Raw genomic sequence first — 956,022 nt, 5'->3', positions numbered from 1 at the left:
TTATATAAGTTATTATCATGGGTTTCTTTCCCTGCTTTGCATGATGTTTCTTTCTTTTTTAATCTTTTTATTAATTTTCCACAAAAAAATTTAAAAATAGAATATACAGAACACATGAAAAATTTGCATTTTCCTTGAATATAACAAAATACTTTCAAATTAATTCAACATTTCCATACATTGACAGTTCCATTGAGTAAAGAAATAAAAAGTTAATACAGAGAACAAAAAACATTCAACTCTGATGAAAAAAAGATTAAAAAAAAACCCCAAAAGACAAAACCAACTGGCCAATCCATTCTGAGGTTAATTTCAAAGTAGAAAAGAGATACTTCCTGAGTAAACACAACGCACTTGGGAAAAAAAAACACAATCTGAAAGTGGTTCAATTTTGTTTATTAGTTTGAGTCATATGAAAATATGGTCACTATTTTTTTAAATTAAAGGTAGTTTTAAATGTCCAACCTAATTTTTTTGTAAATCTAAGCATGACATAATGGAAGAAAACTATTGAAGTAAAGTAGGTGGATTGCATTTGAATAATAGAGATCTCCTTGCCATCAGTGTTGAAAAGGCTACTATCCTTTGGGCTGAAAGAGGTGCAAAACCTGATCCCAAAACTGTGATCTCAAAGATAGATTTACAGCCAAATCTATTCATAGCGATGTCCAATATTTTAGCCAAAGTTTTAAAAACACCTTGCCAAAATTTATCTAGCTTTGTACAGGACTAAATCAGCCTCTTTGGATTTACAACTATCACAAATAGGACTTATATAAGGAAAAATGTGGGCCAATCTGTCCTTAGACATTTGTGCCCTATGCACTAACTTGAACTGAATCAAAGAGTGATGGGCACAAATTGAAGAAATATTGACAAGTTGAAAAATTCTTCCCATAAATCATCCAAGAGTAGCTGCTCAAATTCCAGTTGCCTTTAATTTTATCACTGGATATAGGATGTAAATTAGTAAGCTGTTATAAATACTATATATCAATCCTTTTAGGGAAGGTTTTAATTGAAAAAGAGTATCAATCAAATTTGTTGAAATGGCAAATTGAAAATTTAGTGTTGGAAACTCCTAATTTGAAAATATCTAAACAGATATGTCTTAGCAAATGGAACTTTTCAGTTAATTGATCAAATGACATTAAACAATTTCCTTCAAACATATCAAATGCATTGCATTAATTCGACCTACTAATGACAACATCAATAGTGACCATTTCAATAACAGTTGTTCAGCATAATGTTAGGTCTGCTTTGTTCATGAATGAGTGAGTCAAACACCAGACTGAGTCGAAATCAAGGTTCTTTGTTCTTTATTGCCGGATTGTAACACTTGCAACTAACAGTGTTAGTTGGAGAAGGCGCATTCTGCCGTTATCAGAAAATGGTGTTTTTTATATACCTTAGGATACGTACTTAGTAAATTATCATACCATGACATTGTCCAATGAATAAACTGTTGCTGTCCCTCTCTGCTAGCCTCCTGCACATCAATTTGTCATCCCCACTCTTATCTTGAGAGTACAAGGTCACAACTGCATCTTGTTACGGCCCAGCACTGGGAGACTCCCTCTACATTCCCAGCTCATGATGTTTTTACCTAACAATAATCAAAGGGAGATAAATAAATTTGTATTGTTACAGAGTTCTGTGTTGGGTATTGGCCTATGTGTTGTGTGGTTTTATGTTAAAAAGTGACAGTTTGCCTTAGAGAGCCAAGGTGAAGGTGGACTGCTGAGAGAGTGGGAGATGGACTGAGCATGTGCAGAAAATTATCTAAAAATTTCTGGACTTGGACGATAAACTACCACTGGGTGGTGCTGTGGAGTGGAAGAAGGCCCAGAGTATGAGTCATGGTCTTGAGGATAGTTTAGAATGTTGGGATTTCAAAAAGGGATGAACATTTTGAAGGCAGCCAGAAGGATCTGGACCAAGCCATTGTTCCTCTCTCTGCAAGCAACACAAAACAACTTTGAATTTTGTTCTCTTTCTCTCTCAAAGATCTTTTGGCTTCAGTTTACCAAACAAACTGAATTTTGTTTATAATCTTTGCTTCAGTTGAGATCGAAGTTTTGTGAGTCTTGTGTATTTTGTGTCTAAGTTTTTCTGTGGGCTGGTTGGAAATATAACTTAGACTTTAATTACATATGTTATATTTAGGCTGGGGAATTTATTAGTTTTACATGGTTATAGAGATTTGCATAGTAACCAGTGGTAAAAGGGGGGACTTTGAATTAAAGTTTGAAAGTGAATTTTTGTTAATAAAGTAATTGATCACCTTTACCAATTTATTCAAATTGATTTTTTAACAACTTTAAAAGATAATTGATCATATAAATGTAAATAATGAATAATAGGAAAAAGTTCACTTTTATTGAAATTCAATTTATATCCTTAAAAAATACCAAATTCAGTAAGCAAAGACAACATAGAAGGAATCAATTTTTTAGGATCAGAGATATATACCAACAAATTATCTGCACATAAAGAAACCTCATGTACTCTCTCCCTTCTCTGGATACCATGGATACTTGTAGAATCTCTTAGCACAATTGCTAAGGGTTCCAAAGCTAAGTTGAATAATAAGGGACTAAGCAGACACCCAATCCATTCCCCCAAGGCAAGCATTTCTTCTGACAGAGCCGATGTAGGTCGTGCTGAACTGTACGAGCGTTGCTATAGATTAATGAAGCCCGACGCTCAAGAGAGTGAAACCTCTGATGAGGAAGAAGAAATAAGTATGGAGAAAATGTCAAGAAGAAGTGTCTACAAAGAGCAGAGGTAAGAAGACAGGAAAAAAATACCAAGCATAAAGAAATTGCCAAATGTACTTTGAAGGATGTGATGAAGATTTTATTAACCAATAATAAGCAGGTTAGCAAAAAGTCAAATGATTTACATGCTGGAATGAACAGCTTCCAGACTGCACTGGCAGAACTGACTCGGAGTAAATAATTCAGAAGACAAACTGAAGGCTGGAGAAAACAGATATTCAAGTAAATACTTGGGAAAAAGAAAAAGAAAAAGATAAGATCTGAGAAAAATTAGATATTTTGAAAATCTTCAGCTGGCGCAATAACATAAAAATTGTTGGCCTGCAGGAAGGCATGAACGTTCAGGACCCAATTCATGTTTTTTTCAACAGTGCGTTCCTGATGTACTAGGAAAAGATAACATTGGTGAAAAAGTTATAAAAGAAGGTGCACACCATGCCCTCATGCCATACCCAAGGCCAGACCAGAGACCTCGTTCTGTCCTGATAAAACTATTAAGATATCAGGACAGAGAAAAGAGAGGCAGCACTGGGCGCCAAAGAAAGGCGAGGTCCATTTGAGGTGGATGGCAAGAAAATTTTCTTTTATCTAGATATGTCCAGAGAACAAAACAAAGGACTCTACATCACCTTTGTTGACCTCACCAAAGCCTTCGACACCGTGAGCAGGAAAGGGCTTTGGCAAATACTAGAGCGCATCGGATGCCCCCCAAAGTTCCTCAACATGATTATCCAACTGCACAAAAACCAACAAGGTCGGGTCAGATACAACAAATGAGCTCTCTGAACCCTTCTCCATTAACAATGGCGTGAAGCAAGGCTGTGTTCTCGCACCAACCCTCTTTTCAATCTTCTTCAGCATGATGCTGAACCAAGCCATAAAAGACCTCAACAATGAAGACGCTGTTAACATCCGGTACCGCACGGATGGCAGTCTCTTCAATCTGAGGCGCCTGCAAGCTCACACCAAGACACAAGAGAAACTTGTCCGTGAACTACTCTTTGCAGACGATGCCGCTTTAGTTGCCCATTCAGAGCCAGCTCTTCAGCGCTTGACGTCCTGTTTTGCGGAAACAGCCAAAATGTTTGGCCTGGAAGTCAGCCTGAAGAAAACTGAGGTCCTCCATCAGCCAGCTCCCCACCATGACTACCAGCCCCCCCCCCCCACAATTCCATCGGGCACACAAAACTCAAAACGGTCAACCAGTTTACCTATCTCGGCTGCACCATTTCATCAGATGCAAGGATCGACAACGAGATAGACAACAGACTCGCCAAGGCAAATAGCGCCTTTGGAAGACTACACAAAAGAGTCTGGAAAAACAACCAACTGAAAAATCTCACAAAGATAAGCGTATACAGAGCCGTTGTCATACTCACACTCCTGTTCGGCTCCGAATCATGGGTCCTCTACCGGCATCACCTACGGCTCCTAGAACGCTTCCACCAGCGTTGTCTCCACTCCATCCTCAACATTCATTGGAGCGCTTTCATCCCTAACGTCGAAGTACTCGAGATGGCAGAGGTCGACAGCATCGAGTCCACGCTGCTGAAGATCCAGCTGTGCTGGGTGGGTCACGTCTCCAGAATGGAGGACCATCGCCTTCCCAAGATCGTGTTATATGGCGAGCTCTCCACTGGCCACCGTGACAGAGGTGCACCAAAGAAAAGGTACAAGGACTGCCTAAAGAAATCTCTTGGTGCCTGCCACATTGACCACTGCCAGTGGGCTGATATCGCCTCAAACCGTGCATCTTGGCGCCTCACAGTTTGGCGGGCAACAACCTCCTTTGAAGAAGACCGCAGAGCCCACCTCACTGACAAAAGGCAAAGGAGGAAACACCCAACACCCAACCCCAACCAACCAATTTTCCCCTGCAACCGCTGCAACCGTGTCTGCCTGTCCCGCATCAGACTTGTCAGCCACAAACGAGCCTGCAGCTGACGTGGACATTTACCCCCTCCATAAATCTTCATCCGCAAAGCCAAGCTAAAGAGTGCTGCACTACTGCAATGAGGGTGGGAATTTGATCCCCTCAGAAGGTACTTTGGCACTCACAATATTGAAGATATCGATGCAGGGCAGGGAGAATAATTTTTTTTTTAAAAACAGGTGTTGGGAAAGCAGGGTACTTTATTAAAATACTTCCAAATTTGGCAGCTGAAGAACCCCCAGTCTGAAGATAAAAAGAACTGTAAAAAATATTTTGTTTCATAGTATTTCTCATTAATATAATTTGCTAGAAAAAATCTCTTTTTAAATGAAGATAATGTATTATGGGAAATCTTCCAGAACAAATCACTAAGATTCAATTTATACAGATACCAGATTTGTTTATATTGGGAAATATAGCAGATGTAAGATATAAAATGAGGCTGTCGAAACACCAGTTAGAATTTGTAAAGATCGCATTGGTGGTGGCCGGAAGTGGAAATCTGATTCCCATCTAGATGGGACTCATTGGAAAGCAAAAATATGTGCTTGTATTCCCCTGGAGAAAATTACTTATAACTTCAGGAAAAAAAATGTTTTTCTAAAAATGTGGAGTCCACATCTTCAACACATAGGTGTACATTCTTAACGGTGCCACCCCTACCCCAGCTGCCCTCAGCCCCCTGCATCCGGGAACCTCCTGGGAATCCGGATAAGTTAGGGTTATTTGTCCTTTGGCAGGAGATTGATAAATCCAATTAAACTTTTTTCTTCTTTTCTTTTTTAATTTCTTTTTCTTTTCACTCTTCAATTCTATTACCTATTTCTCTCCTTTTTTTCCCTGGGTGGAGGGGAGGGGGGAGGGTTAGGGTTTGTTCTTTTTCTTGTTTTTTCTTTTCTTACTCAAACTCAACATCAAATGATGATTATGTTTATTTTATGTAATTGATGAGTCATGTTTTCGTGTTGATTTTAAAATATAAAATAATTTAAAAACAGAATTCTCATAAATCATGTTTGTTAAACTACATAGGCCTCCTCTAGTTCAGCGGAATCCTGAGCCATATGCAACATCATGGCTGCAGTACCGCAGATCAGCAGATGACACCAGGACAAGAGTTGCTTCAGACCCCCAAAAACATATTACATCTGACGCTTTATGGAAATTATTGTGAAACTTCTCATTGGTGGCATTTGGTAAGTAGGTAATTAGTTTTAAAATGGCAAAATACATAGTTTCCGTCTTTTTCTTTACTTGTTGATAATATTTTATGATCATTAGTGAGTGCAACCATACAATACTTCGTCATATTATTAAATTAGGTATTATATGTTTTATTATATCAGTTATACTCAGAATGTAGAGATAGGCTATAAAATTGTTAATGTCTTAACCATAACTGTATTTCTGTGGAGCTCTGGAATTCATACGTTTCTTTCATCTAGGTTTATTATAAGAAGCCCTATTCATATTGTGACAGATTATGTTGTGTTTGTGTTGCGTATAGACATATTTTTGAGAGATAAATTGGAGCATGTTTTTTTTTAAAAGAGCAGTTCGCAAACACTTCAAAACAGATCTCATTTAAAATACTGGAGCTCAGCTCAAGCCAGAGAGGGCAGCTCCTGGGGGCCTTTGCAAAACCTTTGGGGAGTTCCTAAGATACTTCACTAATGGATTGTTGTTTTGGAAAACAACAGATAAAAGAGATTGGAGGTTCAGAGCTTCAGGCAGTCTGGGAGTGCAGCTTGCTGTTCTAAGATGGTCATGTGGTTTTTGCAAGGAGAGAGTTAACAGCTTTTTCTCAGAGAGACAGAGAGAGAGAGAGATCAGTTTTGCAGTGCTACAGTCAGCAGCAGCAACAGCTGGGACTAGAAAAGGACAAGCTGGCAAGCTTGTGAAAAACCCCATTTGGAAGACAGGTTGTGAGTGCTTAGTTCAGCCTGGTCAAAGCCCCCGTGGTTCATGCAAGAGGAGAGGACTGGCTGCCTAATGTTTCACTTGAAATAAGAGAAACAAAAAGGAACTCTGTGGTAACCTGAAAGAAAGAGGTTATCAAGTGGAAAACCTTGATGGGGCAAGTTTATTCGGCAATGCACTGAAGTGGCTGATTAAAAGGGATCAGTTTGTGTCCAGGATCAACAAATCTCTCTCTGAAAACTGACAAGAACCTTCCTGAGTGGTAACCATTCACCTTTCAATCACCAAAGCCTGGTGAACTTCATAAATGTTAAATTTTGTGTACAGTATAAGGATTACCTGCAACTAGTGAACTTGGAGGAAAGAGAAGTGAGATTGGACTGTGAATCAAAGAACCTTTCTGAACTTGCGTACACATTACATAAATGTGCACTTAGAATTACAAGGGGGTTAAGTTAGGTTAGTTAAGTTACTAGTGATAAGTTAAAGTGTGATCCTGTTTTGTTTAAGTAACTATTTGTCTTGATGAATATCTATTGCTGCTAGGTTTTGGGGTCCTCTGGGCTCGTAATAATATATATTATTACAGAATGCTAATAAAATTATGATAAAATATATCAAAAGGGTAAAATTGTGAGGTTTACTTGTTTGGTCACATTTCACAAACAAATAGCTTATTTGCCATGCAAGAAGTAAACTTTGTGTCTACAGTGGCTTGGAAAGACAACAGGAAGTGCTTGTAAGAGTTTCACAAGTAGGTGTTAATGGACCAGCATGTTTGAACAATGTCCAGGCTCAAAAACTGAGAACTCTTTTCCTTTTAAATTGGTGCCAGGGTTTTAAATGTCTGGTTGAAGTTTATTGTCCTAAGAGGGGCCATGTGGTTTTGCAAACTGAGAGAAAACATCCATTGTTGGTCAGAGTATTCTGCAACAGTTTGTGGTGAAGGCTGCAAGTTGGCAGACCTGCTGCAAGACCCCATTTCAAAATGGGTTTTGAGTTCTGAGTTCAGCCTGTTCTAAATCTCCATAGACATTTGCAGAGGCTGTGCCTGGTTATTGTGTTTCTCCTGAAATAGGGGAAAAAGAAAAACTCTTTGTGATAACCTAGAAGAAGAGGGGATCTTTTGGAAAAACCCAAGATAGGGCAAGTTTCTTCGGCAAGACACTTAAGTTGCTGATTTTTTTTTGTAATTCTTTATTTCTTTGGCTTGGCTTCGTGGACGAAGATTTATGGAGGGGGTAAATGTCCATGTCAGCTGCAGGCTCGTTTGTGGCTGACAAGTCCGATGCGGGACAGGCAGACACGGTTGCAGCGGCTGGAGGGGAAAATTGGTTGGTTGGGGTTGGGTGTTGGGTTTTTCCTCCTTTGCCTTTTGTCAGTGAGGTGGGGATTGTTGGGGTATTTCATATCTTAAATGCATTGTCATATATTGAGATTAAAAAGGAAAACTTAAAAAAACAGTAATGGAAAAAAGGGGGGATGGAGGTGGTGAAGAGGTGGAAAAGTGAAAATAAAGATATAAGATGGCTACGTTGGACCATATGACTATAAACATTAATGGAATATATAACTAAGTTTATAATTTAAAAGACAAAGTTACAATGATTGAAAAAACATGGGAACCATATATGGAACATAACAGAAAGAGCAGGCCTCGGATTGAAATAACTGGCCCGTGAAATACAGTCTCACATTTTCCTACCTGTACTTCATTTGCCAGATCACTGCCGACTCATTTAATCGACTGTTGTATCAGCAGCAAATTTAACAACACCGTAATGTATCGAAACCACCGCCTCTGAACTACATTACACAAACAGCTCCCAGCAGTTATTTCAAGAGACGATATTCGAGCTGGCCTCAAAAATACCCATTTCGCACAAAACCTGCTACATAAGCCCCACAATAATGCTACAATGTAACAAATTAAAACCTACAGATACTGTTTCCAATCCCTGCCCGCTTCTCCGGAGCTCGTGTTGCTGCAGCTTCGCCAACAGGAACTGAAAGTAAACCTTTGACTATATAGTTATATAAACCCCCGAACCAAAAGTAATTGTTACAAAAGAAAGGCGAGGGAGTGAGAGTTGGATGCAGGAACTCGCACCGCAGTGTAAAATGAATTTGAAACGGGTCCGCGGACCACTCTCTCTGCGGTGTGCATTCCCGGGAACTTCACCGGGTCCAAGTAGGGTCACCACTCGGCCGGCGGTGCAGTTGGAAAAGCAAGTTCGGTTTGAAATTCGTCAGTGAGCCAAAACATCCATTTGGATTAATTAGGCTCGGATAGAGAGAAAAAAACGGGAAAAGAAAGATATAAAAATGTTAGATTAACTCATAATCTACTTCATCCCTTTTTGGGATGTGTGTGGATAAGGGCAAAGCTCTGGGATTTACAGCTCTCCAGCCCAAATTTAAACCATGGGCTCTGCCAAATTATTCTCTGTCCTGAGGATGAAGAAAACAAAAACAATTCAAAAAATGACAATACAGCCTTGAGTCCAATTACAGTTGATGAATACAATGATGAAATTGATAACAAGTTAGAAAAGGATGATGCAGCTGTGAATCAAATTGAAGGTGATCTCAATACACCAGAAGATAGTGCCAAAGCGGAAAGTCCACTTATAGCCGAAAAAGACCAAGCCCAAACATCACGCAATGATGGATCGTCCATGAGTACAGTTGTAATTAACATTTATGATGACCCAGCCAACTGGCCAGCATATATAAATCAAAATGTAAGAGATTATTTAACAATGAAAGGTCCTCCTATTCCAGTGAACAACTTCCAACGAAATGAAAAGGGATTGTGTTTCTCAAAGTTTCACTGTAAGAGGGAACTTTCAAATGGGGAGTGTGTTGAAAGACCTTGGATTATGTACTCTCAGTCTGCTGATAGAATTTATTGCTTTTATTGTAAACTTTTTAGTAAGAACACAACCAGTGCATTATCAACAAGTGTATTCAACAACGGTCTAATGTTGTGTGAGCATGAAAATTCTAAAAACCATTTGGAAGCCACATGGAGTTTCTGGGAGTTACACCAAAGACTTTGTAGAGGACAGACAATTGACAAAGAATTTGAAATAATCGTCAATGAACATGCAAAGCACTGGCAGCAAGTATTCAAAAGGCTAGTAGCAATAGTGCATTTTCTTGCTGAGAGAAATCGAGCATTTAGAGGAACAGAGGAAAAAGTTGGTAATGAGAGTGTACACAATGGGAACTTTTTAGGTCTTGTTGAACTGTTTGGAAAGTTTGACCCTGCTCTTGAAGAACATTTGAGAAAAGTCAAAACCCACGAAATTCATAATCACTATTTAGGAAAAGATACTCAGAATGAACTACTAGACATTATGACTACAGCTGTTTTGAATTAAATACTGAAACGCGTAAAAGCAAGTAAGTACTATGCCATAATTTTAGACTGCACGCCTGATATGATTCACCAAGAGCAAATGTCTCTAACAATCAGGTATGTATCTGATGGTAACTTAGCTCCTTCAGGTGTTTATGAACATTTCATAAAGTTTATGCAGGTTGAAAGTAGCACAGGAGAAGATTTATATAAAACATTATTAAACACACTGAAGGAATTAAATTTAGAGGGGAAAGACATTCGAGGCCAAAGCTATGACAACGGTAGAAACATGAAAGGTCACACATCTGGAGTACAAGCACGACTGTTGAAGGATAATTCAAGAGCTTTCTTTTTATCCTGTGCATGTCACAATTATAACCTTTTACTCAGAGATGTAGCCAAGTGTTGTCTAGATGCTATAACATTTTTTGGGATCTTGCAAACGATTTATATATTGTTCTCAGCATCAACTAAGAGGTGACAGAAGGAGAAGAAGACGAAATGAACTGACCCAGTATGTAAAAGTAGAAGACACAAATTTCTTGTTTATTTTCATTGTGTGATGACATTGTTTAATGGGTTTAATGTATCATATAGGTTGAACATTGAGTGGGTGGGGAGGGGGGGTGAAGGAGGGAGGGAAGGGAGGGGAGAAAAAGACACTGTATATTCAAGAGGGAAATGTTTGTGTGTATTTTGGTTCGTATGGTTCATAGTGTAAAAAAAATGTTTTTAAAAACTAAGAGGTGGGCAGTTTTTAACAAACATGTACCTGGGTTATCAGTGAAACCCTTGAGCAACACAAGGTGGGAGTGTTGAATTGATAGTGTTAAAGCTATTCGTTATCAGGTTGAAGAAGACCGCAGAGCCCACCTCACTGACAAAAGGCAAAGGAGGAAAAACCCAACACCCAACCCCAACCAACCAATTTTCCCCTGCAACCGCTGCAACCGTGTCTGCCTGTCCCGCATCGGACTTGTCAGCCACAAACGAGCCTGCAGCTGACGTGGACTTTTACCCCCTCCATAAATCTTCGTCCGCGAAGCCAAGCCAAAGAAGAATCAGGTTGGAGAAGTATATGATGCACTTGTGGAAATATCAGAGATGAACCCACGGTAAAAGTAGAAGCTGAATCTTTAGCAAACCAGCTAAAAGACTACGAATTTTTAGTTTCTTTGATATTTTGGCATGAAATACTTTTTAAAGTTAACTATGTAAGCAAGGAACTACAAGGTGAAACAAAGGACATTGATGAAGCTCTTGGAGTCATTTGAAAAACTATTATCATGGCTAAGAATTTATAAAGAGGGCAGTTTTAATGATGTCCTAATAGGTGCAAATGAATTGGCTGAAGCTGTTGAATTACCATTGGAGTTTAGACAATTTCAAGGAAAAAAACTACGTAGAAGGAAGAAAATGTTTTCATTTGAGGCAAAAGATCAAGCTTTAGATGATCCAAAAGAAGCACACAGAGCTTCAGCTTAGTGCTAGACAAAGCTAGATTCAAGCAGCTTAAAAGCCATGTAAAATTATTTGGATTTTTAAATAACTTTCAGAGCTTAAAAAGACGGAAATAAGGAAACACACAACAGACCTTGAAGCAGCTTTAACTGACACCATTCTAAAACAGAGCACTGATGGAGGGGTAGTTACTGTAGCAACTAAAGACATGGATGGTTATCTGTTGACTGAAGATGTAGGGAAAAGATTAGGAAATGTGGAAGAATGCATAATGGCAGTAGAAATGGAAGTGAACAACTTAAAAAGAAAATTGGAAGAAAGTGACAAAAAAGTTAAAGAAACACAGGAGTTGTTAGCTCAGAAGATGGATATAATGGAAAACTATAGTAGGTGAAACAATATAAAGATAGTGGGCCTTAAGGAAGATGAAGAAGGCAAATATATGAAAGAATTTATAAAATTTGTTATGTTTTATCTTGACTCCATTTGTTAAATATATGCATTTAAGTTTGATTTAAATATGTTTTTAAGTGTGATATCTTAGTATTAATTACTTTTCTTTTTGTTAGTATTTTAATCTGTTATGTTTTTGTTTTTATTGTAAGTGGGTTTTTTTCTTACATATATTACTAACTTTATTAATTCTTCACTCTTTATTTTGGGGGGAAGGGGGGGTTGGACTAATTTGAGTTGGGTTATTAATGTTGTGTAATAATTATTGGGGGGGTATAGTTTATTTAGATTACTGATGCTGTATTGTAATTTCATTATCTTAATCTTAATTTTTTAAAAATGTAATCTTATATTTTATTCATGTTATAAAATCTTAAATAAAGTTTAAAAAAAAAAGAATTTATAAAAGAACGGATCCCAAAAGTCCTGGGAATACCAGAAATGCAGGAAAGAATGGAAATGGAAAGGGTACACAGAATATTAGCCCTGAAACCATAGCAACAACAAAAACCAAGATCCATTTTAGTTAAATTCTTGAGATACACGACAAGAGAAAATATATTGGAGAAGGGAATGAGTAAAATGAGAGAAGACAAAAAAACCACTGGAATACAAAGGTCAAAATAATTTTTTCTACCCAGACATAAGTTTTGAGCTACTGAAGAAGAGGAAGGAGGTTTAACGCAGCAAAATCGATCCTATGGAAGAAAAGCTATAAATTTATGTTAAGATATCCAGCGTTGCTTAAAATAGTTATCCCAGGCAGCAAAACAGACTGTTCTTGGATCTGGAGAAAGCATGAGAATTTGCAGAATGCCTGCAAGACAGAAAGAGAGATGAAGAGATGTAACAAGAACAAAGAACGACAACAAACTACATATAAAGAAGTAAAAATAATGTATAAGTAAGAACTAAAGGAGGGAAGAAAAAGGAAGAAGGGAGGGAAGAGGAGGGGTTAAAAAAGTTAATAATAAATAAATAAAACAAAAATAAAAAGAGAAGAAACAAGGGGAAGCTTTGTTGTAATGTGAAGATTAAAATCTTTTCTGGAGGGGGTTGGGTGGGAGAGAATAAGAGTCACTGCAAAATCAGTTGACACTTGCGAACGGGTTGGAAGTCCGAATGGAGAGGAGAGTTGTGGTTGTCCGGCAAGGGACAAGGGGCGACTCAGAGAAGGGGGGGGGGCACTTGGGGTTAAGGGAATTTTAGATGTGGGAATGGTTGAAATATTTTATGTTTTTGAAGTGTAGTCATACAGTCCATTCAAAAAAAGAAAACTGAGAAATGGAAATGGGGAAATGGGGAAAGATGGTGGTGAGGAAGTGGAAATGAGATGTAAACAAAGTATAAAATGGCCATGTTGAACTATATGACTGTAAATATTAAGAGAATACATAACCAAATCAAAAGGAAGAGGCTATTAAATTTACTGAAAAGAGAAAAAAATAGATATAGCATTCGTGCAGGAAGCGCATCTAACTGAAGTGGAACACAAGAAATTAAGGAACTCAAAAGCCAGAGGTATAGCTATATTAATCAATAAAAATGTACCAATCAAAATAGAGGAGGAAATAATAGATCCAGCAGGGAGGTATGTAATGATAAAGTGTCAGATATATTCAGAATTTTGGAATTTGATCAATATATATGCACCTAATGAAGAGGATCAAAAGTTTATGCAAGATATTTTTTTGAAGATTGTAGATACGCAGGGCAATATATTGATAGGAGGGGTCATTAACCTTAATTTGGATTCAAAGATGGATAAAACTGGACAAAAGGCTAGCGAAACAACAAAGTAGCTAAATTTATGGTTAAATCAATGCAAGAAATGCAACTTTTGGATATATGGAGGAGACAACACCCAAAGGAGAAGGAATACTCATATTATTCAAGAAGACATAAAACATAGTCAAGGAATGACCTGTTCCTGTTGTCAGCCTATATCCAAGGGAGAGTTAGGAAAATGGAATATAAAGCTAGATTGTTATCGGATCACTCACCCCTGTTATTAGCAATAGAGCTGGAAGACATCCCACCAAGAATGGATAGATAGAGATTAAACTCCATGCTACTTAAAAGACAGGAATTTAGAGAATTTATTGAGTGCCAAATTAAAGTGTACTTTGAAATAAATATGGAATCAGTGAAAGACAAATTTATATTATGGGATGCAATGAAAGCCTTCATCAGAGAGCAGATAATAAGCTATGTAACTAAGATGAAAAAGGACTACAATCAGGAAATAGAACAACTGGAAAGGGAAATAGTAAGTATAGAAAAGGAACTAGCAACAAGGGAAGATACAACAAAAAGAAGAGAATTGGCGGAAAAAAAAATACGAAACACTACAAATGTATAAGGTGGAGAAGAACATAATGAAGATAAAGCAAAGTATTAAGAGCTCGGAGAAAAATGCACAAAATACTAGCTTGGCAGCTTAAAACAGAACAAGCTAAAAGAACGGTATTGGCATCAAGGAAAAAGGACAAACAATTTACATATAATCCAACAGAGATCAATGAAAACTTCATGGAATTCAACGAGCAATTATACCGAACTAAGAACGAAGGGAAAGAAGACAAAATAGATGAGTTTCTAGCTAAAATTGAACTACCAAAATTTCAAGAAGAGGAGCAAATCAAATTGATAAAACCATTTGAAATAGAGGAAATACAGGATATATTAAAAAAACTACGGAACAATAAAATGTCTGAAGAGGACAGACTCCCAATAGAATTCTGTAAAACATTTAAAGACTTATTAATTCCTCTTCTCCTGGAAGTAATGAACCAGATTGAAGAAACACAAAACATGCCAGATTCATGTAAAACAGCAATAATTACAGTAATACTAAAGATGGGGAAAGATCCACTAACACCAGCATCGTATAGACCAATATCTCTACTTAACTCAGATTATAAGATAATAGCAAAACTATTAGCAAACAGATTGGCCCACTGTGTACCAAAAATAGTAAAACTAGATCAAATTGGATTTATTAAGAAAAGACGAACAAAGGACACTATCTGTAAGTTCATTAACTTAATCCATGCAGTACAAGGAAATAAGACGCCAACAGTGGCGGTTGCTTTAAACGCAGAGAAAGCCTTTAACAGGGTAGAATGGAATTATTTATTCAAAGTACTACAGAGGTTCAACCTACCAGAGAAATATATTAATTGGATTAAAGCATTATATAAGGGACCATTGGCGAAGGTGACAATAAATAGATATTTATCGAACCAATTTAAATTAAGCAGGTCAACTAGGCAGGGATGTCCACTATCTACCTCACTGTTCACTTTAGCTATAGAACCCTTGGCAGAACTGATAAGAACAGAAAATAAAATAAAAGGGATAAAAATAGAAGAGAAGGAATATAAAATCAGTCTATTTGCAGATGACATCATAGTATAATTAACAGAACCAGAATTATCAATAAAAGAATTACTTAAGAAATTGAAGGAATATGGAGAAATATCAGGGTACAAGATCAATGGAAATAAAAGTGAAGCGATGCCAATGAATAAAGCGGATTTCACAAAGTTTAAGAAAGAATCACCATTTAAATGGCAAACACAAGCAATCCGATACCTAGGTATTAGACTAGATAATAATCCAGGCCATCTATACAAATTAAATTATCAGCCATTAATGAAGAAATTACAAGAGGACTTAGAACACTGGAGAGATTTACCACTAACACTGATAGGAAAGGTAAATTGCATTATAATGAATATCTTCCCAAGGATACAATACCTTATTCCAATCGTTACCAATTCCCTTAACAGAGAAATTCTTCATTGAGCTAAAGAAAATAATAAGGAAATTCTTATGGAAAGGGGGGAAACCGAGGATAGTGCTAGATAAATTAACAGAATGGTACAAACAAGGGGACTTACAGCTACCAAACTTTAAGAATTATTATAGAGCAGCACAATTAAGATATCTATCAGATTTTTATCAAAAAGGGAAAAACCAGATTGGACCAGGTTAGAGATAGATAAAATAGGGGAGAAGGTACCAGAACAAATACTTTATAAGTGGGATGAAAAACTGGTGCAACATAGAAGTTCACTAGTACTGCACCATCTGCTCAACATTTGGAAGAAGATTCACGTAGAAAGGAAAAAAACAAATTACCAACTACCAAAATTATTATTGACGCAAAATCAACTAATCCCTTTCACAAAAGATAACCTTTCTTTTAGAGAATGGGAGAGAAAAGGGATCAAAAGAATAGAAAATTGTTTTTTGGGAAATAATTTATTATCTTTTGAACAAATGAAATACAAATATGGTATAACTCCGGTACAATGTTTGCATACCACCAACTGAAAATCTACTTAAATGACAAATTGGGAACCAGGCTGAGGTTACCAGAAGGAAGCAGCTTTGAATATTTGATTACAGACACAATGATAATTAAAAGATTTATAACAAACATGTACATCAAGCTGCAAGAGAAAGAGAACAATTAAATAAGCTGTAAACCCAAACAAAAGTGGGAACAAGATCTAAACATAAAGATAAAAAATGATAAATGGGAAAAGCTATGCTCCGGAACTATGAGAAATACAATAAACACGAGGTTATGCATGATTCAATATAATTGGTTACACAGGCTATACACCACGCCCCAAAAGTTAAATAAATGGGACCCAACAGTATCAGACAGATGTTTTCGCTGTAAGAAGGAAACAGCAACAACAGTACATGCAATTTGGGCATGTGAGAAAGTGGAAAAGTTTTGGGAAGATCTAAATCAGGTATTAAATAAAAATCACAAAAAGCAACATACCAAAAAATCCAGAGATCTTTCTTCTAAGTAAAATAAGAAGTAAAGAATTAGGCTTCAAATTGGATGAAGCACAAAAAAAAGATTTATTATGATAGCCTTAGCTGAAGCAAAAAAATGTATAATGTCAATCTGGAAATCAGAAGAGAGCCTGAGAGTACAGCAATAGAAATGAATAAATATATTCCATTGGAAAAAAATAATATATAATTTAAAAAATAAAGTCACAGTATTCAAACAAATTTGGGAACCGTACATGGAACACAACAGAGGGCCTACCGCGGACCTCCACCCCCTAAAATGATAGAATGAGAAGAAGACAAAATGACCTGACCCAATGTGTAAAAGTAGATGACACAATTTTCTTGTTTATTTTCATTGTGTGATGACAATGTTTAATGTATTGTATATGTTGAATGTTTAGTGGGTAGGGAGGGGGCTGGGAAGGAGGGAAGGAAGGGAGGGGGTAAAAAGGGGAGAAAATGACACCGTGTATATTCAAGAGGGAAATGTTTGTGTGTATTTTGGTTAATATGGTTCATAGTGTGAAAAATTATTAAAAAAAATGTTTAAACTTGTATTAAAAAATTTAAAACTTTCATATTGTCTTTCACTATTTAGTACTTCAAGCATTTAATATTTTTTGGCTAAGACTGGCATACTACACGAAACATAAAACATCAATTTTGACTTTTGTAGAGTAGAGGCCCCGCTACCAATTTTCTAATTGGGCCCCACAATTCCTAGCACCAGCCCTGCTCACTGGCTTTCGTCCTCTCTCATAAATGCCACAATATTGCCTAGCAATAAAATAGCCTTGTATAAACCTTGCACATCCTCACATAAAGGTTGGCATCTGAGGCACCTTGTATCATTAGGAGATATGAGGTTTGCTTAGGAACATATATTCAAGCACGGAGCAGGCGCTTTGGCCCAAAACAACCGCAATGACAATCTGGGCTAGTCCCATTTGCCTGGATTTTATCTGAAGCCTTCTAAGCCCTTCCTATCCATTTATCTGTTCAATTTATCTGATTATCAGAACAGGACATACGTGGTAAATGGGAGAGCATTGATGAATACAGAAGAGCAGAAAGATTTAGGAGTAATGGTACATCATTCCCTGAAGGTAGAAACTCACGTGAATAGGGTGGTGAAGAAGGCTTTTAGTATGCTGGCCTTTATCAATCATTGCATGGAATATAGGAGTTGGGAGGTGACGTTGAGATTGTATAAGACGTTGGTGCGGCCTAATTTGGAGTTCTGTGTGCAGTTCTGGTCGCCTAATTCTTTGGCTTGGCTTCGCGGACGAAGATTTATGGAGGGGGTAAAGAGTCCAAGTCAGCTGCAGGCTCGTTTGTGGCTGATAAGTCCGATGCGGGACAGGCAGACACGGTTGCAGCGGTTGCAGGGGAAAATTGGTTGGTTGGGGTTGGGTGTTGGGTTTTTCCTCCTTTGCCTTTTGTCAGTGAGGTGGGCTCTGCGGTCTTCTTCAAAGGAGGTTGCTGCCCGCCAAACTGTGAGGCGCCAAGATGCACGGTTTGAGGCATTATCAGCCCATTGGCAGTGGTCAATGTGGCAGGCACCAAGAGATTTCTTTAGGCAGTCCTTGTACCTTTTCTTTGGTGCACCTCTGTCACGGTGGCCAGTGGAGAGCTCGCCGTATAACACGATCTTGGGAAGGCGATGGTCCTCCATTCTGGAGACGTGACCCACCCAGCACAGCTGGATCTTCAGCAGCGTGGACTCGATGCTGTCGACCTCTGCCATCTCGAGTACTTCGACGTTAGGGATGAAAGCGCTCCAATGAATGTTGAGGATGGAACGGAGACAACGCTGGTGGAAGCGTTCTAGGAGCCGTAGGTGGTGCCGGTAGAGGACCAATGATTCGGAGCCGAACAGGAGTGTGGGTATGACAACGGCTCTGTATACGCTTATCTTTGTGAGGTTTTTCAGTTGGTTGTTTTTCCAGACTCTTTTGTGTAGTCTTCCAAAGGCGCTATTTGCCTTGGCGAGTCTGTTGTCTATCTCATTGTCGATCCTTGCATCTGATGAAATGGTGCAGCCGAGATAGGTAAACTGGTTGACCGTTTTGAGTTTTGTGTGCCCAATGGAGATGTGGGGGGGCTGGTAGTCATGGTGGGGAGCTGGCTGATGGAGGACCTCAGTTTTCTTCAGGCTGACTTCCAGGCCAAACATTTTGGCAGTTTCCGCAAAGCAGGACGTCAAGCGCTGAAGAGCTGGCTCTGAATGGGCAACTAAAGCGGCATCGTCTGCAAAGAGTAGTTCACGGACAAGTTTCTCTTGTGTCTTGGTGTGAGCTTGCAGGCGCCTCAGATTGAAGAGACTGCCATCCGTGCGGTACCGGATGTAAACAGCGTCTTCATTGTTGGGGTCTTTCATGGCTTGGTTCAGCATCATGCTGAAGAAGATTGAAAAGAGGGTTGGTGCGAGAACACAGCCTTGCTTCACACCATTGTTAATGGAGAAGGGTTCAGAGAGCTCATTGCTGTATCTGACCCGACCTTGTTGGTTTTCGTGCAGTTGGATAATCATGTTGAGGAACTTTGGGGGACATCCGATGCGCTCTAGTATTTGCCAAAGCCCTTTCCTGCTCACGGTGTCGAAGGCTTTGGTGAGGTCAACAAAGGTGATGTAGAGTCCTTTGTTTTGTTCTCTGCACTTTTCTTGGAGCTGTCTGAGGGCAAAGACCATGTCAGTAGTTCCTCTGTTTGCGCGAAAGCCGCACTGTGATTCTGGGAGAATATTCTCGGCGACACTAGGTATTATTCTATTTAGTAGAATCCTAGCGAAGATTTTGCCTGCAATGGAGAGCAACGTGATTCCCCTGTAGTTTGAGCAGTCTGATTTCTCGCCTTTGTTTTTGTACAGGGTGATGATGGTGGCATCACGAAGATCCTGAGGCAGTTTTCCTTGGTCCCAACAAAGCTTGAAAAACTCATGCAGTTTGGCATGCAGAGTTTTGCCGCCTGCCTTCCAGACCTCTGGGGGGGATTCCATCCATACCTGCTGCTTTGCCACTTTTCAGTTGTTCGATTGCCTTATATGTCTCATCCAGGGTGAGGACCTCATCCAGCTCTAGCCTTAGGGGCTGTTGAGGGAGCTGGAGCAGGGCGGAATCTTGGACTGGGCGGTTGGCACTGAAAAGAGATTGGAAGTGTTCTGACCATCGGTTGAGGATGGAGATCTTGTCGCTGAGGAGGACTTTGCCGTCTGAGCTGCGCAGCGGACTTTGGACTTGGGGTGAGGGGCCGTACACAGCCTTTAGAGCCTCGTAGAAACCCCTGAAGTTGCCAATGTCCGCGCTGAGCTGGGTTCGTTTGGCGAGGCTAGTCCACTACTCATTTTGGATCTCCCGGAGTTTGCGCTGAAGATGGCTGCATGCGCGACGGAAGGCTTGTTTCTTCTCTGGACAGGACGGCTTTGTAAGGTGAGCCTGGTGGGCAGCTCGCTTCTTTGCCAGCAGCTCCTGGATTTCCTGGCTGTTTTCGTCAAACCAGTCCTTGTTTTTCCTGGAGGAGAAGCCCAGTACCTCTTCAGTGGATTGCAGTATGGTAGTCTTCAACTGATCCCAGAGGGTTTCAGGGGACGGGTTCGTGAGGCGGGTTGCATCGTCGAGCTTTGCTTTGAGGTTTGCCTGGAAGTTTCCTCTCGCTTCGTCTGACTGCAGGTTTCCAACATTGAACCTCTTTCTGGGGGCTTTATTGTTCCTGGGCTTTGGCTTGAAGTGAAGGTTGAGCTTGCAGCGAACCAGCCGGTGGTCAGTGTGGCATTCCGCGCTAGGCATGACCCTGGTGTGGAGCACATCTCGTTTGTCACTTTCTTGTACCAGGATGTAGTCCAGGAGGTGCCAGTGTTTGGATCGGGGATGCATCCAGGTGGTCTTAAGGCTGTCCCTCTTCTGAAAAAGGGTGTTTGTAATGACAAGCCGCTGTTCTGCGCAGAGCTCCAACAGGAGGCGCCCATTGTCGTTGCACTTGCCGACGCCATGCTTGCCCAGGATTCCTGGCCAGGTTTCTGAGTCTTTGCCGACACGAGCGTTGAAGTCGCCCAGGATGACAACCTTGTCGGCTGTAGGGGTGCGTTGGATGAGGTTGCGCAGGTCGGTGTAGAACTTGTCCTTTTCTGCTGGTTCCGCCTGGAGGGTTGGAGCATAGACACTGATGAGGATGATGTGACGCTTGTTTTGAAGGGGGAGTCGCATGGACATGATTCGGTCCGAGAGGCCTGTCGGAAGGTTTTCGAGTTTGGAGGCAATGAAGCTCTTGACCATGAAGCCTACACCAGATAGGCGTCGTTCATCCGAAGGCTTGCCAGACCAGTAGAGTGTGTAGCCCGTGCCGCGTTCTTGGAGGCTGCCTACATCTGCCAGGCGGACTTCACTGAGAGCGGCTATGTCGATGTCAAGTCTGAGGAGTTCATGTGCAATGAGGGCAGACCGACGTTCAGGTCGGTGGCTGTCAGCCTTGTCTAGCATGGTTCTGATGTTCCAGCATGCTAGCTTGAGTTTGTGAGCATCTTTTGAGGGGGAGGACGTGGAGGGGGAGGACATGGAGGGGGAGGACGTGGACCTGTCCTCGGGCCTGCGCAAAGGAGCCTTTAGGTGGAGTGCAGTGTCGCCTAATTATAGGAAGGATATAAACAGAGTGGAGAGAGTGCAGAGAAGGTTTACCAGAATGTTACCTGGGTTTAAGCATCTAGAGTATAGGGAGAGATTGGACAGATTAGGTCTTTATTCTTTGGAGCGTAGAAGGTTGAGAGGGGATTTGATAGAAGTATTTAAGATTATGAAAGGGATAGACAGAGTGGATGTGGATAGACTATTTCTGTTAAGAGGAGGAAAGATTAAAACAAGAGGACATGAGTTAAGAATTAAGGGGCAGAGGTTTAGAGGTAACATGAGGGGAACTTCTTTACTCAGAGAGTGGTAGCCGTGTGGAATGAGCTTCCGGGAGAAATAGTGGTGGCGGAGTCAATTGTATTATTTAAGAAAAGGTTGGACAGGTATATGGATGAGAAGAAGATGGAGGGTTATGGGCATTGTGCAGGGAGGTGGGACTAGAGAGGGGTGTTTGGTTCGGTACGGACTAGAAGGGCCTAATGGCCTGTTTCCATGCTGTAATTGTTATATGTTATGTTACTATCTGAAACAACTTCTGAACGTGAAATTATGCCCACTTCTTTGATTTCTACTGGCAGCGCATTCCATATACCTTCTGAAGATGCTGCCGCTTAGGTCCCTTTCAAATCTTTGCCCTCTCACCTGAAACTTATGTCCTCAAGTTCTAGAAGTGGGAAAATACTGAGTATTCACTTTATCCATGTCCTCATGATTTTATAAACCTCGATAGGATCATCCTTCAGCTTCCTATATTCCAAAGAATTAAGACCCAGCCTATCCAACCTTTCCCTACCCCTCAAGCCCTCCATTCCCCGAAGTATCCTCTTGAGCACTCCTTCCAATTTATTTATGCCTATCCTATAGCTGGGTGACCAGAACTCCACACGGCGCTCCAAGAGTGGTCTCACCGTCACCTTGTCCTTCTCCATTATTATCTTAGGGTCCCAAATCTTGTTCTCAGTACCTTACCCAATGAGTTGTCATTTTCAAAGAACAATTTAGTTGTACCCCTTGGACTCTCTATCCTACAACACTCTGCAGGGCCCTGCCATTCACCATACAAGTCCTGCCCTGGTTAGACTTAGTAAAGAACAACACCTCCCACTTGTCATTTAAGTTCCAAGTTGACATTATACACTTTTTTGCTACTGCTAAGACTATCATAATGAATCTTTTTTGCGCTTTATCCAATTTGAGGCCTAATTCATTATTTCTTATGTTACTTAAAATAAAGATCTCTGTCCAAATATGGATAAAACGGGGAAAAAAATTAACAGGAAGAACAAAGTAACCAAATTTATAATTAAATCAATGCAAGAAATGAAACTTGTGGACATATGGAGGAAACAAAACCCAAACTAAAAGGAATACTCATACTACTCGACTAGACATAAAACATACTCAAGGATAGACCTATTCCTGTTATCAGCCCACATTCAAGGGAGAGTTAGAAAAACGGAATATAAAGCCAGACTATTATCGGACCACTCACCCCTGTTATTGGCAATAGAGCTAGAGGACATCCCTCCAAGAATGTATAGATGGAGATTAAACCCCATGCTACTTAAAAGACAGGATTTTAGAGAATTTATTGAAAAACAATTAAAAATGTACTTTGAAGTAAATACGGAATCAGTGGAAGATAAGTTTATACTATGGGACGCAATGAAAGCATTCATTAGAGGGCAAATAATAAGTTATGCAACCAAGATGAAGAAGGACTATAATCAGGAAACAGAGCAGTTGGAAAGGGAAATCTTCTTTGGCTTGGCTTCGCGGACGAAGATTTATGGAGGGGGTAAAAAGTCCACGTCAGCTGCAGGCTCGTTTGTGGCTGACCAGTCCGATGCGGGACAGGCAGACACGATTGCAGCGGTTGCAAGGGAAAATTGGTTGGTTGGGGTTGGGTGTTGGGTTTTTCCTCCTTTGCCTTTTGTCAGTGAGGTGGGCTCTGCGGTCTTCTTCAAAGGAGGCTGCTGCCCGCCAAACTGTGAGGCGCCAAGATGCACGGTTTGAGGCGTTATCAGCCCACTGGCGGTGGTCAATGTGGCAGGCACCAAGAGATTTCTTTAGGCAGTCCTTGTACCTTTTCTTTGGTGCACCTCTGTCACGGTGGCCAGTGGAGAGCTCGCCATATAATACGATCTTGGGAAGGCGATGGTCCTCCATTCTGGAGACGTGACCCATCCAGCGCAGCTGGATCTTCAGCAGCGTGGACTCGATGCTGTCGACCTCTGCCATCTCGAGTACCTCGACGTTAGGGGTGTGAGCGCTCCAATGGATGTTGAGGATGGAGCGGAGACAACGCTGGTGGAAGCGTTCTAGGAGCCGTAGGTGGTGCCGGTAGAGGACCCATGATTCGGAGCCGAACAGGAGTGTGGGTATGACAACGGCTCTGTATACGCTTATCTTTGTGAGGTTTTTCAGTTGGTTGTTTTTCCAGACTCTTTTGTGTAGTCTTCCAAAGGCGCTATTTGCCTTGGCGAGTCTGTTGTCTATCTCATTGTCGATCCTTGCATCTGATGAAATGGTGCAGCCGAGATAGGTAAACTGGTTGACCATTTTGAGTTTTGTGTGCCCGATGGAGATGTGGGGGGGCTGGTAGTCATGGTGGGGAGCTGGCTGATGGAGGACCTCAGTTTTCTTCAGGCTGACTTCCAGGCCAAACATTTTGGCAGTTTCCGCAAAGCAGGACGTCAAGCGCTGAAGAGCTGGCTCTGAATGGGCAACTAAAGCGGCATCATCTGCAAAGAGTAGTTCACGGACAAGTTTCTCTTGTGTCTTGGTGTGAGCTTGCAGGCGCCTCAGATTGAAGAGACTGCCATCCGTGCGGTACCGGATGTAAACAGCGTCTTCATTGTTGGGGTCTTTCATGGCTTGGTTCAGCATCATGCTGAAGAAGATTGAAAAGAGGGTTGGTGCGAGAACACAGCCTTGCTTCACGCCATTGTTAATGGAGAAGGGTTCAGAGAGCTCATTGCTGTATCTGACCCGACCTTGTTGGTTTTCGTGCAGTTGGATAATCATGTTGAGGAACTTTGGGGGACATCCGATGCGCTCTAGTATTTGCCAAAGCCCTTTCCTGCTCACGGTGTCGAAGGCTTTGGTGAGGTCAACAAAGGTGATGTAGAGTCCTTTGTTTTGTTCTCTACACTTTTCTTGGAGCTGTCTGAGGGCAAAGACCATGTCAGTGGTTCCTCTGGTTTGACGAAAACAGCCAGGAAATCCAGGAGCTGCTGGCAAAGAAGCGATCTGCCCACCAGGCTCACCTTACAAAGCCGTCCTGTCCAGAGAAGAAACAAGCCTTCCGTCGTGCATGCAGCCATCTTCAGCGCAAACTCCGGGAGATCCAAAATGAGTGGTGGACTAGCCTCGCCAAACGAACACAGCTCAGCGCGGACATTGGCGACTTCAGGGGTTTCTACGAGGCTCTAAAGGCTGTGTACGGCCCCTCACCCCAAGTCCAAAGCCCGCTGCGCAGCTCAGACGGCAAAGTCCTCCTCAGCGACAAGATCTCCATCCTCAACCGATGGTCAGAACACTTCCAATCTCTTTTCAGTACCAACCGCTCAGTCCAAGATTCCGCCCTGCTCCAGCTCCCTCAACAGCCCCTAAGGCTAGAGCTGGATGAGGTTCCCACCCTGGATGAGACATATAAGGCAATCGAACAACTGAAAAGTGGCAAAGCAGCAGGTATGGATGGAATCCCCCCAGAAGTCTGGAAGGCTGGCGGCAAAACTCTGCATGCCAAACTGCATGAGTTTTTCAAGCTTTGTTGGGACCAAGGTAAACTGCCTCAGGATCTTCGTGATGCCACCATCATCACCCTGTACAAAAACAAAGGCGAGAAATCAGACTGCTCAAACTACAGGGGAATCACATTGCTCTCCATTGCAGGCAAAATCTTCGCTAGGATTCTACTAAATAGAATAATACCTAGTGTCGCTGAGAATATTCTCCCAGAATCACAGTGCGGCTTTCGCGCTAACAGAGGAAAGGGAAATAATAAACATAGAAATAAAGATCTCTGGAATTTTTCTTCAAAAACAGCTTTGACTTTTTTTTAAGGCTCCTACAACCCAGACCATTTGGGGCATCGGGCCTGCGCTCACAAAAATTAGTCCAGCTCTCTCAGATTCCCCCATTGGCAGGAGAAAGGAAATGAAACCTGGTCTTATTGGCTTGTGAAAATTTCCAAACCTAAGCAGTACCTGTGTTTCTCCTCTAGTCACCCATGGATTCCAAGTGCAGGCCTCCAGACACTGGATGTAGTCTACTCTGATGGCTCAAAGATAGCCCTCATGAAGAGACGTGAGGAGGTCTAACATGGATATGACATACACAGCGAATGGTAGGGATCTCGGGAGTGTTGTAGGGCAGAGGGATCAAGAAGGAATATAGCACTTTTAAAGTGGTGTCACAGGTAGATAGGGTAATCAAAAAAAGGCTCTCAGCACATTGTCCTTCGTCAGTCAGTGTACTAAGTATAGTATAGAAGGTGAGCGCTCATGATGCAGTTCCTGAAGACAGTGGTTGAGGCCCCATTTGGAGAGGGTGTGGAGAAGCATGCTGAAGAAATTCAGCAGGTTACACAGCATGGTGGGGGTAACCAATGTTTCGGTACTGGCCCTTCATAAGGTGAAGATTTACTAGGATGTTCCAGGACATGGGGCCTGAGCTAAAAGGAGAGGTTGAGCAGGCTGAAGCTTTGGAGGGCAGGAGGGTGAGTGGTGATCTCATAGAGGTGTACAAAATTATAAAAGGAATAGGTCAGGTAATTTTTTTAAAATTTAGACATATAACATTTCGGCCCATGAGCTAGTGCCGCCCAATTACACCCAATTGACCTACACCCCCAGTACGTTTTGAACAGTGGGAGGAAACCTGAATCCCCAAGGAAAACCAATGCAGATACAACAGAACATACAAACTCCTTACAGACAGCATGGGATTCAAACCCCGGTCCTGATCACTGGCGCTGTAACAGAGTTGCACTAAAACACAACGTACCGTCCAATATCAGTCTTTTGGTCAGAGTAGGTGAATTAATAACCAGAGGACATTGGTTAAAGGCAAGAGGAGAGGATTTAACAGGAACCTCAGGGGTAACTTTTTTTTATAAAAAAAAAGGGTGGTGATTGTATGGAACAGGCTGCTGGGAGGAGGTGGTTGAAGAAGGTACAGGTACTTAATCTTTTTCAGATTTTGGATAATGGAACTGTATTAAAACAGTGGTACTCTTAAGTAATTGCAAGGGGGAGCAGCTGGTAAATGAAGCGAGATCCGATGTCTCCTTGATCTCCCGCCTGAGTCATGCTGCCACTCTCTTCCCGCTCGCGTCGCACTGCCTCTCTCCCTGCTCGCCTGCCCGAGTCGCGCTGCCACTCTCTCCCCGCTCACCCGCCCAAGTTGCACTGCCATTCTCTCCCCGCTCGCCTTCCCGAGTCATGCTGCCACTCTCTCCCCGCTCGCCTGCCCGAGTTGCGCTGCCACTCTCTCCCCGCTTGTCTTCCCGAGTCATGCTGCCACTCTCTCCCCGCTCGCCCACCCGAGTCATGCTGCCACTCTCTCCCCGCTCGCCTGCCCGAGTTGCGCTGCCATTCTCTCCCTAAGCCACTCCCTGTCAAATACCCTTTCAGTGGGATTGATGTAATTCTGCTGGAGGACAATCCCTGTATTTTTAAGTAAAACGTAACAGTAAAATTTCAAACTTAAACTGGCTCAAACTAAGCTAAACACCTGAAAATATACTGTACATGCAGTAAAAAAATGTACTGTTTTTGGAATTACGGATAAAAGATTACGTACCTGTACTATTGTAATGTTTGATGGATCTATGCTTAGAGTAGTTCTTGGTGGATAGGGGCTGAAAGCAGACAGGTGAGACATTTGTGTGAATGTGGGCATGTTGTGCCTCAGGGCCAGTATTGACACTGTGTGACTCTATGTCTCTAAGCTTCAGTCTCTGCTGGGTCTATGGAGTGCCCCAGGCCAGACAGGTAGATGAGGAACTTCAGGCATTGGCAAGCTGGCCAACAGCAACCTCCCCAAAGTCCCCCTCCCCCCACCATGTAGGCAGACTGGTGTTGGATTAACTGCCAGCCTGTTTCTTCTCTGCTCCACCCCACCCCACCCCACCAACCTATGGGCAAAAAGGATAACAAAAGCTCCTTAGAGAAACTGCTGGGGAAGCTTCAACCTGAATGCAAGTCGCTTTCCCTCTATTTTGACCCTCCACAGTTCACACAACACAGTGGCACAGTTTACACAACATTATTACAGAGCTGAACACCGGTTTGAATCTGCCGCTGTCTGTAAGGTGTTCTCCCTGCGACTGCATGGGTTTCCCCTGGGTGCTCCAGTTTCCTCCCATGTACCAAAAACATATGAGGTTAGTTGGTTAATTTGCCACGTGGGTGTAGTTGGGCGCCAAGGGATGTGTTACTGGCAAGGTGGCAGGGCTATACCATTGGGATGTGGAGGGTTAGCAAGGCATTTAGCACAACATTATTACAGTGCTAGCAATGTGGGTTCAAATCCAGTGCTGTAAGGAATTTATACAATCTCTACATATCTGCATGGGTTTTCTCCAGGTGTTCGGTTTCCTCCCACCCTCCAAACTGTTCAGAGTTATATGTTAGTTTGGGTGTAATTGGGCAGGACAGGTTTGAATAGCCAGAATCAGCTTCTACAGAGTTATAAGTAAAAGTTGCAAGTTTTACATTTATAACAACTGGGCTGGTCCCACCATAGCTCTTTTGTTCTCTCAGGATCTCAGAGGTACCAAGAGCCTTCTAGCCTCAATGTCCTGGCACAAACATACACCACAGGCCTGGTCTGTAGGAGACTTTACTTCTATCTCATGCATGGTGATAGGTACCCATGTTTTTATCTGCACCATGACCACAGACACATACCCACCAGGTCCTGATTCAACATCCCGCTGCCCTCCCAGAGGTCAAGCATTTTAACCGGTTGCTGCACCATTTACAACCTACTGACCCAACTCCAAATTAAAGAGCCTTACCTGTCGATTCCTCCTATCAGCAATGAGTGGCATAGCCAATTTAATTTGCTGAAGGGAGCCAAGTGCACTCCCCTGAGCTCATTAGCTTAGGACGCTTTCAGAACCCAAGTAGATGAAGCTCCTGCCAGTACAATGGCCAGCAGCTTCTTTTCCACAGAATAAGAAAACAGGAATTGAAAGCCTCCTTGCCTCACCAGCAGCAGTAGATCAACAGTGGTTGTTTAACATCAGCCCCAGCTTGCCAATATCAGCAAGGATGAAAACATATTGAAATAACAATTCTAGTTCCAAGTGGGAAAGGATTCGTACCGAATACAAAGTTATCGGGTCTGAAAATCCACCCAAAAGGCCCGGATCTAACAGAATCCATTGTACCAGGTTCCAAATCCACCAGAATGGCTCGAGGTACGTACTTGCTAACTGTAGGAGGAAGAAAGTGACAGCATTATGGAATCCAAGTTATGCAGTCATCAACACCATCTGTAACAAAGGCAGGCACTGTGCTGTCTGTCTTTCAGATTGAAGACAAAAAATATTTTGTGTGCAATAGGGCAGCACAAGTTCCTGAATTTCAGGCTAGCACAAGGTCACATTTCACAGACTGATTTGCAGTGCAGCACATCAATTATGGTGGCAACAATGTGAATCTTTACATTGTAACAGGAAAGAAGGGGCAACAGAAAGATTTCCCTTCAAATTTATTTTAAGTAAGGTTGTTATGTCTTTTAAACAGCTGGCAATTAAATATGACTTAACAAATTTTATTTAGATATTTACAGATTTGAAATTTCTCAAATACCATAATCACTGGACCTTCCATTTGTACATCCACCAGATCTAGTTGATAATATTTTTCAAGTAAATCTTTCTCAGAAAGGATTAATTGGAATTATATATGATAGATTATTGAAATTACATCCAGTACTTCATAATAAGATTAAAAAGCCTTGGGAATTGGAACTTGCAAGTCCCTTATTGGACCATCTATGGGACAAGATTCTTAAAACTGGTGAATACACCTTCAATATGTGCCCAACATTTATCAATCCAATTCAAAGTGGTGTATCATGTTCATGTTCAAAGATAAGCTTATATCTTCTATAAGGTTTGTATCTTTTCTAATATTAACCCTACTTGTGACAGATGCAAATCTGATAATGTTACATTGACATGTTTTGGTCTTGTCCATTCTTAGAAATCTATTGGAAATAAATTTTTAATATCTTTTCAACTGTATTTCGGGTGGAGCTACGACTCAATCCAATAAATGCTCTTTTTGGGGTTACCGAGCCAGTCTTGGGGAGTTTTTCTGTACCTGCACAGCGGGTTGTGGCCTTCTCCACATTGTTGGCTAAGAGCCATTTTATTCAAATGGAATGACTCTAGACCTCCAATAGTGTTTCAATGGTTCTCTCATAGTATGTCCTGCTTAAGCTTAGATTAAAAAAAGATATCATGTATTTATCAGTGAAATTTGAAGAAACATGGTGACTTTTTATGTCTTATTTTCATTTGGTGTAAATGTTTTTAATGTGATTAGGTGTACTCACTCTTCCAGATGAGATATAGTCTTAACTTTGTTTTTTGATTCACGGAATGAATCAAAAGCTACAAAATATCTGTAACCCTCAGGATAAGCTGCTCAGATTTTTTTTTGGTTAGTTTTTTTTCTCCAATAGAGTTGGTTAGGTGGGGTTTATATACACATCGGACTTGTCAGCCACAAACGAGCCTGCAGCTGACGTGGACATTACCCCTCTGTAAATCTTCGTCCGCGAAGCCAAGCCAAAGAAAAGAATATGTGTGTGTATATATTTTTTGTCTTTTCTGTCTTCATCCAGTGCAGTGAAAGGGGGGGACCAAGTTTATACTGTTTGCAGTTTTAGTTCCATTCCCTTGCACTGTCTTTATTATAAAAAACAATAAAAAAAATTGAAAAAGAAAGATTTCCCTTTGTAGTGACTACATGAATTGGCACTGACAACTAGGAAGCAGCCCAAATTCATAAACTCTGCTCAAACATTAACGGCACAGCAAAGCCATTACAAGCCCCTGTTATAGCATGGAATACAGCAATTTAAAGAAAAACAACTTTCAATTAAAGGCCTCACCATCCGCAAGACAGCACAGAAGGAATGTGAACACTGAGGCAGAGATGCTGCATGAAGGCAGGTGGTTTCATAGGTGGGGCCTGTATTACAGACTGATTCCATAAAACTGTTGAATAATAGATAGCCCATCCTGCAGCACTGGAACTTAAATTCACACCTCAAACTCTGTTATTTCAGAAAGAAAATAAAACCGACAAAGTAGGAGCAGGATGTGAGAAACAGAAGTACCTTCACAGAATTTGCTCGAGACAAAAATTGAGAACAAAGAACATTTATTGTACAACAATGCAAAGTTGGGTGCTTCCCCTTACCCTGGGAATACACACACACACTGGGGCTCACCCAACTTTTATACAGTTTATTTCAGTATAGAAGTACCCTCCCCCTTACATTCTTCTGCCTCCTGGATGAGTTTGGCATTAGGCAATCCTATCTGCCTACGTGCTGTTTCTGTGAACTTGGAGGACCAGGGGGTATCCTGTCGGTGTCCCATCATGTCATTGTCCTTATTCACACCTTCCCGACTCTCAGGGCTTACTAACTTCTTATATGCAGAACTTGCTAATTCTGTCTAAGGCTTACTAATTACATATACGGAACTTGCTGATTCTGTCTCAAAGGCTAGAAGACCCTTATCTTATTCAGACTAACTTTACCTTCCTACATTCTATTATCTACCCTTATCCTATTCATACTGGCTTTATTCATTACACATATATCCATACTAGTTTTCTTCATCTTTCATATTTTCATATTAGTTTTACTCATCTCTCACAAGGAGTAGAACATTATCCATTTGAGCTTGTCCCAGTATTTTAAAGGATCTTGGCTCCTGCTCTCTTGCCCTATTCCTTGAAGCCTTCCATGTCTGGTGTCCAGATGCTTCCTAAGTGAAATCTGTTTTTATGGAATAACTCAGATGAACAGCAGCAGCATGTTACACCACTCACATTCTTACCTGGTCAGCTACCCACTCATAAACACTGCCATCCTCTCCCCTACTGGACATTAGGTTCATAGTGATAATGGAAAGAAACACTCAATGTTTATGAACCACTGCTACAAACAAATTAAAGTGTCCAAGTTAGTGGATAACAATGTAGATTCTTAAACATTTAAATAGGGCTATATCTTGCCACAGCATTGCAGAGGGATTATAATATTCTTGAATACTAATGAGTAAAAATCTACAGCAAAGTATTGCTGGAGGAACTCAGCAAGTTAGTCAGCATGGATAGAAATGGTCAGTCAACATTTCCAGTTAGGACCCTATATCAAGACTAAAATAAAAAGCTGAAATTAAATGGGTCACATTACTAAGATGGAAGGTTATTTTTATAGGTTGATCAGTTGTGGATTCAGCTGATTTTATTTCATTGTCTCTTCTAGACAGATTTCCAAATTACTTCAGTTTGACATGCTTGGTCCTGAGATAAATTTGGAAGAAGATAATGTTTAATAATAGGAGAACAAGAGAGAATCAATTGACCTCAATTGAGAATTTGTTACTGAGACAATATTAATGACATGGGCTCCAGATTGATAGATCATACTTACACAAGAGACTCCCCCAAGAGCTCAATGCGTTCATCCAGTGCGTATAGTGTCATACAGGCCTGAAAGTTGACAGTAGCAGGGATGCTATAGTTTCCTGCAGGAGAGGGTATTGATCCAGGAGGTCAGACAGCCTGCCAATACTCACCACCACATTAACTCTGACACTGGGTAGTTGGGCAGCACCTGAGATCACCATAGTTTCAACAAGGGAGAAGAGTGGCAAGGATTAAAAAAACTGAAAGCAAATGAGAGATAGACTCCACTGCATGACACAGTGAAGCAATATTAATTTTGTTCAGGTCGACATTGTTAAATATTTCACACCATGAGGCATTGCAATGTACATTGACTAAACCAACAGCCTTGTCAAACTGGTGACAGTGGAGCTGGCAAGGTCAACATAGAATGAGGTATATACTTCATGATAGGCCAGATAAATGCTTGATTTTAATCTCATTTCCCCCCCAACCCCCATCCAAAAATTGCTTTTCTCACCTATTTTAAATGAAGGGCTCTTCAAACACTGGAAGGAGAAGCAAAAAAAAAAAATCCTACTCTTACAAATACTCTAAAAAAACACAAAACTGCAGATGCTGGAATCTGAGCAAACATTGACATGTTGGAGAGAGACTCAGGCGGTCAGGCAGCATCCATGGGGAGAAAATGGTCCAGGCAAGTTTGAGACCTCGTCCCTATAATCCTACCTAGTGCCAAAGACTGATCCCCAAAATAAAACTGATGGCACACTCGAGCCATAGCCTATGCACCAGGGTATGCTAACATATGGGCAGTGATTTGTTGACCTCTCTGGTATTGGGGTCCCTCCAGATCAGAAGGAAACCTCAGTCAAAAAACTTTCCTGGATCGCCAGTCTCTCTCTAAAGGGATTTGGTGAAAAATATCTGGTTGTGCGGTGCACTCCACCCATGGATGTGGGGAGTTGGTTCTGCAGTGAAGATTTACATTGCAGGCTTTAACCACGAAATGTGGCTGAGCATCTTTTGGGAGGTGGTGGGGGGGATGAATAGTGAATAGTTCCTGGGAGATGACGCGACAGGCGAACCTGTCCCAAACACTCCCGGCGGAAAAAAAGGGGGCACGAGAATGACGGGACGAATCTGGTACCTGCTGCCTCATTGTATTAGACATTAATTCGCTCCAGTTGTAGGTCGCCATCTCCCCCGGTAGGAGCCGATGGGATCGATACAATGTTCATTGCTGATGACCTCCCAGAACTGGCGAGACACAAGGTCAGAGTTATTATTATTATAATTTGACACCCTTTACCCCCTGGCTCTCACACGCAGTCCAGAGAACCAACCTCCCCATCATTACTCGCCAACAAAGACTTTGCATCATTGTTAATGTCTTACTGTTACTGCTCGAGGAACAGACATTACTGGCTTGTTCCTCCAACAAGATAAAAAGCCAGCTGTCTTGTCAAAGTGAAATGTTAGAGCATTGAATAGGCCACACGTTGTTCTTTTTTTAATTTTTTTTTATTTTTCACACTGTGAACCATATCAACCAAAATATGTATAAATGTATCTCATTAAATTTACACAGTGGACTTTTCTCCCCTTTCCACCCCCCTTCCCTCTCTCCCCTCGACCCACACCCCCTCCAGTACATTCAACATATACAAATAAAAATAAAACCATAAAACAATATTTTCACAAACAGGAAAATAAACAAGAAAAATGTGTCATCTATTTATTACGCACTGAATCTAGTCATTTTGTCTTCATATCATTTTCATTCTCATTTTAGGGGATGGAGATTGTAGGCAAGCTCTCTCTGATATGTTCCATGTATGGTTCTCAAATTTGTTCAAACATTGTGACTTTATTTTTTTTAATTATATGTTATTTTTTCCAATGGAATACATCTATTCATTTTCATGTACTCATGCTCTCTTCCATTTTCCAAGTTGACATTATATATTTTTTTGCTATTGCTAAGGCTATCATAATGAATTTTTTTTTGCACTTTATCCAATTTGAGGCCTAATTCTCCACTTCTTATGTTACTTAAAAGAAATATCTCTGGTTTTTTGGTATGTTATTTTTTGTAATTTTATTTAGTATCTGATTTAGTTCTTTCCAAAATGTATTCACTTTCGTACATGTAATGTTGTTCCCATTTCCTCCTTACAGCGAAAGCATCTATCCAATAATGTTGAATCCCATTTTTTTAATGTTTGAGGAGTAATATATACCCTGTGTAACCAATTATAGTGTATCATGCATAACCTTGTGTTTATTGTATTCTTCATAGTTCCAGAACATAACTTTTCCCATACTTCATTTTTTATCTTTATGTTTAGATCCTTTTCCCACTTCTGCTTAGGTTTATAGTTTATTTCATTTTCCTTATCTTGCAGCTTAATGTATATGTTGGTTATAAATCTTTTGATTATCATTGTGTCTGAAATCACGTATTCAAAGCTGCTTCCTTCAGGTAATCTCAAGCTGTTTCCCAATTTATCTTTATTAGTGGCTGGTCATTTAGTTTGTACAAGTGGCTTAAGTTAATATCTAACCTGATCCCTAGGTATCAGATTGCTTGTGTTTACCATTTCAATGATGATTCTTTTTAAAATTCTGTATAGTCTGCGTTACTCATTGGCATCACTTCACTTTTAATTGCATTGATCTTGTACCCCAATATTTCTCCATATTCCTTCAATTTCTTATGTAATTCTTTTACTGATATCTCTGGTTCTGTTAGGTATACTATAATGTCATCTGCAAATAAACTGATTTTATACTCCTCCTTTATTTTTATCCCTTTTATTTTATTTTCTATTTTTATCAGTTCTACCAAAGGTTCTATTGCTAAGGCGAACAGTGAGGGGGATAGTGGACATCCCTGTCTAGTTGACTTACTTAATTTAGTGACTTCGCCAACGATCCATTATACAATCCTTTAATCCAATTTATATATTTTTCTGGTAGACTGAATTTCTGTAATACTTTAAATAAGTAATTCCACTCTACTCTGTCAAAGGCTTTTTCTGCATCTAGAGCAATAGCCACTGTTGGTTTCTTATTTCCTTGAACTGCATGAATTAGATTAATAAGTTTGCAGACATTGTCCGCTGTTCATCTTTACTTAATAAATCCAGTTTGATCTTGTTTTACTATTTTAGGTACACAATCAGCCAATCTGTTTGCTAATAATTTTGCTATTATCTTATAATCTGAGTTAAGTAGAGATATTGGTCTATATGATGCTGGTGTTAGTGGATCCTTCCCCGTCTTTGGTATTACTGTAATTATTGCTGTCTTATATGAATCTGGCAAGTTTTGTGTTTCTTCTATCTGGTTAATTACTTCCAGGAGAGGAGGAATTAATAACTCTTTAAATGTTTTATAAAATTCTATTGGAAATCCATCCTCTCCTGGTATTTTATTGTTCAGTAGCATTTTTAATATATCCTGTACTTCCTCTATTTCAAATGGTTTTATCAGTTTGTTTTGTTCCTCTTCTTGCCATTTTGGCAGTTCAATTTTAGGTAAAAATTCCTCTATTTTATCATCTTTCCCCTTGTTCTCAGTTTGATACAATTGTTCATAAAATTCCTTTAAATTTTCAATAATCTCTGTTGGATTATATGTATTTTGTTTGTCCTTTTTCCTTGATGCCAGTATTGTTCTTTTAGCTTGTTCTGTTTTAAGTTGTCAGGCTAATATTTTGTGTGTTTTTTAATTCCAGTTCGTAATACTTTTGCTTTGTTTTCATTATGTTCTTATCCACTTTGTATGTTTGTAATGTTTCGTATTTAATTTTTTTATCCTTTTCGTTATATCATCCCTTTTTACTAATTCCTTTTCTGTACTTACTATCTCCCTTTTCAACTGCTCTATTTCCCAATTGTAGTTCTTTTTCATCTTAGTCACATAACTTATTATCTGCCCTCTAATGAGAGCTTTCATTGCATCCCATAATATAAATTTGTCTTTCACTGATCCTGTGTTTATTTCAAAATATGTTTTAATTTGGCATTCAATAAATTCCCTAAATTCCTGTCTTTTAAGTAGCATGGAGTTTAACCTCCATCTATATGTTCTTGATTTGGTGTCCTCCAGTTCTATTGCTAATAATAGGGGTGAATGATCTGATAGTAGTCTAGCTTGTATTCAGTTTTCCTAACTTGAGTATGGGCTGACAACAAAAACATATTGATCCTTGAGTAAGTTTTGTGCCTACTCAAATAATATGAAAATTCCTTCTCTCTTGGGTGTTGCCTCCTCCATATATCCATAAGTTTCATTTCCTGCATTGATTTAACCCCAAATTTGGCTACTTTATTCTTTTTACTTGTCTTTTGTCCAGTTTTATCTAACATTGGGTCCAAATTAAGGTTAAAATCCCCTCCTATCGATATATTTCTTTCTGTGCCTGCAATCTTCAAAAAAATATCCTGCATAAACTTTTGATCCTCCTCTTTAGGTATTGATCAAATTCCAAAATTCTGAGTATATCTGACATTTTATCATTGCATACTTCCCTGCCGGATCTATTATTTCCTCCTCTATTTTGATTGGTACATTTTTGTTAACTAGTATGGTTACACCTCTAGCTTTTGAATTATAGGATGCTACTGTTATGTGTCCTACCCAGTCTCTCTTTAGTTTGTTATGTTCCGCTTCAGTTAGATGCATTTCCTGCACAAATGCTATATCTATTTTATCTTTCTTCAATAAATTTAGTAGCCTCTTCCTTTTAATTTGGTTATGTATTCCATTAATGTTTATAGTCATATAGTTCAACATGGCCATTTATATCTTGCATACATCTCTTTTCCACTTCTTTTCCACCTCCATTTCCCCATTTTCATCTCTTAGTTTTCTCTTATTACACTTAATATACGACAATGCATTTAAGACATAAAGTACCCCCGCAGTTTCCACATCCACTAATACCTTAACCCCAAAAGTTCGCCCCCTCTCTGAGTTGCCTCATACCCCTTGCCGGGCAACCACAACTCCCCTTTTCATTTGGGTTGTGATCTTGTTCGCAGCGTCAACTGATTTTGCAGTGACGGTTATTCCCCCTCCACCCAGCCCTCGCCAGAAAACATTTTTTTTTAAACACATATAACAAGCTCTTTTTCCCCCCTTACTCCCTTCCTTCCCTTCTCTTTTCCTTCTTTAGTTCTTTACATATACATTGTTTTTACATCTTTATCGCCATTCTTCATTCTTGTTACATCTCTTCATCTCTTCTCCTGTCCTGCAAACGTTCTGCGAATTCTTGGGCTTTCTCTGGATCCGAGAATAGTCTGTTTTGCTCCCCGGGTATAAATATTTTAAGCATGGCTGGATGTCTTAATATGAATTTATAACCTTTTTTTCATAAAGTTGATTTCGCTGTATTAAACTCCTTACTCTTCTTTAAGAGTTCAAAACTAATGTCTGGGTAAAAAAAATATTTTTTGACCCTTGTATTCCAATGGTTTATTCTCTTCTCTAATTTTATTCCTTGCCTGTTCCAGTATATTTTCTCTTGTCGTATATCTCAAAAATTTTACTAAGATGGATCTTGATTTTTGATGTGCCTGTGGTTTCGGAGCTAATGCTCTGTGTGTCTTTTCTATTTCCATTTCTTTCTGCATTTCTGTCATTCCCAGTACCTTCGTGATCCATCCTTTTATAAATTCCTTCATGTCTGTGCCTTCTTCATCTTCCTTTAGGCCCACTATCTTTATGTTGTTTCGCCTACTAAAGTTTTCCATTATATCAATCTTCTGAGCTAACAACTCTTGTATCTCTTTAATTTTTTTTGTCATTTTCTTCCAATTTTTCTCTTAAGTCATTCACTTCCATTTCTACAGCCGTTTCCCCCTCTTCCACATTCCCTACTCTTTTCCCTATTTCTGTCATTACCAGTTCTAACCTTTGCATTTTATCTTCTGTTCTTTTCATTTTCCTTTTAATTGCCTTAAACTCTAATGACAACCATTCTTTTAATGATCTCATTTGTTCTTCAAAAAGACTTTATCTATATTCTGTTCGTCAATTTTACCTTTTATTTCTCTTTGTCCATCAGTTTTACCTTCTTTTTCTCTGCGAAGATCTTGGTCTTCTTCTGTGTCTGTATCTGTGTTTGTGTCTTCTTCTTCACTTCTTTGTGTCTGTGTCTCTTCTGTTTTTCCTGATGAACTGCTTGTATCTCTTTGTCGGGCCTCTTCTTGCTGGGCCTCTTGTTGCTGTTCCTCCCCTCTTGGGCTGCTCATCTGTTGTGCTTCTTGACGTTGGTCTCCTTGTCGATCTTCCCTCCATCTATCTTCCACATCTGTTTCATCACACCTTCTTCTGTTGTCTTCCTTATCCTCCAGCTGAGAGCCCTGGTATCGGGCATCTCTCAGTTGCCTGGTCTGTAACAGCCCACTCCTCTGCTAAGCCCCCCTTCCACCGGTGTCCTTTTTCTCCTCTGATTGCACACTTTTGTTTGGCTCTGAGAGCCATTTTTGTAGTGTACTGGCTGGTGGGTCGCAACTCTGCACTGCAGGTACTGACCTCGAGGGTCAGGCACTCCTCGTCACCACAGCATCCTGTTCCTTCCTGCAGGTAAGGCCTTCTTCCTTCTTCTCCAGCGACTTTTTTACTTCATTTTTTCCACCTGTTCTTACTTTCTCCTCCTTGGAAGCCATCTTCTTTCTCTTCTCTGTATCTTTATCTTTTATTTCTTGTATTTTATTTCTGTTATGCTTTGCTTTTTCCTGACTTTTTTTTCTATTTTCCTGAAGAAGGCTGATTTTCCCGACTGGCCACTACTCCATCATGTGACTCCTCCCTGGTCACACGTTGTTCCAGCACCGAATATATTACAGCAAATGTAATCAGACAACCTATGTCCCATTGTAACATTCCCAGCAGCTGCTTCCGCAGAAACCGTCAAACCTGTTTTCCACAAATTCCATGCAGCAATAAAAGGGAGATTATATCATAAATGACCTTGTAAATGACACACGACTCTCAGGATTTGAACAAAGGCGCAATTTTTGCAATGTCATCATGTGCATTATCGTTTGAAGGATTTATTTCCCCCCCAGCCAAAATAAATTGCTCGGTCAGAGGGACTGGTAAGACGTGTCCCCAAGAAGCGGTGGGTGCACACGCTTGCAGCTGTACCTTGGCACCTATCTGGTTCCCCCACTCGCCAGTCTGAATGTGCACAATCTCCCGCATCTTCCGCTGAATCGCTCCCTTGTTCACACTGCGCAGCGATGTTTCTCTGCAGCACCACAAAGACTCTGCAATTTAGCCCCACCTCAAACCCAGGTCGCCAGGATTGGAGGAGTGAGGAACAGTATGGAAGGGGGAGCAGCACCACCACCCCAAGATGACGCAGCACAACCCATCACTGAGCACATATGACACAGACCAGCCAATCACAGAGCGTATATGACACAGAACAGTCTATAACAGAGTGGATGCAACACGGACCACCCTATCACAGAACACATATGACACGGAGCAGCCTATCAGAGCACCAGCGTCCTGCCTCTGCCTTCTCAGTTTTTGGTTCATTGATTATTCAGGAATCTGATGGCAGCAGGGAAGAAGCTGTCCTTGTGCCATTGGGTGCTTGTTTTTAGATTCCTTTATCTTTTCCCAATAGTAGCAGAGTAAAAAGGGCATGGCCTAGGGGTTGGGGTCTTTGTGGATAGAAGCTGGTTTTTTAACACTGCCTCATATAGATGACCTCGATGAAGTGAAGTCTGGTGCCTGTGATGTTGCAGGCCGAGTTAACAACCATATGGAGTTTATTCTTGTCCTGAGGGTCGGCACCTCCATACCAGGCAGTGATGAAACCAGCCAGAATGCTCTCCACGGTACATCTGTAAAAGTTTTTGAGCTTAAATTAAACCACAAATCATGATGAGAACAAATCCAGTTTGCAACCCTATGGCAGGGAGCCATCAATGGTGATGAAATGACCATTGTATTCATGTTTTGCACATTGAGCAAGAGTACAGACTTTGGACCAAGAGAGACCACTGGGTCTGCTCTGTCATTCATCAAGATCATGGGTGATAATCCAGTTTCCTTCGCTCTCTCAACATCTGTCAATTTCCTTCATATCCAGAAATCAAGTGACCTCCATTTGGAATGAACTCAGTGACCATGCCTCCAGCAAGATCCCAACAACATCCGGGCATGGGCTTATCAGTTAAACAAGAAACTCTGCAAATGCTGGGGCCAAATGCAATACACAAATGTGTTGGAGAAATTTTGGACACGCTGAGTTTCTCCAATACATTTGTGTAATGGGCTGATAAGTGACAACTAGCATTAAGGCAATAGAAGTGCAAAATGTTGGCCATCTCCGATGTGAGAGAGTCCAACCACCAACTTCTTGACATTATATGACATCATTATCTTGGTGTCTCCCACCATCACCATTGACAAGAGACCCCAATGGAATGCCACAAACATGGCTGCAAGGCTGGGTATCCTGCAATGAATGACTCACCTCCTGACACCCTCAGGCCTGTCCACCCTCCACATGGGCACGTCAGTAGCATGATGGCATAATCTCCTGGATGTGATGCTCTTTAGAAGCACCTGTACAATCCAGGACAATGCAGCCTGTTTGATTGGCACCCTGAGAATAAATATTCAATCTCTCTGCTGTGCCTAAAGTGACACCATCTACAAAATACACTATGGTTACCAGGCTCTGCTGCCTGGTACCGTACCCAGGCACCGTGCCCTTTTACCCAAGAAGAATATGGTCAGTTGGTCCATGGGAGCACCACCACCTGCAGGTTCCCCTGTAAATTACACACCATCCTGACTGGGAAATATGTCACCAGTCCTTCATTATCACTGGGTCTAAATCAGTGGTTCTCAACCTTTTCCTTTCAATTCACATCCCACTTTATGTAATCTCTAGGCCATCGGTGCTTTGTGATTAGTCAGGGATTGCTGAAGGTGGTGTGTTAGTGGGAAGGGAAGGTTGAGAGTCACTCCTCTAGACCCAATTGTGACTGAAGTATTTTGCATGAGTGAAATTGTCATTGTCCCATTTCCTTTGGAGTTAGAAACCATGCAGATAACCAGTCAATTAGGTACGATAAAAACAGTGGTTTTCAAATCTTCCCTTCCCGCCCATAGACCCACCTTAAGCAATCCCTGACTCATCACAGAGCACTTATAGGAGAGGGATTACTTAAAGTGGTAAGGTGAGTGGAAAGAAAGAGGTTGAGAACCACTGGGCTAAATCTTGGAGCTCCTTCCCCAGTATACAAAATGACAGGAGAAACGGGTAGCCAACATCTCTTTCACTTCCTCAGAAGCTGCGTGAGAGCTGAGTTTCTCCAGCACCTTTGTGGATGGCCCTCGACCCAGCGTCTGACTCTGCAACTTCCTTGTTTCGCACCTTCACCACAAGCACCAGTTCACGCCAACAGGCTATCCCACCCCTTTCGCCAAAGCAATTCAAGAAGTGCAATGAATACTGCCAGCACTCCTGAGTCTGGTGCAGCGCCCTCAGGAGCCATACAAAACATCGAAAGGAGCCTTTCAAGATCCCCACTTCCTCTGGAGCGGCGGCACAGGGCCAATGCGGAAGCGCTGGGCCGGGGGACTGATTGACAGACGGACCGGGCTCCCGGGACGTTGCCGCTGGCGCCGGAAGTCGGGCGGGCGCCGGAGCTGGTCATGTCGGCAGTTGGGGCTGGCACCCTGTCGGTGTATGACTTCAGCGAGAAGTTGGCCGGCCAGTCGGTGTATTTCCACGTTCTCAGGATGTCGGGCAGCTTCTTCCTGTGGGTTGGCACCGCCCCGACCCTCTCCAACCTCGCGGTCGCGATGTCCACCCGATTCGTGAGTAACGCGGAGCGGAATTCTCGGCACAGGCAGGCGGGAGAAGGTTGCAGCTCCTCACTGCGAGGAGCAAGGGAGACCTCGTGTCCGGTTCAGGGAACACGGCCTTCGATGCAGCTGAGCCGCATTCCCAGCTGCAGACCTTGTGAGGAACCGCACAGTGCTGGGCAGGGCTGTGGAAACCCTACGAAGCGAGTGGAAACGGGAGGGATTTGGGGTGACACAGCAAGATGCTTGCAGCCAGGCCAGAGGTTACCCCTCGTTCTGTAACCTGATGACATCTAGGAACTATCACTGCATCAGGATTGGTGTTGGCGCCCCATCACTCAGGTCACAGCCTGAAGACCAGCATCTCGAACAGTTTCCTTCCAGTGGCCCCTGTACCCAGTTGGGATATTTTCAGTTTAAGGTGCTGCACAGGGTTCAGTTCACTAAATCTAAACTGTCAGCTCTTTATCCAGAAATAGACAAATACAATAGGTTTAATAGCTCCCCTTACCACCTAAATTGCATGTTTTATCAGTGCCCAAAATACAGGGATTCTGGGGCAGAGCACATTGTCCAAAATATTCAGTTAATTTGCAACCTTGCTTATTGACTGTAATATTTGGAATCAGGCAACTCCCTAAATTCACTACAGAAAAACATGATGACATTTACATCTTTATTAGCTAAACATCTAATTTTATTGCATTGGAAATCTGACCGGTGTCCTTCTATTACACTGGATCCATTTTCTTCAGTAAATTGGAGAAAATCAAATGCACATTGAGAGGGTCCACTGAATTTTTTTTTCATAAATGGCAACTCTTTATATACTATTTATACCCTTTATATGCTTTGAATTATGAGTGATCTACCGGTACCAATGCCTGAAGAGGGCGCACAAAATCGGTGAACCGGTGCGGACTCGAAAGGCCAACATGGCCTGTTTCCGCTCTGTAAATGGTTATATGGCTCTTAGGCTCTTGAATCTTCCCCCCACCCACCCCACTACTTTATCCAGGACCACTCAAAGATCTGCCCACATTGTTAAAAAGTCCTTTCCTTTTGCACTAACTGCAACTTGAATATTTATTGATCCATTGATATTTATTATATTTTTTTCATTCTTGGCATATTGTGGTCATTTATGCAAGAGAAAGTGGTGCGTCTCGTGTACCTGTTTTGCTGAGCAAGGAAGGTTTTTGGTGCATCTTTACAGTACTTGACAGTAGACTGGCATTGATGTTGTTCATGTGAATTCGGAGCAGGAGCAGACCACGACACCCCTCTAGCATGCTCTGCCGTTTAATAAGATAGTGGCTGAGTCATTATCACATTCCTGTTCACCACCTCTCCTCACACTGCTCCGAGATACCATTGCCTAGATGAAGGATAGGGGGAGTCGACACCTGCCTGGTCAGCTTAAATCAGAAGGGTTTTGACCAGATATTGCACACTTACATGATGGACATGCTCTCCAAAATGGGCTTTGGGGAGGGAATCCAAAATTGGATGAAACTGCTCCACACAGACATCTGTAGTGCAGTCCAAATCAATGGGTGAGAAATAGATTGATTCCCTATGAAGTCTGAAATCAGGTAGAGTTGCCAGCTCTCTCCAGTCTGCCTCGAGCCCTTTGCTGAATTGATCAGAAAGGATGAGGGCATCCACTTCATAATCAGATCTGACTACCTGAAGGCGTTGGGGATCTTGTTTGGAGGGGCCAAGGCATGCAATAAAAATTGGTCAGATCAAAGGCCCACCAGAAATTGGGTATATGGGCATAGCGCTCCCTCGCAATGGGAAGAATCTCGTCATCAGGTGTGAGGTGTTCTTGGTACTGCTGTTTGTGGTGCAGGAGAGGAACCAGTCAGATCCTTCCTGTCCAACTGATACATCATCATCATCAATTCACATTGTCATCAAAATGACTGGAGTGGAGTGGAGAGAGTTGCTCGTCTCTGCGGAATGCAGATTTGCTAAGAGTGTTGAGAAGGATGCAAGGGTCTTTGTCACGATTCATCCCCAGCAGCTGCTAATTTATGGGCTTTTCCTGGGGATGCCTACAGAGACAGACATTGAGACCTGCTGGAAGACCATCAGCTCAGTGAAAGAATCCCTTTGGTCTACCTGAAACCTGTTGGTCTTTCAACACATGGAAATGTCATTGAGGGAATGCTGCTGACTGGCACATTCCAGGCTGCAGTAGTAGGTGCTGAGGGATCCACTGAGGCTTGGCGCAGCCAACATGAGGATGTTGTGGGGAAGGACCACAGTCAAGAGTTCTTCTGTTACTGGACATTGAGGTGCTGAGACAAAGGGAAAGCCTTTCAAACAGCAGTGGGGGGGGGGGGGGGTGGGTGAGGGAGTAACGACAAGGCGCCACACAGTGCAAATAGAGAGCATATGCAAAAATGTATCAAGTTGGGAAAGTATGGACGTGGCACTAAGGGTGCGAATAGACTTTGAACAGTTTTTTTGTTAATAATTTATTGTGAATAAAGCCTATTTGTTGGGGGGGGGGCCCTCCCCACTTCCCCCCTCTCTTATTTAAACAGCATCCATCACCTTGGCCTTAAAAATATTCAAAGACTCTCCACCACTTTTTGAGGAAATGGGTTTAAGATTTTTTTTGAATATTTTATTTTAAAAGACTCAAGCAAATATTATACAAACCTCTTGATGATAATAATGAAAATGTGTTTACTGTCATATACAGTGTACATATGCACTGAAATTGATGCAGCCAAAAAGGTGGGGAAAAAAATTCCAATTTTATACATCGTTGAATTAGAGTCAATAAATATAATAGATAATAAATGTTCATTGTTATCCTCGTGGGAAATAAATGCAGACAGTTCTTTTTGTGATGTTGGAACAATGTAATGAATAGTGTTACAAGGGGTGTGTTAAGAATCTGACGGCTGTTGGATAAAACTGTTCTTGAACCTAGAAGTACTGCTCTTGATGCTTCTGTGCCTTCTGCCCAAAGGTAGCAGCGAGAAGAGGTTTTGATGAGGGTGATGGGGGTTCTTTCTGAAGTTGGTTGCATACTTGAGGCAATGCGTCGCGTAGATGTTGACCCCTCAGAGGGAATGACCAGCAGATCAGTCTGCTCCAGTTCTGGGAATCAAAAATACAATAAGTTGATTACATCAAACTGCTTTCATGCCAACACTGAGGATGTTAATCTCGCTTTCATAAATGTTGCATAGTTTCCTTGTGTTCAAGTTGGAGGCTGTAGTATTAATAGAACAGAACTATGACAAAATACAGGAAAAGTTTATTCAATTTTCAGAATGGCTGTGTTGTGTTATAGGAAATGAACCATAAATCACTGCTGGTTAAACTCTGGGAAAAATGAGGAGGCAGAGATGCTGGTTGAAAAAGGCCCAAATGGAGGTTGTTGAACAGAGGGAACCCGAACACAGATATACAGGCACTGAAAGTCACAGCATTGGAGATGGAGGCTGTTAAATTATAATGAACTCTTGCAAGAAATAGAGCTGAAAAGCTGAGGAGTTTCATACCAAGGTTCTATCAGATTTTGGTCAAACCAAGTCTGGAATTACTTTTAAGCAGATTAACTTTGCACCATTTAATTGGTACTTTCGCACTCTTACGGTGGTTCAGTCATTGGAGATTATAATCTTCACCCTATCACATTCACACAACAGACCCAATTAAATTTCAGACCGCTCTTCTTCAAACATCTCCTTAAGCACACCCTTCCCCCACCTCCAGTTTGAATTCCATACAGAATATTTTGGAGGATCAAGAACCAAGATACTGACTGAGCCACTGATTTACTATAAGGCTACAAGAACTGAGATTATTATTGTCAGGAAAAATTCTGCAGTGATAAGGTGAACGGGATCTTTCAGTCCATAGAACCAAAGAACACAGCTTAGAAATAGGTCCATCAGTCCATCTAGTCCATGCTGAGCTAATTCTTCCACCTTGTCCAATTGACCTGCACCCGGACCAAAACTCTCCATACCCCTCCCATCCATGAGCCTATCCAATCTTCTCACAATTGTCAAAATATAACCCGCATCCACTCCCTCTGCTGGCAGCTCGTTCCACTTCTCACCATCTTCTGAGTGACGAAGTTACCCTTCAACATTTCACCAAGAAGTGGGTATTTCTCATTTTGCTGTGTAAGTCAGCCCATTGACTTGATCTGGCTCACAGACAATTCTAGGTTGACATTTATTCTCCACACTATTTGCTCTTCATCTCACTGTTGGTTTTCTTTCCTAGTCTTTCCCTTGTGTATCCAGCTGCTCATTTCATTGTAGCTTATTAATTCTCACATGTTCATTAATACAGCTCCAGCCCAACTCTTCCCCCCAAACCACCACCCCCTGACTCACCCCTCAAACCCCCCCTTACTCTTGTATCAACCCCTTCACCCCGACTCTCCTTGCCCCCCACTCTCACCGATTCTCCTACTAACCCATTCTCCTCCTGACTCTTCTGCCACCCTACTCTTCCCCCCAACTCGCCTGCCATCCCACTCTCCCCCTGACTCACCTGCCATCCCATTCTCTCCCCGACTCTCCTGCCACCCCATCTCTGAGAACAGGGGTCAGGGCTACTGGCCCCCATGTGTGGTATGGTCTCCCTTTCCTCTTAATGATATTCACAGGGAGCATTGCTTCAATAGGGCTCAAAGAATGAATGAGGATCCCTACCATTCATCACACAGGATCTTTGACCCACTAACGTCAGGAAGGAGGCACAGAAGTATCAAAATTAGGACTGGCAGGCTGGAAAATAGCTTCTTCCCACAGTCTGTGACAATAATGCACAGTATCCTGTGATTGAGTAAATCATTCCGAGAGAGAGATGTATGTATATTTATTTAAATTATATCTTTATGTATATATGTGATAATGCTGTGCTGTGTATTGTGTGTGTGCACTGTGGTCTGGAGAAATGCTGTTTCATCTGGTTGTATAGATACAGTCAGATGATGATAACCTTGAACAAAACAGCCAAAAAAAAGTACAAGACAATGAGTGCAATTTTCATGTGCAATATCTAAAATGGTACATATATTTCTTTATGAGGAGATGGAGGAATTCAGAGTTAATGCAACTTCTGCTTCTGGTTTGCAGGACCCAACACCAGTGTCCACACTCATACTGGGAGATGCATCAGATACCACACCAAGTTCAATAGCACAAAGACTTGGTAAGATAGCATTCATTTGAAATAATTTTATGTTCTGTGGCATTTCTTTCCACTTTATTCTCCAGAATGATGCAGAGAGATGAAGGGGCAGTTGGAGCATGATGTGGGGCAATGAGAGATTAGTGTTTTTGGCAGAAACAATAGAAAAGCAGAATGTTCATAAAGTGGAGAGAGACCATAGAATACTGGTGAGCCAAGGCAACAGGGTGCCCTGGTGTGTAAGTTTATTTTATTGATGTTAACCGAGTAATAGAATTGTACAGTTCAACAAGAAAATGTACAGATAATATAGCGAGGGGGAAGAGGAGATTTACAAGGATGCTGTCTGGATAGAAGGCCATGACTTATGAGGATATGTTGAGTAAACTTTATCTTTTCTCCTTGGAGCAACGGAGGATGAGGGGTGACCTGATAGAGGTGTACGAGATGATGAGGCATTGGTTGTGTGGATGGCTGGAGGCTTTTTTTCCAGAGTGAAATGGCTAACATGAGGGAGATGTTTGGAAGTAAGTAGGGGGGGGATGTAAGGGGTAAGTTTTTCATACCATGGTGGGCACAGGGATTGCACTGCTGGCAACAGTGGTGGAGGCAGGTACAAAAGGATCTTTTAAGAGACTGTTAGATAGGTGCACAAAACTGAGGAAAAAATGGAGGGTTATGCATCAGGGATTCTGGGGAAATACTAGGCAGTTGTTAGAGTAGGTGAACAGGTTGGCACAACATTGTTGGCGAAGAGGCCTGTGCGGTGCTGTAGATTTTGAAGTTCTACACTGAGGTTGAGTGCAATACACAAAAGTGCTGGAGAAACACAGCAGGTCACACAATGTTCAAAAGAAGTAAAAGGATAACTGTGCACCTGACGAATGGTCCAGGCTAAAAACATTGGTTACCCTATACTTCCTGCCGATGCTGCAGACCTGTAGGGTTTCTCCAGCACATTTGTGCATGGAATTATACAGCTTGGAACAGGGCTTTTGTCCCAACTCATTCATGCCAAACAAGTGGCATTCTACGTTCATCTACATTGCTTGCATTTGGTACACATCCTTTTAAGCTCTTCCAATTTATCGATATCCTTCCTATAGATGGGCAACCAGAACTGCACACAGTGCTCCAAGCATGGTTTCACCAACACCGTGTACAATTGTATCATGAAGTCCCAATTTTTGAACTCTGTCCATCCCAATGAAGGCAAGCATGCCAAAATCCTTTTCCATCACCCTGTCAACCTAAGTTGCCACTTTGTACCCCTCTACAACAAAACTCTTCAGGATTCTGCTATTCACTGTGTACGTCCTACCCTGGTTTGATTTTCCACAGCAGACCACCTCTCTCTTGTCTGAGTTAAATTCCATTTGTCATACCTTGATCCACCTTCAGAACTGATGGATATTCTTGTGTAAATTTAGATATCCTTCTGACCACTACACCTGTAATTTTAGTGTCGTCTGCACATTTAGTAATCGTGCCAACTACATTGTCATCCATATTGTTAGTGTAGATAATAAACAACAGTGAAGTAACCACTGACCCCTGCTGGGTCTCACGCTCCAATCAGAAAAGCAACCCTCCATTGCAACCTTCTGTCCTCTCCCACCAAGCCAATTTGGAAGTACCTTGGATCCTATAGTATTTAACCTACCACATTATCATGCCATGCAGGACATTTTCAATAATCTGTGTTAAAGTTTGTATATACAACATCCACAATCTTGCCCTTGTCAATCCTCTTGGTCATCTCTTCAATCAGATTCTTGAGGCACAGTCTCCCATGCACAAATCCACGCAGACTACATCCAATCCAAGAACTGGTATATCCTCCATTAACTTCCCCAGTCCTGCCAGCAGGCTCATTGGCTTGGCTTGTCCTTGCTAACCTTTTCCACAGCAACACATTAGTGACGGTCGGGTTTCTGGCACTTCACCTAAGCCCAAAGATGATGTGAATATCTCTGCAAGGGCTGCTGCAGTTTCTCATCTGGCTTCCCAGCATATCCGAGGATCCACTTGGTCAGACCCTGGGGATTTGTCCAACTTAACTCTCCAAGGCCACCAAAATATCATATAAAACACAGAAGTCTGCAGATGCCATGATTGAAGTAAAAACACAGTGCTGGAGAAGTTCAGCAGGTCAAACAGCATATTTTATGTAGCAAAGATAAAGATACAGGTGTGCACTGCTTAATGTCTGATCATATATCTGACCATATATTTGTCCATGGTCCAATAGAGTTATAATGGAGTTCAGTCAGAAATCCCAACCTGATCCAATCATTACCAGTGCAAATCCCATTAACAAATCCCATTTGAAAGGTGGGAGGGCTTAGGTCTTCCATGCTTAATGTATGATTATTATGCTTTATTCTTAAGCATTTAGCATATTGGTCCCTCCATCTGGAGAGAGTGCCTCCCTGGTATCACAGTGCATGATCTGCTCTTCCTCCTATCCCTCCATTTCAATGTTTGTGTATCAAGTTACCTCCTGAGGCAAGATTTCACCCAATTATATCGCATATGTATTTGTTCTGGAATAAGTTAGCCAGATTATTTAAATTACATTCATATTTGAATGAAGCCTTGAGTATTTGGATGAATCCAAAGTTGTGTATTGATAGGTCCCCTTTTTTCTGGAGGAAAAGGTACAATTAAATTGGGAGACCTTTATAATGGTAACAGTTTAAAATCTTTTAATCAACTAATCGAACAGTATGATATCTCTAGGTCACAATTGTGGAGATATCTTCAACTGCGTCATGTGCTGCACACAACTTTTGGTTCCACACAACAACTCCCACAAGTTGCTACGATACCATCTACTATACTGGCTGCATATGGTAAAGGTCACGGAGCCTCATTTTATTATTCAGCCTTAACACAAATCTCAGGGGATAAACTTCTGTTGGGTCTTAAAAGAGCATGGAAATAGACCTGAGTGTGGTTTTTGAGATGAAGAATGGGTCAAAATTTGTAAAAAAAAAAATCTGAATAATGTCAAGAGACCTGAGAGTGCGTCTAATTCAGTTTAAGATTCTTCACTGTTTTTATTGGACTCCAGCAAGTTATATATATTAGGATGGAAAAATACCTCTGAAAGCTGGCGCAGTGAGGTGAATAAATGGGACTTAATTCAAGCAGTTTGGTCTTGTCCCAGAATTCAAGAATTTTGGATTATGACACATAAGTATATTGACGAAGTTTCAGGTATTCAAATTCCTTTCCTCCCCCCCCAGACTCTTTATCTTGGGAGACACACTTGGTAATTTGGGGGTAAATACTCTCAAAATTGGATTCAGACAGGTATAATGGTAGGAAGTCTAAATAGACACATAAGGTTATATTGATATTTTTTGCTGCCATGTTTTTGTTTCTATTTTATAGATAAGTTTATGTTTTGTAACTTTAACACTGACTTAAGAACTCAATAAAATTTAAATCATAATAAAAAAAAAAAATCCCGATCGGAGAATGCGAGAACGGGACGTAGCGGGCGTAACTAGAACTGAAGAAGACACAAGGGAAAAGGAAGCTGCAGAAGGAGGAGAAGAACAGGTGCAGAAGAGGGTCACTGTTAAGGGGTTACCCAAATTCTTTGCAGACCTTAACAGCTTGCTGAAGAGATGGAGCCAAACACAGCGCTTTTCACTGATAGAGAGGGATGCTCATGCAGTATTTGCTGCATATAAAGAAATTTATGAAGAATAAAAAGCAAACTAGGGAAACAACCCTGGACATATTCCTGAAGAAGCCAAGAAAAGCCTCAGCCAGGTCCTCCAGGTATTACAGAGAGATGGTTCATCAGTGGAGGTTATTCATTGATGAGGTTATTTGACCTGAAACTCTTCCAGTAGAACACTGAGGAAGTTGAGAACAGTGATGTGGATGATCCTGTTTGTAAAATTGTGTGTGATATTGGCAAAGAAAGTGTTTACATAAAAGTTTAAAAAGTGAAAAAAAAATTAAACAGTTTAATTTATCGTAAGCTCAGTATCCCATATACCTGTAATGTGGTGTTCACACAACACGTCCAAATCGCATAATGCCCAGTTTCACCGAACATATTGTGGATATTAAGCAGCCTGTACCCATACATAACCAACATTTTGGGCCTGAGCCTTTCATCAAGGTATGAGCACATTGTAGGCAGGCACCTGAATAAAATGCTGGAGGAGAGTGGCATGGGGAGGAGCACAGGCCCACAGGTAGGAGGTAATAGGTTCATGAGGGAGGGAGGGCACAACAACATATAGGGGGAGGGGGATGGCTATATGAATGGAGAGGGAAGGGGATAGAAAGCTGGAGGAAAGGAGACAGAGGGACAAGGAAGAGAGGGAGAACGGGAGTGGGCTAGCAGGAGAAGTTGATGATAATGCCATATGGTTGGAGAGTGCCCAGATGGAATATTAGATGATGTTCCTCCAATTTATGGGTGGCCTTGGTCTGGCAGTGCATGAGGGCATGGACAGACATGTCAGCGTGGGAATAAGATGCAGAATTGGGAGATCCCTGTATTTGATGCAGACAGAGTGAATGGGCTTAGCAAAGCAATCTCCCTGTGTGTGTCGTCTCTCTGATGTAGAAAAGGCCACAACGTGAGCGCCAGATACAGCAGATGACTTCTGCAGATTAACATTGCCTCCCTGGTTCTTCATATATCATCATCACAACTCATTTGCTTCAGTTCCTCGATTAACACAACCTCCTCCATAGAAAAGACTGATGAGAAATAATCATTAAAATCTCACCATCTGAGACTCCACACAAGACAGCCATGTTGAACTTTTATTGGACCAATTCTCTTCCTAGTTACCTTTTACACCTGTAGACTCTTTTGGGACCTTCCTTTTTTTCCCACCTGTCGACTTCATCTCATGCCCTCTATTTGCCCTTCTGATTTCTCTCTTGTGGATCCAAGTGATTGCACTGCATAAATCCACCTTGTTCTTTACGTTCTTAAGAGCTCTTTTAAAATCTTTAAATATATACTGACTGACCCTACACTTGCTTTTCCAAATGATCAGAGAAATGGTTTTCTGAACGATTGAGTCCATCATTTTCCAGATGATTATAGTTGGAAAGTCAAATGGGGAATTCATCTTTTGCTCATTTCTTTATTCTTCAGACTGGCAGAACCAGGAGAGTTACTTAAAAAAGAGCTAGCTCAGTGTTGTCTATTATTAATCCTTTAATTTTTCTTTCCTTTTGTTTTAATCAGTTGTCAAAACGAGGCAAGGGACAGTTTTCAGTTTCTTGTCTTGTCACGTCAGCCTTGATGCGTGGCACTCTCTCTTACTGCAACCCATCACAGATATTTCCTTTGTTCTCTCCTCTTCAGCCCTTAAACCGTTTTTAAATTTATTTCTCCCCCCAGTTCTGACAAAAGGTCATTTGCCCTGAACCATTACTGTTCTCTCTCTCCACAGATGTTATTCCTTACATTTGTTTGTGTAATGAGCTTATGCAGTTTTATTTGTCTTCTTATTCACATTTTATTTTTTAAAACTGTTTAATTCAGCGAAGAAGACCGGGAAGCAGGTGTTCATCAGCTATAACTTGCCCAACACCAACACCAGCCTGTCACTAGAAGTGGAAAACAGAATCAAACAGGAAATGGAGAAGAATCCAGATAAATTCTAAGTGTGCTTTTTTTTTGTAGATATTGATTTGATTAATAAAACATTTGGAAAAATGTGTGCCTCCTTTTTGCCTTCATGAAATAGGGAACTGAATACTGCAGCAAAGGCTGTTGTAGAGGCTCAGATTCCACCAGCTGTGTGAACGAGATACCTGCTGCGAGGCTTTTGCAATGAGCTCTTTGAACACAGCACAGAACAGGCCATTTGGTCCATGATGTTGTGCTGACCCATACATATTTACTCAGGATCAATCTTTCCCTCATTACACCCCATAACCTTCCATTTTTCTTAATACACGTCATGTTATATTGTGTGGAAACGGGCCCTTCAGCCCAACTTGCCTATGCTGACCTAAAAGTCACACCCACACTAGCCCACATGCCTACAGTTTGCCCAGGTCGCACCCCCCCCCCAAAAAAAACCATCCTATTCATGTATCTGTCTTGTTTTTTTAAACTTTACAATTATACCTGCCTCAACCACTTCCTCTGGCAGGCATTTCATACACCCACCACATTCTGTGTAAAATATTGCCCCCAGATTCCTGTTAAAATTTTTTCCCATCACCTTAAACCTCTATCCTCTGATTACCAATTCCCCTGTTGGATGAAAGGCTCTCTGCAGTCACTCAATCATTTTATGATTTTATACACTTGTATGAGTTCACCTTTCAACCTCTTGTGCTCCAAGAGCGGGAGCCTGCTAACTTCTCCCTGTAGCTCAGGCCCCTGAGTCCTGGCAACATCCTTATAAATCTTGTCTACACCCTCATCAGCTTGACATCTTTCCTGTAGCATACTGACCAAAAATGAACACCTTATTCCAAATAGAACCTCACCATGGATGTGTATGGAGCCTTCAGGAGAGTAAATCCAAGGAAAGGAGCTGGTTGACTACTGAAAATTTGTGCTTTCATTCTTTAAATTATGATAATAACCTATGAATAGGCCTTGTTTTATGGAACAAAGGAACAGCAATGGCAAAAATTCACCAGACAATGCTAAATTCAAAATAATAGTTTTTATTAAACGATAATAACATGACATTTCTTACTTATCTCCAACTTAAACTCCAAATTTAAACCCCCACTATGTGCAAATGTAAATATGTGTGTGTGTGTTTTAAAGTCCCAAATTCTGAAAAGTCCATTTAAAAACTTCAGCATCATTTTAGTCATGCTTGAAGGTCTTAAATTTTCTATTCAGAATTATAAAGTGCTTTTAAACACCATAACTTCAGGTCTCTTTAAACTCAGTTCTTTTGATGAGTTGTCCTACAAATGAGTGATTTCACAAATTCCCTCTTGCCTAACAGTTCCAGAGTCTATTTACTTCTCTTGAATAAATACTTTTGGAATCTGTGTTCCAAATATTGAAACTGCCCTCTTTATTTTAAAGAAACAGTTAAAAGTGGGCTTACTTATTTCAAAACCACTTATTCCACGTTCCCCTATTTCAGGAGTAACATAGGCAGCTTTTTCCCCCCTTTGCACAAAATATTGCTGCATCTTAACAGGTTGGCGAGATTCCTTAAACTGCCTTACTTCATATTTCAATAATATATTTCTGGCAAATCTTTCATGGTATATGACATCATTTCTGTCTTTGAAGTTCATAATGTGCACATAATGTTCACATTGATGTGCTAAAAAAAATATTTCTGTCCACTTACTCACAGAATCAAAGCAATTCGCTTTGATGGTTCTCCTGGTTCCAGATTGTCTGGAATACAAAATGGCCTATTGTATACTCAAACAAACAATCCATAGTCCCGCTTATCTTTCGAGCCATCATAAAAATCTTTAATCTCTTCTTGCAATGCAACATCAGTGTTTAAAATGCAAATACATTTGTTGATGCTGAAGCCAGCTAACAGCTGCAAAAAAAAAACCACATGTGCCTGCAGAATGTAAATGAGCCCTGTCCACCCAAAACTACCTTATTAAACCATATCTAGATAAAATACAATTTTAACATTAAACTAAGGATTAATATTAACACAGACCCATTACACCTGGAGTGTAAAAGAATAAGGGTAGATTTGATAAAGGTATTTAAGAGTATGAGGGCGATAGGCTTTTTTCACTGAGGGTAGGTGGGATACAAACCAGAGGACATGGGTTAAGGGTGAAAAGGGAAAAAGATTAGTGGGAGTGTTGGATGAGCTTCCAGCTGAAGAGGTAAATGTGGGCTCAATTTTAATGTTTCAGAAGAACTTGGAGAGGTACATGGATGGGAGAAGTATGAAGGCCTGTAGGCTGGGTGAAGGTCAGTGGGTCTAGGAAAAGAGATGATTCAGCACGGACTAGAGAGGCCGAGGTTGCCTTTTTCTGTGCTACAATTGTTCTATAGCTCAAATGAGGGTTAGTAGAATTGAATGCAAATACTCCAGGTGTGGTCGAACTAGAGTTTTATAATGCTGCATCATGATCTCATAGCTCTTGAATTCAATCCCTCAATTAACAAAGGCCAACTTACCTTCTTAATCACTCTATCAACTTGCATGGAAATCTTAAAAGATCTATTGACTTAGACCTTAAATCTCTCTGTTCCTCAGTTAAGAATCCTGCCATTAACCACATACTCCACCTTCAAGTTCAACCTTCCAAAGAATATCACTTCATGCTGATTCATCTGCAACTTTTTTGCCCAATTGTCTTCTGTCTATCCTGTTATAACCTATGACAACTTTCCACACTGTTTATGACACCTCCAAACTGTATTATCTGTAGTTACTGACCCACCCTTCCACCTCTTCATTGAAAAAGTCACTAAGAGCATGGTACTAGAACAGATAACAGCAGAACACCACTAGTCACTGACATACAGGTAGAATAAGTGGCATTGACTTCTACCCCCTGCTTTATGTCAGCAATCCAATCGTCAATCCAATTAACCAAGGTTCCTTGGATCCCATGGTTCATTACTTTTGAATGAAGCTTCCATGGGTGACCTTGTCAAATATCTTACTAAAATTCATATGCACCATATATATGGCTCTACCTTCATCACTGTCCACTGAGGATGGTCTGTATCTAGAATGATATGCTGGAGAACACTGCAGAAGCAGGCATAATAACATTCAAAAGACGTTTGGATTGATTTGTGGAAGGGAGGGCTTGGAGGGATATGGACCAAGTGAAAGCAAATAGAATAAGCCCAGAATGTATCAACTTGGACTGAAGGGCATGTCCTATGCAGGATGACTATGGTTCCACTATTTACATCTCTTGTTTGGCTGATCCTGTTCTCTCAAACCATTTTACACACCTGTTGTCTCTCCAGCTCTCCCAGTATCTGATTCTCTTGGTCCCTTGTGATTTGCTATCTCCACTTCAAACTTTTTCAGGCTGTTTTTTTGGAATGTCAACAACAAGTAGCTTCTAATACAGAAAAATTGTTGGAGGTGGAAAAATCCGTTAAAGAATTGTTGGTTTGTCAGAAGATATGGAAGAACAAGATCTGCATTTTTTTTAACCGAATCGATTCCACAAATACTTGGCAGGAATTTTTCTCTGGAGGTCTGGTATTGGAAAGAGCTCATAGAGCCATAAGAAGAAGACCTCTGAGGAGTCACGTGATGGAGTAGTGGCCGGTAGGGGAACTCCAGCCCTCTCCAGAAAAGTAAAAAAAGGTAGAGAAAAAACAAAGTCATTAACATAGAAACCATAACAAATTGAAAGTGAAAATGTGGAGAAAATGGCAGCAAAGAAAGAAAAACCAAAAACAACGGGAAGAAAAGAAGAAGGAAGGACGTTGGAGGAGGAAGGTGAAGGCCTTACCGGTACGAGGAGGCCCACCGTGGAGAGAGAAGCCCGCTCCCTGAGGTCAGTGGAAACCCCAAACTCAGGACGACAAAGATGACTCACGGAGCCAAACAAAAGTGCGCAACCGCTCATGCGCGAATCCTCGCGCATGCGCGATGCACAAGACAAACACAGCATTCACATTTTGAAGGTCTCTTCTCACACTCGCTCCAGTTCCACTGCTCCTGGGGTCACAACATTTTTTTTAAAAAAAAGAGTTTCCCTCTCACTCACTTTAAATCCAATGTCTCTGAAAAGGAAGAAACCAGTTCAACACACTGTGACAGAATATAGATATGTTTTTGGGAGATAAATTGGGGAAGGTTTCAGTGCAGTTCACATACAAACACTTTAGAACAGATCTTATTTAAAATACTGGAGCTCTGCTAATGCTAGAATTGTTGGGGCCTCTGAGCCTTTGCAAAAGCTTTGGAAAGTGCCCAACGGACTTCACTAATGGATTGTTGTTTACAAAAAGGCAACAGATAAAGAGCTTGTCAGAGCCGCATATTGTCTGGAAGGAACTTGCTGTTCCAGGAGGGTCATGCGGTTTTGCAAGCAGAGAGAGTAAAACAGAGAGTAGATCAGTTCTACAGTTTTACAGTCAGCAGCAGTAGCTGGGACTGGAACAGGACAAACTAACAAACTTGTGGAAAACCCCATTTTGGAAGACAGGTTGTGAGTGCTTAGTTCAACCTGGTCAAAGCCCTTGTGGTTCATGCAAGAGGAGAGAACTAGCTGTCTAATGATTCACTTGAAATAAGAGAAACAGAAAAGGTACTCTGTGGTGACCAGAAAGAAAGAGGTTATCATCTGGAGAACCCTGATGGGGCAAGTTCCTTCAGCAAGACACTGGAGTGGCTGATGGAAGTAAATCAGTTGTGGAGGTCCTGGAACAACAAATCTCTCTCTGAAAACCGACAAGAACCTTCCTGAGCGGTAACCATTTATCTTTCAGGCACCAAAGCCTGGTGAACTTTATAAATGTTAAATTCTGTGCACAGTATAAGAATTTACTGCAACCAGTGAACTTGGAGGAATGAGAAGTGACTCAAATAATTTTTCTGAACTTACACACACATTGCATGCATGTGCGCTTAGAATTTGAAGGGGATTGTTAGGTTAGTTAAATCAATAGTGATAATTAAAAGCAACTTTTGTTTAAGTAACCATTTGCCTTGCTGAATATCTATTGCTGCTGGGTTTTGGGGTCTTCTGGGCTTGTAACAACACCATTTCAATGGTTTTACACATACAACATGGTACAGGCCCTTCTGGGCCATGAGCCCATGCCACCCAAAAACCCCAATTAACCAACTCTAAATCCAATCTCCAGAAAATGCAATGAACACTCAACAGTCACCTTTATAAAATGTGTCCCTCGCTCACTCTCAAAATCCACTGGCTCTGGAAAAGAAGCACCGTTCAGCACATCTATTCAACCTCCCCCTCTTAATAAAAATGCAACGTCTCTGGAACATACATTTACAGTTCTGGCACATTTAATTTTCCACCAATCCCATGTGTTATGTCTCTGTGTTACTTGTGAAGCTTCTTAAATAACTTAGAAATGCAAGATTCAAACAACAGAAGAGATTTTACTTACTAATGTCTTCCATCATCTCAGGAAACTGTTCACACACTCATGTGTAAATGTATAGATAAGGACTGCCTAAAGAAATCTCTTGGTGCCTGCCACATTGACCACCGCCAGTGGGCTGATATCGCCTCAAACCGTGCATCTTGGCGCCTCACAGTTCGGCGGGCAGCAACCTCCTTTGAAGAAGACCGCAGAGCCCACCTCACTGACAAAAGACAAAGGAGGAAAAACCCAACACCCAACCCCAACCAACCAATTTTCCCCTGCAATCGCTGCAACCGTGCCTGCCTGTCCCGTATCGGATTTGTCAGCCACAAACGAGCCTGCAGCTGACGTGGATATTAACCCTCCATAAATCTTCGTCCGCGAAGCCAAGCCAAAGATATATGTGCCCCACAGTGGTACACTACAGTTACTACAGTGAAAAGAGTGTATTCTTACTCAGTTATAAAATAGTTCACATTATCTTGACTATTACACCTTGTATCTGGAAAAGACCAGATCAGCACTTACCTTTTAAAACTCTCCATCCTTTTTGATCTCCATCCTGGGTCTCTGGAAAGGAAACTCAGGTTAGTTTTTTCCAAATTTCCCCACTCCACATCCAATGTCTGGGAAATAAAATAATGTTGCACACACATTTTCAAACTCTTCATACAGATCTCTCTCACTTTTTTTTCTCCCCCCCCCCCCACACTTTGTCAGTCACTCCACATCCAATGTCTCTGGAAAACATCAGCTCCACCCGTACCTTATTGAGCTTTGAATCTCTTGCTCCAAATCCTGGGTTTCTGGAAAAAAATTATCCCTCACTCCCACCCCAAATCCCATTTCCGAACTAACTCAACACACCTTCTGAAAGCTCTAGTCTCTTGCTCAAATCCCATTGTCTCTGGATAATAAATATAGAAGATTGGCACTTACATTTTCAAGGTCTTTTCTCACAGTCACTTCAACTTGTGTCTCTGGTAAAGACAGACACAGTTCAGCATATTTTTTTTAAATCCCATATTCCAAATCCCACGTCTCTGGAAAATAAAGAACAGCTCATCACAGTTTCTCTAAGTGTTTATCGCTCCAGCTCCAAATTCCACTTCTCTCTCACTCACTTGAAATCCAATGGCCATGGAAAAGAAAGAGAGCAGATCAGAAAAACATTATAAATACTCCTTCTTTCCTGCTGAACATCGAATGTCTTAAAAGAACTCAGCAGTTACCTATTAAAATCTCCATCTCTCTTGCTCCAAAGCCCTTATCTCTGGGAAAAGAAAGATTGGTGCACAGCAGCTTTTTAAATTCTTCCCCCTTTATCACTCAAAATCCAAAAGCTCTTGAAAATAAACGTATGAGCGCTACGCTCATATTTGCATGGTCTCCGCTTTAATTCCAGAATCTCTGGAAAAAACAGATACCTGCTCAGCACATCTTTGAAAAGTCTGCCTCTCACTCGTCCCTTTCACACTTGCATATCACTAAATCAGCCGTTCAGTGTCCTGGGATAGGAATGTGGTTTTGGCTTTTCACACTTGATCACTCCTAACTGGGACACTGAACCCCGAAGCCATTCTCAAGGTTAGGACTGTTCTACCTTCTACCGGTGACATCATGACACATTGAGCAATTGCGGACCTGCCCTAAATCCTGATCAATGTATTATGATCTTATATTTGAACAAAATTAATCATACCTAATTATAACATAATTAAGCTTTATGTACAGCACAATATGAGCCCTTCAGCCCCTGCTGTTGTTGTGCCAACCTATATAAATCTTTACGGACCATGGGAAAGTGCTAGCAATAAATAGCAATAGCAGGCAATTTTTAAACAGGGTGGAAAAGTTGGTAACGCTATAGCACTCAATTTATATAGCGTGGAAAAGTTGGTAGCACTATCGCATACAAATTATAAATACCATGGGAAAAAGCGATGGTGCACCTGCCCTCCCAGAATTCCATGTAGCAGAGAAAGGGCTGAATGCCCAGCTGCATGCATGGAGCATTCATAGATGGGTTTCTCTGCTGGATTGCATTCTGGAAGTCAGGTCTGCCATTACTTTTCCCCCTACAGTCTTTATAAATTGCATGCTATACTGCTACCAACTTTCCCATGCTTTTAAAATTCATCCGCTATTGCTATTTATTTCCTCCCTCTCTCCCTCTCTCCTCCTCCCCCACCACCCCCCCCCCCCCAACCCCACTTCAACTTTCCCATGGCAAAGTTTAATCTTCTTTCACTTTCCTGCACTCATGCAAAAGCTTGGGTCATTTCAGTCCCAAAATGCAATTACCCGTTTCACACTTGCCTGATTGCAAGGTCATCAATCCCAGGCAAGAGAAGATGTCATCTGATACCGGTATCGAGTTGATTTTGCTTTCACACTAGACACCTTAAAGGTCAATTGGCTGTTAATTCCTAGGATCACTTGCAAGTGTGAAAGGGGCTACTCAGCATCAATACAATGTCTGCAAAAGAGTCAGGTCAGCACAGCTTTACATAATTTCCCTCTCTTGCACTGCAAAATAAACTTACCAGCTCAGCACTCACCTTTTCAAAGGGTTCCCCTCTCTCACTCCAAATCCCATTCTTTGGTATAGAAAGACCAAATGAAACGCAACTTTTCAAACATCCCCTCTCTCAATCCAAATCCAGTTTCTGTAAAATGAACTCCGTATTTCAGCACTCACCTTTTCAAAATTTCCAGCTCTCTCGATCCAAATCCAATGTCTCTGGAAAAATCTGCATACAGCTCATCATTCCCTGACACTTCTGTATTGTTCAATGGAATCCCACCACAAGTCATACGTTTCCCCATGGATCATTCTGTCTGTGAATCAGTTTGGTCCACAGTTTGCTCCCCACCCATCTAAAGCACTTTGTACTGAAATTGCAGTAGTTGCAGAGCTTGTCCCCACATATTTCCCGCACCCCACAGGGACACAAGAACTTTCCAAGTGAGACAGAGATTCTCGTGTCCTCTAACCTAGTCAACTGTGTTCAGTACATCCTCTGAAGCCCTACATTGTTGAGACTAAATGCAGACAGGGAGACAGTTTTGCAGAACATCTGCACTCTGCAGGTCCAAGTTACATCTCCCAGTGACCAACCATTATATATTCCTTCACCATTACCTCACAGTCATTACTGCCCTCAGCACTGCCTACTCTCAATGTGAGGTGAAACAGAAACCTGAGGAACAACTTATTCTACATTACTCTCCCCAATTTGGTGCCACTGCTTCTATCTCTCCTTCAATTTGTCTGGTTTCCAGCTTCTGCCCAAAACTCTGACTGGTCCCTGGTCCCAACTCTGCATACCTGTTAGTACCTCTTCCTTCTCACATGCCCAACCTGTTTCTGCCTGCTCTGTCAAATTAAACCTTCCTGACATCTCAATAAATGCTCCTGATCTGGAATGTTGACTTCATTTCCACCCATGGATGCTGCCTGACTTGTTGAGCTTTTCCAGCATGTGCTCATCCATGGCATGTATTTAATGTCAGGATAGATGAACATTGGAAAAGCTTGCTCCTATGTTTAAAAAAAAGCAAACAAGGAAATGTTTGAGGATCATTTGCACCACAAATAATTTTTACCAGGTCTAAAGACACCCAATGAAATTTTGAAAAGGAACATTTTAATGAGCTACACTGAGCCCATCCATAAAACGGATCCATGAAGGACAAACAAACCCAATTCAGAACAGTTTCATCTTTCTCCCACTACTTAGTTTCCCTCTTAACTCTTGAAAAATACCCAAGCACATATCTTGGTTTTTGTTCCTTGCCATAGTGGAGAGAACGACAGAATTTTCTTACTGAGAGCATTTACATTTTCCAAATTCCTTGAATAATGTCTCTCGAGACCTTTTGCATCTTCTTGGTGTTGTTCCCTTCTCTCTCTCGCTCTCACTTTCTCTTGCACCCCTTCTCTCTTGCATACACACCCCCTCTCTCACATGACCCCTCCCTCCCGCACACTCTCCCATGAGCTCACTCCCACGATCTCCCTCTCACCCTCTCCCTCCCCACCAGAATAAGGACACCTGAGACAGTAGAGATTGTTGTGATGTTTCTTCTATTACAATAAAGAAACTTGGCTTATTTTTTTAAAACATCTAGGTTTGTTAACTAAAACAAACAGCACTAAGAACAGAACGTACACATGCCAGATCTCATATAGAGGCAGCCATCTTAAATCTTCCCAAGATGCAACAGTATTACCAAGATGCAACATTCTCCAGATGCTACACACTCCATCTCCAACTCCTGGTGGTAGTATTCTGTCACTACATCCCTTTTCCTTGAGATGTTTAATCAAACATGACACATTAACACAGTATTCTTTCAATTTAAAGTTCAACACAAATGTAACATGAACATTAGCACCACAAACTTTTAAGCATGCTATTATTTTTCTTTTATAGATTCAAATTGTCAGGTGCTTTGACAACTCATGTGGATCTTAACAGGTGTTTGTGTCTACTCTGCACGTACTTGTGTCAGCTCTGCTGGGCCACTTCTGTCCAGTATGAGTGGAGTTCCCTCTGTTTCTGTGCAGGTTATCTGTTCCTGCAGAATCTCTGGCACTTTCAGCAAGCTCCTTTGATTCCTCCTCAGTGTTTGACCCTCCTCTGCTTTGATAATGTAGGATCTTGGATTTACTTCTCCCAGAACAGTAGCCTTTTTGTTCCGTGTTGGAATCTCTGAGTCTCACTGTGTCATGTTGTGCCAGTGACCCTAAAACTTCTCACTGACTTATCATAGTTTGCCTTTTGTCTCCCTTGCAGACACTTTTGTTTCCATTCAACATCCTGGTTCTTGTTTGGGTCTGCAGAGTAGGGAAATGTGGTGCGTAGTCTATGCCCATCAGAAGCTCAGCAGATGACATGCCATGTTAAAATGGCGAAGATCTGAAATTCAATAGAGCTGGATACAATAGTGCTTTATTGACCAATTGTTTAACTATGTGAACTCCTTTCTTTACCATTTGACTGTGGATACAGAGGACTTGAAGCCAAATGTCAGAAATCTCACTCTTCTGCAAAGTTCTGGATTTCCCAACAACTGTAGCATGGTCCATTGTCACTGCAAATACTTTGAGGAATTCTGTATTTTAGAATTAGAAAGATCAATTTCACATTGGATCACACAAGCAGCAGACATGCTAGTAAGCAACACAATTTCCAGATAGGTCAATAGATAATCAATAACCAGCAAGTAATTCTTTCCATCCATGTGGAACAGATCAGTCCCAACTTTCTGCCTTGGTTCTGCTGGTAAGTCAGTTATGATTATGGGGTCCTTCATCTGCTTTGTGTGATGTTTCAAACAGATCTCACAGCTTGAAACCATCCTGCCAATGCCATCCAATCCCTGGCTAATAAACAGCCGTTTTTGCCCTCCTCTTGAATTTTTCCATTCCAAGGTACCCATCGTGTACCCTTTTCAGCATCTCTTGACTCAGTGATTGAGGAATGACAATTCTGCTTTGTCCGAGTAGAAGCCCATTGACCAGCTCTGATGTTGTAGTATGGCTGACATTCTCCTGTAGGCCATTCTTCATTCACATTATTGATGACCTTCTGTGTCCTTTTCCATCAGATGCGATCTACTTGGATTTAATGTCAGATACAGGAAGTGATTCAGTGATCAGGTTCACATGGAGATTCACATCTATCTCTATGGAACTCTCATTGTGTGCTTCACTCTGCATCGTTGCCCTGGATAACACGCCAATTCTCTGGCACGTACACCAATTCAAAGTCATGACATTGTAGCTTCATCATCAGTCTTTGGATTCTTGGCGATATTTCACTGAGATTTTTCTTGATTATGGCTATTAATGGCTTGTGGTCTGTCTCTGCCATGAATGTTGATCGACCATATTGTTAATCCCCAGACGACCTCAAAATCCATCAGCAATTGATATTCACCAAGACAAATGGTTACTTAACCAAACATTGCTTTGAATTATCTTTAAATATTAAAACAGAATTACACTTTAACTTATCACTAGTGACTTAAGTAACCTAACTTAACCCCCTTCTAATTCTAAACACATGTGTATGTAATGTGTGTGTAAGTTCAGAAAAGTCCTTTGGTTCACAGTCCAATCTCACTTCTCATTCCTCCAATTTTTATACTGTGCACAGAATTTAAAATTTATAAAGTTCACCAGTCTTTGGTGCTTGAAAGGTAAATGGTTACCACTCAGGAAGGTTCTTGTCGGTTTTCAAAGAGAGATTTGTTGTACACTGGATACCCACAACTGATTTACTTTCATCAGCCATTTGAGTGTCTTGCCAAAGAAACTTGCCCCATCAGGGTTCTCCAGATGATAACCTCTTTCTTTCAGGTCACCACAGAGTTCCTTCTTGTTTCTCTTATTTCAAGTGAAACATTAGATAGCCAGTCTTCTCCTCTTGCATGAGCCACAAGGGCTTTGACCAGGCTGAACTAAGCACTCAAAACCCTGCTGCTGATTGTAAAACTGTAGAACTGATCTCTCTCTCTCTCTTTCTCTCTGAGAGAAAGACTATTTGGCTCTCTCTGCTTGCAAAACCACATGAACCTCTTAGAACAGCAAGTTCCCCTCCAGATCATCTGCGGCTCTGACAAGTTCTTCCATCTGTTGCCTTTTTGTAAACAATAATAATCCATGAATGAAGTCTCTTGGGCACTCTCCAAAGCTGTTGCAAATGCTGTTGGCCCTGACATGTTTAGCATTTGCAGAGCTCCAGTATTTCCAATAAGATCTGTTTTAATGTGTTTGTATGTAAACTAAACCATCTTTAAAATCACTAAAGAAATAACAATACACAATATAAAACATTATAATAAAGTAACCCAATGTTGAGAGTATATATTTCTATACATGATCAATTTTAACATCTTAACAAACAATTTGCTATCACATTACTTGTACCTCTGATATGATTAACTTGCAGACTATATTATTGTAGTATTGAACTCCAGTTGAACAATATTCTGTTTTTAATTCTTCATTTTATTGAAAAATGGGCAGCCACAATCTAAGGCCCCAATAGTGAACACTGAGGACTTCCATTGATCAAGGTCAAAAACATCTGCCCTCACAATAATATTTGACGTATCACTGAGCCAATGTTTTATTCATTTGGTAGCTGACTTCTCTGTCCCCTAATTTTTTAAGCCATTTTAGCTCTGGGGTTAAAACATCTGACCATCCATATGATTAATGCCTCTCAGCAGTTTATGCACCTGTCAGGTCACCTGTTGCTCCAAGGAGTAACAACCAAGTTCACTCAACCTAATAAGGAATTCAGTTCCCATGGCTGGGATCAAGAGTGATTGGGAATGAGATTTGAACTTAACATTTTCAGATGAAGGTTGGTACTCTACTCTCAGCTTGATTAATGATTCCTCATTTTGTGCAAGGCACTGAATATTACAATTTAAGGTGGTACTTAGAACTCATATGTCCAAACTTAAATGATCTAGTTATTATGCAGATATTGATCCATTATGTGAAAAGAGTAAAATTTTTGAAGTTTCACTAATCCTTATGTTTTGGAAATGCCCAAATTTAGAGAGATTCTGGAAATGCATTTTCCAAACTTTATCAACAATTTTTAAGATCAATATAGATCCTTGCCCGTTAATTGCTCAGTTTGGTTTTTCTCATGATTCAAATAAACTTATATTGGCATCTCAGGAAAAAGTTTTAGCTTTTACCACATTGATCACCAGACAAGCAATCTACTGAAATGGAAAGATGATTGATCCCCTACTCATACATAGTGGTTATATAATGTAATGTCCTATTTATGCTTAGAGAAAATTAGATATAATATTAAAAATAGAAAGTTTCAATTTATGAAATTGTGGGGCTCATTCTTAGACTTTTTAAAATAATTGTAAGAATTAACAATGATTGTATGTCCCGGGAGTTAATTGCCTGTTCCCCGGGGGTCGCTATTGGTTCCACATTATTGATTTTTTTTATTAATTAATAAGCTAACCTTGATTAGAGGGAGGAGATAGATTAGATTTAGATTTAGTTATTTTTCTTTCTTTTTTTCCTTTATCTTATACAAGTTATTTCAACAAAAGGATTTAACATGGTCACACATATAATGATAATGATGATGGTTGCAATGCAACTATCAATGTCTAAACATTTGATTAGACTTAGGTGCCAGCAGGAGGCTGACACACAGTATGCAGATCTGTAATGGAGGGTTGCAACCTCATGGTGCTGTTTATAACAACTTTAAAGTAAAGAACCTTTTCCTTCAACCATGTGTTGTCTTAAGAACTTACACATACAAATACAAGATTAAACAACATGAATTATTTCAATTAAATATTTTTGAGGTATTATTAGCAATTTTTGAAGTTTTTCTACTTTTTTGATTGTCTTTTTTGTGTGTGCTTAATGTATACCAATTAATTGTTATGTCATTGTTATTCTGTATTTATGCTTGTATGTTAAACTCAATAAAAAATATTTTAAAAGAAAAGGAATTCTCGAATCCATGCAGCAGTCTTGTAAATCTCCTCTGCACCCTTTCCATTGCACCTCACATCCTTCCTGTAATGAGGTGATGAGAACAGAAGTCAATATTCCAAGTAGGTTTCTAACTGAGCTGCAACATTATCTCAGTGCTCTAGAACTTGATCCCACCGTTAATAAAGATGAACACCATACAATTTATATGCAATGCTATCAACCTGTACAGTAGCTTTGAGTGTCCCATGGATGGGCTCTAAATTCTCCCAGTTAGTCAACACTGTTCAGATTCCTCCCATTAACATTAAATTTTACCTACAAAAGTGAACTACTTCATATTTGTCTGGGTGAAACTCTATCTACCACTTCTCATCCTAGCTTCATATCCTACACTATGCCTCTGCAGCCTTTGGCAATGTCCAGACTATCCACAACACCACCCACTTTGGTGTCATCTACAAGTTTACTAAACCACCTTGCAACTTCCTCATCCAGGGCCATTTATGAACATTGCAAAGAATAGGGAAGGTTCCAGAACAGATCCACATAGAACATCACTGGTCACTGACCTCCGTGCAGAATATGAATAGTCTACAACCATCCTCTGCCTTCACTGAACATCTGTATCCACAAAGGAGGGCCTTTCTGTATTCCATGCCCCATTACTTTCTGAATAATCTTTGCATGAGAAACCTTATCAAATGCTTTACTGAAATCCATCTGCACTCCATCCATCATTCATTAGAGTCATGAGATGCAACCTTCAAGCTGGATATGACAGATCAGGGTTTCTTTTATCACTAAGCAACAGCCAGTCTTACAACCACTTGTACCAATATGACATTTCTTTGTCAGTGTTTTCAGATCACAATTAATACATTTACAGTTTGTTCATTGTAATCGATCCACAATGCTGGTCAGATGTGTAGATAGTATGACTCCCTTAATGAACTAGAGATATAGACTAATTCATTATAATTTTCTGCTCCAATTATATCTCACACCTCAAAAGATACTTAAAAATAAACCAGAATTTTCTGATAGGTATTTTAGGTGTGGTATAGATGTTGGTACCTTTTTACATTCCACCTGGTTATGCAAGAAATTAAGACTCTTTTGGATGGAATTGGAGGAATGTAGTGGTGAACTTCTCTCTCTAGACCCAGAATTGTTCTTCTGTGGAATTTTGCAGTTATAAAAGTAAATCTAAATTTATTAAAATTGTGTTGTCAATAGCCAGGAATTGTATAGCAGTAACATGGGAATTTGATTCCCCACTTCATATTGATTGTTGGAGCACGGACGTGCAAAGTTTTATTCCCCTTGAGAAGATTACTTATAGTCTTAGGAATAGATATAGCATGTTTGTCGAAATTTGGCAACCTTATTTAGATTACTTAAATGCCCAGATTGTATAATTTATTTTGATATTTGTCAATGAGTTTATTCCTATTAGAAATGTAATACTTTTAAAATGATGTGACTGAGATGTCGAACCTTGCTCCTGTTGCTTTTTCTTTTCTATCCTCTTTCTTTTTATCTCCCTCCGTTCCCTGCTGTCTGCCCCCTTTTCTTGAGAATCCAGGGAGAGGACACTGGGAGAAGAGGGACTCTCCTTTCTTTTTATTGGCCCCATTAATGTTTTTTTTTATGATTTTAGGTTCAATGTATTAACGCTATTATATTAATTGAGTCCTACATTCTGTATTTTCTTAAAACAAATAAATTTTTGATAGGTTCCCCAATTAACCTCAGTGTTGACGAGGGGGAAATCAAAATATTACGTTTGGTTGGAGAAGTTAAATTTCTGTATCTGGGGGCCACGATAAATGATACAGAAGAGTGATACAAGTAATGACAGATGGACATCATCAATCCCACCCCACACTGGCAGGGTCCCCATCTCTTCTGTTGAATTGAGGCCACCATGTGATACGAGTCACAAGCTGCAATGTTTGAGTGGGGCCAGAAGATGAGGATCATCAGATTCATTGGGGGGGAAAACTTAACAACGGGAAGGTAAGTGCAACCGCAGCCATGCTAGATCCTGCTCATCACCAGAGATCCCAGAGTCAAAACAGATCCGTTCTAGAGTGGTGCTGAATAGCTCCGCGTCCCCGAGAGGCTGGTCGTGGTGATCGCAGTGCCACGGGCGACACCACTCCCTCTGTGGAATGCAAGGGCTGAGCACCTGGGTTGAGCTGCACAATATACCCATTGGAATTCTGATCGTACTGAAACGAAATATTGCATCTTGCTTGTTAAGTGGCTGTAACTAACGCCAATTTTCACATAGCATCTCCCCCCCCCCCCCCACCAACACGGGGGATTCGATCTTATAAATGGGGAGGGTTCGGAGATCTCAGTCACACGTTGATGCGAACTGCAAGGGGGGCGGGGGGAGAAAATTCAAGCAACCTGCCAAGTTGAGCCGCCCCCCCCCCACCCTCCCCCGATTCTGAAAATGAAAGAAGTTTCTTACCCGATTTTTGGTGTTCCGGGTAAGTAAATTATATTGAGCATCGTCTAGCATATTTCACGGTGAGCACATTCAGATCGTGCATAGTCATGGACCCTCAGCATCAAGTGTGCGGGCCGGCCTCGTAGGCGCTGCAGGAGAGACTCTGGTGCTCACGGAGGTCCGATGAGTAACGTTGGCCTTGTTCACAGTGCCCGGCTCACGCTTCGTTACAAAGAGGCTCTTTCCAGTAATTATACCGAATGAGATTGGAGGCATCCCTTCATTCTGACGGGCTGTTAATTTCGATGAACTCCTATTGAGCCAACATTAGCTCCGAGGTCATTTTCCTGCTTAACGATGTTAATGTTCACCACTTTCCTTTCGGGAAGAATGATCCCTAAAATGAATAAAACAAAGTTAGGCAAGAGGAGAATTAGTGGAGAGACCTTTGAATAGTTCCCAAATTATTCTGCGCGGTTATTCGACTTGGCTCCTCGTGTTGTCCTCGTTTTTGGTTGCAGCCAACTTGCTCTCCATTGTGATTCTCTCCCGAGGAAAGTGTGGCCTTTCCACGTGTATCTCCGCCTACATGGCGGTGGCAGATCTCATGGACATCCTCATCAACGTCGTTCTTTAGGAAATGTTAACGTTCCGCTTGCCAAACACGTTTCTGCACCACGCGAATGTCCTTGGAGCCACGATATTACCTGCTGGTCGTCACTTGACCCGACTGGTCCCCAGTCGCATTCACCCTGGACCGGGACGTTGCGATGTGTTGTCAGAAGCTTAAAGCAAAGTACTGCAGAGTGAAAACTTTACGGATCCTCGCATCAATAATCCTGCTTTGCTTGGAAAATGTCCCCTTGTTTGCATTTGAGCCTCGACAAATAATTGGCCCTATTTCTAGAGGCACAACCCCGAGTCTGGACATCCTTACCTCGCCAGATTTCATTCTATTGAAATGGGTTCAATGTTTTTAGCTTAATATTAGTCTTTAATGGGTTGACGGTCAGGCCAGTAAAGCACGTAGGTCATTCCGGAGCAGCAAGAGTGGGAATCGTCGAGACGTGGAAATGGAGCGCAGGAACAAGTCCATTGTCTTGCTGTTCAGTGGGTCTGGCAGCTTCATGCTGCTGTGGCTGCCGGCGATCGTCACCTACTTCATCACCTTGTATTTTGATGGCGCATACACGTCGGGAACTCTGCTGACCAGCCTGATCTCCTGTATAAACACGGGCATACATGCAGCGACTCCATCAAAATTCAGGGAGGAGTTAAAAGCGTTGGTGAAATGGCCTTGGCTGTTGATAGTGAAACGAGCAAAGCAAAATGCAAATCAAACCAAGTAAGTAGCGTGTCCCGTCCCCCGCCCTGAAAACAGTTCCAGTCCTTGTCTCCACCGGAATTTTCTTGTGGACACTCCTAAGATCCAACGAATGGGTTGAATTCCTTGTGGCAGGGGCAACTGAAACAGCCCCATAGATAAGCCTGGGTTTTGTCGGACTCTGGCTTTACCTTACTCTTAATTTAGTCTATGTGTAGTCTGAGTCCAGCGTGTTCTTTGAATGAAGTGATAGGAGAAGGTATTCGGTTCAACAGTCAATTTATTACACAGCACAAGAATAAAACTTAACAGAGCTCTGGGTCACTCATTAGTTCATAGGTCACCTGCACAGTGAGCTACTCCCCAAGACTGACCCCTATTGTCCAGTTGGTTCAGTTTATATAGGTCAACCTTATCATACAGAACAAAAGTTGGCTTCCTTTGCTAGATTTCATTATCATACAGAACAAAAGTTGTCTTCCTTTGCTAGATCTTTTTGCATAAGGGTTATCACAAGTCATCTCCTGTTTTGCAGATATCTGGGGTGTAGCACTCCCATCTTAATCCTCCAGGCCAGACTATCCTGTTGTGTTGATCAGAAATTAATTCATCCCCAGATATTTCTAATCACCATTCTGTTCTTGTCCGGCCAATTTCTGCTGTTCTCTTTAACACCTCCTCCTGCCTTAATCTTCCTCCTAGACTGGTTTTCCATTCCCTTTGTTTCTTGCAGGCCATTCTTTGTTCTGATCTGGCCTGTGTCTCCTGTGCTACTCACCACCTCCTTTAGTTTGAGCATTCCTCCTAAATCGTTTTATGCATTTCCTCTCCCTGTATTTTGGAGCAGACAATTTTGCTCAGCCAGCTTTGCTCCATGCTGTGATTGCCACTTAATCACATTCCTTTTTCCCTGAACCATGCAGTAAATATACACTTATTAATTAATCATTTATTTCATACTGTTTTAACCCCTAGATTCCAACAGTTTAACGCCACAGCAAAACGGTTCGGAGAACAAACGGCGAGAATTTGGTCTCAGCCGGAGGTTTCATCAACGCCTCGGCGGACCAGAGGCAGAAGTCAGGACAGCTTTCCATATGTAGCAGAAAACCCGAGACAGGCGTGTTTCCATAAGCAGACAGTATCAACCGCTATACTTATTTCCCAGTCTGCAGCGTCTGTACAAACCTCTCGGAATCCTGATGCTCACCTGGGCAAATTCATCAGGGGCACCGACCTCTCGTCAATTTAGTACATGAAACGCTGCCCCGGGATCAGTATGAAAACCGCTGACCAGAAACTACAGCGGAACTAACAACTAATCTTTCTACACTCTTGCACTAACTACAACTTTCAATATTTATTTATCTATCTTGTTATATTTATCATCTCTTTTCTGTCTTGTCACATTGCGGTGATTTACTTTATACTATTTGTGTAGTTGGTGGACGGTGCACGCCATGTGGCCTCAACAGAAGCAGAACAAGTCTTGAAAGTCGATGTTTTGCAGTAGCATCATCGTCCAAACATTCTTATTGTGACCTTCTAACAACCAATACTATATATTTTAAAAAACGCACAAAAAGTCAGGCAGTGTCTTTTGTTCATTGATTATTCAGGAATCTGATGGCAGCGGGGAAGAAGTTGTTCTTATGTAGCTGAGTGCTGTCTTTAGACCCCTGTACCTTTTCCCAATGGTAGAAGAGGGCGTGGCCTGGGTGATGGGGGTCTTTGAGGATAGAGGGTGCTTTTTTTAAGACACCGCCTCATATGGATGTCCTTGATGGAGTGAAGTCTGCTGCATGTGATGTCGCAGGCTGAGTTAACAATTCTTTGGAGTTCATTCTTGTCTAGAGTTGGCACCTCCATACCAGGCAGTGATGCAACCAGCCAGAATGCAGTCCACGGTACATCTGTAGAAGTTTACGAGAGAGCCTCTGAATCTCCTCAAACACCTCAGGAAGTATAGCTATTGGTGAGCAAGCAACAATTTTGGGGGTTGTGTACATTGTGTTATGTAAATGACAAGAAACTTTCATCATGGTCTTGTTCAATTCTCATAAATCAGATCTCAAACATTGTTTAGCTGCAGGGTTTATCTGAGTTCTCCCGGCTTAATCCTGCAGTTGAAATTGTTTGTCCTTGGAACTATTCCAGCAAATCACTTCCATGAATCCAAGCTGCTCCAAACATTTGATGAATCAATTACACTGAATAGATCTGGTGCACGATTTCTGTAATAATCTTCAAACACAACTCTGTGCTTTTTCACTGGCATCTACTGATAACAGCTGGTGCTCATTCTTTTTAAAATATTTTATTGAGTTTAACATAAAAATCCTACATACAAATAACAGGACTTCTATACATGTCACAAATTACATAAAAATGTAAATCGAAAATCTATCCATATTAGTTTATTTAACAATATGTCTTTAAAACATTACATTCTATCAATATGATAATTAACCATCTATATATTCCAAAATAGTTCTGGAGAGAAAATAAATAAGACTAAATTAAACAATCCCTTTATCTAAACAAAGAGTAAATTCTGTTTTATTTAATGATCTATGACAACCATAATTAAACCCATATTTAACAAGTTAATCTTAAAAAGAAAAATGCAGGATTGGAGTGGCCAGTCACGTTAGACAGCCAGTGCTCATATGTCTTATTGATGACTATCTAACATGACTGGCCACTGCAATGTCCACATAAAGTAAGCTTATTCAGAGATCCTGCAGGTTTTACTAACAGCCATTTAACGTCCCCTAACATGTAAACACAAGAACATTTACTCATGTAAATCGCTTGGCATTCTAAATGTACCTGTTCCATCCAAAACCCTGTACTCAGAATGACGTGACTCCTAACAATTTGTATCTTGTGAAAAAGCAGGTTATTTAATTCCCTACATATGTCGTCTCGATTAACACATTTAACGTCATTATGGTTCTTTCATATCTTAGAACATGATCCTGCAAATAAAAAAAACATGAAAAATCAACATTTTTTTAATCATCCCCCAAATTGGCCCCATCATCAGATGGCAGGGGTTACAAGCCCTGGCACATCTCCAGCTTGTATTGTATTCCTGTGACCTTCTTGTGAATGACTGCAGTGAGGGTGGCCATAAAGTGTGGTTGCAATATTGGCCATTGCATAAAAGAGGTTGAAACTTCATAATAGAAATAATAATGACCCAATTTAACGTTAAGGCAAAGCAGTAACTAATAAATAGTGCTCATGCAATAGAGAGGCAAGACCCACTGCAGACAATACTGCTCTAACTGTGTTAAAGGTACTAATACAGGAAATTATACCCCTGTTCAATCTGCCTGAGACAATAAGTTCAGACCACAATCCTCATTTTGTGGCTAAAATAAATGAGGAACTGTGTAATCAATTGGATATTCGGCAGCAATTCCATTTACTCACATCAACAGGTGGTAGGAATTGTGGAATGGGCCAATGGAATGCTAAAAAATAAACCCTATAAATTAATGGAGGAAACTGAACTAAATTGGCTAAAGGTGCCACCCTTGGCATCATTTGAAATGCAGATCATCCCATGACCAGTCTATAGCTTATCACCTGTAGAGATAATCGATAGGCAATCCCTGCATATACCATAGGGAGCAGAGTCCAGGAAAATTACAGCATGTGATTGACTGTTCCTGGGAGAATTAATTCATTGTCAAAGAACTAACTAAAATATTTCAAGTTTTGCATTTGCAGGTATGCCACACATTGCAAGGAATTGGAAAAGAGGAAGAGGTCAATGCTGACTTGATCCAGGAACTGGGATTGGAGAAAGCTGGAACCACCGTGTAAGAGCCCCTTCCAAGTGTTATTAACAAAAGGATAGTTTCCACGGAGGAATAACATGACTGTCAAGAGCAGAAAAGGATAAAAAGCCTAAAGGATTAATGGACAATACAAATGAAGTGAATGCTCATTAACTTTTTGGGTGATCTTGTCATTTTTCTGACTATCCTTTTGGCGATACATTAGGAAAAAGAATATGTTGAATTAAATCTCCAGGCAGATTCATGACCCTTGAGGTCTAAATGAGAATGGCATGACAACATTTGCCTACATATATTTTTGTATGTTGAAACTATGAACATGTCTCCTTGTTGGGTCTGCACCCAACTGCCAACCCACAGCAGTCAAGAGTCCCTATGATTGCAGGACATTGAGCATTATGAAAAAATGCTTGAATGCTAACCTGATAAACATTTGTTTAACAATTGGTGTAAGCCGTACAATGATCTGTTCAAGACACCCCTGTATTTTAAACTGAACAGATACACTACAGGGGGAACCTGTAAAATGGGACAGGAATAGGCCATTGGACCACAAGGGTTAGGGTTAGGGTTAATATATCCATGGCTGCCATACTATTGGCAAGGGTGTTATTATTTAATTTGCCCCAGTGATGTGGCATTTTGAAGATATTGCTGACCATCCTTTGGTATGGGATAGAGTAAAAAGAGCCATCTCTGAATCTGAGCTGTTCTTCATGATTCTCTCTCCCAATTATAGTGTGGCTAAAACTGCTTGGGAACTGATTAATATCACCAGTGCCCTAGAGAAGTTTACCAACACTACGACAAAGATTGAAAAAAATATGCAGACCTAGATTCGTGAACTCACTGTGGAGGTAGTAGCCATACGAACCGTGGCTCTGTAGAATCGGATGGCCTTTGAGCTGCTGTTGGCAGAAAAAGGTGGTTCATGTGCAGTGGTAGGGCCAGGAACGCTGCACCTACAGCCCCGAGGCCACTGAAAATATCACCTATTTGGCAAACCACATAGGAGACTGAAGACGTGATTTCAATCTTTCGAAGGGTTGTGGACGACATTCATTCAGGGTCTGTGTGTCCTATTATTTTATTAGTTGGGTTGATTTTGAGTTTTGTATGATCCAGTTATATTTAAAGACCAATCTACTCTAAAGACCAATTAAGATATGATGGAATGATAAAAGGAGGGAATGATAGATTTGCTTCTTCCTATAAATTTCAGCAGCAAGAAAAGGCTTTCAAAGATTATTTTTATGGGGAAAATACACAGTTTGTTAAAGAAATTGTTTTTCTTTTAGAAGCGCAGCTGCGAGACATGAAAACCAAGGCCATGCGGATCTCAAAACTCGTGCTAGATGTTTTGCTGAAGTCTGTAGATTACAAATCATGTAAATAATCATGAATAGGCTGTAAAAGTGGGAAGCTATCTGCATATGGGCTTTCTTGCTGAAAGACCTTGTTGCCTGTTACAACAGGTATTCTTGTGTAACAGAACATTTGTGTCTCAAACCAGCAAAACAAGATGGAATTCAAAAGGGTTAAATTTTAACTTTATTAATGACTATTAACAATATGTCTTAACACCATTATCCCTGCTATAAGTATCTAGCAAATATGCAGATATTATATATTTATATACAGTATATATGTGGAAAAACCCAGATCATGATAGTCTGTGCCCAATATTCAAAAAGAAAAATCCACAAAAACCCCAGGTCAGTCAGTTAGGTAAGTCAGACACAAAAAAATCCACAGTCCACAGAATTCAATCTCAAAGTTCAAAGTCCAAGTTCAGTTCTTTAACTGATAACAACAGACATATTCAACACTGGAGAGAGAAATGACTGATGTTGCATTGCAGTAAACTTGTGAATCCTCACTTATGAGGCATGTGCATTTCACACAGCTCTCCAGTTGTCCTCTGCTGCACCATAATTTACCAGGTTCATCAGGAGCCTGGGATTTTAAAGGGGGGGGGGCGGTCCTGCCTCCAGTGGTGGCGTTGCAGATGACGTTTTACCTACAGCGTTCAGACAGTCCTGCTGACTGCAATTATATTTCACAGTGTGGCTGGCTGCACTCTGACCGCCCCATGACTGCATAGTTATATTTCACAGCTGTCAGGGTGCGGCCAGCCACACTGTGAAATATAAACTGCCGGACTGATGCAAGCACTAACGTCACTAATGGAGCTCGGTAAGTCGAGTTGACCATTCACACCACCACAAAATGATTAACTAGTTAACTTGGCCAGACTCTGACACTTGCCCCCACCAATAGTCAGGGACCCTTTAACTTTGTTACTTGCTCTGCTCGGTTGGGACCTTTCATACTGCCAGATTACGTGCTCAATGGGCCGGTTCAACCCACATGTACTTGGTGATATGAAAGGGGCAACACACACGTCTTTTTTTGCTCCTACCTTGAAGGGTTCAGGCCTGAAACATCAGTTATGTAACTTTACTTTCTACAGATACTGTAAGACCAGCAGAGTTTCTCCAGCATCTGTGTTTTGACAACAATCATAACATTTGCAGATTTTGTGTTTCGCTTCAATCATTTTTTTTATAATGACTGGGATTAACTGGCATTCTCTCTGTTTGCCAGGCTGACTTTAGCATACTGCAGGGATTGATACTTGTGCTTAATGTGTTCACGAACTACACCATACCTGTTCACTTGATTATGGAATGGTGAATCTCTCTTGTGAAGAAAGACTGAGTGGTTCAGGAATTACGAGTTCACAGGAATGAAAATCAATTCATTTTAGTTTATGGTATGATTGGGATTACTAAAAGTGCCGTGGATGCGATGAAGATCGAAGGCAATATGGACAACAAGAGTGAGGGAGCAACAACATGACAGAAGAGCACACTGAGGTTCATGACTTCGGGAGATTTGGTGGTGACTTTTAAATTGGTGATCGTTGTTTGAAGAAAGCTGGGTGCACTTGCACACAAACCACCGGCCACCAACTAACAGACATAAAACTGAATTTTTCTTTTCATGTTTATTGATAGATCCGGTGAAGTTTTTTAAGAAATGGATCCCAGAAGTGTTGGGCACCGACCGAGTGCATAGAGCATTAAGGAAGAAACCATTTCCAGGCCAATTACCACAAGCAGTTTTGATTCGCTGTTTGAAATACCAAGATAGAGAAATGATACTCCGACTGGGCGGTGCAGAAAGCACGGCAAAATCAGGCTCCATGATGGTTCAAAATAACAGGGTGTTTTTTTAATGCAAATCTGAGTCAAGAAATTATTAGAAGACGCCGAGAATTTAATTCAGCTAAAGAAGTATTGTGGTGAAAGGGATATAAATTTTGCTTTTTGTTATCCGCCAGTATTGAAAGTTTTTAATGGGAATTTGCAATCTCAGATTTTTGAAAATGACCATGATGCATTAATTTTTGATAATTCATTGCCAGATGTACGAGGAAATGGGCGATCGTCACCATTGTCACCTAAGAAAAGAGTCGATAGTAATGGAAATGGGAAGAATGGAAAATACGGAAAGAATGGGAAAAAAGTTGAATTGACGCAAAGTCTTCTCAATATTGAAGATCCTGAACAATCATTCGGACTGGAATCACTGGGTTGAATGTTTCTGTTTAAGTACTTTGTGAAGTCTGACTGGGGGGTGGGTGACACTGAGCCCTTTAGTCACCTGCCACTTATGGACTTTACCACACTCAGATTTTTAGGGGGCTACTACTTTTTAGTAGTTTGTTTTGGGAAAATTTTTTCAGATTTTTTTTAAATGGGGGGGGGATTAGAATATTGTGAGATTTCGAAGGGGAGCATTATTTTATAGTAGTGTGATACATTATTAGATTTACTGATGTCTAATTTGAATTTTGCAACATTTAATGTCCAGAGTTTGAATAACCTGATTAAGCATAAACAAGTTTTGGCCTATATATTAAAAAAAAATGAAAGTTGATATTGGTTTTTTGCAAGAAACACATTTGACTGAAAAAGAACATTTGAAGTTGAAGAGAGAATGGGTTGGGCATGTGTTTTCTTCTTTTAATTCTAAGGCGAGGGGAGTAGCGATATTAGTTCATAAGAAATTACCATTTGAGTTGGAATCATTTGAAGCAAATGCGGGTAAGGTTTTGATGGTCAATTGTAAATTTTTTGCTGAACCATAGACTTTGTTAAATATTTATGCACCTAATGTAGATGATGAACAGTTTATATCAGAGACTTTTCTGTTGTTAAATCAGGCCAATAATAATATTTGGGTAGGGGAGATTTTAATTGTGTTTTGGATCCTTATAGATAGATCTCCAAAAAGTATAAGGAAATCAAAGGCAGTAATACAAATAGGGGCTTTGATGAAGGATTTGAATCTGGTTGATGTTTGGAGGAGAGTGAAACTACTGAGAAAGATTTTTCTTTTTATTCATCTCGACATGAGTCATTTTCCAGAATAGATTTTTTTAAATTTTGCCACATCTGTTGGGTAGAGTAGTGCAGGCTGAATATAAAAGCCGGGTTATATCGGACCATTCAATGCTATTTTTCCCTTGTGTGAGCTCAGAAGTGGTACAGTCATCTTCTAGATGGAGATTTATTACAATGCTATTGAAGAAACCGGAATTTATTACTTTTTTTAAGGAGCAAAGTGTATAAATGAAAAGTTTTTTGTTTTTTTTTTAAAAAGAAAAAAAAATAATTAATTCAAACTTATTTAAATTGTATATAATCAATAAATGGAGTCCATTTTAACTCATAAAAAGACATCTTATCTTGTATAGAAAATGATATTTTTTCCATGACCAAACAAAACTTCATCTCTGAATACCACCTATCTAAAGACAATACATTTCTATTCTTCCAAGTAATAGCTATACATTTCTTAGCCACTGCCAATGGTAAATAAATAAAAGAAATCTGGTAATTATCTAATTCTAAATCAATCAACGGTTGCATATTCCCTAATAAAAATATATCAGGGTCTAATACAATATGAAGATTATATAGATTATTAAATACAGATTGAATACCTTTCCAAAATTGTTGTAACCGATCACACAACCAAACAGCATGTAAAAAAGTACCAGAAACCTGATCACAACGAATTAAGGAGCAAAGTGCATTTATTTTTGGCTGAGAATGTTAACTCAATGCGTAGTGATTTTGTATTGTGGGATGCTTTGAAAGCATATTTACGAGGGCAAATTATCAGTTATACTATGAAAGTTAAAAAGCAATATGTTGTGGAAAGTTCAATGTTAGAGAAACAAATTACTGAATTGGAAAAGGAATTTCAGAAAGATGTTACAGAGGATTAAAAAAAAGCTGCTTTAATGAAGTTGCATTATAATACATTACAAACCTATCAGTATGAGGGTTTACTTAATTGATCTAAGCAATATTATTATGAATTAGGTGAGAGAGCTCATAAAGTATTAACATGGCAATTAAAAACAGAACAGGCATCGCAAACTATTAATGCTGTGGAAAAAAAACTCAATAGTTACCTATAAACCTCAGGAAATTAATGACCAATTTTATTTATTTTACCAAAAGTGATATACTTCTGAGGGAAAGCAGGACGTTGGTTCTATCAAATCTTATTTATCTAAATTAAATTTACCTGTTTTAGGGGAGGAGCAGATTAGAGAATTAGAAGTTCCATTTACGGATTTTTAGATTAAAGAGGCTATAGAGAAGATGCCAAATGGAAAGTCACCAGGAGATTATGGTCTTTCAGTTGAATTTTATAAAGTATTTTCTGAAGATTTATCTTCTGTATTTGAAGATGTTTTACAGCAAGTAACTGAAGAACAGTCGTTATCTGAATCTTGTTCGAGTGCTATAATTACAGTGATTCCTAAGATAGAGATCCATTGAAAATATCCTTGTATTTCTTTATTAAATGTTGACTATAAAATTATAGCAAAAGTATTGGCAAATAGACTTGCTAAGTATTTACCTCAGTTGATGCATATAGACCAAACAGGTTATATTAAAAATAGAAATGCATCTGACAGTATTCTTAGATTGATAACTCTGGTCAATGCATTTAGACAGCAACCCAACCATCCAATGGTGGTGGTGCTGGATGCAGAAAAAGCCTTTGATAGGGTTGAGTGGAATTTTTTATTTAAGGTATTAGAGAAGTTTAATTTCAGCCCTCATTTTATTGGCTGGGTTAAGGCTTTATATACAAATCCAGTTGCTAGGGTGGTGACAAATGGCCAAATTTCCCCATCAACCCGACAAGGTTGTCCATTGTCACCAGCCTTATTTGCATTGGCTATTGAACCGTTATCTCAGACAATAAAACAGAATGATAAGATTAAAGGAATGAAAATTGCAGATGATGAATACAAGATTAATTTATTTGCAGATGATGTGTTGGTATATTTGACAGAGCCTGAACAGTCTTTGAAATACTTACAAGATTGTTTGTTAAAGTTTGGAGAATTGTCTGGATATAAAGTAAATTGGGATAAGAGTGAAATATTGCCAGTTGGGAATGGGGATTATTCAGAGTATAAAAGTATTATAAAATTAAAATCGTCCGATAAGATTAAATACTTAGGAGTGGTAGTAAGTGCAGATTATCAATCCCTATATAATTAAATTATGTTCCTTTATTAAAAAAGATTAAAATGGATTTGATTAAGTGGAAAGATTTACCGTTGACATTAATTGGTTGAGTAAATTCTATTAAAATGAATATCTTTCCTTGAATTCAATATTTGTTTCAGTCCATACCGAGTTTGCTTTCAAAGGGTTTTTTCAAGATTTGAATAGAGCAGTGCGGGAGTTTTTGTGGAAAGGGAAATTAGTTTGTGTAGTTTTATTTAAACTTACTTGAAAATATGCATTAGATGGATTGCAGTTAACTAATTTTCAAAATTATTATGATGCAGCTCAGTTGAAATTTATTAGCAGATTGATGGATATGAATCAACCTCTGAGTTGGTCAAAGGTGGAAATGGCTTGTATATTTGAAGCTGAGATACATCAGTTTATATTTTAGTGGGATTTGAATTTGTTGCGAGGATGTAATATGCTGGTATTAAAACATTTGTTAAAGATATCGGTTAAAAGAAACAGGGTTTTAGGATCAAAGGGTAAATGATCAATTCAAACTCCATTAGATCATAATAGGGCTTATTCCTTTTTCAATGTTTAATAACCATTTGAAGAGATGAAATTCTAAGGGTATAAAGATAATTCAGGATTGTTTTGAAGATGGTCAATTCCTTTCTTTTAATCAATTGCGGGAGAAATTTGATATCTCAGTAAATTCCTTATTTGTGTATTATCAAGTTAGAGCTTTGATAAAAGAGAATTATGATACAGAGATGTATTTACCTTTGTTGACAAAATTTGAGACTTTGATTTCTTCTGTCCTAAGAAAGGTTATATTTCGGATATCTACCATTTGTTACTGGAAGTTATCGATAAACCGGGCTGGGAGAAATATAGGCTTAAATGGGAAAGTGATTTAACTTACATTTTTCTGGAAGATAATTGGGAGGTAAATGTGCCACGATAGTGTAACTAAAGTGACCAATGTACGATATGGAATGGTTAATTATAATTTTTTACATCAGTTATATTTGACTCCAGAGAAATTGAAAAATTATGGGTTTAGTAATTCAGATTCTTGTTTCAGATGTGGATTATGTACTGGAACTTTTTTTACATGCAGTCTGGTCTTGTGTACAATCATTTTGGGAAAGAATTAGCTTGATTTTGGAAAAATTATTTAAAATTAAATTACCATTCAATCCATCGTTTTTTTTGGGATATATGGTTTCTTTGAAAGGATTAGGGTTAGATAAATTTCAAATTGCTTTTGTACGTTTGGTGCTATCTGTAACACAGAAGTGTGTAGCTAGTACCTGGAAAGATAATGTGGAGGTTAATATTTTACGTTGGCACAATGAATTGAGAACTTGTATTATTATGGAAAAAATTACGTAATTTGCCCGATAATCATTTTTTGTTCAAATGTGGTCTCCTTATTTGGAGTATATGAATCTGGATATACTTTGAAATATTTTTATATTTACTGTATTGTATTTTATATTTGGCTCCCCTTAAGGGAGCTGGTGGGAGGGTGGGTGGGTTTTTTTAATATATATATTATGTAAACTCTTATTTTCTATTTTTCTTTATTATCTTTGTAAGTTGATTGTTATCTTTAAATAAGGTTTTCAAAAAAAGAGGGAGGTTACCGTAGTGCTGCCCTGCCACAAAATCTATGGCACTCTTGTGGGTTCTGCACCATTGTTTGACGTTTCTTCAAGATCCTGCTGGAAATGCCCGAGCATGATGGGCGGCAAAACCAATTCCTTGAAATAACTCCAATAGCCTGCATAAGCCTAAAGATGACTTCGACTGATCACGTCTAACTTTAAGAGTAGTCATGGAGACTTCAGTAATCATGGTCTGCTTGATATCATAAGAATATAGCACTGCATCCTGGAGGAGCACCGGGATAAATTACTCCCATCCCTCGATGAGAGAGATTTGGAGCGATGAAGAGCCACAACCTGGTTGGAGATTTGGGTCCTTAAAACACCCGCTGTTGGGAGTCCCTGCTAAATAAATGATACTTCAACAGTGTCAGTAAGGTATCTCTGTTGATCGAGGCCAACTGACCATCTAGTCGCGAGAGACAATCTGGCAGATGGGATCAAAGCCAGCTCATTATCGTGTAGACCCTGGAGAAATAGTAGGGACTAATTGACCCATTGACGTGCAACATTAAAACATGAAAAGTGCACAGAAATGTGTTATCAAAATACCTACTACCTTTACTGGTCAACGTACCACAAGGGGTTGCTGACTCCAGGGGAGCAGGGGACCAGAATTAGAACACAACCTGTTGAGAAGAAGCATGGGTGACAACCCTATAGGGAAGGTGACTGTGGCAGTGGATCAGTGAGGGCTTTAACAGCTGAAGGACCCACACAAGCTGCGGGCTGCTGGGGATTGGCTTGTAGGACACTGGTTTCAGAACCAGGATTCAAGAGGGTGCTGAGGACAACCATATAACCACTTACAGCACAGAACAGGCCAGTTCGGCCCTACTAGTCCATGCCGTAACAAATCCCCACCCTCCTAGTCCCACTGACCAGCACCATCCATACCCCTCCAGTCCTCTCCTATCCATGTAACTATCCAGTCTTTCCTTAAATGTAACCAATTATCCCGCCTCGACCACGTCTGTCGGAAGCTCATTCCATATCCCTACCACCCTTTGCGTAAAGAAATTTCCCCTCATGTTCCCTTTATAATTTTCCCCCTTCAATCTTAAACCATGCCCTCTAGTTTGAATCTCCCCCACTCTTAATTGAAAAAGCCTATCCACGTTTACTCTGTCTGTCCCTTTTAAAATCTTAAACACCTCTATCAAGTCCCCCCTCAATCTTCTACGCTCCAGAGAAAAAGGCCCCAGTCTGCACAACCTTTCCCTGTAACTCAAACCTTGAAATCCTGTCAACATTCTTGTGAACCTTCTCTGCACTCTCTCTATTTTGTTTATATCTTTCCTATAATTTGGTGACCAAAACTGTACACAGTACTCCAAATTTGGCCTCACCAATGCCTTGTACAATTTCATCATAACCTCCCTACTCTTGAATTCAATACTCCAATTTATGAAGGCCAACATTCCAAATGCCTTCTTCACCACACCATCTACCTGAGTATCAGCCTTGAGGGTACTATTTACCATAACTCCTAAATCCCTTTGTTGCTCTGCACATCTCAATAGCAAGGGCTCCCAAAAGCTCTCAGGCACTGAAGGCTTCCTGATCATATCGAAACAAAATTGAAAAGGGTGATGAATACAGCTCTGAAGGTCTTGTACTTAACTGCCTGCAGTATAAGAAATAAGCTTGATAATTTAGTGGCACAGGTGAAAGTTGGCATATATGACATTGTGGTCATCACTGAGTTGTGGCTGAAAGACTACAGCTGGGAACTAAATATCCATGGATACACAGTGTATCAGATGGACAGGAAGGTAGGGATGGGTGGTTTTGCTGGTTAAAAATGAGATCAAATCTTTGGAGAGAGGAGATGTTGGATCAGAAGATGTGTATAATCTGTGTGGGTAGAATTAAGAAACTGAAAACGTAAGACAACCCTGATGGGAGTTGCATACAGACCTCCAAACAGTAGGCATGACAGTGCATGCAATCTTCAGAGGAAGATAGAGAAGGCATGCAAAAGATAACGATATATTTTTTATGGAGAATTTGCATATGCAGAAAATAACAGATTGGTGTTGGATCCCAAGAGAAGGAATTTATTGAATGCATTGGAATGTTTCAGGATGGCTGTTTAGAACTGTGTGTAGCTGAGCTAACCAGAAAATTACCAATTCTGGACTGGGTATTGTGTAATGAACCAGTGTTGATAAGGGAGCTGAAGGTAATGAACCCTAAGGAGACAGTGATCATTATATGATGGAATTTGCCTGCAGATTGAGTGAGAGACTATAAAATCAGATGCATCAGTGTACTGGTGGAATAAATGGGACTACTGAGGTATGAGAAAGGAACTGGCCAAAATTGATTGGAAAGGCACACTAGCAGGGAGGACAGCAGAGCAGCAATGACTAGAGTTTCTGGGATTAAAAAGGTGCAGGATGTATATTCCAAAAAAAATTGAATGGAAAATTGATACAACTGACAAGAGAAGTGAAAGCCAAAGTAAAAGCAAAAGAAAGGACTTGCAAGGAAGCAAAAAATAGTGGGATAGTGGAAGACTGGGGAGCATTTAAAAGCTTACAGAATGTCACTAAGAAGGACACGAGGAAGGAAAGGATGAACTTCGAAAGGGAGCTAACAAATAATATCAAAAAGGATACAAAAAGCTTTTAAAACTACATTGAGGTTTTTAAATTTTAAAAAAATTCTGAATCTTAGCCCTTAATGAATGTTCATATTCCTAATATAGATGATGAACAACTTATGCTGGATTCTTTTCTGAATTTGTCAGGTGTATGATAAAAAATTATGGTAGGGGGTGATTTTAATTGTGGTTTAGATCCATTATTAGATAAATCTCCAAAATTGATAGAACTTAAACAGTTAATGGTATTAATAAAATAAATGAATTTGGTAGATATATGGAGGAAATTAAATCCTCAGGAGAAAGATTTTTCATTTTATTCATCTTGCCATGATTCTTATTCTGGAATAGATCTATTTTTAGTATCAGCATAATTACAAAGACAAGCTTTTAAAGCTGAATATAAGACTAGGGTTTTGTCTGATCATTCTTTGTTGTTAATTACTTGAACTGGTTCAGAGAGAGAGGAGAATGTTTATCATTGGAGATTCAATTCTATATTGTTGAGAAATCCTGAATTTACTAAGTGTATAAGGGACCAAATACAGTTTTTGAAAACAAATGTAGGTTCATTTGATAGTAAATTTGTTTTATGGTATGCTTGAAAGCTTATTGCTAAAATTTAAAAAAGCAAATGATTGAGATTAGTAAATTGGAGAAGGAGATAGAGATTTTGGAAAAGAATTTGCAACGAGTTTCTACGGAAGATAAGAAAATTAGTTTAGTTAATTTGAAATTACAATCTAACTCATTACAAACATAAGTTTGAGAAATTATTAGAGAACTAAACAGCATTACTATGTTGGGTGAGAGAGCTCAAAGTTTTAGTGTGACAGTTAAAACGGAGCAAGCTTCTAGAACAGGGGTGTCAAACTCAAATTCACGGAGGGCCAAAATTAAAAACTTGGACTAAGTCGAGGGCCGAACTAAATATTTATTGAAAATTTTCAACAACATCTGCATGTTTTCTCTTCTTTCAACATATGTAATGTTAAACTTTAGGATATAACTTTAGGAGGATAATGTTACAGGTCAGGAGTAGGTAGCTCAAGTTCACCCTTTGCTTGACCTGAGGGAAACATATTTGGTCCCTGTGGAGATGTAGTCAGCATTCACAGGTTGTGTCCATTTTGGCCTGCATCAGGACTCAGCATTTCCTGCTCACTCCTCAGGCTCTCGGCCTCTATTCACCCTCGACCCACCATCCCTCTACCTGACCAGTCCTTTACCCAACCTCTACTCACCCCTCACTCCACTCGCTCTGCCTCTACCCACCCTATCCTATACATGCCCCTCTACTGCCTCTCCCCTCAACCTGTTCCTCCCTCTACCCATCTCTCACCCTCTAATCACCCCTCCCCTACTCGCCCTGCCCCTCCCCTTTTACCTCTTCCCTATCCACCCCTCCTTCTACTCATCCCTCCCTCTAACTGCCCCTCGCACCACCATAACTTTCCCTGCCCATTACTCCTCACCTACATCCTCTGCCCACCCCTGCTTACCCACCCACTCAGGCCCAGCGCGCTGCCGATCAGCCTTTGCGGACAGCCACTATCTCTCTCTTCACGTGCAGGGCCAAACCAGCCACCCCTGGGGTCCGCGCGGGTACAAGCGCTGAAGGCCGTGGCGACCGGGAGAAGTGCGCTCGCGCTGTGGAAGGGCCATCCGGTGCCAGTCGCGTGGGGCTCGCGCTGCCCAGGGGCCGTGCGCAGCCTGCCATGCCTGTCGTGCCGACAGGAAATCACAGGCGCTCGCCAATCCGCCGCACCGCTCGACAGGTGGGAGAAGTGACTGGTTGTGCGGGGAGCCTTCCAACCGGCTTGCCGGCTGATGACATCGACAGACTTCTCATGTTACAATTTCTCGTGTTACAATGGGGAAGGATGTGCAATGAAGGGGGAGGATGGTGGGGGTGACATTACCAAAAAACAGCATCGGCTCTCGCTGCAGGGCGGGCCACCTCTAATACATTTTTGAAATGATCTTGCGGGCCAAATATAATTATATCACGGGCCAAATTTGGCCCGCGGGCCAGAGTTTGACATGTGTGTTCTAGAACAATAGATGCTATTAGACATGATTCAATGTTTACACAAACCTTAGGAAATTAATGAGTTTTGTACATTTTATGAGATATTGTATACTTCTGAAGTATTGAAAGATGAAGCTAAAATTGACAATTTCTTGTCTGCTTTAGTTTTACCTTCTTTGAAGGATACGAATCATAAGGATTTAGATGCTTTTTTTTTATACTGTTAAAGAGTGAGGGAACTACTTCTATGCCTGGTGGGAAGTCTCCAGGGGATGATAGCTTTACTTCTGAATTTTATAAAGAATTTCAGGATTTATTAATTCCTTTATTGATGGATGTATTGAAACAGGTGATGGAGATTTTTTTTTTCCAGATTCTTTTTCGAAAACAATTATTACAATTCTTCTTAAGGATAGAAATCCACTAAAAGCAGGATCTTGTAGACTTATTTCTTTACTGAATGTAGATTATAAAATTGTTGTCAAGGTTTTGGCTAACAGATTATCTAAATACTTACTAGATTTGATTCATGTAGACTAGGCGGGCTTTATTAAAAATCTGTATTCAGCAGATAATAATGTAAGGCTGATTTCTTTAATTAAAACTTCCTGGGAGCGATATGACCAACCAATGTTAATTGCTTTTGATGCAGAAAAGGCCTTTGATGGAGTGGAGTTTTCTGTTTAAAGTTCTGGAGAAGTTTAATTTTGGGCCTCTTTTTATTGGTTGGATGAAGGCTTTGTATAAAAATCCTACTGCTAGAATCCCCCCAGAGGTCTGGAAGGCTGGCGGCAAAACTCTGCATGCCAAACTGCATGAGTTTTTCAAGCTTTGTTGGGACCAAGGAAAGCTGCCTCAGGACCTTCGTGATGCCATCATCATCACCCTGTTCAAAAACAAAGGTGAGAAATCAGAGAGTTGACAAATGGACGGGTATCTTCACCTTTATCTAGATCGACTAGACAGGGCTGTCCTTTGTCATCAGTTCTATTTGCATTGGTTATTGAACCTTTTGGCACAGATGATTAGACAAGATAGTAATATCAAGGGTATTAAGGTGAAAGCAGATGACTATAAAATAAATTTGGTTGCAGATGACGTTTTTGTATATTGAACACCACCTTTGTTGTCTTTGGGAAGTCTGCATGACAGGTTGGAGCAGTATGGTGAAGTATTGGGATATAAAATTAATTGGAAAAAGAGTGAAATGATGCTTTTGGTCGAGATGGATTATTCGCTTTGCAGGCATATTGTGAAATTTTAAGTTGTCTGACTGGATTAAATATTTAGGTATCATAATACAGTGAAACCTCATTAGAATGCAATTTGTTAATCCACGGAATCGCTTATAGCGCGGATGTCGGTGGACCCCAAACTGCTAAGGGGCAGGCTGATGACAATCAGCCGACAACGTCCCGCCCCGCGACTCGGCTGTAACGCGGTATGAAATCTTGGACCCCAACTATTGCGTTCAACAAGGTTTTTCTGTAGATAGTAATTATAATCACTTGCATGAACTGAATTATTTACCTTTACTGTCTAAAATTAAATATGATTTAAATTGATGGAAAGACTTACCTATAACACTAATAGGATGTTAATTGTGTAAAAATGAATATTTCCCCGTATTCAATATCTTTTTCAGACTATTTCTTGCAAGATTCCTCAAAAGTTTTTTCAAAGATCTGAATGCTTTGGTGAGGAAGTTTTCGTGGCAAGGTAAAATGGCAAGGGTGTCATTGTGGAAATTAACTTGGAAGTATGCATTAGGAGGGTTGAAACTTCCTAATTTTCAGAATTATGAATCAGCACAGTTGAAATTTATTAATAGAATATTTAAATTTGCCAGTGTTGAAATACTTATTGGAATTATGGACTAAAAAGAATGAAATTATAGGTACTCGAGGTAACATTTTGACTAAAACATACTTAATAATCAACTTATGAAGTTGTGGGAACAGAAAGCAATTAAACTGGTAGAAGATTGTTATGAGGCAGGATATTTTATTTTGTTTCAAAGAATGAAAGAGAAATAGGAAATATCCTTTGATACTCTTTTTTTCTTATTATCAAGTTAAAGCATTATTGTTGGATAATTTTAGGCGGTCTAAATTTGAAATTCTATTACTGATGATAGTAAGAAAAGATTTATATCGGAGATTTATGTTTATTGCAGAATAAAATGCTCAAGCTGGATGTTTATAAATCTAAATTAAAATGGGGAAAATATTTGTCTTTACCTATTTCTCAAGATTGGATGACTTTGAGGATAGTATGACTAAAATTGTAATTGTAAGGTATAGATTGATTAATTATAATTTTATTCATCAGTTATACTTAAGAGAAATTAAGGAAATATAAGTTTATTTCTTCTGATTTATGTTTTAGATGTCATAAGGAAGTTAGTTCTTTTTTACATTCTTCTTGGTTCTGTGATATGGTGAGACCTTTTGGTTTAGAATTAAGGAACTTTTAGAAGTTATTTATTGACCCATTTGATCATCCCATTTCAGCATTGAATTTCAGCCTGATCTGACCCCACTCTTGTATCACCCAGAGGGGCGAATGCTGCCCACTGGGTGGATCAGAGAGCATGAAAGGCTGTATCATCACCAAGTTAAAGGAACATCCGTTTCTCTGTGGGGAAAACTAGTTCACTGTCACGCGAATGCCCTGAGCTGTGCTCCATCCTTTCTTAATGTTTTGCACATCTGCTCCCTCTCCTGCTCAGACTGACAATCTGGTGAATCCCCACCCACCCTCACATACTCCTAACCCCACTCCCCAATCATTCTTGGGGAGAGGTTTGATGCTCCGACACACACACTAAATGGAGCAGCCTAGTATCAGCCTGGGTACCAGTAACATTGAGAAAGTGCTTTATCATAATTCTGGGTAAAACAACAATAGGTTTGATGCATTACAATTAAATCAATCTCTTATTTACTTATCTGATAAAGTCTGCCCAATAAGCAATTTTTGTTCCTGCCCTGCTTGATAAATTAAAGATTGAATATCTGCTTATTCTTTTTTTTTAAAACTTTATTTAAGATTTTATAACATGAATAACATAAAGGATTGCATTTAAAAAAAATTAAGAATAAAATAATAAAATTACAATACAGTATTAGTAATCTAAATAAACTATACCCTCCCCAATAATTATTACACATTAATAACCCAACTCAAATTAGTCCAACCCCCCTTTTCCCCCCAAAATAAAGAGTGAAGAATTAATAAAGTTAATAATATATGTGAGAAAAAAACTCACTTACATAAAAAACAAAAACATAACCGATTAAAATACTAACAAAAAGAAAAGTAATTAATACTAAGATATCAGACTTAAAAAACATATTTAAATCAAACTTAAATGCATATATTTAACAAACAGAGTTAAGATGAAACATATATTTAACTCAAACTTAATATAAAAAATTAGTAAAGTTAGTAACATTATCAAAAATTCTTAAACAATAATCAATTCTTAAAAAAAATTGTAGCATGAAAAAAAAGATGAAAACAAAACTTTCTCTATAGAGATAAACCTTCACCAAATATCAACTATCATCATATTAGTCACATAAACCACCATCTTAAAACAAAATTCAAACCTCATTAAGCATTGTACAATTCAATTTTAGTACTCTTCCACCATTTTTCCCTTTGACTCTTGAATAGTTATCCAATAAAAGCTCCAATACCACATTTAAATATCCCCAATCATTACGTTAAAATTCAGATATCCAAATAATAAAAACACATCTACAACGAAATCTATATCTTCAACAAATGGAGCATAAACCACAAACAAAATTCAAGCCTCATTAAGAATTGTACAATTCAATGTATAACTTTCACCATTATTCCCTTCATTCTATAACTAAAATAGCAAAATAATATACACCAGAATTACCACTCCTTTCACCTTAAAGTTAAAGAAAAAATATTTAAAAAAACTTATCCATCCCATTCACATTTAAATTTCAGATATTCCTTATCTACTGAATAAACTTTACAAAAAAAGACCACATCAATTTTTAGTTTTTTAAACAATCAAATACTTTCTTATGCTTTTTTTTATAGTTAAACAAAAAAACCCCTTCACTCTTTAATCTAATAATACAAAAAAAAGGAAAAAAAAACAGGTAGGAGGTTAAAAATACCCCCTCCCGTCTAAACCGCGCAATGCGGTAACTCCCAAAAAAAAATGGGTGTGAGATAACTCACACGTAGCAGATGACTTTCAGGAAATAGTGCCTATCCAGTTCTCTCCCCCAACTCTCACTTCATCTTAAACTAACATCATCATTATTTAATATCCTTTTTTTTTAAAGAAAACATTAGAAAAAAAAAGGACAACTCTTCTTTTAATCAGCTCCAACTGCCGAGTCACCATTACAACCATTCCTTCTTGGAGCACGGCTCTTTTCTTCCATCTCTTGTCTCCTTAGAGATCGTGGCGGACTATGTCTCTATTGAAACTGAGTAATTGGCAGCTCTTGAGCAAATGCTATAGCTTCCTTTGGAGAATCAAAGAACTTTGGTTGGCAACCATCTTGGAAAACCTTCAAAACAGCTGGATATCTAAAGGTTGCCTTGTAACCTTTCTTCCACAACAACTCTTTAGCAGGATTGAATTCCCGTCGTTGGAACATAACTTCTTGACTCAAATCCGCATAGAAGAAAACTCGATTATTTTGAATCATCAGGGGTGATTTTCTCTGTTGTGCATTTCTAATAGCCACTCGTAAAATTATTTCTCTGTCGTAATAATTCAAGCAACGAACCAAAACAGGTCTTGGACTTTGACCTGAAATAGGTCTTCTACGCAAGTCTCTGTGAGCACGTTCCAGTATTATACCTTCCGGGAAATGTTCTTGACCCAGCACCTGCGGAATCCATTCAGTAAAAAATTTTCTTGGGTCTGGTCCCTCCATACCTTCCGGCAAACCAATAATCTTTATATTGTTCTGTCTGGATTGGTTTTCCAAATAATCAATCTTTTTCACCAAATTTTTATTTTGAGTTTGTAAGTCTTCGACCATTTTGGTCACATCAAAAACTTGATCCCATATTTCGTCTATATCTTCTTCACACAAATTAAATTTATCTCTCACTTCAAGCTTAAAAGCTCCAAACTCAGCCATCTGTTGAGAATGTATTTTCACCAGAGTATTAAACCTAGTACTAAGTTCAGTCATAATCTTGGATAATCCCTGCATTGTATAAGATAATTTAAATTCAAGATTCACATAAATCTTTTCAATTGGAAGAGATTTTGGCTCAACAGATTCCTGCTTCTTCTGCATAACCAAAGGATCTTCTGTTCCTTCCTTCATTCTGGTTGCCTTCCTTGTAGTATGACTGCATGTGGAAACCCCAGCCACAGCCTCTCCAGCAATGACTGGAGGACGCTGGCCGGGGTTTTCCCCAGTCCATAATGTATTAAGTTCTCCCAGTACATCAAGTTGTATAGGTTCTTCTATCTCAAGAGATGCAGTTTGCAGCGCCACCTCGACAGTTGACAAATGCCTTTGAGTAACTCTTTGTTCTAAAGGCTGTTTGGCGCCCTCTTTAGGGGGCTCTACCGATGTAACATAGAGCTCTACATCCGAACACTGTACCTCTCTCCTGGGATCCATTTCACGCTGAGTCCCGGTGTCTTTCCTGTAGGTAGGCTCCAAAATTTGAACTTTTGGAAAATGTAGTTTTTTGATGATCTGTTGTCATTTTTTTTTGCTCTTTTCCACCAATTGTACTATCATAAGTTAAATTAACAGCACTGAAATTATCTAAACTTTTAAAGAATTTTAACGGGCATTTCTAGACAAAACAATAAGATAGAGTCAGGAGAGGACTGGAAGGCACGTCTGATCCTTACGCCATCTTGCCACGCCCCCGAATATCTGCTTATTCGACACATTTGAAAATCTGCTTTTACACTTTGAACCAAACTGTTTCAGAAGAATTTTACAAAATTGAGTTGCAAATGAATAGTTACCTCAACTCCTGGCACTTGTGTAGCATGGGTCTGAGCCGCTGAAGACCTTCACATTGAATGTGGCAGCCACGGAGATCAAGGTGTTTTATTGTATCACAGTGCTGCATAACATGAGAGAGGACAGTGCAGTCTGTCAGGGTCAGTCGCAATCTATTCAATGAAACTGTTTGCCCAAATCCCACTGTAGACTGAGCCAGCCCTCCATTCTGAGACTCAAACAGGTAGTGCAATGCATTCAGGAGGCTCCTTTTACCAGTCACAGTAAATCTCTTTCCCATCTGGTGTTTAAAATCCTCCTTCACCCAGTCAATCTCTCGACAGATTGTTAGAGGAGGAAATGGACCCAGAAACTCTTCCAGGCACTGGGCTGACCCTGAGGTGGTGAGACCAACAACAAACCAGAGAAATACCTCAAATCGCCCATTGTCCTCATTGTGAGCTTCAATAAGGAGTTTCAGGATATCCCTGGGATACAGAGTAAGGAATTGTGAGAGCGCAACAGGAAAGTCTTGAATGGTGAGGTGTGGGAATGTGTATACCATGCTCCAGGCAGAATTCTTGCTCTCCAAAAGTTCCATTGGAAACCATGAAGGCAGCAGATTGTGCCTCATGAGATCTCCATCTGTAAACACAATGTTCTTCTCAGACACTCCTGTGAAGGCCATCTGACCAACCCTCAATATCAAATCATGGGGGCTCTCAATCTCACGGCTGTAGTTTTTCAACATGGTGTAAATGTAGCAGGAATATAGTTGGGTGATGGTTCTGGGAATTTGCTGCCACTCCCTATTTCTTTGTGTGAAGAAGGGGCCCAACACCAGACTGAGGATCCAGCAGTAGGAAGGGTTATAGCTCTTGGTGGACAGGATCTCATTCTCCTCCACATGTTTGCAAACAGCTGCTGCCACTACCTGATCTTCAAAGAAGCTGTTGAAATATTCCTTCCACTCCTCACCAACAAATCCCAGGATTTCAGACCAGACACTCATCTCTGCTTTTTCCAGTAAATGTAATGGAGTGGGCCGTGTTGTCACCAGGACAGAACACCCTGGGAGCAGCTTGTGCTGGATTAAACTGATCACAATGTCAGACACCTCACACCGGAATTCAGGATCTGAGCACATGTGCTGTGATTCTGCATCTCCCTGAAAGTCTGCAACATTAATTCTGCACTTAAATTTATCCAACCCATCAAATATAAATAACAATCCCTCTGTGTTCTTCCAGATTCCCCCAGAATATTTCCAAGGTAAATATACTGATCCAGAATCTGTTCTCTCAAGTTTATTTTACAGTTGATGGAGTTTAAATCTCGAAGTTTGAAAATAAACACAAATAGGAAGTGTTGATATATTTTCCCTGTGGCCCAGTCGTGAATGATCTTTTGTATCATGGTTGTTTTTCCGATCCCAGCCACTCCAGCCACTGCTGCTGAACCAGATTTGGATTTACTCTGGGAGAAACTGCTGTGGAACAGTTGATCTATCTGTATTTGTTCCAGCTCTCTGAGGAGGTGCTTCTCTCTCCACTCTTCATGGTCTCTTGCCAGAAGTTCGTGTTCTATGTGTCTCCGTTTTTGAGCAGAAGAAATGACTGTGAGTTCAATGTATCGATCAACCAGTTGGAAAACCTTAACCTTCTCTCTCATCGTGATGGTGTTCACTTGCAAGGTTTCCGTTTGTGCCCGCAAATTGTCTCGGTGTTTCTGTTGGACATCTTCGATAGAACAGACAGAAAATGTACCATTGTTAGATTTTCATAAAAACCTGAGAGGTTCAACTCACTCAATATTTAACATTGAATTTGGTGCTTCCAAGGAGATTAGTACAGAAAGTGAAATTCCATCAACAAACATCTGACTTCATATTGGGTAAAGAAATATTAGATCACATTCTGATGAGCTGTGATCCTAACGCTTCCTCTGATACTTTATTATTCACTGTCTTCCCTGTCATAAACATTTTACTTTAAATTGCAACCATTATTTGTCTGAAAGACTACATTTTTAAAACCTCCTCTTATTTTGGTGTAGGGATACTGGGCCCCACGCAATGGATATTCTGAGAAAGGGTCAGGTGGGAGATTCACAAGTGTTCTGTTGTGTCATACAGGATGTGCCAGAAACAAAATCAGTCAGCCAGGAAGGAACTGTGGAGAAGCAGAGTCAACATTTCAGCCTGATAACTGTTCATTCGAGTTTGGAAAAACACTCCTTCAGTTGCAGTGAAAGAAGTGGGCAGAGCGAAAGCCTGTAATAGGTGTGCACTGCGGGAGACTGCAAAATACATGTGATGCTGAGAGAGGGAGCTGAAGGCTTGTTTATTGCTGCTGATGTGTCTAAGAGGTGGAAAGAGAGGAAACAATCATGGTGGAAGTGAGAAAAAATACAACAGGTCAGGTGGTTTCTCATGGGAAACTTCAAAGGGGTGTGTGGGGTTTTACAGTGTGTCAGAGCCCTGCCAGAAGTGTGTGGAGGGTTTACAGTGTGATAGAACTCTGCCAGAATGCTTCAGGACCCAGGCAGGGTACAAACCTCTGAATGTGAATAACAGCTGGTTAATTTTAAATGTTACATTACATATTTGTAGAATGTGGCAGAGATTCTATGAATTGAGACTTGAATCTGCAGATTTAAGACAGAGTTTATGTTGTGGATATGTTTCTTTCAGTGTTAATGTCTCATTCCCCTGCTTTTCATCTTTCCAATTCTGTCATCTTCTGAAAAATCTGTACATTTTAAGAACACAAGAAAACAGCAAACACAACTGCTCTATTCCTCCCCTTGAGCTCATCCTGAATTCAATGTGATCATGGCTGAACTTTGCTGACATCAGTTCCTTCCATCCCAGTTCCCCATAGCACTCAGTTCTTCATCTTCCAAATATTAATCTTTCCCCTTTAAATATATCCAATGATCTGTTCTCCACCGATTTCAGGGAGAGGGTTCCAGATAAAACTCAGCTCGAGAGATTTCTACACACCTCATTTTTAAATGACTGGTATCTTACAGCTGTGTCCTCGTGTTCATGACTCTGTCCCAAGTATAAACATCTCAATATTTGCTCTGTCAAGCCCCCTCAGGATGGTTGAATAAATTTACCCTCATTCTTCCAAACTCCAAGGAATATAGACACAAAATTTAGGGGTGACCACTTCAACTGAGCCATCATGCTGGTGAAGCTCAACATTGATTTTGTCAAAGAATTGACCACAAATCCGCTGTTTCTCTCTTACCTATCAGCAGGGTGGGTACTTCAGATGCAGCCTGGCCAACATTCATGAATTCATGTGGATCAGGACCTGTTTTAATTAATGAGGTTTCAGTAAATAAGACTTGAAGAATATAATTAATGTCCAATGTTTCACCTTGTATTCACAATATTTTTACTGTACCAAGCTCCTGGAGCTCTTTCAGCACTTTGTCCAACTTTAGGAGCCCATTCCTCATTTTCACAAAGGATTCCCACATCACCCTCTGGGCTTCAGGGCCTTTTTCCATCACCAGACTTATCAAGAGATTGGAACTCTCTGCCTGATTTCCCTTCTCTGCGAGTTCAATGACTTTCTGCTAAGGAGAATAGAGTCAGCATTGTACAGGACTGAAACAGGTCGCAATAATGCCGACCCTTTGCCCATCCACACTTATGTCATTTGCCCATATTAGTTTCATTTCTTTTGCGGTTTGCCGATTTAAATTTGTGTCTAACAGCTTTAAATATCATGATTGTACATGATTTTACCACCACCTCTGAAAGCATGTTTCAGATACTAACCACAATGCAAAATATCTCCGATCCTCTTCGAATCTCCTAAACCTTCTGTTTTGACAGCCCTCCAATGGGGAAAAAAGTTTTTGATTATCTGCCCTATCTATGCTGGTTATCTACTGCCATCAAGTCACTCTTCAGCCATCCAGGGAAAGCAAGCCCAGCCCATGTCTCTCTGATCTGGGCAACACCCTGGTGAATCTCACTGCACTCTCTCAAATGCAACCACATTCTTCCTATCATATGGCAACCAAAATGGAACACAATATTTTCCCATGGTTTAAACCAGTTTTGGAAAAGTTGTAACACAATATTCTATGAAATCAAGTATGCCAGATGCCTTCCTCACCACTCCATCTCTTGCCACTTCCCCAAAACGTATGGAACTTGGATCGTTAGGGTTTGTCATTCGTTAACATTTGACTTGCCTTCAATTTATTCCACGTTAACTCTCAGCCCAAGTTAACTGGCAAAAGCCATCATCACACACTTGTCAAAATCAATTTCCATCTGCTCACTTTTTATCTGATCCATTTCCTGCTGTAAACTTAGACAATCTTCCTCAATGTCCACAACAGCTTCTTTTTCTTGCAATCAGGAGCCAGGTTCCTTTATCCGAATTTCAGATTTTTACGGATTTTGTAAAACCAGATTTAAGCCCACCCAAATTGTGCTGCCGTATCCACTCGGCCGCCCAACTTGTGCTGCCGGTCTCCCGCCTGCCTGACTCGCGCTGCCGCCTCTCTCCCCACTTGCCGGATTTTGGAGCTTTCCGGATTTTAGATGTCCAGATAAAGGATTGTGTACCTGTATATCACAATCAATGGATCCAAACACCACTAGACGCAGGCTTCCAATCAGAAAACAGTCTTCCACTATTACCCTCAGCCTCTGATCACCAAGCCACATTTGGATCCAATTAACCAACTTTCTGCACTAGCTGACCATATGGGTACTTGACAAATGACTTAAACCCCACACAGACACAAACACCACATTTTCATCAACCTATTTTATTAGCTTCTCCAATAAAACAGACAAATTAGTGAGAGATGATTTACCCAGCAAAGAGCTGTGTCAAATCATGTTTATTGTCATCTGATTGCACAAGTAAAAACCTGATGAAACTGTGTTTTCCAGTCCTCAGTGCAAAACATGCAGACACACAACCAGACATAGCACACATACATACAGATAATACATAATGCGGACATAATTTATGTATACATATAAAAACGTATGTTGTTTTTGTGAGTGTCTCGGATGGTTAGTGTGAGCAGCTCCTCTGGTCATTCAGCATTCTCACTGCCTGTGGAAAGAAGCTGTTTCTTAGCTTGGTGGTGCTGTTTCTGATACTCCTGTATCTTTTCGCCGATAGGAGCAGCTGAAAGATGCTGTGTGCAGGGCAGAAGAGGTTCTCAATCATTTTGCATGCCCTCTTCAGACAATGATCTTGGTACATCACGTCAATGGTTGGGAGAGAGACTCCAGTGATCCACTCTGCCATCCTGTGATTTGACCTCTGATTCATTTCTCTGCAGCAACTGTACCAAAATGTGATGCAGCCAGCCAGGTCCTCTCAATAGAGGTCCTGTAGAAGGTTGACATGATGATGGCCAGTCGCCTTGCTCGCATCAGTTTTCTCAGGAAGGGCAGTCACTGATGTGCCTTCCTGACAATTGAGGATAGGTCACTAGAAAGTGGATTCTAAGGAACTTGGTGCTCTCCACTCTTTTCACTGTGGGCATTTCTGATCCTTCTGAAGTTCATGATCATCTTCTTCGTCTTGTCCTCGTTGAGACTCAGGTTGTTACTCTCACACTAGATCATGACATTTTCCATCTCTGTGCTAATTATCCTTAATCCTTTCCAAATGAAAATGAATTCTGTCCCTTGGAAATTTTTCCAATAATTTTTTTTAATTAATTTTTTTTTTAAATTAGATTTTAAATTTAGACATGCATACATACAGCAAAGTAACAGGCCATTTTGGCCCATGAGTCTGTGCCACCCAGTTTACACCCCATTAACCACCGGTACATTTTGAACAGTGGAAACCAGAACCCCCAGAGAAAACCCATGCAGACATGGGGAGAATTAACAAATTCCTTGCAGACAGTGCAGGATTTGAACCCAAGTCTGGTCCCGATCACTGGCTCTGTAAAGGCGTTGTCTACATGGCCTTTAATGAGGTCCCACATGGGAGGTTAGTCAGGAATGTTTAGATACTCCATATTCATGGTGAAATACTGTAATCAACTGGATTTGACATTTTATGGATGGGAGAAGCCAGAGAATAGTGGTGGATGGTTGCTTCTCAGACTGGAGGCTTGTGACTAGTGGTGTGCCTAGGGATTGGTGCTGGGACCATTGATGTTTGTCATCTATATCAATGATATGCATGATAATGTAGTAAATTGGATCAGCAAGTTTGCAGATGACACTAAGATTAGAAGCATTGTGGACAGTGAGAAAGGCTTTCAAAGCTTGCAGAGGGATCTGGGCTGAAAAATGGCAGATGGAATTTAATGCAGACAAGTGTGAGGTGTTGCATTTTGGAAGGACAACCAAGAAAGGACATACATGGTAAATGGTAGGGCACTGAGGAGTGCAGCAAAACAGAGGGATCTGGTAATACAGCTACATAATTCCCTGAAAGTGGCGTCAAAAGTGGATAGGGTTGTAAAGAAAGCTTTTGGCATGTTGGCCTTCATAAATCAAAGTACTGAGCATAGGAGTTGCCATGTTATGGTAAAGTTGTATAAGACATTGGTGAGGCTAAATTTTGGAATATTGTGTCCAGTTTTAGTCACCTAACTATAGGGAAGATATCAATAAGATAGAAAGAGTGCAGAGAAGATCTACTAGGATGTTGCTAGATCTTCAGGTACGGAGTTACAGGGAAAGGCTAAACAGGTAGGGACTATTTTCCCTAGAGCATAGAAGAAAGTGGGGTGATTTGATAGAGGTATTTAAAATTATGAGAGGTATAGACTGTAAATGTAGGTAGGCTTTTTCCACTGAGGGTGGGTCAGATACAATGGGAGGATGAGAGTATGGAGGACTATGGATTGGGTGCAGGCCTGAGGGATGAGGCAGAAAAATAGTTCAGCACAGACTGGAAGGGCCAAAGGGCATGTTTCTGTGCTATGTTGTATGGTTTTATATTTCATACCCCTCCCTTCTGTGTACTGGTCCAATTTTACTTTAAATGTTAAAATTGAGCCTGCATTCACCACTTCATCTGGCAGCTTATTCCACACTCCCACTACTCTCTATGTGAAGAAGTTCCTCCTAATGTTCCCTTTAGACTTTTTCCCTTTCACCATTAACACATGTCCTCTGGTTTCTATCTCACCTAAGCTCCGTGGAAAAAGCCTACTTCCATTAACTCCATCTATACCACATAATTTTATATACCTCTATCAAGTATCTGCTCATTTTTCGATGGTTCAGGGAACAAAATCCCAATCTGTTTAACCTTCCTGTAACTTCAATTCTCTACATCCTAGTAAATCTTCTCTGCACTATTTCAATCTTCTTGATATCTTTTCTGCGGTTAGGTGACCAAAACTGTATACAATACTACAAAAGTGTGAGCCCCAATCTGCTTTTACATTCCCATCAGTCACGTCTGAAAATTCTGTTTCCCAGAACAGTGAACTCCCAGCTTTGTCCTTCATTTAATTAGGTTTCTTTGTGTGCAATAATATGCTGACCTTTGCTGCAATCCTCACTGTTACCCACGAGGTTACTTAATTGCATCCAAATCAATGCATTTTATCCAATCGCCTTATGCACTTCCCAAACCTGCCTATTTGTGTTCCTAGCTGGACTTCCTTCATTTACCTTCCATATTCAAGTTAAACTGTCCAGCTCCCAAACTGCTACAGAGTTTCCTACCCATGTGCCAAGTTCAATTAAATCTAATTTGAGTCAAAATTCCCTCAAGGGTATTTAATTCTTGCAATATATTTGTGACCAGTTGCTTTGCAGATCCCTCACCTGGTACAAAACAATCTCAAAAATCCAGTACCCAAAGCCCTCCTTCCAGAACTAGCTCTTCAGTCACACATTCATCAATCTTATCCTCCTGTATGTAACCTCACCAGCATGTGGCACAGGGAATGACGATCTTAAACCTCCTGCTTTTTCACCTTCAACAAAACTCCCAAATTCACTGTACAGGACATAATGTCTCTTTCTGCCCATGTCATTAGTACCAGTGTGTTTGATGCTTTCTAGCTTTCCTCACTCTCCTAGCAAAATGTTCTGAAACATCCCTCACCCTACTCCTGCACAAGTGCCCACTCTCTCCTGGTCTCTCACTCTCTGCCACAGAAACCCTGGACTTGCAAGTTCTCACACTGTCCTGGAGTCTTGTGCCTCCAAAGATACAAACCTGACCTTGGTGCAGGAAGTACCCACACCACCCTGAAGTCTCACTCTCTAACACAGGAACATTCTTGACCCGGGTCCAGCAAGTCCCTACATCATCCTGAAGTCTTGCATTCTGTCACAGAAATGGTAATGAACAGATTGATGACTGCCCTGACAAGCAAAGAACAATAGAAAAATATCTCCTCAGCAAAGGAATGTCTCTGTTGTTTTGTAAGCCGTGTCAATGGTTTTCCCTTCATCTATTCGGCAAAACTCTGATTCTCACAAGAACAGCAACACTGAAAAAAATTATCATCAGGTTATTGTTGAATCTGAGTATGAAATTAATGAAACTCACTAGAAATTGTGTTAATTTAATCAGTTTCCTCTGTTCTCGACTCTGCAATGTTAACTATATTTTAGGTGAGGAACTTTCAGGTGTCATGGTAGTGGAGGATGCCAGAGGGGCCACTGCATCATTTATCAAGAAGATGCCAGTACATCGATAGAAAACTGTGCAACGATGCTAAAGAAATTGGCCAGGGAGAGAGGCACAAGATTAAGGAAAATCCCAAGGCATTTTATGTATATTAAGAACAATAGGATAAGCATAAAAAGATTGGGGCCCATTTGGTATCGGATGGGCAGTGTGTGCTTCCAGGCAATGTGGGCAAGGTCTGAAATGAATATGTTTCATGTGTGTTCACTGAAAAAAAAGACATTGCAGTTGAAAATTATGGTTGGGACAATCAGAGCATATTATAATTAAAACTGAGCAGGGGTTAAATTGCTTAATGGACATAAAGATGGATAATTTCCATGACCTCATGAGATGCATCCAAGGCTCGTATTGCTGGCAAGGAAGGAGAATGCTGGGGCCCCTGACAGAGATATTTAAATCTTCATTGGCCACCCACAGGTGAAAATTCAACGGACTGAAAGAACTCAAAGATGCCACCTTTATTCGAGAAGGGCATTAGGGATGTGAAGTAATTAATAGGCCAATTAGTCTGTTGTCTGTGGAAGGGAAATAATTGGAACACCTTCTGAGGTACACAAGTGATATGCTTATGGAAAGGCAAGGATCGATCAGGAACAGCCTGTCTGTCCAATCAATATAATCAACTTTTTTGAGGTAATTAAACATACTGAAGACGGCAGTGCTATTGATGTGGTTTTGTATGGAAGCTGTCACACAGAATGATTGTCAAAAAGGTTGGAGCTATGGGGTCCAAGGGAAGATGCAAAATTGGATACAAACCTTATTGGAATGTAAAGAGGGACTAGAGCGTGATTGTGGAGGTTGTATTGTGATTGGTAGCACGTAATCAGCAGTGCATCCCAAGGATAGGTGCTTATCCCCCCCCTTCTCATAGATAAAAGACAATAATGATTGAATGAGGAAAACATGGAGCCACTCACTGAGACTGCGAGACTTTCTAACATTACTCATGGCTGAGCTGACAGTTCTGGTCCATGACCTTCACTGTTTGAGAGGGCGATCTGGCGAGATATCCCCTGCTCTAATGGGAATCTGGTGCTAATAAAAATCAACACATTCTTCTACCATTTCAAGCTATTCATACCATGGAGCCTTTTTCTTATCCATAACACATCAATGAACAGCCAGCCATTGAGTGATTAGGTGGGTCACATTTAGTCCAGACCGAATGTGGTTGGCAGGTTCCCCCCCAAATGACAGTACTTCTTTGGGTTTGGAGGATAATCTGACAGCTTTACACACTTTGTGGTCCAATGATCTGAACTGAAATGGCCCAATAGCTTTGCCAAGACAAAAAATAGGTTTTAGATCCCATTCTTTCTCTGATCCAGGTCTTCTCACTGTTTTACCACCACTCTGCTAAGCTCAGGGTGATTGGGAGAAACAAGTAATAATGTATAAAATAGATAGGTGGATCAGAAGTAGGGGGGTTATCACAGTCCAACAGGATGCAGATCACTTACAGATATCTGGAGAGAAATGGCTCCAAGGGTTTAATCTGAACACATGTGAGAGGTTAAACTTTGGGAGATCAAATGCAAGGAAAATGTATACAGTTAATGACAGGGCTCTTAAAACAATTCATGTGCAGAGAAGTCTGGATGTCCTGGTCCATATCCCAGTGAAAATGGCCACACTTAATTTTGAGGGAAATTGAGAATATAAGTAAGGAAATCACGTTGCACTGATAAAGGTTTGTTCAAGTCAAGAAGCATTGATTGGGTGGAAAATCAGAACCTTTTACCTCCAGGGCAAAATCATTGCACACTGTCAAAGTAGAGGGGGGAGCGAAGTTTAAGGGAGATGCACAGGACAAACATTTTATGCAAAGAATGGTGGTGTCTGGAATAGGATGCCAAGAGTCATGGCAGAAACAGATACAATCGTAGCATACAAGATGCTTCCAAACAAATATATGAATATGATGGGATTGGAGGAATATCGATCAGGTGCAAGCTGCAGATTTTTAGTTTAATTTGGATATCATACTTGGCACACAAGGGCTGAAGGGCCTCTTCCTGTGTTGTTCTCTACTATGTTCTAATGCCTGGAGTTCATCCCACTCACCTCATGCTCTTGTCCAGAAAAATGTCCCTCCTGAAGCAACATCCAGCTGATACTTTCCACCCCTCCTTCCATTGCTCCCACCAACCTCCCTCGGTAGAAAGTGGTCACCTGAAATAGCTGGAATTCATTCCTGTGTGCCAGGATCTCAGATGCTGGATCTATCAACAGAATTGTACAAACTGTCACAAAAAACAGCTCAGACCCCCTCCTCTTCATCTATCCAAACCTCGCCACCTCCCCCAGAATGTCTGAACCTCTACCCCTCCCTGTCCAAGCCTCTACCCCCTCCCCCACAATGGATCTGAATCTCCGCCTTCCCCTACTGCGACTGAACTCCATCCTCTCCCCTCCCCTACACTGCACCTGAACCTCTACACCATGCCCAAATCTTTCCCCCTCCTCCTTCCACACTGTCCGAACATTTCCCCCTCTCTCATACTGAGCCCCAGCTTCTCCCCCTTCCACATACCAGATTCAATCTTATTTCCCTCAAACTGGGCCCAATCTTCCCTACCCCATTCTCCTCCCCACTTCCCTCCCATTTCACTCACTTGTCCCTTGGTTGAGAGCTGACATTTCCTTAATTCTCAAGCATGTGCAGGGCAGTAAGTTCTCACATGGGCTGGTTCCAGCAGCCAGATCTGTGCCAATACTCCTTCCAGCTTGCTTGTGTCCCCCTTTCCCTGCCACATGATCAGATTCCATTGGGACAGTCTCATCAATCCCTCTTTGCTTTGACATTGCAGATCCTGTGGCCTCATCACATTTTCTTGAGGAGCTCAGTCACCTTACAACTTTCCGTATCCACGTTAATTTTCCACCTGAAAAACCATTAAATGTTAGTTACAGCATGGTGCAGTTTGGTATCTTGAGCACCAGGTAATGAAAAAGAACCAGAATGTGGACTTGACCATCTAGCCCATTGAGACTGCTGTATCATTCAAGAGGATCTTGGCAGATCTGGCTGTGGACTATGCTTCATCTCCCTGCCTGTTCCCCATAACCTTTGATCATACCACAATGCAAAAATCTATCAAACCTTGAAAATATGTTTCTGTAAGATGGTATCTTGTTCTTCAGATTCCATTGAGCAAAATCTCAAAAGGCCACTCCTTTCTCAGCACTACTTAATGATGGCAATTGTATCGGTGTTAACTCACAATGCATCCTTAGAATGTCTATTTAGCATATTAGTCACGTCTTCCACCATGATGACCAACATAAAATAGTCATTCAAGGGTTTGGGCATTTGCACATGACCCAATATTAATCCCCTGACCTCATTTCCAAAGGACCTATCTTCACTTTATTCACTCTCTTCCGCTGTTTCTAATCATTAAAAAGTAATTGTCTGTTCTTGTATTTTGGTCTTGCATATTTATAATCTATTTTCCTTTCCTTTATTGTTTGGTTAGTGGTCTTGCATCGCTTTTCAGAATTTTCCAGCCTTCATGACTTTGTATGCAATAGTTTAATGCCTTTATTTCCTTCATTATCAAAGGCTGGCTCTTCCCACCCTTGCTTTTAACTAGGATAGACTTTTGTTGAGCACTGTGAAAACATTCTTTGAAAGTCTTCTACTGTTCCTCAACTGTCCCACCATAGAGCTTATATTCCTAGTTTATGCTTGCCAACTCCTCCCTAACCCCACTACCCCCTCCCCCACAATGGATCTGAATGGTATGGTCCAGATGCATGATGGAGGACCACAGGTATCCACCATCATAAAGTGCATGTATGAGTGCTGTAGGAAGTAAATTTTATGTAGTTGAGTTATAGTATTACCATTAGTTAGGATGTTTGTAGGTTTCCGAGGGATATTGGTAAGTGAAGGTAAAGTTTATTTCTGATTAAAGGAGGGATGTCATGATAATGAATATGTATGAGATGTACCGGAAGTCAGGTGGTATGAGAGAGAGATAAGAACACAAGCAGGAGAACAAAGGAAACTGGAAAATAAAGACCCTGAGAAGTTTACCTGATAAAACTTGTGTTTAATGTTTTATTAACTTCACATTTCGGGCCACAAATGTGACAATGATAAACACAAATATTTGAAAAAAGCAGGAATTGATTGGGCATGGCTCTGTCTGTGGTACGTCAGTTGTAGATAATGGCCTATTTAACTGGAGGTCTGTGACTAGAAGTATGCTTCAGGGATCAGTGCTGGGTCCATTCCTGCTTGTAATTTCTATTAACAATGTGGATTATAAAGTGGTAAATTTAAAATATCTTATATAAGGGAATTTTGTGAGAATTATTTGTATAATTTTTGTATTCAATATTATTTTTGGACATAGTACAAGTTATGATTTAATTTTTTAATTATTATAATTATAGAATTTGATGTCCTGAATGAACTAAGTTATATAATAATTATGGTTCTGCTTCTAATTTACAGTTGATATGTGATATGTATGATATAATTTGATTTATATTATCATTAGTATACCTTGTGCAAAGGGTTTTTGTTAAACTCAAAAAAAAATTTTTAAAGAATGAATTTTATGTGGACAAATGTGAGGTGTTTCATTTTGGGAGGATGAATCAAGGTAGAACATACATGGTAGATGGTAAGACACATGATTGCAGTCGAACAGAGGGATTTGGGAATACAAATATATAATTCTCTGAAAGTAGCATCACAGGTAGATAGGATAGAAAAGAGGTTTTGCCACGTTGACCTTCATAAATCACATTATTGGATATTGGAGTCGAGATGTATGGTGACATCATACAAGATATTACTGAGGCAAAATTTGGAGTATTGTTTTCAGTTTTGGTCACCTAACTACAGGAAAAATATCAATGTTTAAAAGAGACCAGGGAAGATTTACAAGGAGTTACAGGGAAATATTAAACAGGTAAGGACTTTATTCTCTCGAGGGCCGGAAATTAGGTAAAATTTGATAGAGGTATGTAAAATTGTGAGGAGAATAGAAAAAATGTAAGTCGGATTTTCCCATGAGGTTAAATGAGGCAAGAATCAGAGGATATGAATTTTGTCAAAGTTGAAATCTTTTAAGGAAACATTAGGAGAACTTTTTCACACGGAGAATGCTGATAGTTTGGAATAAACTGCCAACTGAAGTAGTGAACCCAGACTTGATTTGACATTTGAGAAAAATTTGGATAGATACATGGATGGGAGGGGTATGGCAGAGTATTGCTCATATGTAGGTCAATGGGACAAGGCAGAATAACAGATTTCAGATTTATTGTCAGAGTACATTCAGGATATCACATACAACCTCAAGATTCTTTTTCCTGTGGGCAAGGTAGAATTACCATTTAAAAGTCATTCAAAAAGACTGTACACAGCCTATACATATAAACAAACTATTGTCAACAGAAAACTAATATTAACAAACTGACTGTGCAATATATAGTTTGCCATAGATATGATGGGCTGAAGAGCCAGTTTCTGTGCTTTTATGGTTCAAATCATCTCCGGGGTGAGAAACACAAATGACTTTTCATGTCAAAGACCAGTTGTCATATCACAAGTGTATCATTAATGGTACGACTTTACTTGCAAGTTCAAGAACACTTTCATGTCGGGAGCAGTCAAAGCCTGTCAGCAGCTTCACTGATAAGTGACTGCTTTAAAGGATGATTTGACATCAAAATCATGTAGGACATCAAAATAAACATCTCATTAAAAGTGAAATCATCATGCAGGAATGAATGGATGGAGAAAGGGATCGGGCAGCAACATGAGATGAAGATTTATTCCCCATACCTTGTGTCAGGTGTGAAGGAAGTTGGTGAAGGAACCAGAGCAATGTCAAGAGATGATGCTCACTTCAATGTGAATTGCTCTCATGGCTAAATATGTGAAAATAACACCGTAGCATTTCACAACACTCCTTCCACACTCCAAAGGGTCCAAAATAATCAATTCTAACATATGTAAATGGAGGTTCATCAGGAGAGATTCTGTCCAGGGGCAAATCTGCCACTTGCCATTGTTCATGAGTAGCATTTGCATGCTGACAAACAACGCATTTCTACATAAATTTTCTGAGTTTATATGCTGGAATCCTGAAGAATGGAAGGGGATGTTATGGAAACATAACATTATGAAAGGGATAGATAAGTTAGAGGCAGGAAAATTATTTCCATTGGTAGGTGAGACTTCAAAAATGGGCCGTAGCCTCAAGATCCAGGCAAGTAAATTGAGGACAGGGATGATAATTAAAAGCTTTTCTATGGGAAAAATGAATCTGTGGAATTCTTCACCAAAGGAAACAACTGCCTTTTTAAACCATAGTTACACTGATCTTTTCATTTTGGGGGAATTCAGGATTATGTGGAAAGGGCAATTATGCCAACCTGAGTCCAACATCAGATCTATTGAATGATGGAGCAGGCTCAGCAAACCAGATGATCTTCGCCTGTTCCGTTGTCTTTAATGATTGTCCTGATCCACCCATGTCGATGCAGCTGCCAAGAGGTGCACCACCTCCTTTACTTCCTGGACATTCTGGGGAAACGTCAATTTACTGGCATTCCTTGATAGCTTCTACTGTCATTGAAAACATCGTATCAAGGCTCATCACTGCGTGGATCATAAGCTGCTGCACCCAAGGCTGCAAGAAACTTGAGAGAATTGTAAACCTGGTTCAGTCCATCATACACACGTCTCTCCTCCATCTATTCCATATTTACATCCTGCTGCATTGGAAATGCAGTCAACAAATGAATGTCTCATGAAATCTCAGGTCATGGTCTCTTTGCTCTCCTCCAGTCAGGAAGAAGAATCACAAATATGAGATCAAGCACCACTGGGCAGTTTCTTTCCTGCTGTTATCAAACCCCCAAATTAACTAAAACACTGTTACTTCTTTTGCTTATGCTTTGTACCATTTATCTGTCTCTATAATTCTGACTTTGTAGTCTCCTTTCATACTTTTGCACTTGCCTCGTGTACGATGTGCCTACTTTAAAAACCTCGATCACTGCATAGGTGACCATAAACCTGAGTTTCAACTTCTGTGCCTTCACTTTAAAGTGGCAGGATAACAGAAACTGGCCCGGATGATGGAGGTCTTCATGATGTTGACTGCCTTTCTGTATCTTGATGCATAGCTTTGCTTACATGCCATCCATGGTTTGGAGGTCGGTTCTTGTTATAGGCAGACTCAGTCACTTTCTGGAGCATTTGACTTTCCAAACTAGACTGTGATGTAACCAGTCAATAGAAGTCTGACTGAGTATTTGACATTAAATCTCTTCCAGAATGTGGCTTGCTTTCTTCACTCTGACCTCGATATCTGGCCTATGGAGAGTTTGCCCGAGATGTGAAAGCCCACAACATTGAACGTGCTATTAATTTTCACCACTGGCCCACCAATAAAGATAGGTGCATGGTCCCTTGGCTTCCTCTTCCTGATGTGGTCAATAGGTTCTGTGGTATTTCAGAGGTTGAGAGCAAGATTGTAATTGTAATCTTGGTATTACAGTTACGAAGAATCATAAATATATTTTTAAAGAAAATGTCCTTATTTTATTAAAGAATGAAATAGTTCTTAACACAATCGTTGGCCTATCTATGTCTCTGTATGGTCATATTCATTCTATCAAAGTGAATATCTTAACTAAATGTTTCTATCTTTTTCAATCTACACCAATTTTCACCCCCAAATCATTTTTTTGATTCACTGTATCGTCTTATATATGGAAGGCTAAGCACCCTAGTCTAAATAAAGTCTGTCTTCAAAAATTCAAAAGGAATGGAGGCATGGCACTATCTAATTTCAGATTTTGTTATTGGGCAGTCAATATACGTAACCTTATGTTCTTGTTACATTTTCATAACTGTGTGGACCGTCCAGTATTGGTAGCAATGGAGCTGAATTCTGCTAAAAACTTTTTCATTTCAGCACTTCTTGAATCCTAACTTCCTTTCTCTTTAAATAAATCAATTGATAATCCTATTGTTAGGCACACTGTGAGAGTATGGGTGCAGTTCAGAAAATACTTTGGACTTTATGGTTTTTCTCTCTCAAATCCTATTCTATCCAATCATCTTTTTCAAATTTCTTTGCATAATTTTGCTTTTCATAAATAGCACAGAATGGATATTGAACATTTCAAATATCTTTTTATTAATAACAGTTTTGTGTCATTTTAACAGCTTTCCAAAAAGTTCAATTTACCAAATACACATTTTTTCACATATTTGCAAATCAGGCATTTTCTTCAATCCCAGACACCTAATTTCCCTGGGGCACCTGATGCGAACATTGTTTATGTATTTTTTTAATTTACAACTTTCTCACAAATGTTTCATAGAGGTTATGCCTATATAGCGTCAAAATTCTGTAGACCAGAAATTCTACTGAGTCCATTCTTTTCTTTCCTTCTCCTTCCATCAACTTAGGTAATGTTTGTCCCCGGTAGGTTTTCGCTATTGTATTTAATATAAGGCTCCCATATTTGTTCAAATATTTCAATATTATTTCTTAAACTATATATTATTTTTTCTAATGGAATACATTTATTCATTTCTATATACCATTGTTGTATTTTCAAATTATCTTCCAATTTCCAGGTTAACAAGCTATCTTAACAAATCTTTTTTGTGCATCCTCCAAATCAATTCCAAATTCTTTGTTTTTTATGTTACTTAGGAGAAAGATCTCTGGATTTAATGCAACCTAGATTGTATACCTAAAATGGATGAGAGGGGGGGGTGGGGGGGTGGCTTGGGAGGAGGGAGGGGGGGACAAAAAGTCACTGTATATGTGTGAAAAAGAAAAAGTGTATATCATGGCTAATGTGATTTATGGTGTGAAAAATAAAAAATTAAAAAATAAAAAAAAATCTGTAGACCGACAAGGTGGACATGCTAAACTTTTGTTATCTTCCAATGACGTGGAAGATTTGGTGAGCTTTCTTTGCTGTCATGCCAACATGCTTGGTTAAGGATTATTGTGGATTATTCGTTCTTGGTAATTTTCACTGCATGTCTGGGTTCCATTTACAGAGAGGGGTGCTGAGACCTAGCTCCAGAAATTTGCAGTTGAGTTTGTTTCAGCCTATGGTGTAGGCAGAGTCATTGAAAATAATTAGGAGTCCAGCGAAGCTGTTCTTGTTATCCTGGGCTGAGAACAATAAATGACATCTCAAATCTAGGAACAGGTATTCAACAGTTTAAGGGTCCCAAAGAAAATCGCAAACAATGATCAAAAACATGTATTGCCACTAAAAACTGAAAATGAGTCTAATTATTCAAAGGCTTGGACAAATTCATGACAATAATTCCAGTTATTATTCATTTTTTATAAGCGTTGTTGGCATGTACATAAAACGTACTTCTGACTATAACGAACACTAAGGCAAGCACATTCTCCCAAAACCAATGTCTCATTAAAAGCATTACACTCCCAAGTTCTGTCCATTTGACTGTATATTACTCCCTTAGTCATTGCCTTCTGAGAGTACCGTCCTCACAAGACAATGTATTTCTGACAGTTCTGTACTCCCTTATTACCGATTCTCAGATGTACGAATCCACAGGAGACACCGAGTAGAGAGGCAAACTCGGCCATGCTACACAAATTGACATTCCAGGCAAGTCTCATTTGCATGCTTTTGATCCATACTATTGTAAACCTTCCAATCTATAAACATCTCCAGTGTATTTTAATGTCAAGATTGTGCCCAGACCTGTAGCTCCTTCTGCCAATTCATTCCAGATGGGAGCATCCTCTGATTGAATAACACTAGACATCGAAGATTTTGATTGTGTGAATTTTACGGATTTTGGCTACTGATCACAAAAATCACCCTATATTTTTCCTACTTATCAATGTTTTTATGATTTCCTGTAATATTGTAAGCCTACTTCAAGAATACTAAACCATGAACTGCAACATGTCTTTGAAAATTCATGTCCTGCTTTCACACTTTGACTTCTTCCCTGCTAATCTTGGTATAGTCAGTGTAAAAAAGCAGTATGAAGGCAACTGGAATCCATCAATGCAAGCCGATTATTGTTGGACACTAACATGAGAGGCATCAGATGCTGAGTACAAATGAAAATCAGTGGCAAAACTTATTTTTTAGGTCAGTTGAACTAACATTATGTATCAGCATCATTATGGGATTAAACATGCTAAATTCAATAAAATATAATTTAATATTTCTCCAACCTCCTATGAAATTATATTTGGTTTTATCTCGAAGTTGCCTATCATAATCCCTAATCTTTTTCCAGAATCAAACCTTTTGAAAAAAAAAGTTGTCCAGTGTCATTTACTGCTCAAGCATCTCTTAAATTTCTTCACTCTGAAACCTATGCCCTCTGGCTCTGGAGTTAACTAATTTGGGAATAGAATTTGAGAATTTGCTCTATCCATACCCCTCGTGATCATTAAATCGGACTTCTGTTTCTGCAGCATTTCCATAGTGATGGAATTGTGGCCTTACTGTGGACTTTCCAATCTTGCTAATAAACAAAAAAATGCAAATACATATTTGAAAAAAACCCTTGATAAGCAATCTGCAAATTGGAATGAAAAATATCTATTTAATATATAAACTGCTTGCTACTGGTATATTATAAATATTTGAGAAGATTTACAAGTGATGTATTTTAATGCTTAATTTCTCTTAGTAAGGCATATAAAACATCATTGTGACACAGAATTATGCTATTATTAATCATTAGGATATATTTTGTATATATTTCTTAGTAATGTTAATGGGTGGATTGGAAACAAGGAAACACACACAAAGACAATTACACAGAGGGAACACCATTTTGAGAGATGATGTGTCTCCAATGTCCAGTTGTAAACAAGCTTGTATCATTGTTCAATTGAAAGCCTGTATGCTCAAAGAGACAGCTTGGCTGCTACTCCAGAGCATTAAGCAGTTTGATTATTGTTATCGATTGCAACCTGGAACAATGGCATTTATTCATAAATCCATCTAGTCAAACAGAAGACCCTTCACTTGTTGACTCACCTTTCTGAAGAAACTTCAAACAGAGCCAGCAATTATGTTATGTCATGTGATAAAGGCACTTCAAAAAAACATCTTTAATATTATGAACCAGATCATCTGAAGTTAGAGATGCAGTAACCTTTAGTGAGAAAGGTGCTGTTGTGTGTGCCCTTGTCAGGAAGGAACATAGAAGCAATGACTTTGAAGAAAAGGGCTACTTCAGCTGTCTCTCTTGGTCAAGAGAAAGCAGTACTATTGTGGCCATTGTAATGGTCACTTCATTTAACATTTGCATGGGTTTGTGAAATCATTGTGAAAATCACAAGTTCCGCAACCTCCATGCAAGAGAGGGGAATTGTAAAAAAAAGTCATTCATATGAAGAAATATTTCTCTGAAAGCAACTGTACAAGAATTTGTGAGTTTGAGAACTTTTGAACAACAGTTTAAAGACTGAGTTTCAACATAAAAGATTTCTAAGACTGAACTTAAAATTTTAATCAGAATTGTGCAAAAACTGTAATGGTTTGGGAGCTGCCACACATACACACATTTGCGCAGAGCAGGGTTAATTTTAAAGTTAAGTAAGAAATTATATATTATAATAATAAATATTGCTTTGAATATCGTCTTGGTGAATTTCTAAGTCGTAAAAATCACACACAGTAGTTTTGAATCTCCATGTCAATGAGTTCAGGGTACTGACATGAGGAAACAATCAGGTATCACCTCCTTCTAACAATTCACCATAATCCTTTGTATTAACTTGGTGTCCTCACTCCCTTCCTGGTGAAGGAAGCTAACTTTCTTGATTCCAATCTTATCTGTCAATTAATTAAATTAATGCAAGAATCCCAATCACCTGCTTTCATCCGCTTTCCAAAGGAACTCAAATAATAATCTTAATATAGAATATAGAACATTACAGCATAGTACAGGCCCATCAGGCCTTAATGTTGTGTAAACCTATATATTCCTTAAAAAATACTAAACCCTCCCTATCCTATAACTCTATTTTTCTTCCATCCATGTGGCTGTCTAAGAATCTCTTAAATGCCCCTAATGTTTCAGCCTCCACCACCATCCCTAGCAAGGCATTCTAGGCACCTACAACTCTCTGTGTAAAAAAAAAACTTACCCCAATGTCTCCCCTAAACATCACTTTGTACTCATGTCCTCTGGTGTTTGCTATTCCTGCCGTGGGAAATAGGCACTATCTGTCTACCCTATCTATTGCCTCTCATAATCTTGTAGACCTCTATTAAGTCTCCTCTCATCCTTCTAAGTCCAAAAAAAGGTCCCAGCTCTGCTAATCTTGCCTCATTAGATTTTTATCCAATCCAGGTAATATCGTATGAATATCCTCTGTATCCACTCTATAGCTTCCACATCCTTCCTGCAATGAGTGACCAGAACTGAACACAATTCTCAAAGTATAGTCTTTCTGTTCATCCACACAATTAAGTAACTGACCATTAACCCTGTACTAAACCTTCTGGTTTGTCCTTCCAAAATGCATCACCTCACACTTATCCAGATGAACTCTATCTGCCACTTTTCTGCCCAATCGTGCATCCTGTCTATATCCTTTTGTAACCTTTGGCAACCTTCAGCTCCATCCTCAACTCCTCCAAAATTCATATCATCTGCAAACTTACTGACCCATCCTTCCACCTCTTCATGCAGGTCATTTATAAAGATCACAAAGAGCAGGGGTCCCAGACACATCCTTGCACTTCTCCAGGAAGAATGCTTTCCTTCCACTACTACTCTCTGATCTCTACCTGCAGGCCAATTTTTTAATCACACAGCCAAGGTTCCATGGATCCCATGCCTCTAGACTTTCTAAATGAGTGGGCCCTTGTCAAATGCCTTACTAAAATCCATGTAGACCATATTTACCACCTTATCCTCATCAATCTCTTTTGTTACTTTCTCCAAAAGCTCAATTAGTCTCGTGAGGCAGAACCTTCCCTTCACAAAGCCATGCTGACTATCTTTGAGTAGGTGGTACTTCTTCAAATGCTCATAGATCCTATCCTTAAGAATCCTTTCCAATAGTTTGCACACCATGTCATGAGAGTCACCGGTTTGTAATTCCCAGGATTCTCCCTATTACCTTTTTTAAACAAAGGGAGTATATTGGCCATTCTCCAATCCTCCAGTACCTCCCCTGTGGACAAAGATCATAGCTACTGCCCCAGCAATCTCTTCCCTCACTTCCCACAGCAACCTGAGATATATAGCATCCAGCCCTGGGGACTTATCAATCTTAATGTTTTTAATAAGATCTAACACTTCCTCTTCCTTAATCTCAACACTGTCCAGCACACAAGCCTGTTCAATTCTGACCTCACCCTGATCAAGGTCATTTTCTCTTGTGAATACTGAAGCAAAGTATTCATTTAGGAGCTCCCAAACCACCTCTGCCTCCAGGTACATGTTGTCTGATTAATCCTTTAGCAGCCCCACCTTCATTCTTGTCGTCCTTCTGTTGTTCACATACACATAGAATGCCTTGGGATTCTCCTTAATCCTACATGCCAAGGTTTTCTCATGCCCCTTTTCAGCACTCCCAAGTCCTTTCTTAAACTCTTCCTGGCTACCATATACTTCTCATGAGCCCTTACTGTTTCCTGCTTCCTATATCTAATATATGCTTTCTTCTTCCTCTTGACTAGCTAGTGGACCTGTTTCATCAACCATGGTTCCCTTTTCCTACCATATTTTCCCTATCCCAGTGGGACAAACCTATCCTGAACCCAGCACAATTGGTCCCTAAACTTCCTCACATTAGTTCTGGGCTTTCTCCCTTGAACATCTTTTTCCAACTTACTCTCACTAGTTTCCACCTCATCCCATCGTAATTAGCCCTTCCCCAATTAAGCACTTTCTCATTTTGTCTTTTATCCTTTTCCATGGCAATACTAAAGCTCAGGGACGTGGTTACTCTCACCAAAATACTCCCCCACCAAGTGGTCTGCCACTTGACCAGGTTCATCTGGTATTACAGGATTAGATCCAGTATCCTTTCATCGGCTGGACCACATACTGTGTTAGGAATCCTTCTTGGACACACCTGACAAATTCAGCCCCATCCATCCTTCTGAACTTTAGCGTAGCCATGTGCTGAACTAAAGCTGTTTTCTTCAACTGATGCTGCCTGACCTACTGTGTATTTTCACCATTTTTGTGTTTTTTTCAGATTTCCGGCTTCTGCAAGTTTTATCACTGTCAAAGAGGGGTGATAAAGAGGCAAGACAGGATCTGCGAACAGTCGCTGACACTAAAGAGAAAATGCTGGGAAAACCAATGGGTCTGAAGGTAGATAGGTCCACTGGTCCTGAGGGAATTCACCCCAGGGTATTGAATGAAAATGAAATGGCGACTCTTATGTCAGATGTATTTGTGACAACTTACCAAATTCTCTGAAATCTTGGAAGGTCATAGTCAATTGGAACATGGCAAATGTAAGTCCACAGTTTAACAACAGGAGATGGACAAAAGCCCAGTTCACTTAATATCTGTATTCCAGAAAATGTTTGAAGCTAACATTAAGGAAGAAAGAGCAAGATATCGGGATAAAAAATATTCCAAGAGGCAGATACAGTATGATTCAGGAAGGGCAGGCCATGATTAACTGACATAGTGTTGTTCTTTGAGAATAGAATGAGTGCAGTAGATAAAAAGGAACATGTGATGTGTTTCAGAAGGTGATCCATGATAAAATATGCACGGATTTGAGTTAATGCATTCACAAAGGCAAAAGATTCATTATACAATGAGAGGTAGAGCGTTGAAATAAATGTAGTTTCCTCTGGTTCACATTCCATTTTTATTGGAGTGCCGCAGGGATCGGTGCTGAGCCACAACTGTTCATAACACACAAAACTACTTTGCAGGAGGAATAATGTGTACTATCTCCAAGTTTGTTGATGAAACTAAATTAAATAGAAACATAAATTGTGTAGAGGAGACAGAGAGTCTGCAAGGGGATATAGATAGGTTAACTGAGTGGACAAAGGCCGAGTAACTGAGGCACAAAGATGGCAATTATGAAGTCATCCCATTTGGAAGTAACACTAGTCAATTGGAATTATATTTAAATACTAAAAATTGCAGCATGCTGTTGTACAGATAGACCAAATATGCTTGTGCATGAATGGTAAAAGGCAGGTTTACAGGTGAAGTGGTAATTAAGAAGTCATTAGGGTGCAGATCCTCTTTGAAAGAAAGTTTAAATTTAAGAGCAGGGGTTTTGCTGCCATTGTACTGCATCGGGAGTACTGAATGCAGTCCTGATCTCATACCAGAGAAAGAATGTGCTGCATTTCGACACAGACCAGAGGACCAGGCTCATTATGGAAATGAGGGAGTTAACTACTAATGAGAGATTGAATAGTTTGCGACCATAATCATTTGAGTTTTGAAAAATGAGCAAAGATTTTATAGAAACACATAACATTTTGGAGGGTAATCAAAAATGTTGTTTCCATGGGCAGGTGAGTTTGTAACTAACCTCAAGATCTACTGGAGAAGCTTTAAAATAGAGATGAAGAGCAGACATGGAGAGAATGTACAGACAGCGCTGGATTTGAACCTATGTGGCAGGCATTGCACTAACAACTGCACTAACCATGCCACTCTGGAGAATGGGTTCGCTGATTCGAAGGAATAGACATAACAAAAGGTGGTCAACACCTTGGCCAAAATGTTTCTCATGTTCTGACAAGAATATGTTTTACTATTCTGTGAGATGTAGCAACATTTCTTTTCTAACCTCAGAAAAGATGATAAATATCTGATAGTTATACATTGATTCTATGTCCATAGAGGGTGAATGCGCTCTAAATTCAGGATAACAAGGAGACCAAAATCTCTTTGTGACCACAACGTGATTTGAACACACAACCTTCTGATCTGGAGTCAGATGTGCTACCCTTGCACCACAAAGTCAAACAGTGTTTTTATACATAAGAACATAAGAAATAAGAGTATGAGTAGGCCTCAAGCCTGCTCTACTATTCAATGAGAATATGGCTAATCTAATGATAGATTCATCTTCATCCACATGCAATGTTTACATGTACCTTAATTCCCCTACTGTGTAATAATCTAACCAACCTATATATTTAGTGAGCCAGCCTCCACTGCTACAATGGGCAGCAAATTCCATAGATTTAACACCATTCTGGCAAAAGCCATTCCTCCTCATCTCCATCCTAAATCTACCACCTTGAAGATTGAGGCAATGTCTCCTAGTTATAGTCTCCCCCACCAATAGAAACAATATACCAACCTTTATCTTATCATAATTTATATTTTTCTGGCTGTCCCCATACTTACTTTTACAACCTAGACCACCAGCAATAGAAATTCACCAAGACAGTGAATCGTCAAAACAATAACTTTTATTAATAACTATTAATAACATAGCACTTCTTACTTAAATTTAAACTTAACTCTAACTTACCCCATTATGCACAATTGTATATGTGTGTGTGCGTAGCAAAACCAAAACTATTACAGTTTAGGCATAATTCTAAAGAGATGATTTTAAAATTCAGTCTCAGAAAGATTTTGTGTTGAAACACAAAGTCTTTACTGCTCTTCAAAAATTCTCAAATTCATGAATTCATGTTGGTTTGTTTTCAGAAAATTATTTCTTCATACAAATGATTTCCCTATCTTGCATGGAGGTTTCAGAACTTTTGATTTCTTCCACAATGATTTCACAAACCCCAGCAAGGTTTACATGAAGTGGCCATGTAAAAATGTCCTCTTTTCAAAGAGACAGCTGAAGGCACTCCTCCTTGCCTCTGATCTGTGCATCTCTTATAGTAAAGAGAATACAATAAGAACAATGCCTCTCCCACTGGAGACAACCACATTTCTGACCTCAGATGAAAAGTAGTGTAATATTAAAGATGTCTCCTTGAAGTTTCTTTAATCACATGACATGACTTCACTGCTGATTTTGTTTGAAGTTCTTTTTCAAAGGATAATGAGCAAATGCTTCCAAGTTATCTTCCCAGGTCACAAACAAATGGCTTTGAGTGTGCACAGATAATTGATGCCATCTCTCAGGAAACACCAATGTTATTAATTTCAATGAAAAATTGTTTCAGTTTGATGGCAATTTGCACAGCCTCCACTGTAGTTTTCCTTGTTTAGGCATAATACACTAGTTTTTAACTGAACAGTTATACACTCCATTTGTATGAGAAACTCAACCATCCTCTTTCCAAAAGGTCCCAAATCCTAACTACAGGATCACTTATTTTACCCGCCTCATTGCACAGGACCAGGTTGAATAAAACATGTTCTCTTGTGTACAGAAAGAATGTGCTGCATTTTGACACAGACCAGAGGACAGGCTAATTGTTAAAATGAGGGAGCTAACCTCTAATGAGAGATTGAGTAGTTTGGGACCATAATCATTTTGACACAGACCAGAGGACAGGCTAATTGTTAAAATGAGGGAGCTAACCTCTAATGAGAGATTGAGTAGTTTGGGACCATAATCATTTGAGTTTTGAAAAATGAGCAAAGATTTTCTAGAAAAATAACATTTTGGAGGGTAAAGATAACATGGAATCAAAAATGTTTCCATGGGAGGTAAGTTTGTAACTAACGTCAACATTTATGGGAGAAACTTTAATATAGAGATGAGGAGCCTACATGGGAAGAAGGTACAGACAGCACTGGATTTGAACCTGTGTGGCAGGCTCTTTAATAGTGTTGCGCTAACAGCTGCACTAACCATGCCACTCATTCAAAGGAGTAGACATAACAAAAGGTGGTCAACACCTTGGCCAAAATGTTTCTCATGTTCTGACAAGAATATGTTTTACTATTCTGTGAGATGTAGCAACATTTCTTTTTTAACCTCAGAAAAGATGAGAAATATCCAATAGTTGTACTTTGATGCTGTGTCCATAACAAGGAGGCCAAAATCTCTTTGTGACCACGACGTGATTCGAACACGCAGCCTTCTGATCTGGAGTCAGACGCGCTACCCTTGCGCCACGAGGTCCAACAATACTTCTATACATAAGTAATAAGAGCAAGAATATGCCATCCGGCCCCTCAAGCCTGTTCTACTATTCAATGGCTGATCTGATGATAGACTCATCTCCATGAACCTGCAATGTTTGCATATCCCTTAATTCCCCTTCTATGTAATAATCTAACCAACCTTCTCTTAAATGTATTTATTGAGACAGTTTTCACTGCTTCAATGAGCAGCAAATTCCATAGATCTATCATCTTCTGGCAAAAGCCATTCCTCCTCATCTCCATCCTAAATCTACCCTCATAAAGACTGAGGTTATGTCCCCTAGTTATAGTCTCCCCCACCAAAGGAAATAACATACTGACCTCTATCTTACCTATGCCTTTCGTAATTTATATTTTTCTATAAGATTCTTCTATATTTCAATGAGTACAGTCCCATACGACTCAGGCTAACCCCCTCATCTCTGGAATTAACCTGGTGAACCACCTCTGCACCACAGTCGATAACTTGGTTTTCCGTGCTGTTCCATGTGGTGTGACATGAGACAATGGGCAGGATAGAAAGAAATATATAATATAGGGCATCTGGGAGCTCCGTTCAATTATCCGATAACACAGCTGGACAAATCTGTTACTTTTACATTCTTCCAACTAAATATTTATTCTTGCAATCCCCATTTATGATTGGGAAGTGATCATGGTGATTGCTCTTTTCTTAGTTACCCATTTAATCTGATTGGCCCAACTCTCCAAGTTATGCTCCCAGGCAATGGGAGGTACAGATGGAATTGAAGGAAGAGGCTGATGTGCACAGTTTCTTGCAGTTTTCCGATGCAACTGCGACGCACCAATAGAATAAACTTTCCATCGTGCATGTGGTTATTAAACAAATTCGAAGCGTTCAAAGAGTTCCATCCTGGACACATGTCAGTGTGAAACCATGCGTTTATTTGCGCACGAACCAACGGGCCAGCAGGAGGTGCGCGCGCACACGCGAAAAAAACACGCGAGATCGACGAGACTTGTGTTAGCTTGTGGGTGCAAACGAGGAGGACCTGCCACTGCTCGACCAAGTAGGATCGGCACACCGATTAATGAGGTTATAGATCTATCTACAAGTTAGACCCGATGGGTTCTCCCCCGTGCATGCCACAAATAGCCCCCATTCTTCGCCGGCACATCCATCGCAATGACCCCTCCTGAAATGCCCGCAGCTCGCAATCTGGAGTGGAGCTTAATGATGGTTCCGAACAGTAAAGAAGCCAAGCGACCCAGCGTGGTGGATTTTACACAGCTCAGGCCTTTAGGTGAGGAGAAAGAGGACCAGTTGAAAGGCTATTTGTGGGTTGGTCTGACATTGATTAACGGGGGAAGCGACTTTCGACTGGGTGGTCAGATGATCCTCTAGGTGCAAGAACATGGAAACTGACCTTTGTCCTGTCCAAGCTGTTACAGTGCACCTGTAGAAATTGCCAATGAACACAGGGGCATGGCGAATTTATTAAGGCTTCTTAAGGAAGAAGTTGGTGCCCTTTCCTGGTCGCATCTTCAACATGGTTGGATCAGAATTGGTTGTTCCTGATATTTATGCCTAAAAACGTAAACCTCCCCACGATCTTAACTTGAGCACCGTTCATACAGACATACAGCACCTCTCTGCTGCTGTCATTGAGCAGGTCCTTTATTGTCATGACATTGAAGGAGAGTTTGTTTTCCTGACACCGTGCAATCAGATACTCCATCTTGTTCCTGACTTCTGGACCTCAGCAGGTCAGGCATGATTTGTGAATTGAAATGAATAGCGGTGAACATGAAATGAACAAAAGTGGTTTCAGCCGGACCGAAGAAGCAGAAAGGACAGTCAGCACATATCCAAGATATGTTACTGAGGGGCGCATGAAGACACATTGTCCATTCATAATTGTATATTAGCCTGTTGTAGTCTGGTTAAAACCTTTTCAAATTTGTAAGTGTTCACTGTTATTTTAGCCCGTAATGATGGTATCATCTAGGTAACACCCAACTGAGTATCCATGTAGTAATTATGGGTGGGGCGAGACCTGACAATCAATAGGTGGATTCAGATGATGAGACGCAGATTGGCAACGGGCATCAGGAGGGGGAGAGAAATGTGAGATGAGTTATTGTCATTAACATCAGTGCGATGTGCAGATGCACTAACATTCGTAATTATTATGACCAAACGTACCCAAGATACACCAATTAAAATAGTATAAAAACTGGATTTCTGTTTAGGGGCAGTGTAGTCCCGGGAAGGTTCAAGAGATGAAGAGCTGTTGGAAAGAATGTTATTGAGGTGCTGCAATGGAGCACCAATGCATTGCAATGCAATGCTCCAACTTTCTGCCTGGATGATTCCTTCTGATGTTGGCTACTTTCCTGAGGGAGTCCTCAAACTGATGTTGTCAATGGACGACAGAGGTTTGGAGGAGACAGATGGGAATAATAAAATCTGGAATCTAAGAAGGGAGGTGAGGAGTTTAATCATTGCGCTTCCATGGATTGAGTAAGGGAAGGGGATAGGGAAATCATCTAGAATAACGTGGGTGTGATGGACAGATAGAGTAACTGGGAATGCAGAAACAAACGGGGTAACGGGGGCTAGGAGTTGGAAGGAAAAGTGTTTATAAGAGAAACAGGGTGAGGGCAAGTTGCCTGAAAATGAAATGATCAGGTTTGTTTGTTTCCCCCACCCCCCCCCCCCCCCCCAGTCATTTGTACACCTCAACACTTAATTTGCAGAAAAGGATTTACTCGAGGAACTCAACACCCACACTCAGTGAATCCTTTATCAAGACAGAGAAAAAAATGTTAAGTTACATAGTTAAAGGGGGAGAAACCACGGGAGGGCTGAATATTTGAGAGGCGAAGATGCAGAGAGCTGTATAAACCATAAGGAAGGTTGGAGACAGTGTTGGGTATACGCCCGCCCTCTGCTGGACATCATGAAGCCCACGTCTTGATGTCACCCTTCCATATACATAAAACTGTGTCTCAGTAGCCATGTTAGTCTAATAGAAGGATAAGAATGCATCATGTCTCCCAGTCTTAATTGTGTGAGTACATACAAAACAGCGGTGACAAGGATGGGCAGCAAAACATTCGACCTCCTTAAGACCTTGCTGGCCCCAGAGGACCCAGGAACAAAGACATTCAATTAATTATGCACAGCTCTAAGAAACAATTTAAGCCCCAGACTGTCACATTTGTGGCCCGAAATGTGAAGTTAATAAAGCATCGAACGCAAGTTTTATCAGGTAAACTTCTCAGCGTCTTTATTCTCCAGTTTCCTTTGTTCTCCTGCTTGTGCTCTTATCTCTCTCTCATACCACATGACTTCCGGTACATCTCATACATATTCATTATCATGACATCCCTCCTTTAATCAGAAATAAACTTTACCTTCACTTACCAATATCCCTCGGAAACCTACAAACATCGTAACCAATGGTAATACTATAACTCAACTACATAAAATGTACTTCCTACAGCACTCATACATGCACTTTATGATATAAGATTAAAATACTGTCCCAAAGTTCTTATTAAAACTATGGCACAAAGTCTTCGTATCGTTTGGGCACTTTCCGGTTTCGTTTCGGCTTGCCTGCGATGTTGTCGTCGCTTCTCGGTTGTTCAGCGTCGAAAATACTGCTCGCCACGGCTTCGGGTGTTTCTGGCGCTCTAGTCACTTCATCAGGAGTGCTGGTAACTGCCTCTGGAACATCATCAGGTCTCTCAGTTTCAGCATCTCGTATTGGCCTTTCAACCTCTTCGCTCGATGTATCTCTGTACTGGTACCTTTTTACACCTGATACATTTCTCTTATACAGGACTCCAGTCGGAGACTTGACTGTCACCATACTGCCACTTCTGGATACGACAGTATAGGGTTGATGGTAATAAGGTGTGTCTAGCTTACCACCAGTTTCATGCCTCACTAGAACATTATCTCCTGTCATGATGTCTGAGTACTTGGCTCCACGTTTCAAATCTGTGTACAGCTTTGCTGCACCTTTCTTTTCAGCATCGTGGTCCCTCATCTCCTGGTTGTCTCGGATTTCCTTTATTTCTGGCATTTTTGTGCGGATTTTTCTCCCAAAAAATGCTTCTGCAGGACTTTTTCCAGTGGTTGCATGAGACGTTGCTCGATAAGACAGCCACATAAGATAGCAATGCTTCTCGCCAATTTTGTCCTTCTGCGTGTGCAATCCTCAATCGTTTTTCAATGGACTGATTTTGTCTCTCTACTTCTCCTTTGGCTTGCGGCCATTTCGGAGTTACTTTATGATGGTGGATACCTGTGGTCCTCATGTATTCCGCAAATGTCTCTGAAATGAATTGTGGACCATTGTCAGAGTATAATGTAACAGGTAATCCATATCTTGCGAATATCTCTGCTAATGCTTGTATTGTTTTTTCAGTGGTTGTGGACTTCAACACCACGTACTCATAGTATCTGCTGTAGTAATCTATCACTACCATAATTAATTCACCCGTCGGTAAAGGTCCAAGAAAATCAACAGCTACGTCGATCCATGGTCCTGTCGGGAGTTGCGTACTCCGGATCGGTTCTGGCGGATTACTCCTACTTGTGATTTGACATCCGTGACAAGTTTTAACAAATTTCTCTGCGTCTTTATCACAACCTGGCCACCATACCTTGGTCCTGAGGTTTTGCTTAGTACCAACAATACCTAGGTGTCCTTCATGAGCTAAGGATACGATCTTCGGTCTCAATCTTTGCGGTATCACCAATCTGCAACCTCTTAATACACACTGTCCGATGCAACAAAGTTCGTCTCTAATGGGAATGTAAGCCTTGTGAGTACTGTTAGGTCTGCTTTGTTCAGGAATGAGTGAGTCAAACACCAGACTGAGTCGAAATCAAGGTTCTTTGTTCTTTATTGCCGGATTGTAACACTTGCAACTAACAGTGTTAGTTAGAGAAGGCGCATTCTGCCGTTATCAGCAAGTGGTGTTTTTTATATACCTCAGGATACATACTTAGTAAATTATCATACCATTACATTGTCCAATGAATAAACTGTTGCTATCCTTCTCTGTTAGTCTGCTGCACATCATTCTTGTTAGTGCAAAGCTTATCTTGAGTGTACAAGGTCACATCTGCATTCTGTTACTCCTTAGTACTGGGTGACTCCTTCTCCGGTCCCATCTCATGATGTTTTTACCTTACAGTACACTTGTCCCATTGTCCACTCTGTATGCATTCTCTTACTTCCATGAGTTCTGAATCACGTTCGGATTCTCTCTCGACTTCCTTCGTAGTCACAGCTTTCGGTGTCGACTGAATAGCTACGAAGCGTACAAAGCTCTCTGTTTCTGTTCCCAATTCTGACTTGGATTGTGGACCACCATCCTTCACCAATCTGGACAGCGGATCAGCAATGTTTGCTCTCCCTGCAATGTGGATTACTTTATATTTGTAGGGTTGTAGTCTGAGTACCCATCTCTCTATTCTGGCACATGGTTTGAATCTAGGTGCATGGATCACCTCTAATGGCTTATGATCTGTGATGAGTTCAAATTCAATGCCGTATAAATATGCATGGAACCTCTCACAGGCCCATACAAGTCCGAGTGCTTCTTTCTCTGTCTGAGAGTACCTTCTTTCCACATCTGATAACGATCTGCTGGCATAGGCAATGATTCTTGGTCCTCCATCATGCATCTGGACCAACACGGCTCCTAAACCAACCGGGCTGGCATCCGCGATGACTTTGGTTGATGCCGCCGGATCGTAATATCCAAGAGTTTTTGCATCTGTCAGGCTTTGCTTCAGTGCTGTGAACGCTTTCTTCTGCTCAGATCCAAAATGAAATGGTACACCTTTCCTGGTTAGTTTCCTTAGTGGTTCTGCCACTGTAGCGAAATTAGGAATGAACTTTGCACAAAAATTGACCAATCCCAGGAAACTTCTCACCTCTGTTGCGTTCTGAGGTGCACGTGGCTCTTCAATAGCTTTCACCTTGGCCTCTGCGGGGTTTATTCCTTCCCGTGTAAGTCTGTGTCCCATGAAATCCATTTCTGACACACCGAACTGGCACTTGTTTCCATTCACGGTAAGGCCTGCCTCCTGTAGTCTAGATAGTACACGCCTCAACCGTTTGTCATGCTCTTCCTTCGTTGGTGCATGGACTATGATGTCGTCAGAAATGTTGGCAACTCCAGGAATGCCTTAAATCACTCGATGGATTTCATACTGGTAGATCTCCGAAGCTGCATTAATTCCAAATGATAGTCTCTTGTAACGATACAATCCACAGTGAGTCACAAATGTTGTTACATCTCGGGAACCTGGATCCAGCTCTAATTGATGATAGCCCCATTTCAGATCAATTTTTGAGAATACCTTGCTGGTAGTTAGTTCTTGAAGTATTTCCTCCACTGTTGGTATAGGGTGTCGTTCTCTAATTATCGCTTCATTGGCCATTCTCATGTCAACACATAGTCTTATGTCACCCTTTGGTTTGGGCACAATCACTACAGGACTGACCCATTGTGTCAAATGTTCCACCGGTTCAATAATGTCTTGTTCGATCAATTCTTTAATTTTGGCTTCGACTTTCCCACGAAGTCCAAACGGAGTTCGGCGCATTGGTTGTGCCTTGGGTTTGACCGTTTCATCTACCGCTAGCTTCAATTGTCGACCTTTCAGCTCTCCTACTCCTTGGAAGACTGCGGGGAATACTTGCTTCATATCCTCGTATGACTGAATTGAATTGACACAAGCTCCAATATGAAGTATTGCCAGGTCTCTTCTACTCAGCAATGGTTCTCCCCTCTCTTCTATGACCATAAACTCTGCTTCGGTGTACTTATCTCCAGCTTTAACAGTTGCAGTAAAACATCCAATGGTCTGCAATGGCTTGGTTGGTGTGTATGGATACAGTTTCTTGGAACACTTCTTTGAGGCACAGATGATCTTTTTCATTTTCAACTTCTCCCATAAATGTCGATCAATCACATTACTGTCACTGCCTGAGTCTACAATGACCTGCACTGTCACTCCACCAATGTTCACTGGGACCTTCTCATGACGTACATCATTCAACGTAAATTGGTAACAACTCTGTCCCTCCTAGGTATCATCATCGTCACCATCTATCTGGCGAATGGTATCTTTCTTTCCAGGATACTTTCCTTTCCCCCAGGCTTTGCCTTTGGAAGTTGTACTCTTCCTCTTCTGGTCTGCATTGGACTTGCTTTTGCACTTCTTTGCAAAGTGGTCCTTACCTCCACACTTTCTGCAAACTTTGCCTTTGGCCGGGCAATATGGGTCTTTTCCAAAGTGACCTCGGTTTCCACATCGATAACACTCCACGTCCTGTGTCAACGTATATCTTGGCTGATGGCGATGTGAGAGCCTCTTAATTTGCTGGCTTGAGTTGTCTTTCAGGGTCATGGTATGAAATTGCCCTTCAACAGCCTCTAATGCAGCAGCAATGGCTAAAGCATCGGTGAGTTCTAACTCACTCCCTCTTTCCAGTAGACGTCTTCTGAGTTTATCTGATCTGCAGTGCTGTACGACTTGATCCAATAATTGGTTGTCCAAATCAGCTGGCATGTAATTGCATCCAACAGCTAGCTGGCGTAGTCTCGTCACGTACTGAGCAATTGTCTGGCTATCTTCTTGTCTCGTTCTTCAAAACAAATGGCGTTGAAATATAGCATTCGGTATCACTACATAGTGTGCATTTAATGCATCTACCGCTTTCCGGTACTCATCCTTTCTTCCAGTATTCAAAAGTGTCTTAAATGTTTCCCAAACTGCGGGTCCAGCCGTGAAAAGAAGCAACGCCCTCCTCTGCGCTTTTTGTTCAACCGTACCGGTATCTAGAAATAGGCCACGACTGTCGGCGTAGGATTCAAATTCTTCCAGCCATGCCTTCCACTTCACACTTACAGTGCTTGCATCACCCGTTGGGTCAAAATGAGCAATTCCACTATGTGTTAGAAAATCACTGTCTGCACCAGCCATGAGGAAATATTCCAGCCCCAAAAGTACTGAGTCAAAGAGAAAATTCTTATCACCTTGAAGTTCTCTGTAATCCTCTGTAATCTTCTTTAGTCGTTAATTTTCTTCAAGCTTCTTTCATCCTCGTCGCCAATGTCACATTTGTGGCCCGAAATGTGAAGTTAATAAAACATCGAACGCAAGTTTTATCAGGTAAACTTCTCAGCATCTTTATTCTCCAGTTTCCTTTGTTCTCCTGCTTGTGCTCTTATCTATCTCTCATACCACGTGACTTCCGGTACATCTCATACATATTCATTATCATGACACAGACCACCAGTTATGACAGAAAGGGAATGATCCTAAGAAAGGAGACAAGGACCAGGAGAAACAGTAAGTGAATAACTGGCACCATTGCGCAAACTGGCGGAGCACTGTCATTTTGACCAGTTTCTAAACCAGGCACTGTGAGACAGATTAGTGATGAGGCTAGCAAATCGCCAAGCAAGGCAAAAATTGTTAGCAATGGATGAGGATATTACTCTACAAATTGCATACAGAACTGCCTGCAGCTCTGAAACTGCAGATAAAAACTTGGATGTAGGTCAACCAGACCTACTGGTTGAGAGGTCTTCCCGCCAACAATGCTTCCGTTGTGGGAAAATTCCACCACCAATCAGAAAACTTTCTTCAAAAATTCTAAATGCTACCATTGCAAAACAGAAGGACATATCAAAGCTAAGTGTCCACTTCTAATGCACAGGTAGCCTGCAAATAAGCAAGCAGCTAAAGTCAAAACAATTGCAGAGAGAGAGAGAGAGAGAGAGAGGCAACCTAGCAACAATGATGATAACAGTTCAATGGCTGATCTTCAAGCTCCTGAAATTTCAGCTCCTGAGATATTACACATCTGAGGAACAAACTGAGGAAACACAGATATCTTTATACCACTAAAAATAAACAGACACCCTGAAGATGGAGTTAGACACAGAGGCAGAGGTGTCCCTAATGCTGTTACATGTTAAGGAATGCTTGCTACCATGCCTCCCAGTAAAAACAACTGAAATAACTCTAAGATCTGTTACAGGAGACAGAATAAAAGTGTTTGGAAAATGTACAGTCCAAGTAAGATACAAACAACAGCAACCAAAAACTCTATCTCGCTACTTCGTAGATACCCAGGAACCAGCACTTTTTGGAAGAAACTGGCTACAACACATTCCCCTAGACTGGCTGGAAAATGGTTCAATAATAAATGTAAACCACACGGACGTCTCCCAGCCAGAACTCGACCAAAGCATCAACAACCAATGAATTGGGGAAAATCAAAGGTGTTCAAGCTAAACTGCAATTAAAAGATAATGCAGAACCAAAATTCTTCAAAGCCAGAACAGTCCTATTTGTTATGAAAGGGAAAATTGAGGCTGAATCTGTACTGACAATAACCACAAAAGCAGTGCGAGTATAAGACAGCTTTAATAAACTAATATGTACACTAAGAGGTCTTGTCTCTCTGCAAGAGAAACCTGGAAGGCTAGACTGTAGCTCTGGACTGCTTCATATACAAAGTCACTGGGATGACCCCTGGTGACCTAGTGGTGTAATTGCATATCACCACAGAATTAAACAAGACTAAAACATGAAGGCATATTTGAACCAATACAATACAGTGATTGGGCAGTGCCCATCATACCCGTATGAAAAGCAAACGGTGAGATTTGCATTTGTGGCAATTACAAAGTCACCATCAATCTATCACTCAAAATACCTGAACATCCTATGCCCAAGGCAGAAGAATTGTTCCAAGCACAAAATTCACAAAACTAGATTTGTCACGAGCATATCAACAGAATTGGACAAAAAAATCAAGGGAATATGTGACCATCAATACTCATCTGGGACTATTCACCTGTACACGCACAGGCCTTACCGAATTTCAGCAGTTTCTGCGATTTTTCAAACAACGATGGACAAATTACTACATGGATACTCAGTTGGGTGTTACCTAGATTATACCATCATCACGGGCTAAAACAACAGTGAACACTTACAAAACCTTGAAAAGGTTTTAACCAGTCTACAACAGGCTAATATACAATTATGAATGGACAAAGTGTCTTCATGCACCCCTCAGTAACATATCTTGGATTTACAATCAACAACAAGGGGATATGAATGAATCCAGCAGGAACAGAAACCATTTGCAAGGCCCCATACTCAACCAACAAATTGGAATTACAGTCCTTCCTAGGACTTGCTAATCACTACTGAAAACATATCCCTAATATGTCTACACTATGCAGCCCACTGAACCAATTACTCAAGAAAGATCAAACCTGGTATTGGAACACAGAAACTAAAAACACAGTTGATCAAGTAAAAGAAATACTAACATCAACAAATAAGGTGCTGATCCACTATGACCCTAGTAAAGAAGTTACACTAGCCGTGGATGATTCACCAGTGGGACTAGGAGCGGAACTATCCCAAATCATAGAAAAAGGTGAGCAACCAGTAGTATATGCTTCGTGAACATTAACCACAAGTGAACGGAATTATGCCCATCTGGAAAAAAGACTTGCAATAATTTTTGGTGTAACAGAATTCTACCAATATCTTTAACGGAAAAAAATTCACCCTGATCACAGACAACAAGCCTTTTAGTTTAATCCTGGGGCCACACAAAGGTATACCAGTATTAGCTGCAGCCAGAATTCAAAGATGGGCCATGCTACTAGCACATATAACTATGATATAAAGCATAAACCAGGAACACTCAACAGTCATGCAGATGCTTTATTATGCATGCCACTACCTGAGACAGAACAACGAGAAGAAATTATTAAATGGACGGCAGAGGCAGCAGCCATCAACCAAGAACAACCAACGACTGCCCATTACAGGCCAGATGATCAGAAAGGAAACCCAAAAAGAGACAACATTAAGATAGACACTATACTTCACCCATAATGGGTGGCCTGAATCTGAAGTCATCCCAGAAGATCTAAAACCTTACCACACATGCCACCATGAACTATCAGTTGAAGAAGTATGTTTACTATGGGATACCCATACAATTATACCAGCCAAATGGCAAACTACCATGTTATCAGAACTGCAACACAACCATCTGGAACAGTATGAATGAAGGCACTAGCCCAGATGGATGTCTGGTGGCCCTCCATAGATAGAGACATTGAAACAACAGTAAGAGAATGCAATGCAGCCAAAAATGCCTCAAGCTGAAGCTAACCCATGGAAATGGCCATCCAAACCTTGGCATCAGATTCATGTAGACTTCGCTGGACCATTCATGGGTGAGACTTTCCTTATAGCTGTGGACGCACACTCCAAATGGCCAGTAGTTTCACAGCTGAAAAGCAATTGACTATCTTTGCCACTAATGGATTGCCTCATGAATTATTTATGAAAAATGGGCCCCAATTTACATCGGAACATTTAAAAAAATTTATGCCCTACAACAATTTCAGACATATTTTGTCCACACCCTATCACCCAAGTACTAATGGGGAGGCAGTATATTTTGTACAAACATTCAAAAAAGCAATGAAAATCATGAAATTTGTAAATGCCTCCTGGACACACAAAATCGCAGATTTCCTATTCTACCACAAAACGCACCCCAGCAGAACTAATGTTTGGCTGCAACTTGCGGACCAGGATGTTCACAGTTCATCCAGATTTGGGTCTCCGATTGCAAAAAAACAGCATTGCCACAAACCTCACTTAGAACATTGGAAGTGGGCGAGAGAGTTCTGGTACAAGATAAAGACCCATGGATGGTAGGAGTAGTCTTACAAAAATTGAGTCCATGCTCATACTCTGTTCTAATGGGAGACAGATTGTGGAAGTGACACATTGACCAATTACGAGCATTGACTAACACTAAGGTCCATGAACTGCCTCATGAACAGGAGTAGGTGGAACCAGACCTGCCATTGGCTGCCCCAACCATCCCACCCCTTAGGCCAAGTGAGGGGGGTGGGGAGAGATGGTCATGGACCCGAGAGTCCAGTAACAGACACACACCCAGGAGGGCAGCAAAGATGGGAAATCGCCACAGAAGGTAAGCGAAGGCGGGCAGTCACCGCCGACTCGACCACCAACCCGACTATCTACCGGTCACGAGCAAAGACCGGCACAGCAAACGACGCCGAGGTGGTCTAAAAGAGAAAGAAGACCACCTGAACGCTTTAAGGACTATGTGCCCTGGTTATTATTAAATACTTTCCCTTTTATAATTATAATTACTCATGAGATGTATTCTAATTCTCACTTGTAGTTCTTAGTTAGAAGGGGCCCAGTCAGCATTTACTGCATGGGGAGGGGGGGAAGAGTGTTGGGTATAAACCTATCCTCTGCTCTGGACATCAAGATGCCCACGTCATGATGTCACCTTCCATATATATAACCCTGTGTCTCAGTAACTGTATTAGTCTAATAAAGTAAAGGATGAGATAGTGTCAGGTCTCCAAGATTTAATTGTGTGAGTGCATACACAACAGAGAGAATGTTTGCACAGGAGTAGTTGAGGAAGAGATGGAGACAGTGGAATTCGAATGGATGGGCATTATACAAAACTGTAAAACTCAACTTTGATGCATTTAGGTTCAACCAGAATATGTTGTTCGATCCACAAGTTTTCCTTTGATCTCACCCTGACAGTGGGTGAGGGAGAGAACAGACATAACACTTTAAGAATTGTTCTGACAGTTAGCCAGAGGAAGCTTGTGTGGACCCAGAAACAAACAAGGGTCGACAACGTTTTATTTTTAATTTAGACATATAGTATGGTAACAGGCCATTTTGGCCCACGAGTAAGTACAGGGGGTGTAGGTTAATTGAGCGGCCAGGACTTGTGGGCCGAAATGGTCTGTTACTCTGTTGTATGTCTAAATTACAAATTGCCCACCCCTGGGTGTTCAGCGAAGCAGCCATGCAGCCTATGTTGAACCCCATAATATCGATTAGGCCACACCTTAAATGAGGTTGGACGATGTGCATGTAGGCTCTGGCTCACCTGCGAGGTCTGTTTGTGGAGCTGGTTGTAGTGAGGAAAAAGATGTAGGAATACATTTTATACTTCACAGGAAGTGACTAAGGGATTGGAACTGTGGGTCGGGATGGTGGAGAAGATTATGGAGTCTTGGAGAAACATCCCTGTGAAATTCGATTAGTGAAGGAAAGGGAAGTGAAGCTAAGTGTGTGGTCGCGCTGAGGATGCCGGTGGTCTCGGAGGATAATGTGTCCTATGCGGTAGCTGATGGGGTGGAAAGTGAAGACCAGAACGTCTCTGTCCTTGGTTCTGCCTCGAAGAGGTGAAGTAAGGGTAGAAGTACGAAAAATATACGAGATATGGGTGCGAGCCTTGCTGCTCTAGATTCCAGCATCTGTGTTTTTCTCCTGTTTCCTCCCTCCCGTTCCTTGACAACATCCTGACTGTTTTCGTGTTCCACATTAACCGGTCTGGGTCATTGTGGCTATTCCTGTAGCGTAAGTGGTGGTTATCACTTTCGCCTCAAATGCGAGAGTCTCCATTTCGATCCCGGACAGAAACATAATGTGGGAGCCTCCTCCACTTTATCTTCTGCTCATTCCTCCCACCACGATTCATCTGGCAAAAGAGAAGACTCTAAAATAATTACAGAATATTTTGCAATTTCTAAATTCCCGATCAAACATCTATCCTCACCTTCAGGACCAGATCAATACTGCAGGCACTTGACACCCGACACTTCCACTTGTTATCTCTGTGCCTGAAACGCTCACTAAATATCCCGCTATCTCTTCTAATGCGTGTCAGTCTGTCTCCCTCTCCATGTATCTCTCCCCCCTCCCTCCCACCAATCCACCCACCCACCCTCTAAGTAAATGGAATTGTTTGTGATTTGCCTCCGTTACTGCTTTCTACAACGTTCAGAACAAAATCCATGTATTTCTCTCTCCCACACAGAAAGGAATGTCGGCGTGTGACTGTGGATTGAAATGCCTGCTTTAATTCCGTGAAAAGCAATTTTTTTGGGAGGGCAGGATACCATACCTATGATGGGTCGGGGGGGGGGGGTGGTGGAGGGGGTGTCAGCGGAAACAATCCTAAAGATCTGATACTTCATTCATAAGGAACATGTTAAAATGTTCCAACCACCAGTCTATCGCGCCGGAACCGATCAGACGTCCCGGTCAAAAAATAAATAAAATGACGAAGAACTTAGCAGGTCAGACAGCACGCATGCATTGAAATGGTCAGAATCTGAAGAATCAGAAATTATTGTCATAAACATGTCACGAAATTTGTTGTCTTCATTACAAATATTGTTATACATTACATTTAAAAATAAATAAATTAGTGCAAAAGAAGGAAAAGTGAGGTAGTGTCTGTGGCTCATTGTCCATTCAGAAATCTGGTGGCAGAGGGGAAGAAGCTGCCTTTATGATGCTGGGTGTTTGTCTTCAGGCTCCTTTACCTCCTTCCTAATGGTAGCAATGAGAAGAGGTGTGGATGTGGGGGTCCTTGAGGATAGAAGCTAATTTATTGAGACACCATCTCTTGTAGATGTCCTTGATGGAGTGAAGACTGATGCCCATGCGGGCGCTGGTCGAGTTCACAATTTTGTATCGTCTTTTCCTGTCCTGTGCATTGGCTCCTCCACAGTACACAGAAAGGTATCCAGTCAGAATACTCTCCACAGTACACGTAGAAATTTGCAAGAGTCTTTGATGACATACCAAACCTCCTCAAACTCATTATGACGTATAGCTGCTGGTGAGCCTTCTTTGTGATTACATTGACATGGGAGGACACAAGACAGATTTTTAGATAAGTTGATACCCATGAATTTGAAGTTCTTAACCATTTTCACTCCTGATCCCTTGATGAGAATTGGTTCACGTTCTCCTGATTTCCCCTTTCTGAAGTCCTGAATCAGCTCATTAATGTTGTCTATTTTGAGTGCAAAGTTATTGTTGAGACACCACTCAACTAGCAGATCTATCTCTCTCCAGTACACATTTTTATTGCCACCTATGATTCTGCCGGTGACACATGGTGGTAAATTTCTGGATGGCATTTGAATTGTGCCTACCCACACAATCATGGGTGTCGAGCAAGTAGAGCAGTACATCCTTGAGGTTTGCCTGTGTTGATTGTCACTGTGGAGGAGACATTGTTTTCCATTCGTATTGACTATGGTCTTCCAATGTGCAATCCAAGGATCCAGTTGCAGAAGGTTTGGAGCTTGTTGACCAGCACTTAATATATGAAGATGTTGAAAGCTTGATGAATGTGTTACTGTTGTACAGGTGATCCAGAGCCAAGTGGAAACCCAATGAATCTGCATCTCAGCTCTGAATTACCGATTTCCGCTCAGCCATCAACATCTTTATTCCCTCAGTGTTGGTCAATAAGCTCCAAATCTGAAATTATCTTGGTATTCAGCTTGAAATTGCCTATCATAATTTCTATTTTTTTCAGGATGCCAACCTTTTGAAAAAAACTGTGGTCCAGTTATATCTACTCATCAGTTCCTGAGTGTCCAAGTAGTTGTACAACTGGTCTCTTCAAATCGGCTTATACCTTGGTGTGTAAAAAAAAAACTTAGTCTGAAATAAGGGAAGAACACGCCATGTCCTCCAATCTTCCGGAACCTCACCCATTGCTAAGGACTGCAGGCAAGTAATGGCACAATCAATGAAATTTGCCATTACATGGGCAGTCTAAAAAAGGAATGTTGACTCAATTCCTGCACCGCGATTTATCCTGCAGGACCCCTGCTACTTTTCGGGTAAAGCCTGCAGTCTAAATCGCACCGCAAAGCTCACCCCATGAATTTGACGTCCAGGTGCTGACTCAGACCCCGTGGCTCCAGGTCAAAGCGCCGGGACTAACGCGCACAGGAACGTGAGGTGTGCAATGTAAACGACCACAAGGGGATTATTTAGGTTAACATTTTCATAGATTTTTCCAACATTGCTGTCTAATAAACACTATGGTTCTTGCACTCCCATTCCTGAGGAAACACACTGCAGCCCACCGTTCCGAACTGATGTGTTCTCCCTGCATGACATTAATAGAGGGTGATGCCCAGGCAGCGTTTTGTGGTGCATTTCAAACCACGCTGCTACTCTGGTTCAGTTATGAATATGCTGCCATGTCCAGTTCTGACTGAAATTCTTAGCGTCTTTTTGAACTAGATGATATGAGTACAAAATAATCCGGATAAGGAGAAAGATGCCCCTCGTTGGTGACCGCCTTCATAGCTGAAAGTGATGCAGATGTGGAAAAGCTATCATCTGCAAAAATATTAACACAACATTGAGGGCAGTTGTGGCCTCATTTCAAACGTTGTCAGGGCGCGACCATGAATTGGACCCTTCTCCATTCTTGCACTTCTACGATTCGCCGCTCCCTCAGTCCTGACCGACGCCTCGGATTCAAGGGAAGAACACGCCATGACCTCCAATCTTCCGGTACCTCACCCATTGCTAAGGACTGCAGGCATGTGGAAACAGGAGAGGACAAAACTTTGGCAGAATACTTGGTGACTGGTGCAGGCCCCTGTATCTGGTCTAAAAAATGGGGGTTGTCATGAAAATGAATATGCATGAGATGTATTCCCCTGACCAGAAGTCACATGGTATGAGAGAGAGAGAAGAGCGCGAAATGGAGGAACAATGAAAACTGGAGAATAAAGACACGGAGATGTTTAACCGGTAAAACCTGTGTTAGTAGTGTTATTAACTTCACATTTCGGGCCACAAATGTGACATTGGCGATGAGGATTAAAACAACAACATTTTGGAATTTTGATCTTTGATTCGGTGGCTTTGGGCTGAAAAAAGTTTCCTCATGGCAGGCGCAGAAGCTGACTTTCTAACACTTCGAGGTGTTCCTCATTTTGACCCAACGGGTGATGCAGGCACTGTAAGTGTAAAGTGGAAGGCATGGCTCGAAGAATTTGAAGCCTACGCCGACAGTCGTGGCCTATTTCTCGATCGCGGTACGGTGGAACAAAAAGTGCAGAGGAGGGCGTTACTTCTTTTCACCGCAGGACCCGCAGTTCGGGAAACTTTTAAGACACTTTTGAATACAGGAAGGAAGGATGAATACCAGAAAGCGGTCGATGCATTGAATGCACACTATGTAGTGACACCGAATGCTACATTTCAATGCCATTTGTTTCGGAGAACGAAACAAGAAGATGGACAAACAATTGCTCAGTACGTGACGAGATTGCGCCAGCTGGCTGTTGGATGCAATTACATGGCAGCTGATTTGGACAACCAATTATTGGATCAAGTCGTGCAGCACTGCAGATCAGACAAGCTCAGGAGACGTCTACTGGAAAAAGGGAGTGAGTTGAAGCTCACCGATGCTTTAGCCATTGCTGCTGCATTAGAGGCTGTTGAGGGGCAATTTCATACCACGACCCTGAAGGACAACTCAAGCCAGCAAGTTAAGAGGCTCTCGCATCGCCATAACCAGCCAAGATAATCGTCGACACATGACATGGAGTGTTATTGATGTGGAAACAGAGGTCATTTTGGAAAAGACCCATGCTGCCCAGCAAAAGGCAAAGTTTGCAGAAAGTGCGGAGGTAAGGACCACTTTGCAAAGTGCAAAAGCAAGTCCAATGCAGACCAGAAGGGGAAGAGCACAGCTTCCAAAGGCAAAGCTTGGGGGAAAGGAAAATATCCTGGAAAGAAAGACACTTCGCCATATAGACGGTGACCCAGAAAGTGACGATGATGATGATAACCAGGATGGACAGAGATATTATCAATTTACATTGAATGATGTACATCATGAGAAGGTCCCAGTGATCATTGGTGGTGTGACAGTTCAGGTCATTGTAGACTCAGGCAGTGACAGTAATGTAATTGATCGACATTTATGGGAGAAGTTGAAAATGAAAAAGATCATCTGTACCTCAAAGAAGTGTTCCAAGAAACTGTATCCATACACAGCAACCAAGCCATTGCAGACCATTGGATGTTTTACTGCAACTGTTGAAGCTGGTGATAAGTACACTGAAGCAGAGTTTGTTGTCATAGACGAGAAGGGAGAACCATTGCTGAGTAGACGCACAGTGCAAGACCTGGCAATACTTCATATTGGAGCTCGTGTCAATTCAGTTCAGTCATACGAGGATATGAAGCAAGAATTCCCCGCAGTCTTCCAAGGAGTAGGAAAGCTGAAAGGTCGACAACCAAAGCTAGCAGTGGACAAAACGGTCAAACCCAAGGCGCAACCGGTGCGCACAACTCCATTTGGATTTCATGGGAAAGTCGAAGCCAAAATTAAAGAGTTGATCGAGCAAGACATTATTGAACCTGTGGAACATTCGACACAATGGGTCAGCCCAGTAGTGATCGTGCCCAAACCAAATGGTGACATAAGACTGTGTGTTGATATGAGGATGGCCAATAAAGCTATAATTCGAGAATGACACCCTATACCAACAGTGGAGGAAATACTTCAAGAGTTAACTACCAGTAAGATATTCTCAAAAATTGATTTAAAATGGGGCTATCATCAATTAGAGCTGGACCCAGAATCCTGAAACGTAACAACATTTGTGACTCACTGTGGATTGTACCGATACAAGAGACTAACGTTCGGCATTAATGCAGCTTCTGAGATCTACCAGTATGAAATCCATTGAGTGATTCAAGGCATTCCTGGAGTTGCCAACATTTCTGACGACATCATAGTCCATGCACCTACAAAGGAAGAGCATGACAGACGGTTGAGGCGTGTACTATCTAGACTACAGGAGGCAGGCCTTACCGTGAATGGAAACAAGTGCCAGTTCGGTGTGTCAGAAATGGACTTCATGGGACACAGACTTACACGGGAAGGACTAAACCCAGCAGAGGCCAAGGTGAAGGCTATTGCAGATGCACGTGCACCCCAGAACGCAACGGAGGTGAGAAGTTTCCTGGGATTGGTCAATTATTGCGCAAAGTTCATCCCTAACTTTGCTAAAGTGGCAGAACCACTAAGGAAACTAACCAGGAAAGGTGTACCATTTCATTTTGGATCGGAGCAGAAGAAAGCGTTCACAACGCTGAAGCAAAGTCTGACAGATGCTGATACTCTTGGATATTATGATCCGGCTGCACCAACCAAAGTCATAGCGCATGCTAGTCCCGTTGGGTTAGGAGCCGTGTTGGTCCAGATGCATGATGTAGGACCAAGAATCATTGCCTATGCCAGCAGATCGTTGTCAGATGTGGAAAGAAGATATTCTCAGACAGAGAAAGAAGCACTCGGACTTGTATGGGCCTGTGAGAGGTTCCATGCGTATTTGTATGGCATTGAATTTGAACTCATCACAGATCATAAGCCATTAGAGGTGATCTGTGCCGCTAGATCTAAACCGTGTGCCAGAATAGAGTGATGGGTACTCCGACTCCAACCCTACAAATATAAAGTAGTTCACATTGCCGGGAAAGCAAACATTGCTGATCCGCTGTCCAGATTGGTGAAGGATGGATGCCCACAATCCAAGTCAGAATTGAGGACAGAAGCAGAGAGCTTTGTACGCTTCGTAGCTATTCAGTCGACACCGAAAGCTGTGACCACGAAGGAAGTCGAGAGAGAGTCCGAACATGACCCAGAACTCATGGAAGTGAGAGAATGTATCCAGAGTGGACAATGGGACAAGTGTACTCACAAGGCTTGCATTCCCATTAGAGACGAACTTTGTTGCATCGGACAGTGTGTATTGAGAGGTTGTAGATTGGTGATACCACAGAGGTTGAGACCGAAGATCGTATCCTTAGCTCATGAAGGACACCTAGGTATTGTTGGTACCAAGTAAAACCTCAGGAGTAAAGTATGGTGGCCAGGTTGTGATAAAGACGGAGAGAAATTCGTCAAAACTTGCCATGGATGTCAAATCACAAGTAGGAGTAATCCTCCAGAGCCGATGCGGAGTACGCAACTCCCGACAGGACCGTGGATCGACGTAGCCGTTGATTTTCTTGGACCTTTACCGACTGGTGAATCAATTATGGTAGTGGTAGATTACTACAGCAGATACTATGAGTTCTCTGTGATGAGGTCAACGACCACTGAAAAAACAATACAAGCATTGGCAGAGATCTTCGCGAGATATGGATTGCCTGTTACGCTATACTCTGACAATGGTCCACAATTCATTTCAGAGACATTTGCTGAATACATGAAGACCACAGGTATCCACCATCATAAAGTAACTCCGAAATGGCCGCAACCCAACGGGGAAGTAGAGAGACAAAATCAGTCCATTGAAAAACGATTACGGATTGCTCAAGCAGAAGGACAAAATTGGCGAGAAGCATTGCTATCTTATGTGGCTGTCTATCGGGCAACGCCTCATGCAACCACAGGAAAAAGTCCTGCAGAAGCATTTTTTGGGAGAAAAATCCGCACAAAAATGCCCGAAATAAAGGAAATCAGGGACAACCAGGAGATGAGGGACCACGATACTGAAAAGAAAGGAGCAGCAAAACTGTACACAGATTCGAGACGTGGAGCCAGGTACTCAGACATCATGCCTGGAGATAATGTTATGGTGAGGCATGAGAATTGTGGTAAGCTAGACACACCTTATTACCATCAACCCTACACTGTCGTATCCAGAAGTGGCAGTATGGTAACAGTCAAGTCTCCGGCTGGAGTCCTGTACAAAAGAAATGTGTCAGGTGTAAAAAGGTATCAGTCCAGAGAGACATCGAGCGAGGTGGTTGAAAGTCCAATACGAGATGCTCAACCTGAGAGACCAGATGATGTTCCCGAGGCGGTTACCAGCATTCCTGATGAAGTGACTAGAGTGCCAGAAGCACCCGAGGCCGTGGCGAGCAGTGTTTCTGACGCTGAGAGTGAACAACCGAGTAGCGACGATAGTATCGCAGGAAGGCCGAAACGAGACAGGAAAGCGCCTAAGCGATACGAAGACTTTGTGCCGTATTTCTAATTGTGCCCGCATTATCACAAAAGGGAAAGTTTGTGACGGTTGGAATGATAAAAGAACATTGGGACAGTGATTTGATCACATATCATAAAGTGCGTGTATGAGTGCTGTATGAAGTACATTTTATTTAGTTGAGTTATTGTATTACAGTTAGTTACAACATGTTCATGTTACATTGTGTGTAGAAGGAGTTTGAACTTGTTTGTTTATTTGTTAGACATTGTTTGTTGGTTCCGAGGGATATTGATAAGGTGACGGTGTTTACATTTCAACATTAAGGTGTAAAGTTTATTTCTGGTAAAAGGAGGGATGTCATGATAATGAATATGCATGAGATGTATTCACCTGACCGGAAGTCACATGGTATGAGAGAGTGGGAGAAGAGCGCGAAATGGAGGAACAATGAAAACTGGAGAATAAAGACACGGAGATGTTTAACCGGTAAAACCTGCGTTAGTAAAATCTGCCCTCATTGCACATGAACTCCTCAGACTTGACATCGACATAGCCGCTCTCAGTGAAGTCCGCCTTGCAGATGTAGGCAGCCTCCAAGAATGCGGCGCGGGCTACACACTCTACTGGTCTGGCAAGCCCATGGATGAACGACGCATATCTGGTGTAGGCTTCATGGTCAAGAACTCCATTGCCTCCAAACTCGAAAACCTCCCGACAGGCCACTCGGACCGGATCATGTCCATGCGACTCCCCCTTCAAAACAAGCGTCACATCACCCTCATCAGTGTCTATGCTCCAACCCTCCAGGTGGAACCAGCAGAAAAGGACAAGTTCAACACTGACCTGCGCAACCTCATTCAACGCACCCCTACAGCCGACAAGGTTGTCATCCTTGGCGACTTCAACACTCGCATCGGCAAAGACTCAGAAACCTGGCCAGGAATCCTGGGCAAGCATGATGTCGGCAAGTGCAATGACAATGGGCGCCTCCTGTTGGAGCTCTGCGCAGAACAGCGGCTTCTCATTACAAACACCCTTTTTCAGCAGAGGGACAGCCTGAAGACTACCTGGATGCATCCCCGATCCAAACACTGGCACCTCCTGGACTACGTCCTGGTGCGAGAAAGAGACAAACGAGATGTGCTCCACACCAGGGTCATGCCCAGCGCGGAATGCCACACTGACCACCGGCTGGTTCGCTGCAAGCTCAACCTTCACTTCAAGCCAAAGCCCAGGAACAGTAAAGCCCCCAGAAAGAGGTTCAATGTTGGGAACCTGCAGTCAGACGAAGTGAGAGGAAACTTCCAGGCAAACCTCAAAGCAAAGCTCGAGGATGCAATCCGCCTCATGGACTCGTCCCCTGAAACCCTCTGGGATCAGCTGAAGACTACCATACTGCAATCCACTGAAGAGGTACTGGGCTTCTCCTCCAGGAAAAACAAGGACTGGTTCGACGAAAACAGCCAGGAAATCCAGGAGCTGCTGGCAAAGAAGTGAGCTGCCCACCAGGCTCACCTTACAAAGCCGTCCTGGCCAGAGAAGAAACAAGCCTTGTGTCGTGCATGCAGCCATCTTCAGCGCAAACTCCGGGAGATCCAAAATGAGTGGTGGACTAGCCTCGCCAAGCGAACCCAGCTCAGCGGGGACATTGGTGACTTCAGGGGTTTTTACGAGGCTCTAAAGGCTGTGTACGGCCCCTCACCCCAAGTCCAAAGCCTGCTGCGCAGCTCAGACGGCAAAGTCCTCCTCAGCGACAAGATCTCCATCCTCAACCGATGGTCAGAACACTTCCAATCTCTTTTCAGTGCCAACCGCACAGTCCAAGATTCCGCCCTGCTCCAGCTCCCTCAACAGCCCCTAAGGCTAGAGCTGGATGAGGTCCTCACCCGGGAAGAGACATATAAGGCAATTGAACAACTGAAAAGTGGCAAAGCAGCAGGTATGGATGGAATCCCCCCAGAGGTCTGGAAGGCTGGCGGCAAAACTCTGCATGTCAAACTGCATGAGTTTTTCAAGCTTTGTTGGGACCAAGGAAAACTGCCTCAGGACCTTCGTCACCCTGTACAAAAATAAAGGCGAGAAATCAGACTGCTCAAACTACAGGGGAATCACGCTGCTCTCCTTTGCAGGCAAAATTTTCGCTAGGATTCTCCTAAATAGAATAATACCTAGTGTCGCCGAGAATGTTCTCCCAGAATCTCAGTGCGGCTTTCGCACAGAGGAACTACTGACATGGTCTTTGCCCTCAGACAGCTCCAAGAAAAGTGCAGAGAACAAAACAAAGGACTCTACATCACCTTTGTTGACCTCACCAAAGCCTTCGACACCGTGAGCAGGAAAGGTCCTTGGCAAATACTAGAGTGCCTTGGATGCCCCCCAAAGTTCCTCAACATGGTTATCCAACTGCACAAAAACCAACAAGGTCGGGTCAGATACAGCAATGAGCTCTCTGAACCCTTCTCCATTAACAATGGCGTGAAGCAAGGCTGCGTTCTCGCACCAACCCTCTTTTCAATCTTCTTCAGCATGATGCTGAAATAAGCCATGAAAGACCTCAACAATGAAAACACTTTACATCCGGTACCGCACGGATGGCAGTCTCTTCAATCTGAGACCAAGCTCACACCAAGACACAAGAGCAACTTGTCCGTGAACTACTCTTTGCAGACAATGCCGCTTTAGTTGCCCATTCAGAGCCAGCTCTTCAGCGCTTGACGTCCTGTTTTGCGGAAACTGCCAAAATGTTTGGCCTGGAAGTCAGCCTGAAGAAAACTGAGGTCCTCCATCAGCCAGCTCCCCACCATGACTACCAGCCCCCCCCCCCCCCACAATTCCATCGGGCACACAAAACTCAAAACGGTCAACCAGTTTACCTATCTCGGCTGCACCATTTCATCAGATGCAAGGATCGACAATGAGATAGACACCAGACTCGCCAAGGCAAATAGCGTCTTTGGAAGACTACACAAAAGAGTCTGGAAAAACAACCAACTGAAAAACCTCACAAAGATAAGCGTATACAGAGCCGTTGTCATCCCCACACTCCTGTTCGGCTCCGAATCATGGGTCCTCTACCGGCATCACCTACGGCTCCTAGAACGCTTCCACCAACATTGTCTCCGCTCCATCCTCAACATTCATCGTAGCGACTTCATCTCCAACATCGAAGTACTCGAGATGGCAGAGGCCGACAGCATCGAATCCACGCTGCTGAAGATCCAACTGCGCTGGGTAGGTCACGTCTCCAGAATGGAGGACCATCGCCTTCCCAAGATCGTGTTATATGGCGAGCTCTCCACTGGCCACCGTGACAGAGGTGCACCAAAGAAGAGGTACAAGGACTGCCTAAAGAAATCTCGGTGCCTGCCACATTGACCACTGCCAGTGGGCTGTTATCGCCTCAAACCGTGCATCTTGGCGCCTCACAGTTTGGCGGGCAGCAACCTCCTTTGAAGAAGACCGCAGAGCCCACCTCACTGACAAAAGATAAAGGAGGAAAAACACAACACCCAACCCACCAATTTTCCCCTGCAGCCGCTGCAACCGTGTCTGCCTGTCCCGCATCGGACTTGTCAGCCACAAACGAGCCTGCAGCTGACATGGACATTTACCCCCCTCCATAAATCTTCGTCCGCGAAGCCAAGCCAAAGAAAAGAAGAAGTGTTATTAACTTCACATTTCGGGCCACAAATGTGACAGGGGTCGGAGCAGAGAGTGCATCTCCTCCAGCCTGGACTCCGGTTAATTCAATCGCCGCCTTCAGTGGCACAGCTGCGAATAACTGTGGGGTGACCTTTCCCCGCGGAGGCGTCCTGATCTCAAGCCCCGCCCCCGCCGCCCGCCGCAACCAGGACGTCAGCAAACAGCCCGTGCCACCTTCCACCGAGAGCTCGAGAACATGAAAGCCCTGTGCCTTCTCGTGGGCCTGCTCCTCTTGAGCCAGGGTCTCCGAACTGCGGGTGAGTGTGTCCCTCGGAGCTGGTGGGTCTCGCAGGTTATTACTGCTCGGTCCTGGCGATCACTGCGAGGACGAAAACATTGCGGCGTTCCCTGAATCCTGACCCCTCGGGCATGCAGTGTTCGTTCTGTTTTTAATGCTCGTCCGCTGCTCCTTTCCACCCCCCTCTCCCCACCCACCCCACTCTTCCATCACGGCGAAATTGCTCGGCATTCAGTACGGCTCTCCTTCGGTATTCCCCTTCCGATTCAATGGTGCTTCATCTGCACTCTATCGTCGATGAAGCCCCGTTCCACGTGTACTGTCCCTCCAACCGAGTGTCTCACAACAAGGAACTCTCAGCACCCACCCTGTGGCAAGGTTAACTGGAAGTGTGGTTCTTTCTCAAAATAACCTTCTCTGGCAGTATGGCAAGGCTTCAGTACTATTCTTGCAATAAATCCGCTCTTACTCTATAAATAAAATATTAAGCACAGTCCAAGTCCTTCGGCCTTCAATGTGGTGCCGACCTATAATAAACCTACTCAATAGTCGACTTCGCACCTATAACCCTCTATTTGTCTTTCATCTATGTGCCTGTCCAATAGTCCTTATTGCCCCAGCACCTCCACCACATCTGGCAATGAATTCCAGGCACCCTCTACCCTCTGTGTAAAATACTTATCCCTGACATTTCCTGTAAACTTTAGTAGCCTCACCTTGCAAAGATGTCTACTGGTATTTGCTGTTATCGCTCTAGTAAAAAGGTGCTAGCTGTCTACATAACCTGTACCTCTTGTAGACATGTATTAAGTCACCTCATGCCATTCCACCACCTTATTTTCATCCATGTATTTTGTCATTTCCTCAAATAACTCATTTAGGCTAATGAAGTACAACCCTGGCCCTCACAAAAGTCATGCTGACTATACCTGAGAAGACAATCATTCTTTATTGACCTTCAGATGAACGTGGCCTACAGCACATTTGCTTGGGACAGTAATGTTGAATGCTGATTACAATGCATGCTGAACTATAAGGAGAACACATGTGAATGCTAAAACAAATGCTAGAAATACTCAGCAAGCCAGCCAGCCAGCCAATTTGCCAAGTTCATCTGACATTCTCAAAAATATGTACGACATTAAGCAGTACCCAACAACATTTTCACACTCCCTCATCACTGTCCTCCAGACCACATGCACTGTCGTGAAATCAGGCTCTCTAGTCGTGTTAGCCCCGAGATTTGTCCACACACTGTGGGGTATTTTCACAGTGCAGCCCACCTCACATTGCGGTTCTTCCTAAATTCGACTCTCTTTCATTACAGCTTTCACACAATGGGCCCGCACTCTCTGTGGCTCTATTTTAAGATGTCTTTCACTGGGTGTGACGCTTCCACAGGGTGATCCTTTCATACCACATCTCACCCACAACAATATTGTCTCTCAGTTCCTCGCTTCATTGGTTTCCTTCCGGTCAGAATGAAAAATAAATCTGCAGAGGCTATCCAACTGATGTAATTTGCTATCCGCAAGGTTTGCCCTTGTCCGCAATTTAAGAAACTGTGTTCAGTTTATACAATATTTTCACATTTAAAGAATGATCACATGACCTAGCTGATTTCCTGATTAACCATTTGACATGATGGATTTCTTTGGTAGACAACATACATATTGTTTCAACAAACTGTCTTGGATGCACCCAGCAAAATCCATCCATCTAGTCTCTTGTACCAAGCAAGTCTCAGTCAATATTGGGCAAATTAAAGTCACTCTGATAACCACTCTTTCTTTGAAATTTTTCAGTCTAACTGTTTGACTGATCTTCCAAAGTATGCTGTCTGCTAGAAGGTCTGAACGTAAAGCCACCACAGTGACAGCACCCTTCTATTTTCTGGTCTCAACCTCTGCCTCTTGTGGCATTCTCCAAATCACCCACCTCTTCTATATCCTTCTCTATCACATCTGAAACATTAAATCCCTAAAGGGGGAGCTGCCCATCCTTCCCCCTCCTCAACCAAACTTTCAATTAGCGTTCAATTTATCAGTCCAAGCTCTCCTTCCTCTGCCTTACATCTGGTACCTAACACAATGAAATATAAATGCTTCAACACATTAATTCAACTGTGCCCTGCCTGTAATTTCCATGAGATCTATTTTGCATGAACCCTGACTTTTCCTCAATCCATCCAATTGCTGCTCTGGTTCTCACTACCTCAGCATAAGCACCAGAAAACCGCGCTGGTACAATAATGCCTCCAGGATGTGGTTTGCTGTAAAAACGTGTTACGAACCCAAAGGACCCCAAAACCTAGCAGCATTAGACGTTCACCAAGACAAGCAGTTACTTAAACAAAAGTTGTTTTTAATTATTTTTAAACATGAAAACAAAATCAAACTTTAACTTATCTCTATTAACTAAACCCAACACAACCCCCTTCTAATTCTAAGTGGACATGTATGAAATGTGTGGGTAAATTTAAGAAAAGTTATTTGGTTCACAGTTCAATCTCACTTCTCATTCTTCCAAGTTCTCTGGTTGCAGGCAATTCTTAGACTGTGCATAGAATTTAACATGTATAAAGTTCACCAGGCTTGATGCTCAAAAGGTAAATGTTTACCACTCAGGAAGGTTCTCGTAGGGTTTGCAGAGAGAGATTTGTTGTTCCAGGATTTCCACAACTGAGGTACCACCATTAGTCACCTCAATGTCTTGCTGATGAAACTTGCCCCATCAGGGTTCTTCAGATGATAACCTCTTTCATTCGGGTTACCACAGAGTTCCTTTCTGTTCTACTTATTCCAAGAGAAACATCAGACAGATAACACTTCCAACCATCTGCTGCTCTGGAGTTTTCTGTTTCAGTTTCAGCAAGCTTCCTGGCTTGCACTGTTCAGCTGTCTTTCAGTGTCACACACACACTGGCTGAGAGAACTTGTTTTCACCTGTCAGTTCAGTCTCTCTCTCTCCCCAACTGCCAGAAAGCCCATGTGACTCTCTCACTTGCAAAACCCCTGACCTTCTCCAGTAAACAATAGGAGTTAGTCACCTACTTGTGAAATGTGCACAGCATTCTCCATAGTTTCTGTAAAATCACTGAATATTAATTCTTCACTATTTCAAATAAGATCTGTTTTAAAGTGTGTGTATGTATGTAAGTCACCTACTCTAATTTTACCAATTTATCTCCCAACTATATTCCATTCCTTCTGGTTTCTTTCTTTCTCCTTCAAACTGAACAATCATTTCTGGATTAACCTTTCCCTATCCAATGACAGATTCTACCTCTCTCGCCTGTGATAAAGTGGCAGGATTTTGTTTGGCGTCATCCTGTCCCGAAGGTTTTCAAGAAAGCAGGGGTTTCTGCGACGATAACTCCAACTGTTGTTACCTTTGATGCCCCCACCACAGGATGATAACCCTAAAAAGAGCATGGACAAGTCTTCAGCCTTATAATCAGCCCTGCTTCGTCTTTTGGGAGCTCTTCTGCCCTGTTTTCAGACCAGACGGATTTTAAATAGCTGAAGTGCAGAAATAAAATCAAGAACATAATTTACTGTATCTTGTCAATGTCCAATTGTTGTTACAAACGTTTCCTCCCTGCATTCCTGAAGCAGGTGTGCTGAAGTGCCATAAGACACGAGGGATGTGTTGGAGAGCATTCAGAGGCACTGCACGGAGAGTGGTGTCATCTTTGTATTGTGATGTGAGGAATACAACGTGAGGAAAGTGAGTAAACCAAGGTGTCGACCCAGAGAGCTTATTGAGGGGTTGGAATGACTCACGATTCCAGCCCTGGCACCTGCGAATGAGTTATGGGATGAGCATCAGTCAAAGAATGACAAATGAAGGAATGAGGCAAAATTTAAAGCTAGGAAGAAAAATTGGGATGATTGAAATGCATCCCAGATAGAACATTGAGGTTATATGATAAAAGGAGCCCTAACAGGATGCAGCTTATGTGTCAGCTCAGGTATCTCTCAAGATATGGAATTCACTTATTCCAATCTTATCACCTTAGAACACAGTGCTATACATTCTCTTTGCACTAATCCAAACCTTCTTATCAAACCACAACACCATAAAATATAGGAGCAGAAGTAGACCATTCGGCCATCGAGTCTGCTTGGCCATTCCATAATGAGCTGATCCATTTTCTCACAGCCCCACCTGGCCTGCTCCCCATAACCTTTGATATCCTGACTATTCAAATAGCTCTCAATTTCTGCCTTAAATACATCCAATGAGCTGGCTTCCACACCTGCCTGTGGCACAAAATTCCAGAGGTTCACCACTCTCAGGTTAAAGAAGTTCCACCGCATCAGTTTTAAACGGACATCCTTCAATCTTGAAGTTGCTCAATCTTGTTCTTGACTCCCCTGTCATGAAAAACAACTTTGCCTCATTTACCCTGCCTAAGCCTTTCAACATTCAAAATGGTGTTATAAAGATCCCCCCCCCCCCACTTCTGTTCTCTAAGGAGTACAGTTCAAAAGACATTAAATGTTCCTTATATTCTTATATGTGTAGTCATGAAGTAAGGGCTAAAGGCTTTATTGATCTAAAGATCCAAGCATACCTCAGCATGCTGCTAGCCCAAGTCCAAGGGCAGGTATGGGGGAGGAGACTAGAGCTCTCGACCTTTATTAAGGGTCAGAGGGGGAGAGGCTACCAGTTCCGCAGGTGGGCCAACCTGCCTAGCTCAGTGGGGAATGTGCCTGCAATACCATGTTCCACCACATTCACCCTTCCTTTTTAGATAGAGTCTGGCGGGGTGATGTGGGACACTGTCTTTACGGTCCATGAGTTGCAGAGTAATATTAACAGGTTTAGTCTCTCCGGTGGTTTTACCCGTCATTGGGACCTCTGCAGTTCTGTTGACTGTGCCTCTTGCTCCAGCGGCCTGATGGCTCAATCACTGGACTGGTTGCTGGAGGGCAGAACTGTGTCTGTCTCCCAAGTCCATGGGAGTAGGGGGGGTTAGTTGGTATCCGGGGGGGGGAGCCCTCCAGCCTGGGGGAAACATTTGGGAGCCCATGCTGGGAGTGGGATCTTTATGTCCTCAACCCGGGTGGTCCCCAGAGCCAGCTGGTCACTGCCCAAGGGTATAGGGTGTACCTCCCGCACTGGATTTCCACTCGCGCCAGGTCCCGAATGGACCCTATTGTCCTGTACGTCTGGGTACCTTACCAACGCACTCTGGGGGTGCACCTCCTACCAGTGGGTCTGCCTTGTGGGTTCTAACATGCTCCCAGAGGAGCATTGGCCTGGCGCCATCAGCCAAACTGGGAGCATGGCTCCTGACGCTGACTTCCTAGTGAAGGAGAACAATCTTCCATGGAACGTTGCATTCATAGCTGAACAGAGTAATAATAAAAGAATAGTTTTATATATTTACCCCCTCCCAAAAAAGTAGGAAAAAAAAGAAAAAGAAGCCTGTCTAGTAAACTTGTATCTTAATTAATTAATTGCAGTTTACATAATAACCATAACTAATTAGGGCGGGCTGGATGGGGGTGTGGTGGACGCTGCAGGTAAAGTCGTAGCAATAAAATCCATGTAAAGTTTCCAAATCTTATAAAATTTTTCTGGTTGATTTGGTAAATTATACGATAAAACCGGGCGGGGTGATGTGGCGATGGAGCACATACTGTACTTTTTTACATATATACAAGGTTCATAGTGTCCATCACAGGTTTAGCCTGTCCGGTGGTCTCGTGATCCTCTGTGACTTCCGAGGTGCTGGGCGAGGTCCCTATTGTTCCTGCATCGAGCTCACAGGACCGTGTACCTATGTGGGTGGAATTCTGGTTACTGAGCCCTTTGCTTCCTGTTGGGGTGGGCTCCTTTCTGGCAAGATCTCTGTGGGATTGACTGCCGCAGGTGCTTGACTGGTGCTGGAGGGAGGGATTGTATGGTTATCTGGGTGGGGCGGGAATAGATCAAAAGCCTGGTGAGGATGGGCGCTGTGTTGATTGACCGTCTGGTTCTTCTAATCAGTATTAGTGTACCCTGCTTGGGCCAGGTCTCGTACTGACACCGTGTCCTCCCTCCCATCCTGGTACTGCACAAATGCGTATTGTGGATTTGCATGTACCAGATGAATTCTTTCCACCAGGGGATCTGTCTTGTGGGGTCTAATATATCTACGAAGAAGTACTGGCCTCGATATCGTCAGCCAGACTGGCATAGTGATTCCAGATGTCGACCTGGGAAAAGAGAAGTCTCTCGTGGAAGGTGGCATTCATAGCCATGCACAGCAGGGACTTGGTAGCAAACAGCATATTCGGTAGTACTTCTGGCCATTTGGAGACAGGCATCCCTTTTGACGTGAGGCCAACAGGATTGCTCTCCAGATTGTACTGTTCTTCCTCTCCACTTGGGGTTGTGGCTATCCCCACTGCCTGTAGATACTGTGGCAACTCCTGACTCATGAAGGAGGAACCCCTGTCACTATATGTAGCTTGGGTATCCAAACATTGTGAATATGGTCCAGAGTTCTTTGATGACTGTGGCTGCAGTCATATCTGGATAAAGGATAACAAACGGGAACCAGGAGTACTCATCCACTACATTCAGGAAGTAGAGATTCCTGTTTTTAGATGGGAGGGGACCCCTGAAGTCCATACTAAGACATTCAAAGGGACAGGTTGCCTTAATCAGTTGGGCTCTATCCAGTCTGTAAAAATGCAGTTTGCTTTCGGCACAGACCGAGCAGTTACGGTACAGTTCCCGAATCTCCTCAGCTGAGTAGGGTAAATTTCTAGCCCTCACAAAGTGATACCGCCTTGTGACCCTGGGGTGGCAGAGCTTGTCATGCAGGAACTTCAGACAATCTGCTTGTGCGCTGGCACATGTTCCCCGGGTCAGAGCATTGGGTGGCTTGTTACGGAGTCCAGAGGACCCCAAAAACCAGCACCAATAGATATGCACCACAACACAGGGTTACTTAAACAAAAGTAGTTTTTAATTATATTTGAACAAGATAACAGAATTAAACTTTAACTTATTACTTAACCTACCTAACTACTTAATTCCACCCCCCCCACACCCCCCCCCAATACTAAGCTTAGAAAAGTTCTTTGGATCACAGTTAAATCTCACTGGTTGCAGGTAATTCTTGTACTGTGCACAGAAGTTAGCATTAACAAAGTTCACCAGGCAAATGGTTACCACTCAGGAGGGTTTTTGTTGGTCTTCAGAGAGAGATTCCTTTTGTTCCAGGACATCTGCAACTGATTCCTTCTCAGTCAGTCTTGCTGACGAAAGCTGCCCCCTTCTGAGTTCTCCGGATGATCCTCCTTCTTTCAGGACACCTTTCAGACCGCCTGTCTTCTCCTTTGACCAGGCAGTCTTCCAAACGTTTGCCAGCTTTGTCCTTCTGGAACTGATTTTTGTGTCCTTTCTGTTTCACACCATCCCTCTCTGAGAGCAAAACTGTTCTCTTTCCTGCAAAAATCACATGCTCTCCCAGGCAAGCTGTATGCTGCAATTTTGTTGCTCATTTTGCAAAAAAGCATTCTGCAATAGTCCTGCAAATATTCTGTGTTTTAAAATGTTTGTGTTCAATTTGCTCCAACAATTCCTCCCAAACCACCTCTAAATACTCTTGTCACAGGCTCATTAAACTTCCCGGGCTGGTATAGGATCTCATAATTTTACATCAAGAGTTTGACTCTCCACCGCATCCCCTTATCACTTTTTATTTTACCCTGCTGTTTGTTATTAAATATAAATGCGACGGCCCTCTGGCCCATCAGCAGGGTAAATGGTCTACCAGCCAAATAATGCCTCCAATGGCACACAGCATCCACTATAGCCTGGGCCTCTTTCTCAATTGCCGAATGCCTGAGTTCCGGGCCCTGGAATGTTCTAGAGAAAAATGCCACTGGCCTCCCTGCCTTGCCTGTCTGATTCAGCGTAGCTGCAAAGGCAACATCAGAGGCATCTTGGAATAGTATAGATTCATCAGTGGCATGATTCGTCACCTTGGCAGTCTCATCCTTGATGCCCTCGAAGGCTTTACGAGCCCCTGCTGATGAGGGGAAAGTGTTGTCTTCATTAATGGCCAGGCCTTGTCTGTGTAATTGAGGACCCATTGGGTATAATAAGAAAAAAACCTGAGGCTCTTTTTCAGGACTTTCAGGTTCTGGGGTAATGTTCGTTCCCTAAGGGGGCTCTCTGGGTCCGGGGACACAATCCCTCCTTCCACTACACACCCTAGTATCACCAGCCATGAAGTGCGGAACACACACTTCTGATTATACATTAGTTTTTTGCTGTAGCGAGGAATTCCCTTAGATTTGTATCGTGTTCCTCCACGTCATGGCCGCATATGGTGACAATATCCATATACAGGAACGTTGCCTTTAGCTTGTGATCGTCCACCATGCGCTCCATCTCCCTTTGGAACACCGATACCCCATTTGTCAGACCGAATGGCACCATGCGGAACTGATACAGTTGGCAGTCAGCTTCAAAAGCCGTGTAGGGCCTGTCCTCTGGGCAGGTTGGGATCTGATGGGGTCTATGGTGGAGAAGATCCTATATTGGGCTATCTCATTCACCATGTTGGCAATTCAGAAAAGGGGGTAGGCATCCAGTAACGTAAATCTATTCACAGTCTGGCTGTAGTCAATGACCATCCAGTTCTTCTCCACCCCCCCCCCCCCTTTTTACTACCAACACCTGAGCTTGCCAGGGGCTGTTGCTGGGCTCAGTGATGCCTTTGGCCAACAGCCTCTGGACTTTGGTTTAATGAAACATCTGTCCTCCGGGCTATATCTACTGCTTTTGTTGGCTATCGGTCTGCAATTCTCTGATAAGTGCTCAAATAGCGGACATGGAGGGACCCGAAGGGTGGACAGCCCACACATTACTGCCCAACTTACTCTCATTGGCTGGGCTGAATTCCTCATTCTGCTCTGTGATCCGGGGGTGCGGACCTTCAAACTGCATCATTACACTTTCCAGTTGACACTGGAAGTCTAACCCCAGGATAACCAGTGCACAGAATTTGGGCATTACCATGATTTTCAAATCCCTGTACTCCCTTCCCCGAACCTTTAACTCTACCCGACAGTACCCACACGTCTCTGCGGAGTGCACTTTAGATGCCAGGGATATTCGGTACTTTTCTGGAGACACCTTCGGTGCAGAGAGTTTTATTAAGTCAGTGCGGATAAAATTTTCGGTGCTCCCTGTGCCAAACAGATAACCCGTGACACGACCGATTACCTCAATGTTCATCATCGATTGCGCCAGCTGGTGAGGCCTGTTCTGATCCAGCATCACAGAGGCCAGAGTTAGGACTGATTCAGAGTCACCATTGAACCTTTCCTGTCGGTAATATGTTGGACTCGGTGCCTCAGAAGGCTGGGTCCGGAGGTGAAGTTAGTGATCGCTGATCCGAAGCTAAAAGTGACGTTAGTAATCATTGTCTTGATGACAGCTACCCCCAAAGATGATAACCCATCCCTCAGATCGCACGTGGCACTGCTGGTAGTGGGCTGCCCCTGGCACACCTTCGTATAGTGGCCTTTCTTTTTGCAATTTGAGCACACTGCGTTCCTGGCCGGGCAGGACTTCTGGGAGTGCCTGGCCAATCCGCAGAACCCGCACTTGGCAGCCCCAGCTGCCTCTGCCATCGGTCCCATATCCCAACATGGCGGCTCCCATGTTCCCCATGTGGATGCCGGACCGCCTGCGGTGTAAGCCTCAGCTTTGCACCGCAGTCGCCATCGCCTCCCACAAATCCAGTACTTCTTGCAACATGCAGTTACCTTTTTCCAGGAGTCTTTGACGGACCTGGGTCAATAACATGTTTGTCAGCAGTCCATCCTGCATCAGCTCATTGGCATTCTCGGGCACACTCACCGCGGTATACCAGCAGGCTCTAACCAGCTCTCTCATCACCCGCACAAACCATGTGAAGGGCTCCCCAGGGGCTTGACGCCGGGTCATTAATTTGTACCTCACATACATTGGGTTTGTTGGGGTCCCATACTGCTTCTGCAGCAGGGCTATTCGGCAGTCTCTAATTATTCAAAATGCCCAATTGTCCATGGATGCAACAGGAGATTGTACTTCTCTTCAGCCTTCCTTAGGTTGTGGCGGCGCATGATCGTCTGCGTCCCTTGCAGCCACCTCTCAAAGGTAACGTCTGTGTTGGGTTCCCTGGGTTCAATTGTGAGTGTAGTTGGCCAGCAAACTTCTCCCATTACAAGCTGCAGAATTGATGCAGACCCCAGGGGTGCATCCGCTACTGCACCACGTGGCTGGGTCGACTCCACCGTCTGTGGGCTGGATGACCAGCCATCTTCCGATCGCTGCTGCCTTGTCCTGTATGCTGAGCTTCCATGGCTTTTGTTTTGGTAATTAAATTGTGGAGCACACAATAATCACATCAACATGATGGACTGATTAAACGGCTTTAATTACCAAAAACCTAAGCATTACTGATACACTACTTGGGCCAGGTTCCAGGTTCAGGAGCAAGAGGGGGCAAGTCCGGGCACATCAGCCTTTATTGGGAAATCCGGGAGGAGCCAAGGGAGGGGTTAGGGAAGGTCAGGGGAGGTTCGGACTGGCCAGTCTATACATCTGCAAATGCCTTTCACCACACCTGACAAGTGAGAAGATGTTGAATGTCCATGATAGGTCACTAGTTAAGTGAACTCCAAGGAACTTGGTGCTACAGTCTGCTCCAGTTATTGAGTGTTGTGGAGGGTAGTTATTGCTGGTCCTTCTGAAGTCCATGGTTATCTCCTTCATCTTGTCCACATTGTGACTTAGGCTGTTATTCTTACTATATTTACAAGATCTTCCTCTCCTTCTCCGTAGTGTGACTTATCGATGTTGGTGATGAGTCCGACTACTGTAGTGTCATCTGCAAACTTGATGACTCTGTTGGAGCTAGATCTGGCGATGCAGTTGTGGGTCAGGAGCATGAACAGGAGCAGGCTGAGCACACAGCCCTGAGGTGCGCTAGTGCCCAGTGTGACAATGCTCAACATTCTGCTGCCGACCCGGACAGACTGTGGTATTTACATTAGGAAGCCCAGGATCCAGTTACAGAGAGTGATGTTGAGTACCATTGAAGACAACTTCTCCAGCCTCTGGGGAATGATCGTACTGAATGCCGAGCTGAAGTCATTGAACGACAACCTGGCATTGAAGGAATTGAGGCAGCAACGAAACGTATCCAAACATGTTTGCCCTTTCACATGAATGCAACTGACTAATGAGATAAATTCTCAACTAGAACTGCAATTACAAGAGATGACCAGCAGGTGGTGGTAAAAACCAAAAGTATAAAACAAAGTTTATGTCATGGGACAGGTTCACCCTCACAGTGTAATATACTACGATACCCCAGGCCTCTGTGTAGTGGGACAAATTCACAATCAAGTATGAGGTAACTATGCAGTGGGGCAGATTCATCCTCAGAATGTACCATTCCCCAATAACCAGGGTCACTCTGTAGTAGAATAGATTCACTATCACAATGTTACATTCCCCAATACCCAGGGTCACTGTATAGTGGGATAGATTGACCCTTAATGTAACATTCCCAGTGCACTGCGTCATTGTGTAGTGGGACAGATTCAGTCTCACAGTGTAACATTCCAAAATACCAGGGTCACAATTTAGCATAGTGGGAAAGATTGACCCTCACAGTGTAATATTCCCCAATAAACTGAGTTACTTTGCAGTGGGTGAGGCACATTCTTACAGTGTAACTTTCCCGAAAACCCTGCATCACTGTGTTGTGGGACAGATTCATCATCACAGAGTAAGTAAGGTTCCTGGGATTACTGTGTTAAAGGACAGATTCACCATCACAGTGTAACATTTCCCACCATCTGAGGACACGATGCCATGAGACAGAAGGACCCTCACAGTGTAACATTCCATAATATCCCAGGCAATATGTCTTTGAATTGATTCACCCTCATGGTGAAACATTTCCCAGTACCCTGGGTGATGTGCCATCAGTAATCACAAAAGGCTGATACTGTGAAATTATCAGCCTTTTAACTAAAGATAGGAACTACCATCAACCTCATTGACTGATCGAAGCAAAGAGAATGGGGAGCATGCCAGGGGCTATGGGTAAGATTGGTCACGGAAGGCATGTCCAGCCGACAGCAGCCAATCGTAGCACAACAGTGGTTTACCACATTCACCCCTCTTTTTTAAGAAGAGTCCCGCAGGGTGAGAAAAAAGTGAAACAACTATACCTATATACATTTTACAGGTTAAGTCTCTCAGGGGGTCTCCTCTGCTGCAGTGAGCAATGTGGCAATGGTTGGGAGGCCACCGCAGTATCCTGAGCAACTTGTGAGGTTGGTCCGTTAACAGTTGTTGAGGGGTGGGAACAGGTGAGGTAGTGTTGAGCTGGTACATCGTTGGCAACAACAGTGGCCTGGGGTAGGGGGTGGTCATCTGCAGGTTCTGGGACCCCTAAGGTTGAAGTGGGAGATGTTGCTGTTGAAAGCAAATGGTGGTGGGGGGGGGGGGGGGGAGACCCTGATGGAGCAAGTCCCGGATCAAGACTGCATCTTCACGCCCGTCAGGGAAAGCAACGTAGGCATATTGGGGGTTTGCGTGGAGAAGGTGTACCATCTAGATCAGTGGGTCAGTCTTAGATTGTCTGATGTGCTTCCGTAGCAGGACTAGTCCAGGGGAGGTAAGCCAAGGCGGGCAGCGTAGTCCCTGATACAGACTTCCTAGGGAAAACAAACATCAGTTCATGAGAAGTGTTGTTGGTGGCTTTACATAAAAGTTACCTGACGGAGTTGAGCACATCTGGGTGGATTTCCTGCCATTGGGAGACTGGGAGATACTGTGACCTCAGTGCTAGGAGGGCAGTCTTACATACTATGGCGTTCTCCCTTTCTACTTGCCCATTACCCCTAGGATTGTAGCTGGTGGTTCTGCTTGTGGTGGTGCCCCTGGCCAATAGGTATTCCACAACTCATCATTGTACCAGGGTTGCTTTGGATGAAGCCAGAGTACTCAAAGAGAGTGAGGATATCCCGGAGGGCCTTGATAACTGTGGCTGTGGTCATGTTCAGGCATGGTATGGCGAAGATGATGGTAAGGAAGTAGACATTCTAGTTGGAGGAGGAGAGGGGTGTTGTGATATGTAATTACACCACTAGGTCACCAGGGGTCATCCTGGTAACTTTGTATATAAAGCAGTCCAGAGCTACAGTCTAGCCTTCCAGGTTTGTCTTGCAGAGAGACAAGACCTCTTAGTGTACATATTAGTTTATTAAAGCTGTCTTATACTCACACTGCTGTTGTGGTTATTGTCTGTATAAGGGGTCCCTTGAAATCAATGCTGAGGCACTCGAAGGGGCAGGTAGCTTGATCAAATGTGCTTTGTCCGGCCATTAGAACTAGGGTTTGCACTTGGAGCAGACCTGACAGTTTTTAGTCATAGTCTGGACTTCCTCATTGGGGTATGGTAAATTCCGAGATTTGATAAAATGCAAAAAAGAGTAACTCCAGGGTGGAAAAGGTCATTGTGGAGAGCCTGGAGTTTGTCCAATTGAACACTAGCCCAAATACCTCTGGAAAGAGCATCCAGGGGCTCATTAATTTTTCAGGGCCAGTAGAGAATGTCATAATTGTCAGTGGACACTTCGATTCTTCACCTGAGGATCTTATCATTCTTGAATTTGTCCCTTTGGTTGTTATTAAACATGAATGTGACCACTCGCTGATCTGTGAGGAGGGTGAACCGTTTCCCGGCGAGATAGTGCCTCCACTGGTGTACAGCCTCCATGATGGCCTGGGCCTCCTCCTCGATGGAGGGTTAGTGAATTTCAGGGCCTTGGAGGGTTCATGAGAAAAAGGTGACAAGTCTGTCTACTTGATTGAGTGTGGCAGCCAAAGCAAAGTCAGACGCATCGCTTTCAACTTGGAAAGTGGCTTGCATGGTCGCCTTCACATTGTCATCTTTGATGCTGTTGAAGGCTGCTGACAGGGGAACGTGGTAATTTTGACCAATGGGTGAATCTTGTTAGCTTAGTTGGAGACCCATTGAGCATAGTATGAGAAAATCTGAGGCAACACTTCAGAGCTTTGAGGGCATATGGGAGGGGTAGCTCCATCAGCAGGCGCATGCGGTCTGGGTCGGGGTAAATGACCGAGAACCTTTTGCTCCAATAGCTGTCACTGTACGTACCCAGAGCAGATACTGGCCACGTACACCTCTCTGATGAGGTCCTTTGCATTCTGGGTGGCTGAAACAGCTTTATGGTCACATGATTTACAAAGGATCCAGAGTACTCAGCAGTCGACTCACCAGGTTGCTGTTTTCTGGCGCCAGGAGATGCCTGGCATAGACCTCATTAACCTTCCTGTGATACTGGGCCTTGAGTATCTCCATAGCTGCTTGTTACGAGCTGGAGTCGCTGATCATCGGGAACACTTGAGGCCCAAGTATGGCTAGCTGTGCTGTCCAAAACACACACTTAACCTTGTTATAAGTGAGGTTCATGCATTTTGCTGCCTGGACGAACTTGCGGAGGTTCACATCATGGACCTACAGGTCATGGCTGCAGATAATAACTTATCTAGATATGAGAATGTGGCCTGTAGATTGTAGTGGTCCACCATGCAGTCCATCTCCCACTGGAAATCGAAGACCTCATTTGTGATGCCGAAAGGGACCCAGAGGAAGTAGTAAAGGTGCCTATCTGCCTCATATGCCATAGACTGGCTGTCCTCTGGGTGGATTGGGAGCTGGTGATATGCTGACTTCAGGTCAATAGTGGAGAATACCTGATATTGTCCAATCTTGTTGACCATATCAGATATGCAGGGAAGGGGGGAATAATCGACCTGTGTGTACTGGTTAATGGTCTGGCTGTAGTCTATGACCATCCTATTCATGTCCCCATTCTTCACCTCAACCACCTGGGCCCTTCAAGACCTCGATGATGCCCTCACCCAATCAGCACTGAATCTCCGTCTTAATGAACGCCCTGTCAGCCGACAGTACCATCTACTCCTGATGGCCACCAGCTTGCAATCGGGGGTGAGGTTGGCGAACAGCGGAGGAGGGTTAACCTTGGGGGTCAAGAGACCACATGTCACCTACAAGGGCCATCTGTGAACTGTTGTAGATGGTGAAGGGGGGAGGGGCTCATTGAATCACAGAGTGACTTTCTGAAGTTGGCACTGGCCCTAGTAGCAAGGAGGCACAGAGTTGTGGCATAACGAGCAGTCTGAAATGTTTGTACCCTACACCTCCAATAGTGAGGGTCACTATGCAGGGCCCAAAATTGGTTGCCGTGTATGATTTGGATGCGAGTGATATCCTATGCTTGATGGGCTGTACTTTAAGGGACAGTCGTTCAGTGTTATCAGGGTGGATAAAGCTGTCTACTCCCGCTATCAAATAAACTGTTGATATCATGCCCATTTACCTGGACGTCCATCATAGACTTGGTGAATTCTTCCGGGGTCCCCTGGTTAAGGATGATGGAGGCCAGTATGGATTCATTGTTGGAGTCTGATGGATACTACCATGCCTGAGATGGCTGCGCTCAGCCCTAAAATGCCAAGCCTCGACCCTTCGAAGTATTGTATGCCTAGAAAGATGGCATTTGCCGCACAGACCAAAATGGTGGCCTGCAGGATTCACACATGGCAGGGAAAATGGCACTGATCCCGGAGTAGCTACTGTCAGCATGCGGCGCTGCTAGATCTTGCGGATGGTTTGGACTGGCAGAGTTTGGCATAATGCCCCTTTTTCCAACACCTGGAAAACACTGCTTCCTTGGCAGAACAGCATTTCCACGGATGCTGACCCTGCCCGTAAAAGCAGCACTTGGAGCAATCTCCCGCAATGCAGCAGAGGACAGATCACTGGAGTAATTGGAACGGTGTAGGGGACCAGTCACTGACGGGGCAGGATGATGCCCCATCCCAGGATAGCGGTGCCCATGGCGACCAAGCCAAGTAGTCATCTGAGTTCTGGATGGCCACCTCTCGTGTCTCTTTAAGTTCAACCCCCTTTGCAGATCGAGAACCTTTTGCTCCAATAGCTGTCACTGTACGTACCCAGAGTGGATACCGGCCACGTACACCTCTCTGATGAGTTCCTCTGCATTCTGGGTGGCTGAGACAGCCTTATAGTCACATGATTTACACAGGATCCAGAAGGCCTTAAGTACTCGGCAGTCGACTCACCAGGTTGCTGTTTTTTGGCGCCAGGAGATGCCTGGCATAGACCTCATTAACCTTCCTGTGATACTGGGCCTTGAGTATCTCCATAGCTGCTTAGTAGGAGCTGGAGTTGCTGATCATCGGGAACACTTGAGGCCCGACACATGAGAAGATTAGTCTCAAGTCGGTTAGCGTCCATGATGGTAACATCCGTGGCTGCCACTAAGAAATGTTCGAAGCAGCGCAGCCAAAGTTTGAACATGTTTGGGGCATCCGGTAACCAGGGGTTGATGTTGAGCTTCTCAAGTTTCAGGTACTGCTCCATGCTTTTTTTTTGAAAATTTTAGTTAATAAAATTGATGTACCATCAATAATCACAAAAGGCTGATATTGTGAAACTATCGGGCTTTTATTAACTAAAGCCAGGATCTACCATCAACCTCACTGACTGATCGAAACAAAGAAAAAGGGGAACATGCAAGGGGCTATGGGTAAGATCAGTCTTGGGAGGCGGGCCCAGCTGGCAGCAGCCAATCATGGCACAACAATGGTTTACCACACTGGGTGATTGTGTAGTAGGCCAGATTCACCATCATAGTGTAACTTCACCAATATCCAGGATCACTGTGTTGTTGAACAGTTTCACCCTATGTGTTACGTTCCCTAGTACACTGGCCCTGGGTCGCTGTGTAGTGGGTCAGATTCACCGTAATGGGAATATTCCCAAATATCTGGGGTTACCATGTAATGTGACAGATTCAGCCTCACAGTTTAACATTCCCCAATACTGTGCAGTGGGACAAGATTTCCCTCAGTGTAACAACCCCCGATACAGGGTATCTGTCCTCGGTGTGTGTTTCATCTCCTCACTTTATACAGATAGCATACATTAGACAGCATAATTATTCCGAAATGAGGCAGGAGGCTATAGCATTTTCTACAACGGTATTTTTTAACTATAGAAAGCAAGTCTTCCTTAGACATAGCACGCTGAAGGAATTGAGACAGCAATGAAACGTATCCAAATGAGATAAATTCTCAATTAGAACTGCAATCACAAGAATCGACCCAGCAGGTGGTGGTAAACACAAAGTTTGTGGTAAGTGACACACAGTGTCACCATAGGCACTTTTACACAGCCACTGAACAGCAGAATATTTCAGGAAAATTTCTGCTCTGGAGGCGGTGTAAAAAAATCGGGACGGAATTTTTATGCAAATTCCTTCCCATAATTTTTCCACTTGTACCCCTACACATTTTTACTGAGTAGCTTCTGTGTAAAACGACTGCCTAATGAATACAACGTTTCCCCCTCCGACAAACTCAGCAATACAGGAAGGCTATGTAAAAGTGCTCCTGTGTAAACGACCACATCGGGACACACCGGAGGTAAGTATGCTAATTTTTTCAGAATAATTCTGAAGTTTCTGTCTAAAAATGCCCTGCATAAAAGACCACATCGGGACACACCGGAGGTAAGTGTGCTAATTTTTTCGGAATAATTCCAAAGTTTCCGTGTAAGAATGCCCTGTGTCGTGGGACAGATTCACCCTCACAGTGTAAAATACCCGGAGCCACTGTGTAGTGGGACAAATTCACAATTAGGGTAACTGTAGGCTACTAGCATCAAACCAAATGACATCATGCATGACATACCACCACAGTAACATCCCCCAAATATGAGTTAACAGTGCAGTGGGACAGATTCATCCTTATGGAGACTGTTCTCCAGTAACCGGTGTCAATGTGCAGTTGGCCAGATTCCCCATCACAGTGTAATATTCCCCAATATCTAGGGTCACTGTGTAATGGGGACAGATACACCCTCAGTGTAACATTCCCCAGTATTCTGGTGTAGCGCGTCGAATAACTTAAAGACTTGTTGACTCAAACCAAGGCTTTTATTAGCAAAAGACTGGATCATATTACATCGAGGTTGACCAGTCCACACTGACCTGGGGACTGACTGACTCTGGTTAGGAGCAGCCCTTTATGACCTGCCAGTAGGCGTGGCTACGGCTCTCAGCCAATCATTATTACTATATGTAAATATATACAAATATATACATTGGTGATAGTATCCTGTACTATCACATTCACCCCTTCTTTAGGAACTGACCCCGGGGTGGGTAAAAGGGAAAGAAAGAAAAGAAGGGGAGAAAAAAAATAGGGGAGTAGCAGGCAGTGTTCATGGGCTGTAGCAGTCAGGAGGCCTGACTGTCTGACGTGATCGCCATGGCGCCGGGATCAGGGTAGCTGGCAAAGTATCATCGCTGGGGTCCCCAGGTGTGGGCACAGTTTCACCTAGTCCACAGTCTTCATTGACCGTAGGCTGGTCCAATCTGCTGCCGCTGTCATCCGCGAGGTGCTGCTGGTCCCATTGTCCTGGCATGTAACCTAGGGGAGGATTGGATAGAGGTTGGGGTTGGAACTTGACAATGTTAGACCTGGCTTGGGCCAGATCCCTTACTGACACCATGTCCTCCTGCCCGTCTGGGTACTCGATATAGGCATAGTGTGGGTTCGCGTGTAACAGCATTACCCGGTTGACTAGGGGGTCGTTTTTAGAGTAGCGGATATGATGTCTCAGGAGGACAGGCCAGGGACTGTCAGCCAAGCCAGTGTGATCGTCCCAAATTCCGACTGCCGTGGGAATGAGAACATACGTTTGTGTGGGGTAGCGTTGGTGGCAGTGCATAACAGGGACCTGATGGAGTGTAGGGCATTTTGGAGGACGTCCTACCAGAGAGTGGTGAGGAAGCCTTTGGACTGGAGGGAAAGTGTGACCATTTTCCAGATTGTGGCATTCTCCCTTTCGACCTGCCCGTTTCTGCACGGGTTGTAGCTAGTGGTCCTGCTCGAAACAATATCACACTCCAGAAGGTACTGCCTCAGCTCTGCACTCGTAAACGAGGACCCCCAGTCACTATGGATGTAACTGGGGTACCCGAAAATGGTGAAGATGCTGTTCAATGCGTTTATGACTGTAGAGGTGGTCATGTCCAGGCAGGGTACAGCGAACGGAAAGCGGGAGTATTCGTCGATCACGTGAGAATGTAGGTGCTACGGTTTGTTGACAGTAGGGGCCCCTTGAAGACCACACTGAGATATTCGAAGGGCCGGGTGGCTTTAATGACATGGGTCTTCTCGGGCCGGAAGAAGTTGGGCTTGCACTCAGCACATACTGGGCATGCTCGGGTCATGGAGCGGATCTCCTCGACCGTATAGGGCAGGTTGCGGGCCTTTACAAAGTGGGCGAATCTGGTGACCCCTGGATGGCAGAGCTCCTTGTGGAGTCTCTGCAGCCTGTCCAGTTGTACAATGGCGCATGTCCCACGGGAAAGGCCATTGGGTGGGTCATTGAATTTGCCAGGCTTCTTGTAGTTGAAGGTAGAGAGTTTGATTCTCCACCTGGCAATCTTGTCGTTTTTGATCTTACCCTACTGGTTGCTACTAAACATAAATGAGACTGTGTGTTGGTCGGTCAGCAGTGTAAAGTGCTTGCCAGCAAGATAGTGTCTCCAATGACATACAATGGCCTGGGCCTCCTTCTCGACAGAGGAGTGTCAGCTTTCTGGGCCCTGGAGGGTCCTAGAAAAGAAGGCGACAGGCCTGCCAACCTGGTTTAAGGTGGCTGCCAGTGCAAAGTCGGACGCATCGCTCTCCACCTGGAAGGGTATGGCTTTCTTTTAACTATCATGTTTTCTTTGTATATAACTCTGCTATTTTAACTTTAACACCAAGAATTTAGATTTTCATTATTATCAACATTGTTAACATTTTTAAAACTTGTTTTGTGTGTTCACATTTATATACACTAAAACTTCAAGAGCGAATAAGATAATACAACTTCATTCTATAACAGTAGTCTTTAAATTTGCACTATGAGTCCCTTAGGAGGATTCACGTGACTTGAAAATCTCATGATTGATAGTCCTTGAATTTGAGTTGTTGCCTCAGATGATGTCTTTTTAGATGTGCATTCAGGTTGTTCAACAGTATCCGTCTTTACATCTACTGTGGCTGGTACAATTTCTTCGCAGAACAACACCTTCATCTGAGTGAAGTCCAAGATCATACACCATTCAGACAGTTCCCTTCTGAGTCCATAAGTTTGTTTTGTCTTTTAGCCTTACTTGGTCACCAGTGTAGAGTTCCGGTAGGTTTTTTGTTCCTCTGTCAAAGTAATACTTTTGCTTTTCTTTCTGTTGTTCTTTGAATTTCCTCACTTTCTCCCCTTTTTTGTTTTTAGGAGGTTCTCCTGAATGGGTAGGTTTGATCTTAGCCTACGTCCCATAAGGAGTTGTGCTGGTGACATACCACACTCGAGCGGCATTGTGCGGTATACTAGCATGCTCTGGTAGAAGTCTGTTCCACTGTCTTTTGCCTTGTTCATCAGTCTTTTCACTGACTGCACTGATTTTTCCTCTAGACCATTGGACTGTGGAAAATGAGGACTTGACGTGGTGTGTACAAAATCCCACTCTTTGGAAAAGTGTTGGAACTTTAAATTGTAAAACTGGGGTTCATTGTCTGTGAAGACCTCACTTGCCATGCCATGTCTGAAGAATATGGTTTTCATACCTGTTATTACAGCATCTGCAGTGGTGGTGTTCAGTTTACACACCTCTGTATCGCATCGACAACATGGCTTTCGATTGACCCTTTCATTTTTGTTCACTAGGCACATGTCTCTTTCCACTTTGGCACGCTTTTTGTTAAATGGTTATGTCTGATCTTGCTTACTGCATCCACATTGCAGCTAGTTTCACTGAACAGCTCTTTTGCCTGCATTTTTACAGTTTCTGTAGCACTACAGAGTGCTATGGCTTTTTCCAGATCTAGATTTTGCTCTCTTAGCAGTCTTTCCCTTAGACTATTATCCGGAATACCACACACAAGTCTGTCCTTTAACAGCGAGTCAGTCAGTCCACCAAATTCACACATTTTGCTTCTGTTTCTCAATTCAGTCACATACTGATCAATACTTCCTTTCATTTTCTGTATACATGTGAAAATTCTGTGCCTCTCAAACGTTACGTTACGTTTAGGTATGCAGTATGCCTCAAACTGTTCCATTATTTTTTTCCAGTTTAATTTTCAGCAGCAAATGTGAAGTTATACACGTCCAGGGCTTCATCACCCACAACATGTAAGAAAACTGATGCTTTCACTTTATCATTTTTCTCGTTAGCTCTGACTGCCACTAAATACAATCCAAAATGCTGTTTAAATCTGTTCCAATTTTCGGCCACATTACCTGTCAGCTGAAGTTTTGCTAGTGGATGTAATCCTTCCATGTTTCACTGTGTTAGCTTCTCTTCACTGATCAGTTGCTGACTTTAGATTTTACCTTTTAAAGTATTTCCTTCTAATTTAATTCATCCCACTTCTGACACCATGTTTCATCTTGTTATGTATATGTATGTGTGAGTTCTTAGACAACACATGGATGAAGGAAAAAGTTCTTTACTTTAAAGTTGTTGTAAGCAGTACTATGAGGCATGCCGTGAGGCTGCAAGTCTCCATTACAAATCTGCAATCTGTGTGGTAGCCCACTGCTGGCAGCCAAGTCTAATCAAACATTGCAACCATGATCACTATCATTACAGTGGCCAGCCATTCTGTGGAATTCAGAGCAAAGCATGATCTGAGATTGACCTCTACCTGGAGGGTCTTTTGGGGAAGCAAAGTTCTTCATTTTGATTGTGAGTATCAGCGAAGGTCACTTGGAGAGACTGCTTTATTTTAAGTGTGACTAGCAGTGAAGTTACTTGGAGAGACCAGTTCCAGGGTCTTGGAAGCTTCATGGAGGCTTCCCAGTTCGACTCTTGCCTACAAAAGGACCAAGAATGTTATGACCACAGCTCATGTGGATGGACATTTCTTCAAAGGCATTGCAGGAGAATTCTAAGTCTGTAGCAGCCACAACTCCAGTCTTCCCATCAGTTCAACATTAATTCTGGGCATCAAATTTCAAAGATCTGCGCTTCAACATTGTGTTTGAAATACTGAACATTGAAGTAACTCTCTAGATTTTGGCCTGGACTGTAATGGATTGGGTATATCACGTACACACACATGCATAGTTGGGGATAGATTTACTGTTAAGGATAGTTTAAAAATTATAGCTTAAGAGTTAGAAATAAAATTAGTCTTATAAAATTAAACACTGGTTCATTGCCAATTGCTGCTCGTCATGCACAGTTCTCATTCTTCTAAATTCTAAAGTGTTCAGTCCCAGATGACTCAATCTCTCCTCATAGGTCAACCCCTTCATCCCTGGAATCAATCTGGTGAACCTCCTCTACACCACTTCCAAAGTCAGAACATTCATCCTCAAGTAAGGAGACCAGTACTGCACATTATACTCCAGATGCAGCCTCACCAGTACCTTGTACAGTTGCAGCATAATCTCCCTACTCCTAAATTCATTCCATTAGCTTTCTTGAATGCCTGCTGCACTTGCAAACCAACATTTTGCAATTAATGCACAAGAACTCCCAAGTCCTTCTACACTTCTGCATTCTGCAATTGATTTCCATTTAAATAATATTCTGATCTTACATTTTTCCTTCCAAAGTGGATAACCTCACATTTGACATTGTACTCCATCTGCCAAACCTTCGCCAACTCACTTAACCTGTCGACATCTCTCTGCGGATTCTCTGTATATTTTAAATAATTTTTCACTTCTCCATTCAATTTAGTGTCATCAGAAAACTTAGATACACTACACTCTGTCCCCTCTTTCAGATCGTTTACATACAGTCCCCTCCATAATGTTTGGGACAGACACTTTTTTCCTTTATTTGCCCCTGCCCTCCACAATTTAAAATTTGTAATCAAACAATTTATATGTAATTAAAGTGCAAATTCCAGATTTTATTCAAGGTTATTTGTGTATATTTTGGTTTGACCATGTAGAAATTACAGCACTTTATATACATAGTCCTCTCATTTCAGGGCACCATAATGTTTGGGACATTTGGCTTCACAGATGTTGTGAGTACTCAGGTATGTTTAATTGCTTCATTGATGTAGGTATAAGAGAACTTGGCTTGCTTCGAAGCTTTTGATCACCTTTGGACCCTGTAGTTTCCATTTTTTAATATGAGGACCAGAGTTGTGCCAATGAAAGTCAAATAAGCCATTATGAGGCTGAAAATCAAGAATAAAACAGTAAGGCATATTGGCCAAGCCTTAGGATTACCAAAATCAACAGTTTGGAACATCATTAAGAAGAAAAATTGTATTGGTAAGCTCAGTAATCATAAAGGGACTGGTATTCCAAGGAAGATCTCTACTGCTGATAACAGAAAAATACTCATCACAATTAAAAAAATTTCCCCAAAAGTATGTCTGACAGATTAGAATCATTATTCAGGAGGCAGGTATGGATAGGTCAATGACTACTGTCTGGAGAAGACTTCATGAACAGAAATACAGTATATACCGTTCCTCAATAACCGGGGTCAATGTGTAGTGGGACAGATTCACCTTCAATCCAACATTCCCAGTGCACTGCATCACTGTGCATTGGCACAGATTCACACTCATAGTGTAACATTCTGCAATACCAGAGGTCACTGTGTAGTAGGACAGATCCCCCTCAGTGTGTAGCATTCCACAATATCTGAGGTTTCTGTGTTGTGGAACAGATTCTTCCTAAGTGTTACATTCCACAATACTCAGGGTCATTTTGTAGTTGGTCAGATTCACCGTCACACTGTAACATCCACCGGTTATATTTTTTAATGGAGTTGATCCACGCTCAGTGTAAAACTGTGTTGTGGGACAAATTCACCATAACAGTGTAACATTTTCCAATACACGGGATCACTGTGTAGTGCAATAGATACATGCTCACAGTGTGACATTCCCCAGTACCCTGGGACACTGTAGTGGAACATATTGTCCCTCACAGTGCAACATTCCCCAGTAACCTTGGTCACTGTGCAGTTGGTCAGATTCATCGTCACAGAATTACATTCCTGAATATCCGGGGTCACTGTGTAGTAGGACAGATTCTTCCTCTCTGTGTAAGATTTCATAATATTCGGGGTCACTGTGTCATGGGAAAGATTGACCCTCACAATGCAACATTCCATAATACCCTGGGCAATGTGTTGTGGGTCAGATTCACCCTCGGTGTAACATTCCCCAATACCTGAACAGATTCAACCCCACAGTGTAATATTCCCCAATACCTAGGGTCACTGTAGTTCAACAGATTCACCCTCACATTGTATCATTTCCCAACTCCTGGGGTCACTGTGTTGTGGGACAGATTCACCATCAGTGTGACATTCTCCAATAGGGGAAGTATGAGATTCACTCTTATAGTATAACATTCCCCATTATGGGGTTACGATATAATGTGACATATTCACCCTCACAGTGTAACATCTCACAAAACCCGAGTTAACTATGAGGTATGATAAATACACTATCACAGTGGGCCATTCCCAACGTATCTGGGAATTTCCCAGTACTCAGGGCATCTGGGTAGTGGGACAGGTTCACCCTCAGTTTACTATTCGCCTGGGCCGCCCAAAAATTTATTTTATGTCCAGGAGCCTCAATCTCGCAGACTACAGCTCCAAGTCAATATCTCCATGGAGATTCTAGTTACTTTATTCTTCCACAGGAATTGTCTGACATATCCGTGAAATGTCTTAAAACTCTGGGGCTGCGCATGGGCAAAGATTGAAAGAGGTATTGTAGCCTTGGTATCATGTTCATTTTAGCGCAGTTAACTCTGCCCATCAAAGTTATAGTTAGGTGTGTTCACCTGTGTAGGTCCTCCTTAATCTTTCCAAGAGATGGAGATAATTCAATTTATATAAATGTAAATTCTTATCAATCCTTATTCCCAAATACTTCATCCTCTTTTGTAACCACTTAAATTCACTCTCTCGCTGGTATCCCTCACAATCTCCTTTTGTTAGGGGCAAGAGTGAAATAAATTTTGTATCCCAAAACTTTACCATAGTCCTCCAGTATAGTCTGAAACCTGGTTCATTGGTCCTACTGGTTCTGTCAAATATATTAACACATTCCTGCTCTACTTTGATGTCTGGATCCTTGTGACTGGCTTCTGGTTTAATAACCAATATAAATAGAGCTGGGAACAGCAGACAACCCTGTCTACTAGATCTGGTCACTGGGAAGGCTAGAGATGTTTGCCCATTAGTGACAATTTTGGCCCTGGGTTTGTGAAACAATACCTTAACCCAATTTATAAATGAATGTCCCAACCCAAATTTTTCCAGCACATTCACCAAAAAAATCCCACTCCAATCTATCGAAGGCTTTCTCTGTGTCTAATGACACGGCTATACTTGGATCTGCCCCTGAATATGCCAAGTGTATTCTATTAATTACCCTACTTATATTGTCTGCCAATTGCCTTTTCTTTAGAAACCCCACCTGATCTGGATTTACTAATTTTGGTAAATACTGAGGCCATCTGTTTGCCAAAGCCTTGACTATTATTTTATAATCCGTGTTCAAAAGTGAGACTGATCTATATGAGGATTGTTTTAGTGGATCCCTCTCCTTTTTAGGAATTACAGTAATTATTAGCATTGAAAAAGACTCCAGGAGATTATGGGTCTCAGCCGTCTGTTCCACCACATCAATGGCATCAACAGATTCTTGAATTCTGAATAAAACTCGGAAGGGAAGCCATCTTCCCCCAGAGACCTGTTAGTTTGCAGCAAGCTCAATGCTTTTTACCATTTCTTTCTTTGAGAAGGGAGCATCTAATCCTTGGATTTTAAATTTTACAATTAAAATTAGACAGGAATTCCTCCATTTTGTCCAAATCCCCTGTTAACTCAGATTTATATAATTGCATGTAAAACTGTCTAAATTTCATTTATTTCTTTTGTTTTTTAAGAAATTCTGTCTGCCCCTGTTTGGATTGCTTTAATTGCCTTTGCAGTTTCCTCTGCCCTCAGCTGCCAGGACAATACTTTATGGGCTCTTTCCCCAGCTCATAGTATCTTTGCTTCGATCTTAATATCAGTTTCTCCATTTTGTATGTCTTCAAAGTGTTGTACTTGAGCTTCTTATTTATTAGTTCTCTATACTTCCCCTCAGAACCTGATCTTTGGCAGTCCTTTTCCAATTGAGTTATCTCTTGTTCCAATTCATTGTCCTCCCTTAGGTATTCTTTTTTAATGCCTTTAGTGTATCCAATTATTTGTCCTCTCAGATAAGCTTTTAATGCATCCCATATTAGAAATTTGTTGGCAGTAGAGATTGTTTCACAAAACAATTCTATTTGAGCTCCAATATAACTGCAAAATTCCAATTTTTTCAATAGCAACAGATAAAGGTGCCACCTGTATGCCATGGCTTGTTTATCTGGCATGACAATAATTAAGGTAAAAGGTGAATGATCTGATAGCAGCCCAAGGCAAAAAACAAGTCAATTCTGGACTAAGAGTCATTTTGTTTCGAGTAGAAGGAATAGACCCTCTCCCTCAGATGTTATCGTCTCCAAGCGTACACCAGATTTAACTCTTTCATGAGGGCCAGGGTTGCTTTTGCCGCCCTAACTCTTGTCACTTTCTTGGTTGATTTGTCCATTACTGGATCCAGGAAAAATTTAAAATCCCCTCCAATTAAGACATGTTCCCGCCCTCTGCTAATGGCAAAAAAAAACATTTTGTATAAATGTTTTATTGTCAAAATTGGGGGTATATACACAATTCCCTTGTTTCTTAACTGGACTGAATTCTTTACGATTTTTAAGGAGCACCGGAGTAATGTCTAGATAGAAGAAGACTTTACCCCCCTCATATTCTGCAGGGCCGCCCCTCTCTCGTGCCCCCAGAGCTGCTGCGTGTAAAATGTTTTCTTTGTCCTGGGAATGGTCAGTCTGATCAGGACAGGATGAGGCTTCTGTCCCTGACCTGACTTTGGAGGGGGAGAGCGAAGAATGCTTTCTATTTGAAGGAACCCCCCCCCTCCCCCACTATTCTTTCTCTCCCCAATATCTTCGGGATCCATTCCCTGAAGATCACTATCGGGTGCCTCCCTTCTACCTCCTCTTTCACCCCTACAATTTTAATATTATTTATTTCGCTAAGATTTTCACCGGTGTCTAATTTTTCCCATATTTTTTCCTTCTCCATTCCCCAGATATCCCTGTCACTTTCCAATTTTTCCATCCTGTCTTCCATCCTTTCTACCCTTTCCTCTACTGTCGTCACCCTTCCTGATAATTCTCCCTTGGCTTTGGCTTTCTTAACTTCTCCCAACTCCATTGACAAATTCTTTAAAATGTGTTTTATTCTGTTTTCGGAAGCTGCTATTATAGTCTCCATCTTTGCTTTAATATTTTCCATAAAAGGTTCCTGCCATTTCTCTTTCTGTCCCGTTTCCCCCCCCCCCCCCCCCCCCCACCTCCTGTCTGCCTGTGTAGCTGGGTTGTGCATTTCATCTGCTGCTTCCTGACGCCATCACCGCTGGATTGGAGTTGTCCCCGCCCCCGCCCCTGCCCCGCCCCCGCCCCGCAAGTAAGGATAGGCTTGAGATGCTATTTGCACCTTTTGTTTGTTCCTTTCGTTCATTTGTCACTGGGCCTTGAACACTCACGCCTTCCCTGGCTCCTCCATCGCTCCCTGTGCCAGTGCCGGCCTCAGCCTCCTTCCCCCCGCGGGCGTCGCTTCCTCCTCCATGGCCCCCGCATTTTTCTTCTGGGCCCATCAGCTCGCTTTGCTCCTCCGCCTCAGGATCTCGGGTCCGCCCACCTGCAGAACGGGTCGTGACTCCATCATATTTTCCCCCCAAAACCCGCTGGGTGCTTCGGGGAGCATCCGCCATTTTTTCCACCAAGAAGCCACTGCTCAGGATCGTTTTGGGACATTAGGGTTGTATTTTTCCTTGGAACTCCGGTGTTCTGCTCCTACTCCCTCCTCAACATCACATGACTCCAATTAAAAGCAATTTTCTCTAATATTACATTTCTGTTTCATTATATGAGAATAAATAGATCTGATCTACTTCTCAGCCTGGCAGTCCTGATTTTCATCCTCCTATTTCTCCTTCAAGATGATAGTGGGTCAAAGATCCTGTGTGCTGGATAAAAAGGGTCCTCTAAAATTCTTTGGGCCCTATTTAAGCAACACCTCCGGTGATAGTCATCAATAGAGAAAAGCAAGACCCCAGTGATCTCCTCCGCCATTTTGGTAATCCTCTGTATTTGGCTTCCGGTCCAAGCTTTGCAGCTTCCATCCGACACAATGATGCAGTCACACAGGAATTTTCTGTAAAATGTTGTCAAAATGGGGACCAGGAGCCCTACCCTACTCAACATTCTTAGGAAGAGTAGGTACTGCTGCACCTTCCTGACTAATGTGGAGGTGTAGTGGTTCCAGGATTGGTCGAATCTTAAATGTACACCAAAGAACTTTGTGCTTTCCACGAGGGAGACATTGATGTATGGTGGAGAGTAGTTGACTTGCGTCCCTAAACATCCTGTAACCCCACACATACACCTCACTGATCATTCAGGGCATCTATCTGCTCCCATGTTCTCCGTTTGTTCCTCATATATTTGAATCTCCTATGGCTCCTTTTAAACTTACCCTGCTGGGAATAGATCATGTCCCCTTTTCTTCCTATTTCAATTTCCTTCTGAAGTGTACGCTGACATTCCTTACCCTCCCGAGGAGCTTGCTTAATCCCAACTGAGAAATGTTCCCGTTATCCTGACCAAAGCTTCGTGAACCTTGTCAAGCAGGGCCCCTTGACTGTGCCAGTGCTGTCCAGTCCAGTGGCCACCCAGTTCAATTCTTTACCTCTTCTACGTTGGGGAGATCGGACACAGATTGGGAGATTGTTCAATTGAGCATCTTTGCTCTGATCACTGCAACAGCAAGGTTCTCCCAGTGGCTGATCATTTCCATTCCCACATCGACATGTCTGTCCATGGCCTCATACCCTCCAAACCAAGGCTATCCACAAAATGGAGGAACCTTGTATTCCATCTGGGCAGATGGCATGAACAGACTTCACCAATATCTGTTAACACTCCTGTTTCTCTCTTTCCCTTACCCTCTGTCTCCTTTCTTCCAGCTCCCCTTCCCTCTCCTATCAGAGAGCTCCCCTTCTCAGCCCTCTGCGCCTGGCTCATCAGTTCTCAGCTTCCCTCTCTTTTACCCACCCACGTATCCACCTATGACCTTTTAACTGTTAGCCTGTGCCCCTTCCTCCTTCCCTCTTCTCCCAACCTTTTTGTTTAGACACCTGCCTGATGTGGCTCATACCCAGATGAAGGGCCGAGGCCCAAAGCATTGGTTCCCCTTTTCTTCTCTGGATGGTGCATGACCTGCTGACTTTCCCCAGCACCCTTGCGTGTTTCAGCCATAACCTTCACTGACAGACTCCCTTGTCCTGACCTTCACTGATGAGGACACCCTGGTCCTGACCTTCACTCTGTCGGATGCCCTGGTCCTGACCTTCACTGATGAGGACACCCTGGCCCTGACCTTCACTGATGAGGACACCCTGGTCCTGACCTTCACTCTGTCGGATGCCCTGGCCCTGACCTTGTTCCTATACTCAAACCCTCTTGATATGAAGGCCAACATACCATTTGCCTTTTTAACCGCCTGCTGTACCTGCATGCTCGCCTTCAGAGACTGATGTACAAGTGCCCCTAGGTCTCTCTGCACTTCCCCATCTCTTAATCTATTGCCATTCAAATAGTAATCTGCCCTCCGGTTTGTATTACCAAAGTGGATAACCTCACATTTATCCACATTATAGTGCATTTGCCATGTATCTGCCCAGTCCCTCAATTTACCCAAATCACACTGGAGCTTCCTGACCCCCTCTTCTGTGCACACAACCCCTCCTAGCTTAGTGTCATCTGCAAATTTGGAGATATTACATCCAATCCCCTCATCCAGATCATTAATGTAAATTGTGAACAGCTGGGGTCCCAGTACAGATCCCTGTGGTACCCCACTGGTCACCGCCTGCCACTCAGAAAACGAGCCATTTATCCCAACTCTCTGTCTTCTACCTGCCAGCCAGTTCTCAATCCACATCAATACTTTGCCCCCAATCCCATGAGCCTTGATTTTGAAAGCCAGTCATTTATGCGGGACCTTATCGAAGGCCTTTTGGAAGTCCAGGTACACCACATCCACTGGCTCTCCCCCATCTATTTTACCTGTCACCATCTCAAAGATAAGGACACCCTGGTCCTGACCTTCACTGATGAGGACAACCTGGTCCTGACCTTCACTCTGTTGGATGCCCTCGCCCTGACCTTCACTGATGAGGACACCCTGGTCCTGACCTTCACTCTGTCGGATGCCCTGGCCCTGACCTTCACTGACGGACTCACTGGCCATGATTCTGATGCTGAAAGGATTGGACAGATTAGATGGGAATAAGGTGTTCCCCTTGGTGAATGAATCCACAAGAGGGCACTGTCTTAGAATTAGAAGCTATCCATTTAAAACAGAAATGAAGAGAAATTTCTTTAGCCAGAGAATCGTGGCTCTGTGGAATTCATTGCCACATACAGCTGTGAAGGCCCAATCATTGGGGGGTTTAAGGTGGAAATTTATAGGTATCTAATTAGTCAGGGTATCAAGGGATATGGGGAAAAGGCTGGAATTGAGAACTTGATACGAGAACTGTTTCGCTCAGGGTGGAGTGGTGGAGCAGACTCGATGGGCTGAATGGCCTACTTCTGTTCCTTTATCTTGTGACCTTCACTCCAACAGACTTGTTAATCCTGACCCTCACTCTGCTGGAAACCCTGGCCTTGACCTTCACTAAGACGAGGACTCGCTGCCCTGACCTTCACTCCAACAGACTTACTAATCCTGACCTTCACTCTGACAGGGACACCCTGGCCCTGACCTTCACTCTGATGGAAACCCTGGCCCTGACCTTCACTCTGATGGGGAGTCACTGGCCCTGACCTTCGCTCTGACGGGGACACCCTGGCCCTGACCTTCATTCTGATGGGGACTCACTGGCCCTGACCTTCACTCTGACAATAGGCAGCACAGTTTGTTTAGAGGTTAGCGCAATGCCGTTACAGAGCCAGTGATCGGGAACGGGGTGTAAATCCCGCGCTGTTTGTATGTTTTACCTGTGTCTGTATGGATTTCCTCCAGGTGCTCCGGCTTCCTCCCACTCTTAAAAATGTAACAGGAGTTGTAGGTTTATTGGGTGTAATTGGGTGGCACAGGCTCATTGGCCAAAATGGCCTTTTACCATGCTATAAACTATCTTAAAAATATATATAGCAATTAAAGGTATTTCCCAGCCTGGCAGTCCTGATTTTGATGCTGGATCTATTTACAGGTCCCATCCCTGCTGACAATCAGGGGGGCAGTTGAACCATAGAAAACTGCAGCACAGAAAACAGGCTATTTGACCCCTCTAGTCTGTGCTGAAACATTGTTTCACTAGTTCCACGGACCTGCACCCATTCCATAACCCTCCAGACCTCTCCCATCCATGTATCTATCCAATTTATTCTTAAAACTTAAGAGTGAGCCCACATTTACCACATCAGCTGGCAGCTCATTCCACATTCCCACCACTCTCTGTGAAGTAGTTACCCCTAATGTTCCTCCTAACCCTTTCACCCTAAAACCATCCTCTTATATTTATCTCTTCCAATCTAAGTGGAAAGAGCCTACTGACATTTACTCTGTGTATTCTACTCATAATTTTGTAAACCTCTATCAAATCTCTCCTCATTCTTCTATGCACCAAGGAATAAAGTCCTAACCTGTTTAATCTTTCCCTGTAACTCAACTGAAGATCCAGCAACATCCTAGTAAATGTTCTCTGTACTCTTTTGATCTTATTGATATCCTTCCTATACTTAGGTGACCAGAACTGCACACAATATTCCAAATTTGGCCTCACCAATGTCTTATAAAGAATTTGAATTTATTGTTATGAACAAGTCATGAAATTCAGTGTTTTGCAGTAGTATCATAGTCCAAACATTCATATTACAACCTTAACATAACATCCCAACTTCTATACTCAATACTTTGATTTATGAAGACCAAGGTGCCAAAAACTCTCTTTACAATCCTGTCTACCTGTGACGCCATTTTTCAGGGAATTATGTGTATGTGTTCCCAGATCCCTTTGTTCCTCTGCACTTCTCAGTGCCCTACCATTTACTATGTCCTACCTTGGTTTGTCCTTCAAAAATGCAACACCTCACACTTATTTGCATTAAATTCCAGCTGCCTTTTTCTGGCCCATTTTTCCAGTTACTCCAGGTCCCTCTGCAAGCTTTGAAAGCCTTCTTCACTGTCCACAACACCTCCAATCTTAGTGTCATCAACAAGTTTTCTGATCGAATGACAACATTGTCTGATTGGTTTAATGTATCCTAGATTTTGTACCTTAAATGGACGGGAGGGGGGAGGTAGGGAGGGTGGGATGGGAGGAGGGGGGGGGGGGGAGAAAATGGCACTGTATATGTGTGAAAAGGAAAAAGTGTGTATCATGGTTAATGTGATTTATGGTGTGAAAAATAAAAAATTGAAAAAAAAACACAAGCTTTCTGATCCAATTCACTTCATTATCATCCAGATCATTGCTGTAGACAACAAATGACAATGGTCCAAGCACAGATCCCTGAGGTACACCACTAATCACAGACCTCCAGTCTGAGAAGCAATCATCCACTACCACTCTCTGTCTTCTCCCATTCAGCCAATTTCAAATCCAATTTGCAACCTCTCCATGGATACTTAGTGTCTGAACCTTCTGAACTAACCTCCCATGTGGGACCTTGTCAAAGATCTTACTAAAGTCCATGTAGACAACATCCGGAGCCTTTCCTTCATCTACTTTCTTGGTAACCTCCTCAAAAAACTCTATAAGTATTGTTAAAAATTATCTACCATGCACAAATCCACGCTGACTACCCTTAATCATCCCTTGGCTATCCAAATACTCATATATCCCATCTCTCAGAACACCCTCCAATAATTTACCTACTAGGTTCTCTGGCCTGTAATTTTTGAAGCCTTTTTTAAACAATGGAACAACATGAGCTACTCTCCAATCCTTCAACACCTCACTCATGGCTAAGGACATTTTTAATATTTCTGCCAGGGCCCCTGCAATTTCTACACTAGTTTCCCTCAAAGTCCGAGGGAATATCATGTCAGGGCCGGGGGATTTATCTGCCTTTATTCATTGTAAGGCAGCAAGCACCTTCTTTTTAATCTCTACATGTTCCATGCCACTACTGCTTGTTTCCCATCCTTCCTTATACACTATGCCAGTTTCCTGAGTAAATACTGATGCAATAAAACTGTTTAAGATCTCCCCCATCTCGTTAGGCTCCACATATAGGCAACCACTCTGATATTTTAGGGGATCAATATTGTTCCTTATTATCCTTTTACTCTTAACATACTTGTAGAACCCTTTCGGGCTTACCTTCACATTATCTGCCAGAGCAACCTCATGTCTTCTTTTTGTCTTCCTCATTTCCTTCTTAAGTATTTTCTTGCATTTTCTATACTTTTCTAGTACCTAATTTTCTCTTGTTGCCTATACCTGCTATACTCTTCTCTCTTCCCCTTTACAAGATTGCTAATATTCCTTGAAAACCAAGGTTCTCTTTGCCTGTTAACTTTGCCATTAATCCTGATGGGAACATGCAAACTCTGAACTCTCAAAATTTCACCTTTGAAGGCCTTCCACTTACTGAACCTTACCAGAAAACAACTTATCCCAATTCACTCTTCCTTGATCCCTTCTCATTTCCACAAAATTGGCCTTTCTCCAATTTAGAATCACAACTCGAGGACCAGTCCAATCCTTATCTATAATTAACTTGAAAATAATGACATTATTGTCACTGGACCCAAAATGTTCGCTTTCGCATACTTCTGTCACCTGACCTGTCTGGTTCCCTTATAGGAGATCAAGCATTGCATCCTCTCTCATTGCTACAATACCATTGACCCTTGCCTTGAAGTCCCACACATGTGGCCTCTCTCCAGCATTCCCTCATTGGAACACAACTGCTCCCTTCTTTCCCACCTCCATTAGCCCTTGGCATACTTGCCACAGTTCCAGTCATCCACCATGTCTACCCTTGATGACTTGTGCCAAATCTCATTTGTGTCCTGGTCCCACCCACCCAAGCCGATGGAACGAACAGCACCTCCAGCCCCTCAAGAGCCTAAGGGAACTTGCTCCCTCACCAATGTCCTGCTGGTGCATCATTGAATGTGCTCCTTCCACCTCCATTCTGGATCATAGACAGTTCCTTCTGCACTGTTATTAGTCTCATGAATGAACTCTGATCCTCCTTTCCTTTGCTTCCTCTTTACCCCTTCCAGTGCTCCCCTTGAGGTCTCCTCTACATCAGAGAGACAGAATGCAGACTGAAAGATTGTTTCATTGAGCACCTTTGCTCCGTCCACAACTTTAATTTCACACACCATTCCCACACCGACATGTCTGTCCATGCCCTCATGCACTGCCAAATTGAGGGCACCTGCAAATCAGAGGAACAATTATATTTCGGCTAGGCACCGTCCATCCAGTTAGCATTAAAATCAACCTCCAATTTCCTTTGATTCCCCCCCCCCCCGATTCTTTCACTTTCCCAATTCTCGTCTTCATTCCTCCAGCTACCCACCTCTTCCCTTCCCTCTTCTCTCAGAGAGTTACTCTCTATCACTTCTCAATTTCTTTCTCCTTTACCCTCGTGGTGCGCTGTTAGACAGAATCAGACACACACAAGGTAAAGACTGAACAACAGGCTTTAATCCACAAAGACCTCCACAGAGCCAGGCTGGCTGTGGCTGCAGCAACTCAGTGTGAGGCCTCGGGAGGCCGGCGCAGGCTTATATCCCAGAGGGTGATTGACACCCGACCGGGTGGGGCTTGATCCATTCAGGCTGACTGATTGGCAGCCGGCCAGGTGTTGTCCTGCGGGTACAGAAGTTGCCCCCTGCAGTAAGCTGGTGGTGTACCACCACAACCCTCCCATCTGCATCCACCTATGATCTACTTCCCTGTTTTCCTCCTCCTGCCCTTTCTTCCCTCCTCTCTGCTCCTCCCAACCCTGTCCCCAGTACTTACCTCCTTTTCCACATACCTGACGAAGGACCCAGGTCTGGAATGTTGATTTTTCTTTACTTCCAATGGATGCTGCAATCTGTGTATAACACATGGCCCTTGTTGATGACTTTGGACAAGCTACACCGAGGCAGCTGTGTTTGCATGCTGGTGCATACCCCTTTCTGGGTCAGGAAGTTGGGAGCTCAAATCTCACTACAGTGTTTTAAGAATGCAATCTCTGGGTAAGTGTATACTGAGGGAGCACTGCACTGTCATGGACATGGTCCTTTGAAATAGGCGTTAAGCTGTGAGGGCTTTTAAGAGGAGGATATTGTTCCTTGCTGATTGGCAAGTAGGTTTTCAGCAGTAACAATACTAACTCTGCTTCTAAAAATGCTCCATTGAACATTTCACATTTCCAGTTCTGAGTCTGTGAAAGATTTGGAAATACAAATCTTTTGCCTGCAAAATATAAACAGCAGAAGTTCAGCTGAAACTCCAGCAGAGACCAATGTGATACTGCTGTTCATGTTCTTCTTTCTTCTTTGGCTTGTCTTCGCAAACGAAGATTTATGGAGGGGGTAAATGTCCACGTCAGCTGCAGGCTCCTTTGTGGCTGACAAGTCCGATGCAGGACAGGCAGACACGGTTGCAACGGTTGCAAGGGAAAATTGGTTGGTTGGGGTTGGGTGTTGGGTTTTTCCTCCTTTGTCTTTTGTCAATGAGGTGGGCTCTGCAGTCTTCTTCAAAAGAGGTTGCTGCCCGCCAAACAGTGAGGCGCCAAGATGCACGGTTTGAGGCGATATCAGCCCACTGGCGGTGGTCAATGTGGCAGGCACCAAGAGATTTCTTTAGGCAGTCCTTGTACCTCTTCTTTGGTGCACCTCTGTCTCGGTGGCCAGTGGAGAGCTCGCCATATAACACGATCTTGGGAAGGCGATGGTCCTCCATTCTGGAGACGTGACCTACAGAGGAACTACTGACATGGTCTTTGCCCTCAGACAGCTCCAAGAAAAGTGCAGAGAACAAAACAAAGGACTCTACATCACCTTTGTTGACCTCACCAAAGCCTTCGACACCGTGAGCAGGAAAGGGCTTTGGCAAATACTAGAACGCCTCGGGTGCCCCCCAAAGTTCCTCAACATGGTTATCCAACTGCACGAAAACCAACAAGGTCGGGTCAGATACAGCAATGAGCTCTCTGAACCCTTCTCCATTAACAATGGCGTGAAGCAAGGCTGTGTTCTCGCACCAACCCTTTTTTCAATCTTCTTCAGCATGATGCTGAAACAAGCCATGAAAGACCTCAACAATGAAGATGCTGTTTACATCCGGTACCGCACGGATGGCAGTCTCTTCAATCTGAGGCGCCTGCAAGCTCACACCAAGGCACAAGAGCAACTTGTCCGTGAACTACTCTTTGCAGACGATGCCGCTTTAGTTGCCCATTCAGAGCCAGCTCTTCAGCGCTTGACGTCCTGTTTTGCGGAAACTGCCACAATGTTTGGCCTGGAAGTCAGCCTGAAGACAACTGAGGTCCTCCATCAGCCAGCTCCCCACCATGACTACCAGCCCCCCCCCCCCCCCCCCACATCTCCATCGGGCACACAAAACTCAAAATGGTCAACCAGTTTACCTCTCTTGGCTGCACCATTTCATCGGATGCAAGGATCGACAACGAGATAGTCAACAGACTCGCCAAGGCAAATAGCGCCTTTGGAAGACTACACAAAAGAGTCTGGAAAAACAACCAACTGAAAAACCTCACAAAGATTAGCGTATACAGAGCCATTGTCATACCCACACACCTGTTCGGCTCCGAATCATGGGTCCTCTACCGGCATCACCTATGGCTCCTAGAACGCTTCCACCAGCGTTGTCTCCGCTCCATCCTCAACATTCATTGGAGCGACTTCATCTCCAACATCGAAGTACTTGAGATGGGAGAGGCCGACAGCATCGAATCCACGCTGCTGAAAATCAAACTGCTGTTCATGTAACTGTTTTGTAAAGGTCCTTGCTAATTGACAGGCTCCATGAACAAAGGGTATTTCTGTTGTTCCTGAATCACCACGTTCCTTGCTGTCAGCTCGTGGTGTTATTGGTTGGGGATTTGCAGGCAGAGTCATTAACGATTAGGCTCTAGTGGTGAGAAGAGTCCTCTCAGTCAGATCTTTCTTCTACATTACCCATGACACACGTCCTCGAGGTGACTGCAGTAGAGAGGAGACAGTTGCCCATCTCTTGGCAGAAAGCAGATTCATTAAGAGTGTGTGGAGAAGGATGCAAGGTTCATTGTCACAGTTCATCCCTTACAGCAGCGTGATAGAGAACTCTCTTACTTATGGTCTGTTCCTAAGGATGGACACACAGTCAGAATGTCTAAAAACCATCTACTCAGTGAACAACGCACTTCAGTCTCCCCAAAAGCTGAGAAGACGGTGAGGGAATGCTATGGACTGGCGCGTTTCATGCTGCAGGAGTACGTCCTGAGGCTGAGGCTTGATACAGCCAATGCAAGGGTGCTATGGGCATGGACCACAGTCTAGAGTCCTTCTGTCACCGGGCACTGAGGTGCTGAGACCAAGTGGAAGCCCCTCAAACATCAGAGTGGGGAGTAACGACAAGGTGCCACAGAATTGGCACTGGCGCTATGTAGCAAATGAAAGGATTGATGTTACAACATACAGTCATGAATACAACACCAAGGATACAAAAAGATATGGTTTCCTCTGTACATGGTTTTATTATGAATAAAGCTTATTTTTGGAAAAGTCAGTCTGACTGGGCTTTCTGCCCAACTCTCACTGCCCTGTACACACTGATCAGACTGGGTGCTTGATTCCTGAACATTGATCTCTTCCCCTGAGATTGGAGCAAGCCCCAGCCAACCAGCTCAGCTACATCACCACCCTTCAACACACCTCACCCTTACACCAATGCTCAGAAACACTCAAATTTAAAACAATTTTTAAAATGTTTGAATTATGTATTAATTAATATGAATAAAGTAATATTTATCTATATTAAGGGGCAGCCTGGTTAGTGTAGCGGTTGTCGTGACGGTATTACAGTCCCAGCAACTCAGGTTCAAATCCAGCTCTGTCTATAAGGAGTTTGTACGTTTTCCCTGTGTCTATGTGGATTTCCTTCGGGATTTCCGGTTTCCTCCACCTTCAAAGCATATGGGGGTCGTAGGTTAATTGGTGTGTTTGGGTGATACAGGTTTGTGGACTAGAAAGGCCTGTCACTATGCTGTCTGCCCAAATTAAATTTAAAAATTTAATTACATCAAAAACTATTAAGGTACAAGATATATTATAAAATAATTGAAGACCTTGAAGTCACTTCACTGAACTAAAGTGCGAGTTGTTCAGTTGAAGCTTGCCTCTCTTGCTCACATCTCTTCCTCTGGTGGATTGAGGGGAGCACTGAAACTGCACCTGATCTAACCAGGGCAAGTGTGGTTAGATCGTCTCACAGCAGAAGTGCCGCAAAACTTTACAGAGCCCAAACAAAGTTCCATGCTGTGTGCCACCGTGTGCTTGCAGGAGAGTCCTGAACTTCCAGACTGTCAGCAACCCCAAGGAAAATCCAAATAATTCCTTTCCCTTCATGATGTGAATGTTGCTGCTTTTATTGTAAGATTAATTGAGATTTATTTGCTTCAATGGGGTTTTGCTTTTGCAATTTTCTTTGAAGATTGGTAAGTGCTTGATGACAAAAGGCAAAATCTGTGTAAACTGAAATCTAAGGCCAGAAGTTGTGTTTGAAGCTCTGCCAGAGGGTCCCAGATAACAGGTATCGTCATGTTGTGGCCCACAAACGTGCCACAGAACACAGATCCAGTCACTTCAAACAGCTCGTACAGGTGCTCGGGTTACCAAGTGGAAATCAGCTCCGTCGCTGGAAGGCACCCACTAAATCATTTCTGAACACACCTAGCTGAACTCATTTTTAAAGAAACATTTGTTCAAATTGAAACAAAACACGTTTTCAGAAGTCCATCTGCTGTTGGTTCAAGTAATCCGAGAACATAAAACATTACAGCACATTACAGACCTTTAGGACCACAATGTGGTGCTGACCTGTTGAAATCTACTCTACATCAGTCTAACCCTTCCTGATCTCATTCCCACAACCTTTTCCTTACATTTTCCTGTCTAAGTTCCTATTGTACCAGCCTCCACCACAACCCTTTGCAATGCATTCCAGGCACCCTCTACTCCCTGTGTGGAAAAATAAGCTTACTTCCCCAAAATTTCAAAATTTTTCTAAACTCACATTCCTGTCACCAGGAATAAGGTGTTGGCTGTCCACCCCTCATCATCTTATGTACCTTGATTAAGTCCCCTCTCATGCTTTGTCGCTCCAGGGAGAAAAATCCTAGTTCTGCCAAAATTGAATCATAGATGTTCTCCAATCCAGGAAATGTCCCGGTAAATCTTCTCCAAAGGATCTACATCTTTCCCATAATGAGGTGCCCAGAACTGAACACAATGCTCCGTATAATATCACCAGAGTTTTATAGAGCTGCAACATTACTTCACAACTCTTGTACTCACTCCCACAACTAATGAAGGCCAGCATACCATATGCCTTCTTAACAACCTGATCAACTTGCTCAGCAACCCTGAGGAATATATAGATTTGGACCCCAAGGACCCTCTGTTCCTCCACTCTGCTGGGAATCCTGCATTAACCATGTACTCTGCCTTCAGGTTTGCCCTTCCAAAGTGCATCACCTCACACATATCCAGATTGGACTCCATCTGCCACTTTTCCATGTAACCTGCTACAACCTTCAACACTATCCACAAGTCCTCCAACCTTCATATCATCTGCAAACTTATTTACCCATCCCTCTACATCTTAATCCAGGCCATTATAAAAATCACAAAGAGAGTGGATCCCAAAACAGATCCCTGCAGAATTCCACTAGTCACTGACCTCCAGGCAGAATATTTTGCATCCACTACTACCCTCTGCTTTCTACAGGCAAGCCAGTTTTGAATCCACACAACCAATTTTCCATGATTACCATGCCTAATGACTTTTTGAGTGAGCCTACATGGAGGACCTTATCAAATGCCTTACTAAAATACATATACACCACCTCCACTGCCCTACCCTCATCAATTTGCTTGTCACCTCTTCAAAAATCTCAGTTAGGCTCATGAGGCATGGCCTGCCCCTCACAAAGCCATACTGATTATCCCTGAGAAAACTAAATGCTTATAAATTCTGTCCCTGATAATCCTCGCCAATAGATTGTCCACCAATCACGTAAGGGTCACTGGTCTATAATTCCCTGAAATTTCCCTATTACATCAAAGGGCTCACACCAGGCTGTTGGAGACTGGTTTGAGATTGGCTGAAGGTATACTAGGTATCAGAACCAGAATGTGACAGGGTGCCGAAGGTTCAGATCTGGAGCTCGGGTTGCCGATGGTTTCAACTGGACTCTGTATGACTGTGGAGGCTGCAGAACCACTGGAGGTGAATCCACTGACACTTGGTGACTCTCTTTTGCTTCTCTTTCTCTGACTGTAAGAGGTGTCAGGCTATTTCTGCTGGTGGCAAAACTTTGCCATACGGCATACTAAAGCAAATTTTATGTAATATTACACCTGTTTTATTAAATGACAATAAAGAAATCTTGAACCTTGATGTAGCTATATACCTGTTTGGCTGCAGCAGGTAAAGATTCTGCTGCATGTGGGACATTGTACTTCTGTATATGTCAATAACTAATGAACTCATTCATTTTTTATCAAGGTGTTGCTGTTCTGGACAATTCTCCCTGTCCTGGAGCAGACTTTAACCCAAACATTAATTGGTGATCTACTTCCTCAAGTGCTGCCTGACCCACTGAGTGCTTCCGAGAGTTTGTTCTTTTGTCTGGAGTCTCTAGTGTCTTCCCGTCTTTAGACATCAGACCTGGAATGTTTGTGATGTCAATTGGTCTGAAAGCTTTGTCACAGTGTCTATGTCATGTTTTTCTGACAACACGAGGTGCCCTGCATCCTTTTACTCTATCCAGTACAGAATGAAAGTGATGGGGCACCTCCCACTCTGTGACGACTGTAACCACTGGTCAGACCTCACCAGAACAGCTATGTGCAGTCCTGAGCATCGCACTGTAGGAAGGATGAGGGAGCACTGGAGAGGATGCAGAAGAGGTTCCCCAGGGTGTTCCCTGGAATGGAGGACCTCAGCCAGGAGAGGAGACTGGAGAGGGTGGGTGTGTACTTCTTGCAGTGTAGGAGATTAAGGGGAGAACATGACTGAGGTGTTTATAATAATGAGGGGCAGAGACAGGAGTAGACTGCAGGAAATGTTTCCTCATCTTTCTGGTTGATAAAACTCAAGAGCGTAGATTCAGGGGGTAGGCACAAGGAATATAGTGGGATAAAAGGGGGATGTTTCTCCTCCAGAGGCTGGAAAGTCCCTGGAGCACACTGCAAAAGAAAAACAGAGTCACTGATAGCATCTGGACAAAGACGAGAATGCCCCAACATAGAAGGTTTGGGACAAGTGCTGGAAACTGGAATTAATACAGAAGGATGCCCACTAATCAGCATGGTCCTGATGGGCTGAATGGCCTGTTTCAATCCTGTATGATTCAATGCATGGTCAGCGACCCGGATTCGGATCCAGCACTCTCTGTAAGGAGTTTGTATGTTTTCCCTAGATCTGCATGGGTTTCCTCCACAAAAACATTCCAACAAGAGGTTAGTTATCATTCACACATTTAAACCAAAAAGAAATGTACGTAAGTGAATAAATATTCTTAGTTGGTTGTAGTTCAAAAAATGTGCTGAGTCAGTTGGGCCGACAGATCTCTGGCTGGTCCTGGAGTAGATTATGGTTAGGTAGGTATTGGAAGGTTCAGAAGCCTGATAACTGTTGGAAAAAAACTGTTTTTGAATTGAGATGTGCTGGACGTCAGGCCATAAGGGGGCAGTGAGAAGAGGTTGTGACCAGCGTGATGAGGGTCTTCTATGATTTCAGATTTATTGTCAGAATACGTACATGACATCTCATACAACCCAAGATTCTATTTTCTACAGGCAAGACAGCATTACCACTTATTGGTAGTGCAAAAAAATCCTGTACACAGCATATACATGTAAACATATAAAGAAATGTAAACAGATAACAAATGTAAATAAACTGACTATGCAATACAGAGAGAATAAAAAAATCTATAAAATTCACAAGTAAGAATCCTTAAATGAGTCCCTGATTGAGTTAGTTATTGAGGAGTCTGATGGTGAAAGGGTAGTAGCTGTTCCTGAACCTGGTGGTGCAAGTCTTGTGGCTCCTAGACCTCTTTCCTGATGGCAGCAGCAAGAACTGAGCATGCACTGGGTGGTGTGGTTCCTTGATGAATGCTGCTACTCTCCGATGGCAGTGTTCCCTGTGGATGTTCTCGATATTGGAAAGGGTTTTTGCCTGTGATGTCCTGAGCTGTGTCCACTACCTTTTGGAGGGCTTTCTGCTCAGGAGCATTTGTATCCCCAAACCAGACCACTAGAGTAGATGTCTGCAGTGCTCAGGAGGTCAGAGCCTGTGAAGGCTTGGCTATGTCTGCCTCTTTTTAATCATGGCACGACTGGTGCTCATGCCTCCAACTTTCTGGGATTCTCTCCTTCAGTCTCCATCTCTCAACGTATGAGGCCAATTTTGGAGAATTGTGTGGAGTTTTGGTCACTTAACTACAAGAAATATAACAATAAAATTGAAAAAGTGCAAAAAACACATACTAGGAAGTTGCTTGGTCTTGATCTGTGTTACAGAGAAAGGTTAAATAGGTTAGAACTTTATTCCCTGGGGCATAGAAGAATGAGGAGAGATTTGGTACAGGTACACAAAATTTCAAGGAGTACAGATAGAGTAAATGGAGGAAGACTTTTTTCACTGAGGTTGGGTGAGAAAAGAACTATAGGGCATGGGTTAAGGATGAAAGGTGATAACTAACCACTACAATCATCATGTTACCCCAGATCTTGGGAGATGCTATCAAGGAAGGACTTTCCTGACACCTTAGGGCAGTGGAGGTCCCTGCATTCATGTTCCTGCATCTCTCCACATATCCCATCATTTCATTGAGTTCCCTGGACCTGCCTACCCTGCCACCAGTCGTCCAAACAATCCTAAACCAGCTGCAACAGGACAGGCCCATGGAGCCATCTTGTCTGGGTTCAAGTCTCTGGCCTGTCCGAGACCAGGATTGGACACCATTGGCATCAGAAACTGATTTGAGTGTGCCAGATTAATACTAAAGGACATTTTTTATGCCATCTTAATCCATGCAAACAAAATCTCTTTTCTCTGTGGATTTTGTGTAACTTCAATCAGGCAGCAGTGAATCAGACCCACCAGAGGGCGATATGGTTAGAGCATCGGGTACCTCAAAGCTGTTTCATTGCCAACAATCAGGGTTTGAATTCAGTGCTGTCTGTCAGAAGTTTGTACATTCTCCCCGTGACTGCATGGGTTTAATCTGGGTGCTCTGGTTTTCTCCCACCCTCCAAAACATACAGGAGTTGCAGGTCAATTGGGTGTAATTGGGCAGCATGGGCTTATGGGCCTGAAGGGTCTGTTACCGTGCTGTGAGTCTAAATTTAAAATTTAATTTCCACGCTGACCATAAGGCATGTATCTATGCTTGGTGTGGAAATCAAGCTAAAAATAACCAAACTCAGTCTGTTCACAGAGTGGCCATGACTGACAAGACCATCACTTAATGATCTAGTCCAGTGGGTGGATCTGAAGTTATGGTTCCAGCACTAAAACCTGGAAACCAATCATATCCAAAGTTATGTGATATTTCACAGACACTGCTTAGACAGTCACGCAGTATAGAAACAAGCCCTTTGGCCCAACTTGTCTACACCAACAAAAATGTCCTATACACTTCAGTCCCACCTGACTGCATTTGGCCCATATCCCTCAAAACCTGTCCTATCCATGTATCCATCAAAGTTTTTCATTAACATTGCAATAGTACCTACCTCAACTGCCTCCTCTGGCAACCCGTTCCATACACCCACCTCTTGTGTAAAAAAATTACCCCTCAGGTTCCTGTTAAATCTCTCCCCTCACCTTAAACACATGTCCTCTGGTTACTGATTCCCCTGCTGTGGGCAAAAGACTCTGCTTTCACCCAATTTATTCCTCTCATTTAGAACAGAACAGAGACTAGTGCAGCTTACAAAGCATAGAATATTGCAGCCCAGTACAGGCCCTTCTGCCCACAATGTTGTGCTAACATTAAGCCCACTCAACAATCTAACTCTTCCCTCCCTCACATCTATAACTCTTTATTTTTCTTACATCCATATGCCTGTCTCAGAGTCTTTTAAATGCCCCCATTACCAGCCATGGCGATGCATTCCAGGCACCCAGCATTCTCTGTCTAAAAAATTTACCCTTGACATCTCCCCTATACTTTCTTCCCTTCACATTTCCAGATGTTCCTTGCTGTTTGATACTCTCGCCCCAGAAAAAGTGTGCTGGCTGTCCACCTTATCTTTGCCTCTCCTAATGTGAAGGGGCAGGCGCTTCATCGATAATGTCAGTGCCCCTTTAAACTAATCCCATCCTCTGCTCTAGCCCTCTGTACCCTGACTGTTCCATTGCTTGTTTGTATGCCTCTTCAAAGTTTCACCACTTCCATTTGCCTCCCCACCTCGTCACCCACTGCTCTCCATGAAAATGTCTTGCTCACACATCTTTAAACTTTCTGCCTCTCACTTCAAACCTAGATCCTCCACATTTGAAGTTTCTGCTCAGGTGAAAAATACTGTGATGCCTCTTATCATTTTGGTAACCTTGATCAGGTTTCCTCAAAGCCTCCGGCACTCCCGAGAATAGATATTTGGCCTATTGTTGCTTCTGTTTCTCTGGCTGAATCCTGCAGACCACCCTTGCCTCCAAGTGCAGATACCAGTACACCTTTGCTCTCTTGCTCCTCAGTGATGTCCTCCCCTGCCAGGGCTCAGAGCAAACTATCTGTTGTAGGAGTAAAACACAGAAGTCTGCAGATGCCATGACTGAAGTAAAAACACAATGCTGGAGAAACTCAGCTGGCCAGAGTACTTTATGTAGCAAAGATAAGATACATAACCAACCTGTGAGCCCTTTATCAAGGCACGAGCAAAATGTAGGTAGGTGCCTGAATAAAATGGTGAGGGGGGTGAAACGGGATGGAGCACAGGAATGAGGTAATAAAGGAAGGAGGACACTCCAGTGAACAGGGGAGGGGTGGCTCTGTGAATGGAGCAGGAAGGGGTAGAGAGATGGAGGGAAGGAGACAGAGGGAGAGGAAAGAAAGGCAGAACAGTGAGTGATCTAGCAGAAACCTAAGAAGCTGATGTTAATGCCATCCAGTTGGAGAATGCCTAGATGGAAAATTAGTTGCTTCCCTTCCAATTTATGTGTGACCCTGGTTTGGCAGTGCATGAGGCCATGGACAGAGTGGTAGCATGATAGTGGGGTGCAGAATTGAAATGGTTGGCTATTGGGAGATCCCTGTCATTAATGCATATTTAACTTATCTTGTAGAGCTTTTCATGGTGTCAGGTCACTCATCTGAGTGCTACTGGTACCATGTAACCCAGTACTACCTGTCGGATGGTCTGGTGGTCGGTGACTAAACTGGCTCTCCCACCAGGTTTGCCTGGCATGGAGGGTGGCTGGACACCCTGTAGGAAGATAAATAAGACCTTTCAAAGGGCAGACAATCCCTCTTGTAGAGTCAACGACCATCCAGCAAACACATGCCGTGAAGGACAGAAAGTTTCCACTCTGTTTATATCCATCTGTATCCACCCTTCTGTTTCCACTCCTCTGTTTCCACACCTCTGTTTCTACACCTCTGTTTCCACCCCTCTGTTTCCACCTGTCTGTTTCTACACCTCTGTTTCCACCCCTCTGTTTCCACCTGTCTGTTTCTACACCTCTGTTTTCACCCCTCTGTTTCCACTCCTGTTTCTCCACCTGTATTTCTACCCCTCTGTTTCCATTCCTCTGTTTCTACCCCTGTTTCCACTCCTCTGTTTCTACCTATCTGTTTCCATCCCTCTGTTTCCACACCTCTGTTTCCCCATCTCTGTTTATCCACCACTATTTCTACCACTCTGTTTCCACACCTGTGTTTCCCACCTCTGTTTCTCCACCTCTATTTCTACCCCTCTGTTTCCACACCGCTGTTTCCCCACCTCCATTTCTAACCCTTGCATTGAAGCTTGGTCTGGCCAATCACTGCAGCAGAACTTCACCCAGTCATCTTAGACCTCACCATGCTGCTGGATCTGGGAGGGGATGTCGAGAGGGTGGGTCTGGATGTGTACAACGCCCTTACCTAAAATCCATTTATTCCTTTCTGAGGATTGTGGTATCTTCATATCAAACCCCACAAACTGACTGAAAGGAACCACCACCATCCTTTGAGATGGATACCCAGAAGAGTTTTTTGAGGAGGTTACTGGGAAAGTTGATGAAGGAAAGGCTTACATGGACTTTAGTAATGGTGAAGTAGTGAACTGGATTCGACAATAGTGATGTTGCTTACATGGACTTTAGTAGTGGTGAAGTAGTGAACTGGATTCGGCAATGGATGGATGGGAGAACCCAGAGAGTAGTGGTGGATGGTTGCTTCTCAGATTGAAGGCCTGTGATGAGTGATGTGCCTCAGGGATTGGTGCTGGGACCATTGTTGTTTGTCATCTATATCAATGATCTGGATGATAAGGTGGTAAATTGAATCAGCAAGTTTGCTGATGACACAAAGATTGGAGGCATTGTGGACAGCGAAGGTTTTCAAAACTTGCGGGGGATCTGGACCAGCTGGAAAAATGGGCTGAAAAGTGGCAGATGGAATTCAATATAGACATCTGTGAGGTGTTGCATCTTGGAAGGACAAACCAAGAAAGGACATACACGGTGAATGATAGGGCACTGAGGATTGTGGTAGAACAGATGGATCTGGGAATACAGATACATAATTCCCTGAAAGAGGTGTCACCTGTAGATCGAGTTGTAAAGAAAGCTTTAGGCATATTGGCCTTCATAAATCAACATAATGAGTATAGGAGTTGGCATGTTGTGATAAAGTTGTATAAGACGTTGGTGAGGCCAAATTTGGAGTATTGTGTGCAGTTTTGGTTACCTAACAACAGAAAAGATATCAATGCAGAAAAGATTTACTAGGATGTTGCCCAGACTTCAGGAACAGAGCTACTGGGAAAGGTTAAGCAGGTTACAACTTTTATTTCCTGGAGCGAAGAAGAATGAGGGGAGATTTCTTATGAGGGGGGATAGACAGAGTAAATGTAGATAAGCTGTTTCCAGTGAGCTGGTGAGATACAAACTAGGGGACATGGGTTAAGAGTGAAAGGGGAAAAGTTTAGAGATAAACATGAGGAGGAACTTCTTCACACAGAGAATGGTGGGAGTGTGGAACAAGCTGAGGTGGTGAATGCAAGATCAATTTCAATATGTAAGAAGAATTTGGACAGGTACATGGATGGGGGAGGTTTGGAGGACAATGGATTGGGTGCAGGTCAGTGGGACGGCAAAAATATTTAGGCACAGATTAGAAGGACCAAAGGGGCCTGTTTCTGAGTTGCAGTGTTTTATAGTTCTAGGGAGACAGAGTGAAGGTCCTTAGCGAAGTGATCTTCCAGTCTCAGTCCAGTCTCTCCAATGTAAAGAAGGGCATAGGGGAGCACCAGATGCAATAGGTGACTCCTGCAGATTCACAAGTGAAGGGAAGTGTTTTTATCTGTTGTGGGAACATTGTGTCCAACACACAAACCACCCGACCTGCCATGGATAGTCAGCTGTGTATCACAATGGCCTCCGTGTTGTATTGTCATGTGGCCTGTGATATAGTAACAATCTTCATTTTGTGTGGCTTCCCCGGCAAGTCAATTTGTACGTGTACAGCTGACGTGGCAAGAGTTAAAACATTGTGATACAACACAAAAGGGCAGAGTGCAGTGCCACACAACAGTGAAGTGCAGAAGCAGTGTTCAAGAGAAAACTACAATTAAGACCCAGCAGGGGCATCATCATTTTCCAATGAGAGGTCCATTTAAGAGTCTGATAACAGCAGGAAAGTGCCTGTGGTTTGTGTTTTCAAGCTTGTATCCTCCCCAACTGCAGACATGGGGGGTCCACAGTGGCTGTGGAGAGTTTTCATACCTTCATTTACCTGGGAGTTCCAATACCAGAGATCGTCTCGTCGACCCAGCACATCGAGGCAACCGCAATGAAAGAAACTTAATGTCCAGTGTTGTTAGTGTACTGTACGTAACTTTGTGCTGGAGCAGATCAGAATTTTGGTTTATGTGTACATTGTATTTGTACTTGTGACAAGCAGCTCCCATATCACAAAATGGCAGCTTTCCTGAAACAGTGGGAGGTACGGACAGAGTTGACGGTGGGGATGGGGTGTGGGGGTGTGGTGTAAGCTGTGTTCACAACTCCCTGCAGTTCCCATTCCACACAGTGATGCCTCTGGATGTATTTTCCATGGCGCATCAGTAATCATTGGTAATGAAGACTGGTGACATGCCAAACCTTCTGAGGCATGGGTTGGCTTTCTTGTCCTCTTGGCTTGCAACACCTACATTGGTTGACTGACCCTCCCAGAGAGAGGGGTTGATTTGGCAGGCAGCATTTGAGCTTCAGAAGCCTGTCCTTAGCCTGAGTGTCAGAAGCAGACAAGAGGGTGGGTTACCATTGCCATGAAATGATGTTGCTCGTCTTCTTGGAGGCCTTGATCCTTCTATGGGACGCCCCGTGTGAGCTGGCATGCTGAAGGCATGAAATGTGATGAAATGATGAAATGTGGAAAGTTGTCCACACTTTCATGAGCATCTTTTCCACTGGTTCCTTGTCCCAGGAATTAACTGCGATTTCCTATCCTGGGACACTGGACGGCCAGTTAATTGAGATGCCAGTGGAAAAGGGGCTATGGTCTTGACCAAGTTCTTTATTGTCAGAGGACAGCGGGATGCAATGCAGGTGGGTTGCAGAGAACAGAGCTCAGTCTCCAAACATCAGTGCAATGTGGCTTGTCTACAGAAGGTGGAGACAGCTCCTTCTTGGAGAGATGTACGCCCCCCCCCACGCACTCCCACATACATGGACACAAGCACACACATATACACCCAAACACAATCCCCCCCCCCCAAACATACACACACAGCCACATATATATGCACACACACACACACACTCCCCCACATCCACACACGTATGCAATCACACACAGCCACACACACCCACACACACAGCCACATACAGATACACACACACACACACACACACACACACACACACTCACACCAGAAACACACACACAAAACCAGACACACACACTGGAATCACTCGCATGCACACTAGACACAAATATGCAATGCACACACCAGACACTCACCACACACACACCAGACATACACTGGACAAACACTCACACACATCCTCAAAGGTCTATACAAACACACATGCACACATACATATACACACACACACACACATATGCTTCCCCCCCCCCCACACACACACACACACACACAAATCCACACTAATATACCTGTCATTCTCACACACTCATATGTACATACACAAACACACATCCACATTCATACACACACACACACACACACACACACACACTAGTATATGCTATACACACATAGCCACACATAATTATTTAAACGTATGCACTCAGATACACCCACATGTACAACCTCACATGCACCCACATCATACACAGACACCAACACACATTCACTGTCTGATCACTCATTGAGGGTGTGTACAGAAGCTGGTGCCTCCGGGCAGTGTGTGAGTCAGGGTGGGTGCGGTGATTTAGCATCTATTGTTAGTCTCTGTGCAGCTGCAGACATGCCTGGCCCAGACCACTTCAGCAGAGAGATGAATTCACAGCACAAAGCCCTTCACTGAAACCACAAAACCCAGACTCCAATTATCGACTTGGATGTGGCGTGCAGATCCAAAGTAAATCCGTCCTTTCAAAGTGATGGTCGGGTTGATCAGTCTTTGACGTGGTTAACCCTTTGCTTCCTGATACAGCTTCAGTCCAGTCCAGTGACCTGGAGGCACAAGGATGGGTCACCGCTGCCTGAGAAGCCATGTTCCTCATCTGCTTGGAGGCCTTGACCCTTCCCTGGGGCAGCCCATTTGAGCTGGCACACAAAACCAGACACACACACTGGAATCACTCGCATGCACACTAGACACCGGCCTTTGGTGAAATATGGGAAGTGGTCTACACGTTCAAGGGCCCCGTCCCTGCCAATCAACTGCATCTGTCTCCCAACTCTACTTCTCTGTCTCCACCTGTCTGTCATCCTTCACATCTCCCTGCTAGTCCTTATCCAACCATTCCACCCTCGCCTCATTAAGATGGCTCTCCTTCCCCTTCACTCTTTAATACAGAGATGAAAAGGAATGTTTTTACCCAGAGGGTGGTGAATCTGTGGAGTGTGTTGCCTCTTACAGCTGTGGAGGCCAAGTGATTGGGGATATTTAAGATGGAGGTAGATTGGTTCATGATTAGAAAGGGAATCAAGGGTGGCGGGGAGAAGGCAGGAGAATGGGGTCAAAAAGGATAGTAAATCAGCCATGATGGTGGGTGGGCTTGATGGGCTGAATGGCCTAATTTTGGTCCTACATCATAGTTTCATTGATCCCTGGGATCATCCATATTCCCAAGGTGCCCTCCAATCACTAGATACTTCGGTCATTGATCACAGATTTGTGGGGCACCATGAATAGTTAATGCGTGGCTATTACTGCGTGAGTGTCCTGGATTCAAATCTGTCTGTAAGGAGCTTGTACATTCTCCCTGTGTCGGCGTGCACTTCTTCTGGATGCTCCAGTTTCCTTCCACATCCCAAAAAGGGATAGTTTGGTGGGTTAACTGGTCACTGTAAATTGACACAAGTGTGTAGGCGAGAGCTAGAATTTGAAAGGGGTTGATGAAAATAAAACAGATCAATGACCACTGGATACAGGAGGGAGGTTAGAAGAGTAAAAGGTTGATGTGATGGGGAGAGGAGGGTAGTTCTCGGATAGGAGAGGGAAGGGGTGGGGAGCTGGAGGAAAGGAGGCAGAGGGATAGGGACAAAAATGGGGGAGGGAGTTAATGGTTGGAGAGTGCCTAGAAGGAATAAGGTGTTATTATCCCAATTATAAGTAGCCTTGGTTTGGCAAAGCATGAGATCATGGATAGACTTGTCAATATGGGGATGGGATATGGAATTGAAATGGCTCGCCACTGGAAGGTCCCCTTTATTGCATTGAACAGACTGAAGGTGCTCAATGAAGCATCTCCCAGTTGCCATCCACTCTCTCCGATGTAGTGGAGGCCACAATGGAAGCACTGGATGCAACAGAGGACCCCTGCAGATTCACAAATAAAATGTTGCTTCGTTTGGAAGGACTGTTTGGGGCCCCGATTGGTGGTGAGGGATGAGGTGTGGGCACAAGTGGAGCATCTCCTGTGGTCACAGGGGAAGATGCCAAGGGGGCGATTGGTGGGATGGGAGCAGTGGATGAGGGAGTCACAGAGGGAACAGTACCTGCAGAAAGTGGAGAGGGGATGGGAAGATATATCTTATAGTAGGATCACGTAATACATGGTGGAAATGGCGGAGGATAATATGTTGGATGCGGAGGCTGGTGGGGTCGTAGGTGAGGAGAGTCCTTTTTGCATCTCAGGGCAGATGGGCCCAGGGCAAATGTGTGGGGAATAGAGGAGATGTGGGTGAGGGCCGAGTTGCTGGTGGTTCGCCATGTCTTATGAAGAAGGAAGACATCTCGGATTTTCTGAAATGCAAGACTTCATCCTGGGACCAGATGCAACAGAGATGGAAGAATTGAGATGAAGAAACCTCCCTGTTTTTCCTGAGATGCCCCTTGAGAGGGCTGTTCTCCTATGTGGAAACAGGAAAAGTGCCAGAACACAGAGCAACAAACATCCTGTTGAGAGAACCGAATAGGCCCTGGGGTGGGGGAAGGAATGGTTGAGATATTCCCTGATGCAGGGTTTCACCCCTACCCAGTAGGTGCTACCCCACCCACTGGGTTCCTCCAGCATTCCCTGGGGTTGGAATCTGACTCAATCCAGTGGAGCAGAGAAACACCTCAATGTGCAGCTTTGTAGGAAACTGTAAATGGACGGTGTTGTTGGACATTGGCCAGTTGTACACAGAGCCATTGCACTGAACCCTTGAAGCAAACCCAGCCAGGATGAGCTTTGAGTCACTAACCTAGAACAATTTCAATCGGCATCCATTTTGTCTGATCCCATTGGTGCAAGACAGGAGCTGTCCTGATTGGAACTTTCCAGACTCGGGCCGGACGTGGGAACAGCATTCATCTACAGGGGCTGATTCCTCTGCCTTGCTGGGAGAGAGAATGGGTGAGTAGCAACAATGTGGACTGGTTGCAGAGGCAACTCTGTCAGCTCCCCCATACTCCTGGCAACAGGAAGAAGAGTGGCAGGAGTTTCTGAGATTCCTGTCGATCACCTTGCTGTTGAAGCCCTCCCACAGGGGAACAACCTGAGCCTTGATCGTTCTCGCAGCTTCAGGTTTCAAAGGGAGCCGAGTCCCTTAATCAGCTCCCACCTTAGCAACCTCCCTCTCAACAGCAACCTGTCTGCTTTCTTTCCTCTTGCAGCTGTCTAAATTTCCTCTTCTTTCAGACTTCCCCCACCTCACAACCTTCACAGCTGCTCTCCGAACCTTTCTAACACTGCTCCCTCCCACTTGCTGAACACACCTTCATTTCAGGAGTCTCCAAACTCTGAATTTTTCCTTTGCCATTTCTGACACAGTATGGAAACAGGCTCTTTTGCCCAACCTGCCCACGTCAACCAAAATGTCCCACCTGCCTGCAGTTGGACCATATCTCCCTAAACCCATTCTATCTAGGTATTCATCCAAAGGTTTCAAGTTTTGCAATAGTACCTGCTTCAATCACCTCCTCCAGCAGCCTGTTCCATCCTGTGTAAAAATGTTCCCCCTCAGGTTCCTGTGAAACCTTAAACCTTAAACCCATGTCATCTGGTTAACAATTCCCCTACTCTGGGCAAAAGACACTGAGCGTTCACCCAATCCACTCCTCTCATGATTTTGTATACATCTATGAGATCACCCCTCATCCTTCTGCGTTCCAAGGAATAAAACCCCAGTCTACTCAACCTCTCCCTGTAGATCAGACTCCTGAGTCCAGGCAACATCCTCGTAAATCTTCTCTGCATCCTCTCCCAACTTGAACTGCTGCACGGTGATTGCCTTCAATGTAAAGTCCAAGCTCTGGGACTCAGACAAGAACTGCACCCGTAAAGAGCACTTTGTTTCTTGGATTTATTTGAAGAACCTGCATATGATCTTCTGCATTGTACGGTGGCCATAAAGGAGCAGCAGACCTTGTCCATTTCCAACCTGAAGCAACGTAGAGAACCATGGAGGGAGCTGCTGCCAAAATGAAAGTGCAGGTAAACGTGTGGAGATTGCCCTTTGGAGTTCTCACCCACCATCCCCTGGAACAGGTGTAGTGAATTGTGGCAGTCTTCGCATAGCCAAGATGAGGACCAGACCTTCTGAATTTTCGTGCGTCTGTAGGAAGGAGAGGGAGAACTCCTTGAGCACAGACTGTTTCACAAGCCATGAAGCAAGCTGGGTCTCATGTCAGGTGTGTAATGTGTTAGCATGACTCTCCCTCAGCTCTGGCCTGGCACATCCATCAGTTTCAGTGGCCATTTCCAAGGATCTTTGCTTCAATACTGGAGTCAGACTTTGGCAGGAGAAAAGATTGACCACACATGGGATAGTGAAAAAGAGTTTTCCAGAGATACCCTTTGAGTCTATGCTGAGAGGTGTACCCTAAGATGAGTACAAATCATCTTACACCAATGTCGCATACTCCATCCCATGTCCACTGACTGGATCACAGACTGCTTTGGGAATTTGAATGCCCAGGAATGCAGAAGGTAGCAAACACAGCCGAGTCCATCACTGGCTCTGACCTCCCATCTATGGCAGACATCAATGTGAAGCACTGACTCAAGAAGGCAGTCGACATAAAGAACCTCTGATTACCGTGGCCACAACCTCTTCTCACTGGTACCTTCAGGCAGAAGGTACAGAAGCCTGAAGGGCCCTAGGTTCAAGACAAGATTTTTTTCGAACAGTTATCATGTTTTTGAACGTCCCCTTGTCACGCTGATCAGGGACTGCTCCGATACCACAAAAGAACTGTCTGGACATTTTTATTTTAGAGATCTCGCACGGTAACAGGTCCTTCCGGCCCACGAGTCCTACTGTTCAAATACACCCATGTGACCAATTAACCTTCTAACCCATATTAACCTCATATTACTGCAAATCACTTGATTTTCTTGCACTGTGGTAACTGTGAACATTTAATAACAATCTTTTTTAATTTGTTATATTTTAAAAATTCAATTTAATGTATACTATTGTGGGTTATTTTACAATGTACCTGTTTAGCTGCAGCCAACAGGACTGCATGTGAGAATATATTTTTACTCTTTTAACCTCCCTCCTGTATCCAGTGGTGACCTCCTACCTGTTAGCCTGTGCTCCTCCCCCTGCCCCTTCTACCCTCTTCTCCTTCCCCACCTTTTTATTATGGGTCCCGCCTCTTTTGGTTCTACCTGGTGAAGGGCGCAAGCTCAAAATGTTTGTTACCCTTTACTTCCTTTGGATGCCGCATGACTTGCTGCACTCGACCTCAGCGTCTGCAGACTTTCCTGTGGTAACTTTGAACTCTGAACTTCGGCAGCTGAAGGGTTAAATCCAGAAAGGCCAAGGCGTGAGTGAAGGGAGCACAGGGTGGATTCCTGGGATGAGGAGCTGCAGAGACAGGGAAGGGCAACATGACAAGGATGATCTGTCACTTCCAGCAGGGACAGAGCAGGGCAGTAAGCTCAGAGCCAATGGCTGAATGGGATGTGGGGGTGTGTGGGTTTCTTCTGCTCCAATCTTGAGGAAGGGCTCAGGCCTAAAAAAGTTGGTTATAAATCTTTGCCTCGTATGCTGAGTTCCTCCAGCATTTCTGTGTTTTTATTACAATCAGAGCATCAGCAGAATATTGTGTATCACTGTGGGGGTCTGTTAAGGGATAGAGGGGTCTAAGTCACCTGACGTTCACAGAGATGAAAGGGGGAGAGAGAGCAGGCTGTGGAGAGTAGGGCCTTATGTCCACAGAGAACACCAGCACAACTTGCGAGACCTTCCCTTGAATGGTCAGAGTCCAAACAAGTGCATGGCCACTTCACCTGGTCACTGTCTGTGTCCCACTCTGTCCAACACTGCCCCACACTGTCCCACTTGGTCCCACACTGGTTGTGTCTGAAACATTCCTACGCTGTCCGACAATGACCCACACTATCCCCCACTGTCCAACATTGTCCACACTATCCCACACTGACCCACACTGTCCCACGCTGTCCATGTCCCACACTGACCCACACTGATCCACACAGTCCCACACTGTGTCACACTGGCCCAAACTGTCCATGACTACAATTCCCACCATCTATAAAAATAGAATTGAAAAATTGTAAAAACCTGTGCCTTCTTACTGAATCCTTTTGTTCCTCAACAGGATTGTCTTTGCCTTATGTCAACCCCTGCACCATCACCTCAGCTTCTGCTCACCAAAGCCTCTAATTCCCACTCCCACCATGGTAGCTCAACTTTGGCACCACTTCCCTTTATTGGCTACAGCTAATTACCCAACAGAGTCATTTAAACAAGCACCTACCTTTCCCAGTGCTTTTTAAACACTCCTCGCTCCAAGTTCCATTCTCACAATTCCCAACGAGAAACAAAATCTGATAATTCCCTAGTGCCTGACAAGGTTTTCCCTCGGACCCTGATAGAAATTGCTGGGGCCCTGACAGAGGTATTTAAAACCTCCTTAGCCACAGGTGAGGTACAGGAGGATTGGAGGGTAGTTCATGTTGATTTGTTATTTAAAAAAAGCTCCAAGATTAATATGGAAAATTACAAGCTGGTGAGCTAACATCAGTAGAGGGTAAATTATTGGCATGTATTCAAAGAGACTGGCTATGCAAGTACTTGGACAGACAGGAATAGTCAACATGGCTGTGTGCAGTTAACCATGTTTGACCAATCATATATTTTTCCATAAGAACTCTGCAACCATATGGCATTATCATCAAATTCTCCAGTTTCCATTCAACCCCCTTGCCGAGTCTCCCTCTTTCCCTATCTTTCTGACAGTTTCCCCCAGTTCCTATTTTCAGTATCAACAGGGATCAGTGTTCGTGACAGTCCCTCAGTTGCATTCAAGTTGTTGACTCTGTTGGCGCATTTGTTGGTCACGTGTCCAACCATCACCACTTCCAGCGCTCGCAGATGAATCATCCTGTGAATGAAGGAAACTCAATCTCTCCAGTTAGTATTATGCAAAAACATCGCAATTGCATGGGTCTAGTTGAAACTCTTTGACCTTGCTCGCAGCACCAAATGTTAAGTTCCATGAATAGGTTTGACATGAATTATGGTCTTTATTTAAATACAGGGGAATTCACAAAAAGGTCACACTCTGACAGACTATCACACAAAGCATACAGACACAGTATCCCAAGAAAAATTCATTTAACTTCAGCACCCACCACCCACAGGCATGGTTTACCCAGAAACGAAGGTTTAACTTCTTCAGCACCCACCACCCATAAGCACAGTATACTGAGGAACTAAGTGAATACATACACATGAGCAGGATCGGGATGGTCCATCACAGTTGACCCTCTGGAGCTGCCCGTGGCTTGCAGCAATGATCACAACTAATGAACACATAAACAGCAATAATACTGAAATAACTACACATTGGGTTGTATGCTAAACATTCTCAACTCCCAATTGGGCATGTAAGAATTAAACACACAGTACCCATCAACACTCTCTATCTCGAGCAGGCACAGCACACTAACAGACAGTAAATGAATTACATCTAACAAGTATATTAAATGAACCTGGTCTCCAGCATTGCCCATGGCTTGGAATCTGGGATGTGCCCATTGCATTCAGCCCACTTGGAATTCATTGATGGTCTCCGTACAGCAGCAAGAACAGAAAAAGAGAACGCGTGTGAGAGCCTCGCAGGTGAGCAGCTCTAACCCTTGATTGGCAGGTGAGCCAGAGAGGTTACATGACCCTCCACGATCCACATTCCCACCAGATTCCAGACAGAGAGGCCACACTACCCTCCACAATCCACATGACAAGTGGACAGCGAGGAAAAGCTTTCAACATTTGCAGAAAGATCTGAACCAGCTGGAAAAATAGGCTGAAAATGGCAGATGAAATTTAAAGCAGACAAGTATGAGATGTTGAATTTTGGAAGGATAAACCAAGGTGTGACATAGACAATGGCTGAGCATTGACGAGTGAGGTAAAACAGACAGATCTGGAATTTCAGATACATATTTCCCTGAAAATGGCATCACAGGTAGATAGGGTTGTAAAGAGAGATTTTAGCATATTGGCCTTCAGAAATCAAAGTATTGAGTACAAGAGTTGGGATGTTATTTTGAAGTTGTAGAAGACATTGTTGAAGCCAAATTTGGAGTATTGTATGCAGTTTTGGTCACCTAATTACAGGAAAGATGTCAATAAGATTGAAGGAGTGCAGAGGTTTACTCGGATTTTGTTGGGGCTTGAGGAGCTGAGTAAAATGGAAAAGTTTTTTAAAAAAGTTAGGACTTTATTCCCTGGAGCGTAGAAGAATGAGGGGAGATTTAATGGAGGTACAGGCAATTATGAGGGTATTGATAGAGCAGGGTTTTTCCATTGAGGTTGGGTAAGTTAAGAACTAGATGACATGGGTTAAGGGTGGAAGGGAATAATTTTAAGAGGAACATTAGGGGGAACTTCTTTACACAGAGAGCGGTGGGAGTATGGAATGAGCTTCCAGCTGATGTGGGCTCAATTTTGACAATTGAGCAAAATTTGGACAGGTTCATAGATGGGATGGATAAGGAGGGATATGAACTGGGTGTAGGTAAGTGGGTCATGACAGAATAATAGTTTGGAACAGACTAGAAGGCCAAAGGCCTGTTTCTGTGCTGTAGTGTTCTATTGCCGGGTTCAAGGCTGTCAGTGCACACACAGCCGCTAATTTTTCAGCACCCCTCAATGACTGCACAATAACTGGTGGTGGTGACAGCTGCACATCTGTGGGCAACTATTTTCTTTTTGAATCAGAGACACTGTGGTTTAGATCCCTCTCCTGACAGACCAATGTGATGATGACAGAGTACTCTGATGTTGGAGACTCTCTGCCAAGTCTTTCCCTGAGATGTTAAACCCTGCCTGCTCTCTTGGGTGTGCATAAAATATTCAATGGTGCTTCTTCAGTTAAGAGCATGAATGTTATCCCAGGTGTACAGACCAACATTTATGCCTCCAATGTTCCTAGTGGAACAGAGTATCTGATCATTATTGCACTGCGGTTCCTGTGTGTTTGTGTTGCTGCTAGGTTCCACGTTACAGTGGCAACATTTCAGAAAAGACTTTGTTGGTTGTGAAGGAGTTTGGGATGACCTGAGGTTGTCCGAGACACCATCTGACCATATAAACTAATGGTTAGGGATGAAAGGTGAGATGATTAGGGGTAATATTAGGGGAATCTTCTTCATGCAGGAGTGTGGAACAAGCTGCCAGCTGAAATGGTAAATGCGGGCTTGATTTACACGTTGAATAAAAATTTGAACAGAACATGGAATATTACCCCATAGTGCAGTCCATTAGGCCCACAAAGTTGTATCAATCTATAGTAGACCAAAAGACAAAGGAGCAGAAATAGGCTATTCAGCCCATTGAATCTATTTAGCCATTTAATCATGAACTGATCATTGTCCCACTTAGCCCCACTGCCCGCCCGTCTTCCCATAACCTTTGATAACCTGGCTAATCAAAAACCTGTCAATCTCTGCCTTAAATACACCCAATGATCTGGCTTCCACAATCATTTGTGGCCAGAAATTCCACAGATTTACCTCCCTCTGAAAAAATTCCTATGCACCTCTGTTCTAAGCAAACACTCTGCAATCCTGTTGTGCCCTCTTGTTTGAGTCTGTCACCATGGGAAACAAGCTTTCTACATTTACTTTGTCCATGCCTTTCAACATTCCAATTATTTCAATGGGATCACCCCTCATTCTCTTAAATTTCAACAAATACAGGACAAGAGGTGTCCAACGCTCTTCAAATGATCATTCTTTCATTCCTGGAATCATCCCTGTGAACCTCCTCTGAAATCTTTCCAATGTCAGTGCATCCTTTCTCAAATGAGGAATTCAAAACTGCTCGTAATACTCCAAGTGAGGACTCACCATTTCCTTATAAATCCTCAATATCCCTGTTCTTGTATTCGATTCCTCATGAAATGAATACTAGCATTGCATTTGCCTTCTTCACCACCAACTTGACCTGCAAATTTACCTTCAGACTGTTCTGTACAAGGACTCCCAGGTTGCTTTGCGTCTGGATTTTTTCAAATATCTCCCCATTTAAAAAATATTCTGCCCATATGTTTTTTTTTACCCAAGTGCATGACCATAAAATTTCTGACATTGCATTTCATTTTCTATTTCTCTGCACATTCTCCAAAACTGTCTTTCTGCAGCCTCCCCTTTTCCTCAACACTACCTGCTGCTCCACCTATATCATCTCATCTCCAAACTTGGCCACAAAATCATTAATTTCTTAGTCTAAATCATGACATTTTTCTATTTGAATATTTCCCCATTTTTGATATGTATTTATCTTCACTTTCCTCATTTCTTGCAGAAACTCCATCCTTCTTTGCTCTGCCGTCTTCCCTACTAGTGCCCCCTTCCAATCCACTTTGACCAGTTCCTCTCTCATGCCACTGTAATTCCATTTACCCCACTGACACACCTGACTTTAGTTTCTCCTTGTTAAACCTCAAATTGAACTCGATCATATTGTGATCACTGCTCCCTAATGGTTTCTTTACTTAAATCTCTCTGATCAGCTCTGGTGCATTACACAACACCCAATCCGGTACAGCCGATCCCCCAGTGAGCTCATCAACAAGCTCCTCTAAAAATAATCTCATGGGCATTCTACAAATTTTCTCGCTTGATATCCAGTCCCAACCTAGTTTTCCCAGTCCACTTGCATATTAAAATCCCCCATAACTATCATAGCATTGCCCTTCTGACACACCTTTTCTATTTGCTGTTGTAATTTGATGCTCGCATCCTGGCTGCTGTTTGGAGGTCTGTATATAATTGAAAACTGTCTTTTTACCCTTGCCATTTCTTAACTCACAATGATTTTATATCTTCTGATCCGATGTCACTTCTTTCTCATGATCTAATTATTCCTTACCTCAGAGACAGAGGTGTGGTGGAAAGTATGCTGACTGGTTGTATCACAGTGTAGTATGGGAATATTAATACCCCTTCTACTTACCTGCCTATCTTTTCAATACATTGGATATCCTTGGACATTCAACTCCCAATGACATCCATCCTTTAGCCACAACTCAGTGATTTCTGCATCATACCTGCCAATCTGTAACTGTACTACAACGTCATCCACTTTACTTCTTATGCTGCATGCATTAAAATACCAAACCTTTCACCCTATATTTGTTACTCTTTTAACTCAATATTCCTGTTGTGTTGGAGCTCATCACAATGGCTGTCAGTTTTCCCTATCTGGCTGTTCTTCCACACAAATTCCCTACCAGCCATCTCAATTTGTGTGCCAACCACCTCTTCCTCTGCCTCTTGTCCTTGGCTTTCACCTCCCCCCCAGAGAATCTAATTTAAATTCCCCCCCCCCACCCCAAACAGGATCACCAAACCTCCCTGCCAGGATATTGATTCCCCTCCACTTCAGGTACAACCCATCCAACTTGTACATGTTACCCCCTTCCCCAGAAAAGTTTCCAATGATCTATAAATGTGTATGCTGTCCTCAGCCACACGTTTGTCTACAATATCTTCCTGATGTGACCTTCCCTAATTCCTGGCACTGGGAGTAATCCAGAGATGACCACCTTGGAGGTCCTGCTCTTCAGCCTCTTTCCTAACTCCCTAAACTTACATTCCAGAATCTTTACTCCACTCCTGCCTATGTCATTGTTACGAATATGTACCACAACCTTTGGCTTCTAACCCTCCCTTTTAGAATAATTTGCACCTGGTCAGAGACATCCTGGACCCCAGCACCTGAGACGCAACACACTATCCTGAAGTCTCTTTTGTGGCCGTAGAATCTCCTATCAGTTTCCTCACTATCGTGTCCCCTATGACTGTCACTCCACCTGAATTTACCCTTCTCTTCGGAGTTTCAGAGTTGACCATAGTGCTATTGGTTTGGCTACCGCTTTCGCCACATTAGTCATCCCCCTCAGCAGTAACAGTTACTGCTGAGGGGGATACTTGTTACTGAGGAGAATGGCCACAGGGGTACCCTGCATTGCCTGCCTATTCCCTTTCCTTCTCCTGACCATCACCCAACTATCTTCCCCCATCTCTTAGGCATGATTGCGACCCTGTAACTCCTATCAACACCTCAGCCTCCTGAATGATCCAGAGATCATCCAAATCCAGCTCCAATTCCCTAATGATATGTAAGGAGCTGCAGCTGGATGCACTTCTCGCAGAGGAAGTCATCAGGGATACTGTTGCCTTCCCTGATTATTCACATTCTGCAAAAGAAGCATGTCACTGACCTGGCTGCCATCCCCATTGTTTATTAAAGAGGAAAGAGTTGCAAAAACCTATCCTTGCCTTGCCTCAACTCCTGCACAATTACCTCAGCCACTGCTCGCCGAATTCTCGTGAGTCAAAGCTTCTAATTCTCACTCCTGCACTGGGCCACTCACATACTGACTGCTCCACACACTGGTCATTCCATTTAAGCTCCCCTTTCTTTTATTAGCTACAGCTAATTAGCCAATGGAGAAATTTAAACAAGTATCTTCCTTGTCTGCTGCCCTTTAAATGCTCTGCCTCTCGTTCACCATCCCCAATGAGATCTAAACAAACACCTATCTCTCCCACTGCTTTTTAAACCCTCCTCCTCTCATTTACAGTCCCGCTCTCACAGACCCCACTGCTACCATCAGGAAAGACATATAAGTGCCACAAGACTCGCACCACCAGGTTCAGGTACAGGTGCTACCCCTCCACCATTAGACTCCTCAATGACAAACTCAATCAGGGACTCATTTAACTTTTACATTTTATTGTTTTCTCTCCTCTCTATATTGCACAGTCAGTTGTATACATTCATTTACATGTGTACATTGTGTACAGTTTTTTTTTCACTACCAGTAAGTGGTAATTGTGCCTTGCCCACAGGAAAAAGAATCTCAGGGTTGTATGTGATGTCATGTATGTACTCTGACATGAAATCTGAAATCTGAGATTTAAACAAGCACCTACTTCTCCCGCTGCTTTTTAAACCCTCCTCCTCTTGTTCATAGTCCTGCAATGGCAGTTCCTGACAAGAAACCTATTTCACAACAAACTGAACCTTCCCTAACTCATAACCATAACCCTCAATTTTTCTTACTTCCATGTGTTTATCTAAGTGTCTTTTAAATGTCCCTATTGGACCAGCCTCCAGCACCATCCCTGGCAATGCATTTCAGGTACCCACTACTCTCTATGTAAAAACTTACCTCTCAACATTCCTCCCCTCACCTTATACATATCACCTCTGGTGTTTGCCACTGCTACCTCAGGAAGGCGTCAGGCCTTGATGGCGTACCTGGCAAGTTATTGAAAATCTGTGTCAACCAACTATCACAGACATTTTTAATCTCTCACAGCTGCAGTCAGAGGTTCCTACCAGCTTCAAAATGGCATAGAAGCAGGCATTCCACCCTTCAGGTCTGTGTCGAACTATTTTGCTGCCTTGTCCCACTGATTTGCACCCAGTCTATATCCCTCCATACCCCTCCCATCCATGTACCTGTCCTAATTCCTCTTAAATGTTAAAATGTTAAAAAGGGGATGAGTCAGTGTACAGGATGGAGATTGAAAACTTGGCTGAATGAAGCACCAATAGCAATGTTGCACTCAATGTCACCAAAACTAAGGAGCTGATTGTTGACTTCAGGAAAGGAAAGCCAGAGATGTACAATCCAGTGATCATTGGGGGATCAGAGGTGGAGAGGTTGAGCAAATTTATGTTCTTGGGAGTCACTATCTTGGAGGATCTTTCCTCGACCCAACACACCAATGGCATTGTGAAGATTGCACGTCAGCACCTCTACTTCCTCAGGTGTTTGTGGAGGTTTGGTATGACACCAGAAACCCTAGCAAATTTCTACAGAGGTGTGGTGGAAAGTATGCTGACTGGTTGTATCATGGTGTAGTATGGGAATATTAATACCCCTGAGTGTAAAGCCCTGCAAAAGGTAATGGACACACCCCAGGACATCACAGGCAAAGCCCTCCCCATTATCGAGTACTCCTACAGGGAATGCTGCTGTCGAAGAGCAGCAGCAATCGGCAAAGACCCTCACCACCTAGCACATGCTCTGTTCTTGCTGCTGCCATCAGGAAAGAGGTATAGATGCAATAAGACTCACACCACCAGGTTAGGAACAGCTGCAACCCCTCCACCATCAGACTCCTCAACAAAAAACTCAACCAGAGACTCATTTAAGGACTTTTACTTGTGCACTTTATTGCTTTTCTTTTTGTTCCTTCTAAATTGCACAGTCAGTTTGTTTACATTCGTTATCTTTTTACAGTTCTTTTGTTTGTTTACATGTTTTACATTGTGTACAGTTTATTTTTTGCACTACCAATTAGTGGTAATTTTGCCATGCTCACAGGAAAATCGAATCTCAGGGTTGTATGTTCTTCTTTTCTTTCTTTGGCTTGGCTTCGCGGACGAAGATTTATGGAGGGGGTAAAAAGTCCACGTCAGCTGCAGGCTCGTTTGTGGCTGACAAGTCCGATGCGGGACAGGCAGACACGATTGCAGCGGTTGCAAGGGAAAATTGGTTGGTTGGGGTTGGGTGTTGGGTTTTTCCTCCTTTGCCTTTTGTCAGTGAGGTGGGCTCTGCGGTCTTCTTCAAAGGAGGTTGCTGCCCGCCAAACTGTGAGGCGCCAAGATGCACGGTTTGAGGCGTTATCAGCCCACTGGCGGTGGTCAATGTGGCAGGCACCAAGAGATTTCTTTAGGCAGTCCTTGTACCTTTTCTTTGGTGCACCTCTGTCACGGTGGCCAGTGGAGAGCTCGCCATATAATACGATCTTGGGAAGGCGATGGTCCTCCATTCTGGAGACGTGACCCATCCAGCACAGCTGGATCTTCAGCAGCATGGACTCGATGCTGTCGACCTCTGCCATCTCGAGTACTTCGACGTTAGGGGTGTAAGCGCTCCAATGGATGTTGAGGATGGAGCGGAGACAACGCTGGTGGAAGCATTCTAGGAGCCGTAGGTGGTGCCGGTAGAGGACCCATGATTCGGAGCCGAACAGGAGTGTGGGTATGACAACGGCTCTGTATACGCTTATCTTTGTGAGGTTTTTCAGTTGGTTGTTTTTCCAGACTCTTTTGTGTAGTCTTCCAAAGGCGCTATTTGCCTTGGCGAGTCTGTTGTCTATCTCATTGTCGATCCTTGCATCTGATGAAATGGTGCAGCCGAGATAGGTAAACTGGTTGACCGTTTTGAGTTTTGTGTGCCCGATGGAGATGTGGGGGGGCTGGTAGTCATGGTGGGGAGCTGGCTGATGGAGGACCTCAGTTTTCTTCAGGCTGACTTCCAGGCCAAACATTTTGGCAGTTTCCGCAAAGCAGGACGTCAAGCGCTGAAGAGCTGGCTCTGACTGGGCAACTAAAGCGGCATCATCTGCAAAGAGTAGTTCACGGACAAGTTTCTCTTGTGTCTTGGTGTGAGCTTGCAGGCGCCTCAGATTGAAGAGACTGCCATCCGTGCGGTACCGGATGTAAACAGCGTCTTCATTGTTGGGGTCTTTCATGGCTTGGTTCAGCATCATGCTGAAGAAGATTGAAAAGAGGGTTGGTGCGAGAACACAGCCTTGCTTCACGCCATTGTTAATGGAGAAGGGTTCAGAGAGCTCATTGCTGTATCTGACCCGACCTTGTTGGTTTGTCTGGCAAGCCTTCGGATGAACGACGCCTATCTGGTGTAGGCTTCATGGTCAAGAGCTTCATTGCCTCCAAACTCGAAAACCTTCCGACAGGCCTCTCGGACCGAATCATGTCCATGCGACTCCCACTTCAAAACAAGCGTCACATCACCCTCATCAGTGTCTATGCTCCAACCCTCCAGGCGGAACCAGCAGAAAAGAACAAGTTCTACACCGACCTGCGCAACCTCATCCAACGTACCCCTACAGCCGACAAGGTTGTCATCCTGGGCGACTTCAACGCTCGTGTCGGCAAAGACTCAGAAACCTGGCCAGGAATCCTGGGCAAGCATGGCGTCGGCAAGTGCAACGACAATGGGCGCCTCCTGTTGGAGCTCTGCGCAGAACAGCGACTTGTCATTACAAACACCCTTTTTCAGCAGAGGGACAGCCTTAAGACCACCTGGATGCATCCCCGATCCAAACACTGGCACCTCCTGGACTACATCCTGGTGCGAGAAAGTGACAAACAAGATGTGCTCCACACCAGGGTCATGCCTAGCGCGGAATGCCACACTGACCACCGGCTGGTTCGCTGCAAGCTCAACCTTCACTTCAAGCCAAAGCCCAGGAACAATAAAGCCCCCAGAAAGAGGTTCAATGTTGGAAACCTGCAGTCAGACGAAGCGAGAGGAAACTTCCAGGCAAACCTCAAAGCAAAGCTCGACGTTGCAACCCGCCTCACGGACCCGTCCCCTGAAACCCTCTGGGATCAGTTGAAGACTACCATACTGCAATCCACTGAAGAGGTACTGGGCTTCTCCTCCAGGAAAAACAAGGACTGGTTTGACGAAAACAGCCAGGAAATCCAGGAGCTGCTGGCAAAGAAGCGAGCTGCCCACCAGGCTCACCTTACAAAGCCGTCCTGTCCAGAGAAGAAACAAGCCTTCCGTCGCGCATGCAGCCATCTTCAGCGCAAACTCCGGGAGATCCAAAATGAGTGGTGGACTAGCCTCGCCAAACGAACACAGCTCTGCGCGGACATTGGCGACTTCAGGGGTTTCTACGAGGCTCTAAAGGCTGTGTACGGCCCCTCACCCCAAGTCCAAAGCCCGCTGCGCAGCTCAGACGGCAAAGTCCTCCTCAGCGACAAGATCTCCATCCTCAACCGATGGTCAGAACACTTCCAATCTCTTTTCAGTGCCAACCGCTCAGTCCAAGATTCCGCCCTGCTCCAGCTCCCTCAACAGCCCCTAAGGCTAGAGCTGGATGAGGTTCCCACCCTGGATGAGACATATAAGGCAATTGAACAACTGAAAAGTGGCAAAGCAGCAGGTATGGATGGAATCCCCCCAGAAGTCTGGAAGGCTGGCGGCAAAACTCTGCATGCCAAACTGCATGAGTTTTTCAAGCTTTGTTGGGACCAAGGTAAACTGCCTCAGGATCTTCGTGATGCCACCATCATCACCCTGTACAAAAACAAAGGCGAGAAATCAGACTGCTCAAACTACAGGGGAATCACGTTGCTCTCCATTGCAGGCAAAATCTTCGCTAGGATTCTACTAAATAGAATAATACCTAGTGTCGCCGAGAATATTCTCCCAGAATCACAGTGCGGCTTTCGCGCAAACAGAGGAACCACTGACATGGTCTTTGCCCTCAGACAGCTCCAAGAAAAGTGCAGAGAACAAAACAAAGGACTCTACATCACCTTTGTTGACCTCACCAAAGCTTTCGACACCGTGAGCAGGAAAGGGCTTTGGCAAATACTAGAGCGCATCGGATGTCCCCCAAAGTTCCTCAACATGATTATCCAACTGCACGAAAACCAACAAGGGTTGTATGTGATGTTTTATATATATATACACACTGACAATAAATATGAAATCTGAAACCTGAGCCCACATTTACCACTTCATCTGGCAACTTGTTCCACAATCCCACCACTCTCTGAGTGAAGAAGTTCCCCCTGATGTTCTCCCTAACTTTTCACCTTTCACCCTTAACCCATGTCCTCTGGTTTGTGTTTCAACTTCAGTGGAAACAGCTTATCTACATTTACTCTGTCTATCCCCCTAATAATTTAAAATACTTCCCCTCATTCTTCTATGCTCCAGGGAATAAAGACCTAAGCTGTTTAACTTAGCCTTTAATTCAGTTCTTGAATTCCAGGCAACATCCTTATAAGTCTTCTCTGCAATCTTTCTATCTTATTGATATCTTCCCTGTAGTTAGGTGACCATAACTGCACACAATACTTCAAATTTGGCCTCACCAATGTCTTATTCCATTTTACCATAACATCCCAATACCTATACTCAATACTTTCATTTATGAAGACCAATATGCCAAAAAGCTCTCTTTAGAATGCAATCTACCTGTGACACCAGTTTCAGAGAATTATGTATCTGTATTCCCAGATCCCTCTATTTTACCACACTCCTCAGTGGGCTACTATTTACCGTGCATGTCCTTTCTTGGTTTGTCCTTCCAAAATGAAACACCTCACACTTGTCTGCATTAAATTCCATCTGCCATTTTCTGGCCCATGTTTCCAGCTGGTCCAGATACCTCTGAAAATTTTGAAAGCCTTCCTGAACACTTCCAACACCTCCAATCTTTGTGTCATCAGCAAACTTGCTGATCCAATTTACCACATTATCATCCAGATCATTGATATGGAGACAAACATCAATGGTCCCATCACCAATCCCTAGGCACACCACTAGTCACAAGCCTCCAGTCTGAGAAACTATCATCCACCACTATTCTCTAGCTTCTCCCATTCACCCATTGTCAAATCCAGTTGACTACAGAACTTCACCATGAGAACTGAGTATTTGAACATTCCTGACTAAGCTCCCATATGGGACCTTATTAAAGTCCACATAGACAACATCCACAGCCTTTCCTTCATCAACTTTTCTGGTAACCTCCTTAAAAAACTCTATAAGATTGGTTAAATATGACCTACCATGCACAAAGTATTCTTGACTATCCCTAATCAGTCCATGGCTATCTAAATAATTGTATATCCAATCTCTCAGATCATCTTCCATTAATTTACTTACTAATGGTGTCAGGCTCACTGGCCTATAATTTACAGAGTTATAATTAGAGACTTTTTTAAACAACTGAACAATGTGAGCTACCCTTCAATCCTCCGGCACCACACCTGTGGCTAAGGACATTTTAAATATTTCTGCTAGAGCCCCTGCAATTTCTACACTTGCCTCCCTCAAGGTCCAAGGGAATATTTTGACAGGCCCTGGGGATTTATCCACCCTTATTTGCTTTAAGTTAGCAAGCACTTCCTCCTCTTTATTCTGTATAGATTCCATGACCTCACTGCTTGTTTTCCTTACTTCCTATGACTCTGTTCTCATTTCCTGAGTGAATACTGATGAAAAAAAAACATTTAAGCTCTCCCCAATCTCTTTGGTACCATATAAAGCTGACCACTCTGATCTTCAAGGCAACAAATTTTGTCTCTTACCATCCTTTTGCTCTTAATATCCTTTAGGATTTTCCTGCATAATGTCTGCCAAAGCAACCTCATGTCTTCTTTTAGCCTTCCTGATTTCTTTCTTTAGTTTTTCCTACATATTTTATACTCCTCAAGTACCTCATTTGGTCTGTGTTTCCTATACCTGCTATACACTTCTCTTCTTCTGAACCGGATCCCCAACATCTCTCAAAAACCAAGGTTCCCTATGTCTGTTAACTTTGCATTTAATCCTGAGAGGAACATACAAACTCTGTACTCTCAAAATTTCTCCTTTGATGTTCTTCATTTACCTTGCACATCCTTGCCAGAAAACAACTTATCCCAATCCACGCATTCTAGATGCTTCCACATTTCATCTATCATCCCAAGAAGAGTAGAGTGAGCTGCCTTAACGACTATCACCGAGTAGCACTGACATCAACTGGGATGAAATGCTTTGAGAGGTTGGTCATGGCCAGAATTAAGACGTAGCTAACCAAAGGACTGGACCCACTACAATTCACCCACCATCACAATTGCTCCACAGCAGATGCAATATCACTGGCTTTCCATTCAGTTCTGGATCACCGAAAAAACAGCTGCTCTCCATCGACTGCAGCTCAGCCTTTAACATCATAATTTTCTCATTGCTGGTCAACAAGCTCCAACCCCTGGGCTTCTACAACCTCCTCTGCAACTGGACCCTTGACTTCCTCATCAGAAGACCACAGTCCGTATGAATTGGGAACAGTGTCTCCTCACTGATGATCAACGTAGGCGCATCTCAAGGATGTGTGCCTGGCCCTCTGCTCCACTCACTCTACATCCATGACAGTGTGGCCAGGCACAATTCCAATGCTATCTACAAATTTGCTGATGACACCACAGTTGTCAGCAGAATCACAGATGGCAATGAGGAAGCGTAGAGGAGGGAGATAGATCAGCTCGTTGAGTGTTGTCACACCAACAATCTTGCATGCAATATTAGCAAAACCAAGGTGGTGTTTGTAGACTTCAGGAGGAAATCAGGAGAACACGAACCAGTCCTCATCGAGGGGTCAGAAGTGGAGAGGGTCAAGAACGTCAACTTCTTTGGTATCGACATCTCCGAGTATCTGTCCTGGAGCCTCCTTGTTTTTTTTTCAAATTTTATTTAAAAGATTTTTTAAAAACAAAATACAGTCAAGTAACAGCAAGAAATTTTTAGATACGTAAAGGAAAAACCCTCCCCACCCTTCAGCTAGCTCCCTTAAGGGGAGCCAAATACAAAAAGAAAACAGAATATATGAAATATATAGAATATTTCAAAGTATTTTCACATTCATATATTCCAAATATGAAGACCACATATTAACAAAGAAAGAATAATTATCATGCAAGTTACAAGTAATTTTTTCCAACGGAATACAAGCTCTTAATTCATTATGCCAACATGCTATATTAATCTCCACATTATCTTTCCAAGTACTAGCTACACATTTTCGTGCTACAGATAATGCTAAACATACAAATGCAATTTGAAATGTATCCAACCCCATTCCCTTCAAAGAAACCATATAACCCAATGAAAAAAATCGATGGATCTAATGGTAATTTAATCTTAAATAATTTCTCCAAAACAAATCTAATTCCTTCCCAAAATGGTTGTACTTTAACACAAGACCAAACAGCATGTAAAAAAGTTCCAGTACATAGTCCACATCGAAAACAAGAGTCCAAATTGCTAAACCTATATTTTTACAATTTCTCTGGAGTCAAATATAATTGATGTAAAAAGTTATAATTAACCATTCCATATCTTACATTCATCATTTTAGTTACACTGTCATGACACACAACCTCCCAATTGTCCTTAGGAAAAATATAATTTAAATCACTTTCCCATTAAGCCTAGATTTCTCCCACTCCATACTACCTTGTAAAAATTGATACATATCCAAAATATAACCTTTCTTTGGTAGAGAGGAAATCAAAGACTCAAATTTTGTCAACATAAGTAAATTCATCTTTATACCATAATTATCTTTTATCAAAGCTCTGAGTTGATAGTACACAAATAAAGAATTTACAGATATATCAAATTTCTCCCTCAATTGATTAAAAGAAAGAAACTGTCCGTCTTCAAAACAATCCTGAACTATCTTTATACCCTTGGAATTCCATCTCTTTAAATGATTATTAAACATTGAAAAGGGAATAAGTTGGTTATGATATAATGGAGTTTGAATTGATAGTTTACCCTTCGACCCAGATAGAATTAAATATTTAGGAGTTATAGAGTAAATGCAGATTATCAATCTTTATATAAATTATGTTCCTTTATTAAAAAGGATTAAAATGGATTTGATTAAAAGGAAAGATCTTCCGTTAACATTAATTGGTTGAGTAAATTGTATTAAAATAAATATTTTTCCTCAAATCCAATATTTGTTTCAGTCGATACCATGTTTACTTTGAAAGGGTTTTTTTCAGGATCTGAATAGAGCGGTGTAGGATTTTTTATGGAAGGGAAAATTAGCACGAGTAGCTTTGCACAAGCTTGCATGGAAATTTGCATTAGATGGACTTCAGTTAACTCATTTTCAAAATTATTATGAAGCAGCTCAGTTGAAATTTGTTAGTAGATTGATGGATATGGACCAACCCCCAAGTTTGGCGAAGGTTGAAATGGCTTGTATTTCTGAAGTTGAGGTACATCAGTTTATATTTAAATGGAATATGAATTTATTATGGGAATGTAATATGCCGGTATTAAAACACTTGTTAAAGATATGGGGGTGAAAGAAATATGGTTTTAGGGCTGGACCCTCCATGTTGATCCAATCACAAGAAGGATCGCAGTGGGCTATACTTTGTGAGGTGTTTGTGGAGATATGGTATATCACTGAACACACTTGAAAACTTCTGCAGGTGTACTGTGGAGAGCATTTTGGCTGGTTGCACCACTGTCTTGTGCCAAAGCTTAGGACAAGAAAAAAACTCCAGAGGGTTGTTAACTCAGCCTGCAACATCACAGACACCAGTCTTCACTCCATCAAGGACATCTACAAGAGGCCCTGTCTTAAGAAAACAGCCTCTATCCTCAAAGACCCTCATAACTCAGGCCATGCCCTTTTCACTCTGCTACCATCAGGAAAACTTTACAGGGGCCTGAAGACAAGCACTCAGGGGCACAAGGACAGCTTCTTCCCCACTGCCATCAGATTCCTGAATGAACAATGAGCCAAAGACACGGCCTTACCTTAACTTTTTTTATTGTGATGCTTCCACAAAACAACAAATTTCAAGACAGGTTCATGATAATAAATTCTGATTCTGATTCTGAAGTAGGTGCTAGCCAATCTGTGCCTTCCTAATCTTGTGGATCTCTTATCCTTCTTCACTCCAAAGACAATGTCTGAAACTGAATCAGAATTTATTGTCGAGAATATGTAACAAAATCTAGTTGTTTTGTAGGAGCATTAAAGATGCATACAAAGAAAATCCCCAGCTTTCTGAACTTTGTCTCATGAGACATTTTCTCCAATTCAGGTAGTATCCAGGTAAATCTCATTTACGTGGTACATAGATGGGAGAGGTATGTAGTGCTATAGTCTAGGTGCAGATCAGTGGGGCTAGGCGCAATAATAATTAGGCACAGACTAGATGGGCCAAAGGGCCTGTTTCTGCGGTGTCATGTTCTGTGGATCTGTCTCCTTCAATTTCACAAAGCAGGAAAGAAAGTTGCACTGCTGGAGCTCCCACTGGTGCAGACCCACAGAGAGTAGTTAGTGGAGACACAACGCTCCTCCGCAGGGTTCTACCAGCTGGTCCTGCTGCCTACGGCTCTGGTCAGGCTTCAAACAGCTTGCTAAAGGAGCTGATGGTGTTTTATTTTAAAATCCTGTGACCTTGGAGTCTGGGCCCAAGTTGGTGGTGCCTGTGTTAGGCAGTGGCCGCAAGGGGTTGTAGACACCAGGGGAGCAGCAGGTTAGAGCAGGGGACCAGAAAACAAGAATACCACCACCCCCCACCCACCCCCATCCGTTTGAGAAGGAGAAGCAGAAATGACCCAAGGGAACGGTGACCATGGCACTAAAACAGTGAGGGGCTCTGAGGCTGAAGAATGCATGGGTGGTGAGCTGATGGCAACATGGGGTGAGGAACCCACATATTCTCTGGGCTGCTGGGATCTGCAGTCAAGGGACTCACTCCAGGCTGCAGACTGCTGGAGACTGGCTCAAGACTGGCTGAAGGGGTACCAGGTATTGGAAATGATATACGAGAGGGTGCCGAGGGTCCTAAAGGCTTCCTGATTGTGTTGGAGGTTTGGATCTGGAGCTCGGGCTGCTGATAGTTTGGACTGAAGTCTGTGTGGTTGTGCAAGCTGTGGGAGTACTGGAGGTGAATCCATGGACACAGTGACTCTGGGGTGGACTCTCTTTTGCTTCTCTTTCTCTGACTGTAAGGGGCACCAGCTGTCTCATCTACTGATGGTGAATCTTTACCCACCTTGCGTTAAACTAAAGGAAATTTTGTGCAATATTACTTTTTCTGTTTAAGTTGAATTTTGAATCTGTCATCAGAGCCATGTTGGTCTTTCTTGTCTTCCAGAGTTGGGAAATGTCACTTGCCAATAAGGTTATTTCTGTGTTCAGCAGAGTATTCCTCACCATTTGGGACCCCAAAAAGTCCTTCCAACTTAAACAACACTTCACATGAATCTGCAGGTGTCATCTACCTCATCTGCTCATCTCAATGTGGCATCCTCTGCATTGAAGAAACTAGATGCAGACTGGGAGATCACTTCGATGAGCACCTTCACTCTGTCTACTGCAACAACTTGGACCTCCCAGTGGGCAACCACTTTAATTCCACATACCACCCCCACACCCACTTGTAACATGGAAGGTAGCCTTACTGGTCAGACAGAAAAAGAGGTTGGCGGTCGCTTCCCTGCTCCCTCCGTGTCATTGGATCTCAGATCCACCCACAGCCAATCCCACCTTATGGTTGGACACCTGGAGTCACATGAGCCATTCCGTGGGTCAGCCCATGGGTGCCAGGTACAGTCGGGTGCTCCAGCCACTCTTTCTTTTTTGTCTGCGAGCTGAGGTAACACCCCGATCTACTCCATACTGGGGATTGCAAGCAGTCCTGGAGAACAAACCCATTGTGAGATGTGTTAGATGGGTAGGGGGCTCTCCTTCACATGCACCTCAAAGGGAACCATCATGGGTAGTCTAATCTAATTTGTATTGTGCATAGCTTCTGTAAGTTGAGTGCCATGTCTGTTTGTCGGGAAAGTGGTGGCCCGTATTGTTTGCTTTTACCCTCTGTAGTGTAGTTGTGGTTATTTGTAGTTAAGTTAACTTGTATAACAACAAATTTGGTTTATGTGGGTGTACATGTCTCCTATTGTGTTTGTGTTTCCCATTGTAAATAAAGTTCACAGTTTAATATGACCAGGTCAGTTACTCTTTGAACCTTTCAAACTTGTTCCCCACCACACACAAATTTGAGGAACAGCACCTGACATTCTGCCTGGACCCTATCCAACCAGACGTCGTTAATGACCGGTTTTCATTAGACCCTCTCCCTCAGACTCTCTCTTTCCCCATCTGTCTTCTTTCCTCCACCTCCCCATCACCTCCCTTCTCTATCAGAGCTACCCTTCTTAGCTCTCCGCCCGCATTTCGGCTTCTTCCCCTTCTACCCTCACATGTGTCTCCACCTCTGATCTGTTTACCTGTGCTCCCCTGCCCCTTCCCCCTCTCCTCCTCCCCACCCCCCCCACCTATCTTTTTATTCCACCATCTACCTGTTTTTCAACACTCCTGATGACGGGCTCAGTACCTTTTACTTTCTGTGGATGCTGCGTGACCTACCGAGTTTCTCCAGCATGTTTGAGTTTAGTCCATGCAAACAGCAGTGCCCTAAGTTCTGAACAACCAGTTTGCAAAACCCCAGAGTTCCAGATAGAGGTGGCATTGTATTTCCCTACGAGTTGCTGGTCCTGGGGGAAGGGAAGTGTGCATGTTGTTGAATGTTTCTATCCAGCAGGAGAACAGCGGGGACTCTGCAGTCCTCTTCTCCCCTGTCTGGAGCCGATCCCTTTCATGTATTCTCTCTCAGACAGGCAAACCGTGCCTAAATCTGTTCCTGCTGATCCCACCAGCTGTATCTTCCTTGAATCCAAGATCTTAATCTTCTGATAATAGACTGGAAAGAAAAAAAAAGGCCCAGTCAAAAACCTTTACGAATAACCAAATTGAACCCAAACACAATTGTAAAGTGTGAGGAATCATTATTTTGTGACAGGTTCTGAAATCTAATGTCATGAGATTGTTGATTGCTTTCTAATGGTTTAATTTCATGGTCTTTCTGTTGGGGAAGCATGATTCATATTTTCTTCGATCTTCTGTGAGACTTCGATCACTTTCACTTCCCATCATCTGCCACAAAAGGGGTGTCAGATCTCCTGAGAGCTGGAAGCAGAGCACAAATTGTTGCAATTAACTGACCCTTTTTTTCTATTTGTCAGTCAATGTGTCTTTTAACATCTAAAATGTTGATTGTCTATCAATCCCACTGAATTATAACTACCAGACAGGAAATTTAAATGAAATATTCTTTCTGCATATCATTCTCCTACATCATTAGTAAAATCATAGTTATATTTAAATCCTAATAAATATTGAGTGGCAAAGTCCAAAGTGCAGCAAATTAATTTATTTTGGACTTCAATTGGCTTATTCCTCCTCTCTGAATAGCAGCTGTTACTTCACCTAGTCTGAGGAGCATATATCAGTCTTTATTGTCTGCACCAGGTTATATTTCCCAGAGAAAATTTTGTAGTGCTCCCTTTCTTTTTCTCTTCCTTTCATGTGAAGCAATGAGAGAGCATTCTCTCAGAGAGAGCAGCAGCAAAAGTGGGCCCACTTTTATTCCATAAATGCAATTTCTCCAGCTGACCTCAACAGCGAGAGTGAAAGAATATTGAAACAAAGATGGCGCAGGTTAAATTTGTGCGGGCGAATGTTATTCTAATATGCGCAGAGAAAGATGGCGAATGTTTTGGGTGGGGAGGGGTGCAACTGGGAAAAGAGAAAAGGAATGGTGCAGTTTTCACAATATAATGAAAAACGCGTACAAGGCTAGGATTTCATTGTCGATAATACATAAACACGGATGAATTCTGTCTTTGGTTTGTTCATGGTTTTCACTCTGCACAGCAGGGATGTTCTTAAGAACTTGCCCTCTGCGTAATTTCTCTAAACAGAAGCCACAGTCCTAGTGAGATGTGATTATATTCAGATCAGCTGTTCACTCCCTACGAAAAGTGTTATAAATTGAATCAACGAATGAGTCGTACATTTTCACTTTGCCGGGATTTATAAATACACACTTATTACTATTCCACTTTCTTGAGGAGATGCTGGGTACCTTTGTTGTACAAAATATATTTAGTGATTGACAAGAACATGTCTACTGCCTGCAGCCTCTGCAATAGCTCACCATGTTGCCTGCTAACCAGAAGATCAAAAATTATCGATTTCATGCAACTGCGTGCTTTGGATACGTAAGTGAGTTTTAAATGTGGCTATACCGAAAAAAAAGCACAAGCGGTATATTTTGTAAAAACAATAAATTGTCTAATTAATGTTCTATTGCAGGTGATGTTCTTCAACTTTATTTTAACTTGCCTTGATTTGAAATATTCACACAGATTATTCAAACATTTTGTCGCAGTCCACATCTGCAGTCCCAGAATCCTTTGTGCATCTAATCTTTCTTGCAATTGGAATGTCTTCAATCTTTTCGAGGATTAAAGACTCAAAATGTGAGAAACGGATATCAATAACTTAAAATTAAGGCATTCTTTAGTCTTTGGCGGAAAAGCAGGAAAATATTTTTTCCCCAGATAATGGAGTACGAAACTTTCCTACTTTCCTTTTGACAATCATCAAACATGTATCCCATTCCCTTTATTATTTTTCTCTGTCATGTTGCTTGACATGCTATTTTACAGTTCTATTTCAATACAATGCTCCAAAAGCACATGCGCTACCTTGAAAGCAATTTCTAAATATTGGAGTATGCGATTGCTTTTCCAAAGCTGCTTTTGGATATTTCTACAGAGGTATTCAGCCATTGCCGCAGTCACCGTCTTTGTGGCAGGCAGGGGTATCTTGCCCAACTATTGCCTGACAGCATTCAAAAGGTACGTTTCCAATTGCACAACTTTCAAAATATCATTATTCCCTATGACCATAATATTTAAAACAAGAAAGATGAAAAATCGCAGTGTGCTTTAATCCAAATATTACCTGATCGGGATTAATTAAAAGCGATCCCGTGGAAAAATTACTAGAATGTAACAGGGAGCTGTGCGGATTTTCATCATCTTCAAGTGAAGGTCACAAAGCCAGCGCTCCAAAGACTTTCTGTCAATAATTATGCGCAGACGGTTCGGATGGAAACATGCAAATTTAAACAGTATTAATAAAATCAAGTCCATTTGTCCTTAACATGTTTGGAATAGAAAGGCATCACCTTGCTAAAGATCTAATTGTGCTTTCAGAAATTGTATTTGCTTTTTAACCACAACATCTGCCATAGCCTTTTAAAGGGCTGGAGTAATCCCTAAAACTTCATGTTTGTCTTTGTCAACACAGATTGTCCAGTTGTGTAATAAATGGTCGGCATTGTGGCTACTTGAAATCTGCAAAATAAGTTTGGTTATTATTCAGCAGCAATTCATCTGCATCTCAAAAACCTTGAATGCATATATGTGGATAATACTTTTGTCAGAATATATATCAATATAGGTAGTTTATTTAGGTACTCAAAACATTAATTCTTAGAGATATCTAAAAGATATATCTGTGCCATTTGTTCTTCTATGAAACAATACAGTTCCATAAAAGAAGATCCTGCTTTGAAAATTAATTCTGTTTAATTGAGTTCGATATACACATTTTCAATTATCTGCCTAGAAGATTTTCTAATTTTGAATAAAATGAGCAGTTAATACTTTCATCTTGAGTCCCGTACATTTAAGTAGTTTTCTTTAACGTAGCCTTATTCTTCACAAAATATTTTTGAGATACCTTTTGTCCGTCAATAAATGGAAACAATGCAATATTTTAAAATATTATTTTGACCAAAGATTATCTGTCACAAAATATTATTTTTCAGTGTTTTAGAGGGATTTTCGTTCAAAGTGAGAGTCATTTGACTGCAAGTATATTTGACAAATGCATTTTCACTTTAAACCTTTTTTAGCATGTCCTGAAAGAGAAATGCAGTTTGAATGAACTAACAACAGGAGCAGACAAGTGTGCTTCTTTTTTGGGTGGGATGTGCATTCTGTTTATTTCACCAGGCTAAGACACACGGTAGCAGTTTGAAATTTGAGATATTTAACTAAATAAGATCAGTGCTCTCTGAGATTTCCAGAACGCTGCAGTAGGGGTGGATTTTCAATGTCTTTGGCACATTAATGTATGAAGATATATTTGTAATATGTTTTTACATGAAATCAGCACATCTTCATGGCAGAAACATAAATGACAAGCCAGCTTTAATTGCTTTCAATGTTCTTGCTGTGTTGCTCTATGAAAAGTTAACAGGAATATCTTTGCAACTCCAGTATAAATTGCAAAGAATATATCCCTGTAATGCCTTCAGTTTGCACACCCTTAAAATAACACACACACATAATATGTATTTTATTCAGCACTAATATTTGGACAGAATATAAAGCAAAGTAGTTATTTTCAAGTTTAGTGACAAAAATAGCAAATGATTGAGCAATTCTATTGTTCCAGTCTTCAGAACAACAAGGAGTTAAAAGCTAATCAACATTTACCTGGTATTTTTGTTTGGCATTATATTATTTCTGAACCATATTTAATTAAATGGAAGAATCAGATGTCACCAAATTGATGGGAGCTCAAAATTTGAATTCCAAACATATCAGTACGAACCTAATTGAGTAACTGCAATTAGCAGTTTATTTTATGATTAATGTAAGATGCAATTACTTTTAAGGAACCAAAGAAGTCTAATTGAATTTTGTGGGCCAATTCTAAGGAAGAGCTATAACGAATGTGTGTAAGCAATAAAAATTAGTGGCATATCTAACTGCATTACAGTTGGAAACCATTATTATATGATCAATATTGTGTATTGGCATTGATAACAAAGGGCAGTTGTCTCATCCACGAACATTAGAATGGCCTTGTGAGATTTGCAATGCATTTCTTCAGAGAAAATACCCCATACAGGTACCATATTAATATATATTGGTTCATGTTTAAGTTGTATGCTCGTTAAGTCATAACCTATTGAAATTCATAGTGCATCAAAAATCCTAATTCTACACAAACCATAATACTCTGACTTGCATGGACTCACGAAGGGAAAATAGAATACTGAGAGAAAAATGATTTCAGAAATTTCATTTTATTTTGTGACTGAAAAACTCCCGCATAATCCTGGTAGGAAAATGACTGTAATCACACCTTTTTGTTGCTTAGCATTCTGATGTATTGTGGGAAATTTGTCTTGAATGAGTTTTCCTTGATGGGTGAGATCAATAATGATCAATAATCTTACAGAAATAGTTGCTGGAAGAGTCTCAGCATTAATGCCTTTCCCTTCACTCCCGTTTCCTAGAGAAATTCACAAGAGGCTTGGGGAATTTAAAGCATTCTGTTCTTGCACTGGAGACAATAGGAATACAACACTTTTATTTCTACAGCAGCTAATCAAGTCCAATTACACTTAGTGGTACATAGCAACTGCATGAGCTTTGTCCAGGCACGTGGAGCACATCCTGGAGTTGCTCTTCTGACTTTTCCATTGATAATTGTTGTCTGAAGGTGTTGCGGAGTGTACTGGGTCCCGGAAAGGTGGCAATCACCTTTACTTTGTTCAATTTCTTTTTGTGCTCTGAGAAATGGGAGTGATCAGTGTTGTCTCTGATCACAGTGTCTTAAATCATGCGTTTTTGAAGACTTTAAGTTTCAGACATGACTTCCATGAAAGGAAAAAGCGAGGGTTGGGTGTAATTTAATGATACTTTTGGCTTTTCTTTGGGCTGGATCACGTGCTTGGGTACAAATAATTTATTTTCTTGTGATTCTCATGGTGGTTTTTGTGTTTACTCAGAATATGCTCGGATCCATTGCTGAACTGAAGCTTTTCCTGGTCTAGTGATGCGTGCAGTGCAGAAGAGTGCCATCAATCACAGTGTATTGTGGTTAAAACACAAAGCTGTGGAAACTCAGCAGGCCAAACTGTGCGCTTTATGAGGAAAACATAAAGATACATAACCAATGTTATTGGTTTGGTCCCTTCATCAAGATATGAGCAAAATGAGGTCAAGCGTCTGAACAAAATGGTGGAGGGGGAGGAGCATAGGTCCACAGGCAGGTGGTAATAGGTGGATAAGGTACACTAGCAAACAGGGGAGGAGGGATGGTTCTGTGAATAGAGAGGGAAGGAGGTGTAGAACTGGAGGAAAGAAGACAGAGGGATAGGAAAGAGAGGGGGAATGAGGAGTGATCTAGCAGAAACCAGAGAAATTGATATTAATGCCATCTGATTGCAGAGGTCCCAGACAGAATATTAGGTGTTGCTCCTCTAATTTATGGGAGGCCTTGGTTTAGCAGTGCACGAGGCCATGGACAGACATGTCAGCAAGGTAGTGAGGTGCAGAATTGAAATGGTTGGCCACTGGGAGATCCCTGTCATTGATGTGAACAGGGCATCTAGTTTCTCTGATGTAGAGAAGGCCACAAAGGGATCACCGGATGCAGTAGATGACTCCCGCAGATTCACAAGTGAAGGATTACTTCACTTGGAAGGACTGTTTAGAGCCCCAATTGGTGGTGAGGGTGGACACAAATGTGGCACTTACTGCAGCTGCAGAGGAAGGTGCCAAGAGGGCAATTAATGGGAAAGGAATGAGTGGACAAGAGAGTAATGGAGGGGGCAGTCTCTACAGAAGGCCAAGGGGAGGAAAGTGTAATGTGGACTGGATTATTCAGTGATGTTTGTTTGATTTTCATCAGATAGAGCCTTTGGCACCACTTGTAATCAGATGAGGTCTGTATATAATATCTCATTTATATGAAAATGTGCTGCTTACAGCAACAAAAGTGGTGCCTCCAACAAACAACGATGCCTCCAACATTCAACATGGTGCCACCACCACCATCTAGCATGGTGCCTCCATTATCCAACATGGTTTCCCCAAGATGGTGCCTGCAACATCCAACATGGAGTCTCTAACATCCATCATGGAGTCTCTAACATCCAACATGGTGTCCTCAGCATCCAACATGGTTCCCCCAACATCCAGCGTAGTGCTTTGGACATCCAACTCCCTGAATGTTGCACTCAATCTTTGCGTTCAAGGTATTAGAATTGAATCAGCACCCTTTAATCAACAACAAGCGTTCTGTCCACTGCAATGCAGCTTACTCATCACTGAGGACTTACCAATATATTAAAATCAGAAAAATTAAATTTACGATATCTGCTAAATTCTGGATAATTTGGGGACTGTGAGGAATGAGCTCATCCACTTGAGTTCCAGACTTCACCAGAGGGCTTGAACCTCATGTTGCTTTTCTTCCATTGACTGGATGAAGGTCAGCAGGAGCAATGCTTTGAGACATTGGAGGAAAGGGTGTGGGGGGGGGGGTGAATAAGAGAATGTGGGGCACGGTGGATGAAATAGTGTGATTGAAGAGTACTTTTCTATTTTTTTAATATGTATTCTGATGTACTCTATATTTTTTTTGATGTGGAATTTCAAATGAAATTGAAATTTTGAAAAAGTATCAGAACCAGTACCACCAGGCTGAGAAATAGTTTCTTCCCACAGGCAGTGAGAATGCTGAATGACCAAAGGATCTGCTCACACTAACCTTCTGAGACTTTCATATTTATTTCCGCTCCATAAATGGTTATATGGTTAAACAGCATTTATTTACTTATTTATATAGATGAATACTTTTCCTGCATATATATTGACTATATGTGTATTATATCTAGTTGTGCATCTGTGTGTTCTGCACTGAGGACCAGAGATCGTTGATTGGGTTGTACTTGTGCGATCAGATGACAATAAACTTGAAGGTAGTTCATCCCCACTTTCTCAGAGCAGCTGGGGGCAACAAATGTCTTTTAAATTAATAATAGAATAGTACAGTCTTCAGTCCAAAATGTTGAGCTGACCAATGTACCCACTTCACATCAATCACCTTTCTCCTGCTCACAGTTCGTAACCTCCATTTTTCTTACATCCATATACCCAAGTCTTTTGAATGTCCCTTCTGTACCAGGCTCCACCAGCTCCTGCATGAATTTCAGACACCCACCAATCCGCATAAAAAAATCTGACGTCTGAGTTTTAATGTGTAGATTTATTCTTCAACAAGTATTTAATTAACCTTTTATGACATAAAAAGTAAAATCTTACATTACACTTGCCACAACTCTGTCAAAATCTAAACGCTTATTTCCAGATTCATAAAATCAAAATGAAATGAGACCTCATCTCGGATCCCAGTTCCACTGAGGAGTCTCATATCACAGATACTAGCTGTTATTCCAAAGTCCCTTCCAGTTTCCCATTGTACCATTCGCAAATTTACTTGTTTTACACAACCCCACGTTAATGCGTCTTTTTTTTTAAAGAGTGATGAGTTTTCATGCTGCTTAAATTAGAATTGATAGAACTGTATTCACAAAGACCAACATAGCAAGTAACGGTGGCAGACCAGTGAGGGGTTCAGCGGCCAAAGAGCAGACAGGTTGTGGGCTGCTGGTGACTGCAGTCAAAGGACTCACACCAGGTCGCAGAATGGATCGAGACTGGCTGAAGGGTAGCCAGGTATCGGAACTGGGATGTGAAAGGGTGCTGAAGGCTTCCTGATCATATTGGAGATATGGATCTGGAGCTCAGGTCGCTCTCCTGCGACCTGGGTGAGATTACTGGGTTGTGCGTGCCTCCTCCACCTTTCAAATAGCAGCCTGATAAGTCAGAAGCCTGGCAATTTAAGGGGGATCCCGCCCCAGCATGACATGGTGAGTGACATGTCATGCAACCACCGGGAATCCCGTTTCCTGTGTTTGGGTGAGATTACTGGGTTGTGTGTGCCTCCTGCACCTTTCAAATGGCAGCCTGATAAGTCAGAAGCCTGGCAATTTAAGGGGGATCCCACCCCAGCATGACATGGTGAGTGACATGTCATGTAGCCACAGGGCTACAGGGTTTCCTGTGTTTTTTCTGTCCCTTTTTGTTTAAAGTTCCAGACTAACTGGGTGAGTCATTTCCCCTTTCAAATAAGTGGAGGAGGACTCCCGGGTAAGTTTTACTAGGTAGATTTTGACCAGGCTTGCCAAGTTTGGCCCTTGCAAATAGCCCTATACCTGGGCCTTCAACCAAGTAAATTGTCTGGTTAATCCATTTTACAAGACAATTTGAAAGGACTTAGTGACTTTGGGGGACTCTCTTACATCTCTTTCCCTGACTGCGAGTTGTTGGCACTTTCTGGTGATGGCAAATCTTTGTCTGCTTTCATCATCATTCAGATGCCTTGCCGTTTGGTGTGGGTGATCACATCTCACCATCCGTCATGATCTCTGATCCTCCAAATTGTAGTGGTTGCCTCCCCTGTTCTCCTTCAGTGAAGGCTCCATCTTTGAGCTGAGACCATAGTCAATGTTGAGTTCACAATTATACAAAGGGAAAAATGCTGAAGAGGTTTCCCATTGCCTTCTTCAGTTGCTGTATCCATACAGGACAGGCAACCCTGGCCATTGATCAGCAGATTAATCTGCCCAATTTTTTTAGTTTTACAACCATAAATTCCAATTTGTAAAATCTACCTGTAAAAGCATCCATCATCTGCAATCCATGGCCTCACGTGATCCTAATTGGAAGGCTAAACAGGTACTACACCTTGCCCAAGGGTGACCTGAAGGAGTGCCTTATACTTCCTTTTACTGAGCAAATCTGCAGCACCTTATTGTAGACCAGTGGTTCACAACCTTTTTCTTTCCACTTACGTATCACTTTAAAGGACTGCTTAAGGTGGTATGTGGGTGGAAAGAAAGTTTGAAAACCACTGTTTTAATCGTACCTCATTGACTCGTTATGTGCACTGTTTCATAACTCCAAAGGAAATGGGCCAATGACAATTTTTCTCAAGCAAAATATTTCAGTAACAATTGGGTCAAGAGCTGTGATTCTCAACCTTCCCACTCACATCCCACCTTAAGCAATCTCTGACTCATCACAGAGCACCGATGGCATAGAGATTACTTAAAGTGGGATGTGAGTGGAAAGAAAAAGGTTGGGAACCGTGGCAGTGTAGACTAAAGGAAATTTCATGTAATATTAGATGTTTTATTACACAATAAAAGTCTTGAATTATGTTCGTCTGCCTGTAAGGCAGTCTATGCAAACTTGTAAAAGGAGTTTCTCATTGATTGCAAATGAGAACTAGCTGCGTACTTGGCAGGCCGAACCGGACTGGAGCCGGCCAGGTAACTGCCCATGGGCACCTTGCGTAATGCACGCCCCTGGACTCTCCCTTTGTGTGGGACGCTTGTCATCAAAGCCTTTACTGCGACTATTTCCCCCAAATTAACACATTGCGCGGACAAAAAGCAACGTTCAATGCCCTTCTTGCGGCCAATAGTTGGAAAGGGATTTAAAAAACATCAAAAAAAAAATCCCCAGACTGAATCAATTCCGCCCCACGGAACCAAACGATTCTCCATGAGCAGGAACGCGCGCAACTCCGGGCAGGGGGGCAGACCCAACTTTTGCAAGTTGACCAAGTACTTTTTAAAGGAAGTCAGCCGGAACAGCAACCAGTGCAAAAGGAGGAGTGTGACAAACCCACCCGAAGCCACGCTGAACACGGAGGGCGAGCCGGAACGGACACCAGCGGCAGCGCCCGGCAAACTGCGCCCCTCTGCCCGCCAGCGGCTCCCCGGACAGATTCCAGCCCGAACTCCTCCGCGAACTGGCTGGCTCGCAGCACCGCGGCTCCGGAACTTTTGGAAGAGAATTGTCAGTGAGTGGAGTGGGGGGGGGGGAATAGCAAGGAAATTATCTGCCTTCTCATTCTCGAACACAGCATAAACCCACTCCGGGTTGCGTTGGGATCATCTAGTTTATTTATATGTTCAACGCTAGAGAGGCTGAGATTTACTGGTTTTCTGCTCAGTTTTGTCTAACTGCTCGTTGGCCTTTCCCCTCCCGAGGAGGAGTTGGTTTGGCGCTGGCACTATTTGTTGCGGAGGATCACAGCCGTTCGGCGGCCGCTTTAAAAGCGGCGCTGCTGCCGGCCGCCATTTTGGTTGGTGTCGGACAGCGGAGGAGAGGGTGCGGCGCTGGCACACAGCCAGACGGTGAGGGCAAGGCGCCCGCGAACTCGCGGTGGGCGCAAGTCAACCAAGGATAGTCCGTCCACGGCCCTCAGTCGGCCGGGGCGCCGTACTGTGCCGGCCGTGGATGAGAGTGAAGCCGGCAGGCGCGGGTTCTCAGCGTGCGACTGCCCGGGGGCCCTACCGGAGGGGGCGGGCGGGCGGGCTCGCTCGGCTCTGGGTCGTGGAGGCCGCTCCCGGACTCTCCTCAGGTCGCGCTTTACCGGGGTGGGGACTGATGGGCGGAGGGACGGGTGTTTATCGGTGGTGGTGGTGGTGGTGGTGGGGGGTTTGGTGTGGTTACTTACCGGTGGGGGGAGGGGCGGGTGTTCACCGGTGGTAGGGGGAATGGGTGTGGCTGCTTACCTGTGGGAGGGGGGCGGGAGTTTGCTGGTGGGGGGAAGGGACAGGAGTTTGTTGGTGGGGTGGGAGATTCCCGTGAGGGGGGAGCGGCAGGGGTTTGCTGGTGGGGGTTGTGGAACGAGGGAGATAGGAGTTGGGTTCCACCTGTTGGGGACTGTAACGTTGGTGGAGGGTGGAGAAAGTGTGTTGGGGGAGAGAGCAGCTGTTTACCCATTGCTTGGGAGGGGGGATGGTTGGGGAAAGGGAAGCCCAGAATCTTGACATACCTATCAGTTTGAATTTGGGTCTGTGTTTATTTGTGGGGGACAATGTGGGACCTGATGTTTGCACAATCAATGGGTATATTGGGGTGAGGTGTTGCAGGTAAGATTCAAGAAGACCCTGTTATTTTTAGCTGGGGTGCAATGGTTACCTTTACGAAGGAGTGGATAATCTGCCAATGAGGGAAAGTCCTATTCATGCATGGCTCCAGCGATAAGCAAATAAAGATTTTTCTTGTGTATAGTTTAACCAGTGTCATAGTTGAAAAGAGAACATAATCTGATACTAATTGACCTTTAGATCCACATTTTACCTATTGTTCACAGTTGATATGGTATTTACATGATATTTTGAAGAGGTTATTTATGTTTATCTGTCCCTGAACCCTTTGTGTCTGTGTGTGAAAAGTAAAGTCGTTTACAGGTAAGTTTAATGGCAGCCATTAAACCTTGGGCTGCCCTCTGCTCAGAAGGGTGGAGGATGCTGAATCCAAAATGGAAGGGATAGTGCAAATCCAGCTGTTTTAGTGCAAAATTTGAATTCTTGCTCATTCCAGCTCAAATGTGTTGGACGTAAACAGTTGGTAGCATTTTGGAGAATTTTTGGGTTGAGTACATGGCAAATGGAGAGTAGGTGGGCATATCACAGTGGTTGAGAAGGGAGATGATCTACCTGTTGTGATGGGGGTAAGAGCAAGTGAGCTGATGTAGATTTAGCCTTGCATGCACATTAAAATTAATTTTTGATAGGGTCCACGTTTCAGTTCATTCAGAGAGGCAGAAATAAATTTGACGTTTTTGCAGTGTGATTTTCAATTCACGGTTTTCTTGTTAGTTAAATTGGTGTATATTTCTCAGAAATTTTTAAAAATTGAGTTTTTAGTATTTGATTTTAATTCCTTCCCAAAATTGATTTAAATCTCTGGGATTTTCCTGGGTTCTTTTAGACATACAGCACAGTAACAAGCGATCATGAACACGTGCTGTCTAATTACACCCAATTAATCTACAATCCTCGTATGCTTTTGAAGGGTGGGTGGAAACTAAAGCAATTGAAGGAGAACCATGCAGACACTGGGAGATCGTACAAATTCCTTACAGTCAGCGCTGGACTCTGTGTATAATATGAATAGCATCTGAGCTCGAGCCAGTTCCTTTGTTTTGTAGGTTCCTTTAAGGGGATTCTTAAGTTTTAAGGCCTTCAGGAAAGGAGGGGCAGTGGAAGCAAAAATCAGGACTGTTTTGGTACTTTAAATGTTTTTGTACTTTGCAGTTGAGTTCCAAATAATGGATTGTGTGGACTGTTTGAAACATACAGTTGCTTGGTTTGATGGTTTTGCCTTAGTAATTTTGGTAAACTCTTTTTATAATTTCTGTTGTATTATTTTCCAGTTGCTGAGAAAATAAATAATAACCACATTTCAAACTCCCAAGAGCTTATCTTCAAAATTCTGGCATCCCATTGTCCGTTGACATAGATCTGTGATCACAGTTCAAGCTTTCGTTTTAATTATGTGGTTCATTACATAGTTTTTATTGGTTCATTTATAAGCAGAAGATTAAGCAGAAGTTTGTTTTTCTCTACACATATTTGAACTTTCATATTCTAGTGCTCTAATGTGGCTAATACTGTGCAAGCTATCATGATGTACAGCCACATTTGTTTCTGTTGTAGCAAATTGTTGTAATAGTTCAAAATGCACCCTTGACTCAGTGAATGAATACAAGGTAGACCAGGTTCTGTGTCCTGGATATTTTGCCATTTGTTAATACTGGATGCATTGTTAAGTTGTAATGTTTGAAAGTTTTTTTTGTGGCAAAGGAGTTGTGTGGTTCTGTTAATATGCTGAAATTTGATTTTTGCAGTGCAGCTCAAACACCAACCTCCATTGGAATACACTGCTTTAATTTAAGTTTGGCATATGATAATTTTATTGTGAAAAGCATGCTTTAAGAAACTGGATGAACACATTTGAGAATTGACTGCTGGTTTGTGTTTTAACTTCCATTGCTTGTCATTTAAAATTGTAACTTGCATTTAAATTTCCAATCCAGTAAAAATATACAATATTAAAAAGTGTCATTTCTCCATCAAGTAGAATACTTAAATCCATCTGGATTTAAAAATTGTATAGTCATATTTAGCTTGATGCTCTGCATACATTCTGTATCTTGTAGAGTTTTGAAACCATTTTATTGTTCCCAGTTTTATCACTCATGTAAAAGTTGTATTTGAAGTCTTGAGTAATTTGTATTGTGATTGTCTTAACTCACTAAATGCAGTCATAATTGTCGGACTATATTTGGAAAGCTTAATCAATAAAGGAGTGAAGAATTTGGTAATTAATTCATTTTGATTCTCCCTTTTCCTTTCTCATGAATAGCTACTCTATTTGAGGGTGCTTATTCCTGAGTGGAATGTTTTCCACTCATGGAAATATTTATGATAACACATAGCATGTAGAATAGTCTGGCAATTGTTTGAGGGAGCTAAAACATTGCTTTTGTTCTTTATTGCAATTTCTAGTTGTTTTGCAATAACTAGGTATTCTGTTAAATCCAAGAGCTGTAGGACCATAGAAAACATTAGTATGCAAAAGAGTTAACCATGGCTTTTTTCCACAAATCTAATCACCTTTTAGATAAATTGCTGCCATTAGAGCTAAGAGATTTGCTTTTCATTCTTTTTCCATTTAATGCCTGCCCCTCACTGGACTCTTTGAAACTTGTTTTGTTTTTAACTCTATCAAAATGGTGCCAAATGGACCAAATCTCTAAATTCATTTGACTAATATGCGGGTAACTAAACTGTTAGCACAGCTTGTAAAGGTAGGAATAGGACAGACTTGAAAATGGAAATTATAAAGTGTAGTATTTCATTCAATGGGATTCAGATTTTGGTGGATTTTTGAGTCTTGATGTATAATCCAGACTTAAGTGAAGTGAGTTTTAGTCAAATTTATTGTCATCTGAATTCAATGAAACAACGTTCTCTGGTCCTTGATGCAGAATGTGCAGACGCATAACCAGACATAACACACATAAGCCCCTTTTTCACTGGTACCCTGTCCCAGGAATTCACTGGGAATTTACTGGGACAAGGTCCACTGGAAAAGGAACACTGTCCGAATGCCAGTGCCTCTGTGCTGATAAAACCAATGAAAAAGGGATAGTAGAAAGTGACCTGTTTCCAATTGAAGGTAGAACACTCTGATCCCCTGGGATGAGTGTGTTCAATGGAAAAACAATTAGTGTCCCGGTTAAGGGTGGCCCAGTGGAAACGATACAAAGGGCTTCCTATTCCGGGACACTGCATGCCTAGTTAACTGGGATGCCAGTGGAAAAGGGGCTATTCAGACAAACAATACAAATGCAGGACAAGTACTGGTATTTCATCAATACTAATACATAAATATTGTTTTGTACATATGAGGGTCTTGGATGGTTAGTGTGAGCAATTCTTTGGTTGTTCAGTATTCTCATTGCCTGTGGGAAGAAGCTGTTCCTCAGCCTAGCTAAAAGATGCTATGTGCAGGGTGGCTGGGGTCCTCAAAGATTTTGCGTGGCATCCTCGTACAACAATTCCAGTAGATCACGTTGATGGGGGGTGGGGGGGGGTTGCGGGAAGGGAGACTCTCGTGATCCTTTCTGCCACTCTTTTGGTCCTGTGGATCGACCTCCGATCCATTTCTCTGCAGTCGGCCAGGACATTCTCGATAGAGCTCTTACAGAATGTTGACGAATTGGTGGCCAGTAGCCTTGCCTGCTTCAGTCCTCTCTGGAAGTGCAGTCAGTCACTTTTGCGTGCTCTTGACAAATGAGATGTTGAGTGTCCATGATAGTCACTGGTTAAGTGAATTCCAAGGAATTTGAAGTCCATGATCATCTCCTTCATCTTGTCCCACATTGAGACTCTGGTTGTTACTCGCACATAATTTCACAAAATTTTCCACCTCTTCGTCGTGCGACTCATCGTTGCTGATGAGGCCGACTTACTGTTGTGTCAACTGCTAACGATGACACTGATGGAGCTGGATCAGGTGATGCAATTGTGGGTCAGTAGTATGAACAGGAGTGGGCTAAGCACACAGCCCTGAGGTCCACCTATCTTTTCCTAAACACTGTATGAACAATAAATCAGAATTTGGTGAAATCTATCTGAAAATATGGACTTCATGAGAACAGATAATAGTTGAAATAAATAGACTTTTTTTAAAATTTTTTTATTTTTCACACCATAAATCACAATAGCCATGATATACACTTTTTCTTTTTCACACATTTACAGTGACTTTTTCTCCCCCCCCCCCCCCCTCCTCCCAAGCCACCCCCCCACCCCCCCCTCTCATCCATTTTAGGTATACAATCTAGGTTGCATTAATTCAGTCAGACAATGTTGTCATTCAACAAAAATACACCAGAAATTCTACAGAGTCCATTCTTTTCTTTCCTTCTCCTTCCATCAACTTAGGTAATGTTTGTCCCCGGTAGGTTTTCGCTATTGTATTTAATGTAAGGCTCCCATACTTGTTCGAATATTTCAATATTATTTCTTAAACTATATGTTATTTTTTCTAATGGAATACATTTATTCGAAATAAATAGACTTAAAGGAAGCTGGATCACAGAAATTGCCTGTTTCACTGCTGGAGGTACTTTCAGATTTATTAGCCCAAGTGTATTGAAGTATTATGAGGTAAAATGGCTGGCGTTTTGTATGGTTGTCAGACTAGTATTCTAATTTCCAGTTTTTCTTCGACAGTGAAGTTGTTTGCTAGCATGTACCAGTAATGTAAGATGTGAGGTGTGGTGGCTGAAATATGTGGCCATGTTAAAATATTTTGATCAGTGTTGATTATTGAAATGACAAAAAATGTCTTGTTACTGATAGATTTTTCTCTGAAAGAAGGTAGACTGAACTTCAGGTGGGAATGCCTTGAAGTGAATTTATTGAAAACCGTAACCTATTTTCTTTGCATTTGCTGATGCTCTGTATTTTTTTGTGTCAAAGCTGTCAGGCTTGCACTTAATTTGTTCAAATAATTAACTTAGCTTTCAAGAGATGTAGATGATAGATATTTTGCTTAAGACTGCATAACATTTATGACAAGCCATTTAACTCTGATAAACAAGAAAGAGAACCTCTCCATCTTCACCCGAATAGTAGCTCCACTTATTTCCACAAGCAACCCTTTCCCCTGTTATGCTAAAGGAAGCTCCATTCCATTGCACAGTGAGTGATGTTAACAAACAGGACCAAGTACTGTTTGACCAGACAATCTAACCATTCCTGGAACCAGTGCACCGTTGGCATCGTGAAGAGAGCCTCTGCTTCCTCAGGAGTTTGCGGAGGAGCTAGTGGAGTTGTTCAAGTGAATCAGTACGGACTTGAAGGGCCGACATGGCCTGTTTCCGTGCTGTAAACGGTTATGTGGTTATATATGGTTAAATATACAGATATTGGTGTCTAGTGAAGTGCATGAAAGTACTGGAGCAACTCAGCAGGTCATGCAGCGTCCATGAGAAGGAAAAGGCTGATGATGTTTTGGGCCTGAGCCCTTCTTCAAGAATGCTAAAAATCAGGTGTGTTTCTCCAGCACTCCATTCAATTTGGAGGTATCCAACCCTAATTGTGCCACTTGTCTCTGGGTCCATAGTTCTGCAGGTTAGTTTTTCAAGTGTGCATGTTATAGATTAATGTAAGGAACATAGTAATGAAGTTCTGGATGGTTTTTTTTCTTCTGCTGAATACTTTAACCCTGCTAGTTCTTTCTTATAAGTCTCCTTTCAGCATGTTCCAAAGTTACCGTATCCAACCTACATAGATAAAAAGGGTGATGAAAAAGGCACATGCCAGCTATAGCATTGAAAACTTTATGTTGGGATTTTTTTTTTGGTTTGTTGCCCAACTATTGGAAGCATGTGATAAAGATAGAAAGGGTACAGAAAAGATTCACAAGATTGTGCTTAAACTGGAGGGCTTGAGGTTTGAGAGATTGGGTATTTGGCCAGGTAAGTGGATTGGAAAGATTTAGAGCAGAGATTTTCAAAAGGCCGCTCCAAACTCAGATTCCACCTTAAGCAATCCCTGTGTTCTGTGATTAATAAGGGATTGTCTAAGGTGGTATCTAAATGGGAAGAAAAAGTTGAAAACCACTGTATTAATTGTACCTAATTGACTCGTTATGTGCACGGTTTAAATTAACTCCAAAGGAAATGGGGCAATGAAAATTTTTTTCAAGCAAGTTATTTCAGTAACAATTGGATCTCAACAAGTGGTCCTCAACCTTCCCTTCCCACACACATACCACTTTAAGCAATCCCTTACTAATCACGGAGCAGTTACGCCATAGGGATTGCTTAGGGTGGAATGTGAATTTAGGGGTGCAGTTTGAAAACCACTGATTTAAAGGGATATGGGCAAACTCTGACAAATAGGATGTTTGCTAGGCGTCTTGGTATGGATGAGTTGGGCTGAGTGGCCTGTTTTTCTGTTATACAAGTGTGAATCTATGGCACTTTATGATTAAATGTTGCCTGTGATGGCTACATCTCCGTACATGTCCTATGCATGTTGCATTTGTCATGTATTGTGACCAGAACTCTAGTCCTTGGACTGTGTTCTAACTAGTGTTGTTTATAATTTCGGTATAAAGAGCCAGCCTTTGTACTCTTCATCTTACCAAATAAAAGTAAAGAATTTAGATGACTTTTCAACTACCTGTTATTCCTCCACAAATACCAGTGTGATCTCATTATTAGACATTGCCTTGTATCGCTTCATGCAATATTTGTTTAATTTAATTTGTCAGGCCAATCGTATTCCTGGAATCTACTCAACCACATGGCTATTTATATAATCTGAAAGAATCATAATCATGCCCCCCCACATTAAAGACTAAATGCGTAATATATACTGTGGAAATCGAGGGTGTTCTGCATCCCTTGGAATGCTGAAATTTATATCTCCATTTTTGTCAATCAACTGGGAAAATGTTTGTGGATGGGGATAATTGTTTCAAAGTTAATTTCAGTCCTGAATAAGATTTCTTGAGCGCAAGGGATTTGGGAACTAATCATAGTGAACTAATAAAATGCAGACTTGGTCTTGTTGATAATTTATTCATCTTTAATTTTAAAGATGCAGATTTGAGTTTTAATATTTAGTATTATGTAGTCCAAGTTGTCTTGCCAGTAGAGTTCTCACAGATTTCAAGTTAATCCAGACTGCTTTCATAGTTCATTTTCATAATAGCTTCCTGCTTTGTTGTTTATAAAGGCTGTAACATTGATCTTTGTACAATGCCTACTTTATTTGAAAGAATTTTTAACTTTTGCCAATACCAGCAGAAACTGCCTTTAAAGTTGTGGTTCTGGAAATGCAATCTGTATGGCACATTGGAAGGAATGTAAGCGTTGTGAGGTTATGGAAAGGTGTATAGAGCATGCTGGTCCTTTGAAGATTGAGATGAATTCCATATGTGTGGAGGAGTAATGACAGACAGCTTTGGAAAATTATGCATGTTGTTGGGGTCCATATGCTTTTCTTTTAAGGGCACATAATCATTTTATAGAGGCAAGGAGAAACAATAGTGTTCTGTAAACTGGGGAGATGTGTTATTGGAGTGGGATTTTTGTGTGAGCTGGCTAACTTTAAGAATGTCATTATTTGGCACTTATTGGAGTGTTAGATTCGTTCTTCAGTAATAAAAGAATGAATGCATGGCTGTAAATGCATGAGGCTTTAATAATTAAAATAACATTTCAAGTAGTTGGGTGGATATTAGTCCAGGTTTTTAAAAATTCCAATGTTCAATTTGGAAGAAGCAGTTTTCATCAGTACAGGTAACTCTCTTTAACTGGAGTGCGATAATATTGGACCCTGTGGCACATGGTTGATTTTTGAACTGGATTCAGTCCACCAAACTATTTAGACACTGATACAGATTGAATTAAGTATATGTTTTATTAAGCCTGTCATTATAAACCTCATTGGCCTGTTGGTATTGCCTGAATTGCAGTATCTTGAACTAAAATAGGAGCCTTGATTTGCATTCAAGGTTGATGTAAATTAACTCATTGAACTAGTGACTGCCCCTAGATGTCCAGTTTTAATTGACTACATGGCTGAGGATATCAGTATAAATTTGAAATTCCATTTATTTGCTGCCAGTTCCAATAGTGATTTGTTGTTACACTTTACAATGAACTTCAATTAGGTTCATCAGCACTGAATCTCCACAGAGATGCGTACTTACTTAGCTCCCGCTCCACTTGCTTTACACCTATGATTGTGTGACTCGGTACAACAGTAACACTATCTACAAATTTGCTGATGCTATCACAGTACTAGGCAATATAAAGATGGGAGATGATTCAGCATTACAAGAGGGAGATTGAAAATTTGGCTGAATGGTTTACTAACAACAACCTCTTATTCAATGTCACCAAAACAAAGGAGATGGTTGTAGACTTTTGGAAAGAAAAACCAGAGGTGTATGATCCAATGATTATTGGAGATCAGAGGTGGAGAGGGTGAGCAAATTTAAATTCTTGGGAGTTACTATCTCAGAGGATCTTTCCTGGACCTAACACACTAATGTCATTTAGAAGAAGGCACGTCAGTGCTTCTGCTTCCTCAGGAGTTTGCGGAGGTTCGAAATGACCTCAGAAAACTTGGCAAACTTCTCCAAATATGTAGTGGAAAGTGTGCTGACTGGCTGGGGGTAACACTATCTAAGTGGAAAGCCCTGCTAAAGGTAGTAGACACAGCCCAGTACATTGCAGGAAAAACTCTCCCCACCATCAAAAAAATGGAATGCCTTTGCTGTAGAGAAACAGCAATCATCAAGGATCCACATCACCCAGGACATACTCTGTTCTTGCTTGACACTTTCGAAGATGATTAAACTTGCCATTGTTCAGTGGGTGTGAAACCTTGGTGTTTTACTGCAGGAGGATGACTGAAGTGAGGGTGGGTCTGCTCAGGGCTGAAGAGGGTAATGTGTATCTGGAAACAGAGGAGGTCCTTATAAATACTTGGTTTCACTTCTCACCTGCGAGAGGGACCTTGGTGAATGTGAGGTCAGCACAGAATGGGAAAATTTCTTGAAGCATGTCAAGGTAAAGAAAGATAGTGTTGGAACTTCAGAAAAATATTGGTATAGATAAGTTCCCAAGACCAGATGGTATATACCCCAGGTTACTACAGAAATTGAAGGAAGAGATTGCTGAGGCATGGATGATGATTGCTGCAGCAGGATTGGACAATGGCAGTTGTTCAGGAAAGGTAATAGAATCCTGGGAGTTGTTGATCAATGGGGCTCGTGTCAATGGTGGGGAAAGTATTGATGAGGATTCTTGGGAACAGATTTGAAGAAGCATAGTCTTATTAGGGATAGTCAGCATGTTGTCAGGGGCAAGTTATGCCTCACAAACGTAATTGAGTTTTTCGAGGAGGTGACAAAATACATTGATGAAGATACAGCATTGGATGTGGTGTCCCATGTATGTAAAGTATTTGATAAAGTTTTCCATGGTAGTTATGGCCAGAAAGTTGTGAGGAATGGGATCCATGGAAATTTGGCAGTGTAGATTCAGAATTGGTTTGCCCACAGGTGGTAACATATGGAATTCTCCCGAGAGGTTGGTGACTTGTGGTCTGGAGCACTTGCTCTTTGTGATTTTTTTAATAAATTACTTGGACAAAAGTGCAGGGGTGGGTCAGTAAGTTTAGAAATGATACAAAGATTGGAGGTGTTGTGGATATTGCAGAAGGTTGTCGTAGGTAACAACCAAATATAGGGAGGCTGCAGAGTTGGGAGGAGAAGTGACAGATGGAATTCAATCTGCAAAAGTGTGAAGTAATACATTTCAAAAGATTGAACTTGAAGGTGGAGTACAGGTTCATGATCCTTTATCCAGACATCTAAAATCCGGAAAGCTCCAAAAATCTGGCAAGTGGGGAGAGAGGCGGCAGCGTGAGTCAGGCAGGTGAGGGGAGGGGAGGCCGGCAGCGCGAGTCAGGCGGGCGGGGGAGGCCGGCAGCGCAATTCAGATGGGCTTAAATCTTACTTTCCGAAATCTGGAACACACTATCCCCTAAGGGTTCCGGATAAAGGACCGTGTACCTGTACATGGTTAATGTCAGAATTCTTAGCAGGTTTGAGGAACAGGAGACCGGCAGCGCGCGTCGGGCGGGGGAGACCGGCAGCGCGCGTCGGGCGGGGGAGACCGGCAGCGCGCGTCGGGCGGGGGAGACCGGCAGCGCGCGTCGGGCGGGGGAGACCGGCAGCGCGCGTCGGGCGGGGGAGACCGGCAGCGCGCGTCGGGCGGGGGAGACCGGCAGCGCGCGTCGGGCGGGGGAGACCGGCAGCGCGCGTCGGGCGGGGGAGACCGGCAGCGCAATTCAGATGGGCTTAAATCTGGCTTTCTGAAATCCAGAACACACTGTCCCCTAAGGGTTCCGGATAAAGGACCGTGTACCTGTACATGGTTAATGTCAGAATTCTTAGCAGGTGTGAGGAACAGAGGAATCTTGTGTTCAAAGTCCATAGATCCCTCAGAGTTGCCACATAAGTTGATGGAGTGGCCAAGGTATATTGTGTGCTTGGCTTAGTCAGTGGATTGAGTTTAAGAGCCGGGATGTAATGTTCCATAACACTGATTAGACCATAGAGTTTCAGTCTATTCTGCTGGGTTGGAGAACACCTTGTGAGGATACGTTAGGCAGGCTAATGGAGACAGTAATGGTTTGGATCCCTGTTCAGTTTTGTTTAGAGATGCCCTTGCACCTGATTAACAGAAATCAGATTTTTAAAAAAATTAGTTTTGTTTGAGTTTCATTTATGCTGAATGGAAAACATTTTGTGCTTGTTTTTCTGTTGCTACATACAACTACTTGAGTATGTTTAATGTTCTATGTCTGAATTTTCACAGATTTGAAAGTATTAAGTTAATTAGCCAAAACCTTAGTTAGAATGATTGGAATTTGTTTTTGCACCATTGTTAACATAATTTTATCCTTTAGAGTTTTTTTTAAACTGTTTCTTTTTTTTATAGTTTTTTTTGGTACCATAGCTCATCTGTGAACTGAGGGAAGTGACGACTTCATGAGTTGAGTAATCTTTAGGTTGCCTTCCTATTGGTTATCAACTTTGGTTGTTTACAGCACTTCTGGGTTTTTGCAGATCTGCCTTGCTTTATTGTTGGAATTTTTCAACATGGCTCATTCAGATTGTTATTTTAAGAACAGGGTTGATTGAAATTCTCATTGTTTCTCTCAGAAACTTGCCTGACCTTGATTCATTTGAAAGCCATGCAAAAAGACTTCTGAGGTTTGTTTTGTTAGTAGTTGATACAATATTTAAAAAAAACTGTCTCCAGGAAATTGTTCATCTCAAAATTCAAAATGAAATGTGCACTGGGGCAGTAAAAAAATTACAGATTTCGAGGTAATTCATTTAAAAGTGTGTGTCTCATATATAATCTTTAAATCACTGATTTAATCTTTAGTTGAGTTTATAATAACTTTCATAGTTTATTTATTTGAAATAATTCCATGCTTTGAAGCTCGAACTTCATGAAGACTGTTGGTTGCCCTTTACTTTCTATACTTCTCCGTGGATTGTCACCTTGTCGTGGGGGAGAAGCTTGTGTAGTCCTGAGATTCTGAGAGTGATGCTGTCTGGAGCTATGCTGATGGGGTCACTCATGGCTATATTCTGTCAGGTTGAGGTCTCTGACAAGACAATCCAACCAAGTCCGCAACGGTGGAACAGGCAGACACAGTTACTCTGATCTCAACGGCGATGAAGGCTGCAACAAATCCATCAGTTCCAATTGTTGTGGTTTTCATGCCATTGGAACTAGTTGGTTGATTTGTGAAGCTTCTTGGAGTGCAAATCAACCAACCTGACAGGATACAGCCATGAGTGACCCCATCAGCATAGCTCCAGACATGAAATTCTTTAATTTTGTCTCCCATAAGGAAGACAGTTGCTAGTTTGTCCAGCACCCTTCACAGAAATGAGGCCTCAGAGAGGAACAAACTTGTGACCCCTGGTTTTTCAGACTAGTGCTCTAACCAGTGAACTATTGGAGCCTCTGGGCACACTGAACAGGAGTTCTGCCACTTCATTTACCATAATGGCAGCTTGAGAACTTGGGTCCCTGACTGCATGTTTAATTTGGCAACATGGTATTTTTATAAAATTGCACTGATTATCAGAGGCAGTTAGAGTGAAAATGTCACTGACAGGGCTGTGAAAGGATCATCAGGAGCCATGGAATGGAGGCCTCAAGTTGGTTGATTTTGGGGAGTGGGATTGCCACAGGTCAGAGATACTGCTGAATTATTATTAGGGCTTGGTGGAGGTGGCGGGTGGAATCAAGCGTGATCTGACTCAACTTTAATTTATGCCATTTTCAGTTTTTAACTCTGCTGCTTCTCCTCTCCTTGTTCTCATCTACTTCTGTCCAATAAGGGTTTTCTTTCATAAAGCCATTCAAGAGCTACAAACTTGCAGCTTTTATTAAGTATGATCCAGCATTCTTTATTTGTAGACCCTAATTACCATTCTTTTAGTCAAGCTTGTTCATAAAAGATGTTTTATGGATTGTGAATTTGTATGGTGATTATTTTTAAATGTAAAGAAAAACAATGTAAAATTAAGCTTATTTGATGCTTTTTGTTCAAGTTCATCTGTGAGTCATGGGGCCCTGTTGGGGTTTGTTTTGGCATGGCTGAGTTAATTGTGTTGAATGTGATTCAGAATAATTGAACTAGGGGTAATTGGTTTTCTGTGCCCCGATTAACTTTCGACAGCATAGTACTCTCGTTTTTGAGTATATGTTTTAGCAACTAAACACATTGGAAGAAAAACAGTATGCAATGTTCTAAATATTCTTTCAGTTTTGCCTGCTAGTATTATTCTGGAGACAAAATAGAAGATTCTGTTGGCTATGGTGGATGTTTTATTGTAGAAAAATGTTCACATTTGGTAATGTGTGCATTCTGGTCACCCTACAGGAAGGACGTGGATGAATCCTTTGGAAAAGGTACAGAAGTTTACCAGGATGTTGCCTGGTTTAGAGGATATGAGCCAGGGGGAGAGATTGACCAAATGTAGGTTGTTTTATCTGGAATCTGGGAAGAGACATGTTGGAGGTATAAAATCATGAGGCATCCATAGGATGGACAGTCAAAATCTTGACCCCCCTGGTTGCAAGTGTTACATACCAGAGGTTGTCTACAACAAATATTTCAAATGCTGAAATGGGCCACTGGGGGTTGTGGTGAAAGCAGTTACAAAATTGTCAGATTTGGAGACAGGCACATGAATGTGAAGGGGAATGGAGGGATGTCCAACAGAGCAAGGAGCAGTTTAATTTGAATTGGACCATGTTTGGTATATAGTTAAAGGCCTGTTCCTCTCCTGTTCCCTGTTCTATCCTGGTAAAAGCACACTGCTGGAGAAACTCAGCAGGTCAAACTGTCCTTTATACAGCAAAGGTAAAAATATCAAGGTATTAAGGGCTCAAGCCCAAAATGTCAGTTATGTATCTATCTTTGATGAATAAAGGACACAGTTTGACTGCTGAGTTTCTCCAGCATTGTGGTTTTACTTCAGATTTATTTATTTTTAGAGAAAATACATGACATCACATACAACCCTGAGGTTCTTTTTTCCTGCGGGCAAGGCAGAATTACCACTAATTGGTAGTGCAAAAATAACTACACAGCGTAAACGTAAAAAAATAAAAGAACTGTAAACAATGAATGTAAACAAACTGTGGAATACAGAGAGAATAAAAGAAAATCAATAAAATACACAAGCAAGAGTCCTAAAATGAGTCTTTGATTGAGTTTGTTGTTGAGGACTCTGATGGTCCCTGAACCTAGTGGTGTGAGTCAACCACAGAGTCTACAGGTTTCCTTGTTTTACCTCTGTTCCTTGCTGTCATGTGAAGGGGATGTTAAAAGAAAGTGATTTTCTTCATGTCCCAACAAAGTTTGGTTCATTGCAATGAGGGGGGTCATAAATGTCAGCCTTTTCAGAGCCTGAGACTTGCTGCAGCTATGAGACAGACCATTTCCTTTTGGGAGACCATATGGCAATATTGTTTGTAATAGAATTAACTCTGTTTAGTTTTGGAACTCTCCTTTATTCATGCTTGATTTGAATGTATTCACAAAAGTTATGATTGAAGTCTAGTATATTGGCAATAATTTTGAGTGGCTGTCTTGCTTTTGTGACTGTGGGAGTAACCGGCGAGCATGAAACTAAATATGTACATTTGGCTTGGTGACTCAGGTGGGTGTGGAGGGAATTTAGCAGTAGAATTGTGGGTGAAACTAAGGTGAAACTTTATACTTTGACCACAAGATCAAAACATAATTACTTTGGAAAGACATGGAGAGATGTCCTATGGCCACATAAACTGCCAAACTGAGGCTATTTGCAAATTTGAGGAACAACACCTAAAATTCCATATGTTCACCCACCAACCAGACAACATTAATATTAGCTTATCCAGTTTCTGTTAAATCCCTCCCACAAGTCTATCTCTTTACCTATCCTTCCAACCCCATCCCTTCCCTCTCCATTCAGAGAGTTGTTCCCTCCCATGTGACTTGTCAGATATTTTTCTTGTCTACTCTCCCAACTATATCCACCTATGACCTCTTACCTGTTAGCCTGTACTCATTCCTCCTCTCCTCCCTCCACCTCTTTATTCAGACACCTACTTACCTTTTTCTCATACCTTGACAAAGGCCTCAAAGCTAAAATGTGGGTTACACTTTACTTCCTATAGATGCTGCTGAGCTTTTCCAGCGATTTCGTGTTTTGCACTTCAGTCACAGCATCTTCAGATTTTCTTGTTTAACTCCTTAAAGACTGGCTTTACCGGCAGTGTTGCTGGATCAATCATAGCTGTTATCAACCATAGGCACTTGTGCACATCCGCTGAGACGCAGAAAATTTGCACAAATTTTCTGCTCCGCTGGCAGTGTAAAAATGTTGTTACAGAATTTATTTGCTAAATTCCATCCTGTAATTTTTTCCAAGACCCCTACACATTTTTATGGTGCAGCTGCAGTCTAAATTGACCGCAGGCATTCTGTAAGAAACTGGGCTAATGAATACAATATCCACCCACATTCACCCTCCAACAAACTCCACAACACAGGAAAGCAATGTAAATGACCATTCTGTAGGTAAGTATGCAAATTTCAATGGAATTTTTCCTTTTTCTGTGTAAAAAGTCATATGTTTCTGCAGCCAGATAATTGTGATGGTTGATGTGATTAGTGATTTGCAAATTTTTTATTGACTAGGTACAGTAAATAATGTTAGCCATGCTTTCAATTTATTTTATTTCAGATATTTTGAGTTTGTGTAGGAAATCACATGGTGAATATGAGAGAGTACAAAAGATTTTAAAATTGATTCAAAGGGATAAAATTATCCTTGATTTTAAATATCTTGTGACAAAATGAGTTTTTAGACATCATTTACATGAAGATGAATGTAGCAATCAGATTCAGTTGAACAATTTCTCAAAATATGGTGGTCAAAGAAATATTTAGAAATGTTGCACTGATGCTTTCCTATATTGTATTGAGGAGGAAGTTAACATTTTGAATTTAAGGTTTATTTATTGAGCATTAATTTTGTCTCTGATATTGGAGGCTTTAGAATGAGTAATTTCAGGTGGACAAGTTGAGACTGATATTCTGCCAGTTTTGCTGTTTGGAACTGTTGTAAGACTGACTATTCCTAACATTTCAAGAATGGGGAAGAGGGAGAAAATGTAGGTTTAAGGCCTTGTCCAGCACCCTTAGGAGTTGATCTATGCCAGGCCTCAGAAAGTGGCCCTGATCGTCATTAGAATTGGTCTTTTCAAGTATAGGCATTCCGAAGATTATACAAAGATTCCAAAATTTATCTGCGACTTGAAGTCTCTGAAAATGGAAAATGCTGTTGGTGAAAATAAAAGTTGCATTAGTAGGTTCATTAGCTACAGATTAGATTAGGTCTTAATTTTAGATCTTAAAATTAAAGATCCATTCCAGACCATGGAATGCTCTACTCAGTAGTTTCACCCAGATAGATACAGCTGTCCCTGTGATTCTGTTTAGAAGTAGATAATTCATGTTTTCAGTATATTTTGTTGGAAGAAATTGGTGTGTGATGAGCACATGTAGTGTTGATTCCTATTTATTTACTGCCAACTTAATTTGAAGCAAGGAATATTAAAAAATAACTTTGATTTCTAACTTGGAGAGTAATTTAAACACTGGAGAAATTCCCCTGCTTTTGTCTGACATTATGTATGCAATCTGCTGACTTGTTTACACCTTGCTACTCTTTCGGTGGTTTGTGGTAGGAAATCCTGTATGTCTGTGTTGTGTCCTGCTTTGAGTAAGTCAGTTGTGGTAGAAATCATGAATGTTAACTACTGCACTTTCAGACAAAGCAGTGATTGTTTTCAGAGATACTTGATGTATTTCTAAATGCTTGGTTAAAACTTAAACTTCAAGTTTCTTCTTTAAGTTTTCAAGTCTTTCTTCTTCTTTGGATCTTTTTTCATTAACCTTTATACGTGTGACATCTTTGTTTCATTCCCAGCAGCATTGGTATTTGCTTCTGATATTCAGTGTGGCATAATGCCATACAGTCGATACTACTCCATTATAGCTCCAAGGGTCCAGATTTAATCTTAACTTTGGGTGCTGTGTTGGCAGAGTTTGCATGTTCTCTCCATGACTCTGGGTTTTGTCTAGATGTTGGCTTATACATCAGAGGTAATTTACCCAGCTGCACATCATTGGGATGTGGGAGGAAACTAGGGCACGGTGAGGAAACAGTCACAAGAGAATTTGCAATCTCTACATAATCCTGTAGGTCAGGGTTGAACCCAGGCTGCTCAATGATTAATCTGTTGGGAATGTAATCCAGGATTCAATCTCTACTGTTCTTTGGCAAAGAATTCCAAAGGTCTTCAATCTTTTCAGAAAGGAATTCTTGGCTCCTAAATGGGCATCTTTTGAGATCATGCCCTCTGGATGTGGACTCTTCCATGTCAAGCACTAAGAACTAACTGTGTCTTTCAATAAGATAACATCCAATAAGAACAAACTCAACCTTTTCAATCTTCCTTGTAAAATGATTCTTTCACATCTGGGATCATTCTACAGCACCATTTTTTAACTTTATCGAGTGATGTTAAATAAGGTGATGGAAATCAATCATTGCTCAAGACTTGTAGAGTTCCAGTACACATGCAAGTGTAAACTCTGGGCTTTCCTCCCTTTGCTGGGCCTTTTAAATCAGGTTTCTCAAACATTTAGCATGTGGCAGATCTTAAAAATAAAAAGCAAGGAATATTGAAAATGCTCAGGGCATTTGTCAATTGTTGACAAAGATTTAACATTTCAAGTTAATGTTCTGATGTAAAGCATTAATTTCTTGAAAGATTTTATTGCTCGCAAGCCTTTCTCATGATTGGGCAGGAGTCGTAGGTAATGTGGGTGAGAGAGAATTTTGCCTTTTTTCCTTCCCATCTATATTAATACTAATATTGAAGCCAATTATGGACCTGATACTGCCCTGACAGATGCTGTGCTTTCATTAGTAGGAAAAATATGTGCCCATGAAAATGTACATTTGGTGTGTTTTAACTGATGTAACAAAATCCATGAGCACTTCACTGAAGTTCTGGAACAATGTATCTTGAGCCACAATCTTAATTTGAAATCACTCTTGCTCTGCCAAGGGAAGTGATTGTACTGTTCATAGTGGAACTGGTTGGGTATCTCATAGGCAGAAATTCTTGACTAGGAATGAAACAGCAAAGTCTGGTCTTGTGGACTGCCAGACTGAGACCGGCCACAAATTGGAGGAACAACACCTTGTATTCTGTCTGGGCACCCTCCTACCAGATGGCATTAACATTGACTTCTCCGCTTTCAGTAGAACCCACCCGTCTATAGTTCTGACACTTCTCTTTTCCTTCTGTGTCCTTTTACAGAACCAAAATCAATTCTCACCATGCCTCTTTCCTCATATCCAAATAACACCTTTTGTCTGTTGATATGTACTCCCACTCTCATTCTTTCCCCCCCCCCCCCCCCCCCCCCACCTTCAACCTCCCTGCCTTCTATACAGATGCCCCCTTCTTTTTCACTCATACCTTGAGGAAAGACTCAGGCCCAAGACATGGATAATATATCTTTACCTCCTATAGAAGTGGCAAGACTGGCTGAGACCTTCCAGAATCTTTGTTTTCACAGAAAGTCTTGTCTAGCCTGATTGCTGTAGTGTAAAGCCAATTGTGCAAAGACTGACCAATACTTTGTGTGCCATAATACTTTTTTTAAAAAAAGAACTTTTTCTGTTGACCTACTTTCCTCTCATTCTCCCTTCTGAGCTTCATTTATTTTTCTAAATTTAAATATGTTTGCATCTCACTGTCAAACTACTGCTAAGTGGAAATGTATTGGTGATCTTTCAGGGCATCCTTATTGATCATTGCATTCCGTTCTTATCAGAGTTAGACTTGAGCATGTACATTTAGTGAATATTTGTATTAATTGATTGTGGCAGATGTCCTTTGAGTCATCTATTCTATATAAAAAGCAGTGATGTCTTCAACTTTACAGTACTTGTATGTTGGGGCTGTTGCTTTTCCATGATATTCATACTTGGAAAGTTATGGTGAGAAAGTGGTATCTACTGATGCCTTTTATATGGATACCATGTGTGCCACATATTTAGTGTTTTATTGTGTAGTAATGTTAGAGTAAAATTGAACAGAGGATAGAAATTTTCAACACAGTACAGGCCATCCCACAGTGATGTGTGCTGACCTAACAACCTGCCTAGAGTTTCCTTACCACATAACACTCCACTTTTCTCAATTCCATTTACTGATCTCATAATCTCTCAAAGATCCTTCAAAGAACATGTTCTGTGCAACATCTGTGGTGGGAAATACTTAATATTACATGTCAATTATCCTTCATCTGTAGTGTAAATGATTTCTATCAAGGAAGGAGACAAATAGTCGCCTCATAATTCCAATGATGTGGGTTTATTTGGCCCAGTTTTGTGTTGAATTTTCCCCATTCTCCCTGCTTTCACATGGATTTCCTTGTGATATCCATCCTAAAGATATGTAAGTTGGTAGGTTAACTTTTGTGTAGGGGAGTGGTAGAACTCGGAGGCAGAGAGTTGAGATAGAATAAAATGGTTATAATAAAGGACAAGGGTACATGGGTATTGCACTCTGGGGCAGTCATTCTCAATTCGGGCTCAACCTTGGGCCACACCTCATTTAAGTAAAAGCCTTGTTTTTAACCTCATGTAATATAAATATTTTTTTGTTTTTTATGTAGCAGGTAGAAGTACAGAAGAAACCAAAACTTGACTGCTTCACAGGGAAGGGGGCCCTTAAACTTTGAGCAGAGTACTGGTGGGGTGGGAGGCATTGCCGAAAAAAGATCGAGAATGGCTGTCTAAGGAGTCTGTTTCTGTGTTAGGGCTCTGGCGACCAGCCTTTGTTGCTTTCTGCTTCTGTACATTGACTTTGATTTGTATATAAAATATATCCTGACCACAGCTCTCAATATTTCATTTGTAAAATGCTTTTTATATAAAATGGATAACCTCTTATATTTCTACACTTGATCTTAGCCAAAAGACCGAGAAGTGATGAGCCTCTTATACTGGCTCATATTACGCCTGCTATGTCCCTTCCAATTCATTAACGCGTCTGTCAGCCCATCTGCATAATTTTTGCAGCCCAAAGTGCCATGTAGTTTTGTATAGTCAGACTTGAGTATGTCGCTGTTGATCCCCTCATAAAAATAATTGAAATAGTTCACACCAATTATGGTTCCTACCATGCACTGTCTCCAACCTGAAATGACCCATTCATTCAAGATTCCTTTATTGTCATGTTCCCAAAAACAGACTTTGTTTTTCTCTCTTTCTCTCATAAAGGCACAGAGGGCCACAATCCAGATGAGAAAGAGAAGTAACCTGCATAGCTGCATTTCTTCCGGTGCTGTCTGTCAGTCAACCTGAACTAAAGGTATCCAAGTCCCCTCCTCAACTCCTTGTTCAAAATCCCCAAATGTTGGGAAGCTAGCTGTGTCCGAAGTTCTTCAGGACCCTGCTTTCCATTGGCGTCCTCGTGAATCCCATTCAGATACCTGATTTTCCCCAAAGCTCAAGGATTTAGATAACTAAAAATAAATATTGGCCATTTTACATATTTCTTTTGAATTTAATTTTTCCCAAGTAAATTCGCAAGATGGATTTTATTAGTACCTAAAGATTTTGGTTAGTAACTTGCAAGTTTTGTAAGGACATATTTGCACTACTGACTTGATGTGATTGTGAGGCATTTTATTTTGAATAAAAGTTTTAGAAGTAGGATAAATCAGCATTATGACTGACTTGGATTTAATGTTATTGTAGAACTTATCCTAATTTCTGGTTTCCCCTTGAATTTTGTCACATTGGCCCTATTGCTTCCACTCTAGCTTGTTCAATCTCTAATCTTTTACTTAATGTCCTTCAGTCTTTTGCAGTTTCCATTTCAAACTGAGTAGCATTGAGAGATTACTATTGTCTTGATCCGAATCTTGTAGAAGATGAACTCTGCCTTGTTTAGTAAACTCTTCAGAGGAGCTGAGGGGCCAAGATATGCAGAATGCTCTGCATTTTAAAACCAACTTCTACTTCTGAAATCTTTTGACAAGTTTGGGGAAGCTTTTAAAAGATTACCTCGGTATATTTGACCTTTAGTTCTAGTTTCAAAAACTTGTCCCGCAGAACTGAGCTTGAGTGATTTTGTTTTTGGGGTTCCGTGACCATAGGAAAAATTTGGATGATGTAATAACACCTATGATGTAATCAACTTTGTACCAATTTACTTAGTCTGGTAACATTCATCCATCCTGTGTAGAGAAAATTGGTTTTCTCTATTCTAAATAGGATGCAGTTAGTGTAGTGGTTAGCAAAATGCTATTACAAAGCCAACAACCTGGGTTAAAATCTAGTGCTGTCTGTAAGGAATTTCTATGTTCTCCCCGTGTCTGCATTGGTTCCCTTCAGGAGCTCTGGTTTCCTCCCATCCCTCCAAATGTATAGGGGTTGTAGGTTAATTGGGGTACTTGAGTGACTTGAGCTTGTGGGCTGGAAGGGGCAGTTACCATGCTGTATGTCTCATTAGGCAATAAAATACAATTCTAATTGGTTTTCCTGGATATGGCTGTGAGAATTGATATGGGTAGCAATTTAAAAAAGAACTTTTCTGCAAATAATTTATAACTTTGTTATTTGACAGTATTGCTGGATTAAGTAGCTCTTACAGGTGCAGTAGCTGTAGGAAGTATAGGTGGTCATTTTATGGTGTGACCCATTTCTACAACTGCTTTTGTTGAACTTCCATTTGGTGAGAATAATCCGAGTACCAATGAGCCTGCTAAGCATTTTAAACACCTTTGAGAATAATATTTGGATTATTTTTGTTGCAGTATTTGGCCACTCAGTGTAGAGAACAAGTTACTGAACTCTTTGTACCCAAGGTTGAATAAAGTGAACTGTTGTTCGCTTCATTGGTTCTGCACGAGCTGACTAACAGTGCCAGCTTGAGCAAGCTGGTACATTTCTTTTTTTTCAGTTTGGCTTTTTTGTGTTCTTTACAAATTGACACACAAATGATTTCCAGTGTCATTAAGTGCTACTGCTGCATTTTGCGACATAGCCTCATAGGTTGGTGGGGATGTTGGGAGGACATGAGAACCTGTAAATCATTGGTTTTCCCAGAAATCTCTTGAGAGGTTGAATTCAGATAAAAGAAAATAAAAATGACGGCCTGTCATTCCGTGGGTGTGTGATCGTTTTGGATCATAATGCTGGAGATATTGAGCTGGGAATTGATGTGGATTTTGTGACAATGGCATTGGTATCTCTTCAGGCCTATGAGGTGCCTGCTGCATGAGTAAAATCCCTCTGAAAAGTACACAGCAGGACTCTGCCTTGTAGACCATGAGCTTTGTGCTGGCTTTGAGGTTTGATCTTCAAACAACCATTTTGCAATTGTAGATTGTGTGGCAATGGTGAATTTTCTCCTTTTGAAGGATACCCCGCAAATGAGGGAAGTAGAAGTTTTTTCAATATAGACTTATTGCCAAAGTTTGGTAGAAAGGGAAGGTAGATTTGTGGAGGAGCTGTGGTTTACAGATGGTAATTTAAGAATATTCTTGTATTCTGTGTGAGTTGAATTGTACCTGGATACTGTTTCCACATGCAAAACATTTGCTTGGGTGAAGTATTGGAAAGGGTGGATGATGGTTATCCAACATGAATGCACCCAAGCAGCTACGACTATCAGCATTCCTATCCAACCAAGCCAGCAGACATTAGAAAAATCACAATATCAAAGCATTAGGTGCAATGAAATATACATTTTGACATGAGACATTGCCCTGAACAGATAAAGATTTCCAATAAAATCACAAAGGATTCAGGAAAAAAAATTTGAGGATGGGACTCTGCTGCGATACCTTTTCCAATGACAAGATCATGTTTGTAGATAACAGAAGAAATATTCAAGGGAATAAATGTAGTATGTGATCTTTGTGGTGGTAAAAATCTGTCCATATTTCAAGTCCTGACTTAGTATTTGTTTGAAATTATTTTATTCACACCTTTAAAGAGAATTATCGACACCAGTCAGTTACAAATCAGATGTTGGTATTTGATTAGTGTTAGTCATATCAGATGCTGTCAGGATCCAGTTCTTATTGAATGGGTGAAAGAACTTTTGTGTGTTATGTATATGTTGCACAAGTTGCTTCTTGTTTGAGAATTTTGTTTGGATATGTTGGCATCTGATCCATAGGTGTATTTTGCAAGTCCTGAACTTCACTGGTACCCTTCTATGAAAGCAGCAACAAGCAAGCTGCTGGAGGAACTCAGCAAGTTCAGCAGCCTTGGTAAAAGGAAAAATAATAGGCAAGACTTGGGTGCAGAGGGTGGGCCAGGGTGGCTAGTGGTACATGCAGAGTGGGAGGGACTACACTAGGACATGGGAGATCAGAAGGTTTGAAAGGCTATGGACAAATACATATGATTGCATATTTTATGTTTAGTGTGATTATAGATCTGCTAATGGTCAAGATTGTGATATTAGTGAAACACGCAAGTCTGCAGATACTGTGATTATAGTCAAAACATATGCTGGAGAAACTCAGCTGGACTCACAGCGTCCATAAGAGGTAAAGCTGTATTACTGACAATTCGGGCCAGAGTCCTTAAGGTATGAACAAAAATAAAGACAGGCATCTGTTATGTTTTTTTTACATAGAATTGGCTTGATTTTTCTGTTCTGAAGTGTCATCTTATCTTGGGATTGGCCATTCACACAAGAACAACCAAAACTCCAAATATCTGTATCACACCTTGAGTTTAGACAGAATACCTGAAGGGTGGTATTTAAGGAGGGTGGACGACCTATTAATTAGCCAGTTGTTCACGGATCGCCTGCAGTTCCGTTTAGACTGCAGGAGATCTGGAAATAATCGGGTCGAGGTGGTAAAATGTTGGAATGGGAATGAGTCCTTATTCCCATTGCGATCGTTTTACACAGACTGTGTTCTGGGAAATTTGGAATAATTTCCTGGAATGCAGCAGCTGTGTGTGTGTGTGTATACGATAAGAGAGTAAAAGTGAGAATTGATTTTGGCTCTGCGAACAGCGACAGAAGGAAGAGAGAGACAGGGCTAGAGGAAAGGAGTGAGGAAAGATGGTGGTGATGGGTTTCTAATGAAAACTGGAGAAGTCCATGTCAGTGCCATCTGGTTGGGGGGTGCCTGAACAGAATATGAGGTATTCCTCCGATTTGCAGGTGATGTTGGTCTTTCTTCAGTTGTACAACATAGAAACAGGCCTTTAATCCACCTCATCCACCCTGCCCCAGCAGCAAGAATCTCTTTCGCCTACTTTAGAACCTATCCTTCTGTGCTGTGCCTATTTAAGTGAGTAAATATTTCTGTATCTGGGTCCACCATCACCTCAAGTAGTGAGCTCAAGATAGCCTGGGGAAACTAGGATTACAGTAAATGTGTCAGTGCTCAGCAGACTTGGGCTGATGCACAGCACCTCTCAACTTACTGTTTTATACTAATGGTACACCTGGAGTTGACAGCTAGTTTTTAGATTACCTCCCTGCTACATAAAGCCTTAGTTTCCACTGATGCTGCAGTTTTAATATGTCCATATTAATTAGCAGTCGAATTTTATGAATTGTCATCTTCATTCTGCTTTTCACATCAATTTTTCCCCCCTCAAAGTATAGTCTTGTAGGACTAGTCTTGAGGAATAGGAGTATACTGTCCAGTATTATGAACAATGCTTCAACTGCAACTATGTGCTAGTGTCAGAATTTGAGGGAATATGTGTAAAATGAATCAGAGTTGTTTCCTAACTCTGTTCTGTCCCTGAAAAGGTCAAGGTTCATCACCATTTATTAGTGAGTAATTTGTATTCTCCAAGAATACAAGCTATATTTATATTTTTAGATTTTCATTGTTGATCTTCTTCATTTCTGTTTTAGGTATCAAATAAAAAGATAAGACTGAATTGAGCTGAAAAGATGACTACATCAGGTACAGAATTTCTTCGTGTACTTGTATTCTGTCTCGTGCACTATAATCTTGTTTTGACTTGTACAACTTAAACCATTTTAAGGTTTGATATTAAAAATGATTTTGTGAAATGAATCCTTTGATTAGTCCACATCTTTGTGCCACTTGATGCATGGAAAACTGGTTCAATCTATGCAATTCACTGGACTTGTACTGCTGATCCTGGCATGTCAGCAAAATGTCATATTTCTGTTAGATCATGTTTCCTGGGCTTCAGATGCGTAAAGCTGTAGAGGATCATCCATGGGAGGATGAGAAATACATTCACTTCTGTTGATGTAGTATCTTCCAATGACGGAGCTTGTACAGATAATTCTAGTGGCAGAACTTGGAGAGGTTTCATAAATCGGGAGGTGGTAATTTTAAATTATTCCACTTGGAAACAGTTTCATTATATTTTGTGGCATAAAAATAGCACTTGGGTCTATTGAGTATTTGCCATCTCCCAGAGCAATCTCTTCAATCCTTCTTTCCCAGTCACGTGTTACTTTACCCCAACTATTCTCATTATCACCCCCTCCTAAGTTATGGTAGGAATCATTTACCTTAGCCAATAAAATTAACGACCCACATAACTTTGTGAAGTGGGAGGAAACTGGAGCACCTAAAAGAAGCCCAGTTGTCACAGGGAGAATGTACAAACAAAGGCACGGGAAGTCGTGACTCAATCCAGGTTGCGAGAGCTGTGGGACTGCTGCATTACCAGTAGTGCCACTGTGTAATCAAAAGTGAGTGGAATTAATGTGTGAGTGGGTAAAGGTTTGCAGAGTTTTCGGTGAGCAAAAGTTTGTTTAGAAAATGGAGTATTAGTGAGCTTGTTAATGAAATAGTCGAGTGTGAATGTTACAGCACAATTAATTGACGAGGCTGCAGGGGGTGGGGTGGGCTATTTGATGCAATTGGATACGAGTTTGTTTTTGCAGTGGAATGTATTGTAAGCTCAGGACAGGGTTGAATTAGCCACCTAGCTTGGAAGTAGGCTTGAACTTATTAGCGAGTGTGTAGCTTGAAGGAAGGGAACTTCAGTCTTGGGTTTTGAGCTGCCAGAATTTGTAGCTTAGACCTTCCCTGCCATTCAAATGATATCTGATCTTTCCCCAGCCCCATCTTCCCTTCTGTCAGTTTCTAAAAACCCTCTTCCAAAATTTCCTCTTGAAATATGTCCAGTCATCTAGCCGCCACACTCCTTATTCAAGACTCTGAGGAGTGAAAACTTACTGTCATGCCCCTAGGGACCTTGCACTTTTCCATGAGATCATCCCTCATTCTTCTACACTTCCAGAACATCGAAGTTCATTGAAGACAGAAAGTCAGGTCCCATGAGAATATGGAGTTGAGGTTCAGTGAAGGTACATTTGCATGTTGTTTGCATACAAGTGTTATTTGGATCTGATGCAACAGTATATCCTGGGGTGTCAGGGCTGATAATGTAAATCTAAAAAAGGATACTATTTCTGGAGATGCTCTGGCTGTGATCTGATTTAGCAAAGTTTAGGTATTAAATTTAATGCATTTTAAAAGCATTCTTCCATCTCTCTCTCTCTCTTGGCAGCAGCTGATTTGATGGAACTGGACATGGCCATGGAGCCAGATCGTAAAGCTCAGGTCAGTCATTGGCAGCAGCAGTCATATTTGGATTCAGGCATTCACTCTGGAGCAACGACAACTGCCCCTTCACTGAGTGGGAAGGGTAACCCAGAAGAGGAGGAAGTGGACACCAGTCATGTGCTGTATGATTGGGAACAAGGTTTCTCCCAGTCCTTCACCCCAGAGCAAGTAACTGGTAAGTTTTTTTTTAAATTAAATCCTTTTAAATATTGAAGTCATTTTAGTTTTTGGCCTGTGAACTGGAATAATTCATTGTCTTTTGCACAAGTTCCACGATGGTTAACTTTTTCATCATCTGTGCAGCAAGTGCTTCTCGGTCCAGGTTAAAATTGTAATCAACAGTTGCATGTGACTGTGTTTCATGAGTTTACATTTAATTTTCCTTCCCAATTGTTGTTATCCTGTAATTTAGATATTGATGGACAGTATGCGATGACGAGAGCCCAGCGGGTTCGTGCTGCCATGTTTCCAGAAACACTAGATGAAGGCATGCAGATACCATCAACACAGTTCGATGCAGCTCACCCAACCAATGTCCAACGCTTAGCTGAACCTTCCCAGATGCTGAAACATGCTGTTGTGAACCTTATCAACTATCAAGATGATGCAGAACTAGCTACCCGAGCTATTCCTGAGCTGACAAAACTGCTCAACGATGAGGATCAGGTAGAGAAACTTTTATTACATTTTAAAAGGAAAGTACATTGCACCTTGGGCCTCTGTTTCACTATTATCTAGTTACCTGTGTATTAAACAGGTTTGGAATCCCTCATTTGGCTAGACTAGTGCTTTAACTACTCGCCATACTGTTTTTACTATTCTTGCCACTGACTCCCAAATCCTGAAAACTTGCTCCAGTGCCTGGGAACAAAGATCTCTGGATTTGATTGTTCAGCAATTTGATTTTTGTTTGAAGCAAACTTCTAATTTAGTTGTTCGCAATGTTAGGGGAGTTATCTTTAGTTAGGTTAGTTGTTCGCAATGTTAGGGGAGTTATCTTTAGTTAGGTTAGTTGTTCGCAATGTTAGGGGAGTTATCTTTTGGATACCATTAACCAGGAGGAATTGTGTTTTTTGCTGTTGGTCAGGGATCGTACAGATGCAGTGCAAGTTTATTTCGAGTCATGTTCAGATTATCCCTCACAGAGGATGTGTTATGTAACAACTCGTGTCCCTCCAGTCAACAAATTCTGTGCGAGAAGGTTACAATTTATTTTCAGTTGTTGGTGTAGCAGATATAGTGGATACAGTATCCAGTCACAGCAGGACCATTCATAGTTCTATTCATTTAAAGTTGCTATTATTTCTGTAATTAGTACAATTAACCAACTTAGGATTTAAAGTCCAGGTTTTTCTAATTTCTTTATCTTTACATCTTTAGGTGGTGGTGAACAAAGCCGCTGTGATGGTTCATCAGCTGTCAAAAAAAGAAGCCTCTCGCCACGCGATTATGCGTTCCCCTCAAATGGTATCTGCTATTGTCCGCACCATGCAAAATACTAACGATGTGGAGACTGCACGGTGCACAGCTGGAACATTGCATAATCTGTCACATCACCGTGAAGGCTTGTTAGCTATCTTCAAATCTGGAGGCATTCCTGCTCTGGTAAAAATGTTAGGGTGAGTATTACCTCTAATACGTCTTCAAATGCCAGTTTACAACTATTAATAAGTTTTGAGTTTCGCCATGTTGTAATCTTGTAATGCAATATTTTTGTAGCCGTGTCGGTGTAAGCTTTTTCCTGTACGTAACTGGGATAACTTTAAGCATCGTTTAATCTTTGTTTATTGTGTTTGGGAGGAGATGCTTGATCATTTGCAGATATTGAGGAGAAAATGGTCACCATCTCTTCCTAATTAGAGGTTTGAGCATTTGAGGTGGAGAGGTTAAACAAAAATACTTTGTGATGGGTGGTCTTACTATTTCTATTATTGAATTCAAGATTCACCAGATTTGACCTCAATTACTGTAACATTTCATGGACATTTGTACTTTATTTTGTAGATCTCCAGTGGATTCTGTCCTGTTCTACGCTATAACAACCCTTCACAATCTCTTGCTGCATCAGGAAGGAGCCAAGATGGCTGTGCGTTTGGCTGGTGGATTGCAGAAAATGGTTGCCTTGCTCAATAAGACCAATGTCAAATTTCTGGCCATCACCACAGATTGCCTTCAGATTTTGGCATATGGCAACCAGGAGAGCAAAGTAAGTGTGTTAATAATAACACCAAAAACAATCGTCTTAATTCATTTGCACTAAGTGGCCTATGTCAGAATCAATTTATTGTCATGGACAAGTCATGAAATTTGGCTATTTATTCTGTAGTTGATCATTCTGGCAAGTGGAGGGCCCCAGGCACTTGTGAACATCATGAGAACCTACACATACGAGAAGTTGTTGTGGACCACCAGTCGTGTACTCAAGGTGCTGTCTGTTTGCTCCAGCAACAAACCTGCTATAGTGGAAGCTGGTGAGTTCCCCAGCTGTTCTGGTGTTACATCTGTTGACATTAGGCAGGATGGCATCATGCAAATGATGTTGTGCTCCTTTGCAGGTGGCATGCAGGCCCTTGGATTGCACCTTACAGACCCAAGTCAACGACTTGTTCAGAATTGCCTCTGGACCTTAAGAAATCTATCAGATGCTGCTACGAAGCAGGTAATAATTTGTTAGTTTTGATGAAAGGGTGAGAGGAATAAGCTGGATAATTCACTGGTCTCGTTTCAGTTCTTAAAGCTGAATGCTGAACTGCTCTGTAAATCCGTATATCAATGCAGATTTTGAACAAATTAGATTTTGAAAAGAGGTGAAAAAGAAAGTCTGCAGACGCTGGGGTCAAGTGCAACCTGCGCACATGCAGGTGAAAATCATCAAGTGATGCAGCTTCCCGAAATAAAGGGTAACTCATGTTTCAGGCCTGGTCCTTTCGTCAGAAGAATCTGTTGGTGGAGATTCACTTGGGTGTGTTGGTCATGCTGATGTAAGATTTAAGGTTGGATCAGAGCTTTTATGTGGCAGTATTTGGCATTTTCTGCTTAAAAGCTTGTGTTAATTAAGAAATGTATGAAGTCCTGTAAAGCTACTTTAAGCATCTTTTAATCATGATTTATTGATTAGGAGGGGATGGAAGGTCTTCTGGGGACGCTTGTCCAGCTCCTGGGGTCAGATGATATCAATGTGGTGACATGCGCAGCAGGTATCCTTTCCAACCTGACGTGCAATAACTACAAGAACAAGATGATGGTCTGTCAAGTTGGAGGTATTGAAGCTTTGGTCCGCACTGTCCTCCGAGCTGGTGACCGAGAAGATATCACTGAACCTGCCATATGTGCCCTTCGCCATTTGACGAGCAGACATCAAGATGCAGAAATGGCTCAGAATGCTGTCCGCCTCCATTATGGGTTGCCTGTTGTGGTTAAACTGCTGCATCCTCCATCTCATTGGCCTCTGATTAAGGTAATTTCCGATTTCTCAATTTTATACCAGCATTAGGCTTTTGCAAATTAAGATGTGTTTTATAGAGTTATACAGCGTGGAAAGAGGCCCTTGGGCCCAACCAGCCCATGCTGACCAAAATGTCCTCCCACACGAGTGCCACCTGCTTGCATTTGGCCCATATCCCTCTAAACCAATCCTACCCATGTGTCTGTTCGATGATTTCTTAAGCATTACAATAATACCTGCCTCAACCTCTTATAGGAGCAGTTACACACACCTACCACTTCTGTGCAAAAAAGGCTACTTTTCAAGTTCCTGTTCAATCTCCCCCCAATCTTAAACCGATGTCCTCTGGTTACCAATTTCCCTAAAAAAACTGTGTTCACCCCGTCTATTCCTCTCATGATTTTGTGCACCTCTATGAGATCACCCCTCATCCTCCTAAGCTCTGAGGAATAAAGCCCCAGCCTGCTCAGGCCCTGGCAATGTCTTTGTAAATAGCTTTGACATATGAACATGTTCTGGTGTTACATCACATGAACACTAGAACATTTAGCATGAACACAATAGTCCAAATGGGGCCTCACCAGTATCTTACACAACTGCAGCATAACTTTGCAAGGCATGAACTTGGTTCTGAAATATGTTGTCAATGAAGATCTTTGAAATGTTGTTTGCTGATTTAATATTTACCAGTGTACGTGTCATAAAATAACTAGGTAATTTGAAGCCAGGTGTCTTCAACATTTAGATGTGAGACACCAAGGACTAGATTTCTTATTCATAAATTTAGTTTTCCTTGTTCCACAAGGATTTTCCACTTGAAACGGCAGGAGATTCATTCCATAAGTCATGATCCCTTCAGAAATTCTTAATGAACATCAAGAGCCCAGTGAGGATGCTTGAACATAAGAAATAAGAGCAGGAGTTTGCCATCTGGCCCGTCAAGCCTGCTCCCCATTTAATAAGATCACGATCTGCCTGTTCCCCATAACCCTTAATTTGTCTGCGATGCCAAAAAAATCTACTGCTTCATTGGAGAAGAATTCTACAGATTCACTACTCTTTGGGTAAAACCATGCTCCCTCATTTCTGTCTTCTGCTCCAATCTGATTCCTGCAGCACTCCTAAAATCCACTGCCAACCAGAGAAACATCCAATTGTCTCAACTTTCTGCCTTCCAATCCTTTATCCATGCTAATGCATTATCATCAACTCCATGCATCCTTATCATATGTGGAAATCCTTTATGTGGTAACTTTGATTGCTTTCTAGAAATCTAAATACAGCAAAATCCCCAGTATATGACACCTACGGGGATTGCGGATGCCGGATATGCAAATTTTCTGGTTGCCTGAGACACACTCCTACAATGCCTCATACACCAGAATTAAGAATAAACAGCTTAAAAAAAGACTTTGCAAAATGAAAAGTAATTTGTAAAAAAAAAATCAATATTGTAGTCCTTAATTATGTAAAGTTCACTTTAATCAGGTAATTCTTGTAATTTACAAAATTTAAATTTGAATTCGAACCCTGGTTGCTGGTACTATAACAGTATTGTGTGCTGATCACTGCTAACCATACCGCCATCATAATTAACTCTCCCCCTCGTTTTCAGCTAAAGCCTTACTAATATACTTAATACTAATCAAGTTGGTCATCTGATTGTACAAGTACAACCTGATGAAACCGCATTCTCCTGTCCTCTGTGCAAAAAAAAAAGATACACAACCAGACATGACACACATACAGACAAACAATACATATGTAGGGCAACTAATAAAGATTAAGACTTACTAGGCAGGGATAGGGAGGCACTTTGGGAGACTCGCCCCAGCAGCGAGCCGGCTCTTTATCCTGGACGCTGCCATTTTATTCAAACGCAGCTTTATTCAAACTTTGTTCAAACTGCTGCTGTGGGCTGGGCACAACTAGAGCACTCCGCTGGCTGAATGTTTACTCCCATCTTCACCAAGGGGATGTGTAATGCTTCAGAGAGCATTTGTTTTTACAATTTTAAACATTTAAATTTTTACTTATTTCCTTAAAATTATTCAGTTCCTTTTTTTGCTGATTGCTTGAATTCCAGATACCAGGGATTTTACTGTATACCACATCTTTTGTCCACTGACTGCTTGTTATATCCTTGAAGAACCCCAGTGAATTAATTAAATGCTGCCTGCCCTTCCTGAATCCATAAGACCATAAAAGATTAGAGCAGAAGCAGTCCATTCAGCCCATCAAGTCAGCTCCACCATTCCATCATGAGCTAATCCATTCACCCACTCAGCCCCATTCCCCACCTTCTCCCCACACCCTGACTTCAGATACCTTCAGTCTCTGTCTTAAGTGTACCCAATGACCTGGCCTCCACAGCCACCCAAGGTAGCAAATTCTAGAGGTTTACCACTCTAGCTAAAGAAATTCCTCTGCACCTCTTAAATGGCACCCTTGAATTCTGATGTTGTGCCATCTTGTCCTTTGCCGCATCTACTCTCGACATCATTCAAAATGCTTCTATGAGGTCCTCCATTCTTCTGAACTCCAGAGTACAGTCCAAGAGCTGTTAAACATTCCTCATTCTAGGAATCATTCTTGTGAATCTTGTCTGTGCCCTCTCCAATTCCAGCACATCCTTTCTTAAAATAAGGACCCCAAAGCCATGCTAGGTACTGCAAGGGAGGCCCTACCGGTGCCTTATAAAGCTTCAATATTACATTTTTGCTCGTGAATATCTATTCTTCTCAATATGAATGCCAGCATTGCATTCACCTTCTCACCATTGGCAACCTGGAGGTTAACCTTCAAGGTAACCTGCACAAGGACCCTCAAATCCTTCTGCACCTCTAAAATTTGAATTTTCTCCCCATTCAAATAGCCTGCCCTCTTACTTCCTTGCACCACAGTGAGAGAGTCTACTTCAGGATTGATGATGCAGAGGAACTTAGTCAGTCAGAGGGTGGTAAATCTGTGGAATTTGTTGCCATAGGCAGTTATGGAGGACAGGTTTTTGGGTGTATTTAAAGCAAAGGTTGACAGGTTCTTGATTAGCCAGGACAGCAAAGAGTATGTGGAGAAGGCTGGGCAGTGGTGCTGAGTGGGAAAATGGATCAGGTCATGATTAAATAAGCAGGGGACACTCATTGGGCTGAATACCCTATTTCTACTTCTATATCTTATGGTCTACCAAAGTGTGAGACATTAGTACAGCATTGGCTACTCACTGAGGTACTCGCGCTGCATTTACCTCATGGAAAAATTTATCTCCAGATTTTCTCACTATCTCTTAATGGTAGCTTCAAGCATTTTCCTGACTACAAATGTTCAGTTAACTGGCCTTCTATCTTCCTCCTTTTTAAAAAGTAGTGTTAAAAATTGGTCCTGCCCATTTTAAAAAAAACGACCACGGCTTTTAGTCCCTGGGATGATTCCATCAATACCAAGGGACTATTTACTTTTTAGATCCATTTGCTGGCCCAGCCCTACTTTAGTGTTAGCACTTGTATTGAGGTTCTCGCTTCCCATCGCTGCCTCAGGAACTCTGTTGCTGAGGACCGTTCTGAGGCTGTGACAATATTTGCATTCCCTCTTCTTAGGCACCCATGTTTACTTTATATACTCTTTTCTGCTTTGTATATTTATAAAATCTTTTGCCACTTGTCTTTCTACAGTATTCTGTTTTACTTTCATAGTCTGTCCTTTATTGCTTGCTTAGTTTTTATTGCTTTTTAAAGTCTTCTAGTTTCCCAACACTGTGGGCCACTTTTTGTACAGAGATGGCTGTCCCTACCCTGTTGTCCTTGTTTTTATAATGACTTCCTGTCCCTAATTAGGCTACTGTTGGTCTGATTCGCAACTTGGCACTGTGTCCAGCTAACCACGCGCCACTCCGTGAGCAAGGTGCTATTCCCAGGTTGGTTCAGCTGTTGGTGAGAGCACACCAGGACACTCAGCGCCGCACATCAATGGGAGGAACACAGCAGCAGTTTGTGGTAAGCTAACCTTGAAGCACATTTAAAAATGTATTCTTCAAACTCACAAGTATAATTTTGCAATGACTTCTGACTTTGGTTTGATAGGAGGGAGTACGGATGGAGGAGATTGTGGAAGGCTGCACTGGAGCTCTCCATATTCTTGCACGTGATGTTCACAATAGAATTGTCATTAGAGGGCTGAATACCATTCCACTCTTTGTTCAGGTAATTGTGTTATTCTGTGGCCTCTCTTCACTGAGTTTATGATCCATATCAACCTTGTCCTTAATCAATGTTCATGTCCTCCAATGCCCTTTTCAGTCAGTGCAGAACAGACAGGAGCTGATGTCTCTGGGACTGATCCAAACTGGCCAGGGTCGACTGAACATAGAATAGGCATTGAACCCATTACTCTTTGTTCGCTGCTTTGGGGCATATTGTGTATGTCCTCTTAAATACATTGACTGCATTAGTGAGTTTGGTGCATGGAGAATAAAATTGCTCATCAAACCTGTCCCCGTGAAGCTAATGTGTTCTTGTATTTGCTTGCAGTTAGAAAACTGGGTTCAGTCCAATAGCTATTGGTACCTATTCTGCATTCTAGGTTTTGTACAACAATTTTATTAGCACTGAGTTGATAAACTAGTGATTTGTTCCAAATAGGAAGCCAATAGGGAACCACCTCAATGTTTATCAATTGTGCATATGCATAACCCATGCTTTCTAGACATGTAAAATAAACTGTATGGTGGCCATCCAATAACTCAAATTTAGTCAGATTATCTTTTGTTATTGTAATGTGCAGAAGTGGGTGTCCAGTACATCGCCTGCTCCCTCAAACAGCAACTGAGGGATAACTTGAACAGAGCATTGGAGTAGACCCTCTAATATTGGAAATTTTACTTGAGTTTTTAATATGATTAAAAATTTATGCATATTTAAAATGTAGACTCCCCAAACCTGATGTATAATGTGATATACATTATACATTGCTCTCTTGTGCAAATTGCCAGAGATATGCAGAAGGCCACTCAGTTCCTCAAGCCCGTCAGCCATGGCTGATCTGATTGCATACCGAATTCCATATCGCCACCTGTGCCCTGTAACTATCACCACCTGACAAGAATCTTATCTGTCCGCGTCTGTTCCCTTTGTGGAAGAACACATTCACACGCAGCATGAAAACTCAACCTCCAAGACACACTCTGAAGGGATTCTTAACGGGGCAATGCTCATGGTGACTTTTTGCTTGCCTGTACAGCAGGAAAAAGTTGCTGTAATTGTCTATATTCCACTTTTTGTATTATTGCATGACAATAAAAGGAACCTTGAATGTTGTTTCATCGGTTTAAGTAGGTGTCCCCTTAGGTTTCAAACAGTGGAGACTTCTGATTCTTCCATAAGAAAACTCCACATTTTTCTTTTTGGTCTAGATTTCAGTTACAGGCACAAGTCGTGACTGATCCACTTAGTGATCGGGTAATTAGAATACCCACATGGGATTTTAAGATTTATGTTGGGGTGAAGTGGTTCTTTGTGATAAAATGCTTTCTGGCTTTACTTGCAGCTGCTGTACTCTCCAATTGAAAATATCCAGAGGGTTGCTGCTGGTGTACTGTGTGAATTGGCTCAGGATAAAGAAGCCGCTGAAGCTATTGAGGCTGAAGGAGCCACAGCTCCTCTGACAGAGTTGCTGCACTCAAGGAACGAAGGTGTTGGTGAGTTGGGGAATGGCCTTGGACAGGGAATGATGGCAGCTCATAAATGAGTGTATCCAAAGTGCACCAAGAATCCTGTGACTTGTGAATTTTTCAATTCATCTCTTGTGATGTTTCAGGAATGGTCATATCTTACCAGTCCTGGTATTGACTGAATACAATGGATAGCACTGAACTAAGTTTCTGGATAGTGTATTTCCCTCCAAACTCATGGAGTGTTGCTATTTCAACTGTTCAAGAACAACTCAGCCCATCAAGCTTGCCATTCTATTTAGTGTGACCATGACTGATCTCTGCTGGCCTCAACTCTTCTGTGCCACCTTGTTATGGCCCTCAATTCTTTGCTGTCCCCACCATAACTATGTTTAGTGATCTGCCCTCCACTACCCTCAGGCAGATAAATTCCAGGGATTCACTGTCTTTGAGAGAAGTTTCTGTGAATCTCTGTTTCAGTTACTGGACTGAGATTTTATAGCTACAGTAAAAACCATTTGTATCTAGCATCTACAGAAGAAGGGTAAATGAGTTTTCTGGATGCTTGAGATTTACTCTTGTAATGCCTAACTAATGGATTGCATTAAGAATAAACAGTTTAAAAGACAAAGTTACTATACAGTACATTTCCAGTTTTCCAAAATCCACTTTACAGAAATTCTCAGTTATCGTGAAATTTTTTTGGCAGTGACATGATGTCACAAGTTGGAAAAAAGTTGAATTTTGTTAAACCTGCTGTACTCGTGGGACTCTGACGTGCTGTTGGCGCCATTTTGAATCCAATGGAGATCTCGTGTACTCAAGTGCACTGTTGGTGCCATTTTGAATGTTGCTGCATTTATCTTGTATTTGAAAGCAGAAATCACATTTTTTGGTTTAAAATTAATCTTTATTTAATGCTTGGAAAACCTTCCCTTGTATCACTGGTTAAACAAAGAACAAGTATTATGCTGATGCTACTGGGATTGAAGTTGGGGGACCTTTGGCTCCCAGGCTGGTTCGGCTATAGCAATGGGGAGGTGTTGGGGATTAGAGTGGGGACCTCTGGCTTCTGGGCAGATTCAGTGATGGCAGTGGGGAGGTGCTGGGGATCGGAGTGGGGACTTTGGACTCCTAGGCATGTTTGGTGATGGTGGTGGGGAGGCTGATACAAGTATTCTTGTGTTTAAACTGGGCTGATTAAAGCCATTTCTCAGATATCTGGAAAATTATATATGACTGGTTCCGAGCATTTTGGATAATCGGAAAAGTACTGTACTTGAATTGAGCAAACTTCACTTGTGTGAATATATAAACAAAAATTTTTTATTTTATTTTCAGTCAAATTCTTTGAAAACTTTTAACTGTTGCAGGTTCCTCCCCCTTCACAGGAAAGATGAACAATACATTATAGATAATTAACCCCCGCCCCCGGTCCTACAAGTTTACCAATTAAAGCTTCTGACCGGGTCAACTCTTACTAAGCAGGGATAAGGACACATTAAGAGAGTCACCCCATCAGCGAGCCCCATCAACCACTCTTCATATTGGGCAACGCCATTGCTGTTTCACACAACTTTATTCAAACAGCTACTACAAGCAAACCACGACCAATTACTCTACTGAACATTTGCTCCCATCTTCACCAAAGGTTTATGTGTTACTTCAGAGAACATTTACTTTTACAATTTTAAAGTTTCATTTCAACATTCATTTATTCTTATTCGTGCTATTTATTTCCCTTTCCATTTTTTTTCCATTTGCTTGAATTTCAGATAATAGGGGTATTGCTGTATTTTGTTTGGCTTTCTGACAAGTGGAAAGATCTCTTAACTTTTACTGTGACAAGTCTCCTTTCGGATCTTGTGTTTGAATTCTCATTTTTCTGACCTCCATGGAATAGAGATCCAACATGTTTAATCTCTGTTTCTAGGCTATTCCCCTTGTCATAGGTTCGCCTGGTGAATCTCCTTTGGACTTCTCCAATGCCCCAATGTACACAGAAGGGCTCAGGGCCAAAACATTGGTTATATATCTTTACTTCTTGTGGACCTGCAAGGTCTTCTGAGTTCCAGCATTTTTGTTTTTGTACCAAAACACTGCTCAGTTTTGTATATATGACCTTGCTAACATGTTTTACAGCCAACAAAACCTCCCTACACTTAAGCCCCAAGTTTTTCACAATAAAAATGCCAACTTACTGTTTGCCTGTATTCTATTGTTGGACCATCCTTGTAACTGTGTGATTCATGCGCAAGAACACATGGATATCTGAATATTTCTCATATGCAGTCTCTCTCCAATTAGATCATCTCCCTTAAGATTCCACTTACCAAAGTGCATGACTTCAAAACCCCATTTGCCAATTTTGCTCACTCGATCTGTATCCTATTGCTGAATCATTACCACATGTCCTTCCTGAGGAAAACCTCGTTTTTTTTCCCTCCTCCAGGTCATTAATGTAAATGGTGAACAGTTGAGGTCCAGGAATTGGGGATATTCTGTGAGTTGATCCCTGAAAAATAACCATTTATTACAACTTTCTTCTGTGATGTGTCTACAGTTTTCCCTCTTCCAGCTCTCCATTACATCCTCAAAGTATTTGAGCATATATGTTAGTTTCCTTTCATAAAACGTGTTGACTTAAGTTTGGTTATATTCAGATATCCTCATTGATTTGTTATTTTCTCTTTGATTATTGACTCCAGTATCTTGCCAACAATAGATGTTACACTTGCTGGCCTGTATTTCTCTGCCTTCTCTGTTTTCCAGTCCTCTGGTGCCCTCCCTGAATTCAGCAATTTTTAAATAATGGGTCCACATTGTCTCTAATTCCATGGTGTTGGTTAAATTGTTTCCTGGGAAGGCCGACGTCGATTAAGGTCAAGTCAATTATACTGGAGTTTATAAAAGGCACTTGATCGATTGGATAGGGTAGATGTGAAGAGTTTTCCCCTGGCTGGCTGTAAAGGAACATGTCAGTCTCTTAGTTGTCCATTTGGGACCAATCAATGGTTGGTGAATTTACCATTCTCTACAACTCAGTGGCTGAGTATGTTCAAGGCAAATCCATAGATGTTTGTATGTTTAAGTGCTATGTGGTCGGTGCATTTGTGCTGTTTGTTGCAGTTCCAAAGGTTAGTAGGGTATAAGGACATTTCTGGAAGACATTGAGGGATGTAAAATATGGCAAATAAAATAAAATTGGGGAAGTTAATGAAACCCAACTTATCTTTCTTCAGCTACCTATGCTGCGGCTGTACTGTTCCGCATGTCTGAGGACAAACCACAAGATTATAAGAAGCGTCTCTCAGTGGAGCTTACAAGCTCACTGTTCAGAACTGAACCAATGGCGTGGAATGAGGTATGGTTACAAGAGCAAACTGGCCATGCAATAGACCCGGTGCTCATTTTCCTGAAGGTTTTTAGCTTTGCCATTGTTTGAATTAATTGAGTTAATATTTTGTGAAAATGAACATGCTCTCGTATGCTTCAGGGGAAAGCAGAGTGCTTGGAGGGAGATCTGAAATGTCAAACATAATGTTTTTTTTTGTGACTTTATTGAAATAGACTGGAGATCTTGGAATTGACATGGGAAGCCAGGGTGAGCCTCTTGGATACCGTCCAGATGGTATGTCTTCTTTATCTCAGCAATTTTGGATGTGGTGTTCATTGCAGAAAGAGTAACCAGATTGTTGACATTTAACATATTCTGAAAAATGTTTCCAATTGTGGAACCATATAACCACTTACAGCACAGAACAGGCCAGTTCGGCCCTACTAGTCCATGCCGTAACAAATCCCCACCCTCCTAGTCCCACTGACCAGCACCCGGTCCATACCCCTCCAGTCCTCTCCTCTCCATGTAACTATCCAGTCTGTCCTTAAATAACCAATGATCCCGCCTCAACCACGTCTTCCAGAAGCTCATTCCACATCCCCACCACCCTTTGCGTAAAGAAATTTCCCCTCATGTTCCCCTTATAATTTTCCCCCTTCTATCTTGAACCATGCCCTCTAGTTTGAATCTCCCCCACTCTTAATTGAAAAAGCCTATCCACATTTACTCTGTCTGTCCCTTTTAAAATCTTAAACACCTCTATCAAGTCCCACCTCAATCTTCTACACTCCAGAGAAAAAAGCCCTAGTCTGCACAACCTTTCCCTGTAACACAAACCTTGAAATCCTGTTAACATTCTTGTGAACCTTCTCTGTACTCTCTCTATTTTGTTTATATCTTTCCTATAATTTGGTGACCAAAACTGTACACAGTACTCCAAATTTGGCCTCACCAATGCCTTGTCCAATTTCATCATAACCTCCCTACTCTTGAATTCAATACTCCGATTTATGAAGGCCAACATTCCAAATGCCTTCTTCACCACACCATCTACCTGAGTATCAGCCTTGAGGGTACTATTTACCATAACTCCTAAATCCCTTAGTTGCTCTGCACATCTCAATAGCCTACCATTTAATGCATATGACCTATTTAGATTTGCCTTTCCAAAATGTAATACCTCACACTTATCTGTATTAAATTCCATCAGCCATTTCTCAGCCCACACCTCCAGCCTTCCTAAATCACCTTTTAATCTACGGTAATTTTCCTCACTGTCCACACCACCAATCTTTGTATCATCCGCAAACTTGCTTATCCAATTCTCCGCCCCTACTTCCAGATCGTTAATATATATAACAAACAATAGTGGACCCAGGACCGATCCCTGAGGAACTCCACTAGTCACCAGCCTCCAATTGGACAAACAATTTTCTACCACTACTGTCTGACACCTCCCATCCAATTTTTGCTGAATCCATTTCACTTCCTCCTTATTTATACCTAATGCCTCCACCTTTTTTCCTAACCTCCTGTGGGGAACTTTGTCAAAAGCTTTACTAAAGTCTAAATAGACAACATCCACAGCTTTCCCTTCAACCTTTTTTGTAACCCCCTCGAAAAACTCAATCAGGTTTGTCAAGCATGATCTACCCCTGACAAAACCATGCTGATTTCTCCCTATCAATCCCTGTACCTCCAAATATTTGTAAATACCATCCCTCAGAACACTTTCCATCAACTTGCCCACCACAGACGTCAGACTCACGGGCCTATAATTCCCAGGTTTACATTTGGACCCTTTCTTAATCAGCGGAACCACATGCGCCACCCTCCAATCGTTTGGCACTACCCCCGTGGCCAGTGACATCCTAAATATCTCTGTTAATGGCCCCACTATCTGTCCACAAGCCTCACTGAGTGTCCTTGGGAATATTTTGTCCGGTCCCGGAGATTTATCCACCTTTATCTTTTTCAACACAGCCATCACTACCTCCTCGGTGATCCTTATATGCTTCATGAGCTCCCCACTATTTTTCTTTACTTCAACTGGTTCAATTTTTTTTTGTAGTTCTGCACTCTATCCTTAACACAACACTGCTATCACACTTTACCTTGGGATAATTAAAATCCAAGTTAAAGTCAAGTTTATCATCATCTGATTGCAGAAGTACAACCTGACAAAACAGCATCTCTGGTCCTCATTGCAAAACATACAAACACAACCAAACACATGTGTGCAAGCAAGCTTCTCTATTTATCTCCTTCATGCTTGCTGGTTTTTCTATTGATGACCACTGTTTCCCAACTCTAACCAGACTGTAAAATTTTTGTTAATCTTCACTAGTACTTCTTTCCATCCGCGTCGTTTGGTGTTGACAACAGTGTTTAGTCACCATGCAGCCACATCAAAAGAAGAAAAGGGTTTTAACTTCAGAACATTGGAGTAACTTCATAGAATGTAGCCTTGGTGTGACTGGCTCTTCAATTTGGCAGAGCTGCTAGAAGAGTGCATTTGTCTTGTCTGTTCCCTTGTTCTTCACCTAACCCCCACCACTAACCAAACCTGTTTTCCTGTTGTTTTTCCATGAATATAGATCCTAGTTTTCGTTCTTACCACCCAGGTGGGTATGGACAGGACACCATGGGGATTGACCCAATGATGGAACATGATATGGGTGGTCACCACCCTGGTGCTGAGTATCCGGTGGATGGGCTCCCAGACCTTGGACATGCCCAGGATTTGATGGACGGGCTGCCCCCGGGTGACAGCAATCAGCTGGCCTGGTTTGATACAGACTTGTAAATATAACCTGCATCATTTATGGTATGGCAATCATTTAAAGGTGTGGAACAATCAACCATGCCTTTATTATTTGGGTTTGCAACTTTTAACTCCACTGAAATCTTTTGTTGACTTTTTCTACTGTAGTTACATACTTTTCTTTCTGCAGTTGTACTGTCTAAATGAACTTTCATTGTGATTGGCCTGTAGAATTGCTGGGAGGGCTCGAGGGGTGGGCTGGTATCTCAGAAAGTGCCTGACACTAACCAAAAGCTCAGTTTCCTATGGGAACAGTCAAAGTAAACTTTTTGTTCTGGTCCTTTTGGCTGAGGAGTATCAAAGCGAATGGATTTGGAAATGGCTGCCTACTTTAAAGAATGCTCAAGAGATGGAACATTAAAAACTAGCCTTGCCTGTTAATTTTTTTATTATTTTTTTAACTCTGTAATTGTACTGACGTAGCTTGCTTTGAAGTAGCGTAGACAAGTAAATGATATTTTTTAACATAGTCTTGTAGTCTTAAGTTATAGTGGCAATGCAATAGCCGTTCTTGATTTTTAAAAACTGAAGTAATTGTGTAGAACACTAATTCAATCATAATAAATTTACTTGTAGTCTGAAGTGTAACACTGTGTAGCTTTTTGTATAAAAATGTGAAATTAGATAAAAGTCCACTTTTAATAGGCTGAAATGCAAGCAGGTGAGATGATGTGTTTGATCAATATTGCTTCATGCTGGGGATTTTCAGGAGGGTTTAAGTAGAAGTGTCATTTCACAATGGTTCTGATAGTTTAATGAGAGGACGCTCCTCCACCTACCCCTTCTGAGTTATTGTATCCTGCAACACAGATGCTTCATGGAAATAATACGATTGTAGAAACAGAATTAAACTGGACTGACCTTCATTTTTGTGTGAGTGGCTTAATTACTAGAGCACCAATATTACGTTTATATGCAGTTTAAGGAATTTTGTCTCTTACATAATTTTATGTATGATGAAATAAAAATGGTTGAAATTTGCCATCTTTAGGGTGTTTATTTTTATACAAAATATTCTCCCAATATAAAGACATTGACATCAGGGGCTTTGGAATGTATTCTTAAATAAATTCAGTAAAACCTCTCTTTACTGTGATCCAGTTGCAAACAGCAGTCTTAGCCAGAAATATCAACCATCCCATTGCTTCAATAGATGCTGCTGAGCTCTTCCAGCAGTTGCTGGTAGCAGTGTTTTTTGCAAAGGGAGCCATGTTTTTGGCGGTGGCAGCAGGCAACCACAAATAAATGCTTGGCATTGCACTCACTTCAGCCTAAAACTCCAGGAGAGATGATGGCAGAATGTTGGTTCCCAGCAGTGAAGAAAACAAAGCTGGCAAATGGGCGAAAATTGGTGATTTAAAAAAAAAAGACATACAGCACAGTAAATAGGCCCTTCCTCCACACAAGCCCGTGCCACCCATATACCCCAATTAACCTGCAACCCCAGAACATTTTGAAGGGTGGGATGAGACCAGAGCACCCAGAGAAAACCTATGCAGACACGGGGAGAATTTGCAAACTCCTTGCAGACAGCGTGGGATTCGAAGCTGGGCTGGTGGTGCACTTAGCGTTGTACTAATCCTTGATGAACAATCTCACATGTTGGACATGAGGGCGGCAATGAGGTAAGAATGTCAAATCACCCGAAGCATTGAATGAAATAATCTGAAAGAGAATGATCTTTGACCCACATGCCACCCTATATATGGCCTCTTCTGCCTCCATTGTAAACAATTACCCCCTGAGGTTCCTGTTAAATCTCTTCTTCCTCACCTTAAACTTGAGTCCTCTGGTTGTTGATTCTGGACACCTCGATGAGATCACCCCTCATCCTGTGCTCTAAGAAATAAAGACCAAGCATGCTCAACTTCTCCCTACAGCTCAGGCACCCGAGTGCTGGCAAAAACTAGAGAAATGCTCACAGTTGGCCACGTTGATTCCAGAGGGTTCTCATTTTTCTCTGGTTATCATTTTTTATGTATATAAAATCTCTTGGTATTATCCTTAATGTTACCTACTACAGTTATCTCTAGCCCCCTTTTTTTGTGCTCCTGTTGTCCACTTTCCAACAGGATGATCATGTTCCTCAGTTCCACATGTGTCACCTCTGACCATTGCTGTGATGTCGTCCTTAACCAATCATACAACACTCCCTCCTCTTTTACTCCACCATGATCCCTCCTGAAGCTTCTGTACCCTGAAATGTTGAGCTGCCAATCCTGACTTTTTCTTAACCAGCTTTTGGTAATGGCCAATCATGTGTTCAATCTGCCCCAAGTTCATCTGCCTGACAAGCTGCCTCTAGTATTAAAATAGACACAATTCACACAGTCCTTCCTCACTCCCTTCCCTTCTGCCTACTAAGCCTTCTTTCATCACCCTCTGCACGAACTTCTAAACTTCTACATGATCCCATCCCCTGTTGATCGAAACCCACCCTGTGCAGTATTTATGAACCTGCCTGTCAGGATGTTGGTTCCACTCTAGTTCAAGGGTAACCTATCCCTCTTGAACAGCTCTCCCCCAGAAGAGTTCCTTATGATCCAAAACCTAAAATCTACCCCTGGCACCAGTTCTTTGCAGCCATAAATTCATCTGGCCTATCCTTGTTTTTGAGCTCACCTGAAGTAATTCAGAGATCACTACCCTTGAGGTCCTGCTTCTCAACTTGATGTGCAGGACCTCATCCCTTACTCCATGTGTGTACTTGTCTCAATAGCTGCTTTCAGGTGGCCAAAATACCTGACTATAAAGCCACCTATTCTACCCCAATGTGGTTGTGGGGTGGCCACCTGAAAGTGGAGAACTAGGCCAGGAGGAGCACTTACCTACACCCTCCTCCTGTCGGTATATTCTCTGGCTCCGAGAATCCCCTGTTGCACCTGAAAGCAGCAGTGGGACTACGGCCACAGGAGCCGGCATTCGCTCGTCTTCTCCACGCCATCTGAATGTCCCAGCTGCACTCCCTCAGCTGTGTTTGCCGGCGCATTATCTGCATCCAAGCACCTGAAAGCAGCTAATGTGAATAATGGCCTCTGGTTGTTCACCCTCCTACCTTGAGAATGTCCTCCAACTGCTCTGTGACATCCTCGACCTATGATCCTAGAGTCTCTTCCATCGCTGCATAATCTGTACATCCTCACCATCAACTCTTATCATTGCCTTATCAACAAATTAGGCTGAAGTGTCAGTTTCTATGCTGCATCGAGAGTGTTCTACTTGGATGCATCATTGGTGATGCTTATTGTATGGTAGCTGCAAAACATCAGACAGGAAATCACTACAGAGCATCTTTAAAATGGCTGAGAAGATCACTGGGGGCTTCTCTTTCCTCTATTGATGGCATTTACCGAGAGAGTTTAAATTGGGCTCAAAGAATTATCAAGATCCCTGCCATCCATCATATAGAATTTGACTCATTACCATTAAGAAGGAGGTGCAGGAACATTAAAATTAGGCTGGGAAATAGCTACTTCCCACCGTCTGTGAGATTGATGAACAGTATCCTGCATTGTTGGGTTTCTTGCATATAAAAATGAGTAAATGATTTAAAAATATTTATACATGTGATACTAAATGTTTATCACAATAGTACCTTTTCAGCTATCTCTGGCAGCCTGTTTCAAACACCTTTTTAAAAAAAAGTCGCCCCTCATCTGAAACCTCTAGTTGTCAATTCCTCTACTTTGCGCAAAAGACTGTGTTCAGCTAATCTATTTCTCATGATTTTTCATGCAGTCAATGGGAAAGCAGGAATCAGACTTCCAATCTAGTTGACCAAAAACAATATTCAAGAAGTGCAGAAGAAAGGGCCCTGAATCACATAAATAATTTCCCCACTCCACAGCTGAGAAAAACTGGGAAAGCGATCACAATCAACATGTTTGTTCCCTGCCCAAATTATTAATGAGCATTATTCCATGAAACTATTCCCCAAGTTTAAAAAAAATCACGTGAGTCTAAGTCTCTCATGCAGGAGGTCTGCATTAGAAAGAAGCATGTGATAAAATTGCCGAGAAATATAGCTGCACAGTATTACAGGCAGTACCTGGGTTAAAAACATCTGATTTACAAACAACCCGTAGTTATGAGCAGACAAGACCAGAAGTGGGATGGTGTCTGATTCCGGTTTGAGCATGAATGAGTCATAATTCTAATAATGTCCAAAAATTGTTAAATTTTATTAGTATTGTGTCACCAACAGTCCCACACTGGTCCTGCTGTCCCACATTTACCCCCCCCCCACCAAAAAACAGCTTGCTACCAGCCCCCACACCCATCCCACTGCCCCGCTCCCTCCTGACAGCCTGCCACCAGCCCCCACACTGATCTCAGAGAGGAGAAGAATAAGCAGTGGTGTGCGCCCTCATGATAACGCTGACAGGTGATGCTGTCAGGCTACGCCGCATGTGGCCTGGGCAAAGCAACGGGCAGGCGAGGTGCCACCAAGGAGGGTGGGGGGAACGAAGGAGCCAGCATGTATTGGAAGGAACAAAGATAGGAGGGCTGAGGGGCACCTGTACTGTAGTCATTTCCATCATCTTGCTGTAAGTTAACTTATGTAGTTACTTTTTATTATGTACAATACTGTTTTAATCTTATTATGTACTGCATTATTATGTTTAATATGTTTTAGTGTATTGACATTAAATAAGGACTGTATGTAGCTGTTCCAACTTGATTTCTAATTAAAGACACCTCGGTAACGGAACTCGTTTTTAACCCAGGGACTGCTTGTACATGTTACCACAGAAGACATGCTGAATGGACACATTTCAGTTTCAGTTGCATTATAATTCAATGTCATGTCAAACAACGCTCTTGGGAAGAGCAATATCAATTTAATTATCTTCTGTGCAGTTCCTTTCCTCCCAACTACACTTAAATTTGCTTGAAAAACATGCCCTTGTTTCAGGTTTTCTCTGTCCATGAAAATGCCCCCTCCTCCATGAAGGCAAATCTTTATCCCGAGTGACTATGCCAAGGTGCAGAGATTGGTATCGTATTACCAGTCCTGTAACGAGTGGTGATGTTGTAGTAACGTAGTTAACTCAATCCTGTAACAAATGGTGGTACTAGAGCAACTCAATCGCGTAACAAGTGGTTATGCTGGAGTAACTCAGTCCTGTAAATTGGTGATGCTGGAGTAACTCAGTCCTGTAATGACTGGTGATGCTGGAGTAACTCCGTCCTGTAATGAGTGGTGATGCTGAAGTTACTGTCAATCCTGTAATGTGGTGATGCTGGAGTTACTGTAAGTCCTGTAATGAGTGGTGGTATTGGAGTAACTCAGTCCTGTAATGACTGGTGATGCTGGAGTAATGTAATCCTGTAATGACTGGTGATGCTGGAGTAACTTAAGTCCTGTAACGTGGTGATGTTGGAGTTACTGTTAGTCCTGTAATGAGTAGTGATGTTGGAGTAACTCAATCCGTAATGAGTGGTAACTTTAGAGTAACAGTTCACTGTCCAATGAGTCTCAGGATTTCTGAGGCCGATGATTCCAAGGCTGTATCAGTATGAGGACTAGAGAAAAACAAAGAAAATGCTGTCAAAAACATGAGCTGAAATAAGATCACCTCAGGACTGCAGAATGTAAATAGGAGATGTGATGACTTGCGTTTGTGGGCAGCTGGCTGCCACATCTTGGCTTAAAAGCATCAGACAGGAAGGGAGCAGTTTGATTTTATTGGCTCTGGAGCCCAAAATTCGCGGCCAGAGGCCAAAACATTCAGACCCAGACTTTGGAAGTGAAACTGGGCAGCACTTATACTTGCAGAGGAGGAGTGGGTGGGTGTGGGGGTGGGGGGGGGGGGTGAAGTTGCAAAGTTGCTGGGTCAATTGCTAGTTTGAAGTCTGGGCCTGACATCCTTCTGTAATGCGAGGGACAATGTTCTATTCATAACCAAACTGCATACTTCGTTCTGACAGCAGTTTTATGAATGGCTCGATTCTACTTCCTTTCATTGGGATTCACGGTGTTTATAGAACATGGAACATTCCAGCACAGTAAAGGCCCTTCAGCTCACGACATTGTGCTGACTTATGTAAACCTACCCTACAACAATCTAACCCTTCCCTATATCACATCCACAACCCTCTATTTTTATTACATCTGTGCCAACTCTGATTTAACACAGCTTTAAAACAAATAAAGAATACACTCACTAGTTTCTTCAAGCACACCAATCCTGATCTCATCTGGTATCATTGGATCAACTCTGGTCTCCATGTTCAAGATGTAACCCTGGATGAATTGGGTGAAGAGTGAGTCTGCCATTTTTCCACAGGAAGGCCTAGGCCTATTGTGCCAACAGCTATGAGGCAAGAGGTATTTGAGACTCTTCACAATCTATCGCATTCTGGTAAAGAGCATCGATCAAAATAGTTACAGAGCGCTTTACCTGGCCTTACGTTAAACGGGATGTTGGATTGTGGGCAAGGACCTGCTTGGCGTGTCAATGCTCTAAAGTCTCCAGACACATGAAATCCAAGCTGGGAATTTTTTTGTTCTGGATTCCCGTTTCTAGCACGTACACCTAGACTTGGTAGACTCACTTCTGCCATTTTGGGGATATAATGAACTGCTCACGTGTGAAGACTAGACACCAGGTGGCAGGAGACCATTCTTATCACTGACCTCTCTGTGGAGATGTTTGCTGGGGAATTCCGTGTTCATTGTTACAACAGATTGAGGGCCTCAGTTTGTGGAGGTATTGTTCCGCGCGCTCACCAATCTTTTGGCTACCTTATATTTGCACTACCCATATTTGCACTACCATATTTGCCAACGGCCTCGTGGAGCATTTCCATCAACAATTGAAGGCTGCATTAACAGCAGGTGGTGATGCATTGATGTGGAGCAAATGTTTGCCCATAGTTCTCGGAGTGCATACTGCTGTTAAGACAGATCTTGGATGTTCAGCAGTAGAGCTAGTATATGGCATTACGTTAACCTTGCCAGGAGAGTTTGTGATTCCGAGTCCAAGCACAAGACTCTTTGATCCGGCTCGTTATATTTGATCGTCTGCAAAAACATGAGATTACTCTGACCTACTTCTACATGACAAGCGTCACCTGCAGTGTACGTGCTGAATGATTTACCACGATGTGCTCGTGTTCTTTTGGCATGGTGCTGTTCGTAAACCACTTCAGCCTGGTTACGATGATCCTTTTCAGGTCTTTTGACACCACCTGAAAACTTTTGTGGTCGACAGATTGAAGCCGGCCTGTATCGACAGTCCATGTTCTGCGGCAGAGCCAAAGTCAGAGCACCAGTCAGATCCTTGCCATTTGGTCTGTGAATTGCCCATTTTGCACTATTGTATGAGGACGGTCTGAATTATCAGCCCTCCAGACCATTACATAGTGGGACAGTTCCAAACTGTCATCTCCTTGAATGGCTCTGAGGCTGTTGGGGGAGGAGGAGAGATGGCGGTAGTGATCATGAACTTACCTTGGTCAGAAGGAGGAGAGTGTTAGGATTGCCCGTGTGGCAGTGAGGCAATGAGAAAGTCAGAGGAGTTTAGTTGGGTGGTGTTTGGGGAGTTGAAGAATGCAAAGTTGTATCTAGTGAATAATAAAAGGAAGTTGATTTCATGGTATGCTGAAAGAAACGAGTGAGTGTATTCATTTGTTTGTAAACTGGTGAATCAGTGTCGTTACATATCCATGTGCCTATCTAAAGGCCCTTTTATAGTAAAATTTAGCGAATTATAAAGACTGGTTTCCTCTTCCTTTAAGACACTCCACTTAGCTGCATAAAGGGTCCAAAGGTGGATTGGCTGGTCCAACGAACTCCAGGTGGAAGTGTCATAGCTCCATCTCCTGCGTAAAAGGATTGCCGCTGAAAGCAGCTGCAAAGGGGGAGGGCTGATGATGTCGCGATATGTCATCAGCCCGTGACCCAAATGTGAATTTTAGTAAAAACAAGGCTGGAGAAACTCAGCAGGTCAAATGGAGAAAAACACACAATGCTGAACCCATCTGTGAACTCGGTGCTTTCACTTTCTGGTGCGAATGTTCCACGTTATGGTGGCGGGCAGCGCTACTCCACTAGATGCCCCGCTCCCTTCTCCTTTGGAAACCAGCTCGGGAATCTCCCTGCACAAAATGACTGCATGATCCACCTTTTCCACCCTCTGCATAAAAGGTAAATTCACCTTTTTTTAAAACTTAACCAGGCGATAACGTAGCTTTTATGCATTAAAAACCCCTTAAGAGTATTTTAAATGTCTCTGTTGAACCAGTCTCCACCTTCACCCCCAGCAATGCATTCCAGGCACCCAACACTCACTGTGTGAATAAACCTAACTCTAACGTCTCCCTTAAACTTTTCTCCCCTTACCGAAAACAGATGTCCTCTGGTATTTGCTATTATCGCCCAGGAAAAAGGTGCTGGTTGTCCATCCAAAGAGAAAAGTCCTAGTTCTGTCAATGTTCATTTCTTTCAGAAACGTGGATCTGGAAAGCACTTTATCTACTGCTGACAAGCTCAAGTACTGTTGATGGGTGGCAGATTGTGGGCTTGAGAAATTGGGCTAGCGAGAGAGAGTGAGCTAGGCGTGGGGGGTGGGGAGAACGGGACAACACCAGGTTGGATCAGGAGACCTGAGAGGGCATCTTGCTTCCAGCCAGTCTATAAAGGGAGGTGGGGTTGCCCTCGTGAGTGAGCAGAAACAAGAGTGTGACTCGGACACAAAGGGAGAAAGAATATCAAGAGGACAATCACGACAGGAGTCACACAGCTTGCAAACAGGCCTTTTGTCCCAACTTGCCCAGGGAGACCAAAATGTCCCACGTGCCTGCATTGGCCCAGATCCTTCTAAACCCTTCCAGTCCATGATTCTGTCTTGACAGGTCCCTCCATGTTGAAGAAACAGGAATCTGCAGATGCTGAAATCAGGAGTTAAAATTAAGAAAACTGTTGAAGGAAGTGTCTGGAGGGAAAGCATTTGCTGATGTGTTAGGTCAAGATTCCAAGACTTTGTTCACATTTTGTGTTCACAGGTTGTTTCAAGTCAACATGGAATTCTCATCTTCAAATCTAACGAGGGGTGTTGTGTGTTAGAAGTGTTACATTTGTAAATGTGTTGCATTCAAGATGGAAATTGATGAATTTTGGATATGAAAGAAATGATGGGATCTGGGGATGGGGATGGTGCTTGATGGTCAGAGGAAGGTTCATTCCTGTTTCCTTTTGAATGTTCTCATCATGTAGATAAGATGTTTCCCTTGATGGGTGAATCGAGGACAAGGGGTCATAGTCTTAAAATTAGAAATTGTCCAATTAGAACAGAAAGGAGGTAAAACTTCTTTAGTCAGAGGGTCGTGGATCTGCGGAACTCACTGCCGCACAAAGCAGTGCAGGCCAGATCACTGGGAGTATTTAAACAGGAAATGGATAAATATCTCATTAATAAGGATATCAAGGGATATGGGGAAAATTGGAACTAGATGGGAGCATAATTCAGCTTAGCGTAGAGTCACGGAACAGACTCAATAGCCCTAATGGCCTAACTTGTGAATGTGAACATCATCAGCTCCTTTGTGCACACATGGAAAATCTTCTGGGAATGAGTGACTAATACGATGACTGGTGTGGGCCTCAACTCCAGAAGGCCTTGGCTGCAGGGTGAACTCTGCCACTTTGCCCAGTCTTCATCTGCCCCTGATAACAAGACATTTCCCAGCTATCGCTGCAAGGCTGAGCTTCCCAGGTAGGTCCCTCTGCAATTCTGCACTCTACGATCTGTGCCAGTGTGCCTCACTGTGTCATTGTATTGTGTGAAGCCCTCTCAGCTGGTGACATTGTAAGTAGCACAGTGGTTCAGTTCAATTGAACCCTGCTTCAATTTGGACCTTGGTTTGTCATCTCTACGAACTTTGAATGTGCTGGGTTTACTCCACCACCCACCCCCGCCCCCATTTCCAGCTGCTCTGGTTCTCCCTCTCACACTCCTATTGAGGGAAGGATGGCAGGTGAATGGTCTACTCTCAATCGTTCCAAGTATGCATCTGGGTGGAGGAATCTGGGGGAAGTGGATTTGAGAATGATGGAGAGGGCATTAAAAGGGATCAGTGCAAATGGATATTGATATCAATAAGATTGAAAGAGACCAGAGAAGATTTACAAGGATGTGCCAGGACTTGAGGAGCTGAGGTATAGGGAAAGAATAAACAGGTTAGAACTTTATTCCCTGGAGAGATTTGAATGAGATGTAGAAAATTATGATGTTTTTAGATAAATGCAAGCAGGTTTTTCCACTGAGGTTGGGTGAGAAAACAACTAGATAGAGGACATGGGATAAGGGTGAAAGGAGAGATGGTTGGGGGAACATTTGGAAGAACTTTTTGGGTGCGGGTCAATGGGACTCGGCAGAATAATTGCTGGCATGGACAAGATGGGCCAAAGGGCCTGTTTCTCTACTGTAGTGTTCCAGGGTTTATTGGATGCTTGATGGTCAGCACAGATTTAGTGGGGCAAAGGGCCTGATTCTGTCACATGGCTCTCTAGATTTGTGCTTTGCTTCCTGTTAAACATATAAACAATCCTTTTGCAAGGACATCCATATGGGTTGAAAGAATTTTCCTGCACTTCTGTGACTTCAAAAACCTACCATTCTGTTTGAAGTGATGGCGGTTGAGTTGAGAAGAAGCAGAGAGCAATTGGCTGGACATGAAAGCTATAGCTCCTGGGACCTTTCATCTTGTGGCCATGCTTGTAGTATGGCCACAATTAAAGCAAGACTCAGTGAAATGCTGCAGGCTGCTTCCAATATAGCCTCGTCCACAACCTAAACCCATCAAGTCGGCAGGCCTGAGTCGAAATTTAGCGAATCAAAAGGAGGTTTGATGTCTCGCAACTACTCACCTGGCTGTGCAGGCCAGTTTTTGAAGGACTTCAAGAAGGTCTGCTTCGCTCCTGAGCCTTTCTGCATGTCTCGGATTGGAGCTCACCTGGGAAAAGAAACAGAAGAACAATATTCACCGACATAAACGGGGGGAGCGGTGCACTGATGACCTCAGATCCTCTCGCCGATCTGAGAACTTGCTGCATTGCATCTCTTTGCTGGAATCTCAGCAATGGGAAGAGGGAGACGCCACTATTCACACCAAAACGAGAGTCACAAAGTTGCACAGCACAGAACCTGACCCTTTGGCCTATTGTGTTCCTGCTGACCACTGTACTGATCTAGATGAGCCCCATTTACCCGCACTAGGTCTGAGTTGCCTGTACCTTAACGATTGGAGTACCTGTACTTGTATAGATGCTAAGATCTGCAGAGCCATAGAAGGCTGCAACACAGAAACAGGCCATTTGCCCATCTAGTCTGGGCCAATCTATTATTCTGCCTGGTCCCACTGACCGGCACTGGTTCATAATCCCCCCATACCCCTCCTATCCAAATTTTTCATAAATATTAAAATGGAGCTCACATTCAGCACTTCAGCTGGCAGCTCATTCCATACTCACTGCTGCATGAAGAATTTTCCCCAAATGTTCCCTCTAAACTTTTCTCCTTTCACCCTTAACCCATGTCCTCTAGTTCTTATCTTAACCAACCTCACTGGTAAAAGCTTACTTGCATTTATTTGGCCTATAACTCTCATAATTTTGTTATCCTTTATCAAATCTCCCCTCATTCTCCAACGCTCCAGGGAATAAAGTCCTAACCTGTTTATCCTTCCCCTATAACTCAGTTCCTCAAGTCTAAATAACATAAATCTTCTCTGTACTCTTTCAATCTTATTGATATCTGTTCTATAGTTAGATGACCAAAACTGCACACAATACTCTAATTTTGGCCTCATCAATGTCATATAATATTTTTACCACAACACCCCAATACACCCATTTAACTCATCTTCACCATTCTCCTCAGCTCCCTGCCAAGCCCAATGATGGCCAGGGCTGGACAGAATTCCCTGATTATGTTATGTGCACTTGTCTTTTGCACAGAGGGTGCTTGTGGACGGTCATCTGACTAGTGGTGTACTGCAGAGATCAGTGCTGGGACCCATGATATTTATGAAATAAATTAACGACTTGGATCTGTGTGTGGACCCTGTGATATTTGTCTCTGAGGCCAACGTCAGAACATTTTTCAAGAGGGTGAACCCTCACAAGGCATCAGGGACTGATGGTGTACCAGGCAGGGCAGTGAAAATCTGTGTCAACTAACTAGCCAGAGTGTTCACGGATATTTTCAACCTCTTGTGCTGCAGTTGGAGGTTCCCACTTGCTTCAAAAGGGCATCAATCATCCCGTGCCCAAGAAGAACAGTGTGAGCTGCCTCAATGACTATCGTCCAGTAGCACTAACATCTACTGGGATGAAATCCTTTGAGAGGTTGGTCATGGCCAGAATTAACTCTTATCTGGTCTCACTGCAGTTTCTCTACCACCACAATTGCTCCACAAGAGATGCATTCTCACTGGCTCTCCACTCAGCCCTGGATCACCTAGACAACAGCAATACCTACATCAGGCTGCTTTTCATCAATTACAGCTCAGCTTTCAACACCATCATTCCCTTAGAACCAGTCAGCGAGTTTCAAAACCTGGGCCTCTGCAACTGGATCCTTAACTTGCTCATAGGAAGACCACTGGCAGTACAAATTGGAAACAATGTCTCCTCCTCATTAACAATCAACACAGACACACCTCAAAGATGCATGCTGAACCCCCTCCTCTACTCTGTACACCCACCCACTGTGCGGCTAGACACAATTTAAATGCCACCTGTAATTGACAGCAGAATCACAGATGGCAATGAGGAAGTGTACAGGAGGGAGATAGATCAGCTCGTTGAGTGGTGTCACAACAACAATCTTGCACTCAATGGTAGCAAAACTAAGGAACTGATTGAGGACTTCAGGAAGGGGAAACCAGGAGAACACAAACCAGCTCTCACCAGTGGAGAGGGTAAAGAACTTCAAATTCCTGGTAGTCAACATCTCTGAAGATCCATCCTTAGGCTTCCATGTCGATTCAATCACGAAGAAGGCTCACCAGCAGTTTTATCTCATAGGAGTTTCAGGAGCTTTGGTATGTCTGGTTACATCACTGTCAGGTGTGGAGCTGCCAATGCACAGGATAAAACAACAGAGTTGTGAACTCAGCCAACGCCAAGAGGTGGTGTCTTAAGAGAGCAGCCTCTGTCCTCAAGGACCCTCTTCTTGAACGCTACCACTGGGAAGGGGGTACAGGAGCCTGAAGTTACACAACCAACGCTACAAAAACAGCTTCTTCCCCTCTCATCAGATCTCTGAATGGATATTTAACCACGGATATGACCTCACTTATTCTATTTTTGCACGAATTATTTGTTTTTAAATGTTGTCTTTACAGCAATGTAATTTTGCACCTGTAATGCTCAATACTGCTGCCGCAAAACAACAAATTTCATGACAAATAAACCTGATTCTGATCCTGGAATGACTTGCAAGTTTTCAGTTTGTACTAACGTTTCTGGTGTGGCAGATATTCAGCAAGTTTGTTTAAGGTTATGGAAGGCTTTGGATCAGCTGGAGATTGGTAGACAGGAATAAATAGTTTGGCATGGACTGGATGGCTGAAGGGCCTGTTTCTATGTTACACTGTACCACGTTTCTATGCTTCTATTGAAGTATGGAAGACTCAGACAGGGTGCACAGATGGAAATGAGAGAGGTTTGCAATTCAGGACATAGATTTAGGTCATGGGAAGAAGTTGTCGCAGGAAGCTGATGAATAATTTCTTCGGACAGAGAGATGGAGACTGGAACTCACTGCCTGATAGGGTGTGTCATCCCTACAGACTGCTGGGGTTAGACTCAATGACAATGGTCCCATGGTCTCCCCTCTGTGGAGGTGGATCTCCCTCCTCCTACATAGAGGGATACAACATGGAAACAAACCCTTCAAGCTTATTTATCATCTAATTGTATAAGTACAACAGTTGTATAACTATGAAACAGCAGTTCATCGGTCCTCAGTGCAAAATATATGAAAGCACAACCAGACAGAACACACATACAGACAAGCATTACGTAGACAGGACAAATATACATGTATAAAAATTGTTTAATAAATAGTAGAGTCTCAGAGGGTTAGTGTGAACAGTTCCAGTGAGAATTCTCACTGCCCATGGGAAGAAGCTGTTTCTCAGCCTGGTGGTTCCGGCTCTGATACTCCTGTATCTCTTCCCTGGCAGGAGTAGCTGAAAGATGCTGTGTGCAAGATGGTAGAGGACCTCAACGATTCTGCGTGCCCTCTTTTGACAAGGTTCCCGGTAGATCATGTCGAGTGGGGGGGGGGGGGGAGAAGGATGAGGGAGCTGCCATTCTTATGATACTGTGGATTCACCTCCAATCCATTTCTCTGTAGCAACCATTACCACACTGTGATGGAGCTCTCAATAGACCTCCTGTAGAAGGTTGATGTAATGGCGGCCAGTAACTTTGCCCGCTTCAGTCTTCTCAGGAAGTGCAGTCACTGTTGCGCCTTCCTGACAAGTCAGGAGATGTTGTATGTCCAGGATAGGTCACTAGTTAAGTGAACTTCAAGGAAGTTGGTTCTCTCCACTACCAAGATTCTGTGTTTGACACATGTCTGATTCTTCAGACTCATCATTGATGGAGACCATTGCTGCAGTAACAGTCAGCAGCTTTGGCTGGCACTGGTCAGGTTGAGAATGAACACACTCATGGAATCCTGGACAGAGACTTTCCTCGGCAGGGTAGAGGCATACAACTGTGAACTAAGTATGTTTATTAAAAAATGGAAAATAAAATATTCAAAAAAACACTTCCAACATTCATGTCATCAGCAAACTTACTGACCCACCCCTCACTTCTTCATTTCTAGACATTACAAAGAGCAGATGTCCCAGTACACATCAATGCAGAACATCTCTAGTTACTGACCTCCAGGCAAAATACGTTCCATCTACTTCTAGCTTCTGCCTTCTGCAGATAAGCCCAATTTCCATGATTCCATCCCTCATGACTTTCTGAATGACTCTACCATGGGGGACCTTGTCGAACACCTTACTAAAATCCACATGCAGCAGGAAAACCAATTAGGTGTATGTGGTGCATCCTGCCCTTCAAAGAGCCATGCCGACTATCCCTGAGAAGACTGCTTCTCTAAATGCTGTTAAATCCTGCCCCTAAGAATCCTCTCCAATAGTTTGCCCACCACTGACATAAAACTCACTGGTCTACAATTCCCAGGATTCTCCCTATTCCTTTCTGAAGCATTTGCTGACCTCCTTCCTCTGGCATCAATCCTGCAGTCAGGGAGGATGCAAACATAAGATCGGGAGACATGAGAGCAAAAGTAGGCTATTCAGCCCATCGAGTCTGTCTTGCCATTCAATTATGAGCTGATCCATTTCCCCATTCAGCCCCACAATCCGGCCTTCTCCCCATAACTTTTGATGCCCTGAATAATCAAGAACCTATCAATCTCTGCCTTAAATACACCCAATGACTGAGCCTCCACAACCATCTGTGGCAACAAATTCTACAGATTTACCACCCAAAAGCTAAAGAAATTCTTCCATATCTCTGTTCTGTGGACGCTCTTCAATCCTAAAGTTGTGCACTATTACCCTAGACCGATGTTTCTCAACCTTTTTCTTTCCACTCACATACCACTTTAAGTAATCCCTATGCCATCGGTGCTCTGTGATTAGTAAGGGACTGCTTAAGGTGGGATGTGAGTGGGAAGGGAAGGCTGAGAATCACTGCTCCAGACCCAATTGTTACTGAAATATTTTGCTTGAGAAAAATTGTCTTTGGCCCATTTCCTTTGGAGTTATGAAACTGTGCACATAACAAGTCAATTAGGTACGATTAAAATAGTGGTTTTCAAACATTTTCTTTCCACCCACATGCCACCTTTATAATTCTCAGTTAACATATCTTTATCTGATTTCCTAAAAAGGAAAAAAAACCCATGTAATCAACACCTCCCCCATCCCCCCCACTAAACAAAGTTAACTGATACAAGTAATAAACATATGAATCGAATATTGACCTCAAAGAACCAGACAACGCATCTCCGGAGCATCCAAGCACCTTAAATCTTTAAATTATGATAGTATTCCATGAATGGACCACACATCTTATGTAAATTAAACTTTGTTTTTAATATTATATCTGATTTTATTCTAAACTTCCGTGATATCAAGTAACCATTGAATATGAGTAGGAGGGGTGTTGTCTTTCCATTTCATCAAAAGTGCCAACCTAGCCATCAAGGAGATAAAAACTAAAATTTGCTTTTGAGTTGGTCAATAATATATCTTCTTCTTGAGACAAAAACAAATAAAGGAATTAACGTGCATGGTTCCAATTTGATCTTAAAAATCACAGATAAGAGTTTGAAAAATGTTTTTCCAAAATTTTTCTAGACAAGGGCAAGCCCAAAACATGTGTATTAATGAAGCCTCAAAGATTTTACATTTATCACATAATGGATCAATATCAGAATAAAATCGAGACAATTTAACTTTAGATAGATGAACTGTGTGCACCAGAGTTCACTTAACTCATGACCTATCATGGACACTCAGCATCTTCTCACTTGCCAGGAAGGCGCAACAATGACTGTACTTCCTGAGAAGATCAAAGTGGGCAAGGCTACTGGCCATCATAATGTCAACATTTTTCAGGAGCTCTATCAAGAGTGTCCTGGCCAGCTGCATCAGTGTGGAATGGGTGTTATGGAGAAGTGGTTCAGAGGTCAATTCACAGAACCATAAGAGTGGCAGAGAGGATCCCTCCCCATAGACGTGATCTACTGGGATCATTGTCTGAAGAGGGCTCAGAAAATTGTTGTGGACCCTTCCACCCCACTCATAGCTTCTTTCAGTTGCTCCCGTCAGAAAAGAGATGCAGAAATATCAGAGCCTAGTACCACCAGGCTGAGGAACAGCTTCTTCCCACAAGCAGTGAGATGCTGAACAACCAAAGGAACTGCTCACTAACCATTCAAGACGCTCATGTTTAGAAAGCAATATGTATTTATTTATTCGTATGGATGAATGCTTGTCCTGTGTAAGTGTGTTAAGTCTGGTTGAGTGCCTGTGTGTTTTGCACCGAGGTCCAACGAACGCTGTTTCGTCGGGTTGTACTAGTGCAATTGGATGACAACAAATTGGAGTGGATTTGGTCTATTGAGACCCAGCCAGCCCACAGGCCAGTCTGATTCCACGACTCACTTTGCTGGCCTTCTCTGATGAACAAATGTTCCTGATTTCCAGACTTCCACCAATGAGGTTAAACAATCTGGGTCTATGGTTTCTTGGTTTATCCCTCCATCCTTCCTTGAGTTCCATCTGATGAGGTGACTGGGCACAGTTCCTGAACTGAAAGTGGACAACCATGCACTGAAAGTGGACAGCCATATCCTCAACTATGAGATTTGCAGAGTAAATGAATGCAAACTTGCTTTCTTAGGTATTTGTGGATCAAAGAGGGTGACGATATCGCGGGAGATTTTAGCATCACGACAAGATTTTGCCTGGACTTTCATTCAATTTGTGACTGACAGGAACAGGTTTTTAACTATTATCTACAAGCAAGAAATCTGGCTCCACACAGCTTTTTACATAACATTGAATCCCTGGCAGCTGTCTGCAAGGTAATGCTGGTTTTTAGTGACGAATGTTCCAACCTATCTGGGCCTGCAACAACCTGCAGAGTAATTGTATGAGAAAACTACCTTCTCGTGAATAGCAGTTATTAGCTGTTACCCCAGTGACCTACAGCATGTACTTGTATCCAAGCACCACGAGCTGGTAGACAAAGTATTAATCCTGGCTGTTGAACTGCTGCTTGGTTACCATGATGCTATTACAGTTTGTGGGTTGTAGTTTAATTGGGGTACTTGGACAGCACAGGCTCCTGGGCCAGAAGGGCCCGTTACCGTGCTGTAGGTCTTAAATTTACAATTAAAAATGCACCCATGTAATCAATTAACCTATAACCCTGTAGATCTTTTGAATATGGGAGGAAACTGTGCACCTGGAGAAAATCCATGCAGACATGAGGAGAACGTACAAACAGCGCCGATTCGAACCAAGGTGACTGCTGCTCTAATAGCATTGTGCTAACCGCTACTCTAACCATGCAGTCCTGGGCAGAAAGGGCTTTTTACCATGCTATATTGTTTAAATGAAAATAAAATGTTGAGCTATTTATTGGTTCTGCAGCTGTTTGCGAAGATGTTAGCCATGAATGAGAGGGAAGTCAGAGGAATGTATCTTTGTATGTGCTCTGACAATTAGCTATGTAGACACACTGCCCTATCCATCACAGCTGATATTGGGTGCTGGGGACACTGGCATTGAGAGAGGACACAGAGGCAACGCCAAGCTCATGAAGCAGTTTTTAGGGATGGCCCAAGTTTCACAGTCACAGGGAAGGATCAAAATTTCCGCAGCCCCTAGCTTGACTGCAGCCTGGAGATCACAGACACTAAAGACGATAACTCTGCCCTTTCAAGACAAGGACAACATTTTTGGTCTTGTGCTGGAAGTCCTCAATGACATCAGACTTCTGTCAGAGCCATGCAAAGTGTTCAACAAAGGTCAGGACATAGATGATGAGGAAGTCTGCCTCTGCTTACTGGAGTATATATGTGTAAAGAGCTTATTGAACAGAGAAGATGAGCAGAAGGTGCTCCAAAACACTCGGACATGGGATATTACAGCTATAACAGAAACATAACTTCAGGTGGAGTAAGGTGGACATTTAAATCTCCTGAGTTGCAGGTACGACAGGTGAGATAGGACAAGAGGGACATTGGTTCTGTAATAAAAGTCCAGCTGTCAGAAGAATCACAGAACATTTGAAAAATCTTTAAACGCACAAACCTCCAGTTTCAAGGACAGTTTCTTTCTTGCTGTTATTAAACGAATGAACGGACCTCTCATTTGTGAAAGGTGAATCCTCCTATTGTCTAAATGTACCTTTCTCTGTAGCACTATACACTTTTGCTCAATTGCAACATTATCCCCTGCAATTGGGTGTTTATTCTTGTTTGATTTGCCTGGACATCACACAAAACAACACTTTTCACTGCATCTTGGTGCAGATAATAATTCAAATGTATGACTCAGAAACTATTTGGTCCATCCTCTGGATGTTATCAAAGAGCCACTCCACATAACATCACTGCCAGTATACCTGCAGCTCACGTTTTTTCACTTACACAATTCCCCACTGTTTTAATGTGGAGAAGGTCCAACATCCCCAAATGCATCCTCTCATCCCTCTCTGCATTCAATTCCTTTTGCCTTTCTCTGCCCAACTGATTGGACCTTAATATTTCCCCACAGTCCAAAGCTCTCCACCTCACTGAAGTGTCAGAAGGTCCAACAACTGAGACACACTCAGATGAAATAGAGGGCAATGAAGCCCTTATGGGTGTATTAATGACCAGATAAGGACAACTGTGTAAGCAAGTGTAGAAGCATGATAGTGGGGAATTTGAATCATACATAACTGGGAAATAGTACAAAAGACAATGAAGGCAAAGAATTGTTGACATACCAACAGAAGAATGTTGTCAGCCTGACATGAGTTCAATTTCCCATTCAGGTTTATAACCATGTTCTGAGATAAAGTGAAACTACACGGCAGGGAGGATGGGGAGAGGAATTCCTGGATCTAATTTTAGGGAATAAGGCTGGGTAGATGGTATGTGGGAGAGCATTTTTGTTTGAATGATCAAAATTCAGATGAATTTAGCATAATTAAGGATAGATTAAAGATAAAATAGGACTGATGTCTGAAGAAAGATTGGACCAATTAACCTACCAACCCTGTTGGAGGAAACTGGAGTGCCCAGAGGAAACCCCCACAGACATGGGGAGAATGTAGGAACTCTTTACAGCAGGGCTGGATTCGAACATGGGTCACTGGCATTGTAATAGCTTTGCGTTAATCAGGCCGCTCCAACACTGACCAAAATTGACTTCCTCTGGCAATGTCACTCTCAAGAAAGTAAGAAGATGCGACAAGCAGACCAAGTTCTATCATGCAGCCCTGCTCAACATCTGTCTGAAAGGTAGATGGTTCTGGTAAATCTCACTGGGCCGCCAAACTGATCTTGCGACAGGGTAGAGTCAGGGTGAACTGCTTTAAAAGATCAGTAAAGACTATCCAGAGCACCTGGTAACTGGCAATTTCCTGTGTTGCCAAATTTGTGCCTGTGTGCCTCTAGCCAGTCAGCAGCTACATGGTGACAGAGGACTTCTTTGGTAAAGTTGATTCAGTGAGATTGGCCCCAGTGCCAAGACAGGTCTTAACATTTTCCTTAGGTAAGCAGGAATTTCCAACAATAAAGGCCACAGTCCTCAGATTCTGGGCCACTCTCCAACCAGACGGCGTTAACACCGACTTCTCCAAATTCCGTTAATACCCTCCCCTGAGACTCTCTCTTTTCCTACCCTTCTCTCACCCTCACCTTTTCTCCAGCTCCCCACCCCCTCAATATTTGCACCTGTAATGCTGGTGCAAAACAATGAATTTTGTGACATGTTTATGACAATAAATTATGATTCTGGTTGTGGCAGAATGCAGTGTGAATTTGTCAACCACACCAATGAAAACAGAAAGATTCCACTCACCATGTTAAAGATAATGTGTTTATTGTCATACACATGCACCAAAATTCCTATTTGCTGAAGCTGATCAGAAACTTAAATATATTTAAAAGTTCATTAAATACATAAAATAGATAGATCATAAATATTCACAGTACTGCTTGTGCAAAAACAGTGTAGACCATCCTGACGTGGATTCCCCCCTCTACAAAATACAAAGACAAATGTTGGAAAGACTGGCTGTCAATTTTGAAACACACCTTTCACATGTTCATGACTTAGCCCACCACTGGGCCATGACACTCTCCTTTGGGTAACTGAAACATCCAAATCCAAAAAAAAACCTGGTCTCCTCTGTCTTGCCTGATTAGCGCTGCTTAAGGAAATGCAATGGGCTTCCCCTCACGTTTTTCAGGCAGTGGACAGTACACCAGCAAAAGCAGGTAGAGTTGAGGAAGCTCTGAGCCTTCAGGAAGACTTCCACAGCTTAAGAGATTGAGCAAGGAAAAGGCCAATGGTATCCAGTGTAGAGATGTGTATGATCGTGTACTTTGGTGGAAGGAATTAAGGTGTAGACTGTTTTCTAAACGGGTTCCCGAAAGGCCAACTTGCAGGTAGAGTCGGTGATAAGGAAGACAAATTTGCATTCATTTCAAGAGGAGTACAGATGCTCCTCAACTTACAATGGGGTTGCATTCTGGCAAACCCATCATGTTGAAAAAGAATACCGCACCTACCATTTTTTAGAATTAAATTTTGAATAGCTTTATTCCACACTGAAAAAAACCATTAATGTACACAACTGAAAACACACTGGGCATGAAGAATGTTTGAAGCATTGAACTACAATTAATTGCTGGATGGTGAAGATGGTGAGGATGTTATAGCGACAGGGTCATCAATTTCACTCTTATATTTGCATATTGCAAGCACGGGAACAGATCGGAATTTGAAAATGAAAGTATGGATTCGAACCATCGTAACTTTGACAAATTGTAGGTTCCACCATTGTAAGTAACGGAGCGCCTGTAGAATATAATAGCACAGATGTAATGTGGAGGCTTTGTGAGGCACTGGTCAGACTGCACTTGGAGTATTGTGAGCAGTTTACGGTTCCTTAAGGAAGGATGTGTTGTCATTGGAGAAGGTCCAGGGAGGTTCGTGACTAATCCCTGGATCTCTCATTGAAATTTATCAAATACTGAAAGGCCTGGATAGAGTGGACGTAGAGAGGATGCTTCTTATGATGGGAGAGTCTGGAACCAGAGAGCACAGCCTCAGATTACAAAAACTTCCCTTTGGAACAGAGATTAGGAGGAATTTCTTTTCCCAGAGGGTGCTGAATATGGAGAATTCATGTTGTAGATAGCAGAGGAGGCCAAGTCATTTAGGATATTCAAGATGGAGGAAGATAGGTTCTTGATCAGGTAGGGAGTTGAGGGTTACGGGCAGAAGGCAGGAGAATTGGATTGAAAAGGATAGTAAATCAGCCATAATGGAATGGTGGGCCAGAATTGATGGGCTGAATTACCTAATTCTGATCCTATGTCTTATGTTGATCAGCAGCAAAAATCCTTGCAACTCGTCTTCCCCTGTTTCCCATGTTACTTGGATTGCTCCTGCTTGTACACAGTCCCTGCAGTGTGGGAAATGTGTATCAACCAGTGGCACTCACATCAACAGTGATGAAGTGTTTTGAAAGGCTAGTGTTGAAACATATCAGGCCTTGTCTAAGCGGTGACATGGATCCATTCCAATTTGTCTATTATAGCAACAGGTCTACAGCAGATGCCATCTCACTAGCTCTACACAAATCCCTGGAAAACTTGGACAGCAAAGATGCATACATGAGGATGCTCTACGGCAGGGGTGTCAAACTCAAATTCACGGAGGGCCAAAATTAAAAACTTGGACTAAGTCGAGGGCTGAACTAAATATTTATTGAAAATTTTCAACAACATCTGCATGTTTTCTCTTCTTTCAACATATGTAATGTTAAACTTTTTCTTAATAAAATAAATGTTTAATAATAGTTTTGGATAAACTCTTTCATTGTCATTGGCCCATTTCCTTTAGCGTCTGAAACCGTGCACATGACGAGTCAATGAGGGATGATTAAAGCAGTGGTCTTCAAACTTTTTCTTCCCACCCACAGACCACCTTAAGCAATCCCTTACTAATCACAGAGCACCAATGGCACAGGGACGCGAGTGGAAAGAAAAAGGTTGAGAACTGTTGTATTGTGGTAACTCCACATCTGATTAGGTTAATTGTTAGGCAAGTGGTCAGAGAAGGACCCCCCCCCCCACCCCAAGAAAGGCTTAAATCACAGGAACAAAATAAGCTTCCGTCTCACTGCTCCCAATCTTACACACAGTCCTGATGTGAAATGTGGGGTCGCAGCTCCACATTCACCTGAGTTCAGGTGCTGTCTGTGTGGAGATTGTACGCTCTCCCCTTGTCTTGGACCAACAGGTCGGTCGCCTGACGAAGGCACCTGAACCCCCCGTTGAAGTGCCGGCGTCCGGGGCGGTGGAGGAATTGGCTGAGAAGAGCGTGTTGCTCCCACCCCCCTCCCATGGTTGGAGAGGGATTAAACTGCGATCTCACGGCGCCGGGCTTGTCTCCAACAAAAGGAGCGGGAGGCAGGGTCCGCCGCACACGGAGCGAGGGGGAAGGCATCGGCAACGAGACGTTCGGTCCGGCGTCGCCGCTGAAGCGCAGACCCAGCGAGGATGGTCCCCAACTCCAGCCGCGTCTGTGTGTCCGGGAGCCAGGCGGGCTGAGTGCGGCGCTCCGATCCCCGGGATTCGGGACTCTGAGATCCCTCCACACCTCTGGCGTCTTTATTTTCACCTTCAGTGTTCATGCGCTATACTGGCGCGGCGGCCAGCGGGCCAACTCTAATATATATTTAATATGATCTTGCTGGCCAAATATAATTATATTGCGGGCCAAATTTGGCCCGCGAGCCAGAGTTTGACATGTGTGCTCTGTGGCATTTAACACCATATTTAATTGGATCTTGGATTTCCTCACCTCCAGTCTACAATCAGTGAAGATTGGTAAGAACATCTCCACAATCTTTCTCAGTATCAGAGCACCACAGAGTTGCATTCTTACACATATGACTGTGTGGCTCGGTACGACAAAACCCTCTATAAATTCACTGATGATACCACAGAAGTGGGTTGTATAAAAAGGGGCGATGATTCATCATCTGATCTCAGATTATTGTCAGACTACGCACATGGTATCACATACAACCCTGAGATTCTTTTTCCTGCAGGTGACGCAGAATTTCCACATATTGGCAGTGCAAAAAAAATTAACTCAATGTCCACATATTAACAAATAAAGAAATATAAACAAACTGTGTAATCCAGAGAGAGAGAGAAAAAAAATCAATGAACTACAAAAGTAAGTGTCCTTAAATAAGTCCCTGATTGAGTTTGTTGTTGAGGAGTTTAATGGTGGAGGGGGAACAGCTCTTCCTGAACCTGATGGTGTGAGCCTTGTGGCACCTAGACCTCTTTCCTGATGGTAGCATCAAGTTTAGAGTGTGTGCTGGGTGGATGTGGATCCTTGATGATTGCTGCTGCTCTCCGAAGGCAGCATTCCATGTAGATGTTCTCGATGGCGGGGATAGTTTTACATGTGATGTCCTGGGCTGTGTCCCTACCTTTTCCGGGGCTTTATGCTCAGGGGTATGGACGTCCCCATACCAGACCATGATGTCAGCACACTTTCCATCAGAGTTTCCAATGTCATACCAAACCTCTGCAAACTCCTGAGGAAGTAGAGGTGCTGACATGCTTTCTTCGTGATGACATTTGTGTATTGATCGCAGTAAAGGTCCTCTGAGGCAGTGACTCTCAGGAATTTAAATTTGATAACCTTCTCCACCTCTGATCCCCCAATGATCACTGGATCGTATACCTCTGGTTTTCCCTTCCTGGTCAACAATCAGCTTCTTAGTTTTGGTGACATTGAGTGTAAAGAACACTTTATATTCCATCTGGGCAGTTTCCAAACTTTAAAACAAGAAGGTGACTAGGGAGAGGATAGGACAAAGGAGAAAGTTTATGCTTTGAATAAGAGGAAGGGGAGAAGTACTCAATGAGCACTTTGCATCGATCTTCACCAAGGATGGGTGAAGATACTGAGCGCAGTGTGAAGAATGCTCATGTGTTCAGACACTGTGAGATAAAGAAAGAGGAGCATTGAACTGTTTGATTCCCTTGGGTCTGATAGGATAAGTCCTCGATTATTGAAAGAGGCAAGTGAGGAGATTGCTGAGATTGGGAGGGAAACGTGAACTGCCTTGAAGCTTCATCAGTGGAAGTTGTCTTTTTGAAGCAGACTATTTTAGATTCTCTTCCAATGCAGCGACTTGAGGGCTGACTTTGGAATTGAAAGGGCTCTGTTCATCCCTGGGTGAGTGAATGAGTCTTTGAAACAGATGCAGATTGAACCTACTCTTACTCCATTTGCCATTGTAGAGCAAAGCAACAAATGCTGCGGTGACTCCAGATGTACGCACTCCTGACTTGCACCCTCTGACACTTGGAGTTCAAACCCTCAGCTACAGACATTGGGCTGCAATGTTTCACAAGGATAGGCAGCTTGCTGAAATATAACACCAGGATGTATGTGTGAACACACTAAGCCAACTGGTCTACACACATTTACACTAACTCATCCCATTGTAGTCTTGACATGTGCACAAAGTACCTTAGGCACACTACCTGAGCACTACAGTTATCTACAGAAGCAGATCATTGCATAAATCGGACACTGAAGGAAAGACAGGGAGGAGAGAAGGGGTGGGAGGGAATGTTCTTCAAAGAGATGAAAGGCAATACTTTCAGCTTCCTGCCATTTTTGTCAATCAGCGCACAGCATGTCCCAACAGCAAAGTGCAATGGGTTTCAAGGGCTCATTGTTGCTGTGGGTGGCAAGTTAAGTTTCTTTTAAGTTAAGCAGCTGCTTGACATGAATGGATCTGTTTGGCTCAGGAACAATGGTGGGATGGACTGCTTTTATCCAACAGCTATCAGGCTCTTAAAGCTCTCTGTACTACCCTAATTAATCATAAACCACTCAGGGAACATCAAAATGTCTAGCTGCATCACTGAAATCACTTTTTTTTTGCACCATTTGCAGCTGTGATTATTTAATGATCTATCTATGCTTTATATTTATTATCTTTATCTGTACTGGAGTAACTTAATACATAATATTGTTACTGGTATATGTTGTACATCTATTTGGCTGCAGCAATAAGAATTTCATTGCATCCGTACACTGTACAATAAAATCATCATTATTTATAAGATTATTTTTAAAACATTTACCTTTTATAAACTGGGAAGTGATGAGGGCAGAAATGAGAATGTAGTTCAGTTCATCACACATGCACCGTCTCCCCCTCGAACCCCATTCCCTCTGTCTGGTTCCCACAAACCAGTCTCCAGCAGCCCACAGCCCATGTGGGTCCTTCAGCCACTGAGCACCTCGCGGGTCCGCTGATCTCTAATGCATTCCCCAATCATGGTAAGTCTCTCCCTCACATACCTCCTATACTGAGCTGGCCAGAACTTTGATTTAAATTCCTGGGAGTCAATACCTTGGAGGAGATTTCCTAGATCCAACACACAAATGTCATCATGAAGAAAGCACATCAACACCTCTACTTTCTCAGGAGTTTGCGCAGGTTTGGTATGACATCGAAAACATTGACAAACTTCTATAGATGTGTAGTGGAAAGTGTGCTGAATGGTGCATCATGGCTCTAGTATGGGGCACCAGTACTTCTGAGTGGAAAGCCCTGTACACCACAGGCAATATTCTCCATATTCAAGAAAATCTATTTGAAATGTTGCTGACAGAGAGCACAACACCCAGCATACACTCTTGTCCTCACAGCTACCATCAGGAAGGAAATATAGGTGTCACAAGACTAGCACCACCAGCTTCAGGAACACCTCCACCATCAGACTCCATCATTTAAGAACTTTTACTTTGCACATTATACATGATTGGATAGTTATTTTCTGAATTATGCAGTTTGTTTGCATTTCTCTCTTGTGTGTAGTATTTTTTTCCAAGTGTACAGTTTTTTTTTGTACAATCTGATAAGAAGAAATTTGCCTACCCCGCAGGAAAAAGAATTGGAGGATTGTATATGATGTCATGTATGTACTCTGATATTAGATCTGAACTTTGAACTTTAACTGCACTGCAAGGTCGGCCTGACCAATGTGTTGTAAAGCATCAGTTCTATCATCATGGCATTCATTGGCTTCATCTCCTCACACCCTCAGGAATGGCCCTCATGAAAATTCAATGCTCAGAAAAGGAAATCTTTCTACCACTGGCAAAATGCAAACTGAATAATTGAAAACACGAAAAGGTTCAAGATAAAACAGTTTAGAAATCATAGCATAGGGGAGAAGATTCTGATCTGGAGTTTATTGCCATACACACAGTACAATGGAAATATGCATTAAATTTCTTACCTGTTGCCCCCAAACAGGCATTTTATGAAAAAAATCAACTACATTAAAGTCCAGATTTATTGTCAGAGTACATACATGACATCACATACAACCCTGAGATTTTTTTCCTGCGGTGCAGGCAGAATTTACCACTTGTTCGTGTTGCAAAAACTACTCAAACTGATTGTGTGGTACAACGAGGAAAAAAAATCAATAAAGTACAAAAGTAAGAGTCCTTAAATGAGTTTCTGATTGAGTTGTCACTGAAGAGTCTGAAAAGTGGAGGGGGAGCAAAGTGTTCCTGATCCCGGTGGTGTGAGTCTTATGGCACCTCCACCTCTTTCCTGATGGTAGCAGGGAGAACAAGTGTGTGTGCTGGGTAGTGTGGTCCTTGATGATTGCTGCTACTCTCCAACGGCAGCATTCCATGCAAAAGTTCTCAATGGTAGTGAGGGTTTTGCCTGTGATGTCCTGGGCTGTGTCCATGACATTTTGTAGGGCTTTAGTACACATGATATAGTACATATAATTGAATTAGAAAAGTTAATAAATATTCACAGTTATCCTTGTGCAAAAAAAGTGATTTGCAATAGTGCAGACAGACCCTTGTGTGGTGTCAGAGCAGTCCCCGATCAATGTAACAAGGGGAGGTTCAAGACCCTGATCGCTGTTGGAAAGAAACTCTTTTTGAACCTAGATGTGCTGGTCTTCAGACTTCTGTACCTTCCGCCTGAAGGTAGTAGCAAGAAGAGACTGCAACCAGGGTGATTGCAGTACTTTGGTGTTGGCTACCTTCTTAAACATAAGAAATCCAGCAATCTGCTGAAGAACAGAACAAGAAGAGTTCCTTCAGTGCAGTAAAGGCTGAGCCTGGTCAAACTCCCAGGGTCCATCCCTCTTGCATTTGACAGTGCATGTCTCAAAAGCAACCAATCAGAGAGGAGAGGAGCAGAGCCAAAAGTCCTGGATCAGAGAATGAAGATGATGGATTCCCTATCCTACCTAGTCAACAATTTGCAGCCAAACGCACCATGAAGAAGTCTATCAAGTACTGAAACAAGTCAAATCTGAGGGCAAATGCAATACACAAACGTGATGGAAAAACTCAGTAGGTCACACAGCATTCATAAGAAGTTTTGGGCATCAGCCATTCATCAGTAATCTGAAGAAACAGGTTAAAAGGTGAGGTGGGTGGGGAGGGGTGGGGAAGGATGAGAGGAGAGGAAGGAACACGAGAGAATCACAGCCTAACAAGTATAAATGGATAGAGATGAGAGGCCATTAACCATGGTTTTGAGTTCAAGAGGCATGAGGTAATGTTGCACCTATATAAAATCTTGTTAGACCCCGGTTAGAATATTGTGTTCAGTTCTAGTCACATCATTTCAGGAAAGATGTAGATGCTATAGAGAGGGCGCAGAGGAGATTTACAAGGATGCTGCCTGGATTGGAGAGCATGCCTTATGAGAATAGGTTGAGTGAACTTGGTCTTTTCTCCTTGGAGTGACAGAGGATGAGGGGTGACCTGATAGAGGTGCACAAGATGATGAGAGGGATTGATCGTACAGATGGCCAGAGGTTTTTTTTTTCCTCAGTGTTGAAATGGCTAACATGAGGGAGCAATGTTTTAACATGCTTGGGAGTAAGTACATGGGGATGTAAGATCTTTTTGAGAGAGTATTAAAAAGGTACATGGGACAAAGAAAAATGGAAGGTTATGAATCAGGGATATCCAGGCAGTTAATGGCGTAGGTTTTTGGGTTGGCACAACACTGTGGGCCAAAGGGACTAAACTGTACTGTAGATTTCTATGTAAGAGAAAGAAGTGATGGGGGAGAGGGCGGACGACTAAATAGGGTATGTCTGACAGCAGAAGGAATATTTAAAAATAAATAAATTAGTGCAAGAGAAGAGAAAATGAAATAGTGTCTGTGGTTCATTGTCCATTCAGAAATCTGATGGAGGTGGGTAGAAGCTGATTTTGTACCTTTGGGTGTTTGCCTTCAGGCTCCTGTACCTCCTTCCTGATGGTAGCAGTGAGGGTCCTTGAGGATAGAAGCTGCTTTCTTGAGGCACCACATCTTGTAGATGGAATGAAGACTGATACCCATGATGGCACTAGCTGAGTTGTCTTTTCCTGTCCTGTGCATTGGCACCTCCATACCAGACAGTGATGCAACCAGTCAGAATGCTCTCCACGGTACACCTGTAGAAATTTGCAAGAGTCTTTGGTAGCGTACCAAATCTCCTCAAAATCCTCATTAGGTGTAGTCGCTGGTGAGCCTTCTTCATGAATGAATCAACATGGAGGCCCCAGGGTGGGTCTTCAGAGATGTTGACACCCAAGAATTTGAAGTTCTTAACCCTTTCCACTACCCCTCAATGAGGACTGGTTGGTGTTCTCCTGGTTTTCCCTTCCTGAAGTCCACACTCAGTTCTTTCATTTTGCTAATGTTGGGTGCAAGGTTGTTGTTGTGCCACTACTCAACTCGTCAATCGTGGTGTCATCAGCAAGTTTGTCGATGGCATTTGAATTGTGCCTAGTCACACAGACATGGGGGTCAAGCAAATAGAGCAGGGGGCTAAGCACGCATCCTTGAGGTGTGCCTGTATTGATTGTCAGTGAGGAGGAGATGATGTTTCCGATTTGTACTGGCTGTTGAGGAAGTCAAGGATCCAGTTGCAGAGGGGGGTGCAGAGGCCCAGGTTTTGGAGCTTATCGCCCAGTAATGAGGGTAGGATGGTGTTGAAAGCTTAGCAGTAGCCATGAAAAGAAGTCTGATCTATGTATTGTTGTTGTCAAGGTGATCCAGAGCTGAGTGGAGAGCCAGTGAGATTATATCTGGTGTGGAGCGATTGTGGCAGCAGGCGAATTGCATCTGAGAGCATGAGATATTTCTGACACGACACAGACAGTTTCTAAACCCCTACATTAAACCTCAGGGAAATTCTCTCTCCTATTGCAGGAGCAGAAGAGGAGGAGTAAGTTATTCAGCTCAGTGACCTGCTCCACCATTCCCTACTATCAGGGCTGACCCTCTATTTCAATGCCATCATCCCATCTCCTTCTACTGTTTGATGCATTCTGTATCCAGACATCTAGCCATTGTTCGCTTGAATATATTCAGCAATGTGACTTCCACTGCCTTACATGGGAAATTTGTTCTTCAGTTTATTGTTAAACACATTATACAATGTACATAAGCCCAAAGTTGCTGCAGCTGGACAGGTACTTAAACAAAAGACTATTATAGGAAACTGATTGAATTAAAATTGATAATAAATACATTGACTGAATGGACAATAAATTTTCACAGTAATCATCATACCAAAAAAGTGACTTACAATAGTGCAGCCAGTTAGTTTATCGTGTTGGAGCAGTCCCTTATCAGTGTGACAAGGGAGAATCATGGGAAAAAATTCTGGAGGTCCATTACTCCCTGAGAGACAAAATTTCTCCTCATCTCAGTCCTACGTGTCTTACACCACAACTTATGGGAACACACTCATTCAAGCACAGGTAGCATGCAGACTTCATACATTTCCTGTCAATGGCTGACTAACCAGCCCAATTCAAGCCTGCAGTCAAATCTGACAGATTCTCACTGAGGCCCATGCACTAAACCCACTAGAATTTACAACAATGATTGACATGCCTCAAGATTTCAAACTGATGTAGTGGCGGCTACTCTGCTTACTGAATGATTTCACAACCACACAGGTTGAGTTCAGTGAGCAAATCCTCGTTTATTGAGGTCTGCCTGACTGGTCTTATGCTCCCAGCCAAGACCTGGCTGAGAACCGCGCCGGGGGCCCTGACGTTGCCGGGGCGTCACGTGGGCCGTAGAGTGTGGGCTTCTGAGCCTGGTGCTGAGGTCGGGGAGAAATCCCCAATGACGCCATTTTGGCCAGCTGCCCCGCCACGTGGATGACATGCAGGGCCGGTTCACCTGCCTAATGGCATGCTGCCACACAGCCACACCCCCCCCCACCCCAGAACCGGCGCCAGTGCCCTTTTTTGCCGGACAGCCTCGCTTCTTGGGTTGAACCGCGACCATTGGCTCGTTGGGGTCGTGGTGTGCTAGCTTTAATCTGTCCACAGTAAACAGTTCCCTCTTACCACCGATGTCCAGTGTGAAGGTGGATCCTGAACACTGGATAACTCTGTACGGCCCTTCATACGGTCTTTGAAGGGGTACTGTGGAAGGGCCTCGCCTGATAAAAACATACTTTGCGGAATACAGTTTGCTGGGGACGTAAGAGGCCCGTGTGCCATGACTGGGCAGTGTCTAACTGGGCCCGGAGGTGGGGAAGTAAAACATGCGGTGACTGTTGCGGGTTTTGAGGTGCATTGATAAACTCACCGGGCAGGGCTAGCGGTGCACCATAGACCAGCTCGGCCGATGAAGCCTGCAGGTCTTTTTTGGGTGTTGAGCGAATGCCCAGGAGTACCCAAGGCAGCACATCCACCCAGTCGGGACCAGTGAGGCGGGCCATAAGTGCCGACTTAAGGTGGCGGTGCAATCGGTTGACCAGTCAATTGGCCTGTGGGTGATAGGCCGTTGTGTGATGCAGCTCGATTCCCAGTCTGTTGGCGAGCTGTGCCCAGAGTGCGGAGGTGAACTGTACGCCACGGTCGCTGGTGAGGTGGGTCGGGATGCCAAACTGGGCAACCCAACCGGTCAAAAGTGCTCGGGAGCAGGAGTCCGTGGAGGCATCTGGCATTGGGATCTCCTCAGGCCCACAAAGTGGTGCAGTCTACCACCGTGAAAAGGTAACAGTTACCTTGGGAAACAGGTAAGGGGCTGACAATGTCCACATGTACGTGGCTGAACCGTTCTTGGACATGTTCAAAATCCTGCATGGGCACTCTGGTGTGCCTGTGTACCTTGGGAAGCTGGCAATGTGTGCAGGTTCTGGCCCAGTCCACAATCTGCTTTCGAAGCCCATGCCAGACGAAGTGTTCTGCCACCATATGAACTGTGGACCTGATGGAAGGGTGGGAAAGGTCGTGGATATGGTGGAAGACTTGCCTGCGCCACTGCTGGGGAACCACTGGTCGCGGGGTGCTCATGGAGACATCGCACAGGACGGTATCATCACCAAGGTGAGTCGGGAGGTCCTGGAACCGCAGGCCTGTGATGGCAGTCCTGAAGGCATGCATCTCCTCGTCGGAGTTCTGATGGCCAGCTGGTTGTAGTCTAGGCTGGGTGTCAGTGAGCAAATGGCCAGTTGGGAGAGCGCGTCGGTGACCACGTTGTCTTTCCCTGCCTTGTGCCGAATGTTGGTGGTGAACTCCATTACAAAGGGCAGGTGACGCTGTTGGTGGGCCGACCAGGGATTTCTAGCTATAGTGAGCGCCTGAGTGAGGGGCTTGTGGTTGGTGAAAGGCCTCCCCTCCAAGAAATAGCGAAAATGACGCACAGCGAAGTATGTGCCCGACAACTCACGGTCGAAAGCACTATGCTTGTGTTCTGGTGGACGAAGAAGTCAGCTAAAGAATGTCAGTGGTTTCCACTGTCCGTTAACCTGCTGCTCCAGGATGGCACCGACGGTCGTGGCAGAGGGCATTGACAGAGAGCGTCATATGAAGGTCGGTGCGTGGATGGACAAGCAGGGTGGCCTTCATGAGGGCAACGTTCGTGGCTTCGAATGCCCTGTTAGCCTCTGGAGTCCAGACGAGTGTCTTGTCCTTGGCCGCGATGAGGGCGAAGAGCAGCTGCATGATGCGTGCAGCGCCTGGAATGAATCGGTTATATAAGTTGATCATACCTGTGAACTCTTGTAGCCCCTTGAGGTTGTCCGGGCGTGGAAACTCTCTGATTGCAGCGACCTTCATAGCAGCTGGTGTAGCTCCTTCGGCGTTGATGGACTACATGGACTCCTTCCCGCACTGGCATTTGGCTGGATTGATCGTTAGGCCGAAGTCGGCCAGTCAGGAGAAGAGGGTGCACAGGTGAGACTTGTGTTGTGCCTGGTCTCTGCTAGCGAGAAGAATGTTGTCCAGATAAATGAACATGAAATTTAAATCCCTGCCCACCATATCCATGAGGTGCTGGAAGGTCTGGGCGGCATACTTGAGCCCGAAAGGTAAACGTAGAAATTCAAACAAACCGAAGGGGGTGATGATGGGCGTTTTGGGGATGTCCTCAGGGTGCACCGGGATTTGATGATACCCGCGCACCAGGTCGACCTTGGAGAACATCCTCACGCCATGCAGGTTGGCCGTAAAGTCCTGAATGTGAGGGATGGGGTAACGGTCAGGTACTGTCGCATCATTAAGCCATTGATAATCTCCGCAGGGGCACCAGCCACCAGAGGCTTTTGGGACCAGGTGGAGCAGCGAGGCCCAAGGATTTTTGGAGCATCGAATGATCCCCAGTTCCTGCAGATGCGAGAACTTTAGCTCTTTGGAGCTTATCCAGTAGGAGCCGGTGTGCCTTGCCATGGACCGGCGGGCCTTGGGTGGGGATATAATGAAACACCTCGTGGCGTGGTGAAGCGGCGGAGAACTGCAGCTTGAGGAGGGACGGGAACTAGTCCAGGATGCGCCGAAACTCGTCCTTGGTACGCTGACCATCGCCATCTGCGGCTGCTCTGTGCGGGAGGTGTTGAGGCGAATGGATTGGAAGGTACGAGCATCCCTCGGGGGTCAACCAGAAGTCTGTGGGCGAGGAGGAAGTTGACACCCAGAATGGAGGTTAGGAGGGACGAAATGGTGAACCTCCACGAGAACTTCCGCTGGCCGATCTGGAAGTGGACGGTCTTGTTACCATACATTCAGATCTCCAACGAATTAGCTGCACAGAGTGGAGGACCTCAAGGCCGGTTCCGGGACTCGATGGCTGTGACCAGGATGACACTGATGTGGGCCCCAGTGTCGACGAGGAAGCGTCGGCCGCTGATTGCATCCCGCAGGTAGAGAAGGCTGTGTTCTTGATCAGCCGCCGCAGCCATTAACAGTGGCCGGCCTGTTCGTTTCCCTGGAACCAGCAGGGCTGACGACACTTCTGAGCCTTGGCTCCCCAGCACTGGTGGAAGAAGCAGAGGCCTGAAGTGGATGGCTTGCTTCTGGCTATGCTCTTTGAGGCCCCTGCATGGGCCGAGTGTTCCTCCGCAGTGCCAGAGGAAGGATTGGCGTGGTCATGACCAGGGCTCATAACTTGCTGGACTGCTGAACCCTCCGGGAATCGTTCAATCCATAGCTCCTGAACCTTTTGAGCGACCTTCCTAGGGTTGTCGAAGCTTTCCTGGGCCAATAACAGCTGGATGTCTTTGGGCATATGGTTGAGGAAGATGTGCTCGAAGAGTGGGCAGTTGGTGTGATCACCCATGAGCGTGAGCATCTCATCCATCACACGATTGGAGTTCTGTCTCCCAAGTTGTCGAGGTGCAGCATCCGAGCGGCACACTGGTGCCTGGAGAGGCTAAGGGAGCCGGTGAGCACTCGCTTGATGGTCTTGTACTTATCTTCTGTGGGTGGGTGCTGAACGAGGTGCAGCACTCATTTGGCAGTGGCCTGGTCCAGGGCGGCAACCACATGATAAAACTTGGTCGTATCTGATGAAATCTGGTAGAGGTGAAACTGAGCCTCTGCATGGCTGAACCAGATCTTAGGCTGCTGAACCCAAAGGTCAGGAAGCTTGCTGGCTATTGCGTTGATCGAAGAGTCATTCATATTGGGTTCAAAGCATTTGAACCTGTCGGAGTCACCAATGTAGTGGCGGCTACTCTGCTACTGAATGATCTCACAACCAGACGGGTTGAGTTCAGTGAACAAAAACTCGTTTATTGAGGTCTGCCTGACTGGTCTTATCCTCCCAGCCTGGACCTGGCTGAGAACCGCACCGGGGGCCCTGATGTCGCTGGGGTGTCACATGGGCCGCAGAGCGTGGGCTTCTGAACCTGGTGCCGAGATCGGGGAGAAACCCCCAATGGCGCCATTTTGGCCGGCTGCCCCGCCGTGTGCATGATATGCGGGGCTGGTTCGCCTGCCTAACAGCGTGCCGCCACACTGATTTAATTTGTTGAATCTTGAACTGCAAACATTCTTCACTGACTTCTGTTGCTCCCCTTTAAGTTGGATGATTTGCACAGAAAGACCACACCTGTAGATTTTTGACTTGGTGCCTGGTATAAGTCTAAGTTGTTTCAGCTTTTCTGGACTTTGACTGCAGACCATAATCCTCCTCATTTCACACAGCTCATTACAGCAGTAGGGATAATAAACAAGTCATCTTTGATCTTGCTCAGGATTAAATTTCTGGCCCCCAACTGCAGCTGCTATAAGGATGGAAAGTACACAGCTGGTTCAAGCAGGCTCCAACCCTTGACGGCAGGTTGTTTTGGTGATGGGGGAAGGGAGGAGGGGGGTGGGGTGGGAGTCATGGCTTTGTCAAGGATACTATGTTGCAGGTGGTGCTGTAACTCATCTCTTAACTGCAAACTGAACTCTCTCACACAGATGTAAGCTACCTCTGGGCAGTGTCCAAATGAACTGCAGGAGCATTATCCTTGATGTTGCAGGGATTTACAGCATGAGGTTGACAGCACAGAAACAGGCCATTTGCCCACCGAGTTCTGCTTTGCTCATCAACCAGATGTTTTCACTAATGCTCCATCAGTCCTTTTTGTTTCTTTCTACCCACATTTTAATCAACTCCAACTCCTGAACTACCTCCCAACAGCTTCTACTCCAGACTCGAGTCAGGGGAAATTTACAATCACCCAACTGAATCTCAGATTTCTGGCACATGGGAAGAAACCATATGTCACTGGGAGAACATACAAACTCCACACTGACAGCGCCAGATCAAACCGGGGTGCAGTGGCTGTACTGATGGCCATTCCACCTCCGTCAACAGCACAAGAGGAGATGATTTGATTGATGGAAGTTTAGTACATACAAACTATCTGTAACATTTCCTGCACTGCAAGGGTGAGCATTCTGCAAAAGTACTTTCTTCACTGAAATAACTTGAGATGATTTATCTTATATTTAATTTAGACATGCAGTATGGTAACAGGCCCTTCCAGCCCACAAGCTTGTGCCACTCAATACACCCATGTAACCAATTAACCTACCAACCCCATTTGTCTTTGGAGGATGGGAGAAAACTGGAGCATCTGGAGGAAATCATGCAGATACAAGAGCGTGCAACCTCCTTGTAGACAGTGCTGGATTTGAACCCAAGTTGCTGGCGCTGTAAGGGCACCAATTGCTACACTAACAGCACCAACCTTAGATGATCAAAGTCTGTGAAAAGTACCATGCAAGGGTAAACAGTGGTTCTCTTTCCACTTACATGCCACTTTAAGTAATCCCTTTGCCATAGGTGCTCTGTGATTAGTAAGGGATTGCTTAAGGTGTTTGTGGGTGGAAAGAAAAAGTTTGAAAACCACTGTTTTAATCGTCCCTAATTAACTTGTTCTGTGCACGGTTTCATCACCGTGGAACAATGACCATTTTTCTCAAGCAAAATATTTCACTAAATTAGGTCAAGAGCAGTGATTCTCAACCTTCCCTTCCCACTCACATACCACCTTAAGCAATCCCTTATTAATCACAGAGCACCGATAGCATAGGGAATACTTAAAGTGGTATGAGTGGAAAGAAAAAGGTTGAGAACCACTGTGCTAAAAAGTTGTGTGAAACTCTTTGTTTTGCATTCTATCCAGGCAAATTGCACAGCAGGAAGTGCAATAATAAAACAAGAGTGCAGGGTGTGGCGTTACAGTACGCCCTTTAAAGCTGTAGTGTAAAATGGGGTTAACCGGGAAATTTTCCCGGCGAGCGCCCCACTCATGCAGCAGCTTGAAAGGGTCCTACCTCAGAGGTAGTCAGGGAACCCATTTAAACTTAACTAGGACGCGCCCTCCGGCAGCTTGAACAGTAAAATGACTGACCCGGACTCTTGTGACGTCAGTGCTTGCGCGCTGGTGTCACAGGGAATCCCCTGGCTGAAGTGCCTGCCGCGATTGGGTGGGGCACCTGGAACTGCTGTTGCTGTGAACGACACTCCAGTTGTGATAGCTCAAAGTTCGCGGCAGCGGAACATTGCTGGGGGGGCGCGATTGACGGTGGGAGTCCCAACTGACAGTGGGAGGGTGACTGACTGGGGGGGGGGGGGGTGGTGATTGATGATGGGTGGGGACTGTAGGCCCTTTTATAGAGGAAAAAAATTCGACTGTAAAGACGGATATTTTCTGCCCTCACATTGCCTCCATAAATGTTTGGTGTGTGGCTCCAAGGTGCTGAGTCTGATCCTTCCTCAGACTGGTCGCAGAGGTGGAGTGGAGTGCTCTGCCTCGCTCCATAAATATACCGCCACTGCAAGTGGCTGGCTAGGGGCAGGCTGACGATGTTGTGATGACACCGTCAGCCCACTGCCCAGGAGTAGCAGTAACACTGCATAAGTGCTGGAGGTCAGAGAATCTTGGCATGCAGAAGAAGGATCAATGGCCGTCTTCATTACCCATAATCCCCCATGCAGTTGGAACTGAATGGTTCCAGCTGCGTGGGGGATTATGGGCAACTGCTCGCTGCTTATGTATGCCGTCATCTTGACAGGCAGCAAGCACTACTACATTAGTTGCCCTGCCTCCATTGGCTCTGGAGGACGCAATGAGGAGCCACTCTTCATAAAAGTGACACTGCAGCAGCCTTTTAAAAAAAGGTCAATGCACAGTTTTGTTTTGCCAATGGACCTGGCCTCGATGCGGCGCCCCTCCATAAAAACAACTAATGAGTCATGAAATGGAGAGTGTGGTGTGACAGTGCATCACAACACAGGGCATGTTCAAGAGTCGAGAAGTCATGCTGCAACTCTACAAATCTCTGATGAGTCCACACTTGAGTATTGAGTATTGTGTTCAGTTCTGGTCACTGCATTATAGGAAGGATGTGGAAGCTATGTAAAGAGTGCAGAGGAGATTTTCAAGGATGTTTTCTGGATTGGAAAATAAGTGTTATGAGACAAGTTTAACAGAGCTGGGACTTTTTGGAGCACAGAAGGATAAGAGGAAATGTAATTGAGGTCTACAGATTCTGAGAAGCATAGATAAGGTGGATAGCTAGGGGTAAGTTTTTTACATAAAGAGTTGTGGGTGCCTGGATTGCCTTGCGGTGGTGAAGGCAACAACATTAGGGGTATTTAAGATGACCCTTAGACAGGATGAAAGAAAAATAGGGAATAAAAACACAAACCAAGGAAGGACATACATAGTGAATGGTAGGGCACTGAAGAGTGCAGAGGAACAAAGGGATCTGGGAATACAGATACATAATTCCCTGAAAGTGGCATCACAGGTAGACAAGGTGGTGAAGAAAGCTTTTGGCATCTTGGCCTTCATAAATCAGAGTACAGGAGTTTGGATGTTATGGTAAGGTTGTATAAGATATTGGTGAGGCCAAATTTGGAGTATTGTGTGCAGTTCTGGTCACCAAACTACAGGAAGGATATCAGTAAGATTGAAAGAATGCAGAGAAGATTTATGAGGATGTTACAGAGTCTTCAGGAGTTGAGTTAAAGGGAAAGATTAAACAGGTTAGGACTTTATTCCTTGGAGCATAGAAGAATGAGGGGAAATTTGATGGAGGTTTACAAAATTATGAGAGGTATAGACAAGGTAAATATGAGTAGGCTCCTTCCACTTAGATCAGGAGACATAAATACAAGAGGACATGGCTTTAAGGTGGAAGGGGAAAGGCTTAGGGGGAACATTAGAGGGAACTTCTTCAATCAGAGAGTGTTTGGAGTGTTGAACAAGCTGCCATCTGATGTGGTAAATGTGGCGGTCACTCTTAAGTTTTAAGAATAAATTGGATACCTGGATGGGAGAGGTCCAAGAGTTATGGAATGGGTGCAGGACAGTGGGACTAGCGGAATGATGCTTTAGTACAGACTAGAAGGGCTGAATGTCTTTTTTCAGTGCTGTAGTGTTCTCTGGTTTTATTCTATGGGTTATGAGGTAGGGAGGGTTTAGTACTTTTTGTATATGTATAATTTGGCACAACATCGATGGCCAAAGGCCTGTACTGTGCTGTAATGTTTTATGTTCCATGTTCTATCATGTTAACATCACTCATAACCACAGAGGCAGTTCCACAGGGACTGACCTCATTATACCTCTTCTATCATCACCACCAGCTTGGCAATTGCACCTACCTGTGCCTTTATCAAATCAACACTCCACAGGTGCAGCAGAGGAGTCAAATCAGATGCAAAACCTGATCAGGACTGATCACCGGAACAGGGTAGTTTTAAAGGAGCGGGGAAGAAGGACAGATGAGTCAAGCTCCGAGAAAGATTTCTTCAGAAGTGAAAGCAGGGCCACCAATGTGGCAGAATTATGAAGCAGCTCAAAAGGCTGAGATCAGAGGAATGCATCTATCCCGGTTCAATACAGAGGACATTCAGGCCTTTGGGATCATGCTGGATCCCAGCACAGCAATTTCAATGGTCATATATCTCCAACAGTCCCACAATAATTCTCCTGCATATGGACCCATCAATTCCCTATGGATGATTCCTGCCAGTCATCTGCACTCAGGAGCATTACAAAAGTGATTGAACATATCAGCACAGAGAAATGAGCGAGACTGGGAGAGTGACAGGCCAAGGTGGGATTTTCAGTCATCAGTGAGAAGGTGAAACTGAGATTTCAGCTGGAGAGGATACAGAGCAGTGGACATCAGGGAGGGATTGTGTCAGAATGGGATGAGAGGGTAAACAGAGAGTTAGCAGCAACATGGAACAGCTTTCACCAATTGCTTGGAAGGATGAGGGAGGGAAGGAGGCAATAGATGCAGGGGAGGAGAGGTGCTAACTGATAGAGGCAAATGTCCCAGACTGTGGGCCTCAGTGTAAGTCTGACATTGGGTGAATGTGGTGTCTGTGTGAGGACTGACTGTGGGTCAGTGTGGGGTCATCGTGGGAACTAGAAGTGGGTCAAAATATGGGACCACAGTAGGACTGATAGTTGGTCAGTGTTTGGACTGGCAGTGGATTAGTGTGAGAACTGAGATTAGGTCAGTGTGGGGACTGACAGTGAGTCAATGTGGGGACTAACAGTGGGTCAGTATGGGGGAAGTGCGGGGACAGGCAATGGGTCAGTATGGGGACTGACAGTGCATCAGTGTGGGGACAGACTATGGGTCAGTTTGGTGATGACAGTGGGTCAGTGTGGGGACTGACAGTGGATCAGTGGGGGTCAGTGTGGGGACTGACAGTAGGTCAGTGAGAGGTCAAAGTGGGTCAGTGTGGGGTTAGGAACTGATCAGGTCGGTGTGGGTTCTGTGTGTGTCTGACAGTGGGGCAGTGTAGGGTTAGTGTTGGTTCTGTGTGTGAATGACAGTGGGGCAGTGTAGGGTTAGTATTGGATCTGTGTGTGTCTGATAGTAGGGCAGTGTTGGGTTAAATCTGAGTGTGTCTTACAGTGGGGCAGGGTAGGGTTTGTTCGTTCTGTGTGTGAATGACAGTGGGGAAGTGTAGGGTTAGTGTTGGATCTGTGTGTGAATGACAGTGGGTCAGTGTTGGGCTAGTGTTGGTTCTGTGTGTGAATGACAGTGGGGCAGTGTAGGGTTAGTGTGGGGACTGACATTGGGTCAAGTTGGGTCATTGTTGAGTTTGAGAGGGGTCTGATAATAGGTAGGGGCTGTTGCGGATTAAGTACCATCCGGGCCCAAGGATGAGCTTTAGTAAGGTTCCCCTGACTTTGTCTCCCTGCCCCACAGGCTCCAGCCTTTGTTGAATAGAATAAAGTGAAATTGCTCTATTTATTAACCTTTGGGTGTGATGCCCTTACATATTCTAAATTTATCCACTGCATATGTGCTAGGAATACACCAGTTGGTGTTTGGTTGGACGAGGAGAGGAAAAACTTCTTTAAAATCAAACAAAACTTTACAGAAGCCTTATGCTAGCCCCGAATAATATAAAATGACTGTTAGTTATAAAAGGATAAATAAAATCAGTTCTGAAAAGCCTTGAAGACAGGGGTGCAGTTCTAATTTTCTTGGTGCTGGAGTTGTATTTCCATTTGCTCTCTCTATTTTAGTTACATCCAATTTGTCTACATGGTTATTACATGAATGGGGCGAGGAAGATTCCCAGTACATGAAATGAGCAGTACACAGATTGGGTGTATATATATGAATAGGGCTTCTTACAATGTCAAGCACTAAACCAAGATGAAAGAAATATGTGAATTCCAGAGCACCGCAGGAATAGTGTGATAGTTCAGAGTCTTCACCTCCTATGGACGCTGCGAGTCCTGTTGAGTTCCTCCAGAATTTCTGAATTTTTACTTTGCAAAAGAAGCATGGTCCACTCCCCCTCAGGGTGCCCAGCGCAAAGGAGCAAGGGAGCATGATTGACAGTTTTCATTACCGAATGGAATGGGGAGAATGGGACATGTGGTGGCGATTGGCCTGGAGGTGGTTCCAAGAGAGTGACAGTGGAAGATTGGTGGAAGCAGGGATGAATTGGGGTGGGGGGGGGGGGCGCTGTGTGTGATTATGTAATTATGGGAGATCACATGGTTTAGTTGCAGTTCATGTATTCTTTTTAAGGTGGGCAAGATGGAATGGTTTCTGTACAATTTTGCATCGTGGGTAAAAATGCTGACATCTCTCTTGCTGTGCTCCATGTTAAGAATTATGGTCTATTTTTTATTGTCTCTCCTCCTCCTTGCCTCCCCCTCACTCTTTTTTGCTACCTTCTCTATGACACTCTGCTTCAATTTCCAGCTCTGCACGTTCCCCATTTGTTAGTGGCATTTATTCCCCGCCACCTGGCCCAGCCATCATCCCCCATCCCAACACCTGCATCCGTAAAATCCCTTGTACTGAATATGCGGCCACTGTTAATTTTGCCACTAGTTAAAATTCCCTGCTTGTCTATTTTGCCTTTTTTTTTTACAGAGGTGCTGGAGTGGTGTTCCGTTGAGCTCCGGCAGGACTGCACCTGACACGAGAGAAGGGAGAGTCTTTTTTAAAAAAGTAAACCTCCCATGAGTGATGCTGCATGAGCTGAGCTCTGTTGCAGGAGGTAGACCTCAGACTTGCGCGCACGTATGAACGCGAGCATTGATTGATAGGTAGCATTGGGACTGGTGGAGCCTGAATTGATAGATGGGACCAAGACCCTGCTGCTGATTGGCAGATAAATGAGATAGTTCGGCGAGCCTTGATTGACTAACGCTGGCCCATATTGGAGACAAGTGGTGACATTGGTGAATCAGTGGTTGTGATGGGTTCCCTTTACCTTCCAGGCACCTAGGTTTCAGCCTACTCAGGCTAATGGTTTATCCACCACTGGGTAGGTGTGGGGGCAATGATGGGTTATTGTGTACTTGGTTTGGTGAGTGCCAGTTGGCCAGTGTGGGACTGACAGTGTGTCTGCCAATGGGTTAGTGTGGGATTTGACAGTGGATCAGTGTGGGGTTTGACTGTGGGTCATTGTAAGGACAGTGTTCAGACTGACAGTAGGCCAGTTTTGTTCGTTGGTTTTGCTAACATTGAGTGCAAGGTTGTTGTTGTGACACCACTCAACTAGCTGATCTATTTCACTCCTGTATGCTTCATGATTGCTGTCTGTGATTCTGCCGATGACCATGGTTTTCATCAGCATATTTGTAGACGGATTTGAATTGTGCCTAGCCACGCAGTCATGGGAGTCCAGCGAGTAGAGCAGTGAGCTAAGCATGGATCCTTAGGTGCACCTGTGTTGATTGTCAGTGAGGAAGAGACGTTTCTGATTTTTACTGACTACCAACCTATATACACCTAAAAAAAACTAAACCCTCCCCATGTCATAACCCTCTATTTTTCTTTCATCCATGTGCCGAAGAGTCTCTTAAAAGCCCCTAATGTCCAAACCTCCACCAACGTCCTGGCAATGAATTCCAGGCACCCACAACTGTCAGTGTAATATCCTTACCCCTGATATCTCCCTTCAATTTGTATAGATGTCTACTGGTGTTTGCTACTCCCGTCCTGGGAAAAAGAAGCTGGCAATCTACCTATCGATGGCTCTCAGAATCTTGTCAACCTCTAATAAGTCACCTCTCATCTTTCTTCGCTTCAAAGAGAAAAGTCCCAGTTCTGATAACCTTGCCTCTTAAGTCTTATTTTCCAATCCAGGCAACATCCCGGTAAATCTCCTTTGCACTCTCTTCATAGCTTCTACATGCTTCCTATAATGAGGTGACCAGAACTGACACAATATTCTAAGTGTGGTCTCACCAGAGATTTGTAGAATTGCACGTGACCTCTCAACTCTTGAATTCAATCCCCCAAATAATGAAGCCCAGCACCCCATAGACCTTCTTTGCAACCTTGGGAGATGTATGGATTTGGACCTCAAGGTCCCTCTATTCATCTACACTGGAAATTATGCATCCATTAACCCTGTACTCTGCCTTTAGGTTCGACCTTCCAAAATGCATCATCTCACACTTATCCAGATAGATCTCCATCTGCCACTTTTTCACCAACTCTGCCTCCTGTCTTTATACTGTTGTAAACCTGTGAGTTTACAGGTGAGTTAGCTAGTTAAAAACACTATCCATAACTCCTCCAACCTTTGTATCAATTGTAAACTTACTGACCTACCTCTCTACATCTTCATCCAGGTCATTTATAAAAATCACAAAAAGCAGTGGTCCCAGAACAGATCCCTGTGCAACTCCACTAGTCACTGACCTCCGGGCAGAATACCTCCTGTCCACTTCTACAGGCAGGCCAATTCTGAATCCACACGACCAAGGTTCCATGGATCCTATGCCTCATGACTTTCTGAACGAGTCTCTCATGGCAGACTGCGTGAAATGGCTTACTAAAATCCATGTAGACCACATCTACCGCTGTACTTTCATCAATTTCTTTTGTTACCTCCTCAAAAAACTCAGTTAGGCTTGTGAGGCACGGTCTTCCCCTCATAAAGCCATGCTGACTATCCCTGAGAAGATTGTACTTCTCTAAATGGTCATAAATCATGCCCTAAAGAATCCTCTCCAATAGTTTGCACACCACTGATGTAGGGCTCACTGGTCTGTAGATCCCAGGGTTCTCTCTATTTCCTTTTTAAAACAAGGAGATCACATGTGCCATTCTCCAATCCTCTGGAACCTCCCCTGTGACCAAGGAGGATGCAGAGATCATCGGCAGAGCCCCAGAATTCTCTTCCCTCCCTTCCCATAGCAACCTGGGGCATATCTTGTCAGGTCCTGGGGACTTATCATTCCTAATGTTTTTAAGAAGATCCAGCACTTCCTCTTTCTTATCTCAACATGGTGCAGCACATAAATTTGTTCTATTCTGACCTTACCTTGACCAAGGTCCTTTTCTTTGGTGAATACTGAAGTAAAATATTCATTTAAGACCTCCTTAACCTTTCGGACAATCCTTCAATTCTTCACATATGCATAGAACGGCTTAAGGTATTCCTTAATCCTACTTGCCAAGCTGTCTCATGCCCCCTTCTCGCTCTCCTCAACTCCTTTCTTCAGTTCCTTCCTGAAGTTAATTCTCATGAGCCCTAAATCTAATGTATGTTTCCTACTTCCTGTTAACTAGCTAACTCACCTTTTTTGTCAGTCATGGTTCCCTTTTATTACCAGTGGGACAAACCTATCCAGAATCTCATGCAAGTGGTCTCTAAATATACTCCACATTACTCTGTACTTTCTCCCGTGAACATCCATTCCAAATTTACTCTCCCTAGTTCCTGCCTTATCCCCTTGTAATTAGCCCTTCTCCAATTGAACTTTTCCATTTTGTCTGCTTTTATCCTTGTCCATAACTATGCTCAAGCTTTGGGAGTTGTGGTCACTCTCACCAAAATGCTCCTCCACGCAGAGGTCCCACACCTGATCAGGTTCGTTATTGAGTGCTGGATTCAGTATGCCCTCTCTTTGAGTCAGCTGGTCCACATACTATGTCAGGAATCATTCTTTGACACATCTGACAAGTTCTGGCCCATTTGTAGCTCTTGCAGCAAGGAGGTGCCAGTCAATATTTCAGAAGTTGAAGTCTCCCATAGCAACAACCCTGTAATTTCTGCACCATTCAAAAAACTGCATATCTATTGTTCAGTATCCCAAGGGCTACTTAGGGGCCTATGGACTATTCCCAATACAGTGATTTCTCCCTTCCTATTTCTGGCCCACGGACACCATCTCAGTGAACAATTCCTCCATTGTATCGTCCCTTTTTGATTTGATTTCAGATTTATTGTCAGAGTATTTACATGATATCACATACAATCATTAGATTCTTTTTCCTGTGGGCCAGGCAGAAATATTACTTATTGGTAGTGCAAAAAAAAACTGCATTCAACGTTCTCATGTAAACAAATAATGAAATATAAACAACCTGACTGTGGAATACAGAGAGAGAAAAAAAAACAAAGTGCAAACTTCCTAAAGTATACAATCAGCTCTTTGGTTTTGGTGACATTGAGTACAAGGTTGTTGGTGTACCAATCAGCCAAGTTTTCAATCTCCCTCCTGTATGGTGACTTATCACCCCTTTTTATGCTGCCCACTACCGTTGTATCATCAGTGAATATGTAGATAGTATAATTGTTGTACCAAGCCACATAGACGTAGGTATAAAATGAGTTGAGCAGGGGGATAAGAATGCAGCCCTGTGGTGCTCCAGTACTAATGGAGGTTGTGGAGGAGTTATTCCCAATCCTCACTGATTGTGATCTGGAGGTGAGGAAATCCTGGATCCAATTAATTATGGTGTTAAATGCTGAACTATAGTTGATAAAGAGCATCCTGATGTATGCATCCAGGTTTTCCAGAGCTTTATGTAGATCCAGTAAGATGGCATCCACCGTAGACCTGTTGCTATAGTAAGCGAATTGGAACAGATCCATGTGCCACTCAGACAGGAGCTGATAGGCTTCAATACCAGCTTTCAAAACACTTCATAATTGCTGATGTGAGTGCCATAATCATTTAGGCATGTTACCACACGCTTCATGGGTACTGGTTTGATTGATGCCTGTTTGAAACAGGGAGTTAGTACCAGGTGTGAGATATTGAAGATATCCATGAAGTTGGCAAGTTGGTCAACTTGATATAGGTTTTTAATACTTGGGCGGGTACTCCGTCCAGACCAAATTGGATTCACTCTCCAGAAGGCAGCCCCCATGCCATCCTCCGATACGGACACGAGATAATCATCAGGGTGGTTTTTTCTTGTTCTTGTGGTCAAATCGGGCATAAAAGGGATTAAGTTTATCTGGGAGTAAAGCTTTCCCGTCTGCTACTGCATTTTGTTTTGTAGCAGTTTATGTCATTTAGGCCCTGCCACAGCTGTCGGGTATCCTTTGTTGTTTTTGTTTTTGTCCGGAAACTCCACTTTGCCTAGGAGATAGTTTTCCATAGGTCGTACCTCCTGCTTTTGTCGTGATCTGGATCTCCGAATCTAAATGCCTGTGATGTGGTTCTCAGCAGGTTCTGGATTTCATTGTTCATCTAGGGCTTCTTTTTTATGAATCTTTTATTTTGAATTTTTCAAGTTTATACATGCATCCATATTCAAAATTCATTATACAATAGAATCATACATAAACCATGTAACATGTTGACTTTTTTTTAAAAAAATTTTATTTTTCACACCATAAATAACATTAACCATGGTACACATTTTTTCCTTTTCACACATATACAGTGCCATTTTCTCCTCCTCCCAACCCACCCTCCCCACCCCCCCCACTCCCGTCCATTTAAGGTATACAATCTAGGATACATTTAACCAGTCAGACAATGTTGTCACTCAACAAAAATACACCAGAAATTCTACTGAGTCCATTCTTTTCATTTCCTTCTCCTTCCATCAACTTAGGTAATGATTGTCCCCGGTAGGTTTTCGCTATTGTATTTAATGTAAGGCTCCCATATTTGTTTGAATATTTCAATATTATTTCTTAAACTATATGTTATTTTTTCTAATGGAATACATTTATTCATTTCTATATACCATTGTTGTTTTTTCAAATTATCTTCCGATTTCCAGGTTGACATAATACATTTTTTTGCTATGGCTAGAGCTATCTTAACAAATCTTTTTTGTGCACCAACCAAATCAATTCCAAATTCTTTGTTTTTTATGTTACTTAGGAGGAAGATCTCTGGATTTTTTGGTATATTGTTTTCTGTAATTTTATTTAATATCTGGTTTAGATCTTCCCAAAATTTTTCTACTTTCTCACATGTCCAGATTGCATGAACCCCCCTTCCCCTCCTGAGTTGTCCTTTATCCCTTGTCGGACAACCACATCTCCCCTCTCCATTTGGATTTGCGAATTCACTCACAAGCGTCAGCTGATTTTGCAGTGACCGTAATACCCCCCCACCCAGCCCCCCCAGAAAGATTTCGCTTTTCATATGTGACAAAGGTCACTCTTTTAATTCCCTCCTTATTCCCTCTATTCCTTTTCCTTCCCTTATTAATTCTTGTCTATACTATCTATATTTCCCTCTAAATACGGATACATTCATGTATGCACATTATACATATACACACATATACCTCTTTACCCACATACATATAAATCGTGGACATTTTTACTCTTATTACATGTCTTCATCTCTCTGTTTGTTTTGTAGTTGTTCTGCAAATTTCCTTGCTTCCTCTGGATCCGAGAATAGTTTTTTTTTCCATAAGATCGTTTTCGATGTTTTGAACTCTTTCCTCCTCTTCAGGAGCTCAAAACTTATGTCTTTTTAGTTTGCAGTCTTTTGTACTCTCGTTACACGTCTTCATCTCTCAGTCTATTTTGTAATTGTTCTGCAAATTTTCGTGCTTCCTCTGGATCCGAGAATAGTCTGTTTTGTTGTCCTGGAAGAAATATTTTCAATACCGCTGGATGCTTTAGTATAAATTTATACCCTTTCTTCCATAAAATCGCCTTTGCTGTATTGAACTCCTTTCTCTTCTTCAGGAGTTCAAAACTTATATCTGGATAAATGAAGATTTTTTGCCCTTTGTACTCCAGTGGCTTATTGTCCTCTCTTACTTTTTCCATTGTTTTCTCCAGTACCTTTTCTCTTGTAGTATATCTTAGGAATTTTACTAAAACAGATCTTGGCTTTTGTTGTGATTGTGGTTTAAAGGCCAATGCTCTATGTGCCCTTTCTATTTCCATTTCTTGCTGTAGTTCTGGACATCCTAGGATCCTAGGGATCCAATCTTTTATAAACTCTCTCATATTCTTGCCTTCTTCATCTTCCTTAAGGCCCACTATCTTTATGTTATTTCTTCTGTTATAATTTTCCATTATATCTATTTTCTGAGCTAACAGTTCTTGTGTCTCTTTAACTTTTTTATTAGATTCCTCTAATTTCTTTTTTAAGTCCTCTACCTCCATTTCTACTGCTGCTTCTCATTCTTGCACCTTGTCCATTCTTTTTCCCATTTCTGCTAAGGTCATATCTATTTTATTCATTTTCTCTTCTGTATTGTTTATTCTTCTTCTTAAATCATCAAATTCCTGCGCTTGCCATTCTTTAAATGACTCCATGTATTCTTTAATAAGAGAAAGTAAATCTTTTATCTTGCCTTTCCCTTCTTCTTCTATTTCACTGTACTCTTCCTCTTCCTCTTCTTCTTCCTCTGGGTTGGCCATCTGTGTTTCTTTGTTGCCCTTTTCTTCTCTTCTTTCTTGTTTTCGTTGTCTTCTGTGTTCTCCTCTTGCTGCAGGTGTTCTGCAGCTGTCGTTGCCGGCTGTGGAGATCGACTCCCCAGCTGGTCACCCCTCCCGTTGGTGTGTTTTTTTCATGCGATCGCGCATGCGCGAGGAGTCGCGCATGCGCGGTTGCGCACTTTTACTCGGCTCAGCGAGCCATTTTTGTAGTCCATATTCTACCGACCTGAGGGAGCGGGTTTCTCTCTCCACCGCGGGCCTCTTCGAACAGGTAAGGCCTTTTCCTTCATCTTCCGTTGTCTTCTCTTCCTCTCTTCTTACCGTTGGTTTCGACTTTTCTTTTTTCATCGCCATCTTCTTTCCACCTTTATATTCACTTTACTTTGATTTTTATTTCTGTGCCTTTGTGTTTTGCTTTGTTTTTTCTGACTTTTCTGGAGAGGGCTGGAGTTCACCGTCTGGCCACTACTCCATCACGTGACTCCCCCTAACATGTTGACTTTAAAACCAAAATCTAATCTACTCTACCCACCTTCTCCACTACCCCCTCCCCCCAAGACAAAAAAAAGTAAAACTCCTAAAGCAAGAAAATAGAAAAAAAATCAGTAGGACTACCATCCAAACAAGAAGGTTCTAATTTTCCTGACTTTACCAGATCTAATGAGCATCAGTGTGGTTTTTAAAAATATAGTAAAATAACTTAAAATTTACAATATTATTTAAAATCTTTAATTATCACATTCCAAAGAAAAATATATTATATCTCATTATTATTATTATTGTTATACCTGTCCACCCACACCACACTCCCTTCAGAGACCACTTTCCCTTCCCTCAAAGATAGGACCCAGTATCAATGACATTTCCCAAGAAAAAGATATGAAAAAAGAAAAAAGTACCATTACTAAATGTTAAAAACCCTCCCTTTAGTGTAAAATAAACTGAAGATCACCCCCCTCTATTGTACGGGTAGTGAGTAAACCCACTAACATGAACGTATAGATTCTGGAGGCTAACCTCCCAAATGTCCAGGCAAAACAATTTCAGAAAATCTTACTCTCTTTTTTCCAATGGATTAATGTCATTATTCAAATTTTTAAAATCAAGATCAAAGAAGTTCTCTCATTCTCTTTCCGTTTTCTTCAAAGTTGGTAAATGGCTCACAAAATTCTTTGCTACTTCAAAATCAGTAAAAAAACTTATTTTGTCCATTTGGCATCATAATTTTCAAATTGTCTGACTGACGAAACACAAATTTGTAATCCTTCTTTCCGAAGGGTGCTCTGCAGTGGATTAAATTCTCGTCTGCGCATTAATAGCGCAACACATACCTGGATAAAAACATATTTTTTCCTTCTCTCTCCTTGACTTTTTTCACTGCAGCTTTTAATAATTTTTCACCATCTTTAAATTTTATGCATCTAATTAATATAGAGCATGGTTTTTGATCTATTCTTGGATGTGAAAAGGGGGATCTATATGCCTTCTGAATTTCTATATTTGCTCTGACATTTTGTACTCCCAGGACCTTTGGAAGCCATTCTTGAAAGAAGCGGATGGGATTTGCCCACTTTAATCCTACTATTTTAATGTTGTTACATCTACTAAAATTTCCTAAAGAATCCAACTTTTCCCATATTTTTGCTTTTTCTGTAGTCCATTCATTTAATTCTTTCTCCACATTAACCACTCTTTCCATAGTTTCATCCATCTTTTCTTCCACTTCTGTCACTTTTTCATTTAAGAATCCAATTTCTGCCTCAAACCTGGTCATGACTTTTAAAATATGATCCAGTTTTTTTCATTTGCGCTCTGATTTTTCAGTAGGAGTGCTTTCATTATATCTTCATTAGTATATTTTCCTTTAGCTTGTACTATAACTTTCTTAAGTTCACTCACTGGTTTAACATTTACCAGTTCATCCCCTTCCTCTGTACTTTGGTCAATCTCCAAGTTGCCATTTTGGGAGAGAGCTCCTTCTTCTTGTTTCTGCCGGTGCTCCTTCGCATTATGTATGTGCTCAACAGTGCGTATGCTCAGTCTCCTCTTTTCCTCTTCCAGAGCATCTCTTGGCTCCAATTCCAAGGAAGTTCCACCATTCCTCCCAGGCATCGGGCTGTCTGCACGGGGGGTGGGGGGGAGGGGCAGGATGAGTCACAACCCCCGGCTTCTTCCTGTAAGTAGGCCCTTTTCCGTTGAAAAACTCAACTTCTGGCTGGGAGCTCAAGATTGGCAACAATGCTGATTCTTCTTCGACATCTTTACCATAAATGCAAATTCTTCCTGTTTGAACTACTGTAAATTATTTTATTTTTCCTTTTTTATAATTATTCTGGAGCTTTGGGAGGGCACCTCCTTCCTCCTCTACATGTGACGTCCCCTCCATCCAGGTTTTCTTGAAAACCCTGCACAATTTAGTAAGGACACACTTGTCTATAGCTGTTTTGATAAAGTCTGTGACAACCCTGGTGTAATCATTCAGATCCTCAGCTGAGTCCCAATCCACTGACTCGAGGAAGTCATGTGACCATTCTTCAGCCTCCTGTAATCACCTCCAAGCTTCCTTCCTGAGGTAGTTTCTCAAATTGATGTCTTCCACGGATGGGAGGTTGGAACCTGTGATGAACTTGACTATATTTGTTACCTTCTGCATTTCTGCATTCCTGGGCACTCAAATTCCCAAAACTGAATTATTCAGGAAGACAGCACTGTCTCTTCTCTGTGTGATATTCTCTATTTATTGGGAGTTCAAGAAAGGTCACATGCTGAAGGGAATGTGTCCTTTGGCCACTATATTTAGCATAAGCACTGTAAGTTGGAATCGAACAGGGTTTGTTAAGTGTGCAGGAATGCATTAGCCCTCCGCAGGGAGTGGGGACGGAAAGATTAGATGCACTCAGCAGTGCAACACTGACCATGGGTCATCTCTTATCACTAATTTGCTGTCTGTGCAGGTAGTTTTTGATAAGTATGAATGCAGCTTTCCCTTCCAATCGATATGAAGAGCCATACAGACTGAGATTCTTTGAAGCTGCTCCACGGCTAATTCCTTGGTGACTTCATTTATTAGCTGGAAATACAAGTGGATATTAAAAGAACACTCCTCCACAAGGACAGTCAAAATTGCAGTGTGCTGAGAAATGCTCTCAATTCAAAGCGAAATATCGGACATGATCCTTTCCTTACCATACAACATTCCAGTACAACACAGGCCCTTCAGTCCACAATGGTGTGCTGACCTATCTAAACTTTCACCACAACAATCTAACTCCTCTCTACTTTACACCCATAATCCTCTATTTTTTTTACATCCTTATGAGACTCTTTTATATGTCCCTTTTATTCCAATGGATTCCAAGCACTCACCACTTTCTATGTAAAAAACATACTCCTGATGCCTCCCCTAAACATTCTTCCACTCACTTATACAGATAACCTTGGCCTTTTATCTTGTTGTCCCAGGAAAAAGGTGCTATCAAAGCCCCTCATAATCTTATACACCTCTTTTAAGTCATGTATTATCCTTCACTCCAAGGAGAAAAGCCCTAGCTCTATTAACCTTGCCTCATAAGACATGTTCTCCAATCCAGGCACCATCCTGGTAAATCTTCTCTGCACCCTCTCCATAGCCTCCACATCCTTCCTATAATGAGGTGACCAGAACGGAACACAATATTCCAAATGTGGTCTAACTAGAGTTTTATAGAGCTGCTGCATTACCTCATGGCTCTTGAACTCAATCCCCTTATTATTGAAGGCCAGCACACCATACACTTTCTTAACCACCCTATCAACCTGCGTGGCAACCTTGAGGGGTCATGCTGTCCTTTCTTGGGCTCCGTTGATCTTCCTTTTCATTGTAACTACACAATGTACTTCTGTTCTTTGCTGCATGAACGTTAGAGGCAACCTGTTAGTCTGCTGACAGAAGAACCCATCTCACTGTACTATATTTAATATGACAAGTAAACATCTAAACTCACTAGCATATAGCACAAATAATAACCCAGAGATTACAATCTTGGAGCTCCTGCTCTTTAATCTTCCATTGAACCTCCTAAATATGCTGGGTAGGACTTCATCCCACTTTGGATCTAAAACTGGCTTGACGATTAGAGGCAGAAGCTGAAGGTGGAGTTGCACTTCTGTTTGGAAGTCTCTGACTAGTGGTACCCCATGGCAGGTGATGCTGAACTCCTGGTCTGCAACATATAGAGTGGCCTGGAGGTGCAATGCAGGAGGGATGATTAGGGTGTTTACAGATGACACAAAAGTTGGTGGTGTTGTGGAGAGAGAGGAAGATTGTCACAGCAGAAAAACAAGTTATATGGAAGGTTGGCAGACAGAATATAATCCACACATGTGTGAGGTGATGCAATTTGGGGTCAAAGAGCAATATATCAATGGCCCGGTGCTGAAGAATGTTGATGGATAGAGGATAATGGGGTTTAAGTCCATAGGTTCCTGAAAGTGTCAACTCAGGTAGATGGGATGGTGAAGAAGGAGCATAGCTTGGGGCATAGAAAATAAAAGTTAGGACATTATGTTGTAATTTTATAAAACATTAGTTAGGCTGCATCTGGAGAATTGAGAGTAGTTCTGGTCACCACAATATGGGAAGGTTGTGATTGTGCTGGACAGAGTGCAGAAGAGATTCACCAGGGTGTTGCCTGGATTGGAGGACTTTAGTGATGGGGAATTATTGGTTAGGCTGGTGTGCTCACTGGAGTGAAGGGGGCTGAAGGGCGACCAAATAGAAATAGATTATGGCAGGTATATAGTCAGAGTCTTTTTCATATGGCAGGGATGTCATGAACAAGAAGCATTGGTTGAGGGTAATCGGAAGGAGTTTTAAAGGGGATTTGACAGATCTGTTTTAACACACAGAGAGAATCATATCTGGAGATCTCTGCCAGAGGCGGTGGTGGAATTAAATGCAATCACTATGTTTGAGACATTTAGACAGACTCTTGAAAAGGTGAGTTGACAAGTGGGATTCATGTCAATAGGCAAGAATATTGCTGGGCCAAAGGGCCCACATCCCAACCTGTACTCACAATGCATCTGAAATTACCAAAGTGTACTAGGACTGCTACCTGATCACTCCCTGTCAGATTTATTCAGGGCTTCATCATACCTCTCAGAAACAGACCAAAGTACTTCTCACATGATCAATAACATTATATCAGCTATCACTGTAACAGAAACATATCGGAATCATGTCTTCATCAGAAGATACCACTAACATTACACGTATCAGTCATTCCATTTGGTTTGAACTGAAGCTCATCAAAGATTTTTGTCTCCAACCTCAAAACTCATCTATTCCCACTGTCTCAGGTATCTAGCAATTCTCATCCTAGTTTCAAATCCCTCCATAGCATCAACTCTCTCTATACTTGTGATATTCGACTGCGCTATGATGCTTCAGATAGACAATATGGTGAAGAAGGCACACCAACACCTCTACTTAATAAGGTGCCTGAGGATATTTGGCATGTCAGCAGATGCTCTATCAGAGGGAGAACTAGAGGGAAGGAAATGGGGAAAAAGTCGGGGGAGGGGGTGAGTTTAATGGAAACCAGAGAAGTTGATTTCCATGCTACCTGGTTGGAGGGTGCCCAGACAGAATATGAGATGCTGTTCCTCCAGTTTGCAGATGTTTTCAGTCAGGCAGTACATGGAACCATGGACAAACATGTCAGCAAGGGAATGGGATAGGGAATTAAAATTGGTTGCCACTGGGAGATCACTGCTACTGCGGTGGACAGAGCTGAGGTGCTCAATGTAGATCTCCCAGTGGATCAGCTGTCCATGCTGTGAGACTGGCTGAACTTCTTCACTATTTCTGTGTGTTTTCACTACAATCTCAGTGTCTGCAGACTTCTGTATTTCATTCCATTGTCAGTTTGTTTCCCAGGGTGGAAAAGTCAGAGAGTATAGTTTGAAGACAAGAAGGGGGTGGTCAGCAGAGCCATTGTGGGCTGAAGGGTTTGGTTGTTTGCTAGAGTGTTCCGTGTTGCATATCAGCACTCCACCAATTCTGATCTGCTCCTCCTCAAAATGCATCATTTCATTCATGATGGGTGTTATTTGTCGGGAATGCCTTCCCATCAACACGTTTTACAGTGTTCTAAAGGGCAACGCATTTGTGTTTGTTCACCTGCACTCATATCTACTTTGACCCAGTGATGTCCAGTTCAATTTGCTCAATGCTCTTGTGAAGTTTTATGGTGTTCAGGATTTTGTGTGAAAACAAACTTTTGGTGTAGTTGTGAGGAAATAGTTACTTGCAAGCTGGAGAATTCTTTGATGTTCCAGGCCTGAGCCCTTCTTCAAAGTATGAGTAAAAAGCAGGCAGGCGCCTGAATTAAAAGTATGAGGAGAAGAGAAGGGAGGAGGTGTGCAGAGCAACAGGATATGAAAAGAGGATGGGAGAGAGGAAAGGTGAAATTGATTGAGGGACTGGTGTTTGGCTCTGTGAATGCAGAGCTGTGGGAAAGGAGACAGGAAAAATTAAGGAAAGAGAGATAGAGGAGATAGAGGAGAGAGGGAGACAGAGAGATAGAGAAAGAGAGAGAGAGACATTGGGATAGATTGGGGAGGGGGCTATGTGGAAACCAGAGAAGCGAGTTTGGGTGAGTACATGGTAGTAGAGCTTGAGAGCAGCAGGGAGTACGGTAGGGGTGGAGGGGCAGTGAGAGAGATTCTCAAAGAACTCCCTTCGAAGAGAGGAGGAGAATTTCCTCAGGGTAGGCATCCCTTGAAGAGTTTTCACAGTAAAGCAACTGAATGGAGTGGAACTCCAAAGTCTGCATACGTTGTTTGCAGTGGAGCAACTATATTATTTGCGTTTTATTTCTCCAGTTCCAAGAGAGGACCACTGATTTGCTCCATTGATCCATTTTCCCACTCAAACCCCACTATCTGACCTTCTCCCCATAATCTTTGATGCCCTGGCTAATCAAGTACCTGCCTTAAATACACCCAATGACTTGGCCTCCACAACCACCTGTGGCAACAAATACCACAGATTTACCACACTCTGACTGATGAAATTCCTATGCATTTCTCATCAAAGCAGGCAGCCTTCAATACTGAAGTTGTACCCTCTTGCCCAAGACTCTCACCATGGGAAACAACCTTTCTACATCTACTCTGTCCATACTTTTCAATGAGATCTCCCTTCATTTTCCTAAATTCCAATGAGTACAGGCCAAGAGCTGTCAATCGCTCTTCATATGATAACGCTTTCATTTCCAGAATAATCCTTATGAACCTCCTCTGAACACTCTCCAACATCCGTACATCTCTCTTAAATGGGGAGCCCAAAACTGCTCACAATGCTGCAACTGAGGTCTCACCAGTGTCTTATAAAGCCTCAACATCACATCCCTGTTTTTTTATTCTATTCCTATTAAAATCTTTGAGTTTCTTATTTCCCCTTCCAGTGGTGAAATCCTTGTCTGTACAGTGCTCCAGTAAATGTTTGCTTGTTTTATTCCATTCATGTTGTCATCTCTCTTTGGATAAACCTTTGTCTGCAATGCTCATTTTAGCATTTTCTTGTCACTTAGCTCCAACACAAATGTTCTGAACTGTCCAGCACAGAAACCTAACAGGAAAAAGATGTCAAAATTGCTGCAGCAATCATATCAAAATGTGAGTGACATGATCCAAGGCAGCAAAGTAACAATTGTTCACTGTTTTTCCAAATCACTCTCATGGCCAGTTATATTGAGGAGTTACAGTTTTACTGACTCACCCTAGTGTTGGCTCGAAATGTGCTCCGAAGTGTCCCAGCAGGCTAATCAGTTGTAATATTACCACTGCATTTCTACAGAAAAAAGTATAAAACTGGGTGGATTACTCAGCATTGAGCTGGGCACTGAATTTGGACATGCCAAAGTTCCTTGTAGACCAGTCGAACTAGCAAAGTCCTTCACACACGTTATCCTTTGGAATTTCCAACACTTACCACAGGTTCCCACTACTAGACACATCTTCCCCTCTCCTCCCCATCAGCCTTCTGTAGGGACTGCTCCCTCATGATTCCCTCGAGCACTCATCCCTCCCCACTTCCGGCACCTTCCCCTGTGGCCACAGGAGGTGCCACACTTGCATGCACCCCTCCTCCCTCATCACAGTCCGGGGCTCTAACCAAGTCTTTCAAGTGAAACTGCACCACTTATGGATCTGCAGGACTGATTTACTGCATCCGGTGCTCCCTTTGTGGCCTTCTCTAGATCGGAGAGACTGGGTGCAGATGGGCACCTTTAGTCTGTCTGCACCAGTGACAGAGACCTCCCAATGGCCAATCATTTCACTTCTGCATCACACTCCCTTATTCACATGTCTGTCCATGGCCTCATGTACTACCCCACCGAAAACACCTGCAAATGGAGAAACTACACTTGATTTTCCATCTAGGAACTCTACAGCCAGATGGCATTGTTATGAGCCCAGAGGACCTCAAAACCCAACAGCAATAGATATTCACCAAGACAAATAGTTACTTAAACAAAAGTTGCTTTTAATTATCTTTAAACATGAAAATAGAATCAGACTTTAACTTATCACTATTGACTTAACTAACCTAACTTAACCCCCTTCTATTTCTAAGTGCACGTTTATGTGATATGTGTGTAAGTTCAGAAAAGTTATTTGGTTCACAGTCCAATCTCACTTCTCATTCATCCAAGTTCACTGGTTGCAGGAAATTCTTATATTGTGCACAGAATTTAACATTTATGAAGTTCACCAGACTTTGGTGCTTTAAAGTTAAATGGTTACTGCTCAGGAAGATTCTTGTTGGTTTTCAGAGAGAGATTTGTTGTACATTTACTTCCATCAGCCACTTCAGTATCTTGCCGAAGAAACGTGCCCCCCCTCAGGGTTCTCCAGATAATAACCTCTTTCTTTCAGGTCACCACAGAGTTCCTTTTTGTTTCACTTATTCCAAGTGAAACATTAGACAGCCAGTCCTCTCCTCTTGCATGAACCACAAAGGCTTTGACCACAGGCTGAACTAAGAACTCACAACCCATCTTCCAAATGGGGTTTTCCACAAGCTTGCCAGCTTGTCCTGTTCCAGTCCCAACTGCTGTTGCTGACTGTAACATTGTAGAAGTGATCTCTCTCTCTCTCTCTCTCTCTCTTTCTCTGAGAGAAAACCTGTTTGATTCTCTCTACTTGCAAAACCACATGACCCTCTTAGATCAGCAAGTTCCCCTCCAGATAAAAGGTGGCTCCAATGAGCTCTTTCATCTGTTGCCTTTTTGTAAACAACAATTTCTTGGGCACTCTCCAAAGCTTTTGCAAAGGCTCTGAGGCCCCAACATGTCCAGCATTAGCAGAGCTCCAGTATTTTAAATAAGATCTGTTTTAAAGTGTTTGTATGTGACCTACACTAACAAACCCTGCCCCAATTTATCTCCTAAAAACATATCTATATTCTGTCACATTAACATTGACTTTTCCCATTTCTGCTAACCTGCAGTCCTTTCCTCTTCTCTTCTCTCTCCTGTCTTCTTTCCCTCAGCTCTCTACCCCCTTCCCTCTCTATTCACCTAGTCAGCCCTCCTCCCCTTGGTTGCTGCAGTCCCTTCCCTCACTTCTCCTGCCTTTGCGACCACCCCTCCCCTTATCTTTTTGTTCAGACACCTGCCGACATTTTTCCATACCTTGATGAAGGACTCAAGCCCGAAATTTTGGTTATGTATCTTTATCTTTGCTACATAAAGTACACTGTTTGACCTGCTGAGGTTCTCCAGCATTGTGTTTTTACTTAAACCACGGTGTCTGCAGACTCCTCCATGATAATCCTGGCCTCTTGCCACATGCCTCTGTACTCACAACTGTGTGGCCTGGCCAAAAACTGTTCTATCTCAAGGTCCAAGTAAGTCAGATCTCAAACAATGACAAGATGGAGTACAGGAAAAAGATCAAATGTCTGGGGGCACGGAGCCATGAAAACAACCTCTCCCACAATTTCAGCCAAACAAAGGATCTGACCATTGATTTCAGGAAACAGCGACATATCAACGGTGTTGAGGTGGGGATGGTGGAGAATTCTTCAGCGCCAACCTGCCCTGGGCAGAAAATAATTGCTTTTGGATGAGCTCAATGCCTTCCCTGCTCACTTCAAAAGGAAAAACATTGAAGACCCTTCCTGCACTACACTGCCCTCAGTGACTCCGTGCTTCCAGTCTCTGAGGCTGGGGTGAACAGAATCTTCAGAAGGCTAAATCCTCGGATAGCGGGTGCCCCAGATGGTGCACTCTGCCGGGTCCTTAAAATTTGTGTGAAGCACCCAACTGGAGTTTTTGTAGAAATTTTTAATCTCATTGCAATGGTCATAGGTCCGCACCTGCTTCAAAAGGACATCCATCATTCTGGCACTGACATCTACTGTGATGAGGTTTGTTATGGAGTGAATCAACTCTTATCTCAGGAAAGGCCTGGACCCACTTCAATTCATCCACTGTCATAACAGGTCAATGGCAGACACCATCTTGCTGACCCTCCACTCTGTGTTAGATCACCTAGACCACAGGAACACCTATGTCAGGCTGTTGTTCATTGTCTCCAACTCAGCATTCAACACCATCATACCAGAACTAAAGGATCTGGAACTCTGTCCATCCCTCTGCAACTGGATCCTTGACTTCCTCATCAGCAGACCCCAATCAGCGTGGATCAGCAACATACCTCCTCCTCACTGACCATCAACACAGGGACACCCAAGGCTGCGTGCTTAGTCACTGCTCTATTCTCTGTACGCCCATGACTGTGCAATCAAGTTCACCTCCAACTCAATCTACAAATTCGCTGACAGCATCACCGTTGTTGGCCAAATAACTGGAAATGATGAGTCAGAAAATAGGTGGGAGATCGAGAATCTGGTCAGTAGTGCCAGAGCAACAATCTCACTCTCAATGTCACCAAGATCAGTGAACCTAATGTTGATTTAGAGAGGAGAGGCTGAGGAATCACACACACCTGTCTGTAGTGACAGAACAGAAGTGGAGAGGGAGGGTCAGACCTTCATTCCTCTGAATCCATATTTCAGAATACCTTTACTGGAGCCAGCACATTGAAGCAACTGTGAAGGCACACCAACACCTCTATTTTGTACGGAGATAGAGGAGATTTGACATGTTATTGGATACTCTGTCAAACATCTACGGATGCACTGTGGGAAGTATATTGACTGTTTTTTCAATTCAAGGGTCCAGGAATGAAGAAGGTTACAGAAGGTAGTAAACATAGCCAAGTCCATCATGGGCTCTGACCTCCCATCCATCACAGACATCTATATGAGGCACTGCCTCAAGAAAGCAGCCAACATCATAAAGGACCCAGATCACCATCTCAAATTTACTACCCCCCTCTCGTATTCCAAACTTTCCTCCTCAAAACGCTCTGACCTCCACTCACTTGGGAACAATCCCAAGTTCACCATCAAACCTGCAGATAAGGGTAGTGCTGTTGTGGTCTGGCGCCTTGATCTCTGCCAGTCAATAGCTCTCAGATAGCTCCTCCTATTGACCTCTCCCGCAGGACTCCACTACTACACAGCAAGCCACTCTCTCCAACACCGTCTCTAACCTCATCACCTCTTGTCACTTCCCCACCATGGTTGCCAACCTCATTCTCTCCCACCCCACACTTCCCATTTCTACTTTCTACCCAAGATACACAAACCCAACCATCTGGATAGACCCATTATTTTCTAACTGCTCTTGCCCCACCAAACTAGTTTAATTTTACCTTGACTCTATCTTTTCTCCCAACCTACATCTGCAACACCTCTCGTGCCCTCCTTCTCAATAACTTCTGATTCCCCGAACCAGACCACCTCATCCTCATGATGAATATCCAATCCCTTTATACCTCCATCCCACACACAGAAGGATTGAAAGCACTTCACTTCTTCCTGGACCAAAGACCCGACCAGCCACTCTCTACCACCACTCTCCTCTGCCTGGCAGAACCTGTCCTCACTCTAAATAACTTCTTTAACTCATCTCACTTCCTCCAAATTAAAAGAGCAGCTATGGGTATCCACATGGGTCCCAGCTATGCCTGCCTGTTTCTGACTTTGTGGAGCAATCCATGCTACAAGCCTACCCAGGCAAGAGCCCTCAACTCTTCCTCCAATATATCGATGATTATATCAGGGCTGTCTCATGCACACGCGATGAGCTTGTCAACTTTATCCATTTCACAGCCAACTTCCACCCGATCTCAAACTTACCAGGCCCATCTCCAATAACACACTCCCCTTCCTGGATCTCTCTGTCTCCATCTTGGGATACAAGCATTCTACCAACATATACTATAAACCCTCCAACTCCCACAACTACCTTGACTACACTTCCTCTCACCCTGCCCCCTGTAAAGATTCCATTCTCTTCTCTCAATTTCTCCATCTCCCAAGATGAGGTCTTCCAGTCCAGATCTTCCGAAATGTCTGCCTTCTTCCACAAACGTGCCTTCCCTCCTCCACCATCAACTCAGCCATCACCCATATCTCCTCCATTTCCTGCTCATCTGCCCTGGCCCCTCTGCCCCTAGACGCAACAAACATAGAATTCCCCTCATCCTCACCTACCACCCCACCAGCCTCCGCATCCAACACATTATCCTCTGGAATTTCCAGCACTTACTACTGGATCCCACCACCAGATACATTTTTTCTTCTCCTCCCCTCTTGGCCTTCCACAGGGACTGCTCCCTTTGTGATTCCCTCATGCACTCATCCCTCCCCAGCTATCACCCTCCCATCACATTCCCCTGTGGTCGCAGGAGGTGCAACAGTTGTGCCCACATCTCCTCCCTCACCATGGTCCAGGGCCCCAAGCAGGCCTTTCAAGTGAAGCACATACATCCACAGGACTTATTCACAGCATCCGGTTCTCCCTTTGTGGCGTTCTCTACATCGGAGAGACCGGTCGCAGATTGGGAGATCGCTGCGCTGAGCATCTTCGCTCCATCTGCAACAACAGAGACCTCCCAGTAGCCAACCATTTCAATTCTGAGTCATACTCCCATGGACTTATGTACTATCCCACTATGATGACCTCCTGCAGATTGGACGAACAACACCTTATTTGCTCTCTTGGCACTTTCCACCCATTCTCTCATACCTTGATGAAGGGCTCAAGCCTGAAATATCAGTTATGTATTTTTATCTTTGCCACATAAAGGACACTGTTGACCTTCTGAGCTTCTCCAGCATATTGTAGTTTTACTATTACAGCCTCTTGAACCTCCCCTTGTTACACTAATCACAGACTGCCTCTCCGTTTTGTCACTTTTTTGCACTTGGATTACTTATTTACTTCTTATCTTATGCATTTATTGCCTTAACTCAATTCAGTTAGTTTACTGGTACACTTTTTCTTTATAAGTACCTGTTGGCAGCTGCAAGGAAGAATTTTGGGCATATGTATATTTTACAATGTGAACAACAATGTACTCACGATCCTCTTACCTTAAAAACTGTCTAACTATCAGCTCTTGACCCAGTACCTAACTCTTCAATTGCTTCAATTATATATGAATATTTCATAAGATCCATTTGAGGAGTATGATAAACTGCTGCATTCTTGAACACTTGCTTTACAGTAAGTGTTTTGGTATTGCATTAAAAATGCATTTGCTTTATAATGCATTAACAGTCCATTTCAGATGTGTTCAATTGCAAAGCATGAAGGATCCAGTCATATCCACAGGTGCAAGCAATTATTTTAATCTTTGACCTTGTATGTATATAAGCCCCACTTTTTGATAAACTGAGACTATCAGAACGATGGCTGTGAGTCTAGAAGATGGCTCACCTTCTTGAGAGCATTAATAATGAATGTTGGATTTTATAGCATCACCAAACCTCTTGAACAAATAAAAGGAATGTCAAATCCTTGACTGGAAAATGGCAAAGTATATGGGGGAATGATATATCAGATTATGAACTCTTCCAGTGCTACAGGAACCTGTTGTAATCTTAAAATACATACAAAGGTATTTTTATTCAATTTATTTTTATAATATCCTTAACTTCCACAATCAAGATAGTTACCTTGCAAGAAGATGCTTTATTTACAGACAGATTGTGAATATTTCCACTTGAGTAACTATATAGTCCTGAACAACAAGACTGTGGCATAGTTAACATAGAGGTAGAGAGACTCTATTACAGTGTCACTGGCCCAGGTTTGAATCTGGCGTTGTCTGTTAAGAGTTTGTATGTTCTCCCTGTGTCTGCATGGGTTTCCTTCCAACCTTCAAAATGTATAGGGTTTCTAGGTTAATTGGGGTAGTTTGGTGGCACAGGGTGGTAAGATAATAGTTTAAATATTGAAAACTTTACATGAATGTGGCTTTACTTCCATGAAATTATAAGGTGAAAGGATAATCTAATTGAGACCATGTAACAATATTGTAAATGGTAGTCCATGGAAGTTGAGGATCTGCTTTGTCTAATCTCATTGATGTACAACCAAGAAAGTGCAGCCCAGAGAACCTGCTTTCCCAGAAGGCGGAGAAAATCCGTCATGCGTCTAGATTCTCTTACCAACTTTTACAGGTACATCGCTAATCTAGATGCATCACAGCGTGGGACAGGAACTGCTCTGCTGAAGACCGCAAGAAACAGCAGGGAGTTGTGAACACAGTTCAGACCATCACAGGAACGAACTTCTCAATCGACTCCATCTTTCCCTCCCGCTGTCTGTGGAAAGCTACCAACAAATTGAAGGACCCATTCCACCCCGGTTACAACCTTTGCTTCCCCCTTCTATTGGGCAGAAGGTGCACAAGTTTGAAAATATGAACCTCCAGATTCGAGGGCAGTTTCTTTCCTTCAATGGATCTCAGACTGACAAAAGGTGATGTCCCTTCCGCTTTATATAACTATTCTTTTCTCTATCCCCTGCACTACCTTTTGTATTTTTCTCCACAGCCAGCACTATTTGGTTTATTGTAACACGACTGTTGTCTTAATTGTTTATCTATTTATTTTGACCTCCTGTATGGGTTGACTTAACTGGACAGCATGCAAAACCAATGTATTTTACTACATGTGACAATATACAATTCAATTCAGTTCAAATGGAGAGAAACTATTTTTTCTGTAAGGGAAATCGCAAACATCAGGAACACTTTTTCAAATAAGGGAGAGATCTCAGTGCCAGTGACCTGGGTTTGAACCCAGCACTACTTATAAGGAGTCTGTACATTCTCCCCGTATCTACATGGGTTCCTTGATCTTGTGACTTTTTTTGTTTGGCCTATTGTAGTAATTTGATGAGTACTACTGTAGTTGGTGTATCTTGCATATCTGTGTGGCTGCAGCAAGAAAGGATCTCAGTGAATCTGTACATTATACTGATGTACATGACCATAAACTCTCAATACTTATTATTTTTTTAGAGATACAGCACAGTCACAGGCCCTTTCTGCCCATGACCTGATGTCACCCAAATACACCCATGTGACCAATTAACCTACAAAACCCATACACTTTTGGAATATGGGAGGCGTATTAGGAATAAAGGGGTTGAACTTAGAGCATGGATGTTGTGGCTGATACAGAGACTTGGCTGGAGGAAGAGCAGGTACTGGGGTTTAGGTGTTTTAAAAGGAATTGGATGGGAGGTAAGGGGGGGGATGGGAAGTAGCATTGCTGGTCAGGGTTAGTATCACGGTTGTAGAAAGGGAGGATGCTGCAGAGGGAGTGCCCACCGAAACATTGTGGATGGAAGTCAGAAATAGGAAGGGAGCAATCACTATACTAAGAGTGGTCTGTAGCTCTCAGGACCCCAAGGAGCAGATAAACAGGCAGATTTTGGAATGGTGCAGGAAATATAGGGTTGGCGTTATGGAAGACTTCAACTTCCCTAATATTGACTGGCACTTCCTGACTGCAAGGGGAAGAGATGGGGCTGAGTTTGTCAGGTGTGTTCAAGAAGGATTCCTGACACAGTATGTCGACCTGCTGACCAGAGGAGAGGCCATAATGGATCTAATTCTGTGTAATGAACCTGGTCAGATGGCAGACCTCTTGTTTGGGGGAGCATTTTGGTGAGTGTCCACAACTCCTTTAGCTTTAGCATAGCTATGGATAAGGATAAAAGCAGACAAAATGGGAAAAGTATTTAATTGGGGAAGGATTAATTATAACACGATGAGGCAGGAACTAGTGAGAGTAAATTGGAAACATATGTTCAAGAGTGAAAGCACAGAACTAATGTGAAGGAAGTTTAAGGACCATGTATTGGGTTCAGCAAAGATTTATCCTACTGGGGCAGGGAAAAGGGGGTAGGTTGACAAAGCTGGTGAGGCAGTTAGTCAAGAGGAAGAAGGAAGCATACATTAGATCAGTGGTTTTAAAACTGCCCCCCTCAACTTACATTCACCTTAAGCAATCCCTATGCCAAAAGTGCTCTGTGATTAGTATGAGAGGTATGTGAGTGGAAAGAAAAAGGTTTGAAAACCACTGTTTTAATTGTATCTAATTGACTTGTTATGTGCACAGTTTCATAACTCCAAAGGAAATGGGGCAATGACAAATTTTCTCAAGCAAAATATTTCAGTTACAGTTGGGTCTAGAGCAATGGTTCTCAACCTTCTCTTCCCACTCACATACCATCTTAAGCAATCCTTTACTAATCAAAGAGCACTTATGGTACAGGGATTGCTTAAGGTGGAATGTGAGTTTAAGGGGGGCAGTTTGAAAACCATTGCATTAGATATAGGAATCAGGAACCGGGAGGGGTTCATAAGAAGTATATCATAGCCAGGAAGGAGCTTAAGAAAGGACTTAGGAGAGCTCAAAGGGGAAATGAGAAGGCCTTGGCATCTTGGATTAAGGAGAACCCCAAGGTGTTCTATGCATATGTGAAGAACAGAAGGATGATGAGAATGAAGGCGGGGCTGCTAAAGGTTAAAGAGGCAACATGTACTTGGAGGCAGAGGAGGTTGGGGAGGTCCTAAACGAATACTTTGCTTCAACTTTCACAAGAGAAAAGTTCCTTGATCAGGGTGAGGTCGGAATCGAACAGGCTTGTGTGCTGGTCAATGTGGAACTTGGGGAAGAGTAAGTGTTGGATCTTCTTAAAAACATCAAGATATACAAGTCCCCAGGACAGGGTGCAATATACCCCTGGTTGCTGTGGGAAGTGAGGGAAGAGATAACTGAAGCAGTAGCTATGATCTTTGAATCCTTTTTGGCTACAGGGGAAGCATCAGAAGGATGGAGAATGGCAAATGTAGTCCCTTTGTTTAAAAAAGGTAATCGGGAGGATCCTGGAAATTACGTCAGTGGTGTGTAAACTATTGGAAAAGATTCTTAAGGATGGCATCTGTGAGCATTTGGAGAAGTACAGCCTACTCAAGGGTAGTCAGCATGGCTTTGTGAAGGGAAGTCTGTGCCTTGCAAGTCTAATTGAGCTTTTTGAGGAGGTAACAAAATTGATGAAGGTAGGGCAGTAGATGTGATTTTATATGGATTTTAGGAAGGCATTTGACAAGGTCTGCTATGAGAGACTCATTCAGAAAGTCATGAGGGATGGGACCTTTAGAACCTTGGTTTGCAGGTAGAAAGCAGAGAGTGGCAGTGGAAGGAAAGTTTCTGCCTGGAGGGTGGTGATTAGTGGAGCGCTGCAAGGATCTGTTCTGGGACCCCTGCTCTTTTGTGATTTTTATAAATGATCTGGATGATGAGGTGGGTGGATGGGTCAGTAAGTTTGCAGATGAAAAGAAGGTTGGAGGAGTTGTGGATGGAGCTGAAGTTTGTCGAAGGTTACAAGAGGAAATAGACAGGATGCAGAGTCGGGCAGAGAAGAGGTAGTTGGAGTTCAATCTGGATAAGTGTGAGGTGATAACATTTTGGAAGGGCAAAGCAGAAGGCTGAGTACAGGGTTAATGGGTCAATTACTTCAGAGCGTGGATGAACAGATGGACCTTGGGGTTCAAATCCATACATCCCTCAAGGTTGCCGCACAGGTTGATAGATTCGTTAAAAAGGCGTATGGAATGCTGGGATTCATTAATAGGGGGATTGAGTTCAGGAGTAGAGAGGCCAGTTCTGGTCATCTCATTATAGGTAGGATGTGGAAGTGCTATAGAGAGGGTGCAGAGAAAATTTACTAAGATGTTACCTGGAATGGAAAACAAGTCTTATAAGGCAAGGTAGCAGAGGTCGGGCTTTTCTCTTTGGAGTATAGAAGGATGAGAGGAGACTTAATAGAGTTCTACAAGATTATGAGAGGCATAGATAGTGGACAGCCAGCGCCTGTTTCCCAGGGCAGGAACAGCAAACACCAGAGGACATATGTACAAAGTGAAGGGAGGGAAGTTTAGGGGAGACATCAGGGGTAAGTTTTTTTATATAGAGAGTTGTGGGTACCTGGAATGCCTTGCCAGGAATGGTGGTGGAGGCTGAAACATGAGGGGCATTAAAAAGATTGTTAGACAGGCACATGGATGGAAGGAAAATAGAGGATTATAGAGCAGGGAGGGTTTAGTACTTTTTAAACGAATATATGAGTTGGCACAACATCGAGGGCCAAAAGGCCTGCCCCATGCTGTAGTGTTCTATGAAACCAGTGCGTCTGGAGGAAATCTACACAGACACAGGGAGTATGTACAAATTCCTGATAGACAGCAGCAGATTCAAACCTGAGCCACTGGTGCTGTAATCGCGTGTGCTAACCATTATGCTAAATGTGCTTCCAGGTGATACTTTGCAATTACTGTGGAAGTGTTTAATGATGCTTATAGACAGACATATAAGTATGAAGGGGATGGAGGGATATGGACTTAGGTTTTAGTTTGATTTGGATTCGTGCATGGTGAAGGGCCTATTTCTGGTCTATGTCCATTCTATTTCACAGCTTGGGAGAGTAGACTGCATGACTCAGGCTGGGCTCCAACTGAGTTACCATAATACATTCTAAGGCTAAGCAATCTCTTGGCATAAGGTTCGATGAAATGAAATTCCAGCATTGTGGTATGATACTCTCTCCATCTATCCTTAACTAATTTAACATATGTATTGAATACAGTATATGGAGATCTTTTCAGGAATAGGTTCTCACTCTGATTCTCCTTGCTTCTCTTTTGATTGAACAAAATGTCTTAGTACAGTTAAGATAAATAAAACCTTTCAACTCCTCCTGATCCTTCATCAGTGACCTCTTCATTTACTATTTCAAAATCCTGCTCCCTTCCATCCTTGATTATTAGACTATAAAACATAAAATATAGGGGCATGAATACTATGCCACAGATATAGCAGAATATAGAATATTGCTGCACAGTATAGGCCCTTCAGCCCAGGATGTGGGCTGACCTATGGAAACATTCTCCACATCAATCTAACCCTTCCCTCCCTCACATCCATCACCCTCTATTTTTATTACATCCATGTGTCCAAGAGGCTTTTGAATGTCCCTATTGTACCAGCATCCACCACAACCCCGGCAATGCATCCCAGGCACCCACCACTCTCTGTGTAAAACACGTACCTCTGACATCTACCCTAAACTTTCTTCCAGTCACCTTAAACAGATCTCCTCTGCTATTTTCTATTGTCAACCCAGGAAAGAGGTGCTGGCTGCCCACCCTATCTAAGCACTTCATTATCTTATATACCTCCAGTAGATCACCTTTCATCCTTTGTTACTCCAAAGGGAAAAGCCCTAGCTCTGTCACCCTTGCTTCTGATGGCATGTTCTCTAATGCAGGCAATGTTTGGTAAATGTTTTTTGCACCCTTTCCAAAGCTTCTACGTCATTCCTGCAATGAGGCAACCAGAATTGAACACAATGCTCCCAGTGAGCTCTTGAACTCAATCACCTGACTAATGTTGTTCACTATATTCACAGATTGGGGTCTGTTGGACAGGAAGTCAAAATTTCCCATGATTTGCAAGTTTTTTTTATGGGATTTGACTAGAAAAACCTCTTCAGTTCATAGCACATGCTATGTTCCTCTGAAACTTCAATATAGACCAATCTCATGCACCCGAGTGTGCACCAAGTACAACTGCCAATATTACTGAAGACAATCAACAGGCAGAGGGCAAAAGCTCAGCCTCTTCATTGTTCAGCATTCACTGCGTTTCATCAAGCAGCATGCACGATGGATATTAACAGGTTGACACAACCAGGAGTCTAGTGCACCAACTCCCTTGTTAATACACAAAGCCCAGTGTTGGGAAAGGATACTCACCAGCCTTTTGATGACCCGAAGTAGAAGTTTCTGCTGTTTTGAATCTCTTTGACCTCTCAATGCTTCAGTGAGTGAGTGTACATTTTCTGGGCATAGGGTGTCTTGGTTTTCACCTCCGTACAGCTGGACCATGAGAGACAGGGAATGCAGTGAACTCTTGCGCACATCTGGATCATGGCTGGGAAGCTGGAGATTGACAGAAACTGGTTATAACAGACCAGTTACACTTGCATCTTAAAGCCAAAGCCTTTCCTTCAGACATTTCTCATTCATCAATGATTCCCATTTCAAAACTGCTCTTGTGATCTCACTGGATTGCCCCCACTCAAAATTCATAGAAAAAACAAATGGAGATAAACAAGAAAATCTTCCCAGGATAGAATATTGGTGTGATAATGGGATTTGGAATTCCACTTTGCAGTGGAACAGAACAAAGGTGCTCATTGAAACAATCTCCCACCACTGACTCTTTAGTACCCATGCCCAAATTAATATTTATCTTCAATTTAATCCAAGTGATTGTTTTAGTCTGAAATATAAGTATAGATGTGCATCATCCCACTTTATGGTCTCTTAAAGCCTGTTTAATTTCAACTTGAATCCATTCTGCTGCAGGTTCCGAATCATTCACCGTTTCTCTCTTCACCAATGCTGCCTGGAGAGTTTCCAGCAGATATTACTTAGCATGACCCACATGGGTTTGCAGTCTCTTCAGTGATTTGGTTTTAGAGAAACTCTATTCTAATAGAGTAGAAGCCCCTGGGGTTTGCCATGGAGAAGGTATTGTTTTGTTTTGATGAAATGAGGTGAGTTGCAATGCTCCAAGTGATGAGACAACTGCTTTGATCTCTGAAAAATGTGAAAGTCAGCATTCTGGAGTAAAACATGAACGTCTGCAGACACTGCATTTGTAATCAAAACACAGAAATGCTGGAGGAACTCAGCCAGTCTCACAACGTACATAGGAAGTTAAGATATATTTCCGACGTTTCAGGCCTGAGTCATTCCTCAAGGTTGGTATTATACACAACCAAAGAAAAAGGAATCTTGGAAATCCGTGGCAGAGTAAATTCCATGTTATCCACACCAATAACAGTCTTCACATTAATCCCACCACCGAGCTCTTATTCCAGAGCCCTGCAGGTCCTGGCCTTCAAGAAATCACCCAGATACTTCGTGAAAGTAAACTCCTTCCACATCCACTCGGGATTTCCAGACTCCACTATTTGTTGACAAAAGTAATTTTCTTTTCTTAACACCCCTCTGACAGATCACAGGTCAACCTTACAAGTCAAAGACAATGATGCCTCCCTTCTGGACAGACTGAACATCTTTGACTAGAAGAACAGACTGATGCCGAAGAAAGATCTGTGTTCCTCTGATGAACAGACTCCTTGCACAGCTGTGGTCAAGGTGAGATCCATATCCAGGGCGAACCCACATAAGGGAGTGGGACCAGACAGCATACCTGGACGGGTATTGAAGGATTGCAAGATGTCTTTACAGACATCTTCAACACCTCACTGGAGCAGTCCATCGTCCCCACAGGTTTCAAGACAGCCATCGCCGTCATGATACCCATGAGGGTGACAGTAACAGGGCTCAAAGACACTGCGTTGTGGCACCAAGCTCTAGCATTATGAAATGCTTTGATTGTCCGTGATGGAACGCAACAAAGCACCATCAAAGGCACCTCCAAGAAAAACTGGACCCATTTCAATTCACCTATAGAAGAAAGCATTCTACTGATGATGCTACAGCCTTGTCCCTCCACTCCATCCTGACCACCTCATTCACCAGGCTGCTGTTCATTGACTTCAGCCTGGCATTTAATAAGATCATTCCCCAGAGCTGGTGGAGAAGCTGTCCTCGCTGGGACTCAACACCCCTCTCTGTAACTGGATTCTGAACTTCCTAATGGAAAGACCACAGTATGTCCAAGTCAGTAGAGGAATATCAAACACAGTCACGCTAAGCACTAGTGCACCTTAGGGCTGTGTGCTCAGCCCACTCCTGTTCGCACTACTGGCCCATGACGGCAACACCAGATCCAGCTCCAACAGAGTCATCAACGTTGGAGATGATATGACATCATTAGCAACAATGATGAGTATCTCTTCAGAGGAGAGGTGGAAAATCTTGTGATAATGTGCAAGAATAGCAACCTGAGTCTTAGCACAGTGCTGGAGAAACACACCAGGGCAAACAGTGTACTTTTTACAGCAAAGATAATCACCATTTGGTTGGGCACCTGCTGACATTTTACCATACCTTGACAAAGGGCACAAGCCTGAAAAGTTGGTAATGTATCTTATCTTTGCGATTATCTTTATCAGCATTGTGTCTTTACTTCCACCATGGTGTCTGCAGACTTTCGTGTTTTACAAACTGAGTCTCCACATAGGCAAGCCAAAGGAGATGATCAGCAGGAATGACCACCCTCCATGATACATTAATAACTTGATAGTGGAGAGAGTAAAGGTATCTCTCAGATTCGTTTTCTGCAGGTGAGGCAGAATGACCTCCTATTGGTAGTGCATAGAAAATTGTCACACTGTATATATTTCAACACATAAAGAACTGTAAACAAATAACAAATGTAAACAATCTGACTGTACAATAAAGAGAGAATAAAAAATATCTATAAAATCTAGTAAGAGTACTTAAATGAGTCCCTGATTGAGTTTGTTGTTGAGGATTCTAATGGTGGAGGGATAGCAGATGTTCCTGAATCTGGTGGTGTGAGTCTTTGATCATTGCTGCTGTAGACCAATATCTCTTTTTTTTAAAAAATTTTTTATTTTTCATTTTTCACACTGAACCATAACAACCAAAATATGTACAAACATTTCTCATTAAATATACACAATGGCATTTCCCCCCTTTTTCCCCCTTCCAACCCCCCCACCCCTCCAAAACCAATAAATATTCAACATACACAATACAATAAAACCATAAAACAATGTCTTCACACGAAGGAAAAACAAACCAAAAAAATGTGTCCTCTACTTTTATACACTAAATCAAATAGTTTTGTCTTCTTATCATTTTAGGGTATGGAGGTATGAGGCAAGCTCTCTCTGTTATGTTCCATGTATGGGTCCCAAATTTGAACAATGTGACTTTATTTTTTAAATTGTATGTTATTTTTTCTAATGGAATACATTTATTCATTTCCATGTACCATTGCTGCATTCTCAGGCTCTCTTCCATTTTCCAAGTTGACATTATACATTTTTTTTGCTATCGCTTAGGCTATCATAATAAATCTTTTTTGTGCTTTATCCAATTTGAGGCCTAATTCTTTACTTCTTATGTTACTTAAAAGGAAGATCTCTGGATTTTTGGTATGTTATTTTTTGTGATTTTATTTATTATTTGATTTAGTTCTTCCCAAAATGTATTCATTTTTGTACATGCCCAAATTGCATGCATTGTTCCCATTTCCTTCTTACAGTGAAAACACCTATCTGATAATGTTGGATCCCATTCTTTTAATTTTTGAGGAGTGATATATACCCTGTGTAACCAATTATACTGTATCATGCGTAACCTTGTGTTTATTGTATTCTTCATAGTTCCAGAACATAACTGTTCCCATGCTTCATTCTTTATCTTTGTTTAAATCCTTTTCCCACATTTGTTTAGATTTATAGCTTATTTCCTCATTTTCCTTACCTTGCAGCTTAATGTACATGTTTGTTATAAATCTTATTATTGTATTTGTAATCACATATTCAAAGCTGCTTCCTTCTAGTAACCTCAGTGTTTCCCAATTTATCCTTTAAGTAAGCAAACACTGTACTGTGAATTATTCCATATTTGTCCTTCAACTGTTCAAATGTTAATAAATTATTTCCCAAAAAACAATTTTCTATTCTTTTGATTCCTTTTCTCTCCCATTCTCTAAAGGAAAGGTTATCTATTGTAAACGGGATTAGTGGATTTTGCGTCAATAACAATTTTGGTATTTGGTAATTCATTTTTTTCATTTCTACGTGGATCTTCTTCCATATATTAAGTAAATGATGCAATCAATACTGGTGAGCTTTTATATTGCACCAGCTTTTCATCCCACTTATAAAGTATATGTACTTTCTCCCCTATTTTACCTAGTTCTATCTTAGTCCAATCTGGTTTTTCTCTCGTCTGGTACAAATCTGATAAATACCTTAATTGTGCGGCTCTATAGTAATATCTGAAGTTTGGTAACTGCAAACCATCCTGGTTATACCTCTCTGTTAATTTATCTAACGCTACCTTTGGTTTCCCCCCTTTCCACAAGAATTTCCTTATTATTCTCTTTAGTTCATCAAAGAAATTCTCTGTTAAGATAATTGGTAACATTTGAAATAAGTATTGTATCCTTGGGAACACATTCATTTTAATGCAGTTCACCCTCCCTATCAACGTTAGCGGAAATTCTTTCCAATGTTCTAAGTCTTCCTGCATTTTCATTATTAGTGGCTGATAATTTAGTTTTTACAAGTGGCTTAAGTTATTGTCTAACCTTATTCCTAGGTATCTGATTGCTTGTGCTTGCCATTTAAATGGTGATTCTTTTTTAAGTTCTGTGTAATCCGCATTACTCATTGGCATCACTTCACTTTTATTTGCGTTGACCCTGTACCCCGATATGTCTTCATATTCCTTCAATTTCTTATGTAATTCTTTTATTGATATCTCTGGTTCTATTAAATATACGATGATGTCAACTGCAAATAAACTGATTTTATACTCCTTCTCCTTTATTTTTATCCCTTTTATTTTATTTTCTATTCTTATCAGCTCTGCCAATGGTTCTATTGCTAAGGCGAACAATGAGGGGGATAATGGACATCCCTGCCTAGTTGATCTACTTAATTTGAATTGGTTCGATACATGTCCATTTAGTACTACCTTTGCCAATGGTCCATTATATAATGCTTTAATCCAATTAACATTTTTCTGGCAGTTTGAACTTCTATAATACCTTAAATAAGTAGTTCCACTCTACCCTGTCAAAGGCTTTTTCTGTGTCTAAGGCAACAGCCACCATTGGTTTCTTATTTCCTTGAGTTGCATGAATTAGATTAATAAGTTTACAGAGATTATCCGCTGTTCGTCTTTTCTTAATAAATCCAGTTTGATCTTGTTTAACTATTTTTGGTACACAGTCATCCAATCTGTTTGCTAATAATTTCGCTATTATTTTATAATCTGAATTAAGTAGAGATATTGGTCTATATGATGCTGGTGTTAATGGATCCTTCCCCTTCTTTGATATTACTGTAATTATTGCTGTCTTACATGAGTCTGGCAAGTTTTGCGCTTCTTCTATCTGACTCATTACTTCCAGGAGAGGAGGAATTAATAACTCTTTAAATGTTTTATAAAATTCTATTGGAAATCCATCCTCTCCTGGTGTTTTATTGTTCGGCAGCTTTTTTAATATATGTACTTCCTCTATTTCAAATGGTTTTATCAGTTTGTTTTGTTCATCTTCTTGCAATTTTGGCAGTTCAATTTTAGCTAAAAACTTTTCTATTTTATCATCTTCCCCTCATTTTCATTTTGGTATAATTGTTCATAAAATTCCTTAAAGTTTTAATTAATTTCTGTTGGGTTATATGTGATTTGTTTGTCCTTTTTCCTTGATGCCAATACAGTTCTTTTAGCTTGTTCTGTTTTAAGTTGCCAGGCCAATATTTTGTGGTTTTTTTTCTCCCAATTCGTAATACTTTTGCTTTGTTTTCAATATGTTCTTCTCCACCTTGTACGTTTGTAATGTTTTGTATTTTATTTTTTTGTCCGTCAATTCTCTCTTTCTTTATATCGTCCCTTTTCACTAGTTCATTTTCTATACATCCTATCCCCTTTTCCAGCTGCTCTATTTCCCGATTGTATTCCTTTTTCATCTTAGTTACATAACTTATTATCTGTCCTCTAATATAAACTTTCATTGCGTCTCATAGTATAAATTTATCTTTCACCGATTCTGTGTTTATTTCAAAATATGTTTTAATTTGGCATTCAATAAACTCTCTAAATTCCTGCCTTTTAAATAGCATGGAGTTTAACCTCCATCTATATGTTCTTGGTGGGATGTCCTCCAGTTCTATTGCTAATAACAGGGGTGAGTGATCAGATAGCAATCTAGCTTTTTATTCAGTTTCCTAACTCTTCCTTGAATATGGGCCGACAATAAAAACATATCAATCCTTGAGTATGTTTTATGCCTACTCGAATAATATGAATATTCCTTCTATTTTAGATACTGTCTCCTCCATATATCCATAAGTTTCATTTCCTGCATTGGTTTAACCATAAATTTGGCTACTTTATTATTTTTGCTTGTCTTTTGTCCAGTTTTATCCAACAATGGATCCAAATTATGGTTAAAATCCCCTCCTATTTCCTTGTGTGTCTGCAATCTTCAAAAAAAATATCCTGCAAAAACTTTTGATCCTCTTCATTAGGTGCATATATATTGACCAAATTCCAGAGTTCTGAATATATCTGACACTTTATCATTACATACCTCCTTGCTGGATCTATTATTTCCTCCTCAATTTTGATTGGTACATTTTTATTAATTAATATAGCTACACCTCTATTTTTTGAATTATATGATGCTGCCGCTACATGTCCTACCCAGTCTCTCTTCAGTTTGTTATGTTCCACTTCAGTTAGATGCATTTCCTGCACAAATGCTATATCTATTTTTCTTTTTTCAGTAAATTTAGTAGCCTCTTCCTTTTAATTTGGTTATGTATTCCATTAATGTTTATAGTCATATAGTTCAGCGTGGCCATCTTATATCTTGTTTACACCTCTTTTCCACCTCCTCGCCACCTCCATCCCCCTTTTTCCCCTTTTTATCTTTTAGTTTTCCCTTTTTAAACTCAATGTATGACAACACATTTAAAATATAAAATACTCCAACAATTTCCACACACAATAACACCTTAACCCCAAATGCACCCCCCTTCTCTGAGTTGCCCTTTTTCCCTTGCCGGGCTACCACAACTTCCCTTTCCATTTGGTTTGCGATCTTGCTCGCAAGCGTCAACTGATTTCACAGTGACGGTTATTCTCTCTCCCCCCAGCCCCCCCAGAAAATATTTATCTAATACATATAAGAAAGCTCTCTTTCCCCCCCTTCTTCCTTCTTTCCTTTCTCTTTTCCATCTTTAGTTCTTTATATATACACATTATTTTTACATCTTTATATATACTTTATTGCCGGTCTTCTTTCTTGTTACATCTCTTCTTCTCTTCTTCTGTCCTGCAAATGCTCTGTGAATTCTTGTGCTTCCTCCGGTTCCGAGAACAGTCTGTTTTGTTCCCCAGGTATAAATATTTTAAGTACGCTGGATGTCTTAACATAAATTTATAACCTTTTTTCCATAAAATAATTTTCGCTGTATTAAATTCCTTCCTCTTCTTTAAGAGTTCAAAACTCATGTCTGGGTAAAAGAATATTTTTTGTCCCTTATATTCCAACGGCTTATTATCTTTAACTTTGCTCCTTGCCCACTCCAATATATTTTCTCTTGTCATATCTCTTAAAAAATTTTACTAAAATGGATCTTGGTTTTTGATGTGTCTCCTGTTTCGGTGCTAGTGCTCTGTGTGCCCTTTCTATTTCAATTTCTGCATGTAATTCTGTCATTCCTAAAACCTTCGGAATCCATCCTTTTATAAATTCCATCATGTCTGCGCCTTCTTCATCCTCCTTCAGGCCCACTATTTTTATGTTGTTTCACCTACTATAGTTTTCCAAAATATCAATTTTCTGAGATAACAACCCTTGTGTCTCTTTAATTTTTTTGTCATTTTCTTCCAATTTTTCTCTTTAATCATTTACTTCCAATTCTACAGCCATTTCCCGCTCCTTCACATTTTCTACTCTTTTTTTCCTATTTCTGTCATGACCAGTTCTAAACTTTGCATTTTGTCTTCTGCTCTTTTCATTTTTTTTTTAATCGCACTAAATTCTAATGATAACCATTCTTTTAATGATCTCATTTGTACTTCAAAAAAGGCTTTATCTATATTCTGTCCATCTGTTTTACCTTTTATTTCCCTGTGAAGATCTTGGTCTTGTTCTTCCTCTTCTTCTGTGTCTACTTGTGCTTGTGTCTTCTGTTTCTCTTCTTTGTATCTGTGTCTCTTCTGTTTTTCCTGATGAATTACTTCCATGTCTTTTTCTGGCCTCCTCTTGCTGGGCCTTTTGCTGTTGGTCTTCCTTTGGTGGCTGACTATCTGTCTGGCCTGCTGTTGATTCTCTTGTTGTCTGTCACCCCACTTCTTCTTCGTCCGGCTCCTCGCTCCTTTCCTCTCCATTGTTTTTATCCTCCAGCTGAGCGCCCTGATCCCAGGCGTCCCTCAACTGTTCGTGTTGTACCTGCCCGCTCCTCGGCTGATTCCCCCCTCCTGCCGGTGTTCAATTTTTCCTTTAATTGCGCACTTTTGTTTGGCTCCGAGAGCCATTTTTGAAGTCTACCGGTCGGTAGGTTGCAACTTCGCAGGACACTCGCCAACCTCGGAGATCGGCTGCTCTTCACCACCGCAGCTCCCTGCTCCTTCAAGCAGGTAAGGCCTTCTTCTTTCTTCTCCAGTGCTTTTTCTTTTTTTCATGTTGTTCTTACTTTCTCTTTCTTGGATGCCATCTTTTTGTTCTTCTCTGTAACTTTATCTTCTATTTCTTGAGTTTTGTATCCGTTGAGCCTTGTCTTTTTCAAACTTTTTTTCTTTTTTTTTCTGGAGTGGGCTGGTTCAACCCGACCAAGCCACTACTCCATCATGTGACTTCCCTCACCAATATCTCTTTCTTGATGGCAGCAGCAAGAACAGAGCATATGCTGGGTGATGTGGATCCCTGATGATTCCTGCTGCTCTCTGACGACAGTGTTCCCTGTAGATGTTCACGATAGTGGGGAGGGTTTTGCCTGTGATGTTCTGGGCTTGTGTCACTACCTTTTTGAGTGCTTTATGCTCATGGGTATTGGTGTCCCCACACCAGACAGTGATGCAGCCGGTCAGGACATTTTCCACCACACCTCTGTAGAAATTTGACACCGTTTCTGGTGTCATACCAAACCTCAGCAAACTCCCGAGGAGAGAGGTGCTGATGTGCTTTCTTCATGATGCCATTAGTGTGTTGGTTCCAGGAAATATCCTCTGAGATAGTGACTCCCAAGAACATAAATTTACTCACCCTCTCCACCTCTGATCCCCTAATGATCACTGGATTGTATACCTCTGGTTTCCCTTCCTGAGGTCAACAATCAGTTTTAGAGACATTGAGTGCAAGGTTGTTTTTGGTGCACTATTCACCTAGGTTTTTGATCTCCCTCCTGTATGCTGACTCATCACCTTTCATTATAAGCTCCACTACCATGGTATTATTGGAAAATTGGTAAATGTGTACTGAACCACACAGTCATAGGTGTAAAGTCAGTAGAGCAGGGGGCTAAGAAAGCAGTCTTGTGGTGCTCCAGTATAATCATATAATATAACCATATAACAATTACACCACAGAAACAGGTCAGTTCAGCCCTTCTAGTCCATGCCAAACACCTCCTCCTACCTAGTCCCATTGACCCACATCCGGCCCATAACCCTCCACACCTCTCTCGTTCATATACCTATCCATCCTTGCCATAAATATTAAAATCAAACCCACATTTACCACTTCTGCTGGAAGCTTATTCCATATTCCCACTACCCTCTGAATGAAGAAAATCCCCCTCATGTTTCCCATAAACCTTTCCATCTTCAATCTCAATCCATGTCCTCTTATTTGAATCTCCCCCACTCTCAATGGAAAAAGCCTGTCCACATTGATTCTATCTGTCCAACCTTATCATTTTAAATACCTCTATCAAATCACCCCTCAAACCTCTACGTTCTAGGGAATAAAGTCCCCACCTGTTCAACCTTTCCCTGTAACTCAAACTCTAAAACCCCAGCAACTTTCTCGTAAACCTCCTCTGCACTCTCTATTCTGTTTATTTCCTTCCTATAATTTGGTGAACAAAACTGCACACAATATTCCAAATTTGGCCTTACCAATGCCTTATACAACTTCAACATAACATCCCAACTCCTATACTCAATACTTTGATTTATGAAGGCCAATGTACCAAAATCTTTCTTCACCAACCTATCTACATATGACTCCACTTTCAGGGATTTATGTACCAGAATTCCTGAATGCCTTTGTTCCACTGCCCTCATCAATTGTCCACCATTTAATGTATATGACCTTTTCTGATTAATCCTACCAAAATGTAGCAGCTCACACGTATCAGTATTAAACTTCATCTGCCTTCTTTCAGCCCACTCTTCTAACTGCAAGCTTTGATAACCTTCTTCACTGACCACAACACCACCAATCTTAGTATCATCTGCATACTTACTATTCCAATTTACTACCAGATCATCCAGATCATTAATATTTATGTGACAAACAATAATGGACCCAGAACCGATCTCTGAGGCACTCCACTAGTCACCAGTCTCCAAGTTGACAAACAATTTTGGCATTTCCCATCCAACCACTGTTGAATCCAGTTCACTACTTCATCATTAATACCTAATGCGTGAACCTTCCTAACTAACTTCTTATGCAGAACCTTGTCAAAGGCCTTACTAAAGTCCATATAGACAACATCCACAGCCTTCCCCATATCAACATTCTTAGTAACATCCTCAAAAAACTCTAAGGTTTGTTAATCATGATCTACCACATACAGAACTTTGATGACTACTCCTAATCAATCCTATCTTTCCAAATAATTATATATCCAATCTCTAAAAACACTTTCCATTAATTTACCCACCTCCAATGTCAGACTCACATGGCCTATAACTACCAGGTTTACTTCTGGAGTTTTTTAAAACAACAGAACAATGAGCTACCCTCTAATCCTCCGGCTCCTCACCCATGGACAATGACATTTTAAATATTTCTGTCAGAGTCCCCACTATTCACACACTAACATCCCTCAGGGTCTTAGGGAATATCTTGTCAGGACCTGGAGATTTATCCACATTGATTCTCTTTAAAGTCACCAATTCTACCTCCTCATTAAACTGTACATTATCCATGACCTCACTACCTGATTCCGTACTTTACCTGGCTCAATATTCCTTAGTGAATACTGAAGATAAAAACTCATTAAAAATTTCTCCAATCTCTTCTGACTTCTCCCCCTCTGATCCTCAAGGGGGCCAATTTTATCCTTCACTCTTCATTTCTTTTAGTGTACTCATAGAATCCCTTTGGATTTATTTTTATTTTGCCTGCCAAAGCAGCCTCATATCTCATTTTAGCCTTTCTAATTTGTTTCTTTTTTAAAAAAAATGTTCCTTGTATTCCTCAAGCACTTCTCTATTCCCTGCTATCTATATCTATTACACACATCCAGATATAAATGAACTAAATTGCAGATAATAAACCAATTTTACAATCTGCACTCTACAATACTACATATAACACAGAGTAGCAAAGTAGAAAGTCCTTGATACTCATCCACTGGATGTGGGCTCACAAATGAGGAGTGCTAATTTCACTAATCTGTGTGTGTAATCCCCTACTCTAGTCTCTCCACACTCATGACTGCTCTACCAAGTTTGGCACCAATGCAATCTGTAAATTTGCTGACAACACCACTGATGTTAGCCAAATATCAGGAAAATTATGTCAGAATACTGGGTGGCAATTGAGAACCTGTTAAGTGGTGCCCGAACAAAGTTGTTGTCCTTTATGCCAGCAAGACCTAGAGGTTAATGGTGGACTTTAGGAAGGGGAACCTGAGTGTTAGTGTAATGTAGCGGTTAGCGTGATGCAATTACAGCGCCAGCGACCAGGGTTAAGGAGTTTGTACATTCTCCCTGTGTCTGCTTGGGTTTTCTCTGGGTTCTCTGGTTTCCTCCCACCTTACAAAATGTACGGGGGTTGGAGGTAAATTGGGCAGTTTGGGCTTGTGGGCCAGAAGGGCCTGTTATCGGGCTGCATTTCTAAATTACATTAAAACTAAAAATCAAATTTAATCAAGGGATGGCAGTACTGAAGGTTTGTAGCTTCAATTTCCTGGGAGGTCACAGAACAGAGGACCTCTTCCTGGGGCCAGCACACTGAGGCAACCATGAACAGTACACATCAACACCTCTAAAAATGTACAGGTTTGGTAGGGTAATTGGGTGGAATTGGGTGCTACAGGTTTCAATGGTCAAAATTGGCTTCTACTGTGTTGTAAATAAATTAAAAAAATTAAATTTACTTTCCAAGAAGTCTGGGGAGATGTCATCGAATATGGTGTTGAACTTCTACAGAGTGCTGTGGAAAATATACATGGCCTATTTTAGTAACTTGTGTGCCCAGGCTGCAGAATTGGGAAACCTAGCCAATCCCATCACAGGCTCCCACCTCCCATCCACTCCAAACATCTGTGTGAGATGCTGCATCAAGAAGGCAGCCAACATCACAAAGGACCCCCATCACCCTGATCACAACCTCTTCTCACTGCTACCTTCAGGCAGAAAGTGTAGAAGCCTGAAGACCAGCACCTCTAGGCTCAAGAACAGTTTTTATTAAACAGCTGTCAGATTCTTGACCCTTGCTGTACTACCCTAACCAGAAATTACTCCGGGATCACTAAGAAATCTATCACCATCGTTGAAATGTCATATTTTATCTTGCATTGACTGTCACAGTGAATATTTATCTACCTCCTTTTCTGTCCTGCATTTGTAGTGCATGATGGAGTTATTATATTATCCTCTGCAATTTCCACCACTTAGAACATGATCCTACAACCAGATACATCTTCCCCTTCCTACCCCTCATCACCTTCTGCAGGGACCACTCCCTCCATGACTCTTTTTCATCCACTCTTCCATTCAGTTGCCCCCTTGGCACATACCCCTTTGACTATAAAAAATGTACATGTGCCCACATCTCCTCCCTCACTACCATTTGGGTCCCAAACCATTCTTCTAAGAGAAGCAACAGTTCACTTGTGAATCTGCAAGGGCCATCCACAGCATCTGGTGCTCCCGTTGTGGTCTCCTCTATATTGGGAAGATTGGACGCAGACTGGGAGATTGATTCATTGAGCGTCTTCGTTCTGTCTGATGCAATCATTTTAATACCATGCATCAGTCCCACACTGACTTGTTTGTTCATGACTTCATGCTCTGCCAAAATGAGGCCACCTGCCAACTGGAGGAACAACACCTAATATTCTGTCTGGGCAGTATTAAGATTCAAGATTAACTTATTGTTATGTAATAGTGCAGAACATAATGTTACACGAAATTGCTTTCTGCTGTAGTAAGGCAGCAAAGAATTGCCAATAGCCTCACCCATTGCATGGACTCTTTCAACTTCAACTTAAAGACATCAACCTCCAATTTAAAGCCCCTCCCCATCTCTCTTTCCCTATCCCTTTAGTCTTCTTTCCTTCCCACTCCATTCAGAGAGCTGCCCCTCCTCTTGTCACTTTTCAGCTTTCTTCTCTTCTACCCTCTCATTGTTATCCACCTATGACCTGTTATCTGTTAGCCTGTACTCCTTAGTTAGACCACCCCCCTTGGAATATTGTGTTCAATTTTGGTCACCTCACTACAGGAATGGATGCTATAGGCAGAGTGCAGAGGAGATATACAAGGATGCTGTCTGGATTGGAGAGCATGCCTTATGAGGATAGGTTCAGTGAACTTGGTCATATCTCCTTGGAGCAACAGAGGATGAGAGGTGACCTGATAAAGTTGTATATGATGATGAGAGGCATTGATTGTGTGGATGGCCAGAGGCTTTTTCCTAAGAGCTAAGTTCTTTTCTCAGAGAGTAGTGGGTGCATGGAATGTGCTGCTGTAAATGGTGGTGGAGGTAGGTACAATAGAATCTTTTAAGAGAATGTTAGATTGGTAAATGGAACTGAGAAAAATGGTGGGTTATGTAGTAGGTAAATTCCAAGCAGTTGTTAGAGTAGGATGGCTGGATTGCAGGCAGTGGTTGGAGTAGGATGGCTGGATTGCAGGCAGTGGTTGGAGTAGGATGGCTGGATTGCAGGCAGTGGTTGGAGTAGGATGGCTGGACTGCAGGCAGTGGTTAGAGTAGGATGGCTGGACTGCAGGCAGTGGTTGGAGTAGGATGGCTGGACTGCAGGGAGTGGTTGGAGTAGGATGGCTGGACTGCAGGCAGTGGTTAGAGTAGGATGGCTGGACTGCAGGCAGTGGTTAGAGTAGGATGGCTGGACTGCAGGCAGTGGTTAGAGTAGGATGGCTGGACTGCAGGCAGTGGTTGGAGTAGGATGGCTGGACTGCAGGCAGTGGTTAGAGTAGGATGGCTGGACTGCAGGCAGTGGTTAGAGTAGGATGGCTGGACTGCAGGGAGTGGTTGGAGTAGGATGGCTGGACTGCAGGCAGTGGTTGGAGTAGGATGGCTGGACTGCAGGCAGTGGTTAGAGTAGGATGGCTGGACTGCAGGCAGTGGTTAGAGTAGGATGGCTGGACTGCAGGCAGTGGTTGGAGTAGGATGGCTGGACTGCAGGGGGTGGTTAGAGTAGGATGGCTGGACTGCAGGCAGTGGTTAGAGTAGGATGGCTGGACTGCAGGCAGTGGTTGGAGTAGGATGGCTGGACTGCAGGGAGTGGTTGGAGTAGGATGGCTGGACTGCAGGGAGTGGTTGGAGTAGGAAGGCTGGACTGCAGGCAGTGGTTAGAGTAGGATGGCTGGACTGCAGGCAGTGGTTGGAGTAGGATGGCTGGACTGCAGGCAGTGGTTGGAGTAGGATGGCTGGACTGCAGGCAGTGGTTGGAGTAGGATGGCTGGACTGCAGGGAGTGGTTGGAGTAGGATGGCTGGACTGCAGGCAGTGGTTGGAGTAGGATGGCTGGACTGCAGGCAGTGGTTGGAGTAGGATGGCTGGACTGCAGGCAGTGGTTGGAGTAGGATGGCTGGACTGCAGGCAGTGGTTGGAGTAGGATGGCTGGACTGCAGGCAGTGGTTGGAGTAGGATGGCTGGACTGCAGGCAGTGGTTGGAGTAGGATGGCTGGACTGCAGGGAGTGGTTGGAGTAGGATGGCTGGACTGCAGGCAGTGGTTAGAGTAGGATGGCTGGACTGCAGGCAGTGGTTAGAGTAGGATGGCTGGACTGCAGGCAGTGTTTGGAGTAGGATGGCTGGACTGCAGGCAGTGGTTGGAGTAGGATGGCTGGACTGCAGGCAGTGGTTGGAGTAGGATGGCTGGACTGCAGGCAGTGGTTGGAGTAGGATGGCTGGACTGCAGGGAGTGGTTGGAGTAGGATGGCTGGACTGCAGGCAGTGGTTAGAGTAGGATGGCTGGACTGCAGGCAGTGGTTAGAGTAGGATGGCTGGACTGCAGGCAGTGGTTGGAGTAGGATGGCTGGACTGCAGGCAGTGGTTGGAGTAGGATGGCTGGACTGGAGGCAGTGGTTAGAGTAGGATGGCTGGACTGCAGGCAGTGGTTGGAGTAGGATGGCTGGACTGCAGGGAGTGGTTGGAGTAGGATGGCTGGACTGCAGGGAGTGGTTGGAGTAGGAAGGCTGGACTGCAGGCAGTGGTTAGAGTAGGATGGCTGGACTGCAGGCAGTGGTTGGAGTAGGATGGCTGGACTGCAGGCAGTGGTTGGAGTAGGATGGCTGGACTGCAGGCAGTGGTTGGAGTAGGATGGCTGGACTGCAGGGAGTGGTTGGAGTAGGATGGCTGGACTGCAGGCAGTGGTTGGAGTAGGATGGCTGGACTGCAGGCAGTGGTTGGAGTAGGATGGCTGGACTGCAGGCAGTGGTTGGAGTAGGATGGCTGGACTGCAGGCAGTGGTTGGAGTAGGATGGCTGGACTGCAGGCAGTGGTTGGAGTATGATGGCTGGACTGCAGGGAGTGGTTGGAGAAGGATGGCTGGACTGCAGGCAGTGGTTAGAGTAGGATGGCTGGACTGCAGGCAGTGGTTAGAGTAGGATGGCTGGACTGCAGGCAGTGGTTGGAGTAGGATGGCTGGACTGCAGGCAGTGGTTGGAGTAGGATGGCTGGACTGCAGGCAGTGGTTGGAGTAGGATGGCTGGACTGCAGGCAGTGGTTGGAGTAGGATGGCTGGACTGCAGGGAGTGGTTGGAGTAGGATGGCTGGACTGCAGGCAGTGGTTAGAGTAGGATGGCTGGACTGCAGGCAGTGGTTAGAGTAGGATGGCTGGACTGCAGGCAGTGGTTGGAGTAGGATGGCTGGACTGCAGGCAGTGGTTAGAGTAGGATGGCTGGACTGCAGGCAGTGGTTAGAGTAGGATGGCTGGACTGCAGGCAGTGGTTAGAGTAGGATGGCTGGACTGCAGGCAGTGGTTGGAGTAGGATGGCTGGACTGCAGGGAGTGGTTGGAGTAGGATGGCTGGACTGCAGGCAGTGGTTAGAGTAGGATGGCTGGACTGCAGGCAGTGGTTGGAGTAGGATGGCTGGACTGCAGGCAGTGGTTAGAGTAGGATGGCTGGACTGCAGGCAGTGGTTGGAGTAGGATGGCTGGACTGCAGGCAGTGGTTAGAGTAGGATGGCTGGACTGCAGGCAGTGGTTAGAGTAGGATGGCTGGACTGCAGGCAGTGGTTAGAGTAGGATGGCTGGACTGCAGGCAGTTGTTAGGGTTAAATGGCTGAAAGGCCCAAATTCTTTTTCTTTTCCAATCTTTTTATTATTATTATAATTTATAAACACATACAGTTCAAAGAGATATGAAAAATACATAGTAAATAACAAATTAATACAGAGATATTAAACAATAATATTGCAGAATAAAAATATATCATAAAATTTTTTTTAGATCAGTTTAGAGTATGAACTATCTCTAAAAAGAAATGATATAATTAATTAAAATATATAAAAAAAAAGAGAGAAAAAAAAACCCAAAAAGGAAGAAAAAACAAATCTGAATTAAAAACTTAAAAAAAAAACCTACCGATATAACTAAATCACGCCGATCACTCCAATCTCATCTAACAGCCCAATTATCATACATAATCATAAAAAGAAAACAGAGCCAGATCAACTCACCACAAATGAAAATATTGAATAAATGGTCGCCAGGTTAACTCAAACTTAGAAGGGGATTCATAGACAGAGTTTCTAATTTTCTCTAAATTTAAACATAGTATAGTTTGGGTAAACCATTGGAAAACAGTGGGAGGATTAACCTCTTTCCAATTCAATAGTATAGATCTTCTAGCCCTGAAAGGCCTGAATTGTGTTGTAAATTTCTATGTTCTATTAGAAAATTGAGAATAATTTTTGGGTATACTGTTCTTCTGAATGTAATTTTAAGTAATTTTGTAAAAAGAATTAAGTACAATATAACTACAATTATCCAAAATTGGATTCTCAGAAGTCCTCAATTATCCAAAATTTTATTAAAAAAATTCAGATAAATGAGGATATCTGTAACAAATTAGAATTCCTCATTTATCCAAAAGTTTTTCAGAGCTTTATTGACCTCATAGGTTGAAATAAAATTCACCCAATATGAAATTAGAGATTCAGGTAATTCCCTGCCCTCTCTCTTTCCATTTCTTTTTTACCTTCCCCATTGACTTTTCTCTCCAACTCCCCCTCTCAAACTGCATGCCACTGTCTCCCATCCATAAGCGGTCAGAAGAACCCCTTGTCCCGGCGTCATCCAAGAGAGTGGTCTCCTAGGCAGGAGTGAAATATTGGGCTCAGTGGCGCTTCCTTCCCTCCCTCCTTGGCACAATGGCGCTCCCGGAGCTGACTCTGAACCTTCCCCTCATCCTACTACCACACACGCACACCAGACTCCCCAGTGTGCAGGTGTGGTAGGCCGAGGGGAGTATTTGGAATTGGGAACTCCCATGACTGGGAGACAGGAGCCCGCCGACTCACCAGTGGCCCGGGAAGCCGCCCCATGGATCAGAGGCAACAGTGAGGACGTGTCGGTGATCGGTGGTTGGGAAGTCTTGGTGATCGATGGCAGCGTTGCAGCTAGCATTTTTTTTTTGTGAGAATTAAACATTATTTTAATGCTTAAAAAGCCTTCCCTTGTTGTTCATCATTGTTTATTGTTGTTTAAACATTGAACAAGTGATTTGCTGTTACTACTGGGCTGTTTTAAAAAAAAATGACCAGTTATCCTAAAAAACCATTTATCTGACATAGGCCCGGTCCAGACCATTTCGGATAATCAGAGATGTACTGTATGCCACTTTTTAAAGACTAATTGTTCTGAAGTCCATTTGGAAATTCTGATTTCTTGAGACCAAGTTCAATACACAGACACAGTGGCCAAACTCTCCCAATATTGCTCCAGACCAGGAATTGAGTGAATACTTACCAGTTGAATCAGCAGGCTAAGTAAGTCTGTCATGGGTTTATTGATCAGCAGAAGGTCTTCAGCAGCTTGAGTGTTCCCTCCTGTGCCAGATTTTTGTTCCTTGGTGAGAAAACAGAAATTAAAGGAAAGCTTGCAGCATGTTCTCTTTTGAGGAATGACTCACAAAAGGTGGTGAGAAATGTCAGTGGAAGATAGCGTGAAACACATCATCATGTCTCCTGGATGGTCAAACCCTTTCAACCCATCATTAGCTTGCTGTTAATTTATGCTCTTTTGTGCTATTTGCACAGAAATGTTAACATGCCACGACTCCTTCCCAGAGAGTAAAACACCATGAATAGAAATTGGTTGATAACTGGGGGATGATTTGAGCTGAGAGCATGCAGGCGCTTCTTCATCAATGAGGAAAGCAATTATCTATTGTGAATACTTAATTTTAGAACAAGAATATTAAACAATTGAGAAATAAATGATGGCAATGGATAGAAGGCTTTCATATCTTTGAATACAATCGACACTGTCCCTTAATAAGACTAATATCACTATGGATAAACATAAATTTGAGGAACAATGCATCATATTCCTCCTTGACAGCATTAGACCTAATGACGTGAACATCGATTTCTCTAATGGCACAGTTAGCATAGCGTAGCAGTTGGAGCAACACTGTTACGGCACCAGTGATCTGGGTTCAAGCCTATAAGAGGTTGTATGATCACCCAGCTGCTCTGGTTTCTTCCCACCCTTCAAAATGTATGGGGGTTGTTGGCCAATTTGGTGTAATTAGGTGGCTTGGGCTCATGGGCCAGAAGGGCCTGTTACTGTGCTGTATGTCTAAATTTAATAAATTTTTAAAAATTAAAGTTAAAAAAATTTAATTTAATTTTCAATAACTCTCATCCATTCTGATTACACCATTCCATCTCTTTACCTAATCCTGGATTTACTTTTTCTCTCTCTCAAACCTTTCTTTTCCCATCACCTACCTAATGGTCTCTCCCTCTACGTTTCTCTGCCTCCCACATCTTCTGTCTACACTCTATCACCTCTGGGTCCCTCCCCCAACTTCTTTCCTCTCTCTCTGTATGTAATTCACCTATTGTATCCCAGACCCATCCAAAGCCCACTGCTGGCCTCATTCCTATTTCCTGTCCTCCTCCCAATTTTCCTTGATGCTTAGCCCATGGCAAGAGTTAAACAAGATGCTGCAGTCGAATGCAACACACAAAAGTGCTGGAGAAACTCAACAAGTCAGGCAGCATCCAGAGGAAGTCAAGGGTAACCTTGTCAGGTGTAAGCAAAAACTGGCAAGTGCCTGAATCAAAAGGCAGGAAAAGGTCCCAGGCCTGAAACGTTGGTTCCCCTTGACTTCCAATGGAAGTTGCATGACCTGCTGATTTTCTCCAGTACATTGAGCTGTACCATACTTTCATTTCAGCTCATTTCAGATGGAAATTTTCAACTGAGCTCCATGGGCCTCCACAGTCCTGGCAAAAGAATATTCTTAGCATTTTGTATTTTACAAACATGGAATAGAATGGCAGTGCCTGCAGGTATTCCTGACTGTCACAACCTATTCTGATTGGATGAATGTAGTACTCACGCTCCAGGACAAAGCTGTCAGCTGAACCAGTACCCCATCCATCTTCCTCAACTTACTCCCTCCACTAGAACACAGTAGCTACAGTGTGCATCAACTTAAAATGTACCAGATCAACAGGCTACATGAGTCATAAACCCCATGGCCACAAGAACAGAATCGGATCAGAAGTTGACCACTTAGCCCTACTAGAGGAGAATTCAAGACATTTATCACACTCACTAATGTGCTTCCCATTTTAAATGACCAGCCCCTATCTTTCGGTGATATCCTGTCGTGTGCAACTCTCCCACAAGTAAAATCATCTCTCCAATCTTGATCACTCAGGATCTCATGCATTTCAATGAGGTCATCCCTCACTTGACTGAACCATAGAATAGGTTGAGCCTCTTTAGACAAGACAATCCACTCATCCCTGGATTTAGCCTAGTGTATCTCATTTTGACTGCCTCCAATGCTGCCACGTCTATTCTTAGGTGACCAAAACTGTACACAGTACTCCCAAATTTGGCTTCAGTGCACCCTGTAACAACCTCACCCCCATTCACTTCTCAAAACACAGAGGCACAGTTAACACAGCACCATCACAGCAATCCAGGTTCGAATCAGTCGCAGTCTGTAAGTAGTTTGTACGTTTTCCCCATGACCCACATGGGTTTCCCTGGGTTCTCTGGATTCTTCCCACATGCACAGGATGGTGGATTAATTGGGTGGCACAAGTTTCATGGTATGAAAGGCCCTCTACCATGTTGTATCATTAGAATTAAAATAAAACTTACTTTTCCAATCTTCTGAGACTCATGGACAAGAACTTCCATTGAACTTCATTAATTTGCCCTCTCTCTCTCTCCTTTTCAAAAATAATTGTCATTTGATTTCTCACAGTGCAGGGCAAGACCTCATACTTCTAATGCTTGCCAGGTTTTCACCCACTCACGCACTCCATCGCTTTCCCAATGTCCTCATCATAACGAACCCACCAACTATTTTCACATCATCAGCAAATGGAGTCTTCCTCCAGGCCACTGAGGGCAAGTAATTGAGGGCCAGTCCCGATCCCTGGGGCACTGCACTAGTTACTTCCCTCCAGCCTGAAAAGTACAATTCTCTATTTTCTTTGTGATCACTAGTTTTCAATCCAGGTTAATACACCTCCTCCAATTATTCACCAGCCTCAGATGTGGAAATTTAGTCAATTGCAAATACACAATCTGATGGAGGAACTTGGCAGCATCAGTTGGAGACACAGAATCCTCAATATTTTGGATTGGAACCCTTCCTTGAGATTGGGATTGCAGAGGGGAGATCGTTCATAGAATCAAAGGCTTGGATAGAGTGGACATGGAGAAAATCTTTCCTTTCATGGGGGGAGTCTGGGACCAGAGGTTACAGAATGAAAGGACATCCCTTTAGAACAGAAATGAGGAGTAGTTTCTTCAGCCAGAGGTAGTAATCTGTGGAATTTGTTGCCACAGTCGACTCTGGCTGCCAGAGTACTGGTGAAGAGAGACTGGTCAGAACGTTATTTCATGAAGAAGCAAAGGGCTCTGTGATCTTCCTGATGGGGAATTGAGGCAGACAGAGATTTGATATCTATGTTGAAGATGAGACAGTGGGAACCAGGGATTCTGATGTTGCCAAATTGGTTAAGAGTGTGGGAGATATCCTGGATATAGGTAGGAAAGGATGGGGACAAGGGGAGAGAGGATGGAGTGAAGGAGTGGTGAGGTAAGTTTGGTGGGGCAAGTACAGACAGGAACAATGAGTCTTCCAGGATGTCTTGTCTGTAGATCCTGGGGAAGAGGTAGAAGCAGGCAGGGCGGGGTTGGGGTAATATCAGATTAGAGGCTGCGGAGGGGATATTTCCTGATGCAATGTGATCTGTGACCGTGTGGGAGACGGTGGCCTGGTTTATGTTGATGGGGTCATGGTTCAGGAGTAGGTATGAGGAAGTATTTGGGAGTTAGCATCAATCAGCCAGACAACTGCGACACTGTCAGTTATGTATTTTAACCTTTGCTACATAAAGGTCACTGTTTGACCTGCTGAGTTTCTCCAGCATTTTGTGTTTGTACTACTGCCATAAACCATGTACTCCACCTTCAAAATCAACTTTCCAAAGTGCATCTCTTCACACTTATCTGGATTGAACACCAACTGCCACTTCTCCATCCGACTCTACATCCTGTCTATATCCTGTTGTTATCTACAACAACCTTCTACATTATCCACACCATCTCCAAACATACTGACCTCCCTCCACTTCTTTCTCCAGGTCATCTATAAAAATCACAAAGTGCAGGGGTCCCAGAACAGAACCTTTCAGAACACCTCTAATCACCAACTTCCAGGCAGAATACATTCCATCTATCACTATCCTCTGTCATCAGTGGGCAAGCCAATTCTAAATCCACACAGCCAGGTTGCCATGGATCCATTGCCTCATGACTTTCTGATGAGTCTATCCACACACACACTCACACAAATTTGTTGGTTTGATGTGCTATTTTCTCTTTGATGACTGAATCTAGCATCTGGCCAACAATGGATTTTAAATTAAGTGGTCTATCGTTCCACTCTTCTGTCTCCATCCCTTCTCTTAAAAAGAAAATTACATTTAATGTTTCCCCATTCTCTGGTGCCCTCACTGAGTTTTGAAAATTTTCACTCAATGGGTCGCCCTCTCTGTAGCCTCTTCTATTAAATGCTCCACTGCATTCTTCTGTTCACTCCTCTTCCCCCAGCCACTTTCGGTTTAATCTGACCACTCTTTGCACCATCCTTCTCACCTTCTCTTCTCCACAGATCCCAGCACCGGCTGCCTTCATCTCTGTCCCACCACTCCCTCCTGTGTAACCCCTACTACCCCCTGAGTGACCCCCTACTACCACCATGATATCTCCCATCTCCTACTCCCTGTGTGACCCACTCAGCCCTGCATGCTCCCCCACTACCCCTGTATATGACCCCCACTTTCCCGTGTGACTCTCCACTTCCCTGTGTGACCTCCAACTCCCCACTGTGTGACGCCCCCTCCCTCTGTGTGATTCCCCGTGTGATCCCCCACTCCTTCAGCATGACCCGCATTCCCTCCTGTGTGACTCTCCCTGTGTGATTCCCCACTCACTCTGTGACCCCCAACCCCCCAAGTGATCCCCCACTTGCTCTGTGTGATCCCCCTTTCTTCTGGGTGATCCCCCTTTCTCCTGGGTGATCCTCCTTACTCCTAGGTGATCCCCCTTTCTCCTGGGTGATCCCCCTTTCTCCTGAGTGATCCCCCTTTCTCCAGTGTGATCCCCCTTTCTCCAGGGTGATCCCCCTTTCTCCAGGGTGATCCCCCTTTCTCCTGGGTGATCCCCCTTTCTCCTGGGTGATCCCCCTTTCTCTTGGGTGATCCCCCTTTCTCCTGGGTGATCCCCCTTTCTCCTGGGTGATCCCCCTTTCTCCTGGGTGATCCCCCTTTCTCTTGGGTGATCCCCCTTTCTCCTGGGTGATCCCCCTTTCTCCTGGGTGATCCCCCTTTCTCCTGGGTGATCCCCCTTTCTCCTGGGTGATTCCCCCACTCCCACCCATATGGCCCCACTCCCCCTATGTGACCCCCACTCCCCATATGTGACCCCCACTCCCTCTGTGTGATCCCCACTTCCCTCTGTGTGATCCCCACTTCCCTCTGTGTGACCCCCACTTCCCTCTGTGTGACCCCCACTTCCCTCTGTGTGATCCCCACTTCCCTCTGTGTGATCCCCACTTCCCTCTGTGTGACCTCTTACTCCACTCTCCCCCCCCCCGTATGGCCCACCTTATGTGACTCCCCCTGTGTGATCCTCCACTCCCACCTGTGTGACACCCACTCCCTCTAATGTGAGCCCCACTCCCCCCAGTATGATCCTTACTCCCCCAGTGTGAGTCGTCTCTCTCCACCTGACCCCATGGTTTCCTTGCCTCTCACTTCCTGTGCCTGGCGCCTGCCAGTCCTCTCCCTCCCTCTGCTATGTTTCACCTCTCCCTGCTTCACCAATCCCATATGGGACCTTGTCTCACTCCTCCCACCCTGTGCTCTTTGCAACAGATTCTCTTCTCAACATCTCAGAATGACCACTTACTGGCAGTGCAAAAAACTGTTCTCAAGAAGATAGGTACAAATGTAAATATATAAAGCTATGTAAATGAACTGAATGTGCAAGACAGAGAGGAAAAAAAATCAATAAAATAAGAGACCTTAAAAAAGTCTCTGATTGAGCTTGTCATTGAGAAGACCATTAGTTGATGTGCACCTAGAGTGTCTCCACTTCTCCATCCATGTCAGTACATTACCTCCATGTTCTCTAATTTTACACATCAATCTCTTGCACAGGACCTTACTAAAAGTCTTTTGAAAGTCCACATACACCACATCAACTGGTTCACCATTGGCCATTCCACTGGTTACACCCTCAAAACATTCCAGGGTGATTTCACTCTCGTAAAACCATGCTGACTTGGACTAATCCTGTCATTCCCTTCAAATGCACAGCAATGACATCTTTAATCATTGACTCTAGCACCTTCCACCAGTGCACCCTCCCCCCCATGTGCTGATGTCAGGCAAACTAGACTATAATTCCCTGATATCTTAAAAAAGGGGCATCACATGAGCCATTATCAATCCAAAGGAACTGAACCAGAGTAGAGAGAGAGTTGGCAATGAATGCATCCACCATCTCTGTTCCCTTTATTGTCATGTACTGTACATAATTCTCAAAATTTGCTGACTTTGGTTTGCCCATGAAGACATAGAAAGAGGTGTCACTAGTCCAGTGCCACTATCGAACTGAGAAATAGAAGCAAAAGAGAGTTGCCCGCAGATACGATACGATCAGAAAGATGTCAGCATCCAAGACCCTTCGAGAGTCCTGCTTTCCTTTGATTTCCTCATCTATCTTTTGAATATCCCTATTGTATCAGCCTCCACCCCCACCAGCAATGCATTCCATTTACCCACCACTTTGTGTAAAAAAAAACTACCCCTAAACTTTCTTGCCCTCACCTTAAACAGATGTCCACTGGTCTTTGCTTTTATTGCCTCAGGAAAACAGGTGCTGACTTCCCACCCTGTTAAGCCCCTCATCTTCACATTTCATCATACATTACTCCAAAGAGAAAAGTCCTAGTTCTGTCAACCTTGCTTCAGATGACATGTTCACCAATCCAGGCAACCTCCTGGTAAATCTCCTCTGCACCCTCTAATGAGGCGACAAGAACTGAATGCAATCCTCCAAGTGTGGTCTAACCAGAGTTTTGTGGAGCTACAAAATTACCTCACAGCTGTCAAACTCAATCTGCTGAATAAAGTAGGCCAGCCTTTAGTAAATGTCCTTATTCAAAGTGTCTGCTTGGCCATTCACTGGGAGCATGGTTGATCCAACATCTCTGATGAGTAGGCCAATTGCATGGTTTGCGTAGCGGTCAGTGCAATGCTGTTACAGTGCCAGCGATTGGGACCGGGGTTCGAATTATGCGCTGTATGCAAGGAGTTTGAACATTACCACCATGTCTGCATGAGTTTCCTCTGGTGTTCTGCTTTCCTCCCACCGTTCAGAACGTAATGGGAGTTGAAAGTTAATTGGGTGCAATTGTGCAGTGTGGGTTTGTGGGCTGAAATAGCCTGTTACCATGCTGTATGTCTAAATTTAATTTAATTGCATCTTTTTACGGGCCCAGAGGACCCTAAAACCCAGGAGCAATAGAAATTCACCAAGAAAAAAGATTAGTTAAACAAAATTACTTGTAATTATCTTTAAACATGAGAACAGGATCAAACTTTAACTTATTACTATTAGCTCAACTTAACCTAACTTAACCTCCTTCTAATTCTAAGCACACATGTATGTAATGTGTAACTGTTCGGAAAAGTTCTTTGATTCACAGTTCAATCTCACTTCTCACTCCTCCAAGATCACTGGTACCAGGCAATTCTAATACTGTGCACAGAATTTAACATTTATGAATCTTCACCAGGCTTTGATGCTTGAAAGGTAAATGGTTACCACTCAGGAAGGTTCTTGTTGGTTTCCAATGAGAGATTTGTTACTCATTGGACACACACACAACTGATTCCTTCCAATCAGCCACTTTCCAACCCTACAAACTGTTTAAGTGGTGTAACATTGGTAATGATCACCCACAAAAACTAAAATAATGAACTGGAGAAATATATCAGCTGAACCCAAGACTATACAACTGGGAATTCAGCCACATCATCATACCTGGGAATGACAAGATGCTTCACTTGTGTCCACACCTCCCCCCTCATCACCATTTGGGGCCACAAACAGTCCTTCCAAATGCAGCAACACTTCACTTATGAATCTGCAGCAGTCATCTACTGCATCTGGTACCCCTCAGCTCTGTCTGCTGCAATACCGGGAATCTCCCAGTGGCAACCCATTTCCATTCTCTGCCCCATTCCCTTGCTGTCCTTGGTCTCATGCACTGCCACAAATTAGGACATAGAACATAGAACAATACAGTACAGGCCCTTTGGCCCTCAATGTTGTGCTGACCTATTTATCCCTTCCTGAAAAAAAGAACTATTTTTCTTCCATCTGTGTGTCTGTCTAAAAGTCTCTTAAATGCCCCCAATGTTTCACCTTCCACCACCATCCCCAGCAAGACATTCCAGGCACCCACAACTTTCTGTGTTAAAACTGGAATGTTGGTTGTATATCTTTCCTCCTATGGACGATGCGAGACCTGCTGAATTCCTCTGTGTTTTTAGCATCATCTTACCTGCAAAGTGAGTCGGACAATGTTGGAGAGGTGCTTCAGCATGCTGTGTAGAATATCAATCAGAGATAAGAGCAGGTTGCTTGCTCTCTTCACACACCCTTTATCATTCATTTCGAGGTAGAGGGCTGTGGCTTCAATGAACAAGTTGCGGATGTGATCAATGAGCCCTGTGGGAAGAGAGAATTTATTTATTTAGACATACAGTATATTGACAGGCCTTTTTGGTCCATGAGCCCGTGACGCCCAATTTCACCCAAATGACCTAGAACCTTGGTATATTTTTGAATGGTCGGTGGAAACCGAACATCCCTCTCCCTCCACCCCCGAGGAAAACCCACGCAGACCTGGGGAGAACGTACAAATTCCTTACACACAGCGTGGGATTGGAACTCTGGTCCCGATCGCTGGCACTGTAACAGCGTTGCGCTAACCACTACGCTGACTGGGCTGCCTCCCCACAGAAGATTGAAAGCCAGCTTATGATATTTCAGCATTGAACATTTCGCACAAATTACAACATGTAAACAGGCTGGTTTGCTTTGTACATGAGTGTTAACCAGTGTGTGCACTGTCCCTTTGTGCTCTACTTGGTGTCATCACTATTTCTGCAGCCATTCTTGAGAGTGAGAAATTCATAGGTAAAACACTTCAAAGTATGAATGGAGGGTCCACTCTAATTATCAAGGGAATTTTACTTTATATTAATAAAACTCTACCTTTTTATATACTGGGCTTACAAGAACATGATTAAATCTTGAAAAGGCTTCTGTAGTTATAGCAGGTTCTATGAATTCACCTCAGCCCACAGCCTTTGAGACATCAGTCTGAGCCAACACTCATGGGGGTCTTTGTCTGCCTTACGGCACGCAGAAGGAAAATTTGTGTAATAAAGGGATCCTGAATCAATGCTCTTTCAATTGTGGCCAAATTTTATTGGATTTGGACAAGTTCCAAACTCCCTCAGTATCTTTACCTGTCTTTCTCATTACGATGTTCCTTAAAAGCAACACTTATCCTAGCCATTGGTCATTTCCCCCCCCCCCCTTATCACCCAACTGGCTCAGTATCAACTTTCTTTCTGGGATGTTTGCTGCATTAAATTCTGTAATATAAATGTTCATTGGGTTGATTCAAATAGAAGGAGTTGTGTGCTTGTTGCATTGAATGGGCTATTTCCATGGTGTATATTCTGTGTGGAGAAAGTCAAACAGAAGCCATGCAATAACCAACCTTTCAGCTGACAGGGCTTGTCCTGAGCTTTTTGTACTGAGCCATGCTAGCTCCATTTGTGAGCATTTGATTTGCAGTCTCCAATGGCTTGGTGATCTCAGTATCTGTCCAAACACTTGTCCAAAGTATTGTGATGGTATGTATCTCTGCTAGACAGTGAGGTGGTGTTTCAGATTCCAACCACTGAGGAGAAATAAATCCTTCCTCAGATCCCCTCTAAACCTTTAACCTGCACCTTTGCCAATGCCCTTTGGTTTGAGTCATCGATGGGGCAACGGAGATATGTTTCCTGCCACCGACTCCATTTAGTCCGCTCATAATGTTCTTATCAGGTTCCCCTTAACTGAAATTCTCCAACCCAAGTAACATCTTGGTTAATCTCTTCTCCACCCTCTCCAATATAATCATGTCTTTCCAAATCTCAAATGATCAGAACAGCAAGACCCCATTTGTGACCTAACCAATGTTTTATATAATTCTACCATAACCTCCCAGAACTGGTATAATATACATGTGTGCTTTCTTCACCATCTTATTTACCTGTGTTGCTACTGTCAGCAATCATTGGCTTGGCATACAAGGATTCTGTTCCTCATTACTCCTGATGGTCTCACCATGCATTGCCATAGAGTCATTCAGCATGGAAACAGGCTCACTAGGCCTCCAAAGTCCACATCGGCCCTCATTACATTCGCTCTATGCACACTCATTTTATTCTTCCCCACCCTCACATCAACTCTCCCTCCCCCAATTCTACCCCTCACCCACACACAGCCAATTATCCACCAATCTGCATGTTAAAGAATGTGAGAGCAAGTGGAAGAAGTCACAGGAAGAAGGTGCAAATTCCACAGACAACACCTGAAATCATGGTTGAACCAGGGTCACTCAGGTTGTGAGGCGGCAGTGACACTGCTGCGCTCCACTCCTCATGGCTTGCTCTTAGTAGATCTCCCACAATGCATCACTATGGCAGATGTTAGTATAGCAGTCAGTGGAATACCATGGGAGCGCCAGCAACCTGGGTTGGAATCCAACTCTGACTGCGAGGAGTTTGTACATTCTCTCTGCGACCGAGAAGGTTTCCCCAGGTGCTCCAGTTTCTTCCCACGTTCCAAAGGCATATCAGGTTGGTAGTTTAATAGAGTGTAATTGGGTAGTACAGGTTTCATGAGCTGGCAGGGCCTTCTACTGTGCTGTATCATTAAAATAAAACTAAATCACCACACATCTATCACGATAAATATCATCTGCCATTGCACTGTAAACTTGCAAGCTTTTCAATATTATCCTGCAACCTAAGACTACTCTCAATATTATCAACAATGGCAATTTTTATGTGATCTATGAACTTGCTAATCATTCACCTAAATTAGTCTTGTATATAACTAACAGTGAAGGTCCCAGTATTGACCCTGATGATACACCATTGGTCACAGGCTTCCAACTACAACAAATAACCTTCCACCACTCCTCTCTCTCTCCCATTACCAAGCCCATTGTGCCAACTTGCTCTGGATCCTGTGGACTTTAATTCTGTGGATCAGTCTCCCATGAGGGAGCTTGTCAAAGGCGTGGCATGGTTGGCACGGTGGTTAGCGCAAAGCCTTCACATTGCCAGCGATCAGGACTGGGGTTCAAATCCCATGCTGTCTTTAAGGGTTACTCTTATCCCTTAGACATGTAAAGTCCTTTCAGTCCATATATCTGCATCAGTCTTCCTCTTATTTTTTTATCCAGTCTTTGACATCCCTTGATATCCAGGATTCCTTGAATTAGCTGTCCTTAACTTTCATCCTGAGGGGAGCACATGCGCCCTAAAGTTCAGGTTGATTAGCATCTTATGGTACAGTAAATACACCATCAGATAAAACAACATTTCTCCTGACCACGGTGCATACTCATATGCAGATAATATATAGCACTTAATCATCATTTTAAATGAAATATTTATACACACTTATTTTATTTTATATTATTTATTTATGTAAATAAGAAACCCAAGGTTACATCAATCTCACAGCCTGCAGAAAGAAACTATTTCCCAGCCTGGCAGTCATGATTTTGATCCTCCTGTACTTCCTTCTTGATAGTGGGTCAAAGGTACTGTGTGCTGGATGTAAGGATTTTCAATAAGCCTTTGATCCCTATTTAAGCAACAGTCCTGGTGAATGGCATCAATAGAGGAAAGGAAGACCCCAGTGATGTTCTTGGCTATTTTGATGATCCTCTGTATTGACCTGGTCCAATGGTTTGCAGCTACCATCCTACACAATGATGCAGCCAGACAGGACACTCTCAATTATGCTCCTGTAAATTTTGTCACGATGGGGGTCAGTAGCCTTGCCCTCCACAACCTCCTGAGGATGTTATATGCACATCAAGGAACTCTCATTACTTCACTTCTGAATGAAACTCCTACATTCTACATACGCCATTTCTTGGTATGTCTACAGATGTACAGCCGACTGAAAATGGGAATGTCCCTCGCCTGGTTCCCCAAACATAAGTGGTTGCATCTTCACTCTTTCCAGCAGGAAGTGGTTGGCATGGTTTGTATTAAACGGTTAGTGTAGAAGTTAGTGCAACGCTGTTACACCACCAGCAATCAGGGTTTGAATCTGGCACTGTTGGTAAGGAGTTTGTATGCTCTCCCCATCTACATGGGTTTTTTTGGGCACTCGATTTCCTCCCACCCTTCAAAACGTATGGTGGTTGGACGTTAATTGGGTGACATGGAGCTATTACTGTGCTGTATGTCTAAATAAAAAAAAACAATTCTCCAAGAATGGACCCTGACTGCTCACCACTTCCCCAATTTCAGGAAGAGTCAGAATCATTGACATTGGCCGTGTTCTCTACCCAGGTTTATTGTGAGGGACACTTTATCTCATCAAGGAGAGACTTAACACTGTGGAAGATGGGAGCTTTCCAGACATGACTTTTATGGAAAGATCATTTGGAGGACTACGAAAGAGGAACAGCACAGATTTGATGCGCCGTTGTGTGCTGTAGCAGTTGTATAACAGTCACCAGTGGGTTACTTCCTCTCTTCTACTGAAGTGAAATTCTAAAAGCAAAGGTGGTTCCTAATTCGCAAAAAATGCATCCACAAACAAAGCCAGTAATGGCTAATGTTGCATTAAAAAGATTCGTACTAAAGTGCAGGGTGCGGAGTTGGGTGGAAGAGTGGCAGATGGAGTTCAATCCAGATAAGTGTCCAGTGATGCACTGATGGAGCATTCGGATGAAAACTAGATAATCACATCTTGTCCACAGAGTCTTTGTCAGAACCAATTGAACCCCTGCTTTCAGATGATAACGAGCCTGCTTTGCAATGTTTCAATCTTAATCTTTTCAAGGATTTATCAGATTTTATAAAGATCCGTTCACTTCATAATGTGGAGAAACCGTTCCACAGTATGATAGCAACCACATTCTATTGGTTAATTAAATTGAATCCATGCTGACAGAGACTGTGTAGAGTCATGAATCACAATCAGCCTTAAAGAGAGAATGAAGTCACAGTGGTAATAATCACAGGGTGTGATTTAGTCCCAATAAGCTTTTGAGCTTGATACAAGACTGACCATTCTGGACTGATTCTTGACTATTGGTGTTTTTGTTGAGGGTCTACATATTCTTGAGATGGGGGTATAAGCCACATTCGCAGCCCATGTAGGAGGATTTTTATGTTGGGCAGGGAGTACCAGGATGTGACTGAATGCTGATGAAGGAATATTAATATTTTGCTAGATCAGAAGGCTGAGTAACCTGAAAGAGAAGCTTCAAGTTGGTGGCTTTCCCACATATCTGCTGTCTTGATCGACTGACTCGTAAGGCCAATGACTGGAGGTTTGTTTGGAAGAAGCCATGCTTTCTCTTCAGGCAGAACCGCTGTGGTCTTAGTTGTGAATGGGCTGCCAGGGATGGTTGTAACGTCTCTTGACTTTCAGATTAATGGGGCTGTATAGCACAGGCACAGGCCCTTCTGCCCACCTTTTTGCACATCTAGTCTAATCCCATTTGCTGGCATTAAATCCGTACACTTCTATGTGCTGGTTATTCCAATACCTATCTAAATGTTTCTTTAAACATAGTGATGGTATCAGATTCCTCTGGCAATGAGTTCCAGATATCAGCCACTTTGAGTGAAAACTCCCCTTAAAACCTTTTAAAACTCCTTCTTGTCACCTTAAACCTCTTGTTTTTGATATCTCTACTATGCTGAAAAAAAGATTCCAACTGTCTACTCCATTAATGTATCTTTAATCTTATATTCCCTTATCAAGTCACTCCTCAACCTCCTCTGCTTCAAGGAAAATAAGCCCAGCTGATCCAATCTCTCCTGGTTAGTGAAATCTTCTAATCCAGGCAACATCCTGGTGAATCTCTCTTCAGTACAACTGCATCTTTCTTAGAGAATTGTACACAATACTCCATGTGTAGTCCAACAGTGTTTTGTAAAGTTGTAACAAAACACTCTGACCTATGAAGGCAAATATGTGATATGCTTTTTTCGCTGTCCTCTCCTATGTTCCACTTTCCAAGAACAATAGACTTGAGCCCCCAAGTCCCTTGGTTAGTAACATTCCTTAGTGCCCTCACATTTAAATCCAGCCTGGTGCATTACAGGCTCGGACCTCTCATCCACTGCAGACATCTACGTGAGAGGCTGCCTCAAGAAGGAAGTCAACAACATAAAGGACCCCCTCATCCTGGTCACAACCTCTTCTTATTGCTCCTTTCAGCCTGAAGACCAGCACCTCTAGGTTCAAGAACAGTTTCTTTCCAACAGTTATCAGGATCTTGAACCTTCCCTTGGTGCACTGATCATGAACTACTCTGGGACCATCAAAACACCTGTTTGCATGATTGAAACACCATTCGTTTCTTCTTGTCCAAACTGTGAACATTTATTTATCTATCTATCTTTTTCCATTTTGGGGTAATTTAACGTGTTGTATTGTATTTGGTGAATCTTGCATACCTGTATGGCGGCAGTGATAAAGAATTTAGGTACATCTGTACATTGTACTTCTGTAGATGACAATAAACCCATTCTCATCAACTCCTTCCTGACCTGATCTCACCAGATGTCCCTTAGTTTCCCATTGCCACATAAACTGCTCCCTTTTATCCTTGGAGAAAATATAATTCCACATTCACTGTAAGAAGTGTTTAGTTCCCTCACAAGAATGATTATTTTACCAACAAATGAATATAAATAAACACGAATAACGTGCCAAGTAATTAAAATGAATTATAATCACAACAGCAGTTAAAAAAAATGCATCTTCAATAAATGAATACATAATTGTAAAATAATTGAAACCTTGGAATTAAGATAAACAAAAATTGTTCACACTATAGAGTTGCATTTGACAAAGCCCTTGGTCCTCAACTATAGCTTGAACAGAAAAATGATTCAATGTTATCAATCGCTGAAGGGAGTTTTCAGGGCAATCATTTCCTGAATTAAAAAGGCTTCACTGTTACAATGCAGTGAATTATTTTCAATTTTGGTGCAGATTCATAGGTGTGTAGGCTGAAAGAATTCACTTGAGGGTAGAGGTGAATGCTGGGCGCATCAGTCATTCAGATTGCATCATAAACAGTAAAGGTAGGATTCTTGACTATTGGAAAAGCCAATCCATCTGATATAACTAAATCTGTGAAAAATTGGTTTCCCAATCATATTCAAAATCTTCAAGCCCCACAATGAATTTACCGATGGCTACAAAATAATTTCTGCAATAAAATAAACAAAAGCATTCATTTCCATTGATTTAAATAATATTGGGGGCAATTTTTAAATGAAAATTAGCCCTCCGAAGACTAAGAAAATAATATTACAGGGGAAATCTGTGGGAGGTGAGCAGTTTCCTGAGACAACTGTCCCTCATTTGGACAAGTCTTTGTTTGTAGCTCACTGCTTTCATTAATGGCTGTTATCCAATTAAAAATACATTACCATTGATATTGTTATGGATCATGGACACTCCTTTTGGACTGTGAACTAACATTATAAAGGATGGGTTTCTGCTAAGAACACTGTGCAACTTGTGGTAAAGCTGAGTGCTGACTCGCCAATTGCTTGGAACTTTCAAGAATCCAAAGGCAGAATCCAGCTGTGAAGCAGAGAGCGGCAGTTGGAGTGGCAGAGGGCAGCTGGAGTGGCAGAGGGCAGCTGGAGTGGCAGAGGGCAGCTGGAGTGGCAGAGGGCAGCTGGAGTGCTGTGTGAAATGTACATGCCTCATAAGTAAGAATTTGTAAGTTTACTGCAATGCAACATCAGTAATTTCTCTCTCCAATGTTCAATACGATGTCCTTTGTTATCAGTTAAAGAACCAAACTTTGACATTGAACTTTGAGATTGAATTCTGTGGACTGTGCTTTTGGACTGACTTACTTGACTGACTGACCTGGGGCTTTTGTGGATTTTTCCTTTTTGAATATTGGGCACAAACTGTAATGGTCTGGCATCACAGGCGGATAGGGTTGTAGAGAACTTTCGGCATATTGGGCTTAATAAATCAAGTACTGAGTATAAGAGATGGGATGTTATAATAAAATTGTTTCAGACATTGGTAAGGCTAAATTTGGTGTATTCTGTGCAGTTTAGGTCACCTAACTACAGGAAAGATATCAATAAGATTGAAAGCGCGGAGAGAAGATTTATAACCATATAACCAATTACAGCACAGAAACAGGCCAGTTTGGCCCTACTAGTCTGTGCCGAACATCTTCTCCAACCTAGTCCCACTGACCTGCTGTTGGCCCATAACCCTCCACATCTCTCCCGTTCATATACTTATCCAACATATCCTTGAATATTAACATCGATTTTGTTTCTACCACCACTGCTGGAAGTTCATTCTGCGTGAAGAAATTCCCCCTTACGTTTACCTTAAACTTTCCCCCTTTTACTCTCAATCCATGCCCTTTTGTTTGAATCTCCCCCATTCTCAGTGGAAAAAGCCTATGCACATTGACTCTATCCATCCCCCTTATAAATTTGAATACCTCTATCAAATCACCTCTCAACCTTCTACGATCCAGAGAATAAAGTCCCAGCCTGCTCAACCTTTCCATGTAACTCAAACCCTGAAACCCTGGCAACATTCTTGTAAATATCTTCTGCACTCTCTCTATACTGTTTATATCCTTCCTGTAATTCAGCGACCAAAACTGCACACAATATTCCAAATTTGGCCTCACCAATGCCTTATACAATTTCAACATAACATCCCAACTCCTGTATACTATACACTGATTTATGAAAGCCAACATACTAACTGCCTTGTTCACCACCCTATCCACATATGATTAAACTTTTAGAGAATTATGTGCCATGACTCCTAAATCTTTTTGTTCCACTGGACTCCTCAATTGTCTACCATTTAATGTTTAGGTCCTATTTTGATTAGTCCGACCAAAATGTAGCGCCTCACATTTATCAGTATTAAACTCCATCTGCCATCTTCCAGCCCACTCTTCTAACTGTCCTATAATCACCCTGTAAGCTTTGATAATCCTCCTCACTGTCCATACCACTGCCAACCTTTGTATCATCTGCAAATTTACTGATCCAATTTGCCACCCTATCATCTAGATCATTAATATATATGACAAACAGCAGTGGACCCAGTACCAATCCCTGAGGCACTCCGCTTGTCACCAGACTCCAATTTTTCAAACAATTTTCCATCACTACTCTCTGGCATCTCCCATCCAACCATTGTTGAATCCTGTTCACTACTTCATCCACCGCCTTCCCCTCATCAACCTCCTCGAAAAACTCTAAGATTTGTTAGACGTGATCTACAAAACTATGTTGACTACTCTGAATCAATCCCTGTCTTTCCAAATAGTTGTACATACCATCTCTAAGAACACTTTCTATTAATTTACCCACCACTGACATCAGACATACAGGCCTATAATAACTAGGTTTACTTTACTTTAATAGGATGTTGCCAGGACTTCTAGAACTGAGTTACAGGGAAAGGTTAAGCAGGTTAGGACTTTATTCCCTAGCATAGAAGAATGAGGGGAGATTTAATAGAGGTATTGAGGGGGTTAGACAGAGTAAATGTAGATAGACTTTTTCTGCTGAAGGTAGGTGAGATACAAATCAGAGGTCATGCGTTAAAGATGAAAGGGCAAAAGGGGAAAGGGGAAACTTCTTCACACAGAGGGAGTGTGGAATGAGCTGCCAGCTGAAGTGGTGCATCCAGGCTCAATTTTAACATTTGAAAAGAATTTGGACAGGTGCACGGATGGGAGGTGTATGGAGGGCTATGGATTGGGTGCAGGTCAGTGGGACTAGGTAGAGTAAATGATTGGCACAGACTAAAAGGGTGGAAGTGCCTGTTTTCTGTGCTGTAATGTTCTATGGTTTACGGTTGTATAAAATGGTGTAAATAGAATTCAAATGAATTTACCCACAGCTGAAAATGGTACCTGGCTCTATTCCAAGGAAGGTTTTTGAGCACTCAGAAAAAACTCCAGACTGTGCCATCATTGCAGAGATATGCTTGGAGGATGTGGGAAGAACAGGAGTAATGAGATCATAATGCCACTAGCAGTCCATGAGATAATTACAATTTTTTTTGTTCACAGAACATGCTCTGTACTGTATTAGATAGTACATTATTTATAAATAAAAGCCACATTATTTCTTTCTATTTTCATCCCAAACTCAATTTTTTCTCTTGAAAGCACTGATCCATACATGACAAGCCATAGATTCCATAGGAATGGCAAGCATCCAATTCCTTATCTATTGTCCATTTTTAGGTAACATTAACGTAATGTTCATGCCAGGGCATGTCAGTTTCACGAGGATATAGATATCAGATCGTCACCAACACACCAAACAAACACTGATGAGGAAACAATGAGAAGCTGGAGGGATTCAGCAAGTCAGGAAGCATCCTTGGGTAGTCAATCAGTGCTTTGGGTCAAGACCCTTCACTGGGACTAATGTAGGAAGGGATGATGTCAAGTATACAAATAAGGGAAGAAAAAAGAGAGCAGGAGAAGTTGGGGAGCTTCCAGGAGATGAAAGGATATAGGACAGAAGGTGGGGGAGGTGGAGAGACAGCTAGAATGTTAGACAGAAAAGTTAGAACAGGAGTGAGCAAGGAAGAGATGGAAACAGTCAAACTGGATAGAGGTGGGGTGTGACCGAAAATTAGAAACATTGATATTCATCCCATTAGTTAGAAGACTTTCCGAAGTCTTTTGAAAATTGGGCAATTCAGGGTCATGGGGAAAAGTCAGGAGCTGATCCATGGTAGATCAGCCAGAATCTCAGGCTTAATGGGTCGAATGGCCTTCTCCTGCTCTGATTGTGTATTTTTTTGTCAGGAAGAACATGATGTGCTGTTCCTCAGGTTAATGCTCAGCTTCCCGCTGTCAATGAATGAGGCCGAGGACAGACAAGTTGGAAAGGCTAGGGGGGTTGAAATGATTGCCTTCAGGAATTTCAAGTTCAGACCCACACACAGAGTGCAGGTATTCGGTGGAGTGAGCGTCCAGTCTGTGTCTGGTCTCACTGATGTGGAGGATGCCACACTGGGTACACTGAATGTGGTAGATCAGGTCGGACAATGTGCAGGTAAAGCTCTGCCTCACCTGGATGGTCCTGGATCGAGGTGAAAATTACACAAGGGCTGTTTCAGACTTTATCAAAACAGCTGTGTATGAATGTGTCTCTACACCAAATCGTTCAGGGTTTTCCCCATCCAGAAGCCCTGGATGAACAATGAAATCCGAAATCTGCTGAGAAATCAGATCATAGGCATTTACTTTGTATACTCATGTAATCGTTGATTCTGCGTTACAGTTGACATCCCCCACCCCCCCAGTCTTCGTCCCAAAATCACATGCTTTCCATATGACTTGTGTAAAAGTTGCCCCCCCCCACCCACCATTTATGGCCCAGACTGCCTGCCAATCTGAGCTCCTAATGCCCTGACTGTGAACCCTTGCCTTAGCCACCCGCCTGTCCAAGCTCCCAACTCTCTGTTAGTGGATTTACAACCCAGTGCCGGCCATCCAAGCTCCTGACACCTTGAAAGATGCAGGTACTTATCTCGATCAAAATTAATAGCCCCCCGAAATTTGACCTGAAAAATTGGTCCCCGAAATTTAACTATTACATGAGTATATGCAGTATTTTTAGATTTTTGTGTGAATTTATCCCCTCAAAAGTATGACCCATTTAAATTTGACCCGAAAAATTGCTCCAAAAAAGCTCGACTATCACATGAGTATTTATGGTAAGTCCAGAGATCCAGATGAGTACAGAAGTAGCAGCTACAGCATAAGGAAAGCATAAGGAAAATGGAAACAATGAAGGATACCTGACAGCTAAGTGACATAACCTCCTACGAAACCAAATATGGTGCAGTAGGAGATGGCGAAGTTTCACTCCCTTTTATGCCTGATTCTACCATAAAAACAAGGAAGCACCACCATTGCACACTCCTGTGTTCCCTAATGATGCTATCCTATGCATACACAGCTAAATATTAAAATTCTGTGCTAACTTGCCAATGCATTCATGGATATCTTCAACATCTCACTCCAGCAGGGCGTGGTACCCACCTGTTTCAAGCAGGTATCAATCATACCAGTGCCCAAGAAGTGTGTGGCAACCTGCCTTAATGACTAGTGGCCAGCGGCACTCACATCAACAGTGATGAAATGTTTTGAAAGGCTGGAGTTGAAGTATATCAACTCTTGTCTGAGCAGCAACAGAGATCTGTTCCAATTCACTTATCGCAGCAACAGGTCTATGGCAGATGCAATCTCACTGGCTCTACAGAAAGCCTTGGAACTTCTGGACAACAAAGATGCATACATCAGAATGCTCTTTATTGATTACAGTTCTGCACTTAACACCGTCACCACCTCAAAATTGGTCAGCAAACTCCAAGTTCTGGGACTCACCACCCAACTGTGTAATTGAATCATTAATTTCCTCACCTCCAGTCTACAATCAGTGAGAATTGGTAAGGATATCTCCACAATCTCCATCAGTACTGGAGTATCACAGGGCTGCATCTTAGCCCCATGATCTACATGGTATACACCTATGAGGGCGTGGCTTGGTACAAAACCACCATTTATGAATTTGCTGACGATATCAAAGTAGTGGGTTGTATAATCTCCAGGATGGAGATTGAAAATTTGGCTGAATGGTGCAACAATAACAAACGCACACCATGTCACCAAAACTAAGGAGCTGATTGTTGACTTCAGGAAGAGAAAGCCAAGGAGTCACGTGATGGAGTAGTGGCCGGTAGGAGAATACCAGCCCTCTCCAGAAAAGAAGGAAAAAAGTAAAGAAAAAGCAAAGCCCCAGACACACAAACCACAACAAATAAAATATAAAGGTGTGGAGGAAATGGCACCAAAGAAAGAAAAGCCAAAAACAACGGGAAGAAAAGAAGAAGGAAAGACGCTGGAAAAGAAAGGTGAAGGTGAACGAAGAAGCAGGGACCCGCCGTGGAAAGACGAGCCCACTCCCTGAGGTCAGTAGAAACCCTGCAGGGTCGCGACCCACTGAATGCAGTACTACAAAGATGGCTCACGGAGCCAAACAGAGGTGCGCATGCGCGATGCGCAACACCGATGGGAGAGGGGACCAGCTGTGGAGTAGAACTCCGCAGCTTGAACAGCTGAGAAAGACCTGACAGCAGGGCTCCCAATGAGAAGATACAGAAAATAACAGGAACGGGAGGGAGGAGAATGAAAAAAGGAAACTAGAGACACAACAGATAACCAGACCAGAAGAAGAGGACCAACATCAAGACACCATTAAAAAAAACCCCAACAAACTGAGACAAACAGCCCAACAAGAAAGTCAGAAAAGACACAGATACAAAGCAGAGAAGAAGAAGACACAAACCCTAGAGCAGACACAGGAGAAGAAGAAGAAGGAGAACATCAAGCTCTGCACAGAGAAATAGAAGATAAAGGGAATGGACGGTACAAAGATTTTAAAAAAAATTCAAGAATATATGGAAGCAATAAAAGAATGCCAGACACGTGAATTTAATGAAATAAAAAGAAGAATAAAAGGTACAGAAGAAAAAGTGAGTAGATTAGAGATGGTGATGACAGAAATAGGGAAAAGAGTAGAAAAGGTGGAAGAACGAGAAACACCCATAGACATGGAAGTGGACGACTTAAAAAGAAAATTGGAAGAAACTGATAAAAACGTTAAAGAAATACAGGAGTTGTTAGTTCAGAAGATGGATATAATAGAAAACTATAATAGGAGAAACAATATAAAGATAGTGGGCTTTAAGGAAGATGAAGAAGGCAAAGATATGAAAGAATTTATAAAAGAATAGATCCCCAGGGTCCTAGGAATGCCAGAAATACAGGAAGGAATGGAAATAGAAAGGGCACACAGAACATGAGCCCCAAAACCACAGCCACAACAAAAACCAAGATCCATTCTAGTAAAATTCCTGAGATATACGACAAGAGAAAATATATTGGAGAAGGCAATGAAAAAAATGAGAGAAAACAAAAAGCCACTGGAATATAAAGGTCAAAAATTTTTTTTCTACCCAGACATAAGTTTTGAGCTCCTGAAGAGGAGGAAGGAATTTAACGCAGCAAAATCGATCCTATGGAAAAAAGGCTATAAATTTATATTAAGATATCCAGCGATGCTTAAAATAGTTATCGCGGGGCAGCAAAGCAGACTGTTCTCGGATCCGGAGAAAGCACGAGAATTTGCAGAACACCTGCAAAACAGAAAGAGAGATGAAGAGATGTAACAAGAACAAGAATGATGACAAACTTCATATAAAGAAGAAAAATAATGTATAAGTAAGAACTAAGAAGGGGAAGAAAGGAAGTAAGGGGGTAATTAAGAGGGTGAGCTTTGTTATATGTGAAGATAAAAGTCTTTTCTGGAGGGGGTTGGGTGGGAGAGAATTACAGTCACTGTGAAATCAGTTGATGCTTGCGAGCAGGTTGGCAATCCAAATGGAGAGGGGAATTGTGGTTGCCCGGCAAGGGACAAGGGGCAACTCAGAGAGGGGTGGGACATTTGGGGTTAAGTGAATTTTAGATGTGGGAATAGTGGAAATATTTTATGTTTTAGAAGTGTTGTCTTACAGTGTGTTCAAAAAAAGAAAACAGAAATGGATAAGGAGGAAAGGTGATGATGAGGAAGTGGAAATGAGAGGTAAACAAAGTATGAAATGGCCATGTTGAACTATATGATTATAAATATTAACGGAATACATAACCAAATCAAAAGGAAGAGGCTGTTAAATTTACTGAAGAAAGAAAAAAATTGATATAGCATTCGTGCAGGAAACACATCTAACTGAAGTGGAACACAAGAAATTAAGAAGAGACTGGGTAGGGCATGTTATGGCAGCATCATATAACTCAAAAACCAGAGTAGTAGCTATATTAATCAATAAAAATGTACCAATCAAAATAGAGGAGGAAATAATAGATCCAGCAGGGAGGTATGTAATGATAAAGTGTCAGATATATTCAGAATTTTGGAATTTGCTCAATGTATATGCACCTAATGAAGAGGATCAAAAATTTATGCAAGATATCTTTTTGAACATTGCAGATACGCAGGGGAATATACTGATAGGAGGGGTCTTTAACCTTAATTTGGAATCAAAGATGGAGGAAACTGGACAAAAGACTAGCAGAAAGAACAAAGTAACCAAATTTATGGTTAAATTGATGCAGGAAATGCAACCTTTGGATACATGGAGGAGATATCACCCAAAGGAGAAGGAATACTCATATTATTCGGATAGTCACAAAACATACTCAAGGATAGACCTGTTCCTGTTGTCAGCCCACATCCAAGGGAGAGTTAGAAAAATGGAATATAAAGCTAGATTGTTATCTGATCACTCACCCCTGTTATTAGCAATAGAGCTGGAGGACATCCCACCGAGAACATATAGATGGAGATTAAACTCCATGCTACTTAAAAGACAGGACTTTAGAGAATTCATTGAGCGACAAATTAAAATGTACTTTGAAATAAATGCGGAATCAGTGAAAGATAAATTTATACTATGGGATGCAAGGAAAGTGTTCATCAGAGGGCAGATAATAAGTTATGTAACTAAGATGAAGAAGGACAACAATCGGGAAATAGAACAGCTGGAAAGGGAAATAGCAAGTACAGAAAAAGAATTAGCAACAAGGGAAGATACAACAAAAAGAAGAGAATTGGCAGACAAAAAAAAAATGAAACGCTACAAACATACAAGGTGGAGAAGAACATAATGAAGACAAAACAAAAGTATTATGAGCGAGGAGAAAAAACGCACAAAATACTAGCTTGGCAGCTTAAGACATAACAAACTAAAAGAACAGTATTGGCATCAAGGAAAAAGGACAAAGAAATTACATATAACCCAACAGAGATCAATGAAAACTTCAAGGAATTCTACGAGCAATTATATCGAACTGAGAACGAAGGGAAAGAAGACAAAATAGATGAGTTTCTAGCTAAAATTGAACTACCGAATTTGCAAGAGGAGCAAAATAAATTAATAAGATCATTTGAAATAGAGGAAATACAGGATATATTAAAAAAACTACCAAACAATAAAACGCTGGGAGAGGACGGACTCCCAATAGAATTCTATAAAACATTTAAAGACTTATTAATTCCTCCTCTCATGGAAGTAATGAACCAGATTGAAGAAACACAAAACATGCCAGATTCATGCAAAACAGCAATAATTACAGTAATACCAAAGATGGGGAAAGATCCACTAACACCAGCAACGTATAGACCAATATCTCTACTCAACACAGATTATAAGATAATAGCTAAACTATTAGCAACAGATTGGCCGACTGTGTATCAAAAATAGTAAAACTAGATCAAAGTGGATTTATTAAGAAAAGACGAACAACGGCCAATATCTGTAAGTTCATTAACTTAATCCATGCAGTACAAGGAAACAAGACGCCAACAGTGGCGGTTGCCTTAGATGCAGAGAAAGCCTTTGACAGAGTAGAATGGAATTATTTATTTAAAATACTACAGAGGTTCAACCTACCAGAGAAATATATTAATTGGATTAAAGCATTATATAAGGGACCATTGGCGAAGGTGACAGTAAATGGATATATATCAAACCAATTTAAATTAAGCAGGTCAACTAGGCAGGGATGTCCACTATTTCCCTCACTGTTCGCGTTAACTATAGAACTACTGGCAGAACTGATAAGAACAGAAAATAAAATAAGAGGGATAAAAATAAAAGAGAAGGAATATAAAATCAGTCTATTTGCAGATGACGTCATAGTATACTTAACAGAAGCAGAAATATCAATAAAAGAATTACATAAGAAATTGAAGGAATATGGAGAAGTATCAGGGTACAAGATAAACGCAAATAAAAGTGAAGCGATGCCAATGAATAATGCGGATTTCACAAAGTTTAAGAAAGAATCACCATTTAGATGGCAAACACAAGCAATCTGATACCTAGGTATTCAACTAGATAATAATCTAGGCCATCTATACAAACTAAATTATCAGCCATTAATAAAGAAATTACAAGACAACTTAGAACAATGGAAAGTTTACCACTAACACTGATAGGAAGGGTAGATTGCATTAAAATGAATATCTTCCCAAGGATACAATACCTATTCCAATCATTACCAATTCCCTTAACAGAGAAATTCTTCAAGGAGCTAAAGAAAATAATAAGGAAATTCTTATGGAAAGGGGGGAAACTGAGAATAACACTAGATAAATTAACAGAATGGTACAAACAATGGGGCTTACAGCTACCAAACTTTAAGAATTATTATAGAGCAGCACCATTAAGATACCTATCAGATTTTTAATCAAACAAGGGAAAAACCAGATTGGACCAGATTAGAGCTCGATAAAATAGGGGAGAAGGTCCCTGAACATATATTATATAAGTGGGATGAAAAGCTCGTGCAACATGGGAATTCACCAGTACTGCACCATCTGCTCAACATTTGGAAGAAGATTCATGTAGAAAGTAAAAAAACAAATGATCAACTACCAAAATTAATATTGACGCAAAATCAACTAATCTCCTTCACAATAGATAACCTTTCCTTTAAAGAATGGGAGAGAAAAGGGATCAAAAGAATAGAAAATTGTTTTTCGGGAAATAAATTATTATCTTTTGAACAAATGAAGTGCAAATATGGTATAACTCACTGTACAATGTTTGCACACCACCAACTGAAAACCTACTTGAAGGACAAATTGGGAAGCAGGCTGAGGTTACCAGAAGGAAGCAATTTTGATTATGTGACACAATGATAATAAAAAGATTTATAACAATCATGTACATCAAACTGCAAGAGAAAGAGAACGAGGAAACAAGCTGTAAACCCAAACAAAAATGAGAACAAGATCTAAACATAAAGATAAAGAATGAAACATGGGAAAAGCTATGCTCCGGAACTATGAGAAATACAATAAACACGAGGTTACGCATGATACAATATAAATGGTTACACAGGCTATACACCATGCCCCAAAAATTAAATAAATGGGACCCAACAGTATCAGACAGATGTTTTCACTGTAAGAAGGAAATGGGAACAACAGTACATGCAATTTGGGCATGTGAGAAAGTGGAAAAGTTTTGGGAAGATCTAAATCAGGTATTAAATAAAATCACAAAAAGCAACATACCAAAAAACCCAGAGATCTTTCTTCTAAGTAATATAAGAACTAAAGAACTTGGACTCGATTTGGATGGAGCACAAAAAAGATTTATTATGATAGCCTTAGCTGTAGCAAAACAATGTATTATGTCAACCTAGAAATTAGAAGATAGCCTGAGAATACAGCAATGGTACATAGAAATGAATAAATGTATTCCATTGGAAAAAAATAACATATAATTTAAGAAATAACATCACAGTATTGGAACAAATTTGGGAACCGTACATGGAACACAACAGAGAAGTCCTATCGCGGACCTCCACTGCCTAAAATGACAGAAGGAGAAGACGACGAAATGAACTGACCCAATATGTAAAAGTAGATGACACAATTTTCTTGTTTATTTTCATTGTGCGATGACATTGTTTAATGGGTTTAATGTATCATATATGTTAAATGTTGAGTTGGTGGGGAGGGGGTGAAGGAGGGAGGGAAGGGAGGGGGGAAAAAGGGGAGAAAATGACTGTGTATATTCAAGAGGGAAATGTTTGTGTGTATTTTGGTTAATATGGTTCATAGTGTGAAAAATAAAAACATTAAAAAATAAGGAAGAGAAAGCCAGAGGTCTACAATCCAGTGATCATTGGGTGATCAGAGGTGGAGAGGATGAGCAAATTTATGTTCTTGGGAGTCACTATCTTGGAGGATCTTTCCTGGAACCAACACACAAATGGCATTGTGAAGAAAGCACATCAGCACCTCTACTTCCTCAGGAGTTTGAAGAGGTTTGGAATGACACAAAAAACGGTGGCAAATTTCTACAGATGTGTGGTAGAAAGTGTGCTCAGCGGCAGCATTACGGTCTGGTATGAGGCCACTCTGAGCATAAAGCCCTGCAAAAGGTAGTGAACATAGCCCAGGACATCACAGGCAAAACCTTCACCACCATCAAGAGAATCCACAAGGAATGTTGCTGTCAGAGAGCAGCAGCAATCATCAAGAATCCACATCAACCAGCACACTCTGTTCTTGCTGCTACCATCAGGGAAGTGGTGTAGATGCCACAAGACTTGCACTGCCAGGTTCAGGAACAGCTGCTCCCCCTCCCACCATCAGACTATTCAACAACAAACTCAATCAGAGACTTATTTAAGAATTCTTACTTTTGCACTTTATTGAATATTTTTCTCTTTGTATTGCACAGTCAGTTTGTTTACATTTCTTTACTTGTTTACATGCATATGTTAAGTCATTTTTTTTGCACTACTAATGATAATTTTGCCTGGCCCACAGGAAAAAGAATCCCATGGTTGAATGTGATATCATGTATGTACTCTGACAATGTCTGAAAACAGTACACAATATTCCAATGTCTTATAAAACTTTACCATCTCAACTCCTACACTCAATAATTTGATTTATGAAGGCCAATGTACCTAAAGCTCTCTTTGCGACCTTTCAACTTGTGACACCTCTTTCAGGGAAGTATGTATCTGTATTTCCAGATCCCTCAGTTCTATCGCACTCCTCACAACCAGGGTTCTATGCTCTTGTCACAGCCAGGGTTGTGATCTCAGGAGAGTTACCTGTGCCATGTGCTAGTGAGGTTAGAAATAGGAGGATAATTCAGCTTAACACATGGACAAGGCCATGGTGCAGGAGAGAGGACTTCAGGTTTCTGGATCATTGGGCTCTCTTCCAGGGAAAGTGGGACCTATTCCGATGGGACAGCTTGCATCTGAACTGGAAGGGGATGACTATCCTTGCGGGAAGGTTTGCTAGTGGTGGGAGTTTAAACTAGATTTGCGGGGAATGGGAACCAGTGCCAGAGCAGAAAGAGGAGTGGAGGAGGGAAAGGTGATGTAAAAATTGCATGTAAGTTGCATTGCAGTCAATGGATTGGATGTGATGGAAATGATCTCAGGTCCATCTATTTCGATGGAAGGAGTATTATAGGAAGGTGAACGAGCTTAGAGCTTGGATGGAATTATGACATCTGACCATTTGTGAAACTTAGTTGCAGGAGAGGCAGGACTGGAAACTCAATGTTCCTGGCTTCGGTTGCTTCAGATGCGATAGAATGGGAGGGATGAAAGGGGGAGGAGTGTCAATGTTCATCAGGGAAAATATCACAGCTGTGTGATAGGACAGATGAGAGGACTCGTCTACTGAGACAAAATAGGTGGAGCTGAGGAATGGGAAATATATGACCACACTCATGGTGTTGTATTATTGACCGTCCAACAGTCAATAAGAATTGGAGGAGCAAATCTGTAGAGAGAGAGAACAAACATCTGCAGGAAGCATAGATTGTGATAGTAGGAGATTCTAACTTTCCACATATTGACTGGGACTCCCATAATGGCTGCATGTTATGGAGTTTGTCAAATGTGTTCAGTATAGAGAGTGCAATACTGGATCTCCTATTAGGGAATGAGACAGGACAGTGACTAAAGTATGTGTAAGGGAACATTTTGGGTCCAATGCCATTAGGATCAAATTGAATATGGAGAAAAATAGGTCTGAGCCGTGGTTTGAAATTCTAAATTGGAGAAAGGCTAATTTTGAGGAATTGAGAATGGATCCAGAATGCGTGGATTTGGATAAATTGTTTTTTTGGCAAGGATGTGTGAGGTAAGTGGAGGGCTTTCAAAGGTGAAATTTTGAGAGTACAAAGTTTGTAGGCTCTTGGCAGGATTAATGGCAAGGTTAGTAGGCATAGGGAACCTTGTTTTTTGAGGGATGTTAGGGATCTAGTTTGGAAGATATAGGCAGGTATAGCAACATGGAGCAAAATTAGGTATGTTAGGACTATGAAAAAAACAAGATAAACCTCAAGAAAGAAATCAGGAAGGCTAAAAGAAGACATGAGGTGGTTTTGGCAGACAATGTGATGGAAAATCTGAAGGGTTTCTACATGTATATTAAAAGCAAAAGGATAGTAAAGGGAAAAATTGACCCCTTGAAGATCAGAGTGGTCAGTTTTGTATGAAGCCTAAAGAGATGGGGGAAATCTTAAATTTTTTTAAAAATCATTCAGGAAATGGGAACAGAGTCATAGGAAGTAAGGAAAACAAGCAGTGAGGTCATGGAATCTATACCGAATAAAGAGGAGGAAGTGCTTGCTAACTTAAAGCAAATAAGGGTGGATAAATTCCCAGGGCCTGACAAGATATTCCCTTGGACCTTGAGGGAGGCAAGTGTAGAAATCGCAGGGGCTCTGGCAGATATATTTAAAATGTCCTTAGCCATGGGTGAGATGCCAGAGGACTGGAGGATAGATCATATTGTTCCATTGTTTAAAAAAGTCTCTAAATATAACTCTGGAAATTATAGGCTGGTGAGCCTGACATCATTAGTAAGTAAATTAATGGAAGATGATCTAAGATAGAGATTCCCAAAGTGGGTGCCACCGCCCCCTGTGGGCGGTGGGAAGATCCAAGGAGGAAGTGAGGGCAAAGGGGAAGTTCCAAGTTTAATGAAGAAGCCAGTGCAGTTATTTTCTGGCCAGACTCAGGGTGGCAGTAGTGAGCAAAATAAATGGCGACAAGGCGTTCTTGCAAGAGCTGTTCTTGGTTGCCGCCATGTTGCACTGGCGTCACTACCCTACTCTCAGCGCGCCACTACTCCCTGCTCAGTGCCATCACTCCCCCAACCCTCTCAGTACTTACTAACCCCTTCCACCTTGCTCAGCACTTCCAATAACCCCACACCCTGCTCAGCGCTGCCACTAACCCCCCCACCCCCCACCACCCATCACAATTGTATGGGGGGCGCTCAGGATGTGGCCTGGAGGCCAAAGGGGTAGCAGACTGATCTAAGAGATTGGATATACAATTATTTAGATAGCCATTGACTGATTAGGTATAGTCAGCAAGGCTTTATGCATGGTAGGTGCATGGTTTAACCAATGTTATAGATTTTTTTGAGAAGGTTACCAGAAAAGTTGATGAAGAAAAGGCTGTGGATGTTATCTACATGGACTTTAGTAAGGCCTTTAATAAGGTCCTACACATGAGGTTAGTCAGGAATGTTCAGATACTTATTCACGTATTGCCACTCAGGCCCAGATGTAACCCCAATAGAGGGGCAGGCAGTCAGCCCACCCTGAACCCACATCCGTGCGCCTCCTTAATCTGTGAATAGCCAACTTGGCCCAGCAACAACCGCACAAGGAGATCCTCCAAGCACCCAATTCAGCTCCCCATGGGGCTGAAGTACAGTTAGAACTTATAGAACAGACCCTTCAGGTAGGTGAAGAGGGGTTGCAACCTAACACACTCCACAGAGATGTGTATACCTTCTTCTCCCAGCCGCAGAAGTGACAGGTGGCCGGGAGTTGGCAAACCGACTCAGAAGGCAGTTGCACAGCACTACTTGCTACAACACTCTCCACCCTAGATCACCAGTGTAAAGGAGGAGGACTCTCAGGTAAAGAGACCTCCACTGCGGACCTGCCCTGCTGCCAGGTGGTAAAACAGAACACTACAATATGAGGAAGTGGAAAGTGCGCAAGAGTAGCCCTTGCAGAAACCACGTGAGTGCGTTCCAGAATGGCATGGTGTGAATCACCACTAGGCAGCTCACTTTGTGCCAGACCAGCTCCCAGAAAAAGCCTTTGGGCCTTGGGTCTGAGATACATCCCTGGTTGATTGGGTGTCAGCACAGCCAGGATTGCTCCAACCCCCTGGAGCCCCCCCGACATGTTGCCATAGGACAGGGTCCAGCCCATCCAACAGAGACCATGCCTGAAGTGCATGAGATTCCGATAAAACACAGGCAGTTCCTGCATAGCAGCATGGCTGATATTCACCGCCATGAGTCAGTGGGTGATCGGCAGATTCAGGTCTGCTGCAGGGATCCAGAGCATCCTGTCACCCCAGAGGAAGTCTATCAACTTCCACTGGGTAGTGGTAACACAAATCATGGGCGGAACCAGGGTAACTAGCCGATACCACAGCATTGGGGCCACCAGCTGGTTGATGGCTAGTGCCCTGCCTCATTATGGGATGGCACAGATGAGACCTGACCAGCACCACTCCTCAACCCCTTTCCTTTCCTCTCCATTCAGAGCGCAACCCATTCTCAGGTTTTTCTTCTATCCTCCCATGTGTATCCACCTGGATCTCTTACCTGTGAGTCTATGCTCCTCCCTACCCTTTCTTTCCCCCTCCCACCACCTTTTTATTCAGGCCCCTGCCTGCTTTTTGCTCATACCTTGATAAAGGGCCCAGATGAACTTGCTGTGGATGTCGCGTGACCTGCTAAGTTGCTCCAGCATTTTTGTTTATTGCACTTCCATAATAAAACATTGTCTTCTCAAGAGTTTTTTGTGAACTTGAGAATCATAATGTGCTTTTGACTATAAATCCAAAATATGCCTTTAGATATACTCACAGCATACCTTGTTTGCAAAGCATTTTCATGTAGACATCTTTAGAGGCTATCAGGTTGCTGAACAAGGACAACACACTCTGCATGACCGGACCAAGAAGGTTGTCCTGGTGCTCCTGTGAAGGAAAGAGTAGAAGTTGGAAATGCAACCCAAGTAGCAAACAGGTTCACAGCAACAGAACAAAGCCTGCCTGTGGTACCACAATAAACAAGAGAGGCCAGGTTCAACAGGATCACTGGTCAAATACACTTGCCAAGCAGCAGTTAACTATGTTTGCAGATGGCACATCTATCTAGTAATTGCTGCCACCTACAATGGGAACCCCTTCCCCTCTCCACTTTCTCTCCAGGTCTCCCTTGTCCACTCATCCCTTCTCACCAATCGCCCCCTTGATAGCTTCCCTTGTGACTACAGGAAATGCTATACATGCACCCACACCTCTTCCCTCACCACCATTCAAGGCCCCAAACATTTCTTCCAAGTGAAACAAAATTTCACTTGTGAATCTGCAGATTCAACAGCAAGAATCTGACTGCTTCAACAGCAAGGATCTCCCAATGGCCAATTATTTTAATTCCACATCACAAAGTGCACATTTGTGCATTGAAAAAATGATCTTGCAGGGCTTGTTTCAACTCAGAAGCAGATGCAGAGTTTGAAGGACAATTGTATGAGGCATGAGTAAAACAGGAAAGTCTGCTAGGCACCATGATTGAATGCTAGAGAAATTCAGCAGGTCAAACAGTGTTCTTTATCCAGAAAAGATAAAGATCATAACCAATGTTTCAGACTTGAGTCCTTCATCAAGGTATGGAGCAAAATGTAGGCAGGCACCCAAGTTTACAGCTATGGATCCTTGGGCCATTGAAACCTGTACAGGCCAACTGGGTTGCATTGCAAGAGGGCTACGAGTAAGTCACATACATCTGGGCTGGTTTGCAGATGAAGAGAGTTTAAACTACTCGGTGGGAAGATAGGAACATTACAACATTTTAAGAACAGAGACAAGACTGAATTCAGTCGATAAGGATGATCAGTGAACAAATCTAAATGATCTCTTAGCTCTCTGCTTTTTTAGCATGCTACATTATAGTATTACCAGCTACAATACACTGATACACTAGGGCTGCCCTGATGCACTCTTCAGCATTGAGTTGACCTTGTGACTGGATTGTAATAGGAATAAGGGATATTCTTGACCAGAAGATTACCAATTGCTTTGCTAAACATTTCTACTGCCTAGATATGAGGTGCAATATCTGTGTAAAAAACACACAGAAATGCTGGAGGAACTCAGTCGGTCTCACAGCATCCATAGGCGGTAAAGATATATTACTGACGTTTCAGGCTTGAGCCCTTCTTCAAGGTATAAGCAAAAGCAGGCAGTCATCTTAATTAAAGACCAGAGATTAGGGGGAAGAATGGGAGGGGGAGAAGTCTAGAGACCAACAGTCAAAACCTGTTAATGGGATGTGATAAGATTGATTTTAGTTCTGTGAAAGGTGACAGAGAGAAAAGGGGAGACAGAGAAAATTAGAGGAAACAGGAAAGGGTGGAAGAGGGGGGAGGTTGTTAACAGGAACCAGAGATAATGTGCGACTCTGCTTAGTGAAACATGATTGCTGTTTTCTATAACCTGTGGAGGGGCATTGTCTCCACAAGGATGTATGGTGAATAATTCTAGAAATGTTATTTGGATAGATGCCACATAGAGGATGAGGCCAAGTACAAGTTGTTAAAAAGATGATCTAAACTTGGAGAAGGTAAGTCATCAGGACTGGGAACGATGCATTCTCAGATTTTTGAGGAGGAAATCACACAGGCTTTGTCCATTTGGGACATTTAAAAGACTCTTAGATAGGCAGATGACTGTAAGAAAGATAGAGGGACCTGGGCTGTGAGGTTAAAAAGTGGAAAATAGGTTTATAGGGGTTGGCACAACATGTGGGCTAAATGCTTGTACTGTGCTGTACTGTTCTACATTCCATAACCTTTCAACATTCTTTGGTGCCAGAACAGAAAAAGTTACTACCCTGTTCTAAAACAAGACTAAAGATAAATTCTTTAACATAGGCTGTTCAGTTTAAACTCAATGCTGGAAGAACACAGGAGAAAAAGAATGGTGAACATTTTAGGCCAAAGTGGGGACCAATGAACCTTCATCAATTCCCATTTTAACCCAGGTTATGGGTTGATCTTGGACAGGATTAATAGTCATATGGAACAAAATGGAAAGCCAGCATGTTCAGGGACAATCATAAAAACACAGAAATGCTGGAGGAACTCAGCCAGTCCCGCAATGTCCATAGAAGGTAAAGATATATTATCGACTTCAGTCTGAGTCTGAGAAAGGGCTAAGTGAAAACTGCAATCACAGCATCTGCAGACTTTAGTTTTACTCTCTCAGGGACAATCATGCTCAACTAGTTGGACACAATGCTTTGATGAGATCACAGGTAAGATTGATAAACATAAATGCCATTGACTTCTCGAAGGCTTTTATTGATAAATTAACATTTTATATTTAGAAATACAGAATGGTAACAGGCCTTTCTGGCCCATGAGCCTGTGCTTCCCAATTACACCCAATTAATCTTCAACCCCTACATGTTTTGAAGGGAGGAAACTGGAGCGCATGGAGGTAACCCATGTAGACACGGGGAAAATGTACCAAACTGTTACAGACAGCACAGGATTTGAACTCTTGTCACTGGCGCTATAACAAAGTTGCGCTAACTGCTATGCTAACCACGCACCCACATGGAAAAAAAAAGGATAGCATGGCTACACATATGGCTTTGTGAGAGACAACAACAGACATGGTGAATCTTTTTTCTGGAAGGTGAATAGCAATGTTCCTGGGAGTCATATTTAAGGTCTTTACATTATTTGATCTAAAATAATGATCCAGGCAGTGACGGTCACAATTTCTAAACTTGCAGATGATCCAAAACTTGGAAGTATTGTGAACTGCAAAAAGGATAATGTCACAGAATTATACAGCATAGAAACAGGCCCTTTGGCCCACAACCTCCATGCCAACCTTCCAGTATGAACAATACATATCTTATTTACCAGCATTTGGCCTATTGCTTTCTGTGCCTTGGAGATTCAAATGCTTCCCCATCTACTTTTGAAATGCTGTGAAAGAGTTACATTCTCAGGCAGAATGTTCCAGAATGCCATCATTCTTCTTCCCTGCAACCATGTCTCCTGAATAAACCCCACAACGGTGCTCTGATGCTGCCTTTGCTGGGTATTAATTGTTCTCTCTCATTGTTAACTCCATACTCAGTAACTATACTCTTATCCTTCTACTTTGCACAGCTGTATGAACTGACATGCCAGACTGCTCACAGAAGAACTTTTCTCACTGTATCTGAATTCTGTTGTTCCTCAACTCAAACCAATACATTCTTGTTTTATACCATTCCGTAATGGGAAGAATGTTTGCACATTGCATCCTACAATCTTGTATTTATAAGACCATTAGACATAGGAGCAGAAATAGTCCATTCACCCCATTGAGTGTGCCCCACTATTTAGTCATGAGCTGATCCATTTTCCCACTTAGCCTGCCCTTTTTCCCATAACCTTTGATGGCCTGGCTAATCAATAACGTATCAATCTCTGCCTTAAATACACCTAATAACCTAGCCTTCACAACTGCCTGTGGCAACAAATTCCACAGATTCACCATCCTCTAGACCAGGGGTGTCAAACTCAAATTCACGGAGGGCCAAAATTAAAAACTTGGACTAAGTCGAGGGCCGAACTAAATATTTATTGAAAATTTTTAACATCTGCATGTTTTCTCTTCTTTCAACATATGTAATGTTAAACTTTTTCTTATTAAAATAAATGTTTAATAATAGTTTTGGATAAACTCTTTCATTGTCATTGTCATTGGCCCATTTCCTTTAGCGTTCTGAAACCGTGCACATGACGAGTCAATGAGGGATGATTAAAGCAGTGGTCTTCAAACTTTTTCTTTCCACCCACAGACCACCTTAAGCAATCCCTTACTAATCACAGAGCACCAATGGCACAGGGACGCGAGTGGAAAGAAAAAGGTTGAGAACTGTTGTATTGTGGTAACTCCACATCTGATTAGGTTAATTGTTAGGCAAGTGGTCAGAGAAGGACCCCCCCCCCCACCCCAAGAAAGGCTTAAATCACAGGAACAAAATAAGCTTCCGTCTCACTGCTCCTAATCTTACACACAGTCCTGATGTGGAATGTGGGGTCGCAGCTCCACGTTCACCCGAGTTCAGGTGCTGTCTGTGTGGAGTTTGTACGCTCTCCCCTTGTCTTGGACCAACAGGTCGGTCGCCTGACGAAGGCACCTGAACCCCCCGTTGAAACGCCGGCGTCCGGGGCGGTGGAGGAATTGGCTGAGAAGAGCGTGTTGCTCCCACCCCCCTCCCATGGTTGGAGAGGGATTAAACTGTGATCTCACGGCGCCGGGCTCGTCTCCAACAAAAGGAGCGGGAGGCAGGGTCCACCGCGCACGGAGCGAGGGGGAAGGCATCGCCAACGAGACGTTCGGTCCGGCGTCGCCGCTGAAGCGCAGACCCAGCGAGGATGGTCCCCAACTGCAGCCGCGTCTGTGTGTCCAGGAGCCGGGCGGGCTGAGTGCGGCGCTCCGATCCCCGGGATTCGGGACTCTGAGATCCCTCCACACCTCTGGCGTCTTCATTTTCACCTTCAGTGTGCATGCGCTATACTGGCGCGGCGGCCAGCGGGCCAACTCTAATATATATTTAATATGATCTTGCTGGCCAAATATAATTATATCGTGGGCCAAATTTGGCCTGCGGGCCAGAGTTTGACATGTGTGCTCTAAATGAAGAAATTCCTCCTCATCTCTGTTGTAAGTGGACGCTTGAAGATGTGCCCTCTTGTCCTAAACTTACCCACCATGGGAAACGAACTTTCGACATCTACTCTGTCCACACCTTTAAACAAGTAAGATCACCTGGCTTTGCTCCTTCTTCCTTCAGCAGACAGAGCCCAAAAAGAGAGGCTCCAGAGATCAAGACAGCTAGAAGGTGGTAACAGAAGGCTGAAGAACATTTGCAGGACTTCCTCGAGTCAGTGGATTGGGTGTTCGAGGACTCATCTGAGGATCTGAATGATTACATCAGGGCTGTCACAGATTTTATCAAAACAGCTGTGGACAAGTGTGGCCCAACCAATTCTTTCAGTGTTTTCCCCAACTAGAGGTCCTGGATGAACAATGAAATCCTGAAAGCGATGAGAGCCAGATCACAGGCATTTAAGTCCAGAGATCTATATCAATACAGAAGAAGCAGGAATAACCTACGAAAAGCCATCTCCCAGGTGAAGTGGAGATTCCAGATGAAAATGGAAACAATGAAGGACACCTGACAGCTGTGGCAGGGTTTAAATGATACAACCTGCTGCAAAACCAAATCCAGTGCAGTAGCAGATGGCAAAGCTTCACTCCCAGATAAACTCAATGCCTGATTTGACCACAGTACTAGGGAAGAACCACTCCTCCACACCCCCACTTTCCTGTGCTTTTGAGGATCTTTCCACCGGATGGTCAACCTATGTGGTTGAATTCCCCAGAGACTAGATGGAAGTTCCTCCAAGAAAAACTTGCTTTACCACCAACCTGAATCTATTGATTTGGCTGTTGGTCTGTTATAATTAATAAGCTGATTCTGCTAAAGAGGTCAAATTGCATTGTTGCTCTGTGCAGGTTTAAATTGAGCTGTTTGATTACATATAACTTTTTTCTTTCTTTTTTTGACATACATAATTCTTTCTCTTCCTTTTCTCCTTTCCCTTCCTTAATGTAATTTACAATTAAAGTGATTTGTGGATGTTAGTTGATATATACATTGTCTTGTGTATTTTGTGTTGAAAAGTAGAATTTTTTAACTAGATATCTTTCGTCTATTATAAACTGTTTAAACCCATTTTTTTCTTTTTTAAACTGACTTGTATTTTGTAAATTTTGTTACTTTAGAATGGCGGAAAATTCTTCTACTTTTAAAATTTTAAGATAGCTGTGGTTATAATTTCAATATTTATGAACACTAGTTTGAAAATTGTTTAACTTTTGTGTTCAACGTGCTCAATTCAAGGCCACACACTGGCTGACTGCCGAAATCTAAAGCACACTGCTTTTGACCTTGTAACTAGCTATTTCCAAGCAGCGGAACAGTCAGGAAAGTGGGCAAAGTTGCAGTTTTATTTCAGATTATAAAATGCATTTTTTTAACCCTTACAGGTACAGATTGATATCTGAATAGACAGGTGTATCAAACATTATAGGATAAGGCTGGGAGTTGGACTGAGTGGCAGAATGCATCGGCTAGTGTTAGAAGGGCAGAGCAGATTTGACAAGCCGAATGGCCTACTATTCTTATATTTTATGGTTTTACATTGAAAAAGGTCCTGTTTATGTATGTACAAAATATTGAATTTTAAAATACAAATACAGCAAACAACCATTTAACTAGATTATTTTATTCTTTAAATTTATAGTCATATTAAAAGGGAAGAATACTCTTCTATATTTTTTCCTTGTGCTGTGAGTGTCAGAATTTAGTATAATTTTGGAGACTCTCCAGTTTGAGACCGGGGATTAGATTAGGTGTAGGAGAGTATGTAGGTCCATGTGGAACTGCTCAGCAGTGGGTGGAGGGTGGGGGCTTTGCTAGATTAGATTTATTGTTTCTGGGCAGCTGTGAGAGTTCATTCTTAAACATAAATCTGTTCCATATTTTGATCTTTGCCATTTTTTGGGATCCTCTCCCGAATGTGGTCTACGCAGGCACAGAAATCTTTATTTTTACATTTTTGAATAAACCTTTAAATGGATGTTAAAATTATAACTTTGTTTCTTTGAATGTTAATGGCTTGAACCATCCAATTAAATGAGAAAAGATTAATTAATAAAAAAATATTTAAAATGTTTCAAGCCGAAATTTTCTTTGTGCAAGAAATGCACATTCGCAAAGAGGATGAAAATTGTTTATTAAAGTTCTGGAGAGGTTTGTAGTTTTGTTCTCTGTCTACAGTTTACAGCTCTTCAGCGCTTGACGTCCTGCTTTGCGGAAACTGCCAAAATGTTTGGCCTGGAAGTCAGCCTGAAGAAAACTGAGGTCCTCCATCAGCCAGCTCCCCACCATGATTACCAGCCCCCCCACATCTCCATCGGGCACACAAAACTCAAAACGGTCAACCAGTTTACCTATCTCGACTGCACCATTTCATCAGATGCAAGGATCGACAATGAGATAGACAACAGACTCGCCAAGGCAAATAGCGCCTTTGGAAGACTACACAAAAGAGTCTGGAAAAACAACCAACTGAAAAACCTCACAAAGATAAGCGTATACAGAGCCGTTGTCATACCCACACTCCTGTTCGGCTCCGAATCTTGGGTCCTCTACCGGCACCACCTACGGCTCCTAGAACGCTTCCACCAGCATTGTCTCCGCTCCATCCTCAACATCCATTGGAGCGCTTACATCCCTAACGTCGAAGTACTCGAGATGGCAGAGGTCGACAGCATCGAGTCCACGCTGCTGAAGATCCAGCTGCGCTGGATGGGTCACGTCTCCAGAATGGAGGACCATCGCCTTCCCAAGATCGTGTTATATGGCGAGCTCTCCACTGGCCACCGTGACAGAGGTGCACCAAAGAAAAGGTACAAGGACTGCCTAAAGAAATCTCTTGGTGCCTGCCACATTGACCACCGCCAGTGGGCTGATATCGCCTCAAACCGTGCATCTTGGCGCCTCACAGTTTGGCGGGCAGCAACCTCCTTTGAAGAAGACCGCAGAGCCTACCTCACTGACAAAAGGCAAAGGAGGAAAAACCCAACACCCAACCCCAACCAACCAATTTTCCCCTGCAACCGCTGCAATCGTGTCTGCCTGTCCCGCATCGGACTTGTCAGCCACAAACGAGCCTGCAGCTGACGTGGACTTTTTACCCCCTTCATAAATCTTCGTCCGTGAAGCCAAGCCAAAGAACAAAGAGAAGAACAGTTTACAGTTAAAGGTGTATCAATCTTTATTGACTCTAAAGTTCCCTTTGTGTATTTTAAAATGATTATGGATTCTATAGATATATTATTAATAGTTACGGGCAAATTGAATAATGAAAAAGTCACCTTGGTTAAAATATATATGCTCCTATTGTTGATGATCTGGATTTTTAAAAGAAGGTTTTTGCTTCTTTACCAAATCTAAATGAATATATACTGATTATGGGTGGAGATGTCAATTGTTTTCTTAATCCTCTAATCAGATATTTCCTAATACCTCTAATCAAATTCTTCCTAATAGATTTGATACTTTTATTAACTCTTTTCTGGTTGATTATGGATTAGTTGATATATGGAGGCTTTTACATCCTAAGGACAAAGACTTCTCTTTTTTTCTCATGTTTATCATAGTTATTCTAGAATTGATTATTTCTTTATTGATACTTATCTGGTCCTCTTGGTAATGGACTGTGTATATTATGTAATTGCTGTTACCAATCATGCACCCTTAAAATTCTCTTTTAAATTTTATGATGTTATTCCCGGAGATCAGAAGTGGCAGTTCAATTTGACTACTTAAAGTTGAGACGTTTGTAGACTTTATTAAGGAAAAAAACCTCTCATTTTTAAAACAAACTCATCTGAGGGAATGTCGAGCCTAACTGTTTGGGATCAATTTAATGCATATCTGCGAGGACAAATAATTTCTTATTCAGTAGGGTTAAGGAAACGTACAAAAGAACAGTTGTTATTAATGAATTAAAAAATCAAATAAATTGATAGAGAGTACTCGAGGAAACATAATATCGGCCTCTACAAGGAAAGAGTCAAACCCCAAATGCAATATCATTTATTATTAACATATCCTATTGAGGGACAGTTGTTTAAATCAAAAAGCCAGTTTTATGTAATGGAGATAAATCAGGTAAATTATTAGCAGGACAATTAAAGGCAGCTCTGGCTAAAAGACAGATTCCTAAGATTCGTAAAGGAGATGGCAATATTGTTTACAATCTGATTAAATTAATAAGGCATTTTAGGTTTTCTATTCTGATTTATATAAATCTTAATTTCATGGTAATATCATAACTATGGATAGATTCCTGCTATGATTGAATATCCCTAAAATTTCTTCTAATTATCAACTTTTATTTGAAGATCCAATATCAGAAATAGAACATTTTAAATCTGTTTTCTCTCTTCAATCTGGTAATGCTCCAGGCCTGGATGGTTATACAGTTGAGTTTTTAAAAATGATTTGCTAACATACTAATGCCTCAGTTGTGTAAGGTGTTTAATGGTTCTGTATCTCTTGGAACTTTGCCAGGGACATTTGATGAAGCATCAATTTTGTTAATTCCTAAGAAAGTTAGTTTGTGCTTCCTATGGACCAATACCGTTGTTGAACGTTATAACCATATAACCATTTACGGAGCGGAAACAGGCCATGTTGGCCTTTCAAGTCCGCACCGGTTCACTGATTTTGTGCGCCATCTTCAGGCATTGGCGATTTTAAGTGTAGTGTATCTTTGAGAATTTTAACATCTATCCATAGGTACTCTGTACTTTGGATGTGAAATCTCATATTAAAATATTCAAAAACATTGGCTGTGTGGGAGAAGCCAGTGAGTGGCTGTGGACTGATTCCAAAATTCTTTCTAAGATTTTAGCTTTTAGATTGGAAAATATTCTTCCTCAGATAATTTCTACAGACCAAACAGGAATTATAAAGAATCAAACAAGATTTATAAATAATCATTATTCACATTTTAATATCCATAGGTTAATAAATATTATTTATTCTCCATTGACTATAATTCCAGAATGTACAGAATTAATAGATGAAAAAAAGGTTTTTGATAGAGTGGAATGGAAATATCTGTTCGAAGTTTTGGAAAGATTCAATTTCGGTCCTGGTTTTATTTCATGGATTAATTTGATCTATCATGCTCCTGTTGCCACTGTAATTACAAATAATCAATAATCTTTTTTTAATCTGTTTTGAGACACGAGAGAGGATTGTCCATTAGGTCCTTTATTATTTAACCTAGCCTTGAAACCTTTAGTGATAGCAATTTGTGACTCAGTGATATTCAGGGTATTAACAGTGGAGATGTAATTCACACACTATCTTTATACACAAATGATTTTTTAGTATATATTTCAGATCTTTCTTTGCTTTTCCAATTCAGTATTTTTTCAGGATATATATTGAATCTCCACAAAAGTGAAATTTTTCCAATGAATTTGCATGAACCTATCTATAAGCATATACATTTTAGAGTGGTTGAAGAACATTTTACATATTTTGGGGTTAAGATCATGAAAATATTTAAATATTTATACAAATTTAATTTTCTCCCTTTATGAAACAAACACTTTTTAGATGGTCTCCATTGGCCATAACTTTAAATGGTCATATAAATGACATCAAGGTGATAATTTAACCCAAATTTTTGTATATATTTCAAGGAGTTTCCATTGTTATTCCTAAATCATTTTTTGATAATATTGACTTTAAAATTTCCTCATATATGGAATAATAAGAATGCAAGGTTGAGTAAATTTCATACGCAGAACTTAAAGAAAGATGGTGGTATGACTTCCCCTAATCTTAAATTTTATTATTGGGCAGTTAATATTTGATATATTATTTTCTGGCTATGTTATTCTGACAAACCAGAATGCACTCATTGGACAGATTTGGATTTGAAATATGTACAGAGGTTTTCATTAGCTTCCTCTTTGGGAGCTGCTCTTCCTTTTACAATTCTAAGATTAGTATAAGTATCTTCAATCCAATACATTGTAGCAGCTGCTACACACAGAAAACACCACTAGACTCGGTGGGGTTTCCAGTAGACTGTTTATTTAAATTTCGCGTGAGTCCCTTTAAGGCCTGGGGCACGAGCTGTGGCCTAAGCCATGAGGCAGTGAGCAAGCCCTGACGGCACCAGCTTCTGCAGCTGCCCTGCCAGTGTGGCGGTACAAATGGGGCTGGTTCCCTCCGCTTGGGTGGCCGGCCCCTCCATTTGGGTTGTGCCGTCTTTATGGGCTGGTTTAAGTCCACGTGTGCCGGCTTTAGCCAGTTGACTGTGAAAAGTTCCTCCCTGCCCCCAATGTCCAGAGTAAAGGCCTTTCCCGATCACTGGAGGACTTTGTACAGGCTCTCGTACAGGCGCTGCAGGGGGGCCAGGTGTGGGCCGTGCCAGATGAACACAAACTCTGCTGAGTCCAGCTCTTTGGGGTCATTCGCCGGATGCTTGCTGTGGTAGGTTGGCGGTGGGGGTGTTAACAAGGCAAGCTTGCTGCGGAGGTCCGTGAGTAGCATCAGGGTCTCACCTCCCCGCTCGGCATCTGCTTCAAGAAACTCCCCTGGTAGCAACAGCTGTGCACCCTAGACGAGCTCTGCGGACGAAACTTGGAGGCCTTCCTTTGGAGCCGTTCGAATGCCAAGCAGGATCCATGGCAGCTCGTCTGCCCAGTTAGGTCCTCTCAGCCGCGCCATGAGGGCTGCCTTGAGGTGTCGGTGGAAATGTTCTGCGAGTCTATTCGCTTGGGGATGATAGGCTGTTTTGTGATGGAGCTGGCTCCCCAAGCAGTTCGCCTGGTGCACCCAAAGGGCGGAGGTGAACTGAGCACCCCTGTCGCTGGTAATGTGGGCTGGGATGCCGAAACATGCGACCCAGTTCATGAGCAGGGCTCTGGCGCAGGATTCGGCTGAAGTGTCCTTGAAGGGGATGGCTTTCAGCCACCTCGTCTTCCGATCGACCACGGTCAGGAGGCAGCGGGTGTTCCTGGACACCAGTAGGGGACACACTACGTCAACGTGGATATGGTCAAACCTGCTGGTCGGCAGGTCAAAGCACTGAACTTTGGATGCTTGGCAATGCATGCAGTTCCTTGCCATCTGGGCCACTTGTTTCTTTAACATGTGTCAAATGAAGTGTTCTGCCACCATGCACACTGTCGTCTTGACTGAGGGGTGAGTCAGGTTGTGGATCACTCAGAATGCATCCTGCCTCCACTGTGGGGGGACTATCGGTCGCGATGAGCCGGTTGAGATATTGGACAGGACTGTGTGGTGGCTGCCCAGCAGCTTCAGGTCCTCGAGACGCAGGCCGGTGATGGTGGTTCGGAGGGCCTGCGTCTCTTCGTCATTTCTCTGGGCCTGAACTAATTGGGCGTAGTTCAGGCTGAGGGAAAAGTTGTGGATGGTCGGTCTGGAAAGCACGTTGGCATCAACATTGTCCTTCCCCGCCTGGTGTTGGATGTTGGTGGTGAACTCCGAGTTATGGGAAAGGTGTCATTGCTGGCAGGCTGACCAGGCAAGGGCCTGAGCAAGCGGCTTGTGGTCTGTGAAGGTGGTGAACGGTCTGCCCTCCAGGAAGTAGTGGAAGTGCCTGATCGCGAGGTACAAGGCCAGGAATTCTCGGTCGAATGCGCTGTACTTCAACTCGGGTAGTCGGAGGTGCCAGCTGAAGGGGGCGCCACTGCCCGTTGACCTCTTGCTTTAGGACTCCCCTGATGGCAGTGGCAGGCGCGTCCACGGAGAGTGCTGTGTGGGCGTCAGTTCAGGGGTGACACTTGCAAGGGTGACCTTGGTCTGGGTATAGGCTGTCTCGACCTCTTTCGGCCTCTTGAGTGTCTTTTGTTTAGAGGCGATCAGGGCGAACAGTGGGCGCATTATACATGTGGCCCTGGGATGAAACGGTGGTAGAAATTGACCATCCCGGTGAACTCATGCAGGCCTTTGAGGGTGTCCTGCCTGGGGAACTGTTCTATGGCCCTGATTTTGTCCTGTGACGGTGCTGCCCCATCACGGTGATGGTATGGTCCAAAAACTGTAGCGACTCTTTCCCGAACTGAGATTTGGCCACGTTGATGGTGAGGCCCAATTCAGCCAGGCAGGCGAAAAGTGTGCGGAGGTGGGTCTTGTGCTTGTTGTGATATCGACTGGCGATGAGGATGTCGTCAAGATAGATGAACACGACGTCCAAGTCTCTGCCCACTGCATCCATGAGCCACTGGAATGTTTGGGCTGTGTTATTCAGGCCAAAAGGCATCCAAAGGAATTCGAAAAAGCTGAACGGGGTGATGATGGTGGTTTTGACAATATCATTGGGGTGTACGGGGATCTGGTAGTAGCCCCAGACTAAGTTGACCTTGGAGAACATCTTGGTGCCGTGCAGGTTGGCCGTGAAGTCCTGGATGTGGGGGATGGGGTAGCAGTCGCGTCATTGAGTCGGCGGTAGTCCCCATATGGACGCCAATCCCCAAAGGTCTTGGGGACCATGTGTAGGGGAGATGTCCAGGGGCTGTTCGACCTGCGGACTATGTCAAGCTCCTGGAAGTGGGAGAATTCCTCTTTCACCAACTGTAGCTTCTCCGGTGGCAGTCGTCTGGTCTTGGCAATGTGGTGGCGGAAGCCATGCTAGGTCATGGTGGTGGTAAACTGTGGCCGTAAGATGGTGGGGAAGTCTTTGAGGATACGGGAGTACTTGTCCTTGGGCGTGCAGATCAGTTGTTATCCCTGACCTCTGCGCATTGGACGGCTCAAGACGGAGGGTCTGAAAGGTATGGGCATGTACGAGCCTCTTGCCCTTCAAGTTGACCAGCAGGCTGTGTGCCCGAAGGAAGTCGGTTCCTAACAGCGCAGTTCTCATGGTGTCCAGTAGGAACTTCCAACAGTATTTCTCCTGCTCGAGGCATACCTGAACAGTCTGTGAGCCAAAGGTCTTAATATTGGTACTGTTCGCTGTCCACAGGGTCAGGCCTTGTGCTCTCGTTCAGGCCTCAAGAGTGGTCGGGGTCAGCATGCTCAACTCTGCAGGAAATGCAGGATTCTGGTCTTGCCCACCATGTGTAGGAGGCTGTTTGTGTGGCCAGCCATCGCAGCCATCAGCGGCAGGTGGCCTGGTTGTTTCCCTGGTACGAGCAGGGTTGGCAGCATTTGCGGGCTTGTGCTCCCCAGTGTTGGAGATAGAAGCATCAGGTTGACTGGTGCTCTTCCGTTTTTTGTCTGGGAGCAGGCTGTGGTTGGCTGGGTGCATGGCAGGCGACCTGGTTCACGGTGGATTTGTTCTCTCTCTTTGTCTGCCACAGCATATCAGCATAGGCTGTTGATCTTCCTGGGGTCTGAGAAGTCCTTGTCCGCTAGCATGAGCTGGATGTCCTCCGGCATTTGTTTGAGGAAGGCTTGCTCAAACATCAGGCAAGGTTTGTGATCTTCTGCCTGTGCGAGCATCTCATCTATCAACACGGACAGGGCTCTGTCCCCCAGGCCATTGAGGTGCATCAGCCTGGCTGCACACTGCCAATGGGAAAGCCTGAAGTTGCTGAGGAGGAGGGTTTTGAGGGTGGTGTACTTGCCCTCCTCAGGAGGATCGTGGATCAGGTCGTCCACTCTGGCAGCCATTTCTTCATCGAGGACACTCACCACGTGGTAACGCATTGTGGAGTCCGAGGTGATCTGACAGAGTCGAAACTGTGCATCCGCCTGCTTGAACCACGTACATGGCCGGTGGGTCCAGAAGGGAGGGAGCTTCACTGAGACGGCGCTGATTGCTGAAGAGTCCATGATTGGAGAGCAGATATCATCTGGGCTCATCAGGGTCACCAATGTAGTGGCTGCTACACACAAAAAACACCACTAGACTTGGTAGGGTTTCCAGTAGAACTGTTTATTTGAATTTTGCGCATGCCCCTTTAAGGCCAACGGGTGTTCCGCCCCGCACAGCGGTGACGTCATCAAGTGGCCCGGGGCGCAAGCTGTGGGCTAAGCCACGAGGCAGTGAGCAAGCCCTGACAGCACCATCTTCTGTTGCTGCTCCACCAGAACGGTGGTATAAACGGGGCCGGGTCGCTCACAGAGATGTGCGCTGCCTCAACGTAAACATACATTACGGATTTAGTTTCAATTTTGCAAATGTTTTGATTTAAAAATGTTAGCTTATCTAGTAATATTTATCTTAACTAGTTTTTCTTATCGTCTATAATGGATCAAGCCTTTTTTTTCGAAAAGCAAAGGAATTGTCTATTTTTAGGATTTGTTTATAAGATGGATGTTTAATGTCTTTTGATATAATATCTAACAAATATAACATACCTAAGTCACATTATTTTAGATGGACATTTTTGAATAAGATATTACTTACCTTTCCTTTATCATGTCAACCTGATTTGGTTGATACTCTTTTTAATTTTTTCTATTTTGTTGTTTCTTTTTTGTTTATTTTGGTAGGTTAGATGGAGTTTTAATAATTTAAGGAGAAAGGGATAATATTGTTCAATATGTTATAATGTTGTACATTGATTTATCTATTGCAATATAGTGCTGTTTCTGTTTTTACTATTCGATTCTGCATTCTTTTCATGTATAATATGCTTCATAAAAAGATTGAAAAAGAAAGGATACACTTTATCAACTACAGTTCAGCATTCAACACTATTATCACCTCAAAACTGATCAGCAAACTCCAAAACCCGGGCCTCAATACCCCACTGTGTAATTGGGTCTTGGATTTCCTCACCTCAAGACTGCAATCAGTGAGGATTGATAAGAGAACATCTCATCACAGTCTCCATCAGTATCGGAGAGCCACAGGACTGCGTTCTTAGCTCTCTGCTCCACTCACTTTACACCTACAACTGTGTAGCTTGGTACGACAATAACTCCATCTACAAATTAGCTGACGATACCACGGTAGTGGGTGGTATACAAAAAGGCAACGAGTTAGTATACAGAAGGGAGATTGAAAACTTGGCTGAATGGTGCACTAAACAACAAGATGTTTTAGCGGAACTTCTTCACTCAGAGGGTGATGAGAGTATGAAATGAGCAGAGGTGGTGGAATATGGGTTCGATTTCAACACATAAGGGAAGATTAATGGAAATCTTCATGGACCTCACTGCAGCAGTCCATCATTCCGTAGGGTTTAAGACTGCCTGTACCCAAGTGGATGACAATAACGGGCCTCAATGACAACCATCCTGTGGTATTGACCTCCTCCATTATGAAATGCTTTGAATGTCTGGTGATGGAACACGTCAAAGCACACCTCCTAGAGATGCTGGACCCAGTTCAATTAGCCTCTCGAAGAAACCATTCCACAGACAATGCTATAGCCTTATTTCTTCATTCCTTCCTGACCCACTGGAGTACGCTGCCTCATTTCCAAGGCTGATGTTCATTGACGTCAGCTGAGTGTTTAATATGATCATTCCCCAGCAACTGTTGGAGAAGCTGTCCTCACTGGGACTCAACGCCCCTCTCTGTAGCTGGATCCTGGACTTTCTAATGTAAACACCATAGCTTGTCCAAGTCGGTAGCAGAATGTCGAGCACTGTCATGCTGAGACCTGGTGCACTTAAAGCCATGTGCTCAGCCCACTCCTGTTCACGCTACTGACCAATGACTGCATCGCCAGATCCAGGTCCAACATCAAATTTGCAGATGACACAATGGTATTTGGCCTCATCAGCAACAACGTTGGGTCGCACTATAGAGAAGAGGTAGTAAATGTTGTGATAGTAACAACATGTGTCTCAACATGGACAAGACGAATGAGATGATCATAGACTTCAGGCAAACAAAGAATGACCACCCCCCACTACAGATCAATAATTCTGTAATAGAGGGAGTGGAGAGCACCAAGTTCCTTGGAATTCAGTTAACTTGTGGACACTCAACATCTCCTCACTTGTCAAGAAGGAAAAACAGAAACTGCAGTTCCTGAGAAGACTAAACCGGGCAAGGCTAGTGACCAGCATTATGTCAACCTTTTATAGGAACTGTATCGAGTGTGCCCTGGTTTGCTGCATCACAGAGTGGTATGTTTGCTGCATAGAAATGGTTCGGAGGTCAATCTATAGGACCATAAGAGAGGCAGCGAGAATCAATGGAGCCTCCCCCACCCACATCGACATAATCCATTGGGATCAATTTCTGAAGAGGGCACGCAAAATAATTGAGGATTCCTTCCACCCTGCACATAGCATCTTTCAGCTGCTCCCATTGAAGAAAAGATATCAGAGACAGTATGAGGAGTATCAGAGACAGAGAGGAGTTTCAAAGGCAGCGCCACCAGGCCGAGGAACAGCTTCTTCCCACAGGCAGTGAGGTTGCTGAACGACCAAAAGAACTGCTCGCACTAACCATCTGAGACTCCTATATTCATGAAACAAAACTATTTATTTATTTATTTATTTGTATAGATGAAATACTTGTGCTGCATATGTATTGTTTGTTTGTGTGTGTGTTATGTTTGATTGCGTGTCTGAACACTGTTCCATCGAGCTGTACCTGTACAATCAGATGACAATAAACTTGACTTGACTTGAAAATAGAAGACTTCAAACCTGGAACCTAACTATGACTGTTCAATTAGTTCCTGATGTCTGAACACAGCTGATGAACTATACAAAGGATATAATTTCCTAGGAGATGACAAAGTATTTGTTCAATTGCTTCATTTCTGGCATTGTTTGGGGAGGTATGGAGAGTGATTGCTTAATGAAGAAAAAATAAAATGATCTTCAACTTATTATAGAGAGTTATGGAGAGTGAGAGGTAAGCTCATTCATGCATTTTAAAGAAGTTAAATAAGAAAGTATGTAGATGCTGTGGTCAAGTCCAACACGTAAAGGTGCTAGAGAAACTCAGCAAGTTATTGATAGGAAGTAAAGGGAGAAGGATGTTTGGTTACCTTTTACTTCCCATGGATGCTGTGTGACCTGCTTGCTGACTTTCTCTTGCACATTTGGGTATTGCAGATTTTTAAAGGAATCAATATTTACAAGGTGTCATCTCAGGCCAGTGAACCTGGAACCAGGAGACATTGTGTCAGGGTATCAGGAGATGAAGAGAAACTTACTCTGAAGGTTGTTAACCTTTGGAAATCACAATCCTACAGAGACAAGATGGCAGCTCTGCCAGATCTGCAGTAATGACAGCGCAGCTGCTGGTGCAGACCTGGGAGAGCAGAGAGCGGAGACAAAGTGTTGCTCTGCAGGTCTAACTGCCTGGGCCTGATCCCGGTGACTCCATACAGGCTTGAAAAGGCCCATTAAAGAAGCTAATGGTGTTTTGTTTTAAAATCCCAGAACCACAGGGTCTGTGCCCAAGATGGCAGTGACCACAAAGGGTTGCAGATTCCTGGGTTGCATACCCCAGGGGAAGCAGCGGACTGGAGCAGGACACCAGAAATTCCTGTTGAGAAAGAGAAGGAGAGGAGATGACCCTACAGAATGGTGAACTCAATGACTCTGAAGGGAATCTCTTTTGCTTTGCTTTCTCTCTTCCCGTAAGGGGCGCCTGTCAAAACTAATGGCGACTGATTGCCTTATGGCAGGCAGAAGGCAATTTTATGTAATATTACATGCTCTGTACAATAAAGGAATCTTAAATATGAATCATTAAGTACATTTGATACCAAGATGGATATTGACCACCAAGGGAATTAGAAAATGTGGGGACTGAATGGGAAGATAGACCACTGACTATGGACTAAAGAAGCTAAGTGGGTCTCCAAATACTCCCATTCCTAATTCTCTTGCAGACAGTATTTATCATTCTATGCAATACATTGTGACTTCACTTGTAATACTCTGTGCCAGCCAACATTCATTCGGCATGCAATTCAAAATATAATTTCTTCCAGTGTCTATTTATGGCCTACATCAAAATTATTCATTTTGTGTCAGCAATAAAATATTTGACAATGCAGGGTTGATTTGTTAAGCTGGAAACACTGATGTGAGATGAACACAAAGAGAGGTTCCGTGCAACCTAATTAAACCTGAAATTACCATCTTCTCCTTGTTTGTGTGCAGGTTTCATTTACTCATTAAAATGTACGGCTTGCATTCGGTACTATGGCTCTCATTGTGCACGACTGAATAGCTAATACACTGAACTTTAAATTTTTTAAAGGCACTAAACCAAAATGAGAAAGTAGTGTTGGTAATGCAAAATGTTAACAGCACAGAAGCAGTCCATTTCACCCCATCCTTCCTGATCTCACTCCAACAACCTCGTTCTCCCTTGCTTGCATTGAACTGCTTCCTGAATGGACTTGTCCTCTTTCCTTGGCAGGACTGATAATTCCAGGTTTATGGATCAATTGAGGAGGCCAGTGAGAGATCCGCAGATGGGGCAGCAGAGGACGCAGACAGCTGGTGTGTAATGGAACAGGACAGTGGGTAATGTGGAAGACAGCACAAGTCCATTCTGGCTAATCACCAGCAAAGTGAAAAGTGGCATCCACAATGCAATCACGTGGTACATAGTAATGAATGACCTGTTCAATTCTATCCAGTCAGAACCATTGGCTCCCTTATTCCATTGTAGCTGCAGTCCAAATTTGAAGCAAAGAGCTGAATTCCACAGCTGATGTGAGGATAGCCTCAAGACTGCATGTGGCCAGACATGGCATAAAGGAACTCTAGCAATGTCAAAGGGTATCACAGGGCCCAGACTCCACATACACAACCCATCGAGGTAGGTTGTTGTACCTGTTGGAGATCCATCAGCTCAACCCAGGTCATCACTGGAGAGGTCCTCAAAGCAGTATCCCAAGCCCAAGAGCACAGCTGCCTCATCAATGATCTTCCTACTATCGTAAGGTCAGAAGTGGGGATGCCTGAGGAATTTCTCTGCAAATAAGAATGCGTACAGGAGGGAGATAGATCAGCTAGCTGAGTGGTGTCACAACAACCACCTTGCTCACAATGTTAGCAAAACCAAGGAGCTGATTGTGTTCTTCAGGATGGGGAAATCAGGAGAACACAAACCAGTCCTTATCGAGGGGTCAGCGGTGGAAATGGTTAAGAAACTTTAAATTCCTGGGGGTGTGACATCCCTGAAGATTGATCCTGAGGTCTTCATATCAATTCAGTCACAAAGAAGGCTTGCCAGTGGCTATGTTTCGTGAGGAGATTTGGTATGTCATCAAAGATTCTTGCAAATTTCTACAGTTATACCATGGCGAGCATTCTGACTGGTGCATCACTATCTGGTATGGAGGTGCTAATGCACAAGACAGGAAAAGAGTACAGAGAATTTACAATAACATCATGAGCATTAGTCTTCATTCCATTCAGGACACCCACAAGAGGTGATGTCTTAAGAAAACAGCCTCTATCCTCAAGGACCCTCATCACCCAGGCCGTGCCCTCTTCTCACTGCTACTATTGGGAAGGAGGTACAGGAGCCTGAAGGCGAACGCCCAGTGGCACAAGGACAGCTACTTTCCCTCTGCCATTAAATTTCTAAATGGACAATGAACCACAGATGCTACCTCACTTTCTCTTATTTTTGGACTAATTTATTTATTTTGAAATGTAATCTATAGGAATATTTGCACTGTAATGACTTCATGGCATGTTCATAACAATAAATTCTGATTTTTAATCTTTAGGAAACAAACTCAATTCTTGCTGGTATGCAACAAGACATGGACAACCTTCAGGTACAGAGTGGCAAGTGGCAGATAATACTTGTTCAACCCCAGTGTCTTGTAGCCATGATCACTGACAAAGGTAGCAGAGAGGACAGCAGAGAAGCAATGGGATAACATGTACTCACACACACTTGACTTCAGTATCATCAGCGCACTGGAGGTCCCATTGCCGAAAAATCCATCTGGATCAACATCATCAATGCAGCTGCTACAAGGTCAAGGAAGAGGCTGGGTATCCTGCAGCAAATAGTCCAAGAACCTTAAAACATGGATCAGGCCCTTCAGCCCACCTTGTCCATGCTGACCATGTTGGCATATTGGGCCAGTATTTGGCCTTCCCTGTCTATATATCTGTCCAATTTGACCTGAGGCCTGAACTATTATGAATTGAAATGAACTCACCACCCTAATGTTTTACAACCACTGGGAAAGCACAAGTCAGGAGAGTGAATAAAACTCTCCCTTTGCCTGGGGCGTGTGTAGCTCCAATCATTCTCCAAAAGCTGGACAACATTGAAGAAAATCAGACCTCGAATGGCTCCCCATCTATTGCCCACTCACTCCCTCCACAAGATGCCTGGAACTATTCACCAAGACGATTCCAATGCTACCTACCAAACTCAAAGACTGCACTATCGAGGACAAGGGCTTCAAGGACATGGAAGCGCTACCACCATCATCACCAGTAAGTTTAAATAGATGGTACATATTTTTACAAGGAAACTACAAGAACATCCTTGAATTATTTAGTAACAGAAAATGCTGGAACACTCGCTGGGGCTGTGATTCCGTGTAAAAAAGAATATTATTTTTATGTTCCAGGTCGGAAAGCCTTGGTCAGAACTGGTCCCTTGCAGATCCTGGCTCAGTCCCATCATACCCTTACCTTCATGAATTCTGACCCCAGCACAATGTTGGTCTTATCCTCCACACCCATTCCCTCATCTGCCACAACCTGTCAGCTTGGGTGAAGTAGTTCCACCGGAATTCTCCCCAGAGCTTGTCACAAACGTTTGCGTTTATTGCCTCTTCTCCTATTTCGCATTCACAAAGAAATGCTTTCAACCTACCAGAGAAATATATTAATTGGATTAAAGCATTATATAAAGGACCATTGGCGAAGGTGACAGTAAATGGATATGTATCGAACCAATTTAAATTAAGCAAGTCAACTAGGCAGGGATGTCCACTATCTCCCTCATTGTTCGTTTTAGCTATAGAACCCTTGGCAGAACTGATAAGAACAGAAAATAAAATAAAAGGGATAAAAATAAAAGAGAAGGAATATAAAATCAGTCTATTTGCAGATGATATCATAGTATACTTAACAGAACCAGAAATATCAATAAAAGAATTACATAAGAAATTGAAGGAATATGGAGAAATATCAGGATACAAGATCAACGCAAATAAAAGTGAAGCGATGCCAATGAATAAGGCGGATTTCACAAAGTTTAAGAAAGAATCACCATTTAAATGGCAAACACAAGCAATCCGATACCTAGGTATTAGACTAGATAATAATCTAGGCCATCTATACAAATTAAGTTATCAGCCATTAATGAAGAAATTACAAGAGGACTTAGAACATTGGAAAGATTTACCACTAACACTGATAGGAAGGGTAAATTGCATTAAAATGAATATCTTCCCAAGGATACAATACCTATTCCAATCGTTACCAATTCCCTTAACAGAGAAATTCTTCAATGAGCTAAAGAAAATAATAAGGAAATTCTTATGGAAAGGGGGGAAATCGAGGATAGAGCTAGATAAATTAACAGAATGGTACAAACAATGGGGCTTACAGCTACCAAACTTTAATAATTATTATAGAGCAGCACAATTAAGGTATCTATCAGATTTTTTTATCAAACAAGGGAAAAACCAGATTGGACCAGGTTAGAGCTAGATAAAATAGGGGAGAAGGTCCCTGACATATACTTTATAAGTGGGATGAAAAACTGGTGCAACACAGAAGTTCACCACTACTGCACCATCTGCTCAACATTTGGAAGAAGATTCACGTAGAAAGTAAAACAACAAATTACCAACTACCAAAATTACTATTGATGCAAAATCAACTAATTCCTTTCACAATAGATAATCTTTCCTTTAGAGAATGGGAGAGAAAAGGGATCAAAATAATAGAAAATTGTTTTTTTGGGAAATAAGTTATTATCTTTTGAACAAATGAAGTACAAATATGGAATAACTCACAGTACAATGTTTGCATACCACCAACTGAAAACCTACTTAAAGGACAAACTGGGAAGCAGGCTGAGGTTACCAGAAGGAAGCAGCTTTGAATATGTGATTACAGACACAATGATAATTAAAAGATTTATAACAAACATGTACATCAAGCTGCAAGAGAAAGAGAATGATGAAATAAGCTATAAACCCAAACAAAAGTGGGAATAAGATCTAAACATAAAGATAAAAAATTAAAAATAGGAAAAGTTATGCTCTGGAACTATGAGAAATACAATAAACATGAGGTTACGCATGATACAATATAATTGGTTACACAGGTTATATATCACGCCCAAAAGTTAAATAAATGGGACCAAACAGTATCAGATAGATGTTTTCGCTGAAAGAAGTAAACAGGAACAACAGTATATGCAATTTGGGCATGATAGAAAGTGGAAAAGTTTTGAGAAGATCTAAATCAGGTATTAAATAAAATCACGAAAAGCAACATACCAAAAAAATCCAGAGATCTTTCTTTTAAGTAAAATAAGAAGTAAAGAATTTGGCCTCAAATTGGATGAAGCACAAAAAAGATTTATAATGTGTAGAGCTTGTCGAAAGAACCAAAGACTTGTTGATCCAAACAAAGGCTTTTATTAGCAAAAGACAGGAGCTCTTCACAGGTGGCCGACCAGTCCGGAATGATCCGACCTGGCTAGGGACACAACCCTTTAAGGCCCAGACAGTAGGTTTGGCTAAGCTCTTAGCCAATCGCTGTAAGCACAGTCATTACATACTCTAGATACTGTAACTATATACATTGGTGATAGGTCTGTACTATCACATTATGATAGCCTTAGCTGTAGCAAAAAAATGTATAATGTCAACCTGGAAATCAGAAGAGAGCCTAAGAGTACAGCAATGTTACATAGAAATGAATAAATGTATTCCATTGGAAAAAATAACATAATTTAAAAAATAATGTCACAGTATTCGAACAAATTTGGGAACTGTACATGGAACACAACAGAGGGCATACCACGGACCTTCACCCCCTAAAATGATAGAATGAGAAGAAGACGAAATGAACTGACACAGTGTGTAAAAGCAGATGACACAATTTTCTTGTTTATTTTCATTGTGTGATGACATTGTTTAATAGGTTTATTGTATTGTATATGTTGAACGTTTAGTGTGTTGGGAGGGGGGTGGGAAGGAGGGGGAACAAGGGGAGAAAATGACACTGTGTATATTCAAGAGGGAAATGTTTGTGTGTATTTTGGTTAATATGGTTCATAATGTGAAAAATAAAAAAATTAAAAAAAACAAAGAAATGCCTTTTTAATATCCAATATCCAATTGGTCAGATTTTGGAAGGGGAAAAGCAGCTCACCTCACCTAAGAGAGCGCCTGGAGGCAGACACTTAATTAATTAGAGGCGCTCTGGCAGGCGCTGCTGTGATTGATCGAGAGGCCACCTCAATGAGGTCACAGAGAGGTGGCCTCTCAGCATCACCCACTGTGCACACAACAAGAGTGCCACTAATTCCTTAACTAACTGGCTGCATTGACTCAGGCTCCGAGTGCTCTGAGTGAGCTGCTTTAAAAATTCAACCCCCACCAGCCGTCCGGCACCCATTCCCCAATCATCTGCCTTCCTCAGTTCCTCCCACCACCAAACTATTAGATTTTTAAGATCCAATTTTTATTGGAGAGATGTTAAAAATTTAATAGTTTGGTGGTTGGGAAAATGGAGGATTGGGGGAGGTCCTGATGAGCATCACATGATCCGGGCTGGCAGCTGAGGCACCAAACTACTAGTGCTACTTCTGGGATAGGTTACATAGGTAGTTTGGTGCTTGCTTCCAGCCAGGGTCATATGTCATGGTCGAACGACTCGAGGGGGCCCGGGCTCCTAAACTCCTCCTTGTTATATTCCAGTATATGCCCGATGCCCCCGCCCCAACAATAAGTCACTCACACTTCCATAAACCAAATGAACACCTCAACACCATCTAAATAATCTGGGCAGCAAAGAAACAGCATGATGTGACTGAGTTGTGATGAATAATAATATGGAATAGAAGGTCCGTTATAATTGATTCATATAACTTGTCTTCATAATATTTTATTATACATGTTATGAACAACATTAAAGTCGCGCGCTTTTTGTAAAAAGCACGCCGCGAAAGTCTGAGCCTGAAGCCTACGATGCCTGCCTCCTGCTGCAGAGTTCAGTCATCATGCATGCATTTGCAAACTACTATCGGGAAAAAGGCACCCCACTACCACCCCAACCCATCCCCTCCTCATGCACCCCTTTCCACTCTAAGTTATTGCCACCTGGGGTATTGACAGTGTAAGCAGCATGGATAAGAGAACTATGTTGGAAGGTGCTCCACTGTTGGATTCTGGACGAGCTGGTGGAGGGAGGATCTTTCTCTGCGTCAGATGTATTTAGATCAGTGGATCTCAACCTTTATTTTTCCACTCACATACCACCTTAAATAATTCCTTGCTAACCACAGAGAATCTATTCTTTAACAATAGGATGTCACAGGTGCTCTGTGGTAAGTAAGGGATTATTTAAGGTGGTATGAGAGTGGAAAAATGTTGAGATCCATTGAGTTAGGTAAACTCTTGAAATGACTTGGAAAACCATACAGTGCAGAAAGTAGTCTTCCGACAGCTCGGACATGGCAGGCCAAAGGGTCTTCCCTGAGCCGCGGTTTGTGTTGAGGATCCTCTGCACTTCCACTGGCAGCTGGGGTGGGAGTTGGTTACTCTCTGGGGTCAGAGGTTCTTGGCTCATCATGGTGGATCAGTGAGGTGTGGATCAAGTTGAACGTCTGATGGGTGGGCAGGGAGGGAGAACACGGACAGTCCAGCTGCCTGGGAAAAGCTGGAGGGGCCTCGTGGTTTTGGCAGTGTCCACAGAGAACAATGGTGTCAACAAGAGAGTGAGGGTGAGGGGAGGAGAGTGGGGAGTAGGTGTTTAGAATTAATTCACCCATTCCCTCCAAAATGAACAGCGAAATAGCAATACTAACCCACAGGATTGGAAAAGCACAGAACAGCTTTTAAGATTGAAATTGGCATCCACACAAAATTATTTTATGATGAAAGCGGGTATAAGCTTTAATTTAAATAGCTGAATCCTCCATTTAAAACACACGTGTTGGAACTACGACGAATTAAAAGTCATTCCACCTCCCCCCCCCCCCCCCCACCCTCGCTACTTTCTTCCAAAATTAGATTTACCACAACACACTGATTTGTCCTTAACTTTACAGAGTCTTGAAAAATTCCACTAAGCCAGCCAACAAGCTGTGGCATGCACAAGTCCAAGTGAGTGTGAGAGAGGAATAGGGGAGGTGAGTTGGGGCATGAGCTGCAAATGCATTCCTCCCCCCACCACCACCATGATGCCGACTCTGGGGGCCTTACTAAAACTCAGCCTAGGGGGCTGGGTGGTAGTTAATTCGCTACTGGCTGTAAGTTTTATGCACCAGCTCTTCTAAGGTTTTCCCTCCAAGTGTGTCACACCTTTACAACTGAAGACCATCGAAAAGATATTTAGCTATTCTAAATGAATTCAAATGTCAGCTACATCACCAGAACGTTAAAGTAATTCTTAGCTGCAAGTGATAGGGTAATGATGATGGAAGAAGTGAAATAAAAATTTCTACCTATCTGTATTTATTTTATATATTATCATGTGTACATGTAATTATTATATTACATGTGTGTGTGTGTGTGTGTGTGTGTGTGTGTGTGTGTGTGTGTACATACATTGTGGTCTGGAGAAATGCTGTTTCATCTTGTGTACATACAGTCAGATGATAATGAACTTGAACTTGAAATCAAGGCGAAGAACGTTCTAGCAATCTACAATGCTTTGTTAGCTGGTATCAGTTAGCAGAGTGGGTAGAAGAGTCATACAGAGGTAGGCTTGGCTCAAGCTCCAGTGGCATGTTTAATCCCCACCTCAGGGGCATTGAGTATGGAGATTGTACACACTTCCTCTGGTTGCTCTGGTTTCCAGCCATCCTAAAGATCATGGGATTGATAGGCTAACTGACCACTGTAAATTATCTCTGGAGTATAGGGGAGTGGTGGGATTTGGGGAGAGGTGAGCATTGTGGAGAGAATCAGTCACAGGGGTAACTGGACAGAATTGCTCTATGTGGCAGCATAGATCCAGTCTGCCAAGTGCCGAATTCTACACTATGTGGAAATTTAGAAAGATGAAAGATGTAGGAAGTATGAATAAAAAGCCTAAGGTTGTAAAATCCCAGATTATTTTTGGATTGGATTCTCAGGAACTTAAGAATAGTTTAGCAAAGGAAACATTGAATTCTGAACTGAAATGCATACAAGAGAATAGTAAAACTAGAGAAGGAAAGCAAAGAACTCCAGGTGCTGGAATTATTTATTCTTCTGTTTATTTACAACATAGTAGAAGCTGATTCCGGCCATTGAAACACATGCCGCTCTATTCCACCCAATTAACTTACTAACCCTGCATGTTTTGAGGATGGGAGGAAACCAGAGCACCTGGAAAAAAAACCCCCACGCAGACAGGAGAATGTGCAAACTCTTTACAGATTGCACCAGATTGGAACCCAAGTTGCTGGTACTGTAAAACCGTGACGGTAACCATGCCCCCCTGTGTCTCGATTGTCAACTATGAAGTAAAACCAGAAAATGCAGCAAGTACTCGGCAAGTCAGGCTGTGTTGGTGGCGAGAGAGACAGATAACATTTCAGTTTCGTGACCTTCCATTAAAATTAACAAGGATAGGTAAACTGGATGAAAAGACTGGCATATACAGGTTATTAGTCATAATGAAGCATGACACATAATTAGAGAAAGCAGTTGCTTGGTTACAATAACATTAATCTTGTTGCTATGGACAAACCGTCAGAGCAGAAAGATACACTCCAAATTTCTTTAATAACCTATTAAGCAGATATTCAGTACCAACTAGTTTAATTAGTTCATCTTATGGATTATAAGGTTAAATTCAGACAAACCTAATTTTTTTTTGTTATATAACAATTTTCTTCAATTCTGTGCTCTTACATTTACATAAAGGCCATTTCTTAAATTACAGTTCTGAGATTGTGAGTGACTAATGAAAATACATAGAATTAAAATGTTCATGAAAGCACCTTCCTCACAATTGAGGTGGGAAGAGTGCAGTAATCATACAGGTGAGGATCCCTCTCCTACTCCTTCAGTCTTTCAGAGAGGCTCATAAAATATTCAGTCTACAATTATTAAATAAATTGGCACTGATTACGAGAGATGAGATCTAAGTGAACGTTTTATGCCAACCAAAACAATTGTACAGTTACATTCTTTTTATCACCTTTCTGGCATATTAATATCTCTTAATGTACAGCCATAGATTTTTTAAAAATGCTTGATGCCCAATTGGTTTGAAAGCATGACATTTCCATTGTCTCGTAGTTTTATGACAGGGATCTAATGAAAACATGAATTTTGGTGGCTTTGAATTGACATGAATAAAGAAGATAGAAATCAACAGCACAGCACATTCCCTTCAGCCAACAGTGTTGTGCCAAACTAGCAACTGCAAAGAATTTCCCTACACCATAACCCTCCATTTTCTTCAGTTCCATGTACCTATCTAACAATCTCTTAAAATATCTAATTGTTCCTGCCTCCACTACCATTGTCGGCAGCACATTTAATCACTCCTTGTGTGAAAAACTTACTTCTTACATCCCCCTCCACTTACTCTCAAGCAGCTTAAAACCTGATCCCAGGTGTCAGCCATTTCAGGCCTGGGAAAAAGCCTTTGGCCATCCACATGATCAATACCGTCTTGTACACCTCTATCAGGTCACCCCTCATCCTCTATCGCTCCAAGGAGAAAATACCACATTCACTCAACCTATCCTCATAAGACATACTTTTCAATCCAGGCAGAATCCTTGAAAACATCCTTAAACCCTTTCTATAGTATCCATATACTTCCTGAAACCAATATTCCAAGTCGGGCCTTCTGAAATCTTGTACAGCTGCAACATTACCTCACAGCTTTTGAACCCGATCCTACAGATAATGAAAGCCAATACACCAAATGCCTTCTTAACAACACTATCAACTTGTGCAGCAGCTTCGAGTGTCCTATAGTCACGGACTCCAAGATCTCTCAGTTGGTCCACTTTACTCAGAGTCCTCCAATTAATATTGTATTCTGCCTCCAAAATTGACCTACTGAAATGAACCACTTCACACTTTTCCAGGTTAAACTCCATCTGCCACTTCTCAGTCTAGCCCTGCAACCTATCAATGTCCCTCTGTATCCCATGGTAACCCTCCAGACTATCCACAGAACCACCCATCTTCATGTCATACTCAAACTTAACAACACATTTCTCCACTTCCTCATCCAGGTTATTTATAAATTTCACATAGAGGAGGAGTCCCAGAACAGATACTTGTGGAACACACATGTAGAGTATGAACCCATCTACAACCATCCTCTGGCCTCTCTGGACAATCCAATTCTGTATCCACAAAGCAAGGCCTCCTTGGAATCTATGCCTCCTTACTTTCAGAATGAACCTTGCAAGGGGATTGGGGAACCTTATCAAATCCTTACTGAAATTCATATACACTACATCCAGGACTCTACCTTCATTAATGCGCTTTGTTACATCCTCAAAAAATTCAATCAGGCTTGTGAGACACGACAATACAATGCAGACTATCCCTAATCAGATAAGCCTCTTTAAATGTTTGTAATTTCTGTCTCTTAGGATCTTCTCCAACTGCCTGACCATACTGAAATATGACTCACTGGTCTATAATTTCCTGGGTTCTCTTTTCTTCCTTTCTTGAACAGGGGAACAACTTATGCAACCCTCCATATCTCTGCTACTACTCCTTTCTCCAGTGAAAATGCAAAGATCATTGCCATTGGCTCAGCAATCTCCTCCCAGTAACCTTGGGTAAATCCGTCTGGTCCTGGTGACTTACCTAACATCATGCTTTTCAATAGCTCCAACACATCCTCTTTCTTAATATCAATATGTTCAAGCATTTTAGTTCACTTTCAATCATCCTCACCATAACTCTCTTTGGGTAGGGTTTTTCTCACCTCAGCTGTGGCTATGCAAGGGACCCATTCATCAGGGGGACATGGAGCTTTCTTCAGCGTCATCCTGTCTTCATCAAACCATGCATAGAAGATGTTCAGTCTGTCCAGAAGGGAAATTTCATTGCCCTTAACTCGCAAGGTTGACTTGTGATCTGTTATAGTCTTGTTCCCTTGCCTCACGTCACTGGTGTTGCACAGATGTCTATGGATCTTCTGAGCATACCCCAGCTTTTCCTTCCAGATTGCACAGAAGAATTCTGCCCTGGCTGATCTTAGTGTCATCCTGTCCCCTGTCCTGAAGGCAGAATCACGAGCTCTGAGAAGGGCCCGACTCAGCATCCAACTGTGGTTTCTAGTTAGCCCGAGTTGTGCTTTATTTCTGATACTCTTGGCATTAAATTACACACTTTTCCAGTCATGCAACTCATTGCATTTATATTGCATTCACTGCCTGTCCTTCCTCATAGTCTCATTACACATAGCATCTTCCATCACCTGACTAATACTCTGGATGCTAACCCCCTTATCCATCATTCGTAGACATGATACAATTCAGTTGAAGGATATTTTCTCAAAACCTATGCTAAATTGAAATGTTGATATAAGTTCAGTTCTTCACTTCCCAAACTGAAGACCCAGTCATCAATATTTTATCTCAACATTTGTCTGGGATTTTAGTTCATGCTTCAACCTGAAATCTTAACTTTGCTTCCGTGGTTTCTCACCATTCTCTAATGATTTAATCTTAGAGATATTTGAACTCTGAGGAGGCTAGCAGTAGGCCAAGCAAACACTGATGGACCAGTGGACCAGGTGGATAATTATATGAATTTTGGTCAGTCAACTCCATGTAATAGTCATTTTAGTGAAGATGAAAATGAATGCTCAGAATTATAAAGCATATCCTTCTGGTCAGGGAATGAGAGGAGGTAATATAAACTAAGAAGTACATATACTTATATTGATATGGTAGATTAAAAATCACATAGGTCTTCTCTGGGTTTCGGAATCATACAGTTAAACAAGAAAATCTGCAGTTGCAGGGGATGCGTGCAGTGCACGAAAGTGCTGGAGAAACTCTGCAGGTCATGTGGCTTCCATAGGGATAAAAGGCAGTCAGTGTTTCAGGCCTGACATTCCTGAGTAAAGACGTGGGCCCAAAACTATTGCTTTTTACTTCCTGTGGATGCTGTGTGACCTGCGGAGTTTCTCCAGCACAGTTGTGTATTTCACACACATACAGATGTCCTGATGAACCTCCAAAAAAAAACGTGGAATATTCTATTCTAGGCATCAGTGCTTGGCAAAGATGAAAATACTTTTGAGAGGGTGCCGAAAAGATTAAATTAAAAAAAAAATTAGAGATATAGTACAGCAACAGGGCTTGTGGCCCACGGGCCTGAGGTGCCCAAATACACTCATGCAACCAATTAACTTACTAATCACATACATCTTTGGAACGTGGGAGGAAACCTAAGCATTCAAAAGGAACCCACGCAGGTCATGGGAAGAATGTACAAACTCCTTACAGACACTGGCGGATTCAAGCTTGGGTAATGTTCTATAGTTTTATGGTTCGATGGGTGGCTGCCACTGTAATAGTGTTGCATTGACAGTTAGACTAATCACATTAAATAATTCCTGAGATGTGGGGCTTTAGTTCTGTGGTCAGACTGGAGAAGCTGAGATATTGTCAGGGGGCTGGTGGCAGTATTTCAAATAGTAGAGACAGAGAACTGCACCTGTTGTGGGTAGGGATGGGGTGATGGTGGGTGGGGGTACTGTATGTGTGTGGGGATGGCATGTGTGTGGGGTTGGGCTCAAGAACCAAGGGACAAGCAGCAAATATTTGACCTGAGGGCCAAGTTGTCGGGTTGCCATGGTCGGGGAAGCTTCTGTGGATCCCACTGGTTAACTACATGGAGCGCAGGCAGCTGAACATGGCTGGTGTGATGAGCTGCAGTTTGAGGCTCAGTGACTGAAGTCCTCACTCGAGGCTGCGGGCTGTGTAGTATCAGGTTCAGGAGGAGTGAGGGTGCCAATGGCAAGTGGGGCTCCCAAATGTCAGATTTCAGATTTTTTATCAGAGTAAATGCATGACATTACGTACAATCCTGAGATTCTGTATCTGCGGGTGAGGCAGAATGACCTCTTATAGGTAGTGCAAAACAAAACTGTACACAGTATATACATTTAAACAAATAAAGAATTGTAAACACACAACAAATGTAAACAATCTGACTGCAATACAGAAAGAATTAAAAAAAAATCAATAAATTGCACAAGTAAGGGTCCTAAAATGAGTCCCTGGTTGTTTGAGGAGTCTGATGGCAGAGGAGTAGCAGCTGTTCCTGAACCTGGTGGTGCAAGTCTTGTAGCACTTATACCTCTTTCCTGAGTGTGGGTTGGGTGGTGTGGATCCTTGCCTTGAACACTGACAGCTTCCCAATGCTTCGAGGAGCCAGAAACTGGGGTTGGAAAACGGGACTGGAACAACAGCTGTGCAGGCTACTGAGGTCTTGGTGCGTTGGAGCTGGCTGTATTAAATAAGCAGCAAGGTTCATGCCAATCGATGTCTCTCTTGCTCCTCTATATTAGTTTAACAACGGTACTGGATTACTTTGTGTCTCACTGTGTGCCTTCGCAGGGATGGCAATGGAAAGATTATTTATCTTAAAACATAGATGAACATGTGCAATTGCGCAGGACCTAATGACCATCATAAATTAAAACTCTGCTGCTTCTACAGGATATATACTCTATAGTAGAGAGAGTGGAAAGCACCATGTTCCTTGGAGTTCTTTTAACTAGTACCTATCATGGACACTCAACATCTCCTCACTTGTCAAGAAAGTGCAACAGCAACTGCACTTCCTGAGAAGACTGAAGAGGACAAGGCTACCAGCCACCATTATGTCAACATTCTATAGGAACACTTTTGAGAGTGTCCTGGCTGGTTGCATCACAGCGAGGTACAGTTACTGCAGAGAAATGGATCCAAAGTCAATCTGCAGGACCAGAAAGGATCACTGGAGTCTCATTCCCCACCCCATATGGATGTGATGTACCGGGATCATTGTCTGAAGAGTTCTTTTAGCTGCTCCCATGGGGAAGAGATGTAAGAGTATCAGAGCCAGCACCACCAGGATGAGGAACAGCTTCTTCCCACAAGAATGAGAATACTGAACAACCAAAGGAACAATAACTATCCAAGACTCTCATTTGTACAAAACAATAATTAATTATTATTTTTATAAATAAAATACTTGTGCTGCATATGTATTATTTGTCTGTGTGTGTGTGTGTTATGTCTGGTTATGTGTCTGCATGTTTGGTACCGAGGACTGGAGAATGTTGTTTCATTGGGTTATACTTTTACAATCAGATGACCATAAGCTTGACTTGACTTGATATCTCTTGACTCCTGCTGTCCCAGGTTCAGTCTGGTGAATGTTCGCTGCACTCCCTCAATAGAAAGAATGGCCTTTTTCCAGATTAGGAGACAAAAACGGTCCACAATATTCACCAAGGCCTCATACAACTGCAGTCCCTTCAAGTTTACTTATCATCCGATTATACCAATACAACCCGATAAAACAGCATTCTTCGGTCCACGTTGCAGAATAGAGCAAAATACGCATACGGACATAATACACATACAGATAAATGATACATACACCCAGTGCATATGTGCATATATTAAAATAAATAATATTAATAAATAATAGTCACAGAGAATTGTTTTAGGAGTCATTCAGCTCTTGGGAAGAAGCTGTTTCTCAATCTGGTGATTCTGGCTCTGATACTCCCGTATATCTTTCCCGATGGGAGAGGGTGGAAGATGTTACATATGGGGTGGTACGGGTTTTCCCTGATTTTGCGAACCCTCTTTAAACAACAATCCCAGTAAATAACATCGATGAGAGGGGAGGGAAATTTATAATCTATGTTAACTTTTCCATGGAGATTCTAGCCACTTTCCCATTCCACAGAAACTTCGTGACACACTTGTTAAGCTCCTTAAAAAATATCCGAAGCAATGCAATGGGTAATGACTGGAAAAGATTTTGGAGCCTTGACACCACCTTCATTTTGACACAGTTGATTCTGCCCATCAATGTAATGGGCAGAGTCCTCCATCTGACCAGGTCTTCCTCAACCTTCCAGAGCAAAGTGATATAATTTTTCTTTGGCTTGGCTTCGCGGACGAAGATTTATGGAGGGGGTAAATGTCCACGTTAGCTGCAGGCTCGTTTGTGGCTGACAAGTCCGATGCGGGACAGGCTCTTATCCAAATTTACTCTGTACCCTGAAACCTTCCCATAATCCTCCAGTATGGTCCTCAGCTCGGCCAATAAACCCCCGGGATTCGTCAAGTATACTAACACATCGTGAGCAAAAAAAGCTAACTTTGTGTTCCACCTGGCCAACCTTGAACCCCCTTATTGCTGGATCCCACCGAGTGGCCTCCGCCAGTGGCTCCATAGCTAGTATGAATAGGGCCAGCGACAAAGGGAAACCCTGCCTACTTGACATATTCAAGGAAAACACCAGAGATATCTGCCCATTTGTAATAATTTTGGCTTAAGGTTTATGGTAAAGAGCCTTAATTCAATTGATAAATGTCTGTCCTAGTCCAAATTTCTTCAGTACCTTGAACAGAAAATCCCACTCCAATCTGTTGAAGGCTTTCTTTGCATCCAAAGCTATGGCCACTCTCGGATCCGCCCTTGACTGTGCTAGATGTATAACACTTAGCAGTCTAGCTATGTTATTTGCCGATTGCCTCTTTTCTACAAAACCCACCTGATCTGGATTTGTTAACTTCGGCATGTTTCGCCAGCATGTCTAGAAACTCTTCACAAATTTTGCTGTATCTGTGCCTTTGCTGACTGTAATGACTCAAGAAGCTTCTATGAAGCAATCAAGGTCATGCATGGTTCATCAAAGCAAGTTACCTCACAACACCTGAGCAGACAGTTCATCCATCCTCAGACATTGGATTTTAAGAAGGTGTAGCGGGTCGAGGGGCCGCGTAACACAGCGGGCCGAACAGTCGCCAGTGCAGCTGGCTGAACAACCGAGCAGTGCCGAAGGCCTAATTGCCACTCACTCACATGGTCGAAAGGCCACACAGCACTGTGGGCCAAATTGCAGCGCACTAGGGAGTTAGGTACGCACCTACAAGATGGTGCGGGGCTCCCGTCATATTCACTTGAACCCTTCAGATGAATCGCAGGTGATGTCACTTCTGCTCCCGGGTGTCCAGGCCGGAAATGATTTAAAGGATGAGGTAAGTTTGAATAAACAGTCTTTGCTGACTAACCACTGTGTCTAGTGAATTGCTTTAGTAGCTCTACAGGAGTAGTCGCTACAAAGGTTTTGACAAAGTGCTGCATGTGAAGCAATGTAACAAGAGCCCAAGGTCTAACAAGAAGCATACCAGCATGTGCAGAGCAATGGCTGATTGGAAGGAAGCAGAGTGTCAGAATACAGAGATCATATTCTGGTTGGCTGCCAGTTGCTAGTGCTATTCCACAGGGGTTGGTGTTGGGGCCGCTTCTTTTAATGTTGTATTGTGGCGGTGCACAGCCTAATGGCGAACCAGCCCCACTTGTATCGCCACGTGGCGGGGCAGCCATTAGGAGATGGCATCATCAGGGGATTCTTCTTGACTCCAGCATCCCTTCCATGCGCGCCCTGGGCAGTGATTATGATGTCACAGTGAACCAGGTGACAGAGCTCATGCTGCCCTTAAAGGGGCGCGCAAAATTTGAATAAAAAGTTGTTAACAACCATCGGTGTGGTGGCAGTGATTTCCTTCAGCCCCTCAGAACACCACAGTATATTAATTATTTGGATTATGGAATAAATGGCTTAGTGACCAAGTTTGCAGATGATAAGTGGAGGAGCAGGTAGTGTTGAGGAAACTGGGTGGCTGTAGAAGGCTAAAGATCGATTAGGAGAACGGGCAGAGAAATGGTAAATGAAATATAATGCCAGAAAATGTACGGTCATGCACTTTTAAAGAATAAATAAACAGACAGACAATGAAGTGAAATTTGAAAATACCTAGATGGAAAGAGACCTGGGAGTCTTCGTGCAGTAAAATTGCAGGTTGAGTTGGGGGTGAAGGCAAATGCAATGTTGGCATTAATTTCAAGAGGAATAGAATGTAAGAATTTAAAGATTGTGATATTGTGGTTTTATAAGGCACTGGTGACACCTCATATGGATTATTATGAGCAGTTTAGGGCTCCTCATTTAAGAAAGGATGTGCTGATGTTGTAGAGGGTTCAGAGGAGGTTCATAAGGATGTTTCCAGGAACGAAAGTTATCATATGAGGAGTGTGTGACAGCTCTTGGCCTGTACTGGTTGGAATTTAGGAGAATGAGGGGAGTCGTATAGAAACATTTTGAATACTGAAAGGGATGGATAGGGTAGATGTAGAAAGATTGTTTCCCATGGTGGGAGAGTCCGGGACAAGAGGGGAAAATGTCAGGATGTCTGCTTAGGACTGGGGCATTTCTTCAGCCAGAAGGTGGTAAATCAGTGGAATTTGTTGTCACAGGCAGTTGTTGAGGCCAGGTCATTGGCAGGGATTGATAGGTTCTTGGTTAGCCAGGAAATCAAACGTTATGGGGAGAAGACCGGCCAGTGGGGCTAAATGGGAAAATAGAATAGCTCATGATTAAATGGTGGGGCAGGCTTGATGGGGTGAATAGACTATTTCTGATGGTCTTGTGGTCAAACAGTCGAGTAGACTAACAGATAAGTCTAATCTGCCATCATCAATTCCATATAGTCTTACTCCTCACTCCTCTGGGACACTGGTCTCTCTTTCTACAGACTCCATCTGACTGAGTTCTTCCAGCATTTTGGTCTTAGGTCTGGCTCTAACCAGTTGGTTAGGGTACCTCATACATTTTCAACAGGATGCTCTTTATCAACCACAATTTGACATTCCACACCATCATACCCTCACAGAGAATCAGTTAACTCCAAGACCTTGGCCTCAATACTCCACTGTGTAATTGGATCCTAGATTTCCTCACTACCAGACCACGATCAGTGAGAAAATGTGGCATGGTTAGTGTGGGTCAGGATGGTTAGTGTAGAGATGAACACAATGCTGTTACTGCACCAATGACCCTGGTTTGAATTCAACACCATCTTTAAAGAATTTGTACGTTCTCCCTGTGCCTTGTGTGGGTTTCCTATGGGCACTCAGGTTTCTTCCCACCCATCAAAATGTTTAGGGCCTGTAAATTAATTAGATGTAATTGGGTGGCACGGGCTCATAGGCCAGAAGGAAAATAAAGTAATGTCTCTTCCACAATCTCCACAGGATCATTTAAGAATTTTATACCTATGACTAGGTGGCTTGGTACGACAACAACACCATCTACAAATGTGCTGATGATACCATGATAGTGGGTTATATAAAAGAGGGTGATGAGTCAACATACAGGAGGGAGATTGAAAACTTGGCCGAACCGTGCACCAACAATAACCTCGTACTCAATGTCACCAAAACCAAGGAAATGATTGTGGACTTTAGGAGTGAAAAAACAGGTATACGATCCATTGATCATTGGGAAATCAGAGGTGGAGAAGGTTATCAAAATTAAATTCCTGAGAGGCACTACATCAGAGGATCTTTACTGCGACCAACACACAAATGTCATGCTGAAGAAAGCATGTCAGCGCCTCTGCTTCCTCAGGAGTTTGGGGAGGTTTGGTGTGACATCAAAAATCTTGGAAAACCTCTACAGGTGTTCAGTGCAAAATGTGCAAACCAGCTGTATTATTGGTATGGAGGCATCAATATATATAAAAGATAGTGGACACAGGCATCACGGGCAAAACTCTCCCCAGCATTGAGAACGTCTACATGAAATGTGGCCATTAGAGAGCAGCAGCAATTATCTATATCACTCACGACATGTTCTGATTTCGCTGCTGCCTTCAGGAAAGAGGTACAGGTTCACAAGTCTCATACCACCTGATCAAGGAACAGTTGCTATCCCTCCTCCATCAGATATCTAAACAACAAGACTCAAGTAAGGATTCATTAAGCACATTATTTATTATTGTGTGGTGGTGTGAACAGTGGAAGAAACACAGCCACCACGTTGAGGGTCATTAACGACTGTTTTTATTCTAATTCAGCGCGCCCCTTTAAGGGCAGCATGAGCTCAGTCACCTGGTGCATTGTGATGTCATAATTGCTGCCCAGGGTGCATGCTGGGAGGGATGCTGGAGTCAGAGAGAAACCACTGACGACGCCATTTCCCCATGGCTGCCCCACCATGTGGTGATACAAGTGGGGCCGGTTCGCCATGAAGATGTGCGCCACCACACAACCCCCACCAGAACCAGCTATGTGTCCTGTTGCTTTGGTGGTTGGCCCCGGTGCTTGGGTGCGGCCGTCTGCACCAGCTGTGATAAGTCCAGATGGGTCGCCTTCAGGCAGTGCACCATAAAAAAGTTCCTCTCTCCCCCCAACATCCAGGGTGAATGTTCCACCGGACCAGTGCAAGACTTTGTATGGCCCCTCGTACGGTCACTGTAGCGGTGCACCTTGTGGTCCCCTCCACACGAAAATGAACTGGGCTGAGTCGAGTTCTTTGAGGAGATGAAACAGCCAGGTGCCGTGGCATGCAGGTGGTAGGGGAACTAGGGAGTCCAGTCGCCTGCGTAGGTACACCAGCAGGTTTTTGTCGGTGGCTGTGGTGTCAGGGTCTGGGCTGAAAAACTCACCTGGCAGAGAAAGCGGTGCGCCATAGACCATCTCTGCTGCTGAAGCCTGCAGGTCTTCCTTGGATGCCGTCCTAATCCCGAGGAGGACCCAGGGTAGTGCGTCCACCCAGTCTGGTCCAGAGAACCTGGCCATAAGCGATGCCTTCAGGTACCTGTGGAATCTTTCCACCAACCTGTTGGACGGCGGGTGGTATGCTGTGGTGTAGTGGACCTTGACCCCCTGGAGCTTTGCCATCTGAGTCCACAGGGCAGATGTGAACTGCGCCCCTCTGTTGCTAGTGATGTGCACCGGGACTCCAAAACAGGCAATCCATTGGCTGACCAGAGTCCTGGCGCACGTCTCTGCTGAGGCCTCTGGCCACCTTGTGGCCCGATCCACCACCGTGAGGAGGTAATGAGCCTTCTTGGCAGGGGCCCGACGACATCAATGTGGATGTATTGGAACCTGTGAACTGCCGGGTCGAAGTTCAGGATGGGGACTCACGTGTGTCACTGGACCTTGGATGACTGGCCAGTTCCGCCACCTCCTTCTTCAGCCTGTGCCACACAAACTACTCCGCGACCATCCGCACGGTTGTCTTTACCTTTGGGTGAGTGAGGTCGTGGATCAGATTGAAGACTTTCGCCCTCCAGTGCGGTGGGACCACCGGGTGCGGCGTGCCTGTTGAGACATCGCAGAGCAATGTGTCCGGGCTGCTGGGCACCTGGACATCCTTGAGTTTGAGGCCCGAGATGGTGGTCCACAAGGCTTGTTTCTCCGCATCGTTCCTCTGTGCCTGAGCCAGTTGCTTGTAATCCAGGCCAGGCGCGAGAGTGTTGATGGCTGGACAGGAGAGCGCATCCGCCACTACATTATCCTTGCTGGCCCTGTGTTGGATGTCGGCCATGAACTCAGACACGTACGAGAGGTGGTGCTGCTGTCTGGTGGACCACGGATCTTTGGCAATCGTTAGTGATCCATGAAGGCTGTGAATGGCCTGCCCTTGAGGAAGTAGTAGAAATGGCGGATGGCCAAATACAGTGCCAGGAGCTCCCGGTCAAAGGCTCCGGCGGGTGCAGCTGCTTGCTGAAAAAGGCCAGCAGGCGCCATTGTCCATCGAGCCACTGTTTCAGAACCCTCCCCGCCCCACACTGCCATAGCTGAGATGTCCACGGAGAGCACAGTGTGCACTTCCGGCTGTGGGTGCATCAGTAGCATGGCACTGGCTAGAGCCTCCTTTGTTGCGATGAAAGCCCTGTCCGCCTCCTCTGACCACGATAAAGTATTTTCTTTGGTGGCCATGAACGAGAACAATGGGCGCATGGTGCGCGTGGCTCTGGGGATGAAACGATGGTAAAAAGTTCACCATCCCCGTGAACTCTTGGAGGTCTTTCAGGGTGGAGGGTTTGGGGAAATCGTTGAACAGCAACTACCTTCTCCGGTGCCGGTGCGGCCACAGCCGCTGAAATGGTGTGCCCCAGGAACTGGAGGGACTCCTTGCCGAACTGGCATTTGGCCATGTTGACCGTGAGGCTGAAATCTGCCCACTAGGCAAAGATTGTGCAGTGGTGGGCTTTGTGTTCGTCACAGTTGTGGCTGGCAATGAGAATATCATCCAGGTAAATGAACACAAAGTCCAGGTCTTTACCATCCACAACCATGAGGCGCTGGAACGTTTGGGCCCCGTTCTTTACACCAAAGGGTATATGCAGGAACTCGAAGAGGCCGAAAGGGGTGATAATGGCCGTCTTACCCACGTTGTCTGGATGCACCGGGATCTGATGGTATCCCCGCACGAGGTCCACTTTGGAGAAGACCAGTGTGCCGTGGTGGTTGGCGGATAAATCCTGTATGTGGGGCACCGGATACCTGTCAGAGGTGGTTGCGTTGTTCAACTGACGGTAGTCCCCGCACAGTCTCCAGCCCCCGGACGATTTTGGGACCATATGGAGCGGTGATGCCCAGGTGCTGTCTGAGCGCTGGATGATTCCCAGTTCCTGCAGCCTAGAGAACTCCTCCTTTGTCTGCTGGAGCTTCTCGGGCAGCAGCTGTCTGGGTCTAGAGTGCAGCGAGGGACACGATGTGGTGAAAGACCCCATGCTGGGGCAGGGCAGCGTTGAACCGTGGCTCAAGATGGCGGGGAATTTGTGGAGGATCTCATCGAACGTCCCTGGCAGCAGCTACGGTGGTGATTTCAGGCCTGTGGGCTTCTGCTGTATCCAGTCGGGTGGAGTGGAATGTTTGGGCATTGACCAGCCTTTTGCCCTTCCTGTCAACCAGTAGGCCATGAGCTCCGAGGAAGACCACCCCTCACAGCGCAGTGCCCACGGAGGCTAGGACGAATCTCCAATGGAACTTCTCCTTCCCAATCTGGATCTGTGCCCTGCGGGTGCCGCAGGTCCTGATAGTGGAGCTGTTGGCCGTCCGCAGGTTTGGACTTCGAGATTGGGTGCTGAGCTCAGCCCCTGTGTCCACCAGGAATTGGCGTCTGGTGGATCTGTCCGTCACATGAAGGAGGCTGTTTGTTTGGCCAGCCGTTGCAGCCATCAATGGCAGCTGGCCTGGTTGTTTCCTTGAAACCCGCAGGGCTGGCGACACCTACGGGCTTGCGCCTCCCAGTGCTGATGGTAGGAACACCAGGTCGACTGGCCCTCCTCTGGCTTGGTCTTGGGAGCGGCTTGCAGTCAGCTGGCTCCTGGTCGTGCCACCTGGTTGAGGGCTGCCTCGTTCTCCCTCTTCGTGCGCAGGAGGGTATCCACCCGGGCTGCTGCTCTCCTCGGGTTCGAGAAGTCTTCATCTGTGAGGAGCAGCTGGACGTCCTCCAGGATCTGTTCCAGGAATATCTGGCGGAAGAGAAAACAAGGCTTGTGGTCTTCCATCAGGGCCAGCATTTCATCCATCAGTGCTGACAGATTACGGTCGCCAAGCCCATCTAGGTGAAGGAGCCTGGAGCCCGTTGCTGGGGAGTTAGCCAGAAAATTCCAAGCAGCAGGTCTTTGAGGGCAGTGTACTTGCCCATAGCTGGGGGGTGGCGGATGATGTTGTCCACCTTCGCTGCCGTATCTTGGTCCAGAGTGCTCACGACATGATAGAACATGTTGTGGAGTTGAAATTGTGCTTCTGTCTGCCTAAACCACGTTCTCGGTCAGTGGGTCCAAAAGGGGGGAAGCTTGATGGAGACAGCATTAACCTCTGCTGAATCCATGGTGTTTTGAGTCCAGAAAAACATCTGGGCTCGTCGGGGTCACCACTGTGGTGGTGTGAACAGTGGAAGAAACACAGCCACCACGTTGAGGGTCGTTAACGACTGTTTTTATTCAAATTCAGCACGCCCCTATAAGGGCAGCATGAGCTCAGTCACCTGGTGCATTGTGACATCATAATCGCTGCCCAGAGTGCATGCTGGGAGGGATGCTGGAGTCAGAGAGAAACCTCTGACGACGCCATTTCCTCATGGCTGCCCTGCCATGTGGCGACACAAGTGGGGCCAGTTTGCCATGAGGATGTGCACCGCCACATTTGAATATTTTTTTCTGTATTGCAGTCAGTTTGTTTACACTTCTTTCTTTGTTTACATTTCTCTCTTTTGTATCTTTTCTTGAGTGCAGTTTGAACTACTGATTAGTAGATATGATGTCTGGCCTGCAGGAAAAGAGAATCTCAAGGTTCTATGTGATGTAATGTATAAACTCTGACAATATATCTGATCTTTGAACTTAGTTGAGTATGGGCAGCCAACTTTATCCCACAGTCCCTCCGAAATGATGGAGTCAAAGACTTTAGTGAGGTTGAAACAAAACACTCCATGGAGGTTACAAGCACAAGCTGAATCAATGAAGAACACACAGGAATGAAAGGAGTTGGCTTTAAGAAAAAATCCTTTGGCCTCAATGTTGATCCTGTGCTAGTGAACTCTTTGGGAAGGTGATGGAGAAAACTAGCACTATGGGCTGAGCCAGGGCTGTGGGCAGATTGTTTAATCACATGTATTGCCAATGTGAGCAAATCTGTGTCCCTAGGATGAATGGGGCATGGGTAAGAGCTATGCCTTGTGATTAAGTGGGAGGAGAGTGTGGATGAAGATTAGAGGTAGTAGAGTAAATCAATGAACATTGTGAAAATTGAGGGCTAAAGGAGATGGATTTCAGTGAATTAAGGCCATCAATGACAGCCATAGCCATGGATTCATACAAGAGGGCACAACTTCAGGAATGAAAAGGATGTGCATATGGAACAGAGATGTAGAGGAATTTCTTCATTCAGGGTGGTAAATTTGTGGAATTTGTTGCCCCATGAAGTTGTGGAGGCCAAGTCATTGGGTGCATTTCAGGCAGAGATTAATAGGTTCTTGATTTGCCAGGACATCAATTTATGGGGAGAAGGCTGGGCAGTATGGCCGAGGGGGAAAATGGATCAACTCATGATTGAATGGCAGGGCAGGCTTGATGGGTTGAATGGTTGTTCCTATATCATATGGATATAATACAAATAGAGACACTTTGAAGGTTGTGCCTGTACCAGGCTCCACCATCCCCTCAGGGTTCATATTCCAGATTGAAACCACCTTCCAAACTCTACTAAATCCCCCACCTCTCATATGAGGCCAATGCATGCTGGTTGTGTGTATCTCTGCCTTGCAGAGAAGATTCTTATCATGCATCTCATCTGTGCGCCACATGATTCACTACCTCTCTAACATGTCCTACTCAGCATTGTCTGCTCCAAGGAAAACAAACCCATCCAATAAAGCTCCATCACTGGCAGCACCCTGATCAATCCCCTCTGCACCCTCTCCAGTGTAATCACCTCCCAAAGGTTTGGTGACCAGAAAAAGTACTGCTGCAGCCAAACCAAAATTTTATGAAGTAGTACTTGGGCCTCTCTACTCTTGCCTTCTGCATCCAGGCTAATGTTCCTTCTTCAACTCTCTATCAGCCCATGCCGCCTGCTGCAGGAATATTTGGTCATGTACATCAAGGTCCTCCCTGGGGCCCCACCATACAATATTTTATGACCCCCCCACCCCATCCGACGATATCAAGAATATCACCTCACACACGTCAGGATGGAATGCCATCTGCCGTTGCTCTGCCCACAATGCCAGCTGAGGAAGTGAAAGTCAAAAATAAAATCTAAAATGAAAGCAGCAAGTGCAGGAAATACTCTGCAGGTCAGGCTATACCTGTAAGAAGAGATACAGGAGTAATATTTTGGTTTGGACACCCTCCATCGGAACTGGGAAGGAGTCGAAAGGAGCTTGTAAAGGTAGAGGGAGTGTGGGCCTTATAGGGTAAAGCCTGGGTGATCTTGGGGACGAGGTATAAACAAGGCTCTCTGGTCCATGAATGAATGGGCCATTTAGAAAGTGAGAAACTGAGCCAATATCATAGATGGACAACTGGTACAGTCAGAAACCGCGCTACCAGACATTTGGAGTTTAACAGGAAAGTCAGTGGATGCTGTGATTGTAGTGCAATGCATAGAAGAGCTGGAGAAACTCAGGTCACACAGCATCTACTGTAGGTAAAAGGCCCTCACAGTTCCTCCCAAGTCCAAAGCGTTGGTTACCTTATGCTTCCCATGGATGTTGTGTGACCTGTTGAGTTACTCCAGTACTTTTGTGGGTTGTACTGTAAGTTGGAGAGTTCAACATCGAGTCCCAACGGAGGATGAGGTGTGATTCCTCAATCATCCGTTGGGCCTCAGTGAGGCAGCATTGGAGACAATGGACAGAGGGCAGAGTGGGATGGACTAGGTAATTTAAGATACAGGAAAGGGAAGGTCGGAGTTGACCTTACAGACAGATCACAGGTGTCTCACAGGTGGTCACCTAACCTGTGTTGTGTTTCTTCAGTGGAATGGAGATGGCTGTGTGACCACTGAATGTAGTACAATAGATACAAGCCAGCACATCAGAGAATATGGATCCCACGATGCCGTAGGCTTATGTACATTATGTACATTACCGAAATACACTAAGTATAGCTTCCTGCAAACATCTATCTGAAACATTAAATTATACCGTGTTATGAAAAGAACTACAAAAACTGGAGAAATATAGCAAAAATGAAGATATATTTACCAGTGTTTTGTGTGACAGCAGTGAAGGAAAAATCAAAGCACTAAATTGCATCAAAAGACACAATTCAAGCTTAAACAAAATTTGTTTCAACAACTAGGATCAAATAGTTTTTCCCCTGGGCTAAGCGGACAGGATGATGATAAATTGAGAAAAGTTGAGTTTTGCTTGAAACTGTGAGTGCAACATTTAACCTTTTATGATACTGTGGTAATAAAAGTTGCGATTCAAGTAGCGTGAAGATACATTAATCAAGTTTGACCAAGTTCGGAAGGAAACAAGCTTTTGAAATATTGCACATTTTATGTAGGGTGGCAGGTAGCGTCCTGTTTATTGTGAGGTAGCATTCAAGGTTTTAACACAGGAATTGGAATCCAATTTGATCCACAATGTACTCAGTGTTTGCGCTTCTAAATCTGATATGCCATGAATATCTCAGCAATGTGGATAGAGAGTTCATACACTTTGCTGCCTTTGGCAATGTAGTTTCAGACACACAATCACAGTTTCATGAATGAATGCTTTTACCAACAGATTATACAACCTGATTATAGTACGTAATAAACTACAAAATTATTCAACAGCTACTGAATAGCTGGGTCAGTGAGCGTATCGGTTAGCACAACACTATTACAGCTCTTGCGACGCAGGTACAGTATCTTTAAAGAGTTTGGGTGTACTCCCCGTGTTCTGCACTGGTTTTCCCCAGGTGCTCAGGTTTCCTCCCACCCTCCAAAAGGTACGGGGTTGGGAAGTTAATTTGGTGTAATTAGATTTCATAGGCCAGAAGGAAGATTGAGGTCCATTTGAGATTTAACAAGGAGGAACTAACATCAGATGTGTCAGTATTTCAGTGGAGCAAAACAAATTACAGTGGCATGATAGTGGAAATGGCCAAAGAAGGGGACACTAGAAGGGAAGATAGTGGAGCAGTAAAGGATAAAGTTTTGGCAGGAAGTGAGAAAGATGCTAGAGAAATACATATTAAAAAAAGAGGAAATATTCAAATTGAAAAATGTAATTACTATGGCTGAGTAGGGAAGTGAAAGCCAACATGAAAGCAAAAGAGAGGGCATGCAAGGAAGCAAAAATTATTGGGAAGATAGAGGATAAGGACACTTTAAAAAACTTACAGAAGGTAAATTAAAGGTAACTTACAGGTGTAATTTCTCATAAGGAGGGAAAAGATGAAGTATGAAAGTATACGAGCAAATAATATCAGAGGATACAAAAAACTTCCTCAAGTATATAAAGAATAAAAAGAATGATGAGCACAAATTGAAGAGGTATTAACCAATCCAAAAATACTCTCCCAAGATTCCTCTGAAAGGTGTAACTGAAGTCCCTCTTCCAAGGTCCTTTTGATTTTTTTAAATTAGAAATTTGATTGCAACTTAATAACTTATATATTTTACCTATTAAACCCTTATGAGAATGGTTCAAATGAAAAAAGTATCAATCAAATCTGGTTGGTACAATGATGGAAAGTAAGGCAGTAAAATATTCAGAAAATTTCTAGTTTGGAAGTATCTAAAAAATGTAACTTAGGTATATTATATTTATTGTATAATTGTTCAAAAAACATTAAGTTACCATATAGAAATAAATCTGAAAAAGGGATGATTTCTTTAACCTTCCAAAAAGAGAAGGCTTGATCAATTATAGACAGTAGAAAAAAAGAATTAAGAGAAATGATACTAGATAAAATAAATTTTTTCAAGTCAAAGAACTTCCAAAATTGAAACCAAATCCATGTTAAGATTGGTTTGAAGGTATGACTACTAATCTTAGAAAGTGTAAAGGAAGAGCTGCTCCCAATGAAGAGGCTACTGAATACCTCTGCATGGAACTGAATTCCAAATGTACCCAATAAGAACATTCAAATTTATCAAAATAGTAGATCCAGAAAATAATATTGTGGATGTTAACTGCCCAGTAATAGAGACTAATCATTAGGTAAAGCCATACCACCATCTTCCTTTAATTTCTGCAGATGGAATTTATCCAATCTGGAATTCTTTTCATTCCAATATAAGAAGATATTTTAGAGTCAATATTATTAAAAAAGGGGGGGGGGGCGTGGCAAGATGGCGTAAGGAACAGATGTGCCTTCCAGTCCTCTCCTGACTCTGAGTTATTGTTTTGTTTATAAGTGCCCGTTAAAATTCTTTAAAAAGTTTAGTAAGAGGTGCTGAATTAATATCTAATGGTACATTTGCTAAAAAAAAGTAAAAGAAAACGCCAACAGATTGTTAAAAAATTACATTTCCCGAAATTATCTGAGCCTACCTGTTTACAAGAGGCCAGGACTCAGCGTGGAATGGATCCAGGAGAAGAAGCACAGGATTCGGCATTGGAACTTCGTTCTGTTCCGGTAGGGCTCTTTAAAGATGACGCCTGGCAGCCTTTGGAACAAAGGGCTGGCCGGGCGCGTGCATTTCAAACAACGCCCGTTATGAGCGCTGTCACTGAGAGTTTGACAGCTGAATCAGCTGGGACGCCACCAGCTGGAGAGTTAAAGAGCCGACCTCCGATTGATATAGCGGTGGCGCTGCGAAATGCACCACCAGTTATGACGGTTTCCCCAGGTTTAGATATAATGAAGGCTTTTGATGAGATATGGCTTAAAGATAACCCTGACTATCAGCCTCCTGATATTGCTGAGGGGGCTGTGGCAGGGGTTTCTACACGGAGCCATACTGCAAGAAAGGCTGCTGAACCAAGGGAAGGGACAGAAGATCCTTTGGTCTCTCAGAAACAGCAGGATCCTACTATGTCTGAATCTACCTTTGCTGATATGCTTATTAAGAATCTTGAATTTAAGTTATATTCTTCAATGAAACAGCTAGGTAATTCTATGACCCACGTCTATTCCAAGCTTAATACATTGGTGGATATTAATACTCAACAGATGGCTGACTATGGAGCTTTTAAACTTGAAACTAATGAAAGACTTGATATGTGTGATCAAGGTTTAGTTGACGTACAAGATCAATTGCAAGATGTAAACAAAACAATTGAAACATTGCAGATTCAGAATAAAAATTTAGCAAAAAAGGTTGATTATTTGGAGAATCAATCTAGACGGAACAACGTAAAAATTGTTGGTTTGCCAGAAGACATAGAAGGGCCAGATCCAAGAAAATTTTTTACTGAATGGATTCCACGAGTGTTAGGACAAGACAAGTTCCCCGAAGGTCTAATATTGGAACGTGCTCATAGAGCTTTGAGAAGGAAACCTTTTTCAGGACAGAATCCAAGACCTGTTCTGGTCCGATGTTTAAACTACTGTGATAGAGAGACAATTTTACGTGTGGCTATTAGAAATGCACAGCAAAATAGATCTCCTTTGATGGTTCAGAACAATTGTGTTTTTTTTAATCCGGATCTGAGTCAAGAAATTATGTTTCAACGACGTGAATTTAATTCCGTGAAAGAGTTGTTGTGGAAAAAAGGATATAAGGCAACATTTAGGTATCCTGCGGATTTGAAGATTTTTCAGGATGGATATCAGCCAAAGTTTTTTGATAATCCTAAAGAAGCTATGGACTTTGCTCAATCTTTATCGATTACGCAATTTCAGGAACGACGTAGTCCTCCACGGTCTCCAAAGAGAGTGGAGATACAAGATGGGAATCAGATTTCAAGAACAAATGGAAGCAATGGTGGTCGAAGTGGCAAAGTTGATAAAAAAAAACAAATCTTTTACTTTTTTTCGAGAAGATTTCAGATAATGATGATAGTTTAATATGAAATGGGAGTTGGGAGAGGGAACTGGGTGGGCATTATTTTCCAGAAGTCATCAGCTACGTGTGAGTTATCTCACACCCAGTATTTTGTGGGAGTTACCGCATTGTGCGGTTTAAACAGGAGGAGGTAATTGACCTCTTGCCTGTTTTTGTTTCCTTAATTTTTGGGTTAAGGAGTGAAGTTTTTTTTAAATACTTTTTTTTAAATAAATATTTTTTTTTCTTTTCTTTTTTTTGTTTTTGATTGTAGTTTTAAGAGGGAATAAGGGGAGGGATTTTTCCTTTTTTTTCTCTTTTTTTGGGGGGGTTTCTTTTTTTTCTCTTTTATTTTCTTTCTTCTTTTTTGTTGTTGAGTTGTTGTAAGGAATGTCTAAATTGAAGTTTGCTTCTTTTAATGTCCAGGGTTTAAATAATCCTATTAAGCATAAGAAAGTACTTGCTTACTTAAAAAAATTAAAGGTTGATGTGGCTTTTTTGCAGGAAACTCATTTAACAGATAAGGAACATTTGAAACTCAAATGAGAATGGGTTGGAGAAGTTTTTTATTCTTCATTTAATTCAAAGGCAAAAGGAGTGGCAATTTTGGTGCACAAGAATTTACCATTTCAGTTACAGAATGAAGAGAAAAATGGTGGAAGATTATTAAAATTGAACTGTACAATCTTTAATGAAGCTTGGACTTTGCTTGATGTTTATGCTCCGAATGTTGAGGATACAGCTTTTGTTGTGGATATGTCTTTATTACTTGGACAAGTAAATTCTAATGTGATGATTGGGGGAGATTTAAATGTGGTATTGGAGCCTTTATTGGACAAGTATCCAAGAGTAATTAAGAAATCTAAGATGGCAGTTCAAGTAACTAATATGATGTCAGATTTGAATTTAGTTGATATTTGGCGAAGATTTAATCCTACAGAGAAAGATTTTTATTTTTATTCTTCGTGCCATAATTCTTTTTCTAGAATTGATTATTTTTTAATTTCAACACATTTGCAGGATAGGGTTATATCGGTGGATTTTAAGGCAAGACTGGTTTTGGACCATTCTTTATTATTATTAGAATATCAGAGTTCACAAGATGTTCAGAGAGCTCCAAGATGGAGATTTAATACTATGTTATTACAAAAGCAGAATTTATTAGTTATTTAAAACAACAAGTTGAAGTTTTTATTAGTAATATATTAATTCTGTTTCTAGTCATTTTGTTTTATGGAATGCAATGAAAGCTTTTTTACAAGGTCAAATTATCAGTTATGCTTCTAAAGTAAAGAGAGAGAGAATTAAAGATATTGAAGATTTAGAGAAAAAGATAACTGCTACTGAAAAAGAATTTCAAAAAAGCGCTACTGAAATGCAAAAGAATCGGTTAACTAATTTAAAATTTAAATATAATGAATTACAAACTTATTGGTTTGAATGTTTAATGAACCGAACTAAACATAAGTTTTATGAATGGGGTGAGAAAGCTCATAAAGTTTTGTCATGGCAGTTAAAGAAGGAACAATTTTCTAGGATTATACCAGCAATTAGAAAGAATCAGGTATTAATTTTAGCCAAAAGGAAATTAATGAGGAATTTTGAAATTTCTATAAAAAATTATATACCTCGTAATGTAAAGATGTAACTGAAGATGTTATAGATTCTTTTTAAAAAAATATTAAATTGCCACAATTGAATCAAGAAGACAGACAAGAGTTAGATAAATCCTTTACAGAAAATGAAATAGAAATGGCGATAGAAATGGAAAGGCACCTGGTGAAGATGGGTTTTCTATAGAGTTTTATAAAACTTTTTATGCTGATATAGCTCCTATTTTTAAGGATGTATTACAACAAATTTATAATACTTTTCAATTACCTGAGTCTTGCTCTAATGCAATAATTACAGTTATACCAAAAAAAGATAAAGATCCTTTACAGGTTTCTTCTTATAGACCAATATCGCTGTTAAATGTAGATTATAAAATTGTAGCTAAAGTTATGGCTAATCGATTAGCTCAATATTTGCCTAAAATAATACATAGTGACCAAACGGGATTTATAAAAAATAGATATGCGTCAGATAACATTTTGCATTTAATAACTTTGATAAACAAATCTAAATCTCAGATGAATTATCCAATAGTGGTTTCACTGGATGCAGAGAAGGCTTTTGATAGAGTGGAATGGAAGTTTTTGTTTAAAGTACTTGAGAAATTTTGTTTTGGTTCTTAATTTATTGGATTGATAAAGGCTTTATATAATAGTCCGAAGGCTAGAATTGCTGTCAATGGGCAGATTTCAGAATCTTTTAATTTAACAAGGTCTACTAGACAAGGATGCCCATTGTCTCCTGCTTTATTCGCTATAGTTATTGAACCTTTGGCACAATTAATACGCCAAAACAAAAATGTTAAAGGTATGAGAGTTTTGAATGAGGAATATAAAATTAATTTATTTGCTGATGATGTTTTATTATATTTGGTGGATCTGGGTATTTCTTTACCAGCAATTCAAGAATGTTTAGAAAATTATGGTCAATTATCTGGTTATAAAGTAAATTGGGCCAAAAGTGAAATTCTATCAATTTGTAAAGATGATTATTCAATATATAAAAGCATTACCAATTTGAAGTGGACTACACAAATTAAATATTTAGGAATTAATGTTAATACGGAATTTCAAGATTTATATTCAATTAATTATCTCCCTTTAATTAAAAGGATTAAATTAGATCTGATTAGGTGGAAGGATTTACCTTTGGGTTTATTAGGGAGGATTAATACTATAAAAATGAATATCTTTCCTCGAATACAATATTTGTTTCAATCAATTCCTTATTTTTTAAACAAAAGTTTTTTTAAGGACTTATATAAAGCAATTAGAGACTTCTTATGGAAGGGAAAATTTCCGAGGGTAGCATTGAGAAAGTTGATGTGGGATTTTCAATTTGGAGGTTTAAGATTACCGAATTTTCAGCATTATTATGAAGCAGCTCAATTTAAATTTCTTAGTGCATTAATGAATATGGAAGATCCGCACAGTTGGGCAAAGGTAGAAATGACGGTTATTTTAGAAAAATTTCCTCATGAGTTTTTGTTTCGATGGAATAAAAATTTATTACGAACTTATGATGTACCAATATTGAAGCATTTATTGAATCTATGGACAAGTAAACTTAACAAATTGGGGCTCAAAAATAAATGGTCTGGACGATTGCCATCATATAATAATCAACTTGTTCCTTTTACAGTCTCCAATATCACCTTGAAACAATGGGAAAGGAAGGGAATAAAAAACTTATCTGATTGTTTTTCTGAGGATGTTTTGTTCCTTTGATGAATTACAAAGGAAATTTGGTATTAGTGGAAATTCTATATTTGTGTATTATCAAAGATCTTTTGTAAAACAGATATGTGGTCGTCATATGATCTTACTGCCTGATTCTAATTTTAAGGAATATGTACTTTCAATACCAAAAAAGGGATATATATTGTATTTTACAAGAAACTGAAAGTAAAAAAGATTGGGATAAAGATAAGTTGAAATGGGAAAAAGATTTAGGTTTTACAATAGCTGAAGAAGCTTTGATGGAAATTTGCCAGAATAGTATTCGAAAATTGATTAATGCTAGATTAGCGATGATTAATTATAATTTTATACATCAGTTATATTTAACACCGGAGAAACTAAAAAAGTTTGGTCTTAGTAAGTCGGATTGCTGTTTTCGTTTGACCAGACGGCTAATACTTTTTTACACACTGTCTGGCTTTGTGATCGATTGCAACAGTTTTGGAAGGGTATTCAATCTATACTTAATAGTTTATATAATATCTGTCTTGTATTAGATCCTGATATATTTTTATTAGGGAATATGCAATCACTAATTGATTTAGGTTTAAAGGATTATCAGATTTCCTTTATCTATTTAGCTTTAGCTGTGGCCAAAAAAATGTATAGCACTTACTTGGAAAGACAGAAATATATTAACTTTAGATAGGTGGCATTTGGAGATGAAATCCTGTTTGACCATAGAAAGGATATCTTTTTCAATTCAGGATAGGATGTCTTTTTATAGGTTAAAGTGGACTCCGTTTGTTAAATATATGCATTTAAGTTTGCTTTAAATATGTTTCTAAGTGTGATGTTTTAGTATTGATAACTTTTTTTTGTTAGTATCTTTACTTGTTATGTTTTATCTTTTTTTTTGTAAGTGGCCTTTTTTTTCTTATATATAATATTGTTCACTTTATTAACTCTTCACTCTTTATTTTTGGGGGGGTTAGACTAATTTTAAGTTAGGTTATTAATGTTGTGTAATAATTATTGGGGGGGTTAGTTTATTTAGTTTACCGATGTGGTACTGTAATTTTATTATCTTACTTTTATTCTTTTTAAATGTAATCCTTTATTTTATTCATGTTATAAAATCTTAAATAAAGTTTTTGAAAAAAAAAATATTATTAAAAAAGGATATTGGAATAAAAATTGGGACAGCTTGAAATAAATACAAAAATTTAGGTAAAAATTTTGACAAATTGGCCTGTATTTTGTCTAACGTTAGTCCTATTTGTGATGGATGTAAATCAGAAGTGGCTTCTCTACCTGATATGTATTGGATAGACATTTTTAAGACTTTGTCAGCTATACTGTATTTTAGTTTGCAACCTAACCCTGCTATTTTTGGAATTACAATTCCAGAAGTGAGACGAGTTCCCATTTCCACATATTGAGTTGTAGCCTTTTCTATATTGTTGGCTAGAAGAGCTATTTTATTTAAATGGAAAGATTCTGAGCCACCTACTTTGATTCTCTCAAATTATGTCATGTTTAAGTTTAGAGAAAATTAGGAGTCGTTCATTTGATATTTCTATTTGAAGAGAGTTGCCGACCGTTTATAAATTATTTCCACATAACTTAGTGTAACTCTTTTCCCTTTCGGACTATATTTAATTTTATTTCTTTTCTCTTTGTTGGTGAAGACCAGACAATTAATTATTATTATTAAATTCTCAGGATAGGCTTCCCAGTCTTCTTTTGTTGCTTTTTTTTTTCTTAGATTAGTTGGGGTTTATATAATTAAAAAATTTATTTTTCTGAAGATTTCAGTTTGAGGAGATGAAAACATATTTGTTAATTGTGGTGTTATGGAATATGTTATATCATATAGTGTTGTTTTTATCCTTCTTGATTATGTCTTCTTTCTTTCTTTGGCTTGGCTTCGCGGACGAAGATTTATGGAGGGGGTAAAAAGTCCACGTCAGCTGCAGGCTCGTTTGTGGCTGACAAGTCCGATGCGGGACAGGCAGACACGGTTGCAGCGGTTGCAGGGGAAAATTGGTTGGTTGGGGTTGGGTGTTGGGTCTTGATTATGTACTCCTATTCCTATTATACCTATTATTCCTATTATACCTATAATATAATTAATAAAAAGATTGAAAAAGAAAGAAGAGGTGAGAGTAGATATAAGACCATGAAAAAAATGAGGCCGGAGAAATAATAATGTGAGACAATGAAATGGCAGAGGAACTAAATGAGTATTTTACATCAGTCTTCATTGTAGAAGTAATTAGCAGCGTGCCAGATATCAAACGGTATCAGGGAAGGGAAGTGAATGGAGTTACTATTTCAAGAGAGAAGGTGCTCAGAAAGCTGAATGGTCTAAAGGGGTTAAGTCTCCTGGGCCAGATGGATTGCACCCTTATGCTGTAAAAGAGATAGCTGTAGAGATTATGGAGGCATTGGTAAAGATTTTTCAGGAATCAATTGATTCCGGCATGGTCCCAGAAAACTGGAAAATCGCAAATGGTACCCCCCTATTCAAGAAGGGAGTGAGGCAGCAGAAACGTAATTTTAGGCCGGTTAGCCTGACGTCAGTGATTGGGAAGATGTTGGAGTCGATTGTCAAGGATGAGGTAATGGAGTGTTTGAAGGCACAAGACAGGATCGTCCAAAGCTAGTGTAGTTCCTTAAAATAAAATCTTGCTTGACAAAGTGGCAAGCAGGCTGGATAAGGATGTTTTGTGTTTGGATTTTTAGAGGGCCTTTGACAAGGTGCTGCTCAGCTACTTAAAAAGATAAGAACCCATGATATAACAAGAAACATACAAGTATGGGTAGACCATTAGCTGATTGGCAAAAAGCAGAGAGTTGGAACATAGAGATCATATCCTGATTGGCTGCAAGTGCTAGTGGTATTCCACAGGGGTCAGTGTTGGAGCCTATTTCTGCTTTTATGTCTTAAGGTCTTAAGGGCATGCTATATCATTAAAATTTTAAAAAAAAACTAAATCATACATCACTCTGGGAGCCCAATCAATCCTTTATGTGGATTTTGGCTCTATCCACAAGAAATCCAATGAGACATAAGAACATAAAATATCGAAAAGGGTCGACCCATCTGGATCATAAAGCCTGCTCCACCAATCAATAAGATATCGACTCCACCAAGCCGCCAGTTTCCAGAACAGTTAGTTCTCCTACGATTTAAAAATCTATCTAAATCTGTTGTAAATGTATTTGGTGAAGCAGCCTCTAATGTTTCCTTGGGCATAGAATTCCAAAGATTTGCTACTGTCTGGGAGCAGTTCCTCCTCATCTCTGTTCTGAATGTACTCCCCGAATCTCTCAGGTTCAAGGAGTAAATGAAACACATTTCCACATTTACCTGCAATTGTTTACTGCTCCAATTTTATCCAATTAATTTTTAAGGATTGTTATTGACCCTCTCCTCTAGCATAAAGTACGTTCCAAATCAAAAACACTTGTCAGGTAAATAAAATCCTTTTGCTCTCTCTCCTTCCTTTGCCAATCACTTTAATACTGTGCTCTCAGCAATAAATGATTAAACTATTGAAAAGTTGCTCTTTAGTTACACTGCCTAAACCGTGCATAATTTTATAAGATCTTTGATAGATAATAAACATCACAATATCACAGCCCAAATTTCCAACAGATAAAAGTGCTGTATTCTGTGCACATTTCTCGCGTCGCTGTCTCAAAAAGTAGTTAAGTCCTTCCTTGGGTAACAATTCCAAATAGCTGGGCAATCCCAATCTTCATTCAGATGTGGGTCTTGCCAAATCTAAGTGTCCTGTATCATCATATTAATCGTGATATTAGTTGGTGATTAGATTACTCTGAGCAAATTATCTAACTTAGAATCAAAGAGGCTTCAGCAATGGAAATATTCTCTTTGGCCTAATAGCAGCCAAGTTGCCTACCTGAGCTCGTCTGATTTACCCAAGATCAGTCCATATCCCTCAAAACCATTGGATTAATGTACCTCCCTCTACCACTTACTCTGGCAGTTCATTCCACACACGCACCTCTTTCTGAGTGTAAAACTTTCCCCTCAGGAGCCCTTTCTATGCTATCTTTCCCCTTTCACTTTAAATCTATGCCCTCCAGGTTTAGATTCCCCTTTCCTGCAAAACATTCTGAATATTCACCTCATCCGTGCCCAACATGATGTTATAGGCATCCATAAAAACATCACTCAGCCACCTACAGTCCTGTGGAAACGGGTCTCAGCCTATCCAGCCACTCTTGATAACTCAAGCACCCATATGTTCCCCAACTTGGGCAAATGGGACAAATTAGGTCAGCAACTTGCCGCTATGAATGTGTTGGCCAAAGAAAATATTTCCATGCTGTACACTCCATAATTCTGAGTTAGATCATTTGATCAGAATAATCAAATCAAACCGAGCTCCAAATCCGTACCTCATGCAGTCAGGAACCCTTCAGCGCCCTCAGTACCTCCTCACAGCCCAGTTCCAATACCTGGTATCCTTCCAGCCAGTTCGAGCTTGTAGCCAGCAGTCCGCAGCCCGGCGCGAGTCTCCTAACAGCAACCTCCAGCAGCCCACAGCTTCCACGGGTTTCTCGCCTCAAGTCACCAGCAGCCTGCCGCATGCACTTGTCTCTCAGCCACAGAGCTCCCTCATTAGTCCACCACTGTGGTTACTGTTCCCGTGGGTGGTTTCTTCCACTTCTCATTCTCAGATGGGGGTGATCCTCCCATCTTCTGGTGCCCTACCCCAGTCCTCTGCTTCCCTGGAGTCTGCAGCCCCTCATGGCCCTGCCATCTTGGATACAGACCTGCAGTCATGAGATTTTGACTAAAACCACTGTTGGCTCCCTCAACAGGCCATTCAAAGCTCATGCGGAGCCGATTGCAGTCAACTGGGTGGCTGGACCCTGCTGGAGTGTAGCATCACTGCTCCCTTGCTCCCCTCAGGTCTGCACCAGCTGCACCACTTTCACTACAGTGGCTCCGGTAGCACTGCCATCTTTCTTCTTAGGCAAAAAGGAGCAAATGAGTTACTAAAAGAGTATAGAGAATGTAAGAGAATACTTAAGAAGGAAATCAGGAAGGCAAAAAGAAGACATGATGTTGCTTTAGCAGATAACGTGAAGGTAAACCCAAAGGGGATCTACAAGAGTCAAAGGATGGAAAGAGACAAATTTGGTTCTCTAGAGCATCAGAGTGGTCACTGTATGGAGGCTCATGTAATGGGGGAGGTCATAAACAGATTTTTGTATCAGTATTTACACAGGAAACTGGCATAGTGTATAAGGAAGGAAAGGAAACAAGCAGTAGTGGCATGGAACATATAGAGATCAAAGAGGAGGAGGTGCTTGCTGCCTTACAGTGAATAAAGGTAGATAAATCCCCCTGCCTGACATGATACTCCCTCAGACCTTGAGGGAGACTAGTGTAGAAATTGCAGGAGCTCTGGCAGAAATATTTAAAATGTCCTTACCCACAGGTAAGGTGCCAGAGGATTGGAGGGTAGCTCATGTTGTTCTGTTGTTTAAAAAATGTTCCAAAAGTAAACCAGAAAATTACAAGCCAGGGAGCCTGACGTCAGTAGTGGATAAATTATTGGAGAATGTTCTGAGAGATTGGATATACAAGTATTTGGATGACCAAGGGCTGATTAAGGATAGTCAGCATGGCTTTGTACATGGTAGGTCGTTGTGGTGCAACCACTGCATAGTTATTATGTATGTACTGCATGAACTGGTCCATCCCTGCACCTGTGACTCCTCCCTCCTGGAAATCCCAATAAAGACTGTTATGCCCAAACTATTCCCTCAGTAGCTGCCTTGGAACCGGGCCAGCAACATGTGAGATGTATTGATGTCTTAAGGTGATTAAAGTCTATTTATCACAACTCTCAGTCTAATGTGGTTGATAGCACTACAATTTAATCACCTTAATTTTGGGCCATGGACAAGGCAGTACGGGCAGATAAACTGGACACCGACCATAAAGATCTGGAGGCCTCAGTCAAATTCGATCAATAGTTGAACTGCCTTAACATTTTAATGAGATGCAATGACGTAAGAGTGAGGAAGACAAACGAGATCTACTCTTCACTCAGATCGTCCACCATATTTTTCATATGATAAAGGACTGCACTACTTACTCGACCACAATGGAATGCCTACAGAAACAGTATTGGACCCCAATGAATGTCATCTATGCCAGGTTCCTTCTGGGCAGTCGTAGACAAGCGCATGATGGGCCAATTGATGAGTACATGCAAGTCCTGTGAGACCTGAGGTGAGCCTGCAACTGCAGAGAAGTCTCTGCTGCTGCCCACTTTAAAGGTCTGATACGGGATGCATGTTTGGCTGGATTTAAATCTGATCATGTCAGAAAGAGACTCTTGAAAAAGGGCAATCATAGCCTGCAAAAAGTAGTTGACCTGGATAAAGCGCTCAAGACAGCGCAACTGAACGCAGAGGTCTTCAGAGGAAATGCGCCCACCATGTGGGAAGCCCGGGTACCACCATCTTGGGACACAGGGATCCAGGTCACCGCTGCCACCTTCCAGTACCCGAAATTCTACTTCTGCAGCCGTGCAAAACATCCCCAAAAGAGCTGCCAGGCCTGAAACGCTACATGCTTCGCCTGTGGGAAGAAGGGACACTACAGGAAGGTATGTAGGTCCCAACCCCCTTTCAGCAGTGCCACATGCAGCCAACAGCAACCACCTCCGTCATCACTTCCGGTCATGGGAAATGGCTCAGTGGGACCATGGGGGTGGCAAACCGGGACGGCACCACTTCCAGCATCACTTCTGGTGGTGAGGAGCAGCACCGTGTTTGCGGCATGGGGGCAGACATCTTGGAGGATCCCCCTGAAGCAATACTACAACAGTGATTCAGACAGTGATCAGACATTGGCCTCAATTACCCTGGATCAGGACAGCCCACGTCAACTGGCCACGCCCATGATGAACATCGAGGTAAATGGTCGCGTCACAAATTGCTTATTTTATATAGGTAGCACAGAGCTTCATTTACCCAGGCACAGTGCAGCACTACTCCCTCGTGGTAGCTGAAGTAAAATGTAAAGTCTCCCTGGGTTCAAAATCTTACTCGGCTGAGATCGACAGCTGACAATGACCATGTGGGGCATGGAGTACAAGAACTTTAAGCTCCTCATCATGCCACAGCTCTGCGCTCCAGTCATACTGGGACTGGACTTTCAGTGGCAGCTCAATAACATCCAAATGCAGTTCGACAGACCACACTCCCCCTCACAGACAGCAACTACCAATTTTTAAACTACCTGATCCCCCTCTAAACACGACCTGCGGTCTGACCACCCTCCATGTCCCACTGCTGCCCCTGTTTGAGAACCTCTCCCTCGACTGCAAGCCTGTCACCACCAAAAGCAAGCGATGTAGCCCCGAGGACAGAGTTTTAATCAAAGCAGAAGTCAAATGGTTTCTGGCAACAGTCCCTGGAGGGCACAGGTGGTGGTTGATAAGAGTGGAGAGAAACACCGCATGGTTAATGACTACAGTCAGACCATAAACCGCTTTATCCAGCTGGATACCTACCTACTCCCCCGCATCACCGACATGGTGAATGAAATCACCCAGAACATGCAAACCCCCCATTATGCTAACGTGGAGTACCAGGATGGGCTGCAGGAGATGGTTTCCATCTGAGACCTGGCGCATGCAGGGGACCCCTTGACCAACCAATCAACATCTGCTCATGGTAACCCTGGCCAACCGGCCCCACTAATTGCTTTGTGCTTTTATTCCCACACATAGTAACCAATACACAAAGCCTGGTCCCACACATAGTAACCAATACACATAGTCTGGTCCCATATCTGTGGCATATGATTCTGTGATTTGCTGGTTCTACCGCCCCAGCAAAAGAAAGTACTTTTGAAGAGAGCATGGGGAATGGAGACAATGGGTGTTCAAAGGGAGTGGTGGAAAGATTGATTGTAGAACCTGGTGTTTTACTCATCAGAATACCAACTTATCTGAAAGCGGATTATCAGAATTTTCCTTTACTTGAAGCAGAACAGGAGAGAAGTTTGGGGACGAAATTGCAGAACTGACGCTCTCCACATCAGCAGTGGAATGATTACACTGAGGGAAGTCAGACAGTAGTGAGAAATCTTCACTTTCATGCCCTCACTCCCAATCATTTTGCAAACCCCACATAATGGCATTCGCTTGGCAGTTTTGTAACATGCACACACCCGAGCATGCTCCTTGGTGATGAATATCAATTTTTTGACATGGCAATTATATTTGCAGATGACTCGTAAAAAATGTGCATAAAATCAGGAGCAAAGAGCTGCTGGAGGGTCTCAGCAGGTCAGGTGGTACCCGAAGGTAGAAATGGTCAGTCATCAACGTTTTGGGTTGGGACTAAAGGAAAAAGTGGGTAATAGCACATGTATGGAGGTGGAAAGGAGAAGGGGGAGAGACCAAAAGCTGGAATGGCATTGGACAGAAGGTGTAAGAAATGGAGAGAAACAGGTTGAGGCAATGATCATTAGGAGGTAGGTGGAAATTAGAGGGAAAAGGAAGGACACCAGTAGGTAAATAAGAAATGGGGAAGTGGAATCAGATCAAGATGGAGGTTACCTGAAATTCAAAAAGTCAGTGTTAATGCCTTTGGGATTAAGGGAATCCGGGAGGAATACAATGTATTGTGCCTCCGGTTTATGTTGAACCTAACCCTGTCAATGGATGAGGTCAAGGGCAGACGTATTATCATGGATGTGTTCAATGGAACTGAAATCTAGATTGGCTACAGGAAGTTCTAGCTTGAACACACACACAGAGTGCTAGGTGAAGTGGTCACCCACTCTGCATCTGGTTTCACTGATATAGAGGAGCCCATACTGGGACCGTTGAATGCAGTAGATCAGGTCAGACAATGTGCAGGTAAGAGTGTGGCTGTGGCCCTGGGTGGAGGTGAGGGGGGAAATGTAGGGGAACATTTGACCTCATTTGTAATAAATCAATGCTGGAAACCATCTGCTTGGCAGGCAATGTCTGTGAAAAGAGAGCCAGAGGTACAAGGCTGCCTTCCACAGATACTGCCTGACTGTTCCCAGCATTTTCTGGTGTTATTTCAGGTCTCCATCATCTGAAATAAAACCAGATGCTATCTCAAGATCTAAGATGCATGAGTGATGTTCCAAATTCAGATTTATTGTCAGAGTACATATATGACATTATGTACAACCCTGAGTTTCTTTTTCCTGTGGATCAGGAGGAATTTCTATTTATTGGTAAATGTAAACAGTCCTCAAGAAAAGATACATACAATAAAGGGAGAAACGTAAACAAGAAGGAAGTGTAAATAAACTGAAATACTGTAAATTAATATTTAGTAATAAAGGATATGGAAAGTAAGAGTCCTTATATGAGTCTTTGATTATGTATGTAGATTAAGAATCTGATGGTGAGGGGAGTGGGGGTGCTATCAACTGTTTCTGAACCTGGTGGCCCCTGACCTTCTTTCCTGATGGTAGCAGGAAGAGCAGAGCATGACCTGGATGGTGTGGATCCTTGATGTTTGCTGCTGCTCTCTGACTGCAACGCTCCCCGTAGATGTTCTTGATGCTGGAGAGGGATTTGCTTGTGATGTCCTAGGCTGTGTCCACTACCTTTTGCAGAGCTTTATGGTTGGAGTTATTGGTGGCCTCATACCAGACCGTGATGTAGTCAGTCAGCAAACTTTCCACCACACATTTGTAGAAATTCGCCTGGGTTTCTGGCGTCATACCAAACCTCTGCAAACTCCTGAGGAAATAGAGGCTCTGACGTGCTTTCTTCATGGTGTCATTAGTCTGTTGGGTCCACGAGAGGTCCTCTGAAATAGTGACTCCCGGGAATTTAAATTTTCTCACCCTCTCCACCTCTGATCCACTAATGATTACTGGATCGTCTACCTCTGATTTTCCCCTCCCGAAGTCCTCAATCGACTCCTTAGTTTTGGTGACATTGAGTGCAAGGTTGTTGTTGGTGCACCAGTCAGTGAAGGTTACATCTCTCTCCTGTTTACTGGCTCATCATCCCCTTCTATACAACCCACTTCCGAGGTATCATCAGCAAATTATAGATGGTGCTTTTATCGTACCGAGTCACATAATCATAAGGTGTAGAATAGACCAGGAGGCTAAGAATGCAGCCCTGTGGTATTCCAGTACTGATGGAAATTGCGATGAGGTGTTCTCTTATCAATCCTTATTGATTGCCTTCTTGAAGTGAAGAAATCCAGGATCCAATTACACAGTGGGGTATTTAGGCCCAGACTTTGGAGTTTGTTGATCAGCTTTGAGAGGATGTTGGTATTTAATGCCGAACTGTAGTCGATAAAGAGCATCCTAACATATGCACTTTTCCTGTCCAGGTGCTCCAGGGCTTTGTGTAGGGCCAGTGAGATGACATCTGCAGTTGGTAAACTGGAATGGATCCATGCCACTGCTCATACAGCAGCTGATGTGCTTCAACACAAGCCTCTCAAAACACTTCATCAGTGTGGATGTGAGTGCTACTGGTCAGTAATCATTTAGGCAGGTGACCACATTCTTCTTGGACACAGGTACAATTGAGGCGTGTTTGAAACAGGTGGTAACCACCCCTGCTGGAGTGAGATGTTGAAGTTATCCGTGAATACATTGGCAAGTTGGTCAGCACAGTTTGTACATCATACTAAAAAAAAATTAATTTAATTTTAATGTAGCAATATAGTACTTAAGTATCATTTGATTGCTTGTGAACAGAGCCAGAATACACAGAAAGGACTGATTGGGCTCCCACTTGATGCATGATTTTTTTTCAAATTTTAATGATACAGGAAAGTAGAAGGCCTTCCCAGCTCATGAAACCCGTGCCATCCAGTTACGCCCAGTTAACTTTCTAACTCCCGAGGAAAACCCACACAGGTCACGGGGAGAATGGACATACACCTTACAGACAGCGGCAGATTTGAACCCAGGTTGCTGGGGCTGTAACCCATTGTGCTACCTGATGCCGCTTACAACCTCATAATTTTGAACATCCAACATTCCAGACAGAAAATGTGATAGTCTACCAAATGACACCAGGCCTATAAAATGAAAATAAAGCAGATTCAAGGTTTTGTGTAGAATTGCTTGACTGTTAACCTCCCATAATCTATATTCAGTCCATCAGTGGGATTTGTACACAGTATAAGCAATTTTCATCACTGAGTCATGAGAACAGAAGTCTTTTAAAGAAGGGAAAGGTTTTGAATGCTCTTGTAGCCAAGATAATGCTGGCTTCATACACTGTACTCCATTCAGTTTAAACAGCAGCACAGGATATTTGATCTTGAGCCAAGTTTTATTTGACCGCAATAATGATTAGTTCTACAGTAAGCTAATTACCGCCAATGTCTTTAAGATCTTACAGCAAGTTTATTTCTTGCAACCAGCAACGCTGGGCCAGATGCTGAGCGATGCAGTTGGCTCCCTGACAGCTACGGAATACTGGTGTTAGCACAGATGAGGATTGTTTATCTGATCATACTCCAGTTAGTTAAGACATCATTAAAGTCCCATTCTACCATGACATACACAAGTAACAGCTTGTGGAACAGGAATGCCATTTATCCAGTCAAGATCTCCGTTCTGCACACTAATGAGGCAGAGGGCAGACATAAATCCAGAATTTTTCTCCGGGGCCTTTGCTCTAACAGAGGATGAGAGCTATCATTTTATTTTAAAAAGAGTGGAATATTATCCAGGTCTCTTGTGTCTTCTCAGACTTTATTGTTATTGATCAAAATCCTGTAGTTTGTTTTAAATGTAAGCTCCTAAAATGCCAAATAATACAAACACTGTTGCTGCCATGTGTTATGAATGTACAATGAATTTTAATTTTTGGAACTTTCAGGTAAGCAGTATTAAGATGACCAAGATTTTAGTTCGTCAATTGCTTTCAAATTCTGAACTAAATGTTATCAAAATAATAATTCTAATCAGCTCAATTGAGTATAAGCTGTTTTTTAACTGGATGCAACAATCCTGCCTCAAGCTTTATTTGTTGGTGCCAGTGATGGATAAAAACTGTATCAAACTAACCTGTAAACCTCAAATCTATATGTAAACATGTTTCTTAGTTAAGAATCCATCGATTCAAGCATGCATCATTGTGCTCTGTACATCAAAAGTGCTCTCAATACCCCTAGATATTAATATTTTTGTTCTTTCTGCTGTAGGACTCTATTACGGTCAACCATGCTTTCAGTAGTTGATGCCTAGAATATGGTTCCTAAATTATTTAGTCACTCCACTTACCTCTCCCTCAGTAGATGTTGTGAAAACTTTCTCATGAAGCTTTCAATCATCTCTACAACAACTTGGCATCTATTTTGTCTTTTCTGTAGTACTTGTGGTATAGTTTTCTACTGAAAAGGTGCTATGTAATTGCAAGTTAATGTTGTTGACAGTGTTGCTTTGGTTTTCATAAGAAATAACTTAATGACGCACAGAATTTTTTTCTACAGGAGCTCAACCAATAGCATTCTGCCGCCTGCATCACAGTGTGGTTGGGTTGCTGCAAATAAATGGATTGGAGGCCAATCCACAGGACCATAAGGGCGGTAGAGAAGATTACTGGGGTCTCCCTCTCTCCCATTGACATGATCTACCTAGATTGTTGTTTGAAGAGGGTTTGAAAAATCGTTGAGGACCCCTACCACCCCGCACACATCTCTCAGCGACTCTTGGTGGGAAAGGGATATAGGAGTATCAGAGCCAGAATCACCAGGCTGAGACTCTACTATTTATTAAACAGAATTTATTTATTTTTACAAATGTATCTACATACTGCAAAAGTACTGTTTGTCTGTATGTGTGCTATGCCTGGATGTGTGTTTGCATGTTTTTGCACCGAGGACCAGAGAATACTGTTTTGTCAAGTTGTACATGTAGAATCAGATGATAATAAACATGAACTTGATTTATTGGTCTCATCTATTGGTGGGAACATATGATCCAAACTAAAGCAATTTTGGCATCCATGATCAATGAGAAAGTACACTTTATGAAATGCTATTAATGTAGCTTAATCTGTAAAATGCTGTAAACTAGTGTTAGATTTCTGTGAATTTATCAGGGTACATACATGACAATAACATACAACCCTAAGATTCTTTTTTCCTGCAGGCGTGGCAGAATTATCATTAATTAGTAGTACAAAAAAAACTGTACACAGCGTAAACATGTAAACAAATAAAAGAACTGTAAGCAGATATTGAATGTAAACAAACTAACAGAGAACAAAACCAAATCAATAAAGTGCACAATCAAGAGTCCTTAAATGAGTCTCTGATTGAGTTTGTCATTGAGACTGATGGTGGAGGGGTAGCAGCTGATCCTGAACCTGGTGGTGCACGTCTTGTGGCACTTTTACCTCTTTCCTGATGGCAGGAGCAAGAAAAGAGCATGTGCGAGGTGGCGTGGGTCTTTGATGATTGCTGCTGGTCTCCAACAGCAGTGTGTGTTGAGCTGTCAGTCTCCCACTTGCCTAGCCTGCTTTATTGACATTGGACATGTATTATCTCTACCATTAAAGACACTCCCCTTGGGTATAATGCACCCATTGTCTTTCATTATTGTACCATTAGTTTTTGCTAATAAAAGCCATGATTATTGTTTGATTATATCACCTTTGTCTACTTCATTAACTGGCACTTCACAGTGTTCCCTGTAGATGTGGGGAGGGTTTTGCCTGTGATGTCCTGGGATGTATCCACTACTTTTTGGAGGGCTTTATGCTTAAGGGCATTGGTGTCCCCATACCAGACTGTGATGGAGCCGGTCAGCACACTTTCCTTCACACCTCTATAGAAATTTGGGTATCAGGGTTTATGATGCCATACCAAACCTCTGTAAAGTCCTGAGGAAGTAGAGGCATTTGTGTGTTGGTTCCAAGAAAGATTCTTTGAGATGTGATGCCAAAGAAATTAAATTTGCTCACCTCTCTCCACCTCTGATCCCCCAATGATCACTGGATCGTATAACTCTGATTTTCCTTTCCTGAAGTCAACAATCAGCTCCTTACTTTTGGTGACATTGAGTGCAAGTTTGCTATTGATGCACTATTCAACCAAATTTTCAATCTCCATCCTGTGTGCTGACTCATTCCCTTCCTTTATACAACCCACTAACATGGTATCATCGGCAAATTTGTAGATGGTGTTATTGTTGTACCGAGCCACACAGTCATAGGTGTAAAGTGAGTAGAGCAGGGGGCTAAGAACACAGCCCTGTGGTGCTTCGGTACTGATGGAGGAGAAATTCTTACCATTCTTCACTGATTGTGGACTGGAGGTGAGAAAATCCATGATCCAATTACACAGTGGGGTGTTAACTTCCAGGTCTTCGCATTTACTGATCAGAACCAGGGCTGATTAATTGTTTCCTCTCCTGCATGAAGTCTTTGCTTGAATCTGGCCCTCCTCCACATTTCTAAGAGCCCTGTGTGCCTCATACAACTAATCACAGGTTGGTCCTCCCAGTGATCAAAGGCAAAAAAAAAAACACAGTGTTCTCACGGCTAGTCTTGTCTGTAAATGAATGCTTCCAGCAGGGTCCAATTGAGATTGCTAGAAATTCTCCCAATCTATCCTCTTTGAGGAACTAAATTAGCAGACTGATCGGGGCTTGGCATGAGCTGGAGAACAGAATCTAGTTATGTGGGTGAACTCTTTAAACCATGAAGTGAGAATTTGATTTTTAAAAGTGCCCCAAATTGTATTAGTAAATAATATTCCATTTATGAAAAACAGCCTGTGATAGTACAGATTCTATCACCAATGTGTATATGTACAGATTGTAGTGCAGGATGACTGTGATTGGCTGAGAGTGTAGCCACGCCTACTGGCAGGTCTTAAAGGATTGCTCCTAGCCAGACCAGGTCATTCTGAACTGGTTGACCTACATGTGATATGCTCCAGTCTTTTAGTTAATAAAATTGTAGAGCGCGTTGAAAGAACCAAAGCCTTGGTTTGGATCAACAAGTCTTTGGTTCTTTCGACGCACTCCACACAACCTTTTACAAATCACATAATGAATGGAATGAAATTAGAGCATCATAGTTAAAGCTTAAACTTCTCTTTCTAAACTAATGTACAGATTTTTGAGACAATAAAAATGTCAAGAGTATGTCCATTAGGTAATGTGCTCAAATTGAAATACTTCCTTTGAAATAATGAAAATGTTGGAAATACACAACAGGTCAGGTGGGGGGTGGGGAGGGAGGGAGAGAGAGTAATATAGGAACATAGGAAGTAGGAACAGGAGTAGGCCAAAAATGGCCCATCGAGCCTGCTCCGCCATTCAATATGATCATGGCTGATCTAATTTATGACCTAACTCCACCTACCTGCCTTCTCCCCATATCCCCTAATTCCTCTATCATGTAAAAATTTATCTAGCCAAATTTTAAATATGTTTAATGTGGCAGCCTCAACCACTTCCCTGGTTAGAGAATTCCAAACATTCACTACTCTCTGGGAAAAACTATTTTTCCTCATCTCTGTCCTAAATCTACTCCCCTGAATCTTGAGACTGTGTCCTCTCGTTTTAGTTTCCCCGGCCAGCTCAAAAAACCTTCCTACATCTATCCTATTCATACCCTTCATAATCCTATATGTTTCTATAAGATCTCCTCTCATTCTTCTGAACTCGAGCGAATACAATCCTAGACGATTTAATCTTTCATCATAAGTCAACCCCTTCATCCCAGGGATCAACCTAGTAAACCTCCTCTGGACAGTCTCCAAAGCCAGTATATCCTTCCTCAAATATGGAGACCAGAACTGGACACAGTACTCCAGGTGCGGTCTCACCAGTACCTTATACAGTTGCAACATTACCTCCCTACTCCTGAATTCAATTCCTCTAGCGATGAAGGCCAACATTCCATTTGCCTTCTTAATAACCTGCTGCATCTGCAACCTAACTTTTTGCGATTCATGCACAAGCATTCCCAAGTCCCTCTGCTGTAGTTTTTCACCCTTTAAATAATATTCAGCTCTTTTATTTTTCTTGCCAAAGTGGATAACCTCACACTTACTAACATTGTACTCCATCTGCCAGATCTTTGCCCACTCATCCAGCTTAACTATATCCCTCTGCAGACTCTCCACATCCTCATTACAATTTGCCCTTCCTCTCAATTTGGTGTCATCCGCAAACTTGGCTACACCACATTTTGCCCCCTCCTTTAAGTCATCAATGTAAATGATGAACAGTTGTGGGCCTAACACTGACCCCTGCGGCACCCCACTTACCACTCTCTGCCAACCTGAAAAATTTCCATCCTGACTCTCTGCCTCCTGTCAGACAACCAATTTTCAATCCAGGCCAATATACTTCCCCGGACTCCACTTTCCTGTAACTTACTGATAAGTCTCTTGTGCGGCACCTTATCAAACGCTTTCTGGAAATCCAAATATACAACATCAACCAGTTCCCCTCTATCCACCGCACCCATTATATCCTCAAAGAATCCTAACAAGTTTGTCAAACAAGATGTTCCCTTTCTAAAACCATGCTGCGTCTGCCTGATTGAACCCTTACATTCCAAAAGTTTCACTATTTCATCTTTAATGACAGCTTCAAGCATTTTTCCAACTACAGACGTCAAGCTAATTGGCCGATAATTTCCAGTATTCTGCCTACATCCCTTCTTAAAAGGTGGCGTGACATTTGCTGTCTTCCAGTCTGCCGGGACCTGCCCAGAATCCAAGGAATTTTGGTATATGACCACCAATGCATCAACTATAACTTCTGCCATTTCCTTCAGAACCCTTGGATGCATATCATCAGGACCAGGTGATTTGTCTGGCTTTAGTCCCATTAGTTTCTCCATCACTACTTTCTTTGTAACAACTATTTTATCAAGCCCTCCCCAACATTCGCATCCTTAACTCCGTACTTGGGCATGCTGGACGTGTCTTCCACCGTGAAGACTGACACAAAATATTTGTTTAATGCCTCGGTCATTTCCTCGTTTTTTGCTACCAGTTTTCCTTTCTCATCCTTCAAGGGTCCTATGTTAACTCTGGCCACCCTCTTCCGTTTTATATATTTATAAAATTTTTTGCTTTCTGTTTTTATATTTTGTGCCAATTTACTTTCATAATCCTTTTTCCCATTTCTTATTACCCACTTTGTAACCACTTGTTGTCTCTTAAAGTTTTCCCAATCTTCCAGTTTCCCACTGCTCTTTGCAGCTTTGTACACCTGCGCCTTCAATTTTATACTCTCCTTTATTTCTTTTGTTAACCACGGTTGATTTTTCCCTCCCTTGCTGCCCTTTTTCCTGACCGGAATATATTTTTGTTGAGCATTACAAAATATTTCTTTGAAAATTTTCCACTGTTCCTCAACTGTTTCATCAATTAGCCTGTGCTCCTAGTCCACTCTGCCCAATTCCTCCCTCATCCTATGGTAGTCACCCCTGTTTAAGCATATTAGTTTTAGATCTAACTATTTCCCCTCCCATCTGAATGAGAAATTCAATTATACTATGATCCCTATTTCCCAGATGATCTCTGACTATTACATCATTTACTCTACCTATCTCATTGCACAACACTAGATCCAGGAGAACATTTTCTCTTGTGGGTTCCTTAACATGCTGCTCAAGAAAGCTATTGCAGATGCATTCTATGAAGTCCTCTTCCAGACTCCCACGACCAACTTGATTTTCCCCATCTATGTGGAAGTTAAAGTCCCCCGTGACTACTGCCGTATCATTATTACATGCCTCACTTATCTCTCTATTTGTGTGTGTGTGTGTGTGTGTGTGTGTGTGTGTGTGTGTGTGTGTGTGTGAGAGAGAGGATGCATGTGTGAGAGTGTAGTGTGTGCATGTGAGTGTAGTCTGCTTGTGTGAGAGAGTGTAGTGTGTGTGCATGTAAGAGTGTAGTGTGTGTGTGCACGTGCGAGGGTATAGTGTGTGTGTGAGAGAGTAGTGTGTGTGCGCATGTGAGTGCAGTGGGTGTCTGTGTGAGAGTGTTGTGTATATGAGAATGAGAGAGAATGTAGTGTGTGGGAGACAGAGAGAGTGTTTTTTGTGTGTGTGTGAGCGAGTGAGTGAGAGAGATGGATGTTGAACAGACGGAGAGAGAAAGAGAGAGGAATATTGCAGAGAGAGGGGGAGAGGTGCATCAGAGAGAGAGTGAGAGAGGGAGAGATCTCCTAGGGATAGAGGGAGATGTGTCCCAGAGCGAGATCGAGATGGAGGATGCGGGGGGGGGGGGTGGGGGAGAGGGAGAGAGGGAGAGAGAGAGAGAGAGAGAGAGAGAGAGAGAGACAGACAGACAGACAGACAGACAGAGAGAGAGAGAGAGTGAGCAACAGGGATAAACCCGGTAATTACAAGCTTACAAGCAGTGGAAGAGTTATTGGACAAAATACAGGGGAATTGGATCAAGTTGTACTAGGAAAAGCAGGGATTAATCAAAGTCAGCATGGTTTTCTTAGGCAGGAGACCCCATTTAACTAAATTTGAGTTTTTCAAAGAGTTAACAATTAGATTATTGAGGACAGTGTGGATGATGTGGTCTACATGAACTTCAAGAAGGTCTTAGACAAAGTTCAACAAGGGAAAGTGATACGAGGCAGAGGGAGATAGTGAAGGGTTGCTTTTGAATCTGTGACAGGTGGTGTGCTTTATGGATCAGTGATAGGACCATTTCTGTTTGTACATACACGTGAAAAATTGGTTATGAGTGTAGGAGGTATGATTACTATGTCCTGCAGTCAACAGAAATGGTAGTATTACTAATAATAATGTGGATAATGGTAGCATACAAGATGATACTGATCAGTTGGTAAGATGGGGAGAGCAATGGGCCCAGATGAAATTTAATCCTTATAAGGCGATGTACCTTGGAAGGATTTAGAAGGGTTGGACACACAGAATGATAGACAGTGCCCTCGGGAATACTGAACAACAAAGGGAATTTGGTGCATAAACCCAAGTATCCCTGAAGGTGTAAAGATGGATCGATTATGTGTAGAAGAATGCCCCCTTCACTTATGCAGGATATATGATGCAAGAGTAGGAATGCTACGGCATAACACCCTGAACTACGTTTTTGGCCACATCTGGAGTACACTGCACAGTTATGGTTATCACTCCCCTACACCCTTGCACTGGAAAGGGTGTAGGGGAGATGCCCCTGGAGGTTGCCTGGGATGGAGTATCTCAGTTAGGAGGAGAGACTTGAGAAGCTCAGCTTGTTTTCCTTGCAGTGGAGGAGGGTGAGAGGAAGACTAAATGATGAGGGCAGAGATAGGAAACTTTTCTCCAGAGCAAAGCTATCTACAGTTAAAGAGCATTGATCTAACATGGACAAAGAGGTTTGGATGGAATCTGAGGACACAGAGCGTGGATGGAGTTAGGAACCCTCAGCCTGACTGAATATTGGAGTTAAGACTCTCACAGCATTTAGGAACCATCAAGACAAGAACTTAAATCACCAAAACATTGTAATTTATAGATAAAGTGTAGGAAAATGGGAGTTATATACATCAGAATGAAAATTGCGTGGAAATGGTGGGCAATATGGTCTGTCTTTTTTATTTAGACATACACCACTGTATCAGGCCAATTTGGACCTATGAGTCCGTGCCGCCCACATTAAACCCTGTTAACCTACACCCTGGTACATTTTTGAAGGGTTGGAAGAAACCGGAGCACCCCCCACCCAGAGAAAACCCACGCAGACACGGGGGACGTACAAACACCTTTCAGACAGCACAAGGTTCAAACTCAGGTCCGGTCCCGAACGCTAGCACTATCACAGCTAACCGCTTCATGACTCTGTGCTCTATGACTTTAGCCACTTTCAGATGGCCACAATACCCGACAGTAAAGCCGCACATTATATTCCTGTGCGGCTGTCGGGTGGCCATCTGAAACCGGAAAAGCCGGCCAGGAGGTCTACTTACCTAATCCTTCTCCAGGAGGTATAACATCCTGCTTCGAGTATCGTCTGTTGCAGCTGGGCTGCCAGGAGGCGGGCTGATGACGTCGCGGTGACGTCGTCAGCCATCGATTCTTGAGAGCATTGAGGGAGATAGATCGGTGGAGACAGAACTACTTTGCGTCTGTACACTCATGGTTTGTTAAAATTTTGAACGCGTGCGTGTGTTTTAAAAGTATTTGGTACCTGGATATTTATTTAAGGTAGTAAAAAATCATTTCCTTCAACACCCCCCCATCCTCCTCCCTTCCCCTCGCATGATGTTTAATGCGACTCTCCACAGCTCTTGTTAGTTTCAGCTGAAAGTCAGTTTTTTTAAAAAGCAGCGCTCAGCCTCTCTCATCCCGACTCCGTCCCTCCCTGTTATCCAGTGTCACTTCCAGGGTAAGGACGATTCGGTCCCGAAATGACTGGTGTCTATTTCCGTGAAACTAGCATGGTTACTGATTGTTGCTCCGTATTTTGATGCTCCTGGTGTCGGGGTTGGGGGGGAAGGCGCTCCGTCGTGAGCGTGTTCCGTCGTGAACGTGACGTTACACAACCCCCTGCTGTTGCCGATGTGTGGCACCGTTTCGAGTGGGATGGACGAGTCCTCATTAGCAAGATGCAGCACTAACCCCTCAAAGTAATGATGTAGCTGGAAAGTATGATGTACCCGGGGCTTGTGTAAGGACATTGTGGAGTTAACTTCTTCGGACCCGGCAGTGTTTGGTACCTGGTGAGTTGGGCAGGCGAGGGGAGAGACCGGCAGCGGGAGTTGGGCGGGCGAGGGGGGAGAGAGCGGCAGCCGAGTCAAGTCATGCCTGAGTTGTTTGTCAGGCATGCCTTGACGCGCTGTTTTGGTTGTGAAGACGTTCCGTCTCAGCCTAGTGTTCACACACTGTGGGAGCACAATGGTGAGGAGCAGAGCATCCTGAAGTCAGGAGCAGTTGGAAGGGGAGGTCGCTGCCTGTGCTCGGTTTGCTGGGGAAACAAGGTAACTATCTGTTCAGCCAAGTGGCGACAGTGCAACATTTTCTAGGCAAGCAATTACCCTGCAATTAAATATCTTTAAGTGCACTAATGTTAAGTTTAACATTTCAATGCAAAATTGATTCTCCTAGCTTTTTAAAATGGCTTATTTAATTTAGCAAAAGTTAGTGATAATCTGCAGTCGTTTCTGGTCAGATTAGAAAAATATATAGAAAATTGCATACTAAGTCAAGTGCATTTTACATTTTTTCGAAAGGTTATCTGTATCTGGAGGAGAAGAAGCAAGATTGTAAAATGAATGAGGCTGATGCTCGCGTTGGAAGTCAGTCGGGACTGTTTGGGCCGAATGACTGTGCTGTCCCAGACTGACAGCAGGAGTCGGGCAGGCAGTGGGGGGGGGGGGGGGGGGGGGGAAGACTGGTAGCAGGAGTGTCGGGTGGGCAAGGGAGGGGGGAGGAGGGGTGGGGAAACTGGCAGCAGGAGTCAGGCAGACGAGGGGGGGGGGAAGACCGGCAGTGGAAGTCGGACGGGCGAGGGACGAGGGTCGGGGAGACCAGCAGCGGGAGTCGGACGGGCGAGGGAGGGGCAGGGGGAGACCGGCAGCAGGAGTCAAGGCCGCGTGAGCGGTAGTAGGCCACTGTCCCGAGTAGCCGGCTTTCGCTGCTAGACAGCTAGCAGTCAGCTGGCACGTTTAAGTGCCAGAAAGCCGTCCATTCCGTGGCCACCTAAACATGCCAGTTGAACTGCTCTCGCCGCGCCTGCAGGCGCCTAATTTTCTTCGGAACACCTAAAAGCGACTTTTGATTCTGCACAGATCTACATTTTCCAGTTAATTACCTCTCATTAGAACAGAAACATTGTATATGCTTCGCATTCTACATGTCCAGTGTGATCAGAGCAAATCCAGCAGCTTCTCTTTTTAATTTCATATTTCCAACATCTGCATCTGTATAAGTTTGCGGTGATGCATTTGGAAGGTCAAACTTGGAAACAGAGTACGTGGTTAATGGTAGAACACTTAACAGTGTGGAAGAACAGAGAGACCTTAGAATCCAAATGCACAGATCTCACAAGGTCACTGCACAAGTTGAAAGGACAGTTTGATAGGACAGTTAAGAAGGCCTTTAGTAGACTGGACTTCAATAATCAGAGGATTGGGTTCAGAGATCATGAGGTAATGTTTCAGCTCTATAAATCTCACACTTGAGAATATTGTGTTCAGTTCTGGTCATCTCATTACAGGAAGGATGTTGAAGCTATGGAGAAGGTGCAGAGGAGGTTTACCAGGATGTTGCTTGAATTGGAAAATATGTCTTATGAGGCAAAGTTAGCAGAGCTTAGGTTTTTCTGTTTAGAATGAAGGAGTATGAGAGGTGACAATAGAGGTCTACAAGATTATGAAAGGCATCGATAAAGTAGACTGTCCAGCCAAGAGATAAAGTACTTTTTTCCCTGGGCTGGAGTAGCAAACACCAGCGGATATCTGAACAAAGTGAAGGGAGGAAGGTTTAGGGGATGTCAAGGGTAAGTTTTTTTACACAGAGTTGTAGGTGCCTAGAATGCATTGCCAGGGTTGGTGGAGGAGGTTGGAAAAAAAAGGTGCATTTAAGAAAATCTTAGATAGGAAGGGAAGTTTCAATTTTTTTTGGTCTATATATGATTGGTCGTCTACATGAACTTTAGTAAGGCCTTTGACAAGGTCACATATGGTAAGTTAGTCAAGAAGGTTCAATTGCTTGGTATTCATGGTGAAGTTGTGAACTGGAATTGACGATGGCTGAATGGGAGATAATTGGTGGAGGATTGCTTCTCAGACTAGAGGCCTATGACTACTGGTGTGCCTCAGGGATCGGTACTGGGACCATTGTTGTTTGTCATCCATAGCAATGATCTGGATGATAATGTAAATTGGATCAACATATTTGCAGATGACACTAAGATTGGAGGTGTTGTTGACAGCGAAGAAGGTTTTCAAATTTTGCAGAGGGATCTGGATCAGCTGGAAAAAATGGGCTGGAAATGGCAGATGGAATTTAATGCAGACAAGTGTACGGTATTACAAACCAAGAAAGGACATACATAGTAAATGGTAGCACACTGAGGAGTGGGGAAGAACATAGGGATCTGGGATTACAGATATATAATTGCTTGAAAGTTGTGTCACAGGTTTGTGAAGAGAGCTTTTGGCATATTGGCTTTCATATATCAAAGTATTGAGGAGAGGAGTTGGGATGTTATGTTAAAGTTGTATAAGACATCGGTGAGGCTAAATTTAGAGTATTGTGTGCAGTTTTGGTCATCTAACTACCAGAAGGATATCAATAAGATTGAAACAGTGCAGAGAAGATTTACTAGAATGTTGTCCAGACTTCAGGAACTGAGTTACAGGGAAAGGTTAAACAGGTGAGACTTTATTCCTTTGAGTGTAGAAGAATGAGGGGAGATTTGATGGAGGTATTTAAAATTATGAGGGGGATAAACAGAGTAAATATAGATAGACTTTTTCCACTGAGGGTAGGTGAGATATAAACAGAGGACATGGGTTAAAGGTGAAAGAGGAAAAGTTTAGGGGATCATGAGGGAACTTCTTCACAAAGAGAGTGGTAGGAGGGTGGACTAGGCAAAAAAATGCTTTGACATAGACTTGAAGGGGCGAAAGGGCCTGCTTCTGCACTGTAATGTTCTATGGTTCTATGAGTCTGCACAACATCATGGATGGAATGACCTGTACTGTGCTGTATATGATGCTCTATGTTCCATATTTATCTATCTTAGAAGAACTAGTTATTCACTTAATTATGAGGTATTTTTTCAACCTTTCTCTACAAATGTCACAATAAAAATCCAAGCAGCAAGGCTTGATCATGCACATCCTGTCACTTTCAAAACATTAAATCATTCAGAAATATGAGTCTGCAGATACTGCAATCTGGAGCAAAACAAAACTGTTGGAGGAACTCCTGCACTGCACCTCACCTGCCTGCATTTGGACCATATCCTTTTTAACCCACCTTATCCATTTATCCATCCAAATGTTTCTTGAACTTTGCCATAGCACCTGCTTCAACCATCCCCTCGAGTAGCCAATTCCATATACCCAGCACAAACGCTGCTCTGCAGGGTCCTACTGCTTGGTCCTAATGCTGACGGTTCAGTACTGGATTGAAACAGCCTGTTAAAGCAACCGATGGTGCTTTTTTTAAATATCCTGCAACTACGGGGTTTGTGCCAAAGATGGTGGCACCACAAGGGTCGCAGACTCCAGGGGAACAATGGTGAGAACATTTCCCTGTACAGAAGCATAGGAGATGACCCTACAGGATGATGAGCAATGGAGCATACCAGCGAGAGGCTGATCTGTTTGAAGGACCCACACAGGCCTCGGGCTGCTGGCAACTTGTGGTCAAAGGACCACACAGGCTGTGTGCTGCTGGAGACTGGCTCATGGAATCAGGCATCAAAATCAGGATTCAAGAGGGTGCTGATGGCAATGAAGACTTCCAAAAGGCCCCAGTTGCTGAAGGCTTCCTAATTGTGTCAGGGGTTTGAATCTGGAGCTCGGGTTATCCATGATTTGAACAGGAGTCTGTGCAGCTACAGAGGCTGTGGAAGCACTGGAGGCAAATTCACAGACACTCAGTAACTCGGAAGAGACTCCCTTTTGCTTCTCTTTCTCCTATTTTAGGACCACCGGGCAATGCTCATGATGACTCTTTGTTTGCCTTACACAGACAACAGTTAAGGAACCTTGAACCTTCTGTGTAAAAAGGTTACCCCTCAGGTTCTTGTTAAATCTTCCCCCTCTGCCTTAAACCTGTGTCCTCTGGTTACTGATTCCCCTACTCTGGGCAAAAGACCTTGCACTCACCTAATCTATTCCTCTCATGATTTTACATATCTCCATGAGATCACCCCCTCATCCTCCTCCTCTTCAAGGAATAAAGGCCTTGCTTGCTCAACCTATAGCTCAGACCCCCAAGTCCTGGCAACATCCTTGACCTAAAACAGCAAAAGTTCCTTTTTCCCCCACAGATGTTGCTCAACCCCACTGAGTTTGTCCTGCAGTTTGTTTATTTTTAACTCAAATAACTCTCCATGTTAATGTGAACAAAGTATTCAATGTGACCAGCAGAGATGAGGTTAATGAAGCAGAGAAAGGGTTTGGATGAGGGAGGATGGAAGGAGACTAAAGTGGAACCCCTTTATCAGTAGTGAATCCGGTTAACAATGAGGCAGATCCTCTGATTCATTGCCGATGGTTACATTAAGCTGGAATGCCAATTTGCTGATTTGCCGGGCACTAATGACAGAAGTTCTTTTATAAAGATGTTCAAGCATGACCTTTCTTTCCATTCACAGACCTCTTGCTTTTAATGATGCCTGCGTGGGTGCAGCTGGAGAGAAGGGCAATGGAGAGGCCAAGGTACTGTCATTCTAAATGACAGCCACTTTTGCAAGTCCACTTGTCTCTGACACCCATACTCATCCATCTAACCTCTTTGTTTACCACTGAGTTCCCAATGCTGGTGCAGAAATCTCAACCCCACTTCATTGAATGGAGTGACCAATGACATAGGTAAGTGCTGTTTAATGACTTGTCTATCTTAATATTATTATTAACTTTTTTCGAATAATTTTCTTTTTGAACAATATTGAAATCGATTTGAATTTACATTTGTTTAAAATTTGTTTTTTAATTTCTTATTATCAGAGATACTTAAAGAACCATCAAAGGCCAGCAGGTCAGCCAGGAACATTTGTGGCCTGTTCAATGCGACAAGATGCAATCTGAGCCAAGCTTCCAGCTTAGTCAGTCTCGCTGAGCTGTGGAATTGCCATGGCGGAGCAGGTCAATGAGGTTGGCAATAACCCTGTGCACCAATTCACTAGGGAGTCACCTTCTCTGATGAAAGGTCTTTCACATGACACTGCAACACCTTTTCTCTCTCAGCAAATGCTGTCCAACACCTTCCAGAATTTGCTGCTCCAATCTGGTTTCCAGGATCTACCGTTTATGCCTTTGTGTAGGACGACTTGGGTATGGATGACCCCAAAACTTCAATGTAAAATGTTGGCTTTGAGCAAATCACAATATTTTAAAAATAAATGATAATTTAAAGGTCTAAATGTTATTTGGATATTTTAAAATAAACAACTGTCGGCTCCTGTAACACTCGAATTGGGCAGATGGATCCCGTCGAGGAGCGCTGAGACTTCTCAAATAACTAACAGGGCTTGTGCGAGATTGTGTCGGAACTGGCAGGAATATGGCAGCAGTGTTGCGACTTCATCGTCAAGGTAAGAATTTTAGACTCTTTGTATAGGATGTCTCTGATTTTAAGGTGAAAATTTTAGGGTCGTCCTATACAACGGCATATACATTATTTTGCTTTATTTCCATGCTTTCCCCCAGTTTGGATAACCCATATTTATTTCAGTCAAATCAAAAACTTTGAGGAAAAACTGATTCTCTAATTCCTTGCCATTAATATCCTCCTTACACTCCACTCAGCATCTTCCTTCAACAAGCAGATCTTGCTGATAAAGCTCTACTTCATTTCCCTTTGAATAAAAAAGGTCTGCACTTCCACATAACAGCAGTAAGGGAGGGAGTGATGTAGAGGCCACAGCTTTAGGAACCCTGCTGGATGGCTGCGGAGGTGACGGGGACGTAGGAAAAGCGGGCCAAATCCACAGACACTCGGTGTCTCTGGAGGGGACTTTCTTTTTCTTTTGTTGCTTATGGTGCTGCATGCCTTCAGAGGGCAAATGAGGGAGAAAGAGTTTTGAGTATTTTGTGTACAGGGTACTAAATGGAATCCTGAAGAGGGAAAGTGGGGGAAGGACAACACAAGGGAGAAAGAATCAAATACACCACTGATCAGTGGATCGTGCACCTCTTCCATCCGAGACTATCATTTGTACAAATTAATATTTATTTATTAAATTTGTATAGATGAAATACTTGCCCTGCATATGTACTGTTTGTCTGTATGTGTGTTACGTTTGGTTGTGTGTCGGCATGTTTTGCACCAAGGACCAGAGAATGCTGTTTCATTGGGTTGTCCTTGTATAATCAGATGACAATAAACTTGACTTGACTCTTTACATCTGTCAATTTTGACAATATGTGAGCCAGGTTGGGGCAGGGTGTCTCAGGGACTGTTTGGATCAGTTCCAGTCAGAGGTAGGACACTGGCCTGGTGATCATGAACAAAGAGCGTTCTCTTGGGCTGCCAGTTATCAGCTCAGTAAGTTGCTGACTCTTACCAGGCCATTACATTTGATAATGTGGTCAGTGCCAATGCTCACAGAAAATCTTTTCTGGTTGATTTTGGTGACAACTGCTGATAGATAGACACGGATTAGATTATATTGGGGTCAGTTGAGGAACAGGACAGTTGAGGCTGTCAAACAGGGAGCGGAATGTTGGATAAGGTACGGCAAGCTGTGAGCTGTGTCCTTCAGGATGTGATAAGTCAAAGAACAAGTTGAAAAAATATATTGGTCACTTCAAAAGACGTCCTTGAATGCTAACATTTGAATTTTCAATATTACAGCAGTAGAATACTAGTACAATAGTAGAATAGTAGTACAGCAGTACACCATACTTTCTCCAATGACAGAAAGTGAGCTATTATAATTGTATAAAGTTTTAAAATTAAATTTCAAACTTTTAAATTTACATTTTTTAATATTATTTACAGCACAGTAGAGGTCAATTCCAGCCACTTAATCTTGTGCCATCCAATTACTCCCAAATGAACCTATAATACCCGTACATTTTGGAGGGGGGAAGAAACCGGATCACCTGGAAGAAACTCACGCAGACTCAGGGAGAACGTACAAACTCTTTACAGACAGTGGCAAATTTGAACCTTGGTCACGGTGCTGTAGTAGAGTTACGCTAACCATTGTGCTAACAATGCCAGCAACTCTGAAGGGTATAGACAAAGTAAATTTGATTAGGAGAGATAAATATGAGAGGATATGGCTTTAGGGTGAAAGGGGAAAGGTTTAGGGGGAACATTAGGAGGAACTTCTTCACTCAGAGAGTGGTGGGAGAGTGGAATGTAGTAAATGCAGGCTCACTCTTAAACTTTAAGAATAATTTGGATAGATACAAGGTTGGGAGAGGTCTGGAGTGTTATGGACAAGGTGCAGGTCCATGGGACTAGTGGAATAATGTTTTGGCACAGATTAGAAGGACCAAATGACCTGTTTTCTGTGCTGTAGTGTTCTATGGTTCTCTGACTTCCATCCACCCTCTTTTCAAATGGCAATCTCTTGTAAACCACAAAGCTCCCTTTTTCTTTCTGACACAATTTGCTTCCCCCCGTATTGATCTTTCAGAGCCTAAGTAATCTAGGCTGCCCTCCCATTTCCATTGTATCTGCTTCTTTCTAATTCCTACATCTTGTTGGTTGAGGACACACGCTATTGAGTCCAATAATTCCTTGATTCCCACTTATCTTTTTCTCTTTGTTATCAATTTAGTCTTGCAGCAGGATATGACACAAAACATTTTAAATCAAGCAGTGCAGAAAAGAGCTTGCTGTAGAAACAAGCTACAGAAGACCCAGCAAGATCTGTACCCTAATGCTTCCTTTCATGTAATAGTTGAGTTTTTTGGACTAATTTTTTGGTCAAATTTGGGGGGGTGGTTAACATTTACACAGGACACACTTATGACTGCGGTCAAGGTGTCAGGAGCTTGTACAGGGTGGAAAGTTCACGCTTGGGGCATTGGGAGCTCAGATGGCCAGGTGGCCAGGGCCTAGGAGTGAATCTATGGCCACATCATTGAGAGCTATGGTGGGCAGGCGGCCAGGGTGAGGGATCGTGTTCGGAGCGACTGGAGCTCTGGTGGGTGGGTGGGTGAGGCGAGGATCCATGGTCAGTGCATCAGGAGCTTAGATGGGCAGATGATCAGGGCGTTGAGAGCTCTGGTGGTCAGGCAATCAAGGCAAGGGTTTATGTTTGGGATGTTGGGAGCTCTGGTGAGCAGGCGGGTGGCTGGAGTGAGGATCAACGGTCAGGGCATCAGGAGCTCAGATGGGCGGGAGGACGAGGCCAGGGTTCGCAGTTGAGATGTCAGGAGCTTGGATGGGCAGGTGGTTGGGGCCAAAAATAAGGAGGGGTTGACTTTTTACACAGGTCATATGGAAAACATGTGATTTTTGGGTAGGGGGGGGGGTTTGACTATTAAACGGGATCATCCATTACATGAGTATATACAGTAGCCCAAATTTCTCATGGCTCTTCAACCATCAATGATAAAGATTCTCCTGAATTTTGCCCTTTGTTTTTCTAGTGATCTCTTTAGTCCAAAGTGACCTGACACTGTATGCCAACAGCAATATGATCCTTGCATCAAACTTGCAAAATATTAATAATCTAGAGGCACCAGCTAAAGCATTGGATTACCTTACCAACCCAAATGGAAGTCAAATGATGAAATTGTTTCTGTTCAATTGCAAATGAGAAATTCAATATCCTTAATGGTAGGATATAAAGGGAAAGGAGTTTGAAGACAAGCAGGATTAAAACCACACCCTTACATTTCCGAAGAAGGGTTGAGGCCTGAAATATCAACTCCGTTTTGCTTCCGATAGATGCTGCATGACCTGCTGAGTTTCTCCAGCACATTTGTGCACCGCACTGGACCTCAATATCTGCAGACTTCCTTGTTTGAACCACGCCTAGCCTAATGCAATGTCTAAATTCCAAATGTCGACCATCCTTGTAGTTTGGATTGTGGAGGGCCATGTGATCTCTCCATCTGGAACCTAATCAGAAGTCGCATCACCTGCCAATCAAGATTACACTCTGCCCACCCATTCTTTTGCTTGGCTTCGCGGACGAAGATTTATGGAGGGGTAATGTCCACGTCAGCTGCAGGCTCGTTTATGGCTGACAAGTCCGATGCGGGACAGGCAGACACGGTTGCAGCGGTTGCAAGGGAAAATTGGTTGGTTGGGGTTGGGTGTTGGGTTTTTCCTCCTTTGTCTTTTGACAGTGAGGTGGGCTCTGCAGTCTTCTTCAAAGGAGGTTGCTGCCCGCCGAACTGTGAGGCGCCAAGATGCACGGTTTGAGGCGATATCAGCCCACTGGCGATGGTCAATGTGGCAAGCACCAAGAGCTTTCTTTAGGCAGTCCTTGTACCTCTTCTTTGGTGCACCTCTGTCTCGGTGGCCAGTGGAGAGCTCGCCATATAACACGATCTTGGGAAGGCGATGGTCCTCCATTCTGGAGACGTGACCTACCCAGCGCAGTTTGATCTTCAGCAGCGTGGATTCAATGCTGTCGGCCTCTGCCATCTCAAGTACTTCAATGTTGGAGATGAAGTCGCTCCAATGAATGTTGAGGATGGAGCGGAGACAACGCTGGTGGAAGCATTCTAGGAGCCGTAGGTGATGCCGGTAAAGGACCCATGATTCGGAGCCGAACAGGAGTGTGGGTATGACAACGGCTCTGTATACGCTAATCTTTGTGAGGTTTTTCAGTTGGTTGTTTTTCCAGATTCTTTTGTGTAGTCTTCCAAAGGCGCTATTTGCCTTGGCGAGTCTGTTGTCTATCTCGTTGTCGATCCTTGTATCCGATGAAATGGTGCAGCCGAGGTAGGTAAACTGGTTGATCGATTTGAGTTTTGTGTGCCCGATGGTTGGTAGTCATGGTGGGGAGCTGGCTGATGGAGGACCTCAGTTTTCTTCAGGCTGACTTCCAGGCCAAACATTTTGGCAGTTTCCGCAAAACAAGACATCAAGCGCTGAAGAGCTGGCTCTGAATGGGCAACTAAAGCAGCATTGTCTGCAAAGAGTAGCTCATGGACAAGTTGCTCTTGTGTCTTGGTGTGAGCTTGCAGGCGCCTCTGATTGAAGAGACTGCCATCCGTGCGGTACCGGATGTAAACAGCGTCTTCATTGTTGGGGTCTTTCATGGCTTGGTTCAGCATCATGCTGAAGAAGATTGAAAAGAGGGTTGGTGCGAGAACACAGCCTTGCTTCACGCCATTGTTAATGGAGAAGGGTTCAGAGAGCTCATTGCTGTATCTGACCCGACCTTGTTGGTTTTCGTGCAGTTGGATAACCATGTTGAGGAACTTAGGGGGGCATCCGAGGCGCTCTAGTATTTGCCAAAGCCCTTTCCTGCTCACGGTGTCGAAGGCTTTGGTGAGATCAACAAAGGTGCTGTAAAGTCCTTTGTTTTGTTCTCTGCACTTTTCTTGGAGCTGTCTGAGGGCAAAGACCATGTCAGTAGTTCCTTTGTTTGTGCGAAAGCCGCACTGTGATTCTGGGAGAACATTTTCGGCGACACTAGGTATTATTCTATTTAGGAGAATCCTAGCAAAGATTTTGCCTGCAATGGAGAGCAGCGTGATTCCCCTGTAGTTTGAGCAGTCTGATTTCTCGCCTTTGTTTTTGTACAGGGTGATGATGATGGCATCATGAAGGTCCTGAGGCAGCTTTCCTTGGTCCCAGCAGAGCTTGAAAAACTCATGCAATTTGGCATGCATGTTTTGGCTTCCAGACCTCTGGGGGGATTCCATCCATACCTGCTGCTTTGCCACTTTTCAGTTGTTCAATTGCCTTATATGTCTCTTCCCGGGTGAGGACCTCATCCAGCTCTAGCCTTAAGGGCTGTTGAGGGAGCTGGAGCAGGGCGGATTCTTGGACTGAGCGGTTGGCACTGAAAAGAGATTGGAAGTGTTCTGACCATCGGTTGAGGATGGAGATCTTGTCGCTGAGGAGGACTTTGCTGTCTGAGCTGCGCAGCGGGCTTGGACTTGGAGTGATGGGCCGTACACAGCCTTTAGAGCCTCGTAAAAACCCCTGAAGTCGCCCATGTCCGCGCTGAGCTGGGTTCGTTTAGCGAGGCTAGTCCACCACTCATTTTGGATCTCCTGGAGTTTGCGCTGAAGATGGCTGCATGCGCGACGGAAGGTTCGTTTCTTCTCTGGCCAGGACGGCTTTGCAAGGTGAGCCTGGTGGGCAGCTCGCTTCTTTGCCAGCAGCTCCTGGATTTCCTGGTTGTTTTCGTTGAACCAGTTCTTGTTTTTCATGGAGGAGAAGCCCAGTACCTCTTCAGTGGATTGCAGTATGGCACTGAAGAGGTACTGGGCTTCTCCTCCACTCTCTGCCCACCCATTAGTGCGCACCTAACCATCAGCCCTTTTAATCACCTCGTGATTACCAGGGCAATACCCTCTAGCTTACTGTACTATAAAGTCCACCATTTGCAGTAGCTATTCCTCTTTGCTCTTTGGCTCTGAGATGAACCTTGCTCCACTCCAGGTCACAAGCTATTGTGACAGAGTATATAGATATGTTTTTGGGAGATAAATTTGGAAAGGTTTGTTAGAGTAGGTCACATACAAACACTTTAAAACTGATTGTATTTAAAATACTGGAGCTCTGCCCCATGCTAGACATATTTGGGCCTCATAGCATTTGCAAGAGCTTTGAAGAGTGCTCAAGAGACTTCACTAATGGTTTGTTATTCACAAAAGGCACCAGATGAAAGATCTTGCTGGACCAGCAGATTGTCTGGCAGATAATTTGTTGTTCTGAGATGGTCATGTGGTTTTGCAAGCAGAGAGATTCAAACAGGCTTTTCTCTTGGAGAGAGAGAGAGAGAGAGAGAGAGAGAGAGAGAGAGAGAGAGAGAGAGAGACACACACACACAGATATGGTACAGTATTACAGCCAGCAGAAGCAGCTGGGACTGGAACAGGACAAGCTGGCAAGCTTATGGAAAGCCCATTTGTAAGACAGCCTGGTCAAAGCCCTAGTGGTTCATGCAAGAGGCGCCTTTTCTGAACTTACACACACATTACATACAATTGTTTTTATGTTTAAAGATAATTAAAAGCAACTTTTGTTTAAGTAACCATTTGCCGTGGTGAATATCTATTGCTGCTGGGTTTGGGGTCCTCTGGGCTCGTAACACTATAAAGAACACTGGAGAAATCGTTGGTAAGATGCATACTACACAGGGATTGGGGCTGTTAGATAGCATTGGAGCCATTTCCACATTAGACAAGGAATGGCGGGTAGCGTATTGTAATCCTTGTTTGTTATAAGTCTGTACAGAGTTGCTAGTGTCATAGCGTTAAGTCGAATGTGACTGGGTTGTACTGTGTTTGTGAGTCTGTACACAGTTACTAGTATCGGTAGTGTTAAGTCCGATGTGACTGGGTTGTATTGTGTTTGTGAGTCTGTACACAGTTACTAGTATTGGTAGTGTTAAGTCTGATGTGACTGGGTTGTTCTGCATTTGTACGAGTGTAAGCAGTTGCTAGTATTGGTAGTATTAGGTCTGATGTGACTGATTATATTTGTTTTGTGATAGAGAGTACTCGTGTGTGTTATCCTTGTGTGATCCCCTTACATGTTATTCAATAAAAATTCTTTCTGTGTTCAGCTGATGTCCAGACTCATTGCTCTTTGAACTCACTGAACTCTTCCCTTCCCACACAACAATCTCTTTGCCTCCAGAGATGGTGCCTAACCCAGTGACTTCTACTTTGGTCCCCACGTGTGTTTATGTGTGCAGTGTGGGACAGTTCGCGGAGCAGTTAGCATGGTATTGCAGCACCAGCAACCCGGGTTCAAATCTGGTGCTGTCTGTAAGGAGTTTGTATGTTCTCCCCATGTCTGGGATTCCTCTGGGTGATCCGGTTTCCTCCCACCCTTCAAAACATACAGGAGTTGTAGGTTAACTTGGGTGCAATTGGACAGCATGGGTTTAAATGGCCAGAATCAGTTTCTACTGTGCTGCAAATAAATACAAAAATAAATTAAATTTTAAAAATAAAAATAAAAATCAACATACCTCTTCTAACGTGGTTGCAATTAAATTCCTGCAAAAACTGCTATCTGAGAGTAAAATAGAGAGAAACATACTTGATACTCACCACTATAACCTGGAAAAGAAGGGGCACAATCAGGCTTTCTTCAATCAATCTGGAAACAAAAGCCATTAAGATTGCATTAATTACAATAGACACACTTTCATGTTCATTCATGGAACAATATTATAGTCACTACTGATGGATGTGCTGCCAAGATCGATTGAGAGCTGACCTCTTACTAATGTTTATTGTAATGAAGTTTGTACCTGTGCAGTAAATGTGAGCAATGCAAGATTTTATTGGAAATGACGGTCTTCCTGCCTTGTTAATAGTAGTTTCAAAGTTAAAACAGGCTGTGGCACTGAGGGGGAGGGGGGAGTAAACATGGTCAAGATTAAAGTGTAAAATTGTAAGTGAAGAATAAATCTGGACTTTTGAGTCAATTTATTGAAAATATTTGTCATACTTTTTTTTTTAAAAGAGATTATGCAACAAACTTCACTTGCAAGCGATATAGGAAGTCACTTCAATCATAGCTTATATCATAATCATAGATTAAATCATAGATATAGTTGCGTGCATGTTATCTGAAACAACAATGGCAAAAATAAAATTATTGGTAGTTGAAGCTCTGATATACATGGGATACAGCAGAGGAAATGGAAGATGCAATATCACTGCAAAACCTTTCACAACATGGGGGTCTGAGCAAGCAGCTGTAGCTTGAGGCATTCTCAACAAAGATAACCTTAACTTGATTCCCCATCACAGTTTCCAGTCTGGCTAGGTTTGCACATGTTGGTACAGATGAGTTTGAGATTAATGCTTTGTTATGACATGGAAGGGTGCTGTTTGGCCCATAGGGTTTATGCTAGCAAACAGAGCTTTCCTATTGGTTCCATTTCCCCTGTGTGTTTCTTTGGAACCTCCTCTCCCACATGCCAATCAGCTGCTTGTCCTCGTGTCACTCATCTACACTCAGGATTGATTGACATAGCCTCACCAATCAGCACATCTTTGGGATGTGAGCAAAAGCCAGAACACCAGCAGAAACCTGTGCAGTTATAGGGAAGAACATGCAAACTCCACACAGACAGCACTTGAGTTCAGGATCAGAACTAGGTTGTGGGAGCCACTTTGCTAATCTGTGTGGGGATGGAGACCAACACAAAAGGCTGAGCATTCAGAAGAGCTTGAGTGAATTTTTCACCTGTTTTCCCTGCAAAGAAAGAGAAACAAAGCCACTTTTCACAGCCTTGGGAACTTTACAAGGTCCTTCAAGGTACAGATAAACCATTGTGGCATGGTTAGTGTTGCATTTAGGAAGGTCAGCCAATTTGGTAAGGCAAAGTGACAATGACCATTGTGTCAAAGATTGATGTTAAGGTATTGATGGGAGGTGAAGACCTTGAAACAATTGTTGTCATTAAAGAGGTAGTGATGGACAAACTAGGGGCTTAAAGCTAGATAAGTCTCAAGGTACTGAAAAAAATGGACATTATAGTAAATGCATTGGTGGTAATTTACCAAATTCTCTGGACTCTTGGCAGGTCCCAGTGGATTGGAAGATAGTGAATGTAACTCCACTGTTTAAGAAAGGAGATAGACAATACTAAACCTTCATAGTTGTGAAAATTCTTGATGCTCTCATTCAGGAAGAAATAATGAGAAATCTGGAAATAATTTTTTTGTGGATTCAAGAAGGGCGTCTCATGTTTAACTAACTTACTGGAGTTAAAAGGGTGATACCTAGTTATCATGGTGCATGAAGGTACCAACGTCTTTAAAAAAATGGGATGAGAACCTACACCGACAAGCTGAATTTAGGAAGCTAGATGATAGATTAAAAAGTATCAGGATTGTTAATAATCCGAAGTGCTAGTCAGAGGAGAAATAAGACCATTAGACATAATAGCAGACGTAAGCTATTCAGCCCATTGAGTCTGCCCCGCCATTTGATCATGAGCTGATCGTGTTCCCACTCAGCCCCATTGCCCGGCCTTCTCCCCATAACCTTTGATGCTTTGACTAATCAAGAACCTATCAATCTCTGCCCAATGATCTGGCCTCCACAACTGGCTGTGGCAAAATTTCTTCTGATTTATCACCCTCTGGCTGAAGAAATTTCTCCACATTTCTGTTCTAAGTAGATGCCTTTCAATCCTGAAGTTGTGCCCTCTTGTCTTAGACTCTCCTACTATGAAAAAGCCTTTCTACATCTACTCTCTCCATGCCTTTCAACATCTGAAATGTTTCAATGAGATCCCCCCTTCATTATCCTAAATTCCAACAAGTACAGCCCAAGAGCTGTCAAGTGCTCCTCATATGATAACCCTTTCATTCCCAGAATCATCCATGTGAACCTCCTCTGAACCTTCTCTAATGTCAACACATCCTTTCTTAAATTAGGATCTTAAATTGCTCACAATATTCCAAGTGAAGTCTCACCAGTGCCTTGTAAAGCCTCAACATCACATCCCTGCTCTTATATTCTATTCCTATTGACATGAATGCCAGTTCGGATCAATGCCTAGAGGAATGAAAACTCAACTGTGGCAATGAACTTTTGACTGCTCTTCTCTATATTGGGCTCAAGCTGAAGGTTGGCTGTTGGTTTCAGAAAATTATAGACTGACAGAAAACCCTTCGCTCATTTTTAAACCATCATTTTTTTGGTGTTCTGACTGAATGTTAAAGTAATGATCATCCAGATATTGTTTTCAACATGGCTGCACTCCTTAATACAGATTTATAAATGTTTCATTTCAGAAAGATGTTATTTGTCCCCTGGAACTGGCCTTTCTGACCCTAAAGAATTCCCGAAACACTCCGAAGCAAGTTAGATTACACCATTCATCCAAAAACTGTATAATTGGTCTGTTAAAATATACCCTAATATCCATTTATAAAGAAAACACTATTGAAGTTAGAAGACAGAAAAGTGCTCGAGAAACTCAGCAGGTCATGCAGCAACCATAGGGAGTAAAAGGCAATGTTTTGGGCCTGAGGCCATTGGCATCAGGAATCTGGAAAAGCAGATAGATGCCTGAATAAAAAGGTGGGGGAAAGGAGAGGAAGGAGGTAGGAGAAGAGGCGGGAGTACAGGCTAACAGGTATGGCCCCAGCTTTTTATACAGGCATCTACCTGCTTTTCAGATGCACCATCAATAATTCCAAAGACTAGAAGTTGTTGAGAAACTGATAGACTTTTATTAACTACAGAATGGATTTCCATCCATGCTGGTTGACTACCCTGAACTGAGGAGAGGGCTGTGACACAGTCGCCTTAATCCAGGGGTCAGTGGGAGAAGCCTCAGGCACAGTCAGCAAAGAGCGTGTCATAGAAAACCAAACATATAGACAATGGTTTACCACATTCACCCCTTGTTTTTAAAAAGAGTCCAGCAAGGTGAAGTGATTTAAAAGTTCTTACAGATTAAGTCTTTCGTTGGTTGGTCTGGGACACTTGTATGTTTCCGTTGGTGTATGCGTGGTGCCGATCTAACATGTCCTCCACTGGGGCAGGGGTTAATGTTATGACACTGGTGCACGATAATGGTAGATGAAGGGGCTTCGGGGTGGTTGGTAATGATCTTGGGGGTTCCTGGGGGTGCCAGGTCCTGAAGGGAGACCGTATCCTCACGCCCATCGGGGTATGCCACATAGGCATATTGGGGGGATTGGTGTGGAGAAGATGGACCCTTTTGACCAGTGGGTCAGACTTATAGCTCCTCACATGCTTCTGGAGAAGGACTGGCTCTGGGGACTACAACCAGGACAGTAGTGTGGTCCCTGAAGCCGACTTCCTGGGGAAGGAAAACATTCTTTCATGTGAATTGGCACCGGTGGCAGTGCATAGGAGTGATCTGATTGAGTGGAGTGCATTGGGGATGATATCTTGCCAACAGGAGACTGTAAGGCCTCTAGACCTCAGGGCAAGGAGGATGGCCCTCCAGATGGTTGCGTTCTCCCTTTGCATCTGCCTGTTCTCTTGGGGTTGTAGCTGGTGGTCCTGCTCGTAAAATGCCTCTAGCCAGCAGGTACTGATGCAGCTCATCACTCACAAAAGAGGACCCTATGGATATGGCAGGGGTACCTGAACAGAGTGAAGAGATTGTGTAGGGCCTTGATAACTGTGGCAGTGGTCATGTCTGGGGTAGGGGATGTCGAACAGGGAACATGAGTACTCGTAACTGATGTTGAGAAGTACGCATTGCGGTCGGACAAGGGGATGGGCCTTTTGAAGTTGATGTTCAGGTAAGCAAAAGGGCGGGTTTCCTTTATCAGGCATGCTCTGACTGGCCGATAGAAGTGCAGCTTGCACTCTGCAGACCTGGCAATTTTTGGTCATGGCCCTGATCTCCTCAATGGATTAAGGTAAGTTGCAGGCTTTGACAAAGTGGTAGAACCTGGTGACCCTGGTGTGGCAGAGGTCATTGTTGAGGGCCTGTAACCAGCCTATTTGTGTACTGGCACATATTCTGTGGGAGAGGGCATCTGGAGATTCATTGAGATTTCTGGCCCAGTACAAGATATTGTAATTATAATGTAGGTGGAAAGTTCGATTCTCCACCTCAATATCTTGTGGATTTTGATTTTACCATGCTGCTGGTTATTGAACATGAAGGCAATTGCACATTGGTCAGTCAGCAAGGAAAATCGTTTGCTGGCAAGGTAGTGTCTCCTCGACAATGGCCTGGGACTCTTCGACTGAGGAGGGTCGGATTTTTAGGCCCTGGAGGGTGTGGGAGAAAAAGGCTATGGGTCTGCCCTCCTGGTTAAGGGTGGTGGTCAGGGCAAAGTCGGATGCATCGCTTTCCATCTGGAACGGGCTGGCTTTGTTCACTGCGTGCATTGCGGTCTTGGCAATATCCACCTTGATGCAGCTGAAGGCCACATGAGCCTCTGACATCAGGGGAAAAGGGGTGGATTTGATGAGGGGGTGAGGCTTGTCTGCATAACTGGGGACCCATTGGACATAGTAAGAGAAGAAGCCCAGGCACCTTTTCAGGGTGGGGAAAGGGGAGTTCCAACAGAGGGCACATGCGGTCAGGATCGGGGCCAACGACTCCATTCTCTACGATGCAGCCAAGGATGGCAAGGCGAATTGTGCAAAACACATATTTATCCTTACTGTATGTAAGGTTAAGGAGTTTGGCGGCCTGGAGAAATTTTTGGAGGTTGATGTCATGATCCTGTAGTCATGGCCGCAAATGGTGCTACTGGGTTGGGAAGATGGCATCATCCAAGATGGCGGCCCCCAGGAGGCGCTGCTTGGTTGAGGAGATGGCAGCATCCAAGATGGCGACATCCAAGGCCCACTCGTGCCGTTACTGGGTTTGAGGGTGACCCGGATTTACACACTTTGGTGTAGTGTCCTTTCTTCCTGCAGTTAGCACAAACTGCGTCTTTCGCTGGGCAGCGTTTTCTTCGAGGTTTTAACAGGCCATAGAAGTAGCACTTCAGGTGCTTGTGGGGTACCACAGCTGTGGTCAGATCATTGGCGGCACATGGGGGTGTTCCGCAGACCTGTGATCCTCCCACTTCCCAAGATGGCATTGCCTGCGGTAACCTCGAGGTGGCCGCATTGTTGGCAGAGTACACGTCCATATTTTGGAGGGCCACCTCTAGCTCGACCACCTTCTGCAAATTGAGCTCACCTTGCTCTGACAGTCTCTGGCAGATGTAACTGGATCTTATGCCTGCGACATAGATGTGTCCGATCAGGTATTCTATGTTCACCACGGCTGTCACCGCTTTGCAGTTGTAGGCCTGTCTGAGGGCTTGCAGGACCTGAAGGTACTCGGCGTTCGATTCCCCATGTCACTGCTTATGGGTAGCCAAGTGGTGCCTTGGGTAAATTTCATTTACCTTCCTCTGGTACTGACTTTTCAGGATGTCCATAATTGCTGGGTATGACTGGGCGTCCCTGATCATCGAGTATACCAGGGGCCCGACCTGGCCCGACCAAATGCACTTTCAGCCTGTCATCCTCTGATTGCATGATAGCAGAGGAGGCCTGTAGGAACACTTCAAAGCAACACAGCCAGAGCTCTAAACTGTTGGATGTGTCGGGTGATTGTAGGTCGAGGTCCAGCTTTTCTGACTTCAGGATCTGCTCCATTATCAAGAAAATTGTAGTTAATAAAATTGATGCACCATCAATAACTCCAAAGGCTTTTATTAATTACAGAATGGATGTCCGTCCATACTGGTTGACTGCTCTGAACTGCTCTGACACAGTCGCCTTTATTCAAGGGTCAGTGGGAGAAGCCTCAGGCACAGTCAGCAAGGGGTGTGTCCTAGCACATCCGAACATTGGTTCCCCTTTACTTCCTGTGGATGCTGCATGACTTGCTGAGATCCTCCAGCGTGTTTGTGTATTGCACTAGACCCCAGACTCCACGGACTTTCTTGCTTAACAACATTGCTTTCAAGAATGGTTCACAACTCCGAGCTTTTGCCCATCAATATTTGCCAAAGAATAAAATGTTGGTTACTGTCTCTCCCCAAAGTTGCTTCATCCACCTGATGCTGTGATGTGTCTCTGGGTACATCACCATTATAATACAGAACTGTCTCCAATGACATGGTTACCTCCCGCAATAGATGGAGTGCAGGAGTTGAGCACAAAGTCGAGCCTTCACTGGGACACATGACAGCCTATCAATAACTGCAATAGTGAAGACATTTTGCTGGTCAGAGCTCTATCCTCACAAAGGCACTGAAAACCCTTTCAATTCCTACTTCAATGATTTTACTCAAAGATGTTAATTTTGATGGATAAAAAGCACTTCCAAGCTCCTGTTATTTCGGATTCTTTAAAATTACTTTGAAGCTTTTGCATTTCTGTTATTCAAAAATTAATAATGATATTTTCATTACAGCAGTGGAGAAAAATGTAAAGATGATGAAATCCCGCAAGAGGGAAGAGCATTGTGTTATTGATTGCTTAAAAAGTGCTTTCGCTGGCTGGGAAATAAGTGGGGAATTTTCATTCTGAGTCTGGATGTAAAAATGCAGTTCATCTGACCACAGACACTTTAGTTTGCAAAAACAGATTTGAAAAATGCAGCTGGTTTGTGAATTAAGTGGAACTCCTAGTTCAGAATCATACAAATTCAGAATTTGTGGTTTGTCTAACTGAACAATCAGCCATGTCAAGTTAGTTCGGTTTTCATCTTCCTCATTTTAAAAGCAATGAATGCAAAATACAATTACAGGGCTTTGAAGAAAAGAACCAGGTAGCAGAATTAATTGGCCACAGTAGTTAGTTAGTAGTTAGCAGAATTGATTGGCCACAGTAGTTAGTTAGTTAGTTATTAGCAGAATTAATAGGCCACAGTAGTTAGTTAATTAGTTAGTTAGTAGTTAGCAGAATTAATTGGCCACAGTAGTTAGCTAGTTAGTTAGTAGTTAGCAGAATTAATTGGCCATAGTAGTTAGTTAATTAGTTAGTTAGTAGTTAGCAGAATTAATTGGCCACAGTAGTTAGTTAGTAGTTAGCAGAATTAATTGGCTACATTAGTTAGTAATTAGCAGAATTAATTGGCTACAGTAGTTAATTAATTAGTTAGTTAGTAGTTAGCAGAATTAATTGGCCACAGTAGTTAGCTAGTTAGTTAGTAGTTAGCAGAATTAATTGGCTACAGTAGTTAGTTGTTAGCATAATTAATTGGCCACAGTAGTTAGTTAATTAGTTAGTTAGTAGTTAGCAGAATTAATTGGCCAAAGTAGTTAGTTAATTAGTTAGTTAGTAGTTAGCAGAATTAATTGGCCACAGTACTCAGTTTCATTGGCACTTCTGTAGTTCTTGCAAAACAGGAGATACTGAGACATAGTTGATGGTGAGCAGTCCCAGGAGAAGCCACTCTTCAATGTAAGATTCTGTTAAAAATCAACAAAGTGTGTCTATGCAAAACTCTTCAATAAGTAAATCTGCTTTCTGTGAATTTTGGGGGAGAATTAATGAGTCTGAGAAACAGGCTTGATTCATGCTTGGTGAAGGGTGTAAAGTGGATAGTTCTAAAGAACTGGAAAAATGTTGAGAGACAGAAGGGTGTAAGGGAGGGAAATGCAAAGTGTGGACCCAGGGTTAGTGTTCTCTTAGAGATAACCCATTGAAACAGGAGTGGGAGATTCATACAGCAGATAAACAGACCATTGGCCCCAATCTGTCCAGGTGCCCCACTGTGTTCATCCCATTTACTAGTATTTGTTTGTAACTTTCTCTGTGTCGACAATTCAAATGCTTGTTCAGATATTTCTAAAATGTGAGTGTCTGCCTCCCCCACCCACTTAAGCATTGTGTTCCACACTGAGTAAAAGCTCCTTATATCCCCATAAATGTTTTACGCCAAATCTCAACCTTGTACATACATCTGCCATAGAGAAAGGTTTATGACTGTCTACCTTATCAATGCTCTTCATAATGTTTTCCAGTTCAATCACATTTTCCACTCTATGGAAAACAAACCCGCTCCATCCAGTTTCATCCCAGAAAACAAGTGTCCTGCTGTTTCTCCTCTGCACCCTTCAAAGTACAATCTGTACTGAGATGACCGAAAATGAAAAAGATATTTCGGATGTGGCCTCACCCATGTTTTATAATGCTGCACTGTAATTTTTCTGTCCCAGACTTTTCCCCACCTTATCTACTTGTGCTGCCACCTTCTGAGCTCTTTGAACATGAACCCTGAAGTCCCTCCGTTCCTTCAGTCTCGGGGCTGGCTGTTCATCATGTATGTCTGCTCTGGTTTAACCCAAAAAGTATCTCTTCACATGCATCAGGAGAAATTCCATCTGCCATTACCCTGCACAATTCACCAGCTGAGCCAAATCTTTTCTGACATCTGTGCCATGGTCCTTCCCATACACAACACCACCCATTCTCATGTTATCTGCAAACTCACTCATCATTTCTCCTACATTAACATCTAAATTGTCAATGTATACAGGAACTAGTAGTGGGTCCCAAAACAGATATGGTGTGGGCCACCACTGGTACATCCAAACATGCAGGTTGGGAGCAGGAATAAGCCCCTCAGCTAATGATCCATCATTTAAGCTGATCATGGGTCATCTGACTGTATCCTCAACCTAAACACAATCTGCTGAATGGACTCAGTGGGTTGAGAGGCATCAGTGGGAGATAAAGAACAGTCTATGATTCGAGCTGAAACTCTTCATTATATGATATGATGAATGTAATAATAACTTGACAAAATACAGATAATGATCTTTGTGGATTTCTTCAAATTTGTTGCCACGTTAAGCCTGGTACAGTGAGTAAAGTTTTCATGTGTGAGTCTAGCACGTCAACTCTTAACATGCATACAAATTACAAAGGAAAAGCCACTGTAAAAATGAAAAACAAATCAATTAGGTCATAGCTAGGGCAGCATTAGAAGAGCACTGTTGTGGGGGTTCATTCACGAGCCTGATGGCCGCAGGGAAGAAACTGTCTTTAAATCTGTTCGTGCATGCTTTCACTCTCTTGAACCTTCCCCCCAGAGGGAGATGGAGAAAAGAGGGTATCTGGGGTGTGATGGGCCCCTTTAGTGTGTCGGCTGCCATTTTTGGGCAGCAGGAAGTGTTGATGGAGTCCAAGGAGGGAAGGTAAGCGATGTTGTTCTGAGCTGTATTCACCACCTTCAGCAGCTCCTTCTGATCTTGAGCAGGGCAGCTCTCATCCCACATTGTGATACATCCAGCAAGTGTATTATTGATGGTGCTCCTGTAGAAGGGTTAATGTAATGGTTAGTGCAATGCTGTTACGGCACTAGTGATTGGGACTGGGATTCAAATCCCACGCTGTCTGTAAGGAGTTTGTACGTTCTCCCCGTGTCTGCGTGGGTTTCCTCCAGGTGCTCCAGTTTTCTCCCACCATTCAAAACGTACTGGGGGTTGTAGGTCAATTGGGTGCAATTGGGCAGCACTGGCTCATAGGCTGAAAGGGCCTGTTACTGTGATGTTTTGTCTAAATTTTAAATTTAATTTAACATTTAAAAAAAAAAATACATTTAAGTTGTTGAGGGACACAGGACATGCAGAACCTCCTCAGTCTTGTATGAAAGTAGAGGCTTTGATGTTTTCTTGACCATCACATCACTGTGATTGGTCCTGGTCAGGTCACTGGAGATGTTTACTTCTAGGAACTTGAAGTTGTTTCTGTCTCCAGTGATGTGGACAAGGATGCAGGCTCTACCCCCTTCTTTTCTCATTCTCCTTCCTGTAGTCTCTCAACTTTATTTGATATTTAGCTCACAACTGTGGTATCATCAGCAAACTTGAAGATGGATTTGGAATTGGCAACATTTTCGTGGGTGCTGAGGGAATATAGTAGGGGACTAGAGGATGTTGTGTGATCGTGGAGGGGATATTTTTCCTATTTATATTGATTGTGGTATGTAAGGCAGGAATGAAAGATCCTGTTGCAGAGGGGGCACTGAGGCCAAGATGCTGAAGTTTAAGGATGAGTTTGCTGGGGATGTGGTGTTGAAGGTGGAGCTGATGTGAACCAACAGTTATCCAAAGTTGTATACTTGGTAAACATGAACTTGTATATGTGTATTCAGCGGTGGACTAGGGAGATAGCATCTGCTGTGGACTGGTTTTACCAGGAGGCAAATTGTAGAGGGTCAAGGGTGGCCAGGAGGTAGAGTTAATGGAAGTCATGACCTGCCTCTCAAAGCTCTTCATGATGTGGATGTCAAAGATTGAAAATGTCTATGAATACTCCCACCAGCTAGCCTGTGCAGGTTCTCAGGACAAGTCCTGTGTCGGTTATTCTCAGAAGTATCACTCTTTGGTGTCCTACCAATCAACCACAATCAGACAGAGAGTTGTTTGACCTCTGCTTTAATGAAATCTCTGTCCCAAGGGCTGCACTGTCTGGTCCTAGTGGCTACTAGCTTGCAGTCATGGGTGAGGTTCTCGAACAGGGGTGGTGGAGTGACCCAGAGAGAAGAGAGGCCGCAAGTCATGTTCAGGGGGATTGGGCAGTTGGTGATGCAGGACGTGAAGGGTGGGTGAGGGCCGTTGAACTGCATATGGATGCTCTGTAGCTGGCAGTGGAAATCCAGTCCCAGTATGACCAGCGGGCAGAGGAGCGGCATGATCAGGAGTTTAAAGTTCCTGTACTCGGTGCCCTGCACCATCAGCGTCACGGTGCAGCAGCCGCTCATCTCGGCTGATTGGGATTGGGAGACCAGGGAGACTTTACATTGGATCAGGGTCACTATGAGGGAATATTGGTGTACGGTACCAGGGTGGATGAAGATGTCAGTGCTTCCAGTGTCAAATAAACAGTTTGTAGGATGACCATTTACCTCGATGTTCATCGTGGCTTTGATCAGTTGGTGCGGGCTGTCTTGATTGAGGATGATGGAAGTGACCGTGTGGTCGCTGACTGAGTGGCTGCTATGTTGGTTTGGGGACACCGGCCAAAATGGCTGCCCTATGTCACACACATGATGCTGCCCTGTGTCGTCGGAAGTGGTGCCACCCTGGCTTATCGTCCCCAGGGCCCCATCGATCCGTCTCCAGACACCAGAAGTGTCATCTGAGGTGGAGTCAGAAGTGGGGTGGACCAAGATGGTGACGGCTGTCAGCCGCATGCGGCATTTCTAGGAGAAGGTTGGGACCTACACACTTTCGCATAGTGCCTTTCTTCCCTCAAGCAGAACATGTGGCACTTTGGGCTGGGCAGCTCTTATGAAGATGCTTCCTGTGCCCGCAGAAATAGCACTTCAGGGACTTGATAGCGGAGGTAGTGACTTGGGACCCTGTGTCCCAAGATGGCAGTGGCTGTGTCCCCCACCCGGTGGTCTCATTACCTGAGAAGAATGCTTCGGTGCTTTGCTGTGCAGTCTCCAGAAATTTAAAGAGGTCCACTATCTCCTGCAGACTCCAATCACCCTTTTCTAGTAGCCTCTGTCTGATGTAGCCAGAGCTGAACCCGTGTCCCGTATTAGGCCTTCAAGGTGGGCAGCCACAGAGACTTCTTGGCAGTTGAAGGTTTGCCCCAGTTGCCGCAGTGCCCCCATGTATTCATCGATCAACTCACCAGGCACTTGTTTTCGGCTGCCCAGGAGGAATCGTGCATATATGATGTTTGTCAAGGCCCGGTACTGCTTCTGCAGGAATTCCATCGCCTCAGAGTAAGTAGCAGTCTCTTTTCACTTGGAAAACCTGGCGGCTAACCTGAGTAAAGAGCACTTCCCTCTTGTCTTCCTCGCTCCGCACATCATTATGCCTCATGAAAGTGTTGAGGCAGTGTACCCATTGGTCGAATTTAGTCGAGGCCTCCGGGTCCTTGGAGTTGTGTCTAATCTATCCGTCAGTATTACCTTGTCCATGGTAGAATTAAAGTGATTAAATTGTACTACCAATCAACCACAATCAGATAAAGAGTTGTGATTAATAGGTTTTAATCACCTTAAAGTGTCAGCACAGCTTGCATGTTGCTGGCTTGGTTCCAAGGCAGGTACTAAGGGAGGGGGTTTGGGTGTGACAGTCTTTATGGGGATATCTAGGAGGGAGGAGTCACAGGTTCAGGGGATGGGCCAGCTCATACAGCACATATATACATCTATACACAACAGTGGTAGTGCCACATTTGGAAGACCACCCTCACCTCAGCCACAGGGATTGTGGGTATAGGAAATATATAGTTGTGCTGGTTGTCACTCCTTTACTGGCCCCCTGTTCACAGTGGGCATACAACAACTTCCCTCATTGGGAAGTGCTGTCTGTTGCATGCTGTGATGCCCAGCTTTGCTTTGTCGTAGTCTCCATGTGTCTGTGATTACCAGAATGGGAAAAGGTGAAATTCTGAAATGGAAATATATTCCCAGAAATAAATGTCCCAGCTGATGACTGATTGGTGATGAAGGAAATTCAGAAGCAAAATAAAATTGGAACTGGATAAGCACATAAACTTGAAGCTCGAGAATCTTCCTTTGTCAAATGGAAAATATGAACTCAAAATTATACAAATTTACAGTTGATCAGTTTTAAAATCATTCTGATTGGAAAGAAAGCTGTGGGCAGCACGGCTAGTGTAATGGTTAGCACAATGCTATTACAGCACCAGCGACTGGATTTAGAATCTGGCCCTGTCTGTGAGGAGTTTGCACATTCTCCACATAACCATAAAACATAGGAGCAAAATAGGCTATTCAGCCCATCAAGTCTGTCCCACTATTCAATCATTTTCTCACTCAACCCCACTATCTGGCCTTCTCCCCATAATTTTGATGCCCTGGCTAACAAGAACCTATCGATCTTTGCCTCAAATACACCCAAATACACTCCACAATCACAAATTCCAAGAAATTCCTATGCATTTTTATTCTAAGTGGATATCCTTCATCCTGAAGTTGTGTTCTCTTGTGCTCAACTCTCCCACTATGGGAAACAACCTTTCTACATCCACTCTGACCACATTTTTCAACTTTCAAAATGTTTGAGATCCCTCCCTCATTCTCCCAAATTCCAATGAGTACAGGCAAAGAGTCGTCAAATGTTCCTCATATAATAATCCTTTCATTCCCGGAATCATCCTTGTGAACTTCCTCTGAAGTCTCTCTAACTTTAGCACATCCTTTCTTAAATGAGGAGCCCAAAACTGCTCACACTACTATGTGAGGACTCACCAGTGCCTTATAAAGCCTCAACGTCTTGAAATGAATGCCAGCTTTCCAGTTGCCTTCTTTACCACAACATGCAAGTTTATCTTCAGACTGTCCTGCATGAGGACTCCCAGGGGCTTTTGTATCTGGGAATTTTCAATTTTCTCCCCATTTAGAAAATAGCCTCCCTGTTTATTTCTTCTACTAAAATGCATGTCTACCCTTTGTGATATTGTATTTAATTTGTCACTTCTCTGCCCATTCTCCTAATCTATCCACGTCCTTCTGCATCCTCCGTGTTTCCTCAACACTACCTGGTCCTCTGCCTATATTTGTATCATCTAAAAACTTGGCCACAAAGCCATACATTCCACAATCTAAATAACTGATATTCAACATAGAAAGAAATGGCCCCAACACCGACCCCTGTGGAACACCACTAGCAACTGGCAGCCAACCAGAATATGATCTCTATGTTCCCACTCTCTGCTTCCTGCCAATCAGACAATGCTCTACCCACACTCAAGTATGTTTCCTGTTCTACCATGGGTTCTTATCTTGTTAAGTAGCCTCATGTGAGACATCTTGTCAAAGGCCTTCTGAAAATCCAAACGCACAACACCCACTGTATCTCCTTTATCTAAATGTGTGGGGTTTCTTCGGGTGCTCCGGTTTCCACCCACTCTCTTTAATCGGAATCATCAAGACTGCAGATTACAATATTCGGACTCATTGGCAAAAATAATGAGTTGCTTCAGAGAGGAGGTTGGGAGGCTCGTAAATTGATGCAAGAACAACAACCTGAGTCTCAACATGGACAAGACAAAGGAAATGATTGAGGGCTTCAGGAGGATGAAGGTTGACCACTCTCCATTACACATCAGGAAAAGTGGAGAGCACAAAGTTCCTTGGTATGCAGATAATGGATGACCTATTCTGGACCCACAACACCTCCTCATTCGAAGGGAAAGCGCAGCAGCCCCTGTACTTCCTTAGGAGGTTGATGAGGGCAAGGGTACTAGCTTCCCACGATACCTTTTACAGGAGCACAGTTGAGTGGGTCCTGTCTGGCTGCATCATTGTGTGGGATGGTAGATGCAAAGCATCAGACTGGAAGTCAATTCAGAAGATCATCAAAATGGCCAAGTTCACTGTAGTTTCCCTTTCCTCTAGCGCCAACATTCACTGGGAGTGTTGCTTAAATAGGGCTCAAAGAATTGCTGAGGACCTTTTCCAACCAGCACACAGGATCTTTGATCCACGGCCATCAGAGAGGAGGTACAGGAACATCCAAATCAGGACTGCCAGGCTGGGAAATAGCTTCTTCCCGCAGGCTATGAGATTGATGAACAGTATCCTGTAACCAAGTAAATACTTATATACATTTATTTCATATTACATCTTTATTCATTTGTGGGCTGTGTATTGCATATGCATGCTATATACATACTGTCAGATGATAATAAACTTGAATTTAATGACAGCCATGCATTTTCCTGAACACAAGATGTTAAGATAACTAGCTGATACTAATTCACCTTTTGCCTACATCCTCTTTTAAAATTCAAAATTCAAATTTATTATCAGAGTACATACATTACATATACAGCCTTGAGATTCCATTTTCTGCGGGCTAGGCTTAGTCATTTCTATATGGATAACTGTAAACTATAGTCATCAGAAGCTGCAAACAAACTGACTGTGCAAATGCACACATAGGTAGACATATTTAGTAATAAATAGTGAGCATACCAAGTCCTTCAATGAGTCTCTGAATGAGTCTGTAATTTAGGACTCTGATGGTGGAGGGGCAGCAACTATTGCTGAACCTGGTAGCAGGAGTCCTGTGACAGCAGTGAGAGCAGAGCTTGTCCTGGGTGGTATAGATCCCTGAAGTTTGAAGCTGCTATCCACCGCCAGCATTACTTGTAGATTTTTTTGCTGGTGGGGAGAGTTTTGCCTGTGATGTACTGGGCTATGTCCACTACCTTGAGCAGGATTTTTAGCTCAGAGGTATTGGTGCCCCATACCAAGCCCTGATGCAACTGGAAGGCACTCTTTCCACCTCACATCTGTAAAAGTTTGCCAAGGTTTCCAATGACATACCAAATCTCTGCAAACTCCTGAGGAAGTAGAAGCGCTGACGTGCTTACTTCATGACATCATTAGTATGTTGAGTCCAGGAAAGTTCCTATGAAATAGTGACTCCTAGGAATTTAAATTTTCTCATCCTCTTTACCTCTGATTCCCCAATGATCACTGGATCGTACACCTCTAGTCTTCCCCTTTTGAAGCCCACAATCAGCTCCTTGGTTTTAGTGCAAAATTACACCATTCACCAAGTCTTCAGTCTCCCTCCTGTATGATGACTCATTGCCCCTTTATATACAACCCACTATGATTGTACTCTCAGCACATTGACAAATGATGTTGTTATAATAGAGTCTCACAGTCATGAGTGTAAAGAAAGTAGAGCCAGTGATGCTCTGGTGCTGATGGACTGTGAAGGAGCTTTTCTTACCAATCCTCACTGATTATGGTCTGGAGGCGAGGAAATCCAGGATCCAGTGCACAGTGGATGTTGAGGCCCAGGTTTTGGAATTTATGATCAATTTTGAGGGGACAACCGTGAATGCCGAACTTGTGTGCACTTTTGCTATCCAGATGTTCCAGGGTTTTGTGTCGAGCTAGTGAGGTGTCATCAGCCATAGACCTCTTACTACAATAGGCAAATTGGAATGGTTCCATGTTGCCGTTTAGGCAGGGCCTGATATGCTTCAACACCAGCCTTTCAAGACATTTAATCACTGAGAATGTGAGTGCCACTGGTCGGCAGTCATTTAGGCAAGTTACTGCACTCTCCTTGGGCACCGATATAATTGAAATCTGTTGTAAACAGGTGGGTAACACACCCTGTTGAGGTAAGAGACTGAAGATATCTGTGAATAACTGTTAAACAGTGGCTGCCTTGCAATCCTTCAGGACCTACCCAGAGTCCAGCTAATTTTAGTAAATTAGCACAAATGCCTCTGATATAACATCCGCCATATCAAAGTTCACATTTATTGTCAGAGTACATATATAACCTCAGAATCACAATTTATTGTCATTAACAAGCCACGGAATTTATTGTCATGTAGCAAAACATTCATATAAACCACCTTACAACAATAAATAAAAATAGTGCACGAAAAGTCAAAGTCAGGCAGTGTCTTTAGTTCATTGATCATGTACATCCATCACATACATCACCGAGATTCTTTTTCCTGTGGGTCAGTACCCTGGAAATGGAATGGAATTAGGACCAGGGGACTTAATTAACTTCAGTCCTCTACTTTGCTCAGCACTACCTCTTTAGTGAGAGTCATTGTATCAAGGTCCTCACCTTCCATTGCATGATTAACATCTCTGACCTACTTGTTCAATGCCTCAGCTATTTCCACATCACCCAATATTAATTCCCCCTTCTCATCTTTCATATATGTGCCTTCTTTACCATCCTATCTACTACTGTATAATGTTACTTTCAGAAGCTGTGGACATACCCCCCAAGAATCCAGTATACTGTACACTTTCCTCTTACATTTGACTCCTCAAAGTGCAACATTGTGGATCAAATGCCATCTGCCATTTCAAGATCAAGTTCAAGTTTATCATCATCCGGCTGTACACATGCAACCAAATGAAAAAGTGTTTCTCCGAACCACTGTGCACACACACACACAGCACATAACAATCACATACATAGATAAAAATATGATATAAAATAAATATGTGTAAATTATTTACTCAGTTTCATTTATAAGAGACCCAAAGTTACAGGACATTGTTCATCAATCTCACAGTCTGCAGAAAGAAGATATTCCCCAGCCTGGCAGTCTTGATTTTGGTGTTCCTGTAAGTCGTTCTTGCCTCAAGATCAAGTTTCCTTTATTGTCATGTAATAAAACAGGTGTCGCGGCTACTAAGGTAGAGCTACTAAAGTAATACAAACACAGGCCAGAGTAGTCAACTCAAGACTGATTTATTCAGAGTTTCCAGGCTTCTTTTGTATACCACATGTCCCGAGCTCCACAGGTCAAGGTGGGACATCACTATGGGTTTGCTGCTGATCCATGGGATCGGCAGGTTTAAATGAAGCTTTGTGGGTCCCGTGCCTTCCGGCAGGAGACTCAGCAGATCAATTTGCTGTTTCTCGGTACTCACTATCTTTTGCGTGCAGTCTATTAGGTTAGAACCGTACCCGTGACATTTCATGATATCGCGCTGTGCACCCACTCGGCCTGCTACCCGGCCACTACACAAGTGTAATATTTCACAAAATTTGCTTTAGTCTGCCCTAAGGCAGACAGATTTGCCATAAGCAGAAACTGATGAATTTCTATTACAGTCAGAGAAAGAGAAGCAAAAGAGAGTCCCTCTAGAGTAACAGTGTCTTTGGATTTGCCTCAAGTGCTCTCACAATATCTGCAGCCACATAGACTCCTGCCCAAACCATCGGGAACCTGAACTCCAGATCCAAGTTTCCAACACGATGAGGAAGCCTTCAGCACCCAGAGCACTTCGGGAGCCCTTCTTGCCTTCAGCACCTTTTCAAATCTGATACATAGTTCTATAAGCAGCTGCAGCCCATGTTCTCAAAGTCATCCTTTGAGCTTAGGTACCTGCCTACATTTTGCTCATACCCTGATGAAAGGCTCAAGTCTGAAGATTGGTTATATATCTTTATCTTTGCTTTATAAAGTACTGTAGCTGTCCATTCATGGAGATGCGGACTGGCCCACAAAATGGCCGATGAATGAGACGATTGTGTGGACCTGGGGATGATACCAGCTATTGACCCAGGTGACCTCCCACACGGTGGGAAGATGGGGAACCGGCAGGAATGCCAGCCAATTCCAGGTCAGCTCTCCGATGAAACGGGGCCCTGACATCAACGCCTGGGGCCCATATAAGCACAATGGCCAGAACAATAAACCAGTCTAGTTTCCAAGGCCTTGGTGTGCATGTTGTTTTTCTCCATGTTCGTGCAAATGCTACATCGGTGACCCTGACAGTTGGCCCCGAAGATGACGGATCAAGCAAAAACAGTGACCATCCACATGGTATCTCTCTGGCTCCCAAAACTTTGGGTGTCGCAGCCACACACATGCTTCGAGCAGGCTGAGGCTCAGCTATGACACATTACCCTCACCAACACCTGTTACTTCTACGTCATGAGTGCCCTCGATCAGGACACAGCAGCAAGGTTCAGTCTTCCTAGGGCAGCCTCTGGAGCAAGGCAAATACACGGGTGTCAAAGAACTGTTAACCCGCACTTTTGGGCTCTCCTGGTGTGAGTGTGCCACCCAATTGCTGTATATGGATGGATTGGGGGACACGGCGCTGTCCGTCCTAATGAGTGAGATGGTCACTTTGACCAAGGGCCACAAACGTTGGCTGCTCTTTGAGTAGATCTTTCTGAAGCAGCTGCCCAAGGACATCTGACTCTTGCTCATGGATGAGGATTTCAGCAACCCTGGAGGGTCACAGCCCAGATGGACATGCTCTGGAGAGTGAAGAAGGACACCAGTGCTGTCATAGAACACATCAGCAAACCCCATGAACCTTTGAGACCAGGACCAGCACAGAGGCAGATTAATACCCCGGGAAGATTCTGCTACTATTATCTGTGATGGGGCGAGGAGGCCCATTGATGCCGCTCACTCTGCAGGTTTCTGAAAAGTGCCCTGGCCAACCATCATTGATGGCTGCGGTGGTTGGCCCACTTGATAGCCTCCTCTACGTCTGGGACTCCTTGTTGGTCAGGCATTTCCTGGTCGACAATGGCGCCAATAAGCGTCCTACCCCTCATGGGCCTTGACATTCACAAAAGCAAGCAGGGCTCAGCACCAAGGGCAGCCAACAGCTTCAGAATTTTGGTACTTGGACCATTCCCCTTTGGTTCAGCAACAACCGCTTTACATGGACCTTTATCCTCATGGCAGTGGTGCAACCACTCCTGCGGGCCGACTTCGTTTGTGCCCACTGCTTGCTGGTCAACCTCAAGGGATGGCGCTTGGTGCACCCCAGAACTTTTCAGACTCTGCATCTGGGGGAAGCCAACTACCTGTCCCCCATCTGGATTCTATAACACTCTCACACAATGAATTCGTCCGCATCCTGGTGGAGTTCCCCTCAATAATGCCACCACAGTTCTCTGCGACCGAGCCAAAGCACGGGGTGGCACTGCTTACTGACTGAGGGCTCCCCGGTCCACACCAAGATTTCCGACTCCCTCCTGAAAAGCTCAGCCTGGCGAAGGAGGAGTTTAAGAAAATGGAGGAGCTGGGGATTGTACAGCACTCTGACAGTCCCTGGTCATCTCCCCTCCACATGGTGCCAAAAATAGCCAGGGGGCGGAGATCATTTGGTGATTACCACCACCTCAAAGAGGCCACCACACCCAACATACCCCATGTGCCACACATTCAAGACTTCATGCCAACTTGCACGAGGCACGGGTGTTCTCCAAGGTAGACCTCATCCGGGGTACCACCAAATCCCAGTTCTCCCCCAGGATGTCCCCAAGACTGTAAATATAACCCATTTTGGCTTGTTTGAATTTTTCCGCATGCCCTTTGGTCTAAAGAAAGCGGCACAAACTTTCCAGCTGCTGATGGACACAGGGTTGGGACCTTGCATTTGTGTTCATCTATTTTGATGATATCCTCATCGCCAACTGCAGCTCTAAAGACCACACTGCCCACCTGAGACAACTGTGCACCTGGTTGAGTGAGTTCGGGCTGACAATTAATCCCACAAAGTGCCAATTCAGCCTGGATACTATTGAGGGGCTACACCCCTCCCCGCGAAGGTTGAGGTAGTCTGGCACTTTGCTAAGCCACGTACTGTAAAAGAGCTGCAGGAATTCGCTGGTATAATAAACCTTTACCATAGGTTCATACCAACAGCGGCATGCATCATGCACCCCCTCTTTGCACTGATGGCGGGCAAGTCAAAAGACATTACCTGGGATGATGAGTCTTCGAGGGCATTCCAAAATGCCAAAGATGTGCTGGTCAATGCCACACTCCTGGTCCACCCCAGATCGGAGGCACCTACCACCATGACAGTCGATGCCTCCAGCACAGTGATAGGGGGTGTGCTGGAACAGCTCATTGAAGGCCAGTTGCAACCCTTGGCCTTTATCAGCAGGAACCTCCACCCCCAGAGCTCAAATACAGTGCTTTCGACCGAGAGCTATTGGCACTGCACCTGGCTGTAAGACATTTTCTTTACTTTTTGGAAGGCCGGCAATTCAATGTTTTCACTGATCACAAGCTGCTGACTTTCACCTTCCATAAAGTATCGGACTCATGGTCAGCCCGACAACAGAGACACTTGTCCCACATGTCCGAGTTTACTATGGACATACAGCACAATGTGGGGAAAAGCAACATGGTAGCCGACACTCTATCACATCTGCGATCCATGCCCTGTCCCAGGGGGTCATAGCCTCGCCAAAGTGCAGCAGCAGGACCCTGAGATCCCCATGCATAGGCCGGACGTCTCCAACCTCAGAGTAGAAGATATCCCCATCGGCCTAGGTAACCTGACACTGACGTGTGACGTCTCTACTGGCAGCCCTCACCCTGTCGTTCCGACAACATGGAGGCACCAGGTTTTTGACACCATCCACAACCTGGTGCATCCCACAATCAGACCCACAGTCAAAATGGCCAGCATGTTTGTCTGGTATGGCCTCCATAAGCAGGTCAACCAGTGGGCCAAGACCTGCATGAACTGCCAGTCCTCCAAAGTGCAGGTTCACGTGAGAGCTCCCACACAGACTTTTAAACCAGCGCAGTACACATCGAAATAGTGTACTATGTTTACCAGTTTCCCATGGGGTGAGATACCTTTTGACTAAGGTTGACCACTCAACGAATTGGCCTGAGGCAGTCCCGCTGGTTGATACCACCACAGTACTCTGCGGCAAGGCTCTCAACACATGGGTGTCCTGATTCGGGGTCCCAGAGCACCTAACCTCGGACAGGGCACAGAATTTCCCTCTGGGCAGTGCTGGCTAACATCCTAGGGACACAGTTCCACCACACCATGGCATATCACCCTCAGGGTTCGTGGAGCGGTTTCACAGGCACCTCAAGGAAGTTTTGATGGCCCAGCTCAAGGGTCTGAACTGGGTGGATGAACTGCCTTGAGTCCTGCTGGGGATTCGTACTGTGCCAAAGGAGGAATTCAACACTTTGGCGGCGGAGATGGTCTATGGCATGCCTTTAATTATTCCAGTGGGGGGGAGTTCCTGGCCCCCGACAAACACCTGAAAGACCCTGTGGCAACCCTCGGGAACTTGCGGAGAAAACTTGGGTCCCTGGTCCCGCAGCCACCTCCACCATACAGCCAGCCCAAACATAATGTCCCCAGAGACTTAAAGACGTCAATACGTATTTGTGAGAAGGGACGCACATCGGCTGACCCTTCTACAACCCTATGAGGGGCCCTACAGGGTCATCAGGGACAATGGCTCCACCTTCATCCTTGACCTCGGCTGTTAGGAGGAGACTTTTACTGTCAACCATTTGAAATCGTTGCCCAAGGCAACGGGCAATGGCCTGATCGCTGGTTCTGTAGTGCCCGCTCATGGAGATGCAAATTGGCCCACAAGCCGATGAATGCAGTGTCTGCGCAGACCTGATGGTGACACTGGCCATTGTCCCAGGTGACCTCCCGCATAGTGGGAAGATGGGGAACTTTGGCGGGAATGCCGGCCAATCCTAGGTTGGCACTCCAATGATGCGGGGTCCTGATGTCAGTGCCTGGGGCCTATATAAAGTGTGACGGCCAGAGCAATAAACCAGTCTCGTTTTCCAAGACTTTGGTGTGCATGTTGTTCTTCTCCACGCTTGTGTAGCACGAACGGTACAGTACATTGTATGATCTGCTGAATTTCTCCAGCATTGTGTTTTTGCAATGAACCTATCACGACAGGTTCACCTCAGTTATGCATGATTTAAGCCCTTGTAATAAGCATGCTTGTCTTTTTTTAAAGATGCCACAAGACACCACCGACTGAAGAGTATCAAGAGTTCTGGAATGTGCAGCATGTGCTACAAATGACTCACTAGCTCATTCCATTCATAGTATAAAGTGTCTCAGTCATCTGTTGAATATAACAGTTTCTTGCTGCAGAGCAGAGAATCCGGCTGGACAGCTGAAAATACCTTCTTTCAGAGAACTTCAGAAGCTTGGAGAAGCAAAATTAGAATGGCAATTAAATTTGGTTGATTTTATACAAATACATGGGCAGAGTCATGGAGGCTCAGAATACCTGATCTATCAATGGGAGCAGTTTAGATGAGAATTTTATCCTTCCATCAGCTACATATTTATCTAGAGTTGACTGAACACTGGAGGGGAAGAATTTGAAGGGTATCTCCCTGGAAACAGCATCTCTGATAGCTGTATATTTAAAATGAGGAATTGTTTGAGGAATGAGTACTATCTGTGTTCCACAAAGTATCTGCTATGCCTTATCTTGCACATTCATCAGACATTGCTGTCACCAAAGTTGATGGTCCAATCATTTTTTAGATTATTTTCACAGTGTTCCCTAAATAAAGAGCATACCTAAAATTAATATAATTGGTGACTGAACATTCTTAATACGCCAATAAGAATTGGTTAGTAAGAAAATGTCTTTTATATTAAATGACGTTTTCTTCAAAACAACTGCAGTATCAATAGTACGAGATCTTCATTTACAAGTACTTAGTCACATAGTTTTACATCATTGGAACAGACCCTTCAGCCCATCTTGTCCCTATCAACCAGGCTGACCCATTTACCTGTGTTTGGCCCATATCTCTCTAAACCTTTCCTAACCATGTCTAAATGTGGTCTAAATGTAATGAATGTTCCCATCTCTACCTCTTCCTCTGGCAGCTTGTTCCACATATGCCCTACCCTCTGTGAAAAATGCCCTCAGGTCCCCTTTAAGTCTCTCACCTTAAATCTATGCCCTCTATTTGAAATTCCCCACTTTCCTGCCTTGGAAAAATAACAATGACTACTTTATCTCTGGTCCTCATGATTGTATAAACCTTGAAAAGGTTCCCCTCTCAGATTCCGATAGCCAAGTGATAGAAGTGTTGATAATAATATTGGTAATGAGTTTATTGCTATATGCATTGTACAGTGTACATATGAACTGAAATTCTTGAGTGCTGAATGGGTATTTTGTAAAAAATAACTACAAAACAATGAAAAACTACATACTAAATACTTAATTGAATTGAAAAGACAATAAGTATACAGAAAAAAAATAGATAATAAATATTCACAGTTACCCAGTGCAAAAAAAGTGACAGTTTTATGTGGTGTTGGAGCAGTGCATGATCAGTGTAACAAGTGTTTAGTGTTTAAGAGTCTGATCGCTGTTGGAAAGAAGCTGTTCTTGATCCTAGAGGTGCTGGTCTTCAGACTTGCGTTCCATCTGCCCTTTGTGATGTAGGCTGCCTTCTTGCCAAGATATCCAGCCTCTCCTTATAGTTCAAGTCCATCAGGACCAGCAACATTCTCACAAATCTTTCCATCTTAATGACATCATCCTGAAGGCTGGGTTTCCATAACTGTGCACAATACTCCAAGTGCGGTTGCATTAGTGTCTCGTATAGTTGTAAAATGATGCACCAGTTCCTGTACTCAGTGCCTGACCAGTGAAGGTAAATGTACCAAATGCCTTCTTCACCACCCTGTCTTCCTGAGGTACATTGTAAGGCACATTGGGATTGTGTGAAATTATGATTGGCTCCAAACAAATACACATTTTTCTTTAGTATAAGATATTCCAGTGGCTTGGTTGAAATTATGGATTAAGTATAAAGGAACAACTCACGTAACCACATAGGTTAGCTATTAAAAACACTGTAAATCCTGAATAAACCCCACCAAAGTGGTCTCAGAATGCCCTTATGTAGAGCTAATTGATCTTCCTTTACATTGTTATCCTACACTCTGTGCTCTTTACATGGCTGAATGAATGTTATATACAACCTGTTAGGCTGCTTGCAGAAGAACCCTTCTCACTGTTTTGGGTGATTTGTGACACAAAAAACTTAAGTTAATGGGCATGTTCAAATTTATTTTCATCAGCATGTACATATACAACCAGATGAAATAACGTTTCTCTGGACCATGGTGCACACACATACACACAGAATAAAAGAACAGAGTAATCACAGAAATACATGAAGATATAAAATAAAACCAGTATATGATTTACTCAGTTACAGGATACTGTTCATCAATCTCACAGCCTGCAGGAAGAAGCTGTTTCCCATTTTATGTCTTTGGGAAAAATGGATATGGATTTCTGGGTTATAAAGCTCTATTTGATGATGCAATGGTTCTCTTGTGGAGAGCACAAAGATCCCTGATATGCTATAATGGATGACCTATCCTGGACCCACAACACCTCCTCATTAGTCAGGAAGGTGCAGCAGCTCCTAAACTTCTTGAGGAGGTTGAGGACAGCAAGGCTACCAGCCCCCAAAGTGTCCTGTCTGGCTGCAACACTGTGGGGGATGGTAACTGAAAAACATCAGGCTGGAAGTTAATACAGAGGATCATAAAAACAGCCGAGAAGTTCACTGGGGTATCCTTTCCTCTACTGACAACATTGGGAAGGTTGCTTAAATAGGGCTCAAAGAATTATTGAGGACCCTTCCTATCAAGCACACAGGTCACGTGGCTTCCCCTCCAACCACATGGCATTAACGTCATCTTGCCTAGTTTATGTCAGTCCCCATCATCGTGTCTCGCTTTCCCTATCTGTCTCTTTTCCTACAGCTCTGAATTCACAGAGCCACCCCCTCCCCTGATTAATTTTCAGCTTTTCTCTCCTGCCATCCTATCCATATCCATCTATGACCTATTACCTATTGGTCTGTACTATTCTTCCTATCTCTATTTCTCTCCTCCACCCATCTTTTAATGCAGGGATCATCAAAATCAGGAATGCCAGGCTAGCTATCCATAATGAACAGTAAAGCTGGTGGAAGGATTTCTGTATCCTCCATTTTCAGTTGCAAAAGCCCCAATGATTGCTAAGGATGTGGGAGTTTGGCCACACACGGCACTCCTCAAGCCAGTGGTGTACACACCTTCTCAGTCCAAGAACTACAGGCAGGCATAATTTAAAACAAATTACGAAGATGTATAGGAAGAGCACTAATACTAGAAGTGTAAGATTACTGTGTTTTTATGTAAATGGTACAAAGAAATAAAAGCCTACATATAAATATTTAAATTAAAATTACCCCTTTAGAACAGCAATTCACAACCCACAAATACGCTGGAGAAAAAGTAATACTACACACAATGCCTATTCAGCCTCTGCAACATGCAATGAAAATGATACAATCATAGTGTGCAAGATACTTCCATTTATAATGTGGCTTTTGTTGAAACCTCTCAAAAGTGCTTCCAATATTTTTTTTGAAGCAAAATGATCAAAGCAAAAAGCAATGGACGAAACAGTCTCCAAAACTGCATATTTCGATGATTCCATAATAGCAACATGCATTCAAACAGCATTCAGAATAAAGCTAAATTACAGGAGGATCTTTGCAGGAGTGTTTTAAAGCATAATATTTGTACCACGTTACAAAAGAGGGTAGTAGTCTCAGGTGGTTTGAATGCTTAGAACCATAGAACTGGAGAACTCCATGGCACTCAAACAATGCCTTAACATTACACCCCTGCTTTTACATTCTATCCCTTTCAAAATGAATCTCAGCATTGCATTTGTTTTCCTTACCACCAACTCCACCTGCAAGTTAACCTTCAGGAAATCTTGCAGATGGCACCCAGATCCCTCTGATTTTCCAACCCATTGCCTGTTCAGAAAACAGTCTATTCCTACCACCAAAGCGCATGATCATACACTTCTCTGCACTGCACTCCATCTGCTATGGGCACTCAGTAACTCTGAAGGGACTCTCTTTTGCTTCTCTTTCTTACTGTAAGGAGTGCCGGGTGACACTATTGACAACTCTTTATCTGCAGAAGGCAATTTTGTCTATTATTACACATTCTGTAATATCTTGTGACAATAAAGGAATCTTCAATCTGCCATTTCCTTGCCCAATTTATTAAACTGTCTAAATCCTTCTGCAGACTCAATACTTCCTCAACACTACCTGCCCCTCCTCCTATTTTTGTATCGCCTGCAAAGTAGCCCAATCAATTGCTTCAGCTCGACAAAACCCAGAGCAGAATTGGCCAGCAGCAAAGTTGGGTGGAAACAGGCACAGACCCATCTTCCACCACTTGATGTCACTGTGTCAGTGATCTGACATCCTGTGCACAAACACATTGGATCCAAATATTTGCTGTTTCTTGTTCACTTCTCTGGGATTTCATTTTGAAAAGAAATATCAGAAAGTGGCAGAGCAGTGTTACATTTTGAACTTTGTTCCAATTTGTTCATTTCTGCATATCAGAAAATGATTCAAGCCACGACACTTTATTCACAATATCAGAATCAGAATTTATTGTCATGAACAAGTCATGAAATTCAGGGTTTTACAGCAGCACCATGGTGCAAACATTCATATTATAACCATCTTACAACATTACTATATAAAAAAAATTAAAATAATAGTGCATGAAAAGCAAGGCAATGTCTTTGGTTCATTGATTATTCAGGAATCTGATGGGCAGTGGGGAATAAGCTGTCCTTGTGCTTCTGAGCTCTGTACCTTTTTCCCAATGGTAGTAGAGTGAAGAGGACAGGGCCTGGGTGGTGGGGGTGTCTTTTAAGACATCGTCTCATGTAGATGTCCTTCAGATTAGTTATCCATTGAAGACATTGATTGTATTGAGTGTGAATATTTTGGGTCCATTAGAAAAGGAACTAAGGCACAGTGTATACAAGGTGGCTATAAAGCCCATAGAGACCCATGCAGTATACTTCAGCCACCTTTATTGCCATGGCTTCACCCACATCCTTTGTTGATGATATGTTATTTGCTGGCTATAATGTCTGAATTCATTTCAGGGCCACCAATTTCAGAAGATTTCAACAGGGATTTTAATTGAAAGCTGCAGCTGGCAATTGGAGTCAGGTGACTCAGGCAGCTGGATTTGAAAAGCTCAGATTAGCAGGAAGCTGATTAGGCAAAAGAGATCAAGTGATCCAGGGAAGTTGTGACGCAGGGTAGTATTAATTCACTTCAACTCAGCAGATTAGAGGGATGGTACTATTGACTGAAGTTTCACAAACAGTAGTGAGTAGGAAATTTACAACTAACTTTTTCTCCTAAAGATCTGAGAAATTGAATTGTTAAAATGCAATCCTGCAATGCCCAAAGGTGTAGGAGAAACTCAGCAGGCCATGTAGCATCTATCAAAACTAAAGGGTAAACAATGTTTTGGGCCTGGGCCCTTTGTGAGTTTTGAACAAAAAGGGTGGGGTTGGGGGCAGGGGGGGGGAAGCACGGGCGGGGGGGGAGCACGGGCGGGGGGGGGAGCACGGGCGGGGGGGGGAGCACGGGCGGGGGGGGGGAGCACGGGCGGGGGGGGAGCACGGGCGGGGGGGGGGAGCACGGGCGGGGGGGGAGCACGGGCGGGGGGGGAAGCACGGGCGGGGGGGGGAAGCACGGGCGGGGGGGGAAGCACGGGCGGGGGGGGAAGCACGGGCGGGGGGGAAGCACGGGCGGGGGGGGGAAGCACGGGCGGGGGGGGAAGCACGGGCGGGGGGGGAAGCACGGGCGGGGGGGGAAGCACGGGCGGGGGGGGGAAGCACGGGCAGGGGGGGAAGCACGGGCAGGGGGGGAAGCACGGGCAGGGGGGGAAGCACGGGCAGGGGGGGAAGCACGGGCAGGGGGGGAAGCACGGGCAGGGGGGGAAGCAAGGGCCGGCTCACAAGCTAATAGTAAGAGGTCATAGATGGGAAGGGGGTGTTGTCGAATGTTGAGAGAGGGGGAAGAGAAAGGATGGAGGGGGGGGGTTAACAGAAATTGAAGTGTTGTTTCACTTGAAAGGATTGTTTGGGGCCCCAAATGGTGATGAGGGAGGAAATGTCAGAGCAAGCATGGCATCTCTGTGATCACAGGGATTGGTACCAAGCAGGGAGATTAGTGGGAAGGGATAAGTGAATGAGGGAGTCATGGAGGGAGTGATCCCCGTAGAAGGTGGCGAGGAGAGGAAAAGGCAAGATGGTGGAAATTGTGGAGGATAAAATGTTGAATGTGTAGGATGGTGGGGTGGTAGGTGAGGAGAAGGGGAGTCTTGTCCTTGTTTCTCCAGCACTTTTATGTACAATCACATCTGCAGACATTCCTGCTTATCATCCTCTCTTGTTGATTCACTTTTGAAATATGCAGTTATTCTTCACTGAACTCCAAACATTCTACCATTTGGGGCTGAACTGTTAGGAATTTACACCAGTACCCCTGACAGGTTTCACCTTCCAACTGATCTTTGCTCCAAATTTCTCACTGTTCTCTTGTTGTTCATTCAGCCTCTCCTAACATTCCACTTACATTTTCCTCTCAGATGCCCTTCCATGTGAAGGGAGTTATAATCTATGTTTATAACTACTGCCTCAACATCCATTGTAAATTTAGAGTTGCATAGAAATTTGGCCCTTTGGCCCATCTTGTCCATGCGAACCAAGCTCATTTGATTTGTGTCTAACCCTGTCTATCTATGCATCCTGATCAAATTTTTGTGTTACAATTGTGCTCGGGTTACTTTCTCCCCTCTGAACATTCCCAAGGTTCCCAAGAAATAATGGGGGAATGTTCCATTTTTTTCCCCAAGGAAGCTTTGTCTTTTTCTCTGCCTGCCTGGAAGGGCATTTCTAATGATAGAGCTTAAACTTGAGTGTCACTTTTATCAGGTTTTTAAAATATTTTTAGACTGTCAAACTTGATGTTTTGAAAGCATCTGTGAGAGACAAAATGCTATTGTGTTTTTTTTGTTCCCCTGCTAGATTCAACAATGCAACTTTTAGCTATGGCTCAGAGCTGTTCTTAAAAACTGCACTAAATTTAGACATGTAGCTTGGTAACAGGCCCTTCCGACCCATGAGCTCAATTAACCTCCAACCCCTGTACGTTCTGAAGGGTGGGAGGAAACCAGAGCAATCAGTGGCATTGTAATACCATTGTGCTAACCACTATTACAGCCCTATGGGATTGGAGCCAAGTTTGACCTGGGCATAACATACTCTCCCCCAGTTGACCTCTGAAAGATGAAAGAGAAACAGAAATTGGTCTACAAAGAGATTCATTTTGTAATTCTACCTCAAACTGCAGTCAAGTCCACTGCAGGAACAGTCACTGTGATGAAAAGTGATGCTTTGTATCCGACCTGCGGCCCTTGCAGAATCACTAGACTGCCATTTATTTCCATTGCTTGGAAACATGCAAATTAATTCAATGGTAGAGAATAAAGGACTGAGAGAGTTGTAATGGTAGAGAAGGGAATGGACTGACAGAATTCACCATCCCAGTCCTACTCTGACCCATCAGCCTGTGGTCTCCTGTAACTCACCATCAAGATAAACTCTGTTGAGATGTGAAAGTTGAAGAAGGGACACAAGTATGGCATTTTTCAATCCACGAGATAAATACTTCACTGTCATTGACAATGATGAGCAGCCTGTTTGACTGAGATAATATTCAAGTCTGAAACTGAAAAATACCCCCGTCTCCCACTGATGCCTCACATTTCAGGGAAAAATAGATGAAGGATTCATCACTCTGCATGCAAAGTCTAACCTTGGTTTCGTTTCTCTTGCTTTAACATCACAGTGGCATATAAAATTCACATACCACTGGAGGGGCCCAGACATTTCATGGATCCAACTCAAGTTAATAAATATTTTGTGTGTTTTTAATTTGCCCTCATGGATATAATCAAAGGCCAAAGGATTGTTATTCCAATTTATAAAGTCACTGTGCTCTTGCTTATTTTCTGTGCCTGAATAGAAGTGTTAGCCCAATGATATCAGACTGTGCTACAAAGAGACAAAGGGGGAACAGATTTAAATTTTAAGGAACACTATTTAAATTTGAGTAATTCAGGGAGGGAATTTAAAAAAAAACTAGAATGTCACAAGATACAAGAGCAGAAGTAGGCCCATTGGCTCATCGAGTCTGTTCCGCCATTCTAATCATGAGTCGATTCATCCACCCACTAAGCCCACTTCTCAGCTTTTTCCCCGTAATCCTTGATACCCTGACTAATCAAATCTGTCAATCTCTGCCTTAAATACACCCAATGACCTTGCTTCCACAGATTCATAACCTTCTGACTAAATAATTTTTTTTGCATCTCTCTTTTGAATTGATGCCCTTTTATCCTGAAGTTATGCCCTCTTGTCCTACAATCCCCTACCTTGAGAAACATCCTTGCCACATCTACTCTATCCAGGCCCTTCAGCATTCAAAATGCCTCTGAGGTTCTTCTCCCCCCCCCCCCACCCCCCACCCCCACTGCCCCGCAACCACCTCAATGAGTACAGTCAAAGAGCTGACAAATGTTCCTCATATAATAACCCTTTCAGTCCTGGTATCATTCTGGTAAATCCTCTCTGATGCCAGCACATTCTTTTTTTCAAATACAGTGCCAAAACTGTGCAGTACCCCCAAGTGAGCTTTCACCAGTGCTTTATAGAGTCTCAACATTACATCCCTGCTCTTGAATGCTATCCTTCTAGAAATGAATGCGAACATTGCATTAATATAGAACTGTAAAGTATGAAAAGGCCCTTCAGCCCATAATGTCTGTACTGACCATGATGCCAAATTATACTACAGTCATGTGTAGCTTATCGTCCATGATAAGTTCTGTGAAATAGGATGTTATGCAATTTGGATGTTTGAACACCATATTATATACTGTACTTAGCAAAGCTATATGGGATACTATAGTGTACCTGTGTTGACCTATAATATTTTTGAAAGAAAATTAAATAGAGAGATAATGCTACCACACTCAAGAGACATGCGAATCACAAGATTGGATGCTGTTGCCTGAGTCGAAGCATACAGTGTTATATGGTAAACTTTTTATATGTAAGAAGAGAAAGTTCACATTAAAATAATGATAGAAATACAGAACATACATAGCCAGTAAAACATAGGCATTTATTATGACTATTAAGATGGTTATATATCTACTGTACCATTGTATGCATGGCAGAACAACTGCTTTGTTTACAAGAGACATGAGATGCATGAGTGTGGGAAGCTGTTGCATTCACTACTTCCGGTTACGTTCTGTTCACTGATCTGGATTTCTGAACTCTATTATAACGTATGGGACCACAGACATGTATGCGATTAGATGTTGCCCAAATGAATGTTATGCGGCACATGACTGTATTCCCAACTGCCTAAATGTGGTCTGTGTCCCTCCATTCCTTACATGTCTAAATGCCTCTGACATGCTACTATCCTATCTGTTTCTACCACTCTTCCTCCCAGCACTAACCACTCTCTTGTTTAACCACATCTCATTTAAACTTACCCACATCACCTTAAACCTAGGCCTTCTAGTATTTCACATTTATACCTGGGAGAAAAAATTCTGATGGTCTATTCTATTAATGCCTTCTTAATTTTATTCATTTCTCTCAGGTCATGCCTCAGCCTCCAGAACTGAGGGAAACTGACTTTGTCCACCCCTCCTTGTAGCTCATCCCTTCTAATCCAGGCAGTACACTGAAGAGCAGCTTCTCCCTCTCCAAAGCTTCCGTATTCTTCCTATGGTATGGCAAACAGAACCTCACAAGTTACTCCAGTTTTATACAGATGCAGCACAGAAACAGACCCTTCAGCCTAACACATCCAGGCTATTCAAGTTGGCTGACTATGTAAAATGTTCCTGCATTTGGCCCATATCCCTCTAAACCTTTCCTATCCATGCATTTGCCTTTGTCTTGTAAACATGGTAATTGTACCCATCTCCTTCCTCTGGCGGCTCGTTATATATACCCATCAGATCCCGTTTAAATCTCACATTACACCCGAGAGTTTTAGACTCTACAACATGATAAATGTCCTCTTGATCAATGAGCCTCATGATTTTATGAACTTCCACAATGTTATTACACAGCCTCCTTTGTTCCAGGGAAAATGGTCGCCGTCTGTCCAGTCCCTCCTAATTCCAGCTCTCCAATCCTAGCAACATCCTTGTGCATTGTTTCTGCATCCTAATCACATCCTTTCTACATCATGCTGACCAGAATTGCACATGAAGAAGGAAAGTATTCTTTATCACCTTGTCTACTTGTGTTGTCTTTTCTATGAACAATGTACTTGTACCCCTAGATCTCTCTGGTCTACAGCACTCTCCAGGGCCCTGCCATTTGCTTTGAGAAACATAGAGTGGTGAACAGCCAGCATCTTTCTCCCAAGTCAGGAGTAGCAAGCACCAGATGACATCTGTACAAAGTGAAGGGATGAAAATTTAGGGGACACATCAGAGGTAAATATTTTAAACCGAGAGTTGTGTGTGCCTGGAATACCTTGCCGGGGTGGTGGTGGAGGCTGAAACATTTTGGGCATTTAACAGATTTATACATTTATACAGGGGCATGGATGAAAGAAAAAATAGAGGGTTTAGTTTTTTTGGTGGGACAACGAAGGGAAAGTGTCCGTTCTGTGCTGTAGTATTCTATGTTTTATGTTTAAGATCTGCCCTTGTTTAACTTGTCAAAATCCAATGCCTCACACTTGTCCAAGTTACATTTCATCTGCCATTCCTTGGCCCATTTTCCTGGTTGATATATATGCTGCTGTTATCTTCAATAACCTTCTTCGCTGTCCACTGAACCACCAATGTTGGTGTAATGTGCAAACTTACCAATCATGCTACCAACATTCTCATCCAAAAACTTAAAATACCTGACAAACAACAGTGGAGCCATCACTGATCCCTGCAGCATGCCACTGGTCAAAACCCTGGGTACAACCCTCTCCAATACCACCTATCTCCTACCATCAAACCAATTTTGCATCCAATTGGCCAGCTCATGCTGGAACAGATGTGATCTCACCTTTCAGACTAGCCTATCATGAGAGACTTTGTCAAAAGCCTTGCAAAGGTCCAGGCTGATAACATCAATCTTGTCAATCTTCTTGGCCACCACTTCAAAAACTAAATTAAATTCATGAGACAAAATTTATAAGCCTAAAGCCATGCTGACTACCTTGAATCAAGACCTTGCCTTTCCAAATGCAGATAAATCCTGTCTCTTGGACTCCCGACCAGTAACTTACCACTGATATTTGGCTCACTGATCTGTAGTTCCCTAGATTATCCTTGCAGCCCTTCCTAAATCAAGGCACATTAGCCAACCTCCAGTCTTCCAGTACCTCACCCATGGCTATCAAGGATGAGGCCCCTGCAATTTCTTCTTTAACTTCCCACAGTATCCTCAGATACACTTGGTTAGTCCATGAGGATTGATTGACCTTCACGCATCTCAAAACTGCCTGGCAATAACTCTTGACAATAGCTCTGAACTTTAAACATTCCTTTTTTTTGTAATAGCAACAGGATATCACTTTCCCTTTCATGAATTCTCCATGGTAGTAATTATTTCTTAAGAAATCCATCTCTCTGACTCCACACATAGTTGACTACACTGATCCTTAAGGGGACCTATTTGCTCTCAAGTTACCAATTTAATTGATATACTGATAGAATCATTTCTGATTCTCTTTCAATTGATTTGCAAAGGGTATCTCATCCCCTTTTATCTTTACTGATTTCATTCTTCAGTGTTTCCCTCCATCCATTATACACTGGGATTTACCTGACCTAGCAGCCTTTAGCTCAGTGGTTAGAGCACTGGTCCTGTAAACCAGGGGTCATGAGTTCGTTCCTCGTTGGGTCCTCATTTCTGTGAGTGGCACTGGACAAAGTGGCGACTCTGTCTTCCTTATGGTTGACAAAGTTAAAGAACTTCATGTATGTGACAATAATGGAACCTTGACCTATAACTAGCATGGTTAGTGCAACACTCTTACAGAATTCCTCACTATTTGTACATTCTCCCTGTGACCTGTGTGGATTTTATTTGGGTGCTCCAGTTTAATTGGACAATTGGGAGGCCCATGTTTCATAGGCCAGAAGAGCCTTCTACTTGCTGTATTGCTAAAATTAAACTGTCTCCTTCTTTAGCTTATTGTTCCTCATCAGCCAGGGTACCCTAATCCTGCCAGCCTTGACTTCACTCTACAACATGTTGGTACTGAACTCTCCATTCCTCACCTCTTGCCTAACCCTTTCCTTATTAAAAGTTAATAATCATGACTGGAACCTCCTGACTAATGATTTGCCAACTTTTATACTCAATTGTTGAGGGTAAGCAGACCTTAAACCTTCTTTATTACCCTATCCATGAAGTGTAGGAACTTACTGACACATCCCAGTCTTAATGATGCAGCTTTGTTTGTTCAAAAATTCGACTTGTATTGTGTTTTAGACATGGGTAACACATTTTCAGAGAGGCAAGTGTTGGAGTAGTTTATTAATTTTAGATCTGAAGTTGATAGATTTTAGTTGAACAATGTAAATAAGGGACATGGGTTTAAATGGGCTAGTTAGATCAACTATAGGCACGTTGGATGGCTGAATAAACTCAGAGGGCTAAATGGCCGATGTTTCAGGTGAAACAGCAAACAATGCTCACAAGTGCAGGAATGATGGCTAGAAATAATTTAAATTTAAGCAGGAAGATTCTTGCTCCATATTCATTTTCAAAAAAAAAAGTCATACCTTGTGAAGACTGGACTGTAATTTGAAAGAGTGACAAGCAACTTCAAGCCATAGAGAGGTATAGGATCAGGCTCCATCAGGATCTCCACATAACTGAAATAAAAAGAAAATCTTGAGTTGAGGAAAAGGGTATTTTCTTTCTTTGAAGATTATCATTGCAAATTTATCCCTTGCAACTGACACTGCATTAACTATAAGGCTGAAGATCTCTGTGTGGCCAGATATTTCAATTCTGATTCTGTAGAAGACCACTACAAACTTAGGCCTTTGTACATACATACCTACTCAAAGCAAACCATGGCTATTCCAGTAATTATGACCATATTCCTATACCAGAAACAAATCCCATAATTTCTTTCATACCTATTCTGGACCCACAGGAAGGTTGAGGAGGGTAAGGCTACCAGCCAACATCTGACCACGTTTGATGGGAGCACGGTTGAGAGTGTCCTGTCTGGCTACATGTGTGGTGCAGAGGTTGCAAAGCTTCAGACCAGAAATCAATATAGAGGATCATCAAAAAAAGAGAAAATTACTGGGTTTCCCTTTCTTTTATTGATGACATTCTCCCACTGTCAACAATCAAGATTGTTGCTTAAATAGGGGTCAGGGAATTATTGAGGACTTTTTCCTTCCAGCACACAGGATCTTTGACCCACTACCATAAGGAAGGAGGTACAGGATCATCAAAATCAGGACTGTCAGGCTGGGGAATAGCTTCTTCCTCCAGGCTGTGAGATTGATGAACACTATGCTGTAACTATGCGCATGACGTCCTGTTTTGCGGATACTGCCAAAATGTTTGGCCTGGAAGTCAACCTGAAGAAAACTGAGGTCCTCCATCAGCCAGCTCCCCACCATGACTACCAGCCCCCCCACATCTCCATCAGGCACACAGAATTCAAAACAGTCAAGCAGTTTACCTACCTCGGCTGCACCATTTCATCTGATGCAAGGATCGACAAAGAGATAGACAACAGACTCGCCAAGGCAAATAGCACCTTTGGAAGACTACACAAAAGAGTCTGGAAAAACAACCAACTGAAAAACCTCACAAAGATAAGCGTATACAGAGCCGTTGTCATACCCACACTCCTGTTCGGCTCCGAATCATGGGTCCTCTACCGGCATCACCTACGGCTCCTAGAACGCTTCCACCAGCATTGTCTCCGCTCCATCCTCAACATTCATTGGAGCGCTTTCATCCCTAACGTCAAAGTACTCGAGATGGCAGAGGTCGACAGCATCGAGTCCACGCTGCTGAAGATCCAGCTGCGCTGGGTGGGTCACGTCTCCAGAATGGAGGACCATCGCCTTCCCAAGATCGTGTTATATGGCGAGCTCTCCACTGGCCACTGTGACAGAGGTGCACCAAAGAGAAGGTACAAGGACTGCCTAAAGAAATCTCTTGGTGCCTGCCACATTGACCACCGCCAGTGGGCTGATATCGCCTCAAACCGTGCATCTTGGCGCCTCACAGTTTGGCGGGCAGCAACCTCCTTTGAAGAAGACCGCAGAGCTCACCTCACTGACAAAAGGCAAAGGTGGAAAAACCCAACACCCAACCCCAACCAACCAATTTTCCCTTGCAACCGCTCCATCCGTGCCTGCCTGTCCCGCATCGGACTTGTCAGTCACCAACGAGCCTGCAGCAGACGTGGATATACCCCTTCATAAATCTTCGTCCGTGAAGCCAAGCCAAAGAAGATGCTGTAACTGAGTAAATCATCCCAAAATATTTATTTTACATTTTATCTTTATGTCTATATGTGCGGTGTATGTGTGTGCACTGTGGTCTGGAAACGCTGTTTCACATGGTTGTATATGTAAAATCAAGTGAAAATAAACTTGAGAACATATAGCCAAACATTTCCACAGCCCTTTTGGGTAGAGAATTCCAAAGATTCATTACCATCTGGATGAGGAAATGCCTTCCTATCACACACCTGAATGGTTGATCTCTTACTTTGAAACCAATATCCCAAATATTGAGTCTCCAGTCGATCATTTTAGGCAGACATCACAAGAAAGTTGAATGGTGGGCCACAATGATGCTACCATAAATTAAATAAATAAATAGATAGATAATTATAATTAATATGATGATACATTTAGGTCAGGGAAGACGTCATCAAATCCAGAAATGCACCAAAAATCTTGAGTTTGTCATTAAAATGATACAATTTAAAAAAAAATACAAGTCACAAAGGAGAAAAATTATTCACAATGAAAACAAAATAACTAGCCCCAAAACAGACAGCAGTGAGAGGGGAGAATGTCACAAAGAGGTGTGTAACAGAGAGAGGAAATGACAGAGAGAGAGAGGGATTTATGCATAGATAGGGGGAGCCATACATAAAGGGAGGGAGAGGAAATGCAACACCATGAGAGGGAGTTTCCAACATAGGCAGATGATTGCAGAGAGACGAGGAGTCTCAGAGATGGTGTCATATACACACACACATAAAAAGTCTTACAAACAGAAATGGAGAGAAAGTGTACTACACAGCGATAAGATGAAAGAGTGCTACAGAAAGAGGAGGTGTTGCAGAGAGAGAGAAGTGGCTTTTCACAGAAACAGGTTTCTCATAGAAGAGATGGGTCTCACAGAAGAGAAGGTTCTCACAGACAGTGGGAGAATGTCACAGGGCCTGATAAATTTGGATTGTGGGCCTTAGGTTGCCCACCCCGAGTTAGTGCCTGCGACCTGGGTTCGTATTTGCCACTGTACGTTCTACCTGTGACCTTTGTGGATTTTCCCCAAGTGCTCTGGTTTCCTCCCACCCACCAAAACATATGGGGTTGGTGGGTTAATTGGGTAGCATAGGTTTCATGGGCTAAAGGGCTTTCTACTACTGCGTTGTATCATTATAGGAGCCATAGGCCTCTCTGCTACTCTACCATTCAATATGATCATGGCTGAACCTCATCCCCATTTCTATATTTCTAATTCTCATTTTATTTGTCACTATATACCTAGCAAAGTGAGAAGTATTCTGCAAACAGACCAACAGCTTATCTCTAGCTGTACATAAGCCTGTGCAAAGGGCACTATTTACAGAGGTTACAGGGAAAATGAAGATCAATTCGAAGGTAGAAAGTGTTATGAATATAGGGAATGCAGAGTAGAACGGTTGCAATAAGAGGATTGTGTAAGTCCCCCATAACCCTTAATTCCTTGATCTTTCAAATGTTTATCCACCTCCACTTTCAATGTAGATAACTATATGGCCTCCACAACCGTCAGGGCAGAGATTCACCACTCTCTGAGAGAAAATATTTCTATTCACCTCCATTATAAATGACTTGACCCTTATTTTATATGTTTCATTGTTTGTGACTCTCCCACTGGAAAGTCATTGGATAGTCACATCTCAATATCTTTCCTGTTCTACCTCTTGGATGCTTGAATAGGTCACCTTTCCCTCCCTGCACTACTTTGCCTGTTCTTCTGAACGCCAAGGAACACAGACCAAACTGTCTTGCATCTCTGGTAGGACCATAAGGCAATGCAGCAGAAATAGGTTATTCAGCTCATCGAGTCTGCACCACCATTTAATCATGAGCTGATCCATTTCCCCACTCATCCCCAATGACTGGCCTTCTCACCATAACCTTTGATGGCCTGGCTAATCAAGAACCTATCAACCTCTACCCTCTCGTCCAGGAATTAGCCTGGTGAATCTCCTTTGGACTGCTCCCAATGCTATTCCAGGTAAGGGTTCAAAACTGTGCGCAATATTCCAGGTTTGGTCTCACCCACACCCTGTACAACCTTCCTATTAAATGCAAACCTCTTTAAAATAAAGGGCAATAAGATGGATGCCTGCTGCACAACGTGCTAGACCAGCTTGCTGACATTTTGTGATTCATGCACGAGAACACCGAGATGATGAAAGTGCACTGATGGAAATATAGGAGGTACAATGTACAGATGCTGCAAAACTCTGACTTGCTGCTGTCACACTGGTACTGAAGAGACACCAACTACAACGGTATCAACTACATTTCTACGATATGTCAAGACTGAAAAAGAGAAATGTGAAAGGAAACATAATTAAATATTCACAGTTGCAGTTATTGCAAAAGAAAGTGATATTTCAGGAATGCAATCTTCATATTCCTCTATGGCCTGCCTGATGGTAGCTTTATGAAATTTACCTATGCCAATTTTTCTTTTTGACAAAGTTCATGACCTCACTCATTGTCCCAAGTTCTCTAACCATGGCATCCTTATCCTGCCTTTACATTGGAGAATGCTGATCCTGCCAAATGTAGCTGAAACAAGCCCCACATTTCATTTGTGGACTAGCCCAATTACAGTTGCTCCCAGTTAACTCCACCTATCCTGTCTAATCATAGAACATGCAGCCCCTTCAGCCCACAATGTTATGTCATAGATTCTAAAATTACCAGCAGAATTAGGTCATTTGGCCCATCAAGTCTGCTCTGCCATTCAAATCATGGCTGATGTATTTCTCTCTCAACTCCATTCTCCTTGTAACCTTTTACACCCTAACTAATCAAGAACCTAACAACCTCCACTTTAAATCTACCCAATGTCCTGACCTCATCTGTGCAATAAATTCCAAAGATTCTTTGGCTGAAGAAACATCTCATCGCTGTTCTAAAGGCATGTCCTTTTATTCTGAGGCTGTGCCCTCTTATCCTGGACTCTCCCACTACTGAAAACTCTTCTCCACATCCACTCTATTCAATGAGATCCTCCCTCATTCTACCAGTGGTCCATCTCATACAGGAAACCTCTGCAATATTTTCAGGAGTATCACTGACTGGGACAGTGGCATGCAGTGTTGATGGTATTCTGCCATCCAGTGTAATGGTTGATCTGCGATCCCACAGTCTGATTTGCACAGCTGAAGTCAAATGAGCTTGAATGTAACACTGAGATACCTTCACCTGATAGCTTCCTTAAAAAAAATGGAATTCTTTTTGTGAACGGGGAATTCGTTTTGGACAAGTAACCTTCCTCATCCGGGCACAGTCACAACATGGTTAGGACCATTTTATATGTTAAGAAAATTCATTCAACCTGCACCATTTCCTCAGGGTGACAGTAGCAAATATCAGAGGACATCTGCATAAGTTGAGGGGGGGAAAGTTTAAGGGAGATGTCAGGGTAAGTGTTTTTATACAGAGAGGGATGGGTGTCTGGAATGCATTGCCAGGGGAGGTGGTGGAGACTGGTTCATTCAAAAGACTTTTCGGGACATGGATGCAAGAAAAATAGAGGGAGTGAAGGTCAAGGTTGTTGAGTAGTTAATCATATCTGTAGGTCGGCCCAACATCGTGGGCCTGTACTGCGCTGCAATGTTCTCTGTCTTATGTCCTATTGCAGAATATATACAGTAAAGCCCCTGGTATCCAGCCCCCATGAGGATTGGTAGATGCCGGATAAGTGAATTTTCTGGATGCTTGACATTGTGTGCTAAATGATTGGCTCACTAAAGGCAAGGTGCCCTAATTTGTAACTTCCATATTTTTTACCTTTTTATTTTCTGCGACTTTTTTGCCAGTTGCTTGAATTCAGGATAATAGGGATTTTACATGTGCTACAATGTGAGGATCTCAGAATTACTTTGCAGGCTAGAAGAGGCCTCCACCATTCACCATTCAATTTAAGGAAGCACCACCATATTTCATCTGATTGAACAAGGATTTATAACAATTAAGGGTACTGTTTAATCCACAACATTAAATGACTTTAAAAGGAAATAATTTAATAACATCATGCAATAGAAAGAGGGAGAACACTTCTCCCCCCACCATTGAGAAGGAGAAACAGAGGAAATGACTCTGCAGGATGATGGCAGACCAGCAAAGGGCTCAGCAGTTGCGGGCGACTTGCTTCAGGAGACCAATACAGTCTGCAGGTGACTTGTGGTTGGGGGACTCACACAGGCTGAGAGCTGCTGGCTCATGGGAGCCAGGATTCGAAAGGGTGCTGAGGATAAGAAGGGCTCCTAAAGGGGCTTAGGCACTGAAGGCTTCATGATTGTGTCGGAGGTCTGGATCTGGAGCTCAGGTTGCCAATGGATTGAACCAGAGACTGCAGCTGCAGAGGCTGTGGGACCACTGCAGGTGAATCACAGACTCTGTGACTCTGAAGAGATCCTCTTTTGCTACAATCTATACTACGAGCCTACACAGGCAAGGGCCCTCAACTCTTCCTACAGCTTTTGTTTGTTTTTACTACAATCTGCATACTTTCATGTTTCATTCACTTTTGCTTCTCTTTCACCTATTGTGTTCCTTCAATTACACGTGGTCACCTCCCCTGTGACCACAGGAGATCCTGCACTTGCCCCCCACACCTCTTTCTTCGCCACTATTCGAGGTCCCAAACAGTCTTTCCAAGTGAAGCAACACTTCACTTGTGAACCTGCAGGAGTCATCTACTGGGTCCACTGCTCCTATTGTGGTCTCCTCTACATCGGAGAGACTGGACACAGACTGGGAAATTGCTTTGCTGATCACCTCGGCCCTGTCCACTGATATAGTGTAGATATCTCAATAGCCACCCAGAGAACACAACAGCACAAAAAATAGGTAATTTGGCCATTCTAGTCTGTGCCAAAACATCATTCCGTTAGTCCACTAACCTGCACCCATTCCATAACTCTCCAGACCATGTATCTATCCAATTTATTCTTAAAACTTAAAAGTGAGCCTGCATTTACCATGTCAGGTGGCAGCTTGGTCCACATACCCACCGCTCTCTGAGTGAAGAACTTCCCCCTAATGTTCCACCTAAACCTTTCCCCTTTCACCCTAAAACCATGACCTCTTGTATTTATCTCTCCTAATCTAAGTTGAAACGACCTACTCGCTGAATATAAAAGTAGAGTTATATCAGATTATTCATTATTACTTTTTTCTTGTGAAAGTTTGGAGGTTGTACGTACGTCATTTAGATGGAGGTTTAACGCAATGTTATTGAAAAAAACAGTGTTTGTTACTTTTGTTAAAGAGCATATCTCTTTATTTTTGACCAAGAATGTTAATTCTGTGAATAGTCATTTTGTAATATGGGACACTTTAAAAGCTTATTTGAGGGGGCAGATTCACCAATGTCTTATACAACCTCACCATAACATCCCAACTCCAAGACTCAATACTTTGATTTATGAAAGCCAAGATGCCAAAGGCTTTCTTTTCAACCCTGTCTACTTGTGATGCCATTTTCAGGGAATTATGTAATTGTATTCCCAAATCCCTTTGATCTGCACTCCTCAATGCCCTACCATTTACTATGTCGTACCTTGGTTTCTTCTTCCAAAATGTCCTTCCATCTCACACTTGTCTGTATTAAATTCTATCTGTCATTTTCTGGCCCATTTTTCCAGTTGGTCAAGCCTTCCTCACTGTCCACAATGCCTCTAATCTTAGTTCATCAGCAAATAGCAACATTATTATTCAGATTATTGATTTAACCAACAAACAATAATGGCCCCAGCACTGATCCCTGAGGCACACCATTAATCACAAGCCTCCAGGCTGAGAAGCAATAATCTACTACTACTCTCTAGCCTCATTTACACTTGCATTTCACTAAATCAGCCATTCAGTATCCTGGGATAGGAATGGCATTTTTGCTGTTCACACTTGACCACTCTTAACTGGGACACTGCATACATTCACACTTGCAAACAGTCATCCCTGGGATTACCTTCTACTGTTCTACCTTCTACCGGTGATATCATGACATACTGAGTGATGGCGGATCTGCCCTAAATCCTGATCAATGTATTATGATCTTATAGTTGAACAAAATTAATCATGCCTAATTATAACATAATTAAGCTTTATGTACAGCACAGTATCAGCCCTTCAGCTCCTGTTGTTGTTGTGCTGACCTATATAAACCTTTATTGCAATAAATAGCAAAAGCAGAAATGTAAATTTTTTTTTGCTGAATCTTGGACTTTGCTGAATCTTTATGCCCCTAATATAGTCAAAGAGCGGTTTATTTCAGAAGTTTTTTTTACTGCTAACTCAAGCTAATGAAATTGTCTTAGTTGGTGGTGATTTTAATTGTGTTCTGGACCCTTTGTTGGGCAGAAATCCAAAAAGTATAAGGAAATCAAAGATGGCAACACAAATTAATGTGTTAATGAAAGATTTAAATTTGGTGGATATTTGGAGAAAAGTTAATCCTACAGAGAAAGATCTTTCTTTTTACTCTTCACGACATGATTCGTTTTCAAGAATTGATTTATTTTTGGTATCAGCACATTTACAAGGTAGAATATTACGAGCTGAATATAAAAGTAGAGTTATATCAGATCATTCATTATTACTCCTTTCTTGTGCAAGTTTGAAGGTTGTACGTCCGTCATTTGGATGGAGGTTTAATGCAATGTTATTGAAAAAACCAGAGTTTGTTACTTTTGTTAAAGAGCATATCTCTTTATTTTTGACTGAGAATGTGAATTCTGTGAATAGTGATTTTGTAATATGGGACACTTTAAAAGCTTATTTGAGGGGGAAGATTATTAGTTATTCTACAAAAATTAAGAAACAATATATGGCAGAAAGTTTAGAGTTAGAAAATCAGATTGCTGAGATAGAGAAAGATTTTCAGAAAAGTGTAACAGAAGATGAAAAAAAGCGGCATTAGCGAGGTTGAAATTACGTTATAATACTTTACAAACTTATCAGTTTGAGCGCTTAATTGATCTAAACAATGTTATTATGAGTTGGGGAAAGAGCTCATAAGGTACTTGCTTGGCAATTGAAAGCTGAACAGACATCTCGGACTATTAATGCTGTTAATAAGAATTCAAAAGTTACTTATAAACTTCAGGAAATTAATAACCAGTTTTATTCATTTTATATAAAATTATATACTTCTGAGGGGAAACAGGATAATGGTTCTATTGACTCTTACTTATCTAAATTAAAGTTACCGGTATAAGATGGGAATGATGTTCAGGAATTGGAATCTCTATTTACGGATTTTGAAATTAAGGAAGCTATTCAGGAAATGCCTAATGGAAAGTCCCCAGGGGATGATGGATTCCCTGTGGAATTTTATAAACTTTTTTATGATGATTTTTCTAATGTATTTGGAGAAGTGTTGAATCAAGTTACTGAAGATTGGAAGTTACCAGAATCATGTTCAAGTGCTTTAATAACTGTCATTCCAAAAAAAGATAGAGATCCATTAAAAATGTCTTCATATAGACCTATTTCTTTATTAAATGTAGATTATAAAATTATAGCAAAAGTATTAGCTAATAGACTTGCTAAATATTTACCCAAATTGGTACATATTGATCAAACAGGTTTTATTAAGAATAGAAATGCATCAGACAATTTATTTAAATTAATTACTTTGGTCAACACATACTAAAAGCAAACCTGCATTAGATGCAGAAAAGCTTTTGATCGGGTTGAGTGGGATTTTTTTATTTAAAGTGTTAGAGAAATTTAATTTTGGGCCTTTTGTATTGGTTGGGTTAAGGCTTTATAGATGAACCTGATTGCTAGGGTGGTGACAAATGGACAGATTTCTTTACCATTTAAATTGACTTGTTCAACTCGGCAGGGCTGCCCACTGTCACCAGCCTTATTTGCGTTGCCTATTGAACCATTAGCTCAGGCTATTAGACAAAATGAAGAAATTAGAGGGATGAGGGTTAAGAATGAAGAATATAAAATTAACTTAATTGCGGATGATGTGTTGGTATACTTGATGAAACCGGAACGGTCGTTGAAACAATTGCAAGAGTGTTTGTTGAAATTTGGAGAATTATCGGGATATAAAGTTAATTGCGATAAAAGTGAAATTTTACCAATTGGAGTCCCTCCCAGAATTCCATGCAACAGAGAAAGAGCTGTATGCACAGAGCCCTCATGGAGGATTTTTCTGCAACACAGCATTCTGCAAAGTCAGGTTCACCATCACTTTTTCCCATGGTCTTTATAAATTGTGTGCTATAGCACTACTAACTTTCCCAGGCTGTTTTAAAAATTGTCTGCTAATGCTATTTATTGTTATTTATTTTCTCTCTCTCTCTCTCTCTCTCTCTCTCTCTCTCTCTCTCTCTCTCTCTCTCTCTCTCTCCCCCACTGTGACTTTCCCACAACAAAGTTTATACCTTCATTTTAATCTTTTCTTCCTTCATGTTCTTGCACTCACGCAAAAACTTGGGTCATTTCTGCCCTAGAATGCAATTGCCCGTTCTACACTTGCCTGATAGCAACGCCGGCGTCTGCAGTCACTGGGGGTTGCACTAGGAGTTGAGGCAGTCTATCCCCGGCATGAGATGATGTCATTTTATGCCAGCATTGAGACAACTTTCATTTCACTAGACCCTTTTTAGGCCAAATGGCCATTAATTACTGGGACCACTTGCAAGTGCGAAAGGAGCTTTTGTCTTCTCCCATTCCCTAATTTCGAATCCAGTTTACCTCTCCATGAATACCTTCTGAACCTCCCATTTCAATTCCCCGTCCATACCTTGCTGATATGTCTGTCCATGGTCTTACGCACTGGCAGACTGAGACCATTCGCAAATTGGAGGAACAACACCTCACATTTCATCGGGCACCCTCCTATTGGATTTCATTAACATCAACTTCTCCAGTTTCCGTTAGGCACATCCCCCCACACCATCTTTCCTTATGTCTCCTTTCCTCTCGCTCTGACTCTCTCTTCCTTTTTCCCTTTGTCTACTTTCACAGAGCCAAAAACTACCCCCTCCTCCAATCAATTCCTACTTTTCCTCTCTCCAGTCCTCTTATCATATCCAATTAACACCTTTAGTCTGTTGGCCTGTACTCCTCCCCCTGCCCATTCTTCCCTTTTTGATATAGGCCCTGCCTCCTTGAAGAGGGGCTCAAGCCCAATACTTCAGAAGCTGTGAGAACAGCTGAGTTCCTCTAGCATCTCTGTGTTTTCAATCCTCGTGGGAGCCAGGATTGAAATCAATACATAATATAGAAATGGAAATGTTAATAAAATATGAGCATATTCCAGAATTCTTTTTCTTTTTTTCATTACAATTGTCACAAAACTGGAGTTAAAAATTTCCAAAGCAATCTGCCAAGTGTTCTTTTTAAAAAAAATGGGAACACACAATAACAACAAAGAAATCATCACATCAAACATGGTCATTGCAGGTAAGACAGAGATTTATAGATAACTATAATAGGCATCACTGCACTTCGGGATTGTGATAGTACAGATCTATCACCAATGTACATAGTGTATATAGTTACTGTATCTAGACTGTGCTTACAGCGATTGGCTGAGAGCTAAGCCACACCTATTGTTTGGGCCTTAAAGGGTTGTGTCCCTAGCCAGGTCGGATCATTCCGGACTGGTCGGCCACCTGTGAAGAGCTCCGGTCTTTTGCTAATAAAAGCCTTGGTTTGGATCAACAAGTCTTTGGTTCTTTCGACGAGCTCTACAGGGATACTGATTACTGTCTCCTTTTCCAGCCCTGTCTCTTTCTTTATCTTTTTCCCCTTCCCCCAGCTCTGCACTCTGAGCCAAAACTCCCTTCTCACCTTTCCTCTCTCCTGTCCTCCTATCCATGTCCAATTAACACCTTTTGTCTGTTGTTCTGTACTCCCCCCCCCCTCCCATCCTGCCTTCCTTTACTTCTTGACAGCCTTTTAATTCAGGCACCTGCCTGCTTTTTATTCATACCTTGAAGAAGGCCTCAGGCCTGAAACATCGGTTACATATCTTGAAGGTGAGATACTACCCTGTGCCCCATATACACATAACAAATGCTGAGATCTTCCAACATTTCTGTGTTTTTACTGATTAATTGAACATCTGAAACCCAGTTTCTCATAACTACAAGGAGAAAAAATAACATCTGGATTCTCCAATCTCATTCCCACATCCACCGCAGAAAATTAATTTTAAATTATACCTTTATGTGTATATGTGATTATTATGTGCTGTATATTGTGTGTGCACTGTGGTCCAGAGAAACACTGTTTTGTTGGCAGATGTTAATAAACTTGAACTAAATAAACACATTTTTTGTGCTCCTATTGAATATTGGCAATAATTCACAATTCCACTGTCCTGTTTTCATATGGACTTAAATCGGCAATCTTTTCCCCAATGTCCACATTACCATGAAAGTAGAAACTCCAGGGAATGCCCAGCAGATCAGCCTGTAGCCATGGGAGAAAAATTATCTTACATTTCAGCCCAATGATCTTTCAGTGCATACATTAACCCTGTTTCTAACCTCATGATCTGCTGAGCATTCCATCATTTTCCATATCAGTTCATATTTCCATAATCTGCAGATTTTTTTTCTACGTTCTTCCCCCTCCCACTCCCTTCCCCCAACAACTTGTCCCCACCAATCATTGGTTGAGATTTGAGAAAAGGCAGAGAGATGGCAAGGGCACTTCTGGTTCGTTTGATGCAGAAACTCATGAAGCCTGAAGGAATCTTTGTATTTTATAGTTTCATCCAAAGCAGAAAGAGAAAAGCAATCTGTAGTGGGATTAGTACAGGGTTTGTGTTAATGCTGTTGTAGACTCGATGGACCAAATGGCCTATCTCTATGATGTATGACTTTATGTGCTCTCCCCCATTTTGTGAGGAGTTTGCAGAGATTTGGTGCGTCACCAAAGACTCTTGCACATTTTGATACATGTACCGTAGATGGCATTCTGACTGGTTGCGTCACTGTCTGGAATGGAGGTGCCAATGGACAGGATGGGAAAAGGCTGCAAAGAGTTGTAAACTCAGCCAGTGCCGTCATGGGCATTAATCTTCATTCCATTAAGGACATCTACAAGAGGCGGTCTCTATCCTCAAGGACCCTCACTATCCAGGCCGTGCCCTCTTCACTCTGCTAGGTCAGGAAGAAGGTTCAGGAGCCTGAAGGGGAACACCCAGCAGCACAAAAACAGCTTCTTCCCCTCCACCAACAGATTTCTGAATGGACAATGAACCAGACTCTATCTCATTTTTTCTCTTCTTTTGCACCAATTTATTTATTTTCTAGTGTATTCATGAAAATGTAATTTATAGCAATGTTTGCACCTGTAATACAATGAATTTCATGACAAATCTTCATGATAATGAATTCTGATTATGAACACCTTTGAAATTCTCCTCCACACCCTTCATTATGCTATTGCTACCTGTCAGTCTTTTTTTTGTAATTTTAGTGCACTAACACTGCAGAATTAAATAAGGCAGGTTCGGCCATAAAGTATTCACTTACTGAGGGAGCAGGGATTCTTGGATGAGGGCCAGCCATTTGTTATTCGTTGCAAGATTCTCCTCTTTCCCTTTTAACATGGCTTCGTGGTTTGCCACAAGCGACGTGGTCTCCGACAGCAACCGCAAACTGAAGACCTTACGCTCCACTTCAAAGGCACAGGCACACACAAAAGGGGTCAAAGAAAAGGCAGAAAATTGAAAAGCAATGAAAATTTAATCATGACTTCAATTCTTCATTTTGGGCATTTCTTACCGTTCTGACTTAAAGCCAACAAAACCAGAGGAGGGAGAACAGAGCCAACAACCTAAAAGACAGAAAGAAGCAGAGATTAAAGGAAAATGTGTCGCTCATTTGACTAGATTAACTCAAAAGCAGGATGTACTAAATGAGCATATTATACAGATTTCCCTTCACTTTGATGTGTAGCTTAGCCAATTTTCATCATCAGTTCTTGCTTTCCTCAAAGGTACTGTCTCACACTGAGATATGATTTCACAGATCCCTTAGATGGGAACTGGTGATGTGACATGGTAGGTCTCGGAGCAGCAGCGTGGGGGTAGTTTGCAACCGTTTGCAGTGTTTTTGCAGAGACACTTTCTCACTCTAGCAACCAGACAACAAGGAGGAGCACAATGTTCTTAGACTGTATCCAGACTTCATTACTGACAACTCTTGAAATCTTGACAAAAGTTCCTGACTATTGAATGGCAATTTCTACCCATGGATGCTACCTGACTCCCTCTAGTTCAGTGATTCTCAACTTTTTCCTTTCCACTCACATACCACCTTAAGTAATCTCTATGCCATAGGTGCTCTGTGATTAGTAAGAGATTGCTTAAGGTGGTATGTGAGTGGAAAGAAAGTTTGAAAACCACTGTTTTAATCGTACCTCATTGACTCGTTATATGCACAGTTTTGTAACTCCAAAGGAAATGGGCCAATGACAATTTTTCTCAAGCCAAATATTTCAGTAACAATTGGGTCCAGAGCAGTGATTCTCAACTTTCCCTTCCCACTGACATAACATCTTTTGCTAATCCCCCTGGATTCTATTTCTTCTGATCCAATGTCTCCTCTCTCTAAAGATTTAATATGAATTTTAACAAGCTAAACCATCCCACCACCACCACCAACCTCCCCACCCCGGCTTACCTGCCTCTACTTTCAATACACTGTTTTGAATTCAATTCAATATGTGGTTCTCAGATATGATCATCTTTCAGTCACAACTCAGTGATGCTCACAATGTCTACCAGCCAATTTCTAGCTGTTCTACAAGATCATCAACCGTATTTCATGTGCTACTGCAGACATTTAAATACAAGACCTTCAGTGCTGCATTCATCGCCCTTTCCAATTTTGCATCCAAAGTAGCACAAGTTAAATCCTTAATCTTACACTTGCAATTTTGCCTCATTAACTCGCTAACCTTCCTCACAATCTCACTTTACAATGCATCTAATTGTTTCTCTAGTTTGCTGGGTTTACAATGGGAACAGATGGGGAACTGGGCTAAGGATTGATATATGTAGTTCATCTTGGAGAAGTGTATGGTGCTGCATTTGGGTAAATCAATCCAAGATCGGACTTCTAAGTAGCAACATCCTCAAGGGTGTGTGGAATAGAGGGACCTTGGGATGCAGGTACATAGCTTTCTAAAGATGGCAGCATAGGTAGGGAGAGTAATGAAAAGAGCATTTGGGATGCTTGCTTTCCTTAGGTGGGGTATTCAGTACAAGTGTTGGGATGTCAGGCTGAAGTTATACAGGATTAGGGAAGTTGAGTTATCATGAGAGTCTGGAAAAACGAGTCCTGCTTTCCATCAAGTGCAGGAGCTTGAGAGGGGATCTTAATGAGGTCTATAACTGAGGTTGTAGATTGAGGACTATGGCATGGTTAGTGTAGCAGTTAGCACATTGCCATTACCACACCAGTGACCCAGGTTCAAATCCGGCGCTGTCTGTAAGGAGTCTGTATGTTCTCTCTGTGTGGGTTTCCTCCAGATGCTCCAGTTTGACCTCTCACCCTCTGAATTGTATAGGCTTGTGGGGTAGAAGGGACTGTTATCTTGCTGAATTTCTAATTTTAAAAATAATAAAATTAAAGAAAAAACTCATGAGAGCTGTAGAGAAGGTGAATAGCAACAGTAAGATAATCTGAGATAAGAAAGCACAACTACTCTTAGTGCAATGCCTTTACAGTGCCAGCAATCGGGGTTTGAATCCCGTGCTGTCTGTAAGGAGTTTGTATGTTCTCCCTGTGTCTGTGTGGGTTTTCCCTGGGGGCTCTGGTTTCCTCCCACCATTCGAAATGTAGTGGGAGTGGGTGTAAATTGGGTGGCACAGACTCATGGGCTGAAACGGCCTGTTACCATGATTGATGTATGCCTAAATTTAAATTTATATAAGGTGAGGTTTAGATGGGACATGAGGGTGGTGAGCACATAAGAATGAACTGTCTGACAGTGGTGGAGGCAGGAATGTTAGATTCCTTTAAGAGACACTTTGATAATGACTTGGATGGGAGGGGATTGGAGGGGTCTGGGCCTAAAGATGGCAGGTGGGACAACATCAGGAGGGCAGGTTATTCGGCAAAGACAAGGTGGGCCTGTGGACGTGTATCCTGCTTTAAGACCCCATAACTTTAAAACAGGGCACAGGTGGATGAAGTAAAACATGAAAATCTGGAGATCCTGTAATTGTAGAAAAACCACAGAAGTGCTGGAGAAACTCGGCCGATTTCAAAGTGAATCTTGAGGAAGGGCTCACGCCTGAAACGTCAGTTATGTGGCGACCGACGAATCTGGTGTTCAGGCAAACTGGCTCCGATTGTAACGTGTGCGCAGTCGGAGCAGCCACCCCTCAGGGAAAGGGCCTGCACGCACAAAGTATGAATAGCTGCCAGTCAGCGGCACAGCTTCTGGTTCCCAATAGCGGGAACGGGGAGCGCCTTTAAAATTCTCAGTGAACAAACAATAAAGCAGTGAGTTTTGGAATGAACCTATCGACTACCAGTCTCATTATTCGCTCTGGATTTCAAACACTACATTGGTGACCCTGATTTGGACCTAACATCATGGATATGGTAGCAGTGGACACCGTAATGTTACAACTTCCTATCTTCTGGACGCTGCCGCCCTGCATTTGGTTCAGTCAAGCGGAGGTACAGTTCCAGATCAGACAAATAACTTTGGACTCCACAAAGTACTTCCACATGGTGAGCTTCTTGGACCAAGAAACCGCTACCCAGGTAGATAATTCCATCCATGCCTCACCGGATGAAGGCAAATATAGCACCTTTTGACTCTCCAGACACGAAAAAGCAGCCAGGCTGATGCGCCTAGACGATCTGGGCGACAGGACCCCATCAGCTTTAATGGATGAAATGCTAGCACTGGCAGAACAGGCATTAACTCGAGCAACTGCCCGACGACATCCAGCTGATGCTGGCAGACACAGACTTCACCAATCCCCTGAAGGTAGCAGCCAGAGCAGACGTCCTCTGGAAAACCAGGAAGGAGAACAAAGTCCACCGTTATGTCAAAACTCCGGTCCACCAGTTCAACCCTCCGAAGAGACAGTTCGAATATATACATGTCAACATCGTGGGCCCACTGTGCGGTACCGCCTCACAGTAATAGACTGCTCCATGAGATGGCCGGAGTCCATTCCTCTAAAGGACACCTCAACTGATTTCTGTGCCAGGGCACTGCTCATACTGCGAGGTTTGGGGTACCAGCCCACATAACCATCAACTGAGGAGCGCAGTTTACATTGGCCCTGTGGACACAGCTCACAATGCCCCTGGGCATCAAGCTGCACCACCGCTTATCACTCCCAGTCTAACGGACTCATAGAGTGTTTCTATCACCACATGAAGTCAGCCCTCATGGCTCGTTTAAATAGCTGCAATTGGGTGGACGGGCTCCCCTGGGTTCTACTGGGCATCAGGACGGCTCCTAAAAAGGATTTACAGGCATCCTCAGCTGAACTGGTTTACGACGCCCCGCTAACCCTGCCAGGCGAATTATTCCCACTGTCCCGAGATTCAGACACTGAGGGGAAAACATAATTACAGGACCTACGGGACAGGTTAGCCTCATTTGCACCCACTCCCCACCCTCACACCATGGATGCTGGCTGGCATCCATCCCCAAAGACATCAACCACAGACCTTGTATTCGTCCACTGCGGCCTGCATCCTGCCCTCCTCTAACGGCTTTATGAAGGCCTGTACAAGGTCCTGTGCAACTCAGGCAAAACTTTCACACTGGCCATTGGGGGTAGGGAGGAACTGTTCACAGAAGACAGGCTGACAGGCTGAAACCGGCACATCTGGACCTCAGCCAGCAGGTCATACCAGCACAGCCCAAAAGCTGGGGGCGACCGCCTAAAGGGATGACCCCACAGTGCTCAAGGGCAATGGGACACTAGAGCCGGTTCTGGGGAAGGGGGGTGGGGGGTTGTGTGGCGGTGCACATTGCAACGCAGGCGAACCGGTTCTGAGTTTGTCTTGGCCGCGGCAGCGGAGCAGTCACGTCAAGATGGCGCCACTGGGTTTTGCTTCCCTCGTGCGCACTTGGCCGCATCACCACCAATGCAGGGTCGGGACTTGAAGGCCGCCTTTTAAGGTGCAGCAAGGGCTTTTCTGAATAAACTGTTGGAAATGAGACTGACTCCAGCATGTAGTTCTGTTCTCAATTCCCACCCCCCCCAACTCCCATAGCTACCACTACAATATCTTTCAATATGGCTGAATGCTTTGTTTATTAATTGTTATGAAAATCTTAATGCAAAGTTATGCAAACTTTTTATCCGTTTTATCAATGAATTAAAGCTGCATAAAGCTGCAACTACAAAGTTTGGTTTATTGGATTAATAAGATAGTAATTCAGAATATCGTCTCCATGTTTCCTTGAAGATGACATTTTTTTAAATTAGAAAATACTAGAACCTGGAAAGTGTCATCTATACCCCCCACCACACCTACATGCCGCCAACCTACATGGAGCCCGCACCCTCTCAAAAGTTGACCTGGTACATGGCTACTATCAAATCCTGGTGCAGCCAGAAGACATCCAGAAAACTGCTTTGATCAGCCCCTTTGGCCTGTTCAAGTTTCTTTGGATGCCTTTACGGCTAAAAAAAGTGGCACAAACTTTTCGAGCCTAATGGATGCAGTGGGCGGGGATTTGGATTTCCTATTTATATACCTGGATGACATCCTGATCGCCAGCAGGAACGGTATGGAGCACTGACCCCACCTCTGCCAGCTGTATACCCAACTGAGCAAGTTTGGACTGACCATTAACCCAGCCAAAGGCCAGTTCGGGCGGGAGACCATTGATTTCCTGGACCACAGGATCTCAAAGGATTGTGCGATTCCTCTGCCAAACAAGGTAGAAGCCATCCAACATTTCAACAGGCCTACTACAGTCAAAGGGCTGCAGGAGTTCGTGGGGATGGTAAACTTCTACCACCACTTCCTCCCATCAGCAGCCAGCATCATGCAACCACTGATCACCCTGATGTCGGATAAAAGGAAAGACATCACTTGGGAACCTAGAGGCTTAAGCAACTTTGTCCAAATGAAGGAGGCTCTGACAAATGCTGCCATGCTAGTACACTCCAGGACCGATGTTCCGACAGCCCTCACAGTGGATGGCTCAAATACAGCAATCGGCGGAGTACTGGAACAACTTGTGGATGGACACTGGAATCCCTTGGCCATCTTTAGAAGACATTTAAGACCACCCGAGATGAAAAACACTGCTTTCAACAGAGAGCTGTTAGCATTCTACTTGGCAATCTGTCATTTCAGATACTTTCAGGAAGACAGACTGTTTAGAGCTTTCACTGTGTGGTAACATTTACTTTTACCAAGGTATCAGACCCCTGGTCAGCCTGGCAGCAGCAGCACCTTTTGTATATATTGGAGTTCACAACAACGCTCCAGCACATCTCCAGTAAAGACAATGTCACGGTGGATACTCTATCCAGGCCAACCATCCAAGCATTGGCACGGGGGATTAACTACTCAGAGCAAGCAGAGGAGCAACGAGGGGACACACAGCTACAGGACTACAGTCTCAGGCCTGCAGTTCCAAGACATGCCCTTGGGTCGAGGTGAGCAGATGTTCCTTTGCGATACAGACATGGGCCATCCCCGCCCCATTGTCCTGGCAGCCTGGAGATGGCATATATTTGACTCCGTGCATGGCCTAGCATACCCCTCCGTCCGAAACACAGTTCATATGATATCCAGTCAGTTTGTGCGGCATGGTCTCAAAAAACAAATCAGTGACTGGGCGAAGACAGTCGAAGTCCAGAGACATACTAAAGCCCCACCACCCCCACACCAATTTGAACCCACAATCCGCAGATTCCACCACATCCACATCGACATTGTAGGGCAACTGACAGTATCACGGGGAGCATGGTACCTCCTCACCATGGTGGACCGTTCAACCATGATGGTCGGAGGCCATTTCCCTCACAGGCGCTACCACCAAATCCTGCGCCAGGGCCCTAGTCGCAACTTGGGAAGCATGTTTCAGCATCCCAGGCCACATCACATTGGACAGAGGGGCCCAGTTCACATCAAATTGTGGGCCACCATAACCAGCTTGATGGGGACCCAAATGCATCACACCACAGTCTATAACCCAAAATCAAATGGACTGGTGGAGCGCTTCCATAGATACTTGAAATCGGCACATCTCCAGGCTGAAAGGCCCAAATTGGGTGGATGAGCTCCCCTGGGTCCTACTCAGGATCTGCAAAGCACCCAAAAAATACCTCCAAGCTTCTTCAGCTGAATTGGTCTACGGAACCCCCCTGGTAGTCCCCGGCAAGTTCCTGCCCTGAGAGGGCAAGAAGCAGACACCACAGAGGCCCTAAGCAAGCTCTATGAAAGGCTGGATAACCTGGAACCCATCCCGACTTCACGACACGGACAAACACCGACCTCCATTCCCAAACAATTAAAGAACTGTGAGTATATCTTTGTTAGAAGGGGTGTACACCAGTTATTTCTGCAGGGCTATACGAAGGACCGTTTAGAATAGTAAAAAACTATGGGTCTACATTTGTGTTGGACATGTGGGGTAAAGAAGAGTTCACGATTGACCGATTAAGGCTAGCGCATGAAGACTTGAAAAAGCGAAAAGCCAATCGTAGTGCAAGCATCCAAGCGTAAAGGCAGGCCACACAAACAGAAGAAAGTGCAGACTTTGGGTTGTGGGGGGCAAGATCACCAGTTCTGTGGGGGGGAGGGGGTTGTGTGGCAACCAACACGTTTGGTGTTCAGGTGAACTGGATCTGATTGTAACATGTGTGTGGTCGTAGCAGCCACACCGAGATGGTCCCGGGCATCTTCCCCTTCCCCTCAAGGAAAGGGACTGCAGCAAGAAGTATGAATAGTGCCAGTCAGTGACGCAACTTCCAGTTCCCAATGGCAGGAACAAAGAGTGTCTTTAAAATGCTCAGTGAGCAAACAATAAATCAGCGAGTTTTTTGAACGAATCTGTTGACTGCCGGTCTTATTCGCTCCAAAGTGCGAATGCTACAGTTATATACTTTTACATCCTATGGGTATGAGACTACCTGAATTCTTCTAGCATTTCTGTGTTTTTACATAGATGGATGAATGTGTGGATGAAGCTTCTGTTTGAGATATTTTGTGGAGCAAGAGCTAGAGAAAGCCAGTGAAGTGGGAACATGAGTTGACATGTTTCAAGTCAGTTCCCAGACACCTGAATGGGCAGATGTCTTTAGAAAACAGAAATAGGAGACTAGAAGATTTAAGTCATAAATCAAACCAAATCAATTTGCCATTTTTCAGAAGTTGTAATTTGAAATTATAAGTTACTTACAAAATGCAGTCACAATATCCTTCTTTGAACATCTTGCAATCCATTTTAACAAAGGGATGAAGTTCAAGATGATGGTTTCCATGTTAATTTTCTGACAATACCATTTTATAATAGACCAGTGATCTTTCATCATTAACTTGATAGGTCTGCTCTCCATGGATGCTGCCTAGCCTGCTGAGTATCTCCTGCACTTCCCATTTCCTTAGACTTCCAATATCAGCAACTTCTGCATTTTCAATTCAACGACTGCCTTTCTGGATTGGTGTGCCTTAGGGATCGGTGTTGGGTCCATTGTCATTTGTCATCTATATCAACTACCTGAATGATAATGTAGTAAATTGGATCAGCAAGTTTGCAGATGACACAAAGATCGGAGGCGTTGTGGACTGCGAGGAAGATTTTCAGAGCTTGCAGAGGGATCTGGACCAACTGGAGAAATTGGCTACAAAATGACAGATGGAATTTAATGCAGTTAAGTGTGAGATGCTGTACATTGGGAGGACAAAATGAGGAGTGCAGTAGAACAGAGGGATCTGGGAATACAAATGCATAATTCCCTGAAATTGGTGTCACAGGCAGACAGGTTTGTAAAAAAAGCTTTTAGCAAGCTCTATGAAAGGTAACATGAGGGGGAACTTCTTTACTCAGAGAGTGGTAGCCATGTGGAATGAGCTTCCGGGAGAAATAGTGGCGGCGGAGTCAATTGTATTATTTAAGAAAAGGTTGGACAGGTATATGGATGAGAAGAAGATGGAGGGTTATGGGCATTGTGCAGGGAGGTGGGACTAGAAAGGGGTGTTTGGTTCGGTGCGGACTAGAAGGGCCTAATGGCCTGTTTCTGTGCTGTAATTGTTATGTTATATGTTATGTTATTTTGGCCTTCATAAATCAGAATATTGAGTTTAGGAGTAGGAATGTTATGGTGAAATTGTACAAGACATTGGAGGGGCCAAATTTGGAGTATTGTGTGCAGTTTTGGTCATTTAACTACAGGAAAGATGTCAATAAGATTGAAAGTGTGCAGAGAAGTTTAACAAGGATGTTGCTGTGACTTGAGGAGCTGAGTTGCAGGGAAAAATTAAGCAGGTTAGGACTTTATTCCCTGGAGTGTTGGAGAATAAGGAAAGATTTGATGGAGGTGTACAAAATTATGAGTATAGAGTGAATGCAAACAGGTTTTTTCCCCACTCAGGTTAGTTGAGACAAGAAAGAGAGGGCATGGGTTAAGGGTGAAAGGTGAGATATTTAGGTGGAACACTGGTGGAGGGGGGGAATTTCTTCACTCAGAGAGTGTGGAATGAGCTGCCAGCTGAAGTGGTGAATATGGGTTCGGTCTCAACATTTAAGAGAAATATGGATAAGTAGATGGATGGGGTATGGAGGCCTCTGGTCCAGGTCCAGGTCAGTGAGACCAAGCAGACTAGATGAGCTGAAGGTCCTTTTTCTGTTCTGTAGTGTTCTATGGTGCAGCCATCACCATGGGGCACAACAAGGTGCATCCACACTCCCACTATGGTAAAGTGTGCCTCTGACAATAGGTCTGGCTGAAGCAGAGAGTGGAGATGATGGAGAGTAGTATTACATTAGTATTACATTGGGATGGATGTACCAGGCCAATGCATTCAGCTCTGCACTGTGCAACTCTTCCGATTTATAACTACAATGATTGGCTTAGTGAAGCAAAGGTTTAATTGTGGTGTACAAGTTTTATGAAAGAATTAAGTGGATCAGGGTTTTCTTTCTTTATGAAGGGGACTTTGCACATCAATGTGAGATAATTTGGAGAACCAGAGAACACTACAGCACGGAAACAGGTATTTCGACCCATCTAGTCTGTGCCAAACTATTATTTTGACTGGTCCCACTGAACCCGGATTTCAAGGTAGTTGAGAAGAATGTTTGCAACCTAAAAAATGAGAGAAAGTTGTGGATTTCTTTTGTCTGTTATCTCTTGGTGCTCCTATCACTTCCCACGACTCCCTTTTACGTTTGATATCACCCCTTCCCATCTTAGTTCAGAAATGGACCAAAATGTGGACAGTCCAGTTCTCTGCACAGATGGTGCCCAAACTGCTGAGTTCTTCCTGAGTGCTTGTGAAAGATACATGGGTCAGAAATTTACTGCCTGACACGTATATGACATATAAAGGTACCTTGGTGCACACCTGTCCCAGATCTGCAAGGCTGGGGCTTAGCATGGAATTAGGCTGCATATCACTTGATTGCCTTGCAGGGCTAAATAGACTCTTTTGCTTCAAACCTTTATGATTCCATGGTTCACATCTATGTCAGTATGGGATTATTCATGCAATTCAAATACTGCAATTTGAAATGCAATGAATGATTTGCACACAAGGTAAATTAAGTAAAAGAAAAGCCAAGAGATTAATAAAAAAAACTTTTGAATGGATCTTTAAAAGAAAATAGAGTTCCAAAATAATTTATGATTCATCTATTGCACTGTTGTCCTCATGGGGCTAAAGATTAAGATTTAAGATTCCTTTATTGTCATGTAATAGTACAGAACCTGTACTATTATACAAAATTGGATTCTGCCTTACAGCAAAACAGAAAGAGAAGCAAAAAGGGGTCCCTTCAAAGTCACTGAGTGTCCATAGATTCGTCTCACCGCATGGACCCCTATTTAATCCATCGGCAGCCCAACCTCCAGATCCAAACCTCTGACACACTCATGAAGCCTTCAGCACCTGCAGTCCTTTGGGAGGACTTCTTGCCCTCAGCACTCTCTTAAGTACCTGGATCCCATGAGCCAGTCCCCTGCAGCCTATGCGCGTCCCTCAGCTGCTTAGCTCCTCGCTGGTGCGCTGCCGGAGTCACCATCCTGTCAGATTATCTCCTCCCTTTCTCCTTCTCAACAGGGGGTGTTCAACATGTTCAACATTCAGGTATTTCAATAAGTAGAAGAGAAGGTGATTATCCCAAATGTCACTGCGTCCTTTGTAAACACAGCCATGGTGAAAAAGAAAAGACTCGGCCCAGAAAAAAAGTTTGTGAGAGCACATACTCTATTATTCAGTCATTTACTATTCATAATTTCATGTCTTCTGCACTCATGGAAAACCACTACTTTCTTTAATTCCTTATTTTCTCCAATGGTAAATAAGGGGAATACTTAGGAAGTCAAAGGGCTACTTTGATGAATGATTGTGTTGGAAGCTATACATGAATAAACCCATTGGGAGGCAACCTAAATGAAGAACACCCCCCCCCCCCCCCCCACCCTGGGCTTGAAGTTTTAATTGAGCATTTATGTTTAAAATTTAATTTACTGGAGTGGAACCTCTGAAGCACTTTTAATTTCATTGTTAAAATGCACTTGACAACATTGCATTTATATTAACACATTGGGAACAGTTCTATATGCATTAATGAACCCTGGATTCCAAATTCCAAAATATTTAAGGAAACATATTATTTAAAAGTTTGCCTTAAGTGAGTTTAACAGGATATTTTTAACTACATTCTCATAACACCAAGATGGACAAATATCTGGCATGTCAATTTCAAGTCCTGTTCTTCCTTCAACTCTTATGTGTATAAAATAAACCTTCAATAATTCTTTAATGGTTTACCAATCTATCTGTCCTATATGCATCCACCAATGACAATACAGTCAGCATTGGTTACTGGGCAGAAAAGATATATTCCATCAGGCCTGGGGGATTTATCCACTTTGATGAAGTTTAAAAGCAACATTTAATTCCTGAGCTCAAAATCTCTAATGCAGGGACAAAATGTTAAAACCATCTATGTGGAGTTTAGAAATAATCAGGGGAAAAAGTCACTAGTGAGAGGTGGTGACTGGCTATCAAGTAACAATATTACAATGGCACAACCCATAAACTAAGACATAACTGATCCATGTCACTGAATGTCAGTTGTCATGGGGACCTAAAGCTACATATTGATTGGTCAAATCAAATCAGAGGCAGGTTTTGAGTTCATAGAATGCCTCTTCGATAGTTTTATTGAATAGCATGTTATGAAACTTTAAGGGAGAAAGCTATTATAGATCTGACCCTGTGTAGTGAGGCAGGGTAAATGATCAGTCTAGTTTAGAAATACAGCATGGTAACAGGCCCTTCAAGTTCATGAGCCCAAATACACTACTGAGATCAGCTAACCTACTAACCCCATAGGTCTTTGGAACGTGGCAGGAAAGCGAAACTCCCAGAGGAAACCCACATAGTCATGGGGAGAATGTACAAACTCCATACTTACAGCGGTGGATTTGAAGCTGGGATGCTGGCGCTGTAATAGCATCACGTTAACCGCTGGACTAACCATGCTAACCGCTTAACGAACCATGCTCGCTTGCTTTATTCATCCACAGATTGTAGTTTGGAACTTGTTATAATGGAACATTAGTGAGTTTCCTCTGTTGGCAGTGATGGATATTACAGGCAAGGGTTCACTGAAATGCTACAAAGATTGCCATCAGCAATCTAGAGAATGTGGTGGAACATACTCAGTCACTCAGGTGATGTACAAATCAGAGGAAAGGAGAGAGGTGCGGAGAGAACATTATGTGGGAATATGGAGCAAACTGCCAGCTGAAGTGGTGAATGTGGGCTCAATTTTAACACTTAATAAAAACTTGGACAGGTACATGAATGGGAGGGGTATGGAGGCTATGGATTGGGTGCAGGCCAGTAGGACAAGGCAGAATAATACTTTGAAACAGATTAGAAGGGATAAAGGGCCTCTTCTCTGTACTGTAATGTTCTATGGTCCTCACCTTCAAGAAGTTCACCAAGAATTCAGAAAAATGACAGCAGTGATTCTGATAAATCAAGCTCCTTTGATGGCCAAAGTACTGGCCAGAAATGAAGTTACTCATGTGTAGTGGCAAATGAGGATAATTACTCCGAGGAATTGAAAAAAATGAATTTTCCACCAAGAAAGGAGTCTCCTTCATCAGACAAATAAGATGGTTTGACCCAAACACTAAACATTTCTCCATGGAATCCAGAAGAATCAATTGCTACTGACTCCTGTTTCAGTTAGTATGATGGTGAAGACTTTCCAATGAAAGTAGATCTCAAGGAATGTGAGGAAAAAGGCATATTAATAATCTTAAGAAGAAAAAGGAGCTGAAAGAACAAAGAATACAGAAAGTAGAATTAAAAAAGAACCAGAAAATGCAAGAGAAATATGTTATGGAAATGGGCAGTTAGCACAATACTATTACAACACGCACGACCTGGTTTGATCTGGTGATGTCTGTGTACGTTCTCCCTGTGTCTGCATTGGTTTGCTACGGGTGCTCTGGTTTCCTCCCACCCTCCAAAACATCTGGGGTTTGCAGTTTAATTGGGTGTAATTGGGCTGCACGGGCTCTTGGGCCGGAAGGGCCTGTAACTGTGCAGTATGTAAAAAAAAGCCTCACTCTTGAGTTCAATAGCAAGAGGAAGGGAAGAAAAAGAAAACTTAGCAAAAAAATTGCTGAGATTGATGGGAAGAATGCAAAGGTATGTGAAGAAAGATTTACTGCAGAAAAAGCAAGAAGAAAAGCAGCTGCCAAGAGGATGGTGGAAGCAGAAGCTTGTAGGCGGCAAGAGAAAATGGAAATTGCAGCAGCTGGAGGAAGTACAGCAAGAATTATTGCAATGCAAGGTGGAAGAATTGGAGCGGCAGTGTGAAATTGTAGAAGCCAGAAAGCTAGCAAACTGAGCTAGAGAGAGAGAGAGAGAGAGAGAGAGAGAGAGAGAGAGAGAGAGAGACAGCATGATCAGCAACTTACTGTGGATAGAGAGAGGGAAAGGAAGAAAGAACAGGGGAATATTCAAGCAGAGAAACAATGTGCACACTTGGAGAAGGAGAAAATCCTCCAGATGCAATGAAAACAGGAATGAACAGCACAAGAAGATGCAGCGCTCCAGGCTGAGCGAAGAAAGGTTTTACAAAGAAGCAAGAGAAAAAGCAAAAAGGGAAGAATAGCAATTGGCAGAGCTGGAAAGGCAGTGTTTGGAGAAAGAACTAAGAAAGAAAAGAAATATGAAAATGAGGGAAAAAATGGAAGGAAGTACAAGGCAAGAAATCTGAGGTGGAAATTGCAAGCAAAAACAACTGAATGTGACTGTGGACATTCATTACATTCCCACCTCCACAATCTTACACAACGATGTCCAATTTCAAAGTTGCCCAAAGTAAATCTGGAGGATTATGGAATAGACCAACAGTGATGAATCTACTGTTGATGAGGGAACACCATATAAGCCAATTCCTACTTTGGCTTCTGGTGAAGAATTAAAGAAAGCACTCAGAAAGTAGTATTGCCATTCAAATGACCTGGACAAATTCTTTGGCACCTTTCAATCACCAAACCTTGAGACCATCTTCAGTGAAACCAAGCCACATTATCTGACAAGTAAAAACACATATCTTTAACAGATAAAGATATGCAACCAACGTTTCGGGCTTGAACCCTTCATCAAGGTATGAGCAAAATGTCGGCAGTTGCCTGAACAAAATCTGAAATGCACCGGTTCTGCAGTGTGGCATTTACCACCTCTGTTGAAGAGGTTTAATGCACTCCATGAATTTAAGAAATATTTTATTTTTTTTGAAAATGTTATTTATTGAATCATGATGCATGTTAAAACATACAATTAATGAATAAAACAAAAAAATGCACAAAATGTATACATGATATTTTAAAACTAATCCCCTACAACCCCCCCACCCCCCTTCCCTAACCCACTCATCCCAACCCACCCACCTCTAACCTACCCCAAAGAAAAAGAAAGAGGAGATCATATAACATCAAAATTCATCAATTAATTACCGTGGTTTGGAATAACACCACTACTGTGTGGCAAGGGGATTTAATAATTCAACCCCATATAATCCAAATATGGGCTCCAAGATTTACAATAGAAAATATAATTACTTTTCCAATGGAATATAAAACCTCAACTCCAGATGCCATCTCTGAATATTCAAATCAGTCTAATTTTTCCAAGTAATTGCCAAACATTTCCTAGCCACAGCTAAAGCCAATCTCAAAAAAGCGATTTGAAATCTATTTAATTTTAATTCTAAACTAATCCTCTTAATATTACCCAACAAAAAATACTAAGGGATCTAATGAAATTTTCACTTTTAAAATAACTTTTAAAAATTCCTTAAGTTTATTCCAAAAAGGATTCACATGACCAAGTAGAGTGTAAAAAAGAATCTACATCCTTATCACATCTAAAACATAAATACGAAAAAATAAAATTATATTTTGTAGCAGTTACTACAGTAGAGCGACTAAAAGTAATGCACACACTCGCCAGATTAGTCAACTTAAGATTGACTTTATTCAGATTTTACAATCTTTTATACACCGCATGTCCCGGGCTCCACGGGACAAGGTGGGACATCGCTACTAGAGTGCTTCCAATCCATGAGAACGGGAGGGTTAAATTAATCCTTGTGAGTGTCCTGCGCTTTCCGGCAGGATACTCAGCAGGACAACGCACCTTTCTTCAGCATGCAGTATCGCTCCGTTAGGTGAGTATTCACCTGGGGGGCGTGGCAAGATGGCGTAGAAGGAAGACATGTATTCCACCTTTCCCCAGCTGGATTACTAAATACTCGGTTTTTAAAAAGCGTAAAAGTGGTTAAAAATATTTACAGTTGTTTAAATAACAGTGATTTATGATGGCATCTAATGTGAAAACATTTAAGCTCCAACTTCAAAAATATTACCATACAAAAGTCCAGAAGAATTGAGGCCTACCTGCATAGCTGAATCCATGGAATCGTCATTGGGAGTCTCCAAGCCTCAGAGGACTCCAGCCCGTTCGAGTTTGACCTCGGCGCCAATCCTGCCTCTGCAAGATGGCGCCGACACTTTGGTAAGCTAGGCCGTTGCCGACCTGCGTTCATGTGAAGCCGTGTGCGCGGGCGGCACAGCCGACAAGGGGACCCATAAACCTGTGACCTCGCTGGGCGGCCTGGGGGCGCGCAGTGTAGTGTTGGAGGATGCTCCTGCGCGTCCGGTGGCTTTGCCTGGCTTGCATGGGGCAACCCAGGTCCAAGAATTGCTGGATAAAGTATGGGCTGTGGGGGAGCCTGAACGCCGACGTCCCGAAGAGGTCGGGATGCTGGCGTCGGGTGTCCAGACCCGCAGCCGTTCAGCTAAAGGATCTATGATGACTGAGGAAGAAGAGGAACTTACTTTATTGGAATTTGTCCAGGAGAAGGAGCCTGTAGTTAAAGGAGGCAGACCTCAAAAAGTGGAGGTGGAATCTGGAATGGATTCAGTCTTTACTGTTTTGGAAGGGATTGCTTGTCAAATGCACAATATGTCAAAACAAATATCAACACAGGTGAATCAAGGATGTCTGGAGATGAAAATAAAAATGAATACCCTGTGTGATGAAATGTCAACTATGAAACAGGAAATGACTGTAGTTAAGAGTGATATTAATAGATGTATAAAATCAGTTGATTCTGTGCAAGATATTTTAAGAAAATTGAAACAGCCTTTTCTGTGTGTCAAAATCAGGTAGAATGTAATAGAGAAAAGGTGGAAGGTTCTTTTGTAGATTGAGGTATTCAAAAAGGAGATTTATTGAAGAAGATTGATTCGTTGGAAAATTAAAGCCGAAAGAATAATGTGAAAATAGTTGATCTTCCAGAGGACATTGAAGGTTCCGATCCTATAAAATTTTTTAAGCATTGGATCCCAGAGATGCTGGGTAAAGAGCTTTTTCCTGAAGGCTTGGAATTGAATCAGGCTCACAAGCTCTGAGAAGAAAACCACTTCCAGGACAAACACCGAGAGCAGTCTTGGTTCATTGTTTAAAATACCCAAGATAGAGAAATTATTCTACATATGGTGGTACAGAAAGCACAGCAGAATAAGTCTCCATTAATGGTTCAAAATAATAGTGGTTTTTTAATGCCAATTTGAGCCAAGAGGTTATTAGAAGACAACGAGAATTTAATACGGCCAAAGATGTTTTGTGGTGAAAAGGCTATAAGTTTGCTTTTCGTTATCTTGTAATTTTGAAGGGATTTATGGAAATTTTCAATCTGAATTCTTTGAGAATGATGATGATGCTTTCATTTTTGCTAATTCTTTGCCGGAACTGCGAATAAATGGGCATTCTCCTCCGTTGTCTCCTAAGAGGAGGGGAAATGGAAATGGAAATGGACATGGGTATGGAAAGAATGGAAAGAAAGAAGAGTTGACACAAACTCTTCTTGATGTTGAAGATCCGGAGCAGTCTTTGGGCATGGAATCATTGGGCTGAATATATGGACTATATTTTATTGTGTTGAATTAAATAATAAATATGTATCTGGCTGAGGGGGTGGATGACACTGAAAACTTTGATAGTCATCTGCCACTAGTGGGTTTACCACACCCAGATTTTTACGGTATTACTACCTTTGGGTGGTTTTCTTTTGTGTTTTTATGTTATCTTTAAAATTTTTTTTTAGGGTTTTTTGTTTGAAGAATTATAGAGGGGAGTATTATTTTATAGTGTGTAAATATATTAGTAGTTAAAAAGGATGTCTAAATTGAATTTTGCAACTTTTAATGTTCAGGGATTAAATAATCCAATTAAGAGAAAGAGAATATTGTCTTATATTAAAAAAAATTAAAATTGATATTGCTTTTTTACAAGAAACACTTTTGACTTAAAAAGAACATTTGAAATTGAAAAGAGATTGGGTTGGTCATATTTTTTCTTCTTTTAATTCGAAAGCAAGAGGAGTAGCGATTTTGATTCAAAAAAATTTACCATTTGAATTGGAATCTTCAGAGGGGTATGCTGGCAGAGTATTCAGAGTGAATTGTAAAATTTTTGCTGAATCTTGGATTTTGCTGAATCTTTATGCCCCTAATATAGATGATGAGCGGTTTATTTCAGAAGCTTTTTTACTGTTAATTCAAGCTATTGAAAATGTCTTAGTTGGTGGTGATTTTAATTGTGTTCTGGGCCCTTTATTGGACAGATATCCAAAAAGTATAAGGAAATCAAAGATGGCAACACAAATTAATGCGTTAATGAAAGATTTAAATTTGGTGGATATTTGGACAAAAGTTAATCCTACGGAGAAAGATTTTTCTTTTTGTTCTTCACGACATGATTCGTTTTCTAAATTGATTTATCTTTGGTATCAGCACATTTACAAGGTAGAGTATTACAGGGTGATTATAAAAGTAGAGTTATATCAGATCATTCATTATTACTTTTTTCCTGTGTAAGTTCGGAGGTAGTATGTCCATCGTTTAGATGGAAGTTTAACGCAATGTTATTAAAAAAACCAGAGTTTGTTACTTTTGTTAAAGAGCATATCTCTTTATTTTTGACTGAGAATGTTAATTCTGTGGATAGTCATTTTGTAATATGGGACACTTTAAAAGCTTATTTGAAGGGGAAGATTATTAGTTATTCTATGAAAGTTAAGAAACAATATATGGCAGAAAGTTTACGGTTAGAAAATCAGATTGCTGAGTTAGAGAAAGATTTTCAGAAAGGTATAACAGAAGATAAAAAAAAGTTGCATTAGCGAGGTTGAAATTACGTTATAATACTTTACAAACTTATCAGTTTGAGCACTTAATTAATTGATCTAAACAGCGTTATTATAAGTTGGGAGAAAGAGCTCATAAGGTACTTGTTTGGCAATTGAAAGCTGAACAGACATCTCGGACTATTAATGCTGTTAAGAAGAATTCAAAAGTTACTTATAAACTTCAGGAAATTAATGACCAGTTTTATTCATTTTATATAAAATTATATACTTCTGAGGGGAAACAGGATAATGGTTCTATTGTCTCTTACTTATCTAAATTAAAGTTACCGGTATTAGATGGAAATGATGTTCAGTAATTGGAATCTCCATTTACGGATTTTGAAATTAAGGAAGCTATTCAGGAAATGCCTAATGGAAAGTCCCCAGGGGATGATGGATTCCCTGTGGAATTTTATAAACTTTTTTTATGATGATTTCTCTAATGTATTTGGAGGAGTGTTGAATCAAGTTACTGAAGATCAGAAGTTACCAGAATCATGTTCAAGTGCTTTAATAATTGTCATTCCAAAAAAAGATAGAGATCCATTAAAAATGTCTTCATATAGACCTATTTCTTTATTAAATGTAGATTATAAAATTATAGCAAAAGTATTAGCTAATAGACTTGCTAAATATTTACCCAAATTGGTACATATTGATCAAACAGGTTTTATTAAGAATAGAAATGCATCAAACAATATATTTCAATTAATTACTTTGGTCAACACATACCGAAAGCAACCTATTGTAAGTACTAGCAACACATTTACGCGCTACTGATAACACCAAACGTACAAAAGCAATTTGAATTTTGTCCAATCCCATTCCTCTTAATGAATACAAATTTCCCAACAAAAAATCGTTGGATCTAACGGTAATATAAAATTATATAATTTTTCCAAAAATACTTTAGTTCCTTGCCAAAATGATTGAACTTTAACACAAATCCAAACGGTTGGTTGCATTAGAAGCAGAAAAGCTTTTGATAGGGTTGAGTGGGATTTTTTATTTAAAGTGTTAGAGAAATTTAAATTTGCCCCTTTTGTATTGGTTGGGTTAAGGCTTTATATACGAACCCAATTGCTAGGCTGGTGACAAATGGACAGATTTCTTCACCATTTAAATTGACTCATTCAACTCGACAGGGCTGCCCATTGTCACCAGCCTTATTTGCATTGGTTATTGAACCGTTAGCTCAGGCTATTAGATAAAATGAAGAAATTAGAGGGATGAAGGTTAAGAATGAAGAATATAAAATAAACTTATTTGCGGACGATGTGTTGGTATAGTTGACAATACCGGAACGGTCGTTGAAACAATTGCAAGAGTGTTTATTGAAATTTGGAGAATTATCGGGATATAAAGTTAATTGGAATAAAAGTGAAATTTAGCCAGTTGGAGTGGGAGATTATTTTGAATTTAAAACTATTACAAAATTAAGGTGGACAAATAAAATTAAATATTTAGGTGTGTTTATGGATACTAATTATCGATCATTATATCAATTAAATTATGTACCTATATTAAGACGGATTAAAGCAGATTTGATTAAGTGGAAAGATCTTCCATTAACCTTGATTGGTCAGGTTAATTGTATTAAAATGAATATGTTTCCTCGAATTCAATATTTATTTCAGTCAATACCTTGTTTACTTTCTAAGGGGTTTTTTCAAGATTTGAATAAAGCAGTGCGAGAGTTTTTATGGAAAGGTAAATTAGCTCGAGTGGCATTGCGTAGACTTACATGGAAGTATGTATTGGGCGGACTACAATTACCACATTTTCAAAACTATTATGAAGCGGCCCAGTTGAAGTTTATTAGTAAATTGATGGATTTAGATCAGCCTCCTAGCTGGCTAAAGTGGAGATGGTGTGTATTCCTAGGGTGGAGATACATGAATTTATATTTTGTTGGAAATTGATTTTGTTACAGCAATATGATATGCCGATATTGAAACATTTGTTAAAGATTTGGATTTAAAAAAACATTGTTAGAATTGAAAGATAAATTATCAATTTTAACTCCATTGTATAATAATCAGCTCATTCCTTTTTAAATGTTTAATAATCATTTAAAGATTTAGGATTCTAAAAGTATAAAGACAATAAAAGATTGTTTTGTAGAGGGGCAATCTCTTTCTTTTAATCAATTGAAAGAAAGATTTGATATAGCTGTAAATTCTTTGTTTGTGTAATATGAACTTAGAGCATTGATAAAAGATAATTATGGTAGAGAGATGATTTTACATACTTTGTCGAGATTTGAATCTTTGATTTCCTCTATACCGAAAAAGGGTTATATTTCAGTTATGTATAATTTGTTACAAGATAGTATGGATAAGTCAGATTGGGAGAAATCTAAACTTAAATGGGAGAGTGATTTAGTATTTATTTTTCCTGATGATGATTGGGCGAATGTGTGTCAGGACAATGTAATTAAATTGACTAATGTAAGAGATGGAATGGTTAATTATAATTTTTTACATCAATTATATTTGACCCCGGAAATGCTAAAAAAATATGGGTTTAGTAATTCGGATTCTACATGCCGTTTGGACTTGTGTTAAAGTTCAATCATTTTGGCAAGGAACTAAAGTAGTTTTGGAAAAATTATATAATTTTATATTACCGTTAGATCCAATGATTTTTTTGTTGGGAAATTTGTATTCATTAAGGGGAATGGGATTGGACAAAATTCAAATTGCTTTTGTACGTTTGGTGTTATCAGTAGCGCGTAAATGTGTTGCTAGTACTTGGAAAGATGATACTGAGATTAATATATCACGTTGGTACAATGAATTGAAAGTATGTATTGTCATGGAAAAAATTACTTATAATTTACATGATCATTATTCTTCTTTTGTTAGTAAGTGGTGGTCTCCATATTTGAAATACATCCATTTAGAAATACTTTGAAATGCTATTAAAATTTATATTTTCTTTATATATATATATATATATTTTTTTTTTTTTGCTCCCCTTAAGGGAGTTGGCTGAAGGGGTGGGAGGGTGTTAATGTAAAATATTTTTTTTGTTTATTTCTATACTGTATGTTATGTTTTTTTTCTATCTTTTAAATAAAGTTTGAAATGAAGGTGAGTATTCACCTGTTTGTATTGTTGTTCCGTGGCCTGCAGAACTGTGCCGACGCTGGTTCGCAACACCGCACTGTGCGCTTGCTTGGCCCGCTACATGGCCGCTACATCACCTCCCCCGAACCATCACCCAAAACTAAAACACCAGTTGCGTGTACCTTAGGTGGACACCCATGCCGTCTGGGCTGGGGGCATTGAATGGGTGAAGTGGGATCCACATGGGAAAGCTTTAATTTGTCTACACTAAACAGCTGCGAATGTCCCTCAATGTCCAAAGTATACACAACCCCGTCTCTCTTAATCACGCAGAAAATCATATGGCCATTGTTATGGCACTCCAGGGACCTGTCTGCGTACAAAAACAAAATCAGTGCCCAGGAGTGGTGGGGGTACATGCCATTTAGGGGTTTCATGCTAGTTGGTTGGAACAGGTTTGCTGATTGCGACACCACGTTGAAGCAGCTGAAGGACATCCAAGTCAGAGTTGGATGCGAAATGAATGTCCCCTGGAATTGTAAGGACCATACCATAAACCATCTCTGCAGACGATGCAGTCAAATCCTCCTTTGGGGCCTTGTGCACTCCCAGTAGAACCCTTGGCAACTCATCGACCCAATTGCGACCGGTGAGTTGGGCCTTAAGTGTGGACTTTAGTTGCCGGTGGAAATGTTCCACAAGGCTTTTGGACTGTGGATGGTATGCCGTGGTGTGGTGCAGGTGTGTGCCACAAAAGCGCGCAAAGGCAGTCCATAATGCAGAGCCAGCTCTTCAGCGCTTGACGTCCTGTTTTGCGGAAACTGCCAAAATGTTTGGCCTGGAAGTCAGCCTGAAGAAAACTGAGGTCCTCCACCAGCCAGCTCCCCACCATGACTACCAGCCCCCCCACATCTCCATCGGGCACACAAAACTCAAAACGCTCAACCAGTTTACCTATCTCGGCTGCACCATTTCATCAGATGCAAGGATCGACAACGAGATAGACAACAGACTCGCCAAGGCAAATAGCGCCTTTGGAAGACTACACAAAAGAGTCTGGAAAAACAACCAACTGAAAAACCTCACAAAGATAAGCGTATACAGAGCCGTTGTCATACCCACACTCCTGTTCGGCTCCGAATCATGGGTCCTCTACCGGCATCACCTACGGCTCCTAGAACGCTTCCACCAGCGTTGTCTCCGCTCCATCCTCAACATTCATTGGAGCGCTTTCATCCCTAACGTCAAAGTACTCGAGATGGCAGAGGTCGACAGCATCGAGTCCATGCTGCTGAAGATCCAGCTGCGCTGGGTGGGTCACGTCTCCAGAATGGAGGACCATCGCCTTGCCAAGATCGTGTTATATGGCGAGCTCTCCACTGGCCACCGTGACAGAGGTGCACCAAAGAAAAGGTACAAGGACTGCCTAAAGAAATCTCTTGGTGCCTGCCACATTGACCACCGCCAGTGGGCTGATATCGCCTCAAACCGTGCATCTTGGCGCCTCACAGTTTGGCGGGCAGCAACCTCCTTTGAAGAAGACTGCAGAGCTCACCTCACTGACAAAAGGCAAAGGAGGAAAAACCCAACACCCAACCCCAACCAACCAATTTTCCCCTGCAACTGCTGCAACCGTGTCTGCCTGCCCCGCATTGGACTTGTCAGCCACAAACGAGCCTGCAGCTGACGTGGACATTTACCCCATCCATAAATCTTCGTCCGCGAAGCCAAGCCAAAGAAAGAATGCAGAGGTGAATTACGCTCCACGGTCTGAAGTAATGTGCGTCGGGACACCAAATCTAGCGATCCAATTGATGATGAATGTTTCATCTGTACATGTTTCTGTGTCACTGGATGGCAACAGGATGGCCTCTGGACAACGCATGAAATGGTCTACCACTGTTAGAATGTATCTCATGTTTTGAGATACTGGCAATGGCCCCACCAGGTCCACATGCACGAACCGCTGGAAAAGGCTGAAGAAGTGCCCTGGTGGGCCGCTGAATTTTGGCCGTCTGGCAGGAGGAGCATGTACGTGCCCGTTGTCAAAGTCGTTTTTCAGTTCATGCCGTATATATTTATTTGACATGAGCTTGACTAATGTTCTGATGGACGGATGAGACAAGCCATGTATCTGGTCAAAAAGGCATCGCCTCCAAGATGCCAGAATCAATGGTCTAGGGTAGCCCAAAGACACGTCACAAAGTAGGGTTTGGCCGCCCAGTTGCAGCACCACCCACTGTATGTCAAGGTTAGTAATGGCCGTACTGTATGCCTGAACATTGGGGTCTATGGCCTGTGCACTGGGCAATTCAGAAATATCAATGCCACCCTGAACATGATATACAGTCGGTCTGGAGAGCATATCTGCGATGGGATTGTCTTTATCTGAAACATGGCTTACGTCATTGTGAGTTCTGAAAAGTACGATAAGTGAAACTGCTGTCGTGCCAACCATGGATACGTTATTTTGCTGAAGTCAAAAATAAGTGGCTTATGATCTGTCTTCTTTCTTTGGCTTGGCTTCGCGGACGAAGATTTATGGAGGGGGTAAAAAGTCCACGTCAGCTGCAGGCTCGTTTGTGGCTGACAAGTCCGATGCGGGACAGGCAGACACGATTGCAGCGGTTGCAGGGGAAAATTGGTTGGTTGGGGTTGGGTGTTGGGTTTTTCCTCCTTTGCCTTTTGTCAGTGAGGTGGGCTCTGCGGTCTTCTTCAAAGGAGGTTGCTGCCCGCCAAACTGTGAGGCGCCAAGATGCACGGTTTGAGGCGTTATCAGCCCACTGGCGGTGGTCAATGTGGCAGGCACCAAGAGATTTCTTTAGGCAGTCCTTGAACCTTTTCTTTGGTGCACCTCTGTCACGGTGGCCAGTGGAGAGCTCGCCATATAACACGATCTTGGGAAGGCGATGGTCCTCCATTCTGGAGACGTGACCCATCCAGCGCAGCTGGATCTTCAGCAGCGTGGACTCGATGCTGTCGACCTCTGCCATCTCGAGTACTTCGATGTTAGGGATGTAAGCGCTCCAATGGATGTTGAGGATGGAGCGGAGACAACGCTGGTGGAAGCGTTCTAGGAGCCGTAGGTGGTGCCGGTAGAGGACCCATGATTCGGAGCCGAACAGGAGTGTGGGTATGACAACGGCTCTGTATACGCTTATCTTTGTGAGGTTTTTCAGTTGGTTGTTTTTCCAGACTCTTTTGTGTAGTCTTCCAAAGGCGCTATTTGCCTTGGCGAGTCTGTTGTCTATCTCATTGTCGATCCTTGCATCTGATGAAATGGTGCAGCCGAGATAGGTAAACTGGTTGACCGTTTTGAGTTTTGTGTGCCCGATGGAGATGTGGGGGGGCTGGTAATCATGGTGGGGAGCTGGCTGATGGAGGACCTCAGTTTTCTTCAGGCTGACTTCCAGGCCAAACATTTTGGCAGTTTCCGCAAAGCAGGACGTCAAGCGCTGAAGAGCTGGCTCTGAATGGGCAACTAAAGCGGCATCGTCTGCAAAGAGTAGTTCATGGACAAGTTTCTCTTGTGTCTTGGTGTGAGCTTGCAGGCGCCTCAGATTGAAGAGACTGCCATCTGTGCGGTACCGGATGTAAACAGCGTCTTCATTGTTGGGGTCTTTCATGGCTTGGTTCAGCATCATGCTGAAGAAGATTGAAAAGAGGGTTGGTGCGAGAACACAGCCTTGCTTCACGCCATTGTTAATGGAGAAGGGTTCAGAGAGCTCATTGCTGTATCTGACCCGACCTTGTTGGTTTTCGTGCAGTTGGATAATCATGTTGAGGAACTTTGGGGGACATCCGATGCGCTCTAGTATTTGCCAAAGCCCTTTCCTGCTCACGGTGTCGAAGGCTTTGGTGAGGTCAACAAAGGTGATGTAGAGTCCTTTGTTTTGTTCTCTGCACTTTTCTTGGAGCTGTCTGAGGGCAAAGACCATGTCAGTAGTTCCTCTGTTTGCGCGAAAGCCGCACTGTGATTCTGGGAGAATATTCTCGGCGATACTAGGTATTATTCTATTTAGTAGAATCCTAGCGAAGATTTTGCCTGCAATGGAGAGCAACGTGATTCCCCTGTAGTTTGAGCTGTAAACACAGTGAAACACAGTGATCTGTAAACACAGTGAAATGCCGACCTTTCTAAATATATCAGAAGTGCCGTGTGGCTAGATATAATACCAAGTTCCCGATCAAATGTACTATATTTCATTTCCACTGGCCTTAGATATCGGCTAAAGAAAGCGAGGGGGGTTGGTAATGGCCATTGACAAGAACCACACTATACTCGAGGCGTCAGTGCTGTGTCAAGGTAGCCTCAAGGCTGGGATGCTTTGGCCAAAGGTTCTTTGGCAGTTATAAACGCAACCTCTGCCTCTGATGTCCAGATAATGTCCCTGTGCTCGGTGGAGAGGATCTGAAACAGTGGTCAAAGAATGTCAGCAGCTGCTGGAATGAACCGGTGATAGAAGTTTATCATGCTCAAAATTTTTTGCATTCCCTTAACCGTGGGGAAAAAAGCACTGACTGCATCTGCTTTGCTGAATAAGGGAAATATACCGTCGGCCGTAATCTTGTGTCCTAGGAGGTTGATGGTGGATCTGCCAAATTGACATTTTCCAGGGTTGATGGTAAGACCGAATTCCTCTAGCCGTTGGAAAAGGTGGTGTAAATGGAGGTGGTGATCCTGTTCAGTTTGACTGGCTATGAGGATGTCATCCAAGTAAATGTATGCAAATTCCAAATCCCTGCCTAAAGCGTCCATAAGCCGCTGAAAGGTTTGAGCAGCGTTTTTCAACCCAAATGGCATCCTAAGAAATTCAAAAAACGTGAAAGGGGTAATAATCGCCATTTTCGGAATGCCATCGTTATGGATTGAGTACCATGTGTAACGGTAATGCCCAAGGACTGTTGGAGTGACGAATGATACCCAATTCCTCCATTACAGTAAACTCTGCCTTTGCTTGCTGCAGTTTATCGGGTGGAAGATGACGAGCCCTGGCATGAATCAGTGGGCCTGAAGTGTCTATGTAATGGGACACACCATGGGCTGTTTTGGAAGCAATGAAATTAGGAGAGAGAATATGGGGAAATTCGTTGAGCAGAGCAGCATAGGCATCTTTGTGCAGGGTATGCACCCTGCGATGGGAAACTCTTTCTTTGCTGCATACCAGCAGGTATGATTGAAAAGTTGTTGCATGAACCTCCATTTCACGTCTACTGGCAAGTCATGGGATCTTAAAATATCTGCACCCAAAATGCAACAGAAGCTAAGACACAATTCCAATGGAATGTGGTCCCTCCTATCCCAATTGTGATCTGTCATGTGCCAAAGCTGGGAATGGAAGAACAATTTGCTACTTAAAGAGCCAGGTGTTGTTGTTTATGTGTTTTTTCAAAATAGGTCAGCGGGAGCAAACTGACCTCAGCACCCGTGTCTCCAAGAAACTAGCGCTTACCAGCGTTCTCGGCCGGTGCTTGCGCCAGCTGCCGAGGCCGTTACTGGCAGCCGGCATTTTCGTTTTCTGCCTTTTTTTCTGTAGTAGGTACATGGCTGGACACATTTATGGGCATTTTTTCCCCAACGACGATGATAAAAACACCATTCTCGAAGCCCATCAGTGCGTTCCTCCTTCTTTGATTTAACTGCAGATATAGGAAGCTCGTAGGATGCGGGAGATGTATCTGCTGCCAAACGGGCTGTAATTGAGCAGACTCTTGTGTTGGGAGTACGATAGAGCTATCAGCCTCCCATGCTATGTCATGGGGACGGTGGAAATCCATGTTAGCGATGGGTATGGTGACACGAGATGGGAGTTGGACAGGAATAGAGTTTCAAGGAGTAGGCAATGAAATGACCATCAACTAATGCGAGCATCTCATTCATTAGGTCAGATGGATTCCTGTCACCCAAGCTTTCCATATTCCAAAGAAGCATGCCGCGCTCATGTCTTGTCAATTCCAGCGTGTCCAGGAGAAATTGGCAGAACCTGGTGTACTGGTTGTCCGTCAGGGGAATCGGCAATAAATTCACTTACTCAAGATGCGATAGCGGTGTCCAACGCACCTACGACGTTCTAGAATTTCGTGTCCTCCACCGTTATGCCCCAAAGACGAAACTGGGTTTCACCCTGATTAAACCATACCCGAGGTTGATGGGTCCAAAAAGGAGGCAAGTGAAGTCCAATTGCGTTAACTGCCGCCACTGCTGTAGCTGTGTCCATTATAACTGTAGATTCAAGCTTCGGCTCAATCTTGCAGTCGGGGTCACCAATTGTAGTGGCTACTAAGATAAAGCTACTAAAGTAATGCACACACTCACCAGATTAGTCAACTCAAGACTGACTTTATTCAGATTTTACAATCTTCTTTTATACACCACATGTCCTTGGCTCCACGGGACAAGGCGGGACATCACTACTGGAGTGTTTCCGATCCACGGGACCGGCAGGTTTAAATGAATCCTTGTGAGTGTCCCGCGCCTTCTGGCAGGATACTCAGCAGGACAACGAGCTGTTCTTCAGCACGCAGTACCGCTCCATTAGGTGAGTATTCACCTGTTTGTATTGCTGTTCCGTGGCCCGCAGAACTGTGCCGGCGACGGTTTGCGACGCTGTGCACTCACTCGGCCCGCTACACGGCCGCTACAATTTCCTTAATTTTTCCACAGTTAAATATAATTGATTAATAAAATTATAATGAATTAATCGATACCTGACATTTATAATTTTAGTCATGCTATTCCTACATAAATTCATCCAATCATCCTGAGAAATAAGTATACCTAAATCTTTCTTCCATTTCAATCTAGATTTATGTATATCTGGCTTAAGCATTTTATTCTGTAGTAAAGCATACATCTTGGATATAAATCCCAGTTTAATATTGAACTTTTATAGTTTACAGTAACAATCCAGATACTGTAAACTGTCTCCTCTCCTTTGCTTAACCTACTGCATTATGATTTTCTATCTTGTCGATCTGCATTGTGTTTATGTATTTATTGAGCCAATGAAGACTTTAAGCAGAAGACTGGTCTCAGGAATCTTTTTATGGGACTACCTTGAATGCAGGGATTTAGTTTTATTTTCAAAGCCTCCAGTGTATTGGGTGCCCTTTCATGAATTTTGCATTCAACTGCAGCTCAATCTGGAAGTTGTTTTGACTGCAATCAAACATTGTTGACGTGACTCTCTTTAATTATGGGAATAGGATAGTGGAGAAATAGTAAAATACTTCAAATAATTAAAAACAATTCAGCTGAGGTGAAGAGGGAGAAGTTAAAGGGAACATTAAGAGGAATTTCACACCGGTGTATGGAACAAGCTGCCTGCTGAAGTGGTGAATGTGGATTCAGTTTGACATTTAAGAAAAAACTTGGACAGATATATGGCTGGGATCAGGTCAGTGGGATGAGGCAGGATAATAGTTTGGCATACACTAGTAAGGCCGAAGGAACTTTTTTCTGTGCTGTAGTGTTCTATGGTTCTTTTGCTCTATGGGAAGGTTTTGGGGTGCCAATGCCCCCATCACAATGAATAGACGAATCAGCATTCCTTACTCCAACATAATGGTTTCTTTTTCTCAAGGGTTTTGATGAAAGATTATCAGATGGAAATGCTCATATAATTGGTTTTTCCACAGATGCCAGATGGTCTGCTGCATTATTTCCAACATTATATATCATATTTCCAGCATTTCCAAGTTTTCTTTCTTACATTTACTGATGATCACATTGTACGCCGATGAGGTGAGGTCAGTGTCTGAAATCCCATCTGTTTTATGTTATAAATACATGGCAATGGGAAATAAATTTGTTTGAGGCATCTTAATGGTCCTCAGCTGCTTTAAATAAAACTGAATTTCCTTTGATAGCAGATTGAAAATTATTTAGCTCCTCACTGTCACATTTTCTCCAAAAATCTGACAATAATCCATCCTGTGTCATTGTGCATTCCTTGGTTGAATTAGCCCTTTCCTTGCAATGCTGCACATGGTAACAGAGAAATAAACCTGGATTAGTAGCTTGGATTAAAAAGTACAATAAAACAGCTTCTCCACAAGGATCATATCATGTACTGAAAGCAATTACTTATAGCATTCCAGCTTGCACAGCCTGAACTATTTAACAACATCCAAATAAAGCATTTCATGTCCTCCGCTACTCTGCAAATGTCACGCCAAATAATTCTTTAGGATTCTTCCATCACAATCCTTCAAATTGGACTTTCTGAGACCAAACCCCATTAGCCTTTATGAAAGGAGATCTCGTGAAAGCTGCCAATTGTAAAAGGATAAGGATGATTGATCACCATTTTAACAAGCAGTCAAAGGCTAACAGATAACTTCTTGAAATGCATGATAAGTAAAAAAAAATGCAGCCTTCATTGAAGGGTTTACATGGGAAAGTTGAGACATGCCAATCATTATTTCCAATCAGGCTGGGCCCTGCTCAAGGCTGTCAAAAGACTGCAAGGTCTCATCAAACGGCAAAATTAGGTTCAGACCGGTAGGGCCAATATCTCAAACACTGATCACTCCTGACTCCTCCATTTGGGAAGAGAATGAATGAACCCTGTGACAGGCTGCATGAGGGAACACACACAGCCCAGCACAGGCTCCGATCTCCTGTCCATCGAAGATATCCATGTGAAGTGCTGCCTCAAGAAGACAGCCAACATCACAAAGGACCCCCATCACACTGGTCACAACCTCTTCTCACTGCTACCTTCAGGCAGAAGGTACAGAATGCTGAAAAGCACCACCTCTAGGTTTTTAATCTAACAGTGATCAGGCTCTTGAACCTCCCCTTGTCACACTAATCAGGGACTGCTCCAACACCACAAGAGGAATGCCTGCACTGTTGTAACACCACTTCTTGTTTCTTGCACTATGCTGACTGTGAATATTTAATATATATCTTTTGTATTTATTGGCTCTTTTTAAGTTAATGTATGCTATTGCAGTTGATTTTTTTTTGTTTATGAAGTATCAATTTGGCTGCAGCAAGAAAGAATTTTAGTAGATATGAACATTTTTGGACAGAAAAAACCCCTCGGTATCTGGCACCTATAGGGATTGCAGAAGCCGGATATGCAAATTCTCCGGTTGCCTGAGACACCCTTCAAATGTCTAACTAATAAACCTGCATTAAGAATAAACTGTTTAAAAGACATTGCAAAATATGCAGTAATTTTTTAAAAAAGTATTGTAGTCCTTAATTATGTAAATAATGTAATTATTTAATCAGGTAATTCCCGTTACTTACAAAATTTAAATTTAAATTCAAATCCCCATTGCTGGCACTGTAACAGCGCTGCACTAACCGCTACGCTAACCATGCCGCCCTCAGAATTACCCCACCTCCCCAAATTTTACAGATAAAGCCTTGCTAATATACTTAATACAGGCTGAGTTCCCCTTATCCGAAATCCATGGGACCAGAAGTGTTTTAGATTTTGGATCTTTTCGGACTTTGGAACACCATTTAAAAAATGTACTCATTCGCTCAGACTTAAAGATACATGCATTCACATTACAATACAAATATTTCTTTCTTTCTTTGGCTTGGCTTCGCGGACGAAGATTTATGGAGGGGGTAAAAAGTCCACGTCAGCTGCAAGCTCGTTTGTGGCTGACAAGTCCGATGCGGGACAGGCAGACACGATTGCAGCGGTTGCAAGGGAAAATTGGTTGGTTGGGGTTGGGTGTTGGGTTTTTCCTCCTTTGCCTTTTGTCAGTGAGGTGGGCTCTGCGGTCTTCTTCAAAGGAGGTTGCTGCCCGCCAAACTGTGAGGCGCCAAGATGCACGGTTTGAGGCATTATCAGCCCACTGGCGGTGGTCAATGTGGCAGGCACCAAGAGATTTCTTTAGGCAGTCCTTGAACCTTTTCTTTGGTGCACCTCTGTCACGGTGGCCAGTGGAGAGCTCGCCATATAACACGATCTTGGGAAGGCGATGGTCCTCCATTCTGGAGACGTGACCCATCCAGCGCAGCTGGATCTTCAGCAGCGTGGACTCGATGCTGTCGACCTCTGCCATCTCGAGTACTTCGACGTTAGGGGTGTAAGCGCTCCAATGGATGTTGAGGATGGAGCGGAGACAACGCTGGTGGAAGCGTTCTAGGAGCCGTAGGTGGTGCTGGTAGAGGACCCATGATTCGGAGCCGAACAGGAGTGTGGGTATGACAACGGCTCTGTATACGCTTATCTTTGTGAGGTTTTTCAGTTGGTTGTTTTTCCAGACTCTTTTGTGTAGTCTTCCAAAGGCGCTATTTGCCTTGGCGAGTCTGTTGTCTATCTCATTGTCGATCCTTGCATCTGATGAAATGGTGCAGCCGAGGTAGGTAAACTGGTTGACCGTTTTGAGTTTTGTGTGCCCGATGGAGATGTGGGGGGGCTGGTAATCATGGTGGGGAGCTGGCTGATGGAGGACCTCAGTTTTCTTCAGGCTGACTTCCAGGCCAAACATTTTGGCAGTTTCCGCAAAGCAGGACGTCAAGCGCTGAAGAGCTGGCTCTGAATGGGCAACTAAAGCGGCATTATCTGCAAAGAGTAGTTCACGGACAAGTTTCTCTTGTGTCTTGGTGTGAGCTTGCAGGCGCCTCAGATTGAAGAGACTGCCATCCGTGCGGTACCGGATGTAAACAGCGTCTTCATTGTTGGGGTCTTTCATGGCTTGGTTCAGCAATACAAATATTTACATATGCACAAATTAACAGAATTAACAGAATTAGACAAATTTAAATTTAAATTTAAAAATCTACACTCAATAACGCAACACTTATGACCATTATGTCCTGTTCTCCATTCGGGAATTCTGAACTCTATTATGTTTTGGGTTTTGGATTAGTTTGGATTTCAGGTATTTGGATAAGGGGTACTCAACCTGTATTAATAAAGATAAAGATTCTTACCAGGCAGGGGTAGGGAGACTCTTGGGGAGAGTCACCTCAGTGCTGAGCGGCATTGACCGGCTCTTCATCCTGGGTGTGGCCATTTTATTCAAACATAATTTTATTGAAACTTTATTCAAACAGCTGCTGCAGGCGAGGCATGACTGAGGCACTCCACTGGCTGAATGTTTGTCCCATCTTCACCAAGGGTTTGTGTGTTGCTTCAGAGTACATTTACTTCAACAATTTTAATATTCATTTAAATTTTATTTATTATTTATTTTAATGCATTTGTTTATTTATTTATTTCCTCAATTTTTTTTTTTGCTGGTTGCATGCATTCCAGATAAAGAGGATTTTACTAAATTAATTTAGTGAAGCCAATCTCAATGGGGGCCGTACAGTCACTCCACCCCACCATTCCCCCTCAGGAGCCTCCACATATTTAAGGGCGGGCCATGGACTATAATCATACAATATTTTGTATGTAATCGGAAGTAGTACGGAAAAAAAACAAATAAAGTCGAATGCTTCACAGGGGAAGGACCAATCAGCTTTGTGCAGAGTCCAAAGAGGACCATGGCCAAAAAAAGTTTGAGAAAGGTGGATTTAGTATATTATAATGAACACTTCCATTAAGATTACATCCTGGAGAGGTATGTAGACCATCAAGCTGGACCCAAGGCATTGTTGCTGCCAGCTTAATTCAGGTGTGACTATTGTTAGATTGTTTGAGCCACACAATAACGAACTATAGCAGTTTGACAGACACACATTACTGCAACATTAAGTTACGCACAGTAGCTTAAGTTTTTAGTTCCTGTCCCAGTGGAATCATGCAACAGAACCTGCCAGCTTCATGAGTGACTACTTTTGACAGCTCTCATTAGGTGAGATGTTCCGTAGAGGCACAGCAGGTAAGATACTTCATCAATCTCACCTCATATAAAAATATCTCACTGTGTGCTGAGCAAATAAAAGTGTGCAAGAAAAGGTCGACATTTCAAAAGAATTGGCATGGAGGCATGTGGCAAAGATGTAGGTAGAAGTGACTAAAATGTCGTCATAATGTGAAGAGTATGCAAGGTTGCAAGTAAAGTCAAGAAAATAATTTTAAGGTGCATTAGGAAAGTAATCATGTAATAAAGCAATTTGAATGGCCTATCTTTAAGGTACATTGCTCTGACTTATGAGGAAGAACATAACCACAGGTAAACCACCAGCCTACTGCAGGGGGCAACCTCTGTCCCTGCAGGAGTGTACCGCTGGCCTACTGCAGGTGGCAACCTCTGTACCTGCAGGAGTGTACTGCCTGCCTACTGCAGGGGGCAACCTCTGTACCTGCAGGAGTGTAAGGGGACAGGACAACATCTGGCCGGCTGTCAATCAGTCGGTCTGAATGGATCAAGCCCCACCCGGTTGGGTGTCAATCACCCTCAGGGATATAAGCCTGCGCCAGCCTCCCGAAGTCTCACTCAGAGTTACTGCAGCTACAACCAGCCTGGCTCTGTGGAAGTCTTTGTGTGTTAAAGCCTGTTGTACAGTCTTTACCTTGTGTATGTCTGATTCTAGCTAACAGTCACCAAGAAATGGAAGATGAGATTCAGCAGAAGCTTTTTCTCCATTGAGCAGTGAGAAGATCTAAATCAGAATCAGGTTTATTGTCATGAACATTTGTCACAAAATTTGTTGTTTTTATAGCATTAGTGTTGTGCATACAGGTGCAAAATTGCTATAAATTATAATTCCGTAAGTACTAGATTTAAAAAGTAAATAGTACAAAAAGAGAAAAGTGAGGTAGTGTCCATAGATTCATTATCCATTCAGAATTCTGGTGACAGAGAGGCAAAGCTGTTTTTGTACCGTTGGGAGTTCATCTTCAGACTCCTGTATCTCCTTCCTGATGGTAGCAGTGAGAAAAGGGCATCGTCTGGGTGATGAGGGTCCTTGATGATAGAAGCAGCTTTCTTGAGATACCACCTCTTAAAATGTCCTTAATGAAGTGAAGACTGATACCTATGATGACACTGGCCAAGTTTACAACCATCTGTAGCCTTTTTCTGTCCTGTGCATTGGCACCTCCACATCAGTCAGAATACTCTCCATTGTATACCTGTAGATTTTTGCAAGAGCCTCTGGTTTCCTCCCACTCTTCAAAAAAAAAATGTACAGGATTGTAGTTCAATTTGGTGTAATTGGTGGCATGGTAGAACCTCTTACTGTGCTGTATGTCTAACTTTAAAATTAAAAAAATCACAACCTTGTTAATTGAGAGCTCCATCACGAGACATACAATAGACGTGAAGAGGGGAGAATGAATTTACTGGAATTCCCGGCCATTATTCTGGCTTCAAATGACCTAAAAATGTTTTTTGTTTGTACTCAGCATCTGATGCCTCTCGTGTCAGTATCCAACAATAGTTGGCCAGCATTGATGGATTCCAGTTGCCCTCATAGCACTTTTCCATAGTCGCAATGCCCCGTGAAACCTTTCACTGTGTTTGTCACTGACTGCACAGAGATTAGCAGAGAAGAAATCCAATTGCTAATGCAGAAAATGAATTTTTAATGAAATGTTGCATTTCACAGTTATGTATGCTTGAAGACTTAAAATATGACAGGAAATCATAAAAATAGGTTATATTAAAATAGGTGTGTGATAGGAAAATTTTAAGGTGATTTTCATGTTCAGCAACCCACAATCCATGAAAAGTGTTCAGAAAGCAAAATCTCTGTTGTCCAATGTTACCAGAAGAACCCTGTAAGACTGACAAGAGCTGATAGTGGCACGCCAGACTTAAATCAGCATTAATGGAAGTGATGAACTTGCCAAAGCAATGGAGTACATATTTGATGTTATTCCTGCTGGGGCTGCCCTCAAAACACTTCGTTCAGATGGAGAACAACCATCCAATTAGCAGGAAAGACGTGGTAGCAACCAAGAATGATCCCTATTGCTATAGGACCGCAGTGAGAAAAGATGAGTAAAAAGTACATTCTTTCAGCTTGAGAAGTACGAAATGAGAGAGGAGCAAAAGAAGATGCAAAAGACAATGGGATCAATCCCAACTGCGTAGAGACGGAGGTGTTCCCATCTATTTTGATCTCCTTAAATAAAAACCAGCAGAAGCAGCGAAAAAAAAATTGTGAGTAATGTCAAATTAATTTTGTTCCCCTCACCCATATATTTTCCATTTTTCAGGTTTTTTATGCACTGAGTTCATTTATACTGAAGGTGTTACACTGATAGTATCTTCATTATAAATGAAAGAGTAGGGATTATAGAGCTCCAACTGGATGGTGCAGATCAAATAATGACTGAAAAAAAAGGAAATCAAAGATGTGCAGTAAAAACAGAAAATAATGGCAATAAACCAGGATCTGGGAAAGATAGCCAGAGAGAGAGACTGATGGACTGAAATATAGAGAAGGAGTTACAAATATTCTCCCTTTATTTGTGCTGACTGATATGCTGTATATTTTCTGTTTGTATTTTAGGGTTCCAACATCAGCACAAATTTACTTCTGTCCTATTATATGAGTGATTAAAGAGCGACAGCTGCTGCAGATTATCAGCTGAGAGGGTTCCAGGTTTGATCCAAGCACTAAGCAGAGTTAATTAGCGGAATGGGAGCAAGCCTTCAACATGTTGGGGGAATTAATCAGAGTTCCCGCCCTTGTTTACAAACTTGTGCTCTGTCTGTGTTACTGAGTTGAGTAACCTTGCACAACTATGACATGAAAAAATGTTCTGCCTGGACTGACAATGTCCTTTGAGGAACCTCACTGATCTTTCTGCCATGTGGTTGGCATTTTATATCTTGTCCTATTACAATGAAAATTACTCGCATTTTTGCATATGATGCTTTTACTTACTGTGGAAAGATGTGAGCTCAGGAGTGATGGGTGCTGTGTCACAGTTTCCCATGATGAAAAGACTATTCTGATAAGATCTTCTGAACCAGTTTGACCTGAAGTTATAACAACGAAAAGACAACTGCTAAATATTACTTGTACATTAGATATCAATGAACATTTTCAAATCTTACCCACCATACAGTGTCCTAATTCACCAGTTGTTAAAGATTGTCTGTGCTTTAGGGATTGTTTAGAGCAATAACTTTTCTTCGTTAACCATCAAGTTCTGTTTTTTAAGCCGTTTCCCAGGTTAGCTTTTTCTGACTTGCTGCCAGTAGCCATAAAGACATAATATATATTAAAAAAACAGGGTGGACTTGCTTGGATGCTCAACACTGATAAGACTAGACCCCAACAGCAAATCAAAGAGAATGAATACGTTGTCACAATTTGCTTTTTCATCCAGGAGATCTTCAGGGCATTTTAAAATTATTTATTAGATGAATTTCAATTGCATCTCACCTGGTCTGATCTGCCGCAACATTTATTTTGGAAAAACTTCAAGTTGGTTACAGTGATGGTTCCTGTCCATGAATTTCACTTGCCGTTTGAATGGATTGGTGATTTTTTTTTCAGATTGACAACCAATCCCAGCTTCCCAGACACACCAAAGGACTAGAAAGACTTGCATTCATACTGTTCTTCCATTGCCCCAGGCTACCCCAAAGCATTTTAAAACCAGTGATACATATTGAAGAGTAGATGGAAATGTGGCAGCTAGTTCGCATGCAGCAAGATCCCACTGCGACAAATTAATGACCGGACAATTTATTTGAGTAATGATGGGTGATAGTTTTTCTCTTTAAACATCCTCTCTGTCCAACTTGGGAAAGCAGACAGGACTTCCATTTAACACCATGAATTTATTGGTCAGTTGAGAACCAATAAAAGACACAGTTGCCATCTTCTGAAGTTGCGTGGCAAAGAGCAACAAGTGTAATGTCACAAAGTGTTCCACTTCATACAGTAGTGAGAGGTTACTGTAATGGTAGTTTCCAACATGTTCATTTATTCTGATTCTAACATTCATGCCCACCCACCAGAGCTAAATAGCAACTTGAAAGAATAAAGAAAAACAAAAATAATGTCCCTTTCAAATTTAAAATGATGTACATACCCACTGCATTTTCTAAATTTGTTTCTCCAGAATCAATAGATTTAATGTGACTCTGCAAACAAACACAAATTTAACATAAAGCAATTTGAAAATTAAGCAAACAGGTACATTCTGCCGGGCAGTCGACAGCCCAATGGTATGAAGAATGAATGTTAACGTTTATGTACAAGTCCCCTCTCTCTTCTGAATTATTTCTGTTGTTTTCTCCTCCCCCACCCTATTTTGTCTCCTTTCCCACTCCTCACCCAATCCTCCACCCACATGTTACCAAGATGATTCCACACCTGCCCCCGCCAAATCCCCTCCACAGTTCCATCTGGTCCCACTGTCCTTCACCTCTTCCCCACCACTTCCAGATTAGGAGCAAAGAAGATGGGAGATTTGATAGAGGTATACACTGCACCCACTGTAATTCCCCTATCATCACAATTGCTCCACAGCAGATGCAATACACCTTGAAAAAAGCAACTCATACATATGGCTCATACATTAGGTTTGAACTCTTAAAGAGGACGAAGGAGTTTAATACAGCAAAAATTATTTTATGGAAAAAAGGCTAAAAATTCATGTTAAGACATCCAGCCGTGCTTAAAATATTTATACCCGGGGAGTAAAACAGACTGTTCTTGAATCCGGAGGAAGCACAAGAATTTGCAGAAAGTTTGCAGGACAGAAGAAGTGATGAAGAGATGTAACAAGAATGAAGAATGGTGATAAAGTATATATATATAAAGATGTAAAAACAATATATGTAAAGAACTAAAGAGGGAAAAGAGAAGGGAAGGAAGGAAGGGGGAAAAAAAGAGAGCTTTGTTATATGGGTAAAAAAAGTGTTTTCTGGGGAGGGCTGGGGGTGAGTGGGAATAACCGTCACTGCAAAATCAGTTGATGCTTGCGAGCAAGATCACAATCCAAATGGAAAGGGCAGTTGTGGTTGCCTGGCAAGGGATAAGGGGCAACTCAGAGAGGGGGGGGGTGCATTTGGGGGTTATGGTATTATTGGGTGTGGGAACTGTTTGGGTATTGTATGTTTTAAATGTGTTGTCGTACATTGAGTTTCATAATGGAAAACTAAGAGATGAAAATGGGTAAAAGGGGGATGGAGATGGCAAGGAGGTGGAAAAGAGGTGTAAGCAAGATATAAGATGGCTAAGTTGAACTATATGACTATAAACATTAATGGAATACATAACCAAATTAAGAGGAAGAGGCTACTAAATTTATTGAAGAAGGAAAAAATAGATATAGCATTTGTGCAGGAAACGCACTTAACTGAAGTGGAACATAACAAATTAAAGAGAGACTGGGTTGGACAAGTAGTGGCAGCATCCTATAATTCAAAAGCTAGAGGTGTAGCCATATTAGTTAACAGAAATGTACCAATCAAAATAGAGGAGGAAATAATAGAACCAGCAGGGAGGTATGTAATGATAAAGTGTCAGATATAATCAGAATTTTGGAATTTGCTCAATATATATGCACCTAACGAGCAAGATCAAAAGTTTATGCAGGATATTCTTTTGAAGATTGCAGACGCACAAGGAAATATATTGATAGTAGGGAATTTTAACCTTAATTTGGATACAATGTTGGATAAACCTGGACAAAAGACAAGCAAAAATAATAGTAGCCAAATTTATGGTTAAATCAATGCAGGAAATGAAACATAGATATATGGAGGAGGCAACACCCAAGAGAGAAGGAATATTCATATTATTTGAGTAGGCACAAAACATACTCAAGGATTGATATGTTTGGAACCAGCCCTCTCCAGAGAAAAGAAAAAAATGTGAAAAAACAGAGCTCAATAAACATAAAATACAGGAAGAGAAAGATAAAGTTATGGAGAAGAGACAGAAGATGGCCCCCAAAAGAGCAAAAGTAAGAATAACAGAGAAAAGGGAAGAAGGAAAATCACTGGAGAAGAAAGAAGAAGGCCTTACCTGCACGTCGGAGCAGAGACCCACTGTGGAGAGGAGCGGCCAATCTCCGGTGTTGGTGAGTCCCCAGAAGAGCGGTGTCCTCCCAACCGGCAGACTTCAAAAATGGCTCTCAGAGCCAAGAAGAGGTGCACAACTCTTCGCGCATGCACAGTGCGCAAGTAAAAGGAAAGGTTAATGCCGGCGGGAGGGGGACTCAGCTGAGGAGCAGCCAGCTGAGGAGCGCCCAACTGAGAGACGCCCAGTATCGGGGTGTTCGGCTGCGAGACGTAAGCAAGAAAGAAGAAGAGTGGTGAGAAAGAGAATGAAGGGCTGGAAGAGAGTGAGCGGCAATGGGGTGACTGGCAGGGGGATGAACTGCGGCAGCAGGCCCAGCAGCGGGTCAACCTGCAGCGGGAGGCCCACCAACGGGTCAACCTGCAGCAGGAGGCCCAGTAGCAGGAGACACAGCAGCTGGAGGCCCAGCAAGGTTACAGGAGCAGCTCACCAGAGAAGGATGAAGATACACAGATACAAAGGAGAGAAGAAGATGACACAGACATAGATATAGACGCAGAAGAAGAGGAGGAAGAAGACCAAGAATTTCAAAGGAACGAAGAAGGTAAAATAGAAGGACAAAGTTTAGATAAAGCCTTTTTCGAAGAACAAATGAGGCCATTAAAAGAATGGCTATCGTTAGAATTTAGTTCAATCAAAAGAAAAATGAAAAGAGCTGAAGACAGAATGCAAAACTTAGAGTTGTCATGACTGAAATAGGGAAAAGAGTAGAAAAGGTGGAAGAATGAGAAGCTGCTGTAGAAATGGAGATAAATGATTTAAGAGGGAAGTTGGAAGAGAGCTGAAAAAAAATTAAAGAGACACAAGATTTATTGTCACAAAAAATTGACATGTTGGAAAACTACAGTAGGTGAAACAACATAAAAATAGTGGGCCTGAAAGAAGACAAAGAAGGGTCAGATATGAAGGAATTTATAAAAGAATGGATCGCAAAGGTACTGGGAATGACAGATTCACATGAAGAAATAGAAATCGAAACCGCCACCACATCAAAAACCGAGATCCATATTGGTAAAATTTCTAAGATATACAACAAGAGAAAACATACTGGAGCAAGCAAGAAAGAAGGCTAGAGAAGAAAATAAGCTGCTGGAATATAAGGGACAAAAAATATTTTTTTACCCGGACATAAACTTCGAACTTTTAAAGAAGAGGAAGGAATTCAAGACGGTGAAAACAATCTTATGGAACAAAGGTTATAACTTTATATTAAGACATCCAGCAGTACTCAAAATATTCATTCCTGGGGAACGGAATAGACTGTTTTCGGACCCAAAGAAAGCCCAAGAATTTGCTGAACATTTGCAGAGGAGGAGGAGTGACAAGAAGGAAGACCGGCAAGAAAATATATAAAAATATATAGTAAAGATAATGTATATATAAAGATTTAAAGATGGATAAGAGAAGGGGAAGAAGGGAAAAAAAGGGAGAGCTTTGTTATAAGTATATGAAAATAGTGTTCTCTGGGTGGGGATGGGGGTGGGAGAATAATGGTCACTGCAAAATCAGTTGATGCTTGTGAGTAAGTTGGCAAACTGAATGGAAAAGGGAGTTGTGGTTGCTGTCAAGGGACAAGGGGCAATCCAAGGAGGGGAGGTTCATTTGGGGTTAAAGGGTTATTGCTTGTGGAGATTGTTGGAGTATTTCATGTCTTAAGTGCGTTGTCATATATTGAGATTAAAAAGGAAAACTTAAAAAACAGTAATGGAAAAAAGGGATGGAGGTGGTGAAGAGGCGGAAAAGAAGTGAAAATAAAGATATAAGGTGGCCACATTGGACTATATGACTATAAACATTAATGGAATATATAACCAAGTTTAAGTGTATCCCATTGGAAAAAAAAATCACATATAATTTAAAAGACAAAATTACAATGTTTGAAAAAACCGGGGAACCATATATGGAACATAATAGAAAGAGCAGGCCTCAGACCACCACCACCTAAAATGATAAGAAGATAAACACGATCAGATTTAATGTGAATAAGTAGATGATGCGTCTTTTTTGTTTGTATTCCTTTTGTATAAAGAAATTGTTTTATTGGAGGGGGGTGAGAAGTCAGGGATGGGGAAAAAAAAAAGAAAATGTCACTGAATATTTAGAAATGCATCTGTACATATATTGGTTGATATGGTTCATAGTGTGATAAATGAAGAATTACAAAAAAAAAGGATTGATATGTTTTTGTGGTTGGCCCATTTTTCAAGGGAGAGTTAGGAAAACTGAGTATAAAGCTAGACTACTATCAGATCATTCACCCCTATTATTAGCAATAGAACTGGACAACATCCCACCAAGAACATATAGAAGTTAAATTCCATGCTACTTAAAAGGCAGGAATTTAGGGAGTTTATTGAATGCCAAATTAAAACATATTTTGAAATAAACACAGAATCAGTGAAAGACAAATTTATATTATGGGACACAATGAAAGCCTTCATTAGAGGGCAGATAATAAGTTATGTAACTAAGATGAAAAAGGACTACCTTCGGGAAATAGAGCAGTTGGAAAGGGAGATAGTAAGTACAGAAAAGTAACTAGTAAAAAGGGATGATATAACAAAAAAGAGAGAATTGGCGGACAAAAAAAATAAATGAAACATTACAAACGTACAAGGTGGAGAAGAACATAACGAAAATAAAGCAAAAGCATTATGAACTGGGAGAAAAAACACATAAAATATTAGCCTGGCAACTTAAAACAGAACAAGCTAAAAGAACTGTATTAGCATCAAGGAAAAAGAACAAACAAATTACATATAACCCAACAGAGATTAATGAAAACTTTAAGGAATTTTATGAACAATTATACCGAACTGAAAATGAGGGGAAAGATGATAAAATTAGAGGAATGTTTACCTAAAATTGAACTGACGAAATTGCAAGAAGAGGAACAAAACAAACTAATAAAACCATTTGAAATAGAGGAAGTACAAGATATATTTAAAAAGCTGCAGAACAATAAAACACCAGGAGAGGATGGATTTCCAATAGAATTTTATGAAACATTTAAAGAGTTATTAATTCCTCCTCTGCTGGAAGTAATAAATCAGGTAGAAGAAACATAAAACTTGCCAGATTCATGTAAGACAGCAATAATTACAGTAATACCAAAGACAGGGAAGGATCCATTAACACCAGCATCCTATAGACCAATATCTCTACTTAACTCAGATTATAAGATAATAGCGAAATTATTAGCAAACAGATTGGCCGATTGTGTACCTAAAATAGTAAAACAAGATCAAACTGGATTTATCAAGAAACGACGAACAGCAGATAATGTCTGCAAACTTATTAATCTAATTTAAGCAGTTCAAGGAAATAAGAAACCAACAGTGGCTGTTGCTCGAGACGCAGAAAAAGCCTTTGACACAGTCGACTGGAATTACTTATTTAAAGTATTACAGAAGTTCAATCTACCAGAAAGATATATAAATTGGATTAAAGGATTGTATAATGGACCATTGGCAAAGGTAACAGTAAATGGATATGTATCGAGTCACTAAATTAAGTAGGTCAATTAGACAGGGATGTTCACTATTCGCCTTAGCAATAGAACCTTTGGCAGAACTGTTAAGAATAGAAAATAAAATAAAAGGGATAAAAATAAAGGAGAAGGAGTCTAAAATCAGCTTATTTGCAAATGACATCATAGTATACCTAACAGAACCAGAGATATCAATAAAAGATTTACATAAGAAATTGAAGGAATATGGAGAAATATCGGGGTACAAGATCAATGCAAATAAAAATGAAACAATGCCAATGAGTAACGTGGATTATACAGAATTTAAAAAAGAATCACCATTTAAATGGCAAGCACAAGCAATCAGATACCTAGGGATCAGGTTAGATAATAACTTAAGCCACTTGTACAAACTAAATTATCAGCCACTAATAAAGAAATTGCAGGAAGACTTAGAACATTGGAAAGAATTACTGCTAACGTTGATAGGGAGGGTAAACTGCATTAAAAATGAACGTGTTCCCAAGGATAAAATACTTATTTCAAACGTTACCAATTCCCTTAACAGAAATTTTTGTGGAAAGGGAGGAAACCGAGGGTAGCGTTAGATAAATTAACAGAGACGTATAACCAAGGTGGTTTGCAGTTAGCAAATTTTAGAAATTATTATAGAGCCGCACAATTAAGGTATTTATCAGATTTTTATCAGACGAGGGAAAAACCAGACTGGACTATAATAGAACTGGATAAAATAGGGGAGAAGGTACCGGAACATATACTTTATAAGTGAGATGAAAAGTTTGTGCAATATAAAAGCTCACCATCATTTACATAATACATGGAAGTAGATCCACTTAGAAAGGAAAAAATCGAATTACCAAATATCAAAACTATTATTGATGCAAAATCCACTAATCTCTTTTACAATAGATAATCTTTCCTTTAGAGAATGGGAGAGAAAAGGAATCAAAAGAATAGAAAATTGTTTTTTGGGAAATAATTTATTAACATTTGAACAGTTGAAGTACAAATATGGAATAATTCATGGGACAATGTTTGCATATCATCAATTGAAAGCTTATTTAAAGGATAAATTGGGAAACAGATTGAGATTACCTGAAGGAAGCAGCTTTGAATATGTGATTACAGACACAATGATAATTAAAAGATTTATAATGAATATGTACATTAAGCTGCAAGATAAGGAAAATGATGAAATAAACTATAAACCTAAGCAGAAGTGGGAAAAGGATTTAAACATAAAGATAAAAAATGAAGTATGGGAAAAGTTATGTTCTGGAACTATGAAGAATACAATAAACACAAGGTTATGCATGATACACTATAATTGGTTACACAGGGTATATATCACTCTTCAAAAATTAAAAGAATGGGATTCAACATTATTGAATAGGTGTTTTCACTGTAAGAAGGAAATGGGAATAACGGTACATGCACTTTGGGCATGCATGAAAGTGAAAATGTTTTGGGAAGAACTATATCAGATATTAAATAAAATTACAAAAAATAACATACCAAAAAATCCAGAGATCTTTCTTTTAAGTAACATAAGAAGTAAAGAATTAGGCCTCAAATTGGATAAAGTGCAAAAAAATTCATTATGATAGCCCTAGCAGTAGCAATAAAATGTATAATGTCAACTTGGAAAATGGAAGAGACCATGAGAATACAGCAATGGTACATGGAAATGAATAAATGTATTCCATTGGAAAAAATAACATATAATTTAAAAAATAAAGTCACATTTTTTGAACAAATTTGGGAAAACAGAAGGCTTGCCGAGGACCTCCACCACCTAAAATGAAAATGATAAGACAAGACGACTAGATTCAGTGTGTAACAAATAGATGACGCGTTTTTCTTGTTTATTTTCCTTTGTGTGAAGATATTGTTTTATGGTTTTACTGTATTGTATTTGTTGAATATTTATGGGTTTTAGAGGGAGATGGGAAGAGGGGAGGGAGGGAAAGGGGATAAAAGGGAGAAAATGCCACTGTTTAAATTTAATGAGAAATGTTTGTACATATTTTGGTTGATATGGTTCACAGTGTGAAAAATGAAAAATTATATTAAAAAAAGAGATCAGATATGTTACCGAAGACTCACAAAAACTTTTACAGGTGTACCATGGAGACCATTTTCTGGCTGGTTGCATCACTGTCTGGCATGGAGGTGCGAACTCTAAGGACAAGATAAAACTCCAGAGGGTTGTTAACTAAGCCTGTAACATCACAGGCACCAGCTTTCACTCCATCGAGGGCATCTACAAGAGGTGGTATCTTAATAAAGCAGCCTCTATCTTCAAGGACCCCCACCACCCAGGCCAACCCCCACCACCCAGGCCATGCCCTCTTCACTCTACTACCATCAGGGAAAAGGTACAGGAGCCTAAAGATGAGCACTCTGCGGCACAAGGACAGTTTCTTCCCCACTGCCATCAGATTCCTGAATGATCAATGAACCAAAGACACCGCCTTACTTTTCGTGCACCATTATTTGGGTTTATTTTTAAATTTATTGTTGTACAAGTGATTATATGAATATTTGCACTAATGATGCAGACACAAAACACTGAATTTCAATAATGACAATAAAATTTGATTCTGAATCTGACAAAATTATGATGGACATAGATAAGAGTAAATGCAAGTGGGCTTTTTCCATTGAACTTAGGTGAGATACAAACCAGAGGACATGGGTTAAGGGTGAAAGGGGAGAAGTTTAGGGGGTACATGAGGGGAAATCTCTACACAGAGAGTGTGGAATGATCTGCCAGGTGAAGTGGTGCATGTGGACTCAATTTCAACATTTAAGAACAATTCTGACAGATTCATGGATGGGAAAGGTATATGGACTGGGTGCAGGTCAGTGGGACTTGGCAGAATAAAAGATTTGGAGCAGATTAGAAGTGTCTCAGGGCTGTTTTCTGTACTGTAGTGTTCTATGGTTATATAGTTCTACTCTTCCACCTTCTCCGCTGACCACCTAGCCCCAGTAACCTTTATCTCCCCTTCACCAGTCTCCAACCCCACCCCGTACCACCCTTCTTCCTCTACCTGATAGTTTTTTTTTCCCCCCCTCATGCCTCTCTCTCCCTTTGACTGGCATTTGTCAATCAACTACTTCTGCCAGGTACTGCTCACAAGAGCAGAGATAAAGCACCCCAGAACCATGTCTTTTGAGCATGAACAGAAACATGCTCCCCACCACTGACGCTTCTCAGTCAAGGGGAGGGTGGGAAACAGATGCCCCTCCCAAAGTGATTGACAGCTTGTTCAGCTCACTTTGGGAGGCTAAAGCAATAGTGAAATGGGCCAGGTGGCAGGGTCACTACACCTGGTCACCTAAGAGATTTCCTGCTTGGCAGATTCCATGAATTAAATGAATATTTCTCAACAGTCACTACTGTGGAGGAGATCATGATAGCCAAGGAATTGGATGAGCTGAACCATATTAGAACTACCGGGGAAAGATCTTAGGAGCATTGGAATATATTAAACTGGAGAAATCCCCAGAGGAGATCTCAGCAGTACTGGAATGTATTAAATTGGACATTGCCAGAGGTTTGAGCAGCATTGGAGTGCATTAAAGTGGAGAAATCCCCAGTGGAAATCTGAGCATCAGTGGGGTGCATTAAAATGGATAGATCCTCAGGGCCTGATGAAGTTGGAAATTGGGGAAGAAATTGTGAGGCCTTCACTGAGATATTTTCATCCACATTGGCATTGGGTGGGGGGGGGCCACTGATGTTGTGCCATTATTTTAAAAGGGCAGCAAGGACAAGCAAGGCAACTACAGGCCAGTGAGTCTCACATGAGTGGTTGGAACAATGCTAGAGGGATTGTAAGGGTAGGGCATTTGGTTAGTCGAGGACTGATTGGAGGAGTCAGCATGGATTTATGTATGGCATAGTGTCGCAGGAATCTGACAGCGTGTTTTGATAAGGTGATCAAGAGCGTTGATGAGGGCAGAGCAGTGGACATTGTACATATGGAATTTATCAAGGTCCCATGTAGCAGGTTAGTCTGGAAGGTTAAATCACATGGGATCCAAGGTGAGCTGATCACTGGATTCAAACCCAGCTTAGTGAAAGGAGGCAGGGGAAAGTGGTGGAGGGATATTTTTCTGATTGCAGTCCAGTGAGGTGCTGTAAGGCTCAGATCTGGGTCCACTGATGTTTGCCATCTATATTGTCAATTTGAGTGCCAATTTAGTTAACGATTAATAAATTGGTGGTGCAGAGGACAGTGAGGAAAGAAACCTGATTTTTCAACACCATCTAGATCAGTTGGGAAGGTGAGCCAACGAGTGGCAAATGGAATTTAACTCTGAGTCAGAGCAAGGATTTAGTCAGTGAATGTGGAGCCTTGGAGAGTGTTGTAGAGCAGAGAGACTAAAGGGTACAGGTGGATAAGGTAGTGAAGGAGTTTGGCATACTGGCTTTTGTTTGGCAGGGTATAGAATGCAAAACTTAGAACCTGTGCTCGCTTCGGCAGCACATATACTAAAACTGGAACGATACAACAAAGATTAGCATGGCCCCTGCGCAAGAATGACACGCAAATTCATGAAGTGTTCCATATTTTAACAAAAACTTGGAACCTCATGGTTCAATGTTGGTGAGACTACACATGGAGTACATTGTACAGTTTTGGTTGTGCAGTTATGAGAAAGACATCAATAACTTGGCAAAGGTACAAAGGATATTCACTGGGATGATGCCAACAATGGAGGTTTGAGTTATAGGGAGAAGATGGATAGGCTGGGTCTTTATTCCCTGAAGTGTAGGAGGATAATCAGTGATCATATAGAAGTTTACAAAATCATGAGGGGATGGATAGAGTGAATGCTCACAGTCTTTATCTCAGGGTAGATGATAGACTGTTGATTTAAGATGAGTGGAGAAAGAATTGGGAGGGACATGATAGGAAATGTTTTCACTCAGAGGGTGGAACAAACTGCCAGAGGAACCTGTAGAAGCAGACACAATACTGTAACAACATTCAAAAGGCATTTGGACAGATTGATGGATAGGAGCCCAAATGCAGGCAAATGGGATTAGGCTAGAATACCATTGTGATCAGTATAGATGAGCTGGGTAGAAGGGCATGTTCCATGTTGTATGGCTCTACGACTCCCAGGTCTGATGAATCTGAAACTGTTTCTCCGTACACATGATCCTCGACCTACTGAGTTTATCCAGTATATTCCATTTTCTGATTTTATATCATGCTGGCTCACTTTTTCTTGAGCAGATGGCTCACCCTGACCAATACACAGACCAAAGACTGAACGTGCTGCTAGCTGCCCACATTAAGCCATTTGTGCTCTCCCTATCACTGACATTCCCTATCTAACGCACATCCCTCCTTTACCTTCTCTCTTACTGAAATCTAACTGTGACAAAGGGTCTTAGACCTGAAATGCTGACCTTTTCCCTTGTCATAGATGGTGTCTGCTTCTGGCATTTTTTGACGGCCATCATCTGCATTTTTTTATTCCCAATGGTTGCATATTCCTCAGCTCCCTCTCATCTCCTGAAACCTTCCTCCAAAGCCTTTCTTCTATCTCCATGTCAGGAGTGCAATGGAATACTCTCCATTGTTTGAAAGGCCATAGCTCCACCAGCAACACTTAAGAAACGGTCAGAACAGGCCTGCCAATATTTTTGGCAGTTCACTTCATCCACTGTTGCTGCAGTGAATATTGTCTCCAAAATGGAAGATGCACTGCAAGAACTTTCCAAGCCTCCTTCAACTGCATCTCCCAAGTCACATTCATGGGTACATTCCAAGCACCAACTTCTCATCCATGTGATACACCAGCCTGTATTGGACTTGCTGCTCTGTCACTGAGCCCAAATCCCAGAACACCCTATCTAACAACTCAATGAGACAATCTTCCCAAACAATATTAAATCTTATCATCTCCCCTCTCCCAATATCATGGAAAAATCAGAATGGGTTAGAAATGTAGGAGGAGAAATGAAACTGAAGCTGATAAGGATCAGAAAAGTTGGAAGAACTTAGCCAGTCAAGAGGCATTTGAAGAAAGATAAACCATTCAACAATCAGGTCAGTGACTCTTCCTTGAAATGAGGTGGGAAGGGAGAGTGGTGGGTTTATAGTTTTCAAAGTAGAGCTTGGGGGACAAATAAGACAAAGGAGTAAATGGAGATAGACAATAAGTGCTGGAGTAGGCCATTTGGCCCATCGAGACAGCAGAGCCATTCATTTAGATCATGGATGATTTTCCACTATCAGTACCCTGTCCCTGCCTTCGCCTCATAACCCTTAATTCCCCATCCACAAGAACCTTATCTAACTCCCTCTTGAACTTATCCAGAGAACCCATCTCTACCACCTTCTGCGGCAAAGCATTTCACAGACCAACAACTCTGGGTAAAAAAAAATTCTCATCTCTGTCCTAAAGGGCCTTCCCTGTATTTTTAAACGATGATCTCTAGTCCTAGTCTCCCCCAACATCAGGAACATGGAATCAGTTTCTATTGTGTCCAATCCCTTAATAATCTTATATTCCTCAATCATATCTCCCCACATCCTTCTAAATTTCAATGTATACAATCCCAGTTTATCCAATCTTTCAGCATACATCAATCCCACCATCCCAGGAACTAACCTTGTGAATCTACGTTGCACTCCCTCAATAATGAGAATATCCTTCCTTAAATTAGGAGACCAGAACTGGACACAATACTCCAGGTATGGACTCACCAGGGCCCTGTACAACTGCAGAAGGACATCTTTACTCCTATATTCTATTCCCGTTTTTATGAAGGCCAACATGGCTTTTGCCTTTTTCACAGGTTGTTGAACCTACATGGTAGCTTTTAGTGACTGATGTATAAGTACACCTGGATCACATTGCACTTCCCCACTCCCTAACTTGATTCCATTTAAATAATAATTTGCCTTCCTGGTCCTGCCACCAGGAAGGATCACTCACCTAACTGTCCAAGTCCCCTTGCTTTTTCCTGACATCTTCCTCACATTTCACACTGCCAGCCAGTTTCGTGTCATCTACAAATTTGCTAATGTTATTTATAATCTCCTTATCTAAATCATTAATATATATGATAACCTTCTGAGGACCCAGCAACTAGCCCTGCGGGACCCCACTTGTCAAATCCTGCTATCCTGAAAGTGACCCGTTAATCCCAACTCTTTGTTTCCTGTCTGTCAAACAATTTTCTATCTATGTCAGCACCCTACCCTATCTTCCCCACTATTGACATCAGGCTATCCAGTCTGTAATTGCCCGTTTTCTCTCTTTCTCCCTTCTTAAAAAGTGGCACAACATTAGCCACCCTCCAATCCACAGGCACCTCTCCTGAATCTATAGAACATTGGAAAATGTCAACCAATGCGTCCACAATTTCAAGAGCAACCACCCTAAGCCCCCTACAATGCAGTCCTTCAGGCCCTGGGGGCTTATCAGCCTTCAGTCCTTTCAATTTACTCAAGACCTCCATTACCATTGGAATTTCTATCAATTCCTTCAATACTCTACCCCCATCTGACCTTTACCTGTATCTTCCCTGGTGAAGACAGATGCAAAGTATCTGTTAAACTCATCAGAAATTTCCTTGCTTCCCATAATAATTTCGCCTGTTTCTGTTTTTAAGGCCCCAATTTTGGTTCTAACTAATTTTTTCCTCTTTACTACCTAAAGAACCTTTTACTATCCCCTTTTATTATTACTGGCTAGTTTACCCTTGTACCTCATTTTTCCCTCTTGTATAACTTAGTTATCTGCTGTTGCTCTTCAAAGGTTTCCCAATCCTCTAGCTTCCCACTCCTCTTTGCTATATTATACTTCCTCTCCTGGGTCTTGATACTGTTCTTGACTTCCTTTGTCAGCCACGGTTTCCCTTTGCTCATCTTTGAGCCTTTCTTCCTTTTTGGAATGAACTGGTCCTGTACCTTCTGAAAAATGCCCAGAAATATCTGCCATTTTTGTTCCACTGTTCTCCCAGCCAGGGTATCTTTCCATTGTATTTTGGCGAGCTCCTCCCTCATGGCTGTATAATCCCCTGTATTCAACTGTAATACTGATACTTCCAACTTTCTTTCCTTCTCCCTTTCAAATTGCAAATTAAAACTTGCCATATTTATGGTCACTATTACCTAACTGCTCCCCTACTTCAAAGTCCCTTATCAAATTTGCATCGTTACACAACACCAAATCCTGAATTGTCTTCCTCCTGGTGGGGTCCATCATGAGCTGCTCTAAGAATGTATCCTGGACACATTCTATAAACTCACTTTCTTGTAGTCCCGCACCAGCTAGATTTTCCCAGTCTACCTGATGTTGAAATCCCCCAAAACAACTGTATCATTAGCATTCTGACATGCCAATCTTAACACCTGATTTATTCTGCCTCCTTTTTCCAAGCTACTCTTTGGGGGGCTGTACATGAGTCCCATTATGGTCCTCTTGTCCTTACTATTTCTCAACTCTATCCAAACAGACTCTACTCCACCTGCTTTTATGTCATTTCTTTGAAGGGAATGAAAATCATTCCTCACTAACAGAGCCACCCCACTCCCTCTACTCACCTGTCTGTCCTTTCGATAGGATATATACGCTGGAATGTTAATTTCCCAATCCTGGCCCTCCTGCAGCCATGTCTCCATTATCTCTATAACATCACACCCTCCAATTTGCAGCTGAGGCTCAAGCTCATCCATTTTATTTCTTATACTCCATGCGTTCATGCATAATACCTTTAATCTGTTATTCCCCACACTACTCACCTTGTTACCTGATGCACTTGGCCACACTCTTCGATCCCTTTCTGCTCCTTCTGCCCTTTTAATTTCACTGCCTATCTGAACTTTTCCTTTTTTCTCTTTCCTATCCATTGCCCTATCACTCAGGTTCCCATCCCCCCCACCAAATTAGTTTAAACCATACCCAACAGCTCTATTAAAACTGCCCGTCAGGATATTTCCCCCTTTTGGGTTCTTCTTGTCGATATCATGCCTCCCCGAGAAGAGATCCCAATGGTCTAAGAATCTGAAACCCTGCCTTCTGCACCAGTCCATCAGCCACACATTCATCCGTCTGATCCTTCCATTTTTCCCCCACTTGCACTTGGAACAGGTAGCAATCCAGAGATCACTCCCCTTAGCTTCCATCCTAACTCACTGTAATCCCTCTTCAAGACCTTGTCTTTTTTTAATCTATGTCATTGGTAACCACATGTACCAAGACATCAGGCTGCTCACCCTCTCCTCTCAGAATACACTAGACCTGATTTGAGATATCTCATTCCCTGGCACCTGGGAGGCAACACACCATGCGGGAATATCTAAGATATTGACTAAGATAGTTAAAAAATATTGGCCATGCCAGTAACACCCAGATCCATTTATTAAATTAAAAATTAATATGTGTTTAGACACCGTGAGTAGGAAAGGGCTTTGGCAAATACTAGAGCGCCTCGGATGCCCCCCAAAGTTCCTCAACATGGTTATCCAACTGCACAAAAACCAACAAGGTTGAGTCAGATACAGCAATGAGCTCTCTGAACCTTTCTCCATTAGCAATGGCGTGAAGCAAGGCTGCGTTTTCACACCAACCCTCTTTTCAATCTTCTTCAGCATGATGCTGAAACAAGCCATGAAAGACCTCAACAATGAAGATGCTGTTTACATCCAGTACCGAACGGATGGCAGTCTCTTCAATCTGAGGCGCCTGCAAGCTCACACCAAGACACAAGAGCAACTTGTCCGTGAACTACTCTTTGCAGACAATGCCGCTTTAGTTGCCCATTCAGAGCCAGCTCTTCAGCGCTTAACGTCCTGTTTTGCGGAAACTGCCAAAATGTTTGGCCTGGAGGTCAGCCTGAAGAAAACTGAGATCCTCCATCAGCCAGCTCCCCACCATGACTACCAGCCCCCCCACATCTCCATTGGGCATACAAAACTCAAAACGGTCAACCAGTTTACCTATCTCGGCTGCAGCATTTCATCGGATGCAAGGATCGACAACGAGATAGACAACAGACTCGCCAAGGCAAATAGCGCCTTTGGAAGACTACACAAAAGAGTATGGAAAAGCAACCAACTGAAAAACCTCATAAAGATTTGCGTATATAGAGCCGTTGTCATACCCACACTCCTGTTCGACTCCGAATCATGGGTCCTCTACCGGCATCACCTACGGCTCCTAGAACGCTTCCACCAGTGTTGTTTCCGCTCCATCCTCAACATTCATTGGAGCGACTTCATCACCAACATCGAAGTACTCGAGATGGCAGAGGCCGACAGCATCGAATCCACGCTGCTGAAGATCCAACTGCGCTGGGTAGGTCACGACTCCAGAATGGAGGACCATCGCCTTCCCAAGATCGTGATATATGGCGAGCTCTCGACTGGCCACCGAGACAGAGGTGCACCAAAGAAGAGGTACAAGGACTGCCTAAAGAAATCTCTTGGTTCCTGCCACATTGACCACCGCCAGTGGGCTGATATCACCTCAAACCGTGCATCTTGGTGCCTCACAGTTCGGCGGGCAGCAACCTCCTTTGAAGAAGACCGCAGAGCCCACCTCACTGACAAAAGACAAAGGAGGAAAAACCCAACACCCAACCCCTTGCAACCACTGCATCCGTGTCTGCCTGTCCCGCATCAGACTTGTCAGCCGCAAACAAGCCTGCAGCTGACGTGGACATTACCCTTCCATAAATCTTTGTCCGCGAAGCCAAGCCAAAGAGAAGAAAAGAGAATTTCAGGTTTCAGTTTTTCAGTCTAACAGGCATTGAAAATTTTTTAAAAATGCAAGATTTTGAATTCCAAAATTTAGAAAAGGGAAGTATTTGTACAAAATAAAGTGCAGAATGACTAGATGCTGGAAACACTCAACAGGTCGGCCAGTACCTGTGGAGAGCAAATGATCCACTGTCAAAGGAGGAAAACAATAGAAAACAAGCATGCTTTCAGTTGTGGAAAAGTGGAAAAATAGGGAGAAGAAAGGGAATGCCCGTGGTGGGTAGAAGATAGGCAGACAAATATATGTTGAGTATGTACACTGAGAGGTGACGAAGGCTTCTTTATCGTTGATGGTCTGATACACAGGGGGGGCATGTGAGAGACAACGAGTGGGGGAGGGGGGGAAAGAGTAAAACAATGCTGGAACTCTCAGAACTGTTGGTATAAATATGAAATTAAGGGTAGAACAGGAAATAGCTAACAGGTAAGGTTGCCCTTGTGCAGGGAAAAAAACTGAGTTCATGTTCTGATGTGATTAACTTTAATCAGAACTGGTCGGACATGTTTTGAATTTAATATTGATTTTGAACAGTAGTAGTAACGTACCTAGTGGGAAGTTGACAGATGCTGAGCCTTGAGCTGATGTTGGGTTTCAATGAAACTACATGTGAACGAGGCAGAGATCATGGAGCATGTATTGAGTTTCAGAGGAATTGAAGATGATTGAGATGCAGGTAGTTGAGCTAAAGGCAGATAGAAATGAGAGTGGGAATGGGATGGAGAATTAAACTGACAAGAGACAGGAAGATCAGAGCAACCTGATGGATGCAACAGAGATGTTCTGTAAAGCAGGCAACCAATCAGTGTTTGACATTTTCCAGCATAGAAACCAGATCTTGAGAACCAAAATACAGGACATTATAATGAAATAAGTAGAAATGATTTGCTATGTGACAAGAAAGTCTACAGATGCTGTGGTGCAATGCAGTACACAAGTCCTGGATAAACTAAGCAGATCATGCAGTATTTATAGGAAGTTTCAGGACTGGGTCTTTTATCAGGAGTGCCTTAAATCAGCCACACTCCTGAATAAAAAGGTGGAGATAGACCATAAGACATATGAACAGAAATAGGCTATTCAATCCATCAAATCTGCCCCACCATTTAATCATGAGCTGATCAATTTTCCCAATGCCCGCCTTTTCCCCGTAAACTAATGCTTCGGCTAATAAAGGAAGGGGGATGAGCACAGGTTAACAGGTAAGAGGTATTAAATAGGTGGATACAGGTAGAAGAGAAAGAAGTTAAGAAGCATTAGGGGAAGAGGGGAGGAGGCCCTCTGATCATAAAGGGAAGGGAAGGGGTGGGAGTTGGACGAAAGGAGACAGAAGGATAAGGGACAGAGAGAGAGGCCATGGAAGGTTAACGGAAATGGGAGGTTGATATTGATACCATCTGGTTGGAGATTACCAAGACAGACTATAAGGTGCTCCTCCAATTTTCAGGTAGCCTCGATGTGGCAGTACATGTGGCAGTACAGACATGTCAGTATGGCAAAGTTGCGTGGAAATGAAATGCTTGGCCAGTGGAAAGTCCTCACTGTGGCAGCAGAAAGAGTGAAGGTGCTCAATGAAACGAGCTCCCAGTCTGCATCCAATCTCCCTGATGTAGAGAAGGCTATAGTTGCATTGACATTGCCTCCCTCACCACCATTTTGGGGCCCCATACAGTCGTAACAGAGCAATATTTCACTTGTGAATCTGTAGGGGTCATTTACTGCATCTGGTGTTTCCGATGCAGCCTCCTCTACATCGGAGAACGAAATGCAGTGAGAAGTAGGAGGAGTGAGAGATTATTGTGAAAATAGAACAAGTATGATAGAGAGCTCTGTCAAGAGTGATAGACAGCAAGGACAGTTAAAGTTCAAGAAAGAAATATCAGAGACACTGATGCAGAACCTATCATAACTAGAACAGATACATTGGAGCAGGAGAACCTAGGAAGAATGGAATAGAGTTTTTACAAAAGGTAGGGTGGAAGGATGTGTAATCATGATAGCAGTAAAGTTCTATGTCCATCTGCAGATGGAAATAGAGAAATCAAGAAAGGAAAAATTCAGATTATATAAAGTCAGAGCAGGATGGAAATTGACAACCAATGTGATGGACAAGTTTGGTATGAATACAAACACGAACGCCAAAGCAGTCATCACAGAAAGAGGCAAGGGAAGAGTCTGGGCGGAACTGAACCATTCCACAGAGGTGTAACATGGATCCACGAGGTTCCCTTGGGATTGGGGGAAGTGAAGAGTTGAGAAGTTTTCAACATGACAAGTTCTTTGAGTGGGAGGAGAATGGTGATGGAGAGGATCTATCCTGGATCCACAACACTTCCTCCTTAGTCAGGAAGGTTCAGCAGCAGCTAAAGACCTTGAGGAGGGCAAATTGGTCCTCATCTTGACAACATTTCACAGGATCACAACTGAGAGTGTCTTGTCCAGCTGCATCATTGTGTGGGATGGAAGCTCCAAAGCATCTGACTGTAAGGCAAATGGCTGAAAAGATCACAGGGGTCTCCCTTTCTGTAATGACGACATTCACCAGGAGCATTGCTTAAATACGAATCAAAGCATTACTAAGGACACAGTATCTTTGACCTACTACCATCAGGGAGGAGGTACAGGAGCATCAAATCAGGACTGCCAGACTGGGAAATAGGTTCTTCCTGCAGGCTGTGAGATTAATGGACAGTAACCTGTAACCTTGGGTCTCTTATAAAGGAACAAGTAAATTATTCCAAATAATTTATATATATCTATTTTATGTTCTATATTTAAATATATATTTAAGTGATTGTTATGCACTGTGTATTGTGTGTGTAAGTGTGTGCACCCTGTTGAGAGAAACAGTGGTTCAACTGGTGATATATGTACAAGCAGATGATATTGTAATGAACTTGAACTTTGTGGGGCTGGAATCAAGAAAGGAGCAAAGGGCCTGTCAGCCATGCTGTTGTGGGACAAGAATGTGCAGTGATGGGAGACTCATGATGAAAATGAGTTGGTAGACACCACAAAACTGGAAATTGTCAATCAGTGCAGGCCATCAGAGGTGTATGAATACTGTGATACATTTTTGATTATCCGGGTGTCACTGGCAAGCCACCATTTATTGTCCTTGAGAATCAGCCTTTTGAATCAACGGAAATCCTTTAGTGAAGGTACATTCCCACCAACATTTTCCAGGAGTGTTGCTTAAATAGGACATAAAGAATTATTGAGGACCACCACCATCCAGCACACACCCAGGAATGCAAGGATGGGAAGTAGCTTCTGCCCACAGGCTGTGAGATTGATGAACGGTATCCTGTAACCGAGTAAATCATCCCAAAATATTTATACACTTTTTAAAAATTACATATTTATTTTAAATTATAGATTTATGTATATTTGTGATAATTATGTGATGTGTATTGTATGTGTAAGTGTGTACACTGTGGTCATCCACAAGGAAAAAGGTTCTCCAGGCTAAGAACAGGTTGAAGAGATGAGTCCTACAGGACCACCCTATTTGTGAATCTTTAGAAGGGCAACACAGTCTGTGCACAGTGACAAAGCAATGGAGGGAAGATCTCCAGAGGAATGAAACGTAACTGCCTGACTTTACACTCCCATGTGCCACGGTGGAATTTTAACTGGTCAGTGGTCCAGAACTCTGCTAGTTCAGCAATGAGACCATGCTCTTTAGCTTAGTATGCTAAATCTTTGTGAATATCTCAGTGAATATCTAGAACTCTTTCTCTCCCACCCCCTCAAGTAAAGTTATTGAGCTTCAGTCAATTTAACAAATAGGAAGTTAACAGAATGTGCGTGGGTGTTCCAAGGAATTGAGAAATAATTTACCCATTCACAAACTGGATGAATAAACGGGCTCAAGGAGGTGAATTCACCTCCATGTTTTCCAATGAAATTATATCAAAATTATTTCTGAAGCAAACTACCCCGATTGGAAAAAAATAAATTCTCCAAGTTAGTATGGGAGAAAACAACAGCAGTCAGATGACTTTGCCCCTGAGGCATTTTTTTTCATTCCTAAATAACAAAATTATACAGGAAATGGAAAATAATAATTTTGAAATCATAGCTTTGGTACAAAGCTATTGGCCACCTTAAATTTTCAGGAAGAAGTCTTTCAAAATAAAAGTAACTTGGAGGCAGGATCATAGCATGTTCCCAGACTCGGGAGTCCTCCCTGCCTGCAGAATGATGATCAACTCCAGAGACTGGGTCAACATTCAAGTGTGGTTCAGTAAACTGCCTGAAGCCCGTTCGTGCCCAATCTTTACAATTTAACACGTGAACTTCACGAGTGGAGTCTCTTTATTTTTTTCTAATATTTATGTCAGGTTTAGGAAGATAGGAATGGATGGAGAGCCAGAGAAATAGGATTGTAAGAAAGGCCTCAGGAAAGCTAGAAGGAGCCATGAGAAGGCTTTGGGGACCAAAATTAATGAAAATCTCAAGATATTCTACAAGTGTGTGAAACAAGAGGATGAGTTGAGAGGTTAGGACCCATCAGCGGTGTTAAGTGGAAATGTCTGCATAGAGTTGGAGGAGGTAGCAGAGGTCCTTAATGAATGAATACAGGTACTTTGCTTCAGTATTCACCAGAGAACAGGTCCTCGGCGATTGTGAGGATGACTTAAAGCAAACTGAAATATTTAAGTATGTTGACATTGAGAAAGAGGATGTGTTGGAGCTTTTGAAAAGCATGGTTAAATAAGTCATCAGGACTAGACGAGATTTACCCAAGGCCACTGTGGGAGGCAAAGAAGATTGCTGAGCAAATGGCGATGATCTTTGCATTGTCACTGGGGGATAGGAGAAGTACCAGAGGATTGGAGGGTTGCAAATGTTGTTCAAGAAAGGAAGAGATAACTCAGGAAGTTATAGAGCAGTGAGTCTTGCTTCAGTGTGGGCAAGCTGGTGGAGAAGATCCTGAGAGACAGGATTTATAGGCATTTAGAGAGCCATAATCTGATTAGAGGTTGTCAACATGGCTTCATCGGGGAAAGACATGTTTTACGAGCCTGACTGAATTCTTTGAGGATTAACAAAGCATATTGATTAAGTAGAGCAGTAGATGCAGTGTACATGGATTTCATTAAGACATTTGATAAGTTTCCCCATGCAAGGCTCATTCGGAAACTAAGGAGGCCTGGAGTCCAAGGAGGCTTTGCTTTGTGGATACAGAATTGGCTTATCCACAGAAGGCAGAGGGTGGTTGTAGATGGTTTGTATTCTACATGGAGGTCGATGACCAGTGGTTTTCTGTGAGGATCTATTATGGGACCCTTCCTCTTTGTGATTTTTTAAACATAATTTGGATGAAGAAGAGGAAGGGTGAGTTAGTAAGTTTGTGGATGACATCAGTGCTGTTGTGAGTAGTGTGGAAGATTGCCAGAGTTTACAAAAGGACATTGATAGGATGGGGTGAAAAGTGGAGTTTAATCCAGAAAAGTGGTTTATTTCAGTGGGTCAAATTTGAAGGTTGGAGGGAGGAGTGTGGATGAAGTGAGAGATCTTGGGATCTGGGTCCATAGGACACTCAAAGCTGCTGCACATGTTGACAGTGTTGCTAGGAAGGCGTATGGAGTGTTGGCCTTGATTAACTGTAGGATCACGTTCAAAAGCTCTGAGGTATATTCAAGACCTGTTTAGACATGACTTAGAATAGTGTGTTCAGTTCTGGTCACCTCATTGCAGGAAAGAAGTGAATGCTATAGAGAGGGTGCATTATTGCTTTATGAGGATAGGTTGAGTAAATTTGCTTTTTTCTCCTTGGTGTGATGGAAGATGAAAGGGTGATCTGATAGAGGAGTACAAGATGTACATTGATCTTATTGATGGCCTGAACCTATTCCGCATGGGTCAAGTGGCTAATATGAAGGGGCATAGTTTTAAGGTGCTTGGGAATAAGAACAGGTGGGATGTAAGTTCTTCGCACAGAGAGTGAAGACAGCAATGGTGGTGAAAGCAGATACAACAGGATCTTTGAAGAGATTATGAGATAGGTAAATGGAAGAGAGAAAAAAATCAAGGGTTATGCAGCAGGGAAATTCTAGGCAGTGGATCGATTATGTTATTAGGTTGGCACAACACTGTGGCTGAAGGGCTGCTGCAGTTCTAATGTGTGATCCTTTACTTATCTGTCTGATCAAGCAAAAAGTATACAATTCACTGACAAAAATGCTTATATTTGTCATTGTTGCCATGTTCTGTCTTCAAACAGATAGAGCCTAAAAAGAGAGGCTACGGTCATCAGAGCAGCTCAAAGGTGGTTGCACGAGGGTGAAGAACAGTTGCAGACTTCCTCGATTCAGCAGATTGGGTGGTGTTCAAGGACTCAGCTGAGGATCTGAATGATTACACCAGGGACGTTACAGACTTTATCAAAACAGCTGTGGATGAGTTTGTTCTCATCAAATCATTCAGGGATTTCCCCCACCAGAAGCCCTGGATGAACAATGAAATTTGGAACTTGCTGAGAGCCAGATCACAGGTATTTAAGTCCGGAGATCCAGATCAGTACAGAAGGAGCAGGTATGACCTATGAAAAGCCATCTCCCTGCTGAAGTGGAATTTCTAGATGAAAATGGAAACAACAAAGGATACCCTACAGCTGTGGCAGGGTCTAAATGACATGCCCTGCTACAAACTCAAATCCGGTGCATAGGAGAGGGAAAAGCTTCTCTCACAGATGAACTCAGTGCCTTCCATGCCCAATTCAATCACAACAAGAAGGACATGCACACTTCCATGTCTTCTGATGATCCTTTCCTCTGAGTAACTCAGGATGACGTGTGGGCTACCTTCAGGAGAGTGAATCCAAGGAAAGTATCCAGTGTGATGGAGTACCTGGCTTGGTATTAGAAATCTGTGCTGACCAACTTGCCAACATATTCATGAATATCTTCAACATCTCACTCTGGCAGGGCATGTACCCACCTGTTTTAAACAGGCATCCATCATATCGGTGCTCAAGAAGAGTAGTAACCTGCCTTCATGACTATGACCAGTGACACTTACTATAAATATCTGAGTATAATATGAAAAATTTAGTACCGAGATTTGAGCTTAAAGTGGGGGGGTGGAGGGTCCACCTTATACATGGGGTTATAATTTTAAATTTTTTTTCTGCCAGGTTTAACAATAAGTAAGATTATCAGCAGCTGACTACATTGACGGCAGCGCGACTAGAGGGGGCGGGGGGGAGAGACGGCAGCGCGACTAGAGGGGGTGAGGGAGAGACGGCAGCACGACTAGAGGGGCACGGGGAGAGACGGCAGCGCGACTAGAGGGGCACGGGGAGAGACGGCAGCGCGACTAGAGGGGTCGGTGGGGAGAGACGGCAGCGCGACTATAGGGGGTGAGGGAGAGACGGCAGCGCGACTAGAGGGGCACGGGGAGAGACGGCAGTGCGACTAGAGGGGGCACGGGGAGAGACGGCAGCGCGACTATAGGGGGCGGGGTGAGAGACGGCAGCGCGACTAGAGGGGATGGGTGAGAGACGTCAGCGCGAATAGAGGGGGTGGGGGAGAGACGGCAGCGCGACTAGAGGGGGCGGGGGAGAGATGGCAGCGTGACTAGAGGGGTCGGTGGGGAGAGACGGCAGCGCGACTAGAGGGGGCACGGGGAGAGACGGCAGCGCGACTAGAGGGGGCGGGGGGAGAGACGGCAGCGCGACTAGAGGGGGCCGGGGGAGAGACGGCAGCGCGACTAGAGGGGGCGGGGGGGAGAGACGGCAGCGCGACTAGAGGGGGCGGGGGAGAGACGGCAGCGCGACTAGAGGGGGCGGGGGAGAGACGGCAGCGCGACTAGAGGGGGCGGGGAGAGAGACGGCAGCGCGACTGGAGGGGGCGGGGGAGAGACGGCTGCGCGACTAGAGGGGGAGGGGGAGAGACGGCAGCGCGACTAGAGGGGGCGGGGAGAGACGGCAGCGCGACTAGAGGGGGCGGGGAGAGAGACGGCAGCGCGACTGGAGGGGGCGGGGGAGAGACGGCAGCGCGACTAGAGGGGGCGGGGGAGAGACACCAGCGCGACTAGAGGGGGCGGGGGGGAGAGACACCAGCGCGACTAGAGGGGGTGGGCGGAGAGCCGCAGCGCGAATAGAGGGGGCGGGGAGAGACGGCAGCGCGACTAGAGGGGGCGGGCGGAGAGCCGCAGCGCGAATAGAGGGGGCGGGGAGAGACGGCAGCGCGACTAGAGGGGGCGGGGGAGAGATGGCAGCGTGACTAGAGGGGGCGGTGGGGAGAGACGGCAGCGCGACTAGAGGGGGCACGGGGAGAGAGGGCAGCGCGACTAGAGGGGGCGGGGTGAGAGACGGCATCGCGACTAGAGGGGGTGGGGGAGAGACGTCAGCGCGACTAGAGGGGGCGGGGGGAGAGACGGCAGCGCGATTAGAGGGGGCAGGGGGAGAGACGGCAGCGCGGCTAGAGAGGCGGGGGAGAGACGGCAGCGTGACTAGAGGGGGCGGTGGGGAGAGACGGCAGCGCGACAAGAGAGGGCACGGGGAGAGACGGCAGCGCGACTAGAGGGGGCGGGGTGAGAGACGGCAGCGCGACTAGAGGGGGTGGGGGAGAGACGGCAGCGCGACTAGAGGGGGCGGGGTGAGAGACGGCAGTGCGACTAGAGGGGGCGGGGTGAGAGACGGCAGCGCGACTAGAGGGGGTGGGGGAGAGACGGCAGCGCGACTAGAGGGGCACGGGGAGAGACGGCAGTGCGACTAAAGGGGACGGGGAGGGGAGAGACGGCAGTGTGACTAGAGGGGGTAGGGGGAGAGACGGCAGCGCGACTAGAGGGTCGGGGGGAGAGATGACAGTGCGAATCGGGCAGGCAAGGGGGGAGTGAGACACCAGCATGAATTGGGCAGGCGAGGGTGGAGAGAGACGGCATCGCAAATCGGGCGGGCGAGGGAGAAGAGACACCAGAGCGACTCAGGCGGGTGAGGGGAGGGGGGGTCATTTTATACATGGGGGTAAAATTTTCCCCCTTTTTCCCCTCAAAAATGGGGGGGTGTTGAATTATACATGAAACGCATTATACACAAATATTTACGGTACATCAACAGTGATTAAGTGTTTTGAAAGGCTGGTGTTGAAGCATATCATCTCCTGTCTGAGCAGCAACATGGATCCGTTCCAATTCATCAATCACAGAAAAAGGTCTATAGCAGATGCCATCTCACTGGCTCTACACAAAGCCTGGAACACTAGGACAGCAAAGACATCAGGATGCTCTTTATCGACTACAGTTCAGCATTTAACACCATCATCCTCTCAGAATTGACCAGTAAAACTCCAAGACCTTGGACATAACATTCCACACTATAATTAGTTTCTTGATTTCCTAACTTCCAGACCACAATCAATGAGGATTGTTAAGAACATCTCCTCCACGATCTCCATCAGTACCAGAGCACTACAGGGCTCTGTTCTTAGCCTCCTGCTCTACTCACTTACACCTACAACTGTGTGGCTCGGTATGAGAGCAACATCATCTACAAATTTGTTGATGATACCACAGTAGTGGGTTGTATAAGAAGGGCGATGAGGCAGCATACAAGAGGAAGATTAAAACCCTGGCTGAATGTTGCACCACCAACAACCTCGTAATCAATGTCACCAAAACCAAGGAGCTGACTTTTGACTTTAGGAAGGGAAAACCAGATGTGTACAATCCAGTGATCATTGGGGGAGATCAGAGGTGGAGAGGGTGAGCACATTTAAGTTCTTGGGACATCTTTCCTGAACCCAACACACTAATGGCATTGTGAAGAAAACACGCCAGCGCCTCTACTTCCTCAGGAGTTTTCAGAGGCTTGACATGACATTAAACCCTGGCAAATTTCTATAGTTATGTAGTGGAAAATGTGCTGAACGGCTGCATCACGGACTTGTATGGGAACACCAATACCCCCAAGTGAAGAGCCCCTGAAAAAAGTAGTGGTCCTTGCCCAGGACATCACGGAAAATCTTCTCCATCATTGAGAAAGTCTACAGGGAACACTGCCGTTGAAGAGCAGCAGCAATCATGAAGGATCCCACCACCCAACACATGCTCTGTTCTTGCTGCTACCATCAGGAAAGAGGAATAGGTGCCATAAGACTCGCACCATCAGGTTCAGGAACAGCTACTACCCTTCCTCTATCAGAATCCTCAACAATAACTTCAATTAGGAACTTATTTAAGGAGTCTTACTTTTGCACTTAATTGATTTTTTTATTCTCTCTGTATTACACATTCAGTTTGTTTATATTTATTTTATTTGTTTACGTGTGTACAATGAATCAGTATTTTTTTGCACTGCCAATTCTACCTCGCCCACAGGAAAAAGAATCTCAGGGTTGTATGTGATGTCATTATGTACTCTGACAATAAATCTGAACCTGAAGTTAAAAAAGTACAGGGAAGAAAATAAAATTATAAATTTAACAAAAGGCATGTCCTAACAAATAGAAAATTAAACCTGAAAGAATATGAAAGCAAGATACCCTTTTCATGTATGAAATTCAAAAGCTGTGCCAGTCACATGGTTACATAACACTGCAGAGGCAATATAATACACACATACCTGTGGAAGCATCCATGGTTTAATATACAGTAAAACCCCTAGTATCGGGCACCTAAGGGGACTGTTCCACGCTGGATAAGTGTATTTTACAGCTGCATGAGACTTACTCTTACAATGCCTAACTAATTACAGGTACATAATCCTTTATCCGGACATCTAAAATCTGGAAAACTTCAAAATCCGGCAAGTGGGGAGAGAGACGGCAGGGCGAGTCGGGCGGGCGAGAGACCGGCAGTGCGAGTCGGGAGGGCGAGGGGGAGAGACCCTGTGTCAGGTGTTAATTTTTTTTACACAGTGTAGTGGGTTCCTGGAATGCATTGCCAGGGGTGGTGGTGGTGGAGGCTGGTACAAGAGGGACATTAGACATTAGACAGACATGTGGTTACAAGAAAAATAGAGGGTTATGGGTGTGAGGCAGGGAAGGTTTAGTTTATACAGGTTGGCACAACCTGTAGCTGATGTGCCTGTACAAAGTTGTAATGTTTCATGTTCTAAAACATGCACACAGACACTGCGAGGCTGGGTTGGCCTGAGTGTGTACGAAGCCATTGAATGAGGGATTTAAAGTGCTGGTGTAAATGGGTCAATAAATAACCAAAAATTATCCCATGAAATAAAATGTAGATTTTTTCATTGTTCATTGAGGGGTTTTCAAGCCAGAGGTTGTGCGCAGTTGTCAGTCTTCAATCGAGCAGCAACTAGCCTCATTAACTGAAAACCAATATGTCAGTGGGACTGACAGTTCACTTCTGGTGTAAGAGCTCACTTCGCCACAAATTGCAGCGTAGATCTGCTTGTGAAAGCCTGCATTAGGTTCCAAAAATGATAAAATTCACAACATGCTTAAATATAGAGATAATACCAGCACAGGTTAACATCTTCAAATCTAAGAGCAGGGCCGTCGACACGGAATCCTTGAAAATAATAGAGCCAAAGAGCTATCCAGCATGGAATTTCTGCCCAACAGTCCATCCAGACCAAGTTGCTTACTTGAGCTAGTCCCATTTGCTAGTTTGGCTAATATCCCTCTAACCCTTTCCCATCCTTGCACCTGTCTGAATATTGTTTAAACATTACAATTGTACCATTTTTCTCATTTCTTCATTCCATATACCGTTAGACGATAAGATATAGAAGCAATAAAAGGCTATTTAACCCATCGATAGTTCTCCACCACTTAATCATGAGCAGATCCATTTTCCTACTCAGCCCCTCTGCCAGGCCATCTCCCAGAACCTTTGATTCCCCTAGTTAATCAAGAACTCATTAATTTTGCCTTAAATACATCAAATGACCTGGCCTGCTCAACAGCCTGGGGGAAAAACAATCCATAGATGTACCATCCTCTGCCTCAAGAAATTCATCTGTGTTGCTATTCTAAACTACCACCCTTCAAACCTGAAGTTGTGCCCTTCTGTACCTACTTTAATATCATTTGCAAACTTGGCTACTAAACCATTCATTCCATAATATAAATACAACATAAAATGAAGCAGCCTCAACACCAACCCCCATGGAACACCACTAGCAACTGGCAGCCAACCAAAATATGATCTCTATTTTCCAACTCTGCTTCCTGCTAATCAGCCAATGCTCTACCCACTCAAGTATGTTTCCTGTTCTACCATGAGCTCTTATCTTGTTAAGTAGCCTCATGTGTGGCACCATTTCAAAGGTTTTCAGAACATCCAAATAAACAACATCCACTGGATCTCTTTTATCCAGCCTGTTTGTCACTGCTTCAAAGAATTCCAATAGGTTTGTCAAGCAAGATTTTCCATTATGGAAACCACGCGTGCTTTGGACTATCTTGTCATGTGCCTCCAAGTACTCCAAAACCACATCCTTGACAATTGACTCCAACAACTTCCCAATACTGATGTCAAGCAAACTGGTCTATAATTTTCTTGCTGCTGCCTCTCTCCCTCCTTGAATAGTGGGGTAGCAATTGTGATTTGTCTTCCAGGACAATGCCAGAATCGACTGATTCCTGAAAGATCATTATCAATGCCTCCACGATCTCTAATATTACTTTTTTCCAGAACCCGAGGAGTTCTGGTCTGGGACTTATCCATCCTTAAGATCATGCAACTTCTAAGCACCTTCTTCCTTGAAATAGCAACTGTACTCCCTTCTGGATAACTTTTGACATCTGTCACACAGCTAATGTCTTCCACAATGAAGACTGATACAAAATACTCAATTAGTTCCCATGCCATCTCCTTGCTCCCATTATTATTTCTCCAGCATCATTTTCTAGTGGTCTTATATCTACTCTCATTTCCCATTTACTCTTTATATACCTGAAGAAGCTTTTTATATCCATTATCCCAATTCCCTGATGGGCTCATCAACAAGCTGCTCCAAAAAGCCATCTTGTAGTCATTCTACAAATTTGTTCTCTTGAGATCTAGTCCCAACCTACTTGCTTGTTAATATCTCCCATGACTACCATAACCTTTTCTGACTCACCTTTTCTATTTGCTGTTTTAATTTGTTGTCCATATCCCTGGCTACTATTTGGAGGTCTGCATACAACTGCTAAGTGACCTTTTACTCTAGCCATTTCTTAACTCAACCCACAATGATTCTGTATCTTCTGATCCTATGATCTATGTTCCTCTTTCTAATGATTTAATGTTATTCCTTAACAATTGAGCCACCCCACTCCCTCTGCTTACCTGTCTATCCTTTCAATCCACTGTGTATCCTTGGACATTCAGCTCCCAATGACATCCATCCTGATGGCCACAATATCATACCTGCCAATCTGTAGTTGCACTACAAGGTCATCCACTTTAGTTCTTATGCTGTGTGGATTTAAATATAAAGCCTTTAACCCTGTATTTGTTACTTTTTTTGACTGTCCCTGTTAAATTGCAACGCATTCCAATGGCTGTAATTTTGCCCTATCTGCCTGTCCTTCCACACAAACCTACCAGCTTTCTCTACGTGTGCGCCAACCTCCTCTTCCCCTTCATTTTGATTCCCACTCCCCTTCAAATCTAGTTTAACCCTCACCCTTCCCACACCCCATGACCTGCATTAGCAAACTTTCCCTCCAGTTCAGGTACAATGTGATCCCGTTGTACAGGTCACCCTTTCCCTAGAAAAGATTCCAATGATCCAAGAGTTGAAACCTTGCCCCCTACAGTATCTCTTCAGCCACTCATTTGTCTGCATTATCTTTATATTCCGACCTTCCCTAGCTCATGACACTGGAAGTAATCCAGAGATTACCACCTTGAAGGTCCTGCTCTTCGGTCTCTTTCCTAACTATCTAAACTTACTTTGCAGGACCTCTACTTTACTCCTGCCTATGTCATTGTTACCCATATGTACCACGCCCTCTGGTTGCTTACCATCACCTTTAAGAATATTCTGCACCCGCTCAAAGTCATCCTGGACCTGAGCACCTAGGAGGAAACACACCATCATGGAGTCTCTTTTGCGGCTGTAAAATCTCCTATCTGTTCCCGTGCCTGTCAAGTCCCCTATGACTATCATTTTGCCTGATTTCACCTTTCCCTTCTGAGGCTCAGAGCCAACCATGGTGTTATTGGTTTGACTGCTGCCTTGCCCAGAAAGGTCATCCCCTCAGCTGGTATAATTGTTTTTGCTGAGGGGAATTGCCACAGGGGTACACTGCACTGCCTGCCTGCCTGTTCCCTTTCTCTCTCCCAACTTTCACCTAGTTGCCTTCCTTGTGCTCCCAAGTCTGATTGCATCCCTATAACTCCTGTCTATCATCCCCTCAGCCTCTCGAATGATCCAGAATTCATCCGACTCAAGCTCCAATTCCCTAACACGGTTTGTAAGGAGCTGCAGTTGGAGGCACTTCTTATGGATGACGTTGTCAGGGGTACTGTTGGCTTCCTTCACATTCTGCAAGAGCATGTACCTGCCATGGCTGCCATACCCATCACCCTCTGTGTGAAAAAGTGGCCTTCAGGTTCCTTTTAATCCTTTCTCCTCTCACTTAAAGCTATGCAGTTTAGTTTCATATTCCCCTACCCTGGGGAAATGTCTACCCTGGGGAAATGTCTGTGTCCATTCACCCTCATGATGTTATATACCTCCTCTAAGGTCCAATGTTCTAGGAAAAGTCCTAGCTTGTCCAAAAATTACAAGTCATGGAAAAGTACCAGTACACAGCCATGTCATGTCATCCCATGATCTGCTTGTCCTCTGATTTTCCTGTACTTATCGAAACCAAAGGTTAATGCATTTTATTGGCAAGTTTTTTTAATAACTGAAATAAATCAATTTTTGTGAACACTAATTAAAAATTCAGGAGAAAACTAAAACTGATGCGAGAGTAAAAAATAATTTAATTTAATTTAAATTATATCAATGTAATTTAATTGACTGTATTTTCAATTGTATGAAGGTTGGGGGAGGGGTTGAGGAGGTGGGAAGGGGGATAAATACAGACTATGTTACATGAATGTTGAAAAAAAATTACATGGTTTGTTTGAATTTTAAGAGTCTATGAAAATTAAAATAAAATATTTTTTAAAATTATATGAACCAAAGGCAGGAAAATGGGATGGGCCCAGAATGCCAACTTGGTTGGCATGGACGTGTTGTGTGACTGATCTGCCTGCTGCACATGTGCCTGTATAAATGCCTGTGGCAAGTGAAGCAGCCATGTGACATAATTGTCAATGCCCAGAGTTCCCCAATCAATTCCTTGAAATGATCCTCTTGTCAGTTTGGACACACAAGAGGCACATTCAGAGGTAGATCAGGAGTTAATCCTGATAAAGTGAGCATTTGGAAGTCAAGGGTAGGACGTACCATGAATGATAGGGAATTAAGGAGTACTGAGGGTATATAAATCCAATGATCCCTGAAGGTGCTAGCACAGGTATACAGGGATACAGGATGGAATGAAGGTATGCAGAATCTACACATATACTGCTGGAGGAATTCAGCAGGTCAAGCACATCAGTGGAGTTAAAGAATAGTTAATGCCTTGAGCCGAAACTGGAGACATGGAGAAGCTTGGTTGGCAAGGGTGGGACAAGGGTACCATGTGAGATTGGTAACAAGGCAGCATTGAAATATGATGGACAGAGCAGAATGGGGGGGGGGGGGGTTTAGTGGTAACATTGATGAAAATTATGAGTTCTGCACGGGTGCAGAAAAAGCCCCAATGTAGTCATCGGTGTAACAGAGGAAAAGTTGGGGGTGGTGTCAGGATCAGTTTGGATCAAAGACTGTTCCACATCGTCAGCAAAAAGGCAAGATCATTGGGAGCCACACGCCACACATAAACTTTTGGTTTGAAGGAGATAAGGAAAAGAAGTTAGTCAGGGTGAGAAGAAGTTGCGCCAGGGGGATGAGTGTGTTGGTGAAGGGAAACTGGTCAGAGCATTGTTCCAGAAAGAAGCAAGGGGTTATTAGACCTTCCTGATGGGGGATGAAGACAGACAGAGACTGATGAAGATGAGACAGTGGGAACCTAGAAATCAGAAGATGGTTCCACCCCTCTGACACGATTGACAGAAAGGATATCAACTCGGAAGATGCGGAATCTATATGGGTAGAACTGAGGAATAGCAAGGGGTGGAAAACGTTAGTGGGGGTGGTATATAGGCCTCAAAATAGTAGTGTAGAGGTGAGGGAAGGTATTAAAAGAGAAATTAGAAAAGCGTGCAATAAGGGAACAGCTGTCATCATGGGAGACTTTAATTTGCATATAGATTGGACTTGTCAAATTGGTAAAAATACTGAGGAGGAGGAATTCCTTGAATATTTATGGGACTGTTATCTAGACCAATATGTCGAGGAACCAACTCGGGAGCAGTCCATTTTAGATTGGGTATTATGCAATGATAAGGGGCTAATCAACAATCTTGTTGTACGAGGCCCTTTGGGTAGGAGCGATCACAATATGATCGAATTCTCACTCGACATGGAGAGTGATGAAATTAAAATTAAAACCGAAATTAAGGTCCTGAATTTAAATAAAGGGAATTATGATGGTATGAGACGGGAGTTGAGTAAGATTGATTGGGTGGTGTTTATGGGGGAGTTGACTGTGGATAGACAATGGAAAGCATTCACAGATCTAATGGAGAAATTGCAAAAATTGTTTATACTGGTTTGGCATAAAAATAAACCAAAAAAGGTGACTCAACCGTGGATAACAAGGGAAATTAGAAACAGCATTAGGTCCAAAGAGAGAGCATACCAATTGGCCAAAAAAAGTACCACAACCGAAGACTGGGAGCAGTTCAAGATGCACCAAAGGAGGACAAAGGGATTAATCAAGAGAGCAAAAATAAATTACAAAAGTAAGCCGACTGCAAAAGCTTTTATAAATATGTCAAGAGGAAAAGATTGGTGAAATCCAGAGTAGGTCCCTTGCAGTCGGAATTAGGGGAATATATAATGGGGAATAAGGAAATGGCAGACCAATTAAATTCTTACTTTAGTTCTGTTTTTACAAGAGAGGATACAAATAACCTCCCAAGGATGTTGGGAAACATAAAGACTAATGCAATGGAGGAACTGAAAGAAATCAGTATCTCTAAGGACATGGTCTTGGGGAAATTGATGGGATTGAAGGCAGATAAATCCCAAGGGCCTGATAATCTACATCCTAGGGTACTTAAGGAAGTGGCCATTCAGATAGCAGATGCTTTAAGAATTATTTTCCAGAACTCGATAGACTCAGGGTCAGTACCCATGGATTGGAGGGTAGCTAATGTTACCCCACTATTTAAAAAGTGGGGTAGAGAAAAAGCGGGGAATTATAGGCCGGTGAGCCTTACATCAGTAGTGGGCAAAATGATGGAATCCATTATTAAGGATGTAATAGCGGAGCATATGACTAGAAGAGAAGGGATCGGACGGAGTCAACATGGATTTACAAAAGGTAAATCGTGCTTGACAAATCTATTGGAATTCTTTGAGATGGTGACAGGTAAAATAGATGGGGGAGAGCCAGTGGATGTGGTATACCTGGACTTCCAAAAGGCCTTCGATAAGATCCCGCATAAATGACTGGCTTCCAAAATCAAGGCTCATGGGATTGGGGGCAAAGTATTGATGTGGATTGAGAACTGGCTGGCAGGTAGAAGACAGAGAGTTGGGATAAATGGCTTGTTTTCTGAGTGGCAGGCGGTGACCAGTGGGGTGCCACAGGGATCTGTACTGGGACCCCAGCTGTTCACAATTTATATTAATGATCTGGATGAGGGGATTGGATGTAATATCTCCAAATTTGCATTTGAATGGCAATAGATTAAGAGATGGGGAAGTGCAGAGAGACCTAGGGGTACTTGTACAATTCTTCAAATTTGCATTTGAATGCCAATAGATTAAGAGATGGGGAAGTGCAGAGAGACTTAGAGGTACTTGTACACCAGTCTCTGAAGGCAAGCATGCAGGTACAGCAGGTGGATAAAAAGGCAAATGGTATGTTGGCCTTCATATCAAGAGGGTTTGAGTATAGGAACAAGGATACCTTACTGCAGCTGTACAGGGCCTTGGTGAGACCACACCTGGAGTATTGTGTGCAGTTTTGGTCACCTTATCTAAGGAAGGATGTTCTTGCAATGGAGGGAGTGCAGAGGCGATTCACCAGGCTGATACCTGGAATGGCAGGAATGACTTATGAGGAAAGATTGCACAAATTGGGATTGTACTCGCTGGAGTTTAGAAGATTGAGAGGGGATCTCATAGAGACATATAAAACTCTGGCAGGACTGGACAGAATGGATGCAGATGGGATGTTTCCAATGATGGGAAAATCCAGAACCCGGGGCCATGGTTTGAGGATAATAGGCAAACCATTTAGGACCGAGATGAGGAGGAATTTCTTTACCCAGAGGGTGGTGAATCTGTGGAATTCATTGCCACAAAGGGCAGTAGAGGCAGATTCATTAAATATATTTAAGAGGGAATTAGATATATTTCTTCAGTATAAGGGTATTAAAGGTTACGGAGAGAAGGCGGGGACGGGGTACTGAACTTTAAGATCAGCCATGATCTCGTTGAATGGCGGAGCAGGCTCGAAGGGTCGAATGACCTACTCCTGCTCCTATCTTCTATGTTTCTATGTTTCTCTTCACCCCATTTCCCCACTGAATTCTTTCCTGTGTCTCCTCCCTCCCCCCTTCCCCACCCCACCCCACCTCACCCTTTAGTTCCATCTGGTTTCTCTTTCTACATTCAATCTCACCTTCTCTATATGTCAGATTCCACCACTTGACCCCTTGGTTTTTTTTTTGTCTCTCTTCCCCTTTCTATGCTATCTGCTGATCTATTTCCTCAGTCAGCCATGTTTCACTTCTGCCATTCCAAGTGGGGCTCCTGACCCACCCCTCCCACCCTGTCATCTTTACAGTAGCTTCTTTTCTCCACTTTCCCATTGTCCATAAAAGGTTTTGGACTGAAACATCAAACATTCTCTCACTAATGCTCCTCGACCCATCTGAGTTCCTCCAGCAGATTGTGCTTTCCTTCAGATACCAGATTTTGCAGTCTCCTGCATGTCTTAAAGTATACAGGATATTTGCCTTTATGGGAACAGGAACATTACAATTCTGGTCAGCATATTATAGGAAGAAGAGATACAGAAGAGATTCATCAGGGTGTTGCCTTGGATGGAGGGTTTCAGTTAGGATGAGAAATTAGAGGATGGGTTGTTCTCCTTGGAGCAGAAGAGGCTGAGGGCAGACCTGGTAGAGCTAGCAAGTTTATATCAATCCAAATCCATCCCCTGTTCTAAAACAAACTGCAGTAGCAACCGATTACTTACAAGCAAAGCTCCGCAATTGATGAGAAATTCAGAAGTGATGATCTGTGGTCTAAATACCTAAAAAAAAAATCAGTGACAATTCAGAATCTTTATAAATAACACCAGCATTAAATATTAAAGATCTCTGAAAATTTCTATAATACTATGATTCATCTCCAATCAATGAATGTGTTATTTCTGAGCAATGTCATAACCATACAGAAAAATATTCCAAGAATTAAACAAGAAAGAGAAAGTCTGCAGATGCCAGGGTCGAATGCAATAAACAAACGTGCTGGCAAAACTCAGCAGGTCACACAGAATCCATAGGAAGTAAAGGGGGACGAACGATTCAGACCTGAGCCCTTTGTCAGGTAACAACAAAGGGCTTTACTTCCTACAGATGATGCGTGACCTGCTGAGTTGCTCCAGTAATTTTTTTTTGCTTGGTTTTTATCATCTGAAGCTAGTGTGTTTCTCTAAAACTAGAGGGCATTGGATTTTGGGGAGAGGGCAAGATTTGAAGGGCACCTGAAGGGGACTTTTTTTATACAGAGGCTGGTAGGTAGATGTAATAAGCTGTAAGAGGAAATGGTAGAGATGGGTACGGTTAAAAATAGGTCTAGTTCTATTTTTTCTAATTATTTCTTTAAACCTTCTATGATTAATGTAACTTTTAAAGAATGGTATAGATTGGGTATTAAATGTTTTATAGATTTATTTATCGAGGGGAGTCTTTCTTCATTCGAACAACTTTCAGTTAAATACAGTCTACCAAATATTCACTGTTTTCATTATCTCCAGATTAAAGATTTTTTTATGATCTCAATTGCATACATTTCCTAAGAGGACTGATAAGAATTTAATTGATGTAATTTTTAAATTACAACCTTTCTATAATGGTTCACTATCTAACATTTATGATATGCTGTTGGGAATAAGAGAGGGTCCCTCAGATAAAATTTAAAAAGTCTGGGAACAGGATCTACAGCTTTTAATTTCTGAAGAAACTTGGAATGTAATTTTCAAATTGGTTAATACCTCTTCTTTACATGCCCACCACTCTCTCCTATAATTTAAAGTAGTCCATAGGAGTCAAACTATCTAGTTTTTATGTGAAGGTATCTCCTTGTTGTGATAAATGCAACAATGAAGGTGCATCATTAATTCATATGTTCTGGACATGTTAGAATTGAATTGAATTGAAATATTTTACTTATATAGCTCATTTTAAACACAACGGAATGTTGCTCCAAAATGCTTTACATCAATTAATCAAAAAATGCACAAAGCACAAAATCAACATACACAAAAGACTAGACACCGGATAAGAGTCATCTCACAGAATAGTAATGGGTTGGAGAAATATGTGGGCGGTGACAAACTGCCTAAACACACTGGAACAGCTGATTCAACCCCATGCTTTACAAACCCAAACTATCTGGGTGGGCGTTACAGCTCCCTAGACAATCATGACAAAAGCGAGGCCAATACTTTTATCTGAGGTCAGGCGAATCAATTCAAATTCGAAGCTTATCAGCATTTCTTAAAGCTGCGACAATTATAATGACCAGCAGTAAAAAAAAATGAGATAACACTCTTGGAGACTAATGCATCATTGGGGTAAAACACAAGATACTTTAGACAAAACATAATTTAGACTTTAGACTCAAAACATTACATAAAATTTCTTAAATCACAAGCTAAACTAAATTTATTATACATAAAACACTCACTTACAATTATATGAAAAACCAAAAAATCAGTGCCACCAATACTTCAACTAGAAACCAACACTAGCACCATAAGGGTTGAAAGACCGTAGCAGCCCTCGGTAGCTCAAGTAAGGAGTCTCTCTGTTCACATTCTCTGGTGCCTGGGATTATAAAATAGGCACCTCCATGCCCCACAGGCACCCACATTACCACCAGCCCCCACAACATGGCCCCTCAGGAACGCCCCACCAGCATGGAGAAGTCCTGGTCCCACAGACGTCCACAATTCAGCTCCATAACCTTGGTGAGGCACCCACTTGAACATGCATGCCAACTTCGCCCAGCGACAAACCCTGGGATCCACCTTAGTCATTGCAGCTCCACGTCGGTCGTCCCGACCCCAGGCTGGGCCGTTCCGGCCTACACACCAATCACAGGCCACACTGCTGTCCTCCTACCCTCCACGCCGACATTTCAGGTGCCCACCTCAGCAGTCAGGACCTCTGCAATGGACACTCCTCAGACAGAGCGAGAGTCACCACCAGTGTATTTTTCAGGCCACTCTTTGGTGCTCATCTGCCGGTTCCAGTGCCTCAGACATTGTACACGGCTACATACTTAAGGTAATGTGCACCCGGATTCCAGAGAGCTGCATTGAACTGCAGTCACATCACTGCCAGAGTCTTAGAAATATTGGAACAAAGTATTTCAAGCTTTCTCTGCACTTTTTAAAGTTAATTTTAAACCTAATCCCTTAACTGCTTTATTTGGTATTTTTGGAGAGTGTGACATAACTTTAACAGCATCTGAGCTGCTTGAATTAGCTTTTATTTTTCTTATGGCTAGGCAGGTGGTGTTGCTCAGATGGAGGGATGTTACCCCCCTAATTATGCTCAATGGCTACATTATGTCATCATGTTTAAACTTAAAAAAGATTTGATGATCAATTTCTAATTTGAATTCAAATTTTCAATCACTGTGTGGACCCTTATTGAATTACCTTTATAATCTTTGATTTGTTATGGAGGTAGAAATGTTGATTAATGAGGAAATTTATCATTTTGATAATAATTCTGTCTTTCTTTAGTTTTGGCCAAACAGCTTCTTTCTTGGTAGTGAGTTTAGATCTTCCTTTTTTAAAATAATAAAATAATATATCAATGCAATATAATCTGTTTGATTAAAACATAGGGTTCCTTGGATGAAATGATATGATTTCAGTGTAATGTATCTTCTTGACATTTAACATATGTACTCTGTATTTTTGGATGTGAAATTTCAATGTTAATTAAAATTTTGAAAAAGGAAAAAACAATTTAAGAGATTTGGGCAGGTTCATGGATAGGAAAAGGTGAGAGGAAATGGACCAAACACAGGTAGATGGGATTAGCTCAGGTAGACACCTGGGTCGGGATGTTAGGATGAAGGGATCACTTCCATACTGTATAAAACACTGCGGAATTCAAGTGAATTGAGAAATCTCAGTTAGAGGAACCATGGCTGCAGAAACAAGATAAATTTTATCTGGATGAGTTTGCGGCTGAAGTCATGTGCCAGATAGCAGAGCACACATGGAATGAGAAGAACTCTACTCATCCACCTGACACTCTTCATTTGGATGAAGATAAAAATAAGTTAACCCTGCCTCACTGAGAGATTTTGACACCACACCCCAAATGAGCCTCACTCCTTCCACTCACCAGCTGTAAACCACAGTAGAAGTGGAAGGGTTCATGGAGAGGGACAGCACAGAAACAGGCCTGATAGTCCACTGAGTCTGGGCCATCTACACTGTATTTTTTTAAAAAAATTATTGATCAATTATATCAATATAAAAACAGAATAATTCAGTAATATAGCAATTATCATGTCTTTAAATTTTTTAAAATTTTTCTCACCAACCCCCCCCAAAAGAAAGAAGAAAAGAAAGAAAAAGAACACCTACTTCTATGTGTATTATATTATTAGCATATATACTATTCATTGATTATTTTTACAGCTTCTAATTGGGAGAGGTGAGTGAACTGGAGAATCTACATATGGTTTCCAAATTTTATAAAAATATTCAACTTGATTTCGTAGACTAAATGTAGTTTTTTCTAAAGATATACAATTTTGTATTTCAATGTGCCATCTGCCTAATAATACCACATTTTCCACATTACCGCTATACATTTCTTTGCAGTTGCTATAGCTTTACTTAAAAATTTTTCTTGATATTTATCCAATTTCAGTTTTATATCTTTTTCATATATATTCCCAAGTAAAAATATTCTTGGATCTTTATCTTCATAATTTGCCCTACTAATACACTCAAATCATTCAAAAACCTTTCTACTTATTCACAGGATGATACCGAAAATAAAAAAAGTCCCTATTTCCTCGGTACATTGAAAACATTTATCCAAATAATTAGAATTAAGTCCATTGGCCAATTACATTGTTGTGGCCTCATGCCTGTGCGGGTTTAGCGTAGAGCCTGTCACCACTGGTAACTCACCAGATACCACACTCGGGTGTCCAGACAAGCTTGCGTAAGCCAGCCAATCAGGAACAAGGACAACTTCAAGGTCAGGTGCAAGATGCAGCCAATGGCTGACACAGGTTTTGGAACAGTTAGTTTGGACTCTAAAAGAGGCTTGCCTAATAAACTGCAGGCACAATATTTCTTACTCAGCTTAATACATTTGTTTTTTATTCTGTTGCAGAATTCAGTAACTCCTACAACACTAAGCCTACATTACATTACTCTTATTTTATTCTACCATATTCCCCATCAATTTTTCTAGATTCTACCACTCACTGACACTCCAACAGCAATTTATCGTGGCCAATTAACACATCGACCTACACGTGCTTGGTATGTGAAGAGAAACTGGAGTGCCTGGGGGAACCCACGTGTTCACAAGAAGAATGTACAAACTGCACACAGAGATCACCTGAGATCAGGTCTAAAGTAAAAATGGAAACCGCTGGCAAGATTCAAACAATCAGGCAGCATGAGCAGAGAGAAACAGATTCAATATTTCAGGACTATGACTCGCAACTGAACTGACGTGAAACGTTGACCCATTTCCACTTGCCACTAATCTGCTGAACCTGTGAGAAGCTCTTCCATGATAGATTTTCATAACTGCTCCACATTGTGAATAGCATTTCAATAATTGGAACTCATCCAAGTGTCTCTTTCTTCCCCCCTCTTCTCTCTCCTATCCCTGTCTCTTCTCCCTCCTGCTTTAAAGAATTAATTGAATATTCCAAAACAGTACAGGCACCTTCAGCCCACGATGTTATGCTGACCTTTGTAAACCCACACCACAACAATCTAACCTTCCACATTCCCCTCTATTTTTCCTCATATCCATGTGTCTATCTAAGAGTCTTTTGAATCTATCTATTGTATCAGCCTCCACTACCACTCTGTAAAAACATACTGTACCTCTGAAGCCTCATCTAATACATTGATACTCATCTGGTTGTTAACTTTAATTTAATTTAGACATTCAGCACATTAACATGCCCTCATAGCCAATGAGCTCATGCCTCCCAATTACACCCAATTGACCTACAATCCCTGGTACGTTTTGAAGGATGGGAGGAAATTGGAGCACCTGTAGGAAACCCACACAGACACAGGGAAATGTGCAAACTCCTTACAGCCAGCACCGCATTCAAACCCCAGTCACTAGTTCTGTAACAGCGTTGCACTAACTGCTATGTTAACCATGCTGCCTTACAGTTTTAACTAATTTTATAAAATAAACTGATCTTAAAATTTAGCCACTTTGATCAACTTTGAGACAGACAACTTCTTGCCTGCATCCAAAGTTTTAAGGGGAAAATATACTTGAGAACTTCAACCCACAAGCTGTAGTGCAAAAGCCCCTTCTTCCATAATATCTTACCATGGTGCAGATCACAGAGGAAGGAGGAAAGAAGGTAGAGGGGGGGCCAGGAATATTAGGCAGCGGAGCAGGAGGGGAGACTTGGGCAGAGGACTGAGATGCAGATAGAATGTTACAGATGACGTTCAGTTCCCTGCCAGATGAAGCACTTCAGTTAATTTGTGTCAATCCTCAGACTCCAGTATGTTTTGTTGATCTAGTTACTGTTGTAACTGAAGTAATTAAATTAAATGCATGTTCAAAAAAGTTCAGATTTATTGTCAGAATACATTCATGATACCACGTACAACCCTGAGATTCTTTTTCTCGTGGGCCAGGCAGAATTTCTACTTATAGGTGGTGCAAAAAAGAGTACTAAGAAAAGATATGTTAACAAAAGAGAGAAATATTAATAATAATAAAGTGCAAACAAACAAACTGCACAATACAGAAAATAAATATCCAATAATAAACAATATGCAAAGTAAAAGTCCTTAAACGAGTCCCTGGTTGAGTTTGTTGTTGAGGAGTCTGATGGTGGAGGGGGAGCAGCTGTTCCTGAACCTGGTGGTGCGAGTCCTGTGGCACCTATACCTCTTTCCTGTTGGCAGCAGTGAGAACAGAGCATGTGCTGATTGGTGTGGATCCTTGATGATTGCTGTTGGCATCCCATGTAGATTTTCTTGATGGTAGGGAGGGTTTTGCCTGTGATGTACTAGGCTGTGTCAACTAACTTTTGCAGGACTTTCCGCTCAGAAGTATTAGTTCCCCTATACCAGGCCATGATGCAGCCAGTCGGCACACATCTATAGATGTTTGCCAAGGTGTTTGATGTCATACCAAACCTCCGCAAACTCCTGAGAAAGTAGAGGTGATATTGTGCCTTCTTCAAGATAACATTCTTGTGCTGGGTCCAGGAAAGATCCTCCAAGATCATGACTCCCAGGAATTGCTGGCCCTCTCCACCTCAATGATCACTGAATATTCACCTCTGGCTTTCCACCTCTGGTTTTCCCTTCCTAAAGACCACAATCAGCTCCTGGAACTTGGTGACATTGAGTGTGAAGTTGTTGTTGGTGGACCATTCAGCAAAGTTTTCAATCTCCCTCCTGTATGCTGACTCATTGCCCCCTTTTATACAACCCACTACTGTGGTATCATCAACAAATTTGTAGATGGTGTTGTTATTGTACCAAGCCACACAGTGTCAGTGTAAAGTACACTCCATTCATCACAACTACAAGATCTGGCACCATTTCCCATAAAACATGGTGACATCTATGAGTGCATTAATTATTGAATTTACTCCCATAAACACACATGCACCACCCTAAACCAAGTCCCCATCTCTCTCAGCCTCCCCCCCACCACCATTCATATTTAAAAATAAAACCATTTCCTTTCCCAGTCACCAATGAAATGCCAAGAAGCCGAGTTACCTGAGCTGTCACAAGATGGAGCATCACAGGCATCAATGGGAGACATGTCCTCAAATGTTTGGCTTGAATTGTTGATGGATGTTTTCGCCCAGAAACATTGCACAAAGCAGACAGCACATCACCTAATTGGTTGAAAACAGGGATTTGTCAGGTCATTGTTTCATTCATCAAAGTTATAGCCAATGCAGTGGCAGAGCTGATGCCTTACAGCAGCAGCAAGCTGGGTACAATCTCGACGTCCAGTGTTGTCTGTGTAGAGTTTGCATGTTCTCCTTGTGATTGCATGGGATTGCCCTTGTCTGGTTTCCTCCAACATGCCAGATACATGCAGGTGGATGGGTTAAACAACCCGAGTGTGCAGGTGACTGGGGACTTGATGGGAAGGTGGGGGTCGTTGTTTGAAAAGGGCTCACAGAAGGCCCTACCACCCCATCCATAGAGCATCTTCCAGCTACTCCCATCAGGAAAGAGATAGAGGACTATCAGCACCAGCACCACCAGGCTGAAAAACAGCTTCTTCCTCCAGGCAGTGAGACTGTTGAACGTCTGAATGAACTGCTACTATTAACCCTCCGAACTCTCTGATTTATTTAACAATATTTATTTATTTTAACAGATGCACTGAACATAAATCAGATGTAAATATGTATGCTATGTCTATATATGTGTTTGCATGCTTTTACACCGAGGACTGAAGAATGCTGTTTCAGCCAGTTGTACTTTAACAATTGTAAGATAATAATAAACTTGAACTTGAATTGTAGTAAAACTTAGAGAGTTCAATATCTGACTGTTTAGAAATCCTGGTGGTTTGGCATCTGACTCACCAAGTTTGGTTTTTTCCTATGTTCCCTTTAAACTCATGAAATTTACTGATAAAATTATTGATACTACTGCATCATCTTTAAAAAAAGTGATTGTGTGTTGGGGCATGAATGTGAGCACCATATTATTCAATAGTCTGGAATAGCTGCTAAAGTATGCCAGATTATTGGAGTTTTATGTTGGAGATTAGATAACTGCTTTACGTGGGACTGACCTTGACTTTCCCTTTGTCTGTCAATGTAAGAACCGCTCCCATGCATCGGTTTATGCCCTCCAGCACTGTTACAGTGAGCTCCAACACAAGCTTGAGGAACAACACATCATCTTCTAACTAGACACACTGTAGCCTGAATGACTCAGTATTGAATTCTGCAGCTTCAGACAACTTGTTCTTACTGCTTGTATCAAGGGTGGGAAGGAGGAAGGGAAGGGAGGGGGGGGGGGGGGGGGGAAAGGGGAGAAAGTGACACTGTGTATATTCAAGAGGGAAATGTTTGTGTGCATTTTGGTTGTTATGGTTCATAGTGTGAAAAATAAAAAAATAAAGAAAAAAAGACTGGCTATTTTTGCTTACCATTCCTCATTTTGGTTTATTTATAGGTTCTGATCTATGAAGCACATTCATGTCCAATGCAGCATCACCCAGACTTTTTGGGATTATCCTTAATATTGTGTGTCAGAGTTACCAACTGGTCCCATTTTGCACACTTGATTTTCTTTCCTAGCTCGCTCCTCAGTTCCCAAACCTCCTACAGCTGTTAATACCAACCCCCCCCAACAAGCTTCTTACTTGCTCCTCCACAAACCTTGAATTTCTCTCAACATCCAAGCTTCCCTATGTTTGCATATCTGACCCTTGTCACTATTTACAATATCTACTCAATTCCAGAACAATCCGATATTATACTGTGCCTTTTCAACATGGCTCAGCATGGTCACGTTTTCAACAGTTCAAAGATAAATTTAAATTCAGACATATGACACTGTAATGGGCCCTTTTGGTCCACAAGCCTGTGCTACCCAAATACTCCAATTAATCTACAACCTACATACCCTGTGCATTTTGAAGGATGGGAGGAAACCAGAGCACCCAGAGGAAATCCACAAAGACATAGGGAGAACATACAAACTCCATACAGTCAGCACCAGATTCGAACTCTGGTGGCCAGTGCTGTAATTGTGTTGCACTCATTGCTATGCTAAGTAATTCTTTTCCTGGGCAGCCCTTTGTGCTCAAAGATAATGCATCCACTCCAGTTCAGTCAGTTCTGAGGCCACGGATGAAAACAATGGGGGAACTACCAATTGCCTCTGATGATGGGTGGTTGTTCATTTGGGATGCTAGGTGTTCCTCTCATTCTTTGTGCCTGACTTGATACTGTTGTAAGATGCCCAATGCCTTACTTAGTGCTCCATAGCCAGGGATTTTCTCTTGTCAGTAAACATTTATTTTCAAGGAGACATCGTAATCATCCTTGAAGAGTCTTCAGGAAATCTCTTGGCAAACTAGGGGTGACTTCAGATGCTGGAAAACTGAAGCAAAATACAAAATGCTGGAGGAACTCAGCAGGTCAGGCAGCATCCATGGAAGGCAAAAGATAGTTAATGTTTCTGGCACAAAATATTGGAAGAACTCAGGAAATGTCTTGCCACATTGAAGGATGGAGGAAGTGTGCTTGTTTTGGAAGTTTGTGTCAGAATCATGGAAAACATGGCCAGCCACTGTAGCGTAAATGTCATAGGACATAGCACAGTACAGACCCCTCAGCCCTTGATGATGTGCTGACTTATGGAAACCTACTCCACAACAACCTAACCCTCACAGACATAACTCTATTGTTCTTTTATCCATTAGCCTATCTAAGATTTTTTTGAATGTCCCTCCACCATCACCCCCAGCAATACATGCCAGGCACCCACCACTCTCTAAGTAAAAAACTTACCTCTGACATCTCCCCTAACTTTCCTCCTCTTACCTTAAATAGATGTCCGCTGGTATTTGCTATTGTCTCCCCAGGAGAAAGATGCTGGCTGTCCACCCTAACGAAGCTCCTGATCATTGTAAATACTTCTAAGTCACCTCTAATCCTTTGTCACTTCAAAGAGAAAAGCCCTCTCTCTGTCAACCTTGATAAGGTATGATAACTTCTCCAATACAGGTAAATCTCCTCTGCACCCATCTACATCCTTTCTGTAATGAGGGAACCAGAATTTAATGCAATAATCCATGTGGAATCAGAGAAGCAATGAGGAGAAGGTGCCCAGTGAGAGGATGTCAAAATTAAAACATTTATTTATTTGATTAATTTCATTCAAGGGATGGGGGCTTTACAGGCAGCACATAATTGCCTTGTGTCTGCTTATTTTCTCTCTGGATATTCCAGTTTCTTCCCACCCTCCAAAAATGTACAAGCTGGCAGGTTAATTGGGTCTAATTGCACAACATGTTTCCATGGGCCAGAAGGGCCACCCATTATAACTAAAAATAAATCCCTCATCACCCTCGAGAAGGTGATAGTGGGCTACCCTTTGAACTGAAAATACTGAGACTGCCTAAGCTATATAAGCCTTACACATACATTCTCATTTCCAAGCCTCCTTTGCAAGAGTGCCTATTATGGGATGGCTGGTGGAATCAGATGGCTTGGCAAGAGTTCAAAGAGGTGACTTCAGACCAACCAGGTTCTGTTTCACAATAGTTAAACAAGAAAGTCTGCAGGTGCTGGGGTTGAGTACAATATACAGACATGCTGGAGAAATTCAGCAGGTCATGCAGAAGGCACATGAAGTAAAGGAAACCAACATTTCAGGCCTGAGCCTTTTGCAGGTAACAGAATAAATACAGAATCTACTACAGAATTACCTGCTAAAGCAGTGGAAAATTTCTGATATTTGGATGGCAGACCACCACTGTTGGGAAAGCTGACTGGGACTACATTTGTTTACATGTTAGTGCAACGTTATTGCAGCGCCAGCGACCTGAGTTTGAATCCAGTAATGTCAGTAGAGAGTTTGTATGTTCTCCCCATGTCTGCATGAGATTTCTCCAGGTACTCTGGTTTCCTCCCACATTCCAAAGCATATGAGGGTGGGGGTGGCGGGTTCTAGGTTAATTGGTGTATTTCAACGGCATGGGCTCATGGGCCGGAAGAGCCTGTTACTGTCCTGCATGTCCAAATTACAGCCTTAAATGTCATCAGTGAAATACCAGGGACTTGAATATAGTCACAGGGTCAGAACCAAAACAGAGTATGGTGGCACAACTGATGGTGCAGTGGCACCCACTGTTTCTTGGCCCATTCTTCCAATCCCTGAATAGCTGGTATTTGTACTGACTGTGCCCCTATCCTGTGAGGGGCTTGGCCTTTAAACTTCCTGTTTAAAGATAGAAGATGGGGATAAATCAAGTAACTGCAGATCAGTGAGTATAAATATGAGAAACTTCAGATGCTGGAAAACTGGATTAATGCACAAATGTGCTGGAGGAACTCAGCAGGTCAGACAGCATCCATGGAAGGCAATAAACATTGACATTTGGGCCAAAACCTTTCATCAGAAATCACAAGAAATGGGTGGAGGCTCAAATAAAGGGTGGGGAGAGGGGATGAGCACAGAGTGGCAAGTAATAGGTCAATACAGGTGGAAGGAGAGTGGAAGAAGCTAGGAAGAAGAGGAGAGGATGCTTTCCAATAGTAAGAAGGGAAAGGGTGGGAAACTAGAGGAGGGCGTGGGTGTGGGGGATGGGAAAGTGAAGGAAAATAGAAGGAATGATGCCAGTGACATAGGGGAAAGCATGGGTGGAAGCTTACGGGAAATTGGAGGTTGATGTCTGGTTGGAGAGTGCCAAGATGGTTCCTCCTATTTGTGTGTGGTCACAACCTGGCAGTATGAGGCCATGGACAGATATGCCAATGTGGGAATGGAAGTGGAATTAAAGTGGCTGGCCACTGGGAGATCCTGGCTGATGCAGCAGATGAGTAAAGATGTTCAACAAAGTTATCCCCGAGTCTGCATCCAGTCTCCCTGATTTCATGTCAGAAGGTCAAACCTGTTGCTGGGAAGTTCAGGCAGCTAGGCACAAGAACAGCGGGCCAGATTCAATTTCTGCACATGGCATAAAGATGAGGATGGGCCTCTGTCATTGGATATGACTGGCAGCTGAGCGCGCAGATACATCACAGTGTAAAATGCTACTGGTGACCCAGACTGGTTGGAGTCTTAGTGGAAGAATCACAATTCCTCTCTTGGTGTTAGGTCTACTGTTAATGGTCAGCCATATTAACCACTTGAATAACAATGTAGGTAGTATGGTTTGTAAGTTTGTGGATGATACCAAGATTGATGGTGTAGTGAAAAAGGTTATCTGAAATTACAACAGAATCTTAATGAACTGGGCCAAGGAAAGGAATTCTATGCTGAAGAACATGATTATTACAAAATAACCATTCTCTAGAAACTGGGAAAATTGTGCTAAAAGTAGAACCCTGAAGTCAAACAGGCTCTTCAGCCCATTAAGGTTGGCATAGCCACACCTTTACAGCACCAGTGATCAGGACTGGACCTGAGTTCAAATCCTGCGCTGTCTGTAAGGAGTTTGTAGGTTCTCCCCGTGTCTGTGTGGGTTTTCTCTGGGGGCTCCAGTTTCCTCCCGCCCTTCAAAAACGTACCGAGGTGTAGGTTAATGGGGTGTAAAATGGATGGCACAGACTCATAGGGACGAATTGGTCTGTTACAGTGCTGTATGTCTAATTTAAAATTTTTTTTAAAGTCTATGCTGCCCATCAGAACTTACCTCCAATGTTCTGATTTCATTCTCCTCACACTGTCATCAACGTCCCCAAGTTCTACCATGCACACACGAGGGTTACTTCACACAGGACAATTAATCTCCCAAGCCACGTGTCTTTGGGGCGAGGGAGGAAATATAAAGAAATCCTTGCGGTCACAGGAAGATCGGGAAGATCATGCAGAGAGCATCTGAGGTTGGCATTGAACCTTGGTTGCTGGAGCTGTGAGGCAGCAGGTCTGCCTAAGGCAGCAACTTATCTCATTTGACTGCAATGTCTATCCCATCCTGCAGAAAGGATGCTTTGAGATTCCATTTGCAATTCTAGGACAAGACATGGCTGGGTGAGAGAGGCTGCCCCTTCACTACCTGTCAGGGAGAAGATGCATGGATTTGAAAAGAATGACCCTTGGAGAATTGCTGTCAGTTCTGGTCACATTACAGGAAGGAAGCAGATGGATTGGAAAGGGTGCAGAGGAGATGGAGAACATGTCTGATGAAGCAAAATTGACAGAGCTTGGGCTTTCCTCTTTGCAACAACAAAGGATGAGAGGTGACTTAACAGAGGTGTATACCATTATGAGGGGTGGTCAGCCTGGAGCAACAATAGAAAAAATCCAGATGACATCTGTTTAGGGTGAGTGGAGGAAAGTTTAGGGGAGATGTCAAAGGTAGGATTTTATTCACAAAAAGTAGTGGATGTTTGAAATGCATTGCCAAGGGTGATGGCGGAGGCTGGTACAAAAGGAACATTCAAAAGACTCTTTGACAGGCACAATGATGTAAGAAAAATAGAAGATTATGCATGTGAGGGAGGAAAAAATTAGATTGTAGTGGAATAGGTCTGTATGTGTGTTATGTCCGATTGTGTGTCTGCATATTTTGCACTGTGGTCTGGAGAATGCTGTTTTGTTAGGTTGTACTTGTACAATCAGATGACAATAAACTTGACATAAATCCTAGTGGCGTTAAATCACACTGATTGCACATACATAGCCATTTCACAAATGACACCTGTCCTCAGGGAGACAAATATGTGGGAATGTGCACATCACAATTAGTGTAGCCATCTCACCTCTGACCTGACTTCTCACCTCTTGCCTTCTGACCTCTTCCCCTGCTGACTTCTCACGTCTTGTCTGCTGACCTCTTAACTACTGACATCTCACTTCTCACCTACCGACCAGCCCAACAGTTAATTTTACATCTGTGCACCATATCAATGAATTAATCTGAGAGGCCCAAACAAGTAGAAGCTGGAGGAACTCAGCAGAACAGGCAGCTTCCAGGGAAAGAAATGGTCAGTCAACATTTTCAGATGGCCACCTGCAAATTTGAGGAACAACACTTTATATTCCGTCTCGGCAGTCAATATCAGCATCAATATTGACCTCCAATTTCCTTTGACCTCCTTCCCCGGTCTCTCTCGTTCCCTTTACTCAAGCTCCCCACCCTATTCTCTTCCCTCTCCCCTTTGCTTTGAACTCTGCCCTTTCTGCTTTCACCTCAGCTTCATTCTCTTCTGCCCTCCCACCTGTATCCACCTATGTCCTCCTACCTGTTAACCTGTGCTCCTCACACTTCCCTTTCATCCCTCCTTTCCTCCTTCCACCTGCCCCTACCCTTTTCCCCACCTTTTTATTCAGGTGCCTGCCTACCTTTCGAGATTCCGTATGAAAAGCGCAGACCTGAAACGTCGACTGCCTTTTACTTCCCATGGATGCTGCATGACCTATTGAGTTTTGGATACTGCACCAGGACTCAGCATCTGCAGAACATGACAGCAACAACAGTCTGAGTACAAACAAGAGTGGTTCACATCTAATGCAGGCTTCTCATTCTGAAACGACACCTGAGAGGTTGGGGGGTGGAGGAGGGGGAGTGGAATTGAGCTTGAGTGGAAGAGAAAAATTTTTTAAAAGTGAGGTGAATTACATTTGCAATCAACTAATTAAATCAGAAAGTCTAGACTCGAATGGAAATGTGATGGATGGAAGATCTTGCAGCAACAATAAAATGGAAACTCCATGAACAATGGAGAAAGGAGGTGACAAATGAGATTCTGGCCGGATACATTGACCGCTGATAAAAGGCAAGCATTTTCACATTTCTTTTGTGTTAACCACTTTAAGCCAGTAAAGGGAAATATCTGAATTCAACAACATGTACCAGAGATTGAGAAGTGTGCCTAACAGCACTCAATGTCAGTAATCGGAAGCTTCCATCATCACTCTGCAGTTCAGTGAGAACATGTCCTTTATCAGCCAGTGGGTGATTGAAACAAATTTCTCTGAGCAGCCAAACTTGCTGAGCTTATTCCACAAAGCCTCCAAACTAGTCAAGGTCTTCAGAAACATCAAAAAAGCCCATGTGTTGTGGCAGCTGCTCTCCCTGCATTTTTCTGAAAGACGTGGTCTTGCCCACACTCCTCTTCTCAGCACCACCTTCCCTCACATCCACCCATCCTGATCCTCACCTTCCTCAGTATCCTCTCCCTCATCTCCATGATCATGGGCTAAAATCTTGCTCTGTCAAGACCAATGGCAGTAGGTCATATCATATACATCCAATGTTAAAAGGATTCCTGCAGCAGGTGTCTTCTACTCCTCAGAAATGGAATGGATTTTTTTAGACATACAGAATGGTAACAGGCCCTTCTGGCCCATGAGTCCTTGCTGCCCAAATACAGCATTTAACCTATGCACCCTGAATGTTTTTAGGGTGGAAGAAAACCAGAGCACCTGGAGGAAACCCACGCAAACACAGAGAGAACGAACAATCTCCTTACAGATAGCGCCTGATTTGAACTCAGGTAGCTGCCGCTGTGATACCATTGCACTAACCTCTACGCTAACCGTACTAACCCAGTCTGATTCTGAGGGACTCCCTAAGACAGAGAAAGAAGAAAGCTATCCAGAGATTAATGTAAAAAGGGAATTTAAAATAAATTTACAATCCATAGGTCTGTGAGCACATACCACAGCAACAATTCTGTGAAAGCAAGTCATTGTGGACCTTGTGTAGAGTTATGAAACCACAACATAGAGAGAACTTGAGTCAGGAATACACACCAGACAGATTGAGCCAAAGTTGAAAGAAACAGCAAGGGAAGGACTTGACTGAAGATGAGGCATCATATAGAAACAAGGTTATAAGAAATCCCCTCAAGAGTAAGAAACAAATAACTTAAGAAGTATGTTCTCAAGGTTTGTGTATTGTACAGGGGAATGCAGATGAAGTAAATAACACTTGCGATTTACTTCCTTGTTTCCACGAGAGCTCTGTTACATTTTTAGTACTTCAACGTGCATTGATTCCAAAATTTGCTTTTGCTTTAACAGTTCTTCTTCCCATCCTGGATGATAGGCATGGAGATGGAAGATATCAGTCAGTGCAGTGAAACATTGACAGTTACACTCTGCTAGAATTATATGTATAGCTTTGGGCGCATCATTTACAAATGATACAAAGACAATGGAAAAGATACAGTGCCAATCCAGTAGATTGGTGTTAGTAATGACTGTTTTTTATTAAGACAGATACTCTGGAATTAAACAAAAAAGTTGAGGAATGACAGTCTTTTGGGATGCACAGTTTTACATCAATAGTGACAGCTGCTTTTCTTGGTCATTGAGCCAACTATAAAGCTGACAGTTATAAAATTAATCATTCAGAGGGTAATTAGTGACTGGCAAATGTTTACTTGCACCAAAAAACCCTCACTATTCCCTCTTTACCATCAAGGACTTTTCAGTACACTTTAAGAACTATGTCACTTAAAGAGATCCAGAATTTAATAAGATGAAGATTTGAAATTCTCAGTCTGGGAAACTCTCTTGCCAGGACAAGGTCCTAATTGGCTCAATGCAGCTGGATACAGTGTCAACAGCCTAATAAATCGGCCACAATAATAATAAATACTGCCAAAGAACCTAGTCCCTTGGGGAGAAGAGGGAAGGAGCCCAATACAGGAAAGTAAAGACAATGGCCGTGACAGGCTGAGAATTAGGAGGGCTCGCTCTGGGTTATTAAAATATTAAGCATTGCATTTTGAATTGAAAATGTAAACACATAGAGAGCTAGCAATGACATTACTGCAAAAGGTATCAAGATAGGATAGCTTCTTCCAAATACAAAACAATAACGTAATCAAAACCTGTCATCATAATTCTGTTAGAACTGTGCTGAATTGACAACAAAATATGAAGCTAAGCAGATTTATCATTTTCTAATTTGCAGTCATGCAAAGTGAGTCAGATGTGTGAATGGAGCTATTTTTGTAACAGGTAGAAATACAAGACACAAAATGATTTTGTAAAAAGTCTCTGTAGCAGTATGCCATACACAGACATTCTGGAAAGTCAACCAATCTTTCTCAACCTTTTTTCATGCCCGAAACAATTGTTTTTTTAGATAGACTCTGCGTGATTATATTAGTCTGAAGAATGTACGACATCTCGGCATTGGTCATTCACACACGAACGACCAAAACTCCAAATCTCCATTTCTTTTTGCGAGTTTAGACAGTATACTGGAAGTACGGTAAGTAAAGAGGCGGGACTTGCAACGCCAATGCAGTGATGTCCTATTTATTAATCCATTGTTCACGGAATGCCGGAGTTCACTTAAGACTGCAGGCACTCTGGGAAATTGACAAGAGGTCTGGGAGGTAAAATTCCCGATCCGATCTGTTTACACAGCATGTGCTCCAGGTAAATGGGAATAATTTCCTGGCATGCAGCACCTGTGTAAGAACATAATTGATTGCCTTTTGCTTCCTATGGATGATGTGTGACCTGCTGAGTTTCTCCAGCACATTTGTGTATTGCACTCGACCTCAGCATCTGCAGATTTTCTCAATGAGCTCTCTTTGCAATAGTAATGATGTTAGGGAGGTTAAATCATCTGAGCCCAGTGACAGCAGGAAGCAATAGTTTGCTTGAATGTCGCATTTCAATCGGGGATTATTTTTATCTTTGTATTCAATGAGTAAAACTACATTGTCCATTTCAGATATATATCTACTGAATCACTTCCTGGAGAAATGTTCATGTACGTATTCATGTGCTGAGGTAATTCAGCAGTGAGAAATCTGTTGGTGGAAAAATTTTGAGTGTGAATGAATCATGTGTTCTTAAACGTGGCAAAAAAAAATCAAAAAATAAATTAAGCCCATGCACTGGAAACAATCTCCCAGCAATGAAACCATGCTACGAACCCTAACTATCATGAAAAAGGGAAAGAAACAGCATGTCAACTTCTGGTATTGTATATGCAGCAATTTAAGCACCAGGCAGAAATTCTTCGTGGTGTGAACGTTTTGATGCATGCTGCCTTCTTTAGAACTTCTGCTGACAGAAACAGCTGCTAGCTTGATTCTTCTGGCCCTGGTGCCTTTTTAGCATGGTAACAACTGATTAACAATATAGCTGTTCAATTACAAGATTTATTTTGAAGAGCATAAGAATTAGAAGGAGGAGTGGACTATCCCACCCTTCAAATCGACTCAGTCATTCAAGATCAAAGAATACATCAAGATGGCCTATCATGTGCTCGCTTCGGCAGCACATATACTAAAATTGGAACGATACAGAGAAGATTAGCATGGTCCCTGCGCAAGGATGACACGCAAATTCGTGAAGCATTCCATATTTTTTAGAAAATAAAATTTAAAATAAAATAAAAATAAAATTTAAAAAAAGATGGCCTATCATATCCACAGCAATTTACTACCTGAGCAACTCACTATACTTAACTCATCAACAGTTTCTAGAACAATACTTAAAAGCCATGATTCCTTTTAATGTTCAAAACTCTTATTAATGTCTGTTTTGAAAGAATACAATGACTTGGCCTCCTCCGCCGCTGGGTAGAGAATTCCTAAAATAAGCCATCTGCCTCATTTCTGTGCTACGCAATCAAATTGTTCTCAGACTGTAACTCCTGTCCCTAGAGCCCTCAGTCATCTTCTCTGTTGGCCCAGCCCTTCCAGAATTTTGGAGGTTTCCATGAGATCTCCTCTTATTTTCCACAAATTTGGACAACACAGTCCCAGCCTATACAATTACTCTATTATTGCAAATCCACCATCCCTGGAACTGGTCTAGTAAATCTTTACTAGATCCCACTTGGAGACCACATTTGGAGAACTGCGTAGTTTTTGGCACCTTATTTGAGAAAGGATTCAAATAATTGGAGAGGGCTCAGAGAAGATTTACTAGAATGATACCAGGAATTAAACGGTTAGCATATGAGGAACATTTGTCAGCGTACAGAAGGATAAGGGGGGGGGGATCTTCATAAGAGACATTTTGAATGATGAAAGGCCTGGACAGAGTAGATGTGACAAAGTTTCATCCCATGGTAAGAGAGTCTAAGACAAGAGGTCACAATTTCAGGATAAAAGGGCGTCAATTTAAAACAGAAAGCCGGAGAAATTTCTTTAGCCAGAGGGTTATGAGGCTATGGAACTTGTTGTCACAGGCAGCAGTCGAAAGTGAGGTTGTTGGGTGTATTTAATATAGAAATTGACAGGTATTTGATTAGTCAGGGCATCAAGGGTTACAGGGAGATGCCAGGGAGTGGGGCTGAGTGATAAGGATCAGCTCATGATTAAATGGCAGAGAAGACCTGACAGCCCAATTGGCCTACTTCTACTCTTATATCTTTGATCTTTGCTGACAAGTAAATTGCTTCTTGGTTCAGGATATAAAACTGTACTTGTGGGTTTTCCTCAGTGCTCCAGTTTCCTCCTACATTCCAAAAACGTACTAGGTAAGCAGGTTAATTGATCACCTGAGTGCATTTGGGCAGCGTGGGTTCGTGGGTTGGAAGGTCCTATTACCATGCGGATTCTCTGTTATATTGGGTCACCTGACCTCTCAGATGGAAACCTAGTCAGAAGCCACTTCACCTGCCAATCAAGGTTAGATCCACTCATAGGTGAGGCTGCATTGTAAATGGTTCTCCTCAACACCTTAGGTCACGTGGGCACACCTGAGCCGCCCCACCCACGCGCAGCTAGCTACAGTATAATGTCCATCACATGGACCAATTCTCTCTCTTGTCCCTTTTTCATAATGACAATCCATTTGCGGACATCACTGTTCTCTTCCCTGATATACTACCTTCTCAGTGTAAGTACAATCAAGAGATATTCATTTAAGACCTCACCCACCTCCCACAGTTCCACACATTAGACCAACATAATGATCATTGAAAAGACCTATTCTCTCCCTAATTACCTTTCTGTTCTTCATGTACATAAGGATTCTGTTTTATTTCATCTCCCAAGGGTATCACATGTCCCCTTTTGGACCCTCAATTTCCTTCTGTGTCCTTCTGCATCCCTTATGCTCATCAAGGGATTAACTTGGCCCCAGCAGTTTATACTTGACATGTGCCTCCTTCTTCCATATTGGAGCCTCCAAATCCCTCCTCAGCAGAGTCTTCTGATCCTGTCAAGCTTGCCTTTCACTATATGTCCTGAACTCTTCCAGACTCACTTCCAAAAGTCTCCCACTTTCCAGATGCCCCTTAACCTGCTAACAGTCCCAAAATGAATTTAAAATGAATAAAACTATTGTTAGAATATTTAAAATACTGTTAATAACTTATTCACAACATATTGAATGTCCCAATATTACTCTGAATACCACAATGCACAGACATTTTATTGGATGCTTTCATTGCTCAGAAGCACATGATCCAACCAATCACACGTATGAGACTGGCAAGCTGCAGATTCCTGATCAAAAATAAATGACAGCTTGGTGCATTCCCAGCAGCAGCAATCTGCTCTGTTATAAACAGAGTGAGCATCTAGAGGGGATGGGGACATCGGTACAATAGTGGGGAGAAAGGTGGAAGTGAGTAATAGTGAGCTGAAGATTGTACATTAATGCCATTGGTAACAGGAGAATACCCACACTTGGTTACAGAACATAGAACATTATTGCATAGTACAGGTCATTTGGCTCACGAAGTTGTTCGATCTATATAGGAATCAACTAAAAAAAATTAAAACCCTCCTTACCTGTTAAATGCCCCTATTGTTCCAGCCTCCACAACCACTCCTGGCAATACATTCCAGGTACCCACAACACTCTGTAAAAAAACGTAACTCTGATATCTCCTCTAAATTTTCCATATTTCACTTTCTTAGAGGACACCCTGATATTTGCTACTCCCACCCTGGGAATAAAGGTGCTGAATGTCTACCTTATCTATGCCTCTCATAATCTTGTAGACTTCTTTAGTCACCTCTCACTCCAAAAAGCCCCACCTCTGCTAACCTTGCCTTATAAGACATATTTTCAAATCCAGGCAACATCCTGGTAAATCTCCTCTGCATCCTCTCCATAGCTTCCACATCCTTTCTGTAATGAGGTGACCAGAATTGAACACAATATTCTAAGTGTGGTCTCACCAGAGATTTATAGAGCTGTGAGATTACCTCACATCTCCTGAACTCAATCCCCTGACTAATGAAGCCCAGCATACCACAGGCCTTCTTAACTATCTTATCAACCTGCTCAGCAACCTTGAGAGATCTATGGATTTGGACCCTAAGGTCCCTTCGTTCTTTCACACTGTTAAGTTTCCGACCATTAAACCCATATGAATCCTTCTGGTTGGACTTTTCAAAATGCATCACTCCACACTTATCCAGATTGAACTCCATGAGCCACTTTTGCACTCAACTTTGCATCCTGTCTATATCCTGTTGCGTGCTACTTTTAAAAAAAAAACACAATTTGTATTGGTCCTTCTCAGTGAGCTAGTGTATCAATTATGGCTTCCTGAATGCAGCAGGCCCATAAATATGGAAACCACATTTCTAACTTTTGATAACATAAGTTATTTCACAACGGAAATATCTAGCTTTGTTCATTAGCATAAGCATATGCATATTCAAAGGTGATGTGCACTCAATTTTGTTTTTAAACTTAAGATGAGATTTCTGAGATAAGAAGCTCTGGTGCTTCAATGCAAAAAGCATTCTTATGTTTGTGAATCAAGTACTTCACAAAATAATTGTGTCATGTCAACTAGAGCCAAATGTAGAAATTTGCTTGTGTTTTTATCTTTAGAATTTCTGAAGGTTTTAATGAGAGCTAATAAAAGCTCACCACAGTCTTGTGTAGCTTGTAAGCTAGAAAGTTTCAGACAATGTCCAAAATGTTGACAGCGACCAACAGATTGCAGGTAAACTGAGATTAGGAGGCAGCCAGGATTTGGCTCTGGTTAGCTTGCACCAACTGTACACAGCTTAAGGTCAGAATATGGCAGATAAACTGCTGTTCCCACTTTTCATTTACCTATGATTCCTGGCAGTTCATGAATCATGTGACAGATCAGCAGATCCAGACATTTGGACAAATATTCATTACTGCTTTGCTGTTCCTTTCCTTTTCTGCTATCTCTTTCGATATACATCACCAATCTGCAATTAACAAAACAATTCATTAGTGTCAACAGTACGCCTGCACTTCTGCTATCTCTTTCGATATACATCACCAATCTGCAATTAACAAAACAATTCATTAGTGTCAACAGTATGCCTGCAATATGGTTTTTTTCCATTTTACACATTGCATGCCTCCCTAAAATAAAACGCACTAAAGATTTCTTAATAATCTTTGGCTAACAGCCTTCTTGATAATCCTGCAGAAACTCAGCAAGTCAAACAATGTACTTTATATGGCAAAGATAAAGATACATAACTGACATCTTGGGCTTGAGCCCTTCATTAAGGTATGAGTAAAATGTAGGAACTCTTCGGGCTTGAGCCCTTCATCAAACCAGGGATTACAGATGGGAAGCAGTGAGAGAAAATCCCTCAAATCTCCCTTGAGGGTAGTTATCCCTGGAGAAGAATTCACAGAGTTTTGCAGTGGACAATTGAGAGAGAGAATTCCACAGTCAATAGTCAGTCATGCTAACATTAATTTCCTTATTGTGAACATCATTACACATTAATATCTGAAGTGCAAAAAAAATCCATAAAGTTCTAAGGTTGCATTAGATAACTCAAATAACATTTTAATTATTATTTAAACTGCAAAAAAATAGTTAAATGTTATGAGCAACTAACTCTCCACAACCTGATTGCCCATAGCCACAGTAAGTAGCGGAAATGGCAGAGAAGGATGTTGGATGTGGAAGCTAGTGGGGTGGTAGGTGAAAACAAGGGAAATCCTATCCTTGTTGCTCATCAGGGTGAAGGGTTCCAGACAGGTGTGCAGGTAGTTGAGGATATATGGGTGACAGCTGATTTGATGGTGGAAGAGGGGAAGCCTGCTGCTTGAAGTAGGAAGACATATCTAATTATTTAGCATGGAAGACCTCATTCTAGGACCAGATGTGACAGAGAAAGGATTGGTAATTGAGGGAAAGGAATATAATTTTTACAAAGGACAGGGTGCGAAGAGGTATAGTCGAGGTAGCTGTGGGGGCTGGAGGGTTTGTAGAAAATATCTGTTGAGATTTTGTCTCCCAAAATAGAGACAGAGAGATTGAGAAAAGGGAGAGTGTTGCTAGAGGGGGTGAGACTGGAATGAGTGAGGGGAGTGGTGAAGATGACACGGTTGCTGTCTCAGTAGCAGTTGGAAATATAATGGTCCAGAGCAGACAGAAGGCCAGAACGTGGTTAACATGGGAGAAGGGGGTCTGTGGATGCGGGTAGAGGATCCTGGCCACAGAGACAGAGCCACAGAAGAAGAATTCAGAATCATGGTGTACACAGAACTCATTAAGGTGTGAGTGAAGGGGGATGAAGGTGAGCCATCCATTTCAAGTGCCTGCCCAATTCCCTTGCTGACATGATTGTCCATGGTCTCATGCACTGCCAGATTGAGACCACCCGCAAATTGGAAGAACAACACCTCATCTTCCGTCTGGGCACCTTCCAAGAGGTCCAACATCAACATCATCTTCTCCAGTTTCCGTAAGAAACCCAATCCCCCATCTTCTCTCTATCTTCTTTCCTCGACCTCTGTCTCTTTCTCTCTGCCCTTTTCCCTCTGTCTTCTTTCATAGAGCCAAAATCAACTCTCACCTTTTCTCTTATCATATCCAATGGTCACCTTATTTCTGTTGGTCTGTACTCCTCCCCCTTTCACTCTTACTCACTTCTTTCCCCAGCTTTTAATTCAGATGTTGTTTTTTTTCTCTCATACCTTGAAGAAAGGCTCAGGCCTGAAATGTCAGTCATATACTTTTACCTCCTTTGGACACTGTGAGACTGGCTGAGTTCCTCCAGCATTTCTGGGTTTTGACTGCATCTCCAAGTCACACATCAACTTTCTTGAAAATCTATGGCCATCTTGGCCTCAACAAGATCTCATTTTCCAGCACCACTGTGGGAGTGCCTTCATCAGAAAAAAGGAAACATTTGAAGGTAAATCACCAATATTAACCATGTTCTCAAGAGCAATTAAAGCAGATGCTAAATACAGATTTTGTCAACACCCACATCCATTAAGGGGGAAAAAAAACATTGGTAACAACTCCTATGCAAAAATATCCTCCAGTTTCAATGGAATAAAGTAACGTGTTTTCCGTTCTATCTCATGACTTCTCACCTTCTGAATTATTGTTCAGATTTCTACATTCTCTAAGAGGATGAGCCTTGCGTTGAAATATATTGCATTTAAGAGAACTCCAGGAAGATGGATTCTTGCACAGAGATGATCTGTTACGTAAAGGCACAGTGATCTATTGTTAACATAATGACTGTATGCCCAGGTGCTCTGGTTTTATCCCACTCTTCAATAAATGTAAAGGTAATGTAGGTTAATTGGTGTAATTGGGCGGCATGACCTCGTGGGCCAGAAGGGCTTTTTACCGTGCAATATGTCTAAATTTAAAATTTAAATTTATTTAAGAAAGATGTTGGAAAGTGGCCAATGAATTATCAGAATGTTAGTTCAGCATCAGTGGTGGGGAATATAATAGACTGCCTATTAAATTTATATTTTATTTACAGCACAGTAGAAGCTGATTCTGGCCATGTAAAGCAGTGCATCCAATTACACCTAAATTGACCTACAACCCCGTACATTTTGGATAGTGGGGAGAAACTGGAGCACCTAGGCAAAACCTATGCAGACACAGGGGGAATGTTCCAACTCTTTACAGGATGAGAACCCGGGTCACACTAACTCTACACTGACCATGCCATTCTGTGGAGAGAACACTACAACAACAAGAAACAGTACATTCTAATAAACAGTCAGCATGAATTTAAAAAGGGCAAGATCATGCTGGATGAAATATACTGAAGTTTCTGAAGGGGTAACAGAGAGAAAGTCAATGTCGGTGCTGAATATGTACATAGAATTCCCAAAGACCTTTGGTAAAATAACAGCAGGACACCTAACCTCAGTGGAAAAAGCCTGCTTGCATTTACTCTATCTAAACCTCTCATCACTTTGTATACCTCTATCAAAACTCCCCTTATTCTTCTATGCTCCAGGGAATAAACTCCAAATCTGTTTAATCTTTACCTGTAAATCAATTCTTCAAGTCCCGACAACAACCTAGAAAATCTTCTCAGCATTCTTTCAATCTTATTGATATCTTTCCTTTAGTTTGGTGACCAAAACTGCACACAATGCAGACATTCCCCTATGCAACCAATATTTTTTGAAAAGTAAACTGCCCACAATGCATACCACCTATGCAACCAATATTTTTTTGAAAAGTAAAGAAAAAATATAAATTATGATTTTATGGTGAAAGTAGGGGCCTATCTATGGAAAATAACGCCTATGGCAGGGTGGCCATCCTCTCGTGAGAGCTGGCCTTGGTGGCCACCATGTTGTCTTTGATAAATGATAACACGGATACAGTGCATTTCTGACATACGTTCATTTTGAAATACGACCGGTTGGTCAGAACAGAACATGGTCATAAGTTAAGGAATACCTGTGCTCCAAATTTGGCCTCGCCAGTATCTTATATAACTTTACCATAACATCTCAACTCCTGTACTCAATACTTTGATTTATGAACACCAATGTGCCAAAAGCTCTCTTTACAACCCTATCTATCTGTGACACCATTTTCAGGGAATTATGTATCTATATTCCCAGATTTTTTCTGTTCTACTGCACTCCTCAGTGTCCTACCATTTACCAGATATGTCCTACCTTGGCATGTCCTTCCAAAGTTTAACACCTCTGAAGAACCTAATGCTGCCTACTAACTACACCTCATACTTCATATGAAGAATGGTGCATCCTGTTAATTTGAATTGTCTCCCTGTGATACTCTTCATATTTTGTGAATCTCCCAGACTATATAACAAATAAAAAATGTAAATTTTAGAACAATCAGGGAATTAAGGATCATGGAGAACAAGATGGGCAGGTGGAGCTTTGTCCACAGCCAGATCAGCCATGATCTTTTGAATGGCGGAGCAGGCTCGATGAGCTGGATGGCTGACTCCAGTTTCTTACATCACCCTGTGGACTCATCTTTACAGTTACTTATGCTGGCTTGAGGTCACCCATGATAGAAGGTGCAAAAACAACTTTTTTTGAGGAAATGTTGTCTCCATCTCACCTTCATTCCTCATCTACAAATGGATCACAGTGATCATAATGGAGCAGGCCCACCAGGGGGGATCCCTTTAACAGTGCTGACATGCTCTCCAGAAACCCAAGTGTAACAGTGCAAGGCAGGTTCTAATATCCATTAAAGGAATGACAAGTACCTGCAAACCAAGAGCTGATATTCCGTCTGGGCACGGTCCAACTAGCTGGCATTAACATTGACTTCTCTGGTTTTTGTTAGGCCCCTCCCCTGTGACCCTCTCTTTTTCTATCCCTTTGTCTTCTCTCCTCCAGCTCCCTACCGCTTCCCTCTCTATTCAGAGAGCTACCTCCCTCCCCCATTACCTCAGCATTTTTCTCTTCTGCCCTTCCACCCTTATCCACCATGATCTCTGGCTTGTGTTCTTCCCTGTCCTTTCCCTCCTCCCCCCACCTTTTTATTCAGGCACCTGCCTGCTTTCTGCTCAGATGAAAGGCTCAGGCCCGAAACATTGGTTGTATTCCTTTGTTTCCAGTAGATGCTACATGACCTGCTAAGGTTCTCCACTACCTTTATGTGTGGCGTGACAAATTTAAATAGCAAAGATGTCCCAACTTCACAATTGTTTTTTGGGGCATCATTATGTGGGACGGTAGCTGCAAAGCATGGGATCGGAACTCAATACAGAGAATCATCAAAACAGCCGAGAAGATCACTGGGGTCTCCCTTTCCTCTATTGATGACATTTACTGGAAGCGTTGCTTAAATAGGGCTCAAAAGAATTATAGAGGACCATAATCATTCAGTGCCCAGAATCTTTGACCCACAACCATCAGAGAGGAGGTGCAGGAGCATCAAAATCAGGACTGCCAGGTTGGGGAACAGCTTCTTCCCACAGGCTGTGAGATTGATGAATGGTCACCTGTAACCAAGTAAATCACCCCAAAATATTTATGTATATGTGCGATTATTATTTATTATGTATTATGTGTGTACTCTAATCAGGAGAAACACTGTTGTCTGGTTGTGAATGTACAGTCAGGTGATAATGTGAACTTGAACTTGGTGACCAACTAGTAAGTGAGCCCAAGGGCAAAATGTAACACCCAGACTTCACAACAAAAATGAGATGACATTCAACACCTCGTCAATTGTCCCTGAGTTTCTGTTGGGGCGACTGCTCTTTAACAACTTTGGTCACTGTCCAGTTGGAAGGACTGCTCGCTCAGTCAGAAGATTCAGTTCCCACTTCAGAGACTTTATCTCAGCTCCCAGTTCGGGACAGTGCTGAGGAAAGCTGCACTCTCTCAGGCACTCTTATCTCCAATCAGAAATTAAACAGAGATATTGTTTACACTTTTAACTGGACAGGATTGTGTTAATCCTTTTGTGCTACTTGGAGGAGGTGGGAATTATGTTCTGAAAAAATTATCCAAACACTAATTGGCAATAAAAAAATTATTTAAAATCTATATAGTATACTCCCAGCCATCCAGTGTCATTGGGGAGTGGTAGGAGGACTGCCTAGTACATGAAATTGGTCAGAAGCTCAACATTACATGTTTGTATTCTGCACATAAACCTTCAAATATGGTAAATTTCCAAATGGCGTGTTTTCATTGTAATGTTTAAATAACAATGTTTTATTTTCATAAATTAAAAATATATTATTTTGAATATCAATTCTATATTTTACAGCAAAATATTAGTGTCAGCAATCTGGGTTCGAATCCAGCTCTGTCTGTAAGGAGTTTGCACACTCTCCCATTTTCGTGGGTTTTCCTCCAGGGACTCCGGTTTCCTCCCACCCTCCAAAAATGTATGGGTGTTGTCGGTTAATTGGGCAGCATTGGCTCAGGGGTCTGAAGGGCCTGTCCCTGTGCTGATTCACTAAATTTAAAATTTAAATTTATATGAGACAGTCAGCAAAAATAACTCAAATGAATGACTATACTCATTGTCAACTGAAATATCAAATCTTCAAAGTGGATGTGTCTGCTAATCGCCTACAATTGCACTGCTCTTATGTACAAACAGAAATTTTAAATATTTTGTATTTTGAAAAAAAATGAAATTGCTTAATATTCTCAGAATTTTTTTTACCATTTGCATGAGAATTCACATATATGAATATTAGATAAATGAAAGTTCATTGCAGTTTGCTATAACGTGCTAAGGGAGCATATTGAAAGGAATGGGAAGACAAAATAGCAATGCAGGACTTACTTTTTAATTTTGAGAGTTCAAGCAATTGAAGACCCATGTTAAATCAAATGCAGAGTACAAAAGGAACCTCTGGAGATGACACGATGCAGAGCTTTTGTTTGGAATATGTATTTTACATAGAATTTCGTGACAGAGTATTTAGAGGTGCTTTGTTTGGGAAGGATTATTAGAGCAAGTTGCACACAAACATTTTAAAACACAAAATATTTGTAGGACTTTTGCAGAGTGTTTTTTGCAAAAAGTGCAAAAAAGTTGCAGAATACAGCTTGCCTGGGAGAGCATGTGATTTTTGTAGGGGGACAGAACAGCTTTGCTCTCAGAGAGGGAGGGTGTGAAACAGAGAGAGAGGAGACAAAAATCAGTTCCGTCAGCAAGGCTGATTGAGAAGGAATCAGTTGCGGATGTCCTGGAAAAGGAATTTCTCTCTGAAAACCAGCAAGAACCCTCCTGAGTGGTAACCATTTGCCTGTTCAGCACCAAAGACTGGTGAACTTTGTAAATACTAACTTCTGTGCACAGTACAAGAATTGCCTGCAACCAGTGAGGATGGACTGTGATCCAAAGAACTTTTCTAATCTTAAACATACATTACACACACCTGCGCTTAGTATTAGAGGGGGGATTAAGTGGGTTAGGTAGGTTAAGTAAGTAGGTTAAGTAATAAGTTAAAGTTTAATTTTGTTTTCTTGTTCAAATATAATTAAAAGCTACTTTTGTTTAAATAACCCTGTGTTGTGGTGTATATCTATTGCTACTGGTTTTTGGGGTCCTCTGGACTCCGTAACAATTTACAATTTTTTTTTCCATTCAAAATTTTTTCTCACCTTCTGGAGTGGCTGTTCATATATGAACAACCAAAACTCAAAAGCTCCGTTTCCTTACATGACTTTACACTGAATACCAGAAGTAAGGTAAGTAAAGAGGCAGGACTGGCAAATATGTGCTATTCATTAGCCCAATGTTGCAGATTGCCTGCACAGTTCAGTTCAGACTGCAGGCAGTCCGCAATAATGTCCAAGGGTGCCACAAGTAAAATTTCGGAACGGGAATGAGTCACTCATTTCCGTTCCGATCTTTTTACACAGATTGCGTTCCGGGAATTTGGGAATAAATCAAATGCAGTTGTGTAAAAAACATAAAAGAGAGGTAAAGACAGAATAAGCAGGCGTTTCCCTGCTCCATAGAAGTAATCATACCCCTTTCAGTCTCTCTTCAGCTTCATCAGCCTTTCGATGTTCTTCCATCTCTCACCCCTTCCCACTTTTACAATTAAACAAATATTTCTGATGCAGAAAAGATTTAAGAATCACAATTCATGCAAATAAGGCATTATTTAAACATCCAGCTCCAGCTAAAGATAGTCAAAAGAATCTTACATATTCACACTCCTCTTAATTTTGTGCAAAAACATCCTCCTCATCATAATTTTCAGTGAAAGGAATTGATTGGTCATTCAAACTAAAGCAAAATCATAGAAACCAAACAAAAACTATAGGAAATATGAAATAAAGGCAAACAATGCTGGAACCAGTCAGCAGGTGAGGCAGTAGCCATGGAGAGAGAAATGTTCCAAGTCCAGTTCCGATGAATGCTCATCGACCTGGAACATTAACTCTGTTTCTCTCCATGGTTGCTGCCTGACCTGCTGACTGGTTCAGCATTTTCTGCTTTGATTTAAAATACTGATCATGCTGGTAATATACAGGAGAGCGCTGCTGAAAGGTTCTTAACCTAAAACTGTATTTCCTTCTCCAAGGCTACTGTTGGACCTGGAGAGCATTTCAACCAGTTTAGATTTTTATTCCGATCACCACTTCCCTTACCTGCTCTGGCAACAAAGCAGTAACATCTCCTTGTTATTCCTTAAAACTTCCAGTAAGACAAGGAAAGCTTTTGCTCGAATTACTGTCAAGGGACTCTCCAGCAAACGGATAATTTTTGTAACAAAGTCCTGCAGAAAAAGGAACAATTCCAGAAAAAGAAAGATGCATCAATCTCAATTAGTTATTTTAAAATAATATCGCATAACTTATGTTTATAATTTAAAAAATGAACTTTTGACAGTACGAAAAAACACACAAATGTTGGAGAAACTCAGCAGACCAAACAGTGCCTTTATGCAGCAAAGGTAAAGATACATCACCGGGCTTGAGCCCTTTTGACAATAGCTTCAAGCATTCTTTAAAGAAAATTGCATTTGTAGATATAATCACCAAAAGCACTGAAAATTAGATAGCTACTTCCTATTTGTATAATCACAAAATCACAAGATATAGGAGCAGAAGTAGGCCCATTGAGTCTGCTCCACATTCTATCATGAGCTGATCCATCCTCCCATTCAACCCTACTCCCTGACCCTCTCCCTGTAATCCTTTATGCCCTGTCTAATCAAATACCTGTCAATCTCTGCTTTAAATACACACATGACCTCGCTTCCACAGAAACCTGTGACAAGTTCCACAAACTCACGACCCTCTGGCTAAATGAATTTATCCGCATCTCCGTTTATCCTTCTGTATTCCAACAAGTCCAGTCCAAGAGCCAACAAACGCTCCTCATGTGCTGTCATTCCTGGTATCATTTTAGAAAATCTCCTCTGCACCCTCTCCATAGCCTCCACATCTTTCCCGTAATGAGGTGATCAGAAATGAACACAATACTCAAAGAGTGGTTTCACCAGAGATTTATAGAGTTGCAACATGACCTCTCAGCTCTGGAACTCAATCCCCCTATTAATGAAGCTCAACATCCCTTAAGTCTTCTTAACTATCCTAGTGACCTGAGCGGCAACCTTGAGATTGGGATTTAGACCTAAGATCCCTCTGTTCATTCACACTCCTAAGTAAAAGACCATTAATGCTGTACTCAGCTTTCTGGTTCGTTCTTCCAAAATGCATTACCTCACACTTATCCAGATTGAACTCCATCTGCCACTTTTCTGCCCAACTTTGCCTCCTGTCTATATCCTTTTGTAACCTATAACAACTTTCAGCACTATCCACAACTCCTCTAACCTTTGTATCATCTTTCTGCCACTTCATCCAGGTCATTTATAAAAATCAAAAAGAGCAGGGATCCCAGAACAGATCCTTGCAGTGCTCCACTAGTCTCTGACCTCCAGGCAGAATACTTTCCTTCCACTACTACTCTCTGCTTTCTGCATGCAAGCTGATTTTTTTATCCAAACAGGCAAGATTCCATGGATCCCATGCCTCATGACTTTCTGAACTCTAAAGGCAGACCTTGACAAATGCCTTACTAACAATCCATTAAGCCATATCTACCACCCTATCCTCATCAATTTCTTTTGTTACATCCTCAAAAACTCAATTAAGCTTGTGAGGCCTTCCTTTCACAAAGCCATGCTGACTATCGTTGAATAGACTGTACTTCTCCAAATGCTCATAGATTCTATCATTAAAAATCCTCTCCTAACGTTTGCATGCCATTGATGTAAAACTCACTGGTCTCTAATCCCCAGGATTCTCACCATCACCTTTTTTAAACAAGGGGGACTACAATTCCCATTCTCCAATCCTCCGGCACTTCCCCTGTGGCCAAAGAGGACTCAAAGATCATAGCCACTGCCCCATTGCAACCTGGGGTATATCACATCCAGTCCTTATCAATCTTAATGTTTTTAAGAAGATCCAATGCTTCCTCTTCCTTAATCTCAACTGTGTCCAGCACAAAAGCCTGTTCTATTCCAACCTCACCCTGATCCAGGTCCTTTTCTCTGGTAAAAACTGAAGCAAAATATTCATTTAGAACCTCCATAACCTCCTCCACCTCCAGGCTCATGTTGCCTCCTTTATCCTTTAGTGGCTCCACTTTCATTCTCATCATCCTTCTCTTCTTCACATATGTATAGAATGCTTTGGGGTTCTCCTTAATCCTTTATGCCAAAGCCTTCTCATGCCCCCTTTGAGCTCTCCCAAGTCCTTTCTTCAGCTTCTTCCTGGCTAACATATATATCTCACAAGCCCTTCCTGTTTCCTGGTTTCTATCTCTAATGTATGCTTCCTTCTTCCTCTTGACTAGCTGCCTAGCTTGTATCAACAACTATGATTCTCTTTTCCTACCATCCTTTCCCAGTTTCAGTGAGACAAATCTATTCTGAACCCAGCACAAGTGGTCCCTAAACTTTCTCTACATTGACTCTGTTCTTTCACCTTTGAACATCTGTTTCCAATGTACTCTCACTAGTTCCTGCCACATACTATCATAATTAGTTCTTCCCCAATTAAACACTTTCCTATTTTGTCTGCTTTTATCCTTATCCATAGCTATGCTAAAGTTCAGGGAGTTGTGATCACACTCACCAAAATGGTCACCCACTAAGAGGCCCTGCCCCTGACTGTCTAAAGTTTCAAAGAGATCTAGATCAATGAGGCAAGAAGATAAAGGAATGGCAGATGGAAGTTAACTCAGACAAGTGTGAGGTGCTGCATTTGGGAAGTTAAATGAGGGAAAAACATAAGCAGGGCTCTGAGGAGAACTTAGAATAGAGGCATTTGGGGGTACAGTACACAGTTCTTTGAACATGATAACACTGGTAGACAAAGTGGTGAAGAAGGCACATACTAGTTATCTTGAATCCTTCATTAGAAGGCCACTGAGTACAAGAGTTTGGAGGAAAAGTGCAAGTCTGCAGACGCTAGGGTTGAATGGAATACACAGATGTGCTGGAGAAACTCAGCAGGTCACACAACATCTAGAGAAGAAGAGGGTAACCAATGTTTTGGGCCTGGCCCTTCATCAAGGCATGACCAAAAACAGGCAGGTCCCTGAATAAAAAAGGTGGGAGGAGGGAAGGAGGGTGGAAGGAGGAGAGGAGGGTGGTGGGAGGAGGAGAGGAGGGTGGAAGGAGCAGGGGGAGGAGCACAGGCTCACAGATCATCCTGGAAACATGGAGAGTGAAGAGAAAAAAGATGGTAGCTCTCTGATAGGAGAAGGGAAAGGGGTAGGGAGTTGGAGGAAAGGAGACAGGGAGATGGGGAAAGAGAGAGACTCAGGGGATGGTGTTCAACAGAAATTGGAGATCAATGTTTATGCTGCCGAGTTGGAGAGTGCCCAGATGGAATATAAGGTGATATTTCTCCAGTTTGCAGTTGGCCTCGGTTTGGTAGTGCACCTGGGCATGGACAGACATGTGGGTGTGGGAATGGTGTCTGAATTTAAAATAGTTGGCCACTTGGAGGTCCTTGCTGTTGCAGCAGAAAGAGTGAAGGTACTCAATGAAACAATCTCCCAGCCTGCATCCAATCTCGTAGAGGAGGCTCGAACTAGAGCATTGCAGTAGCTCATGGGCCAGAAGGGACAGTTATTGTGCTGTATTTATAAAACAATTCTCCCCTTGTAACTTCAGGTGTATTTTCAATAGGATTTACTTTTTTGTGAGTACTTTTGTTTTTCATGCATCTTGGGATCTTGCTTTCTCTCTAAATTCACTTTGTTGGTTGCTTGGGAGGCCTGGATTCTTATGGTTAATATTGGACCTCTAAGAGTTAATTTGCAATGTTGGACCTTCTTTATTTACATTGTTGAAACAAGCACCCTTAATCCAGTTGACAAAACCATTTGCACTTGCTCTGTGGTGTTGCTGAGAAGGAAATCTCAGGACTTGTTAACAGGACAGAAAGAGAATATCTTCACATAAAGTCTGCAACAAAAACTTTAATCTCAGAGACTGCAGCTTGTATTATGGCAAAGGAAATATTGCAGACGTCAGCCTTTTTACTGCTGACCCTTTCTAGGCAGTTCCCTCTATGTGATCCACCCAGTTCTCTGCGAACATGGGTTCTTGCAGTGCATGCTACAATTTGAGCTGCTTTTCTGAAACCACCAGAGAGAAGTCTGGAAAGTGGGCAGTGGGAAACCACGTCACAGATATTAAAATCAGCAAAATCAAATCTCACGAGCTTCATGTCGCAGCAGCGACAGATGGGATGACTCCTTGGGGAGCCAAGTAGTGAAATAATCCCTTTTCAACGTTCAAGATCGGTAGTAACCAACCACCCCACATAATCTGTATTGATGTGGAACTTGCAGAAGTGAGCCTCTCACCACAATTAACAAAACAATTCCAAATGATTCAGCACACAGTCTCAGGGTAATGAATCTAAAGATTTCTCACTCACATCCTTTCAGCTATTTCATTGGCTCAGCAGAGTGATGTTTCACCCCACCCTGTTCATGCTGAATATCAAATATCCATCTCCACTCATCCCATTTACCAGCTGTTGATCCATACCCTCCAGGTCTTGGTGATTCCAATGCCTGTCCCGATTCCCAGAATACTTGCCTTCACCACACAGGCAGTGCATTCCAGACATCAGATCCTCACAACATCTCTTACTTCTAACACAAAATGCCTTCCAGATTTACAAACCAGTACTAAAGTGATTTTCTCGCTAGCCACTAGATCTATGTTAATTTTGTACACCTCCATCATTCCTTCTCAGTAGACCAAGCTCAACCCAAGGCATTCCATTGCCAGGTGAATCTCCTGGGCCTTCCTACAATCTGGCATCCAGACTCCAGCTGTGGCCTAACCAATGTTTCATAAAGTTGGGACATATTGTCAGGTCTTTTGCATACAATGCTCAGTGTTCAAGGTAATGAAGGCCTTCTTCAACACCTAATTTATGTGCTGCTACCTTCTGACATCCTTGGAGCTGTCTACCTAGACCCATCCATTTCACAATACTTCCTTGGGCCCTGTCATTCAGTTTTGGATACTCTTTCCAGTGAGATCTTTTCCAAAATACTTATTGACATCTATGAGGACTATATTAACAATGCTGTCCTCCTGAATAAATTAAATTGGCCAGACATGAAACAGGTCCAGAAAGGACAATGTAGATCCTGGAATTTAAATGTAGGAATGGGGAGGTTGAGTATGTCAGTGAGAGAGAAAGAATGGTTGACATTTTGCGTTGAAACTTTTTAAAATCAGATTGAGGAAATGAAGAACAGAAGTCAAATCAAAGAGAACAGGCTGGGAGGCATGGTACAGGAGTCCCATATGGGATTGGTGAACCAGTTAGAGGAGAAACATGAAGGACAGAGGCAGATGTCAGGCAATGGGAGAAAAACATATGGGGTGTAGTGGGTGATGAGAAGATAAAAGGTGTCAGTGCTAGAATCTGATAAATAGAGAAGGTGAGAATGGTGGTACAATGAGAGACCAGATGGAACTGGGATGTGGGGGGGTGGGGGGGAAGAGAGCACAAGAATCCAGGTAGGGATGCAGGGGAATGGAACCAAAGAGGAAAGGGGGATGTGAATGGGTGGGCAGCTGTGGAGATGGGTGTGAAAGGAGACAAAAAAGGCGGGGGGGGGGGAGGAAGTGGTAGGAGGAAGGGAAGAGCAGAAGGGGCACAAAAGAGAGGAGTTCATTACCTGAAATTAAAAAATTCTACATTTGTTTCCATTGGACTGAAGACTGCCCAGACGGAATTTGAGATGTTATTCCTCCAGTTTGCATTGGGCCTCACTCTAGCAGTGGAGAAGGCCCAGGGTAGATGGGTGGGAGTGGGAATGGGAAGGGGAGGTGAAGAGGTGGCAACAGAGAGCATAGGACGGTCACTGCGAACAGTGTGGATGCTCTGTGAAACAATCTCCAAGTCAGTGTTTGGTCTCATTGATGTGGAGGAGGCCATATCAGGAGCATCGAATATAGTCTGTGAGGTGGGAGGAGGTGCAGGTGAATCTTTGTCTCATGTGGAAGGGCTGTTTAGGACCCTAGATGGTGGTGATTGAGGAAGTGTACAAGCAAGTGGTGCACCTCCAGTCGTTGCAGGGAATAGTACCGGAGGTCACAGAGAGAAGGCTCAACCCTCCCCACCCACCTCTCCATTATGACTGATCATGCATGACTTTCATTCATTAAACCCTCTTTCCAAATGCAGATTAATCTTTACCTTCCAATTATTTTCCAGTCTTTGCCCTACCAAAGACGCACTGATCTTATTCCTGCTGCCCCTATACAAAGGTACACCACTTGTTGCCTCCAGTCATCTGGCACCTCATCTTTACTTCCCTTATCAGCCTGAGATACACCTCATCTGGCCCTGGGATTTATCCACCATTATGACCACTCAGACCTGAGTGATAAAATGTTCTAAAATATCACCAGAGCCCTCCCTGAATACTCCTTCCACAATGTCCTGTCCAAAGTGAATGCAGCTGAATTCCAGCATATGCATTTCAATCATCGGTGTTGTGAATAGTGGAGACATGGACGTGGCCACGTACTGAACAGCTGGAAGTTTTGAAGGTAAGACTTCTCCAAACATATATCATAGAAACATAGAATACTACAGCACAGAAACAGGGCCTTCAACCCTTCTAGTCCGTGCCAAACTATTATTCTGCTGGGTCCCATTCACTTGTACCTGGACCAAAGCCCTCCGGGCACCTCCCATCCACATTTCTTAAATGTCAAAATTGAACCCACATTCACTTCATCTGGTAGCTCATTCCACACTTTCACAACTCTTTGTGTGAAGAAGTTCCACCTAATGTTCCCCTCAAACATTTCACCTTTCAGCCTTAAACCATGTCCTCAAGTTCATGTCTCACCCAACCTTAGAGGAAAAGCCAGCTTATAGCAACTGTGTTGCAGTGCAAAATGGAGAACAAGAAAATGATCAGACGTGGTCGAGTCAAAGTTCAGTAAAAGTCATTTTCTCAAACCGTCACCTGCAGCTTTTTATACCCCGCACGTTTCAAATGACATCATCACAATGTAACATCATGACGTCACTTAGAACCTCCTGAGCCAGTTTGATTAAGCCTCTGGTGAGCTGCTACTTGCCCTCCTCACGCCCCCCCCACCCCAGAACTGGCATTAGAAGGCCATTACTGTCCATCGCTCTTGGGCGGTCATCTGCGCCTTCACATCGGGGGTCGTGGCAAGGGCCGATCAAATTTGAGATGAGCAGGCTTTATTCGGACAATCATAAATGTCTCTGGATGCCCCTCAATGTCTAGTACACAAGTGGAACAATTGTTTTGTAACACTCTAAATGGGCTTTCATTAGGCCTCTATACACAAACACCAACTCACAGACCCAGAGTTCCTTGGGGATGAGGGTTGTCGTTGCTCCATGCCTTAATGTGGGGAACTGGGGCCAATTTTCCAAGCCATTCCTGCAGTTTGCCTAAGATTTCAGTCGGTGGCACTTCCTGTCCGTGTACTGTGGGCATGAACTCCCTAGGTACAATTAGCGGGGCTCCATAAAGCAACTCTGCTGATGAGGAGTTGAGATCCTCTTTGGATGCCATTCTTATTCCCAGGACAATCCAGGGTAGCTCATCTGCCCAATCAGGTCCCTGGAGGCGGGCCATCAGTGCAGCTTTCATGTGCCTGTGGAACTGCTCCACCAGGTCATTCGACTGCGGGTGGTCGGCTGTCGTATGGTGGAGCTGTATTCCCAGCAGTCACGACAAAATATCCTAGAGTGTGGAGGTAACTGTGGACCTCTGTCAGAAGTGACATGTGTGGATAGGCCAAAAGCTCTGGTGCATGAATCGGTTAATGAGTCCATCATAGGAACTCCCTGCAGCTACCTAGTGAATTTGTCGATGACCATTAACGAGTATCTAGACCCTCGTGACACTGGAAGCAGGCCGACAATGTCAACATGCAAGAGGTCGAATCTGTGCTGTGGTGGCTGGAAAGGCTGAAGCGGCACCTTTGCATTTTACAGATTGGCAGTTTGTGCACGTCTTTGCTTTTTGAGTCCATGCCATACAGCTGCTTCAGCTTGAAGTTTTTTCATCTAATCTTTAACATTTTAAATTCATTTCCTTTAATTTTTTTCTTGCACAACTTCAAAATTTTTTTAATCCACTTGCAGCATCATTCTTTCCACCTTCTTTGTAAAATTATTATTTTCAACTATACTCTCAATACACTTTTTAACTTCTACTGTTAATTGTACCAAAGATCGCTGAAATTTTTCCATGTATTTCTTCATTTCAGCTGTAGATATATGTCTCTTTCATTTTTTTCTGACTTTTTAACCATAACTCCTTGTTCTAGATGCAATTCCTGTTCTTCTTGGTCTTCATCCTGATCACTGGAGCTGGAGGCTTCTTGGGCTTTTTAAAAAATTGCCTCTGTTTTTTTGTGATCTGCACATGCGCAGAGTCACTTCTCCCGTGGCAGGCGGCCATTATCAGGGGAGACCTTGCACAGCAGTTTCTAAGGTCTCCCCAGCTCTAAAAAAAAAACAAGCTTTTCACCACAGGCTCCTACCTTCCGGACAGCTCCAGAGTCCTTCTTCAAGGTAGGCCTCTCTTTATCTTGTTCAATTTCTTGTGAAGTATCAGTTGTTTTGTCTTTCTTTGGTGACATCTTGTACTGTTTACTAGGTCTTCCAACAACTTTTCCCTCTTTTTTTAATTACTTTAATCGTTTTTTAACTCTTTTTTAAAAACCTTTTCGGAGAGAGAAGGGTTTAAAAGTCTAACCCCATGTCATCACATGGCACACACCCAAGGTCCACCATCAGTGAGTGGGCTCTGTGGAAGTTGGCACCTAGCAATGGCCAAAACACAGCAGCAAGAATGAACTTCCATGTGAACTTATTGTCGCCAAATTTCAGGGGTATATAGCATATGCTGTATGTACGAATTGAACTGTTATTCACTGCAGTGAGTGCTGGCCCTGTGGGTCTTGGTACAGGTGTCAAAGTCTGAAGGAGGAAGGACACTAACCTCCACACCCATGTCAACTAGAAATTTGTGCCTTGAGAGTTAGTCCCAGACATAGAGTAGGCTGTTACAGTGGTCAGCCGCCGCAGCCATTAGCAAGTGCAAGGGGGTCAGCAGCAGTGAATTCCAGAACCCCAGCGTTGATGGTAAAAACACCAGGTGGTTGTCACAGAATCAGGCTTATCCAGGGGAATGTGCACCTTTGTCACTGGTACTCATGAATCCTGGGTCTTTGGATGTGACGCAGCACTAATTTCTATGGGCCTTGCCCTTTGCTGTTTCATGCACCACAGAACATCTGCACGGATGGCCACTGTTCGAGGGTTATCAAAATTCTCGTCAGCCAACATGAGGCCAATGTTTTCTAGATTAAGCTCTAAAAAAAACTGATCGAAGAGTAAGCAAGGCCCATGGCCATCTGCCAGTGCCAACATATTGTTCATTAACTTCGAAGGGGCGCGGTCACCCAGGCCATCAATATGGAGGAGACGTGCAGCTCACTCATGTCATGAGAGACTATAAATCCAGAGAAGGAGGGCTTTTAGGGCTTTGTACTTGCTGAGAGCTGGTGGTCCCGAAGGAAATCCACTACTTGACCAGCCGTGTCCTGGTCGAAGGGACTTACTACATGAATGTACTTAGTGGCGTCCATCTTGTGAATGTGGAACTGCGCCTCAGCTTGCCCGAACCAAACATCAGGTTGAGTGGTCCAAAAGATAAACAGTTTGAGCGAAACTGCTGCATTGTCCATGTTGGGTCCAGAATGTGTTTGGGCTTGTCGGGGTCACCAATGTAGCAGCTTTGTCGCAGTGTGAATTGAAGAATGAGAAAATGATCAGACATAGTCGAGTCGAAGTTCAGTAAAAGTCATTGACTCAAACACGCAGCTATTGAAAATCCCTCGAGTTCAAATGACGTCATCACATTGTGATGTTGTAACATCACTTGGAACCTCCAAAGCCAGTTCAATTAAACCTCTGATGAGCCGTTACAGCATACATTTACTCTATCTGTACCATCAGATGCCACAGACGCTCTCCAGCAAGTTTAGCAAGTTTAGGAAGAGCTGCTACTCCTCAATCATAAGACTCCTTTACAACAAACTTAATCAGAAACTCATTTAAGGACTCTTAATTTTGCACTTTATTGGTTTTTTTCTCTTTGTATTGCACAGATAGTTTGTATAAATGCATAGGTATCTTCTTGAGTACAGTTTTGTGCTCTAGCAATAAGTTGTAATTCTGCCTCACCCACAGGAAAAAGAATCTCAGGGTTGTATTTTTATGTCATGTATGGATGTACTCTGACAATAAATCTGAACTTTGTACACCTCAGGATAAGTATTATGGGGAGGAGTCATGTGATGGAGTAGTGGCAGGTAAGAGAATACCAGCCCTTTCCAGAAAAGAAGAAAAAAAAAGTGAAGGAAAAGCAAAGCCCCAGATACACAAATCACAACAAATAAGAAATAAAGGTGTGGAGAAAATGGCACCTAAGAAAGAAAAACCAAAAACAACGGGAAAAAAAGAAGGAAAGACACCAGAAGAGAAAGGAGAAGGCCTTACCTGCACGAAAAAACAGGGACCAACCATGGATAGAGGAGCCCGCTCCCCAAGGTTAGTGGAGATCACGCAAGGTCGCGACCTTCCGACCGCGGGACTGCAAAAATGGCTCACTGAGCCAAACATAGGTGCGCAAATGCGCACAACAAAGAAAAGGAGAACACCAACAGAAGGGGGGACCAGCTGTGGAGTAAACCTACACAGCACAAACAGCTGAGAGATGCCTGACAGCAGGGCTCCCAGCTGAAAGAAAAAGAAAGCAATGGGAAAGGGAGGGATGAGAAAGAAAAACAGAAGCAGGAAGCCCAACAAATAACCAGCGCAGAAGAAGAGGACCAACATCAAGAAGCCATGAAAAGGGGGCGTGGCAAGATGGCGTAGGGAGCGGACGTGCATTCCCGGTCTCCCCCAGGCAGTTATATAAATACCTGTTTTAAGAATATTTCTTTTCTGTTAAAAGTCTTTGTTTTGTTTATCAATTGTTTTTAGTTTAAAACGGCAACAAAGATTAAGGAAAATAGAGTTCAAATACAGAACAAAACTACACTCTCCGACTTTGGAAGAAACTCGGCCTACTTGCCCAGACAGAACCACAGAGTCAAGGCTGGAATCTTCTTAAGAACGGAGCTCATTAATTGGACTGTCGGATAAGCTGGCCTTGGACACTCCTCTGAAAGATGGTGATGAATATTGATTTGAAATGTTTTATGAAGATAAATTGCAGTAATTGGCATTGGTTGCCCGTGAGTTTTAAAAATCCAGATAACATTAAAGTTTATTAGTGATTTTTTTTGGATGGAATATCGGAAGGATGAATTTATTATCTATAAATACAGAACAAAATTACATTCTTTGACTTTGGAAGAAATTTGACCTATTTGTCCAGACAGAGCCGGAGTTGGTGCTGGAATTTTCTCAAGAACAGAACTTATTAAAGTTGATTTCGGACTCCTTTTTGAAAGATGGCGATGAATGTTGATTTGAAATATTTGAAATATTTTCTGAAGATAAACATATGTATGGAACTCCTTGACCTGCAATAAGGTTTATCAGTGATTTTTTTTTGGATGGAATATTGGAAGAGTGAATTTATTATCTGTGAGTATGCATACATTGCAAACAGATTTTAATAGTTTTGAAAAGGTTTTTTTTAAACTAAACAACAAGATCAGTTTAATATTGAGAAAATTGGAAAAAACGGAAACTTTATTATTAAATTTGGAAATTCAGTAGAAAGAAACTATGAACAAGATTGATGATTTATAAAATTAAAGTCGAAGGAGTAATGTCCAAGAAGAGTTAAAAATTTTGAATAAGTTTTTCTTGAAAATAAACAATAATTTCAACTTAACATTGAGAAGATTGACAAAGTAGAAAATTTGGTATTAAATTGGGAAACACAGAAGAAAGAACTTATGAATAACATTGATGCTTTAGAAGATCAAGACCGAAGGAATTATGTTCAAGAAAATTTTAAAAGATTTGAAAAAACTTTTTTTTGAAAGTAAGCTACAAATTCAACTTGAGACTGAGAAGAATGGAAGATTCGGTGTTGAACTGGGATGTTCAGAGGTGTTTTAATTCAGTGGATGAAATTCAGGAAGACTTGAAAAAAAAATTTAAAAAAAACTTTTATTGATTGTAAACAATGTTTAACTCAGTGTTGGGAGGGTGGAAATGGTGCAAAATTTAATATCAAGTTTGGATTTTCAAAAAAAAGAGTTTATGAATAAGATTGGTTAAATTGATGGACCAGGTTTTATGGATATAAGAAATGATGATTTTTCGGTTTATACGTGTATTTTGTCTGCCTGGGGGGGGGGGGGGGGGGGAGGGAGTGGTACTTCAGCTCCCGAAAGTCATATGCCACTTGTGGTTTATACCACACCCATTTGGGTTTTTGGGAATTAACCACCACAAGGTGGTTTCCTAAGGGGTTAGGGGAGGTGGGGGGGGGTGAAAATTTGAAAATTATTTAGTATCTATTATGTAATATTATGTAATAAGATACAAGGAAGAGAAGTAGAAGACACAAACCCAAGAGCAGACACAAAAGAAGAAGAACACCAAGCTCTGCACAGAGGAATAGAAGGCAAAATGAATGGACAGTAAATAGATAAAAAAAATTTCAAGAACAAATGAAAGCATTAAAAGAATGGTTGACACTAGAATTTAGTGAAATGAAAAGAAAAATGAAAAGTACAGAAGAAAAAGTGAGTAGAATATAGTTGGTCATAACAGATGCAGGGAATAGATTAGAAAATGTGGAAGAATGTGTAATGGCGGTAGAAATGAAAGTGAACGACTTAAAAAGAAAATTGGAAGAAAGTGACAAAAAAGTTAAAGAAACACAAGAGTTGTTAGCTCAGAAGATGGATATAATGGAAAACTATAGTAGGCGAAACAATATAAAGATAGAGGGCCTAAAGGAAGATGAAGAAGGCAAAGAGATGAAATAATTTATAAAAGAATGGATCCCAAAAGTCCTGGGAATGCCAGAAATACAGGAAGGAATGGAAATAGAAAAGGCACACAGAACATTAGCCCCGAAACCACAGTCATAACAAAAACCAAGATCCGTTTTAGTAAAATTTCTGAGATACATGACAAGAGAAAATATATCGGAGAAGGCAATGAATAAAATTAGAGAAGACAAAAAACCACTGGAGTATAAAGGTCAAAAAAATTTTTTCCACCCAGACATAAGTTTTGAGCTCCTAAAGAAGAGGAAGGAGTTTAGCACAGCAAAATCAATTCTATGGAAAAAAGGCTATAAATTTATGTTAAGATATCCAGCGGTGCTAAAAATAGTTATCCCAAGGGAGCAAAACAGACTATTCTCGGATCCGGAGAAAGCACGAGAATTTGCAGAATGCCTGCAGGACAGAAGGAGAGATGAAGAGATGTAACAAGAACGAAGAATGACGACAAACTACATATAAAGATGTAAAAATAATGTATAAGTAAGAACTAAAGGAGGGGAGAAAAGGGAAGTAAGGGAGAAGGGGGGAAAAGAGGAGGAGGGTTAAAAAAAGAAAAAGAGAAGAAAAGAGGGGGAGTTTGCTTTAATGTGAAGATAAAAGTCTTTTCTGGAGGGGGTTGGGTGGGAGAGAATAACAGTCACTGCAAAATCAGTTGTAATTTGTGAATGGGTTCGCAGACTGAATGGAGATGGGAGTTGTGGTTGCATGGCAAGGGACAAGAGGCGACTCGAGGGGAATTTTAGATGTGGGAGTGGTTGAAGTATTTTATGTTTTAGAAGTGTTGTCATACATTGAGTTCAAAAAAGGAAAACTGAGAAATGAAAATGGGGAAAAGGGGAAAGGTGTTGGTGAGGAAGCAGAAATGAGTTGTAAACAGAGTATGAGATGGCCATGGTGAACTATATGACTATAAATATTAACGGAATATATAACCAAATCAAAAGGAAGAGGCTATTAAATTTACTGAAAAAAGATAAATAGATATAGCATTTGTGCAGGAAACGCATCTAACTGAAGTGGAACGCAATAAATTAAGTAGAAACTGGGTAGGGCACATAATGGCAGCACCATATAAATCAAAAGCTAGAGATGTAGCTATATTAATCAATAAAAATGTACCAATCAAAATAGAGGAGGAAATAATAGATCCAGCAAGGAGATATGTAATGATAAAGTGTCAGATATATTCAGAACTCTGGAATTTGGTCGATAGGAGGGGACTTTAACCTTAATTTGGATTCAAAGATGGATAAAACTGGACAAAGGACTAGCAAAAAGAACAAAGTAGCCAAATTTATGGTTAAATCAATGCGGTAAATGCAACTTTTGTATATATGGAGGAGACAACACCCAAAAGAGAAGGAATACTCATATTATTCGAGTAGACATCAAACATATTCAAAGATTCACCTGTTCCTGTTGTCAGCCCATATTCAAGGGAGAGTTAGGAAAATGGAATATAAGGCTAGATTGTTATCTGATCACTCACCCCTGCTATTAGGTATAGAACTGGAGGACATCCCACCAAGAACGTATAGATGGAGATTAAACTCCATGCTTCTTAAAAGACAAGAATTTAGAGAATCAGTGAAAAACAAATTTATATTATGGGATGAAATGAAAGGCTTTATCAGAGGGCAGAAAATAAGTTATGTAACTAAGATGAAGAAGGACTACAATCGGCAAATAGAACAGTTGGAAAGGGAAATAGTAAGTACAGAAAAATAATTAGCAACAAGGGAAAATACAACAAAAAGAAGAGAATTGGCAGAAAAAAAATAAAATATGAAACACTACAAACATGCAAGGTGGAGAAGAACATAATGAAGACAAAACAGAAGTATTATGAGCGAGGAGAAAAACCGCACAAAATACTAGCTTGGCAGCTTAAAACAGAACAAGCTAAAAGAACGGAATTGGCATCAAGGAAAAAGGACAAACAAATTACATATAACCCAACAGAGAGCAATGAAAACTTCAAGGAATTTTACGAGCAATTGTACCGAATTGAGAACGAAGGGAAAGAAGACAAAATAAGTTTCTAGCTAAAATTGAACTACTGAAACTGCAAGAGGAGCAAAACAAATTGATAAAACCATATGAAATAGAGGAAATACAGGATATATTACAAAAGCTACCAAACAATAAAACGCCTGGAGAGGACGGACTCCCAATAGAATTCTATAAAATATTTAAAGAGTTATTAATTCCTCCTCTCCTTGAAGTAATGAACCAGATAGAAGAAATACAAAACTTGCCAGATTCATGTAAAATAGCAATAATTACAGTAATACCAAAGACGGGGAAAGATCGTAACACCAGCATCGTATAGACTAATATCTCTACTTAACTCACATTATAAGATAATAGCAAGACTATTAGCAAACAGATTGGCCGACTGTGTACCAAAAATACTGTACTGCCACATGTACTGCCACATCGAGGCTACCTGAAAATTGGAGGAGCACCTTACAGTCTGTCTTGGTAATCTCCAATCAGATGGTATCAATATCAACCTCCCATTTCCGTTAACCTTCCATGGCCTCTCTCTCTGTCCCTTATCCTTCTGTCTCCTTTCGTCCAACTCCCACCCCTTCCCTTCCCTTTATGATCAGAGAGCAGTACTTCTTGGCCTCCTCCTCTCTTCCCCTAATGCTTCTTAACTTCTTTCTCTTCTACCTGTATCCATCTATTTAATACCTCTTACCTGTTAACCTGTGCTCATCTCCCTTCCTTTATTAGCCGAAGCATTAGTTTACGGGGAAAAGGCGGGCATTGGGAAAATTGATCAGCTCATGATTAAATGGTGGGGCAGATTTGATGGATTGAATAGCCTATTTCTGTTCATATGTCTTATGGTCTATCTCCACCTTTTTATTCAGGAGTGTGGCTGATTTAAGGCACTCCTGATAAAAGACCCAGTCCTGAAACTTCCTATAAATACTGCATGATCTGCTTAGTTTATCCAGGACTTGTGTACTGCATTGCACCACAGCATCTGCAGACTTTCTTGTCACATAGCAAATCATTTCTACTTATTTCATTATAATGTCCTGTATTTTGTTCTCAAGATCTGGTTTCTATGCTGGAAAATGTCAAACACTGATTGGTTGCCTGCTTTACAGAACATCTCTGTTGCATCCATCAGGTTGCTCTGATCTTCCTGTCTCTTGTCAGTTTAATTCTCCATCCCATTCCCACTCTCATTTCTATCTGCCTTTAGCTCAACTACCTGCATCTCAATCATCTTCAATTCCTCTGAAACTCAATACATGCTCCATGATCTCTGCCTCGTTCACATGTAGTTTCATTGAAACCCAACATCAGCTCAAGGCTCAGCATCTCTCAACTTCCCACTAGGTACGTTACTACTACTGTTCAAAATCAATATTAAATTCAAAAAATGTCCGACCAGTTCTGATTAAAGTTAATCACATCAGAACATGAACTCAGTTTTTTTCCCTGCACAAGGGCAACCTTACCTGTTAGCTATTTCCTGTTCTACCCTTAATTTCATATTTATACCAACAGTTCTGAGAGTTCCAGCATTGTTTTACTCTTTCCCCCCCTCCCCCACTCGTTGTCTCTCACATGCCCCCCCTGTGTATCAGACCATCAACGATAAAGAAGCCTTCGTCACCTCTCAGTGTACATACTCAACATATATTTGTCTGCCTATCTTCTACCCACCACGGGCATTCCCTTTCTTCTCCCTATTTTTCCACTTTTCCACAACTGAAAGCATGCTTGTTTTCTATTGTTTTCCTCCTTTGACAGTGGATCATTTGCTCTCCACAGGTACTGGCCGACCTGTTGAGTGTTTCCAGCATCTAGTCATTCTGCACTTTATTTTGTACAAATACTTCCTTTTTCTAAATTTTGGAATTCAAAATCTTGCATTTTTAAAAAATTTTCAATGCCTGTTAGACTGAAAAACTGAAACCTGAAATTCTCTTTTCTTCTCTTTGGCTTGGCTTCGCGGACAAAGATTTATGGATGGGTAATGTCCACGTCAGCTGCAGGCTCGTTTGCGGCTGACAAGTCCGATGCAGGACAGGCAGACACAGATGCAGTGGTTGCAAGGGAAAATTGGTTGGTTGGGGTTGGGTGTTGGGTTTTTCCTCCTTTGTCTTTTGTCAGTGAGGTGGGCTCTGCGGTCTTCTTCAAAGGAGGTTGCTGCCCGCCAAACTGTGAGGCGCCAAGATGCACGGTTTGAGGCGATATCAGCCCACTGGCGGTGGTCAATGTGGCAGGCACCAAGAGATTTCTTTAGGCAGTCCTTGTACCTTTTCTTTGGTGCACCTCTGTCACGGTGGCCAGTGGAGAGCTCGCCATATAACACGATCTTGGGAAGGCGATGGTCCTCCATTCTGGAGACGTGACCCACCCAGCGCATCTCGATCTTCAGCAGCGTGGACTCGATGCTGTCGACCTCTGCCATCTCGAGTACTTCGACGTTATGGATGAAAGCGCTCCAATGGATGTTGAGGATGGAGCGGAGACAACGCTGGTAGAAGCGTTCTAGGAGCCGTAGGTGATGCCGGTAGAGGACCCATGATTCGGAGCCGAACAGGAGTGTGGGTATGACAACGGCTCTGTATACGCTTATCTTTGTGAGGTTTTCCAAAGGCGCTATTTGCCTTGGCGAGTCTGTTGTCTATCTCATTGTCGATCCTTGCATCTGATGAAATGGTGCAGCCGAGATAGGTAAACTGGTTGACCGTTTTGAGTTTTGTGTGCCCAATGGAGATGTGGGGGGACTGGTAGTCATGGTGGGGAGCTGGACCGCACGGATGGCAGTCTCTTCAATCTGAGGCGCCTGCAAGCTCACACCAAGACACAAGAGAAACTTGTCCGTGAACTACTCTTTGCAGACGATGCCGCTTTAGTTGCCCATTCAGAGCCATCTCTTCAGCGCTTGACGTCCTGCTTTGCGGAAACTGCCAAAATGTTTGGCCTGGAAGTCAGCCTAAAGAAAACTGTTCGCTTTAGCTATAGATCAATTGGCAGAACTGATAAGAACAGAAAACAAAATAAAAGGGATAAAAATAAAAGAGAAGGAATATAAAATCAGTTTATTTGCAGATGACATCATAGTATACTTAACAGAACCAGAATTATCAAAAAAAGAATTACACAAGAAATTGAAGGAATATGGAGAAATATCGGGGTACAAGATCAATGCAAAAAAAGTGAAGCGATGCCAATGAATAATGCGGATTACACAGAGTTTAGAAAAGAATCACCATTTAAATGGCAAACACAAGCAATCCGATACCTAGGTATTAGATTAGATAATAATTTAGGCCATCTATACAAATTAAATTATCAGCCATTAATGAAGAAATTACACGATAACTTGGAACATTGGAAAGATTTACCACTAACACTGATAGGAAGGGTAAATTACATTAAAATGAATATCTTCCCAAGGATACAATACCTATTTCAATCATTATCAATTCCCTTAACAGAGAAATTCTTCAATTACCTAAAGAGAATAATAAGGAAATTCTTATGGAAAGGGGGGAAACCGAGGATAGCGCGAGATAAATTAACAGAATGGTACAAACAAGGTGGTTTGCAGCTACCAAACTTTAAAAATTATTATCAAGCAGCACAATTAAGGTATCTATCAGATTTTTATCAAACAAGGGAAAAACCAGATTGGACCAAGATAGAGCTAGATAAAATAGGGGAGAAGGTACCAGAACATATACTTTATATGTTGGATGAAAAACTGGTACAACATAGAAGTTCACCAGTACTGCACCATTTACTTAACATTTGGAAGAAGATTCACATAGAAAGGAAAAAAACAAATTACCAACTACCAAAATTATTATTGACGCAAAATCAACTAATCCCTTTCACAATGGATAACCTTTCCTTTAGAGAATGGGAGAGAAAAGGAATAAAAGAATAGAAAATTGTTTTTTGGGAAGTAATTTATTATCATTTGAACAAATGAAGTACAAATATGGAATAACTCATGGTACAATGTTTGCATACCACCAACTGAAAACCTACTTAAAGGACAAATTGGGAAGCAGACTGAGATTACCAGAAGGATGCAGCTTTGAATATGTGATTACAGACACAATGATAATTAAAAGATTTATAACAAACATGTACATCAAGCTGCAAGAGAAAGAAAATGATGAAATAAGCTATAAACCCAAACAAAAGTGGGAAAAAGATCTAAACATAAAGATAAAAAATGAAATATGGGAAAAGCTATGCTCCAGTACTATGAGAAATATAATAAATACGAGGTTATGCATGATACAATATAATTGGTTACACAGGCTATATATCACACCCCAAAAGTTAAATAAATGGGATCCAACATTATCAGATAGATGTTTTCGCTGTAAGAAGGAAACAGGAACAATAGTACATGCAATTTAGACATGTGAGAAAGTGAAAAAATTTTGGGAAGATTTAAATCAGATATTAAATAAAATCACAAAAAGCAACATATCAAAAAATCCAGAGATCTTTCTTCTAAGTAATGTAAGAAGTAAAGAATTAGGCCTTAAAGTGGATGAAGCGCAAAAAAAATTTATTATGATAGCCTTAGCGGTAGCAAACAAATGTATAATGTCAACTTGGAAATCAGAAGAGAGTCTGGGAGTACAGCAATGGTACATGGAAATGAATAAATGTATTCCACTGGAAAAAATAACATATAATTTAAAAAATAAAGTCACATTATTTGAACAAATTTGGGAACCTTACATAGAACACAACAGATAGGGTCTACCGTGGACCTCCACCCACTAAAATGATAGAAGGAGAAGAAGATGAAATGAACTGGCCCAGTGTGTAAAAGTATATGACACAATTTTCTTGTTTATTTTCATTGTGTGATGACATTGTTTAATGTGTTTATTGTATTGCATATGTTGAACGTTTAATGGGTTTGGTGGGGGGGGGGGTAGGAAGGAGGGAGGGAAGGGGGGAAGGGGAGAAAATGACTCTGCATATATTCAAGAGGGAAATGTTTGTGTGTATTTTGATTAATATGGTTCATAGTGTGAAAAATATTTAAAAAAAAAATGTTAAGTATTATGATGATATAGATGTGATATTGAGGGTTTATAAGGCACAGGTGAGGCCTCAGGGGAATAATGTGAGCAGTTTTGGGCTTCTCAGTTAAGAAATGACGTGCTGACATTGGAGAGGGTTATCATTCCCAGACAACTCTTGGCCTGCACTTATTGGAATTTAGGAGAATAATGGGGGAATCTCATTGAAACATTTTGAATGTTGAAAGCCATGTACAGAGTAGATGTTGAAAGATTGTTTCCCATGGCAGGAGAGTGTAGGACAAGAGGGCACAATGTCAGGATTGAAGAGTGTTCTCTTTGAACAGAGATGTGGAGGAATTTCTTCAGCCAGAGAGGTGTTAATCTGGGAAATTTGTCACCACAATGCATGCCGTGGACGAAACCACCCCATTCCAGGTGGAGTGTGATGACTCTTACATTGCCTTTGCTGCCACTCTCAATCAAGCGGGCAGACCTGTGACCTTTTTCTCCAGGACCCTCCATGGTTCAGAACTCGGGAACTTCGCCATCGAAATGGAGGCCCAGGTAATCATGGAAGCGGTCCGCCACTGGTGCCACTACCTGGCTGGAAGAGATTCACCCTTTTTACACACCAGCACACAGTGTCATTCACATTCAGCACCACCCACAGAGGCAAGAGCAAAAATGAAAAGATCTTGTGCTGGAGAGTTGAGCTGGCCACGTTCAGCTATGACATCCAGTGTAGGCCAGGGAAGCTCGATGACTCCCCCAATGCCCTGTCTCCATCCTGCGCAAGTGTGCAGTCTGAACAGCTTCAGGCACTGCATGATACCCTCTGCAACCCGGGTGTCACGTGCCTGTATCCTTTCATTAAGTCCCGGAACTTCCCCTTCACTGTCCAAGAAGACCGGACCATGACTGAGTCCTGCAGGGTCTGGGCAGAGTGCAAGCACGCTTCTTCCACCTGCTGCAGGCCCAAGTAGTGAAGGCTTCTCAGCCCTTCAAGCGACTCAGCGTTGACTTCAAGGGACCACTGCCTTCCACGAAAAAGAACGTCTATTTCCTCTCGGTTATAAATGAATACTCCCGTTTTCCCTTCGCCATCCCTTGCCCTGACACCTCCACCACCTCCATTATCAAGGCACTGGTGCAAATCTTCACCATGTTCGGATATCCGGCATTTATCCACAGCGACCAGGGGTCCAGGTTCATTAGTGAGGAGCTGCACCAGTACTTGGCAGTGCGAGGCATCGTGGATAGTCAAACGACTTGTTACAACGGGCAGGTGGAACATGAAAATGGGGTAATCTGGAAGGCAGTCTTCCGGGCCCTGAGGTTGAAAGACTGATCTATCAACTACTGGCAGGAAGCCCTCCCCCAGGCACTCCACACTATACAGTCACTCTTGTGCACAGATAACAATCAGTAGGCTGACAAATGCGCCTTATCTCTTTTCCTAGGAAATTGGCGACTGGCGTCTCCGGAACCAGTACTCCTCCGTAAGCACATGAGGACCCACAAATCTGACCCCCTGATCGAGCAGCTGCAGCTCCTCCATTCAAACCCAAATTATGTCAGGTACCACAATGGACATGAGAATACTGTCTCAACCAGGGACCTGGCACCAGCAGGGGCCCAGCCCTCTCACCTCAGGCACCCCGGCCCATCCATGATCCCCTGGTAGCCAAAATCATCTCTCCGCCTCTCCAGAGCCTCACTCCCCGTGGACCTGCCCCACGCCACCCCCACTCTGCCAGACACCATCCTGCCCGCACCGTCAACCGCCCCGGCCATCCCGGACCCAGCTGGCCCTCAGGCAGCCCTGGCCCTATCGACCATTGACCAGGAGTCTGTCCTGTGACGATCCCAGAGGCACAGATGACCACCGGACTGTCTGAACTTGTAGATCCTACTCGGTTCCGAGAAAACCCCAAGGATTCATTTTTAAGAAAGGGGTGAATGTGGAAATACAACTACTACATTGGCCACACTCCTACCAGCCTACTGCAGGGGGCAACCACTGTACCTGCTGGTAGGCAACCTGTAAGACTGGCCTCACCTGTCAGCTGTCAATCACCGGCCCGTATAAAGACTCAACCCGGCCTCTTCGGAGAGTCAGACACATGGTGCCAGCAAAGATACTGAGACTGGTGTGTACAAGTTTAAGCTAATTAAAGCCTGTTGTACAGTCTGTGGACTTTGCATCAGAATTATTCGCACAGTAGTACCCACACTGTGCAATTTTCTAAACAAAGGCAGACAAAATCATGTGGAATATCACAAAAGCAAGATGTATGGGTGTTTGGAAGACTGCACAAAATATTAAAGTCATTATTTAATCTCTAGATTGGAAATAGTGGTCTTTCTGAGACATGGTAAAATCCATTGAACTAAAAAAAGCACTATTGCAGAATAAGATCAGACAAATGAGTTTAAAAAGTGTGGAAGCATAAGGAAGGCAAAAATCCATGGAACACTTGGAGACAGAAACAGGTTCTTTGACTCATCTAATCTGGGCAAAACTATTATTATGCCAAGATCGCATGAGCTGAACAGGACCATAGCCTTTCATACCCCTCTCATCCATGTACCTCTCCAAATTTTTAATTTCAAAATTGATCCCGCATTCACCACATCAGCTGAATGATCTCCACTTCCATGCTCACTGCTCTAGGCATGAAGTTCCCCTTAATGTTCACCTTTCACCCTTAACCCATGTTCTCTAGTTTTTGTCAGCATACATTTACTCTAGCTATAACCTTCATTACTTTGTATACCTCTCCCAAATGTCCCCTCATTCTGCTACGCTCTAAGGAATAAAATTCTACCTCAGTTCCTCAAGTCCTGGCAACATCCTTGTAAATATTCTTTGCATTCTTTCATCTTACTGATATCTTTCCTATAGTTAGGTGACCAAAACTGTACACACACAGTGGCCTCACCAATGTCTTCTACAAATTCAATATACCTACCAACTTCTGTATTCATTACTTTGATTTCTAAAGGCCAATATGCTAAAATCTTCCATTACGACCACTTTCAAGGAATTATGTATTTGTATTCTCAGATCCCACTTTTCCACCACACTCCTCAGTGCGCTACTGTTTACCATGTATATCCTATATTGGTTTGTCCTTCCAAAATGCAACCCCTCACACTTGTCTGCATTAAATTCCATCTGCCATTTTACAACCCATTTTTCCAGCTGGTCCAGATCTCTCTGCAAGCTTTGAAAGCCTTCCTTGCTGTCCACAAACACCCCCAGTGTTCGTGTCATCGGCAAACTCGCTGATCTAATTTACCACATTATGATCCTGCCCAATGAAGCCAAGCACAGCATGCACCTCCTTTACCACCCAATATACTTGTGTGACCACTTTCAATGTGCGATGGACCTGGACCCCCAGATCCCAACAGACATCAATACTTTTTAGGGCTCAGACATTGACTGTATATTTGTAGTTTGCTCTTCTACTTTTACTGATATTGAGCAAACTGAAATATAAAGAAGTAAAGATCATTCCTATTCCCTTGTAGTGAAAAGCTATGAACTGTTTAATAGCTGAAGGTGACAACTTACCATTGCCCTCCCAGGGGCAAATGGAGATGGACAATAACAACTGGACTCAGTACCAATACACACAGCTCATAAATGAAAGCAGATGTGAGATAGTAAATATTAACTAAATGAAGTTAATCTGATGCCATACCTTTTCCTGTACCAGTCGTTGTAGGTGCACGCCAGATGACAGCATTGCAATAAACATCGTCAATATATACTGTTGAATACGGCTTCCTCCTGTCTGGAGGGAATTCAGCACTGCCACAAGGCCGACCTTGTCAATGACACTTTGAAAAGCTCCAGAAGAATGGCGTGTAATTCTGCACAAAGCCTGCGGGAACAGACAAATGTTTCAGAGGTACACTCTGATTATACATCACATACTTAAAAACTTTTCAAACTCAATGTGGCAAACTTTACCTGTGAATCTCAAGGTGGGTCAGTTCAATTTTTAACTAGCTGGTCGATATGGAATTAACTTTGTAAAGACTAGGATTACTTTATTATAAGAAACAAATTCAACACATAAATCAAGAGATCAGCAAAGATTTAAGTACATTTTTGCAGCTTTATTTAAATAAATTTTGTTGTGTGTTTGTTGTATGTTTCTCTTTTTATCTTTCACCTTTTATTGACATAATATAGCTATTAAAAAAACTTGATTGAGGGATGGGAAGTTCTCTGAGCTCAGTGTTCCAGTGTGAAGGTGGAGGCAATAAAGGAGAGGCATTTCCACTAATGATGAGGGAGAACATCACAGCAGTATTTAGAGAGGATATTCCTTCAGGGAATGGTCAACCAGGCCAGGTGTGTAGAACTCAGAAATAAAAACTGGGATCTCTTTGATGGAAGTATACTCAGGACCCTGCACCCCCGCCCCCCCTCACAAACAGTGAGCAGAAATTAGAAGAGCAAATATGGATATTGCAAATTGGCACTGGAATAATGGCATTTTAATTGGAGGTGATTTTAACATCCATAGTATCAACTTGAACTGCCATGGCTTGAATAGGGCAAAATTGAAGTGTGTCCAGGTCAGTTTTCGCAAGCAATATGTAGATGCCATTTCCAGAGAGGGGTCAACACTTAACTTCCTATTTAGAAATAAGACAGGGTAAATCAATGACTGATTTATCAGTGAGGAAAATTTCAGATTTTTTTTCATATTTCAAATTTTTGTCAGAGAACATTACTTGAAAGAATCAGAAAACAGCAATCAAAATTCTTTGGACACGTGCAAAGAGATACATTAGAACACTTAGTTACAACTAGAAAGCTGGAAGGAAATAAAAGCAGAGGCAGAGAGAGGATGAAAATGAGAGATGGATTAACATCATGGTTAGAAACAGGGGAGGCAACAACTACAATTTGGGGGTCAGAGACCATGATGGATGGAGAGATATGATTGCAAACAGCAAGGCACTTTGAACACACACATACATGACATCATATATAACCCTGAGATTATTTTTCCTGCAGGAGAGGCAGAGATAGTATGTAAAAAAATTGTACACAACATATACGTATAAACAAATAAAGAAATGTAAACAAAACTGACTGTGTAATACAGAGAGAGAAAAAAATCAATAAAGTACAAAATTAAAAGTCCTTAAATGAGTCCATTTGAGTTTGTAATTGAGGAGTCTGATGGTGGAGGGGTAGCAGCTGGTGGTATGAGTCTTGTGGCACCTATACATCTTTCCTGATGGCAGCAGTGAGATCAGATCATGTGCTGGTTGATGTCGATGCTTGATGATGGCTCTGCGGTGGCAGCATTTCCTATGGATGTTCTAGATGCCGGCGAGGGTTTTGCCTGTGATGTCCTGGGCTGTGTCCACTACCTTTTTCAGGACTTTATGCTCAGAGGAATTGGTGTCCCAATATCAGACCATGATGCAGCCACCAAGCACACTTTTCACCACATATCTGCTGAAAATTTCTGGGATTTTCAATGTCATACCAAGCCATTGCAAACTCCTAAGGAAGTATAGACACTGACGTGCTTTCTTCATAATGCCATTAATGTACTGGATCCAAAAAAGATGCTCCAAGATAGTGACTCCCAAGAACTTGAGACAAGTGATTACAGTTTATTAGATTTAAATAGTTACTGGGAAAAAATAGAACTGATCCACAAGTTAACTTGGGGCAAGGCTAATGGCATTAGATAGGAGCTTGCAAAGGTTAATTGTGGAGAGGCTGATTGCAGATAACAGGATATCTGGCAAATCGGAGGTTTTAATATTGAGACAGGGAAAACTCAGAGCCAGAATGTTCCTGTTTTTTTATATAACTTTTTATTTTTCACATTATGAACCATATCAACCAAATTATGTACAAATGTTTCTCATTAAATTTACACAGTGGTCTTTTCTCCCCTTTTTTCCCCCCTTTCCCTCCCTCCCCTCTACCCATCCCCCTCCAAAACCCATAAATATTTAACATATACAATACAATAAAACCATAAAACAATATCTTCACACAAAGGAAAATAAACAAGAAAAATGTGTCATCTATTTATTACACACTGAATCTAGTCATTTTGTCTTATCATTTTCATTCTCATTTTAGGGGATGGAGGTCATAGGGAAGCTCTCTCTGATATGTTCTATGAATGGTTCCCAAATTTGTTCAAACATTCTGACTTTATTTTTTAAATTATGTTATTTTTTCCAATGGAATACATTTACTCATTTCCATGTACCATTGCTGTATATTCATGCTCTCTTCCATTTTCCAAGTTGACATTATACATTTTTTTGCTATCGCTAAGGCTATCATAATGAATTTTTTTTGCACTTTTTCCAATTTGTGGACTAATTCTCCACTTCTTATGTTACTTAAAAGAAATATCTCTAGTTTTTTTAGTATATTATATTTTGTAATTTTATTTAGTATCTGATTTAATTCTTCCCAAAATGTATTTAATTTCGTACATGTCCAAGTTGCATGTAATGTTGTTCCCATTTCCTTCTTACAGCGAAAACATCTATCCGATAATGTTGAATCCCATTTTTTTAATTTTTGAGGAGTAATATATACCCTGTGTAACCAATTATACTGTATCATGCATAACCTTGTGTTTATTGTATTCTTCATAGTTCCAGAACATAACTTTTCCCATACTTCATTTTCCTTATCTTGCAGCTTAATGTACATGTTGGTTATAAATCTTTTAATTATCATTGTGTCTGTAATCATGTATTCAAAGCTGCTTCATTCAGGTGATCTCAAGCTGTTTCCCAATTTATCCTTTAAATAAGATTTCAATTGATGATATGCAAACATTGTCCCATGAGTTATTCCATATTTGTACTTCAACTGTTCAAATGTTAATAAATTATTTCCCAAAAAAAAATTTTTCTATTGTTTTGATTCCTTTTCTCTCCCATTATCTAAAGGAAAGGTTGTCTATTATAAAAGGGATTAGCGGATTTTGCGTCAATAGTAATTTTGGTATAGGAGTCACGTGATGGAGTAGAGGCCGGTAGGGGAACTCCAGTCCTCTCCAGAAAAGTTAAAAAAAGGTAGAGAAAAAACAAAGGCACTAATACAGAAACCATAATAAATTGAAAGTGAAAGTGTGGAGAAAATGGCAGCAAAGAAAGAAAAACTAAAAACAACGGGAAGAAAGAAGAAGGAAGGACATCGGAAGAGGAAGGCCTTACCGGTACGAGGAAGCCCGCCATGGAGAGAGAAGCCTGCTCCCTGAGGTCAGTGGAAACCCCAAATTCAGGACTACAAAAATGGCTCACGGAGCCAAACAAAAGTGCGCAACCGCGCATGTGCGAATCCTCGCAAGACAAAAACAACACCGACGGGAGGAGGGACCAGCTGAGGAGTAAATCTCCACAGCTGAAATAGACAAGTATAACACAACAGCAGGACTCTCAACAGGAAAACATGGAAAATAACGGGAACAAGAAGGAAGAGAATAAAAATAGGAAATCAAAGAAACAACAGATGACCAACCCAGAGGAAGAAGACCAACACCAAGACACTTTTAATAAAAATAAGAAGAACAAAAATACCCAACAAAATAAAATAAACAACCCAACAAGAAAATCAGAAGAGACAGAGGTAAAAGACACAGATCCTGGAGTCGACTCAGAAGAAGAGGAGGGAGAACACAGAGAAATGGAAGATGAAGGGAAGGGACAGTACATGGATATATAGTTTTTTAAAGAATATATGGAAACAGTAAAAGAATGGCAGTCACAAGAATTCAGTGAAATAAAAAGAAGAATAAAAAGTACAGAAGAAAAAGTGAATAGATTAGAGATGATCATGACAGATATAGGAAAAAGAGTAGACAAGGTGGAAGAACGAGAAACAGCCATAGAAATGGAGGTAGATGACTTAAAAAAGAAATTGGAAGAATCTGATAAAAAAGTTAAAGAAACACAGGAGCTGTTAGCTCAGAATATAGATATAATGGAAAATTATAATAGAAGAAACAATATAAAGATAGTGGGCCTTAAGGAAGATGAAGAAGGCAAAAATATGAAAGAATTTATAAATGAATGGATCCCCAGGGTCCTAGGAAGACCAGAATTACGGGAAGAAATGGAAATAGAAAGAGCACACAGAACATTAGCCCCTAAACCACAACCATAACAAAAACCAAGATCCATTCTAGTAAAATTCCTAAGATATACAACAAGAGAAAATATATTGGAGAAGGCAATGAAAAAAATAAGAGAAGACAAAAAACCACTGGAATACAAGGGTCAAGAAATTTTTTTCTATCCAGATATAAGTTTCCTGTGTTTCCTGAAGAATAGGAAGGAGTTTAATGTAGCAAAAATGACCCTATGGAAAAAAGGTTATAAATTTATGTTAAAATACCCAGTGTTACTTAAAATAGTTATCCCGGGGCAGCAAGGCAAACTATTCTTGGATCCGGAAAAAGCACGAAAATTTGCAGAACAACTACAAAACAGACAGAGAAATGAAGAGATGTAACAAGAAAAAAAATGACAACAAACTATATATGTATATATTAAACAAAATAGAGTATAAGTAAGAACTAAGAAGGGAAAGAAAGGGAAGAAAGGAAGTAAGGAAGGAATTAAGGGAGTGACCTTTGTTATATATGAAGATTAAAATCTTTTCTAGGGGGGCTGGGTGGGGAAGAATAACAATCACTGTGAAATCAGTTGACGCTTGCGAGCGGATTCGCAAATCCAAATGGAGAGGGGAGATGTGGTTGCCCGACAAGGGACAAAGCGCAACTCAGAAAAGGGAGGGACTATTGGGGTTAAAGGAATTTTAGATATGAGAATAGTGGAAATATTTTATGTTTTAGAAATGATGTCTTATAATGTGTTCAAAAAAAGAAAGCAGAAATGGATAAGAAGGGAAGGTGGTGATGAGGAAACGGAAAGGAAAGATAAACAAAGTATGAAATGACTATGTTGAACTATATGACTTTAAATATTAATGGAATACATAACCAAATCAAAAGGAAGAAACTGTTAAATTTATTGAAAAAAGAAAAAAATGATATAGCATTCGTACAAGAAACACATCTAACTGAAGTGGAACACAAGAAATTAAAGAGAGATTGGATAGGACATGTAACAGCAGCATCATATAATTCAAAAGCCAGAGGAGTAGCTATATTAATCAATAAAAATGTACCAATCAAAATAGAAGAGGAAATAATAGATCCAGCAGGGAGATATGTAATGATAAAATGTCAGATATACTCAGAATTTTGGAATTTACTCAATGTATACTCACCTAATGAAGAAGATCAAAAATTTATGCAAGATATCTTTTTGAAGATAGCAGATACGCAAGGGAACATACTAATAGGAGGGGATTTTAACCTTCATTTGGACTCAAACATGGATACAACTGGAAAAAAAACTAACAGAAAGAACAAAGTAACCAAATTTATAATTAAATCGATGCAAGAAATGCAACTTTTGGATATATGGAGGAAACAACACCCAAAGGAAAAGGAATATTCATATTATTCGGGTAGATACAAAACATACTCAAGGATAGACCTGTTCCTGTTATCAGCCCACATTCAACGGAGAGTTAGGAAAATGGAATATAAAGCTAGACTATTATCAGACCACTCACCCCTATTATTGGCAATAGAGCTAGAGGACATCCCACCAAGAATGTATAGATGGAGATTAAACTCCATGCCTCTTAAAAGACAGGATTTTAGAGAATTCATTGAAAGACAAATTAAAATGTACTTTGAAATAAATATGGAATCAGTGAAAGATAAGTTTATACTATGGGACGCAATAAAAGCATTCATCAGAGGGCAAATAATAAGTTATGTAACTAAGATGAAGAAGGACTACAATCGGGAAACAGAACAGTTGGAAAGGGAAATAACAAATATAGAAAAAGAATTAACAATAAAGGAAGATACAACTAAAAGAAGAGAATTGGCAGACAAAAAAATAAAATATGAAACACAACAAACATATAAGGTGGAGAAGAACATAATGAAGACAAAACAGAAATATTATGAGCTAGGAGAAAAAACGCACAAAATTCTAGCGTGGCAGCTTAAGACAGAACAAACTAAAAGAATGGTATTGGCATTAAGGAAAAAGGACAAACAAATTACATATCTTCTTTTCTTTGGCTTGGCGGACGAAGATTTATGGAGGGGGTAAAAAGTCCACGTCAGCTGCAGGCTCGTTTGTGGCTGACCAGTCCGATGCGGGACAGGCAGACACGATTGCAGCGGTTGCAAGGGAAAATTGGTTGGTTGGGGTTGGGTGTTGGGTTTTTCCTCCTTTGCCTTTTGTCAGTGAGGTGGGCTCTGCGGTCTTCTTCAAAGGAGGCTGCTGCCCGCCAAACTGTGAGGCGCCAAGATGCACGGTTTGAGGCGTTATCAGCCCACTGGCGGTGGTCAATGTGGCAGGCACCAAGTGATTTCTTTAGGCAGTCCTTGTACCTTTTCTTTGGTGCACCTCTGTCACGGTGGCCAGTGGAGAGCTCGCCATATAATACGATCTTGGGAAGGCGATGGTCCTCCATTCTGGAGACGTGACCCATCCAGCGCAGCTGGATCTTCAGCAGCGTGGACTCGATGCTGTCGACCTCTGCCATCTCGAGTACCTCGACGTTAGGGGTGTGAGCGCTCCAATGGATGTTGAGGATGGAGCGGAGACAACGCTGGTGGAAGCGTTCTAGGAGCCGTAGGTGGTGCCGGTAGAGGACCCATGATTCGGAGCCGAACAGGAGTGTGGGTATGACAACGGCTCTGTATACGCTTATCTTTGTGAGGTTTTTCAGTTGGTTGTTTTTCCAGACTCTTTTGTGTAGTCTTCCAAAGGCGCTATTTGCCTTGGCGAGTCTGTTGTCTATCTCATTGTCGATCCTTGCATCTGATGAAATGGTGCAGCCGAGATAGGTAAACTGGTTGACCGTTTTGAGTTTTGTGTGCCCGATGGAGATGTGGGGGGGCTGGTAGTCATGGTGGGGAGCTGGCTGATGGAGGACCTCAGTTTTCTTCAGGCTGACTTCCAGGCCAAACATTTTGGCAGTTTCCGCAAAGCAGGACGTCAAGCGCTGAAGAGCTGGCTCTGAATGGGCAACTAAAGCGGCATCATCTGCAAAGAGTAGTTCACGGACAAGTTTCTCTTGTGTCTTGGTGTGAGCTTGCAGGCGCCTCAGATTGAAGAGACTGCCATCCATGCGGTACCGGATGAAAACAGCGTCTTCATTGTTGGGGTCTTTCATGGCTTGGTTCAGCATCATGCTGAAGAAGATTGAAAAGAGGGTTGGTGCGAGAACACAGCCTTGCTTCACGCCATTGTTAATGGAGAAGGGTTCAGAGAGCTCATTGCTGTAACTGACCCGACCTTGTTGGTTTTCGTGCAGTTGGATAATCATGTTGAGGAACTTTGGGGGACATCCGATGCGCTCTAGTATTTGCCAAAGCCCTTTCCTGCTCACGGTGTCGAAGGCTTTGGTGAGGTCAACAAAGGTGATGTAGAGTCCTTTGTTTTGTTCTCTGCACTTTTCTTGGAGCTGTCTGAGGGCAAAGACCATGTCAGTGGTTCCTCTGTTTGCGCGAAAGCCGCACTGTGATTCTGGGAGAATATTCTCAGCGACACTAGGTATTATTCTATTTAGTAGAATCCTAGCGAAGATTTTGCCTGCAATGGAGAGCAACGTGATTCCCCTGTAGTTTGAGCAGTCTGATTTCTCGCCTTTGTTTTTGTACAGGGTGATGATGGTGGCATCACGAAGATCCTGAGGAGATCAATGAAAACTTCAGGGAATTCTACGAGCAACTATATCAAATTGAAAACGAAGGGAAAGAAGACAAAATAGATGAATTTCTAACTAAAATTGAACTACCGAAATTACAAACAGAGGAGAAAAATAAATTAATAAAACCATTTGAAATTGAAGAATTACAGGAGATATTAAAAAAAACTACCGAATAATAAAACACCAGGAGAGGATGGATTCCCAATAGAATTCTATAAAACATTTAAAGACTTATTAATTCCTCCCCTCCTGGAAGTAATCAACCAGATTGATAAAACACAAAACATACCAGATTCATGCAAAACAGCAATAATTACAGTAATACAAAAGAAAGGGAAAGATCCACTCGCACCAGCGTCATATAGACCAATATCTCTACTTAACACAGATTATAAGATAATAGCTAAACTATTAGCAAACAGATTGGCTGACTATGTACCAAAAATAGTAAATCTAGACCAAACTGGATTTATTAAAAAAAGACGAACAACGGACAATATCTGTAAAATTTATTAACTTAATTCATGCCGTAGAAGGAAATAAAACTCCAACAGTAGCGGTTGCTTTAGACGCAGAGAAGGCCTTTGACTGAGTAGAATGGAATTATTTATTCAAAGTTCTACAAAAATTCAGCCTACCAGAGAAATATATTAATTAGATGAAAGCATTATATAAGGGGCTATTGGCGAAAGTTCAAGTAAATGGAAAAATATCAAAACAATTTAACTTAACCAGATCAACAAGGCAGGGATGTCCACTATCTCCCTCACTGTTCGCATTAGCTGTAGAACCACTAGCAGAACTGATAAGAACAGAAAATAAAATAAGAGGGATAAAAATAAAAGAGAAGGAATATAAAATCAGTCTATTTGCAGATGACATCATAGTATACTTAACAGAAGCAGTAATATCAATAAAAGAATTACATAGGAAATTGAAGGAATATGGAGAAGTATCAGGGTACAAGATCAACGCAAATAAAAGTGAAGCAATGCCAATGAATAATGTGGATTTCACAAAGTTCAAGAAAGAATCACCATTTAGATGGCAAACACAAGCAATGCAATACCTAGGTATACAACTAAATAAAAATCTCAGCCATCTATATAAACTAAATTATCATCCATTAATGAAAAAATTACAAGACGACTTAGAGCATTGGAAAGACTTACCACTAACACTGATAGGAAGGATAAACTGTATTAAAATGAACATTTTCCAAAGGATACAATACCTATTTCAGTCATTACCAATTCACCTAACAGAGAAATTCTTCAAGGAGTTAAGAAAATAATAAGGAAATTCTTATGGAAAGGGGGGAAACCGAGGATAGCACTAGATAAATTAACAGAATGGTACAAACAAGGAGGCTTACAACTACCAAATTTTAAGAATTATTATAGAGCGCACAATTAAGATACCTATCAGATATTTATCAAACAAGGGAAAAACCAGATTGGACCAGATTAGAACTAGATAAAATAGGGGAGAAGATACCTGAACATATACTATATAAATGGGATGAAAAATTGGTGCAATGTAGGAATTCACCGGTATTGCATCATCTGCTCAACATTTGGAAGAAGATTCATGTAGAAAGGAATAAAACAAATTACTAACTACCAAAACTAATATTGACGCAAAATCAACTAATCCCTTTCACAATAGATAACCTTTCCTTTAGAGAATGGGAGAGAAAAGGGATCAAAAGAATAGAAAATTGTTTTTCGGGAAACAAATTATTATCCTTTGAACAAATGAAGGATAAATATAATATAACTCATGATACAATGTTTGCATACCACCAACTGAAAACCTACTTGAAGGACAAATTGGGAAACAGTCTGAGGTTACCAGAAGGAAGTAATTTTGAATATGTGATTACAGACACAATGATAATTAAAAAATTTGTAAGAAACATGTACATCAAACTGCAAGAAAAGGAGAACGAGGAAACAAATGGTAAACCTAAACAAAAATGGGAACAAGACCTAAACATAAAGATAAAGAATGAAACATGGGAAAAGCTATGCTCCGGATCTATGAGAAATACAATAAACACGAGGTTACGCATGATACAATATAACTGGATACACAGGCTATACATCACACTTCAAAAGTTAAATAAATGGGACCCAACAGTATCAGACAGATGTTTTCGCTGTAAAAAGGAAACGGGAACAACAATTCATGCAATTTGGACATGTGAGAAAGTGAAAAAATTTTGGGAAGATCTAAACCAGATAGTAAATAAAATCACAAAAAGCAACATACCAAAAAATCCAGAGATCTTCCTCCTAAGTAATATAAGAAATATAGAATTTGGACTCGATTTGGATGGAGCACAAAAAAGATTTGTTATGATAGCCTTAGATGTAGAAAAAAAATGTATTATGTCAACCTGGAAATTAGAAGACAACTTGAGAATACAACAATGGTACATAGAAATGAATAAATGTATTCCATTAGAAAAAAATAACATATAATTTAAGAAATAACATCACAATATTCGAACAAATATGGGAGCCATACATGAAATACAATAGAGAAATCCTACCGTGGACTTCCACCACCTAAAATGACAGAAGGAGAAGAAGATAACGAAAAGAACTGACTCAGTAAAATTTCTTGTTTATTTTTATTAAGTGACAACATTGTTTAACGGATTTGGTGTATCTTATAGATTGAACTTCAAATAAATGGGAAAGGGGATGAGGGAGGGAGGGAAGGGAGGGGGGAAAAAAAGGGAGAAAATGACACTGTATATATTCAAGAAAAAAAATGTCTGTATGTATCTTGGTCAATATGGTTTATAGTGTGAAAAATAAAAAAAATTTAAAAAATAGTAATTTTGGTATTTGATAATTCCTTTTTTCCTTTCTAAGTGGATCTTCTTCCATGTATTAAGTAAATGATGCAGTACTGGTGAGTTTTTATATTGCACCAGCTTTTCATCCCACTTGTAAAGTATATGTTCAGGTACCTTTTCCCCTATTTTATCTAGTTCGATCTTAGCCCAATCTGGTTTATCCCTTGTCTGGTAAAAATCTGATAAATACCTTAATTGTGCGGCTCTATATTAATTTCTAAAATTTGTTAACTGCAAACCACCTTGATTATACTTCTCTGCTAATTTATCTAACGCTACCCTTGGATTCTTCTCTTTCCACAAGAATTTCCTTATTATTCTCTTTAGTTCCTTAAAGAATTTTTCTGTTAAAGGAATTGGTAACATTTGAAATAAGTATTGTTGTATCTTTGGGAACACGTTCATTTTAATGTAGTTTACCCTCCCTATCAATGTTAGTGGTAATTCTTTCCAATGTTCTAAGCCTTTCTGCAATTTCTTTTTCATGGCTGATAATTTAGTTTATACAAGTGGCCTAAGTTATTATCTAACCTGATCCCTAGGTATCAGATTGCTTGTGCTTGCCATTTAAATGGTGATTCTTTTTTAAATTCTGTATAATCTGTGTTACTCATTGGCATCAGTTCACTTTTATTTGCGTTGATCTTGTACCCCGATATTTCTCCATATTCCTTCAATTTCTTATGTAATTCTTTTATTGATACCTCTGGTTCTGCTAATGTATACGATGATGTCATCTGCAAATAAGCTGATTTTATACTCATTCTCCTTTATTTTTATCCCTTTTATTTTATTTTCTATTCTTATCAGTTCTCCCAAAGGTTCTATTGTTAAGGTGAACAATGAGGGTGATAGTGGACATCCCTGTCTAGTTGACCTACTTAATTTAAAGTGACTCGATACATATCCATTTACTGTTACCTTCACCAATGGTCCATTATACGACGTTTTAATCCAATTTATATATTTTTCTGGTAGATTGAACTTCTGTAATACTTTAAATAAATATTTCCACTCTACTCTGTCAAAGGCTTTTTCTGCGTCTAGAGCAACAGCCACTTCAATAAATTTAGTAGCCTCTTCTTTTTAATTTGGTTATGTATTCCATTAATGTTTATAGTCATATAGTTCAACAAGGCCATCTTATATCTTGCATACACCTCTTTTCCACCTCTTCACCACCTCCATCCCCCTTTTCCCCATTTTCAAATCTTAGTTTTCTCTTATTACACTTAATGTACGACAACACATTTAAGACATAAAGTACCCCCGCAGTTCCCACATCCACTAATACCTTAACCCCAAAAGTTCCCCCACCCCTCTCTGAATTGCCCCATATCCCTTTCCGGGCAACCACAACTCCCCTTTTCATTTGGATTGTGATCTTGTTCGCAGCGTCAACAGATTTTGCAGTGACGGTTATTCTCCCTCTACCCAGCCCTCTCCAAAAACACTTTTTTAACACATATAACAAAGCTCTCTCTCTTCTTTTTTTTCCCCCTTACTCCCTTCCTTCCCTTCTCTTTTCCCTCTTTAGTTCTTTACATATACATTGTTTTTAAATCTTTATATATACTTTATCGCCATTCTTAATTCATGTTATATCTCTTCATCTCTTCTCCTGTCCTGCAAACGTTCTGCGAATTCTTGCACTTTCTCTGGATCTGAGAACAGTCTGTTTTGCTCCTGGGTATAAATATTTTAAGCACAGCTGGATGTCTTAACATGAATTTGTAACCTTTCTTTCATAAAATCGATTTCGCTGTATTAAACTCTTTCCTCCTCTTTAAGAGTTCAAAACATATGTCTGTGTAAAAAAATATTTTTTGACCTTTGTATTTCAATGGTTTATTATCTTCTCTAACTTTATTCCTTGCCTGTTCCAGTATATTTTCTCTTGTTGTGTATCTCAAAAATTTTACTAAGATGGTTCTTGGTTGTTGATGTGTCTGTGGTTTCGGAGCTAATGCTCAGTGTGCCCTTTCTATTTCCATTTCTGTCGTTCCCAGGACCTTCGGGATCCATCCTTTTATAAATTCCTTCATGTCTGTGCCTTCTTCACCCTCCTTCAGGCCCACTATTTTTATGTTGTTTTGCCTACTATAATTTTCCAACACATCAATTTTCTGAGATAACAACTCTCGTGTCTCTTTAATTTTTTTTGTCACTTTCTTCTAATTTTTCTCTTAAGTCACTTAGTTCCATTTCTACAGCCGTTTCCCCTCTTCCACATTCTCTCCTCTTTTCCCTATTTCTGTCATTACCAGTTCTAACCTTTGCATTTTATCTTCTATTCTTTTCATTTTCCTTTTAATTACATTAAACTCTAATGACAACCATTCTTTTAATGATCTCATTTGTTCTTCAAAAAAGACTTCATCTATATTCTGTTCATCAGTTTTACCTTTTATTTCTCTTTGTCCATCAGTTTTACCTTCTATGTGAAGATCTTGGTCTTCATCTTCCTCTTCTTCTGTGTCTGTATCTGTGTTTGTGTCTTCTTCTTCTCTTCTTTATGTCTGTGCCTCTTCTGTTTTTCCTGATGAGCTGCTTGTATCTCTTTGTCGGGCCTCTTCTTGCTGGGCCTCTTGTTGCCTCCCCTCCTGGGCTGCTCGTCTGCTGTGTTTCCTGATGTTGATCTTCTTGTCGGTCATCCCTCCGTCTATCTCCCTCGTCTGATTCATCGCTCCCTCTTCTGTTGCCTTTCTCATCCTCCAGCTGAGTGCCCTGGTGTCGGGCGTCCCTCAGCTGTTCACTCTGTGACAGCCCGCTCCTCCTCTGAGCCCCCCTCCTTCCTCTTTCTTCTTTGATTGCGCAGTTGCGTACTTTTGTTTGGCTCCGAGAGCCATTTTTGTAGTGCACTGGCTGGTGGGTCGTGACTCCACAGGGCAGGCATTGACCTTGAAGGTCGGGCGCTCCTCGCCACCACAGTGTCCTGTTCTTTCAAGCAGGTAAGGCTTTCTTCTTTCTTCTCTGGTGACTTTTCTACTTCTTTTTTTCCAGTTGTTTTTACTTTCTCCTTCCTGGAAGTCATCTTCTTTCGCTTCTCTGTATCTTTATCTTCCATTTCTTATATTTTATTTTTGTTATGCTTTGCTTTTTCCTATTTTCCTGGAGAGGGCTGGTTTTCCAAACTGGTCACTACTCCATCGTATGACTGCTCCAGAAAGTTCCAGTTAAAGTGAAGGCGACATGGATCCATTCCAATTTTCCTTCTGCAGCAACAAGTCTACAGCCAATGCCCTCTCACTGGCTCTACAAAAAACCTTGGAACACTTGGACAGCAAAGATGCATACATCAGGATGCTCCTTATCGACTACAGTTCAGCATTCAACACCATCATCTCCTCAAAACTGATCAGCAAACTCTTTGAATGGTTTATTTTAACATTTTAAAACCATAAGAACATCAATTACAATAAAATTCATATAGAGAAAATATATGTGGATAATAACAAATCCCCCCCAACCTCCCTCTCCCTCCCCACTAATACCTACCCTCCTTCCCCTATATCTACCCACTAAGAAAGAAAGAAGGAGATCATCAATTAGATATATAATTAAACTACTCAGCTGTGAAACCAAGATGCCTCACCAGAACAGATTGAGAGCTCAAATCTTCAAACCAGGAATTTTTAAATATGGGCTCAATACTTTTACAAAAAAAAAATGATACTTGTCCCTCAAATTACATGTTATCTTTTCAAGAGGAATACAAGATTTCATTTCAGCATGCCATCTTTGCATTCATAATGAATTTTTTTTGCACTTTATCCAATTTGAAACCTAAATCAGATTTCCAAGAAATAGCAAAACATTTTATAGATACAGCCAAAGCTAAATATTGTAGCGGCCCGTAATTGCGGAGATCAGGCCAGCACATGGACAGAGATTGCTAAAGCGACTCCCAGGACAATGAATTGGTGGGGGTAGAAGCTGGGGTAGCTTCAGACCAACAGCCCTAAAATGGCGTTAGTCAACCTGCCCAGCTAACTTAGCAGAAACAGGCTGGGGAAGAAGGGCATTCATATGCATGGATGTTCCCACCCGCTATTGTTATTCATATGGATGACTCAGTCAATCAGCAAAAACGGCGGGAACTTGAACAGTATAAAACCAGCCTTTCCAGCCCTAATAAAGGAGTGAGTTTAACCTGCCACACTGTGCATGTGTGTGTGTGTGTGTGTGTGTGTGTGTGTGTGTGTGTGTGTGTGTGTGTGTGTGTGTGTGTGTGTGTGTGTGTGTGTGTGTTTCTTTGTAGCGGTCGGCTACAATGTAAAAATTCAATTTCAAACATCGTCAATCTTAATCTTAAAGCAATTGTCTTAATACCTCTTAATAAAAACAACATTGCATCAAACTGAAGTTTAACTAAAATAATTTAATTTGTATCCAAAAAATCTTAACTTTAGAACAGATCCAAGTCGAATGAAAGAAGATCCCTATCTTTTACCACATCTAAAACATAAATCTGAAGACAGTAAATTAAATCTCTTTAATTTTTGAGTGGTTAGGTATAATTGATGTAAAAAATTATATTGTACTAATCTGTACCTTACATTTATAACCTTTGTCATATTATCTTTACATGAATTCATCCAAACATTTTCATCCATCTTCCTATTCAAATCAGTTTCCCATTTTAATCTTGATTTATGAATATTTGGTTTGGACATTTTACTTTGTAATAATTATGCATCTCAGAAATAAATTTATTTATATCTCCTTTAGTAAGTAATAAATCTAAAGCATATTGTCTAGGTAATTTTAAACTATAGCTTTTGCTTGATAATAACAAAAAAGTATTATTAGGGTTCTCATATTTTTTCTTCATTCGATTAAAAGATATAAATTTCCCTGCTTCAAAACAATCTTCAACATTTTTAATTCACAATTGATTCCATATCTTCAAAAACTGATTATTAACAGTAAAAGGAAAAATATTATTTTGATATAAAGGCATTTTCGATGAAATCTTACCTTTTCCACCTATCTCATAATTAATTTTATTCCATAATTCAATTAAATACTTCAATATCAGTGGATCTCTACCAATTAACAATTTTGAATTCCATTGATAATTACATTCTTGCATACACTTCTCATTAATTTTAGCTAACTCTATATTTACCCAAATTGAGGATATATTTAAATCAAATATTCCACTAATAATTTTCAATTCCACAGTTTTATAATAATTCTGAAAAGGTGGAAGTTGTAAGCCACCTAATTCAAATTTCCAAGTTAATTTTTCCAAGGATACTCTAGCCATTATCCTCTTCTATAAACATTTTCTAACAATTAAGTTAAGATCTTTAACATTTTTTTTGAGGTATTTGACAGGGAATAAACTGAATAAGATATTGGATCCTTGGAAAGATTCATTTTAATACAGTTCACTTACCTATTAAAGTTATATACAAAGTATATAAACTTCAAGTTGAAGTTTATGTAAGAATATATTAATTTTCCATTCATCATCTGTTGACTGAGATGTATACCTTAGTATAATACACTTTAAAATAATAATTTATGTTTTGTTTTTTATACGTAATTTTGAATCTTTTTAACTGTATTAATAGTTCTTGATATTTGTTCCATTTTCAATTGCCAAGCTAATACCTTATGTGGTCTTTCTCCCAGTTCATAATATTTCTGTTTAGTTTCTTTCAATTAATTTCTCCATTCTGTATGTCTGTATCAAATTATAATGCAGTTCCTTATTTATTAATTCCAATCTCTTTTTCTCAGACGGATCTTTTTGAACATTTTTTTCCAAGACTGATCAGCAAACTCCAAGACTTGGTCCTCAATACCCTACTGTGTAACTTGATCCTGGAGTTCATCACCTCCATGCAACAATCAGTGAGGATTTGTGAGAACATCTCCACAATCCCCATCAGGGCGACATACTTAAACTCCCTTTCTACCCGTTATATACCTATGACTGTGTGGCTCGGTACAACAATAACACCATCTCCAAATTTGCTGATGATCATGGTAGTTGGTTGTATAAAAAGGGATGATGGTGGATTCTTTTTTTTAATTTAAATCTGGCATAAGTTTATTCCAGCTGGTCCAGATCCCTCTGCAAGCTTTGAAAACCTTCCTTGCTGTCCACAACGCTTCTGATCTGAGTATTGTCTGCAAACTTGCTGATCCAATCACCACATTGTTGTCCAGATTGTGGATCTAGATGACAAACTATGCTGGTCCCACCGATCCCTGCAGCACACCACTAGTCCGAGGCCTCCAGTCTGAGAAGCTATTGTCCATGGCCACTCACTGGCTTCTCCCACACAGCCAATGTTTTTGAATATTTTAATATGAGATTTCACATCCAAAGTACAGAGTACCTATGGATAGATGTTAAAATTCTTAAAGATACACTACACTTAAAATCACCAATGCCTGAAGAGGGCGCACAAAATCAGTGAACCGGTGCGGACTCGAAAGGCCAACATGGCCTGTTTCCGCTCCGTAAATGGTTATATGGTTATATGATAAAATATTGGTGGGAGGTGACTTTAATTGTTGTTTGGATCCATTGTTAGATAAATCTCCAGGACAAAGATGGCCAAATGGTTAAAGACAGTAAGGAAGGACATGAATTTGGTAGAGATTTGGAGGAAGTTAAATCCTACTGAGAAGGATTTTTCTTTTTATTCATTTCGGCATGATTCTTATTCTAGAATAGATTTATTTTTAGTATCAGCACAACTACAAGGAAGAATTTTTAAGGCTGAATATAAGAGTAGGATTTTGTCTGATCATTTGTTGTTGTTAATTACTTGTACTGGTTCTGAGACAGTGGAGAATGTGTATAGATGGAGATTTAATTCAATATTATTGAAAAACTCACTTAAGTTTATGAGGGATCATATACAGTCATTTTTGAAAATAAATGTGGATTCAGTAGATAATAAATTTGTTTTGTGGGATGCATTGAAAGCTTATTTGAGGGGACAGATTATTAGTTATACAGCTAAAATTAAAGAACAACATTTGGCTGAAACAAATCATTTAGAGAAAGAGATAGAAACTTTGCAGAAAGAAGTACAGCGGGATACCACGGAAACTAAAAAAAAATTGTTTAACTAATTTGAAATTGCGGTATAATTCATTACAAACTTATAAGTTTGAGAAGTTATTATAGAGGACTAAACAATGTTATTATGAGTTGGGTGAACGAGCTCACAAAGTATTAGCATGGCAATTAAAGACTGAACAGGCTTCTAGGACAATAAATGCTATTAGATGTGACATGCTGATTACTTATAAACCTCAGGATATTAATGATGAATTTAGATTATTTTATGAGAAATTGTATACTTCTGAAGTATCTGAAGATAATGCTAAAATCGACACCTTTTTGTCGAATTGGCTTTAACATCTTTTTTTACTGTTGTGGAGGTGAAGAAAGCGCTACAGTCAATGCCTGGTGAGAAATCCCCAGGAGAGGATGGTTTTACTTCTGAGTTTTATATAGAATTTCAGGATTTGTTGATTCCTTTATTAATGGATATTATGCAACAGGCGACAGAGACTGGTTCCTTTCCAGATTCTTTTTCTAGAGCGCTTATTACCTTAGGTTATCCCTAAGAAAGATAGTGATCCATTAAAAGTGGGATCTTATAGACCTATTTCTTATTAAATGTGGATTATAAGATTGTTGCCAAGGTTCTAGCTAATAGATTAGTTCAATATTTACTGGATTTGATTCATGTAGATCAAACTGGTTTTATTGAAAATCGGTATTCTGCTGATAATATTATAAAATTGATTTCTTTAATTAATGTTTCTTGAGAGCAATTCGGCCAACCTATGGTAATTGCTTTAGATGCTGAGAAGGCTTTTGATAGAGTGGAATGGGAGTTTTTATTTAAAGTTTTGGAAAAGTTTAAATTTGGGCCACTTTTTACTGGCTGGGTTAAGGCTTCAAATAAAAATCTAGGCTAGAGTTGTGACAAATGGACAGGTATCTTCTTCGTTTGAATTATCTATATCGAATAGAAAAGGCTATCCTTTGTCACCAGCTCTATTTGCATTGGTTATTGAACCAATAGTAATATTAAGGGTATTAAGGTAAGTGCAGATGAGTATAAAATACAATTATTTGCAGATTAAGTTTTGATATATTTAATGTAGTCATGCAGTCGTTGTGGAACAATATGGTGAATTATCAGGTTACAAGATTAATTGGGATAAGAGTGAAATAATGCCTTTGGCAGATGTGGATTATTCATCTTGCAAACATATTGTGAAATTTAAGTGGTCTGATCGAATTAAGTATTTGGGAATTATAATTGATGATAATTATAAACATTTATATGAATTGAATTATTTGTCTTTATTGCCTAGAATTAAATATGATTTAAATCGGAGGAAAGATTTACCAATAACTTTGATAGGACGAGTAAATTGTGTGAAAATGAATATCTTTCCCCGTATACAATACTTTTTTCAGTCTATCCCATGTAGAATTCCCCAATAATTTTATAAAAAATTGAATGCTTTGGTGAGGACGTTTTTATAGAAGGGTAAAATGGCAAAGGTGTCGTTACAAAAATTGACTTGGAAATATGCTTTAAGAGGATTGCAATTTCCTCATTTTCAACATTATTATGAATCGGCACAAATGAAATTTATTAACGGAATGTTTGAAGAGGATAAACCTTTGGTTTGGGCTAAGATTGAATTACCTCAGATTAATGATAAGAGAATGGATTGTTTTATTTAATGGAATTCTCAGCTTCTACAGTTATAATTTACCAGTTTTGAAACATTTAATGGAATTATGAAGTAAGAAAAATGAAATTATAGGTACCAAAGGTAAAATTTTGGCTAAAACTCTTTTGTATCAGAATAAACCTTTTTTATTTTTCATTAAATAATCAGCTCTTGAAAATATAGGAACAGAAAGGTATTAAGTTGGTAGAGGACTGTTATGAAGCTGGGTATTTTATTTATTTCAAAGAATGCAGAAGAAATACGGAATTTCTTCGAATACTTTGTTTACTTATTATCAGGTTAGAGCCTTACTTTTAAATAATTTTGGATGTACGTTACCATTGCCTAGATGATCTAAATTTGAAAGTTTACTTACTGAAGGGGGTAAGAAGGGATTTATATCTGAGGTGTATGCTTTATTACAACATAGGATGCTTATTACGGATCTTTATAAATCTAGGCTTAGATGGGAAAAGGATTTGTCTATATCTATTTCTCAGGATGATTGGATGACTATATGTGAGGACAATATGACTAAATTAGTGAACGTAAGATATAGGTTCGTTCATTATAATTTTATACATCAGATATATTTAACTCCGGAGAAGTTAAGGAAATATAAGTTTATTTCTTTTGATTTATGTTTTAAGTGTTATAGGCAAGTTGGTTCTTTCTTAAATTCTACTTAGCTATGTGAGACAGTGAAACCTTTTTGGAATAGAATTAAGGAATTTTTAGGTTTATTTAAATTTAAAATTTTGCTTGACCCTATGGTATTTTTACTGGGTTATATTAATAAATTGAGTTTGGAATTAAAATTGGATAAATTTCAAATTGCTTTTTTTGAGACTGTCATTAGCTGTGGCAAGAAAATGTTTGCAATTACTTGGAAAAATGAGACTGACTTAAATATTCAACAGAGGCATATGGAAATGAGGTCTTGTATTCCATTGGAAAAGATAATGTATAATTTATATAATAATTATTCCTTTTTTTTAAGGCTTGTTGTAACAGTTTTTTTTCCCCTTGGATGTTGGGGTTGCACCAAACCATGGCAATAGCTGATGATTGGTATGTGAGATGATCTCTTCTATCTTCTATTTCTTTCTTTTTTCTTCTGGGGTAGTTTAGAGGGGGCTTGGGAGGGGTAGGTGGGATAGGGTTGGGGGTGGGGGATTATAGGGGATAAACATTATGTATCTATTTGTATTCTGCTTTTGACTGTATGATTTACTTTGAGCAATAAATAAAATTTTCAAAAAAAAAAGGGATGATGAGCCAACTTATAGGGGGGAGACTGAAAACCTGGCTGAATGGTGTATTAATAACAACCTCGCACGCAATGTCTCCAAAACCAAGAAGTTGACTGTCAACTGTAGGAAAGGAAAACCAGAAGGGTACAATCCAGAGATCAGTGGGGGATCAGATGTGGAGAGAGTAAGCAAATTTGAAATCCTGGGAGTCACTATTTCAGAGGATCTTTCCTGAACCCAACACACTAATGTCATCTTAAAGAGAGCCTCTACTTCCTTGGGAGTTTATGGAAATTAAGTATGCCACTGGGAACATTGGAAAACTTTTCCAGATGTGGGAAGTGTGCTGACCAGCTGCATCATGGCCTAGTATGGGGGCACCTATATGCCCAAGCTGAAAGCTCTGCAAAAGGTTGTGGACACATCCCAGTACATCACAGGCAAAACTCTCCCCACCATCAAGAATGGAGATTGCTGTCTGGGGAATCGTGCTGGTCCGTGGACTAATGGAGATTGGCTTGAAACTGGGTACCAGGTATAGGTATGCAAGGGGGTGCTGAAAGCGCTGGAGGGCTCCTGATCATGCCGGGGGTTCAGATCTGAAGCTAGGGTTGCCAATGGTTTGGACTGGACTGGAGTGTGTGGCTGCAGAGGCTGCAGATGTGTTGGAGGCAAATCTATGGACACATGGTGAGTCTGGGGGGACTCTCTTTCACTTCTCTTTCTCTGACTGCAGGCAATTTCTGACACTGGTGAATCTGTCTGTTTTATGGCAGACAAGTATAATTCTGTGTAATATGACACTGTTTATTGCATGACAAAAAATTGAATCTTGAACCTTGAATCTTGAGGAAAAACTAAATGGAACAGAGAGCAGCAGCAATCATCAATGATCCACACATCCAGGACACAGTGCTGTTAGGAAAGAGGTACAGGTGCCACAAGACTAATACCAGAAACAGTTGCTACCCCTCAACCATCAGACTCCTGAACAATAGACTAATTCCGAGAAGCATTTAGGGACTCTTACTTTACTCATTATTTATTATTGATGTGATGGAATATTTGTAGATGTATTTGGGAGATAAATTGGTAAAATTGGAGTTGGTTACATACATATACACACTTTAAAACAGATATTATTTGAAATACTGAAGAATTCATATTCAGTAACTTTGTACAAACTATGGAGAATGCTGTGCACATTTCAGAAATAGGTGTTAATTGAAATGACATCATTGAAGCAATAACCAGGAGACACTCTGGGTGTTGAAAGCTCTTTACAAAGGTTTTGACAGAGTGCACAGAAAGGTCACTCCTGGGTTTTGTTTACCTAAAACAACAGATAGGAGCAGAAGACTAACTCCTATTGTTTGCTGGAGAAGGTCAGGGGTTTTGCAAGTGAGAGAGTCACATGGGTTTTCTGGCAGTTGGTATCTCAGATGTGTGTGTGTGAGTGAGAGAGAGAGAGAGAGAGAGAGAGAGAGAGAGAGAGAGAGTGCAAGCAGGAAGCTTGTTGGAACTGAAACAGAAAACTCCAGAGCGGAAGATGGCTGGAAGTGCTATCTGTCTGATATTTCTCTTGCAATAAGGGGAACAGAATAGAACTTTGTGGTGGCCTGAAGGAAAGAGGTTATCATCTGGAGAACCCTGATGGGGCAAGTTTCATCAGCAAGACATTGAGGTGACTAATGGTGATACCTTAGTTGTGGAATTCCTGGAACAATAAATCTATCTCTGCAAACCTACAAAGAACCTTCCTGAGTGGTAAACGTTTACCTTTCAAGCACCAAAGCCCGGTGAACTTTATATATGTTAAATTCTGTGCACAATATAAGAACTTGGAAGAATGAGAAGTGAGATTGAACTGTGAACCAAAGAACTTTTCTTACATTTACACACATATCACATACACGCGCGGTTAGAATTAGAAGGGGGTTAAGTTGGGTTAGTTAAGTTAATAGAGATAAGTTAAAGTTTGATTCTGTTTTCATGTTTAAAGATAATTAAAAACAGCTTTTGTTTAAGTAACAACTTGTCTTGGTAAATGTCTATTGCTGCTGGGTTTTGGCGTCCTTTGGGCTCATAACACTGAATATTTATTTCTGTATTTGCACAGCCAGTTTATTTACATATATTTCTTTTGTTAATGTTTTTTGCTTTGTATATATCTCTTTCTTCTTGAGTAATTAGAAGTTCTCCCTGGTCTATAGGAAAAAGAATCTCAGGGGTACATGTGATGTCATCTATGTACTCTGATAATATATATGAACGTTGAGGGGCAAGTATGGCAGAAGTAGGAAATCCTAGTTATTGTGGGATGTTGAGATCTAATTCCTTTGGAGAAGCTTAATTTTATTTTAGAAGATCTATCTATATTCATAGATGTGTTGTGGTAGATCATGAACATTGAAATCTTACCGAAATGGCTGTCACTCGAAGAGAGTCCACAGTTGAATGTGTAAACAGGTACCAGAGCAACTGACCAATCTCTCCAGTAATGAACCCTTGAACTGAGGATGAAGTTGTGGTGCATATATTCTCCACAATCTTCGCTGCTAAATGATTAGTAATAGCATCTCCCTAAAAGAAACCAGAAGAAAAATAAATTGAAAAATGCTTATGGAGTCATTTTGTAATTTTGATGAAATACATAATAGTTTCCAGCAGACAATGTGCATACTTTGTTCAAATTGTAACCACTGAATTATCACATGCGACCACACATTAATATCACACGAAATACAATGCATGCTTATCAGAATATGCAGGTCCAGTGGTCTTGATGCCTGGAGTAATCCTTTTACAAGCATACATGCAACTTCATTACATTTTATGAAAAAATTGCAGAAATTTTGAATGTTTATCACACCTTTCTAGTGTTTTAAATCATTTCCAATATGTGACTTCATTGACAGAAGCAGCACTGGCAGCCATCCCAAATTGCCTCCAGCAGTTAATGGTGAACTGCATTCTTGACAGCTGAGCAGCAACTTCAGAAGCTGGGTCAGCCAGACTGTTTCATGTCTGGAATCCATACAGACCAGGCGAGTGAAATCTGTCAGTGAATTGGATGAGCCTTTGTACATTCCAACACTGCAGCCATCGCCAATACTACTTCATATTCCAAATTAATTCACGTCATTGAAATTCTGCAACCAGCAGACCACAGTTTCATTTGTTTCTGCAGGTAATTAGTCCAATTTTCCATATCTACAGTCCAGTAATGAGGTTATCATGACATCCTGGCCATTCAGTGTGGTAGTCCCTGAATGCAACTAATGGTAATGTATTCACCAATCACTTCAGTCTACAGCACATCAATAAAAAAACTGAACTCAAAGCTGGAGGTTTGCGAAATACTGGAACTGTAGATGCTGGGATCTTGAACAAGCAAAGAGAAGCTTGAAGGATTCAGAATGCATGGAGAGGAATTGACAGTTAACATTTTGGGTCAAGAACCTTTTCTTGACATGAAGGTGGGGCGAGGGGGTAAATGTCAAGCATAATCGAGGGGGGAAGGGGCAAGAGATAATGGGATAGATGAAGTGGAGGAGGTGGGGATAGGTAGGGGAGGGGTTTGAGAGAAAAATGAGCACATGATCAGGTGAAGGAAAGATGGAAACAGTGGAACTAGATCAGGGTGGGAGTAACCTGAAATTGGATAATTCAATGTTTATGCCATTGGGTTTTAGGCCACCCAGGTGGAATATGCTGTTCCTCAAGTTTATGTTTGACCTCACCTGCCAATGGATGAGGCTGAGGGCAGACGGGTGTGTGGTGAAGGACATTAAAGTGGATGATAACTGGGATTTCACCCAAGGACATCATGCAGGTGGTCAGTATTTGACTTCACTGATGGAGAAGTGGCCACGGTGGGTGCACCGAATGTAGTCGATGAGGTTGGATGAGGTGCATATAAAAGTCTGCCACACCTGTTGAGCTTGGATGAGGTGCATGTAAAAGTCTGCCACAACTGTAATGTCTTGTGTGTGGGTTTGCATAGAGGTGAGAAAGAGGGAGTACCAAGCAACATCTTATACCTTCTGTGTAAGGTTACCTGTGCTCTACCCTTAGGTGCTGGCTATTCCAATACCTCTCACCATTCCACAGACCTCCATGTCTTCAGCCTCAACCATAGCCAGGGTGAAGCCAAAGGTAGATTTGAGGAACAACATATCATGTTCCACCTGGGAAGTATAAAAGCAAATGGGAAGAACATAGATTTTTCCAATTTCAGGTAACTTATGCCACACTCCAATCCAGTTTCACTGCTACCTTGACTATACCTGTACCTCTTCCCATCTTATCTCCTTAAAGGATTCCACTCCTTTTTCTGAATTCCTGTCTCTGCCATATCTGATCCCAGGATGAAGCCTTCCATTCTAGGACATCCAAGAAGTCCACCTTTTTCAAAAGACATAGCTTCCCCTCTACCAACTTCAACTCAGCACTTACCCACATTTCTTTTTATTTTCTACACATCTGCCCTTGTCCCCTATTCCCAGAAACAGAAGGACAGGATTCCTCTTGTCCTCACCTTCCACCCCAACCAGCCTCCGGATCCAACATATTTTTCGCTGCAATTTCCACCACCTGCAACGTGGTGCCATCACCAGACACATCTTCTCCTCCCCTCACTTCACCACATTCTGCAGGGACCACTCCCTTCGGGACTCCCTTACCCACATATCTTCCCACTAAAGATTCCCTCAGTACCGACCCATGACCACAAGAAATTCTGCACATCCCCACACCTCCTCCCTCAGCACCAATCAGTGCCCCATACAGTTCTTCCAAGTGAAGCAACATTTCACTTGTGAATATATAGAGACCATTTACAGAGATTGATGAGGCCTCCTTTATGTCGGAGAAACTGGGCGGAGGTTGGGAAATCGCTTTGTTGAGCACATTCACTCTGTACGCACGCAATAGAAAGGACCTCTAAGTCTTGGAGTGGCCAGCCAATATAATCCCACATCCCAATGTTTCACTGACATGACTGCTCATGGCCTCAAGTTAAGGTTAAGGCCACATGTAAATTGTATTCCATCTCAGTCTCTCCAACCTCAATAGGGGGGATCTCCCAGAGGCCACCCATTTCAATTCTCCACCCCATTCCCTTGCTGACATTTCTGTCCAGGTCTCCTGCACTGTCAGACTGAGACCACCTGCAAATTGGAAGAACAACACCTGATATTCCATCTGGGCACTTTGCATCTGGATGGCATTGACATTGACTAATCCGGTTTCTGGTAACTCCTCACGCTCATCTCTTTTCCTCATCCCTCTGATTCCTTTCATTCCCCTTTTTCTCTTTCCCATCATTGCCATAGAACATCACAGCATAGAAAACAGGCCCTTCGGCACTTCAAGTCTTCGCCAAACTATTATTCTGCCAAGTTCCACTGACCTGTACCCAGTCGATATTCTTCCATACCCCTTCCATTTATGTACGTGGCCAAATTTTTCAAAATGTTAAAATTGAGTCCACATAAACCACTTCAGCTGACAGCTCATTTCATACTCCCATCACTTTCTGTGTGAGGATATTCCCTCTAATATCTTCCCTAAACTTCTGTCCTTTCACCCTTAATCCATGTCCTCCAGTTTATATCCTTTCACCTAACCTCAGTGGAAAAAGCTTACTTGCATTTACTCTATCTATACCCATCATCATTTTGTATACCTCTATCAAATCTTCCCTCATTTGTCTACACTCCAGGGAATAGAGTTCTAATCTGTTTAACCTTTCCCAGCTACATTCTATTAGATTTTGTCCACATTTTTTCAATTTTATTGATATCTTTCCTGTAATTAGGTGACCAAAACTGGACACAATAGTCCAAATTTAGCCTCACCAATGTCTTTTCCAACTTAGACAGCTGTGTGATATTGGCACCATGAGGCACATGTGGCAAGAGATCAAAACTATAACAGATCACAAGACAACCCTGCTAGTCAAAGACAATGACAGCTCCCTTCTAGATAGACTGAACATCATCTATGCATGGTTCGATGAAAAGAATGGGCTGACGCCGATGAAAGCTCCTTGTCCCCTAATGAACAGGCGCCTTAAACGAACCTAGTTGGGTACTGAAGGACTGCGCAAACCAACTAATGGAGGTCCTTACGGACATCTTCAACACCACACTGCAGAACTCCATCATCCTAGTGGGGTTGAAGACAGCCACCATCATCCCAGTACCAAAGAGGGTAACAGTAGCATGCTTCAATGACTACTGCCCAGTGAGAGTGACCTCCATTATTATGCAATGCTTCAAGCGTCTGGTGATGGAACGCATCAAATTACATCTCCCAGAGATATTGGACCCATTTCAATTCACCTATAGACTAAACTGTTCCACATGATGCTAAAACATTATCCCTCTACTCTACTCTGACCCACTTGAAGAACAATGCCTGACTGCTGTTCATCAATTTCAGCTCGGTGTTTAATACAATCATTACCCAGAGGCTGGTGGAGAAGCGATTGTTGCTGGGATGCAACACCTCTCTCAGTAGCAGGATTCTGGACTTCCTAATGGAAAGACCACTGTCTGTCCAGGTTTGCGAAACTTTGAGCGCTGTCTCACATAGGGCTGTGTGCTCAGCTGGCTCCTGTTCACGTTACTGACACACGACTCCAACACCAGCTCCAACTCCCACAGAGTCGTCAAGTTTGTAGATGACATAACAGTATTTGGCCTCATCAGCAACAACTATGTCGCACTACAGAGAAGAGATGGGAAATATCGTCATATGGTGCAAGAGTACAACCTAAGTCTCAATGTGAACAAGACAAAAGAAATAATCATGGACTTCAGGGGACCAGGAATGATTCCCCCTTCACTACACATTAGTTATGGAGTGAGTGGAGAGCACCTACTTCCTTGAAGTCCACTTAACTAAGTGACCTATCCTGGGTACACAACATCTCCTCACTTGTCAGGAAGGTGCAACAGCGACTGCAATTCCTGAGAAGACTGAGGCGGACAAGGCTACCGGCCACTATGCTGTCAACTTTCCTCATGAGCTCTATTGAGAACATTCTGGCCGGCTACTTCACAGTGTGGTATGGTTGCTGTAGACAAATGGATCGGAGGTCATTCCATAGGAACATCAGAGAGGATCACTGGGGTGTCCCTCCACCCCAATCAACGTGATCCAACTATGATTGTTGTTTGAAAGAGGCTCGCAAAATTGTTGAGAACCTTTATTGCCTTGAACATAGCATCTTTTGGCTACTCCCATCAGGAAAGAGATACAGGAGTATCAGAGCCAAAACCACCAGGCCGAGAAACAGTTTCTTCCCACTGGCAGTGACACCGCTGAAAGACTGAATGAACTGCTCATACAAACCCTCCAAAACTCTACCATTTATTAAACAATATTTGTTTATTTGTATGTATAGTATACAGTATGTATATACGCACAGCATTATCCCTCTACCATGGGAAGCATGTTTGCCGTATCTACCCTGTCCAGGCTTTTCAACATTTAAAATGCTTCTACGAGGTTCCCCCATCATTTTTCTGAACTTGAAGGAGTACAGTCCAAGAGCCATCAAATGTTCTTCATATACTAATACCTGCATTCCAGGAATCATTCTTGTGAATCTTCTCTGAACCATCCCAGCAAATACTTTCTTAAATAAGGAGCCCAAAACTGTACCCTGTACTCTGAGTGAGGCCTCACCAATGCCTTTGAAAGCCTCAATATCACATCCCTGCTCATGTATCATTCCTCTGAATATGAGTGCCAACACTGTATTGGCCTGCTTCACCTCTGACTCAGTCTGGAGGTTAGCCTTTAAGTTCCTTGGCACCTCCAAATCTTGAATTTTCTCCAGAACCAAATAATTGTCTGCCCTTTTGTTCCTTCTTCCAAAGTGCATGACTGTACACTTTCCAACATTTATATTTCATTTACACTTCTTTTCCCATTCTCCAAATCTCTCATTCTCTATGCAGCCTCTCCATTTCCTGCCTCTTCACCTATCTTAGTATCATCTGCAAATGTAGCCACAAAGCCATCATTCCATATAGAAAATCATTAACATACAAAATAAAAAGAAGTGGCCCCAACACTGATCCCTGCGGTACCCCAATGGTAACCCGTAGTCAACATTTATTCCCACTCTGCCTCTTACCGATCAGCCATTGCTCTACCCACGCTAGTATCTTTCCTGTAATTCCATGGGCTCTCATCTTGTAAGGCAGCCTCATGTGTGGCACTTTGTCAAATGCCTTTTGAAAGTCCAAAAAACAAAATCTCCATTAACTGGCATTCAATCAACTAAAAGCTCAAATAACCGGCAAATAAAATGAAATAAATAAATAAATTTTGTGCAAATAATTAACAATAAATAAAGTTTGAAATAAAAGTTTAAAATTGTAAAAGTAAATGTTCTCTGAAGCAACACACAACTCCTTGAGAGCAAACATTCAGCCAATGGAGCACCCCAGACATGCCCCACCTGCAGCTTCGATAAATTTGTATTAGAATAAAATGGGAGTGTCCAGGATGAAGAGATGGCCGAATCCGTTTGCCACTGGGCACTTCCCCCAAAGTGTCTCCCTATCTCTGCCGAGTAAGAGTCTTTATCATTATTAGTAATTATTAAGTATATTAGTTAGGCTTTTCTGTAAATTTGGGGAGGGGAGGTTAATTATGACAGCGACATGGTTAGCACAGCGGTTAAGTGTGGTGCTGTTACATGGCTCACAAATGGGGTTTGAATTTAGAGGGAGGTAGCTGAGGGGCTGACTGGGACACTTGCATGGAGGTGAGTTGGGTTGTGCTGATGGTCTGACCAAGACACCAGGATGAAGAACCAGTTGATGTCGTTCACTGCTGGGGTGACTCTCCCAAAGTGTCTCCCAATCCCTATCCAGTAAGAGTCTATATCTTCATTAGTATTAAGTATATTAGTGCAGGCTTTATTTGTAAACTTAGTGGACGGGGGTTCATTGTTAGGGGCATGGTTAGCGTAGCGGCTAACGCAACACTGTTGCAGCCCCAGCGACTGGGGTCTGAATTTAAATTTATTGCTAGGGGAATTACTTGATTTAAGTGAACTTTACAAAATTAAAGACGAGAGTATTGTTGTTTTTCAAATTATTTTACATTTTGTACTTTCTTTTGTCTTTTAAACAGTGTATTCTTAATGCAGGTGGATTAGTTAGGCATTGTAAGAGTCTCAGTCAACTAGAAAATTTGCATTTCCAGCATCCGTGATTCCCCTAGGTGCCAGATAATTGGGATTTTACTGTATACAATGTCCAATGTCTAGCCAGCTTGTGATTTCCTCAAAAAATTGCAGTAGGTTTGTAAGAAGATTTTCCCTTAAGAAAACCATGCTGTCTTTGACCCATCTTGTTATGCACCACCTCCAGGTACTCTGTCACCTCATCCTCAGAATCAAAATTTATTGTCATGAACATGTCACGAAATTCATTGTTTTGTGGCAGCGTCACAGTGCAAACATTCATATAAACCATATTAAAAAATAAATAAGAGTGAAAGAATTAAAAAAAAGAAAAAGGTAGTGTTTGTGGTAGAACATGGTACTGCGGGTATATCTTCACTGGGCTGCACAGGCTGGTCCGTCTTCTGTACCTGTAGCTTCTCCCCATAAGATCCCCGAATAAAGACCGAGACCCCTAGTATCCACCCTCTTATCTGCCTTGGATGTGAGTCAGCAGCTGATCAATAAAGCCTTTGAATCTTGCTTCGTGTCTGCGAGTGGTCAGCGATCGCACCACAATTTATTGATCAGAATTTTAAAGTGCCATAGGTAAGGCAATCCGACTGGAGAAGCTAGAGGTTGATCCAAAGGCCTCCGTAAAGTTTGATATGTGGCTATACTGCTTGAAGACCTACGTGAGGTGCCACAAAATCACAGCCAATAGTGGTCAGTATGACCTGCTCTTCGCAGTTGTGGGTCACTGAGCGAACCAAATAATTCGTGACTGCACTGAATATGAAGAGGCAGTGGCCCTACTCCGACAGCAGTATGGAGGCCCGAGGAACACAATGTACCCACACTTCCAGCTTGGATCGCGACGCCAGGGTCCAGGTGAGTCAATCGATGATTTTGTGAGAGCCATGAAGGAGCTGAGACGAGACTGCAGGTGTCGGGACGTGACTGTGGTGACCTACCAGGAGGAGCTCATCCACGATGGGCTAGTTGCTAGATTCCATTCCCATCAAATACGAGAACTCCTGGAGAAAGGCAATCAGTCCTTACAGGAAGTGGTGCAGACGGCTCGAGTGATGGAGACTGCCCAAAAAAACGCAGAGGCCTACTCAGCGGGCCAGGTGGGAAGGACAGCTGGCGCTATCTTGGGACTCTGGGGCCCCTGACTGCTGCTGTCACCGTCGAGCACATGAGGAGAAAGTACTGCCTGGCCCACAGTGCAGCCTGCTCGAACTGCTAGAGGAAAGGATACTATGTTAGGGTCTGTCGTTCTAAGCACATCTCTAGCATTGCCGCGTGCGGACCGCGATTGCGTCACCATCTTGGGTCGACTTACTTCTGTCGTCATTTCGGGTTGCTGAGAACTGAACTTCTGGGTCAAAGGTCCAGACTCCACCATGTGCAATCCATGGGGGAGGCCATTTTCACGATCTCCTGGGTGGCCATCTTGGCGGCAGCCAACTCAATAACATGGCAGCAGCAATTTGGACAGCAAACTGATGTTGGGTTCCAATGTGCTGGACCAGAGTAGACCACACCACCTGGGACGATTGTTGATGTACATTGAGGTAAACGGTCACACCACTGGCTGCTTGTTCGACACGGGAAGGACTGAAGGCTTCAAACATCCAGGCACAGCCAAACGTTATTCCTTGTCCGTGTCCCCAACCAGGTGCAAGGTAACACTAGCCTCTGATTCCCTCTCTGTGGAAATCCATGGGAGACACCTCCTGACTCTAACCGTGGGGGGCACGAAATATAGAAACTTCAGACTGCTGGTGATGCCACACCTCTGCGCACCCGCCATATTGGGGCTGGATTTCCAGTGCCAGCTTAAGGGTATGCTGATGCAGTTTGACGGCCCTCACCCCACTCCCCCATCATCAGTAATAACCAATTCTGGGAGGTCCCACCCCTTTCCCCAAAGAGGCCCAATCACTCACCTGAATGCTGGGCCAAGCTCCCATCCTGCGGATAGGTCACCCTCAGGGACACTCCGCCTCTGCTGTTCTAAAACATCACCCTGGACTGCAAACCTGTGGCCACTAAGAGCAGGCGATACAGCCCTGAGGACAGGGAATTCATTAAATTGAAGGAGGAGCGACTGCTGGGGGAGGGCATAATAGAATTGAGTAACAGTCCCTGAAGGGCACAAGTAGTGGTGGTGAAGAATGGGGAGAAGTACCGGATGGTGATAGACTACAGTCAGACCATCAACCAGTTCACCTTAATGGATGCCTACCCTTTTCCCCACATAGCTGATACGGTGAATGAAATCACCAAGTATAGGGTCTTCTCTACCATAGACCATATCACCAAATCCCAATTCGCCCAAAAGACCGGCCATACAGAGTGTTTGAGGCCAATTACTGTCTCTGCCATTTCCTACAGGTCCCATTCGGCCTCACAATGGGGTGTCGGTGTTCCAAAAGGAAATGGACCGCATGGTGTATGAAAATGAATTAAAGGTTACGAATCCATATCTGGACAATGTCACCACTTGCAGCCATGACCAGAAGAAACATGGTAAGAACCTGCAGAGGTTTCTGGCCACCGCAAAGGCCCTCAATCTCACATATAACAAGAAAAATTGATGTTTAGCACCAAGCGGCTGGCAATCCTGGAGTACATGGTGGAGCATGGTGTCATCACCCCTGACCCCGAGCGCATGCGGCCCCTTCTGGAATTACCTCTGCCACAGAACCCCAAGGGTTTAAAAAGGTGTCTGGGGTTCTTCTCAAATTATGCCCAAAGGATCTCCAACTATGCAGACAAAGCCCAACCCATAGTGAAAACCATGACCTTTCGCCCGTCAGTGAAGGCCCGTAAGGGTTTCGAGGCATCAGGGTCAAGATCAACAAGTTGGGATGCACGTCGTTGATGAATCCATCCCGTTCCAAGTGGAAAGTGATGCCTCCGACTTCACTCTGGCCGGCACAGTGAACCAAGCAGGCAGGTCAGTGGTATTTTTTTTCTGCACCCTCTAAGGTCCCGAACACAGGCACTCCACCATCGAGATGGAGGCACAAGCTATAGTGGAAGCCGTGCGCCATTGGAGGGACTACTTGGCCAGCAGACTATTCACCCTGCTGTTGCTTTTATAAACAGCGAGGGAAAATTAAAAATGGCAAAATCATGAGGTGGAGTGCAATGAGCCACCCGATGCCCTGTCCAGGGGATGATCACCTCCATGCTCTCCACGATAGCCTCTGCCGCCATGGGGTCACAAGGCTCTACCATTTTGTGAGGGCCCGTAACCTCCCCTACTCAATGGAGCTGACTCACAATTGCCAGGTCTGTGCAGAAAGAAAGCCATAATTTTACAGACCAGAGAGAGCCCAACTCATCAATGCCACTCACCCCTTTGAACGTCTCAGCATGGATTTCAAGGGGCCCCTCCCGTCCACGAATCAGAATATCTACTTCCTGAGCATCGTGGACGAGTACTCATGTTTCTCATTCACCATTCCCTGCCCCGACATGACCATATTCACGGCCATTAAAGCACTTCATACAGTATTACCTCATTCGGATACCCCAGCTATGTTCATATTGTCCGGGTCTCTGCCTTCATGAGTGAGGAGTTGCGGCAATACTCCTTTCCAGGGGCATAGCTATGAGCAGAACCACCAGCTACAACCCCCACAGGAATGGGTAGGTGGAGAGGGAAAATGGCCCTCAAGTCAAAGAGATGGCTGTATCCCAGCGGCAAGAGGTCCTTCCAGAAGCGCTGCATGCCACCAGATCCAAACTTTGCACGACAACTAACGCAATGCCACATGAAAAATTGTTCTCCTTCCCTAGGAGGTTGGCGTCGGAAACCACACTGCAGGTCTGGCTGAGGACCCCGGGGGCAATGCTTCTCCATAAGCATGATAGAACACTTCAGGTGGACCCACTGCTCAAGGAAGTGCACCTCCTGCATGTGAACCCCCAGTAAGCGCTAGTAAAGTACCTGGACGGACGGGGGGGGATGCAGTGTCCATCCAGGACCTGGCGCGAGCAGGGGCCCCGGCATGGCAGGTGCAATCAATACCCCTGGGCGGTGACCAGTTGGCCCCAGGGATTACCCTGACAGATGAAGTAGTGATCCCACCTCCAACATGGTCCCCTGAGTGTTGCCTCCACTGGAGTGTCCACACCCCCCATCGTAACAAGCCACAGGAACCAATGATATAGCCAGCAGTACTTCGGAGATCTCCCGAATAAAACTGCTGGAGCGGCTGAACCTTTGAACTTTATGGACTAAAAGGTCTGTGGCGATGGATATTTCCCCACATCACCCTGCCATACTTCATTCAAAAAAGGAGGGGTGAATGTGATGGAACACGATACTGCGGGCATATCCGGGCATGTCCTCACTGGGCTGGGCAGGCTGGCCCGTCTTCTGTATCTGCAAACCTTCCCCTTAAGATCTCCTAATAAAGACTGAGAGCCCTAGTCTCCTCCCTCATACCTGCCTTAGGCATGAGCCAGCAGCATGTAGAGGCATGTCTGGGTCTTCTGATCAATAAAGCCTTGCTTCGTGTCTGAGTGGTCATTGATTGCGCAACAGTGTTTATTCATAAATTTGATGGCGGAGGGGAAGAAGTTGTCTTGTGCCGCTGAATGCTCATCTTCAAGCTCCTGTAACTTTTTCCTGATGGTATCAGAGAGAAGAGGGCATGGCCTGGGTGGTGGGGGTCCTTGAACACCTCAAAGGCTCCAGGACAGATCTACAGACATGTTAACTCCCAGTAATTTAAACTTCTTGACCTTCTCCACTGCTGAATCCTCGATGAGGACTGGTTCATGTCCTCCTGTAGTCAAAATCATCTTCTTAGTTTTGCTAACATTGAGTGCAAGGTTGTTGGTGTGACACCACTCATCAGCTGATCTACCTCACTCCTGTATGTTTCCTCATTGCTATCTGTAATTTTGCCATCATCCATGGTTTCATTGGCAAACTTGTAGATAGAATTTGAATTGTACCTTGCCACACAGTCATGGGTGTAAAGTGAGTAGAGCAGTGGATTGTGCCTGTGTTGACTGACAGTGAGGATTCATATTGACTGTGATCTTCCGATGAGGAAGTTAAAAATCCAATTGCAGATGGGCTGCAGAGGCTCGAGATTTGGTGCTTGTTGACTAGCACTGTGAGAATAATGATGTTGAAGGCTGAGCTGCATAGTCGTTGAAGAGCAGCCATATGTATGAGTGGCTGTAGTCTAGGTGATCAAGAGCTGAGAGAAGAGCCAGTGATATTGCATCTGCTGTGGAGCGATTGTAACAGTAGGTGAATTGCAATAGGTCCAGATCTCTACTTAGGTAAGTGTTAATTCTGATTATGACCAACCTCTCAAAGCATTTCATTAAAATAGATGTGAGTGCTACTGGGTGATATTCATTGAGGCAGCTCATTCTGTTCTTCTTGGGCATTGGGGTGATTAATGCCCTTTTAAAGTGGGTGGGAATCTACAACATCAGCAGTATGAGATTGAAAATGTTTGTGAACACTCTGCCTGGCATAAATTTTCAGTACTTTGCCAGGTATGCCATCAGGGCCTGATGCCTTGCGAGGGTTTACCTTCTTGAATGATGTTCTGACATCAGCCTCAGAGACAAATACCATAGGGTTCTCAGGTCTTGCAGATATTCTCATGGGTTCTTTTGAGTTCCCTTTCTCAAAGTGGGCATAGCTCATCAGGTAGTGAACCATCACAGCCATTTATGGTGTCCAACCTTGTTTTGTTGGATGTAATGACCTGTACTCCCTGCCAGAGCTGGTGAGTATCTGTCTCTGTTTCTAGCTTCCTCTGGAATTGCTTCTTTGTTGTGAAATACCTTGCACGGTTGTACCTGGACTTCTTGTAGAGACCTGGATCCCTGACCTTAAATGCTCTTGATCTCACCCTCAGCAGGTTGCAAATCTTCGGATTCATCTAAGGAGAACTCCTGGTATGTGTGCATGGGCACACATTCGTCCACACGGGTCTTGATTAAGTCGGTGTGACATGTTACTTATTCATTCAAGTCTAAAGATGAATCCTTGAATATGGACCAAAGCAATCCTAAAGGCGCTCCAACGCCTTCCTCGACCATACTTTCACTGTCTTCGCTACTGGTGCTCAGTCACTGCTTGTATACTGGGAGTAGAAGTACAGCCAGGTGATCAGACTCGCTGAAGTGTGGTCTGGTATGGCTCAGTAAGTGTTCATCATGGTGGTATAATTGTGGTCAAGTGTGTTGGCTCCTCGGGTCTCTCAGGAGATGTGCTGGTGGTAGTTTGTTAGAGATTTCTTCAGGTTGGCCTGATTGAAGTCCCCTACAATGATTGGTAAAGCATCAGTCAGGGTGTGCTGACTCTTGGCTGCTGATCACAGTGCTTAGTCCTTCCAGTGCTAGTCTGATGATAGCCTGAGGCAGGATGTACACTGTGACCAGGTTAATGGCAGTGAACTCCCTTGGCAAATAAAATGGGTGACTCTTGATCCCAGATGTTCCAGGTTGAGGGAGCAAGACAGGGATATAACCATCATGTTTGTGCACCATGATGAATTGATGATGATTCAAAAATGCCTTTCCTGGATTTTCCTGACTCTGGTGTCCAGTCAGCGAGGTGGAGGGTGTAATCCTCATATCTGGAATGCCCTTGTTTAGCTATGTTTCTGGGAAGCACATCACTCAGCACTTCTTGATGCCTCTCTGATGTTGCAATCTGGCTCTGAGTTTATCTAGTTTGTTTTCTAAAGATTGTACGTTGGCCAGGAGGATGGTTGGGTGTGGAGACTTCAGGCCAGATGTCTTAGCATAACCTGAAGCCACCAAAAACCGCCTCCCTGTGTCCTCGTGGTCAGGTCTTCTTTGAATGGACTGCAGATCGGCTGCTTCCAACTCCCATGGTGTTTAAATTGTCTGTGTGCTGGCTGTTTAAATCTCCCATGGTATTTAACTGGCCTGTGCATTGGCTGTTTGAAACTGCCAAAGTCCATCAGAGTCTGTCAGATTGTTTCTGACAATTGCAAGGTCTGCTAACATTCTTCTGACATTGTTATTCACAGGTGAGTTACTTTCTGTGCTTGTGAATATGAGTTTTAATCTTTCTGAATGGGATATGTGATCATCCCTGTCAGAGCTGCACACAAAGAGTCAACATTGTAAGGCATCATTTTTTTTAATGCAACTTCCTAACCACTGGTGTTAGGCTAACAGATCTATAATTTTCCTTCTGCTGTCTCCTTCCCTTTTTAAATAGCAGTGTCACTTTGCAATTTTCCAGTCCTCCAGAACCATGCCAGAATCTACTGATTCTTGGAAGATTATTACTCTTACAATCTCTATATCTACTTCTTTCAGAACCCAAGGGTGCATTCCATCCGGTCCAGGATCCTTAGACCTTTCATCTTCCCAAGAACATTCTCTCCGGTGATCATGACTGCACTCACCTCTCTTCCCTTACACCCTTGAATGTCCAGTATGCTGCTACTGTCTTCCACAGTGAAGACTGATACAAAATATTTGTTCAGTTCCTCTGCCATCTCCCATTATAATTTTTCCAGTCTCATGTTCTATCACTCAAACATCTACTCTTTCCTCATTTTTACTCTTAATATACTTAAAAAAAGCATTTTATATCCTTTTTGATATTATTTGCTAGCCTCCTTTCAAAGTTTGTCTATTGAGTGCTTTCAAAATCTTCCCAGTCTTCTACCTTCCTACTAATTTTTGCTTCCATGTATGCCCTTTCTTTTACTTTATTTTGGCTTTGTCTTCTCTTGTCAGCCACAGTTGAGTCTTTTTTCCATTCAAATATTTATTTTTTCTTCTTTGGAATATGCCTATCCTGCACTTATTTCTTACAGAAACTTGAGCCAGAGTGCCTTTCCGATTACCGCTAACTTTTGCCAGTTCCTCTCTCACACCCCTGTAGTCCCCTTTGCTCCATTGGTACACTGACACCTCCGATTTTACTTTCTCCCTCTCAAACTGCAGGGTGAATTCTATCATATTATCATCACTGCCTCCCAAGGGTTCCCTTACCTTTAGCTCCCTTATCAACTCCATTCATTACACAATACTCAATCCAGAATTACATTTCCCTGGTCATCTTAGCCATAAGATGTTCTAAGAAGTCAATCTACAAATTTTCTCACTTCCAGTCCCAACCTGCTTTTCCTAATCTACTTAATTACTTAAAATCCCCTATGACGACCATAACATTTCTCTTCTGACTCTCCTTTTCTATTTGCTGCTGTAATTTGCTGTCCACATCCCAGCTACTGTTTGGAGGTCTGTATATATCTGTCAACAGAGTCTTTTTACCCTTGCCATTTCTTAACTCATCCCACAATGATTTTATATCTTCTGATCCTATGTCGCCTCTTTCTAATGATTTAATGTTATTCCTTACCAATAGAGCCCTTCCGCCCCCTTTGCTTACCTGCCTATCATTTTGATACACTGCGTATCCTTGGCCATTCAGCTCCCAATGACATCCATACTTTAGCCATGATTCCGTGATGGCCACATCATACCTGCCAATCTGCATCTGAACAACAAGGTCATCCTCTATTTCTTAAGCTGCAATCATTTAAATATAAAACCTTTACCCGTATTTGTTACTTTTTGACTCTGTCCTTGTTGCATTATCTGCAATTTTGTCCTATCTGCCTATCCTGCCACACAAACTGTCCCTACTTGTGTGCCAACTGCCTTTCCCTCTGCATCTTCATTTTGCTTTCCACCCCCTGGTTCCCTTACATTTCAGGTACAACCTGTTGCACATGTACAAGTCACCCCTTCCCCAGAAAAAGTTTCAATGATCCAAGAAATTGAAACCCTGGTCCCCTGCAACATCTCATCAGGCACTTATTTGTCTGCCACTCATACTTTGACATATGCCAAAAGCTCTCTCTTTATGGCCTTATCTACCTGTGATGCCTCTTTCAGGAATTATGTATCTGAATTCCCAGAACCCACTGTTCTACCACATCCCTCAGTACCTTACTGTTTATTGTGTATGTTCTACCTTGGTTTGTCCTTCCAAAATACACCTTTCACTTGTCTGCATTGAATTCCATCTGCCATTTTGTAGTCCATTTTTTCAGCTGGCCCAGATCCCTCTGCAAGCCTTTCTCACTGTCCCCTGGCTCACCAATCTTTGTATCATCTGCAAGCTTGCTGATCCAGTTTACCACATTATCATCTAGTTTATTGATATAGATGACAAACAACAAAGGACTCAGCACTGATGCTTGAGGAACACCACTAGACACAGGCCTCCAGTCAGAGAGGCGATCATCCACTTCCACTCTCTAGCTTCTCCAACAAAACCAATGTTGAATCCAGTTTACTACCTCAACGTAGCCTCTTTCAGGTAGCCAGAATAGCCGAATGTAAAGCCACCTAAAATACCTAAATGCAGCTGTTGGGAGGCCACCTGAAAGTGGAAAACCCATCCCTGAGGAGCACTTACTCAACCCACCTCGGGGAGGTATAATCTCCACTTCGGAGTGCTCCCCCTAGGCACCTGAAAGCAGCAAGGCAAAGCCGGCTAGCGGCTTTCAGGTGCCTAGCAGAGGGCGGGTTGATGACAGTCAGCCGGCGACCCAACTCCCCGCACCTGACAGCCCCCTTTCCCACTGCCTGACAGCCCCCCAGTATGGGAGGTCAGGGCTGGAATGGCCAGTGAGGGACTACAGGACTGGAGCGGCCGGCACGTGACTACAGGGCTGAGGCGGCCAGCGTGGGACTTCGGGGCCCAAAGTCCTGTGCCGGCCACTCTAGCCCAGTAGTCCCACATCGGGGGGCTGTCAGGCAGTGAGAAGGGAGCTGTTGGCAGCGGGGAGGGGGGCTGTCAGACAGCTGCCCTTGCCCCGACTCAGGAGTCAGCTTTTGCTCCGTGGCACCTTTCCCCGCTGCAGACCTTTCAGGTGGCAGAACACTGCCTTCAGCGCTGCCACCTGAACGTCCCTTCACAGACACCCACAGCTGGCTCCGGAACCGCATTCTCCCGGCGATTCCACCTGAAAGCAGCTCATGAATACTGAGCAACTGAAGCTTCCTGTGGGACCTTGTCAAAGGCCTTACCAAATTTCATACAAACAGCATTCACTGCCTTTTGTTGATCAACTTTCCGGTAACCTCCTCAAAAAACTCTGCAAGATTGTTAAACACGATCTACCATGAACAAAGAAATGTTGATAATCCCTAATCAGTCCCTGATTATCCAAATACTTGTATATTGGAAGAAAATTGTTGTGTTGCCAGAGCTGCTGTAACGGCAGTGCTGCCGCTGGTGTCGACCCGGGAGAGCGGAGAGGGGAGACACAGCACTGATCTGAAGGGTTCAACCGTCCAGTCCTAATGCCGGCAGCACCATACTGGCTTAATATGGCCTGTTAAATGAGCTGACAGTGTTTTTAATTAAAATCTCACAACCATAGGGTGTGCGCCCAAGATGGCAGCACCTATGCTTGGCAGCGACTACAAGGGGTTGCAAATTCCAGGGAAGTGGCGGACCAGTGCAGGGCACCAGAAACGTGAAGAGCATCACCCCCCCCCCCCACCCCCCGTCTACAGGAAGATGATCCCAGCAGTCAGCCAGTGAGGAGTTCAGAGATCAGCGGCTGAGGAAACGACACAGGATGAAGGCGACACAGTCAGGAGACCAGCACAGTCTGTGGGCTGCAGGTCACTGGCTCATGAGAACCAGGTATTGGAACCAGATTCACGAGGTGCTAAGGAGAAGAGCTCTCCAAGGGCCTCGGCCACTAAAGGCTTCCTGATCATGTCGGAGCTTTAGATCTGGAGCTGAGGTTCCCAATTAATTGAATAAATTACTTCTGTGTAGCTACAGAGGCTGTGGGAATGCTGGAGGTACACTAAGGTGACTCTGAGGGACTCTTGTGTTTGTCTTTCTCTCTTACTGTAAGGGGCACCATGAGACACCAATGGCGACTTGTTACCTGCCTTACAGAAAGTAGAAAGCTGTTTCATGTAATATTACATGTTCTATTCCAGGGGTGGGCAACTCTTTTATTAAAACTCACATTCCACCTTAAACATATAACATCCCTCTACCTGACCAGTCCTTTACCCAAACTCTACTCACCCCTCACTCCACTCGCTCTGCCTCTACCCACCCCATCCTATACACGTCCCTCTACTGCCTCTCCCCTCAACCTGTTCCTCTCTCTATCCATCTCTCACCTTCTAATCACCCCTCCCCTACTCGCCCTGCCCCTCCCCTTTTACCTCTTCCCTATCCACCCCTCCTTCTACTCATCCCTCCCTCTAACTGCCCCTCGCACCACCATAACTTCCCCTGCCCATTACTCCTCACCTACACCCTCTGCCCACCCCTGCTTACCCACCCACTCAGGCCCAGCGCGCTGCCGATCAGCCTTTGCGGACAGCCACCATCTCTCTCTTCACGTGCAGGGCCGAACCAGCCGTCCCTGGGGTCTGCGCGGGTGCAAGCGCTGAAGGCCGTGGCGACCGGGAGAAGTACGCTCGCACTGTGGAAGGGCCGTCCGGTGCCAGTCGCGAGGGGCTCGCGCTGCCCGGGGGCCGTGCGCAGCCTGCCATGTCCGTCGCGCTGACAGGAAATCACAGGCGCTCGCCCATCCGCCGCACCGCTCGACAGGTGGGAGAAGTGACTGGTTGTGCGGGGAGCCTTCCAACTGGCTTGCCGGCTGATGACATTGACAGACTTCTCGTGTTACAATTTCTCGTGTTACAATGGGGAAGGATGTGCAATGAAGGGGGAGGATGGTGGGGGTGACATTACCAAAAAACAGCATCGGCTCTCGCCGCAGGGTGGGCCACCTCTAATACATTTTTGAAATGATCTTGCGGGCCAAATATATTGGCCCGCGGGCCAGAGTTTGACATGTGTGATTTAGATCATTAATGTATATAACAAACAACAATGGGCCCAATACAGATCCCTGAGGCACAGCACTGGTCACCGGCCTCCAACCTGACAGACAATTATCCACTACCACTCTCTGGCCTCTCCCCTTCAGCCAATGTTCAATCCATTTGACTTATCTCAAAATTTATACCTAAAGACTACACCTTCCTAACTAACCTTCCATGTGGTACCTTATCGAAGGCCTTACTGAAGTCCATATAGACAACATCCTCCGCGCTACCCTCATCCACATTCCTAGTCACCTCTTCAAAAAATTCAATCAGATTGGTCAAACATGACCTTCCTCCCACAAATCCATGTTGAGTGCTCCAGATATTTATAAGTACTATCTCTAAGAACTTTCTCCATTAATTTACCTACCACAGACGTCAAACTTACCGGCCGATAATTGCCAGGCTTCCTCCTTGAACCCTTTTTAAATAACGGAACCACATGCGCAATACGCCAATCCTCCGGCACTATCCCCATCTCTAATGACATTTGGAAAATTACCGTCAGAGCCTCTGCTATTTCCTCCTTTACTTCTCTCAATGTCCTGGGGAAGATCCCGTCTGGTCCCGGAGACTTATCCATCTTTATATTCCTCAAAAGCCCTAACACTACATCTTTTGTAATCACTATATTCTCCATATTTACCCAATTTGCTTTTTTTATCTCACATATCCCAATATCCTTCTCCTTGGTGAATACCGAAGAAAAGAAACTGTTCAATATCTCCCCCATTTCTCTAGGCTCCACACACAGTTTTCCGCTCTGATTCTCTAAGGGACCAATTTTGTCTCTCGCTTTCCTTTTACCATTAACATATTTGTAGAACCTTTTTGGATTAATTTTCACCCTGCTTGCTATAGTCTCCTCGTACCTTCTTTTAGCTTTCCTAATTCCTCTCTTAAGATTCCTCTTACATTCAATGTATTTTTCAAACATCTCCTTAATTCCATGCTTCTTATACCTAATGTACGCCTCCCTTTTTCTTCGAACCAAGTTTCCAATATTCCTTGAAAACCACGGCTCTCTCAAACCTTTTGCCCCTCCTTTTAACCTAACAGGAACATAAAGCTTTTACACTCTCAAAATCTGATCTTTAAAAGACTTCCATCTCTCTACTACATCCTGCCTATAAAACAAATTGTCCCAATGCACACCCTCTAAGTCCTTTCGCATCTCCTCAAATCTAGCTTTTCCCCAATCAAAAACCTCAACCCTTGGCCCTGACTTATCTCTTTCCATAATGACATTGAAGCTGATGGCATTATGATCACTGGACCCGAAGTGCTCGCCAACACTAACCTCTGTCACTTGACCCATCCCATTTGCCAACAGTAGATCTAATACTGCTCCTTCTCTGGTCGGCACCTCTACATATTGTTGTAAAAAACTATCTTGCACACATTTCACAAACTCTAACCCATCCAGCCCTTTCACAGAATGTGTTTCCCAATCTAAATGTGGAAAATTAAAATCTCCCATAATTACAACCCTGTGCTTATCACAAATATCCACTATCTCCCTACAGATTTGCTCCTCTAGGTCTCGGTCCCCTCCGGGTGGTCTATAATACACCCCTACAAGTGTAACCTCTCCTTTCCCACTCCTCAGTTCCACCCAAATAGCCTCTGTGGACGAGCCCTCTAATCTATCCTGCCTAAGCACCGCTGTAATATTCTCCCTGACAAGTAATGCAACACCACCTCCTCTTGCCCCTCCGACTCTATCACACCTAAAGCAACAAAACCCAGGGATATTCAGCTGCCAATCACATCCCTCCTGCAACCATGTCTCACTAATCGCTACCACATCATACTTGCAAGTATCAATCCACACCTTCAGCTCATCCACCTTTTTTACAATACTCCTGGCATTAAAATATATGAATTTCAGAGATTTCCCAATTCTTAATCCCTGTTTTCCCTCATCTTTAATAACAACATTATTTCCTTTTCCGCCAATTGCCCTTCATCTTCTTCCAGAGCATTTCCTTTCTCTATCACCTGCCCATCCATATTCAAATACTTACTACAAACTTTCTTTGTTTGCATTCTTACCTTCTCCTTACTGCTCTGTACTATTTTGCTCCCTCCCCGCAACCATTCTAGTTTAAAGGATCCTGAGTAGCCCTAGCAAATACCCCTGCCAGTATTCTGGTCCCCCTGGGATTTAAGTGTAACCCGTCCTTACTGTACAGGTCACATCTTCCCCAAAAAAGGTCCCAGTGATCCAGAAACTTGAAACCCTGCCCCTTACTCCACCCCTTCAGCCACGTGTTAATCCTCCACCTCATTCTATTTCTATTCTCACTGTCACGAGGCACAGTAATCCCTATGCCATAAGGGCTCTGTGATTGGTAAGGGATTGCTTAAGGTGGTATGCGAGTGGAGAGGGAAGGTTGAGAATCACTACTCTAGACCCAATTACTATTGAAATATTTTGCTTGAGAAAAATTGTCATTTCGCCCATTTCCTTTGGATTTATGAATTCGTGCATATAACGAGTCTATTAGGTACGATTAAAACAGTGGTTTTCAAACTTTTTTCTTTCCACTCACATACCACCTTCAGCAATCCCTTACTAATCACAGAGCACTTATGGCATAGGGAGTACTGAAGGTGGAATGTGAGTTTTTAAAAAAAAATTTCCCTGCCCTGTTCTATGATATTACATGACACCTTCCAATAATTTAGCTTCCACTGATATCAGGCTCATCGGCCTATAATTTCCTTGATGATGGAATAATATGAGCTACCCTCCAATCCTCTGGCACTTCACCTGTGGCTAAAGACATTTTGAATATATATGCCTGCCCCCTACAATTACTGTACTAGCCTCCCTCAAGCTCCAAGGAAGTACCTTGTCAGGTTCTGGGAATTTGTCCACCTCTATTCGCTTTAAGACTGCAAACACCACCTACACTTTAATCTTTATAGGTTCCATGAACTCATTGGTTGTTTTCCTCACTTCCCTGGTCTCAAAGATTCAGATCTCAGATTTAATGTCAAAGCATATACATGACATCAACCCTGAGATTCCTTTTTCCTGTGGGCCAGTTTCCTGAGTAAATACAGATGCAAAAAAAAAAATCACAATTAAGATCTCCCCCATCTCTTCTGGCTTCATACATGGCTGACCACTCTCATCTTCAAGAAGACCAATTTTAGTCCCTTACTATCCTTTTCCTCTTAATATATCTGTAGAACCTCTTAGGATTTTCCTTCACCTTATCTGCCAAAGCAACCTCATGTCTTTTTTTAGCCCTCCTGAATTCCAACTAAAGTTTATTCCTCCATTTATTATTCTCCTCAAGAACCTCATTGCTCCTTGTTGTCTGCACCTGCTACACACCTTTCTTCTTCTTAACCAGATTGGTAATATCCCTTGAAAACTAAGGTTCCTTATGCCTGTCAACTTTCCTTATAATCCTTACAGCAACATTCAACACTGTACTCTCAAAATGTCACCTTTGTAGGCTTTCACATACTGAGCACATTCTTGCCAGAAAACAACCTAGCCAAAGCATAAATCCTTTCTCATTTCCTCAAAATTGGACTTTCACCCATTTAGAATCTCACTTTTTTCATTATTTACAGGTTAGGAGCTTCTTGAATTTTTTAATTTTGAGGATCCCTAAAGATTTGGAACCTAATATGATAGGGAAGATTTATAATTTTAAACCTGATCACAAATGGTTGCTATCAGTCTTATATGAACTACTTTTAAGATCTAAGGATAGTTCCCTGGTCAGAATATTAAAAAACTATGGAACAAGATTTTCAACAGTTAATTTCTGAAATTACATGGGACTCTTAAGTGAGTGCATTCATCTTCTCTTTATACTGGACACTCATTATAACAAGTTAAGGTCATACACCGGGCCCACTATTCCGAAGTCCAATTGGCTAAATTCTATTCTAATCCTTCTTCTAAATGTGAGAAATGTAAAACTGAAGAAGATTCACTGTATCATATGTTCTGGTTATGTCCCTCTCTTTCCAATTTTTGGGAAGCTATATTTCATATCTTGTCTTTAGTTCTAAACATTACTTTGACTCCAAATCCTTTTTTTGCTCTTTTTGGAATAAGTGGGCCAATGGGTCTGATATCGATGGCTTCAAATCCTATGTAGTTACCCTCCCTTATTGCTAGAAGGGCCATATTAATGAGATATAAACCATGTCCCTCCCACTCACACTCAATGGTTGTCTGATATGATAGCATGTCTGACTTTGCAAAAAAATAGATGCTCCACTACTGAAATGAATCTTGATTTTATTTCCTTATGGGGTTTATTTCTTAATTATTTTCAAAATTTGTAAGGTTTTGTTTACTTTTGGGTTTTTTTTTAACCCCTTTGATTCCCTTCCCTTTTATGATCAGGTAGTGAGTGGACTGCTTATGTTTAGCCAGTAGCCTCTGAAGGGAGGGGATTGACAATTAGGATAGTGTTTTTCTTTATATTTTTTTTCCAATGTAACATACGTCTTATCCCCATTTTTATTATTATATGTGATTTGTTAATACTTTATTTATTATCATGTACTTATGTAATATTTACTTGACAAAATTAATAAAAATATTGGAAAAATTCAAGAATCTCAACCCAAAGACCAGACCTATCCTTTTTCATAATTATCTTGAAACTAATGGCATTATGATCACTGGACCCAAAGTGTTCCCCTACACATACTTCTTTCACCTGTCCTGTCTCAATCCCGAATAGGAGATCCAGTTTCCATTCTCTCTAGCTGGTATCTCGATATATTTATAAAACTTTCCTGAGCACATCTTATAAACTCTAACCCATCCAGCCCTTTTACAGTATGGGAGTCCCAGTCAATATGTGGAAAGTTAAAATCACCTGCTATCACAACTTTCACTTTGCTGCAGCTGTCTGCAATCTCCCTGTGGTGGTACACCACCGGCCTACTGCAGGGGGCAACCTCTGTACCTGAAGGAGTGTAAGGGGACAGGACAACACCAGGCCGGCTGCCAATCAGTCGTCCTGAATGGATCAAGCCCCACCCGGTCAGGTGTCAATCACCCTCCGGGATATAAGCCTGCACCGGCCTCCAGAGGCCTCACACTGAGTTGCTGCAGGCACAGCCAGCCTGGTTCTGTGGAGGTTTTTGTGGATTAAAGCCTGTTGTTCAGTCTTTACCTTGTGTGTGTCTGATTCTGTCTAACAGCACACCACACACCTTGTAGATTTGTTCCTCCAATTCTCACTGACGATTGGGTGGTCTGAAATACAACACCATTAATGTGGTCATAACTTTCCCATACCTCAGCTCCATCCATATAGCCTTTCTTTATTCTCTTCCCTTTCACAGAACATCTTTCTCAGGCCTCTGTCCCCTCCAACATCACCTTCCAACTCCTTCCCCCACCCATATCTACCTATCACCTGCCTGCCTGTGCTCCTCCCTTGCCTCTCCCCGTCCTTTTTTTGAGCATTTGCCTGATTTTGGCATTACTGAAGAAAGGCCCAAAATAGCAACTGTCTGTTGCTTTCCATAGATGCTGTGTGACTTACTGAGTTGTTCCAGCACTTCTGTGTATTGTACTTATGCCCTAGCATCTGCAAACTTCTTGTTCACCTCCATCCTTTACCTGCTCCTTGCTCATTTTTCTCCCAAAAGCCCCTTTGTGGCCTCCCCACTGGGTATTTCTCCATCTCCCATTTTCAACTGCCCAGGATCCTATCACCTTTTGGTCCCTCATTACTCCTTCTCCCCTCTATTCTGTTTGATACTTCTTCCCACCTTCATCTCGACAAAGGGTCCCAACCGAAATGTTGATGGTCCATTTCTTTCCATGGATGCTGCCTGACACACTGAGTTACTTCCACCTTTAATTGTTTGCAGACAGATCAGCAATGTGTGTAAATGGGTTTCTTATAATGGCAAAAGCAAAAAACAATATTTACATTGTCAAACTTTTCTCTGGAAAATAATTTTAGTTTTATACCTTCCAATGAAATATTGCTACTGCCCAATAACTGAAAGGCATTTTTAACACAAAATTCATGAACAAACATTTAAAATGTGTTTGATTGTCTTTTTCAACAATATCTGATCACATCTCATTGACTAAATGGCCCTTGAGGCTGTCAGCCTTGAAACAATGCGATTTAGCCCCCAGCACTACTCAAGTTAATGGAAATTCTGCATTAGTTATTTTTTTTAACAAGCTCTAATGATATAGCACAATACAGACGATAGTCTACATACCATTTCAGATTTTAAAAATTGAAGTGGCACCACTTAGCATAGCAGTTAACACAATGCCATTACAGCATCAGCATCCCAGGTTCGAATCCACTGCAATCTGTAAGGAGTTGTATGATCTCCCTGTGAATGTGTGGGTTTTGCTTGTGCTCCAGTTTCCTCCCACATTTGAAAGACATATATTGTTTGTAGTTGGATTGATCAAAGGGGTGTATTTGGGCAGCAGGGGCTCATTGGGCAGGAAGGGACTGTAACTGTGTTGTATCTCTAAATTTAAAAGAATAAATTAAATAGTAGTTTACATGTGAACAATCCAGTTCATCACTTCCATCCATAGCGGTTTTTCATACTGATTCAATGTGAACCTTGGTGCTGTACTTAAGCTGTTCTTCAAATGCACCACCATACTCCCTACTTAAGACTATAACAGAAAAGAGTAGAATTAGGCCATTCAGCCCATCTAGTCTGCACCACCATTCAAAACATGGCTGATGTTTTCTTTTTTCCACCCCATTCTCCTGCCTTCTTCCCATAATCTTGACACCCTCACTAATCAAGAACCTATCAACCTCTGATTTAAATATGCCCAAAGACTTGATCTCCACAGCCATTTGTTGCAACAAATTCTACAGATTCACCACCCTCTGGCTGAAGAAATTTCTCCTCTTCACTGTTCTAAAGGGGCACCCTTTTATTCTGAAGTTGTGCCACCTGGTCCTAAACTCTTCCACAACTCCAAAAATCTTCTCCACTTCCTTTCAATACTCAGCAGGTTCCAATGAAATCACCCCAAATCCTTCAAAACTCCAGTGAGTACAAACACAAAGCCATCAAACCCTCTCATCCCTGGGATCATTCTCGTGAATCTCCTCTGGACCCTCTCTATTGTCAGCAATCCTTCCTTAGATATGGGGCCCAAAACTGCTCCCAAGATTCCATATGTAATCTGACCAAGCCACAACATTACATCTTTGCTTTTATATTCTAGTCTTCTCAAGATGAATGCTAACATTGCATTTACCTTTCTTTCTACTGACTCAGCTTGTAAGTTAACCTTTTGGGAAAATTGTACTCAGAGTTCCAAGCCCATCTTGACCTCTGCTTTCTGAATTCCCTCCCATGTGGAAAATAATCAACACCTTTATTCCTTCTTCTCCAGTGCATGACCATACAGCTCCCTGCACTGTACTCTAACTGTCATCTTTTTTCCCATTCTTGCAACCTATCCAAGTCCCTCTGCAGACTGCCTGGTTTCTCAACATCTCCAGCCACTCCACATATATTTTGTATCATCTGCAAACTTAGCCACAAAGCCATTTCCATCATCTCGAACCACAGAACCATAGAACAATTACAGCACAGAATTAGGCCACCTGGGCCCCTCTAATCAGTGCTGAACCATTTTTGTCCTAGTCCCACTATATCCTTCCATTCCTCTCCCATCCATGTTCCTGTCCAAATTCTTCTTAAAAGTTAAAATTGAGCCCGCATTTACCACTTCAGCTGGAAGCTAGTTCCACACTCCCACCACTCTATGGGTAAAGAAGTTCTTCCTCATGTTCCCCCTAAACTTTTCCCCTTTCACTCTTAAGCCATGTTCTCTGGTTTATATCTCCCCTACTCTAGTGGAAAAAAAAGCCTATCTACATTTACTCTGTCCATCCCATCATAATTTTAAATACTTCTATCAAATTTCCCTTCATTCTTCTACACACCAGGGAATAAAGTCTTAACCTGTTTAACCTTTCCCTGTAACTCCGATCCTGAAGTTCAGCAACATCCCAGTAGATCTTCTCTGCACTCTTTCCATCTTATTGATTTCTCTCCTGTAGTTAGGTGACCAAAACTGCATACAATACTCCAAATTTGGCCTCACCAATGTCTTATACAACTTTAAAATAACATCCCAAATCCTGTACTCAGTACTTTGTTTATGAAGGCCAATATGCCAAAAGCTTTCTTTACAACCGTATCCACCTGTGACACCATTTTCAGGGAATTATATATATGTATTCCCAGATCCTTCTGTTCTATTGAACTCCTCAGTGCCCTACCATTTACCATGTATGTTCTTTCTTGGTTTGTCCTTCCAAAATGCAACACCTCACACTTGTCTGCTTTGAAGTCCATCTGCCATTTTTTTGTCCATTTTACCAGCTGGTCCAGATCCCTCTGCAAGCTTTGAAAACCTTTTTCACTGTCCACAACACTTCCAATCTTAGTGTCATCTGCAAATCTGCACATTATCATCCAGATCATTGATATAGACAACAAACAACAATGATCCCAGCATCGATCCCTGAGGCACACCACTAGTCACAGGCCTCCAATCTAAGAAGCAATCTTCCACTACTACTCTCTAACTTCTCCCTTCCAGCCATCATTGAATTCAATTCAATACTTCACCATGAATACTCAGCATCTGAACCTTCCTGATTAACCTCCCATGTGGAACCTTGACAAAAGTCTTACTAAAGTCCATGTAGACAACATCCACAGCCTTTCCTTTATCAACTTTCCCATAACCTCCTTGGAAAAATCTATAAGATTGGTTAAATACAATTTACCATGCACAAAGCCATGTTGATTATCTCTAATCAGTCCCTGGCTATCGAAGTAATTGTTTATCCAACCTCTTAGAATACATTCCATTAATTTACTGACATCAGGCTCACTGGTCTATAATTTCCAGGGTTACTTTTGGAGCTTTTTTTTAAACAATGGAACAATGTGAGGTATCTTCCAATTCTTTGGTACCACACCTGTGGCAAAGGACGTATTAAATATTTTTGCCAGAGCCCCTGCAATTTCTGCACTAGCCTCCCTCAAAGTCTGAGGGAATAACTTGTTAGGCCCTGGGGATTTATCTACCCTTATTTTCTTTAAGACAGCAAGCACTTCCTCCTCGTCTGTAGGCCCTTTTATAGAGTAAAAAAATGCAAATGTAAAGGCGGAAATTCTCTGCCCTTAGATCGCAGAACTTACTGGCATAAATGCTCCCCGACCAGCTCTGAGGCGCCGACTCCAATCCCTCTAGGTCGATAGTGTCAGCAGCAGAGCGCAGCGCTCTGCCACACATTATAAATGAATTGCTGCTGCAAGCGGCTGACTAGAGGGTGGGCTGATGATGCTGTGGTGATGTCATCAGCCTGAGAGACAGGAGTGGGATTTTTAAAACGCCGGCAGCCTGCACGGCAGGGAAGCATTGCAAGTAAGTGCACAGGATTTCTGTCTGGACCCTAAAACTGGCTGCAAACATCACAATCAACTTTCCTACCTGCACCGGGGTCACCATTCTCCACTATAGGGCTCTTTCCGTGCTGGGCGCATGTGTATGACATTGATTCAGCAGGCGGCGCTACGACACCATTCGTACCATCTCCATCAGCTCTGGAGGACGCTATGAGATGCCTCTCTTCATAAATGCAGCACAAGAGCAGCCTTTCGTGGCTGTTCCATAAAAGGGTAAGTTTGATTATTTTTTCTCTCTGTGAAATTAGCTGGCCTCAAAGCAGAGGCTCGACAGAAAAACACCTAATATTGGTTCCATTACCTTACTGCTTGTTTTACTTCCTTTCCATGACTCTGTTCCTAAGTGAATACTAATTTAAAAAAAGTTAAAATCTCCTCCATTTGGTACCAAACAAAGTCGACCATTTTTGCAATGGGACCAATTTTGTCCCTTATTGGTTCTCATCCTTTTTCTTTTTACTCACATTGCACTTCGAGTAATCCCTATGCCATTGATGCTCTTTGATTAGTAAGGGATTGCTTAAAGTGGGAAGGGAAGGTTGAGAACCACTGCTCTAGACCCAGTTGTTACTGAAATATTTTGCTTGAGAAAAATTGTCATTGGCTCATTTCCTTTGGAGTTACGAAACCATTCGATTGAAGCAGCCTTTTCTGGCTGGCTCCCAGTGACTCATTGTGGCTCAGTATTAGGTCTGCTACTTTTCATGCTGTATGCAAATAGTTTAGATCAGTGGTTTTCAATCTTTTTCTTTCCACTCACATACTACCTTAAACAAGCCCTTACTAATCACAGAGCACCTGTGGCATAGGGAGTACTTGAAATGGTATGTGAGTGGAAAGAAAAAGATTGAAAACCACTGATCTAAACTATTTGCATACAGCATGAAAAGTAGCAGACCTAATACTGAGCCACAATGAGTCACTGGGAGCCAGCCAGAAAAGGCCCCCTTTATAGGCACTTTTTGCCACATGCCAGTCAGCCAATCTCCCATCCATGCTAGCACCTTTCCTGTAATGTAATACTATGGGTTCTAATCTTGTTAAACAGCTTCTTGTGTGGCACGTTGCCAAAGGCCTTCTGAAAATCCAGGTAAACAACATCCATTGATTCTCTTTTGTCTGTCCTGCTCGCTGCTTCTTAAAAGAATTCCCTTAAAAGAATTCCCATAGATCTCCCCCAAAGAAAACTATACTGATTTTGGCCTATTTTCTTTTGTGCTTTCCACCCAGAAAACTGATCACCACAAACAGAGGGAAATAATCACCTCTCGCAGTTTCATAACAATTCATGGGTTCTACATTTGCATTTTAGCTTTCCAGAGTAAAATGTTCTACATTTTTACCACTTTCAAAAATACAAATGAGCATCTAAGATGACATTCAGTTACTTCAGTTACGTCAAGACATTAGGACTTGGTAAAGGTTCCAGTCCGAAAACGTTGACTGTTGCCTGCTCTGGTGAGTCCTCCAGCTCCTCATTGTTTGCTTTACATTCATTCAATCTGGGCTTCTCTACAAAAGGGGACAGTTGTCCTATCAATCCCATTAATTGCATTCATAAAGCCATCGAGTCACACAGCATGGAAACAGGCCCATCAGCCCAACCTGTCCACGCTGACCAAATGACACACGCACACTGGTCCCACCTGCCTGTATTTGCCCCATATCCCTCTCAACCCAAGTAAAATCACATTACTGGATAAACTCAGCAGGCGAAACAGCGTACTTTATATATTGGATCCTGGCAGCAGGGAGGCAACATACCATCTAGGATTCTTGATCTCTTCCACAGAACCTCTTATCTGTTCCCCTCACTATGGAATCCCCTAACACCACAGCTCACCTCTTCTCCCTTCCCTTCTTATTCACAAGACCAGACTCCATGCCAGAGACCTGACCATCATGGCTTCAATTGGAGTATGGAAATTCTTTCTGAATTTCATATTAATTTTATGTTTGCCTTATATTTATGGTTCCTATTTTTTAATTCAGCCGTAAATTATCCTTTTTACGTCTTACCAGCTATTAATAACTACTGAATTGGAAACAATCCTGAGACATTAGCAACTGGCAATCCAAGTTGCTGCTACAGTGACATGAATTAAAGCCACAGCCAGTGCCATGACAAATAAGTTGTCTGTAAAGAGTTTCTATGTTCTCTCAGTGTCTCCGTGGATTTTCTCCAGGTGCTCTGATTTCCTCCCACCCTCCAAAACTGGGTTGCAGATTAATTTGGGTATTTGGTTGGCTCAGGCTCGTGGGCCAGAAAGGCCTGTTACCATGTTGTAAGTTTAAATTAAAATTTAAAATTGGCACATCAAGTATATTCATGTATAGCAAGATTAATGGCATATCTTGCAATTAAACCTCAAACATTTGAGGTACATTTTTAGTTAAAACAAAAACATACAGCTTGAAGCCAAATTGGCATGGTTAGACAGAGGGTGCCAATTAATATTACCATCCCTCAGCTCAGCAGCAATGCTTCCAATCGTTAACTATCTCTTTTGCTATTTGGATGGGCACACTTTGTAACTGGAAGTCCTCTGAACCTATTGAACCAGTACCTAGTGAAACCCATTGGCCTTTGAGATGGTGTCTAGTCATGACTGGTAGGAAGTTCCTCTGCAGCAAACTGGTATGAACCAACAAAAGTGGCAACAATCATACTGCAGGTCCTCGCGAGGTTACGATCATTCGATGTGTGAATGGCTTGCGGACTGCTTTGGCCTACTTGGGGTGGGGGGGGGGGTACGTGGCTTTGTGGGCTGTGTCAGCCTCCAGTGGGGCACATTGATTTCCATTGCAGGAGGTGAGGATTAATAGAAAGATCTTGTGCCTGAATTCTCTCTCCATTGTTTGCATGGATGCCATGTGATCTGCTGAATGAATCCAACATTTTCAACTTTTATTGCAGGTTTGCGCATCTGCAGCAACATCCTTTTTGTTCACTCCACCAAAGTGATTTTAAACCTTGTTGAGCATAAGAGGATGCTGCAGAGGAACAGCAGGGTAAAAGAGTGCCATTCACATGCAATGGTTGCAGTCTAATCATACACATGCATTTTTAATCAACCATCTGTAATGTCTGTACATTGAGCCTTTGGGGGAAAATGAGATGATTAACGATTAAGTAGAAAAGTGAAAGACACAACCTTTAACACCACTAACAGATGCTGTCAGTTTAGTTAATTGTCTACTGAAATGTGACTGGATAAAACTTTTATGCAGACAGCACAGCAGGAGCTCATCACCTTAAATCTGCTGCAGGAATGTAAGAAGATACTGCCATAATTAGCACACAGGGGAGCACTGTGCTGGGTTCCAACGTGGTATTAATAAAGAACAGTTGGCTTCATTATACTGCCTACTCCACTTAAGTGTATACTTGTTAAAAGTGCATTAAGCGTATATTTATTTCAAAAGCCAATTATTTTTCTTATTTCAATCTCTGCAATGGTGTTCCATTAAATGTGCAAGTAAAAGGCATAGTTGGTATTTAAATACTTAATATTTGTTCATCTTCATTATTATTTAAATAGCTCTCACACAGGCCAACTAATTCAATCCACACCTGCTGCTTTTACACCTAATTAGCCTTTGCTCCTTTTCTTTTTAAAAAAAGTGACAATAAATCTGACCAGATTCATTGAATGTGGAAACGATCATGATCTCTCCTGCCTTGGTTGCAAAGGGACTCAATCAAGCACTGTTATCTTTCTGCCTCAGACCCACCTGCTCCAGGTTTTGTGTGAACTTGGATGTTTGTGACCAGCGCTCTTGGACATCATTAGGCAAAGCAAATGAGAGCCCTGTGACATTTTCATGACTTGGGGTCATTTTTCCCTTCAAGACAACACACTGCTCATAGTATTGTAACTATCCACTGCCCCATGCTGGTAAAATGAAGATCAGAGTATTTTCTTGGTTTTCAGATGAGGACATAAACCTCCACAAAAATTGGCTTTAAAGATTATTATAAATGTTATGTTTTATTTCCATTGTCTCTTCTCTCAGATATAGCCTGGCCCTCTCCTCTCAAATCCTGGCACTCCTGTTTAGGACACATTTTACTACACAAAGAATGCTGACAACCCACAGTTGATGCTAGACCCTTGCCATTTTCATGATCACAGTAAACCAGATCATCAGCACTTCCAAACTAATTATATCAGCTGTCTGTTGGAAATCCATCATTGACCCCCACCTTGAAGACATCTCATAGGAGTACAATTGTTCAGTCTGGCTGCACCATTGTGTGGGACTGGAGCTGCAAAGCATCGGACTGAACGCCAATACAGAGGATCAACAAAACATTTGAGAAGCTCACTGGGAGCTCCCTTTCTTAAATTTGATGACATTCACCAAGATTATCGCTTAAATAAGGCACAAAGAATTATAAAGGATCATTTCATCCAGCGCAATATCTTTGACCCACTATTATATGGAATGAAGTACAGGAGCATCAAAATCAGGATTGCCAGCCTGGAAAGTAGCTTCTTCCCACAGGCTGTGAGATTGATTGTATCCTGCAACTGAGTAAATAATTCCAAAATATTTATATATATTTGTTTAAAGTTATATCTTCATGTATATATATGTGATTATTATGTACTGTGTGTATTGTTTGTGCATGTGCATGCATTGTGGTCCAGAGAAATAGAGGAAAGGGCTACCTCATTGATTTTCTAGGCTGTTTTGAAGATTGACTATGTTGACTTCCAGTCCACACATTGTCTCCACAGATGAAGCCTGGCCACTGAATTCCTCCAGCAATTTAGTTTTCCCTTCAGATTATAACATCATCAGAATCCTGTGCAAGAGAGTATGAATAAGGTTTGGACATACTGTACTCTATGAGTAGTTGGGTTTGAGGAAACACTTGAACAATGGCTTCTGAGAAGCAGAAAGCCTTAATTGTGGCAGCACAGGGAGATAACATGGTTAAGACTACACATGAAATATTAGCCTTCATTGGTTGGGGCTTTTGAGTACAAGAGCAGCAAGGAGATGCTCCAATTTTGGACCACAGCTAGACTACTCTGTGCAGTTCTGATCCCCACACTATGGGAAGGATGTGATAACAATGGAGAGGGTACAGTGGAGATTAACCAGGCTGATCTCTGGGATGAAGTCCTTCAGTTATGAGGAGAGACAGAAGAGGCTTGGGTCTGTTCTCCCTGGAATGGAGGTGCTTCAGAGGGGACATGATGGAAGTGTATAAAAATATGAGGGATATAAATAGGGCAGACCCTCAGAATATTTCCCCCATATCAGAGAGAAATTATATGAATTGCTAGGATTTAGGATAAAGGAGAAGACATTTAGTGGGGATTTGAGGGGAATTTTTTTTTAACCAAAGGAGTGGTGAATATTTTTTATACACTGCTGGGGAGAACAGTGGAAGCAGAATCACTGATAGTGTATAGACAAGCACAAATTCCCCAGAAATAGGTCTGGGCCAGGTGATGAAAGATAGGATTAACATGGGTGAGTGGCCACTGGTCAGCATAGTCCTGGTGAGCTGAATGGCCAATGTGGGTGGGTGGCCACTGGTCAGCATAGTCCTGGTGAACTGAATGGCTAATATGGGTGGGTGGCCAGTGGTCAGCATAGTCCTGGTGAGCTGAATGGCCAATACTGGTGGGTGGCTACTGCTCAGTATAGTCCTGGTGAGCTGAATGGCCAATACAGGTGGGTGGCTACTGGTCAGCATAGATCTGGAGAGCTGAATGCCCTGTTTCCATGCTGTACAACCCTACAGTGCTTTGAAAGACAGGGTATGTTTTCCTTGGAGTGGAAAATATTTCCTCTCTACAGCCAGAAGTTGGTGTGAGAGTGAACAAGAGGGGGACTCTTTAAAAAGTGCTGGTGAAAGGTGACAGTAATTAACTGGAGCCAATAAAAGAAAGGAAGACGTGAAGGCTCTGACTCAAAAAGCTAAGAGGAGGTGCAGGCAGCCTTTTAGAAGAAAAGGCTTCAGCAGAAGGCACAGGTAAGGTCCTTTTCTTATTGTACAGAGTGAAAAGTGGGAATGGCAGTCTTGGCAGTGATCTGATCCTCTTGTAGTATGTGGCAAATCATTCAAAGCCACTGCTGTCCCTGATGATGTTATCTTCAAGAAGTTCATTCAACTGCAACTCCTTACAGTCAGTGGAGTGAAACACAAAAGTAGCAATGATTTATAGTAAAAACAGAAGGGTTGGAGGAATTCCATTGGTCTTACAGTGTCCATGTTTTGGGTCTGAGCCCTTCATCAAAGCATAAGTAAAAAACAGGCAGGTGACTGAATTAAAAGATTGGGGAGAAGGGAGGAATGGGCTAGGGTGGAGTCCACAGCAACAGCCAACAGGTGCTAGCAGATTAGAGAGAAGGAGAAAATTGACTGGAGGTGGTGTGTGTGGGGGGTTGGCTCTGGAAGAAAAACTGGGGGAAAGTAGACAGAGCTTGAAGAAAGATGGGGGCAGGTGCTGACAGAAACTAGAAAAGTTGATGTTAATGTCATCTGATTGGAGGGTGTACAGATGGAATATGTGATGTTCCTCCAATTTACAGGTTGTCTCAGTCTAATAGTACATGAGACCATGGACAGACATGTTGGCAAGGGAATGGGGTGGGGAATTGAACTGGGTGGCTACTGGGAAATACCTGCTATTGTGGTAGACAGAGCTGAGTCTCAACAAAGCTATCTCCCTGTCTGCAATCTCCCAGTTTGGGGCACTGAATGATGGTGATGTAAGAGGTATGGTAGCAAGTGGAGCACCTCCTGTGGTCATGGTTAGATATCAAGGGGGCAATTGGTGGAAAGGGAGATATAGATAAGGGAGTCCTGGAGAGAGCAGTCACCTGCAAAAGGCAGAGTGGGGAGAAGGGAAGATGTGTCTGGGTCCTGCCAGCCTGTTGTTTTCGTGTGCTTCTGCGTTACTGAACTGGTATCTGCTTACCTCTATTCCATTCTGCCTCCTGGTTCAGTGTCTCCTCACCTGCATCTTCGATACAAAATGCCATTCATTGCTTTAAACACTTCTGGTTCCCTGAACTCAATACCTTGTATTCCCTCTGGGTGCCCTCCAACTAGATGGCATTAACTGACTGGTTTCTCTAAGCCCACCTCCCCCCCCCCCACCATACTTTATTCTTTGTCTGCCTCTGTTTGTCTTCTCCTCAGTACTGTTTCCATTGAGCCCAAAACACACCCCAATCACTTCTCATCTTTCCTCTCTCCTGTCCTCCTATCCAAATACAACTAACACCTTTGTCTGTTGGCCTGTATTCCTCTCCCTACCCATATTTCCTGTTTTCCCCAGCCTTTTAATTCAGGTGTCTACCTACTTTTTACTTGTACCTTGAAGGCCTCAGGCCCAAAAGGTTGTACATCTTTACCTCTTATGGATGCTGCAAGACCTGCTGAGTTCCTCCAGCAATTCTTTGTTTTTATTTCTTGCATTGTTCGGGAAGTGGAACTGAATGATCTCTGGATCATTGGGAAGCACTGGCTGGTGATAGACTGGAGATTCCCTGGGGTGCGCCCCCCCCCCACCCTCCCTGCTGGGAGACTGTCAGGAGAAGGCAGTGAGTGCAGGGTATCGCTATGACTGTTCTCCTCAATAACCTGTTTGCAGTTTTGAATACTGCTGAGGGGGATGACCTACCAGGAACAAGTCACTGTGTTTGGATCTCTGGCACAGAGTCTGACCCAGTGGTTCAGAAAGATGGGGGTGAAAGAAGAGGGGAGCAGTAGTGATAGGAGATTGAATGGTTAGAGAAACTGGTTCTGTGGATGAGATTGAAACTCCTGAATGATGTGTTGCCTCCCAGGATCAGGGATGTTGGACTGAGACCACTGCATCCTTGGTTGAGAGGATGAGCAACCAGATGTTGTGGAAACAATGATGTGGGTAGGAAGGGTGATGGGGTCCTGCCCAGTGATTTCTGGGAGTAGAGTGGTAAATTAAAGGATCTCCAGGATTGTTATCTCAGGATTGCGACCTGTGCCATGTTCTAATGAGGTTAGAAATGGCAGGCTTAATATGTGGCTAAGGAGGTGTGCAGGAGGGAGGGTTTCAAACTTCTGGATTATTGGCCTCTCTTTCAGGGAAGGTAGGATTATTTGTATTTGAATAGGAGAGGGACCAATGTCCTTGTGGGAAGGTTTGCCAGTGTTCCTCTGGAGTGGGTGAAACTAGAGTTGCAGGGGGATTGGAACCAGAGCAGATGGTGGAATGGATGTGCAAAAAAAAAATGTAATATCTGCATATAAAGATGAAAATCGAAAGGTTGAGCATAGTGGGAATTTTTTGAATTATTAATTTCAATGCAAGGAGCGGTGGGTGGGTGGGTGGAGGGGGGAAAAGCAGATGAGCCTTGAGCATGGATTGGCACACGGAATTTTAATATTGTGGTCATTAGTGAAACTTGGTTACAGGAGGGGCTGTACTGGGAGCTCAATGTTCTGGGGTTCCAATGTTCCAGATGCAATAGAGCAGGAGGGATGAATGGGGGAGGAGTGGCATTGTTTGCCAGGGAAGATATGAAAACTGCTCAGATAGGAGAAACTAGAGGGTTTGTCTACTGTGGCTATATGAGTGGAGCTGAGAAAGAGATGACCTAATGGAGCAGGGAGTTCAGTTCTGAGGAGCCAGAGAGTGCAGGACAAATTTGCTGGAGTGCAAAGCCACAGTGAAGCAGTTGGGAAAGTGGTAGCAGTGGGAAGAACCTGATCTTCAGCTGCAATGTGCCTTTGGAGTTGGTGTATATGGTGGCTGTGTCACTCATGACCCACTCCTCTACTGCAGCAATTAATCATCTCAGTAAGAGATACAAACTAGATTCTACCTGTAAAGTTAAATAAGAAAATCTGCAGACATTCAGGTCAAGTGTAGTACATATCTGTGTGACTTGCTGAGTTTCTCCAGAAAGTTTGTCTCTTGTCTATGCAGGACTTCAGTGAAAGGAGGACAACATACCCAAGGAAACCCTTGTCCTGATGGTTGCATCATGTTGTGTTTGGCATGAAGTATACAAGCCAGTTGTCACTATATACTGAGATTCTGACCAATCGCTGGGTTGTGAAGGATGGGCCTGGACTTCATTCATTTTAGTCATCTTACCACACCTGTCCCACACAAAAGTTTCCGGGGGGGGGGGGGGGGGAAAACCTTTTTGACCACATTAGCCAGTGATCTGCATGGAATGTTCTGTGGGCCCTGCAAGAATAGACTGTGGATCCTGTGAAATAGTTCCCTGAGCAGGCTGTCTAAGTAATTTCAGAGTGCCTCATCTTCAGAACTGGTGAAAGGAGCCCTCCCAGTCAGATCTGTCATGTACTGCTGGAGTCCCAATCACTCTGCATGCCGGGTTCTTCCCCAGCAGTTGCAGAAACCAGTTAACTGCCTCCATCCCATTCTCTGGTGTGTCTTCCAGATTTCAACCACTTTTTTTTTCCCCAGAGATTAACTCCTCAGATCCCTTCTAACCCTCTTGCTCCTCAATGAAATTAATGCTGTCTGGTCTCATCTAGCTCCATTATGGAGAAGGGTATTTCAGCATTTACCCTATATATGCCCATAATATTTGTATACTTCTATCAAGTTCCCCATCAGCTTTCTTAACAGAAGGAAGGAACTATCAGCATTTCGCCCTGCATTTGTCCTGAGCACCAATGATTAAGCTGGGGTCTCCCTGTCGTGGTTGTGAGGATTCAACTGCCTTCTCTGTAATCAAAATGGGTACATTCAAAAATAGAGTTCCAAGCTGCAAATGCCCACTGATTTGACACTTGAAAAAGGCCCAGAGATCATGGACTGGAGATGAGTGATAACCAGGACTGCTGTAACACCTGGTGCTGTAGTCTTATCTAGTAGCAAAGTAGTATCAACTAGAATACAGATGGATATCACTGCATTTAATTGGGCTAAATGGCCTCCACCTATTCCAATAATCAGCTTGCCAACATTTGTTTAGGAAGGCACAACTCTATTCTTTGCTGGACTGATGTTCTATTTGCATCTGACCAACACCTTTAAAATAGTAAAGCAAAGATACTATATCAACCTACTATTGTTATCACTGAGCAAAGAATATTGTCACCATTATAAACTTGAGGAGCCATGAGCATCATTCAATGCAATTGAAATGAAATTAATTCACCTGCCAGGATCCAATGAAAATGATTAATTATTTAGTAATATTTAATTAAAATAAATTTGCATTAATTGTTCATGAATATGCATATATATGTTTATTCCAACTCCGTTCTCTTGCCCACTTCCTTCTACCTTTAGTCTGCAGCTCTGCATGATCAGCAAGTCCAGCATTTGAATGCCTGTGAATGATGACCACTTTTTACTGATGGAAAAGAAAGGTCAAAGTCGGTTTCATTACTCCATGCAGTCAATGAGACTGTCACGCTAATTCAATTTGTTGCCACTGGAGATTTGTTATTGCAATTCCTTTGGGATCACCAGTTCCTTCGCATGTAGAAGTATGAATCACCCAGACCATTTTTTGATTAATTATCTCTGGCAGAGCTGCTTCAAAGCAACTAGCTGCAAATTTCTTGTTCTCTGCCCTAAGCGTGATTTTAAAAACTCAGTTTAAAAGAGCAAACATGTCAATTTGCAAAGATTAAATGGTACACATTTGCCTCATTAAATGAAAGTACCATCAATGAGTTATATAACTAACATGGAACTATAAATGTTCTTCAGCTTTAAAATCCAATAAAAATAGTCTGAATAATTTGTTTTGGAAGCGTTTGTCAATTCAAGTATACATTCTAGTTGATAGGTCAGTGACTGGTAGCTCACAGCCAGAGAGGACATTAGTCTGCGTTATAAATCTGAGTTAACGGTGTTAACCACAGACAAGTTGTGGCTGGGTACTATTTACAGATCACAACAAACTGGGTTAAAACTCTGAAAAGCATCACTGATGACTTGCTTTTGTAAATGTGCCAGATTGGTGTTCATGCTTTCAGGATCACATCCAATCTTTTGATAAATTCAAAATTCTTGAAGGACCCACTGCTTGTAATACAATTGTCTTCTTTTCTTTCTTTGGCTTGGCTTTGCGGACGAAGATTTATGGAGGGGGTAAAAAGTCCACGTCAGCTGCAGGCTCGTTTGTGGCTGACAAGTCCGATGCGGGACAGGCAGACACGATTGCAGCGGTTGCAAGGGAAAATTGGTTGGTTGGGGTTGGGTGTTGGGTTTTTCCTCCTTTGCCTTTTGTCAGTGAGATGGGCTCTGCGGTCTTCTTCAAAGGAGGTTGCTGCCCGCCAAACTGTGAGGCGCCAAGATGCACGGTTTGAGGCGTTATCAGCCCACTGGCGGTGGTCAATGTGGCAGGCACCAAGAGATTTCTTTAGGCAGTCCTTGTACCTTTTCTTTGGTGCACCTCTGTCACGGTGGCCAGTGGAGAGCTCGCCATATAACACGATCTTGGGAAGGCGATGGTCCTCCATTCAATTGTAAACTATTTCTTAGTGCTTTATTCAGACAAATATGATGAAAACAAAAATAAAGAACTATTATGGGTTGTATGGTTATGGATAAATATCTTTAAAAGAGCTAGATTGTGGGGGTTTAGTGTAGGTCACTTCACAAATGCTGTAACGCTTCACAAAAGACATCTCATTTAAAATGCAAGACCTTTGCTGAAGCTAGACGTTGAGGCTCTGGTTGGTTTTGCAGATGCAATGAAGAATGCTAATCTATTGTGTATGGGTAATAAAGTTCAGGCTCAGTAGTACTGATAAGATCTTTCAAAGATTGGGTTTGGAGCCTTGGAAGAGATTTTTAGTTTTTTTTACAAGCAGAGAGGAAAAAATAAACGGGATTCTTCTCCGAGCGAGAGGTCAGTTCTACAGTAGCAGTTGAGGCTACAAAATGGCAAGCTGGCAGGCTTGTTGAAAACCCCATTTTGAAGACTGGTTGTGAGTTCTGAGTTCAGCCTGCTCAAAACCCTTGTAGTCCATACAAGAGAAAATGGCTGCCTTGAGTGTTTTCCCTGAAATAAGGTGAACAGGAAATCTGGTGACCTGGAAGAAGAGGTTATCATTTGGAAAACCCATGATGGGGCAGGTTTCTTTGGGAAAACACTGAAGTGACTGATTGGACACACACAAATTAATTTCTTACAACGAGCAACAAATAACTCTCTGAAACCAACATGAACCTTCCTGAGTAGTAACCATTTAATTTTAATCATCAGAGCCTGGAAGATCCATAAATGATAAATTCTATGCACAGTATAAGAATTGCCTGATACCAGTGAACTTGAAGAAGTGAATGATTGGACTGTGAAACAACAGAACTTTCCTGAACATGTACACATTACATACATGTGTGCTTAGAATTAGAAGGGGGTTAAGTTAATAGTTTGATCTTGTTTTTGTGTTTAAAGAAAATGAAAAGCAACTTTTGTTTAAGTAACCATTTATCTTGGTGAATTTCTATTGCTGCTGGGTTTTGGAGTCCTCTGGGCTCCTAACGAACACTCTTGAGAAAAGTGAGTGAGACTTTCCTGAGGCAATTCTAATTTAGCAGATGAGATGCACAAATTTTAGGTGTCTGAATATAAAGGCTACAACATTCATGTAATGACTGAAGCACACCAAGGAATACTATTTATTTCTCGGGAGACAATAAGCAGTCTTACCCCTTCCCGAATGCATCTCATTACCACGGCATAGGTTGCAGAGGGAATGGTCCAATGCTCTCTTGGCTGTGTTCCTTTCTCTTCCTTTAGTGAAGGAAATGAAGCAAAGTCAGTGCAAATAAAGTTCATATGCAGATTAGTCTTTGACATTTTCCAATTTTAAAAATGTTCCTTTTTTAAAAAAAAAACATGATTCAGAATTCTCTTTATTCAAGAAAATTATTTGTTCTATGCTCCTGGAAACAAGAGGATTCTGCTTTGCTCCTGGATCACTATGATTAGAATCATAAAAATTTACTGACCACACAATAATATGGCTGTTGATTCAATGTCATCTTAAAATAACCCATGCCACAAGTGAATCTCCATTTCCCACACCCCCCCCCCCCATTATGTAATCCAGTATATCAAGTGCTCGTCCAATGTAATTTTAAATTTAATTCCAGGATTCTAGCTCTGCCACTCTCTCTGAGAGTTCAGACTCTAAACAGTCTTTAGTCATTTCTCCCATAACCTTTCTGTCAATTACATTTACTCTAGCAAGTGCCAAAGATTTAATAAGAATTTCATCTGACCCTCAAAATTTTCATTAGTAAAATGTCTCTTCAGCCTTCAGTTCCCCAGATTAACCAGTATTGTGTTTAAAATTTTCCAGTCCTGCCATAGCCTCTTCAATTTCTCAGGGAGTGCTAATCTTCACCTTTCACTCTACTTTGCTTTAAATAAACCTGACATATTATCCTCCTATGGATGCCGTGGGACCTTCTGAGGTTCTCTCAAAATTTTGTGTATTTACACAAATATGCTGGAATTTCTCCAGCATGTTTGTATATCGCTCGACCCCCAGAGGCAGCATGGTTGGCATAGTGCTTAGCACAATGCCTTTACAGCACTAGTGATCTGGACGCGTTGTCTGGAAGGAGTTTGTTCTCCCCTGGGTTTTCCCCAGGGGCTCTGGTTTCCACCCACTGTTTGAAACGTACCAGGAGTGTAGGTTAATTGGGTGGCACTGATTTGTGTGCCAAAATGGCCTGTTGCTGTGCTGTCTGTAAATTTAAAAAAAAAAAATTAAATTTGTAGATTTTCTTGTTTAAAACCTAACACACATCCCTTTTTCAAAAGCTCTGGAACAGATCACTGGAGTCTCCCTTTCATCTATTGACAACATTCACTGGGAGTGTTGCCTATAAAGGGCTCAAAGAACTATAGAAGACCCTCTCCATCCAACACACAGTATCTTTGACCCACTGTTATCAGGTAGGAGGTACAGGAACATCAAAATCAGGACTGCCAGGCTGGGAAATAGCTTCTTCCTGCAGGTTGTGAGATTGATGAAAAGTGTTGTCCTGAAACCGAGTAAATAATTCCAAATTGTTGTACATATTTATGTTGTATCTTTACACATAGGTGATAATTATGGGCAGTGTATTCTATGTGTATATGCACCATGGTCCAGAAAAACACTTTAATACTAATAGATGATAATAAATTTTTTATTGAGGTGAAGAGAAAAAGATTCAAGAACATGCTCAAAAGCCTCCATTGACTCCAGGGATCCTCTGGACCAGGGGTGGGCAACCTTTTAAATTCATATTCCACTTTAAATGATCCCTATGGCATAAGTGCTCTGTGATTGGTAAGGTATTGCTTATGGTATGTGAGTGGGAAGGGAAAGTTGAGAATCACTGCTCTGGACCCAATTGTTCCTAAAATATTTTGCTTGGGAAAAATTGTCATTGGCCCATTTCCTTTGGAGTTATGAAACTGTGCACATAACAAGTCAATGAGGTACAATTAAAACAGTGGTTTTCAAACCTTTTACCTTAAGCAATCCCTTACCAATCACAGAGCACTTATGGCATAGGGATTGCTTAAGGTAAAATGAGTTTTTTTAAAAAAAGGTTGCCCACCCTGCTCTGGACCATGAGAGCTCAAAGTAGAAAATGAGCACATTGGATGGTGTTCAGCATCTCAAGACCACCCTAGGGAAGTCCAGGGGAGCTTACCCTTCTAAAAACTACCCAACTGCCTCCTCTGTCAGTCACCCCTGCTTTTTCCATGGAAGAGTTTACTCTTCCCACATTGGCCTCATTAACCACATCAGAAATTGCACAATGGGAGCACTCAGTCACCCTCCTCTCCAGGGATTGGCTGAGTAGGAAGTGGTGAGCGATACATGAGAGGGATACCATGGACCTGGTGCCATTGGTCTTCTCCCAGAATTAACATGAGTACCAGAGGACAGGCTATGCATATAGACTATTCCCAGTTCCTGATATCCTAAACTGAGAGATTTAGATCCCACACCAATGTCCAAACGGGTGGTAGCAACCCAAAAATTATGCAGGTATTAAGACCTCAGTTGCAGTTATACCTGCATCAAAATCAGGACTGCCCAAGCTGGAAATATCTTCTTCCAGCAGACTGTGAGAATGATGACCTGCATCCTGTAACCTTGGGTCTCTTGCAAATAGAACTGGGCATATTATTCTAAAATATTTATACAGTAAAAACTCCAATATCCGGCACTCATAGGAATTAGTAGATGCTGGATAAATGTTGGTTGAGACTGCGTTGATTGGGGAACTGACCGCTAAGGGAGCTCCACTTTTAAATGTTTATATTTTTACTTATTTATTTTTCTTGCTGGTTGATTGAATTCTGGATAACAGGGATTTTACAGTATGTATTAATCTTATTTTATGATTATAATGTGATTATTATATGCTGTGTATTTTGTGTGTGTATGCACTGTGGTCAGAGAAATGCTGTATCGCTGGTTGCATCTGTCAAATCAGATGAGAGCCTTGAAGCTGAATTTGCGAAAGGGGTCACATAACAAGGGCACAGTGTCATCAATGAAGGACAACGTGCCAAACTACACTTCCGGTTTTATTGTTGTGACTCCTTGAACTACTATTAGTATTTGCCCTGATAACAGGAGCTCAGAATCTGCCAATTTGGGTATGTTCAAGAACTAAACATCTTTGACCAGGGGTTAACAGCTACATCTGAATACATTGTTGCTTGAAACATTTCCATGGACAGCCAGGAGTGCAACTCCATCTTTTGAAATTAAAGAACTAGATTTTCAAGTGAAAGGAAGGGCAGAAAAAAAACTGAAAGCTATTTTAAAATTATGCAACACAGAATGGAATTAATTGGGTTATTCTCATTTTAAATTTATGGGTGGGAAATCATTCCAGGTGGAAGGCTATAGAATTTGAGAATTATTTTCCTTATTTCTTTTCTGGTTCAACTTTAATAACAGGAAAATAACAGGAAAATCCTCAAAGATTTCTTGAAAGGATGGCACAGTATCATATCTATTTTTGTCAGTTTTCTTGTCATTCCCAATGCCCATAAAAGTCATTGTTCCAAACTGCACATTCATTATTGAGCAGAAAGCATAATAGAAAATCATAACCAAATTTAAAAACAAACAAACTTTAAGATGTACTGAGTTAGAAAGAAAATGCGGTCAGGCTGCAAGAGTGTTTTAAGTACTCTGGAGTTCTGATCAGAGATAAGGAAAACTGACTGTCTGCAATTTTTTTAACCATCTCTAGGTGCAAATTATTATGTAGGTAGTCAAAACATTGGATGCTTCAGGAATTCTCTGATAAAACCAATATGGGTTCTGCGCAATGAGGCACCTGTTTAAATTGTAGTGATTTCTGTCCCTTTTAGAAAGAAAAAACATTGAAGACAGTATTCAAAGCAAAAATTTATGGTCCAATTATTCTCAATCAAATTTGGAACTTCTCTTCCAGAAGTCAAAACTGGGATAAGAAACTAATTGAAAACTGAGGCTGACAGATGTCTTTGTGAAGCATGGACATGAGGAGATGTGGAATAATGGTAACTCATTAAAAAAATATGTAATTGGGGAGGAGTAACGTGATGGAGTAGTGGCTGGACAGTGAACTCCAGCCCTCTCCAGAAAAGTCGGGAAAAACAAAGGAAAACACAAAGGCACAGAAATAAAAGTGGGAAAAAAAGTGAGTATAAAGGTGGAAAGAAGATGGCGACAAAAAAAGAAAAATCGAAAGCAACGGTAAGAGAGGAAGAGAAGACAACGGAGGAAGAAGGTGAAGGCCTTACCTGTTCGAAGAGGCCCGCTGTGGAGAGAGAAACCCGCTCCCTCAGGTCGGTAGATAATGGACTACAAAAATGGCTCGCTGAGCCGAGTAAAAGTGCGCAACCGCGCATGAAAAAAAACACACCAACGGGAGGGGGGGAACAGCTGGGGAGTCGATCTCCACAGCCGGCAACGACAGCTGCAGAACACCTGCAGCAAGAAGAGACCACAGAAGACAATGGAAACAAGAAAGAAGAGAAGAAAAGGGCAACAAAGAAACAACAGATGGCCAACCCAGAGGAAGAAGAAGAGGAAGAGTACAGTGAAATAGAAGAAGAAGAGAAAGGCAAGATAAAGGAGGTACTTTCTCTTATTAAAGGATACATGGAGTCATTTAAAGAATGGCAAACACAGGAATTTAATGATTTAAGAAGAAGAATAAACAACACAGAAGAGAGAATGAATAAAATAGATATGACCTTAACAGAAATGGGAAAGAAAATTGTCAAGATGGAAGAGCGGGCAGTAGCAGCAGAAATGGAGGTAGAAGACTTAAAAAAGAAATTGGAGGAATCTAATAAAAAAGCGATAGAGACACAAGAACTGTTAGCTCAAAAAATAGATATAATGGAAAATTATAACAGAAGAAATAACATAAAGATAGTGGGCCTTAAGGAAGATGAAGAAGGCAAGAATATGAGGGAGTTTATAAAAGATTGGATCCCTAAGACCCTAGGATGTCCAGAACTACAGCAAGAAATGGAAATAGAAAGGGCACAGAGCATTGGCCTCTAAACCACAACCACAACAAAAACCAAGATCTATTGTAGTAAAATTCCTAAGATATACTACAAGAGAAAAGGTACTGGAGAAGACAATGGAAAAAGTAAGAGAGGGCAATAAACCACTGGAGTATAAAGGGCAAAAAATCTTCATTTATCCAGATATAAGTTTTGAACTCCTAAAGAAGAGAAAAGAGTTCAATACAGCAAAGGCGATTTTATGGAAGAAAGGGTATAAATTTATACTAAAGCATCCAGCGGTATTGAAAATATTTATTCCAGGACAACAAAACAGACTATTCACGGACCCAGAAGAAGCACGAAAATTTGCAGAACAATTACAAAAATAGACTGAGGGATGAAGACGGGTAATGAGAGTAAAAATGATCACGATTGATATGTATGTGGGTAAAGAGGTATAAGAGTGAATAGATAAAATGTGCATACGTGAAGGTATCTGTACTTGGAGGAAAATATAGATAGTATAGACAAGAATGAATAAGGGAAGGTAATGGAATAGAGAGAATAAGGAGGGAATTAAAAGAGTGACCTTTGTTACATATGAAAAGTGAAATCTTTTCTGGGGAGGGCTGGGTGGGGAGAAATAGCGGTCACTGCAAAATCAGTTGACGCTTGCGAGTGAATTCGCAAACCCAAATGGAGAGGGGAGATGTGGTTGTCCGACAAGGGATAAAGGACAACTCAGGAGGGGAAGGGGAGATTGGGGATAAAGAAGATATAAATAGGAGAATAAGGAAAATGTTAGATGTTGTAGGAATGTTGTCTTAGAAAGAGTTGAAAATAAGAAAACAGAAATGGAAAAGGAGGAAAGGTAATGATGGAAAAACGGAAGCAGAAGATAAACAAAGTATAAAATGGCTACGCTGAACTATATGACTTTAAATATTAATGGAATACATAACCAAATTAAAAGGAAGAAACTACTAAATTTACTGAAAAAGGAAAAAATTGATATAGCATTTGTCCAAGAAACACACTTAACTGAATTGGAGCACAAGAAATTAAAGAGAGATTGGGTAGGACATGTAACAGCAGCATCATATAATTCAAAAGCAAGAGGAGTGGCTATATTAATTAGTAAAAATGTGCCATTTAAAATAGAAGAGGAAATAATAGATCCAGCAGGGAGATATGTTATGATAAAATGTCAGATATATTCGGAGTTTTGGAATCTACTTAATGTATATTCATCTAACGAAGAAGATCAAAAGTTTATGCAAGATATCTTTTTGAAGGTAGCTAATACGCAAGGGAACATACTAATAGGAGGGGATTTCAACCTGAATTTGGATCCAAATATGGATAAAAATTAACAGGAAGAACAAAGTAACCAAATTTATAATTAAATCAATGCAAGAAATGAAACTTTTGGATATATGGAGGAAACAAAACCCAAAAGAAAAGGAATACTCATACTACTCGGCTAGACATAAAACATACTCAAGAATAGACCTATTTTTGTTATCAGCTAGTATGCAGGATAGAGTAAGAAAAACAGAATATAAAGTGAGAATACTATCGGACCATTCACCCTTAATATTGACAGTAAAGCTAGAGGACATCCCTCCAAGAATGTATAGATGGAGATTAAACCCCATGCTACTTAAAAGACAGGATTTTAGAGAATTTATTGAAAAACAATTAAAAATGTATTTTGAAGTAAATACGGAATCAGTGGAAGATAAGTTTATACTATGGGACGCAATGAAAGCATTCATTAGAGGGCAAATAATAAGCTATGTAACCAAGATGAAGAAGGACTATAATCAGGAAACAGAGCAGTTGGAAAGGGAAATAGTAAACATAGAAAAAAAATTAGCAATGAAGGAAGATACAACTAAAAGAAGAGAATTGGCAGATAAAAAAATAAAATATGAAACATTACAAACATATAAGGTAGAGAAGAATATAATGAAGACAAAACAGAAATATTATGAACTAGGGGAAAAAACGCACAAAATCCTAGCATGGCAGCTTAAGACAGAACAAGCTAAGAAAATGGTATTGGCATCAAGGAAAAAAGACAAACAAATTACATATAATCCAAAAGAAATTAAGGAAAACTTTAGAGAATTCTATGAACAATTATACCGAACTGAAAACGAAGGGAAAGAAGGGAAAATAGAGGAATTTTTGACTAAAATTGAACTACCAAAACTACAAATAGAGGAACAAAATAAATTAACAGAACCATTTGGAGTAGTAGAAATACAAGAGATAATAAAAAAATTACCAAATAATAAGACACCAGGAGAGGATGGATTTCCAATAGAATTCTACAAAACATTTAAAGACTTATTAATACCGCCCCTCCTGGATGTAATCAACCAGATTGATGAAACACAAAGCTTACCAGATTCTTGTAAAACAGCAATAATTACAGTAATACTAAAACAAGGGAAAGATCCACTCTTACCAGCATCATATAGACCAATATCTTTGCTAAACACAGACTATAAGATAATAGCTAAACTATTAGCAAACAGATTAGCAGAACAGGTACCGAAAATGGTAAATTTAGACCAAACTGGATTTATCAAAAAAAGACGCACAACAGACAATATTTGTAAAATTTATTAACTTAATTCATGCAGTAGAAGGAAATAAAGCACCTGCAGTAGCAGTTGCTTTAGACGCAGAGAAGGCCTTCGGCAGAGTAGAATGGAATTATTTGTTCAAAGTATTGCAAAAATTCAGTTTACCGGAGAAGTATATTAATTGGATTAAAGCATTATATAAGGGACCGTTAGCGAAAGTGACAGTAAATGGACATGTATCAAAGCAATTTAACTTAAGCAGGTCAACGCGGCAGGGATGCCCACTATCACCTTTATTGTTTGCGCTAGCTATAGAACCACTAGCAGAATTGATAAGAATAGATAATAATATAAAAGGAATAAAAATAAAAGACAGGGAATATAAAATCAGTCTATTTGCAGATGATGTTACAGTGTACTTAACAGAACCAGAACTATCAATAAAAGAATTATATAAGAAATTGAAGGAATATGGAGAAGTGTCGGGTTACAAGATAAATGTAAATAAAAGTAAAGCAATGCCTATGAATAAGGCGGATTTCTCAAAATTTAAGAAGGAATCTCCATTCAGATGGCAAATACAGGCAATAAGATACCTAGGTGTACAAATAAACAAAAATCTAGGCCAATTATATAAACTCAATTATAATCCACTAATGAAAAAATTACAGGACGATTTAGAGCATTGGAAAGATCTACCACTAACACTGATAGGAAGGATAAACTGTATTAAAATGAACATTTTTCCAAGGATATTATACTTATTTCAGGCACTGCCAATACAACTGACAGAAAAATTCTTCAAAGAGTTAAAGAAAATAATAAGGAAATTTTTATGGAGAGGGGGGAAACCGAGGATAGCACTAGATAAATTAACAGAATGGTATAAACAAGGAGGCTTACAATTGCCAAACTTTAAAAATTATTATAGAGCCGCACAATTACGATACCTATCAGATTTTTATCAAACAAGGGAAAAACCAGACTGGACGAGATTAGAATTAGATAAAATAGGGGAAAAGATACCTGAACACATATTATATAAATGGGACGAAAAATTGGTACAACATAGAACTTCTCCAGTATTACATCATCTCCTCAATATTTGGAAGAAGATCCATGTAGAAAGAAATAAAACAAATTATCAATTACCAAAACTAATATGGACGCAAAATAAGCTACTCCCTTTTACAATAGACAACCTTTCCTTTAGAGAATGGGGGAAAAAAAAGGGATTAAAAGAATACAAAATTGTTTTTCAGGAAGTAGATTCTTATCCTTTGAACAAATGAGAGATAAGTACAATATAACTGGACATACAGCGCTGGCATATTACCAACTGAGATCCTACTTGAAGGATAAATTAGGAAGCAATTTGAGTTTACCAGAGGGAAGTAACCTTGAATTTGTGATTACAGACACAATGTTAATCAAAAGATTTATAACAAATATGTATATTAAACTGCAAGAAAAGGAGAATGAGGAAACAAATGGTAAAACTAAACAAAAATGGGAACAAGATTTAAATATAAAGATAAAAAAGGAAACATGGGAGAAATTATGTTCTGGAACGATGAGAAATACAATAAATACGAGGCTACGTATGATACAATATAATTGGTTACACAGACTATACATTACACCGCAAAAGTTAAATAAATTGGACCCAACAGTATCTGATAGATGTTTTCGATGTAATAAAAAAAAAAAAGAAATGGGAACAACAATTCATGCAATCTGGACATGTGAGAGAGTAGAAAAATTTTGGGATGATCTCAATCAGATATTAAATAAAGTAACAGAAAACAATATACCAAAGAATCCAGAGATCTTTCTCCTAAGTAACATAAAAAAACAAAGAATTTGGAATTGATTTGGAGGATGCACAAAAAAGATTTGTTAAGATAGCCCTAGCCGTAGCAAAAAAATGTATTATGTCAACCTGGAAATTGGAAGATAATTTGAAAATACAACAATGGTATATAGAAATGAATAAATGTATTCCATTAGAAAAAATAACATATAGTTTAAGAAATAATATTGAAATATTCGAACAAGTATGGGAGCCTTACATTAAATACAATAGCGAAAACCTACCGGGGACAAACATTACCTAAGTTGATGGAAGGAGAAGGAAAGAAAAGAATGGACTCTGTAGAATTTCTGGTGTATTTTTGTTGAATGACAACATTGTCTGACTGAATTAATGCAACCTAGATTGTATACCTAAAATGGATGAGGTGGGGGGGTGGCTTGGAAGGAGGGAGTGGGGGGGGGGGAGAAAAAGTCACTGTAAATGTGTGAAAAAGAAAAAGTGTATATCATGGCTAATGTGATTTATGGTGTGAAAAATAAAAAATTTAAAAAAAAAATGTAATTAAATTAGGATACAAATCAGCCATCTACTTTACTGGCATAATGGGCCTGGCCTGGAGGCCCAGTCTTGTACATGGACTGCCCCAACACAAGTTGCAAAGTTTGCCTCCATAATGGATCTCTACGCATTTCCAATTAAATAACTCTGTGCCTTTGTGATTAAACAATAGCTAAAGATATTTCTTAACAACTTCGACAGGAGCCCATTGAAAGCATCGGAGCTGGGTGCATCAAAGCATGGTATAGGAGCTGCTCTGCTCAAGGTTGGAAGGAGCTACAGAAGGTGGTGAATGCAGGGCAAAGCATCCAATGATTCCATTTGCACCTCCTGCTACCAAGGAAAACCACCTTCTATAACTCCTTCTGACCTTGAGCAGAGCAGCTCCTGTACCATGCCGTGATGCACTCAGCTTGAATTCTTAGAGGGGGCCACCTGTCAAAGTTGTTAAGGAATAGCTTTAACTATTGTTTAATCACAAAGACACAGAATTATTTAATTAGTCATGTATAATCAGAGATCCATTTTGGAGACAAACTTTGAAACTCATGCTGGGGCAATGCAAGTTCACAAATGGGCCTCCAGCAAATCTCCAACAATTCCATCCACACCTCCCGCTGTCAGGGAACGGCAGCCAAAATAATGAAGCTACCATCATACTCTGGACACCTCCTTTCTCCCATTGGGGAGAAAAGTGTGAAAACATGGACCAATAGGCTAAAAGACAGTTTATTTCCCACAGCCATCAGGCTCCTGAATGAACCTTACAATACTGTTCTCATGTTGCATTTGTTTTGTACCAATTGATTTGCACTGAAATCCTGCACATTTTAATGTGCTCTTGCTCTTCCACTTTGTGCTGCTGTGTACACATGAGGGTTGACTTTCTGGACTGTTCTCAAAATGAATACACACTGTACCAGATATCATATTATAATAAACTTAAAACTCCTGATGCTACTGTGTTAGACCATTTATCTAGAAAGTATTTGACTTAATTCTACCAAAACTGTTGGTGGAAACATCTGACTTTCTTATAATATGATCTGCAATGTGTGTGGTGCTGGTGGGTAAACTATAACGTGATCTGCAATGTGTGGTGCTGCTGGGCAAATTGTAACGTGATCTGCAGTGTGTGTGGTGCTGGTGGGCAAACTAGATAATGATCTGCAATGTGTTTTGGTGCTGATGGGCAAACTATAACATGATCTGCAGTGTGTGGTGCTGGTGGGCAAACTATTAAGCCCAAAATTACAGCTCCCATCCAGATCAGACTCCTACACAACAAAGTCGATCAGAAACTCATTTACGGACTCCTACTTAGCATTTAATTTATTGATGAATATTTATTTTCTGTATTGCAGTTTGTTTGCATTTTCTTCTTGCTTACATTTTGTTTTTGAATATGTATCTTTTCTGGAGTAAGTTTTTTTGCACTACCCATATGTGGCAATTTCTGCCTAGATCGCAGGAAAAAGGATCCCAAGGTTGTATGTGATGTCGTGTATATACTCTGTCCATAAATTTGAACTTTGTCTAGCCCATTAACAAAGATTCTGATGCAAGGCTCTGTAAATGCAAGGAGTCGTTGTATTTCAACTTCTATGAAAAATTGCCTTAAAGATGAAACCTCGTCCACTGTAAGCAGAAGATAAATTAGACTTTATCTAATTATTTTTCTCCAATCAATTAACATCCACATCAGCTATATCCTTGCAGGATACCAAAAGTCATAGAGAGGATGCATTTTGCAACACTAAATAGTATCTTATTTTACCTGGGTAGCCACAAGATACACAAGTTCTCCCAGAGCAGGTAGCAGGCACTTTTTAAGTTTGGTATTCCTGAAGTTCTCACGGATCAACTCGGTTAGTATCACCACAGTCTGAATAATAAAGGAGAATTTGCAAAGTATGTTACAGTATGTATGCCAATAGCTGCATTACAAACATTTACAATATTTACAATGTATATAAAATCCCATGTAACTGCATCACTGCCTAATTCTGGAACTGTACAATCTCAGAACACATGTCACTGCAGAGTACAGTAAAGACTGCTGAGGGGATTATGGGGGTCTCTCTCTCTGCCATGTTGGACATTTATAATGGCTGTTGTTTGCGGAAAGCCATAAAGATCATGAAGGACTTCACACACCCTTCCTGCAATTTGTTCTCGTTCCTGCCATCCGGGAAGAGATACCAATGCATTCAGGTCCTCACGACCAGATTATGAGACAGCCTTGAGGCTTCTGATCTCCAGGGACACAGGACTAGCAAATTTAACATGATATTTATAAGTGGTATGTTATTTATGATGTGTTATTTATAAAATGTTTGAGGTAATTTATCCATGTAAATAACCAGCACCACAGCCCAGAGAAAGGCTATCTTGTTTTCACTGTATACAAGATTTATGGCATGGACGACAAATAAGTGCGACTTGACTAGAAAAGAAGTGGACAAAGAGTGGCATGGCTATGCTCACAAATAACACCCTTCAGGGCTCATCCAGTGAAGCAATACAGGTAGAGCTCGCCAATAAGAAAGGGGCAATCATAATGATGGGACTTTTTACTACAGGCCTCGCAATAGTCAGTGAGAAACAGAAACAGATATATGGGCACCTTATGGAAAGATGTTTTTTAAAAAAAAAAAACAGGACGATCGTAATGGGTGACTTTATTCTTCCCAATACTAACTGGGACACCTTGACCTTGGATGGGGCAGAAATTGCTTGTGGCGACCAACAGAGTTTCTGGAAATAGGTTGAAGATAATCCAACCAGGAAAGGAGGTTTGAAATTCCACTGGCGAGAAGGATCAAGAAAATTACCATGTACTTTATGCATGCATAAAAAACACGAGCGTCACCAAGGAGAGGGTAGGACAACTCAACATCAAGGAAGGGAATTTATGCCTGCAGCCAGAGGAAGTGGATGTGACATTAAATAAGTAAGGAATGAGTAAATGAAGTGGGTTATTGTCACTAAATGAGTGCTTTGCATCAGAATTCACCAGGGAAAAGGACAAGGGATAGAGAGATTAGTGCAAGTTCTGCTAATGTTCTAGGGCACATTGATATCAAGGAGAAGGTGCAATAAACTAATATGCTGGAGAATCTCAGATCACACAGCATCCATAGGGCCTGAAGTTGGGCATATTTTACACCTGAAGAAGGGCTCAGGCTAAAGCATTGGTTATCCTCAACTTCCAGTGGATGTTGCATGTTCTCCTGAGTTTCTCCAGCACATTTATGTATTGCACTGGACCCCAGCATCTGCAGACTTGTTTAAGATCAAGGAGAAGCTTTGGGTCTGCTGAAAAACATCAAGGTGGATATGTACCCAGGACAAGATGGGTACAGAGACCCACAGGAGACTGCAAATGTTGGAATCTAAAACTAAACACAATTTGCTGGAGGAACACAGCGGCTCGAGAAAAAGTGTGGTTAACGTTTTGAGCCAAAACCTTTTATCGAGGCTGGTTAAATGTAAAAGAAAGCCAGGGTAAAGAGGGGAGAGTGGGACAGGTGCTCCATGTAGGATTGAAGAACCAGGCAGAGGTGAAACATGAGGAACAGATGCAGAGGATTAGCAGATGCCAGACATAGAGGCAAGAAAAACAAAAGGTCAGATAGGGGGAGACGAGTCATCCAGGGTGATCTAACTCGGGTTTATTGAGGGAAGTGTGATAGTGCAGATTCCATCACCGATGTATATTGTAGTATAGGATGGCTGTGATTGGCTGAGAGCGTAGCCACACCTACTGGCAGGTCTTAAAGGGTTGCTCCTAGCCAGACCCAGATCATTCTGGACTGGTCAACCTACATGTGATACGCTCCAGTCTTTTGTTAATAAAAGCCTTGGTTCAGATCAACAAGTCTTTGATTCTTTCGACGTGCAGTACAGGAAACAAGAAAGAAGATTGCTAGCACCTTGACAGAGATATTTGTATCCTCCTTAGCCACAGGCAAGGTCCCAGAGGACTGAAAAGTAGCTCCTTTGTTCAAGGGTACTAATCACAAATCAGGAAATTATAGGCCATGGTAGGGAAGTCATTAGAGAGGAGTCTTAAATATTTGCTTGTATTTGGAAAAGCACAGACTTATTAGGTATTGTCAGAATTGTGCAGGTCATGTCTTAAAAAACCTGATTGAGTTTTTCATGGAGGTGATAAAGATCATTGGGAGTTGAGCAGTGAATATGATCTACATGGACTTAGCATGGTCTCCCATGCAGAAGATTAAGACACAGAGAAGTAGCTTGGATTCAAAACTGGTTTTCCCATAGAAAACCGGGTAGAGGTGGACACACACACACACACACACACACACACACACACACACACACACACACACACACACACACACACACACACACACACACACACACACACACACACTCTTAGCGGCACTGATGCAAGACCTTAAACTCCATAAAAGAAGAAATGCATGGAGATAGGGTGGTAAAGAAGGCATACATCATCAGTCAGGGCAATGAGTGTAGAAGCCTAGAAGTCATATACTAGCTGTATAAAACATTGATTGGGCCTCATTTGGAATATTGTGTGTGGGTCTGGTGACTATATTACAGCAAATAATGTGGAGGCTTTGGAGAAGCTACAGAAGAGATTCACCAGGCTGTTGTTTGAATGAGAGAACATTAGCTTTCAGGAGAGGTTGAACAAACTTGTTCTCTCTGGAGCTTTGGAGGGTGAGGGGGCAAACCAATTGAATTGTATAAAAATTGAGAGCCTGTGGCGGCGCACATCCTCATGGCGAACCAGCCCCACTTGTATTGCCACATGGCGGGGCAGCCATGGGGAAATGGCGTCGTCAGAGGTTTCTGTCTGACTCCAGCATCCCTTCCAGTGCGCACCCTGGGCAGCGATTATGATGTCACAATGCACCAGGTGACTGAGCTCATGCTGCCCTTAAAGGGGCGTGCTGAATTAGAATAAAAACAGTCGTTAATGACCTTCAGTGTGGTGGCAGTGATTTCTTTCAGCTCCTGCAAGTGCCACAAGTCATTGATAATGTCTTTTTCAGGATATCAAAGTCAAATATGAGACAGCACCATTTTAAAGAGAGAATGGGGGAAACGTAAAAGGAGAAACTCTTTCTGTAGTAAAGAAACATAACCAATGTTTCAGGTCTAAGCCCCTTGCCAAGGTATGAGCAAAATGCAGCAGACTCTTGAATAAAATGGTGGGGGGAGGATCAGGGGAAGGAGCAGAGTCACGGGCAAGAGGATATGGATGGGAGAAGAGGAGGAAAAAGCTGAGAAGTGATGGGGTCGGTTGTTGGGTGGGTGGGGGGGGGGTGTGGAAAGGGAAGTCCTCTGAATAGAGAGGGAAGGGATTGTGGAGCTGGAGGATTACAGACCGAGGGATGGAGGAAAGAGGGAAACAGTGGACTGGCCTATCAGAAACCAGAGAAGCAAAAGCAAGCAGCCCCAAAACATTGGTTATGTATCTTTGCTACATAGTGCATAACTTGTTGAGTTTCTCCAGCAATTTTGTTTAAACTACAATCAAAACGTCTGCAGACTTTCTTGTTTAACAGAAATTATAGAGTGCCTGGAACATGTTGCCATGCGAGGTGGTGGAAACAGATATCAGTGATGGTTGAGACATTTGGACAGGTACAATATTCACAGAAAGGAGGGATGTAAATCACGTACAGGCAGATGCGATTAGTTTAATTTGGCTCATGAGGTGCTCAGTTCTGTGCAATACACAAACATGCTGGAGAACCTCACCAGGTCATGCAGTTTCCATAGGAAGTAAAGGGTAACCAACATCCCTTCTCATCCCGCCTCTGCCTTTCACAGGGTCCAATCCCTCCTTGACTCCCTAGTCCACATCTCCCTCCCCATTACTCACCCATGGCACCACAGGAGACCTCCACGTACGCCCACACCTCCTTCCTCACCACAATTCAGGACCCAAAACAGTCCTTCCAAGTAAAGCAACACTTCACTTGTGATTTTGCAGTGGTCATCTACTGAGCCCAATGTGGCCTCCTTTACATCAGAGAAACTAGATCGCTTTGTTGAGCACCTCAACTCTGTCCGCTGCAATAGTGGGTATCTCCCAGTGGCCACCCATTTCAATTCTCTGTCCCATTCATGACAGCCAGACTGAGATCACCTGCAAATTGGAGGAACAGCACCTCATCTTCCATCTGGGCACCCTCCAACCAGATGGCATTAACATCAACTTCTCTGGTTTCCTTTGCCCTCCATCTATCTGTAAGACTCCTAGCTTGGTCTCTCTCTTCCCTTTTCTGTCTCAGTTCCCCTAGCTTTATATTCACACAGCCAAACCGCCCCCTCCCCCCACCTTTCCCCAATTAATTCTCACCTCTCCTCTCTCCTGTCAATATCCAACCAACACATTTGGTCTTTACTCCTCCCCCTGCCCATTCTTCCCTTCTCCCCAGCCTTTCGATTCAGGCACATGCCTGTTTTTTTACTCGTATCTTGAAGGGCTCAGGCCAAAAACATCAGTTCTATATCTTTACCTCTTGTGGACACTGCAAGACCAGCTGAGATCCTCGGGCACTTCTGTGTTTTTACCACAATCACAGCGTCTGCAGACTGGCATGTTTCAAGCAACTTTTCAGGCCTGAGCCCTTTGTCTGGAATCTGCCTGTCACGATCCTTGACAAAAGGGCTTGTGTCCGATATGATGATTGCTTTTTACCTCCTATGGGTGCTGCATGACCTGTGAGTTTCTCCAGCACATTTTTACTTGCCCTTGACCCCAGTATCTACAGACTTTCTTGTTTAACTCCTGTTCCTTTGAATGCACTGTCCAATTTCTTCTTTCTTTCTTCTTTGGCTTGGCTTCGCGGACGAAGATTTATGGAGGGGGTAAAAAAGTCCACGTCAGCTGCAGGCTCGTTTGTGGCTGACCAGTCCGATGCGGGACAGGCAGACACGATTGCAGCGGTTGCAAGGGAAAATTGGTTGGTTGGGGTTGGGTGTTGGGTTTTTCCTCCTTTGCCTTTTGTCAGTGAGGTGGGCTCTGCGGTCTTCTTCAAAGGAGGCTGCTGCCCGCCAAACTGTGAGGCGCCAAGATGCACGGTTTGAGGCGTTATCAGCCCACTGGCGGTGGTCAATGTGGCAGGCACCAAGAGATTTCTTTAGGCAGTCCTTGTACCTTTTCTTTGGTGCACCTCTGTCACGGTGGCCAGTGGAGAGCTCGCCATATAATACGATCTTGGGAAGGCGATGGTCCTCCATTCTGGAGACGTGACCCATCCAGCGCAGCTGGATCTTCAGCAGCGTGGACTCGATGCTGTCGACCTCTGCCATCTCGAGTACCTCGACGTTAGGGGTGTGAGCGCTCCAATGGATGTTGAGGATGGAGCGGAGACAACGCTGGTGGAAGCGTTCTAGGAGCCGTAGGTGGTGCCGGTAGAGGACCCATGATTCGGAGCCGAACAGGAGTGTGGGTATGACAACGGCTCTGTATACGCTTATCTTTGTGAGGTTTTTCAGTTGGTTGTTTTTCCAGACTCTTTTGTGTAGTCTTCCAAAGGCGCTATTTGCCTTGGCGAGTCTGTTGTCTATCTCATTGTCGATCCTTGCATCTGATGAAATGGTGCAGCCGAGATAGGTAAACTGGTTGACCGTTTTGAGTTTTGTGTGCCCGATGGAGATGTGGGGGGGCTGGTAGTCATGGTGGGGAGCTGGCTGATGGAGGACCTCAGTTTTCTTCAGGCTGACTTCCAGGCCAAACATTTTGGCAGTTTCCGCAAAGCAGGACGTCAAGCGCTGAAGAGCTGGCTCTGAATGGGCAACTAAAGCGGCATCATCTGCAAAGAGTAGTTCACGGACAAGTTTCTCTTGTGTCTTGGTGTGAGCTTGCAGGTGTCTCAGATTGAAGAGACTGCCATCCGTGCGGTACCGGATGTACAGTTCTTGTAATTAGTCATGCTCCAGTTCACAAAAGTGGTTATTTTTAATAGATACATGTACATTCTTTAGGGATCTAAATGCAATCAATCATTGTATTGTGGCTGTTTGGGTTAAAGAAAATTACACAACTATTCATATTTTAACTTGTTTTTCATTGACTTCAGCACTGTTCACAAGGATTGCAGTTTATAATGCTCTGATTCACTTTCTCACTTTGAATTTCAACATCCTTGTAACAAAAGCCAATGGTTCATTAAACTTCAATGAATGGTATATTTACCTGAGCAGAATTTGTGCACCTGAACATACAGTTCCCTTTATCCTTTCATGCTTCATTGTTCTCATCAAAATAATGTAAGACTTAAGATTTCACACTTCTTGACAAAGAATGGCAAACAGATGTGCCTTTGTAACAGCCTACATTCATCTATAGAATATTTCTCAGTGCAGTGATGACCATTTGGCCAACAGTGCTGATGTTATCACCATGAAAGAGCAACATAATGTCTTTCCTCAATGCTTGTTACTGATAATTTTGCCACTTTGTTTGTTTTCAGGTAACTGATCTTTTGCACTGGTGACTGAATCTTTTGAAATTCCAAATTACACTTTAAGGTTTAGTTTATTCCAAAACTGATCCTGGGCTCCCTGATCAGGGAAAGATCCTCTCTACATATAATCTACCAAACTCTGCTAAGAACTTTGCTTCGATGAGATCTCCCCTCATTCATCTCAAGAAATGGGTGTCCCAATCTCTCCACATGTGAACAAACCTGCCATCCAGAGGATGAGTTTGGTGAAATTTCAGCTGCATTTGCTTCATGACAAGTTTTCACTTTTTCAAATAAGGAGACCAAAGATGTATATGATATTCCAGGTGGCACCGAACCAAGGTCCAATGTAATTACAGTGCAACATCTCAATACCCTTTGTGAGGTGACAGAAAGCCCATTTGTGTTGGTAGCAGAACATCATCAAGCACAATCACACTGTGCTCAGTCTGCTCCTGATCACGCAAGTGACCCATGACTACAACACCACATCCAGTTCCAAAAGCATCAGGTTTGCAGATGATACAACAGCAGCTGGCTTCATCAACAACAGCGATGAATCGCAATGCAGGAAAGAAATGGAAAATCTTGTGGAATGTGCGAGAATAACAACCAGAGTCTCAATGTGGGCAAGATGAAGGAGATGATTGTGGACTTCAGGAGGACCAGGAATGACCTCTTTCCACTACACATTAATATCTTGGTAATGGAGGGAGTAGAGCACAAGTTCCTCAGAGTCAACTTAAGAAATGACCTATCGTGGCCACACATCTCCTCACTTATCAAGAAGTGATTACACTTTCTGAGAAGACTGAGGCAGACAAGGACACCATTATGTAAATCTACAGGACTTCTAACAGCTGTATGCAGTGTGGTAGGGTTGCTGCTGAGCATGGTTCAGAGGTTAATCCACAGGAACATAAGAGTGGCAGTGAGGATCACTGGGGCTCCCCCCCCCCCCGAAAATTCTGACAAATATACATTGCTCAGTCTCTTTGACATTCTTCATGTCAAATAAATCTAAAAGGGAGTTTATAAAAGGTTCCCTTTAAGACTTGTGTTTGTTTCTCTTCCTTCACTGTGAAAATAGTTGGAAAATGTGAACATAATTAGTTTAACAGAAAATAATGAAAACACTCAACAGATCTGGCAGCATCTGTGGCCTTTCTGGTAACCACAGTTTCAGTGTGAAACATTATCTAAGTTTCTCTTTCTACAGATGCTGTCTGAACATATAAAGCATTTTCTGTTTTTGCTTCAGATTTCCAACATCTGTAATGTTTGCTTTTTATTTTATAAGATAATAAGGATGCATTTCCTTTTTTTGCTCCTGTTAAACCCAACTAAATTTATTGGAGTTTAGTTGTTCAGCACAGACACAGATTATTTGGTCTCATGTCATGGCTTAGCTACACTGCCCTTCATTATGTTTGGGACAAAACACTTTTTTTTCCTTTATTTGCCCATAGATTTAAATTTCTAATCAAATGATTCACATGGAATGAAACTACACATTCCAGATTTATTCAAGGTTATTTGTATACATTTTGGTTTGACCATGCAGAAATTACAGCACTTTTTGAACATAGTCCCCTCATTTCAGGGTACTGTAATGTTTGGGACATTTGGCTTCACAGGTGTTTGTGAGCACTCAGGTATGTTGAATTGCTTCATTGGTGCAGGTATAAGAGAGCTAGGCTTGATTCTAAGCTTTTGATCACCTTTGGAGTCTGTAGCTGCAATCTTTCAACATGAGGAGCAGAGATGTGCCAATGAAAGTTACAGAAGCCATTATGAGGCTCAACAACAAGAACAAAACAGTAAGATATCGTCCAAACCTTAGGATTACCAAAATAGACAGGAAGGCATCCACTGCTGATGACAGAAGAAGTCTCATCACTAAAAAAAAAATCCCCAAACGCCTGTCGGAAAGACCAGAAACACTCTGCAGGAGGCAGGTGTGGATGTGTTAATTATGTTTTTTTAAAAAACACAAAAATTCCGCAATATTTCCAAAAGGAAGACCCGCCATTAACTCGGCTTTGGCCATTTACACCGAAATGAACAAAGTTGGCATTTTTTCGGGTCAGTGTATCTTTTTTACACAGCAAGCTGGCTTTCTAGAAGCAAAAGAGGAATAACATACCATATTTGACAGCATGTTAGACCCACTTTTTTTCCCCAAAAAATGGTTCAAAAGTAGTCCCCAAGTCTTTTATGCGAGGTTGACATTAAGGTGATAATGGTGAGTAATGCTGACAGTCCCTGCACTGGTCATTGTTGTGTTGAGAAAGTGTCAAGATCATGAGAGACGAGTCTGGAAACAAGGGTTTGCTATCAAACGTTACTTTTATTAACACACAACAATTAATAGAAAAGTGTGGGAAAATGATAGTGGGAATAAAAGATGCGTTAAATTATAAGAGCATAGGAAAAATGCACACAATTTAATGAGACATAAGCACAAAATTCATAAGAGTGTGGGGAAAACCCAGTGCAAGTATTGATCAGTAGTGGATTTCAAGTTTTTCTTTTCACTCACATACCACCTTAAGTAATCCCTTATTAATCATCGCTATCTATCCTTGGGGGCTGGCTGATGGTGGGTTGTCGTGGTAGGAGGGAGCTTCAGACTGTTCAAACTGAGGACAAACCCACAGACCAGCACAAGGTGACTAGAAACACCTGGGGACAGCTGAGAGCAGGGTAGTAGGATCAGTGTGGGGGGTGGACTTGCATCCCAATGCCACTCCCTAACATTAATCTACTCTCCCTTAATATATGAAGATCTGTCAGTGACTGTCTTGAATACATCCAGTAACTGAGCAGTCACACCCTCCTTCTGTAGAGTTTCAGATTCAGTACCCTTTTTATCTTATTCATGAAAGATCAAGCCCTATTTTGAAAGGCCAACAGCCACCCCACTTCTGTCAAAATCATCTTTCATTCTCCTCCCAGCAATACATCAGTATTTCACCCACCTAATGTAACGATAAGTCTAGTAGAGAATGCAATACTATTTCACCACCAGCTCATTTCAGACTTCTGCAATTATGGCAACATGCAAAGACATCTGAGCTAGGCTAAACCCCAAGTGGCTGCCTATTGAACTATCAGCCAGATCATCACTGCCTTTTACCTTGCTGTAATAATTACAGCACAAACTGATAGACCTAGTGTCAAATCAGTAATGTACTGGGAAATACACCTTGCTGGGTTGGTGCTGGATCCAGCCATATTTTGTGATTGCCTTCTCCATGAGCAGCCCACAGCAAAAGAGAGCAGGCAGTGGGCCGCCAGGAGAGAGAGGGCAGCAGGCCAGTGTTCTGGGACTATCACTAGGTCTGCTGCCGGTAAAAAGCTGGGACTGGAATGACCCTACGTCGCCTCCCCCCCCCCCCCCCAACCCAATTCCATTCCATCTCTGTGCTTTTTAGACAGCAGGTGTTCCATGAAAAAGGAGTGAATGTCCTGGAACAAAAGGGCTGTGTAAAAAGCATAAATGACTACTTTCCATAGAAGACTTCATCAACAGAAATACACTGCAACATACAAACCCCTAGTTAGCCACGGAAACAGGATGGCCAGATTACAGTTTGCCAAAAAATATTTTTAAAAGTTGCTGAATTCTGGAAAAGGGTCTCGTAGACAGATGAAAACAAAATTAATCAAACACCAATGAGGAAGCGTACAGGAGGGAGATAGATCAGCTTGTACAATGGTGTAACGATAACAACGCTGTGCTCAACGAAAACAAAACCAAGGAGATGATTGTTGACTTCAGGTGGAAGTCAGGGGAACATGACCCAGTCCTCATCAAGGGCTCAGTAGTGGAGAGGATCAAGATCTTCAAATTCCTGAGTGTCAATGTCTCCGAGGATCTGTCCTAGAGCCTCCATATTAATGGAATCACAAAGAAGAATCGCCAGTGGCGAGGAGATTTGTTATGTCACCAAAGACTCTCATAAATTTCTACAGGTGTACTGTGGAGAACATTCTGGCTGGTTGCATCACTGCCTGGTATGGAGGTGCCAACTCTCAGGACAAGAATAAACTCCAGAGGGTTGTTAACTCAGCCTGCGACATCACAGGCACCAGATTTCACTCCATCGAGGACATTTACATAAGGTGGAGTCTTAAAAAAGCAGCCTCTATCCTCAAAGACCCCCATCACCCAGCCCATTCCCTCTTCACTCTGCTACCACTGGGGGGAGAAAAAGTACAGGAGCCTAAAGACAAGCACTCAACAGCACAAGGGCAGCTTCTTCCCCACTGCCATCAGATTCCTGAATAATCAATGAATCAAAGACACTGCCTTACTTTTCGTAATGTTAATTTTAAAAAAAATAGTAATGGTGTAAGATGGTTATGATATGAATGCTTAATATGAGGCTTCTGCAAAACACCAAATTGTATGACTTGTTCATGACAATAAATTCTGATTCTGATGGTAAGAGTAAAGAATGGAGACATAAAGGAACGGCTCAAGATCCAAAGAATACCATCTCATCTGTGAAACATGGTGGTAGGAGTGTTAGGGTATGGCAGCCAGTATGGCTGCCACAGGTGCTGGCACACTTATCTTCATTGATGTGGTAACTTCTGATGGCAGTAGCAAATTGAATTCTGAAGTGTATAGAAACCTCTTATCTGCTCAAGATTGAGCAAATGCCTCCAACTCAATGGATGGTGTAAATCATGAAAATCTGTAGTTGAAGTAAAAAAAACTGCTGGAGAAACTCACCTGGTTAAACAGTGTCCTTTATGTAGCAAAGGTAAAAATGCATAACTGACATTTCAGGCTTGAGCCCCTCATCAAAGTATGGAAGAGAGTCGGGAGGCATCCAAACAAAAACATGCAGGTAAAGGGGGGAAGGGGCAAAGGCAGGAGATGATAGGTGGAGAAGGGTGGGAGGGGACAGCAGCGATCGGGGAGGAGGGATGGCTGGGTGGGTGGAGGGAGAAGGGAGGAGAACTGGAAAAACTGGAAAAGGGATGGGAAAAAAGGCGAGCTGGTTAGCAGAATGCAGATAAGTCAATGTTAATGGCATCCGGCTGGAGAGAGCCCAGACAGAAAATAAGGTGGTGTTCCTCCAATCTCCAGGTGGTCCGGGTGGGACAGTACACAAGGCCATGGACAGACATGTGAGTCTGGGACTATGACTCAGAATTGGAATGGTTGGCTACTGGGAGATTTTTGTTGTAGTGGAGGTGCTCAGCGAAGCGATCTCCCAAATGTGACTGGCCTCTCCAATGTGGAGAAGGCCACAAAGGGAGCACCATATGTAGTATATCAGTCATATGGATACACAAGTGAAGTGTTGCTTCACTTGAAAGTCCTGTTTGGTGCCCCGGACTGTGGTGAGGGAGGAGGTGTGGGCGCAAATGTTGCACCTCCTGTGGCCACAAGGGAAGGTGCTGGGGGGATGGGGGCAGTGGTATGATAGGTGGGGAGGGATAAGTACATGAGGGAATCCTGGAAGGAGCGGTCCCTGCAGAAGGCAGAGAGGGGAGCAGAAAGGAAAATGTGTCTGGTGGTGGGATCTTGTAGTAAGTGCCAGAAATTCCGATAGATAATGTGTTGGATGCAGAAGCTCATGGGGTGGTAGATGAGGATGAGTGGGATTCTATGTTTGTTGTATCTGGGGTCAGAGGAGGCCAGGACAGATGAAGAGGAAATGAAGGAGATGTGGGTGAAGGTGGTGGAGGGGAAGGCACATTTGTTTTGTGACAGAATATATAGAAATATTTTGGGGAGATAAATTGGGAAAAGTTAGAGTAGGTTACATAAAAACACTTTAAAACAGATCTTTTTTGAAATACTGGAGAATTCATATTCAGAGTGACTTTACAGAAACTTTGGAAGAATACCTATGGAAACTTCACAAATAGGTGTTAATTGGACTGACGTTGTGAAATGAATGGACTATTGTCTTTAAAGCAACAGCAGAAATATGATGGCTTTTCATAAGAGTGCTCAGAGAGGTCACTGATGGGTTCTTGTTTACCTAAAAACAACAGATGAACCAGAAGACTGATTCCTATTGTTTGATGGAGAAGGTCAAGAGAAAGCAGCCTCTGACTGAGGGTCAGAGTGTGTGTGTGAGAGAGAGGGAAAGCTGTGACAAGCAGCAGAAGCTTGCTGGAACTGAAATAAAGCTCAAGAATGGAAAATGGCTAGTAGACTAGCTGTCTAATGTTTCACTTGGAATAAGTGAAACAGAAAGGAACTCTGTGATAACCCGAAAGAAAGAGATTATCATCTGGAGAACCCTGATGGGGTAAGTTTAATCAGCAAGACACTGAGGTGACTGAGGGAAGTACCTCAGTTGTGGATGTCCTGGAACAACACATCTCTCTCTGCAAAACCTACAAGAACCTTCCTGAGTGGTAACCATTTACCTTTCGAGCACCAATGCCTAGTGAACTTTATACATGTTAAATTCTGTGCACAGTATAAGAATTGTCTGCACCCAGTGAACTTGGAAGAATGAGAAGTGAGATTGGACTGTGAATCAAACAACTTTTCTAAACTTATCACACATTATACACACATGCGCTTAGAATTAGAAGGGTGTTAGGTTAGGTTAGGTTAAGTAAGTTAATAATAATATATAAATTAAAGTTTGTTTCTATTTTCATGTTTAAAGATAATTAAAAGCAACTTTCGTTTAAGTAACCATTTGTCTTGGTGAATATCTATTGCTACTGGATTTTGGGGTCATTTGGGCTCGTAACAGTGGAAGGTGGCAAACATTTCGGAAGATCTGGACTGGAAGGCCTCATCTTGGGAACAGATGTGGCAGAGACAGAGAAATTGAGTGAAGGAAATGGAATCCTTGCAGGGGACAGGGTGTGAGTAAGTGTAGTGAAGGTACTTATGGGAGTTGGTGGGTTTGTAATACATATCGGTGGAAAGCTTGTCTCCCAAGATGGAAGGGGAGAGTGTTGTCGGAGATGGACCAGGTGAGTTTGAGATTGGGTAGAAGTTGGCCGCAAAGTGGATGAAGTTGACAGGCTCATCGTGGGTGCATAAGGGCGCCATGACGTAGTCATTGAATATACCAGAGGATTGTAGCACGGATTCCTCCACAAAGTTCACAAACAGGCATGGACCCATGACAACTTCTTAACTTTGGAGGAAGTGAGAAGAGTTAAAGGAGAAGTTATTTAAAGTGAGGACAAGTTCTGCCAGGCGGAGGAGGGTGGTGGTAGTGGGTGACCAATGGACGGCACTTCATTCTACAGGAAGAAATGCTCCCAAACATACTGCTAAAGCAACAAAGGAGTTTTTAAGCTAAAAACTGGAAAATTCTTGAATGACCATCTGATCTAAATCCAATTGAGCATGCCTTCCATATGCTGAAGAGAAAACTTAAGGGACAAGCCCCTGAAACAAGCAGGAGCTGAAGATGGCTGTAATAGAAGCCTGGCAGAAAATCACCAGAGAAGATACTCAGCAACTGGTGAAGTCTATGAATCACAGACTTCAAGCAGTCAATGCATGAAAGGGATATGCAACAAAGTACTAAACATGACTACTTTAATATACATCCCATTGCTATGTCCCAAATATTATGGTGCCCTGAAATGAGGGGATAATGTATAAAAAGTGCTGTAATTTCTACATGGTCAAACCAAATTGTATATAAATATCCTTGAATAAATTCTAGAATGTGCACTTTAACCACATGTGAATTGTTTGATTACAAATTTAAAACTGTGAAGCACAGGGGCAAATAATGGGAAAGAAGTGTATTTGTCCCAAATATTATGGAGGACACTGTATATTCATTGCACTTGCATGAAGTAATTCCATATTCCTCTGCTCATTCAAGTACCTATCCAGTTGTCTTGTAAATGTAACTGTTCTTGTCTCTGGCAGCTCATTCAAGATACCAACTACTCTAGTGAAATACTTGCATCAGGCCCTCTTGAATCCTCTGTTACATCTTGTATTCATATGTGTGTTCTTTAGACAACACATGGATGAAGGAAAAGGTCGATGTAAACAGCACCATGAGGCATGCCATGAGGCTGCAAGCCTCCATTACAGATCTGTGTCTGCCCCCTGCTGGCAGCCAAGTCTAATCAAATAGTAACTATAATCAAGGCCTTGCTAGTTGCCATGCAAGCATGATCACTATCATTACATCTTAAAACCAAAGAAGCTTACTGCAATTTTAACTTTAACATCAGGAACTTGCATTTTTATTATTATCAACATGGTTAACATTTTTTAAACTTGTTTTGTGTCTTCACATTTACATAGACTAAAACTTGAAGAGCAAATATGATAACACTACTTCATTCAATAACAGGAATCTTTAAATTTGCTCTATGAGTCTCTTAGGAGGATTCAATCTCCTAATTGATTGTCTTTGAATCTCAGTTGTTGCCGCATATGATGTCTTCTCAGCTATGTATTCAGGTTGTTCAACAGTTTTCATCTCCTGTGGCTGGCCCCATTTAAAGATCTCAATGATTTCTTCGCAGAACAGCACTTTCATCTGTCTGAATGGTGTATGATCTTGGTTGGACTTCACTAAGGACAGTTCCCTTCTGAGTCCATAAGTTTGTTTTGTCTTTTAGCCTTACTTGGTCGCCAGTGTAGAGTTCCGGTAGGTTTTTTGATCCTCTGTCAAAGTAATACTTTTGCTTTTCCTTGATGTTCTTTGAATTTCCTCACTTTCTCCCCTTCTTTTGATTTTAGGAGATTCTCCTGAATGGGTAGGTTTGATCTTAGCCAACGTCCCATAAGAAGTTGTGCTGGTGACATTCCACACTCGAGCGGCATTGTGCAATATACTAGCATGCTTATGGAAGTCTGTTCCACTATCTTTTGCCTGGTATATCAGTCTTTTCACTGTCTGTATCGATTTTTCCACTAGACCATTAGATTGTTGAAAATGAGTACTTGACATGGTGTGTACAAAGTCCCACTCTTTGGCAAACTGTCGGAACTTTGAATTGCAAAACTGGGGTCCATTATCCACTTGCCACACCATGTCTGGAGAATATGTCTTTCATACCTGTTATTACAGAATCTGCAGTGGTGGTGTTCAGTTTACACACCTCTGGATATAGGGAGTAATAGTCTGTGACTACAAGATAGTCCTTCCCTTGACATTCGAATAGGTCAGCGCCTACCTTCTGGTAAGGTCTATATGGTGCTGGATGTGGCTTTAGTGGTTCTGCAGGATTGCTTGCTTGATATTTCTGGCATATTGTACAGTTTGACACTTCATTTATTATATAATTGTTGATTCTTGGCCTGTACATCACTTCTCATGTTATTTTCTTACACTTTTCGATTCCGAGATGTCCTCCATGGATCCTTTTTAACATCTCTTTTCTCAGACTCTTTGGGATAAAGATTTTACTTCTTTTGTAGATGATGTCTTCAACCACTGATAGTTCCGCCCTGCAGTTCCAGTACTCTGCAACGTCAGGTGAGCAGTCCTGCTTCATGTTGAGCCATCCATCCAAGGTGTTTTTACTCAGTTGTCTCAGTGTTTCATCTTTGTTTGTCTCTGACTTTATGAGCTCCATTTTTGCATCTGATATGGGAAGTGCCCTTGCGATTATGTCCACGAAGGCATTCACATCTTCATCCATTTTGGTTTATGGGCTATCTCATGACAACAGCTCTAGACAACATGTCTGTTGTGTATATTAGCTTAACTGGAGTGTACGTCACATTCAGTGTATAGCTTTGCAGCCTAATCATCATTCTTTGCATTCTAAGTAGAAATTCATTTAATGGCTTTTGGAAAAATGCAATCAAGGGCTTATGGTCAGTCTCTACACTGATTGCTTGTCCTGACACAAACTAATGAAATCTTTCACAGGCGTATGTGATGCTGAGCAGCACCTTTTCAATTTGAGCGTATCGCGTCTCCACATCTGACATTGATCGTGATGCATACGCAATGGGTTGGCAGTCATCATATTTTTGCAGAAGAACTGCACCGAGCCCATTATATGATGTGTCTGATGATATCTTGATGGGTCTCGCTGGGTTGTAAAACCTCAGAACTGGTTCCTCTGTGAGCAGTTTCTTTAGTTCCCTCCATGACTTTTCATGGTCATGATCCCACTCCCATTCAATGTTCTTTTCTGTTTGTCTTCTCAATGGAGCCATCTTTTCTGAGAGGTTGGATATGAATTTACCCATAGAGTTGACCATTCCATTAAACCTCTATGTCCTTTTTGCATTGTGGCCTTGGCATGTTCCCAATGGCAGACACTTTTTTGGGATCTGGCTGGTGCCCTCACTGCCAATAATATCTCCTACAAATGTTAGTTCTGTCACCCCGAGCTGGCATTTCTCTTTATTCAGCTTCAGATTTACTTTCCTTGTTGCTTTCAGCACTTTCCCTTGTCTTTCATCAAGCTCCATTCTCATGGTTCCCCAGACTATGATGTCATCCACTGAGGTATCCAACTCCGTCCAGGTGCTCATAGACCATATGGGTAGATTTGTGATACACTTCAGGAGCTTAAGCAATTCCAAATGTTAACCTTAGGAATCTGTATCTGCCAAATGGACGATTGAACAGGCACAGTCTTGAACTTGCTTCATCCAATTTTAACTGCCAAAATCCTGATTAATCTAATTTGCTGAAAAACTTTGCATTTGCAAACTGTAACATGATTTCTTCATGCGTCGAAAGCTTAAAATGTTCTCTCTTTATTGCTCAGTTTAGATCTCTTGGATCCAGGGAAATTCTAAGCTTTTCTTTTTGTCCACAATGATGAGTGAATTCACCCACTCCGTTGGCTCATCTATCGTCGGAATCACATTTCAGCCTTTCCATCCTGTCCAACTCTGCCTTTAGTTGCTTTTGAAGTGCAAATGGAACTTTTCTGCATGGATGTATATCCACTCTGATCATGTGTTCTCCTGGAAGGCAGCCTAGACCCTGAAATAGGTCATTGTACTCTTTCATGAGTTCATCATAGACTGCCTCTCCTTTGCTTTTCACAACAAGGACTCTTTTAACAACAAGGACTCTTTTAACCAGGTTCAGTTTCTCACAGGCTGTTAAATCTAGTATGGCTTGTACATCCTTTGGTACCATGATGAATGGTAGCATATGCTCTCTGTTCTTGTGTTTTACTTTGAGCATGCATTCTCCTTGCACTGGTATATCAGTACATGAATATCCTATCGCCTTCACTTTTGTCCATGCATCTTTGTTCTGGGTCTAATCTTCTTAAAATCAGTCTCTGATATTACATTAATTTGTGCTCCAGTATCCAACTTAACTGAAACATGTATGTTATTCACTTTTAATCTCAATATCCAGTCTCTGTTTTCTTCTTGTTTTCAATCACAACGTCTACATAGAATTCCTCTATCTCTCTTTCATCTACTGCATAAACATTGCTTTGTTGCACTTGGTTCCTACAGCAACAGGCATAATGGTTGCTTTTGTTGCACATATTGCATGTTTTACCATATGCTGGACACTTTTTGGTAGGTGTTGTGTACCACATCGATGACATGTAAGGAAACCAACGCTTTCACTTTATCACTTTTCTTGTCAGCTCCAACTGCAACTAAATACAATCCAAAACATTGTTTAAATCTGTTCCAATTTTCAATCACATTATTTGTCAACTGAAGTTTAATTGGTGGATGCAATCCTTCCACTTTTCACTTTGTTAGCTTCTCTTCACTGATCAGTTGCTGACTTTATATTTCCCTTTTAAAGTATTTCCTTTTAATTTCCTTCATCCCACTTCTGACACCATGTTTCATCTTGTATTCGTATGTGAGTTCTTAGACAACACATGGATGAAGGAAAAAGTTGATGTGAACAGCATCATGAGGCATGCCATGAAGTGGCAAGCCTCTATTACAGGTCTAACATACAGCAGTTTCTGCCTCTGTGTCCACCCCCTGCTGGCAGCCAAGCCTAATTAAACAGGAACTATAATCAAGGCCTTGCTAGTGGTCATGCAAGCATGATCACTATCATTACAACCTCCTCCTTCTCACCTTAAACAGTTTAGTTTTAGAAACTTTTTCACAGGAAACATCAGATATCCAAGCCTCTTGTAGACCTCTGTTTTGTCAGGCTCCTTAGCTCCAGGCAAAATAGACCTAGCTTATCCAGTATATTTTAATAACTCAATCCCTCCAATCCAATTAACTTCCTTGTGATCTTTTCTGAACCCTCTACTTAACCATGTTCTTCCCATAGTGTAGTGACTAGGACTGCACAGAGTACTCCAAGTGCCGCCTATTCAAAACACAAACATCTGAAGACACCATGATTGAAGTAAAAACACAATGCTGGAGAAACTCAGAAGGTCAAACAGTGTACTTTATGTGGCAAAGATAAAGATATATAACCAACATTTCATGCTTGAGCCCTTCATCGAGATCTGGTCCTTGAGTCTTTCATCAGTCTAACCTTTCAGGCTTGAGCTCTTCATCAGCCTAACCAATGATCTGTACAACTGTAACATGATGGCTGAACTCTATTACTTAGTGCTTTGGCTAATGAAGGCAAACATGCTATCTGATCTCCACACTGCCCTGTCTACCTACAATGAGTTTATTGCATTAACATTGTTCAATGTGTACATGAAGCAAAATTCTTACTTGCTGAGGCCAAACACATTTCAAAATGAACTTAACTAAATTAAAAAGGCAATAAACACAAAAGATAGATGGATAATACATATAAACAGTAATCCTAGTGCAACAAAAAAGTAACATTACAATGGAGCAGAGCAGTCCTTGATGAATGTAATAATGGGAGGTTTAAAAGCCTTAATAGTTGTTGGAAAGAATCTGTTCTTGAACCTGGAGGTGAGGTCTTCAGGCTTCTATACCTTCTGCCAAAGGGAACATTGAGAAGAGGTTGTGCCCAGGGTGATGGGGTCCTTTACGATGTTGGCTGTTTTCTTGAGGCAGCATCTCACATAAATGTCTGCAGTGGATGGGTGGTCAGAGCCTGTGATGGATCTGGCTATGTTTGCTGACTTCTCCATTCCTGAGTACTCTATTTTCCAAACCAGACTATGGTGTAACAGTCCGTATTCACTTTCCACAGTGCACCTGTAGAAGTTTGAAAGTGTATTCAACCAACAGAGGGTTCACAAAATCAGTGAGGACCCCTACCAACCCAACATCTTCCAACTACTCCCAACAGGAAAAAGATACAGAAATAGTGGAGCCAGAACCACCAGGCTAAGAAACAACTTCTTCATTAAGGCTGCTAAATGATATTGTATTGGATATGTTGAAAATTTATGGGTTTTGGAGAGGGGAGGGAGGGAAAGGGGAAAAAATGGGGGAGAAAAGACAACTGTGTAAATTTAATGAGAAACGTTTGTACATATTTTGGTTGATATGGTTCATAGTGTGAAAAATAAAAAATTCTTAAAAAGACTGCTAAATGACTGTAGAACTGCTAAAACAACCCTCCATGATTCTACTATTCATTAATAACATTTATTTTAATATATTAGATTTTAAACTTAATATACAGGACAACAACAGGTTCTTCCAAATTAACCTACAATCCCCATTCCTACATTCATGTACTGTGTATATGTATCATTTGTCTATATGTGTGTTATGTCTGTACATGTGTTTGCACTGTTCTGCACTATGGACCGGAGAACACTGTTTCATTGGGTTGTAATGGTACAACTGGACGGCAAATAATCTTGAAATTGATATGACATATCTCCCTACAAAGTAGAGGTTGGTGTGCCTTCTTCACAGTTGCCTTGATGTGCTGGCTCCAGAAAATATATCTTCTGAAATATAGACTCCCAGGAACCAAGGTCTGACCCTCTCCACCTCTATGGCATCAATACAGACAGGTGCGTTCCCTCGGCCTCTCCTTCCTAAAAGTAACCATAAGCTCCTTGGACTTACTGATGTCAAGAGCAAGAATGTTGTTCTGGCACCACCCAACCAAGTTCTTGTTCTCCACCCTGTATTCTGACTCATCATTTCCCGTTATTCGGCCAACAACTGTGAAGTCGTCAGTGAATTTGTGGATTGAGATGGAGCTGAACTTGGCTATGCAGTCATGGGTGTACAGGAAATAGAGCAGGGAACAAGGCATGCAGCCTCTGAGCACCCCAGTGTTGATGGTCAATGAAGAGAAGGTGATGAAGCCAATTGGCTGATGTTGCTGATCGGGGTCTGACAATGAGGAAGTCGAGTAGAGGGATGGACAGAGTCCAAATACTTCAGCTTCATCACGGTTTGCTGCTCTTATGGTGTTGAACTGTCATATGAACATTGCTCAGATGTAGCTGTTCCTGTGGGCTCAGTAATCCAACACAGACTGGAGAACAAGCATGGTGGTCTCTCCCATTGACAAGCTGTGACAATAGGTGAACTGAAATGGATCCAGGTCATTCTGAGACAGAAGTTGATTTGTTACATAACCAGCCTCCCAAAGCACTTCACCACAGTTAGATATCAATGCCATTTGCTGACAGACATTGAGGAAGGTCAATGGGCTACTCATGGGCACCTTTTAAAGCAGGTAGAGATCTCTTACTGCTATATGAGAGGTTGAAAATGTCCATAAAACTCCAGTCAGTTGATTCGCACATACAAGGATTTATGTACTTTTAGGCAAAAATCTCTCTTTTCTACAGCACTCCACAGAATCCTGTCATTCTCTGTGCATATCCTGCCTTGGTTTTACTTCCCACAATATGCCACTTTACATTTGTCGGAGTTAAACTCCAGCAACCATTCACTTGTCCTCTTTCCTAGTTGATCTTCATCAGAAGACCATAAGACATAGAAGCAGAAATAAGCTATTCAGCCCATCAAGTCTGCCCCGCCATTTAATCATGAGCTGATCAATTATCCCACTCAGCCTGGCCTTCTGCCCATAAGCTTTGATGTCCTGGCTAATCAAGAACCTATCAATCTCTGCCTTAAATATGCTCAATGACTTGGGCTCCATATCAGCCTGTGGCAACAAATTCTACAGATTTACCACTCTCTGGCTGAAGAAATTCCTCCGTATCTCTGTTCTAAGTGGATAGTTTTCAATCTGAAAGTTGAGCCTGCTTATCATTGACTCTATTACCATGGGAAACAACCTTTCTGAATCTATTCTGTCCATGCCATTCAACATTCAAAACGTTTTAATGAGATCCCCGCTCATTTTCCTAATTTCCAGTGAGTACAGGCGAGGAGCTTTCAAATACTCCTCATATGATAACCCTTTCACTTCCGGAATCATCCTTGTGAACTTCATATGAACCTTCTCTAGTGTCAATAAATCTTTTTTAAATGAGGAGCCCAACAATGCTCACAATAATCCTTAGATAACATTCTCCACTGCAAATGACAAATAACGCCAATCTGTTGAAATGGATGACAAACAAAACTGGACCTAGCACCTACAGTCTGAAAAACAACCCACATCACCCTTGGTCTCCTTGGACGAAGCCTTTCTCAGTCCTCCTAGATCCCATGCATTCTAATCTTCTGAGTAAAAATACAGAAATGTTGAAGGAACTCAGCAGTTCTTGCTGCATCCATAGGAGATAAAGATATATTACCGACATTTTGAGCCTGAGCCCATCCTCAAGGTATGAGTAAAAAGCTCAAATCTTCCTGACTAGCCCACCATGTGGGACCTTGGCCAAGGACTGAGACAGTCAATGTAAACTCTACCACCTTGGCCTTATGAATCCTGTTCATCGCCTCTTCAAACAAAAAACCAATCAAATTCAAGACAAGATTTCCTGTGCACAAAATCATACTATCCCTTGTCATTCCTTGTCCTTCCAAATGCAAATAAATCCTTTCCCTCAGAATCTCTTTCACAATTACTTTTTTTCAATAAATCTGTATTGACATTTTCTTTTTTTTTGTATCAATCCAGTTTAGTTCTAGAAATATTTTTGCACAGGAAAGACTATTTCGGACAACTGTTTGCTTTTATAATAAATGAATAAGTGCTGCAAATATTCTCCAGGTCAGGCAGCAATGTAGTCATAAGAAATAGCAGGAGTAGGCTATCCAGCCCATCAAGCTTGCTCCACCATTCAATGACTAATCTGATGATTGGTTCATCTCCACCCACCTGCCTTTTCCCCATATCCCTTAATTCCCCTAACATGTAAAAATCTATCCAACCTGGTCTTAAATATATTTACTGAGTAGCCTTCACTGCTTCAATGCGCAGTGATTTCCATAGATACACCACCCTCTGGGAAAAGTAGGCCCACTTCATCTCTGTCATAAATCTACTACCCTGAATCTTGAGGCTATGTCCCCTAGTTATAGTCTCCCCCACTTACCGCTATCTTAGCTATGCATTTCAAAATTTTATACATTCCTATAAGATCCCCTCTCATTCTTCGTAATTCCAGCGAGTACAGTCCCATACAATTCAATCTCATTGGCTAATTCCCTCATCTCTAGAATCAACATGGTGAACCTCCTCTGCACCTCCTCCAAATCCTTCCTCAACTAAAGAGACTAGAACTGCACACAGTACTCCAGATGCAGCCTCACCATTATCTTGTACAGTTGCAGCATAATCTTCCTTCTCCTATATTCAATCCCTCTAGTAATGAAGGGCAACATTCCGTCTGCCTTCTTGATAGCTTGCTACATGTGCAAACCAACCTTTTAAGATTCAAGCACAAACATTCCCAAGTCCTTCTGCAAGGTAACATGCTGCAATCACTTTCCATTTAAATAATAATCAGGTCTTCCACTTCTTTGCAAAGTGGATAACCTCATGTTTACTAACATTGTGCTCCATTCACTTAACCTATCTATATCTCTCTGCAGACTCTACCTTCGAGATCATTAATGTATATCATGAACAGTTGCAGGCCCAGCACCGACTTCTGCAGTCACCCGCTTACTACTGATAGCCAGCCATAAAAACACACCAGTATCCCAAGTCTCTGCTTTCTATTGGTTAATCAATCCTCTATTCATGCTAATACATTTCCCCAACTCTATCCATCCTTATCTTATGTACATGTCTTTCATGTTGCGAACGCATTCTGGAAATCCAGGTAAACAACATCAATCTGCTCCCCTCTATCTACTGCATTCATTAGATCAGAATTAGAATTAGAATTTATTGTCATGAAACAGTCATGAAATTTGATGTTTTGCAGCTGCATCAAAGTGCAAACATTCATATTATAACCATCTTACAACAATACTAAAAATAAAAATAATAGTATATGAAAAGTAAGGCAGTGTCTCTGGTTCATTAATTATTCAGGAATCTGATGGCAGTGGGGAAGAAGCTGTCCTTGTGCCACTGAGTGCTTGTCTTTAGGCTCCTTTCCCCAATGGTAGCAGACTGAAGAGGGCATGGCCTGGGTGGTGGGAGTCTTTGAGGATAAATACTGTTTTTTTAATACACTGCCTGAAAGAACTCCATTAAGGTTGTCAAACAGGACGTGCATTTGCTGAATCCATGCTGCATCTGTTTGATGGATCTATTTCGCTCCAGATGGGACTTGCTATTTCTTCTTTAATGATAGCTTCTGCATTTTCACACCGATAGATGTTAAACTAACTGCCCTGCCTTTTGCCTACATCAAGTGGCCGATTAACCATTAAGCTGTGTAGGCTTAAGCCTAGGGGCCTGAAAGGGGGGAGCCTGGCAGGAGCAGGAATGTCGGGCTCCCCCATGCTTGTTGATGCATTGAATAACCCGACAACACAAAATGGCAACCTCTAACGAATGTTTTACTGTTAAATTCAAGAATACATTGTAATGGGAGCTCCTGGAAATAGTGTCCATGCCCAGCCAAGCTCCATTTCTTTTTTTAAAATTAGCGTGCTTTGCGGGGACTCACACATGCACAATAACATCGTGGCGAGTACAGTGGCTGCAGCGGGTACAGACAGTCAATAGAAGCAGATGTCTACATCCCCTTTCTTGGGCAACCCCCTTCATATACCACAATCCATGTAGGACAACACCGACGGGAGGGGGTACCAGCTCCACAGCTTGACCAACTGAGAAAGACCCGACAGCAGGGCTCCCAGCGGGAAGACACAGAAAATAATGGGAACGGGAAGGAGGAGAATGAAAAAGGAAACCAGAGACACAACAGATAACCAGCACAGAAGAAGAGGACCAACATCAAGACACCATAAAAAAACCCCAACAAACTGAGACAAACAGCCCAACAAGAAAGTCAGAAGAGACACAGATACAAGGAAGAGAAGAAGAAGACACAAACCCTCAAGCAGACACAGAAGAAGAAGAAGGAGAACATCAAGCTCTGCACAGAGAAATAGAAGATAAAGGGAATGGACTGTACATAGATTTAAAAAAATTTCAAGAATATATGGAAGCAGTAACAGAATGGCAGACATGAAAATTTAATGAAATAAAAAGAAGAATAAAAGGTAGAGAAGAAAAAGTGAGTAGATTAGAGATGGTGATGACAGAAATAGGGAAAAGAGTAGACAAGGTGGAAGAAGGAGAAACAGCCGTAGAAATGGAAGTGGACGACTTAAAAATAAAATTGGAAGAAACTGATAAAAACGTTAAAGAAACACAGGAGTTGTTAGCTCAGAAGATGGATATAATGGAAAACTATAATAGGAGAAACAATATAAAGATAGTGGGCTTTAAGGAAGATGAAGAAAGCAAAGATATGAAAGAATTTATAAAAGAATGGATCCCAAAGATCTTGGGAATGCCAGAAATACACGAAGGAATGGAAATAGAAAGAGCACACAAAACATTAGCCCCAAAACCACAGCCACAACAAAAACCAACATCCATTCTAGTAAAATTCCTGAGATATAAGACAAGAGAAAATATATTGGAGAAGGCAATGAAAAAAATGAGAGAAGATAAAAAGCCACTGGAATACAAAGGTCAAAAAATTTTTTTCTACCCAGACTTAAGTTTTGAGATCCTGAAGAAGAGGAAGGAGTTTAACGCAGCAAAATCGATCCTATGGAAGAAAGGCTATAAATCTATGTTAAGGTATCCAGCGGTGCTTAAAATAGTTATCCCGGGGCAGCAAAGCAGACTGTTCTCGGATCCGGAGAAAGCACGAGAATTAGCAGAACGCCTGCAAAACAGAGAGAGATGAAGAGATGTAGAAGAACAAGAATGCCGATAAACTTCATATAAAAAAGAAAAATAATGTATAAGTAAGAACTAAGAAGGGGAAGAAAAGGGAAGAAAGGAAGTAAGGGGGGAATTAAGAGGGTGAGCTTTGTTATATGTGAAGATAAAAGTCTTTTCTGGAGGGAGCTGGGTGGGAGAGAATAACTTTCACTGCGAAATCAGTTGACGCTTGCGAGCAGGTTCACAATCCAAATGGAGAGGGGAGTTGTGGTTGCCCGGCAAGGGACAAAGGGCAACTCAGAGGTGGGGGGGGGACATTTGGGGTTAAGGGAATTTTAGATGTGGGAACAGTGGAAATATTTTATGTTTTAGAAATGTTGTCTTACAACGTGTTCAAAAAAAGAAAACAGAAATGGATGAGGAGGAAAGGTGGTGATGAGGAAGTGGAAATGAGAGGTAAACAAAGTATGAAATGGCCATGTTGAACTATATGACTATAAATATTAATGGAATACATAACCAAATCAAAAGGAAGAGGCTGTTAAATTTACTGAAGAAAAAATTGATATAGCATTCGTGCAGGAAAGACATCTAACTGAAGTGAAACACAAAAAATTAAGCAGAGACTGGGTAGGGCACATAATGGCAACATCATATAATTCAAAAGCCAGAGGAGTAGCTATATTAATCAATAAAAATGTACCAATCAAAACAGAGGAGGAAATAATAGATCCAGCAGGGAGGTATGTAATGATAAAGTATCAGATATATTCAGAATTTTGGAATTTGCTCAATGTATATGCACCTAATGAAGAGGATCAAAAATTTATGCAAGATATCTTTTTGAAGATTGCAGATACGCAGGGGAATATACTGATAGGAGGGGACTTTAACCTTAATTTGGACTCAAAGATGGACAAAACTGGACAATAGACTAGCAGAAAGAACAGTAACCAAATTTATGGTTAAATCGATGCAGGAAATGCAACTTTTGGATATATGGAGGAGACAACACCCAAAGGAGAAGGAATACTCATATTATTCGGGTAGACACAAAACATACTCAAGGATAGACCTGTTCCTATTGTCAGCCCACATCCAAGGGAGAGTTAGAAAAACGGAATATAAAGTTAGATTATAATCGGATCATTCACCCCTGTCATTAGCAATAGAGCTGGAGGACATCCCACCGAGAATGTTTAGATGGAGATTAAACTCCATGCTACTTAAAGGCAGGATTTTAGAGAATTAATTGAGCGACAAATTAAAATGTACTTTGAAGTAAATACAGAATCAGTGAAAGATAAATTTATACTATGGGATGCAATGAAAGCATTCATCAGAGGGCAGATAATAGGTTATGTAACTAAGATGAAGAAGGACTACAATAGGGAAATAGAATAGCTGGAAAGGGAAATAGCAAGTACAGAAAAAGAATTAGCAACAAGGGAAGATACAACAAAAAGAAGAGAAATGGCGGACAAAAAAATAAAATATGAAATGCTACAAACATACAAGGTGGAGAAGAACATAATGAAGACAAAACAGAAGTATTATGAGCTAGGACAAAAAATGCACAAAATAGTAGCTTGGCAGCTTAAGACAGAACAAGCTAAAAGAACGGTATTGGCATCAAGGAAAAAGGACAAACAAATTACATATAACACAACGGAGTTATATTCTACGAGCAATTATATCGAACTGAGAATGAAGGGGAAGAAGACAAAATAGATGAGTTTCTAGCTAAAACTGAACTACCGAAATTGCAAGGAGCAAAATAAATTAATAAATTCATTTGAAATAGAGGAAATACAGGATATATTAAAAAAACTACCGAACAATAAAACGCCGGGAGAGGACAGACTCCCAATAGAATTCTATAAAGCATTTAAAGACTTTTTAATTCCTCCTCTCCTTGAAGTAATAAACCAGATTGAAGAAACACAAAACATGCCAGATTCATGCAAAACAGCAATAATTACAGTAATACCAAAGACAGGGAAAAATCCCCTAACACCAGCATCGTATAGACCAATATCTCTACTTAACACAGATTATAAGATAATAGCAAAACTATTAGCAAACAGATTGGCTGACTGTGTACCAAAAATAGTAAAACTAGATCAAACTGGATTTATTAAGAAAAGATGAACAATGGACAATGTCTGTAAGTTCATTAACTTAATCCATGCAGTACAAGGAAACAAGACGCCAACATTGGCGGTTGCCTTAGATGCAGAGAAAGCCTTTGACAGAGTAGAATGGAATTATTTATTCAAAGTACTACAGAGGTTCAACCTACCAGAGAAATATATTAATTGGATTAAAACATTATATAAGGGACCATTGGCGAAAGTGACAGTACATGGATATATATCAAACCAATTTAAGTTAAGCAGGTCAACTAGGCAGGGATGTCCACTATCTCCCTCACTGTTCGCGTTAGCTATAGAACTACTGGCAGAACTGATAAGAACAGAAAATAAGAGGGATAAAAATAAAAGAGATGACATCATATTTGCAGATGACATCATAGTATACTTAACAGAACCATAATTATCAATAAAAGAATTACATAAGAAATTGAAGGAATATGGAGAAGTATCGGGGTACAAGATAAACACAAATAAAAGTGAAGCGATGCCAATTAATAATGCGGATTTTACAAAGTTTAAGAAAGAATTACCATTTAGATGGCAAACACAAGCAATCCGATACCTAGGTATTCAACTAGATATTAATCTAGGCCATCTATACAAACTAAATTATCAGCCATTAATGAAGAAATTACAAGACGACTTAGAACATTGGAAAGATTTACCACTAACACTGATAGGAAGGGCAAATTGCATTAAAATGAATATCTTCCCAAGGATACAATACCTATTCCAATCGTTACCAATTCACCTAACAGAGAAATTCTTCAAGGAGCTAAAGAAAATAATAAGGATATTCTTATGAAAAGGGGGAAACCGAGGATAGCACTAGATAAATTAACAGAATGGTACAAACAAGGGGGCTTACAGCTATCAAACTAAGAATTATTATAGAGCAGCACAATTAAGATACCTATCAGATTTTTATCAAACAAGGGAAAAACCAGAGTGGACCAGATTAGAGCTAGATAAAATAGGGGAGAAGGTACCTGAACATATACTATATAAGTGGGATGAAAAGCTGGTGCAACATTTGAATTCACCAGTACTGCACCATCTGCTCAACATTTGGAAGAAGATTCATGTAGAAAGGAAAAAAAACAAATGATCAACTACCAAAATTAATATTGACACAAATTCAACTAATCCCCTTCACAATAGATAACCTTTCCTTTAGAGAATGGGAGAGAAAAGGGACCAAAAGAATAGAAAATTGTTATTCGGGAAATAAATTATTATCTTTTGAACAAATGAAGTGCAAACATCGTATAACTCACGGTATAATGTTTGCATACCACCAACTGAAAACCTACTTGAAAGACAAATTGGGAAGCAGGCTGAGGTTACCAGAAGGAAGCAGTTTTGAATATGTGATTATAGACACAATGATAATTAAAAGCTTTATAACAAACATGTACATCAAACTGCAAGAGAAAGAGAACGAGGAAAGAAGCTGTAAACCCAAACAAAAATGGGAACAAGATCTAAACATAAAGAATGAAACATGGGAAAAGCTATGCTCCGGAACTATGAGAAATACAATAAACATGAGGTTACGCATGATACAATATAATTGGTTGCACAGGCTATACATCACCCCCCAAAAGTTAAATAAATGGGACCCAACAGTATTAGACAGATGTTTTCGCTGTAAAAAGGGAACGGGAACAACAGTGCATGCAATTTGGGCATGTGAGAAAGTGGAAAAGTTTTGGGAAGATCTAAATCAGGTATTAAATAAAATCACAAAAAGCAACATACCAAAAAATCCAGAGATCTTTCTTCTAAGTAATATAAGAAGAACTTGGACTCGATTTGGATGGAGCACAAAAAAGATTTATTATGATAGCCTTAGCTGTAGCAAAACAATGTTTTATGTCAACCTGGAAATTAGAAGATAGCCTGAGAATACAGCAATGGTACATAGAAATGAATAAATGTATTCCTTTGGAAAAAATAACATAATTTAAGAAATAACATCACAGTATTCGAACAAATTTGGGAGCTGTACATGGAACACAACAGAGAAGTCCTACCGCAGACCTCCACCACCTAAAATGACAGAAGGAGAAGAAGACGAAATGAACTGACCCAGTATGTAAAAGTAGATGACACAAATTTCTTGTTTATTTTCATTGTGTGATGACATTGTTTAATGGGTTTAATGTATCATATATGTTGAACATTGAGTGGGTGGGGAGGGGGGTGAAGGAGGGAGGGAAGGGAGGGGGGAAAAAGGGAGAAAATTACACTGTGTATATTCAAGAGGGAAACGTTTGTGTGTATTTTGGTCAGTATAGTTCATAGTGTGAAAAATTAAAAAAAAATTAAAAAAAGACTGTACTGTGATGCTTCACAGGTTACCATGACTGGATTTTGTACACTGTAGTACAATAGAACAGGTGGACATTACATATGCCTTTTTAATGTGTGGAATGCATTTTGTTGTTGCTCCTGCCAGGACCAAACCATGTCTTTATGCGTAAACTGCCTTAGCATGGTGGTAAGATCACTGGTGTTCGGAATGAACCTGCTCAGGTAGTTGACCTTGACCACTGTAGTGCTGTCACGTCTGTCGGTACCGGCATTTCACCAATTACTCTAATCTTTGAAGGGTCCGCCTTCTCCTGTGAAAACATGGCCTACATAACTGACCTGGTTCAGCCAAAACCTGCACTTATGGGGGTTGAGCTTAAGATGAACTTTCTGGGCTCTGTCAAGTACCTTTTTTAAATATGCATCGTGTTCTTCCAAGTCTTTGCTACCTACAAGTATGTCATCAACAATGATGGCACAGGGATACCCTGCAAAGATTTACTCTGTTGATCTTTGAAATACTTTGTTGGCTGAATTGATTCCAAATGGCATTTGCAGAAATCTGTATCGGCTGAAACTCGTGCCGAATGTGGTCAACAGTGATGACTTGTAGTCAAGTTTGATTTGCCAGAAGAAATTCTTTGCATCCAAACCCCAAAAAAAGGTCACGTCGGTCATTTGCGCGACAACCTCCTCCACAGTACGCATTGGATGGTGTGGTCGTTTTAAAGCTGTACTGAGGTCTCTCGGGTCAATGCAGCCACCATGGAGGACACCCACTTGGCGTGTTCGAAGATTGGGGTAATCAAGCCCAAGTCCTGCATTCCGTCCAGCTTGGCCTTAACCCTGTCCTTCATCGCTATCGGTATATGGCATGCCAAACAAACCATGGGCCTCACTTCTGGGTCAAACCGCATGAAGTACGTCACTGGCAGTTTTCCCAGTTCTTCTGTAAAAAGGTAATTGTACTCAGAAAAAAATCTGTGCATTAGATCATCTTCAGCCAGACTTATCTGACATATACTCTGCTAAATTAAACAAGACCTATGTCCATGCTTGTGCTCAGGCCCAGCAGAGGCAGGACGTTTTCTTGGACTATGAAAAAAGTTAGTATGTGCAGTTGTCCTTGTACTTAGCACTGTAGCCACAATGTGTTGTCGATTCTAATTTTGCTGCCCCCTTATGCCACTAGACTTGTGGACTTGGAGCACAGTATGTCCTGTTCTGACTTCCTCACTAGGTTGAACGTTCTTCGTGACATGACATTGCACTTGGCTCCAGTGTCAACTTTCACGTCTGTTGCTTTACCATTGTTACAAATGTTTTGTTATTCCTTCTGATTCTTGTTGGGTCTTCTGCCTCCTGCAGAGTCAATCCATCAACATAATACTTGTCATCCAAGTAGGTTTGTTCTTGCTCAGATTCCACCTGGTCAATTATCCTTCTGTATCTGGGTCTCGGGGTGAATTGCTGCCTAGCTCTTCAGCATCTGCTGAAATAGTTCCATTTCAGGCAGGCTCTGCTCTGCTGGCTGAACACCGGGCACATCTCTTGTCTTGCCACAGGGTCACTGCCGCAGTTGCAGCACTCTGTCCTGGGTGAGAGTGTAGCAGGGCTTAGTTGGTTTAGTCTTCTTCTGGCTTCTGGCCACTGCCCGTTTGTAGGTCCCATCTGGACTGTGTCTATGCTCGCACCTTGCTGCTACAGAGGGGCTAGCATCCTGCTGTTCTCTTCCGTGGTTTCTTAAGCCAGACACGTAAAGATGGCCTTTGCGAGCATTAGTTCATTGTCACGCAGCAGTGCCTTCCTCATGCCTTTGTCGCAGATACCCCAGACCATCCTGTCTTTAATCAACTCTTCAGTGAGCTCCAAAGTCACAGGTCCTTGCCCTGATTTTTAGGTTGCTGATGTATGATTGAATCGACTTGCCAGGCCTCTGGTTTTTGGTATTAAATCTGTGCCTTTCCATCATTAAGTTCTTTTGTGGATTGCACATTTCTCAAAATTTTATTTTTAAACATTCAGGGTCCTCTCTTAACTCTGCAGGGCTGATAACGATATTCCCTTCATGTACCTCGTTTGCATGAACTTTGATGGCCTCAGAACCCGCTAAATTTAGTAAAATGAATGCTTTGACTCGGGCAGACTTATCACTATGCGCTGCCGCAATGAAAATGTTGTATTCTTGTTTGAATATACACCAATTCTTGGCCACATTACCTTCAAACATGAGTGGGTCAGGCCTTGTGAATCTGTCTGCCAATCGCAAATGTGTTGCAAACGTGGCGTTAGTTCCTCACTTTTCACTTGAAGGCTTTGGGTTCAGACTTCTGACACCATGTTTGTTGATGCATCAAATAAACAGACAACAGAAAGTGGCAATCTCTAATGAATGCTTTACTATTAAATTCAACAATACAATGTATAACGAGAGCCCCTGGAAATGGTGTCTGCCAACAGCCAAGCTCCTTTTCTTTTTTTCAACTAGTGTAATTGCGGGGACATCGTGGCAAATGCAGTGGCTGCAGCAGGTGCAGACAGCCAATAGAAGCAGCTGTCTACACCCCAGGAGTGGAGACTTTGGGTTCCAGGCAGGAGCAGAGACCTCGGGCTCTACAATTCCTTCAACCCCAAAAGTTCAATCGACTTCCTGGAGTTTATCGAGCACCTGGCAATTTTGACTTGCCACTGAACCCCCCCCCCCCACCCCAGGGGTCAATACCAAACACTTTGAAGTCCCCTAATACAAGTTATTTAATGTAACTTGATGTCACTTTATTGTATTTAATGAATGATGAGGCAGGAGGGGCCAGGTCAGGGGGGGCCTTACTAAAGATCAGTTTAGGGGCCCAGGTGGTAGTTAATCTGCCACTGCCTACATCCTTTTTTGAATAGTGGTGTGACGTTTGCAGTCTTCCAATCCACCAGGACCAGCCAGAGATCATAGAAATTTGGTAAATTATCACCAAAGCCTCTACTATAACTTCTGCCATTTCTTTCAGTACACTGGGATCCATTCCATCAGGACTGGGGGTCTTAGCCATCTTTAGACCCTCAAGTTTCTCAGTACTATTTCTTTAATGGTACCTATTGCATCCAGGTCCTCACCTCCCATAACATCTGCCTTTGGCATTGTAGACATGTCCTCCATTGTGATGACCGACACAAAATAGTCATTCAAAGTCTCAGCCATTTCCTCATTACCCAATATCAATTTCCCCTTCTCACCCTCCAAGGGACCAAGCTTCACTTTGACCACCATTTTACACCTTATATAATTATAAATTTTTTTACTTTCCGTTTTAATATTTTTGTGGTGCTCGCTTTGTGGTTCATTGTTGCTTCTTAAAGTTTTCTCATTCTTCTTGTTTCTGATTGCTATTGCCAACTTTGTACACACAAACTTTTAGTTTGATACTTCTATTTCCTTGGTTATCCAAGGCTGGCTGTGTCCACCCTTACTGTCCCTGCTTTTACTGGAATATTCTTTTGACCACCGTGAAAAATCTCTTTGAAAGTCCTCCACTGTCCCTCTATAGCCTGCATTCCCAGTCTACCTTGGACAACTCCTCTCTCATCTCTTTGTAGTTTCTTTTGTTTAAGCATAACATACTGACTGAACTATTGTATCCACCACTTGTATGATAAACTCATTTGTACTGTGATCACTCTTTCCAAGAGGATTCCCAACTAAAAGATTGCTCATTTTATCTGTCTCATTGGCACAGGATCAGATCCCAAGAGAGCATGTTCCCTTGCAGGTTCAGTAACATGCTGTTCAAGAAAGCCATCATGTATGTATTCTATGACAACCTCCTCAAGGTTGCCTTGACCAATCTGATTCACCCAGTCGATGTGCATGTTTAGCCTCCCAAAATAGCTTCTGATCCATCCTTGCATGCCTCTGATATTCCTTGGTTTATTGCCTGTACCATTGTAAATGTTATTATTGGGTGGGCTACAGACAACTTCCACTTGTGATTCTTACTATTCCTAATCTCTACCTAGATTGATTCAACATTTTGCTTCTTAGATCTTACATCTCTCACTATTGTCCTGATCACATTCTAAACTAAGAGCACTACCCCACCCCCCTTACCTTCCTGCCTGTCCTTCCCTATGCCTTGATATCCTAGCCTCTCCACCTTGCAACCATGTTTCCCTTTTGTGCTACAAGTTCACTAACCTTGTTTTGAATACTATGTGCATTCGGGTAAAATTCCCTTCTACCCATTGTGCTTTTAAAAGCTGGTAATTTTTGCCTCTTTTGCACTTGACTTTTATACACTTTTTTATTTTCTCTTTCTTTTCTATTTTAACTTTTAGTTACACTTTATCCACTCTCCTCTTTCTTTTTCAATCTTTTTATTGATTCTATAATAAAACATATAAACTCATGATGTAGATGAAATACATAAGTATGGAAAGTAACACAACACTTTATACAAAGCACCCATATCACTAATCACTTCTAAACCCTAAATTCAGGAATGAGATGAAACATTTTATATCATATATAATGTCTGTCCCTACTACCTAGACCAGAGTTGTATGGTAAAAAGTTTGGTACTCTGCTACAGAAAAAGAAAGCACGAAAAAAGAACATAAAATTATCGTCAAAATTGTTATTGTTCGAGAAGTTCTGAAAATAGTTCACAAATGGTCCCCACATATTTTGAAACTTCATATTTGTGTCAGTTGCAGAGCATCAGATTTTCTCTAAATTAAAGCAAGACCCCACTTTTTTTACTTTATCCATCCCTCTCCAATCTGTAGAGCCCACCCCCCCGACTATTTAGTTTAAAGCCCAGTCCATAGAGATACTTATATGATTCACCAGGATCCAGATCATATCACAGTTGAGATAGAGCCCGTCCCCTTTGAACAGCTCCTTCCTTCCCCAATACTGGTGCTGATTTCCCATGAATTGGAATCCACTTCTCTCACACCAATCCTTGAGCCATACATTTAATCGTCTGGAGCCTGTGGCAATTTGCATGTGGATAAGGTAGTAATCCAGAGATGACCACTTTTTTGGTTCTTGGTTCTGCTTTATAATTTAGTCCCTAGCTCCTCAAGTTCCCTTAACATGGTGGTTTTCAAACTTTCTTTCCACTTGCATACCACCTTAAGTAATCCCTATGCCATAGGTGCTCTTTTTTTTGTACGGGATCACTTAAAGTGGTGTATGAGTGAAGGAAAAAAGGTTAAGAACCACTGCCCCACGCAAATGTTACTGAAATATTTTGCTTGAGAAAAATTGTCATTGGCCCATTTCCTTTGGAGTTATGAAATAATGCACATAATGAGTCAATTAGGTATGATTCAAACAGTTGTTTTCAAACTTTTTTTCCACCCACATGCCATCTTAAGTAATCCCTTACTAATCACAGAGACCTATGGCATAGAGATTACTTTCAGTGGTATGTGAGTGGAAAGAAAAAGGTTGAAAATCACTGCCTTAGCAGAATCCCTTTCTTGGTTCTACCTACATCATTGGTACCCATATGGACCACGACAACTGGATCTTGCCCCTCCCACTGCAAATTCCTCTGCAGGTCAGATATAAAACACGGGCACTAGGCAGGCAACACAGCTTTTGGGACGCTCTATCCCTGTGACATAGAACTTTGTCTGTTCCCCTTCATTTGATCATCCAAGCTCCTGAAACATTAACCAAAATAAAAGCAGCTGCTGCTTTTGTCATTATTTCAGATTTGCAGCAGCACGTTTCTTATTGTTTTCCAATGACTTTGTTTTTTGTTATTTAAAATAACTTAGATGGAGAGGAGATTCTCTAGGATGTTGCTGGGACTAGACAGATACAGGGAGAGTTTGGAGAGGCTGGGTCTTTATTCCCTGGAGCGATGAAGTTTGAGGGGTGATTTTTATCAAGATTTATAAAATCATAGTCAGAACTCAGACTGGGAGTTCATTTCACTGAGCACCTCTCTCTGTCCTCATCAGTTACAGGGATCTCACAACTATTTCAATTCTGCATCCCACTCCCATGCCAACATGTCTGTTCATGGCCTCATGTACTGCCAAACTAAGTCTACCCATAAATTAGAGGACCAACACTGAATATTCCGTCTGACCACTCTCCAATCAGATGGCATTAACATCAACTTCTCTGATTTCTGCTAGATCACTCCCCATTTTCCTTTTCTTCTCTATCCCTCTGTCTCCTTACCTCTACCTCCCCATTCACAGCTATCCACCTCTCCCCCTTATCCACCTATTACCCCTTTCCTGTGGGCTTGTGCTCCTCCCCCTTCCTTTCTCCCCATCCATTTTATTCAGGGCTACGTGGTGCTCATACCTTGATGAAAGACTCAAGCCCAAACACTGATTATTTTTATCTTCATTATATAAAGTACACCGTTTGACACGCTGAATTTCTCAAGCAATGTATTTTTACTTCAATCACTGGGTCTGCAGACTTTCAACTTTTACTCCTCTCATTATAAAATCATAAGGGGCCTGGATAAAATGAATGCTCTAACTTTTTACCCCAGGACAGATGATTCTAGATCTCAAGAGCATTGGTTTTAGATGAGAGAGGAAAGATTTAGGAGGGAAAGAGGCAGTTTTTCTCTGAGGGTGGTCCACATCTGGAATGAGCTGCCAAAGGTCAAGTGTAGAAGTGGCACAATAACATTCCAAAGACATCTCGACAGATTTTATGGATAGAGCAGACAGAAGTATATGGACCAAATGCAGGTCAATAGGATTAGTCCAGAAAGCTAAATTGTTTGGCATGGACTGGTTCGGCCATAGGCCCTGACCCATGCTGTATGACTCTGAATATAACTTGCCTAATTCATCCCATTTCTACTTTTAATTCCACATATAAGCATGTTTTCAGCTGGCTCTTCCTTTGACCTTGTTTCCACACTGAAGGAGTTCCATAAGATACCAAACATTTTCCTTTCATGCTTATAACTGTAACTAACAACATTCAGAAAAAGATTTTTTTTAAATAATTTGACAATTCTAAATCATGAAATTTTCTGATTTTGTGCCTCTATATACAACTCTTATGTTGCTGCTTTCAGATTACATATTACAATCCTGACTCAGGAATTTCTTTCAATTGACTACAATCATAATTTCAGTCAGGCTTGGGGCAAGAAAGGTCCAATTACATTAAGTCGGAGTTTTATTTAAAACTCATAATTGCATAGTCTGCATTAGTGCCTTTGTGTTTTGTTTCACTTTCCATCCCTCATGATGTTTTTTTTAATCCAAACACAAGCCATCTGAAGTCTTGAGCTGGTCCTGAGCATCTGGTACCTTCATTATGTTCAGTTTGAGGTTCGTCTTAATGAGTTGTGGGCAGAAGCCTGCATGCTCTCTCCCTGCCTTCCAGGCGGTTAATCATTCAACGCCAGCAGAACTACTGGAAGATTCATAAACAGGCAAACTGTTTTTAAACATTACTTGAAGTGGTTTTAGTAACTTCTTTCATTAAGGCTGACTTGAATACTAGATGTATATGATAGTTTGAAAATAAAACCTCTGAATTTCCTGCCAGCATCAAGCTGCCCATGCACTTCTCTCACTGAAAGTTAAATCTGAATTTACCTTTTGCAGATCTGCAGTGTCTGGATTCTCAATGGTCACAGTCTACACTTTTATTTTTGATTACTGGGGGACAGAGAGAGTTGGGCGAGAGCAGCTGTAGAAAACCTGAACACACAGCAAAGGCTGTTTAGTCAGCTGTAGAATCTGTCAAAAACTTACAAAGATTCAGGATATGCCTGACATGGATACATTCAAAATCTACTAAAATTAAACAAAAATGTTTGCGTTCAAACATAAAGAAAAGCATTGCTTTTTAAAAACAATACAAGAACAGGCAAAAACATGTAACTAAGCTCATGCAGTTGTAGTTAATTGGCATGGAATCAGACCCAGACTGCTCATCCCACTTAACCACACATAAAGTTCCTTGCCATCTGTGCCTTGATGATTCAAGAATATGCTTATCTGCAACTTGAATGCTGTGAGCCTCTCTGGTTCCACCACCTCTTCAGGCAGCACATTCTACTCTGGGAAAAATTCACCCATGTCCTCTTGTCCAAGACTCCCCCACCATGGGAAAAAGAATCTATGTCCCTGCCTCGTATCTCAAGCAGGTCACCTCTCAGCCTCAATCATTCCAAGGAAATAAACTCCAACCTATCTAATAGCTCTTATAGCAGGTCACCACTGAAGCAGGTGGTGAAGCAACAAGGAGCACAAGAGATGCAATGAACTGATGAGCTTACTAGTTGTAGAGCTCGTCGAAAGAACCAAAGACTTGTTGATCCAAACCAAGGCTTTTATTAGCAAAAGACAGGAGCTCTTCACAGGTGGCCGACCAGTCCAGAATGATCCGACCTGGCTAGGGACACAACCCTTTAAGGCCCAGACAATAGGCGTGGCTTAGCTCTCAGCCAATCGCTGTAAGCACAGTCTAGATACAGTAACTATATACACTATGTACATTGGTGATAGATCTGTACTATCACATTCACCCCTTCTTGGAGAACTGACCCTGGAAAAAAAAACAAAAAATGAGGGAGAGAATGAAAGGAAGGGGTAGGTCAAGGACTGTAGCGGTCAGGGGGTCTGACCATCCGGCGTGACCGCCGTGGTGCCGGGATTGGGGTTGCTGGGGTGGTGTCGCCAGCGGGCTCGTCGGGTGCGACTGCTCCGTCGCTCAATTCCCCAGTCGTGTTGTCGGCAGGGTGGCCCGGGTCGTTGGGGTGCTGTTGGTCCTTCTGTTGCGGCACAGGGCCTGGGGAATAAAGAGCTGGGGAAGGTTGGGTTGGGGAGTTTGCTGGGTCTACCGCGTGCTGAGCTAGGTCCCGCACCGAAAGTGTCCTCCCGCTCGTCTGGGAACTCAACGTAGGCGTAATGTGGGTTCGCGTGGAGTAGAGTCACTCGGTCGACCAAGGGGTCGTTCTTTGAGTGCCGGACGTGGCGTCGCAAAAGGACGGGGCCAGGGACGGTGAGCCATGCCAGTACAGTGGTTCCTGATTTGGATTTCCTCGGGAAAAGGAACATCCTTTCGTGGGGGGTGGCATTTGTTGCAGTACATAGGAGGGAGCGGATGGAGTGTAAGGTACTAGTGAGAACCTCCTGCCAGTGAGAGGTGGGGAGACCTTTAGACCGGAGAGCCAGTGTAACTGCTCTCCATATGGTGGCATTCTCCCTCTCGACCTGGCCGTTACTGCGTGGGTTATAGCTGGTGGTCCTGCTTGAAGCGATACCACACTCCAGAAGGTACTGTTTCAGCTCTGCGCTCATGAATGAGGACCCCCTATCACTGTGGATGGAATTGGGGTATCCGAAAATGGCAAAAATACTGTGAAGAGCCTGTATCACTGAGGTGGCAGTGGTGTCTGGGCAGGGCACAGCGAACGGGAAGCGGGAGTACTCGTCGATGGCCGTAAGGATGTAGGTATTACGGTTGGTCGACAGTAGGGTCCCCTTAAAGTCTACGCTAAGACGCTCGAAGGGGCTGGTGGCTTTGATAACGTGGGAGTTATCCGGATGGAAGAAGTGGGGCTTGCATTCAGCGCACACTAAACAGGCTCGGGTCATGGAGCGGATCTCCTCGACTGTGAAGGGTAGGTTGCGCGCCTTCACAAAGTAGGCAAACCTAGTGACCCCTGGATGACAGAGCGCCTCATGGAGTTTCTGTAGTCTGTCCATCTGTATGTTGGCGCACGTCCCCCTGGAGAGCACGTCAGGCGGGTCGTTGAGCATACCAGGCCGGTACAGGATGTCATAGTTAAAGGTGGAAAGTTCGATTCTCCATCTGGTGATTTTGTCGTTTTTTTATCTTACCACGCTGGGTGTTGCTGAACATGAAGGAGACAGCGCGTTGATCAGTCAACAGTGTAAAGCGCCTCCCAGTGAGGTAATGTCTCCAACGACGCACCGCTTCAACTATGGCCTGGGCCTCCTTCTCCATCGAGGAGTGTCTACTCTCCGGACCCTGGAGGGTTCTGGAGAAGAAGGCTACAGGCCGACCGGCCTATTTCAAGGTGGCTGCCAGGGCAAAGTCGGATGCATCGCTCTCGACTTGAAATGGGACAGACTCATCGATCGCGTGCAGCGTCGCAGCAGCGATGTCGGATTTGATTCGATAGAAAGCCGCTCTGGCTTCGGTCGAGAGGGGAAAGGAGGTGGTCTTGATAAGAGGACACGCCTTGTCGGCGTAGAGTGGAACCCATTGGCCGTAATACGACAAAAGGCCCAGGCAGCGTTTGAGAGCTTTCTGGGTATGTGGGGGGGGGGGGGGGAGGAGTGGGTAAGTCCATTAGGGGACACATGCGGTCAGGATCTGGCATGACTATCCCGTTCTCCACCACGCAACCTAGAATAGTGAGTTGTGTGGTCTGGAAGACACACTTGTCCAAATTGTAAGTCAGGTTCAGCCGACGGGCAGGTTGAAGAAATTTGTCTAGGTTGGCGTCGTGGTCCTGTGTGTCGTGGCCGCAGATGGTGATATTGTCCAGATACGGGAAGGTAGCGGTTAGCCCGTTCTGGTCCACTATTCGGTCCATTTCCCGCTGGAAGACCGCGACACCATTCGTGACCCCAAATGGTACCCTAAGAAATTGGTATAGCCGCCCATTCGCTTCAAAGGCCGTGAATGGTCGGTCCTCGCAGCGGATCGGGAGCTGGTGGTAGTCCGAACATAGGTCAAAGGTGGAGAATATGCGGTATTGGGCAATCTGATTCACCACATCTGTGATGCGTGGCAGGGGGTACGCATCCAGGAGCGTGAAGCGGTTAATGGTCTGGCTATAGTCGACCACCATCCGTAGCTTTTCCCCATTCTTGACAACCACCACCTGGGCTCTCCAGGGGTTTGAACTGGGTTCGATGATGCCCTCATCCAGCAATCTACGCACCTCACTCCTAATGAATTGCCTGTTTTCGTAACTATATTGCCGACTTTTGGTGGCCACAGGCTTCCAGCCAGGGGTGAGGTTTGCGAAGGGTGCTGGCGGGGCAATCCAGAGTGTGGAAAGGCCGCAGGATTAGCCCCGGGGCATGGGGGCGGGTTGCTCGGGTGCTTCGGGGGTGGGCCGATGGCAGACCGAGAGGGGGGCGTGGGGTCCCCCAAAGTGTAGGGACACCATTCGGAACTGACACTGAAAGTCTAATCCCAGCAACACTGGGGCGCACAATTGGGGAAGGACGAATAATTTGAAGTGGGTGACCGTTACGCCCTGTACTTCCAGCATGGCGATGCAATACCCCTTTATCCCTGTCGAGTGTGACCTCGTCACTAATGAGATCCTCTGGGTGGGGATAATGTCAAGTAACTATATACACTATGTACATTGGTGATAGATCTGTAGTATCACACTAGTTTAATGGGGTTCTTACAGTCGTTTAAAATATCTGAGATTTGTGTGCTCCCCACGTCCCAGAAATGATGTGGCTCCCAGAAGCCTTAGCGTCTTTAGTCCACAGGAAACTCCTGGGCCTGCAGAGACCTACGACTCCGAAGCTCTGGTGAGGTAAGTTGTGGTGTACTCTGCCACATGACCCCCCCCCCCCCCGAAGAACTGAAGTGAGGAGTTGACGCCACCAATTGTGTTATCTTGAGTAGCATTCCTGGTGGGCTAGGGGCATGCCACCTGTACCAGCTGATTTAAGTCCACATGTGCTGGCTTAAGACGATCTGCCAAAACTGTTTCTTGCCTGCCACCAATGTCTATAACAAACATGGAGTCGTCATTCCATAGCACCTTGAAAGGACCTTCATATGACCATAGCAACAGCATCCTGTGCACATCCCTGTGCAGGAATACATAAAGGTAGTCCTTGAGTTCAGGAGGAATGTATGAGGTCGTAGACCCCTGCTGGGTGGTCTGAATCGGTGCCATTGAACCAACCTTCTCCCTCAAACATGTGAGTACCAAGTGGGAGATTCCTGCTGCCCACGTGCTGCCGGAATGAAATCTCCTGGGACCATTAGGAGGGGCTCCGTAAATTAATTCTGTGGAGGACGTAGCTAGATCTTCCTTTGCTGCAGTACGGATACCTAAAAGTACTCAAGTCAGCTCATCTATCCAATCTGGTCCCTTAAGTCATGCCATGAGAGTAGTTTTTATATAACGGTGAAAACATTCCACTAAGCCGCATGCCCAGCAATTGTGCGATTATGGACCATAACTTGAGCTCCTCTGTAAGAGGACAGATCCATGAGTAGTCTGAAACATGCTATCCAATTGGCAATGAAGGCACTCGCACAAGCTGAGGCGGAGGACTTGGAGAGGTGAGTAGAGCCCTTGGACAGTGCTAATGGGCCGACGATATCCACGTAGATGTGATCAAAACTGCGCTGTGTGGGTGCAAAAACCTGTAGTGGTGCTAAACTTTAGAGGTCTGGCACTGGATGCATGTCCTTGCCCAAGCGCTGATTTGCTTGTGCAGGGTGTGCCACATGAATTTAATCAAAGGGTGAGCCAAACTGTGTATGGTGTCAAACACCCGACATTGCCACGAAGCAGGTACAATGGGCCTTGGTTGGCCGGTGGATACATCACAAAGTCGGGAGGCATTTGCTGGACCAAAGTGTATGTCCTCCAATTTCAGTCCCGATATGGCAGTGCCATACGCGGCCATTTCATCTTCCTGCTGAGCTGTTGCCAAAGCCACGCAGTCTATTCCGGGTGCAGGTGAATGGAGGGAAGTGATGGTGGTGCGGGAAAGCGTGTTGATGACTAGATTGCTTATCCCTGAAATGTGCTTTAATGTAGTTGTAAACTCTGAAATGGAGAGTTGTCATTGTTGTCATGGTGACCATGGATCTGACATCTTGGCGAAGGCAAAAGTAAATGGCTTGTGATCCATGTAGACCATGAACCCTCTGCCCTCTAAGAAATAGCGAAAATCCATATGGCCAAGTAGAAGGCAAGGAATTCCCTGTCAAAGGCGCTGTACTCCTGCTCTGGTCGTTTCAAATGATGATTAAAGAAAGCCGGGGTCTCCAGGTGCCATTGATAAGCTGCTCCAGGACCCCGCCTACCGCAGTCAACTCATGGGCGCATGAGCATACTGACTCTCGCTAGCGCTCCTTTGGCAATCTCAAATGCGGCTGTGGCCTCGTCATTCCATTTCAGTTCCTTGGGATGTCTGGACAGGAGTTTGAAAAGTGGCTGCATAACTTTGGCTGCAGCTGGCATGAAATGATGGTAAAAGTTAATCATGCCAACAAACTCTTGCAGGCCCTGGATGGTTGAGGGTATTGGAAATTTGCAGATGGCCTCGACCTTGGAAGGTAGTGGAACTGCTCCATGCTGATCAATGCAGTGGCCGAGGAAATCAATTGACGCAGGGCCAAACTGGCATTTGGTTGGTCAGATCAATTGCTAACCCGTGGTCACCTTGCCACTGACATTGTTGAGGAAGATGGGCCTGGTGATGTTGTCTCGAATGGGTGGCGATAAGGATGTCATCCAAATAAACAAATAAGAAATCCAGGCCCTGAGTCACTGTGTCCATTAGGCGTTCAAATATCTGGGGTGTGCTTTTTAAACCAAAGGGCATAAAGAGTTCAAATAGCCCAAAAGGCAGTCTTAGGAATGTGGTCCGGATGAACTGGGATCTGATGATACCAGCGCGCCAGGTCAATTTTGGAGAAAATCCTAATGCCGTGAAGGATCGCAGAGAAATCCTGTATATGGGGACCAGGTAGCGATCTGACGTAGTGATGTCGTTCAGCCGCCAATAGCCCCTGTAGATGACACTTTCCAATATGGCCACTCCAAAGTCTGTAGGTTTAAAACACCTGTTGACCAAAACTTTTAACATTTTAAGACTCTCAATCCAATTCATCCAATCTTGTGCAATGGAATCTGGTATAGCTTCATCCCATCCAAATTTTCTTCTGCACAATTGCAGAATTTTCTTGGCTATTAATACTACTAGTGCCAATATTCCCAAAGGATCGTATATTGAGCTTATGATTGAAAGAATACCTCTTTTTGTCAAAGGTCGTACTTTCAAAACAATTTTGAATTTGAAAACATCAGACCGAATACACCATTGCATTCCTAGAATTCTTTTGATAGGTAGAAGGTCACAATCCAAGTCAAGATATTTTATCTCTTTTGTACTTTCTCCCTCAGGAATAACACCCAACATATCCAAACTGTTGCTAATCCATTTTGTAAGGAAGAAACCTCCTTTATAACAGATCTCTTTTAACTCATGATAAAAATCTATTTCTTCCTTTTCTGAAACCACTGAAGTAAGACAATCATCAACATGGAAATTATTTCTGATGATGCTTTTACCTTGAGAACTAAATTGCTCTTCATTATCTTCAGCACATTTCCTGAGAGCAAAAGTGACAAAGTTGCTCCAAATAAATGAACTGTCATTATTATAGATGATTCCACTGTTTGATATCAACCTGATATGAAATATTATCTATTCACAGGCAAAGTCTTCTGAGTATATACACTTGGAAGATCGCAAAATTCATTGCTATTCAATCCAGCGATCTGTAAACCTGAAACTATATTTGTTTCAATGCTCCTTTCATCATTCATTGCCTTCAACAAGATCTGTGATCTTTTACCATGAAGAGTAAGTTTATTCATCAACACAACAGTACAAAATTATGCCATACTTCCTGGGTCAAGGAATGCACAAGTCTTCAGTATGAAGCTTCCTTTTTTTTTAACCTTAATCTGTACAGGAACTATTGAGAGAGCTCTGTCACTGGCCCCAGTAAGACTGTCTGAACCGAAGCAGAAGCATTCTCTTTTGACCATCTCTTTAGTCTTGGATTCAGATTGTTTGACTTCCTTCTCAACTTTACTTCATTGAGTATGCAGTAACTTGGGATGTTTTAAACTGCATATAATCACAACTGAGTCGCTTATTACAAATTTAGTTGATGTGTCCTTCACACAAGCAACCGAAACATATTCCATTCTTCTTTATAAAGGTTAATTTCTCATCATACGACCTTTTCTCCAATTGTGAATATTTTTCTAAACCATATTTATCTTTGCAATATGAACAGCTTTCCTGAAGAGTCTGATCTTTTTCCTTTGTTTTCTTGTTCTTTCTTGTGCTTGTATCAGACCCAGCAGTAACAAAGGTACTTCCCTTTGGTTTCTGTTGAGGCGATGATTAGACTTCTTTACATCCTTAGGAACCATTGAACTATCCTTAATATTTCCAAATACTGGTACAATGTTAACATACTCATGCCATTCCAAGAATTGTACAACATCCTCAAAAGTGGCATTCCTTCAGGAAATCATTTTAAGCTCTGCAGCTTTGGTTCTCCGTATGTCCTTCAGCTTGTAAAGTAATTTATTTATAATAATCGACAAATTAGCAAGCAAATTCAGCTCTTGCAAATATACACTACTTCCCATTGTGTTACATAATCCTCTCAGAAAGAATGCATAAGCTTATAAAGCCTTTGCATCTCTGATTTTAATGTTGGCCAAAAAAGAATCTTGTCTCTGTGGGCCCTTGCGATTTTATGTTCATCACCAATAATGATGATGCAATAATTTTTTTGCCCTTTTAAAACCTTGGTCTGGTTCTCTATATTGGCAACTTTTGACCAACTTGTCCTCCCGTATACGTAATGCAGATGATCTTTAGTGTTTTTAGTATTACTTTCAATGTGATGTTCAAAGGAATTTATGAACATCAGATATTGTAATGAATCTCCATTAAAAATTGGAATTTTCTTCTTGGGTAAACCATAGGAACCTCGTTGCTGTGCTAATATAGCATAAATTTCATTTCATTTTGCTATGTGTGATAATATATCGTTTTGTCCACCATGGTTTGCGACTGGTTGTCTTGTGGTGAATGGAGTTGGCTGAACTTGAACTGGTACCATAGGTGTTGGACCTTGATATGTAAGTGATGGCATTGGTGTAGATCCTTGACTTGTTGCTGTTTCTTCAACAACATGAAAAGACATCAATTGTTGAGTATGATCAAATTGCATGGTTGAACCTGGTTGAAATGCTCTTTCGAGAAGATTCATAAATTATGTGCTAGGAAAAGATTGAATGTCGCTAGCCCTTTCCACACGGTCAGTCCTTGACATTCAAGCACCAGCAGCATCAACCTTGTTCGAATATACCTGTTTCTTGTGGCCGCGGCACCCATTGACCTACTGGAATGTTAGGTGATATCCCTTTGGGTATTTCACTTTGAATGATAGATCTTGCAGAAGCTTAAGATAATGCTTTTACTTTGGCCACATTCATAGCATATTGTTCCTCAAAATCTAGTCTTTTTAAAAATATTTTCAATAATTTTTTTGATTTTCACTAGCCACTTGTAACTTCAGATGCTGATTTTTCATTTCAGCATCTCGCCTTAGTTGCTGTGTCTTCATTTCAACTTCTTGCCTTAGTTGAAGCAGCTTCTTCACTGATGGCTGCCTCTAATCTCATGCCAAGCATTATCTGTCCGCCACGCTGGCTCAAACTCATGATCAAACAGTTTTTTAAGAGGAGCTGTGTGCTCGAGGTCTCTAGCCCGTCGAGACTTCTTCTTATCCATCTTGAGCTCTTCACACTGCAGACTGTCTTCTTGCTGCTGCTTCTGTTTCTTGGGAACTGTAAACAAATTTGTATCTTGCATAGTCCCTTTAAGAGGATTTCTCTTGCTGAAGTCTCATGCTCTTCACAAACTGGTTTCCTTATCTCATGTTTTCAAAACATTCCTGGGCTTCCTGCCAACCTGACTAGTAACAATGGCTTTAGTTCTATCTTATCTCATTCCCAAGGCCACAGGTATCTTGCAAGACTTCAGCTGGTTTCAAACTGCACAATTCAAACAGACATAGCTGGTAGACATTTTCTCACAGAAAATTGCTTTTCGATTTAAAATCTGGTTGTAAATTTTCTCAGTGAAATTTCTAAGATTCTTTCTTCCAGAGTTCACAATTTTATCACTTTTCTTTGAATAAGAATGTAGATGTCACTTTCCAATCTCTCGTATTTCCCAATTTCAAAACAAGTAATCTTCACAGAAACACGAGTGATGATATTCCGAATGACTATATTATTAATCCAATAAATCAAACTTCGTATTTGGAGCTGTAAGTAGCTTTAATTCATTTATATAAATGGATAAATATTTTGCATAACTTCGTATTAAGATTTTCATAACTTGAGTAAATAAAGCATACAGTATAATGATAACAATATTCTTCTTTAAACAGTTACACCAAAATTAACATGATTAAAATGAAATAAGATGAAATAAAATGAATTCAAAGAAAAATATCTTGACGCTTACATCTCCTCCATGGTTTTTCAAGGAATGAAAGCAAGCCCTCTGCACACCCAGATACTACATGTGATGTCATAGACACTATGGTAACACTACAAACAACAATCTTTCTTAAAGGGATAGTCAAAAATTAACTACAAATCAAAAACTCAATGTTTTAACCTTTACAGACCCCACAAGGTCTCCACCCTATAGAAACCTTAGGTATCATATGCAGCAGTGATGCCCAAGGTCTGTCGGTGCGGCAAACAATCTCCATTTCCTCCAAGCTTCGAATTTGTCTTTAGCCAACTGCAGTTTATCCAGACGCAGCCTGTGCGCACTCGTGCATGCATGGGACGTCCATCAGTCAGAATGTGGTGCTGTACTCCATGTTTCAGTTGGGTCATCATGAACTGTGGAGTAATAATGCTGGGAAATTCCAAGAGTGTCATTAAGTCAAGGTGAGGTGTGGGCAATGCTGTGGGGAGCAGGGCAAGGGGCTCAAAAGTCTTCAAATTAACTCGACGGTGACCTTTGAGATCTATTAGGAGGCAGTGTGCTCACAAAAAAAAAATCAGCTCCCAGGCGTGGCCATGATACATCAGCAATAGTGAAGGACCAGCTGAACCATGTCGAGCTGTAATTGAATGGAATTGTCTGTGACCTGTACGTTTGGATGCTGCTGTTGTTGGTGGCTGTGAGGGGAGGGCTCCTCTTTTCTGGATGTGTATCTGGGCCAGAGGAGGGGAACACACTAACCTCAGCGCAAGTGTCAAGTAAGAACCAACAGCCTGAGTGTCAACCCCAGAGGAAAAGGAGGTTGTCCTTGTGGCTGGCCGCCATGGCCACTACCGATGGACAGGCTTGGCGTTTCCTGGATGTGTGCAGTGGGGATGGTGGTGGTGGGCTTCAGCTCCCCATCTCTGATGGTAAAAGCACCACTGCACTGTCTGCGCTGTGTCCGGTCAAGTCTGATGACGCACTGCTATCTAGAGTGAGCAGAGTTTGTGTCCTTTGCTGAGGCATCTCTATGCACCCAACCAAAAGTCCTCCATGCTGATTAGCATGCTAAAACTCATCAGCATGGGCTGCTAGATGACAGGGGTCATTAAATTCATTGTCTGTAAAAAAAAAGGCTGCTTGAAAAGCAGACAGAGCCTGTGTCCATCCATGAGTGCCAGCACCTCATTCATTAGGTGTGTCACCCAGGTCGTCCATATGGAAAAGTCGTGCTGCCCTGTTGCGTCGGGAAAGGCCTAAAATACATATGAGCACGACTTTGATGGCTTCATACCTGTTGTTGGCTGGACGCTGGTGTAAGAAATCAACAATGCACCCCACAGCGTCTTGGTCCAGGGTTGCAACGACATAATAGTACTTTGTTGCGTCAGCAGTCATCTGGCTCAGATGGAATCGGGTCTCGACTTGCTCGAACCAGACCAGTGGCTGTGAGGTCCAAACTACTGGAAGTTTGAGTGCAACGACATTCTAAGCATCCACAGTGAGGACCAAAATGTCATTTGGTCCATCGAGGTCACCAATGTGGTGGGACAACACTGTAGCGGCCAGAGAAGCAATAAAGAAGAGACACTACGAGCTGATAAGTGGACTAGTTTAATGGCATTCTTACAGTCCTTTAAATATCCGAGATACACGCACTCCCCACACCATATGACACCGGAAATAACGCAGCTCCCAGAAGCCTTAGCTTCATTAGTCCCTGGGAAACTCCCAGAGACTCCAGGGCCTGCAGAGACCAACAACTCTGAAGCTCCGGTGAGGTCCTCACAATGGTAATGCTTCTACGCAAGCAACAGAGTCATTGAGTTATGTTGCAGGAAAATAGACTTTCAGCCCAACTCATCTATGACAGCCAAGTTGCTACCCAAGTTGCCTGCCCCTTCGCCTGCATTCACCTCAAATACTTCGAAACTTTTTCTATTCATGTATCTGTCTAAATGTCTTTTTCATATTAAAATTGTCCCTGCCTTGACCACTTCCACTGTCACCTTACAACTATGGCCTCCAGTTTTAGACTCCTCTCTCTTGGGAAAAGGACTGTGACCATTCACCTTATCCATGCCCTCCTGATTTTATAGACCTTCAGAAGGTCCCCTTTCAGCCTCTAATGCTTTAGGAATAAAAGCCTCAGCCTATCCTATCTCCTCATAATACAAGCCCTCCAGTCATATTAATATCATTGTGACTCTTTCATGCATCTTTTCCAGCTTAATGACATCCTTCATATAGCTAGATGACCAGAACAACACAGAGTGATCCTCCAATGTCTTGTACAATTATAACTCGACTTCCCTGCTCCTCTATTCAGTGCCTTGACTGATGAAGACAAGTGTATCAAAAGCCTTCCCCACCATCCTGCCTACCTGAGTTACGCCTTGCACCTCTATGTCTCTGCTTTACAACATGTTCTTCCATGTCCATCTGCAATTTCGGCAAATTCACCAAAGTATCCTGTCAGGTTGTACTGCAAATTCACCTATGACTGACATATCATGTGTAAGTCTGTAGTCCTCTCCCTGCCCCTTCCTCTCCTCTGCAAACCTTTTTATTCAGGCGCCTGCCTGGTTTTTGGTCATACCTTGAGAAAGGGCCCAGGCCTGAAATGTTGGTTGCCTTTTACTTCCTCTAGATGCTGAGTGACCTGCTGACTTTCTCCAGCACATTTACATATAGAACAACAGTCACAGCACCTGCTGACTTTACTCTAACTCCTCTCAGAACTGCTCTGCTACACAAAACCAGAGAGTTGCGAAGGCAGCTCAAACATTCACACACAACCCCCTCCCCCATCTACTTTATCTATACTCTCCACAGAGTTCAGAAAGGACAAGAACTAAAGGACATAAGAGGAAACTTCTTTATGCAGAGAGTGGTGAGAGTATGCAACAAGCTGTCAGCTGAAGTGGTGAATGCAGGCTTGATTTTGACATTTAAGAAAATTTTTGATAGGTTCATGGATGGGAAGGATCTGGAGGGATGTGATCCGGGTACAGGTCAATGGGACTTGGCAATTCAGATTTCAAATTTATTATCAGAGTACATACATAACATCACAAACAAGATTTTTTTTTGAGGCGCAGAGTTAACACTTATTGATAATGTAAAAAAATGTTCACAATGTACACATGCAAACAAATAATGAATGTAAACCGATTGTGCCAGACAGAGAGAATTTTTTTAAAAAATCAATAAAGTGCACAAGAGTCCTTAAATGAGTCCCTGATTGAGTTTGTTGTTGAGGACTCTGATGCTGAAGGGGTAGCAGCTGTTCTGAATTTGATGGTGTGAGTCTTGTGGCACCTATACCTCTTTCCTGATGGCAGCAGTGAGAACAGAGCATGTGCTAAGTGGTATTGGTGTCCCCATACAAGACCGGTCAACACATTTTCCACCACACCTCGGTAGAAATTTGCCAGGGTTTCTGGTGTCAAACCTGTTCAAACTCCTGAGGAAGTAGAGGCACTGATGTGTTGGGTCCATGAAAGATCCTCCAAGATAGTGACTTCCAAGAACTTAAATTTGCTCACCCTTTCCACTTCTGATCCCCAATGGTTACTGGATCGAACACCTCTGGTTTTCCCTCCCTAAAGACAATAATCAGCTCCTTAGTTTTGGTTGTTGTTGGTGCATCATTCAGCCAAATTTTCAATCTTGCTCCTGAACGCTGACTCATTGCCTTTCTTTATACCACAAACTACTGTGGTATCATCAGCAAATTTGTAGATGGTTTTATTGTTGTACCGAGCCACATAGTCATAGATGTAAAGTGAGTAGAACGGGAAACTGTTCAACAGGCTTTATTCTACATCAACTTCCACAGAGCTGGCTGTGAGAGTACTGTGCAAAGCTCTAAGATTGACGTCAACGGGCCAGATGTAGCTTATATCCCGGAGGGTGTTTGGCAGCCGACTGGGTGGGGCTTGGTCCATTCATGTCGGCTGATTGACAGCCAGCCAGGTGTTGCCTTGTCCTCCAGTGCTCTTCTGCAGGTACACAGGTCGCCCCCTGCAGTGGGCTAGTGGTGTATCACCACAATGACCAGGTGGACGAAGGACACAATTACTTTTAGTGTCACCCAAGAGATGGACACTTGCTAATGACAGAGAGAAGCTGATGTTCTTGGTGGTTCAGGCAACATCGTGGATAGAAATGATCTTCGATTGATATTCAATATTTCAGAATGGACACTTTTGGTGTTTCTCTACGGTACTCCTCCATTGTGAAGTTGTTGCATACAAACGTGCTGGAGAAATACAGCAGCTCACACAGCCTCCAGAGGAAGTAGAGGGTAAACAACATTTTGGGCCTGGGCCCTACGTCAGGTATAAAGAAAACCAGGCAGACACTTGAATAAAAAAATGCTCCTCTCCTTGCCCTTCCTCCATCCTCTCTGACTACCCTCACCCCACCTTTTTATTCAGGCGCCTGCTTGTTGTTTCTTTCATCTGACGAAGGACCAGGCCTGAAATATTGGTTACCCTTTACTTCCTATGGATGCTGCATGGCCTGCTGAGCTTCTCCAGCACTTCTGTACATTGCATTCAACCCCAGCAGCTGCAGATTCTCTTCTTTAAATCTGAAGTTGAGTTGAATATAGAGCTTTAGAGGACTGTAATGTAATACAAATGAAAAATTTAAATTGGATTGCCCCTCCTTGCACTTCTATAGAACAACATAGATAGGTCAGAATGGGAGTGGAATGGAGAATTAAAGTACCAAGAAATTGTCACAGATTGAACAAAGGAGTGTTGCCCAAAAGTCACCCAATTTGCATTTGGATATTCCATTGTAGAAAAGATACGTTGCAATAATCCCTTCCACACCACCATCCCTCCTAGGAAGTGGGCAAACTTATCGGACATGCTGCACTTGAGGATCCTTTCCCACTGCACCATGATTTCCTGGTTCATCAGGAACTCGGGATTTTAAGGGGGGGGGGGTTGTGCCTCCAGCTGTGATGTCATGAGTGACGTATTACATTACTCGCAGGGCAGTGAATTCGTAGCAGGAACAAAACACGTATTTTTTCCCACGGTCTTTTATACACATATGTGCTCAATGTATAAAAGACCGTGAGAAAAAACACGCAGAATTTAATAAGATATACTTGTCATTATTCCCTAAACAATAGAGTGTAACCACAATTTACATAGCATTACATATTAGGCATTAAAAGTAATCTTGTTCTCTTTGGGACCTTTTAAAAAAAACATTATAATGTCTCCATAATTATTATTATTAGTGGACTTCTTAACTTGGCCAGCAACCCTCATAAAGTGGGGCTTGATTATTACTTTAGGAATATATGGTTTTTTTTTCTTTTACTTTTCTCCATTGAATAACATGGGTTCATATATACCTTATTTATTGTTACTTGATACTTGTAACTTGATATTAACTTACTTTATTATTACTATATGTACCTGTGTATTTTGCATGTATTAAAACCAAAGATTGAAAAAGAAAGAAAATTAATCTTGTGATTAATCTTGTGAGTGCCCCGCTGGCTGCACTGACAGCTTAGCCGACTGAACAGTCATATTTCACAGCGTGGCACTCTGATAGACTGACGCGAGCACACACTAATGTTACCCAGTAAATTCAAGTAGACCATTCATACCGCCACAGAGCGATTAATGAGTTAACTTGGCCGAGCTCAGACCCTTGCCCCCAAGAATCACAGCCTAGTTGATTTTAACTCACCCTGCCCGGTTGGGATGTTTCCCACTGCTTGATTACTGGATAAAAACCCACTAAATTACCTGGTTCAACCCACATGTACTTGGCAGTGTGAAAGGGGTTAACTGCTTTCATTTGAAGAACAGAATGCATTTTTGGGTAGCAAAAGCGAGGAGGTAAAAAAAAGTGCTGCATCTCCTGCGGTTGCCTGGCAAAGTGATGTCAAAAAGTGGTATTGCTGAGGATGGTCCCTTCAGAATGCTGAAAGAGGGTGGGGAAGAGAAGATGTGTTTGGCGGTGTTTGGAGAATGTAATTTCAGAGCCTGATGGGGTGCAAGGTCAGGACAAGGGGAATCCTGCCCTTGCTTCAGCCAGGTAGAGTGAGTGGAAAACAAAGGCAAGGGAAATCACAGTGGAGAGAGAGCCTTGTCAATCTGTGGGCTAAAGGATCTGTTCTTGTGCTCATTATAATGTGCAAAGTTAGATCATCAAAATTGATATCATGGAGATTGAGAACTGGGAGAATAGAATGGAGTCCTCTCTGAAAGCAAGATGAGAGGAGCCACCTCCAAGATGTCTGCAAAAATGTTGCTAAAATTCTGTGGTTAATCCAGGGATGGAACTGAAGCAAAGGAAAAGCTAGATATAAATTGAAATAGGATGGAAACAGGCACCAAGTTTCGAGTATAGGGCAAGCAGGTTTCCATTAAACCTGCCTTTTCTTCTCCCTCCCCCCTTTTCTGGTCCTTCCAGTTCTTTACCCACACAGCCCTACCATTCCCCCTCTCCCTCATTGATGCTGTCCCCTCCCTCCTTTCCCCCCTGCTACTCTTTAGTTCAGACACTTGCCAGCATTCCCTCATACTTTGATGAAGGACTCAAGCCCAAAATGTTGCTTATGTATCTTTACCTTTGCTACATAAAGGACACTATTTGACCTGCTGAACTTCTCCAGCATTTTGTGTTTTTACTTCCACCATGGTGTCTAAGAATTTTGTAATTTACAAGTAGAGACACTTTCTTCACAGCGCTATTATTGAGTTGAGTCTAAGAAAGATCCTCCAAAGGGCCTTTCTTGCCAGGCCTCCACCTGGAGGCCGGCTATAAGTGCAGAGGGAAAACATAAACTTACCTTTCATGGAACAGCCCTAAAAAGTTGCTCCTGTGACGCATTCATGTAGTGCCCTCTGGAGCCAATGGAGCGCCACCCATCATAAATACGCGGTAGAGCAATGGCTGTCTTCCCTACCCGTAATTCCCCACGCAGCTAGAACTGCTCTGTGTTTCCCAGGTCAGTTCCAGCTACATGGGGGATTATGGGTAGGGAAGACGGCCATTGCTTTGTTGTGTTCTGAGCCGCAGGGGGTGCCCTCAAAGGCTGAAGTGTCCGGTGAGGTGTCACAGCCTGCACCGGCCACTCCTGCGACTGCCCCTGCCTTGACGGCCCCCACTGCCCTGACAGCCCCTGCCTTGACGCCCCCACCAACCGCCCCCAACTGGTAAGCTCCTGCCGGCCGCCCCTGACCAGAGGGGGTCATGGAGGGAGAGGAGTAAATGGGTGGGAGGGAGAGGGGAGATGAGTCACTGGCTGAGGGTGTCATCATGATGTCATCATCCCGCCCCTGACCAACCGTTTGCAGCAGCTGTACATTCATGTGAGGCAGCGGAGTGCAGCGCTCTGCTGATTATCCTTCCCCCAGAGGGATTGCAGTCGGCGCCTTGGAGCTGGCCATGGCGCATTCATAGAGGTAAGTCTCATGACATAAAGGTGGAGAATCTCCACCTTAACATTCAGGCTTTTTCACTGCATGAAGGGGCCTTAAGAGAGTGACTCACAAAAACTTAAATTTGCTCACCCTCTCCTGGGGACTAACATCAATTACTCGGCAGACAAGGCTTTAAACTGATGAGAACTTTAATACATCAAAATGATAGACAGTAAAGCGGAAAATGCCAGGAAGGAACAAAAAAATCTAACCAAGCATGTGGGTAAAAATCAAATCAGTCGTGAAACCTGTAGAAAGTCACCATTTTAGGCTCTTCTACCTGAATGTCCGGAGCACTTGTAACATGTTTGTCAGGTTGATGGCAGGAAGCAAACGAGTGTGAATTAAAAGAAATCACAGGTGCATGGGTAATCAGGAATGGGCACTCCAGGATAATTGAGCAGACCAAGAACATCTGCAGCTTTTGTGTTACTCCAGGAGAATTGATGCTTCAAAAGAATAAGCAAACGGTGAAAGAGAGGGAGGACAGTTAAAAAAGGAAGTCATCAATGCAATAGTAAATAGTGACATGGATTCAGTGGATCATGAATGAATTCAATGAATGCTGGAAATATTCAGATCAGGACACATCAATAGGAAGAGAAACTGAGCGATTGACACTTCCTCAGCACTGCGAAGGAGACAAAAAAGGATTGTTAAGCTACAGAGGGGAGTGTGGGGAAGGGTGGTTGTGTTGCACTCCCTCAAATCCAGTCTATTGCATTCAGTGTTGACAATGCAGTCTCTGTAGTGGGGAAACCAAACACAGATTGTGTGACCACTTTTGCTGAATTCCAAGGCCCACGGAACTTATTGTAGACTTAAGGAGAGGAAAACCAGAAGTGTATGATCCAGTGATCACTGATGGATCATCAGGAGTGGAGAGGGTGATCAAATTTAAATTCCTAGGAATTATTAGGCCTTTTCAAACTGCCGCATAAAATGGTGTTAGAACCCCAGTTACACAGCAGTTAGAAAGGGTCTGACCCAGTCAACCTCATTGGAATCCAATTGGGTCCCTGACCTACCTCAGAGGTAGGCAGGGAACCCAGTTAAACTTACTTAGGTCGTGTCCAAGGGCAATTTGAAAATGAAAATGGCTGACCCACTTACTCCAGTGACATCAACGCTTGCATGCGTGCGTAACCAGGCAGCTAGCATCTGAACATCCAGTAGTACTTCCAGTGAGTACGTGTTGCGTCATTGCGAAGGCAGGATCCCCCTGTAAGCTACCCAGGTACTGCAGTTTAAAAGAGGCGATTATCTCAGAGGATCTTTCCTGGATCCAATATACATACTGTGAAGAAAGCACATCAGTGCCTCTACGTCTTCAGGAGTTTTCAGAGGTTTGGTATAACATCGGAAACCTTGGCAAATTTTTGCAGATGTGGGGTGGAAAGTGTGCTGACTGATTACTTCACAGTCTGGTATGGGAGCACTAACACCTCTGAGCGGAAAGCCCTGCCAAAGATATTGGACACCGACATCGCAGGAAAAACTCTTCTCACCATGAGAAAATCTATCTGGAGTGCTGCCATCAGAGAGCAGCAGCAATCATCATGAATCCACACCATCTAGAACATGCTCTGATATTGTTGCTGCCATCAGGAAAGAGGTATACATAGTACACGTCCTGTGGCAACTATCAGGTTCAGGAATAGTTGCTATCCCTAGACGAGAGGCTCAGAGACTCATTTAAGGACTCTTAAAACCCTTGGTGACAGCACTTATGGATATTGGTTAATGCCAGATAAGTGAATGTTCTGGTTGCTTGAGATTGTGTGTTGCATGGATTGACAAACAAACCATGAGGGGGCGCCAATTTTAAACTTTTTTTTAGCAATTTATTTTTTTCTGTGGTTTTTTTGCTGCTTGCTTGAGTCTGCCAGTTGCTTGAATTCCGGATTATGGGAATTTTATAGTAATTATCAATGAATATATATTTTTCTCTATTTGCAGTTTGTTTACATTTATTTCTTTTGATTACAATTTTCCTTTTGTAAAGGAATATTGTCAACATTGAGAGTCTTGACGAAGGCTTCAGGCCTTGCATGTTGCATGACCTGGTGAGTTTCTCTAGCACGTCTGTGTATTGCATCCTCCATGTCCTTCTCCTTGGTGAATACTGATGTAAAGTACTCACTTAGTACTTCGCCCACACCCTCTTAGCTTCAAGCAAGGGCAACACGATGGTACTGCTATGGGGTTATTCAGGAAGAATCTGTTTTTAAGCCTGTATTGGCAGGCTTTCACGCTCTTAAGCCTTCTCCCCAATGGGGGGAGGCAGAAGAGAGTGTGCTGGGATGTGATGGCTCTTCCATGGTGTTTAATTTTGTTCTATCTCTATCTAAATAATTATAGAATTGCTTGTTATGACAAGAACTGCACTGGAACTTTAGTTATCAACAAGGCATGCATTTGAATTAAAGAAATTATACATTTACAATTATGTTATAGAATGGAAAATGATCACAATTTTTTTGACCAGGTTAAACAAATTAATGATGTGCTTGGAGAGCTCAGAAAAGCAACAAAAACTTCAGGACAAAAGCTGCATTTTTCAATTAAAAATTTAAAACATTTTGAATAGGAGTGCAGAGGTGGCCAAACCACGGCTCGCGAACAACACGTGGCTCTTTGACATATAATGTGTGGCTCACAGAAATACGTTGGCTGAGACAGGAATGGGAGTTTTAGTAGGCATGGCTTGTGATTACATGATTGTTGCAGCTCTCAAATATCTCATGTTTATCATATGTAGCTGTTGCGTTAAGTAGGTTTGCCGACCCCTGGCGCTGCAGTTAGCACAACACTGTTACAGCACCAGCAATCAGGACTGGGGTTAGAATCCTGCGCTGCCTATAAAGAGTTTGTATGTTCTCTCTGTGTCCGTGTGGGTTTCCATTGGGGGTTCTGGCTTACTCCCACTTTTCAAAACATGCTGGGGACTGTAGGTTAATTGGGTGCAATTGGGAAGCATGGGCTAATGGGCTGAAATGGCCTGTTGGCTTGCTGTATGTCTAAATTAAAATTTAAAAATTAAATAGGAAAAAAGTTTTTTTTAATAATTTCTCTTTTTAAAGTTATAGGCCTGAGAAAAGCACTCATTATTTTAGATAAGCCAGAATCACTATTTTGTGTCTTCATTGAACGTTAAATTTTCAAGACCTATCTGTAGCACTATATTGCTGATGTGAACTGAGAGGAAACTTCTGTGCCTGTTTTTTTGTGTAAACCAGAGGTTTTCAAACATTTTCTTTCCACTCGCATACCACTTTAAGTAATCCCAATGCCATAGGTACTCTGTGATTAGTAGGGGATTACTTAAAGTGGTATGTGAGTGGGGAAAAAAAGGTTGAGAATCACTGCTCTAGACCCAATTGTGACCGAAATATTTTGCTTGAGAAAAATTGTCATTGGCCTATTTCCTTTGGAGTTAAAAAACCGTGCATATAATGAGTGAATTTTTAAAAATATTTTAACTTTAAAGAAAATACAGAATATCGGACTCAATTAATATAACAACAATAAGACATTGAATATATAATCATAGAAAAACACTCACAAGGTCCAAAAAAAGGAGAGTCCTTCTTCTCCCAACGCCCCTCCACAGATTCAAATGAAAAGGAGACAGTCAGCAGGGAATAGAGGGAGATAAAAAGAAAGAAAATGGAAAAGAAAAAGAAACAGGAGCAAGGTTCGACATCTCAGAGTCACATCATTTTAAAAGTATTGCATTTTTAATAAGGAGTACGCTAAATGACAAATATCGAAATAAATTATACAATCTGGGCATTTAAGTAATCTAATTAAGGTTGCCAAATTTCGACGTACATACTACATCGATTCCTAAGACTATAAGTAACCTTCTCAAGGGGAATACAACTTTGCACATCCACGTTCCAACAATCAATATGAAGCAGGGAATTAGATTTCCATGTTGCTGCTATACAATTCCTGGCTATTGACAATGCACTTTTAATAAATTTAGATTTACTTCTGGAGAAGTTATCTTTTATAACTGCCAAATTCCCCAGAAGACACAATTCCAGGTCTAGAGGGAAGTTCACCCCCACAATTTTTGTCAACACTTCTCCCAATTCCATCCAAAAAGGACATAACAAGTGAATTAGGGACAATTAAAACAGTGATTTTCAAACATTTTCTTTCCATTCACATACCACCTTAAGTAATCCCTTACTAATCACAGAGTACTTCTGGTGTAAACCATTAGCAAAGGATTCCAGCTGATATCTTTTTGACAGTACCCAAACACAACACAAAGTTTGTAGATGTCACCACCACAAAAGTGACACCTAATCCTCTCCAGGAATGATTTTTTAAAAATTATTTTAACAATGCAACACAGCAGATGGACCTTCCGGTCCACGAAATCTGTGCCGCCCAATTACACCCCATGAACCTACCAATCCCATACGTTTTGAAGGGCGGGAGGAAACCGGAGCACCTGGAAAAAATCCACACCAGTCACGGGGAGAATATAAACACTTTACAGAGAGCTCCAGAATCGAACCCAGGTTACTGGCGCTTAATAAATAGCGTTGTGCTAACTGCTTCTGCTGCTTTGCTCTATATCGGTGTTTGGTCAAAAGGTTTCAACAAATTTATCAGAATCAGAATTTATTGACACAAACAAAATTCATTCTTTTGTGGCAGCGTCACAGTGCAAACATTCATATAAACCACCTTACAAAAATAAATTAAAAATAGTGCATGAAAGTAAGGCAGTGTCTTTGGTTCACTGATCATTCAGGAATCTCATGGCAATGGGAATAAGCTGCCCTTGAGCCACTGAGTTCTCGTCTTTAGCCTCCTGTACCTTTTTCCCCAATGGTAGCAGAGTGAAGAAGACATGGCTTGGCTGGCGGGGATCCTTGTGGATAGAAGCTGCTTTATTAAGACACCAGCTCTTGTAGATGTCCTCAATGGAGTAAAGCCGAGTGCCCATGATGTCGCAGGTGAGTTAACAACCCTCTGGAAATTTTTCTTGTCCTGAGCATTGACACCTGTGTACCAGGCAGTGAAGCAACTAGCCAGAATGCTCTCCACCTTATAAATTTTCGAGAGTCTTCGGTGTCATACCGAATCTCCTCAAATCGACATGGAGGCTCCAGAACAGATCCTCGGCGATGCTGACACCCAGAAATTTGATTTTCTTGACCCTCTCCTTCGATGAGGACCAGATTGTGTTATCCTGCACTCCTTCAGAAGTCCATTATCATATATGTCTTACTAATGTTGAGTGCAAGGTTGTTGGTGTGACACCACTCATCTTTCTGATCTACCTCCTCATTGCCGTTTGTGTTTCTGCCAACAATCGTGATGCCATCAGCAAATTTGTAGATAGCATTGGAATTGTGCCTGGCCACACAATCATGGATGTATAGTGACTAAAGCAATGGGCTAAGCACATATCAGATGTACATGTAAAAGACCCATGTATTTCTATTCTGTTCCCTGACTGTCAATTAAGTTTTAATCACGTCAGTTTATTACCTCAGATCACCCATGCTTTTATTTTCAGCCCCCATTTGTTATGTAGGAGCATCTTAAATTCTAAATAAACAAAAGCCACAAGTTCTCCTTCAACACATTCCACAAGTTAGATTCAAAATCAAGTAATGATTTCCCTTTTGTAAATTCATGCTGACACTCTCCAAACCCTTTACAGCTTCAGTCTTTACTTCTTCCATAATAGGTTACTAGATCCCCATAGAGTGAAGAATAATATGGGCAAATCTCCAAATGGGAACAGGCAAAGCACTAACTTTTAATGCCAAGAGCTGTATCACAGCCTCAAGGTGGAACACAAACATATTGAATCAGTACAGCCTACTAACTAATCAGAATTCCCACAGCTCAGATCTCATGTCTCCTCCTACAGACAGAACAAGAAGAATACTTCCCAATAGTTATCTTACATCCCACTAGCCCTGCATTCAACAGAGCATACTTTAGAATGGCAGTTCCAACAGGATTCAACCACAAGACACATTTGCCCCTTCCTCCCTTATAGCATTCACTCCCTTTTAAACTCCCTTCTCTGATCTTCTGTCCCACTTTCCATTTCTCTTTGCATCATGCATCCACCTACAAGAGGTGAAAAACCTGTCCTCTCACCTCTTCCCTTCCCACCAGATAGGGATACAGACTTTAATTCCAGCTGAATCTAGTCTACTGCATTCTAACTTCACTGTATGGAGAGACCTTGCAAAGATCAGGTGATCACCATGCAGAACAGATGCACTCAGCCTGCAAGAATAACTTGAGGTTACAGTTCCTGTGATTTTAATTCAGCCTCCCACACTGATCTTTCCGACTGTGACCTCCTTCTCCACTTCAAAGAGACCCAATGTAAGCTTAGGAACAACAGCTCATCTTCTGTCCTAGTACATTGAGGCCTTGTGGACTCAACGATGAATTTGCTGCCTTTCTTCCTGTGGACATTAAAACCATTTCCACCTGCCATCCTTTTCCCTCTGTTCAGCCTGGTTTGCAAGTCCCAGGATGCTAAAATGACACAAGCAGCAAATTAAACAGCTGTGCCATCACATCCCATCTGCAGCATGTGTTCCTCCATCAGATAACGTCCCTGGGGTTCACCGACATTTTGCTGCTACCCTGACAAAATTATATGTGTTCAACAACTGAAACTTTAACTGTTTCACTTTCCACATATGCTGCCCAACCTGCTTGGTCCTTCCAGCATTTTTACATGCTGTGTGATCTTTTCTTTTCCACCTCACTTAAATTGAGCCTGTTGGGTAAGTATCACCATTAACTGATTAATGATCTGGTAATCATTCCCTTGAAGCTACCAACTCATCCTCCACAGACACTCCCCTTTCTCCTACACTTCTCTCTCCCACCCGAAAACAACAGTTCTGATGAAGGGTTGCAGACCCGATACATGGGTCATTTCTCTTTGCATATATACTGCCTGACATCCTGTGGCCTGTCACTAAGTAAATCATTCCAAAGTGTTTATATTTATTTTATATCATATTTTTATGTGATTAGCATATGATGTGTATTGTATGTGTATGTGAGCGCCCCATGTTCCAGAGAACACACTGTTTCATCTGGTTGTATATGTACAGATGATAACAAAGTTAAACAAGAAAGTCTGCAGATGCTGCGGTTAAGTGAAATAGACAAAAGTGCTGGAGAAATGAAGGGTAGCCAACGTTTTAGGCCTGGGCCCTTTGTCAGGGAGGAGCAAAAACAGGCAGCAGGCACCAGAATAAAAAGGTGGGGAAAGGGGAAGGAGAGGGGCACAGGCTAACAGGTAAGAGGTCATAGGAAGGTGGAGGAGAAAAAAGCCTGAGAAGTGATAGGAGGAGAAGGGTGCTCTCTGATAGGAGAGAGAAAGGAAGGGGATGGGTAGCTGGAAGAGTCAGAGGGATGGGGAAAGAGAGAAACTCAGGGAAGGGGATTAACAGAAATTGGAGGTCAATGTAAATGCTGTCTGGTTGGAGAATGCCTAGACAGAATACAAGGTGGTGAATAATAAAAGGTGTAATCAACTTGAACTTGACTTGCTAAGTTTTTCCCAGCATCTTCTATCTTTGAATCTGAACCAAGAATAAATACCAGATAGGATCTAAATCACGAAAATGAGCCAGTCTATTAAAAGATGCATCACCTGAGATTTTAAAAGTAAGGTCTTACCTCAGTTATTGGGATGTCACCTTTCAATTCAGTTGTGTGGCAGGACAACAAACCGATTAGATGAACCATTTTAGCACGGCTGAAACAAAGAGAATACAGTTTAATTATTGAAGAACCAAATTGGATGATTCCAACAGTTTCCTTTTGCAGAAAACCAAGCCAACGTTTCTCCCTCTATCAACACTGTCAAAATAGTAATGCTGTGTTTTTGGGCCTTTGCTGAATTCAAAGGGCTGCTGCACATCCAGCGTCACTCCCCTTGTATGAAGCACTTTGTGGCATCCTAAAAGGGGCATAAAATCAGTGTAGAAATTACATCTGTCTTTCTTGGAGTGAAACCCTTCATCAGATGCTGTTATTGGAGTAAATACACAAAAATGCTAGGGAAACTCAGCAGGTCTTGCATAAAGATATATAATTAGCGTTTTGGCCTGAGCCCTTCTTCGAGCAAAAAGAAGACATTTCCTTTCTTTTTCTCCTTCACCATTCTGGTAACAGGGAAGAGGTACTTTAAAAAAAAAATTTCTTTGGTACATATTTGTATTAAAGTTCAGTTTACAGCAACCTGGGAACTATTTTTATGTTAATCAATAAAATCCATAGATGCTGCGGTCGAGCAAAATACACAAAAGTGCTGGAGAAACTCAGCAGTTCATGCTGCATCCATAGGAAGTAAAAGATATCCAATGTTTTTGAGCCCTTTGTCAGGTACTTTGATTACCATTTAATTCCTTTGGATGCTGTATGACCAGCTGAATTTCACCAGCATGTTTGTGCATTGCAATTATTCATACAACTTGCCTAGATTTGTTCCAACATTCTGGACTGTTATCCTTAGAAAACTTTATTGGAGTTATATAATGGCCACAAAACATACTGTTCTAAGATAAATCTTTAAATGTTCTTCATGAGAAGGCCATCATCACGGTAAAATCATCTGATGCAAAAATCACACAGGCCTCTCAACAATAAGTTCTCACTGCCCTCCTGTGGCCAAACCAAATATATACTCAATTTCACACTGCAGCTCATCGCTGAGATAACAGTTTATTGTTGTACACCAATATAATGTACATATGCACTGAAATTCTTACTTGCTGTGGCCACACAGGTACTTGCATAAAAAAACTACAAAAGCATACATTAAATTAGCACAGTTCAGAAAGAGCTGGTAAGTATTCACAGCTGCTGTTAGGGCAAGAAAAAAGTGCTGTTTCAACAATGCAGACAGGTCTTTTAGTGATCCCAGAGAAGTTTATGGTAGTATGGGGAGGTACAAGAGCCTGATTGCCATTGAATTAATTTCCATCTTGCATTCCTCTGCTCTACTTAGCAGCTGTATCACACAAAACAATACAGCACACGAAAAGGCCCACAAAGTCAATGCTGACCATGCCAAATTAAACTCACCCTATTTGCCTGCATATGGTCTGCATCTGTCTAAACATCATCAAAAGGTTATTATCATATCTGTTTCTACTACCTTCCCTTGCACAACGTTACCTTTCATTTCCTGTGTGAAAAAAATTGCATTGTTAATTTCCCTTGCAAACTTTCCCCTTCCCACCTTAAACTGGTGCCCTTCAGTATTTGTCATTTCCACTCTGGTATGCAGACTCTGACTAACTACCCTACCTATACCTATTATAATTTTATAAACTTCCAATTGGTCACCCCTCTGCCTCCAACATGCCAGAGAAAATAAACTCGTTTATCCAAACTTTCATCATAGTTAACACACTCTATCCAAGCAATATCCTAGTGAAACACTGCTGCATCTCTCCAAAGCCTTTACATCCTGCAGTAGTGTCCAGAATTCCACATATTACTCCAAATGTAGCTGAACAAAGGTTTAGACACAATCAGCTTCGACATGATTTTCCATCTTTTATATTCAATGACTGACCCTTACCAACTCACACTAAGTTGGGGGTAATGTGTTGTCATGGATAGAAGAATAGTTAACCAATAGAAGGCAGAGATTTGGAATAAATGGGTGTTTCTCTGGTTGGCAAGGCTTAGTGAAGTGCCACAGGAATTGGTATTTTGTCCATAACTGTTCACAATAAACATAAATGATTTGGAGGAGGGGATAGAGTGGATGGAGCATAACTAAGTTTGCTGATGACACAAAATTGAATGGATAAACAAATTATGTGGAGGACACAGAGTCTGCAGAAAGATATAAAGTAAGTGGGCAAGGGTCTGGCAGATGGTTGTTAAGTGTTGTTAAGTGTTACTTAGCAAAGAAAAATGGTAGATTGAACTCATTTAAATGCTGAAAAATTACCCCATGCTGTTGTGCAGAGACCTGGGAGTGCTTGTGCCAAAAAATTGTTAGCTTGCAGGGTGTAAAAGGTAATCAAGAAGGTAAATGAGCTATTGGCCTTCATTGCTCCAGGGATTGAATTTAAGAATTGCAAGTGCATAAGGTATTGATGAGGCCAAACCTGGAGTACTGTGTACAGCTTTGGACTCCCTACTTGAGAAAGGAAATAGAGGGTTTGACGATGGTGCAGAGTAGTTCACCAACTGATTCTCGAAATGAAGGAGATATCTTATGAGGAGAAACTGAGTATTGTTTCTCCTGGAGCCTCCATGTTGATGCAATCACTAAGAAGGCTCGCCAGCGGCTATACTTTGTGAGGTGCTTGAGGAGACGCATGTCATCGAAGACTCTCAAAAACTTCTACAGCTGTATCACGGAGAGCATTCTGGCTGGTTGCATCACTCTCTGGAATGGAGGCGCCAAATCTCAGGACAAAAATAAACTCCAGAGAGTTGTTAACTTGGCCTGCGACATCGCAGGCACCAGACTTCACTCTATCGAAGACGTCTACACGAGGCGGAGTCTTAAAAAAGCAGCCTCTATCCTCAAAGTCCCCCACCACCCAAGCCATTCTCTCTTCACTCTGCTACCATCAGAAAAGAGATACAGGAGCCTAAAGATGAGCACTTAAGCACACAGGGATAGGTTCTGCCATCAGATTCCTGAATAATTAATGAACCAAAGATACTGCCCTACTTTTCAAGCGCTACTATTTTTATTATTTTTTATATAATGTATTAAGAAGGTTCATACAGAGATGCTGCCGCAAAACACCGAATTTTGTGATTTGTTCATGACAATGAAATTTAGAGGGATGATGAGGGAACTTACAGAGATATATAAATGTATGAAAGGAATAGATAATGGAAGCAGGGATATTATTTTCATTGGCAGAGGAGACTAAAATTATGGCAGGGGTGGCCAAACCCGTGGCTCTGACATATAATGTACGGCTTGCGGAAAAATGTTGGCTGAGACAGGAATCATACGACCCAGTGCTCACAGTGGTAGTGTTAATGACTGTGGCTTGCGATTACGGTGCGTATAGCTGTGCTGTTGGCAGTGAAAATAGCAGTGTAAGTGTGATCCAGAACGACCCAGCTACCCACCCTCCAGAAATCCCAGTACCCCAAATGCTGATTTACCACCTGGTCTGGGCTGCGTAGCAGAGCTCTTGATGCCCCCAAACAATGCAGGTATTTATAGGAGTCAAAAATATATGTATATGTGTACTTTTTGATTCTTGAAACAATACAAATTAGCAGTTTAAAAACTACATTCATGTATATATTATTACATACATATATTTCTCAATATTTATATAAAACTTTGGATCAAAATGTGCATGCAAGAATAAAAATATGTACGTAATGCTTTTTCATGTTTTGTAGCTCTCAAACATGTGAAGCTTATCATGTGTGGCCCTTACGATAAGCAGGCTTGGTCGCCCCAGGATATACTGTAGCATAACAATTTAAGGGAGTAGATTTAAGACAGAGATTAGGAGGTATTGCTTCTCCCAGAGAATAAAGAAACTGTGGAATTCTTTGCCCAAGGAAGCAGTAGAGGCTGCCTCACTGAATATATTCAAGACACAGATAGATAGATTTTTGATTATTAGGGGATTTAAGGGTCATGGAGAACAGATGGGTAAGTGGAGCTGAGCCCATGGCCAGATCTATTTAAAATCTATACTATTTAAAATCTGGTGTCAGGAAGGAGGCGCAGGAGCCTGATGATGAACACAACATTACAAAAACAGCTTCTTCCCCTCTCAGTTGATAGTGTCATGTTAACTTTTCCAGTGCAATTGTATTTTGTTATTCCATTGGAATTGTCTTACACAATTATGTAATAATTTAAATAAATTTTAATTAGTACAATAAGCAATGAGGGGTGAAAGTGTTGATGGACAGGCGCGAGAATGCATCCGCTACCACATTGTCCTTGCCTGTCCTGTGCCGGATGTCGGTGGTGAACTCCGACATGCAGGAGAGGTGGCGCTGTTGCCTGGCTGACTACGGGTCCTTGGCCATCGTGAGTGCCTGGGTGAAGGGCTTGTGGTCTGTGAAGGCCATGAAGGGTCTGCCCTTCAGGAAATAATGGAATGGTGGATGGCCAAGTACAGCACCAGTAGCTCCCGATCGAATGTGCTGTACTTGAGCTCCAGCGGGCGCAGCTGCTTACTGAAAAAGGGCAGTGGGTGCCATTGTCCATTAAGCCATTACTCCAGAACTCCCTCGACTGCCATGGCTGAGGCGTCCACTGAGAGCGCCGTGTGTGCCTTTGGGCGTGGGTCCAGCGTAGTGCTGGCAAGGGCTTCCTTCGTTGCCATAAAAGCCTTGTCCGCCTCTTCCAACCAGGATAAAGTATTTTCCTTTGCAGCGATCAGTGCGCACAGTGGACACGTGGTACGGGCGGCACCGGGGATGAACTGATAGTAAAAGTTCACCATCCCCACAAACTTCTGCAGGCCTTTAAAGGTGAATGGTTTGGGGAAATGTTGGACGGTCGCCACCTTCTCCGGTGCCGGAGCAGCCCCAGCCACCGAGATGGTGTGCCCCAGGAACTGCAGCGACTGCTTGACAAACTGGCATTTGGCCACATTGTCCATGAGGCCGAAGTCCCCCAGCCGGGCAAATAGGGTGCGGAGATGAGCCTTGTGTTCTTCACGGTAGCAAATGGTGATGAGGATATCATCTAGGTAGATGAACATGTCCAAATCCCTACCAACTGTGTTCATGAGGCGCTGGAATGTCTGGGCCGCGTTCTTTAACCTGAAAGGTATCTGGAGGAATTCGAAAAGACCGAACGGGGTGATGATCGCAGTCTTTCCCACGTCGCCGGGGTGCACTGGGATCTGGTGATATCCCCGCACTAGGTCGACATTGGAAAAGATTTGCGCGCCGTGGAGGTTGGCAGAGAAGTCTTGTATGTGAGGGACCGGGTACCTGTTGGGTGTTGTTGCATTGTTCAGCCATCGGTAGTCTCCATAGGGTCTCCAGCCCCCAGACGATTTGGGAACCATGTGGAGCAGTGATGCCCAGGCACTGTCCGAACGCCAGACAATCCCCAACACTTGCAGCCTTGAAAATTCCTCCTTCACCTGTTGTAGCTTTTCAGGTGGCAGCCATCTGAGTTTGACATACAACGGGGTGTCTTCTGTGGCGATGTGGTGGAACACTCCATGCTGGGGCAAGGCGGCATTAAAGCGTGGCTCCAAATGGTGGGGAACTCGTGGAGTATATCTGAGAACTCACCCCTGGCGGCGGCGTTCTCAGGTTTGCAGGCATCCGCAGTCTCCAAGCGTATGGAGTGGAACATGCGGGCATTGACCAGCCTCTTGCCCTTCATATCGACCAGCAAGCTGTGAGCCCTCAGAAGTCGGCCCCCAACAGCGTGGTACCCACCGAGTCCAACATGAGAACCTCCAGTGGAATTTTTCTTTGCTGATCTGGATTTGCACCCTGGTAGGTCTTGACGGTGGAACCATTGGCTGCCCACAAGGTTGGACCGGGAGATTGGGTGTGAGTCTCTAGCGCTGTGGGTGGTAGGATGCTCAGCTCAACCCCTATGTCCACCAGGAAACGCCAGCCAGTGGATTTATCAGTGACATGAAGGAGGCTGTTCATGTGGCCAGACGTCGAAGCCATCAATGGCGGCTGCCTTGGTTATTTCCCTGGAAGCTGCAGAGTTAGCGGTACTTATGGGCTTGTGCTCCCCAGCGCTGGTGATAAAAGCACCAGTTGGAACGGCTCTCCTTTGGCTTGTGCTTGGGGACGGCTTGCAGTCGGCTGGTTTTTGGTCGCAAAACCTGGTTGAGGGCTGCCTCGTTCTCCCTCTTCGTGCGCCAGAGGGCATCCATTTGGGCTGCGACTTTACGTGGGTCTTCAAAATCCTCGTCTGCCAGGAGCAGCTGGATATCCTCCGGCATTTGTTTGAGGAAAACCTGGCAGAAGAGGAAACAAGGTTTATGATCCTCTGCCAGGGCCAGCATTTCGTCCATTACCGCTGATGGGTTGCGGTCCCCAAGCCCGTCCAGGTGCAAGAGCCTGGAAGCCCGTTGCTGGGGGTGAGGCCAAATGTCCCCAGGAGCAAGTTCTTGAGGGTGGTTTATTTACCCTCAGCCAGAGGATGATGGATGAGGTCGTCCACCCTGGCTGCTGCTTCTTGATCCAGCGCTCCCACGACGTGGTAGAACATCGTGGTGTCTGCTGAGATGTTTCTGAGGTGGAATTGTGCTTCCGCCTGCCCAAACCATGGGCGATGGGTCCAGAAGGGGGGTAGCTTGATTGCCACAGCATTAACCTCAACCAAATCCATGTCGCGGAGAACAGAAAGACATCTGGGCTTGTTGGGGTCACCAATGTGGTGCTGTGAGCAGCTGAAGAGAATACAGACACCACGTTGAGGGTCATTAATGACTGTTTTATTTGAATTTAGCGCACGCCCCTTTAAGGGCAGCACTGGCTCAGTTACCACGTGCATGGTGACATCATAATCATTGCCCAAGGCACACGCTGAGCGGTAGGTTTGAGTCAGGAAGAACCCAACGACGCCATCTTCCCATGGCTGCCCCGCCACGTGGCATTACATGTGGGGCCAGTTCAGCATGAGAGAGTGCGCCACCACAAAGGTTCTATTATTATAAAAATATAAGTGACCTCTCCCCAATAGAGATTTTCTTTTTTAAACCTAATTGTAAGCCCTGACAGAGTATGGATTTATACTGGGAAGAGGGAGGGAGGGAAGGGGTTGTTTGTTTTGTAAGAAAAAAGATGTATAAATATATATTTATTTATTTTGAATCTGGAAAATTTTGATATGTATATTTATGTAAAAAAGCCAACAATAAAATAATCTAAAAAAAAAAGTCAAAAATTGATAGGTTCTTGATTAGCCAGAGAATATGGGAAGAAAGTTGGGCAGTGGGGTTGTGGGAAAATAGATCACTACATGGTTAGAGAGGCAGACTCGATGGACTGAATAACCTATTTCAGCTCCTATGTCATATGGTTTTATTATCAAATCACAGTATAGGTTCCTCAATCAGCCAATCATGTAGCAATTCAGAATCATACATTCCAGTATGATGTCATTCATTTTACAATCACTATAAATGATGGTCTCAGTTTAATCCTCACCACCCACGCCATGACCTCTTCACACTGCTACCATCAGGAAGGAGGCACAGGAGCCTGATGATGAACACATTACAAAAACAGCTTCTTCCCCTCTGCCATCACATTTCTGAATAAAAAATGAACCTACAAACGAGCTCACATTTTTCTATTTTACTGAATTTATTTTTTAAATCTTGTATTATGGAATTGTAATTTATAGAAATTTTTGCACCTCTAAAGCACAATACTACTGCTGCAAAACAACACATTTTGTAAGACATGTTCATGACAATAAGCCTGATTCTGACTTTAAAAAAAAATGTATAGACACAGCACAAACCCTTCCTGCCCATGATCCCAGGCCACCCAAATACACTAATTAACCTACAAACTCTGTACAATTTTGGAGAGTTGGAAGAATCCAGAGAACCTAGAGGAAATCCACACAGACTTGGGGAGAACGTACAAGCTCATTACAGACAGCTCCGGATTCGAGCCCGTGTTGCTCGCACTGTAATTGCATTGCACTAACTGTTATGCTAACTATGCCACCCCAGTTGATCAAGATCGATCTTGATGTCCTTGACACTCTTTAATCCTGCAACTTTATGCTAATTTCTCAATCACTCCTGAATATGTTCTCTTCAGCAATTAAGGTACTCTTTGCTTGCAGTCTACCTTCAGAAATGGTCATCTTCCCTAATATTAATTTATAGGAATACAATAATTAATACAATATATTATAAACTATAATAAATATAATAATATATCACTATATTTTGCTCTTGTTAATCTGGGAACCAACTTTGGATGTTTTGTGAAGTTGAAGACAGTCATAAAAATATATTGCCCTTGCTGTTACAATGGCACAATCCTCTATTCAAATAAAACCAATCGAGATCAATTTTTATTTAAAAGCTCACAATCTGGAGTAAATGAAATCTGAAAAGCTGCCGTTAGATTTGCTGTTTAAAAAAATTCCCTGGACTGGCATTAAACAGACATTTTCTATTCTTAAGATACTTACATATCCCAGTTTGTAGCTGCACGCAATTGTTGAGTTAACAATAAGAGCTGAAGGGGAAAAGAAAAGTTTTAAAAAAAACCGAGTTTCACATATATTGCAGTTTTTAAGATGTGAGAATGCACATAAATGCAATCATTGCAACAGTCTTTATTCAATGCCATGTAAAAGTAGTCTGAAACATCCAGGAGTGAACATTTATGGGACTAAATGACATTTTTCAACTTTGTCAATAATGCACAAATCTTCATTGAAATTATATTCCATAAAACCCCTGGCACTTCCGGAACCTATGGGGATTGTTAGATTCTGGGTAAATGAATTTTCTGGTTGCTTGAGAATGCGTGTTACATGATTGGCGAACTAACCACTAGTGGGTGCCAATTTTAAACTTATGTATTGTTTACCTATTTATTTTCAGAATTTTTTTTTTTGCCAGTTGCTTGAATTCCAGATAACAGGGATGTTACTGTACACAGAAAAATATGTCATAATATGCCTAACAATTGTGGGAATCTTGATTATCTTTTAACTTTTTCTGGGAGTGCTACCAACAGCATGATTTGTGGGTAGTTATTTTGTTTATTAACATGCTGTCAAGGATAATTGGGTTAAATGGGAAGGGGGAGGGATTTACAAGATAAGTTTAGGTTTGGTAGATGAAGTTATGCTTTTGAGTGGGCATGCCATGATATTTTGAGAGTTTCTATCAGCTTATTAATTAATCTTATTAATTGTTTTAAATTATATTATTGATTTTGAATTAATTTGATGGCTATAGGTATCAAGGTAATCAGCTGGAATATCTCAGGTTTGAATGATCTGGTTAAACGTCATAAGGTTTTTTCACATATTAAAAAGTTTCAACCTGGGATAATTATCTTACAAGAAATCCATCTGCATATATTTGATATTTCACTTTTTTTAATTTTTGGAAGGGTCTGCACTTCCACTCATCATTTAAAACTACATTTAATTGATCATTCTGTTGCATTCTTTAAGCATAACGTTATCGCTGACATTAATGGATGTTTTTAAATTTTGTCTGGCAAACTTTATAATAAATTGTTTGTTTTTGTAAATGTTTATGGCCCTAATATTGAAGATCCAAACTTTGTTGAGTGCCTTTTCTCTCTTTTACTGGACTTAAATTTATATTCTTTGATTGTAGGAGGCAATTTAAATTGTTGGCTGGACCCTGTGCTTGATCGTTCATCTCTAAGAATTGTTACTTTAAATAACTCTGCTACAATCAGGTATAATAGATGTTTGGAGATTTCTCCATGCTAATGATAAAAGAAATTCTTTTTTCTCTAATGTACACCATACTTACTCACGGATTGAATATTTTCTTGAGGACCAAGAATTAATTTCACTTGTTGATTTTTATTAATATGAGAGAATAATAATTTCAGATCATTCTCCTGTGGTTTTATCTATTAATATCCCAGATTTACCCAGAACCAGGAAACAATGGGATTTGAATCCTATCTTGCTGACTGACCCCGACTTTTTGAAGTTTATGAATCATCAAATTGCCTTTTTTAAATGTAAATTCCTCCTCTGAGTCTCTGAATTAGTTATCTGAGATTCCTTTAAAGCATACATCAGAGGTCAAATAATTTTTTTCATGGCTAAAGTAAAAAAGGGTACCAATTATAACATTTATACAAATTATACAAAAAGGGTATAAACTGGTTAACCAATTGAAATCTATTGACCAACAATATGCCTTCATTCCCAAACCCAAGTTGTTTTTAAAAAATGGTTGAATTTAAAACTACACATGATTTACTTCTTATCTATCCTATTCAGACCCAAATTTTAAAAAGTAAACCTAATTTTTACATACATGGGAATAAGGCTGGGAAACTCTTAGCTAGCTAAATTAGAAACTACACAGCTAAACGGTTTATTACAGAAATTAGTAAAGATGATGGAACGATTACTACTGACTATAGTGAGATAAATGAAACCTTTTGTCACTATTATTCTAAACTATATAGTACTGAATTGATTAAAGATTCAGATTCAATAGAGCAATTTTTGGATAAACTTCATTGTCTTTAGAGAAGCAGTCATTGTTGGAGAAACCCATTTCACTGGAAGAGATTGTCACAACAATTAACTCTTGTAGCCTGGCAAAATTTCTGGTCCCAATGGTTTCCCAGCAGAATAGGGTATAAGACTTTTTTCTTATTTATTTGCACCTTATTTAGATTCAATACATTCTGAATCTTTGACTGCTGGGACACTACTGGGTATCTTTTATGAAGCCTTAATCTCTCATTCCTAAAAATAAAGACCCTTCTGATTGTTCTTCCTACAGGCCAATTTCTCTTTTGAATGTTGATGCTAAGATTTTAGTCCGTAGACGAGAACATATGCTTCTTATTATCTCTGAATATCAAACTGGGTTCACAATTTAACATCTGTTGTATTTTAGATATCTTTTACTTTCCCACTCCTTCATCTTCTGAATGTATTATTTCCTTAGATGCTGAGAAAGCATCAAGAACTATTTATTTATTGTATTAGAGAAATCTAATTTTGGCCCTAAATTTATTAATTGGATTAAATTAATATATTTGTCTCCTATTGCTTAAATTTTTACTAAATGAAATCCAAACCATTTAAGCTCCACCATGGAACTAGGCAAAGTTGCCCATTATTATTTAATTTAGCATTAGGACCATTAGCAGTGGCCTTTCAGCAATCTGATGAAATTTCTGGTATTACAAGGGGTGGGACTGTTCATAAAGTCTCACTTTATGCTGATAACCTTTTATTATATATATCTGACCCTGGTAATTCGATTCCAGCTATTTTATCATTCTTTCATCAATTTGGTCAATTTTCTGGATATAAATTAAATCTCAAAAAAAGTGAGTTGTTTGTCATAAACACCTTTAGCTCTCTAGATTTTGCCATTCCTTTTAAAATTGTTAAGAATCAATTTAATTATTTAGGTGTTACTATTAATAAGTGTGGCTCCGAATCATGGGTCCTCTACCGGCACCACCTACGGCTCCTAGAACGCTTCCACCAGCGTTGTCTCCGCTCCATCCTCAACATCCATTGGAGCGCTCACACCCCTAACGTCGAGGTACTCGAGATGGCAGAGGTCGACAGCATCGAGTCCACGCTGCTGAAGATCCAGCTGCGCTGGATGGGTCACGTCTCCAGAATGGAGGACCATCGCCTTCCCAAGATCGTATTATATGGCGAGCTCTCCACTGGCCACCGTGACAGAGGTGCACCAAAGAAAAGGTACAAGGACTGCCTAAAGAAATCTCTTGGTGCCTGCCACATTGACCACCGCCAGTGGGCTGATAACGCCTCAAACCGTGCATCTTGGCGCCTCACAGTTTGGCGGGCAGCAGCCTCCTTTGAAGAAGACCGCAGAGCCCACCTCACTGACAAAAGGCAAAGGAGGAAAAACCCAACACCCAACCCCAACCAACCAATTTTCCCTTGCAACCGCTGCAATCGTGTCTGCCTGTCCCGCATCGGACTGGTCAGCCACAAACGAGCCTGCAGCTGACGTGGACTTTTTACCCCCTCCATAAATCTTCGTTCGCGAAGCCAAGCCAAAGAAAGACTATTAATAAGAATTTCAAAAATTTGTTTAAGGAGAATTTTCTTACTTTAATGAACCATGTTAAGAGCTCCTTAATTCAGTGGTCTTCTCTTTCAATGTCCAAAATGGGACATACTAATGTTATTAAGATAAATATCCTGCCTAAGTTCCTATATATTTTTCAAGCTGTAACTATCTTTGTTCCCAAAACCTTTTTTGATTTGCTCGATTCTATTCTCTCTTCCTTTGTCTGGAGAAATAAATGGCCTTGTCTTAATAAAACTTTCCTTTAAAATCCTCAAAAGAAAGGGGGATTGGTGTTGCCTAATTTTAGATTATATTATTGGGCAGCTAATATTAGATATATTAATTTTTGGATTCATTATGAGGACAGATAGGATGTTGCTAGTTGGATTAATTTGGAAATTGATTCTAACAAGAAATATTTCCTCATATTGATAGTTGGAGCTCTAGTAACCTTTTCTGCTTCTAAATTAACTGATAATTTTGTTGTTAAACGTACACTGAGGATTTGGTTTCAATTCAGAAAACATTTTGGATGCCATACATTTTTATTAATCAGTCCTCTTAGCGAATTCTTTTTTTTTTTAAACCTTCAGTTCAAGATTTTGGTTTTTGTTAATGGTCAGAGTTTGGTATCCATTCTTTCTTTATTGACCAAAATTTGGCCTCTTTTGAACAATTATCTCCTAAATTTAAAATAACTAAACACCATTTTTCTTTTAGATATTTACAGATTAGGAGCTTTTTAAATTCCTTGGTATTAAAACACCCTCGAGGTTTGGAATTAAAGATGATAGTGAAGATTTATAATCTTAAATCAAATACTAAAAAATTGTTAGCAGTTCCCTATGAGCTATTATTGATGTCTAACTGTGATTCCCTGGACAAGACTAAGAAACTATGGGAGCAAGATTTTCAACAAGAATGTTCTGATGCTACATGGGATTCAATTTTGAAATTGGTTAATTCATCTTCTTTATGTGCCCGACATTTATTATTGCAATTTGAAGTAGTACATTGAGGTTACTTTTCCAAAGTTCAATTGGCTAAATTTTAATCTAATTTTGGTCACGTTCCTCTCTTTCCAGTTATTGGGAAAGTATTTTCCATACCTTATGTTTAGTTCTTTATGTTAATTTGGCTCCTATTCCTTTACTTGCCCTATTTGGAGTAAGTAAGTCAGCTGATTTAAATTTGTCTGGGCTACAATCCCATGTATATGCCTTTGCTCTTTTTATTGCCATACCTATGAGATGGAAGGATGCTGTCCCTCTTGCGCATACTCATTAGTTATCTGATGTGATGGAATGCTGGAATCTGGAAAAAAATTAGATGCTCTACTAATGTACTGAACCTTAATTTTCTAAATTTATGATGTCCTTAATTATTTTCAGAATTTATAAGATTATTGGATCCCATTTTACAGTTTGATTGTCCTTTCATGCATTAATAGAACATATATGTTGAATCATAACTTCACAAGGGAAGGGTTAGATGATCAGAATAGTTTTAATTTTGTATACATATTGGGTTTTTTGGGGATCTTTCACAGGTTTACAGCTATTTGTTAATTTACATTTACTTTGTTGGGATAGATAGATAGATATAAATAATGAGATTTTGGAAAGAAAGTAAATAAACTCTCCAGTAGCAGGTTAACTACCACCTAGGCCCCAGGAGGAGCTTTAGTAAGCCCCCCCCACCGACCTTGCCCGCCATGGACCCAGGCTACCCTCTGTGCCCCTGCCTGAGCACGAGCCGCCTCTGCCAACCCTCACTCCCCAGTGAGGGCTTGGCCACCCAGGCACCAATCGCTACCAGTCACCAGTCAGACATCACCAGCCGTGCATACCTCCCATTATTCACTTACTACCACAGGTGGTAGACTGGGCATCAGTATTTCGGAGCCCACTCCTCACATGTGGCAAATCTTCATGCTGCCACTGCCAGCTCCCAGAAACCACCGCATGCAATGGCACTGACTTTGGCCCATAGTCACCGGCTTCAGCCACACAGAGTCGGGGTGTTAGAGAACACTGCGCATGCTCCGTAAGTCACTTCTGAGTCGTGACTGCGCTCTTGGCTACTTCAGAGGAGATAAAATGCATTCTTGTCATGGGGTTTCTGGGTATTTCTGGCAGCCACGAAATTGGCCATTGCATTGTTTGGTGTTCAGTGAAGTTTTCCCCAGTCACTTTTCAAAAAAACCAAGTGCCCCAGGTTTCCTGAGTCTGGTTTGGCTCCCCTCCTCCCATGGCCACTATTTTGTTCCCCCCCCCCAAACAAATTGAATTAAAGACAGGTGAAAAGAAATTTAATGAAAAACAGGTAGATCATTAGTATTCCCTGTCATTTCTTTAGCGGAACCCCTATGTCTTTTGACGGAGCCCCTGGGTTCTGCAGAACTCACTTTGAGAAACCCTGCTCCAGGGGCTCTGGTTTCCTCCCACCCTTCAAAAGTGAAGCAGAACTGTAGATCAATTGGGTGTAATTGGGTGGCACAGGTTCCTAGGACCAAAGGGCCTGTTACTGTGCTGTATGTCTAAATTTAAAAAGAAATACAATTTTTAAATTCACAGCGACAAAATTGGAATGCACTCCAGCTGAACCTTGCTGGAACCACGATCCTGGCAAATCACAGGAATGCACCTGTTGATAGGGCCTTGAACTAAATAGTGGAAGGTGGGGGGAGGCGGGGGTCAACAGATTGGAAAAGTTTGGATAAAGATAAAGGGAAGGGGAACACAGGAGAAGTGACTGAAGTCTCACAGTTCAAAAAAGGATATAATTTTAACACTAGGAACCACAGAGACAAATGCGAGAAGGGTGATGAATAATGGATTCAAGGAGCTAAACATCCAAGGGTATACATGCTATCAAAAAGACAGCCAGGTGGACAGAGGGGATGGGTGGCTCTGTTTGTAAAAAAAAATGAAATCAAATCCATAGCAAGAAGGGTCTTAGGATCAGACAATCCTTATGAGAATGTACAATCCTTATGAGGAAATAGCATGTACAAAGATACCCTGATGGGAGTTATATACAGCCCCCCCCCCCCCCCCAAAAAAAATAGCAGCCAGGATTTGGAGAGGGTCAAGAACTTAAAATTCATGACTGTCAACATTTCTCAGGATCTGTCCTGGAGCCTCCACATTGATGCAATCACAAAGGCGGCTCATCAGCGGCTATACTTATGAGGTGTCTGAGGAGATTCAGCATGTCACCAAAACTCTCAAGAACTTCTAGATGTACCGTGGAGAGCATTCTGGTTGGTTGCATCACTGCCTGGTATAGAGGTGCCAACTCTCAGGATAAAAATAAACTCCAGAGGGTTGTTAACCCAGCCTGCAAGATCACAGGCACCAGACCACTCCATCGAGGTCATCTACATGAAGCAGAGTCTTAAAAAAACAGCCTCTATCCTCAAAGACCCCCATCACCCAGGCCAGGCCCTCTTCACTCTGCTACTTTTCATGCACTACTATTTTTATTTCTTTATCGAATGACGCAAGATGGTTATAAAATGAATGTCTGTATCATGGTGCTGCTGCAAGATTCCAAATTTCATGTCAATAAATTCTGATTCTGAGTATAAATTACAACATGTTAGAAAAGGCCTGTAAGAAAGCCAATGTTAAGGTGGTTATGGGAACTTCAATATGTACGTGGACTGGAAAATATGCTTGCCACTGGATCCCACAAGGAATTAGTGGAATACCAATGAAATGGCTCTTTAGAGTAGAATGTGGTCAAGCTCACTAGGGAAGAGGCAATTCTGGATTTGGTGCTTTGTAATGAACCAGATTTGATTGGGAAGCTGCAGGGAAAGGAACTCTCAGTGATCACAAAGTGATAGAAATCACTCCGCACTTTGAGAGGGAGAAGCTAAAAATCGGATGTGTTAGCTTTGAGTAAATGTAACTACAGAGAAAGGAACTGGCCAAAGTTGATTGGAAGGGGACACTAGCAGAGAAGATACCAAGAGTTTCTGGGAGTAATTAGGAAGATGCAGGATCATGTCATCCCAAAGAAGGAGAAGTGTTCCAAAGTGAGAGTGAGACAATAGTGGCTGACAACGGAAGTCAAAGACAGCATGAAAGCAAAAAGAGAGGGTATGCAAAAATTAGTGAGGAGCCAGAGGACTGGGAAGCTTTTAAAAACCAACAGAAGGCAATTGAGGAGAAAAGATGCAATAAAATGAAGGGAAGCAATAAAATAAGAGGATAGCAAAAGTTTTTCTCAGATATATACATGTTAGGCAAGACCATTGGAAAATGATGCTGAAGAAGTGGCAATGGAAAACAAAGAAATGGTGGATGAACTGAATAGGTATTTTATGTCAGGCTTTGCTGTGGAAGACAAGAACAATATGCCAGAAATTCAAGAGTCAGGGACAGAAGCAAGTGTTATCACAAATCCTAAGGTGAAGGTGCTTGGGAAGCTGAAGATGGACAAGTCACCTGAACCAGATGCACTACACCCCATAGGGTTCTGAAAGAGGTTGTTGAAGAGATTATGAATACATTTGTCGTGGTCTTTGAAGAATTGATAGTCAGAAATGGTTCCAAAGGTCTGGACAATTGAAAATGTCACTCCACTTTTTAAGAAATGAGAGAGGCAAAAGGCAAGAAATTATAGGCCAGTTAGACTGACTTCAGTGGTTAAGATTTTTGAGTTGATGGTTAAGAATGTGGTTTCAGGGAACTTGAAAGCACATGATAAAATAGGACAGTCCACATTGTTTCTTTTCGGGAAGATCTTGCCCAACAAATCTGACAAGCTGATTGCTATTACAGGAAAGGTACAAGAATGAATAAAAGATTGACTGACTGGAAGAAGGCAAAGAGTGGGAATAAAGGGGGCCTTTTCTGGCTGGTAGCCGATGACTAGTGATGTTCCGGGGTGGGGGGGGGGCGTCGGTGTTAATTTAACCCACCAGGGTTATAGTTAATGGAGTGTAATTGGGCGGCATAGGCTCGTGACCCAGAAGAGTTTGTTACTGTGCTGTATGTCTAATTTTAAAAAAATTAAACTTAAAATCTTTTAAAAGTTAAGCAGCACAGTAACAAGCCCTTCCAACCAATGAGTTTGTGCCCACAAATACACCAGCTAACCTACAACCCTTTACATTTTGAATGGTGGGAGGAAACCAGAACACCCAAGGGAAATACACGCAGACACAGGGAGAATGTACAAACCCCTCACAGACAACGCCAGATTCAAACCCGGATCACTGGCGCTGTAATAGCATTGCGCTTACTGTTATGTTATCCATTGGACCCACTACTTGTCATGTTGCAAGTGATTTGGACGACTAAATTGATGGCTTTGTGGCAAGTTTACAGATGATACAAAGACTGCTGGGGGTTTGGGTGTCGGAAGCAGGGATTCTACAGAGGGCTTGGAGAACAGGAGAATGAGCAAAGTGGCAGATGGAATACAGCCCAAGTATATGATGATGCACTTTAGCAGAAGCAATAAAGGTGTTTCTAGACTATTTTCTACATGGGGAAAGAATTCAGAGACTAAGATCACAAGGGACTTCGGACTCCTAGTACAGAGTCCCTAAAGGTTCATTTGCAGTGTTGAGTCAGTAGTGAGGAAGGCAAATGCAATGTTAACATTAGTTTTGAGAGAACTAGAATACAAAACCAAGGATGAAAAGCTGGGGCTTTACAAGGTGTTGGCCAGACCATATCTGGAGTTTTGCAAGAGACTTTGGGCCCATATCTAAGGATGGATGTGCTGGTGTTGGAGAGGGTCCAGGAGGTTTTTGAAAATGATCTCACACATGAAAGTTCAAGGTTCACAGTTCCTTTTATTGACATATAATACAGTAAAATGTCACATCCATGATATTTTAATGTATTATTTTAACTTTTGTCTGCCATAAAGGCAAACAAAAAGTTACCATGAGCCTGATGCCCAAACAAAAGTAGAAAGAGAAGCAAAAGAGAGTCCCTTCAGAGTACACAGTATCCAGATCCAAATCTCTAACACAATTAGGAAGCCTTCAGCGCCTGAATCCCTTTAGGAGCCCTTTTTGCCCTCAACACCCTCCCGACTCGGATACCCGGTTCCCAAGCTCCAGCAGCCTTCAGCCCGTGCAGATTCCCCTACCACAAGCCGTCCGCAGCCTGTGTGGATCTCAGCCGCTGAGCCCTTCACTCATCTGCCACCGTGATCATAGCCCTGTAGAGTCGATTCCTATGCTTCTCCTTCTCAACAGGGGGTGCTCTCCCAATCTCTGGTGCCCTGCGTAGGTCCAAGGTCCCCAAGAGTCTGCAGTCCCTCATGGTTTCTGCTGAGCACAGGCAATGCCACCTTGGGTGCAGACCTCACAGTTTCAGGATTTTATGTACAAAGCACCATTGGCTCCTTTAACAACTGTTTAAAGCCTGTACAGAACTATTGGCATTAGGAAGGGGTGGTTGAACTCTTCGGGGCAGAGCTGTTTATCCATTCTTGGGGTCTGCACCAACATGACAGTGAATGAATGAGGAGCTGATGACTCTGGACTGTACTTGCTGGAGCTTAGGACAGGGGAATCCTATTGAAACCTACCGAATATTGAAAGGCCTGGATGGAGTGGACGTAGAGAAGATGTTTCCAATAGTGGGAGTGTCTATGACCAGATGGCACAGCCTCAGAATAAAAGAACCTCCCTTCAGAACAGAGATGAGGAGAAATTGCTTCAGCCAGAGGATGGTGACTATAGCGGACAAGTCATTGGGTAGAATTAAAGTGGAGGTTGATGAGCTCATGATTAGTAAATGTGTCAAAGGTGCTGGGCAGAAGATTTTTTTTAAATTTAACAATACAACACAATAGAAGCCAATTCTGGCCCATGAAACCTGTGCTGCTTAATTACCAACCCCATACATTTTGGAGGGTGGAAGGAAACCAGAGCACCCAGACAAAACCCACGCCAGTTACATGGAGAATTACAAACTCCTAACAGAAAGCATCAGATTTGAACCTGGGTCACTGATGCTGTAATAGTGTTGCTCTAACTGTGCTGCCCACTGGAACTTGTGCAGAGTAGGGCTGAGAGAGAAAAATCAGCGATGATTCGCAAGGTCTGCTCCAAGGTCTATTGGTTTTATGCATCTCCATCAAATCACGCTCACCCTTGTTCACTCTCAGGAAAACAAAGCAAACCTGACCACTATTTCCTCATCACTGAGTCCTCCAAACAAAGCAATATCTCAGTGAATCTTCTCTGCACTCCCTCCAGTGCAGTCGCTTCCTTCTAACAGTGCAGCAACCAGAACTAAATTTAACAGGCCAAGTGTGGTTTAACCAGTGTTTTGTACAGAAACAACTCAACAACCTAACTTCTGTATGCGATATCCCAACCAATGAAGGCAAACATGTCATGTCCCTTCTTCACCACCCTGTCTACCATCACTTTCAAGGAACTATGGATGAACCCCAAGGTCCCTCTGTTCATTAACATTCCTTAGGGTCTGGCATTTCACTGTACATGTCCCACCTTGATTTGAATGCGTCATCTCTCACTTGTGGAGAGTAAATTCTATCTGGTTCCACTTCTGTCTGATCTATACTGAGATTCCTTTATTGTCATGTGCACAAAAATACACATTTGTTTTCCTTTGCCTACAAAGGCACATAAAGACGTGCCATTGGTCCAGGGCCACAATCAAAATGAGAGTCCCTTCAGAGAAAGAGGGCCATAGATCTTGCCACCTCCTGTGCTACCGTAGCTTCTGTAGCCACATACCCTCTCATCCGCAATACACAAGGCCTAGGTTGCCAAGTTTGGTTGCCACCATCTTGGTCCTTGATGTTAAAGGGCCACCACTGGACCCATTCTCTAGGCAGTTTAAACCTGTATGGGGCCAATAGTTGGGATGGCTGGACAGTAGAATCCTGTGGATGAGCTGATCTCCCCTCCTGCATTGAATTGGGCTCTGCACTTGTGACAGCTCTGTTGCTTTAACAGCTGTAATCATAGTCTTGGACAAACTTGTTCACTATCCTAAAAACCACCAGTCTTGATGTTAGTTGTAGATTTATTGATTGTACCTCCTACATTTACATAATAAACCATTAATATACATCACAAACACCAAAGGACACGGCACCAATATCTGTGGTACACCACTCGTCACAGACATCCAATCAGAATGGTACCATTCAACCACCTTGTTCTCTTCTTACCAAGCCACTTTTGAAACCAATTAGCCACTGGATCTTTGATCCCACATGCCATAACCTTCTGGACCAGTGGCCCCCTAAACTCACATTCCACCTTAAGTAATCCCTATCCAACAAGTGCTCTGTAAGGGATTATTTAAGGTGGTATGGGAGTAGGAAGGGAAGGTTGAGAACCACCGATGTAGATTCAACAGTTGCTTAAATATTTTGCTTGAGGAAAAATTGTCATTGGTCCATTTCCTTTGGAGTTATGAAACTGTGCACAAAACAAGGTAAGATTAAAACAGTGATTTTCAAACTTTTTCTTTCCACCCACATTCCTCCATACGCAATCCCTTACTAATCACAGAGCACTTATGGCATAGGGATTACTTAAGGTGGAATGTGAGTTTAGGGGGACAGTTTGAAAACCACTGTTCTAGACCAACCTACCATGCAGAACCTTGTCAAATGCCTTTACTAAAGTCTATCGAGAAGGTCACCACCCTGCCTTTTTCCTCTTCAAAACACTCAAATGACTGAGACAGGTTTTCTTCTGCACAAAGCTGTGCTATCTCTAATTAGTCCTTGGGTTTCCAGATATACATAAATCCTTTACCATAGGATTTTCTCCACTAATTTCCCAACCACTGATGCAAGGCTCACCAGCCTGTTAACTCCTTGGCTTATCCCTACTGCCTTTCCTATATAAAAGGCAGAATACAAGACATCCTCCAGCTTTAAGGTACCTGATCTTTGGCTAACAAAGATTTCCTCCCTCTTCCCATAGCATCCTGGCCTTGATCTCATTGAGCCATGGAGATTTATCAACGCTTATGTGATCCATGATATCTAATAACATCTTCTTAATACTGGCAACATGGATCACCCACAAATCCCTATCAAAAATCCCTATTTTCTCAATGAATAAAGATGAGAAGTATTCATCGTGTTCTCGGCCAAATTACCCTTCCTGTAACAATCTACTCCTGTTAGACGTAAAATTTATACTGACCATTTGACAGGCAGTCAAATAAATCAGTGGAAATTGGAGGGACTGTGGGCACTCAGACAGGTTGGTCGAGTTGATTGCTATCAATATCAGTTGATGTACCTGAGACATGATATTGATGAGAACTAGGAGATGCAAATGCTAGAATTTTGGTCAATGACCAAGGCAAAAGTACATATGAAAGTTGGACAAATATTCACTTTGTAGGAATGGGCAGAATTTACACTAATTTATTCTTTTTCTGCCCTTCTTCATCACCTTCCACTGACAGGAATTGCACACCTGATGGTTAGGGATCATGATGAACATTAAAAGCATAACGGATTAGACTGTCTAGATTACTACATGCTGGTTTTAAAAAGGTCACTTCCATCATTCTGTAAAATATTATTTGCCAGGTTATTATTGCTTGAATAACAAAGTCAATGAAAGCATTTCAATCTGAGCATTGCATTTCTAAGAACCACTATTCTGTTCTCAAGTACCGACACAGCAAAGAGTTACAATGCAAGTACAGAAGCCTGTGGAAATTAAATATAGGGAGATCGTTTTGAACCAAGACTCCCAGAATCCATCTCAAGCTACATCAATCAGGAACTTTAAGACATTAAAAAACAGGAAACATGCTTCTGAATGCACCTGACACTCGAACGGCATAGGTAGCATCTAGAATTAGTTATTACACAGCAAAATGTTTGCCACTTACCAGCGGTGAGTTCATCAGTTTTGTGGCCACCTCCCTGTGGCCAGTGATCGTGCAGAGATAACACATTAAGTTCAGCTTGGCTCTCTGTGCTCCTGCACCTTTCTCCCCAAAGTCCATCTGCGAGCACACCTGCTGCACGAGAAGATTCCAGTCCTCACCTTTGAGAGTCACTAGTTTTTCAGCTGCAAGTTATAAAGTCATAAGGATAAGGTTACTTTTCCCCTTATTTTGATGTGGCCATCCTAAGCAGACACTGCCATCATTAATTATGGAATGGCTGCTCATTACAAGGCAAGTAAGATAGACAATGTTAACATCAGCATTCAAAGAGACCTGTGTTATAAGTGTAACCAACAGCTATCTAATTATGCAATGCCTTTGGCTCAAACATCTGCAAGTCAATTCCATTTCCCTAAAAAGAGTTCAACATCCTAATGCCATAACCCAACAGAAACCTAGTTCAACTATGCTCAATTTCTTACCAGACTATAATGCTCCCTCTTCAATATTGCGGTTACCTTTGATAAATTTGCAAGAGTCTTTGGTGACATATTAAATCTCCTCACGAAATATTGCATATTTCAAAATATATTGCAAAATCTCCTCCTTCAAGATTGCAAAAATGGGAGGAGTCACGTGATGGAGTAGTGGCCGGTAGGAGAATACTAGCCCTCTCCAGAAAAGAAGAAAAAAGTAAGAAAAAGCAAATCCCTAGATACACAAAACACAACAAATAAGAGATAAAGGTGTGGAGAACACGGCACATAAGAAATAAAAACAAAAACAACGGGAAAAAAAGGAGGAAAGATGCCGGAAGAGAAAGGTGAAGGCCTTACTTGCACGAAAAAGCAGGAACCCACCGTGGAAAGAGGAGCCCGCTCCCCGAAGTCAGTAGAGACCCTGCAGGGACTCGACCCACCTACCGCAGGACTGCAAAAATGGCTCATTGAGCCAAACAGAGGTGAGCAACAGCGCACGACAAGGAGAACACCAAAGGGAGGGGAACTCCACAGCACGAACAGCTGAGAGAGGCCAGACAGCAGGGCTCCCAGCTAGAAGATAAAGAAAGCAACGGGAAAGGGAGGGGTGAGAAAGAAAAACGGAAGCAGGAGACACAACAGATAACCAGCCCAGAAGAGGAGCAACATCAAAAACCCATGAAAAAAAATACCCAACAAACTGAGGCAAGCAGCTCAACAAGAAAGTCAGAAGAGACACAGATACAAGGAAGAGAAATAGAAGACACAAACCTAAGAGCAGACACAGAAGAAGAACACCAAGCTCTGCACAGAGGAAATAGGAGGTAAAATGAATGGACAGTGCATAGATTTAAAAAAATTTCAAGAACAAATGAAAGCATTAAAAGAATGGTTGACACTAGAATTTAGTGAAATGAAAAGAAAAATGAAAAGTACAGAAGAAAAAATGAGTAGAATACAACTGTCAATAACAGATGTAGGGAAAGGATTAGAAAATGTGGAAGAACGTGGAATGGCAGTAGAAATGGAAGTGAACGACTTAAAAAGAAAATTGGAAGGAAGTGATAAAAAAGTTAAAGAAACACAGGAGTTGTTAGCTCAGAAGATGGATATAATGGAAAACTATAGTAGGCGAAACAATATAAAGATAGTGGGTCTTAAGGAAGATGAAGAAGGCAAAGATATTAAAGAATTTATAAAAGAATGGATCCCAAAAGTCCTAGTAATGAAGAAATGCAGGAAGGAATGGAAATAGAAAGGGCACACAGAACATTAGCCCCGAAACCACAGTCACAACAAAAACCAAGATCCGTTTTAGTAAAATTTCTGAGATACACGACAAGAGAAAATATATTGGAGAAGGCAAGGAATAAAATTAAAGAAGACAAAAAAACCACTGGAGTACAAAAGTAAAAAAAAAAAACCTTTTCTACCCAGACACAAGTTTTGAGCTCCTAAAGAAAGGGAAGGAGTTTAACACAGCAAAATCAATCTTATGGAAAAAAGAATCTTAAATTTATGTTAAGATATCCAGCAGTACTTAAAATAGTTAACCCAGGTGAGCAAAAAAGACTGTTTTCGGATCCGGAGAAAGCGCGAGAATTTGCAGAACGCCTGCAAGACAGAAAGAGAGATGAAGAGATGTAACAAGAACAAATGACAACGACAAACTACATATAAAGATGTAAAAATAATGTACAAGAACTAAAGGAGGGAAGAAAAGGGAAGTAAAAGAGAAGGGGGGAAAAAAGGACGGGTTTAAAAAAATTTTAAATAAAAGAGAAAAGAGGGGGAGCTGTTGTAATGTGAAGGTAAAAGTCTTTTCTGGAGGGGGTTGGGTGGGAGAGAATAACAGTCACTGCGAAATGAGTTGACACTTGCGAACGGGTTTGCAGTTCGAATGGAGAGGGGAGTTGTGGTTGCCCGGCAAGGGACAAGGGGCGACTCAGAGAGGGGGGGACACTTGGGGTTAAGGGAATTTTAGATGTGGGAGTAGTTGAAGTATTTTATGTTTTAGAAGTGTTGTCATACAGTGCGTTCAAAAAAAACTGAGAAATGAAAATGGGGAAAAGGGGAAAGGTGGTGGTGAGGAAATGGAAATGAGATGTAAACAGAGTATGAGATGGCCATGTTGAACTATATGACTATAAATATTAACAGAATACATAACCAAATCAAAAGGAAGAGGCTATTAAATTTACTGAAAAAAGAAAAATAGATGTAGCATTCATGCAGGAAAAGCATCAAACTGAAGTGGAACATAATAAATTAAGGAGAGACTGGGTAGGGCACGTAACGGCAGCATCATATAACTCAAAAGCCAGATTTTACTTCTTAATCAATAAAAATGTACAAATCAAAATAGAGGAGGAAATAATAGATCCAGCAGGGATATATGTAATGATAAAGCGTCAGATATATTCAGAACTCTGTAATTTGGTCAATATATATGCACCTAATGAAGAGGATCAAAAGTTTATGCAAGATATTGAAGATTGTAGATACGCAGGGGAATATATTGATAGGTGGGGACTTTAACCTTAATTTGGATTCAAAGATGGATAAAACTGGAGAAAAAGACTAGCAGAAAGAACAAAGTAGCCAAATTTATGGTTAAATCAATGCAGGAAATGCAACTTTTGGATATATGGAGAAGACAACACCCAAAGGAGAAAGAAAACTCATATTATTCGAGTAGACATAAAACATACTCAAGGATTGACCTGTTCCTGTTGTTAGCCTATATCCAAGGAAGAGTTAGGAAAACGGAATATAAAGTTAGATTGTTATCTGATCACTCATCCCTGTAATTAGCAATAGAACTGGAGGTCATCCCACCAAGAACATATAGATGGAGATTAAATTCCATGCTACTTAAAAGACAAGAATTTAGAGAATTTATTGAGTGCCAAATTAAAATGTACTTTAAAATAAATACAGAATCAGTGAAAGACAAATTTATATTTATGGGATGCAATGAAAGCCTTCATCAGAGGGCAGATAATAAGTAATGCAACTAAGATGAAGAAGGACTACAATCGGCAAATAGAACAGCTGAAAGGGAAATAGTAAATACAGAAATAGAACTAGCAACAAGGGAAGATACAACAAAAAGAGAATTGGCGGACAAAAAAAAAATACGAAACACTACAAACGTATAAGGTGGAGAAGAACATAATGAAAATAAAGCAGAAGTATTACAAGCTAGGAGAAAAAAAAGCACAAAATACTGGCTTGGCAGCTTTAAACAAAACAAGCTAAAACAACGGTATTGGGATCAAGGTAAAAAGACAAACAAATTACATATAACTCAACAAAGATCAATGAAAACTTCAAGGAATTCTACGAGCAATTCTACAGAACTGAGAATGAAGGCAAAGAAGACAAAATAGATGAGTTTCTAGCTAAAATTGAACTACCGAAATTGCAAGAAGAGGAACAAAACAAATTGATAAAACCATTTGAAAAAGAGGAAATACAAGATATATTAAAAAAGCTATTGAACAATAAAACGCCTGGGGAGGACAGACTTCCAATAGAATTCTATAAAACATTTAAAGAGTTACTAATTCCTCCTCTCCTGGAAGTAATGAACCAGATAGAAGAAACACAAAACTTGCCAGATTCATGTAAAACAGCAATAATTACAGTTATACCAAGACGGGGAAAATCCACTAACACCAGCATCGTATAGACCAATATCTCTACTTAACTCAGATTATAAGATAATAGCAAAACTATTAGCAAACAGATTGGCTGACTGTGTACCAAAAATATTAAAACTAGATCAAACTGGATTTATTAAGAAAAGACAAACAACGGACAATGTCTGTAAGTTCATTAACTTAATCCATGCAGTACAAGGAAATAAGACGCCAACAGTGGCTGTTGTTTTCGACCCAGAGAAAGCCTTTGACAGGGTAGAATGGAATTATTTATTCAAAGTATTACAGAGGTTCAACCTACCAGAGAAATATATTAATTGGAGTAAAGCAAGGGTCTAATATATATATATATAGAACTAATTTAAATTAAGCAGGTCAACTAGGCAGGGATGTCCACTATCTCCCTCACTGTTCGCGTTAGCAATAGAAACATTGGCAGAACTGATAAGAACAGAAAATAAAATAAAATGGATAAAAATAAAACAGAAGGAATATCAAATCAGTCTATTTGCAGATGACATCATAGTATACTTAACAGAACCAGAATTATCAATAAAAGAATTACATAAGAAATTGAAGGAATATGGAGAAATATCAGGGTAAAGATCAATGAATAATGCAGATTACACAGAGTTTAGAAAAGAATCACCATTTAAATGGCAATCACAAGCAATCCGATACCTAGGTATTAGACTAGATAATAATCTAGGCCATCTATACAAATTATCAGCCATTAATAAAGAAATTACAAGATGACTTAGAACATTGAAAAGATTTACCACTAACACTGATAGGAAGGGTAAATTGCATTAAAATGAACATCTTCCCAAGGATACAAAACCTATTTCAATCATTACCAATTCCCTTAACAGAGAAATTCTTCAATGAACTTAAGAGAATAATAAGGAAATTCTTATGGAAAGGGTGGAAACCGAGGATAGCACTAGATAAATTAACAGAATGGTACAAACAAGGTGATTTGCAGCTACCAAACTTTAAAAATTATTATAGAGCAGCACAATTAAGATATCTATCAGGTTTTTATCAAACAAGGGAAAAACCAGATTTGGACCAGGATAGAGCTAGGTAAAATAGGGGAGAAGATACCAGAACATATATTTTATATGTGGGATGAAAACCTGGTGCAACATAGAAGTTCACCAGTACTGCATCATCTGCTCAACATTTGGAAGAAGATTCACGTAGAAAGGAAAAAAACAAATTACCAACTACCAAAATTATTATTGACACAAAATCAACTAATCTCTTTCACCTTTCCTTTAGAGAATGGGAGAGAAAAGGAATTAAAAGAATAGAAAATTGTTTTTTAGGAAGTAATTTATTATCATTTGAACAAATGAAGTACAAATATGGAATAACTCATGGTACAATATTTGCATACCACCAACTGAAAACCAACTTAAAGGACAAATTGGGAAGCAGACTGTGATTACCCAGAAGGAAGCAGCTTTGAATATGTGATTACAGACACAATGATAATTAAAAGATTTATTACAAACATGTACATCAAGCTGCAAGAGAAAGAAAATGATGAAATAAGTTTTAAACCCAAACAAAAGTGGGAACAAGATCTAAACATAAAGATAAAAAATGAAATATGGGAAAAGCTATGCTCTGGAACTATGAGAAATATAATAAATACGAGGTTACGCATGATATAATATAATTGATTACACAGCCCCAAAAGTTAAATAAATGGGATCCAACAGTATCTGATAGATTTTTTTCCTTGTAAGAAGGAAACGAGAACAACAGTACATGTAATTTGGGCATTTGAGAAAGTAAAATATTTTTGGGAAGATCTAAATCAGATTTTAAATAAAATCTCAAAAAGCAACATACCAAAAAATCCAGAGATCTTTCTTCTAAGTAATATAAGAAGTAAAGAATTAGGCCTTAAACTGGATGAAGCGCAAAAAAGATTTATTATGATAGCGTTAGTGGTAGCAAAAAAAATGTATTATGTCAACTTGAAAATCAGAAGAGAGCCTGAGAGTACAGTAATGGTACATGGAAATGAATAAGTGAATTCCATTGGAAAAAATAACATATAATTTAAAAAATAAAGTCACATTATTTGAACAAATTTGGGAACCGTACATGGAACACAACAGATAGGGCCTACCATGGACCTCCACCCCCTAAAATGATAGAATGAGAAGATGAAATGAACTGACCCAGTGTATAATAGTAGATGACACAATTTTCTTGTTTATTTTCATTGCATGATGACATTGTTTAATGGGTTTATTGTATTGTATATGTTGAACGCTCAATGGGTTTAGAGGGGGTGGGAAGGAGGGAGGGGAGGGGAAAAAGAGGGAAATGTTTGTGTGTATTTTGATTAATACTGTTCATAGTGTGAAAAATTTTTTAAAAATGAAAAAAGATTGCAAAAGTGGAGAAAAGTCAGAACCTCCATCAGTCACAAGTGAGCGAGCAAACACATCACACAATGGCTGTCCAGTATCTTTCCTCAGCTACCCATCCTCTCCTTCCTAAAATCACCAATCAGCTGCCCATCCAGTTCAAGCAGAAATATTTCTATTTTTGCAGTTATTTTGTCCAACTCTTCCTCAATTTTCCCTCAAATTAGTTACAAATATTTGAGCAAACCCGAGAAAAAACTGTAAGTATGGTCATCAATGGAAAGAAAGGGAAAGAAAAAAAAAATTGATGCTGCAAATTAGAAATAAAAATAGTGGAAATACTCAGCAGGTCAGGTAATATATTTGGAGAGGGAAATAGTTAATATTTCACATCAATGACCAGAGCTTTCAGCTTCATCCTCTCTCGTTCCCCATCCTCTCCTTTCAGCAAGAGGAGAAACAGGTCTTTCCCTATCCTCACCTTCCAGTCATCACGTTCCAGTCATCCTGTGACATCCACCAGATACATCTTCCTCTCCCCTCATCTGTCTGGACCATTCCCCATATCCTCACCTTCCAGCCATCACGTTTCAGTCATCCTGTGACATCCACCAGATACATCTTCCTCTCCCCTCATCTGTCTGGACCATTCTCCCTATCCTCACCTTCCAGCCATCACGTTCCAGTCATCCTGTGACATCCACCAGATACATTTTCCTCTTCCCTCATCTTTCAACATTCTGTCTGGACCAACCGCCCTCCACCTTCAATAAAAATGGCCTGTTGGGAGCACAATTCATGGCACAAACAAAATTTTAAACACACAAGGAATATTATAAAGCAAAATTTCTCCTTGTGACTAGATATAAAAACATCCAATGGCATAAATTTAAATTCCACATTTTTAAGAAATGATGATTCCAAATGAGAGTTATATCTTATTGAATTATCCTCACCATACTTATTACCAGAGGATTCCTTTCAAATAAAGCTGATAGAAGAATTTGTTTGGCATCCAATTGACAATTTGCTCCAAATCCTTCCTGCATTTAAACAAAGCCTGCACTGATCCTCAATTAAGTCTCATCAGCTGATTAGCCTATTCATTTAATAAAATGTAATAAAGCAGCTTTCTTTTTCTTTGTAAAATTATATTGATATTTTTTGCAATAAAAAAGTTGAACAATTATGAAGTGTGCTACAAGACCAGGAAAAAAGTTATACAAATAATAAGTACAAGTTCCAAAGCACAATCATGATAATAAAATACAACTTAACAAAAGAAAAAAATAAAATAAAATTTATAAAAATCAATTTCAAAATCCATTCCCCTAAACAAAGTTGAAGATTAATGTTCATAAATACAGGAGGCACAATCTTAGAGAGGGACAACTCATTCCAGATTAAGGTTATGGTAGTAGTCCAAGAACAAGCCCCATATCATTTGGAATTTAATATTTGAATCATTGATCGCATATCTATTTTTATTCCAAGTTTAAACAAGACATAGTATCCCTTAGACATTGTGCATGTGTAGGTGGAGTATATTCATTTCATTTAATCAAAATTGCTCGTCTGGCCATCAACAAAGTAAAGGATAAATGCTGCATTGAGTTGAAGTTAGTAATACATCATCTTCTTGGAATGCTCCAAAAAGAGCAATGAAAGGGCTAGGCTCCCATTTTAAATTGAGAATCACTGATTATGTTTGAAAAGTTACTAAAATAAAGCAATAAGGGGAGAAATGATGAAATGTGAAGATAACCTATAAAAGGGATATCAATCTTTTCTCAGGTTTATGTAAAGAATAAGAGGCAAGGGTGGACATCAAATCACTGGAAAATGACTATGGAAAATTGAGAATGAATAGGCATTTTGCATCAGGCTTCACTATGCAAGACACCAGTGACATGCCAGAAATTTGAGAGTCAGGGGGTAGAAGTGAGGGTAGTCACCATTTCTGAAGAGAATGTGCTAGGAAGCTGAATAAGGATAAGTCACCTGAACTGGATGGACTACACCCCAGGATTCTGAATTCAATTCAGTTGGGAATGGTTCCAGAGGACTGGAAAATTGCAAACATTACTGCACACTTTAAAGGAGAAGGGTAAGAGACAAGAAACTATCAGCTGGTTGGCTGAACTTCAGTGGTTGGCGAGATTCTTGAGTCCATTATTAAGGATGAAGCTTCAGGGTAATTAAAAGCACAATTTAAAATAGGAGGAAGTCAACATGGTTTGCTTGAGGGGAGACCTTGCCTGTTGGAATTCTTTGCAGAAGCAACAAGCAGGATAGACAAAGTCAGAGGATCGGAGTAGGCGAGAAGTCAAAGCAGGAGTCTCAGCAAGTGGCGGCAGGGTATCCAAGCCAGGCGAGGTCCAGTTGAAGCAGCAATAATGGCGGCGCAGAGCCAGGATCGACAAGGCCCAGTTGGAGCCACGGAGAAGGGAGTATCAATTAATTATAAATAATTAAGATGATCAAACTTATTAAGATAAATAATTAATAAAGTAATAAAAGGACATTGGTGTTTATATATCACAGCAACTTGTTCTTGTGTAACAAGTTACAGTGATCTCCTGAGATTTTTCATTGCCATTAGGGAGTCGGGGAGGAATTTTCCAAGTTTTCGTAAACTAGCTAAAGGTTTTTCACCTCCCCCAGGAGTTACACTACCAATACAAGTAGGGTGGAAGTATAGTGTTATAATAAATAAATAAATAGAATGACAGGAAAAGTTAGGGAGATTATTTTTAACCTTTTTTAAAGTTAGTGTAAAGTTTTAAGGAGTTAAAGGTTAGTGAGAGTTAGAGGGTAAAAGAGAAGGTGATAGGTGAATAAGAGCTAGATTAAAAAAAGAGGGAGGGATTTAAAAAGATTTAGGGCTAGAAGACATGCTGCTGGCAGTTTGAATCTCAGAGAGAGAGAGACAGAAGGGAGTCTTGGACTGTGTGTGACACAGAAAGTGTTAACAAGCCAGGAGAAGCTTGTTGGAATTGAAACAGAAGCTCCAGAGTGGCGGATGGCTGGAAGTGCTATCTGTCTGATGTTTCTCTTGGAATAAGTGGAACAGAAAGGAAGTCTGTAGTACCCTGAAAGAAAGAGGTTATCATCTGGAGAACCCTGATGGGGCAAGTTTCATCAGCAAGACATTGAGGTGACTAATGATGGTACCTCAGTTGTGGAAATCCTGGAACTACACATCTCTCTCTGAAAACCTACAATAACCTTCCTGAGCGGTAACCATTTACCTTTCAAGCACTGGTGAACTTTATACATGTTAAATTTTGTGCACAGTATAAGAATTGCCTGCAACCAGTGAACTTGGAAGAATGAGAAGTGAGATTGAACTGTGAACCAAAGAACTTTTCTTAAATTTATACACACATTACATACACGTGCACTTAGAAGGGGGTTAATTTAGGTTAGTTAAGTTAATAGTGAAGTTAAAGTTTGATTCTGTTTTTATGTTTAAAGATAATTAAAAACAACTTTTGTTTAAGTAACTATTTGTTGTGTTGGCTATCTATTGCTGCTGGGTTATGGGATCTTTTGGGCTCATAAAAAAGGAAACCAGAGCACCCAGAGGAAACCAACACAGGAACAGGGAGAACGCACAAACTCCTTACAGATAGTGCTAGATTCGAATCAAGGTCACTGGCGCTGTAATAGTGTCACGCTAGCTGCTACGTAAGCCATGCTAATTCTAGGATGGATAGAAGAAGGGCTGACTGGCAGTAGGCAAAGGTGGAAATAAATGGGGGCTTTTATGGCTGGCTGCCAGTGACTATGGGTGTTCTGCAATAGTTAAATCCACTACATTTAACATGACATGTTAACTTTCTGAATAAAAGAACTGATGGCTTTGTAGCCAAGATTGCCGACAATCCAAAGATAAGTCAAGGGGAAAATAGCGTTGAGGAAGCGGAGAGTCTGCAGATGGATAGAATATAAAAGCAAATATATAATGCAAGGCTTTGTAATGTTTTCGTTATTCCACATTTGGAGTATCGAGAGCTATTTTGGTCCCTATACAGAAAGAAGGATGTGCTGGTGTTGGAGAAAGACCAGAGAGGGTTGAAAACATGATTCTGGGGATGAGATGGTTAATGTCCACAGAGTATTTGTAGAATCTGGCCTGTGCTTGTTGGAGTTTAGAATGGGAGAGTCCATTGAAACAAACTGAATATGCTCAAAATAAAGCTCAGAATTCCCAATATGAGTGTTGAAGCATAATTCAGAGAGCTTTTGCCAAGTGAACACTGAAGTATAAATATTATTTGGGAATGTTCTGTTTAATTTTCAAGCCCATTATGAATACATATAAGGCAGACAAGGTGAGCTGAAGATTAATGATGATGTTGATAACCATCAGGCATCAACATTGTATTACAGACTGAAAGTTTTTACACTGGCAAGCAATGCACCAAATCAAATGATTACACAGATAATAGTCGTCTTGCCATAAATATGGCCAATGCTTTTCAAAAATGTATTGCATCTCATTGACTAATTATATAAAAATATTATATCTTCAGAATAGTACATTAAAATATTGATTTCAAACACTGCTCTTTTCTTTGTACCCTCATGATGAAGTTTGGCTCCAACTTCCAAAGTTTAATCCTAAAGTTTTGGATTAGAGATAGAGAGGGAGTTATTATCTTGGAAGATCTTTCCTGGACCTAACACACAAATGGCATTCTGAAGAAAGTTTGCGGAGGTTTGATATGACATCGGAAACCCAAGCAAAGTTCTACAGCTGTGTGGTGTGAAGTGTGCGCAACAGCTGCATCATGTTCTGGTATGGGACACCAATACCCTTGAACGTAAAGTCATGCAAAAGATCACAGGTAAAACCCTCCCCACCATCAAGAAAATCAACAAGTAACACTGCCATCAGAGAGCAGCAGCAATCATCAAAGACTCACACCATCCAGCACATGCTCTGTTCACATGCTACAAGACTTGCACCATCAGGCTCAAAACAGTGGCTACCCCTCAACCATCAAACTCCTTAACAACAAACTCAATCAGGGACTCATTTAAGAATTCTTACTATTGCACTTCATTTTTTTTTTCTATCTCTGTATTGCATAGTTTGTTTACATTTCTTTATTTGTTTAAATGTGTGCATTGAGTCAGAATTTTTTTTGCACTGCCAATAAGTGGTAACTCTGCATTGCCCCCAAGAAAAAGAATCTCAGGATTGTATGTGATGTCATGGATGCACTCTGACAATAAATCTGAAATGTGAACTCAATCTACAAATTCACTGGTGACACCACAATTATGAGGTGAATTTCCGGAAATATTTCAGAATACAGGTTGGAGTTCATGCCAAAACAATCTTGCTCTCAACATAACCCAATCCAAGTTCCTCGGGGACAATATTTCAGAATGAGCATATCAAGGCCTCAACTTTCTAAGGAATCTGAGGAGATATTCTGTCAAACTTCTACAGGTGCACTGTGGAAAATATGCTGATTAATTCCATCACAGCCTGGATTAGTAAATTTGACTGCCTAGGAAGGCAAAAGGCTGCAGAAGGTAGCAAGCGTAGTCACGTCCATCATAGGCTTTGACCTCCCATCCATTGATGAGATCTATATGAAGCACTGCCTCAAGAAGGCAGCCAACATCATAAAGGACCCCGATCACTCGGGTCACAACCTCTTCTCACTGTCACCTTTGGGCAAAAGGTACAGAAGCCTTAAGACCATCACCTCGGTTCAATACACGGAAGTACCAAAGAATCTCAGCAGGTCACACAGCATGAAAAGGGTAACCAACATTTAGGGCCTGAGCCCTTCATCGTACCTTGATAAAGGGCTCAGGCCTGAAACATTGGTTATTCTTTACTTCCTATACATGCTTTGTGACCTGCTGAATGCCTCCATGCAAATTTTCTTTTGCACGGATTACTAACTACAGTAATCTGGCACTAATGGAGAATGGTAGATGCCAGCTAAGTGAATTTTCTGGTTGCTTAAGACTGTGTGTTGCCTGACTGCTGAACTAACATCAAGTATGCCAATTGCAAACTTCTCTATTTCTTCCTTGTTTATTTTCTGCAATTTTTTGCAGGTTGCTTGAAGCTGCCGGTTATGAATTCTGGAGAACAGATTTTACTGTATTATCTATCTATTGCATTTATTGTCTCTTTTTAATTAAGTAACCTATGTTGCTGCATTAATTTACAAGTTTACACACAATTTATAGAATACACACACTTTTTTTCAGCACAAAATGGAATGGACTCCTTATTCCTCTCAGACACAACTCTGCCTTCTTCATCCTACTAAACACCCAGCCAAAGCCCTCTGACCTTTTCATTGGTTCTCTGCAACATGGGTGATCTTGACACTCTTACTCTCCTCTTGCGAGCGAGATCCAACCCACGTCCGCAGCTTTCTGAACTAACCGGTGCATGCACGCAATGACTCCTGCATGTTGCCTCAAATACATCGTCAGCAGCAACCAGCACTGCTCCCAACACAGGTAAGTACACGACCGTGACAGGGGCCCCCTCCCCACCCCAGCCTCTGAGCCATGCAAGGAAGTGACTGATCAGATCTGTCCAGCTACATAACGGTCTGAAGGCCCAACCTTATACGATACTGCATGGCAGTCAGTGAATGCCCTGACTGGCAGGAGTGTGACTGTTCTTCCAACCCTGGCACCAATGCAGTACATGGACCATCGATATACACTGGCTTGAATCTGTCGATGGAGACTGTGTCAGCTTTCCTATTTCTGTGAATCACAAAAGTCTGTGTGGTGTTGTAAGACTTCAAAAGGCCTGTCGTAAATGGGTAGAAGTGGTTTGCAAACAGCACCATGCCAAAGGAACACATGTGCAGCGTTGTAAATGATCCAGCATATACACCGCATGTCGCATAGGAATAGGTCTGAGCTATCTATTGTTTCCCCAAAGACAATCAACATAACTCACTGGATCATCGAGCATCATCTCTGCACTCAAATTCACAAAATCATTAGGCAAAGTCAACATGGTGCCATATACCATATCTGCTGCTGAACATCCAAGATCCACCTTTACAGCAGTATGTACACCAAGGAGAAACATTGCCATCAGCACTTACTGTCACATCTGCTTTGAATTGGTGACCGAAACGCTCAACGAGGCCGCTGGCCTACAGATGGTAAGCCAAGGTTCGAATATGGGTAGTGCTCAAAAGATTGGTGATTGCTCAGAACAATGCCGACTTGAACTGAGACCCTTGACCTGTTGTAATAGTGCACAGAAGATGGAACCCAACGATCCATGATGGAAACAGGAATCCAGAACAACAAAATCTCCTAGCTTGGATTTCGTGTGTCTTGGAGACTTTGGACAGTTGACATGGCAAATAGGTCCTTGCAAATAGCCAACATCCTGATTAAAATAAGGACAGTTAAAGTGTTCCATATTCAATTTGATCGATGCTCTTTTACCAGAATGAGACAAATTATGAAGAGCCTCAAAAATCTCCTGCCTCATTGCTGCCAGCACAAAAGGCATAGGTCTTTCTGTGGAAAAGTCACAAACCAGTGTTTCACCCGATATATCCAGACTCACATCTTGTCGATGGAGACCTGTGATAATCCGGCAATACCGGATGAGATCAGGATTGGTGTGCTGTACACGAGCTATGGCAGTGAAATTGATGGCCGTAGTCATACGTAAGTGATCAATGTCACGTCTGGACAGCATTCACCTTCCTTCGGATATCCCATATGTCCAAGGAAAATTGCAAAATGAAATTCAAGTGCCGAATTTCTCGTGGCGAGTTGAGGTGAGCACTTGTACTCCAGTATGTGTAAAAAGCTAATGGTCTGTAGACATGGTGAAAGGGTCACCTTCCAATAAAAACCGGAAATCTTTCACTGCGAGATAGATCGCTAGGAGCTCTTGACCAAATGTACTATACTTTGCCAGGCCTGGTCATTTTCTAGCTGCCATTTGTAGAAATTGCAAGGTGGCTGATTGGACCAGACAGCAGCAGCAAATTTCCAGTGTTTCAAACAAATACGCCATCCGTTGCCTTGACCACATCCTCAACCAGCATGATTCCAACCAGGCTGACGGGAGAAAATCCGTTGGGTGCTTAAAGCCTGGAGCTGCATAATCAATGCTGCTATTTGCTATTCCAACTCAGTTATCTTTGTTTGATAAGGTGCAGTAAGTAGTTGGTCCAGCTCCGTCTGCTCCTGCTGACTAGAGGAAGTACCCAAATCCTTCTATCTTTATTGTGGAGTCCGTGGACATGAGGATGGCATGATCCGCCAACTCAGCGAGGGTAGATGCTTGAAAGACACTCACCAAGTGTCCTTGAACTCAACAAGATAAACATTGGAGGAACCTTTGCTTCCAAAAATTCCCTTCAACAGAGTCCGTACCAGCTAGTCTGCACCATCTTCTCAGCATCTGTGATGATTGCCCATCACCTTGGATAGTAACTCAGTAATTCAAGATAGCTGAGAATGCTGCAGAATAGTATGTCGAAGGGGATGGTATTCTCTGGATCAACTAAAACATCCTCCACTTCACAGCCAATCTTCTCTGGAAGACAAGCCACAATTAAACTAAATTTCACCTTCTGACATCACACTGAGGGTGGTAAAACGTGCCTTGAGGATCATGAACCATGCTGGTGCATCATTAATAAGCGAGCCTCTAGCCTGACCTCCCCATCTGCTCCTGTAAGGATTTACCCTCATCTCCTTCCATTTCAACCTGTGTTTTAAATCACATCGGGGTCACCACATAGCTGCAGTAATTTACCACGTTTACACATAATTTAAATTTTTTTTTCAGCAAAAAAAAAATGGAGTCAACTCTCTTTATTCCACTCAGATACAACATCTCATCAAACTTCACCCAGCCAAATCCCTCAGACCTTTTCATTTGACTCTCTGCCACACGGGTGATCTTGACACTCTCACTCTCCTACTCTTGTGTCCAAAATCCATCATAAGATGACAAACAGAACTGCATAAGTTCAACAGTTTGCATTTTTAAAGATAAATTTAAAAAGGAACAGTAAGCAAATGTATTTTTTGACCTCGACAATTTTGGATCTGTTCAGCCACTGAAACAAGGCAGTCTCAGATTTCTGCACACATTCTTTCAAACACAGAAGCCTGAAATCGACTAAATAACAGAAAGTGCTGCAAGTCATTGTGCTCAGGTTTAAGTCCAGTGGTGGGCTGAGTTTTGCGGGGATCCTCTGTTTGGCAAATTATCTCAGATCGCAGGATGAGAGATTCTCCTGATCTTACTGGAGATTCAAGGTCCACAGATCAGGAGGGGAAATGAGTCAAAAGCACCCATTCTCAACAAGGGACACAGCATATTTACTAAAAACTTTGTTTTCTTTTCACCTCGCATGACAATTTTTTTTCCACTTATTTGACAAACCTCAAAGTGCAGCCATCACCTTTGTTTCAAATGCTGTTGGAGTTGCATAGTCTGCAGTCAAGTTGCAAACAACCAATAGGATCATCTTCTCACAACTGGCCCAGTAAGTGTAACTTTTGTGGAATGTGGCCACTTGTATCACTGTGTTCAAAACAGTGAACTGAATGTTAAATCAGACAGGAGGCATGAGAGCAAATGTATCAAAAGTTGTACAGTAGTTAACAATCTTTACTTTTCACTAATCTACTTATTGAATAATGATTTTGATGAGACATTTTGGTGACAAGTCAAATGTTAGCCTTTCTTCCCCCAGTTAGCCCACTCTCAGATTAGAGAGAGACAACAGAATTAAATATACGATCTCCTCCTCACTGACAATCAACATACGTGCACCTCAAGGATGCATAATTAGCCCACGACTGTCTACACCCATGACTGTGCGGCTAGGCATAATTTTAATGTCATCTACAAATTTGCCCATGTCAGCAGTCATCAGCAGAATCACAGATGGCAATGAGGAAGAGTACAGGAGTGAGATAGATCAGCTAGGTGAGTGGTGTCACAACAGTAATGTTGCACTCAACGTTAACATAACTAATGAATGATCATAGACTTCAGAAGGGGGAAAATCAGGAGAACTCAAAACAAGTCCTTGTCAAGGGGTCAGCAGTAGAGAGGGCAAGAAACTTCAAATTCCTGGGTGTCCACATCTCTGAAGACCTATCCTGGGGCCATCATGTCGATGCATTTATAAAGAAGCCTTGCTATATTTTGTGAGGAGATTTGGTCTGTCACCAAAGATTCTTGCAAATTTCTACTAGTGCACTGTGGAGAGCATTCTGACTGGTTGCATCACTGCCTGGTGTGGAGGTGCCAATACACAGGACAGGAACAGGCTAAAGAGGGTTGTAAACTAGCCAGCGCCATCATAGGCATTACAGATAGACCCCCAACTTGCTATGTTCTGACTAATGATATTTCAAAGTTATGATGATCTGAATCAGTTTTGAATAAAGGTAAGTCAGGCTCTACCTGTATCAATGTGGTTGCTTTTCCTTCTCTGAAGTAAATGCTTCTGTCCAATCAGCACATGCTAATCACTTCCCAATTGTGCTTTGTCGGACTCAACGCCATTTTTTTTAAAAAAAAGGTGATTTGAAACGCATATTGCTGTCGCTGGAGAGCGAGATTGAAGAGGGAGAGAGAGTGACGGCAATCCGCATATGGGTTCCAAATCACAACATAGGTTGCAAAGTGACACTGCTGACCCAAATTACCAGGCGCCATCTTGGGCTACCAGCAGGAGCGGGAACATCGGGTCGGCCTCCTGGCAGGAGAGGCTCAAAAAATTACCTGTACTGTAGACCCTTTACTTATGATAATTTCACCTTCAGATGCAAGTTGCGGAACCAAACCCCATCATAAGTAGGAGTCTACCTGTAGTCTTCAGTGTCTCAAAAACCAGCATCTATCAAGGACCTTCACCACCTAGGCCATGCCCTTTTCTCACTGCTACCTTCAGGAAAGAGGTACAGGAGCCTGAGGATGGTAGCAATGATAATGGTACAAAATTGTACAATGGTACAAATTAGCTTCTTCCCCTCTGCCATCAGATTTCTGAACGGACAATGAACCTATGGACACAACTGCACTTTTTCTCTTTTTTGCACTTATTTATTTTTAAAATTCTGTATTAATGTAATTGATAGTAATTTTTGCACCTTGTTCTACACAATACTACTGCCACAAAAAAAAAACAAATATTGCGATAAATGTTCATGGCAATAAAACTGATTCTGATTTACACAGGGATAATATTAATTTGAAATGACGAGGTGTTCATTTCCGCTCATGATTTCATCTTCCAGCATACAACACATGCTGATCTTTATTACTGAGTGCTAGCTACATTGTTAAAAATGTGAATCTGTGATTTTTTAATCTGGTCTCTCATTTCTGCAAAAAAGAAAATTCAAGTTAAATTGTGGCCATTGTTTAACCTTCATACCTCAATGATTATTTAATCCAAGCCACATCTCTTCCTCTTCCACTTCCATCCTAGAAGGGTTTCCACACAGAGTCATTTCCTGCCAAATACTTTCATGGGTGGATCAGAAGTTCCACAATGGAAAATCAAAAAAACCTATTGTTTTTGGAAAACCAAACTTGCCAGTGATATTGTCTCCTCCCCAAGCTATTCATTCAGATTAGATCAGAAAATTCAGGAGCCTTCCCTAAAATCTGAGCCAAGTCTCAAATCACTTTCCATCAATTCTCCAAGTTATGCTTTATCAATCCCTTTATTCATCTTTTAATTTTCCCAAGACCCTCCTTTTCTCCGCAGAAAGTTTGTGCATACAGGAGCATTTTTAGAAATTGCAATCTCAAATGTGACCTATATGGGAAGTCACTATTAATACTTACCAGAATAGGCTGGAACACCAAGAGTTTTAGCATCAAACTTGATGGGTGCTGGTTTCAGTATCTAACAAATTCACAAAAAAAAACAAGTTTCACTGTGACAGTTGATAGTTAAAGACGAGTGTTTAAAACCACAGAAAAATAAACTCAGAAAAAAATTGAAAAAAAAACTTCAATTTCAGCCCAGGACAGAATTCAAGAAGCCCAAAATTCGGAATGAAAGGCAGTTTCAAAAACAACTTGCCAATTTTCAACCAAAATATTTTTGATGAATCTTTAAATACTTTTTAAAACAAGTTAAACTTCCCTAACTTAATCGCAGAGTTCTGAAGATGAAACTGAGGTGAATCCAGTTTTATTTTATATATAAGAGTTGGTTGGTGCAGGGGAAGCCAAACTGTGGAACTGCCTATTGCAGAGGCAACATTTTTGGTGGGATTTTAAGGCTGCTCAAAGGTGGAGTGGGAACACTGAAAAGATTCACTCACGGAGTCAGTGAAGTTGGCAGGCAGTCACTCTTCCCTCGCTTGCTCAGTCTCTTGTCAGAGCGATTTCTCTGATTAGAATCCCTTTGTGGCCAGAAAACTGCTTGTACTTTTAATTGATTCTCATAAAGATCTCCCTCCCTACCTTGGGCCAAGTGTTCACTCCTTGATAAAGGGCTCAAGCCCGAAACTTTGCTCATGTAATTTTATCTTTATTACATAAAGAACACTGCATGACTTGCTGAGATTCTCCAGCAATTTTGTGTGAACCCAAAATTAGCACAGCAGTTAACGCAATGCTGTTACACAGTTAGCGGCATGGTTAGCATAGCAGTAAGCGCACCAGCAATCAGGACCAAGGTTTGAATCTCGGGCTGTCTGTAAGGAGTTGGTACGTTCTTCCCATGTCTGAGTGGGATTTCCCCGGGGGCTCCAGTTTCCTCCCAATGTTCAAAACCTACCAGGGGTTGTAGGTTAATTGGGTGTAAATTGGGCGGCATGGGCTCATGGGCCAAAATGGTCTGTTACCATGCTGTATCTATATTTAATTTAATTTTTTTTAAAAATATGGTTGGGGTGGAAGGGGAAAAAGCACAGACCAGCAGGTGATAAGGAGAAAGAAAGGGCTGGGGAACTGTCTGGTTGGAGAGGCTAAGAGAGAATGCAATTTACTATGTCACTGAAGCATTGGGCTGGCCTCTCAGAGGTACTTGCTGTTGCATGTGGACAGAGTGAAGGTGCTCAACGAAGCGATCTCCCAGTTTGCGTCCCATCTCTCTAATGTAGAGACCACAATGGGAGCACCAGATGCAGTAGATGGTCCCTGCAGATTCACAAGTGAAGAGCTATTTGATTTGGAAGGACTGTTTGGGGCCCTAAATGATGGTGAGGGAGGTGGTGGGCACAATTGTGGCACTTCTTGCAGTCACAAGGGCAATAGGTGGGAAGAGCTAAGTGGACGAGGAGTTTCAGAGAAAGCAATCCCTACAGAAAGGGGAGATGGGTGGGGAGGGGATGACCGCATAGTTATAAACAACTGTTTATCTCCACTTCAAATTTACTGGTTTACCCAATGGCATTGATGAAGGAAGCAAAAAAGAAAATTCTCAGCTTCTGCTATAATACTTCAATGAATGAGTGGATTTAATTGTGTAGATTGAACAACACCACCAATTATTTTTGAAAGGAATCAACGAATCACTGAGCAAACTCAACTAAGCTAAACAAAAAATGCAAATAAAAATAGATCCTCAAGTTGTTTTAAAGTGAATTGCACGTTCATAAGAATGAAGTGAAATGAAGATTATTGGAATCAAAAAAATTGAAACTTAATACATTACAATCTTATAAAGTAGAAAAAGATTTACTACGCACTCGACAGAAATATTATGAATTAGGTGATAGAGCCCATAATGTTTTAGCATGCCAACTCAAAGTGTTGCAATTATCAGGAACAATAATAGCAACAAAATGGGAAATTGGTCAAATTACATATAAAATGCAAGAAATTAATGATGATTCTAGGAATTTTTATCAATAATTTTATCAGTCTGAATCTTTAAAGGATGAGGAAAAAAATAGATGAATATTTATCACAAGTTATATGTCGATGAAAAAAATTAAATTATCCAATTCCTTTACTGATGTTGAAGTATAGATATTGTCATCTTTGCCAAATAATAAGGCTCTGGGAGAGGATGGTTTCTCTCCAGAGTTTTATAAAGAACTTAAGGAGTTGTTAATTCCTGTTTTTAATGGGACTTTTGGATCAAATGAGAGACTCTAATGACTTAAAAGAATCTTTTAAAATAGCATCAATACAGTTATTCTAATAGACTGACAATATTATTAAATACAGATTATAAAATTGTATCCAATTTATTAGCTAACAGATTAACTAAATATTTACCTAAATTAATAAATATGGATCAGACTGGCTTTATTAAACATAGAAGATCTGTGGACAATATAGTCATATTTATGTCTACTAAATGTAGCCCAGGAAGAAAAAATACCAGCAGTAGCGGTGGCTTTAGATGCAGAAAAAGCATTTGATAAACTAGAATGGGACATTTATTGACTTTTTTGGAATTCCAAATGATTTTATAAACTGGATAAGAGCTTTGTATAATCATCCAAAAGGTATAAAGTGGTCACGAATAGGCAAGTATCTAAAATGTTTCCATTAGAAAGGTCATCTAGACAAGGATGGCTATTATCACCATTTTTATTTACATTGGCTATAAAACCATTGGCAGAAATGATAAGAAGAGATAATGAGATTAAGGGTTTTACGATAGATGATAGAGAACATTAGCTTGTTTGCAGATATTATATTTTACAGAACCAGAAATGTAATTGAAGAAAATAAATGTACGATTGGCAGAATATGGTTAGATATCAGGTTATAAAGTCAATGTAGATAAGAGTGAAGTGATGACAATGAATGATGGGAACTATACATTAAGTATAGGTGATGAAGTTTAAGTGGCAAAAGGAAGCAATTAAATATTTAGGAATTAATATTGATAGAAATTTAAGTAATTTATTTAAATTGAATTATCTACCATTACAAAAAAAAACTCAATGAATATTTAAAGAGATGGGAAGATTTACCAATAGCTTTAATAGGAAGGGTAAATTGTTTAAAGATGAATATTTTTCCGAGGTTGCAATATTTATTTCAGTTGTTACCCATTCCTATACCAACAAAGTTTTTTCAAGAATTAAATAGAAGTGTAAGAATATTTATTTGGCATGATAAAATGCCAAGGATAGCTTTGGAAAAATTAACTTGGAAATTTGATAAGGGAGGATTATGGTTGCCAAATTTTAAAATTATTATAGAGCAGCTCAATTAAGATTTCTCTCCTCCTGTTATCCAATTGGGGAGAAGACAGCGTGAGCACATATTGAAATGAATAACATAGGAGAAACTAATCCAGAACATTTTTTTGTATAAATGGAACAAGGAACTTTTGAAAGGAGTACCAATTTTAAAACATTTATTCAAGATATGGAATGGAATTCATATACAAAGTGGAATTAAGAGCTACCAAATAGCTAAGGTGATGTTAAAACAGAATAGACTTATTTCTTTTACTTTAAATAATCCTTTCTTTGATATCTGGCACAATAATGGGATAAAGAGGATAAAAGATTGTTTCCTAGGTTCTTTTTTCTTGATTTTTGAACAAATGAAAGAGAAATACAATATACCAAATAAAACTTTTTTTTAATACTATCAGCTTAAATCATATTTAAAAGAGAAATTAAGCACGAATTTTAGACTTCCGGAACAGAGTCCATTTGAGTACTTAATAATTCATACATTTATTGAGAAATTTATTACTAATATGTACAGGTACATGATCCTTTATCCAGACATCTAAAATTCGGAAAAATTCAAAATTCGGCAAGTGGGGAGAGAGGTGGCAGCGCTAGTCGGGCGGCTGAGGGACCGGAGGTCGGAGGAGGCGGCCAGGCGAATGGAAGGGGGTGGGGGTGGATATGGCTGCACAATTTGAGTGGGCTTTCCAAAATCTGAAAAAATCCAAAATTCGGAACACACTGTCCCCCAAGGGTTCCGGATAAAGGATCATGTACCTCTATATACAATTACAAGACACAATGCAGAAAAAGGAACTGTCTAAGTAAAAAAAAAAAATGAGAAAAAGATTTAAATATACAAATTCATGGTCAAGATTGTGCCAGGAAAGTGTAACCAACACAATTAATGTTAGATATCAAATGGTACAATATTTTTTTTACACCAATTATATTCTTCTTTGGCTTGGCTTCGCGGACGAAGATTTATGGAGGGGGTAAATGTCCACGTCAGCTGCAGGCTTGTTTGTGGCTGACAAGTCCGACACACTGTATAAATAACATGGACTCAATTCAAATTGTTCTGATGAATATTTCAGATACAACAAAGAAACAGGAATCTTGTTACATGCAGTTTGGTTTTGGGAAAAAGTGGGAAGATTTGAATATATTATTGGGACAAATTATGAAAATACAGATACCAAAAGATCCCAGAATATTTTTGCTTGGTGTTTTATGACATTGAAACTAAATTGAAGTTAGACAAATATCAATGAAAACTTTTGAGGGCAGCAATAGAGATGGCATGGAAATGTATTGCAGTAACATGGAAGACAGATCATTTTAGAAGGTTGGATAGATGGCATGTGGAAATTCAAAACTGTATACCGTTGGAAAAGATTACATAATTTAAGGAATCAACTTGAGAATTTTTATATGATTTGGAAACCATATATAGATTTCATTAGTAAGAGTCCATCCACATCATCCATAACACCCACTCCTCCCAATTAATATGTACAGAATAGAATAATATATTCAGAATATACGAATAGTAAATAATAAATAAATTGAGATGTTGTCTCTTTTTTCTATTTTTTCTTTTTCTTTGGAGGAGGAGGGGGAGGGGGATAAAAAAAATTATTTATCATTTTGTGTCGTTTTTATTATATTGTATTGTTATTCGATGAAGAGTTTATATGTGCGTATTGCTGCAAATGGAAAATAAAATTTTCAAAAAAAAGTTGTTTTAAAGTACACTTTCAGTTACCTTCGGGTTGTCCATAATGGGTGTCACAACAAGATCAGCATCGGTATAGGCAAGCCCCTTGATTTTGGAGTTCATATCCTAATGGATGGCAAATAAAGATTCATAACAACAATATTGTTCAAAACACTTAATGAAATTAATCTGCAAACAATAACCAAAAATACATTGAAAAATTTCATCTACGTGTCCTGCTATTAATATTTACAATTATTCATACATGTATATTTACGATGGGAACCAACTGAATTACCGCTCATCACAGCTTCAGCCAAAAGGGTATAATGAAATGTAACGAGCTTGACTACTTTGATTCTTGATTTCGGATTAAGAGAAATTCCTGATATTGGCACAGCCGTTCTGATGAAATCTTATTTTAAGACCATCAGACATAGGAGCAGAAATAGGCTATTCAGCTCATCAAGTTGCCCTGCCATTAGGAGTCACGTGATGGAGTAGTGGCCGGTCAGGGAATTCCAGCCCTCTCCCAAAAAGTTAAAAAAAAAACACACAAAGCACAAAGGTACAAGATTAAAATTTATAATAAAGTAAAAATAAATGTGAGAAGAAAATGGCAGCGAAGAGAGAAAAGTCGAAAACAACGGGAAGAAAAGAGGAAGAAAGAATGTCGGAAGAAGGTGAAGGCCTTACCTGTCCGAAGAGGCCCGCCGCGGAGAGAGAAGCCCACTCCCTCAGGTCATTGGAAGTCCCGGGCTCGGGACTACAAAAATGGCTCGCAGAGCCGAGTAAAAGCGCGCAACCGCGCATGCGCAAGGAGTCGCGCATGCGTGATGCGCATGAAAAAAAACCACACTGACAGGAGGGGGGAACAGCTGCGGAGTCGATCTCCACAGCTGAGAGAGACACCTGCAGCACAGCAGCAGGTGCAGAACACAGACAATAACGACAACAAGAAAGAAGAGGGTAAAAAGAAAACAAGGAAACAACAGATGGTCAACCCAGAGGAAGAAGAAGAAGAACAGAAAGAAATGGAAGAAGAAGAGAAAGGCAAGACAATGGATGTATCTTTTTTTAAAGAATATATGGAATCAGTGAAAGAATGGCAATTACAAGAATTTAATGAGATAAAAAGAATTAAGAATGCAGAAGAAAAAATGAATAAAATAGAAATGTCCATGTCAGAGATAGGAAAAAGAGTGGAAAATATGGAAGAACGAGAAACAATTGTAGAAATGGAAGTAGAGGACTTAAAAGAGAAATTAGAAGAATCTATTAAAAAAGTTAAAGAGGCACATGAGCTGTTAGCTCAGAAGATAGATATAATGGAAAACTATAATAGAAGAAATAATATAAAGATAGTGGGCCTTAAGGAAGATGAAGAAGGCAAGAATATGAGAGAATTTATAAAATATTGGATCCCCAGGGTCCTAGGAAGACCAGAATTACAGGAAGAAATGGAAATAGAGAGGGCACATAGAACACTAGCCCCGAAACCACAACCGCAGCAAAAACCAAGATCCATTTTAGTAAAATTCTTAAGATATACAACAAGAGAAAATATATTGGAGAAAGCAATGAAGAAAATAAGAGAAGACAAAAAGCCACTGGAATACAAAGGTCAAAAAAATTTTTTCTATCCAGACATAAGTTTTGAACTCCTGAAGAAGAGGAAGGAGTTTAATACAGCAAAAATGATCTTATGGAAAAAAGGATATAAATTTATGTTAAAGTACCCAGCAGTACTTAAAATAGTTATTCCAGGGCAACAAAACAGACTATTCTCGGATCCAGAGGAAGCACGAAAATTTGCAGAACAACTACAAAACAAGCAGAGAGATGAAGACATGTAATGAGAGTAAAAATGACCACGAACTATATATATATGTGTATATGGGTATATGTGTGTATATATATAGGTGTGTATATATATATATATATATATATATATATATATGGAGTATAGATAAGAATTAATAAGGGAGGGAAAGGGAATAGAGGGAATAAGGAGGGAATTAAAAGAGTGACCTTTGTTACATATGAAAATTGAAATCTTTTCCGGGGGGTGCTGGGTAGGGAGGAGTTACGGTCACTGCAAAATCAGTTGACGTTTGCGAGTGAATTCGCAAATCCAAATGGAGAGGGGAGATGTGGTTGCCCGACAAGGGATAAAGGGCAACTCAGGAGGGGGAGGGGAGAATGGGGTTAAAGAAGTTTTAAATAGGAGAATAAGGAAAATGTTTGAAGTTTTAGAAATGTTGTCTTATAAAGTGTTCAAAACAAGAAAGCAGAATGAATGACAACATTGTTTGACTGGTTTAATGTATCTTAGATTTTGTACTTTAAATGGATGGGGGTGGGAGGTAGGGAGGGTGGGATGGGAGGAGGGAGGGGGAGAAAATGGCACTGTATATATTTGAAAAGGAAAATGTATGTATCATGGTCAATGTGGTTTATAGTGTGAAAAATAAAAAAAATTTAAAAAAAAGTTGCCCTGCCATTTAATCACAAGCTGATCAATTTTCCACTAAGCTCCACTGCCTGGCCTTTTGCCTATGATGCTCTGGCTAATCAAGGACCTATCAATCTTTGCCTTAAATTCACTAAATGACTTGGCCAACACAACCACCTGTGGCAACAAATTCCACAGATTTACCACCCTCTCACAGAAGAAATTCCTCCGCATCTCTGTTCTAAGCAAACGCCCTTCAATCCTGAAGTTATGGTCTCTTGTCCTACATTCTCCCACCATGGGAAACAACCATTCTACATTTACTCTATCCATGCCATTCAACATTTAAAATGTTTAAATAGGAATCCCCCCTACCCCTCATTCCCCTAAATTCCAACGAATACAGCTGTCAAACACTCCTTGGAATGATAACCCTTTCCATATATATAACCACATAACCACTTACAGCTTTTCGTTCTCGGAATCATGCTTGTGAACCAACTCTGAACCCTCTCCAACATCAGCACATCCTTTCTTAAATGAGGACCCCAAAACGGCTCGCAATATTCCAAGTGAAGTCTCCCCAGTGCCTTATAAATCCTCAACATCACATCCCCCCTCTTATATTCTATCCCCCTTTAAATGAACGCCAGTATTGCATTTGCCTGCTTCACCTTATCAATGACCCTCATGATGTCCTGAAGCTCAAGGAGATCCCCTCTCAGCTCCTGTGCTCTCAGGAAAACAGTTAATTCAGTCTCTCAAAGTAATTCAACTTTCCCAATCCTGACAACTACTTCTTGAACTTTCCCAACTTTATACTATCCTTCCTATAGCTCGCCAACCAAAACTACACACAATATTCAACGCCTGGCCTAAACAACATCTTGTAAAACTCAAAAATGATGTGCCAGCACTTGTACTCAATGCCATTACTGAAGAACGCAAGTGTTCCAAATTTGTGGTAATCTGTAAAGAGTGATGTGAACTGAACCCTGAAGTCCCTCTGATGGGTTCAATTGAAAAGAGCAAGTCCTGCCTTGGTTCAATTTACCCAAATGCAGCACCTCACACTTCTCAGTGTTGAACTGCATCAGCCATTGCTTATCCCAATTCTCCATCTCATCTAGATCCTGTCCATTTCATGTGATGCAGAATTTTATAACTGAGGCTGCAAGAAGAAATGTCACACTGAGCAAATAATAGCAAAGAGAAAAGAAACTCTCATTCCCCAAGCATAGTTCAACATCAAAATTATGAGACTTAACTGATTTACTCCTGGATGAACAGTGATAATGGGGGAAGACCCAAAAAAAGGCGACAAGTACAAATTTGCTGGTAAACTGGAGAACAGAAATACAGCTCTTCTCCGAAGGGTTCAACTGCCTGCCCCTTATGCTGGTGGCTCTGCACAGATGTTAAAACCATGTAGCCACGGGTCTATCCCCAAAATGGCAAAGCCTATACTCGGCGGCAGCCATGAGGGGTTCCAGACTCCAAAGAGCAGCGGTCAGGCGCAGGACACCAGAAATGGGAGGAATACCCCCTGTTGAGAAGGGGAAGCAGAGGAGATGGCCATAGCAGCAGAACAGTGAGGGTCTCAGTGGCTGAGACTCACACAGGCTGTGGCCAACTTATGATTGGGGAACCCACACAGGCTGCAGGCTACTGGAGACTAGCTCATGGGAACCAGGCATCGGAACTAGGATTCAAGAGGGACCTGAGGGCAGGAAGGGCTCCTGAAGAGTCTCTGGCCCTGAAGGCTTCCTGATAATTGTAGGTTTGCACCTGGAATTCGGATTGCCAATAGATCAAGGAGGAATATGTACGGCTGTAGAGGCTGCAGAAGCGTGAGAGGCAAATCCACTTACACTCAATGACTCTGAAGGGCCTCTCTTTCTCTCGTATTGTAAAAGGTGCTGAATTACAGCAATGGCGACTCTTTGGCCACCTTACAACAGGCAGAAGGCAAGTTCTGGACTATTATTTGGCAATAAAGGAATCTTGAATCTGAACTTGTCAATCATTATACCAAGTAAATGGTGCTTTCAGCAGAGGTCATAACTTGTGGTCAAATCTGATGCCTGATGAGGTGCAACTTCTAAATGAATATCACAAAGACCGAACTCATCCCACCCACCATGTTTTCACTATAATCCTTGAAGCAAACAGAACCAGAATTCTCACAACCATGACGTGATGAGCCTAACCATTTAGAAACATAGAAGATAGGAGCAAGAGCAGGTCATTCGACCCTTCGAGCCTGCTCCGCCATTCTACGAGATCATGGCTGATCTTAAAGTTCAGTACTCCGTTCCCGCCTTCTCTCCGTAACCTTTAATACCCTTATACTGAAGAAATATATCTAATTCCCTCTTAAATATATTTAATGAACCTGCCTCTACTGCCCTCTGTGGCAATGAATTCCACAGATTCACCACCCTCTGGATAAAGAAATTCCCCCTCATCTCGGTCCTAAATGGTTTGCCTATTATCCTCAAACCATGGCCCCGGGTTCTGGATTTTCCCATCATTGGAAACATCCCATCTGCATCCATTCTGTCCAGTCCTGCCAGAATTTTATAGGTCTCTATGAGATCCCCTCTCAATCTTCTAAACTCCAGCGAGAACAATCCCAATTTGCACAATCTTTCCTCATAAGTCATTCCTGCCATTCCAGGTATCAGCCTGGTGAATCGCCTCTGCACTCCCTCATTGCAAGAACATCCTTCCTTCGATAAGGTGACCAAAACTGCACACAATACTCCAGGTGTGGTCTCACCAAGGCCCTGTACAGCTGCAGTAAGGTATCCTTGTTCCTATACTCAAACCCTCTTGATATGAAGGCCAACATACCATTTGCCTTTTTAACCGCCTGCTGTACCTGCATGCTCGCCTTAAGAGACTGGTGTACAAGTACCCCTAGGTCTCTCTGCACTTCCCCATCTCTTAATCTATTGCCATTCAAATCTTCCCTCCAGTTTGTATTACCAAAGTGGATAACCTCACATTTATCCACAGTGTAGTGCATTTGCCATGTATCTGCCCAGTCCTTCAATTTATCCAACTCACACTGGAGCTTCCTGACCCCCTCTTCCGTGCACACAACCCCTCCTAGCTTAGTGTCATCTGCAAATTTGGAGATATTACATCCAATCCCCTCATCCAGATCATTAATGTAAATTGTGAACAGCTGGGCTCCCAGTACAGATCCCTGTGGCACCCCACTGGTCACCGCCTGCCACTCAGAAAACGAGCCATTTATCCCAACTCTCTGTCTTCTACCTGCCAGCCAGTTCTCAATCCACATCAATACTTTGCCCCCAATCCCATGAGCCTTGATTTTGGAAGCCAGTCATTTATGCGGGACCTTATCGAAGGTCTTTTGGAAGTCCAGGTACACCACATCCACTGGCTCTCCCCCATCTATTTTACCTGTCACCATCTCAAAGAATTCCAATAGATTTGTCAAGCACGATTTACCTTTTGTAAATCCATGCTGACTCTGTCCGATCCCTTCTCTGCTAGTCATATGCTCCGCTATTACATCCTTAATAATGGATTCCATCATTTTGCCCACTACTGATGTAAGGCTCACCGGCCTATAATTCCCCACTTTTTCTCTACCCCCCTTTTTAAATAGTGGGGTAACATTAGCTACCCTCCAATCCATGGGTACTGATCCTGAGTCTATCGAGTTCTGGAAAATAATTCTTAAAGCATCTGCTATCTGAATGGCCACTTCCTTAAGTACCCTAGGATGCAGATTATCAGGCCCTTGGGATTTATCTGCCTTCAATCCCATCAATTTCCCCAAGACCATGTCCTTAGAGATACTGATTTCTTTCAGTTCCTCCCTTGCATTAGTCTCTGTTTCCCAACATCCTTGGGAGGTTATTTGTATCCTCTCTTGTAAAAACAGAACTAAAGTAAGATTTTGTCACAATTGCCTATTTGCCAATTGCCTATTTTTATATTCATTTCACTGTTTAATTTATCTTTAGCTCAAGTTATCTGCCACAGATACAGTCATTATGCCTTGGTCAGATCAGGAAGTGACTCAGCCAACACATCTTCCACTCTCAGCTTCGTTCAGTCCATTTCAATAATGAGAATGCGCCGAGTCCTTTTTCCTTACCGCCTCCAAATTAAAATTCTTAAACTCATGTTTGCACTGACTCATGGCAATGCCCTGCCTAGCAACCACTCCAGCTACAATCAAACCAACAAATGACCTCCACATCACTTATAAATTGCTGTTCTTCCCTGTCTGACCTAAACATTTTTTCCAATCCACCTCAACTCAGCAACATAATCAAGAACTTCCTAAATCCCTCTGCTTTTACTCCTTGGCTGACCTTAAAGGCAGTGAACTATTTTTTGATGAAAACTACGAACTTCAAAGAGATTTGAGCTGCTCAGCTCTGCCAGAAGTCATTTCAGGTCACCTGTGCCATTAATAAAAATTGCAAACATTTAGTTGTAGAACCACAGAATCAGCAGTATTTACTAACATTTCTATTTTATTCCAGCACATTCTTTTCAGAAGTTTGAAAGTTTCTTCAACAAACTGGTTCATAGCTAAACACATTGTTAGAGATCAGTAGGCAATAGAGGAACCAACATATTTTCATGAAAGCCATTTTCTCCAATTTTCACATCAACCTGATATTCGATTTGAAAGAACTCACTGGCTCTGACCATTCATCCAACCTAATCAGCTGCATTTGATGCCCTTGGTGTGGCCTGCTTTACAAGAAGATTGGGCAACCACTTTGATGGGCACCCACTCTAGGTGTGAGCTGGAAATTCCGGTTACCAGCTATTTTAAATTCCTTCCCTTCCACACAGACATGCTACTCCTTGATCTCATCCATTGCCAGATTGAGGCTAAACTTAAGGAACAAGTTTTACAATGTGGTGTATGTTGTGTATTATGATTTTGAGAAGGCATTCGACACACATAAGGCTACTTAACAAGATCCCAGGGTATAATAGGAAACATACTAGCTGTGGGTAGAGGATTGGTTGATTGGCAGGAAGCAGAGAGTTAAAACCTAGGGATCATATTCTGATGGGCTATCAGTTGCTAGTGGCCTTCCATAGGGGTCAGTATTGAAGCCGCTTTTTTATGTTGTATATTAATAATTTGGATCATGGTATTTGATGGCACAATGGCTTTGTGATCAAGTTTGCAAATGATACAAAGGTAGCTGGAGGAGAAGGTATGTAGAGGAAACATTGAGATGGCAGAAGGACTTAAGAGAGATTAAAAGAATGGGAAGAGAAGTGGCAAATGAAATTTATCGTAAAGCGTACGGTCATGATAAACTGTATTTGGTAGAAGAAAAATTAAAATACCCAGATGCAAAGGTACCTGGGAGTCCTCATGCAGGATAGCCTGAAGGTAAACTTGCATGCTGAGTCAGTTTGAAGAAGGCAAATGCAATGCTGGCATTCATTTTGAGATGAATAGAATACAAGAGGACGGATGTGATCTTGAGGCTTTATAAGGCACTGGTGAGACCTCACTTGTGAGGAGTTTTGGGTTCCTCATTTAAGAGAAGAAGTGCTGAAGTTAGAGAGGTTTCAAAGGAGGTTCATGAGTATGATTCCGAGAATGAAAGGGTTATCATAAAAGGAGTTTTTGACAACTCTTAGCCTTGGTTCAATTTACCCAAATCCAGCACCTCACACTTCATGAGAATTTAGGAGAATGAGGGGAGAATCTCATTGAAACATTTCTAATGTTGAAAGGCATGGACAGAGTAGATTTAGAAAGGTTGTTTCCCATGTTGGGAGAGTCTAGGACAAGCGGGCACAACTTCAGGATTGAAGGGCGTTTGCTTTGAAGAGAGATGCAAAGGAGTTTCTTCTGTCAGAGGATGGTAAGTCTGTGGACCTTGTTGCCACAGGACATTATGGGGGCCAAGTCATAGAGCATATTTAAGACTGAGATTGATCATCCTTCTGCCTCCACAGAAGTTGCTTGACCCACTGAATTCTTTCAGAGATTTGTTATTAGCCCCAGGTCACAGCATCTGCAGTCTTTTAAATCTTCATTATTCTCCCACTAGCCCCAAAAGTAAATGCATAATTTATTTCAGCCACTACAGGGAAGAAAGGTGTGGCGGTGCACATATTTGTTGCAGTGAACTGGCTCTGCTTGTTACACATGGTCAGCAGAGCAGCCGCAGCAAAGGTGGCATCGCGGGTCCTTCTCTTCTGATATAGACCGAAAGTATGCATACATACTTACATCAGTGTGACGTGAGTTCCGGGATGCAAGGGGCAGGTTACAGAGGGCCTTAAAGGCTGCAGCACGAAACTCTTAAGTAAACTAGTTGTGCTTAATGAGCTCAGTCTGTTATCTCAGTTCTTTACACTGCGCTCACTCACACACTACCTCACTGATGACCCCAACAAGTCTCCACTTTCTGAAGACTCGGCATAATGGACCCCGCAGCTGTAGGCACCGTTGCATTAAAGCTGCCCATATTATGGTCGAACAGGCCCTGCACTTGGTTCAGCCAAGCAGATTACCTCAGATTCAACAAAAAACTTCCATGTCGCCAGCTCACTGGACCAGGGGGCCGCCTCATGAGTCGATGACCTCATACAGTCACCGCCACTTTCAAGACGCGAAAGGGTCATCAGGCTCCTCCACCTGGACGGCCTAGAGGCCTAGAGCCTATCTGCCCTCATGGACGAGATGATCACCCTGGCAGAGGGCCACAAGCCCTGCCTCATGTTTGAGCTAGTGTTCCTCAAGGAAATGCCTGAAGACATTAAGCTGCTGCGGGTCAACGCGGACTTCAGCAACCCACGTAAGGTCGCGGCATGGGCAGATGTCCTTTACCACTCCAAACATGAGCCTGCAGGGCCAGTCAACCGCGGTACAAAGCTGCCACCCAGCTAGCACCCAAGACCAGCCCAACATGTGAGCCAGAAATGCCCCGCCCACAAATAGAGAAGCCCAACCCGAAATGGGCTTCTACCACCAATGGTGGGACAGAAGTTCACAGGTGCCGCCAACCGTACTCATTTCAGGGAAACAACAGGGCTAGCCGAACAGCCACGTCTGGGACAGGATCTCGGACTGCAGATTCCTCATGGACATGGGTGCGGAGATAAGTGTCATCCCCCTAATGTCGTTCAAGACACACACAAGACCCCGAGGCCTCACCCTGTGTGCAGCCAACAACATCACTTAAAACTTTTGGCAAAAGGCGCATCCCTGTACATTTCAGCAAGACCCCTTTCAATTGGTCTTTCACAATGGCATCTGTGGACATACCACTTTTGGAGCAGATTTCTTGCTGGTACACTTCCTGCTGGTGGACCTCCAGGGCAGGTGATTGGTCCATACTGAGACCTTCCAGACAGTACCTCTCGACACATCCAATGAGCCAGGCGTCCAGCTCATCTCTGTGGAGACTTTGCATGGCCAATACAGCTGCCTCCTTGCTAGCTATCCCTCCATTCTGTGTCCCCAGTTCACCGCTGCGATGCCGAGCAACATCTAGCAACACATCGCAACTATAGGCCCGCCCGTACATTCCTGAGCCTGGCACCTCACTCCTGACAAGCTCAACTTCGCCAAAGAAGAGTTTAAGCGCATGTATGAACTCGGTATCATCCACCGGTCTGACAATCCATGGGCCTCTCCCCTCCACTTGGGGCCCAAGTCCAACGGCAGCTGGAGACTCTGCTGAGACTACAGGCGCTTCAACGACGCCCAACCACTACCAAATCCCTCACGTACAGGATTTTGCAGCAAACCTTCAAGGCGCATGCACCTTTTCCAAGGTCAACCTGAGCCAGGGATATCACCAGATCCCCGTTCACCCAGAAGACCACTATCATCACCCACTTCGGCTTCTTTTTCTCCACATGCCATTTGGCCTAAAGAACACAGCCCAGACCTTCCAGCATCTCATGGACGTGGTCAGCAGAGACTTAAAAGTTCCTCTTCATCTACCTGGATGATATCCTAGTAGTGAGAAAGATACATGAGGAGCACATCTCGAACCTCCGCCAGCTTTTCAACTGGCTAGCCAAATACGGCCTCATCATCAACCCAGCAAAGAGCCAGTACGCCCTCAACAAAATCAACTTCTTGGGCCACAGGATCAACAAGGACGGCACCACACCTTTAACCAACAAAGTGAAGGTTATCCGACAGTTTGCCAGGCCCATGACCCTGAAAGGACTGAAAGAATTTGCATGGTGAACTTTTACAACAGGTTCATCCCTGCAGTTGCCAGCATTATGTGCCCACTCTTCACGTTAATGTCAGCCTCCAAGAAAAACCTCGATTGGATTGATGAGGTGCGGCCTCATTCCAGAAAACCAGAGGCCCTGGCTGCCACAACGATGCTCATCCACCCATGCATGGATATGCCCACAGCCCTCACTGTTGATGCATCCAACACAGCAATGGGCAGTGTCCTGGAACAGTTCATGTATAACACTTGGAAACCCCTCACCTTTTTAGCCATTACCTACAAGTGCCTGAACTGAGGTACAACGTTTTGACAGAGAGCTGCTGGCCCTCTACCTTGCATTGTCTGCCATTTCCACTACTTCTGAGAGGGGCAGCCTTTCCCAATCTACATGGACTACAAGCCGTTGACATTTGCTTTCTCCAACCCATGGTCCGCCCGCCAACAGCTGCACTTATCCTAGATCTCGAGGTTCATCACCTCCAACCACCACCTCTCCAGCAAAGAGAACATAGTTGCTGACGCACTCTCCAGGCCAGCTATTCATGCCCTGTTGCATGCCATCAGCTACCATGAATTGGCATAAGCTCAGCAAGATGACCCTGAGACCCACACGCAATCACAAGTCTGCAGCTCCAGGACGTCCCACTGGATACTAATGGCGTGACCTTGCTCTGTGATGTCTCCACTGGCCAGCCCCGACCAATCATCCCTGCCCAATGGAGATGAACAGTTTTTGCCGTCCGAAGGACGGTGCAGATAATATCCTCCCGGTTTGTCTGGCATGGGCTGTGCAAACAGGTTAGAGAATGGGCAAAAACCGACACGCACTGCCAAACTGTTAATGTACAGCAGCACACCAAGCCCCACCTTCAACAGCTTGACGTACGAATTTGCAGGTTCCAACATGTCCATCTCGACATAATGGGTCCCTTGCCAGTTTCCGAGGGTTGAGCTACCTACCTTCTTGCAATGGTGGACAGATTTACCAGGTGGACACCACCACCGACACTTGTGCATGCGTCTTCCTCTCCACCTGGGTCTCCTCATTTGGAGTCACAGCGCACATAACAATCGACTGGGGGCCCAATTCACTTCCACCCTTTGGAATGAACTCTCCAAACTCCTGGGCACCCAGCTGCACCACACCACAACCTACCATCCCCAGTCCAATGGATTAGTGAAGCGCTTTCATTGCCACCTTAAGTTGGCATTGATGGCAAGGCTAGAGGCCAAACTGGGTGGACGAACGGCCATGTGTCCTCATCGCAATCTGCATAGCACCAAAGGACGATCTGCGAGCCTCCTCAGCAGAGATGGTCTACAGTGAACCCCTAGCAGCCTTGGTTCACTTGCTGCCTTAACCACAAGGGCAGGACAGTGGCACCACCATCGTACTGGAGAGACTGAGACACAAATTGGGATCACTCACACCACCACTGCAATCAAGACACTGCCAACCCCTTCCTCTGCGTACCCCACTGGCCTAGACATCTGCGAGTATATGTTCATGCGAAGTAGTGGACACAGGCTACCTCTTCAGCATCCCTATGAGGGACCCTACAAAGTACTTCACAGGAATGCCTCCACTTTCAGGCTTGACATTGGGGTCAAAGAAGAACTTTTTACCCTGGATCACCTTGTCACAGCCGGTGGTGGTCCCAACTCCAGCACACAGGGGTTGGCCACTGAAGCAGAAGACCTCACCCACAACGCGCAGTGAGACCATCGGCGCTGGTTCTTTGGGGGATGGGGGTTGTGAGGCAGCGAACCAGCTCCGCTTGTTACGCACAGTCAGCAGAGCAGCCACGGCAAAGATGGCATCGTGGGTCCTTCTCTTCAGGTACAGACCAGGTGGTTCCAAGGTCAACCTGAGCCAGGGATACCACCAGATCCCCGTTCACCCAGAAGACCACTATCATCACCCACTTCAGCTTCTTTTTCTCCGCATGCCATTCAGCCTAAAGAACGCAGCTTGGTCTCACCGATCTGAGTCAGCACCGAATGTAGTCAGTGAAGTGGGAGGAGGTTCGTGTGGAAGGGCTGTTTGGGACCCTAGATGGTGGTGAGGGACGAGGTATATGAGCACTCTGCCACCAGATTTCTGAATGGACAATGAACCATAGTCACAGCTTCTCTTTATCTTCTTTTGCACCAATTTATTTATTTTTAAAATGTAATTTATAGCAATATTTGCACCTGGGATTCTACTGCAAAGCAATGACTTTCGTGAGGTCTTAGCGCAATGTCTTCGCTTGGCAACCACATCCCCCCCGCCCGCTCTGCCCTCCCCTCCAGTTCGCCCCACTCCTTCCAGTCTGCCTCACCCCTCCTCCACTCCACCTTTCACTCCACCAGCCACTGCATTCAGCACATCCTTAGTCATTTCCACCAGCTGCAACTCAATACCACAACCCGACACATCAACCCCTCCCCACCCTTTTCTGTAGGGATCACTCTCTGTGACTCCCTTGCCTGCTCATTCCTCTGCACCCATCTTTCCATGACCCCTGGCGCTATGCAGATAGCGATGAGGACACATGGCCACCCAATTTGCCCTCTAGCCTTGGCATCAATGCCAACGCGCTTACGTCAATGTGATGTGAGTTCCGTGATGTAAGGGACAGGCTCCCAAGGGGCTTAAAAGCTGCAGCGCAAAACTTGAAATAAATTAGTTGTGCTTAACGAGCTCACAGCCTATTGTCTCAGTTCTTCCCGTTGCACTCGGGCACACGCAATCGGAAAGGAACCATTTGACAGCAAGAATTCAGTGACAAATTAGGGAAACAAGAGATTGCAGTTGCTGAAATCTGGAGCAAACAAATTACTAAAGGAACTCAGCAGGTCATCCTTGGAGTTCTTCCAGTAGCTTATTTTTAGCTGAAGAAATTTCCATACACATAAACACTGCTTATTGCTCATTCAATCACAAAGTGAAAAGAAAATTCTGGCTGCCAGTGACATTAATTCTATTAGAGAATGGAAACACCAATGACTGGACATTAAGGTATCCAATTTAGTGAAAACATAAATATGGTAAAATAGTAGCAGCAGTGGGTTATTCAATACTCTCCATTCTGCTCCGAATCCTAGTTCGCTTGGCATCCACACCTCCCCCGTCCGCTCTGCCCTCCCCTCCAGTTCGCCCCATTCCTTCCAGTCTGCTCCACCCCTCCTCCACTCCGCCTTTCACTCCACCAGCCATTGCATTCAGCACATCCTTAGTCATTTCCACCAGCTGCAACTCAATACCACAACCCGACACATCAACCCCTCCCCACCCTTTTCTGTAGGGATCACTCTCTCTGTGACTCCCTTGCCTGCTCGTCCCTCTGCACCCATCTCTCCATGACACCTGGTACTTTCCCCTACAGCCACAGGAGGTGCAACACTTCAGAATCAAAATCTCAATTTATTGTCATGAACATTTTTTAAATTTAGACATACAGCTTAGTAACAGGCCCTTCCCAGACATGCAGCGCCCAAATACCCCAATTAACCTACAAACACTGTATGTTTTTGGGGAATGGGAGGAAACCGAAGTATCCGGAGGAAGCCCACACTGGTCAAGGGAAGAACGTACAAACTCCTTATAAACAGCACAATTCAATTCCAGGTCACTGTGCTGGTATTGAAATAACATTGCGCAAAGACCTCACGAAAGTCATTGCTTTGCAGCAGCATCTCAGGTGCAAATATTGCTATAAATTACATTTTAAAAATAAATAAATTGGTGCAAAAGAAGATAAAGAGAAACTGTGACTATGGTTCATTGTCCATTCAGAAATCTGGTGGCAGAGTGCTCATATACCTCCTCCCTCACCACCATCTAGGGTCCCAAACAGCCCTTCCACATGAACCTCCTCCCACCTCACTGACTACATTCGGTGATACCGATGTGACCTCCTCCACCGGTGAGACCAAGCCTAAACTTAGGGATTGTTTCACAGAGCATCTAGGCTCTGTCTTCTAAGGCCACCCTAAGCTTCCAACTGCTACTATTTCACTTCCCCTTCCCACCTTGACCTGTCTGTCCTGGACCTTCTCTACTGCCAGAGTGAGGCCTAATGCAAACAAGAGGAACATCATCTCATATTCTGTCTGGGCAGTCTGAAGCCCAAAGGGTATGAACAAACAATTTTCTAATCTCTGATAAAGAGCCTCTTCTGTACCCCTCTGCTCTTCCCATAGACCCCTTTCTCTCTCCCCAACATGTTATCATCCCCCCCTCCTTTTTAATATCAACCCCCTCCACCACCATCTCCCCACTCTCTCCTCTTCCTCTCTCCCCCCCATCAGTTCCATCTGGTCTCTCTTTAGACCTCCATTACCTTATCATATCCCAGCAATGGCAGCCTTTGTCTTCCAATCACCCACTCTCTTATGCGTGATTATCTTCCTTTATGTGGTATCTGCCAATGTCTGTCTCTGTCCGTCACATTTCACCTCTACCTAGTTCCTATTTCCATGCTGGGCAGGGTCTCTCTCCCACCTTGTCCTTTTAATACTGGCCTCCGTGTTACATTTAACCAGTCTCAACACAAAGTTTTGACTTGAAATGTCATTCATTCTTTTTCTCCCACTGATGCTGGTCGGCCCACTAAGTCCCTCCAGTAGACTGTTTTTAATTTAAATGTGGGAGTTCAGTTGCTTCTTTACCTCTGGAATTCATGCTCAAGCAAAGCAAGGGGGCATATAACTGGGCCAGATCATTCAGAGAGTAAAACTCAAAAACAGATCCCAAATGATAACAGGCAAAAAGCAAGCAGAGCAAATGGAAGCTTGAGGAATAGATACCAATATAAAAACATTTATTCTGAATATACAAATGGAACAATGCATCAATCAATTGAAAAACTATATATTGCAGAACATGCAAGTAGACTTCAAAGTACCTGTATTGAAAGGGGGATCCTTTTTGGTGCAGCATTCTGGTTAACATTCATCGTAGATCTTGACGTTGGATGGGAGCTGCTTCAAATAAAGAGAATATCAAATGAACCTTGTTTTGTTCTTTTTTGCATATTTTAAAATCACAACTTGACATTTACTGGCACCATGCACTGCTGAAGCAAGAGTTTGGCAGGATCATGTCAGTTTTTATCATTCAAGGGTCTGATCCAAGTTAGACCAAGAAAATGTAAAAGGTTGAAGAATCAAAATAAAATGAGCAAAAGCCTCACTGAAGTTAATACCTTAACAAAAAAATGTTGATAAATTGCCTATCGCCTTGAGAAACAGAAAATGTAAGACACAGAAGGAACTATTCAGTCCAATGCGTCCATGTTGGTTTGGAGAAAATGACCCAGCCTAATTCCACTTGCATGTTGTCCCACAGGCCACCATTTTTTAAGTACATTCAAGTTGGATACATTTTCTATCTGTCACTCTTTCAGGAAACGTTCCAAAACTCTCGCCTCCCCAGCACAAAAATGCTTTATCACCACCCTCTAATCTTTCTACCAATTAGTTTGTGTACTTTCAATCCTTTGCTGAGGAAAATAAATCCTTCAACTTATTCTAATTGAGGTCCTCATGTTTATATGCACTTCAATTAATTCTTCCATCAGCTTCCTTGGTCTCAAGAAAAGAATTTAACTTTTCCTCTGCCACAATTTTCCAAACCTGGTAAAATACTCCCAGGCCTTTGCATCCTCACAAATGTGATCCCCAAAACTATACCCTTAACCTAAGCACCAACACTACATTTCCTGTCATCATTGCATGGATGGTACCTGCAAAGCATCGGACAAGAAATCAATACAAAGGATCATCAAATCAGCCGAGAAGATTACTAGGATCTCCCTTTCCTTTATTGATGGTAATCACCGGGAGTGCTGCTTAAATAAAGCTCAAAGAATTATTGAGGACTCTTTCCACCCAGCGCACATCTTTGAACTACTACCATCAGGAAGGAGGACAGGAACATCAAAATCAGGACTGCCAGGCTGAGATAGAGCTTCTTCCAGCAAAATGTGAGATTGAACGATATCCTGTAATCGAGTAAGTAATTCCAAAAAATTTAAATATTTTTATTTTTTTTATTACATCTTTATGCATATGTGTATGTGCATGTGTCTGCACCGTGGTTGAAAAAAATGCTGTTTTGTCTGGTTATCTATGTACAGTCAGATAATAATTTAAAAAAATTTTATTACATTTTATTTTCATTTTTTAATATATTTAACAATTATAAAGAACACAAAAAAACTTCCCTACTCTTTCTAGATAAACCAAATTAAACAAAGAAAAAAAGAAAAAAACCATTAGTGCATACAGTGAAACACAGCAATATGGTACTAACACAGGGTTATATCCTTTAAAGAGGCCTTTTCCTGGAGGATTGGAGCCCCATCTTCTGATTGCTCTTTTTGGCACAACTGGAGAAGATGATATTCCTCTAACTCCAATTAAGTGTCATATTCTGTCTTTCGCATTTCTCCTGGGTAGAAGTGCAAAACTGTTTAGATGGAGAATGCTGCCAGCCCACTCATGCTCAATGGCTCAGGCACATAATTTCCTGCTTAAATTTAGAAGATACTTTATTCAATTAATAATTCAAAACTAAAAGGTTCTAATATTCTTTAATTACTTTCATAGACATATTATTTTAATTTTTTTTTACATTTGCCATATTATTCTATAAGCATAGCACAAATTTTCTTTAGTCATACACTTTGGGTTAGGGAATAGGGTTTCGAATCATGCTATAAATGGAGGTTTTTTTAATTTTTACTATAATTTTGAATTATGGTTATGTGTTTTATAGCTTGAGTTATCAAATTTATCATTTGTTATTAATATTATGCATTCCATAAATGTTTTGTATATGCATATTTATATTTGAAATTAATAAAAATATTTAAAAAGAAAACAAGGCCTTCTGGCTAACTATAAATGATCACATCCCTATGGTGGCATCAACGAAGCATCTATCTATTCTAGGTAAAGCTGCCAAATTTTCAGAAAGGTGTTGCATCCTTTTCTAAGATTATATGTCCTTTTCAAGAGGAATACAACAGTTCATTTTCAAAGACCATCTTTCAATAAGGAGAGGGGAATCAGCTTTCCATGTCACTGTTATGCATTTCCTGGCCACACATGAAGCGATTTCTATAAATTTAATTTGGAAATTAGTTAAAGATTTACTGACACTCGTGAAATTCCCCAGTAAGCAAGCTCAGGATCTAATGGGAAGGTGACTCCAGTGATCTTAGTCAAGGTGTAACAGAGATCATACCAAAAGAGCCTAACCTTTGTACAGAGCCAGGTAGAGTGCAAAAAGGAGCAGACCTCTTTATCACATTTCTGACAAATCAGGTTGATATTTATATCGTTTCTGTGGAGTGAGGTACAGTTGGAGGAAATTATAGTGAATTAATGGTAGCCGACAAACTTCCTTGACATAAATATGACCAGAGCTGTTCATCAATTGTTATGTTCAAATCTGATTCCCATCTCACTTGAGATTTGTGCAAACCTGGCTTTGGGCCCTCGTTCAGCAGTAAGGAATACATTTTGGAAATAAATTTGCTTACATTTTCCTCATGAAGTAGTTTCTCCACATCAGTAAGTATAGGTACCATCATTTCAGGGTCCAGGTTGGTTTTAAGAAAAGATCTTAACTGAAGGTAAAAGAAGGAGGACTTGCTGGACAAGTCGTATTTCCTCTTCAATTGTTCAAATGACATAAAAAGTCCTTTTTCTTAAGTCTTCCAAATGTTGGATCCTTTTATGATGCCAAATCTCCAAAATCTTGCTGTTTAAAGTCATGGGTATGAATTCATTTTGTCTCAGAGGTGTTTTTAGTGACAGTTCCCATTTTCAGTCCAAAACTTCCATGAATCTCACACCATATTTTCTTTTAAATATTTTATTTTCCATAAATATATTTACACAATCTTTAAATTTTTATATACATCAAGTATATTAAACATTTACAAAATTTACCAACCCCTCCCTCTCCCCTCCTACAAATACAAAAATATAACTTCACATATCGTCAGAGCTCCCATTTTTCATAATTTTGGGGAGGGGATATCACATTGCTACATACATTGAAGAGTCAAATTTATAATTGGACCCCTACAAAATCCAAGTGCGTTTGCCATATCTTAATCAATGTATCATATTTATTCTTCAAGTTATAATAAATTTTCTCCATGGGTATACAAGTACGTAAGTCAGCAATAAGGGGAGAGTTGGATTTCCAAGTGATTGCTATACACTTCTTGACCACAGTCAGAGCTACATATTTTAATCAAATGCTTTAAAATAGGATTATCTGTCCTGTTCAATATCATCCTGGAGTTCCATTTATAAATAAAATCATTGAATATCTTTTCTCTTAGGGAGTGGAATCCCATTTGTATCTAGGAGGGGACACAATCACTGTCCAAAAAGGATGAAATAAATCACATGAGCTGCCAAATAATAATTTTTAAAACTGGATAATCGAAGGCCCCCTAATCTATAATCACATTAATTTTTCCACAGATACTTTGGGCATTTTACAATTCCATACAAATTGTATGGAATTCTCCATTAACAATGGCGTGAAGCAAGGATGTGTTCTCGCACCAACCCTCTTTTCAATCTTCTTCAGCATGATGCTGAACCAAGCCATGAAAAACCCCAACAATGAAGACGCTGTTTACATCCGGTACCGCACGGATGGCAGTCTCTTCAATCTGAGGCGCCTGCAAGCTCACACCAAGACACAAGAGAAACTTGTCCGTGAACTACTCTTTGCAGATGATGCCGCTTTAGTTGCCCATTCAGAGCCAGCTCTTCAGCGCTTGACGTCCTGCTTTGCGGAAACTGCCAAAATGTTTGGCCTGGAAGTCAGCCTGAAGAAAACTGAGGTTCTCCATCAGCCAGCTCCCCACCATGACTACCAGCCCCCCCACATCTCCATCGGGCACACAAAACTCAAAACGGTCAACCAGTTTACCTATTTCGGCTGCACCATTTCATCAGATGCAAGGATCGACAATGAGATAGACAACAGACTCGCCAAGGCAAATAGCGCCTTTGGAAGACTACACAAAAGAGTCTGGAAAAACAACCAACTGAAAAACCTCACAAAGATAAGCGTATACAGAGCCGTTGTCATACCCACACTCCTGTTCGGCTCCGAATCATGGGTCCTCTACCGGCACCACCTACGGCTCCTAGAACGCTTCCACCAGCGTTGTCTCCGCTCCATCCTCAACATCCATTGGAGCGCTTACACCCCTAACGTCGAAGTACTCGAGATGGCAGAGGTCGACAGCATCGAGTCCACGCTGCTGAAGATCCAGCTGCGCTGGATGGGTCACGTCTCCAGAATGGAGGACCATCGCCTTCCCAAGATCGTGTTATATGGCGAGCTCTCCACTGGCCACCGTGACAGAGGTGCACCAAAGAAAAGGTACAAGGACTGCCTTAAGAAATCTCTTGGTGCCTGCCACATTGACCACCGACAGTGGGCTGATAACGCCTCAAACCGTGCATCTTGGCGCCTCACAGTTTGGCGGGCAGCAACCTCCTTTGAAGAAGACCGCAGAGCCCACCTCACTGACAAAAGGCAAAGGAGGAAAAACCCAACACCCAACCCCAACCAACCAATTTTCCCTTGCAACCGCTGCAATCATGTCTGCCTGTCCCGCATCGGACTTGTCAGCCACAAACGAGCCTGCAGCTGACGTGGACTTTTTACCCCCTCCATAAATCTTCGTCCGCGAAGCCAAGCCAAAGAAACACAAATTGTCCAACATGTTTGTTTAGGGTTTTAATGAAAGTTTGGGGAGGTGGAATGGACAAGGACTGGAACCTCAGTAATGTATTCATTTTCACACAGTTGACCCTGCCAATTGGAATAATGAGCAAACTCATCTACCCACGTAGATCCTCTTCATTTCTTCTAAACACTGGAGGTAATCAAGTTTATACAAATTTTTAAGGTCATTATCTAGTTATTCCAAAATATTTTATACTATTCGGAAGCTGCTTACAAGGTCTTGTTCACTGATACTCAGTATAATCAAAACTTGTTAATGGAATAATTTCACTTTTTTCCCCAGTTCACCTTATTTCTTGAAAGCATTTAATAGTCTGCAATTCTGTGAAGTACAAAATTACAACATCTGCCATAAGGTTAATTTTATGATTTGTCTGATCTACTTTGAAACCCTTTATATCAGGATCCTGTCTAATTGCTTCAGCTAAGAGCTCAATAGCCAAGACAAAGAGTCCTGGGGCAAAGGAGAGCCCTGTTGACTCAATCTACTCAAGGGAAACGCTGTCAAGATCTATCCATTTATGAATATTGGGAATTAAATTCACACAGGATCCAATTTTATTTTTAATGAGTGATATTAAAAATATTGAACCTAAGCTGAAATTGAATATATAATCAAAAGAAGTTCTTTCAAATTTCTTTAGCAATAGCAAGAAAATGTGTTGCCATAACTTGGAAGTCTGACACGGATCTGGATAAAGAAAAATGGCATGCTAAAGGCTCGAGTTGTATACCACTTGAGAAAATTACTTATAATTTAAGAGACAAATATTATATAATTTGGAAGATATGAAGCCATTATTTACAAAATATGAGTGTTAATATTTAATATCAGAAATTCATTTCTCCTCAAGGTCTCAGTATATTAGAAGAAACTTTAAAGTTATAGGTACCCCTGTAGAGGTCCCTTTCTTATTCTCCTTTTCTTTCTTTATAGGAAATAAAAGGGAAAGGGGGTGGTATATAGGGAGGTTTTCTTAGCTTTTTTTTATATATGGCACATGTATTTGTATCGATTTGAATTATTTTTCATTATGTGCTTTATTTGTGTGTTCTACATTTATATATATTTTTTTAAATCTGTCCATTAGTGATAATTTTGGCCTGGGGGTTATGATAGAGGGTTTTTACCCAGTTAATTAACAACTGACCAAACTTGGCCATAAATATGGCCATTCCAGCCTACCAAAGGTCTTTTCAGCATCTAAAGCTACAGCAATACTAGGCTCAGTCTTAGATTTTGCTAGGTGAATAATATTAAAGAGCTTACATAAATTTTTAGCTGACAGATGTTTCAGATCAATTTATAGTCTGAATTTAATAATGAAATGGGCCAAAGTGAAAAGCACCTTAAAGGGTCTCTTTTTAAAAAAAAAAATCACAGTGATTGTGACAGTAGAGAATGATTCGGGGAGAGTTTGAGTTTTAGATGCTAAATTAATTACATTAATTATGAGAGGGATGAGTAAATCCTTAAATTCTCTTTAAAATTCAGGAGGAAAACCATCTTTCCATGGTAATTAATTAGATTGTAGTGAGCCTAGGGCCTTTTCAATTTCTTTTTGAGTAAAGGGAAGATCCAAATTTATTGGATCTTCTTGGCCAAGTTTTGGGAATTGAACAGTGGACAAGAAAATCATCAATCTTAGTCAGGTCTTCTGGCAATTCCAATGAATATAAATTTGTATTAAACTGTTTAAGTGTGTAATTAATTGGATTATATGAGACTGAACTTGTTTCATTTGAATTGCGTTAATTACCTTTTCTCAGGTGCCAGGACAAGACTTTGTGTGGCTTCTTTCCCAATTTATAATATCTTTATTTAGTTCTTAAAATGATTTTTTTTTATAATTCTATAAGTGTGCGACGTATTTTATTTTAGCTTTTTGTTTAAAAGCAATTGATATAATTCCTTGGAATTACATTGGAATTATATTTTTTTCTAATTTTTGTTTCCTAGTTCTTCTATTTCTGCCATCTATTTATTCTGAATACATTTATTTGTCTGCTTAAATAATGCCCCATAATATAAAACTATTGGGAGAGGTGGCAGAGTTTGGTTACAAAAATAACTTTATGGAGGAGTCATGTGATGGAGTAGTGGCCGGTAGGAGAATACCAGCCCTCTCCAGAAAAGAAGGAAAAAAGTGAAGAAAAAGCAAAGCCCCAGACACACAAATCACAACTTAAGAAAGAAAAGCCAAAAACAACGGGAAGAAAAAAAGAAGAATGCCGGAAGAGAAAAATGAAGGCCTTACCTGCACGAAAAAGTAGGGACCCACCATGGAAAGAGGAGTGCACTCCCCGAGGTTAGTGGAGACCCCGCAGGGTCGCGACCCATCGACCGCAGGACTACAAAAATGGCTCACGGAGCCAAACAGGGGTGCACAACTGCGCATGACAAGGAGAACACCGACGGGATGGGGAACCAGCTGTGGAGTGGAACTCCACAGCACGAACAGCTGAGAAAGGCCCGACAGCAGGGCCACAGCTGGAAGATAAAGAAAGCAACGGGAACAGGAGGGGTGAGAAAGAAAAAAGGAAACTAGAGACACAACAGATAACCAGCCCAGAAGAGGACAAACATCAAGAAACCATGGAAAAAAAAATACCCAACAAACTGAGACAAGCAGCTCAACAAGAAAGTCAGAAAAGACACAGATACAAGGAAGAGAAGTAGAAGACACAAATCCAAGAGCAGACACAGAAGAAGAACACCAAGCTTTGCACAGAGGAATAGGAGGTAAAATGAATGGACAGTACATAGATAAAAAAAATTTCAAGAACAAATGAAAGCATTAAAAGAATGGCTGACACTAGAATTTAGTGAAATGAAAAGAAAAATGAAAAGTACAGAAGAAAAAGTGAGTAGAATACAGCTGGTCATAACAGATGTAGGGAAAAGATTAGAAAATGTGGAAGAACGTGTAATGGCGGTAGAAATGGAAGTGAATGACTTAAAAAGACAATTCGAAGAAAGTGACAAATAAGTTAAAGGAACACAGGAGTTCTTAACTCAGAAGAAGGATATAATGAAAAACTATAGTAGGCGAAACAATATAAAGATAGTGGACCTTAAGGAAGATGAAGAAGGCAAAGACATGAAAGAATTTATAAAAGAATGGATCCCAAAAGTCCTGGGAATGCCAGAAATGCAGGAAGGAATGGAAATAGAAAGGGCACACAGAACATTAGCCCCGAAAACACAGTCACAACAAACACCAAGATCCGTTTTAGTTAAAATCCTGAGATACAAGACAAGAAAAAATATATTGGAGAAGGCAAGGAATAAAATTAGAGAAGACAAAAAACCACTGAATACAAAGGTCAAAAATTTTTTTTCCATCCAGATATAAGTTTTGAGCTCCTAAAGAAAAGGAAAGAGTTTAAAGCAGCAAAATTGATCAGCAAAATGGAAGAAAGGCTATAAACTCATGTTAAGCTATCCAGCGGTGCTTAAAATAGTTATCCCGGGGCAGCAAAACGGACTGTTCTCGGATCCTGAGAAAGCACGAGAATTTGCAGAACGCCTGCAAGACAGAAAGAGAAATGAAGAGATGTAACAAGAACAAAGAACAATGACAAACTACATTTAAAGAAGTAAGGAAGAAGGGGGAAAAAAGACAGGTAAAAAAAATAATAAATAAATAGATGAAAAGAAAAAAAGAGAAGAAAAGAGGGGGAGCTTTGTTGTAATGTGAAGATTTTCTGGAGGGGGTTGGGTGGGAGAGAATAACAGTCACTGCGAAATCAGTTGACACTTGCGAACGGGTTCGCAGTCCAAATGGAGAGGGGAGTTATGGTTGCGCAGCAAAGGACATGGGGCAACTCAGAGAGGGGAGGGACACTTGGGGTTAAGGGAATTATAGATGTGGGAATGGTTGAAATATTTTATGTTTTAGAAGTGTTGTCATACAGTGCATTCAAAAAAAGAAAACTGAGAAATGGAAATGGGGAAAAGGGGAAAGGTGGTGGTGAGGAAGTGGAAATGAGATGTAAACAAAGTATGAAATGGCCATGTTGAACCATATGACTATAAATATTAATGGAATACATAACCAAATCAAAAGGAAGAGGCTATTAAATTTACTGAAAAAAGAAAAAATAGATGTAGCATTCGTGCAGGAAACGCATCTAACTGAAGTGGAACACAATAAATTAAGGAGAGACTGGGTAGGGCAAGTAATGGCAGGATCATATAACTCAAAAGCAAGAAGAGTAACTATATTAATCAATAAAAATGTACCAATCAAAATAGAGGAGGAAATAATAGATCCAGCAGGGAGAAAAAATGTTAAAATGTCAGATATATTCAGAACTCTGGAATTTGGTCAATATATATGCATATAATGAAGAGGATCAAAAGTTTATGCAAGATATTTTTTTGAAGATTGTAGATATGCAGGGGAATATATTGATAGGAGGGGACTTTAACCTTAATTTAGATTCAAAGATGGATAAAACTGGACAAAAGACTAGCAGAAAGAACAAAGTAGCCAAATTTATGGTTAAATCAATGCAGGAAATGCAACTTTTTGATATATGGAGGAGACAACACCCAAAGGAGAAGGAATCCACATATTATTCGAGTAGACATAAAACATACTCAAGGATTGACCTGTTCCTGTTGTCAGCCCATATCCAAGGGAGAGTTAGGAAAACGGAATACAAAGCTAGATTGTTATCTGATCACTCACCCCTGTTATTAGCAATAGAACTGGAGGTCATCCCACCAAGAACATAAAGATAGAGATTAAACTCCATGCAACTTAAAAGACAGGATTTTAGAGAATTTATTGAGCGCCAAATTAAAATGTACTTTAAAATAAATAAGGAATCAGTGAAAGACAAATTTATATTATGGGATGCAATGAGGGCAGATAATAAGTTATGTAACTAAGATAAAGAAGGACTACAATCAGGAAATAGAACAGCTGGAAAGGGAAATAGTAAGTACAGAAAAAGAACTAGCAACAAGGGAAGATACAACAAAAAGAAGAGAATTGGCGGACAAAAAAATAAAATACGAAACACTAGAAACGTATAAGATGGAGAAGAACATAATGAAAATAAAGCAGAAGTATTACGAGCTAGGAGAAAAAACGCATAAAATACTGGCTTGGCAGCTTTAAACAGAACAAGCTAAAACAACGGTATTGGCATCAAGGTAAAAAGACAAACAAATTACATCCAACCCAACAGAGATCAATGAAAACTTCAAGGAATTCTACAAGCAATTATACAAAACTGAGAATGAAGGGAAAGAAGACAAAATAGATGAGTTTCTAGCTAAAATTGAACTACCGAAATTGCAAGAAGAGGAACAAAACAAATTGATAAAACCATTTGAAATAAAGGAAATACAAGATATATTAAAAAAGCTACCAAACAATAAAATGCCTGGGGAGGACGGGCTCCCAATAGAATTCTATAAAACATTTAAAGAGTTACTAATTCTTCCTCTCCTGGAAGTAATGACCAGATTGAAGAAACACAAAACATGCCAGATTCATGTAAAACAGCAATAATTACAGTAATACCAAAGACGGGGAAAGATCCACTAACACCAGCATCGTACAGACCAATATCTCTAATTAACTCAGATTATAAAATAGCAAAACTATTAGCAAACAGATTGGCCAACTGTGTACCAAAAATAGTAAGACTAGATCAAACTGGATTTATTAAAAGACTAACAACAGACAATATCTGTAAGTTCATTAACTTAATCTATGCAGTACAAGGAAATAAGATGCCAACAGTGGCGGTTGCTTTAGAGAATGGAATTATTTATTCATAGTACTACAGAGGTTCAACCTACCAGAGAAATATATTAATTGGATTAAAGCATTATATAAGGGACCATTGGCGAAGGTGACAGTAAATGGATATATATCGAACCAATTTAAATTAAGCAGGTCAACTAGGCAGGGATGTTCACCATCTCCTTCACTATTCGCTTTAGCTATAGAACACTTGGCAGAACTGATAAGAACAGAAAATAAAATAAAATGGATAAAAATAAAACAGAAGGAATATCAAATCAGTCTATTTGCAGATGACATCATAGTATACTTAACAGAACCAGAATTATCAATAAAAGAATTACATAAGAAATTGAAGGAATATGGAGAAATATTGGGGTACAACATCAACGCAAGTAAAAGTGAAGCGATGCCAATGAATAATGCGGATTTCACAAAGTTTAAGAAAGAATCACCATTTAAATGGCAAACACAAGCAATCCAATATGTAGGTATTCGACTAGATAATAATCTAGGCCATCTATACAAATTAAATTATCAGCCATTAATGAAGAAATTACAAGATGACTTAGAACATTGGAAAGATTTACCACAAACACTGATAGGAAGGGTAAATTGCATTAAAATGAATATCTTCCCAAGTATACAATACCTGTTTCAATCGTTACCAATTCCCTTAACAGAGAAATTCTTCAATGAACTAAAGAGAATAATAAGGAAATTCTTATGGAAAGGCGGTAAACAGAGGATAGCGCTAGATAAATTAATAGAATGGTACAAACAAGGGGGCTTACAGCTACCAAACTTTAAGAATTATTATACAGCAGCACAATTAAGATATCTGTCAGATTTTTATCAAACAAGGGAAAAACCAGATTGGACCAGGTTAGGGCTCGATAAAATAGGGGAGAAGGTACCAGAACATATACTTTATAAGTGGGATGAAAAACTGGTGCAATACAGAAGTTCACCAGTACTGCACCATCTGCTCAACATTTGGAAGAAGATTCATGTAGAAAGGAAAAAAACAAATTACCAACTACCAAAACTATTATTGACGTAAAATAAACTAATCCCTTTCACAATAGATATCCTTTCCTTTGGAGAACAGAAGAAAAAAGGGATTAAAAGAATAGAAAATTGTTTTTTGGGAAATAATTTATTATCATTTGAACAAATAAAGTACAAATATGGAATAACTCACAGTACAACATTTGCATACCACCAACTGAAAACATACTTAAAGGACAAATTGGGAAGCAGGCTGAGGCTACCAGAAGGAAGCAGCTTTGAATATGTGATTACAGACACAATGATAACTAAAAGATTTATAACAAACATGTACATCAAGATGTAAGAAAAAGAATGTGATGAAATAAGTTGTAAAGATCTAAACATAAAGATAAAAAATGAAATATGGGTAAAGCTATGCTCCGGAACTGCGAGAAATACAGTAAACACGAGGTTACGCATGATACAATATAATTGGTTACACAGGCTATATATCATGCCCCAAAAGTTAAATAAATGGGATCCAACAATATCAGATAGTTGTTTTCGCTGTAAGAAGGAAACAGGAACAACAGTACATGCAATTTGGACATGTGAGAAAGTGGAAAAGTTTTGGGAAGATCTAAATCAGGTATTAAATAAAATCACGAAAAGCAACATATCAAAAAATCCAGAGATCTTTCTTCTAAGTAATATAAGAACTAAAGAATTAGGCCTCAAACTGGATGAAGCACAAAGAAGATTTATGATGGCCTTAGCTGTAGCAAAAAAATGTATAATGTCAACCTGAAAATCAGAAGAGAGCCTGAGAGTACAGCAATGGTACATAGAAATGAATAAATGTATTCCACTGGAAAAAATAACATATAATTTAAAAAATGAAGTCACATTATTCGAACAAATTTGGGAACCGAACATGGAACACAACAGAGAGGGCCTACCATGGACCTCCACCCCCTAAAATGATAGAATAAGAAGACGAAATGAACTGACCCCGTGTGTAAAAGTAGATGACACAATTTTCTTGTTTATTTTCATTGTATGTTGAACGTTTAATGGGTTGGGAGGGGGCTGGGAAGGAGGAAGGAGGGAAAAAGGGGAGAAAATGACTGTGTATATTCAAGGGGGAAATATTTGTGTGTATTTTGGTTAATATGGTTCATAGTGTGAAAAATAAAATTTAAAAAAAAACTTTATCTGGTCCCTAATAAACTTACAAAACTCTGATATTTGAAGGATGGGGTTCAAACGCATCTATGTTAATTAGTTGGTTTATCTGGCATCAAAATAGGCAGGATCAAAGGTGAATGATCTGATAGAATCTGAATACTTATCTAGAACCTTAATGTTCTATTAATTAGTTGTGTTAACAACAGAGGTCAATCCTAGTATGAGCATTATGGGGGCAGGAATAGAAAGAATAGTCCCCAGTTCAATCTGTCAAATTTAAATCTTTCATAAAAGTTAAGGGAGTTCTGGCCACTTTTATTTTATATACTGTTGATTTATTCAGAACAGAATCCAAGCAAAAATCAAAGTCATCCCCACAAGTATATTGTGTCACTCCCCTGATACCTTGAGAAAAATATCCTGAATAAAAGATTCATCATCATAGTTAAGTACGTATAAATTTAAAAGTGTGAAAGACATGTGTTTCGTTTCCCCTACACAAGAAAAGGAGAGTTGTGACAACCATTCGTACAAAAGGATATTTCACTGGAATAAACTCGATAAGGATTCATGAGTTTTCGGCAGTCTGATCACTCAGTCTCTCCCATCTCCTTCACGATTACTTCAGTGCATCAGTTCAAAAGTCTGGATTTCGACAATGGATTTCTAAGACTGAACTTAGGAATTACTTTGCAGAAGTGTGCCTAAGCTGTATGGTTTTGGTAACACACACACAGAATTGGGTTTGATTTGAGTAATGTCTTATATCATTAGTAGTTATTAATAAATATAGTGTTTTAAAAGTAAACAATAACACTTCCTGGTGAATTTCCATTGCTGCTAGTCTGCGACGTATCAGTAGGGCTCTCTCTGAAAACATGAATTACCATACAAAAATATCCATTTTAAAATGAAACTATGAATTTTGAAAACATCCATTTCAAAAATTATTACTACAGAAATTAATCAATTTAAGCTGAAATGTTAACTGAGAATGTTGTCATCACTTACATTATCAAGAACATCTTTAACATAACAAGAGTGACAACAGTTTTAAGCATATAACCATGGGAGCTCGTAAAAACTACAATTGTCTGTCCAGTTTTCATCCATTTATTTTCATCTGTATTTTTCTCCTATAAAGTCACACAAGAACACTGCTGCTTCCTTAGGTTTTTAAAAAATCCTCTCCCTTCCTCTGGGAACATGATCCTCAGTGTTGCACCATGAAGTAGGCCAAATGGAATAGCCTTAGATCAAAGCTCCTTATGAACTTGGTCATATTCCTTCCTGCATTTCATTAAGCTGGAACTCAAATTGGGAAAAAAGCATCAGAGGCTTATCATCATACATGACGGGACCCTTATCTTTCTGGACCACCATGTGGCGATACGTAGGATTTTTTCCCAGTCTTGATATTTGAGCAAGCATATCAGAACACATCTTGGTCTCTGGTCTGTAGGTGAACGGGTGCAAGAGCCCAATGCGCTCACTCTATTATCATGGGCTCGATAAAATGCTCTTATCCCAAGATGGTTGGGACCAATTAGTAAAAAAAATATTTACAGGGTCATTTCTCTTGCAGCCTTCCTGAAGATTAATAACACGTATGTTGTTGCAACGGCTGTCATTTTCCAGCTGGTCAACTTTCTCCACTAAAAAGTAATATTCTTTCCTCAACTTGATAACACAACAGCCCAGCTCTACCAAACCAACATACTCCTCCGTCTCAGCTACACAGGAACTCAGCTTATCCAGCATAGCTTTCAGTCCAGAAATAGACTGATTAATTTTTGCAGTTTTAGAGTCAAGTTTACTGGAAAGGGTTTGATTACCTTTTCTTATCTCTTGAAGGATAAGTGAGTCTCCTCTCCTCAGATGTTCCTGTGTCATCACCATTGTATGAACCTCTTGGCAGCCAGCCCTGGGAATAGTTTTCTCTGCAGATGTTGGAATTTGCTCACTAGCTGTATCTACTTGTTTAATTTTAATCTCCGGTCCATAATGCAGCTGTACGACCAAATTAAAAGTGGGTTTGGATGTTTTTGAAAGCTTTAAAAAGAATTTGTTTGGAGAGCCCCGAGGCCAGCGTCTATCTAGCTTTGCTGCATCACAGACTCCCTGATAATAATAAACTTGAAGTGCAACTTGACCAGAATTTACTACCTTCTGGAGGAATTCAATTTCAAGTTTATTTATCATCCAAATGTATCTGTACAACCTAATGAAAGTGTTCTCAGGTCTACAGTGCAAAACTGCAAACACACATAGAAATTTAACATACAAATTCTACATATACACAGAACCCATATACATATTAAAATAAATATTATTAATAAATTGTAGAGTCACTGGGACATTTTTTAAGCAGTCATTCAGCAGTCTCACTGTCCATGGACAGAAGCTGTTTCTCAGCTTGGTGATTCTGGCTCTGATACTCTTGTATCTCCTACGCGACTGGGGTAGCTGGAAAATGCTGTTCGCAGGGTGGGAGGGGTCTCCCTGATTTTACAAGCCTTCTTCAGACAATGATCCTGGTATATCATATTGATGGGGGGAGGTGGAGTGGGGGATGGGAGGGTCACCCCGTGATCCTCTCTGCTGCTTTTATGGCCCTGTGGATTGACTAGAGGATGGGTTGCCTCTTGCAACTCAAACCTGACACTGGCCTCTGGTCCTAATTTTGTGGATTTTTCCTATTCTTTGAAACTTAACTTTTCCTCTTGGGAGTTGCAGTTTCCTTCCACATATCAAATAAGTGCTGGTTGGAAGGTAATTTGGTTACTATAAAGCACCTTTGGCATAGATAATGGGGTGGGGAGAGAAATCAGGGAGAACTTGATGGGCATGAGAGACGAATTGTTACAAGGAAATAAGAGAGATAATGGAACTCAAAAGATGTTTCTGGTGCAGACAATGGACTAAATCAGTGGTTCTCAACCTTTTTCTTTCCACTCACATACCACTTTAAGTAATCCCTATGCCATCGGTGCTCTGTGATTAGTAAGCGATTGCTTAAGGTGTGTGAGTAGGAAAGGAAAGTTGAGAATCACTGCTCTAGACCCAATTGTTACTGAAATATTTTGCTTGAGAAAAATTGTCATTGGCCCATTTCCTTTGGAGTTATGAAGCCATGCACATAACAAGTCAATTAGGTACAACTAAAACAGTGGTTTTCAAACTTTTTCTTTCCACCCACCTACCACCTCAAGCGATCCCTTACTAATAACAGAGCACCTGTGGCATAGGGAATACTTAAAAAGGTGTGTGAGTGGAAAGAAAACGATTGAGACCCTCTGGGCTAAATGGTCAAGGAAAACCACACTATATGGCCTAATGACCTGTGTTGCTCCCTATAATCATTTTTGGGCATGCACTCCAAGGTCCCAATGTTCCACCACATAACTCAATGTCCTCACATTTATGATGTATACCTTTACCTAACTGCATTCCCCCAAAAGCATCACATCACACTTATCCACATTAAATTCCATTTATCACTTTTCTGTCTCACTGACCAGACCATCCAGATCTTCACATGGGCCTATCTATATCGGAGAGAAAGGTTGTACATTGGCAGATTTCTTTGCTAAGCACCTCCACTCCCTGCGCCACAACAAGGACCACCCAGTAGCCAAGCATTCCAATTCTGAGTTATACTCCCATGCTCACATGTCTGTCCATGGCCTTATGTACTATCCCACCCTGACCACCTGAAAACTGGAGGAACAACACTTTATTTTCCAACTGGGCGCTCTCCAACCAGTTGGCATGAACATCGACCTCTCTACTTTGTGCTAACCAGCTCGCCTTTTCTTTCCCCTCCCTCTTTCCAGTTCTCCCCTCCCTTCCCACTCTACCCATGCAGCCTTCCTCCTCCCCCTGACCGTTCCTGTCCCCTCTCTCCCTTCTCCACCTATCATCTCCTGCCTTTACCGTCTTCCCCCTTTCCCCCATCCTTTTGTTCAGACACTGCCGACACTCTTTCATACCACAATGAAGGGCCCAACCCCAAAACATCAGTTATGCATTTTTTACCTTTGCTATATAAAGGACACTGACCAGCTGAGTTTCTCCAGCATTTTGTATTTTTACATTAACGACGGTGTCTACAGATTTTCATGATTTACTTCTATTCATCTTTCCTCTGACAACCATATGGACAATTTTTGTATCATTTGCCATTTTCTTTTCATAGTCTCAGCACTCAGGTTAAAAAATTTAAAAAACTTGATTAATATGCAAACATAAACACACAAAAAATCAGATAGTGAGGAACTCCACTGGAAATAACCTGCCCATCACAAAATGCTCAACCTTCATGAACCTTTGGTTTCTGCCACTAACACAATTAGGATCCAATTAACCACTGTCAGGTGCACTCCATGAAATTTTACTTTTCTGACCTGTCTACCTTGTGGGATCTTGTCAAAAGTCTTGTTAAAACTTATGTAGAACATGTACTATCCTCACAGGTTCTCCATTGGAGTTATCACTACCTGCTGTTGGTAATTAATCTGTGCCTTAGTTTAGGAAGTCTTACACTATTTCTTGGAGTGATAATGGATTACAACAATTTTCACAAATTCAAACTTATGTCTTTTAGTGAGAAATGAAAAATATTTAATTCAACCCTCAGCAATTGCTGGTAAACAAGGTTGGGAACCAACTCAACATTATAAAAACAGCTTCTTCCTCTCCACCTTCAGATTTATGAACGGACAATGAACCTTCGGACTCCACCTTACTTGTTCTCTTTTTTGCAGAAGATCACAAAATATAGGAGCAGAAGTAGGCCAACCAGCCCATCAAGTCTGCTCCACCATTTTATCATGACCTGTCTCACTCCCCGATCTTCTGACCATAACCCTTGATACCGTGAATAATCAAATGCCTGCCATCACTGCCTTAAGTACACCCAATGACCTCATTTTCACAGGCACCTGAAGCAATAAGTTCCACCGGCACATGGCAGTCTGGCTCAAGAAATTTCTCCATATCTCTGCTTTAAATTGACTCTCTTTTATCCTGAAGTTGTGCCCTCTTGTCTGAGACTCCCCTACCATGGGAAACAACCTTGCCACATCTACTCTGTCCAGGTCTTTCAGCATTCAAAATGTCTCTGAGGTTCCCCTCATCCTTTTGTACTCCAATGAGTTCAAAAACATTCCTCAATGCTAACATTTACACTAAACATATATTGTTATATCTTGAATTAACAAATTTTAATTGAAAGTAATTTTGCACCTTGTTCTGCACAAAACAGCAAATTTTGTGACACAGGTTCATGACAATAAACCTCATTCTGACTAGTACAGTACACAAAAATATAAGAGAAACTTAGCAATAGGAAGTCAACATTTTGGCCCTGAGCCCTCCATCGGGAGGGCCAAAATCAGACAAATGCCCAAATTAAGAAGGAGGGAGGGAAGGGAAGGAGAGGTAGGACAGGCTAGCAGGTGGTAGATAGATTCAGGTGGGAGGTGGGCAGAGAGCTGAGAAAGATGCTCACTGATCAGCCAAAGGAAGCGAAGGGGGTGGGCGATTGGAGAAAGGACTGGATGGGTGACAGGCAGGGGAAAGAGAAGGGAAGGGTAGGGACCATCCCTCCAGGAGGGAAATTGAGAAAACCAAGTGGTGGTGGGGGGGAAGGGATGGGGTTTTGGAAATTGGATGTCAACATGGATGCCGTCAGTTTGAAGAATGTTGAGACGGGATTTAAAGTATTGTTTTTCCAATTTACGTGTGGTCTCAATCTAACTGTGCAAGAGGTTGTGGACAGACATGTCAGTGTGGCAATGGGAAATGGTTGGGCACTGGGAGGTCCTTTGCTTTGTTGATAGGGAACCAATGGAAGTACTATACTTAGGTTTCCAGAAAATATTTGATAAAGTGGGACACCAAGGAGACATGGAAAATAGAAGCTCATGGGGTCAGAGAACCACATAACCAGAGAATGCCACAGCATAGAAACAGGCCCTTTGGCCCATCTAGTCTCTGCTGAAATATTATTCTACCTTCGACCAATGACCTGCACTCATACCTCTCCCATCGATACATCCATTGAAATTTTTCTTTCATGTCAAAATTGAGCCTGCATTCATCACCAGCTGGCAGCTCATTCCAAACTCTCACCACTCTCTGTGTGAAGGTTCCTATAATGTTCCTTTGAACATTTTACTGTTCATCCTTATACCAGGTTCTCTCGTTCTTGTGTCAACCAACCTCCGTGGAAAATGCCTGCTTGCATTTACTTTATCTGATGGTAGCAGTGAGAAAAGGGCATGTCCTGGATGGTGACGGTCCTCAATGATATAAGCCATTTTCTCGAAGCACCACCTCTCAAAGATTTCCTTAATGGAGTGAAGACTAATGCTCATGATGTGCATTAGTATGCCTCTAGCAAATTTCCACTCATTCTCCGAATAAAGTCCTAACCTGTTCCTCAAGTCCCAGCCACATCCTTATAAATCTTCTCTGCACTGAATCGTATTGAAATCTGTCCAAAATTGTCACCCCAACCTTGTGGGGGATGTCATATGATGTGCCAGGGTGAGGACATGGATCACAACTTCCCTGAGAAATTGGTTCAAAAAGCACTTTTTGGAAATGTTTTAATCTTTAAAAAAAGTTTAAAATATATTTAAACAGTTCTACAGCACCTTAAACCATGTCTCCTAAAAAAGACAAAGCTGCAACTGCTACTATAGGAGCCCGATGTGACAGGAGAATAAGAGAAGAAACAAGGCCTACCGGAGCTGAGGCAGGGAGCTGGAGTTTCGGCCACTCCCCTGTTGAGCAATCCTTCCACAGGCTTCTCCCTCGACGTCACTCTCACTTAACGATGGAGAGATAGCGTCGAAGAGGAAGAAACCAGGTGACGCAGCACACAAGTGCGAACAACAGAGGCTTTTTCATACAGCATCAGAAGCAGCTTTGGGCTCGCAGACATCAAGAGAAGTGGAGGAAGATTCAGAAGAAGAGGCAAAGAGGCAGAAAAGACCCAGGATTGCTAAAGCCAAAGCCAAGAAGGAGAAAGAGATGACAATCAGTGAGCTATGGTTTAATGTAAAGGAGGAATAAGTAATGTGCTGGAACTTGTTAATAAAATGCAGACAAAGTTAAATAAACTGAATAATTCAATGAAAAGAGTAAAGGAAGAGGTACAACTTGTGGAAACTAGTGTTACTATTATAGAAAATACAACCATCAACTTGACAATGGAGAATAAAAAGCTGCAGTAGAAAGTGGACGTCTTGGAAAATTTTAGCAGGAGGAATAATATCAAGAATGTGGGACTTAAGGGGCAGAAAATCGACATATGTCTTCCTTTCTTCTGGAATGGTTTTTGGAAATGCTTGGTGCAGAAAATTTCAACCACCCTCTCGAGATAAAAAGAACGCACAGAGCTCTGAGACCTAAGCCATCACCGAATCAAAGTCCACATTCCATACTGGTTAAATTTCTTTGCTTTAAGATAAGGAGAAGATTTTAATCACTGGTAGCAGTAAAGACAAGGGCAGCAGGGGCACCAATCAAGTACGAGGGTGCGAGAGTTCTTTTTCTATCCAGACATCAGTTCTGATTTGCTTAAGTGAAGAAAAGAATTTAATCCCGTTAAGAAAACTTTATGGAAGAAGGGATACAGATATGTTCTGCGCTATCTTGGTGACACTGGGCGAAGGAAATAAATTATTATAGAACGTGATTGAAGCTGAAGAATATGCTATTAGCCTCCCGATTGCTCAGAGGGAATGAACTATTTGAGGACTTGTTATTGATTTGGCAGCTTTTTTCTGGATTACCTTTACTGGTTACTTAAACCATGAAGAGAATTTTATGGTGTTTAAACGGCACTTTTTCTTCTCTAGTTATATATATTATACACATACACATTTTTTTCCTTCCTATTTTTTTAGAAAAGGTTCTGAATTATGATTTCATGTCTCAATGTAATAGTACCGGGGGGGCGGAGGGGGCTGGGGACAGCTGGAGGTTCTGACCTCTAGTGTGCCATGTGGGTAGTTGTGACTTCGGTCACAGCCCATAAAATAAGAGTGTTATAGCGTTGGATTATATTTTTCTGAAGCTTATGGGGAGGGACATTATTTTTTTTCCAGATATATTTATTTTTATGAATCTTTACTGAGCCTGTTTTCTTATCTATTTTCTTTTATTTATATCACCTGGATCTCAGTAGGAGAGTTGCTTGAGCATGCTGGTTTTATCTTAATGGTACTGGGGCAGAGATCTACAGGCATAGGAATGATGAGTAATATTCTCAACTTTGTAGACTAAAATGTTAATGGCTTAAACGAGTCCGTGGAGAGAAAACTGATTTTAACCTACTTAAAAAAAAACCCACTTCACAAAGAAAGAACATTTGAAATTAAAGAGGGTCTTGATTGGTTTTGTGGCAGCTTCTTCTTTTAATTTAATAAAAGGAGTAGCTATTTTGGTTTTAAAAAAATAATTTAAAAGACAAAACATAGTGATAGATCCTGTGGGGAGACACGTGATAGATCATTGTCAAATATTTTCTGAAATGTAGTGTTGTAGCGGGTGCACAGCGCAGTATTGCAAACCGCCACCATCAGTTCACAGACTTACCTGACACATTGCGGGCTAGCAGTGGTGGGCACCAAAGTACAGCAAGTGGATCAGATGAAGCCCCTGCCTAAAGGCTAATGGCTCATAGCTTTAACCTGATGGTCCACAGGACCAGCAGCTGTTCACTAACGAGCTTATTAACAGGCAGGGAATAAAAGGTCTGTGTATGTCTTCAATAAACCAGTCTTGAGTGGACGACCTCTGTGTGTGTTTGCCGTTATTTAGTAGCATCTACTGTAGTAGCCACTACAGTGTGGACTTTAACCTTTTCTCACCAAACCTATACAAGTGATTTATACAAGAGACTTTTTTGAACCTAACAGATGCACATGACAATATTTTGGTAGGAGGAGACTAATTTCTGATCTTAGAACCACCAGAGGAACAGTAAGAATTAAAGCAACTAAAGCAACCTTGGTTGTGATGCAAGATTTAAATTTGATAGATATTTGGAGGAAAATTTATCCTGGGGAGAGGGATTTTTTTTAAAAATTCAAGCAGACATAACTCATATTCTAGAATTGATTTGTTTTTAATTTCTGCTCAGCTAGTAGGTAGGATACTAGATGTTGAATATAAAGCTAGAATATTTTTGGATTATTCACTATTACTGTTTAATGTTATAATGTCAGATAAAGAGAAATCTGTATATAGATGGAGACTAAATTCAACTTTATAGTCAAGGAAGGACTTCTGTGATTTTGTTAGAAGACAAATTCATTTGTGATATACCTCAAATGAGAATAAATTGATATTCTTGGATGCATTAAAAACATTTTTGAGAGGTCAAATTATAAGTTTTAGCACTAAGCTTAAAAAGGACTATGTAAAAGAAGTAGAACTGTTGGAACAAGAGATAACAACACTGGAAAAATATCCCCAAAAGCAACCCTCAGCAGATCAGCATAGACAACTAATAAGAAGCTCAAATTTAATACATTGCAAACTTACAGAACCAAAAGAATGTTCACGAGAACTAAACAGAGGTATTATGAATTAGGGGAACATGGCAACTGAAATCTGAACAAACTTCAGAACGATCAATGCAATTAAAGATTATTCTAACACTGACTTATAAACCCTGAGAGATAAATGAAACTTTTAAAAACTTTATAGTTCAGAATCATTAAAGGATGATGACAGAATAGATAGGTATTTGTTGAATATAAATCTATCTTCACTAAATTTAGAAGAACAGACTGAGTTGAGTGTTCAATTACACAACTAGAAGTAAAACAAGCAATAATTACAAAATAATAAATCCCAGGGGAAGATGGTTTTCCTCCTGAATTTTATAAGGAATTTAAGGAGGAATTGTTACCTATTTTTATGGAAGTGTTGGATCAAGCTGCAAGGAACCATACTTTACCAGACTCATTCTCCACAGCAATAATTATTGTGATACCAAAAAAGGACGGAGATTCCTGATCTTCCTTGTAATGACCAATTTCATTACTAAATTATTGTATAAATTAATAAATATGATCAGACAGGATTTGTTAAACAAAGACTTTCAGCAGATAATGTAGCAAGATTAATTAGTGTCATCCATGCAGCACAAAAAAAAGGATTTGAGTGTAGCCTTGGTTTTAGATGCAGAAAAGGCTTTCGATAGATTAGAGAAGGATTTTTTTTAATTTAAAGGCTTGGATAAATTGAGGTTTGGTCAAATTTTTATAAATTGGATCAGAGCATTATATCATAACCTAAAGCAAAAGTGGTTACAAATGTCCAGTTCTTTTTTCTTGGCGAGCTCTAGCCAACAAGGCTTTATTTATCCTGACTATTGAGCTATTGGCTGAGGTAATTAGGAGTGATATAGATATTAAGGGCTGCAAGGTTGATCAAGAGGAATATAAGTTTATTTGCAGTCAATGTCTTGATTTATTTGACTGAACTAGAGACCTCTTTATTTAAATTACATTTAAACCTGGAAGTATATGGTAAACTTTCACATTGCAAGATTAATGGTGTCTTTAGTCTCTGTCAAACAAATATGCAATTTAAATGGCCAAAAGAGGTGATTAAGCATTTGGGTATTCAGATAGTTCAATTTGTATAGTTTGTTCAAATTGTTGTCTATGTACCAATATTGTTGCCACAAAAATTTTTTCAGGATTTAAACAGCTTAGGAATTTTTTTTGGAAAAGATGTCTTGGGTATCTATAGAAAAATTAATTTGGAAGCATGAACTGGGCAGGTTGCAACTTCCTCATTTTAAAAACTATTACCAAATATCTCAGTTGAGATTCCTTACCTCTCTGTTTGAGGGATTGTACACACCAGCCTAGGTTAAAATTGAACTAGACAAAATAAGATAGAATCTAGCAGAAGAGGTTACTTATAAATGGGATTCAATATTGTTAACTGGCATGAGGGAAGCACCCTTACTTAAGCATTTGATAAATATGTGGACAAAGTTAAATAATGAAATTAGTTCAAAGGGTAGTATCTCTCCTAAAACACTTTATTCCAAAATAATTTTATACCTTTTACAAAGAATAATCAATTTATGAATATTTGGTTCAACAATGGAATTAAAATAGTGGAAGATTGTTATGAACAAGGCCAATTGATGTCATTTTAACAATTAAGAAATAAATATGGAATTTTACGAAATACACTTTTTTATTATCTGCAAATGAGAGGACATTTGAGAGAAAAGTTAGGTACTGCTTTAATGTTGTCAACTTGTTGTAAGATGGAGCTTCTTATTAGGAAAGGCTGAACTAAGAAATTTATTTCCATAATGTACCATGAGCTGCAGACAGGCACTATAAAAAAGGGACTTCAGAAATCAAGACAGAAATGGGAAGAGGATTTGAACATTGTGATTAGTGGGAAAAGATGGGCTTAACTTTGTCGTGACTGTATGACAAACATTATTAATGTTAGATACAGTTTAGTTCAATTTAATTAGATATATCAATTATATTTAACACCTCAAAAATTGCACAAAATGAAGCCTGATATATCAGATCAATGTTTTAAAGTGGACATTTTTTATTTATTTTTTACACTCCACATAGTCATGTCCTAGGGTTAGACTTTTTGGGAAGACTTCAGTAAGATTTTGGGACAAATTACAGGTGTTGTTTTTCAACAAAATCCAGATTTATTTTTGTTAGGGAACGTAGAAAGAACAAGACCTATGTTAAAATAATTATTTCACTGAATTAAATTTGTTCAAATTGCTATAGCTGTGACATGAAAGTGTATTGCTGTGACTTTGAAGTCAGATGTTCATTTATGTATGGAAAGATGGCTTTCGGAGATACAAAGTTGTATCCCTTTCAAGAAAATTATACATAACTTGACAATAAATACCCACTTTTTGTACAAATTTGGAGCCCATATATGCAAAAGTTAGGGATAAATATGTAAAGTGTGTCTCCAGCCTATTTAGTCCTGCATCAATCTTCTTCCCCAAAGCTATGTAGTTATAGAAATGCTGTACAACCCTAGTGCATGAGCCAATTCTCCAAGATATCCAGATTGATACCATCTTTTTTTCTTGGTTTTCATTTTCTTATATATGCTTATTCTTTGATTATCTGTATTAAGTATTTACAGTATTTATTGACTGGGAGGAGGGAGGGATGGGGAGGGGGGGGTTATAATTTCCATGTAATTATTCTATATTTTACTTTACTTAAGAACTATTTATATCCATTGTATAATTGCATGATCAAACTTTAAATATTCAAAAAGAAAACTTGTACTCAGAGTTAGCAAAACTAAGGAAATGTTTGTGGACTTCAGGAAGGGAAACCAGGGGAACACAAACCAATCCTCATCCAGGGGTCAGCGGTGGGAAGGATAAAGAACTTCAAATTCCTGGATGTCAACATCTCTGAAGATCTAACCTGGGGTCATCATGTCCATGCAATCATGAAGAAGCCTCACCAGCAGCAATATTTCGTTAAGAGTTTGAGATTTTGTATGTCAACCAAGGACTTACAAATTTCTACAGGTATTCAGACTGATTGCATCCCTGTCTGGTTTGGAAGTACCAATGCACAGGACATGAAAAGGCTAGAGGGTTTTAAACTCATCCAGCTCTATCAGGGGCACTAGTCTTCACTCCATTAAGCAGCCTCTATCATCAAGGACCATCACCACCCAGGCAATGCCCTTTTCTCATAGCTACCATCAGGAAAGAGGTACAGGAGCCTGAAAACAAACATCCAACATTTCAAACAGCCTCTTCCCTCTGTTAGCAGATTTCTAAATGGTCAATGAAACACAGACATGACCTCACTTTTTCCTTCTTTTACTCTAATTAATTACTTTTAAATGGTGTATGTAAGGAATGTAATTTACAGCAAAGTTTGTATCTGCAATGCACAAAACTGCTGCAACAGAACAACAAGTTTCATGACACATGTTCATGACAATAAACCTGATACTGATTCAATACTCATCAATTTCAATATTCAATTTTTATTAGCAATAGCTTGTACAACTTCACCAAGATATCCAAACCCCTATATTCAATACTTTGATGTATGCATGCCAATGTGCCAAAAACTCTCTTCATGACCCTATCTCCCTGTGAAGCCACTTTCAGGGAATTGTGTATCTATATTCTGATCCCTTAGCTTTCCACACTCCTTAGTGTTCTTGCATTTACAGTGTATGCTATGCTTAGTCCTTCCAAAGTGAAACACCTCATATGTGTCCACATTAAATTCTATCTGCCATTTTGCAGCCCATTTTTCCAGCTGGTCCAGATCCCTCTGCAAGCTTTGAAAGCCTTCCTCACTGTCCTCTACAACTCCAATCTTTTTTTTTAAATATAATTTTTTATTTTTCACACTATGAACCATATTAACCAAAATACACACAAATATTTCCCTCTTGAATATACACAGTGTTATTTTCTCCCCTTTTCCCCCCCCTCCCTTCCCTCCCTCCTTCCCACTCCTCTCCAAACCCATTAAACGTTCAACATATACAATACAATAAACCCATTAAATAATATCATCACACAATGAAAATAAACAAGAAAATTGTGTCATCTACTTTTACACACTGGGTCAGTTCATTTCATCTTCTCATTCTATCATTTTAGGGGGTGGAGGTCCGCGGTAGGCCCTCTCTGTTGTGTTCCATGTACGGTTCCCAAATTTGTTTGAATAATGTGACTTTATTTTTTAAATTATATGTTTTTTTTCCAATGGAATACATTTATTCAATTCCAATCTCTGAGTCAGCTGATAACTTACTGATCCAATTTACCACATTTTCATCCAGATCATTGAGAAACAACTTGTTGCAGTTTGATAAGTTAGCTGACAGAAAACACTCATTTTTGTTATCTAACTGCACAAGTACAAACTGATTAAACAGCATTTTCCAGTCCTCAGTGCAAAACATGCAGACACACAACCAGACATAACACACATACAAACAATACATCTTCAGGACAAATATTCATAGATACAAATAAATAAATAAATGTTGCTTTGTGAATATGAGTGCCTCAGATGATTAGTGTGAGCAATTCCTTTGGTCGTTCAGCAATCTCACTGCCATGGAAAGAAGCTATTCCTCAGCTTGGTGGTGCTGGCTCTAATATTCCTGTATCTCTTTCCCGACAGGAGCAGTAGAAAGATGTGTGCAGCATGGGTTGAATATTTATTTTTCTGCTTCTGTTTCTTAGGATACAGTACAGCCTTCAGCCCACATGTGGTGCTGACCTATAATAAACCTACTCCACTTTCAGTCCATAACATTCCAGGCTCGAGAAGATTGAATCCTAAACAGAATCTGACACATCAGCCAATTGAGTGCTGTATGGGATTCTAATTATGGAGAAGGAGTCCAAAAGAGGATTTTAAGAATTAAATTATTGATAAACATTAGGACCAACTTTGGCTCTGATGGGAAAATATTTTCACTTATTTTAGGACTTCAAAAGAACATGTCACTTTCATTTACAGCACAACCACAGCTCGAGTACCAAGCAAGAGATCCCTGTAGGAGACAGGTGGACCTTGGCCAGAATGAGCTGAGAAATATCCAGAGACCTTGGTCCAGATGTCAGGAGTGATCTCCACCCAGTACAAAATTCAAACTACTGCTGTAACACAAGTGGATTAACTTTAAATATACAAAAACACAAGCACCTTAAGCCAGATTAATGTATGGTAAACAATTTACTATAAGATACCTCGTGGCTTAAAAAAAACATGTTTTCTAAGAACTGGAAAAACACACACTGCCCCAACTTTGAAGGGGAGTAGTGAAAGTTGGGCGAATGTCATTAAAATGCAATGAGAACAAAAATAAATGAGATTAAATGTTAGGATGTGTAAAAATCAGCAGTTGATGGTGAATATCACGCCAGTGGCGTGATTCCATGCTGTCTTTCCAATGCCTCCAATGCTTAAAATGTGATGAGAAAAACTAGTTGAATAAAGGCATCAAGTTTAGCCCAATGCTATTACAGTGTCAGAGACCCGGGTTCAAATCTGGGACTGTCTGCAAGGAGTTTATACATTCTGTTTTTTTTCCATGGGTTTTCCCCAGCTGCTCTGGTATCTTTCCACCCTTCAAAACATATAGGAGCTATAGGTCCATTGGGCAGAATGAGCTCATGGGCCAAAAGAGGCTATTATCGTGCTGTATTTCTAAATTGAAAAAAAATAATTAAAAATTTAAATGGGGAAACAATGAACGCCCTCTGCATTTTTCACATTTGCATTTTTCCTTTTATGTTAATTTTCCGAAGATGTGATTTCACTGAATTATGCCTTTCATTTTCACTTGCTAAGAGTTGTTCCAACTGGAGAAATAGGACATCCCCCAAAGCAACATGTCAACTAACAACTGTCCAAATGACACTGAAGTCCCAAGTACCATCATGAGATTCAGGTTGAGGGACATTGCTGTGAGTCCTTGCATCTAATAACCTGTAAAGAGCAAACACATTCATCGAAAGCAGGTTTTAGTTATTCTCTGTTAAATGCTCCAATAATACATCAGCCACATGCTTACCTGAGTAAGAAAATGGACTCCTCGGAATCCATGCCCAAAGCATTCTTCGGCTGCAGATCAGCAGGATTTTCTGCAAATTAAGAGGGGATAATATATATATTTACGCTGAAACTTTGTGCTTGCACGATGGCGTTGTTTTCATACAGGATTTAATATTTTGAGGAAATAAGTTGAACAAATCACACAGCATGACAGAAAATACTTCTGTGATCTGAAGCAAAAAGAATAATTGGTCAAATGTCCTTCTCAGGACAGTTATTGGTACTTTTGTTCATGTGCAGGAAAATTCTGAACAACAGACCAAGAGAAACATTTCACCGAAATAGCCAGCACAGTGGACCATTAAATTTTAGGAAGATCACATCATAGCCTGAAATCTAAGCCTACTCAAGTCCATGATTCGAACACTTTCCATTCATTGACCAGGGCCAAATCCACTTGCTTGCAGCCCTGTTGTCACATCTGACACTGAGCAAATTTTACCAATTAGATCGGCAAAACAACTTGCAATACACTGATTGCACATGATCACCCTGATTCTTGCCTTCATATTTCTGTGCATCTTGAACTCTGTAATGTCAAAGGGTTGATTCTCCTGCCCTCAAGCTGACAATCATAGAGGACTGAAACAAAATAGAAATCCAACAATTTAAATTTAGTATCTCTGAAAGGAGTCTCTTTAGCTTTTCTTTCTCTTCGTGAAAGGGACACCAGGCAATACTAATGATGACTCTTATTGCAATATTAGATTTTCTGTTTTATTACATGACAATAAAGGAATCTTGAATCTTGTTATCCATCTCACTTCCATAAAGAAAGAGTGGCTGCCATCAAAGCACTCTTTTCATGTGTACTGCATGGCGATGATTTACTCCTGTCATGATTTGCCAAGACAAAATAGTCATCATTCAAATATCATTTTAAGTACCTAAAATGTGTCTGTTCACACCCTCATTCTTCTCAAATCTATCTTAAAAGAAGGGGATCAGTGGTGAATTAATTTTACCTAATTTGAAGGACTTCTGGGGATGGCTCTCCATCTTGCGACTTGATGCTTCCAGGCTTTTAGTTCCTCTGCTCTGTTGCAGCTCACTGGCAGTGACTGAGGAACACATTTTGCTGCTGAAAAACAATCCGAATCAAGATGTGATGCAACAGTAAAACTTATTATCTGGAATTCAAGCAACTGGCAGCATCAAGCAACCAGCAAAACAAAATCGCCGAAAATAAATAGGTTAAAAAATACACAAGTTCAAAATTGGCACACTTTGCCATTAGTTCAGCAATCACACAAGACACAATCTCAAGCAACCAGAAAACTCACTTATCTGGCATCTACCAATCCTCATAAGAGCCGGACACCAGGGGTTTTACTGTATTATCATTTTGGGAGCCAAAATGCAAAATATGCTCCGTTACATGTTGAAAATTAGAATGCTTATGGTGCTATCTACTATTTTTTGGAGAACAGTACATAATAAATTCATAATGTCCACCATTAAAAATCAATCAAATAAAATCACTAATATGAACAGTATGTCACCAAAAATTCTTGCAAGGCTCTTCAGGTATATCGTGGAGAGCATCTGGCTGGTTGCATCACTGTCTGATATGGAGGTGCCAATGAACAGGACAGGAAAAAAACTACCAAGTTGTGGTTGGTGCCATCATGGGCATCAGTCTCCACTCCATCAAGGACATCTACAAGAGATGGTGTCCTAATAAAGCATCCTCTATCCTCAAGGACCTTTACCACCCAAACCATGCCCTCTTCACACTGCTGGTAGGAGGTACAGGAGCCTGAAGTCAAACACCCAGTGGCAGAAGGACAGCTTCTTCCTCTCTGCCATCAGATTTCTGAATGGACAATGAGCCACAGACACTACCCCACTTTTTAAAAAATTTTTTGCACTAACTTATTTATTTTTAAATTTAATTTATAGCAATATTTATAGTGTAATGCTGCCTCAAAAAAAGTTGTGACGTTCATGACAATAAATTCTGATTCTGATTCTAAAAAACTGTTTTTTACAAGGCTGCCTTCATGCCTCTGCTTTTCTTTCTGTATGCCCTCATAAGATGAGCAAACTGTTGGAATAGGTTTCAAGCATTAAACTTAAAATATTGCTGTCATTATCTAAATATGCATCAATGTTCCTGATGCACCTGCAACAAAAGCAGAGGTTGCTAGAAACTCAGGTCAGGTGGCATCTGCACAAAGAGAAACAGGGTTAATGTCTCAGGATGTTATCTTCTTATCCATTCCAATCACCATCTTCATGCCACACAGAAGTAGGCTCTTCCTCCACCACACCTCATGGCAAAATGCCCATCTACACTTACTCAATTCTTGCTCTTGCATTCATACCAGATTTTCCTTCCACCCCCAAACACAAGGGGCAATTTACAGGAACCAAGCCACCAACCAACCAGCGCATCACTGGGAAGATGAAGCACCCAGAGAAATACATCATTACAGTTGTACTGAGTGCACTACAAGAAAGGTATGGGTGTGGTCAAGAGAGGTCACAGGAGAGTCACCTTGAAATTACTTGGATCAGAGCACCTTTGCAATGGGAAGAGATGGGATAGGCTGGGTTTTTATAGCCTGGAGTGAAGGAGGCGGAGATAACCTGATGGAATATATAAAATGAAAGATATAAATAGATTATTTTTCCCATGATAGGGGTATCCAAAAAAAATGCCATAAGAAGGGAATCTAAAGGGTAAGTTTTATTTCTTAAACAGAGTAGTTAATATCTGGAATTCGCTACCAGAGGAGGTAGAAACAGATACAATCACTTCATTCCCCGACTGTTCCCCCTAAATTTCTCCCCTTTCACTCATAACCATAACCATATAACCATTTACGGAGCGGAAACAGGCCATGTTGGCCTTTCGAGTCTGCACCGGTTCACTAGAATAGCTCCACTAGCTCAAACTCCTGCTCTCTGCCAATAACCTGACTCAAAATAATTTATAACTGTGGTCACCTACAATAATTGTTGATTTACTCACATTTTTCTATCATGTTATTAACTTGATATCTAATATCACCAAATGCTCGAAAATCAACTTCACTACAAATTTGGAAGGATCCAGATAAAGGATTGAATCCTTCCATTGTAAGAAATTTATTCAAAGATATTCACCTACATGTATGCTTTACCATTCTGCTATAAATTTTTCAACCTCAGACACATTGGTTGTCTTACTTCTGTTTATGGGACGTTGATCTATGAAAATTAGCTTCCAGATATTCCATTCTACAACAGCAACTATACTTCACTGGCCATACTTTATTATGTGTTTGTGTTGGATTAATATTCTGGCCTATACATTCACCCAAATCAGAAGTGCTGAAACTACATTTTCAATTCCACTTTCAAAACTCAATTCCAATGAAGCATTTCTGAAGCCTTTTTCAGAAGTGAATTAAAATAAATCTCTTAAAAATGAAGTGCCCTGGAATTTGTCACTTTATCACCACATAGGTGTTAGCATAACGCTATAACAGTGCCAGCAAACCAGGGCTTGAGTCTGTAAGTGTGGCTACCTCCAGATGCTCCAATTTCTTCCAATCTTCCAAAAAGTATGAGGTTGGAGGTTAATTATGCATTTTGGGCTGCACGAGTTTGTGGCCGGAAGGGTATGAGCTTTGTCTCTATAATTAAGCATTTAAAATTAAAATTTAAAGTCTCTCTAGAAGCTATTAGTATGTATTTCAACTTCCATTGATAATTAATATAAATTTAATGCCTTCTGAAAATCCAGAATGCTGGATCTATGGGTTCCCTTTTCTCCAATCAATACACATCAATAGAACCAAACAACCATAGAACATAATAGAGCATAGAAACAGGCCCCTTCAGCCCTTCTAGTCTGTGCCAAACCATTTTTTAATGCCCAGTCCCACTGACCTGCGCCCAGTCCATAACCCTCCACACCTCTCCCATCCTTGTGTCTGTCTAAATTCATCTTAAATGTTAAAAATGAGATCACATTCACCACTTCAGCTGACAGCTCGTTCCACACTCCCACCACTCTTTGTGCGATGAAGTTCCCCCTCAAATTCCCCCTAATTTTCCCCTTTCATCCTTAAACCATGTCCTCTGGTTTGAATCTCACCTACCTTCAGTGGAAAAAGCCGACCTACATTTACTCTCTCTATACACCTCATCATTTTAAATACCTTTATCAAATCTCCCCTCATTCTTCTACGCTCCAGAGAATAAAGTCCTAACCTGTTTAACCTTTCCCTGTAACTCAGTTCCTGAAGCCCAGGCAACATCCTAGTAAATCTTCTCTGCATTCTTTCCATCTAATTGATATCTTTCCTGTAGTTAGGTGACAAAACTGCACACAATTTTCCAAATTTGGCCTTACCAATGTCTTATACAAATTTACCATAACATCCCAACACCTATACTCTTACAACTCTATCCACCTGTGACACCACTTTCAGGCAATTATATATCTGTATTCCCAGATCCCTCTGTTCTACTGCACTCCTCAGTAATCCATGTCCTCTGATTTGTATCTCACCTAACCTCAGTGGAAAAAGCCCACTTGCATTTATTCCATCTATACCCATCGTAATTTTGTAAACCTCTATCAAATCTTCCCTCATTCTTCTACGCTCAAGAATAAAATCTTAACCTGTATAATCTTTCTCTGTAACTCAGTTCCTCAAGTCCTAGCAATATCTTAAATTTAAATTTAGACATACAAACATTCAGCATGGTAACAGTCATTTTGGCCCATGAGTCCGTGCTGCCCAATTTACACACAATTAACCTACACCCCAGTATGTTTCGAATGGTGGGAGAAAACTGGAACCCCCGGGGAAAACCCATACAGACACAAGGAGAATGTATAGACTCCTTTCAGACAGTGTGGGATTTTAACCCCAGTCCGATCTTGATTGCTAGCGCTGTAAAGTCATTGCACTAACTGCGACACTAACCATGCTGCCGCAATCTTTTCTACACTCTTGCAATGTTATTGATCTTTCCTATAACTGCATTCAATACTTCCTCACATCCCCTCCAAATCTCTTGTCCCTTACCCAAAACTTATGCCCTCCAATTTTAGGCTTTTCTGTTGGGGGTGCGGGGTTTCCTACCATGTACATTAGGTGAGGTCCTATTCACAAAGAAAACTTCTAGCAGGATCCTTCAACCTCCTTTGCTCCAAAGGATACTACCCTTACAAGCCTCTCCTCGAACCTGAAACATGACATCCCAGGCAACAATCTGGTGATGACACAATACACTGTAGATGCTGTAATCTGGAGCAAAGAGCAAATGGCTGGAAGAACTCAGCAGGTCAAGCAGCATCTGTTGTGGGAAACATTTCAAGGCATCACCTTGCACTAGGTTTGACTGTAAAAAGAAATGAGGGGAGGTATGTGGCAGAGGCTGACAGATGAAAGGTAGAAGCAGGTGAGGTTGGAGATGATGGGTGAATAGAACCAGGTAGAGAAGTGTGTTGGGAGACAGTGATTAGTGGGCTACATGTTGTGATGGATAAGGAAAGAGAGGGAGAGAAAGGACATAGAATCAAAATCAGTATTTATTGTCACAAACATATCACAAAAATCATGTTTGCAGTAGCATCATAGTTTCAAATACTATTATAAATTATTTATAATAAATAGATGCAAAATAATAGAAAGTGAGGTGTGTCTGTGGTTCAACTTTCATTCAGAAATCCAATAGCAGAGGGAAAGAAGCTGTTTCTGTTCCGTTGGGTGTTCGTTTTCAGGTTCCTATACCTTCCTGATGGTAGCTATATGAGGGATGCCATGGGGGTGAGGGTCCTTGAGGATCGAGGTTGATTTCTTAATCCTAAATTGAATGAAGATTGATGCCCATGATGGTAATAACCGAGTTCACAATTTTTCCTGTCTTGTGTGTTGCCACCTCCATACCAGCCAGAATGCTCTCCACGGTATGCATGCAGATATTTGCAAAACTTTGGTGACATACCAAATCTCCTCAAACTCCTAACAAAATATAGCTGCTGGTGTACCTTCTTCATCATTGCATCGACATGGAAGCCCCAGGAAAAAACTTCAGAGATTTGGCGGCATGGTGGCGTAACAATTAGTGAAACGCCTTCACAGACCCAGCAATCGAGACCAGACCGGGGTTTGAGTCCTGCACTGTCTGTAAGGAGTTTGAACATTCTCCCCATGTCTGTATGGGTGTTCTCCAGGAGCTCCGGTTTCCTTCTACCGTTCAAGATGTGCCAGAGGTATAGGTTAATGGGGTGTAAATAGGGCAGCATGGACTTTTGGGCTGAAATGGCCTGTTACCGTGCTTTATGTCTAAATTTAAAATGTTCACACCCAGGAATTTTAATTCTTAACCTCTTCCACTGGTGACACCCCAATGAGCACTGGTTTGTGTACTCCTGATTTCCATCTTCTGAATCATTTCCTTAGTTTTGCTAACATTAAGTGCAAGATTGTTGCTGTGACATCACTCAACCAGCTGATCTATCTCACTCCTATACGCTACCTCATTGCCGTCTGTGATTCTGCCAACGACTGTGGTGTCATCGGCAAATTTGCAAAGTCATAGGTTTAGAATGATTAGAATAGTGGGTTAAACCTGCATCCTTGAAGTGCATCTGTGTTGATTGTCAGTGGGGAGGAGACATTGTTTCCAATTTGTACTGACTGTGGATCCAGTTACAGGAAGATGGGAGAGTGGATGGGGGCGGGGAAAGATGATATATGCCACATGTATAATTTCTTTTGAAATAATTTAGAACTGAATGTAATGTAATTATTGTGGTTTAAAAAATTATAAAGTATTCAAAAAAGAATCAGTTCCAGAGGCCCAGGGTTTGAAGCTCATTGACCAGGAGTGAGGGCACAATGATGTTGAAAACTAAGCTGTAGTTGATGAAAAGGAGCTTGATGTGTGTGTTGCTGTTGTCTCGGTGATCCAGGGCTGAGTGGAGAGTCAGTGAGATAGCATCTGCTGTGGAGCAATTGTGGAGGTAGGCAAATTACAGAGTGTCCAGATCTTTACTTAGGTAACAAGTTCATTCTGGCCATGACCATCATCTCAAAGCATTTCATCACTGTAGATCGGGTGATATTTGGCAATAGTCATCAAGGCAGCTCTACTCTGCTCTTGTGCACCAGTATGATTGATGACCTTTTGAAAAAGGTAGGAACCTCTACTGCAGCAATGAAAGATTGAAAATGTCTGTAAACACTCCAGCTGGTTGGTTAGTGATGATTTTCAGTACCCTGCCAGGTATACTATCAGGGCCTGATGCCTTGCGGGGGTCCACCCTCTTGAAGGTGTTCTGACTGGCCTCAGAGACAGATATCACAGGGTTGCCAACTTTTGCATGGATTCTCATAGGTACCGTTGAATTCTCCTTTTTAAAGTGAGCATTAAAGGTGTTCAGCTCATCAGGCAGTGAAGCATCACTGCCACTTAGGATGTTCAGCTTTGCCTTTACAATGCCTGCAATCCCTGCCAAAGCTGGCAAGTATCTGACTGTGTCTAGCTTCTCTTGAAATTACTTCTGCTGCTGAGAAAGCTTTTCATAGGTAATACCTGGACTACCTGTACAGGTCTGGATCACTGGTCTTCAATGCCATTGATCTCCTCTCAGCAGTTTTCAAATCTTTTGATTCATCCACAGCTTCTGGCTGGTCTGTGAGGAAATGGGGAATTAAAATGCTCTTACTATTCCCACACCAAACTATCTAGTCTCAGTCTTCTTCATGGCCAGAGTGAGGCCAAACATAAACTCAAAGAACAGCACCTCATATCCTTCCTGGGTAGTCTACAACTCAAATGGTACTAAAACTGATTTTTTTCATTTCAGGAAACTCACTCCCTGACTTCATTTTTCTGTCCTTCTGATCCTCCCAGGATCTACATGCAAATCACCTACACACTATAGTCATCAGGTCTCCATCTCCTTCCCCAAATGGTCCCACCTGCACATTATCCCCCCATTATCTGGCTCCTCATCATCTTCCTCACATCAGATGCCAACATCTGCAACCTCGCATCTACTTATCACCTTCCAGCCTCTGACTCTACTTCCATCCTGCTGTCCTTCCCTGCTCCATCTACCTATCATCTCCTTCCTCACCTCATTCCACCAACCCTTGACAGCCCTGACCTCACCCCTCCCTCTCCATCCTGATGTACTGGCTGTACTATCTTCTTTGCTTTAACAGATGCCACACAATATACTGTGTTCACTCAGCAGTTTTATCCTGCTTAAAATCTTCTACGGTCTCATCCTTTCTAATACTGTGGCTACCAAAATTGCATACTTAAGTTACAGCTCAACAGCATTTCTATTATGTGCACCCACTGTTCTACCTGAGGCACAGTGGCTCAAGAGATCATAAACTTTTCTCATATCCTGCAAGGCAGAGCCAAAAATGTAATGCCTGGATGCATCCAACAACTTAAGGAGCTCCATACCTTCCAGAATAAAGGAATACAACTGATCAATGTGACTAAAGCATGCACTCTGTGCAGCAGCTTACCAAGGTCTCTCTGGCAGAAGCCTGCAGCCTCTTGCCACTAACCACACCTCCTTAAATTCCCCTCCAAGCCCAAAAATGCCTTAATTTGAAAACACATCATTCCAAGGTACTAAGGGAAGCATGACCCCTTTTTCTAGGGGCAAAAATCAAAAAAGCTCCAAATTTACTACAGGCTCATAAATCACTGGGAGATTATGTTTTTCCCCTGAATTTTATAAAGAATTTAAAGATATTACCTCATTTTATGAGGGTACTGATTCAGGCTGAAGAATCCCAATCCCTCCTGAATTATTTCTCAATGGAAATTATTACATTGATACTTAAAAAGAATGAAGACCCACTTGAATCAGTGTCTTTTAGACCAATTTCATTATTGCATGAAGATTACAAAATAATTGCTTATTAGCTAATGGATTATCTCAATATTTACCAAAATTAATTAAATCCAATCAAACTGGATTTATCAAGAATAGACAATCATCAGACAATATTTTCAGATTGCTAACCACATTATATTTAACTGACAAAAGTGGACCCAAGTGTGGCAGTAGCTTAAGACACTGAAAAAGCTTTTGACCAAGTTGAATGGGATTTCCTATTCAAGATAATGGAGAAAATTGGATTTGGTCCAACATTCATAAATTGGATAAAAACTCTATCATCGAGTTAAAGCCAAAATAATAACTAATAGACAAATTTCATCAACCTTTTCATTATATAGATGCACTTGAGAAGGTTTCCCGCTTTCTTCACCTCTATTTGTTTTGGTAATAGAGCCATTAGCTGAGCTTATCAGATTGGATCCAGACATAAAGGAGTTTAAAATGGACCAGGAAGAATATAAAATTAATCTATTTGCAGTTGATATTCTATTTGGCTGACCTGGCCTGTTCCTTGGTTAGGCTTAAGATTGTATTAGATAATAATAGTACAGTTTCTGGTTATAAAGTAAATTGGAACAAAAGTGTAATTTTACCTTTAGCTAACATAGACTATACTCATACATGAACATCGCAATCACTTTAATTGGGTTAAAACAGAAATGAAATATTGAAGGATCAAATTTAATAGTAATTTAAAGGATTTATATGAACTTAATTATCTCTCCTTGCTGCAGAAAATTGAGGACCTACATAAATGGATGAATCTGCCTATCACATTGTTGGGCAAAGTCAATTGTATTAAAATGAAAATAATGCCAAGACTTCAATATTTTTTTCCCCCCAATCACTATCTCTCCCATTACTTACTAATTAAAAAAAAATTAAATGGACATGTTCATTTATTTTTATGGTCAGGCAAGATATCTAGAATCTCCATGGAAAAAGTGACCTGGGATTATAAATGGAGAGGGTTAAAACTATCAGATTTTAAGAAATATTATTTAGCTGAACAGACTGGATTTGTTGCTTTCCCCCTTTTTTTTTAAAAAAAAACCAATCAGATGACCATTGCTTCCTGGGTTATAATTGGTTTGTATGTAGTAAGAGAAGAGATGCCAGAAGAATTTGTATATAAATGGGACTCTAAATTAATCAGTAAAAAGCAAACAATCCTCTATTAAGGCATGAGATTGGACTGTGAATCAAGGAACATTTCTAAACTTACACACACATTACATACACACGTGCTTAGAATTAGAAGTTAGTTAAGTCAATTGTGATAAGTTAAAGTGTGATTCTGTTTTCATGTTTAAACATAATTAAAAGCAACTTTTATTTAAGTAACCATTTGTCTTGATGAAAATCTATTGCTGCTGGGTTTTGGGGTCCTCTGGGATTGTAGCTATATTTGTACCGAGATCGAAATTAACTGTGTCTTTGACAGAACCCAGACTGAGCTTCTATGCACAATTTCTGCCCAGTAAATGCCACATAACACCATTGATTATCCCTTCTTTTACTTTAGTGACATTTCACAATACACTGATGGGAAGATTACAAACCAGGTTGGATTTGTCCTGCCTTCTGCAGACAGAATATGCTGGGCAATTTTCTATATCATTACCTGGTAGAGCAAAGAATGCAATGTAGCAGATTGTGATCAAGCACATTTCTGTTGCTGGTCATAGCTTGCAATGCCTCATGGATGCCCAGCCCAGAGTTGTGAGATCGGTTTTAGAGTCTATCCCATTCAGCATAGTAGTACCACGTGGCATGATGAAAATTATCACCTGGTCTCAGAGAATCAGGAAGGAAAATAACTCAAGGACACTTAAAGGCCTCACCAGGAAAGAATATCAAAAAAGAAACATGCCTCGATTAAAAGAAAAAAAGCTCACCTTCATAGTTTAAGAGCCGAACTCAACATGAAGCAAACAGATTTTATGCACAAAACCTGGATAGTGGTTTATTTGCCAGTGTGACAGGACCCACATCAAATCAAATTTGTAGTTGTTATTCATGTTTAGAAACTTCCAGAATCAATTTTTAAGCAGAAACCACTTAATCTTCCTGTTCCCTTGATTAGCCCAGTTATTTAACTCACTGACATTAGGTTATAAAAATGAAGATGTAGAAAAGTAATCACTGAATTATCAAATGATTATAAAAACCATCTTCATAACATACTTTCTTGAATCTTTAAATAATGCGGCCGCAGCTGGTTCTACTGCATGGCTGCAGACAAAAATTACTCTAAATCAGCCTACCCTGAAGCTCTCTTTAATGGAAGTCAATTGAGATATTGTTCAGACTTCATTATCAATGTTGTTATAGTCTTGACATAATTACAAGAGTCATAGGCCCATCATTAATTATGCTTCAGAAAGAAATTGATTCACATACACATCCTTGAATCCATTGTTTCTGTGAGATCACAGTTGGCACAAGAATGCCTTTCAAGCCCACAAATGTATGAACTCAACTATGCAAATAACAAATTACATCACTCCAACTGTTCAGCCTGGTTTCTGACCACACATTAATTGTACTCCAGCCAATTCTGTGTGCAGAATTGTAAAGTGAGCAGAATTGTGAACTGAGCGCTATCAATTCTCCTCTAAGCTCCAATGAAAGCTAAACAAAGCCTGTACAGTAAGTACACAGGCGTCGCTGGAGGAATTCAGCAGGCCTGCTGCACTTCTCCAGCAGTTTTTCATATTTCAACTACAATTATTGTTATAGAGCAAATTATTCAGACTGGAGAATGATAATGGCAAGGTGGCGGTTACAGAGCACCTGAAACCTTCCAAAACATTTTTAACTCATGGAACTTGGGAACGAAGAGACAAAGATAATTTCAATATTCACGTGTGTTGTCCAACCAAGCCTTTTGTAAGCGAATTCATGCATCTAATTGTGTCTTTTAACTTAGAACTGCTTTCAACAGGACCACTCATAAGCTAGGACATGCTCTCGACCTAGTTCAGTTGTCCATTTTATTAATTAACAACCCGGTATTAATTGATAACTGTGTGTCAGACCATACAGCAGTCGCTTTCGACCTATCCCTGCCTTTCTCCCCAAATAAATCTAGTCTTCCTGTATGTTACTTCCACTACATTAACTCACATTCCGCAAACAGGTTCTCAGAGCCCTTATAGCAGCACCAAGTACTTTCACTATGGAGGTACCCCCTCCCCACCTCAACATGGAGGAACTTTTGCACCCCTATTTAATCAACCTGTTCATCTACCCTGAACACTGTAGCCCCACTCAAGGAGTAAAAACCTAAGCTCAAGACTGCACCTTGGCTCAATAATACCACCAAAGCCCTGAGGAGGGAGTCCAGGATAACTGAACATAAGTGGAAGCAAGACAAACTACAAATTTCCCTCGAAATTCTGAAAAACAACCTGCACATTCAAGAAGCCATAAAAGCCAAAAGAACAAAATATTTTGCCAACCTAATTTTCAACAACCCCAAAATCCCAAGGTCTTGTTCAATAACATCAACTCAATCATTGGTCCCGTACCTAACACCAAATCTGATGCTTCCCTTACCAAATGAATAGAATCTTTTAAATTCTTCACAAAGTCAAGAACATCAGAACAAACAATCCCCCCTCCACCCACAATCTAACTGTACCACCGCCCTGTTCATCCAACCTGCACTGTTTCAGTCCAATCACACTACCCACCCTTAGAAAGATTGTGTCCACAATGAAGCTGACAACATGCCCCCTTCACATTATCCCTACTCCCATCCTGAGGGATGTTTTCAACACAGCCGGCCCTAGCATCCTCTATTATTTAGTTCCTTGGCCACTGGTACTGTTCCAATTTGTTTCAAGCATGCTGTGGTCCAGCCCCTCCTGAAAAAACCCAACTTAGACCTCACTGCACCCAAAAATTGCAGATCTGTTTCTAAACTTCTATTTCAATCAAAGATCCTAGAAAATGTTGTTCTTAGCCAATTGTTGCCCTACCTACTTCAAAACATGTCTGAACGATTCCAGTCAGGTTATAAGGCTCAGCAGAGCACATAGTTGGCTGAGAAGTATATAATGACCTGCTCCTTGCCACTGACAGGGCACTCTGCCATTCTAATTCTCCTGGACCTTGGCGCAGCACTCGATACTATTTCAACAGATCGCCTTTGGGAGAGGGTCAGTGTCGATGGCACAGCCCTGAACTGATTTAAATCATCTCAGTGATAGGAATTTCTCAGTCAACATGGTTAAGTTTTCATCCTCCTCTGCTACCCTTTTCTGCGAGGACCCACAAGGTCTATTCTGGACGCCATGCTCTTCTCATACATGCTTCCCCTTAGCCAAAAACATGGCATCTCCTTCCACTACCTTGCTGATGATACTCAGTTCCATCTCCCCTTGAAGCCCAATGACCAAGAAAAGATAACTAGCTTCAATGACTGTCTGGAGGACATAAAGTGCTGGATGACTCTAAACTTCCTGCAGCTAAATAAAGGAAAAATTTGAGATTCTATTTGGCTTCCTCAATGCCACCAAAATTATCTCAAATACCTCATCTCCAAGAAGTTATCCACCCTCATCAAGCCACACATCAAATCTTTGGTGTGATATTTGATTCCACCTTCAAATTTGACAAACAAGCCAATGCAGTAGTAAATACTAGCCTTTTCCAGCTTTTCCACACCATTATCAAATTGCCAAAATCAAATCATTCCCTCACTGAAATACCTCGAGAAAGTTATCCATGCTATCATTTTCTCCCATTTAGACTACTCTAACTCTCTTTGTACAGGAATTAGTCAGTCATCATTATCTCGTCTGCAACTGGTTCAGAATACTGCAGCAAAGCTCCTGACAGGAGCCAAGAAGAGGGACCAGATCACCCCTATTCTACCCTCCCTCCACTGGCTGCCAGAATGGCTCAGAATAGATTTTAAAGTTCTCCAGTTTGTATACAAAGCCATTGATGGACTAGGCTCTTTCCTACATCACTGATCTCCTAACTCCTTCCTCCATTTCAAGACCCCTCAGATCAACCAATTGTTGTTCCATGCTCAAATCGCAAACTCAGGAGAGATCGTGCCTTTCCTATTGCCGCAGCCCCCAAAGTGTGGAGCACCATTCCTCCCTCCCTCCATCAAACCTGATGTGAGGAAGATGATGAGGAGTCAGATAATGGAGGGATAATGTGCAGGTGGGACCATTTGGGGATGGAGTGAACAATAATTATTTTTAAAAAGCTCCAGAAACAAATGATTGAACAATCTCAAATTTCAACTATTTTCTTCCTTTGATCGCTGGGGAATAACACCTAGCGCCAGAAGGTAAAAATTTTAATTTCCTTCGCAAGTTTAATCTGATGTTGGAACTCCTTTTTTTCTCCACTCTTGGAAAGGGGAAAGTCAGATTTATATCGTCATCGTGCAGTATGGTGTGACACCCTGGCCATTCCCTCTTCATTCTACTACCATTGGGGAAAAGGTACAAGAGCCTAAAGACGAGCACTCAGTGGCCCAAGGACAGCTTCTTCCCCGCTGCCATCAGATTCCTGAATAATCGATGAACCGAGGACACTGCCTTACTTTTTGGGCACTCTTATTGTTATTATTATTTTATTTTTTATTGTAATGTCATAAGATGGTTATAATATGTATGTTTGCACTTTGATGCTGCAGGAAAACACCAAATTTCACGACAATAAATTCTGATGCAATTTTTAGACCAGATCACTTCCTCTGAATAAGACAATAGACACATTATACATCTAGAGCATGAATGTAAACCGATTCTGGGGTGAAATGTTGGAGCTTCACTTAGATTATTTAATTTTGATTCTATTAGAGAAACTATTTTTTTAAATTAACATACTACACTATAAAAAAGAACATTCAAGAAGACAAGTCAATTTGGAAAACTTTACCAATAAGCATGACAAGTCAAATTTGAGTGAGAAATTTGTTTATGCTTTAAAACGATGGCTACAATGTATTTTGTCAAATGGTATCCATGTCCATCCATTGAACAAATCAAAATGCAGAATTCTAAAATCCTAAATCTTCCTTCACCAATTAGAACAATTCTGTAAAAACCTTAATGAACTTAAATAAGAAAATCTGCAGATGCTGGCTCAATTAAATACACAGATGTTGTGGAGAAACTAAGCAGGTTATGCACCATCCATTCTTGATAAAAGGCTCAGGCCCAAAACATTGGTTACCCTTCGTGTGGATGCTGCACGATCTGCTGAGTTCTCCAGCATGTGTACTCCACAGAGAAACCTTTATATTAGCTCAATACCAAGGATAAACAAACTGTAAACTTCTCTTGACAAACTCAATAATGGCATCAACTAGGCAACGATAAATATCATGGCAAAACAACTTACTATGTCCACAGACATAGTTTTACTCCTATAATGTGCACACGCATATACTGCGCAGGTGTAGTATTCTAACTGACAAAAGCAATTTGCATTTAAATGGGACATGAGACAAAGCACATACTAGTATCTGCCACAGTTAATCTACTGTAATCAACTACCCCAAGATGTGTCAATCGCCCGATATATAGATGATATCCTGCCGCAACATATTAACAAGCTTTGAAGGGGAATCAATTAAATAGATCAAAGACAGGCTTCAGCGTTAAGCAGGATTTTAATTCTAATGTTTCAAATCAGAGGCATTTGGTATGTTAATCCCCTCCCTCAGAGACAGGTCTGGGTAATGAACATTGATAAGGTGCAGTGATCTACCCAGAATGTCCTGTTTATAGGAATACCATGGCATTCAGTACAAAAAGATATTCCCAAGATCAAAATTTCACATGCATGCTATAAATTGTGCACTTTTATTGCCGCTATTATATTCTCATACTCGCTAATATTCCCACGCTCACTATAAATTGCCAGCACATCTTTCAGTCAGTTGCTATTAATTGTGCATGTTCTTTCAATGCTGCTATCATATTCTTACGTTCACTAATATCCCCATGCTCCCTATAAATTGGCGATTGACTTTCCCTAGCCCACTAATAATTGTGTTAAAATGTTCATATATAGCATGCACATAACATGCAGGAGGGAGGGGGAGGAATACATGGTTTGTAAAAACAAGGTACACAAAAATCTGTCTTCTGATTTATAACCTCATTCACTCGGTAATTGACAGAAAAATTTATTTAAAAACTATGTTTTAATTGAATGGGATAAAATAATTCATTTCATGAGGTGATCCATATACTTAATCCACAAGGAATCCAAAATTATTATAATACACTAATTATTGTGATCATTTAAAATTCAACAGCAATAAGATTGGACCCCATTATTTAAAGCTGACTGGGTTTTTTATGGATATTATGAAAAACATAGTAAATCAGAAAACTACAAAGTAGAAAGGACCAGATAAGCTGACAAATGTTCACATTTTGCTCCTGACCTTGTGCTGTTGTTCTCATCGTCACTTAAGGCCTTTACAAATCCAGTAAAGGCTCCTTGCCAGAAAGGATGTTCTAAAAGGCTACTCCAATTTGGTCTGCAGAAGAAGGAAATGTCTAATGAATATGATTGAACCCTGCAAAATTTTGGGCAAATTTTTCTACAGAATAAAATGTTATGGTGAATTGCTGTTTCGCAATTAATTATATTTTCCCGGAGTCAGTGCTCTTTTTAATCATGCAACAAATAGAAACAGGGGCAACGTATCCACATTCAGAGAGAGCATGAAACTTGTACAATTTAACAAAGAATGAGCAGGAAAATAAAAGATTTCAAAAGGACATGGCAGACTGACCAAACTTGCAAATACATGACAGATGACGCTTCACATAGAGACATGTTTCATGTCAATGATAAAGGCTAGAAGTCCAAAATAATACAATCTTAAAGGGGTGCAAGAAAACAAGACACCTGAGTGTACATAAACATAAATCTCTGAAGGAGTGCAACAAACTGAGAAATATGTTTTGTTTTAAAAAAAGGGAGATGTAGCCTTATCAACAAGTGTACATGTTCAACAATCACCGGCCTGGGCTAAAGTTGAATTGGATCAAATTTTCAAAAAAGAAATGAGTAAATTTATTTATAAATGGAATCCCTTATTGTTACAAAAATATAATTTACCAGTATTAAAACATATACTGCATATATGGTATAAGCAGGATCAGCTTATAGGTTCTAAAAGGAAAATTTCGATTAAATCACCGTTGTATCAGAATAAATTAATTCCATTTTCTTTAAATAATCCTTATTTGAAAAATTGGAAACTGAAAGGAATTAGTATTATACAAGATTGTTTTGAGGCGGGTAAATTTTCTACATTTAATAGATTACAAGAGAAATTTGGTATTTCTGCAAATTCTATTTTTACTTATTATCAAGTTCAAGATTTTTTGCGAATACAATTTGGTAAAGATTTAACTTTACCAAGTCAATCTAAGATTGAGATTTTAATGGTTGGTAAGGAAACAAAAGGATTTATATCAGATATGTAAAGGTTGTTGCAAGAAAAAATGGATAAAGTTGGGTTATATAGGACAAAAGAGAAATGGGAGAAAGATTTAGATATTGAATTGTCTTGGGAGGAATGGTCAAATATGTGTATTGATAGTGTTACAAAATTAATTAATGTGAGATATAGTATGGTTAATTATAATTTTATTCATCAATTATATTTGACTCCTGAGAAGTTGAAGAAATATAGATTTAGTCCAACAGACTATGTTTTAGATGTGGAGAAAAGACAGCTACTTTTTTTGGAAAAAGTTATTAAATTTTTGAGAGATTTATTTACAATCAATTTGCAAATGGATCCAATGATGTGTTTATTGGGTTATATGAATGCTGTTACTTTGGGATTGGTTGATATGCCACAATTGGCATTTATGTGTTTAAGGTTAGCGGTTGCAAGAAAATGTATAGCGATAACTTGGAAAAATGATGTGGAATTGAATATACAAAGATGGAATAATAAATTGCAATCACCTTTATATTTAGAAAAAAAATTACAATTTGCAAAATAATTATTCATTTTTTAAATTAAAATGTGGAGTTTATATTTGGATTGTATGGTTAATCTTAAGTAAGAGTTATGTAAAGAGCTGGCACGTTGATTAACTAATTTTAAATGTACATTTTTTAAGGCTCCGAGGGGTGAGGGAGGAAGTTAAGATGATGTAGTTAGTAGACGGAGGGAGGGGGTGGGGGAATATTATCATTACTATTGTTATTTTCTATATTTTTCTTCCTTTTTTTATATATCTGTATTTGTATCTTGTATTTTCCTTTTTTTTGTAATATTTTGTCTTAAATAAAATTTTCAAAAAAAGTGTACAAAAAAGGAAATTTTGCGAAAACATTTATAAATATTTGTTCGGTACTTGGTATATCCTGGTACACCTTGTACCAATTCTACATCATGTTCAGTTCTACAAACACTATTTGAAAAAGAAAACCAGCCTTCAGGCATTTCTAGGAGCGATAGCAAAGTGGAAGGTTAATGGAAAAGACAGGACAGTATTGTTCTTCACAGAGAAGGGATTTGATAGAGTCTTTCAAAATCAGAAATCATGAAGAATGGAACAGAAACATAAAACACCTAGCAGGTTAGGCAGCACCTGAGCAAAGAGAAACAAGAGCGGTTCACGTCAAACACCCTTCAGATTTTGGGTAAGATGGGATTTACTGCATAACTCTACCCAAAAGCACTCATAAGCATGATGAACCAACCCCAGTGCTACCTTATTGTATGAAATTTATAGCCTTTCCCTTCATCAGCAAAGATATCAACATCTGGCCTTGTAATTGAAGGAAGGTCACTGATGAAGAGCTGGTTTCTTGTGCTGTTCAATTCTAGGATTAACTGTAACCCCACAAATTATTTGCTGCTATAACATTCACTTATTGCACAATGGGATGACTTCCCTTAAATGATGACTAAAAGCCCTAATCCATTCAGTGCAAGTACCTTTTTGGAGGGTCCTTCTGAAGTAGGTCTTCAATCAAACCAAGGAATGCAGTCGAAGGTTGTTGTCCATTCGGTCCTGCGAAAGATTGTGTGTTTTAAACTCAATTGCCACTTGGATACAAGCATCAGAACATTTTTCAGCAAGCTATCTTTCCTTCAAAACTGGGCTAATGAACCAACTTTGCAACTACATCTGGAGTAAACAGGAAAATCTCCAGATGCTGCAGTTACCCTTTACTTCCTATGGATGCAACGTGACCTGCTGAGTTTCTCCAGCACATATCTGGAGAGTTGACAAGTAATATAGTTCAGATAGTAATAAATTCAGAACACATGACAACCAAATGCAGAGGATCAGAACTGCAAGGTCTGTGGAGCAATTGCATATTTATTTTTTTTAACAGCAAGGGCACTTCAGATGTACTGAACCACTAAAGTCTACAGACACTGTGATTGTAACAAAAACACAAAAATGCTGGAGGAACTCAGCAGGTTTTGCAGCATCTACAAGACAAACATATATTACTGGTGTTTCAGGTCTGAGCCTTGAGGTATGAGTGGAAAACAGTCAGGCTACTGTACTACAGATACAGAGGATAACCCTTGCTGGTTCACAAGTATTGCTTCACTTAGAAGGACTGGTGGTGAGGGAGATGGTGAGGGCCCAAGTGAAGCACCATCTGCGGTCACAGGGGTAGGTGCCAAGAGAGCAATTGTTGGGAAGGGAGGAATGGACAAGGGATTCATGGTGGAGGCGGCCCCTGCAGAGAGGGAAATGTGTCTGGAGGTAGGAGCACTTTGTAGGTGGCAGAAATCACGGAGGATGATAGGTTTGATGTGGAGGCTGGTAGGCAAGGACAAGAAAAATCCTGTTCTTGTTGCACTTGCAGGCAAACCTCATTGGCAATGAAGCATTTAAAAGAATCAAAGGTTACATGAGACACCCTGGAAACACAAACCACTTAAGGTGTAACCTTTCCCTACAGAAAAGCAATATTCTGCCCTGGAGAATGGTGGTTCAATGTGGTGAACAGTGGTGGGAAGACAGAAAAAGCAATGCCTCATTTCAACCACACAATACCATGGTGTCAAGTAGATCACACAGGATCTGAATTCTTCAAAACTCCATTAGTCTTTTCCTTCCACTGCATGGATACAGGCCCTTCAGCCTACTGAGCATATCAGGGAATGAAAGGGCTATCAGAGGAGCGTTTGACAGCTTTTGGCCTATACTCATTGTAATTTAGGAAAATAAGGGGGACTTATTGAAATAATTTGAATGTTGAAAGGTTGTTTCCAATAGTGGGAGAGTCCAGGACAAGAGGGCATAACTTCAGGATTGAAAAGTGTCCACTTGGAACAAGGATGAGGAGGCATTTCTTCAGCCAAAGGGTGGTATATTGGTGGAATTTGTTGCCACAGGTAATTGTGGAGGCCAGGCCACTTGGTGTATTTAAGACAGAGATGATAGGGTCTTGATTAGCCAGGGCATCAAAGGTTATGGGAAGGCAGCCAGGCAGTGGGGCTGAGTTGGAAAATGGATCAGCTCTTGATCAAATGGCAGGACAGACTTGATGGGCTTAAAAGCCTATGTCTGCTCTTATGTCTTATGCTGGCTATTAATCAGTCATTCGACATTAATTGTTTTGTTTTATACTCTTCCCACATTCTCATTAATTTCCCTCAGATTTGTTCACTACCCCAAGCAGTTGCAGGGAGAACAAGTCAGCCTCACACAGCATCCAAGGTCAGGAATGTGCCCAGGTCTCTGGTGCTGTCAGGCAGCTACTCTGCTGAGGTAGTTAGGAACAGTTATCACGCAGTGGCTTGAACACTCCACAAAATATTTTGAAAATTCACTGAACCTTGAAGTTTGGGTGGATCTTGGTGCAAAATCATCTCCACCAATCCATTTTCTGAGGAAAATGGTGGTTTTCCTGTTGAGTAAAAATAAATTTATGAAATAACAAAATAAATTACCAACAATGAAAACCTTTATTTGATCATAATTTTCCTGCACCCATTGAAAAACACCAATGATCATTTGCTTTCTTTAACTTTCCAAATTATATTGCTATGTAACTGTCCCATCGAACACACAACCTACAATAAATTCTTCTCCTAGTCTTCAACTCATTTTTCCCACATTAGCATTTAGCTAAGCAATCCACATTAATTGAGATATGTACATACTCATAAGAGTCAAACAATAAAGTAACTTATTTCTAGCCATTTCATTTAAGGACAGCATCAAATATTTCTTGATCAATAAATTATAATTAGATATACAGGAAAAGCAGATATTAAATGGCACATGCCCCTCAGTCCAAGGATTTCGAAGAATGTCCAGTCATTACAAACCAGGACATTTCTCCAATTTCCCATACCAAGCTTCCGGTTACATTCCCAAGTATTGGCAATTTTTGTTGCTAATTATTTAGTGTCAGTAGTGGGGAAGATATTAGAATATATATAAATATATAAATAAAGAAGAAATAACAGACCACTTAGACAGAAATAATAGTATAATTACAAGTCAGAATGAATTTCTGAAGGGAAAATCGTGCTTGACTAATCTTCTGAAATGTTTTGAGGATCTGATGAGAAGAGTGGACATGGGAGAGCCAGTGGATAGAGTATACTTGGACTCTCAGAAGGCTTTTGATAAGGTCCTGCACAGGAGATTAGTAGGAAAAATCAGAGAGTATGGTATTGGAGGTAGGGTGCTGGCATGGTTAGAAAATTGGCTGACGGACAAGAAACTAAGAGTAGAGATTAACGGGTCACTTTCGGGATTGCAAGATGTGACAAGTTGGGTCCCGCAGGTCCTCAGTTGTTTATCATATATATTAATGAGTTAGATAAGGGGATTATAAATAAATAACATTTAGAAATTTGTAGATGATACAAAATTGGGTGGCAGGATGTCAGGAAAATGTACGGGGACTTGGACAGGTTAGGTGAGTGGGCAGATGCATGGAAAATGCAGTTTAATGTGGATAAACGCGAGGTTAGCCACTTGGGTGGCAGTAATAGGAAGGCAGATTATTATTTAAATGGAGTCAAGTTAGGAAGTGGGGAAGTGCAATGTGATCTAGGTGTACTTGTACATCAGTCACTAAAAGCATAATTCCACTTTCAGGGAGTTATGTACCAGAGTTCCTAAATTTCTTTGTTCTACTTCACTCTTCAGTTGTCCACCATTTAACGTGTATGACCTTTGGTGATTAGTCCTACTAAAATGTAGCACCTCACATTTATCAGTATTAAAATCCATCTGCCATCTTTCAGCCCACTCTTCTAACAGGTCTGCATGCTTTGAAAACCTTCTTCACTGTCCACAACACCACCAATCTTCATATCATCTGCATACTTACTAATCCAATTTACCACCCTATCATCTTCTAGATCATATATATGACAAACAACAATGGACCTAGTACCGATCCCTGAGGCACTCCACTAGTCACCGGCCTCCAATTTGACAAACAATTTTCCACCACTATTCTCTGGTATCTCCCATCCAACCATTGTTGAATCCAGTTCACTACTTCAACATTAATATCTAATAACTAACCTCATGCTGAACTTTCTCAAAGGCCTTACTAAAGTCCATACAGGCACCTACAGCCTTCCTCTTGTCAACCTTCTTGTCACATCCTCGAAAAACGCTACAAGATTTGTTAAACTTGATTTACCACATACAAAACCACGAAGACTACTCCTAATCAACCCCCATCTTTCCAAATAATTGTATATACTATCTCTAAAAACATTCTCCATTAATTTACCTACCACCGGTGTCAGACTCACAGGCCTATAATTACCAGGTTTACTTAGAGCCTTTTTTAAACAACGGAACAACGTGAGCTTCCCTCCATTCCTCCGGCACCTAACCCATGGCCAGTGTCATTTTAAATATTTCTGTCAGAGCTCTCACAATTTGTGCACTAACCTCCCTCAGGGTCCAAGGGAATATCAACCTTTATTCTCTTTAAAACAGCCAATGCTATTTTCTCATTAATTTGTAAATTTTCTCTGACCGCACTACCATGTTTCCTTATCTCGCCTGGCTCAATATCCCTTTCCTTAGTGAATACTGAAGAAAAAAAACATTTCCTCCATCTCTTCTGACTTCTCACATGGCCAACCTCAAGGGGGCCAATTTTATCCTTCACTATTCTTTTGCTTTTAATGTACCTGTAGAAACCCTTTGGATTTTTTTTTAAACCTTGCCTCCCAAAGCATCCTCATATCTCCTTTCAGCCTAATTTCTTTAAGATATTTTTAAAAAACACTCTTTATATTCCCTGCTGTCCATACGTATAGTACACATCCCTCTTTCTCCAAACCAAATTCCCAATATTCTTTGAAAAATAAGGTCCCCTAAATTTTCTAACCTTTCCTTTAATCCTCAGAGGGACATACCAACACTGTACCCTCAAAATTTCCCCTTTGAATATCTGTTACATCCTTCCCTGAAAATAAATGATCTCAGTTCACACCCTCTAAATCCTTTTGCATCTCCTTAAAATTAGCCTTGTTCCAATCAACCTTAGGCTCAGCCCTATCTTTTTCCATTATTAACCTAAAACTAATAGCATTATGATCACTATACCCAAAGTGTCCCCCAACATAAACCTCTGTCACCTGACCTATCTCATTCCCTAATAGGAGATCCAATACTGCTCTTCTGTAGTTGGTTCTTCTATGTATTGATTTAAAAACTTTCCTGAACACATTTGACAAATTCCAACCCAACAGTATGAGCATCCCAGTGTTTGTGTGGAAAATCTCCTATAATCATAACTTTTTTTTATATAAACACACATATTTGCCATCTTCATACATGTTTGCTGCTCTAATTCCCTCAGTCCATTGGGTGATCTATAATACACTCCCATTAGTTACATGCCTTTCTCATTCCTCACTTCCATCAGATAGCCTCACTGGATGAGCCCTCCAATCTATTCTGCCATAGCACGACTGAAATGTTTTCTCTAATAAGCAATGCGACCCTTTTACCTTTTATCTCCCGCCTGTTCTATCACACCTTGGAAATATTTAGCTGCCAATTATGCCCTTCCTGCAACCAAGTATCACCAATGACTACAATATCATACTTCCATGTGTTAATCCATGCTCTAAGCTCATTCACCTTTCTTACAATGATCCTTGCATTGAAATATATATACTTAAGAGAATGCCCTCCCCCCACATACATTCCTTTGATTACCGTCTACTTTTACCACCCCCCTCCGTCATTAACTTTAACATTCTGGTTCCTCCCTTCAAATTTAGGTGTTCTTCTACCCTAATCTCGCACTCTCATTCTGATTTCGCCTGCCAGATCAAGCTCCTCCAGTATTATCAAGTTTACAGATGACACAACAGTAGTTGGTGTCATCAGCGAAATCACTGAGTCGCACTACAGAGAATAGATAGAACATCTCTTGAAATGGTGCAAGAACAACCCGAGTCTCAAAGTGAACAAGACAAAGGAAAAGATTGTGGACTGTAAGAGAACCAAGGACGACCTCCCTCTACTGCATATTAATAGATTGGAAATGAGAGATTACAGAGCACTAAGTTCCTTGGAGTCCACTTAAGAAGTGACCTATCCTGGAAGGCGCAATAGCAACTGCACTTCTTAAGAAGGCTGATGCATGTGAGGCTACCAGCTATCATCCTGCCAGCTTTCCACAGGAGCTCTATCCAAAGCTTCCTGGCCAGCAGCATCACACTGTGACACAGTTGCTGTAGAGCATCAGATCGGAGGTCAATCCACAGGACTGTAAGAGTGGCAGAGAAGATTACTCAGGCCTCCCTGGCCCCACCCCCATCAATAGGATTTACTAGGATCGTTGTCTAAAGAGGGCTCACAAAATTATTGAGGATCTCTACCATTCCACACATTGCATCTTTCAGCAACTCCCAATAGGAAAGAGATTCAGGAATATCTGAACTAGAACTACCAGGCTGAAGTACAGCTCTCCCCATGGCAGCAAGACTGATGAGTCACTGATGTCCTGTGCATACAAAGCCTCCATGACTTAACTATTTATTTAACATTTCTTTTCTTTTCTTTCTTTGGCTTGGCTTCGCGGACGAAGATTTATGGAGGGGGTAAAAAGTCCACGTCAGCTGCAGGCTCGTTTGTGGCTGACCAGTCCGATGCGGGACAGGCAGACACGATTGCAGCGGTTGCAAGGGAAAATTGGTTGGTTGGGGTTGGGTGTTGGGTTTTTCCTCCTTTGCCTTTTGTCAGTGAGGTGGGCTCTGCGGTCTTCTTCAAAGGAGGCTGCTGCCCGCCAAACTGTGAGGCGCCAAGATGCACGGTTTGAGGCGTTATCAGCCCACTGGCGGTGGTCAATGTGGCAGGCACCAAGAGATTTCTTTAGGCAGTCCTTGTACCTTTTCTTTGGTGCACCTCTGTCACGGTGGCCAGTGGAGAGCTCGCCATATAATACGATCTTGGGAAGGCGATGGTCCTCCATTCTGGAGACGTGACCCATCCAGCGCAGCGTGGACTCGATGCTGTCGACCTCTGCCATCTCGAGTACCTCGACGTTTGGGGTGTGAGCGCTCCAATGGATGTTGAGGATGGAGCGGAGACAACGCTGGTGGAAGCGTTCTAGGAGCCGTAGGTGGTGCCGGTAGAGGACCCATGATTCGGAGCCGAACAGGAGTGGGCTTTGGCAAATACTAGAGCGCATCGGATGTCCCCCAAAGTTCCTCAACATGATTATCCAACTGCACGAAAACCAACAAGGTCGGGTCAGATACAGCAATGAGCTCTCTGAACCCTTCTCCATTAACAATGGCGTGAAGCAAGGCTGTGTTCTCGCACCAACCCTCTTTTCAATCTTCTTCAGCATGATGCTGAACCAAGCCATGAAAGACCCCAACAATGAAGACGCTGTTTACATCCGGTACCGCACGGATGGCAGTCTCTTCAATCTGAGGCGCCTGCAAGCTCACACCAAGACACAAGAGAAACTTGTCCGTGAACTACTCTTTGCAGATGATGCCGCTTTAGTTGCCCATTCAGAGCCAGCTCTTCAGCGCTTGACGTCCTGCTTTGCGGAAACTGCCAAAATGTTTGGCCTGGAAGTCAGCCTGAAGAAAACTGAGGTCCTCCATCAGCCAGCTCCCCACCATGACTACCAGCCCCCCCACATCTCCATCGGGCACACAAAACTCAAAACGCTCAACCAGTTTACCTATCTCGGCTGCACCATTTCATCAGATGCAAGGATCGACAATGAGATAGACAACAGACTCGCCAAGGCAAATAGCGCCTTTGGAAGACTACACAAAAGAGTCTGGAAAAACAACCAACACAAAGATATTTAACATTTATATTTTTAATATTTGCATATATTGTACATTTGTGCATATGTATCATTTGTCTGTATGTGTATTATGTCTGTATTTGTATTTTCAATGTGTTGGACCAAGGACCGGTTGTACCAGATGAAAAATAAACGAACTTAAATATGCATCTGCCTGAGGGAGTGCAGTGAACCGAGGAAAAAAACTAACCTGTAAACATCTCGTACAGTACACAGCCCAGAGACCACAAGTCACTGACTGCAGAACACTCCTCACCCTTTACAACTTCAGGAGCCATATATACTGTGGATCCTAAAAAGGAAAGATTTATCAAATTATATGTCAAAATATTCAAACTGCACCCAGAATTTCTTGAAACATACATCTTAAACAGGGGAGTGGGAACTTTACTAAAAGCAAAGTCAACTGTAATGTCACACAAATCTTTGCTTTCTTCTGCATTTTCTCATCAGTTCATCTCCATTGCTTACCTGGGTCTTCCATGTTTTCTTTGCCACTTGATGGTTTTCTGAAATTCAATGTAATCTTTTTATCACATATTCAAAAGCATATACCATGTAACTTTTTTTTGCTTTTGCTGAATGAACATTATACCAAGCCCAAAGTGCCTCACACATGGTTAAGATATGCAAAGCAAAATTGGTTCATCATGTGGCAGTTGGTTAGACAGAACTTAAGAGTATTATTGTCAGTTCTACATTTTGACCTTCCAAAATTTATCTCTTCACACTTATCCGGGTTGACCTCTATCTGCCACTTCTCTGCCCCACTCTGCATCCTGCCTAATGCCCTCCATAATGCTTGAGACAAAGATACTTTTTTCCTTTATTTGCACTGTGCTCCACAAATTTAAATTTGTAAACAAACAAATCACATATAATTAAAGTGCACATTCCAGATTTTATTCAAGGTTATTTACATACATTTTGGTTTGACCATGTACAGCATTTTTTTTTAAAATAAATGATTTGCTCATTTCAGGGCACATTAATGCTTAGGACATTTGGTTTCACGGGTGTTTGTAAGTACTCAGGTATGTTTAATTGCTTCATTGGTGCAGGTATGAGAGCTCGGATTGCTTCTAAGCTTTTGATTAGCACGAGTTTGTAGTTGCCATTTTTCCAACACAAAGTCAAGAGTTGTGCCAATAAAAGTGATAGAAGCCATTACGAGGCTGAAAAACAAGAATAAAACATCGCCCAAACCTTATGATTATCAAGATCAACAGTTTGGAACATCAGTGAGAAGAAAGAGTGCACCGGTGACCTCAGTAATTGCAAAGGGATTCGTATTCAAAAGAAGACTCCGCTGCTGTTGACAGAAGAAATCATAATGAAGAAAAATACCCAAAAGTATGTCCGGCAGATCAGAAACACTCTTCAGCAGGCATGTTTAGATGTGTCGACGATGACTGTCTGCAGAAAACTTCCTGAAAATAAATACAGAGGATCCACTGCAATATGCAAACCATGGAAAAGATGGTATGTTCCATATCCTGGGCAGTTCCTTTATACCTCCACATTTTGCTCTTGCCATCACTCTGATACAGGTTATTCTTGTTCTCATCTGTCCACAAGACCTTTTTCCAAATTCTGCAGGCTCTTTTAAATACTTCTTGGCAAACTGTAATCTGGCCGCCCTGTTTCTGTGGCTGACCAGTGGTTTGCATTATTTCATGATGTCTTATCCTGACAGTAGTCATTGACACATCAAGACCTGCCTCCCGAAGACAGTTTCTGATCTGTCGGCCATACATTTGGGGATTTTTTTTCTTCATTTATAATGATAATTCTTCTGTCATCAGCCACAGAGGCCTTCCTTGAAATACCAGTTTCTTTTTCATGTTGAAAAATGGCAGCTACAGGCTCCAAAGGTGATCAAAACCTTAGAAGCAAGCCCTAGCTCTCTTATACCTGTACTAATGAATCAATTAAACATACCAGAGTACTCACAAACACCTGTGAAGCCAAATGTCCCAAACATTATGGTGCTCTGAAATAAGGTGACTATGTATAAAAAGTGCATAATTTCTACATGGTCAAACTAAAATGTATATAAATAATCCTGATTAAAATTTGGAATGTGCACTTTAATTACATGTGAATTATTGGATAACTAATTTAAAACTGTGGAGCACAAGGGAAAATAAAGGAAAAAAAAGTCTTTGTCCCAAATATTATGCCTATCCCATGACAATCTTCAGCACTATTCATAACTTCTCCAACCTTCGTATCATCTACAAACTTATTGACCCATCTCTCTACTTCTTAGTCCAGGTCATTTATTAAAATTCAGGGGCTCCAGAACAGATCCCTATGGAACTCCATTGATCTCCAGGCAGAATACTTCTCGTCCACTACGGACTTTCTGCTTCCTACAGGCAAGCCAATTCTGAATCCACACAGCCAAGGTTCCATGGATCCAATGCCTCATCTTTCTGACCAAGTCTCTCATGGACAACCTTGTCAAATATCTTACTAAAATCCATTTCCACCTCATCTACTGCCCTACCTTCATTCATTTCTTTTGTTACCTCCTCAAAAAAACTCAATTAGACTCTTGCAGTTAACAGGGTTTATTTTCACTGGATCAAAGGAGGCTAACAAATGACCTTACTGAATTTTATAAAATGATGAGAGCCAGAGATAAGATAGTTACAATTTTTTCTCAAGTCAGGGAGTCTACCATGATAGGTTTAAGGAGAGAGGTAGAAATTTACAGGAGATCCAAGGTGCAGGCCTTTTTTTTTTGAAAGGCATACAGTATGGTAACAGGCCTTTCCGATCCATGACCACATGCTGCCCAAATATTCTAATTAACCTATAATCCCTGTACGTTTTCAAAGGTGAAAGGAAATCAAAGATTTCCCAGAGGAAACCATGCAGTCATGAGCAGTACCAGATTTGAACCCACGTCGATGGCACTGTAATAGTGTTGCACTAATCGATATACTAACAGTGCCACCCTACACCAATCATGCCAGCTAGTCACAGAATCTGGTGAATACTAGAGGAGGTGGTGGAGGCCAATACAATTACAACCCATGAAAGGTATATGGATAGATACTTGAATGAGAAAGGTGTAGAGCAGCCATTCTCAATGGGGGTCACAGCACATTTAAGAGGGGGAGGGGTGGAGGAGGCCACAGACTGAAATAATAAAATGCTTTTATGTAGTTGGTAGGAAAGAAGAAACCAACTCGACTGCTTCACAGGGAAAGGGGCCCATAAACTTTGAGCAGAGTCCTGAGGGGGCCACAATAAGTTGAGAATGGCTGGTATAGAGACAAAATCAAATGGGACTAGTGCAGATTGGCATCACTGTCAGTGTGTACAAGTTGAGCCTAAAGGACCCTTTAGATAATGTCACACTCCATTCACAGCAAAAGAAATAACCAATATCCATGTCTCTAAAATGGAAACAAGGCAAGTTCTCCATCATAAAGCTTGATTATATAACTGTTCAAACATGAGCCTGAACAACTGAAAACACTGCTACAAATGTCCAGCATTAGGATTCGACCTGATGTAGATAACAGCATAGAAATGGAATACAGTGTAAAAATTTCCACCATTAAAATATGTGACAAGAAAATAATCAGCGATGCCAATGAATAATGGGGATTTCACCATTTAGATGGCAAACACAAGCAATTCGATACCTAGGTATACAACTAGATAATAATCTAGGCCATCTATACAAACTAAATTATCAGTCATTAATGAAGAAATTACAAGACGACTTAGAACATTGGAAAGACTTACCACCAACACTGATAGGAAGGGTAAATTGCATTAAAATGAATATCTTCCAAAGGATACAATACCTATTTCAATCGTTACCAATTCACATATCAGAGAAATTCTTCAAGGAGCTAAAGAAAATAATAAGGAAATTCTTATGGAAAGGGGGGAAACAAAGGATAGCACTAGATAAATTAACAGAATGGTACAAACAAGGGGGCTTACAGCTACCAAACTTTAAGAATTATTATAGAGCAGCACAATTAAGATATCTGTCAGATTTTTATCAAACAAGGGAAAAACCAGATTGGACCAGATTAGAACTAGATAAAATAGGGGAGAAGGTACCTGAACATATACTATATAAGTGGGATGAAAAGCTGGTGCAACATAGGAATTCACCAGTACTGCACCATCTGCTCAACATTTGGAAGAAGATTCACGTAGAAAGGAATAAAACAAATTATCAACTACCAAAATTAATATTGATGCAAAATCAACTAATCCCTTTCACAATAGATAACTTTTCCTTTAGAGAATAGGAGAGAAAAGGGATCAAAAGAATAGAAAATTGTTTTTTGGGAAATAAATTATTATCTTTTGAACAAATGAAGGATCAATATGGTATAACTCACGGTACAATGTTTGCATAACACCAACTAAAAACCTACTTGAAGGACAAATTGGGAAGCAGGCTGAGGTTACCAGAAGAAAGCAGTTTTGAATATGTGATATAGACACAATGATTATTAAAAGATTTATAACAAACATGTATATTAAACTGCAAGAGAAAGAGAACGAGGAAACAAGCTTTAAATCCAAACAAAAATGGGAACAAGATCTAAACATAAAGATAAAGAATGAAACATGGAGAAAAGCTATGCTCCGGGACTATGAGAAATACAATGAACACGAGGTTACGCATGATACAATATAATTGGTTACACAGGCTATACATCACACCCCAAAAGTTAAATAAATGGGACCCAACAGTATCAGACAGATATTTTCATTGTAAGAAGGAAACGGGAACAACAGTACATGCAGTTTGGGCATGTGAGAAAGTGGAAAGGTTTTGAGAAGATCTAAACCAGGTATTAAATAAAAATCACAAAAAGCAACATACCAAAAAACCCAGAGATCTTTCTTCTAAGTAATACAAGAAGTAAAGAACTTGGACTCGATTTGGATGGAGCACAAAAAAGATTTGTTATGATAGCCCTAGCTGTAGCAAAAAAACGTATTATGTCAACCTGGAAATTAGAAGATAGCCTGAGAATACAGCAATGGTACATAGAAATGAATAAATGTATTCCATTGGTAAAAATAACATATAATTTAAGAAATGACATCACAGTATTCGAACAAATTTGGGAACCATACATGCAACACAACAGAGAAGTCCCACCGCGGACCTCCACCGCCTAAAATGACAGAAGGAGAAGACGACGAAATGAACTGACCCAATATGTAAAAGTAGATGACACAATGTTCTTGTTTATTTTCATTGTGCGATGACATTGTTTAATGTATCGTATAGGTTGAACGTTGAGTGGGTGGGGAGGGGGGGGTAAAGGAGGGAGGGAAGGGAGGGGGGGAAATGGGAGAAAATGACACTGTGTATATTCAAGAGGGAAATGTTTGTGTGTATTTTGGTCAGTATAGTTCATAGTGTGAAAAATTTAAAAAATTTAAAGAAAAAGAAAATAATCAGGATGTCTGTGATTCATGACCACCTGCTTGAATATATCAAAGACAAAATTATCAGACAATATCGCTGCTGTAATGCTCGATAAAAATCATATTTCCATCAGTCTATTTTTATTTTGCCATGCAAAATGCACTTTATTCACACATCATGCAGACAAAATATACATAAAGAATCACAAAGCTCTTGGGAATCAAAATATTAAATTGGTCATTGCGACATCCAGTGGTCTTACCCTATACACCAACTTGCCAAGTTAACTTTCATTTCCAGAATGGATAAGAGAATTGCATGAATGGTCCAGAGTGCTGAGTTGAGATTTTGACAGGATGCTTCAGCAAGAAGAGGTGGAGACTAAGATAAGATTCTAGTGAGAGTTTATTATTATTCATTCTTTGTCCTTCTATTAGAGCCAAGGTAGAATAGTCAGAATCGCTACAGAGTTAGTGGAGAATTCATCTTGTGAGATGTGGGAATCCTGGGAGACTTGCCGTCTCCCTGACGGCATGAAGTGTATCGAGTTGCAGCTGCTTACAGACCATGTTGGAGAACTGAATCTGCAGCTCGATGACCTTTAGCTTGTGCGGGAGAATGAGAAATTTGTAGATAAGAGCTACAGGGAGATGCAGGAGGCAGGCAGCTGGGTGACTGTCAGGAAAGGGAAAGCAAAAGCAAGCAGGGAAGTGGTGTAGGGAACCCATGTGGCCATTCCCCTCAATAATAAATATACCCCTTTGGATCCTGTTGGGGCGAACGACCTACCAGGGCAAAACCACAGTGACTGGGTCTCTGGCTTTAAACTTGGCCCTGCAATAGTGATAGGGGATTCAATAGTTAAAGGGGCAGACAGGTGATTCTATGGATGGTTTAATCGCCTCCCATATGCTAGGGTCAAGAAAATCTCAGATCTGCTCCCTGAAAAGGGAGGTGAGCAGCCAGAAGTCGTGGTAGGAAAATGGATGAGATCCTGAATCGAGAATACAGGGAGCTAGGGTGAAAGCTGAAAGACAGGACCTCAAAGGTAGTAATTTCAGGATTGCTGCCTTTGCCACATACCAGTTATGGTAAGAATAAGATGATATGGCAGATGTATGCATGGCTGTATAAATAATGCAGACGACAGGGTTCGAGGTTTCTAGATCATAAGGATCTCTTCTGGGAATGGTACAATTTGTATTAAAAGGATGGGTAACACCTGAACTGAAAGAGGACCGATATCCTGGAGGAGAAGTTTGCAGGAGCTGTTGGCAAGGCTTTAAACTAGTTTGGCAAGGGAGTGGGAACCAGAATGATAAGGCAAAGAATCGAGCAAAGGTTGATGCAATGTGTAGTGAGATTGTGTGAAAGGACAGGTAGTGGAGGGAGCATAAACGTAGCCATTTGGGAAGACTGAAATGTGTTTACTTCAATGCAATATTAGGAATAAGGGAGGTGAACTTGAGTGCATGGATCAGTACGTGGAATTACGATGTTCTGTCCGTTACAGAAGCTTGGCTGATGCAAGGACATGATTGGCCAAAGCTGGTACCAGGGTTTTCATGTTTCAAAAGATATGGAATGGGAGGTGAAAGATTGGAGGGTAAACTTTCTCATCCGGGACAGTATTGCAGCTGCAAAAAAAGTGGACATCGTGGAGTGATGGTCTCCTGAGTCAGTGTGGATGGAAGTCAGAAACAAGAAGGGAGTCGTCTATAGGTACCCAAATAGCTCTCAGTACACTGAGCATCAGATATGTAGGAAGATTTTGGAATGGTGCAAAATTAACGGCGTTGTATTGCTCACTCTAATAGAATGGTTAAAGAGGTGTTTCAATATCTGAGATTCTCTAACGTATTACCAGGACTGCATTCTAAATGAAGTTTTTTTTTAAAACTTTATTTAAGATTTTATAACATGAATAAAATAGAGGATTACATTTAAAAAGAATAAAAGTAAGATAATAAAATTATAGTACCACATCGGTAAACTAAATAAACTAACCCCCCCCACAATAATTATTACACAACATTAATAACCTAACTTAAAATTAGTCTAACCCCCCCAAAATAGAGTGAAGAGTTAATAAAGTGAACAATATTATATATAAGAAAAAAAAGCCCACTTACAAAAAAAGATAAAACATAACAAGTAAAGATACTAACAAAAAAAGTTATCAATACTAAAATATCACACTTAAAAACATATTTAAAGCAAACTTAAATGCATATATTTAACAAACGGAGTCCACTTTAACCTATAAAAAGACATCCTATCCTGAATTGAAAAAGATATCCTTTCCATGGTCAAACAGGATTTCATCTCCAAATGCCACCTATCTAAAGTTAATATATTTCTGTCTTTCCAAGTAAGTGCTATACATTTCTTGGCCACAGCTAAAGCTAAATAGATAAAGGAAATCTGATAATCCTTTAAACCTAAATCAATTAGTCATTGCATATTCCCTAATAAAAATATATCAAGGTCTAATACAAGACAGATATTATATAAACTATTAAGTATAGATTGAATACCTTTCCAAAACTGTTGCAATCGATCACAAAGCCAGACAGTGTGCAAAAAAGTATTAGCCGTCTGGTCACAATGAAAACAGCAATCCGACTTACTAAGGCCAAACTTTTTTTTAGTTTCTCTGGTGTTAAATATAACCAATGTATAAAATTATAATTAATCATCACTAATCTAGCATTAATCAACTTCCGAATACTATTCTGGCAAATTTCCATCCAGGCTTCTTCAGCTATTGTAAAACCTAAATCTTTTTCCCATTTCAACTTATCTTTATCCCAAACTTTTTTACTGAACAAATGAAGTTGAAAATAAATTATTTACTTTTCACATAAATTCCAAGAGGATAAATTTTATTTGATATCTCGGTTTTGGGTTGTGACTTATACATTTTCGAAAGGTGAATTTCTGTTACTGGTTCTGATGTAATGTGGGGATTGTATAAAGCAGAAAGCTACATTAAGGGCTTTAAGTATGGTGAGAATGGACGAGGACAGAATCCTGAAAAGATATGAATGAAGAGCATGAACCTGAAAAGCTAATGTTATCTCCACAGATGTCATCTACCCTGCTGAGCATTTCCACCATTTATTGCATTTTGCAGTCAGCTATGATTAGATAACCATAACCTCATGTCCATATTAAACAGGGGGTCTCAAGTTTTCTCCACCCATGAAACCTATAAGCCACAAAAAGACATTTTTGACAGATCGTTACCTCGAGTTCGACTTTTGGATTTTTTCCACATGTCTTCATTTTTTTCACACATGTCATCATCTGTGCCGATCAGTGCAAAGAATTCCTCTAGACTCTCTCCTTCTGCCTTGGCAAGACTGAAATTATTGTACTTTAGTGTGCCTGGTCCATCAACCAATATCTGAAGGAGAGAATGAGAAATTTAAATAATATAGTGATGCAATAGGTTTAAAATGTGTTTATAAAACCTTTTGTGATCTGCAAAAAAGAATCATCTAAAACTGTACTATTTTGCAACATTGTAATTATAATTTGTACTCATGAATCTGATAAATCAGATCCTCGTTTCTTGAATATTTTTCACTCAAGCACATAAACAGGGCCTTCAGTCCATCATCCTTCTGTCTTTCCAGGCTCGTCCCATTTTCCTGCATCTGACCCATATCCCTCAAAAGCTTTATTATCCATATATCACCCCAAATGTCTTTTAAACATTGTCATTGTACCTGCCTTTACCACTTGCCCTGGCAGCTAGTTGTATGGAAAAACTTGCCCCTAAGCTCCACTTTAAATTTTTCCCCTAGAACTTTAAATCTATGCCTTCTCAGTTTAGACTACCAACTCAAGGAAAAAGACTGAGAATGTATTTCATCTATACAACTCGTGATTTTATTAACCTCCATGAAGGTCACCCCTCATCCTCCACTCCAGAGAAAATAATTCCAGCCAATCCAGTCTCTCCTAATACCTCAAGCCCTCCAATCCCATTAATATCATAAGACCAAACATATAGGAGCAGAAATAGGCTATTCAGCCCATCAAGTCTACCCCACCATTTAATCATGAGCTAATCCATTTTCCCCCCTCAGCCCCACTGCCCAGTCTTCTTCCAATCAACTGATGCCCTGGCTAATCAAAAACCTCTGCCTTAAATACACCTTATAAACTTGGCCTGTGGCAATAAATTTAACAGATTTACCGCAGTTTAACTGAAGAAATTCCAATACAGCTCGGTTCTAAATGGATGCCCCTCAATCTTGAAGGATTATAATCCTTTCTGCATCCTCTACCATTATCTATCAACAATAATAATAAAATGTCAAACTGCATTTCAGAGGCCAAATGGAGGCCAGAGGCCTAAGAGAAGTTCTGTGCAGTTCTGGTCTTCTTTCTTGAGGAAGGATGTACTGGATTTGGAGGGAGTACAAAGGAGATCCACCAAGTTGATTCCAGAGATAGGGGGTTAGCCTATGAGAAGAGATTTAGTTGTCTGGGACTGTACTCATTCAAATTTAAAAGAATGAGAAGGGATCTTATAAAAATATATAAAATTATGAAAGGCGTAGATAAGACAGAGGAAGTTATTGTTTCCATTGGTGGGGGAGACTAGAACTAGGAGATATAGCCTCAAGATTTAGGGTAGTTGATTTAGGACAGAGATAAGAAGGATGTTAAATCTATGGGATTTTCTGTCCATTGAACCAGTGGAGGCTACCTCAATTAATATATTTAAGACAAAGTTGGATAGATTTTTACATGTTAGGGGAATTAAGGGATATGGAGAAAAAGGCAGGTAGGTCCTGCAAGGACGAGAAGGGCCAAACTGGCCTGTTCTGTGCTATATATGGTTATATGTTATTTACATTTAAGGAAAGACTGAATAATTACATGGAGGAGAGAGGATTGGAGGGGTATGGATCAGGTGCTGGTCATTGGGACTAGAAGGGTGAGGATTTGTTCCGGCATGGACTAGTAGGGCCAAACTGGCCTGTTCTGTGCTGTATATGGTTATAGGTGGCAATGAGCCTATCGTCAGATCAGCCATGATCTCATTGAATGGTGGAGCAGGCTAGATGGGCCTGATGGCCTACTCCTGCCCTTATTTCTTATGTTCTTATGTCATGAGGGCTAGCCAGAAATGTTCTGAAAATGGGTTGATTTTCCAACATCATTAAAAAGACGAAAGGAGGGAGGGACTTCCAAAGTGGAGAGCACAGAACAATTAACAGTATGACTACTTGTTCTGAAGGAAAAGCCAAAATGAATAAAAGCTAAATGGACTGTCAGGCTTATAATCAGTCCTCTTGGGAAACAAAAACAGACCATTTGATGAGGGATGGCAAGAAAAACAGTGAAAATTAGATCATCATTACTGAAGATAACCTGATAGGTTACTGTACAAATAATTAATTTTACCCCAAAAAATTGATTGGAAACAAAAGATTGGAACCTGGTGAGATGTTTAGCTAGTCAGAGCAATTACCCACTACCAGGAGGTAGGTTAGCAGTTTGACTGCTTTAATGAGGCTGGCAACATTCAACAGCCATTGAGACATCATGTAATTAAAGGGAGAAATGGCATTTAGAGGCCAGAAGGATGATTAGACACAATTCCATCCCTCATTAACCTGAATGCCATTTCCCACACTCCACTCAGATGTCAAGGGTATGTCACTGGTCCCCTCGAGATTCAACCAGCAACTCTGACTATACTTACTTAGAGCTTTTTAATGAACAATTAGTGACATGTACAGAAAAGTTACGTGCTGGAAACACTTCTGAATAACCTATTTGAACCTCCACCAAATGTTTTTCCTCACTCACACATACCTTGCATTCAACCTGGCCTCTGCAAGCTGCTTCATTAACAACAAAGCCTGAAAGTTTAGGAAATGCTGAGATCAAGTCAAATGATTCTGAGTGGTGGACAGGGACAAAGTATTTCAATCTGCCCTATCAATTACAAAAGAAAGCCCATTCTAATATGTTTAAAACTTGGCAATGAAATAAAATGGTACAAGGAGATACTCAGTTTGAATTTTTTGATCTTTCAGACCAAGAACTGAGAATAATGCTTTACCATTTCTCTCCTGATATCCTGAACACTTTTGATCTAGAGTCTATCCTAAATATCCATTAGATTGAAGTGCTGTTTATCGAGTTTAGATCAGACTTGATTAGACCACTAATTGGAAGCAGAAATAAAGATAGAGGAGGAGCTGGATGGAGAACTGAGAGCAGCTGGAAGGTTAAGATGACGTGTGCAAATTGAATGAAGGTGCTCTGTGCTTCGTCTCCCAAAATTAGAGGAGACCACTTACTTAATATCATGCACTAAATTGAAAAAGTACCAATCACTGTTTCATATTGAAATAACTTTTGGGCCCTGGATAAAGAAATGGCTGAAGAGGCAGGTGTTTTGAGGAAAGTGGCATGGGAAGATCAGAACACCTGGGAAGGAATTGTCCTTGCAGCATTCTGAAAGAGGAGGTGTCAGAAATGACAGGTGATCATCTCCTGAATGTGTGGGTTGCCAGGAGGCAGAAAGCAAGAAGACTAATTTGAGGGTGAGAAGATCCTGATCCATGTTCTGGATGTAGAGAAGAGGGTGGGAGTGAAAGAAATGAACTGACACAATTGAAAGCTGTGTCAAATTGGGTTGAAGGAAAATAATTGTTGAGGTGCTGTGAAAGGTGCCATCATCAGAATGGGGCCCTTACAACAAGCAGAGTGGGAGAAGGTAAGAAGTAATGTCTAATCAAGATAGACATGACTCCATTGACTTTAAATGATTTCTCACTCACCTAGCCCCTATTACAGGCAATCTCTGGGGAAAGAAGAGGGGCTGTATTCCAAGAAAAATCATCTTTGCCATGTTTTTCCATAATGCAAAGCTGCACCGTGCGTGCGTGTGCATATACACCAACAAATCCCAAATTACATCCAACATTATTGAAGGAAGCAAGTGAGAAAATTGGCAGATCTCGTATCCTCACAAGCAAAAGGCAAGGTGCCAGAGCTATTTCTTCAAGGGAAATTGTGATAATTCAGGAAATTATAAACAAATGAGACTCTTATTAGTGATAGGATATTTGGAAAGAATACTTCAGGATAGGATACACATAGTTAGAAAGGCTTCTGAACAGGAGGGGAACCAATATCCTTGCAGGGGGCTTACTAGTGCTATCTGGGAAGATTTAAACTAGAAAGGTAGAGGGTGGGAACCAGACCAGTATGGCCGTAAGTGGAGTATTTGAAGCAAAGGGACAGGAGAATGGGCATAGTTAAGCTGATGGGCAAAATTTTTTTTATTTTAATGAAAGGAGTATTATGGGTAAGGCAGATGAACTTAAAAGCCTGGATCAGCACTTGGAATTGTGATATTGTGGCTGTTATGGAGACTTGGCTACAAAGGATACAGGATTAGCAGCTCAATGTTCCTGAGTTTTGCTGTTTAAGATGGAGGTGAGGCATTGCTAATCAGCCAAAATTGCACTCCAAGAGAACCTAATGGTGTTCTCAACCAATGAGGCAGTGTGGGAGGAGATCAGAAATAAGAAAGATGCAATCACTCAGAGAGGTGGTTACAAAAAGACTCCCAAAGGTAACCAGTTTAGTCACAGATATGCAGACCGATTATGGAATGTCACAAAACCAGCAGGATGGTCATTAAGGCTGACTTTAATTTCCCCAATATTGACTGGAACATCCTTTGTACCAGAGACTTAGAGGGGCAGAATTTGTCAAGTGCATACAGGAAGGTTTATTGAAAAAGCACGTAGAGGTCACTTATATTTGGAGTCGGAGAAAGTAAGCAAGGTACAAAATGAGAATGTTAGTATTAACCATGGAGAAGGACATGGCAGATTGTAATAGGTAGCACAGAGAATGAATGTGTAGTCAGACATTTTCAGATCAAGAGGGAGTGCTGAGTCATTTGAGGAGGATTATAGTGGATAAATCTCTGGGGTTTGATGATGTATATCACAGGTATTGAAAGAGGCAATTAAAGAGATTGCCTCAATAAAGATCTTTGCATCCTCACTAGCATCAGGCAAGGACTCCGAGAACTGGACAGTTGCTAGTGTACCTTATTTCAAGAAGGAAAATAAAGATAATCCAGGAATATACAGCCCTGTGAGTAGGGAATCTATTGGAAAGTATATTGAGAGATAGGATTGGAAAGTCATGGTCAGGTTAGTGGGAGGCAACATCACTGTGTGAGAGGCTGGTCATTTCTGATTATTTTGATTTTTTTGAGGAGGTGAATGTTGTTTAGTTAGGCATTTGACAAGGTCTCTCATGGCTGGATGATCTGGAAGGTGCAGATCCATGCAATCCACTGTGAAGTGATAGTTTGGAATCAGAATTGGTTAGCTCACAGAAGACAGGGGATAGTGGTCAAAGTGTGTTATTCAGACTGGAGGCCTGTGTCCAGTGATGTTGGCAGAGATTGGTACTGGAACTCATTGTGATGTACAGATGATGACAGAAAAGGTGAGTGGGTGACTAAATCTGCAGATGTTACAGATTGGTAAAGCTGTGGGCAGTGCAAAGCAGCCATTCCTAATGGTGCCCTATAGTTCCCCTGGGGTCCATAGCATTTAAGTTAAAGCCTTGTTTTTGTTTCACCTCTCAAACATATAGTAAATATTTTTAAATGTTTTCTTCAATAGTCAGGAGGACAGAAGTAAGGAAGAAACCAAAACTTGATTGCTTCACAGGGAAGGAGGTCCATAAACTTTGAGCAGAGTCCAAAGGGGGCCATGGCCAAAAAAAGGTTGAAAATGGCTGGTGTAACTGGATATGGGTTAAGGGTGAAAGGGAAAAGGTTTAGGGGTAACATCAAGGGGAAACTTCTTCACAAAGAGAGTGGTGGGAATGTGGAACAAACTGCAGCTGAAGTGGTGACTGTGGGCTAAATTTTAACATTTAAGAAGAATTTGGAAGGTTCATGGATAGGAGAGGTATGGAGGGCTACAGACTGGATACAGGTCAGTGGGGCTAGGCAGAAAAATAGTTTGGCAAAGATGAGAAGGGTGGAAGGGACCTGTTCCTGTGATGGTTCTATAATCAAAGAATACAACTGGATATTGATCAGTTGCAGATATGGGAAAAGAATCTGGACAAGTGCAAGGTGTTGCATTTGGGTGGTGATGAAATGTCATATTGTAGCGGTGGCTACACTGCTCCGGCAATAACACACGCAACCAGATGGGTTGAGCTCAGTGAGCAGACTAGTTTATTGCAGGCTTCTGGGCTGCACTTATACTCCCAGGCCAGACCTGGCTGAGAACCACGCTGGAGGGCGCTGACATCATCCGGGCATCACGTGGTCCCCAAGCGCAGGTTTCTGAGCCCCGATCTGGAAGGAAGGGAAACCCCCGACGGCGCCATTTTGGCCGGCTGCCCCGCCGTGTAGCTTACAAGCGGGGCCGGTTCGCCTGCCTTTACAGTTAATGACAGAACTCAAAAACATTGATGTGTAATGGATCTTAGGAGCTTGGATCAAATGAATGTTCACAGTACTTTTCTCCAGGGTAAACATTCTAGAACTAGAGGGCATAGGTTAAAGGTGAGGGGAGAAAGATTTAGGAGGGATTAGAGAGGAAATGTTTTCATCATAAGGTGGTCCACATCTGGAATGTTTTGCCAGAGGAAATTGTTGAAGCAGGCATAATAACCACATTCGAAAAGACACATTTATAGCTTCAAGGGGCTCTGAAGGGTACAGACCAAGTGTAGGCAAATAGGATTAGCCCAGAACAAAGCACCCCCAGAGTGCTTTGTGCATTGTGCATTCAGCCACACAGACTCTGCTCAAAGTTTATGGACCTCCTTCCCCTGCCACACAGAATTCTTTCCCACGGTCTTTATAAATTATGCGCTGTTGCTGCTAGGACTCATCCACAGTCTTCATAAGTTGTGCGGCTATACTTTCCCAATGTCGCTTATAAAATTATAAAGGTTTATATAGGTTGACACAACAACAGGGACAGAAGAGCTCAATGTGCTGTACATAATGCATAATTATGCTATAATTAGGCATAATTAATTTTATTTAAATAAAGGATCTTAATACATTGTTCAGGATTTAGGGCAGGTCCACCATTGCTCAATATGTCACTCAGATGTCACCAGTGGAGGATAGAATCCCCTATACCCGGGAATGCCTTGTGATGAATGTGAAAGGACACAGAGAACCCATTAACAGTGGTCCAGTGTGAACGGCAAAAACAGCTTTCCTAAGCGGTTCACTGGATAGCCAATCTACTGGATAGCCAGGGTGAAAAGGGCTTCTGTAACCATGAATTATATTATGTATTTCAAATTTTTAGGTTGTGAGAATCACTGAATTTTACAACATGGAAGTAGACCATTTGTCGGTGCTGACAAAGTTATTTACCAAAGCCAGCCACATTTACAGCCCATATCCCACTACAGAAAGCTTTCCTATCTGTGTAACTTCACAAATTCTGCAAGGGTGAATTTTCAAAATCCAAACAAGGAAAATGTGGTTGGGGAGTGATGGGGGTCGCTTGCATAAGGAACTTTACAAAATTGGCAGGAACAGTGATAAAAGTCATTCAAAAAAGAGTAATGAGCAAGAGATTACAAAGGTAATCATCTCCAATCAGTTTTGAAATGTCTATCAATTGGAGTGACATTAGTTGCTGTCTCTCAACGGTGATGCACAATAGCCAAGAGTAGTGAAATAGTGATCAGAATTACACAATAAAAAGTCTTGAAACTAGTCCAATGTTGCACTCGACAAAAGAATAATTCAGCTCTCAAAGGAAAATGTACCCAGGGTTTTGCACCCTATAAAGAAATAAATAATCAATGTACAACAAAAAGAAATTAAGAACCAAGTGCATCCAGCACTTAAACAGAGCTGCAATTAAGCCTTATATTTACCTTTGCAGGGTTAAGATCACAAAATATGATGCCCAACTCATGAATGTGGTGTAAACCCATCACCAGGTCAATACCAAACTGTCTCACGACATCCTCAGGTAAATTTGTGTCTTGGGCAATCAACACTGCCAGTGAGCCTCCTGCAATCAACGCCACAGGATGAACAAATTAGATGTGACATGTGACATAGTGAACACACCATACATACATCTTCAAGAACCATGTGTAAATGCTCAAATAATAACATTTGCTCAGTTTTTCATAGGATCATGGGACAATGTACTGAAGTTAATTGATTATATCTGCTGACTTGCTGAACTATTTCCAGCATTTACAGCTTTCACTTCACATCTTGGAAAATTACTTCAAATGTACTTTAAACATCATTAAGTACATTGGGGGCAGGTGCATGCTAGTCAGGGAAAATATCACAGTTGTGCATAGACAGAACTGCACTGAGGACTCATTTACAGAAGCCATAGTGGTGGAGCTGAGGAACAGGAGGACACGAACATGCCAATAGGGCTGTTTTATAGCCCGCCCATTATTCAGAGAGAATTGGAGCAGCAAATCTGTAGTGAGACAGCAGACCAGTGTAAGAAAAAGTTGTGATAGTAGGTGGTTTTAACTTTCCACACATAAACTGGAACTCTCATACAGTAAAAGAACTGGATGGGTTGGAGCTTGTCAAGTGTGTACAGGAAAGTTTTCTACATCAATATGTAGCAGTACCAACAAAAGAAGATGCAATACTTGATCTTCTTTTAGGGAACCAGGCAGGTCAGATGGCAGAAGTATGTGTAGGTGAACATTTTGGGTCCAGTGATAATAATATTATTAGTTTCAAGTTAATTGTGGAGAAGGATAGATCTGGTCCTCAAGTTGAGGTTCTGAATTGGAGGAAGGGCAATTTTGAGGAAATGAGGAAGGATCTCTGAAGAGACAATTGGAATGTTATTTTCTGGTAAGGATGCATCCAGCAGGTGGAAGACCTTCAAGGACAATATTTTCAGAGTCCAGAGATTGCCCTTATTCTTGGTAGAACATGCAAAGTAAACAGACATAGGGAACCTTGGTTTTCAAGGAATATTGGAGAGCTGATTAATAAAAAGGTAATTTATGCAGTATTGGCAAGAAGGAGCAAATGAGCTATTTGCAGAGTATAGAAAATGTAAGAGAATGATTAGGAAGGAAATCAGGAAAGCAAAAAGAAGGCATGAAGGTGTTTTGGCAGATAATGTGAAGGAAAATCCTAAGGGTTTCTATAATTATATTAAAAGTAAAAGGATAGTAAGGGAAAAAATTGGACTCCTTGAAAAATCAGAGTGGGAGAGATCTTGAACATTTTTTTTGCATCGGTATTTATGCAGGAAACTGACATAGTGAATAAGGATGGAAGGGAAACATGGAACATATGGAATTTAAGGAGAAGGAGGTGATTGCTGCCTTGCAATGAATGATGCAAGACAAATACCCTGGACCAGATATGATATTCCCCTGCACCTTGAGGGAGACGAGTGCTGAAATTGCAGGGCCCCTGGCGGATATATTCAAAATATCCTTAGTCATGGGGAAGGATTGGAGAGTAGCTCATGTAGCCCTGCTGCTAAAGGACTCCAAAAGTAAACCAGGCAATTCTCGGCCAGTGAGCCTGACATCAATAGTACGTAAATTATTTGACAGATTTCTGAGAGATAGGATATTTAGATATTTGGACCATCATCAGCTGATTAAGGACAGTCAGCATGGATTTATGTGTGGTAGGTCATGTTTGTAGAGTTTTTTTGAGCAAGTTACCAGAAAAGTTGAAGAGGGAAAGGCCTATGAACTTTAGCAAGGCCTTTGACAAGGTTCCACGAAAGGTTGGTTCAGAAGATTGGGACACTAGGTATAGAGAGGATGCAAACTGGATTCAAAATTGGCTTGATGGAAGAAAACAGAGAGTGGTGGTAGATGGCTGCTTCCCAAATGGAGGTCTGTGTCGAGTGTTGTGCCTCAGGGATCTGTGTTGGGACCATTATTGTTTGTTATCTATATAAATGACCTAATGATAATGATGAATTGGATCAACAAGTTTGCTGATAACACAAAGATAGGAGGATTCATGGACTGCGATGAAGATTTTCAAATTTTGCAGAGGAATCTGGACAAGCTGGGAAATTGGCCCAGTATATGGCTGATGGAATATAATGTAAATAAGTGTGAGCTGCTGCACTTCGGAAGAGCGAATCAGGGTAGAAAGTATACAGTGGACATTTTCAAGCTGCCTTGTAAAATAGGGTTAGCACCCCACTCACAAGGATCCAACCCAGTCAGCATCCTCTTAAATCAACCAGGTCCCTGCCCTACCTCAGAGGTAGTCAGGAAACCTAGTTAAACTTGCCTAGGTCTCATTCACTGGTAGCTTGAAAACAAAAATGGCTGACCCAATTATTCCAGTGACATCAGGGATTTCGTGCATGTCACCAGGCAGCATTTTGGCACCAAGTTCAAATGTATAGGAGGAACTCAGAAGTGCAGGTCAGGATAGGGAATATTATAATATGGTTTAAATGTGCTTCCCAGGAAAAGCAAGGTTAAAATCTTTTACTTCATTTCATCTGGTGAGTGTGTGATGTGTCACTCACCGCATCATCGCTGGAGTGGGATCCCTCTTAAATCGCCGGGTTGGCAATTTAATGGGGCGATCCCCCTGCAGGTTAAAAGGTGCTAGGAGCACCTTTGACCCATTAAAAGTACCTGGGTCACAGGAGGGCTATCCAGGTGTGGCATTTTAAAAGCACCTCGTAAATGGTATGCCACTGAGGAGCAAAGATACCTGGGAATACATATACATTTTTCCCTGAAAGTGGCATCGCATGTGGACAGGGTTGTAAAGAAAGCTTTTGTCATCTTAGCCTTCATAAATCAAAGTATTGAGTACAGAAGTTGGGATGTTAAATTTAAGTTATTCAAGTCATTGGTGAGGCCACACTTAGAATATTGTGTGCAGTTCTGGTCGCCCAGCAGCAGGAAAGGTACCAATAAGATTGAAAGAGTGCAGAGAAGATTTACTAAGATGTTGCCAGAACCTCAGGAGTGGAGTTACTAGGAAATATTAAACAGGTTAGGACTATATTCCTTGGAATGAAGAAGATTGAGGGGAGACTTGATAGAGATTTATAAGATTATGAGAGGTATATAGACAGAGAAGATGTGAGGAGGATGTTTCCACATAGATTGGGGGAGATAAATAAAAGAGGTCAGAGACTTAGGCTGAAAGGAAGAGGTACTAGGGGGAACATTAGGGGAAAGTTTTTCACTCAGAGAGAGGTAGGAGTGTGGAATGAGCTGCCACCTGATATAGAAGATTCAGATTCAATCTTGAGTTTTAAAAATAAATAGGATAAATACATGGATAGGAGTGGTCTGGAGAGTTATGGAATGAGAATAGGTCAGTGGAATTAGCTAGTTTGATTGGTCAGCACAGACCAAAAAGGTCGAATTGCCTATTTTTCTGTGCTGTAATGTTCTATGGTTCCATTTAGACATTCCAGTTTTCAAATTCAATGCTTAACCTGCTCCAAGATACAAGAACATTGAACCACAAAAGCAGAGGTCAAGTCCAGTTCATAACTTGTTAATTTAAGCATGCAACATGGTAAGAGGCCATTTCAGCTCAAGTCCGTGCTGCCCAATTTTCAGCCCATTAACCTATATTCTCGGTACGTTTTGAACAATGGGAGGAAACAGGAACCCCTGGAGAAAACCCATGCAGTCACGGGGAGAACATACAGACAGCGCGGAACTTGAACCCGGTCCCAAATGTTGGCAGTGTAAGGGCGTTGCATAAACCGCTAAGCCACCCATGCCGCCCTTCTTAATTATAGCAAAAAAAATTCTGATTACTTATTCTTTCTAGCTTGTGTGTAATCTACATCAGCCATTCTCAATGTTTTCAGCTATGCACCCCCCCCCCCACCACCCACCCTGGATTCTGGTCAAAGTTTATGGGTCCTCTTCCCTGCAAAGCTGTCAAGTTTTGGTTTCTTCCATACTTCCTACTGACCACATTAAAAACATAAGAAATATTTATGCTACATGAGGTGAAAAGAAAACAGGCTTTTCTAGAAATGTGCTATGGCCTCCATGGGGGTTGCAGGGCTCCTGTTGAGAATGGCTGGTCTAAATCTTGTATGTTACAGCATTTTCAAGGGCAAATACCAGCACTTTTTAAATGCATTCAATTCCTGTCTCCGGCTCCTTTTTAGGCACCGACCTCCAGATTCCCTCCCTTTTATCAATTGCTTGAAATCAGTGCCTAGTTTTGGGGTCCCACTTCCAAAAAGATTCATCCCAGTCACTTTATCTAGACTCTTTTATTATTATATCTATCATGTGAAAATCACCTAAGCCTCTTTTGTTCAAAAGAACTCAATACAATTTCACCCAATATTTACTAATTAAATTTCTCAATCATAGAAGAGTACATGACAGGACAAGGCCTTTCGGCCAATATGTTTGTGGCGAACACAATGTCCAATCCTTGGAAGTATTTTTGTAAACCAAAATAAAATGTTTTGCACATCCTCTGGACTGTGCTCTATATACATCCTGCTGCATGGAGCAGTACACAAAGTACTCCATTTGCTTTTGTTCCAATACCAAAATTACAAGTTCTGCAAAATTCAACTTCTCCTATCATTTGGCCAGCACAATTAACGTAGTGGCTAGCACAATTCTTTTTCAGTGCCAGGTTTGAATCCTGCGCTTTGAGGTGTTTGCACATTCTCCCTGTGTCCGTGTGGGTTTCCTCGAGGTGAACCATTTTCCTCTCATATTTCAAAGACATATCTCGTTTGGGATTATGAGAGCAGGACAAAAATTAAACAGATGGTTGGCTGGTTGAAAGCTTTCAATGCTCCAGTCAATTGCACTAGAAAGTAGTAAATTACATTTAGTCCTGAGAAGAGGGAGATGAAGCACTTAGTAGATTGCAACTAGGGAATAGAGTCAATATAATATTGAGAAATATGCAGAAACAGAAGGACCATAGGAGATTATGTCCACAGGTTTTCAAGGATGATGGTGGTTAAAAGGCCCACAGAACCTGTCTTTTATTTTAGGGCATAGAATAAAACAACAGGGAGGCCGTGGTGAAACATGACTCAAGCAGGCTAAATGCTGTTCAGTTAAAGAAAAGATGCGATTTGCACAGGAGAGGGTACACATCAGATTTACAAGTAGTGGAAAATGCAGCCACAAGGAAATACCTGATGAAGGGTTCCAGCCCAAAACATTGGCAGTTCTTTTACTCCTACTGAGGTTGCTCAACCCACTGAGTTCCTCCAGCAGGTTGTTTTCAGAAACACCGTTCAAGGTGGTTTTCATTACAAAGTGGGAGCTGAAGGGAAAACTAATTCAGAAACAAAGTTATGGAGGGATCTACTGAGTAAATAGGGACTATCTTATTTAGCTAAAAGATGAAAGACATGGAGTTAAAAGTCAGTGGTCCAAAGGGAGTTGCAAAATAAAATTTTTGCACAATTGTTGGAGGAGGCCTGGAATTCACCAATGGGAAGGATGAGAAATGCAGAAACACTCATCATATTTCAACATAATTTAAATGTGCCCGTTGGCTTTTCAACAGGATCAACACTCTCAGCCAATGCTGGAAGGAAGTGTTAAGATGACCATCGCGGTCAACAGGTATCTGAACTGTGGAATGAATGGCTTTGAACATTTTCTATGCTTGTTTTTCAATCATTTGAATTCTTACCTGTGCACAGTTCTGCTACAACCCATAGGTGATTGCTGGTCTCATACCACTCATGGAATAATACAATATTCTGGTGTTCAATACCGTAAGTAAGTCGTACCTACAGCAAATAGATATTTTAAAACTGAACTATAATGCATGACATATAATAGTAATGGAGCATTACTTCAAAGATGGGCAAAGTGCAAAGATAGGCTAATCTGAATGGTCAGTCTGCAAATTATGTGCCATCAGAATTTCAAGTCCCTGATGATGATGTTAATAAGAGAAACTCACCCTATTAGTGATCTCTGGCCTCTTTGATTTGTCAATGCATAAAATAGCTACAAAATTAATTGTTCCTTTTCTTCGGCCTTTGTAAACAGTAGATTTATTTCCTTTTCCAATTTCTTCATAAAGGACAAAGTTTTCCATTTTGTCTATTCTGAATACATCAGCTGAAAAATTTAAAACATTTACAGACAGGTAATATTTACATCCAATATTCCATACTTTACACCAAACAGAATACAAGGACTTGGTACAGGATTAGATAGAAGTCATAAAAAATTACTAGATTGTTGCCAAGGCTGAAGAATTATAGTTTCAATGCTAGTGACCATTAAAGGTGAAGTTATTTCTCTCGAAGGAATACTAAGAGACTCAGCACGAGACTCAAAGTGCTTCATTTGTGATCATTGGCATTTACAGCACAAAATCTACTGTGTCCGTGCTGGCCAAAACAACGGACATGTTTAATCCTACTTCTCAGCTTTTGGTTCCTAGCTTACAAACCTCATCCATGTGCTTCTTATATGCTTTGGAGGTTTCTGCACCCACTTCTCTTTTATACAGTCAAATTCCAGACTCTTGTCCTTTTTCAATTAAGTAATTCCCAAATCTCTCTGCTGCTTAAATTTATATTTGTCAGTTACTTATCTCTCAGATACAGAAAAGAGTTCCTTTCTTTTTATCTGGACAGAGCCTTTTGAATTTTTTTTTAAATATACACACTTTGATTCAATGTTATTCAATTTTTATACCAAAAAAATGCTTTTCAATACCTTGACAGTCTCTGCCACTACTTCAGTCTAGGCAACATTCTTGTAAATTTCTTCTGCATCCTCTTTTGGCATTCCTATATCCTTCCTGTGATTCCCAACAGGGAATCCCCCCCTCTCCTTCTCAACCTCGACCCCCCATCCTTCTCCACCACCACCACCTCCTTCTCCTTGACTGGCCTCTACCCTTCCTCCTTCCCTCCTCCACCCCGTCCCTCCACCCCTTCCTCCTCCTGATCCCCGTCCCTCCACCCCTTCCTCCTCCTGATCCCCGTCCCTCCACCCCTTCCTCCTCCTGATCCCCGTCCCTCCACCCCTTCCTCCTCCTGATCCCCGTCCCTCCACCCCTTCCTCCTCCTGATCCCCGTCCCTCCACCCCTTCCTCCTCCTGATCCCCGTCCCTCCACCCCTTCCTCCTCCTGATCCCCGTCCCTCCACCCCTTCCTCCTCCTGATCCCCGTCCCTCCACCCCTTCCTCCTCCTGATCCCCGTCCCTCCACCCCTTCCTCCTCCTGATCCCCGTCCCTCCACCCCTTCCTCCTCCTGATCCCCGTCCCTCCACCCCTTCCTCCTCCTGATCCCCGTCCCTCCACCCCTTCCTCCTCCTGATCCCCGTCCCTCCACCCCTTCCTCCTCCTGATCCCCGTCCCTCCACCCCTTCCTCCTCCTGATCCCCGTCCCTCCACCCCTTCCTCCTCCTGATCCCCGTCCCTCCACCCCTTCCTCCTCCTGATCCCCGTCCCTCCACCCCTTCCTCCTCCTGATCCCCGTCCCTCCACCCCTTCCTCCTCCTGATCCCCGTCCCTCCACCCCTTCCTCCTCCTGATCCCCGTCCCTCCACCCCTTCCTCCTCCTGATCCCCGTCCCTCCACCCCTTCCTCCTCCTGATCCCCGTCCCTCCACCCCTTCCTCCTCCTGATCCCCGTCCCTCCACCCCTTCCTCCTCCCCTTCCTCCTCCTGATCCCCCCTTCTTCCACCCCTTCCTCCTCCTGATCCCCCCTTCTTCCACCCCTTCCTCCTCCTGATCCCCCCTTCTTCCACCCCTTCCTCCTCCTGATCCCCCTTCTTCCACCCCTTCCTCCTCCTGATCCCCCTTCTTCCACCCCTTCCTCCTCCTGATCCCCCTTCTTCCACCCCTTCCTCCTCCTGATCCCCCTTCTTCCACCCCTTCCTCCTCCTCCTCCCCCTTCCTCCTCCTCCCCCTTCTTCTCCCCCTTCCTCCTCCTCCCCCTTCTTCCACCCCTTCCTCCCCCTTCTTCCACCCCTTCCTCCCCCTTCTTCCGCCCCTTCCTCCCCCTTCTTCCGCCCCTTCCTCCCCCTTCTTCCGCCCCTTCCTCCCCCTTCTTCCGCCCCTTCCTCCCCCTTCTTCCGCCCCTTCCTCCCCCTTCTTCCGCCCCTTCCTCCCCCTTCTTCCACCCCTTCCTCCCCCTTCTTCCGCCCCTTCCTCCCCCTTCTTCCGCCCCTTCCTCCCCTTCTTCCACCCCTTCCTCCCCCTTCTTCCGCCCCTTCCTCCGCCCCTTCCTCCCCCTTCTTCCGCCCCTTCCTCCCCCTTCTTCCGCCCCTTCCTCCGCCCCTTCCTACCCCTTCTTCCGCCCCTTCCTCCCCCTTCTTCCGCCCCTTCCTCCCCCTTCTTCCGCCCCTTCTTCCTCCCGAGCCCCCCACCACCCCTTCCTCCTCCCGAGCCCCCCACCACCCCTTCCTCCTCCCGACACCCCTCCTCCACCCCTTCCTCCCCACCCCCCATTCCACTACTTCCACCCCGAGCCCCCCACCACCCTTTCCTCCTGCCGCCCCCCCCGCTCTCGCCCCCACGCGCCCCCCTCTCGCCCCCACTCCTTCCCCCCTCTTGCCCCCACTCCTTCCCCCTCTCGCCCCCACTCCTCCCCCCCTCTCGCCCCCACTCCTCCCCCCTCTCGCCCCCACTCCTCCCCCCCTCTCGCCCCCACTCCTCCTCCCTCTCGCCCCCACTCCTCCCCCCCTCTCGCCCCCACTCCTCCCCCCTCTCGCCCCCACTCCTCCCCCCTCTCGCCCCCACTCCTCCCCCCCTCTCGCCCCCACTCCTCCCCCCCTCTCGCCCCCACTCCTCCCCCCTCTCGCCCCCACTCCTCCCCCCCTCTCGCCCCCACTCCTCCCCCCTCTCGCCCCCACTCCTCCCCCCCTCTCGCCCCCACTCCTCCCCCCCTCTCGCCCCCACTCCTCCCCCCCTCTCGCCCCCACTCCTCCCCCCCTCTCGCCCCCACTCCTCCCCCCCTCTCGCCCCCACTCCTCCCCCCCTCTCGCCCCCACTCCCCCCCTCTCGCCCCACTCCTCCCCCCTCTCGCCCCCACTCCTGCCCCCCCCTCTCGCCCCCACTCCTCCCCCTCTCCCAGGACCTTACCCTGCCATAATCGCTGCCAACAGTTGGGAGGAGGCGCCCCAACCCGCCGGAAGTGCAGTCGGCCCGGCCATCTGTGAAGCAGGAGAGGGGGAAGTAGCCTCTCCTCACACTTACGTTCCTCTCCGCTCTACCCGCGACCTACACCAATATAATGTCTACTTTAAAGGAATATTTAATCTTCTTCTCTATGCGTCATTCCCGACGGTTCAGCTGGTTTGCGCCCGCTTGGTGCGTACCTTTGAATGTGTCCCACCCCTATCAATACGCGTCAATGGCCTCAGCGCTTGGTTACCGCTGCGGCCGTTACCCCGGTAACCGCGACCGGGCTGATGAGTGCTGTCACTCAAAGTTAGCACACGAAAGTCTGCGGGCGATGCTCGGAAAGCAAGGAATACGGCGATTATAAGAAGTCGGGAGAATAGGATCCAGTCCTCATCGAGGAGCGAGTCAGGAACTGCTAATTGCTGAACGTCCACATCTCTGTGGATCTGTCCTGGGGCTCCCATGTCGAAGAAATCACGAAGTCTCGCCAGCGGCTGTACTTGGTGAGGAATTCCAAGAGATTCGGTGTGTCACCGAACACTGGAAGACTTTTGCGGGTGTACTGTGAAGAGCATTCTGATTGGTAGCACTCACACAAGAAAAAAGCTGTAGTGTTTTACTCAGCCTGTGATATCACAGGCACCAGACTTCACTCCATCGAGGATATCTTAGAAAGCAGCCTCGATCCTCCAGGATCCCCATTGCCCAGGCCATGCCCTCTTCCCTTTTCTCCCATCAGGAAAAATAGTACAGAAGCCTGAAGACGAGCATTCAGCAGCACAAGGACAGCTTCTTCCCCACCGCCATCAGATTCCAACAGTGGGGAGAGTTTTGCCTGTGATGTACTGGGCTTTTTACTCAGGGGTATTTGTGCCCTCATGGCAGACTGTGATGAAGCCGGTCATCTGCTGAAGTTTGCCAAGATTTTTGATGTCGTACCAAACCTCCGCAAACTCCTGAGGAAGTAGTCCTGGTGTGCTTTTTTTCATAATGACATGGGTCCAGGAAAGATCTTCCGAGATTATGAATACCAGGAATTTAAATTTGCTTACCCTCTCCACCTCTGATTACCCAATGATCACTAGATTGCATACCTCTGATTTTCCTTCCTAAAGTCCATGATCGGACCTTTTTATTTAATATTTTAGTTAATCACCATATATGACCAAATAATTGACAATAATATACCAAAATAATAGAATGTTGAAACTATATATAAGACAAAAACTCAAAAAAACTACTACAAATAAAAAAACCCTATAACCCACTCTCCCCCCTAAAACTAATCTAATCCCAAAACTGAAATACATAATATTTCATTATAAAACAACTACAATTGATTAATTCGGATTGCATCAGTTGACACTTAGAGACCTCAAAGACATCATAAAATTGTTATACCTTCAGTTAAAACTTCACTGATAAGAAAAAATAAAGAAACATTTTATAATTTTAATTTTATTATACTAGCATATGGACCCCAAATTTTCAAAAAATAAGGAATATTTATCCCTTAAATTATATGTATTTTTTTCTAATGGAATACCACTTTGAATCTCAGCATGCCATCCATCTAATGTTAATGAAACATCAGATGTTACAGTAACATATTTCCTTACTATTACTAAAACCAACTTAACAAATTTTAATTGAGAATCTGACAGCAACAATTTAGGAGTGGCACTTCCAAAATTTCCTAACATAAGTAATTCAGGTTTAAATGAAAATTCACCCCTGTTATCCATTGCAAAAATTTACTAATAGAAACCCATAAAGAGTTAACCTTTAAACAAGACCACATAGAATGAAAAAAAGTTCCATTTTCTGTTCCACATCTAAAACATTGATCCGATATATTCAATCTCCATCAACTCAATTTCTGAGGAGTAATATAATGAAAATTATAATGAAGTAATCAATATCTTTCATTTATAGTAGTTGTCATAACTTTCTTACCCAAATTTTGTCAATCTTGTTGATCTATAATTGTATCTAAATCTCATTCGCATCTTTCTTTTGATTTGAACAAACCTACTTTAGGCATCTGTTCTTGTTGAAATAAACTATTTAGTCATTCCATCAACCATAATTTGTTCCAAATTTGAAAGATCTTTTTAAAAATCATTTCTGATCCTAGTTTCTCTCTTAAATAAGCCCTCAATTGAAAATAAAAAATAATGTATTACGAGGTATATCATATTTAATCATTAATTGATCAAAAGACATCAATCTATTATTATCATAACAATCCCCCAATTTAGAAACTCACTTCTAATGCCATATATTTTAAAAAAGGATTATCTTTTGAAAAAAATCCATAAAGATTAATTAATGGTGTTTTTAGCAAAAGAATATTTCCATCAGCTTCTAATTTAACTTTATTCCAAATATTCAACAAATGTTTTAATATTGGAGCTTCCTTATCTATTACACTAGATTTAGGTTCCCATGTATAAATAAAGTCATCTGGTCTAACTTGTATCTATTCAATATCTACCCATGATAGTTTAATTTTAGCAAACATGGAAACTAAAAACCTTAATTGTGCTGGTCTACAATAATTCTTAAACTTAGGAAGTTGTAGTCCTCCTTGTTCATATTTCCACGTTAATTTTTCCAGTGATATGATCAGACCCTTGATTTTGGTGACTTTGAGTTCGAGATTGTTGATGGTACATGGCCAAGTTTTCAATCTTTCTCCTGTAGGCTGACTCATCACCCCTTTTATACAACCTACTACAGGGGTATCATTGAATTTATAGATGGTGTTATTGTTGTACCAACCCACAGTCATAGGTAAAATGAGTAGAGCACAGCCCTCTAGTACTCGAGTACTGATGGAGATTGTGGAGGAGATGTTCTTACTAATTCACACTGATTGGGATGTGAAGGTGAAGAAATCCAGGATCCAATTACACAGTGGATATTGAGGCCCAGGTCTTGGGAGTTTACTGATCAGTTTTGAGGGGAAGATGGTGTTGAATGCTGAACTGTAGTCAGTAAAGGCATCCTAATGTATGCATCTTTGCTGTCCAGGTGTTCCAGGGCTTTCTGTTGAGCCGATGAGATGGCATCTGGGGCGAGACAATTTGGAACGGATCCATGTCACCACTCAAACAGGAGTTGATGTGCTTCAACACCAGCCTCTCAAAACACTTCATCACTGTGGATCATTTAGGTATGTTACCAAACTCTTCTTTGGTACCAGTACAATTGAAGCCTATTGAAAACAGGTAGGTACCACATCCTGCCAAAGTTAGATGTTGAAGATATCCGTGAATATATTGGCAAGTACTCAGCTGGGTACTCAGTCCATCCGGATGTTTTCCTCACATTCACTTTCCTGAAGGCAGCCCATGCATCATCCTTGGAGACTCTCAGTAGAAGATCATTAGGGGACATGGGGATGTTCAGTGGGTCTTCCTTGTTCAGGTGGTTATACTGGGAGTAGAAGACATTGAGTTCATCTGGGAGTAAAGCTTTGCTGTTTCCTACTGCACCGGATTTGGTTTTGTAGTAGCTTACGTCATTTATCCCCTGTCATAGCTGTTGGGTATCATTCATTGTTTCCATTTTTGTCTAGAACCTCTACTTTTAGTAGATCATACCTGCTCCTTGTGTAGTGATCTGGATCTCCGGACTTAAATGACTGTGATCTGGCTCTCAGCAGGTTCTGGATTTTATTGTTCATCCAGGACTTCTGATTGGGGAAAACCATGAACAATTTGGTGGGAACACACTCAACTGTTTTGATAAAGCCTGTAACAGCCTTGGTGTGATAATCCAGATCCTCGACTGAGTTCTTGAACACTGCCTTCCACTGACTCAAAGCAGTCCTGTAACCATTCTTCACCCTCCTGTGACCACCCTTGGCTGTCATGATCTCTGGAGCCTCTCTTTAGATTCTAACATCGCCTAAGGCAGTGAGGCAGGAGGTCGACATGATTCCAACGACCGTGTTCCTACTTGTTTTAACTAAAAAGCCATCTGTGGCAGAATCTGAGTTCAGATCTAGTCTGTGAATGGTGAAACTCTCTGGTCAGATAGTGGTGTCCAAAGTGTTCTCGGTAAACAAGGTCTTGGTGTAACAAACAAATGAGATTTGTCTTACCTGTTTCTGATAAAGCAGCCTTGCCTTGAAGTCATCAATTTTATTTTCTAATGACTGAGTATTCACCAGTTTCTTTTGGTCTCTTTAATTCATTAAGTGTATTATTTTTAATTGCTTTTTCAACAAAAAAACCTGTTCAGCTGCAGCAATTAAGACATGTCACTACATATGTACATTGTAGAATGTGTATGACAATAAATCCATAAAATAAGCTTTACCTGCATTTAAATTGATGCAATTTAGTTTACCCGTCCTGCCTCATCCACATAATAAGAAGCAGGCTTTAGCCTGAACCCATGGATCTGACTTATCAACTTACCGTCATTGTTACATGCCAGATGCTTCTCACCTTGGAGACCAGCTGTGTAGATGTTTATGGCCTGCCATTTCCCCCAAATATTCACAATGTTGAGAGCATGCTGGATGCAGCTGGAACTGCAACACAATTAAGAACAGGCCATTATTCCCTACTCAATCTTCCTCTCTTCTTTCGGCAGTTCTATGGTAAAATAAATCGATACCTTTCTCCCTCACATCCTTTAATTCATCTCTACTATTGTGCCTCAACATCACACACTTTAAGGAGCTTGAGGACAAGCCATGGTTATCTGTTCTCTGGCACAAATGTCTAAGAAGGGATGGAGGAGAAGTGGCGAGCTGCAGTGATGTGGGATTCCAAAGTTAGGGGAAGAGGTAAGAGGTTCTGTGGAAGAGATCAAGAATCCAGATGGCATAGGTGGAACTGCACTCAATGGAGGAGGGGGAAGCAAAGGATTTTATCTATAAATGGAGTGTCAAATCACTAGAAAAAAAAACACAGATAATCCCATACTAATACTAATACATATGATCAGAATATGGCAAGAAATTAATGAATGTAGGAAATAAGAATATCAATAAAAGCACCACTGTGTAAAAATGTGTTATTGCCTATGAACATAGGCAATAGAATAAATTTGTGGTATGACAAAGGTATCAGATATATTGAAGACTGGTAAATGGAAGGAACTCTTATGTCCTTGAAACAACTAAAATATAAATACGGAGTGGCCAATGGGACCTCCTTCTGTTTTCTCCAGCTTAGATCGCTGTTAAGAGAAAGAGGTGGACCAACGATGACCCCACCTGAAATTAGTGAAACTGAACGAATGGTCTGGATGGGGAAATAAACCCAAATTTATAACAAAAATGTACTGTGCTCTCCAGAGCAGAAGTGTAAAACCAGAATTACAGAGATCAAGAGGAGAAGTGCAGGATTCGGCAACAGAGCTCTGTTCTGTACCGGTATGGCTCTTTGAAGATGGCGCCCGGCAGCCTTTGGAACAAAGGGCTAGCCAGGCGTGTGTAGTTCAATCAACGCCCGCTATGAGCGCTGTCACTGAACTTTTGACAGTTGGAACAGCTGGGACGCCGCCAGCTGAAGACCCGACTTTAAAGAGACGTCCACCGATTGATGTAGCGGTGGCGCTGCGAAATGCACCACCAGTTATGAAGACTTCAACTGATCCCGATGTAATGAAGGCTCTTGATGTAATATGGGATAAGGATAACCCTGAATACCAGTCTTCTGATATTGCTGAGGAGGTTGTGGCAGGGGTTTCTACGCGGAGTCAGACTGCAAGAAAAGCAGTTAAACTAAGGGAAGGATTAGAAGACCCTCTGGTTATTCAGAAACAGCAGGATCCTATTCTGCCTGAATCTATTCCAGTTGATATGTTTATTAAGAATCTTGAATTTAAGTTATCTTCTTCAATCAAAGAGTTAGGTAAATCTTTGGTTCTAGTTAACACTAAGCTTAATACCTTGGTGGACATTAATACTCAACAGATGGTTGATTATGGAGCTTTTAAGCTTGAAACAAATGAAAGACTTGATGTTTGTGACCAAGGTATAGTTGAGGTACAAGATCAAATACAAGATGTAAATAAAACAATTGAAACTTTACAAATTCAGAATAAAAATTTAGCGAAAAAGGTTGATTATTTGGAGAATCAGTCTAGACGGAACAACGTAAAAATTATTGGTTTGCCAGAAGATATAGAAGGACCAGATCCAAGAAAATTCTTTACTGATTGGATCCCTCAAGTTTTAGGACAAGATAAGTTCCCGGATGGTTTAATACTGGAACGTGCTCACCAAGCTTTGAGAAGAAAGCCTTTTCCAAGACAGAATCCAAGACCTGTTCTGGTCCATTGTCTAAACTATTATGATAGAGAGACAATTTTGCGTGTGGCTATTAGAAATGCTCAACAAAGCAGATCTTTGATGGTCCAGAACAATCGTGTTTTTTTTTATCCGGATTTGAGTCGAGAAATTATGTCTCAACGACGTGAATTTAATCCTGTGAAAGAAGTGCTATGGAAAAAAGGATATAAAGCAACATTTAGATACCCTACAGTATTGAAGATTTTTCAGGATGGATATCAACCAAAATTTTTTGATAACCCTAAAGAAGCTATGGACTTTGCTCAACTGTTACCAATTACGCAATTCCAGGAACAACGTAGTCCTCCACGGTCTCTGAAGAGAGTGGAGACGCAAGATGGGAATCGAATTTCAAGAAGAAATGGAAGCAATGGTGGTCGGAGTGGCAAAGCTGATTTAAAAAAAAATTTTTTTTCGAGAAGATTTAGATAATGATGATAGTTTTATGTGAAATGGGAGTTAGGAGAGGGAACTGGGTGGGCATTATTTTCCAGAAGTCATCAGCTACGTGTGAGTTATCTCACAACCAATATTTTGTGGGAGTTACCGCATTGTGCGGTTCAGACAGGAGGAGGTAGTCGTAACCTCCTACCTGTTTTTTTTATTAATTTTTGGATTAAGGAGTGAAGTTTCTTTTTTTAAAAAAAAATTCCTTTTTTTTGTTGTAGTTTTAAGAGGGGATAAGGGGAGGGTTTTTTTTTTCTTTTCTTTTTTTTTGTTTTTTTTCTCTTGTTGTGTTGTAAGAAATGTCGAAATTAAAGTTCGCTTCTCTTAATGTCCAGGGTTTAAATAATCCTATTAAGTGTAAGAAAGTACTTGCTTACTTAAAAAAATTAAAAGTTGATGTGGCTCTTTTGCAGGAAACTCATTTAACGGATAAGGAACATTTGAAACTTAAATGTGAATGGGTTGGACAAGTTTTTTTATTCTTCATTTAATTCAAAGGCAAAAGGAGTGGCAATTTTGGTGCACAAGAATCTACCATTTCAGTTACAGAATGAAGAGAAAAATGGTGGAAGATTATTAAAACTGAATTGAACAATCTTTAACGAGGCTTGGACTTTGCTTGATGTTTATGCTCCAAATGTTGAGGATACAGCTTTTGTTGTGGATATGTTTTTACTACTTGGACAAGCAAATTCTAATGTGATGATTGGAGGAGGTTTAAATGTGGTATTGGAGCCTTTATTGGACAAGTATCCAAGAGCAATTAAGAAATCTAAAATGGCAGTGTAAGTGACTAACATGATGACAGATTTGAATTTAGTTGATATTTGGCGAAGATTTAATCCTACAGAGAAAGATTTTTCTTTTTATTCTTCACGCCATAATTCTTTTTCAAGAAATTATTATTTTTTAATTTCAACGCATTTGCAACATAGGGTTATATCTGTGGATTATAAGGCAAGGTTGGTTTCAGATCATTCATTACTATTATTAGAATATCAGAGTTCGCAAGATGTTCAGAGAACCCCAAGATGGAGATTTAATACTATGCTATTACAAAAACCAGAATTTATTATTTATTTAAAAAACAAATTGAGGTTTTTATTAGTACTAATATTAATTCTGTTTTATGAGATGCAATGAAAGCTTTTCTATGAGGTCAAATTATTAGTTATGCTTCTAAAGTAAAGAAAGAGAGAATCAGAGAGATTGAAGATTTAGAGAAAAAGATACTGTTACTGAAAAAGAATTTCAAAAAAATACTACCGAAATGCAAAATAATCAGTTAACTAATTTAAAATTTAAGTACAATGAATTACAAACATATCGGTTTGAATGTTTAATGAATCGAACTAAACATAAGTTTTATGAATGGGGTGATAAAGCTCATAAAGTCCTTTCATGGCAGTTGAAAAAAGAACAATTATCTAGAATTATACCAGCAATTAGAAAGAAATCGGGCATTACTTTTAGACAAAAAGAAATTAATGAGGAACTTTGTAATTTTTATAAAAAATTATATACTTCAGAATGTAAAGATGTAACTGAAGATGCAATAGATTCTTTTTTGAAAAATATTAAATTGCCACGACTGAATCAAGAAGATAGACAAGAGTTGGATAAATCTTTTACAGAAAATGAAATTGAAATGGCAATAAGAGATATGCCAAATGGAAAGGCACCTGGTGAAGATGGGTTTTCTATAGAGTTTTATAAAACTTTTTATGTTGATATATCTTCTATTTACAAGGATGTAATACAGCAAATTTATAAAACTTTTCAATTACCTGAATCTTGTTCTAATGCTATAATTACAGTTATACCAAAAAAAGATAAAGATCCTTTAATGGTTTCTTCTTATCGACCAATATCGTTGTTAAATGTGGATTATAAAATTGTAGCTAAAGTTATGGCTAATAGATTAGCTCAATATTTACCTAAAATAATACATAAAGACCAAACAGGATTTATAAAAAATAGATATGCGTCTGATAATATTTTGCATTTAATAACTTTGATAAACAAATCTAAATCTCAAATGAATTATCCAATAGTGGTTTCGTTGGATGCAGAAAAGGCTTTTGATAGAGTGGAATGGAAGTTTTTATTTAAAGTACTTGAGAAATTTTGTTTTGGTTCCTCGTTTATTGGATTGATAAAGGCTTTATATAATAGTCCGAAGGCTAGAGTTGCTACCAATGGGCAGATATCAGAATCTTTTCATTTAACAAGGTCAACTAGGCAAGGATGTCCATTGTCACCTGCTTTATTTGCCATAGTTATTGAACCTTTGGCACAATTAATACGTCAAAATGAAAATGTAAAGGGTATGAGAGTTTTGAATGAGGAATATAAGATTAATTTATTTGCTGATAATGTTTTATTATATTTGGTGGATCCTGATATCTCTTTACCAGCAATTCAAGAATCTTTAGAAAATTATGGTCAATTATCTGGTTATAAGGTAAACTGGGCTAAAAGTGAAATTTTGTCAATTTGTAAAGATGATTATTCAATATATAAAAATATTATAAATTTGAAGTGGACTAAACAAATTAAATATTTAGGAATTAATGTTAATACAGAATATCAAGATTTATATTCAATTAATTATCTTCCTTTAATAAAAAAGATTAAGTTAGATTTGATTAGGTGGAAGGATTTACCTTTAGGTTTATTGGGGAGGATTAACACTATAAAAATGAATATTTTTCCTCGGATACAGTATTTGTTTCAGTCAATTCCTTATTTTTTTTTTTTAAGTTTTTTTTAAGGATTTATATAAAGTAGTTAGAGACTTCTTATGGAAGGGAAAATTTCTGAGGGTAGCAATGAGAAAGTTGATGTGGGATTTTCAATTTGGAGGTTTGAGACTACCGAATTTTCAACATTATTTTGAGGCAGCTCAATTTAAATTTCTTAGTGCATTAATGAATATGGATGATCCGCCCAGTTGGGCAAAGGTAGAAATGGTGGTTATTTTAGAAAAATTTCCTCATGAGTTTTTGTTTCGATGGAATAAAAATTTATTATGAACTTATGACGTACCAATATTGAAACATTTATTGAATTTATGGACAAGTAAATTTAATAAATTGGGGCTCAAAAATAAATGGTCTGGGCGATTGCCATTATATAATAATCAACTTGTTCCTTTTACAGTCTCCAATATTACTTTGAAACAATGGGAAAGGAAAGGAATAAAAAATTTATCAGATTGTTTTTTTGAAGGATGTTTTTGTTCTTTTGAGGAATTACAAAGGAAATTTGGTATTAGTGGAAATTCTGTATTTGTATACTATCAGTTAAGATCATTTGTAAAACTGGTATGTGGCCGACATATGATTTTATTGCCTGAAACTAGTTTTGAGAAATATGTACTTTCCATACCAAAAAAGGGGTATATATCTGATTTGTATTGTATTTTGCAAGAAAATGAAAACAAGACAGATTGGGATAAAGATTAGTTGAAATGGGAAAAAGATTTAGGTTCTATAATAGCTGAAGAAGCCTAGATGGAAATTTGTCAGAATAGTATTCAGAAATTGATTAATGCTAGATTAGCGATGATTAATTATAATTTTATACATCAATTATATTTAACACCAGAGAAATTAAAAAAGTTTGGTCTTAGTAAGGTAGATTGTTGTTTTCGTTGTGATCAGACAGCCAATGAAGAGCCAGCTCTTCAGCGCTTGACGTCCTGCTTTGCGGAAACTGCCAAAATGTTTGGCCTGGAAGTCAGCCTGAAGAAAACTGAGGTCCTCCATCAGCCAGCTCCCCACCATGACTACCAGCCCCCCCACATCTCCATCGGGCACACAAAACTCAAAACGGTCAACCAGTTTACCTATCTCGGCTGCACCATTTCATCTGATGCAAGGATCGACAATGAGATAGACAACAGACTCGCCAAGGCAAATAGCGCCTTTGGAAGACTACACAAAAGAGTCTGGAAAAACAACCAACTGAAAAACCTCACAAAGATAAGCGTAATCAGAGCCGTTGTCATACCCACACTCCTGTTCGGCTCCGAATCATGGGTCCTCTACCGGCACCACCTACGGCTCCTAGAACGCTTCCACCAGCGTTGTCTCCGCTCCATCCTCAACATCCATTGGAGCGCTTTCATCCCTAACGTCAAAGTACTCGAGATGGCAGAGGTCGACAGCATCGAGTCCACGCTGCTGAAGATCCAGCTGCGCTGGGTGGGTCACGTCTCCAGAATGGAGGACCATCGCCTTCCCAAGATCGTGTTATATGGCGAGCTCTCCACTGGCCACCGTGACAGAGGTGCACCAAAGAAAAGGTACAAGGACTGCCTAAAGAAATCTCTTGGTGCCTGCCACATTGACCACCGCCAGTGGGCTGATAACGCCTCAAACCGTGCATCTTGGCGCCTCACAGTTTGGCGGGCAGCAACCTCCTTTGAAGAAGACCACAGAGCCCACCTCACTGACAAAAGGCAAAGGAGGAAAAACCCAACACCCAACCCCAACCAACCAATTTTCCCTTGCAACCGCTGCAATCGTGTCTGCCTGTCCCGCATCGGACTTGTCAGCCACAAACGAGCCTGCAGCTGACGTGGACTTTTTGCCCCCTCCATAAATCTTCGTCCGCGAAGCCAAGCCAAAGAGAAAGAAAAAAGAAAGAAAAAAGAAAAAGACAGCCAATACTTTTTCACATACAGTTTGGTTTTGTAATCGATTGCAACAGTTTTGGAAAGGTATTCAATCTATATTTAATAGTTTATATAATATCTATGTTGTATTAGATCCTGATATATTTTTATTAGGGAATATGCAATCATTAATTGACTTAGGCTTAAATGATTATCAGATTTCTTTTATCTGATTAGCCTTAGCGGTGGCTAAGAAATGTATAGCGCTTACTTGGAAAGATAGAAATATACTAACCTTTGATAGGTGGTATTTAGAGATGAAGTCTTGTTTAATTATGGAAAAGATATCTTTTTCAATTCAAGATAAGATGTCTTTTTATAAGCTGAAGTGGACTCCATTTGTTAAGTACATGCAATTAAGTTTGATTTAAACATGTTTTTTATGTGTAATATTTTAGATTTGATAACTTTATTTTATTAATATTTTTACTTATTTTTTTTGTTTGTGAGTGTTTTTTTATATATAATATTACTAACTTTATTAATTCTTCACTCTTTATTTTGGGGGGAAGGGTGGGTTTTTTTTTATATATATTGATTTCTTTTAGTGGCCGTATATATGGGGGGGGGGGGTTAGACTGACTTAAGTTAGGTCATTAATGCTGTGTTGTAATAATTACTTTATTTTTATTTTTCTTTAAATGTAATTTTTTGTTTTATTCATGTGATAAAATCTTTAAATAAAGTTTAAAAAAAACAGAATTACAGAGATCAAGGGAAAGATGGGAGTCGGACTTGGGTGTGGTGATTTCAGAAAGAAGCTGGTCAGATTAGTGTAAGGACAGCCTGACGTCAATAATAAATGCAAGATATGGACTGGTTCAGAATATATTTTACGCCATTTATACCTTACTCCACAGAAATTACATAGATCAAAAGCAGAAATATCAGAAATGTGTTTCGGACGTGGGACTGAGACAGGAACTTTTCTACATGCTACCTGGTCATGCATGAAGGTGAGGCCATTTTGACAAGATATCACAGAAAATTTAATCAGGATAACAGGATTGGCCTTCACGGGAGACCCGGAGCTACATCTACTAGGTAATTTTATGGAAAAAAGCAACAAATTGAATAAATATCAAATTTCATTTATAAAAATAGCATTGGTTGTAGCAAAAAATGTATTGTTATCACTTGGAAGTCTGACTCCCCTCTATATATAGCTCAATGGACTGCGGAAATGAATAGCTGTATACCGAAGGGAAAAAAAATCACATATAATTTAAAGAATAAATGTGTCACTTTTGTAAAGATCTGGCAACCATACGTTGACCAAATAGGGGCCCAAATACAGTAATAAAAAAATAAAAAGGACTATAAATGCAACCATTATATATATTTAAAGGTGGTTTCCCCAATTTTATTCTATATATTTAAAAGACCTAAGCTCTAATAGTGTGCAGATTCGTATGTATGGAAGGGGGGGAGGGAGGGAGGGACTGTTTTGTTTTTGTTTGTTGTTGTTTGTACAAAAAAGTTTAATATATTGTGATACTGAAAATTTTATTATGTATGTTTTTGAAAAAAATCAAAAATAAAATATTCAGAAAAAAGAATCCAGATGGCATGTTACCTCACTGGTGCCAGGGTCTGACATATCTTGGATCGAGTTCAGAGCATTCAGAGAAGGGAGGGTGAGCAGCCAGTTGTCGTGGTCCATGGAGGGACCCATGGCATAGGTAGGAAGGGTGATGAGGTCCTGCAAAAAGAATTCAGGGAGTTAGGGGCAAAATTGAATGTCAGCATCTCCAAGGTTGTAATTTCAGGATTACTACCCATCCCACATGCTAGTGAGGTTACAAGTGGGAGGATAATGCAGCTTAACATGTGGCTAAAGACATAGGGCCGGAGGGAAGGCTTCACATTTCTCAATCATTGGGCTCTCTTCCAGGGATGGTTTGCATCTAAACTGGAGGGGAAGGTTTCCTAGTGCTGCTCGGGGGGGGGGGGGGGGGGGGATTTAAACTAGATTTGCAGGGGGATTGGAACCACAGTGCCAGAGAAGATAGGGGAATGGAGGAGGGAAAAGATTATGTGAAAATTGCATGTAACATTAGAAGTCAATGTTTTGAGGGGCATGGCCATGCGAAGGACTTAGATAGACGAGTTTTGATTGAGCTCCATGAAGAGGATCAAAAAGACAGTTAAAATGTTTAAATTAAGAATTTTTTCACTAAAAAATTGACAAAATAAGAACTAAGAAACCAAGGCAGTTGAGAACAAAAAATTGAGGAAGTTTCTATTCATCCAAGAACATAGAGTGAAAGTTCGAAAGGAGTGGCCTAAGAGTGGCCTTGGGACCAGTGGACCTTGGCTGACCTGTGGAGTTGGGACAAGAACTAAATATTATCCTGGAGAACATGGAAAATTTGAGCAATGGATTTGTAGGTGTTGAAAATGTAATGAGAGACATGACTGAAAGGATGACTGAAATTAAAGAAATTGTTGAAGACTTAATTGAAGGAATGAAACCAGGCAGAAGTAGACTTGGTAAAAACACAAGATAAGCTTAAAGCTTTGGAAAAAGATCCAAAGAAATGGGAATTGGACAGATAAAGTCTTTGGACAAGATCACCACCTGGAGAATTTTAGTAAATGAAATAATGTTCGAATTATCGGACTGAAAGAAGGAAGAGGGAAGAGATCAGGTGAACTTGTAACCCTGTGGGGTCTTCGCAGTCGCCACAGTTAGCAGCCTGTATAATGGAATAATTTTTAACAAATGTTGAACTTCTAAAATTAGAAGATAGAGAATGAGGTAATTTAGATGCCCCTTTCACAAGAGAAGAAATCAAGGAAGCTTTGGGTACTTTACAAGTTAACAAATCTCTGGAGGAGAATGGGTTTCCCCCTGAGTTCAATAGACAATTTAAAGATTTATTGATGCCTCTTATGTATTTGACCGGGCTTCTGGATTTTCTCAACTGCTATAATTACAGTGCTACTGAAGAAAACTTCATCATATAGATCTTTATCGCTCCTCAATATTGCTTATAAAATATTGGCAAAGACAGAGTGAATAGATTGGGACAATAGCTACCAAAATTAATGTATACAGACCAGGTGGGATTTGTCAAGGGAAGACACTCTTCAAATAGTTGAGGTAGATTATTTAATATGGTACATATGACAAAATAAAAGTTGAATCCAAGTATAATTATCTTCCTAGATGCAGAAAAAGCATTTGACCAATTAGAATGTTCTAATTGGGGGACATCATGTGATGCTGTAGGATCAACACAGAGGCTCCAGTGGGTGGGGAGGGGGGTGGGAAGGAGGGAGGGAAGGGAGGGGGGAAAGAGGGGAGAAAATGACACTGTATATTCAAGAGGGAAATGCTTATGTGTATTTTGGTCATATGGTTCATAGTGTGAAAAAATTAAAAAACTTAAAAAAAAACACAGAGGCTCCTGACTCTTGGTGAAATATTTTAAAAGAAGTATTGAATAAGTACTGTTTCAACTTCAATAATATTTTTAAAACATTTTTAAATCCTCTTCTTTATTTCTACAATGGTCTGACAAAATAAAAAAACAACTACGTCTGGAGCCCGGCGGGAAGACGAGAAGTAAAAAGAAGTGAGGTCTACCTCGATGGTGAAGCACAGAGCTGGAGTCTGCGCTGCCTCCTGATCTCCTGAATCTCTGCAGGGGACCTCTGCTGCCATCTCCCAACTGCTACAACAGAGAGATGGCATCGAAGAGGGTTCTAGGGTTGAATTACGTATGTACAGTCGAACCATACCCAAAGCATTACTGGGAGAAAAGAAGAACCTTGACCTCAGCACTTGAGGAAGAAGAATCAGGCTCCAGAGGTGGATCGTTGGCTGAAAATGAAGAAGAAGAAGAAGAAGAAGAAGAAGAAAATGTACAAGAGGAGGTAACTGAAGAGATTAATATTAATCCACAGATTAAAGTAGAAGAGTTATCCACAATGATAATGCATCAGTTTAAAGTAATGAAAGGCAAAATGATAGAAGGATTGAAGGATTTAAAAGCTGAAATGAAAGAAGAAACAAATAAAGTCCTAGATGCAGTGAATAAAATGAAGTTGGAGAAAATGGATAAGAAAATTACAAGAGTACAGGATGATCTGCAACATGTTGAAGACAGGGTGACTACTGTGGGGAATACAGCACTGGTTTAATTACAGTAAATCAAACAATTTTAGACAAACTGGATGTATTGGACAATTATAGCAAAATAAATAATATTAAAATAGTAGGCCTTTCAGAAGGAAAAGAAGGTCCAGATGTGATTTGTTTCTTTCAAGATTAGATTCCAAAGGCTTTGAGAGAGCAAAATTTTGAAAATATAATTGAAATTAAAAGAGCCATAGAGATCTGAGACCAAAACGTCTCCTTAATCAAGGTCGCATTCTATATTAATAACATTTTTGCATTACCTTGCTGTGAAAGGAGTAAAGGAATGACAAGACCCATTGATATGGGAAGGGAATAGATTTTTTTTCTATCCTGATTTGAGTGAAGATGTGTTGAATTTAATTCAGCTAAGAAAGTCCTTTTTGATAAAGGATATAAATTTGTTCTTCATTACCCTGTGACTGAAGATTTTTGTTCCGGGGGAACAGAACAGATTCTTTGTTAACTGTTGAAGCGGAAGCATTTGCTTGGAGTCTTCCTGAAGTTCAGTCCCAAGAAGGCGCTGTGTCTTTGATACAATGAAGTCTTTCTTTACTCCATTTTTATAAGTGAGATGGAAGAAATTGAAGAAATATTCATTTTTTCTTTCTCTCGTTTCTTTTAATTTCTGAGAAGCTATTTTAATTGTAGTTAACTAATTAATTGATTGCATTTAAATTAATAAAGTTATTATATCTTATATATTGAATATACCAAGGGAGTGAGAGAACTGGGGGTGGGGGGGGTGCTGATTATTGTGGGATTATATGTGTATCTGTGACCTCAGTCACGACCAGTAAAATGGAGGGAATTAGTGTTGTACTTTTAGACAACACTCATTGGGAGGGTTTTCTTTTATATTATTACAAGTATAACTATGTAATTATATATTTTTTGCATCTTTTTTTGGATGGCTGGAGGGGCTACGTGCTGACACATGAAGCATTATTCATGGAATTTAAAGAGACTTGTGGGAGAAAGTGATGGAAGGGGATTGATTGCATTTTGTCCGGATGAGTAAACTGATGGTAAATTTTGATGTTAATGGGTTGAACAGGACGATAAAAAAATGGAGTATTAGCATATATTAAGAAATTGGGAGTTGATGTAACTTTTCTTCAAGAAACACATTTAACTGAAAAAGGACATCTGTAATTAAAAATGTGGGATATGTAATGTCAACCATTTAACTCTAAGAAGGTGTAGCAATTTTGATTAAAAAAAGAATCTTTTGAACTTGTATGCTTCAAATGTTACAGATAAGGGAAGATTTGTGCAAGGATTGTATGACCAATACTATTACTAGAAGATATAGTTTAGTCCAGTATAATTTTTTATGTCAGCTATATCTTACACCACAGAAATTGAACAGATTGAAATCAGATTTATCTGATGAATGTTTCAGATCTGGTGCACATGTAGGATTTTTTTTTACATTCAACTTGGTCTTGTCGCAATGTCAGGCCTTTTTAGACAGATCTGCGGATTTTTTTAGAAGAAGTTATAGGAATTATCTTTCCACAAAATCTTGATTTATTTTTATTAGGAAATATTGAAGGTACAAGACCTAAATTAAAATGATCAATTTATCAATTGGAATTTATTAAATTAGCCCTATCAGTAGTGAGGAAATGCATTGCAGTTACTTGGAAGTCTGATACATCTTTGAGTATGCTAAGGTGGCATGCAGAAATTCAAAGTTGCATTCCTTTGGAAAAAAATAATATTATTTGAGAAATAAGTATTACATATTTTTGCACATCTGGTACCCCATACACCCAAGTAACGGGATTAAAGTTGTAATGATATCTTTCCAATACATTTTGACTCACGAGATTCTCCTCTGAGTGGTTATGAAGAATTTGAAGATTTGTTCCAGACAACGCCTCTCAATGCAATCCAAAAACTTTCTCTTTCTTTCTTTCTTTTCCTTTTTTATATACTTATAGAGTTATAGTATGTACATTATTTTAGGGGGAGGTTGGGTGGGAGAGGGTTTTGGGATCAAGTGAAAACCATCGTGTATATAACTTTACTTTAGTTCTTTTGAAATCTGTATTATTACATTAATTATGATCACTAAATGTATAGAAAAATTTTAAATAAAATATTAAAAAATAGAATGTTCTTTCCTATTTAAAACATTGGAAAAATTTGGATTAGGTAGAAAATTTATAAATTGGTTAAGAACTCTTTATCATAAACCTCAAGCCAGAATTATAACTAATAATCAGATGGGAGCAGACGATGCCGCTTTAGTTGCCCATTCAGAGCCAGCTCTTCAGCACTTGATGTCCTGTTTTGCGGAAACTGCCAAAATGTTTGGCCTGGAAGTCAGCCTGAAGAAAACTGAGGTCCTCCATCAGCCAGCCCCCCACCATGACTACAAGCCCCCCCACATCTCCATTGGGCACACAAAACTCAAAACAGTCAACCAGTTTACCTATCTCGGCTGCACCATTTCATCGGATGCAAGGATCGACAACAAGATAGACAACAGACTCGCCAAGGCAAATAGCGCCTTTGGAAGACTACACAAAAGAGTATGGAAAAAGAACCAACTGAACAACCTCACAAAGATTAGCGTATACAGAGCTGTTGTCATACCCACACTCCTGTTCGGCTCCGAATCATGGGTCCTTTACCGGCATCACCTACGGCTCCTAGAATGCTTCCACCAGCGTTGTCTCCGCTCCATCCTCAACATTCATTGGAGTGACTTCATCTCTAACATCGAAGTACTCGAGATGGGAGAGGCCGACAGCATCGAATCCACACTGATGAAGATCAAACTGCGCTGGGTAGGTCACGTCTCCAGAATGGAGGACCATCGCCTTCCCAAGATCGTGTTCTATGGCGAGCTCTCCACTGGCCACCGAGACAGAGGTGCACCAAAGAAGAGGTACAAGGACTGCCTAAAGAAAGCTCTTGGTGCCTGCCACATTGACAATTGTCAGTGGGCTGATCTCGCCTCAAACTGTGCATCTTGGCGCCTCACAGTTCGGTGGGCAGCAACCTCCTTTGAAGAAGACCGCAGAGCCCACCTCACTGTCAAAACACAAAGGAGGAAAAACCCAACACCCAACCCCGACCGACTAATTTTCCCTTGCAACCGCTGCAACCGTGTCTGCCTGTCCTGCATCGGACTTGTCAGCCACAAACGAGCCTGCAGCTGACGTGGACATACCCCTCCATAAATCTTTGTCCGCAAAGCCAAGCCAAAGAAGAAAGAAGATCGAATAGACAGGGTGTCCTCTACCCCCAACACTTTTTGTCCTAGCTATCAAGCCACTGGCAGAGATTATAAGGAGAGATCCGAATATTAAAGACTTCAAAGTTGGACAGGAAGAACATAAAATTAGCTTATTTGCTGATGATGTGCGATTATATATGTCTGATTGATAAAATTACAAACAATACTAGAAAAACATGGAAAAGTATCAGGTTATAAAATAAATATGGACAAGAGAGAGATAATGCCATTGAAAATTGTTGATTATGAAAGACATCAAAAAGGTAGTAGATTTAAAAGGAAGAGAGATGGAATCAAATACAGAATTTATGTAAATTTAATTACACTCGTCTTAGAAAAAATAGAGAAAGGTTTACAGAAATGGAAATACTGACTGATTACTCTGGGAAGAATAAATGAAAGTGATACTAAGATTACAGAATCTTTTTCAATCGTTGCCTATTGCAATACCTAAAAATGCCTTTAAATTATTAAATAAGGCAATTCCTATGGAATAACAAAGTGCTGAGAATTTCAATGGAAAAGCTAACATAGGACCATAAACTGGGAGGATTTAGACTTCTGGATTTTAAGAAGTACTATTTATCAGAACAAGCAAGATTTTTATCATTCTTCTTTGAAGAAAGCAGTCCCCTTTCTTGGATCCGAATGGGACTGAATTCCATAAAAAGAATCAACGAAGGATGTTATCTACAAGTGGAATATTAAGTTAATAACCAAAAAGCCAGATAACCCAAGATTAATACATAGGATTAGAATATGGCAAGAAGTAAATGAGTGTATTGGGGGGAAAAACAACAACTACATCATTAAGACCCCATCATGTAAAAATGTGTTTGCTGCCTATGAATCTGGGTAACAAATATTACATTCATGGGATTGACAAAGGAATAAGAAATATTGATGATTGTTATGTGGAGGAGGGATCTCACCTCTTTTGAACAATTAAGAAGCAAATATGGAATAGCTAATGGGACTTTCTTTTGTTTTCTCTAGCTAAATTCCTAAGAGAAAGATGGGGGCTAAGTTTGGCCCTACTTGAAATTAGTGAAATGGAATGAACAATTTGGGTGGGGAATACACTTAAATTTATAACTAGATGTACTATGCTCTCCAGAGTGAAAGTGCAAACCAGGTTAACAGAGATTGAGAGAGAGAGATGGGAGTCAGATTTAGGTGTTGCAATAATGGAAAGATGTTGGTCTGATTGGCATTTGGATAGCATGACATCAATTATAAATGCAAGATACAGATTAGAGCAATATAATTTCCTATACCAATTATATCTTACACTACAAAAGTTGCATAAATCAAAATCTGAAATATCGAAGATGTGTTTTAGGTGTGGGACAGAAATAGGAATGTTTTTACATTTTATGTTGACGTGTGAGATCTTACTGAAATATTAACAAGGATAACAGGTGTGGCCTTCGCAGACAACCTGGAGCTTTATCATTTGGACAACTTTATTGAAATAAGCAATAAACTAACTAAATTCCAAATTTCATTTGTTAAAATAGCCATAGTGATGGCTAAGAAATGTAATGCAATTTTTACATATACCACGGTGGACTGCTGAGATGAATAGTTGCATACTTATGGAAATAATTACATTAGAACTTAAAGAACAACTATGAATATATCAAGATATAGCAGCCATATTTGGATCATACAGGGGACCAATTATAATTACAATAATAAAAAGGACAATAATAGATGCTGCTGTAGTATAAATGCAAATGACTTCCCCTTATAGAATTTTTAATGATCAACATAAAATGTGAGCCCTTACACTGTGTGTGGGTCTATATTGCGAAAAGGGTGGGAGGAGGGTTGTTTTGTTTGTTTTTTGCAAGAAAAATGTTTGTTTTATATATAAACATTTTTCTTACAAAAAAATATATATATACACACAAACTTTGATATTGGAGAGTTTAACATTAAAATTTAAAAAATAATTCAACGGGTTGAATGTGGTTTCTCAGGTGCATCTAATGTAATGCAAGGAGTATTGAGGATGGATTGGCACATGGAATTATAACATTGTGGCCATTAGTAAAACTTGGCTGTAGGAGGGATAGGACAGGCTGTTTAGTGCTCGGGGCTTCTGTTGTTTCAGATGCGATAGTGCAGGGGAATGAAAAGAAGAGTGGCATTGCTCATCAGGGAAGATATCACAGCTGTGCTCAATCAAGGCAGACCAGAGGGCTTGTCTATTGAGGCTGTGTGGGTGGAGCTGAGGAATGAGAAATGTATGACTATACTCATAAGGTTGTATTATAGACAGCTCAATAGTCAACGAGAATTGGGGGAGCAAATCTATATAGAGCAAGCAGACAGCTGCAGGAAACACAAGTTTGTGATTGTAGATTTTAACTTCCTACTTGATTGAGACTGAATGGTGTGGAATCTGTTAAATGTGTTTAGGAAAGTTTTCTAAATCAATATATAAAGGTACCAACTGGAGAGAGGGCAATTCTGGATCTCCTATTAGGGAACGAGAGGGTACAGGTGACAGAAGTATGTATGGGGAACATTTTGGATCCAGTAATCATAAAGCCATTAGTTTCAAGTTACTGGTGATTATGGCGAAGAATAGGTCTGACCCTCAGGTTCAGATTCTCAATTGGAGAAAGGCCAATTGTGAGGAAAAGAGAAAGGATCTAGAATGCATGGAAAGGGATAAGTTGTTTTTTAGCAAGTATGTGCAAGATAAATGGAAATCCTTCAAAGCTGAAATTTTGAGAGTACTGCAGCGGCGGCTACACTGCTCCTGCAATAACACACACAACCAAACGGGTTGAGCTCAGTGAGCAGACTAGTTTATTGCAGGCTGCTGGGCTGCATTTATACTCCCAGCCCAGATCTGGCTGAGAACCGTGCTGGAGGGCGCTGACATCACCTGGGCGTCATGTGGTCCCCAAGCGTGGGCTTCTGAGCCCCGAGCTGGAAGGAAGGGAAACCCCCCCCCCCCTGACAGCGCCATTTTGGCCGGCTGCCCCGCCGCGTGGCTTACAAGCGGGGCTGGTTCACCTGCCTTGTGATGAACCGCCACACACCCCCCCCCAGAACCAATGCCAATGTCCTTTTTTCCCGAGTGGCCTCGCTTCTTGGGCTGGGCAATGACCACGGGCTCAGTGGGATCAGGTGCTCTGGCTTCAGCCTGTCCATGGTAAACAGCTCAAGAAGTTGTTTACAGTTGTTTGTTTCCATTTTTACATTGTGTATAGTTTATTTTTTGCACTACCATTAGTGGTAATTCTGCCCTGCCCACAGGAAAAAGGAATCTCAGGGTCGTATGTGATGTCATGTATGTACTCCGATAATAAATTTGAATAAATAAAATTACAGTAGTCCCCTTGAATATCAGAAGAGTTGGCTATGTATGGAGCCAAAGAGAAGGGGGAGATCTTAAATGTTTTTTTAATATCAGTATTTACTCAGGAAACTGGCATAGAGTTGTGGGAAGTGAGGTCATGAAACTGATACAGATTAAAGAGGAGGAAGTGCTTGCTGTCTTAAAACATTGAGGGTGGATAAATCCCTAAGGCCCGACAAAATATTCCCTTGGACCTTGAGAGAGGCTAGTGTAGAAATTGTAGAGGCTCTGACAGAAATATTTAAAATGTCTTGAACCACAGGTTTGGTGCCGGAGAATTGGCACGTAGTTCATGTTGTTCTGTTGTTTAAAAAAGGCTTCAAAAGTAATCCTGGAAATTATAGGCTGGTGAGCCTGATGCCATTCGGAGGTAAAATATTAGTAGGTGTTATACGATATCAGATATACAAGTATTTGGATAGCCAAGGACTGATTAGGGATAGTCAACATGGCTTTGTTCGTGGTCAGTCGTGTTGAACCAACCTTATCGAGTTTTTTGAGGAAGTAAGCAGGAAAAATAAGGAAAGTCTGTGGAAGGCTGCATGGACTTGAGTAAGGCTGTTGACAAGGTACCACAAGGGAGATTTTTCAGGAAGGTTCAGATGCTAGGTATTCATGGTGAGGTAGTAAACTGGATTCGAAATTGGCTATGTGGGAGAAGCCAGAGAGTGTTGGTAGATGATTGCTTCTCAGCCTGAAGGGCTGTGACTAGTGAAGTGCCTCAGGGATCAGTGCTGAGACCATTGATGTTTGTCATCTATATCATGATTCTGAATGATAATGTGGTAAATTGGACCAGCAAGTTTGTAGATGACATAAAGATTGGAGGTGTTGTGGACAGTGAGGATGGCTTTCAAAGCTTGCAGAAGGATCTGGGCCAAATGGAAGAATGGACTGAAAAATGGCAGGTGGAATTTAATGCAGACAAGTGGGGCATTCTTGAAGGACAAACCACGAAAGGACATACACAATAAGTGCCACAGAGTCCTTCATGCCATACATCCTCACTGAACATTAACTATCCATTTATTCTAATTCTATAGTAATCACATTTTATTCTCCCCACATTCTTTACTGACTCCCTCAGATTCGACCACTTACTTACTCATGAGAGTCAATTTAGGTGATAAATTAAACTTTTAACCCTTACGACTTTGGGACATGAGGGGACGCATTGTTTCTACTGTTAACTTGGCTCTCCTTGCTGCAGTATATAAAGTATCTTCACTCTTGGCTTTTAATAGTGGCACTGTACAAAACGGGGGTGGTACATCTAGAAGAGCTGCTGCCTCACAGCACCAGAGATCCTAGTTAAATCCTAATCTCTATTGCTGTCTCCCTGTAACCGCTTGGGATTTCTCTGGACGTTCCTACTTCCACTCAGAGATCGTTAAATTGGGAACCTTTTCTCTATCCACTTTACCACACACATTTTTAATACCTCCATTGGGTCACCTTGTAGTTCCATTTTCAGGTGAAAGAAAGGAAATCCAGCTTGTTTGTCCTTTACTGACTCTTGTTATGTGTTGAAAAATGAAGGGTGCACCGCAACAAAGCCAAGGGCTACAATTGTGAAGTACGTTGAAAAAAAGTGCATGCAACACTTAATATTGCAGATGGCACTAAAATTTTCTGCTAGCCTACTCCCTGTTCTTCCTCTCTTCCCTATTCCTCTGTCTTCTATCCTCCAGCTCTCCACCCCCTTCCCTCTTCATTCACAGACCCATCCCCACTCCCC

The 956,022-nt window shown here is 41.8% G+C and overlaps 3 protein-coding genes, 5 long non-coding RNA genes, 4 other non-coding genes and 3 pseudogenes across 29 annotated transcripts; 10 read left to right on the top strand and 5 right to left on the bottom strand.

Moving 5' to 3' along the window:
- Window positions 1-41,528: 41,528 nt before the first annotated feature.
- psmg4 (proteasome (prosome, macropain) assembly chaperone 4) lies at window positions 41,529-52,764 on the top strand. Of its 2 annotated transcripts, XM_069908951.1 has the most exons (4): window positions 41,529-41,894; window positions 47,003-47,078; window positions 49,800-49,912; window positions 52,591-52,764. In XM_069908951.1, exons 1-4 carry the CDS (start codon window positions 41,730-41,732, stop codon window positions 52,657-52,659), a joined length of 423 nt encoding a protein of 140 aa, XP_069765052.1. In that variant the 5' UTR covers window positions 41,529-41,729; the 3' UTR covers window positions 52,660-52,764. The 2 variants fall into 2 exon arrangements, with proteins under 2 accessions (XP_069765052.1, XP_069765056.1); XM_069908955.1 differs by lacking the exon at window positions 49,800-49,912 and having other exon boundaries at window positions 41,612-41,894.
- A 40,282-nt stretch (window positions 52,765-93,046) lies between these two features.
- On the bottom strand, window positions 93,047-104,535 carry LOC138757823 (NACHT, LRR and PYD domains-containing protein 3-like; annotated as a pseudogene).
- A 13,096-nt stretch (window positions 104,536-117,631) lies between these two features.
- Window positions 117,632-117,703, bottom strand: trnaw-cca (transfer RNA tryptophan (anticodon CCA)). The gene has a single exon. It is a non-coding gene; the product is annotated as a tRNA-Trp (tRNA).
- Window positions 117,704-119,711: 2,008 nt separating this feature from the next.
- On the bottom strand, window positions 119,712-119,783 carry trnaw-cca (transfer RNA tryptophan (anticodon CCA)). The gene has a single exon. It is a non-coding gene; the product is annotated as a tRNA-Trp (tRNA).
- A 24,135-nt stretch (window positions 119,784-143,918) lies between these two features.
- On the top strand, window positions 143,919-148,192 carry LOC138752163 (uncharacterized). The gene is made up of 2 exons (XR_011350423.1): window positions 143,919-144,654; window positions 147,914-148,192. It is a non-coding gene; the product is annotated as an uncharacterized lncRNA (long non-coding RNA).
- An 81,733-nt stretch (window positions 148,193-229,925) lies between these two features.
- ctnnb1 (catenin (cadherin-associated protein), beta 1) lies at window positions 229,926-273,133 on the top strand. 4 transcript variants are annotated; one of them, XM_069908896.1, is made up of 16 exons: window positions 229,936-230,026; window positions 250,674-250,764; window positions 255,298-255,349; window positions 256,944-257,171; window positions 257,409-257,662; window positions 258,377-258,615; window positions 259,001-259,202; window positions 259,323-259,467; window positions 259,552-259,655; window positions 260,115-260,453; window positions 264,272-264,430; window positions 264,518-264,637; window positions 265,980-266,130; window positions 269,346-269,467; window positions 269,674-269,734; window positions 272,041-273,133. In XM_069908896.1, the coding sequence occupies exons 3-16, from the start codon at window positions 255,337-255,339 to the stop codon at window positions 272,247-272,249; spliced, it is 2,346 nt and encodes a 781-aa protein (XP_069764997.1). In that variant the 5' UTR covers window positions 229,936-230,026; window positions 250,674-250,764; window positions 255,298-255,336; the 3' UTR covers window positions 272,250-273,133. The 4 variants fall into 4 exon arrangements, with proteins under 4 accessions (XP_069765008.1, XP_069764993.1, XP_069764997.1 ...); XM_069908884.1 differs by having other exon boundaries at window positions 256,941-257,171; XM_069908907.1 differs by lacking the exon at window positions 250,674-250,764 and having other exon boundaries at window positions 229,926-230,026.
- Window positions 273,134-277,040: 3,907 nt separating this feature from the next.
- On the bottom strand, window positions 277,041-932,306 carry ulk4 (unc-51 like kinase 4). Of its 13 annotated transcripts, none has more exons than XM_069908832.1 (38): window positions 932,023-932,305; window positions 928,881-929,041; window positions 928,605-928,704; window positions 922,847-922,986; window positions 915,170-915,329; window positions 906,686-906,787; window positions 901,006-901,077; window positions 899,141-899,216; window positions 896,615-896,710; window positions 881,273-881,388; window positions 880,267-880,336; window positions 851,823-851,901; window positions 836,296-836,373; window positions 831,217-831,277; window positions 812,835-813,016; window positions 799,356-799,402; window positions 790,877-790,955; window positions 728,197-728,304; window positions 716,625-716,708; window positions 675,794-675,955; window positions 652,410-652,592; window positions 628,719-628,846; window positions 620,451-620,575; window positions 605,520-605,641; window positions 598,503-598,559; window positions 593,092-593,145; window positions 562,876-562,927; window positions 561,717-561,811; window positions 525,716-525,767; window positions 525,464-525,608; window positions 512,232-512,324; window positions 476,860-476,908; window positions 391,296-391,401; window positions 367,972-368,138; window positions 359,604-359,702; window positions 341,269-341,454; window positions 283,141-283,226; window positions 277,041-277,793 (listed from the first exon to the last, which is right to left on the bottom strand). In XM_069908832.1, exons 2-38 carry the CDS (start codon window positions 929,016-929,018, stop codon window positions 277,730-277,732), a joined length of 3,813 nt encoding a protein of 1,270 aa, XP_069764933.1. In that variant the 5' UTR covers window positions 929,019-929,041; window positions 932,023-932,305; the 3' UTR covers window positions 277,041-277,729. The 13 variants fall into 13 exon arrangements, 12 of the variants coding, with proteins under 12 accessions (XP_069764933.1, XP_069764919.1, XP_069764909.1 ...); XR_011348088.1 differs by lacking the exon at window positions 277,041-277,793 and adding an exon at window positions 285,184-285,350 and having other exon boundaries at window positions 283,153-283,226; XM_069908818.1 differs by lacking the exons at window positions 277,041-277,793; window positions 283,141-283,226; window positions 932,023-932,305 and adding exons at window positions 322,041-324,100; window positions 929,648-929,731.
- LOC138748542 (uncharacterized) lies at window positions 307,137-309,764 on the bottom strand. 2 transcript variants are annotated; one of them, XR_011348122.1, is made up of 2 exons: window positions 309,585-309,764; window positions 307,137-307,651 (listed from the first exon to the last, which is right to left on the bottom strand). It is a non-coding gene; the product is annotated as an uncharacterized lncRNA (long non-coding RNA). The 2 variants fall into 2 exon arrangements; XR_011348117.1 differs by lacking the exon at window positions 309,585-309,764 and adding an exon at window positions 309,275-309,479.
- LOC138748547 (uncharacterized) lies at window positions 463,856-469,070 on the top strand. The gene is made up of 3 exons (XR_011348132.1): window positions 463,856-463,947; window positions 468,303-468,519; window positions 468,655-469,070. It is a non-coding gene; the product is annotated as an uncharacterized lncRNA (long non-coding RNA).
- Window positions 537,776-538,534, top strand: LOC138754165 (inner centromere protein-like; annotated as a pseudogene).
- Window positions 538,577-541,213, top strand: LOC138754160 (inner centromere protein-like; annotated as a pseudogene).
- Window positions 572,843-572,949, top strand: LOC138752124 (U6 spliceosomal RNA). Its single transcript, XR_011350396.1, has one exon. It is a non-coding gene; the product is annotated as a U6 spliceosomal RNA (small nuclear RNA).
- LOC138752084 (U6 spliceosomal RNA) lies at window positions 616,680-616,786 on the top strand. Its single transcript, XR_011350357.1, has one exon. It is a non-coding gene; the product is annotated as a U6 spliceosomal RNA (small nuclear RNA).
- Window positions 731,398-735,954, top strand: LOC138748545 (uncharacterized). The gene is made up of 2 exons (XR_011348127.1): window positions 731,398-732,062; window positions 734,903-735,954. It is a non-coding gene; the product is annotated as an uncharacterized lncRNA (long non-coding RNA).
- A 36-nt stretch (window positions 932,307-932,342) lies between the features above and the next one.
- On the top strand, window positions 932,343-944,925 carry LOC138748537 (uncharacterized). Its single transcript, XR_011348116.1, has 3 exons — window positions 932,343-932,567; window positions 935,101-935,242; window positions 944,369-944,925. It is a non-coding gene; the product is annotated as an uncharacterized lncRNA (long non-coding RNA).
- The last annotated feature ends 11,097 nt before the right edge of the window (window positions 944,926-956,022 follow it).

Source organism: Narcine bancroftii, chromosome 1, assembly GCF_036971445.1.
Source record: "Narcine bancroftii isolate sNarBan1 chromosome 1, sNarBan1.hap1, whole genome shotgun sequence".
Taxonomy (NCBI): Eukaryota; Metazoa; Chordata; class Chondrichthyes; order Torpediniformes; family Narcinidae; genus Narcine; species Narcine bancroftii.
The sequence above is the reverse complement of the archived record's forward strand: the minus strand, read 5'-3'. Positions and strand labels throughout refer to the sequence as shown.

Excerpts from the sequence above, each read along its gene's own strand:
- psmg4 (XM_069908951.1), top strand. The coding sequence starts at position 41,730 with ATGTCGGCAGTTGGGGCTGGCACCCTGTCGGTGTATGACTTCAGCGAG. Across the intron at positions 41,895-47,002 it reads TCGCGATGTCCACCCGATTC|GACCCAACACCAGTGTCCAC; the intron begins GTGAGTAACGCG and ends TCTGGTTTGCAG. Across the intron at positions 49,913-52,590 it reads TACTATACTGGCTGCATATG|CGAAGAAGACCGGGAAGCAG; the intron begins GTAAAGGTCACG and ends TGTTTAATTCAG.
- ulk4 (XM_069908808.1), bottom strand. The coding sequence starts at position 929,018 with ATGGAAAACTTTGTCCTTTATGAAGAAATTGGAAAAGGAAATAAATCT. Across the intron at positions 675,956-716,624 it reads TGAGATGCATTCGGGAAGGG|GGAGATGCTATTACTAATCA; the intron begins GTAAGACTGCTT and ends GGTTTCTTTTAG. Across the intron at positions 525,768-561,716 it reads TGAGCTCACATCTTTCCACA|GTTGTTGGCTCTGTTCTCCC; the intron begins GTAAGTAAAAGC and ends TCTGTCTTTTAG.
- ctnnb1 (XM_069908892.1), top strand. Across the intron at positions 259,203-259,322 it reads ATGGCAACCAGGAGAGCAAA|TTGATCATTCTGGCAAGTGG; the intron begins GTAAGTGTGTTA and ends TTTATTCTGTAG. Across the intron at positions 269,468-269,673 it reads AACCAATGGCGTGGAATGAG|ACTGGAGATCTTGGAATTGA; the intron begins GTATGGTTACAA and ends TTATTGAAATAG.